We start from the raw sequence: 1,153,433 nt of genomic DNA on the forward strand, positions 1-1,153,433 counted from the left end.
TACTTGCATAGAGTGAGAGCATGCTCTGCATCCCTGGAGGAGAAGGATGGCAAGCTGAGGGGACTGTGTGTTCAGGTCTGAGCATACCTGTCTATGTCTGGAGTGGAATGAGAAAGCTCAAACCTGTAGAAGAGAGAGGAGTGCCTGGTGACCAGGTCAGTTCCCTGTAGGTGAAGGGTTGGAGTTTTTATTCTTAGTGCCATGGGCATCAATAGAGTTTTGAGCAGAGCTTTGCTGAAATCTTACAGCTGATAGGGTCTCTCTATGGAGAATAGACAGAGGTGGGAGTGGGGACCTGGGAGGTGTCGGTGAGCATGGAAGCAGGAAGTACATTCTCACCACGAAGCTCAGACAGTCTGGCAGTGGTTTGGATTAGGATAGTGATGATGAAGGTTAAGAACCACAGGGATTTAACGTTAAAGATGATCCAATTAAATGAGGACATGGATAGAAAGACTAAATGTCACAAAAATATCAATTCTCCCCAGGAGTTCTAATAAGGGAAAAAACCCACAACTTTACTTCTAAAGTGCTTCAAAACTATTACAGAAAAAAAAAATGGCTCATAATAGCCAAGTCTGTTTTGAAGAAGAATTATATTTGGGGACAGGCAAGACTTACTCTAACATATATGAAGAACGTATAAAGCTTTAGGAATTAAGAGTCATTATGGTCATTACAACAAACTAGGAGACAGAGCAATAAATACAATGGAATCAAGACCTCAGAAGCCATCCCATGAACTTAGGATACATGGTACCAGATGGAGAAAATGAGTTATGACAAACAAAAACTTACATGTTCATACTTATTCCATATACGTCAATGCCACATCGGTGAAAGACCTAAATGGGAAAAGTAAAATAAATCTATGAAAAAACATTCAGAAGAATTTTTGCCTTCAGAATATTTTAAAATCAACTCAAAAACTTAAAATCATAGTTATATTCTATGAAATAAAATAGGTGAAAAGTCCACAGGTGGGATAATGGCATATATGTAGTCACGAAAGTTGATAAGCAGAAAAAATATAAAAGATATCTGTATCTCCTGAAAAGAAGAAAAGGACAGGGCATCCAGCAGAAAATAAAATGGCCAGGAGACGTATACACACAGAGATCTCTTTCACAAGAAAGGAAACTCCAAGTGCTCCCATTAAGCAATTTTCTCAGTCTCACTGGTAATCAGACATGTGTATGTTGAAACCACAATGGCCACAATGACAAAATCAGGGGGAAATGATAGAATTAAAAAGTAGGGTAACACAAAATGTTGGCTGGAACTCCCACACATCTGTAGTGGTATTGCACATTACACACACCCCCAAACCACTCTGGAGGGCAGTTTGCCATGGTCTAGGGTTGCACTGTCCAATACGGTAACCACTGACCATTAGTAACTATTAAATTTAAATTTAATTAAAATTCAGTTCTTCAGTTGCATGAGCCACATTTCAAGGGCTCAATAGCCAGTCTGTGACGGGACAGCACAATGAGCAGCCCTATCGTTGTAAACAGAACTGACAGAGAAAAATTCCCATACCCGTGTGGAGGAAGGTGTGTAGAAGATGTTCCAAACAGCAACATGTGTGATGACAAAATACCACAGACCGCTCACACATCAGTCAATAAGGTCATTGATAAACAAATGTGGTGTGTTTATATTTCAGAATACTCTGCAGTCATGAAAATGAGTAAGAACCACACACGCCAGCAGGGATGAGCCTGAGAAAAGACGTTTAGGAAAAAATCGAGATGCAGATAAACACGCCTAGCAAGGCCTTTATGTGAAATTTTAAAATCTGAAACACGAACAATGTGTTGTCTAGGGATATATGTATGAAAGTGTAAGTATTTTAAAATGGTGATAATAAAGATCAAATTAGGATAGCAGTTATCTGCCCGAAGTGAAAGAGGGGTGCCACGTACATGGGTGCATATAACTATATTGCAAATATTCATCACATTATGCTCTGTATTCCAAGCTTTTCCAAATAATGCTATTTCTGACATTCAAAACAAATTTACAAATTGATTAAAGAATGTTTATTTGTATTTTTATATTTCCACTTTATACATATGTATGTTTTATACATGTACATTTGTTCTAAAAATACATTAATATTCTCCAAACTAAGCCCAATAACTCTTCTCATGCATGTATGAATGTCAAAGCAAGGCTTTTGAAAATATGCACAGGAAGCTTAAATGGTTTTCTTTCCTAATTATTTATTTAAATAAATACAATACAACTGCTTCAAAGGTGAATTTTAAGAGAAAAGATAATCACCATAATCTTATCACATTCACTATTCTTGGTTAACATTGTTTTTTGTCCCTATGCTCACACATTTTACATTGCTACAATCATGGTACCTATCATTGGACTTGTACCTTTTCATAGCATTTTGTTGGGAAAAGTTGTTACAATAAAATTATCAGAAGTCCATAAAATGTTAATGACTAGTAAATATTTTACTGATTTGTCTTATTTCCCTCTAGCTTTTTACTTATTTCCCTCTAGCTTTTTTACTACCATAGATGCTTCTGTAATCTGTATCAGGTAAGTTATTTCCTTAGACAATTATCATGGAGAATAGATTTAATGAACTAAGCTATAGACAGCTCCATGTGATATGGCTTGGCTTGTTTTATCACTTCCAAAGAATAGACAGCAATGTATGAAATTAGTTTTAAAATAACATTGCTATCAGCGTGTTCCTCTTGCAGGTGTAAAACGGTTTCTGTAGGTACCCTGAGGTTAAACATTTCCAGCTGTTATTTCTGCCATGTGTGAAGTGTCTCATGTCCTGTAGTCTATGTACCTTTTGTGCTTTGATGTTTTTATGCACCAGAATGAGCTATACGTACATGTGTCATTGTTGAGATTCTTTGGCACATTTTTGCCAATGTTTATCTTAATATTCAGTTATTTTCATGTTTATTATAAATAAGCTTAACATGTGTCACTGATAATTTCTTTTATAACCTCTTCTATTTTTTCAAAACTCAGATTACTGTGTCTCTAAAGAGCCGCTTGTGCACATTCTAGAATTGGGAAATTCACCAACTCCAGAAACCATCCATTCTGTTTTGGGAATCCTCTATTTGATTGAGCTCTTCTGAACATTCAGCTAAACTCTGATTTTCTTAAATTTAAGCATAATTTATGTAATGGTGGTCCTAGTTTTATTCATTGGGCTATATTGACCTCTTCAAACATTCTTCCAGAACCCTCTTTTTCCAATGTCACATTTCTCCAATTTGTTCAGTGTGTCCTCAGTAAAGAGCTCAGTTGTTCCCTTCCAGATGTTCTCCAGTCCTTCACGTGCCTGTGTACATGTCATACCCAGAACCAAACACCGTACCCTAGGAGAAATCTCTTTAGCCAATGACATCCTTGGTTTATAATCTGGGACTATAAATTGGGCCCCCTTTGCTAGCCTTCTCTGTCTTACAGAAAAGTACATTTTTTCTCCCAATTCACCAAGCGATCTCCTCTGATATATTTGAAATTCATAAAAACCGTAAAATGCTAAATAAGACTACATTTGTATTCAAATTATATTCTCCCAAGTGTGTTTACAAAATTATCTTTCTAAGAGCATATTCAATGCTGTGTAAAATCACGTCCTATTCACTGATATGTTACTATTCCGTAAGGAATCCAATAGCGTGTATTTTCTACTTCAAATTGAATTTTTTTAGTAATTTAGGTTTTTCATCTGTAGTAAATACATTTCTCAGCACAGGTCTTCATATATCATTTCATCATCTCCAAAAGATATTCCAAAGGAAGATGACTTTGCCTGGCTATGAATAAAACAGCTTGATTTTATTTTAGTAATGTGAATCATTTTAACTGCAAGGCAACACCAATAGAAATGGAATTGTATCACATTGCTTAAACTCTCACTCTACATAGAGCATGACACTAGTAAAATACTTTGCCAGGGGATGATAGCAATAAAGGGAGAATTATCATCTAGACACATTTGACCCATGTTTTCTGCATGTGACACCTATCAGCCATTGCAGTTTTGTTTTATCTGCTTTATTCTTTAACTGCTAAAGATTATGACTTTTATCAAAAGGAGCCATTTTGTTTTGTTACTTTATTCATTTTTAATCACTATTTTTATGGTCATTTTTAATCACTCTGTCATTATTCTGTAAGGGAAGACTACTTGAGCAATTCTGCTCCAAGCATTAGAGAAACTCCTTGAATACTACTTGTTCTGATACAAGGACAAAAATCTCAGAGATGGCTTTGAGTAAGGAAGCAATAAAGACTGTAGACGCATAGGGCACCAGCACCATATACCAGAGGTGACAGGTTCAAACCCGGCCCCAGACAAAAATTGCAAAAAAACAAAACAAAACAAACAAAAAAAATAACTATAGAAGCCTCTCAGCTGGCTTCTAACATGAGTTACATGTTCCTCCTTACCCTAAGGAGGAAAAGAGAAGTTCTAGGTCATATGAGGTCCAGGGAGTTGGCCAAAAACGGATTTGAGGAGAAAGCCTCAACTATGGTCCAGAGAGTAAATATTTTTGGTGCATATTCTCTATTGCAGCTACTCCAATCTGCCACCGCAGAGCTAAAACAGCCCTATGTAATGGTAATGTAAATACGTGAGTGTAACTGTGTTCCAGCAAAACTTTCGTTATAGAAACAGAGGGCAGGCACTTTTGCCACTCTAAGTTATAGATATAGAGGAACTTGCCAAAGAACATATATAGCCTATTTGGTATTCAGGAATTTTTTTGCCCCAAGATAAATTATTTTTCTATTTCTCCTATGTAACATAGAAGAAATTCATGATTGAAATCCCAAAAACATTTTAAGAAGTTCAAAGTAAAAAGAGACCACATTTTCAGAGCCTTGGATCCAAATATAATCATGCTGTCCACCCACAATAAATGTTGTCTCTCTCTCCCCTTAGCCTCCAAACTCTCTGCCTGTTCACTCTGGACCAACAGTGGAGAACCCATGACCACACAAAGCCCTCCACCTTCCAAGTGACCTCCAGGTGTCTGTCCCCGAGGACCTCAGGGCTAAAGAAATGGATTCTCAGGATTTATCAGGCATAAAGGTCAGAGCCAACCAAACCCAGAATGAAGGATTTTTTTTTTAATTAAATCATAGCTGTGTACATTAATGCAATCATGGGGTACAATGTGTTGGTTTTATATACAATTTGAAATATTTTCATCAAAATGGTTAACATAGCCCTCGCAGCATTTTCTTAGTTATTGGGTTGAGACATTCATATTCTCACTTAGTAATTTCACATGCACCCTTGTAAGATGCACTGTAGGTCTGGTCCCACCGATTACCCATTTGATCTGTAGAGGTAAGTGAGTAGAGAGTATACTTTTCATAAGGGGCGGCTTGAGGCTGCCTCTTTGGAATCCAGGAAGGCAAACTCAGATATCACCTCTAGGCCTCTAAATCAAGTATCAGTCCTCGTATCAGTGTCCTTAGTATGCTCCCCTATAAAATGGAATTAACGATATTGCCTACATCCTAGATCTTTGGAGGATTTAATGTTATTCATGAGTACCTAGCACAGTGCGTAACATAAGTACTTAATAAATGTTACCTATTATTAGTAATATTATTATTCTCAGGGCCAAAAAAGGCTGGTAGAAGAATCTCACCCCCAATGCTTTTACAAAAAGTCCAGAAAGCAGACTAAAAGCCACAAATTTGTTGTCAATTAGTTTCTTGAATTTTCTTTGTAAGAGATATTCACATATTCAGGTCCCCAAATGACAGTCAATCTTTCCCCTAATAGCAAGTATATATCACATTTTCTGCCTTTCTCCTCCTGAGCTCATTAGTGCATCATCATTCAAACATACTATTCTTTCCTTTTTGGCCTAGAGGCAGCCACAAAATCTATTTCACCAGTGAGCTGAGAAGTCCAATCTTATCCTGGCACTGCAGAATTGACTGTAGCTGTATAAGAGGGATATCTCATGAGAGTGTCTTAACATAAAACCCTGGAAAGAAATGGAAAGCATCAGTTCAGAAAACTGACAACCAAAACTGGGAGACAGGAACAGATTTATGTTTTGTTTTTATTTTATTTATTTCAAAATTACACTCGTACAAATGTTTTTGGTCACCTGCATCACTTTTGCTATGCTGAAGTCAATGGAGTCAAAGATTGTAAGTCTCCCCATCCCCCAGATAGTGTTCATTGTACCCATTGGATAGGTTTTTGCCCTTCCTCCCTCCCCATTCCCACATGCTTGATTTCCACCGAAACTTACTCCCCCCTGTGCACATGTGTGCTCACTGGTTAGCTCCAGTTTAATAGTGAGTACACGTGGTATTTGTTTTTCCATTCTTTAGATACTTCCCTTAGGATAATAGTCTTCTGTTCCATCCAAACTATGGCAAAAGGCCATAATTCATCCACCATCATGGCTGAGTAGTACTCCATGGTATACATACACCATATTTTGTTAATCTACTCATGAATTGATGGGCACTTGGGTTGATTCCATATCTTTGCAATTGAAAATTATGCTGAAATAAACATCCAAGTACAGGTGTGTTTTTGATAAAATGACTTCCTTTTCCTTTGGGTAAATACCCAGTAGCGGGATTAATGAATTAAACACTTGGTCTATTATTAGTTATTTGCAGAATCTCCATATTGTTTTCCAGAGAGGCTGTAAACATTAGCATTCCCACCAACAGTGTATAAGTGTTTCTTTCTTTTTGTATCCAGGCCAGCATCTGTTATTTTTGAACTTTTAAATAAAAGCCATTCTAGGGTAAGGTGATATCATATTGTGGTTTGAATTTGCATTTCTCTGATGGTTACTGATGTTGAGCACTTTTTCATATATTTATTGGCCATTTGTCTTTCTTTATTTGAAAAGTTTCTGTTCATGTCTTTTGCCCACTTTCTAATGAGTTTTTTTTTTCTTGCTAATATTCTCCAGTACTTTGTAGATTCTGGTTATTGCCCCTTTATCATATGTATGGCCTGCAGATATTTCCTCCATTCTGTAGGTTGTCTTTTTGTTCTGTTGATTGTTTCCTTAGCCTTACAGAAGATTTTTAGTTTCATGAAGTTACATTTATTTTTGCTGTTGCTGTGATTGCCACTGGGGTCTTAGGCATAAATTCTTTGCCTAGGCAAATATCTTGAAGAGTTTTTAAAATATTTTCTTCTAGCATGTTTATAGTTTCAGGCCTTACATTTCAGTCTTCTGTACATCTTGAATTAATTTTTGTGAGTGGGGAGAGAGTTGGATCCTGCTTTGTTCTTCTGTACTGGCTATCCAATTCTCCCAGCACCCATATTGAACAGGGATTCTTTTCCTCAGTGTATATGGTTGTGTGTTTAGTCAAAATCTGGGTTCTCTGTTCTGTTCCATTGGTCTATGTTTCTATTTTTGTGTCAATACCAGGCTGTTTTGGTTCCTATAGCACTGAAGTCTAGTAATGTGATCATCCAGATTTGTTCTTTTGCTTAAGATTTTTTTTTGGCTATTCTGGCTTCTTGGGGGTTCGAAATGAAGCATAGAATTATTTTTTCTAGATCTGTGAATTATAGTGTTGGTATTCTGATGGGGATTGCACTGAATCTGTAAATCACTTTGAATAGCACGGACACTTCAACAGTGTTGATTTTACCAATCCATAAGCAAGACAGGTTCTTCCATTTGTCTGTGTCATCTGTGATCTCCTTAGTGGTTCATAGTTCTCCTGGTAGAGATCTTTCATTTCCTTCATTTAAGTATATTCTTAGGTATTTTTATTTTCTTTGTGGCTGTTGTGAATGGTATTGAGTCTTTAATTTGACTCTCAGTTTGACTGTTTGGGGTATATAGGAATGCTACAGATTTGTATATGTTGATTTTGTAACCTGACACTTTGCTGAATTTATTTATCAATTCTAGGAATCTTTTGGTGGAATCTTTGAGGTTTTCTAGATATAAAATCATATCATCAACGAAAAGCAATGTTTGAGCTTTTCTTTCCTGATTTAGATAGAGTGTTTAGTTATTTTCTGCTGATTAACTAGCCAGTTCTGTCAGTGGAGTGCTGAATCCCCAGAAATTTTCATGTTGCTGTTTATTACTTTGATAGATGTAGTAGGATTTGCTTTGTGAATCCGGGCAGTCCTGGGTTAAGTGCATAAATATTTAGCAATGTTGCCTTCTTGTTGAATTCCTCCCTTTACATTATATAATGATCATCTTTGTCTTTCTTTACTATTGTTGATTTAAAGTAAATTTTATTATTCAGGTGTGGCAGTTCATGTCTATAATCCCAGCACTCTGGGGGGCCAGAGCAGGTGGATTGTTTGAGTTTAGGAGTTTGAGATTAGCCTGAGCAAGTATGAGACCTAAACTCTACTAAAAAAAAAAAAAAAACTTAGCTGGGCATAGTGGCACATGCCTGTCGTTCCAGCTACTCTGGAGGCTGAGATAGGAGGATCACTGGAGCACACGAGTGTGAGGTTGCTATGAGCTATGATGCTATTATGCCCTCTAGCCTGGGGCAACAGAGCAAGAATCTATCTAAAAAAATAAAAAGAAGTCAATTTTATCTGATACAAGAATAGCTACACCTGCTTTCTTTTTATTTTGATTGCATGGAATATTTTTTTTCCATCCTTTCACCTTGTGTCTGTATGAGTCCTTGTGGATTAAATGTATTTCCTGAAGACAGCAGACACTTGGCTTATATTTTTTCATCCAATCAGCCAGCCTATCGCTCTTGGACATTCAAACCATTAACACAGACTGATAGAATTGATATGTGGGATGCTAGTGTGGGTATATTTTATTGCCTTGTTTTACCTTTTGGATTATTGTTTTACATGAGCTCTAAGCTTTAGTTCTTAGGTGATTTTACACTGATGGGTGTCTATTGTGCTGAATCATATATAATGTGGTTCTAAGTATTTCCTTCTTGGAAGGTCTGGTCTTGACAAATTTCCTCAGTGTTCGGTTTTCTGGAAAAGTCGTGATTTCTCTTTCATATATGACACTTAGTTTTGCTGGATACAAAATTTGATGCTGGCAGTTGTTCTGTTTAAGATGTTTGAAAATGGCACTTATTACTTCTGGCTTGTAAGGCCTCCATGGAGAAGCCTGTACTTAACCCAGTGGGTTTTCTTTCTAAATTCCTTGATGTTTTTACCTCACAGCCAGCCAGAGTTCCTCCTTTGTGTGGACTTTGGCCAGTCTGATGACTATGTGCCTTGGTGATGGCCTCATGCAATGAATCTCCCGGGTGTTTGCTAAACTTCTTGTGTCTAAATCTCTAGCAAAGCCAGGGAAGTTTTCCTCAATTATTCCCTCAAATAGGTTTTCCAGCCTTTGTGCATTTTGTATTTTACCCTCAGGGATGCCTATGATTCTTATATTTGGCCATGTTACATAATCCTATATTTCTTGTAGTCTTTTATGAGATCCCTAAAAGTAGTATCAGAATTCTTTTTTTAGAAAAAATGAAGGCCCTATATCTTTATCAATAGATAGATATACATATAGATAGGTATTATCCATATTAGTATAGATATAGATATCTTTACAACATACACTAAGAAAATATTGCTTACTTAGGGTTGCTCAGAATCACTACCTTGTAAAATGGTTCATGTTCCATCTGTCAGGTCAATACTGGATCATGAACTTTTATCCCAACTCAAGGAAATGCCAGAATTTACAGGCACACATTTTTAGTCTAAATCATCAAAGATACCTGTCTTTTGATTATGGGAGAGACAACGACACAAGTTATTCAAAATTCCCCTAAATTTTTTTAAAAAGTCTGAAAAGTTTTGAAAACAAAGTACATGTTGGATCTTATTCATATCCCTACTCAGTCCCTTACTAGCTTAATCTTGGTGAGTCCCATTTTCTAAAAAAATATGTGCATGTCCTAACACAGTATGGTTTTATTAACAATAACACTTAATATATGAAATTGTCAAGGAAATTACACTCATTTATTTACTTAGTTATGTTTTATTTAATCACTGAGACTACTGGCTTTAACTGGGAAAATAAGTAAATACAGAAGGTTAATCATAGAACAGAATATATAATAAACTCTGACACACATAGTTTTGTGAGCTCAAAAAAAAAAACACACACACACATACACACACACTCAAAAACAGAAGAAACTGAAGAACTGAGTTTTATTCCTGTTTGCAAAGTCACAACCAAGTGATGATCAATACAAGCAAAGAGTGACAACTTCCACTATGGAAGTAGGAACCAGACTTAGGTCTTGGTCTTCTCACATACCAGGCCAAGGTGCCCTTATGAGGAAAAGTGTAAAATCTACCTGTTGTGCTCTCTCTCTTTTTCTCTCTGTTCTGCAACTGAGACCAACACATGCATGCCTGCTAATTGGGTTTCTAAATAATCCTACTCCTGGGAGAATCCCAGGAGATGTTTTAAGAGGTTTAGCCCTGTTCTCTGGGACTTGGTTTTTAGTGATTCTTGTTCCTCATCCTGATCTAGTATTAGGTTTACTTTTTCTTAAGCTGTTCTAATGCTTGCCTAATACCTAAATTCCTATTTTATTCCCTATAGTATGTTCTCAGAATCTTTAGGTTTTAGAACCTTAAATTGTCCTTTCAAATCCCCCATCAAAAGACTAAATCTGAGTCATTGCATAGAAAACTGTCCGATGAACATCAAATTGGATTATTCAATAAATGAGAAATGAAACTTAGTGGCATTAAGCTATTTCCATGTTAATGTTGTTTGCTCCAGCACTTAGCCTAACAATTACGTAAATTTTTCGACAGAAATTAGAGATTCTGGCTTATCAGTAGGAAGGCGGTCAGCATGCTGAAAATCGGAAAGTGTTGTGCTGTGATATTTGCAGGCATGTGCTGCCAACAATAATTTGATAGGCAGGGCATGTGCTTATTGAATCATAGCTTTAGGGGGAAAGTTGGAAAACAATGTTCGTTGTGTATATTACTACTGCTGTATGCATCTGGTAAGGTATTACAAGAAAGAGATGAACTCAGCAAAGAGTGGGCCACTTGGAGAGCAGGAATGAAAGAAAATGGAAAAAGTTTAAAATTTGAGGTTAGCAAAGGGTAGATTCCAATCAGTAAATGATGTGATGAAGGAAAACTTAGAGTGACCAAAAACTTCAGTGGATCAAAGTAACAAAGTCTATCCGCAAATATCCCATCAATAACCAGTTTCAGCCACTTTACATTAAGAAAAAGACATATGGGAGAAGTAGGCAATGAAATCAGGTAATTTGAGACAAATATCTGGAAAGCAACTTTGGGCACGATTACAGGAACATAATATCAATACTAAGCAAACAAATCTGAAGTTTTGTTTATGTGGAAATTGCATGACACATAAAACCACGAGGATGATCTAAAGAAACATAACTAAAGAGCATTAAATCAATCTTTAGGCAGGCAGTACGCTTGCAAAGCTCTGCAGCCCTGAGGAAGTGTGACCACTTGAAATGTGACAAGAAGGGGGAGTGATAAGGAAGAACCTCACAGAGGGTAGGGTCAGGGGGTCATAGACAATAATGTGTAAAGCAGTGTCCTACAGAGAACAGCTCCAGGAAAGAATCAAGGACCTACCTCTCCTCTCAGGGTTGGAAGACCTCACAGTGTTTGTCCGGCTTAATTTCCGTTGACCAGTTACTGCTGTGTCTCCCTTTTTACCCTTTGCAAATGGAACTATTTGTTACAGTGGATATTAAGGACAGATGAGAAGCTTATAGGTCATAAAAAAACTAGGAGGAATTAAGTCAGATAAGATGTGGAGGCCCTCCACTTTGTGGTGGATGTTGGAAGTGAACGTATATGTGGGGTGGAAGAAGAAGAGAAAATGAAAATTTGGTTAGTAGAAGGAGTAGAAGGTAGAATTGCTCATGTGCACAATATCCATGTTTCCTTTCCTTGAACACATAGAAAACTATATTTTTCAGCTGTCTTTGCAGTTGAGTATACTCAGGTGATTTATTTCTAGCTAAAGTAATGTGGGTGGAAATGAAATATTCTAATTCTAGGCAGAGCCCACACAACGTCCGGTAACGGAGGACCCTGATCCTAGAAGAGGGATCAGAAATCTCCAGTTTACATCTGGCTCACTGCCTATCTTTGTGTAGTTCACAAACTAAAATGGCTTTACATTTTAAAAAAATATTAGAAAAATAGGAATAACATTTCATGACATGAAAAATTATATCAACTCCAAATTTCAATGTCATAAATACAATTTTAATAGAACACATTTATGTTCGCATTTATTTATATTCTCTATGGTTACTTTTACAATACAATGGCACAGGTGAATAGATGCAATCCAGAGTATATGTAGCACTCTCTTTCCTATATCCTGCTAACAGAGTGTGCCACACACTGCAGGATGTCATTCTAACTTAACAGCACTTGAGCTACGAATGGCATTGCACCATGGCATTTTATTTTATTTTACCTTATGTTATTTTATCTATTAGTGCATTTCCATCAGGTTAAAAAAGCAAAGGAAGAGAAAAGTTGACTTCAAATAATGCCCTTTTAAGATACACTGGAGTGTACATTATTTTGCTATCAAATTAGTTGACAAAACATTGTGTTATTTATGCAATATTTTGCCTGTGGTAGGCAAAATAATGGCCTCTCAAAGATGCCCACATCATAATCTCCTAAACTTTCAATGGTACTTTACATTTCATCAGGGACTTTGCAGGTATGATTAAGTTAAGGATATTGACATAAAGAGATTATCTCAATGTAGTCACAATGGTCCTTAGAAAGAAACAGGAAAGTAGAATCAGATTCTGAATCATGAAAGCAGAGAGTAAAGTGATGCTATTGCTAACTTGGGACCAGTAAGCCAAATAATTCAGAAACCCTCTAGAATTTGAGAAAAGCAGGGAAAGAGATTATTTCTTAGATCCTCCACGAGGAAAACATCCTCAGGCTAACATTTTCATTTTTAACCCAGTAATACACACTTTAGATTTCTATCATCTAGAACTATAAGACAGTAAATTTTGGTTTCTTTAAATCACTAAGGTTGTGATAATTTATTGTGGCAATAGGAAACTAAGACAATACACATGGATAATATTGAACTAAGCACTCATCACATTATTCCCACCTAGTTCGCATAAAAGGGACATCCAAAAAATTTAGAAAATTTAAAACAAAATATCTTATTATTATAGATTTTCTTCACAAAAGTAAAAGAATAAAAAATGATGCTGCAACCTCAGTAAGTTTCCAAGTGGCTCATTTGTCAGTCCAGCAAAGAAAGCTGTCAACTTGTGGCTAGTTAATTAAGCTGTATTTGAGTGCAATAGCTAAAGAAATTAACCTATTAATCCAGAGAAGGTAAATTTAAAACTATTGCCTTTTGAAGAGAACAGGTTGCTCAAAGAGTTGAGAATACTGGGAGCATCATTCATAGCCAACAAAAAATAGGGTAGATGATTTTGTGTGGTTTGTCCTAGTTCTTGATGAGAAGATGTATTTGTGTGTGTCTTATTGTTATTTAGTCAAGAAGGAGTTTGAATCTATTGGATCATCTGAGTGGAACAACTACAGGCGAGTATATTTTCAAAGAAGTTGAGAAAACATTAACTCAGTATAAGTTGAAGTGGAATCTGCTAAAGTGTGGTAAAAATATGTGTGAAGCAAAAAGAAAAAAATATTTGAACAAATTCACAAAGGTAGTTAAAAATTAAGATATTTAAAGCCAGTGATCATAAGTGAATGTCTTTCCCGAGATTAAACTACCACTCCAGCAGTATTCTTGACACTTAAGGCAAGTGCAAACGAATTTTCCTTCTTTAAAAATCCATATTTCATGATTGTTCATTTGAGAACCTTCCTCAAATCTTCCATTGGAAGTGATTAGTCTGCAATGTAGCAACATATTACAAGGCAAAGAAGAATTTAATAGAATCCTGTAGATATTTTTTAAGAGATGATATGGTCAATTAAAATCGTGTACTCACAGATTACTAACAGTACCTGGTAGAACTTACCTATTTTCAAGAAAACGAAATACATAAAATTTCATTAGAGATCATCATTAGCCAGTGAACATTTGTAATCATTTTGATGAAAAAGAAGCCAAGCCAAAGTATATACCTCAGCAAAATGATTCTATTTTCTCATTAGAAGACATGCAATGTAAAGAATTGTTCTCAGTTATTATATTTTGTATTTCATCAAAATACTTGCTAAAATTTGTTTTCTCTCTTGTTCCATATATTCCTAGATAATATCTTTGATTTTGTCTTATAAGCCTGAATCGTTTATTATCTGATCTTTCATGTAAAATGTTTTCTGACCCTTAGTCTAGAACAGGGGAGCCATTAGATATAGGGAGACTACATTTCTAATCAATATGTGGAAAGATGATCACCATTCAGTTAAATCATGATGTGAGTGAGGACTTAACCTTCATTGTGGTGAACCACTAAAATTTGTGGGTTGTTTGTTTCAGTAGCCAGTGTCATTTACCATGACTAAAACAACTTCTTAATTATATGACTGAAATTCACATTTAAGGAAATCTCAGAAACCACAAGTATTTCGAGGAAACATTAAGTCTGTTTAGGAAATGGCACAGATGTGTTATATTAGCAAAGTGAAAAAGCATGGAGAATTCCTTTTTCCATTAATTCAGCCAACATGTTTTGAGGCACTGGGAGTTAAGGTAGTATGCAAGGTTGATTTGATGCTGTTCTCTGAAATTATAAATTCTTTCTTATTTTTGAAATGAACAACTGAAGGTAGTTAAATCAATAAATCATCAGACGTCCCATGCAATCGCTGTTCAATAGAAATCTTTGCTTAGACAATGAAAGAACATGAATTTTTGCTTTCCTGAAGGAGGAATTTCTCTTCCCTCTAGAATAATAGTAAACTGTTCCCTACTTGCAAGCTAGAAAAGAATAAATTTCAAGGTCTGAATGGGACATTACTTTGAAATATCCCCAGAGAAAGCACTAGGCAAACTCCTGTAATAAAATGCAGTCATCAAATTGCCAATATTTGTCGCAACTGCATGAGGAAGCAGAGAAAGCAGAACACCGAGGGGAGAGATTTCCCTTCTCTTGGTGTGGTGCAGTGGAAAATTACCTGAGGTGTAATCACTGTCCAGTTCAGATGAGAATTAGGTCCACAAAATTAAATGATATCAATGTTTTCATATTTTTAAATCACATTAAAATATTTTCTGGACACATGCAACATGATTATCCCAGGTACTACTCTGATCAGCCTAAGAAATGTTTTCCTAAGCATGGGAATTACTTAGGATGAAGAGGTATTTGTTAACATGCCAGCTCTTGTGTCCCAGAATCAGATTCATTAGCTGCAGTAAAGGGCTAAGGGTCTATGCTTTGATAAATTCATCTTGGAGGCTAGCATGTATGCTGGTATTTTAAAGTGGCTCACTCAGCCTCTTTTCTGCCTTCTTAGACTCCCTTGCACCTAAGGTTTTAGCTGTAAATTAATTCTATCAATTAGCTGAACTTGCAGAAAATTTGGAAGGCAAATCAAGGTGGAAACCATCTTTCTGCCCCCCTTTTGGCTATTTCTGCTCTCAAGAGTGGTTGTGGTATGTAGACTTTCTTAGGGGATATTTCAGCATCCATTATCCAATCTTCTATCTGTTGAACAGTGGCAGTTTTAGAGGTTGCAATGGGATTTTTTTTGGTCATAATTCCAGAGATAACCTACTGTTTTGGAACTGTTCATGGAAGTACAGTTAGGAAATTGCCTTTGAAAATAATTTCTAATTATTTTGTAAGCACCTAATTGCCTACCACATGTCAATTCCTACTTAAATACCTACAGTGGTTTCTGTTTCTTGAACTAGACTGTGATTAATAAAGAATATGACATCAGTGTTAACTTCATTCAGCAGCAGGCTCTAGAAAAGCATCATTGTTTGTCCCTCTTAGAAACCTATTTTCTCATCACGTAAGAATGTGTCTGTAGGAGGAATCTTTAATGGCATCAAGATGCCCTGGAATTCCCTTGATTGATGCTTGGGCAGCAAGTTCACCTGCCCATCTCCAGCCTACTCTGTCTCCTCCCTCAGGCCACACTCTCATCAAAGGAGCAAGGATCTCAGAGAGTGTTTAACCACTGCTTCTCTAAGGGAAGACTAGCCCTGGACTGGGGCCTCAGATCCCTCCTGGGAAAGCTGAAACCATGCGCAGATGAGAGAAGAGGAGACATATCAGACTGTAAACTTCATGAAGGTGGAGGCTTTTCTTGTTTTGTTTTTCTTCAATGCTGCAGTTACAACACCTAGAACAGTGCCTGATAATCAGTTATAATCATCACAATAGAATCTCCATAGTTGACCACCTCTCTACATTGACCACTTACCCCCTCAAGTTGACCTTATTTCCACAGACTGGACACGCATCACATATATGAATCAGTACAGTAGGCCTCGTTCCTTATGTTGACCACCTCCCTATGTTGACCAGTTTGTTATAGTACCTTGGGTGGTCAACTCACTGAGGTTCTACTATATATAAGGCATTCATTATACAGAAAAATGTGACAGTGCAAAGACGTTACTGCTGCTCACTGAGGTAAGGCCTCAGGAGGTGTGTCCTGTGTCAGAGGTAGAATGGGATTAGGGATTTTAAAAAAGAGTTTCCAAGTGTAGGAATAAGCACAGTATCTAGTAGTCTGAGACTTTGCTTAGCAAATACCTAAATTTCTGAATAACATGATTCTCACCTTTGCTTTGCCAATTGAGTCAGCTACTCGGGGACCCCACATTGTGCTCTCAGACGTTATTCTGAGCTCATGGTTGTCTACAGCCAGACTCTCACTTTATGTCATAGAAATGCCTCTGCACCTTCCATCAGAATGCCAAGCCTAGCTTTGCACTGCCTTAGTTTTCTAGGGTCCTTAAAACTAATTGGCTGCTGAGGTGGAAACTATGTCTTAGTATTAATAATAAGACCAAATCCGGGTTACCAAAATCAGCCTCCTGAGGATGCTGAGGCAAGAGATTCGCTTGAGCCCAAGAGTTTGAGGTTGCTGTCACAAACAGCATCTACCAAGGGCTACAGAGTGAGACTCTCAAAGAAAAAAAAAATCAGCATCCACATTTAAAGTCAAGTTACGATTATCAGGGTCAAGCTGGGGCCCTAAGCACTAGGATAACATTAAGAACATCCCTCCTGCCTACAGCCAACACTAATCCCAGGAGTTTTAGAAGAGTTCATGACTGGTGGTAAATACCAAGGTGTGCAAGCTACAAGAAATCAATTAAATAAGTTGAGATAATTTCTGCTGAGGGAAATTTTATTTTATCCATTTGCTTCACTTACTGATCCTTGTAAGCAAACATGGAATTCCCCAGGTTTGAACAGACAGGAGCTCTGGGACAACGATATCCAGGCAATATTCCGTCTAACTCATAACTCGTGTCTTCCTGTGGGGTTCCCTCACCTTCATTATCACTGCCACTATTCACTCTTTAAAACCGTGATCCAGTAAGGGATTCTGACAGTTTTGTATTAAATAATAATTTTATATATAACATGAACAATCCAACGTAGGAGTGATCTTAGATAGTTTACATTTGAGTTTTTAAAATCCCTTTGATTTCAAATCAGTAACCCGCACAACCCTTGACTATAAGTATTTAAAGTATTTGAAAGTATTTATTTATTTTTATTTATTTATTTTTTTTAGAGACAGAGTCTCACTTTATCGCCCTCGGTAGAATGCTGTGGTGTGACAGCTCACAGCAACCTCCAATTCCTGGGCTTAGGCAATTCTCTTGCCTCAGCCTCCTGAGGAGCTGGGACTACAGGCGCCCACCACAACGCCTGGCTTTTTTTTTGTTGCAGTTTGGCCGGGGCTGGGTTCGAACCTGCCACCCTCAGTATATGGGGCTGGTGCCCTACCCACTTAGCCATAAGCGTGGCCCAGAAGTTAAATTTAATAACTTACAGATTCTATTAACTTCATTCTTTCTAAATCTCAGGAAATCAGGAATTACAGAACAAAGCCAATTCTCTTAGTTTCCATTAAATATTCTCATATACTGTTTAGAATTTTTCCTATTTTCTACAGTAGACATAAGTGGCTTCGTTTAGAAAAACTTATTTTAAAATAATTCTCATAAAATTTCTTAACTTTGGGACTACATGTTGGTAGTGTAGATAGCACTAACCACAAAATCTTTTCACTTGATTTGACAAGACAGGCCTTATTATAAGTAATTGTGTGAATCCACAAAATTGTACAAATGTTATCAAAACTTTTGCGTTTGCACTTGCAAAGTTTCACTGACAGAAGGATCCTGGGAGTGATTGACTCCAGTTCCCTCGTGTTACTGACAAGACTCAGAAAACCCAGGTACCTGTGTACCTTTTCCTAGTTAATGGTGAAAATGAGACTAAAAACTAGTTCTAGTTTTCTAACTTAGGGTTCTTTTATTATAACACAGCTTCCTCCTTCATTAGCTATAAAATAATAAAAGGTCGCTTTTGAAATGAGTTATAAGTAAAAGATACCGCAGATATTTAATTATATCTGTGATAGATACTGGCATGAAATACCAGTTTTATGATTTAGGACAGGTAAGAAAATTTCCCTTTAAGTCCTGCTGACTTGGGTGGCAAGCAGGGGAGTCTGTAGCTCTAAGTCAACAGAACATGCTCATATATACACCATGTGTGCATAATGACATTTTGGGCAATGATGGACCACATGTACGATGGTGGTCCCATGAGAGTGTAACACTGTATTTCTCCTGAACCTTTTCTATGTTTAGCTATGTTTTAGATACACAAATACTTACCACGGTGTTACACTTGCCCATGGTGCTCAGTATGGTGACACGCTGTAAGGTTTGGAGCCCAAGAGCAACAGGCCGTGCCATGCAGCCCACGTGTCTCCTAGGCTACACCATCTAGGTGCGTACACGATGTTCACACACAGGCTAAATTGCCCAAGGACACATTTCTAAGCCTGCATCCCTTTCATTAAATGACACGTCCATCATTGTATTATCGCAAATCCTTCCCATCAGTTAGCACTTTTTGCACATTCATATTTGCAGAGCACGGTCCTAGTCTCCGGGGAAAGTGGATGGGGAGGCTACGGAGGATTAAAGAGAAGTAAAGGACATGGTTTTTACAATTCAATAAAACCTTCAATCTAGAAGTGGGAAAAAAATCCCAGAACAAATAAAACAACTGTCTTATTGATTTTTAAGGCTTTTAAAATTTTTTATTTGTTAAGATATATTGAGAGAGGGAATCATCTTTATTCTTTAACCTCTTTCTCTCACCCCGCCACCTCGCCCGCAATTCCCATTCCAGGTGTAAATATTATACCTCCCTCTTAAAAAGCATTTCATAGTCTGATCACCTCTTATTGTCTCTGCCATTATATGAGAAAGAGAGTCTGGCTCCATTTTTTGAGGTTTGTTTATGGCTTTCAAGCCTCCCCCTCCGTCTTTCCCTGGGCCCCACATCAAGGAGGCTGTTGAGAAAGCCCCAGGTGTTGCCCCTTTGGCACCAGTGGAGAGTTCAAACCTTAATCTCTTATCACCATCAAACCCAAGGTCAGCTGCATTCCTTGCACTTTCTCAAGGGCAGATTTGGCCTTTTTGGGACCAGGTCAGGAGGCCTGTCTTGTCCCACCTCCATCCCCAAGCTTCATTGTGTGGGTAATCAGACTTCATGTCCTCTTAGTATGGGGTAAGTCATCTTCAGTCTCGAGACTGGGCCCAGATGTTGGGTGGGACAACACCCCATTTCTCTGGAGTGGCCACAGCATGTTGTCAGACTGGCTTGAGCTGCCATGACCGTTTGCCTGGATCAATGCAATAACCTATGTGTTTGTCTTCCAGCTTTAGCTCTTGTCTCATTTTGTCTGTTTTCCTCAGGGGTGATAATTTAATCCATAGCCCTTTTTGACGTGTGTTCTCTCCTGTATGTGCCATCTGATGACGTCACCTCTTACCTTCTTACCCTCTCCCCTTATCATTCCCCTCCTGCTACCCCCAGTGGCCGCCTGGCTCCTGAAAGAGGCTAAGCATGTTCCACTGCATTTTTCCCCACTGTGCCCCTGCTGGACTTCTGGTCCTTTGCTGTTCCTCCAGATGTCCTAACAGGTGTTTCCTTCATTCGCTTCATGACTGCTCCTGTGGGACCTTCTCTGACCACCTGCATCAAAGCAGGAATTGCTTCGCTCTCCGACACTCCCAGTTTCAATTACTATGCTTTATTCTTTATAGCGTTGATCACCTCCAACATATATATTACCAACTTATCTGTTTGTTGTCTGTTTCCAACTAGAAATTAAACTCCCTGAGGTCAGGGACTTTGTTCTGTTCATTGCTACATTCTCAATACTTATCAATGTCTGGCACGGAGCATGCCCTCAATTAATATCTTTTAAAGTATATATACACATGCACACACCCTCCTCAGAATCCATAGTCTTAAGAACATCTTACTTGGGTAGCTAATTAATTAATCCTGGCCCCTCACTATCAACACATGGATATATAATGAACAACATGGAGAATCTTTTCTGATTCTTTCTCTAAATCTCTATTTTTTTCCCTGTACAAGACGAAAAGGAACAATGTGTAGACTTAAAGAGTAACATGACAGAGAACTTGGTTTTGCTTTCTGGTCTCATTCTGGGCACGGTGTTTGATGTCCTGCAGTTTCAGTTGCCTTGCCATTCCTGCGGGGAACCGGAGGCTATGTCATGAACAAGCGCTGGTGTGTTTGGTTTATGTGCAGGTGGATGGAGAAAGGGGGACGCCGAAGTCACTTGGTCCTGACCTGTGGCCACGTTAGCTCAGTTTTCATTACACATGGTGGTAATTAAATAGACTAATGATTTCACAGGCCATTTTCTGAAGTCCTCTTTCGTATATATACATATATATGTACATCTACACACATGCATATATTATATATACGTATTTCTGCCCCACATCTTTCAAGTGTGGGGGGTGGTGGTGCTTGCAGGATGCTATTTGGAAAGCTGAAGCTTACCTTACTGTGTTCTTTTGTCCCATCATGTTGACTCAGCAGGGCAGTCTTTTGAAGTCCCTTGCAAACAGTGAGAGCTCTGGGTTTGCATTCTCTCCAAAAGATGCACACTTCCTATAGGCTCAGGAGGGAACGGAGAAATCAGACTCTCAGCCAAACAAGCCAGTGCTTAGAGAAAGCTGCATGTTCACATTTTTACATTTTTATCATCTACATCTTTTTTTATTGTGACATCGTAATTTCAAAAAGTAGATCTAAACTATACTGAAATGCAAGAATTGAGGGTGTGTGATGCCCTAACAGAACCACTGAGATCTCATAATGCTGCATTTTAGCCTGTGGTAGTTCTGACTCCCCGTGTGCAATAAAAGCCTGAGAGTCTCTCAGCCCACATTGAAATGAGTGACTTGGAATTCATTTTGCTTTTGTACTTCGGTTTTGCCTTTATTTTAACTTTCTTTAGGATACTTAGCATCTTACGCCTTGAATACTTTTGTTTCTACCATTCTTATCACATTTATTATAATATACCTTGTATGTTAGTTACTTTTGAAAGTTGAATATTGGTGGCTCACACCTGTAATCCCAGCACTCTGGGAGGCTGATGCAGGTGGACCGCCCAAGCTCAGGAGTTTAAACCAGAGAGCAAGAGCGAGATCCTATCTTTAAAAAGTAGCTGGGCATTGTGGTGCAGCCTGTAGCCCCAGGTACTCTGGAGGCTGAGTCAAGAGGATTGCTTGAGCCCAAGAGTTTGAGGTTGCTGTGAGCTATGATACCATGGCATTCTACCCAGGGTGAAAGAGTATGACTCTTTTTCAAAAAGTAAAAAAAATAAAAGTTGATCTTCCCCAGAGTCAAAGTTGCTAAAAGGCAAGGAAAAAAAAATTTTTTTTTTTTTCAGTTTTTGGCCAGGGCTGGGTTTGAACCCACCACCTCTGGCATATGGGGTTGGTGCCCTACTCCTTTGAGCCACAGGCGCCACCCAGGAAAATATTTTTAGTATAAGTCAACACCCAGGGTTTGTTAGCCCATACACCAAGGTTCTGCCTACTGAGAAATCCTGTAAATCAATGAATAAAAACAACAGCAATCTTTAGCCACTACTCAGAAGTCAAAGGCAGCTCATATTAGGCAGCAGAGAGGGTCAGGGACCAACAGCGATAAGATTGCCATGCCCTATACTTGACCCTGGTTCCAGCAACAGTTCTCAGTGAGGGTTTCAGCCAAGTTCTCTATCAGGAGAGACAGTTGCCTGTTCTTACTGTATCGTTGGATTCATATGAATTTAGACTTGTTGGGTATTTTTAGTGGATTAAGATTTTGTTCTCATGGAGCATCTTTTATTTCAAATAACTCCTTTTTCCGTTAACTCTTATATTGTCTCATGGTGGTGCCATAATTTTTTTTAATGTTTTTGTATTACAGGTCTTTTTAACACTTTTTATTTTCAGTTTTATGTTTCTGGTAAGCAGCATATGCTTTTTACATTTTACATTGTTTTTTACATTTATATCATGTGTAATAACTTGACTTATTACAGTATAATAAAACAGGTCCTTTTCTCACCTCTCTAACAATGTTAGAACCTTAAAGACCTTTTAATCTCTTATGTTTATTTTCTTATGAATTATTAAATAATTTACCATCCAAACTTGTTTAATGAACTGGTTGTTTGAAAGTAGGGAAGACCCATATCTTCCCATTCATTTATGCAGTGGGTGTTGTGGCGGGCGCCTGTAGTCCCAGCTGCTCGGGAGGCTGAGGCAGGAGAATCGCTGAAGCCCAAGAGTTAGAGGTTGCTGTGAGCTGTGACGCCACGGCACTCTACCCGAGGGCGGTACAGTGAGACTCTGTCTCTACAAAAAAATAAATAAATAAAATAAAAAACTAAAAGAGAAACTTGAAACTTTTAAACTCCATTCCATCTCCCCTCCCATTATTTGGTTACTAGGTATTGTCCTTTGTGAAAGTTACCTTTCCATCATCCTCTGATTTTTGTAATTTCTCTGCTGTATTAAAATAGCCATACTTCTTCTCGCTGTTTTAATACTTTTCTTTTGTTGTTGTTTTTAAGAAATTTTACTGTGATGTTTATTCTGATTGGGATTCATAGCAATTCGTGAATAAGCAGTTTGATATCTTCCATCAATTTTGGACAATTCTTGTTTATTATCTGTTCATTACTCCATTTTCTGGTTCCTTTTCTACTGAAACTCGCACCATAATGTAGCACTCTTCTTTAGCCTAGTTAGTCCCTTTAACCTTCAATTCCATTTTGACTAATTTTAATATTGTTTCTCCTGCATTCTTTCTCTTTGTATTTGTCTACTGTTTCTTTATCCATTAGTCTCCCTTTCACTTTTCTTTTTTGAGACCGTTCTATGGTATCAGCTTAGCTCACAGAAACCTCAAACTCCTGGATTCAGATCATCTTCCTGCCTTGGTCTCCCAAGGAGCAAGGACTACAGATGCCCACCACAATGTCCAGCTAATTTTTGTATTTTCAGTAGAGAATGGGGTCTTACTCTTGATCAGGCTGTTCTCAAACTTCTGACCTCAAGAGATCCTCTTGCCTTGGACTCCCAGAGTGCTAAGATTACAGGCATGAGCTACCATACCTGGCCACATCTCCCTTTTTTATTTAAAAAAAAAAAAAAAACCCATAGGTCTAATAACTAGAATCTATAGAGAACTCAAATTAATCAATAAGAAAAAAACAACAACCCCATTTCTCTGTGGGCAAGAGACTTGAACAGAAACTTCTCTGAAGATGACAGATGAATGGCCAATAAACACACGAAAAAATACTCATCATATTTAATCATCAAAATGCAAATCAAAACCACTCAAAGACGTCACCCAACCCCAGCAAGATTAGCCCACATCACAAAGTCCCAAAACACCAGATGGTGGCATGGATGTGAAGAGAAGGAACACTTCTACACTGCTGGTGGAATTGCAAATACAGACTTTTTGGAAAGAAGTATGGAGAATTCTCAAGGAACTAAAAGTTGACCTACTGTTTGGTCCTACAACTCCATTAGTAGGTATCTACCCAGATTAACAAAAATCATTTTACAAAAAAGACATTTGCACCAGAATGTTTATTGCAGCCCAATTCATAATTGCCAAGTCATGGAAGCAACCCAAATGCCCATCAACCCATGAATGGATAAACCAACTGTGGTATAAATATATATATACCATGGAATACTATGCAGCCATAAAAAGAGGGAGACTTTACATCTTTTATGTTTACCTGGATGGAGCTGGAACATATTCTTCTTAGTAAAGTTATCTCAAGGATGGAAAAAAGTATTCAGTATACTCAATACTATTATGAAACCAATATATAATCACACATTCATACAAATGATAAAACACAAATATAGTCTAGAAAAAAGGAGGGGAGAGGGGGAAGAGGGAAGGGGAGAGAAAAGGGGAAGAGAGGGAAATTGGGGAGCTCTTGCCTAATGTGCACAACACAAGGGTACCTTTCAAAACAACTAAGAGTATATTACAAATGTCTTACCACAAAAAATAAGTGAGTTGATGGTTATGCCAATCAGTTTGATTTAAGCATCAAATCATCACATTTTACCCCATAAATGTATAAAGTTATGCAATAACTTTAAATTTAAACAATGTGTAATTTTATTTTGTATTCATAAAAAAATAAAGCCCTTTTTGTTCAGTTTTTAACAGTCTGACAGTTTCTTTCTCTCTCCTCCTTTCTTTCCTTTCCTTTCCTTCCTTTCCTTCCTTCCTTCCTTCTTTCTTTTCTTTCTTGTTTTTTGAGACAGACCCTCAAGCTGTTGCCCTGGATAGAGTACTGTGGCATCACAGCTCACAGAAACCTCAAACTCCTGGGCTCAAGCCATTCTCTTGCCTCAGCCTCCCAAGTAGCTGGGACTACCAGGCGCCTGCCACAACACCTGGCTATTTTTTGGTTGCAGCTGTCATTACTGTTGGGCGGGCCCGGGCTGGATTCAAACCCGCCAGCTCAGGTGCATGTGGCTGGCGCCTTAGCTGCTTGAGCCACAGGCGCCGAGACAACAGTTTCTATTTTTAAATCTTTTGTTTACATGTAGCAGAATAACCAGCATACCTAACTGTATTTCTTGCTTTTACTGCTAGTGGTTACTTCATCTCACAACACCTGCTTGCATCCAGAGAGCTAAGCACCTTGGCATTGCTCAGGAGAGAAAGGAGGCTGTGTTCAGGTAGCCATGTTTCCAGAATCCCCGGTCGAGTTTCTCTCATTTAATCTTCCTGCCAAACATTTCCAAGAATGTATTCATGCCCCGTAGGTCTGCATTTAGGAACGATAACCTGTGTAACACCACATGGTGGCACACACCTATCTTTGGAGCTGTTTTCTCTCTGGGTATAATCTGAAGTCTATTTATTTCTTCTGGAAATGTCTTTGCTCCATAAAATACTAAGATAGAATACTTGAAGATCTTTTCTGTGTAATCTCTCCATACGATCCAGCTCCACATCCACAAATCAGTTCCAGAAAGCTGCCCAAGGCACCCCAGGGCTCCTTGAGACAGATGTGACAATAATATAACAACTACAATGATGTTGGCTGCCAGTTACCCACTGCTTCCTTTGCACCAGCAGGCAGTGTAAAGAAAATATTGTCAATCTTCACAACTTTATGGGCCAGTGTAATTAGCCTTTTGCTACTGACAAGGAACCTCTGGCTCCAGAGAATTTAATTAACTCACTCAGATACATTGAGCTTTGCAGGAGAGGATCTGGTACAGATTGCTTTGGTTTCTCATCCTTCCCTTCCATTGAATTACAGGTGGTCCGGGTCTTGCTTGGAGCCTCCTTGGTGTAGGGAAGGATAGAAGTGGTATAGTTCCAGCCCCAGCGTGTTTCCACCTGAATCATGAAGCCCAGGGACCATCAGTGAAGATGGAAATAGGTGAGGATCATATTAGCTGAAGATGACCATCCCACATCCTCAATTTGGCTTAGTTCTGTTTTCCCAGCACTTTCTGTACCGTAGGCTGTGTCCTGTGGTGTGCTAAGGCTCTTTTTCTCCTTGCCAATATCCTCATTGTTTTTCTATTCCCAAACTCCCATTCTGAGTCCTATTCTTAATTTCAACTGATTCCTATAAACCAGGCGTCCTCAAACTTCTTAAACAGGGGGCAAATTCACTGTCCCTCAGACCGTTTGAGGGCCGGACTATAGTTTAAAATATATATATATATGAACAAATTCCTATGCACATTGCACATATCTTATTTTGAAGTAAAAAACAAAACGGTAATGAATACAATTCACACCGCTTCATGTGGCCCGCGGGCCGCGGTTTGAGGACGCCTGCTATAAACCATTGAATGATCACTAGCAATACTAAAGCTGTAGAGACCTTAGAGATAAAGTGAGACAAACCATCTTATCTGATGGGAGCTGACGGCAGCAACTAACGGCTACGACCCGAGATCCTGATTCATAAACTCTGTTCTCTGCATCCCCGGAAACTTGCTCCGTGCTACCCCAGTGAGACTAGATGGGGCTGCTCATATCATTTAAGGTATGATCTCTCTCAAGAGCACTTAAGGATAATTCTTGAAGCTGCAATTCCTCAAAAATGTCCAGCCGAGAAGGCTGCCTGAGGGTCCCTCACCTCTTTCACTCACCTTTTAAAAGGACTAGACTTGGCCTTGAGGAAATAAAATTCATATTCTGGCATTCTCCATTCCATATAGCAGAATAGACAGAGTAAAGATTCAGGCTACAGGCCGGGCGTGGTAACTCATGCCTGTAATCCTAGCACACTGGGGAGCTGAGTGGGATGACTGCTTGAGGTCAGGAGCTGGAGACCAGCCTGAGCAAGAGCAAGACCCCCGTCACCACTAAAAATAGAAAACAAAATTAGTTGGGCATTGTGGTGGACTATATGAGGCAGACTTCAAGAGGCTGAGGCAGGAGAATCGGTTGAACCCAGGAGTTTGAGGTTGCTGTGAGCCAAGGCTGATGCCACGACACTCTAGCTTGGGGCAACAGAGTAAGACTGTCTGCAAAAGAAAAGATTCAGGCTGCAAATATCAAACATGGTATCCGCATGGTTAGAAATGTCTGTGACTGGCTACCAATTTATGTAATTATGTTTTAATCTTTAACTATTCATTTATGATTTATAATTTAAAATTATAAATACAATATTTCCTAAAGGTGTTTCCTGGTGTGTGAGAGTGTGTGTGTGTGAGTGTGTATGAGTGTGTGTGTGTGTGTTTGTGTGTGTTTTAAGCAGAGTGATGTTTATGCCCCACAGTCACCAGAACTGACATGAAAATAAAATCATTGCTTTAGGCTTAAAAACATCAGGGTAGGTCCTAGTACACATTCTATGCCTAGTATATATTTTTCTTCTCTCTTTTCTTCCTGTATTCATCAGAAGTGTCTTTGGCAACAAGTCAAATGTTTTCGCAGCCAGCTGAGTTTCTCCTCCAGGCCTGCATTTTTCCTGAAGGAGGTAAAAAGGCAGCTTTCTTCTATTTCAGATGAGAAAAGAGGCAACAGGAACCATTTCAATTCTGCATGCCCAGTCAAAGGAAAGAGCAATAGTATTTCAGTTAGAATTTTGGGTTGCAAGTAACAGAAATTAACTTTAGTTAACTTAACCTAAAAAATGATTGAAGGATTGTAGATACTCACAGAATACTTGGAAGGGATGAAGAGCCGAGGTTGGAAAGCGGGCCGTTATCAGGGAGCCTGGGCAGCAAGAAACCCAGTCTGGTTCTGCTACATATGGGTCCAATTAGACCATTTACATGGACCCCACCACCAATGGACGTTCCATGTTTAGATTTACAACGTTGTGTCTGCAAATATGGTGTCTTAGTCTGTTTACGCTGCTCTAACAAAATACCACAGATGATGATTTATTAGTATTATTTTTAAATTTCAAATTAACATGGGAGTATATAAAATCATGTTACATAGTTTGCCTTTGTAAGGTTAAAATCTGAGATGCAGTTGTGTCCTTCACCCACGACATGTGTAATCTACCTGTGCAATGCGCCTGCTGCTTGGGAATTTACCAACCCCATCCTCCCAGCCTCCCTTACTTAGAGTTCACAGAGTTTTTCTCTCTTGTGAGCATGTAGTTGTTAATCTAGTAGTTTCAATTTAGTACTTAGTACATGTGATCCTTGTTTTTCCATTCTTGTCATACTTTGCTTAGGAGAATATCATCCAATTCCATCTAGGTTGTTACAAAAGAGATTTGTAGAATCTTGCTCAAAGTGGGGGGTGGGGTGGTCCCTTTTCTATGGGAAATAGTCTTAATAATTACAGTCCTCCATTCTCAAAATAATTCTATGCCCAAATGGTCTTCAAACTTAGAGGAAAAAATAGTGTTTATATCTCCATTGACGATCTTTATGCTTCCTACATAGCAATGCTCAATAAATGTTTGTTGAGTGAATGCTATTGAGAGTGAATTTTCATGCACCGTGAAAAGCCAGTTATATGCATTGTCTAACTTAAATGTCACTATAGCAATCCTGATTCTATGAACAAGGTAACAGATGTAATGAGGTTAAGAAACTTGTTTCGTGTCCTAGAGCTAATAGTGGTGAAGCCACTAGAATCCTGGCCCACCTAGAGTAAGTGGGGAAATGGGATCCTTCCTCAAACCCGCGCTCCACTCTGTACTCTCAAGGACTGTTGTTACTTTCATTGCAATCAATTATCTCTGAGCTAAGTTATATCATCAGTCTAAATATAGAATAGAAACGTAACAGTAACCAGAAGTTGTGTCTCTTCATCTTCATCTATTGACACACACAATTTATCCAGACCTTTTAAATTTTCTTCTCTTGGTAAAGTTAGGGAAGATTTTGAAGGGAGCAAATTCTATCATCTATGAGAGAGCTTTGTAGAAGGCTTTGGAACAAGGTCAAAATGTATGATTTTTACAAAGTAGGAGGAAATAGAATTTTACACTTCTATTTTATTTATAAAAATAGGATTTCTGCTTACAAAAGCCAATCCCTAGACAGAAATTTAATATAGAAAAGAGGATGAATCCTTGGGAGCTTAAAAAAAAAGTTGACATTGCTAATTGGTTAATTAGTGCTTAACTAAAATGACTCCACATTTGAGCACTCCCGGATGAACAGTAGGAAAAGCAAACAGGAAACAATTTCATGCCGTGAACAATTTCATGCCACGTGGTTGTCCGGCAGACAAGCAGCTGGTCTGTTTTCCTGCCTACCCTTCTTGATGTAGTAGTTTCCTGAAGTAATGAGTAAAATGCTGAGAACGAAGGACACAGATCTGCAGTCCCTGTCTGCAGAGAGGATCTGAGGCGCCCCATTTGTGATCAGGAGGAAGGCCTGCACTCATTTATTCAACAACATTTCCAGGGCGTCAGCTCGACATCAGGCACCAGGCTAGGCACTGAGAGGCAGCAGCAAACCACACGGGCCTGGTCCCTGAGCTTATTGAAAGCACCATCTCACACAGGAATGGACTTTAAATAAAAGACTGCTTAACAGCGTTCACAATATACACCACAACATAAAGGGGCAACCTCACAGACTCTAAGGAGTGGAAAGGCAAAGGGAGGAAGGGCAGCCAATTACTTGTCGAACTTGAGCTGTAATAATTACTAAGGCCTCAGTCAATAACCTGGCCAAGTTTGAATTAAAGAGAAAAGATACTTTGCAGGTTTACAGGCCTATCATTTGATTAATAATTATAAACCAAAATAAGTTCTCACAGCTCTCTGGGGAGGCATAAAATACCTTATTTTTCTTTGTTTGGAGGTGGAGAAATTTGCAAGTGTCATTTTAAAGATTTTTTTAATGATCACACACACACAAACAGGGATAAAGCAGAACACTGAACTTGAACCCACTTGAAAATTGAACTCATTCTCTCACCTAATTGGGCCAGATTTGAAGAATAGGGTGTGGTGGTGTTGCCGTTGGCATACACCAGGTTGTATTTTAACTTCGGCTCAGAGGCAGACCGAAGCCTCTAGAAAGCTTGTCAGGAGTTGGATCCAGTGTTTCTGCAGATCACACACGTGTTCAGCCTCTTTAAGATTATCTCATTCCCCGGGGAAGCTCCTGGCAACCTGCTCTCAGCCAGAATCTCAGGTATCCTTAAAATAGACCTGCAAAGGATGTCTGAGATGGCAGATGCTCTTGTTTTAATGTCAGGGGAGAATGATAGCATTACATGGTTACCTCACATTCCCTCTGTCCTTAAATCTCCGTGAAGTTTCATAGCTAAGCAGTTGTTCTTGTCGAGACACTGTGGTTTGGAAGGTCTTTATATTGAAAAAGTACAGACACATGAGCACTGTCTAATGTTTGCAGACAGCTGAAAACTATTTCATAATAATAATAGCTAACACTTATTCTCACATCTAAACACATTTCGTCCATTTCATCCATAATCTCTTCGTGACATTATTATCCTATTTCTTGGGGACCAGGAGGCTGCAGCAAACCAGGACTGGGAGTTTTGAAACTTCATTCATTCCCCCAAGAGTTCACATATTTCATTTTGAACAGAAAACTTCTAATTGGGATCTCAAACTCATATTTCATTTCAGGGCAACACTTCTTACTGTGGTTCCTAGGGCAAGTTATTTAGCCCCTTGGGCATTGGTTCTTAAAGTGAAAGGTTGTGAACTTAGATGAACTCTAAGTCCCATTCAGATTGTACCTCCTTCTGATTCAAACCAATGAATCTTGCCCTCTCTGTAGAAGAGAAGAATGGTCATAAAGAGTTTAAAATCATTTGCTTTCACTTTTCTAGGGAATACATTTTTAAAAAAGAAGAAGAAAGCAAGCAAGCAAATCTTATTTGAGTATCTCCTAGACTGAAGCAGTATTTTGTTTCTTTTTTTTCCCCAGTGTTTTCTAATTCTCCCTGGATATTCTTTTTGCCTAGGTGGATAGAAACTTCCAAAGTGAAACCCCGTCGTTCCCAGTGAATCTAAGATGAAATCCTAATGAGGGTATGTTCTATTTCTATAAGCCTGAGTGTTGCGGGGGATGATTTTCTCTACCACATTTTCAGCAAGCTTTTGAAAAATGGCAATTTAGATAAGATTTGTCAGTCTTCCCACGGTGGCTAGAATTCAGACCTCTGGGAAGTTGGAAATGAATATTGTCCCCTCAACCAGAGCGCGGGACCAAGTTAAATTTTCTACTTCATCTCTGATTTTGTGTGTGTGTGTGAAATCATTACAAAAAAAATCTTTAAAATGACCTTTGCAAATTTCTCTGCCTCTAAATAGAGAACAATGGAATATTTCATGCCTCACCAGAGAGCTGTGAGATCTCATTTTTGTTTGTAAATTTTTTTTTTTTTTTTTTTTTTTTTTGTAGAGACAGAGTCTCACTTTATGGCCCTGGGTAGAGTGCCGTGGCCTCACACAGCTCACAGCAACCTCCAACTCCTGGGCTCAAGCGATTCTCCTGCCCCAGCCTCCCAAGCAGCTGGGACTACAGGCGCCCGCCACAACACCCGGCTATTTTTTTGGTTGCAGTTTGGCCAGGGCCGGGCTTGAACCCGCCACCCTCGGTATATGGGGCCGGCGCCCCACCGACTGAGCCACAGGTGCCGCCCCATTGTTTGTAAATGTTAATCAAATGATGGGCATGGATACAGCAAACTATGGTTTCCCTCTAAACTTGGCCTGGTTATTGACTGAGGCCTAAGTAATTATTACAGCTCAAGTTTGGTAGGTAATTCCGTGCCATTCTTCTGTGTGCATTAATTTGGAGCTAGGTGGGAGCTTTAGGGCTTTTTAGTGTAGACAGGGCCTATAATGATTTATTTAAATTCTGACCATGCTTTCTAATTATGTAAATATTTCAATTGCTTCTGTTGCTGACTTGACTCTTAAGATGCTGAGAACTGTTCTATACATAATATTTGGTGTAGTTTCCTGGCTCTTATGCCTTAAAAGCTATGAGGAAATATGTGTTGCAGGGAAAGAAGAATAAAGCTGAATGTTTTTCAATAATTCATTATTCTTCCAAGGTAAGAAGAACGGCACTTACATTCAGCACTGTTCATGCACCCAACATTACTGCATAGCTTTTGTTCCCTGGAAGAGCAGGATGGCTCATCAGGTCCTCTGGTCTTTGGGTGGGCTAACGGCTGTGTGCTCACGGCTGAGTCCTAATGGCTGTGTGCTCACGGCTGCGTGCTCATGGCTGTGTACTAACTGCTGTGTGCTCACGGCTGTGTGCTCATGGCTGTGTGCTAACGGCTGCATGTCAGCATTCAAGGTAGTGTGACATCTCCTTGGTCATTCCTGGATGGGAAGTGTGCACCTGGGTCTTGACTGACTTTCCAGCAGTCAGCTTGGAGAGGCTGTCCCTTTCAGGGTGCTATCCCAAGAGAAAAGAACCCACCATTTGCAACTGTAATTATTTCTCATCATTATACCCTGCTATCTCTCACCTCCCCCCGCCACTTTCTGTCTTTCATCTCTGTAGGTCTCCCCTCTGCTCACAGCATGGCAGCTGCAACGGCTTTCCTCCTGTTCCCGCAAACACCACCCACGCCCACCCCCCACCCCGGAGCTGGAACTAGTAAGCCATCAATACCCATGGCTTGCTCCCTGCCTCCTGCTGGTCTCAGATGCCCCCTCCCCTGACAACCCTCCTCCAGTGACGACTCACCTCTCTGCCCCTTCCCTTCCATCAGGCTCTTCATCTTCCCACGCGGCCTGGCTTCCTTTACTCCCACTGACACCGTTACACGGCATACGTTGGTTCATTTGTTCATTTGTTTATCTATCTTCCCCCACTTGTTGCCCTGACTTTGTTTCTTCACAAGTATCTTGATATGGCATTTATTTTTTGCATTTTTTTCTCTCCCCCTACTTTAATCTCAATACCTAGAACACTCAGCAGTCATATGGTACTTGTTGGTTCAATGAATGATTGAAGCATAACTGACCTTATTGTCGAAAGCTTAGCAAGCTGTAAAATGTCCCTGTTCCTTAAAAAAATCTTAGGTTTTCAGCAAGGCATTTATGGTCAAGCTCTAAACTTCTCTATCTGAGATCTCCAGAAAGGATTCAGCCGTGTAATATGACAGATGACAATCGACACATTGCAGCCTGGATCCCTCCCGGACAGCCTTCATCCTCGCTGCTTCTGCCATCCACCTGCCCCTGGTCTCCTGAGACGTCTCGGCTGTTCCCGGGGCCCACCCACCATCCTTCCTGCTCCAGATCTTCCTTCCACCTGCACTGTGCTTCCTGGCATTCAGCTGAGGAAATCTTGTACTAGCTTGCTAGAGCCGCCAAAACAAAGTATGGCCAGCTGGGTGGCTTAAACAGAAATGTCTTGTCTCATGATTCTGCCGTCTCTATGTCTAGAATCAGACGCCGGCAGACTGGGTTCTTTCTGAGGGCTGTGAGCACGTCTGCCCCATGCCTCTCCCTCCCAGCTTCTGGTGTTTGGCCGACAGTCTTTGGCATTCCTTGGCCTCTGCCTGATCGCCTTGATCTCAACCTTTTTCCACACCTGGCTTTCTCCCTGTGTGTGTCTGTCCGAATTTCTCCTTTCTCTAAAGACACTGTCATATACATCAGGAACCCAGCCTACTCAGTATGACCTAATCTTAACTAATTACATCTGCAATGTCCACAATGTGCCGGACATTACAACTTCAGCATATGAATGTTAAGGAGGAGAACACAATTCACCTCATAGTACCTTCCTTCAAAGCCTAGACCCAATATCATCTTCTCCAAAATGTGTTCCTTAATACTTTTAGTCGAAGCTCCTTTTTCTTCTGTTTTCTCATGATGCAGGATTTATATCTGTCTTCTTTCTTTTACAATCCTCATTGTACTAACTCATCTATTAGCCATTTAATACTTATGAAGATGTAGGGGAGAATAATTTTTTTTCCAACAAGTTCTTAGTTGGAGTGGATCCATGTAACAAAGGACAGATTAACAAGAGAAAAACAAACAGAAGTATGTTCAAGTATATGTCACATATACATGACGGAATGAGTAGTTTGCCAGAAGGTAGCTTTGCATTCCAGCTTATACAGCATCTTCATCAAAGAACAGTACATTTTTAAAGAGACAAGACAAAAGAAAAGGACTATGAGTCTCTAGGGGTGACAACTTGTGGGAAGGCAAATAAAGCCAGATAAAGCTAGTAAGTCCATCTTGTTAAAGTCAGTTCCTCTGTTATCATCTCTAGATGCTAAGGGCCGAAAACTATCTTCAGTGGTGAAAATTTGTCCTCCCTGGTACCAGGTAGCAAGAGGACCAGGGTACCTTTGTCATGCTCCATCCATGTCCCACTTTTAGATGAATAGAGGCAGGGCAGAGAGCTTCCCTGTATCTGCTGCTTCTTAATTGCCTTTAGCTCAATAATCCTGCATATTTGGGGGTAACACTTTTGGTCTCCTACAGGTGTGCGCTTTGTGTCTGGGAGCATAAAGTAAATAATATATACCCTTCGGCCTCACAGACCTCCTAGACTAATGAGAATGATTTTCATCTCTTGGTAGATACTCAATAAATGTCATTGATTTCATTAATTCCCCATCAATTTAATATCTCTTGTGATAGACACATTTGAAGAAGCAATGAGATAAATGTTGGGGCTCAGCGACTGATACTCCAAACTATGGTGCTTTGACACACTATACTGAAGGGACCTCGAGGTCTCTGTGACCTCCCCTTCACCCATAGTCTTTCCTAAAGAAGTTTGTCTGCCTAAACCAAGATCCGCCAAAGAGAGTAATCGTTTTTTAATTCCCTTCCCTGTAAGACCAAATATGTAACCACATCTGAACAGACCCTTTCACTATTGAAGGAAACAATTTACAAATTAATCTCTGCTCCCAGATTCATGCATTCTCTCTAGTAATCTTTACTGCCCTTCCACAGAATTCCTCTCCCTCCCCCATAACCTGTTTTTCCAGGTGTATATAAGCTTCTGAATTCCACAAAGAGGTGGGTGATCAATCTGTGATTCTCCCCAGCCATACATGTTATATAAATGTGCATGCTTTTCCTCTAATTAATCAACATTTGTGAGTCAAATTTTAACCAAAACTTCAGAGGGCGATAGGGAAGTCTTCCTTGGCTCCTGTATGTAAAAAAGGAAGAATATTTTCACAGACGCGATTCTTGCTTTTGTCTGGAAAAATGGATGGGCCTTTGGCAGAGCAAGTAGGGAGTAATGACGATTTCAAGCATAGGTGGCAATAGTTTGGGAGAGACATGAAAAGCGTGTCGTGTTTGAGATGTTGCAGGTGGTCTCCAGCACCTGGGATGAGGAAGTCCCGGGAAAGGTGTGAGCAGGAATCAGGGCACCTGCCATGAAATCGCCATGGAGTTACCATTAAAGAATCAAATGTGACTGAGTATTGAACACAGCTCCTATTCTCTCCAAATTTGTGTAAAGTCCCAAAGTTGAGCACAGTGGCTTAGAGATACAACAGCTACATCATGAGATCTCATGAAGAACATTCCAGAGCAGCCTTTCTCTTCTCTCACCCTTCCCCTCATATGAGCAGAGAGGATCCAGAGAGGGGTCAACCTTTATGTTTAGGAGAGAAGTCCTGTGCATTTCTTCTCTTCTCCCTAAACCCGGGAAGGGAGGGGCTAAAAGAAGGGAGGGGCAGGTATTGAAAGAGAGGCTGAGGATGCCAGCTAAGGGGGGAGACCAGCATTTCATGCTTGAGTTAATGCTTGTTCAACTGTGGAAACTTGTGGGCTCCTCCCAGGGGATCTGTCAGAAGAGAAGGCAGTGAGGGAATTCCTGGGAACCGTGTGTGGACCTAGAGGCTGGATGTGTTTCCTGACCAGAGATCCTGAAGGTGGTAAGCCGAGCAGAGCTGCACTTGGCAGCAAGGCTGGGGGTGAGGGAGAGTGGGGAAGATTCCCAGAACCATTGTGAGCAAGTGTGCCTCGTGGATGGCCAGCAAGGAAGACATGCCTCCAGAGCGAGGGAGCCAGTCCACAAGACAAAGGGGGCGGTGTTTCTGGGGCAGGAGCTGTGGGTGGGGAAAGGTCCAAAGCAGGCTCATCAGAGAATACTCTCTGCACAGCAAAAATGGAAGGTTGTGCAGAGCCCTCTGAAGAGTCTACAAATGTGAAGGCTGCCACTGAGAGGGGACTGAGAGCCAGCATGAAGGCTGCCACGGGAGGGCACCGAGAGCCAAGTGAAGGCTGCCAAGGGAGGGCACCGAGAGCCAAGTGAAGGCTGCCATGGGAGGGCACCGAGAGCCAAGTGAAGGCTGCCACGGGAGGGCGCCGAGAGCCAGCGTGAAGGCTGCCACGGGAGGGCGCCGAGAGCCAGCGTGAAGGCTGCCACGGAAGGGCGCCGAGAGCCAGCGTGAAGGCTGCCACGGGAGGGCGCCGAGAGCCAAGTGAAGGCTACCACGGGAGGGCGCCGAGAGCCAGCGTGAAGGCTGCCTCTGGAGGGCGCCGAGAGCCAGCGTGAAGGCTGCCACGGGAGGGCACCGAGAGCCAGCGTGAAGGCTGCCACGGGAGGGCGCCGAGAGCCAAGTGAAGGCTGCCACGGAAGGGCGCCGAGAGCCAAGTGAAGGCTGCCTCTGGAGGGCGCCGAGAGCCAGCGTGAAGGCTGCCTCTGGAGGGTGCCACGGGAGGGCACCGAGAGCCAGCGTGAAGGCTGCCACGGGAGGGCACCGAGAGCCAGCGTGAAGGCTGCCACGGGAGGGCGACGAGAGCCAGCGTGAAGGCTGCCTCTGGAGGGCGCCGAGAGCCAGCGTGAAGGCTGCCTCTGGAGGGCGCCGAGAGCCAGCGTGAAGGCTGCCACGGGAGGGCGCCGAGAGCCAGCGTGAAGGCTGCCTCTGGAGGGCGCCGAGAGCCAGCGTGAAGGCTGCCACGGGAGGGCGCCGAGAGCCAGCGTGAAGGCTGCCTCTGGAGGGCACCGAGAGCCAGCGTGAAGGCTGCCACGGGAGGGCACCGAGAGCCAGCGTGAAGGCTGCCTCTGGAGGGCGCCGAGAGCCAGCGTGAAGGCTGCCTCTGGAGGGCGCCGAGAGCCAGCGTGAAGGCTGCCACGGGAGGGCGCCGAGAGCCAGCGTGAAGGCTGCCTCTGGAGGGCGCCGAGAGCCAGCGTGAAGGCTGCCACGGGAGGGCGCCGAGAGCCAGCGTGAAGGCTGCCTCTGGAGGGCACCGAGAGCCAGCGTGAAGGCTGCCACGGGAGGGCACCGAGAGCCAGCGTGAAGGCTGCCTCTGGAGGGCGCCGAGAGCCAGCGTGAAGGCTGCCTCTGGAGGGCGCCGAGAGCCAGCGTGAAGGCTGCCACGGGAGGGCGCCGAGAGCCAGCGTGAAGGCAGCAACGGGAGGGCGCCGAGAGCCAGCGTGAAGGCTGCCACGGGAGGGCGCCGAGAGCCAGCGTGAAGGCTGCCACGGGAGGGCACCGAGAGCCAGCGTGAAGGCTGCCACGGGAGGGCACCGAGAGCCAAGTGAAGGCTGCCTCTGGAGGGCGCCGAGAGCCAGCGTGAAGGCTGCCACGGGAGGGCGCCGAGAGCCAGCGTGAAGGCTGCCTCTGGAGGGCGCCGAGAGCCAGCGTGAAGGCTGCCTCTGGAGGGCGCCGAGAGCCAGCGTGAAGGCAGCCACGGGAGGGCACCGAGAGCCAGCGTGAAGGCAGCCACGGGAGGGCACCGAGAGCCAAGTGAAGGCTGCCTCTGGAGGGCACCGAGAGCCAGCGTGAAGACTGCCACGGGAGGGCGCCGAGAGCCAGCGTGAAGGCTGCCTCTGGAGGGCGCCGAGAGCCAGCGTGAAGGCTGCCACGGGAGGGCGCCGAGAGCCAGCGTGAAGGCTGCCTCTGGAGGGCGCCGAGAGCCAGCGTGAAGGCTGCCAGGGAGGGCGCCGAGAGCCAAGTGAAGGCTGCCTCTGGAGGGCGCCGAGAGCCAGCGTGAAGGCTGCCTCTGGAGGGCGCCGAGAGCCAGCGTGAAGGCTGCCACGGGAGGGCGCCGAGAGCCAGCGTGAAGGCTGCCTCTGGAGGGCACCGAGAGCCAGCATGAAGGCTGCCACGGGAGGGCACCGAGAGCCAGCGTGAAGGCTGCCTCTGGAGGGCGCCGAGAGCCAGCGTGAAGGCTGCCTCTGGAGGGCACCGAGAGCCAGCGTGAAGGCAGCCACGGGAGGGCACCGAGAGCCAGCGTGAAGGCAGCCACGGGAGGGCACCGAGAGCCAAGTGAAGGCTGCCTCTGGAGGGCACCGAGAGCCAGCGTGAAGACTGCCACGGGAGGGCGCCGAGAGCCAGCGTGAAGGCTGCCTCTGGAGGGCGCCGAGAGCCAGCGTGAAGGCTGCCACGGGAGGGCGCCGAGAGCCAGCGTGAAGGCTGCCTCTGGAGGGCGCCGAGAGCCAGCGTGAAGGCTGCCAGGGAGGGCGCCGAGAGCCAAGTGAAGGCTGCCTCTGGAGGGCGCCGAGAGCCAGCGTGAAGGCTGCCTCTGGAGGGCGCCGAGAGCCAGCGTGAAGGCAGCCACGGGAGGGCACCGAGAGCCAAGTGAAGGCTGCCTCTGGAGGGCACCGAGAGCCAGCGTGAAGGCAGCCACGGGAGGGCACTGAGAGCCAAGTGAAGGCTGCCTCTGGAGGGCACCGAGAGCCAGCGTGAAGGCTGCCACGGGAGGGCGCGGAGAGCCAGTGTGAAGGCTGCCTCTGGAGGGCGCCCAGAGCCAGCGTGAAGGCAGCCACGGGAGGGCACCGAGAGCCAAGTGAAGGCTGCCTCTGGAGGGCACCGAGAGCCAGCGTGAAGGCAGCCACGGGAGGGCACCGAGAGCCAAGTGAAGGCTGCCTCTGGAGGGCGCCGAGAGCCAGCGTGAAGGCAGCCACGGGAGGGCACCGAGAGCCAAGTGAAGGCTGCCTCTGGAGGGCGCCGAGAGCCAGCGTGAAGGCAGCCACGGGAGGGCACCGAGAGCCAAGTGAAGGCTGCCTCTGGAGGGCACCGAGAGCCAGCGTGAAGGTTGCCTCTGGAGGGCGCCGAGAGCCAGCGTGAAGGCTGCCTCTGAAGGGCGCCGAGAGCCAGCGTGAAGGCAGCCACGGGAGGGCACCGAGAGCCAAGTGAAGGCTGCCTCTGGAGGGCACCGAGAGCCAGCGTGAAGGCAGCCACGGGAGGGCACCGAGAGCCAAGTGAAGGCTGCCTCTGGAGGGCGCCGAGAGCCAGCGTGAAGGCTGCCTCTGGAGGGCGCCGAGAGCCAGCGTGAAGGCTGCCTCTGGAGGGCGCCGAGAGCCAGCGTGAAGGCTGCCTCTGGAGGGCGCCGAGAGCCAGCGTGAAGGCTGCCACGGGAGGGCGCCGAGAGCCAGCGTGAAGGCTGCCTCTGGAGGGCACCGAGAGCCAGCGTGAAGGCAGCCACGGGAGGGCACTGTTCCTTAAGACAGAATTAGGTGGAGCCCCATCTGATTAAATGACTCTTCCTCCTCTCTTTCTTTCTCTGTTTTGTTTTTTGAGACAGTCTCTCTCTGTCACCCTTGGTAGAGTACCGTTGCTGGCATCATCATAGCTCACAGCAACCTCAAACTCTTGGGCTCAAGCGAACCCCTTACCTCAGCCTCCTATAGCTAGGACTCTCAGGCACCCCCCAGAATGCCCAGCTAGCCCAGCTACGTTTTAGAGATGGGGTCTTACTCTTGCAGTGGCTGGTCTGAACTCCTGAGCTCAAGCAATCCCCCTGCTTTGGCCTCCCCTAGGATTACAGGTGGGAGACACCACGCCCAGCCTGAATTTCTTTTCTTGATAAGTCTGTTTTCACTAATCCAGATATGAGTGCTTGAAGCAGCAGAATAACAGGGAGAATCTGAGAAAGATAAAAATAACAAATTATGCTCCTGTGCCCCTTCTTTGCAGCAGGGCATTGCAGCTTTGAATTGGATGCTAAACTAAAGTTTTCATTCAGAGTAGGCTGGATGCATCTCCACATCTAGCTGCAAATTGGTTGTGCCTTCTGGTTCAGTCCTTTGAATAGGCCCGTCACACAGACATTACCTTACAATGGATGCAGAGTCACTAATGGTCTTAGGTCAAGGAATCTTGTACTCAAGATGTCATTTTAGAAGATAACACCAGTAAAATCCTGCGTTTCATTCACAGCCCAATCACTGCTTTCTCCGGAAAGCCTCTCCTTCCCTCACCTTGATCGACTGTATTTCTAGTATTTACCCTTATACTGGTATTTGCCTTTGTTGCTGAGAAATACAGCCTAATTTTTACACTTCTTGCTGATGTTCTTTAATAAATGCCTCTTTCCCATACTTTCATGGAAGCTTAATGGGAATAGAAATTGCTTTTTTTTTAATTTATTTTTATTTATTTATTTATTTTTATTTTATTGTTGGTGATTCATTGAGGGTACAATAAGCCAGTTACACTGATTACAATTGTTAGGTAAAGTCCCTCTTGCAATCATGTCTTGCCCCCATAAAGTGTGACACACACTAAGGCCCCACCCCCCTCCCTCCATCCCTCTTTCTGCTTCCCCCCCCCATAACCTTAATTGTCATTAATTGTCCTCATATCAAGATTCAGTACATAGGATTCATGCTTCTCCATTCTTGTGATGCTTTACTAAGAATAATGTCTTCCACTTCCATCCAGGTTAATACGAAGGATGCAAAGTCTCCATTTTTTTTTAATAGCTGAATAGTATTCCATGGTGTACATATACCACAGCTTGTTAATCCATTCCTGGGTTGGTGGGCATTTAGGCTGTTTCCACATTTTGGCGATTGTAAATTGAGCTGCAATAAACAGTCTAGTACAAGTGTCCTTATGATAAAAGGATTTTTTTCCTTCTGGGTAGGAAGTAATGGGATTGCAGGATCGAATGGGAGGTCTAGCTTGAGTGCTTTGAGGTTTCTCCATACTTCCTTCCAGAAGGGTTGTACTAGTTTGCAGTCCCACCAGCAGTGTAAAAGTGTTCCCTTCTCTCCACATCCACGCCAGCATCTGCAGTTTTGAGATTTTGTGATGTGGGCCATTCTCACTGGGGTTAGATGATATCTCAGGGATGTTTTGATTAGCATTTCTCTAATATATAGAGATGATGAACATTTTTTTTGTGTTTGTTAGCCATTCGTCTGTCATCTTTAGAGAAAGTTCTATTCATGTCTCTTGCCCATTGATATAAGGGATTGTTGGCTTTTTTCATGTGGATTAATTTGAGTTCTCTATAGATCCTGGTTATCAAGCTTTTGACTGATTGAAAATATGTAAATATCCTTTCCCATTGTGTGGGTTGTCTCTTTGCTTTGGTTATTGTCTCCTTAGCTGTACAGAAGCTTTTCAGTTTAATGAAGTCCCATTTGTTTATTTTTGTTGTTGTTGCAATTGCCATGGCAGTCTTCTTCATGAAGTCTTCCCCCAGGCCAATATCTTCCAGTGTTTTTCCTATGCTTTCTTGGAGGATTTTTATTGTTTCATGCCTTAAATTTAAGTCCTTTATCCATCTTGAGTCAATTTTTGTGAGTGGGGAAAGGTGTGGGTCCAGTTTCAGTCTTTTACATGTAGACATCCAGTTCTCCCAACACCATTTATTGAATAGGGAGTCTTTCCCCCAAGGTAAGTTCTTGTTTGGTTTATCGAAGATTAGGTGGTTGTAAGATGTTAGTTTCATTTCTTGGTGTGCAATTCGATTCCAAGTGTCTATGTCTCTGTTTTTGTGCCAGTACCATGCTGTCTTAAGCGCTATGGCTTTGTAGTACAGACTCAAATCTGGTATGCTGATGCCCCCAGCTTTATTTTTGTTACTAAGAACTGCCTTAGCTATACGGGGTTTTTTCCGGTTCCATACAAAACGCAAAATCATTTTTTCCAAATCTTGAAAGTACGATGTAGGTACTTTGATAGGAATGGCATTGAATAGGTAGATTGCTTTGGGAAGTATAGACATTTTAACAATGTTGATTCTTCCAATCCATGGGCATGGTATGTTCTTCCATTTGTTAATATCCTCTGCTATTTCCTTTCGGAGGAGTTCATAGTTTTCTTTATAGAGGTCCTTCACCTCCTTCGTTAGGTATATTCCTAGGTATTTCATTTTCTTTGAGACTATGGTGAAGGGAGTTGTGTCCTTAATTAGCTTCTCATCTTGACTGTTATTGGTGTATACAAAGGCTACTGACTTGTGGACATTGATTTTATATCCTGAAACATTACTGTATTTTTTGATGACTTCTAGGAGTCTTGTGGTTGAGTCTTTGGGGTTCTCTAAGTATAAGATCATGTCGTCAGCAAAGAGGGAGAGTTTGACCTCCTCTGCTCCCATTTGGATTCCCTTTATTTCCTTGTCTTGCCTAATTGTATTGGCTAGAACTTCCAGCACTATGTTGAATAGTAAAGGTGACAGAGGACAACCTTGTCTGGTTCCAGTTCTAAGAGGAAAAGCTTTCAGTTTTACTCCATTCAGTAAAATATTGGCTGTGGGTTTGTCATAGATAGCTTCAGTCAGTTTTAGAAATGTGCCACCTATGCCTATACTCTTCAGTGTTCTAATTAGAAAAGGATGCTGGATTTTATCAAAAGCTTTTTCTGCATCTATTGAGAGGATCATGTGATCTTTATTTTTGCCTCTGTTAATATGGTGGATAACGTTTATGGACTTGCGTGTGTTAAACCAGCCTTGCATCCCTGGGATGAAGCCTACTTGATCATGATGAATGACTTTTTTGATGATAAGCTGTAATCTATTGGCTAGGATTTTGTTGAGAATTTTTGCATCTATATTCATGAGTGAGATTGGTCTGAAATTCTCCTTTTTGTTTGGGTCTTTTCCTGGTTTTGGTATCAGGGTGATGTTTGCTTCATAGAATGTGTTGGGGAAGATTCCTTCTTCCTCAGTTTTTTGGAATAATTTCTGCAGTACAGGAATAAGCTCTTCCTTGAAGGTTTGATAGAATTCTGGAGTGAAGCCATCTGGACCAGGGCATTTTTGAGTTGGAAGCTTTTTTATTGTTTCTTTGATCTCGGTGCTTGAAATTGGTCTGTTCAGGAGCTCTATTTCTTCCTGGCTAAGTCTAGGGAGAGGGTGTGATTCCAAATATTGATCCATTTCCTTCACATTGTCAAATTTCTGGGCATAGAGTTTCTGGTAGTATTCAGAGATGATCTCTTGTATCTCTGTGCGATCAGATGTTATTTCCCCTTTATTGTTTCTGATTGAGGTTACTAGAGATTTTACTTTTCTATTTCTAGTTAGTCTGGCCAATGGTTTATCTATTTTATTTATTTTTTCAAAAAACCAACTCCTTGTTTCATTAATTTTCTGAATGATTCTTTTGTTTTCAATTTCATTGATCTCTGATTTGATTTTGGATATTTCTTTTCTTCTACTGAGTTTAGGCTTAGATTGTTCTTCTTTTTCCAATTCCATAAGATCTCTTGTGAGATTGTTGATGTGCTCTCTTTCTGTTTTTCGAATGTAGGCATCTAAAGTGATGAATTTTCCTCTTAAAACTGCTTTTGCAGTATCCCACAGGTTTTGGTAGCTTGTGTCTTCATTGTTGTTATGCTCAAGGAAGTTAATGATTTCCTGTTTTATTTCTTCCTGCACCCATCTGTTATTCAACAGAAGATTGTTTAATTTCCATGCCTTTAGGTGGGCTTGAGCATTTTTGTTAGAGTTGAGTTCCACCTTTAGTGCCTTATGGTCTGAAAAGATACAAGGTAAAATTTCAATTCTTTTGATTCTGTTGATATTTGTTTTGTGTCCCAGGATATGATCAATTTTGGAGAATGTTCCATGGGGTGATGAGAAGAATGTATATTCTTTGTCTTTGGGGTGGAGTGTTCTATATGCGTCTATCAAGCATAGTTGTTCTAGGGTCTCATTTAAATCTCTTATATCTTTGTTTAATTTCTGTTTAGAGGATCTGTCCAGCTCTGTAAGAGGTGTGTTAAGGTCCCCTGTTATGATGGTATTATCAGATATCATATTGCTCAGACTGAGTAAGGTCTGTTTCAAGAATCTGGGAGCATTTAAATTGGGTGCATAAATATTTAGAATTGAAATGTCTTCTTGTTGTAGTTTTCCCTTGACCAATATAAAGTGACCATCTTTGTCTTTTTTGACTTTAGTTGCTTTAAATCCACATGTATCTGAAAATAAGATTGCAACTCCTCTTTTCTTCTGAATACCATTTGCCTGAAAAATTGTCTTCCAACCCTTGACTCGGAGCTTTAATTTGTCTTTTGAAGCCAGGTGTGTTTCTTGCAGACAGTAAATGGATGGCTTGTGTTTTTTAATCCAGTCAGCCAATCTATGTCTCTTCAGTGGCGAATTCAAGCCATTAACATTTATGGAGATAATTGATAAGTGTGGTAGTATTCTATTCGTCTTATTTGGTGAGAGTCCATTGCTTAGTTTTATCTTTTGCATCAGTGTGGAGGTTAGGTTCTGTCCTTTGATTTCTGAGTTCTTACTTTGCTGCTGATCCATTGTGGTGGTCAGTGTGCAGAACAGGTTGAAATATTTCCTGTAGAGCCGGTGTTGTTGTGGCAAATTTCCTCAATGTTTGTATATCCATAAATGATTTGATTTCTCCGTCAATTTTGAAGCTTAGCTTAGCAGGGTACAGAATTCTGGGCTGGAAATTGTTCTGTTTAAGTAGATTAAAGGTAGATGACCATTGTCTTCTTGCTTGGAAAGTTTCATTAGAGAAGTCTGTGGTCACTCTGATGGATTTGCCCCTGTAGGTCAACTGGCGCTTACTCCTGGCAGCTTGCAGAATCTTTTCTTTGGTCTTGACTTTGGACAGTTCATCACAATGTGTCTTGGAGAAGCTCGGTTAGAGTTGAGGCGACCTGGGGTCCGATAGCCCTCTGAAAGCAGTGTGTCAGAATCTTTGGTGATGTTTGGGAAATTTTCTTTTATAATATTCTCTAGTATGGCTTCCATTCCTCTGGGGCATTCTTCTTCCCCTTCTGGAATTCCTATAACTCGTATGTTGGAACGCTTCATAAAGTCCCATAATTCTGACAGTGAACGTTCTGCTTTCTCTCTCTTCTTTTCTGCCTCTTTTACTATCTGAGTTATCTCAAGAACTTTGTCTTCTACCTCTGAAATTCTTTCTTCTGCATGGTCTAACCTGTTGCTGATACTTTCCATTGCATCTTTAAGTTCCTTGATTGACTGTTTCATTTCCTTCAGCTCTGCTATATCCTTTTTATATTCTTCATATCGTTCATCTCTGATTTGATTCTGTTTTTGGATTTCCTTTTGGTTATTGTCCACTTTATTAGCAATTTCCTTCATCGTTTCCATCATTTCTTTCATTGTTTTCAACATGTGTATTCTAAATTCTGAATTTAGAATTTCTGTCATTCCTAACATTTCTGTATAGGTGGAATCCTCTGCAGTAGCTACCTCATGGTCCCTTGGCGGGGTTGTTCTGGACTGGTTCTTCATGTTGCCTGGAGTTTTCTGCTGATTCTTCCTCATGAGTGATTTCTTTTATCTGTTTCCTTGCCCTAATTTTTCTTTCACTTCCTCTTGCTCTTTAAGTTCTTGTGCCTGTGGAAGTTGTGGGCGGGTTTAGACGGATTGAACACATGCGACCACTTGCCGGTTTTCCACTGTTTTAGTCCTCCTCTTGGGGTCCAGAAGTCTCTCGCTGACTCCCTGTATCCTCATAGGAGTGATGCTAGGCAGTTCCCACCAGCTGGAGATGCCTGGAGTCCTATCTCCCCAGACTCACGGTGCCCAGATGCAAGGAAGCTGTTACTCGGCTGCCATCTTGCTCCGCCCCCCCTGCTTTTTTTTTCTTTGCTGTTTTATCTAAGCAGTCCCTTCCTAAAAATACTTAGTAAATAAAGGAAGAAAGTACATATTTTCCAGCACTATACTGCAAATTCCTGAAAGCAGAGAATGTGAGCCATTCGTGTTCACATTCCTGAAGTTCTTAAGTGTTGTACTAATGGCCCTTTGTTGAAATAAAATTAATTATTTCCAGTGATTTGGAAATCTAATAATTTCCGCACAACGCCTGGAGGCTCTGGGCAGCCTCTGCTGCCTGCTCTTTCCCGCTGGTTTCCATCCAGGTCGTTTTACCTCCTCCTGGGCCTTGTTCTGTCACAACTGTGGGCAGGACTTTGGTTTGAAAGACCAGTCCGAGGAATAACTTGAGGCATGGAATATTACATTCCTCTGGGAGAAGTTTTGTTTCTGTTGGTGTCTGGGGTCATTAGTAAACGCAGATATTTTACTCCAATTTCAGAATGAGATCTTTCAGGGGGATCTAGACAGTTTAAAGCCAGGCTGCAGTAAGATAGAGGCTGGTTCACTTCCAGATCACCTTTACTATTGAAGTATAAATGTTTCGGGGTCCAGTCCAAGATAAAGTCGGTTTACGAAATTTGATGATCAGCCCCCTACCATTTCTAAGGTTATGGAAGTTCTGTTAAGTCTCCAGCTGTCTCATCAAGACTAGCAGAAGCAGCTGCGCTTTCTGGGCTGACCTCATTAGAGCAGCTGTGCTTTCTGGGCTGACCTCATTAGAGTTTCTGTCCAATTGTCTCTTCTTACTTCTCACTGTTCTGCTCTCTCTCTGATACCTTCAAAAAGATTGTTTTTCTCTCGTCTGTATTTTTCAGTGGTGCTCAGTCACAGGGTTACTCCAAATTACCTAGTCCATCATTACTAGATGTCTAAGTCTCAAAAACTGCAATGTTGAACTGACAACGCTTTCTTTCTAACTTTAAAAAAAAAATGACCATTGACTTTGGCAGTATTGTTGCCTGAACACTGGGTAACATTTTGAAAGCTACCAGGAAGCGTTACTGAAATATCAGTTTAAACTCCTCAATGTCTGCCTGACACAGAATACATTTAAACTTTCATGCGAGTCAGTCTTAATTCTCTAGGAATCTGTTTCCATCTTGGTTATGCTAAAATGCGAGTAAGAATTAACATCGTAGTAACTTGCTTCCCTGGAGAGTCCACTTATCAAAACAACAGGACTTGTGAAAAGGCAAAAATAGCAAAGCAGAACAAGGAAGCCTGGAAAATCAGACCCCAAGGATGAGCGTTCTCTCTGCGGTGACTTGACGATTATTTATCCATTACTATTTATCCAACGTTCATCAAAACCCTGAGATATACCAAGCATGGTCATGGATGCCAGAGGAGGGAAGAAACCTTTAAGAAGAAAGCCATGGTTCCTGTCCTTCCAGTGTAATGGCCACTGCTAGCACCCCCTTAGTAAGTTATTACCCTGACACTGCCCAGACACAACCAGAGTGAGCTTTAGGTGTACTGCCCAGACACATTTGCAATGGGTTCAAACATTGGAGCTCCGCGGCAGCAAGAGGCGCCCCTTCTCCGAGCATAGAGAAGGGGGAAGAGCCTTGTCAGGGTCAGGTACTCGCCTGTGCTCTTGGTTCCTGGTGTTCTATTGATGGAAAAATGACCAAACACATTGACAGCCAGGTGCATAGGAAATAAGGCTTATTGAGGAAGAGAAAGACTGGCTTACAGTACAAGGACAAGATACAGGTTTACCGAGCACGATGTGTCTGCTACAGATGATGGATGGGTCTCTGTTGTAACCAAAAGGCTCTGGGTGTGGTCTTGGGTCTTGTTTTATGGTCTCTGGATTGGGCCCTCCTTGTGGTTCTGACATCACCACAGAACCACTTTAATGGACAGTTAATGACATGGTAATTAGCCTTCGGTTACTCTAGGTCATTTTCCAAATCCTATTTGCCTGGGCTGCCTGGCCCATGGGGCATTCCCCTGCCCCAGGGGTGGCAGCTGCTCTGGGTAAGATGGGGGGGTGGGGGATGGGTGGAGGGTGGGCAGCACCAGGATGGAGTGTCCACCCTTGTCCTTATTCCCAAGTAGGGCAATTGTTGAGGCAGCACCAAGGGAGAGCACAGGCCTCTGTCCCTAGAAGAGCAGAGGTCCTAAGTATTCACCAACAGCAGGAGGGAATGGCGGTGGACCAGGAAACAGATGGGCATGGTCAGCCTCAGTCCCAGCTTCACCTTCAATGCCTTCCCTTCATGGTGTGTCCAGTCTCTGGGTGAGAAGCCCTTTCATCTGCCTCACTTTTTTTCTAAGACCAAGCAAAATATCAGTGAGAGTTCGGTTCAGATGAATTAGCAGCTCTGTAAAATGAGGCCCTGGATGAGACACAGGGCCGCTCTTGCTACTCTCCTAGATTAGATGTTTTCTTTAAAGGCCTAGAAAGAACTGAAACATTTCAAGCTCTGTAACCTTCCTTACTCCCTAGACTCTTTCCAGGGAATGGCTAACACTCCTAGAGCAAGCCAAGCTCGGCCAAGCTCGGCCAAGCACATTTTCTAGGTAGGAAGGAGAATTAGAAAATTAAACAGACTAACAGAATCTGTGGAAATTGCTCAAGCTTCCCCCAGTGGTCTTTCTTGTGTCTTAAAACAAGGGCTGAGACTAAGAAGTTATGGGTCTCATGTTCTTCTCTTTCTCTGTTGCTGGACCAAGGAGTCCGTCCCCAGGTCACCCAAACCAATCAAGGTACAAGCAGTTGAGAGATCAGCAGTTTCACTTTTATTTACAGAAAAGCCAGCGATTCTGGAGAGCAGCAGGGCTATCTCCCCAGAAAGCTGCTCTGCCCCTCTTTCCCCTTGTTACATTTTATCCTCTCAGTAAGAGTAAACATCCGCAATGTTATTACACATCAAACAGATTCCCTCTCATAGGTAACAAGTTACACAATATCTTCTTATCTTAGAGTCCTTATATCTGCAAAGTACCTTTATTCTAAACTAAATTTATAGTTAGTCCAGTCTTCGCTGGGTGCACAGGGTGCCCTGGGTCCTTGACCCGTACCGTGGAGTCCAGTCCCTGAGCTTATCTATGACAGTAGCCTTGAAAGTGAGTAAAAAATCTCCAGATGTCAGCACAGAGGATCCGCCGGCCTTGTTAAGGCCCAACCAGTGATCAATGGCTAACATCTCCCTCATAAATCATTCAACCCAACCTAGACACCTTGGTGAAATTCAGATACTTACGAAAAAGCTGGCTGCACAAACTCACCTTGGAGCTTGACATGGAAGCCAGAGGTAGTCATGCCAATATTTGATAGAGATAGGAAGTTGGAAGGCCAAGAATTACAAATGTGGAATATTCAAGAATTAAAATGCCAAAACATGGCTCGGCACCCATAGCACAGTGGTTACGGTGCCAGCCACATACACCAAAGTTGGTGGGTTCGAACAGGGCCCAGGCCAGCTAACCAAAGACAACTGCAACATAAAAAAATAGCTGGGCATTGTGGCAGGTGCCTGTAGTGCCAGCTACTTGGGAGGCTGAGGCGAAAGAGTTGCTTAAGCCCCAGAGTTTGAGGTTGCTGTGAGCTGTGACACCACAGTACTCTACTGAGGGTGACATAGTGAGACTCTGTTTCAAAAAAAAAGGAAAAAATAGGCCAAAACATGAAAGTGAGTGCAACCGCATGAAGACCACAGTAATTCAGATTTTCTGGGGTAAGCTTATCTTGCACTTTATTGTAACTTTATTATAAAATGTCATTGTTTTTTACTGATGGAATTATTACCCTGAAAGTTCCAGTGAAGATAAACCTATTGAATAAAATGCATTCAATATGAAAAACATTTTTTTCACTGTTTTTACTGACGGTCTTCCATTATGTTAGCTAGTTAATTAAGGAAGTTTGGTTATTCAATTACATTTTAATTAATAAAATAATGGAAAATAGTCAAACGAAGCATTGCTTACTAGCAGCCCTTTGGGACCTGCTTAGATGAACAGATCAAAATGACTTATAATTAGGTGTCAATTATTTATATCTAAATGATATTGCCGAAGGGCTGAGGACATTTTGAAAAGTTTGTTTTCAAGAGATTTAAACTTTTTTCTTACCTATAATCTTATTTATGTATATTAGTCTTTTTTCTTAGTGAGATAGAAATTCACAGAGGGTAATACAAGACTATAAAATAATGTTTGCCCTGTCTGCTTTTGTAAATCCTAAACTCAGGGCAAGTGGACTTAGTAGAGTTCGCTAATGTTGTATTTGGTTTAATCTTTCTAATAGGAGATTATCAGTGGAGAACACTCTAACTTTTCACCAGAACTTTGACTAAATTCAGCTTCAATCAGGTTGTTTTGGGTTTGTTTGTTTGTTTTTCCTTCTTTGTCAGAGAAAACATGCCCTAAATTAGGTTGTGAGATTTACTCTTTCCCTTTCCTTCTGTCTTCTTTCTCTCTCCCACCCAGCCCTCCTTTCCTAACCGCTACTTTGCAAATAGGTCCTGGACTTTATGTTTGTTTGTATGTGATGATACACCAATGGGGTGTTTGTTAACTGCAGTTTTCATCAAAAATACTTTATATTCCTATAGAGCATGCAAGGACATTTTCACTTTATTCCTCACAATTCTCTTAAGAGGCAACTTTTTTTTTTTTTTTCCATTTTACAGATAGAAAACTAAGTCTTAGAGAAGCAAGGTCAACAACTCCTGAGTAATGGCATTGCTGTGATGGTAACATGTGCACTGATATCAACTGATTTTGTGTGCATTAAATTGCAGAGTGAAACATGTGTGAAATGTTCTATGCTTGTGCCACACAGGCATATGACTGAGACTGATCAGCCTGCAAGTCCTCCCTTGGCCTGTCCTTTGTTGCCCCCTCCTCTGTTTTATGAGGTTAAGAGAACACCAGCCTTTCTCCCTGTTGACAAATGGAGACCACCCCCAATTTGCTCTCCAAACACAGAGTCCTCTGAAACTCATCCTGAAAAACTTAGAATATCTTCATGGTCTTCTCGCCCTCTGATTCTGCCTGCAAATGTTCCTTTTTGGCCCCAGGTCAAGACTACTTATTGTGTCACCTGTAAGTTAAGACCTGGGTCCTTATTTAATGCTTTTCCCATAAAATTAAAGAAAGGGCTCCCACAATCTGGATGTAACCTCAGCTTGTGATTTGGGTTAATGCACCTATGTTGAACTAGAGTCACCTTACTCATTATAATTTTACATTTGCAGTAGCGTAAATGCCCAGAAATGAGCATTGCCATTTTTAAAAAGTCTAAAGCAATTTTCTCTAACAAGTGCATGATCTCTATATCTCTTCCTATAACCTTTCTGAAAATGTTAAAATTTCCTAACTAGTTGATTTATGAATTTAAAAAAGGGATCAGTAGGACAACATGTCCCCTATTAACCTAGATCAAAGCCTCGTCCATTAAAAACTAAAACCAAAAACTAAGTAAATGAAAACTTGGCAACATAGAAATATTTCTGAAGGGTCAAGTACAGTCACTAGTGGGACCATTTGGGCGTGTAAACCAAAAATACTTATTAAAAATAAAATATGCATGCCAATATAACAAAAAATATATTTCAACACGTACACATAGCTAAAATATATAATTCTGTATATGTGCACATGTCATATGCACATATAACATATATGAGGTCAGATGATTAAGTTCATGAACTCATCTGAGACAGCGTGCTACCTATCTCATTGCTGAGTATCACTGCGGTCACCTTCAAAGTACCCCCTTGGGAAGCCATGCACTGATGCCGCCTAGTCCACCGTTCAAGGCAATTTTGGAACTCTGTTTCTGGAATGGCCATTAGAGCTGTTGTCATAGGACAATGAAGTTCACAAACCCATTCTAGAAAAAGTGCTACCTACCTCATTGCTGAATATCACTACTGTCACCTTCAAAGTCCTCTCTTGGACATCTGATGACTACAGGGATATTCAGCAATGAGGTAGGTAGAGCTTTTTCTAGAATGAGTTTGCAAACTTAGTTGTCCAATCTCATATACGTCTGCCAGAAATATTTGAAAATTATCTCTTCCCCCCTTAGGTAGGCAATTGAAAAATAATGTTTTACTGTTTTAAGTGATTTATTTGATCAGAGATTAGCACAAGATGGAATGTGTTCAGGGAGGGTCCTAGGTACTGCTTTACGGTTATATTGACATCTTGTTCTTGATTTTTCAATTGCCTAAAGCTTCAGTACAAGAAATAGGCACAGGAACTGGAAGATGCGACCCCTGGCATCACGCTGACGGTCAGTGGACGTCGGCAGCTGCATATCTTAAGATTGCACCAATTACAATTAAATAGCTTTACTATATTGGAGCATTGGAACATGCTGCCCACTTAGAATTCCTCATCCACTTTCTACCCTCTGTAGTCCTACACGCTCAATGGACAGCGCTAAGGCAGGGGAAAAATCTACTCAGAGTGTCTGACTTGTGAGCAGAAATGATGTTATTGTTTATTACTTATTTATGCCTATAATTGTGTAATTTATTATTTTACAACTAAATGTTATTAATAAGTAAATTTTATTGGATCTTGCACTTACTGGCATACTGCAGTCCTCCAGCTTCTGCAATGTTCCAAATATTTCTAAGAAATCCAAAGGGGTTTCTAACACATCCTCATGAACAATCAGGCCCTGGCGGGACTCTGCTCTGGCTCCATTAGCTTCCCAAGATCCCTTTGGGCACCATAACCTTCTGGTCGCCTCTGCAACTGCTCTCCCAGTCGTCCCTGCCAACCAGCATGGGTCTCACAGTGTATAAAGTACCGGGAGTAGAATGCCCCCTTCCCCTGTGGTACCATTTGTCAGAGGGGTCTCCACGCAACACCACCTTTACACCAATATTTCTAGAGCTTTTGCGAGAAACTGCTCGTTCAGTTTTTTGTTAGATTTTTCTCTCTTTCTAGACAAGCATCCAGGCTAGAGATACATTTGAGTGACAGCCTCTATGTTGTACTAAAATTTCTTAGTCTCTTTCAGGGACAAAGACTTCGTTATAAATATATCATGCTTGGTTCTCTCTTCCCGTTCATGAACTCTTTTCCAAGAGGCTTCTCAGATCCCATGAACATAGATTGAGTCAGGGCCTTATCAAAGAAAGTGTTCTAGACCTATCAGAATTTTAAACAAAGACATAGGCTGGACTAAGGGTCAGATCCTTGCTGCAGAAACAAGAACACAGTTCTGGACTAGTAGAACTGCAAGATCAGTTGATATTCTGCTGTTTTACTAAAAAAAAAAAAAAAAAGGGTGGCACCTGTGGCTCAGTCGGTAAGGCGCCAGCCCCATATACCAAGGGTGGCAGGTTCAAACCCGGCCCCGGCTGAACTGCAACAACAACAACAAAAAAATAGCCGGGCGTTGTGGCGGGCGCCTGTAGTCCCAGCTACTCGGGAGGCTGAGGCAAGAGAATCGCTTGAGCCCAGGAGTTGGAGGTTGCTGTGAGCTATGTGATGCCATGGCACTCTACCAAGGGCCATAAAGTGAAACTCTGTCTCTACAAAAAAAAAAAAATACAAAAACATTAACTATAGTTTCAGAAGAAAGTGACTGATGCTTGAGAGTCATTTTTGTTTGGCAACAGCAACTTGTATTCACTGGGGAATTGAGAGTCATCGTGGTGTTCTGAAACTGACTAAACAATTGAAGAAAATAATTCTTGAGATGGAGATCTAGTTTTACCACATATTTGTCACTAAATCTCTTAGATATTTAATTTTTTCACCTGTAAAATGTAAGGTCCTAAGAGAATATGGAGAAAATTATGGACTTAGGTGCTACCATAATCCCCTTCCTTGGATAAGAAGCTGTGCAGTAGTTGTTTACTTCTCCCTTTTATGTAGCAAAATTTGTGTGTGTGTGTGTTTTATTTTCTTTTTAATGTTAGAATTTCAAAATCTTTTATATAATACTCTTTGTAACACACAAACACCCAGGGCAGGTTGTTGTAATATTTTACAGTTATGAAACTTTTTCTTTTTTTTTTTGTAGTTTTTTGGCCAGGGCCAGGTTTGAACCCACCACCTCTGGTATATGGGGCTGGCACCCTACTTACTGAGCCACAGGCGCCACTCTATGAAACATTTTCAAATTAGGATAAAACAGCTTGGATAGAGGCTCTTTTGACCTGAGTCCCATTAGTGGCAATTTTATCTTTGCTTGTTCTTCAGAATGACCTGTTGAATGTTGCTCAGGGGTCTGAACAGAGTGGAAGAAGAAAGGTCCAATCAAGGATGCTGGCTGTGGGCGGCGCCTGTGGCTCAATGAGTAGGGCGCTGGCCCCATATACTGGTGGTGGCAGGTTCAAGCCCAGCCCTGGCCAAAAAAACTGCAAAAATAAAAAATAAAATAAAGGATGCTGGCTGTATCATAGGGAATCTTCTCTCCTTTCTCTCTGGGCTCTGATATGTGCATTCTTAGGACAGTGGGGTTGGGGGACCAAGAGTGAAATTATTTCTGCACGCTGACCAGGATGGAAAGCTTTACCTGCGAGCCCAGAATTTCTTAGTCTGTTTAAGAAAAAACAAATATTAAAGTAGGAATACCTGACTTACCGCAGAATTCATTCACTGAGTTCTTGCCCTAGGACTCAACCTTAGCTTTCACCATTGAGTTGCTGGAATGATTGGTTGTGCACACCACAAAGCACTGTGTGCATATGACTGGAGGGGCCGTCCCCTGACAAAGAGTATCACAGCTGAGTCACTAAGGGGCACTTACTGTGACATTGAGGACCCAAGACCCAACGATGACTGAAGTTTGGCCCATGTTTTCTTTGGTTTCTGCGGTTTGAATGTGATGTGTCCATGTGTTGATTCTTGGTAACCTCTAAGCTTCCTTTATCTGTGATTTGGTGTCTGCCACTGACTTTGGAGAACCTGACCCATCATTAGTTTTAACACAATTTTTTTTGTTCTGCTTTGTCTTTCTTCTTTTAGTATTTGAAATATGGGAACGCTCTGCCTTTTGAAATTGCTCCCCAGTTTCTGGCTGCTCTATTCTTTTATTTGAAGTTGTTTTTTTTTTTTTTTATCTTTTTGCATTTTTGTCTGGAAGTTTCTGTTACTGTATCTTCAAGCTCACCAATTCTTTCCTTGTCCCTGATAAGCCTGGAGCAAAAACTGAAAATTCCAACAACAGAATTAATGTTGTTGGTCACCTTAATGAAACCCATAGCATTGCAAGAGTCTTTGGTGGTGAGGGGTGGGTAGTCTCTTGTCCTGTCGTCCACTGACCAGAGGACTGCTACCATGCAGGCCACAGCCCAGCAAAGCACAAAGGCAGGATCTACTCCCCGTGCAGTCCTCATTCCAGACATCCTGTTCTGATCTGCTGCTGTGCTCCAACAGGTATTACAACTGGGAAATCTGCATTTGCTGACCCAGGTACGGAGGAGAGCTGCCTGGTGCCCCAACTTTCTCCAAAAAATAGCTCTAAGGTGCCTTCAGACTTTTGAAATCTACTCCTCTCCTTTCAGGGGGGTGCTTTCTGTTCCACCCAAAATTGCTGTCCCTGTTGTCACTGGCTTTTGCTTTCTCTAATCCCCCATTGCCCTTTGCCTCCCAAAACTCAGTTCTCTACTCCCTTAGGTTAACTCATCCCTGCGGGACTCTACTCTCAGTTTCCAAAGCAAACACCCTGAGGGCATACCCATTCTCTTGGTCTTCCAGAAGAGTTTAGTCAAGCCTGAATTCCAGAGAGAAATTTTAAAAAAAGGCACATTACCAAATTGAGTCTCCCTGCTGTGAATAATATTTTAGCCATAAAGCACTGGGAGTCACATGTAGAGTCTGTATTTCAGAACATTTTTAAAAGAAGAATGGGCAAGTCGGTATCTGAGAAGGTGTGTTTCCTTTTGTGTAGAAATCGGATGGAGTGGAATCTGTGCTTAATCAGTGGAGAATGATCTGAATTTTCACTAAATTCAGCATCCCACCCCTCAGGTAAGCTTCCTTAGAAGAAACGTATCTCACCTGGAAAAAGTGTTTTATCTGTGCGTCATCGCTCATTTATTTAAAAGTTGCTAGAGAGTGTCTATGCGTGTCAGCGTCCAGGTGCCAGGCTGCAGCAGCAAACAAAGGGACAAAGCCCCAGCCCTTCAGAAGTTAAACCAATAAAGAAACAAGATAAATCCAGATTGTAACACATTCTATATAGGAAACTGTGTTTGCCAGTATCAGCTGCCATAATAAAATACCACAGACTGGGCGGCTTAAACAACACGAATTTATTTCTTACAGTTCTGGGAAACTGGAAAATCTGAGAACAAGTTTCTGGCACAATTTAGTTCTCTCTTCCTGGCGGGAGATGATTGACTCCCTTCCCTCTGTGTCCTCTCACGGTCCTAAGAGGGAAGCAAGTTCTGTGGCCTCCTCGTGTTTATGTAATGCTCACTGTTCTCTTCTTAGGAGGACGCTGAGTCTGACTTGAAGGCGCCACTCTCGTGAACTCGCCTCAACCTAATTACTTCCCGTGGGCCCCATCTTCAAATGCCATTGCATTGGGAGTTAGGGCTTCAATAGAGGCATTTCTGGCTGACATGACTTAGCCAAGAGCAGGAATAAATGGAGTGATGTGATAGAGAGTATGGGGCAGAAGAGAAACTTTAGGATGGAAAGGAAGAACTCTCTGGGGAGATGACATTTAAGCTCAGAGCTGAGAACACAGCAACCTTGTAAGAAGCTCACATGGAAATCATTCCAGACACAGGAACAGCAAATTCCAAAGCTCCAAATAACAGCATAGAAAGGAGGTGCAGCTGGAGATGATGTTAGCTTGGACTGGAACAGTAGCTCTGGAAATACAGAGAAGCGGGTGAATCAGAAACCCAGATCTGTAAGAACTTATGGATTTGATGTGGAAGATGAGGAGGAGGAATTCTCTTAGACAATTGGAGAAGTTTACACAGGAGGGATTCTGAATTTATAAACCAGGACAGCAAAAGTGACTCTTTATAAACCAAAAAATTGGTAAACTATTGACACAAATGACCTCATACAAATAGTCATATAATTCCAGGTTGATCATTGTGGAAAATAATAAAATTGTCCTAAAAATAAGTTCTTAACCCAGAATAAGTTTCAGAGGCGTCAAGGAAGATAAAATGGAAACCAAAAAATGGAAGTGATCAAAATCAAATAATGGAGCATGATTTAACAGGTTACATTTGGATTTACCTCTGCACTATTTATTTCACTTCTATGATTATCTGTGCATGTGAAAAACAGATATTTTTTGTATTAATATAAACTATGCATAATTATAATAACATGTTTACAAATGCTCACACTGTTCTGCTTTCCAGATGCTTCACACATATCAACCAATTAACTGGTTAACTTAACTAATGTTTTCCTTACAAAGGTACTGTTTATTAGACCCACTTTACAGATGGTAAAACTGAGGTAAAATTAGCTGAAATGATCTTCATGAAAAATCACAGCCACTAAGTAGGTAAATACAGGATTCAAACCCAGTGATTTAAAGCCGGGGCTCATGCTTTTACCCACCTCATTACAACATCTGCCACGCATGGTTAAGAAACCTAAAGAGGCTGGGGCAATGCTAAATTAATAGGTTAAATACACTTGCATGTGAGACTAATGATTTTGGAAAAAAGCATTTGTAAAGATACTTTAATGTACCAGATACAGCTAAATAAAGTCCAACTTCCAATTATTTTTAAGTCTTCAAAACATATTAAGAACATTTTTAGATCAATCCAATGATCTGGCTATGAGAGAAACTAAGTCTGTGTTGTTATTTCTCTTTTGAAACTTGAACGTTGGTTGTGATTATCTTCTAGAAGTTGTTTGACTCATTTCACTATTTGCTGTCAAACTCATGTGAATTAATAAAAGTTCCCTGTTTGTTGGCTGTCAATAGATGTATTGATATGAATATTGGGACCTGACAAATGCAAAAGTGACAAAGATATTTATTTCTTTAATACAGAAATATTCACTGATTTTCCAGCATCTACCAACAGCCACTATCTTAGGCATTGGGACCTGTCGCCTTTTTAATTGATTCTTGTGAACACAAGGCTCAGTTTTCAACTTCGTATCCAGAGAAAGGTAATGACCACACTTTTTAATGTTGAAATTTTTAGACCCCAAAGTTATTTCCTATTTTTTTCTATCTCCTGATACTGTTTTCTTCTAATGAGTAATACAACAATGCCTCTGAAATGATCCAACTGTCCTCTGTGATTTTCTGACAGAATATGTTTTGTAAGTCATCATCTTTTTACTGAGAAGTAAGTAGTATTAATAGTTAGCATGCTAGTCCAGTATTGCATTCAATGACAGAGTAACCTGAGATGAGATTTGGGACACAGACCTTTAAATGTTTCACATCATGGTAACTTGCTTTGTGTTTTGGGTGGTGCTTTCTAATTAGTTCTACATGTTGTCAAAACTTTTCCAACACCTCATTTTTGTAGCTTAATAACCTTAGCCCACTTTGTACCAGGAGCCTACCTTAGCTAGTTTTCTTGAACAGATTGTATGGTGTGAGGGAAATCAATAGCTCATTTTTAACATCAGTGAAATGGACAAGCCCAGAAGCATTTCAGCCAAACCTTGTATCCTCCTGACAGGGAAATACATGCTTTTCCTGTTCCAAGCTGCACAGTTTACAAGCAGCAATTGACAGTTTTGCAGAATTTCCCAAGGTTAGAGCTATCACAGTGGCTCTTTAAAGTCTTACTGAGTGTTCTGTGAGCCTATCTATAACCACCGTTTCCTGCCAAGTTTCATTCCATATGAACTTTCTATCCTTGAACGTGCTCAGTAAATGTTAAAGCTGATTAAGTAACTGGAAGAAAGCTGTTAATCACCTGCAAAGCCAGATGGTGTGATTGAACAGTGAGACGTCTGAACACTAGTGTGGTTGTGTTTTTCATTTTAAATACCTGTCAAAGGTAGCATGGACTGTACCTCAGTCTGTTTGTGCTGCTAGATCACCTGAGACTGGGTAATTTATAAAGAAGTTATAAATTCATTTTATAACTTCATTAATTTATTCATGAAATAATAAAATTATCCTAAAAATAAGCTCTTAACCCCGAATAAGTTTCAGAGGTATTAAGGAAGATAAAATGGAAACCAAAAGATGGAAGTGATCAAAGTGCTTTATTCGTTTTACTGTTCTGGTGGCTGGAAAGTCCAAGAGCATGTCACTGCATCTGCTGGGCTCCTGGGGAGGGATTTTGCGCTGTACTGTAACATGGTGAGAGGTCAAAGGGGAAGCAGGCAGGCAACCAAGAGGAGTAGGAAGCAAAAATCTCACTTTACAGTAACTTGTTCTCAAGGGAACTAATGCGTTTCCATGAGAGAGAGAACTCACCCCTGAGTGACGGCATTCATCTATTTATGAAGGTTCTGCCCCCAAGACCCAAACACCTCCTACTGCGGAACACACCATATTGGGAATAAAATTTCAGTAGGATTTTTGCCAGGGAAAAACTCTTTGCAAATCAGCAAACTGTAACCTATATAATTTTGCTGATGTTAGGAAAAGGAATAGTAAGAAGCTAATTTCATCAGAGCTAGAAGCCATATTTTGTGCCCTTGAGCATAATTAATTCATACATATATTCTCTTGGGTATATAGCTATTACTATTCTTTAGAATAGAAATGGTAAAGTATCTTGGAACAAAGTTCTGTATTTTTCATACTGCTTATCATAGTAGGACACATCTTTTCTCAAAAATCATGACTCCTACAAAGAGACAGTAAGAATTATCATGATCTGGAATGTCATTCAAATGAACACTGCTGGGAATAAACAAATTTGAGAACCATATTTTAGTTCCTTGTTTCACTGCATCTTTTCTCCTTTCTGAGAAGAATGCCATCCATGTCTCCTAATCACTTTTTTCTAATCTGAAATTTCTAGTATTATTTCGTTTTAACCATGTTCCCACCCATTCCCACTGAACTCATTTTCTTTAGTAGAGGCATGGAATTCTAACAGTCATTGACACAGAATGATTTGCATCTTGCAAGGAACATCCTTTTCACTTTTTAATGCAATCCTTTGGAATAAGCTCCTTTTAATCTCATATGCATATGTAGTCAAACAGACTTGATACTGTTGAGGGCCACTGCTGGTCCACGGCCAAGTGCTAGACTAGTGAGTGGGGAAGGAAGCATAGCTGCCATGATTATACTGCTCTCAGTATCTCTGCACACGTGGGTCTGAACTATTTGCATCTCCACTGCCAAGGCACTTGTTATAAATATTCATTTGTATGTTCCATTCCAGAAGAACTGAATTAGAATCTACTGAAACACTGCCCAATAATCTCAATTTAAATAAAGGCTACAAATAATTCCACTGCATTTTCAGTTTGAGAATGCTTGTGTCATACTATGCTGTCTTTCATAAAATCATATAATAGTTTTCATTCCACTGTACATTGGAAATTTAAATTATTTTATATTTATCTATTTAATATATTTGTTCCTCAGAACAAACCTTGATAGTTGCACAGAACAGGTATTCCTCTTCCTGTCTCTCCCTTTCCCTCAACACCTCTGAACAAGGAGAAACTGAGATGAGGAGAGGGAAGGGGATTTGCTCAAAGTTAAACAAAACCATAAATCCAAGATGTGAAAGCATTTTGCAGTTTCAATATAAATTGCCACTACCAGAAATTATTCAAGTAAATCAGCTCTTTCTAGTGACTTTGCTGTCGGAAAATCTACCTATATTTCAGTAATTTCCATTTCTATGATGTATCCTGGCTGATGCAGACATTGCGAATGGAGTGTAGATCTTTTTCATTAGGAGTAATGGGCAAATTTGGACAAAAAATACAAAACCACCCTTAGAGAGCTAGTTTCTACTTCAATTCAATTCATTGTGTTATCGTTTCAGTCTCCAAAGTTCCAATTAGAGAAAACAGAGGTAGGAAATTCAAAGCCTCTGTGATGGGGTAAGAGGAATGTACATTTTTGGTTCCAACCGTTAGATTGAGTGGTGTTCCTACTAATGTGGAAGACATGTCACTGACTAATGGTCTCCTCTGATTTTGGTGTCAGCTTTGAGAACTTTTCCATTTGAGGCTCTGAGGTTTAAGGAAAGTTGGCATTCACCTAGAATGGTATTTCATTTTTCTGCAGTGAAAAATTGGGTGGAATGACATGGCAAACTGCCACTGAAAAAGGTGAGTCGAGGACAAGGATAAAAGTGAAAATAACATGGAAGTTATTTATTAGATTAGTAACTCATTCTTCTGTCACTTCCCTTTCCTGTAGTTCCCGAGGTTCCCTTCCTTTAGGGCTCCAGTCCTTGTTGTAGTCTGGGGCAACTCTGAAGGACTCTCCCTGCTCCAGAGCTCCCTAGAGAACAGGGGGAGTGCAGTCGTTGCAATTCTATCCAAGTTTAATTTTCTTCTCTGCCCAATCCTGCCTCACTCACCCCTCACAGGTGTAGATCTGGAGCACATTCTCCAACACGCCTACTGTATGCAGACCTCAATTGGTCCCCAGAGAACCAGTCCTACAACTGGGCCTTGGAGGACAATTGGTGATAATTTCCCAAGACTCTAATGAGAAGTTTGAGACATCCATGTCAATTACACCTAAAGTGAGCAGAACTAGTCTGTGATAGTGACTCCACATCGAATATTCCAGCCTATTTGAGGCAAGAATTGGACAATGAGTTATAGACCCAGGGGATGGGGGTGATTGGAGTTTCTCCTTTCTTTCCTGGGGAACACTTTTGCCCTCCATTCCAAACAAAGAAAAAAAGCCTAGAAGAGCTTTCAGTTGAGGCTGGGGCTGCCCACACTGAGAGACATTTTATTTCTCAACTGGGAATTACCAGAACTGCAGAACTCTGCACACTGAGGCTCTCCGGGGCCCAGTAGAACACCATGAGAGAGTTCTTGGTGGTGGAGCTTGTCAACCACCAGGTAAGGTTGAGGGCATATGATTATGTTTGGAGAAGCTTCAAGGTAGGCAGGAGGCTCCAACAACCTGTATTAGCAGGGATGAAAGAGCGCGCAAGAGAGGAGCAAGGAGGCACGTGCTCCCACAGTCCCCGTGAATGCTGTGGGAGCTGTCTCCATGTCCAGGAGCTGTCTCGATGTGACTTCTAGTAGAGGCCAAGAGATGCATGTCCAGGATCAAGAATGGAGGGAGAGTCATGGGAGTCAGCTGGGGAGGACACAGTGCGTGTCAGGTCCTGGGCCCTGCATCAGAACTGCTCGGGGAATTTTGCCCCTCCCTTGTTCTGTCTGAGCTCTGTATGCCCAGGGTTTGTATCTGCCTTTCTCTCTCTTTCAATCACTTCTCCTTTGTCTCTCCTCCAAAAAACGAATTCCTTTCAAATCTTTCAAATTGTCCCTAATGACTTAAGAAGAACAGCTTAGTTATCTGTTTTATTTCTCATCCATGCCCAGTAAGTTGTTTTTATATTCAGAACATCTCTCAATACCTGTCAAAACATGTAGAAAGTCATAATTCACTCTTTATTATTATCAATTTTTTTACTTTATATATTCAAAATTATTTGATAATGCTTTTAAGAAAAAAAGTGTTAATGAAGAGAGAAAAGATAATCCTTTCCATTTTGAAAGAATTATCACTTAGCCATGATAATTTTATTATCAGAATTAGGTCTTAAATTTGGCTGAATGAAATTTTCTGGCAGTAAAAGACAAAAAAGAAAAAGAAAAAGAAAGAAAAGAAAAGAAAAAAATTGTCAGTAGAGAAACTTTTTTCATAACTAAATTCAAGCATGAGTTTATTGCCTGAGTCATTAAATAAAATGCTATGATTTTGAAAAGATATGTACGCACTATTAGTATAGACAGGTTGTGAAAAGACTTTACAGAAAGCCAAAGGGCATAAAATAACATTGAGAGGGCATAAAATTCCTGTGGCGAAAAGCGCAGTGGAACTGGAGTGGAAAGATGTGGGTTTGAATCCCACTTCTACAACTTCGGGGAACTTTGTAAAAGTTTATTAAGTTCTCCAAGTAGCCTTTTTCTTATTTATAAAGGATAATACCTGCTCATAGTTCTTTTTATTATAGAAATTAAACCCATTAATATACTTAAAAAAGCACAAGTTTGCCTCACTGAAACTAGAATATTATTAAATGTTTTTTTCGAAGTTTTAATTTGTGCAAGAAAGATATGACCACAAGTATTTTTCTTATCATTTAGCTTTATTTTTGTATTTTACATAATTTTTCTAGTCTTAGAAATTTTATCCCTACTTTAGAGGGAGAGAAAATAAAACTCTTGCATCCAGGATTGAGCTTGATCCACAGAGATCCAGAGACTCTCTAAAAAACAAAATAATTCAGAACAAAATAAAAGTAGTACCATCCTGTTGAATTGTTCTTTCGAGGACCTGCTGGCATCTTTCTCTGTTGAGGGCATTTCTGGGGAGTTCCATAGGGGACCAAACACTGTCTGTCTCTGAGGAGGGGAGACCAGTAGGCTGCACAGCTTGAAAGGCAGCAAAGCAGAGAGTTTTTTCCAAGAACTCCAACAGGGAACTGACAAATCTCCAAATTAGCTCCCAGGAACAAAAACTGCTGTGTTCTTACCAGCCCACAAGGGAATGTTGCTGTGAGACGCTCCTTTGAGCCCCGTTGGTAAACACACGTGTGTGTGTGTGTGTGTGTGTGTGTGTGTGTGTGTGTGTGTGTGTGCAACAAAATAGAGTAACTCCTCTAAGGGGATCTTAGTGTCTTTAGGGACGTTCAATTATAGCCCCTCAAAAGAATGATTTTCAAATTAAAACATTTAATACATAAAGTTGTAGAAAGAATGCTCACTATTGAGAATCAAAATTGAAGCCTGAAAGATTAAATAGGAGAAATGTTTCAAGTATACGGACACAAATATAAACAGATGAAAGCAATCAGGAATGTATAAAAGACCTGGAAGGCAGATCTAACAGGCATAACTTACAAATAATGGGAGTTCTCAGATGATGAAAAAGAAATATGTTGGAGAAAGTCTGTAATTAAGAAGAAGAAAATTAAACTGAGTTGAATAATTTGAATCTGGATCTGCCGGTTAGAAGTGCTTGCCAAGATGCAGAAAGGAATTTTTTTTTAAAAAAGACACACACCTAGATATTATCTGGGTAAAATTCCTGAACTGAAAAAATAAGAATATATATAAATTTCAGGTAGGAAAAAAAATTTCTTACAAAGGAAAAACAGTTTTGTCTCAGAGTTCTCAGTAGCAGCAATGAAAGGTCATGGTTGGAAAGAAACTGGCAAGGAAAAAGGACTGGAGTTCAGGAATCCCCTAGGTTGGGATAATATTCTTTACCTGTTTGGATGAAAGATACTTGAGTTTGAGAACACACAAGAATTTCCTTAATATCTATGGTACTAACCCATCGGAGAAAAACACTCATTTGTCAGAAATTACTGACGAGAAATTATGTTTGAGAAAAGCCTTCATGTTACAAGTATAGAAATACCAAATGAATCAGAAAGAAACTTCAACTGTGGAGGAAAAAGAGAGGGATTGCAAGTAATTCTGCACCTTGTACAGTTAAATTTAAGAGGGTAATATACTGGTAGAGTGATTGGGAATATACAAAAGGAAGGCTAAATAATGGGAATTGAGCAGAAGAGACACTCTGCCATCAGGACAGTGCATCAGAACTGGGGGGCTCAGGGCACTTCTGCCAGAGTGTGGCGGGAAGAATAACGCCCCCGCACGGTGACTCAGGGTACTTCAGCCAGTGTGTGGCAGGAAGAATAATGTCCCCCTCAAGATGTCCATCCTCATCTGTGAGTAAGCTATGTTCATGGCAAAAGGACTTTGCAAATATGACTAAGATAGGAACCTTGAAATGGCAAGACTATCCTCCATTGTCTGAGCTGGCACAGTCTAATCATACAGGTCCTTACAAGCATAAAACTTCCTGAAGTGCGCTCAGGAGGAAGTTGTCCAGACGAACGGCCAGAAAAACGCAATGTTGCAGGCTTAGTAAAAGAAGCAAGAAGGATCAGCCAATGGACGCAGTGTGCCTTAGAGACCCGAAAAAGCAAGGAAGCAAACTCTTCCCTAGAACCTCCAGAAAGAAATGCAGACCCACCAACACCTTGATTTTTTAGCCCAGTGACATTGGTGTTGAACATCCAGCCAACAGAACTATAAAATAATATATGTGTGTTGTTGTAAGTCAAGTTTGTAGTAGTTTTTTCCCAGTCATAGTAGGAAATTAATACTCAGAATCATCTATTCCAGACAGTAACAGATGAGAGGAAACCACATTGTTACTGATAACCCTGCGTGTGACTGGCCTAATACAGTCTATTTCAGGACAGGAATGGTCAGCCAGGTTAAAAAATACATCTGCGTCTGTATTGCTTACAGGAAATAACTCTTAAAACAAAATGATAAAATATTTGTTAAAAAGACTACAAAGAAAATTATACTGGCAATATCAATATCGGGTAAGAGAGAACGCAAGGCTGAAAGCCCTAAACAGGAAAGATATTGCAAAATAATAAAGCATTAAGACAGTATATCATATACAACACTCGGGTTTGCAGCCAAATATAAAAAGTCCTTATTATAAATGCAAGGAAAATACAATTTTAAAATATAAGCCTAAAGGGAGATTTTAATACATTTGCAAGATGGGGCTGGGAATGTAAATGAATATGAAAATGAATATCGTACACCAAAACTAAGTAAGGATAGTGTTTGGGATAACTCAATCAACAAAAGAGATTCTGCCTTTGAAAGGAAGAGCATATTTGTATATTGTCATGTATATGAAATATTTACAAAACCAGTCATGTGCCAAACACCCACCCCATACACATGTCTTAAAATTTTCAAAAGGCTAATACATTTTTAGGTTATATGTTTTACTCAGAACAAAAAAAAGAACAGATAGCTGAGAAGAATCTTATCTCAGTTATTAAGAAACATCCTCCTGGGGGCAAAATAAAGGCTGTTTACATGCAGATGCTAGAAGTAAGAATTAGGAGAAAACATCACAAAAAAAATTATGGGTATTGATTTACATTTAGAGAATGTGTGGTCTGCATGCCATTGAAAAATCTAAATATAAAAGAATGTTATATTTATCTTAAGAAGTAGAAGGGAAGGATAAACAAAAAAAGGGAGTGAGGGGGAGCTTGTGGAAGATGGATGAGTTATTGAAGAAAATAGAAAGAAAAAGTAGAAAGAATAAAAAGGTCTGAATGTGGTTCTTTGGAAAAAGCAATGGAGATGAATCCTTGTGAACTTGAAGAAAGAAAAAAGGAGAAAGAAAAAAATGTGCAAGCTTAGGAATTAGGAAGAAGACAGCAAAATAATAAAAAATTGGGAAGAAGATCAAACCAAAAATAAGAGGTTAAGATAACTATAAGGGGATAGTAAAGAAAACTCAGAGATAGAAAACTTATAAAAAAACTTCCCTAGTAAAATAAAAAGTACCAAAGTTAACCCTCTTAAAGAAGTTAAAAGAAGTTTTTTAAATTAGTCAGTTACTCGGAGAATTCTAGAATATAATTAAGAAGATACTGTAATGTGGAAAATATCTTGAATTCCTGGAATGAATCATACTCATTTATATGGAATTGTTTGGGGGGCACCCTGATGGATTCTGTTTACTTACATTGTTTTTCCACATGGATGGATTCTGTTTCCTTATATTCTGTTTTGCATCTCTAGTCATAATGGTATCAGTTTAAACATCTTAGCTATCTTTTTAATCAGATTTTTTAGTAAAGTAAATTAGAGAGCTTTCCATTTCCCCCCTAATGATTGCAATAGTTTGGAAAATAGTATCTTTTCTTTAAAGTTAAGATAGAACTGAACTTTAAATAATCTCTTATCATTGATCAGTTTTTAATGGTTCCTCTTTAATTATTTTCCAAAGTCTTCCTTACTAATTTGTCATTTGAAATTTCTTTTTTTACTGGACAACAATGCACCCTGGGGATAAGAAGCCCTATTCAATAAATGGTGCTGGGAAAATTGGATGGCCACACGCAGAAGAATGAAACAGGACCCCTACCTCTCAGCCCTCACAAAAATTAATTCAAACTAGATAAAAGACTTAAATGTAAGGCATGAACCCATAAGAATTGTAGAAGAAAATGTAGGAAAAACTCTCCTAGATGTTGGCCTAGGCTGGTGGTTCTCAACTTTCCTAATGCCGCGGCCCAGCCCTTTAATACAGTTCCTGTGGGTCATGACCCACAGGTTGAGAACTGCTGGCCTAGGCAAATAATTTATGACTAAGATCCCAATGTCAAATAAAGCAACAATAACAAATAAAAATGATTTGATTAAACTATCTTTGGTAATTGGTATTTTACTAGAACCATTTTCTGTAATTATCTCTGAATTTTATGTAGTATTCCTTTACAGTTCTTTTAAATTCTTTTATGTTTGGCTGATCATGAGACTTCACTCACACTCCTGACCCATCTAGCCTCATTCTGCTTCATGCTCATGACCAAGCATCAGCAAACTGCCCACCCCTTCCATGTCCATCCTCTGTTTTGAACTTTCTCTTGGCCTTCAGACTCTGATTGAACTTAGGTTCCTTCTTAAACCACCTCTTCCCATAAATCCCTCTTGAACCAAGGAAAGGCTAAGTGTCTGTCCTCTTGCTCTTTATGCAGTTACCAGACCGGTTTCCCTTCCTCGTCTGTACCTCTGTAAAAGCCCTAGGTGACAATAGTCCTTTTTTGGAGTCCTTTATTTCACATTTTCCTTATTTCTTGAAAGTTTTAGTGTCTGGATCACTGTATTACTTCCAACTGTATCTTTGCTATGAATCCGAAGACTAACTGTTAATGATTTTCCCAATCCTGAGGCACAGTCCCAGGAGAAATCATCCCTATTTCTCTGGGGCTAGGAAGTTTTCTGGAACGCAAGCCTTTTGATGACAAAACCAGAAAATTTCCATATAAGCTAGGAAGAGTGTCTCAAATCTGGTAATTTCAGTGTTCACATAGATAGATGGTGATCCTTCCAAAGATGTCTTTGCCTCTTGGCTCCTTTTCTTCTTCTGTAATGTCTCGTCTTCGATGGTACTAAAAGCACCCCCTGTCACAGCAAACCTTAGGACATGCTGGTAACTGTGGTAATGTGGTAACTGCACAACTCCATGATCCAAATTTGAATTCTCTTTCTCTCAGATTATAATGTTCTTTAACCAGTTTGCTCTATTACCTACATTTCAAAACTTCTTTGAAAGAAGTCTTCCTTCCTTCCTCCCTTCCTCCTTTCTCCCTTCCTCCTTCCTCCCTCCCTCCTTCCCTCCCTTTCCTTGGTTTTCAGAGCCCATCTTTATTCTTTTCTATCCTCTCACCTTCTATGTCTTTCTCCCTCTGCATCATATTTGTTTGGCCAAACCCTGTGTAACTCCCACTCTCTGCCTGTTCTCAGCCTATACTCACACGGTTTATTTCATATGTGGAGAAAAGGATATTACTCCCTCTAAATCCAAAATGTATCTCTGTGTTGCCCGCCCATCGAATACCATTTTCCTGTGCAGCCTTTCTCCCACCCTCTGGGACACCTCTGTCACAACTTGCCTTCTCTCTTCAAGCCTCTAGCATCTTTTCTCTCTCTTAGCTGATGACCTGCTTTCCTCCTTCACTGGAAAAACTAAACCACAAGCTCACACCGTATCTACCTGCTTTGCTAGATAGACCTAAAGCTGTAGACCCTGCCCTTCCGCCTGTGGCTGAGGCATTTCTCCACCTGTGTGCCGGACGCTTTGCTCGCTCACCTCTTTGAGAACCTCGCCCAGAAGTTATCCCTAGTCTCTGTCTCCACTAGATCATGCCTGTCAGCACACAGCACCCAACAACCGCCTTCATAAAAACTCTTCTTCCCATTCTTCTCCACTTGGCTTTCATCTACATCTCATTTCTCTGTTCTCCCTTATGCCAAAGTTCCAATAAAGAGCTGTAGAAACTCACTATTTTCACTTTATCCTCTATCGTGTCTTTCTAAAACTTTTTAATCAGGCTTTTATTCCTATCTTTCTTTGTCAGGGTCACATTTTTTGCCAAATCCAATGACCATTTTTTTCCAAATCCAATGACCATTCTTTGTCTCCATCTTAATCAATAGATTGGTAGATTCAGCACAAGGGTCACTCTTTCCTTGAATAACTATCGTTATTTGGTTTCCAGAGCTCTGCTGTCTTGATTCTGCCACCTCACTGGCCACCTGCACCTTTGGTTTCCTTTGCTGGTTCCATTTAATCTCCTAACTTTCGGCGCTCACCCTGGCTCAGTGGTAGGAGGGCTCCTCTGGGCCTCCCTTGGTGATCTCATCTTGTTTCACAGCATGAAGTATCATCCGTCCCCTCCCTTCTCCCATATTTATATCCCAATCTTGGGCCTTTTCCCTGAACTCATAATATTTCACTTCTGAGGTTCAAATCCTCAGGGTCATTCTTGACTTCTCTCGTAGCTCTCACATTGCAAATTTAATTTGCAAGCCAAGTCCTTTCAGCTCCACTTTAAAAATATATCAAAGTTTTAACCATTTCCTGTCACCTTCTCAATAGTCATCTTAGTTCAAGTCACTATTATCTCCTGAATGTGTTTCAGGAGCCTCCTGGGTTCACTGACTCTGCATTTGGACACGGCTGGCAAATGGTGCCGCTCCTTAAAGTATTCACCAAGGCCTATGCTCTTTCTGCTTACAAAGTGGTTTGTGGACCAGCAAGCATCACATCATCTGTGAGCTTGTTAGAAATACAAAGTCTTGTAGGTGTGATCCCACCAATTGGGTTATAGCTTTCATATGAAAGCTATAAATTAGTTTCCTAGTAGGGCTGAGTACATTGGATACTTTTTCTTTCATTCTTGAGATACTTTGCTAAGAAGAATATGTTCCAGCTCCATCCATGTAAACATGAAAGAGGTAAAGTCTCCATCTTTCTTTAAGGCTGCATAGTATTCCATGGTGTACATATACCACAATTTATTAATTCATTTGTGGGTTGATGGGCACTTGTGCATCTTACAAGGGTACATGTGAAACTTACTAAATGTAGGATATAAATGTCTTAACACAGTAACTAAGAAAATGCCAGGAAAGCTGTGTCAACCAGTGTGATGAAAATATGTCAAATTGTATATAAAACTAGTGTATGGTGCCCCGTGATCGCATTAATGCACAGCTAAGATTTAATAAAAAAGAAAGAAAGAAATACAAAGTCTGAGGCCTTCCCCCAAGACCTACCGGATCAAATCTGAAGTTTAATAAGGTAAGATCCTGGCAGCTCGTTCTGCACACCACTGAGAAGCACTACCCGTTAGATCTGCCCCTCCTGTAAAACCCCATTATTTCCAGGCGTCTTTGCTTGCCTGCTCCTCAGTGTTCTTGCTCTGGGGCCACCACATCTTCCCTTGCTCAGTGCTGTCCCCAAACAAACCATCTTCTCTCGTTAAGGCCTTACATAAATGGTTCTTTCTGTCTGACATGCGTTTCCCCTCCTTATCTGCAGGGCTTGATCTCTCTCTATTCACGATTCTGCTCAAGCGTGGCCCTTTCAGGCAGACCCTTATTGGCTGTGTGATGGAGCAGTCCCACCCCCAGCCCTGTGTCTGCTCTCCTGTTTGCCCAGCTTTAAGTCGCACTGGCTGGTGTGTCATAAATCGATCTGTTTCTCCTATGTCTCTCCATGGAAGGTAAGAGCCACAAAAACAGGGACCTGGTTTTGTCTCCAGAGGAGTGCCTGTTTCTAGCAGGCCATCAACAAAATATTTGCCAAACCAGCGAATGAATGTGGCGTGCACCCCAGCCTGACTCTGCTGCCCCACATGCAGTCTCTGTGCCCCTTCCTCTGGCATCTCACACTGAATCAACACCCAGACCTGAAGCCTCTACCCGAACACCAGGTCTTCCCCGAGGCCTTTGCTAACATCCCCAGGTCAAAACAGTTTCTCTTTCCTCATTCCCATCTAACTTGCTGGCACTCTTTTAGTTGTATGTACCACCTTTTGCCTCATGCTTCATGGATTCAAATGATCAATCTTATATTTTTTAATGAACTTTATTAAGATGGTCATAATTTACCTATGATAAAATGCACACATTACAAGTTTATGGTTTGAGGTGCTTGGCAGATGTATAGCCCACATAACCACTAACTCAATCGAGACATACACTACTTCCCTCATGAGGATTCTTCCATGCCCTTGTGTTTAGTCTCCTCTTGCCCCACTGATCCCTACATCAGGCAACCACAAATTCAATTTCCATCACTAGAGATTAGGTTTGCCAACTCTAGGACTAAACTGAATTGTATAGTACAGGCCCTTTTTTTTTTTTTGAGACAGAGTTTCACTCTATCACCCTGGGTTGAGTGCGGTGGCATCATAGCTCACAGCAACTTCAAACTCCTGGGCCCAAGCAATCCTCTTGCCTCAGCCTCCTGAGTAGGTGGGACTATAGTTGCCCACCACAACAGCTGGCTAGTTTTTCTATTTTTCATAGTGCTGGGGTCTCGGTCTTGCTGAGGCTGGTCTCAAACTCTTGAGCTCAAGTAATACACCGTCTTGGCTTCCCAGAGTGCTAGAATTACAGGTGTGAGACACCACACCTGGCCCTGGTACAAACTCTTCTGAGTTTAGTTTATTTCATTCAGCATAATGTTTTAAAATTCCATGTTGCTTTCTGTCTCAGTAGTTACTTTTATACTGCTGAGTAGAACTGTCCATCATATAGGTTATATTATAATTTTTTTTATCCATTCACCTGTTAGGAAACCATTTTGTTGTTTCCAGTTGGGCTATTTTGGTTTTGGGTTTTTTTTGTTTGTTTGTTTGTTTGTTTTTGTTTTTAAGTCTGCAACTTATTTATTTTTCTCAATTATAAACTACTTTGTAAATTTATAATTTATATTCCACAAAGTTAAAAACCATATATTTATTATCATTATATGTGCATTTTTTAACTAAATCTTATCTGTGTACATTAATGCATTTATAGGGTACAATGTGCTGATTTGATATACAATGTGGAATGCGTCCATCAACTGGTCAACATAACCATCACCTCACTTACTTATTTGTGGTAAGACATTTATACTCTACTCTTAATAGTTTTGAAATGTACCATTGCATTGTGCACATTAGGTGAGGTCCCACCAAATACACTCCCTCCTCCCAGCCTACCCCCTCTTCTCGCCTCCCCTCCCCCTCCTACAGCAGCAATGAATTTTTTGTTTGCCTTTTGTAAAGATATGCTTTTATTTATTTGATATAAATAACTAAGAGTAGCAACAATGGGTTTTATGATACCATCTTTATACAAATTTATAACATGTTCATAAAAGTGGTTGTATAATTTATACTCCCACCAGTAATGTATGAAGAGTTTATTTTGCATTTCCTTGATGACTAATGATGTTGAACTTCTCTTCATATACCTTCTTTTGTAAAGTAACTATTTGAGTCTTCTGTCCATTTTTACAATTGGTTTGTTTGTCTTTCTATTGTTGAATTGTTACAATCCTTTATATATCCTTTATGTTGATATAGATTTATATATGTATCTATTCTGTATACAGTCTGTGTACATTTCCTTTGTTAGAAATCGTAAGAATTTTTCCCATCATTACTGCCGTTTCCTTTTCTTAAAATTATATTTTAAACCATAAATTTAAATTATTTTTTCTTTAGTTAATCTTTTTTATGGCCTAAAATATCTTTGCCTTTCCCAGTGTCACCATTTTAAAGGCAAGAATTATCTCTGGTTCAAGGAATTGCTCACAGGTGTTAGTAGTGATGTTTATGTGATTGTTGAACTTATTATTATAGCTGGAAAAACATGATTTTAATGCAGTCATCCCAGTTGTTCAGTAGGTGATTAGGTATGCAGGTAGTTAGCTGAAGCTGTATGTGACACCATCAGAATGAGGAGGCATCTGTCATAATATTCCCATTAGCTCTAATGTTAGCAGTTACTCTCTCCTATAGGTACCAAACAAGCATAAATTCAGCATCAGACACATAGTTGCAAACAACATAAACCAGACTTATTAAGCAATAAATGTATCTATCGGAAGGGTATAGGAGCCTGTCAAGAGCAGCTTTGGAAAACAGGCAGGAACCCCTGGGGGCTCCTGGGGGTGGGGGAGATAAAAGGCAGGAAGATTCTGGCGTGATATTTCCTCTCATAGTACACAATGGCTCTTTGTGTTGGGTAGAGTACCAAGCATCCCTTCCTTCCTTCCTTCCTTCCTTCCTTCCTTCCTTCCTTCCTTCCTTCCTTCCTTCCTTCCTTCCTTCCTTCCTTCCCTCCCTCCCTCCCTCCCTCCCTCCCTCCCTCCCTCCTTCCTTCCCTCCCTCCCTCTCTCTCTTTCCTTCCTCCCTCCCTCCCTCTCTTCCTTCCTTCCTTTCTTTCTTTTTTTTCCTTCTTTCCTTCTCTCTCTCTCTTTCTCTTTCCTTCCTCCCTCCCTCTCTTCCTTCTTTCTTTCCTTCCTTCCTTTCTTTTTTTTTTTTTTTTGAGACAAGAGTCTCACCCTGTTACCCAGGCTACAATGCTGTGGCATCAGCCTAGCTCACAGCCACCTCAAACTCCTGGGTTCTGGTGATCCTCCTGGCTCAGCCTCCTGAGTAGCAGGGATGCCTGGCTAGTTTTTCTATTTTTTAGTAGAGATGGGGGTCTCACTTTTGCTCTGGCTGGTCTCCTGAACTCCCGCCTCGGCCTCCCAGAGTGCTAGGGTTTCCTACGTGAGCCACCGTGACTGATCACGCATCTCACCTACTGTCCACGAGGTAGAATGAATGTGAACTATCCCCAAATTTTCACATTATTGTTCACAACTCTACATTTTGGAGGGAAGTAGCCTAAGTCTATGTTTACTGATCATGTTTTTCTGTGTCAGGCAATGTTCTAGATGCTGAGAATAAATTAATGAACAAAATAGATAAAACTACTTAAGCTTGTGGCATTAAGACAGGCTAGCAATAAATATGATTGGTGAAATGTATAATATGATAATACACATGGTCCTTGTTTCCCTGAAGTAGATAAAGGGTGTATCTTTCCATTTTGGCTTTTATAATAATCAACATGAGCACATTGTCACATATATAAAATAGGGAGTTGTAATGTGAGGAAGGCATTGGATGTTGGGGAAGCAAAAAGAAAAAAAATAGTCCAATATAGACAGTGTTTAGTTTTAAGCATTTGCAGATAAATACTGCCTGTTATTTCATATTTCCAAATAATATTTATTGAACACTTTTTTCCAGACATTGTACAAGTCAGTTCCACATGTACTGTCTCATTTTACCCTCGTTACAACCATGTAAGCCCCCAAATTACTACCCACTTCTATTTATAGAATGCAATTAGGGGTTCAGAGTGGTTACTTAGCTGATTTGAGGTTGGAGAATAGGATTCATATCCATGTCTCTTTCGCAAGGCCATTGTCCAGCTAATAGAGGGGTTTAGTTACAGGGGTCCCGAATGACGGATGTTTATTGTGTGTTCATCTACCATCTCCAATTCCCCACCCTCATATGTGATAAATTACACAATGTCCCTACTCCACAGAGTAAGTCTTAATGATTTTATCTCTACGGTCCTTGCCAATATTTCAAAATAATGACTGGCCGCTACTACAGTTCAGGGCTGCTTACTTCCACTTCTGGGGATAAGAAACCAGAGGAAGAGAAGCAGTTATTACATCTTGCTTTGACTGATGAGATAAATGCCTCTCATCCATATCACGTAGGTTAATAAAATACATAAAGCCGCATGCAATAAATTACCAGCAAGAAGAAAAAGTGTTTTCACTGAGCTTTTCAAAAGCTCTCAGAGTTGCTGATCTGGGGGTCACAAGAAGGACCATCATTGCTCCTTGTTTTGTTCCACTGAGTGTTTACACTTGGCATTCTATTTGGCAATCAGTTCAAGGTTATGCTGTCAGTGTGAGATCATTAGCTTTACAATTTTTCAAAAGCGTTTGCTTTAGTAAAAGTTCATTGCAACTTCAGTGACCATGTTTATATTCAGGTGTAAATCCCATTGCTGGAAGAACTACTTGCTAATTACACTGGCTGCTGTTCTTTATTTCTCTGTGCCTGAACTGGGCAGCAGAAATTCATCAGAAACCTTCTCCTCCTGAACGGCATTAGCTGCACCTTTTAGCATAAGCTTGGGTAGTTGTGCCTGGGTAAGCTATTTTCTCCTCTCATTTATCCAAAGAAAGGTCTAAAGAGTTGTGACCCCGTCACCCCAGCATCATCAAGGCAATCAGAAAAAGTAACAAATGTCTGGTTATTTTTGGTTAGAATGGTATCAGTTTAATGTCAGAAAATGTTCTGGCTAATGGATGGATGTCTTTATCTTTTCTCTGAATGTTTCTTGAAAAGGAAGGGCAGTGGAAGAGAAATAGGGTTATGCTTGTAAACATATCATGGTGACTGCAATGCACAGGTGTTAGAAAGCATAGTGAGATGAGGGAAAGGAACAGCTAATGAGCATTTATTAAGTTCCAGAAAGAAGACAGAGCACCTGAATTACAATTAACAAGCACATAGTCGAAGAGACTGTAAGTATGTGCCTGATGGGATGGGTCAGGTCAGGGAAAGCAAATAATCTACGCTAACCCCTTCATTTCTGATCGAGGCATCTAGGTGAAATGCACAGCCAACCATCATGTACCAAACTCACACAAATTGTTCTAAAGTCGATAGTAGCAGAGCAGAAGAGGCCAGATTATATGATGAATATGGGAGCCTCTGAGGGAGCAGAGGTATGTGTGGACTGTACCCCCTTTTCCCCACAATCTTGTGACAATATGGGGTATTATCCTAAAAGCAAGTATTAGACCTAATTCTACCAAATGCCCAAACATGATTAGAAAGAAAAGCACGCACCCGTGTGTACACACACACACACACACACGCACTCTGCAGCAGGCACTTGACCAGCCCCTTATAGAAAAAGCTCATGAGATCTGATTTCAGGGCTTTCTGAGTATGAAGGGGCAAGCATCTAGCTGGAGAGAGGTGGATGCTGAGCCATCGTGACGTGAGGCTCAGGTCTGTACCTGAGGCTGGTGGGGTCACTGTGCTCTTAGTCCATAATTGTACAAGGGGAGTGGAGCCTGGAGAACCTCCCTAGCCAATCACCGTTCTTGAGCACATTCATTTTTTTAAATAATTAAAAGAAAATTTGTAATATTCTTTAAGCTGATTACAAATTTTAGGGTCTTAGATTCTGATAATGATAATTCAAATATTTGGTAACCATCCTTGGAGCATTGGTTTCTGATGGGAAGCTTCAAATACTTCCTAACTCCTCCACCTCCCCCCGGCGTGTGTGATAATTAACTGGTACAACTGTTTGACATTCAAACATACTTCACACTATTTGCAAAGAAATATTTTGAAAGTAAATTACCAATATACTAGGAAAGTCTGTCAGAGAGTTGTAGACACATTAAATATAAAATGTCTATGGGGTCCCAGGATAGATGTTCAGTAGCTATTTGCATATTTAAATCTAAAGTTTTGAAGAGATGTCTTAGAAATGTGGAATCATGCATCATTCATTCAAAGAGCATGGATCCTGTGGCTCAGTGAGTAGGGCGCCGGCCCCATATACCGAGGGTGGTGGGTTCAGACCCAGCCCCAGCCGAACTGCAACAACAACGACAAAAAATAGCCGGGCATTGTGGTGGGCGCCTGTAGTCCGAGCTGCTCGGGAGGCCGAGGCAGGAGAATCATGGAAGCCCAAGAGCTGGAGGTTGCTGTGAGTCCTGTGACATCATGGCACTCTACCAAGAGTGGTAAAGTGAGACTCTGTCGCTACAAAAAAAAAAAAAAAAAAGAGAGCATAGATCCAAAAAGGAGGGAACCTGTGGGGGAAGTATTCCTACAGTTAGAAATGTGTTGGCATAATTACCTTGCTTTCTTTCCCTCGTGGATGATAATCATGCTGGCCACAGTAACTGCATATATTAACTTATTTAATCCTCACAATAGCCCTGTGAGTGGGGTACTATTATTTCCTTTATACAGGAGAGGAAACCAAGGCACACACATGTTAAGCAGCTTGTTCAAGATCACCAAGAGAGCAGTGTGCTACCTGTGACTTTAATCACAAAATGAAAAGAGACATCCTTGGGCGGTGCCTGTGGCTCAAAGGAGTAGGGCACCGGCCCCATATACTGGAGGTGGTGGGTTCAAACCCAGCCCCGCCCCCCCCACAAAAAAAGAGCCATCCTGTTAGTGTGTGGTTTTTAGTAGGTGAGTGAAGTGCAGGGATTTTCTTTTATTTGTTTCTTTTTAAAATGGAAAATCAGTTTACAGCCTCTAAACAAAAAGTATGAAAATGTTCTGTTTCTTCCTGTAAAGCCCCGCTCTATCTTAGAGTTTAATGAAGTTTCTTAATTAAACAAGGTGGCTGTTGGGAAGCAGCCTTTCTGTGCAGCAGGTGGAAGGGGAGGGCAACCTGTGTGAGTCATCTCTGGAAATGGGATGCTCTGTCCTTTCTCTTCCAGGAGGGAAATTGGTTTGGCTCCTCAGCCAGGTCAGGCAGGAGGAGGAACAACATTTGCATAACTCTCCCCCGTGGGCAGCAGGGCAAATGTCCTTGATTGCATTTCTTTGCAGGGGCTGTGTGTCCTTTCTCTCTGCCACACCAGGTCCTCAACTGAATTTAGGGATCTCTTGGGGCTGCCAGGTAGAGAAGAATAGTCTGTCCCAGCAGCAGCACTGGGTCAGGGTTGTGAATTATTCATGCTGCAGAGAGCTAATTCAAATGGTGCTTTCCCTGGAGACAGATGGAGGCTGCAAGTGCCTTTCCTCTTAAAGGTGGTTCCCCAGAAAGGGACAGTATGTGGCCTGTGGCGGTGGGCTGACCATCTTGCATATACAAAGAGACTCAATGTAGGCCTTTTCCTATTCTATCCAACATGGTAGAGGCAGAGACTGTTGAGCTGCAATGATATCACACGGACAGTCAGGGTTTGGATCCCAGGTCTGCCCTTGAAAGCTGTGACACCTTGGGCACGTCAGCTCACCATCCTTAACTTCCTCACCTGTCAAAGGACGATTATAATAGTATCATTCATAGTTTTTGAGAAGATTTTAATAGCCCATGGCAGAACATAGCGAGTATTTACTAAGTGTTTAGTTACTATTACTATTGTAACTAAATACTGTCAGAGAGCAACTCGGAGAAGAATGGGATGAGGTGTTCATCACATGACTTTGTTATGTTTTTTGAGACAGAGTCTTATTATGTCGCCCTTGGTAGAGTGCTGTGATGTCACAGCTCACAGCAACCTCAAACTCTTGGGCTTAAGCAATTCTCTTGCCTCACCCTCCCAAGTAGCTGGGACTACAGGTGCCCGCCACAATGCCCGGCTATTTTTTTGTTGTTGCAGTTGTCATTGTTGTTTAGCAGACCAGGCCTGAGTTTGAACCCACCACCCTGGGTGTATGTGGCTGGCACTCTACCCACTGTGCTACGGGTGCCGAGCCATGACTTTGTATTTGTGACCAACTCACCTGCCTGTAATACACTAAGAATTAATGTCCTTCATCAATCCCAGTATTATAAACAAGACAATGATATTACATTATGTGAGGCATTTGTTTATTTTTCGATATGAACCACTTGTTTAAGAAATACAAGAAAAAAGGTTTGAATCACACAATTTGTAGTACTGTTTTGGTTCATCCTTATTCTTAACATTCAGAAGGCTCAGGTGGGAAGAAACCAGACTGTCTTCCCAGGTGCTGCCCCATCATGCGTTCTCACTGGGAACGAGTGAGAGTTGCCTGTTGCTCCTCATCTTTCTCAGCTGTGGTATCATCAAGGTCGTTTTTATTTTAGAGGGCAGTGCATTCTAATAGATGTGTACTGTTCTCTCAATTCGCAATTCCCTAACGGTGGAGGGTGCTGAGCCTCTATGTGCTCCCTGCCTATCTTCTTTGGTGAGATGTCTGTTTGATGCTCGGTTTAGTTTTGCAATTGGTTTAGTTTTTCTTATTGTTGAGTTTTAAGAGTTCTTTATATTGAATATATTTTGATTTCAGTCCTTTAAAAGCCTTGCATTTTACAACTATTTTCTCCCAGTCTGTTGCTTATCTTTTTACTTTCTTAAGTGTCTTTAACAGAACATAAGTTTTTAATTTTAACGAAGTCTCACGTATCAATCATCTCTTTCATGAGTCATAGTTGTGAGGCTGTGCCTAAAAATTCATCACCAAACCCAGAGTCTAGATTTTCTCATGTGTTTTCTTTAATAAATGTTATAGTTTTTCATTTTACAAGTAGATCTATGATCAATTTTTGGTTTATTTTTATGAGAGGTGTATGATATGCATCTATCTTCTTCCGCTTCTTCTTCTTTTTTTTTTTTTTTTGGCATTATGATGTTCAGTTTCTCCAGAACTATTTGATTTTTTTGTTGTGGTGGTTTTGTTTTGCTTTTTGTTTTTAGACAGAGTCTCCCTCTGTTACCTTGAGTAGAGTGCAGTGGTGTCATAGCTCACAGCAACCTCAAACTCTTGGGCTCAAGGGATTCTCTTGCCTCAGCATCCGGAGTAGCTGGGGGGATAGGTGCCTGCCACAACTCATGGCTAGTTTTTTTCTATTTTTAGTAGAAACAGATCTTCCTTTTGTTCAGGCTGGTCTCCAACTCCTGAGCTCAAGCAATCCACCTGCCTCGGCCTCCCAGATCACTAAGATTACAGGTGTGAGCCACCTTTTTCCATCTATATTGATAAATATTAGATATTTCTTGCTTCCTGTTTTTAGATGCTCTGTTGTTAGGTGTATACACATAAAGGATTGCTATGTCTTTATGGATAACTGGTTCCTTTGTTATTATATAATGTTCCTCATTATCCTTAATAATTTTCCTTACTCTAAAGTCAGGTATGTCTGAATGTAGTATAGGTATTTAGGTTTCATTTGATTGGCATTACCATGGCATTATCTTTCCATTCCTTTGCTTTTACTATCTAAGTGCCTTTATATTCCAAGTGAGTTTTTTGTATATAACATATAACTGTAGTCTCCAGAGCTGAGAGAAAATGAATTTTGCTTTTTAAGCCATCTAGTATTTGCCATTTTGTTATGGTACAGACTATTACACCGATATCATTGGCTTAATATCTATCAATATACATATTTTTTGCAATTCTTTTAAAATCTTGCCCTCTTTTTCTGCCCTTTTTCACTGGTTTAAACTGAGCATTTTGTAGAATTTCATTTTCTCTTTCCTTTCTTGGTATATCAATTGTACTTCCTATTATGGTTTTGTAAATATATTTTATTTTATTTCCTTTATTCCTTCTCCAACATCCTTTTCTATGTAGATCAAAATTCTGACTTATATAATTTTTCTCTCTCTGAAGAATTTTTTCTAACATTTCTTGCTTGGCATGTTTACTGACAATAAATCTTTTTTTTTTTTCTTTTTTATTTATTTATTTATTTATTTGCAGTTTTTGGCCAGGGCTGGGTTTGAACCCACCACCTCTGGCATATGCACCCTACTCTTTTGAGCCACAGGCACCGCCCAATCTTTTCAGTTTTTATTTGTCTGAGAAAAGCTTTATTTTTTTTTCTTTAATCATGATTTTGCTGGTTGTAAAATTCTAGGTTGGTGAGGTTTTTTTTTTTTTCTTTCAACACTTTAAATATTTCACTCGACTCTCTTCTTATTTGCATAGTTTCTGAAACGAAGCCCAGCGTAATTTCTGCCCTTCTTCCTCTAGAGGTTAGTAAGTGTCTGGGTATTTTTAATCTTGGGCTTCTTTTAACATTTTCTCATTTTCTATGGTTTTCTGCACTTTTACTGTAATAATGTCCTATGCCTACGTGTTGATTATTTGGTATTCATCATGCTTTGTATTCTCTGGGCTTTCTTCATCTGTGATTTGGTGTCTGTCACTAACTTTTGAAAATTTGGCACACAATTTTTTTTAATATATCTTTTGTATTGTTCTCTCTTTCTTCTTTTAGGATTTGAAATGTGTGAATCTTCCACCTTTTGAAATGGTTCCCTAGTTTCTGGATACTCCATTCTTTAATTATGTTTTATTTTCAATCCTTTTTTTTTGGTCTCTTTGCATGTCTGTTTGGAAGTTTTTACTACTGTACCTTCAATTTCACTGCTTCTTTCCGTGTCCAGTCTACTGATAAACCACAAAAAGGCAGTCTACATTTCTGAGTTTTTTTTGGTTTGTTTGTTTGTTTGTTTTTAAAGACTGACTCACTCTGTCACAGCTCACAGCAACCTCAAACTCCTAGGCCCAAGCAATCCTCTTGCCTCAGCCTTCTAAGTGGCTGGGACTGTAGACACCTGCCACAATGCCTAACTAGTTTTTCTATTTTTAGTAGAGACAGGGTCTCACTCTTGCTAAGGCTGGTCTCAGGATTGCCTGAGCTCAAACGATCCACTCATCTCAACCTCCCGGAGTGCTGGGATTACAGGCGTGAGCCACGGTGCCCAGCCTGATCTATTGTTTATCACTTCCAACATTTCTTCTTTATTTCTTCTTTATTAGAGTTTCCATCTCCACGCTTGCAGAACCCATCTGTTCTTACATGCTGTCTACTTTTCCAACTAAAGATTCTAACAAATTAATTATGCTGATTAAATTCCCTATCTAATAATTCCAAACTCTGTGTCCTATCTGTGTCTGTTTAGTATGCTTACTTTGGTTCATTAAGCTATGTTTTCTTCTTGCATTTTAGCATGACTTGGAATACTTTGTTGAAATCTGACCATGTATTGAATAATAGGAACTGAGGTAAATAGTCCTTTAGCCTAATGTTTTATGCTAATCTGACTGGACCAAGGCCTGTGTTTAATGTTTATTGCAGCTGTAGTTGCCAGAGGCTTCAGTTTCCTCATTTATGTTTCCTCTCTTGTGTTTGGTTTCCCAAAGAATGGCTTCTTAAATAGAGTCCGAGACTTGCAACTCTTTCAGTTATAATCCACTGACATTGTGCTGAAGCCCTGTTGATGATAAGGTATAGGGGAGAAGAATTCTATAATTTTATGAAGAAGGTTCAGTCTTTTAGTGCATCTGTGTCTCTAGGCTGTGACTTTCAAAACTGACCTTTTCTCCCTTACGTGAGACAAGAAAGCTGGAGGGAACTGGAATCTGATCGTCATTCTCCTCTCCGGTGGAGTAAGAATCTGGTAAAGTTTCTCTTTGCGATTAGGCTTTTTTGTTATGGAGAATGTCGGGGTTTCTCTCAAAATGATTTTTGCCCCCTCCTCCTGCCAAAAATTAGAGGTTTTGTTTAGTTTTGTGTTTCCTTGGCCCTTTACCAGAAAACCGGAGTATCCCCAGAGATAAAACCCAGGAAAGTGTGGGAGGCCCCTAGGAGCTCCACCCTCAAGCTAGTTCACAGACTTCAACAATTCATCAAAATTATTATTTAAATATTTCTACCGGTCTGTGGCTCTTACAGCTTCTGATCCAGATTAACCAATCTCAACCGTGAATCTCTGTATTTGGCTGTGATTCTCCATACTCATCTAGTTTTCCAAATTTTAGGGTAGCAGTTTGCCCCCTGAACTCAATTCTATGATTGAATCCAAGAGAAGTTGTTGATTTTTGGTTCATCTTTTTTCTTGTTGTAAAGATGGGAATAATGACTTCCAAGCTCTTGACATTTTGTAGCTGAAATGAAAGTCATTTTACTTCTACATTTAGAAAATCAACTGTCCATTTGTTTATTGTAGTGCAATTGAATTTAATCACTTGAATTAGTGATCGCAGAAGGGCTATCACTGATTGGCTGCAAATTGTTTCAGCATGCAGACATGGCATTCAATTAGGCTTTCTTCCTACCCTACTACTTCCCAGCTGAAAAATTAAATTCTGTTACACAACTTATGGAGTGTTGTGTTCAAAATAAGGAAACAATCAACATCGATGAATTCCTGCAGGTGCTCTTTGAGCTTGGTGCAAAAGAATGAATATTGCTGTAGATCAGTTTGCATGTCACTGAAACCCTAGGATATTAATTTGGGTTGGCTAGCATGATTTGAGGTCCCAGAACTCAGACAGAAACAGAGAAAGAGCCATTCTGCTCTGCCTGTTAGCACTCCAGACTTCCTCTCCCAGTGCCAGTGGGTCTTTTACCTGGACTCACACTGGTATTTCCTTATTTATGCTCTGCCATCAACTTATATACTAGGATGTGGTCCTAGGACCAACTGCTTTAGGATTACCTGGGCTGTGTGTTTAAAAGTTCATGTCCTAACTTTGTAGGCGACTAATACACTGTAGACAACTAATACACTCCCACACAAAAGAAGAGAAAAACTCTATTTCATACAAGTTGGGGGTAGAGGGGAGAAAGGAGTAAGGAGAGGGGAGCAGAGGGGACTGGTGCTCTCCCACCCAGTGGGCATGAAGTAAGAGTGTATGGCACATCTCCTGGGTGTAGGACGCAACTACAGTAGGGACCTCACCTGAATAATGCGAACACTGTAACCTAACCATTTTTACCCTCATATTAACGTGAGATATAAAAGAAAAGAAAAAATAAATAAAAGCTTTTGTCCTAAATCCTGAGTCAAGATCTTAAGATTTGGGGTGTGAGAACCTGCGATTATAAATTCCTCTTTCTTCCGTGTCACTGCCACTGTGGTTCTTACATTTACTTACATTTGAATGCTACTGCACTTAGAGTAGGCACCCAAGAAACCACTAAATTAAACTGAGTGCGAATGTCTAGTAAGCAATTCAAGGTGTCCACTGGGTCCGTACTGTCATTGTGCTATAAGGCGTAAAACAAAGATGTGATGGAGGCCTTCAGAACACTCGTAATTTACTAGGGGAGATAAGACCAAACTCTTAATTATGATACTCATCAAATTTAGGGACATATAGAAATCGAAGCAGGAGGGATTCCTTCTGCTTCTGCTTAGGGGGATCAGGGAAAGATTAGTAGAGGTGACATTTACATTAAGCTTGATGTAGGAAGAGAGAAAGGTGTGCATTCTGGACAGAGGGGCCCCAGGAGCAGTAGCAAGGACGCTGGCGATGACCAGCATGTGTGCGGGAGAGCTGAGGAGAAGAGAGGAAGCGAGAAAGTAAACTAGTGCTGGACGGTAACAGTCCCTGAATTACAGTTTAAGGAATTCTACTTTATTCTGTCATTTTGAAGATTAAGGTTTTCTGAACCAGTGAGGGATATGATTATCCTTGTGACATGTTATGTGAAAAGAAGCATTAGGATGGAAGACAGTTGGGGAGTTATGTCAATAGTCCGACACCTTAGGTGCTTTTAGAGCTAAGTGTGGTCTCCAAAAGCTTAAGGTGATGAAGGTTAGCTGTTACACAATCAGGGGAGAATTTATAATGCAAGCAGTTCTCAGACCAAATTCTGCCACATATTTAGACGTCTGTTAAATATGTTCTAAGAGAGCATAAAATAGTGCATGCAAACTGGCTTGTAAACTTGTTGATATGCCATCTCTCTGTCTTTTTAGGTAACTGACTGAAGCTTGCATGAAAGGTTCACTCGAGGCTGACTGAACAAAATTTTGGAGGCAGGATTCAGTCCCCTTTATAACAACCATCAGGAGACTTGGATCCTCTGATTCAGTAGCTGGACCCAGAAGGCCCTCTAGGGATCAAGTCCTATGATCAAGTCTTCTCTAAGAGTGCCGGCCATATACCTTGCTAGAATTTTTATTCTAAATACTTATACAAGGATGAGCATGTCATGATGTGTCCTCAAATCTTTAATATCACAATTTCATGAAGGAGAGCTTATATCTGACATTTATTACGTAGACTATGTAGCAATATGGTGTTTGAGATCAACACAGCTGGAATATCATAGAAGGTATTTCAGAGTGTGGTCTTTCTAATACAACCTTAGCTTGCTGGCTGACCAACCAAGTAATGAGAGTTCCTAGTAAGACAACTGACAGCCCTAGGGTGTACTTCAAACAAACATGTACACATTTATATTGCTCGGTCTGTGGTGAAGTATCTCCAAGTAAATTTAATTTACTTGAATTCCAAGATCTGGAATTCAAGAAGAGTAATGATTTCAAGGAAAGAAAAAAATATCGCTTATGTAAATTCTGACATTCTACCAAAGTATATTATGTGACTGTACATTGGACCATTAAAAAAAGTCTCTTTTCAAATATGCTTGTTCTTTGCTTATCTTTGGCACCATGTAAAATTCTCTGCCAATAGGAGCATATAGCAAAACTGAGAAACAGCTTTTCACCAGCATTTTTTTTTACTGGGGTCAACATTTGAGAAAATTCATTTTCCAAAGAGTAAGGTGAGAATATAAGATTGGCCAAAGAAATAACATAGTGCAACATGTATGGACTTTAGTGTGTTAGTTCTCACAAAATGCTGCAGAAAGTGGAAACATGCAATATATTTTTAATCAAATTTGATTCATTGAGACTGAAACAACTTCACCTTAAATTATTGAAGCTAAGCTCAAGAAGCTGGAGAGGGGCGGTGCCTGGCTCAAGGAGTAGGGTGCTGGGCCCATATACTGGAGGTGGCAGGTTCAAACCTGGCCCTGGCCAAAAAACAAAAAAAAACAAAAACCAACTGCAAAAATAAAAGAAAATATTAAAAAAGAAAAAAAAGAAGAAGCTGGAGAGGCGGCATGAAAAATACATTCTGTTTGTAGAGCCAAAGCAAAGGACTGTTATGGTGAAAAGACAGAATGAGCTGACCTGCACCAGACACCTGCCTCAGACCCGCCTTCCATGCCTCCTGTGGCCTCCTCACTCTGCTGCTTGCATGAAGAATGGGTGCCTAGCACAGAGTGGGCTGTGACACTCACTAGATGCTCTTCATTTGAATCTGCTTTTATCCTTGACTGGTTCTGCAATGTTGTTCATGTTCTTGAACTTTGCTTGGCCTCAGTTTCCTAATTTGTAAAAAGGAGATAAGAATTGTGCTTGTCACAATCGGTAAGCACTCCACATGCAGGAGCTGATGCACGTGGAGTGTTTAACAAAGGGCCAGCATGCGGTAAAGTACTCAATGTATATTAACTGTCATCATCCCAGTGCGTATGGGGTGAGCCAGAACTTAAAATTGTTCTCGCGAGAGAACTAGCTTCTGTATTTTCTTTGTTGAGCACAACCATCAGTCTACCTTGCACCTGGTAGGTCTTCTGCATTGAGGGAAGAGACAGTTGAGTGGTACAGTTCTTGTTAGTTATGTAAAGGTAAAGCTGGTTTCTCTCTAGTAAGGAGGAGGGGGACATTTGGTAGCCTAATGAGGGAAATCTCTCAACAGTCCTTGGTATGTAAAGGAGAAAAAACTGACATATGGAGCCAAGAAAACTCCTGGAAGGAAAAGAGACCTCTTTCACATTTTTTGAGGTTCAATATTACCAGATAATCACCAACTCCCATGATTTGACGTTAGTCATTTGGTAGGAAGAGACAAGGGCCCCAGAGGGATCTGCACATATGTGCATATGAAAAGGGAGAGATGAGGCTCAAAATCAAGGTTCAAAAAGCTTTTGGGACAGGGATGGTTTCAGGCCACGGTGGGAACAAGGCCAGGAGGCTCTTGGGACTCAGCACACTGATGATCACATGTGCATTATGCTTCATATCAAGAGGGCCTCATGTAAGTAGAAACTAAAAGAACATCACTTTAGGAACTTGAAGGTGGGGGTGTTCCCCTGGGGTGATTTTTTTGAAGGATATAAGTAGGTCATTTGTCTTGACAGTTTTTGAGTTCTTACGGGTGTCACTTCTACAGTGTGAAGCAACCCATGTGACTAAAAGGGACCAATTTCCAACAGGAATCACGTATGGCAAGGAAGGAATCGGTAATGTTAATGGACTGAAAAGACTTCTAATTTCTCTTAAATGCAGGTGGAGCTGAGTGGTCCCCAGGGCTAACAGTTGAAATGAAAGCACCTCTGGGAGTGTTACTGGATTCTGAATAATTTGGGTGAGCGTATTTCAAGTGATTAGTTAGGAAAATGGAAGTGATAAAGCCATGTGTTATGCAGAGCTGCCAGACTACTTACATTGTATTCACGAATGCACGCATCCATCCATTCATTTATTCCTTCATTTATTCACCCATTCAACACATATTTTCCCAGGTGCTGTTTAAAAAAGAGCTTTATAAGGCATAATCTTTGCTGCCAAGGGGGCAACAATTTTACCAACCAGATGTGTTTCATGGGACAGTGCATGAAAAGATATCATTATGTTTCATTTGTTACTATATTGTCAGTAAAACATCGTACATTCAGAAAATCTCTAACTGTCCTCACCACATGTACTGAAATGTCTCACTGTGACTATGTGCACAAGCATTTGTGTTTACAGATTTGGGCAATGACAAAGTACTTGAGCAAATCTTCACTAAGTTTTAGTGTGGTAACCGCTACTTGGTGTGGATGTTTGTTTTATAAAGCAAAATAAGAGCCCCAAACTCAGTAGCACTTGGAAAGCTCAGAAACCAAGCCCTATGTGTGTGCGTGGGGCGGGGGAGGTTCTCCCTCATCTACAGGTGGAGACCGTTCAATATCAGATTTAGCTCCCGGAGAACCTGCATGCCTTTTCTCTGATGACACATAACTGGCCACACCAGAAAAGACTGATGAAGGCAGCTTTCCTTTCATGAAAACCCACTGCTGCCTCAGCTCTCACGATTCTAGAATAAATGAATTCCCCTCCATCATGGATTATTGGCTACTTTTGCATCTGTTCACCAAAGGCAGTATTATTAATGGTGCAGTAGAGCCAGGGCTGACTGCATCTGTGGGTCTGCTGTCTTCGTTCCTTTGCTAATCTTCTGTATTTTCCTTTCTGGTCCCAAGACGTTAGAATAAACATGTTCTTTGGATGCAAGAAGACATCTGATCCAATATTCTTAATTAATGTAATCTTTTCAAAAGCATCCCAGTATCCTTTGAAGGTCTTTGAATACTTTGGCAGAATGAGGAAAAAACTCCCCACACTTATTTAAAAATTCCTGTTCAGAGCAGCAACCCACTGAAGTTTCCTAACCAGCTGTCAGGCAGGCGGGTCTCCCCATAGCTTCTGGACAGCTCCAAGGCTCACAGAGAGATGGTGGAGAGGGTAAGCTTGACAGATTGTTTTTGCTGTCTTAATGAGCACCAATTAACAGATTTTGCCAAAAAAACCCTCTCCGGATCATGACAAATAAAATATCTTTCACAGTATATTTTTAGTGCTGTTCAGGTTCTTCACGTAGAGGCTGACAATCCTCTTGCCTATTCAAGTTTATTCCTAGTGTATGTTTTGCTATAATGACTCAGCCTGAGCATTTTCCTAAAAATGCAGACATAAGAGCTTAGACAACAAATGCAGAATATGTCGTATATATTTTTCACCTAGGGTGTCTGATGACAGAGGCTGACATTCGCTGCTGAGCCGTTTTGTCTGTGGGTTGTTTATTGCCTCTTTTGTAGTAAATGCTTCTGTGTGGGCCTTAACACGTGATTCAAAGATCATTACATTTTGTGGTCACTCCGTTCATATTGTTCCACGGTCCCCAACTAGCCAGTTAGGCCTCTTGCAATAATCCATAAGTTCACATGTATTTTAACCTTGGGTTACTTTTCTTTCCCTATCAAGTATATGAGCAGGTAAACCAACCAGAGCACTTGGAATAATATCTGTTTCCAATGCTGCTCGAGGCCATCCCTACAGGATTTGTAGTAGAGCTATTGTCCATTTACAGTTGACATTGACATACCAGGCCAAACCGTCCACCAAATAAGCTTGGATTGTTCCTTTCTATTTGTTGGTCACTTGGGATCCAGCATGTGTGTGTAGATGTGAGATGAGAAAGGTATGCTATCAAAGGAGAGGCAGGTGTGCTGGGGGTCTGAACTACCCAGCCATGCAGAATGCATGTTCTCTGGCTCTGCTGTGCTTACTGGACCGCACCACTTCCATCATACGATGAACTGTTGTTGCTGGTCCTGCCCAACACAATGACTGGGATTGATAGGACCCAGCCCATGGGAGCAATTGAATTTTATGGTCATGTGGTATGCCATTGTAACCAGGGACCAGTATGTGGGTCATTACAAAAGCTTTGAGACACACAAAAATCAAGAAACATAAAATCTGCATGAACAGAAATAAATGAAGCTCTCCTGGGAAAATTGATCAGTGGAAGAAGTTGAAATTTGCACAGGTGAATCAGAAAGGATGCTGTCAACTGTATTTCTTGGAAGTGAAATAATGGATCATAGCACAGTCTGTCTCAGAACTTTCATAGTGACCCATGTACCACATCAGGAGTTGTTTTCAAAGAGCATGTAATTATTTGCTCCAGATAATATGGACCTGCTGCAGAGTCCTCTTCTGCTCTAGGCTGACCCCACTTAAACCTGGAAGCTTTTCCTGTTGGGTGGTGTGTGGACTGGAGCAGTATCTCTCCAAGTGGAATGTAGCCTGTTGAGCATTGTGTTTCATTTTCCCTTTGTGGTATGAAGCATAAGATATACTAATTTGGAGGGAATGTCAGCGTTCTCCTGACCAGTGGATGCCAGAAAATAATTATCTGAGGGCCCATGTCACAGTCAACTCATGTGACAAGACCAGTGTATATATCTATTACCAAGACCTGAATGTTGGCCACATCTTTCTCATTTGCCTCCATTACCAAAATATCATTGGTGAAATGGTATAACGTTCCACAGAGCATCCACATGGTCCATTTCTTTGGACTAGGTTATGACTGAAGCACAGGAGTTATCCTTGAGTAAAACCATGTATGTTTTCCTGATCTGTGTGAATGTCCGTGGTTTCTGATACTCTTTTCTGATTAAGATAGAGAGGAATATGGTGGAGAAAAATAGCTGCGTACTACGAGGACATATGGGTGAGGACAATATTAACCTGCTGTACCAAAAATACTGAATTTGGTATAATTTCAATAATTAGAAATATTATATGGTTGAATTTGTGGTAGTTTCTTCCTACCAGCAGATCCCCCAGCTTCTTCAGAGGGCCCTAAACTAATCAGAGATACGATGGCTATGATGAAGGTGATCAGAGTGCATCTAAAGATCTTCAAGAGTGGCATTAATTTCCACTCCTACCCCTGTGGTGGATTTCTTTTTAATTTCTATCTTGGCTTGACATAGAGTGTCCATTTCAGAGATTTCTACTTGGATTTCTTCGCTGTGACAGCTCTTAGTGTATAGGCCCAGGACGCAATGTGGATGTTACTTCACCTGTTACGTATGTCCATCAACTAGGGGATGGGAGAAATGACTACAGGGCTGGTCCATGGATCCAGTGGACTTACTGCAAACCAGACTTTCACCAGGACTCCACGGATAACTTGGCCTCTGAGTGTTTCTCAGTCTAAAAATAGGCTCTTACAACATTGCTATGATTGGAATATGTCCCCAGATTTCATGTGTTGGAAACAATCCCCAAATTCATGTGTGGAATGGAGGTATGGCCTTTTGGAAATAATTAGGATTAGATGAGGCCATGAGGGGACTGATGGCTTCATAAGAAGAGGAAGAGAAACCGGGGTTGACATGCTGCGTACCTTTGCCCTCTCGCCAAGTGCTGCCCTCCGCTGTGTTCTGATGCAGCCAGAGGCCCTCACCGGATACCAGCACGTGCTCCCAGACTTCATAGTGTCCAGAACTGGAAGAGATAAACTTCTTCCTTTTCTATTTTTTAATAAATTGTCCACTCTTGGGTATTCTAACAGACTAAGACAGACACGCTGGGTCTCCAGATATCACTGTTGATTCAGATCCTGTGTCCAATTCTTCCTCCCCCTTTCTACATTTATCTGAGTAAATGCTACAGATCCATTTTGGGGAAAGACTTATAGAATCATGATCATGATACGTGCTATAGTGTTTTAGGATCCTTCTTCTTGAGGACCCAGTTCTTTGTCTAGCTAACGGCTGCCATGTCTTGAAGTGGCTTAGGTCTAGAACCTGCTTAAGGGTTGTGACTTATTAGGGTGATCATGTTAGGCCTCCCGATTCTCTGTACTTCTTTTGCTGGGACAGGCTGAGTAGTAGTCTAGTCAGCTACCCATTTATTTTGCCACTGAAGATACATCTCTTTCATTTTTTGTAGATCAGCCTGCTGGGAGCCACTCTGACCTTGCTGGGAATGATAATAATTCTGACTCTCTGGATTCAGTTGTTGAAACACTGCCACTTGGCCTCAATTGTTTTGGATCTCTTCAAACCTATTGCTATAAGTCAAGTCTACAATAAGTTTTCTTTTTTTTTTATCCTTCAAAATAACTTCTGTCATATATTCATTAAATAAAAATTATGCATTTAAAAGTATACCACAAGTTTATGTATTTAAAAGGAAAGAAAAGAGACATTTGTATTAGTCCTAATTTTCTAGTTTGTTCTAAGGCACTAGAAAATTATGGGACATTCCTTCCATAGCATCCTGTAGGATAGAACATAAGGTTAAAAGTGCCAGGCACCAGCGACAGAGTGACCTCGGAAAAAGCCAAGCATCACTGCTGGCCCTGCTCACCAGACACTGCCTGCTGTCCCAGCTCCAAGTCATGTATTAGCAGTGACAAGAAAAAGACAAGACAGAGCTCAGTAAACAGGATGTGTCAGGAGTTCAATCATGCAGTTAAAGGTAAACTCCTTGTTTTTCAACCCCTACCCTCTCTTTGAAGCTTGCTGCTGTCATATTATTTTCTCATGCCTGAGATTTCAATGAAGGCCTGGGAGGAACATTGGGAGTGGCTGTACCCTCATCTGTCACCATGGAGGGCTTGCTGGTGTTGGCCTTCCCGGGGCCTCAGTTCAGTGCAAATGGACTGAGTAGGTGTTACTTCTTTTGCGTTGGGTCACACCAACAGCATCCCACATATTTCGATTAGACTTACAAAATTATAGATCAACCAATGGTCAAAACATTTTTGTTAAAAAACAAAACACAGGTTTTTGACACAAAAACATTCCACACGTACAGATGCCAGCCTCCGTCTGGAAGGCACTATGGGCAGCTGATGGGATGCAGAGTCTTTGGGCTAATGACGTCTTTACCCTCAGATCTGTGTTAATAGTGATGTTATTCTCTAAAAATGCAAAAGCCATTTTTATATCAAACTTTCTGATCAGTTGTGGCCTTCAGAGGAGGCCACCTCTACTCTAGCAAAGACACTGGGTTTGACTGGGTTAAGTGCCTGGCTGTCTACTTTTAGGTGCTTCTGGAGCCCCTCATACAAGAGCATTCCTGGGACCTTGGTACATGTTGCATCTTTGAGGACTTCTTGTGGAGGTTAATTCTTAGTGGCCCTTCTGGCCTTGTGTCATAGCTCGGTGACAGAATGTGTGTTATTCCAAGTAAGGAATGCCCCTAAGGAAGCTGGCTCTCTGCCACTGAGGCAGGCCTGGAAGCAGGTGACAGCGTGAAGCTGTCCAGTGACAACACCCGCTCCCCTCCCTGCCACTGGGCAGCACATGCTTTGTTGGGGATCTAAGCCACATGCCCCCTTGTCTGCCACAAGCGTTAAGAGGCTTTTTATTGCTCTTCTTCCTGCTTTGTAAGATGTATTTGCAGAACCGAAGTTAAAAAGAGCAGAGAAAACCATAACTAATCTGAGACACTATGCTTACCTTTTCGCTTCCGTACGTTACCTGTGTGTACAAACCTGGACAGATCTGCCTCTTTATTTCCTTAATGCTAGGCTACAGTTAACTGTTTGAAAAACAATACATATTTTGGGGGGTGCCTGTGGCTCAGTGAGTAGGGTGTTGGCCCCATATACCAAGGGTGGTGGGTTTGAACCTGGCCCTGGCCAAACTGCAACAGCAACAAAAAAAAAAATAGCTGGGCATTGTGGCATGCACCCGTAGCCCCAGCTATTCAGGAGGCTGAGGCAAGAGAATCGCCTAAGCCCAAAAGCTGGAGGTTGCTATGAGCTGTGATGCCACAGCATTCTACCAAGGGTGACAAAGCAAGATTCTGTCTCTAAAAAAAAAAAAGAACAATACTTATTTCTCTTTAATTACATGACTTGAAATCTTTGCAGGTAAGTCTTTTATCCCTAAAAGATGTGCATTACAAGAACCTCTTCTGGGGTCCTTTACCTGGGTTGTCCAAACCACATCTGTCACCATTTCCCTGCTGCCTGCAGTGAACACACTAAATAAGAGTCCCGGAGCCAATCTGGTGTGCCATCCTCACAAAGCTGGTGAGGGGTAGTTCCGTCCACTTGGGGGCAGGAGACCTAAAGACCCCGCAGTCAAGCTGAATTTGATTGAATTATTTTATTATATTGATAGAGTTTTGATATCCTTCCTTTGTTAGAATGATTTTTAAAATATGCCATACCTAATGATACCATTTTGTGTTTAAAATCCTTTAGTGGTTTCCCATCATTCTCAGAAGAAAATACAAAGGTCTGGACCTGGGCAAGGAGGCCGAGTGTGGTCTGGTCCCTGCTCACGGCTCCCATCTCAACATAACCTTTTATTTCTTTTAACACTTTTATTATAAATTGAAAAATTTCAGTTGTATCTATTTATGAGGTACAAAGTGATGGGAATTATAAATACAATGTGAAATAATTAAATCAAGCTAATTAACATATCCATCACCTTAGATATTTATCATGTATTGTGAGAGGGGCCTTAGATGTATAGGAATGAGCCTAACAAAGGACTACAGGGAAAGATATACTTTAAAGACATGATTACAGAAATAACCATTTAGTTATAACAAGCATTAATACTACCTATTAATTATTCCGTCTTTTCTTTTTATGGAGGTAGCCTGTTATTAATGCTTTCCTGCCTCAGCAAAGCGTTCTTCCTGGACATTATTTCAGTGCCTTTTTTGCGTAGCGACATGTGTCCATCTGTGGATTTAACTGTGTTTGGTTACTAAGTGACTCCTAGCAGAACCCCGCAGGGTCCCACTGCTGTGGGGACTGCTCTCACGAGCCAGCCCCTCCTCTTTGGGGGTGGGGTGGGCATTGAGGTGTTACTTTTCCCCCTGTGGTGTGTCTGGTGGGTAGGACTCAGGTGTACCCTGGTCTCTTGTCTGCAGTCCAGTTCTGCTGGTCTCCTGCTCAGAAGCTATTTGAGTTGAAGCCAAGTGACTGGTCGGTCACAAGATGCAAAGCAGTCAGTTCCCCAGCTCAGCCTGTCCTTGCACCTGTCCTTTGGCTGCTCCCATGAATGCTTCCTGCTCCAAACTGGCCAGATTTCTCTGGACCCATGACAGCACCCTGGCAGCTTCGGCTGCCTGACCTCACATTGGATCCCTTGGAAAAAGAGCTCCCCCTGCCTCCGTGGGCAGGCATTCCTTGACCTTTTCAAATGAATGCTTGCTGCAGGGAAATCAGGCCCTTGGCCTTGGCTCCCATTTTCCTTAATGTCCAGATTTATTACTATGTTTTGGGGGCTTGGGTTTTGACACATATTTAAGTCCTTAGGTTTCAAAAAAGAAAAAATAAAAGTGTGTTCTCTCCTTTAGAAAGGACAACAGGGAGTGGGGCTGAGTTGGGGTGGAGTGGAGAAACAGCTGACAGTCACTGGCTCCAGGGGAGAGGTGACTGAGAATGCAATGACCAGGAGGCAGAAAGAGGGCAGGAGACACATCTCCCCTCCTGTTTTGCTCTCTCCCACAGTTGTCACTCTGTGTGGGACCCCGGCTGGCAAGGCTAGTCTGGATAGACACTCACTCTAAGAGCCACACTATTGATTTACTGAGGGCTCTGTGCCAGGTTTCTCTTCCAGCCCATACAAAACTAATCAAATTAATGGATGGGGCTGTTGGTTCTAATCCAATGCCATTGAAATATAACTCTTTCATGAATAATTCCAAACATTGACTCAAAGCAATTGATTACAAGAACCACACATTTCAAAGGGGAGGAATAATTGATGTTTTCTACATGTAAATAAGCATTTAAGGAATTCTGGGATACCAGTTGTAAGAGTACAGCTATAATCACAGTTCATTTGAGTTTTAGAGCTTCTGACATGTGTTTATTTTCCAGTCTTGGCTTTCAGACAATGACACGTAAAGGCCTGAAAACCTGTTCACCCTGTTCAGTCTTGCCTGTGGACTCACTATTTTTTTTTTGGCTTGTGATTCAGAGCTATGAACTATTGGCAAAGTTTGGTAGAATGGAGATAGTATATTTTCTTTCTTCTAGAAGACTGGTGTCTCAGGACACATAGTTGTTGTAACTGCCTACTCAATCAATCACAGTCAACTCACCTGTGCAAACCCATAAGAAGTAATTGAATAGTCAGGTGAGGATATAGGAACCTCTCTCAGAAATTAGACCAGCGGATTTCCAACTTGTCCCTGTGATGAGCTGATCTTTGTTTCCACTGTCTCTCATGCTTTGTCCTGGTTTGCCTTTTGGTACCCACCCTGAACTTTCCTTACTTGATAAGAAGTTTTGTGTACATTTTTCTTACTCATCTGTGATACTCACTTTTAATTGGATTTTTAAAATTCACTATATTTAGCCTTTATTCCTCATTTCAAGTATAAGAAATGATCCTGCCTCCCTTCTAACTGAAAGAATTTGACTGGCAGAGTTCATTCTCTTCTAACATCTATCATGGAGAGGATCAGAAAATTTGGGAGTATTACGTAAATGAGCCAATTCTAACTACATTATTTCACTTAATATATAGTTGTCCTGATTCAAGTTTTATTGAGACAGAAACGATGATAAAATATAATCAATATCTAATTTCTCCTCCCTACCCCAGGCCATCATAGGCAAGATCAAAGAGTTAATAACCTAATTGGAGGTACAAACTTGTGAACATATAGTAGAAGAAAGTTCTAGACACACGACAGTAGCTGAAAGATGGGTCATATAGGATTGCAATGAAGGGGCCGTTATTTTACTTTAGAAGGTAAAAAAGACTTAACAAAATATGACATGAGGTGATCATCTAGGTCATGTTGGGAAAGGCAAAACTCTACAAAAGCAGAGTTGGTGGTCAGGGGTCCAACAGGATACCTGTCAGGAGTTCAACATGGCTGGATAACTAACTCACTGGACAGGGGAGAGAAAACAGGAGAAGCAGGCACCATCTTGAGTGCCAGACAGAAATCTGACTTTTATGAGTGATTCTAGAATTGATGTTTGTAAGAGAGGCACCTATGAAACTTTAAAACTCAGCTCATCCCAGACTCACTAAATTGGAACTTCCAGGTGTGAGACACGGCTAGATGTATTTTTTTAAATGTTCCTCTGATGAGAAATTCCCCAAACTTATTCCCTAAGCATTGTGGGAACAGTGCTGAATAGTCCTTCCTGGCATCCCCTGAAGTTAGGGAGAATGTAACTGAGTTCCAGCCAATGAAATGCAAGGAGCGATGCACACCATTTCCAGAACTGTTCTGGAAACTTCCCACAGGCTCTTTGCTCTCTTTTCTCACAAGCCTGCTGGGTATACAGAACACTCCGAGACTTTAGAAGGTCAAGGAGTCGGTTGTTTGAATATGAACCCTTGAGTCACTGCATGGAAGGCTGCCTAGTAGGCACCCAGTTTTGTTGAATTGTGAGTGAAAAACAGATCTTCATTGTGAAGCCACTGGAGTTTTGTACAATTCTATTAAAAACCATTGCTGGGCAATAATTGGTCACTGAAAGAAGGAAGTGATATGATCCAATTTCCACTTTAGAAAGATTGTTTTGTTAGAAATGTGGAGAATGGATAACACTGGGAAAGATGAGAGTCGGGAAGAGCAATTAAGACCAACTGCAGTTATCCTAAGAGGAGATGATGAAATCTCTGTATGACAGTGGTGACAATGACAGAGAGGAGGACACTGGACCAATTGCAGAAGACACAAAGTAAATAAAATCTATTCATTTTGAGACCAGGTGGATACCTAGATGACAGAGCCTCTCAGTGTTCTAGCAGACTTGAAGCTCTAAATGTTGCACCTCAAATTCGAGTACATTACAATTTGTTTAAAGATAACTTTATAAAAAATATAAAGGTAATTTCATAGTAATTTCATGGTCATCAAATCTGAATAATAATTGTTAGAGTTTTCTTCCTGCTTTGAGTTGATGTGGTCTTCCTGTAATCTTACATATTTTATTTCAGTGAAGAGTAACTGTTTTTAAATACAGATCTTTTCTAGTCTCGTTAGGTTGAAGTCAAGTGGACTATCCAGATTAAATGGTGTATTCAAGGAAAATACGTTTATAAGATGAATAGAAAACTATGATACTGCTTTAAAATGTTATCCTACAAAGCACTGTGGCTTCCCTGAAGTGCTGCCTTAATTCCATGGCAGGAGCTCACTACTAAGGTGAGCTCTTTTTAAAAGGCAAGGCTGGAGCAACACCCTGGTTCAGAAGTGGCTATTGTGACTGCCTCCACACACGGCCAGGAAGATCCCCAGATGCAAGGGCGCAGGTGTCTGTCGACGCTCTTTAGATGCTGAAGACACAAACACTTTCTCTTCAGGATTTATGAAAGGCAATGGATTACTGACAAGATGAAACATCCTGATAAGAGAAGCCGGTAAAGCAATCATAAAAGGAAGGAAATAATTGTAGAACTCTGGAGCCTAGGAATCCTCGAGGTATGAGTTTGGCCCAGTGGCTCCAAAGGATTATAACCATCGATTTCAGACAATATAGCCACTTGCTTTAAACTAGGGAATCTGAACATCAGTTAAAAGTGAAAAGGGATTACGGTGTAGTTTGTCGAGTTCAAAACAACAACAGAGACAGAAAATTAGGAGCAAATGGCAGCGTCGACTTGGAATAGGACAGGGGAGCTCTGTTGAAAGCTGGGTGCTGTAGGGGACCGAAGCTTGCACCTGCGTTATTCAAATCTGGATGACAGGCCACAGTTTTCTGAATGCCTTCCCGTACAGTATATGGTCTTATTTGGTTTTCTTCAAATGTGAAGTATTCCCATTTGAGGGTTGAGAAAAAAAAAAAAAAAGGCTTGTCATGTTCAAGGTATCACATCTTGACACCTTGATGACTCTATCTAACAAAATCAAATATTGTGACCTGGTTCTTTGTAGCCTCACATTAAAAGAAAAAAGAATAGTTTCGGATTTATAGAATTGTTCTGAGGATGGTATGGAGAATTCTATCCACCCCATGCCCAAGTCCCTCTTTTGCCTTACATTAGACTGTACGTTTGTCACAAGTAATAAATCACTGATGTGAAAAAAAGGATTTTAAAAATAATAAAGTTTTATTTATTGCTTCAAAATATTGTTTTTAGAGCCCATATTCAAATTACTCTTCCTAGATCTGGCCTCCAGCTAATCACTTCTAGTCTTGTTTGAATATTCATAACTACCTACTCTTCTTCTGACATTTTCCTAGGGGTGTGTTCAAAACATGCAGCATTCCAGGCCAGGAAAGTGAAATCATAATAGAAACCATTTCCGATGCTAGATATTGTACTGGGACAAATCTGTGTTGTGGTTTTTGTAAATCAAAACAGTTGGCAATGTACCGACTGCATCTGCCATTTAATTCAGCCTTATCTGTTTCAATCTTATGCTTTAATTGCACCCAGGCAGCTGTTAGAAATGAATATTTAACTTAGGTTCTTGAGAGACAAGACTTGCTAGGAGGAAGTCCCTTATGGTTTTATTGCTGTTCCTCGGGTTATCCTTACCAAAGATCCTGTCTACAGAGATATTCTAGTTTTGTGGGATGTTAAGGAATGATTGTAATGGAAAATTAGAAGATTTGGGAACCACATAAACATGGATTCAAATCTTAACTCTTCATTTGGTGAGTGCTGTGGTTTAGATACTTGATCCCTCCAAACCTTATGTGGAAATATGATCCCTAAGGTTGGAGATGGAGCCTTATGGGAGGGGGTTGGGTCGTGTATAGTGAATGCAGAGTATAGTGAAATTAACTATGCTTACCTTCAACAGCTAATGTATTCAGTGGAATAATTTATTTCTGCATTGGAAACTGGTAGTAGTGTTAATATGAGGATGGTAGTATTATTAATATGAGGATTACACAACAATCTGGATAGAGCGGAAACATTTGTAAGGACAAGGAGCATCTTTTAATTGGTTTTGTTACTGTAATTCTCAATTATAAATCATAGCAGTCCTTCTCAATGAGGTTTAAGCCCTCAATATGGGCTTAAAAAGCCCAGCAGTTCAATTACGTGGTGTTAAGGAACTTAAGACCTTCGAAAAATCACGTTGGAGGATAGAGGTAAGGGACACACCTGTGAAATATATGTGTTTTGCATGCACTGAAGTAAGAGAATTGATGCCTTATCCTAAATCAAAATATTGCCAATGGTATTTCATAGATAGCAAGTTAGTAATAATAGTTTTCAATTTTCTCACTAAAATTTTCCAGAATCTCTATCGCAAAGCACGTGCGAGATGGTGCATCTGTTTACAAGATGTCAGCTTTTATAAGCTGATGATGGACTTGGAAGCCAGCTGACTCCTAGCCCTTCTCTGTCAAGTCTCTCTGAATTAAGTGTTGATTTTTGTTTCTCTCTTCTCATGTGGCCCACTTCTCCCTCCCTGGCCTCTGCAATTTCTCCTCACCCGTGTCTCACTCTGCTCCTTGGGGCAGACACAGAGTAACTTTAAGGCACCAACCAAGCAACCAACTTCGATGTATTATAATAAACTCCACTATGGTGAACATAGCCTTTTTTTTTAAGTCCCCCCAACTAACACACAAGAGTACCAGACTCAGGTTGACGTTCCTTTTATAGGACCCTTGATCCCTGACCTGTAATGTTAGAGCCTATTTATAGTAAAAGCGCTGTTTTTGTTTCTTAGATTTCATTGTGGCAACTCCACTTGTTCATCATTACCTGTTTCTCTCATTTCATTATAAATATCCATCTCTTTTTCTAGTTAACTTCAATAAGAATGACTTGTAAATTATAAGTACTACACCTAAACTTCTCTAGTTGTCGAATGATGATATAGCTCTAGTCCAGTCTAAGTGGTATCAGCCAAACATTGATGAGGTTGTTCTCCTACATATATGGGTTCCCATGAATTATAGCCCTAGGCACACAAATATGTCTAAAAGTTGAAATAGGGATAAATGAGGAAAGAGCCAGTTTATCTGCTGCAGAACGAAGTGAGTTGTTCTTGCTAATAGGTCAGAGTTGGGTTCTGAGCGACACAGCAAGGGCAAATCAGGCCAAGTAGAGTTGTAAGCCAGGTCACTGGCTCTGAGGAACAGCCAATAAAAGCACCATATCCCACTTGTGGTTGCACGACCAAGAGTTTAAATTTAAACTAGAGATTGGTATCTTCTTAGGTATTTTATTTTCTTTGTTGCTACTGTGAAAGGTATTGTGTCTTTGATTTGATTCCCAGCTTGACTGTTATTGGTGTATTTGAAAGCTACGGATTTGTGCACATTGATTTTGTAACCTGAGACTTTGCTGAATTTATTTATCAATTCAAAGAGTCTCTTAGTTGAATCTTTGGGATTTTCTGGTTATAAGATTATATCATCAGCTAAGAGAAATAGTTTGATCTCTTCTTTCCCCATTTGGACCCCCTGGATTTACTTCTCTTGCCTAATTACTCTGCTGAAAACTTGTAGCCTTACTCTGAAAAGCAAACAAACAACAACAAAAAACACTATCACCACCAAGAAAATGGAGATCAGTTCACAGTGTGGACAGATACACGATAAGCAATTCAGGGTAGTGAGATCCTGGCTGAATGTCAGATCCAGTTGGCAACAAGAGCTTTCGGTGATAGGGACAGCTAAAAGCAATTTATTAGCAGTCTCATGTTTCATGCTGAAATTTTGTTGATGACCAAATAATGTAACAGAATTGCTTCTGGAACCCAGTGGTGAGATAGAAGGTAGTGACCCCCACCTTCCAATCTGAGTGTGTGCTGACTTCCTCCCACTGCACCATCTGTCAATCAGTGTCAGCTTCTGGAGGCTACTTGTTTCCAAATCTGAGGCTATAAAAATAAAAGATTTTTCTGCCTGATTGACTCTTAATGGCAAATGGAGAAGAAATAATTCTTAACATTGTTAATGTTTATCTTAGATGTACTAAAAGATAATGGTAACATAAGACCCACCATGGGGAGAAATGGGGTAACTTACTACAATCATGTAATACAAATGGGCATGTGGTGATGAGATTTACCTCTAAGTGTATATTATCAGCCATAAACTCATAGTGTTTATTTAATTTTCTATTTAAACTGCTAATGAAGTACTCTGTAAATGTAGGATACTAAAATTGGCACAAATTCTGCACTGCATGGAATAAAATACTGTAATTACTGAACAGTAGAAATATAATTATTTATAGTCCTTAAACATCACTATAATTAAGACATCACATTTGTTAAGCCTTCTTTAGAATATGTGTTTAGTGATTTTTTAATCTTTTTTCTAACTCTTCGATTTCTGAGTTTGTTATAGTTTATGATTTTCTGTTAGTACTCCAACAGGTTTGGTATTCAGAAAGCTCTGTAGAGCTCCTTGGGCGAGGATCCAAGACTAAACATGAATGGTTTTGATTTTCACTTTGGTTTTATTTTATTTCACTATCTCTACTTGGTATAAATGCAATATCCTCAGGGGGTAGCAAAAGAAGAAACAGTATCCATGTATTGATTAAAAAAGTCGATATCAGTATTTAAAATTGAATAGTAGAAGCCTTAAAAGGCTGAAATCTTATTTGACCATTAAGATGTCATTCATCCCTGCAAGGTGGGGATTCAATTTGGTACTCAGTTTATAGAAACTAAATACCTAGTAGTTAACAGTCAGTTTCTCTAGCTAATCCCTAAAAACACATATGTGTGTTGCCCTGGGTTTGCTATTTTTTTTTCCTTACTTCTGTTAGTTCAATTCTCTCATTAAAATATTTTCCCCTTAATACCACATGAAAATTTTCAAATAATGTTTTTATAAGGAATTCAAACCGATAATAAATGTGTACTTTCTAGATCAGCGTTTTTTTGTTCTATAAGATAATGACTTTCAGAATCAATAAAAAATATGGTGCCAGGTGGCATTATTTACTTGTCCCAGAGCTAAAAGCCATCTGTCCTAGGGTTTGAAAATTTAGCAATGACCACTATTGCGAAGGGAGGACAGGGTGAGTTTCCCTGGATAGTATGGTCAATGGTCACGACAGTGAGCCTGATCTCTGTGTTTTTTGTATCAAAGATGTTTATGATTCTACTAGCAAAGCTATTAAAGGTAGAAGAAACAGCAGGGGCATGGTTCCAACTGCTTAGTAAACAATTGTAGAAGATGTTTATTAAAGCTGGCTCTCAAGTGACAGATAAATGCATAGTCCTATCATGCATGCTACGCTGCAAGCTTAAAAGCAGATAGATCAAAACAAGAGAGACTTAAAAAATCATAAAGACAAAATGCAGCTATGTCAGTATGTGACAGGAAAATCATTTTGCCTTAAAAGTGATCCCCCTCAACTCCCTCAAGAAACATAACCATAATTTATGGAACAAAATTAAAATCAAGTTGGTGGTGTTCTATTTTTCTTAACTTGCCTGGCATCAAGCTTTAAAAACTCCATTTAAATGGATTCTTATTAAGCTAAGATGCAATTGAATGCCCTAAACAAAAACTACAGTACATAATTACTAATGTAGAATTCTTATTTATTTATGTGCAATACTTAGTTCTTTTTTTAAAAAAAAAAGTACACACACACACACACAAACACTAAACTGATTTTTTTCATGCACAGCCTTTTCTTGTGTGATTTTTAGAGAAGTTTCCTTGCTCAGGATTGGTGTGTGTTTTTCACTTTTCACTGTCCAGAGCCATATTTGCAGAAAGATGTACAAATATTGTAGTTGGGGGGCTGTGCGATTCTCACATGATTAAACTTCAGTTCCTTGGTTGTCTAGGGTTTTGTGTAAATGCCAGTAAATTTGAGAGTTCACCCAAGTGTGCCTCTTAACCTTTGTTCCCAAAGGTGAAGGGCAGGATTTTCAATCAAGTAGCAATTTATCCTTAATTAGGAAAACATAATTAGGTATTATCACCTAATTGTAATTACTAGCTAGAGAAAGTCACATTTCCTGAGTAGTGACCTGTGTTGGGTGATAGTTCTCCTATCACTGAATTTTGCATCTTTATTTGTGCTTGGCAGACAGCCATAAATATTAAAAGGTAATCACCATGTTTTGCTGAAGTCCAGCTGTCAAAGTCACCAACTCTGCTGCTGAATGAAGAATGAGGAAATTCTGACTCACACCTTAGCTCTGGTTTCTGCTTAGACATCAAGTGTAAATGAAAATAATTGTATACCACAAACACAAAACAAAACAAAGCAAAACAAAAACACCTCAACCCAGGGTAAACAGGTGAGAGAACTGTTCCACACTTCATTTCTGATACAGTTAAAAAGTTTAATGTCTCAAGGCACCACTATGGTTGAACGTCAGATACATGGTAATCAGCTGGTCTACTATGCTGTAAAGTCAGTAAATAGCTTGTGCAACTGTGGAAAGCAATCTCTAGGGGACTGGTAAGTATACAGTAGGCACATGTATTATAATACAAATAGAAAACAATGAGTCCTAGAAAAAGCATGTTGAGCACCGTGTGGCATTGTTTGCATCTCTTTACCTAACGCTACGTAAACCTTACATTTACAAAAGGAAAGACTAACTGGAAAGTACCCTCAGAGTTGCTTTTTGTGCTCGCTCCAAGGAAGTGGATCTAGTTCGTAGAAGGACATTTAGAAATCGCCTGGTCTTGCTCAGCTTCTGTTGTGCCCGTAGATTCATTCAAGTGTGAACTCAGGTTTTCCGAGGTGAGGTGGGAAGACTTGTAGACGATCTCGTTGAAGTCCGACCTGATGCAGACCAGAGCAGGGTCACTCAGGGGGTCTTCCACCGAGGCCTGTGTGTTCTCTCGAGTGATTCCCATGTCTTTGCTGTGTTCTGATGGAGATTTTCTCTGCATGCGGGTGTAAGTTTTGTCTTGATTCTCCATGCCTTGCTCATTTTTCAGAAACCGTCCAAAGAACCAGATGAAGAATCCAAACCACACAAAGGCTATCAGACTTGGGACAAAAGCCAGACACTTGATGTCAAGGCTAGCGCCTATGAACCTGCTGTGTAAGAACAGGTCTCCCTCAACATACGTTTTATTCGTCCGAGGGTTAGTGTGATTGGATCTCCATTCCCAGGAAAGCTTGGTTCTGTTCAAGTCCTTTAAACTTTCTGAGTCTTTCACTGTATATATCTTCTGTCCTGGGCCAATATACTGCCCATATTCATGAGGTTTATAAAATATTTGGTTCTTCCACATATTAAGATCCAAAATCAAGACAAGAAAGATAATTCCATAGTTAAACCATTTGCCTGCATCAAAAAAGAAATACTGCATTAATCAAAGGGCCATAAAATTGCAATAGGGTTTTCTACAATAAAATGAAGATAATGGCATAATAGAATAAACTGTTAATGTTTTAGACCTGTTAACAATTAAGGTTTTGAGAGTGCTAGGCATCCATTAAGTGAATTGGAAAAGGAAATTTACTAAATGGATTCTAGGCATATGAAAACACAATTGCAAGTTCCCCAAGCCAGTAATTTACAGTATTTATACTAACAAGATTAAACCTCTTTGTTTCATATGCACCACAACTATACTCAAATTGGGTTCCATGTAGGTTATTCTCTAGAACATTTCAATTAACATTAAACAACTAAGTCTAATGAAATTGTAAGAAAAGTCCAATATATGATTGAACATCTTTTACAGTTTTATAATTATGTCTGGGCAAGAAATAAATCATTTTGCAATGCAAGCACAGCGGTATATCAATTGAATTCACATTGCTGTTGTAGGTGACCTGTTGATTAAACCATTAGTTGATGTGATTCAGATCAATAATCCTTGAGCATTCATTTCAAGACTTCAAAAATAAGTGCATCTCCTCATTGAACAGAAGGCATTTATCGGACATATAAATATAACCAAAGCCCTTGAACTGGACGAAAAGACATGATTTGGAGAGATTGTAACCACGGTGATTTCTTTGTAATAGTTAAAAAGTTACATAAATAACACATTGTTTGGTGATATATCATCAAGCAATATCTTTTCATATGCAAATGACATTATATGGAAAAACTTTCAAGGAATACTAGTTTCCATTATAATTTTTATTATAATTTATTGCCAGTTTTACAGTAGCATGTATATTATAAACATATAGTTACACCCAACTCATAGGTTTGTTGTAATAAGCGAGGTGACTTATGTAATGGGTTCTAAAAGCTTAGTTATAATGCTTTTATATAGAATTCAAAATGATTTTCTTTTGTATTTGAAGATAACTGTGTTCAACATTATCAGGTTATAGCTTCATATGATTATGCATTTTGCAACACACAGTCTAACAGAATATATAGCTACATTAAAATATAAATGTGAGGCGGTTAGGAAAATATTTTATCCATTACATATGTTTAACTCCTATTAAATGTAAAGTTAAAGTGTTTTAATCCTGGCTCGAAAATTTACTGGCTGTGTAATCTTGGGCCAGTTGTTTAAATTTGCTATAGCCCACTTTCTTTACATGCAGAAAACAATAGCATTTATTAGTTCTTAGCATTTCACAAGACTATTAGGTGCTACACACAGTGCCTGGTACATAGTAGGGTCTCAGTAGTTATTATCGTCCTCAAAGCCTTGCTTAACCAATAATTTCTTCATTTGCATGAGAAGGTGCAGCTTGCTCTCTATGAAAAGAATTTATGTAAACTATATGAAAGGAAATTATAACTCTGCCTGTCCTGAAATCATTCAACTATACAGACTTTATAATATTGTTAATCAAAGCTCTTGCCTGAGTGATTTTTGTTTTTGCATACATAAACTAGAAAGTAACTTGGCACATTTGGAGTGTTGTTTCCAGATATGATTTATTTAAAATATCTGGCACAGTTAAATTCAAATCACTCCTTAGGTCTTCCAGTTTCACCGCAGAAGCGAAGGAACGGCTGAGCTAGAGCCAGCCCCCCTTAGGCCTTCCAAACTAAAGCAGGTTCATACTAAGAATCAACCACACTGGACACTTTGTGGGATATATTGTTAGATGCTGAAGACATGTTTCTGGCTTCCAGAAAGGAACTCATCATCCTGTTAGGGAAACGGGACAGGAGACATGGACAGACAGGTCGTAATTAATGAGGCCACGATGTCAGAGGTGCCAAGTGGGGGACACAAACCATAAATGTTGAGACGATGGTATAAAAACAAAGGTAATTTCTACAGAAAAGATTTTTTAGAAAACATATATAGCATAAAATTCTCCATTTCAGCCATTCTTTTTCTTTTCTTTTCTTTTTTATTAAATCATAGCTGTGTACATTAATGCAACTGTGTGGTATAAGCAGCAATCTACGTGGTCCTTGAAGGAAAAGCAGTACAGAAAACAAGCTGGAAAATTCTGTGTGTGTTTTTTTGCTAGTCAATGCTTTTATCATACTGCTGATAGAACAAAACACAGAAAAAAATGAGATGATGTTGAAGAGAGGATGAAGAAAAAGAAAAAGAAAAGAGAATATTAGAGAGAAATAAAGGCCAGAAAGGGGTGAGAGAAAGGTAAACGGCAAAAGCTTAGCGATTCCCATGCCGACGGGAAGAGGCCGTCATTCCCAGTTCCCAGGGCAGAGAGCAAGCTGAAAGGGGGCGTTGGGTTCTTTGTCCTGGGAGCTGCACACTTGTTCTCGGGCTATAAACTACACGTCTCACAAAGCCAGCCTGGATGACGGAGGAGTGGTCCTGAAGCCTGCACGCCTGCCACACCTCGCTCACAACAATCCCTGTGGAAACGAGTACTTCTCTGTAGGTCTTTTGTTAATGTAAGTTCCTGAATAGAGCAGTCCCTCATAAAGTGCTGGCTGTTTGGAAGGTGACAGGGTATCAGAAACTGGAGACAGTCACATCACAGAGTCACATGGGAGGGGGTAGAACTTGGAGAAGGGAGCTTGGAGAAGAGTCGTTCTGGTTGGGAAAATGTGCGCAAAGAGTGTCAACAAAGGAAACCCAGTAAATCGCAGAGTAAGATGGGAGTGAAGGGACACAGACTAAGCCGAGAAAGGAGCCTGCGGAGGGGAGGGCTGTCTCCTGGGCTTGGAAGGTGTTTTCCTACCTGACTGCTGGCTCAGCTCCACCACTAAACTTCCACACCCAGGAACCATTTTGTGTTATTCCTCACATGACTTGAAGTCTCCTATTCAGGTAGGGTGGAGGAGGAGCAAATTAAAACTGTGTTGCCGCTCCTCGGCCAGTGGGTATCATCCCCTCCAACATGACCTTGCTAGTGTGAGGGGAGTACCAGGGGATGACGAAAGCTCCAGGCAGGAAATCAGCAGGTGGTGGCCGCTTCCTAATGCTAAACTTACATTACACGACCTTGGGTGACCTACTGAACCTCCCTAGACCACATGTATTTTATTTTCAAATTGAGGAAAGTGAACTAGATGGCTTCCCGATCTATGATCCTGCCCTCCTCCCCCAAATCCTTCTACATAGCTGTGTGGAGAATCCAATTTTTTATTCTGTGAAATGGAGAATAATACCAGTGCAACAACCTCAGAGGATTATTTGTGAAGATAAAATGAAAGGTTCTATTTGAAAGCTCCCTTAAATATATTAAGTTTGCCAAAAATGTAGTATGGCATTATTTCTCCAATTCCTTTTCTCTACTTCTTCAATCCAGATAACGGAGGATTTGGGTGAGAGACAAGGCCTCTAACAAAGGTATGTTCTGAAGGTGAGTAGTTTTTCCAATTTGGATAAAACAGCTGGAATAACTGAATACCAATCGCAATAGGTAGATAACACGGGAACTGTTATCCGGGGGACCCAATGTTTAGCTTCCTGCAAATGCGCTTCATAAATCAGCATATTTAACCTGGTAAAATCCTGAGCAATTGGTGGTTTGTCTATGGCTTGTAGTAGTATTGGCTTTGGGAACATATGTTTTTTATTAATATATATGAATTTTGAGGCTAAAGATCATGGGATAAACATCCCTCAGTTTATCCCATGTGAGGGTAATATTTAAGGAAGAATCCTTTTAATATGAGCTGTCCCAGGATTCTATAAACTCCCACAAAGGAAAAAGATAACATTTCCATTGTGGGGGCGCAGGGAAGAGCAGAGGGGGGCAGGTGGGGTAAGGCAGGCTGCTTGTTGATTTCATATTTTCTTTTTTTTTTTTTGTTCCTGTGGCTTAGTAGTGTCTTTCCCCAACTCACCCAAAACATTGAGCTGCCAAAAAATCCAGAAAAATGGCCCTTCTTTCTACTTTTATTTGTTTTGGCCACCTGACATGGCCTCTGGTCCATTTACCTGTTTGTCCAGGGGAAATATGTTCATCTTTCTCTATCATCCATCTTCCCCTTTTCCCACATAGTAGTTTTGTTACCTCGGTAATGTTTTCTCCACTTTAAAGACTTTTTTTTTTTTTTTGCCCTGTGAGATGTGGCAAAGCAGAAGACCAAGTCAGACAGGGAAATCCAACCTATGCGTTCTTGTCTATAAAGTGAGGGAGTTGAACTGTATAATCCTTAAAATTTCTTCGCAGCCCTAATAGTCTCTCTGATGAGTCAGTGAAATAAACATTTCTGAATCTTAAGGTTTTATGATTGGCCAGGAAATCTTATCAGTCAGCAAATAAAAGCGCTTCTTAAAAAAAACTGCACATTCTGAGAAACATTGTTTACCATGAAAAAACAAATCTGAGTTTGTTTTTTCGTCATTTTGCCAAGTGTGTTGGTGGGAATATACAGTCCATAGTAACCAGAGGTCTGGCATTCACCATTCATCATGTGAGGGCATTTGCTTTTCCCCTGTTGTTTCAATAGACACAGCATAATGTAAATGAGCCAGGAGGTCGGGGGAGAATCTATACCTTGTTGAAATAGCTCCCTGTCTCCCATAATGAGAAATCACTGCATGGTGTTGGGGGGATTACCCTTTCTTGTTTTTTGTGCCTTTAATGAATCTTACTGGTTGTCAAAAATGATATTATAATGGAAATATTATCTTTTTCCTTTGTGAGAGTTTATAGAATCCTGAAACAGCTAATTTTACAAGGATTCTTCATTAAATATTACCCTCACTTAATGTAGCAAGCAAATGACAACAATTTGGGGGAAAGTGTTATTTTCTCAACTTAGAAAAAGTACTATACCTACAAATATTTTCACCATATCCTGAAACTTTCATGATCCAAATATGTAATTAGTTTATTTTTAACCTTTTACTCAGCAGGGTTGCCAGCTAGCCTTGTGACTAAGCTGTGCTGCAGGTATCTCTGTACCACGTAGGTGCCTTTCCTTGGCCAGACTTTGACTTGCCTTGGCAGGTGTGTAACAGTCGTATGACACAAAGTCATTTACCTCCATCTCAGCTTGAAACCATGGCCCAGAAGAAGTTGGAAAAAAAATTTTTTTCAATTTCATTGGAATTGGCTGTATCTGTCGTTTCAGTCACATCTGATGTCCTCATACCTGACATGAGTAGTGACCGCCCAGCTCCCTGAGACAGCATCCCTTCATCTCCCTCCCTAGCTAATTCAGAGATTTTTAGAAACCACATTAAGTGTGTGGGTCACAAGGAGAGCATTTAGTAACTTGAAAATATTGACTTACTAATTTATGAATTAGTGATAATTATTGAAGTTAGCAAAGTACCTTCTTAAGACTTCAAAGCAAGTTAATGCAGCTTCCCAAGATGCCTCTCCTGCCTCTCCTGTTGCTTCCTACGTGGGAGACTATTCCTTCAGGAAACAACCTGCTATGACGCGTACAGGTGGAAACATTGTGATCATCAGAATAGAAAGAAGAGGACACGCAGCTGTCCTGAGTCAAGAGACCGTCAGACTACGACCTTCCCAAGATTGGGAACTGCATCGTGTTCATTTCTGTGTTCCCAAGATCCTAGCGTAGTTTTTAACACATGGTAACTCTGAAAATGTCTTTTAACCAACTTGTAAACTCTGAGACAAGGCGCCCTGAAAAACAGTAAGTGAAGTTGTAGCGTTTCAAGTCACAAGCACGTGTCACAATATTGGGATGAATTCCAGGATCCTGCTAAAACTGGGGATCACCTGAAAAATGGGGAAAAGCAAGATAAATATTATGATTAATTATATATTTCAAATATTTCCTCCAGCTGTGAAGACAATTCCTGAAGGGCATGTGAGTTCTATTACAAAAATGCTCTTACATGTGTAAATGAAGACAGGACACCTCAGTGTGGGTAGAGCAGCCTAGCTCAGGGCCACCAAAACCTGACATGCTACAGGCAGAGCAACTGCGGCCCTGGAAGATGAGTGTTAGACAAAGAAAATTACTGCTTCTATAGTAGTAAACATAGTTAACGCTTAGAAATATATGAATACACTGAAAATGGAAATTACTTCATGGGAGGCTTGGAAACATTCACATCTGAGGTAGTAGCAAGAGATCTTTGTATACTTTAGATGAATTCATGATCCTATGGACAGGACGCATCCTATTTCCCTATAACAAGTCCCTTGCAAATTTAGTCAGACAGTATATTCTGCTAGATGGACCATAGGCTCTGCCCCCACCCAGCACTCCTCGTGATCTGATTGACACAGGAGAGGTCTTTTAAAATAAACAAAAACCACAAAAATAATCTCAGGCATTCATTTGCCAGAAATCACGCACCTACGAAAATAAAATGAAGGGTTTTATTCATTCTTTCCCAAATCCTTGCTATTACAAAGCACCTGTGCCCTTGCAGCACTCAGGGAACTGAAATAGAACACAGACACTGCACGGGCTTGTTTACTCCACGTTCTCCATTTTTTGCCGAAAGGGTTCCCCTGGGCATCTCAGTGCCAACAGTGTGACTTCTCTTCTCCAGGCTGCACAGGCCTTCCTTCTGGCCTTTTGCCCAACCCCCTCCTAATTTACTCAGATGATGGCCACCAATGGGGCACTTCCTTTGTCTGGCTGGGATGACAGATGGCAGAGCCTCCTTCGAGATCGGCATTAATAGGGCTCAGAGGAGCTTCCTAGACTGAATTGAGAGGCCATTCCTCTCTCGCCTCCAGAGACTCCATGCATCAAATTTTGAATCCATCTCTTCACTCACCTCATAGGTAAAAGGAAAGAGGGCAGAGGAGATAATTACACAGTTGCTTTTAGCATTTACTTTTAGGAGAGGAACAATGGACTTGGACTAAAAGGACTGATGTGACTTAATCACTGACCATTTATCCCTTTTGTTACTGAAGTCAAAATTCTAAGAAAAAATATATATATTTTTTAAAACACCCTTGGACAGAGCTGATTTATTTTTATCAGCTGTAGCCCAGCTTATAAAATGAAAGCTCATACAGACTGCAGCTAACCATCTGTCAAGGGGGATCCAGATGAGCTAAACAGATGCAACAATTCAAGCTATTTCTGACACTCATAAATAAAACTGGCTTGGCATCAGGGTTAAAAAATATTCAAATTCTAAATGCTTTTAAAATGTCAATGGGAACTCGTCAGTGTCAGATAACCCTCTATGCACAGAGCATTTTACTGGGAGAGGGAGTTTTTCATTCTTTGTCTTCTCCTTCTGGAGGGCTCAGGACAGTGGCTAACAGCAGAGAACTGGGAAGGGTGGATAAATGGCAAGAGGACGCTCTCTCAGACTGCCCAGTGAGAAGAAGCACAAACTCTGGACCGATGAACAGAAAAACTTTCAGTGAAAAATAGCAAAAGCTTATCAAATGCTTGCTACGTGGCAGGCAGTGTTTTAAATGGCTTATTTGTATCAATTAATTTAATTCTCATAACAACCCTGTGGGGTTGGTACCATTTCCTAAATGAGAAACCGAGCCTTTAAGAGATTAAGGAACTCGATGAGGGCCACACCACCCATAAGCAGCAGAGCTAGAGTCTATGCACCAGGCCTTTATGTCCCATTGCTTCTGTCTGCACTGAGTTTTTTTTTAGATCAAAGTGATATGCTGGTTTGGTTTGGGGCCAGGGTGGAGCCCCTCTGCTCTAGAGACCCTTAGCTGTCCTTGTCCAGATTCTTCTAGTGAAGGACAAACAAGGCAAAGAAAGCAACAGAGGGGGCTGTCTGTCTTCATTAAAAAAGCAGCAGAACTTGCAGGAGCTGATCAACAAGTTAGTATCTGTGGTTCTTCTGGAAATTTGTAGGCTACCAACTACTGAGAACATTAAAGAGGGCAATGTGAAACGCAGTATTTTTGAAATTTTACTTAGGTTTCCCCAGAAACAATTGTCTGACAAAGTGTCAGACAGCAGCTCCCTCTTTTGCTGGGGTTCTGCAGAGTCCCTCCTGTTTGTGGCTCCAGCTTCCTCCGCGGTCACCTGGACCCGCACCTTTCCCCAGGGACAGCCTCCTTCATGGCACAGAAGGCCCGGTGCACTCCTGCGGCACTGCCTCTGTGGGTCTCAGCGCTGAGGCTTACAGTTTTTGAAGGACTCTGCCATCACCTTTCTCACTGGGGGACTCCTTCCTTCTGACCTTGCCTTCTGCCCCGTGGCTTTTGATTTTACCAGTTGCATAGGAGAGTAAATTAAAGTTGAGAGGAGAGGAATTCGGACTATAGAAACTATTTCTCAGCAGCAGTGTTTTTCAAAGAGTGATCCTCTGGCTGTCCACAGAGGTTATCACTTGCCCTGCCCCCTACCTCAGCCTCAGATTCTGAGTGTGTGGCTGATGGAGATGCCAGTTTAATAAGCTCTCCAGGTGATTCTAATACACACTAATGTTTACACCCATGGGCGGATCTAGAGGGTTTTATGCTTAATAACCCAAGTGATGACATTTGCATATTAAGGAAAACGTTGAAGTCATCGCAAAAAGAAAAAAAGAAGCAGAATTTCAAGGAACTGATTAGCAAGTCAGAGTTCTGAGTTCTCATGAAAGTTTGTAGGCTGCTAACTGCTGAGAAGATTAAAGTGCCATATGAAGCACAGTATTTTGGAATTTTTACTACGGTTTCCCCAGAAACACCTGGCTGACAAATAAAGTGTATAAAGCCCTTCACAGGAGATCAGCTGCTACTTTGCAGTGGCCTCAGCAACCTCTTCAGCCAATTAACAGAACAGAGAGAGTGAAAGAAGCCGAACACGAAGGAGGGGAAACATCCAGACGTCTTCAGCCTCCCAACCTGCAGGCATTTCCCAGCAACTCTTACCATGGATCTGTGGACGCACCTGGACAAAATGGGATTTAATGTGTTGATGGTGGAGCCCTGCACCCCCAAACCCTCACCTGCCCTATTTTACTTTGAATTTTAAACTCTAGCATCTTCAAAGGATTCAGTAGGTGCAGGTTCCCAACATTCTCATTGCAGGGACACATTCTGACCTGATTTGTGACTTCTCAATCGGAAAGGATCTGTATCCAATTACCAACAGCACCCAGGGGAGCTCTTCCAAAGTCCCTTTGCTTGGTCCTTGCCCAGGTCTCCTGGGTCAGAACCATTAGCGATGGGGCCCAACACTCTGTATCTTTATAAAGTTTCCTGATGAATTGGCAGTCAGCACAGTTCAGCAAATACCGCATCAAAGTCTTAATTACAATCTATCCCACCTTTTGGCAAACCTTATTATTAATGTGCAGTCGCCGTTACCAAAGCTTGACTAGTCTTTCTTCCTTTTACATATTTGGAAAATAGTATTTGTTGGGAGAATGATTTCCGTTCAGATGGAAGTCAGGTGCCTCCTTCTCTTGAAATGCACAGGAGGCTTTACCTCAATGTCAACAACACTGAAGCTTAAGGACCCTGTGCACAGGGCTCCCTTCCAAGGCACTGACAATCATTTTTTGATGTAATTTTACATTTTTCTTCTTAAATAGAGACTTCCAAGTTGCATAAGCTTTGGGCACCACAAACCCTGAATCTGTGCCGTCTGTAAATGATGGTGTCTCTGACAAGGCCATCCAGAGCAGCCCTAAATTACATTTTTTAACAGCTCATTTTTTTTTTTCCTAACCAACAGGTTCTCTAATCCTTTCTCTTTTTAAAAATCTGATGTTCTACATTTAAAAAGTGCATTTTTTACAGACACTCTGGTAGGCAAAGACAATATTAGTGCAATGATGGCCTGGGACAAGAGCTGGGAGCAGGAACAGATGGTCAGAGCGAAGGCCCACCCAGAGGGACAGGGCGGGGGCATGTGTGTGAGAGCTGCTTCAGAAGTCCAAGAGGGTAGCGCGCTGCTGAGATTAGGTGGGGACTCGGAAACCACACTATGTGACCTGAACTCAAATTGATTGATTTGCCGGGTGAATTTAACACATGGGCCTCATTCATTTTGAATAGGGGAAGAGCCCTGCCGCATCTTCCCTATTCATGAGCTCATTCTCCAATTTAGGAAGGTCGCCTCATGCCCAAAGCACAGAACAGCCTCCTTGCTGGGAAGGAAAGCTTTTTCACTGTCCTCAGATGTTAATGTTTTCTGTGTTCAGGCTATTTTTATTTGGCGGCACAGACGGTAGCGTAAGCACAGATTTCTTCAGCAGTTTTTATTATAGCAGGTGTGGGGATCCTAGGCCATTGTCCTTAAAACAGACGCACATTCATTACCTGAGCCTGCACAGCTTTGGAACTAATGCCATCCTTCATCTGTGATCACTCGGTTGTCTGCTTCTTGTTATAAAAAGAAAAAGGAATAAAACCTAACTCCCGGAAGCCTTTTTTTTAGATGAAAATGACTGAGATGTCATGAAAGACTTTTATAATAAATCATATTTTTGTCATTTCCAAAGGAACTATCTGAAAGCAAAATAATCTGGGGATCTACAAGAGAACCACTTGAGACAAACCTGAGCTCTGCCACAGAGGAAGGTGTGAGGACATCAAATGAGAAGAGGCCTGCCTCCCTAAAGGCGCATGTTCTGACTGCAGCTCTACCATACCACTGTTTTGATCTCAGCTACAAATGAAGAACAGATGCAGAAAGAGGATTAATGTTGAAAATATATACTGAGCTGTGTGTTGTGAAAAAGAAAGCCACCCAATGAACAAGATCAGAGTAGAGAGGTAGACAGAATGGAGGAGTAACTGTCCACACCAGAGAGCCACCTGATTATCTCCTTTGATAATCCTATTCCAGAATACTAATATCTCAAGTGGCTGCCTGACTGGGGACTACGTTTCCCTGCCTTCCTTGACGCTATCTAATTAGTTAGGCTACCTACTCGTTATCACCAGTAGAATATGAGGAAAGGTGACATATTTCTTTTCCAGGTCATGGAGGTTATGAAACAGGTAAACCTTCTTAATCATTGTCTCCATTCCTTTTATTCTCATTTGCCTGCTGGAAGTTACACTGAAATTGTCAAAGCTACCAGTAGCCTTGGCTTTGGTCCCAAAACGTTGGTACAGAGTTCCCAACCAACCTGGAACCACCCTGTGCTGTTAAGGTAATGAGAAATACAAGTGTACATATGCCTCTCAAATTTTCTTGTTTGCTTTTTTATTTTTTACAATGGCTAGCATTACCCTAATATATGAAGACAATCGAATTATGTTCAGAGTCGTAACATACCTGTTATATGGATATGATATTCTTCTTTGAAGATCTTCTGGAAGACAGGGATCTTGAACTGCATGTGAGGAGTGTGCAACCCGGGGAGATTTACATCCACATCGCCCATGAAATGTGGGAATTCCCAGTCCTGTCAGAGAAAGATCAAATAAAAACATACTTGTGATTTGTTTTGTTCCTAAGCAGCAAAACACCAAAAAATGACTTTTTATGAGCACTTATTTTAAAATCATTTAAATGCAGCCAGCTGTTGGATGTATCCATTTCATTCTGTGATGGTTATTTTATGTACATCAGGTAGCAATATGCATTCAAAATCAAAATTAAGTCATAACTTACTGCCTCAGATTTTCTTTTTAATGTGGTAATAAGAAACCAATACAGAATTGATTTGCATCTACCCATGTTTATCTCTTTCATTCTGGAGAACTGCACTTTTACATTTTTATAGGAAGGAAGGAATCCATATTTAATAAATATGGCGTAAATTGGTCATATCTTGTTTTCTTAATTAAAAAATATATGAACCTTATAGTGGCATGTTTTGTATAAGAAGACAAAGTAAGAAGAATAGGATTCACTTAACCAAGTTCTTGAATTCATATCAAGCAGCTTTTATTAATCATCTCTGGTGGCTGGCAACTACTCTGAATGTAAAAACGCCACACTCCTGGTCCTGCTCTCTTGCGTTTGGGTTAATTTGAGCCAAATGCAGGAAGGCTTGATATAGTAGCATGAGAGATCACAAGGGAATTAACGCTCAGATGGTTGTTAGGTATTTCCTTGTTGCCAAGGCAAAATTTGGAGGGAGGAGGGAAACAGATGCAAATGAGGTTTCCCACCTGCTCTCTGGTTTTAGGCAGAGGCATCAAGTTAAGGTTCCTAATTAGCATGTAAAGGAAGAATGCACTAAATTTGAAGAAACATGGGAAATAGATCCACAAGCATTAATATATACATTTTCACTTTTAATAACTAAATAATCACCAGTACTGTTTAGTTAACATTTTGAAAGAAATATCACTTTGAAAAGTCACGAATAAAATATTAATTTTTAATCCATTATCTCAATGTAAGAAAGTTACATTTATCCAAAACTTTTATACATGCAGCTAATGTACGTGAGCTAGTAATACAGTGCCTGGACATTTTAGGGGTTCCCCCTCCTCTCCCTGCAGAGAATTCTGGCTAAGAGAGAAAGGGTACTCAGGAAAGGAAAGTATGTAAGTGACAGTAACCAGGAAAGCTCTCGATATTTTATCAACTTCCTAATCTATGGATCACTTCAGGCTGCTAAGAAGAAATAAATATACAAGAAGAAAAATGGAATGATGCAAATCATCCCTTCCTGTGTGTGTTAATCTCTTGCTGATCTCATTCCCCTTGTCTTTCAGCTGTCAATAGTAAATCGACTTCTAATTTGGGAAGTTCATAAAACCCAAAGCACTCAAGCTGAAGGAATTTGGAACATTTTGATCCAAATTATTAGAAAATGGATTGGTAATAACACCTGTAAACTATTACTGAAGTTAACGGGGATTTTTTTTTTCTTGTTAATGCCATCTTCATTCTTTCTTTGTTATTTGGAAGACTTGCAAAGAGATGTAACACTGAATTTAGTCTTTTGCTAAATTATCACTGATGAAAAATTATCACTGGCAAAATAAAGAATGGATAAACTGAGTATCTTTCACCTGTCCTGAATAAATGACACAAAGCATTATCAATAGAGCAATTCTCTCAGTATTTCTTAGTTTAAGGAAGAAAATATTTCTTGGTAGTAACTGAGCCAGTATATTTAGAATTGGTTTCTTCTCAGATATTTTTTGAAAGATCCCAGTTAGCTTTTTCTTCCATGAAACTGAAGTTTTCTATTGGGTATGAAATTGGTTTTAGTTTGAAAGAAATCCCTGGAGATTTCTTATACACTGTGATCAAAATCTCATTCACCAGAAAATGGTTCCTCAATTATTTCCACCTGCACCTGGAGATTGAAAAATGAGTTAAGGAAATAAGGAGTAAAGGAGCGAGAGAAAAAGGAAAATCTTGGTCTTTACCTGGGATACGACTTTCTTTTACTTTACTTTTTTTGTTAAAGAAAGAAAATTGATGCTGGTGGGGTGGTGAAGTGTGAGAGCAGTGGCTGGGGCCATGTAGGACATTTTTAAAAAGAAGATCAGTGAAAGATGACGTCTTGTTTATAAAGTCTCTCAGATCCATCTCTTCCATTTTCTTTTTACTATCACGATGTTTGGTTTTTTAAAACTCTCTTGGGTCACTCTGTGTGATCATGCACGCCATGGCCTTGCTCCCATGTGTAAGTGGGAACAGGTGGTATTTGGCTTCCTGTTCTGTGTTACTTAGGAGAGTTATCTCCAGTTCCCTCAAAGTCGCTGTGAAAGCTGTTATTTCATTCTTTATTAATGGCTCAGCCATCCTCCACGATTTATAAAGAGACAATAGAAAGATACACAAATGAAAGGAGATGCCCAAGGTGTGGTTGGGAGAGGGGCAGGCAGAGGAGCAAGACAAGGTGCTGCTGTTTCTACGGTTTTGATGTTTCAGTTTTTGAATACAGAAGCCCACCCCTGGGATCTTGTGGGTTTGATTCCAGACCAGCATGATAAAGCAGGTCACACACGCACACGTACAACAAACACAGATTCCTTTTACCTAAGTTCCTAACTCCCTAACTCTCTGTCTCGACTACCCTGATTTTTGCACTTCAAATCCTACTCTACGTATCACTCGGATTCATTATTCTTGAGTCAGTGTGAATCTGGCCTAACTTGAATGTGAGTGGAAGAGTAATAATAGTAAATGCTACCATTTGGGGACATCCGGGGCTCATCTAATGCAAAATGAACATCTGAGGCTGGCAAGACCTCAAGTAGTTATTGAAAGGAAGTAGAAAGAGGAGGGGGAGGCATATGTCTTGGTGTTGGTCTCTTCATCTATGAATTAATATTAAATACATCCAGCTCACAGGCTTCTTGGGAGGATGAGCTAATACCTGGATAGCAAAGAGCACACTGCTTGAGGCAGAGGGAAGAGTGGACAAGATTGGGTTATTTCCCATCCTGACTCCAAGGGCGAGTTTTTCCTGAGATTAGGAAGTAGGCGAAAGATAAGTCTGTTTTCAAGTGGTTTGCACATCAGTTGCTTCAAGAGCCAGGTGGAAAATGAAGAAGACTATCTTCTCCTTCCTGACCTCACCGGTCCCACAGCACAGGCCCCTGAAGCCTCTGGATGGGGTTTTGGTCAGAGCAGAGTCCCCCCAGAGGGCTTCCTGGAGCAGGGCTGTAGGGATAGGCACCTTCCTCAGAGCCGTGGAGCAGTGTCCTCATGAGGAAGCCAGAACCGAAGCTTACTGGTTTCTCATGTCATGTGGGACACACCGTGGTGATCTCCTGAACTAACTGTGGGGGACTTTAATAGTGCCAGGGAGACACTGCTACTATGCAGGTAGGTGCATGAGCCAGCAGTGTACGCACGCAGAGGCCGAGGGAAGTGTGCACATCTGGATCCGAAATTACCCAGCTCTTGCAGCGTTCCGGGATCATCCTTGGCTTTTGAAAGCTTTTCCCCCAGCTTTATTAAGGTATAATTGACAAATAAAAGTGATATGTGAAGTTACAATGTGATGTCTTGATATACATTATAAAATGATTACTACAACCAAGCTAAGTAATACATCCATTTACAGATGGGAAAATTTGCTTCAGAGAAGCCACTTGTCTAAAAGTGGTGCAGGTGCTGCCCAGCAAGGCCCAGGTTTTGTTTGCTTCCAAAGAATACACGCTTTCTGCTGAGCTATATTGTCTCTACCCATGAAACGTGTTGTTACTTCTTGTGTTTGGTTCAGAACTGGACTTACTTTCACTGCTCTCTCTGTTCTAATTGATGGCAGTCATCACCAAAGCCAGTTCCAGGACAGGCTTTCAACTACTAAATTTTCCCCTTGGAGGGCTGTTTCATTTGATTCACCCAAACCTAATGTGAACAGGAAAACCAACTTTAACACTTTCTCCACAAAACAACTGCGTTGGACCTAGTTAGCTTCTAATCAACTCTGATGAATAAAGAGACTGAGAGCAAACCCTGAAATCCCCTGGCCTGCTAACTCTGGATGGACGGCCAGACCTAGACACAGACTGTATGCAAGCATTATGAGAGTCACAGCTGACTTTCCTCCGCATAAATGTAAAATGTATCTCTTGAACGCAGTTAAAAAAATGTTGAATTAAGGGAATGACGAGGCAAAGTATGTTCAGCTACAAAGCCTGGGGTAGAATGGGTGACCCTGGAATTGCATATTATGAAATGTTCACTTATTTTGTTATTACTAACACTGAAATGTTATCAGTGTTTAGTAATCAAAGCTTTCATACTGTTCTCTGCTATTGAATGTAACAATAACTGCAGAGCTCTATCAGATGTGTGGTTCAGTGATGGGAGTTATTCAGAAACACGGTATTACACTACTCCAGTTCACCTCCAGTCGTGGTGACATGCTCAGTAGCACCAACTTTACCTTTGCTTCTGATATGAGAAATAGTTAATTTTCATTCATATGGGTGCGTTTCCTATGTGGAAAAAAATGGGTAGTATCATGATATATATTTAGTGTTATTTCTCACATATATGGTTTATTTCTGCTCACAGCAAAAAATCTAAGTTGCTGATCCCTCCTATTCAAATGGGCCACATTAGGACAGAATTTCAGGGCAGTGTTAACTCCATAGGCAAGAAGGTCTGGGGACAGCCTGGATTCACCACTTCCCAAGGTTTCTCTCAATGAGACCCACGCCTTGGGGCCAAGGAAAAGAAACTTGGTGCTATTCAGAGGAACTCAAGCTTGAAACCAACACTGTTTTGAATTCCCTGACTGGCATTCAATTTCCTGAATCAAATGAAGAGACCTCGTTTCTATTGAGAGAAGCATTAGAGGATAAAACTGTAATGACACTGATCACCCTGCAAAACGAAAGCCCTAGTGTCAGAACAAAAGTATTTTCTGGGGTAAAGATTAGCTACCTGTTTTGAGGAAATTAGAAGATTAGATTTCACTGAAAAGTTGGTAGCTGTTTAGAATAGAATTAACAATAGATTCTTAATATTTTTATAAAATACCAATACCTTTTTCAATCTAACAATTTGAATACCTCCTCTCCATGGGCATTCGCTCATTATTAGTTTCAAATGATTTAAAAAGTCAGCTTTAGAAATATTTCTTTCTTATGGTAAATCTCTATTCTTCCATATTTCATAATTGAATTAGAGATCCATGAATGTCAGAACATCATTCTACCAGAAATTCCCCCAGCTCGTAAAGTATCCTGGGCTTTGCTATGCTCAGCAGTGTCCTAGCAACCGGATTTCCGATGACAGTGAGCGGTGGTGGCCTGAAGAATTGCCCTCATGTTTTGGGTGATATTTTTGTTTCTGATTAAGAAACTCAACTGCCTGCTTTCTATCTGCTACCCTGTGCTTCTTCTAATTGGCAAAGTTGCCATAGTATCACTTGGCTGAATAAATCCTTGGAAACCTTGACAGATAGTAGCTTTTGCTTATTTGTTTATCGCCTGTCTCCCTCACTGGAACGTAAGCTCCTGGGATCTTGGAGGAATTTTTCCCTGTTTTGTTCACAGCTGTATTCTCCATAGCTAAAATAATGCTCCGTATACAGTAAGAACTGAAATATTTGTTGAACTGATGAATGCAGCTCTCTGAAAGTTAAAGACGTAGAACAATCCCTTTTTAGTTTCATGTAAATGGACACCTCAGATGGATTTAGGTAAACAGATATAACACAATAAATACTTGCTTTGTAAATACATCCTACACATCAACCTAAGATTGCATTATGAGGAAAGGATTGTTTTTTCTTTTTTTTCTATAAATGAGGTAAATTGGAATCATACACAGAGCAACAAAAGATCGAGCCATCTGCCAAAGTTCACAGAGGAAAGGAGAGGATGATTAAAGAGTGGAGGTCAGACTCAAGGCTGTGGAGAGGGAAAAGTGAATGTTTGGGAAGGGTTGAAACTGCTGTTGGGGTGATCCAAGCCACACTTAGTCACCATGTAAATGCAAAGAAACGCATGAGAGTGTCCAGACAAGTCAGGGAACAAGGAAAGAGAATATAAATCAACACGTGGGGGCCCGTTTCCATGTGAATGGCAGCAGGTGGCATGCTGAGGCAGGGCTGCGTCTGGGAGCCGAGAGCCGCCTGCAGCAAACGTTGAGGGCGCGGGAAAGAGAACGCACCTGCTTCTTAGCTGTCCTTCGACAACCACGCTTTTCCCATATGTTGAATTCTCATTTTGTCTTAATAGTCACTGTTATTATTTCCCTTCAAGGGCAAATGGATTCTATAACCTTTTGGACTTTTCTCTCAAGAGGCACACATGCTATTTAAAAGATTTAAAACCTCTGGAAAAAAATCTTGGCTTTCTGGTTGAAGCAGGCTTTTGTCAACAAGTAGTAGAGATGGCAGAACTCATGTATCACTAAAACAAATTCAAGGCAAACCGTAAACCGTTGGTCGAAAATGTTTTAAAAACCTTGACTTTCATATGCTTTTGTGTGCTCTAAAACATCAATGAACTTTCATAATTGTTGTTGCCCAAGTAATCTAACTTATCTTAAGGATTGATTTTATAAAGTTGTGTCTTTTTTTCCATCAATATATGTATTTTTAATTTTCAGAGGCCAATATGAATCTTTCTGGATAATTTTGAAGCCAACATCTATCAACAAGCTATAAATAATAGTTTAGTTCCTATGAAGAAAGCAAATAAGTCAAGCCCAGAATGAATCTAAAAAGTAGAGTCTGTTACTGTTAAGAGGCTTTGCCTCAGTGTAACCTGGCTTATTGTACCCTCAATGAATCCCCAACAATAAAAAAAATATAAAAAAAAAGAGGCCTTGCCTTGGGGTTCTGGCAAGATAGCTTTTTACAAACAAGCTTCATTACATCTAGATACCTTGAAAGCATCATTCTCTTAAATGCCAAGATGGAAACGTGTCTGATGAAATGCACTGGACCTTATTTAAAGATGTCCTTCCCTGGCAGGCTGATGTGTTGAAGGACAAAATGGAAGTCAGTCTTATAAGTGTTTACAACTAACAGAAATGTATCACGTGGCACCTAGGAATAATGGAAAATCAATACCCTTTACTAGGGCAATACAGGTCACCAGTGTATAGCAAAGAGTGCTAAACATCTTACAGACACCTGTGAAGGGGAGTTGCAAACCATTGGCTATGAAGAGTTGCTGATAACTAAAGTTAGGGCAGCTCGGTGCCTATAGCTCAGTGGTTAGGGCGCCAGCCACGTACACTGGGCTGGTGGGTTTGAACCCAGCCCAGGCCAGGCAAACTACAATGACAACTGTAACCAAAAAATAGCCAGTTGTTGTGGCCGGTGCCTGTAATCCTGGCTACTTGGAAGGCTGAGGCAAGATAATCGCTTAAGCCCAAGAGTTGGAGGTTGCTGTGAGCTGTGACACCATGGCACTCTACTGAGGGTGACACAGTGAAACTCTGTCTTAAAAATAAGTAAGTAAATAAAAAATAAAATTAGTGCAAAGTCTAGAAAAAAACACTCACTGATGTGTCATTTTGGATGGGTTTCCACTAATCATCAAACAACTTGACCTACTTAGCACTTCTTGAGAAGAATGGATGTTAATTATATAAATTAACATTTTTTCTTTTACCCAAATGAGAACTTCTCTAATAAGAAAAGGATGACATCTAGTAGAAGAAAGTTATTAGCCAACACACTTTTCTGTTAGTTTTCAGACTCTGGCTGCAATTCAATCACATGTAGCCCCCGCTTATTCTGTGTTTTGTTATATTTGGACATTTGGTACAAAATGTCACTGATCCAGTATCTGTTCTATCTCTCCACATGCTGCCAGCAATGGTCACATTTAATCATCTAAACCACTAATTTCTTCTATGGACTATACAAGAAAATTAATTGCATACTGTCCAGAGCAGGTATTAATGTCCTTGGTAAATTTTTTATTTAATAATAAGGTTATTTTTTCCATAAAAAAAGATAGTGGAAATCAGTGGGAAAATGGGATTGAATATAAAAATACTCACTGCAAAAATAATGGGGGGAGTATAAAGTTGATAAAAGTATCAGATGGGTGGTAGAAGTGAACGACCTCTCGGTGGAAGCACTAGTTTCGTTCCTTTCTATGATTATAATTTTTCAGGAATTTCTCATGGATGAGACATTTTAATTGGGGAGGCAAGTCAATCAGCACACAGCAATACAGCACAACATTCGATAGTGCTCTGAGGGAAATAACACAGGGAAAGGGGCTGCACAGTAGCAAGTTGGATGTGGGTGCAATTTTAACTAGTCAAAAGAAAACTTCTCTGAGGCCAACCTTTGTGGGAACTTCTGACTGACATGAACAAGCAGGCCTTGCAAAGCTCTGGACTGGGGTTATATCAGCTGGAGGAAGCGGCAGGTGCAAAGGCCCCGGGGAGGAAATGAGAGGGCTGTGTTTAAGGAACAGCAAAGCTACAGTGGTTGTAGGAGTGGGAGTGATGTGGAGAGAGGCAAGCTGGCTGTAGGAGGAATAAAGGCCCGTTAGGAGACTGCTGCAGTAAGTTAGGTGTGAAATGATGGTGGTTTAACAAGGCTGGCCACGTGGGCAGGTCAAAGTGTATCCTGAAGGTACCATCAAATGAATTTCTGAATGGGTGGAGCAATTGTAAGTGGTAAGAACATTTACTAAGAAAGAGGAAGTAGGGGAACCAACACACTTGTAGAAGATAGAGAAAAGGGTAAAAATCAGAGAGTAGTTCACAGCATATTAATATGGAAAACTTATGGGACACCCGAGGAGAGGTGTTGTGCAGGCAGGGGATATAAAGTGGCATCATTGGGGTATCTATTGATCTAAGGCCACAGAATTGGATATAGTCCCTTATAGAGGGAGTATAGAAAGCCAAAAGAAGGGGGCCAAGGACTGAGCTTGGATGCACCCCCCCACATCTAGAAGTTGGAAGAGAAGAAGCCAGTAAAGAAAACTGAAAGGGAATGACGTCATTAAACAACGAGCAAGGGAAAACGTTTTTGTTTCAAGAAGAAACACTGCTGAGTGCCACTGAGGGTCGAGTGAGAAGAGGACTGAATACTAACCACAGGATTTGGCCATACCATACAGGGGTAGTTGATCGTGGTATGATCTTTGAGCTCCCAAGGCAGTTGACACTGGGGACAAATGCCTGAATAGAGTTGGCGCAGGAGAAAATAGGAGGTGAGAAATACAGGTAATAAAACACAGGACTCTCATGAGGAGCTTTGCTGTTAGGGCAAAGAGGCAGCAATTGGAGAGACTATAATTGTGTTAGTTTCAAATTATTTTGGTAGTGTAAAATAAATTGAATTTTGGTAGAAAGGGGGACTCCAAGACATGAGATTCGCTTTTTATTTTCCTGAAAAACAAAACAAAATAAAACCCAGCTACGATGATCATTATGTTTTGAATGCAGCAGGCTTTTAGAAACAACAAGCTGGAGCCTCACCACTCCGTCCCAGGGTGGTTTCCTCCTCTTTTTATCTTTCTTAGTAAAGACTGCAGGTTCTGGAGCAACCGCAGAGCTTCCATCCTGACCCCTACGGACACTCAGGGATAGTACATATCAGAAAGAAAAACCTTTAGAGCAACGCACCTGAACTGCCAGACTCCCCATGCCTTTCTTCAATGAATTTTAGGTCAAGAGTGTTCATCCTCTGAGTGCCAGAGAAAAATTATCCACCCTCAAGTAAGAGAGCAAAGACGGAGAAAACAAGATCTATTGGAGCAGGTTAGAGAGATGGAAAGAATAAAGTACATTTTGTTGTTTGAGAATTATACCCACAGTGAACTGAAAAAAATTTCAGGAATTATTGTTAGTCAGAGGTCAATGGCCAAGGAAAGTCTAAAATACATTGTTTTCCTGTTGGACCCCTATGGGAGAGATAGCCTATCACCCTCGGGGTCCTTTTGAAAACAAGTCTACAAGCTGGGGTAAACAACCTTACACACATGTTCACAGTTGCCTGTCTTTATACTGACACGATCGTTCAGAAAAGCCTGAGGGGGCTACGGCAAGCTAGATTTATAGACTCCACACAGCACAAATAGGGGGAATGTGAAGTTGTATTTCTTGCAGAAGTTTCCCAATGATGTACTCAAGTTCCCCCATAGGACAGCATCACACCATCACTGAACTAATACACCACGATTCCGTGACCATGAGATGGAAAGCATCTATTCTCAAAGACAATAAAATAGCATTAATGAGTAACAAGATAAATGTCTTCCTTTTAGAGTTATGGACAGTGACAGTCAATGAGGGTACAGGAGTCCTACATGTCACCAAATAGATTACTGATAGAGAAGAGTCCAGATGATGTTCAATCAGTAGCAGGGACTCCACTGTTACTCCTGTCACTGTTACTGAGGACTTGTCCAGAAAACACATTTAGGAGATTCGCTGTGTTCATTTTCTATTCAGACTAAGCAAACGAACCTTCAGTGCCAGGCATTTGATATACTTAATCTAGACAAACCATATTCATACATACACGGTAGGGGGGATTGTGCTCATTTTCTCTGGGTGTGAATCGAGGCTCAGAGAGCAGTCATGTAGTTTGCCCCGTGATGCATGACTGGTACCAGAAGGATTTGTCCCCAGTCTGACTGCAAGGTCTTTATCATTCACCATATCCCACGTTCCATAACTTTATTTGTTGTCAGGCTTTAGAACTGCAATCATCTACCCCCCTTAAAGCCAATTGTCATGTCACTATGTCTTTTGTTTGATGCTAAATTATATCTGTAATAAAAGGTTTCCTTTCAGTGGCATCTTCCGGCTCTCCTTCAAATGGTATCTTCTCCGAATTATTTTGCTACCTGGAGCACGTGGGGGGTGGGGTGGGGGGGAATCCTGTCCAACTTGCACTGCAAAGTGAAGGAACGGCAGTGGTTGTATGTTTACCCTGTGAGTCACTGACAAAATATACAAAGGATGCAGGCTCAGATACGTGTTTAACTCCAGATGGTTTATGGCCATCTTAGAGTTTTTACTGCCAATGCATAGATTTGGTTCTAAACTTAAAATATTTCTAGCAACGAGTACTGTCTCCCTAAATTCTCTGCACTTCAGTTTTCTCACCTGAGGATATTTTTCATCATGCTTAGCCAGTCTGATGGCAGAGTCCAGTTTCCTGGATTCAAAGGTTTCCATGGAACATGCCACGGAAAAGAAATCTTTTATTACAGATATAATTTAGCATCAAACAAAAGACATAGCAACATGACAATTGGCTTTCCCTGCACCAGAAAACAGGGTGGCTTTTGAGATGATTTAGTGCCCATTAGCGATGCCTGCTAAACTTTGCAACTTGCTTGATAGACACAACTTTTATCATATGCCGAACTTGTAGGATGGTAAGATTTGTGCTCCTACAGCTGTGCACACCATTAAATGGCAAACTTTTATATTATGTACATGACTTGAGAGAGAGAAAAAGAGTAAAGACACAAGAAAGATATCTAGGGTAACGATATATTTTCCTTTCTTGTTTTGTTTTTACATAGAAATCAAACAAATTGTCTTATTTTAAGTGTTCCCTGTTCTGTATTTCTTTTTTAATTTTTTTTATTAAGTCAAATACACACCGATCATGAATGTATTCATGTTCTGTATTTCAACGGAGTGTTTAAGGTATTGTGTTGTAAGGAGTCTCTCACTTCAAGGGTTAATTCTTATTGCTCATAATTATGATTAAGAGATGACACAATATCTGTACATAGAAAATTATTAACCTTTTCTCAATGGCCTCTTTTATATTTGATTTTAAACAAAATTATCAGTGTAACCAATATTAAAAAACCACATCTGTAATGTTTAATGAGGGGCATGTTTCATATTACATCTCTGTGTAATATATCATATTTCTAATGAAATGTATCATATTCAGAAATATTACAAATAATATCCTCAGGCATATTTGGAAGCAAAGTAATAGTGGGCTTTTGAAAGGTAGTGAAAATTATCAGAAAATAATTTTATGCTACCTCAGGATAAAATCTCATAAAATTTTTACTCATAAAAATCGGTAAGCCTATGGTTCTGAAAATTGACTTTTAATGCTCAGAAAAGCTATATGGAAGCAATCATAAAAACTAGACATAAAACATAAAATTTTGCCTTTAAGCATTAGATTGTACTGGTGAGCCATAGGTAAATGTGAAATTATTACATTTGCCAGTTGCCAAAGGCTTTGCTTTATGGATATCTGCAATGTTATATACATTAATCAATTAATATGTTATTTTTCTAATATAAACCTAGACACACTTGATTCATTACCTCTCACTGGAGGAGAAGCTGGAAAATCAACATCATTATGAAACTGTTCAGAGGACAGACTATTCGGAAATCAGTTGTCTGAAGGTGGTTCCAAATTATTGGATAAAAATATGATCTATTGACTGGTTCCCACCTCCAATTCCCAATGCCGAGATCCCTGGAATTTTATACTGTATTTGTTTTTAAATGACAAATCCACTCTAACAACTAGACACACAGATCAAACGCGCCCACAAGTCGGGTATCACGTGCCTTTCAATTAGCCTTAGCCAGAAACGGAGACGTCTCCACATCTCTTCTTTCCAAATAATACACAGGATGAACATTTGGGTGTTTTAATGTTAAATGAAAGGAAATGCATTTTTCCTTTGCTAATAGTATTAAATGTTCTGCTTCTCACACTTCTGGCTGGGCACTGTAACTGATGCACCATTCCACAACGGCCACCATTCAGGGAGTTCCTGCAGGAAATAGGTCCTGACCTGGCACAGATTGCACATGCGCGTCCTTGTTTTCTCTTTAAAACAATTCTACCGGCTGGCATTCCCCTTGTCTTTTGGGGGGAATGCTGCACCATTCTCTTGCTCGTTTTCTCCCCCTCCCATCTTCCCTCTCTCACTGCCCGCGCTCTGCTCTCTTTGTCTCTTTTCTATCTCTTCCCCCCACTCTCTTCCCCTTCTTTAACATAAAATAAAGTTACACTTTTAGGCTTGGCGCCTGTAGCTCAGTGAGTAGGGCGCCAGCCACATACACCAAAGGTGGCAGGTTCGAGCCCGGCCTGGGCCTGCTAAACAACAATGACAACTGCAACCAAAAAATAGCCGGGCGTTGTGGCGGGCCCCTGTATTCCCAGCTACTTGGGGGCTGAGGCAAGAGAATCGCTTAAGCCCAAGAGTTGGAGGTTGCTGTGAGCCGTGACGCCATAGCACTCTACTGAGGGCTACAGCTTGAGATTCTGTCTCCAAAAAAAAAAGTTAATTAATTAAAAAATAAATCAAACCATTTGTTTGTGCATAAACAAAAAATTGCTAACATTTTTACTTTTAAAACAGGTATTCTGCCAACTTGTAGACATAATTGGTCTTTGGATAATTTTCTGATTATTTCTTTTTCTCACTTATGTTAATTTGGGAGTAAGTCTATTCAGGGATGTACTTAGACATCCGTATTAACCAGGTACTTTTACTCCTAGAAATCTCCCCTGGTAAAGAAATAATTTAAAAAAATGAAAAATAGAGTTATATAGATGTATAAACATAGATTTTCAAGCTGTTGTTACTTCTTATAGTGAAAATGGGAAAGCAACTTTATGACAGAAAACAGTGAAACAAATTATGGCGTATCATTCCGTGGAAAATTACATAGCTACTCAGAATTATAATTATGCAAACTTTATGATATATAGTTAAGTGAAAAATACATAATACAGAATTGAATATACGCTATAACTTTAAGTGGAAACTTGCAGATGCACAGTCAAACAAAAAAAAGATTAGCAAAAGATATAAGGTAATATATCAAATTAGTTTTGCTATGGTAGTAAAACCATAGATGATTTCAAAATAATCTTACTTTTCAAATTTCTGAAGTGTTTATATATTATTTTAATTTTGTGCACCCCCATATTTATGTACACACTTTAGACACTTGATCATTTTTTAGAGGAATTCTTTTTTTTTTTTTCCTTTTGGCTTTAAATTTCCCTTTAATTCCAATATAGTCAGTATCTTCCTTTAAGCTTGAACTTTTTATCCCTTTATGAATCTTGCTTTTATTCTCTCTCCCCTTTATTTACTTCTGGTTGAAGGAATTCCTTTTAGGCTCTGGGTTCAAAAGGGACACAATATCTTTTTATATTTACAGTCTCTTATAAAGTCCCTTCCTTCAGTGTCCCCAGAGTGCTGAGAGATTTAATAGGGTAACGTCCACGTGGTACTTTATGCTCCTCAGAGAAAGGTGCTATATAAAAAGAATGCATTGTAATTACACGTTATTACAAAACCCACAGAGATATTAGAGTTACAATTTAGCATGAGTAGACAGGGCTGGACCAACTCCAAGTGCAGGCTGGTCAATGTCCTTTCCCTCCACATTCTCAGGAGTGGGAAAAGGTTGCTCCTTCTCCTGCCTTACACTTAAAATACCAAAATGTAAAGTCATTTCTTCTTGATGTTAAAAGCAGAATATTTGGGATTTCATGGAAAACCTTTTAATAATCATAGTATGTCCTTTATGTTTATTTTACATTCTAATTTTCTTTCTCACCTCCCACCCCCATCTTAATTCCAATGGAATAGATTCCCCTTCTATTTATAAGAGAGAAAGTTAGAGAGCCAGGTTCAGTGGCAGATCTTAGTGACTACTGGAAGTCATCAGATGACCAGGGAGTTGTGTACTAATGAACACTAACAGAATTTCTAAGATGGATCAGAGGTCACTGAGCATCTCCAAACTGCTACTTGATGCACACAAGTGGTCATCCACTCTGAGCATTTCCAATGACAGACACTTGCCTCTTCTTTGCAAAGCTCTGACACCTAGCACGCTCTACTCCACTTTTACCCAGCTCTCCCCACTTGAAGTTTTGCTTTCTGAAGCTGAGCCAAGTGTCCTCCCCCGACTGACTCACTCCCTTGGGCCTCTTCATCCTTTCATTCAATCAGCACTTATCCTGCAGCCACAGAGTAGTCCTGCCTGAGGCCCTGGGGATGCTAAAAGGATGATGGCACTTCTCTGTCCTGAGGCTCTCACAGTCTGCTGGGACACAGACACCAAGGCAAGAAATGATCGTGATCACAGTAAGTGTCTGGCTGTAGATAAGAAAGAAAGTGGCAAGGAACAGACAAGAGGAAAAATCTAATCCTTCCTGAGAGCATTCAAGAAGGTTTTGTTCTGTGTTGAAAAGATGACTACGATTTTTCCAACTGAAGAAAACTGTGAAAGAACATTAAACTCGATGTGACTGCACCAGGTTCAATGTTCAATGTGGCTGGATCTGAGTGAGAGGGAGGAGGCTGAAGGGGCCAGTGCGTGAAGGGTTTTATGTTCAATGCTTGCAAGATTGGACCTTATGGCCTATATGGAGCCCCTGGGGATTATAAAGCCAGAGGATGGCACAATCCGATTTGTCCTTAGGAAGGTGACTATGATAATATAGGTAGAGTAGTGACCAGAGTGAGGAGAAGACTGCCATGGCAATTGCAACAACAACAAAAATAAACAAATGGGACTTCATTAAACTGAAAAGCTTCTGTACAGCCAAGGAGACAACAACCAAAGCAAAGAGACAATGGGAAAGGATATTTGCATATTTTGAATCAGACAAAAGCTTGATAACTAGGATCTATAGAGAACTCAAATTAATCCACATGAAAAAAGCCAACAATCCCATTTATCAATGGGCAAGAGACATGAATAGAATCTTCTCTAAAGAAGACAGACGAATGGCTAACAAACATATGAAAAAATGTTTATCATCTCTATATATTAGAGAAATGCAAATCAAAACCACCCTGAGATACCATCTAACCCCAGTGAGAATGGCCCACATCACAAAATCTCAAAACTGCAGATGCTGGCGTGGATATGGAGAGAAGGGAACACTTTTACACTGCTGGTGGGACTGCAAACTAGTACAACCCTTTTGGAAGGAAGTATGGAGAAACCTCAAAGCACTCAAGCTAGACCTCCCATTTGATCCTGCAATCCCATTACTGGGCATCTACCCAGAAGGAAAAAAATCCTTTTATCATAAGGACACTTGTACTAGACTGTTTTTTGCAGCTCAATTTACAATCGCCAAAATGTGGAAACAGCCTAAATGCCCACCAACCCAGGAATGGATTAACAAGCTGTGGTATATATATACCATGGAATACTATTCAGCTATTAAAAAAAATGGAGACTTTACATCCTTCGTATTAACCTGGATGGAAGTTGAAGACATTATTCTTAATAAAGCATCACAAGAATGGAGAAGCATGAATCCTATGTACTCAATTTTGATATGAGGACAATTAATGACAATTAAGGTCATGGAGGAGGGGAAGAAAAAGCAGAGAGAGGGAAGGAGAGAGAGGGGTGGGGCCTTGGTGTGTGTCACACCCTCTGGGGGGCAACACATGATTGCAAGAGGGACTTTACCTAACAAATGCAATAAGTGTAAACTGGCTTATTGTACCCTCAATGAATCCCCAACAATAAAAAAATAAAAATGGGAAAAAAAAAGAAGATATTGCAAAAGTTTAGGCTAGACATGACGAGGGTTCATATATAATCCAGTGGTGGGAAGGCAGGAGTGATATTGAGAACATAATAAAGACACTTCCATCATCATGTTGGATATGGGAAACAAAGATGGGAGAAGCAAAAGGTGAATCTATTTTCTTTACTTGAGAGACTGAATGGCTGTTGACACCATTAACAACAAAAACAACAACAAAACACAGGAGGCAGAGCAACTGTGGAGAGAATGGTGAGATAATACAATGGATTTTAACTTATTAAGTATGAAGTTTCTATAGGATATTCAGGAGGGAATGTCCAGAAGACAGCTGGAAATGTGGATCCGTAGAAATGAGTAAAAAAAAAAAAAAAAAATCCAAAAAAATAAGCAGAACCCAGTTCTGTCTTTTACCAAGCAAAAGCTGCTTTCCATGTTCGTTTCTGACTCTAAACTGTTATCTACCACAGAAGACAACGCTCATGAACCTGCTGGGGAAAGGCTGGAAAGCCCCTGGGTTTGCTGTCAGCCTTTAAGAAACTGTCTGTCTCCCTCCAGGGCCGGCCCTGCTGGTCTTGCCTCCAGCTAACTGCTGCCGGCAACGTATCTTGTTTCCTCTCTGGGTCAGGCATGAGGTGCGCTGCAGTCACCACTTTGGTTCTATGCATCCTTTTCATCTGGTGCTGTGTGTGTATATATAGCCTACAAAGCAGAATTCCTTCATGTCTCTATCATTTCTGTTGAGGAGTTTATCATGAACACACTCTCCCTGAGCATGTATTTCTGAGGATGGCAGAATGAACCATGTGTCTTCCATGGTTTGGTTCCTTCTACTCTCAAAACTTTGAATTAATTGAAGCTTCTCCATGCCCACTTTCTATTCCTGTAGGATGGATTAGTTCCCAAAATACTTTCAGTCCAGCATGCAAATGGGACTCTTGGCAGGCCAGTTCATGAGGGCTATCCAGATAGATAGATCTGATCTTACCTATCGTCAGATATGACCAAATACTGACGTGGGTGATCATGTATAATGCTGCATATATCAAGTAGAATAACCAGGATAAAGTCTATGTAAGCTCCAAATAGCCAATGGGAATGAAGTGTCAAATCAAAAGGAATCGATCTTGTCTGAGACTGTTACTTTGAGAAACTCAAAACACTAACTAATCATTTAATGCAAACCAGGAATGTGATCAGTCTTAAGCAGTATGAACCAGGAGTTGTATAGATGTCTAAACAAACACCATATAGAGAGCTGAAAAGGCCAACGTGTACGAGAAAAAGTCATTTCTCAAATTACTGTGCATCATTTAATTTTTACAGCCTCATGCATGAAAAGTTTAGTTACCTTACCCTTTGGAAATAATAATAAAAACACAGCACTGTACATCCATTTACTTTGGGTCTGCTGACTTTATTATTTTTAATGCTAATAAAAAGTTTTATGTTATGAATATGCTGGTCAGATTAATTCTAACTTCATGCCTTTCCCACTGCTTAGGGTTCTCCATAGAATTTTCAGAAAACTTTAGCAGGAAAAATACTTTCTTCTTGTGACAAATTTTTATAACTTAATACTATTAAAAATTGTTTCCCAAACAATTTGTCCCAAACTTTTGGCTCAGTGAAATGTTCTTTTCATAACTTTTAGTCATTGTGCAGATACGTCTGTCTTACAGAAGAATAGAAGGGAAAAAGGCAAGAAAAGTGAACACAATGAATGGAAGATCAATTTGTTCAGCATCATTCCATCTGAGCCCAATGCAGACAGGGCTGGACTAAAAGTGACTGCTGGGAAAGGCAAGTTCAGCTTTTTACATCAAGGCCAGTGCTGTACAGAGAACAGGATCTTCATCCCAAAAGCATTCCAGTTTTCGGAAATGACTCAGGATGAGTTTTAAAAAAACATTCTGATCTGTATTCTAATTGGTACAATTCATTTGAATCTTAGCAAATGCAGTGCTTTCATTTGAGTTTTCAGTGTATTTTCTCTTAAAAAATCCACAAGAAAAATCCAATTTTCTCTGTGCAACTCAAATCAGATTTCTGCAGAAGAGTCAGAATTTATTCGTAAGTCTTGAATGAATAAAAGAGTCTGTAAGGCAGGTCTTTTCCTAGTGAAGACCGGCCACTCCCAGCAATGAACTATTTCTAGAAGAGATAAAATAATTTTGAGGATATTTAAGAAAATGTCAATGATATGGGCACAAGCTTTGGGTAAGAACTAGGCCAACTGAAAACACAATTCACTGACAGGCTGATTCTCTGACTCTCCACCCTGTATTTCATGTCCTCAGATTGACATTTTGCAGGTGAGTGTACCACGACTTTCTTGGGATCCCTTTCCTGGCTGAGTCCAGTGTACTTTGCCTTCTCCTCCGCTTGACTGTAAGTAACCTGAAGGCAAAGATTGGGTCTCATTCATCTTTTATGTTCTTAGTACCCGTTACAGTGTTGGGAATAGAGCAAAGTGCATAAAGGTGGCTGAAAGAATGAATATGTGAGTAGGTGAGTGAATCTCTATTCCATAAGGCAGACTCGCTTTCCTCAATCAGGAAAACTTGGAAACCCTGAGGGTGAGAAGGATGCTGCTTCCAACAGAATACTCAGCACTTCTCTGGGAACATAATGCAGGTTCCAGAATGTATTCTCACACGGTGTGATAGCAATCAGCAGTTTGAGGAAGATCTGACAGGAACGTCCAGGGCCACGTTGTGATTAATAATGGAGGGACAGTTTAAGCTCTCAGAAGGGAGCAGTTTGCACTGCTGAAACCAACACAATTCTCAGCAAGCCTAATTTCCTCCATTAAGAATTCTGCTAAAGCACCTACTCAACTTGCTTCAAGTTTTATAGCTGTTAAAATAACTACCTCATTCATATTTTACTAAATGGGTGGCTTTCTTTTAACATGTGCTTACAATAAAAAAAAATGGATGCATTGTTTATTTAAACAATAGAAAATAATTTGTGTAATAGGGGCCCTGGAGAATGAGTTATGTACAAATGGGTCTATTAGCTGTGAACTTTCACAGAAGAAAATCAAATATACATTTCCGAAAGTTTAAAGATATACACCCCATCATGCTTTATAATCTAAGCCTTTGAAAATGATAAGTATAATTGATATCGACTTGTAGTATTTGAAGAGAGGCAAAAAACGCAGTTTGTTGGAACTCATGTATCATTAGATCTTTGTTAAAAATTAATGCTCGGTTAATAATAATATAATTTCAGTACTCCTGTGGTTGGGAAAGGCTTTCAAGCAATGAATGTTGATTTAATTATCTCACTGATACAGAACTTTAAGCCTGGGGATCCAGGCTGAGGTATAAAGGAATCATGTCTCTGGCAAAAGCAATATTCTTTAAGAATGAGAAAAGAATGAGCCCTGTGGAGAAAAATAAACTCTAGTGGGAAAAAAAGGCTTTTACTGATGGCCTCAACTCTTTACTCTCAAGCTTCTGTATGTTTGGGGGTTTAATTAGTTTCATCCTTCCTACTATTACCATTGCTACCCCAAAGGTAGCAATACCCCTTTTCTTAGCCCCCCAAAAGAACTAAAATGAAACAAAATGCCAGTTGTCCTATTCCTTTTAGCATAACTAGGCTTAGCATTAACTTTCCAAAGAAAATATAAGAAAAATTTTAAGAAAACACAGAACATACCCCCCAAATTGTTAAATGATTGGTCTGAGACTACAGTAATTAAGACCATCGTCTTCTAGACCAGTGGTTCTCAGTCTTCCTAATGCCGTGATGTATTTTCATCGTTACAAAGGGGTCGCGACCCACAGGTTGAGAACCGCTGTTCTAGATTCTAATAACTTATTATTTGGTGTGTTTTGTTTTAAAGTCAAACTTGATTAATTTCTGAGATGTTCTGAATGTTAAATGGTATGGCTACTTGAAGATGATCTCTTCAAGTAGTTAGAAATTTTACACAATCTACCCTCAAGGTTCCTCAGCATGTTTATGATGATGTCCACATACGGCTCTAATTAGGAGCTGAGTAATTTCTATTACTACATTTTTTTTTAGTAATCCTCTTATGCATAAACAAAATGCTCTAAGGCCATGGTGTTCAGTCTTGACTCCCTGGGTTCTCCCCTCAGAGAGACATGGATTGCTTAACAGCAAGGCCTGGGTGTAGACATTTCCGGCAAAACTCCCAGATTATAATGTGCACCTGGATGATTTGAAACAGCTGATCTAAAAGCTGAGCAAGAATGACAGTGTTAAGAGTACGACACTACCAGATATAGGGGATTGAACACTGGGTGCAAGTGTTACAACAAACCACCCTCCTGCAGAAGCTAACGAGAGGGGGTGAGAACCAGCTTTGACTGGCTTATCACCTATCTCTGTCATCTTACACAAATGTTGACTAATTACAATATCATTTACATTGTGGTTTTAGAATTTTTGTCTTCCTTGGAAATCACCATGACAGATCTGAGACAACTATATAAAATATAAAAATAGGAAGGAACCTAATTCTAGGATTCATGACCCAATTTCTTAGCAAGAGACAACCCTTTAGTTGTGAATATTCCTCCACTCAATGATTAAGACTTCAAAGGATCAAAACCATTCCCTCCTGGTGCAGCTGCTCTTTCCCAGCCCGCCTGGCCTGCCTGCGGTCTCTCGACAGTGTACTTCTGCTTTCAATCTTTCAGCAAAAATCTGCTTGCTTGGCTTATGTGGTGCATCCTGAAATTCATTCCCAAAGATCACCAAGAAGTTGGAAAAACCTCCACTTGGAGGCCACTACCGACAGCATACACTTAGTCATTTTTGATTCTTTCTCTGAGTTTTAAAAGAATTCTGTCCTTACAATTCTGTTAATTGCTAACTCTTATAAGAAAATCACCTCTGTTTTTAAGCAAAATACAAAAATTTCCAAGAGAGAAGGAACATCTTACCTGAAGATTATTACAATCTTAAATTTGAGGGAGAACAGTGTCAGACATAAGAAAATGAATTAAGAATACTGATGATTATCTCACTGAGATACCCTATGCTCATATATGGAAGTTTTCAGGTTTACAACATGAGAGAGTTTCCTACACAATAAAACACACACATAGCATTGAAACTGTAAGGTTCTGTTGCAAAATGGAAATCATTCAGAGAAGCGAATACCTTTGTCCTCTGTGAATACTTAAAACTTAACCACCCTTCAGGCCTGGAGTATGCTTGGGAACACATTTGAGATTTTTATGATTCTATCACAGGCTGTGAATTTTCTGGAGCTCACTTTCATTTCTACATCTTTGTAGTCTAAGTGTAACTTTAAAATAGCTGGCATTTGAAGTCCTTCCAGAATCTGTTACCTGTAGGAAAAACTCTAAACGCTTAATTTAGAAAACTATTCCCCAGGGAATAAAAGGTTACAAGATAGTAGTATTGATTTAATTGGAAGATTAGACAATGGAAGAAATCTCTTTTAACTAATTTGCTATGTGTGTATATATATAAAAACAGATGGAATTGAAACTATGATGGGGAGATTTACAAATGAATTACATTCAATTGTCTAAACAAATGGCAAATCCATGTCCTTATCAGGGGGAAAAAGACATCAAACCTAATTCATTGGCCCAGAAAAACCATTTCTTCTTACATGGAATCCCTCAGAGGGGCATTATTTTCAATAATTTGCTTACTTAACACAACCATTTGCAAAGGGACAACCATTATGCCACTTCAGTGAGCTGAAGACTTCACTGATATTTTGGCCAGTGGCATCTTTTCCCCTGTGTTGGGAAACTCATCAGTTAAAATCCACATACAGAGTGAGCACTCAAGTCTGAAATCGCTCTGCTGATTCAAATTGTGTTCTGAAGGGAATTGGTCAGGCTGCATTTGACACAACGTGGAACAAGTTGGCAACATATGCTGAAGTGACACAGTCTGGGAAACAGGGAATAAAGCGTGTCCTTCTGCCTGGTGCCGTGGGATCGCACAGTGTAGGCAGGAGTCTAAAAGGCAAGCAGATTCACTGAGACGTCTCCTGCCGGAATGAAGAAGGACAGGGAGAATGAGAGCAAGAACAGGAGAGAGGGGATGGTTCTGTTGGGTCCTACGTGTGCCGCCTGCCGCCTGTGTGCTTCTCAGAAAGAGATTATGGACAACCACACTGTGTGTTTTGAAGTAAGAGGAAAGACAACCACATTTAACACAACTGACATAGAATAGGCAAATTCTATATTCAGGTATATAGAGTTGTACAGATTAATTAATTTAGATGCTTTTTTGTAGAATATTGCCAAGTGGTAGGAACCATTACCTAAGCAACATGGTATCCGTAAATTAAATATACTACCAAGTATTTTGTTCAAAATGATCGTTTCAAGAGCTTAATAGAAGAAGAACAGTGGATATAAATAATGAACGTCTTGTTTCCCATTTTAGACTTAGCTTAAATGATTAAGGTAGCTTTCCTGGAAGATAATCAAATTGAACAAATAAACTGATTCTATTTTCATCGAACTGACAGAACATCAGGAAGAAATAAGCTGATACTTTAAAAGACATATCAATTGATGAACAGATCTCCATTTCTCTATTTGTTTAAAGGGAAACTTTAGTAGATGGTCTGTAAGATCTCTTGAAGCTCTAGATCATCCTGTTTCTAAGAAGTAAAAGAAACAACCATTGTGGAGGATATATTACATTATCCCAAATTATAGTCACATTTGCAGACCCATTAAAGAGACCCATAAAACAAGCAGTACCAGGGCTTACTCTAAAGTTATATATTTTTAATTTAAAAATTTATTATTAATACATCTGTGCATACAAAATAATGTAACGATCAGAAAATAAATAAATGATAGTGATATGCTGGCCGTGTAAAGGAATAGCAATCAGCTTTCTAGTCACCTTCATCCCCACAGGTTTTTGCACTAGCCTATTTGGTGTAACTTTAGTACTTCGCTGTTTAGGTAATAATTACAATGCTGACTACAGTAATAATAGACACAAGCCACTGGGATCTATCTTGTGCTCTGCACCTGACATATTTTATCTTATATAATCCTCACGATAATATTATGAACGTGTTTATCTGTTTTATAAATGAGAAAAGGTACATTTATTTCAGAGAGGCAAAGTAACCTGCCCTCTACTCAGTGACAGTTCCAGGAACCAAGTTTGGGCCAGGCTCTAATCAAGGTGCTGCTTTTCCTCTATGCTACATGACAGAAAGAATGGAGGGGAATATGCGCCAGTGAAAAGGGAGCCAGTGAAAGGATCAGAAGTTCAGAGCTGACCACAATTCCCTCAAGATTCCCTCCAGACAACCTGGCTCCAGTGACTCTGCCTAAACAACATCCCTCTCTTCCACCAAAGAAGCCCAACCCTCTCCCTTCTGGGCCAATCTCTGGCCCATCACCCTCCCCCACCAAGTCTCAGATGGCAGCTTGGCAATTCCATTCTTCTTCCCAGCCCCCCGTGAGCTGAAATCTCTGATCTAATTTTTATTTACTTATTTTTTTTTTAGCAGTTTTTGGCCGGGACTGGGTTTGAACCCGTCACTTCCGGGCATATGGGGGAGGCGCCCTACCCCTTTGAGCCACAGCCGCTGCCCTCTGCTCTGATTCTTGATGACACGTTCAGTGCATCCTTCTTTAGGCAGGTCCACTGCTGGGAGGATAAAAGATGAGAGCGAGGGCAGGAAGAGCAACACCACCAATGAGGTGTCCGGGTGGGAGGCGTGCGAGACCCTACACTGCCAGGTCACTCACTGTGGCGACAGGAGACAGCACTTCCGTCCATCTCATCCAGGAGCTCTGCTGCCCAGCCGCAGTGGCATGAGGAGAGAAAGGGAGTGATGTGGATTTGTCATCTGCAGGGCTCTGTCCCCAGCACTTCTCTGACAGGCTCGTTCACAGTCACATATTTATACAGTGCCACCTATTTCTCCAGCCAGACTCCCTCTGGGGTGGTCTGCACCAACGCTAAGTCCTGCCTGTGAGGCTCTGTATCTGCCCCAGGGTAGGTTTGTGCACCCACCTCTTGGCATTCCCTTGATATTTTAACCTGGGCAGTAGTTTCAATGTTCTTGTTGGTTCCAGCAGCACTGGGTACATAATTTGAGGGGGGAAGCAGAAAGTAAAATGTTTAAAAGGTATTGAGAATTTCAAGAAGGCAACAGAAGAGCATTCAATCAAGTACAAGACCCTTCTGAGCCTGGGACCCTGTCTAACTGCACAGGTCGCACCCGTATGAAGCTGGCCCTGGGTGCCTATTCTGTCTCCACTTGATACTCCTAGCTGGCCCGACTGTAGGCGATGTGAGAAACATAGATATCCATATCATCCACTATTTGTAGAGCTGTAGACATTTGCTTTTCATCATACCTTACGGTTCTCGGGTGATGTTAATAAGTTACCTACATTTCCCTAACATTGTCTGATTTTCAACGCAGGGTGGCTTTTCCCTCCTTACTTCTCAACCGTATAAAATGAAGTTTGACATTTGTTCCCCATCACCTTTGTGCCCAGCTTGAACAAGCCAGGCAATTTACCAACATGAGCTGCCCTCACCTCCCTGACCCCACCAAGTCTTCCAACGTTCTGCCATGAACACGGCCACAGACCCTTCTCCATGGCCCATTCAGTGCCAACCAAACACACCCGAGGATGATCAGCTCACTGCCAAGCTTCCCCAGCTCAAAATATGATTCCACAGGAGGATGTCATGAAGGCTGTAAAAGTGGACTTTTAAAGTCTAGTCACTAACATTCCTTTGTCTAGGAATATAATTGATTTTAACTTGAAAACAATAGAAATTGTGGCAAAATACACAAGAAAATTACCACCTTCATCATTTTCAAGTGTCCAGTGTAATGGTTTTTAAATGCATTTACATTTTGGTTAACCTCATCACTATCTACCTCTAGAACTTTCATCTTCCCAAACTGAAACTTCCTATCCATTAAACAACTTCCAGTTCCCCATGACCCCAAACCCCTGACAACCACCATTCTATTTTCTGTCTCTGAATTTGACTATGCATATAATTTGACCTTATTGAAGTGAAACCATACTGTATTTTTTTTTTCCAACTGGCTTATTTGATTTTAACTTCTGATATAAACTTTTCAGGTAAATGTGGAGCACTAGAGAATCTAAGAGTATCAACACAGTAGGTTTTAGAGAATTTGCTTATTTCTGTAGGAAATAAAGCCTGAAAAGCAGGGTTGTAACTGATCCCTGAGTTGGAAATACTCTCTCCCTCACCATTTTTCCTATGCTAAGTTCTTTTCCTTTGCTTCTTCCTTATTTGTCAGGAAAAAATGTTCAAATCCATTGAAGTCAAATGTCTCCCTCTAACTTTGCAAGGTGGTCTTTTTTTCAGATTATCACAAAAGAAGAAATAATGCATTTTTGTCAAATGCTAATAAAATAATCATGCAGGTAACCCAACCTGGAAACTCTTCCACTGTCAGCAGTTTAATGAGTTTTGCTATTTGTTTTATTTTTGACTAATCAGCAACTCATTCTGTTTTGCTTATCCTTAGCTCACCCTTTGTACTACAAACATTTTGCCTAGATATGCAAATCGGTGTGGCCTGACCTTGATAAATGGTCTCTGTGTGTGTGTGATTTAAATTAGTTCAATAATTGTTTGGAATGGAGAGAGGTCACAATTCTTCCCAGGGGGATCCAACATTCTCTTTTGGGACTCTGTGGGCTGTGAGTAAGGAAAGTCAGATCCCCGTTGCTTTACCACCTTCGGCCAAGGTCACACCTACTCTGGCTGCCTGTAAGCAGCTGCCTGGAATCCATGGTACGGAAGCTGGCTGAAAAGAGGGAGGCCTGATTCCCTAGATCTTCCTGGAATCTGAGATGTGGTAAAACAGGTTCACCTTTAGAAAAAAGCAGAGAGCAAAGGCAAATTGAAAGGTAATAAAAGTGCTCCTCTGGCCTTTAGACATGACAGCTGACCTCCCATGGCTTTGCTTTAAATACTCAGTATATTGGAATTGTTCTTGAGGAACTAGGCACTGGACTTGTGGTTTCACAACATACTTCAGGTTTGTTTTCTTACACAGGACTGTCTTTTCTTTGGTCTGGGAACTCGTACTAACAGTGATGGCCTCTGGGAGTCTCAGAGTCTTTGATCTGTAGCCCTTTTATTCCCCATATTCAACCCGAAAACAGGCTTAGTTTTGAACAGTTCTCAGGACGAGAGAAGTCACTCTTGCCACGGCAGCCTCCTCTCCTGCTTAGCATTCTCTTTCTTCATTAGACCAAACTTGTTTCCGTTAACATAGCCCTTGAGCCCACAACCAATTGTTTACTGCCTCCTTAGACTCTCTCCTGTGAACACTGCTAATTTCTATCCCATTTACTCCTTTTCCAGCTGCACAGTCCGTTCAGACGCGTGGCTCCTTCCGTCCTCCAGCGTGACTGCAGATTCTCTCATGCCGGGGCTATGCTTCTTCCAACGTGGTCTAGCTGTTTTACAGACCCCTGAATACAATCCTAGACCAGATTGACCACTTCAGGGAAGAGAAAGACTAACACCCTGTTCCAGCAACTATATCTTTTTTAAAATACGGTAGAACCTTTGTAAGTTGACCACCCCAGCGACTGTAACAAATGAGGTGGTCAACTGAGAAACTAGGCCTACGTACATGTGGTGCGTGTCTGGTCTATGAAAGTGAGGTCAACTTAAGGAGGGTCCAGTGCAGGGAGGTGGTCAACTATGCAGATTCTACTGTACAAAAATGTTCACGTGGTCAGAAATTCAAATCTGCCAATAGGCGTATAGACACTTATAACACAAAATCATTTTCTTCTCTCCTCTGTAACTTCCAGCCCCACCCCCTTCTTCCAAAGTTAAGTACTAGTTATCCTGTCAGAAATCAAATTCTTGATGTGTGTTAGCTAAGTAGTTAGACGGTTTGGTATGGGAGACCGAGATGTTTCTTCCGCAAGACTCATATCTTTTTAAGAGGAAAGGAATCTGTAGCGGGGGACCAGCTGAACAGAGAGCAGGCAGGCCCCCCAGCTGTGACTGAGGACTGAGCCCGGGTGGTGTGGGCTCCCCTTCCCAGAACCACAGAATCAAATGGCAACCTTTAAAAGTACGGTCCTGCGACCTTTAGATTTGATAAGCACATCTTACTTTGATTGGTCTTCTTTAATTTAGAAAGGAGGTTGAACCTCCTTTGAGAAGTTTATTAATTATATTTATCAATTTTCCTTTCATATTCTTTACTCACTTTTTACCTTCCTTACATATGCTTTGTCTATGTCATTTTTATTCCTTGGCTGTAAGGAGTTAGGTAGGTCATGAGCCAACTTTATTTTTTTTCCAAATATTTAGCCAATGTCTCAATAGTTATTGGCATTCATCTTTCTCTGAATGATGTGAAATGCCACTTTCATTTTACCTTATTTCCAAATGTATTTTTTTTTTATTAAATCATAGCTGTGTACAATAATGCAATCATGAGGTACAATGTTCTGGTTTAAGCCCAAATGTATTTCTCAATGGGGTTCTAAATCTTTTATCTCTACCCTAATCCTGTGAGGTTCCATCTATTTCTTTTTTTTTTTTTTTTTGAGAAAGAGTCTCACTTTATGGCCTTCAGTAGAGTGCCGTGGTGTTATAGCTCACAGCAACCTCAAACTCCTGGGCTTAAGTGATCCTCTTGCTTCAGTTTTTTCTATTTTTTAGTAGAGATGTGGTCTAGCTCATGCTCAGGCTGGTCTGGAACTCCTGAGCTCAGTTAATCCACCTGCCTCGGCTTCTCAGAGTGCTAGGATACAGGCGTAAGCCACCATGCCTGGCCTGTCTATTTATTATTAAAGCAAAACCTATTTTAGTTGTGGCTTCACAGTATATTTTAATATCTGGCAGTGCATCTCAGACTTTTCATAGCTAATTTTGAATATGAAGTTTTTTCATTTTAAATGTGGAATTTTCAGGTTCAAAACAGTCTTCCTGATTGGGATATAGTAATACATGCATTTTTGGTAGATAATATATATAAAATTTATACATGTGAGTAATTTACAGAAAATTAAAATATTGATAATATTGAATCTTCCAATTCAAAGCACAGTATATTTTTACATTTTTTTCTTAGAGATTTCAGAAGAATTTTTAAAGGGTTTCTCCATACAAAACCTACATATTTTTGTTAATTTTATGCCAGCTACTGTATCTTTTCTTGTTGTTGCTTGTAAGTGGGATAACTTCTGTCACTGTATTTTCTAATTAGTCACTGGTTACAGAAAAGCCATTTGATTTGTGTACCGAATGTTAATGTTATTACCACTACCTTTCTGAAGCCTAATTGTTTTTAATAGCATTTTCCCTGATTTCTTGGTTTTCTGAGTATGGGGCCATGGCAACTGAATTTTGCTTCCTGCTTTATATTTCTTGTTTAATTACACTGGCTCCTGCTTTCCGAGCAGTGTCGGATTGAGAGGTTATGGTGTGGCAGATGTTGTACATCATTTCAATCACAGCCATTTCATTTTTCCTTCTAGAATGATTTATTATCTCCTAGAGACTGGAAAACTAAAGATTACATTTCTCAGAATTTCTTTGAGCTTGGATTCAACCTTCAATCTATTCAACCTTATACCAAGCACATGCCTATTCATGAGATTCGGAGACAAATTGAGCCAAGTTTGTGGTCTATTGATTATGCAACCAGGAGTTTTCTTAGCTGTTCTATGGCTAAGAGATCTAGATCCCCCTCTAGAGAGAGGGGATCTCCAATGTCTAGTTGTGGTGTGTTGAGAAGCAGTGGTAGGGAATTCATTTTGCTGCCACAGTTCTTACCTGAGATGGTCATGCAGCCAACAGCCAGGCTGTGATTGCCAGATTGCCTGAATTTGTGATCACAGCAGGGGCAGCAGCCCTCTTGGCAGGCCAGGCCGGTTCAAGACTAGCGTTCTGGGAGACAAAGCTGGAGCTTTAAAGAACTGTATCTTCTTACATGTGGCCTATAATTTTGTAATCAAATGGATTATTGCCTATACTTTCCAGATTTATTTTACCTGTAAATTTGACCAAAATACAACCTATATGATTTATTTAAAAATTAAAATTTAAACAGGACAGGACTAAATGTAACCAAATTATACTCTGAGTCCAGAGCTTGCTCCACTAACTTTTCCAATAATTTCATAATCGATTCTGCCACAAGACCCTTTCTATTTTAGTTATCTGCAACCAATTCTAACCCACAGAACTAAGTTTAAAGGAAATACATTGACAATTCTAATAGATAACCATTAAGTACGGGGCTGGTTTTTGAGTTTGTATGAGTATAAATATATTTGCATGATCTTTTAAAAATACTTTTGAAATTATTCCTTTACTTTTTCTACATCAACAGATATTCATTCTTCTCATTTCTAATTTCATGAAGTTTCCCCCCCCCATTTACCTTGATTTCCTATGGTGATAGCAAATTTATAATGAATATACACTATTTTTAAAATGTTTTACACATATAACTTTTCAGCCTTTTTCCACCATCCTGTGTGTGTGTGCGTTTAAAAGATAAAACTCACTTCTGTTGAACTGTATCATCTTACATGTGGCCTATAATTTTATAATCAAATGTATTATTGCCTATACTTTCCAGATTTAGTTTACCTGTAAATGTGACCAAAATACAACTTATATAATTTACTTAAAAATTAAAAGTTAAACAGGACAGACTAAAATAAGTCTGCTGTAAACCTTTAGAAATCACTTTATAGACTGACACGTATTTATTAGTTAGCATTTTAGAGGTATAATCTTTAATCAGTTCCAAATCAACCACATTATACTCAAATGTATCCTAGATTTCTTTACCTGTATATAAATCAGGGCGTTGTGTTAAACTTATGAAATAATTCACTGGACACTGAGAGGGTCAAGGTCTGTTTTTAAAAATAATTCTGTTTTAGTGAACTTTTAAAAATACTTCTTATAAAAATATTTTAAAACAAGATTCTTAAAGCTTTAGTTGTACTACAAACCCTGTATGTATGATCCCCTGAAATCAGAACTGAATTTTCCTTTTCCTTAACTATTCCATTTCCTTACTCCCCACCATGGTTGGTGTTCTTTAATCACTCATTCTTATTATTCGTTGCTGCTCCCTCTGCCCTATGGTTTGCAAAGGAAAGAAACACTGTGAGTCTACACTTTCCTCATGAGCACATGATTTGTACATTTTTGTCCAAAGTATTCTACAGTCCTAATTTGATTGATGCCAAGATACTTGGGAATACTGTCAATGGGGTGCATTTTTATGTGAAAATGTGTGTGTGTGAAAATGGTCTCGCTGCCGTCAACACTAACTCTCAATAATTGCTCAATAATTTCAAGGCTGGTCATCCTCCTCACAGTCAGAAGGCCATTGTGTATTTGTTTTTCTTTTCAGAAAGCTGTGTGATTTAGTCCTTCAGAAATACGGAGTCAGGCTGTCTGTCTGTAGCAGATGAGAGGCATGAGTTGCTGAATGTGGGTCACCCATCCATCTCTCTGGATGTCTTTCTCCCCTCAGAGCAGTTCTGCGACATCCTTACTCTACCCTACCGATGCCACCAGATAGCACTGTGGTCTGCATGAATCTTCCAGAATTCTTATTATGAAAGCTTAATCTCTGACGTGATAGTATTAATAGGTGGGCCCTTTAGGAAGGGATTAAGTCAGGAGGGGAAGGCCCTCAGGAGTGGATGAGGGCAGGTTCACCCTTCTGTTCCTTCTGCTGTAGGAGAACACAGCCTCCGCCGCTTCTGTAAGGAGGACTCAGCAAGCAGTGAGGGGCCCTTTCAGAAGTAGAGAGCAGCCCTCAGTAGCCACAAAACTGCTAATGCCTTGATCTTGAACTTCCCAGATTTCAGAACTATAAGAAATAAGTTTCTGTTCTTAAAAATTACCCAGTCTCAGGTGTTTTGTGATGGTGCCACAGATGGACTAAGAGAGGTACTTTCTATAAATTGTGCCAGCTACACTGCCGTGTTACGCACAGCGAGAAGGGATAGAAGGAACCGAAAACGCTGAATTTCAAACAATATTTCTGAAGATCAGTCTTACTTCTTACGTGTTTGACACCATAATATTACCCTTGTCAGCCACTTCAATTATTTTCAGTTTTATTTTTTTAGGAATTGCTCTAGTCCATAGTGGGTCTGTTTGGTGAACTTTACTCACATCATGTTGAATGAATAGTTTTGCAGCAGATAGAGTGTAGCATGAGTCGGGAGAGGGGCAAGGAAGAAAAACCTAAATGGAGTCATTTATAAAGTGCTTCCTCTAAGACTGATACAATGTTTTACATATATACCTTATTTCAGGAAAAAAAAAAACCCTACGGCTTTATAAAAGCCTTTAAAAGCCTTCAGGCATTCTTCCAATGCCTAATGGATTGCTCTAAAACATAAAACCAGGAATCCAGGAATTATTTGTTTCAGGTTTCCCATAAAGCTTCATTAATCACCACAGATCACTAAAAATCAGTAAAATGCCATAAAAGCTTACTTTCCATTTTCCTGCAAATTTCATGCTGACACTTCCATGGTGAAGGTTTAGAGAACTGAATGGATTAGAGGCATTCTAGAATACAAATTAGTAACTCACGGCAAATAGGAAATACATGTGCGTATGTTTCTATGCATGAAACAGATGCATAATGGTCGTGTCGCTGGCATGGTAACCATTTGTTCCTTATCATCAGTACATCTCTTTATTTTTTCTCAATTTTAAAAAAAGTCATAGATAACATTTACTGAATTATTATCTTCATTTTACAGATAAAAAATAAGACTTAAAAGTGGCTTGCAGTGTTAGTAAATGCAGCAACCAGAGTCTGTACCCTAGCAAATCTGACTCTAAAATTTGCCCTCTTAACACAGTGCTACTCAGCCTACCCTCAAAGCATTCAGCAGTAAATGATCTGATTTATTACTATATGGCCAAAGAGAATAAACGAACAAACAGCACTCAGGAAATTAAAAGTTAAACACATTGCTCACCATGTCCTGAATTGGCTCTATTCATAGACTATATATCATATCTCTTTGACATAAAAAAACTATCTTTGCAATAAATTCCAATTTCTTATTTTGTTTTTGTAGTTAAAACATTTTTCCTTTAGATTGTGATGTGTGTGGTTTTATGGCAAGAATTATATCTGATTGCTGATATGTAAAGTAATTCATACAAATGACTGAGTATTATGACAATTGAGTATTATAAATTTAGACTAATCCAGCAAAAATTTGGTTAATTCCCTTCAGTGCTGTGGTATAGATTTACAGACATGCACATAATTTTAACCTAAAAGCAAAAAGCCTCACCAGCAGAAGTCTCTACACTTTTTTGGAAAGATTATATAATAATTAAAATTTTTTTATATTTTTAAGACATATATTTATTAATATATTTATAATTTATAATTACCATGTATAATTAATACACACAGTAGTTTCCATTACTTACATTTTAACTTTAATGACAGAGATTTAAAAATGAGGATGTTTTTGTTGTAATCCTGACTTTGCCATTAATTAACTAGATGGCCCTAGTTACCATGTACTCTGAGTCTGTACTCCTTCCTCTGTAAAACAGATACAAACACTATCTCACCTGGCTGAACTGCTATGATGACCAATGAGATAAAAGAAATGGGAGCAAGTTAGAAATTTTGAAGCATTATTTTAATAAAAAATATGATTTTAAAATGATTCTATTCAGAGACTTACTCCATTTCGATTTGGTTCACCTGGCAAAATCTAAACTAAATAGCTAGAAACTTTATTCTGAGCATGTGCGTTTCATGCTCAAAGCCATCAATGCCTCCAATTTCCAACCCCACATTTTTACACCTCTATAGATTTTCAAGTACCTCAATAATCTGACTTCAGGCTACCTCTCCAGAGTTAGTTTCACCTTGGACCTGATGCTCTTTTCTGGCCTATCCCTATACTAGTCCATGTCTAGTCCATGATGCTCCCATTGAGTCCCATCTATTCCTTTTACACTTAGTGAATTCTCTCTTGGGGTTCAAAATCCAAAATCTACCATGACAATGCCTGGGAGCCCATGAAAAATGTACACAATGTACCTCATATTATGAGTCTTGCTTATGCTGTATGATATTTTGGTGTGCGTTTGTTTTTAAATTATTAAATTATAATCTCCTCATAGTGAAAGGCCATTCTATGTACTTTTTCATACTGATGAATTTTTTTTTTGGTCTTACATCACACATCAAAAACAGCACCTTATGAACAGCAAGCACTATTCTAAGAGCTGAGTAGCAAGGTGGGTACTGTTCCACCACTCCTGGATAGCACAGTGCAGGAAGGAATTCAGTCCTATGCAGAAATTCAGTAAAGAGTTGCAAGATTCTTCCTTAAGGAAGCTCAGAGGAGTGACACATAACCCAAACCTTAGGCAGTCAAGATAGGTTTCCCAGAGGAGATGATTCTCAAGCTAAGAACCTTAGAAAGAATAAGAATCCACCTGGTGAAATGGTCTCCAACCCCAATCTTCAGCTTCCCAAGATGATTGAGCTAAGAGGGTTGCAGGGTTCACCTGAGTGAGGCCCAGAGCTGTACCACGCCTTTTCACTAAGATCAATGACAATCATGTATTCCTAACACTTGGTTCAGTAGCTTTTTCATTAAGTCACATGGTTTTACTTAGCCAAGCTAATGACAAGTGATGTATGATATTTTACTAAAGTCAATGAATCCATTCCCTTAATTACATTACCAAGCAATTGACTTGAAATAAAATGCCCTAAATTGAATATCAGTATTTCTACAGCAGATACCATTTTATAATTGCTTGTCTCGAGAGTCTTTGACCTGCATTGGTATTGAAATACGACTTAAGAAGAATACAGTCATATCAGGCATTAGGCAAAAGGTTGTCATCAAAGCAATGGAAAGAAGGGACTTACTGTTTACCAAATTCACAGCAAGTGCTATCCTCAAACCCATCTGTTTTACAAACTCTTTAAGAATGCTATTGAGTAACAATAAGCTTTTTATAAATGAGAAAATAGAGGCCTCAAAGAGGTTGAGGAACTTAACCTCGTGATAACACAAATAGATTTGAAACTCAGCCTCCTATCCACTTAAAGCCCATGTTTCTTTCCTCCACCACCATCTTCACTGAGTTGATTAGTGACAGACATGATCTTAATCAGGTTCCAAAGACTGTGCCAGGTCTCCCCTCGCAACGCTTTCATATCCTTTTATACTTCTTTACAACAGAAATCACTTTGTACTTACAACTTGTACTTACACATTTATTTCTATGATTCCTTGATTAATACCCACTTCTGCCAGGAGATACCAGGTTCTGAAAGGAAAGTGCCATTTTTATCCACCATATTTTATGCCCAGAACCTGGCAGGTTGTTGGGTTTTCACAGGCACTTGTCAAATAAGTGACACACTATACAGTCTGAAGCAAGAAACTTGGGAGTAGCTCATCAAAGGCACTTGATGGAAGAACAATGCAGTCTCAGATTGGTAAGAGACATGCAAATCAGGCAGTTTTGACAATACAATCGTCATTTATCCATTTCAGAATATTAAGAAATACTCTTCAGTAATCATGTACTTCTTATCAAATTGTAGTAAAAATATATAATGTGCTAATGAACTGTCAATGTACAAACAGACTTCAAATCTCATGGTGTCAGTTACAACTGATTAGGTACAGCTTTTATATAAACTTATTTTAACAGTAAAAGATATTTTAAAGTTATAGTTTTTTTCAATCTTCTAGTGAAAACTATATACACATGCACAAATAGAAAATTGTGCTTGCTATAGAAACAGGGTATTCAATTTAGGGTATTTTATTTCTAGCCAAGCATTTCTCTGCGTGTGTGTAGTACAGTTGACCACTCATCAGACAAATTGGTCAATCTGTGGAGGTGGTCAACATAAGGACCTAGACCTACTGTACATGTCCAGTGTAGGAAAATTAGGTCAGCTTGAGGTGGTCAACGTGGGGAATGGCCAGCTAGGGAGATTCTACTGTACTTTGTTTAACTTTGTTTTTATAAGCCCCTAGCTGGAAGCTGGCTCTGTCTAAAATGTTTCATAAGATGGGTGGCGCCTATGCCTCAAAGGAGTAGAGCGCTGAGCCCCATATGCCGGAGGTGGCAGGTTCAAACCCAGCCCCGGCCAAAAACTGCAAAAAAAAAAAAAAAAGTTTCATAAGATTATGGTCATGGTGCTTTAGAACTTAGACATTATTTATGCCGAAGTTACAACTTTTAACTTAGATTACTACAGGGATCTAGAGCAATTTTATCAGTAGTCATATTATTATAAAATACTCAAAATTAACCTTAAATAAGCCCATTTGGTTTTCTTTTCTTTTGGCCCAATTCTCGGTCTGACACAGAGCAATCAGGCATAACCCAGGGAAACACCAAAACACCAGCTTGGTGATTCTAAGTGAGGTGAGATATATATATATATATATATATATATATATATATATATATATTTTGCCTTCTCGGAGGAAGTGAAATGCTTTGCAAAACTTATTCCATTTCTACAAAGTGAAGAAAAAAAGAAATGCTACTAAAATAAAACTATGTAAATATTTCTTACAGAAACACTTAGGTTTATTGTTCCCATTTTATAGATAAGGTAAACCGAAGCTCAGAGAGGTGACTAACATAGCCAGTGGGCCAGAGATGATAAATGGTGTAGTCAGGATATGTCTTCTCTGGGGCTCAGTTTATGTACTTATAAAAGTGGCTATCCAATGTACTCAATACTAATATGAAGCCAGTAGGTGACTAATGCATGCCCGCATAGGAGAAAAACTCATTTCAATTCAAGTTGGGGGAGGGGTAATGAGGGAGGGAGAAGGGTGGGTGCTCTCACTGAGTGGGCATGGGTGGGGATGTTTGGCTTAGCTTTTGAGTGTGAGACATAACCACGAGAGGGACTCTACCTAAACAAAATCAAATATTTTGACCTGGTTGTTTGTATCTTCACATTAACCTGAAATAAATTTACTTTTCAATTAAAAACAAAAGAAAAAAAGTGGCTATCCCATCGAAATGTGCCTGATGTATGTAGTAAATTGATTAAATGTGATGCCTCAAGCATAGAGCTGATGCTTGGTAGGCACTCGCATGTAACTATAAATCAGTCTTAATATCTTAAGGAACTAAATTGGCAGCATAGGTAAACCCTATGTGCCTAAGGTGACAAGAATCAAAGTTTCTTCATCAGTGAGTAGCTCAGCAAATGCCCCTGAGTACTGCTGTGGGATCGGGTGCTCTGGAGACCAAAGAGTGGGGTAGACACAGATCCAGTCTCCAGGAAGGTATTCCCTAGATGCAAAGGAAAAATCCAATGGACAACAAAAGGTATTTGACACTCCAGTAAACAGTAAAATAAAATTGTTAAATTCTATAGGAGGCTCAGAAAACTAGTCAATATTGTCCATTAAATTTCAATGAACTGCATTGCATCATTAATTCATGAACAATTATCCTGAGATCTAAAGTGTCAACATTTAATCTTGAACGGACAAGCAGTCAGTTCAAGTCCCTTCTGAACGGTTTAAAAGCTCTTTGGCTCTATGGCATGAAAGTTGTACACAGAGGAAACAAATACACAACTGTGAGAAGCACTGACATGGGCTTGGACTTAACGGTCATCCGTGACGGTGAGGCCCTACCCACAGCCTCGGCTTATTGAACATCACTGTTATTAAAGCTGACAAAGATCTCAGAGGATCTAATCTGCCATGTGACAATTTCTGATTTAGCACCCATGGTGCTGTATTTACTTTACAGTGTCTTAACTTAAAAGTGACTTGGAAGGTCAAAGAGTGTGAACGGTACCAATTACGTGGCTCACCTACTGCTGAAGAAAAGAATTTAAAAAGAGTGCCCTACTAGGAGAAATATGAAAGCTGAATTAAAAGCCTTTATTTGGGTTTTAACTCATATATTCAAGTGGTCATCTCCACAGAAATCGGACAAGTCATAAATGTTGTGATTCTAAACTTAGTCTCTATATGGGTTACTGAGGAATCAAAGCATCTATGGTTAGGTTCCCAGACTATCTGAATAATATTTTTCGACTTTTAGTTTTAGCTGAAATACTGTGAGTTTTTTTTTTAAATAGAAAATAGTATAAAACAATACCATTACCTTCTAGTAACACAAAACAGTGAGAGCCCATTGCTACTGCTGTCCAGAAGGAGGTTCCTTCCATGCGTGAGTACACACATGGTCATTGTGTGCATGGTGGTGAGGTAGAAACATGTTCTCATCTACACATGAGCTGCCAGTGTACACAGAATTTATCATAGCAGAAATGAGTATTTAGACCTACTTATTACGGCAGTCACTAGCCATTTGTGGCTAGTGAGCACCTGAAAAGTGGGTAAAAATGAGAAGTGCTGCACACATGTATAAGCATAAGATGTACACTGACAAATTTATATGAAAAAAGAGCGTAAATAATTTTTATATTGATGACAGGTTAAAATAATGCTATTTTGAATATGAGGTTAAATAAAATATATTCTTTTTTTTTGTAGAGACACAGTCTCACTTTATGGCCCTTGGTAGAGTGCCGTGGCATCACACAGCTCACAGCAACCTCCAGCTCCTGGGCTTAAGCGGTTCTCTTGCCTCAGCCTCCCGAGTAGCTGGGACTACAGGCGCCCGCCACAACGCCCGGCTATTTTTTGGTTGCAGCTTGGCCGGGGCTGGGTTTGAACCCGCCACCCTCGGCATATGGGGCCGGCGCCTTACTCACTGAGCCCCAGGCGCCGCCCAAATAAAATATATTCTTAAAATTAACGTTACATGTTTCTTTTTTTCAATGTGGCTACTAAAAACTTAAAATTACATATATGATTCACAATGTATTTCCACTGAACAGAGTTGTCTTAGAGCCCAGGTGTCCGGGAGGTTAAAAGGCTCCTGGGTTTATTTGAAGGCATAATTCCAAATAAATTAGAAACAAAGGTTTTCCATTAACTAATACAAAAAGTTCATTATTTTAAAGAAATGAAAAGTATGGTTTATCTTCAGGGAATGCAAATCAAAGTCATGAAGATACTACTTCGCACCCATTAAGATGGCTATTACCCAAAGAGAGCAGAAAATAACAGTGTTGGCAAGGATGTGGATTAACTGGAACCCTGTGCATTGAGAGTGGGGATGTAAAATGGAGCAGATGCTACAAAAGACAGTTCGGAAGCTCTTTAAGAAACTAAGATAGAATTACCATATGATCCAGCAATTCCACTGCTGCGTATATACCCCAAAGAATTGAAAGCGGGCACCGATATTTGTGCACCCATATTCATAGCAGCATAATTCACAGTAGCCAAAAGGTGGAAACACCCTATACTGTCTATGGATTAGATCAATGAATAAACAAAATATAGGCTAAATATATGGTACGGTATTAGCTTTTAAAAAAAGGAGATTCTGACACAAGCTACAACATGAATGAACCTTGAAACCGTCATGCTAAGTGAAATAAGCCAGTCACCAAAAGATGAATCCTGTATTATTCCACTTGTATGAAGTACCCGAGTAGTCAGATTCCTTAGGTACAAAAACCAGAATGCTGGTTTCTAGGTGCTGAGGGGAAGAGGGAATGGAGAGTTATTGTTTAATGGATGTAGAGTTTCAAGATGATAAAGTTCTAGAGATGGATGGTGAGGTGACAGCTGAGTTAAAGAATAACATTATTCTGCCACGTGTGAAAGTTGAAAAGACTTTATTTAGGGCTATTGCCATAGGTGTCAAGACCATCACTGCAGGGAAGAAAGAGTGGGTTCAAATCCAAATACAGTGAAATCAGATGGGGATTTATAGCCAAGGAGTACAGTGAGGGTGTGAGTAGGGTTTGGTGAATAGAAAATTGCTAAGAGGAAACATCAAGCATTGGGAAATTTTCACCAAACTAACTTAATGGGATTCTTACTCTGGTAGGCCAGAATGTTTGGATATCAGGGGTAGGAATTCTCTGTACACTGACTTAGCAGGAATTCTGCTACACATGGGCCAGGCAGGCTTGAGAGCAAGACCTATGGATAAGGCCTAGTGGAGAAGAGGGCTCAGAGGAGCTTGACTACAGCTTGGTCAAGCAAAGACTTTGTCAGCTGTACAACAACATGAGTGTACTTACTGGCCCACACTTGTGTCTTTGCAAATGATTAAAACAGTAAATTTATGTTATGTAAATTTTAACTACAATTATAAAAAAAAGTTATGGCTCCTATTTACCATGAGTTTTCTCTCCTCTCTCATGGTTTAAATTCTGAAAACTTGATTTCCATTTTTTGACAAGGACCTTGTCCTTAAGACAAAAGTAAGCCTCAGTACTGCATGTTTGCAGTTTGATTATTCAGAACTGGTACACTTCCTCCGATGTAATTACGTATTATATTTGTATCACCGTTCTAGAGAGCTGTGGTAGTCAAAGTATTTGTTACAATGAAACTCTGAGGGATATTTTATAGAAATGTCCAATAAAATTAGAGGTGTTCTAGTTGAGGAGGGTGGTCCTCCTCCCACCCACTGTCTCCTTTGTGGTCACTGCCTCCCCCTCCCCCCCCCGTGACCTCTACAGCCTTTCTGTGAAAGCCAGAGTACTAAAATATAACTCATGTCTTAAGCTATTCAGATATGTTTTCCTAATCCAATCCCTGGTTGATGGGCATTTAGGTTGTTTCCACATCTTGTCAATTGTAAATTGAGCTGTGATAAACAACCCAATGCAAGGGTCCTTATGGTAAAATGATTTAAATTTATTAAGCATCTCATTCTGATTTTAAGAGCCACTAATATAACAGGAGACTTCATTTATATAATCTATCCTTTAACAACTATTCCAAACATTCCCTTTTCCTCATTATATTGGTATTTTTAATGGTCTCTGACCTCTCAAGTAATGAGAAGATCTTTCTGCTATAGGAAGATTCTCGGAATCTCTGTAGAGCAAACAAATGTAAGAAAAAAAAATTAAAGTGTGAGAAATTTTAAATCCGAGGAAAATAAGTCTAAATTCCAACCAAAGTTATCTTTTAGTTGTACATCATGATACTATGTGATCATGAAAAATTACTGTGACAGTAGCTCAATGAAGGAACTGTAAGAGCTAATAGTTTTCTCATGGAGTTATTTACTTACTGGCAAAATAAAAAGGACTGACTCTGTAAAGCTTCATACCCTAAATAGAACTGAGAGCGTTAATAGTGGTGGAATTCTTCCTAGTTCTCGTCATCTTTGGCAAATGACGTTCAATCAGTCTAGGGCACATTTATGGAAAGGCTTAATGCAGCACGCTGGGCAAATGGTGGTGATTCTAAGATGAATATGATAGCTATGCCCTCAAGGAGTTCGTGGTCTAGTGGGTTATACCCTGTTTTAGAACTTCCAGAGGAAATCAGCCATAACTGATACAATTAGTACCAACTCTGAAGATGTACTAGAGTGAAAGAATAAAAGGGTCATTAATCAACTTGAGAAAAGGCTAGGGTTTCTGATCAACTAAGAGATAACATCAAACTGCATTTGGTTGACAAGTCTACTGTTTGGAAATTAACCGGCTCACTGCTCCACAGAGAAAGACACATTTGTAATCTGTCACAGAAGTTCAAGCCTGGGTCTGGACATTAAACTCACCATGTGTAATGTGGCAGGATGCATTTTCTTTAATGGGCATTCTACAACAGCTCACTAGCCAGCTCTGGAGATAGAGAATTAAAATATTGGGGGCTTCTGACCTTGGCAATTCTGACTCAGAATTTGAGCTGTACAGCACATTAATAACTGAAAGGACTGAGTCTAAGCGCAATATACTCGAGTAATTTACTGCTAGGAAAACTACAGCTCCTTCTTTAAATTGCTATGTAACAATAAGAAAAAAAAGTCTTATTCTACACAGTGGACAGGAAAATTACCCACTAATAACCACAGTGAAATATAAATATAACAGATGCTAAAAACTATAACATGCTCATTATCCCAAGACATTCAGTGGTGAACTAAGCACATTGCCTTTTGATATGCAACAGCACACAGGTGCTTTATTGAACACTGTAAGGATCCCTAAATGAGTGAAAATGAGTGTGTCTCTTAGTTAACAGACTATGTGACACTGATCAGATTTTCAACAGAAGCATAAACATTGTCCACTTAATCATTCTGGCAAAATTATGCATCTGGATTCCAAAAACAATCCTGCTATTCCTCTATCCATCTCAAACAAGTTTAATTTTCTTCTTTTATTTATCCTCCTACACACTATGTTACTAAGGATAGTTCTATGTCTGAAAGTACTATAAATTCACTCCAATTTCAATGATAGCTGACATGTGACATATAGTTGTGATCCACTCTTCAATTTTTAAATATTCACAAATCTTTCCCATTACATTTTCATTATTTTTTTGAGATATTGAGGACCTTAGAAGAGAGGATATGTATTTTATCTTTGTAACCCAGTACTTTGAGTATAGCTAATTGGTAAATATATCTATATCTATATCTATATTTATATCTATAGCTATATATGTAAGTACATACAAATACAAATATATCATTGGGTTTTTTTTGCAGTTTTTGGCCGGGGCCAGGTTTAAACCTGCCACCTCCGGTATATGGGCCCGGTGCCCTATTCCTTGGAGCCACAGGTGCTGCCCCATGATTTATTTTATGGTTTTTAAATGATTTATTTTATGGGTAAAGTCACAATGACTATATTCTAAAGAGAGGATCATGACAAAAGGTGACTCCCAGGGCCTCTACCTTGACTGGAGCTTGACAAATGGCTCCAGAGGGAAGAAGGCTTTGGTAGAACAGACAGCTTGTGAAACTCCAAAAGTTCAAAGTGGGGGAGACACCTGCACCTGTTGAGTCTTAAGAAATATCAAACCCAAACCATTCATTTGGGCAGCATGTTGGGTAAGTCATGTGGTGAGGTTGCCAAACGAGACATGAATTGAGAAGGACCTCACAGGACAATGAGAGTCTCCTCGTGACAACAGAAAGCCATGTAAGTATTCCAAACAGGAAAGTGACACAATCAGAGGTGTTTTATAAAGGAAAAGTCACAGTGAAAGATGAATTTGATGCAATGCACCGTTCTTAATATGACTTTTGATGCAATGCAGAATAGCTGCATTCTCTGTTGCACTAGATGGTCTCTGAAATACATAATCATAGCTGGTTTGTTCCTTCCCAAATCCCGCCCTCCACCATCTCTCTGGGTCTTTTAACATCTGGTTCCTGACTTTAGATGTTCTCTCTAGTTCTTCCATGTCTCTTTTGAAGAGACATAAAAAGCAGAAATCACAAAGAAAAAGGCTGTTAGATGTGAGCAAAGTTGAAAACAATTACATATTGAATACACTATGCTCAGGGTCTGCCATGCTCAGAATCTTTTCCTGCATCCAGAATTTTCCTAGCTTGCTTCAGAATACAGGAAGGAGCAATCATATACCCATGTTTTGCCACTCTTTTATCCTTTTTTTTACAGCTCTCTATGTGGTATGCCAATGAAACTCGTGGACAATACCATTTTCAATTAAGAGAATTTATCTGAACAGAAGTGAGCTCAGGGATGTATTGAAGAGTAAGAACAAAGAATCTTCTCTGGGTCTGTGATGGCTGTGTTTTGTAAAATACAAAGAAAATTGAATTAGATTATAAACACTTCTAGAGCCTACACTCAATTTAATGCAGAAATTGTCTAATGTTAATACGACGTACATAAGCCTTGTGAGAACAAGCTTTTCAGTTTCTGATCAATTCAAATATGATTTTCACATAGAAAATTTATAAAGGTAGCTCATGTAAGTACATGATCCCAAGCCTTAAAAAGAAAAAAAGAAATGAAAAAAATGAAATTGCTCCAAGTTGACAATATTCCAGAAATCTTTCATTGAAAAGGCAAGCACTGCATCTCAATGAATCGCCAGGTCGGTGGCTTGGTCTAAGTTTAACCAATGTCTGTTGAATATTCTCTGTGTTTCAGGTATTGCACACAATTCTCACACCATTTTATCAAGACAGTTATATATATGCAAACAAATTCAATGGAACAGTGAAACAACTATAATGGAAATATCTAGAAACTGCCACAGATATATCAGAAATGAAGCACTGAAGTTTATCTGAGAGAGGCAGGTGAGGCTTCACAGAGAGGACAGCAATGAAGGTCAGGGCTGAAGGATGACTGGGGGCAGCCAAGTGTGCACCGTGGGGAGAGTGCCTTTCATTGCATATGCAAAAAAGCCTGCATCAGCAAAAAGGCATGCCCAGGTAGCCAACAAGCATTTCAGAATGAGCAGAGCATAAAACGAGACATGAATTGAGAAAGACCTCACAGGACAATGAGAGTCTCCTTGTGACAACAAAGGGTGGGGAGGGGAGCGAATGTGATGGTGAGGGCCAGCAGCTAGGCAGAGTCTAGATGATAAAATGCCTTGTATGGATGCAAAGGAATTTTCATTTGAAGAATTTTGAGGATCATATTTTTGGTTAAAAAAATTACTTTGGAGAAATTGGGTAGGACCAAAAGAATGGAAAGGATATTATGCTAACATAAGTGAAAGTTGATGGTAACTTGAACTAAGGTGTAGGTTATGAAGGTCTAAATGAGGGACAGATTCAAGAGTTATTTATCAGAAATAATGTATAGGCTTGTTGACAGACTGGAAGATAAGTAAGAAGGAGACGTCTTGGATTTATGGTTGTTTAGTGTTGGGCCTGAGTGACCGGATGGATCCAAGTTAGAGGGACTGATGAGAGATGAGTTTCAGACATGATGGATGTAGACATGCACATGAAACATACAGGTGATTATAGCTGGTTGGCAGGTGGATATCAAGGTCTAAAATGCAGCAGAAGCAGTAGGTGGAACTGCCTGGAAAACACAAACAAAAAAGCCAACTGGGATGAGAAGATAAGGGAGGCCAGGGTAGAATCACAGAAGATGCTGAGGGGGCAGTCAGAGAAAGGGATTTGAAAAACTGGATCTAAAAACAGACATATCATTTGGTTTTGAGCCAAGAAACTTAACATAAAACAATCCCAAATATTGAATTAAGCAGCAGTCATAATATAAAGCGAGTGCGCCCACCAGACCTTACTTCTGCACTCACTCATCACGTATAAGGACCCCCTGCTTTCGTACTGTGTCATCAGAATGTGCCTTGGCCCACCTGACCTTGTCCTTCTGACTCTTACCCAGAAGTCCATCTTAAATATAAAGCAAGGATGGTGCACAGAGGAAAACAATGCCAAAAGAATTGGAAAAATTTTAATTGAAATTTTCTTGGGAAGCTTAATGCAGGATTTAAGATTGCGTGTGACAAGAGCCAAACTTCTATTGAAATCCTCTCTGCCCCAAATTCTATTAGCTGTGGCAGTTGTCACCTCTACGCCTTCTCTCTTTATTTCCCCACAACTCGTTTCAACCTTCTGGATACTGCCTAGGCAGGAGCACCCATCCAGGCCCCCAGGCTGCTTCATTTCACATCCACATCCTCCACCCTGTTCATTAAAACAAAGCCTCTTCCTTGGCATCCACCCTCTTCAGAAGGTTCAGGAAGGGATGAGAGGCACTATAAATAACAGCTTTTCTTCCTTTTGTTCTTAGACACACTATTTTTGTGTATGAAGTTATTTTATTATAAAACTGAAAAATATATACCTTTTAGGTTGCATGCTATTTCTATACTTTAGATTTTATTCAAGTTGTCAAATAAATGTACGTAGCTATTGAAATCAGATGAAGATTCAATACATTATTATCATAACAGGCATAAATACCATTTCAGCACAGGGAGATAAATATATATATATATAAACACATATATTATATGTTATATATATAAAATAGATATAATGTATTTTCATCAAAAATTGGAAAAACTGTGTCAGGTACATAGTTTTATATTCTCAGCTTTTCACAATACGTGCCACAGAAATGATACAATTTTATAGGAGAAATGCAAGATTCTGAACAGTGCCTCAAATTTCACCAAATGCAATAAATTCAGAGCACTATTTGGCAATTTAGAATTTTCTTTTGGTTCTATTCCATACAGCCATTGGAATCAAAGCAACAGCAAACGTTCACTTATGCCAGTGTTATCTGAGAGTAGTGAGTTTTAGAGAAATCATGATTGGGCTAATTGAAAACTCATATTTCTAGACTAAATCCCCTAGTGATGCTTATCCTGCTAGATTCAAGAGAAAAACCCAAGAACCTGCATTTTTAAGCAGCACCCAGGTGATTCTAACACAGGTAACTATGGTCACGAGAAACAGCTATAATGCTGTAAATGACACCACTACACACTTAAGTTCTGGAGATCTGCTATCCAGAGAACCCATGCCTGTGTAAAGGTTCTGGTGTTTCTTATGATGAAGTAACAGTGAGACACATTCCCTTAGTATATTCTTCCAATTGAAGATTATGGCTACATGTGCTGTTTTTCAGACTCTAAACTCTTTATATATCATCACTTTATTAGATTATAATTTCCCTCAGCTAAAACAACCAAAGGAAATCTGAAAGATCAATTGGAATGCAAAGAATAATTCCAAAACTTTTTTTCAACCAAGTTAATTTTTTCTACCCAGATTATGTAACTTTGATATGCAAAAATTTCATACTTCAAGTTTTTTTTTTTTGATCACCATGAAAGTCCCATGACATGGGTCAGGAAAAATATTGTCAAAGATTCCTAGTAATGAATTAATGTAACCAAGGTCACGCTGCCACTGAGAAGTACAGCCCAGTCATTAGTCTACTGCTGGAGTGTCTCCATCATTCACTCAGCTTCCTGTCACCTGTCAATCTGCACACAGTATGTTATTTCGTTTGATATGCACAACAATACAACAAGATATGAAAAATGTATAGGCTCTGGAGTCAGAAAGAACTGTTTTTTTTAATCCTCATTCTGTTGAATCAAAACCCTATCTATGTGCCTTGGAAAATTCACATTTTTGTTCATTTGTAAAATTATAGACAATAATATCATTATAACAAGGTTTTGTAAGATTAAATGAAGTGAGATAGACCTAAGCATCTAGGGAAGTGCCCGGCACACAGTGAGTGCCCAGGGCATGCCAGCTTTGGGTTCTTCCCACCTGCTTCTCCCCCTCTGTCCCCGTCTTATTTGAGTCCAGTGGTGTTTTCACTGCACCCTTCTGACATTCTTAGTAGCTTGTTCCTCACTTGCAATATAAGGGTTCTCACTCTGGTCTCCTGGTGTTGGACCCCACCTTTAAACTAATTACGCTAGGCATTGAACCGCTTGTTAGACAACCTTTCCCAAGGCTTCTTTCATGTCCAACTTAGGGTAGTGGGTTGGGGGCTCAGAAGACTCAGCTTTTCCTCCAAGCTCTGCCACTGACTGATTTTATGACCTAAGCTAGTGACAGAACTTTCCTGGACTTCAACTATAAAATTCAAAATGTGAAAAAATGATCCTTGATGTTCCCCTCTTTTTCATTTCTTATTTTAGGCATGAGTTTCAAATGAACACTCTGAATTACAGGGAACTGTTGTGCTGGTTTCCATGATTTCTTGTTGCTTACAATTTTTTTTTTTCTAACTTGTTTCTTAGCTTTACCATCATATTTGTTTCCTTTTTTTTTTTAAACAGAGTCTCACTATGTCACCCTCGGTAGAGTGCTGTAGCATCACAGTTGACCTCACAGCTCCACCTCTTGGGCTTAAGCAATTCTCTTGCCTCAGCCTCCCAAGTAGCTGGAACTACAGGTACCCGCCACAACGCCCAGCTATTTTTTGTTGTTGTTGTTGCAGTTGTTTTAGCTGGTCCGGGTTGGGTTTGAACCCACTACGTTCCTGGTGCCGTAACCACTGTACTACAGGCGCCAATCCAGCTTTATCATCATTTCTTAAAAGTTCATGGAAATTTCCAGAAGTTCATACAAATACTTCATGACATTATCTATTAAAAGTATTACAAAGGATTGGTTCATCTGATCTGGGGGAAGGATATTTGAGATGCATGTCTGTCAAAAGGGCATAAGATTCGGACCTGAAGTACAGGTATCCCCTGTGTCTGGGGGCATAATGACATGGCTGAAAATGTCGACCTTCAACATTCCCTTTTTTATCACCTGCAAGTGGGACAGTGAGAAGTAGTGACAGCTAAACAGGACTTCCAGGGCCAGCCGGGAAACACATACAAAGATGGGACTGAGGAATAAGGCTGGACCATTTTTTCAAAGAGATGATCAGGCACTAATCATAGAAGAAAAAAAAAAAAACACCCATCAGAGAAATACAAAATTGAGTAGTTATATCTGGCTACCTCAGTGTGCCTTTGAAAAAAATTATTGTCCAGGCACAATAGTGTAGAATATCTTTCCAGCTTCTTAATCATATTCTACCTCTCTTTTAAAACATCATCTCAGGGACTGAAATATTTTACTTTAAATTGGGATAAAACGTGAATGTCTCTATTTTCCACTTATTTAACCAAATCGTATAATTCCTTCAAGCTCTACATTCTTCACACACTATACATGAAGACTCAAATGATCTCTTCTGGACCCAATCATCCTTTACACAACTTACTGCCTGTTTCAGAATGGTGATCTGTATTACGTGCCAGCCAGACTATTAGTTCCATTTTTCAAGTGAATGCTCCAGTACCCATGATTGAATCCTAAAAGATTTTGCCTGATAACCCCAGTGCCTCCAGCTCACCTGTTACCTTCTGCCAAATGTCCTGAATACTATGGGTCACCTGTCAGGATATCTCCTCTGGCCTCTCGTGCAGATGACCCCTTTGGCTGGACTCCTTCTGTGGCTTGGATGAAACTCACCAGTGCTAAGTCTTTCAGTTTGGAGACCAGACACTGTGACTGCTAAGAAACAGAATGGGCTTCCCCTCTATGATTATCTTTGAACGGTCTGGCTCTCCACTGGAGTAGCAGCGATAAGAGCAAAATCTTGACAGCAAGTAAAGTTGAGATTTAACCCCATAGACATATACCCTGAAGGGAGGAGGAATTTATGATCAATACAGGTATCACATAAATATAAGGCATTTAATCCATGTCACTACTTGAGACCTGTCGCACAAATCACCATTACGGTTTTTTGAAATAGGAAGTGTGACCTTTGGGTAATAAAAATGAAGATGTGAAACAAGTATGGACAGGAGTTTAAAATAGTTTGAAGAAGTTGCATAAAATATTCCCAAAGATCAATAACATGTTAAGTGCAGTTGACAGACATTTAAATAAACTTTTATTTCTAGGTAGCCAGCAAGTAAAACCATTTGAAATAACTTGTCCTGAAAATACATTTCAACTTGTCAAAGCACATGATCTTTAATTTAAATAGGTTTATGCTTGTTGCTCTTCCCTATGTTCTAAAATGATGGAATCCACTTTCTACGACTGCAAATTCAAAGAAGTGCCCTACAAAAGTCAGGTTGACGGGGTTTAAAAATAAAGTCTACCAAGAGTCATAATATCTATTTTTTTAACTAGTCAACCTACTTCTGAGAAATATGTATGAAACAGAAAACAAACGCATTTTAAATCTGTTACACAGTGAAATGTTTGCAGAATGCAATTTTCATCGTTATTTTTCCTGTGCATTAAGAATTGCTTTTCAGAAAATATCACTTCTCTCCAAGTGCCTTTTGACTGTACCAAAGAGTCCTTTTTAAAATATAATGGTGCAATTTATTCAGATTTTTATTTAGATATTTAATTACTATAAGATCCTATTTCAGTGAAAATGACCTAACGTAATATTATCGATTGCTCACTCTACTGTTGAGAAACATCTCACCTCTTGAAAAATCTTATGTTCTTTGGCTTTTGTTAAATAATGTTACGTTATTTCTTTCATTTATTCTTGCATTCAGAAAAATATTTATGGTAAAAGTATAATGCAGTAAATAGGCTATGGGAATGAAAACAACTGATAAAACATTTCCTGTCCTTAAGGAGCATCCATGTTACGGGGAGGTATGTGTGTACACAGGTAATATGCAGGTGTGTCGGTAAGTTACAAGAAAGAGAAGTTTGTAAAGATGTGTCAATAATATGGGAAACACCAAAACTTGATCCCTGTACCTTTCTTCTTTTTTATTTTTTTCATGCATCTGTAATTTGCATTTTTTTCCCCAGTAATGTCTATTGTTTTAATAATCTTCCACTGATTTCTATCTTTGCCTCAGTAACTTCTTTTGGTGTGCCAGTGCTAGGAATAATAGCCGAGGCTAGGATAGCTCAGGCTTCTTTCTGTTCCATGCAGGGAGATGAGATTACCTTTGCCTGGGACAGCAGCATGGCTGAAGAGCCAGTATGCTGCTGTGAATTCAAGATCTGAGGGCTGGGACAAGCCAGAAGTCTCTGCACACTTCTGTGGTGTTTTTATGGGACATTCTAGGGGTGAAGGACCTGTGAGTTTGATTCCAGAGGGTGGAGCCTTGTCTGGGAGGGATATGACCACATCCCTGTCTAGTGTGCATGTCCATAAAATGGTCGGTGTCACATGGTGGCAGCACAATGGGGAGAAGGAATCTGACCTCAGAACTCCTCCTCTCAGAAAGCTTAGTCCCCTCTGACAGCAGGAGGTGATGTGGAATCACTACACAACTTGTGGTGTGACAGCCTGTGGGCAGGAGACCTCAGCCTAGGGGGCCGACAGGAGTGTATGCCCAGTTAGTTTTTCTAATTTTTTGTAGAGATGGGTTCTTGCTATGTTCATGTTGGTCTTAAACTCTCTCTCTCTCTCTCTTTTTTTTTTTGAGATAGAGTCTCACTTGGTCACCCTTGGTACAGTGACATGGCGTCTTAGCTCACAGCAACCTCAAACTCATGGGTTCAAGTGATCCTCTTGCCTCAGCCTCCCAAGTAGCTGGGCTTACAGGCGCCTGCCACAATAGCCGGCTGTTACGTTTCTTCTTTTTAAAAGACTTTCCCATAGATGACTTCTCTCAATCAACATACAGTTTTTCAAGACACAAAATGTTTATCAACAGGAGAATGAACCATTGCTTATATTACATGAGGTCATTTTCCCTGATGTATGATCTTATAGTCGTAAGACTACTTAGATTTATGTACAACATAAATACAGATCCACACACATGTATATATGCATACAGGCACACATAAATATCTTTGGAGAAATAGTTATATTTCTGCTGGTTCTATCAACTACTTTCCAATTCTCTTTTAATTATTTCTTAAATTTTGTCTTATTTTTAATGGAAAAATAATAATTATATGTATTTGTAGAGTATAATGTGATAGTATGATAGATGTACACATGGTGGGATGATTATAATCATGGTAATTACCATAAGCATTTCCTGAGATACTTATTCTTTTGTGGTTAGACACTTTAAACCTACTCTTTTAGTAATTTTGAAATACATACTACATTATTATTAACTATAGTTGCCATGCTGTGCAGTAGACTGAAATCTACTCTTCCCGTCTCACTGCAACTCTGTATCCTGTGACTAACTTCTCTCTCCCCACCCCCAGTTTCCACTCTTGGACGTCCTGCCACAACAGCAGCTCCATTTGCCGAAATCCGGACTCCTCACATTTCTTTCTCAATGTACACATCTCCTCACATTTCTTGGCTTTAGCCAATAGCTCCACCGTTATTTCAATGTATTGCTTGAAACCTTGTCGTAGACCCTTTAGTTACCAAGCATTTAAAGCTGGGTACTGGCAGTCCCCAGATTAGGAATGAGGTTGGTTCTGTGGGTTTGTTCTTTGAATTTGGATGTAAGCTGGAACAGGTATAGTCACCTATTACCTGAAAATAGCCTCCGTTTGTGTGAGCCATACATCAGATGGACGTTTGTAACTTGAGGACTGCCTGTATTGTAGTGCAGGGATCCTGTAAGGCGCTGTACGAGGTGATGACTGTATTAATATAAAAGTAACACATGACTCTCCCTTCAAGGAGCTTGCAAAATGGCAAGGCAAACAATCCCCACTACTGATGCTGTTACAGCCATCGTCAGTAACTCTCCCTTCACTGCAACATGCATAAACAAGGCCTGTATTTCTATTTTCAAATGCTGTATTTCTTGTGTTTATGTCTACTGCCACCACCCTAGTCAGGTCCTAAAATGTCCACATTTACCATGAAAATAAGACTCCCTCCTAGCATCCCTCTTACATAATTTTTCAACCTTTGAAGTAAAACTTCTAAAATAACCATTAGTTTCTAGCACTGTGGCTTAGAACTCTAATGGGCTCAACATTCTTCTTAGGATAAACTCTAAAGAGTTCTGAGAGCTCTTCAAGCTCGTCTATGTGTAATACAGCTTTTGTCTACTTCTGTCACCTTAGATGGTATTAAACTCACCTGCAACCACGTTAGCACCTCACTCACTGTTGAGTACAGTGAACATTTTGGTAGTATGTGTCAGCCACAGTTCCATGCAATTCCAAGCCATAACCAACCCTGTGAGGTAGATCCCGTTATTAGCCCAAGTTAATTATGTCATTAATATCAAAGTCACACAGCTGGTAAGTTGCAGAGTTAGGATCTGAACCTTGAGATCCTGATTCCAGAGTCTTCCATTAGTCTTAACCACTTTGCTTTACAATCCAGATGTCAGCTAGGTAACTCGCCATCATTGGCTTGGGGCTTTGCTAATGGCAAAGCTTGTGAAGTACACAGTCTTTTCACAGACATCTGCAAATTCATAGAAAGATAACTTCTCAGCTTCCTTTGCCTCCTGAGCACTTGTTCAGCAGATGCTATCTTGGTGCTAGATTACATCTATCCACCCCCAAAATTCATCAGTTTCTAATCATCCCCAACACCAATCGTCCAGAGTCCAGTGATCCAAATCATCCCTGAGAGATGAAGAATAGTTGCAAGTTCACAGTGGACACAACTCCCTCAGTCTCTGTGGTCATGGTCACTGCCTAATCCTGCCCATGACCCCAGCCTCAGCCCACACACACTGGTGAATTTGAGGCTTCTCAGCTCTTCTTCACCTATACCCATCTTTTTCTTTTGCCAGGGCCAGGTTTGAACCCACCACCTCCGGTATATGGGGCCAGTGCCCTCCTCCTTTGAGGCACCGGTGCTGCCCACATCTATACCTATCTTTCTGGCTCCTCATACCTCTTTTTCTTTTTACCCTCCTCTTCCTCCTCCTCCCCCTTCTTTTTCTTTCTTTCCCCTTTTACCTTCTCCCTTACTGTTTTTTTTTTTTTTTTTTAAGTACAGAATGTTCTTTTTCTTATGAAGAGAAACTTCTTTTATTCTAATACTTCCAGATCCTGGGAGGATGGGGGAGATGAATTTAGAAGGTGGCAAAGGTGAGGGTGTCCACTTTTCACCTGAAGAATTCTTCTAAATGAAGTCAGTCTTCCTGAAAATTTTCTACTTTTCCTACTCATATTTCCCTTATTAAATTTTAAATTCTTCTATGCAACTACAAACTGTGTCCACTGATCTTTGAAGGCCTTTTCTACTTTCCTCTGTCCCCAGCACTGGATGCGCACAGGGAATGAACTGACACATGTTTCCTGAACTTACTGGACCAAACCTACTCCTGGCTGGAAAGACGTGCTTGTTCACAGTTGCATGTTGTCAAAGTCTACTGCCCCTCTGGTCTCACCTGTTCCTTGAAGCCCTCCCCTCTGCTGCCCTTTACATTCATCTCTTTCTTTTGTGAACTCACATGACTCCCTTTTTTCTTCGCTTACTCGACAGCACATATTTTCATCTTTTATATGACTTGAGTAAGTCTTTTCCTTAACCTAACAAAGAAGGTAGGTTGTTGAGAGCAAATCAAATGTGCATTCAATGAAATAAAGGCAGAATTACAAATATGAAATAGAATCTGAGATAAGATTTTCCTCACAGGGAAGTTTTCTTTGCAGCTTACTTCTCACGCCCTGTAGTATGTACGATTTGTATGCGTCATGGCATCTGTGTGTGTCTTAGTCCTGGTGACTTTGCTAAAACTGCAGAAAAATGTGATACACAAGTAGTTTAAACAATAAATTCAGAGAAATCCTATCTCATGGATATTCATTAAAGTGAAGAATTATACTTTCTCTAAAATTATTCAGAATTGGCCTATTAATTTTCTTAAAAATAAAATATTTGCAGAGAGTACCAAATTCTGATGGTTTCACTTATTTTTTTTAGCCAAATAATTATAATATCTTTATATAGTATAAGTGGAATTTTCCTACATTAGAAAAGACCAGGGTCAATTGCTTTGAAATCACTTAAGTAATTCTACCAAGGACAAGATTTTTAGTCAAACTATTCCTTTCATTTCCATTAATTTTACTATTTCTTTAATTTTCTTTCATCTGAAATATGTGAATATGAGGTAGATTAGACTACAGTTTAACTGATTATGGACGTGTTAGAACATTTGTATTATATGACTTCAAATGTCTTGGCTACACCAGAGGCTCTGTCCTTAAATTCACTCTTTTTTTTTTTTTTTTGTAGAGACAGAGTCTCACTGTACCGCCCTTGAGTAGAGTGCCATGATGTCACAGCTCACAGCAACCTCTAACTCTTGGGCTTCCGCGATTCTCTTGCCTCAGCCTCCCCAGCAGCTGGGACTACAGGTGCCCGCCGCAACGCCCGGCTATTTTTTGGTTGCAGTTTGGCCGGGGCTGGGTTTGAACCCGCCACCCTCGGCATATGGAGACAGCGCCCTACTCACTGAGCCACAGGCGCCGTCCTTTAAGTTCTAGTTCAGAACATCTACATGATGCTGACAAACTGGGATGCAGTTGACCCGAGACTCAGTCTTGAACTGGCATGTCTTTATCCCCACCAAGCAATTATTACAATGGGCCTAGTCCTGCTCCTGGAAGGCTATTTGCTAAGGAAGCTCCCGGGCTATGAGGAGTTGTCAGGAAACACAACTTGCTAATATGCAGTTATGTAGAGGATGCTACGGGAGGCCCAGGGAGGAAACTGTCACATGGTTTTAATGAACGAGTGGTTGAAGTGGTCTTCAATGGTTGTATCTAGATGAGTAGAGCAGGAAAGACCAAATTTGAACAGGAATAGGAGGACATCCTGGGAATAAGTAAGCTGTGGGCAAAGGTCAAGCAGCAAGCCTTTTATTCTAGGAGAAAACAGAGCCAGGGCCAGACTGTGACAGGCACTCAGAGAGCTCCTGGAGGCTAGGCTTTCCTCTGGGATAAGGAGGAGCCACTGACAATGTGTGGGGCTGAGAAGTGAAGTGTATGCAATATGGCACTTCCAACTAGAGGGTATGAGGATAAACTTCATGGGGCATATGGTACATGGGGACGTCTAGAGGCAGAAGATCCATAGGAGATTACAATAGTACAGAGGGGAGTCAGGACTGGAATGGTAGTAAAGAATTGAACAGGAAGGCTTAGGATACAAGCGTCACTGAGAAAGATGGATCCACAGCTCTGGCTGGTGACTTAGTGTTAGGGTGTAGAGAACAGAAGGAGTTAAAAAACCTATCTTTCAGGGAACATTTTGTAGTCTTCTTTATGTGATATTAGACACCCATTCATTTGACTTTCGAAGCCCAATGTCTCCTCCCTGCTTTAGGAATCCTCTGCTCCAAAAGGCTGCCACACTAAGCCAGCCAGTTGAGTAACAGATGCATGTCAATCTCGACCTTGCTATCCCCTCCCCGGGGATGTGGAATCAGGCCTGACAGCCAGAGTGTGGTCACCCATTGAGGTGTTGGCAGTGGCCATTTTCTTCCATATGTACTAGAAAATTGAAAAGACTTCTTTGGAAGAAAAAAGAAAAAAGGTGATTGATGGAGAAGGCTAGGTCTGAGTTCCTTGTTACACTTTGGTCCCTCCCTGCTCTCACATGTCTCTAGGTACAAGTGATCCCTCCTCCTGCATGGGCAGGACACCCCTACAATGCCACAACACATGCCCCTTTGATTACATTGTGATCCATAGCCAAAATGCTGCAAACTGATATATTTCCCAGTATAAATTCTCCATCTTCAGTCAAGTGGTGCTTTAGCTACTCTCTGAGCATTTCAGCACTTTACTGAAATTTTACATTTATATATATTTTTTTCTCTAGAACGTCTTTCCCTTTCCAGTCCTGCTGACACTGCCCATGTAAATCCTGACTCTTCTTCCTTTTTTCCATCTTCATTAAGTACTTTTTGAGCTAATCCATAATGTCTATAAATTACAATGTTATATTTTCCTACTTGAAGTCTCAGATTCGTATGAAGTTATTCGAAGACTACTTATAATTTACATAAATAGAAGTCTGAGGATGGTAACAGGATATTGGGAAATTTATGCTCTCATGTATGTAATTTGAGAAAATTCAAAGAGAGAATAGCCTACTTGGCTACCAGCACTTTTGACTTTAAGATGGGTTCAGAGAGCTACCAATAAGCTATTTGGCGAAAGTGAACATTTTACATTAGGAACTACATTAAAATGTGGAAGAAGATAAAAATGGCCTTTATAAAAGTAATACGTGATTCATTATTTCATAAGTGCTAAAAATTCAATTTTGTAGATATTCATAGAAGGCCCTATATTTAATGAGAGACAGAATTGGACTTTATCTGGGTTCAAAATCCAAGGCTTTTTACATTGTGCTACACTTCCTCTCAGGAACCAAAAAGAAATTCATCAATATTTAGAAGAGAAACAAATACTCAATCTAAAGTTTTCAAACAATTTTTAAAAACTATAATGTATTTTCAAATATCATTCATTAAAACAGTAATATATTCTGAGAACCATCTTCAACCTAATGCCCAGTATATATTATTTAACAAATTAAAAAAATACCCAATGAATAAACTACTATTTTCTTTTGAAACAACATGGGACATCTCTCCCCAAAGCCTCTCTTTGCCTCTAGAAATGAGAAAAGCAATATACTATCCTATGAAATCTCACATAAATTCTGAATACAATGGAGTCTTCTTTCCCTTGAGCAATGGTAGCCCTTGTTCTGGTGACTTATAATGCCTCGGGAGGAGAAAAACCAAAATTGCCTTATGAAAGCAGTAAGAAAATGTCTTACAAATGGATGGACATTTAATGACCAAGATAAAGTGCCAAGTAATAGCTAATATCTCTTTCTTGTCCCTTACAAATCATATTCCTAAAGCCCCCAACATTCGCACTGGAAGATTACTTAAATAACACTGGTTAGCACAATGCTATTGTAGAAAAAAAAATCTGTTGCTAAGCAGGGCAGAAACATTGTTTACATGAAAATGGAATGATCTCTGGTGAATACTGAAAGAAAGTGATAATTTCCATAAGCAAAAAGAGCATTTTTACATCACTCCATTTCAACTGCTATAAAACCCCAGTTGCTTTGACAATTGCCTTCCCCTGCTTTGCTGGCTGTATATCATCCGCGTGTCTGCAGCTTTCCACTGACTAAATGACAGGGTTTTGTTTTTTTTTTTTGTGTCCCCCCCACCCCCAACTCTGCCCCACTCTGCCGAAGCCTTGGTGGAAATATCAACATGCTGTATTGATAGGGTCTGCCCTGCAATGTCCATAAAATAAATTTTTGATGCCTTTCCTATAAAAGTGCAATTGCCTTTTCCTCTCAGTATAATCACTGTAAATATAAACAGAGAAGGGCGAGTTAATAGCAATCGTAAACTATGTACTCTTCTGGCTTCACGGACACGTGGACACGTGCTGTACAGTGTCTGTTACACTGAGAACAGTGCACAGGGCGGCCTCAGGAAGAGGAGGGAGACACTCACCTGCATCACAATCAGGAGGTCAAAGACCAAGATGAAAGAGGCGAGGAATGCTCTGGAAACTTCATCACTGGGCAAAAATCCCCGATTCAGCTTGTCCCAGCTGATCCAGTCCGTTGTAATGACAAGTACGACCACTGACGACAGAGTAAAGAGGACCGTCCTTTTAGGAAACACATCAAATTTTAATGAGTAAAGGACTTGAAAGCACCTTGATGAGTCTCAACTCTGAGACAATCTATACAACCTGTATTTATGTTCAGCCATGTAAAGGGAGCTGTGTTCTAATTTTGTAAATTATCTTGTCCTTTCACTTTTACTAATTGATCTTATTTTTAAAAAACATTATCAACATTGACCAAGTACATCTTCCTTTTTGGTCTAATTATATCAGAATCCCATAAACTTGCTGTCACCTTTTCTTAGAAGATATTTCCTACCTTCATCTCTCCCTCATGATTCCAAACCTCTGTTCCTAGTTCTCTTTATTCTCAGCAAGAGACCGTACCTCTTTTTTCATAAGGAAAAAAAAAATTTAGACACGAGGAAAAATGTTTTACCCCTTCGGCACCAAATCTAGAAATCTAACTGTGTACATACCCATTGTTTTCTCCCTTGACTTCTCCCTTCCACTCTGATAAATAGAAACAGTGACCCTGCCCCTCTCCAAGGCCACTTCCTCTATTTGTTCCTGATTCACCCTTTGTCTCCTCAATAGTTTCTTCTTCTTTTTCAGAAGAAGAAATTTCCACTAGCCTAAAAACAAACTCAGAGGCAATTCTTTTTATTTATTTATTTATTTATTTATTTATTTATTTATTTTTAATTAAATCATAGCTGTGTACATTGATGTGATCATGGGGCACCATACACTAGTTTCATAGAGCATTTGACACATTTTCATCACACTGGTTAACAGCCTTCCTGGCATTTTCTTAGTTATTGTGCTAAGACATTTACATTCCACATTTACTAAGTTTCACATATACCCTTATAAGATGCACTGCACGTGTAATCCCACCAATCACCCTCCCTCTGCCCACCTCCCCCCTCCCTCCCCTCCCTGTCCCCTTTCCCCCTATTCTTAGGTTGTAACTGGGTTATAGCTTTCATGTGAAAACCCTAAATTAGTTTCATAGTAGGGCTGAGTACATTGGATACTTTTTCTTCCATTCTTGGGATACTTTACTAAGAAGAATATGCTCCAGGTCCATCCATGTAAACATGAAAGAGGCAAAGTCTCCATCTTTCTTTAAGGCTGCATAATATTCCATGGTGTACATATACCACAATTTATTAATCCATTCGTGGATCGATGGGCACTTGGGCTTATTCCATGACTTAGCAATTATGAATAGGGCTGCAATAAACATTCTGGTACAAATATCTTTGTTGTGATGTGATTTTTGGTCTTCTGGGTATATGCCTAGTAGAGGAATTATAGGATTGAATGGCAGATCTATTACCATTCTTATAGTGAATTCTGATATATAGAGAATACTTTTAAATTATAGTTTTTCATAATTTTGACTTTCATTTTGGCTAATACAACTTAATAAAATGCATATTTGTGTAAACATCTAATTCTATTAAGACATTGAAATTTTAAAGCATATATAATACCAACTGTAATCATTTGTGAATCAAATTTAGCATTTTTTTCCTCCCCGAAAAATGTCTCAGTTAAACACGATAGAGGAATGCTTACCTTGCAAAAACAAACAAACAAAAAAAACAGAGAGAGAGAGAAAGAAAGAAAGAGAGAGAGAGAGAGAAGGAAGGAAGGAAGGAAGGAAGGAAGGAAGGAAGGAAGGAAGGAAAGCCTGCCTAATGGCTTCCACGGTCATCCTTTAAAACTTTTAAATTAAAGAATGAATATGAATGGTCAAATGTTTTTTGTTTTTATTATGTAATTCTATTTTGTTATGGAACAAAATGATTCTATGTGGTTTTTCAAACTGAATTACAATAAAGTTTGCACATCAAAAAAAAAAGAGGACCGTCCTACAAGAAATAACGCTTATTAAAGAACATTAGACATAATAATACAGACACTGGAGAGTGCGTGCTATCTGTGCTATAGTAAATGTTGGTCCCTTGCTGCATACCTACCCTGAGGTGTACTCACTAAAAGGAAGATGAAAAAAAGAAGTTAAATTAAGTGCTTTCTTTTAAAAGCATTTAGGGAAAAAAAAGTTATGATAGCATGTAAGATTTTCCCTAAAGAGCATTAAAATAATGATTATGGAACAAAGAATTAACAACAAAAAAATAACATAAATGACCTTAGTGCAATAAATGTCCCAAAGAAAACATTGGTGTGTAGCTCTCATTACACGTACACTGTTTACTGTAGGGTGTAGGCATGCGGGTGTAACGGTGTAGGGTGGATGGGGAATAGGTGACAAAGTTTTGGATTCCAGAGTGGCACTGTTAGATCAGTCTCATCACCATCCTCATGGCCTGACAAGCTCCATAAAGGAAGCGTCTCTGAGTTCTAACAGTGTAGTCTGTTCTCACAGGACACATACTACAGGTGACTCATGTGGATGAGAGACCTCTCTCCATGCCAATTCATCCTTTCCCGTGATAAATAAGACACCTGGAGGCCGAGATTTCCTCTTATAAATCTTTGCAGCTCCCATAAAATCTTGCATATTTGCATGCAAATGGAGTTCAATGAGAATTTGTTAAAATTAAAGCCTTTTATAAAAATCAACAAAATACTCAAATTAGTCTTTAATATTGACATTTAAAGAAGGTTGGAAATGTGGCTGGTAGAAATTTAATCAGCCAGAGAATTGTCCTTAATCAAGTTCAGCCTTTGCTTTCAGAGCTATATTGGCATCTGGATACTGTTTTGAATTTTAAAAAGAAAAAATGAATTATTTTTTGAAATATTTTGAAATAACTTTAATCGGAAAAAAAAAGAAATTTATAAAAAGGAAAATAAAGGAAAACTGAAGAAAAAGCATATAGGTGAAATAACAACACAGAACAACTCTTACACATTTTGGAAATTAGCAAATTGTTTTTTCAAATTTTTTAAATTAAATCATACCTGTGTGCATTAATGCAGTCATGGGGTACAATGTGCTGATTTTATATGCAATTTGAAATATTTTCATCAAACTGGTTAACATAGCCTTCATGGCATTTTCTTAGTTATTGTGTTAAGACATTTATATTCCACATTTAGTAAGTTTCACATATACCCTTGTAAGATGCACCGCAGGTGTAATCCCACCAATTACCCTCCCTCTGCCCATCCTCTCCCCTTCCCTCCCCTCTCTCTCCCCTTCCCCCTTCTTCTTGGGCTATAATTGTGTTATAGCTTTCATATGAAAGCTATAAATTAGTTTCATAGTAGGGATGAGTACATTGGATACTTTTTCTTGCATTCTTGAGATACTTTGCTAAGAAGAATGTGTTCCAGCTCCATCCATGTAAACATGAAAGAGGTAAAGTCTTCATCTTTCTTTAAGGCTGCATAATATTCCATGGTGTACATATACCACAATTTATTGAACCATTCACAGGTCAATGGGTACTTGGGCTTCTTCCATGACTTAGCAATTATGAATTGGGCTGCAATAAACATTCTGGTACAAATATCTTTGTTATAGTGTGATTTTTGGTCTTCTGGATATATACCAAGTAGAGGAATTGTAGGATAGAATGGCAGGTCTATTTTTAGTTCTCTAAGTGTTCTCCAAACATCTTTCCAAAAGGAACATATTAGTTTTCATTCCCACCAGCAGTGTAGAAGTGTTGCCTTTTCTCCACATCCATGCCAACATCTCTGGTTTGGGGATTTTGTGATATGGGGTAATCTTACTGGAGTTAGATGATATCTCAAAGTAGTTTTGATTTGCATTTCTCTGATGATTAAGGAACACAGTAAGTAAAGCAAGCAGACAGCCCTCAGAATGGGAGAAGATATTTGCAGGTTATGTCTCCGACAAGGGTTTAATAATGGGAATCCCCAGAGAACTCAAATGTATCAGCAAGAAAAGAACAAGGGATCCCATCGCAGGGTGGGCAAGGAACTTGAAGAGAAACTTCTCTGAGGAAGACAGACGCATGACCTACAGACATATGAAAAAATGCTCATCATCCTTAATCATCAGAGAAAATCAAATTTTTTTTGATGATAAAGCCTTATAATTATTTGCATCCATAAAAGAATAATAAGAATCTTCCTAGAAGTCTTTTTTCAATTGTACAAAGTATAAATTTATAAACTGAAATTTTGTTTTCCTTGCTTAAACTTCTTATTTGGAGCAAGCTATACTTTGATATAATGAATAGAAGGTAATCCTCACACATTTTTCTCCCCATGATTAGAAAAGATACATATTTTTTAATTTTGGAAAATAAGCATTTCTATTAAAACTCATTTATTTTATTAAAATTACAAACTCTCAAAGGAATTTGACACATGAACTCCAAAATCCAAAGTACCAATTGTATTTAGAATATTTTTGATCATAGAAATGAAAATGAATTAAATAAGTGAGAGAAATCCTACCTAATTATTATAATTAAGCAGACAGAAATTGCAAAATTATATAACCAAACGCAAGCATAGTGGAAATTAAAAAAGTATTTCTCTAGATTAAGTCAATTCATTTTTGTTTTTTGAGTTTGAAAAACTTTAATCAAATCTGAATGAAATTACCACAATTTTCTTTTTCGACAAGAAATATAACAATCTCCAAGAAAAAACAGATAAATATTAACTATTACTCAAAGTTCCTTTTAGTAGTAAGAGTATTTTTACACCATGTTTTGCTTTCAAATGGGTTTCCCAGAAAGAGGCTTTGGACATATACGCTTCCACAGGTCACACTCCTATGGTTGTGCAGGTTGGGGTCCCAGTTGCCGCATGTTTCTGCTTATTTGCCTCCCAGTCTCCTTCACAGAACCTCCCTTTCACCCCACCTTAAGCCAGCACTGCACGGTTAACCCCTGGTGAAGCAAAGGCACTGTAGTACCTCACTGCACCCCACTCCAGTTCTATGGTCACTGTTCATCCTCCCTGTCAGAGCCTGTGGTCTACAGGTTCATATTTTTAATATCATTAATGCATTTTCACCTGGCAACTCCTTCTACGAGGACAGTTGATTACCCAGGAATTAACACTCTAATGTTACTTCGCTGGTCTAAATAAGTAAACGCATACCATAAAATTAAATACCCATTCAGAAGCACATTTTTAGGCATCAAAGTCTAAGACGTTAGAATAAGTGCCTGCTGATCAATTAGGATACTCTCCTATAACACTATTTATAAAGGAGCTATTCTAGGAATAATGTCAACAAGATAGCGAAATACTTAGTAGGAGGTCCCCTACTCATATCCTCCCATAGCAACAAGAATTTGGCAGCAATCCATGAACAAAAATGCCTTATGGGAGTTTTAGAATTCAGGTAGGAGGATGCCAGAAGGATCTGAAGACCAAGCAGGGCTGTTTTGTGCATCCAGTTGGCAGACTTGTAAAATGTGGTCTTGGCCCCCAAAACTGCTTCATCCGCTTATAAACTTGGCTGCAACCCTTCTGGATGTGGCCTTGCCACCAGAACTATCCCTCAAAGGATGTGTGAAGAGTTATGTGCACCCACACCTTGTGTGACAGGGTTGCAGTCCCAGCTGTGGACCTCAAAGGAACCCTGTGCTTTGGCTCTAGCCCTTCTCAGCTGTGGTCTGAGAACATTCCTGACCAAACAGGGATCTGCCAGGAGATATGCCTATTCATCCTCTGGGTGGCAGCTTTGCCAATCTTGGTCCCATTGCAGATCCTAAAAGAGCTCCTCTTAGCTATGGTGTGATGGCAGTTTTGGCCACCAAAAGACCTTACAGAAGACAAGCTCATTCATGCCCTCAGAGAAAGGCCAGCTGACCTCTGTCCAAATAAAAATCCTAAAGTAGACCTGTGACCAGCGCTGGCCTGTTCATCCACAGTCAGGGCCCACTCAGAAACCCAGCAGGAGTTGCTGGGAGTGGTGCAATTACGCCTGTAATCACAGCACATAGGAGGCCAAGGCAGGTGGATTGCCTGAGCTCATGAGTTCAAGAACAGCCTGAGCCAGAGCGAGACCTCATCTCTAAAAACTGCTGGACACTATGGTGGAGTGTGCCTGCAGTCCTAGCTACTGAGGAGGCTGAGGCAATTCAATCACTTAAGCCCAGAAGTTTGAGGTTGCTGTGAGCTATGATACCATGGCACTCTACCAAGGGTGACAAAGTGAGACTTTGTCTCAAAAAACAAACAAATAACAACGAAAAGAAACCCAGCAGGAGACATGTCTGCCTGTGACCCTGGAGTGAAGCTAAAGAACCTTGAACTAGCTATGAACCCTAGAGGTGACTCACTCCTAGCCCTTCTTAGCCAGGGTCCAGGACCAGTCCTACTGCCCAGAGACACACCTACTGACCCTCTGGGAGCCCTAAAGTGAGAGACACCCCCAGTGTACCTGGTAACAGGCCTACCATCTCTGGGCCTAACTGTGGACTCTGAATCAGACCCTGTCCCAGTGGCAGTTCTACTGCCCAAAGTCCTGGATGCAGTTCAACCTGTCCCAGGCCAAAAAAAAAAAAATCATTATGTACTGTGCTCCTGGTAAAAGAGGCCCTCTAACTGTAGACCTAACTGCAGATCCAGCAGTAGCCTCAAGACACAGTGAAAAGCCCAGTTGACTATGATACTGGAAGCAATACTGTCAGTCTGGGAACCCAATAGAAGTTCTAAATCTTTCAAAAACATGTAAGGACTGGAAAAAGGTGTTTATTCCTTCAAACACATAGACACAAACACAAAGCTATACACATAACAAATAATCAGGCAAATATGACACCAAAAACACAAAGTAATAAACTCTAGTAAGAACCTCAAAAAAATGGAGGTCTATGAATTTCCTGACAAAGAATTTTGAATAATAATCTTAAAGATCAATGAGACAACAGAGGAAATAGACAACTAAATGAAATTGGAAAAACAATGCAGGAGCAAAATTAGAAGTCTAATAAAGAAATAGAAACCATAAAAATAACCAAAGTAAAATCCTGGAATAAACACAACCACAGAACTGAAAAATTCAAACAAGAGCTTCAGTAGCATAATTGATTGATTGTGCTGGAGGAAGAATTAGCAAACTCAAACGCAAGTCACTCAAAATTAGCCAAATTAGAGGAACAAAAAAACTAAATAAATAACAAAAGAGTGACGAAAGCATAATAACCTACGGACATCATTAAGATAATAAATATGCAAATTATGGGAGACACGGGAGCAGAGAGAAAGAAAGGAACAGAAAGTTTATTTTAAAAAATAATGGCTGAAATTTTCTCAAATATTGGGACAGATATGGACATTCAGATTCTAGAAGCTCATGGAATCAAAAACAGGATCAACTCAAGGAAGATTTTTCTGAGATTTATTCCAGTCGTATCCCTTTATCTGTGATTCCACTTTCCATGGTTTCAGTTACCTGCAGTCAGGCATGGTTCAAAAATATTAAAAGGGAAAATTCCAGAAATAAACAATGTGTGTTTTAAATTGTGTTCTGTTCTGAGTAAAATAAAAATCTTGTGCTATCCTGCTCTGCCCTGTCGAGGATGAGATTTAATCCTTTGTCCAGTATTTTCAGATTGTATCTGCTACCCACTAATCACTCAATAGTTGTCTCAGTTACCAGATTGGTTGTCATAGTATTGCAGGTTGTATTAAAGTGACTTTTATTTTATTTAATAACATAGCCCCAAACACAAGAGTAGTGATACTGGCAATTTAGATATACAAAATAGAAGCTTGTCTTTTAAAAGTGCTATCTTGTAAAGTGAAAAGAGGAAAGTTCTTAACTTAATATGAAAAGAAATCCAGGCCAGGCATCGTGGCTCATGGCTGTAATCTTAGCACTTTGGGAGGATTACTTGAGGTCAAGCATTTGAGACCACCCTGAGCAAGAACAATACCCCAACTCTCTAAAATACTGGAAAAATTAGCACAGCATGGTGGTATATGCCAGTAGTCCCATCTACTCTGAAGGCTGAGGTGAGAGGAATGCTTGAGACTAATAGCTTCAGGTTGCAGTGAGCTATGATGATGCCACTGCACTCTAGCCCAGATGAAAGAGAGAAACCCGTTTTCAAAAAAAAAGTAAAATCATATGCTAAGGTTGCCAAGAATATGGTAACAATGAATCTTCTGTCAATGAAATTGTGTAGGAAAATGAAATTCATGCTAGTATTCTTATTGCACCACCAAATGCAATAGTTATGGTCACAATACATGATAAGTGCTTAGTAAATATGGAAAAGGGCATCAACACGAACAGAAACACAGACTGATTAATGACAATCCAATTCTGTGTTATCCATGGTTTTAGATTCACTGGGGCTCCTGGAATGCATCTCCCACAGATAAGAGAAAATAGTGTATAATCAAATTGCGAAATGTTTTAAAAAAAGAAGGAAACTTAAAATCAGCAAGAGAAAAAGATTCATCACATGTAAGGGAATGCTGATAAGGATATTTGTGGACTTCTCAACAGAAACCTTGCAAACATGGAGGAAATGAAATGATACATTCATTGTGCTGAAGAAAAAAAAATTGTCAATAAAGAATACTATATCTAGCAAATGTGCCTCTCTGAAATGAAGAGATAAAGACTTTCCCACAGAAACAAAGGCAGAGTGAATTCATTACCACTAGTTACTTATGAGAAATACTAACGGTAAAACTAATGCTACAGTTAGAGAAAGAAGGAAAAATGACTGATTAGAAACACAGGTTATTTCAGGAAAAAAAAAGAGAAAAGTCAATGAAAAAAAAAACAAAAAAACCTCAAGTGTAATTCTGAAGGAAAAGCATTAGAACCTACCAGAGAGTCCACAGGAAGAAATTACAGAGAACAAGAAGGAGCAAATTTTAGCAAAGATCAACCCCTGAGAAATTTGGAGACCCGTGGAAAAGGCAGATGGGGAGTTTGTTTCTCACTCCCTCACACTTCTGTTAGTCAGCAGGCTCCCAAGCTGCTGGAGAGCTTTTCTACCCTTATGAGTCCAAAAGCTGCTGCCACCAGTGAACTAGGAGCTTCTAGAAAACAAAGCACCAAGCTGCCAGTCCCACTGGGGTTACTCCCCATCACAGGTGCCATACTGCTCTCCACCAACTGCATACCTTCGTCCTCCCCAGAGAGCTTCAGCCCTGAGTTTTCATGGCACTGACCCACACACGAATATTTCCCAGCTCATGACTTATACGTAGAAAACTCTAAAGACTCCACCAAAAACCTGTTAAAGTAATAAACAAATTGAATATAGTTGCAGCATACAAAATCAACATGTAAAAATAAGTTGTGTTCCTATATACTAACAATAAATTATCTGGGAAAGAATCAAGAAAATCCCATTTACAAAGGAATCTAAAAATTAAAATTCCTAAATTTAACCAAGGAGGTAAAAGATCTGTACGTTGAAAATTGTAAGACATTGAGAAAGACACTGAAAAAGACACAAATAAATGGAAAAATTCCCATCCTCATGGATTGACATAATTAATATTGTTAAAATGTCCATACTACCCAAAGCTATCTATAGAGTCGATGTAATCCCTATAAAAAGGGTAATGGCATTTTTCACAGAAACAAGAGAAATGATGTTCATATTATTGTAATGTTTACTTGAAATTCACTGAGAGAGCATGTGTCCTCACCATACAGAGACACACATATTCAAAATGCTAAATATATTTGATGATGGATGAGTTAATTAATTTGATTGTGATAATTTGATTATATTGATATAGACATATCAAATCACTTTGTACATCTTAAATATACATAATCTTTGTCAATAATTCCTCAGTAAAGCTGGAGAAAAGGAATCATTCTTATTTATTCTAATAACCTCACTGTAAATAAGTAATTAAAGTTAATCATTAAAACGTTTTGTTATAATTTGTTAAGTAATTAGAATTTGTCATATGCTTTTTTGTGTGAGAACCTCCTAAGATCAAATCAGTGGCAGCAACTCACCTCTTAAAATTGCTTTTTCTGATACATTTCATTTACCCAATATATAATACTCTTTCTAAGAGCTCTTCATAAGTGTTTTTCTGGCTTTACTATGTACTTCTGTTTTGATGAAGGGTATTGCTACAGATCTCAGGAAAAAAGTTACTGGTAACATTTTATGACTCCAAAGGGAAATTAAAGGAGGTATTCTGCCTGATATATTAATATTTAATTCTACAAAAGGAATAAAAATGGCAATCATTAAATATGAATGCATACAGCTCAGAGAAAAAGCTCTAAAAATAAAATCTCAAAAGACTGGAGAAAAGAGGGACTGAAATACATTAATTGGTCATACCATCTCTAAAATTAGGCTCAATGTCTTATATAGAAAGAGCTGCAAAAGCAAATTGCATGCAGTTTGTTTTTCTGAGTCACTTCTTGTCAAATTGACAGATTTTACCACACTGTGATAATTCAGTCAAAACCACCAGTTTGAAATAGCAATGACTCAGTTAGGTTATATAAAAACAGTCACTTTAATGTGAAAATAAAAAAGAAACAGTGATAATAGCTTATTACCATTACAGCCACGTGGCACTTGTAATGACATGTATTCCGGGCACTGGTATAAGCCCTTCACAAAAATTAGTTCATGTAATGTTTTTCTTTTTTGCAGTTTTTTTTTTTTTTGGCAGTGGCCGGATTTGAACCTGCCACCTCCAGTATATGGGGCCAGCACCCTACTCCTTTGAGCCACAGGCACCACCCATGTTCATGTAATGTTACTACAATCTCTGTACCACCCTCTCCCATTCACAGGTGCAGAAACTGAGTCACAGAAAGTTTAAATTACCTATTCTAACTAATAACATAGATTTTACAAGTTACATAAAATATAAGGGAGTAGTGATATAAAGAGGTGCTAGCCCAGGGTGTCTCGTGACAGTCCTTGTCATGACCACTGCACTGCACTGCTTCTCATGGGAATAGGAATATGTTTGTAGCGAGCATTTATTTTCATTTTTCATTATAATATTGGAAATTATCAGCCAGAAAGTACATAACACTGAAAAGGAAAACTGACAAGCACTGACAAAGACTGGCAGGGAATAAAGGAACGTTTTGTGGCAGCGAAAATGGAACCTCGTGAGTGCTGGCCGTCAATGCATCCTTGGGCTTTTATTTAACCAATATGGTTGAAAAGATGTTTACGCTGGACTATGCTTCTTAGGGAGTTCCAGCTTCCCTTTCTAAGTGGTATCCAATTAAACAATTATCTGGATTATTTTCCTTTCAGGCTGCAGCCAGCGCCAGCATGACACGCTGCTTCATCAATTCCACTCTCTCTGGTTTCTGGCCACCAGTCAAATGGAAAGAACTCATACATAATTATCAGCTTGAGTGGTTAGGCTCCTCACCATCATGCTTGTAAATTCCCAGTTAGGTGCTTCCTTCACCTCCGTTGTTACTAATACTTCTTAGATTAATAGGAATTAGAATGTGAGACCAAGAAGGGTTAACAGAGCTTCTCTAATCCAAAGGTTCCTAACCTCTTGGGTGAGCTCCTGAGAATCATAGATCTGTGGCTAAAAAAGTATGCATGTATGTGCATTTATGAGGGCACCTGCTTGTGTCACCCAGGCTGCCAGTGATGAAACTGGTGAGGATTTAGATCCACTGACAGTACACAAGAGCTTGCCCTGTACTAGATAACTTTTTCTCTTGAGTTAAAAATCTGCAGAAATTTTCAAAAATAGAATATCATCTAATCTCATCTATTGGAAATATTCATTTTAGAGCTTACTCAAAAATCCATTATGTATGGTAATTAGAGACACAGTATCACACAAAAAATAAATTCAGATAATCCTCAAGACATGGTTTAATCCCCAGTCTTGTCCCTTCATCCTAACTTCTGGACTTTTTAAAGTAAGTACCTGTACTGAATATACTGAGTAGTCAGCCTGAACACAGGCATTAAATCAGAACAGAGAATTGGTAGTAGGCATGGATAATCCATAATGTGCTTACTCATTTAGGGTTAACTATCATGCAGTTTAATTTTAATTAAACTAGGTAAGAGTCATGTGTAGTATCTCCTAATTAATATAAGTTGATTGCTAACGTTTGGTAAAGAAAATTGCCAAAATTGGACCATTTTTTATCCTAGCAACTTCATGTGATTCACCATAATAAATATGCTTTTGTGTGTTTATATACTAGTTATTATTCATATCTAAAATGTTTATAATCTTTTATTCGAGTCATCAATCTCATATTCCTTTATGTTCACATTGCACAATTATAAAATATTAAAGGAAATAAAAATCACTGTTATTTCTTTCTATAATACTCATGTTAAAATGTTGGAACTTAACCAAAATAAGTCACATTATGCTTCATAGCTTTTCAGAGAAAAATAAAACCGGGACTCCTATTAAAATTGAAACATGAAGGTTACCACCGTAATAAAAGAACACATGAACTGAGATAGCAAATTTAATTTTACAATTAAATTATGATACAGTCTAAGATATATGAAGTAAAATGTGACATGCCAAAGGAATTGAAAATGATTTAATGTCATAATTTCTAACGATGTTTTTATGAGGAAAAAACTAAAATAAACAGGCAAAAGCAGAAGAATGATTGCCTTCACTTTTTGCTGTAAAACTGGGAGCCAGTTTGAACACTCAGCTCCCTTCCGAACACTAAGTCCCAGCACACTGAAGTCACAGATGGCCCTGAGAGAATGCCAACACTTTTCATTTTGCTTGTTTTAATTATCAATGTTGCCACCTTGACTCTGTAAGAAAAGCAATCACCATTTCTGTCCTCAAGCCAGTTCATCCTGAAATATGTGAATTTACTCAACCCAGCAGGCTAGCTGATAAAATCAAGCTTGCTCCTGAGGATGTGGGGAAGGAAAGGGTCTGGATTCCTTCTGGTCTGCTACTCAAAAATCAGGAAGCACCAAGAGCACAGAGGTCATTTTTGCCAAGTGACCCAGTCAAAGAGCACAGCTTCTCCATATGGCTTTCGGTAAGTAAATGCCACTGCTGGTTCTTGGCCACCCTGAACACATTTGTTGAGACAGGATCCCTGGGAAAGGAGATGCAGTTACTAACTTATCTTCTTTGTGCCTCTATTGGGATCTAGAGTCTATAAAAGAAATTATTAGACTTCATTATTGCCTATTAAACTATACTTTATGTGTTATTTATCTTTGTATAGCTCTGTTAATTTACCAAGTGTCCTGAGCATAGCAGCAGCTCCAAAAGGACTAAACAAATGGAAATGAAGAAACAAATTGGTAACTATTGTTCCTGAATTCCATAAAAGAGGTGGATGAAAAGATACCTCTGGGTTGCTGCAGTTGGTTGCTCACATTATAAAATATGTGAGCAGTGCCCTGGCATCCTAATCTCTGTAAACAATGCCCCCAGCACCCGGCCATCACAACTATGTGAGACCCAGGCATTGGTGATCTTGATATAAAGGTGACAACTGAAATGACCATATGATAACTCTTTAAGCAGCCTGAATTCCTCTATAAGTGATGTTAGTTTACTCATCAGCACTTAAAAGTAGTTTATTGGTGATAAGCTATGACTTTATCCCAGTTAGAATGGGTTTTATTAAAAAGTCTCAAACCAGTAGCTGCTGGCATGGATGCAGAGAAAATGCAACTCTTATACACTGCAGCACTGCAAATCAGAACAACCTCTATGGAAAACAGCAAGGAGAGTACGCAAAGAACTGAAAGTGGACCTACTGTTTGACCCAGTAATCCAACTACTGGGTATTTACCCAAAGGAAAAGACATCATTTTATCAAAAAGATACCTGCACTTGAATATTTATTGCAGCACAATTCACAATTGAAAAATCAACCCAAGGGCCCATCAATTTGAGTAGATTAATGAAAGAAGTATATGTATACATGGAATACTACTCAGTTATATAAAGGACGAATTAATCCCTTATGTTAACAATTTGGATGGAACCAGAAACCATTATCCTAAGTGATGTATCTAATGAATGGAAGATCAAGCACCACATGTGCTCGCTATTAAGTTAGAACTACTGATCAGCACACATGTGCATAGAGGGAAGAAAATCTCAGGGGAAGCCAAGGACCCACTTGGACTTCAGGTGGCTTCCAGCACTGGGAACCATTTCCCTGTGTCACTTCCTCCAGTGTTTACAGAGTGAAGAAGAGGACCACACAGTGCAGAACTAGGTTCTACAATCTTATCTATTATAGATAAGTACCCAGTTATGTATAGAAAAAGCCAAAAAGAACTATATCCATCATTGTTTATTTAATTAAAAAAATGATAGCTATGAGACTGCAAATATAATCTCGAGTTTAAAACATACAAAGTGGAATTTTGTAAACTAAATTAAACATATCAAGTTGCATCTTTTTCCTATTATTAAATTTGTTTTAAAAAAGAAAAAAATTATGGTATTATCAAGTAGGATAAGCAAGACAAAAATGTTTTTAAATTTTTTTTAAATAGGATGAATTAATATATTAGATTAAAAATAAAGGTTCTGGCTGGGTACAGTAGTCCATGCCTGTAATCCGAGCACTTTGGTGGGCCAAGGTGAGAGGATTTCTTGAGGGCAGGAGTTTGAGGCTGCAATGAGCTATGACCACACCAAGTGTTCTATCCTGGCCAAGAGGGCAAGATCTCATCTCTAAAAAGCAAAAACAAAAAACAATTGTGATGAAATTTTGTGACTGATGAAGCCTACATATTTATGTAAATCAAGGGCAAGGGCAAGAATATGTTTGAGCTTCTTCTCAAACATATCTTAAAGAGACTATGTCATCAGAAGACTTTCTACCAAGAAAAATATTTTCATAAATCCCTATATGTACCCCAGAAAGGGACAATCTATTCCATGATCATGAGCATATGATACATGTATAAGGGCTATGAAAGTAGACATTATAAATATGAAATACTTTTCTCTTTTGAAAAAACACTATAAAATAGGCAATAGAAACAGAAAAAAAAATTCCTAAAGTTATATATAAATATTTAAAGAAAGTAATGTTATATCACAATGAGAGATCAAAAAATTAGTATTAGGACACACGTAAGACACTCTTCATTCTTAAATTCTAAGGGAAATGATTTTTTAAAGCATCTAAAGTTTTATTACTATGAAAATATATTTAGTTTCTTTTGGGAACTTGTGAACACTCAGATTTATTTAAGACTAACTGAAGACAAAAGGGAAAATAAACTCTGCTACTCAACTTCAAAAATAAAGGAAGGACTGGTGAGCCCTTATGATTAGAGGACTACTCAGAAGTTTGATCTAATTAAGAATTGGTTTTTATACTTTAAAGGCAAATCATAATCCTTGTTTGGTAAATCCAATGGAGAATTTTAAGGCTATATAAAAAGTATAATTTCATCAAATTTTAAAAGCCTCTTCATAGAAAATGTTACTTCAGGTAATGTAAAAGTTTGGAAAATAGGAAGGGCACAAAAAATTCGAGAAACATTAATTGAGTATGTACCATGCTGAAGACACAGAGCTAAAGTATAGAGACACAGAAATGATTCCCTACTTTAAGGAACTTGCTACCAGTTAGTTGAAGGATACCAATGTATAAACAAATCATCATACTGAAAGTTAAAAAAAAAAAAAGGAAACTTCAAGGAATACATGATTAATTTTTATTCTAATATGAATATGGATGGAATGAAGGGTGACTGAGCGTTTTAATAAATTAGAACTAAAAGATGGATCAAGTTTTACAGTGGAAAGGATATTGTAGGCAGAATGACAAAGTAGAAAGGAAATATAGAAATTCTAGTTAGTGGGTAGTGAAATGTGGGAGAAGAGAGGCAGATGTTTTCAAAGTTTCTAGATTATGTGACTAAAAGAATTTGGAAGACATTAACTGGAATGAGAAATATGAAAGAAAGTAGAAATTAAATATTATGGACTTGGTTTTGGACCTCGCCTATTGAGCAAAGGGGCTGGGAGAACATCTAAACCACAATTAACAGCAGCCAACTGAAGATAGAAATCTCCAAGAAAAGGTCAGTCATTCTGAATCATTCAAATATGAGTAATTGCTAAAGTCACAGTGATTACTAGACTTAGTTTTATGCAAAAATAAGATGAAAAAGTATGTACAGTGAAAACCATGGACAGAACCTTGAAAATTTCTTCTTATAGTGTTATTATCTGGAAAAGGAAGGAGACTAATAAGGTGTGGCCAGAGTTATATGAAGAAATCCAGAAGAAAACAGTATAATAGAAACCAGAAAAGAAGAGAATTTCAACAATGAACTGGTAGCAAACAACTTCAAGAACTACACAGAGGTTTTATGGGAGAAAGATTGACCACTGTTAAAGACTCTTCCTTTATTCAGCATAATACTGCTTCAAAAACTGAGTGAAAATAGGTTCAGATATTTTCTCTTTAAATTCAGATACGTGCTTAATTTGTGTACTGCTTCCAGTATCTCTCTTGGTAAATGGGAAGAGAAAATTGAGGGGATTATTTGGATAATTAATTTTAAAACAATTTGTCTGCAACTGGCTAAGCAATTGACAATTTTGCTGGAGTTTACCCAAATATCTAAAGCGAATGTATCTAATACTTCAATTTTCCATTACGTTCGCGAATGGAGAGCAGCCACTTCAAGTCATTACATTCTGTAGAAGTGTATTTCTCCGTAACAGCCTTTTACTTTGACTTGATCATTTTCTTATTAAGAGAAAGAGAACATAGTTGACATGTATGTTTTGAGGGACAAATATACCAGCATGAAATTATAAACTACAGATGCATTAATGATGTTTGCTCATGTACAATCATCTCTCTTTGAGTCTGAATGGAACCCATGAATATGATGAGATGTTTCTCTTGTGATTATGTTACTTTTTATGAAAGAGAAATATTTGAAGATTTAATTAAGATTGCTTATAAAATTACCTTGGGTTAATCAAAAGGGTGGGCCCAATTTAATCACAGGTGACACCTAAAAGCTGTGAGTTTTGTTTAGCTGGTAGCAGTGGCGGCAGGTGAAGAGATTCAAAGAATGAGATGCAGGTTCTCTGTTGCTGAAACGGAGGGAATCTTGGAGCCAGAATATGACAGTGCCTCTAAGAGCTGAGACAGCAAGAAAATGAAGACTTCAGTCTTAAAACCACAAGGCATTGAATTCTGCTAAACTAGAAAAGAGTTTTCAAAAGGACCCCAATCTCCAGACGAGAATGCAAACAGCTGACAACTTTTCCTAAGTCAAAACAGAAAATCCAGCCATGTCTTGACAGACTTTTGACCTAGAGAACTGTAAGATAATAAAGGGATGGTACTTTTAAAAGGCACTAAATTTCTGATAATTTATTATGCAGTAATAGAAAGCTAATACAGCTTTAGAAACTTAGAATTCTGGGAATTTTTCAGTGATCGTTCATTGGAACTATTTCCTAGTCAAGTTATAGAAAAGAAATGGTTAGCTCTTGACAGCTAAAGTAATGAAAATCAACTAAACAGGATTAGCTATAAAAACTGGAAAATAAGCCTAAGCTTCACTGAAACATTTATTCACTGGAAAATGCTCATTGAATTATTAATAGAAACCAAAATTAGCCTTGAAAGAAAATCTGGTCCAACTACTTGTCTTTGAATGGCTAAAAAATTGTTCAGGGAAGGCTATATCTAACTCTTTAAATTTAACAAGAAAGAATAATGTCTTAAAAATTCATCCAGGCATATTAAAACCTAATGTTAACATCAAATTTCTCTTAGTTTAAATTTAACTACTATTGCCCAAGAAAATTAGTAGTCAACATCTACACCACCAAGAAAAGAAAACCTTTACAAAGCTATAATCAGAACTTTCTCAGTAGAAATTGTTCAGACCAGCAGAGAGAGTGAGATGATGTATGTAAAATGCTGAAAGAAAAAAAAACAACAACTGTCAACCAAAATACTTTACCCAACAAAACTATCCTTCAGAAATGGAGAAAGATTTTCTCAGACTAGTAAACGCTTTAATACTTTATAGGTGCTTGCTCGTAAATCACTTATCCTTCCAGTATAAAGATTAAAAGACAAAAATAATTGGAGAAGTCACAAATTAATAAAATGGTATCCCTGATCATGGATCAGAAAAATCCTTATTGTTAAAATGTTTGCATTACCTAAAGTGGTCTACAGATTCAATGCAATCTCCATCAAAATTTCAGTGGCATTTCCCATAAAAACTGAAATCTTAAAATCCTTATGGAACAACAAAAATGAGACAGCTAAAGTAATCTTAATCTTAAGCATCTTTTTGTTGTTGTTGTTGTTGTTCAATAACATAAAAACAAATTGCTTGGGCAAATAATCTGAACAATGTTTCTTCAAAGAAGACACACAAATGGCCAACAGCTATATGCAGAAAATAAACATCACTAGTCATCAGGGTAATGCAAACTAAAAGCAAAATGAGATATCAATGGCTACTAATATCCAAAAGCCGAAAGATAAGTGATGAAGAGGGTATGGAGAACAGTGAATTCTTACGTATTGTTGGTGTGAATATATATTGGTATAGAAGTACAGAAACTATTGAATTTCCTCAAAAAAATAAAAAATAGAACTTCTATACAATTTAGCAATTTCAATTCTGGGTGTATAATCCAAAGTAAATTAAATCAGTATCTTAAAGATATATCTGCACCCCCATGCTGATTATAACCTTATTCGTAACAGCCAAGATAGGGAATCAAAGTGTCCACCATTTGCTGAATGGATGAAGAAAATATGGTATATATAGATAATAGACTACCATTATTCAGCCTTATAAAAGGAAATGTTGCCATTTGTGATATGGATGAAACTAAAGGACTTTATGCAAAGTGAAATAAGCTGGACGTGGAAAGACAAATCCTAAATAATCCTGCTTACATGTGGAATCTAACAAGTCTGATTCATAGAAACAAAGAGTTTAAGGTAGTTATGAGGGGTCAGGGAGTGGGGGAAAGAGGGAGTGTTAGTCAAAGGGTGCAAACTTTTAATTATAAGATGAATAAGTTCTGATGATCTAAAGTACAGCATGGTAACTATAGTTAATAATAACCTATTGTGTATTTGAAATTTTCTGAGAGTAGATGTCAAGTATTCACCACATACACACACACACAAAAAAAACAGGTAACTATATAAAAGTGATAAATCTGTCAATTAGCTTGACTGTGGTAATCATTTCAAAGTGTGGTATCATTTCATTGATAATATACCTATGTATATTATCAATACATAGTATTGTATGCCTTAGATATATACAATTTTTGTCAATTGTAACTTAACTAAGTTCCAAAAACAATTTAATGATATGGGCAATACCAGTCTCTGTTAGCTTTTATTCAGAGGAAATCTGTAGGTGAAAATATATATGTGTATATATCATCTCTCAGTATACACAGGGGAATTGGTTCTAGGACAACCAGTATACCTAAGTCCATGTATGCTCAAGTTCCACAGTAGACCCCGTAAATCCCGCATGTATAAAAATTCATTCCTCAATATGAGCAGGTTTTGCAACCTGTAAATATATTTTCAATCTGTGTTTGGTTCAAAAATACCTATGTATATGTGCACCTGCACAGTTCAAACATGGGTTGTTCAAAGTTCAACTGTATGTGTGTGTTTACCTATATACATATACACACATATATTTACTAGTTCAGTTATATATAGGTATATGAAAACTTGGATGAATCATAGGTTTAAAGTTGTAAATTTCACTTAGTCTGCTTGCCTCATTCTTTAGAGCTACAATTTAAACCCTTAGTTTAATAATATTGTCTGCTTCCTTAATTAAAAATAGGTGGGGCCTGAGCCCCACCAAACCTCTCCTTTCTTAGCTCTCTGGGAGCTGCAGCCCTGAGAGAATCATGTCATCTTATTTTCCTGGTTCTCAAGGTTGGGACTGAATAGTCAATCCAACTTATTCTCTACCTGTGGGCAATAATATTAGAAAAGGAGGTTCCCAGCCAGGTCCTAGACACTTGGAAGGGCTGTGAGACCCAGATGTGGGCTGGGCAATTCCCAGGAGTCAGGCCAGCAGGAACTGCATGCAAAGCCTGGTTCTGCCCACTTTCCTGGAGTTTGGCCAGTGTCATTCCCAGCCAAGCCCCTCCAATCAACAGTCCTCCAACCTAACCCACGCAAAAGGTAGATGCTCAGTGGTCTGCAGGGAGGGGCTGCAGGGTTTCTCATGGTACAGCTCCCAGCACTGTGGGTGAGCACAGGAAAGCTTCAGATAATGACAGCTGTACAGGCGTACACACAGACCTAGGCCAGGGCAGGGGGACCCAGTCAGGAATTGTAGGTACAACACATCTCCTGGCTATCTAGAGCACAGAACTGCCCATCTCTACACACCTTATTCCATCTGATGAACCCAGGTAGCCAGTTACAGTCCTCCCTGGTGCTAGGAGAGGCCAGTGTGCAGAGGAACGTGGATAGACCCTATGCCACAGGCCTCATCTTAGTTACTGGGTCTCACACCTCATGTATAGCTACAGAGGTGGGAGCTCCAGTATGACTGTGAAGACACCCTTCCTGCCTTCAGAATCCCCAGGATGAGGGGAGACAGAGTCCCTAACTGCCTGGACTCTATAGTCTGAGGGGGAGACAAAGGTCCTACTTTCACAGTCCCCAGTTTGAGCAGGGAGCCAGAAGCCCACCTTGTAGGGGCTGACTTACAGGTGCCATCTTTGGGGTGGCCTTCCCCGGACAGGCTCTGAGCCTTCTGAAGAGCCTTAGAAGACAGTGGGTCTCCACGCCCACTCACTGCAGCATGGCAAGGAGGACCAGCTGGCATATCCGAGCTATATCTGGGACGGGAGCTGATGACCCAGCTGTTCTTCATACTGTATGATGTCCTGGCCCTGGCCTTCCTGACAGGCTACTACAAGATCCTGGCTGCCCAGATCTTGGCTATACCGCTGCCACTGTCAAGCTGCTCCTTGATGGTGATATTGCCTGTTGGCGTGACATGCGGCATATTGAGTGTTGGAACCAGATGAAGCTCCTTGGAGAGCGTGTGGCAATCTTCCTGGTGCCTGCCAGCAGAGGGGCTGAGGTTGGCAAAGGAGCCTCTGAGGGCCACCCTACCTTCCTCTGCTGGCCCAGCTGCTATTTGTTTTGCCTTTTAGGTTGGTTTTTTGATCTTTTGCTTTAAAAAGAAATTATTTTTGGTAACTGGGGAGCAAGATGGCAGCCGAGTAACAGCTTCTATGCATCTGGGCTCAGTGAAATTAGAAAGAGAATACTCCAGGCATTTCTGGTTTGTGGGCTTTGCCCAGAAACATCTCTTTGGTGGTGTAGGGAGACAGCGAGAGACTTATGGACCCCAGGAGGAAGAGAAAAGCAGTGGAGAACTGGCAAGTGGTTGTGTTTGTTTGGTCTGAGGCTGAGGCTGCCACTGCTATTACTACAACAGCAGTGAGATTGCAACCAGGGAAGGCCTTCCTTGTGGGATGTTTTGTTTTTTTGGACTTGGGCACTTGGTTGAACTACCTTGGGAGAATTGGGGCAAGAGTGCAGATGACTTTAAGTGTTGTCTAGGGCCCTGGTCTGAGCTGCTGACCCAGAAAGGAGATAATATAGTTTGGCTGTGAGCCGTGGGTACAGCCATTGTGGGAGAACTTCCCCTGCAGGCTCCACCCTTAGGGTTGCAGAGTGAGGCCTGGGCTGGGAAACCTTGGGAGAGTGATCTAGTGACTGGGCAGTGCCAATGTCTAGGACTGAGATGCTGGGGAAGAGTGGAGCTTTCAGTGTTTGGCAGTAGCAGGGCTGCCTTGCAGCCTTCACTCTCAGGGTCATAGAGTGAGACCAGTTATGGTACACTGGATAAGCCAGCAGCCACTTCAGGAATGATCCCAGTGACAAGTACTTTCCTGGGAAAGCTTCTGCTTAGCTAAGGTTAATGGTTTAAAGTGTCTTTTTTTTTTTTTTGTAGAGACAGAGTCTCACTTTATGGCCCTCAGTAGAGGGCCGTGGCCTCACACAGCTCACAGCAACCTCCAACTCCTGGGCTTAAGCAATTCTCTTGCCTCAGCCTCCCGAGCAGCTGGGACTACAGGCGCGCGCCACAACGCCCGGCTAGGTTTAAAGTGTCTTTTAAGCATGCTGAGGAGAGGTTTAGGTTCCTAACCCTTCAGGGTGTGAGAAATCAGCAGAGGCCTCCAGTCTCCATCTCATACAGCTGTATCAGCATTGTGATTAACATCCCATACCCCAGAAGATCATCTCTTGCCCAGACAATATTCAGCAAGACATATATATTGCTTTGCTTTGTTTTTTGGTTTTTGTTTTTACTTCAACATTTTCCCTCTAGATTTTTCTTCTTTCTTTTCTTTTTCTGTTCTTTCTTCATCTTTCTAGCTTAAATATAATTTTCCATTGTTGCCTTCTTTAATAAGAACTTCATTTTTGCTAGTGTTTCTACCCTTATTATTTGGTTTTTCCCCCAATTTGATCTCATAAGGTTTTCTGTTTTTTTGTTTTGGTTTCATCTATAGTATTTTTGTATTTCCTCTCTATTTGATGGAGGTAGGGTACTGTGTTTGAACAGGCTGAAAAAGAGCTTCTGACCTCAAAGGAACCACCCAACCCAGTACCTCCAGAGGTTGGGGGTTTTTAAGGTTGGGTCAAAGTACCCTACTGTAAATCTTCATTACTCCTGTCTCCCTCTTTCTGTGCCTCTCATGTTTTTGTCAATATTCCCTTTTATTCACCCCCCTCCTTTCTCTTTTTTCTTTTTTTAAGTATTTTTTTCCCTTCTTGACCTTCAATCTTCTCATCCTTTTGGTCCTGTACCAAAAGGACTCATTGAAACTTTAGGCCAGAGACACAGTAATTTAAAGAGCAAGAGGAAGTGAAACGAAAATTAGGGCAAGGAGACAGATAAAAGAAAACACTCCTGAGAAAGAATCAGCAGAAAAATCCTGGCAACATGAAAAACCAGTCCAGAGCAACACCCCTAAGGGACCATGAGGTAGCTAATGCAGAGGATTCCACCTATAAAGAAATGTTAGAAATGTCAGAAAGGGAATTTAGAATACAGATGATGAAAACAATGAAGGAAACAGCTGATAAAGTAGAAAATAACCAAAAGGAAATCTAAAAACAGAATCAAATGAGAGATGAACGATGTGAAGAATATAGAAAGGATATAGCAGAGCTGAAGGAACTGAAGCAATTAGGGAACTTAAAGATGCAATAGAAAGTATCAACAGCAGATTAGACCATGCAGAAGAAAGAATCTCAGAGGTAGAGGACAAAGCTCTTGAGATAACTCAGATAGTTAAAGAGGCAGAAAAGAAGAGAGAGAAAGCAGAACGTTCACTGATAGAATTATGGGACTTTATGATGTGTTCAAACGAGTTATAGGTATCCCAGAAGGGGAAGAAGAATGCCACAGAGGAATGGAAGCCATACTAGAGAATATTATACATGAAAATTTCCCAAATATCACCAAAGATTCTGACACATTCCTTTCAGAGGGATATCAGACCCCAGGTCATCTCAACTCTAATAGAGCTTCTCCAAGACACATTGTGATGAACATGTCCAAGGTCAAGACAAAAGAAAAGATTTCACAAGCTGCCAGGAATAACTGCCAATTGACCTATAGGGGAAAATCCATGAGGGTGACTGCAGACTTCTCTAATGAAACTTTTCAAGCCAGAAGACAATGGTCATCTACCTTTAATCTATTTAAATAGAGCAATTTCCATCCCAAAATTCTATATCCCACTAAGCTAAGCTTTAAAATTGATGGAGAAATCAAATCTTTTACTGATATCCAAACATTGAGGAAATTTGCCATAACAAGACCAGCTCTACAGGAAATACATCAACCTGTGCTATACACTTACCATCACAATGGACCACTAGCAAAGTAAGCACCCAGAAATTAAAGGACAGAACATAGCTTCCACAAAGACACAAAAGATAAAACTAAGAAATGGACTTTCACAAAATAAGATGAATGAAACACTTCCACTCTTATCAATTATCTCAATAAAAGTTAATGGCTTGAATTCCCCACTGAAGAGGCACAGATTGGCTGATTAGCTAAAAAACAAAAGCCATCCATTTGCTGTCTGCAGGAAACACACCTAGTCTCAAAAGACAAATTAAAACTTTCAATTAAGAGTTGGAAAACAATTTTTCAGGTAAATGAAATTCAAAAAAAAAGAGGGGTTGCCATCTTATTTTTAGATACATGTGGATTTAAAGCAACTAAAGTCAAAAATACAAAGATGGTCACTTCATATTGGTCAAGGGAAAAATACAGCAAAACAAATTTCAATTCTAAATATTTATGTACCCAACTTATCTTAATTAGTGTGATCAATATGATATCCTATACATCTTAATTATGGGGGACTTTAACACTCCTCTTACAGAGCTGGACAGATCCTCTATACAAAAATTAAAGAAAGATATAAGGGATTTAAATGAGACCCTAAAACAACTGTGCTTGATAGATGTCTATAGAACACTCCATCTCAAAGCTACAGAATATACATTCTTCTCATCAGCCCATGAAACATTCTCCAAAATTGATCATATCTTAGGACACAAAACAAACCTCAACAGAATCAACAGTATTGAAAGTTTACCTTATATGTTCTCAGACCACAAGGCATTAAAGGTGGAACTCAATTCCAACAAAAACATTCAACCCCACAGAAAGACATGGAAATTAAACAACCTCATGTTAAATGACAGTTGGGTGTAGGAAGAAATAAAAGGGGAAATCATTAACTTCCTTGAGCATGACAACACTGAAAACAAAAGCTACCAAAACCTGTGGGATACAGTAAAAGCAGTCCTGAGAGGAAAATTTATCCCTTTAGATGCCTATATCTGAAAAACAGAAAAAGAGTGCATCAACAAACTAACAAGCCATCTTATGGAATTGGAAAAAGAAGAACAATTTAAGGCTAAACCCAGCAGAAGAAAAGAAATATCCAAAATTAAATCCGAGATTAATGAAATTGAAAACAAAAGAATCATTCAGAAAATTAATGAAACAAGGAGTTAGTTTTTTTTGCAAAAATAAATAAAATAGATAAAGTTTTGGCCAGACTAACCAGAAATAGAAAAGTAAAATTTCTAGTAGCCTCAATCAGAAATGATATAGGGGAAATAACAACTGACGGCCCAGAGATACAACAGATCATCTCTGAATACTACCAGAAATTCTATGCCCAGAAATTTGACAATGTGAAGGAAATGCATCAATATTCAGAATTACACCCTCTCTCTAGACTTAGCCAGGAAGAAATAGATCTCATGAACAGATCAATTTCAAGCACTGAGATCAAAGAAACAATAAAAAAATCTCTCAACAAAAAAATGCTCTTGTCCAGATGGCTTCACACCAGAATTCTATCAAACCTTCAAAGAAGAGCTTATTCCCATCTGCAGAAATGGAGGAGGAAGAAATCTTTCCCAACACATTCTACAAAGCAAACATCACCCTGATACCAAAACCAGGAAAAGACCCAACTAAAACTAAAAAGGAGAACTTGAGACCAATTTCACTAATGAATATAGATGCAAAAATTGTCAACAAAATCCTAGCCAATACATTACAGCTTATTATCAAAAAAGTCATATATTATGATCAAATAGGTGTCATCCCAGAGATGCAAGGCTGGCTTAACATACGCAACTCCATAAATGTTATCAACAGAAGTAAAAAAACAAAGACCATATGATCCTCTCAATACATGCAGAAAAAGCATTTGATAAAATCCAGCATCCTCTTCTAATTAGGACACTGAAGAGTATAAGCATAGGTGGCACACTTCTTAAATTGATCGAAGCTATCTATGACAAACACACAGCTAGCATTTTACTGAATGGAGTAAAACTGAGAGCTTTTCCACTTAGAACTGGAACCAGACAAGGTTGTCCTCTGTCGCCATTACTATTCAACATAGTGCTGGAAGTTCTAGCCAATACAAATAGGCAAGAGAAGGAAATAAAGGGCATCCAAATGGGAGCAAAGGAAGTCAAACTCTCCCTCTTTGCTGGTGATATGATATTCTATTTAGAGAATCTCAAAGACTCAACCACAAGACTCCTGGAAGTCATCCAAAAATACAGTAATGTCTTGGGGTATAAAATAAATGTCCCCAAGTCAGTTTCCTTTGTATATGTCAATAACAGCCAAGATGAGAGACTAACTAAGGACACAACTCCCTTCACCATAGCCCTAAAGAAAATGAAATACCTAGGAATATACCTAATAAAAGAGGTAAAGGACCTCTATAAAGAAAATTATGAAACCCTAAGAAAGGAAATAGCAAGAGGATATTAACAAATGGAAAAACATACCATGCTCATGGCTGGGGAGAATCAACATTGTTAAATAGTCTATACTTCCCAAAGCAATCTACAGATTCAATGCCATCTCTATTAAAATACCAACATGATACTTTCAAGACTTAGAAAAAAAATGATTCTTTGTTTTGTATGGAACCAGAAAAAACCCTGTATAGCTAAAGCAGTTCTTAGTAATAAAAACAAAGCCAGGGACATGAGCATACTAGATTTCAGGCTATACTAGTGGTATAGCAAGGCTATACTAGTGCTATACCACTAGCAAGGCCATAGTGGTCCAGACAGCATGGTACTGGCACAAAAATAGAGATAGACATTTGGAATTGAATAGAAAACCAGGAAATGAAACTACCATCTTCTAACAACCTAATTTTCAATAAACCAAACAAAAACATGAAGACTCCCTACTCAATAAATGGTGCTGGAAGAACTGGATACCCACATGTAAAAGACTGAAACTGGACCCACACCTTTCTCCACTCACAAAAATTGATTCAAGATGAATAAAAGACTTAAATTTAAGGCATGAAACAATAAAAATCCTCAAAGAAAGCATAGGAAAAACACTGGAAGATATGGGCCTGGGGAAAGACTTTATGAAGAAGACTGCCATGGCAATTGCCACAACAACAAAAATAAACGGGACTTAATTAAACTGAAAAGCTTCTGTACAGCTGAGGAGACAACAACAAAGCAAATAGACAACCTACACAATGGGAAAGGATATCTGCATCTTTTGAATCAGACAAAAGCTTGATAACTAGGATCTATACAGAATTCAAATTAATCCACATGAAAAAAGCCAACAATCCCATACATCAATGGGCAAGAGATGAATAGAACCTTCTCTAAAGAAGACAGATGAATGGCTAGCAAATATATGAGAAAATGCTCATCATCCCTAATTATTAGAGAAATGCAAATCAAAACCACCCTGAGATATCATCTAACCTCAGTGAGAATGGTTCATATCACAAAATCTCAAAACTGCAGATGCTGATGTGGATGTAGAGAAAAAGGAACACTTTTACACTGCTGGTGGGACTGCAAACTAATACAACCTTTCTGGAAGGAAGTATGGAGAAACCTCAAAGCACTCAAGCTAGACCTCCCATTTGATCCTGCAATCCCATTACTGGGCATCTACCCAGAAGGCAAAAAATCCTTTTACCATAAGGACACTTGCATTAGACTGTTTATTGCAGCTCAATTTACAGTCATCAAAATGTGGAAACAACCTAAATGCCCACCAACCCAGGAACTGGTTAACAAGCTGTGGTATATGTACATCATGAACTACTATTCAGCCATTAAAGAGATGGAGACTTTACACCCTTTATATTAACCTGGAGGGAAGTGGAACACATTATTCTTAGTAAAGCTTCACATGAATTGAGAAGCATGAATCCTGCATACTCGATTTTGATATGATATGAGGACAATTCATGACCCAGTACAAGATGGGGGGTGGGGAGTGGGAAAGGGAGAACAGAGTGAAGGAGGGAGGGGGTGGAGTCTTGGTGTGTGACATACCTTTTTGGGGCAAGACACAATTATAAGAGGGACTTTATCTAACAAATGAAATCAGTGTTACCTGGTTTCTTATACCCTCAATGAATCCCCAAGAATAAAAAAAAAATTGTTTTGCATTGTTGAGAGGCAAGTCTCTTCCCCAAACTCCTGGGCTTGCCCAGTGGGAGGGTGAGGTCACCGGGGCATATGCCTCACAGGTTTTGTTTTTTTTTTTCCTGTTCTTTAGGAGAGGACTTGAGGCCAGATTCTCCCTGGGCCTCCTGTCCCTGACTGAGAAGGGTGGACGCTAAGACTGGGAGACAGAGGAAGGAAGATGGAGAATGGAAGTGACAAATACATGAATACCTTTTTGAACCTGGCAGATGCAGCTAGGCTCTGCTGTGCTTTCCTGAGAGTCAGAGTGTGTGTGTTGATACACATGGATTAGGCTCGGGAAGAGCAGAGGGCCCGGGCAGCACAGAAGCCACGTGGGTTCTCAGGGTATGTCCTGGGCTGTAAGATACCCACTCTCTGTCACCCGCACTGAAAACAGAGAGGCCCTGGTCTACACATGGTGATGCAGGGGTGGACTCAGCAGAGGTTAGTTTCTGGGGTGAAGTGCCCTTCCAAACACCAGACCACAAAGTCCTCCAAAAATAAATATTTTATATAGAAAAAAAAAATAGGGTCATTTGTTGACATCCTACTTTCCTTTCTACTTAGGAATCAAAGCTGATTTCTTTAACTTTTCCTCCATTTTCAATGTAAGATTTACATGACTTTAATCCTGTGCATGGACACTTAGACATTGAATTTAAGTGCATATTTGGTAAAAAGATGTTGGGACTAGACGAGTCCAATAGGCAGTGGATGTAAATCACCCCCCCACCCAAATATATAAACCTCTGTGCTTTTTATACTTGTGATAACATTTCTAACTGTTCATTATGGGATATGAGATGCTATAATGTGGTCCTAGATAGTGGATTTTCTTTCTTTCCAAATTATATTTGTACTAAAAGCCTAGGAGCATCATTACCAAAATGTAATATGTATTTGTATGTGGGGGTGCCAGGGAGTGGAGGATCCTGCAGTAAATGGAGTTGGAGCTTAACCATAGAACCTTCTAGTATAAGGAGAGAGAAACACTAATGTGAAAAAAAAAGAACATTAGTTTTTTATCACTTCTTTCTAGAACTTATAGTATAACTCTTAATCCTGAGAGAGGTTTCTGAATCTGTGTTGTCCAAAAGCCTTACTCTGTGCTTTGCTTCTCCAAATAAGCTATGACTTACAGCTTATTTGAATTCTTAAATATATATGCTTGTTATCAAAGCATATAACTTTTTATTACTGATAGCTTTGTTTCTACAGGTATGATATTTGACTTTTAGCTAATGTTAAATCCCAATTAGATGAAAAGAAAAGAAACCAAATAAAGCTTTTAGGCAATTCACTGGTATTCAAAACCAAAAATCTTTTACTTCAACATAATAAACTGAGCACTTTTGTTAACCACTCCAAGTCCCATTCATTTATAATGGAGATATATAAAAGTAAATAATTCCATAATAGCAATGAGAATAGAAGTGAGATAGAGATTTTGATGAATGTTCAGAAGAAGAGATGAGATTTGATCATATGAGACCCCTAATGAAGGAAGCAGGAACACAGGCACAAAGACTCAGCAGAGAGGTCTTTATTACAATGACCGTCTAGACAGGATCAAGGAAAGGAGATTGCATGTATGAAGAGCACAAAGGAAAGTGTGGTAGAAATAAGATTGGTAGACATCTGTTATTCTCTTCTCTTACTCACTATTCATGACTTTATAGACAATTGTCTGTGTATGAAAAGAATCTATCTGAAAGAACATTTGAACTGGTTACATTGTTTTTCAACTTGAAAATATTTAATGTCATCACCTTAATTATGGTGACAGTTATATTATTTGATTCCTCAGTGACTCAAATTAAAAATATAACAAAATTTTAAAATAATTAATGGATTTTCAAATGCTGGACTAAGTCAATCAGTAAAATGGAAGGCAATTATAGTTCCAATAACAGTGTGTGTAATTAACTTTAACAAAGCTAAAACAATGTAGCTGATAGAAGTTTGGAAGATGAGTAATTTAACCTTGGAGGTGGAGCAAGATGGCGGACTAGAGACAGCTTTTTTGCAACTGGACGCAGTGAGATTGGGGAGAGAAGACGCCAGGCACCTCTGGATTGTGGGTTCTACCCAGAAACATTCCTCTGGGGGCATAGGGAGGTAGTGGGAGACTTCAGGACCCCAAGAGAAGAACGAAAGTAGTGGAGGAAGAGCAAGTGTTTGCACTCAATTAGAGGCTGGCTGGCTGTGGCGGCAGCACCTACAGCAGCAGCGTAAGTTTGCATACAGGAAAGGCCTTCCTTGCAGATTTTTTTTTTCTTATATGGCTGTATCAACATTGTGATTAGCGAGTCGAGCGCTGTTGGAGTGTTGAACAGGATGAGCCAAATAGAAGAATAGCGAACCTAGAATGAGAAACTAAGAAGCGAGGAGGCGGAGCAAGATGGCAGCTGAGTAATAGCTTCCTTGCATCTGGGCACCGTGAGTCTGGGGAGATAGGACTCCAGGCATCTCTGGCTGGTGAGAACTGCCTAGCATCACTCCTATGAGGATACAGGGAGTCAGTGAGAGACTTCTGGACCCCAAGAGGAGGACTAAAACAGTGGAAAACCGGCAAGTGGTCGCGTGTGTTCAATCCGTCTAAACCCGCCCACAACTGTAAGTTCAGTAGCAGCAAGACTGCAAACCAGAAAGGCCTTACCTGTGAACTGTTTTGATGTCCTTGGACTTGGTACAGAGTTGAACTGCCCTGGGGAAGGCCTGAGAGGGAGTGCGGAGAACTTTGGCCGTTGTCTAGGGCCCCAGTCTGAGCCGCTGAGCCAGACGGAGCTAATAGTGTTTGGCGGTGGGTCACACGGAACCATTGTCAGTGATCTGCCCCGGCAAGCTCCGCCCTCAGGGTCGCAGAGCTAGAAACGGGTGGGAACTGGTAACCCAGCAACCAAGTAGCCTAAGGGTGGGGTCTGAGCCGCCTTGCAGCCCTAACCCTCAGGGGCAGAGTGAGACCGGTTTTGGCACACTGGGTAAGTGGATAGCCACTTCAGCAGTGATTCCAGCGAGAAAGCTGGGAAAGCTTCTGCTCAGCAAGTTTACAAGTTCAAAGTGCCTTTTAAGTGGGCTGAAGAGAGATTTAGGGTGTCTACCTGCTGGGGTTTGAGAAATCAGCAGCCTCCAGTCGTATGAGAACTGTGACTAACATCTCATACCCCAGAAGACCACGTGTTGCCCAGACAATATTCAATAACATATACAAACTGCTTTGTTTTTGGTTGTGTATTTTTTTCCTTTTTTTTTGTTTGGTTGTTTTTTTTTTTGTTTGTTTATTGTGACGTTGTTGATGTTCTTTTGTTTTTTAATTTCAATCTTTTCCATACAGATCCCTTTTTCTTTCTCAATTTTTCTAGTTTAATTATAATTTCCCATTGCTGCCTTTTTTAATAACTACAACTTCATTTTTGCTAGAGTTTCTACCCCTATCATTTGGTTTTTCACCCAATTGTATCCCCGTAAAGTTTTCTGTTTGCTTGTTTTGGTTTGATTTATAGCATTTTTGTCTTTCCTCTCTGCTTGGTGGAGGTGGGGTACTGTGTCTGATCAGGTTAGCAAAGAGCTGCTGACCTCAAGGGAACCACCCAACTGGGCACCCCCAGAAGGTGGGGTTTTTTAAGGTTGTGTCAAAGTACCCTACTGTACACCTATATTGCCCTGTCTCCCTCTTTCTGTACCTCTCTTCTTTTTGTCAATATTCCTTATCCCCACCCCCTCTCCTTTCTCTATCTTTCTTTTTTTTTCTTATCACTCAGTCCTCCTTTCTTTCATCCCTTTTTTGCTCCTCAACCTTCTCACCCTTCTGGTCCTGTAACCCTTAGTCCACAGGCACAAGAACTTAAAGAGCAAGAGGAAGTGAAAGGAAAATTAGGGCAAGGAAACAGATAAAAGAAATCACTCATGAGGAAGAATCAGCAGAAAACTCCAGGCAACATGAAGAACCAGTCCAGAAAAACCCCGCCAAGGGACCATGAGGTAGCTACTGCAGAGGATTCCACCTATACAGAAATGTTAGGAATGACAGAAAGGGAATTTAGAATACACATGTTGAAAACAATGAAAGAAATGATGGAAACAATGAAGGAAACTGCTAATAAAGTGGAAAATAACCAAAAGGAAATCCAAAAACAGAATCAAATCAGAGATGAACGATATGAAGAATATAAAAAGGATATAGCAGAGCTGAAGGAAATGAAACAGTCAATCAGGGAACTTAAAGATGCAATGGAAAGTATCAGCAACAGGTTAGACCATGCAGAAGAAAGAATTTCAGAGGTAGAAGACAAAGTTTTTGAGATAACTCAGATAGTAAAAGAGGCAGAAAAGAAGAGAGAGAAAGCAGAACGTTCCCTGTCAGAATTATGGGACTTTAGGAAGCATTCTAACATACGAGTTATAGGAATTCCAGAAGGGGAAGAAGAATGCCCCGGAGGAATGGAAGCCATACTAGAGAATATTATAAAAGAAAATTTCCCAAACATCACCAAAGATTCTGACGCACTGCTTTCAGAGGGATATCAGACCCCAGGTCGCCTCAACTCTAACCGAGCTTCTCCAAGACACATTGTGATGAACCTGTCCAAAGTCAAGACAAAAGAAAAGATTCTGCAAGCTGCCAGGAGTAAGCGCCAGTTGACCTACAGGGGCAAATCCATCAGAGTGACCACAGACTTCTCTAATGAAACTTTCCAAGCAAGAAGACAATGGTCATCTACCTTTAATCTACTTAAACAGAACAATTTTCAGCCCAGAATTCTGTACCCTGCTAAGCTAAGCTTCAAAATTGATGGAGAAATCAAATCATTTACGGATATACAAACATTGAGGAAATTCGCCACAACAAGACCGGCTCTACAAGTAATACTTCAACCTGTTCTGCACACTGACCACCACAATGGATCAGCAGCAAAGTAAGAACTCAGAAATCAAAGAACAGAACCTAACCTCCACACTGATGCAAAAGATAAAACTAAGCAATGGACTCTCACCAAATAAGACGAATAGAATACTACCACACTTATCAATTATCTCAATAAATGTTAATGGCTTGAATTCCCCACTGAAGAGACATAGATTGGCTGACTGGATTAAAAAACACAAGCCATCCATTTGCTGCCTGCAAGAAACACACCTGGCTTCAAAACACAAATTAAAGCTCCGAGTCAAGGGTTGGAAGACAATTTTTCAGGCAAATGGCATTCAGAAGAAAAGAGGAGTTGCAATCTTATTTTCAGATACATGTGGATTTAAAGCAACTAAAGCCAAAAAAGACAAAGATGGTCACTTTATATTGGTCAAGGGAAAACTACAACAAGAAGACATTTCAATTCTAAATATTTATGCACCCAATTTAAATGCTCTCAGATTCTTGAAGCAGACCTTACTCCGTCTGAGCAATATGATATCTGATAATACCATCATAACAGGGGACTTTAACACACCTCTTACAGAGCTGGACAGATCCTCTAAACAGAAATTAAACAAAGATATAAGAGATTTAAATGAGACCCTAGAACAACTATGCTTGATAGACGCATATAGAACACTCCACCCCAAAGACAAAGAATATACATTCTTCTCATCACCCCATGGAACATTCTCCAAAATTGATCATATCCTGGGACACAAAACAAATATCAACAGAATCAAAAGAATTGAAATTTTACCTTGTATCTTTTCAGACCATAAGGCACTAAAGGTGGAACTCAACTCTAACAAAAATGCTCAAGCCCACCCAAAGGCATGGAAATTAAACAATCTTCTGTTGAATAACAGATGGGTGCAGGAAGAAATAAAACAGGAAATCATTAACTTCCTTGAGCATAACAACAATGAAGACACAAGCTACCAAAACCTGTGGGATACTGCAAAAGCAGTTTTGAGAGGAAAATTCATCACTTTAGATGCCTACATTCGAAAAACAGAAAGAGAGCACATCAACAATCTCACAAGAGATCTCATGGAATTGGAAAAAGAAGAACAATCTAAGCCTAAACTCAGTAGAAGAAAAGAAATATCCAAAATCAAATCAGAGATCAATGAAATTGAAAACAAAAGAATCATTCAGAAAATTAATGAAATAAGGAGTTGGTTTTTTGAAAAAATAAATAAAATAGATAAACCATTGGCCAGACTAACTAGAAATAGAAAAGTAAAATCTCTAGTAACCTCAATCAGAAACGATAAAGGGGAAATAACATCTGATCCCACAGAGATACAAGAGATCATCTCTGAATACTACCGGAAACTCTATGCCCAGAAATTTGACAATGTGAAGGAAATGGATCAATATTTGGAATCACACCCTCTCCCTAGACTTAGCCAGGAAGAAATAGAGCTCCTGAACAGACCAATTTCAAGCACTGAGATCAAAGAAACAATAAAAAATCTTCCAACTCAAAAATGCCCTGGTCCAGATGGCTTCACTCCAGAATTCTATCAAACCTTCAAGGAAGAGCTTATTCCTGTACTGCAGAAATTATTCCAAAAAACTGAGGAAGAAGGAATCTTCCCCAACACATTCTATGAAGCAAACATCACCCTGATACCAAAGCCAGGAAAAGACCCAAACAAAAAGGAGAATTTCAGACCAATCTCACTCATGAATATAGATGCAAAAATTCTCAACAAAATCCTAGCCAATAGATTACAGCTTATCATCAAAAAAGTCATTCATCATGACCAAGTAGGCTTCATCCCAGGGATGCAAGGCTGGTTTAACATACGCAAGTCCATAAACGTTATCCACCATATTAACAGAGGCAAAAATAAAGATCACATGATCCTCTCAATAGATGCAGAAAAAGCTTTTGATAAAATCCAGCATCCTTTTCTAATTAGAACACTGAAGAGTATAGGCATAGGTGGCACATTTCTATGACAAACCCACAGCCAATATTTTACTGAATGGAGTAAAACTGAAAGGTTTTCCTCTTAGAACTGGAACCAGACAAGGTTGTCCTCTGTTACCTTTACTATTCAACATAGTGCTGGAAGTTCTAGCCAATACAATTAGGCAAGACAAGGAAATAAAGGGAATCCAAATGGGAGCAGAGGAGGTCAAACTCTCCCTTTTTGCTGACGACACGATCTTATACTTAGAGAACCCCAAAGACTCAACCACAAGACTCCTAGAAGTCATCAAAAAATACAGTAATGTTTCAGGATATAAAATCAATGTCCACAAGTCAGTAGCCTTTGTGTACACCAATAACAGTCAAGATGAGAAGCTAATTAAGGACACAACTCCCTTCACCATAGTTTCAAAGAAAATGAAATACCTAGGAATATACCTAACGAAGGAGGTGAAGGACCTCTATAAAGAAAACTATGAACTCCTCAGAAAGGAAATAGCAGAGGATATTAACAAATGGAAGAACATACCATGCTCATGGATGGGAAGAATCAACATTGTTAAAATGTCTATACTTCCCAAAGCAATCTACCTATTCAATGCCATTCCTATCAAAGTACCTACATCGTACTTTCAAGATTTGGAAAAAATGATTCTGCGTTTTGTATGGAACCGGAAAAAACCCCCATATAGCTAAGGCAGTTCTTAGTAACAAAAATAAAGCTGGGGGCATCAGCATACCAGATTTTAGTCTGTACTACAAAGCCATAGTGCTCAAGACAGCATGGTACTGGCACAAAAACAGAGACATAGACACTTGGAATCGAATTGAACACCAAGAAATGAAAGTAACATCTTATAACCACCTAATCTTCGATAAACCAAACAAGAACTTACCTTGGGGGAAAGACTCCCTATTCAATAAATGGTGTTGGGAGAATTGGATGTCTACATGTAAAAGACTGAAACTGGACCCACACCTTTCCCCACTCACAAAAATTGACTCAAGATGGATAAAGGACTTAAATTTAAGGCATGAAACAATAAAAATCCTCCAAGAAAGCATAGGAAAAACACTGGAAGATATTGGCCTGGGGGAAGACTTCATGAAGAAGACTGCCATGGCAATGGCAACAACAACAAAAATAAACAAATGGGACTTCATTAAACTGAAAAGCTTCTGTACAGCTAAGGAGACAATAACCAAAGCAAAGAGACAACCCACACAATGGGAAAGGATATTTGCATATTTTCAATCAGACAAAAGGTTGATAACCAGGATCTATAGAGAACTCAAATTAATCCACATGAAAAAAGCCAACAATCCCTTATATCAATGGGCAAGAGACATGAATAGAACTTTCTCTAAAGACGACAGACGAATGGTTAACAAACACATGAAAAAATGTTCATCATCTCTATATATTAGAGAAATGCAAATCAAAACATCCCTGAGATATCATCTAACCCCAGTGAGAATGGCCCACATCACAAAATCTCAAAACTGCAGATGCTGGCGTGGATGTGGAGAGAAGGGAACGCTTTTACACTGCTGGTGGGACTGCAAACTAGTACAACCTTTCTGGAAGGAAGTATGGAGAAACCTCAAAGCACTCAAGCTAGACCTCCCATTTGATCCTGCAATCCCATTACTGGGCATCTACCCAGAAGGAAAAAAATCCTTTTATCATAAGGACACTTGTACTAGACTGTTTATTGCAGCTCAATTTACAATCGCCAAAATGTGGAAAGAGCCTAAATGCCCACCAACCCAGGAATGGATTAACAAGCTGTGGTATATGTATACCATGGAATATTATTCAGCTATTAAAAAAAATGGAGACTTTACATCCTTCGTATTAACCTGGATGGACGTGGAAGACATTATTCTTAGTAAAGCATCACAAAAATGGAGAAGCATGAATCCTATGTACTCAATCTTGATATTAGGACAATTAATGACAATTAAGGTTATGGGGGGGGAAGCAGAAAGAGGGATGGAGGGAGGGGGGTGGGGCCTTAGTGTGTGTCACACTTTATGGGGGCAAGACACGATTGCAAGAGGGACTTTACCTAACAATTGTAATCAGTGTAACTGGCTTATTGTACCCTCAATGAATCCCCAACAATTAAAAAAAAAAAAAAAAACATTGTGATTAGCATCTCATACCCCAGAAGATCACCTATTGCCCAGGCAATATTCAGCAAGATATATACATATACATACATACGTGTGTGTATGTATGTGTGTGTGTGTATAGTTTATTTTTCTTTAAAAATGTTTTTTCAACTTTTCCCCCCAGATTTTTCTTTTTCTCTTCATTTTTCTCATGTACATATAATTTTTCATTTTTCCTTCTTTAATAATAAGGGCTTCATTTTTGCTAGTTTTTCAGCCCCTGTTACTTGTTTTTTTCCCCAATTTCATCCCTTAAGGTTTTTCATGTTTGTTTTGGTTTGATTTATGGTATTTTGTTTTTCTTCACTATTTGGTGGAGACGGGGTCCTGTGTCTGCTCAGGCTGGCAGACATCAAAGGACCCACCCAATCCAGCCCGCCCCCCCACCCGAGGTTGGAATATGTGGGTGTGGGCCAAGTATTCTACTGTACACCACTATTGCTCTTGTCTCTCTATTCCTCTATTCTTTTTGTCAGTCTTCCCTTTTAAAAAAGAGAAAGGAAAGGGAGTTTCCTCTTCTTTCCTTTTTCTATCCTTTATCCCTTCTTGCTCTTCACTCTTCTCATCCTTTTAGTCCTTTACCAAAAGGACACTTAAATATCTCAGGCCAGAGGCACAGTAACTTAAAGAGCAAGAGGAAATAAAAGGAAAAAGTAGGGCAAGGAAACAGACAAAAAGAAAACACTCATGAGGAAGAAACAGCAGAAAAATACTGGTTTTTTTATGAAAAACCATAACAGAGCAACCCCCCACCCCCCCGACAAGGGATCATAAAATAGCTACTGCAGAAGATTCCACCTATAAAGAAATGTTAGAAATGACAGAGGGGAATTGAAAATATTGATGATAAAAACAATGAAGGAAATTGCTGAGAAAGCAGAAAATAACCAAAAGGAAATCGAAAAATAGAATCAAATAAGAGATAAAGGATATTAAGACTATAGAAAGGCCATAGGAGAGCTTAAGGAACTGAAGCAATCAGGTAACTTACAGAAGCGGTAGAAAGTACCAACAACAGATTAGACCACGCAGAAGAAAGAGTCTCAGAGGTGGAGGAGAAAGCTCCTGAGTTAACTTGGGCAGTTAAAGAGACAGCAAGCAGAATGTTCTCTGACAGAATCATGGGACTTTATGAAGCATTCAAACATATGAGTTATAGGGATCCCAGAAGGGGAAGAAGAATGCCCCAGAGGAATGGAAGCCATACTAGAGGATATTATAAGCGGAAATTTCCCGCTAAATCACTAAAGATTCTGACGCATTCCTTTCAGAGGGATTTTGAACCCCAGGTCATCTCAACTCAAATAGAGCTTCTCCAAGACACATTGTGATGAACCTATCCAAAGTCAAGACTAATGAGAAGATTCTGCAAGCTGCCTGAAGTAAGTGCAAATTGACCTACAAGCACGAACCCATGAGGGTGATTGTGGACGTCTCAAATGAAACTTTTCAAGTCAGAGAGAATAGTCATCTACCTTTAATCTTTTAAAACAATTTTCAACTCAGAAGTCTATATCCTGCTAAGCTAAGCTTTAAAATTGATGGAGAAATCCATTTACTGATATTCAAACATTGATTTGCTATAACACAGAGAACTAGGATTATAGGCGTGAGCCCCTGCACCTGGCCTGGACAGACCTGAGAGAGGATTCTGGAAAGATGGTGGAATAGGAAGCACCAAAAATCTGTCTCCACTCCTAGACAACAATTGTACTGGGAAAACCTGTGTGATGTAATTATTTTGGAACTCTGGGTCTACTGAAGGCTCACAGCTTCCAAGGAAAGGTTTGGACAATAAAGCACAGTTAATTTTAGCACAGAAGCAGCTACCCTTCCCCTGATCCCCTCCCCTAGGCCTATGGCAGGCGTCTCTGTGTGTATGTTCCTGAATAATCTACGTGTACCTTGCAAAAGGCAAGATGCACAAAAAGGACCTTGTCATCCAAATGTTGGGGATCTGTCATCTGCTGATTGCAGCCTTGAACACACAGTCACAGACCAAGGGCATATGGCGTTTTTGCTGAGCTCTTCCTTCCCTCCTTGTTGCCGGCCTCCGTCCCTCAGACTGAAGTAACTTGCAGGACATTTACAGGGACAGCACCCTTTTTGTTCCCTTTCTTCAATTTTATCTTTTTCTCCAGTAGGGAGCCAGACATTAAAGACTAGGATGTTCAAACATCACTGTCTATATAGGGGACAATTATGAAGTGACTCCACATGACCAGGGAAAGCTGCAGGCTCAGAAAAGACCTAAGAATATCTTATGTTTACCCCTCAGGCTGACGCTGGGCACAGAGACAGCCCTATAACAATTAGAATAACAAAACAATAAATAAAAATAATGACAAAAAGCAGCACACTTTGGGATAAGGGAAATAATCTGATTTCTAAAGTTAGCATATTATTAGCTTAAAATGCCCAGTTTTTCAAAAACAAAATAAAACAAGGCATTCAAAGAAGCAATAAAGTATGGCTTACTCAAAGGAAAAAAAATAAGTCATTAGAAACTGTTTCTGAAAAATCCCTGATAAAAGATCTACCAGAATAACTTTTAAAAACTATCTTAAAGATGATCAAATAAATAAATATATGTATACAATAAAAAAATGTATGATCAAGAGGAAATATCAATAAATAGAAAACCTAAAAGAAACAAAAAGAAATTCTGGAGTTGAGAAGTACAGTAACTGAATTAAAAATTCCCTATAAGGATTCAAAGTCAGAGTTGATCAGGCAAAAGAAAATCAGGGAACTTGAAGATAGTACAATAGAAATTAATCAAGTCTTAGGTAAAAAGGTTGCAGGGATGAATGTACGTAGACCCTGTGATGTAGACAGGTAGGGCACCGCCACCTGCACCAGCAAACACATTGTGAAAATCCCCGAAGGAAAAGAGAGAAATGGAAACAAAAATGAGGAAGCAAAGGTTGAAAGCTTTCTATCTGTGATGAAATGTGAGGCATATAAATATCCAACAAGTTCGAAGAACTCCAAATAAGATGAATTCAACACACAAGGATACACTGTAATCAAGTTTTCAAAAACCAGTCAATCACGAAAGCAGAAATAGAGAAGCAAGTCATCACATCCAAGATTATCAGCAGATTTCCCATCAGAAACTTTGGAAACCAGAAGTCAGCAAGCCAATCAATGTATTCAAATTGCTGAAGGAATCAAAATCTGTTAATCAAGAATCCTGTAGCTGCTAAAACTGTCTTTTAAAAGTGAGGGACAAATCAAAACATTCCCAGACAAAGAAGAACTGAAGGAGTTTATTACCACTTGACCTGCTACCCAAGAAATGTTCAAGAGAGTCCTCCCAGCAAAATGAAAGGACACTAACTAGTAACTTGCTGTAATATAAAGAAATAAAGACAGCAATAAAAGCAAATGAGGAGTAGTTACAAAAGTTAGTATATTATAACAACTGTAACTCTAATTTTTATTGTCTACAGGATTTAATAGACTCGTGTATTTTATAAAAATTATTTTTATATTTCTGGGCACTTAATATATCAGGGTGTAATTTTGTGACATCAACAATCACATAGGGACAGGGGTGTGAAGAACCAGACCTTTTGTGCATTATGATCAAGCGATTCCACGGCTGGGTATGTACCCAAAGGAAATGAAATCCGTATGTTAAAGTGATATCTGCACTCTCATGCTCCCTGAAGCACTATTTGCAATATCCAAGATACAGAAGCAATTAGGTATTTAGTGATGAATAAATGGATAAAAAAAGTGGTATATGTATATCCTCAAGGTTCACCCATATTGGGGCAAATGCCATGATTTTGGCTTTATGCTAAGTAAAATAAGCCAGTCACAGGACAAATACTATATGATACCAGATATACGATGGCTGGTAGGATCATAAAATAGTGTGGACACTCTGGTAAGAAGTTTGATGTTAAATGTTACCATATTACCCAGTTTTTGGAATGATACAGATTTGCCACATTACCCAACAATTTCACTGCTGGCTGTACACTCATGAGAAATAAAAACATATATCAATAGAAAAACTTGAGCATGGATGTTCATGGCAGCATTATTCCTAATAGCCAGTGAGTGAAACAACCCAAATATCCATCAACCGATGAAGGGTAAATAAAATGTGTCTTATAATACAACAGAATATTATTTGTGGATAAAAAATGAGTTAGAAAGCATTACGCTAAGTGAAAAACCAGACAAAAAAGACTACAGAGAATATTATTCCATTTATATGGAATATCCAAAATAGGTAAATACAGAAAGGGCACAGATGGTGGTTGGCAGGGCCTGGGGGAGAGAATGGGAAACAACCACTTGGTGGGGAAGGGGTTTTCTTTTGGGAGGATGAAAATGTTTTGGAATTGGGGAGAGGAGGTGGTTGTACGTTATGAATGCCGTAAATGCTACTGAATTGTGTGCTTGAATGCACAAAAACTAATTGATTTTATGTCAATTTTACCTCAATAAAAATCAAAGCAGGAAAAAAATCCATATCCTGAGTCCATTCACTGTCTCCATCCCCACTTCTCATACCTGAGTCTAAGCCGCTGCCTCTCTTCATCAGGACCACTGACACGGTCTCGTAATTGGGAATTACGGCTTACGGTTCTGCCTCCCTGTAAAACACACTCCACAGGGCACCTGAGATGGCCTTTTAAACTTCACGCAGGCCACGTGGCTCACTTCCTCCAATGGCGTCCCTTCACACTTCGCAGACACCTTTCCCAACAGGGTCTGCACCCTGGTGCTTCTCCAGGGTCACCTGGAAACATTTTCAGGCTGGCCCTTCCTCTGTTTCTGGATCCCACCGAGCTCTGTCCTACGGCAGCCTTTGGATTAACTGTTCTCTTCTTTGTTTTGCTGACTTCCTATTCTACAGTGTTCAGCTTAAACCGCAGAGAAGAATTCTCTGAACTCTCAGGCGAAAGTAGCCACCTAAGCACCCTTTTCATATCATCCTGTTTTACTTTCGACAAGCAATCTTCGGAAGCCGTTATTTTGCTTTGGCTTGTTTATCATCTGCTATCCCCAGGGCACATATTTTGCAAACATACTGCTTCGTCTCTCATCTTAGCTCTGTCACTTTTGGGACAACTTGTGATGATCTGTACATAATTCATAGAGTTGTGTGAGGCAGGGAGAATGCCTGTAGTATGTTAAAAATTTTTGTATATGCTAAAAAGCTATAGATTAGAATATGCTAATCATTATTTATTTTGTATTCTTTTGGTGATTATCCATATAAATGATGACATTTGGTATAATTTTTATATAGTCAAACCACATCTTTATAATTCTATTTTTCTCCCTTTTTTTGTTGTTGTTTTCTGGTATCTAGAAAGGCATCTGTTTTGTCAGATTTCTACAGTTCTGTGAGCTGTTTCGTCCTTCTGATACATATACTATCTAAATAACAATTTGCCCATCCTATTATCTTCTGCCCCTGGAGCGTTAATTAGGTGGGACATCGCTGCTTTCCTTCTGTCTTTCCTGACATTTCCCCATCACACCAAACTGGGCCGAGGGATCTGTGAGTAGCCTTCTCCATCCCACGGGTCTCACACAGACATCCTCCTCTCAGAAATACTGGCTCCAGTGTCCTGGGAGTCACAGATTTAAGGTAACAGTTATTATGGAGAATGCTGATGGGTCATTCTGAAAACACCACATTCACATTTGTGCTTGGTGAGGGAAAAGATAAATGTCTTAGGGTAAAGCTTGATTAATAGTTATGCTTCTGGGAGATCCAGATAGACAATAGAGATGGAAAACAGTGATCAAAGAAACAGATAAAAAACAAACTCTTCAGGAAAAACATCCATTGACCTGAGAGTTCTATCATATGAACTGAATCTCTTGTACATATGGACAGTTGGTGCTATTTGCAGGCATACTGAGAACTCTGCAAATTCTTTAGCAAGCCAAGAACTGAATTAGCAACATTTTAGAGCCTAAAATAGGGATTCTAATTATTGAGTGAAATTGTTGTAATACGTGTAAAAATTCTCTATTTCTAGGAAATATTAATATAATCATATACGGGATAAAAAGTTACCTTCACTGCAGTTATGAACTGAAAGAACGTCGTTTGATTATTCTGTTTTGTCCTAGCATCGAAAAATATCTACATTTTATATTTATACTTTCCCAATATGGTACTTTTCATATACAGTAATATGTTTTCCCATCATTTTTCCTTATGAGAGGGATAACGACAAATAATTTCAAAGAAGGAAGATCATTATTAATGGCAGATCAAATGGTTAATTAAATCCAGGGACAGCCTCTTATTTAGACGGCATTATCTTGCCTAAAGAGTGATTAAAATAATAAATGCTGAAATTATTTTATGTTTCTTTAAATGACATAGGAATTAGATTAAATAATCTCAGAGAAACATTAGGGTTCTATAAAAGACTTTACGTGACAGGTAAAACCAACCGATTTATGTTACCATATCATTAACTTTCTAAAATGAAAGTGCTATTTCAAACACTGGCTTATTTAAATTAAAGTGTTAAGTTGGAAATGCCGATGACCCTCTGTGATACATCAAAGGAAAAGTCACAGCTTTGCAGAAAGCACATTTTCAAGACAGAATTATTACATACAAAATACAGCAGAGATTAAAACAAATTCTGGGCATGAGACTTTTTTTTAAAACCTAATTTCCATTTTTTAAGTAACTACTTCATTTAGTAAAATAGCGGTATTAAAAACGAACTGTATGCAATGAAAATAGTGGCAGATCATATTAATTTAACTGGTATAAAGTTATATAATATGAAAAACCATGTGATGGGAAAATCTCACTCTGGTGGCTAATTTAGTATAAAGGCACAGGTAGCTCACAATTGCTCTTATACCTTGGACAAGACACCTGCTTCACTTCCCCAATCATGTGGGTTGGGGCAGCAACACGAACATGCCCTCTTGTGTGTTTTTCTGGTGCTACCTCTAAGTGAGAAAAGGATCAGGGTCAGGCCAGACCTGTTTGGTTCAGTTTTCTATTTCCTTCCAAAGGAAAAGAATTGTTTTTGTTTTCCTTTTTATTTTTATATTACATAGTTTCTTTAAATAAATAAATAAATGTGTGTGAGTATGAACATGTTATAGTGTATGTGAATTTATAGACACTTGAATACACACATATATACATATACATCTATATGCATAAATTGAAAAATTTTGTGGCTTTTATTAAAATTTTAGTGTGTTGAATGCAGCCAGTATAACCCTTTATCCTTTTTTTCCCCTCTTTATTGTTAAAGCAGAGATTATCTTTTGTGTAAAAAAAAAAAAATACTCAGGAAAAACTCTGGAAAAGTTGGTTTACACCTATAATCATCTTTGCCGATTTTTCTTTTTATAAAAAGCCCGACATAGATTTCCTTTTAACAGAAAACATTGGCAGTTTACATTCCATTTCATTAAACAAGGTAATTCTCCAGCTTTGAACAAAGGTCATTAACTTGTAATTCATACCCCAATCAACAGAGAATTACAATAAAATGAATCTTACAGGGTATAAAGGAAAAGCTGGTTCAGAACTTCATTCGAAAGGCCTTCTTGACTTGCCTTTAATTGAGTTGCACGCCACTGCTTAGTTCAAATACAGTTCAAAATGCTGGCACGTGGAAAGGTTTTTATGGAAACTCCTACCTCACAATTTACCACTAACCTGGGAAAATTACAGTGATTTTCTTTACAAGTTAAATATCATAATATCAACAGTGGGATTATTGAATACCACAGTACCTTCCACCTGTGTTCCTATTATTTAAATTGGACTGCTTCCTTAAGCTTTATTTTTTTTTTAAACATGACTTCTCCCCATGGCAATAGTACTCATAACCATTCACAGAAGAGGAGGGTAGCAGGGAAGCACAAGATGAATTAATTCAGGGGACAGGTACACTCGAAGCCTAGACGTCTCCTCTGTACAAATCATCCATGTAACAAAAAACTATTTGTACTCCCAAATCTATTAAAATAAAACTTTAGGAAAAGGTATGTACCCTGCATGCCCTCATGCTATATTATGTATTGAGTGCTTCCTCATGACATGAAAGATTCTTTGAACACATGAAATAAAAAATTAAAATATAAACCATCAAATGTCATACCCAAACAGGCCAAATCCTGAATAATATAAAAAAACTTCATATTATGCCAAAATCTAGACTCTTGCTCTCATAAATACAAAACTTTCAGATTTTTTTTTTTGCATTTTATACATTATAGATTGATATTTTGGGTCAAATAGCATGGGAGGGTAGTTATCCAGGTAGGCAGACTGATGTTTGAATCTCAAACCTACTATTATGTGATAATAAGCAACTTATTTATCTTTTTCTAGCCTCAGCTTCTTCTTCTGAGATAGAGACAATACTTTCTTCCTCAGTTGTTTACTGAGTAAGTCATGCAAAGCACCCATAAGATTTTCTCCATAAATGATTTTTGTTTTATTGACATTGCTTTTTCATTGATTTTTAAAATTATATTTTAAGATGGACCAAACATATAGTAATATTTTGTAATCTGTTTATACTTGCTGATCAAAAATACATTTAAAAACCTAAGAGAAACTATAAAGGACATAATTAATTAATAGAGATGTTCATAGAAGAATATGATATATAAAGTTTATTTTGGCACTCATAATCGCAAGCTAGACTATTTTAAAAGAAGAATGTTTTAAAAAATTTTGTCTTTCTCTCTTGTTACTGGCAGCATCCAATTAAGATGCTTAAATCTCAAGACTTACGCCCATCTGCCTCTCCTTCGCTGCCAGGATCCATGATTTACACTCGATTTCTGGCTCTAAAATTAGTGGAGCTGGGAAGGGCTGGAGGACAGTTTAAAACAAAACAAACTTAATCTCCATCCATGAATAGATATTTGGTTTTTCTTCTAAACTCATGTAGCCTGAAGGACACGTTGCCATAGCAAGTAATGATCACCAAAGTAAATGAGTGATTTCATGAAATCATTAAAATGATTTCTCCTCTGAATAGCAATTTCCCCAACAATACCAAGTAATAAACGCTACACACATGTATTTTTGTTTTTGTATTTACTGTAAAAGTTAATAATAGACGTTATTACTGACAGATTAAAAGTAGAGGATGTTAGGAAATGTCTGGACGATGAAAAGTTCTTAACTGCTAAGCATTTCTTTTTGGTAAGAATGAATTAACGGAAGCCTTTCAGTACAATTGAAATCACACAGCTCCTTATCTGATATGAAAGGAGTGTTCACACTTGTGGACCCTGATGGCTGAGGCAGGATATAAGGAAAGGTTTAGACTCCACTGAATCGGAGGACAAGTCAGAAAATCACAAGTGAATCTGGAAGGCACAATCTCATAGGAATTAACAAAGTAAATAAAACAGTAACTAGAAATGACTTAAGAGAACACTTCCTTACCTTTCCCTCACCTGTAGTTACCTAGGAATAATTACTTTAGTGTCCAAGGCAGGTCTGCTGGACAGAAGAGCTACATGTCACAGGAGGACACTACTGCCACCAGCAGTCCCTACGTTGGGTAGGAGAAGCAAAGATGTCCACAGTCAATTCTGCCAGTGAAATGAATCAGCAGAGCCTCGTCAAGGCAGGGATGACACAAGGCACCAAGGTTCCCCCATGTCGTGGACCTCTTTAATAATTTTCATGTGGATTTTTAAGTTTGTTTTTTTTTTACTGGTTCCTAACTGAAATTTATTATACAATCTGACAGACTTCATTCGTCAACTCATCAAATATCAGTAATGCTTGCTAAATGTGGGCCAGGTTGCAAATAATTCAGTAATGAGTTTTTACTGCTTTCTTTTAAAGAATGACTTTCAAATGCTTTTTTCTCTAATTCAAAGAAATAATTCTAATCCCAAAAGGGTAGTGCTATTTTTAACATTACCCCTATTATTATTTAATCTTTATAATGTGTGCGCCGAAATGTCCTGATTTATCATTCCTTGTGGAATGTAGTTAATTGCATACTAGTAATATCGAGAAGTCTTGTGCAACTTTCACTCAGTCATCCTAATCACTAGTGTAACCTCCAAAGATCAGTACACTTTAACATCACTCCTTGAAAGAAGTCCCTATCTTATTAGATCAACAGGGATGTCCTAACAAAAGAGAAGGTAGTTGCATAGTGAGAAAGACTTATAAAGGCTCACAAACTTTGTGTAAGTCCTGACTCAGCTCCTTAGCTGTAAGGATATTAATACTGTATATGTTTTTGAACCATCTGAGATGCAGTTTCCTCATCTTAAAACTGGGGTTATAGTTACTACCCCATACAGTGTGGTGAAAAGTACGTGAGACAATTTATGGCCTTCACCCGCACTGTAGAAACTGTACCACATAAATAGAAAACTTAGAAGGCTTTTCACCTCCATAGCAAGACACAGCTTGGTCTATGAGGAGCTGACTCACCTCCCACAAAGTTTAGTAAAGAAACAATTACTTTGAAAATACTTATTGGGATAGTGAAACATTTCTATGAAAAGTAAAAAAAAAAATTTGTTCAAGTGTTTTGCACCTAAAGATAGAACTATAACATAAGCCACAAATCCACAAATATGAGCCACATAAGTAAAATTTAATTTATTTCCTTCCTTCCTTCCTTCCTTCCTTCCTTTCTTTTTTTTTTGAGACAGAGTCTCACTTTGTCACCCTTGGTAGAGTGTCATGGCGTTACAGCTCACAGCAATCCCAAACTCCTAGGCTTACACAATTCTCTTGCCTCAGCCTCCCAGGTAGCTGGGACTAAAGGTGCCACCATAACACCTATTTTTAGAGATGAGGTCTCATTCTGGCTCAGGCTGGTCTCAAACCTGTGAGCTCAGGCAATCCACCCACCTCAGCCTCCCAAGTGCTGGGATTACAGGCGTGAGCCACTGCACCTGACCCCCTAAAATTTAATTTTCTAGTAGCCACATGGAAAAAACAAAAAGGTGACCTTAATTTTAAGCTACTATATCCAAGCTATTAACATTATAACATAAAATCAATATAAAATTAACTTTATATTTGATAGTTTTTCTTACTGAATCCTTGACATCCATGGTGTACTTGACACTCACTGCTCATCTGAGCTCAGACATATTTCGAGTACTCAGTAGCCACATGTAGCTAGTGGCTCCCATATTGAGAAATGTAGATCATGGCACAGTGGAACACAGCTACAACAGGGACCTTACTAACAAAAACAAATATAGTAACCTAACCACTTGTACCCTAATTAATCTGAAATTTTAAAACAATAGAGAACAATAAAACATCTGGCTGAGTGGACTGAATTTATCAATATTAATCTCAATGTTCCAACAGTCTCTGGACACAGCCACAACTGCACATTTGCTAATTCTGCAAATTTTACACGATTCTCAAGGAAATCCATCCTCTTCATTGAAATGCCATAAAAGAAACACTGACTATTGGTTTGTAAAAAGCTTTCCTTGGTAAAATGTAATTACAAATGTTTCAAACCCATCTTTAGTGTTTCTTCAAAAGAATTTGAGTAAATATAGATTCTTTAATTTAATAGGGTTGACTTTTCACCTGTAAGTGTTTAAATAAAAGAAATGTCAAAATACTCTAATGTTTTTTTTTTCCTGGTGATACTTTAATGTTAAAAATATTTCCCTAGAATACACACCATATGTCATAAGGGAAAAGAAAAAATGTTCTTCATAAGTGAATGAAACTTCATAACCAGGCAGATGAGCTACGAGTCTTTTAAACTCTTAAAAGAAACAGAACAGCTATTATTCAATAAGGTCATGTCTGCTCATATGTTTTAGAAAATAATTGCCTAAGGTAACAAGAACTAATGTTAAAGCAAAAATACAAATACATATTTTAAAAAACATAAATAAATCAAAAATAAAATACATATTTTAAAACACATAAATAAATCAGTCCCCTTTCTACTTTGGAAGGGTTTGTACTGTCTAGCATCAAACATTATATCACAGATGCATTTTGGTCATAATGCTTACCCAATGCTTTAGTAGCTGCTGAGCTGAATTCAGAGCTAAGCCAAGACTAAGAAATTCCTTAGAGAAAAGTAATAGAATTTCTATCATAAAAAAGGTAATTTTCAAAATATATCCTATCTTTCTATAAAGGTTATAAATATCAATAATTTCTAAGTTTTCCAAATATATTTCTTTTAGAGATATTGTATCAAATTATAAGAAATGAAAATTAACAAATTTATGAATTAATAGCAATTATTTCAGAAAGATTACAGCAGAAATAATTCTGGCACAGACCAAAAACATATGTGCATAACATATACTTTATTTAAAAATAGAAACACCATATTGTCTCATAAAATTTCCTCCTTATTGCACATCTCTATGTTGTTTTGAGAAGAAAATGGAAGATAAGAAGTTTCCCCCACATAATGTGTTTTATTCCAGTTTGCATAGCTGGAGACCTGGGTGTCAAGTGAAACCTGGATGTAAGTAGTTGATTCGGATGGTCAAGAACATAGTTTACAGTGAAATCTAGAAGGTCATTTTCCCCAATACCAGTAGAAATTCTGCTTAGGAGAGAAGGTTTCATGCTGAGGAGAAACTCTGAATCAGAAGTTAATAGCAAATAGCATTTCAAGTTATTGGTCCTTTGGGGACAGGACCTCCCCAAGAAGTTGAGGATATGACAGGCAGAAGAGTCATCTATTGGAGATGAACAAAAGGAATAGACATTGTATCAAGATCTTGATTCAAGATGGAGTCAAGACAGAATTCTCAGAAAATGGAGAGGAGACTTACGCATGGAGTCCAGGTCAAAGTGGCAAGAGGGTGAGAGGAATGGACGGATGGATAGGTGCACAGATGCCCTGGCTCTGCACGAGCTCAGCATGGTGGGCCCGGGGCAGCAGGGCTGCTTGTAACCACCATAAAGGGAAAATTCTTCCTTTTGCCGTGCAACCTGCTTCTTTTCCCCATGTGCTCTTTGCCTGAATTATGTGGACTCTTCCTATGAGGACACATGTGCCATTGGAGGATTCAAAGAAGTAACAAATGTCTCAACATCTAGTATACAGTTGATATTTCATAAATCCTTTCTTCTTTTATGTGAGGAAGGATAATTAGAACAGATGAAGGTCATTTGTCAGGGGCTGCAGCGGCCCATTCACAGACTAGAAAAGGGAAGTCTCTAAGCATAGACCTCTGCTCTATGTGGAAATAACATGCAAGTTACAAACCTTCTTAAAAAAGACTTAGAACCAAACAAATTATCATCATGCATCGAAATTGGGAAAATCAATAACATGTAGGAGAAAATGTGCATTTTTAAAGATAATTATGATTCATTAAAGGCTTGAGCTTTTTAAAATAGAAGCATTTATTTGATTATCCCAAATAATGTTAGTCTCAGAAACAGAAATCAAATAAGATAAAAAGCCTTGCTATTTTATATCTTTTAATTGTATCTAAAAATACTTCTTTGGGTTTGTGACATTGCACTAAATTCTAATGTATCACATTACTATTGGTTATAACTTTTGGTATAAAATCCAAAATGCATAGTAACCTAAAGCAGTAGAACTCCACACTGTATAAATCTACATCAAAATTCGCATGAAATATCCATGTATTATTTATAAAGTAATTTCATCCTGTGATTCTGATCAAATCATAAATAATGAGATGAAACTCAAAATGGAATTTAGTTTTATTGAAAGTGTGATTGCATATCTCTTCCTTTCTTCATATTTAAAAGGTTAAAACATGACATTTTGGAACCACATTCAATGGTAAGTAGTTTAAATACAATAATGAGATTCCATATATTTGAACAATAGGGCTTTACATCCTGTAGGCTGGATGAGGCTGCAATAAAAGGAAAAAAAAAACCCAAATCCAATGAAAACATAGGAAGAAAGTCCTGTTCAAAATATGCATGTATGTTGTTTATATGGACATATATGTAAAAATAATATGTACAGGGTGGACATAAAATTCGTGTGCAATTTAAACCAGTTTAACATAGTAAATCGCACACAAACTTCATGTCCACCTTGTATATAAATTTAGGTATACATGTATTAGACACACATCTTCTGTGTGAATGTGTATCTATGTGTGTTCAAGTGATATCTGTAACTAGCGTCTTCAAAAATGTCATTAGCGTTATAATGACAAATTACTTAATATCAGTAATATAAGTTATGATGACAATATAAAATCCTTTTGGGGATCGGAGGCATGGTACGATTGGCTTTTTAAGTCAGATTATTAACAATTTGCTTCAATGAACTACAATCCCATCGCTGCTGTCATCAATGTGTAGTAATGTCAATCTCATTCTGAACTGTGACAGAAGTCTTTTTAAAGACATATTCCATTTACAAAATTATTTTTAAAATTATCACCAAAAACATAAAAACATTATACCACAGAAAATAAAATTACCTCCACACTAATTTCGTGGGTGATTTTCCTGCCAGTACTATTTACTCTTTGTATTTCATTCCAAAATTTTCTTCATGGCTATGAATATGTGTGGGTTGTATTAAAAACTGTGGTCCTGCCATGTCCAAGCTTATAATTAACCCGTTAAATTAACCTGTTTTTATAATTAACCCGTTAAATTGTGGATATTTATAAGAACATTTTAATATCATTCAAAACGCTATCTTGAATAGCTGTGTAATATTCCATAATACAAGTATATCTCACCTACTTGGGCTTGGTATTAGACAATTCGTTGTTTCTAATATCCCTGTATTATAAATCCCAGTCATCATCTAGGACTTTCTTAAGACATGCTCCTAGAAGCAGAATAATTACTAAATTTGGGGCATGACTATTTCATAGGTACTTTCCATATTATAAAATTTATTTTTTAATGTTGATTCAAACTAAACTAACGTAACACAAGTGTCTATTTGTATCTTGCCCTGTAAAAACTTTTCAAAAATCTGGGCTAATTTGATAGATGGAAATAGTATATTCAAATAGCTTTCATTTGAATTTCTGTGACCAATAATGGAAATTTTTTTTTTGAAATTTTTCATTATATATATTTAGGAGTCATTTCTATGCATTTTCTGTAAGCTATCTACTTCATGGAGTTTTCCTAACTGCTTCATCTTTAGCCTCTATTTTTCATACTAATTGGAAATTATTTTTCTAGTATGCCAATCCCATTTTAGTGTTGTTTATCACTATTTTCTATCAAGAGTATATGTATATATTATATAATCAATATATTTGTGGGTTTTTCTTTTATGCTTAGAGATCCATTACAATTCTGAGCTTACTTAACTATGTATACAAATACCATCCTAAATTATATTTCATTTTTTATTTTTTTGTTTCACAGTGGTTATTACTATTTTAATCAAGACAGTTAGCCAGCCTCTATTTTTTTTTCTTGGTCAAATGGAGTGAAGGAAAAGAAATGGAGATCAAACTTGATTTTTTCCCAAATTAAAAAAAATTTTTTCAACTGTAATCTTAGCACTCTGGGAGGCCAAGGCAGGTGGATCCTTTGAGCTTAGGATTTCGAGACCAGGTTGAACAAGAGTGAGACCCCCCGTATCTAAAAAATAGCCAAGCGTGTGGTGGGTGCCTGTAGTTGCAGCTATGTGGGAGGCTGAGGCAAGAGGGCCACTTGAGCACAAAGAGTTTGAGGTTGCTATGAGCTGTGACACCATGGCACTCCAGTCAGGGTGACAAAGTGAGACTCTGTCTCAAAAAAATTGTTTTTCAAGCTTTTTATTTTTGAAATGTTTCTGGTATGTGTGTATATGTGCTGGGGGGTATCCGTGCAGCACAGCAGCTTTTATGCAAGTTCTAAAGTCACATTGGATTAATAACTGGCTCTACCACTTACTGATGCACGACTTTGGACAAATCATTTAATCTCTATGTGCCTAAATTTTCGAAGTGTAAAGTCTGGGTAACAATAATGTCAGCTTCACAGAGATGTTGGGAGAACGTCAAGGACCCAGCACAAAAAGCAGCTAGAGAGCACCATTGCCCCTGCTGAGTCGGTCCCCCCAATCAGGCAGGCGTGGGCTCTGGGATTCTGCTACTTAGATGCGGCCTTGAGTACGGGAGCTCTTCATAACCCACGCCTGAAACTCAGCATCTCTGCCTCTGTGGCTTTCACTTTGGAGAGGTTCATGAGGGTCATTTCTGGCCCCCCCGTTAAGCTCCAGCTTCAATATTTTGTGTAAATGACAGAGCTCTTCTTAAAGTGTCCCCTTAGGACAGAGGAAACTGCGTAAATCACATGGTGACCACATTTTATGGTGACCATCCTGAACACCCTTTCCAAATACGCTGAAAAATTCAGCACTATTTATCCTGCCTCTTGATTCTCAGGACAATAGCACATATTTTATTTTTTGATTGCATAATTTAAATTTAAATTTATTTCCATCTATCAAATCAGCTAGCAAGATATTTTTGGTATTTTCAATTACTCCATAGCTTGGGTTATCAGTTAATTCAATATATAGGTTTTTAAAAATCCACCTTACATATAAAGTAATGAGCTGCAAAAATGTGTCCTTGGTGATCTAGAACAGTGGTCAACCTTAATACACCTGGCCACATGTTGCCATCACAAAGGATTAAATGCTGATTCTCAATGAAGCCAAATCTGCCTGCTTATAACCAGCCCTCAGGATTTCCTCCCCATAAGAAAAGCATCTAATCAACCCATGGCCTTACAGCCCTTATGCCAGTGTCCAAAAAGAGGCTTTGAAAGCTCCAAGCTCATAAATTGGCCACGACAGATCTGTCAGTAACCACCTTTCAAATGCCTCCCTGGGATTACAGGTTTCCATCTTAGAAGACCTATTTTCATTTTATATCAGTTCAATGGTGGTGATGGTTCAGCTTTTTCCTTGAATACTGTTGTAAATCTATTTCCAAGTTAAAGGGCAGGGATTTGCAGTGCACCCTCAGTGGTGTCACTCACTCTGGAGTCCCAGCCCTCATCCCCGCAGTGACACTGCTTCCTGGGACAAGACGCTATGTGATGCTGAAAGGGTCAGACCATGGAGCAGAGCAAGCAGGTCTCTGAGAATCCTCTCAAAACCTTGACCCTATTTGAATTTCTTTGTCCACTGTATGGATTCTAATTGTTTGCTAATTCCTCTTTCTACAGACTTCAGTACAATAATAAATGAGCAAATTGGTCAATGAGATATTATTAGTGCTGTACCACATACATTTGCATATAACCCCCCAGAAAAACAAACAAAAAAACAAAGCACCCCCCCAATCTATCCATACGTTAATTACCTTTATTTTTTGACATTAAAAAATCCTAGAGTATAAAAGGAAAAAAAATGTTGCCTTTTCATTCTGTTGCTTCTTTTCCCAAAAAATGTTTTTTAATAGTTGATTCAATTACTAATATTATAATACAGCGACTCCATCATTCACCAATGGTCCAAAGTGCAGCTAGTTGATACTATGCAGACTTCACTATGTGAGAGAAACAAGTAATGCTCTGATGACACAGATTCTAGCAACAGTATAAATGAGTGAGCCCTAACTTGAAGACCTAACGGCCACTGCTGTGAACAGAAATGGGAGTTCTGCTTGTGCCAGGACTTTCCATTAAATGGACTGAATATTGTCTGACTTACTCTCAAGAATGCCAAATTTATTAATGAGGCTGTGTTGGGCATCTGAATGCAAATTCCAAATCCCCATTCTCCCTCCTCTGCATGTACTTCTCCAGGTGATTAAAAATAACCACCGCTTCCGAGTGACTGTCAGTCAAACCTCTGTGCAGGATGCAGAGGATGGAGAGCCCAGAAATGTTTTTAGACCATCAAGCATCAGCTCACTAGAAGGTGCTGAATAAATTAAACCACAAATATAAACCCCAGGTGGATGTGTTTGAACTTCTCAGCAAACATTCTTCATACATATTTAATTGCTCCATTGAGACTGTTGCTGTTTGGAGAGGTTCCAGGCACTATTTCTATTCCATTAGTAAGCTTGCAGGGTGTCTACTCCTTAACCCAAAATGATTGATTCTATAAATGCCTTTCCACTGACTGACCTGAACGCTAATTGAGTTTGTGTATAGATTAAAAGAAAAAGTGTGCTTTCAGAAAATGTTCAACATACATTGCTGTCACTTAAATTCCTTGTAGCAGGAGAAAATGGCACGTCTAAATGATGATACCAAATGTCTTATCTGAATTGGCTTTTTAAAACATGATGTGTTGCAAATTAAGTTACAAAACTGGAAAAAAAAAACCAAGCTGAAATAGATTTTTCAATGCAAAAACAAACAATCTTCTTAAAAAGAAAATAAACATTCGCGGACATATTAATATCTCATTCTGGCAGCTTCCAGTTCAACTTCTTACAGTAAATGTATTTATTGTTAGAAAACATATAAATTTCTTATATGCTATTACAGAAAATGAAACCCAGGATATCTTATTATTTAGTTCTACTAGAGCAGGAAAGCTAAATGTTTCTTAAGACTTTTTATAACTAGATCTAAAAATAATAAAGTATATATCACCCTGCTTGCAAAGTACTACTTCCATGTTCATACATAGCTCATAAAGATATGTCAAACTAATGCTGATATAATATGAATGAGTTTGGGAAACCGAGTTTATAATCCCTACATTTATTCACCTCTTTGTTCTCTTAGAGATAGTGATCAAATTAAAATTCTTAAATCTCTAACTTAATTTAGAACAAGTAAATCTAGTTTCCAAAAAATGACGCATCTCACAACTGGTTTGACTGTGTCTGCACATACGGGGTTATTTGGATGGTGTGATATGTACATTGTACATGTAATGCACTTTTAAAAGGTCATTTTCCACTTAAAACTGTGAGCTAATTTTGGACTATAAAGAGCTCTGTTTCCCTGATCCTACTACATATTTTTTTCTCAATAACCATTCCAAGGTCCTCCAAAACCATTCTCTTTAGTACTCTTACTATCCCATCCAGAATTCTCAGCAGCACTTTCTTATTGCCCCTTAAAGTCTTTTCCTTAAATAAGTAAATTTAAAGAAATAAAAGGTACTTGATAAAATTTGATTTGAATCCATCCTTCAAGGCAGAGGCAAGGAAATGATTAGATTCAGTCCCAACATCTGAACATGCCCTTATATGTTCTTCTCTAGGGGCATTCTGGGCCTGTAAAGGACGTAAAACCTTTTGGCATTCTGAATTGGCATTATCAAAAGCTAAGGTTTGAAAAAGCATATCCCTAAGTTCAGGTTGTGCCACAGCCTTATAGACTGAAGTTTTCAGTCGTGCCAAGAAATCACTATGAGGCTCATTCCCTGATTGCATTACCTTAATAAAAGACTTGGCAATATCTCCGGGAGCCTGGCCTTTCTCCCGTGCTCTAAGGCAGCATGACCTGGTTTATACTATGGCTATATCAACATATTGTAATTGTCTTGGTATTCCCATCCATTGTCCAGACCCAGTGAGTTGTTCCCATGTTATAGGAACATTTCATTGCTAGTTCTGTCTACTCATTAAATCAGCCTCTTCTCTCCACCATGTTTTAAATTGTAAATATTGCCCTGATTCTAGAATTATTCTGGCTATCATATCCCAATCGTAGGGAATAAGATGCTGTTCTTGCACTAGTCCTTGTAATATGCCTCTAGAAAAATGGGATTGCATGCCATATTGTGTTACAGCCTGTTTTAAGCCCTTTAAAATTTTAAAAGTAATCATATGATGGTCATATTGTTGTCCCCCCTGTGGATACTGCAGACTGGGTGGAATATCAGTCATAATAACAGGAAAAATTCCCAAAGTGTCCTCAAAAGTAAAATCTCCTGTTTTCCTGCCTTCTAGTAAAGCCTTCATGATGGATGTTATAGAGGAATTATCTGGGTTTGAAGGCTTGTCTGGATATGGAAGTGCTGAAGGAGTTGTGTTTTTTGTTGTTAGGTTATTTAATTTACTTTCTAACTGTTTGATTTGAGTGGCCATAATGGCAATAGCTGTAACTTCCCTTGTCCTTATGTTTCTGCTACTTAAGTCTTCTGAGGAGGAATCAGAGGAGTTTTCATTAGATCTATGGTCCTCCTTTTCTGTTGCATTCTCCTCGTCCCCTAGTTTCTTATTAACAGGTAGAGGAGGCAATGGGTGAGAAGGCACAGGGTCAGTAGGCTCAGAGCCTCTCAGAGTTTTTTGTTGCTTTTCACTGTCTTCCTCTGAGTGAGTTTTATGCACTATAACATTCCCTTCTTCATCAGTTTCTGACTGAAGAGGTTGCAATGCTAAAGTAATTAAGTTACATAGAGACAATACCTGTAATGGTATCATGTCCCCTAATTGATGAGCTCTACGGAGAGCTCTCACAACCAGTTTCCAGACCTTCCTGTAGGCTGGAACCAATAACAATGTTCCTTAACATGTTTAAATAATTCTTCAAAAACTTTTGTTTCACTTTCACTCTGGTCGACTTCAATAATGTTTTTAAAAGCTGGAGATACTGTGATTCAATGGATAGGGAATTACCCATTGCTCCCCTGTAATCTCCCACTTATGTTTGCTGAAGAATTCACTTACCCCGGAGGGTTTATTCCCTTCGGTCTGTGACCCCGTTCAGATCCTGCCAACTATGCCAGATGCTGTGATTGCATAAATGATCACGTGAGACACGGATTGACAGTACACGCTGCAACCGGTGAGGCTAATCACAGGTGCAAGATAGCCCCAAGCACTTCTTGCAGAGTCCTTTTATTGAGAAGATACATAATGGACAGAAAGATTACTAAGCAAAGACATGCAGGGGCTGCGTGCTCAGGGAAATGATCTCATAGGTGCCAAAGAGTATGTACTCAAGGAAAGGATCTTCAAGGGTGGTAAGGGAAATGATCTCCAAAATAATACATGCAATTTTTCTCCACTAATCCTTCAAGGAACTGCCATAAAATGCTTAATGTTTAACATTAGCCTTACTACTACAGGCCTAAACTTTGCTCCTCCAGGATTACTGAGTTACTTGGTGGCTTGCCTTCCAAGTCATATGAGATTTCCAGGCTTGCCAGAAGAATGTCTTGTTCTCGGAGGCGGAGCAAGATGGCAGCCGAGTAACAGCTTCCTTGCATCTGGGCACCGTGAGTCTGGGGAGATAGGACTCCAGGCATCTCTGGCTGGTGGGAACTGCCTATCATCACTCCTATGAAAATACAGGGAGTCAGCGAGAGACTTCTGGACCCCAAGAGGAGGACTAAAACAGTGGAAAGCCGGCAAGTGGTCGCGTGTGTTCAATCCATCTAAACCCGCCCACAACTGTAAGTTCAGTAGCAGCGAGACTGCAAACCAGAAAGGCCTTACCTGTGAACTGTTTTGATGTCCTTGGACTTGGCACTGAGTTGAACTGCCTTGGGGAAGGCCTGAGCGGGAGTGCGGAGAACTTTGGCCGTTGTCTAGGGCCCCAGTCTGAGCCACTGAGCCAGACGGAGCTGATAGTGTTTGGCGGTGGGTCACACGGATCCATTGTCAGTGATCTGCCCCGGCAAGCTCTGCCCTCAGGGTCGCAGAGCTAGAAACGGGTGGGAGCTGGTAACCCAGCAACCAAGTAGCCTAAGGGTGGGGTCTGAGCCGTCTTGCAGCCCTAACCCTCAGGGGCAGAGTGAGATCGGTTTTGGCACACTGAGTAAGTGCATAGCCACTTCAGCAGCGATTCCAGCGAGAAAGCTGGGAAAGCTTCTGCTCAGCAAGTTTACAAGTTCAAAGTGCCTTTTAAGTAGGCTGAAGAGAGATTTAGGGTGTCTACCTGCTGGGGTTTGAGAAATCAGCAGCCTCCAGTCGTATCAGAACTGTGACTAACATCTCATACCCCAGAAGACCACGTGTTGCCCAGACAATATTCAATAACATATACAAACTGCTTTGTTTTTGGTTGTGTATTTTTTTCTTCTTCTTTTTTTTTGGTTTGGTTGTTTTTTTTGTTTGTTTATTTTGACGTTGCTGATGTTCTTTTGTTTTTTTAATTTCAATCTTTTCCACACAGATCCCTTTTTCTTTCTCAATTTTCCTAGTTTAATTATAATTTCCCATTGCTGCCTTTTTTAATAACTTCAACTTCATTTTTGCTAGTGTTTCTACCGATATAATTTGGTTTTTCACCCAATTTTATCCCCGTAAAGTTTTCTGTTTGCTTCTTTTGGTTTGATTTAAAGCATTTTTGTCTTTCCTCTCTACTTGGTGGAGGTGGGGTACTGTGTCTGATCAGGTTAGCAAAGAGCTGCTGACCTCAAGGGAACCACGCAACTGGGCACCCCCAGAAGGTGGGGTTTTTTAAGGTTGTGTCAAAGTACCCTACTGTACACCTATATTGCCCTGTCTCCCTCTTTCTGTGCCTCTCTTCTTTTTGTCAATATTCCTTATACCCACCCCCTCTCCTTTCTCTATCTTTCTTTTTTTCTTATCACTCGGTCCTCCTTTCTTTCATCCCCTTTTTTTGCTCTTCAACCTTCTCACCCTTCTGGTCCTATAACCCTTAGTCCACAGGCACAAGAACTTAAAGAGCAAGAGGAAGTGAAAGGAAAATTAGGGCAAGGAAACAGATAAAAGAAATCACTCATGAGGAAGAATCAGCAGAAAACTCCAGGCAACATGAAGAACCAGTCTAGAACAACCCCACCAAGGGACCATGAGGTAGCTACTGCAGATGATTCCACCAGTATAGAAATGTTAGGAATGACAGAAAGGGAATTTAGAATACACATGTTGAAAACAATGAAAGAAATGATGGAAACAATGAAGGAAATTGCTAATAAAGTGGAAAATAACCAAAAGGAAATCCAAAAACAGAATCAAATAAGAGATGAACGATATGAAGAATATAAAAAGGATATAGCAGACCTGAAGGAACTGAAACAGTCAATTAGGGAACTTAAAGATACAATGGAAAGTATCAGCAACAGGTTAGACCATGCAGAAGAAAGAATTTCAGAGGTAGAAGACAAAGTTCTTGAGATAACTCAGACAGTAAAAGAGGCAGAAAAGAAGAGAGAGAAAGCAGAACGTTCACTGTCAGAATTATGGGACTTTATGAAGCGTTCCAACATACGAGTTATAGGAATTCCAGAAGGGGAAGAAGAATGCCCCAGAGGAATGGAAGCCATACTAGAGAATATTATAAAAGAAAATTTCCCAAACATCACCAAAGAGTCTGACACACTGCTTTCAGAGGGATATCGGACCCCAGGTCGCCTCAACTCTAACCGAGCTTCTCCAAGACACATTGTGATGAACCTGTCCAAAGTCAAGACAAAAGAAAAGATTCTGCAAGCTGCCAGGAGTAAGCGCCAGTTGACCTACAGGGGCAAATCCATCAGAGTGACCGCAGACTTCTCTAATGAAACTTTCCAAGCAAGAAGACAATGGTCATCTACCTTTAATCTACTTAAACAGAACAATTTTCAGCCCAGAATTCTGTACCCTGCTAAGCTAAGCTTCAGAATTGACGGAGAAATCAAATCATTTACGGATATACAAACATTGAGGAAATTCGCCACAACAAGACCAGCTCTACAGGAAATACTTCAACCTGTTCTGCACACTGACCACCACAATGGATCAGCAGCAAAGTAAGAACTCAGAAATCAAAGGACAAAACCTAACCTCCACACTGATGCAAAAGATAAAATTAAGCAATGGACTCTCACCAAATAAGACGAATAGAATACTACCACACTTATCAATTATCTCAATAAATGTTAATGGCTTGAATTCCCCACTGAAGAGACATAGATTGGCTGACTGGATTAAAAAACACAAGCCATCCATTTGCTGTCTGCAAGAAACACACCTGGCCTCAAAAGACAAATTAAAGCTCCGAGTCAAGGGTTGGAAGACAATTTTTCAGGCAAACGGAATTCAGAAGAAAAGAGGAGTTGCAATCTTATTTTCAGATACATGTGGATTTAAAGCAACTAAAGTCAAAAAAGACAAAGATGGTCACTTTATATTGGTCAAGGGAAAACTACAACAAGAAGACATTTCAATTCTAAATATTTATGCACCCAATTTAAATGCTCCCAGATTCTTGAAGCAGACCTTACTCAGTCTGAGCAATATGATATCTGATAATACCATCATAACAGGGGACTTTAACACACCTCTTACAGAGCTGGACAGATCCTCTAAACAGAAATTAAACAAAGATGTAAGAGATTTAAATGAGACCCTAGAACAACTATGCTTGATAGATGCATATAGAACACTCCACCCCAAAGATAAAGAATATACATTCTTCTCATCACCCCATGGAACATTCTCCAAAATTGATCATATCCTGGGACACAAAACAAATATCAACAGAATCAGAAGAATTGAAATTTTACCTTGTATCTTTTCAGACCATAAGGCACTAAAGGTGGAACTCAACTCTAACAAAAATGCTCAAGCCCACCCAAAGGCATGGAAATTAAACAATCTTCTGTTGAATAACAGATGGGTGAAGGAAGAAATAAAACAGGAAATCATTAACTTCCTTGAGCATAACAACAATGAAGACACAAGCTACCAAAACCTGTGGGATACTGCAAAAGCAGTTTTGAGAGGAAAATTCATCGCTTTAGATGCCTACATTCGAAAAACAGAAAGAGAGCACATCAACAATCTCACAAGAGATCTTACGGAATTGGAAAAAGAAGAACAATCTAAGCCTAAACTCAGTAGAAGAAAAGAAATATCCAAAATCAAATCAGAGATCAATGAAATTGAAAACAAAAGAATCATTCAGAAAATTAATGAAACAAGGAGTTGGTTTTTTGAAAAAATAAATAAAATAGATAAACCATTAGCCAGACTAACTAGAAATAGAAAAGTAAAATCTCTAATAACCTCAATCAGAAACGATAAAGGGGAAATAACAACTGATCCCACAGAGATACAAGAGATCATCTCTGAATACTACCAGAAACTCTATGCCCAGAAATTTGACAATGTGAAGGAAATGGAGAAATATTTGGAATCACACCCTCTCCCTAGACTTAGCCAGGAAGAAATAGACCTCCTGAACAGACCAATTTCAAGCACTGAGATCAAAGAAACAATAAAAAAGCTTCCAACTAAAAAATGCCCTGGTCCAGATGGCTTCACTCCAGAATTCTATCAAACCTTCAAGGAAGAGCTTATTCCTGTACTGCAGAAATTATTCCAAAAAACTGAGGAAGAAGGAATCTTCCCCAACACATTCTATGAAGCAAACATCACCCTGATACCAAAACCAGGAAAAGACCCAAACAAAAAGGAGAATTTCAGACCAATCTCACTCATGAACATAGACGCAAAAATTCTCAACAAAATCCTCGCCAATAGACTACAGCTTATCATCAAAAAAGTCATTCATCATGATCAAGTAGGCTTCATCCCAGGGATGCAAGGCTGGTTTAACATACGCAAGTCTATAAACGTTATCCACCATATTAACAGAGGCAAAAATAAAGATCACATGATCCTCTCAATAGATGCAGAAAAAGCATTTGATAAAATCCAGCATCCTTTTCTAATTAGAACTCTGAAGAGTATAGGCATAGGTGGCACATTTCTAAAACTGATTGAAGCTATCTATGACAAACCCACAGCCAATATTTTACTGAATGGAGTAAAACTGAAAGCTTTTCCTCTTAGAACTGGAACCAGACAAGGTTGTCCTCTGTCACCTTTACTATTCAACGTAGTGCTGGAAGTTCTAGCCAATACAATTAGGCAAGACAAGGAAATAAAGGGAATCCAAATGGGAGCAGAGGAGGTCAAACTCTCCCTCTTTGCTGACGACATGATCTTATACTTAGAGAACCCCAAAGACTCAACCACAAGACTCCTAGAAGTCATCAAAAAATACAGTAATGTTTCAGGATATAAAATCAATGTCCACAAGTCAGTAGCTTTTGTATACACCAATAACAGTCAAGATGAGAAGCTAATTAAGGACACAACTCCCTTCACCATAGTTTCAAAGAAAATGAAATACCTAGGAATATACCTAACGAAGGAGGTGAAGGACCTCTATAAAGAAAACTATGAACTCCTCAGAAAGGAAATAGCAGAGGATATTAACAAATGGAAGAACATACCATGCTCATGGATGGGAAGAATCAACATTGTTAAAATGTCTATACTTCCCAAAGCTATCTACCTATTCAATGCCATTCCTATCAAAGTATCTACATCGTACTTTCAAGATTTGGAAAAAATGATTCTGCGTTTTGTATGGAACCGGAAAAAACCCCGTATAGCTAAGGCAGTTCTTAGTAACAAAAATAAAGCTGGGGGCGTCAGTATACCAGATTTTAGTCTGTACTACAAAGCCATAGTGGTCAAGACAGCATGGTACTGGCACAAAAACAGAGACATAGACACTTGGAATCGAATTGAACACCAAGAAATGAAACTAACATCTTACAACCACCTAATCTTTGATAAACCAAACAAGAACTTACCTTGGTGGAAAGACTCCCTATTCAATAAATGGTGTTGGGAGAACTGGATGTCTACATGTAAAAGACTGAAACTGGACCCACACCTTTCCCCACTCACAAAAATTGATTCAAGATGGATAAAGGACTTAAATTTAAGGCATGAAACAATAAAAATCCTCCAAGAAAGCATAGGAAAAACACTGGAAGATATTGGCCTGGGGGAAGACTTCATGAAGAAGACTGCCATGGCAATTGCAACAACATCAAAAATAAACAAATGGGACTTCATTAAACTGAAAAGCTTCTGTACAGCTAAGGACACAATAACCAAAGCAAAGAGACAACCTACACAATGGGAAAGGATATTTGCATATTTTCAATCAGACAAAAGCTTGATAACCAGGATCTATAGAGAACTCAAATTAATCCACATGAAAAAAGCCAACAATCCCTTATATCAATGGGCAAGAGACATGAATAGAACTTTCTCTAAAGATGACAGACGAATGGCTAACAAACATATGAAAAAATGTTCATCATCTCTATATATTAGAGAAATGCAAATCAAAACAACCCTGAGATATCATCTAACCCCAGTGAGAATGGCCCACATCACAAAATCTCAAAACTGCAGATGCTGGCGTGGATGTGGAGAGAAGGGAACACTTTTACACTGCTGGTGGGACTGCAAACTAGTACAACCTTTCTGGAAGGAAGTATGGAGAAACCTCAAAGCACTCAACCTAGACCTCCCATTCGATCCTGCAATCCCATTACTGGGCATCTACCCAGAAGGAAAAAAATCCTTTTATCATAAGGACACTTGTACTAGACTGTTTATGGCAGCTCAATTTACCATTGCCAAAATGTGGAAACAGCCTAAATGCCCACCAACCCAGGAATGGATTAACAAGCTGTGGTATATGTATACCATGGAATACTATTCAGCTATTAAAAAAAATGGAGACTTTACATCCTTCGTATTAACCTGGATGGAAGTGGAAGACATTATTCTTAGTAAAGCATCACAAGAATGGAGAAGCATGAATCCTATGTACTCAATCTTGATATGAGGACAATTAATGACAATTAAGTTTATGGGGGGGGAAGCAGAAAGAGGGATGGAGGGAGGAGGGTGGGGCCTTAGTGTGTGTCACACTTTATGGGGGCAAGACATGATTGCAAGAGGGACTTTACCTAACAATTGCAATCAGTGTAACTGGCTTATTGTACCCTCAATGAATCCCCAACAATAAAAAAAAAAAAAAAAAAAAAAAAAAGAATGTCTTGTTCTCAGTAATTCCTCAGATGAGTTATGATCTTGGTGGCTATTGTGGTAAGTATGAGGTTTAATCCTCTATAACCCAAATAGGAAAGGAAGAAGTATGATTGTCTCTGTTTGCTGATGGCATGATCTTATATACAGAAAATGCAAAAGACTCCAACAAAAAAACTGTTAAGAACTGATAAATAAATTTAGTAAAGTTATGGAATATAAAATTAGCATATAAAAATTGGTAGAATTTCTACACCCTAAAAACAAACTATCTGAAAAGAATTATTAAAACAATCCATTTACATAGCAGTACATTTAACAGAGGAAGAGAAAAATCTGTATAATGAAAACTATAAAATATTGATGAAAGAAATGAACAATAACACAAATAAGTGAAAAAAAATGTATCCTGTGTTCATGGATGAGAGTAATTAATATTGCTAAAATGTCCACACTACTCAATGTAATCCATAAATTCAATGTAATCCCCATCAAAATTCCAGAAAGAAAAAAAAATCCTAAAATTTGCATATAATCACAAAATACTCTGAATAACCAAGGAGATTTTGATCAAAAAGAACAAAGTTGACAACATTGTAATACTTTATTTCAAAATACACTACAAAGTTATAGTATTCAAAACAGCATGAAACTGGCATTAAAAGAGACATCAACCAATGGTTCAGAATAGAGAGCTCTGGAATAAACCACTGCATTTAAGAGAAACTGACTTTTGAAAAAGGTGCTAAGAAAACAAAATGGAAAAGGACAGAGTTTTCAGTAAGTGGTTCTGGAAAACTGCATATCCTCCTGTGGAAAAATGAAATTGCACCTTATATCATCCACTCACAAAAATTAACTCAAAATGAACTTAAGACATAAACCTAAGATCTTTAAACAGAAAAACTACTAGGAGAAATTCAGGGGGTGGGGGAAGATCCATGACATTGGTCTGGGCAATGATTTCTTCTGTACGACCTCAACTGTACAACAAAACAAAAAAAGACAAGTGAGATTATATCAAACTAAAATCTCCACAGCAAAGAAAACAATCAACAGAGTGAAGAGACAAGACAACCCAGAGACTGGGAGAATATATTTGCAGATCATGCATTTGATAAGCAGTTGATACACAAAATACACAAGGAACTCAAACTACTCAATAGTAAGCACAAAAATAACTGAGTAAAAAAGGGCAAAGGACTTGAATAGACATTTTCAAGTGAGAAAAAAAAATTCTGACTTGACATTTTCAAGAACAGAAAAAAATTCACACAAAACACCAAGGACATGAAAAAAATGCTCAGAATCACTAATCAAGGAAATGCAAATTAATGAGACACCAGCCCATACCAATGGCTATTATCAAAAAGACAAAAAAAAACAAGTGTTGGTAAAAATGTAAAGAAAAGGGACTGAATCCTTGTAAACTGTTGGTGGAAATATAAACTAATAAAACCATTTTGGAAAACGGTATGGAAGTTTCTCAAAAAACTAAAATATAGAATTACCATATGCTCCAGCAATCTCACTTCTGGGCATTTATCCAGAGGGATTGAAATCCGTATGTTGAAGAGATATCTGCACTCCCACATTGACTAGAACATTACTCACAATAGCAAAGATGCGGAATTAACCTGTAAGTCTCCATATGGATGAATGGTCAAAGATAATGAGGCATTTATACACAATGAAATACTATTCAGTTAGTCAAAGGGCACAACATTTCGCTTAGGAGGAATAAGTTTTGGTGATTATTGTACAGCATGGCAACTATAGTTAATAGCAATGTGTCTTTCAGAATTACTGAAAGAGTAGATTTAAAATATTTTACTACAAAGAAATAAAAATTATGTGAGGTGATGGATATGTAAATTAGCCTGATTTAATCATTCCACAAGATATCCACGTATCATAACATCACATTGTACCTCATAAATATATACAATTATTTTTCAATTAAAAATAATTCTTGAAAAAGAGTAAGTGGTTTGAAGTCACTCATACTTAGTGTTTAATTTTTAAAAACTCAGAATATGTGAACTCTTATTTTATAATAATGAACCAAGAAACTTCCCAAGTTTCTCAGGGATAGCATAGTGTGCCCTTGAATTATACAAAATAATAACCTACTAGCTGACTTCTGTATATTCTATGAGGATATAGCTCTACTCTGACCCAAATCTGATAATGCCATCATTGAAAAAGTAACATAGAAAGATACAAGAAAGATTTTAAATCAAGGATCAATATAAGAATTCCAAAGAATTTAGATGTTTAAAATTATCTGGGCATTGATTGAAACACACGGTAAGAGAAGACTTGAGGAGAATGTTAAAGATTTCAAAAGAGGTTTTTCTGTACTCCATGTAGAGCAAGAAAAGCGGGGAAGAAACAGGGTTACTGGTAAAAGAAGAATAGGTTCCTAACAAAAATGTCAAGAGTGTTTTATATGTAACTTTAGCTCACTCTAAAATGTACATGACTGGCTAGGCCCCTGTAGCTCAAGTGGCTAAGGCACCAGCCCCATACACCAGAGCTGGAGGGTTCAAATCCAGCCCAGGCCTGCCAAACGACAATGACAACTACAACCAAAAAATGGCCGAGCATTGTGGCACCTGTAGTCCCAGCTACTTGGGAGGGTGAGGCAAGAGGAGTTGGAGGTTGCTGTGAGCTGTAATGCCACAGCACTCCACCCAGGTGACAGCTTAAGGCTCTGTCTTAAAAATAAAATAAAATAAAAAATAAAGTAAAATAAAATAAAATAAAATAAAATGTACATAACATCAAGGGTAGCCATGTGACTAGATTTGAGCCAAGGGGATATAAAGGCAAGTCATACACATAAGTTTTGAGAAAGGCCCTTAAAAGAAGAAAGAGATATTTTTATTTGTTTGCTCATATCCTATTTCCTATTCAACTAGAGTTTAAGCATTTAGCCTGACCCACGAATTAGAATTCCAGAGACAGCAGTACGCCAAAATATACAAGGTTGGGAATCTGCAAACCATGCAGCCAGGATGCTGGCCCTCCACGGCCCACTTCTGGACTCTTTTGAACACTGTTGTTGCTAGGTTACTGTTAGTCTAGGCCACACATAAACTGTAACAGGATAGCAGGAGAGATACTTATGCACAGATATCTTTTAATTTCAGCTGCATTTGGTTTCATATGTGAGCATTTCCTATTCAAAAATAATTTCTGTAAATTATAATTTTAATAAAATATTATAAAAAATGTGTTATTAGATGGAAAGCAAAAATTATCAGTATTTATTTGGTTTATGTCTCTTGTGTATCAATAAGGTTCTTAAAATTGAACTTTTGACAAAGACATATGAAATAATAGCTCAGCCACTTGGAGAGATTAGAGTAAGATAGCAACTATATTTTTCATATCAGTTTTTATTGCACATGAGCGTGTATGTGTGTGTGTGTATGACTGTATCCCATGACACTAAGTGACACTAAGTTCCGGACATATAAATTATCATACTTGTACTGAATAGCATTGACAGACTCATGGAGAATAGAAAAGGGACTAAGCATCAAATTCCCTAATTTCCAAAGCCATATTTTATACCTTTGAAAACATATTCAGTAAATTTGCTACCTCCCATTGGAAAATTTCTACAGTTGCTTGTTGGACAGATGAGGATTATTCTGGATAAATATGGAAAGCCAACATGGGTTCAAGAAAGCCAAAATCATATAAAATTAACAGTCTGTCCTGATGAAGAGTTTAATATTGATCAATAAGACTAATATTGTGACAAGGGCATCTTACTTTCATTGTATTTGGTGAAATTTTTGGATAGAACCATTCTTCATGCCACAGGTACAATTGTAGCCTTTTGAATTACCATTTCCAAAAAGTGACATAAAGCAAGAGCTATACTGGGGCAGCACCTGGTTCATTAATTAATATTTCCTCCTCTTGCCGGTGCTCAACTTCATGCAACTTTGTCATAAATGCTTTCTTTCAAAACACACACACAAGTTTCTTCTTATCTGTAATTTCTTCGCATTTATTTTTAAGGGATGTGAGAATTTAAGCATGTGTCACTGGTAGAATCAATGCCATGACTGACATAGGAAGAATTACTGTTTTTTCTCATGACTCTATAAATAAAGTTAAGTGTCCTAAAACTCTCCACCAGTAGTGATCAATAAAAATCTGAACATATCACTGTCTTCTATGGTATGTTTTCAATGCACACGTAAATAGTATTTCTATACATGCCAATGAAAATGCATTGACTTATTTTCAGCTTGTACTATTTCATCTGTGCAAGAGACAAATGAAAACCCCTACAAGAGACAGGGGCATTTATTCATTTATTCAACTGATACATATTTAATGCCTATTATATACCATGAATTGTACTGGATAATAATGATTATATGATCAAAAATAGCTATAGTCCCGGTCTTGCAGGAACATGCAAACTAATGCGAGGTAAACAAGTATAAATTACAATGGAGAATATGTGCTATAATAGAAAAGGATGATATTCCATGAAAGCAAAAAAGCTCTGTGAACAACATCTGGGGGCTTGGGGAGCTTTTAATGAAGCAATGATGTTTAATTCATGAATGAAAGAAGAAAACATAAGTAGATGACGAGTGAGCATTCTAGGCTGATTAATTTGAGACTTCAGATAACAGGAAATTAGGAAATTCAAATCAAACCTCTTACTGAAAAACTAAAAAATGATGCATAACATATAAAAACAATATTCCTTAAAATCATCAAAGAGATAACAAGGTAGTGAGGTATTATAGGGCCGGCGGTCAAAGCTGGTTTCGCTTAGAAAAAGTATGCTAATCCTGACTTTGGCAATTTTGAGCAGCTTATGATTCAAAATGAAAATCTAGTTAACTGCAAGGATGGGGACTCTGATAAATCATTCCTAACTTTAAGTGGGGAGCATGAAAGGCTACACTGTTAAGATAGGATGAACTATAAATAAAATAGCCTTTGCACGAATTCTCATCCCACATTATTTCTTAATTCTGGGTGGTTCATAACACTTCAAGCATTGAACTTGTATTAAGGAATTTATAACTAAAAGAAGCAGAAGAAACAAAAACCTATTCTGAAAAGGAAACCATCATCTTATGCCTACAAAGTGTTTTTCAAATACAAACTCCCCATTAGAGAGCCTGTGAGGACTGTGTGTGCGCAAGAAAACAAGATTATCAATGGTGAAAATCAGTCGAAACAACAGAAACAGTCACTTAAAAACTCAAACATTAGAATGACCAGACAGAGACCATCACACAATCATGCTTACGATGTCCTAAGAAATAAAAGTCAAAAAATAAAATGTGGGTCTCAAATTTCAAGAAGAAAATAAAACTTTTACAATGATGTGGCAAGTTTGGAAAATAAAAAAACCCACAAACCGAAATTTTATAAGTAAAAAACAGTGACTGAAATTAAGAACAGGATAAAGAAGTAATAAAGAGAACTAATTAATCAGAAATCACCTTGAGGATCCTATGAACAATATATAGCACAAGAGACAAGAAGGTGAGGGGAAACACAGAGGAGATAGGAGGATACACACAGAAGGCTTAACATGTATTGAACAGGCATCCCAGATAGAAAAAAGTGGGAAAGAATGGCACGGTGGCAATATAGGGCCTAATAAAAAGACACTGAGACATTTCTAAAACTGAGGAAAGAAAAACAAACAAACAAACAAACAAACAATGCATTGTTTCAACGATCCCAAGAATCCTAAGCATGACAAATTTTTCAAAAACTCTACATCTATGCATGCCATTATAAAAGGCAAAGACCAAAACAAAGAAAAATCTCAAAAGCAGCCCTAAAGCAAGGACAGACTACCTTTAATAAACTAGATTGACAGGAAGCTTCTTCACTACAGAAACCAGAGGCACTGACATGAGATATCTGAAATTAAATATTCAATGCAGTAAATGGAAAAAAAATGAATTTCAACTTAGAATCCTATAGTCAGCAAAATATTCTTCAAGATTAAGGCAAAATTAAGAAGCAGAATTTTGTCTTTAATAGATCTACACTTAAAGGAAAAGTAAAGAATTTAGTTCAGACAGAAGAAGAAATGATAAAAAAAAATGATCCCAGGTGGAAGATAATGGATAAAGAAAAGAATTAAGAGGAAAAAAAGCAAAGTGGGAGAAAAAAATGATGTTAATATTAGATTTTGATAAGGATGCATTTTTAAAAATTCTTATATTAAAGCTGACTTTATAACTATAATACTGATAAGGAAAAGTAAATGTAATTACAGAATAACACTGATTTTCAGAAAAAAAGGATAAAATTAAGTCATAAACTTAGATGATAGGTTTAAATCCTAGTATATCATTGTTTTCTTTAAATACTAATGGGCCAGATGTTCCAATTGGAAGAAAAATATTTTGAAATTATTTCTAAAAATCTAACTATGTGCACTTACAAGAGACTTCTAAAACATAAAGATTCTGAGGGGTTGAAAGTGAAAGAGTAGACACAAGGGTACCCATGATTTCAAAAGAGAACAGATGGTTCTGTATTAATATCAAACAAAGTGGATTTTAAAAGCAAAATATATTTCCAAAGAGAGTATAAACAGAACAACTTCAAAATGACAAAAAATGGCAATTTAAAAATTATATGCACTATTTAAGATAGCTTCAAAACATTGAAATAAATTTTCATCACAATAAGAAGACATGGATTCCATAATCATTGGAGGGTTTTAATATACCTATATGTAGCTCTCATTAACTAAAAGAGATAGACCAAGAAAAGGAAAAAATAATAGATGAGTTGAACACAATTACAAACTTGATCTACTCGACCTATAGAGAACTATATAACTCTAAAGCACAGAAAAATTAAATATAATAGAATTTTCAAAAAATGATCCTATATAAAGGGTTATTTTGACAAATGTACTTGAACAAATTTAAAAATGTTGAAACTACAAAAAATATACAGACTACCATCTAATTATGCTAGAGACCAACAAGTAGATATATAATACTGACAGGTAACTAAAAAAATACTTATATCCTGATAGACACATATAAGGAAAGAAGTATGCCTATGAAATGACCCAAGCATACATTGCAAGTTGTTAGAAAAAGAATTAGCAAAAAATTTAGGAAATAAGAGAAATAAAATGAGAAGGATTAATGAAATTAAAAAAAGTATGTAATCAAAAGAATCAACAAAGGCTAAGATTCGCTTCTTTGAAATGATTAATCAATTTAAGAAATTGGACAGAAGGGGCAAGACTATAAACTCAACACACCCTGCCCACCCTGTGGTCATGCCGAGTGTCCACCTTCAGGTCCATCGTCTAAGAGATACTGGGAGCCAAAAGAAAAGTGATAGGAGGCATCAAGGTGAAGAAGAGGAAGAGAAGGCAACTTGCTCTGTAGGGTTGAAGGTGCACAGGGAAGGCACCCACATGTGGGAAAGAGGCAGTGAAAAGAATCCTGGGGCTCCACACTTTCCCTGTATCATTGCTGTCCAAGCTGTAGGAGGAGCCTTCACTGCAGAAGACCACAGGGCTGACAAAGGAGTGGAATGCAGACTGGGCAGTGGCATTGCTCCAGAGAGAAGGCACAGCAGGGACCTACTATTTTGTGAACCAGCTGGCACCATCTGGTACCATTTTGAGATCCCAGCCGTAAAGCATTGCCTCTACCATTACTACTCTCTCCCCATCACCCCCTCTGGACCAGGAAGGGAGCAGGACAGGAGCCATGTGTTCACACTGCCCCTGGGGAGCCTGGGCAAGGTGAACGTGCAGGTTGCAATGGGCCAACAATCACTGCCACCAATTGATACAGACAGGGCTGCCCTCAGCAGAGTACAACAAATGCTGCCACCTGTGGATCCCAGTCGGGCATCTTTCAAGCTGGTGCAGGCTGACAACAGCCACTGCCCTGGGTGTGGGCAGGCTTACACCAAAGCTGGCACAGATGGACAAATGCTGCTGCCTATGCATTTGAGTGGGGCAGTGTCAAGACAGTGCAGGCTGAAAATCACTGCTCTCAGGCAGCGCAGTGCTCAAACTCAAGCAGCTGACAAATGCTGCCACTCATAGATCTGAGTGGGGTAGCATGAAAGCCAGCACAGGTTGACAATCATTACTGCTGACAGAACTCAGTCAGGCAATCACTCACTCTGCAGCAGCACCAGAACCACCAGCGACAACCCAGGGGAATGTGAGGCAGGAGACACAGAAGAGCAGCAGTGTTAAATGCTCACAGTGCATCTCATCCGCCAATCTCCTGCTGGATTGATTATCTGAAGTAGGACAAAAGCTCACCATACAGGGACCTCTCCTTTTCGTTAAGTAGGAGAGTTTCCAGGAGAGGAGAACTCTCCTACTTAATGACAGCTTATCTATCTTGAGCTCAGGACAGAGACTTCGAAAGTGACGTAACAAGAATATGAACTCTGGCAACATGACCAAAAAAAGCTGACTCAATACTCGTAAAGAATTACTGCAGGCCTCCAGGTACAGACCCGATTTAAAGGAAATAGCTGAAATGTCAGAGATAGAATTCAGAATATGGATGTCAACTAATATGAATGGGATTGAAGAGGAAGTTGAATACCAACACAAAGAAGCCAAAAAATATTTCAGGATGTAAATGAAAAAAAGAGAAAAAGTTGCTATCAAGTGATAGCAGAAACTAAAGAGTCATTTAGGCAATTTCTTTTTTTTTTTTTTTTGGGCCGGGGTTGGGTTTGAACCCACCACCTCCGGTACATGGGACCAGCGCCCTACTCCTTAAGCCACAGGCACCGCCCCATTTAGGCAATTTCAAAACACAGCAAAAAACTTCAATAACAGGTTAAACAAGGCAGATGAAAGACTTTCAGAGCTTGAAGACAAGGCTTTCAAACTAACAAATTCAGTCAAAGATGAAGAAAAAGAAGAACACACAATCATCATTCAGAGAAACGTGAGACTGTGCAAGAGCTCTGCGAAGGAGAGAGTTCGTAGCCTTAGATACCCACATCAAAAAGTCATAAAGATGGCAAATTAAGAACCTGATGTCACATGTCAAGGAACTTAAAAACAAATAACAAACCGAACCCAGAAACAGTAGGAAAAAACAAGTAACAAAGCTCAAAGCAGAGCTAAACAAAATAGCAACCACAAAACAATATAAAGGATCAATGATCTAAAATGTTGGTTCTTTGAAAAAATAAACAAAATAGTAGACCTCTAGCAAGATTAACCATAAATAGAACAGAAAGAAATCCAATAAACTCAGTCAAAAATGAAAAGGCGATATTACAACTGATACGACAAAAATAAATATCAGTATCACAAAAATCTCTATGCACATAAACTAGAAAATGTAGTGGGAAAGGATAAGTTATTGGAAACAGACAACCTCACAAGCCTCACTCATGAATAAATGGAAATCCTGAACAGAACAATAATAAGCAATTAGATTGAAGAAGTAATAAAAAAAATTTCCCCCCCCGCCCCCGGCAAATATAGCCAGAAGAGATAGATTCATAGCCAAATTCTATAGCACCTACAAAGAAAAACTGGTACCTACACTACAAAAACTTAACAATGAGAAGGAAGGAATCTCTTCTAATTCATTCTATGAAGCCAGTATCAACTTGGTACTAAAACCAGGAAAGGGCACAACAAAAACAGAAAACTATTGACCAGTGTCCCCTGCAAATAGATGCAAACATCATCAACAAAATACTAGCAAACGAAATTCAACAGCACTTCAAAAAAATGTTCAAGTGGATTTTATCCCAGGGATGCAAGGATGGCTTAACATGAACACATTAATAAACATGATTCACCACATAAACAGAACCAAAATCACAGGTTATATGATTATTTCAACCAATGGAGAAAAAGTACTTGATAAAATCCAGTACTGTTTTTGATAAATACCCCCAACAACTTAGGCAGAAAAGTACCATATGTCAAAATCATCAAAGCCATAGTCAACATCATACTTAATGGGGAAAAGTTTAAATTATTCCCCCTAAGAACTGAAAAAAGATATGAGTGCCCCCTGTCTCTACTTCTATTCAACATAGTACTAGAAGTCCTATCCAGAGCAATCTAGAGAAATAAAGAGCATTCAAGTTGGGAAAGAGGAGGTCAAACTATTTGCAGATGAAATTATCTTGTATCTAGAGAACCATAATGAATGCAACAATTTGTAGAATTGAGGAATAAATTTAGCCAGGTAGAAGGCTACAAAATCAATGTTAACAAATCTGTAGCATTTCTGTATACTAATAACAATCAAGCTCAGAGTCAAATCAAAGACTCAATACTATTCACAATAACTACAAAGGAAATAAAATACTTAGAAGATACTTAACTAAGGAGGTGAAAGATCTCTACAAGGACAACTGCAAAACACTCCTGAAAGACATTGCAGTAGAAACAAATAAAGTGGAAAGGCATCTCATGATCATGGCTTGGTAGAATCAAAATGATTAAAATGCCAAAAATGATATACAGATTCAAAGCAGTCCCCACAAAAATACCAACATCATATTTCACAGAGCTAGAAAAAATAATTCTATACTCCCTTTGGAATAAGATCCTGAATACCCAAGGAAATACCTTAAGGAAAAAGAACAAATCTGGGGGCATAGCATTACTAGACTTTGAAGTATACCACAAGGCTATAATAACCAAAAGAGCATGGCACTGTTATATAAATAGAGACATACAGAAATGGAACAAAATAGAGAACCAAGATATAAAATCATCTTCCAACAATCAACTGATCTTCAACAAAGCAGATAATAACATACGTTGAAGAAAGGAAGCCCTATTCAATAAACAGTGCTGGGATAACTGGATAGCCACATGCAGAAGAATGAAACAGGACCTGTATTTTTCTCTATATACAATAATTAATTCAAGATGAATAAAAGTCTTAAATGAAAGGCCTGAATCCATAGAAATTCAAGAAGGAAATGTAGAAAAACTTCTGGACATCAGCTTAGACAAAGAATTTATGACTAAGACCCCCCCTAAAGGCAAGTACAGAACATCCAAAAGAAATGAATACTACTTGATTATATTAAAAAGCTTCTGCACAGCAGAGGAAATAATCAATAGAGTAACCAGACAACCTATAGAATGGGAGTAAATATTTGCAAACTATACATCCATTAAAGGGCTGATATCCAGAGTATAGGGGGAAAAATCAGGAAGAAAAAAACAAACCACCCCATTAAAAATTGGGCAAAAGACACGAACATAAGATTTTCACAAGAAGATAGACAAATGGCCAAAAAAGTATGAAAACCTGCTCAACATCACTAATCAGGGAAATGGAAATTAAAACCACAATAAGATATCACCAAGCTAGTAGATGATCTAATACATATCCATGTAAGAGAAAAGCTCAAATCAATTCAATGTGGGGGGTGGGGAACAAGGGAGTGTGGAAGGGGAGGAGAGAGGGGGATATGGGTGCTTCCACTTAAGGGGCACAACATTAGGATTTATAGCCTCTTGGGACAGGACACAATTATAAGAGGGACTTTACCTAACAAATGTAACTTAATTCTTCGTACCCTCAATTAACCTGAAACAATAAAAATAACAGAAAGCTTTAGTACATTCAAAAAGTAGGAATAATGAAGAGCTGTCTATCTACTATGGTAACCACTAGCTACATGAAGGTATTTAATTTAAATTTAAATTAAATAAAATTTAAAATTAAAAAAATACATATCACCTTACTCCTGCTAGAATGGCCATTATTAAAACAGCAACGAATATAGATATAGATGCTGGTATGGACGCAGACAGTAAGGAATGCTGTACACTGTTGGGGGGGGGTGTAAATTAGTACAACCTCTATGAATTATAGTATGGAGAGTCCTCAGACAAATTAATGTGGAGTTACCATGGGACCCAGTCCTCCCACTACTGGGTATCTACCCTAACGGAAAGAAGTCATTTTATCATGGAGACATTTGTACTGCGCTCAAATGTTAATGCTACACACTTCACAACTGCATAAATATGAAATCAACCTAAGTGTCCATCAATTCATGAATGGATCAAGAAAATGTGATACCAACATACTGTGGAGTATTACTCAGCTATAAATAGGAATGACATGAAGTGGTTTGCAGCAACTTGGATGGAACTGGAGACCATTCTCCTAAATGAAGCATCTTAGGAATGGAAAAACAGACACTATTTGTGCTTTCTAATAATTGGGAGCTAATTGGTGGACACCACTGGCACAAGAAAGGTAAAGACCACTGGCTATCAAGAAGGAGGGGATGGATAAAAACCTATCAGATACAAGAACACTATTTGGGGTATGGGCACACTAAAATCCCTGACTTAAACCATTGTACAAGGTAGTCATGTAACAGAAACTTCTGTACCTTAATATTTTGAAATGAAAAAAATGAAAGGATATCTTCATAATTTTGGCACTTTTTTCTTAACTAAACACTAATGGTACTAAATTTAAAACCTAAAGAGGACTATGTTACTATTAATAAATCACAATGAAGAAGTTAAAATTAATAGTAGGAATGTTTATTTATATACTATTTCCTGGATGCCAGGCACTCTTTTCATTGTTGTATATATGTTAATCCTCAACCATATTCCTGTGTTCATAAGGGAGGCAACAGAGAAGTGAAATAGCTTATTAAAGGTTGAACTGTTATCATGAGATACACCCGTAATTTGAATCAGACAATTTGGCATCAAATTCATGCTTCTACCATTAGAAGGGTGATAGGTTAGGCAATGCATACAACTGTCCAGGAGTTAGAGAAAATTCTGATTACGAGTGGCAGATAAACAAATAGAAAATGGGTAAGAGATTTGAAAAGGCATTTCACAAACAGAGATGTCTAATGGTCAATATAGTGATCGGGGGAATAAAAATTAAAGCTATAATGAATGTCACCAAACCACCACCAACTTTGCTAAAATTAAAAAATTTGTGAACATTAAGTGAAGTAAAGAGGGTGGAGCAAAGATAACTTTCATAAACTGCTACTGGGGACCTAAACTGGTGTCATTTCAGAAAGTGGTAGAGATTATCTAATGACATGGAAAAGACGCATACCATTTCTCTCCTTTATCCTTCAGTATACATATTCTAGTTATGTGCACACATATATCTAAGAGACACGCATACAGGAATTATTCAAGAAGCATAATTTCTAATATTAAAAGTAGGATACGCCCATTAAGAGCAGAATGGCTTTTTTAAAAAGCTAAACCCAGACAGTACAATACAACCCAATAATCAAACTGAAGTAACGAGAGATATGTATAAACTCTCAATTTGAGTATGAACACTCAAATATGTATAAACCTTACAAACACAATTGTAAGTAGAAGGAGGAAAATGTAGAGCATGGCTATAAAATTTCACTAGGAGGAAGCACTAAACTTTAGTGTTTGGGAATGAAAGAATGTGCAATTTGGTCAAGGATGTGAGCACCACAAAGTCTGGGAAGCAGTGAACTCCAGGAAGAGGAAAAAGGGAATAAGGAGGTTACTGTGAAACAGACATGGGAATGTTGGTGAGCTTTTGTTTCTTTCCTTAGAAGATACTCAGGGGTTCACGTTATAACTATTCATTATGGAGTACACTGTGTTCAAGTCTGCATCTGCATGTATGTTTTATCTCACAATTAAAAAAATACACACACATTTTAAGCCCCTTAGGCAGATGGAATAAAATATCCAAAGAATCAAAGACAAGTGACAGTGTCCAGACATCTAGAAACTAAAGATGTACATTATGGTCAGAGGAAAGAGTGCCAGAAGTAATTGCAGGTGGGGAATGACACGGATGAAGCTAAAGACCCAAGAAGTTTCACAGTATCTGCTTGGAAAATTCTATTAAGTTTCATAGTATCTGCTTGGAAAATTCTATTAAGGTGTTGGAAAGTGATGAGAGCAAGAAGGAGCTGTTGAATGACTGTGAAGAGGGTGGAGCCTGGAGAGATTTGGGTTTGAGACATTTTATTCTGGCTTTTAGAGAAGAGAGGATTACATAAGTGGAAGCGGAGATGCAGGCAGGATCTATATGTTTCCTCATATAGAAAACTGGGAAACAGTACGACTTCAAGACTTGATGTGCTAATTAAAAGAAGTAGTAAAAAAACCACCTTGCTCAGGTCATAATAGGGAATCAATGTAGATGTCTGCATTTGAAATGAAGATAATAGGGTGCTTCTAGATAATGTGTGGGAACGCACCCCGTTAGCGTGTACATCAAGAAAGTGACTGCAGGGGTAAGTATACCACAAAACTGAACAAAGGAGGATGTTCTTAACGTAACGTTAGTTTGGTTTATGTTTTTTTAATAAATAAATAGGTCTACTGATTTACGTTTTGCATGTGGCTCTATATTAAAAGTATCAGAATAAAGACAGCCATTTTTCCCCAAAGCCTACACAGGCAATCTACAGTATATTTTCTTCTTCTCTAGTTAAAACTAATTATGGCTCCCAGAGGAAATCTTAAACAGCGCAATTGGTAGAAATGCAAGCATATCTACTGTCTCCAAGTTCACAAAGGAAATATGAGGGAAAGACTCCCAAGAATTAGAGGAAGTCAAGAGATGGTTTCTAGAAAAGTAAGAAATGAGAGAAAGAGAATCTAGAAGTGAGTTGCTCCAAAATCCCATGAGCTGTGCCCTGTACCTTTCCTCCAGCCTGGTGCCTTCACTTGGACTTGAAGAGCACACAGCCCTCTTTGGTAGCTACATACTAGGAACTGTGATCACATCTCAACCAACACGAGGTCATCGTGGCGGGACACTAAGGTGACATGCTCTTAACTAAGCTAGGACGCTCCATTAGTATCTCTAAAATGATGTTGGCATTTTAACCTTTAATTTCATTTTAAATTTCATTTAATATTGCTCAAACCAGAAACCTAGAAACTCACACAGTTCCCCCTTTCTTTCTCTGGTAATCAGCCTGTCTAGCATCATAACTTGGGTGCCCCATAGACATCTGTCCACAGAGAAGTCTGGATTCTCCTCTGCTAACCTGCGCCCCACCAATCTTTGCATCTCTAAATGGCACCATCACCAGGTGCTCAAGGCCAGAAATCTCAAGTCTTCTTTGAATAGTCTCTTTCTGTGATTCTTCATGTCTATTCTCCCTCCAAGACATATTCGGCATCTATGCACATCTCTCCATCTCCACTGATACCACTTTGGTCCAAGCAACATCATATCCTGCTCAGATCACTGGTTTCTATACTGCCTTCCGATCATCCATTTTCAACATAGCAACTAGAGCTATCATCTCATAAACTTGCCTACAATTTCACACTGCCTTGCTGCCACACTCCTTAGAGTGGCACACATGCCCCACACATAGTTCCCCTTGTTACTGCTTGGACCAACTTTATCTCAAATTGACCCTTCACTTTTTTCACTTCCTATGAAACACACCGGCCTTTTCTCTGTTCCTGGAACACGCCAAGCTCTCCCCTACCCCAGGGCCTTTGCATTAACCATTTTCCTCTAAATAGGTCACTTTGTCCCAGACCATCATATGGCTGATTCTTCCCTGTCATTCAGTTCTCTGATGAGATATCCATGGGAATTTCCCTGGCCCACAGTTTGCAGTGGCTTCTTGGATTCACCACCCTGCTTTATCTTTTCTATGGCATAAGTCTTTATGGGACTCATGAATTGATATTGCCTTAATTCATTTAGGACTATGTAACCCCAGCAGAATGTAAACTCCAGGTTCCAACAACAGTTACCTTGTCTGGTTTTTTTCATTTATCTTCAGTGCTTAAAATAATGATTAACACATAACAGGTAAGAAATATTTGCCAAATTAGTAAATAAAGTTTCCTATACACAAAATCAGAAAATCCTATCACTTTCCTTCTCAAAATATTTTCAGAATCTATCTATTTCTTTTCATCTGAGCTGTTCCTTTGTAATCTAAGTGTATGATCTTTCTCAGTGGTGACCACAGTAATCTCTCTCTTTGCTTTTTTCACAGTTATCTCTTAATTGGGCTTCTTGCTTCCCTCAATAGCCAGAGCAATCTTTAAAAAGGTAAATGAAATCATTCATACTTCTATTATAAACCATCCATACCTTTCTGTCTTTCTGTGAACAAGATCTCTACGCCTAAGCTGATGTAGCCTCTGCTGCCGCTCTGCTGTGTCGCTCCCCACCCCCATACACACCACCTCCAATTTCTGCGTTTTGTCTCTTCCTGATCCTTTTTATCAATGGCACTTTCTGCAAAAAACATTCAGTATTTGTGGGAAGGCATAAGAAGTTCCACCAACACTTACTGTTCACCTGCAGTAATCTACGCCGAGTGTTGGGAACGGAAGTCTGAATAGGCTTAGGTGCTGCTTTTGGGGAGGTAATAGGAACAGGGCAGTGAAGCTATAAGAGAGGAAAGCTGAGTGACTCCACATCAAATGGTGCTGAATCCACATGGAGACAATGTTCAACAAGGTCCTTTCTGTACTGTAAAGCACTATGGAAATGCAAAGTATGTAAAATAGCCTCACTGTTCAAATATGGAAGTACCCGATTTGTTTTCAGTAAAATAGTCTCTGCCTTAACACATGATGAGGCAGAAAGAGCTGTTTGAGCAAACTTAATTTCTAATCCCCAAACCCATTTTATTCCAACTTGCAAATATTTCTAAAATCTAATAATCCATTTTCTTGCTTTTGTGTGTGTAATAGACTAAACAGGATTGAATCTTTTTGTTCGTGACTGTAAATAATAAAGTGCCGGAGGGTCATGTTTTTTGCCAACCAACTTGCTGCTGTGACCTTGTGCAATATTGACTATGTGGGAGACTGGGTATAACATGCGCAGCCCTGAGCCATGTCCTGACCCAAAGGTATCAGGCTGTACTGTATTATTTAATTCTTTATCAAAAAATTAATTGCTTGGGGATTGGGATTAGTTGGGCTGATTTTTAATATATTTATACTATATATGTTGTGTATCAGTTTCCTTAGGGCCGCCATAACAAAGTACCACAGACTTAGATGGCTTCAACAACAACGACAAAAATTTCAATTATGGAAGCTAAAAGTTCCAGTACTGAGGTCTCTCCCTGGGCTTGTTGATGGCTGTCTTCTCCTCGTGTCTTTACATGATCTACACTCTGTGCACGTCCTTACCCTCACTACCTCTTCTTCTAAGAACCCCAGGCAGAGTGGGTTAGCGTCTACCCTGATAACCTCATTTTAATTATATTACCTCTTTAAACCCCCTGTCTACAAATACAGTCACATTCTAAGGTCTTGATGTTAGGACTTTAACACGTGAATTTGGGGGACTTACAGGGAGTCACATTTGTCAATTGAAATAAAATCATCCCTTGCTAACTAAACAGACTCCTACTAGGCCAAAGTGACCCAAGAGAAACCTTAAAACTGAGTTTCCAGGCATGACAGGATTAAAGGTCGGAATGCCTTGTAATACCGGCTTGCTCCTTTGCCAGTGTCCACCAGGTTTTCTTCTTACTGCCTACAAAGAAAACGATCTCATGATGCAGACCAGCATTCTTTCCTGGTAAGACACCACTGACCAGTCGAAAGCGTGTGCAGAGAGGGTTTTCATGTCTGTGCTTCACCGTTTGAGATAAGAGGATCCTTGCTTTCTGAAATGGACCCCACAAAAGGCAGAAAGCTCGACTGTGCACAGGCATGTGGTTTCCTTTCATAAATAGTCATGCCTCTTCCTACAGCTCGTTAAATTTGTTTATTTGCCCATCCAGTTGGGTATAAATTCTTGTTCCCACTGCCCCTGCTTCTAAGCACGTGTTCTGGCTTCAGGGTGGGGTGCTCTGCTCCCCAGCCTGGTGGAATGGCCAACCCCCAGGTGGTGAGAAATAAAGCTCTCCTTTCCAAATGTATGAACCTCATCATTTTCTTCAGCTAACACATTCAGCTCATAACAACATGCATATTGCATATGTATTATGCAAAGTGTGCCCAAAAATGTATACTCATTTTACGAAAGGAAAAACTGTATTAAATTTGTAATACTCAAGTCACAATTGACATCTGCAATTACAAGAGGTGCTCAATGTGACTTATACTCATATTTTGTTATCAGTATATATTGAGTATTACAAATTTAATACAGTTTTTTCCTTTTCTTAAAATGTGTATGCATTTTTGCACTCTCTCTATGTACATATAGACACATATTATCTATTGCATATATACTCATACATACGTATGTTTATAGTTCATTGAGGTATAAGTGAAAATTCTCCAAACTACAGAATAGAGGAAAATCTATGATACTGAACTCAGAGGGTTTGCTGGTTGGTATCATACCTTATTTGGGAATCACCATGTTATTTTAAAGGCATTTCCAGGGATCTTTTATCTGTGCTCCAGGCATCCCATTCTTACCCAGAGAGACCACTTCTCAGCTTTATGCCCCCTTACATGGAGAAGATGGCCATGGGACTTGAGATGGGGTGAAAGAGGGGCAATAAGGAACACTTCTAAACAAACAGTGGTGGTAATTTTGCCTGATTCTAAAGACTCATAGTGGTTCCCACAAAGGTGAAAGATGCTTCCCTTAGGGGACTGTTCATTTTTTCCTGTTTCTTTCATTAAATGTTTAGAGCACCATGTGAATATAGAGTCTTTGCAGGATGACTGGGGACAAGGAGCCTGGAGAGCAGTGTTGTCTTCCTGATATTAGTTTCCTGTAACATCTACCTTACAGGGCTGTTACCAGTGAAGCATGATAATGTATTGATAATATATTTAAAACTTCAATCTTAATAGATGTTAGTATTCTTCCTCCTTCTTCCAATCTAGTCCAGTAACTTTAACCCACTATGGGTACAAATTTGTTAAAGAATATCTCTGTAGTGCAGAAAATCATGGGTAGGTGATTTGTAGTCTTCTACAGCTAGGACAGATTTACATGAAGCGACGGTGCTAGGTGTCCAAGTCATTAACCTCGGAGACCTGCAGTTGGCACTATCATATTTTGCATTAAAAAAATTATAATGTAGTAAAGTCACCCATGAATATATTTAATACTAAAATTGCTTTAATAAAAAATAATGAATTACCTTTATAAAATAGCATGCGGAATTGGAATTCAATTGAAGATTATATGATTACATACAGTATACATATTATATATAATCATCTTAAGCTAAAAGAAAAAAAATTCATTTATACACACACACACACACACACACACAAATACTAGATTGCCTGTGATAGTTTCAACCTTGGCAACATTCTATTCTTTTAATTCCAGAAACTCTACAATGGCACTATTTTTGCAATGCAACTGGGGTAAATTCAAACGTATGCCAAGTACATTTTAATGTAGTTCCGTGGCAGTTTTTTGGCTTGTCATTTCCTCTCGTGATACTCAAATTTAATTTCATTAAGTGCTCTGTTACTTCATGGCATATTACAAGAGAATCCCAGCCAGCTGTATTTTAGAAGTGTGAGGGGAAACCTAAAAGTGGTGTTGTGTTCTTTCTCAACTAGATAAAATACATGAAGCATTTTCCTTTGCCATATAGTCTTTGTTTCCTTCTCTACCCAAATTGCCACTCTGCATGAGGACACACGAAAACACTCCACTAAAGAAATGTGGCACTTAGGGATTGCACCTTACCAAGATTGAAGATATGAATAGTCAGCTGTACCGGGGCAGTGAGATCACATGCCCATCCCTTACGGAAGGGGAAAAGGGTGGGCGCTGCATAGAAGCCTGACGTTATTGGTGGCTGAAGTACCCTAAGCTTTCAGGGTGCAGCACTGGGGTGGCTGCAGGGAGGGCTGCAGAAGACTGAGACAAAGGGGGCCTGGGGAGAACAAAGTTATGATGATCTTTTTCTTTGAAATTCTCAATATACCCCACCCTGCCAGCTGCACTCATTGATGAATCAGAGCAAATCTCATTGCCTCTGGGGGAGTTTAATGACTAAAAATGAATTCAGAAGCAAGACTGTGCTTTATAGACAAAGGGTTCAGAGCCCCACACTAAGACACAATGGCGTTTCCAGTGACTTTCAAATCCTGCTTCCTAGGCTTTCTAACACTTGATATTTTGCCCACAATAATTTCCTTTTAGATCAACACTTTGTTAAAAAATACTTTTAAAAACTCTTATTTCTGGCTCCCCTATGTGTTGGACCTGGCCTAGAAGAAGTGGTGGAGAAAGGTTATCGACAAATGTATAGATTTGAGGTAGATCAGACAAGAGTCTAATTTTAAGTATCTGTACTCTGTGGGTTCTTAGGTAAACTGACCAGGCCTAAAATCTGTGAAGTTGAAAATAAAAGGCAAAATCTCTTAACTATACAGGTGTATAAATCAAAGATTAAATCTTTCATCTAACATGAGGCAATAACAAAAATGTCCTGAAGCAAGGATTCTGATCAATCCAATGTGTGTTTGTGCGTGCACTTTTGTGTGAGTGTCTGAACATGTGTGTGTGTAAGAGAATCAAGACAGAGAAAGATAAGCATGGAATGGGAACATTAAAAGAGTTTTCTTTACATAAGTGGGGAAGTTATATGGGTCACGGCATGGGTGATGAATGATAACCCCAAAAAGGAAAGGAAATTATAGTAAAAGCAAAGCACAGAGTTATAAAATGTGGAAGAGCAGAGGATTGACAGTCAGGATGATGGATCACATCCCAGAAAGTCCTCATCTTCTACAAGGGCCAACCCAATCAGCAGAGTGAGACAAACAATCTTATTTTTTAGAAATTTCACTTGGCAGCTTTAGTATTTTTGCCTAGTATGGACCTGGATTTCTGTTTTTGTGCTGGTTTGCTCTAGGGCCTCACAAAGCCTGCACAACTTTAGTTTGCAGAGTTAGTTAATTGAGGTAAAACTTCAATCTGGATAGTAGAAGACTGGACCTGTAGAAAACTCACAGTTTATAAAGAAGAAAATGCTTTGAATTAAAAAGTGAGCAGCCTATTCTTTGGAGCAATGGAAGTGACAATTTGGAGAAAAGAATATTCTTAATAACTTTTGGTTGAAACCATGTCTAGAAAATATGTAAATTTCAACTTTGGGGGTAAGAAAGAGACTCCATCAAATGGGAATATAAACTGAGGAGTAAGGTGCCGAACAATGGTCTAGGTAGAAGCCACCCTGACGGCTGGGTGGGGACTGAGGGGATGACTTTGACACAATATGTAAGGCCCACGTTATGTACAGAAACACTGGTATTATGTTGAATAAGGAAAACTTAGTGTAAAGATATTCATATGAGAACTCAAGACTAAAAAACAATCTAAAGAAAGTTTTTGAATTATTGGTTTATGCCATTTTATCAAGGTGCATCCTTCATATTTTCAACATCTTCCTAAATCTACAACCACTAAACACATGATTTATAGAATGCAGCATTCCAGAAATACTTAGATTCCTTCAAGGCCGATATAACCTAGTTTGTGGCATTGTAGCACTACCTATATACAAGACCAGGGCAGAGAGATGACAGGGATTAGTTTTTGGAAATACTTTGCTGACATCCTCAGGACTCCTCTCCCAAGAGGCCTGGCTGACCGGACCACGGGGGTGGAGAGAACACAGGATGGACATGAGACAAGAAAAACTCTTTCCCATGGAAAGGGAAGCAATCTTCACTTCTAGCCATAGAGTGTAAGAGGAGCCCGGACAGCAAGGCTCTTACTCCCCTATACCACCAAGTTCCACTTTAAGGAGAAGGGGTGCATATAGAAATGACCGGTAAATATGAAGACATTCAAGTGCAGTGGAGCTTCCCTGGCATTAGCCCAAGGGAGATGACAGGTCTTTCCTATCACAGAATGATGTGGGCAAGCACAAAAGACCAAGCAGGCTCAAGATGCCCTCCTTGCCCCTCTCCCAATGCTATAAAGTCCTGCAGTGACCCAGAAGTTCCTGTATTTGCCAAGTGGATGCAAAGGTGCTGAGAGGACAGCAGAGGCCTAGAATCAAGAAAGGGATTACTGAGACCTATGGGAGTGGAGTGGACGGTGCGAACAGAACTATAACCAGAGACACAGGCTAGGACTTCACTGATCAGATTCAAAATGGCACTTCCGCCCTAACTGCACACATGTAAGGCTAAACAAACAGTTGGGATCAGCAAAGGAACAGAAAATTTCCCCTAATCCATCATCATAAAGTAAAGTCAAGAAAATCAAGATGATGAGATAAGAAAACCCAAACATTTATTCAAAATAGACAGACTTAAACAAATAAGACTGAGTCCTCAGAAAGACACCATTTAGTCCAATAGCCTTGCAGGTATCATAAACTAGTATTTAAAAATTTCTTGATGATTCCCTATGGTTCATATCCCAGCAGCTGAAGAGTACACATCAGGAAGACATGATCAGTTCTAAAGTACAAATATATTCCAACATTTTTGTTTGTCTGATATTTGAGATATTACTATATTGAGATGGGAATGATATCAGTAAAAATAAAGCACATTGTTCAAAGCTTATTCTAAGGCTAAGGGGCGGCGCCTGTGGCTCAGTGAGCAGGGCGCCGGCCCCATATACCGAGGGTGGCGGGTTCAAGCCCAGCCCCAGCCAAACTGCAACAAAAAATAGCCGGGCGTTGTGGCGGGCGCCTGTAGTTCCAGCTACTCGGGAGGCTGAGGCAGGAGAATCGCCTAAGCCCAGGAGTTGGAGGTTGCTGTGAGCTGTGTGACGCCACGGCACTCTACCAAGGGCAATAAAGTGAAACTCTGTCTCTACAAAAAAAAAAAAAATAAAAATAAAAAATAAATAAAAAAATAAGGCTAACACCCTGACCATGTGAAATGTGTGGCTGCCACAGCCTTGATGCCTATAGAGATATAGGCAACAACTGCTATGAACAACTATGGATTAATTAATAATTTGGGAGAAGGCTCCCTCAGATTATTAGAGAAGGAAATAGTTGACCTTCTCTTTTATCTTTCTGCTCTAACCAGAATACAGTATTTTAAAAACTGCGACCAAAGATATGCAAAATATTTATAATAGCACATCACTTGGGCTGACTGAAGCCAGCTTTCTACAGAGACTCCCTTTCAGAAGGAGAGTTAAAAAACAGAAATTTAGCAAGTAACCTGGCAGATTAGAGCTGCGCCAAGAGAGAAGATTGAAGAACACACATCAACTCTGCTGAGGCATGCTACGACTCCAAGGATACAAACAAAAGGTAGAAAATCCATCACCAAATGGACGGGAGTCTCCTCCCCCATGAAAACGGCTCAGAGTACCTCATAAACAAACGAGCAGAATTCAAAAGTCCTCCCATTATACTCCACGGGAGAGATCCTCTAAAAACTGGACCTACTTCCCCTACTAGGGTGCCATGGCGCTCTCCTGCCAGGCATAAAACTGTGTAAAACTGTATATATTCTCTACCTGCAATTCTGAGCTCCCAGCACTCCCCTCCACTCTCACTCTGAGGTCTGGAGGCCTGTCCCCTAGGAGTCCAGATTCTTGGGTGATTTCTCGAGGTGTGTGGACAGGGCCTGGAATGCTGCTGGTCAGTGCTAATTCTGCGGCATGGGAGTGAGGAGAGGACGGTCAGCTGAGAAGGAACCACACAGGAGTGGAGGTGCCCTGAGGCATAGAGCAGCAGTCATTTTTGGCAATACTAGGGCTCACCCCTGGATATTCCAGAGTCACAAACCCTGTCTCTCTGGGCAACCAGAAGGGGCCAGGCATCTTCTCAGGTGGCAACCACTGGTGGAACAGATCTGAGATGGAAACGCAGGCCCCGTGAGTAAAGGGTTTGCCTGAGGTGGTACTGGTCTTGGTTGAATGTGGGGACTAGAAAACACACACGCAGAGCTGGCAGATTCCCAAGGCAGGGCTGACCCAGAGGACCTCTTTACTGAGCCTAAGACATACCCAACCCACAGGGGATCATTAGCCAAGACAAAGGAGGGCAGGAGGCTAGAACTGACAGCTAACCATGCTGTGAATACAAACTACCAGGCAGCAGCACAGACAGGGCCTGAGGCCCAGGTTCTGTGAACTCAAAACAGCTTCTCTTCTGCAGGGGAATTTAGCTGGGGCAGAAACAAATTCTGCAAAGTTCTCTTCTGTCAGTAACATCAATCAGGGGCGGGGCTGGAACTGAGTGAACAGCCCCAGCCTCCATCAAGCACCCGAGGTTGTCAGACCTCACCTCCCCCTGCTGGATAGTGGCAGAGAGCAGTGGCCTGGCTGAGGAGACATTGATCTCCCTGTGATTCAGGCAGGTGCAAATGCCTGGAGTATCTGCTCATTGAAGGCAACTGGGTCACAGCCCTACAGGGTTATCAGTGACTGGGTGTGATAGAGGTGCAAGGTGGGGAAGGAGGCATCAATCTTCCCAACTTAATCTATTTGCTGGGTGGGTCCTCCTGACCTCACGGAGCACCGGAACAAGTCATATGTGAGTTCAGTTGTCAGCAGACCCCTGCGATCTAGTTGCCAGAGACCTTTTAAACTCTCCCACCTGAGACATGTGCTGACTTGGACAATTGATTTGGACCCTTTGAACTGGAACAATTGCCCAAGGACAATCCAAGTGGTAATCTGGGTGTGTGGTTGTAAGATGGTTTGATTTTCCTTCTCCAGTTGTTGCCTCTGGGAGGGGTGGGGTGACTTAATTGATAGTATTTCTCCACAGCTGAGACTTCAACCCAGAGTAACTGATTCACTAGGGTCAAACAGAGACCAGCTAAAAACAAGACAGAGCCACTTAGCCCCACCACATTAAGCAAGTCCCCAGTTTCTCAGGGAATAGCACTGTATGGGTTCTGGGCAAAGCTCCAGGAGGAAAGGTACAGACACCAGTCCCAGCTTTTGGGCAAAGGGGGCTGGTTAATCACCTCTCCTGGAGCTCCAAAGCCAACTTTTCTTTATCCACTCATCTAGTCAAACGTTGTAAAATAATCATGGTGCGAAATCAGCGGAAAAACTCTGGCAACATGAATAACCAGAGTAGATCAACCCTCCCAAGGAAAAATATGACAGATGTAAATGAAGATCCCATTCATAAACAGATGGCCGAGATGTCAGAAATCGAGTTCAGAGTTTGAATTGCAAACAAGATTAATAGAATGTAGGAAAAGTGGGAATTGAAAATTCGACGAGAAATTCAAAAGTTGTCTCAAGAATTCAATGAATTTAAAGACAAGATCACGAAAGATTTTGACACATTAAAGCAAGAATTTGCAGCCCTCAAAGATCTGAAAAATACAGTAGAATCCCTCAGTTATAGAGTGGGGCAAGCAGCAAAGTTTTTGAATGCTTGCAAACTCTCAAAGAGGAAGAGAAATGGAGAGCAAAAATGGATAATTCTCTGAGACAGCTCTGGGATAATTCGAAGAAGGCTAATATCTGCCTCATTGGAATCACTAAAAGCGATGAAGTGGCTTCACAAGGCACAGAGGCTCTTCTCCATGAAATTATGAAAGAAAAATTTTCAAGACATGCCAAGAGACTCTGAAATTCAGATAGCAGACAGTTTCAGAACCCCAGCACAACTCAACCTGAATAAGACATCCCCCAGGCACATCATAATTAACTTCACTAAAGTTAATATAAAGGCAAAAATTCTGAAAGCAGTCAGACATAAGAAAACCATAACCTACAAAGAGAAGAATATTAGAATGACTGCAGATGTCTCTGCTGACACGTTTCAAGCCAGAAGAGGATGGTCTTCGACTTTGAATCTCCTAAAACAAAATAACTTTCAACTCAGGCTCCTGTATCCAACTAAACTGACTTTCATTTATGATGGAGAAATTAAATACTTTAATGACATTCACATGTTGAAGAAATTTGCCATAACTAAACAAATCAGCTCCTCAGAATATTCTCAGACCTATATTCCATAATGACCAGCCCAATCCTCTACCACAAAAGTAAACTCACTCAGAAACTTTTGATCAAACTCCAACTTCCACAGTGGTGAAAGGATTAAAAATGTTCACTGAACTTTCGAAAAACTCTATACCCAAATTTTTACCAGGCTTATCAATATTCTCCATTAATGTGAATGGCTTAAACTGTCCGCTATAGAGGCACAGGTTGGCTGACTGGATACAAAAACTCAGACCAGATATCTGCTACATACAAGAATCTCTTCTTACCTTAAAAGATAAATATAGACTCAGGGTGAAAAGATGGTCGTCCATATTTCAGGCAAATGGAAATCAGAAAAAAGCAGGTGTTGCAATTCTATTTGCAGATACAATAGGCTTTAAACCAACAAAACTAAGGAAGGATAAGAATGGTCACTTCATATTTGTAAAGGCTAATATTCAATATGATGAGATTTCCATTATTACTATTTATGCACCCAACCAAAATGCACCTCAATTTATAAGAGAAACTCTAACAGACATGAGCAACTTGATTTCCTCCAGCTAGATAATAGTCGGAGATTTTAACACTCCTTTGGCAGTGTTGAATCGATCCTCCAACAAGAAGCTGAGCAAAGAAATTTTAGATTTAAAACTAACCATCCAACATTTGGATTTAGCAGACATCTACAGAACATTTCACCCCAACAAAACTGAATACACATACTTTTCATCAGCCCATAAAACCTACTCCAAAATTGATCACATCTTAGGTCACAAGTCTAACCTCAGTAAATTTAAAGGAATAGAAATTATTCCTTGCATCTTGTCAGACCACCATGGAATAAAAGTTGAACTCAGTAACAACAGGAATCTGCATACTCATACAAAAACATGGAAGTTAAATAGTCTTGTGCTGAATGATAGCTCGGTCATAGATGAGATTAAGAAGGAAATTACTAAATTTTTGGAACAAAACAACAATGAAGACATGAATTATCAGAACCTCTGGGATACCACAAAGGCAGTCCTAAGTGGGAAATTTATAACACTGCAAGCCTTCCTCAGGAGAACGGAAAGAGAAGAAGTTAACAACCTAATGGGACATCTCAAGCAACTAGAAAAGGAAGAACACTCCAACCCCACACCCAGTAGAAGAAAAGAAATGACCAAAATTAAAGCAGAATTAAATGAATTTGAAAACAAAAGGATTATACAACAGATCAATAAATCAAAAAGTTGGTTTTTTGAAAAGGTCAATAAAATAGATAAACTTTTGGCTAACCTAACCAGGAAAAAAAAGAGTAAAATCTTTTTTTTTGGTTTTTTGGCCAGGGCTCGGTTTGAACTCGCCACCTCCAGCATATGGGACCGGCGCCCTACTCCTTGAGCCACAGGCGCTGTCCATAAGAGTAAAATCTTTAATTTCATCAATCAGAAATGTCAAAGATGAAATAACAACAGACTCCTCAGAAATTCAAAAAAATCCTTAATGAATATTATAAGAAACTATATTCTCAGAAATATGAAAATCTGAAGGAAATTGACCAATACTTGGAAGCACATCAACTTCTAAGACTTAGCCAGAATAAAGTGGAAATGTTGAACAGGCCTATATCAAGTTCTGAAATAGCATCAACCATAAAAAATCTCCCTAAAAAAGAAAAGCCTGGGACCAGATGGCTTCATGGCAGAATTCTACCAAACCTTTAGAGAAACTAGTTTCTATATTACTCAACCTGTTCCAAAATATAGAAAAAGAAGGAATACTACCCAACACATTCTATGAAGCAAACATCTCTCTGATCTCCAAACCAGGAAAAGACCCAACAAGAAAAGAAAATTATAGACCAATATCATTAATGAATATAGATGCAAAAATATTCAACAAGAACCAAACTAGCAGAATCCAGCAACACATCAAACAAAGTATACATCATGACCAAGTTGGTTTTATCCCAGAGTCTCAAGACTGGTTCAATATACATAAATCTATAAATATAATTCAGCACATAAACAAATTAAAAAACAAAGACCATATGATTCTCTCAATTGATGCAAAAAAGCTTTTGATAATATCCAGCATCCCTTCACGATCAGAACACTTAAGAAAATTGGTATAGAAGGGACATTTTTTAAACTGATAGAGGCCATCTACAGAAAACCCACAACCAATATCCTATTGAATGAAGTTAAATTGAAATCATTTCCACTCAGATCAGGAACCAGGCAAGGCTGCCCATTGTCTCCACTGCTTTTTGACATTGTAATGGAAGTTTTAGCCATAGCAATTAGGGAAGAAAAGGTGATCAAGGGTATCCATATAGGGTCAGAAGAGATCAAACTTTCACTCTTCTCAGATAATATGATTGCATATCTGGAAAACACCAGGGATTCTACTATAAAACTCTGAGAAGTGATCAAGGAATACAGCAGTGTTTCAGGTTACAAAATCACCATTCATAAATCAGTAGCCTTTATATATACCAACAATAGTCAAGCTAAAAAACAGTCAAGGATTCTATTCCGTTCACAGTAGTGCCAAAGAAGATGAAATATTTGGGAGTTTATCTAACAAAGGACATGAAAGATCTCTATAAAGAGAACTATGAAACTCTAAGAAAATAAATAATACTTCATTTTATATGGAATCAGAAAAAACCTTGAATAGCCAAGACATTACTCAGAAATAAAAGCAAAGCAGGAGGAATCACGCTACCAGACCTCAGACTATACTATAAATCAATAGTGATCAAAACAGCATGGTAATGGCAAAAAAAAAGAGAGATAGATTTATAGAACAGAATAGATAACCAAGAGATGAACCCACCTACTTACCATTATTTGATCTTTGACAAGCCAATTAAAAACATTCAATGGGGAAAAGATTCCCTATTTAACAAATGGTGCTGGGTGAACTGCTGGTGACCTGTAGAAGATTGAAACTGGACCCACACCTTTCAACATAAACTAAGATAGACTCTCACTGGATTAAACATTTAAACTTAAGACATGAAACTATAAAAATACTAGAAGAAAATGCATGGAAAACTCTTCAAAAAATCGATCTGGGTGAATATTTTATGAGAAGATAAATAAAGATAAAGATATTTGACCCTGCCCAGGAAATTGAAGCAGCTTCAAAAATACACTACTAAGACCTGATCAAACTAAAAAGCTTTTGCACAGCCAAGAACACAGTAAGTAAAGCAAGCAGACAGCCCTCAGAATGGGAGAAGATATTTGCAGGTTATGTCTCTGACAAAATTTAATAACTAGAATCCATAGAGAACTCAAATGTATTGGCAAGAGAAGAACAAGTGATCCCATCTCAGGCTGCGCAAAGGTCTTGAAGAGAAACTTCTCTGAAGAAGACAGGCACACAGCCTTCAGACATATGAAAAAAAATGCTCATCATCCTTAATCATGAGAGAAATGTAAATCCAAACACTTTGAGATATCATCTAACTCCAGTAAGATTAGCCTATATCATAAAATCCCAAGACCAGAGATGTTGGCGTGGATGTGGAGAAAAGGGAACACTTCTACACTGCTGGTGGGAATGCAAATTAATACATTCCTTTTGGAAAGATGTTTGGAGAATACTTAGAGATCTAAAAATAGACCTGCCGTTCAATCCTATAATTCCTTTACTCGGTATATACCCAAAAGACCGAAAATCACATTACAACAAAGATATTTGTACCAGAATGTTTATTGCAGCCCAATTCATAATTGCTAAGTAATGGAAAAAGCCATAGTGCCCATCGATCCACGAATGAATTAATAAATTGTGGTATATGTACACCATGGAATATTATGCAGCCTTAAAGAAAGATGGAGACGGGAGGCGCCTGTGGCTCAGTCGGTAAGGCGCTAGCCCCATATGCTGAGGGTGGCGGGTTCAAGCCCGGCCCCGGCTGAACTGCAACCAAAAAATAGCTGGGCGTTGTGGTGGGCACATGTAGTCCCAGCTACTCGGGAGGCTGAGGCAAGAGAATCACTTAGGACCAGGAGTTGGAGGTTGCTGTGAGCTGTGTGATGCCATGGCACTCTACCGAGGGCCATAAAGTGAGACTCTGTCTCTATAAAAAAAAAAAAAAAGAAAGATGGAGACTTTACCTCTTTCATGTTTACATGGATGGAGCTGGAACATATTCTTCTTAGTAAAGTATCTCAAGAATGGAAAAAAGTATCCAATGTACTCAACCCTCTACTATGAAACTAATTTATGGCTTTCATATGAAAGCTATAACCCAGTTATAAGCTAAGAATATGGGAAAGGGAGAGAGGGAGCGGAGGGAAGGGGGGAGGATGGGCAGAGGTAGGGTGATTGGTGGGATCACACCTATAGTGCATCTTACAAGGGTACATGTGAAACTCACTAAATGTAGAATATAAATGTCTTAATACAATAACTAAGATGATGCCAGGAAGGCTATGTTAACAACTGTAATAAAAATATGTCAAATAGTATACAAAACCAGTGTATGGTGCCCCATGATTTCATTAATGTACACAGCTATGATTTAATAATAAAAAAATGGCACATCACTTTAGAGATGCATGGGTTTTAACCACATGCTACCAACAGTGACTTATTACTGACAATGCTAGGCTTAATCATTAAGTCAGGGTAATATTTGCTAGCTTTCTCCATTATAAAACTACTCCTTCCCTGCTTTACATACTTTTTAACATACTCTATTTTTTGGAAGAAAGTCTCAAAGTTCAGACCATACTCGAGAGGTGGGGTGGTAAGCCTAACCATTTTGAGGGGGGAAATAACTACATAAATTATTTAGAATTCTTCTATATAGATTTGTCTCTTCTTCCCTTATTTATTTATTTAGTCAGTCATTTTCATTTTCAATAAACTCATAAATGTTTATTTGATAGTTTTGGTTCTAATCTAATAGTACATAATTTTGGGGGGGTTCAAATTTCTCTAATTTGGCTACTAGGAGTTCTTTTTGGTTGATTCTGCTTCCTTTTCCCTTCCCCAGCAATTTGTTTTTGAACACCTCCTTAGTTTCTGAATGACAAGATGCTCCATGATCAGCTTCCATATACTCTGCCCCAGACCTAGAATTGGTCATTTCTCCCAGGAGCCATGGTTCCTTTTATTGAAGAACAGTATTGAAAACCCTGGTCTGGGCACTTGGTGTGTTCGTTGCTTCTGGGGTAGTTTAAGCTCTCTCGGCATGCAGAGTGAGAAAACACATGTGTATATTCTAAACCACACCTACAGAAATACCTAAATTATTTCTGTAACTATCCATCTTTCTCCACTGTAAATTAAACCAAGGTTCCTACTGATGTATTTTACTCTAACTCAGCACCACAATGTTCACTGTAGCTTATAGCCTCAGACGCTGGGAAATTTGGCTTCCACCATCCAATGTTCACTTACTCATTGATCACTTCTAATATACCCATACAGCAAACTCCGAATGGATAACCCCATGAGAAATAATTCTATCATATAGAATACGGTTGAGTATGTCTCTTTCCATTTGTCATAATTCTACTGTTCACAGTCAAAACACCAGCTTTTTTATATTTTTTAAGTATCTGCATCAGCATGTTTCTTTCCCTCCACATCCCATGTCATTAAATATCCTTCCAAAGAATATATTCTACCAGCTAGGCAATGTTTTGTGGAAGAAGCAGCCTAAAACTAATTTAATATGTCCTTAGGATGTTACTTTGAGTTGCATTATTCATTACTCTGAGCACTTCCTGCCTATCCAAACACAAATATAACCTTAGAAAAGAAAATAGTCTACCCACAATCATAGAACTTTAGAATGCAAAGATCTCTGCATATATTCTTGCAATCAATGCTGGAATATCATCTCCCTGGCAGATGCTTTCACCAGGAATATTGAATTCATTTTTTCAAGATTAGCTATATTATTTAATATCCTCTCACTCTTAGTGTCTCCTAGTTAAATACTGGGATTTGTTGTGGTTGTTATTGCCAACATTTAGGACACCAACTATAGTCTTTATTTTCAACTTTGTAAATGTGTTTTAGAGAAATTAAGTCCTTGAAAATCCTGATGATATGCCAGAGAAAAAAAACAGTAATTGGCTTTTCATATGTGAACTTAAGTGAAGCTTCTGTTAACACATCGTGTTTTATTGGCATATTAAATTATATATTGTACATCTTTTTCTTGTCCAATTCCCACAACTGAAAGAAAATGATGTACAATTACATTATGTTACACTACGTGGGATGTTCTGATTACTATGACTGACTTACAATAGCAGTTACTTCAATTTATCTAATCACCGCAAATTTTTTTATTTGAATTTTCTTGATTCTTTTAAACAAATAAACAAACAAGCAAACAAAGAATATAGGTAGGTAATGTGAGACCATAAAGAATAAAGATCAGGAATCAGCAGCCCTCTAATGTCATTGCTATAGGGATATTAATTACATTTGTAACCTTGGACAAATCACTTATTCTGTTTGCCAATAATACAAGGATAACAGAAAATTAAATAAATATCAGAGTTCTTAAATTTTATGTCTTTCTTTATATAACCCAAAGACACTTGCAAGGAGAAAGAAAGAATTATAGCAAATATGTATATTCAAAGTTTGATTAATCAGTGTTAATATGTTAAATGTCTTAACATCTTAAAATAGGTGAAGCCATTCAGTGTGAAGCCTCAACCAGCCTGCATTTAAACCACAGCTCTGTTGTTTACTAGCTATGCAACCTAACCAGGAGGGTTTTTTTTTTTTTGGTTGTTGTTACTAAAATACACCTAATCATGACAATTACCCCACAGAGAAGCAGTGGGAATCAAATGAAACAATGACCAGGAATAACCATGAAAATATCAATAACAGGGACAAAGGAAAGAATAAATAATTGAAGGTCTATTACAGAATTATAAGGATCTTTCAATAAAGAAGTAATGACTGATAAATAATATGTTGGTTATGATTGACAGCTAAACAATTCTGACTTTCTTGTTTGTTTGTCTTTCACTTGCCTAATTGCTCTAGCAAGGATTTCAAGTGCTAACTTGGAGAGAAGAGGGGGAATGAGCACCCTCAACCTGTTTAGAGGAAAAGCTTTCTTTTTTTTTAAACCACTGAGTATGATGGTAGCTGTGGGCTCTTCAAATATGACCTTTATTACATTCACATACATTCTCCTAAAACCTAGTCTATAGAGAGTCTTTATCATAAGAAAGATGTTGAATTTTGTCAAATGCTTTTTCTATATCTATTGAGATGATCATGTAGTTTTAACTCTTCTTTCTGTTAGTATAATGTGGTATAATCACACTTATTGACTTACATAGGTTGAACCATCCTTGCATCCAGAGATAAATTCACTTTGTTGTGGAGTATGATTCTTTTAATGTGCTGTCGAATTTAGTTTGCTAGTATTTTTGAAAGAATTTTTACATCTTTGTTCATCAAGGTGTGTATGTTCATGGTTCACTGATGTGTTACTAGTAGAATAATTAACACAGTAAACAGAGACAGATAAGAATGAATGAATAAATGTAGCAAGCTTGCATTTTTCTCTGACTCAGTAGCAATTTGGTCTAGCTTACACATAGGGATGTTGGTTATCTGGAATGTGCATCACTCATATGCCAGGCAACTGCAATTAAGTTTTATTTAACCTTTGAGAGAACAAGCTCATAGATTCTATCTCTAGTTTGTCAGAAAACTTCCTAGGTGCAAAAAAAACAAACAAAAAGGGATTTCAACCATTAATACAGTTAATGAATCTGTCCCTTATTCTAAAGAAAGAAGGCATTCACAAAGAGAACCCTGGCCAGCAGGAGAATGTAGGAAAAAGATTTTCTGGAAGCAGGAAATGGTGTTATGTAACCAGCACTGCTGAAAGAAATTCATGCTGGATCCAGGTAAGAGTAGAAATCTGATCCTAGAAAGAGACTGTTCACTGATAGGGACTGTCACAGGCCTCAACTTGTGTTGAGTGAACCCTCCCCTACAACTCTCCACCTCCCTTAGTTTTTTGTTTTTTTTTTTTTTTGTAGAGACAGAGTCTCACTTTATGGCCCTCGGTAGAGTGCCGTGGCCTCACATAGCTCACAGCAACCTCCAACTCCTGGGCTTAAGCGATTCTCTTGCCTCAGCCTCCCAAGTAGCTGGGACTACAGGCGCCCGCCACAACGCCCAGCTATTTTTTGGTTGCAGTTTGGCCGGGGCCGGGCTTGAACCTGCCACCCTCGGTATATGGGGCCGGCGCCCCACTGACTGAGCCACAGGCGCCGCCCACCTCCCTTAGTTTTTATCAGTGCATCACGAAACAAATAATGATTCACTTTCACTTAATAATGGTAACTGGCTTGCCCTGTTAAAGACATCTGGATATTAGGATTACTAACAATCTTACTACAACTCTTCTGCCTCACATTCGCCCTGATTCTTAGTCTTTTCTTATTAGTTTATTATATTTTTATTATTATATTAGTCACCTATATTGTATTTCATGTAGATTAAGATAATAATAATCATATATTGATTAATTATTGTCCGGTCAAAGTTAAACAAGTTCCTTCTTTTAGAGTTTAATAACTAATATTTCAAGTAGGAAAAACATCAGCTAACATCAGTTTAGTAACTGATATTTAATGCCCAATTCAATATTAGAGTGCTGGGGAAAGTATTTTTTTAAAAATATGTGACACTGTTCATCCAAAAGTGAGAAAAATGTATAAAATATTCATAATGTCCTTCTCTCTGTGTGCCAGGATAAAACAGGAGTGCACAGCGGCATGTGATTCTCACAGCAACACACTACCAACATTTTGCTTTCCAGTTTCTTTGGAGATTCCCAGTAATCACAGACCACATATTTTTTCCAACAGTTTCACCCCTATGACATTCAGATTATCATCTTTCCAGTTTCCGGCATCAATTTCCTTGACATTTGCTGCCCAGACCTCAAGACACAAAGTTCAGCTTTTCTGCACACATCACAAGGGGCTAGTTTATGCTACAGTGGCAAACAGCCCCTAAGCTCAGTGTCTTACCACTGTAAAGGATCATTGCTCACTCACACTATATGTCAGCTGTGTTGTTAAAGATGCTTGGTTTATTGGGGAACCTGAATGACAAGGGATCTAGCTGGACACAAGCTTCCACAATTCCTATTGTGAAAAGACCTCTTTTCCCCACTTCTCACTGAATATTAAATGTACTTTTATTCAACTTTCATTGGCCAAAGCAGCTCATGTAATGAGAGGGGGGCAAAAAAGTGAAATCCCCTTATGTGTCTGGAAGGGGAAGAACTGGAGTATTTGTGAGCCCCTAATGAGGACCACCAGATCTCCCAATCCCTTCCCCTGGCTATTCCTCTTTTAAACAAAGAAGATTGTCTCCCCTTAATTACGATGTTTCCCATCAAAATATAGAAGTTATGTCTCTAGGCCATAAATAAAACAGGGATATAGAAGCTAACATTAATACCATATCATTTGTTTTTTCTCTTCTGTTCTTTTACTCTATATACAAGTCAGTGAAAATGGTTGTTGGTAGCCCCTCTGAAAAGCCTAAAGCACCCACATAGGATTTAGATTCTTATACCCTCATTCTTTCTATTAGTCAAAACAGCTTGGAAAAGGGATTCAGAAGAGATCTATGAATATTCTTCCCTTTCCCATTTGGTGTTTTCAAATACAGCCACAATTTAGTGTCCTCGCCAATATGAAAGCCCATGTGCAATAGCAACTTCATTTTTGTTCAATTACAGAAAAAAATAGGATCCATTTTCTTCAGTGCAGAGACACCTGTCACTAAGAGTCAAGGAAGAACTCAGACACACACTGGAAAACGATGTGGTTTCTGACAGGTGTCTGAGTTAAAGCAGCTCCAAGTGGATAAGAGGCACGTTTACTGGAACAAAATTGCATGTTGTGCTGTTCAAACTGCTGCACATAATCACTCTATAACTTTTGAAAGATTTATTTTTCAAAAGTTCTTTTGCACCATACATTTTCACTCTACTCTCCCTTTTCTGGAGCAAAATCAAAAGAAAACACCCCTTTTGAGTGGGTGACACATAATATGTAAATACAGTCTTTTATTTAATCTAAAGCCCTGCAATGATCTCTATATTTTATCTCCTAGGCCTAACAAAAAAATACCAAATCACAAAATGCCTTTTATACTTGTTAAATCCCTTTTATGTGAAAAGCATGAGCAAAAAAATAAATAAATAAATAAAGAGAGAGAATCTCTGCTTCCCACATAATTTCCATATTCAACTCTTCACATCAGATTTTCCTTTTTTAAAACCATGAATACTGTTGTCAAGATAACCGAGCCAAATAGAAATGGATAAAATAGAAAGAATATTTTTAAAGAGGTATTTAATGTTTTGTCAGTTACTTTATGCTTTCTGTGATGTGAAATACTACTTTTGATATGTAATTAGCTAATTATTAGTAATTTTACAGAAACAATGACTGCAAGAATAAGTGCCAACCTTAGTGTGCCCTCCATATCTGAATATTATGTATTTGACAATGACTAATTCAATTATTATTTTTGTAATATTTAAACTATGCCTTAGATTACCCACTAGAGCTGTTATCACATATGCTAAAAATAAGCCCATTTGTAGAAAAGAAATCGGTAATGTAAAGAACTGAGCAATAATGTTCAAGGAAAAATGTATTAAGACGGTTCAGGAAATATCTACCATGGATTCCTCTCCTCTGAAGCAGTAATTGTGATTAAGAATAACTAATGACAACAATCTTTGGAGCCTTTGGATTACTTTATGTAAGGCCCACCTTTGCAGATTACGTATATGTGACCTTGATAACAGGCAGAGAACAGACATCAGTGGGCTGCCTTGGAAGATACACTAACTAATACAAAATATGGGTAAGCAGAGTAAATAGATATTGTTTATCTATAAAGAGAGATGGTTCATAAGTAAGTACTGACATTAGAGTCTATCCCCTTTCAAATGATAATTCCTAAAACACCTGCAGAGAATTTTACAGGACAGGGGGTCTCCCCAGAATTTTATATTCTTATTTAGCATCACTACCTAAAAAAGAATTAAAGATAATCATTCAGAATTGTTCATACTGATGTAGCCTTCATTCTTCTAGAGGCAATCTCATGCAATAATTAAAAACTAGGCCTCCAGGATCAGAGACCTATGCTCATAATAATAGCACCTATTATTACCTTAGTGTGGGGTTGTCATGATTAAATAAAGAAATACATAAAAGGTAAAGTCCTTAGCCTAGTGCATATAAATATTAAATTGTATATTGTTTAAATGATCTATAAACAGGAAAACAGGTAGAGGTTAAATAGCATCATAAAAATAGGCCATGCTTAACTCCTAGAGTTATGGTGTGAATAAACATCTAAAAAATCAAATTCATTTTCACATTATTGAAAACTCCACTTTTGTTTACCTTCTAAAATTTGAGTTCATGATGTCATGTATCTCTAGCAAAATTTAATGACAGTGCCAAAGCACAAAAGATAACGTTGAGTTATAATTTTCCCAAATACTTAGTTACTGTAATTTTTATTGCTTTGGTACAAAAAGATAAAATCAAGTCCCAGGATGAAATCTAAGAACAAACACTTTTTTTTTGAACCATTTGAAAAGGCAGGTGTACAAGGTGAAATTTACCAGCACAGGATATCATCAATTACCATATTCTCCATTACTGTGGAAGGTACATGTTCTAAGACCCTCATGGACATCTGAAATCGTGGATAGTACTAAACCCTGGATAAATTCTGCAGGAATTTATTTTTCCTTCTTCATCATTTCACTGACAGAAGATTCATTCATACCATAGGTCTTAGAAACCTCAGAATATAATTTTCTTTTTTCTTTCCTTTTCAAGTTAAGACCTTAACCTTTTCACTTAAAGGAAGCACTACGGCTTCTCCTTGGCACGTCTGAATTGCCAATGTCACTACCAGGGCCATTGTAAGTAAAATAAAGGTTACGTGGACATAAGCACTAGGATACTGCGACAGTTGATCCAACAATTGAGACAGCTACTAAGTGACTAAGGGGCATATAGTGTAGACAGCATGGATACCCCAGGCCAAGGGAGGATTTGTACCCAGGAGGGCACAGGTTTCATCATGCTACTCAGAACAGCACCCAATTTAAGACTTATAAGCTGTTTATTTCTGGAACGTTTCAATTACTATTTTGGACTATGGTTGACCCAGGGTAACTGAAACCATGGATAACCAAACCATGGATAACCAAAACTGTGGATAAGGGGGGGATGACCATACAGCATTTTGGAGTGTTTCTGTGCATAACTTTTCACACATCAGGATGAATACCTGTGCTTGGGAGTGACCCCAGCCAGGTGAAAGCACCTTCTTACTGTCTCTCAACTCCTCTCTTTTCTCTTTACGCATGTTCAGTTATACATAAATAGATGGTGATTCCACAAAAACAAAGTTCTATTAGAAATGAATTGTTTGTTAATTGCAATTACTGAGTTGGAGAGCTAAAGGAAACTGAGTAGAGAAGAAATACCAGTGAACCAGATGTATTTCTTAACGTGGTCCCTTCTCTGTATTACTTCTTCAGAGCAAAATCAGATCCTGTCAAATATATTAAGCAATCTAGGATAGTTTTATAGATCATATTTTACTGATGAAAATTACACCTTATTTTTGCTGAGTAAAACAACTACTTACCTCTGGGGTCAAATCTTAAGTGTATTACTTCCTTGGAAAAATTTTTCTTTTGTAGATGTGAATATGCAATAATGTGTAAGCAGAAATTAATTCATAAAATAATTAGGATAATGGTTTTAATGGAACACAGTAGCCATTAAAAAATCCTGTGTAGATAAAATGCTATGTATGATACATAAGAAAAATTACATCCAACTCAATTCCTTTAGTGAATGAGCCAAGGTGGAAATAAATATACAAAACAATTCCTTACCAGAATAAAATGATTCTGACATTTCCTTTCTTCCAGAAAGCTCGAGCAGATTTTCCCCAATCAGGATACGGCTTGTCCTGAAGCATCATATCAGTGACCTGAAAAAAATAAATGAAATTTATTTAGTACTTTCAGAAATCTTAAATTCAGATTTAAATATAAATCTATAATTCACATTCGCTTGAGAAAAGAGTTTGTACATATTAATATTTTAACATTACAATATTAATATATGCAGAGACAAAAATTAGAAGAATGTATTTCACACAATGACAAACTTCAATGGCTTATTTGACTTTATATTGAAGGAAACATGTAAGGTCATTCAACATGCCAAATGGATAAAGGATACTGCCTTTTAAGGTATCAATTAAGACTATCTTACATAAGAAGGTACCTTTGAATATTAATACTTCTATGGAAACAAAACATAAATGTAAGTAAAATACCATTTTCTTTTTAAGTTTGTCTAAATTGGAAACTCCAAATTCCAGTGTCTCCTCAGTGTCTATATTTATTGTTATATCTTATCTATATCTACCTCATATGTAGCTTAAAATAGATAGTTGAAATCTATTTTTAACTAAATATTTCCTCTTTCCCTTTTCCTTTTTGCCTTCAACCATATATATTAGTGTAGTAATTTTTCTTCCTACAATTCTATGTCCTCTTCCACAGATGTTCTTCCTTTCTGTTCTTTATTTTATCCATGAGCACAGATTCTGCCCGTCTTCTGAGGCCCTACATAAAATCATGTTATTATTGCTTTTCTTTCCAACCTGTAGAGACCTGTAGTTCCTCATCCATCCTTCTTATGTCATGTATCCCTTTCCATCTTCTATTTTAATTACTCATGTAAGAACTCATTTTTTTAACTCTACTAAGCTTTAAAATTCTTGAAGGTGAAGATTTATCTTTATATACCTTTTAATGTTTGTGAATCTTTTATATAATAGAACAAAATATTTTCTCAAAGAAGAAATGACAAAATGAATTATGTTAAAAATGCTTGTATATAAGACCCTTTAACAAAGAAATTACTCATTAGTTAATCATATTCATAGTTTCGGTAAAGTATGATAAACAGGTAACTGGTAATAATAAAGGCATTTAAAAAATCAGGGGAGGGCGGCGCCTGTGGCTCAAGGAGTAGGGCGCCGGTCCCATATGCCGGAGGTGGCGGGTTCAAACCCAGCCCTGGCCAAAAAAAAAAAAAAATCAGGGGAATTAATTTCCTTCTTTTCAAAAAAAAAAAAAAGGAAAATGTGTTTGTATAGGTGTGTATGCACATACTTTTTTAATTTTTTCCAGAAAAGGTACCTTTCCTTTAAGGGAAGAGAATATTACTTCATTAATTATGACTTTAATTAATAAGGCTCAAGTCCAAATAAACTATATAGACTCAAATTAAGAAATCAATATGCAATTCTGTTTAAAAAATTAAGTAAGAAAGAATTTTCAGGGCAGTGCCTGCGGCTCAAAGGAGTAGGGTACCAGCCCCATATACCAGAGGTGGCGGGTTCAAACCTGGCCCTGGCCAAAAACTGCAAGAAAAAAAAAAAAAAGAATTTTCATTGTCCATTGAAATATATTTTTCTCTTGCCCTTATAGCAAGAGAGATTGCATTTAAGTATAACTTCCTACAAGCCTGTTGAAATGGGTGAGAATCATTCTTTTATGATGAAAGACTCAGTGGGGAGGCCTTCTGTCTCAGTACCCCCTTCAATAGTACCCACTTTCTGTGGAAGGCACATAAATTCGCAAGCAAGCCCATCTGGTGGTGCCACACATGATCCAAGAAATGGTCTCTAGAAATACTCACTGGTTTGCCAATGCTTCACTTATTGTGTGATGTAACTGGAATAGTGGATAAGAATCTCAGTTTCCTAAAAAGACATTATCTTAATTATTCTCAATATTCTTTTTCAGGTCATTTCTAGAAATAGAGTTTCTAAGATTCTCTTGGCTGATGACAACCAACTTTAGTTCACACCCCTTCATCGAGTAACCCTGGAGATTTATGCTTGCTCTGTCTAGTTTAGGGCCTCTGTCTAGTTTATGTGATGTGGTTTCACTGGTAAATCTAAAAATATTCAAAAATCATAAATAGTTTGAATATAAACCTTAACTTAATTTTTTGAAACCTTCAATCGTTTTATAAATGTAAATGCACCTGACATTAAGAATTTAAAGAGGAAAAGCACTTGTTTTACTTATTTTTAAAAGAAAACTAGTTCATTGATGATGTTCTTATCTGGATTTTCTTTTTAATCCTTTAAAATTACAAGATTTTATTTTCTCACTCAGGCTAATGCCCATGGATTGCATTTTCCATCAAAAATGATTCATGATACTTATCAAAATGAGCAAAGGGAACACAATAGAATAAAAATTAACATGAATTGAGAGAATTATACTTTACTAAAAATTGAATAAAGGTAAAAGTAAATAAACTTAAATCCCATATATTCTTGGGCTTAACAGGAGTTTTATAACTTCCCTTGAGGATGGAATTACACATTTTCTAAATACAAAAATTACAGCCACTGCTCCTTCATATCTTTCTTAAATAACAATTCTTATGTCAAATCTTTAAATAAAACCTCCAGGTTGTATAAATAAATATTTCATGTTTCACCAGATTTTTAAAAGATTTAATTAATTCTCTTCAGCAATATTTATCCTGTTGCAGAAAGAGTTTGCATTGTAATAAATATTTTCAAGGAACAGAATGATTACAGGGTGGGTTTTATTCAATTTTCAATGTTTTCTCCAGGGCACATTCTGGGAAATACTTATTATATTTTCTAGAAGGAGGCAATATGCTGCTGTATGACCAATTATTACAGCAGCATGTTTTCTTTTTTTAAATGACATTCAAGGATAAGGCATTTTCTCAGGGAAATGGTAAGGTAAGGCAAAAAACATTCTTTTTGATGCCAGGCAGCTGATCTTTGTCACCTCCCAGTTCCAACTCTTTATTTTAAGTCCTATCATCAGATCAATGTCAGGTCACTTGCAGTTAAATTGGCAAAAGCAGGGACTGTCATTAAAGGGATGCATTCAATAAAGAAAAATCCAATTACCTTCTGCATTAGAGAAATGAAATTCATTTCTGGTGTTGGTCAAGGACAGTCTTTGTGGGGAGAGTGCAGGAAAGAGAGACAGAGATGGTGCAAAAAGATTGCCATGCAGCATGAACGCGATGGAAAACCTGTTGATGCTTCTTCCACAGGAAGAAATCAGAATTTGAAGCTGTAGGGATTTCTTTCTAAGGTGTGAAAAATGTGTTTAACTCTTTGAGTTTCATAATTCTTCCCTTTCACTTTCCTGTCTACTGGGTCTCTGCACAACACCCAGACTCTCATTATGCACTTATCACATCAGGCCTTGTTGGACAGTCTTTCTCAGTAAAAGATAGGGCATGGCTGTTGTGCAATCTGAACAAGAACATACTCTTTGAGTTTAAAAGTCAGTAAATGATTGTGAAAGCCATTCATCTTTACAGGAATCCACAGGAAATCTTCGCTTTTCTGGGTTGAGCCTACATGATGCTGTGGCAACAACAACAGCATGAAAACAGCAGTGATGACAGTCATACTTTACACAAAGCTCTCAGATATACCTCCCTTATTAACTGTCACAGTAACTTTAAAAAATAAGTTATTATTTTCCACCTTTCACCAACAGAGAAAGAGAAGTCATTTAGGCTAAATAACAGCAAGGTCACATTCCTAATGTACTGCTCTGGAGCCAGCCTGCCTAAGCTCTGATCCTAGCTTTTTCTCTTAAGAGTTGCCGATTTAGAACTGTCCCTTAGTTTTTTATGAATCATTTGTGAGAACATAATACATATTAGTAGGTTCTATAGTAATTACTGATGTGTTATTGCTCATATCTTGGTCTTCCATCCAATCACTTTGCTTCAGTAATGCATTCCATAGCTGGCTTTACAGTCAAAGGGCTTGATAGTCTCATCACTTCTGCAAAGAAGGGACCATCGTCTAGTAAACTACTAGAAAATGATACAGAAGTAATGTACTGTTAAAGCAGAATGCACTCTAAAATTGCTGCTAAACACTGAAAGGAAGGGAGGTCACTGAAGGCTGCAATAACCCAACAAGACTTCATAGAATATTTTTGTAACATAACTGAACATTAAATTGCCTCTGGTATCATTCTCAAATTTTGCTGGTATTAACCTCTTAGCTTGACTATAAAGCTACTCACATGCAGATACTATATATGCTATAGTCATTTTTGATACAGACTTACGATAAGTATGTGACATTAATGTAAAATATTGATTGATTATGTATATAAGGCCAAAATATAATAGCAATAACTATGACAACATTTAGAGGAGGGGCCAAGATGACAGACAAGAAACTCTCTGCACAAGCCACTGAAACAGAGAGGATTGAAAATGGAGAGTGGACATTTACCTTCAGATCGATTGTCTAGGAGACAGCATTGGGAATGAACAGAGAGGCAATGGGAGGCATCCAAAGTGAGGGAAAGGGAAGTGAGGACCCACTTGGCAGGATCAGAGGTCCCTGGGGGAAGGTGCCCATACACTGAGAAGAGACAGAGCTGAGATCCCTGGGGCTCCAGGCTTCCCCAACGGACATTGCAAATGGAGCTACAGGAAGGCCTGTCCTCTGCAACCCTCCAGTCTGATATGGGAAGCTGACCAGAGACCACAGAGCAGCACTGATCTGGAGAGAAAGCAGGGTGGGGTCCTACTGGCGTCTGAGCCCTGTGTTTTGCAGCTTTTGTCATTTTGAAGTCCACAGAGTGAAGAGTCTACCTGGAGGCCAGATCAATTGTTGCCACCTTATCATCACCCATGCTAGGTTGAGGTAGGAGCAGAGAGGCTAGGTACTTTGCATCCCCACCTCCACCAGGGGACCTAGGCAGAGTAGGTGCCCATTGCATCCAGCACCACGGCTGCCAGCTGGTGGGCTCTGCCCTGCCACAGCTGCTGTGAGACCTGGGTGGAGCATGAGCCCATGGCCAATGGCACCCAACATGCTGTCTTGGTAGCATCACCTGAGTGGGCAAATGTTCACGATGCCATGCACTGAACATCTACTCTGGCCCTACTGACTGCCATGTGACTGCCACCTGCTAGCAATGACAACCAGAGGGGAAGAGGAAGACAAAAGAGAGCAGCAGTGTTAAAGACCCACAGGGCTACCTCTAGTGTAGGACTCAAGTTCAACATCCGGGAACCCATCCCTATTTTCACCAACCAATAGAGTTCCCAGAAGAGGAGAACAAGTGTTTCACATATCTACCTGTTTTGAGCTGAGAGAAGAGGTACCAGACAAGAAGGAACCAGTGTAAGAACTCTGATAACATGAGAAGACAGGCTGTTTCACACCCTCAAAAGTTCACATTAGAAACAAACTCCAAACAAAAGGAAATTGTTGAAATGTCAGATTCAGAATTCAGAGTATGAATCACAAGTAAAATCAACAGAATTGATGAGAAAGTTGAACATCAACATGAAACCAAAAACTTAACTCAGAAAAGAATGAAAAATTCACAGAGAGATAGGTAACCTAAGAAGAAATATAGCAGAATTTCTGGAAAAGAAAGAATTATTTAGAGAATTTCAGAACACAACTAGACCAAATAGAAAAAAGAATCTCAGAACTAGAAGACAAAGCTTTAAAATTACTTCAATCAGTCAAAAAAGAAAAAAAAAAGAATCTAGAAGAATAAACAATCTCTTAAGAAATATGGGTCTCAGTGTCCATAGCTCAGTGAATAGGGCACCAGCCACATACACCAAGGCTGATGGCTTGAAGCCCAGCCTGGGCCTGCCAAAGAACAATGACAACCAAAAAATAGCTGGGTATTGTGATGGGTGCCTGTAGTCCCAGATACTTGGGAGGCTGAGGCAAGAGAATTGCTTAAGTCCAAGAGTTTGAGGTTGCTGTGAGCTGTGACACTACAGCACTATACTGAGGGCAACATAGTAAGACTGTCTCAAAAAAAAAAAAAAAAAAGAAAGAAAAGAAAAGAAAAAGGAAATATGAGACTATGCAAAGCAAATCATAGAGAAAAACAAGAAAGCATAGAAAAACTATTTGAGGTAATAATGGAATAAAATTCCATGATATTGCTAAAGATTTAGGTATCCAGATACAAGAAGGGCACAGAACATGTGGAAGAATAAAGGCAAACAGGGTATCACCAAGGCACACAGTCTTCTGGTTGGCCAAAGTCAAGGTGAAGGAGGCGATCCAACCAGCTATGAAGTGAAAAAGTCAAGTAATTTACAAGGAATACTCATCCAACTAATGGCTGACCTCTCAGCAGAAACCTGACAAGCCAGAAGAATATGAGGTCCCATTTTCAGTCTTCTTAAACAGAACAACTGCCAGCCAAGAATCGTATACCCTGAAAAACTAAGTTTTGTAAATGAAGGAAAAATAAAGCCTTTCCCAGAGAAGCAAACACTAAGCCTTTTCCAGAGAAGCAATTTGTCACCACTAGACCACCCCTATGAAGAATACTTAAAGGTGCTCTATACATGAAATAAAATAATCTATACCCACCAGCGTAAAAGTAACTGAAGTTATAACTCACAGCTCTTTTCAAACAGTAACAAAGGGAGAAAATAAAGCAACTAGTTAACAATCAATATGATGACCAAAAGAGTATCTCACATATAAATACTAACATTGAATATAAACAGTATAATGCCTCGTGCAGAAAATAAACATTGACAGAATGGATGAAAAAAAATCTCAAAAAACCTAAATATATGCTGATTTCAAGAAACTCTTAACTCACAAAGAGTTGCACAAATTAAAAGTAAAGGATAGATTGGGCAGTGCCTGTGGCTCAAAGGAGTAGGGCACTGGCCCCATATACTGGAGGTGGCAGGTTCAAACCCAGCCCCAGCCAAAAACTGCAATAATAATAATAATAATAATAATTAATAAAGGTGTGGAAGAAAATATTGCACACACATGGAAACCAAAATCCAGCAGGAATAGCTGTTCTCATATCAGATAAAATAAATATTAAATCAATGATGGTAAAAAAAAAAAGACAAAGATTATTATGTAGGATTAAAGGGATAAGTTCAATAAGAATATATAGCAATCTTAAATATATAGGCACTTAATATACGAGCTCTTAGATTGATATACAAAGATCTAAAGAAAGAAATAAAAAGCAACAGTATAAAAGTTAAGGACTACAACACTCTACTGACAGAACTAGGCAGATCATTGAGGCAGAAAATCAACAAAGAAACATTGAACTTAAACTAGACTCTAAAATAACTCTAAAATAAATGGATGTAACAGACACAGAACATTCGATTCCAAAACTACAGAATGTACATTCTTTTCAAATCACATAGGATTATTTTCCAAGATACATTGTATGCTAGTACAAAAAACAAGTTGCATCTTCTCAGACTACAGTGTGATAAAACTGGAAGTTACTTCCAAAAGTACCATTAAAAACTATACAAATACACAGAAATTTAATAACCTCCTGCTGAATGAAACATGGGTCAACAACAAAATTAAAATGAAAATCAAAACTTTGTTTGAATTGAATGAGAAAGATGACACAAGCTTCCAAAATCTCTGGGATATGGAAAAAGCAATACTAAAAGGGAGTTTCATGGCCTTAAATGCCTACATCCAAAAGACAGAAAGATCACAAATGAACAAACTCATGACACCTCTCAAGAAAAGGAAAAACAAACTGACACCACAATGATATAAAATATCATCAGAGACTATAAAAACCTCTGCACACACCCAAACTAGAAAATCTAGAGCAAATGGGTGAATTTTTGGAAACACATAACCTTCTATGACAGATGAACAGTGTCTATAAGTTGAACTACAAAACAGTGATGAAAGAAATCATAAACAGCACAAACAAATGGAAACACATCCTATGCTTATGGATTGAAAGAATCAATATTGTTAAAATGCCCATACCAGGCAAAGTTATTTACAGATTTAACACAGTTCCCATAAAAATGCCAATGTCATTTTTCATAGATCTATATAAACAATCCTAAGCTTCAGATAGAACCAAAAAAGGGCCCAGATAGCCAACGCAGAACTAAGGAAAAAGAACAAATCTGGAGGCACATATTACCTGACTTCAAATTATACTCCGGAGCAGCAGTAATCAAAACAGCCATGGCACTATATAGAAGCAGACACAGAGATGAACATAGCAGAATACAGTACTCAAAAATAAAACTGTAGAGCTACGACCAATTGATTTCCAAAAAAACATACAAAAATATACACAGGGGAAAGGATGCCCTGTTCATAAATGCTGCTGGGAAAACTGGATAGCTTCACACAGAAGAATGAAACTGGATCCCTCTCTCTCACCATATACAAAAATTAACTCAAGATGGATTAAAAACTTAAATGTAATATCTGAAACCATACAAATACTAGAAGGAAACATTGGAAAACTCTTCTAGACATTGCTCTAGGGATAGGCTATAAATTTATGACTAAGACATCAAAAGCAAACACAGCAAAAACAAAAATAAATAAGTGGGACTTAATTAGACTAAAAAGTTTCTGCACAACAAAGGAAATAATTAAAAGAGTAAAGGGACAAACTGCAGAATGTGAGAAGATATTTGTAAACCATACATTATACAAAGTACTAATATCCAGAATCTACAAAAAACTTAAACAAATTAGCAAGAAAAAGTAACCCCATCAAAAAAATGGGCAAAAGACTTGAATGGTTTTTTTTTTTTTTTCAAAAGACAATTGAAAAACATCCCACAAATACATGAAAAAAATGCTCACCATCATTAATCATCAGGGGAATGCAAATTAAAACCACACTGGCCATTATTAAAAAGTAAAAATACACATGCTGGCAGGGAGGCAGTGAATCAGAACACTAATACACAGTTGGTGGGACTGCAAATTAGTACAACCTCCATGGACAGCTGTGTGGAGTCTTCCTCAAAGAATTAAAAGTAGATCTACCATTTGATTAAGGCAATCCTACTACTGGATATCTACCCAAAGGCAAAGACGTCACTTTATAAAAAAGACACCTGCATCCGAAGGTTTATCATGGCACAACTCACAACTGCAAAAAAAAAAAATAATAACAGAGCAACCTAATCACCCATTACTTGATGAGTGGATAAAGACGATGCGGTATCCATACATGTGTGTAAATGTGTGTGTATGCACACATACGTGGAGTACTATTCAGCCATACAAAGGAATGCAGTCATGTCATTTTCAGCAATTTGGATGGAACTGGAGACCACTGTCCTAAATGAAATACCTTGGAGATGGAAAAGCGAACACCACATGTTCTCACTAATAGGTGAGGAGTGATAGATACATGCAAGCACAAAGAGGTGCTAAGATCACTGGAAACCGAGAAGCGGGGAGGCTGGGAGGGAGGGAGAGAGGATGAAAAACTTCTGTCCGTTACAGCGAGGACTGTTCTGGTGACAGGTACACTGAAGGCCTGACTTCACACTATACAATTCGCCTATGTAACAAAGATCATTTTATCCTGTAAATTTATTGAACCATAAAAACACCCTGTAAATACATTCAAGCATAAAAGTTATTTTACTCTGTAAATATATTAAAATATGAAAACACCTCTGTATATTTTGAAATATAAAAACTTTGACTTTATAGAGCTTCTGTCGAGGTAGCCTCTACTTAGTGGGGTATTATTTAAGGGAAACAAGTGCTATTCTATTGATAACCAGCACATAAAGGATATTAATGAATAAACGTAGGTAAATTTCATTTAAGTGATGGCATGCTATTTTGCTTCTTTCTATTTAATAACATATCCTGACATCATTTATATTGCTACATATAAAGCAGTTTAGATAGATTTTTAGTCTTTCATCCTGCCTTTTTGTGTATTTTTCTGAAATACAAAGGCTTTGATTTTATTCTAATTATTACCTTGATAATTAAACTTCATTTGAGGCATGTAACTACTATGTCTTTAGTTTTTATTTACTCCCCACTATGAGCATTGACAAGACAGAACTGTTTTATTTCTGCTTCCTCTCCTGTCTTCTTCCCCTCATCACCCTATTTCTTACTCTTTTTTTCTGCTTTTTGACTCTTTGAATATCCTATATCCCTATTTTATTTACACCTTTAAATAATGTCTTCTTCCTACATCTATAAAAGATGAAGAAATAAAAATAGTACACTTTATTATATCATATATATTTTTATGTTCTTAGGATTTTGGAATATTTTCACAGATGACTGTATAATTTAGAAGCCACATAATTTTTTTAACCTTACAATTAAATTATCAATCCAATTTTTTAACCTACAATTAAATTGGATCAATCACCTTTCCCAGTACCTCTGTGAGAATTTGTCCACTACTTCCAATGCCTGAACTTCGTTCTATCATAAATTGTTTAGGAAGAAGCAAGAGAACAATGTAATCACCCATAAATGTTATTTATTTTCTTTATGCTTGGCCAATAGTTAGGCTGAGTGGGAAATTATTGGCTCACATATTTTTCCTAAGAAACTGAAGTCATCACTATACTGTCTTAACACTGTTGATGCCAAGAAAAATCTCAGAAAAGTGAAGCTGCAATTAATTTTTTCCATCTTCCCAGGTAAATTGCTTTTATTGCTTGGATGCCCAAAGTATTCTTGTGGTTTTTGAGTGTAATAATTTTGGTAAGTTTATTGATTACTGTCTGTCATTTTTCTAGGCATAGTTTCTCCTTTCAATCTAAAGATCCAAGTTTTCCTTTATTCTATTAAGGCTTTTTGGAACCTTATCCTTATTTTTCACTTTTCCATTACTTTAAGGAACAATTATGCACATTCTGGTTTTCTCTGTCTCCTTTTTAACTTTTAATTTTACTCACTCATTTAAGATTTTTAGATGTGCCGAGTAATGTTTGTGGAGATTCCAATTTCAAATTGGAATTATTTCTCTAATTCTCTCTCTCCCCCACATTTCTTTCCTGAGTCTATCATCTCTTGTTTCATCTTCTTTTGTCTCACACCACTCTCTCTGAATTCTTGTACAATTACTTTGAAACCTCATTTTATAAAAACAATAACTATTTTTTTAATTCCCTGGGATATTTTTGATCACGATTTTCCTCTCACCTATGGTAACATTTTTCTGATAGAGGATGCTTCAACTGCTATTGAACATTCCTGTTATTTTCTTCTTGTTCTTGTGCTGGTTCCTTTGGGATCCTTCTGAGTGATGTGAGATTTTTCTGGATGTGTTCTCGGCAAGAGGCTCACGTTGATGGGTGGCAGGACCCACACTCAGCCAGTACACGCCATCCCCTATCATTCCAGGCCTTTTAGGGTGTGCCACTACTTTGGAGAACCGTCCTTTGTCAACTTTGCCTCCATCAGTAACTGGCATGTCTTCCCTCCATGTTGTTTTAAAACGTGATTATTACTGCACTCGGCAGTCCTCCATTACAGAATGGGCCTCAGGGTCAGAGACATTAATTGGTTTAGCTTCAGATAAAGTTAGCATCTTTGATTTTTGTTCTTTCCCTTCTTTTGATTGATAGTCAAAACCTCCATATTATAAAACAGAAATTAATTATTGCTATATAAGGTGATCACTAAGAGGTTTATTTACAATGATATATATTTTTGGCAATTTGCGGTTACATCACCAAAAATAATTACTACACCTGTGATAGGCTTGTTTCTTTTTTTAACAGTATCCATCACAAGACCTAAATCACATTCAAAGCCAATTTCTATCTTTTAAATTTTTTTATTTCAAATTAATATGAGGGTACAAATTTTTAGATTATATTGTTCTCACTTCCAAGGTAAAGTTCCAGTTGTACAGGAACCCCTCACCCAAAGGGTGCGCTATACACCCTCTCATTGTGCCCCTAGAGTAAATCCCATCAATTCTTAATTAACAATGTTTTTGATTAATGTCTACCCCAAGTAGAATTTTATTCAAAATAAAGTAACTTAAAGCAATATAAGATTTTGTAAGGATTTAAACATGAGGCTCAGCACCTGTAGCTCAGATGAGTAGGGCGCCAGTCACATATACCAAGGCTGGGGGTTTGTGCCCAGCCCTGGCCTGCTAAACAATGACAACTGCAACCAAAAAATAGCTGGGCATTGTGGTGGGTGCCTGTAGTCCCAGGTACTCCGGAGGCTGAGGCAAGAGGATTGCTTAAGCCCAAGAATTTGAGATTGCTGTGAGCTGTGACACCACAGCACTCTATCGAGGGTGACATAGTGAGACTGTGTCTCAAAAAAAAAAAAGAATTTGAACATGAAACAGTTGCAGCTTGAGAGATGATTTTGAAGAAAATCGTAGGGTAATCTTAAACATTTATTTGGCTAGCTGACTACCTATACTTATAAATGAAACGAAGAGTTTTTAGCAAAGGAAATGGTGAGTGTTCTGTAATAGCATTTAGTAGGTAGAGTTTTTAACTCTCCTCTTAAAGTTAATAGTAATAATCCTGTCCCAATTAGGTAGAGTCTCCCGTCTCATGAAAATTGTAGTAACAGACACCACCAGTAACATGATTATCATTGATTTCTGTAATTATCTTTTAAATACTTGGGTAAAGGTCCTGGTATAATTGTTACCATAGCCAATATATTTTTTAGTTTCCTGTCTGCCTGAGAAACTTAGGTGAAACAATTAAGGAAGCATTGTCCCATCACTAAAATATTATTTTCCTGTCTTGGTTGATGTCACTTTTATTCAGATTTAATTGAGGCTGTGGTCATATATAGGCACATATCAACTGTAGAAAAATTCTTAATATAGCCTTATAAGCAAATATTTGGCACTTACAAAGCATGCACAGGTAGTCAGTGACAAGCTTTCAATATCAAGGGAATTTATATTTTGGCATGTGCTTTGAAATTTCCTTGAATTTTTGATTCATTCAGAGACAGGATGAGAAGTTACTGAATTTCATTTAATTTTTAAAAGAAAATAAGGTTTGAGGACTTTTGCTGCTCAAGGAATATGGTTCAGGATATATTGATTTACCAATAGCCAAAGCCAACATCAAAATGAGAGCCTCTTCACATACTCAGGCCAAGAGAAAACACTGCCTACCATTAGGAGTAACATGAACACTTACTATGAGTTATGAGTCATTGGTCACAAATCAGGATATGTCAGAATTTAATTGCAGAGGAGGAAAGGTACCAGAGCTCCAGTATTTCTTCAAATTATTCATTCTACTTCTTTGTTTCTAAGCATATTGATATGTGGTCCTCTACTCTGCAGTCAGATATTTCAAAATTCCTTGCAACACCATTGTAACTGTAGTATGAAGATTGAGCCCATTTTTTTACACTTGTCTGTTTACAACGTTAAGCCTCACCAACCGTTCTCCTCAGCCCCAAACTTACGAATGCTGACTAACAAACAAACAAATTAAAAAAAGAAAAAAAACTCCATTGCACTTTCCTTTGTGATCAGAAGGAAGGAAGGAAGTTTCAACCATGTATGGGAACTCTCATCCTGACCTCACCCCATAAACACCATAAACATGCCCAGATGATTTCCTTTCCTGACTCTCTCAAGCCATTTTCAGACCCACTTGGGAGAAACCATGCTCTTTTCTCTCCAGAAAGCCTCACTATGTGAGAAATAAATATTTTCATAGCCTCTTTTTGTGTAAATCTGCCATCAGTCTCACCATCTGAATGAATTTTGGGTGTGGGTCCATCCAATCTGTATGAAGTTGCAGAAATAATAACAAACTCCATGTCATTGTGACAAGTGGAAAGTTTCTTGTGACTTTTATCATTTATTTGAAATCCTAACTTTTCTTTAGGGAATCAGGCTATCCAGCATCCTTATAAGTTACCCCTTTGTGGGTAACTTTGCATCCAGTGGAGCTTTCTTATGCACCTTCTTAGATCGCTCTAGGATAGACACAAATTCTAAATTGCAATTTTTTGACCCCAGGGAAATATTGTACTATACAGGATAATGCATGTAGTTCCCCCCAAACCTTTTCTGCCCATCTGACCCCCACCCACACACATGACGCAACATACCCAGATGCAAATATATGATCAGTCTTACACAACAGTACTTTCAGCTGAGATAAAGACCCAAGGTCTAGCCAGAAAGGATTATGTATACACATTGAGGAACATTAACAGAGTATACAATTAAGTAAATGGAAACCATGGATGAAAGTCTTATAAATTGCCTGGCAATGCCTTGAATAAATTGCTACAAAAAGTATCTGAAAATCACTGGCAAAGATCTACTGGTGAACATTAAACCTAGAATGTATTCTAAAGCTTTTTAGAGGCACAACCAGGATTTCATAATGCATGAATATTAATGCCCCTGCTTATTATTGCCAATGATAGCCTGCACTACTTTTGTGATGTATTGTGCCTTATTGCTGTATCCCTGCTGATTTACAACGAGTCATGGACTGGTTTATTATTAAGTAAGGAAATTGGGCATGTCTCAGAATATAGAAGCATTTAGAGAAAGCTATCTGAAACACCTGCACACAGAAATATATCCAATCAAAAAGTACCTTCACAGCCAAGTTCTAAAGAGTCTTGAAAAGTATACTAGCAAATACAAAATAAACATGATGTGCCCCAGTACAAAGTGCTTTCCTCCAGGTTGAATTAATACTTCAGAATGAATAGAAACAGTGAGAATGCCTAAAGGTTTTGCTGAACAAGAAGCCAGAAGAAAAAATTATTTACATTGCTATTCCTTATGGGTGGCAGAATTATCTAATATTATTCACCCTATATTACACGGTCGTTTTGTTTTTGTTTATTGCTTGAAAGAATGAGCTTTTAGTACACATACCTTCTTTGTTTTGTTAACACAGATAACTGTACATTACTAGAGAAATTAAGTATACAAAATATACCACAGTATGATGGTTTTGTAACTGTATATATGAATGGAGAGCTACTAGGAAGAAAAATAAAAGATGCTTTCAGAAATGCAGAATGGGAGAAGATATTTGCAGGTTATGTCTCCAACAAAGGTTTAATAACCAGAATCCACAGAGAACTCAAACGCATTAGCAAGAATAGAACAAGGGATCCCATCACAGGCTGGGCAAGGGATTTGAAGAGAAAATTCTCTGAAGAAGACAGGCACACAGCCTTCAGACATATGAAAAAATGCTCATCATCTCTAATCATCAGAGAAATGCAAATCAAACTACTTTGAGATATCATCTAACTCCAGTGAGACTAGCCTATATCACAAAATCCCAAGACCAGAGATGTTGGCGCGGATGTGGAGAAAAGGGAACACTTTTGCACTGCTGGTGGGAATGCAAATTAATACATTCCTTTTGGAAAGAGATATGGAGAACACTTAGAGATCTAAAAATAGATATGCCATTCAATCCTGTAATCCCTCTACTGGGCATATACCCAGAAGACCAAAAAGCACATCATAACAAAGATATTTGTACCAGAATGTTTATTGCAGCCCAATTCATAATTGCCAAGTCATGGAAGAAGCCCAAGTGCCCATCGATCCACGAATGGATTAATAGATTGTGGTATGTGTACACCATGGAATATTATGCAGCCTTAAAGATAGATGGAGACATTACCTCTTTCATGTTTACATGGATGGAGCTGGAACATATTCTTCTTAGTAAAGTATCTCAAGAATGGAAGAAAAGTACCCAATGTACTCAGCCCTACTATGAAACTAATTTAGGGTTTTCACATGAAAGCTATAACCCAGTTACAACCTAAGCATAGGGGGAAGGGGGAAAGGGAGGGGAGGGAGGGGGGAGGTGGGTAGAGTGAAGGGGATTGGTGGGATTACACCAGCGGTGCATCTTACAAGGGTATATGTGAAACTTGGTAAACGGTCTGTGAAGCTAGTGAATGATGCCCCATGATTACATCAATGTACGTAGCTATGATTTAATAAAATAAAATAAATGTGATCATAACCATTATTCGCTAATGAGCCCTTGGAACACAAAAAGAGGAAATATCTTCTCAAAGGGATAATCAATCTTGTTTTAAGGATCCCTAGCATTACAGTTTTCTAAATGAAATGCCTTTTGTATCTTAGCCTTAATGACAGGGCCCAACAAGTTGGCTTGGTCTCCCAGACCCAGCTCCTCTAGGTAGCCTGCCACACGACTTGTATATCACGTACCACAATGGTTCGGCCAACTCTATAGGTCTGTAGGCTCTGTAGACAAATCTAAAAGTGTAGCCCAGTGTGGGGCAAAGAAGTTTAATTGACTGGACGCTCTCAACGTTAGTAAATAGCAAGTCCAAGAAAAGACTACTGAGTAAACCATAAACATAACCATTTTCTGAATTTGAGAGACTAAGTAATAAGGCCTATAAGTTTAAGCTATCATTGTTTCTGTGTTCTATTGTTGGCTGAAAACCGACATATTTATAGTGCTATAAATATGTCTGAGTGTTTCAGTGACATTCATAATAGCAAGCATAGAAATTCAAAAGAAATAACCTAAATGTGTTATCTTTGTGAAAAAAAATCCTACTTAGCATTCAGTGTCTAAAAATAGAGCCAAATATTTTCATTTCAAATACAATTGAAATACTGGCTTTAGGGCATATTTTTAAAATTACCCTTAGTAAAAGTGTTTTAATTAAATCCTTTCCTTTTCTGTGGTTTTGTTAGCATACCAGTTTTAGCTACATATCCATGATGTTTTCTCTCTTTTTTTTTTTTTTAGATTTAACCATATTGAAGGACATAGTTACATCTTTCATCTCTGCTGTTATCTTTATTGATAACGTATTTTTCATTTTTTGCATGTTTTATTTATACCTTTTTTCTTTCAACCCTGATTAATCTGGTAATTATTTGTCAAGTTTCAAAAACAGTTTTTAAACATTGTAACTCTCTCTATAGCAGCTTTTATTACATTAATTTCTGCTCATAACTTTATTTTCTCCCCACTATGTTTTTTAACTGGTTCTCTTATTTGTTTTTTGGTTGTTGTTGTTTATTTCTTTCTAAGTTCTTAATGTTAAATGCTTACTTTGCTGATTTTTAGTTTTTTCTCTTTTCTACCATAGCACCATGGTGGTAGATTTGTCAGTTATCCAATTCTGTCAATTTATTCTTTATAAATTTTGAAAGTGTATTATAAGGTACATACAAGTTTAAAATTGTTATACCTTTATTAGGTAGTACCCTTTTTAATCTTATTATTATTATTATTTTGAGACAGAGTCTCACTTTGCTGCCCTTGGTAAAGTGCCATAGTGTCTTATCTTCCAGCAACCTCAGACTCTTGGGCTCAAGCGATCCTCTTGCCTCAGCCTCCTAAGTAGCTGGGACAACAGACACCCATCACAATGCCCTGCTGTTTTTAGAGACAGGGTCTCACTCTTGCTCAAGTTGGTCTCAAACTCCTGAGCTCAGGCAATCCACCTGCTCATCCTCCCAGAGTGCTAATACTACAGGTTTGAGCCACAATGCCAAGCCCTTCTTTAATCTTAAAAATGCTGTTTCTCCCCAAAAATCTACTTTGCTAGCTATCAATATAACTACATTAACTTTATTTTACACAGCACTTTCCTAATATTTGTTTTCCTCCATTTTATTTTCAGATTTTCGGTTTCATGTGCTAAGCAAAATTCTGAGTATGACCTCCAATAATTACTAGGTGAGCCTCATTTAATCACATGAGCCCTTTAAGAGCAATGTCAGAGATGTTTGATGCTTGAGAAGGATAAAACAGAAGAAATGTTCTTTTTTGCCAACATAGAAGAAACCATTTCACAGGGGCTAGTAACAGCCAATAAGGAAACACAGACCCAGCTCCACAAACAAAAGGATCTGAATTCTGCCAACCAGCTGAATGAGCTAGGAAACAAGTTCCCCCCATATCCTCCAGGGAAGAGCCCAGACTGGCCAATCCTTGATTGAAAATTTATAAGACGCTAAGCAGAGAACCCTGTGGCATCTAAATAGACTCCTGACCTACCAAAGAGTGAGCTAACAAATGCATCTTGTTTTATGCCACAAAGTTTATGGTACTTGTTATGCAACAACAGAACATTGAAACACAAAACATAAAGGGAAATGTTTTAAGGTAATCTGTCCATCTTCGTTCTTTTTTTTTTGAAGTTTTTGGCTGGGGCCAGGTTTGAACCCGCCACCTCTGGTATATGGGGCCAGCGCCCTACTCCTTTGAGCCACAGGTGCCTCCCATGATCTTTGTTCTTTAAAAGTTACATTAATTTTGCTTACTAACAATTTTTTCTTACCACTTCATTTCATATTCTCTATTGCCAAAAGTTTCCTTTCTTTAAATTTTGTCTTCCTTCAGGTTGATTGAGATTTTATTTGCATTTCATTTCTTTTTTTTTCTTTGCGGCTGGTTTAGATGTTATATATTTTTTATTTCTATTCACTCAAAAGTTGCTTTAGGAATGCCACTCTGCATACTTAATTTAGCAAAATCTAGTTAATCAATTTCAGCATTCTACTCCCCCAAATTCAACAAACTTAACCCCTTCCCAACTTATATGTAAATTTTTCCAGAATTTCAATTTCCTCTGGTATTTAAAATTTGCTTGTTTTTTAAAAAATGAATCACCATGGTAGCTATTTAGTATAGTCCATTTGTTTATAATTAAAAAGAGATTAATAGGGCGGCGCCTGTGGCTCAGTGAGTAGGGCGCCGGCCCCATATGCCGAGGGTGGCGGGTTCAGGCCCAGCCCCGGCCAAACTGCAACAAAAAAAAAAAAAATAGCCGGGCGTTGTGGCGGGTGCCTGTAGTCCCAGCTGCTCGGGAGGCTGAGGCAAGAGAATCGCGTAAGCCCAAGAGTTGGAGGTTGCTGTGAGCCGTGTGACGCCACGGCACTCTACCCGAGGGCGGTACAGTGAGACTCTGTCTCTACAAAAAAAAAAAAAAAAAAAAAAAGAGAGATTAATAATATATTTAAAATACATTAAAATTGAACAATTGAAAATAATATATTTTATTGACAAATTCCTTCTTGCAGCTCAGATTGCCTTTTTAAGACTATTTTTCTTTTAATCTTAATGTTGCCTTGAAAATTTCTTCAGCGAGGGTCTAAAGAAACTTTGAAGATAAAGTTTGCTTCTATTTTTCTGGAAATGTCCACCTGGCTATTGCCCTTACCAAAAAAAAAAAAAAAATGTTTACAGGGTATATTATTGTAAGATGCATTTCCTGTAGCTCAGTGAAGATGTTATTCTCCTGGTCTCCATTGCTGCTGATTAGAAATCAACTATCTGACATCTACGGATAATTTGTTTCACTCTTGTTACACTTTTATGGCTACTTTTCCATTGATAACATGTTATTTTATTCTCACATGTCTGGGCATGGTCTGGGCATGAAATTTTTTTCCTGTTTTGAATTTATTGTGATTCCCATCTCTGAAGATTCATGCATTTCAACAATTAGGAAAAATTCTAAGCCTTTGCTTTTTCCCCCTTCAAATATTTTTTCTTCCCCATTTTCATCTTCTGGGACTTGGATTAGATGCACACTAGAACATGTTACTTCCTGTGTCTTAATTTCTTTTAGATATTTCCCATTTCTCCTCATATCATTCTGGAAAAACATATTTCATATGTATTCTATGCTTCGCTAATTCTCTTTGTCTAACTCAAACTTTCCATTTTGATCTTTTAAGACTTCTATTCCTAAAAGTACTGTGAGTCACTTTCACATGACCCAGTCTTCATGCCTTATTAATATTTTCAATTCCCTCTTCATTCATTGGCATGTATAAGTTTAACATACTATTTTGCATCCTGTATAGAGAACTCTAATAATTAAAATCTCGGTGGTCCTGAGTCTGCTGGTTATATTTACTGCTGTTTCTCATCACACATTTCCTTGTGTAGTTGGTAACTTTTGATTAAGTAGTCATACTTACCAGCACGTTGTTTGTGGAGATACTAGTTTATTTAAGGACTGATTTGTTAATGTATTCCCCTAGAGACAATTTATGATTAGTTCTATGAAAGGCCTAAGAAAACAACATGGGATCACTTTAAAATAAATTCTTACTCCCACCAATCACCACTTACAAGGATATATGTGAAACTTAGTAAATGTAGAATGTAAATGTCTTAACACAATAACTACGAAAATGCCAGGAAGGCTATGTTAACCAGTACGATGAAAATGTGTCAAACCGTCTATAAAACCAGTGTATGGTGTCCCATGATCGCATTAATGTACACAGCTATGATTTAATAATATAAATAAATAAATAAAATAAAATAAAATAAATTCTTAATCTGAAATTCTTTAGACCTCTAAGTAAGTAGTGAGATTTTGGTCTATCTGCCCATTTAAGGAACAGCTCATGCTTACAGATTTTCAAGGGAGATTTCTTTTTCTCCTTTTCTTTAGAACCTATGATAAGACAACTGTTTCCAAGGTTCCTTCCTATTTAGGGCAATTTTTTCAGTCAATATTTTCACTGAGAGTATAGCTTTTCAGAGCTCCTGGCCTTTTGTTGGGGAGTTCTGATTTGATAACATACTTTGGGCCCTCCAGTGTTGTGTTTTTCCCTCATGTGAGTGAAAAACAAGAGTCTGAGTTACTAATGATTGGCAGATGCCTGCAGGCCAGTCACTATTCTACTCCTTACCTATCTGGGTTTGAGTCACCCTTTATTTTAGATCTCCAAAGATATCCTTTACATTTCTTTAAAAAAAAAAAAACAACTATGGTTTTAAAGAAATATTGTTGGTTTTATTATCTATTTATTTGATTTAAAAAATTAGATAGCAAGGGTGTTTTGTGTTGGGAGGCTGCTGCTATTACTTTTCCCTCGTTATCTAGGCCACCATATTCCCAGAAACTATTCAATTTTTCCACCATTTTCCTCTCATCTTCATTTTACCATTGTATAGAATGAGGTGTTTTAACAAAGAATTTCAGTTTTAAGCATTAATCTTAGAAAGACACCACCAATGACTAGAGAGAATTAATTCCTAGAAGAATAAAGACATTTAATAATTTTCAAAGGGGAATAGTCAAATAAATCCCATAGATGCTCTGTTTTGTTTTTAAGTGTGGTGACACTTGAATAGCGCCTCCCCTCTCTACACATACCTCACTTCTATGTTTATTTATTTTTTGGAGGCAGGGAAAGGCTAAACAAGTTTTTGCTTTGTCCCTTTGGGCACCTAACACATATTTATTGAAAATCAGCTGCCATGTGCTTCCTCTGTGATCCGGGCCCTACTGTGCTTTACTTTTATAGAACAGGAGCGTGCAAGCATGCAGCTTGGAGAGGCTTAGAGATGGCTGGGCCAAGGTCACAGTGGGGCAGAGCCAGGAGGCAGATTAAACATGTCATGTCTGATGTCAACATCCAAGCTCTTAGACAATATACCAGATGTGTCTACTTTCCTAACATTAACCATTTTTAAGGAAGTAATAATTTATTTTCAAACTAGTCATTTATTTTCTATTTTCAGAAATTTCGTGTGAAAAACGTTATTTGATTCACTCAGTGCATTCAACCAACCTTTGGCCTACATTAAATACACAATAATAATTTTCAAAGCCATCTTGGAACATGGGTCACGTGTACGCATAACCATTCAGTGTCACATGAGTTTGACAATCTTAATTTCACAAATGGTGAAGAAGACCCAGGGAAATTTCATGATTTGCACAGAAGTGTGGCACTGCAGCCAAACTCAACCTTTGTGTTCTTAATCCTCTGCCCTCACTTATACTTGCATTTGAAAAGTGGCAATTCCCTGTGCCAAGACCAAAAACAGTAGCCATTCAGCAAATGCCAGTGCTGTCAGAGTGCTGCTAAGTCTCCAGTGCAGAGGACTTTACATTCTGTAACAGGCCCCCCAGTTCAGCTGCTGAAGACCTCGCTCATGGAAAGGGACTGAAGGGGACAAGTGACCATGCTGCGCTCTTTATTCCAAATCCATTTTCCATATTACTGGTATACTCCTCTAACGTTGAGTATATGTAACTAGAGGAAAGTTCATAAAAATGAGTGTAATGTCTGTAAAGAATATGAAAAATTATGAAGAAACATTTTGGCATCACAATTTTATATAAATTCTACCTTTATACAAAGGTCAACATAACGTCATTCGTGTGCAGTTTACTATGTTAAACTATTTCACATTGTACACCAACTTTATGTCTACCCTGTATATTAATCTCAATCCTTAGAGCTAGCTCTGATCATAAATACGTGAATAAAATTTGCAATCTTATTTGCTCACAGGGTTTGGAAAGTATTTATATAAATCTTCTAAAACTATTTATTAAATATTTTCTTTTTAAAAATATCTTTGACCGTTACACATTGGTGTATTCCTTTACACCAAGTCATTTGAGGGGGAAAAATAATTAGCTAGTTCAACTCAATGTAAGGCAATGTTCAAATTACTAAATATTCACAGATTACCCACCCTGTACCCATCCTAGGAGCACAATGGTAGTTCATTGACTCTCCACAGGCTGTTCATCCTCGTAATGGGGATGGTGAGCCTTCACATGATCAGCATGTAAGGTTGCTATTTTTCAAGGTGACCATACAGAGTCTTTGCCCTCAAGGAGTCAGAGTCAGGCAGTCGAAGTTGTTCAAATCATTTGAGCAGGACAGACAAAATGTCTGCTGAAGCCATTACAACTCTATCATGTCTTATCCAAAACTTACTGGGGCTAGATACTTTGTAAGATTTGGAATTCTTCAGATTCTAGAAGAGGAATACAGCACGTCCAGAGCTGTACGTACCCAGATATAGATACACATATGCATACTACATGCACAGTTTTGTGTATAACACATTCCTTCGGTAACAAATCCCTTGACTCTTCACACGTAGGATGAAGAAGGAACATGACCGCCTCCTGTCACTTCAGATCTGATGTTGCAAATGCCGGATGAAGGCCAGGCAGGTTTTATGAAGTCTTTTTTTTTTTCTTCTGCACTGAAAGCTTTCACAGTTTCAGAATTGTAAATCTCAGGAGTGTTTAACGGATACCGTGACTCGTCATCTGTTTCCTACTCCGTGTCTTCCCTTTATTTTGATATGAATTAAAGCGGGTTCTCTTTATGTAGTAATTAGAAGTCAGTAACAGCCATCAGAATCACCTGTGCGACTTCCATGTCACGCAGCAGCTCCACTCAGAGCTTTTGGATCTCATTCTTCTGAGTAGAAACCAGCACTCTGTCATTTTTCCAAAGTCCTACAAATGATTTGCTATACATCCTTCACTGAGAGTGTAGTTTGAAGAGACAATATACTAAAATATGTTTTTGCTTTATATCTATATGGCTTAATAGCATAAGAAATTCAACAAACAAGAACATTTCATGTAAAATTAACCACTCTCCAATTCCAAGGTTTTCTCTGAAAGCTTAGGATTTGGGACACCACTAAAAAGTATTAGGTTATTATGAAAGTGGATTGTTTACACTTTCACATTATTTTGAGTGTCCATTATTTTATTACTTTCCCCAGACAAACACTCCTACACTCTGAACCCACGCTGTGCACACAGCTCACGTGGACCAATCCTTAGTCTATTGCTGGTCTTGTGTGTCTTCTCTACTCATGTAATTGACCTATTTATTCAAATTTTGTCATAGGCCTGTGGGCCTTTTGTCAAAAAATTATGTTTTGCTACTAGTCATGTCAAACCAGGTAATTCTGAAACTTCATAACTTCTTCAGCCATCTCATCTAGGACATAATTTCCAAGAATTTACAAGGAATGATTTAAACTATAGATTTTTAGATTTAAAAAAAAATCTAATTTTTCTAAAATCATTGTTATATCTCCTTTTAATGATGCACACAAGGTAGTTTTGACAGGGACTCTATGTTCTCTCCTTGAGGAATACATTACTGCTTGACTGTCCAGTTAAACTTTCTCAACCTTTTTTTCCCCTTTTCATGTGGAAGATCTTTAAGGACTGCAGGCTAGGGAGATTTCTGTTTTGCTCAAGAGGAGGTGCAAGGCAATATTTTATTTTCTCTTTCAGGTGTAGTATGCTGTCATCTCTGTTCATCCACTAAGAGCAAGTTAATATAATTCATGCTCATGATAACATGAGCTTTGGGTAATGCCTTTATTTCCTAGAGTATACTATTGTACAAATGCAAATCTAACATTCTTTTAGCACCTCTAGCTTATCAAAGCCATTCTCACCTATCTTTATATATTTCTTCACTGTAATAGCTAATTCTTTCATACTGAACAGAGAAATACTGACTTGTGCAATAACACTTGATTAAAAGAAAGATGCCTAGCAAATATATATTTTGAATAACTATTAAGAGTGCAAAATATTACAGAAAAGTTTAAAAATTAAAAAGAAAAGAAATATTCTCTATGCACATTCAAAAAAAAAAGAGTGCAAAATAAATCTATTCCTAATTATGGCACTGATGTAGACATGGGAGCCATGTATTCATTTATTCAATGAACATACATTAAGAATTAAACACACAATTAGAAGAAAGAAAACCTAGGCCAGAAGGGTGACTATAGTTGACAATAATCTATTACACATTTCAGAACAGCCAAAAGAGAATAATTCAAATTTTCCTAGAATAAAGAAAAAATAAATATTTAAGGTGATCAATATTCCCATTACACTGATTTGTTCCTTACCCATTATATGAATGTATAATATTATCACATGTACCCCCCAAATAGCTACATCTATTAAGCATTGATTAAAAAAAGAAGAACTTACAATGTCCTAAAGCACTTTTCTATATTCTTGGGGATACATCCATGAAAACAAACAAATATTGCAGAGTTTACTTTTAAGTAGGAGGAAGAAAAAAAATGAACACAATAAAGATGTTATGAGAGGATCATATGGTCTTTGCTTCTGCTTCTGTTGATATAGTGAATTATGTTTATGGATTTGCATATGTTAAACCAGACTTGCATCCATGGATGAAACCTAATTGATAATGATGTATGACTTGTTTTTAATGAAAAGCTGTAGTCTATTGGCTAGAATTTTGTTGAGAATTTTTGCATCTTATTTATTAGTGAAAGGCATAGGTGGTGCATTTCTTAATCTGATCGAAGCTATCTATGACAAACCCACAGCTAATATTTTACTGAATGGAGAAAAACTGAAAGCTTTTCCCCTTAGAACTGGAACCAGACAAGGTTGTCCTCTGTCTCCTTTACTATTCAACATAGTGCTGGCAGTTCTAGCCAATACAATTAAATTAGGCAAGAGAAGGTAATAAAGGGCATCCAAATGGGAGCAGAGGAGGTCAAATTCTCCCTCTTTGCTGATGGTATGATCTTATATTTACAGAACCCCAAAGACTCAACCACAAGACTTCTGGCAGTGATCAAAAAAATACAGTAATGTCTCAGGATATAAAATCAATGTCCACAAGTCAGTGGCCTTTGTATACATCAATAAAAGCCAGGATGAGAAGCTAATTAAGAACACAATCAGTCATTTCACAGTCATTTAAAAGAAAATGAAATAGCTAGGAATATACCTAACAAAAGGGATGAAGGAACTCTACAAAGAAAATTATGAAACCCTAAGAAAAGAAACAGCTGAAGATATTAACAAATGGAAGAACATACCATGCTCATGGCTGGGAAGAATCAGTGTTGTTAAAACGTCTATACTTCCCAAAGCAATCTACAGATTCAATTCCATCCCCATTAAAATACCAACATCATACTTTCAACACCTAGAAAAATAATTCTTCATTTTGTATGGAACCAGAAAAAAAAACCATATAACTAAGACAATTCTTAGTAATAAAAACAAAGCTGGGGTCATCAGCCTACCAGACTTTTAGCTGTACTACAAGGGCATAGTGACTAAAATAGCATGGTACTGGCACAAAAATAGAGACATAGACATTTGAAATAGAATAGAAAACCATGAGATGAAACTAATATCTTATAGCCAACTGATCTTTGATAAACCAAACAAGAACATACACGGGGGAATAAATCCTTATTCAATAAATGGTGCTGAAAGAACTGGATATCCACATGTAAAAGACTGAAACTAGACCCACACCTTCCTCCACTCACAAAAATGATTCAAGATGGATAAAAGATCTAAATCTAAGGCATGAAAAAAATAAAAATCCTCAAAGAAAATATGGGGAAAACACTTGAAAATAACAGCCTGGGAAAAGACTTTATGAAGAAGACTTCTGCAATTGCAACAACAACTGGTCCTTAATTAAACTGAAAAGCTTCTGTATAGCTGAGGAGACAACAATTAAAGCAAATGACAACCTACACAATGGGAAAGGATATTTGCATATTATGAATTAGACAAAATCTTGATAACTAGATCTACAGAGAACTCAAATTAATCAACATGAAAAGAGCCAAGAATCCCTTATATCACTGGGCAAGAGAAATGAATAGAACCTTCTCTAAAGAAGTTAGACAAATGGCTAATAAGCATATGAAAAAATGCTCATGATCCCTAATTATCAGAGAAATGCAAAACAAAACCACCTAAGATATCATCTAATCCCTGTGAGAAAGGCCCACATCACAAAATCTCAAAACTGCAGATGCTGGTGTGGATATGGAGAGAAGGGAACACTTTTACACTGCTGGTGGGGCTGCAAACTAATACAATCTTTTTGGAAGGAAGTATAGAGATTCATCAAAGAACTGAAACTAGACCTCCCATTTGATTCTGAAATCCCATTCTGAAAACCCAGAAGACAAAAAAAAAATCATTTTATCACAAGGATGTTTGCACTAGACTACTTATCGCAGCTCAATTTACAATCACTAAAATGTGGAAACAGCCTAAATGCCCACCAACCCAGGAATGGACTAACAAGCTGTGGTGTATGTATACCATGGAATACTATTCAGCCATTAAAAAGATGGAGACTTTACATCTTTTATATTAAACTGGATGGAATGGAACACATCATCCTTAGTAAAGCATCACAAGAATTGAGAAGCAAGAATCCTATGTACTCAATTCTGATTCAAGGACAATTGACGACCTAGTACACTGTGGGGAGTGGGGAAGGGGGGTTCAGAGAGAGGTAAAGAGGGAGGAGTGTGGGGGGCACAGGGTATGACACACCTCTTGGGAGATGGGTCACAATTATAAGAGAGACTTTACCTAACAAATGCAATCAGTGTATCCTGGTTCATTTTACTCTTAATGAATCCCCAACAACAACAACAAAAAAAAAAAAAAAAAGAAGAAGAAGAAGAGACCAGTGCCCGTCAACAAGGGGCCCGGAATGCGATAGTTAGCACCAACTTGCTCTAGAAACTATGACAATGTGATGATGCAAGATTCCAACTCTCCAACAAGTCATGGGCCCTTGAGCAATAACATGTGTCAAGACTGAAATAAGTATCAGAAAAATACTAAGGAAAATAAGTAAATTCAGACATGACAATGTAAGGGGCTCCCATATGCCAGCTGTTTATATGTGAACTTAAGGCCTGTACTTATGCCTTCCTAGATCATTCAGGAGTCCCCAACTATTTTACAGTACCTTAGAGCCCCCTTTTAAATATGTCCAGAAGAGGCTCTAAGTACATCTATTCCTCAAAATGACCAGGTTGGATTCTCTTAATTCATTCTTCAGATCTATATGGAAAAGGGTTTAATTTCACCATCTGCCTCTAGAAATAGAAAGTTAGCTCTATCAGTTCTTCCTTAGACATGGTGGATAGATGTCAACTGGTAAGACCTCTATGACCAGTTAGGATCTTACTGAGGGTCTCCCTGATCCCTATTTGTGCGCTGTATTCCTTACAGGAAGCAGCCATCTAAAAAAAAAACAATACTAATGGCCAAATGGGGTTATTTCAACAGATGATTGATCCTCAAACATTGGGATATTGTGTTTTGATTGACAAGTGTTTGATTCTTTGTTTGTTTTAATTCTATTTATGAGTCAAGACTCAGCACAAAAGCCACATATCTGTTGTCTCCTTTACACTGGTGCCCCCAGGTTAGAGAACTTATCGTATTCAATCTGAATTATCCCACACTTTCCTTACAACCTAGTATTAATTCAAAAAGATTACTGAGTGCCAACTATCACAAATATATGGCTTTTACCTCTAGGGACTTTCAAATATTGGCTACATGATTAAATTGACAAATGAACATCCATCAGGCTGACAGCATTAGTTCTAAAGGGCATAATTGAAGAATTACATATATACAGAGTTATAAAATATATTTTCTAAAATGCAGAAAATGAGAATTTTGACAAATATGTAGATAAAAGGAACAGATGAAAATATTAACGATCATAATGACTTTGTTTTCCCATTTACATTTTGTCCATCTGGATTAGACTGAAGTGGGGGAAATAAATATGCAAATATAAGTTTGGGTACAATTAAAAAGAACATATACATTAAATAGTTTTAAGAAGCCTTCCTAGTGAGAGCCCATCTGTGCAAGAAACCAGCACAGACTAGGAAACTTGCCTGCCTTGAGAATTAAACAAGGATGCCTAAGTATAAAATTACTGCTGATTTAGTCGAAGATTATTTTATACATACTCCTAAGGTTTTCCCACAGTTCAAATCACTTCGGAGGAGTAAGTTAGGTCTACTTAAAGACAGAGTAACTGCTTTTGTCCACCACCGGGGAACCTCTGCCAAGTAGTACTCTCATGAATTGAAATGTTAATGTCCTTCTCAGACCACACATGCACAGATTCATGATGCTTTGGGAGAATGGAGATGAAAGTCATTTTGCTTTTTCCAGTGCTATAACTGTCTAACTCTTTTTTTTTTTTTCAATTTCATATGTGTTGTTCCTTTTTGTTTTCTTCTGAAGAATTGTTTTAAAGTGAAGACTGCTAAATTAGCCCTTCCATAAAGCACAGTAAAATTAGTCTTCTTGGAGATACAGCGTGGCAATTAAAAATTATGTGAAACTGAGCAGAGTTGACTATTACTAGATTTTCAAACATACACTCTTTATGAAAAGAGGCCTTGGTGAGAGAAAATAATTGTACACAATGTACGGAGATGTGTGGCAGTAATTCCCACCTGTGTGCCTCCCGCTCCGTGTCTTTCCAAAATGTGCATTTAACAGCTCAGAGAGAACTCACAAAGTTGGGTATCAGTTCGACAAGTAAGTTGTGGAATGGGGGGTACCACCCTCATAACACTAACCTTCATTGGTTTGCCAACCTTAGGTCTCTGGAGGAAGAATGTTCTGCTCATTTTCACCCAAGCACAGGGTTCTCTGGCCCTGCAATTTGGCAGGGTTCCATGACTCGGCTGTCAGTGTTTGTACTGGAAGGGCTTCCTGGGATACCTTTAAGAGTAGATACCAAAATCCTACCCACACCTCATGATCAGGACTCCCAAAGGCCATTTTCACAGAAGTGGAGGTTTTAGCAGAGGTTCTGGCACATCATCTGCTGATCATTCTGCGTTCTGCCTCCTGAAATAATTCTTTTAGGTGGGTCTGAGAATGAGCAGGAAAACTAGCCAAATAACTTCGTCTCAAACCTTCACCGAATTATTTTTTGTTGTGTTGTGCCTCATTTTAAACTAAGTGGACAAATCACTAAGCAAATGACCCCAAATTCCATGGTTTTATAGAGCAGAGACCATCTATCTGACTCAGATGAGAGTAAGTTAGCGCTATTCATAGCATGTGATCAAATACCGGGATATTTGTGTCATGTAAACTAGGACTAATGTCATCAACCAGTAAAACATGACTAAATTATATCATGCAATATAAATCCATAACCATAACTACTACATGTGAATTCATAGGGAAAAATACATTTTTTTTAGCACCAATGACTTTTCCTAAGTTTTTTTTTTTTTGCTTTTTGTGGTTGTTACTGTTAACAATGTGCTTATCTTTTCTCATATGGACTAGGTTTTCCTAGAAGACAAACAATAGCAGGTGGCAAAAGCCTGAAGTATAATTTATAGGATAAGGCTTAAAACTGGGAATTTTTCATCTCTGCATTTTTTCTATAAATAGGCAAAAAAAAAAAAATCAGTATCCAATTTTTGTGACTAAACATTTGGTCCAACTCACTGACCTTAACCTGAAAACCACTGTCCCTTTAATCAGAGTTTCAGCAATCATAATCTGTATGAGTATCAATGCCAGGTGCCATAGTAGTCGCTGAAGATTCAAAGTTGAACAATTAACTCTTATCAAAAGGCATTTAGTCTAAATAGGAATATAAACAGGTAAATCTGTGATTATCAGTATATAAGTTCAAAGACAGAGGTATGCATAGGTTCTAATTTCAGCGCAGAATACGAGCATCTAAATTACACTGAATTATATCAAGAGAAACTCCCTAAAAGAGGTGACACAGGCATTCGGAAGGATGAGGAGGGCTACCTCAAGCAGTTTAGGCAGAGAAAGGCATACAAGCAAAGGTCTGAGTATTTGGCATGGGAAGTTAAGTTTAAATATGATTAGGACTGTATTAGTTTTCTATTATTCCTAGAAAAGAATTACCCCAAATTGTGTGGTTTAAAACAACACTCACTTACTAGCTCACAGTTGCATAGTCAAAAAATGAGATTCAGTCTGGTTTTTCTCATTTTCTGCTCCAGATTTCAGAAGGCGTAAACAGGGTTGTGTTCCCTTTTGGAGGCTCTGGGAAAAGATCTGCTTCTAAGCCCATTCTGGCATTGGCAGCTATAGGATTAAGGGCCCATTTCCTTGGAGGTTGTAGGCTGAAGGTATCTCAGTCTATAGAAGTCACCTGCAGGGTCCCCTTCCTCCATCTTCAGGGCAAGTAATGTGGGCCCAAGGCCTCTGAGCGCTCTGAATCTCTTGGAGCTCACCTGCCTCATCTCTCCCGCTGCATCTACCTGACAAGCTCTTTTGGCTTTTTTGCTGCTTTAAAGGGCTCATATGATCACATTGGGCCCATCCAAGTAATCCAAGATTCCCTTCCCTATGTTAAAGTCAGCTGGTTAGTAACCTTAATTCCATCTGCGAAGTACCTTCCCAGCAGGTTGGTGTTTGATTAAATAGCCAGGGGACAGGAATCTGAGGGGCATCTTTAGAATTCTGTCTAGTGCAGGTATGTGTGTTGTAGGCCTTGGGGCTAGGAAGGTCTCGCTGAATGTAAAGAAGCAGCCAGTTGATGGAGAGGAGAGAAGAGGGCTTGTGTCCGATGGGGCTTTTAGCTATTAGCTCCCCCCCTTCCTATGTGCCAACCCCTACACCAAACATGTGAACCTGCCCCCTTTCCCACCTCTTCTTTCAGCATACTACTCCACTCAGTTGTATGTTCATTATTTGAGACCTTATTCCTTTACCAGTTCACCTCTGATTCTTTTTTTTTCTTTTATTTTTTTTTTCAGTTTTTGGCCAGGGCCAGGTTTGAACCAGCCACCTCCAATATATGGGGCCGGCGCCCTACTCCTTTGAGCCACAGGCACAGCCCCCTCTGAACCTATTTTTTAACCTTATTTTCACTTGCGTAAAACCTTTCTGTGTATTCTCTAAACCTGGAGAACTTTCTTTAGCTCTCTGAAATGAGTTCCCCCATACTTCTTAGGAAAGGCTATGGCACAGCATACTTTAAGATTGTCTGGTTAATGTTTACACTAAAACAGTGTAGTGATAATGTTGCAGGAATTAGGCAAAAACATATTTAGCACATACCTTTAATATAGCTAAAGTATTTTATAATTAATAATCATAATTAATGATGCCCAACTTCACGTGATCAAAAAAGTTAAGTACCAGGTGGCGCCTATGGCTCAAAGGAGTAGGGCGCCGGCCCCATATGCCGGAGGTGGTGGATTCAATCCCAGCCCCAGCCAAAAACTGCAAAAAAAAAAAAAAGTTAAGTACCCTCAATTAGCAACTATATAAAGTAAGTATCCAAATTAAGAGAGCAATGAAGGCGTTTGAGAATCACACCACCATGTACTCTGGCACACACAACAACAATTATATTGACATGCATCCAATAAAAGGGAATGCCTAAATAAACAATGACTTATTTACATATTTACCAAGCATAGCCATTCACAACAATTATCCCATTTAAATGGACAAAAATCAAAAATACACCAAAATTTTAAATGTAATCATCTCTAACTGGGGTTTACTGGCAATCTTCACTTTTTTCTTTATACATTTCTGAATTTTCTAAATACTTACCATTTTACATATATACCTATGTATGCATATATTTGTATGTAAAAAAGGTGATACAATTTATGGCTATAAATGGTCATAATGATGTTCATTGGAATATTTTATTAACTTAAAATATTTAAAAATCAAATAAATGCATTTACTAAGACAAAGAGGGCAACTACTAGATCTAGAAAGTTATTTTAAATTAACAATTTGCATCAAACATCTTTTTTGATTAGTTATACGTCACATGAAGTCCTTCCTATATGTAAACTGGAGGTGCCACTGACCAACTCATCATACCTTTGTCAATCAGTACAACCAGGCTGTGTACTACCTCTAGCCACTTGCTGAAATTCAAGACAACGCCAGGCACATCAGGGGATATGCATCTGACTTATTTATCAGGCTTTTTTCTAGACTTCTAATAATTATATGATGCTTCAAAACCTTTAAGTATAGAGAGAGGGCATGGTGAAATGCCAGATTGCTTTCTGCATAGTTTGTTGCAAAATTTAATTGGACAGGATAGAAAATGGGTGATGTGTCTTTAGTGGAGGAATATTGATGATGATGACAGTGAGTGCGGCAGAGATAGCCGACTGGTCACCATAAAAGTGTGCTCTCACTAAGTGTTAAGTCAACATGGGAAGTGGCTGCCCAGGAAGGGACCACATTTTTTGTACCCTACTTGAAGCTAGTAAGACGATGGGACTAGTGCTCCCCAATGAAATACAAATTTAAAAGCTTTTACTTTTAACTGATGGTAGTTATAAAGTGGCTATACCGTCTTCATCTCCTTTTTAATTTTCTTCTACCTAGATAAAGAAGATACTGAGAATCTAAGGGACGGCTGAGCCACCCAACACAAAGTGAAGAAACCCATCTGCCAACCAGGATGGCCCACAATGGATTGTCAAATATACAGCACTAAAATCTTTGGGTTATCTGTTATTATAGCTAATATTTCCCAAAATAATGCAATGAGGAAGATAGCCACTATTAACTGAATGGCTACTACACGCAAGGCATCATTCTAAGCAATTGATATACACTGTCCCATTTAAAGTATATCCCAGACTCTAGGAAGTATTCATGTTATCTCCTTAAAGGTAAGAAAACCATAATACAAAGGAATGTATCAGGGTAGTTAAAATATTTTATTTTTCATAAAGTAGATTGAGGAGTCATGTCTAGGGTCTCTTTTTAAGCCATGGTCTTAACTACAATGTGATATTTACAGGTTTGAAATCGGTTTAATGGCCCTACCCAAAGAGTTTGGTGAAATGATGCCCACCTAGAGAGAATGGTAAGATTTAATATATTAATCAATGCATTGAATGAAGATACACTCTTCTATATATCAAATCTGAAGGTGACAGCGAAGTGGCAGAGATAAGAGACCAAATGAGAGAAAAAGATCAACGTATCTATTAAAGAATGCAGAAATGTCTGAGACTTTACAAGTTTAAATAAAATAAGCTTAAATGTACGTTTCTATCATTATGAAACAAACAGACTAGAATGGGAGAGGTGTGGTTTAGCAGTAACAAAAGTAGCAAAGTTTAGTTGCCAGTACACTCAACAAGTACCCATACATTTTTATTTATTTCTGATATGATTACAAGAAACGTTGTAATCTTGGGCTAAACTAACAGCATACCTAAAACATGAGAAATAACTCTTTCCTGTGTTGGTCAGGCCATAACTAGAATAATACATTTTATTGTGGAATCCACATTTTAAGAGAAACATTGACAAGGGGTGATCAGGATATTGAATTATCTTAGAGCAACGGTTCTCAACCTTCCTAATGCCATGATGTATTTTCATTGCTACAAAGGGGTCACGACCTACAGGTTGAGAACCACTGTCTTAGAGTCAAGTCAATTAATAAATAACTTAAGATGCTATATATTCCTGCCAGGAGAGAAAATATTTAGGTGAATCATGGCGTGTTATCTTAAAGTATACAATAGCTTGTCATATGGAAGATGATGTATTTTATAGCCTCAATGGTTGTAACAAAAATCACTTAAAGGTAAGTGACTTTGGATCTCTATGAGGAGAAACTTTCAAATAGTCATACTTATCAAGAGCTGGAATGGGCTTTCCTGAGTGAGGAACGGAATCTCCATGGAATGAGATCCCCATTGCTGGAGGTGTCTAAGTCTAGTCCAGACTATTTCATTGGCAAGAGAAATCCAATGACTACCGAAATTAACAAGAAAAGCATTACATTCTCTTTCAAAACATGGAAAATGTAATTAAGTGGGTGATTTGCAACTATAAATTTTAATCAATTTATAACCCTAATGATTTCCCACTTTATAAATGAAGATTGAATAAGTGATAACTTTCCTGAAACATGGTGAGTAGACTGAGACAAAGCTCTAAAAAAAAGAAGTGGAGTATTTCAGCCTCAGCATGCCCAGCTTCCCACCATTAATTAAATGTGCAAGAATCCACTTCACTAAACCTACAGAGGCATAGCCACAGGTAAACACAGAGACCAATGAATCTATAAATAAATAAGTATTTCAATTACAGCCCAGGCTTGTGATTATGTGTGTGGAAAGAATAGATGGTTTAAAAGATTTAGATGATAGGAATTCAAAGACATTATTCATTTTTGAAGTCAATGGTGGTTATGGTTCCAAAACAATGTGAAAGATTATTGCCATCAATCTGAACCCTTAAAACAGTAACTTGTTTTTGACATATATTTTAACCACAACAAAAAATATAAGTATATATATTTTGGATCAAAAGTTATAATTTTGAGAATCTCTTTATCAAGAAAATAATATGAGCCAGGTGCAGTGGCTCACACCTGTAATCCTAGCACTCTAGGAGACCAAGGTGAGTGGACTGCTTGAGCTCATGACTTTGAGACCAGCCTGTGCAAGAGTGAGCCCCCATCTATAATAAAAATATAAAAACTAGCTGGGTGTTGTGGCAGGGTCATGTAGTGCCAGCTATGCAAGAGGCTCAGGCAGGAGGATTGCTTGAGACCAATAGACTGAGGTTGCTATGAGCTATGTATGATGCCATGGTACTCTACCCAGGGCAACAGAGTGACACTTTGTAGAAAAGGAAGGGGAAGAAGGGAAAGGAAAAAGGAAAGAAAAAGCAAGAAAGAATAAGATAAAAAAATTAAAAGCTTTATATACAACATGAACCATTGTCTGGAATAGAAAAAAACCTAAATGTGCAATGATAAAAGAATAGTTAATTGACCACACAAGGTTATGGCACAGTAACTGAAAATATTTTTATAACAATGAGTGAATGTTCCTGTTATTATGCCAAGTGATGAAATAATGTACAAATGCATAAAAATTTAAAAAGAAAATAAATCAAATGTTAACCCTGGTTTTCTCAGGGGAGTAGAAATATAAGTGAAGTTTTTTTATTTTCCATGTTTCCTACATTCAGGGTGGTGGGAATATGAGTAATTTTTTCTTCTTTTTAATTTCCATTGTTTTCATTGTTTCAACAAAACAGAATGTTTTGAAATGGACAAAAACCCCAGTTGTAGATTGTCCAATGTAGCCACTAATCTTATAGTCCTCAGATTTTTCTACCTGGCTACCTGAATATAACACTTCAGAAATAAAAGGACAATTTGGAATTTTCAAAACACTATAAATAACTTCTTATAGTTCTGACTGTGCTGAACACTGAATAACACACTAGGTCTGCACTGTATAATGCAAACCTCACAACTGTGCACCGATACAAATTATTTCTTCTGCTCTTCTGGGAAAGCAACTAAATCTCCACAAGGCTACATTACCGACTGACATACAAGTAGAAGTGGCAGGCTGAAACCAGAGCCCTGTCAACTGATTCCATAGCTTATGTTCTTTCTACATCATCAGTCCCCAGAGCTATTCTACTTGGGGCAAGAGGAGGGTGCCTGGGCATGAGGAGAGCAGCCTTGGTCTCGAGGAGTATTTAATACAAAGCAAACACTGTATGTTCAGCACAGCAATAATACATATGATATCACCTGTTTAAGGATTTGACAGCAGAACCATCTGCTGAGACATTCAATATGGTATATAATACATTAGTCTCAAGTAAAATGAAGTACATTTTACTGCGTGTAACTTCAGGGAAAAATACACAGTCTGGAAGCCATCCTAGGGCACAGATCTGACACTTCTGTGGAATTCAAGTAGAAAAAAATAGGTAATAATCTTTAAGATAATGTAATATCTAAATGTAATAATCTATAAGAAAATTGTGATAATCCTTAAAAGAGCACATTTTAACAAATTGGTTTGTTCATTCAATAAACATTTATGAAGCAATGACAGTGGGCTAGAGACAATACTACTATAGCACTGGGAATTATACCTTTTAAAATTTCACAGACTTTGGCATATTTTAAGTCCTTTTCATAATTGATAAGAAGTCTTAAAAATTCTGGTAATTTGAGAGACAGAAACACTTGTGGAATTTTAAATTCTGTGCTGAAATTGCTCTTATCTGTTCAATAAGGAAGATTTTATAAAATGCTTTAATTTGTGTGAACATGAGAACTAGAAGACTAATAAATATAATCTCTATACTGCCAGGCTTGTAAGAGCATGACCATTTCAGTAGTAAAACATGCTTATTTTAGAAAATTTTATTTGTCAGTGTAGAAACAGACCAATCTTGTGTAATTCGCTCTATAAAGATTGAACTTGTTTCCAAACTGCAATTATTTTTAATTTTTAGAACAGCTCTCCCTCTAGGATGTTTGTATTAAGGAAATTCAAGTTGTTTTCAGCATATCTGGTCTAAACACATTGTGAAACTTCATTTTTTCTACAAGAATGTTTGTTTAATAGCAGAAATTCCTTTTTATAGATTCACTTTTACTTCTTTTTTAAAAAAAAGAAAATTCAACCGAAGGCATTAGTGCTACTAACCATGAATGTGGTTAAATTATGCCATCCAGTTCCTTGAGGTTCATCACTAGTCTGTATATTTAAAATGTTCTTACTTTTTTATATAGGTGTTTATTGCTGTGAACTTCCCTCTTAGCATTGGTTTTTCTGTACCCCAGAAGGTTTGGTATGTTGTGTTTCCATTTTCATTTGCTTAAAATTTTTTTTAATTAAATCATAGCTGTGTACATTAATGCGATCATTGGGTACAATGTGCTGGTTTTATATACAATTTGAAGTATTTTCATCAAACTGGTTAACATAGCCTTCCTGGCATTTTCTTAGTTATTGTACATTTCTATTCTACATTTAGTAAATTTCACATGTACCCTTGTAAGATGCACCATAGATGTGGTCCCACAAATTACCCTCCGTCAATCCATCCTCCCCTCTCCCCATCCCACCCTATTCCCTTTCCCTATATTCTTTGATGTCCTCCTTACTTTCTTCCTTGACCTAATGGTTGTTCAGAAGCATGTTAACTGCACTTTTACAGTTTCCAAATTTCTCTTGTTATCTCTTTCTAGTTTTAGTCCATTGTAATCTGAGAAGATACTTGATATGACTTTGATTTTTTTTAAATGTGTTGAGATTTGTCTTGTGGCCTAACGTGTAATCTATCCTGGATAATGTTTCACGTGTGGATGAGAAGAATGTGTATCTTATAGCTTTGGATGAAATATACTGTAAATGTCTGTTAGGTCCATTTGGTCTGAGGTTTAAATTCCATTTTCATTCTTGATCTCACCAATGCTGCAAATGAGGTGTTAAAATCTCCAACTATTATTGTATTGGAGTCTACCTTTCCCTTTAGATCAATGATACTTGCTTTTCTTCAACTGGATGCTCTAGTATTGTGTGCATTTATATTTAGAATTATTATATCCTCTTGTTGAATTGACCCCATTATCATCATATAATGTCTTTCTTTGTCACTTTTTGTCTGATATAGTACTAGCTATTATTCCTATTTGTTTTTGGTTTCCATTTGTATGGAATATTTATTTTTTCCATGCCTTCATTTTCAGTGCACATTTCTTCACAGATGGAGTTTCTTGTAGACAGAATACAGTTAGGTTGTGTTTTTTTAATCCATTCAGGCAGTCCATGTCTATTAAGTGGCGAATTTAATCCATTACATTCAAGGTTATTATTGATAGGCAAGGATTTATTCCTGTCATTTATTTCTTTTCTGCTTGTTTTCTATACCCTTTGTTCCTTTTGTTTCTTTCTTGTTGTTTATCATGTGGTTTGGTGAGTAAATAAAATAAATAAGTTATAGTGTTCAACAGGTCAGTAAGTGAATATAGTTAACAACAATATATTGTATACTTCAAAACAGTAAGAAGAAAATACATGCAATATCTCAAACACAAAGAAGTGATGAATGTTTAAGGTGATGGATATCTCAAATACCCTAATTTGATTATTACACATTATATGCTGTATCAAAATATCACATGTACTACATAAATATGTATAAATACAACATATCAATTTAAAAATGATAACATCCAGATGATTTAAGTGATTATCAGAGTCACTGACCATCACTGTGTTCATGCCTTCCGCCTCAATTTCCTACCTGACCAAGACCAAGATTGTTAGTCCTTTAATTCAGAAATCCACTTATTATGCCCCAGATTTCTTATTAGCAAATCTTCCTAGGCTATTGTTTTCATTTTGAAACTCTTGTTCTTACATTTTTATACTGTTGTATTTTATCAGGTTCCCCTCACCCCCTGCCCAGCTCCTCCTAGAAGTATAGATCTCCGACTATAGTTTATTTTTCAGCCCCTGGGTGCTATGTCTCAGGTTTCTCTCATTCCATTGTATATTCTATTCATCTCAGGACCACTGGGGATGGGAAATACCTTATCTAACCCCACCCTAGCACCTGCCCAATGACCCCAGATCCACTAGGAGCTAGTTATTATCTTAGCATCTGTCACATCTGGAAAAGAAGAAGCAAGAGGTTGTGCCAAAATAGAAGTTGATACTGTGAAAACAGAAAACATTTCAGGAAAATTCAGTTGACTTGGCATATCATGATGAGTGGTTTCAATAATCTCTAAAAGCCATTAGAAAATTAGATATATTTGTCTTAAAATATAAAAAGTCACCACTATTTTACCTAGAATATTACATGATATAGACCATATTTCTATATACTGTCTAGTCAATGGCAACACAATGATGCTACTGAAATTAGTACATTTTGGTGATGCTTACTCATTTATTCTGAGAGGAGTCATACTAGTTGAAACAAAGCAAGGCTAGGTTCTATTTTTTCATTTTCAAATGCTATAAATTCCCATACATAAAACTAAAGATGATCAAAAACCTGTATTGCAGTGCCTTAAAAAGTGTCGCATGTTTACCTATTGCTTCTAAGGCAAAGCTTACATAGATAAGAATTTATTTATTGACTGACTCTATTATCATTCCAAACCTTCAGTGAAAGATCATTTCAGAAATTCATACTTAGCTGAAGATAGGAATTCTGTGCTATTATTGAATAAGTATTAGTAGAGCTATTAGTAGAGAATTAGTAGAGCTAATTCTCAAAAGAAAGGGTTTTATAGCATTTTTAAGCTCTCCATGTTGCTAAATGCTGTGTCTACATGAAATCGTCTTGTAAAGAGAAGGCATTAAAAAGGTATGAAAAGCCTTGGCTAGCAATTTAAAAATAAGGCACTCACTGCCAAGGAACTTTAATCTTGTTTCTTAAATGTGGCTGGTGCTTAGACTTTTGTTAAAATACAAACATGATGGACTCACGAAATCACGTGCAAGCTTCACAGCAAGCCATCTCTAAAGATTTCTAGCATCACCTCTTCAAATGGCAAATCCCTTCTTTCAGACTCGTAGGAGACATATAAGTGAGGCAGAACAGAGGGCTGAGACTGACCAGAACGTATTTCTGGTGTTGTAGGAATTACACATTTACATTTGTCCAAAGCTACTGACCAGTCAAAATATACTGACTGGATCAGTGAGGATTTTTTTTTTCTTTTTTTCTAAGGATCAACAATCACTTGGAAAAGTCTGTTTTTAAAATCTTTGATCCAGTAATTAATTTTGAGAAAGGCCATCATGCAATACCTATTCTGAAGGTTATACAACTAACTAGGTGTTAGTCTACCTCTCAGAAATGGAGACAAAGTAGTGACAAAGATGTTTTTGACTGAAGAATTGTGAGGGACACTGTGTGATCAGCATTCAGTCTCAGAGCTATTATAACTTTGTGTATTCATTCATTCACTCTTAATGCTATAGTAAAAGAGAGACAGAGAGAGAACAGGTAGAATAACTCCTTATAAGAACAGTATGGTGTTGGAAATATCAGCTTCTGGGCCAAGGAAACCCAAGCAGCTAGTTGAGGGAGATGCATTAGGTCAGCACATAAAGAGCTGAGACAGGCTGAGTGACAGATGAGAGAATTGTTCTAATAAAAAAGATGTGTCATTCAGAGGAATCTGGGAAAGTGGGACCAAGAAGCAGCACCCACTCTAAAGTATGTCTGAGTGTTAAAGCAGGGATACAATGTCAACTTCTGTAAAAGAAGTGAATGGGCATTTAAATAGTGGGTTACACCACAAATTCCCTGACCATGGAGAGTGCCCAAAGTTTCTGTGGTTCTCTTTTAATGTTTCCAACTATTCACTATTAGCTTTATCGTTCAAGAGTCTTCTAAAACTGTGGTCCCTAACTGCTGGGCCTGGACCCGTATGAGGCAGCACAGCAGGAGGGGAGCAGGACACAGCGGGTGAAGCTTCATCTGTATTTATAGCCACTCCTCGTTGCTCACTTCTGCGCTCTGCCTCCCGTCAGATCAGGGGCAGCATTAGATTCTCGTAGGAGCTCAAACCCTATTGTGAACTGCATATATAAGGGATCTAGGCTGCATGGTCCTTATGAGAATCTAATACCCCCACTTTGTCAGTTGTAAAATGGTCTTCCATGAAACTAGTCCTTGATGCCAAAAAGGTTAGCAACCCTCACTCAAAATGTCCCTGTTTTCTGGAGCTCCATACAGCGTCTTATTCTTTAAATTCACTCTAGCAGTTTCAAATATTGTGGTGATTGACATATTGTGATGATTCCCAAATCACTGCATAAAACCTCAGGCCCAATTTACTTCCTATATCTAATTGTTGATGGTATTCCCCTACCCTGATGTTCCAGAGATGCTTCAAATTAATACATGTATCTGATCTCACCACTTCCTTCACCACATAATTCTCAGCTTCCTGAATGATGGATTTTGGTGATCTGGTGATCAGGGTCAACAAGTCACCTGGCTTACCTAGTCATGCAATAAAAATAAATAATGAATTAATCTAATTACCATAAATCGACCAGAATAAGGCACAAGTACAACAGGACAATAAGCTGAAGAACTAAAATGACAATATGGTAAGAGTGACAGCTAATGTGTGCTTCTCACATGCCAGACATTTTTCTAAGTGCTCTGCCTGCTCTAACTCACTTAATCTATGTGCTTATTGAATGTTCATTACTAGGAACTGGGCTAGGGTGTGTCAACTACACACACATGCACATGCATTTACAAATGGTATACTACAATTCCACTGATTTAATTAGCAAATTCCTATAAGGTGGGCATCATACTCGCTTTATTTTTAAGGAAATGGGAGCAATAAAATTAATATCAATAGCCAGTGTTTATAAGAGCCTGCTGTAATACAAATTCCATGCTAAATTGCCTGCACAGATGTAGGTATTAGTTCACTTTACCAATAAGGAAACTTATCAAACTACTATTGATAGAAAGGTTATCTTTCTTATTTTCTATTTATTAAGATAGGGACATATGTAACAATCTTCACCAAAATTTTCACCAAAACACAATTATAGATACAAACTTCCAGGGATTAAATTGCATATATTTGAGTATTGGGTAAAAATAATATCTGTATTTGGTGCAAATAAATGAGTTGTTATTGAATATCCATAGTAACCCACAAGCTCGGCGCTCCTGAAACCTCCTGATACCTCTGGCACACAGTGCCTCCACTTTCTCAACTGTAAAACGGGAGAAATCACAGACATACATATAGACTGGGTCTAAATAAATAAATTTAAAATATTTGGAAGAGATTACAGCACATGGACTTATTGAATTTTATACCACATTTCTGTTACTATGGAAGCTACAAAAATTCGTTTCAAATTACTAATGTGAATCAAGGCACTGATGGGAAAATCATTCATAAACAGCATTAAAAAAGTCCAACACTATTAAAAAGCAGTTATATTTCAAAAAAATTAGGTACAAATCAAAATTTTAATAAATGGCATTCTTTCTTAAAATAAGTTCATTGATGGATTATTCTGGACTGTAAGTAGTACTGATAATTTCCTTTTATCGTGTATTTTTTAAAATAATTTTTTAAAAAGGAAAGGGAAAAGTGGAGAAGCCTGGATATTTATATGTTAAATTTTCTACATGTGAATTATATAAATATGTACAATATGTACGTGTGTGTGCATATATATATAAAAAATTACTTAGTATTTGAATAAAGTAATTTAGATGTTCAATTTAATACCATTGCATTGAGCTGGTACTCTGAAATAGTTTAATGCTGCTCATAAAAGCACGAAATTTACTCTAAGAGCATCTTGAACACCTACACACTCTCAGCATTTATCTTCATCCCTGGAATCCCTTCAGGAAATGGCATGCTGCTTTCCGGGTTAGTAGCAGTGTCCTGCTAATTTACAATCTGCCACTTCTCTCTCAGCCTTCCTTTGGCCGGGGTTCGTGTGCTTTCATCTGCTCTCTGATTGGAAACTAGGAGCCTGGGCAGAGATGAGCATTACCCTAAATTGCCCACATTTGTTCCTGTGCCTTCTCTGTCATTTCCGCATCAGCACTTTGTTTCTCACTAGGCATTTGGTAGCTCGGTTTCTTTTTTAAAATTTCCTTTTAGTATCCTCAAGAATCATCAAGTAAGTTCACTCTGTTGATGTTTTCATAAAAGTTACAAATTAATTGATAATCTCATCTGCATTTTCATCTTTAATGGCATGTTTAGGGAGAAGAGTAAATTTCCTTATGTTAGGGTCAAGTGCTAATTCATAGCATGCAGAAATTACATGCCCCGCAATCTGACACCAAACCATGTGATTATCTCTGGCTACACATTATTATCATGAATTTCAAGCATGAATGGGCAAAACCTTCATTAGAAGTTATGGACCCACTGCGTAGGGAAAAAAAATGCTAACATCAAAAGTGAGGTTGGCATTTGGTAAGCCTTCAAAAGCACAGCTCTGCAATCGTTTCAGCCTGATTAACCGTTCACACCTTGGCATTTGATTGAGAAAACTAAACCATCTGCAATTTTTTAAAAAGTCTTTAAAGAGTAAATAATGCTTGTGGTCTGTTTTTCCTGCAGGTAAATAAAATGAATTCTAGAGTCCAAAAGGCTGGCAAACAATGTTACTCAAATGAAAAGAAAATCTAAGAAGGCAATCACATCTGAAGAGAAGGACTTAACCATTTGAAACTCTGTAGGTACCAGCCTTCCACTTGCCATAACCTTTGGTGATTCAGGAATGTCATTCACTGTTCCCATTGCTGAAATGATATTTTGGGGACTATACATTCCCTCCAATTCCTTCCCCATTAAATATTTTCCATTTGTCACCACCCCCTCCCCAGTCATCCCTATTACCGCAGAATTTCCCTGCAGATTTCTCCCTCTCACCAGGACTAGCTGTCAAACATGCCTCACCTCATTCTCTCAGGCTCTTGACATCTTGTATTTTGCAACCCTTACTCCCCCCCCCCCACCTTACTCCTTGACCTGCACACTAGCTCCACTCTGCCAGCCCAGCTGTACCACAACAAGGACGCCAAAGAGCAGGCTAGACCCTAACAGCTACTGACAACCTGGCCAGTTATCACTTCGCTATTGTATAGAATCCCTATTGTACAGAATCTTTGTGATTAGCTGTTTTTAGGGCTTTCTAATTTTTTTAAGTTCCAAAATGCAATTTAATTTTTGTGATAATATTTCTAAAGTTGATTATTTTCCACCTGCACTAACACATCCCAGACACAACAGTTAAAACCCAACGATCTTTAGGTAATATTTTTTGAGATGCCATGGCAACCAAAGATTAAATTTGAATTTGAATAAAAGAACTCAGCCTCCTTTAAAAATCTTCTCTTAGTGGAGGAGAATACTAATATAATTTTCTGTGGAGTCTTGTGAAGCGCATTCAAGAAATGTCAGGTTACATTTTTAGCCATGAAGTTTGCTTAATCCCGTAAGACTCTATCCTGCCTTTATGTTGACAAATGAACAGAACTGAAATATCAGGGATCTGAGCATCTGTCAGGATCCACTTCGCATCAAAAGTTGTTGTTTTTGAGTGGCTGTTTTCTCAAAACTTCTGAATTAAAATCTACATTACCTTTATGGTTCCCCTGGGTTTGCTATTGAATTCCTGTGTTCTCATACCTTAACTGACTCCAATTCTTACTTTTCTAGACAAGTCAGCAAGTGTTGTGGAAACACAAGACAGATGAGAGGTTCCTGATAACTGTCATGGACTAGAAAAATACCACACTGAAACAACTGCTCCCCAAATTTCCTTCCTGGATGATATATCTGTCCAAACTCCTTTCCCTTCATGTTTCTCTATGAATAATCCATTTTAGAGAATATAAAATTAGTATCTTCATACATTTTGGAGCTCAGACGCTGCTAGAATAAGCAGAACTAATACTACTTAAATGAACATCTCACTTTTGCCTCAGGTACTTACAGCCTTTGGAACTCAGAGATCATGAGGAAGGAAAGTTATGAGACAGAGTTTTGTGGCACGTAAAAGTTCAAATTATCTAGTTTGTGTCAAGATTATATTTTAAAATTTTGCATTTTTAACACTACTTTTTAGTTATTTATTTTAATAAGTAGAGATTATGATTTACCTACTCATGACTGTCTTGTCATCTTTTGAAAAGAATACCTAAGATATTACGTAAGTATTCCTTAAGGAATATAAATTTTTTTGTCATTATGCTTTCATTGCTATACATAACTCACATAACTTATATCTTCATTCTTATAAGTAGAGAAAATTCTGGCAAATGACATAACACTAACATCAGGTATATTTATAATTTAGAATGACCTACTTAAGGCTGGCCTCATTTTTTTTTTTTAAAGACTGCTATGTAAAATAATGATTATATAATCTAGGTATCAGTTCCTGTTCGGCTGAGGTATGGAAATGACAAGTTTAGCAACAATAAAAAGATGTTAAAATTAATAAAAAGTCTTCATTCAGAAAATGCAAATTGTGAATTATACTTTAAGATGTTCTCATTTATGAAACACTGTAATTTGTTAAATTAAGTAACTCTAACAACATTAACAGTCGTGATTCCACATGCTTTCTCTTTTATCTCACAGCAGTTCACAGCCATATTCTATAAACTTAAGCTACCCCCTGGGTAAAAGGCAACAATACGTACTAGTGTTTAATAAGAGGTAAAGAATCCAATTAAAGCACATGGAGAATTGGGGAAGCAGGTCATTTGCTGGTCGGGGGTAAATTAAAGGAAGTTTATGTAGATGACACATAACATTACAATTGTCTATTACAACAGGCGACATGATAAAAATCAATGAACGGGAAAGTGGGGGACAGTGCTTGTCCTGATAACCAGAGAGAGGACAAGTTACTGAATAATTTGAACCAAAGCCCGGGCATTGTGGTTATTCGTCAGTTTTCCCATCAAGGCTGGTATACTTCTAGATTAGAGGAGTCTGCTGTGGGTATCAAAAGGAACTCACAGTCAAAGTTCATCTGTAAGAATCCCCAAATAAGTTCTAGACCAGGTAACATTTTCTGGACAGTTATATTACTTTGCGGTAACAGGGAGGTCCTTGTGGTAACATGTGGGCCCATGGGGTGCTATAACCCAAAGAGGAGGCAAGCCCTGCTCACATCCATTTTTCCCTTCTTGCTGCTTCTCTGCTATACAACTCTACCACACCAAAAGATTCCTCCCCCCAGTTTCCCTTCATCCTTAATATTTGATAGTTATGATCCATAATATCTGGTGATTTGACACAGCATATGTCAAAATAAGAAGTGGTCCCCATACTTATGTGCACCTTAGAATCTCTAGGAATCTTTTATTTATTTAAAAGTATTATTGGGGTATAAGTATTTTTAGTTACATGGATCACTTTAATAATGCTAGAGTAAAGGTTATGACTGTGTCCATCACCACATAGTACCCACCGCACCCATCAGGTAGTCTTTTGCACATCCCCTCCTTCCTCCTCCCCGTTGCCTGCTTTCTATTGCATTTTACTTCCAACCATGCACTTGTGTGCTCATAAGCTAGTTCCAATTTAATAGTGAATACACATGGTATTTGTTTTCCATTCTTTAGATAACTTCACTTAGGATAACAGTCTCCAGTTCCACTCAAGTTGTTGCAAAAGGCATTAAGTTATCCTTCTTCGTGGCTGAGTAGTACTCCATGGCGTGCGAGTATATGTGTATGTGTATCATGTTTTGTTAATCCACTCATGCATGGATGGGCATCTGGGGTGATTCCACATCTTTGCAATTGTGATTTGTGCTGCAATAAACATTTGAAGGCAGATGCCTGTTTGATATGATGAGTTATTTTCCTTTGGGTAAATACCCAGTAGGGGACTGCTAGATCAAATGGTAGGTTTACTTTTACTTCTTTAAGGTATCTCCATACCTGTTTTCCATAGAAATTATACTAATTTGTTGTAGTCTCAACAATGTATAAGTGTTCCTTCCTCTCTGCAACCATGCCAGCATCTATTGTTTTAGGATTTTTAATAAAAACCATTCTAATTAGGTTAAGGTGATATCTCACTGTGGTTTGAATTTGCATTTCCCTGATGATTCGTGATGTTGAGCATTTTTTCATATGTTTAATGGCCATTTGTCTTTCTTCTTTTGAAAAGCTTCTGTTCATGTCTTTTGCCCACTTTCTACTGGGGTTGTTTTTCTTGCTGATTTGCTCTAGTACTTGGTAGATTCTGGTTCTTGGCCCTTTATCATATGGATAGCCTACAAATATTTTCACCCATCCTGTAGGTTATCTGTTTTTTCTATTGATTGTTTCCTTAGCCTTGCAGAAGCTTTTTTCCATGAAGTTACACTTATTTATTTTTGCTGTTGCTGTGATTGCCTTTGGGGTCTTAGTCATAAATTCTTTGCCTAGGCCAATATCTTGAAGATTTTTTAAAAATATTTTCTTCTAGCATGCTTACAGTTTCAAGCCTTACATTTAAGTCTTTTGTCCATCTTGAATTAATTTTTGTGAATGGGGAGAGAGATAGATCATGTTCTGCCTCGTCTAGCCAATGCTCCCAGCACCCTTTATTGAACAGGGCTTTATTCCCAAACTGAATATGGTTGTGTGTTTTGTCAAAAATCAGTTGGCTGTATGTGGATGGTTTTATATCTGGGTTCTCTATTCTGTTCCATTGGTCTATGTCTCTATTTTTGTGCCAGTACTATGCTGTTTTGGTTACCATAGTGCTAAAGTCTGGTGATGTGATGCCTCTAGATTTGTTCTTTTTGCTTAAGATTGTTTTAGCTATTCCCACTCCTTTTGAGTTCCAACTGAAGCACAGAATTATTTTTTCTAGATCTGTGAATTATGGTGTTGTTATTCTGATGGGGATTGCACTGAACCTATAAATCACTCTGAGTAGCTTGGACACATTAACAATGTTGATTTTACCAATCCATGAGCAAGATAGGTTCTTCCATTTGTTTGTGTCATCTGTGATCTCCTTAATCTTCCATTTCCTTGGATAAGCATATTCTTAGGTATTCTATTTTCTTTGTGGTTGTCGTGAATGGTGTTGAGTCTCTAACTCTCAGCTTGACTGTTACTAGTGTATAGGAATGTGACTGGTTTGGTTACATTGATTTTGTAACCTGAGAGTTTGCTGAATTTACTGATCAATTCTAAAAGTCTGTTGGTGGAATCTTCAGGAGTTTTCTAGATATAAAGTCATATAGTCAGCAAAAAGTGATAGTTTAACCTCCTCTTTCCTAACTCTTAATTTAATTTCTTTCTCTTGCCTGGTTACTCTGGCTAGGACTTCCAGCACTAGGTTAAATAGAAGTGGTAACAATAGGCATCCTTGCCTTGTTCCAGTTCTTAGTAGGGAACGCTTTCCATTTTTCCCCATTCATTATGATGTTGGCTGTGGGTCTGTCACATACGACTTTTGTAATTTTGTGATAAATTCTTTTTAGGAATCTTTTAAAAATTCTGACACCCAAGCTACATGCATGTAGCTCATGTAAATTAAACCACTATCCCCGGGATTAAAACACAGGTATCGACAGTCTTGGAAACTCCCCAGGTGATTCCAGTGTACAAACTGATTTGGGAACAATTTCTTTATGGAATTCAGAAGAAAATTGATTGGGGAACCAAACTAAACAATAAGCTGAGTACATTAAAACTACACAGAAACTGCTTAAGAGCTTTCTAAATACTCATGTTACAATGATATTTGTTTTCATTCAAGATTTCCACAATGCGTATTCATTAAGTACCCATCTGCACACCATTTCCGGACAATAAACTAAAGCTAGTCAGTCAACAAATATAGCATGAGGCTGAAGATGTGCACTGTTTCAAAGGCATGAAACCAGAGTTTCTATCAGGTGACCAGTGAGCAGAATTTGTGAGGAAGTTATATACTACTTCACATAGTGATATTTTTGTATTAAACTGAATTTTAATACCTCTGTGGAGGGAATATACTCTCCGGCTCAACTCCCCTCCCTAGTACACACCTTTTTATCTCACACCAGATGTCTCACACTTTTACTACTCGATCATCTGGTCTTGAGGGAATTCAAATTTGCAACTCTGATATTTATTATTTATGTGAGTTTAACACAGAAAGCCACTGTCGCTCATTAAAACCTCACCACAAATTGATGACTTTAGATACTGAAAAGTGGTTGCCAAGGTTTGAATAGACCAAAAGGAGTTGCAAGACAACTTGTACACGGCCTGAGCATTTGCCAACCCAGCAATCTAGTGAAAAGTTGGCTGAGACAAGGCTCTTGAGTAGATTCCCTTAATAAGAGAAAGTTAATTTTAAGTGCAATGGTGTTATGATACCACTTTTACTATATTTAATCTAATATATACTCTCACCCATTTATTATTTTATCTGTGCTTACTAAAAATTTGCTAAGTGAATAAATAGATTAATGAAGAAGGGAGAAAGACTCAAATCAGCGTTCTGAAATACTAAAGGCCTGTAATTTGACAGAATCAAAAAATTCATAAATATTTAAAATTATGTATAGATAAGTTGTTTGATAAGTTTTTTCATGTAAAAATGTTTCTGTGTTGGGTGAACGTAGTTTGAGTGGAGGCAAAAGATGATTATGTTAAGAAATATTTGAGCAAAAATATTGCTAAAAATAAATTTGAGCCATTTTCCATTTAGTTGAATAAGCTCTGAGTTTCATAAGTCCCTTGACATGAGAAAAAGCATTTATTAGGAAAGCTAGAATTTAGCTTTTTTTATTTCCTAATAAGCCCTCTATTTCCTAACAGCCAGACACCCTCTCTATGGTCTACAGAGATAGTCAATTGAAGGCATCAACAATTTCAGAAATATATTAATAATAATGGCACTACAATAGATATAATATTTATCAAAAAGCTATTTAAGATATTATAAGGCTAAGAAGGTAAAGTATGCAAATATGTACCAGCAATAATTATTCTGCTTGTTTTGTTTAGATCTGTCAGAAAGAAAATTGGTTCAGTTTGCTCATTTCTTTTTTAAGTAACATAAATTATGCTATTTTTAAAAGAAACATACCTATATTTGCCAAAAAAAAAACCCCTCCATTGATTTATATCATCTCTAGTTGAAATAGAAAATACCAAATATAAAATAGGATAATTATAACATAGGGAAAAACATACTCAGATCACGAAAATTGTCAGGTATCATTTTTCTTTAATAGCTATAGGTTCACAGTATTTTTTATGATGTATTTTAAAACATTTATGAGAGCTACTATTCTGTCCAATGAAAGCAGATGGCTTCTCTCCAGGTTTTCTGTTTCCTTTCAAGCATTTAACTCACTTAGGCATTGTTTCTCATATATCCTCTGGTTAGTAGTCAAGACAAGAAAAATTTGGAATTTTTAAATTGACATATATGGTATCCTACTTTCTTCTTGTGAGCCCTGGTATATAGCATTAAAAATAAATTATTGACAGGGACTTTATCTCCATATTAATTGATACTTTTGGAAATAGCAAGGGTATTTATTTGATATTAGGGTTGACCAGTGAATTCAGTTACTACTGCATGCTTAACTGACTCCTTGTGCAATATCATGTTCCAAAAGCTTCTTAAGATGTTTCAATGAGCAAACTGTAGACAAGTGAAGGATTGTGGAGTCAGACTCCGGTCTGAGATAAACCTTAACATATTTTTTCAGTCAAGGCAAAGGGAAGCTTTTTTGATTTCCAAATAAGCCTTTGGATATATAAGAACAGAGAAGGATGTATGCCAAACATGGTTTTAAGAAAACACTTACTTAACTATTTCTTATCAAAGTACTACATTCTGTTTACTCAAATTACTTGTCTCTTGAAATATGGTGTAATAGCTTCTATAAACCAACAACAATAAAACATAAGTACAAGGTGCTTCATTGCTATAAATTTCTTTTTGATGTTTATAGAATATTTAACTACAAATGCAACATACTCTGTGAATATAAAAATCTTTGATCTTCTAAAAATCCTTACGGCAAGCAATTGCTAAAGGACAGAAATTTAATGTAAACAAAACACTTAGCACTTAAATAACCAGAAACTGCAATATCTATCTTAAACAATGATAATATAAATCGTATTCTTCTGTTTTTTTCCAATCCAAGAAATAAGATGATTTCCACCATCTTCATCAAAATGGAATTTAAGAATAAATAGCTGAATTTGAAAAGCAACAGTTTGGCTGGATATAATGGTAGGATCACTTGGTACCTGGAAAGATACACACTTTCCTCCCCCAGCTTATGACAAAATTCAACAAATAAAATTGACATGGCAGAAAAAAACAATCTGTGTGGTCTGATAATTAAGTATGCAAACTTGCCACTGGGTGGTTATGTTGGCAGCACTGTACAAACAACTCAGTCAGGTTTCATAACCTTGATGTATCAGTATCTCACAAATCTTGTGTTTGTGTGGCAGTGTTCTGCTGAGTGGAGTTCATTATTGTTGTTGAGCATTTTTGTATGCCCTTGCAAGAAAGTTGGAGCTTGAATTAGAGCAAAGAAAAAACATGAAATTTCTTGTTAAATTTGGCAAGAGTGGAAGTTAAATCAGAGACATGTCAATCCAAGTTTATGGAGATAATGCCACAAAGAAAATGGCAGTGTACAAATGTATTAAATCATTTTTACAGGGAAAAAAAGTGTCACTGATGAAGAGAGGTCAGGGCAGCCAGTAATAAACAGAACTGATGAAATCATTATTCTTTGAATTGTGCATTAAAATCATTAGCTAACTGTAAGGAGCATAGCAGACCAAGTAAACATTGATAGAGGAAGAGTTAGGAAAATCTTAACTGAAAATCCTGGCATGAAAAAGGCATGTTCTTGCATTGCGACAATGCCCCAGCTCACACTGCACTCTGTGAGGGAGTTTTTAGCCAGTAAACTAATAAATGTATTGGAATACCCTCTCTACTTACCTGATCTGGTCCCAATGACTGTTTTCTTTACCTTAAGATAAAGGAACTATTGAAAGGAAGACATTTTTATGACATTCAGGACATCAAGGATAATATGACAGCTCTAATGGCCATTCTAGAAAAAGAGTTCCAAAAGTGCTTTGAAGGACAGACTAGGCACTAGTGTCAGTGCACAGCTCCCCAGGGGGAGTACTTCGAAGGTAACTGTATTGATATTTAGCAATATGGTATGTAGTACTTTTAGTAGGACAAGTTCACAAACTTAATTTTCAGATCTTGTATGTCTATACACTATGTCATGGTAAGATCCACAGTTAAATATCCTCAATAAATATTTTTAGTTAGGCAGGACACTATGCCCTTTGAAAGCAATGAAAATTTTGGAACCAGAATACCTGGGTTTAAACCTAACTTTTGCCATAGACTAGCTGTGTGGCCTGGAACAAGGGAATCCCATTTAACCCATCTAAGCTTCAGTGTCTCCACCTGTTTTGAGTGGAAAGTGAATATATATCTGATATAAAGTTAATGATATAATGAAATGAGCATCAGTTCTGAATAGGCAAGATTACATTAGATTAGACTTTATTGATTGATTGATTGGGACAAGGCCCCTCTTTGTTGCCCAGGCTGCAGTGAAGCAGCAGCATCATCACAGCTCACTGTGATTCCCAATTTCTGGGCTTAGGCGATCCTCCTGCCTCCACTTTCCCAGTAGCTGCACCATCATACCCAGTTGTATTTTTTTTGTTTGTTTGTTTGTTTGTTTGGGGGGGGTTGCAGAAATGGGGTCTCATTATGTTGCCAGGCTGATCTCAAACTCCCAAATTCCTGGCCTCAAGTGATCCAGTGATCCTCCTGCCTTGTGCTCAGCTGAGCATCTTTTGTAGTACTTTCAGAAGTATTTGGATTCCTCCCTTGATCATTTCTTTTCCTTTTTATTTAGGAACTCCTGTGGCCCCATCACTGTCATAAATATGCATGTATGTATGTGTGCATTTGTGTGCTTGTGTAGATAGGCAATATTCTAAATATATTAATACATAATTATATTCATATAAATAGAGCGTATATTTATATGTAAATAAACACTATTCTGAATATATGTATTTAAAATACTCCTTGGCGCATAGAGGGTGCTAAGAAAAAGGTAAAAGAAATGATAAGGGGAGTAATCCAACTACTTCTAAAAATACTATAAAGGAAGCACATAGCTTCTTCTTCTTCTTTTCTTTTTGAGTACTAATCTGAGTCTATATTAACAACCAGCACTTCCTTCATTATATCATTGACTTTCAAAGAAAAAAAAATCAAATATCAGTGCTTCCAGGATTTACTTAAATTTTTTCAGGTAAGTAATGAATAACTGGTGCTCTAAAAGTGTGGGACATTATAGAAAAATGAATCGTAAAGAATGTATGACAAAGGAGATACCTTCTGTGAAGAAGTAAACCAAGTAATGGAAATAAAGTAAACCAAGTAACGGAAATAAAGTATAATGAAATTAAAAGAAGCTAGAACTGAGTTGGGGATGAAAAAGCGGAAGAGCGGCCATCCCTGCCTTTTGATAGGAGATGTCCTTAGTGTTTTTCAAATCTTAATGTAGTTCAATTCAATACCTTTTCCCAGGTGCCTTTCATGTTCTTAGTGAATATGAATTATGAAATTTATATTCCATAAATGTTTAATGAATGAATATAAAGTGCATATAATACACCTACCACATACAATAAAAGTATTTGATGTTTTTCATGGGTGTTGGCAGGAGCAGACTAATAAATAGTAAAAGCCAGAATCTTCACTTCTGTCCTTAAGTACATTTTATATGTTATATCATAATCATTTTACCCAGAAATCCCCTCTTATTCCATGTGATATTCTATTTGTACTTTATCAAATCTAAGAGTCCTGCAAATTAAAAGACTCTTGATCACCATTTGTGATGCCATCTGAACATAAGAAGTTGGTCTCTCCTACCTTATTAATTTTTTACCAAGAACTTATTATTTTGAAAGAACATGAAATATAAAGCTAAAATACTTATAGAGACATTAAAATAATTATTCATGCAAAAGAAAAATGACATTTAGTTCCTTCTAAGTTTCCTAATGAATAAAAAGGAATTTTTAAAAATATTTCATCTTTTGTACTCTTTGCTTCAATCAAACAATCAAAGAAACTGGAAATGGTTTGTTTTTTGGTAATGATGGGTGCCATGAAATCTACTGTCCTTGGGTTTCCTCTGTGTGGTCATCACTGCTGGAGCTCCACCCAGGTTCTCTGCGTCTACTGAGCACTCCATTACCCAAGAGGGTATCGGACACGCAGAGGATCAGACCCAGGCCAGGCTTTGACATATAACCTCATCTCTGCTGGGCTCTTTTCCCCTTCTCTCTCCTGTTTCTCTCATCTCCATACAGAATTCCCAAAAGCACGTCCTCCATAAATCATGTGCCCCAAATCTCTCATGCATGCTTTTTCCCAAGGGAATCTCATATAAGATGGAATTTTTACAGAAAGAGAGCATGCTACTTAATTAAATGTTTGCTCAAATTTTCATTTTCACTCTATAAAGCAATGAAATGTGACATACAAATTTACCAAACATGAGATTAACTAATCAGGAAGTAAACTGAAGTCATGAAGTAGCTCCAAAGAACATGCAAAAACCACACAAACAAACAAACAAAAAAACCCAGAGTAATGTTTGGCTCTTGGGTCCAGCTCCCTTGGTTAAATTTCTAGGATGCACCTTACATCTGTCATACAAACTCGTTCAATGAGTTTGCTCACTCTGTCCTTCTCTTTCAGGATTCACAGTTCAATTTTTTTTTTTTCCACTTATGAACTTGAGTAAAGCTATTATTGCTACTTTATTTTAGAAATCAAATCAAATTCAATTATGTTTTTCATTCTGTCATTTTGAAACATCAGTGAAAAAGAAATAATTAGAAAACTGGCATGAATCATAATGTGAATTGTCAAACCCAATCTCAGACAGAATAACAAGCTAGATGTGATGCTGGTGACATTCCAGGTTATTGTTCATTGACAAACTTAGCATGTGCAGAGCAGTCCCCCACATGGTGACATGTACCTACCAGAAAATTCTGAACTAAATAAACTCGTTTTTAATTTGCTAACATGAAAATAACACAGATAGTCAAACTCCTTCCTTAATAAGTGTGTAATAAGCATGGAATGACAACAAAAATCTATATTTGAGGTTTGTATGTATAATTATAAATTTTCTTTCATACTTTCTATATTTAAGCTCTGGAGGAATGCTTTACTCTCAAACACTGCAAAAGCATTTCTTCCCTCTGTTCTCGTCGGTCTCTTCCAGATTTGTAAATAAACATTTAGCACAGAAGGACGATAAATTACTCATAAGTATTCACTATTCTTTAATCCTCTCTGCCTTTCCACTGAAGTTAAACCAGTTTTCTGTCTTCAGTAGTAATCTCTCCTTGCCCAGTGACTGAAGGGACCTATCTCAACCCAGTTTCCTTCTGCCCCAGAGCTGGAGCAATACTCTGCCACGGGCAGCAAGACTCGTGAAGCTCAAGCCCTTACACTCAGGGGTTACATCAGAATTCTGGGAGAATCACATTGTCAATTCATCACTTATGCCTAAGGGCGTGTTGACAGGCCTGTGTCCTCCTGGTATGGAAACAGATTAAGCATGGTTGAGGCAAGATGGGAAGAGGAGGCAAGCAGGGGTGAAACCTACAAACCCTGAACAGAACAGCTCTCTTCTTGCTGCCTTTCCAATATTCTAAACTACCTATTTTACAACAACAAGCCACAAAATTGAACCAGGAAAAAAGGAATAAAACGTAGTGCTTATGTGCCCTTCTGATCTATTTATTCTTCCAACAGATATTTCTGAGCACATATTTTATGCCTGGTTCTGTGTTGGGTGCTAGGAATACATTTGTAAACATAACTGACATTGTAAATCTTTTAAGAAGCTTCTAGTCAAGTAAGGAAGAAAGAATTTTCAGTTTTGCCTCTTATGTAAACAGTCTTTTGAAATAAAGATAACAGCAACATAGATTTCAATTGTAAGTATTCTCTGAAGAAACAGAAAATGTGTAAACATTAAGAAGAAAAATTCATTATTCAAATATTTTTAGGTAGATAATGTAGTACTTACACATAAAACAGGCACAGTTAAAATGGAAGGGTGAAATACATTTCTAAAAAATACCTTTTTTTTAGGGCAGCGCCTGTGGCTCAGTGGGTAGGGCCCTAGCCCCAATACCGAGGGTGGCGGGTTCAAACCCAGCCCCACCCAAACTGCAACAACAACAAAATACCTGGGTGTTGTGGCGGGCACCTGTAGTCCCAGCTACTTGGGAGACTGAAGCAAGAGAATCACCTAACCCCAAGAGCTGAAGGTTGCTATGAGCTGTGATGCCACAGCACTCTACTGAGGGCGACAAAGTGAGACTTTGTCTCTTAAAAAAATACCTTTTTATAAATTCATATTCTTGATAGTGACTCAATGGAAAGAATTAAGCAAATTTTAAAATTTTATTTCTTGTTATACTCCAACTACAAAGGTTACATTTTATTAATCCAAGGGCATTTCTACATGAAAGTAGTGGCTGAGTTTGGCTCTAACAAAATTTCAATTTTTAAGAGAATAAAAGGCTATAAAAATCACACACAATTTTATAAATCAAGGTTTACTATATGAGTTAGGAAACATCAATTGGTAAACAACTAAATTGTTTTCTGTGTCTACCACGTGGCTTCTTTGTAGAATCTCTGCTAATAGGAGCAGATATGTATAAACACCCACAGATAATCCTGGGAATCATGTGTTAAAGCCAAGCAGTGTCCTGTGACTGCTGGGAGTTGATATAAACAGCATTTAGTTCTGAGGATTAGGAAGAAGGATTTATAATAGCTGCGATCTTACCACCAGAATTGTCTCCTTGGGTCATGTCTCCACTTCTCACTCCAACAAGAGCCCAAACCTGGAGTCTGATTGTCCCCACTGTATCATTAGTTACAGCATTTAATGCCATTAAGAGAGAAGCAACTAAAACAGGATACAGTAGAGGCCAGGGAAAGAAGTATAGATAAAAGTTTTTCCCTTCTGGTAATTAAACAAAGGGCAGAAGCAAGAGACATCATGATGTCCTGAGCGTCTCCTGCCACCTTAGACCTCTGCAGAACTGGGTGATGTGCTGTGGGAGTGGTTGACTCTCCTCCAGCCCCAGGTTTAGTGGCACACTTAGCGGGCACACAGGCGGCTACGTGGAAATGGTGTTGCATGAGACTCCTAGTGCTGTTGTTCACGGACACCTCATGACCGAGCTCTTCTCTGTTTGCCAACAGCAAAAGGCCAGTTCATCGCTTTATGTATCTGTTTTATAAATTTTCTAAAAATCTATTCGACAAAAAAAATAAAAATCAGTAACCTTCACTCTGCCTTATTTATCTTTTATCCTCAGGAGGAACACCAGAGCCAGGAAAAGTCGCGACTTCCAACAAAGTTGGATGACCTGGTAGACTTCGGTGATCCATAATAGGAGGGCTGAAAATCTTTCTCAGATTGGTTAACACTGGCCTTATCTTTGGATCAAGAAACAATGGGAAAGTTTTGAATTTTTCCAGAAAAGAAAATTCTCCATTTCAGTAATACAATAAAAGGGACACGTTGATTATTAACGTAAATAGGCACTTGCTTTTCTATGACAGTTACCGTCATCATTGATATTCACTTCATGATTCTACAGACAGATGAAGGTCAAAGCTCCCACACATTTCTCTCATGAGGAAAAATATTATTTTTAAAATGTTATCAATGTGCACATATGTAGACATATAAATATTTATAGGGAAACTCACTGCCCAGTCAGTGGAAATGGGAATAGAAATATGTGCTCGGGGAATCCTCACTGTGTGACCATGCCTTCAAATCAGGAAAGCTCAGTAATTCTTTTGCTGTTTCCATCCCTGTGTCTAATGGAAAAGGTCAATGTTTCATAAAATACAGGCATAAAGAGACTGTGGATTCTCCCCCACATTACAGGGAGGAAAGAATGAGAGGTCCCGGAAGGTCCGAAGACCCAAGGTCAGACTGCAGGTTAAGCCCACAGCCTGGCTTTCCACACGCTCATGCAGTCCTAGTGCTGAGGTGCAGCAGTAATCTATTGCATAGAAAAACAGTAAAGTCACCAGGTTAGCTAGTAGAAATGGAAGACATTAAAATAGTACATTTAGAGAAAAGCAAGGAGAGTCAGCCAGACCTTGGAGAGAGAGCCAAAGACCACATGCTAAACCGTGGAAGGATCTGTCTTCCCCGTGACCACATGAAGGGGCAGACGAGTGCACGGTGGAAATCCAGCCAGGGAGGGTTATAGGTCTCTGGTCAGAGCTGCACCATGCACTTTTTTTCCTCTTATTAATAGTAATTATTATTAAGTAATAATAATTATTATTAAGTAATAATAATAATTACTTAGTAATTGGAGTAAAAAATCCTAATTAAAAATAAGCCTTAGTAATAATAAGGCTAATAATAATTAGCCTTAGTAATTGGAGCCCATCTTATAGTCAAAAGGTGGAAAAAAATCCTAATTAAAAATAAATAATGAATGAGTAGATGGGGGCAGAGCTGTACCTGATACAGGTAAGCACCACCTTGAGGAAAAATCTGAGGGGGAAATGAATGGAACTGGGTCACAAACAACGTGATTGCATAATGGGAAGGACAATGATTTATGTACCAAAGGCTGACATGAGCCTGCGTACTCCAGAGTAAGCTCCTGGGTCATACTGGTTTGGTACAGCTTCTCTGAGTTTTGTCAGGCTCCGTGGCAGACAGAAGTCAGGGAGTTATGTACTGTCCCCATTTGGCCTACTGCAGCACAGCAACTGGAAGGAAACTCCAGACACTCTGGTCCCAGGCCCGGGATAAGATGGGATACACTCACTGCTGGTGCTCTGGAAGTCCAGGCAGCCTGGCTTGGATCAATGGCTGCACTTAGCATCACTTCAAGGAACTGGGCCCAACTAAGAGGATGAGGGTCCAAAAATGTGAAATATAATAAAGTACTTATGTCTGCCCTACATTTTAGCACTTCAAGTCCTATCACAGAGTCATACATTTAATCTTTACAGAAAATGTATAACACAGGTAGGAACTACTAATGCCATTTGAGAAATGTGCAAACTGAGCCTTGGAGGATTGTATATTATTTTTAGAAGGTCAAACTCCAGGTGGCAAGGTCAGAGAATCCAGATACCTGAACTCTTGGTCTTGTTCTCTTCTCCATTATATTAAGCAGATTCAACACAAAGTGGAGTTGAAATCACAATATACAACTAAAGTGGAAATTAAAAAAAAAAAAAAAAAGGCATTTCCTTTAGTTTCAAGGAAATGGCATTTTTTTTTTCTTTTTTTTTTTTTGGTAGAGACAGAGTGTCACTTTATGGCCCTCGGTAGAGTGCCATGGCATCACACTGCTCACAGCAACCTCCAACTCCTGGGCTTAAGCTGTTCTCTTGCCTCAGCCTCCCAAGTAGCTGGGACTACAGGCGCCTGACACAACGCCCGGCTATTTTTTTTTTTTTTTTTTGGTTGCAGTTCAGCCGGGGCCGGGTTTGAACCCGCCACCCTCGGTATATGGGGCCGGCGGCCTTACCGACTGAGCCACAGGCGCCGCCCGGAAATGGCATTTTTCAAAGTTCATGTATGTCTTTCTAAAAAGCTTTTCCCAATGGGAATGGAAATCTCTGCCAGGAAGCAGCCTGCTCTCAATGTTGGCCTATTCTAGAGATCACAAATAAATAATTTTTCAAGTTTACATTTTAAAGTTAATGGAATTGGACACATCTGGTCATCTGTTCTGCTAACATTCTAAAAAATCAAAAGAGGTGGGAAGAGGCTCAGAAACAGTCTGTGCAAATCCTTTGGCAATTGGCTGGCACTCTTCTGGGATGATCACAATAAGAACAGGATGCTACCACTGCTTCCTATAAACACCTGTTCTAGGTAAGAAGCAAAGCTGCCAATAGAAATAGCAAGAACTCTGTTGGGACGATTTACCTACCACCTCTGAGACACCTCTGTGAGACACCTCTGTGAGACAGGTGTGTGTCTGAGGCAGGCCTGATCTTTTCCTTGGTAGATCTCCTTATTTTCAAGTGAATGTACTGTTAGAGACAGGATTAGCTCCATTTGTGAAAGGTATCAATGAAGCCTTCCATTTTTATAAAAATTATGCTCTTTGTACTCAATGATTCTTTTATAAATTTATAGGACCGAGAGGCTTTTAAACATGCTAACCTTAAGTTTTTAACTCAGTGGTTAAAAGAAGAAGTTACTGGGCGGCGCCTGTGGCTCACTGAATAGGGCGCTGGCCCCATATACTGAGGGTGGTGGGTTCGAACCCAGCCCCAGGCAAACTGCAAAACAGAAGAATCGCCTAAGCCCAAGAGCTAGAGGTTGCTATGATGCCATGGCACTCTACTGAGGGCAACAGAGTGAGACTCTGTCACTAAAAAAAAAAAAGTAGAAGTTATTCTCTTGACAGATGAGCTCAGCATGAGATATGGTTTGTCTGTTTGTTGCATTCATAATAGATGAATGAGAATAAAACAGAAAATTCTCAGAACTCTTAGTTATCATTAAGTTAGTAGTTTCAATGAAAGAAACAAATGTAGAAAACTATTTTTGAAGTCTTCAAAAAGTGTTTCATATGTTCTACAACAGGCCAGACCATGTTCCTTAACTAAAAATTGTATGTGTCAAAAAAAAAAACTCATAAAACCTTATTTAGACAAACAAAATTATTTAAAACTTTACAAGGAAATTTTTTCTATTGATTGTAGGAGAGTTTATATGTTTGTATGCTCAAACACAATTGTGTGTGTATGGATGGATGGAGAGACAGGTAGGTAGACAGATTCTGGAGGAGAACCATCATGGATATCCCACTTGCATTGATTTTTTTATGAGGTCCATAGACACTGCATATAATCTCTGGCTTCATCTGTACTCATAAATTTGTTCCATTTGAAAGAGAGTTAAGGGTGGCACCTGTGGCTCAGGGAGTAGGGCACCGGCCCCATATGCCGAGGGTGGTGGGTTCAAACCCAGCCCTGGCCAAACTGCAACAAAAAAATAGCCGGGCATTGTGGCGGGCACCTGTAGTCCCAGCTACTCGGGAGGCTGAGGCAAGAGAATTGCGTAAGCCCAAGAGTATGAGGTTGCTGTGAGCCATGTGATGCTACGGCACTCTACTGAGGGTGGTACAGTGAGACTCTGTCTCTACAAAAAAAAAAAAAAGAAAAGAAAGAGAGTTAATTATTTTACTCCAAACCATCAAAAGGAGGGTTCATCCAACATCATTAACATGTCTTTCATTTTATATTTATTTTAAATGGGTGAAGTTAAAAGTTTCTTACCATCCAAGCTGTGACAAAGTCTCCCAACCAGGTCCCTACCGCAGCTAATTTCATGAAACTTTCATTTCGGATGCCCATGTAGTCTGTAATGATATATGCTCTGTGGAAACAAACACACAAGACATTGTTCAGACTCAGACAACCATATAGTCAAAGCTTTCTGGTTCAGCAACAACAAGCAGAGGTATTGTTCCCACTTTAAATAAGCTGTCCTTCTCTAGCCCCATCACATACGCTTACAAATCTGGAAGGCTGTTGACAACTCTGAGAGTGTCTAGCCACTTTAAAGAAGACTTTAAGACTGAACGTGGCTCGAGGAATTACCATGTGCATTTCAGATTTGAGCTGTAAGACGGAGGGCAGCTTTTGAAAAATCAAACAGAAATACTCAGCAAAGGTATCATCTCATGATCATTCAAGTAGAAGCAGAGCAGAAACAATTTCTGAATTAGAGTAACTTGACAGGGGAAGAGAAGAACTAACGTTCCTTCAGTCTGGCAAGTCAGACCACTGACAAAGTGCTGGGACCAGGCTTTGGATACAATATCATCTCTGAATAATGTCTGGAACAATGTCAAGAAGGAATAAAAGTTCCACGCAATGAAACAACGTGAAATATGATTCAAATGTGTGGGATAGCAATAACCAGAAGATTTAATTTTATTACTTGCTTTTTGGATAACTAATTTTTGTTTCCATTGACAATAGATACTAATAATGAGACCATGTTATTATTTATAAGACATTTCCATTTCTTCATTAAATAGTCAAGAAAACTCTAAGTATTATTTTTCCTATTTTTCAATTTCTCTGAGAAAACTGAGACTCAGATCATCTAACTTCCCCAATCAATATCATATAATTAATGCACAGTAGCTAAAAACCAAATTTATCTCTCTCCTATAATGTTTTTTTACTCTAATTTCCTTTCACTCAGGTTTTTTACTTTAAATTTTGCTCTATTTATTCTTCATAATGTACAATTCAGAGTAGTAGTAAAACTCATTTCTTCTTAATTTTAAAATAACACACAAGAGATAATGACATGTTTGTTATTATCTATTGAAATTATGAAAAAGCACATTTTTGAAATCACTGAAAGGTAAACTACTTCTAATTCAGCTTTTCCTTCTCTGGAGTTATTTTGATGGTTTGAGTAACATAAAATAAACAGATATTTAAGTAGTTTTATTTAACAACAAAATCAATTTATAAACTCTTAAAACAACTCATTTTCTACAAGCTTCATTCATCTACCTTGGAGGGTCTATATCTTAAGGTCTCATCCAAAATTCTGGATCTCCAATTCCATAATTTCCATAATGGCCAAAATTGTGTAAGTACCATAAAGAGCATGCTTATAATGTCCCAGGAACAGTTATTATCACTTTAAATACAGTGTCTCTAAACCTTCCTACCAGTACAAAAAAGGTGTTATTATTAATAATTTATAAGTATGGAATTCAGTTCTCTTAAAGCTCAAGAATTTATTTTGAAATGACTTCAAACTTCAACAAAAGTTAAAAGTACAGTACAAAGATCTCCTAATATACCCTTCACTGAGATTCTCAACTTTACACATGGACCACATTTGCTTTATCACAGCCCTTTCTAAATCTATCCTATGTATATTAACATATTATATACTACATATTTCATAACATAAGAGTGCATACATCACCCCTTTTTCTAAATTTATCTTATGCATTAATATATTTTATATTATATATCTCACAATACAAGTGAGTATATATATACACATACAGGGTGCCAAAAATGTATGCACATTTTAAGAAAGGTAAAAACTATGTTAAAATTGTACTACCCAAAATAATAATAACAAAAGGCGAATGCCAGTCACATTGAGCACCTCTTGTAATTGCAGAAGTCAAACATGACTTGCACATTAAAATTTTAATACAGTTGTTCGTTTTCTTATTTTTCACACTGTGTCTATGTGTGTGTGTATGTGGCTGTTAGTCTTTCTTTGAACTATTTGAAAGAAAGTTATAGATACGATGTCCATTAGCCCTAAATACTATGGACTGTTATTTCCTTAAACAAGAACACTCTTCTATCAACCCCTAGGAAACCTTCAAAACTAGAATATGGTTGATGTAATATTCCCTTCTAATCCACAAAACCTATTTGTGTCCCTCCAGCTGTTCTTTTTGGCCCAGTATCCCATCCAGAAATGCACGTTGCATTATGTTGTATCTCTCCAGTTGTCTCCAATTTGGAATACAGGTATTATGGAAATGAGATTTAGAGTATTAGCAGCTCATTCAAGATCAAGCACCTCATAAGTTGACTGGATTTGAATCTAAACTTGATTGACACCCAAATCAGGCACTTATCCCCTATCCTATTCCTTTTTCCTACAATTAATAGTAGAGACATGAAAACCACAAAGAACATCTACTCTGTCCTCTTGTACTTTAGTAGGCAACAAAAATCAGGACTTATTTCTTTGTAAATAAGCCATAGCAATCCAACAGTAGCATAGAGAAACTCTAGCTCCCCAGAGCTACCATCAAGTCTCACACTTAGTTCAACAAGCTTAGCAGCTTCTTCTTGAAAGGCTCCAAGGTTGGTCTTTCTCCATTCAGGACCACCATCACTGAACAGCTCGTGGCAGTTAACTCAATGTTACTTTAGAGCAGCAGTTCTCAACCTGTGGGTCGCAACCCCTTTGTAACAATGAAAATACATCCTGCATATCAGATATTTACATTATGATTCATAATAGTAGCAAAATTACAGTTATGAAATAGCAACGAAAATAATTTTATGGCTGGGGGTCACTACAACATGAGGAACTGCATTAAAGGGCTGCAGCATTAGGAGGCATTAGGAAGGTTGAGAATTGCTGCTTTAGAGGACTAGCACAGGTAATTGTCCAGCTCTTTCAAAGACACCTATTTAAAGAACTTGCTCAATGCCCTATCTGTCCACTTTGCCAATTAGTTCTAGAATATATTGGGGTAGAGTGAAAATGTCAGGGTACATTCCTTTAGATTCTATAGATGTGTATAAGAGAAGGCATCATTATTTTGGTGTCTGAAAATAGGGATGGGATAATTCACTTGCAACACATTATGGTGAAGTCAAGAACAACTTGAAAAATATAAATTAAATACAACAATTACCCAAGAAATCTTCTTAAATGCATCAGAGAATTGATGAAGCAATGAACATTAGAAAGAACACAAAAAATATCAGATTGGAGAGAACTATGGAAAAGTTAAAATTATGGAAGGTCTAGTTGATATTTTCTCTGGACATCTGCTGACTCTGCAAGCAAGACAAGAAGATAAGAATCTTGGGCTTCAAAAAGGCAGAGGGCAGCCTCAGTGGGCTGGAGAGGCAGCATTGGAAACGTGCCCTGGAGAGACCTTGAGACACAGCTGGATGCCTTTCGAAGCATTTGCCAGAATCTGAACTTGTTCCAGAGGAGATCAAAAGATTCAGTAATGTCTCTAAAAAGGATTATGGAGACATTAATTTCACCATACTGAAGAGACTATTGTAATTTAGAACTAGCCAGCAACTGTAGTCCAAAAGAATATAGGGCTATAAAGGGCAAAAAACAAGGATGGATCAATCAGCCCGTATTCAATCTGGCATATGGTGATCTACTCTTTCCACCTAATCTAGGAAAGAGTGAAATTTTTCTGGAAAAATAAAATATCACCTAGGTCCTCCATATATTTTTATACATAACATCTGCCATTCAAAAAGTCTAGGATGTCAAGAAACAGGATCATATTAATGAAAACCAAGAGTGGAAAACAATAACTAAGAGTAGATGTGGGACAGGGAGTTACTCTGGCTATTTTGTTCGCTCTTGATTCGCTAGGACTTAGAGCACTACCTATACATAGTGCCACCAAATATTTGTTTAACTATTAATTAGTGAAGTGACCCAAATTATTCATATTCATTTCCATATAGCATTAGTAGATCTCTGTACACAAGCTCTAGAAATGCCAATACAATAAAATTAAATCATGAAGAATCTGTCCACATAAGAAGATATTAAAAGTGTCTTTAAGATGTGATTTACTTTTTTTTCTTCAACTACATTTATAGCTACTTGACTGCAGGACAGTTGTCCTATATTCACATAGAATGATATATCAGCACAAAATCAAGAAATTATTCTCACCTGCAGCTGTGGGCACATAACAATTACTAGGTGTTATGACAAATCCGACAATTCGGCATAATTAATGAAATAACTAATATGTTTAAAAATGAAGAGTGATATGTAAATACTACTATTTAATATTTATTTTATATTTGTTTATTTGGACAAATATGAGGAAGAGCTAAAAATGTGCAAACTCGTCATAAAATACAGGGTGGCCACAAAGTTCGTGTGCAATTTAAGATTTAAATTGCTGTACCTTCAACTAATATTTCATTGATTTCCATATTAATTAACATTTAAAAATATTTCCTGATTGAGTTGTAAATGTGAGAGTATACATACACTTATGTCAGCAACGTCAGCTAGTTTGAATATCACAATAGACTCTAAATAGTAAAATTATAGAGTTTCCTATACCCAATGATTTTGAGAAGTTATTCTGAATTAAATTTTATTTGATAGGAGGCAATATTAAAGTTTTTGTTTGGTTTGGTGCTTTTATCTGGTGCTTTTTTGGTGAATTATTTTAATTATTCATATGTTGTTTGTTTTCTTTTATGCTTTAACTGGTTATTTCCACTATGCATAGATCTAGAAAATTTTGCAGTTCTATTGGCCTTCCAGGCGCTACCCTCAGTTTTTATTTTTTTCTTGAGATCTCAAGCTTAAATGTCAAATCCATAATAAACAAGTAGATACTTCAATATACAAGATCTGATAAAATTAATAATTATCAGAACAGCTTGACAATATGAGCTATCAAGCTTATTGCACATGTGTACCAATTACGTAAACTAAACAAACTCTAACATGAAATAACAGTCAATAAATTTATAACATAAAGAATCAATCACATACGTGAGATGCTCAATCGCTTAGCAACAAAAGTTCCAGTTCACTTCAATCTTACTTATAACATAAGTGGATGTAGTCAATGCCAGGTAATTTAGGGGTTGAGTCTCTGAAAATTTAACAGGAGGCAATAAACATAGATCGCCAAACCAATATGGATTCATGCTTCGCTGAAGATTCATCTGTGGCCAGCTGGATTCATAATGTCACAGCTGTCTCTCCTAGCCATGTTTGGGCAGCATAAACAAGACTGGGGGCTTCATACACAAATAAATCATGGATAAGTAGTTGACTTACATGGGTATGTAACTAATTATGTTAAACATCAGCTCTAAGCAAAAGCAAAAGCTCTAAGTATTCTTAGACACTGAGATGAAAATATGTGACCACAAAATGCCTGGAATTATAGGTAGATTTACTATATTAACCTTTTCTCAATCATTTTGTGTCTGTAATAAATAATTAACTAGGTTAATGACTTGAATCTAATCTCTTGGTCAACCATTACCCATTCTAGTTTTTAACTATGGAAAGACTTTGACTCAGTTCAATACACATGTAAGGACCTTCCTGGTCAGATACAGGGTTTGATGCTGCATGTCAAGATGCATTGAAGTGTCAAAAATGCTGCAGACAATTGTTACATGGAACCCAGACTGACTAAAATTGCATCATACCTAATAATGCTCACCGATAAAATACCAGCTTAAGGTGGTGCCTGTTGCTCAGTGGATAGGGCGCCGGTCCCAAACACCAAGGATGGCGAGTTCGAACCCAGGCCCTGCCAAACTGCAACAAAAAAATAGCCGGGTGTTGTGGTGGGTGCCTATAGTCCCAGCTACTCGGGAGGCTGAGGCAAGAAAATCGCCTAAACCCAGGAGTTGGAGGTGGCTGTGAGCTGTGATGCCACTGCACTCTACCAAGGGCAACAAAGTAAGACTCTGTCTCAAAAAAAAAAAAAAAAAAAAAAAACTCCAACTCAAATTTCCCAAGTTTAACCATTCATTCCCTCTAATTTCTATAAGGAAGACATATGCAGAAAGACTATAGACGGAGTTTTCATTGACCACACCCACCCTGACTGTGAACACACCCACCACACAGCAAGGCTTTCTCCTACTCCTTGCCTCACTTCAGGCCGTTTAGTGAAATTCATTTGTGGTGAAATTCATTTGAGAAACCTTAGCATTACCTTAATTCCTCCCTCTCCTTTACTCTCAACATTGAATCAGTCACTAAGATTACTCTGAAAACCCCTCAGCTCTATGCTTTTTTTTCTGTCATCACCATCACCAATGTCTAAATTCTGTCTGTAATCATTTTTTAATCTGAAACCGAAGTAATAAGCCTTCTAGCCTCCTGTGACTATTTTTCCCTGACTGTAGACTCTTTACTACCACTATGACTTCTGGGGGACGTGGTAAGATATATTGAAGGAGGAGGGGTCTTAGAATCAGAAAGTGCTAAGCTTACAGCCCACCCACAAATCTGGGACAAATGATCAACCTTGATAATCATTCACTTCTTTATCTACAGAGTGGCAAAAAATATCTTTCCTTCACAGAGGTTTACTGAGGATTACGTGAAATAAAGTATGTAAAGCTTCTAGCACAACTATTTCATAACAGGCATGCAAGGAAATGGTAAACCTTGGGCCCACCGGCTTCTGTTTTCTAAAATAACGTAGCAGTCCCCATGGTCACGAGGTAAAACTTCCACTCTCTGAAAGACTTTTATTTTTAAGACTTGTTTCATTTCACAATCCCCTTCTTTCAGGCCCTCCGTCTCACCAGGAAATCAGTCTCACCAATCTACCACCATTCCACGTGACACCTCATCATCGCTGCCCACAATGCTCTCTTTGTCTGGAATGTCATCCCTGGTCTTCTGTCCTGAGATTATAACTCAATCTGTCTACAGAAATCTCCTGCCATTACTTTTGAAAGTCACCCCTTCCCTGATGTTGTCATTTTACCTTTACTATGCCTCCATGTTAGGTACGTCTATAGGGGTATTTTAATGATTTTCTTGCATTGCTTCTCTCTCCCGTAAGATTTAGTCCATCATGGGTAAAGAGCACATTTCATTCTCCTGGGCAAACACAATTCCTTGTCTAGCATATACTGTGTTTTAGGAATGCAATCAAATATTCAAATGGATTAAGTAGTCAATTGGTTAATGTGAGAAAATGACTTAAATCATCTAATGTCAGGGCCAAACTAAGAAAAACATGAAAGAATAAAGGGAAAAACAAGGATTTGCAATATAAGATAAAAATAAAATGGACACTGAAGAAAAATTGTGGCCTCTGTAATTAAGATGTCTTCACAAAATTAGAGTATCACTGTATCATTTTTATTACCCTTTCTATGAAAAAGCCTAGAGGCTGGAATATAATGAAATCAAAATAAAGAACCCTTCCTTGACTTTCTGCAATCACATGTGGTAAATTTACTTCCTTCGAATGTGTTAGTTGACTAAAAATTAAAAAGTAAAATATTAAAAATCTACTGAGTCATATTATTTTAAAATAATCCTTTAAATGAAACTAGATATCAATACATAATTTAGTGAGCCAATTTTCTCGCACAAACAATACTGGAAGTATATAAGAAAATACATTTATTTTATCCATATAAAAAAGAAACAAAACTTTTTCACTGCCCTTCTAATAGATATTGTAAAAGTACATTTGTTGTTTGTCCTTTAATGTCAAAGGTATATAAGCTTGAAAAAACATAGTCTCAAAATTAATTTTGAAATTATAGCATTTTTGTGGTTATACCTCAAGTTATTTTCTTAAATCAATTTTTCGTCAACTTCACAAACAATCCAAAAATATGCAATCTAATGTAATGCTCAAAATAGTTCTGTCTTCTACTTCTAATAAATTAAACAAATACAGCAAAAACCCCTCATATATCTTTACTAACATTAGAAAAAAATAAATTACAAAATGAAGTTTTAAAATCTTGAGCTCATTATTAAAAGAACCCAAAAGTCCCCAAAGGAACCCAGAGAGTTGCATATTACTAACTTAATCACGTTTTAATGCCAAATGAGATTCAGTGTGTTTAGAACTATTCATATAAAATGTGTACAATTCATTACCATCAATTTTTACTGTTGTAAATGTGATTTAAGACAAATAGTATTAATTAATTTACCTGGCATAATATGTCCTTTCAAAATAATTGGTAGAGTGAAATATAACTTAATAGATTTTGCAAAGTTTTTGATGCTGCTTAAAGTAAAACAAAACATAAGTTCCAATGTAATGGGTGTGTGCCAGTGAAGCTACACTGTAAATGGTCAAAATGGACAAAAGATAATGAACTGAAAACAAGGGGAAATAAATACAATAATTAACATTTCCCAGTAACTATAATTTGTCCACTGGGTATAATAAAATGAATAAACCTGAAAAATGAGAATGATTTTCTATTTCTTACAAAATTTTCAAATCCAAAGCACTTGTAATAATTAACCTTTTCTTTTCTTTTTTTTTGAGACAGAGACTCATTTTGTCATCCTCAGTAGAGGGCTGTAGTGTCACAGCTCACAGCAACCTCAAACTCTTGGATTCAAGTGATTCTCTTGCCTCAACCTCCCAAGTAGCTGGGACTACAGGCGCCCACCACAGCTCCCATAGAGACAGAGTCTCTCTCTGGCTCAGGCTGGTTTCCAACCTATGAACTCAGGCGATCCACTCACCTCAGCCTCCCAGAGTGTTAATCCGGATTAACAGGTGTGAGCCGGTGCACCTGGCCTGTAATAATTATTCTTTCCTTTCTCTTCTCCTTCCCTTCCCTCCCCTTCTCCTGTTCTTTTTCCTCCTCCTCCTTGTCCATCTTCTTCTGAATACAAATTCATCAGCATCTTATTTTCTTGTCCATGGCTACTCAACACTTGTCCCCAGTTATTTTCTTCCAATGTTGGAGAAGAAATTTTAGGCTCCAGTGATGTGGGTAAGGGAGAAGGAGCCTGTCTTTTCACCTGAAACCCTTCTTGAAGAATGTGAGTTTACATTAGATAAGCATCTATCTTATTTCATATTCATTTATTTATTAAACAATTGCTAATGTCTCACAATATGCCATACCCTGAGCTTGATACTTGTACCCTTATAAATTTCCAGGGGAAAAGAAATAGCACCCCAGAGCTAGTGGTCACTTCCTAGATTATCCCTCAGCACTGCTTGTCTGGTGATTTCCTCCTGCCAAAGCTGATGGAGATGTGGGTACTGACACCTAATCCTGCTTCCATCTCATTATTTCCTTTCCTGGTAATTTAGAAGCAATACACAAAAGGGAGACAGAAGAAAATCTCTTTCCAGGAGGCTATCCAAAATACAACCCAGTGATTTTGGGTGACCATGTTCTGTCTGCTGTGAACTGAGGACAAAGTCTGTGGTAAGAGGGAAGAAAAGGAGAGAGAGGCGGGGGGTAAGAGGAGCAGAGAGAGGATGGAGGAAGGCCGCCGACACAGGAGAGAAGCGAGACAAGGAGAACGCGGGTGGAGTGGGAGTGGAATCCCATCGCCTTCCTGGGGCCTGCATTCTTGTCCTTCGGTTTCCATGGGACATTCCACTACTATCTAACATACATCGCCCAGCTCCATATTTGTTCTTAAGCTAATTTAACAAAGCATCTATTAATTGCAATGAAAAATACTGTAATCATTCACCAAAGAAAGATGTTCGACTCTAGAAATGAGGTTGTGAACATTTTGTTCAATTTTAATAATACAACAATTCTTGCACCTTTTAGAAAGGAGTGACACTAAATTGACTATAAGAAAAAGAGTCAGCAGTGTAGCTGATAGACTGAAGTTGGTTTCAAATCATTCCTGGTAAGAACAAGGATGAGTGTGCTGTGCTCACTCTTCATAATACTTCCCAAGGCCATGGGAGGAACTTGTGTTCAAATTTTAATGTCCTACTCACATATTCATAAGTGTGCCAAGGTTTAGAATAGCTCTCCCTGTCCGGGTTAAAAAGGAAAATGTGGTACCTGTTCCAGTTAAAGCAGCCTGTTAGACCGCATCTCCACGTTTAGGGGCATGGGGCAAACTGCTGGAATGTGTCAAGTGAGTGACAATGAGGAAGGGAATGTCTGTGCATGGAAGAGATAAAAATCCAGATATTAAATCTCTCAGCCAGCTAATCTAAAGGGAGCCTAATTTTGAAATAAAAAATGTTGGAAGAGATAAAATAACGGTAGGTAATGCATAGCTTGGGAAGAGTGGGGCTTCATTTCCGACAGATCAAAGAGTTGTACAGATCTCCTACAAGGTGTCAGGAGAAGGTTAGAAGAAAATCAGATTAAGCAGACATCACTCAGCAGCACAGAATACAGGGAGAGAGCAACAGGAGTGCCGGGGAGAGGGGCCCCAGGAGTTAAGTTTGCCCAGGACACAAGACTGACTCAGGATGGCAAATACAGGCACTTTCTCCTTCTGCACTTGGTCATCCCTGAACTTGGACCCTCTGTAGGACAACTCTAAAGTCCCTAGACATCTCCTTAGCCTGGTAATGCCTTTTTCCCATCAAAAGCCCTTCAAAACAGAACTGACATGGTCTTCATTGCTCCATAAATTTGCTCAGCAGATTGACTAATAGAGGCCTTCCTTTGGTTTGGTCATAAAAAATTTCATGTTCTGCTTTTGTACCGTGTGCTTCCTAAGGTGCACCTCACCACCCATCAACCCAGGGTTTAAAAACAAGAGATAAAGGAAATAAAACCATGTTTCCACCCACCTTGTGAACATGTCAAACCCATCAAGTTCCTTTGGATGAGTTTTCTGAGAATTCTCTTTGCACTGTTAGAACTGATACTTTAGCTACCACCATACTATTTTCTTCTTATTCTGCTCAGTCTAATGAAGGTCAGGTGATGCAGATGCCAAAAGTGGTTTCAAAGATACCCTTTCTTAGATTGTTAGTGACCAAAAATCCTGCCACTGCTACTCAGATTGTCAATGTGCATGCCAAGGCCAAAGTATTTATGTCTGTTCTAAGGACAACGCAAACATCTTTGTAAATTCTATTATCGTAACAGATACCTCCCTCACAAATCACACCCACGATACTACACCATGCCCGTTTCACCACGAGCCAATATCAACAGTACTGCTGATGCCTGTAGTCTTAAACTCCCACAGAGATTATGGAGAAATGCTTCTTTTAACTCTTTTTACTCTTATGCAATATCCTCTTACTGATTTAGGTGTGAGTCGATGGGACTAGGAATAAAATCTGTTGTGCTTTATTCATAATAATCACTTTCTGGAAAGGTACAGTGGCTCACACCTGCAATCCTAGCACTCTGGGAGGCCAAAGCAGGTGGGTGGCTTGAGCTCAGGAGTTTGAGATCAGCCTGAGCAAGGGCAACATGCCCTTCCATTCCCTCAACTCCATTTCTACTAAAAACGGAAAAAGTAGCTGGGCATAGTGATGGGAGCCTGTAGTCCCAGCTACTCAGGAGGCTGAGGCAAGAGTACCAGTTGAGCCCCAAAGTTTGAAGTTGCTAGGATCTGTGACACCACAGCGTTCTAACTAGGGCAACAGAGTGAGACTGTCTTAATAATAATAATAATAACCCCTTCTTTTCACCCTGCCCTTGTCATTGAACCAGGTGTCCTTGCTTCACCTGTCTCTGAGATGCTATTACCCGGGAGGCTCTTTGGTGCCGCATGTAAACAGCTCTCTACAAACAGGATTACGTGTAAACTTGGTGGAGTGAGAAATTACATTTCCTTCTTCCAAATCTACTAAATGACAGTGTACAAATAAAAAATAAATACAATGAGAAAATACAAATAACCAATGTCAGGAATAAAAATGGGGCATTGCTACAGATCTTACAAAGAGTAAACAGATCATGAAAGTGCACTGAGATATTTTATGCCAATAAAAATAAAAATTTAGGTGAAATCAATAAATTTCTAGAAAACTATTTACAAATTACCAAACTACATACAGGACTTAAAGGAAATAAAAAACAGATTTGTAGCTTTTTTTTTTTATTTGATTGAACAGATTAGATTGAATTCATGAAATTCAATCTATAATTACATATTTTCCCACAAGAAAAATCCAGGCCCAGATGTGCACATGGGCACCCAGAGAAATGTACGGGAATATTTACAGTATCACTATTTATAATAACCTGAAATGGGAAACAACCCAAATGTCTATCAATAAAAAATAGATGAATATATTAAAACACGGTCATATGATGGAGACGGTTACACAATGAAAAGGAACCAACTAGTACTAAACAAAGCTCGGATGGAGCTCAGAAACAGTTACGCGAAAGTAGTCAGATAAAAAGAACATATCATATCATGTCATTACAAATATATAACCCCAGAAACAGGCAAAACTTAACTATAACTATAGTGTTATGGAAGTGGTAAAGCTATATAACAAAGCACGAAAATGAGTAGCCTAAAAAAGGAGATAGTGGATACTTTGGAGGAAGGAAGAGGTTTACCAGTAGAAAAGAGAGAAGACTTCTGGGATGCTGGCAATATTCTTTTGTTTAATACGAATGGTGATAACATGGATGGGTAATATGAGTGTTCACTGTTGGGGATCAGGGTTCCTGGTTCCCAAAACCCAGTTGACCTGGTTGATTACTCAGCTGAGCTAGAAAGTTCAACCGAGGCACAGCATAATAATTGAAAACAAAAATGAATGGAAACTGAGAATAAAACTGGAGCAGCACAGGCAGCATGGATAGAAAGCAAAGTAACCTATGCAAGTTTCACTGTAACACAGAGAAATTTTATTTAGGAAGAACAAAGAGAAAGTTTAGAGCACTTCCAAGGAGAGTTGAAAGTGAGTCCCTCTCATGAAGGAGAGAAGGTGAGAGCCAGAGATGCAAAGGCCTGAGGGGAATAAACACCTTGGTTCTCTCCCTTGAAGTTGGCTGTAAGTCTTTGCGCCTCTCTGCACCTCCGGGCAGCATTGCCCTTTGCTATTGGTCACTGACTGTCTCTTTCTATTGGTCACTGGTTACCCAGGTTACTTCATAGCCACATTCTTATGGGCCCTCCCGGCTTCCTGGTTCAGTAGGCCAGGTTCTCCTCCCACCTGTCATCCTCTTAAAGCCCCTTTCTTAGTGTCCCTTCTCATTCATTTAATATTTTATAATGATTTACCTTGCAGTCATTCTTTTTTTCTTTTATTTTAGAGAAGGGGTCTTGCCTCACTCTGCCGCCAGACTGGGGTGCAGTGGGATGATCACAGCTCACTGCAGTCTCAAACTCCTGGGCTCAAGGGATCCTCCCACCCCTGAGGAGCTAGGACCAGCCGTGTGCACCACCACACCTGGCTTACTTTGCAATAAATAAGCTGTACTTGCGTGCTCTCTATACTTTTACATAGGCATGCTATTTCTACATTTTAAAAAGTACACATAGGAAGAACCTGTGTAGAAAAGACTCACAAAAATGGTAGCTAGTATTATCATTTTGTGGGAGAAACACTGGGATAATAAAAGAACATAGCTTTGAGAGAAAACTATTTTTCTCTTGAATCGGGAGAGTGCCACACAGGAAGACAGGGGACCAACAGGAGATTCCTGATGTGTGATGGAGGCCATGCACATTGGAGCTGTGCAATTAGTGAGAATGACCTTGTCCGAGCTCCTTGTCCTTGTCCTTGCAGCTAGGACAAGGTCAAGGTAAAGGAATAATGAAAGATGAAGCTGGAAATTAATGATGTAGTAAAGGACAGCGAGTGCCTACAATGTAGTGTAGCCCCTATTTTAAAGCCTGTGGACAATTCACATTTGGATATTAAATTGTTTGAGTTTCTTCCACATGGTGCTGATTTTAACCATCTTCCTGCATCTTAACTGACCGAGCCTCTTGGTGTCTCTTCATGAGAAAATGATGCTACAGCTGTGTGCCAGGGTTGCCGGTTTCACATGCATAACGCCTGATAAGGTAGAGATTAAATCAAGCGTCATTTGAAAGCCTCATAAAAATTTATATCTGCTTAATTTATTTCAAGGGGTGAAGCAGAAAGTCACCTCGAAGCCAGTGTTCCTTCATGTCCATGAAGAGTCACTTGGGTAATTTCCCAGTAACTCCCCTGGTTAAGAGAAGAGTTATTAGTCCCAGCTACTCAGGAGTCTGAGGCAAGATGATCACTTGAGCCCAGGAGTTTGAGGTTGCTGTGAGCTATGACACCATGACACTCTACCACAGGTGACAAAGTAAAAAAAAAAAAAAAGATAAGAAAGTTACTGAGGAAGAGCAATAGGAGAGCATGTCATCAACTTCTGTGGCTCTAGCAAAGCCCCAAATTCCTGACATGCAGAGCTGAGCACCAGGGAGGAAAAGGGCAGCTCTGCACCCCAAGATGTAAAGCACTCAGGGTTGCAGGGGAGGACCTGACTCAGAAAAAGACTGATGAGATGCTCCAAGCAAAAACTGTGGGGAAAGCGTGTGGGTGGCCTGGCTGCTGACTTGGGCTACTCACTAAAGGACATGCATGGGAAAGCTATTTTCAGCACCGGATAAGACCAGTAGAAGCTCTTCTGAACTCAATCTTTGGGGTTAAAGATACCTCTGTAGTGGGTGCAGGATCTGGGCCAGAGAGAGCAAGCATGCTGGGTGGACAGAAGTCCACACGACTATGCAGGAGTGAGTACACTTGACCAGCAAAACCACACAGCAGCTACAGTGGCCAGACACATGTGAAAGGGGAGAATAATCAGATGGTTCCATTCTTTCTATGGGTAGTGTTGGAAAAATGCCAACCCCAGGGACCCTACCTGGGACTAGGTAAGATATCAGGGAAAACGTCAAGTCACTCTTTTAAAGGTTAAAATACATCAGCCCAAATTTGTATTCTGATTTTGTGAAGCATCTATGCCATTAATATACGAAGCCAGAGATTTCTGCATTATCAGCTTAAATCTGCGAGGCATACCCGTGAACCCCACAACCACTGGAAGGGAGGCCTTTGGTGTTAATTAAAGGTCTGTTTGCCTGGGAATTTTTCTTCAGGCAACTCAGGTACAAACAGCTTAGGAGCTACCCAGTCCCAAAAGAATAACCTCTTAGGATGCCTCCCAGCTATCTGCAACTGAACTTAAAGGAGGCCGCGGCTTGTCCCTGAAGGAGAGAGTCAGCTATTTATTCACTCTTTCAACAGTATTGATTGAACACATCCTACCCGCAGGAACCGCTAGGTGCTTAGAATACCAAGATGAATGAGAGGTGGTCATTACCATTTTGCAAATGTAAAAAGACTCACAAACAAATCAACAGAGCCATCTATGGAGAATGCTCTGTGTGAGGTGGGAGAGAGGGAGGAACAGAGCCTAATTCTATTGTGAAGGGGAGGGGGCAGGGAGAAGAGAAAGCTTCACAGAGGAGGACAGAGGGCAAAAGTGTTTGAAGCAGAAGGAAACACACAAAGGCAAAGAGGGCTGAAAGCAGCAGGGCTTGAGAAAGGAAGCAGCTTGGGCAGCTGCTGGAAGGCCCAGTGCTACAGGTGCAGGGCTCGGGGGCAAAGGCCACATCCCAGCAGGCTCAGCATAGCCTTGTAAACAAGCCTGCTTTCTGAAACACTCACACAAAAGTGAGAACATGAGAAGCACAAACCTCTATCCTAACATCTACCTGGATATTATTTATTTCAAACCTTTAAAACGCTTTCCATTTAGGAAACTGTCAGAGAAACAGACCCAGCAGATGATGATAGACAGACAAAACAGCCAGACTGACAGACACAGACATGTTATATAGATAAGACATTTATTTCAAAGAATTGGCTTATGCAGTTTTGGGGCTTGACAGAGTCAAACTTCACCCAAATAGGGTGGAGCTGCCTAAAAGAATCAACCCCCTACCCTCTCCCACCAGATGTCCCACCTGGGAAAGGTAAATGGATCAACCCCACCCTTATAACAGATGTCTGACCCAGGAAAAGGAATGTCCTGACCCCCACCTTTCCGACCTTTAAAACCCCCATCTGCCATTGCTCACGTGTGTATTTCTTCCTGGTTGCAGATTCCACCCCACCTGCACCCAGGGGGAATAAAAGCCATTTTAATTGCACAAACCAGGCCTTCCTCCTCCTTTCATCTTGCACCTAGGAATAGTCTTTTATCTTTGGCTCCATAACCTTTCAGGGCTAAGTTCAGGATTTGTACAGCAGATCAACAGGCTGGAATTTCTTAAGCAGGAGCTGATATTGCGGTCTTTGGGATGAATTTCTTCTTTCTCTGGGAAACCTCTTTTTGCTTCTGCTGCCTTTCAACTCATTGGATAAGCCCTGCATCCACCCTTCACGGATATCATCAGGAATAACTTCCTTTACTCAAAACCATCAGGGCTTGGTGCCTGTAGTTCAGTGGCTAGGGCTCCAGCCACATGCACTAGAGCTGATGGGTTCGAATCCAGCCCAGGCCTGCCAAACAACAATGACAACTACAACCAAAAAATAGCAGGACATTGTGGCAGGTGCCTGTACTCCCAGCTACTTGGGAGGCTGAGCAAGAGAATCACTTAAGCCCAAGAGTTTGAGGTTGCTGTGAGCTGTGACGCCACAGTACTCTTTCGAGGGTGACAGCTTGAGACTCTGACTAAAAGAAAAAAAAAAAAAACTGATTGTAGATGTCAGCCACATTGACAAAATACCAGAACACCTTCACAGTAACACCCAGATTCACATTTGATCACATAGCTGGGTACTGTAGCCTAGCCAAACTGACACATAAAACTATCATATAATTCCATGGTTCCCAACCACTGGCCATTTGGGAAGGAGGAGAAAGAGGAAGGGTTGGTCTGGGAAATGGCAAAGATGGAAGAAAATTTGAGTATAAGTAGACCCATGTAGTTCAAATTCATGTTGTATAAGGGTCCATTGTATTTTTTATAGATTTTAGGTTTACTCACACTCAAATATATTTTAGACATCTTCATAGAGTCCTTGATAAAAGAGACTCATTACTTACGAACATATATCTTCCAGGACTGAAGGGGGCCTACAGCCCAAAACCAGGACAGGGTCCGGAGCAATCAGAGTCTGAACTGCAGTCCTGTGTCTAAGGGTAAGCATGTAACTTAGCCCAACAGAAAAAGTCCAATCATCAAAGCCAGGGAGGTGATTTAATAGACATGTGGATGTCAAAGTATAAAATCAGACAATATCCACAAGCAGGAACAAGGGAAGCTGGTAGCAACTCCTGAGCTGAAAAGCAGACCCTCTGGTTACATACACCATTAGCTTTTCATCCAGCTCCTGGAACTGTGAGCAAGAAGATGCTAGAGTACTGAAAATAGGCAGAATAACAGGCCTAAGCGAGGCCTCCAGTTACATATCTGTGCCTGCACCTGGTGAACCTTATCTGACTGCTACTGTCAAGGTATGAGTTCACAAGGCAGGGAAAAACAGACTGCATTGCCTTGGCAAGACTTAGTAGCCTTAGTTTGCGTATGTAAACTTGAACTTGACAACAGAAGACAGCAAATCAGAAAACTATAATCCCTACTAATTTTTAAGTATTTTTTGTCTATAACTAGATTGTCCTTTTTATTCTGTCCTTTACTCTTCAGAATTTGACTTACCTGCTGTGGGCATACACTTCCATGGATGGCCCAGGTCCCATCTCCATTCTCTGTTCTGAGTTTTCTCTCTTTCTTCAAGCTTTCTAGTCCCTATCCTGTTGACTTTAACTTCCTTCCTTAAAAAGCCTACCTGGAAATTCATTTGCCATGTCCCCAAAACACAACTTCCCAGACTCCTCAGCTCCCTTAACCACAGCCCAAGGTGAGCATGCTCAGCAGACCTCTGCCCTGATCCATATTTACTCATTCTCAGCCCTGGTTACACATTAGATTCACCTGGGGGACTTCTAAGACACTATTGCCTAGGCCCCTCTCCAAGAGGAGGTGCGGGTATCAATACTTTTTTCAACCTTGTGGTGCTATCACCCAGCCAGACTAAGGAATCACTGGTGTGGCTAAAGCTTCTGCCCACTGCCCCAGGTGGTCTGGAAGACAATTGGAGACAAGAGTCACTACATTAAGCACAAAGGGTTTTCCAAGTCCCTACAAAGGACCATTGAAAAGCAGAAAATGCTGAAAGAATTGCAAGCACTTTAAGAATTTTAAGCACGAAAATGACATGATTAAGTATATTTGCATAGATCAGAACTGATCAAAGTGGGGGCCCATGCAAAAAAACATTTACCATTTCCTGATTTCCAACAAAGGGCCTTCATTTATTCATTAGCCTGAGTGTTCACCAATTAATATTCCATATCCTTCAGAAAAGCAAGGAACATCTTGCCGTGGGAAGGCATCTAGAGTCTGCTAAGGACGCTTAGCTTCTAACTACCCAAATTCCGTCTGTGAGCTTATGAAAAAATGATGAAAATATCAAAGAACAGCCTGTTTCAGAATCATTGATTTAAAAAGCACACAGCATATGATGACATAATTATATCTTTGGTGATTAACACAACCAGAATTTATTTAAATTAGAGACATTCTGGTTGAAACAAGCTGCCATCAGAAGGTGATGTGCCTGGCACACGCTGCATTCAAAGTAGCACGTGATTAGGTAAAAATAATCCCACACAAACTGCTTGTGTTCATCTTAAACTCAGTTTTCCAGAAAAAAAAATAAAAATAAAAACAACCTACAAACCTATATGAATTCTGAGTAAAAATAAGCTAAAATACAGTTTAATATTATCTTAGGTTATTTAAAGATCTGGGGAAAGTCTCTTTGCTAAAGGCTGCATTATATTCCCAAGTTGACCCTTGAGAACTGACAAGTAAAACGCAAGGATTGTATGACTATTTTAAAACTACAGATGGAGCTAAGTCCACCTGTGACAAGATAAAAATGGAGCAAGATTTGTCCAAAGGGTGTTAATCAAATAAACTATGGTAAGTTTAAAGAAGTAAAAAAATACCTCTCCCTGGAAAGTAGAAGCTAAAGGGAAAATACAGTGTGTTTTAATTTGAATAAAATTAGATCATGTGTAACACTTAAAAGAGCATACCAAACGTGAAATTTACTAGGTGTAGAATATAAATGTCTTAATATGATAACTAAGAAAATGCCGTGAAGGCTATGTTAACCAGTGTGATGAAAACATTTCAAATTGTATATAAAACTAGCACGTTGTACCCCATTATTGCATTAATGTACATAGCTATGATTTAATAAAAACAAACAAACAAAAAAACTGTCCTTTCATTAATTCCTTGAAAGGTTTATGAATCAACAAAATAACACGCTTGGCATATTCTTTTTCCACTTCTCTTCATCTCATAGACACAGTAATCTCCAGCCGTTCTGAGCCTGTTGCTTTCCTTTGTCTCCAATGGTGTTCCCTGGGTTTGAGATTCCTTCCTCTATCTTTCAGCAGCCATCCCTTGCCTAGCTTTTGAATTAAAAGTCCAATATCACTCCCTCTTCCTTCCACCTTTCCCTGTGTTTCTAAAGCTCAGTGAGTTTGCCCCTCTTCTAAATCATAGTACTTCCCCCCCACCCCCAGTTAATGTACTCACTTAATAAATTTTTGTTGGTTAAATAAACTTCATCCTCTTAAAAACAAATCTGGGTCATTACTCGATGAGAAAGGGACTAGCTTTTATGTAAATTGTATTCTTTCCCATGAATATATTTCCCTTTTTTTCTTTGCCTTTCTACTTTTAAAAAGGTTTTAAATTATAAAAGTTAAAAAAATCACTATTAAAATACAAAAAGTATTATAAATTGGAAGGAAAATGTCACCTGAAATTCCATCATTCAGAACAACTACTACAACTGCCTTCCAATACAGAAAATACTACTCATGTTTTTTTAAATAAGTCAAGATGTGATAAGGATAAAATGTGGCAAAAGATTTGAGAGTTGATAAATAATTAGGAGGATAGACGATGATTTACACACCAGAAAAATGATCTACAAACAAAACAAAATGAGGATAATCTGTGCATCTCAGTAAATCTGTAGCCCAAAGATACAGTAAGGAGTTTTACTGATAAGATCTCCTAACTCAGAGAAGCAGAAGAGTAATTGAAAGAGAGTTAAATAGTATTATTCTGACACATATCATGGTGAAATTTATGTGATGGCTGACCAAAAGATAAAAACACACACGTTTTTCATTCTCTGCATAGATGACATAAATGAAGCTCTAAGATAAGTGGAAAGCTATTCCAGAATTCTCTTTCCTACTTCACTCAATAGTCAAAAACAAGATCTATCCTAGCTTTATTCTTAAATGTCTTTAGAATCATTCCCTGATTCTGTTGCATACCATTCACCTCTAGCCACTGCATCAACAAACACTAGCCAAGGAGCTGTGCCAAGTCCAAGTTCCGAGCTCCAGGACAGAATGGGTCTGTGACAAGACCAACTGAGATGCACCCAATTCAACCAGTATGTACTGTAATTAGGGAAAGACATTTGAGATAGACAGTTGAAGATAAAAGAGGAAAATTGCAATGCCAAGTAGAAATCATCGCAATTAAAAAACAGTATGCTATGGGTCAGGGAAATTTTCCATGTGGAAATGGCATGAGAATTTGAATTTAAAAGATGAGTCAGTTTATATAAGGCAGGAGGGCTGGGAAAGTTCAGGTAGAAGAAACAATATAGCAAAAATAATCAGGCAAGGTAGAGGATGATATAGTTGTGCATTCAAAACACACAGAAACTGAAGCCAGAGCTAAGGACTTAGTTGGTGAAGATGAAGGAGAATTATGAGGGATGAAGCTGGAAATGCAGGCTGCAACCAGAGGCTCACAGGCCAAGAGCAACAGAGGAATTTACATTCATTCCCAAACGCAAATAGCACTTTCAGTTACTAAAGTGAATATGGATGTCAGATGATACAGAACTTTCCCCGCCCCAACACTAAGTTCACCACAGCACAGAGATTCACAAGGTTATAATGAGATGAAACCAGCCCAGTTAGGAGGCTATTGCCATGAGGCAGGGAAAGACAAGAGCCAGACTAGGGAACTAGCAGGAGAAATGTGGAGGTGGGGACACAGTTTTAACTGTGATAAGAACAAATAGAATCTCATCATTTATAGAGTGAGGGTGGTAAACAAGAGGATGGATTTAAGAGAAAGTCTGTATTTCTGCTTCAGTTACTGCTGAAGCACCAATGGATATCCCATTCACCAAATTAGGACACAGAAAAAGAGAGGCAAATTTGAAGAGAGAAAATATACTCAGTTTTGGAAAAGCTCAGCTCTATATGTCTGTGAGACACTAGGCCATGCCCAATAAGTAGGAGAACATACCTGGGTGCACTGGGAGGAAGACTAAGTTATGAGAACACTCAGGCAAGAGGGAAGGTTTGCAATTTGTAGTCTATACAATGCAATTTGTAGTCTACACAAAATTACCCAGGAAGGGCAACGGGAATTGAGGTCAGAATCCCAAGCAAATCAACCTCAAAAAAATTGGAGGAGGAAAAAGAACCCACTCCGTTTAAAGACTGGGCAGCTTCAGGAACAGGGGGAAAAATTAGGAGAGTATTATAAAGAGGTATCCGAAAAAAATGTAAGAAAATGAAATATACTAAGAAATTCAAGAAAGGAAATGATTTGACAATGTGAAATGTTTAAATGCAGTGGAAAAAAAGAATTGAAAGATATCCCTTAATTTAACATTTAGATCATTGTTGATGTCAAGAAAGTTTCGGGGGGGGGGAGGAGACAAGATGGCTGACTGAAGCCAGCTTCCCACAGAGGCTCCTGTTCAGAAGGAGAGTTAAAGGACAAAAATTCAGCAAGTAACCTGGTGGATTTGAACTTGCACTAAGAGAGAAGGTTGTAGAACGCACGTCAATCCCGCTGAGGCAAGCTGCGACCACAAGGATACAAACAAAAGGTACAAAATCCATCACCAAGCGGACGGGAGTCCCCTCCCCCATGAGAACTGCTCAGAGTGCCCCACAAACAACCCGTCAGAGTTCAAAGGTCCTCCCACTACACTCCACAGGAGAGACCCTCTAAAAACTGGACCTACCTCCCCTACTAGGGTGCCACGGCGTCCTCCTGCCAGGCATAAAACTGTATAAACTGTATATAGTCTGTACCTGGAATTCTGAGCTCCCAGCGCTCCCCTTCGCTCACACTGGGGTCTGGAGGCCAGTCCCGGTTGGTCGGCAGAGAGGGGACTGCACCGGAGTGGCAGTTCCCTGAGGCACTGTGCGACAGCCGTCTTTTGATGACAATACGGCCAGGCATAAAACTGTGTAAATCTCTGTGTGTTCTATGCCCACAACAGCAGGCTCCCAGAGCTCCCCGCACTCCCCTCTGCTCTCGCTCCAAGGTCTGGAGGCCTGTCTCCCAGGGGTCCAGACTCTTGGGCGATTGCTCGAGGGGTGTAGACAGTGCTGGGCTGCAGCCTGTCAGTGCAGACTCTGGGATACGGGAGCGGAGAGAGGACGGTTGGCCGGAGGGGAGCTACACCGGAGCGGCCGTTGCCTGAGCCATAAAGCAGCAGCCCTCTTTTGCTAGCAATATGGCTCACTACCGAATATTTTGAAGCCACACTCCCTGTCTCCCTGGGCAACCAGAGACTCTGAGTTTGCCTGAGGCAACTCCAACTTGCAAACCAGGGAAACTGCCAGGGCGGGGACCCAGAGGTCCGCTTTACTAAACCTAAGACGCACCTGGCCCTCAGGGGATCGTCAGCCTATAGACAATACAAGAGCAAAGACAAGCTGATTTGGAGCTCTATTCAGCTTCTCTTCTGCAGGGGAACCACAGAGTTGTTCTGTTCTGTTCTGTCAGTAACATTAATCAGGGGCGAGACTGGACCTGAGTGAAAACCCCTCAACCTTCATCTAGCGCCCGAGGTTGTCAGGCCTCACCTCCTCCTGCTGGAGAGAGGCAGAGCGCAGCGGCCTGGCAGACTTCCTTGTGATTCAGGCAGGTGCAAACTCCTGGAGTACCGATTCACTACAGGCAACTGGGTCAGCCAACTGCAGGGCTATCAGTGACTGTATATGAAGTGGTGCAAGCTGGGGAAGGAGGCAGCAACCTTCCCAGACTGATTTATAGGCTGGGTGGCTTCTCCTGACTCCACGCAGCACTGGAGCAAGCCACACCAGAGTAGTCACCAGACCCCTGTGATCCAGTTCCCAGAGACCTCTTAAACTATCTCACCCAAGACAGGTGCAGACTGAGACAATTGATTTGGACCTTTCTGAACTGAACCAATCACCTGAGGACAAATCAGGTGGTGCCCTGGGTGCACGGTGGTAGGAAGGTTTGATTTTTCTTTTCCAATTGTTTGCCGGTGGGGGGGCGGGGTGACTTAACTGCTGATATTTCTCCATAGCTGAGACTTCAATCCAAAGTATCTGTTTCACTAGGGTGGAACAGAAACCAGCTGAAAACAAAACAGAACCACTTAGCCCCACCACACCAGACAGGGCCCCAGTTTCTCAGGCCACAACACTGTACAGGCCCTCAACAAAGCCCCAGGGGAAAAAAAATCGGAGTAAAACAACCATGGGGCGGAATCAGTGGAAAAACTCTGGTAACATGAATGACCAGAATAGATCAACCCCCCCAAGGAAAGATATGGCAGATGTAATTGAAGATCCCATTCATAAACAACTGGTTGAGATGTCAGAAATCGAATTCAGAATTTGGATTGCAGACAAGATTAACAAAGTGGAATTAGGAATTCGATTAGAAATTCAAAAGTTGTCTCAAGAATTTAACAAATTTAAAGACAAAACCAGCAAAGACTTAGACACACTGAAGCAAGAATTTGCAGCCCTCAAAGATATGAAAAATACGGTAGAATCCCTTAGCAACAGAATGGAGCAAGCAGAATAAAGGATTTCTGACATCGAAGATAAAGCCTTTGAACGCTCCCAAACTCTCACAGAGGAAGAGAAATGTAGAGCAAAAACGGATCACTCTCTCAGAGAGCTCTGGGATAATTCAAAGAAGGTGAATATCCGAATCATAGGAGTTCCAGAAACAGATGAAGTGGCCTCGCTGGGCACAGAGGCCCTTCTGCATGAAATTATGAAAAAGAATTTTCCAGACATGCCTAGAGATTCTGAAATTCAGATAGCGGACAGCTTCAGAACCCCAGCACGACTCAACCCCAATAAGACATCCCCAGGCATATCATAATTAACTTCACTAAAGTTAATAGGAAGGAGAAAATCCTCAAAGCTGCCAGGAGAAAGAAAACCATTACCTTCAAAGGCAAGAATATTAGAATGACTGCAGATCTCTCTGCTGAAACTTTTCAAGCCAGAAGAGGGTGGTCACCGACTTTTAATCTCCTAAAGCAAAATAACTTTCAACCCCGGATCTTGTATCCAGCTAAACTGAGTTTCATTTATCATGGAGAAATTAAATACTTTAATGACATTCATATGTTGAAGAAATTTGCCATAACCAAACCAGCTCTTCAAGATATTCTCAGACCTATCCTCCATAATGACCAATCCTATACCACAAAAGTAAACTCACTCAGAAACTTCGGATCGAACTCCAATTTCCACACTGGTGAAAGGATTAAAAATGCCCACTGGACTTTTGAAAAACTCGATACCCAAAACTTCACCAGACTTATCAATGTTCTCCATTAATGTGAACAGCTTAAACTGTCCTCTAAAGAGGCATAGGTTAGCTGATTGGATACAAAAACTCAGGCCAGATATTTGTTGCATACAAGAGTCACATCTTAACTTAAAAGACAAATACAGACTCAGGGTGAAAGGATGGTCGTCCATATTTCAGGCAAATGGTAATCAGAAAAAAGCAGGTGTTGCAATTTTATTTGCAGATACAAGAGGCTTTAAACCAACAAAATTAAGGAAGGACAAGAATGGTCACTTCGTATTTGTTAAGGGTAATACTCAATATGATGCGATCTCAAATATTAATATCTATGCACCCAACCAGAATGCACCTCAATTTATAAGAGAAACTCCAACAGACATGAGCAACTTGATTTCCTCCAGCTCCATAATCGTCGGAGATTTCAACACTCCTTTGGCAGTGTTGGATCGATCCTCCAACACGAAGCTGAGCAAAGAAATTTTAGATTTAAACCTAACCATCCAACATTTGGATTTAGCAGACATCTACAGAACATTTCATCCCAATAAAACTGAATACACATACTTCTCATCAGCCCATGGAACTTACTCCAAAATCGATCACATCTTAGGTCACAAGTCTAACCTCAGTAAATTTAAAGGAACAGAAATTCTTCCATGCATCTTCTCGGACCACCATGGAATAAAACTTGAGCTGAGTAACAACAGGAATCTGCATACTCATACAAAAACATGGAAGTTAAATAACCTTATGCTGAATGATAGCTGGGTCAGAGATGAGATTAAGAAAGAAATCGCCAAAGACATGATTGCAAGGGGGACTTTACCTAACAACTGCAATCAGTGTAACCTGGCTTATTGTACCCTCAAAGAATCCTCAACAATAAAAAAAAAAAAAAAAGAAATCACCAATTTTTTGGAACAAAACAACAATGAAGACACGAACTATCAGAACCTCTGGGACACTGCAAAGGAAGTTCTAAGAGGGAAATTTATAGCACTGCAAGCCTTCCTCAAGAGAACGGAAAGAGAGGAAGTTAACAACTTAATGGGACATCTCAAGCAACTGGAAAAGGAAGAACATTCCAACCCTAAACCCAGTAGAAGAAAAGAAATAACCAAAATTAGAGCAGAATTAAATGAAATTGAAAACAAAAGAATTATACAACAGATCAATAAATCAAAAAGCTGGTTTTTCGAAAAGGTCAATAAAATAGATAAACCTTTGGCCAACCTAATCAGGAAAAAAAGAGTAAAATCTCTAATCTCATCAATTAGAAACAACAAAGATGAAATAACAACAGACTCCTCAGAAATCCAAAAAATCCTTAATGAATATTACAAGAAACTTTATTCTCAGAAATATGAAATTCTGAAGGAAATTGACCAATACTTGGAAGCACGTCACCTTCCAAGACTTAGCCAGAATCAAGTGGAAATGTTGAACAGGCCCATATCAAGTTCGGAAATAGCATCAACCATACAAAACCTCCCTAAAAAGAAAAGCCCAGGACCAGATGGTTTCATGTCTGTATTCTACCAAACCTTTAAAGAGGAATTAGTACCTATATTACTCAACCTGTTCCAAAAGGTAGAAAAAGAAGGAAGACTACCCAACACGTTCTATGAAGCAAACATCACCCTGATTCCCAAACCAGGAAAAGACCCAACAAGAAAAGAAAATTATAGACCATTATCAATAATGAATATAGATGCAAAAATATTCAACAAGATCCTAACAAACAGAATCCAGCAACACATCAAACAAATTATACATCATGACCAAGTTGGTTTTATCCCAGGATCTCAAGGCTGGTTCAATATACGTAAATCTATAAATGTAATCCAGCACATAAACAAATTAAAAAACAAAGACCATATGATTCTCTCAATCGATGCAGAAAAAGCTTTTGATAATATCCAGCATCCCTTTATGATCAGAACACTTAAGAAAATCGGTATAGAAGGGACATTTCTTAAACTGAAAGAGGCCATCCACAGCAAACCCACAGCCAATATCATATTGAATGGAGTTAAATTGGAATCATTTCCACTCAGATCAGGAACCAGACAAAGCTGCCCATTGTCTCCACTTTTTAACATTGTAATGGAAGTTTTAGCCACTGCAATTAGGGAAGAAAAGGCGATCAAGAGTATCCATATAGGGTCAGAAGAGATCAAACTTTCGCTCTTCGCAGATGATATGATTGTATATGTGGAAAACACCAGGGATTCTACTACAAAACTCTTAGAAGTGATAAAGGAATACAGCAGCATCTCAGGTTACAAAATCAACATTCATAAATCGGTAGCCGTTATATACACCAACAACAGTCAAGTTGAAGAAACAGTTAAGGACTCTATCCCATTCACAGTAGTGCCAAAGAAGATGAAATATTTGGAAATTTATCTAACAAAGGACGTGAAAGATCTCTATAAAGAGAACTATGAAACTCTAAGAAAAGAAATAGCTGAAAATATTAACAAATGGAAAAACATACCATGCTCATGGCTGGGAAGAATCAATATTGTTAAAATGTCTATACTACCCAAAGCAATATATAATTTTAGTGCAATCCCTATTAAAGCTCCACTGTCATACTTTAAAGATCTTGAAAAAACAATACTGCATTTTATATGGAATCAGAAAAAACCTCGATTAGCCAAGACATTACTCAGAAATAAAAACAAAGCAGGAGGAATCACGCTACCAGACCTGAGACTATACTACAAATCAACAGTGATCAAAACAGCATGGTATTGGCACACAACAGAGAAGTAGATGTCTGGAACAGAATAGAGAACCAAGAGATGAATCCAGCTACTTACCATTATTTAATCTTTGACAAGCCAATTAAAAACATTCAGTGGGGAAAAGATTCCCTATTTAACAAATGGTGCTGGGTGAACTGGCTGGCAACCTGTAGAAGACTAAAAGTGGACCCACACCTCTCACCATTAACTAAGATAGACTCTCACTGGATCAAAGATTTAAACTTAAGACATGAAACTATAAAAATACTAGAGGAGAGTGCAGGGAAAACCCTTGAAAAAATCGGGCTGGGCGAGTATTTTATGAGGAGGACCTCCTGAGCAATTGAAGCAGCTTCAAAAATACACTACTGGGACTTGATCAAACTAAAAAGCTTCTGCACAGCCAAGAACACAGTAAGTATAGCAAGCAAACAGCCCTCAGAATGGGAGAAGATATTTGCAGGATATGTCTCTGACAAAGGTTTAATAACCAGAATCCACAGAGAACTCAAACGCATTAGCAAGAATAGAGCAAGGGATCCCATCGCAGGCTGGAAAAGGGATTTGAAGAGAAACTTCTCTGAAGAAGACAGGCACACGGCCTTCAGACATATGAAAAAATGCTCAACATCTTTAATCATCAGAGAAATGCAAATCAAAACTACTTTGAGATACCATCTAACTCCAGTGAGACTAGCCTGTATCACAAAATCCCAAGACCAGAGATGTTGGCATGGATGTGGAGAAAAGGGAACACTTTTGCACTGCTGGTGGGAATGCAAATTAATACATTCCTTTTGGAAAGAGATACGGAGAACACTTAGAGATCTAAAAATAGATCTGCCATTCAATCCTGTAATCCCTCTACTGGGCATATACCCAGAAGACCAGAAAGCACATCATAACAAAGATATTTGTACCAGAATGTTTATTGCAGCCCAATTCATAATTGCTAAGTCATGGAAGAAGCCCAAGTGCCCATCGATCCACGAATGGATTAATAAATTGTGGTATATGTACACCATGGAATATTATGCAACCTTAAAGAAAGATGGAGACTTTGCCTCTTTCATTTTTACATGGATGGAGCTGGAACATATTCTTCTTAGTAAAGTATCTCAAGAATGGAAGAAAAAGTACCCAATGTACTCAGCCCTACTATGAAACCAAATTAGGGTTTTCACATGAAAGCTACAACTCAGTTACAACCTAAGAATAGGGGGAAGGGGGAAAGGGAGGGGAGGGAGGGACGAGGTGGGTAGTGGGAAGGGGATTGGTGGGATTACACCAGCGGTGCATCTTACAAGGGTATATGTGAAACTTGGTAAACGGTCTGTAAAGCTAGTGAATGATGCCCCATGATCATATCAATGTACACAGCTATGATTTAATAAAAAAAAAAAAAACACTGGAAAAAAATAAAAGAAAGAAAGAAAAGAGAAAGGCCTAGCATGGTGGCTTATGCTTGTAATACCAGTGCTCTGGGAGGCTGAGGCAGGAGGATCACTTGAGTTCAGGAATTTGAGACCACCATGTGTAAGGGTGAGACCCTGTCCCTTTAAAAAAATAGAAAAATTGGCTGGACATGGTGAAGTGCACCTGTAGTTCCAGTTTACAAAGAAATAAAGAAGAGAGAGTGAGAAAGAGAGAGGAGATAGAAAAAGAGAAAGAAAGAATAAGAGAGCAAGAGTCAAAAGAAAGAAATGCTTCCTTCCTCACTCTTTGGATTGTTGGTTTGGCCGGAACTAAACACTGTAAGGTGGGGGGGGGAGCCAACTTTCAGATTCCTCAGACCCTGACTTTCTGGGAGCAGGATAAGAGGTGGGGAGTGAGGGGTAGGTTGGGAAGGGAAGAAGGAGGTGAGTGTGGTGCTTGTGGCTCCATAGATCGAGCTTTCCAGAACCAGGAAAGGTGGGGTTCAGCTTGCATTCCAACAAAAATTACATTCCAACTAAATCACCTAAACTTCTGGGAAAGAAATCTAATTTGAATTTCCATAGGGCATTGAATAGGTACATTTTCCCCTCCTAGAATTGCAAGAGTATTGACATTGTCTTTAGGAATTGTCAATCTTTTATTAATTTAGCTCAGCTTTCCCAGAGAACTAGATTTGGAGGCTGAAGGGTTCAGAGTACTGCTACTCCAAATAAATACGCCACTCTGGTATGAAGATTATTTTGAGCTGAAAGCAATTGGAAAAACAAACAAACAAGCAAACAGACATAGGATGAGCTCTCTGCCCTTCCCCATGTACCTAAAAACAGACCCTAAATTCTCCTTGCAAAGATGTCTCCCACCATTCCCTTCCAATACAAGGAAGTAGATAAAACCTTATTACCAGAGAGTCTACACAAACAAACCTTACTAACTGGCCTTTTCTAGTATCGGTTTCCTCATTTATTTGTTTTCCCACAATTTGCCACCCCTAGAAGCTCAAAGTTCTTTTCCTTTGTCTTGACACTTCTCTACAAAAATTTATTGTTCTTTTGTTAAGATGCTATGTAACCCCAAGTTTTAACCACCCCTTTGAGTTGCTTATCTCTGGGTACTTCAGGGAGTATTCATGATATACTTATTCATAAATTTGTTTTTCTCTTGTTAAAAAAAAAAAAAAAAGAAAGTTTCAGGGAAGAAGAGGTAAGTATTGAAGTACAGTGAGTTGGGTCATGTATAGGAAGAAAAAAAATGAAGACCATGCGGGTAGAAATTTAGTTTAATGCAATATTTGGCTGGAAAGGGACAGAAAGACACACCAATAATTAGGGAACACAGGCATAAGCAATGAGAAAGAAATAATTGTGTTTGGAATTCAGGGAATTAAACCATAAGGCACTTTATCATGTTTCAGGGCTGTGTTTGTACACAACTTGCTTTTTCTATTTCAGTTGCTTAAGTGCAGAGACACTAAGCCAGTGCACACAGTAGCTGCTCCATACATGTCAATCAGTGAGTGAATGAATGAGTGAATCAATCAGAAAGAATAGGAAGAAAATAAAAAATAAAGAAACACAGACTTGAAATGTATAGAAACAACCTCGTAAAAAAGAATAAAACTATTGTGGAAACACATGCACCTAGGTCTTAGTTCAGTTGACACCAAAACTAACCAGTTACGTGACATCAGTAAAAACTCTGGCAATATTTGAGCTTTAGATCCCTTATCTGTAAATAAAAGAACTCAGAGTTCATCATGAATGACAAAGAGGATTTTAACTCATCCCCAGCTCTGATGGATTGGTCGTATCTACCTGAAATACTATGCTGCAAAGAATTCTGAGATTCTGTCTTTGCTCAAGGGAGTGGAGGATCTTAATTGATCAGTAATGTGTGCCATATTTGCAGAAGGAGGAACAGGTGACACTTAGGCCACATAATTTTCAATCCTGAAACAGATCACGTACACAGCCTTCAAAGATTTCATATATATGTGTGTGTGTGTGTATGATTTATGGTCTTTTTTTGAAAATTCATTCAGAATAAGATTTTTTTTTAATTCTACAGTAAACTGGATTTCAGACTAGAGGGATGTTTTATTCATGGCTTATCTCAGCTTTTTTTTTTATACAAACTAAACTAGCAAGTCTAGTATATAAAGTCCACATATAGAAAATTTAGAAGCAGTTGCATTATTATAGGAAAGGATAGTGCTTTTTTATTAGCTACATAAACATAAGAATACTGCATCCTCCCACCCCCACACCTTGCACGTCTATCAGTACTTACGTAGTAACTGTTCGTGATGCTCAGGGAGCATTCTTTTATCAATCTCAGAAGACTGCCTTGAGGGAGGTGGTGGCAAGTATAATTAGCCTTGTTGGCCATATGGGGAAAACAAAGTTCGGAGAAAATAAATCATTTTTCAGAGGCTACTGGGCAAACCAGAAATGGATATGGAAATGATTTGTTTGGTCAAGCAGATGCAAGTGTTGAGCAAGGGTTGTTTTAGGCATTTGCATGGTGGTTCCTCATATGATCTGGGTTCAGTATGCTTGAATCCTACCCTTCATCCAATACTAACCTAAAAGATAGCCCTAAGTGTAAAAGTGAACCACTTAATTTTAACATAAATCAAGCCATGAAATAGGTATTTTTTCCAAGCCACTCACTCACAGGCACCAGCAACTATCTCATTCCTGACTGCCATTATGAACAGACCTAGGAAAGATACAGAGGAGGGAATAGTTTCTTTAATATTTTTCTTTAAAACAAAAAATTAAACTTATTTACTATTGACACAAATGATTAGTGGAATAAGACAGCAATAACATAGACTATACCTTTTAAATTCAATTTCATGACTGTTCTGACCACAGTTCAACAGACCTGTGAAAATATAGTCTACTTTAAACTTCTGAGAAAATTTTGCTCATTTTACTATCAAGTGTCAGAATGAAAAAATAACCAATCAATCCATGTTACAGACCCAAATGAACAAATATAGAAAGAGTCTATTTGCCCCATGGAAGCCAGGTCAGACGCAGACAGCTCTTCTGCCGTGTTATTCAGTTGGCTCAGTGAAGGACAGGAGCTACTTTTGGCAGCTCTATTCTATAAGACCACATGCTACTCTTCCAGAATATGAAAAAAAAAAAAAAAAAGCTTTGTGGATATAATTCTGGACATCTGTCAACAAAGGAATGAGATTGTTTTTTGAAAATTGATGTGGGACAATAAGTGTTAAAATAATCAGAAAAGAGGTAAAACTATAAATTCATCTCATAAAGGAAATACTATGCAAATTCATAATTTGAGGGTGATTAAATACCATTGAAATATTTTAAATGTTCTTTGCTAGCAATATTAGAAAAATCAAAAACTCAAGTAGTCTGTGTCCCTTTTTAACTTTCACTACTGTATGTTTATTTTTAATAATAAATTATCTTGCCAATGATATGATCTTGTATTTAGAGAGCCCCAAAGACTCAACAACAAAACTCCTGGAAGTGATCAGGAAATACAGCAACGTCTCAGGGTATAAAATCAATACCCACAAATCAGTACCATTTGTATACGCCAACAGCAGCCAAGCTGAGAAGCAAATCAAGGACACAGTTCCCTTCACAGTAGCTTTAAAGAAAATTAAATACCTGAGAATGTATCTAAAAAATGAGGTGAGAGACCTCTACAAAGAGAATTATGAAACCCTAAGAAAAGAAATAGCAGAAAATACTAACAAATATATGAACATACCATGCTCATGGCTGGGAAGAATCAACATTGTTAAAATGTCTACACTTCTCAAAGCAATCTACAGGTTCAATGCAATCCCCATTAAAATACCAACACTATACTGTGAAGATTTGGAAAAATTAGCTCTTTGTTTCATATGGAACCAGAAAAAAATCCGCATAGTCAAGGCAATTCTTAGTAATAAAAACAAAGCTGAAGGTATCACCATACCAGACTTTAAGCTGTTACAACTCCATGGTAATCAACACAGGCATGGTATTGATAAAAAAAATAGAGACATAGACATTTGGAATGGAATAGAAAACCAAGAGATGAAACTAACATCTTATAGCCACATGATGTTTGATAAACCAAACAAGAGCATACACTGAGGGAAAGAATCCCTATTCAATAAATAGTGCTGGGAGAACTGGATAACCACATGTAAAAAAGTGAAATTGGACCCACACCCTCACCACTTAGAAAAATTGATTCAAGATGGATAAAAGATTTAAATCTAAGGCACGAAACAATAAAAATCCTAGAAGAAAGTGTGGGAAAAACTCATGAGGATGTCAGCCTAGGGAAAGATTTTATAAAGAAGATTTCCATGGCAGTTGCAACAACAACAAAAATAAATGGGAGTTAAACTGAAAAGCTTCTGCACAGCCAAGGACACAACAATCAAAGCATATAGACAACCTTCAGAATGGGAAAAGATTATTTGCAGGGTATGAATTGACAAAGGGTTGATAATTAGAATCTACACAGAGCTAAAATTAATTAACATAAAAGAGCAAACAATCCCATCTATCACTGGGCAAGAGAAATGAACAGAACCTTCTCTGAGGAAGACAGATGAATGGCTAAGAAACATAAAAAAATGCTCATTGTCCCTAATCATGAAATCAAAACCACTCTGAGATACTACCTAACCTCAGTGAGAATAGCCCACATCACAAAGTCCCAAAGCTGCAGATGCTGGCGCGGATATGGAGAGAGGGGAACACTTTTATACTGCTAGTGGGACTGCAAACTAATGCAGCCTCTTTGGAGAGAAGTATGGAGAATCCTCAAAGAACTCAAATTAGACCTCCCATATGACTGAGAAGAAAAAAAATCATTTTACCATAAGGACATTTATACTGGACTGTTTACAGCAGCTCAATTTACAATCGCCAGAAGGTGGAAACAACCTAAATTCTCATCAACTCAGGAAAGGATTAACAAGCTGTGGTGCGTGTGTAGCATGGAATACTATTCAGCTATAAGAAACGATGGTGACTTTACATCTTTTGTATTAACCTGGATGGAGGTGGAACACATTCTTCTTAGTAAAGTATCACAAGAATGGAGAAGCAAAGATCCAATGTACTCAATACGAATATGAAGCCAGTAGATGATCTAATACACACCCACATGAGAGAAAAACTCAAATCAATTCAAGGGAGTGGGGAGATGAGAGGAGGGAGAGCGATGGCTGTCCCCCTACTTTATAGCACAACTTTAGGAAGGATGGCACACCTCTAGGAGATGGGACACAATCATAAAAGGGACCTAACAAATGCAGATATGTAACCTAATCCTTTGTACCGTCAATTAACCCAAAACAATATAAATAAATATATTTAAAAAAATGATCTCCATGTCAATTTATACTAAAACATAAAGACACAGTTGGGGTAAAAGTCTTTAATTAAATATGATGCTCTCAATCCCCTGTGCAATAGAATAAGAGGAGTCTACTTTCTGAGTGAATTTTTATTTCCTTTCTATAAGAGAAGATAATGTAAATCTGTGGCTACGGCTTCTTTACCTTTTGATGCTGGCCACATATCAATGTTTCTTAAAAGAGGATGCATAAATGGGGCAAATATACAGAAAGTTTTTTAACATCATCAGCTTTGCAGTCAAGAAGGCACTGGTTCAAATATTTGCTCCACACTATGCCAGCCCTGGGGTATAAGGGCAAGGCAACTTTTCTTAACTTCGATTTTCTTGTTTTTGCAATAGAAATTACTGACACAGATTATTTTAAGAACTAAATCAGATAAGCACTTAACACTGTGCTTGACCCCTAGAAATACTCAGTAAATGTTCTTGTTATTTTTTAAAATTATACCATCATCAACTTTTCTGACAGGTTGCCAAATAATCATTCATCTGAATTGCCAGCTGAAGAAAGATCCCTTCAATTCTCAGTGAAACGTTAGTACTAAAATAAAAAAAAGAGAAAAGATATTTAAAAATAATAAAGTCCTCTATAAACTCTGTTTCACGTAGGAAATTCCACATTTCCACGAAATGAACTAAGCTCAGAAATGAGGTAGCAAATATTCAATTTTATATTCACTATAATTGGAATTTACCTTCATTCCACACATGAAATACTCAATATCTGTAACTTTTTAGTATCCACTACTGATCTGGATTATATAATCTATGGAAGAAATTTTCCATTATTCAAATGTGTTTTCTATGATACATAATTTTGAATTCTTTATTTCTCATTATTTTTATTATAAATTGAAAAATTATAATTGTATAGGTTTGGGGGTACAAAGTAATGTTGTGATATATATATAATCGTTACCTCTAGTCACCATGCTATGTAATAGATCTCAACAATTTATTTCTTCTAACAAAAACTTTGTGCCCTTTGACCTAAAGGCACCCATATATAATTGTTATTCAGATTAATAAGATATAACTATTGTTCAAAGCAAAAGACCAATTGGAACAGCTAAAATATAATAGAAAGAAAATAAGAGTTCAATATTTTTTAACTCTTAAGCTCTGTCACTTCTAGTTGTGTTTGACTTCATCCAAGTTATCCAACCTCTTTGAAAATTGCACCTGTTTCATATATTTAAAATGGAGGTGACAGACTTAAGATTTTTGGTCTGGCATGTCAGGAGCTTGGAAATCATCACTCCTTCCTAATAGCAAGTAAAAAGCTGAACAAAATAAAAAATCAACAACTCTTCTTAGATTTTTCAGAGAAGTAAGGTCATAGGGCAAACCACTGCCGCCCAAATTGGAAAGACAGACTGGTGGATACAGAGAATCACACTTAATAGAGCAGCAACATCTGAGTTAACCAACGCCAGGATAGGAAAACCTCAACTGTAATTAAAAAATAGCTAGAGGCTCATTGTGGACAAATCTGAGAGTTAAAATCCCTGGTGGGGGACCAAGACATATGGAGGCCCCCTAGCTTTTGAATTCTTACTTCCTGAAACTCTATCAGGTTCTCAAAGTGACAATTACTTAAAAATCCCCTTGTGCTTTTATCAGAGGAGAAGGAAAAGTACCCTTGGGAATGTGCCAGCACACTGTTGTTCATAAGGCCAGACCTCAAGAGCCCAGACTTTATAGAGCCCAACCTTATTAGAGGTTGATCAGAGAGTAACTGACCTGGAAGGGAAATGCCCAGCTCTCTACCCTTCCTGCCACCCTGTCCCACCTGGGGACAGAGGGATGGGGGAGCTAAGAAGCCCACGTTCCAGGCACACAGGCTTACTACAAAACTAAGCTCTAATCATAGGACTGTAGACCGCCTCCCTTCTTCCCCCACAACATTAGTAAAGCCTATTTACTATAGTTTCTTTGATCCAGTGCGTGAACACTATACATAGGGCATACTAAATGGCAAAAATAAATAAATAAATAAATAATATAAAATGCAGTTTCAAGAGACTGAGCAAGCTTCAGAATGAGAGTCAGACATGCTGGCATTACCTTACCTGGAAATTTTTCTGGAACTAGGACTATTACGCTAAAAATTGTAATGGACAAAAGTAGATAACATGCATGAATAGATGAGTAATGTCAGCAAAAGGAAAGAAATTCTAAGAAAAAATGTTGGAGATCAAAAACAGAAATGAATAACATAATGAATGTCTTTCCTTAGAACTGGATGCCTTTGGTGAACTCCTCAGTGGAACAGACACACATAAGGAAAGAATCTCTGTGCTTGAGAATATGCTAATGGAACTTCCAATGTGAAAAAGCAAAGAGAAAAAAGACTAGGGAAAATGTAACACAGAATCCAGGAGCTGTGGAACAACTACAGAAACTGTGATATAAAAACTAGTGGGAAAACCTGAAGGAGAAAGAAAAAAAAAAAAAGGAAGAAATATTCAAAGTAGCATTAACTGAGGATTTCCCCAAAATTAACATCAGACACCAAACCACAGATCCAGGAAGTTCAGAAAACTCCAAGCAGAATAAATGCCTAAAAGTTAAACCTAGGAAAATCATATTCAAACTGCAGAAATTTTTTTCAGAAAGCAAAATCCTGAAGCCAGAAGGTAAAATACCTTACCTATAGAGAAACAAAGATAAGAACGCCAGAATTCTAATTCTCCTCAGAAAGCACACACGGAGAGAATGAATTGAAATATTAAAAATGGTGACCAAAAAAAATCCCACTTATCTACAATTCTGTACCCTGTGAAATTATCTTTGAAATGTGAAAGAAAAATAAAGACATGCTCAAACAAATAAAATTGAAGGGATCTGTTGCCAGTAGACCTTGAAAGAAATGTAAAAGAAGTTTTTCAGAGAGAAGAAAAATTATAAAGGTCAGAAACTTAGCTCTATGTAAAGGGAAACCACTGGAGAAGAAATAAATAAAGGTAAAATTAACAATAACAGTAGTCATGGGGCCTTTATGGAACTTAAAGGACTTAATTAATAAGGTAATTTAGTAACTCACCAAGCAACCAAATGGTAGGTGTTCAATGTATATTATGACAGAAAAGAAAAACTAAATAATAGTTAATTGAAAACATTTAAACCTGCTATCATTTTGGTTGAACAGACTGTTTGTGCTCAAGATAGCTGTTAAAAAAAAAAAAAATAGGAACTTCCAGATAGCTGACCACGTGATGGTGAGCCCAGGAAGGGCGTTGGAAGCTCTGCCACCGCTCCCTCCTACCTTAACCCGTATTCTACACATCTCCTCATAAGTATCCATTGCAATACCCTGTATATTAAACTGATAGGTCCTTAGTTCTGGGGTCTCATCCTTCCTCTGGTGGACAGCAGAGGGGGCAGGGGCAGAAGAAAAGAGTGATGTAGGGTGCTCACCTCATCAGTAACAGCTTTTATAAAGCACCAGCTCTGTGCCTGGCTGGCTTTCCTCCTCTTCCCCCAGTGCTGTCCACATATGGCCTCTGCCTAGACCAGTCTCATCCACTCTCATCTTTGAGTCTCTGCCCTTCTGCCTGCTCCTTACTGGACCCACTGCACAGAGGATGCAGAGCGCACGCAATGTCCTCTCAGAGACATGTCCCAGAGACGGAGCGGGTGTATCAATCCCTCATTGCTCCTGCATTCCCATTTGTATAATAAGAATTGCAGCAATAATAAGTACCCTGTACATTTTTGTAAAGACCTAAAATACTAATACGTATGAAATGCTCAGAACAGTGTCTGGCGCAGTGTAAAGCTCAAGAAATAGTCCCTACTCATCTTAGAGACTATAAATTCCTTCAAGGTAGGACCCTAGTCTCATTCCACTTTGCAATTCCCATGAGACTTGAACACCTTGCTTTTTCTTGAGTTAGATACTCATCAAATATTTGTTGAGTAAATGTAGGAGTGAATGACAGTTGCAATTGAAGGGATGTTTGTGTCCCTTCCCCCACGTCCAATTCATAGGTTGAAACCTAATCCTTAAAGAGATGGCATTTAGAAGTAGAGCCTCTGGGAGGTGATTAGCTGACCTCAAGAGTAAGATTAGTGCTCTCTAAGACAGGATCCAGAGAGCTTCCTAAAACTTTCAACTGCGTGAGGACACAGTGAGATGGCCATTTATGAACCAGGAAGCAGGCCCTTACCAGGCACTGAATCTATCAGAAACTTGATCTTGGAGTTCCCAGACTCTGGAACTGTGCAAAATAAATTTCTGTCATTTACAAAGCAAAAATAAATAGGAGGCGGAGCAAGATGGCAGCCGACTAACAGCTTCCTTGCATCTGGGCACCGTGAGTCGGGGGAGATAGGACTCCAGGCATCTCTGGCTGGTGGGAACTGCCTATCATCACTCCTATGAGGCTACAGGGAGTCAGCGAGAGACTTCTGGACCCCAAGAGGAGGACTAAAACAGTGGAAAACCGGCAAGTGGTCGCGTGTGTTCAATCCGTCTAAACCCGCCCACAACTGTAAGTTCAGTAGCAGCGAGACTGCAAACCAGAAAGGCCTTACCTGTGAACTGTTTTGATGTCCTTGGACTTGGCACTGAGTTGAACTGCCTTGGGGAAGGCCTGAGCGGGAGTGCGGAGAACTTTGGCCGTTGTCTAGGGCCCCAGTCTGAGCCGCTGAGCCAGACGGAGCTAATAGTGTTTGGCGGTGGGTCACACGGATCCATTGTCAGTGATCTGCCCCGGCAAGCTCCGCCCTCAGGGTCGCAGAGCTAGAAACGGGTGGGAGCTGGTAACCCAGCAACCAAGTAGCCTAAGGGTGGGGTCTGAGCCGCCTTGCAGCCCTAACCCTCAGAGGCAGAGTGAGACCGGTTTTGGCACCCTGGGTAAGTGGATAGCCACTTCAGCAGTGATTCCAGCAAGAAAGCTGGGAAAGCTTCTGCTCAGCAAGTTTACAAGTTCAAAGTGCCTTTTAAGTGGGCTGAAGAGAGATTTAGGGTGTCTACCTGCTGGGGTTTGAGAAATCAGCTGCCTCCAGTCGTATCAGAACTGTGACTAACATCTCATACCCCATAAGACCACGTGTTGCCCAGACAATATTCAATAACATATACAAACTGCTTTGTTTTTGGTTGTGTATTTTTTCTTTTTTTTTTTTGTTTGTTTGTTTATTTTGACGTTGTTGATGTTCTTTTGTTTTTTAATTTCAATCTTTTCCATACAGATCCCTTTTTCTTTCTCAATTTTTCTAGTTTAATTATAATTTCCCATTGCTGCCTTTTTTAATAACTACAACTTCATTTTTGCTAGTGTTTCTACCGCTATCATTTGGTTTTTCACCCCATTGTATCCCCGTAAAGTTTTCTGTTTGCTTGTTTTGGTTTGATTTATAGCATTTTTGTCTTTCCTCTCTACTTGGTGGAGGTGGGGTACTGTGTCTGATCAGGTTAGCAAAGAGCTGCTGACCTCAAGGGAACCACCCAACTGGGGCACCCCCAGAAGGTGGGGTTTTTTAAGGTTGTGTCAAAGTACCCTACTGTACACCTATATTGCCCTGTCTCCCTCTTTCTGTGCCTCTCTTCTTTTTGTCAATATTCCTTATCCCCACCCCCTCTCCTTTCTCTATCTTTCTTTTTTTTTTTTTCTTATCACTCGGTCCTCCTTTCTTTCATCCCTTTTTTGCTCTTCAATCTTCTCACCCTTCTGGTCCTGTAACCCTTAGTCCACAGGCACAAGATCTTAAAGAGCAAGAGGAAGTGAAAGGAAAATTAGGGCAAGGAAACAGATAAAAGAAATCACCCATGAGGAAGAATCAGCAGAAAACTCCAGGCAACATGAAGAACCAGTCCAGAACGACCCCGCCAAGGGTCCATGAGGTAGCTACTGCAGAGGATTCCACCTATACAGAAATGTTAGGAATGACAGAAAGGGAATTTAGAATACACATGTTGAAAACAATGAAAGAAATGATGGAAACAATGAAGGAAACTGCTAATAAAGTGGAAAATAACCAAAAGGAAATCCAAAAACAGAATCAAATCAGAGATGAACGATATGAAGAATATAAAAAGGATACAGCAGAGCTGAAGGAAATGAAACAGTCAATCAGGGAACTTAAAGATGCAATGGAAAGTATCAGAAACAGGTTAGACCATGCAGAAGAAAGAATTTCAGAGGTAGAAGACAAAGTTTTTGAGATAACTCAGATAGTAAAAGAGGCAGAAAAGAAGAGAGAGAAAGCAGAACGTTCACTGTCAGAATTATGGGACTTTATGAAGTGTTCCAACATACGAGTTATAGGAATTCCAGAAGGGGAAGAAGAATGCCCCAGAGGAATGGAAGCCATACTAGAGAATATTATAAAAGAAAATTTCCCAAACATCACCAAAGATTCTGACACACTGCTTTCAGAGGGATATCGGACCCCAGGTCGCCTCAACTCTAACCGAGCTTCTCCAAGACACATTGTGATGAACCTGTCCAAAGTCAAGACAAAAGAAAAGATTCTGCAAGCTGCCAGGAGTAAGCGCCAGTTGACCTACAGGGGCAAATCCATCAGAGTGACCGCAGACTTCTCTGATGAAACTTTCCAAGCAAGAAGACAATGGTCATCTACCTTTAATCTACTTAAACAGAACAATTTTCAGCCCAGAATTCTGTACCCTGCTAAGCTAAGCTTCAGAATTGATGGAGAAATCAAATCATTTACGGATATACAAACATTGAGGAAATTCGCCACAACAAGACCAGCTCTGCAGGAAATACTTCAACCTGTTCTGCACACTGACCACCACAATGGATCAGCAGCAAAGTAAGAACTCAGAAATCAAAGGACAGAGCCTAACCTCCACACTGATGCAAAAGATAAAACTAAGCAATGGACTCTCACCAAATAAGACGAACAGAATACTACCACACTTATCAATTATCTCAATAAATGTTAATGGCTTGAATTCCCCAATGAAGAGACATAGATTGGCTGACTGGATTAAAAAACACAAGCCATCCATTTGCTGTCTGCAAGAAACACACCTGGCTTCAAAAGACAAATTAAAGCTCTGAGTCAAGGGATGGAAGACAATTTTGCAGGCAAATGGAATTCAGAAGAAAAGAGGAGTTGCAATCTTATTTTCAGATACATGTGGATTTAAAGCAACTAAAGTCAAAAAAGACAAAGATGGTCACTTTATATTGGTCAAGGGAAAACTACAACAAGAAGACATTTCAATTCTAAATATTTATGCACCCAATTTAAATGCTCCCAGATTCTTGAAGCAGACCTTACTCAGTCTGAGCAATATGATATCTGATAATACCATCATAACAGGGGACTTTAACACACCTCTTACAGAGTTGGACAGATCCTCTAAACAGAAATTAAACAAAGATATAAGAGATTTAAATGAGACCCTAGAACAACTATGCTTGATAGACGCATATAGAACACTCCATCCCAAAGATAAAGAATATACATTCTTCTCATCACCCCATGGAACATTCTCCAAAATTGATCATATCCTGGGACACAAAACAAATATCAACAGAATCAAAAGAATTGAAATTTTACCTTGTATCTTTTCAGACCATAAGGCACTAAAGGTGGAACTCAACTCTAACAAAAATGCTCGACCCCACCCAAAGGCATGGAAATTAAACAATCTTCTGTTGAATAACAGATGGGTGCAGGAAGAAATAAAACAGGAAATCATTACCTTCCTTGAGCATAACAACAATGAAGACACAAGCTACCAAAACCTGTGGGATACTGCAAAAGCAGATTTGTAGGCATCTAAATTCATCGCTTTAGATGCCTACATTCGAAAAACAGAAAGAGAGCACATCAACAGTCTCACAAGAGATCTTATGGAATTGGAAAAAGAAGAACAATCTAAGCCTAAACTCAGTAGAAGAAAAGAAATATCCAAAATCAAATCAGAGATCAATGAAATTGAAAACAAAAGAATCATTCAGAAAATTAATGAAACAAGGAGTTGGTTTTTTGAAAAAATAAATAAAATAGATAAACCATTGGCCAGACTTACTAGAAATAGAAAAGTAAAATCTCTAGTAACCTCAATCAGAAACGATAAAGGGGAAATAACAACTGATCCCACAGAGATACAAGAGATCATCTCTGAATACTACCAGAAACTCTATGCCCAGAAATTTGACAATGTGAAGGAAATGGATCAATATTTGGAATCACACCCTCTCCCTAGACTTAGCCAGGATGAAATAGACCTCCTGAACAGACCAATTTCAAGCACTGAGATCAAAGAAACAATAAAAAAGCTTCCAACTAAAAAATGCCCTGGTCCAGATGGCTTCACTCCAGAATTCTATCAAACCTTCAAGGAAGAGCTTATTCCTGTACTGCAGAAATTATTCCAAAAAATTGAGGAAGAAGGAATCTTCCCCAACACATTCTATGAAGCAAACATCACCCTGATACCAAAGCCAGGAAAAGACCCAAACAAAAAGGAGAATTTCAGACCAATCTCACTCATGAACATAGACGCAAAAATTCTCAACAAAATCCTAGCCAATAGATTACAGCTTATCATCAAAAAAGTCATTCATCATGATCAAGTAGGCTTCATCCCAGGGATGCAAGGCTGGTTTAACATACGCAAGTCCATAAACGTTATCCACCATATTAACAGAGGCAAAAATAAAGATCACATGATCCTCTCAATAGATGCAGAAAAAGCATTTGATAAAATCCAGCATCCTTTTCTAATTAGAACACTGAAGAGTATAGGCATAGGTGGCACATTTCTAAAACTGATTGAAGCTATCTATGACAAACCCACAGCCAATATTTTACTGAATGGAGTAAAACTCAAAGCTTTTCCTCTCAGAACTGGAACCAGACAAGGTTGTCCTCTGTCACCTTTACTATTCAACGTAGTGCTGGAAGTTCTAGCCAATACAATTAGGCAAGACAAGGAAATAAAGGGAATCCAAATGGGAGCAGAGGAGGTCAAACTCTCCCTCTTTGCTGACGACATGATCTTATACTTAGAGAACCCCAAAGACTCAACCACAAGACTCCTGGAAGTCATCAAAAAATACAGTAATGTTTCTGGATATAAAATCAATGTCCACAAGTCAGTAGCCTTTGTATACACCAATAACAGTCAAGATGAGAAGCTAATTAAGGACACAACTCCCTTCACCATAGTCTCAAAGAAAATGAAATACCTAGGAATATACCTAACGAAGGAGGTGAAGGACCTCTATAAAGAAAACTATGAACTCCTCAGAAAGGAAATAGCAGAGGATATTAACAAATGGAAGAACATACCATGCTCATGGATGGGAAAAATCAACATTGTTAAAATGTCTATACTTCCCAAAGCAATCTACCTATTCAATGCCATTCCTATCAAAGTACCTACATCGTACTTTCAAGATTTGGAAAAAATGATTCTGCGTTTTGTATGGAACCAGAAAAAACCCCGTATAGCTAAGGCAGTTCTTAGTAACAAAAATAAAGCTGGGGGCATCAGCATACCAGATTTTAGTCTGTACTACAAAGCCATAGTGCTCAAGACAGCACGGTACTGGCACAAAAACAGAGACATAGACACTTGGAATCGAATTGAACACCAAGAAATGAAACTAACATCTTACAACCACCTAATCTTCGATAAACCAAACAAGAACTTACCTTGGGGGAAAAACTCCCTATTCAATAAATGGTGTTGGAAGAACTGGATGTCTACATGTAAAAGACTGAAACTGGACCCACACCTTTCCCCACTCACAAAAATTGATTCAAGATGGATAAAGGACTTAAATTTAAGGCATGAAACAATAAAAATCCTCAAAGAAAGCATAGGCAAAACACTGGAAGATATTGGCCTGGGGGAAGACTTCATGAAGAGGACTGCCATGGCAATTGCAACAACAACAAAAATAAACAAATGGGACTTCATTAAACTGAAAAGCTTCTGTACAGCTAAGGAGACAATAACCAAAGCAAAGAGACAACCCACACAACGGGAAAGGATATTTGCATATTTTCAATCAGACAAAAGCTTGATAACCAGGATCTATAGAGAACTCAAATTAATCCACATGAAAAAAGCCAACAATCCCTTATATCAATGGGCAAGAGACATGAATAGAACTTTCTCTAAAGACGACAGACGAATGGCTAACAAACACATGAAAAAATGTTCATCATCTCTATATATTAGAGAAATGCAAATTAAAACATCCCTGAGATATCATCTAACCCCAGTGAGAATGGCCCATATCACAAAATCTCAAAACTGCAGATGCTGGCGTGGATGTGGAGAGAAGGGAACACTTTTACACTGCTGGTGGGACTGCAAACTAGTACAACCTTTCTGGAAGGAAGTATGGAGAAACCTCAAAGCACTCAACCTAGACCTCCCATTCGATCCTGCAATCCCATTACTGGGCATCTACCCAGAAGGAAAGAAATCCTTTTATCATAAGGACACTTGTACTAGACTGTTTATTGCAGCTCAATTTACAATTGCCAAAATGTGGAAACAGCCTAAATGCCCACCAACCCAGGAATGGATTAACAAGCTGTGGTATATGTATACCATGGAATACTATTCAGCCATTAAAAAAAATGGAGACTTTACATCCTTTGTATTAACCTGGATGGACGTGGAAGACATTATTCTTAGTAAAGCATCACAAGAATGGAGAAGCATGAATCCTATGTACTCAATCTTGATATGAGGACAATTAATGACAATTAAGGTCATGGGGGGGAAGCAGAAAGAGGGATGGAGGGAGGGGGGTGGGGCCTTAGTGTGTGTCACACTTTATGGGGGCAAGACAGGATTGCAAGAGGGACTTTACCTAACAATTGTAATCAGTGTAACTGGCTTATTGTACCCTCAATGAATCCCCAACAAAAAAAAAAAAAATAAAAAATAAAAAATAAAAAAAAAAACAAAGCAAAAATAAATAAATAAATAAATAATTAAATGTGTGTGTGTGTGTGTAAGGTGGAATGAAGAGACAAAAAGAGGAAGGGACAGAGAGACAGAGGGAGGTAGGGAACCCAAAGCTATAATTCAAGTGGCTTTATACTGCTGTTACCAGTAATATACTAACTGATGACTCTACTTTACAGCAGCACTATTTATGTTCAGTTCCATGTAAGTTTCCCAGGATAGCTTCCGTGTAACAACCCTGTTGGAATGGTAGGAAAGAGTGGCCATACACAGGCCGTAAGCCCATCTCTTGCACATAGAACCCTGCTCCTCTCATTGTTCTGACTTCTAGCAGCGCCAGTTTCACTCTTCTTCCTAGACTTTATACTGTAACATTTACTTCATGGGATCACAGTGAAATTGGGATAGTTAATATTTGATAGTTCTCCTCAACTGTGACATGAGAGGTAGAGAAAAAAAAAAAAAGAACAAAATTCAATTACCTATATCTTCTAAAGGGCTTGAGGGGAAACAATCTAGTGAAGTCTAACAAGATAAAAAGTCAAAGAAGAGATATGGCAATTGCTCAGGAGGAAAGAAAAATGATTGTATTGATTCAGCCACATGACTTCCCACAGATGATACCAGTTTAACATTTGTCACCTCACTGCTGTGTGGATTCTGGTAGCAAGCGCTGGGATCCGTCACCACGCCAAGTTACAGGACGCTAGAGGAGGCTGCGTCCATGAGGAGCCCGTCTCAGAGTCCAAGAGGGTGAAAATTAAAAAGGAATGAGAAGAAGAGAAAAAAAATCATAGAGGAGAAATATGAGGTCAATGAAAGACAAAGATTGCCACCAACATCACAAAAAAAGATAGTGTAAGAAACAACTACAACCTCTTAAATGCAGTGGTTAAAAAAAAAAATTGAAAATGTAGCTCAACACTAAACAGGCATTGGTGGTGCTCCCTGCTCCTCAGAGCAGTGGGCTGATTAATGCTCTTTCCTGGGACTTCTAATATCATGTAATGAAGGAGCCTCACAGTTAACTAGTAAAATGTGCTGTCTACAAATTATAGGGAAAAAATCTTTTTTTTTTTTTTTTTTTTAAAGGCTAGAGTCCCCGCTTGCCATCACTCACTGTTATTTATTTATTTTTTGTGGTTTTTGGCCAGGGCTGGGCTTGAACCCGCCACCTCCGGCATATGGAACTGGCGCCCTACCCCTTTGAGCCATAGGTGCCACCCCGGAAAAAATCTTCTTAAAGGAAAAGATACAGAGTTGTGCTGAGGAAAGTGCATGGCAGGGGCAAGATCGCGTAAAATAATATAAAGCAGGTGATCATAAAAATGTCTCACTCCCTAACTTACTACAGAAACAGAAACTTTCCTATAATCCAAAATACTGTAATGCCAATCAATAAAGACAAGGAGCTCGAGACCAAATAAAAGTAGCCTCGCAGTATTTAGACCGTGTCTGAAAACCTTTCGCTGACACTGCTTACCGGGGCTGGCGAGATGCAAGGTCACATGAAGAAGAGCTGCCCAAGAATGGCGAGAGAAAGGGAAGAGAACAAAAAGAAAGAAAAACAGAGGGACAGATCACAGAGACAGAGGCCACAGAGAGACATTCGGAGAGACAGATGGAGGCGAGAGTGACAGAGGGACTTACTGCAGGGGTGGGGGAAGAGGGTCGCAAGAAACCACGTATTTCACTCATCTACATTTAGGCCTCTTCATACCAACAGAAGAAAATTTATCTTTGGGGATGTATAGATGAGCAAATTTGGGAGATTTCATGAATAAACTACTCTAGATAGCCAATTGTCCTCTGTGGGAATGTTCCTTGAAGCAAACATAAATCCTACATGCTTGTGGTGTTTTCTTCTCAATATTAATGGAGGATAGTCTGAGTCTATCCTCTAGGAAATAATTTTTCATTCTTATATCTCCCTTCAGGCCTTTTCTTCTCTTGGCTGAATAATTGCTCCTTTTCCTGTTCTTCATGATTCTAATTTTCCAAACTTTTAATTATCTTTATTGGTTTCCTGAGAATCCTCTACAAATCCCCCAAACCCTCCCCAAAGTGATCTAATAACAAGAACCACATGAACTTGTAGGAAATAAAGCAGTTACACAGGTCTGGTTTCCTTTGACCACCACCATCTTCCTTTAATACAGAAGCTGCAGTTATCCTTATTATGCCAAAAAGAAAAGGGTGCAGAGGGATTAAACACCACTCAGGGGTGTCAACCTGAAGCCTGTGGCCACATGGGGATTATTTGAGGACTGTTTTGCTCATCTGTGGTGCTGGATATTGCAAACTTATGCCCAGGCCCTATTTTTTCCCTTTATTTTTTTACTCATCAGCTTTTGTTAGTGTTGGTATATTTAATGTGTGCCCCAAGACAATTCTTCTTCTTCCAATGTGCACAGAAAGGAAATGAAGTTAGACACCCCTAGGAGGAGGGCAGCATAAAGGCAGGAACATGAGTCCAGAACTGGCCAGTCCAGCTGGTGTAGGGAGAAGAGGAGAAGGACTTTAAAGGCAGGAACAGAAAACGGGAGCCCAGCCTCTGAGGTGGCTCATGTGCCATGGCAAGGATTTTTCCCTTTTCTCCATCGGGCAATGAATGTTTTAAGCAATCCAGTGCAGGAGGAGGCTAGTTGCAATGCACGGCTACTCTGCCCATACAAGACGAAGCAGACCTAGCAGCCAAGGCTTATGCCCAGTAACCCATTAGCATGTTAGGAGTCTTTTTGCATAAGCCCGGTCAGAGGCATTGGGTTGCAAACTTAGGCAAAGGCTAATAGAAATGAAAGATTTGGACCTGCATTCGTAGCGCATGAATCCACAGAGAGAAAAAAGCCCATGAAAGAGACTGAAAGGAAATAGCCAAAGAAAGGAAAGGAAGAGCAGGTGGAGAGAGGGGCACCAAAGACAGACAGCACGCAAAGGTCTGAACATTTGCGCCTCCCAAGCATGCCTGTGTGAAGCATAATCCCAGAGGGATGGTAGCAGGAGGTGCGCCTTGGGAAGCTGATTCCTGGATGGAAAACTTGGCCTTTCACCACGTGAGGGCGCAGCAGGAAGACGGCGCCAATGAACCAGCAAGTGGTCCTCCCCGGACCCTGGATCTGCAAGCCCCTTGGTCTTGTACTTCTCAGCCTCCAGAACTGTGAGACGTAAATTCCTGTTGTTTATAATCTACACAGTCTGTGGTATTTCGTCATAGCAAAATACTGCCACGGACAAGCCAAGACCAGACACGCAGCCCCACAGAAACTAACAAGCAGCCCCAGAGCTGGCGCTCGGCAGGTCCCCGAGGGTGGCCCCGTGTGGTGCCTTAGCAAGCAGAGGGGGCAGAAAAAAACTGTGAGCTACGAAGTAAATTCTGAGAGATGAAAATATTATTCTTTCTGGAATTTTGATAGTGAGAAATGAGACAAGACGGTAACTTGAGAGGAATTTAAGAGGCAGAGAAAGATCTGCTTTGAGAATGTTATAGGCAGAAGACAGTAGCAGAAGATGAGCAAAGTATCATCAAGTGCTACATTTTTATGGGTGAAAGCACATCGTCACTTGCCAGTGAGTGAGCCTTACCACAAAACAGAACGAACCTGGCGTTAAATATCCCCATGATAATGGTGTAGTAAGCACTAATGTGTGTAGTAAATCTAAGAGACAATTAGGATATTTAAATGGAATTTATTGGTCTCTGCAAACATATTCCAAACTCTCTACTAACACCATTCACAAAAAAATGGCAAGTATTCCAAATGAAAAGAAAAAATTCCAATTTATAATACATATATATAATAGTGTGCAATTTCAAATTGCACGTGAACTTTATGCCTACCCTATACATATATGAAATCAGTCACTATGTATCATTGTCCCCCAGATTAGTAGGTAACACAGTGATGGCGATTTCCATCTGGCATATTTATGAGGCATAAAATATCTGTTTTTGGTTTTTAGCTTCAGTGTTATTTTCATCACAAGGCATTTTATAACACACAAGTACCTAGCACTGTATCTGGCCCATTAAAGAGGATAAATAAACTGAATTAAACCTTGTCACTATCTTAGAGTCCTGATATTCCTGATTCTTTTACTTGGAAAGAATCATTCGAATTTTAATAGAATTTTAACATCCCCTGAAAGCCTTGTAATCCTATTCTGTTATTCCTCTGCAATCTGTAACTAGCAGTCCCATTAATGCAGTATCAGGTCATCATTCTTAATGTCCCTGTCACCACATGGCTTGCTCAGCTACCAATTTGCTACAGCTTCTAGGCCTATTCTAGCCTTGTTTACTAATATCCCATTTGTCTTGGTGGATTTTTCAAAGTGCTCTTCCATCTACATATGGCAAAACAATGTGCCATTTCTGTTTCTTTTTTTTTTTTCTTTTTTTGAGACAGAGTCTCACTTTGTTGCCCTAGGTAGACTGCCTTGGCATCATAGCTCACAGCAACCTCAAATTCTTGGGCTCAAGTTTTTGCCTCAGGCTCCTGAGTAGCTGGGACTACAGGAACTTGCCACAACGCACGATTATCTTTAGACATGGGGGTTCACTCTTACTCACGCTGGTCTTGAATTCCTGAGCTCAAGCAATCCACCCGCCTTGGCCTCCCCAAGTGCTAGGATTACAGGCATGAACTACCCGCGCCTGGCCCTACATATGGCAAAACAATATACTATTTCTCCTTGTCTTCTTCATCAGTAATGTTTGACACTTGAATTATTCTAACCTCTAGAATTAGAAATCATGTTTTTATGGAGTTCTAAGCCAGGACTCCATCCAACTCACATGTGCATTCAGGCGATGTCTAGAGTATCTCTAATTTTATCAGTTTACTATATCAGATGCTCTGTATTTTATCTGAAAACAGGGTTATACTGCTAAACTGAATTTGAAAAAGAAAACATAAAGAGTTTTAAAGAGTAACCCTACAGTGTCACTATTTTTAAAAAAGACCTAAAGAAATGACCACATGTACCCAAGTACGTTTGCCAACTTATGGATAAGCATTCACCGCCCCATTTTGATTTTGGATGAAAAAAGAATAGTGTTAATACTAATCTCTTCAACCTAGCGCACTGTGGCATACCATTTGGGGCATGAAAAACAAAATATCACTGAGCTCTGCAAGGGACAATGGTAAAAATAGATCATTAGTCACCAGCCAGAAATCTTTTTAAGTATTTTGTGGTGAAGGATCAAAAAAAATAAGAAAAGAAAAATGCTGATGCCAAGAAATAACTTACTTTGCTAAAGATTAATTAGCTGCTGCTCAACTTAAGATCTCTTTAGAAAAGTGGAAGATACTTTAAAAAAAAAAAAAATAGCCTGAGGGTGGCTTTAGTAATCAAATAATAACAGCAGACTTCTAAGATAAGAACCAGATGTCAAAAGCAAACTAACGCTTCATGAGACTGCCCCACCCCCTGAGCAGTGGAAGACATCCCTTAAGATGATCGCTGGCTCTTTGTCAGGTGAACCTGAGGCAGGAGATGTCTCTGATGAGATCAAGAAACGACATCAAGAAACCACTATAAGAAAACAAGAAAAGAACTTGCCTGTTCTATCACTCCTTTGAAAGTGATTATCTTGCAGATCCATGTTCCGTATTATTTGGAGGAATCAAATAAGACCTAATCTTTCCATGAGTTTAAAGACAAAACAAGAACAGCTAATGTAGATACTGGGTGTCACCAATGAGCCCAGCTGGTTATTACTCAGGACTCAAAAAGGAGTGACAGTTTAGGATCTGGCCCAGCTTTGAAGGCTAAAAAATTTGACTTTAGAAGTCTGAGAAGCAATTCAAGATGGACTCTCAGTAGACTGATATGGAACACAGAATGCTAGTGTCATATTTAAATAGGGAAATATGAACATCACAAAGACAGCAGCCCTCATATTTGCCTGACTCAGGCATTCTTCCCTAATAGGAAGATACTTCTGAAAATCCAAATTATGATCAGAAACTTGTAAGGTTATCATGGACTCAGAAAAAAGGCGGGGGGATTAGTTATATGATTCAATTCTTTAATAATAAATACACAGAGTGTCTGCCCCCTGTATCATCAAAGGAAAAATGTTCTTGGCAATGGAGAATGGCATCACTAGCTGCCTCCCTCCTGGACGATGCATCATTGAACTCTGCGATTGCAAGAGATCTGAGGGTTCAGGGGCACTGTCTGTCCTCCTCATCAATCTATCCTGTATCTAGCACCTGGAAGGCCTTCAATACATATTTCTTGGCTGAATGCACTCAATTTACCATTTTTTAATAATTACAATGCTGACCAATGCATGTTCTATTTTCAAATATGCTAATATTCAACCCAGTCACTATAGAACCTGCTGACCCAGGGGCCATTTTGTACAAAAGCTGACTTTATCCATCTCTGCTCTAATTTATTAAATTGGACTCTTAGGAGTCAGCCCACATTCATTATTTTAAAATTTATTATAGATGCACATCTGAACTGTCCCCAAGCACCAGCAACACTCATTTTGAACTTTTCCAGATTATTTTACTTCTAATTGGTATAATTCTGACTTGGCCACAGGTGAAGTTCTTTCAGTCGTGAAATGAATAACTAACCTAGAAATAAGTACCACCTTTGAATGGAGCTTTTTCTTCTCTCCCTCCCCTACCTCTCCAGTGCTTTTGCTCTGAAACTTTTCTTTGACTTGAAAGGCCTCCTTCTATTTTTCCTTTTCACTTGTATACTGAGGTGCATGCACTGTTCAGCCTCCATTCCATTGAACTCTAATTAATGACTGCTATTTCCTTCTCCACTTTGCTATTTATTTCCTGTGGCCCTATCTATTTCTATCTGCAGACCATCTATCCTCGCTTTCGAATCCATTCCCAGCGTGGACTCCATTCAAGATGACTTCCAATCCTAGTCAATGTATGAGTTTATGTGTTTTTCTCAATGTTTTTGCCAAAGAATTTTGTGTTTTGAGGATTCTGCACACAAAAAGCCAAAAAAGAATTAAGATTATTAAACTGAAGAAAGGAAATAAAAATTTAACCAATGTTAACACTTCAGGACAGACTCTAAAATGCTGGTGTATGTGTGTGCAGTATTCATTGTACACAGGTTATTTGTATGTATAACACAGACAACTGCTCTTTCCCTCACATAACTTGTCACATTGCAAAAGCAGAAGAACAAGCTGCAGTGACACAGTGAACCCCTATTATGCTCAAATAATATACAGTAGAACCTCTGTAAGTTGACCACCCAAACTGTGTACTATAACAAACTGTCAACATAAGGAACCAGGCCAACTGTACTGATAACGCACATGTGGTGCATGTCCAGTCTTTGAAAATTAGATCAACTTAGGAGGTGGTCAGTATAGGGAGGTGGCCAACTATGGAGGTTCTACTGTATTTTTTTTTTCCCTGATCTCACTCTTCACAAATAAGTTGATCAGCATGGTAATATCTTTTTTTTTTTTTTTTTTTTTGAGACAGAGTCTTACTATGTTGCCCTCAGTAGAGTTCTGTGGCGTCACAACTCACAGCAACCTCAAACTCTTGGGCTTAAGTGATTCTCCTGCCTCATCCTCCCAAACAGTTGGGACTATATGCACCCATCACAATGCCCAGCATAATAGCTTAATTAATTAACTAGTCTTATAAGATCACACTACTAAAATAAAAATATTATCGTATATCAATATGAAACAATGTCAAATGCTTTACAAACACTATTTTCTAGTTACTTATAAATTAGGCAGAGTGACAAGAGAGTGCCTGGTACACTGTAGGAAGGGATTCCTTTTGCTCCTTTTCTTTCAAGTTGAGTATTCCTTCTGCAATCACATATGTGATAATTTGCTCCATAATTTGCTCTATTCATCAATTAATCAGTGAATTTTAAAAAATAGTGACACTGAGGCCCACACAATAGAATTCCTGATGTATTGTCAGACTGAAAATGGAAAGAAATAAATACTGAGTATGAAAGAAAAGATTAACAGGGATATTCCTATTGATTGATTTATACTCTTTTGTCAGCCATCTGAGTCTGCTCTTTGTGCTCGAGATGTCAGAAATAATTTTTTAATACCTTTCACTAATGCACTTCCTTCATCACTCTTTGCAAAGCTTTCTATATCATCAGGAAGCCAGCCAAAATCAAAATTTAGGAACCCCATTACTGCTCCTAAATGCAGGCTCCTGGGTAAAGTGTCAAAACATTTCCAAAGGGCCAGATTTTAACCTCCAATTCATCCACTCACTTCTATCCAATTACCAAATGCATGCCGCTCTAACCAAAGTGCATATTTTTTAAGTCTGACATTGACATGCACCACACAGAGATCAGAACTGGGCAGAGGCCCATGACTTACTATGATTTATATTCTGTCACAAGGGCTAATGCATAGTGAATGGTTGAAAATTCTCTTCCCTTTCTCCAGCCCTTTAGATGGAATTGAGCATAGGCACAGTATTAATTTTAAAGTTAATTTACTCTAATTGAATGGCAATGCTTGATTATAGTCATGTATCAAACAAGGGCCATAATACATCATAGGTGACACAGCTAAAGTAGATTCTTCCATGCTTTGTGTTTCATTTTGCATGATTTTTCATTCACAAATTCTTCCAATACCACTGTTAGTAGATTAATATATTCTGCTAGTAAATCAATAATACTAAATCATCCTCACAGCATTGCCAAACCATGTGCAGTGATATGCAAACCAGTTCATATTTCTTCAAACATAGGTATTCTTATACCATAAAAACCCAGAGCTAAAGGAATCTGAAGTGGTGGCGACCCACTTACATGCCTCCCTCCAAGAAAAAATGATTTTCTCACATGTTTCTCCATTTTGTTCCTTAGATGGCCTTGTATTTTAGCTGCATACAAGAAAAAGGGATGAGTTAATGAAATTTCTTAAAAGATTTATGTAATGCTGCTATTCAATGTAAAGGAGATAATTCTTATTGTTATGGTTGCTTTATAACTGCCTAGAAATATTACAAAAAGAAACCTTCTGTGGTTATACTGAGAAATCAAACATGATTTCTGTTAACATCTCTCTGATTTTCATTGTAAACATTGGGTTGGTCTAATACAAAACTGTAAAATTCATGCCAGTGCCTCCATCCTCCTTGAGAAGGATCTCAGATGCTAGGATTCTTGTTCATATTAATTGTAAGAATTAAATGATATCCTATATGTAAAATAGATAAAAACATTTCAGAAACCTCAAAAATCATCTAATCATCGTAATAATTATAAAACTGAGATTGACGAAAGCAGAGATAAGTAGAAATACCAAAGTTGGAGAGAGAAGAGCCTTTGGCTTATACTGAGAAGAGCTGGAATGTCCAATGTAATTTGAATAATGTAAGACATTCAGGTGTGTTATTCTTTCCTCAGGAAAAAAATAATATGATTTAGCCTAATCCAACTTCAAGCCAAACTAGTATTTTTGTAGATCCAGAACTTTAGCACACTCATCTGAAACTTCCACAATGTCCCCCGTCACTGAAACACCTGCCCCTTCCTCCCATCTGCAACTCAGTCTAACTCTAGTCATCCTGTTTGCAACTTAAATGTCACTACTGTAAGAAAATTTTCCTGCCCCAAACCCCACTCCAAACTAGGTCAGGTCAGTTCCCCCTACAATATACTTTCAAAACACTCTGTCATCCTCCGCTGCAGCAGCACGTTAGAAAATCGTGATCACAGAATCATTCAGCCACAATCTGTGCTGCAGGTGAACGGGGCGACGTCCCTCCTGCACGGTCTTTCCCCTGGTATAGAGCTGGAGCCCCACAGCCAGTAGTGGAAAAACAAAAGCCAGCTGCCAGCCTCTGCATCTCCACGTGGAGAGTGTTGAAGCTCTTCCACCAGCTCCTGTTCTCTGGGTCCATGTCTTGTTTTCTATAGTGTGTGGCGGCCTGTGACTGATTTCCGTACTTTTTGTTCCTGTGAGTTGGCTTCCACTGGTAGTGTCACTCCCACGCGTGGGGGTGAGAAGTAAAGCTATTTCAATGTCTCTGGAAGTTCCCTGGATGGTAACACAGGTAACGTCCTCCACACCAGCCAGCATTAAACCGCCTCGTCCTCCCACCTCCTCAGGGGATGATCTCGGGCATGTCTCTCAGGAAAGCCCTAACCCTCAGTCTCCAGCTCTGCCTGGTTCCCGGCCCTCAGCGTGGAGCTCGTCCTCTCACTGCTTTGCTTTTGGAAAGCAACACCTTGTCAGAGGGTGTGAGTGGGAAATATACTTTCAGAAATTCTAGGCCTTTGCTGACGTGTGAAGAATGCAGAAAGTAATAGATGCCTACGTGAAGTTGAGCATTTAACCCACACACTGGTAAAAGAACCATTTACTTCTATACTTAGCTCCGTGTTATTTTATTATAAAGGGAAGCAGTTGACACATATCAGATTCTGCTCTCTGATCAGCGTAACCATTCTTCGCTACCGGTGAACCAGGCTAATTCATATTCCAAGATTCTCATCTGGGCTGAGAATCTTCTCGTGTCACCTGGGCTGGCTTTCCCCCCCATCAGTTCTACAGACACCATGGCCTATTATTAATCTTCACCAATCCCATTTATGTCACCAGAAAAGGTGGGTGTGGTGTTTGCCACAAACAGCTGCTAACATATCTAAATAGATAGTTATAACACATCATGGATAAAAACTGATGACTGAACTACATTTGTCAGAATTTTTCTAGGCTAATATAAAAAAAAAACAGAAACATGTAGTTTTTAATCTTTTCTGCTTTTACACTCGCACTTTTCTCAGGTAAATATAACATTGAGACTACTGTCCTTTCCAAAGCCTTGAATTTTGAAAAGAATCCAAAGTTGACTGTATTCTGTTCTCTCTTGGGCCTGCTGACTGTACTTCATGCAATGCTGAGAATAGAAATATTAATATTTCCCCTTCAGACCTTAATATCAATCAGTGCCTACTGTCAAACTCGACGTTTTATTGTCCTTTCCTTAGTGGCGTGCCATAAATAGAAACATTATTGTTATAAATTATCCCTTGAAGTTTGACATTGCACAAATTATACTGTGTACTCTATTTTGTTAAATGGTAAAACGCAACAGGCTTTCTTCAGGAAGCCAACTGAGGGTACTTTTTTCTCCTGAGAAATGAGTGCTATGTTGGCAGGCTAAGCAAGAGGCCTTATCATAACCATTCTGTTGGCAAATAAGTCATAAAATCTTTTTGCTTAGGATACACTTTAAAGCAATTATCCTTTTTTTTTTTTTTTTTTTTTGTAGAGACAGAGTTTCACTTTATTGCCCTCAATAGAGTGCCATGGCATCACACAGCTCACAGCAACCTCCAACTCCTGGGCTTAGGCGATTCTCCTGCCTCAGCCTCCCAAGTAGCTGGGACTACAGGCGCCCGCCACAATGCCCGGCTATTTTTTTGTTGCAGTTTGGCGGGGGCTGGGTTTCAACCCGCCACCCTCGGCATATGGGGCCGGCGCCCTACTCACTGAGCCACAGGCGCCACTCCCTGATCAGTTTTAAAATGCATCTTTGTACATCTTAACATAAAGAGGTAATACACTATGTCAGCATGAGCTGATGCCTGGGCTAGAAAAAAAAATCAACACATAAACACAAGGTCATGAATTAGTGTTTCAACAAAAAGGCAACATAATGGAAATAAAGAGGGACCGAGTGTTTTCCTTGACTTAAAAGGTGTTTAAGTTAATCACAAAAATGTAAATATCTGAATATGTACCCACATTTATTATACCTGAATCTACGTGTGGAATAAGGATAAGTGTTGTAAGAAATAATACGTGCTCTAGAATAAAAGTTGGTAAACTACTTGTAAATAATTAGTACAAATTATTTGTGGATGAAGAATTGTCCGTGGCTGCTTCTGTTGTACAATAGCAGAATGGGGTAATTTTAATGGGGGTGTGTAGTTCCCAAGCTTAAAATACTTGCTATCTGGAAAGAAAGTTTGCCAACTCCTACCCTAGAAGGTTGGAGGAAGAAGAGATTGCTATGCATGGGACTGGGAAAGAATGGCTTGACAAATGGGTAGAAATCTGAGAAAAGGGAATGAGGGAAGCATATTCCAAGCTGAGGGAACAACTGAGCAAAAGTACAGAGGTGGGAATCGGGATAGTGGGAGGGATTGTTTGGGAAGGTGAGATCAAGTAGAAAAGGTGGTTTTGAGTTTGGCCCAAGACCGCCAAAGCCTGTAAATGCCAAGTGAAGGAATCAGGACTTCCTCTTCCCAGGCAACACAGAAGGGCTTTGTGGTATGGGGCAGGGGATTTATTCGTTTTGCTTTATTTTTATCAGGTAAGTAAAACATGAAAGACATAGGTTAGAAAATATTACCATTCTTATTTCAGTAAAGCATTCATTTCATTTCATCTAACTAGATCAATTTACCGCAGAGCAAAGAAGATCATCCAAGAGTTTTTTTATAACAACTCTACAAACTCATCCTTCCTTTTCATTCATTTCAATGAACATTTAACATTGTTATTTATAGTTTCTTACCCAGCACATATTTGTGTCCCTTATACCTGTGATCCACATTTCCTTCATGTTTAATACTTAAAGAATCAAAGCCCTGAGCAGCGGAAAAAGAAAAGAATGGCCTTTGACCCCGTGCCTTTTGATTTACAGGGTGTACAGGTTCTGTCATTTTGATTTGCACAAAGGTTAAAGCTTAAAGACAGTATAGAAAGTGCAGTCCTCCAAAGAAATAAATACACTAGGGCCAGCTCCAAGGCAAATGGTATTTGATATTTTTGCTCCTGGCTGTTGGCCATTTTAGCCTAGTGCTGGGGACAACAGCTCAGTCTGGGAAAGTCTCGGTAAGTCCGTTTAGGTACCAGGACCTTGAGTAGGATGGCTCAGTTGCAAACCATTTTGCCTAAGAGTCCACATAAATTCCGCAGCAGAACGATAGGTTCATAATAGATGTATTCCCCAAACTGCCTAGGATCCATCTAAGAAAGGCCCTCTAAATCCTCAGATTACCTTTGAACCACATCCAGCTTTCAGGAATCACCCAGTACTCGATCAGATATCACAAAATCACTCACGTGTAAATAGACTTCAGTTTGGATTCAAATCAGCCTCCTGCTCCAGATGCTGAGACTGAGACGGAACTTGCTTTAACTCAACTAACCTAGTTTTACAGAGAAATTTTCATTTGACAAATGTGAAGGGAAATGTTACGGAAAAAATCACATAAAAATTAGAAGGTCTGATTGTATTTTATTTTTTTTTCATGGTTTACCTCATTTATTAAACAATACCACCCACTAGAACATCGCTGAAGAATTGAATGTGACATCTAACACAGAAAGAAAGCCATCAAGTTCTATAGAAAAGATGGAAGCATCCATGCTCTGAGCTGGACAGAGAGCATCTTTTTCTTTTAGAGTATGCATAATGAATGATGAAGGTTCCAAGAAGGTCTGATTTTAATTTTACTAGTCAAGTCTCTTGAAGTCAATCATTTAATTTCCCTGAACATAATCATCTTTTGCCTATAAACCGATGTAGTCATAATCTCACAGTGTTATTACAGAAATCAAATAGAAATCAATTGTGAAACCACATTGTAACTTTAAGCTGCTCTACAAATATTACTTATTATCACCACTTCATGTTTATACAACAATTCCTAAAGTGTTGCCTGAGAGGCCTTGGAGACACCAAGACCCTTTTATTCATAGTTATGTCATGAGAAAATTTTTATAGCACCACCAAGCTGTTATTTGACTTTTTCACTCTTACTATCTCAGGTAACAGGGGAGTTTTCCAGAGTCTGAATGAGATATGATGACATCATCAGATGATTAACAGATGAAATGGTGTGCTTAAGTATATTTATGTTTTCCAGAATGTTCTAAATAAATCTTTGAGGTCCTTAGCAAATCCTAAAAGTGAAAAGGATTTCTGATATCAAAAATTTTGAGAATCACTGCTTTATATTACTGGTTTAAATTCCTTAAATGCAATCTACAAGTAAGTAATGCAAACATCATCTACTCTTTTTGTGAATATATGTGAATATTAGAGACGTGGAGAGAAATATATCTGAATGCTACACATTTGTGAATGTATCCATTTGAAAATCATGAGAATGCTAAGGGGAAAACACCACGGTTCCTTTGTATCAGCTACGATGCTCAGTGAGTACTTTTTAGATGTTTAGCATGTTGCTCTAAGGCACACACAAGAAAAGTCCAATGGGCTTCCAACTCAAAAGACTTCCAAATAATTTGTAAACAAAGGTCTTTTATATAGTAATATGAATATTGATTAAAATGCTACGTTATTATATTTTGTAAAATTAATAATATAATAGAACATAATATGGAACTAAATTGTTCTAATTATATGGTACAAACAAAAAATAAAAAGAATTAGGACATGAATACATCTATGACAGTGTGTATAAAAAAAAATACACCATAGTTTTCTGCTTGGTTCTGCAGTGAACATGATTTATCAAGTCATGATAATTGAAATAATGAATATTAATGTAATATAAATGAGACAAGTTTTTGCCCACAGAGAACAAGACAGGAGATGGTAGCCCTGGCTGCTGTAATAAAGCATTGGTTGGCCTTGTACACTATATTTATGCATTATATTGCTAAAAATCAAAACTATCTTTAAAAATAGGGCTTCTATGATAATATATTTTGTTTGATAATGACAGAATATACCAAAACCTCAAATACGCAGCACAGCTCCTTGCAAATGGCCCTCAACCATTTGAATCTCTGAACTATATCCAGGCAGATTTTTGTTCGGAGTTTCAGCCAGAAGCAGAGAAAGTCAAGCAGGTCTGGATCTGAAGAGAAACACAGTTTGAAGCCAGCATGAAGAGCAAACCTTGCTCTGGAACAGAAAACAGGCCCAGTGTAGGATATAGGAAGGAATCGAGAGCTGGGAGCAGCGTCCCAGACTTGCCAGCCAAGGTATTTTAAATATTCAATATCCTACTGAAATAAAAGCTATGGCAGAGATTAGCATCATTTTCCATTGTTATTAGCTTTGAGTCGTTTCTCTTTGTTAAAACTCATCATTGAGAGTAAATTTTCCTTAGATGACTTACAGCAGGAAACCTTGGTAAAGGAGAACCATGAAATCAATTTTAAATGCCAGACTATTCTCTCTCCCTCCTCTTCCTTTATTTTTTTTTTCTTTTTTGAGACAGAGTCTCCCTTGTCACCTTTGGTAGAGTTCTACGGTGTCAAAGCTCAACCTCAAATTCTTGGGCTCAAGAGATCCTCTTGCCTCCGTTTTTTATTTGTTTAGTAGAGATGGGGTCTCACTCTTACTTAGGCTGGTCTCAAACTCCTGAGCTCAGGCAATCCACCGGCCTCGGCGTCCCAGAGTGCTGGGATCACAGGCAGGAGCCACATAAAGATCATTTCTCTCTCCCAGGAAGAAAAGATCGTACATAAATCAAAGTAGTACAGATCTAGTGAGATAACATAGAAGGCTGACATTTATTAGCAACTACCTTTCACAGGTGAGAAAACACCATTTTGCTTTCCCCTAAACCTGTACTTCTCCATCTATTTTCTTCATTGAGCAATATAGCCTCTTGAACTTATGCAGAAGGGTAATTTGCTTTTGAGGGTGTGCTCAGATCAAGTTCCTCACTGATAATGTGGTGACAGCTCAGGAGGGAGAGTGATTATACTGGAGGTCCCAGAACCACCAGCTACCTGGAAAAGTAATGGCTTTATAGTTGTGATTCTGATTTAAAAATTCAAATAAATATATCATATCATGTTTCTACCATCAAACTATATGCCCCCATGATCATTTGTTAATTTAATCCAAATGACATTTATTGAGCTTCTCTGGGCAGGAGAGCAGATACAAGAAACAATTATCTATCAAATTAGCTTTAGCTAATTATGTGATTATAAAACAAGTAAAAAAGTAGGCAAAAAAATATTTAAAAAAGACAGGATTATCTTCAACATAAAAGCTTAATAAGGCATAACCTTGTGAATTAATAAAATATGGATTATGCCAAATTTATCAGGAATTCTAACAAAACAAAAATCAACATTTTTTCTTTCATTGGTAACATTTAATGAACTCCTATCAGGCACTGTTAGCATTTAAGCCCCACAGCAACCTCAGCTGAATGCTATTTTGGGGAATTCTGTTTCTATCAGATGATACAGAGAAGCAAGTATCCCAGGGAAGTCCTCCCATGGAAAGTGTCCTTATTCTTCAGAAACTGACTTTAAGAAGAACTTTCATCCCCCCTGTGGAGCGCTGGTTTAAATGTCTGATGAATACCAGCTGGATAGCTGTGCTTTTTTATATAGGAAGCAGCAGCATGAGAACATATTTAGCACAGAATCCAACATGGCCATTGTTATGCCGCTATAAACATAGGAAGTCAATGAGTAAATTAGGCTTAGCATGGGGGCCTGAGATCCAGGGTGAGGCACTGAAAAGAACAGGTCTTGGGAATTCAAGCCATCTCACCAGGTAGAAAAGGTGAAGTGAATAATTATCCCCAGATAGTGACCTTTTCTGATACCAATGAAAGAAAGCATGAAAGACATCTAACCAGAAAGGCTCACGCTTCACATAAAGCGCTTGCCTCTTACAGCGACATATCACGTAAGGACACAGCTGGATTTTAAACCTGGATTTGAAATAATTACAATAATGATGTTTAAGTATTTTTATATTGAAATTATGTTACATTGACAATGGCATAATTATATACTACTGGCAAGGGCTTAAAAACATACAGATACTGTAGCAATCACCTAAATAGTTATCATGCCAAACTTTTGAATTAAAAAGCTGAATTAAGTGTCTTCGATAGATATTAGAAGACATTTCAAAGTGCAAGTATAATATACATGATGATTAAACAATATAAAACTGGCAGAGCTAAGTTTAGTACTCCCCTTGTCCCATTAACATATATTTTAGAATGTGAAAGCTTTAAAATAAAGGATCACTCTTAATTCTGGGCTTAAAAAACATAAACGTGTTTCTAACTACCTAGACAGGTAGCTATTTACAAATATTTACAAAATCTTCTCTACATGTTGGCCACCTCTTTGTAAAATTTTGTAATGAATGTTCTGAAAATAAAGGGACCCTTAGTTACAACTTCCTATTCTCCCCACGTATAGAGAGTGACTTTGGGGACACCATATATGGTTTAGTCTGTCATCTAACTTTGATCACAATATTTAACCAGAGTTGAACATTTTCTCATTGAAGACCATTTTAAGTAAATAAAACGTATTGCTTTAGAGAAGTCACATAATGTTTTGAAACTGTTGGATTCAAAATGTTTCGCTAGTGTTTTTATTGTATTTAAAGACAATTTTATTTAAATGCATTTAATTCAAATCAATAGGAAAAAGACAAAGAACCAAATAAGAAGAAAAAAATGGGCACAATACATGAGACAAAATTTTGATTTCATTAAAAAAAATAAAAGCATAAAATATATCCACTCTCACGAGTAATCAGGAAAATGAAAACCAAGACCACAGTGAGATCGTTTTACACAAACTGAGAGATTGAGATTGGAGCAGATTGAGAAGTCCAACAATACCAGATGCTAGTGAAGATGTGGGTCAAGTGCTCTATTGCCAGGGATGGTGTAAATTGGTACAAGCATTTTAAAAATCTATTTGCCATTATATGGTAATTGACTATGATATTAAATATTGGAAAATTGGACTAACTCAACTGTCCAATGCAAATGTCCTTATGATAAAATGAATTTTTTTCTTCTGACTAATATGTTGTATTCTCACCAACATATTATGTTCAATATCCAAGTTTAACATTTCGATAAATTATGATCTTACAGCTTAACTCTTCTTGCCTATAAAAATGTTTAGACATGTATATCAGAAGATGTTTACACCAATAGTCACAGCAGCATAGGATAAAAGGAGGGGAAACTAGACTAACCCAACTGTCCAATAACAAAATAATGATAAATAAAGCAAAATTAAGTGACATACTTTTGGTCATATATATGCACATACACACACACACACACACACACACAAAACACAGAACTATTTTAAAATAAAGTCATAAAAAATGAAAACAATATTCAAACTAATTGCTACCTCTGAAGGGATCCAGAGTGATACTACTGTAATGCTCTGATTGTTGATTTGGGTAGTAGTGTCCATTTTATTGTTGTGCTGTATAAAATATGTGTGTGTTGCATGAATTATATTTACAAATGTGCATTTTCAATGTCTTTCAGGGTTTAACATAATGTAAAATTATGCTACATTATTTTATAGTTGTAATTATCCCTCATTTTTCTCTTTTACTTCCCAGAAAGTACATTTATTTAACACATTTTTTCCTTAACTCTACTTTTTTTATTTTTTCTTTTTTATTTCAAGTTACAAGTTTCAAGTACCAATAACTAGGTTACGATATCTGCATCTGTTAGGTAGTGTCCCTCTTGTAGCTGTGTCCCGCACCCAGGATGTGTGCCATACACCCTTACATTGTGCCCATTAGTGGGAGCACACTAATTTGCTCGGCTCCTCCCCTCTGCCCCTCCCTTTTTCCCCCTCCCCCTCAACTTGAATTGAATTGAGTTTTTCTCTCATGGGAATCATAAGTTAAATCATCTACTGGCTTCATATCAGTACTGAGTACACTGGATATTTGCTTTTCCATTCTTATGATACTTTACTAAGAAGAATGTGTTTCAACTCCATCCAGGTTAATCCAAAAGATGTAAAGTCACCATCTTTTATGGTTGAATAGTATTCCATGGTATACATACACCACAGATTGTTAACTCATTCCTGGGTTGATGGGCATTTAGGTTATTTCCACATCTCGGTGGTTGTAAATTGAGCTGTGATAAACAATCTTGTGCAAATGTCCTTATGATAAAATGAATTTTTTCTTCTGGGTATTTTAAAAATGATTTTTTTTTCTTCTGGGTAGATTCCTAGTAATGGGATTACAGGATCTAATGGGAGATCTAATTTGAGTTCTTTGAGGATTCTCCATACTTCTTTCCAAAGAGGCTATCTTAGTTTGTAGTCTCACCAACAGCATAAAAGCATTGCCCTCTCTCCACATCCACACCAGCTTCTGCAACGGGGGGACTCTGTGATGGGACTCTGTGATGTGGGCTAATCTTGCTGGGGTTAGCTGACATCTCAGGTTGGTTTTGATTTGCATTTCCCTGAAGATTAGGGACAAGGAGCATTTTTTCATATGTTTGTTAGCCATTCATCTGTCTTCCTCAGAGGTTCTGTTCATGTCTCTTGCCCAGTGACAGATGGGATTGTTTGTTCTTTTTTTGTTGATTAAGTTGAGTTCTCTAAAGATTGTATTTATCAAGACTTCATCAGATTCATAATAGACAAATATCTTTTCCCATTATGAAAGTTGTCTATTTACTTTAATTGTTGTGCCCTTAGCTGTGCAGAAGCTTTCCAGTTTAATTAAGTCCCATTTGTTCATTTTTGTTGTTGTTTTGATTGCACTGAAGTCTTCTTCATAAACTCTTTCCCCAGGCTGACATCTTCAAGAATTTTTCCCACACTTCTAATAGAATTTCTGTCATTTTAGGTCTTAGATTTAAATCTTTTACCCACCTTGAATCAATCTTTGTAAGTGGTGAGAGGTGCAGGTCCAGATTCAGTCTTTTACACGTGGTTATCCAGTTCTCCCAGTATCATTTATTGAATAGAGATTCTTTTCCCCTATGTGTATGCTTTTGTTTGGATTTTCAAAGATTGTGTGGCTGTAAGAAGTTAATTCATCTCTTGGTTTTCTAATCAGTTCCATATGTCTCTATCTCTATTTCTATGCAAATACCATGGTTTTTGATCACTGTGGACTTGTAATATAACCTGAGGTCTAGTAGAGTGATGCCTCTTGCTTTGTTTTTATTACTAAGAATTGCCTTGGCTATACAGGGGTTTCTTCAACTAAATTTCATTGACCATTTATATGTATTTTAGAAACCATAAGAAGAAAAGGTAACATGATATTTACTGTTTTGTTCATAAGAAAAATGTGTAAGAATATATCTACATCTGTATCTCTATAGATAGACTGGCTTGGAACAGAAAATCTATAGAAAACAGTGGTCACAGAACGTATAGATAATACTTTCTTCAAAGACAATTAGAAGTTGCTTAAAATGCTCAGTGGTGTCAGTTAAATTTTATACATTCCTAGAAAAAAATGTTAAATTTGAACTAAGTTAGAGACTCTTAAAAACATTAATTGTTAAATCCTTTTCTAATTCTTATTCAAATATTTTATACTGTTATAGACCCATGCTTACAAACATGGGTACAATTTTGCTTTTATGTTGAATCATGTAATAAAGGTTAACATGGTATAATTTTCATTCTAATGGAATTATTCTATTATTCTATTTAATTTTACAGATTAGTAATAGTTATAGTCACTTTTGTTGAAATAATTATAATACATCTCAATTATTCAGTCTATAATTTTGTAAAGAGAAATTAAATATATATATATATACTTTTTTTTTTTTTTTGCAGTTTTTGGCCGGGGCCTGGTTTGAACCCACCACCTCTGGTATATGGGGCCAGCGCCCTACTCCTTTGAGCCATAGGTGCTGCCCCAAGAAATTAAAAAATATTTTAATAGTATGTGTGAAAGTTTTTCTGGCATAGCTGTGTGTTCTAAATTGTCCAGAAAATTTTGCACATGAAGATTTATACAACTAACTCCCTCTCACAGTGATTCTGGAACTGGCCCTAAAATCCTAATATTGTATATGTGACATTAAATTATGCAGATGTGATTTTATTAATGGAACTGTGGGACAACATGTTTCTAATTTACAAGGCTTCCAGTAAAGGGCCTTCTTGATGAGATTAGAGATTTATTTACTTACCAACTTAGAATTTTTGCATGTTGGAATTACTCCAGTCTCAAAGGAAGCCCCATAGGAGCCGTTAATTTGAAAAATAATTATAATCAATAATCATGGAAGCATCAAACTCAAAACGTACAAGTCTAACAGAAGAAAAGTCATTCTATGGTGGGCATCTCAGATTTACATTCCAAGGCCTTCTAAGTACTGATTCTCTACAAATCAAATTTCTTATGTATAAATAGATAATCACAGATCACGGAAGCTTCTGTCTCTCAGTGTGACTAAGCATAGAGATTTGCATATATGTTTAATACTGCATAGCATAGAGGAGCCACAAAAAGTGAATTGGGAACACAAAAACTAGAACACTATGCATCTAACTAGGATTTCATTTAGCTGAAATCACAAACATAGTCTGTGATACCTCTAACCTACTGTTTTCAAATTTATGTCAAGGACAGGACAAATATTAATAAATTAATCAAGTCCTTAAAACTACAGTTTAAACTAAATCAGAAAAAAAAGTACATGGCTAAAATGGATTATTCTCTTAGCCACTATTTTTCAGCTTTACGTGTTAATTCATTTATTTATTCTTTTTTTTTTTTTGACAGTTTCTGGCCGGGGCTGGGTTTGAACCCGCCACCTCTGGCATTTGGGGCTGGCACCCTACTCCGTTGAGCCACAGGCGCCACCCTATCTATTCCATTTAAAATATTTATCGGGGGGCGGCGCCTATGGCTCAGTGAGTAGAGTGCCGGCCCCATATGCCGAGGGTGGCGGGTTCAAACCCAGCCCCGGCCAAACTGCAACAAAAAAATAGCCGGGCGTTGTGGCGGGCGCCTGTAGTCTCAGCTGCTCTGGAGGCTGAGGCAGGAGAATCGCGTGGGCCCAAGAGTTGGAGGTTGCTGTGAGCCATGTGATGCCACGGCAATCTACCAAGGGCGGTGCAGTGAGACTCTGTCTCTACAAAAAAATATATATATATATATATTTATCGGGGATCTACCTCATGCCACACAAATTCCCATGGAATATAATACCATAGACCAATCAAACCTTTTAAGATTATGTGTTTATAATGTTAGTTCATAAGTAATTATAGCATACATTTCTAGTTTAACTATAAAAAACACTTTCATTATGCAATCTTATACCGAAATCAAACATTAAATGATTTTCAGCAGAAGCTGGCAAAAGCGACAAATAGTAAACATTTTAGGTGGTTTCTACTGCATAATTTTACCACTATAGTCCAAAAGCAGCCATCTGTAAGACACCATGTATCAGATAACACATATATGAATAAGTGTAGCTATCTCCCGATTAAACTTCACTTGTGGATACTGAAATTTAAATTCTATATAATCTTCAGAGATCAGCAAAAAGTCATTCTTCTTTTAATTTTTTTTCAACTATTTAATAAGGTGAAAATCATTCTCAGCTGACAGGCTGGAAGGCAAAGATAGGCATGACTCGGAACCTAGAATTATTCTGCTTTCCTCAATAGACTCCCTTTATGCACTTAATTCAAATTCATTTTCAATAGTACCTCTCTGAAGATAATGCACTTTGTAGCTAGTTTCCCCTTGGTCTCATAAAATATTAAGTGGACTATATCAGATCTGCCTTTTCCAAAATATCTTGATTTAATGTTAAACACCGAAATTTAAACATGCAAAAGCAAAATATGAAAGATGAAAGTTGAGCCTCCAAGTGCTTTCCTGTGGTTCATGTCATCATGCACTGGCTCTGGGACTGTCTGCGCAGCACACTCTGCTGCAGCTGCCCTACTGTGGATGAACTTCCTAGGGATGCACAAGTGCCCAGAGAGACTGGTTCATCCGCGTGGAGAGCCGTTGTTTCCTAGAATGCTGAAGACTGTGCTATGCCTGTCGCCTGACATCTATTCTCAGCCAACTCATCCAGCTTAAATTATCTGAGATAGTTTTATTCTCCACCAACAAAACACCAAATAATTTTGTGGAATCTCAAATATTTTTAAATAGTTGGCATATATCTCTGCTCTGAAGGCACGATCTTGCAAAACATTAAAGAAACCAAAGTGCCAATAATATGAAAATGTCTTTTAAACAAATGGTGCTCTCTTTCTCAAAATTAAACATTTTTGATAATTACACCATTTTCTCTTTCTGAGGTTTTATCATCAACACAGAAGTTATGATTATGTAATTCCTGTAATTTTCCTTTCTGAATCTGTCTCTTGGTTTTTATACTTCTTTTGAGTTACCTGTTGTAAGGAATGTCAAAGGAAATGCTGGTTTCTTGCTCCCCCCCACCCCATCCTCTCTTTGAGTTTGTGTAATGTTAGTACAACAATGTATTTTAGCATCAGGGAATTTTTTTTTTTTTTTAGAAGTAGCTAAAATTTACTCTATCTGATATAAATACATATACACATAGTATAAAACCTAAATATGTATTCCTGTGACTATTTCTTTTTTTTTTCTTTCCTTTTTTTTTTTTTTATTGTTGGGGATTCATTGAGGGTACAATAAGCCAGGTTACACTGATTGCAATTGTTAGGTAAAGTCCCTCTTGCAATCATGTCTTGCCCCCATAAAGTGTGACACACACCAAGGTCCCACCCACCTCCATCCGTCCCTCTTTCTGCTTCCCCCCCATAACCTTAATTGTCATTAATTGTCCTCATATCAAAATTGAGTACATAGGATTCATGCTTCTCCATTCTTGTGATGCTTTACTAAGAATAATGTCTTCCACTTCCATCCAGGTTAATACGAAGGATGTAAAGTCTCCATTTTTTTAATGGCTGAATAGTATTGCATGGTATACATATACCACAGCTTGTTAATCCATTCCTGGGTTGGTGGGCATTTAGGCTGTTTCCACATTTTGGCGACTGTAAATTGAGCTGCAATAAACAGTCTAGTATAAGTGTCCTTATGATAAAAGGATTTTTTTCCTTCTGGGTAGATGCCCAGTAATGGGATTGCAGGATCAAATGGGAGGTCTAGCTTGAGTGCTTTGAGGTTTCTCCATACTTCCTTCCAGAAAGGTTGTATTAGTTTGCAGTCCCACCAGCAGTGTAAAAGTGTTCCCTTCTCTCCACATCCACGCCAGCATCTGCAGTTTTGAGATTTTGTGATGTGGGCCATTCTCACTGGGGTTAGATATCTTAGGGTTGTTTTGATTTGCATTTCTCTAATATATAGAGATGATGAACATTTTTTCATGTGTTTGTTAGCCATTCGTCTGTCATCTTTAGAGAAAGTTCTATACATGTCTCTTGCCCATTGATATATGGGATTGTTGGCTTTTTTCATGTGGATTAATTTGAGTTCTCTATAGATCCTAGTTATCAAGCTTTTGTCTGATTCAAAATATGCAAATATCCTTTCCCATTGTGTAGGTTGTCTCTTTGCTTTGGTTATTGTCTCCTTAGCTGTACAGAAGCTTTTCAGTTTAATGAAGTCCCATTTGTTTATTTTTGTTGTTGTTGCAATTGCGATGGCAGTCTTCTTCATGAAGTCTTTCCCCAGGCCAATATCTTCCAGTGTTTTTCCTATGCTTTCTTTGAGGATTTTTATTGTTTCATGCCTTAAATTTAAGTCCTTTATGTCTTTGAGAGGAAAATATTTTCTATGAATAGGAAAAGACAAAAGATGAACCGAGAACCTGGACAGGGAGCAAAAGGAATAATACAGTTATGCTGTTGGAATTATTTGTGTAGCCTGAAGGACTCTGTGGAAAGCAGAGAGCAGTAACATTCCGTAGCTTCTTCAAGGTCACAACTGCAAGTTAAATCATTTTAACACTTCTAAGTTGTTCTTTGAAAGTAACCCTTTCATTTAAAAAAAGTATCTTGGAAGCTAATTCAGAAATCTAGAAGAAGATGGTTATTTCAAAAGAAAGCAAAATCTTCTAGGACTCAATCCCTTCATATCAACATAAAGGCACAGTGAATTCACCAAGCTCAGGGCTGAAATATTACATTATACTGTTTATTCACTTAAAAAACTGGAGAATGTATTATTTTGACCCATTGTTTACCTTTCTAAGTAAACTGAGCTCAATATTTCCAAGTAAACAATTTAGCACAGACCATTCAACAGTAAGCAAAAAAAAAAAAATGGTTTTTTTGACAAATATTCTCACATAGGCTATAGACTAAAATGGTGAATCATTAAATGAAAACAAAGCTTCCAAATTCTGCAAAACTCCAGAGTAGAGTTCCTGACCTGTTGGCAGAAAGTTGTACCTGTGGAAATGCCAGCTTCGAAGTAGCATCTAGTAAAGAAACACAGATTCAGAAGGTGATAGAAACATAACTCATTGAGCAACTGTTCTAAGGAACACTTTTCACAGCTTTCAGCGGGTTAAGAATATTAAAGCTCCGTTCCTCCTGAGCCTGCCTGGATATTTCCTCTTTGTTAACTCCCCGGGAACTTGTTGTAATGTCTCCTGGTGAGTATGAGACTGTACCACATTCTGCAGTTGCCAGCTGGTAGCAGCAAAAACACCTGAGCAAGGGACTTGTTAAATGGCAAATTTCTTATGTGTGAAATCCGCTTCTTAGTTTGGCTTTTTTCTTAATTGCCCCAAGTGCCAAATCAATAGTTTAAGGACTGTCTGTACCTCCCCTGCTCCTAGACATCATTGGTGTTTTGTTTTTTTTTTTTTTTGCATATCTCAAATTGTATTAACCATTTTACAACCTGCTACAAGAAATGCACCAGTTCATTCCTCATCCATGTGCTCAAAAAGTGTACTTATTATACCAAAGTACAAAAACTAAGGGGACAAATATTTTTATCCACAAAATTTTTATTCATAAAAAGAAATTAATCAATTGTTGTGGACACTGATTACTCAAATATATAACAGCATTGGCCAATTGGAGGTATGGTCCCATTTACTATTCATATTTAAAACTACAGGATGAATGTAACTCATGACCAGAATACCTCACATACATACTACGTAGCTTTCAACTTTGTGGGCTGAGAGGTGTGAACAAGAAACCAAAACCTTTCTAACATCACGGTAGTAATCCATTACTATTTTTCATAAAGAAGAAATAAATTAGTAACATTTTTAATAAGGATTGTTTTTTCTTGCCTCTTTCATGTTTATGATTTGCTTGCTGATATGTTGCTTTGTATATAATTGAAATCCGATTCTTCTCATCATTAATTAATAGAAGAAAAAGAGGCTCATATATCAAGGTATCTTTTAGGTCACAGGCCACACAAACTTGGAATACAAGACAACTCTTAATTTTATCAAACCCCCACATTTCTCTAATGTCATTTCCTGATTAGCTTTGAAAGCCCCTTTTGCCACTTACAGAATCCATTCCGATTATTTCTCAGAGAATGCAGAAAGCTTCTCACACGTGCTTTGAATACAGGAAGCACCAGGCCCCTGCTATCGCCCCCTTCCTCCTCCGAAGTCCACTTGGTGGCAGTAATGGCAGTGGATGGACCTGCTGACTGGTTCTCAACTTCTCCCTGAATGTTGTTACTGCGGCTGGTACCCAGCTAATGCTAATCTACCAATCTATGGTGCTGATGCCACCCCAACACTGTGATACCAAAACTCAGCTTTGCTAAAGAAAAGAGAAACCCTCTTCCCAGTCTTCATACCTTACAACCCAGCCACGGCTCCATAATAAGGCTGCTGGTACCCCTAGATATGCTCATTTGTAAGAGCGCTTTAATTTGTCCTTTTCACACCAGAGAACACATCCACAAACTAGGCCACAAAGTATAAGAAAATGGCCTTATGATTAGAATCTGTGTCATCTGACTTGTTTCTGTCATCTTGAACACTAATCATGCACTTCTAAACTAGAACGAAACCAGCCCTTGCCATCACCACTTGATTCTCCTAGAGGTAGTGGTCAGTATAAAGTGTCAATTCTGTAGATATTTTCCTCTCTATATAATATGTGTTACATCCCTGCCAGTCTGTAATGTTACCTCAATAAAATGGTGACCCCTAAGAAGGGAGGGAAAACAGGAATGGCCAATGCCATGTGACAGCCCAGTTGGATCTTGCTTTTTAATAAACACAATTGTTTGGCTTAAGCTTATTGCCTGGTTCTATTTTCTCATGGCATATTCTTTCCCAGGAGTATCCTATGTACCATAAGATTAATAAAATTCACATGTACCCTTGTAAGATGCACCGCAGGTGTGATCCCACCAATCACCCTCCCTCCACCCATCCTCCCCCCTCCCTCCTTCCCTCTCCCCCTTACCCCTATTCTTAGGTATAACTGGGTTATAGCTTTCATGTGAAAGCCATAAATTAGTTTCATAGTAGGGCTGAATACATTGGATACTTTTTCTTCCATTCTTGAGATACGTTGCTAAGAAGAATCTTACAAGGGTATATGTGAAACTTAGTAAATGTAGAATGTAAATGTCTTAACACAATAACTAAGAAAATGCCAAGAAGGCTATGTTAACCAGTGTGATGAAAATGTGTCAAACGGTCTATAAAACCAGTGTATCGTGCCCCATGATTGCATTAATGTACACAGCTATGATTTAATAATAAAAAAGAAATAAAGTTTAATAAAATTGTACTATCCCTGTCTTACAAATTAAAAATAAAAAACACTGAGGCTTAGAAATAGGACCAGCTGCTTAATTTTGGAGACCAAGTGCAAAAGGAAAACATGGGGATCCTTGTTCAAAAAATATTCCACAATTCAAGACAGCAACAGCTGGACATTAACAAATTCAAGTGGCCCGAGCAACAGGGCACTGAACGACTAACTATGAAGCTGGCCCTGCATGCAGCAGTGAAGTGACTTGCTCAAGACCACCTCGCTTACCGCGTGCCTGCATGAGGATCTGCACAGACAGGGCCGGCTTTCACCCCTAGATCTGAGGACACGAGCTGCTCTGTTCCTTACACAACATCCCCACTGTCTTTCAGACATGCCCTGATTTGGCCACAACCTAAGAGGAGGGTATAGACCAAGTTCAAGTTGGGAATTGCAAAATAACCCCGGTCTAGTCTCTGCCGTGTAGGCAAAATTACTACTGAACCAGTCTAAGAAATCACCATTTATAACCATGGGAAAAAAACATGTTTTTTCCATCAATCGAACATGTGCAACTTGTTCACTTGAAAAGTGAATGAGCCTCTGGAACAAAGTACCAAACTACTAGGAAAAATCATGCCTCAGTGTACAAGGGAGCAGTTCAGGAGGCCCTTCTAAATTTTGTCTAAATTATATCATAGCAAGGGATGTTCCCATGTTCTGAAGGATTCTAGTAAGATATCAAATCCCAAGCCCTCACAGAAAGGCCTAATCTACCTCTTTGCTGAAATTTTCTTACTATCATATTTCTGAGAAACCATTAATTTTTTTCTAAGACTTGCAATTTTTTCTGCTTTGGAACAAAACTGTCGCTGTATTTTCTGATAAAGCCCCACGTCAGACATATCTGGAAGTAAAACTTCATTTATCTCTATTACTTACTAGCAATAGAACCATGAGGAATTCACATATCTCTTTGAGATTTATATCTATGATGGAGAGACATAATGTCTAGTAAATAAGCATTCAATAAATACTGATTTTTATTTATCCATCTTCTTTTAATCCCTTAACTTTTCTTATAGTATTTGTGTGACCGAGACTTCCTAAACTTATTTTTTAAGAAGGAGCTATTAACAAATGGAAAAACATACCAGGCTCATGGCTGGGAAGAATCAACATTGTTAAAATGTCTATACTACCCAAAGCAATATACAATTTTAATGCAATTCCTATTAAAGCTCCATTGTCGTATTTTAAAGATCTTGAAAAAATAATACTTCACTTTATATGGAATCAGAAAAAACCTCGAATAGCCAAAACATTACTCAGAAATAAAAACAAAGCAGGAGGAATCACACTACCAGACCTCAGACTGTACTATAAATCGATAATGATCAAAACAGCATGGTACTGGCACAAAAACAGAGAAGTAGATGTCTGGAACAGAATAGAGAACCAAGAGATGAATCCAGCTACTTACCGTTATTTAATCTTTGACAAGCCAATTAAAAACAGTAAGTGGGGAAAAGATTCCCTATTTAACAAATGGTGCTGGGTGAACTGGCTGGCAATCTGTTAAAGACTGAAACTGGACCCACACCTTTCACCATTAACTAAGATAGACTCTCACTGGATATAAAATTTAAACTTAAGACATGAAAGTATAAAAATACTTGAAAGTGCAGGGAAAACTCTTGAAGGAATCAGCCTGGGTGAATATTTTATGAGGAGGACTTCCCAAGCAATTGAAGCAGTATCAAAAATACACTACTGGGACCTGATCAAACTAAAAAGCTTCTGCACAGTCAAGAACATAGTAAGTAAAGCAAGCAGACAGCCCTCAGAATGGGAGAAAATATTTGCAGGTTATACCTCCGATAAAGGTCTAATAACCAGAATCCACAGAGAACTCAAACGTATTAGCAAGAAAAGAACACGTGATCCCATCTCAGGGTGGGCAAGGGACTTGAAGAGAAACTTCTCTAAAGAAGACAGACACACAATCTACAGACACATGAAAAAAAGCTCATCATCCTTAATCATCAGAGAAATGCAAATCAAAACTACTTTGAGATATCACCTATCCCCAGTAAGAGTAGCCCACATAACAAAATCCCCAAACCAGAGATGTTGGCGTGGATGTGGAGGAAAGGGCACACTTCTACCCTGCTGGTGGGAATGCACACTAATATGTTCCTTCTGGAAGGATGTTTGGAGAATACTTAGGGACCTAAAAATAGACCTGCCATTCGATCCTATAATTCCTTTACTAGGTTTATACCCAGAAGACCAAAAATCACAATATAACAAAGACATCTGTACTAGAATATTTATTGCAGTCCAATTCACAATTGCTAAGTCATGGAAGAAGCCCAAGTGCCCATCAACCCATGAATGGACTAGCAAATTGTGGTACATGTATACTATGGAATATTATGCAGCCTTAAAGAAAGATGGAGACTTTACCTCTTTCATGTTTACATGGATGAAGCTGGAACATATTCTTCTTAGAAAAGTATCTCAGGAATGGAATAAAAAGTATCCAATGTACTCAGCCCTACTATTAAGCTAATTTATAGCTTTCACATGAAGGCTATAACCCAACTATAGCACAAGACTATGAGGAAAGGGCCAAGGAAGGGGAAGGGAGGGGGGAGGTTACGGTGAAGGGAGGGTAAGGGGTGGGGCCACACCTATGGTGCATCTTAGAATTGGTACAGGTGAAACTTACTAAAGGCAGAATACAAATGTCTACATACAATAACTAAGAAAATGCCATGAAGGCTACGTTGAACAGTTTGATGAGAATATTTTAGATTGTATATGAAACTAAAACAAGGAAATTCCATTGATCCATTAATAAATGTTGATCAAACACTCTTATAAGCCCTCTGTTAGGAAGATGAAGTCAACAAAAATTAAAAATAAAAAGTTCCTACCACTAGTTTTGTTAGTTTGTTTGTTTTATTGAATCTTTTTTCATTTGTTTCCTTTCCAAAATGGTTCCCAGGCTAGAAACATTAAGAATCATGTTTCTAGATTAGAATAATCATACAACTTGTACGTTTTCCTTACAGAAATAATAGTGTGCCCTTTTTCTTCTGCCAACTATATTTTCGACATTTCTCAATTTATGTAGCTCGAAATGGAATTCCAGAACACTGAGGAGTCAATCTGCAAGTGTAGTAAGAGTCCATCTTCAAGCTTGCGGATACTCTGCCTTCAAGACCAGCCCTTTTAAGAAGCTCCTTCCAACAGCTTCCTTTCTCCAACCTCCAACAGCACTGCTTGTTGCTCTGACTGATCTGGAACTTGCCTCTCATTAGACTTTTAAATAAGGACACATCTGTGTTCCCAGCTGCACGAAAGGCTCCTTGAGAGCAGTTGAAAAACTTAGAGAATAAGATTAAGTGAAATGTGTAAAACATTAAATGTACGCCACACGATTTACATTCTTTATTTAATCTTTAGAAACATCCTGTAGGGTATATTTTACAGGTCTGAAAAGACAAAGAGAGATGCTCAGAGGGGAGAAGTGACTTATCTGAGTTCATTTAGCTAATAGTTCGGGAAAGCAGCAGCCAGGTGTGCCCGCTGTCGGTTTGACGATTCACGTCCATGCTTCAGCCCTCGGACGCCCTTCTCACCTTATCTGCAAGAACAGAGAGTCCTCCAGGCACCAGGCATAATCGATGTTCACAAATTATTTTATTTATTAATGTTTTAAGAGCTTATAATATAGAATAAGGAGGCAAATGTTACAGGTTTTAAACAGGAAATGAAAGACAACATGGTTTTCTAAATCAACTTCTTTCATCCTAAGTTATTTATCTGCTCAGCACCTGGCAGGTAGCTGACAAATAGCCACTCAATAAACATTTGTGGAATGAAGGAACTGTTGGGCCTCCCCCTGTGCTGCAGAACAAGGAACACACATTCAGGCTGTGATTTTGATATTCAAGCTATATTTGGTGGTGGTGGTTGTTATTTTTTCTCTCCATTGCTAGGTTGAGCTCCCTATTTAAAACCAAATCCCTGGGCAGCCTCAGCCCTTTGTAGGGTCAAATGACCTCAGGAGACCTAAACCCTTGACCTCACTTTGGACTTGGTGGATCTGGCTAAAGGGGCAAGGAATGAACACAACAGTAACTCAGAACCCGAGGAACATAATTCTTGTCAGAAAGAAGCATGTGACAAAAGACATCTTCTCCACTGAGGATTCGGGAAGAAGGAGAGCAACGGGAAGGCAGAGTCTGTGGTGACGGGAGCAATATTTTTAGCGTCCTCTGAGAATCTCTGTTAGTGTGTTTGGATGGGTGAGGGAAGTAAAAAATCATATATCCAAAGTAAATAAAGCATGCTGTACGTTCTCTTTTTCAATTGTTTTTCTTCTAATTTCGGTATTATTACCAAGAAAAGAAGCCACTCTGCTTGTTCAATGTCTTCTCTGAGCTCTCGGTTCCAGATTGGAGTAAATAAGGAAAATTTCTCTTCATTGGAGAAAATGTGTTTATCTTCATTTGTGAGGAGTACATCATCCACGTTCTACCCACTCCTGGATGTGAATCTGGAAGCCTCCTGGATGCCTGGTGTAGTTCTGGCAATTGAATTTAAATTTTGAGCAATTATTTCTCAATGTGTTAAATGTGTCATTTATGTTGAGACGGAGGGGCAGGTCCTGCTGGCACGCAGCGCAGCTGTTCCACTTCTGAGAGCTCCTTAGAAACCCAGCTTTACGCAAATAAAGAAACCACAGGTTTAGTCAAAAGACAAAGAGCAATTGTTATCTTGATCAAAGAAATATGCAGTTTACAAAATTAATAAAAATACACTTCCTTCGCAGAGAGAGCTCTTTGGGTACATTTTACATGTTTCTATACGTAACACATATTCTCAATGAGTCATTTGCAGGAAACCCACATCAAAGTAGCGTGGATGCTTACTAAAGTATGGACTTTCAGATTCTTCCCCACCTCTCCTTAAACAGAGCCTCATGTTTGGAGACTGGGAACCTGCATTTTAAAGCAAACTCCATAGATATTTTTCAGCACACAGAAATTTGAGAACCAACTCCGGCCTTGAACCAGGCTGTCACAAATGCCATTCAGAGGATACATCTGGTATTACCTACTTGTGAACTCAGCCCCAGAGATGCCTTGGAATTTCATCTCCATTCCTGATTTTTCCCTAGAGTTTTTCTAGAGTGTTCAGGACACTATCTAGAAAGCTGTTAGTATCTATACGAGTAGACCATACCTCAATTCCAATCCCAGTTTTTGGTTGAATACTGGTTATAACTGTTAAGTAGTTTAATTATCTCTATAAATTTCTGTTTCTTTATAAAATAGAAAAAGTAACAAAATAACATCTTATGCACGTTGTTGAAGGGATTACATGTAGTTTACTTTTTCAGCATCATAAACAAGCTAAAATGACCATTCTTCCCAATTGTTATACACTTTCATTCTTTATGCCTACACCTAGGGGCCTGCTGTATTTTTTTATAGCCAAGTTGAGGCCTTGGGTCATTCATTATTTTGGTCCTAAAGTCTCTGGGATAAAGCAACATCATTCATGTGCACAGAAAGGGTGAGCGCACAGCTGGACGGAAGAGCTGAAGGGCTGCCTGCCCCAGCTGCCTCCACTCAGACGGAGGGGCAGGCCCTGCTGGCACGCAGCGCAGCTGTTCCACTTCTGAGAGCTCCTTAGAAACCCAGCTTTACGCAAATAAAGAAACCACAGGTTTAGTCAAAAGACAAAGAGCAACTGTTATCTTGATCAAAGAAATATGCAGTTTACAAAATTAATAAAAATACACTTCCTTCGCAGAGAGAGCTCTTTGGGTACATTTTACATGTTTCTATACGTAACATATATTCTTAACAGGAATTCTCAGCAACTCTTCCACTGTGTCACAGGCCAGAAGGATGACTCTGCCTCTTTTCTCCAGGGAGTAATGCTTTTCTTTACTCCTCGGCTTTTTTGGGTTGCCTCTGGAAGCTCAGGTCTCAGCCAACCAGAGAAAAGCCACGAAGTAATGACCGTCTCTCTGGCCTCAGATAGGGCAGGTGTCTTCCAGCAGCCTCTCACTTGCGGCACAAGGCTGAATGCAAGCGGTAATGCCTCACATGAGGCATTCACAGGGATGTGAAGTTAGATCCCAGAATATAATGGATGAGAGTCATCAACATCTGTTTTAGTCCCTGCTCTGTCATTAAAAGGCTATCCCTCTGGGCCTAGACTTTCACAGCTCTAACATGGCACTCACCATTTCTCCCTTGCTCTTGTCAAGAGGATGATTACAGGTTCTAAATAAGAAAATGTACATGAAAGAGCCTGGTCAACTGATAAAGCAGAACAGATATAATGAATCATGACCATGAGACATTGCATAGTGACTGACCCAGCATCCATCCTCAACTTCCTTATCCCTTTCCTGCTTCTTCTGTAGATCTCAGAATACAAATAATTTAACTCTCCCACTTTTCCTTACAGCTACAGTAATCTGTAACAGAGGTAAGGCTTTCCCAGTAGATGTGCTAGTGCTGCCTTTCCCTCCTTTCTGCCTTAAATGAGGATGTGACAGCTGGAGCTGAAGCAACCATCCGTAACCATAAGGCAAAGAAAAATAAATAAAAAATACAAAGAGGAAAGCCAATGGGTGAAAGATAGTGGAGAAGAAATTTAAAAAGGGCCTGGATCCCTAATAGCATCATGGAAAGGTTGAATCAGTTGCAGAAACTTCCTACATCAAAGAGAAATGTAACCCTCTATTTGTTTAAACTACTATCAGTCAGATATTCTGTTGCTCACAGCCAAATGTATTCCTGAGACAGTGATAGAGGCCAGAACCATTATTGTTTAAAACAATACTTGAGGGGTTTTCTTTTTTGAAAAATAAAAAGATGAACATTTAAAAAACATTTTTATTATTTATTCCATGCCCACTTCCAAAAGGGATTTGAGACACCCTGTAAAACAAGTCACAGGCATTAAGTAAACCATTACCTAAATAAACACAGTTAAAAGCCATAAAGATTTTAATGGTAATTCCCTCCCCCCGCCCTCCTCACACCATCCTACTCTAAGCTCTCTGGGTGGCTCAAATGCCCTGGGAAGAGTCAGGAAAAGTAATCAGCTGTGACAAGTGTCTGCCATCATTGCCAGAGACCTAATTTACAGAAGTACCAAGTAAATACAGGTGCACGTCATTTTACTGCACGTTGCTTCTTTGTGCTTTGCAGAGAGGGTGCTTTTTACAAATGGAAGGTTTGTGGCAACCTGATGTCAAGCAAGTCTCTCAGCGCCATTTTTCCAATAGCACGGGGTCACTTCATAGCTCCATGCAACATTTTGATAATTCTCCCAATACTTCAAACTTTTTTATTATTCTTATATCTGTTATGGGAATCTGTGATTAGCGATCTTTGATGTTATTACTGTAATTGTTTTACATTGAAGAGGGAAAATCCTTTACTAAAAAGTAGATCTTAGATGTTAATCACCTGAGTCATTAAACTAATAACGGGCAGAACATTTTATGGATGTCTTCACCAGCAGACGGACAGAGTCTCATTTTGTCACCCTCAGTAGAGGGCCATAGTGTCATAGCTCACAGCAACCTCAAACTCTTGGGCTCAAGTGATCCTCCTGCCTCAGCCTCTAAGTAGTGGATAGTATAGGCGCCCACCACAACACCCAGCTATTTTTTTTAACGCGGCTAGTTTTCATCTTTTAGTAGGGACAGGGTCTTGCTCTTGCTCAGGTTGGTCTCTAACTCCTGAGCTCACGCAGTCCACCCGCCTCAGCCTCACAGAGTGATAGGATTACAGGTGTGAGCCACTGAGCACAGCATCCTTTCTCTTTTTAAGAACTCATTTCATTTCTGTGGTTGTCTTTTTTGATCCATCCAGGCATAAGTCTCGCTCCAGAATTAATTCTCAGTAATCCCTTCGAGGAGACCTTCAGAAAACCCATGAATTCACCTTGACATAAAAACATTTTTGGAATCTCCCTAATACCGTAAGAGTTTTTCCTCTAAAAAATGATTTTAAATTTCCCTCCTTCCTTCTCCTTAATGCCATATTTGAAAGAAGCAAGCCTATTAATTTTCAGCCTCTTTGCTGTTTGTCCCTAGCAACCACCTTTAACCACTCTTCTCCCTCAGAGCCATGCATGGTTTACAGCACCAGGGACCTGCATCGTTTTTAATTGGCTTTATTACATCATCTAACTCTGAAATGATGTAAGAACAATGTACAGAGGAAAGAAAGAAACCCACATTCACAAATTTGGATTTTATTTAACCACGCTAGAAATTTATTTTTTCAACTAGCAAGTATGTCAGAAGTTACTTTGGGGGGTAAGATCGCATTCGGAAAAGCAAATTGATGTTCCTAATAAAATATTCAAGGTTATGCAGAGAATATAAACTGTCAACAAGGGATTTCAAGGCTTCACGGCCCTCCTTTACATCCCTTAAAAATTTCTCCTGACTTTAAAACAGAAATAATTCTATATTGAAGAAACACTGATACACATCCGTCATGTTTTAATAAAAAAGATGATAAAAGATTCTTGGGAAATAGGATTTTCAGCTTCAGGGTCTCTTTACAAGTTCTCTGAGCAGTCACTCTCTGCAGGATGAGGGATGGTGCAATTTCAGTTTTAGCTGAGCGTTCTAACTCTTCAACCGAGGAGCCACCACGGGGCTCCCATGGCTGGTGCACTGTGCTATGCCATTTTACCCATGAGTCAGGGAGTTAATTCTAAGAACAAGCTTTTAACGTTATATTTTTTTGGTTTACATCTTTGGATTATTTTAGAAGCTGGACCTGAAGTCATGATTAACCCACCACTATGGCCACAGTTAGATTTCCGGACATCCTTTCCATTTCAGTAAATACTTTAAAGCTTCTTGTCTTATAATTCATCCAATTAGATTCCATAAAGGGTGAATTGTATTGGGCCTAGCTCACCTTTCCTTGCCAGACCATGGGTCATAAGTCACTAACAAACTAGTGCTTGGCTGTTCTATGTCAGGGGATGCCCACATTTCAATCAGCTATGATCCAGAGGGCAAACTAGGATCTTTTGGTTAAAACCATGGCTCCCAGTTGAATCGCCTCTGTGGGAACTTTAACCAGAGAAATCTTTCTTAGATGAAACAGAGGAGAGAGAAATGCCATGAAACATATCTGATTTAGTCCATCTTAAGCAAAACACTGAACTGATTAACAGGGAGATCAGTTATATTTGGATTATTCCACCAAAGTCAAAGTCTTGGAGGCAAAAGTTGGAGATATTTCATGGATGGTATGGACACATACAGAGATTCCATAATTAGATATCCCGAGAGATAAATTTATTAGCTGGACTCTCACTTGTAAGAAAAGTGATGCATACCTAAGCGCATCTATAGTACCAAAAAAAAGTTGGCAACAACCCTTCTGATATAATAACTTCAGGCATAGTATATAGTCCTTCCTACCTAAATATATCCTTAAACTTTATTTACTTCTACCACAATTGGCAGCAAAGCCAGGAAAGTTTATAAAAAGAATCTAATGGCATTCAAAATTCTTTCTCTGCTGCTTGGCAATCATCACATTCATTTGCTCAATCAGACGGTCCAAAACATCTGCCTTCCTTAAGTCCTACATTAACCCTGTTGCCAAAAAATGAAGCTGCCTCCTGATCAGCAGAGAAGATGCGACGAATGTCATCTTGGCCCAACCCCTCATCTTGAGTGCCTCTCCCAAAATGCTCACAGTCACGACCACCAATTCACCTGAAAACATCCCTCTCTGCTGCCCAAGCTTCTCTTTTTCTTCCCTTTGCCTCTGAGGAACAGACGCCTACCTCTTATTCACAACCTATATACCTATTTTCTGAGAACATCTAATCTCATGTTTGTACCTTCAGTCTCTCTACTGGTTTCTTCCTCTGTCCCATGAATTTACTAACTCAACTTAAAGCAATAAAAAACAACAGTGGCAAAATAAGTGCCCATTAATATGGGTCCTCCTCCTTATGGGGTGACTGTTTCAGTACCTCACTGACATTGATATAAATCTCATCTCCCTTATAGGCAGTCATAAAAAAAAAAAAGAGACTGTTCATACCAAATACATCCTGGATTTTATAGTTTCATTGAAATGTGTAAGGAAACAGGGGTGTCACGTGATGTGAAGATTTTCATTCAGAAAAATCTCCATTAAATACATCTCTTCACGACTCTTTCCTTGACCCTCAGGCCCTTTCTCACCTCACAGACTTACTCACTAGCAGGTACCGAGAGAAGACATTTCTGTTTGTTTCTCTTACACAGTAATTTTGGTTTTTCGGCTTCAGTATATAACACAGCTCGGCCAACCTTCCTCAGCTCCCTCTTATTGCCATCTCAGAAAGTTCTCCGCACCCACCAAAGAAAGTCTCAGGTGAGTTGCTAAGAAAATCAAATGCTCTCCATGCCATTACCCCCAAACCTCCTCTCACCCCCGACACCAAAGATCTACCATCATACTTTTTTATATACAGCACAATTTCTCCAGAAAACACGTCCACTCTGCCTGCTTCCTAACTACCAACGCCTTCTAAGTCCCATGCAATCAATTTTTTCAACTCTCAGTTGAAACACTTTCTTGAACTTCACCAAATACCTCTTAACTACGAAAGCTAGTGGGATAGTCTAACTTTTGTGTGTGTGTGTGTGTTTATTTTTAGCCATATTAAACCTTCCTCTTGCATTGGAGGTATGTGGTAATCACCAGAGCAGAACCTGAAAACAGATAACCCTTGATTTAATCCAAATTTGCCACTTAAAATTTGCACAGCTCTAATTAATGATCAAAGACTACATTGTTTTGTTTTGTTTTTTTTGTAATTTGGTGAAAATATTACCTACCTCATTGGGTTATAGTAAAAATAGAGTGAGTTGAAACATGTAAAGCCATCGTAAGATAACTTCATCTGACAGGAGATGAGACAGTCCCCTCTCCTTCACCAAACAGGACTATCTTTTCTGTTAGACCCTCCTGTTTTTCTCAGTGCCCATTCCTTTACCCTGTTCCTTCCTGGTTTTGCCTCCTCCTATCTACTTAATGTGATGGTACGCCACAGTGAGTGGATACCTCATCCTCCCTCCTCTGCCTCTTTGTTTCTGTCTCTCTCAGAGAACTCACTGACTTTGTGGCTTCGACATGTACAACTCTACCCTTCTTCTGTGCCCCCGTGTGCCCCTCATCTCTGAAAATCTCCATATGCCTAAAAATAAATCCTATCTCTAAAACCTGCTCCTCTCCAAACATACTTTTGTCTGTCCGTGTTGTCATCATTCTAACAAGTAAAATTACTCTACTTCCCGCCAATGCCGAGAAGACGAAGTCCTCAGGCTCCTGGGCATATCACATTGCAGCCCCTCCATCAGCCTCCAAACTTAACTCAGAAATGCCAATTGAAACTCTGCTGCAGAGCTTTTGCTCTTGAAGGTCCTCTTGCTGGCAGTGTTCTCTCTGTTTCCCCCAAATTTAACATAAATTCTAAGAGTCTTCAGAGACCAAAGTCCACCTCTTTCTGAATTATTCTTCGGTTTCCCCAACCTTGTCCTCTGAATATGTGCCATGCTCATTGTTGATACCCCACCCCTTCCCTTCATATTCATTTTCTTAGATGGTTTGGTAAAGGAAAAGGACAGTGCTAGAAGAGAAGGAAAAATCAAATATCTCCGAAGTCTCCCAGGAATGTCTGTCAGGCACTGGGCTAGGAGCTTTCACTAATCCTCTCCACGATCCTGAAATGTGCATACTGGGGTTGCATGTTCAACTGCTTCAGGGTTAGAGCCCTCATGTTTCTCATATTTGGAGATCATTTAATGATCCTCACTTTCTCATTTTTTTCCAAACTCCCAAGGTACTTGGGGTAGCTTGTAGCTAAACTTTGTCTTAACAGAATTATACAGCTATTCACAAGCTATTTTCACAATGTTCTTCTCATTTAGGCTGTCATCATTTAGCCAAGGGAGAGGCTGGGTCTTTAGTCCATAAAGCTGTCACTACAATCATCATGGACAATTTACAGTGACATGCCCATAGGCATGTCAGGAAGAAATACATATAAGCGTCATAGTTAAATAGTTAGTGGCAATTTATTCTGCTTTTTCTGCTGCTGTAATTTTAATGAGCACCCCACACATTCTCATGTGGGACCTGCAATCCATTAGAGAATATTGTATACACTAGGTAGGCCCTTGCCTGTCATAGAGCGATTTGCTGACAAAATGAAAATTATGCCTTATTTCTTCAATGTGACAAGAAGTGAAATGGTGCAAACTTTTGTAAATGACTTATAAAATGATGCCATAACCCATTTACACTTTTTTTCAAGTGAGGACCACCCAAAAATGAAAGAGTGAGATTCTCACGTGTTCTTAAACTACCAAAAACATTTGCTAGTATGAATGCTGTGAGCATACTCTAAAAACCTGAGTTTCCTCTCCTTATAAAACAGGGACTTTGGGGGTGGGGGGGAAGTAATGTGTAATTCTTTCATATTTATTTGTTTACACATTTTCACTTTATCTTAAAGAGATTTTGACAAAGTGGCAAGTATGTGCATACCTGTAAGTCATTTTTTATAAATCTATGTCATGCTGATTTATTTCTAAACTCTAGATCCTTTGCATCAACTAAAATAGATTCTTTTCTTCTTTCAGGTGATTTTTCTGACCTGCAAAGTGTCTAGAAAAGAATATACAAAGTACTTTGATAGCAAATTAAGCCAAAAAAAGCTAAAGAGAAAGTTTAACAGCAGAATCTATGATTAGATCAGGTTCAGATTTCATTTGATTCATCCACACCACAGAATTTACTGTAATAATTAAATGTTTGTTATAGAAACCACTTTCCTCCCAAAAAGGGAAGAAATTTTTCAGAATGAACGTGTCTGTGTGTGTATTTTTTCAAATCACCATGACAACTCTTACTTCTTTAGTATATGAATTTGTTAACAGCTTGAAACAATGTTAAGGATGAAGTATCACGGAACAAGAACCAATGTTGGGTTCATCTTTAAATTGATAGCACAGAAAAACACAAAAATCTGAGAAAATGATTACATTAGTATTCACAGCCTAAAAAACATGATCTAGGTAATATCACCTATCAATGCCTTCCCAGGTAACACTTACTGAAATAGTTTTCTATTGTGACTATAGAAAATCATATTCAGCAAGTAAATATAGGTTTCAGATTTTGTCATAGTGATTTGACTATCTCTTGTGCATAAGCGAGCTCTCATTTTTGACTACAGACTGCTGAGATTCTTAACAAATATATTATTTTGAGCATGTTAAATTGCCCAGTGTCTGGTGTCAATAACATGGAGGATGATTATTCTCCAAAAGGGCATCTCTGTTTGTTACATCTCTACATTGTTGATTTTCTCAAATATTGAATATAAAATAAGAAACAAAATAAACCTGCTTTCAAATAGATTTCTGTCAACATAACTGTAATAAAAAGGAGTTTCAGCAATTTACTCACGTAGAATAATCTCAGTTAAATAAAACTAGGAAAATTGGTAAATTCCTGTCTTTGTGAATTGAAACCTATCTAAACCTTACATAAACCAGATCTCATCACCAGTGCTTAACACAGAGGCACAGTTTGATGCAAAACAAATCAGCTTCACACAGGTTTGTTAATGTTTTACCCTGATATATGGTATTATTTATTTCTATTTCTAGATCAATAAATCAAGAAACAGAGAAGTATGTGGTTTCCTCCATGGTCACACAGTTTATCAGTGGCAGAATTACAGCTAGAGTTTACATCTTCTGACACTTTAAACAGTATTCTTAGGTTGTCCCTTAATTTAAATAACAATTGAAATTTCCTTTTTCTTTTTTTCGTTCTTAGTTTTTTTTAACGAATCAGTTTTCTAATCTATCAGCTGGCCATATACTTCCTATCTTTTTATTGCAAATACTTAATTACAAAATTTCAAATTTTGTCACAGGACCTCGGTGACATCATCTGCCACTGCATTCAAATTTAGAGGGGCAAATCTCCTAAATCTTTCAAAGACAGAGGTGACATGTGCCTGCGGTTTTGGAGTTCACAACGCAGTGCTCCATCTCACCTGCTGCAGGCTCTTCATAGCACTTACCGCTAGCCTGTCATTACTTTGTCATCGTACATTTGCTCCCCACCTGAAGTTCCATAATGGTAGGAATCCCGTCTCATGTGTTTATGTATCCCTGGAACCCAGAAGGACCGTGATGGGCACATATTGATGACAGGTGTACAAGACATTTTTCTTGAATAAATGATTCATTAAGAAGTTACTCTTACCAACTTGACAAATTAGATATGTAGCTTAGTTTTCTAATGAGGATAGAAGTTCACAAAATACACCCACCACCTTAGATTAAATACTTCAATGTAAAATGTAACTTTTTAAGCTACATAAAATGGAAAATAATCATCATTTTAAGTAATTTCTTGCAGATGGTCCGAGACAGAAATGGGGTTGAGCTCTCTGGCTCTCTCACAGAGAGTGGATGGGAACTCATAGGCATGAGCCTTGCTGTGATCAGAGTGCTGGTGTCCAGTTCTCCACCCTGTGCATCGACTCCTGTTCAGTCTGCTCTTCAGAAAGCTTGCAGCTGCCTGAAGGGGAACCAAAGCCCCACTTCGCATTTGGCTCATAAAGCCTTCGGGTGACCTAAATGAGGCGGCTACTTCTCAATCCTTGCAGTGAGGTTGCAGGTTACATTTACATCTCCGTTTTCTGAAGAAAATTCTTTCCAAACCTAAAATATGTGGCTTCCTTGTCTTCGGTGATCCTGGGATTAAGTAATTTGGAAAGGCAGGATGTGTTAAACCCAGATGCCAAACCAGACTGCCTGGTTTAAACCAAAGCTCCTCCCACTTACAGCTATGGAAACTTGAACAAGTTATAAAACCTCTGTGTCTCATGTTCTTCCTCTGTATAACTGGGATAACAATGTAGCCTGTCCCATAAGGTTATCGTGAAGATTTGAAACTATATAAAATATATATGGTATACACATATATTTACAGTATACACACCTATACACACACATACACACTCAGACATGTATCACAGTGCCTGGCACGCAGGGTCACTACACATAGCAGTTATTGTTGTCAGGTTGAATGGGCAGCCCATTGTTGATTTTCCTCCAGTGTCACCTAATTTCCCACAGATGTCCTTTAAGTATAATTGACACAAAAATACAAAAGAGAAGTCAAGAGTAGTCCTCAACGACAAAGTTGCCACACACTTTTTCCAAGCTGTACTCTAATATAACTGCTATTAACTCGACAAAATTCCCTCTCACATTCTGTTCAAGTAAGTACAACTAAGTCTTTAAAATAATTAATCTCTAGGGCAGCACCTATGGCTCAAAGGAGTGGGGCGCCAGCCCCATATGCCGGAGGTGATGGGTTCAAACCCAGCCCTGGCCAAAAATAAAAAAATAAAAAAATAAAAATTTAAAATAATCTCTAGAAAACAGACTGAAATAAAACCAGAATATTAACTCAACACATGAGAAAGTTTTTATTGAGAACAGCTTTGGCAATGTGATATAAACAAATAGTTTGAGGAAGGAGTTTTGAAAAAAGCTGGTAAGACACCCCATTCTCTCATGCTGGAAGGAGAACTAGGGGGCATTACAAAAAGCAATTTATTAACATACAAAAAAAATGCTTTCAAATGTGTATACGTGTATATACTTGCAATTCCACCTCTCCTAATTTATTCTAAAATTATGACCATGACAAATTTAAGGTATAAGACCTGTAGTTATGGCACTATTTAAAAGAATAAAAAGCTGGAAATAAGCTAAAAGTAAAAGAACATTTCATATAATGTTTGGTATGAATATATAATAAAATATTCTAAACTTACAATAATTAAACTGTATAAAATATTAAAGATGTAGGAAATTATTATAACATATAAAGTTAAAAAAACATAGGCAAGATATATAAAGAGGACATAATTTTCGCTTAATGTGTGTACATCTTACTTAAAGTATATTTATATAAGTTTGAGACCAGGCTGAGCAATAGCAAGATTCTGTCTCTACTAAAAATAGAAAAACCGAGGCAAGCTTGAGCCCAAGAGCTTGAGGTTGCAGTGAGCTATGATACCATGGCACTCAATTCAGAGTGCCAAAATAAATACATAAATAAATAAATAAAATTTGCATAGCACTCAATATGTTTAAGATACTATTCTAAGCACTTTACAGTTATTACCTATTTAATCTTCATATTCACCCTTAAGGAAGTGATATTATTGTTACCTCTTTAAAAATGCAGAACACCAAGGCACAGAAGGAAATCAAACCTAACGCACGTTACACAGCTGGTGAACACACACACCAGGACTGGAACTCAAGTCCTGTGGCTGCAGAGTCTATGTTTACTCATGGATGTTTTTCCTAAGGTTGATTTTTGCCTATATTTTTTAAATATTCTACTGTAGATCTATATTATTAGTATTATTATATTACTATCATCGATGTGATTTATAGTGTGTGGTAGGAGCTATAAAGAATAATAGTACTTTCTAGACTGCTTAACTGCTCCCATACCTGTTCATTCTTTGCCAAAATATGTATTTCTCTTCATGAAAAAAGTCCTAAACATAAATTGTCAGAAAAGATATACAAAAATTTTATTTAATAAAAATGTTACCTAAATCCTTCTGTCTCTCCTAAACTCCTGCCAACTGCATAGTTTTTGTGCATTTTTAAAAAATAAAATAAAGTCTGCATCACAGATTTTTACTTTTCTTACCAAGGCTGTTTTTTAGGTTAACAGCTTGAATTTTAATCATCCAATTGTCTGCCTATTGTTTTTTTTTTTTTTTGAGACATACTCTCACTTTGTCGCCCTCAGTAGAATGCTGTGATGTCACCACTCACAGCAACCTCAATTCTTGGGCTCAAGTGATCGTCTTGTGTCAGCCTCTTAAGTAGCTGGAACTACAGGCACTCACCACAATGCCTGGCTATTTTTAGAGACAGGATCTCACTCTTGCTCAGTCTAGTCTCTAACTGGTGAGCTCCAGCAATCCACCTGCCTTGGCCTCCCAAAGTGCTGGAATTACAGGCGTGAGCCACCACACGGGCCACTGTCTGCCTATTATTAACAAAGAAAGTAATAAACATGTAGCTGTCCAATAAAGATCCAAGTAGGGTTTAACCCTGAGATGAGTTTATGGCTGTGGCTTGTCAGCATACTATGCTCATGTTGGGGGGCATGGACATTTAGTGAGACTAGGACTGGTCTACATCAATTACCCTACTGGTAGCCATCAGAAAAATATCTCTCTCAAATAACCTAAATAATAAGTCAAAAAGCCAAAGGAAAATTATGCTCCAAACAATAACAGTGTACTTCTGATATTTAAAACCTATTTTGCAAAAAATTCCTAAGTTTTAAAATTTTATTTATAGACATTTGTCTTGAAATGTGCCATGTAGTTTTTAAGCTCTATGCAACTTTCATAATGATTATAACTGACATTTTGACACAGTTCAGCTAAATTTCAGAATAATTGTTCATATATTAAAGGAGATTTGCAAGAAAATTGATTTTCGGATTGTGAAAAGAACCAGCTTTTCAAGAAGTCTCTAAATGACCCCAAGGTGTCAAATTCAAAGCATTTTAGTTCCCTCAAACATCGCTGAAAATTTACAAATTACCAGATAAGTTATTCCTTTAGAATTCTTGATTAAGATTTATAGGCACATAGATCCTTTCTAAGAACCAATCTTTCAAAACAGGAAAATGTATTTCTCAATATATGTCATTGCTCTTAAGGTTCTGGTACCCAGGAGATCTCCATCTGAATCGGTTCACCAAGGGCAAGATCTCCAGGCTGTTTACAACAAACATTAAAACTATGTCACTAGTTATCCGGGATGCAATTTTTCAACAGGTTCTTTGATCTGAATCATTTTGTTTTACTTCTAATTACTTAATTTGGCTAAAAAAAAATGTGAGAGAACATTTAAAGCTATCATATTCAAATTTAAAGGCCATATCTGTCCCATAGTTCTGTTGATGTTAAAATTGGATTTTTCCTGTCACATTTTTTGCTGAGGTCCTTAGAAAATAGGTACCAACCACTCCCAACTTCCAAGGTTGTGGTGTGTATATTTATATATGCACACACACATATACATATATATGTGTATATATATATAATATATGTGTATATGTGTGTGCACATATATAAATGCATTTGGTCTTTATCCCTGATTCCAGACACAGAGCTTCAAAAACCCTTCAAAAATCTCCTGAGTGCCTACAATCCTCTTTGGACTACATCTGAATTTATGATAACAAGATGATTCACAGGTGTGGGGTGGGGAAAAGGGTAAATAGCTTTAGCATGGGGGGCTGGTTGCCAGAGAAAAACAGTCATATGATTCTGGGGTTAGAACTTTTACCCTCCCAATCTCTGGCGAGAGAAAGAGAACTAGAAAGTTCAATCGCATGGTCAGTGATTTAATCAACCATGCATGTAAAATGAAACCCAGATTAAAACTCTCAGCAATGAGGTTTGAGGAACCTCCTGGCTGGTGAATATACAGGGAAGATGGACCACTCACAGAGGGCCTGGGAACTCTACACCTAGGACCCTTCTGGACTTTGCTACCTTACACATCTCTTCATCTGACTGTTCATTGCATCCTTTGTAATAAACCAGTAGCTACAAGCACAGTGCTTTCCTGAGTTCTGTGTCATTGTAGCAAATTTCCAACATGAAGGAGGGGTTGTGTAAACACCTGAATTTATAGGCAAACCGAACAGGAGAGCAGAGAGCATGTGGACCCAGGACTTCTAGGTGGCCTCGCGGGAAACTGGGCTGTGGTGTCTGCACAAACTCAGGTAAGTGTCAGAACTGAACTGAATTGTAGGACATGTGGTTGGTGCCCAAAACCTCTTCACAGACCTTCCAAAAGACGTGATCAAGAACTTCGTTTGTAAACCTCAGCTGGACACCCACCTCTGAGGTTGGAGAGACCAAGAGGAGAGGCTGGAAATTACAAAGGCTCTTGGTATTCTCTGGAGGCAGGGAGTGATTTTCTTGTACCTCAAGAGCAGGAAAAGGCATATCAGAGAGATTGATATGTGTCACCTAGAAGTAAAGTGGCCTACACCAGAAATCCACAGAGCAAGAGTCCGTGGCTGCCAACCTGCTCCGACAACACCGCCAAGAGTGTCCCTGCACTGGGGAGAGAACACAGTCACAGAATGTGCTTCAGGAAAACGAGAGGCAACCAAATGAATGTGCTTACCTAAAAAGTACAGGAAAGTCATGAGATGTGGCATCTTTTTCATCAGGAATGAAAAGGGGTGGAAAAGACCCATAGAATTGCTGCCACAAACAGCTAGAATGCTTTGAAGAAATCTTATTATTCAAGGAGATAAATATGTTCCTCAAACTTACCGGCATTGAGAATACTCACTGAACTTTATTATGTGCTGCACACATCTAATTGACATGATAACCCTAGGAGTAGTATTATTACTGCCTTTGTATTTGATAAGGAAACTAAAACTTTAAAGAAAGGAAATGACTATCAATATTGCATATAACTAAGAGAGCTTGTATCTGAACCCCTGTCTCACTGACTGCAGAGATGTTGCCCTTAATTAATGCATCATGGGGATTTGCCCACTGGTATATAGGTTTTTAAAATCACACTGACAATTTACATAATGATGATTACACCCATTTGATTCCCTTTGAAGTTGTTACTATATACTCAAAGTTTATTAGCCTCTCCAGTAACTCTGAATAAATAATAAGTGGGTACGTGCTAGACATGGCCCTTCAGAGCATTAATGCGCCCATGGTTTCCTACCTCTGTCTCACTGCTGCCACCATTCATACAGGGTCTTTAGGTTACCATTACAAGCATCTTGATTTCTTTATCAAGATGGGATGATTTACACTGTCAGACAACCCAGTCATAACACAGTTAAACAGATGTATCTAAAGAAAGGTTACCTGATTTACCACTTGACTGGAGGGGAATATTTAGTAAAAGATTGCATAATGTACAATTTTCCTCTAATAACGCAAGTCCTGCCAGAGCCTAGTTTTAAGATAATGTTTAATTATATATCTTTTTTATATTTTTATATATTTATATTTTTATCATTAATTCATTCTTAAGAAATAAAAGGAAGTCTGACATTTCTTGCGTATACATGTAGCATGGTTTACGCTAGTGTTGTTAATTTGAAGAGATGTAGATGTTTATCTGTTGTTGTTATTATTGTTTTCATTATTATTATTATTATCCTCCCTCTCATATCTAACTGCCATGCTACTGAGAGGTGGGGGAAGATTTACAACATGTTAAACATTCTACGGGAATAATCGTATTTTGCAATCAGGAGGTCCCCCTAGGACTTCAAGGGCATCGTGTGTATTTCTATACATGCACTTCCTTCACCATTCCTGAGCTCCCACCCTGAACGTTATGTGCAGTCTGCAACACACTTGGGAATCCTTCAAAATGAATGACTCCATACTATATAACACAGAAAGGGATTATTATTGTTGTCTCCAATTATCTCAAATCCCTAGGGTTGTAATAAATAAAGTCTTAGGAATAATGAAATAATAAATTTTCATTTAGAAGGAGTTGCAATCTGAATATCCTTAATACATGCCATCAGTCTTACTACTAAAGTTCCCAGGACATGGGTGATATTGCCCTTGAATATCCTCAGTGCTGTCAGTAAGATTAAATCTTCAGTCATTACTGATGTAAATTCTTACCTCAAGGGAATATGAGACAAAAGGTGACAGACAAGAAATGGTTTAAGAAATTACTCTTTAGATGTGTCTGAGCAATAGCTCTCCTATGGGTTCTTCTGCCAGACTGAAAGTTCCTTCATAACGTGGACCTAACAACTACAAAGTCACGAAATATGCTTGCTTCATCAATCTTAGATTAAAAAAAAAAAAAGGAGAGGCAGAGACAGAGAGTGAGACAGAGTGGAGAGAGGTGATCAGGAAAGGGATTTATCGACATCTCAGCTTCTCAGGGCATAGGAGGGGCTCGACACCCTTAAAGTGCTGACCTGCTTTAGAAGCTCTGCTATTCTGAAAGTCTGACCCAGCAAGTGAAGACCACGGTCTGGATTTCCCACTACAAATGGCTTTGCTCACCTGTTCAGCTTCTAGCCTTCGGGGACCCCTCCACTCTTTCGCCCCACCCTACACTTTCCTTCATTTTGCAGTAGACTTGTCAATTATTGATTGCTTCTCTTTATCCATCCCTCCACTCCTTGGGATGATCAAATATTGACTGCAGTTAGCTATTCAGTAAAATACGTCACATAAAACTTTATTACTGGGTATCAATCATTGTTTGCTCTGAGAAAGTTGTTATTTACAAGGCGGTGGAATCTAAAGTTAATTTTTTCATCCTCTCTGGCTAGTTCAAAAGCCATTAGTAACCCAACCCTTTATTTTGAGGGCACAAATAATGATGTTTAACATGTTAGAGATCATTTTTTAAAATAGTTTGTATATAAGGTAATTTTTGTTTCTGTTTCCTCTATGTTCTTCCATTCCCTTAATAATATTTTATTATATGTATATTGTACTATGTATAACTCTGAACACAGTGTTTTAATGGATCCTTTAAATGTAAAAAATATATATATTAGGTATTTATATTCTTTTCCAATTCTGAATATCCCCCAAATTTGTAAAACTATAATCATGTATTTTTGCTTAACTCTTCAAATTTCTCTGTGAATGTATCTTCTAGATAAAAATAGATTTTACAGACATTTGTAACATTAGATGAAGGATTTTACAGTGTAATGAAAAATTATCATTATCTGACACATAAATATACATAAACTTGTCTACTGATGCTCTCACATATGGCACTATAGATAGGCTCTGACCCAGGCATTTCTCAACTACCATTAAAATTAGTTCCTAACATCAGACAAGTAAATAGCAAAAAATGTACTAAGAATTACAACATACAATGATAAAAATGATTATGGCATTAAATGCAACTACCACGTACTAATTTGTCATAAAACTATGTTTCTGAAAGCTTTCTTTTACCCAAAAGAAATACTCTGTACAGCAAGTGTTTATATTTCCCTTGTCCTTAACGTTCACCTTTATTGGCAGCCAATGACAGCTGGTGTGATACTGTCTTGGCCAATAATGTTCTCTATCATGCTAATTGGCAGCCAATGACAGCTGGTGTGACACTGTGTTGGCCAATAATGTTCTCTATCATGCTAAAAATATTCCACCAAGGAACAGAGGACCTTAATAGGACTTGAACATGTTCTAAAACATGCTATTTATTTAGCTGTAGTCTCATTTCTGATCTTTATTTTGTGTACTGAAAACAGATCTGTTCTATAATAGCTGAAAAAAGATTTGCATATGGTAGTACATATCAAACTTGGTCCGACTCTGCAAAAGGTGTTATTGAGATGTATAGGAAAATGTATAACCTTAAATATATATTATAGAAAAGAAAGAAAGCTGAAAGTTAAGGAGCTAACCATTCACGTCTAACATGTACAAAAGTAACAGTAAGATAAATGCAAAATGAAAAAATAGAGGTAGTGAAGATTAAGAGCAGAAATTAAACAAATAGAAAACAAATAAAAATTAGAGATAACTGACAAAGCTAAAAGCTGGATCTGTAGAATGACTATAAAGCTGATACTATCTTGGCAAGATGAGTGAGGACTAAAAGAGGGACATGAAAATAATAATGTTAAGAATGGAAGGTGGGGCATCACTACATAATCTATAAATACTAAAATTATAAGAAACATAAAATTTGTGGTAAGAAATTCAGAACGTTAAATAAAATGCTTAAACTTCTAAGATATCACCACAAAATTGATAAAAGAAACAAAAAATTTCAATAGCTCTATAACTAGCAAAGAAATTAAATCTGTAATTAAAAATGTTCCCCCCCAAAATTGAGGCCCATGTAGCTTTATTGGGAAATATTACCAAATGTTTAAAAGGAAAAATAAAGTCAACGTTATATACACTTACAGTGAATAAATAAAAAGGGAAATTTTCCCAGCTTATTTTAGGTCAGCATAACCTTGATACCACATTCTGACAAGAAATTGATGGGAAAGGAAAATCGTAGATCGGTTCCACCTACGGACGTATATGCAAGATTCCTAAACAAACTGTCAGTCATATTTAGTAATATAGAAAAAGATGTACCTTGACTGATTTGGCATTTTTTAATGAGAGTCTACTATTTTTGGTTTCATAGTAATCATATAAAAGGTTAAAAACAAAGTAAGTAGTAAAATTGTAGATTCCTGACAAATCAAGAATTTTGAAAATGTAATACCTTCTATGAAATAGTGAATTAAAAAATAAAATACACCCCGCAGGACAAAATGATAGAAAAACACACCTCTTTGTCTTAAATATGGACAGAGGTACATGATTTACAGGCTGAATTCGTGGTTATTTGTGTGGTCAAAAAATCCAAGCCAAATGATAATATTTTGGAAACCATAGTTGCTGCAGCCTACAGTTTTAGACAAAGCAAACTCAAATTCTCTCTGTAGTAAAGCACTTTAAATGCAAAGCTCAAAGAATTCCTGCAGATGAAGTTTCATGGATTATGAGCTCGACTGCAAATATCAACAAACACATGAGGAGAAAAGCAACCAGAACGCAGAAACAGCAGAAAATAACAAAATCAGACAAAGACTGATGATACTTATTTAGCAGATACCTAATACAACTATGTTTAAAATAAATAAATAAACCCTGAAAGATTTCCAAAGGGAGGGAAAAATAAAAGCCTAGGGGACTTCAGGAATTGAAAGCTATAATAGTTAAAAGAAAAACAAAATGAACAGGATAAAGGAAGATTATATGTAGCTGAAAAGAGAATTCAGGAAATGGAGCATAAATATGAAGATATCATAAAAAGTAGTACAAGAAGATGAATTGTGGTCAGAGAACACTGCACGTATGATACAGAGTGTGTGAAACTTGCTTTACAACTAATCTACTAACTAGCTAATTTTTGTAAATATTCCATGTATCTCAAGAATCTCAAGTATTCTTGCATTTTTGGAATATTCTGGTTTTTTGCAATAGATCAAGTAGCTACACCTGTTTTTCATGTCTTTATGTTTTTATGTGCTTATTTTTCTATTTCTCCATTTACTTCTGCCAATCATTGCTTTCTACATTTTCACACTATGTTATTAAGTATCCCCCAAAATATTCCTGGCATGTTGAATATTTTTGTTATATGGTATATGATCATCTCAATGGATATAGAATAATCATGTCATAAAATCTAATACCAACTCATGAATATTAGCATCAAATTATTACTAATAAATAAAAGAAAACTCCTATTGTCCAACAAAGAAGATATCAAAAAGAAACAACATTTTAAAGCACGCATTTAAAATCAGAAGGAAGATAAGAATGCTTTTCATTACCACGGAAACTCAACATTATACTCAACATGTTCACGTCATTTCAATACAAGGATTGGAGATGGAGAAACAAAACTGTCATTTTCAGATGATAGGATTGTTCACAAAAAACCTGGAAGAATATACATATACATTATTCAAATTCTGAAGAGATTTTACCTAGTTTGCCAGAAATAAGAACGTATATAGTTAATTGTTGGGAGATTGAGGCAGGATGCTTGAGCCCAGGGCTTGATGCTGCAGTGAGCTATGGTTGTGCCATCGCATCCTAACCTGGACGACAGTGAGACTCAGTCTCACACGCAACACTCACAGAGTTAACTGCATTCCTTGTTTTCTAACAAGCAAGAAAACATATTTTTTAAGAAAGACAAGAAAAGGTATTTGCAACAGTCACACAAAATATAAAGAACCTAAACAGTGACATTCTGGATCCTGTTCATACAGCTTAACCGAAGTCATTGTTACATTTTCAAGAATTTTGTGAGCCACTTGTTAAGTACAATCATTACTAAATATTCAATATAAAAACATACAATTTAATGTCTAATTATGTTGTCACATTTTGCTCTTACGTAGTTGAGGTTATTGGCATCTACCCTTTCTGTTTGGTGGGACTATTACGTAACAGGTGCTATGCCACATCCCTTCCCAGCTCCACATTCAGTGCTGTCATATTAATAACTTGATACATGCAGTGGCCATCAGAGGAGAATTTATAGCATGGAAATCAGAAAACTTTGCAAATTGTTCCCCTTCCTCTATTCCCTCTGAGAGCTTATTATTAAACATTTAATGGCATTTTACTGAATCGAGGAATAAATCTACCATAAGACGTAAAAGACATTTATGGAGAAAATTATTTTTAAAATAATTACTATGTACTAGGCACTATTCCAGCAACCAAAGAGACAGTAACCATTTTTTAAACACTATGTAATATGGGGTTAAGTACTATGCTATTAAATTAAAAGTGTTTATTCTAGAAGAAGATAGGATATTTTTGAGTAGGCTGGATGGGAAAGACTTCATTGAGAAGGAAAAATCTGATTAAACACCAGAATAAGAAGAGGGCAATGGGTACCTGGGCTTCCCTGCACTGTTCTTTTACTTCTGTATGGTTTGAAATGGCCACAAAGATGATGAAGATATTCACAATTCACATATTTTGAAAAAAATTAATATTCAAAACACTGAAAAAAACTAAAATTTTAATAGGAAAACAATAGGATTAAATGGAAAAGTAAATGGCCAACAGACATGAGTATGTTTTCTACACAAGAGAAGACGAAAGGTCAGTGACGCTGAAAAGGTGCTCTATTGCATTTGTAATCAGGGAAGTTAAAATCAAAACTATAAAGAGATATCATATTACATAGATTGGTAGAAACTTGCAAGATTTTTTAAAGCATGCAAAGAAATAAGAATTGATCTGCAGCTGATAGGAGTCTGAACGGGTACAAGCGATCGGGGAACAATTTGGCACCATCTAACAAAGTTGAAAGAGGTATGTAATGTATAAGCCTATAACTCCTCATTCTATTCATCATCTGTACATACGTGCACAAAGACACATGTTACAAGAAGGTTCTTAGCAACAATGTTTGAAATGGCAAAAAATTCCTAACAGCCAACATTTCCACCAAGAACAAAGAAGACAAATTTTTGGTAGCATTTTCCATCAATATAATACAGCAGTGAAAATAAATTCACCTTAAGCATAAACAGGAACACTGTTACATCTCAGAAAAATACAACCAAGTGGGGAAAAAAAGCAAATCTTGGAAGAATACATTATGTGATATGATTCTATTTATAGGAAGCACTAAACATGCAACAATAACATATTAATTAAAATGTATTTATATGTGATAAAAATGCAAAGAAAAGTAAAAGATAATAAGTACAAAATTCATTACAAGATTTATACCGGTGGGAGTCAAAGGAAAACATTACAGCAATGCCCACAGAGGGCTTCAAGATACTGGGCAGGTTTTACTGCTTGAGCTGATCAAGTATAGGATTATTCCTTTCATTATTATTCTTTAAATTTAAAAATATTTTATGTGCTCCTTTCTATATTTGATATATTAGAATATATATGTGTATATTGTTTTTAAAAAGGACGATGTATATAGCAACTTCAGGGAAAGAGTTTTTTTTTTTTTACTGAAATGTGAAAAGACAACCTCTGAGATCTGTTGTAATCCCTACAATCTAGAAACTTTAAGCTATATTATTAGTGTCCCTAAGTCTGTATAGACCAGCACAGAGCTAAAGGTGAGAGAGCAAAGAGCCAGCAAACAGGAGAGAACAGGACACGTCCTCCTAGCCTGGCATAAAATACCTGCTATTTCTTTCATTTGATAAAAGACATTAGGAAAACTCAGGGACCTTCAACAGTCCCCCAGGTGCCTTCTTTTCTCTTCAAGCGTGACTCCAGTTGTTTCCACTTAGAATCAAATGACAATGACACTGAGGGAATGCATGGTCCCCCTCTCTGCCTAGCTCAACCTTGCATCAATTTACCATCAAGCATAGCTTGTTTAGGCAATTGTAAAGCCCCCACGCTTCAGCACTATCAGCTGGTGAAAGTCATCTAAAATCCAAGCCAGAATGAGTATGGTAACAAAGATTTATAGACTTTCAGAAAAGAGTACACTCAATTTAACACACTGGATCAAGGTAAACAGCAATGAATGGGGAGAACCAATCTCCAGTCAACCCTGGACTAATGTCCCCCTGCTTCAAGTTCCTTTAGTCATTCTATGTATATATCTAACACATTGTGTCTTAACTATTTACTTATTATTGCTTCTCTCACTAGATCATAAGTTTTTTAAGCAAAGAAAACATTTTATTTTTCTTCAAATGCCCAGCATTGGCCACAGTACACACTCGATAAATATTAAATAAATAAATAAATGAAAAAAGACCTTATCACAGAATACATGAGCACTCATCAACTCAACTCCTCTGTTTGGGGGGTTTTGTTTTTCTTTGAGAGACAGGGTCTTACTCTGTTAGCCAGGCTGGAGTCCGGTGGCATAATCATAGAGCTCACTTCAGCCTCTGAACCCTGGGCTCAAGGAAACTTTCTGCCTCGGCCTCCTGAGTAGCTAAGACTATAGGCATGTGCTACCACACTCAGCTATTTTTTTTTAACTTTTTGTAGAGATAGGGTCTCACTATGTTGCCCAGATTAGTCTTGAACTCTTGCACTCATATGATCCTACTGCCTGACTTCCCAAAGTGCTGGGATTATAGGCCTTAGCCACTGCAACTGGCTATACAACTTTGTATTATAGGTGAGAAAAATGAGGCCATCCACACTTCTCAAAATGCCTAGAATTTTGTTTGCATCTTCACTGCACTAGTCAGGGCACTCAGCAGAAACAGAACCAGTAGGAGACACACACACACACACACTCAGAGAGAGAGAGAGAGAGAGAGAGATTATGAAGGAATTAGCCCATGCGATTATGGAGGCTGAGAAGTCCCACAGTCTGCCTTCTGCAAGCTGGAGATGTATAATTAACCCAGAGGTACAATTTAGTCCAAGCCCAAAGGCCTGAGATCCAGGGAAGCTGATGATATAAATCCTAGTTCAAGGACGAGAGTGGAGGAGGTGAGATGCGCCAGCTCAAGGCAGGATGTATAGAAGCCAGTTCCTCCTTTCTCTGCATGTTCTACTGAGGCCTCACCAGACTGGACAATGGCTGTTCACACCAGGGAAGGCAATCTACTTTACCCAGACACGATTCACATACTAACCTCATCTAGAAACACCCTCACAGACACACCAGAAACAACGCTGATTCTTTGTGCCATGTGGCCAGTTGAGCTGACAAGTAAAATAAATTATTACACTCACTAAAAGGTATACCACATAATATTACCTTCCTGCGGAGCACACGTTTTTCAAGACGTAAAATAATCATTCATTTTGAATTTTTATCCTTTCCTGAATTTTAATTTCATTAGTTTAAGTGAAATTTGATGCATTGAGTTTGATTTATTGCATGGATAGCTTGGGAGTCCACTCTTGTAATAATGCTAAGTCTGAGAGCATAGTCTAAAAATATCTACCCAAAATTATCAATTTCACATTTACAGAAATCTAATATAACTTTAGAAGTAATCACCATGAACTCAATTGCATTAAATATCAGACATATATTTTAATCTATTGAAACAAATTGAACGACTATTACTTATACTGTTTATATCAATTATTTGTATCTAATATCAATACGGTACCCTGCAAGACTCAAGGTTATTGATTTCCCTGAGAGGGCATTAAAACTAAGTATAGAGCTCCATTTTTATCTCTCTCTTTTCATAGACTCTGTGGACTTCCTTTACTTTCTCAGCTACTAATGTACTAGGATGTTTGTTGTAGCCAATTCAGCAGTGTAAGACATTTGTAGCAGGAGGGCTTTTTCAGATTAAAGTCTGTCATCATGTAATTACATGAAATTTAACCTGTTTGTTTAATAGGTTAATAATTTTCCATTTCCACATTTTTCTCAGCCTTCTTTTGTTGAGGGTCTACGAAATGCATATAATGCTCTAAGAAATTAACAGCATCAGAGGCTAAGAGGACACCACAAGAATGATATATATGAACCTCGCTGCTGACCAGGAAGAGACAAGAGTCACAAGAAACAACATCAGTACATCTCTACCTTTACCAAACTAAAGAAAACTTCAAACTCGATTAATGGCCTTTGATTCTGCTCTGAAAAAAATCACTAGCATCTTTACACTGAGGGCAAGATAAGGGAGGTCCAGTTAGCAGAGTCCTGTCTCGTCCACTACCCCTCACCAATCGAGAAGCATCACATTAAAAGCCTTTTTATTAGATTCTACTCAGTAATCCTTGAAGGATAAAGAAGACACTTAGAAGTTGATGTCAACAAAGGCTTCTACACTCAGAAAATATTTTTTCTGCTAAAGACATTAAGGCAAATTACCCAAAATTCTGGAGACCATCATTGAGGAAATGCTTAGATGCAACACACCATGTGTGACCTTTGGCAAATCACCCCACAGCCCTGGGCCTACCTCATTTCAGCTGTTAGCTGAGGGAGTCAGCTTTACAGCTATTATATATTATGTCTCTATCAAGGACGTATGATGGAGATGATCAGGGGATAAGTTTTCAGAACTAACATATTATTATTATTATGGAATAATTCGAACCTGAGCAAACGACAATTCATTCCTCATTCATTCATCCACCTCAGACCTTTGTTCCAGATACTGAAATAATAGAAGTTTAAGAATATTTTTAGAAGAACCTATACCCAAACTGCTGACACTAAATAACAAGTCTATACTTCTAATATAGAAAACCCAAGATTGTGTAACATCTAACACTAGACCTCACAGACGAGCTCTAGAAGCCTGGACTCACACTCACATCTACTCTCACTATCTGAACAGCTTCGTTAAGACATGAACCACTTGTAAGATGTATTGACCTAGGCCTGGGATATAATCCTCTACCATCATTTAGTCACTGTTAAGAAATATGATTAAATGTGACTTGGACATCATGAGCTTCCCCACATGATGCTGTAAAGAAGAAAACATCTGCATTTACTAAGTTTCACATGTACCCTTGTAAGATGCACCGCAGGTGTAATCCCACCAATCACCCTCCCTCCGCCCATCGTCCCCCCTCCCTTCTTCCCTCTCCCCCTTCCCCATATTCTTAGGTTATAACTGGGTTATAGCTTTCATATGAAAGCCATAAATTAGTTTCATAGTAGGGCTGAGTGCATTGGATACTTTTTCTTCCATTCCTGAGATACTTTACTAAGAAGAATATGTTCCAGCTCCATCCATGTAAACATGAAAGAGGTAAAGTCTCCATCTTTCTTAACACAATAACTAAGAAAATGCCAGGAAGGCTATGTCAACCAGTGTGATGAAAATGTGTCAAACAGTCTATAAAACCAGTGTATGGTGCCCCATGATCACATTAATGTACACAGCTATGATTTAATAAAAAAAATTATACATTAAAAAAATAAAAAATAAAAGAATGGATGTCTTATGTATGAAAAGAGATAAATTCTAATAATGAGCTAGCCTGTTAGAACCTGTTCCTCTGAAGCAGGACAAAAACAAGTACAACAATGTTTCAACCCAACCGCTGAATAGAAAGCATTGTGATGAAAACATGTTCTTGCATTAATGAATAAAATATGCCCTTCCCCCCCCCAAAAAAAAGAAGAAGAAGAAAACATCTGTCATGTAGTACTCATAACAAAAATGCATCATCAGAATCCATCGTGAGGAAACCCTGGATAACCCAAATTCAGGAACAGATTGCTGATCTAGCCTCTTTAAAAATGTCCAGGTTCAGTTAACATCATTAATTAAATTTAATTAAAGTAAAATTTTAATTTTTTCAAGAAAGTATATTTGAAATGACATCCAAGGTGACTTTTAATTTGCATATTTATGATTATTGGGTTAAGTATATTTTCATGTGTTTATTTGCTATAATAAAATAATCCCTCTTCTACTGAAAAAAAAAAAAAAATGTCCAGGTTAAGCTTGAGGGGAGGGGTCAAGATGTTGGGCTAGAAGCAGCCTGCACGACACTGCTCTCATGGAGAGGATCAAAACTGGAATAGACACCCACCTTTGGATCCATCACCTGCCCGAGAACACTGGCAATCCACAGAGAGGAGGCAGGAGTGAGATGAACAAGATAAAAGTGGGAGGAGCTGCTCAGCGGGACTGCACACAGTAAGGGAAGGCACGCACCTGTGGGAAGGGCTCCACACTTCTGAGGATATTGTAGCTGGAGCAGCAGGACTCATACACAGACCTAACAGAGGCTGTGTGGCAGCAGGGAGATGACACGGCTAGCTTTTGAGCCCTAAGCACTGCAGCTCATGCCACTGTAACATCCCAAACCCAGAACTGCGCTTTGGCCCAGGGGTCAGATCTGTGCCTGTTGCCTCCCTCTTGCCAATGCCAGGTGGGAAGGGGGCACATAATTCCAGCATCACATGCACCCCACCTCTTCCAGGGTCCCTGAACAAAACGGAAGACCACTGGCCACATGCCAGATGTTGTGGCCTGGGTGATCCTGCTCGACCGCACTCATCATGGGACCCGGGTAAAGCATGTTCTCCTAGCCCTCAGCAACGCTGACCACTGCCAGAGCAGCTGGACCCTGCCGCTGCTGCTGCATGAAAAGTCCTGAGCAAGAAAACAGCCAGTGCAGCTGTGGCCTTTGGATCTGTGCAGACTTCATTCCACAGCCTGAGCCATTCTGCACAGGTGCTTTCAGTGCTATGCCCTGTGCATGACCTGCTTTGACCATGAGCACCACTCAGTGGGTGCCCCAGTCCACACACATGAGTGCCATACCCCACAGCCCTGACCCTCCCCAAGGGTCCACCCTGTCTGGGGACTCACTCTGCCCTATGCACGAGCTGTTAGCCCACTCCACTGAGTCACAGAGACCCTACCATAGGAGAACAGCTGTACATTATCTTTTATCTCTTTTGAACTGAAAAAAGTGGCCTCAGTTGGCAAGCAACCAGCTCTTAAGCAATAAACTACAATCAAAAGGAAATTGTTGAAATGACAGACACAGAATTCAGGTTTGAATGGCAAGAAAGATGAGCGAAACTGAGTGATGGCAGAAAACCATCTCAAAGAAAACAAAAAAGTAACGCAGGATATAAATGAAAAATTCACTAAAGAGATAGAGAAACATTAGAAAACAACAACACTTACAGAAATGCAAGAGTCATTTAGAGAATTTCAAACTACATCACAAAGTTTTAACAACACATGAGACCACACAGAAGAAAGAAGATTTCAAAGTATCCCAGTCAATAAAAATGTAGAAAAAAGAAGAATGAATAATCTTTGTGAGAAATATGAGAATTATAGGTGTCTCTAAGGGAGAAGGAAAAAACAACAAGCATAGAAAACCTATTTGAAAGACTCATAGAGGAAAACTTCCCTGGTATCACTAGAGGTTTGGAAATCCAGATAAAAGATGGTCCTAAAACCCCTAAAAGATTCATTATAAGAGGGATATCATAACAACATAGATTTATCAGCCTGCAACCAAAGTTTAAGTGAAGAAGAAAATCCTACCAGCTGCAAGATGAAACCAATGAGTTACTTACAAAGAAAAATCCATCAGACTAACAGAAGCCCACTTAGCAGAGACCTTTCAAGCCAGACAGGATTGGGGTTCTATTTTTAGTCTTCTTAAACAGAATCCTGCAAGACAGGAATTTTATAACCTGCAAAACTAAGATTTTCAAAACTGAAGGAGAAATAAAATCTTTCCCAGAGAAGTAAACATTAAGGGAATTTGTCACCACTACACCTACCATAAAGAAAATGCTTAAACATGTACATAAAAAAGAATAATCAATGTGTGTGTACCCACCAATTTAAAAATACCCAAAAGTTAAAGCTCACAGTTCTTATAAAACTGTAACACAAGGGAGAAAACAAAGAAACTAGGTATTCAACATGATGAACAAAATAGTATTTCATATATTGAGACTAACATTGAATGTCAGTGCTACATTTAACACAGAGAGACTGACTGAAAAACACACCCCAACTATCTACTGTGTCCAGGAAACCCATCTAGCTTGCAAGGATACTTGTAGACTCAAGGTAAAGGAATGTAAGAAAATATTCCACATGGATGAAAACCAAAAGTGAGCAGGAACAGCTATTCTCTTACCAGATAAAATAGGCATTAAATCAACAATAGTACAAAAAGACAATCATTAACATTATCAAAATGTGACAATCATTAACGTTATAAAATGTGTATGCCGGGCAGTGCCTGTGGCTCAAGGAGTAGGGCACTGGCTCCATATACTGGAGGTGGTGGGTTCAAACCCAGCCCTGGCCAAAAAAAAAATGTGTATGCAGTCTAGAGATCAACCATTAATATTGTATCAATGTTAACTTTCTTGACCTTTATAAACATCTTATGATTTTGGCTTTTAGAAAATAAATATACATAATAATAATACGTATATACAAATGGAACGTAGTATAAATATGGTAAAATGTAAATAATCGCTACACTTTCCCATAAATTTTAAATTATTTCAAATAAAAAGTTAAGAAAATAATTAAATGTATATTTACCATCTGGGCACTTAAAAATGTTCCAAGCACATATGGTACCTACCTTCATAAGTATAGTAGAGAGACAGAGAAACAAGTAAAATATACAATAGACAATTATAAATTATGATAAATGCCATAAAAAACACAGTACTTAAGGAGGAAATAAAGGAAGCCAATGGAAATATTTCCATGGGAACCACTGATGTAAATGTCAGGGAACACCTCTCTGAGGAGGGTTGTGTAAGCAGGCAGATGGAAAGCCAGGGGACAGTATACAGGGCTTCTGGGACAGCAGGTGCTAAGGGCATGAGGTGGGTCCTCAGGTTTTTAAGCACAGTCTAAATTTACAAGCAAAGAGAGAAAAAATATATGGCTGCAGGGTACCAGGGCAGCAGGTGTGTAATACCAGAACAGCCTATGGAACTATTCTGAACACACGGACACGGTTCAAACAAGATAATACCACTCTAGACGGCTAGGGAGCAACCACAGCAAGAAGCAAGCCAAGATTGCACAATGAATTTTCTCATTTGAGTGAAGAAATGGGAATAATCACAAAACCAAGAGGTAATAATTCATATAATAACAGGGTCGCTTGTTATAGCCACAAACCAGCCAATATCAATATGCTTTTTCATACAGAGGGCGGAAAAGATTATTGGTCCGTGTTGATTTGTATTCATGACTAACGTCATCTTTGAAGGGGAAGGACAGTAACCTAGGCCACCCGAAATGTCCCCCAAAGGTGTATATAAATGCCTCTATGAGGGGATGAATAATCCTTTGATTAGACCAGAATTTCACAAACTGTCAAAAACTGTAGCTATGTAATTAATCTAAATTTGGAGTTCTATCACATATGTAATTGACAGAAGACTTGAACTACCATCTGTTATCATGTTTAAACTTCAGAAATATTTTCTAGAAATTGTTCCTTTTCTCAAAGAAAGATTATTATTTAATACAAGTTTAGTAGAATAAAAAACGAGATGTTCCAAAAGGCTGACAGCAATTTTTTTTCTAAAATACAACATCTAAATTCACAAATTGTCCCAGAATTCCTTTACTACATGTTCCTGAACTCATGAAAAGTCCTTTCAGCACCAACCAATGTAGCAATGAAAAAAAAAAGGGAGTATCTTTCTACATTCTTGTTTTCTACCTTTAATGCGATGGATTCAGTTCCAAAATTTACCTATTCTTCCAAATCTTTCATTTACCCACACATTATATTTTCCTAAAATTCCACATGAATTAAATTTTATACTGTTTTCACATTAGCAGAAAGAGAATCCAGATTACTACAAACATTTCCTAAAAGTGAAGCGAATCTAATTTATCAAATTCCTTCTTAAACATCAGTGTGAACCCTATCAGTTGTGTACTCTTTGCTATGAAGGCTAGGCACTCCTAGACTGCGTCTATTCAACTTGTCCTCTGGACCACTGTTTTATTATTATTACGCAAAATCGAGCTTTTAATTTATGTGAACGTTTTGCAGACATTGCTTCACCAACTCCTCACAATAACCATTTGTGCATTATAATCTTCTTTCTATACAAGAGGAAACTAAAGCCTAGCAAAGTCAAGTGCATTGCTGAATACCATTCACTCGGCTACTATGCAGTAAGTCTATCACGTATGTGGTGGGGCAACTAGTCACCCTTTGGTTATAATTGTAAATCTAGTGCCCAATCCAAGCAATCTAGCCTGAAGACATTTAGGAAGGGATGAACCCAAATATTCAAACACTATACTTAAAAAAAAAAATATATATATACACACACACACACACACACACACACATAGGTATATATATATATATATATATATATATTTTTTTTTTTTTTTTGTAGAGACAGAGTCTCACTTTATGCCCCTTGGTAGAGTGCTGTGGCATCACACAGCTCACAGCAACCTCCAGCTCCTTAAGCGATTCTTTTGCCTCAGCCTCCCGATTAGCTGGGACTACAGGTGCCCGCCACAGCACCCGGCTATTTTTTTGTTGCCGTTTGGCCGGGGCTGGGTTTGAACCCGCCACCCTCGGCATATGGGGCCGGCGCCCTACTCACTGAGCCACAGGCGCCACCCTATATATATATTTTTTGAAAATATATTTTTTTCCAAAGAGGGAGAGAGAGTATTTTACATCTATGCTAATAGTTTAAGAAATAATTTTTCCTATGTTAAGAAAATAAATCTAATACATAATGTTTGGGTAGATTTGCTTCTCAATCACAATTCCTTGACTTTCTTTTCATTTGTTATTTGTTTTCCTCCTTTACCTCTTCCCTTCCTGCCTTCTTACCTCCCTTCCTCTCTCCCTTCCTTCCAATCTCCCATTCTTCCTTCCTGTTTTTCAATTGACACAGCGATATCCTGCTTTCTTCTCCCAAAGTTCGTAACATCCTATCTATGTCATGTAAGGAGATAATTAAATAATCCTTTTGCTCCTGTTTCTCAATTTGTTCTCTTTGGTACATTTGATCACTCCATGCTTCTTAGACCACTCATCACAGAAAGGAACACTGACAGTTTGAGGACCACCCCCTCTACATCTGCCCCTACGGCAGGAGTATTTTTGTCCTGTACGTTGTCCAGGTCACCTTCTCATATGACTTCATTTTACATCACAGGCATTTCTTGCTGAGCACATCCTCCAAGGAGATGCATCCGTTGACTTCTCTTCATTTCGCTGCACTGTCTTTGCTGTCATATCCTGATGTAGCGCAGCAGACCAACCACATATAATTCCTCATAGCCGCCATTAGCAATATTCTGCACAGCTCACAAGGAGCAAATGCCCCCAGTTCATTGTCCACTCTGATCCCACTTTGCCATGCTAGTCTTGTGAAAAGAGGTTCCTGTTCTCACATGACCAGTTTTAGGAAAGTTAAGTCACCCGTTGTTTTCATTCAAGGACAGCCTTTTTTTTTTTATGTTAGGAAGACTGGGTTCGCCATCTAACATGAATAAAAGTATTCAGCATCATGCTGAAACCACGGAGCTGTAGTCTGGTAATTTGTAGCTGTAATCTGCTTCCTTTATTTGTAGCTTTTGATTAGATACCAGGCTTCATTGATATAATCCACTATTTGGAAATTAAATCAAAACCAAGATTCCTTTGGCTTTTTTTTTTTTTATTCCACCTCTGTACTTGAGTAGTATTTCTGTGGTTTGAGTATAATACACATGAGACTCCATCTATGTAAATCATGATAAAGGAACATACTAGAACTATTCTGACTATTTAGAGGCACTTTTATTCTTGAGCCTATCCCCTTCTAATATTTCACACTTTTCTTTTTTTTTTTTTTTTTTTTGTAGAGACAGAGTCTCACTTTATGGCCCTCGGTAGAGTGCCGTGGCCTCACACAGCTCACAGCAACCTCCAACTCCTGGGCTTAAGCGATTCTCTTGCCTCAGCCTCCCGAGTAGCTGGGACTACAGGCGCCCGCCACAACGCCCGGCTATTTTTATTTTTTGTTGCAGTTTGGCCGGGGCTGGGTTTGAACCCGCCACCCTCGGCATATGGGGCCGGCGCCTTACCGACTGAGCCACAGGCGCCACCCATATTTCACACTTTTCAAATGTCAAAGTGTAGACTCATGCATAAACACCTAACGGATTTTAAGAACTGAATATCACCCACTCTACGACATCATGCTTCTTTTCATATGCTCACATTACTCATGACATCTGTAAACGCTAGACTGTACTTGTACCGCATTCTACCATTGACACACATACATATATCCATGTCTGCGCATTAGAAACATTTAAAGGAGACTTTAATGTCAACCATGTGAACACGATAGTACTGTTATCTTCAGTTGACAATTAAAAAAAACAAAAACATAAAATTCAAAGGTTCCCCTCGGTCTGAGTTTTCAAGTTCACCCACTATTTTTATGCCCTTTCTGTCATCTCTGTGTTGTCATTAGGTCAATAAAAATAATTATAAGTAGTATCACCACGATCTTAGAGCTCTAAAACTACACTTCAAAGAGACTAAGCAACTTGTCCAAGATTGTGCAGATCATAAATAGTCAAGGCTGGAACTCGAGACTTGACTTTAACTCCTTTGCTGTCTCACTATACCATGCTGCCTTTAACATTCACATAAAAACAGCAAGAAAATTACAATTTCACACTATGAGGGAACAACTTTTAATACATCATTTGTATAGATTTTTTTTTTCATGCCTAGTCAGAAGCAAACCTACTTGGTTTATTATTTTTAAATAATATACTCATATAAGTCTGTGTATATGTGTGTATCTGTGCCTGTGCATATGTGTTAGATGTATATGGTAAGTTCGGGGATTTGGGAGTTGATGAAAGAAAGAAGGAAGTTCCTTCCAGCAGGAGCTGAGCACTGCCAAAGACAGAGGCAGGTGGTTGCCCCTCACAAGTGGGATATGGCAAAAAACCTCCAGGGGGACAAAGAGAAACTAGAGAGGGAGGGGGTTACCTGTCTAGGTGATGTCATTCAATAGCAAGGTACAGTCTCTGAGTTAGAGGGATCAAAGGCCAGCGGGGCTTGGTATCTTTATAGTTAGAGTTCGTCTTACCTATAAACAGATGTTGGGTCGGGTTTCACAGGCTATGTAAAGTAAGCAGGCTCTAAATGGTTTAAGATATGCTTATTCGGGCTATATTTAAAGCAACTGAATATGTAAGAATGTGAGTTTAATGCTAGATAAACCATCCTAGCCTGCTACAAAGAAGTAAACAATAGAGGACCCACGTTAGACGCCAGGGCGTCTTTAGCCCATTTCTCTAATTCATACACAGATCTCCCATCTGAAGACCGGATGTCAGTTAATCAGTGAAATGGAGAAGAATAACAGTTAACTCCATGAGTTTTCCTACTGTTTATATTTTTAACAAACAAGCTCATAAGTTCTGCCCTGATTTCAGACTATTTATTCAGGAGCAATAAGTACCTGGTTTTCATAAGCCCTGTAGTTTCTATCACCAAAATCAGCTAGCTCTAGAAATCACGACATACCTCATTTGCTTAACAAACTGATGTGTAAACTGAAGAATGATCTTGGATTTTGTCATTTCTATGTATTATGGCCACCATTCTGTCTTAGCATTTTCCCCAAATGAAGTGGAGAGTGTGAACTGAATTCTGGCTGCTAGCTGTTTTTGGCAAACTGTTGAATCCTTAAAATATTTATAAAATTCCCTGACTATGGAGAACTCAGAAACGTTTATAGAATCACTGAAGTTTATAAGAAAAATCTCTAACTCCACATTTAAATCAGCATTTATAGGTTTGGTTTATGCCCAAAGTGCTAAACATATTTGCTTAAAATATTCACAAAAAAACTTCAGGGTTGAAAGACATAAATGATAATGTTAGGCCAGTTCCCGTATAGATGGTGGTAAATTGTGTCCCAAGGTCACAAAGGTAGGTGACAGCCACAAAAGACTTAGGAGTCTTGAGTTTGAAATATGGTCTGGAGTTTCACTCGGCCATGCTACACGTCATAAACCCTTCATAGTTGGTATTTGACCAAGAGAAGAATAAACAGAAGGTAGATAATATGAGACATAACCTTCCCTCCCCACAGTATTTTTAGAATGCTGATTTTGTCAGATTGGGCTCCATAGGATGAAAAAGACATAAAATAACTCAAGAGAGTGATGCACTAACACAGAACTTGCTTCCCTCAAAAGAGTTAAGCTATCTCTCTTGTTAAAGTTATCATAGACCTGATCTTCGGTTTTAACAACAACAACAACAAGAAAACAAAACAACCTGGAAATATTCAATCTCAGTTTGCTCTGAATTTTAAATTTATTTTTCATATGCAGAGTTAACTATTAGAAATTTCTAAGGAAATGCCATTACTGTGTAAACCATTCCCTATCCTACAGAATGGGAGCGGGAGGAAGAATTCTATTTGCTGAGCATTTTCACCAACTACCTTCTATTACAAAGTGTCAACAATCAGACCTTTCATTCTGTTTGAAGGAGCTTTTTTTCTGAAGTTGGGGATTATCAAATGTGGAATAAGGAAAAATCAAAGAAGTTTGGGGAATTCATTAGTCATGTTCACTAAACCTTCATTAGAATGCTTCCAACACTTTCTGGGGATAGAATTTCATCTTTTGCTAACCAGGAATGTAAAGGAAAGACCCCCGCACATGTGTGTAGTACAGAAGGCATCACTTACAGAGTTTATCATCTCTACATATTTACATTGATCACCAAGCCTGCCAACTTAAAGAAATGAAAATCAATGAGAAATTACATTTACAAACTAAAAGATTAAAAAATTAGAAATAATGAGCACATTAAATTTCTTTGTCTAATTTCCTTTATGCAGGAGGAGGAAGAGGAAAATGAAGAGGAAGAAAAGAAGGAGAAGTATGCAGTGAAGAGAGCCCCAGACCAAGTAGCAAAAGACCTGCGTGCAGTCCTAATCCCAGGGCCTGTTAACAGTGCAGATTTGAAGGAGCCAAGGCCTTCCCCGAGCCTCTGCTTCTGTTTCTCCCTCTGCCACTGTCTCGGGCTGGGCTGCTCTAGGTGAGCATCTGGGAAACTATAATGGGCCTTCCAGGCAGCAGGAAGTGCCTGTGTCCAGGGAAGTGCGACCGATGTACAGCATTTGCCTGAGATGAGTTTGTCTCAGACTTTTTATAGCATCACATTCTGGGGGAATTAAGAGTGTGCTAATCCCAGATGAACTTGCTCCAAATGTGTTCAGAACACGGCTGCTGTTCATGATGAAGACCCATAGGACAGTCTTTCATACACAAAAACAGAGAGGCGAGCAAAACTCTCCACAGGCAATTGGAAGACATGAAATCTCCTCTTCCCTCGACCTCTGCCCAGAGCTGAGAATCACTGACTTAGATGAAAATCTACTTATGATAAATGCAGCTAAAAAAGTAATTATCAAGTACTTTCTGGATAAAATAATTTATAATTCTAGGAGCTGTTGTTCAAGACAAATTATGTGGTTTGAGGAATTTCATAATAGCAGACGTCTCCGTTTATGTAACAACTAATGGAATAAACAGTACAAAGGGTTAGTTTCATAATCTAAGAAATGTAACATTTCCATTAAAATAACTGTCTCTAAATTATTGAAGCCATTTCTAATTAAAATTCTTTCAAATATGTTTCACTTAATATACCCTGTTCACCAAAGCTTAGCAAAGTGTTGAGACCTTGTGAGTTTTCATCTCATGCTTAGAACTCTTGTAAACTCAATCGGTATAAAATACAATTTTGATCTTTCCTGATAGCATACCTATCACTGTCAAATAAACTGAGAGAAAATGTAAAGCTTAGAAAAGAAGAAAAGATAATGAGGTTTTTCAACAAAGGAGTCCTTTCTTTCTCTACTCAGCAAAAATTCAATTTTGCCTTTTGTAACCGTTTCAGAAATCTAGTTGACTAACTAGGGATAATACAATTTGCTAAATTTTGATGTTTCTTATCTAATTTCAAGACAAAGGCAGAAAAAAGGTTGCGTCTGGGCACAGTTGCAATACACAGCATGAAATGAACCCCAGCAGAGCGGCCCCGTCACCGAGAGCAGCCGGCACATACCAAATTGGGAGTGATTAATGCATGGTGCACCAACCAGACCGCCTAATTAAATAACAGTGGTTAATTACTAATTAGTATCTGACTTACGTGGGTAGAAGCACTTAGACTTGTCAGATGTTACAAAGAACATTGAAAAAATCAAAGTGCTGTCATTTCAATGATCTCTTTTAAAAATCATGCATCAGAGAGGTTTATTTATTTATTTATTTTTTGGCCATCATTTGTCCAGCCAAAGCACACATTGAAGAACTTGTTTTATCTTTCTAAAACTGATGTCCTCATTCTATTTAAGTAATAATAATACCTTTGATGTCATGAAAAGCTATAAAGCCTAACATGGTATACTATTTTGAAGTGTGTGAGGGAGCGGGGAAGGGAGATGACTTAGTTTCTATTATCCACTTAAACACCAACATATTTGAAACGTATCCTCTACCAATCAGCTAGACACATTTGCTTCTCACTTCTTACATGTTTATTAACTGCTTTCTTAGAAAGCTGGTTTCAACTAAAACCCGCTCTAGTTAGCCAATCTGGTGACAAACATTCAGAATATGTAAACCTATCCTCCATGTGATTCATTGTCCTTAGTCCTTGGGGTAGTGGGTTATGGAAGAAGGCCATTAAAATCTGAGCCTTGCTTTTGGAAATTGTGTAAGATTTACTTGCACAACTGTGAGACTTGTGCCGTTGAGTGGTGGTTTGGGGTTGTTGTTTTTTTGTTGTTTGGTTTGGGGGTTCTTTTTTTTATTTTTTGGCATCTGTAGAAAGAAATACCATCTGTCTCCTCATTACCCCTCAGGAAAAAAAAAAAAAAGAAAGAAAGAAAAAGACAGAAGGAAAGAAAGAAAGTAAGGGAGGGATTGACGGAGGGAGGAAGGGAAAGAAAGAGGGATTGATATGGCATAATGATGCCAACCTTTACTTTCAAGTATTTATATCTAAACACGCAGAGAGAGAAATAGAAGAAAGGAGAAAAAGAGAGGGAAGTCTTCATAAATAACTTGACTGTAGGTGGAAATACTACATGTATACTCCTAAATAAGCAGATGAGATAGATACCCATCTTTACTAAACATTTTTTATAAGCTCACCAAACTAATAATACTTCTCCCATCTCCTTGGTGATAATGACACTTTTATTGCTTTAAAACAAAAACCCATAAGCAACAGATAACACTCTAAAGCCATGACACATGCGCCTAAAAGGAGGCTTGAGGGTGGAAGACCTATTGCATAATTTATTAATACGTGGCCAGAATAACACCCTCGCCAGAGTCATTGAGGTTGTCCACTAAAGATGCACTTTCCTGAGTCCCACCCCACCTCTGGGAGTTTTTGAAAAGCACCCCCTCATGATATTGATGTGACCTAAATTACTGTGGTGGTTCCTGTAGTTTAGGGTGCTCAGGGATACTTTTCATCTTCCACACACCTTCAGGCACTTTGTTCACCATTCCACCTCCACCACCTTCATCATCCACCCCCCTCCAGGTTTTAGCAGATGAAAGAAAACTGTGTCTGCTTCCACTAAAGACAAAAGGGGAGGGTTGCAAGAAATCAGAGTGAGAAATTAACTGCCAAGTCATGTTTTGTTTCCTAACTAGTTTAAAACACTAATTGATTGAAATGTAGACTCATGTAGTGAAAGCCCTAGAGAAACTGAATAATCTAAAAACAGTAATTAAGTTGGGGGAAGAAAGTTAATGAGGAGAGGAGAAAAGGGGAATCATTCCTGCAGCCAGGGGACAAAAGGAGAAAGGAAGAGGCTGCTCAGCCCTGAGGATGGCCCCATTCCCACCTGGGAATTGAGCTAAGTGAACTCCCAAAACTGGATCTGGGGAGAACAGGGCTAAAGAAAATTGGCCTAGCTAGCTTGGGACTGGGAGGAATGGCCCCACCCAGAGGCTGGATATCTGGCTGCCTGTGAGGGAAAAGGAAAGCACCAAGTGGAGAAGCAGAGGCAGTGAGAGGTGGCAGGGATCAGAAGGCAAAGCGGCCAAGACGTGTAGGGGAGCTCTAAGTGGAGCGGGGAAGAAGCCGCCAAAGGGGTCTTAGGGGAGGCAGAACTTTATAAAGCCCACCCCGCCATAAACAAAAGTAGGCTAGGGAGAGTAGCATAGTGCTCTCAAGCTAGTCAGTGGGGGCGACCCATACACTAACACTTCACGCGTAGGTACTTTTTTTAATCTGGTTTTTGAGGGACAGAGTGTGCAACTTTGTGGTATTACCAACTAGCAGGCTTCTGTAATTCTCCCCCTACCAAAAAAAAAAAAAGAAAGAAAGAAAGAAAGAAAAACCTCTCTACATTCAGATTTTTTAAAACCCATTATAACTAGATGAGTTGTATACTTTTTCTTCGTTGTTTTTGTTATCATAGTTTACTTTTACGTAGCAAACAAACCTGAATCATATTATTTAACAGACTATTAGGGATTAAGTTAGGAAGATGCTACTATTTATTTTATTGTTTCTATAAGCAAAATGCATTCTGAATACTGAAGAAGTAATTTATAAACAAATTTTTGAATCTGTACACTGGTTAATTAAGGACTTGTACAACAAAATTCTGGCAAGTTCTAGCCCCCCTAAAGACATTTTTGATACAAATGTTTATCCACAGTGCCCTCTAGAGGTTTTAATTCACATTTTTTTTTTTTTTTTTTTTTTTTTTTTTTGTGTAGAGACAGAGTCTCACTTTATGGCCCTCGGTAGAGTGCCGTGGCCTCACACAGTTCACAGCAACCTCCAACTCCTGGGCTTAAGCGATTCTTTTGCCTCAGCCTCCCGAGTAGCTGGGACTACAGGCACCCGGCACAACGCCCGGCTAGGTTTTAATTCACATTTTAACACAGACACAAAAAGTCCTCTGAGCAAAAGCTTTTTCATATTATTTGATGAATGCATGTATTTAAGAGTCTCAGAATCATAATGATCCAATAATTTAAATACAATAAGTGCTAGGAATATTATTCTAATTTATTGCACAAGTCAAAAATCAGTCACTGTTTGCATGACCATGACACAAAAGAAATATGTGCTCTGAGGAATCAATAAATGGAATTCTTTGTGTTTTCTTTTTCTTTTTCTTTTTTAATTAAGGGCATCAGTATGGATACAATAATGACTGGTTTAAAATAGCCTTTTTTTCTGATTTGAATATTATTTTCCAATTAATTTTTTAAGTCCCAACTTCCCGTCTTCCAGATGATGCATTGTTCCTAGACAGATCTTGTAGACAGTAAGAATAATAAAAGCCAAAAAGAAAAGAAATTTTTTCATATAAACATCATCATCAGTGTCTGAAATCTCAAATCTCCAATTTATACATTATTACTGCAGTCACCAATTTTTTTTCTGAACTGAGTTGCTAAGGTTTTGTAGATGTTTCCCAACAAACGAACCCTCCAAAGTGAGGCTAATAACAGGAATTAGGGCAGGCTTGGAGCTGTTCTCAAGACTAGATGCAAGGTAATTTACCTTAAGCTTAATTAAATTATATTATTGACATACTTATCACAGTATTTCACAGAACATGAAAAAAAACACAACACAACAAATAGAAGCTGTAAGGAAAGATCAGAGTAAGGAGAACAAAGAAAGAAAAGTGCCAACATAAAAGCACATCATCAAGGGGGGAAAATAATAGTAAGGAAAAGATGAAAACGCAAATGTCCATTTTCCTTTTTACATGTAGCTGTTTAACCATAAAATACAGAAAAATACAGAACCTGCAGAACTGGATGGAGTAATGTATGTTTTGATCATGCATAGATCTACCTATACTTACCAGATATTATAAGGTTACGAAGTTTAATGTAATGTAGCACGCTTGTTTACAAAGTGTAATCCCAGAACCAGGAGCATTAGCATCATTTAGGAACTTCCTAGAAATCCTCAGCTCCACCCCACATATTTCTACCCCTGGCTCATACACTGCCTGGATGCTGGTCTGCTAGTGATGATAAACACAGTTCATTGGTGGTCCTGTGTCTACAGCCATCTGTCCATCACCCGGGTCATCTTTCTCACCTCATCTTTTTTTCCTGCTCATCTCAACCCAAGACCTCCTCAGATCTGCCAAGGACACACATCCACACCACTCTCAGTGGCTGGGGGAGAATGATTCTGTCATTCTCTGCAACACAAAGAGTACACTGGGACTCAGTGAGGTTGCCTTGGACATGTCCCCACAGTCACTTCTGCTCTATTGCTTCTGTGCTGTGGAAAGAGAACTTCTGAACACGGCTTGCCACCTCCCAGGCTGCACAGTCAGGGAGACCCAGGCCTTCTTTTCCCTAAAATCCACAACCACATCTGAGGCGTCTCCTTTTCTCTCAATGCCACTCCCCTGAAAGTGAATTGGGCATAAAATTCTCTTAACTTCCAGTTTCCCATCCAACATGTAGGCAGCATAGAAGCTTCACTCCACCCTAACAGCCAGTAAAAGGCTGAACAGTCTGAAAAATCAACAACTCTTCTTACATCTGTCAATGAAGTGAGGTCAAAGGGCAAACCGCTACCCCCAAAACTGGAGAGACAGATAGGGGAATGAATACAGAGAATTTCAACTTACCAGGAAATCTATGAGCAAAAAATCTCTGCAGGAACCCATGCGGGGCCACAGAAACCTGAACTGTAATTGATGAATTTGTACGGTCTTGGGGTGGGCATATCTGGGAGTTAAAATCTCTAGGCAGGGCCAAGCGAGGAGGCTCTCACCTGTAATCCTACCACTCCGGGAGATCGAGGTGGGGGGACTGCTTGAATTCAGGAATTCAGTATAAGCCCGAACAAGAATAAGACCCCTTCCTCCACAAAAATATACAAATTAGCTGGTGAAATGCATCTGTCATCCCAGCTACCTGGGAGGCTAAGGCAGGAGGATCATCGACTGAGCCCAGGAGTTTAAGGTTGCAGTGACCTACAAGGACACCACTGCACTATAGCTTGGTCAACAGACTGACCGTCGGTCTAAAAAGAAATAAAGAGAAAACAATCTCTAGGCAGACCCAGTCAGGAGAACTCCCATTCTCCCATTCTTCTGAGTTTTACCTCCCTGTCCTCACAGTGACTATCAGAGAAAAATCCCCTCCCACTTCCAGCGGGAGGAGGGAAAAAGAAACCATCTGAAATAGGAAATGAGGGTTCTGTTCTTCTTCACAAGGCCTGCCCTTCAGAGAAACTTTTACCAGAGCCTCACTTCCTGGAGTTTTACAACTTCACCTACCTGGAAGAAGGAAATACCACCTCCAGCCTGCTCTAGCCACCCTGTCCTACCTAAGGCTGGAAAACCCTGCCAAGCGCTGGTGAAATTCACAATCAGGGGCACAAGCTCACCGGAAGCCTAGGACCTTATAATCACAGGACGACAGATTGCTCAGCTTCCCCCTTCACCTTCCTGCTGTACCACGAAAAGCCTATTTAATGTAAGCTCCTTTCACCCAGAACATCATGGCCTCCTCTAGGAAAATAATAATTATATATATATATATATATGTATATATATATATATATATATATACATATATATATATATATATATCGTAATAACCAAAGTTTAAAGAGACTGAACAAGCATTGCAACCAGAGTCACATATGGCAGGAAAGTTGGAAATAATAACACCAGAAATTTTTAAAACTATAATCAATATACTAAGGGATTTAATGGAAAAAAAATAAACAACTTGCAAGAACAGATGGATAAGATAGGCATAAAGATAGAGATTCTAAGAAAGAGTATTTTAAATTCTACTGATCAAAAACACTATAACACAAATGAAGATGCTTTTGATGGGTTCATTTATAGATTGGTCACAAGTGAAGAAAAAATTTCTGAGCTTTGTTCTGCAAATATATTAACAGAAATTTCTAAAACTAAAAAGTTAAGTGAAAAAAAGATAAGAAAAAAACCCAGAATATCCAAGAACTGTGGGAAAATTAAAGAAAGGTGTAACTATGTATAATGGGGATATCAGAACGAGAAAAAAAGAGAAATAACATAGGGCGCCCCTAAAGTCACCATACACAGGGAAAACAGAAAACTGTAGCTAAAAGTACATTTACAAAATATTCATTACAGAGGAGGAGCAAGATGGCAGCCGAGTAACAGCTTCCTTGCATCTGGGCACCGTGAGTCTGCGGAGATAGGACTCCAGGCATCTCTGGCTGGTGGGATCTACCTATCATCACCCCTCTGAGGATACAGGGAATTAGCAAGAGACTTCTGGACCCCAAGAGGAGGACTAAAACAGTGGAAAAACGGCAAGTGGTCGCGTGTGTTCAATCCATCTAAACCCGCCCGCAACTGTAAGTTCAGTAGCAGCGAGACTGCAAACCAGAAAGGCCCTACCTGTGAAATGTTTTGGTGTCTTTGGACTTGGCACTCAGTTGAACTGCCTTGGAGAGAGCCTGAGTGGGAGTGCGGAGAACTTTGGCCGTAGTCTAGGGCCCCAGTCTGAGCCACTGAGCCAGACGGAGCTAATAGTGTTTGGCTGTGGGTCACAGGGAGCCATTGTGAGCGATCTGCCCCAGCAAGCTCCGCCCTCAGGGTCGCAGAGCTAGAATCGGGTGGGAGCTGGTAACCCAGCGACCAAGTAGCCTAAGGGCGGGGTCTGAGCCTCCTGCAGCCCTAACCATCAGGGGCAGAGTGAGACCGGTTTTGGCACACTGGGTAAGTGGATAGCCACTTCAGCAGTGATTCCAGCGACAAGCACTTTCCTGGGAAAGATTCTGCTCAGCAAGTTTACAAGTTCGAAGTGCCTTTTAAGTGGGCTGAAGAGAGATTTAGGGTGTCTACCTGCTGGGGTTTGAGAAATCAGCAGCCTCCAGTCGTATCAGAACTGTGATTAACATCTCATACCCCAGAAGACCACGTGTTGCCCAGACAATATTCAATAACATATACATACTGCTTTGTTTTTGGTTGTGTTTTTTTTTGTTTTTTTTTTTGTTTGGTTGGTTGTTTTTGTTTATTTTGATGTTGTTTTGTTTTTTAATTTCATACAGATCCTTTTTCTTTCTCAATTTTTCTAGTTTAATTATAATTTCCGATTGCTGCCTTTTTCAATAACTAGAACTTCATTTTTGCAAGTGTTTCTACTGCTATTATTTGTTTTTTCACCCAATTTTATCCCATAAAGTTTTCTGTTTGCTTGTTTTGGTTTGATTTATAGCATTTATGTCTTTCCTCTATACTTGGTGTGGTTGGGTACGGTGTCTGATCAGGTTAGCAAAGAGCTGCTGACCTCAAGGGAACCACCCAACTGGGCACCCCCAGAAGGTGGGGTTTTGTTAAGGTTGTGTCAAAGTACCCTACTGTACACCTATATTGCTCTGTCTCCCTATTTCTGTGCCTCTCTTCTTTTTCTCAAAATTCCTTTTACCCACCCCCTCTCCTTTCTCTATTTTTCTTTTTTTTTCTTATCTCTCGGTCCTCCTTTCTTTCATCCCTTTTTTGCTCTTCAACCTTCTCACCCTTCTGGTCCTGAAACCCTTAGTCCACAGGCACGAGAACTTAAAGAGCAAGAGGAAGTGAAAGGAAAATTAAGGCAAGGAAACAGATAAAAGAAATCACTCATGAGGAAGAATCAGCATAAAACTCCAGGCAACATGAAGAACCAGTCCAGAACAACCCCGCCAAGGGACCATGGGGTAGCTACTGCAGATGATTCCACCTATAAAGAAATGTTAGGAATGACAGAAAGGGAATTTAGAATACACATGTTGAAAACAATGAAAGAAATGATGGAAACAATGAAGGAAACTGCTAATAAAGTGGAAAATAACCAAAAGGAAATCCAAAAACAGAATCAAATCAGAGATGAACGATATGAAGAATATAAAAAGGATATAGCAGAACTGAAGGAACAGAAACAGTCAATTAGGGAACTTAAAGATGCAATGGAAAGTATCAGCAACAGGTTAGACCATGCAGAAGAAAGAATTTCAGAGGTAGAAGACAAAGTTCTTGAGATAACTCAGATAGTAAAAGAGGCAGAAAAGAAGAGAGAGAAAGCAGAATGTTCACTGTCAGAATTATGGGACTTTATGAAGCGTTCCAACATACGAGTTATAGGCATCCCAAAGGGGAAGAAGAATGCCCTGGAGGAATGGAAGCCATACTAGAGAATATTATAAAAGAAAATTTCCCAAATATCACCAAAGATTCTGACACACTGCTTTCAGAGAGCTATCAGACCCCAGGTCGCCTCAACTCTAACCGAGCTTCTCCAAGACACATTGTGATGAACCTGTCCAAAGTCAAGACAAAAGAAAAGATTCTGCAAGCTGCCAGGAGTAAGCGCCAGTTGACCTACAGGGGCAAATCCATCAGAGTGACCGCAGACTTCTCTAATGAAACTTTCCAAGCAAGAAGACAATGGTCATCTACCTTTAATCTACTTAAACAGAACAATTTCCAGCCCACAATTCTGTACCCTGCTAAGCTAAGCTTCAAAATTGACGGAGAAATCAAATCATTTACGGATATACAAACACTGAGGAAATTCAGCACAACAAGACCAGCTCTACAGGAAATACTTCAACCTGTTCTGCACACTGACCACCACAATGGATCAGCAGCAAAGTAAGAACTCAGAAATCAAAGGACAGAACCTAACCTCCACACTGATGCAAAAGATAAAACTAAGTAATGGACTCTCATAAAATAAGACGAATAGAATACTACCACACTTATCAATTATCTCCATAAATGTTAATGGCTTGAATTCCCCACTGAAGAGACATAGATTGGCTGACTGGATTAAAAAAGACAAGTCATCCATTTGCTGTCTGCAAGAAACACACCTGGCTTCAAAAGACAAAATAAAGCTCCGAGTCAAGGGTTGGAAGACAATTTTTCAGGCAAATGGAATTCAGAAGAAAAGAGGAGTTGCAATCTTATTTTCAGATACATGTGGATTTAAAGCAACTAAAGTCAAAAAAGACAAAGATGGTCACTTTATATTGGTCAAGGGAAAAATACAACAAGAAGACATTTCAATTCTAAATATTTATGCACCCAATTTAAATGCTCCCAGATTCTTGAAACAGACATTACTCAGTCTCAGCAACATGATATCTGATAATACCATAATAACCGGGGACTTTAACACTCCTCTTATAAAGCTGAACAGATCCTCTAAACAGAAATTAAACAAAGATATAAGAGATTTAAATGAGACCCTAGAACAACTGTGCTTGATAGACGCATATAGAACACTCCACCCCAAAGATAAAGAATATACATTCTTCTCATCACCCCATGGAACATTCTCCAAAATTGATCATATCCTGGGACACAAAACAAATATCAACAGAATCAAAAGAATTGAAATTTTACCTTGTATCTTCTCAGATCATAAGGCACTAAAGGTGGAACTCAACTCTAACAAAAACGCTCGACCCCACACAAAGGCATTGAAATTAAACAATCTTCTGTTGAATAACAGATGGGTGCAGGAAGAAATAAAACAGGAAATCATTAACTTCCTTGAGCATAACAACAATGAAGACACAAGCTATCAAAACCTGTGGGATATTGCAAAAGCAGTTTTGAGAGGAAAATTCATCACTTTAGATGCCTACATTCGAAAAACAGAAAGAGAGCGCATCAACAATCTCACAAGAGATCTTATGGAATTGGAAAAAGAAGAACAATCTAAGCCTAAACTCAGTAGAAGAAAAGAAATATCCAAAATCAAATCAGAGATCAATGAAATTGAAAACAAAAGAATCATTCTGAAAATTAATGAAACAAGGAATTGGTATTTTGAAAAAATTAATGAAATAGATAAACCATTGGCCAGACTAATAAGGAATAGAAAAGTAAAATCTCTAGTTACCTCAATCAGAAATGATAAAGGGGAAATAACAACTGATCCCACAGAAATACAAGAGATCATCTCTGAATACTACCAGAAACTCTATGCCCAGAAATTTGACAATGTGAAGGAAATGGATAAATATTTGGAATCACACCCTCTCCCTAGACTCAGCCAGGAAGAAACAGAGCTCCTGAACAGACCAATTTCAAGTACTGAGATCAAAGAAACAATAAAAAATCTTCCAACCAAAAAATGCCCTGGTCCAGATGGCTTCACTCCAGAGTTCTATCAAACCTTCAAGGAAGAGCTTATTCCTGTACTGCAGAAATTATTCCAAAAAATTGAGGAAGAAGGACTCTTCCCCAACACATTCTATGAAGCAAACATCACCCTGATACCAAAACCAGGAAAAGACCCAAACAAAGGAGAATTTCAGACCAATCTCACTCATGAATATAGATGCAAAAATTCTCAACAAAATCCTGGCCAATAGATTACAGCTTATCATCAAAAAAGTCATTCATCATGATCAAGTAGGCTTCATCCCAGGGATGCAAGGCTCGTTTAACATACACAAGTCCATAAACATTATCCACCATATTAACAGAGGCAAAAATAAAGATCACATGATCCTCTCAATAGATGCAGAAAAAGCATTTGATAAAATCCAGCATCCTTTTCTAATTAGAACACTGAAGAGTATAGGCATAGGTGGCACATTTCTGAAACTGACTGAAGCTATCTATGACAAACCCACAGCCAATATTTTACTGAATGGAGTAAAACTGAAAGCTTTTCCTCTTAGAACTGGAACCAGACAAGGTTGTCCTCTGTCACCTTTACTATTCAACGTAGTGCTGGAAGTTCTAGCCAATACAATTAGGCAAGACAAGGAAATAAATGGGAGCAGAGGAAGTCAAACTCTCCCTCTTTGCTGACGACATGATCTTATACTTAGAGAACCCCAAAGACTCAACCACAAGACTCCTAGAAGTCATCAAAAAATACAGTAATGTTTCAGGATATAAAATCAATGTCCACAAGTCAGTAGCCTTCGTATACGCCAGTAACAGTCAAGATGAGAAGCTAATTAAGGACACAACTCCCTTCAAAATAGTTTCAAAGAAAATGAAATACCTAGGAATATACCTAACGAAGGAGGTGAAGGACCTCTATAAAGAAAACTATGAAATCCTCAGAAAGGAAATAGCAGAGGATATTAACAAATGGAAGAATATACCTAGCTCATGGACGGGAAGAATCAACATTGTTAAAATGTCTATACTTCCCTAAGCAATCTACCTATTCAATGCCATTCCTATCAAAATACCAACATCGTACTTTCAAGATTTGGAAAAAATGATTCTGCGTTTTGTATGGAACCGGAAAAAACCCCGTATAGCTAAGGCAGTTCTTAGTATTAAAAATAAAGCTGGGGGCATCAGCATACCAGATTTTAGTCTATACTACAAAGCCATAGTGGTGAAGGTAGCATGGTACTGGCACAAAAACAGAGACATAGACACTTGGAATCAAATTGAAAACCAAGAAATGAAACTAACATCTTACAACCACCTAATCTTTGATAAACCAAACAAGGACATACCTTCGGGGAAAGACTCCCTATTCAATAAATGGTGTTGGGAGAACTGGATGTCTACATGTAAAAGACTGAAACTGGACCCACACCTTTCCCCACTCACAAAAATTGATTCAAGATGGATAAAGGACTTAAATTTAAGGCATGAAACAATAGATATTGGCCTGGGGAAAGACTTCATGAAAAAAACTGCCATTGCAATTGCAACAACAACAAAAATAAACAAATGGGACTTCATTAAACTGAAAAGCTTCTGTACAGCTGAGGACACAATAACCAAAGCAAAGAGACAACCTACACAATGGGAAAGGATATTTGCATATTTTCAATCAGACAAAAGCTTGATAACTAAGATCTATAGAGAACTCAAATTAATCCACATGAAAAAAGCCAACAATCCCATATATCAATGGGCAAGAGACATGAATAGAACTTTCTCTAAAGATGACAGACGAATGGCTAACAAACACATGAAAAAATGTTCATCATCTCTATATATTAGAGAAATGCAAATCAAAACAACCCTGAGATATCGTCTAACCCCAGTGAGAATGGCCCACATCACAAAATCTCAAAACTGCAGATGCTGGCGTGGATGTGGAGAGAAGGGAATACTTTTACACTGCTGGTGGGACTGCAAACTAGTACAACCTTTCTGGAAGGAAGTATGGAGAAACCTCAAAGCACTCAAGCTAGACCTCCCATTTGATCCTGCAATCCCATTACTGGGCATCTACCCAGAAGGAAAGAAATCCTTTTATCATAAGGACACTTGTACTAGACTGTTTATTGCAGCTCAATTTACAATCAACAAAATGTGGAAACAGCCTAAATGCCCACCAACCCAGGAATGGATTAACAAGCTGTGGTATATGTATACCATGGAATACTATTCAGCCATTAAAAAAAATGGAGACTTTACATCCTTCGTATTAACCTGGATGGAAGTGGAAGACATTATTCTTAGTAAAGCATCACAAGAATGGAGAAGCATGAATCCTATGTACTCAATTTTGATATGAGGACAATTAATGACAATTAAGGTTATGGGGGGGAAGCAGAAAGAGGGACGGTGGGAGGGGGGTGGGGCCTTGGTGTGTATTACCCTTTATGGGGGCAAGACATGATTGCAAGAGGGACTTTACCTAACAATTGCAATCAGTGTAACCTGGCTTATTGTACCCTCAATGAATCCCCAACAATAAAAAAAAAAAAAGAAAACATTTTTAAAAAGCATTTCAAATATTTTCAATATGTTTGATATTATGCAGATAACATTTGATTAATATTTTTACCAATCTCATACATTTCAGAATAAATGTAATTCTTTAAAAAAAATATTCATTACAAAATTTTACAAAGAGGTGGCTGACACATAGAGAATAATTTGTAAAATATTTTATAAAATTTTTGTAATGAATATTTTGTAAGTAAAGGTACATTTAGCTACAATTTCCCATTTTTCCTAGGTATGGTCACTTTAGAGGCAATTTTGAGGACACAGTGTATTTGAAGCAACAATAACTGAGAATTGTCCCCAAATCAATGTTGACAACAAATGACAGGTTCAGGAAGCTCATAGAACACCAAGGAAGATAAATGTTAAAAAAACTACACCTAGGCATATCGTATTCAAACAGCAGAAAAATCAAAGATAAAGAAAGAATCTTGAAAGCAACCAGAGGGGGAAAAACCCACCTCACATATGAAGGAACAAAGATAAGAAATATATTTGATTCTCAGAAGCCATAAAAATAAGAGAATGGAATGAAGTACAATGGTCCCTCCCAGCCATCCAGGATTTTGCTTTCTGTGGCTTCAGTTACCGCAGGTGAACTGTGGTCTGAAAATATTAAGTGGAAAATTCTAGAAATAAGCAATTCGTAAGTTTTAAATTGTGTGCTGTTTTGAATAGCATGATGAAATCTTGTGCTTTCCCCCTTCATCCCTCCCTGGAAGTGAATCCACCATCTTTCTGTCCAGCATATCCAAGCAAGATGTGCTACCCGCCAATTAGGCATGTAGTAGCTTTCTTGGTTATCAGATTGACGGTCACAAGTGGGGGAAGGGTGAGTACAGTTCATTGAGGAACGCTGAGAAAGAGGCCACATTCACACAACTTCTATTCTAGTACATTGTTATACTTACTTCACTATTTATTTTTGATGTTAATTTCTTACAATGCATAATTTAAAAATTAAACTTTACCTTAGATATGAATGCATAGGATAAAACACAGTATGTATAGGGTTTTGCGCTGTCCTCTGTGTCAGACATCCAATGGGCACCACAGAACACAATCCCCATGGGTAAGAGGAAACTGCTTTATTCAACACGTGGAGAGAAAAGGCCCCATGAAGCTGGGAATTCTGTATCCTGCCAAATTATCCTTCAGAAGGTTTTTCTTAGATAAAGCAAAGTTGAGAAAATTTGTTTCCAGTAGACCTGTCTTGGAAGAAATGTTAGAAGTTCTTCAGAAAGAAGTAAAATTACATAAGTCAGAAACTCTAATTCACATAAAGAGAGAGCATTGGTGAAGGAATGAATGAAAGCAAATTGAAACTTTTGTTTTTCTTATTCTTAATCTGACAGATCACAGTTTGTTCAAAATAACAATGACAGCACATACTTGTTTATGTATACATATGTACATACACACACATCCAAAAGCTTATGTATGCTTTAGTATAAGTGAAATGAATGACAGCAATTATACAAGAGATAGAAGGAGAAATAAGGAAATATTTTGCTATTATAAGAGACTTGCACTATGTGTTAAGTGAAATAATGTTTATTGAAAGTGAACTTGGATTACTTGTAATGTTTATTGCAAACTCTAGCACAACCACTGCAAAAAGTAAAAAAGACGTATAATTGATATTGTCCGAAAGGAGAGAATGTGAAATCATACAAAATGCTGAATTTAAACCACACAAGCCAAGAAAGGCATGAAAAGCAAAAACAGAAACAAAGAACAAGAGCAAGAAATAGACAACTCTAACGAATACAGTGGACACTAATCTAGGTCAATAGTGACTTCAACTATCAATGATCTAAAAATATTAATTAAAAGATGAAGGTACCAGGGGGATCCAAACATCAAGACTCAGCTATATGTTGTCTATTGACATATGCTTGGTTTCTGCTTATGTAATGTGGAGAAAACAGTAACAACAATGGCATGTAGGTAAGAGAAATAGTAGCAAAGGAGGAGGAGGAGATGGGAGAGAAGGAGAGAAAGAGGGAAAGAAAGAAAAGGAGGAAGAGGAGTTCCCAGAGGGCATCATAGTAAAAATCAGAGGATGTAACACTTACTGAGGGCCTAACTCACCCTCACCTCAGTAAATATTAATATCAGTGATGATGGTAGCAGTGATGAGGATGAGAAATTACAGATTCCCTATAGTTGTTATTATTTTTAAACCTTAAGGGGAATGCAAAGGAAGAAGCAGGAAGAAACAGGCCATTTTTACCAAAGAATTTGACTGATGACTAGCCCCACTGAGATGAGCAGTTGTCCGAACTTTGTGGACAGGGTACACATTCCACATAAGAAGAGGAGATAATCAAGTGGGAAAATCAGAAACTGAAAAGCAGAAGGAGGATATTCTCACTCTGTTTCTTATTCAGTCCCCTGGACTGAACAAAATAAACAGAACTAAAACAAATAAATGATGTCTCTCTTTTCACCTGTTCTATTTTGTTGGAGAGAACCACATGAAGCGCCAAGTCCCAGAAATGCTCTGCTTCCGCCGTATGAATGTTAATGGTCAGTATGTTGCCTTTCAAGTCAAATACACCTGGGTTCTCTCTTTCACCTCACCTAACCCTTCCGGGCTCCAGTCTGTTCATCTCTACTCTCCTAAAGTTAATGAATTAGAAGATTCTGCAGACAGCCATGGAAATCCAATTTAAACTAGCTTTGACAGAAAGACAATTTACTGACTCACGGAATCCAAAGAAAAGTTGAACAAATGAGTCATGGGATGGCCAGATATGAAGCTGAGCCTCAAGAATAAATGGAACCACAGACACTGGCTGGGGAATTTTCCTGATTCTTGTATCTGCTCTCTGCACTATCAACTTAATTTTCTCTTACTAAGACCAACAAACATGGCCAGTGAAAGTTCACAGAGTTTCAGCTACTAGCAAGGCCCCAAGTTAAAATTTCTTTTTGATGAAGCACTCTGATAGGCTAATTTTGAGCCTTTGATTCAACCAAAGATTACTAACAGAACATGCTTACGTGGAAACGTGGCTGACAGCTGTTCCTGCAGTAACCATGGTAGAAGGCAAGATAAAGGGTGATGCTGGATAGAAAATTTCATAGATGTCACTAAATTGATGTTGTTAAGCTGATGAAAATGGATATATTAACTTTAAGTGAAAAAGAATATAAAGCTATATCTAGACTATGATCTCAACTCTAAAAAGTGTAATATATACTAAAATCACTGTAAGAAAATACACTATAGGGTTTATTCTGCATAACAGAACCATGGATAATTTTCATTTTTTTCTAAATGTTTCACTGTTTTATATCTTCTTCTAAAATATTTTTGTACTACTCCTATAATCAGTAGGTGTGATACAACCACAGAGGAATTCTACCTAACAAAATCAAGTATTTTGACCTGGTTGCTTGTACCCTCACATTAACCTGAAATAAATTTACTTTCTAATTAAAAAAAATAAATAATAAATCAGGAGGAAACAATAAAACATTCCTGTTGTCATTGTTGCTATTTTAATATCACCTAGTGTGTGTTTGTTTCAGATATAATTCTGAAATACCTAAGACTCATATTCATAACTAACCCTAGTAACAAACCAGGGGACTGAGACAAAAGTTCTGTGACTTCTATAGAAATTGTGAATGTTGTCTGTAGAATATATGTGCTTATTAAGAGATAAAAGTATGGGAGAAAGAGTTTTCAGAGAGGACTCTAAAATCACACAGGTTGCTGACTGTACAATCTGGCTATTAATCATATTACTGTCACTGTTTCAGTGATGTGTAGATTATTGGTTTCTTTTCTTACAGCTTGTGACTTCTGATTACTCAGAGTTCCACAAACACATAAGATCTACACCACTAGCTGGTATTAAGGATTGAGAAGACAACTAACTAGTGGTAATGCCTTTGAAGGTTATTCCAGGGCTTCAAAGAGTACGGGTAAATAGTTCCAGTTTATCAGGTGACAGTGTGTTAATCCCGGTGTAAACACTAAGGCATCTAATGTAGCTTCAGATGGTACCAGGTTTTGCAAAATGTATGTAGAGGGAAAAATCCATAGGCGTCAGGGTTTAAAGGCCAGTTTTGCAAAGTCTGTGATGTTCTCTGAAGCCTCAATGTTCTCCCTTATAATAAAGATAATCCTTCTAACATGCAGCAGGATTATTTTATGGATAAAATGAGTTAACATCCATGACATACTCAAGATGGGGTTCTTCTTCCCTTTTTGTCCTATCCCCAAAAAGGCCATTTCCTGTCAAACATAATATGTTGAATAAGTAAATGCAAAACATGATTTTCCTTGAACATATATATTCACTAAGAGAAAAATATAATTATAAGGGTTTCAACTCAGTAAAAAAAGGAAATGTAGCTGTATAATGTACTACTAGATTTAAAAAATCTAAATAAAATGTTTGGTCTAAAAAAACAACAAAAATAAAATAAAATGTTTAGACTATATAACTACTGTTAATGTCCAAAATCCTGGACTTCATTACTATTTTGTTGTTGTTGTTTATTTGTATGTTTATTTTGCTTTCCAATCTGGTCCTCCAAAATAGCAAAGCTTAAGATCATACAAAAGTTATTCTAGAGAAAAAAAATTCTGCATATCATTAAATGCTAAGTTTAAATTGACCTAGTTAACTCTCTGCCATTAGAATGAGGAATAGAAATAGAAAGAGATAAAGCCTTAGCAAGACATGGTGCACCACCATCCACACTAACTGAGCATTTTGAGGGGGCTTTGGATAAACACGCCTCCATTCCGGAGAGAGGCAGCTCATTACCTTAGTTCTGACTGGAGAAAGCACAAAAATGCCAGTGTTGTTTCTTGACCTCTGTTAGACCATGGAACCCTCTGAGAATACAAGGTTCTCCCTCCTCATAAAAAATAAGTGCATGTATGAAATTCTGCATTTTTTAGTTCAAGGAGTTGCATCCAGAAGGTATTTACAAGTCATCTGATTCAGGTTGGCCCCGGGTTTAGCAGGATTAGGAGTGTCTAAGTACTCTACACTAACATCTTCATCCTCATGATAAACTAGAGTTTGGGAAGAAAAAATCTGAATTATATGTATTTTTAAAATTTTAATTTAAAAAAGTCTCCATCTGCTGCCTGAGACAGCTACATAATGACGATTTTTTTCATTTCTCTCCTATTTTCCCCTCCCATCTCTCATTCCCTCCATCTTCTCAAAGGCTCTCCTCTCAATCCCAAGCCTGACCTAAGAGTCTAGTGTGCACACCAGGGTTATCTGTGTTCCCAGGCATCAGGCTCAGGAAGACAGCGCCCATCTACTTCATCTGTCCTTGAGTTACCAGTCTGTGAACTGAGCTGAGGGATGTACCACACATGATAGTAAGTATAACATGCACCATTTGTAGAGCATCCTTTATGCCATGGCAGCTGCTTTACATTCATAATATACAATCCTCTGAACACACTTGCAAAATAGGTGTTATAAAATCCATTTTACAGATCCACCATATCTTAGAACCATGAAGTAACTGAGTTAGGATTACATTCTAGCACACAAGCCACAGTTTGACTAACTGATGTCCTAGAGCAGTGATTTTCAACTGGTGTGCTCATGAGAGGATCTGAGGTATTCCATGACATTTTTTAAAGATCATTAATTAAATTATTTTCTAAAGAAGTTCAAAGCACAGTAAGTATATTCCTTTTTTCACATTTTTTTTGAGACAGAGTCTCACTGTGTTGCCCTCACTAGAGTGCTGTAGCATCACAGCTCACAGCAACCTCAAACTCTTGAGCTTAAGTGATTCTCTTGCCTCAGCCTCCCAAGTAGCTGGGACTACAGGTGCCCACCACAACGCCCGGCTATTTTTTGTTGCAGTTGTCATTGTTGTTTAGCTGACCCAAGCTGGGTTTGAACCTGCCAGCCTTGGTGTATGTGGCTGGCACTGCAACCACTGTGCTACGGGCGCCAAGCCTCTTTTTTAAATTTTTTTTTTTTATCAACCTCATTTAAGTGTGCCATGGAAATTTAACTATAGGTTCCAGTGTGCCATCAAAAAACATTGTCCTAGAGGTTTACTTGAATGCCTTTATTCCAGAAAGACCAAGAAAAAGACTGTAGGTCAAATAGCATTATTCATGTGGCCCTGTCTCTACCTTCACAGCCAGGGATTGTCTCTGCCTTCTAACCTGTCTTGCACTTTTTGTCTAAACCAATTATCTAACATTTGTCCCACACTGCCGTGTACTGTTACTCATTCAACATGCATTAATTGAGTATCTTCCATTTGCCAAGAATTACACCCTGGAGAAACCAGTGAACAAGACACAGTCCTTCACCTCAAGACTCTTCAGTTTAACGGTGAAGAAGAATGAGAAGGCTATTGTAATTGAATATGGTAGGTCTGAAGGAAGGGAGGAATAAAAGTCTTTGAGAACACCTGAAAGATGAGGGAAGACTTCGTGGAGGAGGCATCTAAACTGAACCTCATCAGATGAATAGAGCATAGCCCACGGGCAGGAAGTGAACAGGGGTTAGAGAATGCAAACCAGGCCCCAGCTCAGGCAAGAAGCAGAAAAATGAGGGCTTGGGCCAGGCCCGGAGAACTGAGGACCTCAGAGAGCACAGAGAGCCGAGCGGCACATTGTCCACCTGTCAGAGGACCTGTGTGGTATAAACACACCTGAAGAAGCAGCCGGGGGCTGGGTAGTGAAGGGTGCTGTCAATCATACGAACCAAGTGACGCTAAAGGACAGGAAGAGCGTTTAAATTTAAAATGGTGAGAGAGTGCTCAGACTTGCATTTTATTAAGCTCTCTTTGGCTTTAGTTATGGAATAACGGACTGCCAAGACTGCGACTAGGAACGGGGAGACCAGTTTGGAGGCTGCTGCAATAGTTCAAATGCGAAATGAGGATTCTGATGGGCGGCAATAGGACAGAAAACAAAATAAGGAGATACAATAAGTCAACTTTATCTCTCTCTTGCTCTCGCTCTTCTTTGCACTCTCTTTCTCATCTTGACCATAGTTAATAATAACATTACTGGACATATATTATGCACCAGTCTCTTTCCTATGTGCTTTATATTTGACTTATTTTATCCTCAAAACAAGCCAATTTCTTGTTACATAGATGAAAAAATGGAGTTTTAGAAATAAAACTACTTGGCCAAGGTTTTTGAAGTCAGAGACATTATTTTATCTTTCAGTTTAGATACAGATGGTTCACTAAATATTTGTGGGTTGGTTATTACAATTATTCATCAGTGCCACAAAATTTAATGGAAACAGACAAGCTCCCATCTCACAAGGAGCTCAAGCAGAGGCTGTGTGATGACTCGTCGAGGATGCTTTGGAACAAAATTCTACATTCTATGGAAGTGAAACTCAGAAAATCCTAAGGCCTCTGTTAACACTACTATTTCCATGACTTTATGATTTAGTGAATTTAAAGGCTACGCAATTTGATAATTAATAGAGAAACCTCTCAGCTTACAAGATCAATAAGAAAATTCATCCATCAGTAAGAAAATCATCACTACTCTCAGGTGAACTCAGTCGCCACATCAGCTGGCTACTGTCTCTGAAGCTCTCTTTCAGTGTCCCCCTATGACTGGACAAAAGGAAATGCCACGTTATGTGTGGTAAGAACATTGACCACACATATTTCCCCAGAAACCTAATCAAAGTGTAATAGAGAGAAAGGGGTGTTTTATTAAATTCCTCTCAAGTCCAATTTAATTTCCTAAAGCACTGCCATGTAATAATATGCTAATTTTCATGGACAATGCAGCTTTTTAGAATGGAAACAGGGATATATTCTGAAGAAAAATTGAAAATCTCTCAAATCAGGAGAATATGCCTTTAATGCTTTCCTGCTATTAATGTGCTCCGGGACTGTCACTAAGTCTCTTAAGCCTCTCTCGGCTTCATTTTTACCTCATTTGTAAAATAAGGAATAATACTCAGCAACTACCTCACAGGGACATACTGAAAAAATAATGAGCTAATATAGACAGGCAAGACACTTTGAGAAGTTTGGATGAAAGATCCAGCACATTAAAGTATAATTAATTCTCATGAATTAAATAGGCATGCAAATCCTATTAAATATATACATTTCAGAGGAATGGATTGTGATATCATAAGCTATATGAAAATTTTTACAGTGTGGCGATACGAAAACATTTAAATACAGGATCATTTTCTTTTTTTTTTTTTTTCATTTTTTTTTTTTCATTTTTTTATTAAATCATAAGTGTATACAATGATATGATTATGGGGCATCATACACTCACTTCATAAACCATTTGACACATTTTTATCCCAGTGGTTAACATAGCCTTTCCGGCGTTATCTCAGTTACTGTGCCAAAACATTTATATTCTACATTTACCAAGTTTCGCAAATACCCCTGTAATATGCACCACAGGTGTGATCCCACCGATTCCCCTCCCTCTACCCACCCCCCCCTTTCCCACTTCCCCCTATTGTTAAGTTGTAGCTGGGTTATAGCTTTCATGTGAGAGTCCCAAATTAGTTTCATAGTAGGGCTGTGTACATTGGGTATTTTTTCTTCCATTCTTGGGATACTTAGGATCATTTTCTAAACGTTCTTTCCTTTTAAATTAAAAGCCAGTAGTGCTCAATTTTCATTTTTTTTTTTTTGAACTTCACTCAGGATAGTGAAATAGTCCATGATGATTTTTTTAAAAGGAAATCTAGAGTTACCTTAAAATCATTTCTGGATATCAAAATGGTATGAAGTCTAATTTCTGAAATTGCAAGAGAAAAAGACTTTGGGTTCATTTGACCCTTAATTATTATAATGCTTGTCCACATTTCCCACGGGGGTTTAAAGTGAGCAAATGGTTAAAAGACACCAGGAGAGACAGAGTCTTCGACTGAGGGATGAGGATAGTTGGCTCTAATATCTTCCACTCCAAGAACTGCCTTTAAGAGTTTCTTTTATTTTTAAATCAATTTTTATTTTAATTAACATTTCCTATACATCAGCTTCCACATTTGGAAATGTTGTCCTTAATTTATGCATTAGTTTATACCCCAGAAAAGGACAGGTTTCCCATTTTGGAAAGAAAGCCTATAATACTACCTGAGAGCTAAGGGAGTTCAATATAGTTAACTGTCTTATTCAAACACACTCCATTTAAGGTATGCAGAAATAACTTAGTAATAAATATTTCCTTCAGTATCAGAAAATGCCACTGATCCAGAAGGTAAGAAAGATTTTAAAATCTAAGCTCCTGAATAAAGGTTAATAAAGCTCCAGATTATTGTTTGAGAATGAAATTTAAGGTGGAAATGAAAAAAAAAAAAACACAGCGGATAACGAGAATAGAAGAATAGATTCTATGGAGCTAGGATTCCTAACAAGAACTTTGATAGGAAGTCTTAAACAGATAAGTACAGAATCCTCTAACAGAGAGGGGAATTGTCCAGAAAAATAAATACATTCAAATTAAAAGGAATCATCAATCTGACCGGAGTCTTAACCGTAAGAGCTGAAATCGCCAATACCCACATCTAAGCTGCTTTCACAAATATCAACCAGTCTTTGAAAAAAAAATAGAGAAACCAACCATGGGTAAGAATATTCTGTAGAACATAGATAGAATAATAACATGGCAGTTTTTTAAAAATGCAGCAGTAGAGAGATTCTAGGTCTTCTACTTGGGAAACCAAAACTAAATTTCAAATACAAATGAATCATCAGGAAAACTTAACTGCAAAACGCCTGTCAGCCTCATTCCCATTCCAGGACATTCTGAATCAAGCAGTGACTAGAAAGCTATGAATAATACAAACATGTGCCCAGGAGTAACAGACTCGGAAAACCTGTCCCAGAAACATGAATATGAAGTTGGAAGGTAGAAAGTTGTGTCTGGTTGTAAACCTACTTTTTAAATATTTTATTAGGAACAAATAATAAAAAGCTGGATGTGACATGTGCTATCTTATTAGCACTTGGAGAAAAGTCAGTGGATGCCTCACACCGGTACCACCCCTCCCTTCTCCCTTGCTCACAGTAAACATCACTTATTGAAAAATTATACTCTTTCCCACTGAGCATGGAGAGAGCTTATGAATCCTTTTAAAAACAGGGCCCTACTTACCCACTACCTATCAATTGGGGCTGGGTTCTGAGGTGACAGCTATTTCCTATCCCTGACTTAGAAACTCATAAGGAAAAGTCTCTTATAATTAAATAGCAGTGGGTTTTTGCTTACACATTATTACACTTAGAAAACACTTAAATACATACTTGTTAAAATTTTGAAAAATAACAACTATCATTTGGAGCAACTTTTATCGCTCCCCCAACCTCTCCCCATGCAACTCCCATTATTAACCATTGTTAAATATTTGACAAAATTTCTTTCTAGAATTTTCCAGTGCACTACAGTGCCTATTTTCTCAAAACTAAATGCTTTTGTTCTAATTTGCAGCAATTTAACAACTTTCCTGAAGTAAAAAAAAAGAAGAAGAAGAAGAAGAAGAACATACCATGTGAATGCAATCATTAATTGTGACATTGTCAAGTTTCAGGGTCATTAAAATTTGAAAAATGCATGTCATATATTGTAGAGGAATGGACACCATGCTTGCAAAGGATAGTTACTGATTCTTATCACATTAAAAGGAAATGCTGAGAACAGGACAGTCTCCTGGCAAGCCTAGAAACGTTTTGTGACTTGGGGGCAATCCCCCAAGTAACTCAGTGTTCCAGAATGAGATCAGATGGGTCACTCACTAGTAAGCAGGTGTTAAACATTGACACCTTAGTACTTCTTCATGAGGGTTGTGGGGAAAGAGCACGTGAGGAAAGAGCATGTGGCAGTCCTTACGCATGCAGCCCTCATCTGTAAGTCATCACCTTAACTCTCCAACCTGTTGTGTATAACTTTAATAAATAGCCGTTGCAGAGGGGGCTCAGGGCTACCCTGCACTTAAGGTTAGCCCACCTCCCGCAAGCTTGTACTTCTGTGTCACACCTGGTTCCTTCCTGGGGGACTAAGACCAAGACCTTAGGGGTCACGACAATATATATTTACGTAAGTTAAACCTTGGAACACATAGTCTTCAATCGCAGTGAAAGGTACTTTTAGACTAATAAGGGCTTCTCTAAGTGACAGTACGCATACCTGGCCCCATTTTTCTAGATGCCGTCAGGCATCTACAACACATACATGTCTTTTTTAAATATGTCAGTGAATTCCATGCATCCCTTTTGTGGAGACCTAATGCCACACAGTTCCTTATCTTATTCTAAGAAGGCCTTTGACTAAAACCTTTACTATATATAGTTTTCGTGTTTTCCATAAGCACTAATTTCTTTCCAAAGGCTGGCTTTAAGATTCTAAAGGTGTTCCAACCAAAAAGGAATATATTAGTTGATACAAAATTACAAAATTATAATTCAAATTCAAGTGACAAATTCAAATTGGTGGTTTAGTATGATTTAGTGTGGGTATTAATTGGAGTTAAAAACAAGATTCCACCCCTTCTCCAAACACTCACATGTTTTTCTGACAAATGTGGAAATATTAATTTTCAACATCCCGGAAGAGGCCAAGAAAGACTTTTAACTTGCAAATGTCATAGAACTCAGAAATGAGTAGCACTGAATTATCAGAACAAAATGTAGGTTGACTTATGTATTTGCTTTGATTTATTTTATTTATTTTATTTTTATTTTATTTTGAGACAGAGTAGACTGCCATAGCATCATAGCTCACAGATACCCTAGACTCTTCAAGTGATTCTCTTGCCTCAGCTTCCCCAGTAGCTGGGAATACAGGCACCCACCACAATGCCTGGCTATTTTTAGAGATGGGGTCTTGCTCTAGCTCAGGCTAGTCTCGAACTCATAAACTCAGGCGATCCACCTGCCTGGGCCTCCCAGAGTGCTAGGATTACAGACCTGAGCCACCACACCTGGCCTATTTGCTTTGTTTTAAAGAGATGAATGCGAACAATGGCCCTAACTTTACAAAACAGGAAATGCATATAGCTAATAAGCACATGAAAAAGTCCTAACTTATTAGTACGTAAAATAATACAAATTAAAATAATGTTCATTTTTTGTGCATTAGATTAATTACTGTTCTTTAAACTGGCCCAGGTGCACAAGATCCCCAAGAAACTAACTAAAAGTTGCTTCATTGAGGCATTAATTTCCAATAAAATGTACAGGCTATACAAGGCAATGTACATATCATAGGGACAAGGTAACAGAAACAAAAAATAAATAAGGCAAAATATATTTACATTTTATTTAAAGATATTAAAAAAAAAGGAATAAAAAAACACACCAAAGAAATATTCTAGTATATATGTGTGTTAGGTCGACCATAGCAACTATCACAGACTTGGGTCACTTAACCAACAAATTTATTTTCTCACAGCTCTGGAGGGTCAAAGTCTGAGATGAAGGTGCTGGCAGGTTTGGTTTCTTCTGAGCTGGCTCATGGCCACCTTCTCGCGGTGTTTTCTCATGACTGTCTCTCCCCACGTGTTTGTGCCTGGTGTCTGAACGTTTTCTTACAAGGACACAAGTCATACTGTATTAAGGCCCACTCATATCACCTCACCTTACCTTAATCATCTCTTTCAAAGTCCTGTCTCCAAATCCAGTCACATTCTGAGATACTGGTAGTTGGGACCAGAAAGGAGGAAAATGATGACTTTAAAAAGTGTGAAATAAGGCCGGACACGGTAGTTTATGCCTATAATTCTGGGAGGCTGAGGTGGGTAGATTGCTTATGCTCCCAAGTTCGAGACCAGCCTGAGCAAGAGCAAGACCCCCATCTCTAAAAAATAGCTGGACACTGTGGTGGATGCCTGTAGTCCCAGCTACTTGGGAGGCTGAGGCAAGAGGATCTCTTAAGCCCAAGAGTTTGAGGTTGCCGTGAGCTGTGATGCCACAAAATGAGACTCTGTCTCAAAAAAAAAAAAAAACGCAAAAAAACATGAAATAAAATTTATAGAAATGAAAAACATAGTCTGAAATGTAAAATCTAATTGGTACATTATACAGCAGAAGTTGGCTGGGCACGGTCACTCATGCCATAACCCCAGCACTTTAAGAGGCCAAGGCAGGAGGCCTGCTCGAGCCCAGGATTTCAAGATCAGCTATAGGCAACACACGAGACCTCACCTCTACAAAAATTTATTTTAAAAAACTAACCAGGGCCAGGGATAGTGGCTCATACCTATAATCTTAGCACTCTGGGAGGTGCCAACAGGGTGGATTGCTTGAGCTCAGGAGCTCGAGACCAAACTGAGCAAGAGTGAAACCTGGTCTCTACTAAAAATAGACAGACTACTGTGCATGGTGGTGCATGCCTGGGGTTCCAGCTACTCAGGACGCTGAGGCTGAGGACGGCTTGAATCCAGGAATTTGAGGTTGCTGTGAGCTATGACACCATAACACTCTACAGGACAATCAATAATATTAGTATCTTCAAAGTGCTGAAGAAAAATAATAGTCAATTTTGAATTATATATCCAGTTATACCATTATTCAATTAATAAGGCAAGAGAAAAATAAAATTTAAATGTATTTATACCAAAAGGTCAATGATGATTATTTTTAAGTGCATTCATTATAGATGACTTTTAATTCTTCTTTACATATTTTTATGGATTTTTTATGGATAATGAATCAGTGTTGCTTTTGACCGCTATCATCATTAACAATGAACATCTTAACAGAAAAAATTATTTTAAAATGTGCATATTTGTTAACACAGCTGAATAAAGGATAACTTTATAGTCATCTTCTCCACTTTAACCAATAATTTTCCTTGGTGTACGTCTTTAGAGCCCATTAATATAAATACCATCCATACAAACACTCTCCTTTCCCATAAAATGTGTGACCAAACAATGACAATTTAAGACAAGTGGGACAGCAACTTAAAAATCAGGTATAAACTCTGATTCGCAGTGGCTTCTGTGGCTCTCTCACTGGAGATGTGTTCCTCCAGCCTGGCCTGTCTGGTCGGCTGTGTGGCCAATGGCCCAAAGCAGGAACCCTGTTGGGATTTCATACTCGGTTTAATCTTAGCTTGATTTAGAAATTACCTTCTTTTAATCACCTTAATGTTCAGTCTCCAACATTTGCTTACCAACATCTTGATTACTTTTGATTAACATATCTGGCACTAATTATAAGCTCATTGTTGTCCCTAAATCTTTCCTTCCAGAACAATACTCCGTACACAAATCCACAAATGAAAAGAAAATCGTAAGAAATAATCAAGCCGCAATTTTATATTTCACAAGCACTTTTATAACGAATAACTATCATAGTTAAATCTAAAAAGTTACGCTCTTCATGATAATTTCTTAAATTTTGGATAATTATCAGAATATGTCATGATAAATAACCCAGCCATTTTGTCTTTCAATATTTCTTTGGAATAGACAATTTAAAAAAAAAAAGTATGTCACCTTTTTGTCCAAATATTACTTTCATATAAATATAAAGCTTTGATCTTGTAATTGTCAATGTTTCACTGCAATTTTACTAGCATTTGGGCTTTGGCAGAATCCTGCTGTTTTCCTTGCAATAAAATGACTTTAAAATAACTTTCCAGCCTATGCGTTACTTGGTGAGCACAGACAATGATGACTTTAAAAATTCTCTAATCAATCTATAAAGCACTCTTGAGAATTTCAAGTAATCACTAGAATTCTTTGCATGCGGAGATTTGTAAGGATTTATGGACATTTTCCTGTCATTGTTTTCTATCAAGTTATTCCCGGTTTATTAATTTGCAATCTTTATTCATGTTAGATAAGTATGGAAAAAACAATCTCAAAGGGAGAAGCTTCAAATAAAGCCATCACACATGGGGATCTATTTCAGCTCAAAGAAATTTCCATTGGAATGCTCGTATTTTGTTGATAAGGCTTTAAAAGTCTTTTTTTTTTTTTCCTCCAACATTTAATGAAATGGTTTCATTTTGCAAATAAGAGATCTCAGTATATGGGCTGATTTTAAAATGAACATTCCATTTTGCATGGTTGAAAAAAATGTGATTAACATAGAAATATGAATAGATGGTGACGGAATACTTTTCCCAACCTCTTCCAATATAATATGAGTAACACATGGTCTGGTTCTAACTCATAGCATTGCATCCAAACTCTGTCAGTGCCTCTTGTGTTTGTTATTGGTTCCCAAGAGGGTCTATCAATAAGGGAAATTTATGTTTCAATTTCTTCCACCCCAGAATTTCAATCTTTCCCCTAAGGTCACTATTGTCTTCAAGTCACAGAAAAATGTTAGTAGATGCTGATTAACTGCAATGGAAAGAGCCAGGTGTTCATTACCTGATTAAAACACTATGTGAGTGTAGGACAGCAGTCACCGTTCACCTGTCAGGTAAAGCCGGTGGGAAGGCAGTGGTGAACGTTTAACAGCCCTGGTTCTGGTCATTCTGGTTTCACATGCTTATGAGGCTATACGGGCTAAGAGAGTGGCTTTCAAGTTTACAAAGAAAAACAATTCATGGCAAGAATTCTATTATGCATTGTGAACCAACACCCTATAACAACAAATTCTATGAATGAAATAGTACCTGTCCCTGATATGTATCATGACTGATATTTTGTATTCCTTTTGTTTTTGTAATGTTTGTTGAGTCCCATAAATAGGCATGTGAGTGGTTAACGTCTTTAGACATGTTATTTACCCTCCTTACATCTCAGTTTTTTTCACTCCAAGTTTACAAAATTATGTGAGATAACACATGTAAAGTCCTTGGCACATCATGAGCTTTCAATGTGTGTTGATTCCCTCCTATCCACTCTTCTTTTTACTTTACCTAGTGTCTGTCCTCCTATCATGATGACCAAAAGTTAAACGAATCAAAAAAGTAAAATAAATTTCCACGCAAACTGTGACTGATGGCTGTCATGTATGTATATTATACCTCCCCGTACCCAGGACGCTCAAGGGTCCTCTTCCCTACCAAGTGTGGGCTTGACCCTTGGGCCATTAGCAAACAAGACACAGCAGAGGCTGCACAATTGCTTATGCACTAGGGCTTGCTCTCTTGGTGTTGGGAACTCTCTTTTGCTGCTTAAGGAAAACTGCCACCCTGTGAACAGTCTGCACACGGCTGCTAGAGGCTTGTAGTCCAGTCAATAGCAGGAACCAGCAAGCGTGTGAGTCAACCCATCTTATGTACGTCAGACAACAGCTGGTTGGATGGACAAAAGAATCCCCAGCCAAAGGACGGCTGACCCACACAGACCCTGAGCAGATAAGATGGCTGCTGCTTCAAGTTACGAAATTCTGAAGTAGATTATTTTGAGGTTCCTTCCACTGCACAGTATGTATTCAAATTTGTTGTAAGAACTTAAAAATTAGATTTTTCCTTGGCTAGAGAAAAAAGAGTAGCATAAGGAAGGAGTCAAAGGACTCTTTCCAGGAAACATATGTAGCTCAAGTCTTTGATGGCGGAGCTTCTCAACACAATACATAACGCGTAAACACTCCCTCTTCTCTGTTTGGCAATATCACAGAACAGACAAAAGAAAAATCATCCTATTTACTGTTTATCTCCCAGAGAGACTGTGACTGAGCAATTGGGGGTGTGATTCTTTTCCTGAAGGAGAGATGCCGATGAGATGATTTTAAAAAGGTAAAGGAGGTCTTTTTCCAGAATGCTAAGACAACAATATTAAGATGTTATCTCAAAAACGTGTCAAGTATATACAGGGAAGTAGATAAAATAAATCATTATATAACGTAGAAAAATTAAATAAAAATAAGTTCACTACCAATTTCTTTAAAAAAGGCTTGATCACTGGTCTTCCGAAATAATTCATAGAAACCAAATTCAATTTAGACTATTTTAAATTTTTTAATTTTTAATTATCGTGGCTACATAATAGATGTATATATTTATAGGGTCCGTGTGATGTTTGAATATAGGCATACAATGGATAATAGTCACTCAGGGCAACTGGGCTATCCATCATGTCTTTGTGTTAGGCATATTCCAATTCCACACTTTAAGTTATTGTAAGGTACGTCATAACTTACTGTTGACTATAGTCATTTTGTTATGCTAGCAGATATTATTTATCCTATCTAACTAACTACATTTTTCCATCCACTAACCATCCCCACTTTATCCCTTCCTCCCTAGGATCCTTCTCAACCTCTGGTCAGCACCATTCTACTCTGTCTTCATAAGAACACTTGTATTAATATTTATCTCCCAATATAAGTGAGAAGATGCAAGATTTTTCTTTTTGTGACTGGTTTATTTCACTGAACATCTCCTCCAGTTCTGATTGTGTTGTTGCAAATGACAGGCTTTCATTCTTTTTATGGATGAATAATATTCTACTCTGTACATGTACATGTAGCACATTTTCTTCATCTTTTCATCCATTGATGATGAACAGTGAGGTTAATTCCAAATCTTGGCTCTGGTGACTAGTGCTGCAATAAACATGGGGGTACAGGTATTTTTTCAATATACTGATTTCTCTTCTTTTATGTGTATGTGATAGGTCACATGGAGGGCGCCTGCCGGGTGGTGCTCTGGTTTTGACAGGCTACATGGAGGGTGTGAGCCAGGTGGCATTCTGATTTTGATAGGTTACATAGAGGGCATGTGTTGGGTGGCGTTCTGGTTTTGATAGGTCACACGGAGGGCACCTGCCAGGTGGCGTTCTGATTTTGATAGGCATAGAGAGCACGTGTTGGGTGGTGTTTTGATTTTGAAAGGTTACACACTTTGTCCTGTCCCTTCTGGGCTCTTAGTGCCCCTTCCATTTTCATAAGGAAAGACCGACAGCCCAGAAACTATTCATAAACATTACACATTATGAACAGATACGTCAATGATATTAAGTATATAAACATAGGTATTTCCTAACTGTCTACTTTAACATTTTTTCATAAAAAAATTATTTCTATGCTGAAGCAAAGTTGAGGAAATTGTGTGAAATGCATGATAAATGGAATATAACACAACAAAATGTACATCTGGAACAAGGTATGGTAAGATGGAGGTTCATATCATAAATTGAGGAAAGAAGAAAAATAAAAAACAAACTTCAAGGAGTAGTCTCACTATTATGTATCAATCTAAAGTGAATTTAATCATTAAACAGTTTTAAAAAATGGGTGAAAGAAACAAGAACTCAGAAATACAGTAAGCTCTTCACTTTACAAAGCATTTCCAACAGCAGTCCTCAATTTTACATAAACGATAATACTATTCTCCTATAAAATGTTAACTTTTATGAATAAAAGTCAGATTTTGAAATACTAATGTTTACTTAACAGCCTCTATTATTAGTGTTCAACTAAAGAAGTACAGTCAGAGTTTCTCTGGACACTGAAGACCCCAGGTAAAGACCCCGAAGTGGCACAGCTCTACGTCAGGTGAAATAAACAGAATGGCACAAACAGATCTGTCCAGAGCCTGACAAGGCAAGAAACTGTTCTCTCTCAACTGTGGCTTACAGGCAAATCTTCGAAAGATATAGAAAAAGTGACTTCTTTTAACTTTTAATTTAATCAAGTCTTTCTTTGTTCTGATGAGGAGAATGATTTTATGAAAAAGACTAAGCCATGCACCATTACAGTCTATTAGAATTCTTATTTAATATACTTACATTACCGAAAAATATGCAAAATAATTTGTTTGCTTCTGAAGTGTCCCACTACTCAAATGAGCATTGCTACATTAAAAATTAAGTCACTGAAAGTTAGCACATGAAAATGGGCTACAATCTCAATTTAGGAATAGTCAAAGGAGTTCACCTGCAGCTTCCTTTAAACAGTAAGCAAATAAAGAATCATCCCAGTAAGAATTATACCATCTTGAAAACAAATCCAAAACCAGGAACCCAAAATTACTATAGCAGCTTTGATACCACTCCCTGAGACAGTAACTACATGTTTCGTCAAAGTCAATTGCAAAAGGCTGTTGGTCTTAAGAGTTTTCAGCCAAATATACTCCAAATTAGTGACCACTTTTTAATATTAAGCACCATTCCTCTGGTGAAACAAATGAATAATATTATAATAACAGCAACAATAATACTCTAGGTGACAGAGCTACATCACTGAACACTGCATGGAGCTACTTTCTTATCTATCATCTCATGTGCTCTTCAAAACAAGCCTAAAAGGTATATTTTTTAATTTACAAATAGAAATTGAGAGTCAAAGAGCAAAATAATTTCCCTAATACATGATAACCAATAAACAATTAAACCTGGGCCATCTTATTGAAAAATTTACATCAATCCAATTACCGTCACTGTCTATGCAAAAGCCTCTAAACGGGGATATCCAACCTTTGTTCTTTTCTGCCACACGTTGGAAGAATAGAAGTTGTCTTGGGCCACACATTAAATATACAAACACTAAGAAAAGCTGATGAGGAAAAGAAAAGGTTCACACATACTTTCTGTACTATCTGCCACCCCAGATAAGCCAACCAGTCTTCAAATAATCTGCATGCCACCCCTGGGCCACGGGTTGGACACACCTGCAAACTTTCAAGGGCTATCCATTGTTCAAACTCCAAAGTCTCACTTTCTTAGTTCCTCTATGTGGGCTTGACCTTTTTTAAGAAGAGCAAGAAACATGTGGGGGAAAAAATGTAGCACCTCACTGAATTTTTTTATTTATAATAAAAATATTTCCCCATGAGGATAAAATATAAGAAAACACAGGAAAATAATAACAAATCTAGAACTATAAGGAAACATCTCAGGGCACATGTCCCACTCATGCTCACTGTGGTCAAAATGGTCATAGATGACCATTTCCTTACACAGTTGGAGGAGGGAATGAGTTTCACCTAGTTGATGTATACAGGGTTTGAATTATTTGCTATGCCCATGTTCACACCATCCCTGATCAAGTGAGCTAAAGCAACACTGAAACCAAAATAGAAAACTTATCCCACCTAGCCAGGCTTGAACTTGACACCTTCAGACTAGATATCAAGGTATTTATTTGAAATAAAAAATATCTTTATGTTATATCAAAAAAGTACGCATCCATCTCTTAATTCAGGGAAACTACTTGTGGTTGTAAAACAGCTTTATATATTTTTCCTATTCATGGAGAAATGCTAGTAAAATCTAATGTGTGAGTAGAAAAGTTTTGAAAGGCTGACTGAAGCTTGAGAACGCAAAGCAAAATAGTGAACAGTTCTATAGACATATCACTCCCAGAAAAATCATTCAAAATACACATCTAATTAATGTGTGGTCAGTACTGTTACCTTTTGATGGATACTGTAGACCACTGAAGTATTTATAAGATTTTCATATATGTATGTGCTGGTCATTCATTATTGGGAAACAATTTAGAATTATGTTCTTTTAATTCACTTCTGTGCCATTTAAAATGACATCTTTCTGTGGTGCTAAGTAATACATCTGTTGGAAATAAAACTCAGTAAGTCGATTCAATCAACAAATATTTATTGAACATCTGTGTGCCAAGTAGGCACTGCACTAGGGGACATCAACATTGAAGCAAAAAAAAAAAAAAAAAGGGTGGCTCAAAGGGATAAGGCGCGGGCCCCATATGCCGGAGGTGGCGGGTTCAAACCCAGCCCCGGCCAGAAACTGGAAAAAAAAAAAAAAAAGAAGAAGAAGAAGCAACAACAGACACAAACCCTGCATGCATTGGTCATAAGAAGCTACATAATGCTGTGATAACCACCAATCAAAAATCTCGATGATTTATCATAGAAAACCTTTGTTTTTGCTCCTGTTATATACCCCATATAGGAGCTCCCTTCAGGAGCTCTGCTCTCTTAAGGACCTGAGCTGACAGAGGCTCAGCACCCTGAAACTACGGCATCCCCATGTGGTCTTGTCAGTGACGACAGCAGGATAAAGGAACATAAAAAACCATACCACCAAAAAGGACTTAATGGCACCCATTGCCTCTGGTTATGGTCATAAGCGCTACCTAACTATAAGGGATTTCAAAATGATAGAAATAAAATGTTCTCTGTATTCAGGAAGGACAGAAGAATCAATTATTGGTGAACATTAGTGAAAATGCCCTCACAAAACTCATAATTTGATGGAAAATATACACAATTAAAAAGGCAACTAAAATACAATAGGAGTGATATGAATAAGATGGTTAGAAAAGGAAATCCTGAACTCTACTTCTCTCCGTGAACACGTCAATTCATCAAGAACACACAGACCAAGTCCCTTTGTAAAAAACCCAGAAACCAGCTGAGAGGCTCCTATACCCAGGAGAGCACGAAACCAGCCAAATCAAAGCGAGTAGGATTATTAGAGACACTCCTTTGCTATAGTCCTTACCCCCAACACAGGGCTTTACAATCAAGAGAAAACCCTCAGATCTCAACTTCTCCCTAGGAAAGAAAAGACTGGACCATGCATCTAACATTCTGATTTTTCTGAAGGCTGCCTGAGGCACTGGCTTTTGTCTTGCCTGTTTTGGAGCACTGGCAGGACCTGGGATCCTCTAAAAGCCTGAAGGCCTCTGAGAACAAAGACAGTGGTTTGAACTAGCCTGTTAACACTCACTACAATCCTTCCCCTAGACCAGTACAGAGAAAACAGGTACAAAACTTCAGATTCCAGCTTCTCCCAGGAAAGGAAATGAGTTGGATTATGTACCAAACACTCCAACTTGTCCGGGAGCTGCCCAGAGAGCTAGCTTGTGTGTAGTCTGAGAAACTAATGGGAACTAGCATACTCTAGACGCCCAGATGCTGCTAAGAACAAAGACAGTTGTTCAGACTAGCATGAACTTTTGAGACGACCTTAAACTCTGTGGCTAGGGTGACTACCCGAGGCTGAGAGTCTTCTAAGCCAGTCTGTAAAGGCTAGGAGAGAGAGCTGTTTTGTCCAATATGCAGATAACCAACAAAAAGAGTCAAGGGAAATGAAGAAAGAAATATGTTCCAAAGAAAAGTATAAGATAAATCTCCAGAAACTGACCTTAATGAAACAGAAAGTTAGCTGACAGAGAATTAAGAATAACTCTCAGGTTGGGTGTGGTGGTTCATGACTGTAATCTTAGCACTCTTGGGAGGGAAACTGCTTAAGCTCAAAAGTTTGAGAACAGTCTAAGCAAGAACAAGACCCCATCTCTACAAAGTAGAAAAATTAGCCTGGCATAGTGGCATGCATCTATAGCCCCAGCTACTCGTGAGGCTGAGGCAGGAAAATCACTGGAACCCAGGAGTTTCAGGTTGCTGTGAGCTGTGATGATGCCAGGGCAACAGGGTGACGCTATCACAAAAAAATAATAAAATAAAACAACTCTTAGAAAGATTCTAAAAGAGGTCCATAGAACAACGCATAAACAAAGAGAGAATTTTAACATGGGATGGAAAATATTAAAAAGTACCAAATAGAAATCAGTGAGCTAAAGAATATAATAACTGAACAGAAAAATTCATTTACAGGAATTCAACAACAGGTCAAGCAGAAGAACAGACCAGCAAACTCATCACTGAAAACTGTGAAGTCATGCAGGAGATAAGGGAGGGCAAGAAAAGAATGAATGATACTTAAATGCTTGGCCTTAGCCACTGAGCAGACAGTTCTATTTGCTGATATGGAACGCAGAAGGCTGGTAAGGGTGGGATGTGGATAGTGAGAGGAATTCACTTTTGAGTTATCAAGGTTGAAGATTGTTGAGATATTTCCAGTAGCTAGTATGATGTTCAGCAGAAGACAGAAAACAGGGATAGACATTTATATTTTAGAATCATCCACAATCAAGCCAATAAGGTGGGTTCACACAAGGAGCCTGAATACAGTAAGTTAAGAAGCTTGAAACACTGAAAAACAGTATAGTGGTTTCTTTTTATCTGCCATAGACACCTGAAACCATGGATAGTTCCAAATCCCACATATACTATGTTTTTTCCTATACATACATACCTACAACAAAGCTTTATTTATAAATTAGGCACATTAAGAAATGAACAACAATAACTCATAACAAAACAGAACCATGATAACATCATGCCAGCATCGCAACACTCCCACTTGGGAGCCATTCTGAAGTAAAATAAGGGTTCCTTGAACACAAGTACGGCAATAGTTCAACGGTTGATCTGATACCCAAGACTGAGTGACCGACAGGAGTGGACATGGCATGGACACACGCCAAAGGCATCGATTACAACTCAGGCAGCACAACAGGAGATTTCATCAAGCTACCTGTAACAACTCTCCATTTAACATTTATGAATTATTTATTTCTAGAATTTTCCATTTAATATTTTCAGATGACAGTTGACTTCAGGTAACTGAAAAAACATGGAAAGAGAAACAGGGTGTAAGGGGGAAAGACTGTAGCATGAAAAGAAAGATGGAGGAGAGGAAGAATGAATAGAATTAGAAACCAAGGAAACAGAGCATTTCCAGAAGGCAGGAATGGTGCCAAGTGCCGGAGAGACAGGTTGAAGCAAGTATCCATTGCATGTTTTGACAAAGAGGCCACAGCTGACCATATAGATTTTGGACAACATCTAAGATGAAAGCAAGATGTGGGGTGAGACTGAGACCAGCACTAAAGCCTCTTTGAGTGAGAGGGAATCTCCAGCAAGTTGTTGCTACATAACAAAATGGAAAAAGTACATGGGCTTTACATAGAATGGGAATGTTCTTTTAAATTAATTTTTGAAGACATGTTAAATCTCTATGCACAATAACAATTATCTATCACAAAGGATATTTTTCTTCTAACTTTTCTTGAAAGCAATTAAATGGCTCTTTTTTTTTCATTTTATTCTATAAAGTAAAAGATATTCCTGTGGCTCTGTTGTGCTCTCTTTGATTAGTAGTGCTGTGGCATTGCCATCTAAAACAGTTTTATTGCATTTGTTTTATATTTCCACTTGCAATATAATTCTTACTTCACAAAATAAAATTGAAACTCATTTCCTACTAAAAGGATATACCTATAAATCTATGTGTCACACAAAGCTCCCGAGGAAGTGTTAAGTGATTTTAATAAGAATTATTTGCTGATGTGCAGGCTGAAGTAAAAACTGCCACGTCTGGAAATAGTTTTAAATACAGGTACCTTCTCATGCCTAACTGAAACAGTGTTATGTCATTATTCCTAAATTAATTAATGTGGTATATGGCACCTATAATCTGATGACTCTAAGAATTTGTCTTGTGCTAAAGAAAGAAATCTTTTAAATTCTACAAAGAGTTGTAGCTACCCCTATAGGCAGAATAGTATGAGAAGTAGCCTGGATTTGACCTTCCTTCAGCAATTTTGTTCAAGCTGAACATTTTCCTTATTTAGAGCAACTAAAAAAAGTTTTAGGCAACAAATCACAAAATTCTATGTTGTTAAAACGATGTTACCTGCCAGTTACTTTTTCCATCCCCAAAAGACAGCCATCCACCTGCAGAAGAAATCTGACAAACTTCTTTTGTCATCATGCTTGCTTGACGTTGTCAAGAAAGTTGAATGTGCCAGATGTTCTCTGTGGAGACTAACCGAGTTCCACCTGGGTGCCACACCTACAGTTAGGCTGTCCTTTAAACTGGAAAGCAACACCATAGTGACAGACTTGAAACAGCTGTCTGAAATTCATTGTTCTGCTTAGTGTGTGGATGTTGTTAGGAATACCCCTGAGGATGCTCTCTGCATTTTAAAGGGTTTTCTTCATGAAAATTCACAGGAAAAATTCTCTGATTTCAATAAGAAAGATTAGTAGTGCTTTCCCAAATATGTTCCTTCTCTGTTTATTTTTTGCTAATATCCTGTGGGGCTGCGTTAAAGTCTCCCAACCATCAGCATGGAAGGAGATACCCTGAAGAACATAGAGAAGAAAGTAAAATGAAAATGGAAAATGAAAGACAATAGAGGAAAAACTCCCACTTGTCATACACGGGGATTCTGAGGCCATTCTGGGTATGCATATGTGTGTGTGTGCGCGTGTGTGTGTGTGCGCGTGTGTGTGTGTGCATGTGTGTGTGGTGCACGTACGTTTTCTCTCTGTACATTCTCATCACTAGAGCACACTATTTTAAATACGATGTATTAGTTATCTATTGCTGGGGAATAAATTATCACCATGTATTGGTTTAAAACAGAAAGTATTTATTATCCCACAGAAAGATCCTGTAGGTATGGAATCTGAACACAATTTATCAGGGTCTCTCATGAGGGTACAATGATGTCATGGCCTGATCTGGGGAGCATGTGCTTCAGGCCCTGTCACACCATTATGGACAGGCCTCAGCCTCCTTGCTGGCTATCGTCTGGAGACAGCTGCTTGCCACATGAGCTGCTCCATTAGGACCACATGCTCTCAAGGTGGCAGCATGCTTCCTCCCGTGAGGGCGTCTAAAGAGACACGGCAAGAGAACGCAAGCAAGACGGGAGCCAGCTTCACCTCAGAAGCAGCACGCCATCACTTTCTCCAGAGTCTATTCAGTAAATGGGAGCCACTGGGTTCAATCTATGGTCAAGGAGAAAGGAATACATGAGGGGTGGTGGGATCACTGGGACCACCTCAGAGCTGCCCGTGACAGTCATTTTCTCACATTACAGAGATTCTTCTTTACTCCTATTGAAATCTCAGGGGGAAAAATAGGGCATGACAGGTGTCTCAACCAAAATGGAACTGATTTTACTTTTTTAAAAACCATCTTTGTGAGCAAAGAAAACACCATCAAATTGGTGAATTAGTCCTTAACTTTGACAATTCTTTTGTCAGACTATGAGGCCTTTTCCAAGGCTTCACTACGAGTATGGATTCCTATAAATTTATTTTTGCCTGGTAATTCATTCTTACTACATATTTAGCCTGACACAAGTTATTCCTGGAAAAGAGTTTTTATCTTAAAATAATCTTCAGATAATTAGCACTGAACTTGGCTGCAAATTATTTACAACTGGCTATGAATGCTCAGAGTCCACCAGGGCCAAGCCTTCCTTAATCTAGTACGTGCCAAGGTAATCTCTTTTCCTCCTCACTGCTCTGTTCCCTCCTAATGATTTTAGGTTTGGTGACTATCTATGTAAATTAGCCCTGGACATCACAGTTTATGACTTTTCTTGTGCATTACTATTAACTGCACTTTCTTTCACTTTCAAAAGTGGGCTCATTTTGGTAATAAATTACAAAGCCATCCTATTTGGGGGTAATGTTATGTGTTGCTTTTCTTTATTTATGAACGTTTTCTTTAAATTTCAGAACATTAAGGGGTACACATGTCTTGTTTACAGACTTTGTTTTTGTACAGGCTGAGTCAGAGTCAGCCATTACGACAGTGGTTCTCAACCTTCCTAATGCTGCGACCCTTTAAGACAGTTCCTGTGGGTCGCTACCCACAGGTTGAGAACTGCTGCAGTAGGATTTGCCTTGAGAACTGTGAAGAGTGGCATAAAGGGACTACCTTTGATCTTCTTCTTTTTCTGGTGGGAAAGGTTCAGAGAAAGAGAAAATAGATATGGAAAGAGTAAAGTACTCATTGCTGACTCTTCCCAATCTTTTAGTTCAAGCAGTGGTGTACATTTGACATATATTTAATAAAAGCAGAAAAGGCATGGACCATGAGGCAGAATTTGAACAGACACATTTGGCAAGAACAAAGTACGCCTAAGGACACTACACAAAACAAAGAAAATAAAACCCACAGAAAAATAGGGGCAAGACTGTTTTGACTCTCCCTCCATCCGGCTAGGCAGATGAGAACTTTCAGGGTCACCATTAAGAGTAGGCAGAGTAATCCTCACAGAGAGTGGCTCTGATCCAAGCCAATTTACAAAGGTCACAACTGTCCAGCCCAGTGCTTTTTCTGGGCTGTGATGGACGATGTCGCATAGGTCTAAAACTACTGACTCGCCATCCATCCGAACTTTGTCCAAAATTAGGGAAATACATGACGCACACAGTACTATGCCCAAAGCTTTCTAGATCAGGCTTGATCTTATGTGGGGTTTTTTTGTTTGTTTTTTGTTTTTTTGCTTATTGTTATTTATTTTTTTTAATTTCAGGTTAATGTGAGGGAACAAACAACCAGGTCAAAATATTTGAATTTGTTTAGTAGAGTCCATCTTGGAGTTGTGTCCCATACCAAAAAGTGTGCCATATATCCCTACATTGTGCCCATTAAGTGGGAGCACACCGATCCCCCCATTTCCCCTCCCCCAACTTGAATTGAATTGAATCTTACTCATATGTAGGCCTGTATTAGATCACCTACTGGCTTCATATTAGTATTGAGTACCTTGGATATTTGCTTCTCCATTCTTGTGATACTTTACTAAGAAGAATGGGTTTCTACTCTGTCCGGGTTAATACAAAAGATAAAAAGTCTCCATCTTTTTTATGGCAGAACAGTATTCCACAGTATATAGATACCACAGTTTGTTAAGCCATTCCTAGGTTGATGGACATTTAAGTTGTTTCTACATCTTGGCAATAGTAAATTCAGCTGTGATAAACAATCTAGTGACAATGTCTTTATGATAAAATGATTCTTTCGATTTTTTCTTCTTCTGGGTAGATTCCTAGTAGTGGGATTGTGGGGTCAAATGGAAGGTCTAATTTGAATTCTTTGAGGATTCTCCATACTTCTTTCCAAAGACGCTGTATTAGTTTGCAGTCCCACATAAATTGGCTTGGATCAGAGCCACTCTCTGTGAGGATTACTCTGCCCACTCTTAATGGTGACCCTGAAAGTTCTCATCTGCCTAGCCGGATCAAGGAAGAGTCTTGCCCCTATTTTTCTGTGAGTTTTATTTTCTTTGTTTTGTGTAGTGTCCTTAGGCGTACTTTGTTCTTGCCAAATGTGTCTGTTCAAATTCTGCCTCATGGTCCATGCCTTTTCTGCTTTTATTAAATATATGTCAAATGTACACCACTGCTTGAACTAAAAGATTGGGAAGAGTCAGCAATGAGTACTTTACTCTTTCCATATCTATTTTCTCTTTCTCTGAACCTTTCCCACCAGAAAAAGAAGAAGATCAAAGGTAGTCCCTCTATTCCTCTCTCCATATCCACACCAGCATCTGCAACTTTGGGACTCTGTGATGTAGGCTAATCTTACTGGGGTTAGGTGATATCTCCAGGTGGTTTTGATTTGCAGTTTTCTGATGATTAGGGATAATGAGCACTTACCATCCCATCTATTACTGGGTAAGAGACATGAACAAACCTCCTCCAAGGAAGATAAATGAATCATTTAATTTTTTAACTCAAATTTTTCCCTTCATGACCTCATCCTTTGCCTTCAGCAAACCCCTCTCCTCCCCAGAAGGCGTCATCTTGAACACTTATCTCTCTACCTCACTTGCTCTGCTATATTACTAGCATGGGGAAGGAGCCCTGTTGCCAGGACAACAAGGGGACTACAAAAGTTCAGCCACAGCTGGGTCCTCTATTGTAATTAATCAAATTAATTGATTCATTTCAATTTCGTACACTTAAGAAGGTAAAATATTACGTAATTCCTCCAACTTATTAGACATGTTTTGTCTATGTCTCCAAAATGTCTCACTGACCTTTACCATTTCTCCTGAATTCACTAACTTAACTCACTTATTTCTATTAACTGGAGATGATATTCAAAGTATTTAGAGCCAAATTACCTTGAGAAATATCCATCAGAATGGATGTATTCATCCATCAGAATGTATATAGTACTAGCTTTAGAAATGGTACCAAACCATGCCAGTCTCCAATTATTCCAGTGTTTCACTAATCTTGATACCTTACCCTCCTCTCATGAAATGGACTTATCCTCTGTTCAATTATTACAAGCCTAACATCTGGATTGGCCATCTGATCTAGTATCTCCATATATAATTGGATAAGAATTAGATTTTAATGGGAAATGCATCCTTGCTTTTATTTGTGATAAGTGTGATGATTTTTCAAAGACCATTATAAATATTTCCTTCATGGGAAGAAAGACACTGTGTGTTAGAAAGTAGAGCAGGATGTTAAAGGCATGGTACATAGGAAGAAGTAACTGCTTACTAGTTGAGGTAGGAGTAGTCCCTTCCAAATGCATAGTATGACTGCACTTATCACCCCCATGTGCGTGGGTAGGGATGAATAAATAGTTATCATCAGAGTTCTGAGCAGAAGTGGTGTACATCACCCCTAGAAACAATGTTCAATTATTGTTCTGCGTCCTCCTGAGAACCACCATCAACATCCAAATTATAGCCTATTTTACCCTTAATCCCAGAGGGAGGATGACTAGAAACAACAGAGTCCTCTAGCTAACTCATAATGAAAAGGTAGTGAGAGCAAGAAATAAATTCTGTTATTTTGGATTTGTCACTGCATCTAATCTATGCTGACTGATAGATCTTAGTCTTAAGATCTTATCACTGGGATCTCCTGTTTAGAATCCTGATTTCAAGATAACCTAATTCAGTGGTTCTTAATATGCATTCCATAAATTCTCTCATATTGTACACAAAATTTGGGAGGCTTGGGAGAAGAGGCTCCACAGTGTTCATTAAATTTTTCAAAACTCTTGACATTAGGTCCACATTGTTGCTAATTCCTAAGTAATCTGCGAGTTTAGTCTATAATCCTGACTATCCTGGCTCAGACCTCCTCTTCCTAAATTGTTACCTTGTCTTTATAACCCATCATCACTCATTTTCTGGCTATGATGAAATGTGACCCTGACCTAATTACTGAGCAAGTCCTGGATACTTGTTTAATCTCCAAAAGATCTGTCTTTAAATTATAACTGGTGATTGGTACCCAATGTAGGTGCTTGGAAAATGTGTTTTTAATCAGTGAGACTGAGATCAGGGAGAGAAACAAAGCCAATGGGTCTGGCTCTGTGTGAAACTTTGCTCCTAAGAAACATAAGGAGAAATAACTATTATAAATTTTAATTAACAATCCTACCAAAGCTTGAAGCATCTAGGCATTAAGTGAATTCTATAGAACCAATTTACCAAATGGTTACACAAATCTAGCTTCTCTGCTAATTTAGGTCATTAGATTTTCATTAACTTATCCTAAACCACTCTTCTTTAGAGGATGAAGAAAAGTGCTCATCAAGGCCACTGTCTCCTCTTAAAATCATTTGAAGAGCTTGAATTTCCTAGGAATTTATCTCCTTTCTGCTGAGCCTTATATTTACTTGACATGATCCCCACAGAAATATCACATCTATTGCTCCTTTAAGACCTGTCCTAAGAAATCCTGTTCATGTCTCAATGTTATGAACAGTGCATTCATATATTCCATTAATATGCCTCTGGAATACCTGAAATCACACCATCTCTCTAGACATAACCAGGAAGAAATAGATCTCTTGAACAGACCAATATCAAGCACTGAGATTGAAGAAACAATAAAAAAGCTTCCAAAAACAACAACAACAACAACAACAAAAACGCAGGACCAGATGGCTTTGAGCTTATACCTATATGACAGAAACTATTTCAAAATGTTGAGAAGGAGGGAACTTTCCCCAACATGTTCTATGAAGCAAACATCACTTTGATTCCAAAAAAATCACCTTGACGCAAAAATTCTAAACAAAATCTTAGCTAATTGATTGCAGCTATGCATTAAAAAATTACACATCACAATCAAGTAGGCTTCATCCAAGGGATGCAAGGCTGGTTTAGTGTACATCATCTCTTACTAATTTATTAAATAGACTATATACTGTTTGGTAAACCTTGGGTCTCACATGCATCAATTTCCCATGTCTGGGAAGTAGTTACTTCCTTGTGCTCACCACTGGAAAGAAGGAATTGAGATGGAATGCAGAGCTACTCTTGTGTCATGCGGACCCTAGATAATGAATGCGCACACACACACACAGGACAAACATCACAAACACAGACTGCTACATCATTAATTCCCATATCATTCATAATTCCATCAAAAGTTACCACTTTTTAAAAAGCTCAAAATTAGCAAATAATTATTTATTAACTTTAGGAACATATCTGCTTTATTTCCTCTTCCAAAATGTAATGAAATATTATATTTTTGCATTGACTTTTTACTGGTGAAAATAAATTAAGTAGAGCTTATGCACATTCACAAATATGAGTTCCAAAATCATTCGAGCCAGTTGCCATACATTTCACATACTAATTTCACTCCATAAGTATATGTAAGATTATATATTTATATAGTATAGCACAGGAAATTCATATTTATTGAAAACCTACTGGTATTTGTAAGTTTTGATCTATATTAACAACTATGATAATTACATGATGATATAATAATATAGTATTATTGCCATAAAGTAGATCATTACATTATATTGGTCAAAGTTATTATTGTAGCAACCCTAAAGTGAGTACTAATAGTCCCATCTTACATTTGAGGAAATGGAAGCTCAGAAAGTGAAGTTTACTCAGGACCATGTGGCTAAACAAGGGAAGTCAGGACACAGGTCCATGCTTTTTTTACTGTCCTTTTACTCTCCCATGCAAAACAAAGCTAACGGCACCCGAGGTTTATAGCAACCTTAAGTTTAGTTTCTTTCTTCACTTTAGAAGCATACGTTTCCCCCAGATGAACGATGCTGATGACATCAAGGATAACGATACTCATAACAACCCTCCAACAACAACTCATCTCTAGAAAATAAAGAAACTATCTAACTTTTCTGCATTACTCTTTACCAGTATGTAGCTAAGATGGGGCCAATATCCAGGTGTTCTGATTCATAAATGAGAATTTCCCCCCTTCTTAACAAGTATAAAATATTGAATGAGATCTCTACTAGAGTGAGCAACTATGAAGAATGACCTCAGTGCACCTCTTAAGTGTGCAAGTCGATGTTGACTGTGGATAGGTAATAATGCACTCCCAGAATAACCAGGATGCCGCCTGGCTCATGTCTTCATTAATATTGTAAAACTTCAGCAGCTCAGACAACACTAACTGAACTTGTAATAATTTGGTATGCTATGTTATTTTATCTTTGTACTATCAAAACCAAGTAATGTGAAACCAACAATAATAAAAGCTGCTTTGTGCCCTATTGCTGTTCCCTCTGGCTAAGTTTCAGTCTCATTGTCCCTCTCTCTCTCCCTCCTTTCTCTTTCCCCCTTCCTCTCTCTTATTTTCTTCCCTCTTCCTCCCTCCCTTTTTCTCCCTCCTGCCTCTCTCTCTCCATATCTATCTATCTCTTTCTCTCTCTCTCTCTCTCTCTCTCTCTCTCTCTCGCTTTCTCCCCCTCCCTACCCCTTCCCTCTTTCTCTCTCCCATTCTCTCTCAGGTGCCCTACTTGGTCACTCCCCTGACCACACTCAGCCATTCATCTCCAGCTTTTCTTCTCACAAGCCAAATTCTGGGCAACCAGATCTGCCCCTTATTCCCAGCTGTAGCAATTAATTGTGCTATTATTGTGAATTAATCATACAAGCAAGTCAATGTTTAGCCTAATTAAGAGTGAAGCCAACAAATTATCTAAAGCACCACTTCAGCAGAATTTGCATTCAGCCTTGTCTGAGCAGCCAATCAAGCTTTGCAGCTATTGACTTAAGTACTTCTGGGCTTCGTTAAAAGGTACAGCTCAGCTTTCTTCGCACTCCAGTCCCTGAGCCCTGCCTCAGTCCTCCATCTCTTACTCTTCCCTAACTGCAGTACTTAATCAGACACGCTGGAAATAATACTCGATCTCTTCTGTTAAGTTACTGCATGCAAATCGACAGCATTGTACTTGAGTCCTTTTGCGAGTTTAAATTGTGAATAGTTTAACAGTATTAAAGACGATTTAAATTTTTTCTTACCATTTCCCCAAATCAGTTTAGCACCTTTAAAAACAAAGATGCTAATACACAAACATTCCTTCCTTAGAAGGAAGTTACCCATGTAAACAATGATCGAGACAACTAACTTTCTAGTTGAAGAGCAAAACAAGTGAAAAATCACAGTTCTTGACAGTAAAAACATGTAATTGGGCTTCTACTTCTAGATGAGTAGTAACTAGAAAGAGAAAAAAAGTCTGCAGAAGGAACCCGAAAGCATTACTGAGATGATGAAAGTAGTGCACTTAGCAAAATTTTTTGAGAAAAAAAAAAACTACTGCCTAGAGTGAAAGTTGGCCTTGAATTTTTCCCATTAAAAGGTAATTCAGGCTTGGGAAAAATAATGTGCTGAAACCTACAGCTCTGGCAATAGAACCGGAAGCTATAAATCACCGTGTTTTCTGATACCATATGTGGACACACTTCAGGACAAGAGCACTGGTCATTCTTCAAAAAATGAGAATTAATGGCAGAGTTCCAAAGGCTAAAGGCCTAAATCAGCTATGTGAATGGACTTTAATTAGATTTCCAACTATTTCACCCAAAGCTCCAAGTCCATACTGGTGTCCCACATATTTATTTTTCCTAATAATCTTTGCTTGGTTTTGCTGCTCCCTCAATACTTAGAAACCATGCATTTTAGCTTTTAGCGAAGTGTCCACTTCAAATCTTCTCTCCTGCCACCTCCCTCGGTCCGATCCTCACACTTCCTGAGGGTTCTCAGCACACTCAGAAAGATGAGCTCTCCAGATGATTTCTCACTAAAACTTATCAGAAAGGAGAAAGAACAGCGTCTATTCTGTTTTCTTCATACCCATCACCTAATTCATACCTTCATTCTGTTCAGGTCTTAAATATGAACACCAATACTTATCTTTAAAATTGCCTATATCTCTTTGTCTTCTTAATTTCTCTCTCCGATACTTAACACATAGATATATTAATTAGTATTTATAATAATTCTCTACAAAGGCTTTGTATCAGGAAAAATAATCGATTAACACTAGAAAATACCAGCTTTTTCATACACTCCCCTACATAGGAGGCCACTTTTTGGAAACTTACCCAGTTCGCACAGGAACTTTTTTCAGGGGGTCAAATGTCAACATTCTAAGATGCTAAGCACAATACTTACCACGGTGATACTGGAATAAGTCTAAACATGTAAATGTATATGAATGCATATAAGTGTTTATATATACTGTTATTCAAAGCTATTTTGGGACATAAAGTAAAAGGGGGCCCAGCACATCACAAAATAACCTGTGCTTAGTATAGAGTTCACAATGTGGATTTCTTTAAAAGCCCATTGGCCACAAGACAGGCAGATATTTCAACACTAAGTTTCAGACATTCGGAAGGGAAAAGGTTTCCTTCTTTTCCAAGGAGAAAACCTGTGATTCACGAATGAGATGAGGCTGAAAACATGCCTTTTGCTGCCATCAAGTGGCTCTTTTCAGAATATTCTTGTGAACCTCAACCACGAAGTTGGAGCTTTGCTCCCCCACCATTTATTTCATCCCTGGTACATTGTACAAGCGTTACGCTTTGTGGAATGGGAATATGTGAAAAGACCAAGCAAGCCTTTCCCATTTCCCAGGTTAGAGTTTTCTACTATGGATACTATAAAAATTACATCACTAAGATATTCCTTGGTAAGGTAACTTCAAAAAGTATTTGAAGTATCCAAACACTAAAAATCCTTCCCAGCCCCTGTGACCTGTTTACCTTCTAGTGGGTCACTAGAGGCCTCAACCTGGACTTTGGAGCACACCTCTCTTCATTAATACCATAGAAAGCATTTCTAAATAGACTGGCTTTAAGACAACTAGCTGAGCACAGAGAAAATCAGAAAGTTTATTCAGAATAATTTTCAATCCAATCCCACTACTGTGGAATAAAATGGTTTTGCATTTCCCTTCAACTAGTGTCTCACTTTCTCGAGACGACTTCAGTCCCGTGTGTAAACAGCCCAGTATATTTTGTAGTCACTGCAAAAGTGTGACTATTATTACAGGCAGTGCCTGGGTTAAGAAGGAGATAGATTCTATAGGTTTGTTCTTCAGTTGAATTTGTATGTAAGTTGGAACAGGTATATTTATCTTTTGCCTGTAATAGCCTCCATTTGTAAGTGCGAGCTGTGTTTAAGTCAGATGTCTCTAACTCGGGGACCTCCTGTGCTACATAACCCTCTTTCTATTTAGTAAATTCCTTTTCTCTTTTTCTTTGAGTATGTTGCCTTTTTCATCCCCCAAAATAGTTAATTAAACTGATAGTAAAATGGAAGGAAAAATGACAATAGCTACTTTCAAAAACAAAACAAAGCCAAACACTGTGGCATTAGCCTCTTCATATTCTGAGAAGGCAGTGACTTAACATATTGGTTCTTTTGATTAGCAAATGCATTAATGTGATTTTTGTTATGAAAAAAAGCCTCAGTTACATCAAAGTGGACATAATTTTAGGCAAAAGAGAACTAAATTGCTCTACATAATAAAACAGAGGAATTCTGCTAGTTTTTGGTGGACCTCCAGAGAGAACTTGAAACTGGGAGAAAAAGAGAGCCAGGGATGTTTGGGGGTTTCTCAAATCCAAAGGAAAACGTATCTTTAAACTACTGAACTACGCCTGTTATTATGATATGAATTCCCCGGGAGAATTTTCCCCCACAGTACAGTTTAAATCAGATGGGTTCCCTCAGCACCCGCAGGTGTCTGCAGCTCTCTGCAGAACCATATAATATGAGGACTTTTATTGCAATCTCTCACTTAATAGGAGAGCAACTCCCATTTCTGGTCCCCCCCCCCCCCCATTTAGAGTTAGAACTCAAGTCCCTAAGTTCTTGCCTCTGAGCACCAGTCCCTGCCTTACGGCGCTGGTTTTTAGATCCCTCCTCATTTTTGTCCTCCAGGGTTTTGCCTTGCCTTTGGGTAAGCTCAGCGAGGCATTTCAAAGGAGTTTATCTGGCTATGTTATTTTTTCTAGAAATTCTAAGGGTTTTCTAGTAGGGGGAGCTTCAAGTTTCCCAGTGTGTCACCTAGTAGGAAAAGGAGTTGCTCATAACATGGTTCAGTGCAAAACTCTGCCAAGGATCAGCACCTTCTCTAAAACAGCGTTGTTACCTACCACCTCAACTATTTATATAAAGATTAATTTATTTTCATCTTGGTGAATTAGAAAACAAAGGACGTTATTATAAATGGTATTTTGGTGTTTGAGGCATAGAGAGGCAGAGAGTCGAACATGGGAGAAGATACGAGTTGTCTGAGCCTTAAATTTACTACTTGTTAGTGTAAACTGTCGTATAAAGCTTGTGAAATATCTTTTTCCCTCTACTATGTACCTCCTTTAATGGCAGGGGGAAAAACAATAACGTTTGAAATGAGCTTCCATCACAGCACTGAACAATGGTGGCCAAAGTCTATACACAACATCAAAGCAACAGCACGGAAAGGCAATCTTGCTTAGCCTGCATTTAGAAGAAAAGGGTAGTACCTAGCTCTCTGATCTATTTGGAAGAATAGATCAAAATTTACCGCAGTAAATTTCAGTGTACAACAAATATTTAATGTGGTTTATTATCACTAGTTGAATTGTAGTCTAAGCCAGTCTCCTCGTATTCTGCACTTAAAACTTACAGAGAGCAAACCAAGAGGAAACGGGACTGAAAGACCTTATATAATGAAAGAACTGAAAAAAGTTAGAAAAAATCTGCAATCCACTTGATAGTACATCTTTGTGCCATGGTCATCTGATCGCAACCTTGGATATAATACAGGGTGGCCCACTTTTAAAATGACCTATTTATAACAAAGGTCTCTCTGTTGGGACTATCAAGAGAACAAAATAAATACACGAGTATCAAACACCTTTATTTCACCAGGCATTGTAGAGCAGTGGAATTGCAAACCCAGAGACCTTCATCTTCTCCCCACTCGATTAAGCATGCGAATACAAGCAAATCAATAAGAGTTCCTCATTCTCTGTCCCTATAATGAAATTAATACCTACCCTCCAACTACTCCATAGAAAAGAACGAAAGAATAAAGAAGAAATCGAAGCATTTTGAGATGTCACATGCTTCTTGGAAAAAAACATTCTAATGTCTTAAGTAATAATGTACAAATTATCCCTATTTAGGTCAGAATATTTATAAAGGAGATTTAGACTATTACAAACTAAAAAACTCACTGTAAATTCTCATGAGTTTCAAACATAACACTCACCACAGTAGAAAGGGGAAAGATAACCTACCCCATGTTCCCATCCATTAGGAGAATCGTGTTGTATATGTGAGAAAATATGAAGAGAAACAGGATTGTGCTGAAGAACATTGTCATCCACGACCCGTGATCCTCTCGAAACATTTTTAATCGGAGCACCTGACCTGAAATACAAATGTTATTAAAAATCAGTACACATTGTAACCTAATATTCATACATCTTTTCTTTATTTCAGCGAATCTCTATTATCTCTACCGCTGAAGTATCTGCCATAGGACTGCCTTGTGGGTAAAACCGACTACAGAATGTCCCTTTTTTGCTCTTTTGCAAGTAAATGATCGTGAATGACATCCTGGACATAGCCCATTTCATCCTGGCATAAACAGTACTAATGTGCGGATCTAGTGTGCAGAGATAGTTCGTTGTGGTGGCACGCAAATGGATGCACTCGAGCACTACGACCTTGCGGGCTTTTACTCTACAAATATGTTTTTGGTTCATATCGAAATTACATAAGGTAAACAGTAAAGATTTGCGTAAGTCCTATATCATTTTCCTTGCTTTCATAGATCCATTCCTATTACTGGCCAGATGACAAAACCAAGGCCAACCTCACAGATGAGAAGATGCAATTATTTAAAGTACAGGAAAACCTGAGAGGGAAAAATAAATCCACAGTCATAAGACAGAAGGTTTAGCTAAAATAGTGCCCATACCCCATACAGGCACATGCACAGGGACACAGGGGAGGGAGTCCAGTGTATATGGGTGGTGGTATGCTGGCTGTGGCTTCTGGCCCAGTTCAATTTCCACTCTGATGACTAAAATTCCATTTATGAATACAAATGCTAAAATTAGAGAGAATGTTAAAATCCAAATACTTCAAGGAGAAAAATATACTAAGATGAACTCTGAAGCTCATCTTACTTAAGACTTAAAAACTTGGGCAGTGCCTGCGGCTCAGTGGGTAGGGCGCCGGCCCCATATACCGAGGGTGGTGGGTTCAAACCTGGCCCTGGCCAGCTAAAACAGCAGTGACAACTGCAACAAAAAATAGCTAGGCATTGTGGCAGGCGCCTGTAGTCCCAGCTACAGGGAGGCTGAGGCAAGAGAATCACTTAAGCCCAAGAGTTGGAGGTTGCTGTGAGCTGTGACACCATTGCACTCTACAGAGGGCAACAAAGTGAAACTCTGTCTCTAAAAAAAAAAAAAAAAAAAAAAGTAATTTCTAAAAGGAAATTACACCACCAAAGGGAAAAAAAAACCTTAAGACTTAAAAATTATTAATACCAGAATTAGTCCAGAAAAATGTGTTTTATGTACAGAAGAGAAATGAGGGTCCCTGTACCCTGAAAGGTGAGGAAGATGAAAAACCATGGAAGTAAGGAAAAAGTGAACACACATCACCTTGGCTACTGTCATGGAAAATGGTGTCTATTACACCTGCTGCGATAATATATCTAAATAATGGCAAGAGAGATGATACATGTGTAAGAACTAAAATTAAAATAAAGTAGGCCAGGCTCCCTGGCTCAGCACCCGTAGCTCAGTGGTTAGACTGCTGGCCACGTATACCTGAGGTTGGCGGGTTCAAACTCGGCCCGGGGCCTACTAAAAACAACAACAACAACAAAGTAGCTGGCATTGTGGCGGACACGTATAGTCCCAGCCACTTGGTAGGCTGAGGCAAGAGAATTGCTTAAAGCCCAAGAGTTGGAGGTTATTGGGAGCTGTGAGGCCACAGCACTCTACCAAGGTCGACATAGTGAGACTTTGTCTCAAAAATAATAATAATAATAATAATAATAATGATGATGTAAACCTGAAAACTTATGACAGAATTTCCCATGAGAAAACAGCCCCCTTGTTTAACAATATGCCAAAGTTACGAAATATATATATATAATATATATATTTCTATATGGAAGTTTTCTCTCTAAAGGCAGACAGTATCTCAGTTATAGTTTTGTGAGCAGAGGAAGGAACAAGCTTTAAAGATGTAAGTACTAAACTTTCCCTTACCGCTCACATTTATTAAAATAGCACATTTTTTTAAACAGACTTTAGGTGTTATTATGCAAAATGGTTATTCATGGCCTTCCTTTTGACCCTGACCACACAGATTACCCTAACCCCTGCATCTCTGACCTATCTCTTCAAGCCTATATATATATATATATATATTTTTTTTTTTTTTTTTTAAATAAAATGGTCACATAATGGCATAATGGTTGTATATCCTTTTTTTTTTTTTTTTTTGTCTAGGGCTGGGTTTGAACCCGCCACCTCCGGCACATGGAACTGGCACCTTACTCCTTTGAGCCACAGGCACCGCCATGGTTGTATATCTTTATAGCACTTTAGATTTTATCTGGAAAGCAGACTAAAGAAAAAACTGCCCTAGGTAAAACTTCACATGGAACAAAAAAAGAGAGATTTACTTCCATCATCTACTTTCTTCTACAAGAAAAGTAAAGGGCAAAACAAATTTGAAAGTGAGAAAGAAATGTGACTACAAAACTAAAAGAAGAATATGGAAAACTCTCTACTGAAACAAATGATACCAGCACTATAAATTAAAAGATACAGAACTTATTGATAAACTGTTAAATAATTATAGAAATACAGGGATTTTCAAGCCTCTACACAACACACTGATAAGAATACTATAGATAGATAGTAAGCACAGAATGCTGGAGAGTAAAAAGACAAGCTACAAATATGTTAAGTAAACTGTAAAGAATGTGTATTCATTTACTGAACAAATATTTAATGTGTGCCTATGACATGCCAGACACGGTTTTGAGTGCTGGACATTCAGCTGTGAGCAAGGCAGAACAGGACTCAAAGCCAATCATCCTTTGCGCACTGAATGAAAACGTAACCTTATTTTAGACCCCAGGGCTCTCTTCCTTCAAGGTTCCCTTCAGGACAGGTTCTTTGTGCTTCAAATCAAAACCTATTTATTTAATTCAATAGTTGATCTTGAAGAACTTCAAAGACTGGCCATTAGAGTTTCTTTAAGATTTAAATGTGAATTTCTTTTTTAACATATACATAGGTCAAAAAATTCACTAGGAGATGAATTTTAAAAGTCAAATAATAAGGCTGGTGATTTAATAGTGCTTTGCAGGGGAAAAAAGAAACAACATTGTGGATTAACTGTAGAGGGGCTGAAATAAGACAAAATTAGTAAAAAGACATGTCACAGTACCATTTATGTTGTCACTGCCAGGCCCATTGTCTGGCACTGATTTCAGCCGTTATAGTTATTAACAACAAAATGGCAGGTTAACACAGCTTGAAATTCACTGAAAGAGCACAATAAAAAATGCCGCAATATATTACGTCCAAAACTGGAGTCACCCAAGTGTTGAGTCAAATAGCATTATCAAAATTTTACATACGCTATGTCAAGGTTAACTTAATGAGTGACCCTCAAATGCCAGGAACACGCACACACAGATTGACATCAGTTTACTACTCTCACGAATGACTTCTTCCACACAGTCTAATAAACCAAGAATGTGCTTTGACCACACATGTGCTTTGCCTGGGACATCAGTGATTTATAATTGTTGTCCTAGAATAAGTAAATAATTAATAGTAGTGACCCCTTCCTTTCTTTTTTCTTTTTTTTTGAGACAGAGCCTCAAGCTGTCACCCTGGGTAGCCGTGGCATCACAGCTCATAGCAACCTCCAACTCCTGGGCTCAAGCGATGCTCCTGCCTCTGCCTCCCAAGTAGCTGGGACTACAGGCGCCTGCCACAACGCCCGGCTATTTTTGTTTTTGGTTGCAGCTGTCATTGTTGTTTAGCAGGCCTGGGCTGGATTCAAACCTGCCAGCTCAGGTGTATGTGGCTGGCGCCTTAGCCACTTGAGCCCCCTTCCTAAGGCGCCTTAGCCCCCTTCCTTTCTTAAGTGTATTAGTTTGGAAAATAAATTATATGCTATCTCTCCTAGTGGGTCACAGAATTCCCAGAATTTTGTGGGAAATTTTTCTTTAGAGTTGTTTCTGGAGATAACTAAGTGAAAAACAATCCTTCTAGGTAACAAAAGTTAAAAAAAAAAAATCCTTGAGTCTCACATAGTCAAAATAATTTTTATTTTAATTGGAGACATATTTGTAAATCTGAGCATATGTTTATGTCATTAGTAAAATCCATCTGAGCTTTATAGACCATCACATTCAGTTTGGTCAAGGTGACTGGAAAGCACAGCTTAGAGCCACTGGAAGCCTTAAGGTGGTCCCAGGACACATGATGGAGGTGAGGGATAGAGGCAACAGGGATTCAAGATTATGAATGTTGGCTAAAATCACTGAAATGGCCTAGAACTTCAGAATTTTTCCTGAAAATACAGTAGGTTTACCATCACTAAAATGTCATAAATTCAAATAAGATTCATGATCTAAAAGCATATTTTAAAAAAAAAGGCTGACATGGTGGCTCATACCTGCAATCCCAACACTTTGGGAGGGTTAGGAAGGAGGATCGCTTGAGGCCAAGAGTTAAAAACCAGCCTGAGAAACATAGTGAGAACTCATCTCTACAAAAAGTGTAGTGACTTGTGTCTATAGACCTGCCTTCTGGGAAGCCAGGAGGCTCACTTGAGCCCAGGAGTTAAAGGTTGCAGTGAGCTATGATAACACTACTGCACTCTAGCCCAGGCAACAGACCATGACACACACACACTATATATATACACACACATTTACACAACATATATACACACATATATGTATATACAGTATGTCAAAAAAACTATATATATGCATTTCCACAACATATATATACATATGTATATATACAGTATGTGTTGTGAAAAATCGAGGTAAATAGGTGTAAGAGAGAGGATTATGGACAAACTGCTCGGTTTCTTGGCTTTTTTTTTTCTTTGCTGCTGTGCTCTGATAAGTAAAAGAATAAAAAGAAACATTGCCTTTCTACCTACCTGCCAGATTTTTCTTTTAACTTTAGTATTCTATTTTATGTTAACCATGGAATATTGCAGCCTTAAAAAAAAGATGGAGACTTTACCTCTTTCATGTTTACATGGATGGAGCTGGAACATGTTCTTCTTAGCAAAGTATCTCAAGAATGGAAGAAAAAAAATGCAATGTACTCAGCCCTACTATGAAACCAATTTATAGCTTTCATATGAAAGCCACAACCCCAACTATAGCCCAAGAAGAAGGGGAAAGAGGAGAGGGAGGGGAGGGGAGGGGAGAAGATGGATAGAGGGAAGGTAATTTTTTTTTTTAAGCACAAGTTCTAGGTCCCTTTTCTTCAGGAGTGCTTTCACAAGGAGTGCACGGAGATGAACTAAAGAATTTCAGAGGAGAAGCAGCAGCTGTGCCTGTGCTTGCAGGTAACAGACAGGGTGGCTCTTTTCCTAGAAGGCTGTTAAACAGATCAGACAGAGCAAAGGCATCCAGACTCATAAAATATATAAGACCTTTAGGCCTGGACAGTGACAGAGCCTCATTTGGGAGTGATTACATGGATACCGGTGAAGGCCAGGGTATCCAGGGTCACGGCTTTGAAAGTCTTGGTTACCAGACTAAGCACCCACAGCGACTGGGTCCACTAGGAGCACAATGGCCAAAGGGGGTCCCAGCCTCCTTAGACAGAGTCACAGTGCCAAAGAGGTACTACAAGACTCCCCAAGCAGCACTAAGAAGGGGTGCAGAGGTAAATAAAAGCTCAGGGATTTAGTTTCTCAATCCAGATAAGCCCTGAGACTTTTGTAAAACTTTAGTGATACAAAAGGTGATCTGAACTATTATTAATATTGTACTCTCCTCTTCCCTTGGTGAGCAGAAACTCAGAGCAAGACTAATTTAGAGGAAGAAGTATAGCATGACATGTAAAACCCTGGCCAGGAACCATAAAAGGACACATGAAAGGGCGCTTTCCTCAACAGCACTCCATAACCAGACTGACTCTATCACCCACTAAGTCTTCTCCAAAATCTCCTTCATATGACTTGACCACCCGTATATGTAAGAAACAACTGGAATCTACAGTTATTTAAAGTAGTAAATTTAGTTTGTTGGAGTTAAGATACAGTTAAAGTCAGCGTAGCAGGTCTTCCACATACCAGTAAGAATATTCTCCATTACAAATAACAAAAACAAAAATGGAAAAAAAAAATCTAAAACCAGCTTAGCTTTCTTAATTGGCTTCTTTTTTCATATTTGTTCCCTAAATCAAACATAATTAATTTTATGCATATAATAAATGTTCAGAAAGTCATGTAGATGTCGTTTAACTAAAGGAATAGAATGACTTCAAACAAGGCTTGATGCAGCAACTCAGACAGTCTGATCGAGGTTTGCTTCATCTCCATTTCCAGGCTTCCACTTCCTCAGAGTGGGGTCCCACCTTAGCTGGCTCCCTCTACTTTCTTCTTCACACACATACCCGCCCTTCATTACCCCAGAGTGACTGTAGCAATCTCGAGCAATGCTTCTTCATTTCTGTTCATGGAGGAAAAGAGAATGCGTTTGCCCTCACATTTCTAGAAAAAGTCATGAGATTCATTCTATTTGGGTTTGTTTGGATCATGAACCAATTACCAGAGCCACAGTCAGAAAAAGCAATAATGAGCTAAGCCTATGTCACGTGCTACGCTCTCAGGGCCAGTTGAAGCTACTTCCCTGGCACCACCTCCCTCCCCAAATGCAAGTTAAGTTTGGCATGGTGCTGAAGATGGCATAGCCAGAGATGAAGGGCCCTTGGGTTCTTAAATCACTACTCAGAAGAGAGGCACCGGCCATGTTTTGGGCTTTATGTGAATGAGAAATTCAATTGGTTTGCAGTCATTATATATTTTGGGAATTCATATTACTGCAACTAGCAATATCTCATCAGATAAAAGATGATTGATAGAAGAGAGGCCCAGAGAAGGCAAGAAAGAATAGGGTTTAAATAGCCCACATGAAATCTTTATTTCCTGTATCTTTTTTTTTATATCCCTGGTTTGCCGCAGAATATGTAATAAAATATTTTTATTGAATGAAATACTAATGGGCAGATTCTGGAAGGAAAATTAAGACCTGTCCTCAAGTCCTCCATAAGAAAAATTATTTTATAAGTAAAATATGGAGAAAGCACACCTTTCTGGCAATGATGCACTGTCATTATTCAGGCTGCTCAACCTTGGAAGGCCGAAGGCCCAGCACATTGTGTAATTTACTGTCCACTGTGTGTGACTACACCCGTCTATACTCCACAGCACTGCAGGGACCATATCTGTCTTCTTTACCACTGCGTCCCCAGGGCATGGTATCTAGCACACAGCATGTCTTAAATATCTGTCCAATGGATAAAAAATGAAGGGATACACAAACAAAAGGACAGAAATTTTTCCACTGTACGAAATTCTATCTTTCTGGAACTGGCTGTTAGGATACCTGCCCTCTGAGCCTTAGCCCTTCAGTTCTTGAAACTGTACCCCTCCTCCAATTTTCCTCATCTCCCAGCCTCCTCCTGAACTCTATTCCCTCCTGTTTAGCATGAAATTCCTGCTTCATCAGACTTTTCTTTTCACCAACACCCTAGTTTCCTATGCACCCTATATTCATCTTACACTTTTCCTGCAAAACCCCCAATTCTGGGGTAAAGCTACAATTTGTTTTCTCTAATTTTGATAAACTGTTACAGAAAAAATGTTGTTATACCCCTCAATTGATAAACTGCTACACAATCATGATCCCCAACTTTAGCTGCTACCTTGTCATTCCCATTTCCCATTCTGCTTAACATTGATTTCAAATTTCAGCCCAAAGCTACTATTAAATCCCTTTCGCTTGCAGAATATAGCCTTGGTCCCAACCTTAACCTCATTATGTTTCCACCCAGCATAATTTCCCTCAACTTCCTGCCCACTCATCTTTATCCACTTACCTGCTTTCCTGGCCATCCCTGCTCTTTCCTGTGTTCCTTAGAGTATACAGCGCTCCTCCCCCAAAAAGACCCCATGTGTGCCTTTTTAAAACCACAGCCTCCCCTCTGTTGGGGCCTTGTTCTAGCCATCCTTTCTCTCCTTTCTGTATCCAGTCTCTTCCTCTCTCATTATTCTTCCTCAGCCTCTTAAGGATTAACTCTTAAACTGATCCTAAAAGCAATGTTTATTGGACCCCATGTCCTTGAACTCGCATCCAATCTTCTTATCTTCCCATCCATACTTCAAGGAAGAGTAATCTTTACCACCCCCATTAACTAAGATCTTATTTGCCATGAAAACACTCCACTGAAATTGTTCTAGCAAGTGTTAATGACCTCCACTTACCCCTAGATCCAGAAGGAATATTTTGGCCTTTATCAGATGCCTTGTCTGCGTCCAACACACTTCCTCTCTTTGACACTCCCCTTCCCTGGCTTTCCTAACACCAAATGTGCCTTGATCTTTTTCTATTTTCCTGATTATTTTCAGTCACCATGTTAGGCATCTCTTCTTCCACTTGTCACATAAATGATGATGTGCCCATGTCTGTCCTCAGTTCCTGACTTTCACATATCCCCATATCCAGCTGTCCATCAGAGACTTTCTCTTCTGAGCTTCAGACTGGAACTGTCAGTTGCCCACTGTCCCCCTGGATGTGCTCCCGGCAAATCAAACTCAGTATGCCAAAACAAATCCACAATCTCCAACACACAATACCCCCCTCCTCCAACCTGGACCTGCCATCCCTGAGTCCACTCCTACTTATGACTTCACTACCTTATCATTTGCAAAATAACCCCAGATACAATTCACTGTTGGTTGTTTTGTTTTGTTTTGTTTTCTTCCTGTATACCTTCCATTTCAATCAACAGTCCTATCATTTAATGCTCTTACATCCAAACTCTATTCTTATAATTTAGCTTCTCATTGTTTCTTGATGAGACCACTGCAACAACCTTCTAACTGGCCTGCCTTACACCAGCCTTTACACTCTCAACTCCACCCTCTATATATACAATACAAATTTGGTCACATCACCTCTTTGCTTAAAAAAAATCTTTCAAAGACCACCCATAATTTGGCCCATAATTCAAACATAAGCTCCTGGCCCAGTGCAGTAGCTCATACCTATAACCTTAGCACTCTGGGAGGCCAAGGCCAGTACATTGATTGCTTGAGCTCAGGAGTGAGACCCCATCTCTTGAGAAAAAAAAAAAAAAAATTGCCAGGCATTGTGACGGGTGCTTGTAGTCCCAGCTATTCAGGATGCTGAAGCAAGAGGATCACATGACCCTAACAATTTGAGGTTGCTGTGAGCTATGATGCCATAGTAGCACCACTGAGTGAGACTCTGTCTCAAAAAATAAATAAATAAATAAACAAATAAATCTAAGCTCCTTAATGTGGTATACAAGGCATCACCTGATTTGACCCATACTTACTTCTCCCCTCTCAGCACTCCCCACCTTTCACTGTGTTTCCATCAACACTAAACAGGTTGTGCTTCTCATGCTGAAGCCCTGCCTGGGAAAATCTACCCTCCTTCTCAACACTCAATTAACTCCCACATTTCCTGTAAGCCTTAAAATGTAGGTCAGAGATGATCTCTGCTAAGAACTCTTCTTTCTTAGTAACTACTTCATGTATTGGATAATAGAAAGAGCTGATAGGATGGACTCTCTCGGGAGGTAGTTAAGTCCCCTTCAGTGCCAACAGGGAGGAATGGCCACTTGCCAGAAAAGAGTTTAAAAGGTTGGATTACATGACCTTTAAGATCCAGTCCCATTCTGGGATTGTATGATTAGTTTTGGCAGTGAGATCAAAATCTGTTAATTCAAAATATTGTTAGTTCAAAAAAAAAGTATTATTCTTACCCATTAACAGAAAAAGTATTTCTACTTATGTTTTATCTGTCATTGTATGCATCTCTAATATATAAAAATGAACTTAAAGTAATACATTGATAACATTCTTTAAAGGCCAAGTAATGCTTAACATTTTAAATATTAGAATACTTGACAATAAATATGAGCCCTATTTCTGGTGGCTGAAATGAGAGAATGAAAGATAAAATGAAATGAGATCGTAGCACTTGAAAATTAAGTAAAATTCATTTCTATCAGAATAAAAAAGGATATGAAATATTCATCACATTTTTTTATAAATTTATAGCTTATAAAAACATGATAGATTTTTTGGTTTAATTCAATTTAATTTTGTAATTAATTCAAGGTTTACTAATTTAAAATGGCAATAGAATAAAAGTAACTGAAATAAGAGAACTATTCTATGAATGAGATAGCAACCAAAAGACTATTTCTGACAAACCACATCAGAATATCATTCTGAGGGTTAGGATATTCTAGTTAGATAAACATGGTTTCATATCATAAGTTTGAGATCATAAAACTTTTGCACTCTAAGGGCACCATCCATTAATATTCAGATCAAATCTGGTATGTCAGTGTACAAAGACAAATAAGAAACAGTGAGCAGATGGGTATCATTTCTTTTTTTTTTTTTTTTTTTTGTAGAGACAGAGTCTCACTTTATGGCCCTCGGTAGAGTGCCATGGCCTCACACAGCTCACAGCAACCTCCAACTCCTGGGCTTAGGCGATTCTCTTGCCTCAGCCTCCCGAGTAGCTGGGACTACAGGCGCCCGCCACAACGCCCGGCTATTTTTTGGTTGCAGTTTGGCCGGGGCCGGGTTTGAACCCGCCACCCTCGGTATATGGGGCCGGCGCCTTACCGACTGAGCCACAGGCGCCGCCCCGGGTATCATTTCTTATTAGGAATAAGAGCTTACTCAGAAAATGTTTGTTATTCATGGAATTTGACAGAAAATCAAGAATTATGAACTGAAACATAATCACATATGTGGTATAATACGAAAAATATTATTACAATGTGAAATTCAGAAGTGTGAGAAAGGAAAATAAGAGCCAGGAAAAGGCTAGTGTATTCATATTTAAAGTTTAATGTCAATTTCAAAAGGGTGATATTAAAATAACTTTTTTTGTAAAATACAAATCTACTAAATGTTGACATAAATTATCCTCAGTAATGCAGCAATAAACCTTCCATTTCATTGGGAGAGTCCCAATGAAATATTCTATATTATTATTACAACGTGGCTCTTTTCATTAAACCATACTCAGCTTTAAATTGCTTATTGCTCAACAGGAAAAAAACACAGCTCCAAAGAGAAATGAAAGGTATTCATTTATTATTATCTATTCCTTTTCCTTTTCAGAAAAAAATAAGCCATCAAGTAAAAAGAATGCTAAATTAACATTACATCTTAGCTTATAGCGCAAGGTAAGATTTATCAGCGATCTAATTTTTGCATTCATATAATATGCTCTATAATTTTGCAGAATCAATTTGCTGTGTATTTTATAAATATGTATTAAGTGAAAGTATATTAAATACCATCTTTAAGGTCAAGCCCATCAAATACCAGAAAATTTATATAGTTCAACCTAATAAGTCATAATAAGTTATCATAGGTTTAAAATAATCATTTTAAAAATGTAATTAATTCAAAATGTAACAATCAAAATTTTTTGAATCTATTTTCTAATTCAAGTAAAAGTAAATAAAATATTTTCTGAAAGTTTGGAGGTTATTATCCAAATGTTATATTTAGAAATGTTATATTTAGAAAGTATAGTTCCCTATTGTTAGAAATATCACTACTATTATTAAATTCTTGTATCTTCATCATTACACTGATACCAATTTTGAAAAGCAATAATGCTTATACTTTTAAAATAGGTTTTCATTTCATTTCAGGCATTATATTAATCCAATTAAAATGGAAATATTAAATTGTCAAGACTAATCCCCTGCAGGCCTGATTTCCATGGCTCTGAGCAATCCTGATCAATCTCTAGATTGGATGCCAGCTCCCCAGCAGGGGGGAGAGCAAACATAATAACGGGAAGGAAAACCCACAAACATAAATAACGGGAAGGAAAACAGGGCCAGAGGCCAAGATTCTGCCCTGTCACCACATTTCCAGGATTCTTATTATCTGTAGATCTCTTTGACACTTCCTTTTGTCAGGAATTGGGTTTTCATTCACAGCTTTCCACAAATCCTCTAACTCTTTCAGGCTGGTGTCTTCTACATGCAAACTAATCTCATTCCAAGTACAGATTTCCTAAAGATATTAAAAATTCAGAACACACGAGTTTGACTGACAGATTAGTAATACCAAGCACACAGCGGTGTTCATCGTGGTTGCTGTGCTTTCTACCCCCCGTAAGAACCCAGGATAACGTGTTCAGCTCCTTTTTCTTTATTAAGAATTGTAATGAAGGCTGGCACAGTGTCTCATGCCTGTAATCCTAACACCCTGGGAGGCCAAGGCAGGTGGATTGCGATCTCAGGAGTTCAAGACCAGCCTGAGCAAGAGCAAGACCCCATCTCTACATAAAGCAGAAAAAGTAGCCAGGCATTGTGGTGGGTGCCTGTAGTCCCTGTTACTTGTGAGGCAGAAGCAAGAGGATTGCTTGATTCCCTCAAATTCCTTAAGAATTTAAGCTTGCTATGAGCTATGATGCTTTGACACTCTATCCAAGGCAACAAAGTGAGACTCTGTCTCCAAAAAAGGCTCCTGTTTGAAGGCTACAAAAAGCAAGCAAGATAGGTGAGGCTTGGAGGGCCAAGATTACTGCAAAAAGAAAATTCACTTAAATGAGCCAACTTTTATTACTTCCTTTTCCCCTGGAGAGATTGGCTGATTTTAGTGTCACACAGGGACCACATAGAAAAACCGGCCTTAAGTTTGAGGCAGTGTTAATGGGCCAGAGACAAAAGCTGAAATTCAGGGCTACAGATGCAATCAGGACATGAAGGAGGACAACAGAAAGAGGAAACAGAAAGAGGACAACAGAAAGAGGAAACTGAAGAAAGTGACCCAAAATTCCAGCACCATTTCCCATAAAGCATTTTCTGATACCCACTGAACTACATGGATGAGAAATCAGATCAAAAAGAGACTGGCTGGTAAGAGAAAAAAAGTAACAGAAATTTTTGCAGTCTCGTGATGCCAAGGAAACAGAAATTAGAGTTCAGAGTACATCAAAATAGTAGAACTCTGGGCAAAAGCCCAGGTTTTCAGTTATGATACATGAAGGGCCTGTGTCACAGCAGAGAGGACAAAGCAGAAACAGGACAAACCTGAGAAAGCTGAAACCCTGTCTCTAGATGCCTGAAGAAAGTTAAATCTGTATCACCAAGAACCACTACAATTCTTCACATTTATCTCTAATGTCCAATTTTAAATGTAGACATATAGGAAAACAAGACAAAAAGAAATACTGAAAACCAAGGGAAAAAAACAGATAACATAAGCAGACTCACTGATGAAGCACATTTTGGAGTTGTAAGACACAGAAGCCAAATAACTACAATTAGGATGTTCAGGAAAATACATAAAAAGCTTGGGAATTATACCAAAGGACTGGAATATGTTTTTTTTATAATCAACTGGAAAATCCAGAACTGAACAATAATAAGCAAGTAAATAATGGGTAGACTTAATAGCAGTTACATTCGCACATGCTGTGTAATTCTTCATACATTATTAATACATACATAATTTCCAGAAAATGCCAACTAAACAGAACAGTGAATACCTAAAGGTGTGGAAGGCTAGGAGAAAGAATTATAGAAGCTAATGATGAAATAATAATGCTGTTTAAAACTAAAACAACAGTAATAATAAGTTTTAAAACATATGTAATTTGAGTTTATGACAAACTAGGTCACAAGACAGAGGAAGATAAATGGAAGTAATGCTGTCAAGCTCATGGAAAATGTTAGCAATATTAATTAAGGGTAGATTCTAATACCAATTGTGTGTGTTTTACTCCTTAATCGGTAAAAGAATAAAAGTGTGTATACCTAACAAAGTAATAGAGTGGGAAAAACAAAATGTGAGACGTATTTCATTTAACCAAAGCAAGGAAATAAGAACTAAGGAACTAAGAAAAGATAAGGTAAATCAAAAACTAGTATAGTAAATGATGCATATAACCAAAAATATACCAGTAATTACATAAGTGAACATGGGCTAAATATTAATATTCCAATTAGAAGACAATTGTCATAGGACTTAAAAATGAAAAAAATAAATAAAAACAAGAACTGAGAGAGTATACCCCTTATCTGCCTTCACTGAAAACTTCATAAAAGTTGTACTACAAGGAGAATGACCCTAATTCCAGATCTGCTGTCAGAAGAAATACCTGAGGTAAGAAGGAAGGGTGAGATAGGAAACTGATAAGCATGTATCGTATCTACAAAATGTTGTTTGTATAAAAATAATAAAAATATTAATGTCTCCTCTGTGGGGTAATTACAAAAAAGAAGTAGAATACCAAACAACAATCGCATGGAAGTAAGAAGTAGTTGATCATTGCTAAAATGTTCTAAAGAACTTTTATTATTTGGGAGGTGATTAAGATATCGATTAGCTGTTGACTTGCTAGGTTATTAAATATGCATAGTAAAATGTCCAGTGTAGCCACTCAAATTGTAGGTTTGAATGCATAATTTCTAAGCCTGGTGGAGGGGTAGAGAAGGGATTAAAAGAGGAAAATAACAAACAAGGGAAAAATATTCAAAATTCAGTCAAAAAAAAAAGGAAATAAAGGAAAAAGAAAAAGAAGGACAAGCTGTGCTAATAGAAAACAAATTTGGTAGAATCAAATCCTAATATAAATGTAATGTATTCATCTTTACAGTTAAAAGACATGAATGTTTAGATAGAAAGCAGAAAATTGATAGAAAATCAAAACCCAAAGATGGGTGTTTGTGAAAGACACGTGTAAGAATACCAAAGTATTCAAAGTAATAGGCTGTAAAATTATATCCCAGACAAAACTACCCCAAAGAAAGCTAGGATAAGTGTAATTTCAGACAACTTAGATTTTAAGATAACAAGCAATGTTAGTAATAAAGAGACTCATTACTGAATGACTAGGTAAATACAATGATTTTAAAATTGATAGATAATATAGATTAAATATTTAAAGGAGATAGATTTGAAATACTGTACATAAAAAAAAATCTGATAAAACTACAGGGAGGAATTAAGAAATCCATAATCATACTGTGAGATTTTAACATTTTTCTTTTACTTATTGATGTCATGCAAACAAAACTGGAGAAATAGTATATTTAAATAATATAATTAAAACTTGATTTAATGATACTCTGCATGCAACAATTAGAGAACATATATTCTCTTCTAACATGCATTGGCAACTTTAAAAAGTGGCCAGGTACTATGCTACAAAACAAAGCTCAGTTAAGTTCAAAGATTACATATTAAACAAACCACATTCCCAAACACAATGTCATCAATTAGAAATGAATAACAAAGTCAGATAATTTTATACTTCACAATTCAGAAATCTAAAAATACATTCAAAACAATTCATCAATCAAACAAAAATCCTAATGGAAATTAAGATATAGTTAAAAATTTAATGATTGCCAAAATACTACAATATCAAATATTTGGAATACACAAAAAAGTACAAAGTAGGGCAGAGCCTGTGTCTCAAAGGGGTAGGGCGCTGGTCCCGTATGCTGGAGGTGGTGGGTTCAAGCCCAGCCCCAGTCAAAAACTGCAAAAAAAAAAAAAAAAAGAAAGTACAAAGTGAGAAATTTGATCTCCAAATATTAATATGATAAAACAAGGCTGTAGCTATATACCTTTAAGCTAAATACCCACCTTAAGAAAAAAAAATAAGAGAATAAAACTTGCAAAAAGAAAAAGAAAGTGGTTATTACAGATACAAGCAAAAGTTAATTGAAGTCCAAAATAAAATACAAATGTTCAACAAAATCAAAAAAATGTAAATTTATAAAACCAACAAATCTCTTACTATATACTGATGATGAAAAAAAGACACTAAAAATATTAGAAACAAAAACTACAACAGTAGAGATTTTTAAAAATAGACTAAATCTTAAAAAAGACTTAACTTGCCAAAATGATTAAAATGGAAAGCTAAATTTTCTATTAATAAAAAAAAATAGGATCGGGGCAAGAAGGCCAAATGGAAGCAGCCTGTCCAGAGAAAGGAGAACGTCCAGAAAGTATCCAATTGAGCTGAACACAAGGAGCCCAGCCAAGAGAGAAGAGAGATAACTGCAGGTCACCCCTGCTGAGGCAAGTTGTGATTCCAAGACAACAATCTTCAGCTAAGACTTCAACAGAGTCACTGATCCATCAGGATTGGACAAGAACCAGTTGAATACAAGACTGAGCCACCTAACCCCACCACACCAAGCAGTTTTCCCCATCCTCAGACTGTAATACTGTACAGGTCCTATGCAAAGCTAAAAGGTGGCAGTCATCAGTCCCAGATCCTTAACAAAGGGCTGGTTAACCACAACTCCAGGAAACCCCAATCCAATCTCACCTTACCAGACCACCTAGCCAACAGTGAAAAACAATCATGAGGCGGAATCAGTGGAAAAACTCTGGCAACATGAACAATCAGAGTAGATCAACTTCCCCAACAAACGATAAAGCAGACACAGCACAAAATCCTATTCACAAACAAATGGCTGAGATGTCAGAAATCAAGTTCAGAGTTTGGATAGCAAATAAGATCAACAAAATGGAGGAAATGATGAAATTAGAATTCAAAGCAGAAATTCAAAAGATGTCTCAAGAATTCAACGAATTTAAAGACAAAATGACCAAAGATTTTTACACATTAAAGCAAGAATTTGCAGCCCTCGAAGATCTAAAAAATGTAGTAGAATCCCTCAGTAACAGAATTGAGCAGGCAGAAGAAAGGATCTCTAATATTGAAGACAAAGCTTTTGAACACTCCCAAACACTCAAAGAGGAAAAAAAGTGGAGAACAAAAATGGATCATTCTCTCAGAGAGCTCTGGGATAATTCAAAGAGTTCTAATATTCGCCTTATAGGAATACCTGAAAGTGATAAGGTTGCTGCGAAGGATACAGATGCTTGCTTCATGAAATAATTAAACAGAAATTTCCAGACATGCCCAAAGATACTGAAATTCAGATAGCAGACAGTTTTAGAACCCCGGCACAACTCAACCTAAATAAAAATTCTCATAGACACATTATAATTAACTTTGCTAAAGTTAATAGGAAGGAGAAAATTCTGAAAGCTGTAAGACATAAGAAAACCATAACGTACGAGGGAAGAACATTAAAATAACTGCAGATCTCTCCGCTGAAAACTTTCAAGCTAGAAGAGGGTGGTCATCAACCTTGAATCTCCTTAAACAAAATAACTTTCAACCAGGATCCTGTATCCAGCTAAATGTTTCATCTATGATGGAGAAATTAAATACTTTAATGACATTCACATGTTGAAGAAATTTGCCATAACTAAACCAGCTCTCCAGGATATTCTCAGATGTATCCTCCATAATGAACAACACACTCCTCCACCACCAAAGTAAACTCACTCAGAAACTTTTGATCAAGTATTAACTTCCATAGTGGTGAAAGGATTAAAAATGTCCACTGGACTTTCAAAAAACCTGATATCCAAAACTCTATCTGGCTTATCATTACTCTCAATTAATGTGAATGGCTTAAATTGCCCTCTAAAGAGACACAGGTTGGCTGACTGGATACAAAAACTCAGGCCAGACATCTGCTGCATTCAAGAATCTCACTTTACCTTAAAAGATAAACATAGACTCACGGTGAAGAGATGGTCATCTATAATTCAGGCAAATGAAAATTAGAAAAAAGCAGGTGCTGCAATTTTATTCTCAGATACAATAGGCTTTAAACCAATTAAAGTAAGAAAAGACAATGATGGTCACTTCTTATTTGTTAAGGGCAACACTCAACATGATGAGATTTCAATTATCAACATTTATGCACCCAACCAGAATGCGCCTCAATTTATAAGAGAAACTCTAACTGACATGAGCAACTTGATTTCCCCCAGCACCATAATTGTTGGAGACTTTAACACTCCTCTAGCAGTGTTGGATAGATCCTCAAAAAAGAAGCTAAGCAAAGAAATTTTAGAATTAAACTTAACCATTCAACATTTGCATCTAATAGACATCTATAGAACATTATATCCTAACAAAACTGAATGCACATTCTTCTTATCAGCCCATGGATCATCCTCCAAAATTGATCACATCTTAGGTCACAAGTCTAACCTCAGCAAATTTAAAAGAATAAAAAATCATTCCTTGTATTTTCTCAGACCATAAAAGTTGAACTCAGTAATAATAGGAATCTTCACATGCATACAAAAACATGAAAACTAAACCTCACGCTGAACGATAGCTGGGTCATAGACAAGATTAAGAAGGAAATTACCAAATTTTTGAAACAAAACAATAATAAAGAAATGACTGTCAGAACCTCTGGGATACAGCAAAGGCAGTCCTAAGAGGGAAATTTATAGCATTGCAAGCCTTTCTCAAGAGAACTGAAAGAGAGGAAGTCAATAAGTTAATGGGACATCTCAAGCAATTGGAAAAGGCACAACTTTCCAAACCCAAACCAGCAGAAGAAAAAATATAACTAAAATTAGAGCAGAACTAAATGAAATTGAGAGCAAAAGAATCATAGAACAGATTCAACAATCAAAGAGTTGGTTTTTTGAAAAGGGCAATAAAATAGATAAACCGTTGGCTAACCTAACCAGAAGTGGAAGAATAAAATCCCTAATTTCATCAATCAGAAATGATAAAGGCCAAATAACAATAGTCTCCTCAGAAATTCAACAAATCCTTAATGAATACTACATAAAACACTACTCTCCGAAGTATGAAAATCCGAAGGAAATAGATCAATGCTTGGAAACATGCCACCCTCCTAAACTTACCCAGAAAGAAGTAGAAATGTTGAACAAGCCTATTAACAAGATCTGAAATAGCATCAACTATAAGAAATCTCCCCAAAAAGAAAAGCCCAGGACCAGATGGCTTCACATCAGAATTCTACCAAACCTTTAAAGAGGAACTAGTACCTATATTACTTAAACTTTTCCAAAACATAGAAAAATAAGTATTTCCCAACTCATTCTATGAAGCAAATATCACCCTGATACCCAAACCAGGAAAAGACCCAACAAGAAAAGAAAATTACAGACCAATATCTCTAATGAATATTAATGCAAAAATATTCAATAAGATCTTAGCAAACAGAATCCAAAAACACATCAAACAAATTATACACCACGACCCAGTGGGTTTCATCCCAGGGTCCCAAGGATGGTTCAATATACGTAAATCCATAAATATAATACATCATATAAACCAATTAAAAAACAAAGACCATATGATTCTCTCAATTGATGCAGAAAAAGCTTTTGACAGCATCCAGTATCCTGTCTTGATCAGAACACTTAAGAAAATAGGTATAGAAGGAATATTTCTTAAACTGATAGAGGCCATCTACAGTAAACCCACAGCCAATATCATAATGAATGGAGTAAAACTGAAATTATTTCCACTCAGAACAGGAACCAGGCAAGGATGCCCACTGTCTCCACTGCTTTTTAACATTGTAATGGAAGTCTTAGCCACTGCAATCAGGCAAGAGAAGGCAATCAAGGGGATCCAAATAGGACCAGAGGAGATCAAACTGTCACTCTTCGCAGACAATATGATTATATACCTGGAAAACCCCTGGGAATCAACTACAAAACTCCTAGAAGTGATCAAGGAATATAGTAACGTCTCAGGATACAAAATTAACACTCATAAATCTGTAGCCTATATATATAGCAACAATAGTCAAGGGGAAAAAACAATCAAGGATTCTATTCCCTTTACAATAGTGCCAAAGAAGATGAAATATCTGGGAGTGTATCTAACTAAGGACGTGAAAGATCTCTATAAAGAGAACTATGAAACTCGGAGAAAAGAAATAGCTGAAGATGTTAACAAATGGAAAAATATACCATGCTCATGGCTGGGAAGAATCAATGTTGTTAAAATGTCTGTACTACCTAAAGCATTTACAGATTTAACGTAATCCCTATTAAAGCACCTCCCTCATATTTTAGTGACCTGGAAAAATTAGTACTTCATTTTATTTGGAAACAGAAAAAACCTCGAATAGCCAAGACATTACTCAGAAATATAAACAAATTGGGAGGAATCACGCTTCCAGACTTCAGACTATATTATAAATTGATAGTGATCAAAACAGCATGGTACTGGCACAAAAATAGAGAGGCAGATGTATAGAATTGAAGACCAAGAGGTGAACTGCGACACTTATCGTCATTTGATTTTTGATAAGCCTATTAAAAATACAAATTGGGGGAAAGATTCCCTATTCAATAAATGGTGCTGGATGAATTGGCTGGCAACTTGTATAAGGTGGACGCACACCTTTCTCCTCTAACAAAAACTGACTCCCACTGGTTAAAGGACTTAAACTTAAGACATTAAATTATAAATATTCTTAGAGAGAGTGCGGGGGAAACGCTTGAGAAAATTGGTCTGCGAGAACACTTCATGAGGAAGACACCCCAAGCAATTGAAGCAACATCAAAAATACATTACTGGGATTTGATCAAATTAAAAAGCTTCTGCACTGCCAAGAACACACTAAATAAAGCAAATAGACCTCAGAATGGGAAAGGATTTTTGCAAGTTATACTACCACAAAAGTCTAATAACCAGAATCCACAGAGAACTCAAACTTATTACTAAGCAAAAAACAAGTGATCCCATTTCATTGTGGGCAAGAGACATGAACAGAAGTTTCTCTGAAGAAGACAGGAGCATAGTCTACAGACACATGAAAAAATGCTCATCATCTTTAATCATCAGAGAAATGTAAACCAAAGCTACTCTGAGATACCATCTAACTCCAGTAAGAGTAGCCCACATCACAAAATCACAAAACAACAGATGTTGACATAGATGTGGAGAAATGGAAACACTTCTGCACTGCTGGTGGGAATGCAAGCTAGTACGTTCCTTTTGGAAGGAAGTTTGGAGAACACTCAAAGATCTAAATGTAGACATGCCGTTTGATCCTGCAATTTTTCTTCTAGGTGTATATCCAAAGGACCAAAAATCATTTGGCAATAAAGATATTTGCACCAGATTTTTCATCGCAGCTCAATTTATAATTGCCAAGTCATGGAAGAAGGCCAAGTGTCCATTGACCCACGAATGGATTAATAAATTGTGGTATATGTATACCATGGAATACTATGCAGCATTAAAAAAAATGGAGACTTTACCTCCTTTATGTTTACATGGATGGAGCTAGAAAATATTCTTCTTAATTTCAAGCACTGAGATCAAAGAAACAATAAAAAATCTTCCAACCAAAAAATGCCCTGGTCCAGATGGCTTCACTCCAGAATTCTATCAAACCTTCAAGGAAGAGCTTATTCCTGTACTGCAGAAATTATTCCAAAAAATTGAGGAAGAAGGACTCTTCCCCAACACATTCTATGAAGCAAACATCACCCTGATACCAAAACCAGGAAAAGACCTAAACAAAAAGGAGAATTTCAGACCAATCTCACTCATGAATATAGATGCAAAAATTCTCAACAAAATCCTAGCCAATAGATTACAGCTTATCATCAAAAAAGTCATTCATCATGATCAAGTAGGCTTCATCCCAGGGATGCAAGGCTGGTTTAACATACGCAAGTCCATAAACGTTATCCACCATATTAACAGAGGCAAAAATAAAGGTCACATGATCCTCTCAGTAGACGCAGAAAAAGCATTTGATAAAATCCAGCATCCTTTTCTAATTAGAACACTGAAGAGTATAGGCATAGGTGGCACATTTCTGAAACTGACTGAAGCTATCTATGACAAACCCACAGCCAATATTTTACTGAATGGAGTAAAACTGAAAGCTTTTCCTCTTAGAACTGGAACCAGATAAGGTTGTCCTCTGTCACCTTTACTAGTCAACATAGTGCTGGAAGTTCTAGCCAATACAATTAGGCAAGACAAGGAAATAAAGGGAATCCAAATGGGAGCAGAGGAGGTCAAACTCTCCCTCTTTGCTGACGACATGATCTTATACTTAGAGAACCCCAAAGACTCAACCACAAGACTCCTAGAAGTCATCAAAAAATACAGTAATGTTTCAGGATATAAAATCAATGTCCACAAGTCAGTAGCCTTTGTGTACACCAATAACAGTCAAGATGAGAAGCTAATTAAGGACACAACTCCCTTCACCATAGTTTCAAAGAAAATTAAATACCTAGGAGTATACCTAACGAAGGAGGTGAAGGACCTCTATAAAGAAAACTATGAAATCCTCAGAAAGGAAATAGCAGAGGATATTAACAAATGGAAGAACATACCATGCTCATGGATGGGAAGAATCAACATTGTTAAAATGTCTATACTTCCCAAAGCAATCTACCTATTCAATGCCATTCCTATCAAAATACCAACATCGTACTCTCAAGATTTGTAAAAAAATGATTCTGCATTTTGTATGGAACCGGAAAAAAACCCCGTATAGCTAAGGCAATTCTCTGTAACAAAAATAAAGCTGGGGGCATCAGCATACCAGATTTTAGTCTGTACTACAAAGCCATAGTGCTCAAGACAGCATGGTACTGGCATAAAAACAGAGACATAGACACTTGGAATCGAATTGAAAACCAAGAAATGAAACTAACATCTTACAACCACCTAATCTTTGATAAACCAAACAAGAACATACCCTGGGGGAAAGACTCCCTATTCAATAAATGGTGTTGGGAGAACTGGATGTCTACATGTAAAAGACTGAAACTGGACCCACACCTTTCCCCACTCACAAAAATTGATTCAAGATGGATAAAGGACTTAAATTTAAGGCATGAAACAATAAAAATCCTCCAAGAAAGCATAGGAAAAACACTGGAGGATATTGGCCTGGGGAAAGACTTCATGAAGAAGACTGCCATGGCAATTGCAACAACAACAAAAATAAACAAATGGGACTTCATTAAACTGAAAAGCTTCTGTACAGCTAAAGACACAATAACCAAAGCAAAGAGACAACCTACACAATGGGAAAGGATATTTGCATATTGCTTCTGTACAGCTAAAGACACAATAACCAAAGCAAAGAGACAACCTACACAATGGGAAAGGATATTTGCATATTTTCAATCAGACAAAAGCTTGATAACTAGGATCTATAGAGAACTCAAATTAATCCACATGAAAAAAGCCAACAATCCCTTATATCAATGGGCAAGAGACATGAATAGAACTTTCTCTAAAGACGACAGACGAATGGCTAACAAACACATGAAAAAATGTTCATCATCTCTATATATTAGAGAAATGCAAATCAAAACAACCCTGAGATATCATCTAACCCCAGTGAGAATGGCCCACATCACAAAATCTCAAAACTGCAGATGCTGGCATGGATGTGGAGAGAAGGGAACACTTTTACACTGCTGGTGGGACTGCAAACTAGTACAACCTTTCTGGAAGGAAGGATGGAGAAACCTCAAAGCACTCAAGCTAGACCTCCCATTTGATCCTGCAATCCCATTACTGGGCATCTACCCAGAAGGAAAGAAATCCTTTTATCATAAGGACACTTGTACTAGACTGTTTATTGCAGCTCAATTTACAATCGCCAAAATGTGGAAACAGCCTAAATGCCCACCAACCCAGGAATGGATTAACAAACTGTGGTATATGTATACCATGGAATACTATTCAGCCATTAAAAAAAAATGGAGACTTTACATCCTTCGTATTAACCTGGATGGACATGGAAGACATTATTCTTAGTAAAGCATCATAAGAATGGAGAATCATGAATCCTATGTACTCAATTTTGATATGAGGACACTAAATGACAATTATGGCTATGGGGGGGGAAACAGAAAGAGGGAAGGAGGGAGGTGGGTGGGGCCTTGGTGTGTGTTACACTTTATGGAGGCAAGACATGATTGCAAGAGGGACTTTACCTAACAATTGCAATCAGTGTAACCTGGCTTATTGTACTCTCAATGAATCCCCAACAATAAAAAAAAAAAAAAACCTGGTGGCACCAATATGTGAAAAAAAAAAAAAAAGAAAATATTCTTCTTAGTAAAGTATCTCAGGAATGGGGAAAAAAGTATCCAATATACTCAGTACTACTGTGAAACCAATTTATAGTAACTCCCACTTGCATATGAAAAATGAAACACAACTTTAGGCTATGATGAAGGAGGGAAGGGGAAGGTGAGGGATTGGAAGGGAGTGGGAGGGTTAGTAGGGGATAGCAGGGGGACCACAACTATGGAGCACATTGCAAGTACAAGTTGGTTCTATAATGTATAGAACATAAATGTCCTAATGCTATAATTGGGTAAATGAGGTGAAAGCTATGCTGATTAGTATGATGTAAGCACTCCAATTTGTACAAATAATCAAAACACTGAAATTGGCATCAATGTATTTATGATCTATGTACAAAAGACTTAATAAAAAAAATAAATAAATAAAAAAGATAGTTGCTGCTCACCAAAAGCTCCCAGGGCATTGGAGACCCAGAAGAGAAAGTAGGTCTATACTATTCATTACTATATGATGTAAGCAGTAATTAATGCATTGCCATACTGAATGTGCCAATATGTGAAGCATCAGTGACAAGATGGGACCCTTGGGCGGCCAAATGAAGGTGTTGTCTGCTACAGTCTCCCATTCCTTTTCCTCCTAGAATTGAAACTCTGAGCATCCCACCCCTTTCCACTCCTTATTCTGAGATCTGATTCTGGCTCCTCTCCAGGTTCCCAAACACAAAAGGATATGTGACTCTGTCAGAGGAAGGAAGGACTCACTATCTCTATTCTCCCCTGTCCTGAGTGTCCAGTAGGGCCCACATGTCAGTGACACCACTACAGCCCAACTGCCCTAACACCTAGCCCTAGCGGGTCAACACCAGATGCCAGTCCTGAACTGTTCCTCGACTACTCCATCATTCAGCCTCACTGCTCTACCTGGAGACATACATCAGTGCCCCAGGAAGTTCCTTTGTTACCTAATTATAGGGCAGGAGTTAGGAACACTATCCCTGTCTCCGCTATTGTTTAACCTTGAGCCAGTTATTTAAACTTTTTGTATTTCAGTTTTATCGTGTGTGAGATGTAGGTGTGATCGTCCTGTAAGCTTGCTGACAGGCTGCAGAGAGGAACAGCTGAGGCAGTACAGACAGAGCTGTTAGCACCAGTGGTGCCTTTGCTGGAAACAGCCCTGGGATTACAATTGCTTCTTCCCTTCCCCCACCTTTTTTATTGTTTCTCTTTCTGCAGATTTGTTTTGTTTTTTGAGAAACTTAATTCTGGTGGTTCTGATGCCCAGTAGTTCGATCTTAATTCTTCTTTGTTCCTGTGGGCTCTGTTGAAATCCCACACTTCCTGATGGCAGTAGGCAAATTTGTACCAGCAAGACATCCTGACAAATAAAACAGGAATTACCTATCTAAAGCCAAACTGGTAACATTTCTTGCTTTTAACTTTTAACCTGGCTCTCCTTCATAGGAAGTATGTAAATGGCAAACTTCCTCCTCCTCGTCCTCTTCCTCCTCTTCTTCCTCCTCTTCTTCCTCATCCACTTCTCTGTCTCTCTTTTTAAAGGGAGCAAAGTTCTGTAGGCCTGGATTGTTTTAACATTTGCATTTCACTAAACTGTATGATGTAGCTACTGTATATCAGGAATTAATGACAAAAAATGATGCAGATGAGTTTCCCACACTTCAGTAGTCAAGTGGGAGAAACAGATATTTCCTGTGGGGTGTGATTTCAATGAAAATATTTACTATTATACTTTATCATGTTTACAATAAGATGCCTCAGTTTTTTGTAGGAAAAAATAAAATTAATGAATTAATAGATGAGAGACAGTAGAAAAGTATTTTAAATTCTTGGTTTTGTGGTCATCTGGGTCTGAGTTTAAATTCCTGTCCTGAAATAGCACAATAGTTCCTTGGTCAAATAGTCGTTTAATCCTCAGTTTCCTTATCTGTAACATAGGTTAATAGTACTATGCATGGGATTGTTCCTAGGATTAAATAATAAAGTATGTGTAAAGAATTCACAATGACTCACTAGGAGCTAATTATACAGGATATCAGACAATTATGTTTGCAAGCTCATCCTATAAAAAGTGCTACACGCCTCATAGCTGTGCATCACTACGGTCATTTCCAAGTACTCCACTTCAAAAACTATGCACCAACATGGTCTACCCTTCAAAGTACCTCTTCTAGGATGAGCTCATGAACTTAATTTTCAAGTCTTGTACAATGACAGCTCTGATGGCTACTCCAGAAAAATAACTCCAAAATTGCTATAGAAGAGCAGAATTTCTTCATAAAGTTCAATTTATCAATTTTTTCTTTAAAAAAAATTATTCGGCAGTTCAATCACCATTTTTATAAAGAGAATATCATGTCCAGAGGGTTTAAGAGGAGAGTTCTTTCAAACATTCAAGGGACAATTATTTCCAATTTTTTACAAACTCTTTTCTTCTAAGAATTTGTTCTTCATTTAAAAAGCTAATTATTGTATACAGTTATGATTTAATAAAAAAATTAAAAAAAAAATAAAAAGCTAATTAAATCAAGAGTAGATTATTTATAAGGGCATCTGATGTTAATTAAAATATGAAATTCAGATGTTGCCAATTGTTGTTTTTATTTTTTTCTAAGTCTATATCTTATGAAAGCGTCTCCCAGAACTTAAGCACAACTCCTGAATGTCTCTATGAGAAGAACTGAAAGAGCAGCAGTCTGACTGCAAGTGGGAGAAGAATGTTGAATGTACAATCACACAGCACTTTACAAAAAATGAAAACAAATAAATTATCCATGAAATGGGAAGAAATGCCAGCCAATGTTTGAGGACTTCTACTAATTTCAGGTAAAAATTAATGCAACTTCTATGGAAAACTGCATGGATATTTGTCAATGAACTAAAAATAGAACTATCCTTTGATCCAGCAGTCTCAATACTGAGTTTACCCAAAGGAATAAAAGTCTTTCTGTCTAAACGATAACCTGTACTCATAGGTTTATTACAGCACTACTCACAATAGCAAAGATATGAAATCAACCCAAATGCCCATCAGTGGATGACTGGGTAAAGAAAATGTGACCCTGAAATACTACTATGCCACAAAAAAAAAAAAAAAATATATATATATATATATATATACAATCATGTCTTTTGCAGGAACCTTGATGGAATTGGAGACCATTATCCTAAATGAAATAACTCAAAAACAGAAAGTCAAATACCATATCTTCTCCTTTATAAGTGGGAGCCACATAATATGTTGACATGGATGCAGAGAATGGAATAGTAGACATTGGAGACTTGGAAGGGTAGAAGAGTAGGTAGCGGGTGAAGGATGAGAAATTATTAAAGGGGTACAATGATTACACTAAGGGCCCAGAATTCACCACCACGCAATATATATCCATGTAACAAACTGCACTTGTACCCCTTAAAAGTATACAAATAATTTCAACAAGAATTTCACACTGCCAATTTTGAAATGAATTATTCCATTAAAATGACAAAAGTTCCTTGATAGATATATACAATAAATAACTTCGAGATCTGAAACTTAGAAAGAACTGAATTTTTCTAAACATTTAAGTATTTAAGTAGAATATAGGTTAACATAACAGCTACTACTGGTGCTGAGTATATATGCTGAACATGTTCTGTGTTTTGCATATGTGGCAAGTGGCTGGTTTGAACCTAACACTGGGTTTCAGACTGGTTTGATGAATTGAAAGGAAATAATTCCAATCATATCAATAACTTACTTTCTAGAAGGATTTGAGCAGAGTGTAAAACGAAATGGCCAAGACAGCACTGCTTCTGAAGCACATGGTGGTACACAGCATGGTCAAGCTCAGCTCTGGGATCTATGTCCGGGCCCCGGGGGACACGGGAGCAAGCTCTCTTAGTATTCAAAAACAAATACATAATTCAGGGGTAGTAGCAAAGGGAACATTTTTCCACTTCTCAATGGAAATCAGTACAGATTTGGAAACAGGAAGGACTTCAGGGACTTCATCTTTATTTTACAGCTTGAGGGCTTGTAAATTGGGAGCCCTAGATTATCATCCCATTACCCTGGATCACTGACAGGTGAATGCCTGAACCATAGCAGTGGTGAGGTACAGCCTCCCTCAGTACCACAGGGAAATGAACACCAAGAGAAGGCACCAGAAGAGAACAGGACAGTCTACTTTACCAGCCTATACCATACGCTACAGAGACAAGAAATAGGTGTTTGAGATTTCCAATAAGAACAGCACTTAGAGGTCACAGTCAGTGAAATAGGGTTGCACAAAAAATTTTTTCCATCTAACTCAATTTGATACTTTTAATCAAAAAAGAAAAATTTGTAAAGTGTAGGAGCCAGCCTCCAACATGGCCCTCAGGGAGTCTGACCTTTCGCTAGTCACTCCATGTATAATATTAGGGTTAGGGTTCTTACTGGCCTATGTGAGCAAGAGACTATAGTTGAAGTGATAATGAGCAACTTCCAAGGCTAGATTGTAAAAGTTATGGCAGGTTCCACCTGGGTCTCTCTTATGAGTGGTCGGGATAACTGGGGAAAGTCAGCTCTCCTGTCAAAAGGACAATCAAGTTGCCCTATGAAAAAGTCCAAGAACTCAGGGATCCAGCCAACAGTGAGCTAACTTGCCATCCATCTGAGAGAGTGTCTCCATCCATCACGGAAGAGAACTGTCAGTCAAGCTTCCAGGTGACAGCAGCCACATTCACAGCAACCTTTCTCCCCTTGTGGGATGAAAGATCCAAAGCTAGACTCGGCCAAGCTACTCCCAAAGTCCTCACACAGACAAACTGCGAGATCACAAATGTTTATGCTTGTGTTAAGCCATGACAGTTTGGATTAAATTGTTACACAGCAATAGATAAGTTTATGCTCCGTTACTATTGTGAAAACCAATAGGAGCCACGGGAGAAAATGGAGCGTGGAAATAGCAGGAGGAAAGTCTAACATATGTTATCATTTTCATGAGGAAAGATCTGAGACTACAAGTAAGAAATAAGAGAATAATATTCATAGCACAAATGCTTACTTTACCTTACATGTTTGACATTTTATTAAGACAGAAAAAAATAACTTTTGTGAAAATAACCTTCACAACATGAAATACTTAAAATAATCAAATAATTTCAAAGGGCAACTTTCTTGTAGCAAATGTCACTAATGACATTTTTATATCTACTGTAATTCACATAAAATGTCATATTTTCTCACCATGTTTTCTATCCTTTTAGTCAGAATGGTGATGCCTACATTACCAATAAACAAACAAACAAATAAATAGATAAAGGAGAAACTGGGTAAGCCTTGAGAGAAACCAAAGTCTGTGAGATATATTTGACTCACTGGGCAAATTCAACAAAACGTAAAATGGAGGAAATGCAGTGGGTTGCCAATGGAGAAAGATTGGCTTAGGTTCTGGTAACAGAATCAATAGGGCATGATTCCTTCTTATGCTTTTTCCCAGTTCTGCTGACAAGCAGGTACTCTGGTGTTGGTAATTACACCGAGGTTTATTTTAGGGAAAGATTTAGGACAATGTGCAGTAGGGTTCAGTAAGAAAGGTCCCCTGGAGACCATGAGAGACCTGATATTAACAACAGAGGCAGAAAGGTAGAAGTGACCAAAATGGAAAGTCACTTAGCTGAGCAAATAGGAGGAACTCATTTATTTGGTGAACATTTATTGAGTGACTCTCCACAAAAGCCCAAACTTAACTGCTGCTGTGAATGTAAAAACTGTCCCTTCCCTCAAGAAACTTAACATTTACTTGGGAAAATGAGATATTCAGAAACAAAAAAGGTAAATAACATAAAAATGAAATATCACTAAATAAAAATCAAATTGGAAAGACATTTAATACATAGGAATAGGCAGAAAAGGAAGAAAAGATGGATGAGAGGGTGGAAATAATCAAACATTTACTGAGCTCTTCCCCTTTGCCAAGGTCTTTCACATACAATATCTCATTCAGACCTCACATAAGCATTAGGTGTAACTGCCCCCATTTCGTAGATGAGAGAGCAGAGACTCAGGGAAATTGTTGGATTTCTCTAAGGCCACCCTGTTAGTAAGTGGGATATCAGGATTTAAATCTAGATCAGAGTCCAAATCTTCTCTTTCTACCAGGCAATAATAAGGAAACTATATGAAAAAGAAAGAAAGCACTGGAAAATAAGCAGGGTACAGTCATCCATTCACCCACGAAATCTTCATTGGATACTCTCCCTGTTTGAGAATATGCATGTGCTGGGGAAATAACCAGAGAGAAAAACATTCTTCTACATTCTGAATCTTCTAGGCTAGAGATGGGTTGACAGATAGAAAGACATAAACCAACAAATGCAAATAACATGGAATTTGGTAAGACAGGTGCCACAGAAAATCAGGAATTGTGATGGAGTCCACACAAGGGAAGATCGCCTATTTCAAGAGAGTCACTGGCGGCATGATTTAAAAAAGCAGAAAGGTAGGCAGGGTTATAAGAACTGGAACTGGGGACGCTGGTTACAGAGACCACATGAGTGACAGCATGGAAATGGAAAGCACATCACCAATCAAGGACTAACGAAAACCAAGAGTGGGACTGAAGTGTGACTTCAAGGAGGGACTACAGGAGAAAAGAGCTGAAAGGCGACTGCAGGCAGCTGCTTTAAGCATTGGACTAAGATACTACACTAAGTTAGTACACAACCAATAACTAGATTGTCAAGCAGAGAAGAGGTGCTCTCTGAATTATGCCTTAGAAAATAAATTTATACAAAGTAATCTATAGTATTTTAAATGAGCAAATGCTGACAAGGATGTGGAGAGAAGGGAACACTGCTGGTGGGACTGCAAACTAATATAACCTTTTTTGGAAGGAAGTATAGAGAATCCTCAAAGAACTCAAACCAGACCTCCCATCTGATTCTAAAATCCCATTATTGGGCATTTACCCAAAAGAAAAAAAAATCATTTTATCATAAGCACGTCTGCACTAGGCTGTTTATTGCAGCTCAATATACAATCACCAAATGGTGGAAACAACCTAAATGCCCACCAACCCAGGAATGAATTAACAAGCTGTGGCATATGTATACCATGGATTACTATACAGCCACAAAAAAGATGGTGATTTTACATCTTTTGTATTAACCTGAAAGGAGTTGAAACACATTCTTCTTAGTAAAGCATCACAAGAATGGAGGAGCAAGAATCCACTGTAGTCAATTCTGATATGAGGACGATTGATACTGGTACATGGTGGGGGGTGAGGGAATGGGGGAGTAGAGAGAGGGAAGGAGGGAGGGAGGTGGGGGTAATAATATGTGACATACCTCTTGGGGGTGGGACACAATTATAAGAGGGACTTTACCTAACAAAAGCAAGCAATGTAACCTGGTTCTTTGTACCCTCAATGATTCCTCAACAATAAAAAATAAATAAACAAATAAATAAATAAGCTTTAAAATGCTACCAAAATAGCACAGTAAAAAGCACCCTAGGTTTGATCTGGTATGACGGCAAGAAGCAAAACAAAAAGAGGGAGAAAGTGCAAAAACTTCTTAGGGTTACAATCTATAAAATGTGGTAGCTGTTAGTCTGTTGAATGCTAGGGAGAGAGGACAGGGCCTCCCTTCAGTGTTTCAAACTCAGGAGACTTTGGATATGGTAACAGCAGTTAACAAAAGAGGGGAAGTTGCAGAGGATAACTGCTGGCAGGGGTGTGCTAAGGGAAGAATAATAGATGAGGTCTGCAGTTCTAACAAAATAGCAGAGTGAAGATGTTTTACAGACAGATAAAAAATACCCTAAGTGATGTTGGACCTAGAGATATAAAGTTGAACTTCCCCAATTTAGATCTGATCAATGAGTTCTTGAGAATGAGTAAAGTCACCAAAGACAGAGCATGCAAACCAAAACTGTGATGAGGTATCATTCCACACCTGTCAGGAGAGCTATTATCAAAAAACAAGAAACAAGGGTTGGCAGGGACATGGAGAAATTCAAACCCTTGCAGGCTGTGGGCAGGAATACATAATGATGGAATGATGGAATGTAGCCACTGTGGAAATGGTGTGGATGTTCCTTGAAAAATCAAAAATAGATACCATGTGATCTAGCAATCCCACTTCTGGATATTTGTACAAAAAGAACTGAAATTAGGACCTCAAAAAGATTATCTGCACTCCCATGATGATTGCAGCACTACTCACAATAGCCAAGATACTGACACACCTAAAATTCCATTGACAGAGGATAGATAAAGACAATATGGGAAATACACACACACGGGAATATCATTCAGCCTTAGGGAAAAAAGAAAACCCTGCCATACCGGACAGCAGAGATGAACTTGAGGACGTATGCTCAACAAAATAAGCCAGTCACAAAAGGACAAATAAAGCCCGATTCTCCTTCTAGGAGGCGTCTAAAGTAGTCTCATCCATGGGGGCTGAGAATACTATGGTGATTTCCAGAGGCCGACAGGTGGGGCAAGGGGAAGTCACTTATCAGTGACAAAGGTTCAGTGCAGCAAGCTAAATAAGCCCTCGAGATCTGCCACCCAACATTGTACCCACAGCCAGCAATAATGTATTGCATACTTAAAATTTTGTTAAGGGTCCAGACTTCATATTAAGTGTTATTACCACAATGAAATAGAATTTTAAAAAGAGAGTGTTTGTACTCAAATAAGAAAACTGAAGAAGAGAATAGTTTGTAGTATCCAGTTGTACAGAGATTAAAGAGAATGAAAACAGAAAAAAAGTATTTGGTGTGTAGATGTCAGCTGAGACTGAAGAAGCACTTCCAGCAGCACCATGAGAATGCTAACGTCACTTCTGAGTGTTGGTGTGGCAGACAACTGCGGAAGCCAGGATCGTGTGGAATAGCAGCATCAGGAGGCCGGCAGAGAGCGAAGGACTAACAAAACACACTTCACAGCCTCTGTACAAACAAGCATCTAATTAAATTTTCAAAGAAAAAGGAAAAATTTAAAGGTTTAGAGCCAATAAAGCATTTATCTTAAAAGATAAAATCAGAAGTAGCTTCTAATTAGCTAATTAATCACCCAGCTAGACAAAGCTGTCCAGAAGAATTAGCACGGTGAAATAATCTTTTATTTAGGCAGTGATTTGATTCTGAGGTGAGGTTCGCACTGAAAAACTTTGCTGTTAACTTTGGCAAGAACTTGGTGACAAGTTCAAAAAGAGAAGTTACAAAAGTTTTTGTTTCATTTTAAAAATGAAACAAAAACGTATGATTGCTGATGACATAAAAATAGCCATCAACTATAATCAGACTTGACCAGATGGAGCTCGTATACACAGAAAGGGTACAGTCATTTATTACATACACATAAAAAGGGATGCTCTGAGCGAGGACGGAATGACATCCCTTCTAACAGCCAGAATCTTAGCACTCAGCAGGCAGTATTTTTGTCACTGAATGTTGAGGGTGTCTAACAGTTGTTTTCTATCACAGTCTTTCCTTTATGATAAGAGTTTCCTAGTGGGGCAGAAATGGAAACCGAAGGATTTCCCCATCTACTCAAGGATCAAACATGGGTATCAATTTAACAATCTGGTGAGGATGATGACTCTGCCACAGACCACGTGGCTGGATGAGAGATCAAGTCTTTCTAGAGAAATCTGAATCAACCTCAACTAGCTCATGCATAAAAGTACAACCGAAATCTGTGCAACTAGGTGAAGAGATGAGGGGATCGCTGAGATCATTCACTCCATTTCCAACTTTCTAAGAGTTTATAAATCCTCATAAAAATTCTTGGGTTTTGTCTGATAAAAATCTTAAAGATAGCTAAAATTAGACATAAATAAAATAATTGGTTTGAAAATTTAGGTAAGTACTATGAACCTTCCCATTTTTATTTAAGCCTCAAACTTTCAGTAATAAGACCCTAAAAGCTAACAGTGATATGTGTATGTTCATGAACGCTTGACAGGTGAGGGTTAGAGCTCAGAGACAGAAGACAGAGGCTTGAATCTTACTCTTGCCACTGCCCAGTAGTGACCGAAACCAGTTAAATAACTTCTTCCAACCTCTGCTTCCTCATTGCTGAAGGACGGTAATAATGCTAACCACTTCATTGGACTGTTGTTAGGATCACATTGTGATTTATTTAAATCACTTACTGAAGTTTGTGACACACAGCAGGCACTCAAGGTGATTAGTGTTAATGTTTTATCACTGTTATCGGTAAATCAGATATGATCTCTGAATGCAACACATCACATCTAAAACTGGGGGTAAGGAGGGTCTTATCTAAATGTTTGAGGTAACTAATGGCTTCAGGTAAACTGAATATGCTATGGGAGCTGCAGCCTTTATACAGATCTCATTGTACAGGGAAGAAAGATGAAGTATAGGCTGAAAAAGTGCGATGGTAAGATCTACTTCAGGCCAATAAAAAATCAGGAGCCAGAGGCTCCATCAAACACAGCTACCTGGCTGATGTTCAGCCCCCTCATCTCCAAGGATGAAGTAGGAGAGTTGCAGAGGATACTGTGATTTTTTATTTGTAGGAGCTAACAGGAAAACACTATCAGCACCCAGCTGTTGTGTATTTCAGCAGCAGTAATATGACGCTTCGTTAAGTCTGTCCTAATGTAGTACGGGATTATGGACTAAGACATTCACATCAAAGTGATATAAATAGTAAAGTAAAGGCAGCATCCTAGGAACATCCTAAATGTTCAACCAAAAGCATGGTATAATAGAGTGATAAAACCATGCAGCCGTTAAGATATACTTACAAATGATATTTCATGACCTAGATGAGGTGAATCATGGTAAATATTGGCCATACATTGAGAGTTTGTGTTTTATAAATACATACCCAAAAGAAAATGAATCAAAAAACAGTCATGGTCTTCAAATGATTGGATTATAAGAAAATTATTCTTTGAACTTCACTACATCTTCTAAATTTTACACAATGTTCTTATTTGAGCATAATAACCTAAGCAACATTTAAAGAGAGAGAGAGAGAGAGAGAGAGATTCATATGAAGTCACAAACATTTAGTAGCAAAAGGCAAAGACCTGGAGCAGGGAATCCCTCGCTCTCTCCATTCCATTCCCCCTCCTAACTTTCTCCCTCTGTGCTTCCCCATTCTTGTTGGGACTGAAGGTGGCTCAAAATACAGCTGGTGAGAGAGGAATGCGTCAGTAGTGACTGTGACTGTCACTCTCCCTGCCACTGTTTACTGTGATGGCCACAAAAGTCCTTTTTCTAAATCAGGCAAGGGAGCTGTCAGAGTGATGTTGATGGGAGGGAACAGAACATCTTCAGCAGCGGACAGTGAAATGCGGGCACCTCCTCACATCTTAAAAAAGTTCCCCTTGCCTCCTCCTTTAGTTTGAGGACAGTACACACTCAATAAAGACTACTAGATTTCCTCCTGCCCTTCCTTCCTTCCTTCGTCCCTCCCCCCACTTCCTTCCTTATTTATCTTTAATTATTTCTTTATTTATCTCTTATTTTTACCTTTCTTCATTCCTTCTTTCCTCCTCACTTAAGCAGGCTTTAAATTAGGCAATTCTAGTGCTAGCAGACAGCTGTGACCCTGAGACTAAGATGCAATAAGCCTTTTTACAACCAAGACATACAGTGTTTAGCTAGGCAAAGTTGGTCATCGAAGGGGGATATAGATCAATCTATATAAGAAGCATTGACATTTGAAATTGGAGAAAGTTATGGGGTGGACTAGATGAGCTAAATTTAATTGAAATTTGCTGAAGGAAGGTATCAGAACTTATGCCACTGAAGATTATAAAGTAATTAAAAAAAACTATTACACTATGAACAAAGTCAAATATGATAAAGTCCCTACCCTCCGAAACTTTCAGCTTCTTCTCCCTTGGGTCCCAAAATTACCATACGCCAGATGATCTTTGGCCAACACCTCCCTCCAAAATTGAATTGATTTTATGAATCAGAGAAGGAGAATAAAGAGGGGCCACTGTTACTGCACAATCTAATCAACCGGACCACTCCTCCAAAAGCAGATGTGTAAGTCGGGGGCAGGAAAAGTAGCCCATGGCTCCCCATCACCTGTCTCCAGCACCCACCCTATCACGCATGCAACAAAGCTGAGAGCTCCAGTGGCAGCTTGTAGCAGCCCGTCTAGCCCATGGCTAGGAGGAGTGAGAGTTGTAAGTAACACCTGTATAGCTCAATAATGGAACATCTTGGTGAAAAGGGCATGGGGAGGGATTTAGCTTTCTTAACAAGCGTGAGAGCTTGTGAGATGAGAGTATTAGTGAACTGGCAGTCTCTACACCTGTGGTGTTAAGCCTCACGAGATCAGCTCTGTATTAGGCTGCAGGAGCAGGCAGTCGGGAGCGTATGTCTATTCTATCACAGACGGCTCGCTCTGACTCTGCGGCTTCTCCTGCTTGCAGAACGCCAGCAGGCATCTCTCTGCTAAAGGCTGCTAAGAACTATCCTTCTAAGAAAACTGCTTCTTTCTCCAAGACTATTTGTCTCTCTCTCTCCCTTCTGCTAAAGTAAATAGCCCTCAGGCACCTAACAGCAATTGTTCCTGAGCCAGATAATAGCATAGTGGTCCTTGTCCAGAACCTAGCTATGTAAGTCAAGGGCCGGGGACCTGGAGGGTCCCAGGCCCCAACCAGTGGCAACTAGAGCAGCTCAGCTCTGCTCTCCACTGAGCTCCTGGCACAGTGTGTGGCACTGAGAAGGAGCCCCCCAAATATTTATGAAATGGATGGATTAGTTTATTCAGTCACCAGATCATATTTGGAGCAGAGATAAGGAAGCATAAAAGTTATCACAATCTAGAGGACAACAGAAGTCTGTGTTCATTAGCACGAAGATTCTTAGGAGACCTGCAGGGCGGAGAAGGAAACTAAGTGGTGATAGAGAGAAGAGAAGCAGAAACAGAGCAGAACCAGAAGGTTAGTCACTCAAATGTTTTCTCCATATATGTTCCTAGCCACCCCGTCCAAGCCTATCCCCCAGTCTCAGTGTATCTCTCTCACCCATTGGCAGACATCAGAATGTAGGATCGTGGTTTGTACTTAATAAACTGAATTCAGTCAAAGCCGTCTCCTCAATTCTTTATCTATCCTTGGATGCACAAGAGGAAATAAGGAAACGTAAAGCATTTCTCCCTTTCACATCTAAACATTTATATCTGATAGCCCAAACCCACATAGGAGAATTAAGTCTATTGAAATGCATCAATAGAAATGGAAGAGCACATGAGATCTACTGTCCCATGTGACAAGATACAGTCAATATTAGGTCACTTGTAATATTGCTGCTTTCAACTGCATTTCTGTAAACATAAATAAAAACAAGTAATAATAAAACATTTTATTTTTATCTTTTGCTGTGACTGAAGTGAACAAAGTACATAATTAAAAGATGTCAAAATTTTCCTTTGTTCTTTTATCAAAGGGTATCATGTAATTTGCTGCCCTACATAAACCCAATCTGTATTGATTTTCTAGAGATAAAATAATGCAGGCTATAAAGGCAACTTGTCACACAGTGGCAAAAATGGGAATGACTCATAAACCTAGAGCACAGTTGAATGTAAGGTTTAAATAGAGTGCTAGTCGGACACGGTCAGATTTACAACTAACTGCTGCTGCTCCTCTGGGAAGGCCGCTCAGATAGCCTCTGCCCCATAGGCAAAAAATGTGCCTCTCTGTCAGTTGCCTTTCCTTCAGGTAAATAAGGTTTTATACCACACTCTGACCAGATACCCAGCAAAAATTTTATTAACCTATATGAATACATATGTAGACAGAAGTTTTAAAAAGATCATAAAATAATATGAAATTTTTAACTAAACACTGTTTCATTCAATCAATATTTATCAAATACCAAATCTTATGGTAGGGGATGAATCAGATCCAGTAGCTATACTAAAGGATTTATGGTTGGCTGGCTATGAGGTTAAAGTCAGGCTTCCTAACTGGAGTTCAAGAACCCACAGACAGTCCACAAATGGTCTTCTAGAGGTCCGCGCCTCTTTCAAAGTAAATCCAATGTGTTTACATGTTGATGTGCATTTGGAATATCAGCTGCTTGATAGGTATCAAATTCCCAAAAGGATTGGCGGCCCCATTGAGGTTAAGAAGCTCTCCCTTGAAGTTTATAAAGCAATTTCATTTCTCACAACAGTTCCAGTTTGCTCAAAATACTTTTTGAACTTTTCCTTTGCAATGTTTCAAAGCCTAGAGTACTGTTGTGAATCATCTCAGGGAGGACAAGTCTTCCTTAGAGGAAGGCTCTGATTTTTAAAGTCATACAAAAACATGGCAGGAAAATAGGATAGGTAAATGCTTAAACTGTACAGTTTATGTTTTGATAAAATGGATATAAATACAAAGTTGTAAGACTAATTTTCCCAGGGATGTAAAGTGGATTAAATCTACACATTAATTGAACATCACATGGAAAAGCACCAATAAAAACTCCAGTATTTTAATTATAATACTAACCAAGGTGGAAAAAAATCACATTTCATTTTTTTCATTATTGAAAAAATATTTGCACAGCTACTATCTATTAGGCACTCTTGTAAGTGTGAAGATACAGCAGTTAACAAAACAGATGAAAACCCTTGCCATCATGAAGCCATCGTTTTAAATAATTTAATTCTTTTGGCATGTTTTGCTCAACTATGAATAAGTGTTAATGGAAACAAAACAGAAAAAAATAAAATAGAAGTTAAAGAAGGTATGTTATAGAGAAAATGATGTTTGGGAAGAAATCTATTAATAACAAAATACAATGTAATGTTTAGCATGGTAGTAAATATTTGATAAAAATGGACAGCATTATTATAATCAAAACGTAAGGACAAAGAAGAGTAATGATATATAGAATTATACGCTTGACAATTCTCAGAAAATATGTACATTTTTTAACTATACTCACCTAATCTAAGCAAAAGCTATGGAAAGATTTGGGGGATTTGTGAGCACGTGGTAACTTGAAGACAATGAAAATAAGGTTTTTATCAGGCTGAAAGGCTGAAGACAGAGTTTGTTCCCTTCTCTATAAAGCATAAGGACATGCCAGATCCAAAGATTTATGAAAGAGGAAGTTCTTACTCCAGGCCGAAGTCACTTTCCTAAATTAAATAAGCAAATCAGTTTTAATTACTGAGGGTCAAAGTGCTAAGAAATACAATTTTCTGACATTACCCTTTACACACATGCCCTAATAAAAAATGTCTACTTAAAATAAAAAATAAATAAATTATTTAAAACAAAACAGCAGTCTATGTGAAGTGATTAACAGTTAATGTAATGTAGCGGGATAATGTCTTGAGCCATGGGGTTTACAGGGATGAAAATCAGGAGATTATCCTCCATTCTCCTCTCCTCATCAGAACTGCCCAGTACATCACCCATTATGTGCGTAGAAAACTCAGATGGGTGCAAACTGGGAATAAGAGAATGAATAAGGAATCTTCAAGTATTCTAGCCTGAGTACTAAGAAACTCATCTGATGCCTTTCAATTGTAATTGTCATTACAAAACTCTCAGCAAAACTTAAGGGAAACCAGAAATCTTGGTGAGAGGGGAGACAAGTACATGCATGTGGGTCCACCCACACACACTCCAAAACAGATCTTGATATGCAAATGTTAAAGCAAATGCAATGGTGGAAAAAAGAAACTGAACTACTTGATACAGTGAAGTAAAGGAGTTTTCTTGGATACAGGGAATATTTGTCCTTGGTTGATTTTTCTTCTTCAGATGGGTTTGGGGTTATAGATTACAAAAGAGCTGGCTGGAACTAGGGAGAAAGATTGCTTTGTGAAAGAGCCTAGTGAGGAGTCTAGAATTGGGGATATTAAAATCAATTTTAACAGCCATCTAACATCCTCATATTATCTTCAGGCCTGAAATCGAAGGTAGTTTAATAGGTGTAAATTGAACTGAAATGTAAGCATTTTCCTGGAACAGGTAAAGATTTTTCTTCAGGTCACTGAGAGTCGGTGTCAACTCAAAGATCATATCTAGATCAACAGACTTCTTCAAGGTAAGTAAAGTCTACTCCTGTACCATTTGGATAAAGAAACAGAATAACAGCATTCTCCAGTAATGAATTTTTCCACTATTTTCCATTCTTGTTTCAGTTGTATCTCAAAGGAACGGTTTTCTCAATTTTGCAAATAATGTGGAGAACACTAAGAAATTCCCATTCAAAAGATAAAAATATAATTTAAAACACTAATATCATAAGGAATTATAAAACTAAAAGGTTTCTAAGGAAACATAATTTCTTTCAGTGAACTATTAAATGAATCTGTTTTATTGTGAGGAAATAAGAAAATCGTTGTTTTTAATCTGTAAAGATGCCAAGTGGCTCATGCAAACTGATCTTAGAAAAATCAAAATACTTCTTTTCTTAAATGATACTATCGGGCTAAATGACCAGGCATTCACTTACAACACAATGCACTGTGAATGCACGATCATTAAATATGATAGTGACTAAAGTTAAAGAATTGGACTTTGTTTTGTTTTGTGGAAGAAAAACTGAAGCCATGGGATTGATGGTATTTGAGTACATAAAAGAGGCATTGAGGCAGCGTTAAACACTTGCTCAACCACTCCTGGTGGGAGGAAGATTAGAAAGGACGGGGTTCCCATTCCAAGAGGTCAGATAACCAGATAACCATGGCTAGGCCTATCAAGGGCCCAGGCTGAGCTGCAAAATAGTGTTCCTTGGATTGAATAATTTCCAGGAAAAGAAGCCCACTAGCAGAAACTTTTGTACGAAGCACAGATGTATCAAACACTGTAACATTTTCTCTAATGCCAGGGCTCCCCCGAAGCCCACATCTCAGGCTATCACCTGCTTCTTCACCTTGTCTTTCTCTGAAAAGAAAGAAGCCAACATCAGATTATATTTTTCAAATGTTATAACCAATTCTAAATGCAACATATGCAAATCATTCTAACAAATTTTCTGCTGCATTGATATCCCATTTAAGGAAAGTGAGATGACTCATTCTGGTGTCTTTTCGCCTGATCTGTACTTTTCTTTCCTCTGAATTCAATGACCTCCTCTTCCACTCAATTGACTTGAACACTCAATTGACCTGAACACTCAATTTCTTAGAAAAGTTCTTATTAAAAAACCAGCAGATGCAGTAATCAGACTGCTTACTGACCTTCTCCTATCCAGCACTAAAAAAATCCAGATTTTCCTTTTCATAATTTCATGGTATCTACTTTCCTTGACGTGCAGCCTACACACACACACACACACACACACACACACACACACACACACACAGAGTGTACTTATGCTGAAAAGTGCCTGCCAACTAGCACCAAGAGAAGTCTGATAAATATTTTATTCTTTTCCTAAATGTAACTGGACTCTACACAATCAAGTAAATTTCAGAAGACTTCAAAACTGGCAAGAATAAATTTACTAATGTCCCACTTTAAAAATTCCATTAGTACCTCATCAGTTTTCCAGAAAAGGTCAACTAGAAAATACATATCTCCAATATTCTGTATTGTAGAAGAAATAATTTACTCATAACATTTCTTTTTCTGTTTAAATGTACTGTTGTGCTTTTGTCCTTGCCAAGTTATTCTTGCATTTTAATCACTTCTCCAGTATTTTGAGATTATGTTGAAACCTTAGCTTATTTACCAATATGCAAGCAACTATTTTTACTTCATGTCATTTGAGTAATTAATGGCTTTTTCTCTAATCTATCCACTTAATGGAAGTGTTAAATAGCACTGAATCTAGGACTGGCTCCTCTGGGTCACCGAGTATCCCTCTTACTTCTAAAACATTAATAGTCGCCTTGGATGATACCCCCAAGGTCTGTCTGGTTCCAACATCCTCCTACCTTTATGCATTCTTGCCCCAGAGTGGGAGCCACGCAAGCTTTCCTGGATATTCAGTCTTATCTCAGGCTTTAGACCAACAGCGTCCTCATGAGAAGGGAACTTTAGCTCAATATAGAGCACTGGATATCAAGTCAACCTTGCCATTAGTCCAACTCTGATAACTGACTCTTTGGCAATGCTTGAACAGCAGGCTTCTGCCTTGTTCCTGAAACCAAGCCCCAACTGATCCTCTAGATGTTGAAACTGGGTCCCTACTCATTTCCCTCTGCCTGGGTCATTGTCCTGATAAAACCACCATGCATGTCTGCTCTCTGGATACCATACAGTACCTTGCTGGATGGAATTTGACCTGCTCCCAAACCTCACCATCCTCAGCCTATTTCACTCAAGGGCATGTCTAGTTCCAGCTTCCAGAGCCCCTAAGTCTCTTCTGTTCCAGTGGAGTTAACACAGCTGACTGTCTTAAAACAGGGGATAATCAGTCGTTAACTGACCAATGCATAAACAGTCAAATAGGCTTTTGAAAGATTTATAAACTAATGTAGGTTGACTAATCAAAAAATCTTAACAGAGCCTTAAAATGTTACCATTATCATTTTCTCTATGTAACATCCCATAATGAACACCATATAGTATGCCAAAAAAAGTACAAATGTTACAGCATGTCGTAAGAAATGGTATGATATTTGTTGAATACTGAACCCTATTCTCTCCTAAGCTATGGAAAAAATGATTAGGCATAAAGATTTACAATTTCATGAAATATGTACATTTTATTTCTTTTATTTTTTCAAACACAGATCTTAAAAATAGCCTCATCTAGTCCTCCTAAGTCATTCCTAAAAAGTCAAGTGGTAGCTCTGTGATGCCCTACTTTGTTATTTTGTACACTATTTTATAATTTTCTTAGCAAGGAAATGGCAAATGTAAATAAGCTAAATCATTGAAGAAAAGAGCATTTGAGGAAAAGAACTCCCACATGCTACTGGTAGAAATGTAGGTTGTTTCATTCTTTCCAGAAGGCTATTGCTCAATATGTTCCCAAAGCTTTTTGAAAAAGTAATTCATTTGGGTGGTGCCTGTGGCTCAAAGGGGTAGGGCACAGGCCCCATATGCCGGAGGTGGTGAGTTCAAGCCCAGCCCTGGCCAAAAACTGCAAAAAAAAAAGTAAATTCATTCATTTTGACCCAATAATTCTCCGTCTAGGAGTCTTCCCTAAAAAAAAAAAAAAAAAAAATAGAATAAAAAAAAAACAATAGACATTTAGTCAAAGATTTAAATACAAAGAGATTTCATTTATACTACATATCAAAAGCAGAAATGAAACAACCTAAGTAAGCAATGAAGTTTGATTCAATAAATTCCAGTACATCTATAAAATGGGAAACATACAGTTTTTAAAACTTGGAATGCTTAAAATGATGGGGGTAATCCAGAAATAAAATTGTCTTCTGGTTAGTTACAAGTGGTGGAATGATACTGGTAGGTGATTTTAATCTTCTTGTTTTCTCATTATTCTTCTCTCTCTCCTCTCTCTCTCCTCTCTCTCTCTCTCTCTCTCCCTCCCCTCTCTCTCCTCTCTCTCTCTCTCTCTCTCTCCTCTCTCTCTCTCTCCTGTAGTTTCCAAATGTTCTACACACTAAGAACACATTGTTTTTTTTTTAATTGGAAGAAACAAAGGCAAAAATAAATAATTATAGAAAATGTAAAACAATTTAAGGGCATGGAGAGTATCATCAAATACAGTAAAGGAAGTATCTAATTGTTTCTCTCCTTTTTATGTGTATGTTCTTCCCATCTCTTATTTTTTTCAAGTTTATTGAGATAAAATTTACATACAGCAAAAGTCACCCATCTGTGACTTTTGACAAAATCATAAACACCTTCTATTCTTAACAGCTCTACTATATACATATTGCCAGAGCACATATTTTTTCATAATAATTTCTTTCTCTTTTTGATTCCTTAATAAATTAACAGAGTTGATTTTTCAAAACAACTGTGGTTGCTGCTATAGCTTCCTAATCTACCTCTCTGTGGTGACTGTCCCTTTCCTCCAAACACTGCTCCAACAGATCTCTAAGGTGGACCTTAAAGAAAAAGCAAGCAAGCCAACAAACTGAAAACATGGTGCCTCAGAAACCTGTCCAAACATGATCACGCCGCAGCAGACGGCAGCTGTTTGAAGAATCAGACACTTTGAGAACAGACTGCAAAGACAGTTGTGGGTAGATTTCAAATTTAAAAAGAAAATCTCAACCTTTAATTCTAAACTAACTAGTTCCTCAGGAAACCATTATGGACAGTATTAAATATTCAGTGAGTGCTTACCAACTTTGATCAGCTTTATAGTAATATGCACATGAGGATAAAATGAGTATATGTGAATCCTCATCATAAACCTCTTCAGAGACTTTCTTTTTTAAGAAAAGCACTTTGCACAAGGTCACCCATCTAGATAGTGGTAAGTCCAGCTCTGTCTGCCTCCAAAGCAGACAAAGCTTATTTCTTTCTAATGCACTATTAGCACTGATGATTTTGCCAATTCAAAAGAGAATATTTAAAAGGAATGTTCGTATAAAGAACCTTGAACTGTGCTGGGCACTGAGCAGGTGCTCAAGAAACGATGGTCACCGTTATAACTAAAAATTAGTGACTTCTGTACATTCTCACTTCAACAGGAATTAAAATGTGAGAAGAACACACCTAAAATGAAAGCTCTTCTGTTAGTTGACTTGGCTTATTTAAAAAATAAAGCACAATTTCCCACATGATTCCAATATGCAGGGTCCACAATACAATTAAATTTCTGTTTATTCAGAACGATCATGGTATGAGGCTGGTTATCAAATTGTATATATGGACTACCAGCGTTTTACACTGTATATACAATAAGATCCCCTAAGGACACTGAAAGTAAGTTTATCTTTTAATGATGTAGAAGACAGTTCAGAATCTTCTACACTTTGTGAATATAAATTGACACTGTCTAGAAAAATATCCAGCAGTAAAGATTTTCAGTAAAATGACCTCTAGATAATCCAATTTCTACTACTTTTTAAAGCTCATTATTAGTAGAGTGCCTTCAAGTGGAGCTAAAGGAAATATTTTGGTTTTCCTAATTAATCCATTCAGGACCAGACTTCAAGCAATGTAAGTCTGAATAAAACAGCAGCAGCAGGAGCAGCCCTTCTCATGTGCTTATAGATTATTCTCAACAATATGAAAGGTTCCTGTGTGAGGGCAGGGACTGCATTTTCAAGATCTTTTTGATCTTGCCATAATGCTGGAGGGGGGATCTGCATATAATACGTGCTTGATGGACAGCCAGTCCATCCCAAGTGTGAACTGATTGCTTTCTTGGCTGGAGTAAGACTCTGGAAATTCTCAACTCAGGTTACTTTTCCAAGTACTTGAAAGGCTGCTTTTGTTTTAGAGCCAATCCTGCTTTGTGTAAGCCTCCTTGGTTTCTCCAGTTCTATTACAAATGTTAACAAATCAGTTCAGGAGTTAAATTTCAAGGAAAGTGTTATGTAAGAGAAACAGCCTCTTGGAGTACAACCAACCACTATCCTGGCCATTGTGAAGTGAGTTATTTAACACCAACATCACAGGGTGGCTCTCACCCACGGAAAACTGTGCAGGGGACACTGCAATAGGTTAGTGAGATCAGTTCGCTCCTGAGACTCTGGAGGCACTTTTGTTTTCTGCATCCTAGATATCGAAAATGGATCACAGATGAGATGAAAACATTCTTCCATCCCACAGGCAGATCTAGGGCAAGTCTAGAAATGTAAAGTTCAAGTAGCACTTGTTATTATTAATTATTTAGGTAGGGTCTATTATTAATCATTATTAATCATAACAAACACGGAAAGTATAGCTCTACCCTGAAAATACACAGAAGGACATGAAAAGTTATTGCTAGATTACCAAAAGAAAAATTACACTATTAACAGAAAATGAAAGGTCATAACAACTCAGATTAACAGAATTAAGAATGAAGACATACTTCAAAAATCATCCAAAATCTATACAAACTCATCTAGAGGGAAAATAAGGAAATGCGTTTTGACCTATTATGTTTCAGATGCCAATATAAACAGTGGAAATTAGGAGAGAAGTCAAATGTGTGTGTCTCTGTGTGTTTGGTTGTGTGTGTGTGTCTCTCTCTCTGTGTCCGTGTATTCGGTTGTGTGTGTGTGTGTCTCTCTGTGTGTGTCCATGTGTTCTCAGTTGTGTGTGTGTGTCTGTGTTCAGTTGTGTGTGTGTGTCTGTGTGTTCAGTTGTGTGGGTGCCCGTGTGTTCAGTTGTGTCTGTGTGTCCACGTGTTCGTTTGTGTGTGTGTCTTTGTGTATGTGTGTCCGTGTGTTTGGGTTGTGTGTCTCTGTGTGTGTGTCTGTGTGTTCAGTTGTGTGAGTGTCCGTGTTTTCGGTTGTGTGTGTCTCTGTGTGTGTGTGTGTCGGTGTTCAGTTGTGTGTGTGTGTCCGTGTGTTCGGTTATGTGTGTGTGTCCTTGTGTTGGGTTGTGTGGGTGTGTCCGTGTGTTCAGTTATGTGTGTGTCCGTGAGTTCAGTTATGTGTGTGTGTCCGTGTGTTTGGTTATGTGTGTGCGTCCGTGTATTAGTTATGTGTGTGTGTGTCCGTGTGTTGGGTTGTGTGTGTGTGTGTGTGGCATATTTAATAGTCACCTTCATAGAGTTGAAAGCTTATGCCATGGGAATACAGACAGACCAGGAAAAATACAAAGACAGACAAAACAAAAGCCAAGAGTAAGTCCTCCAAGGAATGCCCATGTTAAATAGCATAAAAGAATAGCTTACAGAAGGAAAGTACAGACAGGGCTGTCAGGTGAGAAAGGAATTGGAATTGCTCAGTAATACAAAAGCCAAAGAAAACAAACGTTTTGAGAAAGCAGCTCTGGGGAGGAGTCTAAGAATGCGGTGAGGGATTGAGGAAGACATGAACTGAGAAAATTGAATCCAGCAATGTTTTGGTCAAAGCATTTCGTTTGTAATTGAACACTCAGTATAGTTCAAGTGAAGGAGGATTTATTTAATAACCTGAGAGGCAATCTCATAGGGAAAGAAACTAAAGTTCAGTCTAATATGCATTTAAACTAGGGACAACTAGAACCAGACTCACTGACTCAGAGTTCATATGAGGAACCTCATCGTCTCTATTTTTTCTCTGGAGTAACTGTCTCTCCTTGTTCACAGACCAATAGGCTTTCCTGATTCAAAAATATATTACAGGCCAAACACCCATCACCAACTGAAATTTCCATGTCAGAATGTAGTCACTAGAAAATATCACAAGCTGCTAATCCGTAGCTCAGCCAATAGGTTCTCAGCCATGGGTCATATGCACATTCCTGGACATTATTTGCTGACCTTTGAGATGTGAATGAAATTGCAACAGGAGATGAAAAAAAAGGAGTGGGAGAAGGGGAAGCTCCAACCTAGAAGACATGTGTCCACTGTGAGACTGAGAGTTTCTCGAGGGTAGGGAATATTTCCCACTTACCTTTTATCTTTAGTGCCTACTAAAGCACAGCCTCAAGTAATATAAATATTTTAATATTAAGCATTAATAAGTGTAAATAAAAGGAAAGCATCAGAAAAATTATGAGAAACTTTTGGACCTAATCAGAAAACAGTAAGATTATTCAGTACTTAAAGCCTAGTGAGAGATAACGGAATGGTAAGTGTAAGGCCATATTATCAAAGAGCTTGAAGTGTAAACTAATGTGAGACCTTCCGTGTGGTGTAGGAAATACCACTGTCCTGGAAACAAAGGAACTCAATTATAGGACCAGATCTGGCAAGAGTTCCCTGGACTGTTCCTCACGTGTAACATGAGCTTGGCAAATTTACAATACCACTTCAGACAGTTGTTGTGAGACTGAAATCAAATAATGAACGTTGAAGATGGTGTCCTTCACCTCTGTTATCTCCACAGCATCCATCACAGAACCTTACCCAGAAAATGTTTAACGACTTTATTTGTGAACTGTGAAACAATTCAAATGTAACAAATGTTCAGTCCCTACAATGAATGAACTCATCCCACTTAGTACTTATTTGGTAATTATTTTTTGAACTGAGTGGGTTTTTCCTTTGAATATATATTTTTTAAGAATACTACCATATAAATCCTATTCAAGAAATGGGCATTAAAAAAATCTATGATGAGAGACAAGGGATGCAAAGATGAGCAAGCTACTTTTCCCTCCCTCAAAGAATTTACAACTAAAAACATCATCAGCAAGAGACTCTTCTTTGCATGTTGATTCTGCCCTCCATTTCCTGCCTTAACCCCTCTTCTAATTCTGTATTCTTTCACACATGATGAGCTGTAAGATCTGATCCTCCGATGATGAGTGGAAGTCTTCCTGCCCCAGGAAAATGGACCTTCTTGAATTTCTTGAAATTCTTTAGTTGACGATCATCTTTATTTATACCAGATAGATGGCTGCAAGGATAGTCTTTAACCACCAGTGATCTAAATTCAGTTACTAACACATTTCTTGGAAGCATCTCACTACTGTCCTGCAGTATATCATTGTTAAATATTTCTTTTTCATTGACCCTGGTGATTCTTTCTTGAGCTCACATTTTAGATATAATCCTAATATAAGAAGGAAAAGATAACTGAGGATTTTAAAAAGAAGCCATGGAAAAACCTTTCCAAACAAGGATACCTGGGATATATGAATGTATATCATATAAAGGAGATTTGAGTTACAAATATTTTTTTGCCTAAATTTGTTAAATAAAATGCACAAAACTCTAAAAAAAAGGAATTTACAATTTCATAAGAGAGATGAGGTATCTGTACAAATACATATAATACCAAGCACCTCTGTGAAAACACAACTTTGAGTAAAGTAGTATGATGTGATAGTAGTCTCTAAGATGGCTGCCATTAGTTCTTTTCCTCCCTGTATGCCCATTCCATGTTCTTGGCAAGTAGCAAAGTCTTTCCCCCTACTCTCCTGAGTCTGAGTTGGCCTCTGATGTCAGTGACCAAAAAGAAACCAAAGCCCCAATGGATAATGTGCCACATGAAGATGGAGAAAAGGCCAAGAGGCACTGAGATGACAAACTTGTGAGGGAAGACGCCATCTTGAAAATGGATCCTCTAGTCCACTGATTTTCAACCAGTGGGCCATGGCACATGGTTGTCCCTGAGAGGATCTGAAGTGTGCTGTGAAATTCTTTAAAGATCATTAATTAAACTATGTTTAAAATAAGTTTAAAGCACAGTAAATGTATTCGTTACACTTTTTTTTTTTTTTTTGATCGACATACTTTAAGTGTGTCATGGAAGTTTAACTATAGGTTAAAATGTGCTGTGAGATAAAAAAGAAAGGTTGAGAGACACGGCTGGAGTCCCATCTACTTCTGCTGATGACACTTCAGATGAACTATGCTGCTGAGCCCTTCACGTATTTCTGATTCATGAAGTCATGAACAAAGTAAAATTGCTATTTTAAGCCACTAAATTTGGGTTAGTTCTTAGGCAGCAATAAATAAATGAAATACATGGGATCACAGAAGAGAAACTAATTTCAAAATAGGGAAAGATTCATGAAAAGGTGGTTTTGAAGAATGAGTAACATTTGGATAAACCAAAAAAAAAATGACTAAAGGGGATTATAATTTTTCACAAAGAGATTCTAGCATAAAATGAATCATGGAAATAAGAAAGTCTAGAATATTTAAGTAATAGCCAGAGAATTCAGGTAATTTAAATATGGACTAAGAATTTTGAGAAATTTTTAATGGAAAGAGTTCAAGTTTGAAACTTAGTTCAAGATCTAAAAATGCCTTGAAGGTCAGGGTAAGGTATAAAGACAGATAGCTGACCAGGTGATTAAAGTTTTAAGCAGCAAACTGTCATAGTCTTCTCATCTCTCCCACCCTAGGCCACAATGTCTTAAGACTTCTAGAAAAACATGTGATTTGTCTCTGTACTTCTATTCTTGCCTTCTTATAGTTAGGCACAGCAACTAATAAGATTACTGAAAAATATAAATTAGACCATGTCACTCCCTGTTCAAAACACTTTGAGAGATGTCTATCATACTAAGAATAAAATCCAAACACCGCACCAGGGCCTCCTGAAAAAGCCAACATAATCTGATTTCTCCCTGTTTCTCCACACTCTTCTCCTTCCCCTCTCTCCTTTCCACATTACTTCCCAGCTACGCTCCTTGCTGTTTCTGGAATACACCCAGCTCCTTTCACCTCTCAGCTTTTCACTTGCTATTTATTCAACCTAGGTGCTCTGTTAAGTCTCTAAAAAATCTGGCCTCTTCAGACAAGCCTCCTCTGATGACCCCATGTAAAACAGTGCCTAGCCTATCCTATTGCTCTTTTTCCCACTAAAGAAAAATTCAGAGTCTTGAATTCCACCTAACAGTTATTACACATTTTTATTTATCTCTTTGTAGTCTGTCTTCTCTTTTAGATCAAAACAAAACAAAATCTTATCGATTTTGTTCATTACCACGTCTCCAGAACTTAAAACAGTGCCTGATCCATTGTGAATTTTCAGTAGATACTTCTGGAAGGAAATAGAGAGGTGGGGGTGGGGGGAGGAGAGGGAATTAGGGAGGGAAGGAGAGAGGAGAGAGGGAAGAAGAGAGGAAGGAAGGGAGGGAGGGAGGAAGGAAAAGAAGGGGCTTACAGATGAAGAACTAAGGAAGCTGAGACAATAGACTCTTTTAAACAACAGAAGAAAAATTACGCAAGTACGGTGTTTTTATGGTAAGCATAGCTACAGAAAACTTTAAGTGGACATTAGCATATTTTAAAAAGCAGTTAGAAATTTGAAGATAACGAGGTACCTCTCAAAGGAAACATTAGGAAATGGGCTGAAGAACAAAATTGGGATCAAAAAAATAAATTAGACTGTAAATTCAATCAGAGCAGGGAGTTCTGTGAGTTTTCTTCACTAGTCTATTCCTAGCATCTAGGGGACTACCCAGCTCAGGGCACGCACTCAACAAATAGTCTTCACATGGGAAGGGGAAAAAAAGCATTACATTAAAAAAATAGACAAATTTTGAAGTGTGGAAGAATGAAAAGGAGATATGTCAAATATGATTATCTCATAGCTACCTGTAAAGTAAGGAAGTCGTGGGTGCAGAGATGGTCCCTGAACAGAATGGAAAACATTCCTGGGGAAATCGTGAGCAACCAGTCTTTCCACCCAGATTTCTTCCTCAGAGGAAAAAAAAAGTCAGATGAATTTTTAAAATAATTTTAGAACAGATACAACAGACACCCAAGCTATCGGAGATGAATCAATGTCTTCTTTAATAGTATTCATAAGCAAATATCACTTGGATGAATTCTTTGTCTCTAGTCCTAAAATCTGATTTAAAAAAAAAAAGAAAATAAAGACAAAGAAGTTTTATCTTCAGCCTTTCTAGAATGACAGGACATATACGTGACCTTCATCTGAACTAGGAGAAAAAATGTACTTTTACACCATGTAGAGTAAGATTTATTGACAGATGATTAATGGCCTGCAAGCCCAGACCACAGTAGGGAACCATCAGCCTAGTGTAGAAGATACAAAAGGAACTGTTAGCATTTGAAAGGAAAACACTGAAAATTCAACTTCAAACACCTTATTTTATAACTGCTTTGAACACAGAACATCAAAAACAAATCTATAGTCCTACATTAAATCTTACTTCCCTTCTTTTTATGAACTACGAGTTATAGAACATATCATGGAAGCTGGGATGCATTTCCCAGAGGCTGCCTTCAAGACCAAATGACGAATTTCCCAGGCTGCTAGGAAGGCTGTCAGCCGACCATCCTCAACTCTCAGCCTTCCACCCTCCACAAGAAAGACCCTGGTCTCAAGAGAGCTGCCTGGTCCAGATCATGCTCCCTTACCAGAGCAGCCCTTGTCCAGTGGTTTGTCTGTGTGGTTCTATGAACACCCAAGCCCTCATCCCAACTCAGGCCTACTCTGAAGGACCATTCCAGTCTCAGAGCTCCCTGTCTGGGTTGGCTGGGACCTTGCTGTGACTGTGTGACAACCCAACTTCTCCCTCTGTTTGACCTTGCTCTGCTTTCTTCCCTTCCCAACAACACTCCCCATTGAACTTCCTGTACCTCTTTCTCGGAGTTTGCTGCCCATGGAAACCAACTTGCCAAGAGATGAAAAAGATCACCTATTTTTCTAAGAATTAATCAGAAGTGGAACCTATATATTAATTGATGATATAAATTCAGCGAAGCGATTATTATAGTCTATTCTTCAAAATTTTCTCTTATTTAAAAAATATACATTGTTAGAAAATGGAAGTGCATAAAACTTACTTTCAAACAAACCTATTCCAGTACCACAATTAATGATCTAATAACTTTGGGCAACTTAATTTCTTTGATACTCAGATTTTCATTATTTAAGAAAAGATATAGTACCTGTCTCATGAAGTAGTAATGATTAACTAAGGTGACGTACACAGAAAGATACCAGACGGTCCCCCAACACTTCCCTCTGCCCATTCATTGATAATAGGGTCTGAGCTTACAGCTGCTTTCCCCATAACACTCATGCCTTTGTGCTGGTGATGCAGACCCCAAATAACTAATAGCATGCAATTATGCAACAAGTATCTGATCAATAAAGTATGTGGAAGTATTATTCATACAACATAGTCTCAAATACAGAACAAAAACTTACTGTTTACTGAGTATTTATAATATGTGGTCTTAAAGGATTGTGCAATGTAGAACATTTTACTTTTTATATAATCCTCAAAACAACACTGTAGGTAGTATGCCTCTTCATATGCAGATATGAAACTGGGGATGCTGAGAGAAAGCAAATTGTTTAAGGCTACATATTCAGCAAGTGGCAGAACCAATATTTAACCTTAGCTTTTCTGCATCTAGATTTTTGTATGATACTACACGATCTCTTTTGCTCTACCCATTTTCTATAGATTTGTCCCAAATAGAGGCTACCTCTGGCATACCAGCTATACAAAAACACACAGAGCTGTCTTAGAGACCACAGCCTTCAAAGCAGAGCAGAAAGAAGCAATCTGAAATCCCTAGTTTGCTCTTCACGGTAAAAACAAAAAAAGCACACGTTCTCATGGTCAGCAGTAGAAAGTCATCTTTTAAGACCACATTCTCTTTGCTTTAACACCCAGTTCATGGAATCTGTCTTCTTGTCGTTGTTGTCCTTGAGTACATTGGTCTTTTTCCAGTTATTGAAGCTATCCCAAGCTATCCTAGCCCCAACCAGCTCCTATGTGAGGGCGACTTCTGCTGCCCTTTCTGCCTCCCAGGCCCTGGCATGGGGAGCAGCCCGTCACAGCTGTTGGAGTCAGCACCTGCCCCTCCTACAGGAGGGCCCTCTTTGCGATCCCATGTTTGCACTGGCTGAAGGACATGATCACAAAGCAGACTGAACCCAAAGGTGATGCTACTTGAACCTTTTTAGAGCATCTGTAGTTTAGTTTCTTGTAAGAGCCCCTATATTTTGCCTTCCCACTATTTAATTTTTCATGATGATATGGCATCTATAGGTGGAGAACCTGCAGCCTTTTGATTTTAAGACTTTTTTTTTAAGCACCAAAACAGGTAAGAAAAGCTTCATCTTTCTCTGCTGCAATCCTTTGAATAAAAGGATTTGTTCTATAAAATTTGGGTTCAGTCGAAAGGCCTCACTTAAGACCCAGAAGCCCACACGTGGCCTTAAGGCCGCAAGTTCCCCACCTCAGATTGGGTAAGAATGAATGACAGCAGGTGCAGCCATCCAACCCCTCGCTGAGAATAGGTGAGGCCCTTAAACCTCATCAAGAGCAGGAGGACAAGAAGGAGGGAGCTGCACCCTGCTCTCTCTGAAGCGCTCACATGGGAGGGAGCTGCACCCTGCTCTGACGTGCTCGCATGGGAGGGAGCTGCACCCTGCTCTGATGTGCTCGCATGGGAGGGAGCTGCACCCTGCTCTCTCTGAAGCGCTCACATGGGAGGGAGCTGCACCCTACTCTCTCTGATGTGCTTGCATGGGAGGGAGCTGCACCCTGCTCTGACGTGCTCGCATGGGAGGGAGCTGCACCCCTCTCTCTCTGAAGTGCTCACATGGGAGGGAGCTGCACCCTACTCTCTCTGAAGTGCTCGCATGGGAGGAAGCTGTGCCCTGCTCTCTCTGAAGCACTCACCTGTGAGCAACAAGCCCACATGGGCATGGGGCACCTGGATCTCAAACAGTGTTCTTATAGAACCCATCTCGCATAGGACCAGCCCACACAAAGCTGACTTGTTCAACCAAAAGAGGCCAGGTGGCCACCCTGCTCTCCAGGGACTGACTGCTGCTGGTGCATGAGGTGTTCCTTGGCTCCCTGCTCACTTTCACAAATGAGATGGGCAAAGGAGAACATAAGAATGGAGCAAGAAGGTGGGGAAGAGAAACAGGTGCCTGGAAGATTCCATTTGAATAGATACTTCTCTGCCACAACAAAACAAAACAAATCAACAAAAAACCCAGTTGCCTCATTTAGACAGGATATTGAAGGATGAAGACTCCCTCATCAACAGAAGCCTTTACCGGATGCTATGGGACAAGTATAGATTTCTAGAAATGGTAGAAAGAACTGAACCACAGTCACCACTAAAACAAAAAACTATAAATCTAAAAATTTACTTTTTGGGAAAGTCAGTTTGAATGCATTATATTATTCCATCAAGAACTTATGTATCTAGGCCAGGCCTGGTGGCTCACACCTTTATCCTGGCAGTCTGGGAGGCCGAGGCGGGTGGATTGTCTGAGCTCACAGGTTCGACACCAGCCTGAGCAAGGGGGAGACCTCCTCTCTAAAAATAACCAGGTGTTATGCCAGGTGCCTGTAGTCCCAGCTACTTGGGAGGCTGAAATAAGAGAATCACTTGACCCCAAGAGTTAGAGGTTGCTATGAGTTATGATGCCATGGCACTCTAGCATGGGTGACAGAGTGAGACTCTGTCTCAAGAAAATAAATAAATAAAAGAACTTAAGTATCTAATTAATAAGAAAAAGCCATAAAATGTAATATTAAATACAGTAGTCTTAAAGTCTATTACCTACAAATGGAACTTTACCCTGAAAGTGAGAACAATGTAACCTAAGAATTAATTGTACCTTCATATTAATTCAAAAAAATAAAAAATAAATAAATTTTTTCAAATAGGGAAAAAATTAAAGCCTATTACCACATGGTAACTCATGAAAACATTTAATCAATAAGCAGTAGATAGTATTTTCATAAAAATAAAACAGCTATTTGAGGAATAGATTTTGGATTGTTTCACTAATGAAGTAGGCCACTTACCACGTTTTCTTTCTTAAGACAGATTTAATTGGCTAGCCCCTCGGTTTTGTTTGCCTTTCATAGAAACAAAGAGTGGTATTTGGGTTATGTTTTCATAATCAGAATGCTTTTTCACATTATTCTTGGGGTCTAAAAAAGGCGATATGCATAAATCAAGCACAATTTTAGGAATGGACTGCCAGGGTCTCCACATTAAAGGGAAATCCAACTGATCCATTGTCTCATAAATGCTCATAACTAGTCTTCTATCAGCCTGAAAAGGCAATAACTGGTTTGGAGAATTTTGTTTAGCTGATCAGCTGGATATTGGCTCATATCTTAACTATTTTGCTAGATTTAGATTTAATGTAATTCCAAATCATGAGAAATCTATTTTGTTCTCAGCACTTAAGATCTCAGTGCTGCAGTAGTTATTTTTGGCAGGCTTTGAATATTGAAATGTACTGGTAAAGAGATATGAATTGAATAATGAAACCACATATGTACATACAATGTATCAAGAAGAAACTTAAGAAATTAGAAATACACAATCCAGACCTTTTGACAATATTTCTCGTTTTAAAATGCATGTCTCCAAAATTACTAACATCGGTTCTTATGAAAAATGTAATATGACTTGTTTATGTAACTCTTCTTCCTCTATTTAAACATCCTTAAGTTGTACCTAGAAAGAGGACAAAAATATATGTCTTTACTTTTTTCCATAATGAATACAAAAACCTCAGATGGAAACTCTTGGAAGAAAAACTGAAACTCAAACGAGAGCTTTGTATTTTTACAAAGTACTGCAAATCAGAATGCCCTTGTTACACGTCTCAGCCTCAGCACTGCTTCCACTGAGGAAAACTGAGCCCCACACCTGAAACCAGCTCCGCAGGGAAGCAGGCATCTTTATTGTCAGTCTTAGTTCTTTTTTTCCTACAAACATTTGAAATAAATTATTTGCCAATTCCGAGATCTGAAAATCCACAGCTGATCATTGAAGAAGCTGCTATTTTCAGTACATTCCACAAGAAGGTGCCCTCTCCCTAGGAAGAGAGCCTCCTTACCTACACAGCTAAACTACATGGATGTTCAGGCTCACAGACCTAAAGAAATTTAAAATTGGCTTTTTGTAAGTGAAACCTCTTTGAGATAAGCAAACTCTTGAAGTAATTCTAATAAAATTTTCGATCTGGGACAATAAAAATGAATGCTTCTAGAAAGTGAGGACCATTTTAAATTGCCCTAAAAATCAGGAGTGAAGTATAGTAACTTGACAAGGAGGAGGATGAAAGATCTAAAAATTATATGCAATTCCAAGGCTGTTTAGATTAGTACTGTGCTACAGAAATAACAAGCTTCATATGTAAATTAAAATTTTCCAGTAACCACATGAGAAAGTTTTTTAAAAAGTGAAATCGATTTTACTAATACATTTTACTTAAACCAATTTATCTAAAATATTGACATTGTCAAATATTGCCATAAAAATTATTAAAAAAACATTTCACATTTTCTTGGTACTCTTTCCAGTGTACATATTACAATTAAAACACATTTTAAGTGCTTAGTAGCCACACGTAGCTAACGGCGATTATACTGACCAGCACGTCTAGAGAATCTGACCTATTTAACAGTCCACCAAATTTAATTCCTGATTTAAAAAAAATCAAGATTCAGCCTAGATTCATTAGATCACATCATATGTATACACAAAAATACAAACAGATTCTTTCTATTCTATGCACAAATATTTTTTCATTATATAGCATATGAAAATAATTGGTTTCTCTCTGTCTCTATAATCTTTGAACTCAATAATAATCTATAAATATAAGATAAAATTAAGTCCTGGATCAGTTTAATAATATCTGTTTTTCTGATGTAGGTAGGTATAAAATATATAGTAATGTACAGTAGACCAAACATGCAAGCTCTCACATACGTATAATAAAATAAACAAGCATTAAAAAGTGGATTTAAAAAGCATCTCCTCATTAAGGGGTTTAGAATACCCAATTTGACTAAATCTATGAGATAGAATTATCTGAATCATAGATAACAAATAAATGGCCTATTTATCTATCCTAATACTCTTCTTTCATAAAAAATTATACTTCTATGTGAAGATTGTCAAGTTGATACAAAATCTCCTTTAAAAAGGCCATTAGGTCTGGAAAGTAGACTGGGTTTTATTTGTCTGGTCAAATGGGAACACAGGTTTAAAAGACAACCTTGTTTCTTTTACAAGATGTGTTTATGAGAACAGTGAAATGCGATCACTTGGAGAAACCGCAGCAGCTCTGCATGGTCACATGCTCTGGCTCTGTGGAAAAATGGCTACAGGGAAACACTGGTTCTTGGTCAGCCAGAGAAGATTTAGGGAGACCTGTACCCAGTTCCAAGGCACCACTAACTGATGTTGAGCAAAATATAACTTTTTCTTTATGAAGTGCATACCCCAAAGTAGCTGGCATTCATCTGCAATTCCTTACACTCTCCAATTTCTGCAAAGCCTCAACTACTTAATTCTGCAAGATGATTTTGATAAATAAAAATTTATGTTATTTTTGTTAGTTAGAAAATTCAAAAAAAAAAGTTCCCAACGATGGTTGTTTTTATGTTGTTGTATTCAAGTAATACTATATAGTTCAAGTACTTATGAAAAGTAATAAAAAGGCAAAACCACATGATAAAGAAACAATTCCTTAGAGTAGTGTGTGAATTTATAATCTACAGGAGCCTTTACCTCCCCCTATTTGCTCTTCACAAATTTGTATCATTGAGGACAGGTATTATTACTTCATTTCACAAATGAGAAACTAAAGCTCTTAACATTTCCTGCTAAAAGCTAATGGAATAGGGAAGTGTGAAAAATGTTATTTGACAAAGATGGAGAACACTCCAATGACTTGAAGGAAGCTTTAACATATACCCCTTTCAAATTAATCATTCTCGTGTCTCGGTGGACACAGGCTCCCTTCCTAAGGGTCTATTACAGCCTCCATGTAATTTTTTCTACCTGGCTGGAATCACTTTCGATCTCACGCAAGTGAAGGAAGCCTGGTGGAGGCTCTGCGGTAGCGTCTGCAGCAATGTGGCTCTGCACACCAGCACGTTCTCAATTATTCAAGATGACACAGCAAGTCCTGGAGATAGATTACTCCAAATACAACAGAAACAAATGAACAGTTATTTGAGACAGATAAACTCGAATAAATGAATGTTTTAAAGGGTGCATGCTGACACAGTGCACAGAGATGAAATCTGCAAAAAGATGCCCTCCTTGAGATTGAGTAAGCAGGTACAGCATGATGATTTAGAATCCAACTCTCCACAGGGAGGCCGTAGTCCACAACAGACCCCGAATCAGGGTAAACTGCGCCTCCCATGTTAGCTATGTACTCATCTCACCCAGTAGCAAAACTGTATTTGCCCATTACTTTGGGGCCTACACCAGGAAAACTTTTAAGTTTGTTTCAGAGCTATCAGGCACTTACACTGACCCCACCCACAGGGAGCAACAGATTTATACACAGAATTATCCATTGAAATACATGGTGGTCACCAAGGACCATCATGGAAATTTTGGTTTCTATTTCAGCATTTAATTTCATTGATGTCAAATAAAATGCTTTAAACTTCTTTGATGATAAAGCTGCCTTATTCATTACTATCAGTCTTATTTATGACCTATATCAAAATGACAATTGAGTTTAAATTCTGAAACTCTTCAAGGAATAGCATATGCTTTGGGTAAAACTGCTCATATGTGCATCCAATATATACCCAGATGAAAATAATAGTAACATACAGAGTGTTCAAATTCCTGATCTAAATAATGTTTGACGTGCTTGTTTGCTTGTCAGTACTTATGATTAACATTTATGGTTAGCACTCATAATTTAACTCAAACATTATTGGCTAATCTAGTCTGAATTCCCAAAAACTCTCTTTTCACTAGCCATATCCAGTATATCATTAGTACACATTTATAAACTGATCACCTGTCACATTTAAGTCACAGTCGCACCATCTCTATTCAGGGTCTTTGAATGATCAAGATTTTTTTCCATGTGCAATCACCAATTTTACTTTTCCAAATAAAGTGTTTATTTTACCTTTGCTCTCTAAATTCCAAAACTTTCTTCCTTAATATGATTCTTATATAGTTTTATAGGCTTTAACATTTCTAAGACAAACAGAAGTCTTTTTGATTTTAATATTTACTGCTCTTTCAGAAAGACAAAATTTTAGCCAAAATCACTATACATCTAGCTAGTTAACAGAAGCATACACTTAGCTACCCCCTAGTGTTTCTCCCTTATTTGATTAAGTATTTTTAGCCTCTACAAAAATTTTCCCTTCCTCTTACCAATAGAAAAGTATAGGTTATTTCTGAAAACAATTTCCTAAATTGATCCACTTTTGCTATTTCAACTTCTATTTCCTCTTCTGAAAAATTGGTTGTTTGACAAGAACCAGGTCAGAACATGAGCTGGCCATACTTTTGGCAGCCTTCTGAGGATGATTACCCCTTAGAACATCAATTACTGGAGAAATCTCAATATTTTAGCTGTTACCTTGTATAAAATAATACACCAATTAAGTCAGCCATGAAAGTCATCCTGAGTTCAGGGCACACTCTTCAAAGCACTTAAATTCCTCTGAGGACTATAGAAAGCTGTCTACCCTGTTTCCCCGAAAATAAGACAGTGTCTTATTTTAAGGTGTGCTCCCAAAGATGTGCTAGGTCTTATTTTCAGGGGACATCTTAGCTTTCCTGTAAGTAGGTCTTATTTTCAGAGGATGTCTTATTTTCGAGGAAACAGGGTAGTTTAGAAAGCACAGTTTGCAGAAAAGTTAGAATGGTTTATTAGGGCTGTAATTTTTTTTTTTGTCTTTTTTGTTAACTTTTTATTACAAAAGCAAAACCTATGAAACAATAGTAAGATATACACTGTCTCCAATGCAGTTTTAAGAACCTGATTGTGTCCTTTCACAACTTCCCCTATGTTCAAACAGACAAAACACATACATACAGGGTGTCCATAGCAAATGCGTTTAAATTGCACATGAACTTTATGGACACCTGTATATAAAGTGTGATTATATATATGTGGGGGGGTGCTTTTTGTTTTTACAAAAATAAAAATGAAGGCTGGGCACGGTGGCTCATGCCTGTAATCCACTCTGGGAAGCTGAGGCGAGTGGATTGCCTGAGCTCAGTAGTTCCAGACTAGCCTGAGCAAGAGCAAGACCTCATCTCTACTAAAAATAGAAAAACTAGCTGGGAGTTGGCAGGCGCCTATAGTCCCAGCTACTTGGGAGGCTAAGGCAAGAGAATTGCTTTAGTCCAAGAGTTCGAGGTTGCTAAGAAATTTGTTGCCATGGCATTCTCCAAAGAGCAACTGAGTCAGGCTCTGTATCAAAAAGAAAAAAGAAAGAAAGAAACGTACCACACACATTACTCTGAAAGTCTTTCTCCCTCAGCCTCATAGACATTACTACGCATTATCAGACACAGACCTGTGGCTACCTAATATTACTAAACATGAATAATCCTCATTTTTTTCAAACATTTTCTTATTCATAATCACTCACCTTGATTTCAGCTATTTGCATCCATAAGTCCCCAAATATTTATATATCTGTTTACATAAAACAACTTTTGTGGCTCAGCAGCTGTAGCTCAGTGGCTAGGGCGCCAGCCACATACACCGAAGCAGGGGGATTCAAATCCAGCCCAGGCCTGCCAAATGACAACTACAACCAAAAAATAGCTGGGCGTAGTGGCAGGCGCATGTAGTCCCAGTGACTTGGAAGGCTGAGGCAAGAGAATCGGTTAAGCCCAAGAGTTTGAGGTTGCTGTGAGCTGCAATGCCACGGCACTCTATGAAGGGTGACAAAGTGAGACTCTGTCTCAAAAAAAAAAAAAAGCAACTTTTATTTCTGGTAGGATAGATTCTCCCAATTAATGAGTCAAAAATTATAGCTTCCTTTCACTAAGTAGGTATTTCTTCTTAGATCAAAACTCATAGGACAGGGTGGTACCTATGGCTCAGTGGGCAGGGCGCTGGCCCTATAAACCGAGGGTGGTGGATTCAAACCCAGCCCCAGCCAAATTGCAACCAAAAAAATAGCCAGGTCTTGTGGCAGGCGCCTGTAGTCCCAGCTACCCGGGAGGCTGAGGCAAGGGAATCATCTAAGCCCAGGAGTTGAAGGTCGCTATGAGCTGTGTGAGGCCACGGCACTCTACCGTGGACGATAAAGTGAAACTCTGTCTCCACAAAGAAAAAAAAAAAAAACTCATAGGACAACCTGAAAATATATAGTAAGTAAAAGAATTGCATATCCTTTCATTGGAGTAGAACAGGAATAAGACTGGATGTAGAGGCTTGAAGATCTGATATAGGTATTGAGGTAAACAACCCTTAAAGAAAAAGGCTGATAACCACAGGGAAGAACCAGCTTTCACCAGCTTTTCAGCTCTGCCACCTTACTTGAACTCTTGCTAACTACAATATCATTTACATTGCGGTTTCAAAAATTTTCCCCCTTGAAATTACCATGACAGTTTCAAGACAACCATGTAAAGTTAAAATGGGAGGGAACCCAATTATACGGATTACTGTCCAAATTCTTAGAAAAAGCCAACCTTTCGACCTTGAATATTCCTCCTCTCAAGTACGAATATTACACAAGATCTGAAGCTGCCTCTTCTCAGGGTAGCTGCTAGTTCTCCTCCCTGAGGAAGGAGTTTTGCTTTCTGTTAAGCTCCGTTTGCTTGGTTTATGGCATGTTCTTGAAATTCTTTTCCCAAGAAATACCAAGCACTTGGAAAAACCTCATATCAGTGGCCAGTAACACTTGGATTCAGAAATTCCAATACTAGGTATTTTTTCCTAAATAAATAATCGAGTGAATGAGTATAGATTTTTTTTAATGTGAATACATGGATATTATGTGAAGCCCTGCTTATAAAACAGCAAGACCGAACACCTCAAAATTCAAGAAAACTATTAAATAATATTAGACACACCCAATTTTAGCACATGCTAAAACTGGATTTGTACTTTAATAAAAATTATAAAAATATATATTTACTGACAAGGTAAGATGTTTAAAAATATTCCCAAATAAGAATGAAAATATCTAATTGAAACTCACTGCTATAAAATAATTTCAAAGAGAGGGATATTGAGGGAAAGGATATTCCAGAGTGCTAATAACAATTATTTACGTAAGACTAAATATGATTTTTTATTTTCTATTTTTGTTTATCTGACATTAATTCAACAAATAACTGAGTATCTATATACCAGTCACTATGCTAAGAACAGTGTTGAATAAAGCTCTTAATGAAAATTATTCTGAGTCAGCTGGGGGTTATGGAACCAAGCCACATACACTGAATTTGTTGGTTTCAAACCTGGCCCAGGCCAGCTAAACACTAGCCCAAGAGTTTGAGGTTGCTGTGAGCTGTGAGGCCATGGCACTCTACTGAGGGCAACATCATGAAACTCTGTCTAAAAAGAAAGAAAAGAAAAGAAAATTATTCTGTGTCTCTATGAGACAGGAACAAAGTGGGAACCCAGAAAAGGTAGTGGGGAACTTTAGGAGATTAAAAGGAAAGGTCAAAAGCTCAAAAACATTTTGAAACTGTATAATGTAAACATTCTATCAAGGCGTTCAGTGTACTATCTATCTATTCTATACCTTGCCTAAGGATACTGAACTAAGTGACAGAAAATTGAGATTCAGATCTTAAGATTCCCATGTTTTCACCAATAAAATATAAGTGGAAACAAGTTATGCCATTATAAGCAAAGGCGGTGAAAAGAATGCATGTCTTCTCCATCCCCTCACCCTCCCTGTGGCAGCTGGGTGTGAGCTGAATGCCCTTGAAAACCCCATCTGGAAGATCCACCTAAGCTTTAAGATGGCAGAACAGCCCAGAAAACTGAGTTGAGAGCCCATATCCTGGCTGGGGCCTGAACAGCAAAGAAAAGATGGGCACCTCGGTTAGGAGGCAACAGATGACTCCGTTAGAGATCAGAGAGGAAAATCAGGCAGAAAATACCACCGCACTGAACAATCCTAGAGAAACCAAACCACGAGTTACAGCAGCTGCTGATGGGAACCACAAATGCCGGCAAGATGAACAGCAGCAGCAGCAAAGACAAAGTCGTGGGGACGGAGGAGCCGCTGGATGCCACGCTGATCATTTACCACATGGAATTGGGTTTTCTGGCTACACCACAGATGGAGCTGTGGGCCCGTATCATTCGTGGGGGTTGGGGTGGGGAGAAACATAATGTATAGGGGAAAAGAGAGAAGAGTAGGACATGAAGCCAAGGTAAAAGGGACTTGGAATTTTTTCCCCTTGTTCGTTGCTAGCCAGTAATGATGTGATAATTTGTTATTCTTCCTTTCAACAATGAATAAAGCGGCCAATGTGCCTTTGTTCCAGGCCCTGTCTCAAACTGAATTGTTTAAATTTTAAGCAGCCAGATGATCAATGCAATCAAAGTCACAGTCAGTGGAAAGGGCAAAGAAAATAATCAAGAGATTGAGAAATAAATTTATGAAAGAAACTCTGCTGGACGTGATCCCACATAACTTTTAGAATGCAAATGAGAAACATAAGCCAAGTTGAATTGCTTGAGCTACTGAAAGCATAAACCAATAATATATCCCAAAAGCTCAGATGTAGATTTCCAGGTATTGCAAAAAAACTCATGTACATCTGTTCCAGGCTCTGCACACCCACCAGGACGGTCAATAGTGAGAGAAACTGAGGGAGCTACTGAGTCTCCTATACAACCCAGATGGTTCCCAGTATGTCTTAAGCTCAACCTTTCTACTTACCCTCTTGCCCTACCATATTTTGACTTCTCTCTCTCTGTCTCTCTCTCTCTCACACACACGTGCACACACACACACATCCTCATCATTCTTTTCAACCCCTTGGGTTTAAGCAAATCTTAATGCTGAAAAAAAACTGTACGCATTTCACTTTTTAAAAACACATAATTTACAAAATAATTTGGGACAACTTGTATCTATTACTTGCTGCTCAAAATGATTGAGGCTAACTTGTTTTTTATGGAAGAGAATCAATACTGTTTGTATTAATGGGTTCAGCACCCCTGGGGATCTCCTATTACTTGAGAAAACTCAGCAAATGTCAAATGTTATTTATGAGTGAGAAAAGTAATTCCAACCTGTATCCTCGGAGAAATTTCAGTGACCTGGCTTTATTCCATCCCATTGGGTCCAATCTGACATTGCCATTACCCTTCCAGAAATCAGGGGTCTGAGTGTATATTTAGATGGTAAATAAGTCACTACATTAGTAGCTCAAATTAACTCAAAAGATACATACAAAGTGCTTATTGTATGCTGTACTAACAAAGGACTTTAAATTGAAGAACAAGTCAAACGAAAAAGAAAACTTAAAGTCCAAGATCAATATCCAAGAATAAAACAAAAATAAGTAAACACTGGGGAAGACAGACTATATATCCAGTATTTAACATAGTTTAAAAGCCCTTCTGACCTCTTACTGAAAAGAGGAGACAAATGAAATTTCCATAACTCCTGCCTACTTATTTTGATGCAAAAATAAAATGTTCTCTTGTCTTCACCATTTCCATCCCCTCCCACAATGTCACTGAAGTTAAAAAAAGTTTAGTTTTACTAATCAAAAGAGGAAACTATCAACAATCTTCAAAGTGGGAAAAACTAGGATGGAAACAATAACACAAATAGAGAAATGAAAAGAAAAGAAGTCAAGATAGGAGAAGACTAGAATAAAACAAGTGAAAAGATACATAGATTTTTTTTTTTCAGCTCAGGTTAAAAGAAAGCTACAACAAAAACAACCACAGCTCACTGGCTCTAGTGATGAAGGATCAAAGATGGCGGAAGGGATGAAAGAGGAAAAGAAGTATGCAGATAGATTTAAAGTAGAGAAAAATGAATGCAAAAAAAAATAAAAGCTTAAATACTGATGTTGCCAAAGGGTCAGAAATAAGCTCTTAGAATGAAATACACAAAACAAAAATAAAAGGAAAGAAAGAAAACCAGCTGGAGTAAAGATACAGTAAAAATCAATAGAAAGTACAAAAAAAAAATTTTAAAGATTAAAATGGACACAATAACTAAGAAAATGCCAGGAAGGCTGTTAACCAGTGTGATGAAATTGTGTCAAATGGTCTATAAAACCAGTGTATGGTGCCCCTTGATCACATTAATGTACACAGCTATGATTTAATTAAAAAAAAAAGATTAAAATGGAAGTGAGGCTTTTTTTTTCTTTTTTAGTGACATAAAATTAACAAAAATGTTTTCATGCTTCAACATAAATCTCAGATTTTGGTTAATATCCATGACAAGCACAAACGCTAAATGTGTTTTATTATATTTCGGATAAAAATTGTTAAATGAAAACTTCATTAGAGCACTGAACCTCTGAATGTTGGATGAGACCGATCCCTTTGTATCATGCATTAGAGTTAATAGAATTTTATAGATATCTGTAAAATGTAAATATACTCTCATATACCAGAAGGCTTTGATTAAAGTGCATTATCAAATAATTAGCTTTTAAAATAATCTCTATGTTGCAAAGCTCTTGTTATTTGTGCCCACTTACATTGTACTAAGCCTATTAAAAAGAAGAAAGATGGGATTTTCTTTCATATTTGAACTATGGGATAGTAGTCTGAGAATTCAAGTCCATTAAGTATTATCATTCCATCAAAATGATAGAATGGAAGCCAGTTTTAATTAGAAACCGTTGTCTTTATTATCAGTATCACATTTAACCATTCTGTGTTCAAAATCCTCTGTCTTTCATAAAGCATTCATCACTACTAAACATCTACTTTCTAAAATTTTATTTCCCGTGGTATCTTTGATGAAATTCTCTACAGATGCTCCCACATCTTCTTATCACCCCTACATGTTAGAGTCTGACTTATAATGTTTTATTTCAAGATATTTTACAGTCCCATAAAGGCCTCACTTGAATCATTTTTATCTTTCTTTTCCAAAAGAGAAGAATCAAAGAGAAAAAGATACAGCTATAGTCTGTGGATATTATGGAAATTTCATAATTCATATTAGGGATAGTAAGAATTCAAAGACTGGCTAAATTTTACTTCACGACACAATTTCATTGTACAATGAGACAAGATATACTACTTGTGGATGGGGTAGGAAAGCTCATTATTACCATAACTGCCATAACTGGAAAATGAACAGATTTGAAATTATCTTTGCAACTGGAGAATTATCAACAAATTATGCTCCATCTTTTCCTGTAAAGTATGTTGTGTAAAGATTTATGATTTCCTCACTCTTGAGTAAGCTAATTCTCTAGCAATGTTAAAAGACACATAAAAGCTCTGAAAACAGAAGTACTTGGAATTCTTAACTGAAAAGTCAGCAAATTAGATGCCTAAAAGGATTCTGCATTAAAATTGCCCAATTTCACCTGTTTTGTCATTGAGATCCATTTTGGCCCAATAGTCACAATGCCTTAGTAGTAGGTTTTTTATGGCTAGATGCACAAACACCTGTTTCGTTTATTTTCACAATGGTATTAGTGCCCATAATGATGGTCTGTGTCAGTATTGTCTTCAAGCCAATCCTTGATTACTATGTGATATGAGCCCAAAATAGAAAACGATGAACCTGTGGTTAAGATGGGTGGCAGGTGGTTCTGAAGATTGAGAGCTTTAAAATGCCTAGTCACAATTCGCTCCATAAAAAAAAAGCAAGGATTACCACACTCACGTCAATAACCTTTGAGCAATGATAATTTAAGGTAAAGCACAATTATATGTTTAATAATTAACAAATCCGCTGACCAAGAAGAAATTAAGGTAAGACCCAGAAAACTCATCAACTGATACGTGCATATGTGTGTGTGTGTGTGTGTGTGTGTGTGTGTGCCTCTGCGTATGTGAAAATGGAGTTCTTTTCCTAAGAACAGCACCTAAGAAAAAAATTGCTGAAGATCCCACAGGACCAAGAACTGTGCTGTAAACAAGGGAAGAAAATACCTCAATAAATGTTTTTAAAATATTTCCAATTAATCTTTTATGAAATATTACCTTCTCTGTGGCATATATCAATTATCAAAAATTATCAAATCAGATCAATAACAAGTCAATCTGCTTATGAAATGTTGCAAAATTGCTCTATACTGGCTTACATCATGGCATTAAACACTGGTCATTGTGCAGACAGCTAAAGATAGATGTTTTCCAGTCACAAAATCATGATACCAGGGAGGATGAAGCTACAAAAAAGAGGTTGCTTCTTTGCATCATCTAACAGTTGAAACCTGGCTTCATTCTTTTATCTATTCACGGAATCCACTCAAGAAATGTTTATTAAACCCCTGAAATATGCAAGATGATGAGGGTTTATACAAAGACAAATCAGGAAGTAACATCAGAAATAAATATTGAAAGACAGGATTTGAAGCATGAGATACGAGGGAGCAGAAAGCAGAAGTCTGAACAGCAGGAAACGAAGCGACAAGAACAGTGCACAAGAAGCATTACAGTTTGGTCCCCTGTTCCAGAAAACACTCTAACTTCTATTCTGCATACAGACAGAAAATAACAGTAAGGCACTGACGGACTGATCATGCCTGGAGCATACACACTTGAAGCATTCGAAAGATCTGTCCCCTGGGGGGAGCAATTTGTTCTGTGAAGTATATACCATTTTGCATCTATTGTAGGAAATAATTATTCCTGACATTGTCCTTTGTCTCTTCACATCCTTACTACAAATCACATCCCCAACACGTAAGTTATTTGTAAAGTGCTTAGAACAATACCTGGAACGTGTAAGCAGTACGCTAGAATTCAACACACAGGGAGGCCTGAATTCTCACTTTCGCTTGGTGAAAGAGAGAGCAACCTGTCCTCAGACCATAAAAAATAGTGGACCCATTTATGCCAGGAAATTCCTTCGCGGAGAAATTTTTGATAATGAATTCACTTTCTGATATAAATATACAACTATTCAATTATTTCTTTGTGTGTCAGTTTTGTTAAATTGTGCCTATCAAGAAATCTGTCTACTTCTATAGTAGAGTTTTTGGGGAGTGGAGGGAGAGGAATTACTTGGCATAAAATTGGCATCCCCTATACTGTTTACCTCTTTAGATCTCTAGTGATAGTCCTTCCCTAAGTCTTAAAAGATAATCACTTTTTATTTTTTTCAGTACTTTAAAGATCTCTTCTGGCTTCCATTGTTTGTGAGATGAAATTAGCCATCGTTCATATCATGGTTCCTCTATATGAAATGGGACTTCATTCTCTCGCTACTTTCAAGATTTTACCTTTACCTTTGGTTTCAGCAGTTTGACAATGAAACTACGGGTGTTTTCTGTTTATTTTCCTACTTGCCCATGAACAAAGTATAAATACTTATTTTAAGTCATCTGAGTGTTTGTTAACCACTTTTTTTCAGGACTATGGGTCACATTGTCCCGGTTTTTCTATGTATAGTAAACTTCCATTTTAAACTGAATATTTTATATCATATATTGTTGTCTTGCTGTCTTCCTCTAAAGAATGTTAATTCTTTGTTCTACCAGGCACTGAAATTATTGGCTAAACACCTTGACCTGTGAAGACTTGATTTGACATTTGATTAGTGTGAGTCTACATTAGTTTTGTCCGCAGTCCTGAAGCAACTCCCAAAGCCCGAGAGTACATTCTTTATTTCTAAGGGGCACCCTCCTGGGGTTTCAATGGAAAAGCTAGGACATGTACTAATCCTTCTAACTTTGTACAACTCCACCTCCAAACTGTCTTCTCAGCAGTAGACAGTCCCTGGAACTTCTGTTCAACTCTTTCCACCTCCCAGCCAGTGCTTTCGCGGGGCCTCCTGAAGACTCCCCCATGAGTACGTAGTCCAGGGCCAGTTAAGAATTCAAGGAGAATTTATAAGTATAGTTTAGGGATTCCCACTCTCTATGGATTTTTCCTGTTACTGTTTTGTCATCCCTGAAGTCAAGAGAATTGCGGCTTTTTACTAGAGCTGGAGCTGCCCCCGTGAGTAACAGGCTAGGAAGGACCTTCAAAGACTAAACCTACACGTGCTGGGATCTCACAAGCATAGCTCCCTTGTATCGAGGCCCAACTCCCTTCTGTTTCTGCCATTCTCCAATGCCTCAAACTAGGTGTTGTTGCTGTTCTTTTAACATGTGGGTCAGAGATTATAATTTTATCTTCAGGAAGGTTAGTCTGATACAGGCTACTTCGTGTTACCAGAACTGGAATCCCCACACATACCCAACTCACATGCATAACTGTGAGCATCCACATAGCATTTCATATTCAATGTGCAAAAAACAGAAACATTGATTGTGTTTCACCCCAAAATCTGCCCCCTCAATCTCCCTCCCTTATTGAGTAGCAACATAGCATACTATACTATACCTTCCTTAAATCTTTCATTTATTACCCACGAACAACCCATTATCAAATCCTGGGGTCCAGCCTCAATAATGCATCCTAAATCCATCTACTTCTCTCCATCACCACTGGTGCTCTGCTGAATCAGATCACCACGGCCTTTCCCAGAGACTAACGTAGTAATCTCTTAACTACTAACTAGAGCACCTCCTTTGATCTTTCTCCCCACACAGCCATTCCTTTCAAAGCAACCTGAATCAATCACCATAAAAATCTAAACCAGATCATGTCATTCTTCTGCTCAAAACCTTATGATGGCTTATTCTTAAAATGAAATAAAATTTCTTGACCACAATCATCCCTACGTCATTAACTCCAACCTGCCTCCTTCTTCCTTACTTTTAGGCTCCACTAACTCCCTCCATATTTCTTAAATATACCAAATGCTTTTGCCACTCGTGGGTTTTTTGTTTGCTAATCCTTCACCCTCAGTCCGCATCCTCCAGATTTTCACTTGTCTAGTTCTTTCTCATCAGTCAGGTTTTCGCTCCAACCTTACCACCTCCAAAGAAGCCACCCAGCCCCCAGCATTTAGAGCAGCCTCTGTACTCCACCCCCAGGCATTTACCATCACAGCGCCTTGTTTTGTTTATAGAATAAACCACTACCTAGAAGCATCCTTTTTTAAAAATATTACTTTTTTCATTATTTTTGCTTTCAATTTCATCTGGCGGGCGGCGCCTGTGGCTCAAGGAGTAGGGCGCCGGTCCCATATGCCGGAGGTGGTGGGTTCAAACCCAGCCCCGGCCAAAAAAAAAAAAAAAAAAAAACCACAAATCAATTTCATCTGGCTTTCACTCTTCTTAGTTTGAAGTTGTTTTTTTTTGTTTTTGTTTTTATTTTCTTTTTTTTCTGTTCTTCCTTTAGGGATTCTCTTGCCCTTTGCCTCCCAAGTAGCTGGGATTACAGGTGCCCGCCACAACACCCAGCTTTTTTTTTTTTTTTTTTTTGGTAGGGACGGGGTTTCACGCTGGCTCACTCCTACTCATACTGGTCTCGAACTTCCAAGCTCAGGAAATCCACTCACCTCAGCCTCCCACAGCGCTGGGACTACAGGCATGAGCCACCACACCCAGCCTAAAAATATTACTTTTTAATGTCTATATCAGTCAGGACAAGCTAGGTAATGCCACACTTGGGGTTATACCAACTCCAAAATCTTAGTGGCTTAAAACAATGAAAGTTGATTTCTTTCTTATACATGTCCACTGAGAATCAGTCAAGGGCTCTGCTCCACAGTGCCTTCACTCTCGAACTCAGGCAGACAGAGCAGTGATTATCCAGTAGCCAAGGAAGAAAGAAAGAAGCTGGAGGATGATCCATGGACAGGCAAATGCTCTAGCTCAGAAATGCCCCACATCACCGCTGCTCTGACCTAATCAGCCAAAACTTATCACAAGATCAGAGAGTTTAATTCCACTTTAAGTCAGATGGTGAGACAAAAATATCAGATAAACTGCATGAATGACCACAATTATATATACTTTTCCCACCAAAATGTGCAACCTCTGAGGACAAGAACCTTAGTGTGTTGTTGTTTTTGTTATTATTCACTGCTCTTTCCCCAGTGCCTATAATTGAACCTCCTGCACAAAAAGTACTGTAGTACCTCTGGAATGAATGTGTAACAAACATCTCTTCCTTGCACACCTCAAGCTAAAAGATGTCTAGACTTGCTCAAAGCATTGTATCTAAAGATCTTCCTCTACCCCCGCTGACAGTTTTCTGAAGAGTAAAAATATTCTTCCTTCATATTCAGTTTGAACTGTCATCTAGCATTCAGCTGTTAAGCAAATTCTCTGTCCTCTTTTAAAAGAGGATTGTTAAGCACTCGTGTTTACAAAATTCAGCAGTGGGGATAGAGTCCAGTCATCTGTGTAGGCTCTAAAAAGAAGCAGGAGAACCTAGAAATAAAAGGATATGGTCATTTTAACGTTCCTAACATAGCAGACTCGGGGCTGGGGTCACATTGGGAGAAGAACCTGGGAGGGCTGTGACTTCCATCTCTATAACCCCCTCCCCACATGGACAAAACACCTTTTCATCCTTAAAGAAAGAAAGATGCTTTTCTGACGGTATGGGGGGATCTGAGCATCAGAACTTCAAAGACAATCCATCGTGACTCCACACAATGGCTGCCTGCAGGACCACGCCCCACCCCTCACCTCCACGCTGAAACCACCACTGCACAGTCTGTGTCACCTCCCCTTTTGGCAGGGATGGAGAACGGGCCCAGAGAAGAGTCTCTCTGTAAAATTACCAAATAATGCACTCTCCCTAAAACGCAGTGTTCTTCATTTGTACATTGCCCTGGAGGGAGGGGGGCTGGGAAGATGCCCTATAAAGGAGCCATCACGAGCAGTTCAGAGGAGTTAAGGGACTATTAGAATGAAAACCAGTGAGCATGCATCACCTCAGAGTAAACCAAGAAGCAGGGCTCCAGGGTTTCACTAAAACACCAATGTTAAATAGACCACATTTAAATTAGAAACTAAACAAAGTTAAACGTGTATTTGTTTATTCATGTTTCCCTTTTACTTGAACGGAAAGGACTCATTTTAAAGTAGCCTTAAGATCTTGCTGCCCACTTTGCCTACACTTGTCTTCTGACATTTTCCCGCTCCCTCTGCTCTGAACCTGACCCCTTTGCCCTTCACCAAACACTCTAAAGATACCCGGGCCTTGGAGCTTCTATACTTCCCCTTCTTCCTGGGTTGTCTTCCCTCAGAAAGCTACACAGGTTGTTTCTTCCCCTTCCTCAGGTCTCTATTCAAGTGTCATCTTCTTAGGAAGTTCTAGCAGCTTACTGGACCCTGCCCTCAGTGGCCCCACTGTGTCATTAATGGCATTAACTGACCCTCACATAATATACAATGACTTACTTATCTTTTCCCACTAGAATATAAGCTCCAGCAGGGTAAGGAATTTGTTTAGTTTAATGCTGGGTCTGTGGAGCCTAGAAAATGTTCAACAAATGAACAAAATCAAGTCCTATATCATTAAGCCTCCTTACTTTGTAAGTAAGTTGACACAAATTAATGAGCAGGATCCAATGAGTGAACGAGTTCATGGAAACACTAAGCTTCACAAACTCAGTGCCATTAATACCTTCACAGCTTAAAACATACATTTGCAAACATAAATAAAACTTCAAAACTTCTTTTTCTTAAATCCTCTTCTGGTGCAACAAATAACCAGAACCACACATCTGTTTCTTTCAGTAAACTTGAAGAATAAAGATGATCTAATGATAATTTCAGTTTACAATTTTAGAAATAGATTGTTATGCCTTATGTTCAGTATATGATGAGAACGGACTCAGGGAACAGGAGTCCTTCAGAGAAGATGTTATTTTTAAGAAGCAGCAGCAGCATATACTTCACTATCAGGTTCCCTCACACGCTGCCTGGCTTCCCTTTCCACGCTGCCCTCCCTGCCCCCAATGGGTCACACGTTCATCTTTCTACAATACTATTTTGATCCTTTCATTGTGGTCAAAACTTCCAGTGTTCAGGGACAAAACTACAACAGAGACCTTACTAACAAATGCAAAATGGTAACCTGATCATTTGTACCCTCATATTAATCTGCAATTTAAAAAAATTGTAAAAACCTTTCAGTTTTCTTCTTTGACTTCATATGTGTTGGGTTTTTTCCCTCACAATAAGCTGATATAGCCTAATAAATTTAAAAATATAGGGATATTCTCCAAGACTTTCTATTGTTTTCAGAATAAATTTTGAATTCCTGAACCTGGAATTAAAGGCCCTCCACAATTTACCTTGAAGTTTCTCTTTTCCTGCTGTCAGTTTACCCAAATGTGCTGACCCAGGTAAACTGCCCCGTTCAAATCTACACTAAAACCATTCTGCCCCTTCTTCCCCACAACTTTGTGTTTGATGTTTCTGCTGGTTCATGACCAATCCCGTCTTTCTCTTATATCATATCCTTCCCAATATATTCCTCTGAACTGTACCAGTGATCAGATGCACAGACTTCTTGGGAGACAGTAAGTTCACCATTGTTAGAGACACTCAGATACTGCCTGAAAATGTAACAAGGAAGCACTTCCCAAATCCATTCACCCTGAGATTCCCTGATTCCCACCCACTCCTTTTTCACGAGGAAGCTTTAGTTGATCATTTCTGTTGGGAATTACCTCAGAATAGACTGTCAGTCCACATGGGTGGCAATTTCCACAGCCTGACACTGCAGTGATATCACAGCTGTATTTTCATACCTCGGTGTCTAATCTCCTTTGCTAGTTGGCAACCTTCTGAAAGGCAGAGGCTCATGGTGCCAGCACTGTCCCTTGCAATTGGTAGGCACTAAGTGTGTGAGTCAGTGATATTACTGAAAAATGGTACAGTTCAGAGGAATATATTGGGCAGGATATAATATAAGAGAAAGACGGGATTGGTCATGAACCAGCAGAAAACATCAACTCCCCTGGACTGCTGGAGAGTCAGCGCAGAGTCACTCTCACGGGTTTTTGTGTTTGCTGGTCTACTCTCAGCTGGTCTGTCCATTTCAGTGCTCATGTCCTCAAGGACACACAAAGTCTCATAGACTAGTCTAGGAAAATCTTAATGTGTCATCACGTTCCTCTTACCTTCAAGGGAAGAAGCCTGCCCCAGCCAAGAACATGAGGGTACTGTCAGCCACAAGGGCAGAGGTTTTGTGCTGAGTTTCTCTGGGCTCAGCAGCAATAACAGACTTTGTCCTGAAATTGTACAACTTCTTGCTGGGTCAACTAAATGACATTCTTTAACCAAAGAGATGGCTGGTCAGGCAGGAGGCAGTGCCCGGAAAGATCCCAGAACACAATGTGGGGCAGAGCTGTGGAGAGTGGCCTCACACAGCCCGGCCCTAAGGCAGAGGAGGCTCCGGCTGCCAGCTCACCATCTGAGACGCCTGAAAAGGCATCTGTCTGGAAACCAGAAGGCTTCAGTTATGTTCCAGTTTTACTGCTGACTACTGCTGTGACCTTGGAACCAGGAAAACCAACCCTGTAAATTTCAATTTACCCATCAACAATAGCTCTGGTTCACAGCCAGGATAAGAACACAAATCAGAAACAACAGAAGTGCCTTGACCCTCACTGATATTTGAGATCAGATATAGTGTGAGGGCCACTGCTGTAAGGCAGCTAAACTTTGACTTTGGAGAAGTCCTTTATACCAACAAGTCTGACCCCCAGAGTACTCATAAATCTTATAATGGCCTTTCTTAGCTCCTGCACAACAACACAGCTACCGTAAAAGAACATTCTCCTACCCCCTCCACCTACAAACTCTTATCTATGACTTTGGACATAGATCTCCCAAGGAAGTGGGTTGTTATCATCTTTGTCAGTCCATTGCACTTTCCAAGTAGCCGAAGTATTATAACCCGTAAAAATATCTTCAAGAAACAATGTTAGTTGAGGGAATCAATAAAAGAGAAAGGCAGAAAAACACTGGTAGTCCCAGCTACCTGAAAGGCTGAGGTAAGAGGATCTCTTCACATGAGAGTTTGAGGCCAGCCTGGAAAACACAGCAAGATTCCACCTCTTAAAGAAAAAGACAGAGATGGAGAAAGGGAGGGAGAGGGAGGGAAGGAGGGAGAAAGAGAGAGAGAGACGCCAAAACCAGGGAAAAATTTTGTCTGTATCCTCTCAAATCACACTCCTCTCCCAGCCAGGACACTAATCATCCTATTATTTAAACAAGCAACCAAACAACTCTATCGATGTGCCTTTAAATGAACCAAGCAGTCAAGTGCTCTTCATTTCCAATATTACTGTATACCATTTAACCAGCTGTCAAGTCCCACCCCAGCTGGTTATATCTCACTAACAATGAAGAGGTTTCCCTCTGTGCTGTGTGTGGGTCTAACCACAATTTCATCATAGTCACCATCACAGGAAACTTCTACCCCTGCCTCCCACAGGTGGGAGATGAAGCAAGAAAGGACTGGACCTGCTAAGGAAAGCATCCGTTGGCCCCTGAATGACTCATCGGTACCAAGTACAATAAAAAGCACCTGGAAAGGTATATCCCAGTTAATAACTGCTTAATTATAATGCTCCAACCTGAGTTCATTTATTATGTCCTTGAGGTATCCTTTTACAGCGCGTGTGTCCCTGTCCTAGGGGAACTAGAGCAGCCAGAAGATTCTGTCACACTGAAAGCTGCGGCCGATTGCCCTTTAGCACTAATGGATGTGCAGGAGACTGCACACTAATGAAGGGACCTAAGAAGCAGGTGGGAGGACATGGCCTTAAACTTGGAATTTCTAGTCTCACCTTTCTTTCTTATTCGATGAAGGAAAGAACATTAAAATAATAGGATACGTTTTTGTAAAGTACTGCAAAGTTAAATAATTCGTACACACCGAATTTCTCTCTAAAGAATGGTGTTCCCTGAGAATTTTTAAAATATTGACTACAAATAATTTTCCAGGTTACCTTTACTAACATAGCTTAAATTTAAAACACTCTGGAATAATATTTTCCCTAAGGAATTCTGTGGTCACTGCTGGCTCTAAAATTATTTGCTGTATGAAAAGGGATTGGGAGTTGATAAATTGAATGCCTAGAAAAATGAAGATGCTAGAACTCAGTATAGCTTGGTGGAGAATGAAGATGGTGGCACAATATTTAAATATCTGCCAGGAGAATCAAATACAATAAAGAGAACAGAGCTTGACACGATAGATAGTCTTAAGTAACATTTAGCTACATTTATATCATTTGATATAGCAAATAATTCCCCCAAACTAAGACCTTATCACCCTGATAAGACAATATTTCAAATAATCAGTTGTTGACATTCACCCTGAGTAGCCGCATGTAGACTTTTTAAAAATATACCATCGACTACCATGATAAACATGAGGGTCATTTTCACTATTCAGCTATTCAGACCTCAAATTAATACAAAGAAATCAACCCTACCCACATTATTGTATTAAAATAATATTTTTCCATTCCTAAATATTTGATTCTTTGTGTTTTGATATTCTGTATCACCATGACTATCTGACTATCTTCCCATGCTTCCTGGAATGTCTGGATTTTTTTTCTATTTTGAAATCATAAAATCATATGTGCAGCTCAAAATACAAAAAGATAAATTCATCCGAGCCTTACACCAAGACAGTGGAAAACAACTGGGCATTTCGCTTTATTAAATTCATCAAATGACAAACTATTGTGGAGTGACTTGGTATTTTATGGGAAGATGTCCTTTTGTTACAATAAAATGAAAGAAACAAACCACAATTTGTCTTTTCAAATCTCTGGCTATGTTGAGAATATTTTTTACTCCAAAACTTCTGATTTAAAATTAAAATAGACAAAGATACACAGACAATAGCAAGCCTCTTAAAAGTTGACATAATATAAACATTAGAAAAATATACCTTCAGCATCTATTCATCTATTACAGCCATCTAGTTGTCACACTGTTCTTTTTTTAATCAAGGTCTTTTAAAAAAGAAACATGATTTTTATGCAGCTGGGTATCTCGGGGTGAGGAAGGATGTACAGTAGGAAACGCTTATTATAGTCAAGTGCAGGCCCACAACTCACTTTCTACAATTCTGAAATCCAAAAGGATGATCTTTTAACTAACTTATTGGGAAGACCTGACCAAACCTGAATCCATTTAGCAGGAACACCTAACCAGATTTTTTTGTGTGTGTGGTTTTTTTTTTTGGCCAGGGCTGGGTTTGAACCCACCACCTCTGGCATATGGGACCAGTGCCCTACCCCTTTGAGCCAGAGACACCACCCTACCTAACCACATTTTACTTGAGCTTGTTTGCAGTCATTATTTATCCAATTTCATGTGAAAATACACACACACATATGTATATATAAAAGAAATATTAACATGTCTTGTGATGAGGTACTTAGCAGGATGACTTATTAAACACAGACACACGCATTAAATTCTGAAACACACCTATAACCTCAGTGTTTTAGATAAGAAATGGTTGGTTTTCTATGTGCTTAGAAAACACATACTTTTTGCTATTTTGACCATAATTCAAGGTAAATGTGCCATCACCTATATGCTCATTACCTGGAGTCATCACCTAGGTAACTCAGTATCTCACTCTCCAACCAGATTCTCCCAGTGACTTTCTCTCCCTTCCTCCCCCTCCAGTCATCCAGCCTAATCTCCCTGGTTACATTTAACCTCATCGGCACTGGCACCTCCTCTGTCCCATCAGCTGGAAGCTTCCCCAGGTCTCACACACACCCGTCCTGTTGGACTTCTAGTTGCTCTTTCCCTGTTCCAGATGGGCCTGAACAAACTCAAGCCTGAATTATTGCAGGTGACTCCTAAAATACCTTCCTATTTCCTTTTTCTCCCCTCCTCTCTCCCTTTCCAATCTGCCTTACATTCAGCTTCATGATTAACCTGGTTATCTTGCACACGTTGTTCAAATACTTTCCTTGACTCAAAGACCTTAAAGAAAGAAATGAAGTCCAGCCCTAGAAGACGACTGGCATTTACAGAGCAAGGGCCTGAGACCCAACCTACCTTTCCACCCCATCTCCTTCTCTTTCCTTATGTAAACCTTCCCACAGGCAAGCTGAGCATGATTTCTCAGCACTCTTTCCCACTCCAGAAAAAGCTGAATTTTCCTCCTCTTGTTCACACTACTCCAGGACCTGAAACTTGTAATGAATTCTTTGTATCATTTCTATTTTTACCCCACTCTCATTTCAGATCCCAGTTTTGATCACTCGTTGGCAGTCCAGATTCCTTACCCCTTCCTGGCCTGCCGTGGTCTCCACTCCTGAATTCCCACAGCACTCACCCCTCTGTGCTATTCATCTGATACTTGTGCACTTTCTTGCAATCATCAGAGTATTCAATTTTCATACATATGTATCCTGTTTCTTTAAACAGATTTTAAATTCTTCGAGATCAAAGGCCACATCTTACATTTTACAAATGGACAAATGAATACCCTTCTATTGTGTACAATAAAAAGGCAACACTTGCAAAGATAACATGTAAAGAAAAGCTAATTTAATCAATCAAATGTACTGAATATTACTTTCCAAACATTATTTTAGGCCCTGAAGATTAAATGATAAGCAATATCAACTAATTGTTTCCCTTATAGGGCTTATGATAGAGCTGAGCAGTCATATACTAGTGAAACAATTATTCAAGGAACTAATACACAAATATATATTATATATTGTATGTATACTTTATATATATATATATATATATATGGAAAAGGAACTGTGCAATATTAAGAGGCCTAGAATCATTTTTAGATGCTACACCTGTTCATTCTGAGTCTGCCTGCCTTCCAACCACTGCAGTTTCAGGAAAAGTCTTAAGTTCAATGAATACACAGAACATCTTTCTTATTGAGAGACTGACAGGTGGAGGTGATTTGACAATGTGTTAAAAGGGCAGTGTTAAAAAAATTCTAAGATCTATACTTGGAAAAAAGTTATTCAATCAGAAGGCATTACTTGGAACCTGATCACTTTTCCTTCCATAGAATTGCTTTCATAAAATTAAACTTCATAGACTTGATTTTATGCTGAACTATTGTACTTTACACTTTTATGAAAGTTCGCCTTAAGACACAAAACTACGAAATCCATTTCTACATTTGCCACTTCACCAGTTAGCACCTGTTGTTCAAATCAGACGAAAAAAAAATTACTTACTAAAATTTAGGACAAGGAAATTCTACAATTTAGGTGTAAAGAAAAAATTCCTCTGAGGAACTTGCATATAAGTCCTTATCAGCATAATAATTTTTAATTTTTCTATTCATGGGTACATCTAAACTATAATCCCCCTAAAGCTAGGGTGCATCATTAAAAAAAAAAAAACAACTAGAATCATCCAAGTAAATGGAAAAGAGAGGCACTGGAAGGTATAAACTGACATTCCAAAGGAATATCATTTTCAAAAATACTAATATAATACTCACCTCAACATGATTCAGTTTTAAAACTAAAGGGATTATTCTGAATGTATCAATTCTGATTTCAGAATTTCTCCCAAATTATGTTAACCAAATAGCTACAAAATTATGATATTTATGTTTCCTAGAAAAATAAAATTAAAAAAAATTAGAGACAAAAAATTTTTAAAGAAAAATAAAATTGATTACTAATGAAACTTTATTCAATCATGTGCTCACAGAATCATTCCCTCTTCCTTACACATGTTTTAATTTGGCAATACTGTGTTATTCTTTTGGAATCTACTAAAAGAGACTTCCCGTAATAAAATAGAAAAGGAAAGACGTACACGTTGATAAAATGGAAGAGGTAGTGGCATTTTATTTAATATTTATGTTTGGCATTTTACTAGAGAATTACAAAAAAAGAAATGTTTTAATTGATCTCACAAAATTATTCTGACCATTTGGTAAACCATTGCAATATGATCATAGAAAAGGCTTCTACGCCTGTAATGACCAATCCCACTCCTCCCTACACATGTACCATCATCCTCACTACCGCCTTTCATAAGCATTCCTATACAGATTGTTAAAAGTTTAAATATGGCCTTTTAAAAATGAATTACGTACAAATCCTAGTTATTTGGGAAAAGGAAAAGAATCATTTATCACATCTCAAGCCAGTAAGAATGTTTATGTTCACCAAAAATTTTAATTCCTTTCCACAATGTTGTGTAGATGTCAGTTCCAGAGCGCCTGCTTCAAGCTCACGTGGGAGCTGGAGAAAAGACAATTTCAGTAGGACAGAACAGAGTCGGAGAAAGTGTCACAGAGGAGATAATTTTCAAAATAGGAATTAAAAATTAATTGAAGAGAAATTAGCCAAGTTGACCAGGAAGGGACAAGCATGATGGGCATTAGCGAGCACACGTGCAAAGGCACAGGGGCATGAGAGAACACGGCAGGTTTGAGAAAATAATTCGGCAGGGTCTGAAATGTCAGGAGACCAGGCTTGAAGTGAGGTCAAAAATAGATCATAAGATTCTGGATATCAATTAAAGGAGTTTAAATTTTTTTTTCTATATGTAGTAGAAAGCATCTAGCAATATAGAAAAATTATTCCAGTGGCAAAGTCCATAATGAATTGGGGAGGAGAGAACTACTAGGATGAATGATTAATAGTTCATGAAGCTGGGTGGCGCCTGTGGCTCAAAAGAGTAGGGCGCCGGCCTCATATGCCAGAGGTGGCAGGTTCAAACCCAGCCCTGGCCAAAAACTGCAAAAAAATTCATGAAGCAAGGAAGAAGGGAGAAGAAAACAATTTCAAAGTTCATTAGGAAACTGAATCAGAGAATGAGAGGGGACAACCTGGGAGTTCATTTGAAAGTTGCATCAGGAGTCCCCCACCAAGATTTGCAGATGGTTATGATTCCTTCTCTAATATCCCATATAATTTCATACATCGTTCATAAGGAAAAAAATAAGGGAATTGCCCATAAAAGTGATAAATCTGACTACACTACAGAATCTTTTCTATTATAAGCAAAAAATAAAATAGGACACATTTTAAAATTATTTTAAAATAATTTATAATCAACAAACGACTTGAAATCTAGAGTGCTTTTTCGGGGTTGAATTACACATGCCAAAAAGAGAATTAAAATGTGCAGAATACAAATGCCTACATACAGTAACTAAGAAAATGCCATGAAGGCTACGTTGAACAGTTTGATGAGAATATTTCAGATTATATATGAAACCAGCACATTGTACTCTTGATTGCACTAACCTACACAGCTATGACTTAACAATAAAAATAAATAAATTAAAAAATAAATAAATAAAATAAAATAAAATGTAAGCGATGGTTGAAATACGATTTTAGTACAAAGAGATTCAGAGTTTGCAATAAAGTAATTGCAAAATGTGGCAATTACACAACCTATTTACCTTTACAGTATGTTCCCCAATCAATCTTTATTATGAGAAAAAACTTTTCCTTAAACTGGATATTTTGGTCTCAATTCGCTTTCAGTTCCTACACTTAGAATTTCTTGACTGTATTCTGAACACACCCAGCCATTGCTTATAACAGACAGGTACAATTTTCTCTCTCAGCCCTCTCTTCCCATTTGTGGAAGCTCCTCCTTCCCCTCACCACCCAGCCTCCCCCTCTTCTATCCATAAGATTATTATGCAGGACACTGTGTTTGTGCAGGTTCCAAGTACCTACACATCCTCTGTGTCAATGAGCTGTCTCTCTCCACTCCACTCAAGCACCCGCTCTCTAAAGACCACACCCTATTTGGAAATCACCACTAAAGAAGGGCTGTACAACATGTCATCTGACCACACCACCAATCTTTTCCCTTTTCTTAGTTCCATTTCACCTGTTGAGTTTCAATGAAATCTTCAGGTGCTTCCCCGCTCCTCCCAGATCATCCTCTCCCTCACTTCTTTTCCAAGTCCAGCCAGAACACACACTGTTAATCAAATCAATAACCCTTTTACTAGAACTCTCCACTTATTTTCCATCCTTTGTTTCTCATACAGCCAAGCCCCAGGCCCCACCCAGATGAATCACTCTCACATTCCGTTCAGGGTGACTGAGTCTCAAAGAGAAAGCTGCTCAACAACTCAGATAGGGATCTTTCAAATTATAGTGGCTAACATGCACTGCCCTGGGGGATAATTATCACCCTTTTCTATTGTCCCTAGCCAGTTCACTTCCACACTCCCTAGGGTCATAGTTCAAAACCTTGACCACTCTCTTCAAACTCTTGCATCATCAAAACCCTGTCTTTATCTTCAGCTGTTCTTCTGCATCATACAACAGAGGTTATCAGGTGGGAGGACATTCAGCCTTCTGCTCCTCCACCTCCCATGTGCCAAGTAGAGCACCAACCTGTGTCTCACTCAGGGCTCTATCCGAGGAACTAGGATGGCTCCTCTCGTGCTAGATAAGGCTACCATTTCTACCAGGGTCCTAAGGCCCAGACCAAGGAAAGCTTAACACGCTGTCCTTCATCTACATATTTATCTGTGCATTTACAGGGAAGTCAATCCCATCATCCAAGTAAAACCACCACACCACCATCAACAACAACGACGACAAAATTCTCTCGGTTCTTCTTCCACCAATTCTAGAGACTATGTACATATATACATAGGTGTACATACTACCCACACATACACACAGATAATAAATATAAACATTATATATTCATATAACAGAAACAGAAATATTATATATTTATAGTTTGAGGAGTTGAGATTGAGAAAAATATATGTAATATTATGTATATATTATCTTCCTAATTGATTCAACGGAAGCATTTAAGACTACTTTCTTTAGCCCACAGCACATGTGGCCTGTTCATGTGTCATACATTTATTTGTATGATCTTTTACCCTCCCGTAAGTGGTAAGTTTTTATGAGGGCAGAGACCTTACCTGTTTGATTCATTGCTAGAATAACGCCTGGCTTGTGAGAAGTAGCCAATGAATATTTGTCGAATAAACATCACTAACCCTGTGAGCCAAAACTGTTAAGTCCAGAGATGGGAACCTCGAGGCCAACTTTAGTCTCTTCTCTGAGAGTTTAAACTTGAGAACAAGAGAGTGAGGCCAGCCTCTTTGGGTAGATATAAATTGATCTTAAGGGTGAAAGGAGAATAAAACAAAATAAAATAAAGAATACTAAAGAATGATAGGGAAGTTTAGACTAAGACTATCCTGACACAATTCAAGTGCTGGGTTCTATTTATCCAAGTGTCAAAAATGAATCCTGTCCATGGTCTCCAGGAAATATCCCAGTATCTCTGTAGTTTGTTACCATGTTAACTTAAACTACTTAGTCTCTTTTACTGCTGCTTATCAGCAATAAATTCCTTACTCATACACTATTCCCTGGGTGAAGGGGCTCAAAATAAACATCCTAAACCCAATGTTCAAGAAAAAAAAAATGAGGGTGAAAAGTTAAGAGTTCCAATTCTAACTCCCTGAATGAGCAATACGCAGGTGTAACTATATGGGCAATGGTTAATGTACTTTGGTGAAAATGTGGTGTGATATGGAGGAATTTTTTTTATGATTTACAAACTCTCTAGTACAGCATGCGTAGGTATCATTTATGAGTAAAGAACTGTTTTCATGTCTTCTCTAAATAAGATTACACACACATTTATCTCTTGAGCCACGTTTTTTGAAATGAAGTTCGGTACTAATTTTACCTCATGCTAATTGTCTTTAGGCAATAGAATAAGCACACCATTAAACAGAGAATAGCTGGAGAACCATGGGACAACAGTGCATAACAAATCAATGCTGGAGGACAAATGAAAATGCATCCTAAGTTGCCATTTAGAAGTAACAGAACTCCATCCTGTAGAGTAGAAAGTAAATAATTAGCAAAATTACATTTCACAGGTTATGGTACTTACCAAACAAATGCTGATGGAACAGAAATTTGCCAGCTATTAGTCCTATGAGAATGGCGAGTAGCCATAGAAGCACCTTCAGAATCCTCCAGCCAACTCCTCTAGGGTATTTATTTGTTACAAACGAAAAACAGTTTCCAACCACAATAACATTGGCTTCTGTTTGACTATGAGAAACTGGGTCCTCCGCAAATATTAAGAAGTTAAAGAAGACCACCAGATAAGCCACAATCATGCGAGACCAGGGATGCTGGAAATAATAACGAAAGTCTTTACCCATCCTTCAAAACTTCAATTCCGTAGTTTACCTGCATGAGAAAAGACAGACAGGGTTAGAGCAAGAAAACAAGTAGCCTCTCTCTTCCTGCTACCTGTTCAGGTTCATAACAGTTCAATATAAGGTATTTGGAAAAGATGATACCTGATCCTACTGATGGCACCAAGACAAATCTGAGATTGCAGAAAGTTAATACGGTCCCTTCACCATCATCTAATCATACCCCAATCACTTAGAGATTTAGGGAAAAAGGAGAATAAAAGAGGGAGCAGAAGGGACATGAGAGGGCCAAACACTGCCCAAAACTGCATGGTGACTAAAACAACATGCAGAGGTCCTCCCACGAGGAAATACAGCATAAAACCAATGCAATTCCTTTCCTCTTTTTGATTATTACCTTTATCGGACCATCATAACATAAAGTCATTTACAATTTGAAATGATATAGAAGTGAATTGGCCACATATTACCAAAACATGAATACCATTCTCCTCTGCCTAATGCCCTTTCCTTAGAGTAATAATTGCTTAATAATTTTGTGGATGTATGTTCAGATCTTCTTCTACATTGCCAAATGCAAGGATGTGTATAAACTTTTATAAAAATGTTTATTTATAGTCTAGTTATCAAATAATTTCAGTACAGAATGTTTTATGAAAGAGCTAAGTCTATGATAGAGTAGTTGCCCACAGGAAGGATGAGGCAACTCTGCTTTTGGAGAGTGAGTAGAAAGAGGAAAATTTCACAAAGGATATGCCCAAGTTCAAGGCTGGAGAATTAGTGGGATTTTTTTTTTTTTTTTTATCTAGGTAAAGAAGGGTGTCCTATCCTGAATATGCATTGGAAGTATAGCTGTTTCAAATTGTACCTGTCCAGGCCCCAGCTCCAAAGTCTTGCTCAGACCCTAATTTTTTAGACTTTGGGAGCCAGCCTGCCCATAAAGAAAGCCTGACTAGGTCCACGATGGCTTGGGAGTGAGGGATTCAGTCTATCCAATTTTGGTGTTTGGCTTTGGTGATCCCATTTAGCTCTCCATTTCTCCAGCAATAAAGCTAATCAAATCTTGGATAACAAAAGTAATAAAGGCAGTAATGGGACTGCCATCTGCCAATTCATTTTTCTTCTTTCTCATTTTATTTAGAGTTCAGAAAAAGAAGAGAGGGGAGAAGGACCCTTCCAAAGTCCTCAGTACTTTACATGGAAGGCATGGATGTCTGCATGTATCATTATGTCATTTTTGTCTTAATAACTCCCTAAGTACCATTACCATCATTACCTTTCCTTCATTTTATAAGGAGAAAATTGAGGCTCACACAGATTATGTAGTTTGCCCAAAGTCACCTAGCAGGAGGCTCTCATCTAAGCCTCTGAAGTTGGACCTGAGGGCCTGATCACCCCCAGTCAGCACCAGATCAGCTCCAGGCATTTTCCCTGCCTAGAAAGTAGACCCAGGACCCAGGCCCAAGGATGCCCTCCCTTGAATACCTTCCAAAGACATATTCTTCTACTAGACACAGCTATGACATATACTATTTACTCTGTAATACATACTTCTACAGCCCAGGAAATATACCATATACAAATGTGTAATATTAAAAGCTATATAATATTAAATATAATATAAAATAATCCTTTACAAATCTTGAACACTTTAGGGAGGAAAAAAAGTAACTATTGATAAATAGTCTCATTTTACATGTCACTGCAAATACAAAGATCATGCCACAAACCTGAAGTAACTCTAAATCAATGGACGATCTAAGCATAGTCTCCGAGGCTCCCAAATCTCAATCCAATATTCTGGGCTGATGAGAGTCAATTAAACCCACCACCTAAATTAATGCAAACTTGTTGTCACTGTTTTACAAAAGCAATATAAACACACAAAAGGACTGGCAACAGAATTCAGCCAAGTAAACAGTCCCCGTGCCTTGGATTCATAAGCCTTCTAAGCAATTTCAAGTCCCTTGTGATTTTCGTGAACACTCTGAAATATCTGTTCCCAGGAGCTATGGCTTAGATTACTGGGCAACAGTGAGTATCACAAGATTCTTCTTCTTATTATTATTATTGGTATTTTTAACATGGAGGCTCATAACCTACGATAGCAGCAGCAACCTACATGTGTGGTTCTCACACCAAAGAGAGCAGCAGAGCAGGCAGTGAAGAACTAAAAAGATGATAAAGCATTTTCATGATATTCAATGTGTAAGAATGCCAGAATGGGCCAGTTGTCCACTCAATTTCATGCAACATCTTTGGAAGGGTCCAAAGACCACCACAAGAAAACGTCTCAAAAATCATCTCAAGGACCAGTGAGTCTCAAAAAAGGGATAGTTCCAACATGCCCATCAGCACTCCATAGAGACAGCATTTAAGAAGTTGTTCTAACAGGTTCTACGTTGCTTCTCTCATCAGTGAGGAATTCCAGCATGGTTGCCGACCCCCATGCCCTCCTCCCATGTCCACACAATCAAGGCAGCAGAATTTAGAACTCTGAGGACATATGACCCTGATTCTTTTTGTAAGAAATGCTTTGTGGGGCGGTGCCTGTGGCTCAGTGAGTAGGGCGCCGGCCCCATATGCTGAGGGTGGCAGGTTCAAACCCAGCCCCGGCCAAACTGCAACAAAAAAATAGCCGGGCGTTGTGGTGGGCGCCTGTAGTCCCAGCTGCTTGGGAGGCTGAGGCAAGAGAATCGCTTAAGCCCAGGAGTTAGAGGTTGCTGTGAGCCGTGAGACGCCACGGCACTCTACCCGAGGGCGGTACAGTGAGACTCTGTCTCTACAAAAAAAATAAATAAATAAAAAAAAGAAATGCTTTGTGGAGGGCTGGCATATACTGATTTTATTGTTTTTGATTTCAGAATCTTGCTTTGTGGACTACGTAATGTTCACATGCCCAAGTTAAATTAGAACATTCAAAAATTATTTGAAACATCTGTCCCTCTCCAGCATGTGTATTATTAAGGAGAACTACAGCCTTGAGCAATAATCCTTCACCAGTACACGATCTCATTTAATTCCCACAGTAATGCCAAATGCTGCTGTGATTTCTTATTGTAGGTAAGAAAATAAAGGCTCAGAGTAGTTGCTACTGGTTTAATTAACATCCCCAGGAAGTGGGAAAGTCAGGATTTGAATCCAGACCTGTACCTAGCCCTTAGTCTTCCTAATATACCACAAAACTGGAAGTATGTATTCAGAAGATATTCCCATCATGCCTGCAGCTAATTCTTACTTCCATTCACAGTGCCAGTGACTTGGATACTGGCAGAATAAAACAGGACCCCTAACTGATCATTTTGGTTTTTTTATTGTATGATGAAACTGGCTGGTATGTCTTCTCTCCCCATATCCCGAAGTTGAAATGATATCTTCGAGGGCAGTGGTTCTTGACCTTCCTAATGCCGCGATGTATTTTCGTTGTTAAAAAGGGGTCGTGACCCACAGGTTGAGAACCGCTGTTCTAGGGAGTCCCAAATTTCCAACATTTACATAGTAATCTGAGTAATACCTCTGCTTATCCCCACTTCATGACTTCAAACATTAGGTAGCCAAAGGTTTGCCTAGTCATCTCAGCCTTATTTTCTGCTTCCTTGGGTACCCTGGATATTTTCCAGAGCACTAAAATCATTTTCACCTCTGTAGTTCATCGAAAGCATATTTATGGTCAATATGAACATTTGGTGACTCTACTGTTAATAATCCAGGAGTGAGGTTGTTCAAATTGACTGTTACAGTCTGTAAAACCCCTTCATGTTTTGAAATTCATAGACAAGAAGAATCTTTCATCTTAGTTCTTAGTTCATCATTGAGAAATCACCTGTTTATGTGTTTGTCTCCCTCACATATCATAAACTGCTCAGAGAAAGGGCTCTGCTTTCATGCACACTCACGCAGGGCCATCAGTAAACATCTTCTGAACTAGCTGAGTGGTATACCCTGACATCATTACCCCTCATTGTCTAGGTGAGATGATAAGGTGGCAGAGAAACCATTCAACTTCCACTAAGGGAGGAGAAAAGGGAGCAGGGAAGCCCAAGACTGCAATGATGACTCAGCCGGTAACAACACTAATGCATCCCTACCCAATCCATCTCCTTTCAGCACCAGGGGCTGCGTTATTATTACTATGGCTACCACTTGTTGAGTACTTAACACATATCAGACACTATGCAAATAAACATTACGACCATCTCCTTTAATTTTCATAGCAGCCCAATAAATAATACTCTTCCCCATTTTACAAATGTTGAAACTGATATTTAGAAGCTAGCAACTTGCACAGAATAATAAACACAACTAGTCTATGTCTGACATGGGATTCAAATCCAAGCCACTAGGCTTCAACACTCTGTGCCTTCACCACACAAGGACATAAATTTTCAAATCTTGCCCTTTACATGTGCGTTAGAAAGTTTCTGATAATAAAACCATCTAATGTTAAAAATTCACAGTACTTCTAGGATGAATAAATTTGTACTACTTTTCAACTTCACCTTGGTAATGTGATCAGAAAGAACCAAGGATTATGTGACAACAGAATGGCTTGAATTTTTTTCTTCTTCTTTGAGGATCAGTAAATAGTTGCTTTTATTGTTTTTGTGTGTGTGCGTGCTTTTTTTGTAATCTATCACGGATGTCTACACTGTGATTTTTCAAAGTGCATCATCTCAGAATTAGACTCATCTGCCCAGTTTAATTCCCTCTCATGAGTAATGACCTTATTAGGTGAATGCCACTATCAATATTTTGGAACCTTCAGCTTTTTCATATAATAACAGTGATGAAGATGTTGGTGAGTACGGGCTGAAACTGACAAGCCATAGACCTGCAGTCATGGTTTCCCTGACTCGCATTTTAGATATTAGGCATGTCACATATTTTGCTAACAGCCAGTAGTAAAGGCTAAGAATATAGACAAATACAAAGCAAAATGGGAGAGATGTAAAGCCACTCAAGTTGGGAGGGTATTTTGTGCAAAAGCACAGAAGCAATTGTCTGGAGTGATGTAAAGACCTATCAGTAGTTCTATGTGGCTACACTACAGAGTGCTTGGAGCCGTCTTGTGAGGTTAAGGATAATTTAAGAAGGAGTCCAAGAAAGAGTATACAAGAGTGTCTATATTTTACAAAATGGGGAATAGAGAAGAATGTAAGATTCTGAAGCAGAAGAGAGATGCCACTATATACAGAAAGTGGTGAAGTCCAGGTTTGTTAATTCCATAATAATATTCATTCATTCATTCATTCATTCCTTATTTACTAAGTGCCTACTTTGTGCCAACACTGGTCTATGTCCTAGGGTTACTAATAGACAAAACTGTTGTCATGCATCTGATAGTTTCATTGAGGGAAACGGATATTTGAAAGATAAAAAGTTAAATACAGAGTATTTTAGAAAGTTGATATAGAAAATTAAGACAAGGAAAAGTTAATAGGGAGTGTTGAGTATGAGAGAAGTTGAAGAAAGAGTCCCTAGAAGGTGATATTAGAAGACAGACTTGAAAGAAGGGAGGGAAGCAAGCAGATACCTGGGGAAAGAGTGATGTAGACAGAGGGAACAAAATTGCACTGGTCATTATTGGTGCAAGCCTAATGCATTTAAGGAATGGCAAGGAGGCTAGTGCAACTGGACAGAGCACGGGTGAAAGAGACTAGGAAAGAGATGAGGTGCAGGAGGTAGCCTTGGCTGGAGATCAGAGGCCATCCTGTGTACATGGGTATGTGCCCTGTGTGAGAGAGGAAGCAGAGGAGTGACACAATCTGACTCACATGTCAGAAGGGCCATGTGGTCTGCTGGTTAAAAATACTTTGTAGGGAAGCGCCTGTGGCTCAAAGGAGTAGGGCGCCGGCTCCACATACCAGAGGTGGTGGGGTCAAACCCAGCCTCTGCCAAAAACTGCAAAAAAAAAAAAAAGAAAAAAATTAAAATACTTTGTAGAAGGGCAAGGAACAGAAGCAGGGAAGCTTATTGCGGAAGCTGTTGCCATGTAAGAGATGGCAGGGAGAGGTCTAGGCAGTTTAAACAGCTCTACTTCTGGATACATTGAAAAGGAAGAGCTGATGAGATTTACTGATGAATTCCCTGGAGATGGAGCCTGGGCAATATCCAGAATGAAAATGCCATTTCCTGAGATGAATAGGTAGACAACTGACTAATAAATAACATTTTACTAGAGATGCTTATGTGCTAAGCTTTTGGGAAGAACTTTTATGTATTATTTCAACGAGTCCAATACCAACCATTTGGATTTACAGTTAAGTAATTAGAGATTCAGAGAGATATGATCTGACCAAGGTCATACAGCTACCAACTGGTAGAAATAGGCATAGCTACCACTATATAACCCCAAAGTTAATACTCTTAATTGCCATTATGTGAAGTATAAAACACAGTCTAAAGTTTCAATAGGAAGGCGGTAAGAGTAAGTAGTAGGTGATGACTTGCACCTACTAGCCACTCAATAAATACTTGATGATGGTTGAACAAATACATTACAGATGATAAGTGGATAACAAACCAGCGCCGGGTGAGAAAACCCAGTGAAGATTCTATTCCAAAAAGGGTAGACTCTGGATAATGGGAACATCCAGTCTGCAAAAGGAGAAATGGGAGAAAGGTGGAAAAAATGCACATTTGGCTGGACCAGTCCTAAGGTCAGAATAGGTCTTAGCATATTATCTTAAATTGTTCAATAAAAAGACAGGCAAGAGTGGATGACACATAACATTTTACATAGTGCAAGTGCTTAATATGGGTTTTTGAAAAATAAATAGCAATAAAAACAGGAGTAAAGTTGGAACTTCTTACTTTTAGTCCAATACATAAGACCACACTGCCTTTTAAATAAAAAGCAACCTTTTAAGTCAATCAATGAAACCACGGTAAGTGACTCTGCATAGATTCCAGGATGGTAATTGTGGTACCCTGGCTAATTTAGAGGATCACATCCATAAATCACTTCCTAGACTTTCTCTTCACATTGTTTCAACTTAAATTAAGTGATTTTCCTCCTTTCTTCTTATCCTGTAATTCTCGGAACAAGAAAGTGCTTAATCAATGCATGTTTTCAAAACAGACAATTTAAAACAAAGTAGGTCTTCTAAGCAAAAACAACTTTCCCTTGAAATAGTAAAATATTTATGAACCCCAGCACATTATAAAGTTACACAATCACCAGTATATTCTTTTAAAATATTGTGACCTTCTTTGATGTGACATTTGCTTATGATAAAGAATAAATTAAAGAATGAAAATAACATTTAATGAATTAAATAAAATTCATTCATGCCTGAAGTTATTTTTAAAATGACTAACAGCCTAAAGAAGCATATTAAATGGAACTGACAAGTACTGGTTTTTCACCATGAGGATCAGATACGCGGTGGGAAGGGAGGATTACACACCCAATCAATGTCAAAATCTGTAAGTATGTTTCAACTATGGAGGAATGAAAATTAGAAGGTATATCCATGATAAAGAGTCAATACCTGGAAAGAAAAATAGGTTTTGCAGGTATTCTACTACTTTTTATACCCAACAAATTGGAAAAACTTTTTTCTGAAGACAAAACAGTGAAGCCTTCCTAGAAGTCCTTCCTTGCATTTTAGACAGTGTGTCATTTATAATTAAGGGGGAAATACCTGTCATTATATCCAACATACTTTTACTCAATTCTTTTCTTTTTGGTTCCCGAGACAATCATACATAAATACTAAAATGAGCATGTGATGTTTACTCCCACTTCTCTCTCACACACACACTCACACCCAGTTTCACTGTTCCACACAGGGCAGAATGAATAATGGCAGCCAAAATGTTACCGCACGGGTCAAACACACTTACGGGCCTGTGGCATCTTCAACAACAGAAATCGAAAAATAGTTTTATTTAGTCACGATAAAGTTCCCAAACACCCAAGTCTTTTGTTTGTTTGTTTTTTAAAGAAGAACATCTACGAACTGCAACCTGTTAATTTAATTTAAAAAGAACGGGGGCTTTTCTTCAGTTGCTCCCCTAGGAATCACTGAAGCGAGGAAAGTTCAAGCTCTGCTCTCCCGCCGTCCCTCCCCGCGCTGGAGCCCGGGACTTCAGGCTTCCCACCCACAGCCCTTCACCTGGGAGTCCCCTCTGCGCCCCTCGCTGACACGTGCCCGCCTCTCCGGCCGCCGCGCTCGGGAAGGGCGGCCGAGGACGCCGAGGACTCGGGGCCGGCCCGGGGGCCACGGCCGCCGCCGGGGGGTCCGCGGGCGGGGACGGGGGCGGCGGCGGCGGCGGCGCACGGCGGGCCGGGAGGGCGCCCCGCGCCGGGCGGCGGACTCACCTGAAGGGTCGCGCGGGCCGGGCGGCCGCACTCGGCAGAGGCGGGCGGCGCAGCCCTCCGTCGCGACGGCCTGGCGGGGAAGCGCGGCGAGACCGGCCGGCGGCGTCGCTGCCGCGGCTGCTGTCACCGCGCTATAAATACCGGCTCGGCCCACACGGCCGCCGCCTACGCGGGCGCCCTCCGCGCCGCGCCGCGCTCCCACCGCAGGGGCCGCCCTCGCGGGCCGGGCACCGGGAGCGAAGGGCAACGGCGCCGCGCAGGTGACGGCGACCGCTCCAGCTGCGAGCCGCCTCCGTAGCTGGAGGCCTGGCCGCCCCCGCCCCCTCCTCCCTCCTCCCGCCTCCCGCCGCCGACTCCGGCCCGGGCCGCGCCGCCGCCGCCGAGCCTCCCGGGCCTGGCCGCCTCTGCGGCAGCCGCGGGTGGGCAGCGGGGCGGGGGGTCCCGGCGCCAGCCTCGCGAGGCGCGACAGTCCTCGTTCCCGGGAAATCGGCAGGCTAGACATAAAATCCACCAGCCCGCAAGGAACCCACGAGGTTCCCGGTGGAATATGCTCAAAGAGCCGCAAACTTTCTAGCGCAGTCGTGGGCCACGGTGCATCCTTTCTGCCTTTGTCTCCGGGGGGGTGGGAGTGTGGGGGTGGGGAGAGGCGAGCCCACGGGCAGCAGAAGTCGCGTACTTACTTTCCAGCCTGTCTGCCCTGACACGCACGCGTGCACACACACACACACACTTTTCATATACACATAGAGATGCACAAATACACACACGTAGGCATACGTATGCATACACACATCTAAGCACATACACAGACGCGTGCATACACCCATTTCTACAAACCTATATAAGCACACACATACTCATCCACAATTCTTAACCTGTGTGCAGGCTGAGCTTCTCAGGATCCCATCATTCTGGAGTGCTTCGATGATCTCTCTGTGGCATGAGGCGGGAAGACCCTGCGACTACATTTCGCCAATTCCTTTCTTCCTAATGTAACCTCCTTTTCACCATACGTATGTCTGTACATGGCCTCTGTTTCCTTCCACATGTAATAGCACATGCTACCTCAGTTTACCAGTTGCTTATAATGTGTGTCCAATATGCCAATAAAGGAAGTGATCACTAGTTTGTAGAGTCAAATGGAAAAGAAGTTAATTCATACAATTCCTGTAGCAGCAAACTTAGGAAGGGAGAGCTAGCCCCTCTCTTGGACTGGTGGCTTGATTTGAGAATGGGTTGGGTAGGAAAAGGGAGAACTGAGGGGTCAGCAGATTGGGAAGTGGGCTGGAGAGAGCCACTCCCAAGTCCCAAACGGTACCTATTCTGCACAGGGACATTTAGGAGTGCATAGCTATTTCTCCCACCAGTTTGATCTTTCTGGTTTCCAAGAATGAGTAGGTATAACTATATTGTAGTCATAGCTTGTGATCATTTTATAGAACTCTTTGATAAGATTTCACTGGTAATGCTTTTAAAAAGAGAGAGTTGTTGCTGAATTTTGTACATTTTATTGTAACATTTTTGTTGTACTTTTTTGCAAGGTCTTTTTCTCCCCCAGTAAACTATAAACTCCTTGCGAGCAGAGACTAAATCTTACTCATCATCACATTTTTAGTGCCAAATGTAGTAAGTTATCAGAATGGCTCAATAAATAGTGGGTTTGGTGGGCAGTGGCCCATGCCTATATCCAGCAGTTTGGAAGACCAAAGCAAGAAGCTCTCTTAAAGCCAGGAGTTCCAGACCAGCCTGAGCCACATCAGGAAACTATATAAAAATGAATTAGAAAGCCACAGTGGATGAATTGCCTGAGCTCACAGATTTGAGACCAGTCTGAGCCAGAGCGAGACCTCATCTCTAAAAAAAAGGTGGGCTTGTGGCAGGTGCCTGTAGTCCCAGCCACTTGCGAGGCTGAGGCAAGAGAATCGCTTAAGCTCAGGAGTTTGAGATTGATGTGAACTATGACACCAGGGCACTCTACCAAGGGTGACAAAGTGAGACTCTGTCTCAAAATAAATAAATAAATAAATAAAAAGAATTAGCTGGGCATGATAGCACACACCAATAGTCCCAGCTACTCCAGAGTCAGAAGCAGAAGGATCACTTGATCTCAGGAGATTGGGGTTTCAGTGAGTTATGATGATGCCATAGCTTTCTAGCCTAGACAATAACCCCGTCAGAAAGAGAGAAAGGGAGGAAGAGAGAAAGGGAGGGAAAGAGAGAGAGAAAGGGAGGGAGGGTGGAAGGGAGGATTAATTTCACAGATTAATTGCTCAGTTCTACTGTGCTTGTATAATTAGCATATTTTCCAAAGAATTGTTAAACTATGTAATTGTTTAACCTGGGTTTGCTGTGCTATATTTTCCTTGAATTTTTATTTAAAGTGAGGACTCTTTAGTCATTTGAAACTGGAAAATATTAAGGCTTCACAAATTACACAGCAGATTGTTGAGATCTGTTACTTCTATCCCCCTTCACCACAAAACAAAACAAAGAAAAACAGAAGGCCTCCCCCTTTCATTAAGACATAGACTGAAAAGCACTCTGTATTTCTATGGACAGCAGGGTAAAAATCACTTAGCAGCTTGTCTTCTGTCTACTTGGGAGAGAGAACTCACCATACTGCTCCAGGATCAGTTGAAATACATGGGTGTTTACTGAAAGGAACTTCAGTTAGTCAGAACTGAAATGTTTGGCATGAGTTACCATGGAGCTCATCACACAACCTTTAGATCTCTCTTCATGAAAGATTTTAAGAATAAGCCCTAGCACTGGTTGGTAGTTGCTCTTGGTAGTCCAGGTTTTAGAGAATACAGCTCTTCTGGACCACTGTAACAGAAAATACTAAAATGAGCAAGATTTGTCTTTAATATCACTGTTCCCTTTTTCATTCCTGACCAAGAAACATGTGACCTTTGCTTTGGCAGTGACCTCTGCTCTCCAGTTCAGCCCTATTTCAGGACCAGCCAGGCAGTGGTTCTCAACCTTCCTAATGCCGCGAACCTTTAATACAGTCCAAAGGGGTTGTGACCCACAGGTTGAGAACCTCTGAGCCAGAGGAAGAGCCTCTCCACTTTGATCTTTGTCACAGTAACACGTAGTAAGAAAAGCTCAACTTATTGAAGACTCACTTGTGTATTAGCCTCATTACATGTATTAAAACATCTCATCTCTGCAACAGACCCATGAGATAGCTGCTGCCATGGAGTATCACCACAAGAAGACTAAGTTCAAGATCTCACAAGGAGCCACGGTAGTGGAGTAAGGATCAGAGCCAGGCAATGTAGTTTTGCCATTCCACCCTTTTGTCTTATACTTCCTCCCTGTGTAGCAGGAGTGTGTGTTTTATACTCAGGACACCTGGAATAATGAATATTGGTGTACATTCTGGTTTTACCACTTTAGGTAAATTGTTACTATAAAATTACAGCAAATGCCTACATCTGCCTTTCTTCTAGGTGGAAAGAGAGATGTTAGATCTGGATCTGGATTTAGAGGTGCAAAGGATGTCGTTCTGTTCCTGGACAGACACTAGGAGGATTTAGGCTGCTCCTCTTGCTATTCTCCAGTCTTGTTTCATTCCAGTCACCAGCACACAGACCTCGTAAGGGTGTGAAATGACCTGGTATGTATAATACACCTATAATGTCAGATACATAATAGGTACTCAATAAACTACCTAATCTTTCTTCCCACCAAGTTACTGTTCTATGAAAAGTTTATTCAGGATCAAAATCTATTGGTCCAATCCACAAGTGGCATTGCTTACTTACAGAGAATAACCACTTTTTCAGGGCTGGCCATCAAGGCATAGATAGATATTCTAGATAGATATCTATGATGCCTTGATAGATAGGCCATCAAGGCATTCAAAAGGCATAGATAGATATTCTAAAAAAGAAACCAAAATATGGAGGCTTCAGATCTCCCACTCCCTCATCCATATTTTAGCTCAAACACTCAATTTCTTTCAAATATAGGAGTTCAGCCAATTGGCCACAGTTTCAGAGCATCAGAGTAATGATAGAAATAATTTAAGTAGGAAACTCTAAATCACACTAGACAATCATCTGTCTACTCCACCTTTGTATACAAAGTCAGCCCCCACAGACTGGCTTAAAATATGTCTTGTTGACATATAATTCTTTTCTAAAATCTGACCCAAGCATTCAAAAATCAGAAGTAATCAAATGAGACATGATGTTTTTCTGTTCACCTCACAGATCCCAGCACATCAATAATACACTTTATTCTGTATTAAAAAATAAAAATAAGGGCGGCGCCTGTGGCTCAGTGAGTAGGGCGCCAGCCCCATATGCCGAGGGTGGCGGGTTCAAACCCGGCCCTGGCCAAACTGCAACAACAACAACAAAAAAAAAATAGCCGGGCGTTGTGGCGGGCGCCTGTAGTCCCAGGGAGGCTGAGGCAAGAGAATCGCATAAGCCCAAGAGTTAGAGGTTGCTGTGAGCCGTGTGACGCCACGGCACTCTACCAAGGGCGGTACAGTGAGACTCTGTCTCTAAAAAAAAAAAAAATAAATAAAAATAAAATAAAAGGCAAGCTCAATGCCCATTTCAAAAATGGGTGAAAACTTTCATGATGACCAAACTATTTCCTCTCTAAACGGGCCTCATAAAGCAAGAGGAATCTATAGCTGTGAGCATCAGTAATTCCTACCAAGTCATTGAGGGCACATCTTCATCCAGTGATTTGTTGGGCCCTAAGCAAAACTATTTTTGACCTCCAATAGGTCAATTGGGATGATGCTAATCATACACTCTGAATATAAACAGTATAATTTCCTTAGTCCCAAAGAGGCAAGAACAAAAATTTGAACATGATCCTTCATTTCCTTCTGGTATTTAAAGGATAGCGACTCTACTGCCAGCATTTCCTCAAAGATCCTAATATCACATGTCCATTTCCATTGACTCCAGTGTACATTTTAGGCCACATGTCCTAAGTTGTGCTTGAGAAAAACGGTCATCATGTGTCTACCACTGGAGTACTAGAACCTGTGCTCTGAAACACTGCTGTTGCCAAAAAGTAACAATATGATACCAGGCAAATTAATGAGCCTGAGGATTAGTAGTAGCTGATTCACTACAACTTGTCAGAGGGATTAAAAAATGTACTTTACACTTTTACCATTTGGACTGGTTCATATAAAGTTCTCCAAAAATGTTGGCTCTTTACATTATGATTATTATTCATCTCACCCCCACCATGCACGTCCCCCAGAGTTTCTTTCACTAAAGAAAGGATTCACTTAGCCTTCACTTACTCCTACAAATGTCTGCACGACGTCACTTTTCTGAACAATTTTTTAAAGCAAAAATGTCATGCAAACAGAGGTAGACTAGCAGTCATTCCAAAAGTCGGGTTGTCACCTGCTTGGTGGTCAGCATCAGCCCTGGCTCACACACTGAGCCATCCTGCAGCATCTGCAGAAATGCAGCACTTTCTTCAAAGCGCCATTTCTCTTACAGTGACAGAAAAGGACGATTATTGTGCTGCCCACTCCATCAGCTCCTTTCTCTGCTGCTTCTTGCCTTCTCCTCTGCCCCACGCTCAGTCCCACAGATACCAGGCCCTCAGAATAACCAGGGCCCCACTGCCCGGGTGCAAGGCTTGCCTGGGATCAGTGATGACTCATTTACAGGAATGTGATTGCTGGTTTTATATGGGAAATACTTGCCTGCAGGCAGTTTTGAGCTGGCATGCCCTTTCTTTCCAGGGACTAAAACAATTTTTTTCTTTCCCTTCTTAAAACTGTTTCAACTTTCAACAGGCCACACTTAAACAAGTTTGCTTCACCTAGCCCACAAGAGGGAGGCTTGATTTGGGGAAATACAAAAATATGCTGGCTTTCCAGAGCTCTTGAGGTTGTATCAAGTACCAAATACACCACCCAATCAACAAAGACATCCAAAGCAACTGGTCTATCCAGGCACTGCAAGATGTTGAGGCTTAAAAGATCCATAGAGGGTATCTGTTTCCTCCGGGAATTCATGATCTAAATGAGCAGACAACAGATGGCTCAGAATCACCATCAATAGTAATATAAGGTGACAGGTGATCAGGGCCAAAAGCACTTTACTAACCATAGAGGATAAAGGAATTGGAAATGGCAAAATAAACCTGTCCCTACAAATTGCTGCAGAAGGCCAGATGGAAGAAGCTAGAGGCAAAGATTGAAAGATAAGAAGAATTTAAATACACAGAAAAGGGAGAAGGAATAAGCTCCAGCCAGGCAAAGAGGAACAGAGCAGAAACAGTGTTGTCACCAAAAGGCTCCCAACAAATATCCATGCTTTAGTCAAGCACAGTGGCTCCTGCCTGTCATCCCAGCTACTTGGGAGGCTGAGGCAGGAGAATTGCTGGGTAGGAAAGAGAGGAGATGGGGCTGAAGAAACCAGAAGGAGCTGGAATGTTGTGGCCCATTCACAGAAGCAAGGACTCATGGGAGCTAATGAGATATATCCCCTACTATAGGGAAGTAGGGAAAGCCAGATTGCTGAGAAGGCCTTCTCAGTTCCAGCCATCCCAGCAGTGAGGGGATGGGGGCAGAGAGCCAGGTCAGGGGAAGGTGAAATGGAAGTCAAAAGAATACCACTGGCACCAGGAATTTTAAGAATAAGAAATGAAAATTATTTATCTCTATATTTAAAGGCAATGGTCATGTTGGCCTATAGCCGTGAAATGACAAACAGTAGGCCTCACTCTCTACTCAAAGTCTGCAAGAACTGGTCTTCCTGCCTGGCCATACGGTTAAGGGGAACAACTCTACAATCATTTCATATGAAGGACTAAAGGAGGGGTTTGGAGTACCTTGTCCAGTGAAAGAAGGCTGTATTGATGTGCCTCCTCCATCACAGCGGCTGACCTCTGAGGTGTGGCTGGCTGCTGCTGCTGGGTTTGGGGATGTCATTAAAAAGAGAAGTCTTAGGTGGCGCCTGTGGCTCAGTGAGCAGGGTGCCGGCCCCATATACCCATGGTGGTGGGCTCAAACCCAGCCCCAGCCAAACTGTAACAAAAAACAATAGCCGGGTGTTGTGGCAGGCGCCTGTAGTCCCAGCTACTGGGGGAGGCTGAGGCAAGAGAATCGCCTAAACCCAGGAGTTGGAGGTTGCTGTGAGCTGTGTTGTCATGGCACTCTACCAAGGGTGATAAAGTGAGACTCTGTCTCTAAAAAAAAAAAAAAAAAAAAAGACAAGTCTTGCAGAGAGCATTATCTGCTCATACTGAGCACTCATATGCATTAGGCATTATAATAATACTTAATTTCAAAATGTTGTAGACTAATCTATTTACCCACATATCCTCCTATTCACAAGCTACCAGATAAAATCTCCTGTATTCACAGTATTGGTTTTCCTGCATACTAAAACAAATTACCATAAGTTTGGTAGGTTAAAACAACCGGTATTTATTTCTACCCTCTTCTGGGGCTGGAAATCCAAAATCAAGGTAGCAACAGGCCCGCACTCCCTCTGAAGGATTTAGGAAAGAACCCTTCCTTATCTCCCCAGTGTCTGGTGGTTCCTGGGGTTCCTTGGCTGTAGACACTGCAATCTCTCCTTTCATCTTCACAGCTTTTTCTCTTGTGTGTCTCTGTGTCCCCAAATCACCATATTCTTCCTTAGAAAGGCACATAATTGGGTTTATGACTCACTCCAAATTAAGGATGATTTCATCTCAAGATCGTAGCTAATTACTTCTGCAAAGACCCTATTTCCAAATAAGATCACATTCTGAGATTCCAGGTGGACATGAATTTGGGGGAAATACTATTCAACCACTATATTCACATTTACAAATACGAAAGTATGACAAATGTCATAATTTTACTCCCAGTGTCAGGTTATTTCTCCAATATAGGAAAATGCACATGGAAGAAGTCATTTTCTTACGGATAATTTGGTTTTTTAAAAATATCATGCCAAACAATGTTACACAAATCTCTCACATTTACTCTAGCATTGCACAACTTCGTGGTTTATTTTGCTTCTATTTGCAGGGATATATTAGGCCTTTGTATGCCAAAGCATTGCATATTATTTATGCTTCTATTCCAAGAGGCAAAACCATCATTTTCAGGAAGCTCTTCTGTGTCAGACACTTCTCTGTTCTAGCAATTTGGTGGTGAAAAAGATAAAGCCCAAGGTCTTTCACAGCTTCTTGTATTGCAGGGTTTTTTAACCTTTTTTTATCTAACAGCACACTCGAACCTACAGTTAAACTTTGGTGGCACACTTAAATTATGTTGATCAAAAAACAAAAGAGTAAAAAATAAAGAATATACTTACTGTGCTTTGAATTTCTTTTGAAAATAATTTAATTAATGCTCTTTAAAATTTTCTTGGCACACTGGTTGAAAATCACTGTTCTAATGCGTGGACAGACAATAGTCACGAAACACAGAATGATCTAATGTTTGACTATAAGACAAGGTATCAAGACAAGTAGGTTGAATCAGAACATTAGTAAGGATGTGGGTCACCATTTTAGAAAGGGTGGTGAGGACGGATTTCTCCAAGGTGACATCAGTGTACAGTAATTAAGCCAGCTCAATTTCATGTCTATTTCCTTCATTGCAGTCTGGAGGTGGTAAGTAGTCCACAAATTATGTTAAACATTTTTTCCTATATTGGAATATGACTCGAATAGTATTTAATAATAAATCACAGTTCTTTATGTCAACAGGGTATTCTGGTTCACTGCATGGCCAGCCAACCATAGACTGCAGCATCTGTGATGTATCCATTCACGACACTGGATTCCTAGCTACAGGCAGATACGTAGCTTCGTGTAACTCCAGCACAATGGGGCTTGCATTACAGAATTAGATATGAAGGCAGAAAACCAAGGATTGATCCTCAGCTCTCACTCTTGTTCTCTCGTACCCTGAGTAAATTACTTTATGATTATCAGCCTTAACTTCCAAGTCTATAAAGTAAGAAAATTGGACTATACAATCTTAGAAGTCCCTTCTGACTCTCACATTCTATTATTTTAGGGTGAGTAGGTAGCAACCGGATTTACAACAGCTAAGGTGACACGCTAACTATGACTCCAAACCAGGCAGCCACCAATATCCTGGTATTCATGAGCAGACAACAGTAGCAGGGATCCCCAACCCCGGGATCTGCAGTTAACTGGGAAGTCTCATTGTGGGAAGAAGATGACATGATCTATTCTAAAGCAGAGGTCCCAGGTGGCAATTAGAAATATGGGGAGCAGATTTACCCTCAGGGGGTACTGCGTTGCCAAAAACTAGACAGGGAATTGAGTGGCTTCAAGGAAAGATTGAATTAATACACGTGGAACACTTAGAAGAGTGCCTGGCACACAGTAAACCTCAATAAATAAAGCTGTTGTTATTACTGGCGTGTCCCAAAAGAACTGGATTACTCTTACAAAGCCAAGGTGGAATAACTGAGCAGACACAGCAAGGCTTGGACAGAAGAGCAGCCACCCAGTGGGCCTGCTGGTGCTGCCTGCCACGTTCTCCAAGCATCCTGAACACTGGTAACCACCCTTAAAGGCGCAAATACTGACTTCTGGCTCAGGCAACTAAACCAATGATGGTACATTTCAAGAACATAAAATGTAGAAGTCTGTGTGCAGGCTTTAAGGGAAAATAATAAACTTGGAGTCAGATGATGGGAAATTAAGTTATCCAGGCGAAGATAGTGGAGATTTCTATTAGGCTGTTTTCTATACAGATTTATAACTCTGGTTGGAAAGGAAGGCTGCAATAACACGTGCCAGCCATGGGCATGCATTATGAGTCAGTGTTTCACCAAGTGTGGTCTCCAGACCATCTGTGTTACAGTAAACTAAGGTAGGTGTCAACAAATAAATTCCAGAATCCTACAGAATCTCTTGAGGTAGAATTTAGTAGTCCCCATTTTAATAAGCACCTAAGTGATTCTTATGCATATTTAATTGACCCAGAGAGAGGGAATGATTGATGTTACTGCTGTGTGGATGAAGCCACCGAGGAGCATGTGGAGAATGAGGAGGGAAAGAAGCAGGGAAGCTGGTTGCTATGACACGGGTACCTGGAACGTAGTCACTTCATACCATCTATCCAGTGAGCAGGGTTCAGTGTGGCCTGCACACAGGAATAACCCAGCCCTTAGGACCCACTTTAAACTAATGAAGTTGGTATACCCCAGAAGGGGTGAGTGAGGCCCCTCGTCTCCAGAGTCCCTAATAGTTGCTTTCATACCTACTTTTGTAACTGGTGGCATTTGGCCTATGTATTACTTTCTTTGACACTCACACTACTTTAATACATTAGCTGAGTGGAAAAAAAAATATATATATATAAAATTTTATTTTTTTAAATAGCAGATTTCACATTTAAAAAACAGAATGGGGGCTTCAGCTGGAAACCAAAAAAATTGGCCTTGCTGGGTCTACATTCTTGAATGTCAAATAGCTACCCAATAAGGTCTTCTTCAGTCATCCAAGTTCCCCACCTGGTGGTGCGGCCCCCAAAGGCCCTTGGGAGATTTAAGGCACATCAGGGAGGGGCATCTTCACCTCAGCTTCTTCCATCCTGCATCCCAGGCCCCACGCCATCCCCTCTCATCAGAGATGCCAAAGTCTTCCTGAGCGCCACACATGATTTGACAAAATCCCATGAAACAAGCCCCCTCTGCTGGCTTTATTCTGTTTCTAGAGCCTATTTTCTTGGAGCTGTAGTTGCCAGTGTCTCAGGTCCCCTGGAGAGAACTAGAGCCACTTCCCCGGCAGCAGCACGCACCTTAGCCCAAGGTGAAGTCTGACGTTGATACTAATACTGCCACATTCTACCAACAGGGAGGATTCCCTGCTAACCACAAATCAGCTGGACACCTGGATCCCCCAGAATGAACCCCAGAGAGCCCCTTCTGAAATCACTCCCCCACTAATGCAAGTAACTTGTCAAACTATTATTAAAACCATTACGCTGACACGAAGTGATTCTTACATACAATAACAGGAAAATGATGGAAAAGTACTTCAATTCACTTTCAGCAGGCAAAAAAACTTTTAAACCACACTCACACAATTTTGTTCTCTACATTGCAAGATAGCTTTCAGCCTTACCCAAAAGAATTTGGTTGTCCTTTCTTGGACCATGTTGTCTTTTACATTGAGTACATGTATAGTGTGATGAAAGGGAGGTAGATGTGGGGGGATAGACAGGTTTGGGTTTCCATCCTGCTTTGCTACCTACACTATCTGTGAACTTGGCCATGTTGTTTAACCTCTCTGAGATGCATATCTTTGTCTAAAACTGTTAGCAAATGATATATAATTTATAGACTGAAGATTAACAGAGAGAGCATTAGTCTACCCGTGGTGTACCCGAGTACATCTTCTATTACCTTCTTAATAAACAAGTTTCATTCTCATGGATGATGGGTCTAGTAAGTCTTCCAATTTTTATAATAAAATTTCTATATGAATACTTTCCCAAAACTTTAATAGAAAAATGTCATCATATTCTCTGGGTCCACGACTTCTACTCAGTGTTTTAAAAACATGCATTATGAGTTCAATTTGTACAGTAGGTCTAATAATGTTAGAATTACCATTATTTGAAAAAAATATCTCTAGAGAAAATGATTTTCAAATTTCAATGGCTTGCCACTTATTTCAGTCAATATTTAAGTCATCCTTTTTGCAAATATTTACTGTACTTAGGAACAACTAAAAGAACATTATCCCTGATCATCTGATGGAAAAAATATAGAGAAAGGTAAACATATCTTTATTATACTGAAATACAGCAACTGAGGAACACGTGTTCTATGAACATACACAGTACTGAACCACTGGCTTCACCTGGAGATAGGGAAATATTCACAGAAGCAACAGATGACATAAAATTACTATGAAAATGGTTTGTATGATCACAAACGGAGCTTGATTTAATGGTATTTGAGTTGTACACTACTTGCTCTGCTCCGTACATCCACAAATTGCTCTGTGTTGAATACCTTGTCCCAAAATAGATTCACTGCATTTAAGAGAGATCCAAGGAACTTAAAAAGATCTCTTCAAGGCCAGGTATAGGGGCTTACACCTGTGGTCCTAGGAGGTTGGAGAGGGAAGATTAGTTGAGTGCAGGAGTTTGAGGTTACCGTGAGTTATGATGACCACACTGCACTCAAGCCTAGGTAGCAGAATGAGATGTTGTCTCAAAAAAAAAAAAAGAAAGAAAGAAAGAAACTCTTCAATTCTAAAATATTGTAGCATATAATTTTTGATAAAACATTTATTTTATATAATGGGAAAAGTTAAAGTGCTCCTTAATATTCCTTAACATCTTTAAGAATTTTATAAATACTAAACTATGACCATCTATAAAATCATAAAAATCGATTTTGTCACTGAACAATATATCATTACTAAAAAAGCATTAATTATGAATTTGCTCAAACCTGCAAAACCAAACTTTTTCATATTTCCTGAAAGTTTTTCTTCAGGACTTAACAACAAGAAGACAAAAATGTTGTTTTAAGGTGGATGTGGTTACCAGGGTTCACACAATAGCTAAGCAACTATCTTCCCAAAGCCAGTTGCTATTAGAAGCCAACTCCATTGGTACTGTAGTAAATACACACAAAAGTAAATGGGATGAATCTCAAGTATCCATGAGAAGTCTGGAAATTTTTACCATCCAATCCAATGCCCACAAATGTCCAGATTTCTTAAAACTCATTAAAATGCTTTGAGGCCCATCATCTTTCGCTTCTTTGTAGTCAACCCCATGAAAGAGACAGGCAAAATCACACATCACACCCACACTGTCACACCCACAGCTAGCTCACTCCATCTGGCATTCTGTGCCCTCCTGGCTGACACCTTGGAAATGCACAAAATGATACAAAATATTTTAAAAATGTATCTTTCTTGAGAGAATACAAATCCAGGTTCTTCACCATTAAAAGACAAAAGAAACCCAGTGGTTTTACATTTGGTAGCCTTGCAAATAATCACATATGAAGTGTTCTACAAAGTGAATTGAAAGGGGGGATCATGAAATGTGGATTTAGTCTACTCTGCCACTGGAGATCTATATTACCCTATTTGAGCTACCATATCTTGCCATGTATAATGTGCACTTTTTGCCCAAATTTTTAAGGGAAAAAATAAGGATGCACATTATACATGGGTAGTATGGTTCAGGAATGGGGGAGTCCAGTGGACTTCCAAAACCATCACACCCTCCCATCCAGGCCTGCCAGGCCACAGGGTTCCCAACCAAGAGGACCCAGGATCTGCTAAGAGTAGGCCAGAGTCACTCTGTCAAGCATGTGATCAGGAGAGGGAGTGACGGCTGGGTTGGTCAGTCACACTGTGGTGTGCAGGGCAAAGGCTGAGACCTTAGGCCCAGACAAACAGAATGGACAGGGAGCCCTGCACAAGGCTCTGGGACCCACCTGGCTACCTGCAGGCTGAGCAGACTCAGAAGTTCCCGCCCCTAACCCATCCATGTGGCTGTCTTGGCCATCGACCCTGATGTGCTGGGGGAGGGAACAGCTCCCTGGCAAAAGAGAAGGGACAGTTTTCACAGAGCTGGCAGCTGCAGGGGGGCAGTGTGATCTGCACATTTACTAGAGGAGCTTTAGCCCTCCCCAGAGGGCTCTCCCCACCAAGAGCCAAGCTGGTCACTTTCTTAAGGAGTGTTTTCCTGAAAGTTTGGGCTGAAAACATGGGTGTGCATTCCATGAAAGAGCACAGTATACACAGCAAAATAGGGCACTTAACCCCTGTGCCTTCAGGGCCTCTAGGCGTCATTACAAACGTTAGTACAGCAGGTGTCTGTGGACATAGGATTAGTACTGAGGCTCTTAAGACCTCTCTATAGATTCACACTATGTGCTTTTGTGTACTTTTACTAAGGCACAAGATTTCTGCATGTGAAAGATAAAGGTATTGGACCAAAAAAATTTTACTTAATTCCGAAAACTGTGTAATTCTAAATAGTCAAAATCAAATGGCAATTCAAATCTGGTTTGTCTCAACACTTCTTGTAGAAAGACAGACTGGCTTGGCAAAGATTTAACCTATCATTTTTGTGTGTTTGAGACTTAATTCCTCTTATATTTGTGAGTGAGCAGAGCCCCTCCTCCCACTGTCTTTTCATTAAGAAGACAACAAAGTGGGAAAAATGCATAAAATTGCACAGCTGCAAAATAAAGAATTCTTGCTGCCTATTTTTTCCCCAGCAATGCATTGATTCTGTTGGGGAAAATATACCTATAATTACATGCCAACAAGAACTATAGAGCAGGAATATCTTAAAAATGCATGCAATGGATAACAATATATACTTTTTCTTATTTAATCTTACCCTATTTATTCAACTGCATTTATCTTGGTAATAGAAGCTTAGATCATGTCATATAGAAAAGGACCACAAAATGATTAGGATGCTGAATACTCTTTTCTAGAATTCAGAATCAGCCTACAAAATACTGTGCTGCAATGATGCATATTTCAATCTAACCCCCCAGTCATGGGTATGATAATAGGGAAAATCAATGCTGTTGGGCGAGATGTCCCTTCTGAAATATCATAAGGGGAAACGCAATACAATTCTGAGAAACAAGATAGGGAAGTTCATTTTACAGTGGAGCCTGCCGCCAATCAAGCTTTAGAATCAAAACTTAGAAAAACCTATAGTAAGTAGACTCAGGAACAGGTGGAGGCCTTGACTCTTTTTTTCCTTTAGCAAAATTAAGAAGCAAGAATTCAAGTAAAAGCTTGGCCTACACTGTGTCTGTAATACTTCATGGACAGTGAATTATTGCTCCATAATCAAACAACTGGTTCAATAAATCCTCCTCTCCCCATGTACTTAGTGGCTTAACCAGTAGCTGTGGCACAATGTTGCCTCTCCCCTACAATTCTGTCTTTAGTTTCTTGTTAACCCTCTACTTCAATTTATGCAGTACATCAGAGAATTATGGAAACCCTATCGGTTTTGCCAGGGTGATGTGGTTGTAAGATGTATTTTCAATTGAAAGAAGGAAGAACAAGGGGGGGGGGGAAGAAAAAAATATAGGGAAGAAATAAAAAGTGGAGAGATGTATCATAAAGGTATGTGCTTCCTTTAAAATACTAGGACTATGTATGCTCCTTTAACCTCTATTTCTGACTCCATTAAAAATATATATCAAAATCTGAACTGAGACCATAAGGGTAATATTAAAATGTTAAGAGTAAAAGAACAGATACAAAACTTAAAAGGAAGAAAAATAGGCTAAGGTGGATGGAGTATGGGGGTGGGAATGCAGATTACTTATAAATTGGAAAAAAAATGTCTAGCGTTCACTTTATTTTTTTAGTAAATGGAATGAAGAAAACTTCAGCACTTACCTTTATGTACTTTGTATTCTCACAGGAAATTTGATTCACTCAAACACTTAGAACTAATCATACATAAATGGCGAGATTCTATTTGTATAACTTTGCAAGTTTTAAAGGCATGGAGGGAAAAAAATGAAAGTCCTGTTTTTCAATCATGTTATGGAGGTGCACTTAAGATTTTACAAGCTCATCAGAGAGGCTTCCCTGAAAAGGGAAACCATCTCCCTTGTATTTCAGAGCTGCTAAGTAAGTCCGGGCATCTACCCTGTTTCCCCGAAAATAAGACTTACTCACAGGAAAAATAAGACGTCCCCTGAAAATAAGACGTAGCGCATCTTTGAGAGCATATCTTATTATTTTCGGGGAAACAGGGCACCTGTGCCCTAAGTACACATTTGCAAGGAAGAGAAGGCAAAACATGCTTCTGTGTGTTTTTTGCAACAGCGTCATTACTCATGAGTTAAACTGAGAAGTGGCTCTAAATTTAGTACAGAAAACTAAACTTTCTATAAACTAAAACTCTTATGCTTGCATTAAAATAGCTGATATAATTAAATTTTATGCAAGCAGAAAATAATGAAATAATTCACAATCTTCATCCTGAACTTAGAAAAGAAGTGCATTTTTATTTTTTCTGCATTGATGCTAAAAATTAATCAGTGTAATAAAATGTCCTTTCAAAATACTGGAATGGTGGTTCACACCTATACTTTGGGAGGCTACTATGGGAGGGTCCCTTGAGGCCAGGAGTTCAAGACTAGCCTGAGCAATATAGGGAGACCCTCCACCCATCTCTATGAAAAATAAAAAAATTAGCCTGGCATGGTGCTAAGAGCCTATAGACTCAGATACTTCGGAGGCTGAGAGCCCAGGCTGCTATGAACTATGACACCATGGCTGGCACTCTTAATGAGGGTGACAAAGTGAGACACTTTTAAAAAAGGAGGAGGAGGAGAGGAGAAAGAAGAGAAAAGAAAAAAGAGAAAAGTAAAGAAAGTACAGAAAAACTCGAGGACAACTGTATGGTACATTAACATAATTTATGACCTGAAAAATAATTTATGACCTGGTTTTATTTTTTAACTGAAAGGAATGATGTAATTCCTTGTCAGTTGATTCTAAAATATTTAAATAGTTTCCACTGCCTTCAGTAATGGAAGAGTTTCTTAGTTCCTGTCTAAATATATAAAAATCCTTATCTCATGTCAGTCATTTAAGGCCGTAATTCAAGTTTGCTTTTGTCAGTTCAGCAGTCTGAGTGGAAATAAACAAACGCATGCGTTCTTTTCAGTCATACAAGAAAAGGGTCTCCTAACTCATCCTCATTCTTCTCCCAAGAGGAACTTATATTCAATCATTATATTTTAAAAACGTAACTCTATGAGCAGAAATGTATTTCCCTAACCAGCTCATTATCCCTTCAGCTAAGGACAATACACCTGACAGAGATGGTAGAGATTATTTTTCTGAGTGTAGATTAACAGGTATACTTTGTACCCAAATTGTTTTTCCTAACAATTAAAAGCCCTATGAATTATTAATTCCATCATTTATTATTGTTTTAAGAACAGCGTATTAGAACTATTATTTATTTTCATTTAAATGCAGTTTTTTCAAGGCTTTTTAATCTGCTTAGAATTGTGGGAAAATCCACTGTGCTCTCTGATGGCTGAAAGGGGCTGGGCACCTAGGATATTTCTGCATTCTTCCAGACAGATCCCAGTTTCCAGATAACTTCAATATATTCTAAACACTTATTGGATTCAAGTTGCATAAAATTTAATTATACCACCTTAAATAAAGGTAATGTGTATTAGATGTTAGAGAAATTAATGCTGGTATCACACTATGATTTGGGTCTAGGTAGTTTATTTTCAATAATTTCAACAATATTGTCATTTCACTTTACAGAACCTTGAGGTCAGGAACAATGAGTCTTTTTTTTTAAGATAACAATCATAGTTTATTTGAAAAATCTAAGAAATTTGGAGCATTCTGCTTGAATCAAATCATGAAAGAGAAACATTGGCACATGATGGCTTAATCTTTTCTTTCTTTGTAACTAGTTTCCTAATGCAAGGTTTAGCAAAACCCTTGTTCCCAACAGATCCTTTTTTTTTCTTGGCCCTCTCTCCAGAGTTTTTGCACCATCATGGATATTGGACAGCAGGTGAGTAAAGTCGGGAGACACAACCAGGCTGTGGACAGAATGAAGTGGCATTGAGGGCAGTGGAGCAGAACAGAACGCCCTGCCCACCACCAGCCCCCACCTGCCAAATGGCATTTTGTCTAGCTTCTGCCTTCCCCCAAAGCTGACAAACTAGATGTCTGCTCAACTGCCATTTGAAGTGATAGCCAAAGGCTTTCAGGTTAGAATCTTTATAATGTGCACACAAAGTATTTAAAAAATCCTCATAACACAAAGACCACCTACAACAGTAGAAGCCCTACTCAATGTACAAGACTATGTAAATGAGCAGATTTTTTATTTAGTTGTTCCAAAATGTAACACTAAAATCTGAAGCCATGAACACTTGAAAAGTGCAACACAAACTTAGGTGGGCAATGAAAGAAAGGGAGCTCTTTATTCCTGACTTCCCTTGTGCTTTCCTGCCCTTGTGGTAGCCAGCTATCTGGTCTCTCCCTTTATCATTGTCCTCTACTTCCCAATGACGCTGCTGGTGGCTGACAGTGTTGTTTTGCATGTGTGCAAGTGTGGCAAAAAGACAGCTGTACCACCAGCAGTTTTCTGCGTTTGGCACATAAGGAAAGGCAGCCCTCTCCGGTTTATGTTGTGGTAGCAATTTGTATAGCATGTTACTGTTTATGGCTCTTCACCTTGTAGGCTACCTGACACCTTGACTCCAAACAAACGACCTACTTTTCACTTCATGATCTGTTGTTGCTGTTCCCTGGCATTTTATAACTAGGCTGCCTCCTTTGAAAACGTACCTCTGTGTATCCTCATAACACCTCTCCTGTGTCTTCAGCATCAGTCCCTCAGACAGCTGATACCGGGGTATTCTATTGTCAGAACTGAGGCAACTGGTGTTGGTGAGAGGCAAGGGAAGACTTCCCTGACTCCCTAAATGTCTCTGGCCAACTTGTCCCAAGACTTAACACTTTGAATTGTGAAAGTACCGACAACTTACATCCAAAATTAAAGCATTAAAGATCTCCAGAAATTACATGTGGGAAGGAGAATCAATAATGTAACAGGCACAGTGTTTTTAATATTGACTATGAGCTAGCCATTGTATATAATTGTCCTTAAAACCCCAAATCTCCTACAAGAAGTGATTATTGCCTCCATTTTACAGATGAGGAAATTGAGAATTCTCGAAGAGTCAAGCAATTTTTCCTGGATGACATGTCTAGCAAGTGACAGGGTGTCTAAACCAGGACTGTCTGACCCCAAAGTACAAGACTGCATTGCCACTGCAGCAAGCAACCCTGGTCAGTCATTCACATCTAGCACAGGAGCCAGGGTGCCCAATAAATGTTTGATGGATTAGTGGATGAGCACCTTGCTCTGAATTAGTTTACCAGATTGGCTTCCAGTTACCTGGCAAGTACTTTAAACAAGTAAGACCCTGGGCAAGTTAGCTGTGGTAGGAGGGAGGAAAGATATAGTTCAGAGCAGAGGGCACAGCACCAGCAGATTTGGGCAAACAAGATCCACAGAAGCCAGATAGGGGAATCACAAAAATTCTATAGTATTAGAAGGATGGTAGAGAAGAAAATGGAAATAAACAACCCAGAAAAAATGAAGAAGTACAGCAACAATTCTGGGATGATAACTGCTGCTCGGAGATGATTCTGCTACCGTGGTCCCTTTTTTCTTTATTTTACCTTCTCGCATTCAACATCAGACAGCTGGGCAGTGACGGAAGTAAGATTAGAGCCCAGAGCTTTTCCTCTGGGGAAACACTGCTTCCCTTATGCACACTCCAACTTTAAATTCCTAAATGTGCAATTCAACTCTGCTTAGAGCTGCATGTCCTTACGAAAATGACCCACAAGTTTAAATGTTTTCTATTCTGGCCCCGAGAGGCAGAACAGAAAGAGCAGTGCCCGCCTGAACACTTCATTCCATCTTTATTACGAACATCCAAGATGTGCCGCAACTATAAGAATATTCCTGAAAATCCACAAAGAGAACTTTGCCTTCTATGCCACTTAGCTGTTAATGAGCTAGAATAGTTAAATGGAAACTATTAGGCACTGAGAATGGTTTTGAAAGGAAGGAAAGGAAGGAAGGAGAAAGGGAAAAAGGAAAACTAGTCTTTAAAAACAAACAAAACCAAGGTTCAAGTGGATTGGAGGTTATCTGGCTAGAGCCAGGGAAAGTGATCTGTGATTTAATTGGACCTGCCTTGTTGTTCTGTGAAAGAAACAGTTCAGGAAGAAACAACAGTAAGTGAGCGAAAGCCTGGAAATGAGCTGCTTTGAGAGGGAGTGTGGTGGACACGGACAGGAGAAATGGACTGCTGAGACTCACGTGGGCTGGCCACACCAAAGGGTCAGAGTGTAAAGAAATAAACTATAAAGTAACCTAGAGAAAGGAGTGGGGGGAAAAGTTCAGGATCTGAAGTATCAGAAAGAAAACCAGTTCAGAAAACCTGAATGAAACCAACATCCAGGATCCTGGAGAAGGCTGGTTCTGTGAAGGCAAGTGGGACAGCCCCAAAGGCATCAGTGGGTCAGGACTCCTTGGAGAACAATTCCAGAGTGAGGACAACTGGAAAGCTGCACCTGAGAACCAGAGTGGCAGATTCTACTGCCTCTAAATGAAAACCCAGCCTAGGCCTAGGATCAACGTCAACTGCTTTAATAAGAGTGATTAGAATTGTCAAGTGCCAGGGCTAGTGATGGACCAAGAGACAGAAACAAAAGCACCCAGGAGAATCAGATTAATTTATGAAGCCTTTGCCAATCTAATAATACCACAAAAGTAAGAAGTTGGCATTTCTCTAATTAGTATATAGATACAACCTTCACTTTCCTTTCACTGTGGTAAACCTAAGGTGCACAAAGAGACAAGGTCGGACAAACTCCATGCTTCTGTGGATCCCTTGTCCCAGCCCACCCAGGCCTCTAACAACTTGATTCTCCATTGACTTCACGTCCAACAAAACTGAAAGACCAGAGGAAATTGTTCGAAGGGTTTGTTCTTTTAGAAGCTGTCTCTGAGAACTTGTTTAAGAGAGAAGAGTTAAAACAATTGTCAAGTCTAAGGTACTAGGTAACAAAGAGTGAAGTATATACCAGGATTATAACATTATATCATAGGCACCGTCCCCATATACCGAGGGTGGAGGGTTTGAACCCAGCCCCGACAAAACTGCAACAAAAAATTAGCTGGGCGTTGTGGCAGTCGCCTGTAGTCCCAGCCACTTTGGAGGCTGAAGCAAGAGAATTGTCTAAGCCCAGGAGTTGGGAGGTTGCTGTGAGCTATGACACCACAGCACTCTACCAAGGTCAATAAAGTGAGAGTCTGTCTTTACAAAAACAAACAAAAAATTATATCAGAAATTCTGAGAAAAAATATTGATGTCTGTTCAGGATACTATTCAGCTATTTAGCAAAGTTAGTCAGCAACTCAAATCGTAAACATTTTTTTAACAATGGTAATTACTTTTTGAAGTCTCATATAACCTTGGGATGAGTAAGTATTTTTAAAAATCTTGAGATTCAGTTTTCAAATACTGTATTGGTGAATCTCATTAAAGTTTAATTTTTTAAGAATAGAAACATTCTTATATATCAAAAGATCTATAATTTCTAAATCTGATAACCAACAAATATTTAGCTACTTTTGTATAAATGAATATTTTCAGGTCTTGGCTGATTTGGTTCTCTGTTTAACAGAGTTATAGGAAATTTTGGCCATATGTATCCTGTTCCATGCAGGAAATGTAGATCAACTGGCTATAATTTCACTTTTAAACTCTATGTGTCCTTTGCTATCCATATCATCACTAACTACAGTCTAAAATTCAGGAACCAAATGGATTTGTGTAACACAGCATCCCTCGCTTTACAAACCTGCTATCTGCATTTTCACTCTATGAACTAAAGAACTGTATAATGAGGGATATTTTTACATAACTGTTTTGGTAAAGCAAAACGCCTCACTTACAAAATACATTTGGCTGCTAGTAACAGAAACTGGAGATAATAGTGGCTTAAATAGAATGGAAGTTATGTTTCTTGCATATAAAATATGTCTGGAGGCGAGCAAGCCAGATCTGGGAAAGGAGGGATCTGGGAGGTTCCTTGTCTCACTTTTCTACTCTCCTAATACGTGGTTTTACCATCAAGGTCACTCCAAGACAGCAGCTGGAACTCCAGCCACCATATCTTCACTTTGATAGGACACAGGGGGAAGTAGGGAAGGGAGAAGATTCCCCTAACCACTTCACCGTAGCATTGGGTGAAGCTTAATCACATGGCCACATCTAGCTGTGAAGGGAGTAGAAATGCAAACTTTTAAGTGGGGACCTTGCCACATCAAATAAAATCTGAGTTTTGTTGTTAAGAAACAAGGATTATTGGCTTGGCGCCCATAGCTCCGTGGTTAGGGTGCTGGCCTCATACACGGGGGCTGGTGGGTTCAAACCCAGCCCAGGCCTGCTAAACAACAATGACAACTACAACTAAAAAATATCTGGGCATTGTGGTGGGCCCCTGTAGTCCCAGCTATTTAGGAGGCTGAGGCAAGAGACTCGCTTAAGCCCAAGAGGTTGAGATTGCTGTGAGCTGTGATGCCACAACACTCTACCAAGGGCGGCATAGTGAGACTTTTTTAGTGAGACTAAAAAAAAACTAAAGGAAATAAGAATTATTGTATAACTACCCATCTCACCAAAAGCTGTTATTGAAATATTAAAAATACCCGTGTCTTGGGCGGCACCTGTGGCTCAGTGGGTAAGGCGCCGGCCCCATATACCGAGGGTGGCGGGTTCAAACCCGGCCCAGGCCGAACTGCAACAAAAAAATAGCCGGGTGTTGTGGCGGCGCCTGTAGTCCCAGCTACTTGGGAGGCTGAGGCAAGAGAATCGCTTAAGCCCAGGAGTTGGAGGTTGCTGTGAGCTGTGTGATGCCACGGCACTCTACCCAGGGCCATAAAGTGAGACTCTGTCTCTACAAAAAAAAAAAAAAAAAAAATACTCGTGTCTTTTATGTAATTATTTTAACGACTTTTGAACAATCCTTTTTTTCTGGGATTCATAGAACTACCTTTCCATTAACATAAAATTGAAATAGCTCCTTCATTGTCACATCCATCCCTTGAGAAAGGTCACCACACGGATTTAGCCTATTCCTAAAAAACAAAATACATAAATTGAAGCTTTATTATGAAGTCTTTGTTATGGAGCAGCACTTAGTAAAAGGTTAATAATCTGCTTTGAATCCCACCCATTAAGCTGCACTTTTCAGGCAGCTCCAAAGAGTAGTTTAGGATGGAGGTAAAGGGGCTTCAAATCTCACATAATCTCACTGAGCATCCCCTCCTGCCTCCCACCTGCCAATTATTTCCTATGAATGGTTTTCTCAAATATATTTTAAGAAAGATAACAAAAGGCCAGGCATCGCGGCATGAGCCTATAGTTTCAGCTACTCAGAAAGCTGAGGTAGTAAGATCAAATGAGCCCAGGGGTTGGAAGTTACAATGAGCTATAATGATGCCATTGCACGCCAGCCTCGGTAAACCAAGCAAGACCCTCTCTAAAACAAACCCACCCCTGTTATACAAACTCCACTTCACAGTCTCCCTTGGACTGTTTTCCAACCAGACTGCAGATCCCAACGCTAAATTTTTTAATAGGAAAAGGCTGGAGTTGCCTCTGTGGTGATTACAGAAATAAATACTTAAAGGACACAGAAGCTTGTCCCCCTTTGTAGACTCAGTCGAGTCTATGCATGCTCAATGTTAAGAGGAGGTTTTTAGGTGTTAATTAGCATCACTAGCAAAGACAGAGAAACAGGGAAAGAGAAAGAGAGTACTAGGTGTTCAAAGTAATTTGCAAATATTTCCATTAGCCTTTTAAACCATCCTACCCCACACGAGATGTTAGTGATAATGAGGAAGAGATTCAAGATGCTGTTGCTAAGGCACTTCTCCAACCCAGGGTGACAAGCTCATTATAAATAATACATTAAAAAGCTGGTTGCTGTGTCTGTGTCTTCCTGCACTTTGATTCCAATATGCATCCTTACCATTATCACCAACGCTTTTGAAGCATTCTCCATTTCTTTCATTAGAAAGTACATGTCACTTATTAAGATTACTTCAGCCCAGATTTCACTTAGGAAAGTAATAAAGAAATATCAAGTGCTTGAACTAATCTTTGACCCAGACTCTGTTCTGTTTTCTCGGTGACTCATTCATCTACCACAGAGCCTGACTGGAACGAAAGAATCTTCTGTTATATATTCCATTTTGTCAAAAGTTTTAGCCATCTTGCCAGGTGTTTATTACAGATTGTTTGGGGTTATAACCACATGCTATAATAAAAGTTAATTTTAGACAAAGTATCTGGCTTAATATTTGATTCTCATTTTTATGATTCAAGTAATTATTTTCCTTATTTGATGCCTTATAAATCTAAGGATATATTATATAAAACAGATCAGTTCACAGAGCAGTGGTTTTATGAACCTATGTAAGAAATCAACTTTAGATTATTGCTTTTGATTTGAAATTTAGTCTCACTTGATTTGCTCTGTTTTAATGGCTTATTATTTTAAATATACTGTATGATAATGTAATACAGTAAAACTTAATTCTAATGGATATAAAGCCTAACATAAGTATGAACATCTAATATGTCAGGGCTTCATAAAACCAAATCTCACAATTGAGGCACAGAGAGGTTAAATAAATTTGTTCTTCATCACACAACTATTATGTGGCTTTTTATCCAATAGCAAGGTTTCTTCTCTAGGAAAATCTTAACCAAAAAAATGTAGCTCTTTAAAATTATCTCACCAAATAAAGAAGAAATGATTCTCTTCTATCAAAAGGTCCAATTCAGTGGAGACATGAGAAGAATGAATGATACTTTATAGTTTTATGTGTATAGTTTACACTGTACACAAATATGCACATCGCATGCCTTTTTATATATAAAGATTTCATGGAAGATGTGATTTTTACATCTCATTATTTGACAACTGACTAGACAGAAGATCTAGGTCAAAAGTCCTAAACCATCAGTCAATAGGCCAAATCTGACCAACATATACAGTCCTTTTTTGTGTTTTTGTTCTTGTTTTCGTACACAGTTAAAAAAGGTGTTTCACATGCAGTCCGAATTTCTGAAAATCAGAAGATTTGTTACCTTGGGTTTAAATTCTCACAAAAGCATGAATCAGCTGGAGTTGAGAAGTAGCAGCTACTTTTAGATGGAGTCTGTGCTTCATCTGGGTACCACAACCTTTGTTAGCTTCACCCATTTATTAGTTACTTAATTGCCCCCCTCATGCATTTATGTTTGGGACTGCTAACTTGGGTTCTAAATATCACCTCTACTAAATTGCAGAAAGTAGGAATTGTAAGGCTATTTTCCAAGCCCTTGCTCCATCTCCCCTCCTGTGGTAACTGTCTTTCATTCATGGGCAGCGTACTCTGGGTAAACCAGCCAGTGTGGTCAAGGACTATCTGATACATGAGCCAAATGAATTTGGAACTTAGACTTAGAAAAGCTATTTAATACCTGCATACAGCTCAAATTGTGACTGTCAATTTGGGAAGTATAGGGTAGCCATACTCTGCCATCTTGACTGCATAAAGAGAAAGATCCCATAGGGGTGGGGAGGGAGAAAGAGAGAGAAAGACAGGTCATCAGGACCCTTGAGAGTCTCCAGTATCCTTACAATGGCCCCCTTATTTGTACATATTGTCTTAAAATGGTTTCTCTTACAAACACCTGCCTTAGCCTTTGCCATGAAGTCTGCCAACTTCCCCTCTCTACACCTCAATTTCCAAACCTCTTAAAGTTAAAAATTAAACCTAATGTTTCATTTAACTTGTCAGACAAGATTATGCTGGTACGTAGGTCAGTATACATTCTTTAGAAACTATAAACCATTATATAAATCTAAGGTGTTACACCGTGACAGTTCTGGCAAATGTTCAGTAACTGGAGAACAATAAATGAGGAAAAAGTGGGAAACATCTGTGGCTAGGACAGAGCAATGCACCCAAGACCCTTGCAGCTCTTAAGTCAAACTACCGTATTAAGGGAAAAAATAAGCACTTTTGGGTGGATGCCAAGGTAGACCCAACCTAAAGTGTTCCTTTCTGAGCTTGAATATGGGAGAGTTTACTTTTTTACTAGTACTTTTGAGCAATGCTGACTGCCTTCAGAATTTCCCTGAGTCATCAAGATATGAACCCATAAAAAAATTGCATGTGAACTCTGCAATTCTCTCTGCTCAATCATGCAGTCAAAAAACTGGTAAGTTGAGGTTAACCATTGTGTCAGAAAGAACTTAGTTAAAATGGAACTCCTCCCTACATTTCTTAAATCCAAACAAGTCATACAACCCAGGCTAAATTTTATTTATTCCTGAATCTGAGGATTTGAGAAATACAGCTTAGATAGCAGGGAACAGAACAGAGCAACTTTGCTGTGATCCCTATAATTAAAAACAATTGCAGGCCTGCTACTTCACAACTAAAAATACATCGCGCAGTATTTGAAGTGTGATATAGTAACTTAAGAGTATTGGCTTGAACAAAGCATTTGTTCATTAGCAGCTGGTAACTTTGTATAACTGTCACTTCAAGGCCTTAAAAACAAGAACTAGCTTTATCAGCAGTAGAAAAGCAATACAAAAACAACTTCTAACTCAGCCTTTCACTTGGGAAATGCATGTTCACACAAGCAGAAATGGAAAAATATTTTTAATAATGCCTGCTATTATTAGCTGACAAATTTATCAGGGAGACTTCTGCGTAATTACTGGTTTAAAAAAATAAACGGCCTACCTAAAACAGTTAGTTTGTAAGGGTAGGAATACACAAGTCAGCTAATCTTACCACTCTCAGCAGCTCTCTGGGTCTCTAAAAGTGCCCAACAGAGAAGAAAAAAGCTGACGGTCAGAAATTAACTCAATTTAAAACACAGGGAGAGGGGGGACTGACGGAGACCGTCTACAGTAGATTAATTCTATTTTTAAAAATGGGCGATAGGCCTTTTCTTTACATCAAATTGTGTGAATTCCGGGAAGAGTAAACGAAGATGCTGTGCGCAGCTTTTTAACTCTGAAAAACGCCCGTTCAGTGAAAGAGTCACTTCCGTTTCGGAGCATCCCCTCGCTGAGCCAGCGAATGGCGGCGTCGGCGGGGTCGCTGGAGGGCAGACATCCGAGCGCAGAGCTCCCCGCCGGCTCGGCGGCAGGTTTCCCCGGAGGAGCGGGCGAGACGGCGGCGAGCGGGAGCCGTGCCCCGGGCGGAGAGCTGGGCGGGGGCCGAGGGCCGGACCTGCCGCGTGCGGGCTCGCGGGGCGGAGCGGCGGCGGGGACGGCCGGGGACGCCGCGGGCTCGCGGGGCGGGGCGGGGCGGCGGCGGGTCGCGGGCGGATGACGCGCGGGCAGGCGGAGGAGCTGCCACTTCCTGGAGCCGCCGGCCGGGGCCGCTCGCAGCACTCAGCGCCGGAGCCGGGAGCCCGCGGCCGCCGCCATGTCCCACCAGACCGGCATCCAAGGTAACGGCGCCCGGAGGGGCCCCGGGCGGGGCGGGCGCGGCCGCAGTCGGGCCGGGAGCGCAGGGAGTCGGTCCCGAGGGCTTTGCGGGCCCCGGCGTCCCGCGCTCGCCCGGCGCTCCGGGTCCGCGCCTCCCTCGCTGGGCCCGGCCGCCGCCACGTTGCAGAACGACTCGAAGTTCCGAGGAGCGAAGGGGACTGGCGTCCGAGGCGGCGGGTGAAGGGGGCGTGCCCTCCACTGCCCCCACGTTAGGCCAACTTCTCCCTTTTTCTATCTAGTGGGAAAGAGCTGGAACGGTGGCGGCGACTGGGCTTCCCTTTGCTGTAGAGAGCCGGGCTACTTTTCCTTTTCTCTGTCCAAAGGAGCCTTGAGGATCCTGATTATTATAAAAGGACACATGCCAGAATCTTCCCACACCAGTAGGGGTGCTTCCCAAACTTACACGTTATCTCCCCACACAGGAATAAGAATTATGTTCTGAGAAATCCAGAGTGCGGGGTGTCTTTGGGTCTTTTTCCTAGGTACTCCCCAGGGGATCTGAAAAGTCTGATCTGTGTGGTTGAATTTAGTCATCCCGTGCAGACAGTGGAATGGGCAGTTATATCTGCCCTCCATTATTTCCTGGTTTGGAAATGGACACTCTGGAAGCGCTCACCTCGTCAGAAGCAAATAATATATCCCGGGGTTACTCGTAATCACTTAACGAATTTCTACATAAACTCAACCTCTTCCTATCAATAGACAACGAATTTTTTCCCCAAATGAACACTTAATTGTGTGTTCTGTTCTTAAGGGACAGTTAAGCTTAACCTCTCACGTCCCCCTGCACCTGCACACAAACAAAATAATCTCAAATCTAAAAGTACTGTTTTATTTGCCCGCATTAATTTTGACATTTAAGTATGTAATTATTGGCTTTCATGCTTGAGCCTTATGGCAAGCACTACTTATTAGTGTTACCTTCTGTTAATAGACAACACAATGAAATTGAAGCTTCAATAGGGAAGACAAGGGTTATTAAATCTGTATTTCCTCAATGAGTTTACTTTAGCTTTTTGAGAAATGCAAGTTAGAAAAATATAACCAGAAGTATAAGATTGAATGCGTTTTACTGTCTTTTTCCTTAATCAGGATGGGATTACCTGATATTTGATGTTGTTTTTAAACAAAAAATACAGAAAATGACTTGATAAAGGAGACGTCTTTATCGTAAGCTTGAAACAGAGACCTAGAAGAGAATGAAAACAAGTTTTCAACATTTTTCTAACAAACAATAAAGATATTTTTCCAAATTTTATTTGCCCACTAATGGGTTTAATTAACTTTGTTGTGTTCACTCTAGTGTTATTTTGCAACAAAATTATCTAGCTGGAACAGATTAGAATGAATGCCAACATACTTTTAAAATACATTAATGTTTATATTTCTTAATTGTATATAGTATCCATTATCTTATGCCTTTAAACTTTCTAATATTGATAAGAAGAGGGTAAATACTTAAGTGTTTTTCTTTGTATTGTAATTATTTTTTTTCCATATAGGTAGCAAAAGAAAGTATTAAGTATAAAAAAAGGGTTTGCTTTTCTTTATCTTTTCCACAGCAAGTGAAGATGTTAAAGATATCTTTGCCAGAGCCAGAAATGGAAAGTACAGACTTCTGAAAATATCTATTGAAAATGGTTAGTTAAACATTTTAAAATTTTGTTTGTCTCTAGTGTATTGAGTGTTATATTTTCAAACTAAGTAATGTTAGTGATTTGTACTTTTTATTGATGTGCAGCGAGTTCACAGCTTGCCTTAAGCAAGGTAACTTGGATTCCTCACATTTTGTGCCGGTCTCTAAGGGTCTCTGTTTCCCTTCTGAATTCTCTAGCTCTCTGGGAAACAAGGATGTTTTTTGAAGTGATGGTTTCCTTTTTTACTTCTTGTGTCTCAATTTCTGCACCACAGTCTCTTTAATGTCAGTGCTTCCATTTCTAGAATGGAAATCAGTTAACAGGTGATTATCAAAAAAAAAAAAAAAAGTTTCTTGTGAATTATTCAGTAAAGTTTGTTGTAAAGTAGAAACAAAGGATTTCACCTCCACCTGATTGCAGCCTGATTGCAACCTGTGCTATAGAAATGATTATTACCCTTCCTTGTTGTTTGAGGGAAATTCTGAGACTATAACAAATTATAAATTGATCTTTGGAACTAATTTTATAAATAGGAAACCTGGGTGAGAGAATCCTTTAAATTGGGCAGATTTAAATTTGAATACTATAAGAACTACTTGATCACAAATGAATGCATTAAAATAATTCAGTTGGCTTAATTCCTTAAAAACCTTGAAATATTTTTGTATTTGGGAAACAGCCTGTTCTTTCATAAACTGGAAGTAAATCTGTTTTCCATTTTCTGCTTATATATTAAAAATGCCAGAATAGTTTGTAAAATGTACATTTTCTCTCTGTATATTACAGATTACCAGGAATAAATATATACTGTAAATCAGCATAGTTTTAAAATGATGATTTAAATTTAAGTGCCATCACTTCTTAAGTGAGTAGTTAAGTAACTGAAATGGAATGGTTAATCTAACTAGCATCTCTACAGAAAGAAAATGCCACTTTTTCTTAAATTATTTTCTAGTGTGATGTTGTATTTTGAGAAAATTTTTTAACAGAAAATTCCAAAGAATAAAATAATAAATTAAATACCTATATTGCCCCTTAAATTAGTAACTGCTTTTTATCACACTTGGCTTCAAGCCCTTTCTAAAATGTAATATTGTTTTGACATAAGAGCATCTCTTCTAAACAATTTTTATTTGTGACCTTTTCCCCTCAAAAAAGGAGGAGTTTTTGTCCCTTTTTTATATGTATCTTTAAATTGAATACAATGCTGTTTTGGTTTTTAAGTTCCCATAAAGTATATGATACTGCCTTATTCTGCATTTTTCATTTTTCTAATGGAAGTGTAAATGTTATTTTTATAATTAGTTTTGATAGAGTGCTCATTAATTCTTTTTAAATGTGAATAGAATGTTATCATACAACTATGCCACTTATTTTTGTCCATTCTTTAATTGATGAACATTGATTTTATTTCCAGTTTTCACTGTTACTGTATAGCTGCAGTGAACGCCTTTGTACATATGTGCCAGAGATTCTTTATGCAGAGAACATTCAGAATTGTACTACATTCTACCAAATAGTGCTTCAAAGTGACAGAACGAATTTGTGCTTCCAGGCAGATTTGTAAATCTCTAGCATTATGGCTGAACAGGAGTTAAACCTACTTTAATTCAGTATTTCTTATGCTATAATCCAGTGTTAATTTCAGAAATTATTCTTTTGAGTGGTAGTATAGTTATTTAAATATATTTTATTAATAATTTACAGCGTAGACATTTTAGAAAATAGAGATATATTCACCCACAGTTGACTATTCAACTCAACTATTCTAATCATTTTGTATATTTTTTGTGCTGTGTATACATAAAAAATTTGAGCCATGCTATTCAGAAAATCTTCCTGTTTTACTTTATATCTTCCTGTAATATTTTATATCATAATTAATTTCTGTGCCACTTTTTTCCTTTTAACTTTTTGATGTGAATAATAGTAATTGGGAAATGACTATAGATTATTTTTCTTGTCTTCATCAAACTACAACCTGGTCTTTCAAATTGTTTACCTATCTTTTAAAAAATTGTTCTTTATAGAGCAACTTGTGATTGGATCGTGTAGTCAGCCTTCAGGTTCCTGGGATAAGGATTATGATTCCTTTGTTTTACCGCTGTTGGAGGACAAACAGCCATGCTATATATTATTCAGGTTAGATTCTCAGAATGCCCAGGGTTATGAATGGATATTCATTGCGTGGTCTCCAGATCATTCTCATGTAAGTAATTTTTTGGTAGTTTAATAAATGCTAGAAAGAATTATTTATTTTTTTAATTAATTTTTGAGGCAGGTCTCACTCAGTTGCCATAGAGTTGAGTGCTATGGTATGATAGCTCACAGCAACTTCAAACACTTGGGATCAGGCAGTCCTCTTGCTTCAGCCTCTCAAGTAGCTGGAACTACAGGTGCCTACCACAATGTCCAGCTAGTTTTTTTGTTTGTTTGTTTTTTCCTATTTTTTTGTAGAGATGGGGTCTGGTTCTAGCTCAGGCTGGTCTTGAACTCCTGAGCTCAAGCAATCTACTTGCTTCAGCCTCCCAGAGTGCTAGGATTATAGGCGTGAGCCACCGTGAAATATATAGGGTGAATTAAGTTTAAGAAGCAACTGTCATTTCCCATAGAAGGGAATGATCATAGGGAAATAATCTTCAACTTAATAATATGGAATCATAAAGCACTTATATTCATGAGTTTTGCCCTTGAAATCAAAATAATTATTGAAGTAAAATTTTAAAATCGCCAGGTGCTGTGGCTCACACCTGTAATCCTAGCACTTTGCGAGACTGAGACAGGTGGATTGCTTGCACTTTAGGAGTTCAAGATCAGCCTGAGCAAGAGCGAGACCCTGTCTCTACTGAAAATAGAAAAACTAGCTAGATGTTAGGGGTGCATGTATCCCAGCTACTGCACAGGCTGAGGCAAGAGGATCACTCAAGCCCAAGACTTGAGGTTGCTATGAGCTATGATGATGCCAAAGCATTCTACCCAGTGTGACAGAATGAGATGCTGTCTCAAATAAATAAATGAATAAAATTTTAAAATCTGTAGCAATTACAAATGACTCCCTGGGTCTCTGAAGAATGAAGCTAACTGCTTGGCCCTAAGAGTAATAATTTTAATAATTCTGAGAACTAATTGAACATTATATTAAATTTTGTTTATTTTCTCCATATATTATTTAATCACTACCAATCAAAGGGTAGGCATGCAAACAAGTTAAGTATTTCTCTTTGGAAAATTGGTAGTGGACAGACTAAATAGATAAAAGACAGAACTGATACATGAATATGATCAATATATTAAAGATCCTCATAGTTCTTATTAAAAATTCATAATTTTTAAAGTTATCTACATATCATTCTGAAAAGATCCATCCTCTTTAATTCCACACATCCTGTGTGACTACAGGATTTGACCATGCAGAATTATGAAATTATTTCTGTTAGTTGGCAGTTATCTTTAGTTGCATCCGATAGATACTAGTAAACTTTTTAATAGTAGTACGTATTCTACTTCATGTCATTCTTGTGTCCTTCATAGAACGGTAAGCCGTGAATATTTGATTCTTACAGTAATAACTAACCTAGCTTTGAGTAAAATGTCACTATCAAGGTTACTTCATTTAAATTTTTCTTTCCTATTTTAATAATTCTTGAGCTTATTTTATGCTTTGAATAATTTTTAAAAATGCATGTTTTTGACTTTTTTAATGTCATGTATATTTTAAATTGAAATCTATATTAATTAGATATTTGTGTTAATGATTGTTATTTGTACACAAAAGCAGTCATTAGGCTTTAGCTTTTATCAATTATATTGCAGTTTTAATGTGCTTGAAGATTTTAATACATTCAGAATTCTTTGTTTTGTAATAATATGTTTTCATCTGTAAACTTCTATGTAAACTTTCATGACTGAATAGGTTCGTCAAAAAATGTTGTATGCAGCCACAAGAGCAACTCTGAAAAAGGAGTTTGGAGGGGGCCACATTAAAGATGAAGTATTTGGAACAGTAAAGGTATAAAACTTATATTTTTATGTGAATTTTATATGCTTCAATTAAAATGATTAAAGAAGAACTCCTAGGTAATGGGTAATTGATATGAATTCAGGTGTATAAATATGTAAACATAAGAATAAGAGAGAAAATATTGTTATATTTCATACAAATACAAGTTAATGCTAATAGATATGTAACTGAATTTATTCATTTGTGTCTATTTATTTGACATTGAAAATAAGAGGCATTAAGACATATCTATTCCTTAAAAATATTTATATGGTAGATACATGGATTTTTATTTATATGTATATATATATATATATACACACACACACACGCATAAATTAAGAAAATTTAAATACATTTTTCAGCAAGGTTTTTTTTGAGACATAGTCTCACTGTGTTGCTGTGGGTAGAGTGCTGTGGCGTCACAGCTCACAGCAACCTCAAACTCCTGGGCTTAAGCGATTCTCTTGCCTCAGCCTCCTAAGTAGCTGGGACTACAGGTGCCCGCCACAACGTCTGGCTATTTTTTGGTTGGAGTTGTTTTTTTTTTTGGCCGGGGCTGGGTTCGAACCCGCCACCTCTGGCATATGGGACTGGCGCCCTCCTCCTTGAGCCACAGGTGCTACCCGGAGTTATCATTGTTTTAGCAGGTCCGGGCCAGGCTCGAACCCACCTGCTTCGGTGTGTGTGGCTGGTGCCCTGCTCACTGAGCTATGAGTGTGGAGCCAAGGTTGTTTTTTTTAAATTTCTTTGTTTAGAGCTCGTCTGATTCACAGAGTAATATAATCTAGTGTATAGAGCAAAAGATGAGAATAGGTTGCTTGTTCACCATTAATTATGAGATGGGCTAGTCTCTCAATTCTATGAGTCTTAGTCTTACACACCACAAAACTCGGATAAGTAGACCTTTATGGAATATTTTTTCTTTTAATATAAAAACTATAATAATTTTCTTTGAGTTTCTATAGGCAAATTATATAAATAATTATAAAATAGAACCAGAAGCTGAATACGCTGATTATTGAATAATTATAAGGCAGTTTTCCCTAGCAGGTTTGTTATAATTGTCCCATAGGCTTGACTCTTGACCAGCGTCATTATTTTGGAGCATTACCAACACCAAACTCAGACTAATTATAAAACTTCAGGAAATTAAGGATATTCAAGGATATTTCTCTTAAAAAGTTTCAAAACCTTTACAATAGAGTATTAAAGAAAAGTGAAAAGAAATAGTAAAATTCTTTATGCTATTAAGATTTGAAATCTTTTCTGTTAATGACTTTGTTTTTTGTAAAGTAACTTCTCTCTAGTTTTATTTCTAGCAAATAATTGAATAGTCTATTTCTGTACTTACAGGAAGATGTATCATTACATGGATATAAAAAATATTTGCTGTTACAGTCTTCCCCTGCCCCGTTGACTGCAGCCGAAGAAGAATTACGACAGATTAAAATTAATGAGGTAAATTACAACTTTGAAACCCTCACAATATTTTCAGCATTTGAAAATATATTTTTAATTAATAGATGTGGAGGTAACTAGAAGACATGGAAGTTAGGTAGCTTAGGTTTATTCTTTGCAGAGATAAGACTGTGTGCTAAATGTGTTTTTAGAAAAAAAGTTAAAAATGAACTTTAAACTTACCAGTTTGATAAATAGTTTTCTACTGTAATATGTGTATACATGTCAGAATAGTAAATCTAACTATTGGAAAAACAATTGTTAACTTTGTGCTTTGAATACTCTAAAATGGAAAAAGTGTATTACCCTTTTAGTGCACAGAGTATTATAATTAAGGTTGCCAGAAGCATGTTATTTTTCTGTTTTGCTATGTTACTCAAGAGAATATTGCTGACTAAATAGAATAAAATATAAACGCCATAGGATGTTTAAGATTTCGAGGTCTACAAATTACCTTCTGTGAATACTGCTTACATGGATCTATATATGAAAGAATGAAAGATAGTTATCTGAGTACTTGCTGAGTATATTAGAGTCAATAAATTTTAGCCATATTATACTTTATCATTTTAATGTGTTTACTGCAGCCATTCTGATTATATACTGGAATCACTATTGTATTTCTACTGGGATTTTATAGAAAAGATAACCAGCTGAAACCACTTCATTAGCATGAGTAACAGGCTAATAGGAATCAGTCTGGAAAATGGTTGAATATCATTTAATATTAAATAGGTAGCAAGGATCTATCATTATGTTATTTTAACGTGAAGTTATTTGAGTAGGGCTTTTTATATGATTTTTTTACAAGTTTGATAGTTTGTTTTATTCCTTGCAATCAGAACCCAGAGGATCGTATTGGGGTATGCATTTGCATATGTTCTATGATGTTTTCATTATCCAATATCATTTATGCTGTAGAATCTCCATTCATTTTTTTTAAAAGTAAAATTTCTATTGGACTTTCTGTTGCAACACTGCAAATGAGACCCTATGCTAGCTGTCATTTCTCAAGTATAAAAATCTTAAAACATGTGCATTGAAAGCTTTCTTGAAATATCCTTCTCCCCTTCCAATACTTGCATACCCGTGTTCTTAGTAAAGAAAGCTCTAAGTCTGGAACTTCTGCTGTAGTATAACTTGTGGAGCTGTGTTGTGTCTTTGTATACTGTTTGTACTACTCCCAATTCAATGCATGGTGTTTGTGTTGCATTTTATGTTCAACAGAACAAAGTAAAGTTCTATACATATTGTATGTATATTACTGTTTATTAATTCTATCAAGTAAAATTTTGTCATTAAAGGTATAATCTGATGACACTTTGAAGAGCGTATGTAGCTCACTGAAATTGTGCTGAACCAAACATAAAAGCAAACAAAACCCCCAAAGTCCCACTAACACTGCACACTCATTCAGATATTCACTGCCAACATTTTCATAAAGATGTGTCATGCACTCTGCATGTCGACCAAATGCTAGCAGGACCATAACAAGTGTGTTAAAAGAATTCACTTTTAAAGTTTATGATGTTTTATGTATTAATTTTAATTATAGATTGGGCAAGGGTTGGATAATGCTCACTATTTTATAGAGATTAGGTTTTCTTATTTTTGCCTTCTAACCTACTAAATGTTAAAACGTTACCAATAAATTAAATGTGTCATACTTAGGTACAAACTGATGTGAGTGTGGACACTAAGCATCAGACACTCCAAGGGGTAGCATTTCCTATTTCTCGAGATGCTTTTCAGGCTTTGGAAAAATTGAATAACAGACAGCTCAACTATGTGCAATTGGTAAGAGATATATAATGACGCTTATGAAATGGTTGTTCTTTGGGGTAGCTTACAGCTTGTATAAGGTTTATTTTTAATGGATTTTAAATGTTTTAATTTGCTTCCTGATTTTTTTTTTTAATTACAAAAGCAATGCATGTTCATTGTTAAAAAGTCAATCCATAAATGTGTTAAGGTTCCTTTCTTAGTTTTTTTATTATAAGTTTTTAACTTAATTTCTGTGTTTTTAGTGAATATATTTTGTTTCTTATTAATAGGAAATAGATATAAAAAATGAAGTTATAATTTTGGCCAACACAGCAAACACAGAACTAAAAGATTTGCCAAAGAGGATTCCCAAGGATTCAGCACGTTACCATTTTTTTCTGTATAAACATTCCCATGAAGGAGACTATTTAGAGTCCATAGGTATTGTATATGTTGTTCTTAACATCTTGTATTTAGTTAACATATTGATATTTCAGCCTTCTAGTCTTACTCCTTTGCCCAGAGGGCTTAGCTATAGTTTTGTGAAGTTTATATACTTGTTTTAACTGGTATGCTGCTAATTGTATTCGTTTATTATTTTAACTTACAGTTTTTATTTATTCAATGCCGGGATACACATGCAGTATCAGAGAACGGATGTTGTATTCTAGCTGCAAGAGCCCTCTTCTAGAAATCGTAGAAAGGCAACTACAAATGGATGTTATCAGAAAGGTAGACCTATTTGTTTTAACATCCTCTTTTTCTTTCATTTTCATGTAGCTCATGATGTATTGTGATGTATAAATGAAAATAATTATGTTTCTTTTCTCATCCTAAACCTTAGGGTCTCCCCTAAATGCCCAGGGATGACCTATCATGATCCCCATTTCTCTATAGGTCTGTGTTCTCTCATAAGCCACATCTGGCTATTTAAGTATAAATTTAAATAAAATTTAAACTTCAGTTCCTTAATTGCCCTAGCCACATTTCAAGTGCACATTAGCCATTTGTGGCTAGTGGCTATTGCCCTGGTGGTACAGAGTGTATAGAATGTTTCCATCAGTGTAGAAAGTCCTCTTGGAACTGCTGCAAAAGCTATATACTTGGGATTGCTTCCAGACTCCTTACTGTTAGGGAACTACAGTCTCCATTCATGACTTTGAATCCTGGGATAGTTGGGAATCTTTGGGATATTTGGGAATCTTTCCAATTCTTGGGGAAGGAGGGAACAGACATAAACATTTGAATTTTCAGAACTAATTACCAATTTTCTTAATGTTGCATTCTTAAAATACAGCTTCTTACAGATCTTTCACACTTTATAAGATCTTAAGAATTACGTTAGCATGGCTAGCACCTTCTACAGCAAGGATCAGCTGACTTTTTCTACAGACCCAATAGTAAATACTTTAGGCTTTGCCAGGCATATGGTCTTTGTCACATGTCCTTTTTGTTTGTTTTTAACAACCTTTAAGACTAAAATAATCGTAGGTTGGGTAAAATTTGGCATGCAGGCCATAGTTTGCTAATGTCTGTTCTAGAGTGATTTCAAGTGGCCCTAATGGAGGGGCCGTGAGTAGTGCTTCTAGAATCTGTAGTCTGTCAAAGCAGAACAACTGCAGAATGTAGTGGTGGCATCTCATTTTAAACATTATTTAAATTGGAACAGTAAGAGGGAACCAAATGGGAAGTGATTATAGCTGATTATATAGTCAAGCAACTCATTTCTCCCAAAAGGAGAAAGTGAAACTATTTACATCTGGTCTTTGTCTCTTGCTAGAACAGGTATTATGTGCTTTTTGTGAGCTTCATTCCTGAAGATTGGCTCGTTGCTTGTATTAGATTTTAAATGTTGTACTTTTTATATCAACTACCTATGTTATCTTTTACAGATTGAGATAGACAATGGGGATGAATTGACTGCAGACTTCCTTTATGAAGAAGTGCATCCTAAGCAACACGCACATAAGCAAAGTTTTGCAAAACCAAAAGGTCCTGCCGGAAAAAGAGGAATTCGGAGACTAATTAGGGGTCCAGCTGAAACTGAAGCCACTACTGATTAAAATCTACACATTAAACATTGCAATACTAGTTTTTTTAAAGTTCAGCTTTTAGTACAGAACTGAAATCATTCCATGTTGATATATAGTAGGGAAAAAATTGTACTTTTTGAAAAATAGCACTTTTCACTTCTGTGTGTTTTTAAAATTAATGTTATATAAGACTCATGATTTCTATTTTTGAGTTAAAGCTAGAAAAAGATTCAACATATTGTTTAATTTTGTCACACTGTTTTCATAGAACGCTGATTCCACACTTTCACATAATTCTTAAAATTTTATACAGTTTGACTAGTTCCAGGAAGTCTAATGGTCTCCAAGTAGGATATACTTCTTATTACATTTTAGTGAAATATCTGAATTCTTTTTTAAGAGAGACAGAAGGACCTTAAAATATTCACACTACTTAATATGTTAAGAACCAGGTTAGATTATTTTCTAAGTGAAAATTCAGTGTGCCTAGGAAAAGGTGGGAAGTTGTTTACTTCCAGGAGCTTTGCTAACTGTCAGATTGTAGGATCACATCTGCAGCTTTTAGAAACAGTGCTTTATTGCAGCAGTCTTTTCTATTTGACCTTTTTGATTTTTTTAGTGGCACTGAAATTTCAGGAGATCAGTTTTCTCTGAAACTTTAAGGATACCAGATATTTTCCTGTACTGCAGGATTTCTGATGACATTGAAAGAGTGAACAGCCTTAGTAAATTCTCTCTAATGCTTTAAAAATTTTGCATTTCTAAAGTAAGTCATTTCATTATAAATACAGTGGGGCCAAATGTTTATGTTCAGATTGAAATTTAAATTAATATAATTCAAAAGGAAACAAAACTAAGATAAAAAATATTGAAATAGTTCTAAACATCAAGATTGACATTTTTCTCCCCAAACATATATTTATAGGCAAATTGTGTTCTTTATCACCTCTGAGCAAATATTTACATTTAAGATGTTTTTAAGGTCCTACTATTCATCAGCCTAAAACTAGTAAACACCTTAAGAATCTTTTTTCAATTAATATCTTCTAAATACATTTACTGTTTTTTAAAGCTTTGCATTTTCAGTTACAACCTAGAGAGATTTTGAGCCTCATATTTCTTTAATACTTGAAATGGAGCTAGAACACTTCGTATTTAATCTGTTAAACCTGCTGCAAGAGCCATAACTTTGAGGCATTTTCTAAATGAACTGTGGGGATCCAGGACTTGTTATTTCTTGATCTAAACCCTGTGCTGCATAAAACAAATATCAGAAGTGCACATTTCATGATATAAAGCACTCATTTCTAAACCTTATTGTCTAAGGTAATATATGCACCTTTCAGAAATTCAGTGTGTGTTCAAATAAGTAAATCTGTTAGAATAACTATGGGTTGACAGATTTTTAAAAATAGAATTTAGAATATTTGTGTGGAGTTTTGTTTACAGATAATCAGACTATAATATTTAATCATGCAAAGTAATCGACAATAATGTTGCACTGTTTACTAAAGATACACTTTAAGTTCTTCCATGGGTGCACACATAGACACACACACACACAAATTACTGCATTATGAATCCTGGAGCTATGTGGCAGACCATAGCTGAAGCTGTTGTTTCAGTCAGGAAGAATGTTAACTGTCACGAAGATACAAAATAATTCAGTAGTGAATGTTTTTCTCTACCATCCATGTGCAATTATACCCCAAATTCCACAACACTACATGGACATTCCAGAATATAGATGTGATTATATAGTCTAATTATTAATAAACCAATGATTGCTGAAAATCAGTGATGCATTTGTTATAGAGTATAACTCATCGTTTACAGTATGTTTTAGGTGGCATTATAACTAGATGGTGAATAACCTATTCCCAATAAATTTATATAGTATTGAAGAAAATTACATGCCTTCTGTGGACATTTTATAAGTGCGTTTTATATCACAAATAAAATTTTTTCTCTTTGATTTGTCTACTAAGTTGATTTTCTATAATTTTTTTAATGTTTAATTTTGCATAATTCAGTACTCATGATAGGTTATTGTTTATTCATTTGTTAATTTGCCTAAGTCCAAAGAGGATTTTAAGTAACTTGAAACTTAGGCAAGAATAGTTGTGACTGCAGACCATTCGTTTTACATTAGAACCTTTCCACTGTTCCAGCAATAAGGAAAATGCTTGAGTTACTCGGTTCCTGTTGTGATGGAAGCATCCCAGTACAATGACGACCAATTTACTTGACACTAAACTGATAAAATATTGAATGTATTCCTGTGTGCAATTCAGTATTATAGATCCTTTTTTAAAATTAGGGAATGCATGTCTTAGGTAGCAGTTTTAGAGAAATAGCTTTAAAAGGGCTGATTTTTAAAAAATTTAAGCTCTGTAAAGCATTTCTACTCAGATCTAAATGTGCCTGAGGTTTGCATTTTTAAAAGGCTGGTGTATATCCTTTCACATTTTCTTTGCATAAACAACTATATGCATACTCAACCATATATTGTATGAAGATGTTCTTTGTTAAGTAAAATACTGAATCTAGGGCTCATATCCAAAGTTTTTGATACAGTAGGTGGACCCAGGAATCAAGAATTTCTATGGATTATTCATGAATAGCTAAGACTGGGAACAATTTGTCTTAAGTGATACAAAGAATGGCTCCTCCCAATCCCCCCACCCCCCGCCATTCTGCCAACAAACTGATTTCTATGTACTGGTATATAGTGGTGGTGATGGTGGCAATCTCACGTGGAGTAAAATCTAGTCCTTAGTGTGTCCCCTCATTTCTACATGACTGGGCCCGAGATCAGTCTGCTCCAGGATGTTGTCTCCTCCCTGTTCCTCTAAGGGACCAAACGCGGCCAGAGGAACATTTAATGTGCCGTTTCCACTTCGCATCTTCCTTACCTGGTGTCTGCATGTCTTCCTTACATGTAGGTTTCTGCAAATGTCCTCTCCTTAGGTCTCCCTGACTTCTCAATCCAATTGCACGCCATATTCCTCTCTCACCTTAATCTTGCTTTGTTTTTCTTCATAGCATTTAGGCATTATGTATCTGCACATATATTGTCTGTCTCTTCCTCCACCCCAAATGGAGGCAAAGAACTTGGTTGTATTCACCATTGCATCCTCAGCACCTATGTCTTGAACATAGTGTGGATTCCTCTTCCTGTGGATACCTCGCCCGTTCAGATGATTCTATGCTCCAAAAAGAGCAAGATCAGCCTTTATTCAACCACCTGTGCTGCTCCACTATCACTGGCCAGGATTCAGCCAGGCTGAGGTTCCCTTGTGGACATAGTACTTAATGGGGAAGAGGCCATCCACAAATGGGGGTCAAATTGTATTTCTTAAGTTTCCTGTCACCAAGCTGCATTGCTAACAATCTGGGCCATACCTTTGTGTTAGAATCTGCCACTTAACCTAGTTAGATGACTAAATCAGTTACACATTACTACCATGCTACCGCATAACAAACTACCTCCAAAATGTAGTCATTTAAAATAATAGCTATCCTTTCTCATAAGTCGGCTGTTGGCTGACCTCTCATACATACGAGGTCACCTGGCAGATCGACCAGTTGAGACGCCTCAGCTGTCTCCGCTTTGCGGTCTCTCAGCAGAAGCATGTTCACCTGGGCTTGTCTTCATGGCGTGGCAGGGTTTCTAAGAAACAGAAGCAATGCACAAGACGTGTGGAGGCCTAGGCTTGGAACAGAAACATTACTTTTCCTGTAGTCTATTGATCAACCCTCATTACAAGACCAGCCCAGATTTAATTCTATCTGGTTTTAGTTTATCATCCTTTTTTCTATGTTACTTAAGTTTACTAGAATATTTTTAAAAGTTTTTGTTTCTACTTTGAGCACTGATTTTGATGTATCCTAGAGGTTTTGTTGTGTTTTTTATTCACCTCAAAGTATTTTTTAATTTTCCTTGTGACATCTTCTTGGCTCATTTGCTATTTGGAAGTTAGTTGTTTAATTTCCCCATATCTGTGTATTCCCCAAATTTCCTTATTAATTTCTAATATTATTCTACTCTGATTGGAGCATATACTTGTGTGATTTCAATCCTTTGAACTATATTGAGACTTATCCTATACCCTGGAATCTATAAAAAAGTTAACTTATTGGGTAAATAGGTCTTTGCAAATGGGATTATGTTAAGGATTTTGAGATGGCATTATCCTGGATTACTTGAGTTGGCCCTAAATATAATCAGATGTATTTTTATATAAGACAGTCAGGGGGAAATATGAGATAGAAATAGGAGTAATGTGGCCTACAGCCAAAAACACTGGTAGCTGCAGATGCTGAGAACGGCAAGGAATGGATTCTTCCCTAGAGCCTCCAGCAGGTGTCCAGTCCTGCTGACACCTTGATTTTGGCCCGGTAATACTGATTGTGAATGTCTAACCTCAGAAACCATGAGGGAATAAATGTCTGTTGTTTTAAGTCAGAAAAATTGTAGCAATTTGTTACAGCAACTATTGGAAACAAATACACCTGTTTTGTGTACTAATATTTGGTGTATGTTTGAAAATTATCATGCGACCTGATAAAAATGTACTCCACTACTGGGGTAAAGGGTGTTTTATAGGGGTTTGTTAATTTTATTTGATTTATACTTAAAGTTTTCTATTTTCCTACAATCTTCTCTCTAGTTCTATCCATTAATTTGATTTTGGCATCTCCAACTATTATTGTGAATTGTCTCTCTTCTCTCTCTGTTCTGTCAGTTATTGTTTCATGTATTTTGAGGCTGTTCTAAGGGACAAATATGTTTATAATTTTTATGTCTTCTTGCTGTATTAACCATATTATCACTACAAAAAGCACTTCTTTGTCTCTAGCAACTTTTTCAAAGTCTATTTTGCCTGCTATCAGTATAGCTCATCCACCTCTCCTTTGGTTACTGTTTGTGTGGTATACCTTTTTCCATCTACTCACTTCCAAACTATTAATGTCTTTGAGTCTAAAGAGTGTCTTGTAGAGAGCATATGATTGAATGATATATTTTTACCCATTTTATAATCTTTGTCTTTCAACTGGAGAGTTTACTGTAAAGGGCCTAGATATTCGTCTCTTCAGAACTTTTGTACAAGTCACACTCAGTGCAAGCTGAGGGCAACCACTCTGTTGTTCATTCCCATGGTTAAGTGAGTCACATAAGCTCCAGGGTCCATTACAGATCCGAGATATAACCAGGTAAAGAAAACAAACAGTGTGGTTTCTTATCTGATACATTATCTTGAATTTACTGTATTATTGCCTTCCAAAGAAATTAAGGTGTAGTCTTACCTAAGAAGATAGCTAGGCCTAATTTTGATCAATTTGGTATCAATTCCATTTGATGAGATGGAAACATCTATCAGATTACATGTAAAATTTTCAAAATCAATGAAATGGTTTATATATTTTACAAATTTTAATATGGTTTGCTCACAGTCCATAATAAGAGCTACACATGTACTATTGTACATATATGTATTTATTTAATAATCATTGCATTTTAAAATAATTATCATAAGTATTGTAAACCCTACTGTATCTCAAATTATGTGGGTTCCTGTGAGAACTATGAGATTAATTTGAGCTAAGTCATTTTATTTGTTTTCCTTTTTCCTCTTCAACTAGCAAGTATTTCTTTGTGCATAAATATTTAATTTATAAAGATGATTTTAAAGATCTACTATCGTAGTTTCCTAGGAAAGCATTTAGGACAGTCTACCAGGGGTGTTCAATCTTTTGGCTTCTCTATCTGTGCCATATTGGAAGAAAAATTGTCATCTTAGGCCACACATTAAATACATAAACACTATGAAAACTGATGAGAGAAAAAAAGGTTTGTGCATAATTTTTGTGATTATTTGCCACCACAGATAAGAAAACACATAATTTACATGCAGCCCACAGGCCACAGGTTGGACACACCACCTGATAGAAGGTGACTCTCTTCGGCTATCGCTCACTCTACCTATTCTGGTTCTGGGTTCATTAAAGAATTAATGATACAAAGATTATTGAATGAATGAATAACTGTAAACATAAGTATTCCTTCTATGCACAGTAGTTGTTCTATCAATTAAATTTTATCCTTAAATTAATTCCTTTCTTCTTACTCAAAGCTGTAAAATGTATTTTTGACTAATATAAACTTATATTAGTCGAAGAATATTGGTTTAAAAGAAATAATTAAAAATTAATTTGCCACTATCCAGAGGTCTCTCACTATAGTAAAACAAACAATAAACAAACTACAAAGACTAGGGACCGATGGAAAGAGAAATCTATTGAAACTCAGTATGTACACTAGAATTTCCTGAAGTTCATACTCTATACAATTTCTATACACCCCTTGGGTGTGGGCAGAACTTGTAAATAACATGTGAAATCATCATGGGAGTAATCTGTATTCATTTTCCATTGCTGCATAATAACTTACCATAAACTTAGTGGCTCAGTGCAACCCCATTTGTTCTCATCTCACAGTTTTATAAGTCAGAAGTCCAGGCACAACTCAGATAGATTCTCACATGGAGGGTCTTGCAAAGCTGAGATCTAAGCATCAGCTCAGAGTGTGGTTGTTACTGAAGCTTGGAGTATTCATCTAAGTTCATTCAGGTTGTTGGTAGAATTCAATTCCTTGTGGTTGTACAACTGAGGTCCCATTTTTTTTTTTTCTTGCTTATTGACAGCTAGAGGGTGATTTTTATCTCCCACCTGTAGGATTTAGCCAATGTGGCCTTCTCACAACATGGTACTTCTTCAAGGCCCACAGGAGAAGCTCTCTGGACTCTTGCAAGTGTTCACCTCATTAAGTCAGGTCTACTCAACAGTGTCCCTTTTGATACTCAAAATCAGTTGATTAGGAACCTTAATTACATCTGCAAAATTCCTTCATACATAGCATTATCATTAGCAGTATCATTAAGGGATATTTGGTTTGTAATGAATGATTGCTTAAAATAACATACTGTAAACATGATTCTATAAACATACTGCTATAACAGGACTTTATAATAGTATGTATAAACTTTAAATTTTATGTACTTTACAATTTGCAAAGGGCTTGTATATATTCCGCATCATTTGATTTTTATGACTACCGATCAGAGAGGCTCAGCAGACATTAGTCCAATGTTATAAGTGAAAAAACCAAAGCTCACAGCTGCTAAGAGTTTGCCCAAAGCTTTACAGCTAATTAATAGTAGAGTCAGTTGGCTTCAGACCAGGGTCTTTTCATCCTATAGCCTGTTTTCTTTTCACTAATCATATAGTTTTCAAACAGTGTTTGATAATGTTCATAGGAGATGTTTCAGGAATTACTTCATGAACTGAGGGTAGTATTAAGTGGGTAGAGTCAAGTTTTGACATGGTGGCTCTGCTTTTATTTGTTTTATGTGTTGGGGTTCAACCCATGCTTTAATAACCACTGCATTGCACCAGGCTCCCTTGGTAAGTAAAGGTAAAGAATGTTCAGAAAAAAATAGTTTAAAAAGCAGTTCATATAGCTATACATAAAAAGTAAAAAATATGTTCCAATAAAGTACTAAGAAGTTGTCATCTCTTGCAGCAGCTGTTGAACCTTTTAAAAAGAAAAGTAGGGAAAAAAAAAAAGAACCATGTTACATGGTTGGTTTGACATATATACTTAGGAAAAAATGATGAACCCCACCCCATTCACTTTTTAAATAAGCATAAAAAATTAATACCTTCTTAATATCTGGTCTCTTATTTTTCTTTTCATGCAGACATTGACTAGAAATAGAGTACATAGCTTCAACTGAAGTAGAGTCAGCATCATTCATCTTTGTATCAACATAATCTTCAATTGTCTTTTCTTCGTCTTCAATTTCTTCTTTAATATCTAGCTTTAAAATAAAGGTTAAAACTTTGTTATAAACTACAAATAAAAGTGAAAGAAATTGGAATATAAATTTTAATTATTTAAACTAAGCTACTTTGTAATGACATGTATTCTTATTTTAGTATCTTATTTATAACCCTATTAAGAACTGAAGGTACAGGAAAAATCCTAAAAATATATATGTAATGATGCCTGGCCAAGTGATGCTTTGGTCAATGAAAGACTGTACATATGACACTGGGCCTGTAAGACTGTAATACCATCTTTTTACTGTACTTTTGCTATGTTTAGATACATAGTATGTTTACATACGGAAATACTTACCATACTGCAATTTCCTATTCTATACAGTAACATCCTAGAAGTCTGTAGCCTAGGAGCTATACGTTATAGCACATAGTCTAGGTATACAATAGGCTACACCATCTCCATTTGTGTAAATACACTCTAGGATGTTAGCACAATGGCCAAATTGCCTAACAATGAATTTCTCAGAATGCATCCCTGTCATTAAGCAATCTGACTATATATTATATATATATTTATACACACACACGTATGTATGTATGTATATGTGTATGTATTTATATATTTGTAATGTATATTTCCTAAATATTTCTACCATTTGCCTTCTAATTTTTATGTTTATGTTATGAGCTAACTGCTCTTATGTTCTTGTTAGCAGCTTTCTCTAGGCTGGCATCACAGGCTGGTCTGCTTCTTGATGGGTTCTTAATAGTGCAATTTTAATTCTGAACCCAGATGCCCCCTCCCTGCACCTGAAAAACTTCTTTATAGGTAATGATATTGTTGAATCAAAGAGAAAAAAGGGAGAGGAGAAAAGGGAGAGGATCATGATAAAAACAATAATGAATGAAGAGAAAAGTGTCAGACTAAAGTGGATTAAATGGTGGCTCCCTAACTCTAAAACATACATCTATGGTCTAATTCCTTGAACTTGTGAAAGTGATCTTATCTGGAAAAAAGTGGCCTTTGTAAATATAACTAAGTATCCTGGATTACCCAGGTGGGCCCAAAGTCCCATGGCAACTGTCTGTATAAGAGAAAAAAAGAGGAAGAAATCTGTCCCATAGGGGAAGAGAATGTTACCATGAAGTCAGAGATTGGAGTGATGAGGCCGAAAGTCAAGGAGGCCACCAGAAACCACCAGGAGATGAAAGAGGCAAGGGAGGACACACTTTGGAGCCGCCAGAGGGAGCATGGTCCTGCCAACACCTTGGTTTCAGACTTTTGGCCTCCAGAGTTAGGAAAGAATGAATTTCTGTTGTTTTAAGCTGTTTAATTTGTGGTAGATTTTTATGGCAGGCCTAGGAACCTAATACAAATGGAAAAGACTGTGAGAGGTAGAACGTAACCTCTCCAAAAGCCCTTTTAAGAGATGAATTTTGAAAATATTTGGTGATGGAAGAATCTAGTGATATAAAGGATCTTTTAAGGACTATTCTCTTTTAACTGTACTTATATTAAAATCTTACTTTATAGTCATAGTACAGTTAAACCTTAAGATTGAGTGAAAAAGTATAACCTTCCCTGAGGTTTTATGACTGTCACTATTATAATGTGAAGTCCAACCTTGTGACTGACACAGATGCTGTGTTTTTCTGCATTTCATCCTTTCTAGAGCCAAAATTTTGAGGTTTTTAAAATATATTCTAAAGAGAAAAAAGTCTTAGTCAAAGAATGCAAAATTTTAGCCTTTAGACAGGTAGACCTTGTCTAAAAAATATAAGCTATAAGTTAGTGGAGCACTGGATTCCACCTTTAGCCCTCAGCACCTTTTCTTCCTCTGCTCCTATCATCTGCATATTTTCTCTGGCCTGGGCACAGCAGCTCAGGCCTGTAATCCTAGCACTTGGGGAGGTCAAGATGGGAGGATCGCTTGACATCAGGAGATTGAGACCAGCCTGAGCAAGAGTGGGACCCCATCTTAGCCAGGCTTGGTGTAGCTAGACTACACCTATAGTCCCAGCTACTTGGGAGGCTGGGGCAGGAGGAGTGTTCAAGCTCATGAGTTTGAAACTGCAATGAGATACAGTGACCCTACTGCATTCCAGCTGGGGCAATAGAACGAGACTCATCTATACACCTTCTCTGAATAATTCTACCCACACCCCAAGCTTTATCTATGCCTGTATACCTCCTAACCTCCGACAACCAATGGGACTGACTAAGGATTTTATTTCTCTGATTAAGAATTTTACTTTTTATGAGCCACTGAAGAAAATCTAAATATTGTTAAATAACTTTTCATAAAATTATCTTTTATTAATATACTCCAAGGTAAAATATATTACACATAATATTATATTATTGCATTTCCCATGTACAATGGAAGCTTTAAAATGTACAGTTTTATGATCAATACCTATAACATTATAATATATAGATATAATATTTACGAATTTTCTCAATAAAATATGGCACCAGACTCCTGAACAAACAAATTATACCTTTTGACTTTTTAATCCCCACTCTAGGGACATAATCTGGTACATGTATATTGTCGGAATATGTCACCCTGATCTGTCCCATTAGAACACACAAATTAGTGTTTAGTATTTAACTAATTTTAAGAAAATCTAAATACAATAGTAGGAATTTTCATAATCTTTAATTTTAAAAAAAGATCCTCCAAGTTTTTAAACTTTTCTATGTAAGAAAATAAAGGTCGTGGCATAATTTTCTCAGAGCTTTATTTAGCATTCATTTAGTCTATATAATTGTCAATGAGTGTGTAATAAAACAAATTAGGTATGTTTTCTATTATCACATTATAATTAAAATGTTCCACGATAGAAATTGATAGAGCACTTTTACTAACAATTCTATTCTGATACAAATTTGAATGGGAGCCATGCTTTTCTGTTCTAAAAATACTGAAAATGCTGTCAGTAGCCACTCTGAAAGTAAGAAAATAAAAAGAAACTGAAGAGACCCTGGAAATCATTCAGTTCAGTTCTCACTTCATCTACAAAAAACAAACAAACAAACTAAAAAGCAGAACAAAGAATACATAAGTGACTTTCCTAAGGCTCACAACTCCTTCATGGCAGAGCTGAGATCTGAAATATTTCATGCTTTTCCCATATGCTACCATGTAATTGCCAATGGAAAGATCGCCTGTAGAAAATGTCATTTCTAGATGCCAAATTTAGCTATATAAATTTAGAATACAAATGCAAAGAGAAACGGATTGGAAAAAATTAGTCTTTCAATCACCAGTAACTGAGGGTCGCGGTGTTCATCCACAGCTGGAAGTCCAGTTATTATTTCCAGTAAAACCTATGAACACAAAAGAGAATTTATTGCTGTAACACCAAAGATGATATGCAGAAACTAGAAGGAATATGGATCTTGCTGTAAAATGATTAGTCCTTTCCATTCAAAGCACGTGTCTTCTAGGTACGACAGTGGAAAGAGCATGCCTCTGTGTGCACCTCTGAGCTCGCCATGCTCATAAGCAATTCTTTTCTACTGGCAACTTAGTAAACAATCAGCTCCACATAACATGTGTTCTGAGAACTTAAATGAAGCAACAAGAAGATAAATAACCCCATCAAAAGTGGGGAAAAGACATGAATAGAATTTTTTCAAAGAAAGATAGACAAATGACCAACAGGCATATGAAATGTTCAATATCACTAAGCATCATGGAAATCCAAATTAAAAACACAATGAGACACTACCTTCCCCCTGTCAGAATGACCATAACAAAGTCAAAAAACTACAGATATTGACATGGATGCAGAGAAAAAGGTATACTTATACACTTATTCTATCTTAAAAGTAATTAGAAATAGGCTAGGTGTGGAGGCTAACACCTGCAATCCTAGCACTTTGGGAGGCTGAGGCAGATGGATTGCCTGAGCTCAGGAGTTTGAGACCGCCTGAGCAAGAGCAAGATCCCATCTCTAAAAATAGCCAGGCGTTGTGGCAGGCACCTGTAATCCCAGCTACTTGGGAGGCTGAGGCAAGAGAATCACTTCAACCCAAGTTTGAGGTTGCTGTGAGCTATGATGCCAGAGCACTCAACCAAGGGTGACAAAGTGAAACTCTGTCTCAAAAATAATAATAATAATAATAATAATTAGGAACAGACTGGTAGATTAGAAAATGCCAAAAAATGTGATATTAAAGTATATACTATATGATGTGACTTGTTTAAGGCATTGATTTAAGTGACATGCTAATTGAGACAGAATAGGAGGCAAGGAAATAACTTCTTGCAGTAATTTAAAAAATCAACTCAAAAGTTTTACATATTGAAAAAAATTTCTCTAAACTTCCTGGTGTAATTAGAGGTTAAGGTGAGCAACTTATAATGTTACATTAGAGAGCCAATATGATTAGCACATTGAATAATATTCTACTTCAATCTCACAATTACAGCAGAAGGATTATTTTTACCCATTATGTGCATGGAACTTACCACACCGAAGCTGTAAATGTCAGATTTGGGTGTTATTTCTCCTCGCAAAGCTTCGGGTGCCATATATGCTGTTGTTCCCATGATTCTGCTAGTCATGACTGTCTGGGAAAACTTCTCAGAAGCTCGTGCAAGTCCAAAGTCAGATATTTTGGCAGTAAAAGCTTCGTCTAATAAGATATTTGCACTGAAAAATTTAAAATTTGGAGGAAAAAGGTTTTTTTCCCCCAAGAAAATCAAATGGTTCCTTAGACAGATGTATGCATGTACACACACATATATGTACACAGAGATTTACAGAGTATGCCACTTAATCGTATGTGTTATAAAAGCCTGAAATTTGTGTAAATATATCTGGAATTCAGAATACTACTACAGAGAAATATTGTCTTCTTTTAATTTTTGTTTCTTGAGGCAAAATTTTAGGAGAATAGAAATAAACTAAAACTGTCCATATTAGTTAAGAGATAGTTCCATTGGGCGGCGCCTGTGGCTCAGTGAGTAGGGCGCCGGCCCCATATGCCGAGGGTGGCGGGTTCAAACCCAGCCCCGGCCAAACTGCAACAAAAAAATAGCCGGGCGTTGTGGCGGGTGCCTGTAGTCCCAGCTGCTCGGGAGGCTGAGGCAAGAGAATAGCGTAAGCCCAAGAGTTAGAGGTTGCTGTGAGCCGTGTGACGCCACGGCACTCTACTGGAGGGCGGTACAGTGAGACTCTGTCTCTACAAAAAAAAAAAAACAACAACAAACAAACAAACAAACAAAAGAGATAGTTCCATTATTCCACAAATAATCTGTTACAGGATAACTTTCTACAAAGTCTTCCAAAGCACCTTTCCTAACTTTTCCCTAGAATTTCTCATTTATCTCAAAATTTTAACCAAAGTATTTGAATAATTCATTTCTTTAAATTATTCTTTTCTTTTTTCCTGTACCATCATTCTTCTCCTGAATCCTTTGGAGAAGCTATGGCTAAAAGATCTTAACTCATTCATCGGATCCATTCATTTATACATTCGTTTAGCACAACTTTATTATAAACTCCCTGTTTTACAGTATTTAAGCTTAGTGCTGGGCATGGGGAGAATCTTATCTGTGGCAAAGGCATATGAATTTTTTTTATAAAACAATAAATATTACATGATGGTAATATTAAGAATAAAATGCTGAGAACAACCATATACCTGGAAGAACTGCAGCCAAATTTTAAAGAGAAGGTGAAGAGTGTGGTTAGTCTTAAAGCATTATTAGAAGTTGATAGTTATATAAGCGAAAGAAAAGCAAATGTAGTAACATGAAAAAAAAGTGATGAAAACATTAAATCCCATGGTATATATGATCGATTTCAAAGAACAAGTGTCTACGGAACCTGGGAAGAATTTGAACTTTGTTCTATGAGCTAAGACAGCTAAACACTTCATAACAGGAAACTGATGTCAGAAGACAGCTTTAGGCAGAATCACCTGGTGGTGTTTTTAGTCAGTACCAGTTCTCATCTCATCTCTGAGATGAGAACTGGTACTGACTGGTTTTAGGTTAAGTAGAAAGGTTTATAATATAATGAGAAATAAGGAGGGTCTAAAGAGAGTAGATAAATGCAAGTGCAAATTTTGAGGCACACTCAACAGAATGTAATTACTATGATATAGAAAATGAGGAAGGCTTTAGCTTGGGAGAGAGAATGAATAGTGGCTTATTTATCAGAAAGAAAGTACAGGAAGAAGACTTGGAAATGGAAAAGATGATGAGTTTGACTTCGGATCTGTTGACTTAGAGGCTCCTGTGGGACATCTAGGTGAGGTGCTTTATGAGAATAGTGAAAATATAGGATTACATGGGAGATTCACCTGAGTATCAACAGCAGATAAAGTCAACATAAAACTACTCAGCAAGAACAGGTAGGAAGAACAGAAAAGGCAAGGAAGCAAGGACGGAGAGGGTGTCGGCACTGTGAGGGAAACACAACGTGTTCTCCTTATCTAAGGTCAGTCCCACTGCTGGGCTGTTTCCTACATTCTAAGGAACCTTACCCTATAATTATCTCAATCTCTATTTGTAGCTTTTCCCTCTTATGTGGATCTTTCCCATAGGCATATAAACATGCTTTAGCCTCTGCTATATTAAAAAAAAACTTTCCCTGAATGACACATTTATTTCCAGACATCACTATTCCTTAGTAAAATGTCATGAAAGACTTATTTGTACTCACATCAAAGTTTTCTATCTCCCTCACTCTCTTCAACTACCACTGATTTCTGACCCAATGGGTCTCCATAAAGTCACTAATGACCTTCATGATGCTTATCCCGTGGTGAAAGCACTCACCTCTTTTGACTACTCCTTCTTGGGAAACACTTCCCTGTATTCAAGGTCTTCACACTTTCCTGGTTTTCATCTTCTCTTTCTGTGTGTATATTTTTTTAAGATTCCTCTTTGGGATCATTCTCTTTTACTTGGCCATTAAGTCTAGGGGTTCCTCAGGACCCCTGAGGATACCTCACTTCCTTGAGTATAACCCTCTACCTATCACCCGAGGCAAGTAATACACATATTTATATCTTCAGCTCAGACTTAGTTCAGCTTCCAATCTGTACATGGATATCACACAGTCTGTTTAGCATCTCCACTTCTGTATCTTAAAGAAGCTCAAATTCAATGTGTACAAAAGAGAACTCACACTTTCCCAACACTCGTCTAACCCCAGCCCAATCTGGTCTTCTTTCAGTCCTTTCTATATAAGTGAATTATGCCACAATCTTTCTAGAATGCAGTTCTGGATGCCATAATTCCAGGAGTCATTCCCAATGCTTGCCTTTCTGTGACCCCCTCCAAAGCTAAGATATCAGTAAGTTCTGCTCCCTCAATCTCCCAAATCTGCTCACCTCTCTTCAAATGAACTGCCACCACCAAGACTTCCATGATGCCCTAACTACCTTTTCTTCCAAACTATTCTCCACACTGGAGTCAAAGTGATCTTTGTAAAACTTAACATGATGCCACATCCCTACTTAAAATATTCAATGTCATTTCATTATACTTTTTGGATCTGAGCTTAAATATCACATTCTTGGGAACACTTCTTTATATTAATCCTATACACTGTATTAACACTGTGTATACTAACATTCTATCAGTATTTTGTGATTTGATTGATGTCAAACTATGTATGTTACTTTTTCTAACTTTACCATCTATATTACCTAGCATACAGGAGGAAAATGTTTGACTAGATAAATACATAGGAAGGAGGAGAACTGAAAAATACTCAGGGAGGTTAAAAGTGATTGAGAAAAGAGTGGTGATCTAGAAACTAGCAAAAGTGGTCAAGAAGAACAGAATGACATGGCATTACACACGAAAAAGCTCAAGGAGGCAAGTAGGTCACTGAGTTTGGAATAAAGAAGATTCTAGAAGTTTTTACTGCGATATTTTAGTGGAGTGATGGAGGGGAAATGTCCAGATGCTGTACATTAAGACATACATGTGGATAATGAATAGAAAGAAAAAGAGCAAATTATTCTTCAAAGATGGTTTTCCAAAAGCTCTTTAACAGTAGCATTTACCTTTTAATATCTCTGTGTATATGATGGTTTTCGTGTAGAAAACTGATGCCATTAGCTGCACCCTCAGCAATCTTGCATCTCATGTGCCAAGTAAGTGGTGGGGTACCATCCTTATGAAGAAACAAACCAATTTTAAAAAATGGATGATAAAAAATTCATAGAAAATACTGGATGTCCATAAAGTTCATGTGCAATTTAAAGTAGACAACTGTCAAAATAGTCTATGGATACCCCGTAGGTAACAAAGAATATTTTTCTAGGCAACGACTAAAAATTGTTGGACTAGAATTTCGGACTATAACTTTTTTTAGCTTTTAAAAATAATCTTCAAGTCTGATCTTCATAGTCTAACCTTTACTGATAATTTTACATTTTAGATTGTCACCTAATAGAACAGCAATCCCATTTGTTTACCTAGCAACTGTCCAATTTTCATAAAGCAGAGAAAAATATTGTTTAATATGGTATAAATGATTTTGTCACAAAGTGAATATTAGTACTCCAACATATAAACAGAAAGCCAAACAATCTGTTAAACAAATGTCTTACCAGGCAAGACAGTCTGTCTAGCAGTGAACCATTGGACATATAAACATAGACCAAGCAGAAATCATCTCCTTCGCTTGAGAAACCAAGTAGTTCTACTAAGTTTTCATGTTGACACCTGTCACAAATAATTATCCATGTAAAATTATTTTGATGAATACTTATATGTTCAGCTTTAGGTTAGATGTTATTCAATTTAGAGTTTTAACAGGAAAATAATGTTTTGTATCATTTATTATATATGCAACCATTTATAATTTTCTATAAACAGTTGTCTTTTCAGCCAATATCGATCAACAATAGAAGTAAAACTTCTATCTTATAGTAAAAGACAAATAATTCAGACCATTGGAACTTGTGATAGTTTGGTTAAGGACTAGGCTCCTGCTTACTTTTGTTTAGCACAATTTTAAATGATAGCCTAGACAAGATTTCAAGGAGTCTTTATGATAACACTTTTGAGAATGCTCTAACATACCCCGAGTACTGATTTATAGATGTGACCCTTAATTACATCTAGACATTTCTGATCTTTAATCACATCTGATTATTTATAACCTAATTTGAGTTTCTTTATATACTTAAAAGTAATAAAAGTTAAAGAGACCTTTAGTACACATATAATACAATGCAGGCATCTGTGGTTCAGCAGAAAGGAAACACGGCTCAGAGTTCAAAGTCCTAGTTTAAAGCCCAGCTCTGCTACCTCCTGGATGTGTGCTGTATACTCAACAGCAAGCTTACAACCTCACCAGGCCTCAGCTCCTTTATCTGCTAAATGCAGACAAGAGTACCTGTTATGTAATATGGATGCTGTGAAGGTTAAACAAGTAAACATGTATCTGAGAGTGTAGAAACATCCCTGGTACATTGGTACAGTGTGTATGCTTTTTTACATTTAATATGATCCACAAATCTGACAGGATGGACATAAAGTTCATGTGCAATTTAAAATCGTTTAACATAGTAAATTGCACATGAGATTTACGGATCAGACTTCCTCTGTCCTCATAAACATTTTAAGAAGTGCAAATTAAAGCAGTAAATGCTCCATTTTCGACAAAATTGGCACATTTTAAACATGAATAGTTCTCATTTACTGGGTTATACTATATACAAGGCACTGTGCAAAGTAATTTACCCATAATTTAATCCTTACAATAACTTAATAAAGTTAAGTACTATTATCCCATTTTATAGATGAGAAAACTTATAAATAGAATGGTCAAGATGATCCTACTAGTAAGGTCCTGAGATTTGCACTTATTAAAAAATAGTAATAATATTCAGTGGTGGTCAGGAAGCAGTGAAGTTTGAGGCTACAATACATGGCTGGTAGGAATATAAATTACTATAACTTATCTATAAAGTCATTTGGATGTATATTAAGAAAGTGTTTTAAAAATTCATGCATTGGCTCGGCGCCTGCAGCTCTGCAGCTAGGGCGCCAGACAGATACAGCAGAGCAGGCGGGTTTGAACCCAGCCCAGGCTTGCCAAACAATAACGACACCTACAACCAAAAAATAGCTGGACATTGTGGCGGGTGCCTGTAGTCCCAGCAGTCCCAGCTACTGCTACTTGGGAGGCTGAGGCAAGAGAATCGCTTAAACCCAAGAGTTTGAGGTTGCTGTGAGCTGTGACATCACAGTACTCTACTGAGGGCGACATAATGAGACTCTTGTCTCAAAATAAAAAAAAGTTCATGCACTGCCATCTATTAATTCTCTTAGGACTTCATCCTGATGAAATAAGTAGAATTGCACTTAAAAACTCATGTATAAAGGGCATTAACGAAGCTTTAATTTGTAATATTGAACATTAGAAATAAACCTAGTGGGGTTATAGTTAAGTAAAATGTGATCCTCCGATATGCTAGAATGATGTACAGTAATTTAAAATGCTTTCAAATTATTTTTAATGACATGGCAAAAATGCTATACACATATCATGAAGCGAGTACATTAAAATATTAGCAATGAAGGGTGGCGCCTGTGGCTCAAGGAGTAGGGCGCCGGTCCCATATGCCGGAGGTGGCGGGTTCAAACCCAGCCCCGGCCAAAAACCAAAAAAAAAAAAATATTAGCAATGGTTATTGCTGGCACATTTGAGCCAAAGTTTTTATTATTTTAAAAACATTTTTCTGTATCTCCCACAATACCTACTTTGAACAAGTTACTTTTAGGATTGGAGAGTAGGAGTAAGGGTGGGGAAAACAAATCCTGAAAAGAGATTTGATCTTTCTTCAGTGTGTATTAGTTTCCCTGGGCAGGAATTAATTTCAGTCTATTCTTTCTTTCTTGTGGTTAAGTTATTGGAACTGGTGATTTAGAGGAGTGGGTCTAATACTGTAATTTGGTGAATCTCACTAGGATTCCAACCAAAAGCTCAGGCTCTGGAATTAGGCACATCTGGATTTCAATCTAATACTTACTGGCTCTGTGACTTTGGACAAGTTATTTATTTCTAAATCTCAGTTAAGAAAAAGAAAGGGAGGTTGTAAGCTGTTGAGAGGGTTGAATGAGACAATGCACAGAAAGTACACAGCACAGTGTACTGTGCATATTGTACGTACTCAAATTATCAATCACTATGATCACTGAAATAAATTGTGTGTAACTGCCTTGTTCCTCCTACTCTTTCTGTGACAGCAAACATTGTCCAGCACACTGGATCAATCCCTGCCAAGCATCTTCGCGTGGAACACTTCCTTCCTTGCTTTACAGGTGTCAACTTACATTGAAGGGCCTATTATTCTATAAATAGTTTCTTTTTAAATATCTCCACAATCGATTTCTCATGAATTCTGGGAGCAGAAAGCACGATAATGGGCAATAGTTGGATTTCCATGTAGCTTTTTGTGATTTAAAATACTAACTTAAATTAAATTGCTGTTTAATCTACAGGTATAGATAGCATAGAATTGTAGAGCCAAAGAACGTTCAATTCTTCTCATTTAAACCTTTTATTTTAATTTTATATATTTGCGGATATCACTAGTTTGTGGCACACTCTGGATTGAACCAAGCTCCTTGCTCCTTGTCTTTTTCTTTTCCATTTTAGGGCACTGCCAAACGAATACTTACTTTGCCATTACTTTTATTTCTTGATCAAACTGTTGTTTTAGTTCTTCCGTACTAATGTCAACCATCTGCAAAATAAAATAATAAGTAATGTATGATACAATAACTCCAAGGATCGTAAAACTGAAATGGGGCTCAAAAGTTCAGTTGGCTGATCTCTCTTTAAAATAATAGTATATTATTCTCCCCATTTCATAGGGCAACTGAGATCCAGAAATAATAATAATTTGATCAAGGGCCATGGTTGATTAATGAAATGAAAAAAATGTAGAAATCTCACTGAGTTGTTATAAGAACAAAATGAAACACATGAGACTTTACTGTATACAAAATTTGAAAAACAATGTGGATAACAGAAACACAAGCAAATTAGAAGGCAAAAGGAAAACAAAACCTGCAGAAGTATTCGCAACACATATGACAAAGAATGACTCTCTGTATCACATACACATGTATTCGATTAATTTCTCTTTCTTTTTCTTTGGATATTTTTAGGATACAAGAGCAGAGGTAGAATACAGCAGATCAATAAATAAAAGGTGAACACCTCAATAGAAATGGGAACGAAGGACATAGACTAGAAAATTTTCAATCTCCTTTTTCTTAAGGCATACTTTCTAAACTTTATTTTTAAATGGGAAAATAATGCAAAGAAAGTCACATTTATAAAACGTTGTGAGTATCTTACCATTTAATACTGATTATGCCTGAAACACTGTAGACAGCAGGGCTTTAGAACTTTATTTTGTGAATTTCCCACACTTACATGTGTGACCATGTGTATGTGTATATAGAAAGCTACATTTTTCTAGGGATAGAACCCACAGCTTTCAATAGATTTTTAAATGTCAAGCATTAACCAGTACAGAAAGGTGTTTATTGAAAGAAAATACATTACTGAAATAATATACATCCCAAAGATTAACTTAAAATCTATTACATAGCACAGGAAGCGACTCTTCCTTTATTTCTCTTTATTCCTAAAAATATAACTTACTGCTGCCAGTTTCTTCACAGCCACAGTTGTGTTGTTCACGTAGCCTTTATACACAACTCCAAATCCTCCCTCTCCCATTTTATTACCACCGACAGATATGGGTCGTTCATCAAAGTTATTTGTGACATTCTTCAGTTCATAAAATGAAAAACTGTGAAAACCTATAATGTTAATAAAATAAGAAAAAATGCTTCAACTAAAAAATAAATTTCTCATCATAATTTCAATATTTTCTCATTTAAAAATTTCATACACATGTAAATATTTGTAATTTTGGATTAGGTAAGATGGGAGAGGGCAAAACCATTTTGAAAATACAAATTATAAGCTTTATCTGTTTGCCGCTCTTCCCCTCCAAACCGGTAGTCAATCACCCAAAATGCTAGCAGCATATTTGGGTGGGTCTGGTCTATTCACCTACAACTCTAGTCACATATTTTATTTTTTAAAGTGACTCTTACAACTTATATACATGTTTATTCAATTTTTTCATAGCATCTGTATTTCTTTGCATATTTGCATATCCCATTGCCTCTAATCACTGATAATACACTAATTAATATAATAAAGATGATAGTAATAAAGCAGAAGAGGTAAACCCACTGAAGAGCCACTGCCAGAGTGCCCCTGACGGCTGCACATGAAAAAAGGAGAGCTGTATTTTAAAGCAGGTGACAGCCTTAATGACAAATCCACCATGGAAAACACCAAAAACGTCACTTACGTGTATCACTAACTTCTACGCTTGCATTGTCTGGACTTGAGGAGTCAGGTAGCATAAAGTTTTGGTCAGGATTCTGCACAGGCCTCACAGAGGTCCTGTCTTTGTCATAGAAAGGCAAATGCATCTGCTCAACAGTTGCGGCTTCTTTAGAAGGCAGCATGTTAACCGTTTTGGGAATAGCATCTGTCCAATGAAGTAAGACACAAGTTGTTCTTTCATAAGAAAAAGTGCTGTGAAAAAAGTCAAACTAGAAACCTGGTTCATTTAACGTCATTGCAGTTACTCTGGGCAGGGGGGGCGCTGTATTCTTACAGCACACACAAGAAGCTGCCTATGCAGAATTCCTAAGTTGTGATAAAGGTGAATACGGAGGGTATGGCAGTGTTTGCAAAACGTGCTCCCTGCGCTATCTGTACCAGAGACACTGAAGCACTTAGTTAAGAACACAGACCGTGAACCCAGTTTCAGAATTCAGATTAAGCAAGTGTGGAAGAAAGCCCAGGAATCTATGTGCATAACAAGAACCCAAATGATTCTTATGCACAAAACAGTGAGGACCAAGGTGTAAGTGGCATCAATGGGAAGAAAGTACTAGATACTAACACACAAGAATACAATTTATTGGAATCGTGATCAGAGTCCCATGAAGGTACAAGTTCAAGGTAAAAAAAAAAAAAGCAAGAACTCAAAAGAAGAATTACTGTCTTACACACTAATGTAGATGTCTAGAGTGCATATCCTTCTAAACTTCCTACTGGCACAGAACTTCTCGACTTTAATGGTAGGATCATGGTCAGTCAGGAAGCCTCTATCACCTTCACAGCAGAGTCCACAGTGTCCTGTCTGGGTGCTTGTCAAAGACTTAGGGAGAGCTGAGAGAATGAAGGGACTCTCAAGTATAACGTTTTTCTACTATGAGAAAAAAGGAAGCATAAGAAGAAATGTTTCAATTTCTGCCATTTGTCTTTCCACTCTAATTTTTGACACCCTGGTCACAGTTTACCTGGGAGCAAAAGACTTGCAGGAGCAAAAAACTCATTTTGGACCAAAAGATCCACAAGATCACCAACTGTGCAATTTGTGGTGCCCCAGTCAAAGAGTAATTCACAGGTGGGACTTTTTCCAGTTTGGAGTAATGCTTCAAATCTCCTTAAAAGCAAGTAACAAAGAAATAACATTAGTCTATTGTCTTAGTTCATTTTGTGCTGCTAAAACTGAACATCACAGACTGGGTAATTTATAAACAACAGAAGTTTATTTGGCTCACAGTTCTAGAGGCCGGGAAGTCCAAGATCAAAGGGCTGCATCTTATGAGAGCCTTCAAGCTCTGTTCATTCCATGGTGGAAAGATGGAAAGGCAAAAGAACATGACAGGGAGAGAAAGAGAGAGAGAGAGAGAGAGACACCCACCCCTGAGATAACTAACCTACTCCTGCCATGACATTAATCAATTCATGAGAGCAGACCCCTGATTGGCAATTAAATTTTCAATGCATGAACGTTGGGGATACTTTCAAGCCATCGCATGTATAAATTTAGTTCATATGAAAATAGGAATTGATCCCCTGGTGCTATCTCACCCACAGCACCTCCTGTAATATAAAGGGAAAGGGAAGAGCAAGTGAACAAGCCAGAGTTATAAAGAAACAGGAAAGAAGGCAGAAGGAAAGAAAAGATGTCAAAGATGACAGTAATAAAAGTTACCACTTACTGAGTACTTGCTGAGTATTTACTCAGTGTGCTACAGGATGCACACATGTGGACTTGTACAAAGATACTGTCATCATCATACTACTCCACTAACGAGAAAACCAGGCTCGCAGAGGTAATCAGCCCCCAGCCACACCACCAACGAGATGAATCCAAGTAGAGTTTCAAATTCAGATCTCACTTGTCAAAAGGGTGTGCTCTTGACCTACTTAGCTATGTTACCTCCACTATGACTTACTAACTCTGCTATCTATATAATTTTTAATAAATCAGCTCACTTGTTTAAAGAAATACATATAGAATATACATAACATTAGAGAATTACTCCTTAATCTTAATATATTTCATTAAGTTGAAGGAAAAACACAGATTCATTTTGTCATTCTGTGGCTTTAAGACTAATAATTAGTTTTGAAAAGTAATTAGTTTTTAAAAGTAAACATTTAAAAAACTTAAGCAATATAGTTCTTTCTGCTTTTCTCTAAAGTCCTTATTTTAAAAAACTGCAACCTCATAGCAAAGTTGAAAGAATTAGACAAAGAACAACCATTTACCCTTCCATAGACCCACTTATCGGACAACTGAAAAAATCTTGGCACATTTGTGCTCTTGTTCATGTTTTCTATAGGTCTATGTCTGTGGGGAGTGGGTTTCAGAGTACAGGCCAGATGTCTTAGAGAATGTCTCACAGTCTAGATTTACCAAACTACATTCTCATGATTAAATTTAGATTAACATTTTTGGTGAGAACACTGCATAGGTGATAATGTGCTCTTCCCACCATATGACATCCAGAGGTACATACTGACATTTTGCATCATTACTGGTGATGTTAAAGTCTGATCACTTGGTTAAGGAGGCATACTTCATATTTCTCCATTATAAAAGTACCTCTTCCCTTTATAACTTCTAAGTAATTTGTGGATACTATTTTGGAATCTTGTGCACATTCTGTTCACCAACAAAACCTGATGCTTTTAGGCTCACCAGTGAGTCTTGTGTGAATCAATTATTCATTGGTGATTGCAAATTGGTAACTTTCTAATTCTACCATTCTTTTAATAATTATTTGCCTGCATTATTCTACAAAGAAGAGCTTTTTTGGCCAGGCCTGCTGGCTCACACCTGTAATCCTAGCACTCTGGGAGGCTGATGCAGGTGGATTGCTTGAGCTTATGAGTTCAAGACCAGCCTGAGCAAAAGCAAGACCCCGTCTCCACTAAAAATAGAAAAACTGAGGCAAGAGGATCACTTGAGCCTAAGGTGGAGGTTGCTGTGAGCTATGATGCCATAGCACTCTACCCAAGGCAACAGCTTGAGACTTTGTCTCAAAAAAAAAAAAAAAAAAAACCCAAAAAACAAAAAAGAAGACCTTTTTCTTCCTACTACCACTGCCCAACTGTCCTCCATAAGTTTTTTAAAACAGTAATAACAACAAACTATCTTTAAAAAATGGCTCACAAGGATTTAACTGAAGCTTCTTTCAAGTAACTTAAAATGTTCACCCTTCACATGAGGAAGCGGTTCCTGGAAGGAATAATTTGGGAGCCAAGGATTTAAGTTCGTTACCAGGGCAAAACTGAAAACCAAAAATAAATTTCTTTTCCTCTTGCCACTGAAGACAAATTTTAATATAGGTTTTAACTGCAATGACTGATAAAAATAAAGTCTGCTTTTATATTTTAGACTAAATAAAGCAGAGATAGCTAAAGAGGAGAAATGAAAATTATTTGCAGATAGCAGTGAAGAATCTTGGCTAAGATAAAGAATTCTATTCACAGATATGTATATTTACAAGCAATAATTTTAAAATGTCAATTTGAAAAACTCCCCAAATACCTTGTTACAGTACATTAGAGAGTCATATACTTTGAAGTTTAGGTTCCAGAATTCTACTAGAGTCTTACAATATTTTTATGTTTGCTGAATCTGGAAATGAGAAATGTGAGGCAGAGTGAACTTCACTTGGGATCACATTAGCCCTTGTGACATATTGGAGAAAGAAGCAAAAATTGTGAAAAGGAAAAAAAAGAAAAGGTTACTTATTACAATGATCTCTTCCATAGTAGAGAGGTTCACTTTGTAAGTTGCAGCATTAGACAGTATTTGTACATATTAATCACTCCAGATTGTGATATAAGAATTTAAAAAGAAAAAGAATTTTTCGTTACCTTATATGAAACTGATTGTATCTATCATCACCCGATGGTTTTTTAATAGCTACGGCTAACTTCTTCCACCCTTCTTGAGGATCAATAAAATCTGACAGCTTCCTAATTAGCCCAAGGTTGAGGCTGCGCACGTACGTTGATGATGTTACGGGTTTACTCATCTTCTGTTCCTAAAATATGGAAAATTCTCATTAAAGTGTTACAGGAGCTGAAGATGACTTCTGTATGCACATATATCACATTTTGCTACAGCATATGAAATGTTGGCCACTGATTATACCATAATAAAGGAACATTCCAAAGTCAAGTCACCGACATCCTGAGAAGAAATTAAAATTATAATTTATATGTCTAACTGTCCTCTGGGTTTGCTTTTTTTCCCCACCTATAAATATCTATAAAAATTGGAGGGCATTTTTCTGACACTGATATTTTCCAAGTGAAATTTATACAAAGGAGCAAAATTGTTTATCAGAAAAATTCCTGTGAGCATATTCAGGAATCATATCTATTAATAAAAGAAATTTATCATTTATTTAAAATATTTTTCTCAATAAAGTAGTTATATAAAGAGTTTGAGGTTGCTATGAGCTACGATGCCATGGCACTCCACCCAGGGCAACCAAGTGACTCTGTCTCAAAATAAATAAATAAATAAAAATATACACAATACACTTTGGTAGAAGTAAAAAAGAAAAATGTAATGAAATAACATTAAAAGCCACCCACTTTCAAATTAGTGTGTTCTTCCTTGACTCCTGCACATTTTTGAGTCCATGAGATTTGCCCAACAATTCATTCATTCCCTACTAAGACAAAAATCCATGCTCCACCACTTCACTCTCTAGATAGAATCTTAATTTCCTCAATCCCCCTTTTCTTCTGCTAATCCACCTTCAGCATAGTATGAGCAAGGATGAATCTCATAATTTCATTGCACACCAGAGGTTCAGAATACAGCTATGGGGAACAAAATAACCCAGTAGACTGGTGTGAATATAAATTTACCGTTACTCTTTTTTCCTCCAGTCCGTCCACTACTGTTAATCTTTCACCTGTCTTCTCCCATTGTCCTTGTTAACTAGTTTGGACCTTTGCCTCTTTCTGCACTGTTTTTATTTGTTCTCTATGTTCCTTATTCTTAGTAGATAGTGATCTCTTCTTCCAATTAATCAAGAAAAATAGATTTAGATATTCCTCTGTTGAATACTTCTGCTTCCCTATATATTTTTATTTTTAAAAATACAATTAGTTTTTGGAGTAAATAAGGCATTCATAGAGAACAAAATTCTAAAGCTATAGAAGAGTAAAATGCAAAAGTGCTCTGTGTACCCTAGGCTTCTGTGTCAGTGTCCAGTTCTTCTTTTTGGCCTTTCTTGATGACCACGTCTAAGTAGGTCTACCTTCCCTCTACCTAATTGTCTTTTGTCATTGCACAATATATTTGTAACCATATATTTATTTATTTACTTGTATTTATCTTCCTCATTAGTCTTTAAGCTCTACGATGCCAGGGGCTGTGCTCATTTTATTCACTAATACAAAGCTAGGGGCTTGCAAGTCATAGATAGTATTAGGCGTTTATTTTAGGAAGAAATAAACTGTTGTCCAGTACTATACTAGGTGATTTATGCATTTCATTTAATCATCTCAGTGACTAAAGCATGTTATCCTCTCTTTCACAAAGTTAGTCAGTGAAAGATCTAGGCCTTAACCTCAAGCCTGACTCCAAAATTCATAATTTGATCCATTGTTCATGTTACTGTCTTTTCTATAAAGACTACTCTTTCACTTTCATTTGAATGAAATGAATGAAAGCATATGTGTGAGGCTCTGTCCTAAGTGATGAGAACAAGAGAAGAGTCATCCTTGTTCTCAAGCTGTTCAGTCTGGCAAGGGATACAAACAATCAGGATGAGTGGTAAATGTGATAGGTGTGTTCAGAGTGTTACGGGGCCCAGAGAAAGAGTGTCGAGCAGGAGCAATCTGAAGGAGAAATATCGAGACAGATTTGGTTGGAGTGATGGAAGTTAAAAGGATGAAAGGAAGGGAATGAGGATAAACCCAAAAGAAAATTCCATGTAGAAAAATTCCATGGGAGAAGGTGGGAGCACATGGGTTAGGCTCAGGCAGGGAATTTGCAATGGCTAGACCATAGGATGTGTACGATTAAGTGACAGGAGATGAGGGTGGAGGGAAGCAGGGCCAAATCGACACATGCCTCACATCCTAAGACGAGGAGGTTCAGCTTAAACTGAAAGTTATAGAGGTGTCATTTCAAGATCTTAAGGACGAGTGTTACATGACCTTATTTGGTTAATAAATATTCCTCCAGATAAAAAATTTATAGGAGTGGGTATTGAGACAGGGAGACCAACTTGAAAACTTCTGAAAACAATTTCATATAAGATCAGAAATTAGAGGAAATGAAGACAGAGGGAACAAAGAAAATGATCACTGGGTGGTGTTCTGATTTTTTTTTTTTTTTTTTTTTGGTCAAGTTAAATGGGAATTGTCTACTTCTGGCATCATTTAGGGGAGTTGGTACCAAGGATCTATGTATTTTATATTTGTCTAGAGTTTAGGAGAGAGGTTTCAGAAAAGAATGTTCACTACAAGTATTCTCACATATAAATTGAGAGCATACAAACATATGTGGTTGAAGCAACAGTAAAAATGAGATTGCCTATTCGGAATGTTTACAGTAGAAAGCAGTAAAGTGAAAGAAAGAATTTGTAAAAGTATTGATATCAAGAAGGCTAGGCTTGGTGCCTGTGGCTCAAGTGGCTAAGGCGCCAGCCACACACACCTGAGCTGGAGGGTTCGAATCCAGCCAGGACCTGCCAAACAACAATGATGGCTGCAACCAAAAAATAGCCAGGTGTTGTGGCGGGTGCCTGTAGTCCCAGCTACTTGGGAGGTTGAGGCAGGAGAATCGCTTGAGCCCAGGAGTTGGAGGTTGCTGTGAGCTGTGATGCTACGGCACTCTACCCAGGGCGACAAACTTGAGGCTCTGTCTAAAAACAAACAAACAAACAAAAAAAACCCCAGGACCCTAGCATAACAGAGACTTCTGGAATGGGGAAGGTGTTGGTATACAAGTGTAAAGACTCAAAGAGGTTAAATAACACTGATAGATGTGTTAGATTTGAAAACCACAGGCCACTGTTGACTCAAGAAGAGCTGTAGTGGAATTGGAAGTAAAAGGCAAAAATAGATTTTCCAAGAAGGTTGGCTATGATGGAAAGTGGAGAGAAAGAGAGAGACAGCGACAGACAGAAAGAGAGGTGTTCTCAGTTAATGGTGGCCGTTTTCTATACCAATATTTACCACATAGACATTGACACTTAACTTACTTATTCCTAGTTCATTTCAAATAACAATAAATTATTACACGCTAGCATGCATAATATATTTTAAAAATAACTGCACTTCCACCCAAATCAGAAGAGTGATTATTCTACAGTTTCGCAAATCTCTTTAAAGCTGAATTTAATAGAAGACAGCCAAATTCTCCTATCTGTTTCTTCATTCAGTCTGCTGCAGTATGTTGTTTGGTTGATGTAAATGAAAAAAAATCTAGCTTCACACAGACTTAAGGAGCAATCTGAAGCTGTACCAATGAACTTGCACATTAAAATCTACCACACTCTGAATGATTCTTTAACCATATGTGATTTTGATCTTGTAAACCTCCTAAAATAATTTTGGGGACCCTAACTACACTTTGAGACTTGCAAATGAAAAGGTTTAAGAACTGATTGTCAATACAAATGGGATAGTGAATAGAGATGAATAAATCAGCCTTAAATAGAAAGAAACTTCTTCCAAATCTAGAAAAGAGGGAAGCAAAGGTTTGAATAAATTTGAAGGGAGAGGGAGAGCTCCCACACAATGTTACTTCCTCTGTGAAACAGGAAGTGAGGTCATCTTGAGCCAGGTCAAAGGACTGACCAAGCACCTAACGGGCCACCTAGTAAACGCCTGCTATTCTTCTAAGCCCAACTCAAAAGGCACTATTGGCTTTCCCTGAGAATCATCTTTTTTGGTCCAATATGTCACCCAGTCTTTCTTGCATTAGAACAATTATTATGTTTTACTGTTTACATGTCTGCCTTCTCTGTTAGATAATGTACTCTCCTAGGCAGGGGCCCAACCAAATTTACTTTAGCAGATACTTAAAATATTTGTGCTGAATGAAAAACTGATTTTTTTAAATTAAGTGATATTATCTACTTAGAAACAGTTACTCCCTTCAAGTTATTTTTTTTTGAGACAGAGTCTTACTAGGTTGCCCTCAGTAGAGTGCTGTGGCATTACAGCTCACAGCAACCTCAAACTCTTTTTTTTTAATTAAATCATAGCTGTGTACATTAATGCAATCGTGGGGCACAATGTGCTGGTTTTATATACAATTTGAAATATTTTCATCAGACTGGTTAACATAGCCTTCCTGGCATTTTCTTATTGTGTTAAGACATTTATATTCTACATTTAGTAAATTTCACATGTACCCTTGTAAGATGCACCGTAGATATGGTCCCACCAATTACCCTCCCTCTACTTATCCTCTCTGCTCCCTAAACTCTTGGGCTTAAGCGATTCTCTTGTCTCAGCCTCCCAGGTAGCTGGGACTACAGGCGCCTGCCACAATGCCCAGCTATTTTTTGTTGCAATTGTCATTGTTGTTTAGCTGGCCTGGGCTTGGTTCGAACCCACCAGCCTCAGTGTAGGTGGCCAGCGCCCTATCCAATGAGCTACAGGCACCACCTATTTTTCCTTATTTATTAAGATTTCTTTCTACTATAAGAAGTATAATGTGATTGTCAAAGCTAGAAAAGACAGAATTGCTTGGTAATCCTAAAAACTACAACTAAAATATAGGGAATTAAGAATCAAAACAGACTATCTTAAGGCCAGGGATAAATTTGATAGCTATCCTGCACTCATATTTCTTGTAATGGGGTAGGGATACCAGGAAAAGGAAGGTCTTTTGGATAACGCTTTCATACATACGTGTCCAAAAGTTTGAAATCGCAGAAATTAAAATTTTACTTTTTACATAAACTCATAATTCACTCCCAACCACATACCTGGAAGAACATAAGCCAAAATACTAACAGTGGTTATCCCTTGGTGATAATTTTTATGGTTTTGTTTTCATTTTTTTCAATAATGAAAACAGACCAGGTAGAAAAACTTGAATAGTGTCATCATTTTCAGACTGTTCAATATTTACTTTAGCATGCTTAGGATTAATGGAAGTGGGACAAGATAAGTTGCTTACAAATAAGTAAAACATGACTATTTTCTCACACCATTAAATCTCATAGCAAAGAAAAATCATTCGTATTTTCATATAACACAATTCAGACAAGCAGATGGTGAGGTGGCGATTGAGACATATACTAAAATCAATGTCTGCTTTCACACGCACACCTCCTCACGCATGCGCACGTTCTCCAAGTACTATGCCTAAAATAAGAGTGCAAAACATTCTTGTCAAATTGATTACTAAAGATGTATGATTGTGCTTCACTAGCATTCTGATCAATGGATTGTACAGAAGTGGAGAGAAGATGGACTTTGAGGTTGCATGTGTTTGGGTTGTAGTCACAGCCAACCGAGACCAGGGCTAGTAAACCAATTTCTCTGTGCCTTGGCTTCCTCGTCTGAAAAACAGAGATAGTAATATCTAAGAATTGTGGTAAGAATTAAAATCAACAAAGGCAAAGGGCCTGATGTTGTCACATAATAGGTGGTAAAAAAAAAGTAGCAATCATTATTTTCTAGCAGAAGTTGTTCTTACATCTTTTTTTTTTTTTTTTTACAGAACTATGCAGAGTTGAATTTAAGCTCAATGTTCCGAACTGTAGTAAGGGGCCACTGAGAAGATATAAATATGAGATCTGAGACTATAGCTAAGCTTTTCAAGCGGTGGCAGTATTATTTCATCAACCACGGTATTTTCCATATATTTATAACCTTTCTAGAACATACTGTCTTATTCACTTCCATGTGTTCCGAGAAAAATACGCTAGATAGCCATTAATCTTTATTTTTGGATACTTCAATATTATTCTGAACAAAAGCTGGTGATACCTTCCATACCCATTAAAGTATTCAGGGCTAGCTCTCTTAAATTGGGATATGTGCTGATGTGACATGAATTACACAACTCATCTTTCTCAAACATTGATTTAACTCACTGGTAAGGAAGCTTAAATGCTTTGAATATACTTTTTAAAAGTGACACCTTCACCAAGTGTCAACTGAGTGTCTACTTTGTGCTAGGTATTGATCCAGGCCTCTGGAGAAAAAAATTAGGAAAATTAGAAAAGTAAAACAGATATGAACTCATGGAGCTTATATTCTCACGGAAAAAGACAGACAATAAGCAAACAAATTCTATAGTCTGTTAGATGCTGCCAAATGGAATAGAAGAAAACCCTCACAAAACAGAGAAGGGGCTATAAGGTTAAATAACGTAGTTACAGCAGGATTTTCAACCAATGTGCCTAGAGAGGACTGTAAGTGTGCTGTGAAAAATTTTAAAGATCATTAATTAAATTATTTCTGAAAGAAGTTCAAAGTACAGTAAACATGATCTCTTTTTCCTTTTTTTAATCAACGTATTTTTTTCTTTTTTTGAGACAGAGTCTCACTTTGTTGTTCTAGGTAGAGTGCTATGTCATCATAGCTCACAGCAACATCAGACTCTTGGGCTAAAGTGATCCTCTTGCCTCAGCCTCCTAAGTAGCTGGGACTACAGGCGCCTGCCACAACACCTGGTTAGTTTTTCTATGTTTAGTAGAGATGGTGGGGGTCTCACTCTTGTTTAGGCTGGTCTTGAACTCCTGAGCTCAAGCAATCTACCTACCTCAGCCTCCCAGAGTGCATGATTACAGGTCTGAGCCACCTTACCTGGCTCTTTATCAACATAATTTAAGTGTGCCATGTAAATTTAACTAAAGGTTTGATGTGCCCCGAGATAAAAAATGTTGAAAAACAGTGAGCAAGCCTCAATAAGAAGGTGGTATTTGATTAAGTGTCAGAAAGAATAAGAAAGCCAGGTTTCTTGGCAAAGGTAAGAGTCAATACAACGTTTGGAAGTAGGCCCATGGAGAAACAGCAACAGCAAGGAGATGGTGGGACTGCAGACTGGGCAGCAGGCAAGTAGCAGGTGAGGTCCCAGAGGTAAACGGGCCATGTCTCCCTGGGCTTACAGCCTTTGTATTGACTTTGTTCCTGAATAACGGTCGTGTCTTAAGGATACTGGCAGCTGAGAATAGAGGACATTGGAGTAAGGACAGACAAGTCGGAAGAACGCAGCTAGGTGAATATCCCAATAATCCAGGTGGGAGGGGTTGGAAGCTTGGACCACTGTGGTAGCAGGGCATACGCAGAAGCCCTGCTGGGTAGATTCTCAGGTCAAGAGGGAGAACATGCAGAGAGGGAGAACATGGTTTGAAGGTTTCTGGTTTGAACAAGTTTCCGGACACATACTGAGATGGAGCAGACTGTGAAGGTGCACGTTTGGCCAGGAGCTCAGTTTGGACGTGTAGAAGGCAAATTTCAAATGAAAGCTTCACACGGAAACAGAAGAATAGAAGAAATCTAAACCTTCTATAGACTTCTTCAAGGAACGCTCCCAGAAAGGGAAAAGGCAGACTTTAATATCCTCTGCTCATAGGCGCCTTGGGCAGATAGGATTTTGAGGTACTAACAGTTCCCGGTGGAAACCCTGGAAGTGATTTCTCAGGGTATGCTTTTATCCCTTTGTTTCCTCTCTTGCTTCCAAGCTGTCAGGTAGACTTCTCCCGCGCCCAGCCCCTCCATCTGTTAACACACTTACCTGACCCTCCAACCCCTCTCCACTTTGAATTGCCTGGAGACTTGGAAGCCAGAGAAACAAGCTAATTAGAATGGACAGAAGGCTCGGAAAGCTGTCCCTGCCAGGCGCTGGCCTGACTTCCTGGTTCTCAGGAAAGGAGACTTCATTTCGTAAACGGGCTCACGGAACACGCTGTTAAGAAACCTGAGGTGAGATCCAACAGAGCCGCAGAATACTGGGTGACGCTCCTCCCCGCCTCAGGTTCATCCGACGAACGTCTGGATCTCTAGGGGCCCGCCCAAGTCCTTCTCCTGCAGCAAGCTCTGTCCACACAACCTACTTCCTCTCTAACTTTTCCTCATTGATGTAAGGCGATATCCGTTCAGCAACGGTCCCCTAAAACTCTGGTGTGGACCGACCGAGGCCTGGCTGCGGAGCTCGGACAACCTTGGGTGAAGGAGGCGCGCACCCTGGTAATCCCTTACCTGCCCCGGCGCGGGGCACCGGCGCGGCACCGCCGAGTGTAGGGAGCCGGCGAAGAACGAGCGCGCTTGGATAGCCGAGAAGGGGCGGGACCGACCCTACAAGTCCCGCCCCTTCGCCTCTTTGCGTTCCCTATTTACTTTGGCTCCACCCTGCGGCTCCAAAAAAAGAGCCACTGCTCATCTTGCGTCGAGGCTTTCTTCGGGAGGGAGCCTGCCCCTTTAAATACGCCTGGTCGGAGGCTGAAAATGTTTGAGGCTTCCGGGCATGCGCATAGCGTTGCGCAGAGGGATGCCTTCATCTGGACGGAGGTAGATGGGGTTGAGCTTCCTAGTGTGGCGTTGTGAAGATTGTGTATGGGGTAGTGACAGGGTCGGCACTGAGGATCGTTTACCCCAAAGAAGGGCGAAGTGTGCTGGTGTCGCACCTCGGGACGGGCGAGGTTGGGGGAGGGAAGAGAAGCGAGTGCAGCTGCTGTCGGTGTCAGGGATTCCCTTGGACTTCTGGAAGGCGACACCATCTCCGTTGTGTGCAGCGTCAGCTTCTGCAAGAGTGGGCTCCCCAGAGTTAAGGCGACTGGTGAAGGAAACGCATCCTGGAAAAGGAGCTGCTTTTCTTTTCTCCATTTCTGATACCTTCCCAGCATTCTTAATTTCTCTGCCACGAGCTAGAGCTAGACAAACTACCTTCCACCGGACACACCCATCAGCAAACTCTTGCAGGGGAACACTGCACCTTCATGCTCAAGGCCATGTGGGCCCTTTGGCTGCCTCCAGTTCTATTCCACTCTTGCTAAGATGTTTGGTTGGAATTTCCTCATCCGAACCTTCTTCCCAAGTTTCCCTGCCTGTTTCACTAGCTTAGAATGTCTTTGTGTCTTCTTCCTTTTTCTGAGGAAACAAAAAATGATTCTTTTAAGGCAAGTCCCTAGAGCTGTGCTCTCAATCATACAATTTTTCAACTCCTCCAACTTTGACTCCACTAGATGCATCCCGCTCATTTTCATCAGTGTCATTTTACTGAAGCACCTGTTTGGAGTATGTCACACTTTTACACAAACACCTCCAGTGGCCATCTATTGATCACCCAATAGATTCTAAGTTCTTGACAGAGCAGTCAAGGTCTTCCATAGTCTGGTATCAATCCAGCTGTGTATTCCAGAACTGCACTAGCTCCTCCCCACCCTATCCCCCACTTCTATATCTAGGCCTCTTATTATTCTCTCACACATTGTATTTTGGGCTTGTACATTAATCGTGATACCCCTGACTCCTTTCTATCTTGTCATGAACCATTTTGAGGACTTAGATGGCTGCTTCTTGCTTTATGCCCCTCCTGATTGTTGTGGGTAAAAGTGATGCCTTCTTTCTTCCACTCCATCCCTGCGGCTCTTATTTTGCACTAGTTTCATCTGCAGTATTGACTGCAGACCAACTATGTGCCTGACACTGTTGTAAATGTGGGATAATCATTAGTGAGTAAGGAGAACAAAGTTGTTGCACACATAAAGCCAATATTCTAGTTGGAGGCAATAGATAATGATGAAGGAAAAGCATTCACTAGAAATGCAATGCAAAAAATTAAAGAGGGTTTTGTGAATGATAATCAGCTGCAGTTTCCTTCTATTGGTCAGGAAAAACCTCTCTGAAGATTCAAATCCAAAAAGATGAAGGTATATGATTGGGGAAGGAACAATTTACGCAGCAGGAACAGATAGTATAAAAGTGCTGAAGAAGGCCAGTGTAGCCAGAGGATGGTGAGTAATAAGGCAAATGTACAAGAGAAAGGCAGGATCCAGAATCTTAGATGTCTTTGGAAACCAAGGTAAGCAATTTGGATTTCATTATAAATGTGATTAGAGAGTTCTAAACAGGGTTATGATTTAATGTACATTTTCAAACATTGTTTTGGCTGCCATGTGGAAAACAGACTATAGTGGGCCAGTAGTAGAAGCAGGAATTAGAGGCCTTGACAGTGTCTAAAAGATTTTGGAGTGGAAGTTTTAAAGTAGAGTTGAAGGACAGCAGGAGTGACCAGAGAATCAGATGATTAATGTTGATGCAGTTTTTGGAGATGAGAAAGTCAAAGTTATGACCATGAGAGTGGGTGACAAAGATGAAGTGGAGGTGGGAGGTAGAGGTTGAAAGTGAGGGAGTGAGAGCACCAGGTGTGACATGGGTTATCCACATGCAGGATCACGAAAGTCATGCTGGAAAGGAAGTAGCGATCCAGAGGTCATCAGTGAATGAGGAGTCATCAGGGGATCCAAGACAGGATGGCAGCAGGTAGTAAAGCGTGATGGCATGATTTTAAAGGAATTGGGATTTGGGGAGGTAGTAGAGGAAGAAATGGCTTGGAAGGAACAGTGACAAATGATGAAAATATTTACAGCCTCCAGGTGCTAAGGCAGATGGGTATAAAATTAAAAATGCCCTTCACTTAAGAGAACTAAAGAAGCAGTAGCTTAGGGAAATAGGCAGTTAAGGCAAGAAATTGAGGGAAGTGTGATGGAAATTAAAGCATTAATGAAAATAGGTATATGCTTGTATATTTGAATATAGAGAATTTCCTATGATCTCTACATGGCACAATAGAAAGGATTGAGAATTGAGAAGGGAGATGGTTTTGACAAATTGGTTCAGATTAGTAGGATGCATTGTAGAAATGGGTTAAAGGTCCAGATGATGATAAATTACCTGGAGAATGTGGATAACACAAAGAATTGAGTAGCATGGAGCTGCTTCCCAGGGCAATTTATCTTTCCATGTGCTATTGTAGCTATGGTTTATGGGAAAAGTGTGTGAAGGCTTTCTCTGAGTGTTATTCTCTTGTGTATTGCTCCAAGAAAGCTCTCTAAGAGTTTCTTCTCTCTTGTGCCAATGATACAGTTGGAATTTTCCTCTGGGTCAACTCAAAAGTTTCTGTCTGTCCTAATGGGAGCTTTAAAGGAGCCTTAATAACTTAAGCATCCCTTGAAATCAAATTGCAAGTTGGTATTTATAACTTCATTGACCTTATCAGTTTAGACCACTTTGTCCTATCTTCTTCAACTCTTTTCTGTACCTAACCTCTAATATTTCAAAAGCTAGTCCCACATTCTCTAGAATTAGCTAGAGGTTTTAGGCTTCAGGAATAGGTTCTGGACAAGTCATGGTAAATAGTCCCATGTTCTTGTCTCTTCTTCCTGGGCCTCTGAATGGTGTTTTTAAGGCAAACTTAAAATTGACCCATTGTAATCCTGAATGATTAGATGGAAGCCTGGAATGATTGAACATCGGAATTACAAATGACTAGTTGTACCAGAGATAGTTTGCCTATTAATAGGAAAGTAGAAGTTTGTCATAAGTTATTAATGTTATTCAAAAGGACTCAGAATTAAAAGCAGACAGAAATAAATAAATCCTGCAAACTTATTTCAGCTTTGTCATCCACAGCTTCTCTTTCTGGTAACTGACTGCCTCTTTGTTTCCTTTGTAGGCATTAATATTTAACAATGGAAGAGGATACAGATTATAGAATGAGGTTTAGTTCTTTGTGTTTTATTAATGATCATGTTGGATTTCGTGGCACAATAAAAAGCTCGCCAAGTGACTTTATTGTTATTGAAATTGATGAGCAGGGACAATTAGTTGATAAGACTGTTGATGAACCTATTTCTGAGATTAGTCAATTAAAACCTGAGCCAAATAATTTTCCCAAACAACCAAAACTAGATCTTCAAAATCTGTCCTCTGAAGGTAGAAGTAGCCAAGAAGTTAGTACTTTGTCCAGATGCTCTGATAGTAACCAAAATTGTCAGTCTGATTCAGAAAAAGAAGATACTATCAATGACGGAGCTTCCAAATGGGAAGAAAAACCTGATGTAGTAAGCCCCTATTTAGATAAAAAAACTAATGAGTTACTGAATCATTTTGCCTGTGACATAAAAGACAAATGGCTTTCTAAAGCTGAGCTGACTGGACCAACTCCTGAATTCTCAACAGGCAGGATCCTTGACAAAACCCAGAGGGCTAGTTTACATAGTGCGATTAGGCAGAAATTTCCTTTTTTAATGACTGTAGGAAAAAACAGTGAAATTGTTGTAAAACCAAATCTCAATTATAAAGAACTCTGTCACTTAGTATCTGAAGAAGAAGCAGCTGGCTTTTTTAAATATTTAGATGCAAAGGAAGAAAATTCTAAGTTTCTCTTTAAACCTGATGCAAACAAAGACCACAGAAAAGCTGTTCACCATTTTGTCAACAAAAAGTTTGGAAACCTTGTGGAATCCAAATCTTTTCCTGAACTGAATTACAGTGCTAATAATCCAAATGTGATAACAGTAAGATTTCGGGAAAAAGCACACAAACGTGGGAAAAGATCTCTTCTTGAATGCCGGGAAAGAAAGGATATGTATACAGGTAAATTTAATAAATCATCATTTTCTTAGATAAGCTTAGTTAAATGTAAAATTGTGTGAAAGTTGAATAATTTCAAATGAATAGACTCTCTCAAATATATAAAGTTATATACACATATGTAAGCAGTTATATTGTGTTTAGTAAAGTTTTATGGAAGGTAAATATTGATTTCATTTTTTGAAATTCATCTTAATTAAAATTAAGTATGTGGAGATAAAAATATTTTTGCTGTGTTAACATTTGGCAAGGTGAAGAGAATGCTTTGTGTACCCAGGGAGGGAACCGGAAAACTGGGTTCCATCCATCATTTAGAGAAGATACGCTCAAACTTTAGCATGCATTATAATCAGGAAAAGGTCTTATTAAAATAGGTTACTGAGCCCCCAGTTTCTGGTTCAGAAGGTTTGGGGTGGAGATTTCACAGATTCCGAGGTGATGCTTTCCCTACCTTTTCACAGTCACTGTTTGAGGGGATAGATTTAATTCCCACAATGAACTCTCACTGTGTAAGTGCAACTGACCAGGTTTACTTGGCTATGCCCTTCATGAAAGATGGAAAGTGTTTCAGAGGGTCATGTTTTATAAATTTATTTAGCAAAGCATTTTAAGATAAAACCAGCAACCCCAATTTGCACCGGTGTAGTGGCACAGAAACAGGATTGTACTCTGAAGGGACCACAGATATAAATGAGAAGAGTTTACCTTGGAGCTGCGTGGATTTGATTTTACATTATGGCTTTAGTTCACAAAAAGACTTATGAAATTTTTGTATCATTAAGATTTGGTTCTACACATGTAACAATGGGAAGAATAATACCATGAGCAAATTAACAGTTCATAACTTTGGGTTGTACTTGAAAAATGGGGTAATAGTAAAGCCTAATTCACAACTGTATTCTAAGCAGGGAATACATATTTTAGACAGAGCGTGCGAAAGTGCAAAACTGTGCAATGTTGTAGTCCTTCTGTGAATTATGAGAAGTTCTCTGTGTTTGAGTTATAGCATATCTGAATGGAAGTGGCACATGTGGAAACTGCAAGGGTAGATTTGGGCCAGCTATGAATACCAAATTAAGAAATTTGGATTTTTTTAATGAGCCAAGCAGCATTTTAAAAATAACAGCTGACGTCTATGATGCTGCTTAATATTTTGACTAAAAAACCCTATTTATTTACGTTAATTATTTCATTTGATTTTCTTTTGGAGACAGAGCATCACCCTGCTGGAGTCACAACTCACAGCAACCTCAAACTCTTGGGCTTGAGCAATTCTCTTGCCTCAGCCTCCTGAGTAGCTGGGACTACAGGTGCCTGCTACAACGCCTGGCTATTTGTTGTGTAATTGTCTTTTGTTGTTTTAGCTGGCCCAGGCTGGTTCCAATGCTCCAGCTTCTGCATATGTGGCCAGCGCCCTATCCACTGAGCTATGGGCACCGTCCTGATTTGATTTTTTAAACTATCAATCTGTTTATCTGCTAGGAATGTAATTGATATATGGTAGCCTTTTTTTATAATCTAAGATTATTTTTGTTGCAGCTTTTACCCTACAAAAGGAAAACCTGGAAATGTTTGAAGCGATTGGTTTTTTAGCTGTCAAACTTGGTGTGATTCCTTCAGATTTTAGTTATGCAGGACTTAAAGACAAGAAAGCCATCACCTACCAAGCAATGGTTGTCAGAAAAGTGACTCCAGAAAGGTAATAAGATACTGCTTTGTAACATAGAACTTTATATTTATCAAATAGACAGTAGCAAATCAAACATTCAGAATAATACTGGGAACATATTAACCTCACTATCTGTAATATTCATTGATTGATTACTGACTTGGCAAATATTGGCATTCATAATATAATTTTCTGCTAACTAGAGCTATGTCTTAAATTTATGCTGAAAATAGAGTAAGTTTTAGGATAGAGACTTTGAGAAGTGGCAGATTTAAATTGTCTAAATTATTTCTAAATATCCTGTGCTATATTTAAATATGCATGTGCCTTCAGGAAAGTGTCTTATAATTTTTTTCTAATTATTATAATATGTACATGGATTATCTTGAATCGTTACACTTAAAATACTCATAAATTCTTGTTAAATAGAATGTATTTAAATTTAGCCTCCCTCAGCTTAATCAGATTTTAAAAATATTTTTGTAATTGTAAAAGAAATATATATTGTAGAAAAAAGAAACTAAAGTTTCCAATAATTCCACTACTCAGTAACAACTATAATAACATTTTGATCTGTTTCTTTCAGACTTTTTTTAGACTAACTCCATCACACACATATACCACACAGGCATTTATTGTAGATATAACTATACTGCGTGTACAGTTTATATTTTACTTATTTTTTGTTTTTTATTTTTTATTTTTTTGAGACTGAGTCTCAATCTGTTGCCCCATATAGAGTGCTATGACATAATAGGTCACAGCAACCTCCAACTTTTGAGCTCAAGTGATCCACTTGCCTCAGTTTTTCTACTTTTATTAAAGATGGGGGTGTCTCATTTTTAGCTCAGGCTGGTCTCGAACTTGTGAGCTCATGCTATCCACCCCCCTCAGCCTCCCAGAGTGCTAGGATTGCAGGCATGAGCCACCATGCCCGGCCTATATTTTACTTTTTAAAATAAAACAAAATTGTTATGTGGAAATTTATATCATGAAATATTGCAAAATCCTGTTCATTTAGAATGATTTGTTTAATATTCCCCTATTTTTTGAAAAGTAGAATTTGTTCCATTTTTTTTATTATAAATGCCACGATTAATGTTCTTGTAATTAAATCTGTCCTTCATGGATAATTTTTTCTTAAGATAAACTTATAAAAATTGAATTATTAAGTCAGAATTTGGCCTAATTTGATGGAACATTAATCCCTAGTTACCAGATATTTAAGCATCCACTAAATATCTGATATCTAAGTGCTTCTAAGCTCTTACTTACATAGGGGACCAAAATGTGTATGATTTTGTCTTTGTGGTCAAGAAGGACAGTAAGGGAAAGAACTTTAGATGTTAGAAAACTTTCAACATAAAACCTACATTTTAATTGTCAAAGACAGTAAATGTATTGGTTTCTTGTAACAGAGATTTCTTTGATTTGGCTTATGGGTATGGGATTTTCATTACCCTTCAAGTAATAGTGGGATTTTAAGAGATGTAAAAAATCTGGAGATATATTTGGGGGGTCAGGAAACTAAACAGTCTACCTAATACATAGGGTGGTCATAGAGGTGGCTATTTTAAATTGTGCACCAACTTCATGGCCACTCTGTATAGTTCCTATAGGGGCTACAGAAAATAGGGATATAAAGGAAAGTTTCCATCTGTTCTTATTGGATCTTGAAAGTTCTCAGAAAATTTGAATTTATTCCTTAGAGGTTAGGGAAGAATTGAAAGTTTGAGTAAGGAAGTGTTCAGAGCAGAATTTCAAGAAAATCCTCTGGTGCTAGTGGATTTTCTTGGCAAGATTGGGGAAGGAGAAACTGTGAAGGAGCAGAGTGTGGGGACAGGATGACGAGGAGAACTTCCAGGAGGTTCTGTCACGTGAACTAAGAAGTCAGGTCTACGGAGATAGAGTGATAGCATTTGTAACATGTGTTCAAGTTCTTAAAATTATTCTGTTCTTATAATCCTATACTAATGGGTATTTAGTGCACATTTGTTGAAATAACATTAACTTTTGAATAGTCAAAGACATTTGCGCTACTGTTCTGATACAAGGGGTTGCTTGGCAGTTGTCATTTAAAACTTTATATTAAAGTAATTTTTAAATGCAAGATTTAACTGAATGTATGATTTATCACTTGCAGGTTGAATAATATTGCAAAAGACCTTGAAAAGAAAAGAATGAGCGTGTTTAATATTCGGTCTGTAGATAATTCCCTTAGACTTGGTCAGCTCAAAGGAAATCACTTCAATATTGTCATCAGAAATTTAAAAAACCAAATAAATGATTCTGCAAACTTGAGAGAAAGAATTTTGGAGGCAATAGAAAATGTTAAGGTAAGAAAACACAATTTTAAAATAGGATATTACAGGAACATCTTCACTGTTTATCCTTTTATATCTTAGGGCAAGAAGGGAAACTTTTTTTGGTACCTTTTTAAAAGTAATAATTATTTTTAAAGTGATAACTAGGATCACTTGGCTTGTTTATTTATTTATTCTTAGTATATCTTTGTATTAAAACAAAATACATAAATGTAATTTAAAAAATACCATGGATGGAGTTCCCCAGAGAATGGGGAGCAATTGTAAGAAGGAAGATTTCTTTTTTTAAGCATGTACCTTATAAAGTAGCATTTTAGACAGGGACATTTATTTTTTGGAAATTTCGTTGCATTGCTATTCAGAATTATACTCAATCATTTTAATTCATCGTTTAATTCGGAATTTATTTCAGTATATAAAAATTATAAATCATATATACTTTATTATATTTTATGGTAAAAAATTATTTAATATATATTTTTAAATGACATCTGCCAGGCATTTAAATATGCACATGCAACCATATCTTTCAGTCTGATCATCTAGACTGGAGTCAGCAAACTTTTTTTGCAGAGTCAGATAATATTTTTGGCTTTGCAGGCCATACAATCCCTGTTATAACTAATCTGCTGCCATTATGTGGAAGCAGCATAGACAATATGCAGATGAATGAGATTATCTGTGTTACAGTAAAATATGTTTACAAAAAGAGGTGTTGGACCAAGCTTGGGCCTATAGTGGTTTGCTAGCCCTTGAACTAGACCAGTAACTCCCTTAACCTAGGGAGCTTTTAAAATTTTTCAGCAGTCAATCTTTACTCCCAAACCAATTTAAAAGAACGTTTGGAAGTACAGCTTAGGCGTTAGTACCTTTTTAAAAATTTCTTGGGCGGCGCCTGTGGCTCAGTGAGTAGGGCGCCGGCCCCATATGCCGAGGGTGGCGGGTTCAAACCCAGCCCCGGCCAAACTGCAACAAAAAAATAGCCGGGCGTTGTGGCGCGGGCGCCTGTAATCCCAGCTGCTTGGGAGGCTGAGGCAAGAGAATCGCGTAAGCCCAAGAGTTAGAGGTTGCTGTGAGCCGTGTGACGCCACGGCACTCCACCCGAGGGCGGTACGGTGAGACTCTGTCTCTACAAAAAAAAAAAAAAAAGTAAAAAAAAAAAAAAAAAAAAAAAAAAAAAAAAAAAATTTCTTAAGTGATTCTACTTTATAGCCAACATTGAGAAATGCTGATTTAAGTTTCTGATCACAAAGACTTTTTAACAAAATTTTATACCTCTCCAGAGGGAAAAGGGAAACATTGGTCTTTAATTTGCCTTACAGTCATGAGAATGACTCTAACTGAAGATGTTTTTAAATCCAGCATTTTCACCTGTATAGAAGTTCTCTGAAGGTATATTCTTTATATGATTATCTTGTTTTCTTGACTTACCTGAAATCCTATCTTTCTCCCCTAAAAAATAGTTTCTAAAATGATCTCTTAAAAAGAAGAGGGTGTTTCTCTGAACTCTGATAGCACTTATTACTTGGCTATTTATGAATATATAGTTGCATATTATAAAATTCCCATTAGAAATAATCTTAGCCTTAGCCAACTTCTTTTAGATTTGAACTAAGGGAAAGGAATTGAGAAACTTTGAAATAAGGAGTTTTTGAAGTTTTATTATATGAAGTTATAGCTCTGGTTGTTATAAACTCTTTGTTATACGTGAGTAATTTGAAGGTATAGTTAAAATTCTTCTGGGTATTCTGAGATATTATCTTCAATAGAAACTTCTAGACGCTGAGAAATAAAAACTCAGTTAAGACATTGGTGGCTATAAAACAAGTAAACTATAATCTTAATTGATCTAATCCTAACCTTAAAGATATACCTCTATTTTTTTTTAAACTTCTGAAGCTTCTTTTTTAATGTTTCATTTTCTTTATTTTTGATATAGGAGTGAGACATTCTGCATCTTCAGAACTATTTCTTTTTCTGTCTCCTGTTTTGACTTTAGATAAACTTCAGATGTTATTTTTCCAAATTTGAAATAATAACTAAATTTAGTTGTCCTCACTGGTTTTGTATTCTAACTTTTAATTACGTGTTCTTCTTCTTTCTCATCTTTATGTAGCATTTCTCAGATCCTTTGGTGTATATATTGCTGATCATAAGATTCTTGTATTGAAACAAATATGAAGTGAAAGAGTTGATAACGTATTTTGACACTTAATAGTACTTATATACTTTTAATTTGTCGACTATTTTGTATACATAGAATAAAGGCTTTGTGAATTACTATGGACCACAGAGATTTGGGAAGGGAAAGAAAGTTCACACAGATCAAATTGGACTGGCTTTGCTGAAGAGTGAAATGGTATGGATTTTAAAATATATAATCTTATCTATTTTGTCAGTTATACTTTTATATAAGCCAACCTTTTTCTTTGTTAACTCTTACCTATAAATGTCTATATACACAAACATACATATATCATATATAGTAAGTCATGAACATTTATTAAGCAGGTTCTTGGTATTACATTACAGAAAAGCCAACTGGGTGGAGTGTCCTTGTGTTTAGTACTTATGGAAGACTTGGTAGAGAACTGGCCATCACTCTCCAAATTCTTAATGAACTGAATAGGAGATTTAGAGGAAACTTATTCCCTACAATTCCAGAAATCAAGTATCAGATCTTATAGAAGACAGGAATTTACACATGTCCAAAAAATAAAAGGGGAGCAGAAAATTTGAAAACAAAATCTGACCAGTCTCAAATGAAACTAAAAATGCATGTCACAAATAAGAAGCTGGGCTGCATTTTCTGAAATATCGAAAGTATGTGCAAATCTGGTGCAAATATTTTTTGTGCAAAGTGATTTTTGGTCTTTTGGATATACTTTTAGTAGAAGAATTGCAGGATCCAACAACAGGTCAATTTTTAGATCCCTGAGTGTTCTCCAAACTTCTTTCCAAAGGGAACATATTAGTTCACATTCCTATCAGCAGCACAGAAGTGTTCCCTTTTCTCCACATCCACGCCAACATCTGTAGTTTTGGGATTTTGTTATGTGGGCTACACTTACTGGAGTTAGATGGTATCTCAGAGTGGTTTTGATTTGCATTTTTCTGATGATTAAAGATGATGAGCATGTTTTCATGTGTCTGTAGGCTGTGCGCCTATCTTCTTCAGAGAAGCTTCTGTTCAGGTCTCTTGCCCATAGTGAAATGGTATCACTTGTTCTTTTCTTATTAATAAGTTTGAGTTCTCTGTGGATTCTGGTTATCAGACCTTTGTTGGAAGTGTAACCTGCAAATATCCTCTTCCATTCTGAGGATAGTCTACTTGCTTTACTTACTTTTAGTATATATTTTTACATATATATGTGTATTTAGGTTTATATTATACATCTATATATATTTTTACGTTGGTTGAAATTAAACATGCACATCACAGTTAAGCTGGGCTGCATTTGCTAAAATATTAAAAGCATGTGTGTGTATATATGTTTTTAATATATATTAAATTAATATATGTTATGTAATTATATGTTATACATTCATATACAAGGTGTGCATCACCATGCTTGGCTAAGTTACCTATTTTCTGTAGATAAGAGGTCTCACTGTGTTGCTCAGTCTGGTCTCAAACTCCTAAGCTCAAGTGATCCTCCTGTCTTGGCTTCCTGAAGAGCAAGGATTAACAAGTGTGAACCACTGTACCTGGCTTGATAGTACTCTGAAGGATATAACCTTTCCTTCCATTTTGTGTCTATCTTTATGTTTTTTCTTATGATTCTTTTTGTTTTTAAGAGATAATCATCTGGTCTTTTTTTAAACCTCCAGTATCTTTTTCGTCTTCAGTAGAAACTTAGAGGCTGAGAAATAAAAATTCAGTAAAGACATTGGTGGCTATGAAATGGGGAAACCATAATCTTAATTGATCTAATCCTAATCTTAAAGATATACCTCTGTTTTTTTGGAAACTTCTGAAGCTTCTTGTTTAATGTTTCATTTTCTTTATTTTTGATACAGGAGTGAGACATTCTGCATCTTCAGAACTATTTCTTTTACTGTTTCCTGTTTTGACTTCAGATAAACTGCACTGTTTAACTCTTTCCCCTATTTTATTTTATTTTTTTGAAGGTTGCTTTTAGGGTTCAGTAGTTTTCTACTTTGGAGTCCTCAGATGTTTTTGTTCTTTGCCTTTTACAGACGTCCATATTGCTTGTGTCCACATTTAACTCGGTAGCTTGGACAGAGCCTGCCTGCCTGCCTTTCTTTCTTCCCTCCACACTCCCTCTCTTTTTCTCTTTCCTTTCTCTTTCTTCCTCCCCCTTGCCTTCCCCCACTCTTACTCCTATCCCCATTTTTAAAAAATTTCATTTTATCTCAACTACATCTATGTAAAAATGAAATAACATTAAATATATCTATTTTATTTTATTTGTTTATTTTTTATTAAATCATAGCTGTGTACATTAATGTGATCATGGGGCACCATACACTGGTTTCATAGACCGTTTGACACATTTTCATCACACTGGTTAACATAGCCTTCCTGGCATTTTCTTAGTTATTGTGTTAAGATACTTACATTCCACATTTACTAAGTTTCACATATATCCTTGTAAGATGCACGGCAGGTATAATCCCACCAATCACCCTCCCTCTGCCCACCTCTCCCCTCTCTCCCCTCCCTTTCCCCCTTCCCCCATTCTTAGGTTATAACTGGGTTATAGCTTTCATGTGAAAACCCTAAATTAGTTTCATAGTAGGGCTGAGTACATTGGATACTTTTTCTTCCATTCTTGAGATACTTTACTAAGAAGAGTATGTTCCAGCTCCATCCATGTAAACATGAAAGAGGTAAAGTCTCCATCTTTCTTTAAGGCTGCATAATATTCCATGGTGTACATATACCACAATTTATTAATCCATTTGTGGATCGATGGGCACTTGGGCTTTTTCCATGTCTTAGCAAACATGAATTGGGCTGCAATAAACATTCTGGTACAAATATCTTTGTTATGATGTGATTTTTGGTCTTCTGGGTATATGCCTAGTAGAGGAATTATAGGATTGAATGGCAGATCTACTTTTAGATCTCTAAGTGTTCTCCAAACATCTTTCCAAAAGGAATATATTAATTTGCATTCCCACCATCAGTATAGAAGTGTTCCCTTTTCTCCACATCCACGCCAATATCTCTGGTCTTGGGATTTTGTGATTTTTTTTGGCTAATCTTACTGGAGTTAGATGATATCTCAAAGTAGTTTTGATTTGGATTTCTCTGATGATTAAAGATGATGAGCATTTTTTCATATGTCTGTAGGCCACGCGCCTGTCTTCTTCAGAGAAGTTTCTCTTCAAGTCCCTTGCCCAGCCTGCGATGGGATCACTTGTTCTTTTCTTGCTTATACGTTTGAGTTCTCTATGGATTCTGGTTATTAAACCTTTGTCTGAGACATAACCTGCAAATATCTTCTCCCATTCTGAGGGCTATCTGCTTGCTTTACTTACTGTGTTCTTGGCTGTGCAGAAGCTTTTTAGTTTCATCAGGTCCCAGTAGTGTATTTTTGAAACTGCTTCAATTGCCCAGGGGGTCCTCCTCATAAAATACTCGCCCAGACCGATTTCTTCAAGGGTTTTCCCTGCACTCTGTTCTAGTATTTTTATAGTTTCATGTCTTAAGTTTAAATCTTTAATCCAGTGAGAGTCTATCTTAGTTAATGGTGAAAGGTGTGGGTCCAGTTTCAGTCGTCTATAGGTTGCCAGCCAGTTCACCCAGCACCATTTGTTAAATAGGGAATCTTTTCCCCACTGAATGTTTTTAACTGGCTTGTCAAAGATCAAATAACGGTAAGTAGCTGGATTCATCTCTTGGTTCTCCATTCTAAATACATCTATTTAAATACTAAATGAATATGCACCAGCTATTCTTTAGGCCAGAATAGGCTTATATTTTCCTGTCTTAGGAAATATGTCAAGATTTTCTTGTTGCTTCTTCTGGTGGATTGTTAAAAACCTGAAATGATTACAAAAAACCTACTTTTCCTAATACTTGCTAAATTTTTCGCTGCTTTTCTTTTTAGGATTTAGGCCTACCTTAATAGCTTTTACTATTTATTCTTTCATTTTTTATTCTATTAAGACAAATCCTTTTGGATGTCCAGAGGACTTACAACATGGAATACTTACATAAATAACATGGCTGTATTTACTAAATACTCTTTCAATCCAACTATGTTTAACATTTTTGAGAAGCAACTCCTCTAATAGATTGGAAACAGTATTAAAGATAAGGATTTAATAATTATAGTCTAAGCTACAACTTATTCAGGATGCCAATAAATTTTAGATTTAATATTTTAAAAAATGACAAAAATAGAATTTTGGAATTGTTGGGGGCCACTTTTTCCAGTATATAATATTTTAAAACTACATATAAAATTACTGTGTGCCAAAGGTTTATTTCTACCTTTAACGTTGGCTGTTTAGTTTTTGAAAGCCTAAAGATAAAATTGCAGCATCAATTTTTATATCATTTATTAAATGCCTATTCTTTTAAGATGCAAGATAATTTGCATCTTTTTAAAAAAAGTAATTTGACATTTTCATTAACCTGTTTGCTTATTTTTCAAGGTGAAGGCCATAAAATTATTTCTTACACCAGAAGACTTGGATGATCCTGTAAATAGAGCAAAGAAGCATTTTCTTCAAACTGGTATTTAAATTCTTTTTATCCTCTACATAGCCTTGTAGATATATGATACACATTTTATATCAGCAGGGGAATATTCACTGCAACATAAATGTGAAGAGTGACAGATGTAATATATTATTTATTGAAGCATTTTATTACATCACCTAGGCACTTTATTTTGGGCTGTATTTGGGGTCTTCGCTATTCTAACTCTTGTTTGGGGCTAGAGATGAGGAAAGAAATAGTCTCTTAGTTGCTCTTTTTTATTTCAGATTAATATAAGGTCACATTTTAGCATTTGTAAATAGGTCAATAGTTAGCATAGGTCACGTTGTTAGCATTTGTAAGGTAAAGTCCAAGTCGTAGCTGAGTCCCTCCTCACCCAGGAGGTGTGCCATGTACCCCTACCTTGGACCCGTTAGATGAGAGCTTCCTGCACCTCCTCCCCCACCAATTGCCCTTCTTGAATTTGATTGTATTTTTCTTTCATGTTGGCCTATAGTTGTTCATCTGCTTGTTTCAAATTAATATTGCGTACATGAGATGCTTGCTTGCTTTTCTATTCTTGATACTTTACTAAGGGGAATGTTCTTTAGTTTTTCTTGACCAAAATCTTGTGAGGAGAGAGGAGTTCCACATTTTAAACTTGTGCCTGGGGTGGTTTAATCCATTACAACTGGAGGAGGTTTAAATATAAGCTAAATACAAGTTTATTTGTGGTATTCCAAACTTCATGTGATATTTTTGATCTAGTTGCCAGTTAACCCTGCCTGTCAATTTTTAAAACTTTAGATCTGGTGGGATGTATATATGTAGAATTCTTGATGGGAACCATTAACAAAAAGGGGTTATGAGTGTGGCTAGAGTCAGACTGTGTGGGGTTAAGTCTCAATTTTAATACTTCCCAACTGTACGGTCTGTGCAGGTGATTTAAAAGCATTGTTCCATTTCCTTACCTGTAAATTGAAGCTAATCGTGCTACCTCAGAGACTGTTATGGTCTTTAGATGAGCTAGTCGAAGTAATACTTTTAAAATAGTACTTGGCATATACCACATACTGTATAAATATTACTTATATTTAAGTAATAATAACAGCACCCATACCACTTCTGGTTCATTTAAATATTTGATAGACATGCGTGGGTATGCTGAATTTCAGTTACACTGCAATAAAAGATGTCATTTTTCAAATATCCATTATTTTTAATTTGGTGTATATTACACATACATAATTATTTATAGGAGAATAATATTTTTGTACCGCACCACAATGTATACACAGTGAGGACATTTCTGTTATGCATAATTTAATAATAAAGAAAATTCAAAGCAACTTATTATTTGCATCTATTATAGACTACTGATGATTCTTAAACTTTAACATGCATTAAGAAACACCTGGTACTTTTGTTAAAATGCCAATTCCAAGGCCCCACGTGTGTAAGTATCTTGCAGTGGAGTCCAATAATCAACATTTTCAAATGTATCTCATTTACAAGGCCTAATAGTATCCTTGAAGGTTACAAATCTCACAGAAAAGTTTCTGTATATGTCCACAATAGCTCTTTAAAAATCTCTATACTCTACGAGGTCAGTGGTTTGTTTCCTTGGGATTTTGCTGGTTTGTTTTGACTGTCCTCTGAATATCTTCCAATTCAGATATCTTCCAAAATTTTTATGTCTGTTCTGAAGTAAGACACTCTGGCAAGCCATTACTAATGTTGAACTCTTTAACTAACTTTCTTTTTTTCTTTCTTTCGTTCTCTCTCTCTCTCTCGCTCTCTTTCTTTCTTTTGTTCTAAACCAGGAAAAGTAGAAGGAGGGAATGAATGACTTTTTAATTTTTTTTTGAGTGTTGCTGGTTTAACTGGTAGTTCTGAACACCATCTTCATATCCTTGTACATTGCCTCTCATTTAGACAGCATAGCAAAGGCCTTTAAATAAGAGAGGCTGACTCTCTGGTTTATTCTTAATTTCAGAGGATGCCAAAAGCACACTTTTGTTGATGCCTGAGTTCAAAGTTCGAGAGAGAGCGTTGCTGGAGTCGTTGCATCGCTTTGGCCTGACGGAGGAGGGTTGTGTCCGGGCGTGGTTCTCTTTCCCCCATTCCATGCGCATATTCTACATTCACGCATATAGCAGCAGAATTTGGAACGAGGCCGTGTCTTACAGACTCGCAACCTATGGATCAAGAGTAGTGGAGGGTGATCTGGTTTGTTTGGATGAACTGACTGATGATGAACAGCTCCCAAATAGTAAAGTAAGTATCATTTCATCAGTTTTCCAATAGTAACCTCATTAAGGAACATCAGTTTTCCTAAGCTCTGATTTTAGAAGCACTTTAAACATACATTTAATTATTTTTAACTTATGTTTACTCATCTCCTGCCTCTACTCTGCCATCAGTTGAGGCTTAATACATGTCAGTAAATAGAAAAATAAAAATGGGCAGTGATATGAAAGTGAAAGGTACAAAAGGAATAAGCCCTCGGGTAGAGTGCCATGAGGTCACATGGCTCACAGCAACCTCTAACTCTTAACTCTTGGGCTTATGCGATTCTCCTGCCTCAGCCTCCAAGAGGCTGGGACTACAGGCGCCCGCCACAATGCCCGGCTATTTTTTTGTTGTTGTTGCAGTTTGGCGGGGGCTGGGTTTGAACCCACCACCCTCGGCCTATGGGGCCGGTGCCCTACTCACTGAGCCACAGGTGCCGCCCCCATAAAGATTCTTTTTTAAGAACACTTTTTGTGGGGGGAGATTGAAGTTAAAGGATCACTTGAGTCCAGGAATTTAAGATCGGCCCATGCAACATAGTTAGACCTAATCTCTACAAAAATTAAAAATAAATTAGCCAGGTATGGTGGTCAGCATGTCTGTAGTCCTATCTACTTGGAAGGCTGAGGCTACAGAGTCATTTCAGCCCAGGAGTTGGAAACTGTATATGCCACTGTGCTCCAGCGTGGGTGACAGAGCAAGCCCATCTCTTAAAAACAACAACAAAACTACATTAAAAACATATACAAATGTGTGCAAAATAGACCCTGTTTTAAAAATAATATGTGAAACCTTCCACATGAGGTGCCATTCCTGCCACAACACTACTGTGATTCCTGCCTCCTCCTCCAGAGAATTAACCTCTGTTGTTTGTTATCCATGTCTAAACCTTTTCTCTGTGCTTTCACATAAATGTCCACAGAAACAGATTGTTGTTGTATTAGAATAGGAAAAAAGAAAAGAAAGGAAAAGACAAGATTTAGAGGCTCAAAACTTAAAATATGAAAAGGAAACGTAAAAAGATTTTTACATGTATAAGAATGCTGTACAGGACATGGAATGTTACGCGTGCTTCCTTTACGCAAGTGTGATTTTATGTGAATGTGATTTTATAACTTGTTTTTTTTCCTCTTAACAATGTCTTGGAGACTTTTAGAATAATGGAATTTTAATGTAATTTATATTATAGACGTTGGTCCTTTCATTTCCTCCCTGGCTGAAGATTTTTACTTCTGTGGGTTTTAACTAATGAAACAGGATTCCATAAATCATGCAATGAAATTCATCTTATAATTCTGTAATACAAAAAATAAATGATTCTCTAATATTAAGTTAGTCTCACAAATGAGGTTTAAAAATGAGTGAGATAATTTGAGTAGTACTTTTATATGTAACATCATAAAACCAATGAATTTTACGGCACAAAGGATTTTAGAGACCCTCTTTTTTAGCCCCCATCTTATAGAAATGAAAACTGAGATGCATATTAGAGAGAAGATAGATTCATTGTCACACAGGTAGCAGAACTAGAAAGACCCAGTTGCCTAACTCCCAGCTACAACTGGTCCCCACGGAGAAACCATGGAGTACAGAAAAGTTGTCAGCATCAAGAGCTAGACTGTGGCCCGGCTTTTCAAGAGTGAAAAATAGACATAACTCTACCTAAAGGAAGTTTTATCTATATTAATGGCATATAGTTCTATGTGTATGAATTAAGATTTTTTGGTTTCAAGTAATAGAACCCACCTTACACTACAGTAATTTAAGGGAGAATTGACAGGAGTTTATTAGAAAGTCCGTGATCGCTTCAGGCACAGCAGCATCTAGGGGCTGAAGTGGTCTCATTTTTCTCATTTTTCTTTTTCTTTTCTTTTTTTTTTTTTTATCTTACTTGTTTTTATTAATCCTTTTTTTTTTTTTTTTTTTTTATTGTTGGGGATTCATTGAGGGTACAATAAGCCAGTTACACTGATTGCAATTGTTAGGTAAAGTCCCTCTTGCAATCATGTCTTGCCCCCATAAAGTGTGACACACACTAAGGCCCCACCCTCCTCCCTCCATCCCTCTTTCTGCTTCCCCCCCCATAAACTTAATTGTCATTAATTGTCCTCATATCAAGATTGAGTACATAGGATTCATGCTTCTCCATTTTTGTGATGCTTTACTAAGAATACTGTCTTCCACTTCCATCCAGGTTAATACGAAGGATGTAAAGTCTCCATTTTTTTTAATAGCCGAATAGTATTCCATGGTATACATATACCACAGCTTGTTAATCCATTCCTGGGTTGGTGGGCATTTAGGCTGTTTCCACATTTTGGCAATGGTAAATTGAGCTGCAATAAACAGTCTAGTACAAGTGTCCTTATGATAAAAGGATTTTTTTCCTTCTGGGTAGATGCCCAGTAATGGGATTGCAGGATCGAATGGGAGGTCTAGGTTGAGTGCTTTGAGGTTTCTCCATACTTCCTTCCAGAAAGGTTGTACTAGTTTGCAGTCCCACCAGCAGTGTAAAAGTGTTCCCTTCTCTCCACATCCACGCCAGCATCTGCAGTTTTGAGATTTTGTGATGTGGGCCATTCTCACTGGGGTTAGATGATATCTCAGGGTTGTTTTGATTTGCATTTCTCTAATATATAGAGATGATGAACATTTTTTCATGTGTTTGTTAGCCATTCGTCTGTCGTCTTTAGAGAAAGTTCTATTCATGTCTCTTGCCCATTGATATAAGGGATTGTTGGCTTTTTTCATGTGGATTAATTTGAGTTCTCTATAGATCCTGGTTATCAAGCTTTTGTCTGATTGAAAATATGCAAATATCCTTTCCCATTGTGTAGGTTGTCTCTTTGCTTTGGTTATTGTGTCCTTAGCTGTACAGAAGCTTTTCAGTTTAATGAAGTCCTATTTGTTTATTTTTGTTGTTGTTGCAATTGCCATGGCAGTCTTCTTCATGAAGTCTTTCCCGAGGCCAATATCTTCCAGTGTTTTTCCTATGCTTTCTTGGAGGATTTTTATTGTTTCATGCCTTAAGTTTAAGTCCTTTACCCATCTTGAATCAATTTTTGTGAGTGGGGAAAGGTGTGGGTCCAGTTTCAGTCTTTTACATGTAGACATCCAGTTCTCCCAACACCATTTATTGAATAGGGAGTCTTTCCCCCAAGGTAAGTTCTTGTTTGGTTTATCAAAGATTAGGTGGTTGTAAGATGTTAGTTTCATTTCTTGGTGTTCAATTCGATTCCAAGTGTCTATGTCTCTGTTTTTGTGCCAGTACCATGCTGTCTTGACCACTATGGCTTTGTAGTACAGACTAAAATCTGGTATGCTGATGCCCCCAGCTTTATTTTTGTTACTAAGAACTGCCTTAGCTATACGGGGTTTTTTCCGGTTCCATACAAAACACAGAATCATTTTTTCCAAATCTTGAAAGTACGATGTAGGTACTTTGATAGGAATGGCATTGAATAGGTAGATAGCTTTGGGAAGTATAGACATTTTAACAATGTTGATTCTTCCCATCCATGAGCATGGTATGTTCTTCCATTTGTTAATATCCTCTGCTATTTCCTTTCTGAGGATTTCATAGTTTTCTTTATAGAGGTCCTTCACCTCCTTCGTTAGGTATATTCCTAGGTATTTCATTTTCTTTGAAACTATGGTGAAGGGAGTTGTGTCCTTAATTAGCTTCTCATCTTGACTGTTATTGGTGTATACAAAGGCTACTGACTTGTGGACATTGATTTTATATCCTGAAACATTACTGTATTTTTTGATGACTTCTAGGAGTCTTGTGGTTGAGTCTTTGGGGTTCTCTAAGTATAAGATCATGTCGTCAGCAAAGAGGGAGAGTTTGACCTCCTCTGCTCCCATTTGGATTCCCTTTATTTCCTTGTCTTGCCTAATTGTATTGGCTAGAACTTCCAGCACTACGTTGAATAGTAAAGGTGACAGAGGACAACCTTGTCTGGTTCCAGTTCTAAGAGGAAAAGCTTTGAGTTTTACTCCATTCAGTAAAATATTGGCTGTGGGTTTGTCATAGATAGCTTCAATCAGTTTCAGAAATGTGCCACCTATGCCTATACTCTTCAGAGTTCTAATTAGAAAAGGATGCTGGATTTTATCAAATGCTTTTTCTGCATCTATTGAGAGGATCATGTGATCTTTATTTTTGCCTCTGTTAATATGGTGGATAACGTTTATAGACTTGCGTATGTTAAACCAGCCTTGCATCCCTGGGATGAAGCCTACTTGATCATGATGAATGACTTTTTTGATGATAAGCTGTAATCTATTGGCTAGGATTTTGTTGAGAATTTTTGCGTCTATGTTCATGAGTGAGATTGGTCTGAAATTCTCCTTTTTGTTTGGGTCTTTTCCTGGTTTTGGTATCAGGGTAATGTTTGCTTCATAGAATGTGTTGGGGAAGATTCCTTCTTCCTCAGTTTTTTGGAATAATTTCTGCAGTACAGGAATAAGCTCTTCCTTGAAGGTTTGATAGAATTCTGGAGTGAAGCCATCTGGACCAGGGCATATTTTGGTTGGAAGCTTTTTTATTGTTTCTTTGATCTCAGTGCTTGAAATTGGTCTGTTCAGGAGGTCTATTTCATCCTGGCTAAGTCTAGGGAGAGGGTATGATTCCAAATATTGATCCATTTCCTTCACATTGTCAAATTTCTGGGCATAGAGTTTCTGGTAGTATTCAGAGATGATCTCTTGTATCTCTGTGGGATCAGTTGTTATTTCCCCTTTATCGTTTCTGATTGAGGTTATTAGAGATTTTACTTTTCTATTTCTAGTTAGTCTGGCCAATGGTTTATCTATTTTATTTATTTTTTCAAAAAACCAACTCCTTGTTTCATTAATTTTCTGAATGATTCTTTTGTTTTCAATTTCATTGATCTCTGATTTGATTTTGGATATTTCTTTTCTTCTACTGAGTTTAGGCTTAGATTGTTCTTCTTTTTCCAATTCCATAAGATCTCTTGTGAGATTGTTGATGTGCTCTCTTTCTGTTTTTCGAATGTAGGCATCTAAAGCGATGAATTTTCCTCTCAAAACTGCTTTTGCAGTATCCCACAGGTTTTGGTAGCTTGTGTCTTCATTGTTGTTATGCTCAAGGAAGTTAATGATTTCCTGTTTTATTTCTTCCTTCACCCATCTGTTATTCAACAGAAGATTGTTTAATTTCCATGCCTTTGGGTGGGCTTGAGCATTTTTGTTAGAGTTGAGTTCCACCTTTAGTGCCTTATGGTCTGAAAAGATACAAGGTAAAATTTCAATTCTTTTGATTCTGTTGATATTTGTTTTGTGTCCCAGGATATGATCAATTTTGGAGAATGTTCCATGGGGTGATGAGAAGAATGTATATTCTTTATCTTTGGGGTGGAGTGTTCTATATGCGTCTATCAAGCATAGTTGTTCTAGGGTCTCATTTAAATCTCTTACATCTTTGTTTAATTTCTGTTTAGAGGATCTGTCCAGCTCTGTAAGAGGTGTGTTAAAGTCCCCTGTTATGATGGTATTATCAGATATCATATTGCTCAGACTGAGTAAGGTCTGCTTCAAGAATCTGGGAGCATTTAAATTGGGTGCATAAATATTTAGAATGGAAATGTCTTCTTGTTGTAGTTTTCCCTTGACCAATATAAAGTGACCATCTTTGTCTTTTTTGACTTTAGTTGCTTTAAATCCACATGTATCTGAAAATAAGATTGCAACTCCTCTTTTCTTCTGAATTCCATTTGCCTGAAAAATTGTCTTCCAACCCTTGACTCGGAGCTTTAATTTGTCTTTTGAAGCCAGGTGTGTTTCTTGCAGACAGCAAATGGATGGCTTGTGTTTTTTAATCCAGTCAGCCAATCTATGTCTCTTCAGTGGGGAATTCAAGCCATTAACGTTTATTGAGATAATTGATAAGTGTGATAGTATTCTATTCGTCTTATTTGGTGAGAGTCCATTGCTTAGTTTTATCTTTTGCATCAATGTGGAGGTTAGGTTCTGTCCTTTGATTTCTGAGTCCTTACTTTGCTGCTGATCCATTGTGGTGGTCAGTGTGCAGAACAGGTTGAAGTATTTCCTGTAGAGCTGGTCTTGTTGTGGCGAATTTCCTCAATGTTTGTATATCCGTAAATGATTTGATTTCTCCGTCAATTTTGAAGCTTAGCTTAGCAGGGTACAGAATTCTGGGCTGAAAATTGTTCTGTTTAAGTAGATTAAAGGTAGATGACCATTGTCTTCTTGCTTGGAAAGTTTCATTAGAGAAGTCTGTGGTCACTCTGATGGATTTGCCCCTGTAGGTCAACTGGCGCTTACTCCTGGCAGCTTGCAGAATCTTTTCTTTCGTCTTGACTTTGGACAGGTTCATCACAATGTGTCTTGGAGAAGCTCGGTTAGAGTTGAGGCGACCCGGGGTCCGATATCCCTCTGAAAGCAGTGTGTCAGACTCTTTGGTGATGTTTGGGAAATTTTCTTTTATAATATTCTCTAATATGGCTTCCATTCCTCTGGGGCATTCTTCTTCCCCTTCTGGGATTCCTATAACTCGTATGTTGGAACGCTTCATAAAGTCCCATAATTCTGACAGTGAACGTTCTGCTTTCTCTCTCTTCTTTTCTGCCTCTTTTACTGTCTGAGTTATCTCAAGAACTTTGTCTTCTACCTCTGAAATTCTTTCTTCTGCATGGTCTAACCTGTTGCTGATACTTTCCATTGTATCTTTAAGTTCCCTAATTGACTGTTTCAGTTCCTTCAGGTCTGCTATATCCTTTTTATATTCTTCATATTGTTCATCTCTTATTTGATTCTGTTTTTGGATTTCCTTTTGGTTATTTTCCACTTTATTAGCAATTTCCTTCATTGTTTCCATCATTTCTTTCATTGTTTTCAACATGTGTATTCTAAATTCCCTTTCTGTCATTCCTAACATTTCTATACTGGTGGAATCATCTGCAGTAGCTACCTCATGGTCCCTTGGTGGGGTTGTTCTAGACTGGTTCTTCATGTTGCCTGGAGTTTTCTGCTGATTCTTCCTCATGAGTGATTTCTTTTATCTGTTTCCTTGCCCTAATTTTCCTTTCACTTCCTCTTGCTCTTTAAGTTCTTGTGCCTGTGGATGTTGTGGGCGGGTTTAGACGGATTGAACACACGTGACCACTTGCCGGTTTTCCACTGTTTTAGTCCTCCTCTTGGGGTCCAGAAGTCTCTCGCTGACTCCCTGTATCTTCATAGGAGTGATGATAGGCAGTTCCCACTAGCCAGAGATGCCTGGAGTCCTATCTCCCCAGACTCACGGTGCCCAGATGCAAGGAAGCTGTTACTCGGCTGCCATCTTGCTCCGCCTCCCTCATTTTTCTTTTTCCATCTTTCTGCTTTCTCCATGTTAGATTCACTCCCAGTGTGTTTTATACCTTTTGTAGTAAGATGGTTATTAGCAACTCTGGGCTTATTTCTTACAATTCTAGACTTATTTCTCTACAGGAAAGAGAGCATCTTTTCTTTCCTAAAAATGTTGACAAAATCTGAAATCGAGCATGGGTGGCTAGAAATGGCCTGGCCTGGGTCACATGTCCAGAACCACATCGGGAAGTATGGCTGGAGGGTCAGACTGGCCAAGCCTATATTCCAGGGTTCTTCCCTGGGACAATCCCACCTAAGCCGCATCTGAGAACTGGGGATGACCCCCTGAAAAACTACGGTGCTGCTAACAGAAGAGAGGGAATAAAGTTCGTGCCAGTCAGAACAACAGATGTCTGCTTTACTGTTTCCTTAAGTGGCTGATTTATAACTATTTACATGAGGAAGTGATCCGTAGGAGGCAGGGTATATTACCTCAATGGTCATTTAATTGTATACAGGGTCTGGCACTCTGTGTAAAAAGAAAACTGGTAACATTGTAGGTTGTATTTTACCTCATTGGAGGAGGAAAGATATGTCAGTGATCTCCTTTTGATAAATAATGAAAATCATAGGGTTTTCTAAACATCTTCCAGAAAATAGGTCCATTTAATTATTCCTTGGACCTCACATTATTTAGTAAGTCAGACATTTCTAATTCAGAATTTTAGATTACTTTTACAATACACAGCAGCAATCTCTGAAATGCATGTGTTTTATAAGATTTTATTTGTTCCAAAGAATGAATGCAAGGACAGTTCTGTGATGAGAATTGTACCTGCTTTTCTTTTCAAAGCTGTAGAAGAAGAAAGAACATGTATTAGTTCGCACTGAGAAAGGAGAAGGCAGGACTCAGAAGCTCAAAATGTGTAAAATGAAAAAAAAATAAAGATTCCTAATGAATGGTATATGGGGTATATAATGTGTATCTATAATAAAAAATGTAGGAAACTACTCTGATTCCCTCTTTTGATAGGATTACTACACTAACAGGTGTATCTTTATTTCAAGTAACTTATCATTTTCTTATAATTAGGATAGAAAAGTGTGAGTTAGACAGTTAAGAAGTTGGGGGAGCAGCCCTACAGCAAAAGCATGTTCCTTAGTTAATATCCACGCGATACCAGTTTGGAGGGAGGTCCCTAAGACAGCACGGTGTCCTATACTTAAATCACAGTATTAGAGGTATGCTATGAATCTGTGAAAGATAAAAATCTGGAAATAACGAGGCCAAGGATGTCCTACTCACACGTAGCTTGTCTTCTCTTGAGTTTTGGCCCCATCACATCTGGACCTTTTAGCCACGTCTGAGCGCAATAGTCAAAAGAGGTTAATAAACAAGCAAACTCAAATGGAAGACCAAAATAAAGGAGGGATATTATTGATGAGATTGGGGAGAACCGAGGCAGAAGAGGCAGCTGTAGAGGGGCTCTTGGTTCTGGATTGTGATGAATGCTTTAGGAATATTACAGTACCGTTATCCTTATGAAGAGTTAATAGCTGCCGTTCTACTTGAGCTTTCGTGTACAAGAGAAATCAGAATTACTAATTCTGTGATATCTCAAACTTAAATCTATCACGTACCTCTTTTTTCTTCTCCTACATTTGATATTTATTACTCTATGAAACCAATGTTGAAAAGCACCACTTCGCAAAGAAGGTTGTGGTATTTGTTTGGGGCAGAAGTTAGTGGGGTGGGGCTGGGCTGGTATTATGGAGGCTAATTTTTAATTCAGTGTAACAAAAACTTCTGTGATTTAGAAAAAGATTGTTGGTGACTAAGATGAAAGTATTGCCTCACATTTTTCCAACTTTGGTTTTCAGTAGTTAAAGCAGGAAGAATTCTCCTAATTTTTTGTGTAGTCTACTCCTTCAAGAACAAATCGTGAAAAAAAACTTGCGTAGGTATATGTATACTCAGCATAGGAATGAAATTATACGTAACAGAACTATGGAACATTTGGGAATCATACATATTTTCATTATGTTTCTTAAAAATAGGTTCATCTAGTAACTGAAGAAGAGGAGTCAGCTAACACATATGCAATATGTCAGGTAAATTTGCTTTAAAATGACTGTCACTTAGATCTAAGTCCAGACATTGTTTGCAGAAATCAAAAGGTTGCACCGGCCTCCTCCTCCTTTTTTATATCTTTTGAATTAAGGTATAATTTATATTAAATCAAATTCACTCTTTTTAGTTTATAGATGTACATATTGATAAACATATTGCTGTATGACCCCACACAAATCAAGATAAAAACAATTTCATCTCTTTCATAAATTTCCTGTGTCCCTTTGTAGTTCACCCCATTTCTATTCCCAGCCCTTAGCAACCCATGGTCTGTTTTCTGTCACTCTGGCTTTGCCTTTCAAGGAATATCATTTTAATGGAATCACACAGCATATGGCCTTTTGTACCTGGCATCTTTCACACAGCAGGAAGAATTTGAGATTTATCTTATGTGAGTTTTTTAACCTTGTTTTTTTTGTTCTGAAAACTAAATAGAAGTCACCAGCCAAGGACGAAAATCCCCCAAATGCAGTTTACTCACATGCAGCTAAGAAAATAAGCATTATATTTGCAGCTGCTTGCTTGCTTTCTTGTCTTTAGATTAGTAAAAAGAAGTGAAAATTGCCATCCAAAAATACCAGATATGGGATTGAGCAGTAGGGGTTACTTTTTTCATTGCAGAAAGTCGATGCATGACTGTTTAGAGGTTAAGTCTTTATCGGCCAATTAATGTACCTAAATTTTGTGAATAGTGGTTTGTCTAATATTTGGCTTGAAGTGGTTGCCTTCATTATTGTGAGTTCTTGATTTTAGTTAGCTTGTCTTTAATATTTATATCCTGAGACTGTTTTTACAAATCCAGGTCCTGGTTATAAAAATAAATTTAAAATGTGATCACATGTCTTCTGAAGGCTGTTTCCCATATTTTCCCACTTCTTTTTGACAGGTGGTTCTTCCAGTACTTGGATATAATATTCAGTACCCAAAGAACAAAGTAGGGCAGTGGTATCTTGAAGCACTTAGCAGAGATGGACTAGCGACATGCAAGTTTAAAGTGCCTGCTCTGAAACTGAACGTGCCAGGATGCTACAGACAGATTTTGAAACATCCTTATAATCTCTCGTATCAACTAAAGGAAGGTCATGACATTGATGTCGAAACAGAAGGTTGCCACATCGGTGAAGCAACTTTATCTCTTTTGATCTCTTTTGACCTTGACAGTTCATGTTATGCTACAGTTTGTCTAAGGGAAATGATGAAGCATGATGTTTAAAACGGATGTCCTTGATATATTTGTATATATGTCATTCTCTGAAGGAATGGGAGCTAAAACTTATTGTGGGTCTACCATGGGCTAAGAGCTTCCTAATTGCCACCTTCTCTAATTTTCACAGCATCCTGACAAGTTGGAGTCTGGTCCTGTAAAGTTCCAGAAAACATGTGTCTGGAAAGTGTCGGGGTCTGAATGTAAGATTCATCTGACTCCAAAACCTGTGTTCTTTCTTTTATATAATGTTTCAGTGACCGTTACTCTGTGTCCCAAAAGTTACAGTCTTTTTTAAACCACTAGCAACATATAATACTGTCAGATAACATTTAGGGAAAAAAAAATTTGTATCGTTACTTTCATATTCCCTAGCACCTTACTTAGAACAGAGGTAAAATTAGGTTGCAGTGAAAGGTATGGTTGGAGAAAAAAATGAAGCATTTTGCTAATGATTATTGTTATCCTTGCCTGTTTTTCAAATTATTGATCAGAACAATATACAAGGAAAATACCACCCCTCTATTTATAATAGCTATTCCAGGGTAGTTATTACCCTTTTATGAGATAATCTTTGATGAAGTTTGAAATATATTTTTTATACAATTTCTATATTTTGACATACATTGGCTATCATGACTTTTTTTTATATATATTATCTAACATACAGATTTCAGAGTCAGACAGATCTGTGCTCAGACTCTAGGCCTCATGTTTACTAGTGACTTTGGGTATATTATTGATTGTGGTTCACTTACGGAGTCAAGGCACTCTCTGTGTTGCTAGAGGAAGAAAACATTTTCCCATTTGAAAATTTTAATGATTGTCGGTTTAACTATCCCAGATCATAAATTATCCTTGAGCATTTTATATTAGTTATATTTGGGGGATGTAGGGTGTGACTATTACATATTGGCAATACCTAAGCATTTTTTCATTGTTGGTCATGTTATATAATGATGAAATTTAAAAAGCAGCGTAGAACATTATATATCCGTGATGTGGCACTTTTTATACTCTAGTATGTCTGACTTGTTTGGGGAGCTATTAGCGTAAGTAAATAATATTCAAAAGAAGAAAAGGAGCTACATGCAATGCACAATTTGACTGTTTCAGCCTTTTTATATGTAACGAAATAAAAAGTTTCAAAGTCCATCATTAAATAGCTAAAGTAAATAAAATGAGATGCACCAACTTAATGGCAAAATATGTAGTTATTAAAAATAGCACTGAATATTTTAGTTAAATGAGAAATGTCCCGCTAAAGTAGAACACATGTATCACCCATGCAGTAATACACCAAAACCGCTTTCGCAAACGGCAGTCGAGTTAGTGTCGTGATTCAAAGCATAGAAACTGGAGAACTCACCGATTTTAACCCTGGCTCTGCCATGTAGCCCAGTGTGTCCATGGGCAAAGTATTCAAGCTCATGTGCTTTAGTTTCAGTATCTGAAATAGTGGTGTTACTATTACCTACCTCATAGGATCATTGTGAGAATTTTCTGAGTTAATATATGTATTGCAGCTTTAAAAGGTGCCTGGTATGTAGTTATTGTTAAATAAGTGTCTGCAGATGCAAATTTGAAAGAGAAAAGAAAAAAAATGAAAATGCTCTTCTATCAAGATTATGGGGTATTTGTTTGTTTTAAATACTAAAATTTTTCTGTTTGGTAATTATATATTTTAGCAATAAATAATTCTTAACATACAAAAATTGGATATCGTAGTATCATTTTTTTAATTTAATTACCTTTGTAGTTTTAATGTTCATTGGGAATGATATGAAGCTATACTGGGTAGTAAAGAAAAAATTTGAAAAAACTGCTTTATCTTCATTGTATAGGATAAATTATATCCTATTAATGTAATTATAAAATGAATTATATAAATTACTAAATCCTAATTTTCTTTGAAATGTTCAGTAGTAATTAGAAAAAAGGAAACTATTTAAATGTGTTGTCATTGATATTTTCTTTGCCTGTAGGTGGCGCTATAATTTTAGACATCTTTATTTGTCTGTGAAAAGGTCCCTAATTTATTTCAAGTCACCATAAAATATATTCAGTTCTCATTTACATGGAATAATGTTTTGTTTATCAATAATATTTTCTAAGTTAATTTTTTTTCAGTTTAAGAACTTCATTAATATACTTTAGAGCATCTGATGACCAGTCACCTGGGTTTTGTAGTTTTTCTAAAACGTCTCAGACCTTACTAAGCATGGCCCTTAGATTAGTTTAATTATGAAGGCTGCATGCGAAACTGAGCAATAGTACCTAAGGATCAGTAAGATGAAACAAATTGAGGTATTTTTATTAAGATAAAAACACCTGGATGTTTTTTGAGTTACAAAGAACCAAAAGCCATATTTAACTTTTGATTTCACTAACATCTATTGATGACCTGTTATGCCCATGTGTCTTACCTTAATTCTTAAACCCCCTCTGTGTAGAGGTAGCACTTTTCTTCATTTCACAGATTAGAAATATATCTGAGTGTTTTATTGACCTATTCAAGGTCAAGCTAGATAGTATGTGGTTGAACTTGGTTATGCTTTTCAATTCAGTACTTCTGCCTCATATTTTTGCTTTCTAAAAAAGAATTTTTAAATACTGACTTTTATTTCCACCAACTTAATTTTACTTGTCATTGATTTAATAGGCATATTGGGGCATGTCTTGAGAGAAACAAGATTCCTTTTGAGATTTTTGAGACTAAAATAGAAATAAAGGAAATTTGCTAAATTTCCTTATCATGTGTGGGTATTTAGCAAATACCCAAATCATTTGGGGTATTTCCCCAAATCTTTGGGGATTTGCATTACAATAATACGCAAAATCACAGTAGGTCATAGTACGTGGTGCTATGGCACAATATCCTTGAAAAAGCATAGTAAGAAAGTTGCTTTTTCTCCTTTCTCTTTCAGTTCTCTTTAGTCATCTGTTTAAGAAAAGGGAAAACTCATTGATGCCAGTTCACATATGTCACTAACACTTGCTGATTTATCTTTTTTCATAGACACTGCAGGCCTCAGAAATATCAGCAGGCAACAATATACAGGGTGTCCGTAAAGTTCATGTGCAATTTTAAGTAGTTTAACCCAGTAAATTGTGCATGAACTTTATGGACATCCTGTTTTTGATAACTAGAATTTAATAAGATATTTTGTTGATTGAATTTATTTTACCTTTTATTTATGACAAAAATTCTTCTGCCCTGTTCATGTGATGTTATTATGTTTCCTTTAAAACTAGACTTTAAAAAGTATCAGTTTAAGGGCGGCGCCTGTGGCTCAAAGGAGTAGTGCGCCAGCCACATATGCCGGAGGTGGTGGGTGCAAACCCAGCCCCGGCCAAAAACTGCAAAAAAAAAGAATCAGTTTAAAGTAATGAAATAAGTAATAGTGTAAATATGGTAGTAATTATGATAGCAATACATGGATGATTAGAGTTTGAGAAATACTGGTATATTTGGAAATCCGTGGACACAGAGATGGGCTCAGTGGTAACTGCCTTAGTATGTGACTTTAGTAACCCAGTGCTTCCCGTGTGGTGGTATTCTCAGATTTGAAGAATTTGAAATTAGTCATCATTTTTCAGTCCAAGATAGTGCAATATCAAACAAAATCATGAAATGTGTACACATGAGTAGAGGAACTGGCCATCACATGGCATAGCTTCAAATTTTAGTGATAGGAACTTGGTTTTTGAAAATCTTATGCAACATTAAGAATTCTGTCTGGTGTCTAGTAAATTCTTAATAAATTACAGCTAGTGTTATTGTAGTTCATATTCCTTCCCTATACACTCTGATGAAATTTTTACAACAGAATGATTAATGACTTTCCACTGAGATCTGGTCTGACTCTATCTTAGCATAAAGTAATTATAATTCACAATTTTTTTTGTTTGTTTTTGTATAAATGGCAATAACTGTTTCTAAGGCTGAGCATCCAGCAGTTTGTTAAAATTAGGATCTTTAAGAACTATCTAGGTCAGTGTTTCTCAACATTTTCCACATGGGAACAACCTTTAGGAGACCAAAAAGCAAATGAAACTGCATAACCCAGTGAAAAGTTTTCTCACACTGAAGTAAGGCTAAGAAAAGAGGTTGGAGGTCTGTGGGGAGTTAGGAAAATAGGACCTTTTTAAACTTCTGAAATGTTTGAACTTCTAAACAAGAGTATATTTGTGTGTTAATTTTGCAATTAAAAATATTGAAGGTGACCTGTGGTTCAGAGAGGGAAAGGTAAGGGAATTAATGGGTTCTGACTGCATCCCTTCATAGTGGTATTTGCCCACATACTGCTGGAGAGAGAACCTTGTACCTTTTAATAGCATTGATCATTGGCAGCTGATAAAACTAGTGTAAAATTCAGTGCCTGAGTTATGAATTTTGCTTTCAAATTTCACAAAAAATCTGTCTTAAAGATAGCTTCATGTCTTCTGGTATTGTTACAATTTATTTTTCTGGGCCCTGTGCTTTGTATATTTTTGATAGGCCACAAAGGAATATGAAATATGTGATATACTAAGCTACAAATGCTATGGGAAAGACAAAAATAAAGCAACATCCCTTCCATTGAGGGAATAAACAGTGCATGTCCTTTAAGTTTTCATTTGATTTGAAATGCCACCAGTAAAAAGAGTATGCAGACTACATGGGAAAAGAAAAACAAGCAGTATCTTCCCATTTTACTTACGGCTCACTCTGTGACCAAGAATATGTTACTTGACCTCCCAGCACCCCATTCCAAATCCTTAAATGATACTTACATTAGCATTTCTAAGCACTCTGAGATCTCTTAAAATATGCTTTGAACTATTCAGTCTAAATACTGCTTTCTAAAAAGCTACTAGTTTAAAGAATGGGAAATGGTGTTAATGGAGTTAATCTGGTGTAATTTCAGTGTGGGTTGTCAAGAATACCTCTAAGTAAAGAAAATGACTCTAATCTTCTTAAGCAATTCATTTTCTCAGCAACTTAGAGGCTGGAGTTAATTTACTCTGCCTGTGTACATAGGCCCTCTCTTATTAAAGAAATATTTTACTTATGGGAAAAAAGTTGGGATAGCCATGAAATTATTTAAATTTAGATACTGGAAATATTACAAGATAGAGGACATATTAAATTGTCTTTTTATTTTTCTGGTTATAAAAACCCTTTGGGGGTTTCCTTTATAAAAACCCAACTCAACTACCAATGTAGAAATAAAAGCCCTATTACAAGGAGGAAATTTAGCCATGGGGTCAAAATAAGAGCTATTTGGTTGTTTCAAAAGGATAGAGCTCAAAGAGCTGATCACTCCTTCACTGAGGTTCAGGCAGCAGATGGGGTGCAGTGGCCGGGGAGGAACTCAGTTCTTTATGCTGTTATGCCAAACCACAATTTCCAATAAGCCTTACTGGCATTTTCGTGGACTGGTTAGGTCATGATTCTGAATTTTTTATTACAATAGTATTTTACTCTTCATTGATCGTTGTTTCTACATTTCCCTTTAGTCATAAAGGACCAGTGTTCTTTTCTAAAAGAAGGAAAATATAGATTCTTCCTATGAATAAACTTTATCGTTCCCTTAGGTTGTAATAAAGTGGATTTTTTTTTTTTGCAGGTGATAGTCAAAAGGAAACTAATTTCAATTGCATTTTTTCTATGAAATATCTTAAAGGAATCTAATACATTTGTATGATATGAAAATGCTAATGCAATGTGTACGTTTAAGAGCCGGTAGCAAGTCTGGGAAGCAGTTATTCTAAGTTCAAAGGGCATTATCCCAAAGCATTGAAAGCATTTGATGACTATGTTTTTCAGTTTATATCTTCTCTCATTTTGATTATTGTGATACCTTTCTGAGTGGCCCCTGTTTTTTCACTCTAGCCAGTTAATCTTGTATCATTATTCTCCCAAAAGTAGAAATCTGATCCTGTCATTGTTTTTAGGCGATAGAGCGTTTAAATAGCTTCTCAGTATCCATGGAATAAAAGTCCAAACCCGTCCACACAGCACATGGAGATCTGCACAGTGTGGCCCCCAATTATCCTTCGTGTCGCGTCTGCCACTATGAACACAACCTTCATTCTGGCTCTGTTGGCTCTTTTCCTAACACAGGTTGGATATTCCTTATCCAAAGTGCTTGGATCCAAAAATCTTTTGGATTTCAGATATTTTGGGGTTTTGGAATATTTGCACATACATAATGAGATACTTTGGGATGGGATCCAAGTCGAAAAGTAAAATTCATTTATGTTTCACATAGACTTTCTACACACAGCCTGAAGGTAACTTTATTTTTCTCTTGAGAACGCTGAATAGAATGTGCGCTCTGCTCCTCTGTCTTGATGGAGACCCGTCACATGAGGTCAGGTGTGGAATTTTCCACTTGTGGTGTCTTGTCAGCACTCAAAAAGGTTCCAATTTGGGAGGATTTTGGCCTTCAGATTTTTAGATTTGGGATGCTTAACATCATATGCAGATTTTCACATTATGCACCTCAACCTCCCGTTCTCATTAGCTAGACCATCTCCTCTGCTTATGTTTAATACCCTTTTGTGAAATCTGTATCCTCCTTGCCCATCGTGTACACTCCATTCTCTCATTGCTCACATTTTATTATGCTTCTTTGGTTAAATGTGTGGATCATCTACTGTTAGCCCTGTAAGGGCGTTCGTCTGTGCACCTCAGGCACCGTCAGTTCCCAACACATAACAGGTTAAACACGCAGAGTGGGTGCCACGAACACACCAGTCCCCTCCCACCTCCTTTCCTCTCCTTCATTCCCTGTGTTCCCATCCTGAATTGAATAGACTTTTTCTCTTATGTGGGCATGTATTAGATCGTCTTCTGGCCTCATGTTAGTATTGAGTACGTTGGATACTTGCTTCTCTGTTCTTGTGATAGTTTACTAAGAAAAATGCGTTTCAACTCCAATGGGTTCATACAAAAGATGCAAAGTCTCCCCGGAACATTTATAGAAATTGAATATACACTGGATTGTAAGCATATGAAATGTGTTTTCTAATGACCAAATCATATGGAATACATTCATTTGCCACAATGCAATTATGCTAGGAATTAACAACAGAAAGATAACTAGAAAATCTCTTTCCTTGGGCATTAAGAGATGTACTTCTAAATAACCCCTGGGTCAAATGTGATAATAAAATATAAAATTAGAAAATATTTTTATTCAAAAATTTTAAATAAAAATATTAAACTATTTTTAAAATATTCTGAATGATATTACACAATGAAACTGGTGGGTGTACTTGAAGCAGCCTGTAGAGGGAGATTATATTCAAATGTTTATGGTAGGAAAGAAGGAAAGCTGTACATTGAGTAGCCATGCATCCATCTAAAGAAGTTAGGAAAATAACATCAAAATAGCCTCAAACAGGACATCAAAAGAATGAAGGGAAGAATAATATAAAACAGAATTCAATGAAATAAAACCAAAATATAATGGAGAGTATCTACAAGTCCAAATGTTGTTTTGCTGAAAATACTAAAAGAGCAACAACACTTTTGTTGAGACTGATGAAAATAATGCAGTCACAAATAAATAACAACAAAATTGGACAGGGAATTCACCGGCAGTGCCACTGACATTAAAAGATGACAATATTTTGAGCAATTTTATACCAATATTATTGAAACCTTAGATAAAATAGAAAATTCATTTAAAATACAATTTAACAGTATTATGTCACCTGAGTACTATACCTGAATAATCCTATAGCCATTAGATTATTTGAACCACAAGCCTAAATTTTTTTCGTATAGGAAAGTTTAGGCCTGGATCGCTTTGATGACTGGTTCTACTAGACATTTGAAAAATAATAATTCAACCTCTTCCCAGGGTTAGAAAAATGAAGAAAACTTGTTTTATGAGGCCACAGACTTAAAAGATAGAACATGGCCTGTATCTAAAAAAAACCCTCCATCATCCCCCTCCCCAATCTCTGATCCCTGATCCTGAGATTACCTTTATTTCAAGTTTTATAATAAATGTCTTCTTTCCCTTTATAGCTTTACCACATGTTATTCAGTCCCGAGAAATATGGTATAATAATGTCTGGTTTTGAATTTTACATAAATGAAATTGTACATGTCTATTTGTGTCTTGCTTCTTTTCACTCAATACAGTTTCCAAAATCACCCATATGATTTGTGAACATTTTGTTTGGGACATTTGCATCTCTATTTCAGAGTGAGTTTGGAGTGTAATTTCAATTCTCAGACTATCTTGTGGCCTAGATTTTGTTACTTGAGTATAATTTTTTACAAAATATTCTTTAAACATTACATACATTTTACAGATGTTTGTATTGTTATACATGTATATATTTTTTAAGAAAGCAAGAATAAATACATACAACTTCCTTTGGTTTGGGGAAACTGCTAGACTTGTTAATAATTCTCCTCACCTCTGTTGAAACAAATAATTTATTTTAAAAAGCTACTTTGTTCTCTCTCTCTCTCTGCTATATTTTGGAGTTTTGGAGAGCACATGCACACACACACACAAACACATATTGGACTTGCATTTTAAACACAGGAGGGAGGTAGTCTATGTGCAAACCCATGAACACAGCAAAGAAACAGTCAACAGAATGAAGAGACAACCTATGGGAAAGATTTGCAAACCATACCCTGGATAAGGAGTTAAAGTCCAAAATATGCAAGGAACGTAAACAACTCAACAACAACAAGAAAACCTCAATTTAAAAATGGACAAAAGACCTGACTAGATGTCTTTCAAAGGAAGACATGAAAAGGCCAATAGGTATAATAAAAAAATGCTCAACATCACCAATCCTTAGGGAAATGTAAATCAAAACCACAGTGAGTTATTGCCTTACACCTATTAGAATGCCTACCATTAACAAAGACAAAAGACAACCAGTGTTGGCAAAGATTTGGAGAAGAGGAAGCACTTGTCCACTGTTGCTGGGATTGTAAATTAGCATAGCCTTCCCAGGACTGGCTAATTGAAACCCAATATGGAGGAAGGAATTTTACTTTAGCCAGTGGCATCACAGCAGATTAGAATCAGAAATGGCCCAGCTCCCCATCAGCTCTGTTCCTGTCCTTTTATTGGACTCACAAGTAGACAAAGGAATTGCCATATTATTTCTCATTGGAGGTGTCATATCATTTGCAGGGTTTGCAGAAGCGGAAGCAAACAGCAAGCATTAGTTTCAAGGACCTAGGAAGTTATGTTTTGCAAATACTTAAGGGCTGGGTTACCATGGGGAGGACCTTGCAGTTGTGTCCTTGGGCTTCTCTGAGAAACCTTTGTTTTCTTAAATCTTACTTTTTCCGGGTATCCTCCCTCACAGTCATTATGGAAAACAGCATGGAGGTGCCTCAAAAAATTAAAAATAGAACTACCATATGATCTAGCAATCCAACTACTGGGCATATACTCAAAGGAAACAAAAGCAGTATGTTAAAGGATATTTGCACTCCTGTGTTCATTGCAACATTATTCACAATAACCAAGAGGTAGGGACAACCCAAACGTCCATCAGTAAATAAATGGATAAAGGAAATGCTCTATTTACATGCTAGAACACCATTCAGCCTAATAAAAGAAGCAAATTCTGTCATTTACTGCAACATGGAGGAATCTGGAAGACATTATGTTAGTGAAATAATCCAGACACAGAAAGACAAATGCCACATAGTCCCGCTCATATATGGAATCTTAAAAAGTTGAACTCAAAGAAGTAGCAAGTAGAATGATGGTTATGGGGGGGGGGTGGTTTTGAGAATGTTTCAAAGGACACAACATTTCAGTGAAACAGAGGAATAAGTTCAACAGCTCTATAGCATACAGTGATTACAGTTAACAACAATGTATTATATACTTGAAAATTGCTAAGAGAGTATCAACTTAGCAATTACGTTATCTAATTAGTTTCTAAAATGTTCTCACTACAAAACAAGTATGTGAGGAAATGCATGTTAATCAGCTTGATTGATTAACTATGTGGCTATTTCAAAACCTCATGTACACCATAAATACATACAATATTTACTTGTCAATTTAGAAAACGAGAAAAAACCCTCTGAAACATGTTTTGTAATGGAATTGTATTTCTTTTTTTTTTTTTTTTTATTGTTGGGGATTCATTGAAGGTACAATAAGCCAGGTTACACTGATTGCAATTGTTAGGTAAAGTCCCTCTTGCAATCATGTTTTGCCCCCATAAAGTGTGACACACCCCAAGGCCCCACCCACCTCCCTCCTTCCCTCTTTCTGTTCCCCCCCCATAACCATACTTGTCATTAATTGTCCTCATATCAAAATTGAGTACATAGGATTCATGCTTCTCCATTCTTGTGATGCTTTACTAAGAATAATGTCTTCCACGTCCATCCAGGTTAATACGAAGGATGTAAAGTCTCCATTTTTTTTAATGGCTGAATAGTATTCCATGGTATACATAAACCACAGCTTGTTAATCCATTCCTGGGTTGGTGGGCATTTAGGCTGTTTCCACATTTCGGCGATTGTAAATTGAGCTGCAATAAACAATCTAGTACAAGTGTCCTTATGATAAAAGGATTTTTTTCCTTCTGGGTAGATGCCCAGTAATGGGATTGCAGGATCAAATGGGAGGTCTAGCTTGAGTGCTTTGAGGTTTCTCCATACTTCCTTCCAGAAAGGTTGTACTAGTTTGCAGTCCCACCAGCAGTGTAAAAGTGTTCCCTTCTCTCCACATCCACACCAGCATCTGCAGTTTTGAGATTTTGTGATGTGGGCCATTCTCACTGGGGTTAGATGATATCTCAGGGTTGTTTTGATTTGCATTTCTCTAATATATAGAGATGATGAACATTTTTTCATGTGTTTGTTAGCCATTCGTCTATTGTCTTTAGAGAAAGTTCTATTCATGTCTCTTGCCCATTGATATAAGGGATTGTTGGCTTTTTTCATGTGGATTAATTTGAGTTCTCTATAGATCCTAGTTATCAAGCTTTTGTCTGATTGAAAATATGCAAATATCCTTTCCCATTGTGTAGGTTGTCTCTTTGCTTTGGTTATTGTGTCCTTAGCTGTACAGAAGCTTTTCAGTTTAATGGAGTCCCATTTGTTTATTTTTGTTGTTGTTGCAATTGCCATGGCAGTCTTCTTCATGAAGTCTTTCCCCAGGCCAATATCTTCCAGTGTTTTTCCTATGCTTTCTTGGAGGATTTTTATTGTTTCATGCCTTAAATTTAAGTCCTTTATCCATCTTGAATCAATTTTTGTGAGTGGGGAAAGGTGTGGGTCCAGTTTCAGTCTTTTACATGTAGAGACATCCAGTTCTCCCAACACCATTTATTGAATAGGGAGTCTTTCCCCCAAGGTGTGTTCTTGTTTGGTTTATCAAAGATTAGGTGGTTGTAAGATGTTAGTTTCATTTCTTGGTTTTCAATTCTATTCCAAGTATCTATGTCTCTGTTTTTGTGCCAGTACCGTGCTGTCTTGAGCACTATGGCTTTGTAGTACAGACTAAAATCTGGTATGCTGATGCCCCCAGCTTTATTTTTGTTACAGAGAACTACCTTAGCTATACGGGGTTTTTTCCAGTTCCATACAAAATGCAGAATCATTTTTTCCAAATCTTGAAAGTACCATGTTGGTATTTTGATAGGAATGGCATTGAATAGGTAGATTGCTTTGGGAAGTATAGACATTTTAACAATGTTGATTCTTCCCATCCATGAGCATGGTATGTTCTTCAATTTGTTAATATCCTCTGCTATTTCCTTTCTGAGGATTTCATAGTTTTCTTTATAGAGGTCCTTCACCTCCTTCGTTAGGTATATTCCTAGGTATTTCATTTTCTTTGAAACTATGGTGAAGGGAGTTGTGTCCTTAATTAGCTTCTCATCTTGACTGTTATTGGTGTACACAAAGGCTACTGACTTGTGGACATTGATTTTATATCCTGAAACATTACTGTATTTTTTGATGACTTCTAGGAGTCTTGTGGTTGAGTCTTTGGGGTTCTCTAAGTATAAGATCATGTTGTCAGCAAAGAGGGAGAGTTTGACCTCCTCTGCTCCCATTTGGATTCCCTTTATTTCCTTGTCTTGCCTAATTGTATTGGCTAGAACTTCCAGCACTACGTTGAATAGTAAAGGTGACAGAGGACAGCCTTGTCTGGTTCCAGTTCTAAGAGGAAAAGCTTTCAGTTTTACTCCATTCAGTAAAATATTGGCTGTGGGTTTGTCATAGATAGCTTCAATCAGTTTTAGAAATGTGCCACCTATGCCTATACTCTTCAGTGTTCTAATTAGAAAAGGAGCTGGATTTTATCAAATGCTTTTTCTGCATCTATTGAGAGGATCATGTGATCTTTATTTTTGCCTCTGTTAATATGGTGGATAACGTTTATGGACTTGTGTATGTTAAACCAGCCTTGCATCCCTGGGATGAAGCCTTCTTGATCATGATGAATGACTTTTTTGATGATAAGCTGTAATCTATTGGCTAGGATTTTGTTGAGAATTTTTGCATCTATGTTCATGAGTGAGATTGGTCTGAAATTCTCCTTTTTGTTTGGGTCTTTTCCTGGTTTTGGTATCAGGGTGATGTTTGCTTCATAGAATGTGTTGGGGAAGATTCCTTCTTCCTCAATTTTTTGAAATAATTTCTGCAGTACAGGAATAAGCTCTTCCTTGAAGGTTTGATAGAATTCTGGAATGAAGCCATCTGGACCAGGGCATTTTTTGGTTGGAAGATTTTTTATTGTTTCTCTGATCTCAGTGCTTGAAATTGGTCTGTTCAGGAGCTCTATTTCTTCCTGGCTGAGTCTAGGGAGAGGGTATGATTCCAAATATTGATCCATTTCCTTCACATTGTCAAATTTCTGGGCATAGTGATTCTGGTAGTATTCAGAGATGATCTCTTGTATCTCTGTGGGATCAGTTGTCATTTCCCCTTTATCATTTCTGATTGAGGTTACTAGAGATTTTACTTTTCTATTCCTCGTTAGTCTGGCCAATGGTTTATCTATTTTATTTATTTTTCAAAAAACCAACTCCTTGTTTCATTAATTTTCTGAATGATTCTTTTGTTTTCAATTTCATTGATCTCTGATTTGATTTTGGATATTTCTTTTCTTCTACTGAGTTTAGGCTTAGATTGTTCTTCTTTTTCCAATTCCATAAGATCTCTTGTGAGATTGTTGATGTGCTCTCTTTCTGTTTTTCGAATGTAGGCATCTAAAGCAATGAATTTTCCTCTCAAAACTGCTTTTGCAGTATCCCACAGGTTTTGGTAGCTTGTGTCTTCATTGTTGTTATGCTCAAGGAAGGTAATGATTTCCTGTTTTATTTCTTCCTGCACCCATCTGTTATTCAACAGAAGATTGTTTAATTTCCATGCCTTTGGGTGGGGTTGAGCATTTTTGTTAGAGTTGAGTTCCACCTTTAGTGCCTTATGGTCTGAGAAGATACAAGGTAAAATTTCAATTCTTTTGATTCTGTTGATATTTTTTTTGTGTCCCAGGATATGATCAATTTTGGAGAATGTTCCATGGGGTGATGAGAAGAATGTATACTCTTTATCTTTGGGACGGAGTGTTCTATATGCGTCTATCAAGCATAGTTGTTCTAGGGTCTCATTTAAATCTCTTATATCTTTGTTTAATTTCTGTTTAGAGGATCTGTCCAGCTCTGTAAGAGGAGTGTTAAGGTTCCCTGTTATTATGGAATTATCAGATATCATATTGCTCAGACTGAGTAAGGTCTGTTTCAAGAATCTGGAAGCATTTTAATTGGGTGCATAAATATTTAGAATTGAAACATCTTCTTGTTGTATTTTTCCCTTGACCAATATAAAGTGACCATCTTTGTCTTTTTTGACTTTAGTTGCTTTAAATCCACATGTATCTGAAAATAAGATTGCAACTCCTCTTTTCTTCTGAATTCCATTTGCCTGAAAAATTGTCTTCCAACCCTTGACTCGGAGCTTTAATTTGTCTTTTGAAGCCAGGTGTGTTTCTTGCAGACAGCAAATGGATGGCTTGTGTTTTTAAATCCAGTCAACCAATCTATGTCTCTTCAGTGGGGAATTCAAGCCATTAACATTTATTGAGATAATTGATAAGTGTGGTCGTATTCTATTCGTCTTATTTTGTGAGAGTCCATTGCTTAGTTTTATCTTTTGCATCAATGTGGAGGTTAGGTTCTGTCCTTTAATTTCTGAGTTCTTACTTTGCTGCTGATCCATTGTGGTGGTCAGTGTGTAGAACAGGTTGAAGTATTTCCTGTAGGGCTGGTCTTGTTATGGCGAATTTCCTCAATGTTTGTATATCCGTAAATGATTTGATTTCTCCATCAATTTTGAAGCTTAGCTTAGCAGGGTACAGAATTCTGGGCTGGAAATTGTTCTGTTTAAGTAGATTAAAGGTAGATGACCATTGTCTTCTTGCTTGGAAAGTTTCATTAGAGAAGTCTGCGGTCACTCTGATGGATTTGCCCCTGTAGGTCAACTGGCGCTTACTCTGGGCAGCTTGCAGAATCTTTTCTTTTGTCTTGACTTTGGACAGGTTCATCACAATGTGTTTTGGACAAGCTCAGTTAGAGTTGAGGTGACCTGGTGTCCGATATCCCTCTGAAAGCAGTGTGTCAGAATCTTTGGTGGTATTTGGGAAATTTTCTTTTATAATATTCTCTAGTATGGCTTCCATTCCTCTGGGGCATTCTTCTTCCCCTTCTGGAATTCCTATAACTCGTATGTTGGAATGCTTCATAAAGTCCCATAATTCTGACAGGGAACGTTCTGCTTTCTCTCTCTTCTTTTCTGCCTCTTTTACTATCTGAGTTATCTCAAAAACTTTGTCTTCTACCTCTGAAATTCTTTCTTCTACATGGTCTAACCTGTTGCTGATACTTTCCATTGCATCTTTAAGTTCCCTAATTGACTGTTTCAGTTCCTTCAGCTCTGCTATATCCTTTTTATATTCTTCATATCGTTCATCTGTTATTTGATTCTGTTTTTGAATTTCCTTCTGGTTATTTTCCACTTTATTAGCAGTTTCCTTCATTGTTTCCATCATTTCTTTCATTGTTTGCAACATGTGTATTCTAAATTCCCTTTCTGTCATTCCTAACATTTCTTTATAGGTGGAATCCTCTGCAGTAGCTACCTCATGGTCCCTTGGCGGGGTTGTTCTGGACTGGTTCTTCATGTTGCCTGGAGTTTTCTGCTGATTCTTCCTCATGAGTGATTTCTTTTATCTGTTTCTTTGCCCTAATTTTCCTTTCACTTCCTCTTGCTCTTTAAGTTCTCGTGCCTATGGACTAAGGGTTACAGGACCAGAAGGGTGAGAAGGTTGAAGAGCAAAAAAGGGATGAAAGAAAGGAGGACCGAGTGTTAAAAAAGAAAAATAGAGAAAGGAGAGGGGGTGGGTAAAAGGAATATTGACAAAAAGAAGAGAGGCACAGAAAGAGGGAGACGGAGCAATATTGGTGTACAGTAGCATACTTTGATACAACCTTAAAAAAACAAACAAACACCTTTTGGGGGTGCCCAGTTGGGTGGTTCCCTTGAGGTCAGCAGCTGTTTGCTAACCTGGTTAGACACAGTACCCCACCTCCACCAAGTAGAGAGGAAAGACAAAAATGCTATAAATCAAACCAAAACAAGCAAACAGAAAACTTTACGGGATAAAATTGAGTGGAAAACCAAATAATAGCAGTAGAAACCCTAACAAAAATGAAGTTCTAATTATTGAAATATGCAGCAATGGGAAATTATAATTAAACTAGAAAAATTGAGAAAGAAAAAGGATCTGTATGGAAAAGGTTGAACTTAAAAAACAAAACAACAATCTACAACATCAAAATAAACAAAAAAAAAAACCAAACCAAAAAAAAAAAAAAAACACAACCAAAAACAAAGCAGTATGTATATGTTATTGAATATTGTCTGGGCAACACGTGGTCTTCTGGGGTATGAGATGTTAATCACAGTTCTGATACGACTGGAGGCTGCTAGTTTCTCAAACCCCGGCAGGTAGACACCCTAAATCTCTCTTCAGCCCACTTAAAAGGCTCTTTGAACTTGTTCACTTGCTGAGCAGAAGCTTTCCCAGGGAAGTGCTTGTCGCTGGAATCACTGCTGAAGTGGCTATCCACTTACCCTGTGTGCCAAAACTGGTCTCCCTCTGCCCCCGAGGGTTAGGGCTGCAAGGCGGCTCAGACCCCACCCTTAGGCTACTTGGTCGCTGGGTTACCAGCTCCCACCCAATTCTAGCTCTGCGACCCTGAGGGCGGAGCTTGCTGGGGTAGATTGCTCACAATGGCTGCCTGTGACCCAGAGCCAAACACTATTCATTCCATCTGGCTCAGCGGCTCAGACTGGGGCCCTAGACAACGGCCAAAGTTCTCCGCACTCCCGCTCAGGCTCTCCCCAAGGCAGTTCAGCTGAGTGCCAAGTCCAAAGACACCAAAACAGTTCACAGGTAAGGCCTTTCTGGTTTGCAGTCACGCTGCTACTGAACTTACAGTTGCGGGCGGGTTTAGACGGATTGAACACACGCGACCACTTGCCGGTTTCCCACTGTTTTAGTCCTCCTCTTGGGGTCCAGAAGTCTCTCGCTGACTCCCTGTATCCTCTCAGGGGTGATGATAGGCAGATCCCAGCAGCCAGAGATGCCTGGAGTCCTATCTCCCCAGAGTCACAGTGCCCAGATGCAAGGAAGCTGTTACTCGGCTGCCATCTTGCTCCGCCCCCGGAATTGTATTTCTAAATACTTTATTTATTAACTTTGTATTTTGCCATAGTGTATTGTCTTTGGGGGAGTATTATATTAAGAATGAGTTTTAATCTGATTTCACTGAATAAAATTATTCTATTAACTTTGATGAATTCAGCTAATGCAACAAATAATGTTTCTGGGAAGTTATTAATTTTGTTTAGATCCATTATTTTGCATATTTGTTCTAAAGAGTTTCTTCCTGGAAACCCAAAGTATGCACCAGAGAGAGTAAACAGCTTTAGCTGGAACACTTCGATATTCTTCTGAAGAGCACTGAAGACCTTCCAGAAACCACGTTTTATTCCTCACTTGTCAGATACACGTCAGGAGTGTATAAGGAATTTGTTATCACTCCTGCCTGAGCACCCATGTAATAATACATCAGGACAGTGTACTGATTCTCAATTTGTGGTTGGGGGATGTCTGGCCTTTCCCAAGATGCTTTCAGGGAGTCTTGAGATTAAATCATTTTCCTACTAAGTTGTTAACTGCCTTTTTGTCTCCCTCGTTTTATCATTTTTAAATTAAAAGTTGTATGTAAGATTACTTTATTTCTTAATTTTTTCTTCTTTGTATTTGCTCCATTCCTTTTCTACTTGGCAAGATTTGACTTTACCTTCCAGGATCTTCTTGCAGTTTCTGTCTGCTTTAAGCTGGTGATAATCGCCTGGCTGGGGGCGGGCATGGCTGGAACAATTGGACTCACTACGTAGAGGTTGTGCTCGTAGCCTTCTCCACTGCACCATTCAATGTCCATGACATAGTTCTTCCTGGAAACCTGGACTGTGTTGCCATTGTGCTTATCTTTCTAGTGTCCCTGAACAAGCTAAACTTCATCATCCTTTCTGATGGACCTGGCTCCCACTTTGTGCTTCTGTCTTAACTATTCAGAAAAAGGAGAGGATGATCTTCCTGTGAATGTGGGAAGGTGAACTGAAATGACTTTTGAGGGTTTTGCTTTGGTCAGAAGTCACAAAGGGATTAAACTTCATTTCACTTGCTGCCACTTTGGCAAAGGCAGCAAAAAGGCTAATTGCCTTATAAATTCTCTTTCTTTCATGAGTTTTCCAAAGACTCCATGATGTACGTTACCATGACACAGTATAGAAGCGGACAGAATTTCAGCCGCCTTTGATTAGCACTAATACACACACACACATACACACACGGACACACCAACACTCACACACACACAGGGTGCCAGAAAAATGTGTACACATTTCAAGGAAGGAAAAAGCTGTATTATAAGCCTAATCCTCAAGCCATCTTTGACTTCTGCAATTACAAGAGGTGCTCGAATGTGACTTGCATTCATCTTTTGTTATTGGTATATATTTAGTATGACAATTTTACTAGTGTACTCCCCTTTCTTAAAACGCATATCCATTTTTTTGCACCCTCTGTATATATATAATATATAATTTTAAATCAGATAGTAAAAAGATTTATAACATTGTAAAATAAAGCCACTCTTTTCACTAAATTTTTTGATTGGAAATTATTTTTGCTAAATACGTAATGTATTTTACCATGTAATAGGACGTCTGTCACTGGTTGACTTTTCCTCAACAGGCTGAGCACCACCGAAGCCTTCTGTGCCACCTGGATGTCTACTTCCAGAATGTGCCCCTGGACCAGGGGCCTGAGGACCTACAGGAAAAGCTCATGTTGCGGGCGTCCGTAAGTGTGGCTGGTAAAGGGCTGTAGAGGTGGAGTGCAGCACCAGATGGAATCTCCACATCTCTGTCTTCAGCCATCCTTCAGCTTCAATGCCTGCTCTGGTTTCACAGGGAAATACACCCTATTCAAGAAGAACAGGATGACATGTCAGCTTCTTCAAACATAATTCCAAGTGCTGGAACTTTGACCATTAAAAAAAAAAGTTTTCAAATTTGCCCACAAAAGTCTACATGCAGTTAAATAGCATTTACCATTTGCTAGACGCTGTCACAAACACTGTACCTATTATTCTTTTAATCACAAGCTTATCCAGGAAGTGTGTGTAGCCATTACACACACAAAACCCACTATTAAAGGATTATGGACAGAAAAACAAGCTCATTTTTCTCATTAAAATTTTAAGAATACTTTATTTTGAAACATTATGGAAATGTAGTATTTAATAACCTCCTAGTAGATGTATTTTGTTTTTCTTTTCATAATTATTTGAAGAAAGGTATTCTTTTTTTCACTAATGAATGCTTTTAATCCTTCCCAGTCTATTTCAGTGTGACACCACTATAGTTTTCTACATGTGAAGAAAAGATGTTGAGGAGAAAGACATTATGTGGGGGCAGATAAAATAAAGGGAATATTTAAAAAACAAATAATTTTCTGAAATACTATGTCTATATAAAATGTACTGTACATATTTATTTCCTTGTGAGATTCTCTTTTGTTTTTCTCTTTCTTTTTGGTTCACACCTCCATGCTCTCAGTCTATACCGGAAAACTGATTTCATCAGTTCCATAACCACAAATAGTCAAAGGTGGTTGGCTTCATCAGAGACTTCTGTGACCTTTGTACCAATAGTTACTTACTGTTCCCAAAAGAAAACTCAACCTTCAGCTTCAGTGCCTGCTCTGGTTTCGTGGGGAAATACACCCTTGCACCCCGACAGCTCCTGTGATGACCGAAATTCTTTGTGCCTTAGTGCTCTGGGGAAAGCTGAAGGCTACCCTACGGTTTTCTCTGACGCTCTCTTGAGTCTTAGAATGCTTCTTTTATCACACAACCACTTTCCAGATGGCAAATCAAGTATCTTGGTAGCTGAATTGCTCTGGTAATTGCAGTTGAATAGAAGTCTCTCAGTAGGAGCTATTGGGGAAGATTCCACATGTGCTCTTATGATAAGATGAATTAGCAAACACCATTTTAAATCTTTTATCAGCACATTGTACCCCACATATGCATGAATGTATTCATGATCTATGTGTATTTGACTTAATTAAAAAAAATAAATCTTTGACTACTGAGTTTATAATTGTGATTCATTGTTACTCAGGAGAGCAGATAAACACCGTGTCTTTATAAAACGTGTGTTAGGACTTAGATCTCTGCTGAAACACCTTTAGGTGATGTCTGACATGAACGTGGTTGAGAAAGTGGGCATTTTCTTTCTTCCCTTGGAAACTAAAATGTGAAGAAGGCTCGATGGGGTGAGTACTAGGGTGAAATGATTTTTTTTTTTTGTAGATAGGATCTCACTCTGTCACCCAGGCTGGAGTGCAGTGGAATGAGCATAGCTCATTAGAGCTTAAAACTCCTGGCTTCAAGTGATCCTCCCACTTCAGCCTCCTGAGCAGCTGGGATTACAGGTACGTGCCACTGGGCTGAGCTGAAATGGATTCTGCATAGCTAAGAAGAGAGCCAAATTAACTCCCATTCTGAATATAGATAAACTTGACCTAACAAAGGCTTGGCCCAGCCTCAGCTCAACTCAAACCTTAGTCAGAGTAAGCAACCTTTTCTCTGATAGCTAAATAAGAAAAGGACTTGCATTGTTTTAGAAATAAATAAAATAAAAAATACTGGTATGTTATTTTTAATGTTGGGAATGAAATTTAAGAAAGCAAGGCATTCAGTGAAGGAAGGCAGTGTGATCCATAGTGAGAAGGAAACTTAATGGTGAAATATTGAACCGCTTCTGCTAAAGATCAGAAATAAGGTGATAGTGTCTGCTCCCACCACTTCTGTTGCAATAGAGGTTCTCCTCAGTGAGATAATACAAGGAAAAGAAAGTTCAGATAAATGCAAAATGTAGGAAAGAAAAGAATTACATTTTCATCTTTGGAAGACAGCATGATGGAGAGCACAGAAAGCACAAAGGATTCTGCAAACAAAACAAATGGCTAGGACTAATACGTGATTTAGGCAGTTCACAGACTACAAGGTCAAAGTAAAAAGTTTACTTTATTTCTACGTAGATAGCAATGAATAACTAAGTAATGAAAATTTTAAAACAATACTATTTATAAGACCATAAAACAAGGAAATATTTAACTATGTATTTAACAGGTGATTACATATTCTCTGCACTGTTAAGAATCATTTCAGATAGAAAATTAACTCTCATTGGCTGGAGGACTCACTGTATTAAGGTGTCAGTTAATTTCAAATTGGTATATAGATTCAATTAAATACCAACCTCAACACAGCCAGCTGTTTGAATGAAAAGTGGCACAAATGTTTTGGGAAACGATTTGTCAGTTTCTCATAAATTTAACATAGACCTACCTAACGTATGACTCAGCAATTCCATTCCTTGGTATTTACCAAAGGTTAATGAAAACACGTGTTCCCTAAGTAAAAAACCTGTGCAAAATATATACACAATAACTTTACAATAATCAACAAATGGAAACAACCCAAAAGCCCATAAAAGGAAAATAGATGAAGAAGTGGTGGTATATTCATTTATACAATGGAATAAAGGAATTTATAACGACTGATACATGTAATAACATGTATGAATATAGAAGACATTGGACTGCACGGAAGAAGCCAGAAACCAAACAGAGTACGTGCTGTGATTCCATCTACATGAAGTTCAAAGCAGGCAAAATGAACTCTGGGAATAAAAACCAGAAGAGTGATTGCCTCAGTGGGGCTGTGTGCATGGTGTGGGGTTTGGGGAAAGGGAGGTGGGTAGAGAGAAGGAGGGGTTGATAGGCTCCAAGAGCCGGAAGGAACATGACGTGTGAAGGAAATATTCTAAACCCCTGAATTTATGTATTGTCAACCTTCTTAAACTATGTGTCTGCAAGATCTGTGCATTTCTGTTTGTAAGTTATACTTGAAACAATATTACAAAATGAGTGTGGCAGCCTTAGAAGTCTTGCACTCAGATACTGATTCAAGAGCAAACCCTCGGGGAGGTGTGCAGTTAGCCACAGCCTCGAGCTGGGGTCCATTCAGCATGCAGCCTTGGTGGCAAGAACACGTTGTCCCCTGCCATTCCAGCCAGTGACTGAGTGTGGCAGGGGTAGGAAAGCCTGGTGCTTCCTGCCCAATGGGAGACTTCTCTACTGCGTCCTCTGTGACGCAGTAGAGAACATGACATGTTGTATACTTGGAAAATGATCAGAATCAACTGAAAAACTGATGCACATTTAATAGGATAGTAGGGGGTATAATAAATGCAGAAGACTCAAGAATTTATGTAAAAGCAAACAAAACATAAACAAACATATGTTAGAAAACATAATGGAAGAAAGGGTTCTATACAATATCCACAAAAAGAACACAAAACCAGAAATAAACATCGAAAAAAATGTGCTACGCTTTATTGAGGACATATTTAAAACCACTGAAGGATTCAAAAGAAGATTCAAAATATGAAAAGGTGTCCTATGTCCATTTTTTTCTTAAATTAATGCATGGCTTCAATGCAATCCCAGCAAAAGCATTTTAGTAGAATTTATTTTATTTTTTAAACTTCCTTTAAGGAAGGACCAATGGAAGGAAAGATTTTGAAGATTACATATGTAAATAAGAATTGTCATAGAACTCTGCAAAAGAAAAATAATAGGAACTTATTTGCACAGACACAAGGCATATTATAAAGTCTGTGATGATTAATTTTATGTGTCTACCTGTCTGGCTCACAGGATACCAAGATGTCTGGTTAAGTCTTTGTTCTGGGTGTGTCTGTGAAGGTGATTGTGGAAGAGATTAGCTTGTGAGTTAGTGGACTGGGGGAATATTGGATTGCCATCTGTAATGTGGGTGTGCACCACCTAATCCATCAAGAACCTGAACAGAGCAAAACCGTGGCGGTAAGAAGGATTTGCCCTCTCTGCTTGACTGCTTGAGCTAGAACACTGATATTCTCCTGGCCTTGATAATCTCCGTTCTCAGCCCTTCAGATTCTATCTGGAATCTATGCCATTGTCTCTCTGGCTCTCGGGCCTTTGAGTACATCACTGACTTTCCTACGTCTCCAGCTTGGGAAAAGCAGATGATGAGATTTCTCAGCCTCCGTAATTGTGTGAACCAATATGTTATGATAATCTCTTTCTATAGATAGGAAACACATATTCTATGGGTTCCGTTTCTCTGGAGAACCATTAATACAAAGCTTCAATAATTTCAGTAATTAATGGAGCATATTAGGGAAACCAGTGGAGTATAAGGATCAGAAATAAATCCAAATATGTATAGAAGTTCAGTAAATTGTAAAGGTATCATCTCCAATCACAGGGGAGAGTAGATTGTTAAACAAATAATGCTGGGACAAATGAATAATCACTTGAAAGAAATAAAATCGAATCTATCCATATAATTCATAGGATAAATAACAAATAGAACAAAAATTTGAATGTAAAAATTTGAATTTATTAAAGTGCTATAAGGAAATAGAGTGAATTCTTACATAATATGAGACTGCCAAAGACTATTTGTCACGATTCAAAATGTAGTTCTGAATCCACAAAAGAAAAGATTTATAAATTAAAATATATCAAAAATAATAATTTCTGGATGGATAAGTCACACGTAAGAAACAAATGAGGAGAGAATATTTGGAAATCATTTTATAAGAAAATGTCTTATTTTCCTACTATATAAACTGATCCTTGAAATCAATGAGACGGAGATTAACATCTAATAGAAAAGTGGGCACCAAGGATGAATAGTGTGTTTAAGGATGTTAATGGGCAGTTTTATAGAAAAGGACACACAAGTGGCTCATAAGTTTAAGAAAAAACTTTTGAATACTAAGGAAAAAAGCTAAAAAAAAAAAAGCTCCACTGAGGTACCATTTTCATCTGTTAGACTGGCTAAACCAAATGCTTCATTATACGCTGATGGTGAGTCTGCAGGGGTCGGGCGCCCTCCTCATGCCTGTGAGATGATAAATCATTACAACTGCAGAAAGCAGAGTCTATTAAATTAAAAATGTATTTATTCTCTGAACTAGATTTCTACTTCTGGAAATTTATCTTACATAAATATTTGCATGATAAGAAATGGTGTACAATTGTTATGATTGCAAAAATATTAGAAATAGAAAACAATTAGGGAAAAGTCCTATGGAGCTTTATCCGTGTATAAATTGATGGATGTGAGAAAAAGTCTTAAGGAAGGACCAATGGATGGACGGAAAGAAAGGCTGGAGAATCGAAGGAAGGAAATCAGGAAGCTAGGAAGGAAAGAATGAGGGAGAAAGGGAAGGAGGGAGGGAACAGAGGGAGAGAGAAAGAAGAAAAGAAGGAGGGGGGAGGGAGGAAGGGAGAGAAGAAACAGAATTGAAAGCAGACCAAAGGAGAAAGAGAGAGAGAGATTGAGAACATATGAACAAGGACTCTTGTTACAGTGTCCACAGACTTGAAAAATGTATCAATAATTGATCTGAAAGCATTATGCTATCCATTAAAACTGTAGTCGCTAGTTTATGCCCACATGAACACACAGTATGAGCTTATAAACGGAGGACTGTATTTATACTCCTTGCCTAAGAATATAAGATACGCTGGTGGTAGTAGCAAGCTATAAGCTATATAAAATTGTCTAATAATTCACTTGTAAAAAGTGAAGTTTTCTTTGGTTTTAATTTATCTTCAAATATTCAAGGAATGTATAACGTTTGAATAGTTTAAATTTTGAATTTCTACTTATATTAAATTTTATAGGGTGGACATAAAGTTTGTGTACAATTTAAATAATAAGCAATTTCCAGGTGGAACCCCCCTACCCACAAAATAAACTAAAGCTCTCTGTAAGCCAGAAAGGACACAACCGAAAAGCTTATCATGTATGGATATCCACAACAAGTTTTCTTTCCAAGCCCAATCTTATTTTAAAAATTCTTAGGAATGCTGTAGAATTGGCTGAAATTATTAAATGTACATTCAAGACAAAAGAACAAAAATCGACACAGGAAAACCATCAGTATATCCAAAATTACATCAGAATCACCTGAGATACTTTTGAGATAATTTCTAAAGTATCCTGTAAGGAAAATATTACTAACTATAAAAACCATAGTGCCCTTTTATCTCTTATAGGCTGATGGTTTAAATAAATAATTAATAAATAAATAAATCTGTTGTCCAATCCTTCTCACGTCAAAGGAACTTGGTGAGACAGACATAAAGCAGAAGAAGAAACATTCATTTTGGAAGCATGAAGAGATATTCCAAACATAGGTGACTTTAAAGGCAACTGACAAAATTAAGTATAAAGAGAGTTAGAGGAAATTTCCCCTGAAAACAAATATTTGAACATAGGAGTTGTTGTGTTGTTAATTTTATAAACCTATGTGAATGAGCCAAAAATACTTATTAGTTGATTTCTAGACCCAGCTATCTCTTTAGAAAATTATTTGCTTTCATGACCAAAATCTATGTTCTGACTGAGTGACTTCGTGATATCTGGTTTAAATAGTTGTGCATTATCATTGCCAAAGTAATTCAAGTCTATTCTCTTGTGCTCCTGTCAGTTGTAACTGTAAGTGATTATGTGATTAGTACCTTTCTAGTCATACTATGCGGTCCCAGGAGAGCAAGGACATGGTTGGTTTTTATTATTGCATTTTCAGCCTTTAACACAGTACACGGCACACAGCAAGTACTCAATAATTCATATGAATAACCAAATGAATACATGGAAGATGTAATATTGATGTGCTTCCTTATGAAAGACGATGGTTGATTTATTCCTTCTAGATGGAAGTCTCTCTGGGAGCAGAGAGATGCTGTACTCCTTGACTGATGGATTGACTTATTCATTTGACAAATATTTATTCAATGGCAGACACTATGCTAAGTGTGGGATAAACAGTGATAAGGGAAACAGGCAGGGTTTCTGCTCTCAAGGAGTTCACAGTCCGGCAAGTAACTGCTTAAGAGTTTATCAATTCTCGATTTCTAATGTTTTATGTACAACTTAATTACTTATTTGTAACAGTGCTGTATCGTGGGCTTTGAAAGACTATTTTCTTATTGATTCTCACAGCACAGATTTTGTGCCCAATGTACAGACAACAAAACATAAACATGGCTGGGTGTGGTGGCTCATGCCACCACAGTGCTAGTAATCCTAGCACTCTGGGAAGCTGAGGTGAGAGGATTGCTTGAGCTAGGAGTTAGTGACCAACCTGAGCAAGAGTGAGACCCAATCTCAACTAAAAATAGAAAAATTAGGCTGGGCACGGTGGCTCACGCCTGTAATTCTAGCACTCTAGAAGGTTGAGGCAGATGGACTGCTTGAGCTCAGGAGTTTGAGACCAGCCTGACCAAGAGTGAGACCCCATCTCTAATAAAAATAGAAAAACTAATCAGGGGTCATGGGGGCATCTTTAGTCCCAGCTACTGAGGAGGCTAAAACAAGAGGATTGCCTGAGCCCAAGAAATTGAGATTCCTGTGAGCTATTCTACCAGGGTGACAGAGTGATACTCTGTCTCAAAATTTAAAAATAAAAATAAGAAAAAAATAGAAATACTGGCTAGGTGTAGTGGAAAGTGCCTGTAGTCTCACCTAATGGTAGCTAAGTCAGGAGGCTAACTTGAGCCCAGGAGAATACATAAATAGGAAATATACAAATGTTTTTATACTTTGTATTTCATTTCATTTATGAAATATTTATTGTGTAAACTCTATGTGCCAGAAATTATTCTAGGAGTTGGAGAAACAGAAATGAATAAGACAGAGCTCACTCATCAGAAGATGAACCCTACTGAAGTTGCCCCACGCTTGGTTCCCAAGATCTCATACATCTACTTTCTTTCCTTATCATATTAGAGTTGGCAAATACAAACAAGTAAATGCACAACAGATAAATCTTAATAGTGGTAAGTATTACAGAAAAGATAAATAGGATGATGCAATTAAAGAGTGACCGTGCAGAGGAAATCCAGGGAGAAGTAGTGGTGTCACCACTCTGAAACAGAGAAGTGAATAGTGGGGCAGAACCAGGCATATGAAGGTCATGGGAAAGTCTTCAGAGGAAGCATCAAGTCCAAGGATAAGCAGGATGGAGAAGACTGATGCGCCTGGGCAATGGATTACAAGGTCTGGGATAAGACTGAGAATGCCAGGTCAAGTGGGCTTGAGAAGCCACACGTGGTGCTGTCATGCAACCAGACCTGAAAGGAGAATCCCCACAACCTACTCAGCATGGGTACCATGATGAGGGTTCATTGTGGTATCATTCCTCAGAAACATTTTGAGAGGGTTCCTAGAAATGGGGAAAGTATGTAGTCAGAACTTTGGTGTTTGAGGACTTTCAAAGTAAAACACTCTCAGAACTTTACATAGGGGAAAAAAGAGAGTGATGCTAGCCTTTAATATGCTAAAGAATGAAAAGAGACGTATGAGAACTTGGGAACCAAGTGAGGGGCAACTTCAGTAGGGTTCATCCTCTATGTGTGAGCTCCGACTTCCCTCACGACCTGCATGGCCTAAGCAGGGGTGTGTGCCCTTGGTGGAGATGTCCTGTCCAACAGACTGTAGGACCAACTTTGTCAGTAACACCACACAGCAGAAAGAAGTCATGGTGGGACCAGTTCTCTTTCTCTGCTTGAGTGCATAAGGCAGAAGGGACCTCTTTGCTACTGGAAGAATTCAAGGAAAAGTACAGCTCAAAGGAGATATTGATCTTCTAAAATGGCAGGTATGAACTTAGATAATTAACTGAGAAAATTAAAAAAAAGTGACCTTACGTATACCCTAAGTTTGTGGAACAGTTTGTAAGTGCTGTCTGTGTCGCTGGTCTTAAGAATATTGCCTTATCTGTGGGATGAAAACAATATTTGTGACGCACAAATTTATATGACTTGAGATTCAGCAAATAACTCAGGGTTGCAAAATCCAGCTGGCACCAGAATCCTACATACTTTTATTCAGTAGTATTTTGTTTTGTCTGTCCATTAATTTTATTTATTTATTTATTTATTTTTTGTAGAGACAGAGTTTCACTTTATGGCCCTCGGTAGAGTGCCATGGCATCACACAGCTCACAGCAACCTGGGCTTCAGCAATTCTCTTGCCTCAGCCTCCCGAGTAGCTGGGACTACAGGCGCCCGCCACAACACCTGGCTATTTTTTTGTTGCAGTTCAGCTGGGGCCGGGTTTGAACCCGCCACCCTCGGTATATGGGGCTGGCGCCTTACCGACTGAGCCACAGGTGCCGCCCAGTCCATTAATTTTTTTAAAACTGTTTATTTGGCATATTGAATTTCAGTTTCTGGTTAGTATATCTTATTTGAGTCATTTTCTCCTGTCCATTGATGAATTGTTTTAATACCTTATGTTCTTTGTACTGAATAAATAAGCATTTGCATCTGTTATTTCTTTCTGGGCCACTTGGGTATCCAGGGCTGCTTCACTTGATACCTTCCATAAAGACTCTCTCTTTCAGTCTATTCTCCTTTCCTAATGGCATCTTGTTTTTCCCTTTTCATATTGACTGCCCTGTGTTGTGTGTAGTCTTGAGCTGATGAAAATCATATTGTGGTTCATACCCAAGCAGTGAGCATGAACTTCCCTGTCTCTCATACTCATTCATCATGGGCTCCTTTGTAATGTTTTTTATTGTCTTATTATTCAAGATTCCACATCTTTTCTCCTCAACTAAATTGTACTTTCCCTGAAATCAGGGACTGAGAAGTAGAACCAAGCATTTTAGAATCATGACTTCTATAGCTGAATTGCCTTGGGGGAATGTCTGCTCTGTTCCTATTTCCCCCTGGGCCACAGAACTCTACCTAGTTAGTTTCCCCCTGGGCCAATTTCTCTACGTAGTTAGTTTCCTCTGCTGCTTAAAAATACTCTAAAATAAATATCTGCCTTTATTTTTCCATAATAATAAGCATCATTTTACATAGCACATTAGCACAGTTTACTGGATGTAGACTTTTTTATTGGATTTAATCTGGATGATATTTTATTAAATATATGTTGTATCTATACTTAATAGATGAAGATCCTTCTTTGATCAAGAGGATCTGTATCCATAAAATCTGAGGTTACATGAGTTAATCTTGTAAGAGGTGGACCCAGGCGTGAACCCAGGCCCATACCACAGTACTTTGCACAACACAGATAATAAATTAGGTGATTGATGTGCTGTCCTTTGCTTGAAATCTTTTCCTGCTTTCTTATGTGTAGACAGGTGTTAATTTCTTTTGCGTTTCTCTTTAGTTTATTTCCCTGCCATCTTCTCTCTTCCTACCTCAAGAATTGTAAGAATGGGAGAGGAGAATTATGTATCAGCTACCACATCACTATGTCTAATCAAACTCAGAAACTCATTTGGAATTTTCTGCTTGACTTGCGAAGTGGGTCTCTGTTCAATTATTTGGTCTTTCCAACCTCATCTCCTCTTGATCATCTCGGTGACAGCGTAGCTGAGTCACTCTTTCCTCCTCACTGCTCCACTGCTTACTTTCTTTCTTCCTCTCAAGCCATTACATCTGTCCTTCCTCCCAAAATATGTTTCTTGTTGGTTGAATCTGTTTTTAATTCAAGTCTTCTATTATCTTTCATTGCCTGGAGGACTTACAGCTTGTCCAAAAGCCCCGTTGTAATTTTACCCCTTTACTTTAGATTTCTTCTTCTCTTTCCTTTTAGGAATCTTTTCTGATGACTTTCTTGTAGTATTACCTCTTTATCTCTACTGCTTATTCAAACTTGACTATTAACATTTTTCTATTTAAGTATTACAGGAAGAGTTAAAGTTTGTTAATAACTAGGTTAATATATATTCATTAATTAGACTTGACTCTATAATTTAACTACGTGCTGATGAATAAAAAATATTGTTCTGCCTTTGTTATCTAAATTTAGAAACCAGGAATTTTAATGTTTTGATGATGTTGGAAATGCATGAGTAGGCAAAATTGAGTAAGAAAGAAATTTCTATGGAAACTTGGTAGATGTCACTCCTATAGCAACAGGAATAAGCAGATTTGGTGTAAATGAGTAGTTCAGTGTTGGTAAAAGATTGAGCATCTCTGTGTGTGGCTGTAAGGAGCTCAACGTGTTGCATATGTAATGCTGCTTATTCTTGTACACTGATTGCTTTTTCTCATATCAGCATTCACATTGGCTATTACAACCCAAACTGTCTCAACCTCTTGGATTGAGACAGGGTTTTCCTTTCAGAAAGAGCCCACAATTAATAACAGAAACCTAAACTAAATAATACAGATTTAAATGAAGAAGTAGTTCCTTTACATCTTGAGTAAAATTCCCAAATGGGCAATGGAATGCCAGCAGGAGAGAGCTGTTCCTCAAAGTCTTAGGAACCAGATTCATCCCCCCTTAGTATGCAGTGCATAGCTTGCCATTTCCAGAGTCTACTCCTCATCCAAGTTTGCGGCTCCATCCACATTCTACTAGCCAGGAAGGGAACATGGATCAAGAAAGGAGCAAAAAGTGTGAGCCAGCTATTTTAAAAATGGGGACTTTACCTCTTTCATGGATGGAGCTGGAACATATTCTTCTTAGCAAAGTTTCTCAAGAATGGAAGAAAAAATATCCAATGTACTCAGGCCTACTAGGAAACTAATTTATAGCCCGAGAATATGGGTAAAGGGGTAAAGGAGGGGAGGGGAGGGGGGAGGATGGGCAGAGGGAGGGTAATCGGTGGGATCACACCTACGGTGCATCTTACAAGGGTACATGTGAAACTTACTAAATGTAGAAGATAAATGTCTTAACACAATAACTAAGAAAATGCCATGAAGTCTATGTTATCCAGTTTGATGAAAATATTTCAAATTGTATATAAAACCAGCACATTGTACCCCATGATTGCATTAATGTCACAGCTATGATTTAATAAAAAGAGAGAGAGAGAGAGAGAGAGAGTGAAAAAAAAAAGAAAGAAAGGTTTTGCTTACAAATTCTTTCTAGAATTCAGTCATATGCCACATGAAGATATGATAGAAGTTAGAAAAGGTAGTTCATACCGTGTGCATCCATGGGTCTCACTAAAAACTCTAGAGTTTTTTTTTTTGTTATTGACGAAGAGAAGGACTATTTGGGGCAACAGAGGGTCTGTACCCTCATATGTGAGTTACTTTAGATTAAAGATGCTCTGAACGTAAAATCTGAAATACTTTAATTAGTCATTGCAGAATGCCTCAGGTAGTCATTACAATTTTTTAACATAAAACTTACAATGTTTTTACGTCTTACAACATACCACATATCTTGTCAATTTAACGAAAGGACTTGAAATAAGTTACAGAAAAATAATTAATTGGTGAAAATAAAACTGTAGCCATATGTTCTAATTACTTATTTACCAAACCATGTGTGGTATTAGGAATATAAATTATTCAAAATTATCTAAAATCAAAATAAAACTTCTTAGTAACGTAGCATTTCAGTAATATTATATTCCTGTACCATTGTTTTGAGTGTGAAGAAAAGAGAACAGGGCCTTTGGCTGAGACAAATGAGATGAACTAGAAATACTGACAAGCATCCTTTAGCAGAAGGATGGTGAGGCTAAGGTCAAAGCGAATTCAGGAGACAAAAACTTAGTGATAAATACTGCATGTAACAACGGCAGCGTTAGAATGTCTTGGGCATTTCCCTATTGTGAATGAACAAATTTTAAAAACGAGGAGGAATTATCTAGAAACTTATATTTCATGTAAGTTTAAAGAAATACTAAAGCAAGAAGTTTCTAACTTTTGTGATCTCTTAATTCATTATTGGTTATCACTGTTTTTCCACAATTTTCTCCTGTTTCATACCTGCATTTGGAAGAACTGAAAAATATATTACTCTTCCCCCCAAAAAACAATTTATTCAATTTATACTTTGTGAGAGGAGCTTAGTGTTTTTACACTTCAAAAAATTAAAATTTTTCAGGTTACTTTTGAACACATGTCATTTAGTGAAGAGCTATATTTCTTCATTGATCTTAGCATTTTTCACATCTGTCCTGCTACGAAATTATAACCAAAATAAAACATTAGGGACAGCGTGAGGCACTACTGTCCACTCCCTTCGTTTCTTTGCTTCTGAAAGCTGTGTTTCAGAGTCAGAAAGCATGATCGTACAAAGAAGTCTTTCTTAGCCTCTTCCTCAGTTATAGCCAGGAAATTTAAAATAATGTCGATACACGTCTTGTATCACGCAAGTGTTATCTGTTGGTCATTCACATTCTGTGCAATAAAATTGGGCTTCCTCCCCAAATATCTTTTTCTCTTTTTAGTTAGGAGTTTCAGTGCATTGGCAGTTACCCATCTGTCTGCTTTGCTTTGGCTTACCATGGTGATGGGATGCAGAGATGGAGGAGTCATGAGATGCTGACACTGCCAAGAAATGCATTCCCTTTACATTTTAGGGGGAAGAGTCTAAAAAATAATTTGAGGGGATGTTTAGAAGAGCGAAAAGTAAGGGTGGATTCAGGTTTGGTGAAGTCTGAAATTTATTTAACACAGGGGAAAGGAGGTTTTTCTTTAAGGGTAGGAATACAAAATATCTTTACAGGCTTAAAAAATGACCATGTGACCTTCTGGGGTCTTGTAGGTGGCCTGTGCAAGTGGCCTGGAAGCTTTTAGCGTCCAGAAGTTCCCTTTTATCCATAGTGTGCAGAGGGCTGCCATTGATTCATGTTTTATACTTCACGCGGTCGGTCCTGCATTCTGATATACTAGTCTCATGGGCTAAGCGTGGATTTGGTATGTGACAGTGGGCAGCGGAGTCCAGCTGGATATCCCTACAGAACCTGTATCAGCCCATGTGCAGGAACCTCGAGGCTGCCTATAACCTTGAGGCTTTGTTTTTTGAAATTGAGATACAATTCACATGCCCTAATATTTACTTGTGCAATTCAGAGGTTTTAAGTTCATTTGCAAAGTTGTGCAACTATCATCACTAATTCTGTGACATTGTCACTATCATCCCCCAAATCCCTGTATCAATTAGTTTTTCCTCGCCAGTTCTCACCTGTTCCAGTCCCTGGTAACTTCATTCCTTTCTCTATGGATTTTGCCTTTTCTTTGCATTTCACGTGAATAGAATTATGTGATACGTGGCCTTTGGTGTTTGCCTTCTTTCATTTATTATAATGTTTGCAAGATTCATCCATGTCATGACATGTTTCATTCAGCACTTCATTCCTTTTAAAAGGCATATACTATTCCATTATGGGACTATGCCACATTTTCTTTATCCATTTATCAGTTGATGGACATTTGGATTGTTTCTATTATTTGATTATTATGAATAACGTTGCTAAAGACATCAGTCTACCAGTTTTTGTGTGGACATACACCTTCAGTTCTCTTGTTGATTGGTCATATGATAATTATATGTAACTTTTTGAGGAACTACTAACTGCTTTCCCCAGTATATTCCCACCACCAGTGTATGAGGTTCGGTTTCTGCACATGCTCCTTGACGCTTCTTGTTGTTTATCTCTTTTTGGTGACAGCCATAGGGTGAACATGCGGTGGCATCTCATGGTTCTGATTTGCATTTCACTTGTGATTAATGACATTGGCCTTGTTTGGGGGGCACTTACTGGCCATTTCTATATCTTCTTTGGTGAAAAGTTTTTCAAGTCATATTGGAGGATGGTTTGTTTTTTGATTGTTAACTTGTAAGAGTTCCTCATATTCTAGGTACAAATCTATTATCAGATATATGATTTACAAATATTTTCTCACATTCTGTGGGTTGTCTTTTCACCTATTGGTAGTGTTCTTTGAGGCACAAGAACATAAAAGTTTGGTAAAGTTCCATTTATCTATTTTTTCTTTAGTTTTTTATGCTTTGGGGGTCACAACTAAGAATCTACAGACTGGTAGACCAAGGTGACAAAGATTTACACTTAGGTTTTCTTTTAAGAATTTTTGTAGTTTTTACATTCAGTTCTTTGAAGCATTTTGAATTAATTTTTAAATATATAGTATGGGGTAGGGGCCCAACTTTATTCTTTTACATGTGGATATCCAGTTGTTCTGGCATTGATTTTTGAAAATATTATTCTTTCTCCATTGATTTTTTATTGGCACACACTTACCAAAAATCATCTGATGGTTTATTTCTGGACTACATTTTTATTCTGTTGATATATGTATCTATCCTTGCCAGTACTGCGCACCACATCATCTTATTACACGAGCTTTGAAGTAAGAGTTCTCTAACTTGGTTCTTTTCTCAGATTATTTGGATATCCCGAGTCCTTTATTTCTATGTAAATTTTAGTATTGGCTTGTTCATTTCTTCAAAAGAACAGGTTGAAATTTTACTAAGGATTTTGTTGAATCTGTAGATCAATGTGGGGAATATTACATCTAAACAAAATGAAGTTTTCCAATCCATAAACCAATTGTTTTGTCTGCCATTTATTTAGGTCTTCAATTTATCTCAATAGTTTTTTCGGTATACAAGTCTTGCTCTTTTAAAAAAAGTTTATATCTGAATATTTAATTATTTTTATACTGTAATACTACTCTAATTGAAATTGGGTTTAGTTTTTACTATATGCATTTTGAACTATTTTATGAGAAATTTTAATAGGTTTTGTTGATTTATACATCCTCTTACCTAATATTAGTTATCTATCTATTTATTTATTTATTTATTTATTTATATTTTTTGAGACAGTCTCACTCTGTTGGGTAGAGTGCCGTGGCATTATAGCTCATAGCAACCTCAAACTCTTGGGCTCAAGAGATTCTCCTGTCTCAGCCTCCCGAATGACTGGGACTACAGGCGCCCACCACAATGCCTGGCTAGTTTTCTAGAGATGGGGTCTCACTCTTGCTCAGACTGGTATCAAATTCCTGAGCTCCAGCAACCCACCTGCCTTGGCCTCCCACAGTGCTAGGATTATAAACTATTGTTATTCTGTGCAAAAAAAAAAAATGTCATTTGTAGAGGATTGAAAATAATACTTACTACAACAGTCACCAATCTCATAACTCATCTGAGGAATTGCTGAGAATAAGACATTTTCCTGGCAAGCCAGGAAACCTCTTACCACTTGGAGGCAAGCCGCCAAATAACTCAGTAATCTCGGAGGAGTAAAAATGGGTTCTGCAGTAGTAAGGCTGATGTTAAACATTAAGCATTTTATGGCAGTTCCTCGAAGGATTAGTGGAGGATATTGCACGTGGTCTTTTTGGAGATCATTTCCTTAAGTACATACTCTCTTGGCACCTTTGAAGATAATTTTCTTGAGCACGTACCCTCTTGCTCACCCTTTGTTTTACCCCTCTATAAAAGACCACAGCAAGAGTTGCTCAGGGCTCTCCTGCACCTTTGGGGAGTCTCACCTCTTGCGGCTTGTACTGTTAGTCTGTGTCTCGTGTGATCATTTATGCAGTTGGTCACGACACTCATTGTCACTTCAAACAAAACAGTTTTATGTGAAAACCCAACTAGTCTATTTTGGAATTACTCTTTTGCTACTTACACGTCAAGTTCAACTCCAGCTTAATGTTTTCCAAACTTTCTAATCTTCTTTATGATTCTTCTCACATCTACATGCTCTTTAATTTATTTTTAAAACATAATCACTATTAAACTTATATAAGTTTATCTGAAAAGAAATATCATAGATTTAAGAAGCTAACAGGGTAACAACTTTTACTATGCATTACAATGAAAACAATTATTACAGTTAAAAATGTCATAAACCATCTAAAGTTATTTTTATGTAATCATAAGTTTACTACCCTTGGGGAAGCTCTGCTATAATCAGCTTAATTAACTGGACAAATGGAAATTTCCCAAAGTTTATTTCATGGTGACCAAATTATTCCTTAGTGATATGAAGCACAGAATTACACTCACTGTCAGGACACCTACGTAAAAGATAAGAATAATTCCTCCTGTTCTGGATTGCATTTTCTAAAAAATATCCAAGGGTTATGTATGAGTTAGTGATACTCCTATGAGTAAAATCTGCTCCCAGTCAATGCTACATGGGTTACATCATGCTGCTATTTGATAAATTCGAACAATTTCCTCCTGGAGGGTAGGGACTGTGGCTATTTAACTTGCCTCATACAGCATTCAGCATAACACTATGTTCATTTGGGCACTTAATAAATGCGAGTGGATGATATAATGCATTTGTTAATCACCAATCATCCTGAAAAATAATGATGTACCCAGAGCTGATGGGTTCACCCCAGACGTTTTTTTTTTATTGAGAGTTGAACATTATTGAGAGGCCTCCACTTAAAAGGAAACACAGAAGAAAACTGTTCAGCTTTTCAACAAAAAGTGGGAGCTTTTGTCCTTGATAATTAAATTTCTTTCAAAGCTAAGAATTACCTGAATGTTTGTTTGACTTGGAGAATAAAAATATTTATTTAAATAATGATTTAAAGAATTTCATCTAGAAAATGAAGCACTTCTTGTCTATATTTCTAAGCTATTTTTCAATAAAAATCAGGCCACTGGATCCTTAGCAAGAAGAATTAGTTGAGGAGAAAGCAATAGAGAAACAGAGACCCTGGACACTACAATTTTGACACGTTTAGAGAAAATCCCAAACCATTTTCATTCCGTCTCCCTCTCCATCTCCAGGACACTAAATTCTGGTTCCAGCTTCTGGGGAGTGAGGGACAATCTTCAAGAGTGGAAAAGGCCTTTCCTAAACTTAATGCCGTGTTCTAATAAGTCAAGTGCTAAAAGATTATTCCAACCAGGAAGTGCTAGAGAGATGCAACTTACATAATTTGATTTTGAAGATAAAATTTCCCAGACGTAACACTTCAGGAAAAAAAGAATCAGTGCAGCCAAAGGTGTGTGGGGGGTATTGTTAAATAAACACACATGAGCATTTGAATCTAGTATTATCTAAAATAGGCCGGGAATCAAATTTTAGACTGGCATCATATTGCTATAGGCCTGAGAGATATACCCGAAATAAATTTTAGTATGGCTATTTAATGTACTGTTGAATTTTGTTAAAGAGCTTCTAACCTGGGAGCAGTTAGTCACACTCTGTTACAAACTACATCTTTCCTGCCTATAAAATGTGTATTCCTATATTTCTTTTGTTTGCACTGTAACCTTGGCTATAACAACCAAGTTGTTAGTTGATTTAAAAAAAATGATAGGGCATCTATCTGTCTAGTAATCTAAATAGAAATTCCTGTCCAAAGGTGACAGGAAACTCTTTGATCAACTGTTCATACTAAAGGTAATGTAATTATTTGTCTTCCTGTTGAAAATTCCCTCCATAAGTCAAGATGTTTAGATACTTAAATGGAGTGTGTAAGATTAAGGAAATAGATACTATTCCAAAATCTTTGAATTAAACATCTTCATATGGCCATAAGCTTGGTTTTTTTCCTCTTTTAAAGGCAGTGAAGTTTGATGGTAGTATCAAAATGTAAAATCCGGAGGAAGATGAATGGTTTGCGTAACACTAACACTGGTCTGTACTTCCTTTCCCGCATGTTTTTTTTTTTTTTTTTTTTAAAGAATAGCAAGCCCAACAAATGAGACAGATAAAGCACAGAGTTTTGTCTTTTAAGTCACAGACACTTGAAGTGAAGGGCTAAAAATCTGCATCTCTAAGACCTCTCACTAATGAGAGAACTCAGCCCCATTGGCAGGACACGTGTGCTTTTGCTTTGGATTGTCCAGGTTGTTGAATCTTGCCTTTCTGTATCTTAGCTCACCCTCTCCCCTCCATCTTCTTCTTTCTTCCTTCCTCCTAATGCCCCGGGATTACATCCCTCATTATAGTAATAGATTTAGACGATCACCTTAGACTAGACTAATGTAAGCATCCTTTCATGTATACTTATTTACCATGAGAAAAATAGATGTGGAAAAGTTAAGATTTATCTTTTTGTGTTCTCGGACCATAAAGCTCTAAGTATAAGAGACTAAATTAAGTTATTTAATTATTATGAATATAACAAATGATAAAAACATGAACATATTACACATTGAGATAAATGAGTAGTAAATATGGACTTTTATTGGTAATGTGGCACTTTATGAGATGCTATAGAACTATTTCCTCCAATTACTTTGTATCTGTAGATGAGGGTTAGTTAACTTGAGGGTATGTCCTGAGGCAAGATGCTATAGAAAGACTCAGGATGGGTGAGTGTTCAGGAAAAACTCTGTTCTCACGCCAACACAACAATAAGCAGTGTGGAAGACTTCTGTGAGCAAGTGTGTGTGTGTGTGGGGGGGGGGTGGTTAACTCACCAACAAGCAGTGGACACCAGCTGAGTATCCTCCGATTTAATTGATTTAATTCTAAGGCAATCAATGCTCACGTGGAGGAAGCATCAGAATTTACAGTCAAAATCTGAGTCACCAAGACTACTCAGCCCCTTCAGACACCAGTCACAGGTCCACGTTTCCAGGACATCTGTCTGACTGGCTTCAAGTTGGGGTTCCCATAGCTTCCTCTTTGGGTTTGATTAATTTGCTGAAGCAGCTCATGAAACTCAGGAAAACATGTTAACTGGGTTATTCCCTGCAGGGGTATCCAACCTTTTATCTTTTCTGCCCCACGTTGGAAGAATAATGGTTGTTTGGGGCCACACATCAAATGCACAAACACTAACAAAAGCCGATGAGCAAAAAATAAAAAATGGTCTGTGCACAGTTTTCGTGATGTCTGACATGGCAGATAAGCAAAATAGTCTTCAAATAATCTGCACATGGCCTCTGGGCCACAGGTGGGACACCCCTGTAAGGATAGCGGAAAGAACACAAGGGAATAGATGCACGAGGTGGCATACAGAGTGGTGCTTGGAGCTCCCATTCCCTCCCCATGGCGTGCCGCCCTCCAGGAACCTCCACTTGTTCAGCTGTCTGGAAGCTCCCCAAGCCTTGTCCTCTTGGGTGCTTATAGAGGCTTCAGTATATAGGCATGATGATTAAACCACTGGCCATTGGTGATCATCTTGACCTTCAGCCTTCCCCTCCCTTCTGATCATGCCTTGGTCCTCCTGGTGACCAACTCCATCCTTAAGCTATTCAATAACATTAGTACAAAACGACAGCACTTTGGAGATTCTAAGGATTTTATGAGCTGCATGCCAGGAAACAGAGGTAAGACTAGTTTTATAGTAATATACTGTATATATCACATATATTTCACAATGTGACAGTGAGAAGGACGTCTTTCTTTGTAAGAGCAAAATGACTATCATGAAAGAGGTATGGGAAAGCAAAACCCACTTTTTAGAAAAGCCACTTTCTCAGAGTCTTGGGATATTTTAGAGTCCTTACAAAAACCGATTACTTGAAAAAATGTCCTTGTTTTTGTGTCACTTGGGGAAATACCCAGGGATAAGCATAAGCCGGTTTGAAGACTGCTTTTTTTTTTCTTTTCTTTTTTTAAGACTGCTTTTACGAACAGTCTTAGGCTCTTCTTTGAGACCAAGGACCTTCTTTGATATAAAGGATCCTGGGCTGAACTGAGCTCACTGTCTATGAAATGCTAATTCCATGGGAGCTAGAAACAACCAACAGACCCCATGAGTGTTCCAGAGAACACAGATTTTCCTGAGGTTTATTCAGAGGTTTGGAAATTGTGAATTAACCAAATTAATCTAAAGAAAATGGCCATTTGCTTTAGGCATGTGAATCCTTTTTACAGAAGTATATAATATTTAAATCAATTTTCTAATACTCTATTTCGCAAATTTTGCTCCAAAGCAAAAGTATCTGTATAAATTGTCTGATAATTTTTTTTTTTTTTTGAGACAGAGTGTCACTATGTCACCCTTGGTAGAGTGCTGTGGCGTCACAGCTTATAGCAACCTCAAACTCTTGGGCTTAAGTGATTCTCTTGCCTCAGCCTCCCAAGTAGCTAGGACTGCAGGTACCCGCCACAACACCCAGCAATTTTTTATTGTGATTGTCATTCTTATTTGGCAGGCCCAGGCTGGATTCAAATCCTCCAGCTTCAGTGTATGTGGCAGGCACCCCAGCCTGAGCCACAGGCGCTGAGCCAATTGTCTGATTTTTTGACAGTTTCTTGGAGTAGATTTTCTTTTCATCCTTCTTGTTTGTCATTTTCCTCTTATTTTTCATTTGAAAAATTCAGAAAAGGAAATTAATATATACACACATATGTAAATACACATTGCATACATACACACACACATATATACATGTGTGTATATATATCACACATTTACATATGTGTGTATATATTTACAGGTGTATGTGTATATATGCGATGTGTATTTACATATGTGTGTATGTATGTCTCCAAAGAGTATTTGCATATGTGTATATATCTCCAAAGAACAGTTTTGTTTATTGTCCAGTGCAATAGGTGTCTCTCTATGGTGCAAGGTCGGGTAGGCTGACTGTTATGAAAAGATCTGAGTTCCCTAAACGTAGAATTCCATTCCTGTCATACAACCTACTATGCACACAGACATCACTGGATCTCAGTATACTACCCCGTTTCCCCAAAAATAAGACATGCTCCAAAAATAAGACCTACTTACAGGAAAGATAAGATGTCCCCTGAAAATAAGATCTAGCGCATCTTTGGGAGCACACCTTAAAATAAGACACTGTCTTATTTTCGGGGAAACAGGGTAGAATTGGGGTTCTGAGATACAGAGCAAATTCTGATCCTCAGTCTGTAGCTGTTATTGCTGCAACAAATGATCTGTCCTTTGTTTCTGATTCAGGAGGCTCGTGTCTTCTACAAGCCCCCTACAGTGGGCTAACTGGTTGGGTTGTGAGCAGGGTAAAATTTCTGATGTTTTACAGTTCTTGATCATTCATCTACCAGATTTTATCTCCAAATTTGAAACTAGTATATGTAATGACTATAGATAAAATGTTATGTGAGAATGCTGAGTTAGATTTCAAAACAAATTTAGAGAGGAAGCTGATTTGTGAATGAGCAATTATAGTGGTTCCTTGTGATGGAATCTATTCATAGTCAACATGCTATGAATATTACTAACATGAGGTTTTAAATATTACATAAAATTTAAAAAGTAGCTAAGGAGTTAAAAAATAAAAAATCAAATCATATACTAACATTTCTCCCAGGCGACTCTATATTCTTTAAAAAAGTTTTTTTTATTAACTAATAAACACATAGATCATGTATACATTAATGCATTTATGGGGTAAAATGTGCTGATTTCATATAGAATTAGGAACACTTACAGCACACTATATATACCTCATCTTGTTTACTTAATTATTGTGTTAAGACATTTATACTCTATACAAATAGATCCGACATGTACCCTTGCATTACGCGCCATAGGTGTGATCCCACCATTCACCCTCCCTCTATCTGACCTTCCCCTCCCCTCCCTTCCCCCTCTTCCCTCCTTCATCTTGTGCCATAGTTATGATCTATTCTTCATATGAAAGTGTGGGTGATTGTAAATTGGTTTCATAATAGTACTGAGTACATTGGATATTTTTTCTTCCATTCTTCTTTACTAAGTAGGATATGTTCCAGCTCCATCCATGTAAACTTTACCTCCTTAGAGGTAAAGTCTCCATATTTTTTAAGGCTGCATAAAGGAAGATATTTAAGTTTCACCTAATCTCTAGATATCTTCTTTGTATTATATTGCTGGAAATATTATCTTTCACTATTCTAAATTATTACTAAAATGTACATATTTATTGGGGGGATGGAAGATGGTTGCAGGCTTTTCTATCCATCTCCATTAGAATAGAATAATTTATTGGGGTTTTTAGTTCGATTTAGCCATTTTTTAGCCATTTTGGAAGAACTAAAGGTTGCGAACTGAGAAAGTCAATTTTAATGGGAAACAGACATTTGCCTTGAAGGGGATTGTGGTGCTGTGGCCGGGAAGATGGGGTGGGAGGAGAATTGAGAATTAAGAGGGTATGAAAAAGGAACCCTAGTCAAATTTAGACCATTCTCTTCTGTGATAAGTACCAGACAAGAGAACTGGGATGGAAGTAAGTCAAGACTGGGGTTAGCAAAACAATACTCTGATTCAATCTTAATTCCTGCCTCATTCATCTTCTGCTGGCTCTGCTAGATTTTCAGAAAGTCATCATCAAAAGCTAGGGTTACATATATGGCAGAGCACGTCTGTTCATGTTAGTTAAGAGAAAAATCTACTGTGGTTAAGATTGACAGGGGTGAACCGAGGTGTGTGGAGAGGCCTAGGCAGTAGCACCCCAGTGCTTTGTTCTATCATTAATGGGAAACAGACATCCAAGCACCTCTTGTAAATGCTTGAATTTACCTCAGTCAGATATGTTAGGCATTATTATGTATCCTTCCTTCTGTTTTTGTGCAGTAAGTATGCCAACCTTTCCATGCAGGCATCAGCATTTTTACAACATGGTTTACTCTATGAAGACAACCTCACCCTGTGAAGACTCATCTGCATTATGAAGACTTACCTGAAATTAGTGAGCTAATCTGAAATTTCACTTATCTGAAATTAGCAGCTCCTTCTTGGGATCAGATTACATCCCAATGCACATATTTGCTTTTCAGACACCCCTTTTTCTAGGTGACCCAGAGGGCAGCTGAGCATTTTATGTAAGAAAAGAGAATTCTTTGTGAGAATGGCCTCATGTTTAGTGAAGAAATTTTACCTAAAACTGAAATACAATGGAATTACAGATTCTGTTTCAATTTAATAACTTCATGTCCTTTGAAATATAAAAAGTTTATTTAAAATCCGGAGCTGTACTTTTTCCAAGTAGAATAATGTTTCCACATAAGTTCCTCCTCATTCACTGAGGATTTTTCCTACTTAGAAAATGCCCGTTCCTTAATGATTTTTTATTCAATGAAAGGTTATATGAGTATTGGAGATAAAGTCAAGCAATAGAATAAAGAACATAATTTTTTGGCTAGATAATGTTTAGAACTATTTTTAGAAAGATTTATAAATTTAAAGTAAACATTCTAAATTTTGGTATATGTTTTTCTCTGATTTTGTAGTGGACTCGGTTTTTAATAAGTGGGCTGTAATTTATAAAATGAGTCAACAACTACTAGTATGAGATTGTAACGTGCAGGCAAATAGCTGGAATGATTTGTGTGGGGGAATTCAACATATATTTTACCATTTTGCAAATTTGCCCAGCTTGATTATAAATACCACTTTCAAAGAATTTACCAGAATCATATATATTAAGTTTATAGATGATTATTTGCATCTGACATTTGCTCCTTAATTTGAGGACACATTTAGTTTTTAAATGGTACTAGCAGTTTACATTGAGGTGAATAGCATTTGCTTTTCTAATCGAAGACAAGTGTTTGACAAATGCAAAAACTACTTCTCAACTTGTATTTTTGTTTCTTTGTTCTGTTCATTTGTTTTTTGTTTTTAACCCCAAGGCCAAGTTAACTGAAATACTTTGTGGTACTTAGAAGAGTCCTAATTTTCTAGTTTCTCAGTCAAGACTCTCTTGGCCATATTCTGTAGTCTCCCTTTAATTGTTGGCTTGTATATTCATGTGTAATTTAATCCGGTTCAAAGTGACTACCAGGGAAAAGCTTCAGGCTATTAGGTAGAGATGACAATTACGTTCTTATTTCCCTTGTAAAAAGGGCCAATTGTGAAGGGCTTCTAGGAAGAAGCTATCTCCCTCTCTGTGTAGTGTGTGAGGTTGGATTGCTGGTGATTAGTTCACCCTTAAAAGATTCCATAGAAAGTAATATATATCTTATTAACCTTGTCACTTAATTTCTGAACTCTGAAAATTCTGATTTGTCTTGAAAGTAAAAATATATGGTCTTTAAATATTTCAAAGATGAGCAAGACAGAAGGTTAAAATTATAGCTGTTTTCTCTTCTGAATATTGTTATTTATTTTTAAGGATTGTAATACAACTGATCACGATGCATTTAAAATCATGTTAAATGTTTCAATCAACATAAGGCAGAGTTGGCAGCAAGTCTAATTTAACTTAGATTCAGACAAATTCATTAAATTAGAATTTCTGATAACATACTAGCATGTGTTCAATTTTATTTCTAGACTATTAAAATTTCCGGTAATAAATTAACAGTTACATAGGAGGCACTATTTAACCAACTTAAATAATAAAATATTTATTTAAAGCTATAGCCTAGCAATTATGAATATGCAAATTATTTTGCTAAGTAAAAGTATGGCATATGTTAAGAAGTGGAACAGAGCATCTATTTAGAAATATATTCAAACTGTTCCGCTTCTTGTAGAGAAGGAGTAAATCTTCATTCTTTTAAATTTTTCTGGAAGACTGTTCACTGGAAGCTGTACTCACATAGTCTGCACACCCCTTGGGCCCAAGAAGAAAAGCTATAAAGTAATCAGGAGGAGGGCTCTGAAGAGGCAGACACAGAATGCTTAGAAAGCCAGAAGGGGTTATTGTCAAAGTTGTCAAAGGAGTAAAGTTACAAGGAGCAGTGCACATTAACAGTGTTGAATGCAGCAGAAAGGTCCAGTAAAACAAAGACTAAAACCCTCACATTGCATCTGGTAATTTGGGGTTCCTTGGTGATCTTTCTGAAAGCAGTTTGAGTAGAATGGTACAGTTGGAAATCAGATTGCTGGGGCTGAAAGACCAAATGAGAAGTAAAAACTTGGAGACAAAAGATCCGGTTCATTTTTCCAGTGCTGATGGTTTAGGGATTCAGTAGGGTGGTAGAGGAAATTACATGGCTAAGAGAGAGTTCTGAGGAAGGAGGGCAATTTGAGCATGTTTATACATAGAGGGAGGCCATGGCCAGGGAGAAGTTAAAAAGAAGGGAAAAGAGAGGTAATCAACAGATACATTCTTTATCCTATTAGTAAAAATTTAGTTGCATCAAGAAGCAACTGGTTCTTTGAATTCTGATTAAAGTTCAAAATCAGAACAAGGTAAGAAGAATTTCTAAAATCCTAAAAATGTGTTTATTTCTAAAGTTTATGTCCCCCTAGAAACTACTGTAAAAATCTACTCACATCCTTCTTTCTCATTAAATTTCATCCAATTGGGAAGAGTTTCCTAGTTTGTTTTCTTTGGGAGAGTTACTACTTCTTAAATATTTGATAGAATTTTCCACCACCTGTGATTAGATTTTTCTTTGTGAGAAGATTTTTATTATTATTTGATTTATTTAGGATACAGGAAATATATTTAATAAACATAGGACAATTCAAAGTTTTTATCTTCTCAATGTTGGTAAATTGTGCTTATCTAGAAATTTCAAACTAATTGACATAAAATATTTCAGTACAGTTTATTATCCTTAAATACTGTTAGAAACTATAAAATAAAGAGTGAAGCACCAGAAATATGAAGTTAAATAGCTACTATATTATTACCAAAGGAAATAATTATGGAATAATATGCATATAACAACCTCAGCATGTACAGGGTCACTCGCTTCTTCACAGTGGATACATAATTGTTGTGTATCTTGATTCTTATTTTCTCTGTCAAGTTTGTAAAAGGACAATGCAACAAATATCAGCGTCTTTATTTTGTTCCCATGCTTTTCCCCTATTGGACTGTAGGCACATTTCTAAAAATAATCTGTGCCTAACAAAGCTTCACTGCACATGACAATTTTGATTTATTCTGTCTGTTTGCTTGGACTGCAAAAGACGATTATGAGGTCAATTGAAACTCTGAATTTATTTTGTTTGGGAGTCCCTGAAATTTCTACATTTCGTTGATGTCCTCCAATTCATTCCGGGCAAATTTGGATTGTAATTCAAGCCTTTTCCACGTGCACTTTCAACTTGGCTTTAATTTCTTCACCTGTTGGTTAAGAGTTCATAAAATGTTTGGATTGGTTGTTTCTGTGAAGTAATTCCAGTGTGTTTTATAGTTTCCCTGGAACCAGAAACTGTTAAGGAGATTTTCACAACTACTGATAGTGAGGAGAGTAATCATACCAATATAGATCCTTTCCTCTGTTTTCCTTTCATCCTGTTCACAAATAAGACCAAACAATGTAAACTGACTGAAGTATTCTAATTGTGTGAGACCTATTCAGAATGATGATCCAGGGAGAGTCAAAAAATGGATCCTCGAAGTTATCTCTCAGTACCACAACCCTTACTTCATAGAGGTACTTCTCTCACAGGTATGATGTCCCAGACCTTGTGCTAACCATCTCCAAATCCTAACTTATCTTGAGCCTCCTGACACCCCTATGAGGTAGATACTGTTATTATTACCCACATTTTGCATACAATCAATTTAGGCATTGAGAGGTTGAATAACGTAGCTAAATTAAAAAAAACAAAAACAAACTGACCATGAAGCTGGGATTTGAAAGCTCTAATCTGTGTTCTTCACTCCCCAGGTGTTTTGCCTCTCAGTAAAGAATGATGAGTTGGGTGGTGGCTGTGGCTCAAGGCGTAGGGCGCCAGTCTCATATGCCGGAGGTGGTGGGTTCAAACCCAGCCCCGGCCAAAAAAATCACAAAAAAAAAAAAAAAAAAAGAATGATGAGTTTATTTCCTTGTAAGTAAAAAGCGATGACCTGGGGGTGGGGTGGGGTTCAGATTTTATAGTGGGTTCTTTGAATTAGTGTACAGCACACTAGCCTGTTTCCCTTATTAGATAGTAAGCACTGTGAGAGCAGAAACATTATCTGATCCATCTTTGTATCCTCTGCATTTCTTAGCAAATTAATCCTTTATACTTCAAATGGACTCTTATTTGCAGATGGATAAATAGTCCCATTTGCAAATCTTGCATTACCCCTGAATTAGGGCTTTAATGTCTCAGATTGAGTAATTGTCCAGCAGTTAGTTTCAGGGTAAAGCTGCTGCACTGAACACCTTAAGGAGGCGCCACTTACATGCACACATGGCAAAGAGCACAGCCTGCATGGCCAAGTGCATTGGCCCTGCTGGGTAGGCCAATATCCTTTGGTAAGTTGTTAATGATGATCGACTGCCTTGTTGTAAACAATGTACGCTAGTGGTCCTAAGAAAGTGAACAGATTTGACAGGGTTCACTCAAGTGAGTAATTCACAGTGAATTCACTAATTCACTGTGAGTGTTCACAGTGAGTTATTCACTCTGACACCAAAACATGGTGGCTAGGAGCTGGCATCTAGTGTCAGAATACCTGGACCCAAACCCTTACTAGCTTATGACTTCTGACAAGTTTTTTCTTCAAGCCTTCAAAGTCCTTATTATTCCGTTTTACATCTGTGTTTAACCAAACTCTAACTGATGAATATTTATTTTACTTCAGAAAAATAGCCATTTTTCTGCTCTTTTTTAAAATTTAGGTAGGCATATTTTCATACACAGCTTTGTACTCTTATACATTATGCTTTAGGGTACTTTCTTTTGAGTGGAATTACTGGGTCAAAGTGTATGTTCATTCCAACATTGATTTATGAAGTCTGAAAATTAAGTTTGCAAACTTTCCACCATGAGCTTCCTTTGGCAGCACTGTACAAACAGCTCAGTAAGTTTCACAACCTTGGTATATCAGTGTCTCACAGCTGTGTTCATGTAGAAATGCGGCAGTGTCTTGCTGAGTGGTGTTCATTTTCGCTGTTGAGTGTTTTGTATACTATTGCAAGGATGTTGAAGCTTGAATTAGAACAATAAACAAATAGCAAATTTCCTATATTCTATTCTTAATAGTTTTGAAATGTACCATTGCATTGTGCACATTAGGTGAAGTCCCACCAAATACTCTCCCTCCTCATAGCCCCCCTCCCTTCTCTACCCTGTTCCCTCCTTCTTTCTGGACTATAGTTATGTTTTACCATTTGTATAAATGTGTAGGTGATTATATATTGATTTCATAGTATATATTGATTCATAGATTGGATATCTTTTTTCCCCATTCTTGAGATACTTTACTAAGAAGAATATGTTCCAGCTTCATCCAGGTAAACTTCAAAAATGTAAAGTCTCCATCTTTTTTATGGCTGCATAGTATTCCATAGTATACATATACCACAATTTGCTAAAGTGTCCATACTACCCAAAGCTAATTTTTACTACCTAATTTTACAGATTTAATGCAATCCCTATTAAAGCACCACTGTTGTACTTTAAAGAGCTTGACAAAATAGTACTTTGATTTATATGGAATCAGAAAAAAACTCAAATAGCCAATACATTACTCAGAAATAAAAACAAATCAGGAGGTATTACATTACCAGACTTCAGGCTATCCTACAGATCTATAGTGATCAAAACAGCTTGTTACTGGCACAAAAATAGAGACATAGATTTTTTGGAACAGAATAGAGAACCAAGAGATGAACCCAGCCTCCTCTCATCATTTGATCTTTGATAAGCCTATCAAAAACATTCATTGGGGGAAAGATTCCCTATTTAACAAATGGTGCTGGGTGAATTGACTGGCAACCTGTAGAAGAATGAAACCGGACCCTCATCTCTCACCATTAGCTAGTGGGCATTTTAGCTCCCACTTCTTAGAATTTTCATGACAACAAAACGAGTTGCAGGGGTCGTCAAACTTTTTAAACAGGGGGCCAGTTCACTGTCCCTCAGACCGTTGGAGGACTGGACTACAGTTTAAAAAAAAAACTATGAACAAATTCCTATGCACACTGCACATATCTTATTTTGAAGTAAAAAAACAAAACAGGAACAAATACAATTCACACCTCCACATGTGGCCCGCGGGCCATAGTTTGAGGATCCCCGAAGAGTATGAAAATTCTTTAGAATAGTGTTTAAATTTTTGTATGGATACAACAAAGTGTTAACCACTTATGAAATAATTATGATTTGTATAAATATAACACTTATATTACATGTCTTAAATATTATGTTGAAAATTACTTAGCCTCCCTGGGCCTGTGTTCCCCAATTTATAAATATAGCAAGGAAGTAGGAGATAGGAAGTGGGAGAGATCAGGTAAAGTTGGTGGGGGGTGGGCATGAGGTGGGCCTTGGGGAGAGTGAACTAAGGTTTGTGGTCATCAGGTTTTGAATTTCATATTCAGTGAATCACATATACACATTTGCTGTATTGAGGGTTCCCAAGGCCATCCTTAGATTTGATGATTCACTATAAGGATTTACTCAACTCAAGAAAGCTGTTATACTCATACTTGCAAATTACTATAGCAAAAAGATACAAATAAAAATCAGCAAAAGAAAAAGACATATGAGATTGAATCCAGGAAAGACCAGATGCAAGCTTTCAAGTATCCTCTTCTAGTAGAGTTGCACAGATAGCAAATATCACTTAATTCTCCCACCAACAATGTGTTACCAACCAGGTAAGCTCACGTGAGCCTTGGGATTCAGGTTTAGTATTGGAGGTCATTCATTTTGGTGTGCGTGCTCCCATGGCTGTCGAGTAGTCTCAGCTACTCCCTTTCCAGTCTCTATTAGAGGCAAAGGGTACAGTTGCCCTGGGTCCCAGGTGAACAAAACAGGCATTCACCACAAATCACAGTGTTAACACTTTCTGGCATGGCCCAAGGCCAGGGTATACAAAGACATTTTTATCAGGCAACATAATCTAAGGACTAAAGGGTTATCTCTCAGGAGCCAGTCATCAGCCAGTGTTGGAGTCCTCTGGAATTCTGGAATGTATAAATTTTGGACGGCTCAGGCCTTAGTTAACTCTTTAGTGCACATATGTCTGTACACATATATGTGCATGCACGTGTTGTAATGGTCTGAATGTGTTTCTCCAAAATTCATGTTGAAACCTGATTTTTACTGTGATGGTATTGAAAGGTGGGGCACTTTGGGAAGTGATTAAGTAATGAGGATCCTACATTCATGAATGGAATTAGGGCCCTTATAAAAGTGATTGAGGGACCCCCATGCTCCTTCTGTCATGAGACATCACAGCGTTCTCCCCTTCAGCCATGTGAGAAGTAGCAAGAGATGTCTCTTTGAAGCAGAGAGAAAGCCCTCACCAAACACTGAATCTGCTGGAGTCTTGATCTTGGACTTCCCAGCCTTTAGAACTGTAAGCAATAAATTATTGTTGGTCACTCAGTCTGTGATAATTGTGTTCTAGCAGCCTGGATGGCCTAGCAATGAACTAAGACACACACACATATTTCTAAGATTTTGGTGTGGGTGAGTGTAAGAGAAAAGTCAATGAATTATCAACTTTTTAGTTGATACTGCTAGTATTTCATAAAATAAAGGTCAATTTACCAGCAAAAAAGGTGGCAAAACGCAATTCCAGAAGAAGGACATTTCTTACCAAGAAAAGACACTCATACACATATACTCACAAATACACACAGAGCAAAAAATTACTAAAATACCTACATGTATAATATAAAGGTTTATTTGAAATAATTATTTCCTTGAGCAATTGTCAAATTGTAAATCTGTATTTGGTTACACTCTTATCTTGCAAAGTAGAGCTTATTCCTCCAACTTTTTCTATACTATATTGTTATTTTTAGTTAAACATGCTATTTTAATTATAAGTATTAAAAAATAATTTTTTAAAGCCTATTTTATTTCACCTGGAGTATTCTGGGAAAACTGAGAAGTTCAAGGATGATTGCCCAATGCCTTTGGCTACAGTTTGAGTGACTGGACAGTGTGGGTTGTGGGAAGAGGCCTCAAGCGTTCCTCTCCCACTGACTTTGGAGGTGGCAGAGGTGGGGCAGTACCAAATGCCTCAGAAAGAGCAGCCCAGAATTTATCTGAGAGGCATGTTTTGGACCAGACCATAGAAATGTTTGGAAACCATTGGGATGGATGAACTTCTTTAGACTTAATGTACATTACTTGATTCGTAGAAATACAAATGAGAAAAAAAGGAGATGTTGATTTTAAGGAGTTTGTGATACAGCTATAGAAATAAGACTAACAGAAATGAAACAATACAAAGTAATTAAATGCTAAATACATCCCCTAACTACATAGAGATCAGACTGATCAGATCTCAGGATGATAGGAAGCTCCAGGGGCAATGTGCAATTTTATGCACCCCATAAGGAGTTACCCTGTTTCCCCGAAAATAAGACATCCTCCAAAAATAAGACCTACTTACAGGAAAGATAAGATGTCCCCTGAAAATAAGACCTAGCGCGTCTTTGGGAGCACACCTTAAAATCTTATTTTCGGGGAAACAGGGTAGTAGGATTTAGACAAGCAGGAGAGAAAAGCTTTGCAGGTGGGAGGAAGAGCAGGAGCAAAGGCACAGAGGAGAAGATTCATCGCAGGTGAGGAACGTGCCAGTGGCTGCCCTACCAGCCACAGGGGAACTGGATTGTGTGGAAGATACATTGACTTACAGGGAAGGATCTAATTAGGAAGGTCTGGGAAGACGGGCAACACTGTTGGACTATGAATTGTGGTGAAGGGGATGTATAGATTTTTGAGGAGGAAAGTGACTTAAATATATTGAGCAAATATATATTGCATAGTCTGTGGGTCAGGCACAGGACGTAGTACCTAAAAGCAGTGACTATGTCAGATGCCATCAGTGCTGCAAAATGTTTAACAACTGGCTCCCTGGGGAATATAAGCTCTGATTCATAGTATTGGCAGATTCCTGTGGTATAGATACACTCACAGTGGATATTTCAAGCTATCCACATGACACCACTGGGGACAGTGTTCGAGAAGAGATGCACACAGTCTACACAGTCCCTGTTCTCCAGTGCACCTCTGGACAATCCCAGCCCTTGGAAATCTTGGAAGTCACATCTTTGGAAGAGTCATCTAGTAATATTGAGAGTAACTAGGCAGAGGAAGGAGATAGTCTGAGGTTGTTTGCTGTAACAGTCATAAAGCAATAAAGGCTATGCTGGAGTGTTAGCAATGGAAATGGGGAGAAAAGTGTGGATAATGATAACATTTCAAAGGAAGAAATGGGGGGATTTGGAAGAACAATCATGAATGATAAAGGAAAAGTCAAAGATCGAATTTGATTCAGGACACTGAATTCAGTAGACGGGGAGGCCTATTATTAGGAAGAGTAGGGGGTATTATCACTTGTCCCAACTTGCCACTCCCATGACCTTTCACCCCAGCAGCTGAGGCTCTTTCTCTTCTTTTAAAAACTTAATCCTTATCCTAGGCTCTGAGACTAATCCTGGCCCGTGCAAAGGAAGTTATTGAAAACTTTATGAGAGACAGCTATGTGATAAAATGAACCGCCTCATGGTTCAGGAACTGGAGGCTTGGTTTGAAATCCTGGCTCTGCTACTTTGCTAGCAATGGGACCTGGCCCACTCACTTTCCACCGTTAGCCTTTAGTTTCCTCATCTGAAAAGTTAGGGCTTAATGATTAATCTTTCACTTTCCCACATGCTATCTCCTTTAACCTTAAAACGACTCTGTGAAGAAGACCATCTGAATGTTATTAATACAGCCCTATATGGTAAAGGGCAAAACAGAACTGGTCTTAGAAGGTCAGTGAAGGTTCCTCAGAGAAAGTGCTACCAAATTTCTATTGGCAAGAATGAACACACGTGAACAGTGTCACAGATGGTGGATCAAGAGTGATCGAGGTGTTGGTTCTGTCCATGGAACAGAGGCTGAAATATTTGGTTGTCAAAGCATATTGACAACCATTGAAACCATAGGAGTGAAGAATCTTACTTAGGAAGAGTGCACAAAAAAAAAAAAAAAAGACCAAAAACAGACCTCTGAGATGGTAAGAGACATCATCATTCCTCAAGTTACTGGATTTCAATTTTTTATTTTAGTATATCTTATTCTAAAAGGAAACTCTCAGTGCAGCCAGGCTTTTTAATGAACAGTGGTCTGTACAAACATCTTTACTATCTTACTAATCAGAAAATGAATTTGAGAATTTGATCAATAGTCTTGTCTAGTAAAAGGTGGAGTTTATTTCTAGGGAGCCTAAAACGAAAGAATGTTCTGAATGGTTTCATAATGCTTTAATAAAATCTTAAACTCACTGACTTCATTTAAAAAGTTTTTACATAAAAATTTGGATTTCTGGTTCTATTAAAAAATCAGAAAGTCTGAACATTCGGATAAAAGATGTCTTCATGGCAAAAATCAGTATCGTTAGCGGGAATTATGAAGCAATTATCCCTTTTCGATGAGGAGGGCAGGACAACATCCCTGTCTAGCAGCTGTCGGCTTATAAATTTGTAACTAACTCCCATTCTGTCCTTCATGTGCTATAAATACCATTCCTAGGCTGCAGTGTTTAAGCCCCTTCACAGAGAAGTCCAAAGATAGAGCTTATCTCTCTCCAAGCCTCCAATTCTTCCTTAATATCATCCAGGAATCTTCTAGTTGTAAAAGTATGGGGTTGGGGGGGAATCCTTACAGGCCAGATCTTCCCAGGTGATCAACTTGTTCTACCCTTCAGGAAGGCAGCTTTCCAAAAAATTCTTTAAGACAATAAAAGTTTCTGACCAGACAATGGCATTGCTAGCTAAACACTTATATCCCTAAGCAATTCTTCCCAGAATGAGGAAGATATCTCTCTTTAAGATTACTTATCCTTTATATTTATAAATGTCTTAACACAATAACTAAGAAAATGCCATGAAGGCTGTGTTAACCAGTTTGATGAAAATATTTCAAATTATTTATAAAACCAGTGCATTGTACCCCATAATTGCATTAATGTACGCAGTTATGATTTAATAATAAAAAAGATTACTTATCCTTTAATTTCATCACTATTGGAGACCACTCAAATGAATCTTCACAAAATAAACTTACAAATCTATTCTCTGCTAGGTAACCCTACTAGTTTTCTGCTACACATGTGAAGAGAGCATTAGAACACAATTAGAAAAATATTACAACCATGTAAGCCTTGTATTTGAAATTTTAGTTAATAAACTTTAATAAGCTCATAGATCCAACGAAGATTAAACCAATGAACATTATCTTCAGTAAATTATCACCTTTAAACATTAAAACTTACAGAATCTTGTCTGAAATGATACAGCATTGGAAATCTTCAGTATGCCCCAGCCATTTTTTGTATCTCAGTTTTGCATTGCTAGGTGAAGGACTCTTTTTTTTGTTTTTAAAACCCCACATTAGAAATTACCAATTTGAAGGTAAACAGGTCTTTTCATTCATATTTCATAGTATAATATTATGCAACAACAGAGCTGAAAGTCTTTAAAGATCATCTAGTCCAGCCAAAGTATTTCATTTTTGCACATTAAACCCTTGACAGATGTTTTTAGAACAGTTGTATTCAGCTAGTTCCCATTATGTTGCTAGGCTTTGATCTAGAGGATTCCTTATCTGTGGTCTACATAAAATGAATTAAAAATCATTCCCTTTCATCTTCTATGAGCTTAGCCCTGTGAATCATTTGCTGAGCCCTGCTCCTTTTTAGAAGATGTGTTGTTCTTCCCATTGGTTCCTGGTAAGGATTCTTTTTTTATCCTGATGAACCACTTCCTTTATCCTTTTCTACAAAAGGGCCCAGAGATGTCACTTCACATTTGTCAAACCTAAACCACATAATCTTTTTAGCATGGGATATTTTACAATATCTTCCAGGGGCTTTCTCTTTACTATCTTTAATTAATATCCCAAATTGCTAAGTAATTGAACTTCCTGATCAAGAAACATTGGGGAAACCTTGGGAAAAGGGCACAAACTCCATCTATATTTCATTTTCATATAGGGAACATTGCATGATTTGGGGACATTCACTCGATTGTCTAAATAGCCTCTGTAATTTCAGAACTTAGAGCATCCACATTTAAAATTTAAACACAAAATTTATAAAATTTAGTTTAACAATAATATTATAGAACAATGAAAATATCACTGTAAGATAGTTAATATTTCTATAGCACAATACTTACTAATACTATAAGACATTTTTTATTATAGTGGCATTCGAGAGAAGTTGAAAAAATAATTTTCCTTGCCTTTGGGCATAGTTCCATTCTTGTTTTATTTGATATTTAATCTAAATCCTTATTAAAGTCAGTTTAAAACATGTGGTTAATACTTCACTCTAATTGCTCCCTTGGAGAATATGCAATTTATTCATATATTCACAGCAATTAAAAATATATATTTCATAGAAAGCCACAAGTTTAAAAGTATTCTGTAATTTAAAGTTTAAAATTTGTCTGTTTTAAAATTTATAGCAATTCGTTCCAACTATCATGTTGACTTTTTTAAAATGATAGTGTTATGTTTTAAAACAAAAGCTTCAAAGCCAATTTCTTCTTCAAATTAAATTCATGATTGTGACCTTGAAATAACAAATTGATATTTTTCTCTGTAATCATTGTATATATAACACATTATTTCTTTGTAACTTATAAGTTCTGTATAAAAACTATTAGAAGAAACATAACATTTTATTTCTGAAGTTATTTTAAACTTGCATTTATAGTAATGACCCATGAGTATAACCTATATTAAGTACTAACAACCTAAAATTGGCTCATACAATTCTAAAATAGATACCATTGAAACAGATACAAAAGCTAAATTTATACAAAATTCTTTTTGGCTCTCTGTGTTTTAGTTCAGGTTGTTATCGCTACTTTCATAATTAAGTTACAGCCATTCCATATCAAACTTTAGCTGAAAGTAAAAATTTCCTAATCAAGTTATTAATCACTAAATGTAAAGAGTTAAAAGGAAATGTTAGCAACCCATAGTTTAAACATATAGAATTAATAGTTCTGGTATAATTAAAGTTAGTTTCACTCCAATAATTCTATAAAATTTACTTAGTTCAATTTTGAGAGTATGTTTACATTGTGGTTTGTTTGATTAGAAAGGCTCTCTTTTTGCTCCAGTGCAATTTAAACATTTCTCCAAGAATATATATTATTACCAAGGTACAAGATGTTAGGACATAAGGCAAAATTTATTAAACCCCCCTAAAAGTCAGAACATTTAAGATATCTATGAGTATTTTGACTATTGAGATTTACTGAGTGAAGATTTTCATGTGATTTCTTCTTTTCTGAAGTGTGACAGATGTTAGAATAAGCTTTTTCTGAAGTTTATGAAATGTTCTATAAACAGATTGTCCTGTGTCTTTTTCTAAGGACTCCTTATATAATAGACAACTGCTATTAATTTAAACGAAGTTACTTATTTATAATACCTATTATATTATCCAAATAGTTGTAATAAATTAATGACATTCAACATGTTTGCAAGAAGATAAATACCTTTATGGTTATGACACACAACGTTGAGATTCAGTTTGTCCGAAGTTTTCAGCTGATTATTCCCTGTTTTGCCAGTCTTCTAGGACTTTTTATGGTCTGATCCGTGGGTTAGATCAGCCTTCCTACATACTTCTAGGTATACTGCTACATAGGTCAATACTCACCTATCTTTCAAACAAGCTGCATAAGAAACAATACGTAGGGCGGGGCCTGTGGCTCAAAGGAGTAGGGCTCCGGCCCCATATGCCAGAGGTGGTGGTTTCAAACCCAGCCCTGGCCAAAAAAAAAAAAAAAAATGCAAAAAAAAAAGAAACAATACGTAACAGACTTCTGGTGAGTGTACGGCATCCAACCTACTAGGAGAGTGAGTATTAGGTCTGCAGCTGTTCTGAGTGGAAGCAGTTTTTAGGGTATGTTAGGAGCCTGGGTTAATACTATTCCTAAAAGTCCCCAACCCCCTAAAGCCAGTCCTAAGAGTCCCACAGGGTCTCCAAGGACTCTGGTTCTAGTTCACCATAGATGAACTCGTTCAAGGGAGGTAAGAATTATCTCGTTTTCCTGTGAGGACTGAGGAAGTGTTCTGGGGTGATCAGTGTCCATTAGAATGAAATCCCTATGGGTAGTATAAAAGCAGGTGAAGTTTGGCCAGTTTTGGCTTGAGAGTCATGGACTCAAAATGAAAGTCCTGCAGAGGTTTCCTGACTCCCACATACTATGTACCCCAACCCAACATAACCACACACTCTTGCCTAGGCAGAGAGGATATGTTATTTGCCGATTCTCAAAAACAACCCTGTGAACTTAATGGCTTTGATTTTTACTTGAAAGTCGGTAAGCAGTGGATTTAGGATTCAAATTCTAGTCACTTTACCAGCTTGTTCTACCTTTCACCTTTGTTAATATCTCCAAGGTCCAAAAAAAAAAGAAAGTCCCTAAACTTGACCTTACTTCTGTTTTGACCTTGAACTCTAGCGGCAAGGAAAGTTTTGATCAGCCTTAGGAATGCACCTGAAATAAATAACCTATCAGATCTAATTTCTCTAGGTAGTTTATAATATTCTTTCTAGGTAGAATAGTGATGCTCGCTCACAATTGGCATTAACCATTTTATTACAAATTCTCAACAACAACATCACACATGTTCAATGGTACACATACATATACACATGACATATTGTTTATATTCATTAGTAGATTGTATATGTAAATAATGTTATGAGAATACTCACTTAGGGACAAAATGCCCTGGCTTTGTATAAAATAAATATGTTAGACCAGCATAAATAGTAAGGAATTTTTTGTTGTTTAAAAATGTATAAGTCATTTTTATTATGTATGTATCTGTGCAGGTAAGAGAGTGACAGAGAGAAAGAGTGAGAGAGTTTGACACCAGGCTGAACAAGAGTGAGACCCCCACCCCTCTGTACTAAAAACAAAACAGAAAAATTAGTCAGCCTTGTAGCAGGTGACTGTAATCCCAGCCACTTGGGAAGCTGAGGCATAAGTATCCCTTGAGCCCAAAGAGTTTGAGATTGCTGTGAGCTATGTTGACGCCATGGTACTCAATCCCAGGACAAGAGAGTGAAACTTGGTAAACGGTCTGTGAAGCTAGTGAATGATGCCCCATGATCATATCAATGTACACAGCTATGATTTAATAAAAAAAAATAAATAAAAATAAACAAACAAACAAAAAAGAGAGTGAAACTCTGTCTCCAAAAAAATAAAATAAAATAAATTTCTTTCTTTCTTTCTTTTTTTTTTTTGAGACAGAGTCTCACTTTATTGCCCTCCGTAGAGTGCCATGGCATCACAGCTTACAGCAACCTCCAACTCCTGGGCTTAGGCGATTCTCTTGCTTCAGCCTCCCGAGTAGCTGGAACTACAGGCGCCTTCCACAATGCTCAGCTATTTTTTTGTTGTAGTTTGGCTGGGGCCAGGTTCAAACCCGCCACCCTCGGTATATGGGGCTGGCTCAGAATAAAAGAGTTTTCCATTGCATTCCATTCAATACTGAATAGTATTCCATGGTATACATATACTGCAGTTCATTAATCCATTCATGTGTTGGTATACTAATATGAAGTTGATACATCTATTCAGTGGCATAATTTACAAAATCTGTATTGAATTTTAGATTAACACACAGCAAATACGCTTTGTGTTACTGCCTGAACATTAGTATTCCTCGAATGTTAAAGTAGGAGAGTGATGGAATCTCAAATGTCAGTGGAGTTAGCAAGGAACAAGAAAATGATCCAGGGCCCTGGAATTGATTTATGAAGAGGGGGGTGAGATTTTATGGAGTGGAAACTAACAGATGGTCCACACTTTTTTCATTCCTACAATTATCCCTCCTTGAGCTGAGTCTTGGAATATATACTCTGTACCAACACAAAAACAAAAAGGTCTTTGAAGGTCCTGCTGGAGTAATATGTAAATAGCACGTGGTCTTCAAACACAATGAACACCTTCAGCATCCTCAGTCCCTAGTTCATATTTGTGGGTGCTGTGGGTGATGAGTGTTTTATTCTTCATACAAGACTGTCTGACCAGACATGATTTACTGGAGGCTCGGGAAGTCACAGGTGTGCTTTTTAAGCTTCTAGTCTAGACAGAGGTATGAAATATTAGTCAACCTTCACCAAAATTTTTCAATGAATCATTTCCTTCAAATCCATTTAATAAACCTCAGTCACTAACACATTTTTTTATTTTTTTAGAAACCAGGAATGGTTAAAAAAAAAAAAAAGCAGATTATTTTAAACAGCAGATGTCTTGTTAAAAATGTATTTGTATTTCATCTTGCTTAACTATATCACTAAAATAAAATTAAGCTTATGAAATATGTACTTAACTTAAAGTTCTTGACTTAATTTGTTAATTTTGTCTAAAATGTGAATTTTTTTTTTGTCTAAAATGTGAAAAGTATTTACAGGAACAATGCTACCACAGATCAATTCTTGTTAGAATTGATGGGAACCTGTAGAAGTCTAATCTCTCTCCCAGAAAGTCCTTTAAATATGTGAAGATATTAGTACATGTAGGTGTACTTTGGAGATATTTTGGATTTGAATCCAAACTACAAAAATGAAGTGAATATCACAATAAAACCAGTCCCATGAATGTTTTGGTTTCCCAATGCATATGAAAGTTATGTCTGTAGTCTATCAAATGTGCAATAGTATTATTTATAAGCAATGTACATACTTTAATTAAAAAATACTTTATTGCCAAAAAGTGCTAATGATTAAGCCTTCAGAGAATTTGTAGAGGATTTTATCTCACTGTTGATGGCTGTTGACTGATGAAGGTTGTGGTTGCTGAAGGTTCAGGTGGCTATGGCAATTTCTTTTTCTTTTTTTTTTTCTCTGTGGGCCTTTAAAAAAAATTCAGATTAATATGAGTGCACACGGATTAGGTTGCAGTGTTTGTGCTTGTTAGGTAAGGTCCCTGGTGTGGGTGTGCCCCTCACTCAGGAGGTGTGCCATGTAACCCTACATCATGCCCATTAGGTGAGAGCACACCAATCCCCCATCATATCCCCTTCCCCCTCCTTGAATTAAATTGAGTTTTTCTCTTGTGTGGCATGTATTAGTTCATTTACTGACTTCGTTATTAGTATTGAGTACATTGGATACTTGCTTTTACTTTCTTGTGATACTTTACTAAACATAAAGTTCTCCAACAGCATCCAGGTTAATACAAAAGATACAAAGTCTCCATCTTTTTTATAGCTGAATAGTATTCCATGGTGTACATATACTGCAATTTATTAACCCATTCATGTGTTGGTGGACACCTGGGTTGATTTCACATACTGATGATTGTAAATTGAGCTGCAATAAATAATCTAGTGCAAATGTCCTTATGATAAAGTGACTCTTTCATTTCTGGGTAGATGCCTAGTATTGATATTGTCGGATCAAATGGAAGGTCTATTTTGAATTCTTTGAGGATTCTCCTTGCTTCTTTCCAAAGAAGCTGTATTAGTTTGCAGTCCCACCAATCGTGTAATATTTTTTCATTCTCTTGTGGCAATTTTTAAAACTAAGACAACAATGAATTTTCTCACATCTATGGACTCTTTCTTTCACGAAAGATTTCTCTGTAGTGTGCAATGATGATACCATTCGATCCATAGAAAAACTTTCAAAATTTGAATCCATCTCAAACCTGGCTGCTGTTTTGTCAGCTAAGACTATGTAATATTCTAAATCTTTTGTTGTTTTAACATTGTTCAAGCATCCTCATCAGGTAGTTTCCATCTCCAGAAGCCACTTTCTTTGCTCATCTGTAAGAAGCAACTCCTCATCTGTTGAACTTTTATCCTGAGATTGCAGCAAGTCAGTCACATTTTCAAGTTTCCACTTCTAATTCTAGTGCTCTTGAAGTTTTCACCACATCTGCAGTTACTTTCGTCACTGAAGTCTTGAATCCTTCTAAATCACTCATGAAGGTTAGAATAACTTTTAAATTCCTATTAATGTTGCTATTTTGACCTCCTCCCTTACATCATGAACATTTTTAATATTCACCTAGCATGGTGAATCCTTTCCAGAAGATTATCAACTTACTTTGCCTAGGTCAATCAGAAGAATCACTATGTTTGACAGCTATAGACTTATTACATGTAATTCTTTTTTTTTAATTTCAGAATATTATGGGGATACACATGTTTTGGTTACATAAATTGCTTTTGTATACTTTGAGTCAAAGTTCAAAGCGTGCCCTTCATCCAGAAAATGCGTATTGCACTAGTTAGGCGTGGATTTACCCAACCCTTCCTCCTCACCCCACCACCTTGACTTCCATTGAGTTTTACTTCCATAGATGCATGTAAGTGTTGGTTAACTCGTTCTAATTTGGGAGTGACTACATATGGTGTTTGTTTTCCCTTCTTGCCATACTTCATTTAGAAGAATGGTCCCCCGTTAATCCATGTTGTTACAAAACAGTATAGATTATCATTTTTATGGCTAAATAGTACTCCATGGTATATGAATAGACCACATTTCATTAAACCACTCAGGTATTATTGATGGGCATTTGGGTTGTTTCCACGTTTGCAGTTGTGAATTGTGCAAAACATTGGTGTGCAAGTCTTTTTTTCATATTTTTTTCCCCCTTTGAGTAAATATCTAATAATGGGATTGCTGGATCAAACTAATTCTAGTTCTCTGAGGTATTTCCATACTACTTTCCTTAGAGGTTGTACTAGTTAGCAGTCCCACCAACAGTTTATAACTGTTCCTTTGTCTTCACATCCATGTCAGAACTTGTTTTGGAAATTTTTTTTTTTTTTTTTTGTTTTTGGCTGGGGCTGGGTTTGAACCCAGCACCTCCAGCATATGGGACCGGCGCCCTACCCCTTGAGCCACAGGCGCCGCCCATGTTTTGGAAAATTTTAATAAGGGTCATCCTCACTAGAGTTAGGCGATATCTCATTGTGGTTTTGATTTGCAGTTCCATGATAGAGATATTGAGCACTTTTCATGTATTTGCCAAAATCATCTTAATCATCTTCATTTGAAAAGTTTTTGTTCATGTCTTTTGTCCACATTTTTTTTTTTTTTTTGAGACAGAGTCTCACTATGTCGCCCTCAGTAGAGGGCTATGGCATTGCAACTCACAGCAACCTCCAACTCTTGGGCTCACGTGATTTTCTTGCCTAAGCCTCCCAGGTAGCTGGGACTAAGGGTGCCCGCCACAATGCCCGGCTATTCTTTGGTTGCAGTTGTCATTGTTGGTTAGTTGGCAGGGCGGGATTTGAACCTGCCAACTTCGGTGTATGTGGCTGGTGCTGGTGCTGTAACCACTGTGCTACGGGCGAAGGGCCCTTTTGGCTACTTTTTAATGGGTTGTTTGATTTCTTTTCATGCTGATTTGCTCATGTTCTTTGTAGATTCTGCTTATTAGCCCTTTATAGGATTTATAGCATGCAAATATTTTCTCCCATTCTGTAAGTTGTTTGTTTACTCTGTTGAGTTGTACAGAAACTTAAATTTGTTCAGGCCCCCTTTGTTTGCTTTTGTTGTTGCTGTGACTACTAGTGGGGTCTTCTTCATAAATTCTTTCCCTAGGCCAATATTTGTAAGGGTTTTTCCAACTTCCCCCCACCCCCTAGAATTCTTACATTTTCATGCTTTAAGTTTTTATCCAGCATGAATTAATTTTTGTGAATGGTGAGAAGTACAGATCCTGTTTCAGTCTTTTACATGTGGATATCCAGTTTCCCCAGCACCATTTATTGAATACAGGGTAAACTCTCACCTTGATTTTTCCTATTTCCAGAGTTTTTTCTCTGGTACCTTCTCATCTGGCCTCTCATGGGAGAGTCGAGTGTGTTAAAGCTGGCTTATGGATCTGTCTCTGAGACCTGGAATATCAGTCCCTGACCTCGTCAGGGTGAAGAGTCCCGGTCCTGAGTTGCTTCAAGACGTTCTAGCAGGTTTAATTAACTTCAACGACTACCTTTGACATGCGGTTTTTACGTCTTCCTGACAGTGGGTGGTGAGTTAGGTCCCCCAGCTTAAAATTGAAGAAGGCAGGTGGAATTTATGAGTTTAAATCCTCCTCTCCCTATTTGCTCGGGTTGTAAGGTGCTATATTTAGCAGTGGGGTTGTTGCCCGCGTCTTTGAACGCAGCTTCCGTGAAGACCCAGCTGCCAGGCCTTCTTTTGTGCCTGTGGTAAGGTCTGGTTCCCCCAGATGCGGCACACGGACGCCCCAAGTTTCAGGAGAGACCCCGCAGCTCTCAGGCGCTTGATTTCTACTCGGCTTGAGGTGGGAGTCGCAGAGCCAGAGAAGATTTCGTGGCGCCTCGGCAGGGTTCAGAGGTTACGTAAGTGGCCGCTAGGGGCAGCCACTAGGGTGAAGTTCAGGGCGATCGCGCAGCCTGGAGCGCGGCTGGATCACGTGATCGCTGAGGAAAGCCGGGCTTTCCGGTCTCTGTCGCTTTCTCTGCAGGTTAGGATGTCCGCCGGCCCTGTTTGCTCCCTGGAACGTCACACCCCCTTTGATCAGTGCACAAGCCTTTCCTCCTCACCCAAGAGCGACTCGCGAGCCGCCCTCAGGTTCAAGTGTGCTGCCGCTGTGGGGCGTCTCCGCGTGAGGCAGGCAGGCAGGGGACCTGCGATTGTGCAACCGTGTGCCACTGCTGGACCCCAGGGTGAGGGGGGCAGGCCTCTCTACCCGCAGAGGTCTCTGCCAGTGACACCCTCCCATGGGGGACGAGTGGCAGCTCACCAGTCACTCGGGTCAATTCTCGCTCTCAGTTGAGCTTGTGTCCGGAGCAGCAGCGCTCTGCCTCAGCCTACACTACCCAAGCATTTGATTGCCATGGGAACCAGGGGCTTTGCCCCAGCTGTCCCTCATATGGAGGTTCCCCAGCCGGTAGGGGTAGGGACGCGCTCACAGAACCCGCTCTTTTGTGCCTGTCCACACCCTCCCATGGCTAAAGCCACAAGGGCTCGCTCAAACCCGGAGCCGCCACCTCTCGCCTGTGGATCCCCAGCCCGGCCTTGTGAGCGTTGGACCCCAGGTGTGGTCCGCCTGTCTGACCCTCCAGCGGTGACCCTGTCTGGCACCTGTGGGCAGGAAGATCGCAGACTGAGGCTGTCACATCTGCCCAGCCGGGAACGCGCCCACGTCTGAGAAGCAGGCCTCTGGGACTGGGAGCTCTAGCAGCCGCTAAATTGGGGAACCCGGCGAGGTCTCCCGGCACGGCTCTTGTGCCTGGGGGTAGGAGGTTTCTGTCTGCTCAGCTCCCCAAGACTGGCTTGACTGGGGAAGTTACTGGGGGCATGGCTCCAAGCTGACTTAAACCTAAATTACTTTCTGTGAAGTCAGGAATGGAGGAAGAGCAGAGAAGTGGGTGTCTAGATGCAGGAACGGTGTCTCCCAGTACTCCTGTACCCCAGGGATGACGGGCCTGTTTCTTGCTGCCAGCCAGAGGTGCCCCTTACCAAAGGGTAAGAGGGAAGACCCCTTCCCCTTTCACTGGCCTCCAGGCCTCCTGGATATGGTTCATGCCGCTGTTCTCTCATCTCTATCCTCCTCTCAGCTTCAGAGGAGCTCCTCTTTATGGGGTCCCCAGATTTCTCTGCTGTCCCTCCCCATGGCGCATGTTTGGGCCATAATTGCTCTCTGCTGTCTTTTTCAGCTGGGATGGTCGGACAAGCTGTGTCTCTAGTTGGCATCCTGACAGGATCCCAGCATATATTTTTAAATTTAATTTTGTTTATTTAATTCAACTTAATTTAATTTATTTAATTTATTATTTCAAAGTACCAATAGTTCTGGTTTCATGGATTGCTTTTAAAATGCTTGAGTCAGGGTTATAAGTGTGCCATCACCCAGACAGCGTTCACTATACCTGTTTGGTAGCTCTTCACCCATCCCTTCCTCTCCCCTTCCCTCTGCTTGATTTCCAGTGAGTTTTACTCATGCGCATGCTCATAAGTTAGTTCCAACTTCGTGAATACACGTGGTGTTTGTTTTTCTATTCCTTAAATATTTCATTTAGGATAATGGTCTCCTGTTCCATCAAATTTGTTTTTTAAAAAGCATTATATTTCTTAAATAAGACATGAAAGTAAAAATTACTCTTTGATCCATGGGCTGAAAAATGGAGGTCATGATAGCAAGCGTGAAAACAGTGTGACTCAGGATGGTGATGATTACAAGGGAGGGTGATGAGAAAGAATAAGAGAAAGATAAAATTTAGCAATATTGTAAGGGTTTGTGTGCTCAGGAGTTTAGAATGTGTTTTTTAAGGCAGAATTTCCCAGGCTGAGTTCTATGAGCTGCAGTGGCCCATCAGCCATCTTCTGTGGAAAGAGGTCTTTGCCATCATGTAAGTTGGGCAACTACTACAACTCTATAACTCTACTTAAGGATTTATGATTCACATTAGCATATTAAATGTTCTGAAATTGTTGTGTAAATAAGCTATTTCATTTTCTTTTTTTAAAACTTTTGAGTCTTTGTTTTATTTTTTATTGTTTGGGATTCATTGAGGGTATAAAGAATTAGGTTACACTGATTGCATTTGTTAGGTCAAGTCCCTGTTATAATTGTGTACTGTCCCCAACAGGTGTGCCTTACACCACAACCTCCCATGCCCCTCCCTCCTCCTCTCTGCCGCTCCCTTCTTCCCCTACCCCTCACCTTGCATTAGATCATCTACTGCCTTCCTATTAGAACTGAGTACATTGGATTCTTGCTTATTATTGTGATGCTCTACTAAGAAGAATGTGTTCCAACTCAATACAAGTTAATGAAGTAACTGATAGAATTATATTCTTCTATTTGGGATTTATAAACATCTTTGGACATGCGTGTCATGATTTCAAGATCTCCTATATTCATTTTGTTCCTTATGTCAGATAACATAATTGTCATGTAATCGGGAACTGTATTTGATGGCCCTGTATTCTTTACCACCCTCAGTACTTGGCACAATTTGATGACTCCTATAGGTTCTCAAGCAATGTCTGAGAAATGAATGAATGACACCAGGTTTAAAAGTTCAGCTAGGGGTGGTGCCTGTGGCTCAATGCTGGAGGTAGTGAGTTCAAACCCAGTCCCAGCCAGAAACTGCAAAAAAAAAAAAAAAAAAGTTCAACCAGAAAAAGCTTATAGGGTACTTGATAGGTAATCTTAACTAGAAAGGAAATATCTAAGAGGAAATTAATATAATATGGTAAAAAATTAATAGAGCCAGAGAAAATATAAAATGAAATTTAAGGAGAATAATTGTGAATTTAAATTCAATGAATTATTTTCAAGATCCACTGAGATATTACCAGAGAAATGTAAAATTGTATTTTGACTCACTAAATTGGAAAGGTATTAGGAGAAAGAAATTTATGATGAAAGATTGAGAATATCTGTTGTAAATTTTTCCAGAGTCCAGATTAGAGATTTAAGTAAAGACGTAACAGAAATGGGCAAATTTTTAAAAATTTAAAAAATAGTTGTTAAACTGAAATGTGTTTTAGTTTGCTAGGGCTGCCATAACAAAGTAACACAGAGTAGGTGGCTTAAAACACAAATTTATTATCTCATACTTCTGGAAGTCCTAGGAGTTCTAGGAGTCCAAAATCAAGATCTTGGCAGGGTTGGTTTCTTCTGAGGGCTATGAGAGAGAGATTTGTTTCAAGCCTCTTCTTGGCTTGTAGAAGACTATCTTATTTCAGTTTCTTCACATCATCTTTTCTCTATGCATGTCTCTGTGTCCAAATTTTCCCTCTTAAATTGAGGATACCAGTCATGTTGGGTTAGGGCCTACCCCAATAACCTCATTTTAAGTTGATTACATATGTAAATATCCGGTCTCCAAATAAGGTCATATTTCGGGGTTCTGGGGAATAGAATTTTAATATATGACATTGGGGGGGGGCACAATTTAACCTATGACATACTGTCTGTGGTAATACTGGATAAGATTAGTGATAATTGAAAAATTAATTCATTTAATAGTTGTTTATTGATTTCCACTCACACACCAGATGTGATACTAGACACTAGACATTGAAGCTACCAAACTAAGTAAGGACACATAGGCAAGGATCTTATGGTTTTTTGGTGAAGCAGATAACCAAGTAATCAGTTACAAAACAATGTGTTTATGATTGTAATTTAAATAATTACAAATTACCATCTAAGAAAAGAAAGGGGAGGAAAGTAAAAAGAATAAGAAAAGGCGTGTCAGTGTGGGGATCACCTTGATTACCATTATTTTAAGTCTTAGATCATGTGAAGAAGCTTGAGAGAGAAAACTAGACAGCAAATTCCGACAGAGGGAGCATGGAAGGTTTATATTAAGCAACATCAAAGTTTGTAGTATGAAATGCATGTTGAAAGGGCAATCTGAAAAGCTCAGATGTTATGTAGGGAGTCTGTCAAGAAATTCATGCAAATGAGAACCAGCAAGTTATTTCAAGTATAAAAATGATATATAACCTATTTTAAGTACAGCTTGGGGAGGACTAAAGCTTGAGCCAAGAAGATCCAGGTAAGGAGACATTGTACTGGTCAGAAGAGAGACAAGGAGGGCCTTAACAGATACAGCAGCAGATGGAGAACAGGTATGAAAAAGGGAGAAATTAATATTATGGAGTTCACAAAATTTAGTGTGAAACATGTGGAATTAGGTGGCTGTTTAGTATGACTCTTAGATTTCTAAATTGTTTGATTGGGTAGATGGCATAGGTCTTAAATAATATCGAGGATACAAAGACAGAGATCTTGGGATAAAGATAATTTATCCAGGTTTGAACATGTTGAGTTTGAGATGCTAGTGATGGACCAAGTGGAGCTGTAAGCAGAGAAGGATATACAAATACATAGATCAGGAGAGAGACAGGGGATGGAGAGCAAGATTTAGTGCTTCAGCATACATATTCACTCGTTTGTACAGCAAACGTTTAGTGAGTATCTTCTTGATACTAAACATTGCGTTCGTGGTTAACATTAAAGCCGGGGGACTTGATTGAGATTCACTTGTGAAATCAAGGAGAAAAAATATGACCCAGGCTCTAGGAAACATAAATATAAAAAAAAGAGAAAAAGAAAGTGATAAAATAGACTGAGAATAGTCAGCCAGAAAATTAATAATCCAAGAAATTAAAGCATATGTTTAACAGTAGTGAGTTCTATTATAAGACAATTATGATAAAGACTAGAATAGTTCAGGGTTCTGTCAGAACATAGTTGGCTCCTATAAATGGGGTAATTAAGGAGAGAATGAGAGAGAGAGAGAGCAAGAGCACTGTAGAAAAGAATTGAGAACTTCCTGACACAGGTTGAACTTATAAATAGAAAAATGTAGTTGCAGCCAAACCATGACATGGTGGGAAGGAAACTGGTCTCATATGGTGCTTCCCATTGATAAAACCCAACTGGAATCCAGAGGAAAAAGAGCCATTAATGTAGTTAATATAGATCAGGTTCTCTGAGCAAGGAGCAGAGAGGAAAGGATGGAGAGTAGACCTGGTCAGGTAAATAAAGAACATTCTATTCAGGTTTTAACAGACCTTGTTCTACTTGGCAATTTAGTGATAAAGAATATAGTGAAAAGAGAAGGATGGAATTAGGGTAGGAGCCAGAGTGCAGTAGGCTGAGGGGCAAACAAGTGTGAAAATATGGATCTGTAGGTCTTCAAAATCCTTACTTGGAAAGAAAACAAAATAATGTCTTGGCTACGCGAAGATGTAGTGCTGAGGAAATTAAGATGGGTGAGATTTAATGATATATATAGGCTGAATTAAAACACTAAGTGGGAAGATGCATGCATACCTGATGAGGCCATGTCTAAGGGGGCCTGTGGGGATTGGGGCCCAGAACTGAAGAGTAAATTTTGGCATATGTCCATCTTCCAGGCCAAGTTCTGTATTTGAAACTGAAAATTATAAAAACATGAGAGAAGAAAATATGATGGAAAGGCTGGCCAGGATGAAGGTTTCATGGGAGGTCGTGGCTACCCAGTCTGGTGTGACCACTGTAGTTTCCATTGACAGCATATGACTTGAACCTGGCCCACTGGCCAACAGAGGTCTGCTTTTGCCCAGGTATAATTCTGAGAAGCCTATTATTGAGAGATGTCCTCAGGAAAAATCAATTACCTCAAACTCCTTGATGAGCAGAGAGATGCAGCTGTTCTTTTTCAGATACTGCTCAATTGCCTGTGCTGTTCTCTATGCTTCTGTTCTCCCTCCTTCCCTATCTCAAAGTTTTCCTTTGGGTACTTAACTTAGTCATGGCTCAAAATGAGCCCATCTCAGGCTTCTAGAAAATGGACAGTCAGAAGCAAAGGGTCCATTGTTAATTTGGCAAAAGCTGTGAGAAGCTCCTCACCAAGAGGGAGTGTGAATATGGAATGTCTAAGAACACATCACCATTTCTTTTTAAGGCAGAATTTCTGTTTCTGCTTTAATCAATCCTTATCACTCCATGAACAATGCTATTTTTATTTAAGAAATTTCACTAACACCCATAGTAAACTTTGAATTTTGATATTGCATTTGCAGACTTGGGTGCTTGTGGTGTATAAATTTTAATTCACCTTAATTTTATACAGTGGACAGAGTAGTCATACTCAGAAAAATAGTATAATCAAATCCATGAATGTGTAAGATTTTGTTACTGAAAAATAGCAATGTTGCACTGTAGGCAGTGACAGCAATTTGAACAGTCTCTCACATATTTATCATTGGGATCCCATATAGGGTCTGTTTCTGTCTCACTGAACTCTTGGATTAAGAGTAGATTTGCTAAATTGCTTCCAGAGCTGATTTTAAACAACAAATAAGCAGACTAGAAAGAAATATTGGGGGGTGTGGGGTGCGTGTGGCAGAGCAAGATGGTGGACCAGAGGATCCTTCAGCTGAGCTCTCCTGGAATGACTGGGGAAAAAGAGAGAACCCAGCCATACCTGCTATGGAGATCTTACCCAGAGTCATAGCTCAGGGAGCACAGCGAGGAGGTGGTGAGCTAGATACAACATATGATCCAGAGCAGTGGAACTCTGATGAATTAGGCAAGTGATTATGACCAGTTGGGATCAGCTGGCCATCCACAGAGGTCCAAGATGTGAAGAAGCCTCTCTGGCTTTCAGTTGTTGGGGGAAGCTGCATATTGAGTGGAAAGCTTGAAAGAATAGTATACAGCAACCAGATTTGAATACTAGTTGGAGTGGATTTGCCATAGGTTTGGTAGCTGATGAGGCAGCCATACTGAGAAGGTCTCAATGGCCAGCGGCTGCCTTTGTGGTAAGGTCATGAGAAGGTCTTAACAGGGGCCTAAAGCACAGCTGTCTTAATTCTGTATGCCAGGATCAGAACTCCACTCTTGGGAGAGGCTAAGGGACTCTCACACCCAACAGGAACTGGAGTCAGGGGCTACTGAAAGACCTGCCCATGAAGGATTCTTGTGAGCTTTAACTTCCCAACCTGGCAGAATCTGAATGCTGAGGAAACAATCAGGTGATCACTGAAGGCAACTAAGTTTGGAATATGAACCATAGAAGTTGCCGGCTGGGTTCTCTGTCTCCTAAAAAAAGAAAAGAAAAGAAAAAATCCCAGTGCCACCTGGTGTCCTGGTGTCATATTGCAACGTATTGTCATCAAGAGAAAGGACTTCTGTTTGAAACCAAGAAGGTGGTAAGAAGGAAATAGGAGGACAAAGAGATGAACAAGAAGGAAGAACACGTGAATAGACCAACAGAAAAATTCAGGCAACATGAAAAACCAAATCAGAATCTCCCCCAAGGGACTATGAGGCAGCTACTGCAGAAGACACCACCTATAAAGAAATTAATGGACTTGACAGAAAGGGTATTTAAAATATGGATGATAAAGACAATAAAAGGTATGGACAGGAAAATGGAAAGACAGAACCAAAAGTTGGATGAGAAATATGTAGAATATAGAAGGATATGGCAGAGCTCAAAGAAATGAAGGAGACAATCAGGGAATGTAAAGATGTAGTAGAAAGTATCAAAAATAGGTTTGGACCATGGAGAAGAAAGGACCTCAGAACTAGAGGATAAATTTTTTTATTTAACCCAGGTAGTGTAAGAGGCAGCAAAGAAGAGAGAGAAAGAAGAGCAGGCAATTAGAGAACTATGAGACTCCATGAAGCATTCAAACATATGAATAATAGAGATTCCTGAAGGGGAAGAAAATTGTCCCAAAGGAATGGAGCCCTACGGGAGATTAGCATAAATGAAAACTTCCCAAGTTTTACTAAAGACCCTGACACACTCATTTCAGATGGATATTGAATGCTGGGTCATCTAAACTCAAATAGAGACTCTCCAAGACACATTGTAACGAACCTGTCCAAAGTCCAGATGAAAGAAAAAATTCTTCAAGAAGTCAGGAGTAAGGGCCAACTGACCTACAGAGGCAGAGCCATTAGGATGATAGCAGACTTTTCAACTGAAACCTTCCAAGCCAAAAGAGCATGGTCATCCACCTTCAATATTATTAAACAAAACAATTTTCAGCCCAGAATTCTGTATCCTACTAAACTAAGCTTCAAAATTGATGGAGAAATAAAATCTTTTGCAGGTATATAAGCACTGAGGAAATTCACCACAAGAAGACCAGCTCTACAGGAAATACTTAGACCTATTCTCAACAGGTTAGATTAAGACCACCAGCAAAGTAAACACCCAAAATCTAAAGGGCAAAACTTAGCTTCCATAATGGTGCAAAGGATAAAACTACACAATGGACATTCACAAAATAAGATGAATAGAATTCCACTACACTTATCAATTCTCCAAATAAATGTCAATGGACTGAATTCACCACTGAAGAGGTGCAGGCTGGCTGATTATATAAAAAAGCACCAGCCATCCATATACTGTCTCCAGGGGACACACCTAACCTTGAAGGACAAATCAAGACTTAGGATTAAGGGATAGAAAGAAGTATGTCAAGCAAATGGAAATCAGAAGAAAGGAGGGATCACAATCTTATTTTCAGATACAAGTGGCTTTAAAGCAACTAAAGTTGAGAAAGACAAAGATGGACAATTTACTTGTCAAAGGAACAATACAACAAGAAGATATTTCAATTTTAAATATTTATGCATCTAACTTAAATGCTCTCAGATTTATGAAACAGACCCTTTATGGGTCTGAGCAATATGATATCCCATAACACCATAACAGACTTTAACACCCCTCTGGCAGAACTTGACAGATCCTCTAAACAGAGATTAAAGAAAGATCCAAAGACTTAAATGTGACCCTAGAACAAATAAGATTAATAGACATATACAGAACACTTCATACCCAGGCTAAGGAATATACAATTTTCTCATCAGCCCATGGTATGTACTCCAAAATTGACCACATCTTAGGATACAAATCAATCCTGAGCAAAATTAGAAGAACAGAAATTATACCTTATATATTCTTAGATCACAAGGCAATAAAGTTGGAACTCAACACCAACAAAAACATTCATCCCCACACAAAGACTTATAAATTAAATACCTTATGTTGAATGATAGTTGGGTTCAAAAAGAAATAAAAGAGGGAAATCATTAAATTCCTCAAGTGTAACAACAATGAAGACACAAGTTATCAAAGCCTGTAGGATACAGCAAAAGCAATCTTAAGAGGGAAATTTATCACATTAGATGCCTACATTTGAAAAACAGAAAAAGAGCTTATCAACAAACTCATGAATCATCTTATGGAACTGGAAAAAGACGAATAATCTAATCACAAACTCAGCAGAAGAAAAGAAATAACCAAAATTAAATGAGAGATAAATGAAATTGAAAACAAAAGAATAATTCAGAAAATTAACAAAACAAAAAGTTGTTTTTTGAAAATATAAATAAAATGAATAAACCTTTGGTGAAATTAACTAAAAACGGAAAAGTAAAATCTCCAATAAACTCAATTAGAAACAATAAAGGTGAAATAACAATAGATGCCACAGAGATACAGCAATCATTTCTGAGTACTATAAGAAACACTATGTCCAGGAATTTGACAATGTGGAGGAAATGGATAAATATCTGGAATCATATCCCTCCCTAGACTTAATCAGAAGAAATACATCTCTTGAAGAGACCTATTTTAGGAACTAAGATAGAAGAAACAATAAAAAAAATCTCCCAACACACACAAAAAAGCCCTGGTCCAGAAGCCTTCACACCAGAATTATATCCAACCTTTAACGAAGAGCTTATAACCATACTGCAGAAATTATTCCAAAAAAATGAGAAGGAAAGAATTTTCCCCAACATATTCTACAAATCTAATATCACTCTGACACTAAAACCATGAAAAGACCCAATAAAAAGAATTTCAGACCAATTTCAATAATGAAAATAGATGTAAAAATTCTCAATAAAATCCTAGCCAATAGATTACAGCTACACATTAGAAAGATTATTCATCACGATCAAGTATGCAAGATCCTGGTTTAACATATGCAAGTCCATAAAACATAATTCACCATCAACAGAAAGAAAACAAAGACCATATTATCATCTCAATAGATGCAGAAAAAGCATTTGATAAAATTCAGCATTCTTTTTTAATTAGAACATTTAAGAATTTAGGCATAGGAGGCACGTTTCTCAATCTGATCGAAGCCATCTACAATAAACCCAGAGCTAACATTATAGTGAATGAAAGAAAATTGAAATCTTTTCCACTTAGAACTAGAACCTCTATTGCCACTACTATTCAATATAGTGCTCGAAGTTCTAGCTGATGCAATCAGGCAAAAGAAGGAAATAAACGGCATCCAAATGGATGCAGAGGAGGTCAAACTCTCATTCTTTACTGACAATATGATTTTATACTTAGAGAACCCCAAAGACTCAACCACAAGACTCCTGGAAGTGATCCAAAAATACAGCAATGTCTCAGGATATAAAATCAGTGTCCACAAATCCTTGGCCTTTGTATATGCCAATAATAGCCAAATTGGGAAGCTAATCAAGGACACAATTCCTTTCACAGTAGCTTCAAAAGAAAAAGAAAAAAGAAAAAAAGAAAAGAAAAGGAGAGAAAAATAGAAATACCTAGGAATATACATAACAAAAGAGGTGAAGGACAACTACAAAGAAAATTATAAAATGCTAAGAAAAGAAATAGCAGGATCCACGCTCCGTGTGTCTCATTACTTAGGGTGCTGGCCACATACACCAAGGCTGGCGGATTTGAGCCTGGCCTGGGCCTGCTAAACAACAATGACAACTGCAACCAAAAACTAGCTGGGTATTGTAGTAGGCACCCGTAGTCACAGCTACTTGGGAGGCAGAGGCAAGAGAATCACTTAAGCCCAAGAGTTTGAGGTTGCTGTGAACTGTGACACCACAGCACTCTATGGAGGCTGACATAGTAAAACTGTGTCTCAAAAATAAATAAATAAATAAATAATAAAAAGAAAAGGCAATAGCAGAAGGTATTAACAAATGGAAGAACATATCATACTCATGGCTGGGAAGAATAAACATTGTCAAAATGTCTATACTTCCCAAAACAATCTAAAGATTCAAAGCAATTCCCATTAAAATACCATCATCATACTTTCAAGATTTGGAAAAAACAATCATTCATTTTATATGGAACCAGAAGAAACCCCACATAGCCAAGGCAATTCTTAGTGATTAAAAACAAAGCCGGGATCAACACCTACCGGACTTCAGGCTGTACTACAAGACCATAGTGATCAAAACAGCATGGTATTGGCACAAAAATAGAGACATTGACATTTGGAACTGAATAGAAAATCATGAGATGATATGCTGAACAGCCACCTAATCTTTGATAAGTCAAACAAGAACATACACTGGAGAAAAGAATTTCTACTCAATAAATGGTGCTGGGAGAACTGGATAACTATATGTAAAAGACTGAAACTGGACCTGCACCTCTCATCACTTACAAAAATTGACTCAAGATGGATAAAAGTTTTGAATCTAAGGCAAGAAACAATAAAAACTCTCAAAGAAAGTATGGGGAAAACACTTGAAGATATCCACCTGGGGAAAGATTTTATGAAAAAGGCTTCTGTGGCAATTGCAACAACAACAATAAACAAATAGGACCTAAGCTAAGGGGACAATAACCAAAGCAAACAAACAACCTTCAGAATGGGAAAAGATATTTGCATATTATGAATCAGACGAAAACTTGACAACTAGGATCAATAGAGAACTCAAATTAATAATAATTAAAAAAAAGTCCCAACAATCCCTTCTATCACTGGGCAAGGGAGATGAATAGAACCGTCTCTAAAGAAGACAGGTGAATGGCTGACAAATATATGAAAAAATGCTCATCATCCCTAATCATCAGAAAAATGCAAGTCAAAATTACCCTGAGATATTACCTAACCCCAGTGAGAATGGCCCACATCTCCAGGCTGCAGATGCTGACGTGGATATGGAGAGAAAGAAACATTTTTACACTGCAAGCTAATACAATCTTTTGGGAAGGAAGTATACAGAATCCTCAAAGAAGACCTCCCATTTGACCCTGCAATCCCATTACTAGATTTTACCCAGAAGAAAAAAAAAATCCTTTTATCATAAGGACATTTGCAGTAGACTGTTTATGGCAGCTTAATTTACAATCGCCCAAATGTGGAAAATGCCCACCAACCCAGGATGGATTAACAAGCTGTGGTATGGGGCACACCTGTGGCTCAAAGGAGTAGAGTGCCAGCCCCATATGCTGGAGGTGGTGGGTTCAAACCCAGCCCTGGCCCAAAACTGCAACAAACAAACAAACAAAGAAAAACAAGCTGTGGGATGTGTATACCATGAAATTAGTGACTATTCAGCCATAAAAAAAGATGGAGACTTTACATCCTTTGTATTAACCTGGATGGGGGTGGAACACATTCTTTTTGGTAACGCATCACAAGAATGGAGAAGCAAGAATCCAATGTACTCAATTCTAATACGAAGCCAGTAGATGATCTAATACATACCACATAAGAGAAAAACTCACATCAATTCAAGGTGGGGGGTGGGGGAGTGAGGAAGCTGGGAGAGGGGAGGAGGAAGGGGGTTGGACGTGCTCCCACTTAATGGGCACAATGTTAGCGTGTATGGCACACCTCTTGGGGTGGGACATAATTATAAGAGTGACTTTACCTAACAAATGCAAACATAGTAAACTGATTCTTTGTATCCTCAATCAGCCTCAACAATTAACAAAAAATTGAGTAGATGGAAGAAAGATAGGCAATGCAAGTAGTAAGCATAGAAAAGCTGAAGTGGCAATTTTAAGGTCAGTTGAAACAGACTTTAAGACAAATTGTGTTGCCAGAGACTAAGATAAATATTTCATAATGGTTAAAATCCACCCTTCTCCTTCCCACTTGCTTCTCCATTAATTCTCTCTCTGTATATCAGAACTTTGCCTCTTTTCCTTTCGAATTCTTTTACTTTATTCTGCAAATAGATACTTTTCCATTTAAGTATCCCCATCTTTTTAAAGAAAAACCCTGTCTGGATGCTGTAGTAGGTCAAGATGGCTGACTAGATGCAGCTAGTATTAAGCCTCCTCCATGGACAGGAACCCAAATAGCAAGTCGATATTCCAGCTTTCAATAGGTCATATAAGAGAGAGCGCTGGGATTCAACATAGAAGCCCTGGGGAGCACAAAAGCAAGTGAGGAGAGGGAAGCAAGGCGGTGTGCTTGGCCAGGAGCAACTTGGAGCCAGGAAAAGCTCCCGGACATGAGGAAAGGATAAGAGAAACTCCCAGGGCTCCGCATTTCTGCCACAGTTTTTTTACCATCTTAGCTACAGGAGAAGCCCTTGACCCTCACAGAGCTGGCTAGAGATTACACAGGGGCATTGCCCCAGAGGGGGAACTCACACAGAACCCCACAGGCATCTGAGCCTGAGCATCTGCAGTTTGGGGCCATTCGAGAACCAAGCCTCTGGAGGACAGTGTCCTGTCCTGGCGCTAATGCCACCACTGCTGCACTGGCCCAAGGAAGTAGAGGGAGGCTGGGCGCTGCTGTGCACCCCTAGGACAAATCCCACTGCTGTTGCTGTGGGCTGCTGTGGGACTGAGACGTGAGCAAATCACATGCCCCACAACTACTTGCCTATGCTGCTCTAGCTAAGAGACCCCACCCCCCACTGGGCTGGCAGGCCTGCAGTGTGCTGTTCGCACCTAAACCCTGTTCCAGCCTGCGGCCCACCTTGCCCCTGCCTATCACAGCCTGTGCCTGAATGCGCTTTTGGGGGCCTGAAGATGAGTCTGTTAGACCAGTATGTTTTTTTTTTTTAATTAAATCATAGCTGTGTACATTAATGCGATCATGGGGTACCATACATTGGTTTTATAAACAGTTTGACACATTTTCATCACACTGGTTAACATAGCCTTCCTGGCATTTTCTTAGTTACTGCGTTAAGACATTTATATTCTACATTTACTAAGTTTCACATGTACCTTTGTAAGATGCACCACAGGTGTAATCCCACCAATCGCCCTCCCTCCGCCCATCCTCCTCCCTCCCTCCCCTCCCCCCGCCCATCCTCCTCCCTCCCTCCCCTCCCCCTTCTCCATATTCTTAGGTTATAACTGGGTTATAGCTTTCATATGAAAGCCATAAATTGGTTTCATAGTAGGGCTGAGTACATTGGATACTTTTTCTTCCATTCCTGAGATACTTTTCTAAGAAGAATATGTTCCAGCTCCATCCATGTAAACATGAAAGAGGTAAAGTCTCCATCTTTCTTTAAGATGGAAGACCAAAAGACCATAAATCACATTATAACAAAGATTTTTTTTTTTTTTTTTTGTGGTTTTGAACCACAAAACCTGGGGCTGGGGCTGGTTTTGAACCCACCACCTCCAGCATATGGGTCTGGCACCCTACTCCTTGAGCCACAGGCGCCACCCATAACAAAGATATTTGTACCAGAATGTTTATTGCAGCCCAATTCATAATTGCTAAGTCATGGAAAAAGCCCAAGTGCCCGTCAATCCACTAATGGATTAATAAATTTTGGTATATGTACACCATGGAATATTATGCAGCCTTATAGACCAGTATGTTGAAGAGGTATCTGCACTCCCATGTTCACAGCAGCATAGTCACAATAGCCAAGGTAAGGAACCAACCTACGTGTGGGTCAACAGATGGGTGGATAAAGAGAACGTGGTGTGTATCAAGCGCTTGCACGTGTGTGCACACACGCTAGAAGATTCAGCCTTAAAAGAAAAGGATGTCCTGTCCTTTGTGACAGCGTAAGTGAAATAAGACAGGTAAAGGAAGACGAATACCACATGATCTCACATACATGTGGAATCTATAAAAGTTGAACTCAGCAGTAGAGGTTAGAATGGTGGTTACCCAGGGTCATGTTTTTCTTAAGATACAAAATTCCAGTTAGATTGGAGTAAACAGATCTATTGTACAACAAAGTGACTATATTTAATAACAGTGTATTGTATTCTTGAAAATCAGTAAGAGTAGATTTTAAATGTTCTCACCACAAAAAATGATAAGGATGTGAGGTAATACATATGTTAATTAGCTTGATATAGTCACTCTGTAATGTAAACATACTGTATTTCAAAACAATATATTGTATGTGATAACTATACTCAATTTTATTGCCAATTTTAAAAATACAATTTTAAAAGGAATTAAAGAATAAAATATTAATTTGACTCCCCCATTTTAAATATGTATATGGAAGTTAAATATATATGTATGTGTGTAGAATGTTTATCTTATACATTTAATTGATTAAATTGTAAGCCTCCTGGAAGGTAAGGACCATAGCTTTTGCATCTCTATTTCCCCCTGGCATTATATAGTGACAATGAATTTTTAATGCCTGTTTTATGAAAATATCTTTTATTAGACTGTAACACATATAGAAACAGGTTATCCCATCTTTTCTGATCAAGCTCTGCTGAAGATTGCTTAAACGAGTAAAATGCATCTTACCCATGTTAAAATGAAGAAAATGAATAATTACCCAGGAACATATTGGTAGAACAAAAGTACATCTTTGCTAAGAAGACCATCAGCACACTCTCAGGACATAAACTTGTAAAAGACTTTCAACTGAAACACACACACGCACACACACACGACTTTTATCTTTGCAATAAAGAAAAGGAGAATCATAAATTGGAGACCCCTCACACTGTATTTAAAGCAACCTACAATTAACTTTAAAATGAGTTACTTTATCCAGAGTAACTGAAGGGCAAAAGCTTTGAAAAACTCCAGCTGTTCCAGTCAGTACTTTCATGCATTTCAGTAATGAGACAGGCTTAGAGATGTTGTTTCCTGCCCTATCCCAAGAAAGCATGTGTAGCTGCTACCTTACACCCCCTCTCTAGCACATTTGCGAAGCACAGATTCCAATGGAGGATTTCTTAGTCACTTAGAATCTTTTTCTAATTTTTTTGTTGTTATTCATTGGCTGGTGGCCTCCAATTACAAACTCCTGAACAAATCCTATAGCAGAATTATTTCTTCCCAATGCTGATTTTCAGTAGCTAACTGTGCAGAAGTTTCTTCCCCTTTGTATGTTGATTTTTAACTCCTCTGGGTGGCAGGGGAAAAGCTGATACTACTGGATTTGTCTCGACACAGAGGGTATTTGTATACTTTCATGGTATACAGCACATCAGACACTTGACATTCCAAAGTGTTGTTATAATTTAAAAATAATACATCACTGAAATTTAGTCTTAGTGTAGTACATTCCAGTCCTCCACAAACATTTATGAGCTCCATTTTTTCCTGCTTATTAAACAGCAATTTTCCTGGCACATATATAGCACTGTGCTTCTCAGCCAAATAAACCACTGTCAGATGAAATTAGTTAAATTTAATGCATATTTCATGCCATGTCACAAATAAATTTAATCTACAGCTTCTATAAGTAAGATTATTTGATGTCAGCATGTGAAACTTTGATTATCTTGAATTTTTGAGCCTTATTAATTCAATTGGATGTAGATTTGTTGAGTATTGTGTACTTTGAGTGCCATTAGACCTAGGGATATGATACACAGAGGCTATTTTGCAGCTGTGGAAAGGATTACCAATAGTTTTGCCTTGCCAACAGTTACCACTCTCAGAGAGCATGAAATACTCCAGTTCACTGCTCTGTGTGAACACAATCATGTTCTACTGAGTTGCCTTGTAAAGAACTGTGATCTTTGAACTTCGGGAGTTGCTTACGCACTGCAGAAATCAAAGAGCAGTTAAGTGGGAAAGTTTTAAAATCAGTATTTCAAAATCATTTTACTAAAAGAATCACATTGAAAGAAAAAAGGAAGGGGGCTACCCTTCCTGTTAATTTTCACTCTTCTGACACTCCAAGATGAGAATATGAAATTAGAAACTTAATTTTATGTTTTAGAGTTATTGACAGAGTGCTTGCTAAAACTTTCTTTTTTCCCAACTCTCCTCATTAACATAGGAAGTATGAAAAAAAAAAACCCAAGTAATATGCTCAGTGCTGTGCGTTTGCTGTCTAGCAGCTTATATGAAATAGAACAGAGAATCCTTGCCCTTTAATGACTCCTAGGAATCCACCTCTTTTAAAATCAGATCCTTTTTCATCTGTGAGATTTCAAGCTCAGAGTTACTAGACAGGGTTCTGACCTGGCAACGAGAAAGGACTGCCTCACTCAGAACACCCATAGACCACAAGTATGGCAGGAATTTGTCAGTTAAATTGATCTCGTTTGTGCATAAAGAAATAGCTGTACATTTCTTCAGTCGAGGAGTATGGGCCTATTTCACTCCACACTCTCATATTCCTCCTTTTTCTATTCATTTATTTCACCTAAGCCCCTGTATTGTTTTTGTTTTTGAAATTGCTTTCATGATGTACCATTGAAAAAAGAATGTTGAAGGGACTGGAAAGATCCAATTTCTCATTTTGCATTAGAAGACATGAGGGTCTGAGACATGAAATAACTCACCCGTTGTTGCTAGTGAGCGGCAGAGCCCAGGCTTAGCTCTCCAAGTTCTCAGCTTGCAATTTAATGTTCTTTTGGTCATACTCCATTTACTCTCATGACACGTAACCTTCCCTTTTTAAAAATTTGAATTAGTTCTTTACATAGGCATCCACTGCATGGAGTCATTTAAAGGCATCCATGCTTGAAACAATACTTCAGTAACCCTGCTTGAAACAATATTTCTTCACTGCTGGCCAGGATGCAGGGAATTTCCACTGTTAGATTATCAAAAGAGAAGGTCTACTGTTTCTGATGAATAGACACTGAGTTTGACACAAAGATTTGCCCTATTGAAAATTCCTACAATGACTTTGGAAAATGGATATTCTATCCGTTGATCCTAACCCTTTGGCATTCCCCAACCCCTCATCTCATCAGATACAAGGAAAATTGCAGTCATGGTTTCTGAGGATACTGGTTGCCAATTCAGAAGGATGTATGAGGGAAATTCTTATACTTCCTGAGTGTGTGGATTGCACAATGGTTTAAACAAAGAGATATTTATAAGATACTATATTAATGGTTTAGAAGTTAAAGATCAGGAAGGAGGGATGAAAATACCAAAAGGAAAGAAGGAAATCTATGCAAAGACAAAGAGATAGTGAAAAGCCAAGCCTCAGAGAACCTAATTGTATAAATTGTTATAGACTTGAATTTTTCCTAACCTAGATGTAACCACGATGACAAGTTTTATGGGCAGGCAGAGTCACATAAAATTTGCTCAAAGAAATAATGAGCTTATATTTAGAACAGAATTTCACTAGATCATCAAATAAGTCTCTCTGCTAAATCCACACGAAGAATAAATGAACTGGAATTACGGATTTTTCTAACCTAAGAATAACTATATGGAGTAACCACGGAGCTCATCAGATTTAACCATTGCTAGAAGGTGCCCATATCTGATCCTGGAATATGTTTTGGTCATAAGTGAGTGTAAAGTTACTTATTACTCCACCTCTTTAGGATAGGGTAATAATAGGCATATATTGTTTTTAGAAATATGCTTATGTAGGATGAGCTCTGCAGAAATGGATTTGTCAATGGAAATACTTTGACTTTCCCCCCTAAACTTGTAGTGGGATAGACTGTACTTTTTTTTTTCTGGGATCAATTATTTTTAAAAATACTTTTTATTATTAGTAAACTTTCCTTCAGTATGATACATTTTTGCTTGAGATAATTTAACTCTTCTTAAACTTCAGTATGCATTACAGTCCCCTAGGATCTTGTTGGGAAAAAAAGAAAGACTATAATATGGTATGTCTGGGATGGAGCTGAAATACTTCATTCTAACAACATAACCATTATGTCAGTACAGCTGGTCCACAAACCACACTTTGTCAGTAAGTTAATACATTTATTTAACCAGTGTATCCCCACCTGGCAGCCAGTCTGTCCCTTTACAGTACGTATAGATCTTACTTTCTTTTGGGCCTAAATATACAGACTGTGAGGCTGATATTCTTTTCCTCAAATCATTCTCCTCTGACACTTTTCACCATCAAGGGTGAGGCCAAAGATAATTGAAAGAAAGGGGTCATCAGCTATGGCTGGGGGTAGGCTCCACATCTGGAGTAGATTACACCAGTACGTGTCTATTGTTGATAACAAAAGTTTGGTAAAAATGTGGAATTAATGATTCTTCCTTGGATTACATCAATGCTCACACGAGGAACACACCTTCTACATTTAAAGTGTTGAAATAGAAGATGCATGAAGCGATCATTCTGACAAGGTCAAGTTCAAAAGACATAGAACCAAATTGTCTCTGTTTCTGTTCTGTCAAGATTGTATGCCAATTTGTAGGTCTAAAACAAATATGCCTTTAGAAGTCCAGAAAAACAAGGTTTTCTGTCCATGGTCTTTTATTGCCTTACATTCCCTGGTAATTTTTGCTCAGCCTGAGCACTTAAATGAAGCTGAAATCCATGGGGCCACAGCAACGCTCTGGTGAAATACCTCTCTGGCTTATTGTAAATAGAGCAGAAGTGTTTCCTAGCAATTCATTCTGTTATTTTATGATGCAGCAAACATCAAAATCTGAACTCATCAGATATGAGAGAAATTTTGCTAAATAAGTGAGACATACGATGGTTAAAATCTGTATTAGATCTATTAAGTATATTGTATTTGAAGATTGGGTGATCAAGTAGTCAATAAATATTTATTAAAAGAATAACAGTGAGTTTATACCTAGTACTATTCTAGGATCCAGGGCTAAAATCATGCATATATTCAAGGAGTTGTCTGGTGAGACAGGTTTTGAAATCTAGATATGAAGAAAATTAAGAATTTCAGAATGTTGGGTATTGGGGTGATAAAGGAGGAAGAAGAGGGAGCCAGGTTCTTCAGTGGTGCTCTTGATAACTCGGTGAATGGTGATGACATTCACTGGGCAGAAGCACCAAAGGAAAGGCACACTGTGGGTGGTAGGGATGGAACTCATTCAAACTCAGAGATGTGAACTAGGACAGATGCAGATTTAGCAGACTGTTGCATATATGGGTCTGGTGCTCAAATGAGAACGAGATTTGGGGGTCATGAATCTATTGGTACAACTGGAGTTATTAGAGCAGAATTTATCCCCCATGGAGTGTGTGAGGTTGAGGATTAATGGGGATCAAAGATTGAAATCTGGGGAGTACTTACGTCAGTGAGCTACTGAAAGAAAACCCCACATTTGATTTCTATGATAATTTTTCTTTACTTGTTGCGTTTCAAGATGGGAACTATATTATACATCATACTGCCCGCTCCCCCATGCTCTGATTTTTTAAAAAAGATGTTAAGTTAGCACTGGATGACTCCATTCCTATAAATGTACACTTTGGGATCATCAGGAACAATAAAATCAAAGTTTTAAGGGGTGGGCGTGACTTGTCTACCACCTCAGGTTGGTGTCTTGTGGGGGCTGCTGTCTTGGTTGCCCTTTGTGACATCTCTGCCTCGGTGTCACAGTGACAGTCAGACAAGCTGGACGTTCTTCACCAAAGCATAAGGATTTAGTTTCTCTTCTTGAATTCTCATCAATGCCTCTCTGTCAAAAAATATTTTAAGGACATACGAGATTTTTAAGAAGTTACCAGCCCATACTGACCTGTGATAGCAGCCAAAGTTAAAAGTAATGAGAATACTTCTGAGTTAAAAGCAATTGTGCTGTTTTTAGGAAGTGTTAATGACTGATATTAACTAAACTGGTCCATGTGAGTAGTTTGAATACTTCAAAATAAGATAATGGAGAAGAGAAGAGAAAACAAAAGATACAGAAGCAAGTAAAGATGGATGATGTCAGCCATCAGCTATTATTTAGTAGTACCCTAAGGATTAAAAATTATTTTTCATGTATTTTAGAACAATTTTAACCATAATGTTTGCTCCCCAGGGTTAGTTCGGTGTTAGAGGGCAGATCTCTGCCATTGTCATGGAAGCATGCCAGCAGAACAGGATATTGTTTTAAGATGAGAAAGACACATTAACTTGTTTTACTTTTAATTTAAGGGGAAAGAGCCCACTGTGAGCTCATCTCTCACATATTGGGAATCATTACCATGCACAGAATTATAGCCACATCAATTTGCAGAAGATCTTAGGGCAATGAGAGCAAGATACACCCCCTTGAACTGGAGGCGGAAGTGAATATTGTCCACTGAATATGAAGCTCTGTACTTAACAACAGAAAAATAAGGTTCAAACTAATTCTGCATCAAAAGGGAGAAATCGTCATAGTCAATCCGTAATAATTCTGTGACTGGAAAGCTATAATCTTTAGTAGCAGGAGAGCCGGTATGTGGGCCATTTCACCTGTCTTTAATTTTATTCATGATATGATAGTTTGCTATTCTTGAGCAATGTGCAAAGAATTGAAAGAAAAGAGAAACACTTGCTCCAAAATCTCCTATTTTAAAATTGTGGGGTGACCACAGATATGATTAGCCTTAAACCTGTCAAGGGGCCCATGGGGGCAAAGGCATGCAGAACAATGCTGTGTTCTTTATGATACAGCCAGTGTGACACTTCTCACTCTCATGGTGTTTTTTTTTGAGAAGTTAGAATGAATTCTCATTTTATATCTCAGGGCGCCTAAGTGTTTGTCTTAAAATTAATCATCTTTTAATCTCATAGTATTTATAGTTATCACATCATTATTTTAAAAATTGCTTAAAAGTTTACTGCAAAGTGGGTCATTAATTACTGTTTTCAGATTGAAAAATAAAGTGTCTGGAAATCATAATTTTCTGCAGAAATAAATCAAACTTCAAAACACACATTAAACATGCATGCTTTCTATCCATACAGTGAAAGAGAAATTTTTAGAGCTAAATACCCACGTAACAAGTGGTGACATCTTTAGTTCTGACTTTGGGGCACTTTCTCAGAGTAGTTTTGTTACTTTTGGAAAGGAGGCAGATTATTTTCTGTTGTTACCTTGTTACTGGCTCTTTGGCTGAGATCAACTTACTATTCTGTCTTGCTGCAGTGACCAGAGTTCCCTGATTAAGCAGCAGCTGTTCTGCTATAAACTGATGTGATCAGCATTTAGGGAGCCAAGCCATCCGTGTTTCAAGAGAGGTATAATTTGTCCGATTTTTAAAAGATTTTTACATTTGATCTGTTATCCTTCTAAATAAAAGAGTCTCTTTCTTCTAGAGTTCTACAAGAATGGGTCACATTTAATACTACTTTCCAAAACTTCTATGTGAATGGATGTATCAATGGAGTGGAGCTCTGTTACCCAGATTTTGAACTACTTTTCCATTATTCTATAATTCTGCTCTATTTTTCATAGTATTATTTGAGTATCATATACACATATACATATTTTTTGCCTTTTTTTGAGGGGGGGCGTGATTTTTTTTTTTTTTTAAGTAGTCTTACTCTGTTGCCCCAGTGCCATTCTGTCAGCCTAGCTCACAGCAATCTCAAATTCCTGGGCTCGTGCAGTCCTCCTGCCTCAGTGTCCAGGCATGCGCAACACCTGGCTACATTTTTCCTCTATTTTTAGTAGCAATGGGGTTTCTCCTCCCACTTGGCCTCCCAGAATACTAGGATTACAGTTGTGAGCCTCCATGACTGGCAGAAGTATCTTATACACGTTTGAAAGACTTAGAACTTGCTTACCTTATCAGCTCTAAAAAAAAAAAAGAAAGAAAAAAAGAATTACTTTAAGGATTTTTGACCTTATGATCTAAAACATAATTGTTTGTTATTTTTAAAAATTATAATCCCTCCATGGTGGGGGGTGGAGGAAAGAGAGAACAGAAAGAGGGAAGGGGGGGAGGGTGGAGGGGTCATGGTGTATGATACAGCTTTTGGGGATGGGACACGATTATAAGAGGGACTTTACCTAACACATGCAATTAATGTAACCTGGTTCTTTGCACCTTCAATGAATCCCCAACAATAAAAAGAAAATATTATAACCACTCTTTAGTGACATTATGCAGTGACATTTTTCCTGCATTAGTTTTAAATGCACATCTGTAAACTTAAGGTGTATATTGCTGAAAATAGCATCTCATATTTAGAGAAATTGCAAATTTGTCTTTATATCCCCTGTATGAAAGAGAAAGGAACAAATAGTTTTGTCATTTAATAAAAGAAAAACATTGAAACCTAGTCTAGAGGAAATTATGAAAGAAAACTTGGGATTCATAATCTCCTTAATTTTAACTTGCCTTTCTGGACACAGGAAATATTACTCACCTTTTGATTCATCCTGGTAACCCCAAAAGGAAAAAGTGAGTGGCCTTTTTCTCATCTTCTTCTTACTTAAGTATCTTTTGCTTCCATGTTAATATTTTGTCTATATGCTACAGATCATAATTGTATTTTTAAAGAGATTTTACCGATGTTGGGCAGCTAATCTATAAAGAACAATGTATCACATGTTTATAAGTGACTTCTTTTTACTAGTTGTACAAGTAGATAATCTAATTGCAAGAAATAGTATGTGAATATGAAGCACTATAAGGCAAAGCATGTTCTTCCTTGTATATCAGTTTGTACACATGACCACAATCAAACCCTTGCTCCTTCTTATATATTCTTAATCACATTACCAGCATTTGTAACGTTCTGAAATTATTTCATGTACTTGTTGCTTCGTTACTTGTTTCCCATGGTGAATATGTGAACTCCAGAGAGCAAGGACTTCTGATGGTCTTGCCCTCTGCTGAGTCCCAGGGACTGCATCCTCGCCCCTGATACAGACGTGATATCTAGTAAATGTCAGTTGAATGGATAAATAAATATGCGAGTGAATAAATGCTACTCTAAGAGTCTCCCCTGGAAGACCTCAGTCTCCCTTTCAATCATGTCATTGTACCATTGGGAAAATAAAGTGTGAAGAAGGCAATCCAAGCCTGTAGTAAAACTACTTGGAATATTAATGGTAGGTAGAGCGAGAGCCAAAATATGGTCTCTAAATTCCTGGCCTACTTTGTTTTCAAATGCAATTTAATTATGAACAGTAGTGATTTTTGATTTGGAGATCATAGAAATTCCTTCTCATCTACACTGTTAAGCCAACTAGAAATTCTAATTAGAATACATTGTAGTAATTAGAAATTACTATGCGTGAATATTTGTATATGAATAAATCATGAATAATAATAAAAGTTTAAATGTGCAGCCTAATAACAACTATGTAAAATATATCAATATTTTATCAAATACCAAAAATATCAGTATTTTGTCAAACACCAATATCAAAAAATAACAATTGATAGGAGTCAGTGGGTGTACATGATTCTAATTTGATGTATATTTGTTTTTTTTCCTGTAAAATTAAAGCTAGCAACATGATTCTTATTTTAACTCTTAGGAAATTCTGACAATGGAGTTATGCAAATTCATTATCTCTTCTGCCTCCCTTCTTCCCTGGTTTGGAACATTCTGAAAATAGGCCTATATGAGTTTCGCGTTCTTCCCATCAATGTTTTAGTTTCTTTTTAGAGAGAGAATGTTAACTTCTGGGATTGTCTTCAACGCTGCTTGGAATTGTTTGTTATTTTTCTACAGATTTTGCATCATAATATAAACCTCTATGTACAAATTGGCTCCTACCATCTTCTGATAAATCAGTCCCAGGCTTCTTTGAAATTCCTACCCTGTTATTTCCACCCTTCTTAAGCAGATGCCCCCACATCCCCCCAAATATTGTCCTAATACATTAATGTATTGTTAAAAACATTGTGTTTTTGTGCTTATAAATAGTTTATGGTCACTACTCACTGGTAAGCTATGATAGAAGGTCCCTCAATCTTTCAGGTCCTTCACTAAATCTTTCTATAATATAATGAAAAACAACTTTAAAATGAACAGTGAAAGCTGTATTCAATTCCGAGTTTTCCTTCAGAGTTTCATGAGCCAAAATTGCTTGATTTTAATCTTTATTCCATTAGCAGAGCTTTTATCTATATTGCAAATTGGTTGGAAACCTAGTAGATTATGATGGTGCCCAGGTTAAAATTGAAAAAGAAATACAGAGAAAAAATATCACTTTTACACCATTTTATTTCATTTTTGGTTTTTGAATATTTGAGCTAACACAGTATTAGCTCAAATATTTCAAGTCAGAAAATAAATCCATGAAGTGTCCAATGTTGATAGAAAATTCTTCCACACGCATCCAAAGCTGCTTTTCCAAATTTTCTTGCCATGTTTATACCCCTCTGATCCTACATGCTCTCCCCTGGGCGCCACATGCCTTAATCCAGGATGCTTCATGGTCAGCTCTTCCTGCCACTGCTCAGGCTGCATTCTCTGCTTAAAAAGTCCTCTTCTATTATTTCTTTCTAAGACACTCCACTCCTACTAACCTTTCCATGTATCCAATTAAAATATCACCTCTATGATGCCATACTTTATAAATTTCTCTTTGTCACCCACATATTTATTCCTTTCTTACCATATAGTATTTTGTCTTTAGCTCTAATTACATTATGTATTGGCTCCTATCAATTGATATAGGTATATTTTATAGAGTTGTTATTAGCTGTACATTAAAATTTTTATTTTTATTTATGATTTCTTCATATACATATATTAATGCACAGTAATTTCTGATTGCTACAATATACTTGAATTAGAATTTTTAGTTGGCTCAAGAGTGTAGATGAGAATTAATTTCTAAGATTGAATGTGAGTGAGATTTCACTACAGTTAATTTACAAAGAGTGTTTTATTTCCCTAAAGTTTCCTCACTCCATTCCCCTCTGTCTCTTTCACTCCCTGTCCCACTCTTTCACATATGTGCACAATATGGAAACAGCAATTATTTTTTCTGGTCTATTGAACAGCTAATATGTCAGGATATGTATTCATGCACACATACATGCAAATGTTTGTACATATGCACATCTGTGAAGTGGATGTTAAGGTCATATATAATAACAATAGCTTCTATCTATTGAGTACTGCTATGGTCCAAATGTTTGTGTACCTCCAAATTTATATGTAGAAGTCATAACCTTAAGGTTATGGCATTAGGAAGTGAGACATTTGGGAGGATGATTATCTCATGGGAGTGGAGCCCTCATGGAGGGGATTAGTGCCCTTATAAAAGAGGCCTAGAGAGCTGCTTCCTCCTGTTCACCATGTGAGCACACAGCTAGAAGGAGCCACCTGTGAACCAGAAAGCGTGTTTTCACCAGACACCAAACTACCAGAGCCTTAAACGGGCTTCTTAGCCTCCAGAACTGTGTGAAATAAATTTCTGTTGTGTATAAGATACCCAGTCTATGGCATTTTGTGATAGCAGCCCAAATGAAGTAAGACAAGTACTCAATGTGTGTTCAGCTTTTCTAAGAAAATATTACACTAAATCAAATTTATTTCTTGTAATACCCCTTCAAGGAAGGTTTTGTCCCCATTTCACAAACTGAGGCTCAGAGATGCTGGATAGTCTCTCTAGAGAGGCTCCTTAGATAGACAATAGAATGTTTAGTTGAATCTTTAAAATTTTTTTTTAACAAGAAAAGAATCCTTTAAAAGTTACTGACAATTTTCTGTTTCCAGAGGTGGAGATTTAAATTTATCAATTTATCTTGGAATAGACTTTGATTTGGTGGGGAAGATTACGGAAATCACCAGAAGTGGTGTGTTAGCCATACAAGTGTAAGACATGTTGACCTATTGTGCTTGGTAGAAAACCATGAAGCGATCATGAACTTGAAAGCCAATGCTTCATTTGAGATATTAATGTTTCAATTTAATCATATCTGTTAGATACATTTTTAGGAGGACCTTTCCATGTTGGAGACAGACAATTCCCTCTTCAATTAAGCCTGGTTTTAAGCTACAAAATGCCTAAAAGCATTGATTATCCTTTAAAATGTGTTTGTGTGTGAAAGAAAATAATTTCTTTGCTCAAACATTGCTAATAGGTGATCATGAGACTAGATCACAGACATGGAAGCTGGGGTATGAAGCTAGGAATTTAGAATCTGTCTTCTCTAGTGTAGTGGGTGCTTGATATGAGAACTGGTGTCTAGAGCTTTCTCCTGGCGGTGGCGGTAGAGGAGGTCCGTTAGTTTTGGCCAGTTGTGGAGCAGTGTTGTGCTTTCACTGCTTCAAGGCCTCAAACATTTAAGCAGCCACTTAGCTGTGCCTACTGTGAGTAGAAATGGGATGATAATGTGTTTTAGTAACCTTGAAAAACACTTGGGAATCAAAGTGAGGTAGTCTGCCACACCCTTGGAGCAGCACTGGTCCTGAGTGAGGGAAACAGATGTGCAGAGCATGGAGGCACCACTTAGCGCGACGGCTTCATGTTGTGTTAACCTGGCTGATCCGAAATAACATTTCCTAGAATCCCTTTTCCATGTGGTTCCAGATTAGAACTGAGCACAAGAGAAATTCCTATGGGATTTGGAAGGCAGAAGCGAAGCAGCAGCGGCTCTGCTCTCAGGCTCGGACACGCCGCCAGGCACTGCTAGGGCTTATGCACCTGGTCACTGTGCTACTGGCCCAATTTTTGGTGTGGGGCTGCAGCTTCTCCAGCTCCCCCCAACTCCTCTGTCTTCCTTGGGCTTCTTGGAAGCCTGGGTCAGGCAGGTAGATAGAGAAGGAAGCAAACCCCTTCTCAAGTTTGGAAACAGTGAGAAGCAAGTGAGGGGTCTAGTTCATGTGTGTGGTTTCCAGCTCATGTGCTTGGTTTCCAGTTTGTTCTCACACAGTGCCACTTCACATCCAGACTACCAGCCCTACGCTTTTACAGTGACTTCAGGCCACCACCAGAGGCAGAGACAGTGGCTCTCCATAAACTTGTTCAGCTGCTCCCACAATTTCATGAGGCCCAGTTCTTGTGATAAATACCATATTCCACAGAGGTTATGGCATTTGTACTTCCCCATTCAAATCCTAACCGATCTCCTTGGGGAAACCTGAAGACCAGATAGACACATCTGAGTTGCCTATGTATTTGGTGTAAATGTTTTGGAATACTTTGTCCGCAGTTAGCAGGATCAATAAATTTATAAATCATGGTACCATTTATCATTCCCTTTGGATGGAAATCATTTATCATAGTAAGGAGGATTATATATTATATGTGTTAATAACATCCAATGATAAGATACAAGATATGTATGATGCAAATTCAGTGAAACGTTGTAGTTTGAATTTGCTTTATCAAGTTCAAATTCAGATCTGCTGTAATTTAAGATGTCACTAATCACGCCACAAATACGTTTTAGTTCAAGCCTACAGATGATTAGTGTTCTATTCTATTCAATATCTTTAACACATGTCTGTGCCAGGTACTGTGTCAGATGCTAGAAATATAATTAGTTAAAAAGGCATAGTGCCTGCTTCTGGGATGTTCACTACCTGGTGGTATTTGACCCCTGACAACCCTCTACACTAGCCAGTTGGGCCATTTATCATCATGATCGACAGCTGAAAGTAAGATCCAGAAGATGACATCTGTTGAGATCATTTTTCCAGGCCTCTGCTGGCTCTCGACTCTCAGGATTTCAATCCTTGGCTCCACACTCTTGGATTACAAACCTGAATCTTCTTTTTCCATTTCTTTGAGGACCTTTGATTTTCTGTTTATTGGATTTCATTTTATCATTGAGCTTCGCTTCCTCCTTGCCTCTGGCATTTCCTGAAGTCTTTTTCATTTCTCACCTAAGGAATCTAACCAGTCTCCTCGCCAAAGGAGTGGGATTCAGATAAGTGGGAAGACAGAGGTAAAACACAGAATTGTAATATATTGTGATAAAACAAGTGCTACACTGTTCTTGTATCATGCGATGCACATTCACCAATGGTGATGTAATCGGCACTGTAAAGCGTGACCCCCATCAACTTCCTGCCCTATAGCTACATATCTATATCTGTACTCTGTTATTCTCCCATTCATCCTACAAATATTCATTATGCAACCACCCATGTGCCACCCACACTCACTGCTTCCCCTCCATCCCACAGATGTCTCTTCTGCTGTTTCACGCTGCCACCCAGGCTTTGGAGAAACAGAATAAAGCAGTGATTGAGAATGTGGAGTCAAGCCACCGGGTTCAAGTTCACTCACACTTCTTTGTGTGTTAGTTCCTTCATCCATAAAGTGGGAACGATCACAAAGCCTGCTTTCTAGGAGTGCCCATGTTAACAAAAAGAATGTGTGCCAGCCCAGTACCTGGAGCAGTTAGTGAATCCTTGGTGGGTATAACTATTATTATCATTAATGATTTCATGTTTTCATCTACTCTGAGACAAGTGTTTCATTTTTTCATATTTCTTCATATGTTCATGTCTCATTAAAAGTTGGCCATTTGTGCATTTCTCTACCTACTTTTGGATCATTCTCTTTGCTTTTAGATTCTAAATACTTAGAAGTATTGATGCTCACTGTTTTTACTTTCTTACATCCAATTCACCTTCTCGCCCTTTCCAATCACGCTCCTGACTAATAATCCAATTATTATAATTTCCAAGTCCAAGGGTCATTTGGCCATCATTTATTTCAATTTCTACCGCATTTCTGAGACATTTTCTCCTCTTGGCTTTGACAGGCTGCTCTTACTGCTGCTTCTTTCATGTCTTCGACCATCTCTTCTCAGTCACTTTCAGACCTTTTCCACTCGTATGTGATTAGTTGTAGTGTTTTGCCCTTTCTAAATTCTGAACGTGCCTTTTATCTTTCCTTTCTATTCTTTCCACATCACAGTTGTCTTAGCCTGGATCCTTCTCATTATAACTTACTTGAATCATTATGATAATTTTCAAGTTGGTCACAGTTTGGTTTTCTGTCTCCGTTCCATATTTCCTCCACAATAGTGATCTTTCTAAAACACAAATGCAAAATACCATATTTGCCAGGCCACAGCAGAGTGGAGGTAATAACAGGGTAGAACATCAGTATCAAAATTGTATTTCTCCTTCTCACAACCCATTCTCATTGTGAAGAAGACATCAGACAGATTCAAAGACAGGGGAATACTACAATACCCCCTGCCTGTGCTCCTCAAAACCATCAAAGTCATCAAAACCAAAGAAAGTCTGAGAAAATGTCAAAGCCCAGGGAACCTAAGGAGATATGGCAACTAATTGTCATGTGGTAGCCTGGATAGTATTCTGGTGTAGAAAAAGGACATTAGCTAAATACTCAGGAAACATAAATGAGCTATGAACATTCGTTAATAATCATTTAACAATATTGGTTCACTAATTATAATATACATCCCATACTAATATAGATTTTAATAATAAGAAAAACATGCAGGGGACAGGCATGTGGAAACTGTGCCCTATCTGCTCAATTTTTCTATAAATGTAAAACTTTCCTAAAAAATAAAGTCCATTAATTAAAAGTATAGCATTTCTCTCTCTCTCTCTCTCAACCCACTCTCTTCCCCTCTATGGAGGAAGCTGTAGATCTCTCAAATCCTTCCATATGAGAGCCAGGGTAGCTGGTGACATGTGTATTTCATGTGTGCTCTGAAACAGTCGTCTCATCCACTGTCTTTCGTCTTGTTCTGGCTTTCAAAGGAAAAAGAGAGTAATGCTTTCTGCCGAAAGACGTGGAGTCCTCAATAGGGCACTAATGCCAATGTTGGTGTCCAGCGTTTCAGGCACCAATGTCCTTGCAAAGCAGCCAGTGCCTTGCTTCCTGCCTAGTCTATTCATTCCAGGGCTGCCGATTCGATGATAGCGTCTGGGGATCTGAGATCCTCCTGGGATCTCATCATAGAGTCCTTTCAGGTTCTGTGCTTGTGGCTGAAGTTTTTCTTCTCCAAGCCAAGCATCAGCCCGTGGGGAGTGGAAGGAGGACAGTCAGGGGAGACATGGCAATGCTCATTAGAACCACTGCTCTTCTGTCCTTGACTCAGATAGACTATTTCCCGAGAAGTTTCTTGGTGACTCATGCAAACAGATTACTGAGGGTCTAGGCCAGTAGTCCTCAGAGCTGGTCTAGACGTTTCTGAATCTAAGCACTACAACAGTGCAGGCTCACAGTTCACAAATATGATAATGCCATCACATGGTTTAGAATTCTCCAGTGACTCCTTACTTAGCTTGGCCTTCCAGGGCACGCTCATGTCCACTGTCAGGACATGGGTCTTCTCCCTCCACTAACTCTCCTCAGACTCCCTAATCCAGCCATTGAATTACCGTAAACTCCTACATTTCATTGATTCACCAGGCTTCTCAGGTCTCTATGTTTTCCCCATGATGTTTAGATGGGGTTAGCAACCCTTTCTTCACCCTCACCACAAGTATCACAATATCTTTGTGTGTTTTCGCCATGGCACAACTTTATTGTATTAGTTATCTATTGATGTTTAACAGATCACCCCAAAACTTAGTAGCTTAAAAATAAATACTTATCATATCCCAGTTTCTGTGGGTCACAAATTGGGCCATAACTTAACTGAATCCTCCTTCCTATGGTCTCTTACAAGGCGTGGTTCGGAGCAGTGTTCTCATATGAAGACTCACCTGGGGGAGGATCCACTTTAAATCTCACTGACGTTGTTGCTGGCAGGATTCAGGTGGACACGGGTTGATGGACCTCGGGCCTTGGTTCCTCACTGGCTGTTGACCTCAGGTCTCCCTCAGGTCCTTATTATGTGGGCCTCTTTACAGCATACCTCCCAATGTGGTAACTGGTTTCCACCAGAGCAAACCACAGAGCAGTAGAGAGTGAGCGAGAGAAAAACCAAGACTCTTTTTGGCATCTAATTTTGGAGAAGTAATCCCACCACTTTTGCTGTATTTTATTGGAGGTAAGTTACTAGGTGGAACCCACATTCAAGTGAAGGAGATGACACACCCAAGGGCATGAACACCAGGAAGGAGGGATCACTGGGCTGTGTCATGGTTACCACAAGCAGGCCAACAAGCACAGGTCCATCCCTGGTTTGGATGCTGAGATTGATGACACCACACATGTGTATCCCAAATTGGATAAAAAGATTTATTACTCATGTAATGGAGAGAAAAGCAGGGCAAATACAAAATCTAATCTGGAATGTCTTGAATGAAAAGAGAAGCCAGTGCCTTCTATTGTGGAGGGAAGGTGGGGCCATGGTGAAGGTTCCCACAGGAACAGTTTGGATGGCTTGAACTTATCCACAAGCACCAGGGGTTGGGACCCCAAAGCTCCGTTATCTCCTTGGCCTGATGTGGGATTAAAGGGCTGGGGATGAGAGACGTCAAGGACCAAACATCAAAAATGAAATTGGAATCAGACTCCTTATTACAGGGGGCTATTTTAGAGGTTTCTAACATATTCTTTGTAATATAATTATTTGCTTACTCATTTGCTTTTTATTGGATGAAATATGTAATTTATCCTTATGGTCTTAGCGCCTAGTGCAGTGCCTGGCATATCACAGTCACCCAATACATGTGGTTGAATGAATAACTGAACAAGTGAATAGACTGTCCCTCCTCTCTTCATGATCATTTATCTACTTTTGTGTATCTATTGCTGTTTCGAGATTTGGCTCCGTCATTATTTCCTGTACGATGGGTTTTTTGGTCCATTACCCCTCCTCTCTGGTAGAACTGACCATCCCTGTCTCTGCTCAACTACACTGGGTACAGACTTCTGTTGCAGAGCACACATAACCCAGTGGCATTTATCTCTATACGGGATTGTCTCCTGTACTAGGCTGGAAGTTCTTGAAGGGCAAGAACCAGTCTTGTATTTGTACCCTTAGCATCTAATAGGATATCACACGGAGTAGATGTTTCGTTTTGTTACATCAATGAGTCCAGTAATTCTGCTATGGGGAAGGGAGTAAGATAAAGTTATGTATTGAAGGAATATTTAATTTGGATCTATAAGAATAAGTAAAATTTGACTAGAAGGGGTGAGGAGTTAGGGAAGCTTTGGAGAGAGAATAATATAGACACAATTAGTAGCAGAAGCAAAGACAAAAATTGCTAAAAATTACCACATATTTCAAGTAATAGTAAGACTCAGTGGGTTGGAGAGGATGCCAAAAGAGTAGGTTCACAAGCAGGTTGTGAAATCTTGTTGAATCTTCTAAGTCAGGTGGACATTCACTTTAAGATTATGAGGAGCAGTTGAAGATTTAAAACAAACAGCAACAATATAGGTGCAGTTCTTTTTTCTTTTTTCTGGAGACAGACTCTCACTCTGTTGTTCCAGGTTAGAGTGCCATGACATCAGCCTAGCTCACAGCAACCTCAAACTCCCGCCTTAAAGTGATCTTCCTGCCTTAGCCTCCTGAGTAGCTGGGACTACAGGTGCTTGCTACAACGTCTGGCTAAGTATTTTTATATATATATACATACATACATATCTTTTTTTTTTTTTTAGTTGAGATAGGGCTTCACTCTTGCTCAGTCTGGTTTTGAGCTCAAGGGATCTGCTTGTTAGGCACAGTCCTTTTTTTTTAAATCATAGCTGTGTACATTAATGCGATCATGGGGCACCATACACTGGTTTTATAGACCGTTTGACATATTTTCATCACACTGGTTAACATAGCCTTCCTGGCATTTTCTTGGGTATTGTGTTAAGACATTTATATTCTACATTTACTAAATTTCACATGTGCCCTTCTAAGATGCACTGCAGGTGTAATCCCACCAATCACCCTCCCTCCACTCATCCTCCCCCCTCTCTCCCCTCCCTCTCCACCATCCCCATATTCTTAGGTTATAACTGGGTTATAGCTTTCATATGAAAGCCATAAATTAGTTTCATAGTAGGGCTGAGTACATTGGATACTTTTTCTTCCATTCTGGATATACTTACTGAGAAGAATATGTTCCAGCTTCATCCATGTAAACATGAAAGAGGTAAAGTCTCCACCTTTCTTTAAGGCTGCATAATATTCCATGGTGTACATATACCACAATTTATTAATCCATTTGCAGATCAATAGGTACTTGGGCTTTTTCCATACTTAGCAATTATGAATTGGGCTGCAATAAACATTCTGGTACAAATATCTTTGTTATAATATGATTTTTGGTCTTCTGGGTATAAACCTAGTAGAGGAATTATAGGATTGAATGGCAGATCTATTTTTAGATCTCTAAGTGTTCTCCAAACATCTTTCCAAAAGGAATGTATTAATTTGCATTCCCACCAGCAGTGTAGAAGTGTTCCCTTTTCTCCACATCCTCACCAACATCTCTGGTCTTGGGATTTTGTGATATGGGCTAGTCTTACTGGAGTTAGATGAAATCTCAAAGTAGTTTTGATTTGCATTTCTCTGATGATTAAGGATGATGAGCATTTTTTCATATGCCTGTAGGCTGCGCGCCTGTCTTCTTCAGAGAAGTTTCTCTTCAAATTAGGCACAGTTCTTAATTGAAGTAAAACTGTTCTAGAAAAACAACTCTGGGGGCAAGGCAGGAAGGTTTTGAGTAGGGAGTGACTTGGAATCAATCAGGGGCAAGGAACAAGAAGTTCCACCAGGACGCTGTGAACTCTAATGGGAAGAAAGCAGAGAGCAGATGGATGGTGAGCATCCATATTCTGCAAGCTGATGAGAGGGCTGCCAGGGTGTTGGGGGTGTGAGATGCTGATTGACGCCATTGAAGGTATGAGAGGATGTGTAGACAATGTGGGTAAACACAACGGATTAGCTCTAGTTATCTTGATAATTGATCAATTGGTGTGCCCAGTAAGGACTTAATTCCACGTTTGGTTTTAGGCACATACATTTGAACATAAGATTATTGAAAGTAAAAAGAAAAAAAATGAGAGAGAGAAGAAAACTTATTGTGCATAAAGCATCAAAATGAATACAGAAAATAGTTTTTCCTGTTTTCCTGGGACTGACTCTATAGAAGTATATTATCTCCCCAATACTAGATTTTTATTCTAAAAGAAACACAATTTTTAAATTAAATCATAGCTGTGTACATTAATGCAATTGTAGGGTACAATGTGCTGGTTTTATATACAATTTTTAAAAATTATTTTTTATTAAATCATAATTTTGTTCATTGATGCATTTATGGGGTTCTGGGTACTGCTTCGATATACAATGTGAAATGCTTACATTGAACTAAGTAACACATCCATCACAATGATACTTTTTATATCCAATTTGAAATCACAATTTTTAAATATTAAGTTTTGAAACTGTTTTCTAACGTGGACTAGCATAGCTTAAACTTTCTGTTCAAAGAAAAATGTTGCAATCATCACAGTTTTGACTATTTTCATGGTAACTTTGAGAAGAAGGTACAGATGTGTTTCAAGATCTTTGGTGTTCCTGTTTTGCGCTGGCGTCTGAGGTGTGCTGTGTTTAGAATCCGTACTCCTATACATGGTCACAGTCATCACTGCTAGTGGAGTAGAACACAGGCCAGGGGACTAAAATATTCGCCCTATTTCATGAGCTCTATTTCAAAGTTTCCATAGTCCTTTTGTAGAGCAGCTTAAGAACTTTTCATGGAATTAGCTTTCTAAGGATTTCTAGAATATTACACCTAATGGTAATATCAGAGTCTAATAAATATTTTATTGGGGTTTTCTTTTTATTTCCAAAAGTTTTACTTGTATCTCTCACATCACACTGCTAATTTTAATATTGGATGGTTAATGGAAATTCAAAGCAATCAAATGGTATTCTGAATTCAGTTCTCTTTTTACATGAATTTATGTTTTGCAGCAATCGCATCTGCACACATTTGAAGACGTTAGTATTATAGGTACGCATGTGATAGACATATTTACTCAGTGGTATGTTTGGTTTACCTGGCTCTGCGAGAACTCCAAGTCCTCGAGTGGGTTTTTTACCCAAGGGTGAAAAACTGATTTGGTTCAACTTCTTTACAGAAAAGGAAATAAGTTATCAAGAACAAGTGATTTGTGTTAGGTATTCCAGTTTAAAGGAAGAGTAGAACCTAGAACTCCTGGCCTTCAGATCAACTAATACCACCCCTAAATAGCCAAAAGTGTCACTACCTATTAACACAAAGGCAAAAATACATTAGAATGCTCTGTGAAGTGATATGGTGCATGAGTTCTATTCTTCAGAAGGCAGTCACCAACTGTAAACTTTCTAGCATATTTGACTTATCATATTGAGTCCTATGTGAAGGTCAAACATCTTTTTTTCTGATTTTCATTATCTGAAACAAGCAATACTTAGGATTCAGAATCTCTGTAGAATAAATGGATTCTGTTCACCTACATGGCCAAGTACTTGGTGCATTGCTTCAGTCTCGGTTGCATCAGTTTTTCTTCTTTCAGAATAAGACAGATGGACAAAGGAAAATAAAAGCCAGCAGGGCTCAGGAAGAGGATTGGAGCAAGGTCAGAGGATGGATGTTTGAGATGCTGAAATGCGTGTGGATGGCTGTGTTCCACCGGTAAGCTGAAGGAGTGTATTTGAAGAGGCACAATAATTAGGCTCAAAAATTTACCCTCAGTATGCCCTGCAAAGAAAAAGCTTGGGTTGAACCTTGGGGCAATTCATTTCAATGGTTTTTCGACCTTTGTAGAATACAGCTGCACATGAAAAATCTCTAGGGAATTGAATTTCTCCCCTTTGAGAATGAATACTGCACATTTTCTGAATAATCAGATCGTTGGCGAAAGCAACTTCTCTTTAAATTTCAAATCAGTGATTTATTTGTGATTAAAGCAATACTCTGAAAAGTATAGAATAAGATTATAAGTAGTCCTCATTTTTCCGAACTAACATTGTAAGAATAATAGTGTAAGGTAGCGTCTGTAGACGGAAATTTTAAGTTATATATAAATTCTAAATTGTGTATTGTTGGTTTCAAATAACAAAAACCTGGAAAATAAGGACACTGCAGCATTGAGATTCATATAGCTATCATTTCTGTCATTAAACAAATCAAATATTTTTCTTTCCTTGATTTGTGGATGAGTAAAATATTAGATTCAGTTGAAATAAAGATTTGGATGTTATTGCCTTTAGAACAAAGTTAACATGTGTAATCTTATATATACCAGACACTCCATATTGTCAATTAAAAAGATCTTAAATATTTTTAAGGGAGATGGAGTTAAACAAACAGTCACTTGCTAACACTAAAGATAAGCACTTTAGAAGTGTAGGAGAGAATGTAATGTTATGTTCTGGCAAGGAGCCAGAATGTTTTGTTTTCTTACCAATGTTTTCATTTCCCTGGGCTCAAAAAGAAGTGACAGGTTATTTTGTCTGTAATGGTGGTTATTTTCAACTTCAAAAACTTTTCTGTGATCTTAAAACCTTATAATTTGTTCACAGTTGCAAGTTAACACAAGCACTGAGCAGCATCTGTATGTAATTTTAGCTAAGAGAGATAGTGGGAACTTTTAGTCCTTCCAAACGTATTTTCCTGGGCATGCATTGTCTAGAACACGTCTGCTGCAAGCTTAGTACTGCGCGAGCTTATGCCCAAATTAGCGCTGGAAATGTGGACATCTCTGTGCCTTTTGGGGGTCTCAGTGGCATTCCACATCAGTCTTGCTCTCTGTTCCATGGATAATCAGGAAAGAGGGAAGAAAGGGCAGAAAAGCTTGTAATAAAGCTCGTTAGGCCAGACTCTGCCCTGGTGTGCTGCCTTGGACCACATCCCTTAGGTCTGAAGGAAAGCGCCCCTCGTTTTTGACTCTCCATATTTTCAGTGCTTTCTTTCCTTGGTGTGGCTGTGACTCTTTGGCCCTGCCTTTTCTGGGCAGTGACTAGCCCTCTCCAACATCTCCCCTACCTCCTCTCCTTCCTTTCAGGTATTTACCTGAAGTATGATGGGGCATTTCTAGAAATGGAGGACTTCAGATCAAGTAGTCTGGGAAGAGAGAACAATAAATTAAGACTGAGGGCAGGGCTGCTCCTCAGGGCCTCTCCTCAACTCACACAGAGACTGGCCTTCACATTAAAAAATAAAATCCCATGGATCATTCTGTTGAAATGAGGGGTAGAAAATTTCAACAAGAAAAAAGTACAGTTGGTTTGAAAAGAAGGGAAGGAAAAAAAGAAGCGTTAATTCACTGTTTTGCTGAAGCCTCAATTATTAAAAAACAGGGAGTTAGGAGGCATTGGACTTTGTAATAAAATTAATAGAATTGGGGAGAGTCTACGGTTTGTGTGATCTTAGGGTAAAATGTCAATTTGAAGATTACAAATTGGAGAGATATTATGGGAAGAACTGCATGCATTTTTCAAAAACTATCTGACATTATAACCCATCTTTTTATTTGCCATTGTGTGGGTAACTGGAAAAAACAATGATGAAAGGAAATCTTACCTGGTATAGTATTACACAAAATAAATTGGAAAAGTTTCGGATGGAGAAGCTTCTTAGTACAAGTTTAAAGGTGCATCCTTATCACTTAATAACAAAAGAAGGGACCCTGGTGGTGATTTTCCATGCGAGGTTCTCGCCGACTGGCAGTAGGGACAGAGACTGGGTGCTTTGTGGTGGCAGCAGAAGGCTGGCAGTGTAAAATATATAACAATGCCTCTGTTATCTGTTTCCAATTCTTGCAGCATGGAGCTGGAATCCAGAAAATTTGCCGCCTTGAATAATTCAACTTTCAAATTCTGCTGGTGGTTCAAGATTTACTTTTGTTCAACATTTTATTCTTTTTCTACTTTTCATCCCTATGTTTTTGGGGGTTTCTTTTTCTCTAAGTTCTTTGAGTTTTAAGAATGAGTGTCGTGATCTGCTTTAGAAATATTACGAAAGACTAAGCAATCAGAAACAAAGATATACAAAGAAAGATATAGAAAAACATAAAACACAACTTCTAAAATAAGGGAAAGTCAGCCAGAATTTTACAAAGTTTTATGATTTTATAATGACTCTCTCACCCCATTCTTGCCCAGAAACTCTTTTGTAGATAACAAGCTTGACATGCTTTAAATATTTATAGTGAGACTCCAGAGTGTTACGGAAAACAACGCAGCTTCTCGCATACGGACTATGAAGCCAGGCTCTTCGTTAGTGTCACACACAGTGATAGAGTGGGAATAAACAGTTTAAAATAGGCAAGCCTGGGGAGGCCAGACCCAGGAAATGATAACAACATTCACGGATGTCTTCCCAGTCTGGACTGTATTATATATGTTTGTGTTTTCTTTTGATTTGAGAAAGTAATTTGTGTTTAAATAGCATAAAAAGATAAATAATTAAAGTGTAAGCAGAAAGATATTCAAATGACTACTTTCCTAATAAAACTTCTATTTATTTTTCTTTGTCTTTCTCCTATCTCTCCTTTTCTCTCTCTCTCTCTCTCTCTCACACACACACACACACACACACACACACACACACACACACACACAATGCCAAGCTTGTCTTTACTGGCCTTTTTTTCTCTCTTCCTTCAGACAGTCTTTCTCCATGTGATAGAGAAATGGCTGATAGCAGCAGCTCCAAGGTTGTAAAAGTGGGAGCAAGAAAAAGACATGGTTTCTCTCTCCTTGTCCCGTATACTCTATACCATTCCTATGAATACTTATGATAATTTATTTTTGCATCTTGTACCAATCCTGACACCGATCCTTGTTTCTAAAACAACACGACACTGGATGGTGAGGCTGGTTCATGTGCCCATGACTGGCAGCCTCACTCGTGTCAAATAGCTGGAGCAGGGAAGCATATGTTTCCCCCAAAGAAGGGAATCGCATTTACTAGAGAAAGAGAAAGGGCATTCTCAGCAGACAAAAATTAATAGATGTTTAATACACGGAAAATGAAGGATTTAGCAAGAACATAAGAGCTGCCAAATGTGCTGTTTGCCAAGAACTGGCAATGAAGTCTCCAACAGAAAATGGCAATGTGTTTGTTATTTATTCAATAGACACTTATTAAGTGTCTATAGCTGTAACCCTCTTACTGCAGTGTCCCCTGTGCTGGGATGTAGGAGTGGGAAGTAACTAAGACTCCAATCCAACCTCTTTTCCTGGTGGTGTGGCTTATGCATGCTTCTTGTGACCTTGGAAGTGTCCCTAGTACAGCCACATGTTGTTTCTGTAATTCTGGTTTTGTAATTTATCAGAGGGCCCAGTGGCTGACACTTCGCGGTATCACAGCCATGGCTGCCCTGCTGGCCTGTTTCCTCTATGACTGCGCACACGCTGACCCCACTCGCTCAGTTGCTTGGGCCCCTGCCACTGCCGTCCGGGTTGACTGCCATTCTTGGGTTTTGTCATCTTCCCTTCAGTATCATGCCCATAATCTCATGCTTGTCGATGCTGTCACTTTTTCTATCACTTTCATCTTCAGCTGAGGCAAGACACAGCCTTCTTCTCCCCAATGAAATAATTCTTAACCAACTCCCAAATAAAATCCCTTTGGTGTCCTTGAGATAAAAACACTGTATTAGGCTTAGTTTTTAAAAACTTTTCACTCGAGGCTTCTAAACCCATTGTTGTGAGCTGGTAACTCACCACTGATTGACCCCTCAGGTTCTGTCCCTGAAACATTTCTGCTAGGGCCTCGGGATGTAGACCTAGTACCTCCAAACTGCTCATCCAGGTCCATCTCCAGACCTCCCTCCTCACAGGTCAGGAGGATTGTTTGACCCTTTACTTGGTCAAGCGTCTCAGTCACTTCTTCCAAGCAGGTTCTTTGAGTTTGCATGCAACTAGAATCTTCCCAGTTCTTTTCTATTGTTCTTTAATGTGTTGGAAATTTACTATGATTGTACTCTTTAGGCTTTGTCTTGCTCCCTGGCTATATGACGATAATATAAAACAGAATGAAATAAAGTCTAAACTGAAAGAATACAGAAAGAGGTCAAGGGAATACAGACAAAGGGCTAACTGATGCCAACTGGAGGAATCAAGTAGCAATTTTAAGACGTGAAATTTGAGCTGAGCTTAGGAAGGTAAGTTGGATTTTGCTTGGAGATAGAGAGACAGGCCTAAGACACAGAGTTGTGGCAGCCATGGCAAGTTTGGATAGTCACGTAGGAGTACATGGTCAATTTGGGGGACCAAAAGGTGTTCTTAAAGATTGTTTAAAAGTTTCCCATTCATAGTGGCTCCAAATTTTATTCGAAACACTTATATGTTGGGAACCGAATGCAGAGAAAAGATTATTATCCCGTCCATGAGTAATGAAGAGCTCAGTCTTAACTGGGAGGGAGAAGATATCATGAAATGGCCTGAGGAAGAAGTAATATTTTCTTGGAAAAATATTATTGACAGCATTAAAAATATTAGATAAAGAACTGCTAGACTGGGGATAAGGAGACTAGCTAAGAAATTACTGCAGATTTAAAGCAGCTTATTAAATAGGTTGACTTCAAAGGGAGTGGGTTAGGGAATAATTTTGAAGGTCAGGAGAAGGACTGTTGTTTAACTGACGCTACTGTTGCTATCTGGGTGCTGGTGCCTGGTGTAGGGCAGATGCCCAAATGCTGCTCTTCCTTTGATAGAAGCTTTTATCTGTAGCGAACTCTGAGACCCACAGCCAAAGACTGGAGGACCTCTACATTACCATTCTCTGTTATCCATTAGTGATGCTCTCTCTAGCAGCTTGTGTCTCAGAGAAACCTTCAGTTTTTCAGGTATCCTTGCTGGGGGGAGATCCCATGTGGTCTTTTTCTCCTGGATTCCCCTCTTTCATCAGACATCTGTCTCAGCCGAGGGTCTGGTTTACTTCAGTGGCATTCATTTGGTCCACCAGAACTCGTGCGTACTAGCCTGCTAAACTCTGCAAATGCAAACTGGCCACTCCCACAATTACCCTTTCCACTCTCTTCACTCAGTAACTAAGGCCAAGGGCAGCCACACACCACCCACAGACTACTCCAGGTGAGTCACGTATCTAGACTCTGTGCCCTCCACATTCCAGGATTTGTTAGGTTCTATCAAAGAGTACCATACTTCATTCTTGAATTATCTCTGGGTGAATCTAATAGTTCGTGCACCCAGGAAGTTTCTATCTGGGGAGTGAGAGGCCATTTGACTTTCTCTGTGGGAGGTGACCCCAAACAACTTATCCAAAGATTACTCTTTGCTTTCTAATATCAGGGATGAATGTCACAGATTCCCCTGGAAAGAATTCTCTCTAAAGAATTTCTAGCCTTATCTTACATGCACTGTTAGAGGTGATGGCTTCTGGAGTGGTTGGGCAACCTCTTAGTAATACGTCCTGGGGTGATGTGTCCTTTAATCCATGGACATGGTGCTTTTTATTCACTAACCTCTGAATTGAGACCTCAGCTGAAAATTCAAGAACAGTGGAGATGTCTTATTTAACATCCTTTTATATTCATAAATATGAATTCAAAGTTTCTCAGTAGGAATATGGGCTGTGAACCACAGAGCTGATCTCCAAGTTCATACCCAGCGCCTTCCTAGCCCTATGATGGGAATTCTCTGTAGTTCACTTTCCTGAACTGGATTCTGCCGTGTACTGTGTGGTACAATACTATGAGTATTAAATGAGTTAATACATTTCAAAAGCTTAGGTGATTACTTGCCACATAACAATATTTTGCTACTAATGCTTTTCTGTTTATATTCTCCTAAGTTCTTCTTATGGTGATCTTTTCTCCTTATTCCTCTCATATTATAATACTGGGGACTAGTGACAAGCATTAAGAAAGAATTTTCCCCAAATATCTGAGTTAATGTATCCTCTACTTAAGCGATGAGTTAAAGTAGACCCAGTTCAGTTTGGCCAAAGGTGTTAGAATGGAAAATGGATCCGGACACTTAACTCGGAGTGAATTTCATTACTGAGGCAACAAAGGGGAGTTGGGTAAAGTTGAAAATGCTAGGAATTAATGTATCAGGCTTAAGGCTTTCAGAATGGATAAGAGATTGCCAGGCTGGGGATGAAGAGACCTGATTTTAGTTTACGGTTCCACAATTACAAAGGTGTACGAAAACATGCAAGTGACCTTCTTCTCTGGGCCTCAGTTTCCGCATATTGTAAATGAAGAAGTTTTACTGGATGACAAGACAGTGCCGCGCAGAGTGCGGACTCTAGAGATAGAAACCTGGCTCTGTGTTAGCTATTACTAGGCCTCTAATTGTAAGTCATTTAACCTCCGTGAGTGACAATTCCTCTTCTGCAAAAAGAGGGTGCTAATGGTACTCATCATACAGGATTTGGGGGCAGATTAAATTACAGAATTCATCTGCTGCTCCAGAACACGGCACATAACAAGCACCACTGACTGTTCTTTATATTACTGGTTTTATGAATAAGTTCATGCACCATCAAATGAGGCTGTGAAATTTGTATCTGCGTTGACCTCAGTTCCACAGGTCACCCTCCATCATTTGGCTACTACCTTCTTTGGTTGCTCAGCTGATACATCCATTAAATGCAATCATCTCTTTTCAGTAAGTATATCTGCTTCTCTTTTAAGTGTATATTTTTATAAACAAGAGAATAAATTGAAAGCACATTTATGCATCTCCACTTGCAATTTTCTGGTACATAATCTACTTTCCTTTTTTCTTTATAGTAATTGCTTTGGGTCCTGGAGACAAGCAGCCTTCACCCTCCTTCTTTCTCAGAGAGTAACTTAGTTGCCTACATCACAGAGAAAATATATAGAAGTCCTTTCAATTTCCCACCACCACACCAATGCATCTATCTGAATTATAAATCACCTCTATACCGGCTAGATGCCTCTCTCTCTCTGCTCAAGACCAAGGCACCCACCATTTCCCAGGATGCCATCTGGCTCCCCTTCTTCCCCTGAAGCTTCAACTGCTCCCTCTACTAGCTCCATCCTATTAGCTTTTAATATTCACGAGACACTTTTGTCTTTAAAATGTTTAGAAAACATAAATACTTCTTCAATCCTATGTGTCTGAGACATCACTCTCTCTCCATAACTGAGTCACCCTAAAGAGTTGGCTGTGTTCCCTGTCTCCGCTGCCTCACCTCCTGGTCTTTTTACTCCAGTGTCACACTGATGGCTCCACCAAGGCCAGATGATTTCCTTTTTGCAAAACCCTATAGATATTTCTCTCCATTTTATTTTACCTCTGCCCTATTCTTTGACCACTCTTGTCCTTCTGGAAATAATTTGATTCTTAAAGTAATCTAATGTTGACTCCTATTTTAACATTCTTTCCACTTTATTGACAACATCTTAGAAAAAAAAATAAACCATCTAACATTTTTAACACAAAAACAACTGCACAAATTGCAATTTGACGAACAAATCCCACAAAAGTGGATATATCCCTTTATTCTTGTTGTCATATTAAAGCAACAAAAAAGGGAAAGAAAGAGAGAAAGAGAGAAAGAGGTGGTGGGAGACAGGGAGAGAGAGAGGAACAGAGACAGGGAGATCCTCTATGTGCTTTACTTAGGTCAATCTGGAAAAGCCAAATTCTGAGCACTAAATCAAAATAAGGACAATGAGAACAAGGGAATGTAAATAAACTTACATGTGGGACTTTGCAACAATAATTGCAGAATTATGCCTCAACTTTTTCACTGACAGATGAGCTTCCTGTGGTGACTTCATGCACAGCTCTGGTTCCACACCCTGCTCTCCCTACCTTCGTTGTAGCTTATATTATGTGAGACAAAACACAAATATGAATAATTAATGAATATTTCAATGCAGTGAGGGCTGATCTAGAGTCACGGAAAACCACTGTCAAAAATACATGACATAGGCTGGGTGTGGTGGTGCACACCTGTAGTTCTAGCTACTCAGGAGAGGATCCCTTGAGCCCAGGAGCTGGAGGTTACAGTGAGTTATAACGACACTGCTGCCCTCCAGCCTGGGTGATATAGCAAGATCCACTTCAAAACAAAACAAAACAAAACAAAACAAAACAAAAATAGATGATATAGCTCGCTAATCCTTACATTGCTTTTGTTTAAGGAAACTGGGATCTAGGTATTTTCCTAGTTTATAGGTTCATACAAGCTCAAAGTGTGTGTTAGAATTTTTGCTTTCTTCTGGGAGAATGAAGAAAAGACATTGCAGCATTGGTAATACCTTGGTAAATTGAAACAAAAATTTTATTTTTAATATAAGCAATCTTTGTGTATTCTCAGCATCACCTTAGAGGGGAGGGAAAGTTAGAATAGCACTTGTTTATAATGAATAAAACCATGTAAGCAAAGAAATACTATGTAAGCCATCCCTTAGTCTGACGTGTAATATTTTCAAAGCAATTCCTTTCCATTAACTTAATTTTGCTATATCTGACTGAAGATAATTTTATTTTTTAATTATATACATTGGATAATTTTGCTTAAGTAGATTATATCGTATATAGAGCATGTATATAAGAGAGAGATAGATAAATTATGTTCATAGTTCTAAAATGTAAGAGTATCTTCATATATAATATTAATTCAATACAGCACTTTTTTTTTTAACTATACCATGTGACAGGGGAGATTCTCTGGCTCCTGCCCTATAAATACATAATTATAATCTAAAGTGTTAAATTTTATTTTATTTTCTTTTTTTCTTTTTCTTTTTTTTTTTTTATTGTTGGGGATTCATTGAGGGTACAATAAGCCAGTTACACTGATTGCAATTGTTAGGTAAAGTCCCCCTTGCAATCATGTCTTGCCCCCATAAAGCGTGACACACACTAAGGCCCCACCCTCCTCCCTCCATCCCTCTTTCTGCTTCCCCCCCCATAACATTAATTGTCATTAATTGTCCTCATATCAAGATTGAGTACATAGGATTCATGCTTCTCCATTCTTGTGATGCTTTACTGAGAATAATGTCTTCCACTTCCATCCAGGTTAATACGAAGGATGTAAAGTCTCCATTTTTTTAATGGCTGAATAGTATTCCATGGTATACATATACCACAGCTTGTTAATCCATTCCTGGGTTGGTGGGCATTTAGGCTGTTTCCACATTTTGGCAATGGTAAATTGAGCTGCAATAAACAGTCTAGTACAAGTGTCCTTATGATAAAAGGATTTTTTTCCTTCTGGGTAGATGCCCAGTAATGGGATTGCAGGATCGAATGGGAGGTCTAGCTTGAGTGCTTTGAGGTTTCTCCATACTTCCTTCCAGAAAGGTTGTACTAGTTTGCAGTACCACCAGCAGTGTAAAAGTGTTCCCTTCTCTCCACATCCACACCAGCATCTGCAGTTTTGAGATTTTGTGATGTGGGCCATTCTCACTGGGGTTAGATGATATCTCAGGGTTGTTTTGATTTGCATTTCTCTAATATATAGAGATGATGAACATTTTTTCATGTGTTTGTTAGCCATTCGTCTGTCATCTTTAGAGAAAGTTCTATTCATGTCTCTTGCCCATTGATATAAGGGATTGTTGGCTTTTTTCATGTGGATTAATTTGAGTTCTCTATAGATCCTAGTTATCAAGCTTTTGTCTGATTGAAAATATGCAAATATCCTTTCCCATTGTGTAGGTTGTCTCTTTGCTTTGGTTATTGTGTCCTTAGCTGTACAGAAGCTTTTCAGTTTAATGAAGTCCCATTTGTTTATTTTTGTTGTTGTTGCAATTGCCATGGCAGTCTTCTTCATGAAGTCTTCCCCCAGGCCAATATCTTCCAGTGTTTTTCCTATGCTTTCTTTGAGGATTTTTATTGTTTCATGCCTTAAATTTAAGTCCTTTATCCATCTTGAATCAATTTTTGTGAGTGGGGAAAGGCGTGGGTCCAGTTTCAGTCTTTTACATGTAGACATCCAGTTCACCCAACACCATTTATTGAATAGGGAGTCTTTCCCCCAAGGTAAGTTCTTGTTTGGTTTATCAAAGATTAGGTGGTTGTAAAATGTTAGTTTCATTTCTTGGTTTTCAATTCGATTCCAAGTGTCTATGTCTCTGTTTTTGTGCCAGTACCATGCTGTCTTGACCACTATGGCTTTGTAGTACAGACTAAAATCTGGTATGCTGATGCCCCCAGCTTTATTTTTGTTACTAAGAACTGCCTTAGCTATACGGGGTTTTTTCCGGTTCCATACAAAACGCAGAATCATTTTTTCCAAATCTTGAAAGTACGATGTAGGTACTTTGATAGGAATGGCATTGAATAGGTAGATTGCTTTGGGAAGTATAGACATTTTAACAATGTTGATTCTTCCCGTCCATGAGCATGGTATGTTCTTCCATTTGTTAATATCCTCTGCTATTTCCTTTCTGAGGAGTTCATAGCTTTCTTTATAGAGGTCCTTCACCTCCTTCGTTAGGTATATTCCTAGGTATTTCATTTTCTTTGAAACTATGGTGAAGGGAGTTGTGTCCTTAATTAGCTTCTCATCTTGACTGTTATTGGTGTATACAAAGGCTACTGACTTGTGGACATTGATTTTATATCCTGAAACATTACTGTATTTTTTGATGACTTCTAGGAGTCTTGTGGTTGAGTCTTTGGGGTTCTCTAAGTATAAGATCATGTCATCAGCAAAGAGGGAGAGTTTGACCTCCTCTGCTCCCATTTGGATTCCCTTTATTTCCTTGTCTTGCCTAATTGTATTGGCTAGAACTTCCAGCACTATGTTGAATAGTAAAGGTGACAGAGGACAACCTTGTCTGGTTCCGGTTCTAAGAGGAAAAGCTTTGAGTTTTACTCCATTCAGTAAAATATTGGCTGTGGGTTTGTCATAGATAGCTTCAATCAGTTTTAGAAATGTGCCACCTATGCCTATACTCTTCAGTGTTCTAATTAGAAAAGGATGCTGGATTTTATCAAATGCTTTTTCTGCATCTATTGAGAGGATCATGTGACCTTTATTTTAGCCTCTGTTAATATGGTGGATAATGTTTATGGACTTGCGTATGTTAAACCAGCCTTGCATCCCTGGGATGAAGCCTACTTGATCATGATGAATGACTTTTTTGATGATAAGCTGTAATCTATTGGCTAGGATTTTGTTGAGAATTTTTCCATCTATATTCATGAGTGAGATTGGTCTGAAATTCTCCTTTTTGTTTGGGTCTTTTCCTGGTTTTGGTATCAGGGTGATTTTGCTTCATAGAATGTGTTGGGGAAGATTTTCCTTCCTCATTTTTTTGGAATAATTTCTGCAGTACAGGAATAAGCTCTTCCTTGAAGGTTTGGTAGAAATCTGGAGTGAAGCCATCTGGACCAGGGCATTTTTTAGTTGGAAGCTTTTTTATTGTTTCTTTGATCTCAGTGCTTGAAATTGGTCTGTTCAGGAGGTCTGTTTCTTCCTGGCTAAGTCTAGGGAGAGGGTGTGATTCCAAATATTGATCCATTTCCTTCACATTGTCAAATTTCTGGGCATAGAGTTTCTGGTAGTATTCAGAGATGATCTCTTGTATCTCTGTGGGATCAGTTGTTATTTCCCCTTTATCGTTTCTGATTGAGGTTATTAGAGATTTTACTTTTCTATTTCTAGTTAGTCTGGCCAATGGTTTATCTATTTTATTTATTTTTTCAAAAAACCAACTCCTTGTTTCATTAATTTTCTGAATGATTCTTTTGTTTTCAATTTCATTGATCTCTGATTTGATTTTGGATATTTCTTTTCTTCTACTGGGTTTAGGCTTAGATTGTTCTTCTTTTTCCAATTCCATAAGATCTCTTGTGAGATGGTTGATGCACTCTCTTTCTGTTTTTCGAATGTAGGCATCTAAAGCGATGAATTTTCCTCTCAAAACTGCTTTTGCAGTATCCCACAGGTTTTGGTAGCTTGTGTCTTCATTGTTGTTATGCTCAAGGAAGTTAATGATTTCCTGTTTTATTTCTTCCTTCACCCATCTGTTATTCAACAGAAGATTGTTTAATTTCCATGCCTTTGGGTGGGATTGAGCATTTTTGTTAGAGTTGAGTTCCTCCTTTAGTGCCTTATGGTCTGAAAAGATACAAGGTAAAATTTCAATTCTTTTGATTCTGTTGATATTTGTTTTGTGTCCCAGGATATGATCAATTTTGGAGAATGTTCCATGGGGTGATGAGAAGAATGTATATTCTTTATCTTTGGGGTGGAGTGTTCTATATGCGTCTATCAAGCATAGTTGTTCTAGGGTCTCATTTAAATCTCTTACATCTTTGTTTAATTTCTGTTTAGAGGATCTGTCCAGCTCTGTAAGAGGTGTGTTAAAGTCCCCTGTTATGATGGTATTATCAGATATCATATTGCTCAGACTGAGTAAGGTCTGCTTCAAGAATCTGGGAGCATTTAAATTGGGTGCATAAATATTTAGAATGGAAATGTCTTCTTGTTGTAGTTTTCCCTTGACCAATATAAAGTGACCATCTTTGTCTTTTTTGACTTTAGTTGCTTTAAATCCACATGTATCTGAAAATAAGATTGCAACTCCTCTTTTCTTCTGAATTCCATTTGCCTGAAAAATTGTCTTCCAACCCTTGACTCGGAGCTTTAATTTGTCTTTTGAAGCCAGGTGTGTTTCTTGCAGACAGCAAATGGATGGCTTGTGTTTTTTAATCCAGTCAGCCAATCTATGTCTCTTCAGTGGGGAATTCAAGCCATTAACATTTATTGAGATAATTGATAAGTGTGGTAGTATTCTATTCATCTTATTTGGTGAGAGTCCATTGCTTAGTTTTATCTTTTGCATCAGTGTGGAGGTTAGGTTCTGACCTTTGATTTCTGAGTTCTTACTTTGCTGCTGATCCATTGTGGTGGTCAGTGTGCAGAACAGGTTGAAGTATTTCCTGTAGAGCTGGTCTTGTTGTGGCGAATTTCCTCAATGTTTGTATATCCGTAAATGATTTGATTTCTCTGTCAATTTTGAAGCTTAGCTTAGCAGGGTACAGAATTCTGGGCTGAAAATTGTTCTGTTTAAGTAGATTAAAGGTAGATGACCATTGTCTTCTTGCTTGGAAAGTTTCATTAGAGAAGTCTGCGGTCACTCTGATAGATTTGCCCCTGTAGGTCAACTGGCGCTTACTCCTGGCAGCTTGCAGAATCTTTTCTTTGTCTTGACTTTGGACAGGTTCATCACAATGTGTCTTGGAGAAGCTCGGTTAGAGTTGAGGCGACCCGGGGTCCGATATCCCTCTGAAAGCAGTGTGTCAGAATCTTTGGTGATGTTTGGGAAATTTTCTTTTATAATATTCTCTAGTATGGCTTCCATTCCTCTGGAGCATTCTTCTTCCCCTTCTGGAATTCCTATAACTAGTATGTTGGAACGCTTCATAAAGTCCCATAATTCTGACAGTGAACGTTCTGCTTTCTCTCTCTTCTTTACTGCCTCTTTTACTGTCTGAGTTATCTCAAGAACTTTGTCTTCTACCTCTGAAATTCTTTCTTCTGCATGGTCTAACCTGTTGCTGATACTTTCCATTGCATCTTTAAGTTCCCTAATTGACTGTTTCAGTTCCTTCAGTTCTGCTATATCCTTTTTATCTTCTTCATATCGTTCATCTCTTATTTGATTCTGTTTTTGGATTTCCTTTTGGTTATTTTCCACTTTATTAACAATTTCCTTCATTGTTTCCATCATTTCTTTCATTGTTTTCAACATGTGTATTCTAAATTCCCTTTCTGTCATTCCTAACATTTCTATACTGGTGGAATCATCTGCAGTAGCTACCTCATGGTCCCTTGGTGGGGTTGTTCTAGACTGGTTCTTCATGTTGCCTGGAGTTTTCTGCTGATTCTTCCTCATGAGTGATTTCTTTTATCTGTTTCCTTGCCCTAATTTTCCTTTCACTTCCTCTTGCTCTTTAAGTTCTTGTGCCTGTGGATGAACGTCTCTTCTGTGCCAGATACTGTTCCGGACTTTGTGGGTCCTCTCTAGGGGCACAACAGAGAACACAAACCGGAAGTGAGCCTCCTCTTGGTGCTGGGAAGCTCAAGATAAGCTGTAATACTCTCAAAGATCTTCATGTCTTTCAGTCTGGTCAAGCTCTGAGAAGGGCGAGGTCTAGGAGAACAGTTCTTCTCAAGGAGACCACAAGGATACACCTGCCTAAAGTGTTAAATTTTAAATAGATTATAAATAGTACAAGTAAATTTACCTAGGGGGCATCTGAAGAGACTCACGATGGAGAAATTTTACAAGACTTGAATTAGTAATTTCTCTAACATGCCAAGTAAATCCTAATGAATATCCTTGCCTTAAAGTAGTCACACCAAAGACATCACTTTAAGAAAAATAAACTAAATTTTCTTCTCAAATTGCTTTCAGAGTTACTAGCAAAACAATTTTAATGTCCTCAGTGGAGAGTGTATTTGCATTTTGAATACATTCACTACTCAACCAAGAGCAAGTATGCTAAATGCTCTTGCCAGTTGGGCAATGGGTTAACAAAAAGTGACTTACTTCTGTGCCTCAGAACTGGGTTCTGAAACATAAACTTTCCAACCAGTTATTTCCTGCACTCATAAATAAAATTAGGTTACCGAAAACAATATGGCATTATACTTATTTCATAATTTTTTTTTGTAAAAAGCACATACCTTTCCAGGAAATGTATTTTTCGTCTTAATTTGTGTAGGTAAGGATGTGCAGTAATGGAGAATCTGCATTTCTAAGAGTCTATTTCAGATATAGAAACTAATATTTAAGTTTGTACATTTGTGTGTAGAGTAGGAGGATGGAACCAAAGAAAGCTGGAGCATTAATCTTATTTCTACGGAATTTCTCAAAATTAATCATGCAATACACATTTTTTCCTCTAACTTGTTTGTAAAACTTGATGCACTACATGTAAGTCATTGGAGTTTCATAGACCTACTTTGGAAGCCCCCAAATCAATGACAGCTTTTGGCTTCCAACTTATTTTGTTGCATCCAAGAGCAAATTATTTCTTCAAGCTCCTGTATTATATTTCCAAGGGCAGCACCCATTATTTTGCTACCCTCTTCTAATAATGAAGATTCAGTATTCACATTGTACTTCTTCAGCCTACAACGTCTTTCATTCCCTGGTGATCTTGTGTGTTTTATACTTTATTCCAAATCATAAAATTACACAAAAATAAGATATTAGGCATATAAATGATCACGGATGTTATCCAGTCCAATCTTCTCATTTCATAGACAGGAAAACAACTAAAATGTAGAAAGAGGAGGTTTGGTATACTTGATATTTAGTGTGACAATGCCTTGAGCATCATTCTAGTCCATATTTTAATAAAATAAATGGTTATAATTTTTGAAAAATGTGGTGATGTATATTGGAATGAAGAAGCCTCCATGAATTTTTGCTCAGTGTCATATTCTCATGAGTGCAGGCATTTTCTTGGCTCTTTACAAACACATCACTAGAGTCTTATATTTAAACCCATTCAATCATCATCACATTAGTCTGACAGTTTTCCAGGCACCTTCCCAGCTAGAACAGAATTATAATTTTAGCTCCTCCCATTGCTTCCAGAGTTTTGTAACTCAAGCTGGAGAAGGAAAGAGAAGCTACTTATTTATTCTTCTGCCCTTGGAAGGGTGCCGTCTTTCCCTTTAGAGACTTACTAAAGGCTTCTTGCCTTATTTTCACCCCATGCTGGTAGTATTCCACCTTATCTGAAATTCAATCATGTCATGGGATAAGCCCTAAGACTGGTTTCTGTGTGTTCTGATCTTCTGCCATTTTTTTCTGCACTCCTGCCCCCGCAAAACAACAAGACAACAACAACAAATCTACTGACTAAAGGCCACATGGTGTCTACTTTTAAAACCTACTTAAAGTTATTTTTGCTTTTTTCTAAATACAGTGTACTTTTGTGTTTGTAGAACAAAAAAAAAAAAAGGATCTTAGTGGCAATAATTCCTTTAACTTTTTTTATTTCTAATAGATCTCTAGAATTTTGGTATTACTTATATAAATACTTAAGTAAGAAGTAAAGTAATACATTTACATTATAAGTAATAAGAAGAAAATACTTCATTCATGTGGATCTTAGACCATCAACTATCAAAGACTTATTTCCAAGAACATTTGGTCAAAAGACCAATTTCCAGAAGCAAAAGACATCAGTTTAGTAGGCCTTGTATAATTCCAGTATAAAGATCATTTAAATAAAAATGATTTTATAATTTTTTTAAAAAATATATTTCCTTTTAAAGAGTTGACTCTTCCAATGATATTTCATTTTTCATGGACTCATGACACTATTCTGTATAGAAAACCAACTGATATCTTCAGTGTGACTCCCGTGTCAGAAAAAAATACTTCTACTAAATAATCCTGCAATACTGTGTAAAAGGCAGGTTATAGACCCTAATATGAAAAAGAGTGAAAATGGTCAAGACGATGACCTTTGAAATTAGATGGAAAATGATGAGTAGATTCATCAGGGTTTTTTTTTTTTTTTTTTCATTTGGCTAGTCAAGGAATGATTCATGAATGCCTCAGAATCAAAGGCACTGTTTTAATTTCCTTCATTTCTTTCTTTTTCTTTCTTTTTTAACTCACAAGTTAAGTATCACATAGTTAACAATATATTTTAGTTTAATACAAATATGTTCTTTGGAGAAAATACATAACTTTCTTTCTGTTTCTATTTCCTTTAAATCAATGTGTGGTTAAGTAACTGACAAATAGCCATAGATAATATTTTTTGTCAAAAATTTTCCTGGCATTTTTGGCTTGCGAGATTCTAGTTATGGGCTCTGATTTTTGGTTTAAGTTATACCTGAAAATAAATATTTAACCCCCAAATAACTTCAATATTTAATTACCTGAGTTATAACTTTTTCCATACAGTAAAAAAGTGGTTTATATATTAACAATTTTAATTTAAAATTATTACGGTATTACACACATACACACATAGAACTTGAACATGAGTGCTGTTAACTTCATAAACAACTCACTTATACAATGAGAATCCAGGTTGAAGAAGAAGATTGTTACCAGCCTCGTAGAAACACCATCAACTTTATTTCCATCTCTATTCCCTCTATCTCAAGGATTATCCACTACCCTGACTTTTAGTGACAGAGTAGTTTGGTCTATTCTTGCATACTGCACAGATATGGAATCATGCAATATGCACCCTTGTCTGGGGAGTTTGGATCTTTTTCTAAACAATTTCTCTCTTGTGAGATTCATGCACGTTGTTGCTTGTAATTGTAGTTTGTAACTCTTATTCTGTCTAGATTCTCATTGGAATCATTTTGAGCAAATGTAGTATACCACAATTTGTTGATCTGTTCTATTACTGATTGGCTTTTGGTTTGGGCTATTGCAAACATTTCTGTGAACATTCTTGTACATGTGTCTTCTTGAAATTATGGGTGCATTTCCTGTGAGGATTTACTTAGGAGCCATACACTATGCATTGTTCAACTTTCAGAGATGTTGCCAGAACAATTTCCAATGCGCCATAGCAACTGCACCCCCATCCGTTGCATTGGAGGGCTCCAGTGGCACCAGGTCCCTGCCACCATTTGGTATTGTTCATATTTTTGAATGTATTCAGTCTATGGGTGTATGATGGTATCTTACTGTGTTTTTTATTTGCATTTCCTTGATGATGTTTATTGGCCTGTTTTTATATCCTGTTTTGTGAAATGTCTTTTGACTATATTTTTGATTTCATTGTCTTTTTTTTTTAACCTAGAGGAGCTTTTTTTCTAATACATGCTGAATATAAATAATAGAAAAAATTTCTCCCATTCTTTTCACTCTCTTGACTGTATTTTGAGCAGAAATTCTTAATCTTACTACCCTGTTTCCCCAAAAATAAGACAGTGTCTTATTTTAAGGTGTGATCCCAAAGATGTGCTAGGTCTTATTTTCAGGGGACGTCTTATCTTTCCTGTAAGTAGGTCTTATTTTCGGAGGATGTCTTATTTTCGGGGAACCGGTATCATTTCATATTATTTTTATTCTTACGTTTACTTAAAAACAAAGAACTTGTTGATATGTCTTTGTTTATATGTCTTCAAATGTTGTATTTTGAGGAGCAGAAGTTCATAATTTTACTGTATTCAAGTTTATCATTTTTGGGGTGACACTTTTGATTCCTGTTACAAGTCTTACCTACTCCAAGGTCCATATGTTTTCTTTAAAAGTACTATTACTCTATCTTCCACTTTTTTCGTTCTTCAATCCATCTGGAACGGATTTTTGAATATGCTGTGGGGTAGGGGAAATCACATTTTAATTTTCATTACTTAAAGAATACACACTCTTCATAGGGAGAAGGAGAGAATAGAAGTGACTTATGATCCGATCCGTCTACCTCCGAAGACCACAGTTCTGACATTGTGACGTGTGTCTTCCTACATCACGCTTTTGTTGTTGCTTTTTAGTTCTATTACATCAGTGGTACTCTGATTCATTCTTCAGTTTTTCTTCCTCTCAGTTACATAAACCAAGAATAAATTCTTTTCCTTGAAACCTCATCCTTATCACCTAGGACAAAAAACAAAACAGAACAAAAATATTGTCTCTAGCGCAGTGTGACTGCCTTCTTATTTCAACTTTCAGAAACTCAGGCTAATGTCTCAAGTAGACTTTTAAGTTTTCTTTCATTTGTTGCAAACTTTCCTGTCAAAGTCAGTTAAACACATTTTCATTAGTATAATGAATGCCAACAGTTTCTTTTCTAACTTTTCATTTCTGATTGTATCTTTTTTTTTTTTTTTGTAGAGACAGGGTCTCACTGTATGGCTCTCGGTAGAGTGCCGTGGCCTCACACAGCTCACAGCAACCTCCAGCTCCTGGGCTTAAGCGATTCTCTTGCCTCAGCCTCCTGAGCAGCTGGGACTACAGGCGCCCGCCACAACGCCCGGCTATTTTTTGGTTGCAGTTAGGCCGGGGCCGGGTTTGAACCCGCCACCCTCGGTATATGGGGCCGGCACCTTACCGACTGAGCCACAGGTGCTGCCCTTCTGATTGTATCTTTATTAATTCTTGAATTCTGCTTTGTATTAATTTTTAACTGATACTTTAGTTATTGGCTGAATTCATTTCTTTGATTCTTTTTAAAATGTTCTGAAAGTGTAAGGTTGTAAGTTTCCTTCTTAGTCCTGCGTCAATTGTTATCACTTTGGTAGCTTTTCATTATTGCTAATTTTCTAAAACAATTTTTAATATATGCTTGCATTTTCTATTTGACCCCAAAGAATTGTTTTAAGACTCCTACTGGAACAACCTTTAATTTTGCCACTTGGTTACCACTAAAAGTTTATTATATTGTGATCAGAGAATATTGCTTGAACTAGTACTACTTCTGGGAATTTATGAAAGTTACTAAAATACGTAGAAAAGGTGTACTTTCAAAGTAGAATTACTTTCTTAATTATGCTATTCAGGCCATCATATCCTTGCTTATGTTCTTGTTCTCACGTTTATCTTGTCATGAACTGATAGATGTGAATTATAAACTCCTACTACTAATCTGTTTTTTCTTCTGTCTCCTTATGACCTTGTAGTTTCTGCTCCATGGCAAAGCCTGCTATGCTATGCAGCTATGTACATATTCATAGCTGCCATGTATCTAATCTTCATTTATCATTTCACTCTATAAGATTCACATTAGTTCTATTGCACAACATTGATTCCAGTCTCAGCTCTAAGTTAAATTTGCTCAACATAGCCATCATTTACATTTACCATATTTACATTTGCCATAATTTACACTTTGCATCCTTGGCTGTCTTTTGGCTTCCAGGACAACATTCTCTGTGTTCTTGCATATTCAAAATTGCTTGTCCATAGCCTGTACTTGAAAGACAGCTTGGCCGGAGAGAATCCTTGGCTCGTGTTTCTTTTCTTGAGTATATACCTTAAGGATATTGTTGATATGTTGAGTGTCTTCTGATGGCTTCTGTTGTCAAATGTTGCTGTGGAGAGATACCAATATGACCTGCTTTTTTTCCTTCATAAATAACATTTATTTTGCTTGCATGGGCAAAAGAATTCTTTTTTTATTTTAAAGCTTAGTAGCTTTACTAGGAAATGTCTTCATGTTGGCCATTCCTGGTTAATACCTTTCTATCCACTGTGTTTGTCCAATATGAAGATTTAAGTCTTTTATTTCAACAAAAGCACCTTGAATTATAGCTTTAAAATTTGTTCTGTTCTTTGCATCAAGTTTTAACTTCAAGAACTAATCCAAACATTGCCTTTGTACGTGGGTCTCCAATGCACATCTTTTCTTTCTATATTTTCCCCTAATCTTTCCTCCTTCCTTGCCTCCCTCCCTTTCCCCTTCCCCTTCCTTCCTCTCTTTGTCATCATTACAATGTAGTCTATTTTCCCACTGTATCCATATTCCTTATTATGTATTTTCTGTGCTCACTTGTGCTGTTTTCAATTTTATTTTAATGTACTTCCCCTCTCTTCTGCTTCTTTTCTGATCTCTGCTAGGTCATATTTTATCTCTTTCTATTGTTTTTATATATCTCCCAAGAGTTTCTATATTTCTGCTTTGAGGCATTATTTCTAAAGTAGCCGTTTCATTAATTTTTTAAAAATCCATGATAAAATGTTTGGTTAAAACATCGATCAGCTCCATGGCCATACATTTCCAGTGGGTTTTCTTCCTCTGTAGCTAAATTTTGATCCTTTTTCTCACATTTTTTCTTATAGTACATTTTGATTTATTATTATGTGCAATCTTGAAAAATGAAATTCATGCTTGAATTAAGTGGATTATTTTTCTTGGACCAGCTATTTATGAGGGCTAAGAGGTACAGAATAGGTTTTGCCTCTTTCCTTCTCTGCTGTCAGAGAAGCAGACTGCTTCCTAGAATTCTGGCTTCTCTGTTTTATTATTTATGTAGCCCACTTCCCCTGCTTCTGTGGACAAAGTTTGACCCAGGAGGATGTCTACTGACAGTCTGCTCACAGCAAGAAGGAATAGAGCTTTCACAAAACAAGGTCACTCACCTTCAGAAATCTTAGTTTTCTTTTTCTCTGGTGTTACTTAATATCTGCCCCTGAACCTTCTTGCTCCTCCCTGAGTATTTTCTTCACTTCTTCTACATTCTCATTTGTTTATGATAACTATTATATGATCTGGGACCTACCATTTTTCTTAAAATAAAATCACAATTTACAGGAGGTGAACTATCCTGATGTAGATAGCCATATTCATTTTTTAAATTAACTTCTTCATATTTCGACAATATGAATTATTTCAGTCCTGAAAAATAGTGCACACATGTGAAGAAACTGTGGAAGAACAGGAAAAGACCTGCCCAAAAAAGGGGTATTTGTTCTAGTGCCGTTGGCTCTTGCAGTGCCAGGAATAGCCTGTTCTTGCTAACAAGATTAGAAAGCCCTTAGGTTCATGGGCACTGGGTAGAGTACACAGGAGGTTTTGCCTCAGTAGAGGAGGATAATTAATGCTACTCTGAGCGGTGCTATATGCTTACTTAATAAATCTTAAAAGTTAAGGCCAGAAACAGCCTGTTTCTAAGAAACCTAACTATATCTAAATAAACTCAAGAAGAATTATGGGAACACAAAAGTATCCATCATTCTAAAATGTAAAATTAATAATACATGACATTTAATCAAAATTGTCATGCATCGAAAGAAGTAGGAAAGTATGACCATAATGAAAAAACCCAATTAACCAAAATTGACTCATCACTGACTTGTATGATAAGATGAATATCAAAAAATTATTATAATTATATCCCATATGTTCAAAAAGTTAGCTGGAGGCATGTTAAGATACAAAATAAGATCCCAGTTAATGTGCTAGAAATAAAAACCACAATATATGAGAGGAAAGGTACATTAAATATGATTAATTGTAGGAGAAAAGATTAGCAAATTTGAAGACATAGCAATAAAATTATCCAAAATGAAGCACAGAAAGAGAAGAAAGAGAATTTAAAAGCAATTAATTGAGTTGTGGGACTTCATGCAGCCTGATACATGTTTAGCTAGAGTCCCTGAAGCAGGAGAGAGGGGGAACAAAAAATGTTTTAAAAAGATAATAGCCCCAAATTTTGCAAGTTTAATAAAAATAGAAACTTCAAGCACAAGAAGTATAGAAAAATCACATAAAGTCAGCCCATAATTAAATTGCATAAAACTAGCAACAGAGAGAAAATCTTAAAAGCAGGCACAACTAAAAGACACCATTATGTACAGAACATGAATGTAAAAGATTTTTCATTAATGGTAGATTATATTTTTTAGAAAAAAAATCTAGCAAGAAAACAGTAAAGCAACATCTTTAAAGTACTAAAAAAAAAAAAAAAGAAATCCCAACCATTTTCAACATAGAAAAAAAAAAAACGAGAAAAAATAGGCTAAAAAATTAAGGTAAAATAAGAACTTTTAAAGACATACAAAAGCTGAAATAATTCACTTTTGAAATGGAAGAAAATTGACACCAGATAAAAGGAACTCTTTAAATCTAAATAGCAACTATGCAGTATGGGCTTTATAACAGGTAAAAGTTGAATTATGACAACACTAGAAAGATTGGTGGAAAGAAATTGAATTGGTGTACTATCACTTGAAGGTAGACAGAGATAAGTTAAATATATGTATGTGCACACACCCACACACCCACACACATAGGATACCAGAAAAATTTATACAAATTTTAAGAAAGGAAAACACTGTATTAAAATTGTAATACTCAAGTCATATTGACTTCTGCAATTACAAGAGATTAAGATATAGGCTGGGCAAGGTGGCTCATGCTTGTAATTCTAGCAGTCTGGGAGGCTGAGGCAGTAGTGTCACTTGAGCTCAGGAGTTTGAGATCAGTGTGAGCAAGAGCAAAACCCCGTCTCTACTAAAAATAGAAAAATTAGCCAGACATTATGGTGGGTGCCTGAAGTCTCAGCTACTCAGGAGCCTGAGGCAAGAGGATTGCTTGAATTCAGAAGTCTGAGGTTGCTGTGAGCTAGGCTGATGCCATGGCACTCAAGCTTGGGCAACAGAGTGAGACTTTGTCTTGATGGGGGGAGGGAGAGGGAGAAAGAGAAAAGGAAAGAAAGAAGCAAGATATAATATACAAAATAATGAAATTTATCTGTATATATTGAGTATTATAATTTAATAGTTTTTTTCTTCACACCATATATCCTAATCACTTATATAAGAAAGTAAAAAATTGTACCTGGTAAAGGAGACTAAATAGAATTGTAAAACATATTCATTTAACCAAAAGAGGATAGATAAAAGAAGAAAAAAAATGAATGATAGGACAATTAGAAAAGAAATAGCAAGATGATAGACTTGAATGTAATCATATCACTTATTACATTAAATGTAAATGCTATAAATAAAATTAAATGACAGAGATAGGAAGATTCACTGGTAATATGCTTAATTATCTCTATGTTATATACATTCCAATGTTTCTAATTATTCATTCAATGAATATTTAATTTATTTCTATTCTACAATGGGCACAGCATTTAGTACTGGGCATATGTACTCAATTATCTGTTTATAGTCCTTCCTTTCATGACTCTTAAAATCTAGTGTTAAATTTAGGTAAGTAAATAGACACAGTAGAGTATAGTAACTGCCTGGGCAGAGAAATGTGATTCTGTCTTCAAACCCAGAAACAATGACAATGCTTTTATATTATTAACAAAATGACTACAAATTGCACTGCTTTAATTACCCTGATGGGTAATTTTCACATCTGTTAGAATATATGAAGAGTTTCTGCTAAGCAACTGGCTATTTGTAATTAAAAATTGAGCAGTATCTGTGGGGGTCTCCTGACAAGTCTACTTCCATGCATTTATTATTTCTCAATTCTCTTCCACTACTAAAATAGCGGTTCTAACGGGGGCCAATTTTACCCTTAGGGGACATTTGGAAAAGAGTGGAAATATTTTTTGTTGTCACCACAAGGGTAGGGTATTATTGGTATCTAGTGGGTAGAGGCCAGAAATGCTGGTAAAGATTCATAAATGCACAGGGCTAGGACACCCCCCCCCCATAATAAAGAATTGTGTAGCCCAAGATGTCAGTAGTGCCTTGGTTGAAAGGCACAGAATTTAAGTGACTATCAATCCAAGTTTGCTCATGATTTCCTGAGTTTTAACACTAAAAAGTCTTGTATCTCAGGGAACTCTTAAGACCCAGGTAAATCATGAAGGTTGACCACTCTAAATCCTAATATTAGAAAAGCAGTTTGTGTTCAAGAAGTTATTTCTTTTGGTATGACCATTTGGCTTCCTATTGTCATGTAATAAAAATCATAGTTGGCATGAGCATGCCTTGAGAACATATTTTGTTCAGGATTATGCGAATCATGTTACCTGTGTTATATTTTTTATCATCTTAAATATTGTACAAGATTATTATTATTATATCCATCTTACAACTGAGAAAAAGTAGATTTCCATTAGGAAAATTGTTTAACATTACATAGCTTATTAGAGTAGAATTGGGATTATAAAACAAGGTCTATCAACTGGAGTTTAGTGAGCACGTTCCTGCTTTGAAAGATAGAAAATATTTTCTCCACTGTGCCATGCTGGTTACATGGCCTGTATTTATAATAATGATTGCTTGAATTACAAGTCAATGGAGTTTTATTTTATGTAAGTATGGGTTTCATTTTCTGAGTTGTTGATGGCTACAGTTGTGCATCAGATTTGAGCTGGTATGAAAAGCTAAATATTCTTTTTAAAAAGTACGGAATTTAAAACCAAAGAGATTTGAGCTAGTGTGATATTTGATCCAGAGTGAATAACTTAATTTCTCTGAGCCCCATGGGGGTAATGGGTAAATTAAATAAGAGTCACTTGCCTAAAGTCTAAAGCTTGTGTATGTGGTATATCAGAGGAATTTCATAAATGGGAATTCTAATTACCTGTATGAGGAAATGGCTTGATTTAAATGGCATAGATTAGCTTATTCATGACGTTTTTATTAGCAGAGTAGGACAAAACAATGCGAATATCATAACGTTTATAGCCTAGTATAATGAAAAAGCATTTGGAATCAGAAAGGATTGGTAGCATTCCAGTTTAGTTACTTAGATATTGTATAAATATGTAACATTTATCTTCTGGAAGAGAAATGATACTCTTTATCAATCATTGTACATCTTCCCTAGGAACGGTGACCGGTTCTTTTTTTTTTGAGACAGAGCCTCAAGCTGTCGCCCTGGGTAGAGTGCTGTGACGTCATAGCTCACAGCAGAGGGAGGCTCTGGGAAGGGACAATCTTCTGGCCCCCATGGGGATGTTTTGCAGACTGGAGACAAGCCTCAAGCAACTTAGTGCTCTAACAAGATAAGATCCGTCATTCGTTAGCGAGCAGGTGTTAGACCTTGAACATTGTGGTGCATCAGGGTGGGAGTCGAGCCTGTGGAGAAAGAGCACGCAGCGATCCTTAAGCACGTACGTAGTTCTCCGGACCCGCTACACCTGTTGTGTATCGTTTCAATGAAAGGCCACGGGGGAGGTTACTGGGGGCTCTCCTGCTCCTAGGGGGAGCCTCACTTCTTGCAAGCTTGTAGTTTCAATCCGTGTACCAGCTGTTTCCTGTGAGCGGGGTTGGCATGACATAGCGGCATGAACACTTCCCATTTATTTTTAAAAAGGGAAAAGAAAACCAGTCCCATTTGTAACACAATATTTTCAAAAAGAGCAGGCTGAAAATCAAATGTCCATTGTAAATACTGTTCTGAGTGACAAAGGTTCAACTATGGAAGTGAAATATCTGTTTTTCCTGCAGGCAGGAGTCACCCATCTGAACAGGTGCAGTTTTATTTTCTGTTTGCTGGAAGGAAAGTTCAGCTCCAAATGTAAAGATGCAGTGAGAGTTGCAATGTGATTAAAATGACTAAATTATCAGTGTACTGAAGGTGACCACTAAATAGGGGTGGGTAATGCCCATTTTAGTTTTGTTTAGAGAAACAGTATGCTTAGAGATAAAAAATCCACCAGAAATCTGTAATTCTCTGATGAATGAAGTGACATTTGTGAGAAAGGGGGTACAAAAAGAGGGATTGTGATCGTGATTGTGGAAGAATTACCACCCCAAGTTGGAAGATTTTCTTAGGAGATGTAAGATTAAACTCCCTTTCCTTGAATAAGATTGTTCAAGATTGTGGTGAACAACAGATGGCCCAAGCACAGGATATAAAAGTGAAGAGGCAGGCCACCAGAGGTCAATTCCAAGCGAGCAGAATTTCCATTGTTGAGAGGTCTGAGGAGGTAGGCAGCCAGGAACTGAACTGGAAGTGTTTTCCATTGTGCTTGCAAAGATTTACCCATATATTCCTTTGCTTTTTATTTCATATTCTTCCTCTTCTAGAGTGGATTTCAAGACAGTCTGATCACTCTCCCCTTTCGCTTTCCTACTGCTCGTAGAGGAGTAATTATGGAACCTTTGAATCAAACAGGTGGATTTGGGAAATGAGAAAGAAGTACTGAAATGATGGCTTTCCACGGACACTGAGGTTGACCCAACTTAACAGACTAAGATGAATCCGAGACAACTAGAGTCATCTTAGTTGATGCCATAATTAGATTATTTCCATCTAAACACACTCCTGGATGTAATAAAGTAAGCCCCACCACACACAGGAGCCTTTGCAACTGACATGCGGCCACTAAATTTCTTTGGTAGTGTCCTCTGCCTAAGAAAACTTCCCATTATAGCTGATTTTAGTTTGTTTGGGAAGCCTAAAATTCTCGTGCAACATAAATAACAAAAGTTTTCAGAGCCATAATAATTGTTGATGAGGATAATTTTGGATACATGGATCATTTGGATATTATAAGCCAAGGATGTATGAATACTGTAGAACTTCCAGCGGAAACTCATTCAGGGGCAGATCCAAGTTTTATGGATCTTGATGTCTATATCATTTTGGATGGCCATATACAAAAAATAAGTAAAAAGTAAATAAATATTTAATAGGAAAAACAAGAACTTTGGAGATTCAGATCCTTTCCTTGAATTTCTTTAGGCAATTGCCCGAAATGCTCATCCAGAAACGCTGGTTGACTGGGCTGGAAGCTACTCCTACCGCACACAGGGGCCTTTGTAAATGACGCGTGGCCACTAAGTGTCATTGGTAATATCCTCTGCCTAAGAAAACTTCCCATTAGAGCTGATTTCATTATGTTTGGGAAGCCTAAAATTTCCGTGCAACATAAATAACAAGTTTTCCATCTAATCCTCGTCATTTCGTCGTGAGAACTAAAAACCTCACGCATCTCCACGCGGAGTTGTACAGGTACAGGGGTGGCGCCCCCAGTCGTGCGCGGGCCGCGCAGACCGCGGGGAGCGCACTCCGCATGTGGCTGGGGGAGCGGCGCGCGGGAGGGCGGGCGAGCCGGGGCCGCGCCTTCCGCTGATTGGCCGGGCCCGGCCCCGAGGGGCGGGCTCTGCCCGGCGCTCGCCCGGCTCGGGTGGCTCTGTTGGCACCGTTCCTGCTGGGTCGAGTCTCTTCCCGGCGCTGAGCCGGACCCGGGGAGAGGTTTCTGAGGGCGGTGCGAGCGCAGGGAGAGGAGTGAGGCTGCCGAGGGCGAGCGGCGGGCTGCGGGGCTGCAGTGCGATGAAGCAGCGGCTCAGCGAGCGGAGGCTGGCGGTGTGGCGAGGCGGGCCGGCCCGGGGCCCGGGCTGCTGCTCCGGAGGCTGCTGAGGCGCCGCGGCGGCCGGCGCGGAGAGCGGCGGGCGAGCGGGAGGCGAGGCGGCGGAGCGCGGGGGAAGCCGGCGGGGCGGCCGGCGACTCCGGTTGGCCTCCGGGGTCGGGATCCCTCGGGTGGAACCATGCGGGTGGCCAAGTGGCTGACGGGGCTGCTGTACCAGCTCTCGCTCTTCATCACCAGGTCTTGGGAAGTTCACTTCCACCCCAGGCAAGGTAAGGTCACCCGCGGGACGCCTTCAGCGGCGAGGTCGGGGCGCGGGGCCCGAGGGGGACGTGTGGAGAGGGGGCGAGTGGCTCAGCCGGTTGAGGGACGCGGGCTCCGAGGGGCTCCCGGGACTCCCGGATGAGCACACAGCCCTGAGCATCCGGAGATGTCGCGGTCGCTCGGGGTTTCGAGGAATCGAGGGCGCCGGGGACACCTCTCACTCGGGACCACGCGGCGGGGTCTCGTGGGGCAGGCTGGCGCGTGCACCCGGGGGGCACGAGCTGGCGGCGGCCGGGAGCCAGGAAGGACTGGGGACAGAGGTGGGCTGCTCAGGGCTGTTAGTGGTGGGATCGTGCTTGGGGAGGGTGGAGCAAGTCCGAGGTGTGGGAAAGCAGGGCAGGGACAGTCACAGTGCGCACGTATGTGTGCGCGCGCGTGCACCAGCGTGTGTGCATGTGTGTCCTCGGGTGTATAGGGACCCGGGACCTTTAGCGGGCTCTTGTAGTTGAAGACGTTGTGAATGAAGGGTGAGGAACGCATGGGGGCTCACCCTGAACTCGCCATATCGCTGTGGTTGCAGAAGCCCTGGTGAGGACACTAGCCTCCTACGAAGTGGTGACCCCAGCGCGGGTCAATGAGTTCGGAGAAGTGTTCCCTCAGAGCCGTCACTTCAGCCGCAAGAAACGCAGCTCCGGGGCGCTGGAACCCACGCCATTCAGGACCCACTACCGCATCCGCGCCTATGGGCAGCTCTTCCAGCTGAACCTGAGCGCCGACGCAGCCTTTCTGGCCGACAGCTACACCGAGGTGCACTTGGGGACCCCAGCGCTCGAGGCCCAGGAGCGCGACGCGGCGCCAGCAGACCTGCGCCACTGCTTCTACCGCGGCCAGGTCAACGCGCGGGAGGACCACACCGCGGTCTTCAGCCTGTGTGGAGGCCTGGTAAGTGTTCTCTGGTCCCTTGGCATTTTCTTGGGATACGGTCGAGGGCAGCGTTTAGGGAGCAGGGTCTGGGGTTTTCGAGTTGGTGGTAGATGATTGGAGAGTTCAGGGTGAGCCACCGGAAGGTCTAAGGTGTACCCAAGCCAGTGGTCACTCGCAGCTATTTAGGGAGAGGAGTCTGGAAGACTCTAAAGCCTGAACAGAGGAGTCTGGAAGACTCTTCGCCTGCTGGGCATAGTCGACCCTCTGTGCATAGCTGACAGCATCTTTCTTGAAAGTGCCAGATGCTGGAGTAGTGACCAGAGAGTGGCCTGTGGGGCCTGTGACACAACTGGAGGATGGTTTCTAACCGGTGGGCAGGCTGTTTAACTCAGATGTACCCATTTATGCTGACGTTTTGAGGCTGAATCTCCTACATGTACTTAAGTTTGGTCCTGGAATTTAGAATGCTAGAAAGAAGAGAATGAGTATACGTAAAATGGAAAGACTCCACTGGTAAGGTTTGAACAGGAGAAGTTCGTTTTGTTGATAATGGGGATGGCACCAAATAGGGAAGAGTTCCAATCTAAAATTCATTGCATGTGAAACAGTCTGTCTGGTACCAGCATGTGAGCAAGGATCATCAGAGTGAGGAGAGTAAAAACAAACAAACAAACAAACAAAGAAAGATTCTGTCAAAACTTCACTGGGAAGAAAGGAAATGAAATAAAGTATCTGGCCCTCTGTGTTTCATTTGTTTCTCTCTGTCACTAAAACAAAGCTTCTTAACTTTTATTTATTTATTTATTTATTTTTTGCTGTGACCTTCTTCAGCAGTCTGGTGAAACCCAGGAACCCCATTCAGCATAATAACTTAAATGCATAAAATGATATACATAATGTTAAAAAGAAAGGCAATTAAATAAAAACAGGAATAAAATATTACAAAGCCAAATTGTGACATAGAAATATATACTTCCTTATTAATGCATTTAATACGATAATAAGAACTATTGGTGGTATCTATTTGCTACTATGCTATTATGGTGATGAAGTGTGTAAACAATTCAGTTAGCTACATCAACTCTAACGTGTATGGAAGTATTATTTTGACTTGGAATAGAAAAAAAAAGAAAGTAATATTTTACTGGTAACAGAGCTACAATATCTGTAGTTTCACTCACAATCATAATTGAAGCAAATCTTCAATATTGGAGGTTAGTTAAGATAAAGGTGTGACTTTTACCCATCTAAGTTCATGGAACTCCAGATCAAGGATACTTGTTTAAAACAGATATTATCTCATTTTGTCAGTAATTCATCTGAGAAATACATTAAAGAAGAAACAAGAACTGGGAATTTGTTTACAGGATCCTACAGGTATTCTAGCTCTTGTTTAGCACAGGCATGCACACACTTTAGAGATAATTTTCAGAATGTCATCACTGTTTCTTCTTTGAGTAAACAAATATTGATCACAGTTCTCTCCAGGACAAATGTAATACTTCTTTCAGATTAAGAGATTTAAGATGCCTTTCTGGGTATGAGCGTTGGCCATTACTAAGAAAATTCAGAAAGTCTCTTTGCTCTTTTTCAAGTGATTATTTTGAAAGTTGTTTTTACATAAAACGCCTCCAATTTCCTTCCTTTTCTTCTAGGGACAAATGTAAAATATTTGCAATATCAGAATGTCAGAAACACACTCTAATATTTACACAGCCATCTATACTTCAAAGGAAAGAAAAAGATTCTCTTTTCTAATCCTTTTAAAAATAATGTTTAGGTTGTCAGGAAAATCCTAGATTTGCTACCACAAATTTGTCATGGTCAGTATATTTTCTTGATTTAGTATTTTATGGCATAGAAAACATTCCAGATGGGAAGGATTATTAGGAGTGATGTTTCTGCTTATTTTGATTCATGTTGGTGCAGTTCAAATTATTATTCAGTATTCCTTTTGGAATTCAGAAAGCAGGTGAAAATGTCTTTGAGTCAGGAGGTGATCCTTTCTTGTCATTGTGTCAATTTGGATATAGTTGCCGAAGTCATTATTCATCATGCATTATTAATCTGATTTATTTATGTACTTTGCTTTTGAAAAACTTACTGATATCATCAGCATATGTCTATTTAACTTTCAAAATTTATTTTCATGCCTACATAACTTAGTTTTACCTTACTGGACCTTTTTTTTTCTTTTTCTTTTTTATCTTTTTTTTTTTTTTTTTTTGAGACAAAGTCTTACTTTGTCACCCTTGGTAGAGTGCCGTGGCATCATAGTTCCCAGGAACCTCAAGCTCTTGGGCACAAGTGATCCCTTTGCCTCTGCCTCCTGAGTAGCTGGGACTACAGGTGCTCGCCACAACACCCAACTATTTTTAGAGAGGTGGTCTCACACTTGCTCAGGCTGGTCTTGAACTCATGAGCTCAGGTGATCTATCTGCTTTGGCATCCCAGAGTGCTGAGATTACAGGCATAAGCCACCACCCTTGGCCTACCTTACTGAATTTCTTTGCATTTGTATAAGGTTAAGTTGAGCACATCAATCATTGTAGAGATAGAAATTTCTCAGTAATATAGTACCAGGAACTACATTTTTTTTTTCAGTAGTATAACCAATGTTAAGTCTAACTTAGTATTGACATAAATGACATTTCTTTAATTTTTCTCATTTTTGGTGTTATCACTAAAACAGATATTAGCTACCTATTTATGACTGCATTTTTTTTCTACTCTGATTCTGACATTAAATTTCTTTAGATGAATGGTTTCATCAAGTTGCAGAACCTCTGGTAGGTTTTAGAATTCATCTGCCATATATTAGATTCTGATTTTTAGTCTCTGATTAGTCTTTAGTCTTTATATCTGGATAAATTGTAGTCTCCAAAGCCAGGACCAGCTCAGTTGTTCACAGATTAATGTTGATACAAAGCCTGGGAACTCAATAATGCTAATCTATGGCCCTGTTCTTACTTACTTTCTAATTTATCTTTGTTACCTTATATACTTGAATTGATGATCTAGCTTTGACCTCTATCAATTCATTAAATGCTAACTGAGGTTTACTGAATGATTTTGGAGTCAGTCTTATTAATTTAGAGATACTTTCTTATTTAACTAGTTAATTTTTGCTTTGAATTAGGTCACATTTTATTAAAGTTTTTTTCAGAATATATGAAAATAAGCATGAAATCTCATTTTTTCCTGCTTTGTGTATTGTCTTATACATTATAATTCAAGCGTACATTGACCAATTATGTTCTGGGGTCTATGCATTGTTAGGGAGAAGGATGAAGGAATTGTAATGTCCTCCCATTCTTCAAGTGTCTGGTGATATTCCTTGTGCCAGAGTCTCTTTGTACCTTTGTGTCACTGGCAGCTGAATTCTAGGCCTGAGAATTTTTGGCCTTTCTTTTCCTTGCTCAGTTAGAGCTCATTGGTCTTGCTTGCTGACTCATCCCCTCTTGGGCTATCACTGGTGCTGTAATAACCCTTTGAGTCTGGCCATAACATCTATTTGATTTCTTGTCTGGCTGATGCATGGCTCAGCCTTCAGATACAAGGTCCTGCAGCAGTACCCACCAGGTCATCTGATTTGGTGATGCTCTTGGTAATCTTGCACACTCCTCTACGGTACTCAAACCCTCTTTAGCATTTGAGAGTACAAAAGGACTCAGTTTCTCCCTCTGTCAAACCCTTTTAGACCTCTAAATTTCGTGTGTGTGTAGAACCCTTGAAAGGGTCCATTCTTCGAGTCTCACATAGCATGCTGAAGCACTTCTCTTAGCAGTGCTTTGTAACGATCTGATATGCCTTCGATTTCTGGGATTTTAAACCGTAGTGAAGGAGTTAATGCACATCCATTTCACCATGTGTCTTGCCTCTGTTGCCCCCTCATCCCGTCATCTACTGAGTTACCTTTTACATCTCATTCAACCCATTACCTTTTTATCTTCCCATTTGAGGTAGCACCTACCCCTCTCTTCTCTACTGGCTGCTGGAGAATGTGGCTTATGGAGGAACGACATGAAAAACAAGTCAAATTGATGTTTTCAAAGTGTTATCCCTGTACCGCCATTTGTTAAAATCAATTAATCATATTTATTGATTCGTTTAGTTGCTAGCATTCAATTAACCCAACACATGTGAGCTTATCTTTGCATTTCTATGTGGTTAATATTTTCCCACTTTTAGAAATCTTGATATTTACATGTCTTCTTTTTTACCAAGTCTCTGAACCATAACTAGTGTTGTTTGATTTTCTTCCTAAGTGTTTTGAGCTTGAGAACCAGAAGAGGCTAAGAGTCTGCCAGAAATTTTCTGTTTAACATGTGTATAACTCTTGCTTTTCTAATCTTTCCTTCTCTATAATTTTTCCTTCCCATAAGCATTTATTTATCCCATGAGTCAAACATCACTGAACAGAGATTTATTTGTATATTTCAAAGAAAAAAATGTATAATACGTATAATTATGGAACTGAATCATAAAAGTTTCTATAAGTAATGTAATGGCTAATGAAACTCAATGTTTTTAATCCATTGATAGACTACTACATAATGTGTAGTTATCAGGCCTTAATATTCCTGTGTTCACCTCTAATCTTCTTTATGTCATATTATCTATCGTCTTCATATACTGATAAATATTCTTACCAAATTAGACATCATATGGACTTCTTTTTTTATGGCCATATAATTTATCTTCTCATAATGTTGATACTCTTGCCAAAGTTGAGATCAATATTTAGTAAGTAAGTTAGCATATACTTGTTGGGATGGGATGTGTGAATTTTATACAGACCATTCCTGACAATCCCCACCACCACCCCGTACCTCTGGTAGTCTTCTTCTAATATTACCTAGTGGGTTCATTTCTTCCAAAGGCCCTCAGGGACTAACTTGACCACCTTGACAGTTAAGTTCATTCTTTCTTGTTGGGATTTGAGGCAGTGCAGTCTTTTGGTTGAAGGAAACAGTTTCCAGATGTGATAAAACCAGACATAGCATCCATCTAGCTTATACAGTACTATCATGGAGTGGCCTGCAGTGGCCCTGTGTACTTCTTTGAAGTTTCTTACATGAGCCATTCTACAATATGCCAGGCACTACTGCTCTCTGATGACTAATTGTTGAGTTGATCTAGTGACTTCCTGTTTACACAGGAAATACAACTACAGAAACTGTCAATAGTGTCTTTATTGCCTTTGTCGATTCTGGCAAAATTTCAGTTCTATTGTTTTCTCTTACTTTCCCAGACCAGATTATTATCGTATATATATATATATATATATATATATATATATATATATGACTGTAATATAGCTCCAGATTATCACTCATTCCATTCTGTATTTATATTTTTGTTGTTTGAAAAACTCATAAGAACCTCTTTTAGTTACAGACATACTTGCTTAATACTAGTCACACAACAGTAGAGAAATTTTCTATGCCTTTACTTTTAACATTCTAGTGCATGTGAGTCCAGGTCCTATCAGAAGCAGATGCCAAGATGTGATTTTATTTGGGGGAAGTGTCTGTGTTAGAGAAACTAAGGAGAGGTGGGAGAGTGATGCAAGTCTGGAATAGATGAAGAGAAGGACGAGAATGTGGGGTAGAAGCATCCTAGCCTGCTGAGTAGTCCGAGCAAGGTGTACCAAAGCCCTCCTGGAGCCACACATGGCCAGAAGAGTCCCGTTCCTCCCAGGATGAGTCTACCTTGGTGTCACTGCCATGCTTGGTTACTAACAGGGAGTAGCTCTTGGGAGATATGGCCAGGGTGTAAACACTGTTGGATTTAAAAGTTTCCTTGACTAAAGGGCATAGAGTAAAAAGTTTTGTGTGAACTTTAAATAAGGAATGATAAAGAAGGTGTGATTAAAGATTGATGAAAGAACTGTGCTGGGGAAAGCTTCTCAACTAGACTTTGAAGGAAGGATAAACATATGTAGATTTGAAAATTCAAGGGCTTCTTGTGGGTCTATGCAGCTGAGAAATAGGGTAGGTTGGGTGCTGAGGTAAAGGTAAAGTCGGAATCACTGTTAAGGGCCCAGAATACATTGCTAAGGAGTGAAAGCTTAATTGTATGTGGTAGGTTTGTACGATCTGTTGATAGGAGCAAGACCAGGCCTTTCCATGCCTGCAACATCGTGCAGGGTATAGGGAGGCAGTGAATCGCTGAGAGGGACACTGTTGTAGTCCATGGGGAAGGGAGAGAGGCTACTCAGAGTGATGTTGCAGTGGGGAAAGAGAGAAGCAGGTGACTATGAAAGAGGCACTACTGCAGACCAGTGGTTTTCAACTTGGAGCAGTGTTGTTTCCAGGGACATTTGTAATATCTGGAGACATTTTTGATGGTCATAATAGGGAATATGGCAACTCTAGTGGGTAGAAGCCATGCTGCTGAACATCCCATGATGCGCAGAACAGCCTTGTGCAACAAACAGTTGTTAAATAGTGCTGAAGTGAAGCGCCCTTCCAGGAGAGCCCCGAGAATTCTGCACCATAAGAGAAGATCAAATGGTTGTAATGACTCTGGTTTAAATGGCTGGATGATCGTGTGGCCTTTAGATATGAAAGGCAAAACAGGCGGCAAGAAAGAAGTGTTTATTCTGGACACGTTGGTTTGATTCTTTCACAGATTTACTTTAATCTTGTCAATTGTTTGATTTAATTTGCTCTTCATTCCTGAGCTATGGGCACTGAGCCCTTCCTGATCCATTTTGAGGCTTCCTTCCCATTCCCTGATCTTTGGGAATTGGCCAGATTTTCCTTTATTCCACCACTTGACTTTTTATCCATATGTATTCTCATGAAACGTTGAATTGAAATTATTTGTCTACATTTCTATTTCACTTACAGAATTCAAAAGCAGAGATGACAGTCATATTCATTTTAGCACATAACTCAGTGTGTGGAAATGCTCAATACATATGTGAATGAATAAACTAACAGGGGCAACCTTTATTAACATATGCCAATATTTAGCCAGGTCTTCTTCAGTCATTCATTGCAGAAAGGAACTATTTTTGCAATTCTAGTTGTAGTACTTTGGCATATTTTAGAAAGTTTTTGTATTGATTAATTTTTTTGCATGCGACCTAAGTTAGTTGTGTTCCATTTATAACGTCTTTTATTTGGGCTTACATCACACCTTTGTTACTTGTGGCTTTATTTCTGTTTTGCTTATTATAACTGTTTTCTCACAATATATTTAAGCTGTCCAATTCATGTTAATAGTCAGAGGATGAAACAAATTGTTTATTTTTTTCAATAAATACTTATTTATTATCTAGCAGCCACTCTCAGGCATTGATGGTACAGCAATGTCTTTCCTATTGGAACAGTATTGTTCTTATTAATTAAAATATATTCATGAGCTAGATAAATGGCTTATTGCTATAGTCAAAGCATAGAGAAGGCATACTGGCTCTTAAGTATCTCAATCCAAGATGACACAAACCATTTCTATGTACATTGAGGAGAACTACATTTCTGCATCTACTTAGAGCAGAAGGGCTAGATCTAGCAAAGTTGCATCTACCTGGATGCAAAAGGGCTAGAATACGAGGGGCAGTGATTTCCCAGGAGGAAGAGAGGAACATAGACAATGGTGATCAGTAGTCTCTACCACAGGCTGTCCTTGTGTTCACCAAATATCCCTTTGTTCATCTCTTCCTTCAAACATATGCTTCAAACATACTCACCTATCTACAAGGAGACAACCCTAAGTTCCCACAGGGGCACTATGTCTGGCTCAGAGTCTAGGATCTCTGGGTAACATATAATGTATCTCCATAAAATTCAGATGTGGCATTTTGTGGTTCAGAAAAATATGAATTAAAAAGACAAATTTACCCCCACCCATCCCAAAAGAAAGAAATTTTTTAAAAAGTCATTACTTGTACCTCCACCAACTCAGTCATCAGTATGACTGAGACCCTAACCTCAATTTCCTACAGAAAACAATTATAGGAGGCAAGACCAGGCCTTTCCCTGCATGCAACATTGTGCAGGGTATAGGGAGGCAGCGAGTTGCTGAGAGGGACACTGTTGTGGTCCATGGGGAAGGGAGATTATAGTCACTGATTTTTAGCCATTTTTTATTCTTTCTGGGTAGGAATTGTGGAGACCCACTACATTTGCAGGCAGGGAGTTCCTTGATAACTTTTCTTGATTCATATTTCTAGGATGTCCATTGACTGCCAAGGTATTTACTTTGGTTCTGCCTTTTGGAAGGGTCTTATCCATCATCCTCCACTGTGGCTACATCTAAAATGGGTTCTCGGCTCAGCGCTTGTAGCTCAGTGGCTAGGGCACCAACCACATACACAGGGCTGGTGGGTACAAACCTGGCCTGGGCCTGCCAAACAATAATGACAACTACAACAAAAAAGTAGCTGGGTGTTGTGGTGGGCACCTGTAGTCCCAGCTACTTGGGAGACTGGGGCAAGAGAATCGCTTAAGCCCAAGAGTTTGAGGTTGCTGTGAGCTGTGATGCGACGGCACTCTACTGAGGGTGACATAGTGAGACTCTCTCTCAAAAAAAAGGAAAAGAAAAAAAAGGGCTCTGGGGAGGGTGGCTTCTTGGGGGAGCTTCAGGAATGCTCAGGTAATTTTGAGAACCTGTGGATAACTTTACAGTGAAAGCAGTCAGAGGCTTTTTCAGTCTAGGCTTGAGGATTTTTTGACAATATAATCTCTCAAAAAACTTGGTTGGTTTCTACAGCAGATTAAGTTTTGATAATTACTTTAAGTTAGTTTCCTGTGACAGTTGCCAAAGCTTAAAAGGCATTTATGTTAAATCTATGAGTGCCAAGAATCTATTATAGGGGAAAAAAATGTTGGATTCTTACTTCACTGGTAAATCAAATAAAACTCCAACTGTTAAAGTAGAAGAAAATTGCAACATTTTGTAATCTTTGGATCAGAAAAAAAAGGAAGAGATAACAAAGGAAAAGATAACGGAAGAGATAACACATAAAAAAATCGATGTATTTGCCTAAATAATAATTGATGAGTACCATATGTCAAAATAATATAAATAAAAGATAAAATAAAAGGAAAATCTATGCCACCAATATGACAGAGGGTCTGGTGTATAGATGGTACGTCTCCCTCTAGATATTGTGTATATTTTTGTCTTTATTTTTAAGTAATATTGCTTTATAAAATTTTGGCAGTATGTCACAAACAGTGTATATTCATTATATACCTATGAAATACTTTTTGTGATTTCTTACTATAAACTTCTGATTGTTATGTGTTTTGCTTTGATGTCTTCATGGATATTTTAGTGAGAGTTTGGGAGACACTGTCCTGAGGACCACTCGCCAGACCCCACAAGAATGTAGCCATTTCTTTGCTAGCTCTCTCTGCTGCTAGTGAGTTCATTGACTTGCCTACAAATAAGAGAAATATTACAGAATTAACTGCTTGTTATTGCTATTGCTGGGACACAATATTTGAACTTGAGTGTCTGGGGTATATTAACCTTGGGTAGATGAATTTAGAGTCATGGTTTTATTTTCTTGATTTGGATGGGTTAGATCAGTTTCTCTTTAAGTGAGGTATCAGCAATATATTTCCTTGTTATTGACTCACATTTATTTATTTATTTATTTATTTATTGTTTTGAGACCGGGCATTACTCTGTGTCCCAGGCCAGAGCATTGTATCATCATAGCTCACTGTAACCTCAAACACCAGGGCTAAAGCAAGTCTCTCGCCTCAGCCTCCCAGGTAGCTGGGACTAAGCCTGCACTACCATGTCATGCTAATTTTTCTCTTATTTGTAGAGACAGGGTCTTGCTCTTGCTCAGGCTGGTGTTGAACTCCTAACCTCAAGTGATCCTCCTGCCTCGGCCTCCCAAAATGCTAGGATTACAGATGTGTGCCCCCGTGTCTATCTTGTCTCACTGTTATACTGGAGATCTGGAAGTGTCTCAAAGCGGGGAAAGTAAAAGGAGTGCTTCCAGAGGAAGAAGAAAAACTCATCTTTAAAAAAAAAACCTTACAGTGAATTTTCTGCTTTATGCATCTGGAACCAATTCTATGTTTTCTTTATATTATTGATTCATTCAGTTATTCATTGTGTGTTTGTGTATAATACATTGCTTCCTAGGCATGATCATTTCATCTTATAATAAGAAACTGTCTAGAAGAGAAACCTTTTTGCATTGAACAGAGTATCTCAAAATATAGATGAATCCCAGAGTTCATCTTTGTGATGTTTTATTATATAATATTCATATTCTGCCTATGGTAGAAAGAGTGGCTGTAACATCTTGTGTTTTTAGTGGAGAATTTTTCATCCTGTTTCAAAATATGTTTAGTTTTAAAAGTTACTGAGCTCCAGGCTGTGCCCATAGCTCAGTGGGTAGGGCGCCGGCCACATAACACCCAGGCTGACAGCTTTGAACCAAGCCTGGGCCAGCTTAAGAACAATGGAACAATGACAACTGCAACAACAACAAAAAATAGCCAGGTGTTGTGGTGGGCGCCTGTAGTCCCAGCTACTTGGGAGCTGAGGTAAGAGAATCACTTAAGCCCAAGAGTTTGAGGTTGCTGTGAGCTGTGATGTTACAGCACTCTACTGAGGGTAACATAGTGAGACTCTGTCTCAAAAAGAAAAAAAAAGTTACTAAGCTCCAATAATGAACATCATTTTAGTACTTATTACTTTCCTTAGGAAAGTGGGTAGACAAAATTATTTCCATTTCGTTTTACATATGTGTATTATGGAACTTATGGTCTGAGATATGAAGTATTTTCCCCATGATTTCATAAACACAGAACTTATATCCATGCACTTTGCTTATAAATATCATCATACTGATTTTCCTATGATATATGATTAAATATTGAAAAATACTTCAGTTATGGGCGGCGCCTGTGGCTCGGTCGGTAAGGCGCCGGCCCCATATACCGAGGGTGGCAGTTTCAAACCCGGCCCCGGCTGAACTGCAACCAAAAAATAGCTGGGCGTTGTGGTGGGTGCCTGTAGTCCCAGCTACTCGGGAGGCTGAGGCAAAAGAATTGCTTAAGCCCAGGAGTTGGAGGTTGCTGTGAGCTGTGTGATGCCATGGCACTCTATCGAGGGCCATAAAGTGAGACTCTGTCTTTACAAAAAAAAAAAAAAGAAAAATACTTCAGTTAAAAATTCAATAGTGCTTTATTTTCAAATGTTGTTCTTCAGTTGCCAATCCTTACTGTGATAAATACACATCACTTTTAAAAAGGGTCCAGTTTGTATTTTATACTTGTTTTTATCCTTTAATAAAATCTGAGAATATATTATTAGTTATAGGAATATAGTACATGTGTTTGCTATGTATTTTGAAAATATATGTGGATGAATGCCACAATAGAGAAATAAGAATATTTTGGAAAAACAGTTGTATAAAATCTTCTAAATATATAAGATTTCGGCCTGTGGGAATAAATTGGAACCAGTTGTATAATCACTTACTACCTTTCAAAGCAGCCTGGCAAATAGAAGATTGTTACTCTAAAAAATTGGGAAACCCTTGCCCAAGTGAAAATTACTTTTGCTTCTTTTAATAGTCATTGAAACAAAGTGTTTGGAATTTGATTGGCATTTATCATAAATCAAATTGCAGTGCCCATCTGCAGATACACACGTTGCTAAAAATAAGGCATGATCTAAATATAATTATATGAACCACCTGTTTTGTAAAGTCCTCTAATTCCTTACTAGGTTCTTTCCAAGTTAAAAAAGAACTATGTGCTTCCTTAGGAGCCTTTAGGCAAAGCCCTAATATTTTTATTATTTGCAATGGGGTGGATTATAGAAAAACTGATGGAAGTAAAATGCTTTTAAGTCTTTCATTGATAAATACAAAGAGAAATCACTTTGAGGACAAGCATTTGCCATTTTGCTTGAACTTAGTGTTTTCAAACATACAAGGTTTTATTTAAGAAAAGGCCTTTGAGTCACAAAGGCAATATTCTTACCAGGCTAGAGTGTTCTCACACGACTTAAAAGGAGGTGCTGATGGCCTCTGGATAGAACTATATTCACTTCCTCTCATATGGGAACACAGGTTGGACCCACATGCAGTTTTATTGGACATTAAAATAGAAGTACCTCATAGTCAAATTTTGATCCAAAAAGAGTGTAAGAAAATTCTATGTTATAAATATTTTCAAAATTGCTTGGAGAGTAATGTTATGTTATTCAAGCTGGTTTTGTGGGTGCATTCAGTTAAGTAAACAGGCTGTGTCATGTCTATTTGTATCTTTTATCAAGATACTATCACATTTCTCCTCTTCAGCATGCTTTTTAGAAAGGGATTTTCCATGAATTCGTGTTCTCAGGTTTCAAGAACGGTGTCTTTGTTACTTTTTAACAAGTATAGTTGAAATTAGTTTTCTGGGAGGACAGACAAAGTGTTTTTGTATGTGTTGAAAATAAGTGATTTATACTTATCCTTGGGAAACAGACACTGGTAGAATTAGTGATGCATGTTAGGGTGTAGGCCACTAGAAAGGTATCCAAGAAATGGATAAGAATTATTAATATTTATAGCATTAAAAAAATTTTATAGACTATAATTCCTGTGCTTCAGAGTCAGTAAGAAATTTCATTAACTTTTAAACTATTTAATGTGTAATCTTTACGTATTACTACACTACCTGAGTGCCTAAACATTTTTTAACATTGAAAGAAAACCATCATGTAAATGTATCTTAGATGAGTCTCAAGAGTATCATAATTTAAGAATATTTAGGAAAACACAAGAGGATTACTAAGGGTCATAGAAGGAAAAAATCAGGTATTTCACCATGTTTGTTATAATAGTGTTCACTTCTACTTCAGTGTATTGAGTGCCTGCTATGTTTCAAGCTCCTGGTCTGGGGGAATCCTGGATGCAGTGAGCTCACCACAGGGTTCCTGTCTAGGGGCACCCGGTATGCAGCGGGCTCACCACAGGGTTCCGGTCAGGGAGCTTCCGGGATGCAGTGGGCTCACCACAGGGTTCCGGTCAGGGAGCTTCCGGGATGCAGTGGGCTCACCACAGGGTTCTGGTCAGGGAGCTTCCGGGATGCAGTGGGCTCACCACAGGGTTCTGGTCAGGGAGCTTCCGGGATGCAGTGGGCTCACCACAGGGTTCCTGTTTAGGGGCACCGGGTATGCAGTGGGCTCACCACGGGGTTCCTGTTTAGGGGCACCCGGTATGCAGTGGGCTCACCACGGGGTTCCTGTTTAGGGGCACCCGGTATGCAGTGAGCTCACCACGGGGTTCCTGTTTAGGGGCACCCGGTATGCAGTGGGCTCACCACAGGGTTCCTGTCTAGGGGCACCTGGTATGCAGTGGGCTCACCACAGGGTTCCTGTTTAGGGGCACCCGATATGCAGTGGGCTCACCACAGGGTTCCGGTCAGGGAACATCCGGGATGCAGTGGGCTCACCACAGGGTTCCTGTCTAGGGGCACCTGGTATGCAGTGGGCTCACCACAGGGTTCCTGTTTAGGGGCACCCGATATGCAGTGGGCTCACCACAGGGTTCCGGTCAGGGAGCTTCCCGGATGCAGTGGGCTCACCACGGGGTTCCTGTTTAGGGGCACCGGGTATGCAGTGGGCTCACCACAAGGTTCCTGATTAGGGGCACCCGGTATGCAGTGGGCTCACCACAGGGTTCCTGTTTAGGGGCACCCGGTATGCAGTGGGCTCACCACAGGGTTCCTGTTTAGGGGCACCCGGTATGCAGTGGGCTCACCACAAGGTTCCTGTTTAGGGGCACCCGGTATGCAGTGGGCTCACCACAGGGTTCCTGTTTAGGGGCACCCGGTATGCAGTGGGCTCACCACAGGGTTCCTGTTTAGGGGCACCTGGTATGCAATGGGCTCACCACAGGGTTCCTGTCTAGGGGCACCCGGTATGCAGTGGGCTTACCACAGGGTTCCGCTCAGGGAACATCCGGGATGCAGTGGGCTCACCATGGGCGCAGGGTTCCGATATGGGAGCATCTGAAACAAGTCAGTTAACCTCTGTTTTCCTTATTTGTCTCACTTGTTAGGTAAGGATAATAATATAACTTCAAAGAATTATTGTTAGATTGAAATCAATGTATACACACACACAAGAAGTGTGTGTGCTATGAGTGAGCATGCATATGAAGGAATGATGTCTCGTCTATATCTTGGAGTAAGCTATGAATATTGCTATAAATACCTACCCTGGATGATTTAACCTCACCTCACCAGAGAAAGGGACCTACCTATATAAATTGTCCATTCCACTCTTGACTAACCAGTAGAATGCAAGCCTTCATTACTTCATCCTTTGTTATATAAAACATCCCTCCTATGAAGTCTCCTGTCTCCTGCAGAAGAATAATTATAAAGAGCAAACAGATTTATAAATATAATATATGATTAATGTGCTGAAGAAATCCAGCAGATGAAATGCATTTGTCAGGAGTGGGGATGGGTATATGGTTACCTAGATATCCGGTCAAGGAAAATTTTTTCTGTGTCCTTGCTATTTAAGCTGCTGAAACTTGAAAGATGAGATGAGGTAGAAGTATGAGGGGTGGGAAGTAAGGAAAGAACTTAGGCAGAGGGAGCATCATATTTTATCTTGAGGAAGAAGATGCCATGCCTAGTCCATCCTGTATCCATCCAGTTTCTCCCACTTCTACCTGCACTGTTTCTAATAATTGTTCTGGAGTTTCTTTAATAGAATCAGGAAAATAGACATACTTAGTTCTTGTTTTCCTTCATTACACAAAGCGTAGTGAAGTATACATCTTGTTTTCCAGTTGTTGGTTTTGGTTTAATGATATGTGTTGAAGTTCCTTCCATATCACTACATAGAATGTTAATTCTTCTTTCGTTTGTCTGCAACTACAAGGGATCCCATCTATTGCTGAACCAAAGTTGTTATAAACAGACTGTGGACTTTTGAATTGGTTTCAATATTTTTCTATTAAAAACAATACTATAGTTAGTATTTGTAAATATGTTATTTCACCCCATGTGCAAATGTAGAGTACACGTAGGATAAATTCTCAGAAGGTGAAATTGCTCTGTCCAAGGGTAAAGATGTTGGTAATTATGTTCGATATTGCCATATTGCATTGCATGGCATGTAATTGTACTACTTTACCTGTTTAACAGTAATGTAGAAAAGTACCTATTTTTTCCATGGACACACATTTGGAACATGTTGCCAGTCTGGTGGCAAGTGATTTATAAGTTTAGTATAAAACTCATTTGTCCTGAGTAATGTTTAACATCTTCCTCCTTTTTGGGAAATTTCTATTAGTATTTCTTACCCATTTTTCCTTTGAATACTGGTCTTTTCTATTCACTTTGAAGATTTAAATATATTTTTATTATTTTACAATTTAAAACGCATTTTAGAGAAGTAATTAATTTAGAGAGCTAATCCCTTTGTTAGTCATCTGTGTTGCAAGAAAAACATGTCCTGATTATTATTATCAATATCATCTTTTCAAAAGATGTAAAATGTTCATCTTTTCTAGATGTCTACTCATTTTTTTTTGCAGTACTATTAGTTAGATATTCTGCCTTTCTCTTTCCCGTTGAGTTTAGATGCTGTCCATGTACAATCTAAGTCTTGCGTGACTTGTAGGCCTCACCCCACCACATTGCTCTTTCATCATTATCTTGGCTATTTTTGTTTCTTTTAACATATGCAGTTTGAATGTTAAAAAATATCTTTGTATTCTGGAAACTCAAGATCTTGTTATTTTTATAAATTCATTTGGGAAATCTTACTATTGAAAAATATGTGTTTGAATCCTCTTGTAGTTCTCTAGTGGCTTTTTAAGGAGAGCTTACAAATTTTTTACTAGTTTTATTCCTGGGTACTCAATATTTTTATTTGAAAATGTAAATTTTTCTTTCATAACATCTTCTAATAACTATTTTTGTGTATGTGAAAACTATTAAAGCATGTATATTTGTCTTACTGAATTCAATTTGTGTTTATGATTCTTTTTCAGTTAACTTTATTATTTTTTAGGCATATACTGGTATAAATGAGGAAGATGACAGTTTTATCCCCTTTTGGCAAATTTTTATATTTATAATCTCTTTTATCTAATTCTGCTGTCTAGTACAGGTGATAATGGGCATCCTTGTATTCTGGAAGAAAGTGGGAATGTTCTCTCTTCCAAGGTAAAGTTGTAGTAGAGTCCTTCACCTGGAGGTATGCTGAATACTCTCACAGTGTGCACATTAGGTGAGGTCCCACCAATCGCCCTTCCCCCTTGCCTCTCCTTTCTGCTCCCTCCACCTTGCTAGACTATATAGGTTTTATCTTTCATGTGAGTATGTAATTGTTTATATGTTGGTTTCATATTGGTATTGAGTACATTGGGTATTGTTTTTTCATTCTTGAGATACTTTACTAAGAAGAATGTGTTTCAGCTCCATCCAGGTAAACATGAAAGATGTAAAATGTTCATCTTTTCTTATGACTGAGTAGTATTCCGCGTATACATATGCTGCAGTTTGTTAATCCATTCATGGGTCGATGGGCATTTGGGTTGCTTCCACAACTTGGCAATTATGAATTGAACTGCAACAAACATTCCAGTGCAAATGTCTTGTGGTAGAATGATTTTTGTTCTTCTCAAAGATCAAATGGAAGGGATCAAGTGGAAGGTCAACACACACCAGGAGTTTTCTAAATTCACCTTCTCTCACTTCCACCTTAGCTCATTCTAGAGCTCCCCTCCTGGAGACGTTGTTATCAAACATGACAAACTCTTTAAGGACATTAATCATATATTATATTTATAAATCTATTTGCTCTTTATAATTATTCTTCCCCAGAAGACAGGAGACTTCATAAGGGAGTGAAATGGTCTAGACTTTTCTTATAAAGAATCACTGTGACATCTCTGTAGAGACTAAACTAACCAAAGGCTGTTGATTTAGTTCAGAAAAGAGAGAACGTTCAGTTAGATCATGGATGGAATGGTAAAATTAGGGAGAGGTGGCTGGTTCAGTTTTGATTATACTTTGAAGATTGTGTTATCAGGATTTGCAGATGGACTGAATACAGGATCTGAGTGAAAGAGCCATCCTTGATTTTTCTCTAAGGTTTTTTGGCCTGAACAATACAGAAAATATGGCTACCATTTACTTAAATAAGGAACATTGCAGAAACAGCAGGTTGAGACTTGAAATCAAATTTGGCTTTGGATGTGTTAAGGTTGAGAATGTTATTTATCTACATCTGTTTATCAACATCTAGAGGATGTTGCATAGCAAGTTTGATATTGGATTCTGGAAGCTGGAAGATGGGTGTTTTTGTTTTATTTTTTATTTTATTTTATTTTATTTTTGGGAAGATGGATATTTCTTTATGAAAACTCTTTAATAGCTTCCCATTGTTAAAAGATAAATTCTAAATTTCTAGTACCACTTTCAATACCTCTTATCTGACACTAGCCTACCTTTTAAGGTTTTTCTCTCACACTATTATCTTATATAGAGAAAACCAAACATTATTATTTTTAGTCTGTTCTAGACACTTTTTTCCCATTTGATACCTTTTCTATGCTATTCTTCATCCCTGGAATGCCTGCTGTCTTAACTCTGCTCTTTGGGATAATATCAAGTTTTCATGACTTTATATGTAAGAATGAAGAGAGAAAGTGAACCATGGAAAAGAAGCTTTTTCAGGTTCAGTTGAAGGCTGTTAGTGAATAGACTTCTCACTGTTTTGCTTCTGTGTGCTCATTTTAACTCGTCCAACACTGTGCTTTCTCTGCTTAGTGACTATTGGGTACAAAGTTCATTTTTATTTTCTTTATTTTCAGATGGGAACATTTAAAGCACATGATGGTGAATATTTCTTAGAACCTGTAGTGCAGGCAGATGGGAGTGAACATGAAGACGATCACAATAAGCCACATCTTATTTACAGACAAGAATTAAAGAGGAACTCTCTTCTGCAATCTCGTAAGCCCTGTGAAGTTTCAGGTAAACTATGAAGTAAAGCTTTTCCCAGTGATACTATGATATTGTTTAAATCTTTTTATAATTTATAATCTACATATTTTTCTTAAATATTTTTGTGTATTTATCTTTGATTGATTTTTAAAAAAAATTGATGAAAATTGTGTATATTTATTATGTACAAGATGTTCTTTTGAAACATCTACACATTGTAGAATGGCTAAATCATGCTAACATATGAGTTGTCTGACATACTTGTCTTTTTTTAATGAAGAGAACATTTAAAATCAACTCTTAGCACTTTTTATGAATACAGCATATCTTTATTAACTATATTCACCATGTTGCACAGTAGAGCTCTTGAACTTCATCTTCCAGTCTAACTGAAAGTTTGTGTACTTTGACCATTATCTTCCCAGCTCCTCCCCAAATCAAGTTCCTAATGATCACCATTCTAGTCTTTACTTCTATGAGTTCAAATTCTTTAAATTTCATAATATAGGAGATCATGTGGTATTTTTCCCAATGTTTAAGTACATTATATTAAAAAAAAACTTTTACCTCTAAGGATCCCTTAGAGATTATCAGTCTACACATAACCCTATTGTAGTAAACTATATTTAAATAAAAAAAATTATTCAGTGCATGAGATTTATAGTAAGTAATTGTGAAAATTTTTTCCTTTTATCTGTTAATCACATTAGTGTTATTTAATTTTTTCAGCAGGATTTTAGATGAAAGTTCTGAACCTAAGTACCAACACATTGCCTAATTTTGTATGGTTTTAGCTTTATGTAAATGAAAACGTAAGTTTTCTGTGACTTATGCTTTCTTATGCTCATCTTGTTTCTGGGGTACATGTATTTTTTGGTATACGTGGCAGAAGTTAATTCATTTTCATTGTTCTGTATTTATTTGTTTATTTGTTTAGGTTGATATTATAACATTTATTAAAATAATGGCATGGGTTAATTGAACCAGCAAAGAACCAAAGAATTAAAATGCAAGCTAAGTAAAATCCCAACTAAAACCTCAAAGTGTCTAATGTATGCATTCATTAACTACCTAAAGCCCTAAGAAAGACATGACACCCAATATAATAAAGTACTGCAAAACAATTGGCAATTTTCAGTTATCAAAATTGTGGATTTTGTATTTTGTATCCTTGTCTCAATCGAGAAAAACATTCTTTTTGAATGCTATATAATATATATATAAAATAAGATGGAAAAGTGCATTAATGTTAGCCCCCCAAGAATTCTGAGATTAAAATTATGTGTGACCTGAACATCAGTTTACAGACAAAATTAGAACTTCATGAAAACATTGCTCCATATTTATTTCATTTTGTGAGTACATCACAGATAATATAGGCTACCCAAAAAGTTGCCCATAAAGTTGCTGTACATTAGGGGAAATAAGAAATCAGAGCTAAATGTACCTATATTTTACAATATATTTTATAAAATATTTACAACATATTCTCTACACGTTGGACACCTCTTTGTAAAATTTTGTAATGAATATTTTGTAAATAAAGGTACACTTAGCTACCGTTTCCCATTTTTCCTACGTACGGTGACTTTAGGGGACAAATTTGGAGACGTCCTATATATCCCTTTTTTGTTCATCTTTGTGGTTTACAGTTTTTCCCTTTTACAAACAGGGCTGCTATGAATATTCTTGTCCCCATGTCCTGTATTTGAGAGTTTCTTCAGGAAGTACACACAGATACTCAATAATTCTATATTGGTTTACAAAATGATTTTTATCAGTTTTGTAGTTCTAGCAACATAGGAGAGAGGTATGTTGTCATCATTTTTTCCTATAAAGTTCTGACTACTGAAGATGTGTACAGGTTAGAATCTAGGAGGTGCAAATTTCTAAAGCGTAAATCTGTTGCTAGTAAATTTCTTGTATATTCCATAAATGTTGTATTTGTTAAGAGTTATATCCATATATGCACATGTATCTTCACTATTCATAGAATGACATACAATGATATGGTTGAAGACAAGGCACCTGCAGTTATCATCAAAGTGCAAAATCTAGACAAAAGAGTGGGATTAGAAAGGATTTGCTTGAGATCGTAGGTGTCCATAAACTATAGTTCCAAACACTCTGATGCCATCTGTTTTGGGATATAATGATATGTAGGCCTTTGAAGGTTTTCCCTGGGAATGCACTTCTTAACCTTCGGAGTGGTTCTCACTGTGTCTAAGGCCGTGTTTTAAATCTATTGACATAATAGATGCCTTTCTTATGCTTTTAATATGAGCATAAGGGTTTCATTTTTATGGCTTCAAAGAAAACACAAATGGGTACAGCTTCACAATAGAATTCTACAGAAGACAGCTTATGCTTGTTCTGATCTACCATTCAGAAGCAGCTTGTTTAATGAATTGTTTAGCTTCTTAAGAAAACCATCAAGTAGACATTCTGAATGCATAAATGTTTCACATAATGATATGCAGGGTTTTGCATTCACAATTAGCGTTCATTATCAGCAAGGAAATGGTCCGAGGAAAGCCTGGCTTTTTTGTTTAATGCTAAAGATTTTTATAAAACTAAAGATTTTTATACATGTCATACTAAAAATGTGTTTTAAAAACTACAAATAGCAAATCTAAAGTTTACGGGATTTAGTTTTCTTTTAATCACTATGTATTTTTTTCTACAACTCTAACTACTAAAATGTAAAAGGCGGTATCCATTCTTTTCGATTCTTAAATTACTTCCAATTTTAGGTACAATTAACAGACATGTTTTTAATCACTAATAAGGGCAATCAATTAATGGCCAAAAAAATTAGCCACTAATCATCATTTTGTTAGTTAAAGTGGAAAGTTGCGAATATAATTAATGAAATGTTATCTAAGGCTTTTTTTCCTCCCCAGTTCACACATTGTTATTCAGCATTACTTGAAGGTCTTACATATTCTAAAGTGTGAGCTTTCAGCAAACTCCTTCAAATTGGTGGGTCTACAGATTTACAGATGAACCAAAATTATTAAATGGAAAAGGAAAAGTGATATCTTTTCTTCATACAGGACATCATTTCTTCTATTGATGGTCTTAACTCCTTACAGCCCTAACATGTTACGATTCATAGTGACGTAAGCCTTGATGAACTAGATTAATTGTTTCCAAGGTCAGAGTTCACCGTGTATCTTGAAATCATACCAATTACATTTGGCAGCTAAACCTAGCCATTGTGGATGCTAGGCGTTCAGATAGATGTCAGATATGTTCCAAGTAAAATTCAGAGGAAATGGGGAAGCAAGGAAACACAAAACTCCTGCAAAATGAGCACCAAACAATAACCCACAAATACCACCACCAAGACAAAACTAAACCAAATACATAAAACTCAACATGGTGGGGCTTGGGTTGAAAAGATTGAAAGGAATGAAAAAATTTTCTAAATTCTGTGAAGGGTAATTGTGCGACTGTGTATCTAACAAGGACTGATAATAGTGGTCTTTGTTCCTCAGGAGACCTCAGAAGCCTTTCTCTGTTTCTTCCATGGCCCCCTGGGTCTCTCTCATCTCAGTGGCATTGGGTAGAAGATAGAGCATTTGCAGGGCAATGAAACAGGTGGCTGGATGTAAATGAAAATGAAATGTCTTTAAATGGGTTTTAAAGTGATGCAGCCAGTTTTTAATGTCTATACTTTTTCCTTAAGTTTTTAAAAAATTATTCTTACAGTCTTTGAGTTCCTAATTTACCAAATCTATAAAAATTTGTTAAGACAAGGTTATAGACAAGAGGGAATGTAGCATTTGTACCCTCAGAGTCCCTGACGTGTGTAGAAGAGTAACCCATTGGCTGTTTCAGGCACAATAGGAGGAGGCTGGCAAGGTACACAGAGGCCGGTTATGAAAGGCCTTTAAGGAATTTTTTTGCTATACCCTATTGGGGAAACGATGACATTTTAAAGTGGAGACATCATATGATCTGCTTTTTAAAAAATGTTGTATTCCTCAGTTGGCACAGCAAGTTTAAAAAATATATATAATTTTGGATTTGGATGAAAACAGCCTGGAGGTAAGGAGACCAAGTTAAAGAAAAAAGCTATCAACAAAAGATTTAAGTGTTAAATAAGTAAAATGTGCATGTTTTCCTTACAATATTTTTCTCAACGTTGGTGAGGTATTAAAAGTTTTTTGTGAGTAATCCATTTGGATAATATTTCTGTGAGTTCATCAAACTTGCATTTTCAATAAAGTTATATACAGATTACCTTTCCTATAGAGATAATAATTTACTCAGTGTCTATCTTGGGGAAATCCAGACTTTAAATTTCAGTAGAGGTCACAGTTCACATAGTGAACTGGGTGTCAGGGAACAGAGTTCTAGTTCTGGCTCCTTTACTAACTGGCTTTGACAACCTCCACTGCTTTGGGTCTTACCTGTGTGAGGTAATGAATAGTTAATTAATTTGATTTCTTTTATTTCAACTGAATGCCAAGTTTGAGAGTCTTTAACTTAAATACCTTACAGCTACAGCAGTCAGACGCTTGCCAGAAATGAGTAAAGTCACGTGTCATCGGGTCATTGAATTTTCTATAGGGCACTGGAATATATATGCTTTTTGTTAAAGGAAATTTGGGAATGTGAGAAGTTGAAAAATATGTATGTATATACTTTTAAAGTGAACAAAAACATGGGAGCTGAATTTGGTTTGTTAGCCACCAGTTTGTAATCTCTAACTTGATTGATTTCTGAAGTCCCTGCTATATGACATTTTCTAAATGTATGAGAAGAGAAGAAGGTGCCACTAATTCATCTAGGGACAGAGGATCATAAATACGGCTATGACCACGGCTAATACTTTGAACTAATAACTTGTTAATGGTGTCTTCCATAATCGCTAAAGCTTCTTAGTGTGGCTAGAGATGACTAAAGAGATCCCATCCACATGCCCAGCCTTTTACTGAAGCACTCCTCAACCCGTGGGTCGCGACCCGTTTTTAAGAATGAAAGTATGCTGGGGCATTAGGAAGGTTGAGAATCACTGCAGAAGGTTCCCTGAGCTTCTACTTGCCTGAGGCAATCAATCATCTGTCTTAGTATTGGGGGATTCCTTCACACTATTGATTAACTTATCTTGATTGAAGTTTCCTTTCTTTGGCTTCTCTGACACCCTTTGCTTTCAACTTTGTTTCTTTTCTTTTTTACCATTCCTCCCAGTTTTCTTCCTGGCCATTGCTATTTTCTCATCGTCTAAGTTAAAGATTTTTAAAATTGCACTTCTTGGCTACCATTGTAAACCACTTTTTATATAGTCCGCATAATTCATTTTTTCCACTTTCCTAATTTTTACTATTTTAAATGATGCATAATTTCGAAAAAAAAAGTTTTAACATTAGCTACCGTCTTAAGATTAAATCTCAAGTCTACAAACTGACACGTTTTCTAGGATGTCCCAGTTGCATCTTAGATTCAGCACAGCTCAGTCTACAACTGTTCTGTCTTCTAGCTCCTTTTTCACGTGCACCCCCCAAAAAAAAGCCTTTTTGGGTGCAATTTTCTGTTTAAATCAAGCACATGCTATAATGGAAAAAAATAATAAATGCTGCTTTTTAAAAAGTCCTACTCTACTGATTAGAAAAGGTTCATTTGTATTGGAGTAACAAACTATTTCCTTGATCATTCAGTTCTCTCCTTTTGCTTTGTTTGTTAACCAGTTTTCTGTACTGAATGGAAGTCATTTATTTTCCTAAGTGGCTATTCAGTCTTATTGTAATAGTCATGTTATTAGGTTAGTTATTGTCTCAGATAAACAATGAGTCCTGAATTATGCAATTTGACCTGCTAAATTTTTAAGATTACGACTCCTATGGAATAAAACTGCTTCACACCACACACACACACACACACACAGCCAGCATTCTTTCTCTTCATACTCATATCTCGTTGAATCTTGGGGTACCTCTGTAAAGTATACTCATCCACAAGTTGGGATGTTTTCTGTCCTAGTGGTGTGGTGGTGTGATTATCAGTTCTATACATACAGATAGAGTTACCTTATTAACGAACCTGTTTTGCCAGTGTGTGCTCTGCTTGGCATAGCAATGAAATGTTTATATATTTACTAATTCCAAAGAAAACAATCAGTATGGCATATTATCATTCTTATTTTGTGTTGTCATCATTTTATCTGTGGCAGTGTCCCAGATCTTTAAAGTGCTAACTTTTTTATTATAGTCCATGAAGTCCTAAATTATCTAGTTTTATGTCTAATGAGGTTGATAATTCCCATAGAGGGAAAATTATATGAAATAGTTGAATGAGAAAGAGAACAGATGAACTAAAAAACCAGAGGGTATGCCTATGCAGTTATCAGGTGCATTTTGAAAATATGTAACCTGGCAGGTAATCATAAACTTCTTAACATTTTAGCTGTGGTAACAATAGTGCTTTCCAGGAAGGACTACCTGGCTACTCTGAAGAATTAGTTTAATAGGCTTTTTATCTTTCTTTCTTTATAGTAGGATTATGTATTTCATATTATATCATTAAACTGGAGAAAGTAATGCCAGTGGAAATAATGATTCATTCTTTTCTGGTATTTAAGGCAAAGTTTTTTTCCTTATTTATTTATTTTTTTCTCTGCTAGCCTGGGAATGAATAGGAGAGGATTATGAACTTGGAGGTATAAGAAGCAATTATAGTTATAACTCCTAATTGAAGAGTAAGCTAAGTAATTTAGGCCAATTTCTTGAATATAATGATGTGAAACCACTCTACATATTTCTGATTTGATTTAATTACCTCTCACTGTTTGTAAATTTAAGACTTCTTGTTTGCTGCTAGGAATTCAGATGATTTTTTCTGGCCTACCTCAACTTGTTATGGTTCACAGGTTCATCAGATCTACTGTTGAGAAAGGATAGAGACTATCGATCCTTTAAAATAACTCAAGGTATTTCTGGAATGATTCCACATACCTGGGACAGATTATTAGATAATGTGGGAGATCTTCTAGCTCAGGAACAAACCATGTTAAATCACAGTATGTGTACATGAAGTGGATTTTCATAAGGTTCATCTGAAAATAAGAAGATAAGATTCATGAGGTAGAATCATATGCTGTTGTCAACTTTTGATAGTGTTATGTTATATTGTAATTTCAGCAGTCATACACATTTGCAATTTTTGCTTGCTAGATATCAATGAATTTGTTTTTTATGCCAAATAAATGATATATTTTTTAAATGATTTTTTTTGAAGATTGAACCATTAACATTTAATTTATATGTTTAAATGCTAGGATATATATTTAATTCACTGATAAAAGATTTTCAAACACGTATCTTTTCAAGAAATGATAATGTAGGAGTTTAGATTATGCCATTGCTATGCATCTGAATTCTTCTGACATTCGTGTCAGTTGCTTTGTCTTAGTCGCTCTTCCTTGCTTAGAATTTCTGATAAGGGAGGACATTTAAAGATGTGGGAAAGCACTATGTAAAATGCAAAGGAGAGGGCCAAGTGTTCTTCTTTTGTGCTCTTCAGGTATAGAGGTTGGGATACCAAAGGCTGGAGAGAGACCGCAGGTGCATGTTACTTTCCGTTAAAAGACTCTTTTTTTTTTTTTTTTTTTGGCCAGGGCTGGGTTTGAACCCGCCACCTCCGGCATATGGGACCGGCGCCCTACTCCTTGAGCCACAGGCGCCGCCCAAAAGACTCTTGAATTTATGAATGAATTCAGGCCCTGATCTCTGCAGGAATCGTTGGTCTGGCTTGTTAGGGAAATCCGTCTTACACTTCTTTAGAGCAAGCTGTGTGGGCTGGCTTCTTGAGAATGTGGAAGAAGATAGACTATTTATGCTGTTGACTCCTAACCAGTGTTCTCCTTTGTCCTGACAGTACAGCATATGGTGTAAGAAACTAGAATTTCTTGTTGTCTACCAGATTAATGGGGGTAATATGAGAGTTTCTAGTACCTTCATTTTTCCTTCAGGGCTACTAAATGAAAGGACAGCCCCAGACCTTTCTCAAGTCTTTGTCCCGAGTAGAGCTAAGAGCCTTTCTACACAAATCTTGGCTCAGTTGTACGCTCCTCTACTGTAAGGCACCTCAGCCCCCATCTTTTTATGAATATAATTAGCTCTGTCTTTTACTTTTCTAGGAAGCAATGTTTATCATTCTGACTCTGGTTACTAAATTCTCAATATTCTGCATGTGTCACCACATACGACCTCTAGAAGAGTGACATGATGTGGATTTCAGCAGTAATAACTGATACGGAGGAAACCTGAATTCATTTCTTTGTTATGCCACTTATTCAGTTGGTGGCTGTTGACATTTTGTCTGACTGGTGTCACATGTCTCTGTTTTAAAATGTCCACAGCAGTAGTAACTGATTCAGGGCCCCAAGCAAGACTAATGATGTAATGATTTTTTTATGTTTCAAGTTTCAGCTGGCCACACACAAGTCCATAATCTTCAGCAAATTTGTTGCTAGTAGTAGAGGTTGTAATTGTTAACTTGTGAAAGTCTTTGAAATAGAGCACTATAAAGTATTTTATAGTCTATGCACCATAGTTCCAAAGTAGTGGTTGCGATTTCTAAAAAAATTGAGAAATAATACAGGAGTGTAGATTTTCATGTTTTTTATGTTATTGAATACTGCTGATTTTAAAAAAAAGTATGTTCTGGATTTTTATTTTGTTAGTTATGTTACCATGGCCAGTTTACTTAACCTTCCTGTTCCTCACTTTCCTCATGCATTAAATGACAACAATAATAGTACCTCCCTCATAAAGCTTTTATTAATAACAAAGGAGATAACATACCTGAAGTGTGCTAGTGCCAGATACAGAATATGCATTAAGTATTATTATGTTTATTATTGTTAATAGTAATCTTAAGTATTATGTTATCATGTTAAGTATTATGTTTATTATTGTTAATAGTATATTGATACAAAAATTCATAATAAGATGGCAACATAGGGCATGTATTATGTCACTAAATCTGAAATGTCTGATTTTAAATTTAAATTTCAGTTTATTATATCTCAAACAAGAAACAGTACAATTAACCCAAGTGTGCACCTAAGCTATCGAAACCATTTTGCCATCTTTTTTTTTTTTTTTTATTTTTTTGTAGAGACAGAGTCTCACTGTACCGCCCTTGGTAGAGTGCCGTGGCGTCACACGGCTCACAGCAACCTCTAAGTCTTGGGCTTACGCGATTCTCTTGCCTCAGCTTCCCGAGCAGCTGGGACTACAGGTGCCCGCCACAACGCCCGGCTATTTTTTGGTTGCAGTTTGGCCGGGGCTGGGTTTGAACCCGCCACCCTCGGTATATGGGGCCGGTGCCCTACTCACTGAGCCACAGGCGCCGCCCCCATTTTGCCATCTTAATGGTAGCTGTGTATGCCTGTGATGGAGAAGCCTGGAGAGTGAGTCACAATGAAATCACGAAAGGCGTTTTCCACAGCTTGTTGAGAACTGAATATTTTCCCTTCCAAGAAGTGGTCCAAGTCCTGGAAGAAATAGTAGTCAGTTGGGCAATGTCTGTGAATATGGTGGATTGGAGCAAGTCCAAGTCCAGCCTCTGTAGTTTGAACAGTGTTGTTTGTGCAACACGTGGTTGATCATTGTGTTGCGAGAGGATTAGCCTGTCTCTGTTGACCAATCTTGGCTGCTTACTTGCAAGCATCTTCATTATTTCATCCAGTTGGTTGTGGCAGACATCCACTGTAATCGACTGATCAGGTTTCATGAAGCTGTAGTGGAGAATGACAGTGCTGGACCACCAAACAGACACCATTAGTTTTTTTTTTTTTTTTTTTTTTGATGAGTATTTGGTTTTGGGCTGTTTCTGCACTTCATCTTTATCCAGCCACTGTGCTGAATGCCTGCAATGGTCCAAAGAATCCATTTTTCATCACAGATAACAATACGGTATAGAAGTAGTTCACCATTTTGTTGTGACAGCAAAGAAAGGCAATTTTTAAGACAGTTTCTCTTCTGACACTTGATTAATTCACATGGAACTCATCCAGCTTCTTTACTTTGCTGGTTTGTTTCGAGTAGTCCAATACTAAAATCAAACCTTGCTAATTCACAGGTCAGTTGAGATGGATTTGCTTCCACTATGGAGTTCCCTCTTCATTATCTACCTTGGTCTCAGGACACTCTTATGGCTCATTTTAAAGATTAAAATCACTAGAAGGGAACTTGTCAAATCATTGATGTCCTGTGCATTCACTAGCCACATCCTTCTCAAACAATGCTTTGATATTTCAAGCTGAGCTGCATTGGTTTCATGATGGAATTCATATTTGAAAATAACACAAATTTTCCACTTATCCATGGTTTTACAAAAATTGCTCTAAAAACATTTGAAAGATAATCACAGGCCAAAATGTGTATTTGAAAGAATGAGGATGTATACTCACAGTAAAAGCAAAACAAGAAGTATCAAAGTGAAGCATCAGAGGTATCAACTGTCAAACTTAGTACTTAAGGAAATTGGACATTTCATACTAAATAACCTAATAATTGATTACAGTTTAAGTCATGAGACAATACAAGTTAGATTGCACAATACATCTGACATGGTCACACTTCATCTCAAGGGCCACTAAGTTCTTCGATCTGTGGGCATTCAACAAATGTTTTGAAATGTTGTGGTTAGAATAAGCACCATTTGATTTTGTGCCCTTGTTTGAAAAATGGATGTGGACGGCGCCTGTGGCTCAGTGAGTAGGGCGCTGGCCCCATAGGCCGAGGGTGGCGGGTTCAAACCCAGCCCCGGCCAAACTGCAACAACAACAAAAAAAATAGCTGGGCATTGTGGCAGGTGCCTGTAGTCCCAGCTGCTCGGGAGGCTGAGGCAAGAGAATCGCGTAAGCCCAAGAGTTAGAGGTTGCTGTGAGCCGTGTGACACCACGGTACTCTACCGAGGGCGGTACAGTGAGACTCTGTCTCTACAAAAAAAAAAAAAAAAAAAGAAAGAAAAATGGATGTTTATTTGCTGGTGGGGAGGTGTATAAGTATTTCCTCATCTGGTCACATACAGAGCATTAGTTTCAATTCTAGCCAGTGTACCAGAATGAATGTTGTACTTGGAATTAGGAAAGTCAAAGGCAAGTTATCTTTGAATGGTTCCTCCATTCATTCCAATTAGTGTTCTCCTTCCCCTGGAGTTCTGGCCTAATACAATCTTTTGTTTTTCTGGTCCTCAATGTATTTATTTCTTTCATCTATTTCCTTTTTTTTTTTCTTCTCTTCCCCTGCTTCATTACCCTTCCTTTCTTCATCCCCATCCTGTTTTCTTTCTTTTCACAAACGTATATTGAGCGCTTATAAATGGCAGGATGTATTGCCCAACAGTGTTCTCCGTCTTTAGGGAATTCATAGCCAAGTGTGGGCTGGTGGAGAGAGGCTCTGACTTTATTTTGTGGGCAATGAACCCCCATTTTATCTTATTCTGAATAAGGATGAAATATAAAGAAGATTTCTTTATAAATTGTATTTGGACATAAATGTAAGATGCCTGGGAGGGACAAGAGATTGAAGATGGCAGGGCCATTTGGGAAACTCTTTGTGTCTGATTTTGCATTTGTGATTATAATAATGTTCTTAGATGAGTAGGAACCAAATGCGTTTAGAGGCAAGGATGTTGTTTGCCAATGGGACAATGTAAAGAATGTTTTGAAGGAGAAATGGGAAAACTTGGTGGCTAGATTTCAGAGGGTGAAGGAAAGATAGGAAGAACCCAAGGGTGGTATACAGTTTGAGTGAGAGGTATTTGGAGGCTATTCTTGACAGTAACGGAATTAGGGAAACAAGATTGGAAAATAAAATGATAAATTCACTTCTGTGTATTTCAAGCATGAGGTGCCAGTGGGACATACAGATAGAATTATGGGTTTCTAATTATATTGTTGTTTGATAGTAGTATTTAGTAGTTTATATTGTTATGAATAATTAATTTTTAACTTTCTCCTTGAATTCTAGAATATGCCGTGCTAGTAAGAGTTTATCCACTTAATGTAATTTTTAAGTACATTGTGTTCTAGCAGGCAGATCATCATTGTCGTGTGATGTGAGTGATTTTGTATTTTGGTTTGTTCTAAATTGGTTTGCGGTCATAATATACTTGTTATTATTAAAGAACAAGACATCATTTTAACATCTGACTCTGTGGGACATAAATAGAAAGAAAAGCAAGCATTGCATAGAAATGATGTAACTGAGTTAAAAAATGTGCTTTGAATTATGGCCATTTATATAGAGTATTTGAAATGGTCATTTTATCATCATTTGTTATAATACTTAGGTGTAAATACCAAAGAAAGGTAACAAGATTAAATGCTTAACTTAGAAAATAGTAATAGATAATGTTTATAAAAATGATGTTTTCAATTACAAAATAAGATAGGCTCATGGTAATAATTTAAAGGGCATTGAGATGTTGTGGCGTTTAGTAGTTTTACTATCCTCTTCTGTCATAGCTATTCAATATGGCCAATGTTAAAGTTTGGGGTGTGTACTTTCATACTTTTTCGGCTAATTATATAAATTTTATGAACATTTATTTGTATATTTTGAAAAAGTTAGGTGTTACAAAAACAGGATTGAACTGTATAGGCCATTTATTTAAAAATGTATCATGGATATTATTTCATATTAAAACATGTATACCTAATTTATTCTTTTAATAGTTACATAACATTTCATTATTCAACTATTCTTCTATTAAGGATTATTAAGTTAAATAGTTTTCAATTTAGTCTCTTGGGATTTTTTTAGTTATACAAGCCTTTCAACTGCAAAATCAAACCAAAATAACAATGAAAACTCTTTCTCCCTAATATTCATACCATATATTCCATTTTATTATCTTATTGCTTTAGCTAGAATTACCAAAACAATTTTATATGATAGCGAGAACTAGCATATCGCTTTCATAGCACATTAGTTTAGTTTTTTACTGTTACTTAGTAAACTGACTTTTTTTACTATTTACTAAGAGCTTGTTTATACTTATTAATGCATTAACCAGTACACAACAACTCAAAACTCCTACATTAACCAGGACTGGGGCAACAACTCACAACGAGACCACATAATTCCACTCTTCTCCCCATTTGGTCCACTTGCCATCATTCTAAATCCCTTATTTCTCATCTTATTTTCATGTTTTTGGGTAGTGTTATTACACTGCATATATTTGTAAAAGTGTTTATTTTTATTTTTGCTTTTAACTATGTAAAACTGTTGCATTTAATTTTCTCACTTTTAAACTTACTGTGTCAAGATCTATTTATACCATTATGTGTTGATGAAGTATGACATTTTAAATTTCTTCTAAATTGTTAAATTATTTTGCCAAAGAGTTGTATTGCATATTCTCTTATAATTATTTCTATTAGTATTGAAATTAAACTCTTGAAATCTGTGCTAAATAACATTGTATTTATTGTTAAATTATGGTTTGGTTTATTTTTTTTCTGAAATCTTTATTATCAAGAAATGTCTTTTTTTAGCAGTTACAGTCATTCTGGAGCCAGATATTCAGGATTTGGATCCCAGCTGTGCTTATTAGTTGAATATGGCTGGACTTTGTTTATTTATTTACTTATATAAAGCTTTTGTGTTTCAATAGGCAAATTGAACCCATTCACCTTAATTGTGATAAATGATCTATAAAAGCTTTGTTCCTTTTGTTGTTTTTATTTCTAGATCCATCACTTATCAATTATTTGTGTTCCTTAACTACTTTCTATATGTTCTAGATTCCTTCTCTGTAATATGGGGTTAACAGTGGTACCTATCTTATTACTATTAAACGAGTTCATATAAGTAAAGTTACCTAAACTGTATTTGGCTTCTAGTAAGCAATGAAATATGTCAGGTGTTATTTGTATTTCATATTAATATACTCAGTTACTGTTTCTTCTTTTATCTCCATTTTCTTAGTGTCACTGACATGTTTTTAATAATCTCCTCTTCTCCTCCATTAAGTTGAAAGTTTTATTGGGTATCTCTGTTTTTCTTCGTTAATGTGCTTGTTTTTAAGTTATGTATATGCATTTACATTTGTGATTGATATTTAAAAGTAAACAGTAACTGTACCCTGCCATTAAGATATGTGACACATCTCAGTTCACTCCTCTCCCACTATAATTTTCCAGAGTGGATATGCCAATTTTCACTGCTATGGAGCAGCATGCAAGAGATTGAAGTGCCTCACATTGTATCCCCTTAGCTTCTTATTGTCAGTCTTTTTTATTTTAGCCATTTGGATAGGTAGATAATCATGTTTCATTGTTTTTAAATATGTATTTCTCAGATTTATCACACTTTTTTTGCACCTTTTCATACATGTATTGCTTTTGGAGTTTGTCTTTAGTGATTTATTCGAATTTTCCTTGACTTTCTCTTCTCTTACTGATTGGCAATGATTAGTTATTTAATCTGTATATAAGCCTTTTGTTGTTTATATGAATTGCAAATGCATTTTCCTACTCTCCAAATGGTGCCTTTTGGTGAACGTAAGTTCCAAGTTTTAATGTAGTCAAATTATATAGTCTTTATGGTTAATATTTTTTGGTTCCTAAGGAAGCCTTTTTTAAAAATCCAAGATCATAAAGATATTTTGCTAGGTATGTTCTAAAAACCTCGTAAAACAAGTTTTAGATTGTTTTCTTTTTTACAAATCAGTTCTTAGTTGCATATTTGAAAGTGTGACGTTAATTTTTCTTTAAATAGTGGCATTCATTGGTGAAACCCTTTGACATTGTTTTTAGGGAAGGATGAATTAGAATTCAATATATAATAAGTTATGGAGTATTTATACTTTCTAATTCTTTATGGGTCTAACTTAGAAATTCTCAGATAGTTTTTCAAAGTGATTTTAAGAACACTTGGTATTATTGTTCTTATTGATTTTAGTAATTCTGGTCAGTAGAATTGCTTTTTTTATTGGTCATTTGGTTGAATTATCACAGCACTTAAAGTTATCTGAAATTTTACTCATTCATTTGTTTTTTTATGTGTCTTCCTACTACAGGGCAAGGTTTATGAGGTGCTATTTGCTCCTCAATTTATAAATTCTTCCTGACATAAATAAGGAGCTCGATACATGTTTATTTTGAATAAATGAAATGGACAAAGTGTGAATTTTTACCTTTTTCATGATAACTCTGAGATTTGTATGTATCAGATATATTTGGGCTCACCTCTGGGGTCTAATAATTTGTCATGGATATTTTATTTGTTGAGTCACTTCAGGAGGAAGGTGTTAGAGAGAAAGTCTTAAGACTTCACACACAGTTTGTCAACTTAAGTAAATTTTAAAACATAAGAACATAGTAATTTTAAAAGCTAGATGGTTTTAGGCATTAGAGAAAGAAGTTTATCAAACTTAATATCTTTGGATGACAGTTTCTTTTTTACAACCATAGAATTCCATCTATATTGATTTATTTTTATTTTTTTAAGACAGAGTCCACTCTTTGGCCCTGGCTTCAGAGCTCACAGCAAACTCAAACTCTCGGGCTCAAACAATCCTCTTGCCTCAGCCTCCCGAGTAGCTGGGACTATCCGCACCCATCACAATACTCAGCTAGTTTTTCTATTTTTAGTAGAGATGGGGTTTCAGTCTTGCTCAGGTTGGTCCTGAGCTCAGGTGATAGACCGGCCTCAGCCTCCCAGAGTGCTAGGGTTACAGATGTTAGCCACCACATCCAGCTAGAATTGCATCTATATTTAAAATTAAATGAATTATCCTAATAATAATCAAATATGTTTTATATTTATGTCTATTTATTACAGAACTGCTAAGTCTTAATTATTGTTTTTGTATTGATTATTTAGTTTTTCAAATTTTTTTATTTGAGAATATTAAGAAGGTGTAGATGTTTTTGATACATGGCTTAAGTTAGAGCTATAAATGTGCCCATCACCGAATTGTGTTCATTGTACCCGTTAGGCAGATCTTAGCCTTTTCCTTCTTCCACCTACCAGAATTCCAACTACTCTCCTCCTCCCACTTGATTTCCAATGACTTTTACTTTCCTCTGTGTATTTGTGTGCCCACTGGTAAATTCCAGTTTATTAAAGAGTATATGTGATATTTGTATTTCCATTCTTGAGATATTTTGCATAGGAAAATGGTCACCACTTCCTTCCAAATTGCTGCCAAAGGCATTTATTCATCCTTTTTTGTGACTAAGCAGTACTCCATGTCTACATACACCACAGATTTTTAATCGACCCATGAAGTGATGGGCACTTGGGTTTATTTGATTACTTGGTTTCTGAGCTATCCAGGACCTTTTATTTCTTTTCATTTGATTCCTTTGGTCTGTGTTTCTGTTGAAAATCCTACTGCCAAATACTTGGCAGAAAAATTAGCAGAGAAAAAGAGGAAAGAAGTAAAGAAGAGGGGGAGAGGAATAAAATTAAGGAGAGAGACCTAGGACAAGAAGATGTAATGCCTATGATTTTTTTCCATTAGTATAAATACTCAAGAATTAAATGCATAGGCATAAATGCATAGTGACTTAAAAGTAGTAACTATAATATTCTCTAACAGTCAGTAATTCCATGCAGTATATATAAGCATGCATAATATGTCACATATTTTATTTAATCCAAGTTTATATCAACATTTGACTTTCTAGGGTCCAACAGTCATCTATTGTTACATGGCTAAATTTTCATTTTCTTTTTTTTTTTTTTTTTTTTTTGTGGTTTTTGGCCGGGGCTGGGTTTGAACCAGCCACCTCTGGCATATGGGACCGGCGCCCTACTCCTTGAGCCACAGGGGCCGCCCACATGGCTAAATTTTCTTTTATTCTTGGTCCTTTTCACAAGTTTTATAAAAAATATGATTTGTTCTCTATGTTATAAAGTTTCACCCTACAAAATGTTATTACTCTATAATGAGATTAAATGCCATTAGTGATCTAAGAACCCAATTGGCCTACCGAAAAGAATGTAGGGATTCCTTGATACTATGTTTTCTATCCAGTGGTGAATAATGCTTTTGAATATTAATACCTTCAAAATTTTTTTAAAAAAATAGTCAGACCTTTTAAAACAAGCCTTAAACACAGTTTTGTTAGTGAAATCTATGAAAATGAGAACATTTTGCAAATTTTTTATTACTGTGAGTGGTAATGCTCATGATAATGCCATAATACTTTTTAAAATAATAATTTCTCTTTGTCCTTTTATTGTTTCACATTGGAAGCACATGTGTAAGTAATAAATCTTTTCAGCTATTCTGAGTTTTTTTTGCAATATTTTAGTCACATCCAATTTAATGGTTCTGTATTACATTCTTTTTTCCTTCTAGAAAGTCAAATAAAGTCAACCACTTTATCCTTTCATAACTATAGCAACGTGAATGAAGATCTTAACACAAAGAAAGAAATGATTTTAGGATACCCATCAAAAAATACATCATTGGAAGATGAAAGAAGTCAATTACATTCCAGGAAAAAACGTTTTTTATCATACCCAAGATATGTGGAAGTTATGGTTACAGCTGATGCTAAAATGGTTGATCATCATGGACAGAATTTGCAGCACTATGTACTAACGCTAATGTCAATTGTAAGTAAGTTTAACGTGACTTTTACATTTCCTAAAACATTTGGCTTAATATTCCTTTCACATTTAAATTCTGAAACTGTTTTTCTAAACTCTAGATATAAGTAAATGGTATCTCAGGTTAAGCCCAAATAGATATTTTATCAAAATGTAGTTTGGATAGAGGTATAACAAGTATACAATTTTCTTACTTGTCAACTTTCTAAAACACGTATAATCTCTGAAACCACTTATAGATAATGTTTGAATTATTCTTTACTCCATCACATGGATGGCTTTGTCCTCTAATGATAGGGAAAATCCTAGTCACACTGACCTTTTGTTCTTTGAATCTGAATTGTAAAAACTTGCCCATCTCAGCTGCTCGGGAGGCTGAGGCAAGAGAATCGCTTAAGCCCAGGAGTTGGAAGTTGCTGTGAGCTGTGTGAGGCCACGGCACTCTACCGAGGGCCATAAAGTGAGACTCTGTCTCTACAAAAAAAAAACAAAAAAACAAAACTTGCCCATGTTCTTCTGTATAGAAAGGAGGGGTACTATTTTTATCACGGCTACATTTTCCAAATCAGATACTTGGACCCATGATATTTTAAGTTATAAATATATTTATGGTGATAAAGGGATAGGATATTACTGATATAACTGCTTTAGCAAATTTGGAATATAAGCTCACAGTAGCTGTAAAAGTTCTTGATCTGATGTTAATGTTTCTCTCAAGCAGTAGTGTTGCCAGTATCCATAGAAGAGAGTCCAAAAGCTAGTGAAGGGCACCAATTCTGTGTTAGTGGTGGCACCTTCTGTCATATATATCTGTATATAAACATATGTGTGCATGTGTACATATGATGTGCATCTATGTATATCTCATAATTCCTGGACATTTCTAAATTTAGCCCTATTGTTTTGGAACAATTACTAAAAACATCCCTTTTTGTGCTCAGAAGCATCTTGGTTTAGTTGATGAATTATATGATCGCCTATTTATACAGATTCAGGGTATTTGGAACATACCTCATAGCTGGAAGTCACACATAGGGTATTCAGGAAAAGATTTGGTCATAATGCATTGATAGGGCATTTTAAATTTTCTCAGCTAGACATCCTCGGTTAAGTTCATTTTGACCTGAAGGTCCTAAGACATAGTCATTTCCCTTATGATATTTTACCTTAAATTCTTATGATTGTTTAATGTCTATGTTGCCTAAACATGGTATCTGGTACAAAGTAGGTACTCAGTAAATATTTATTTAAATAATGAATGAATAAGTGGTTAAAGTAAAAGTAATACTTTTTTCACTCAACCACAAGGTTCCTGGAAGTGAACAAGGACTACAGTAACATCTTGGGATACAAAATCATTGTCCACAAAACAGTAGCCTTCATATATTCCAATAACAGTCAAGCTGAGAATCAAATCAAAGACACAATATCCTACACAGTACCTTCAAAGAAAATGAAATACCTAGGAATATACCTAACAAAGGACATGACGAAACCTTACAGAAATAACTACAAAATCCTGAGAAAAGAAATAGCAGAAGGTGTTAAAAAAAAAAATGGAAGAATATACCATGATCATGGCTAGGAAGAATCAACATTATTAAAATACCCATACTATCCAAGTGATCTATATATTTAATGCAATCCTCATCAAAGTACTAACAACATACTTAGAAGAACTTGAAAAAACAGTCCTTTGTTTAAATGAAACCAGAAAGACTCCAAATAGCCAATGCAATTTTAAGAAATATAAAAAAAAAAAATCTGTAGGCATCCCATTTCCAGACTTAAGGTTACACTACATATCTACAGTGATCAAAATAGCATGGTACTAGGATAAAAATAGAGAAATAGATCTCTGGAATTGAATAGAGAAACTGGAAATTGACCCAGCCACTCTTCACCATCGAATCTTCAATAAACTCAAAACAAAAATGACAACAAAAAAAGCATACATTGGGGGAAAAGAATACCTTTTTAATAAATCGTGCTGAGAGAACTTGTTAGCCACATGTAGAAGACTGAAACTGGACCCACACTTCTCATCACTTACAAAAATTGATTCTCACTGGATAAAAGGTTTAAAATTAAGACATGAAATGATAAAAATTCTAGAAAAAAATATGGGAAAAACTCTAACATTATTGGCCTGGGAAAAATTTTTATGAAGAAGTCCCCATTGGCAATTGCAGCATCTGTACAGCTAAGGGTCCAACAACTAAAGCATATAGACAACCCTCAGAAGAGGAGAAGATATTTGTATGCTATGAATCTGACAAAGGGTTGATAACTAGAATCTACAGAGAACTCAAACTAATCAACAAGAAAAGAGCAAACAATCCTATTTATAGGTGTACAAGAGACATGAACAAAACCTTCTCTGAAGACAGATGGCCAACAAACATTAAAAAAATGCTTATTTTCCCTAATCTTCAGAGAAATGCAAATCAAAAACACCCTGAGATATCACCTATGCTGGTGTGGATGTGTGGAGAAGGGAACACTTTTACACTACTGATGGGATTGCAAACTAATATAGCCTCTATGGAAAGAAGTATGGAGAATCTTCAAAGAGCTGAAAGTAGAACTTTGAATCCTATTACTAGATGTTTACTCTCAGGGAATGAAAAACATTTTACTATAAAGACATTTGCACTAGAATGTTCATCGCAACTCAATCACAATCGCCAAGAGGTGGAATCAACTTGGGTGTCCATCATCTCATGAATGGATTAATAAAATTTGGTAGATGTATACCACTGAATACTATTCAGCCATTAAAAAGCTGGAGACTTTACATCTTTCATAATCTGGGTGGAGCTGAAGAATATTCTTCTTAGTTTTTTTTTATTATTTCAAATTACAGGGATACAATTGTTTTTGGTTACAGGGATCACATTTATTATGTTTCAGTCAGGGTCCTAAATTGTGACGATCACCCAGGATAGTGTTCACTGTACCTGTTAGGTAGGTTTTTGCCCACCCTGTCTTCCCATTTCCCCCCTGCTTGATTTTCACTGTGTGTTTTACTTCCTTCTGTGTAGTTGTGTGCTCTGGTTAGTTCCAATTTAATAGCAAGTACATGCTGTTTTTGTTTTTCCATTCTTCAGATACTTCACTTAAGATAACGATCTTCGAGGATAATGGTCTTGGGTTCCATCTAAATTGTTGCAAAAGGCATTAATTCATCCTAGTATACATATACCACATTTTGTTAGTCCTCCCATGAATGGTTGGGCACTTGGGTTGTTTCCACATCTTTGCATTTGTGAATTGTGCTGCAATAAACATTGTAGTGTAAGTGTTTTTCTTTTTTTTTTTTTTCTTTTTTGATAAAATGACTTCCTTTCCTTTGGGTAGATACCCAATAGTAGGATTGCTGGATCAAATGATAGGTCTACTTCTGGTTCTTTGAGGAATCTCCATCCTGGTTTACATAGAGATTATGCTGATTTGCAGTCTCATTAACAGTGTATAAGCATTCCTTTCTGTCTGCATCCATGCCAGCATCTGTTGTTTTGGACTTTTAAATAAAAGCCATTCTACCACAGGTAAGGTAGTATCTCACTGTGGCTTTCATTTACATTTCCCTGATGATTAGTGAGCATTTTTTCACATTTATTGGCCATTGGTCTTTCTTTTCTTGAGAAGTTTCTCTTCATGTCTTTTGTCCACTTTCTGATGGAGTTTTTTTTTTTTTTTAATTGATTTGCTTGAGTTCCTTATAGATTCTGGTTATTAGCTCTATATTGAATGTATAGCTTGTGAATGTTTTCTCTATTCTATATGTTGTCTGTTTGCTTTAATAAGTGTTTTACCTCATAATTTGATTTAGAAAAGCATCTACTTTTAAACTCATAGGATCAAAGGGTAACTCTGAAATCACAAACATAGGTGTACTTTGTTTTGTGGTTAATATATTTTTAAAAGCTACATGTGAAACGAATTATTTATAAATTCAAGTGTAAATTTTCACAGCTTCCGTTGTAAAGTGAGCAATACTACAGTGCTAACAGACCTGCTTGAAAATGCCAACCATCTGACTCTCCCAGTCTTAACTTACTGTCAATCCTACTGGGGCTACATCCATTCTTGCCAAAACATGTTACCACCAGAGCCAAAGGCACCACTGCAGGTAAAGAAGGTAATACTATAAGTATTTGTGGTTGCACAGGTAAGACAGTAGTGAAGATACTGGAATGTGTACTTTTGCTCGTAGTGACCCTGCAGTGTTAGCTGCTCCAGAGATGCCTTTGGCTCTGGTTCTGGCAGTAGCCTGTTTGGTGCAAGAGGTACTGGCAGCAGATATGCTGTACATTGTGCAGAAGCAGCTTTGGATGATATGGGGAGGGCTCCAGTGCTAATAATTCTGGAAAACTGTAATCTTTACAAGGTTAGGAACTGTATCCTCTCCCCTATATCTGTGTCTCTATCCAACAAGGCAAAGACTAGAGGCTAAAAGTTTATTTATTATATACAATTAGGAATGCTTACATTAAACTGGTTAAAATAGACTTCACTTCACTTACTTAATTATTGTGTTAAATCAGCACATTGTATCCCATAATTGCTTTAATGTACACAGTTATGATTTAATAAAAAAAATAGTTACATTGCACACACACGCACACACAAAATAATTTTATTTATTAAACGAATGAAGGAAGTATCACCAACAAAGCAATTGCTGTCTTGGCTTGGACCGTGGCCCACCAGATGGTTATCTAGATTTCAGGAGCAGTTTTCACTGCACAGGTGGCATAGGTCCAGATAGGGTTATGTAGGGCAAGGCAGAGGCATTTGCTGTAGACCGCACTCCTACTATAGCAGCAAACTCTGTGATGGCTACAAGAAGAGGTTGTGAATTAGTGAATGGAATAGCAAACACCTTAATCATGAATCATGAACTGAGTACTGGCAGAACCACCTGGAGTTCCTCATGGACTTGCAATCTCCAGTCTTGGAAGGTAGAGGTTGTGACTCATGACCTCTTCTATGCCTATTTCTATGATTCTAGATGAATCTGTCTCCATGGATTCCAATAATGCTAAACATTCAACACAATAACCATGTTCAGAATTAGAAATAGGCAACTATGGCAGAAGAGATGTAGTGAAACTACTAGAATAGAATAAATAAAACTTACATATTTTTATGTATTATTGTGGTTACATAAATTGTGGATCATGAAGTGAATTTCTTGCTGAATCATCCAGAACAATCTTTTCTGAATTCTAATATATGTTCAGATCACTTGGAGATCTATTCAAAATGCAGGTTCTGACTCGCTAATATAGGGAAGTGGATTCTGTATTCCTCATCAGCTATAGATTATGTGGCTACTGGACCAATCTTAGGTTTACGATAGCTGTACTGGTTCTCAAAGTTCACTTCACATTGAAATCATTAAAGTACTAGGGAGTTTTAAAAGGTACTGATGCCTGGGTCTTTGCTCTGGAAACTCTGGTTTAATTGGCAAGGGATGTTGCCTGAATGTGAGGATTTGCAAAAGCTAAGAAATTCTAATGTGCAGCTAACTTGGAGAATTGATGTGCTGGGAGTGGTTTGATTTACTTTTGAGAAGAAATATTCATTTTAGGTATCTAATTGTATATTTTTTACTTGCAGGTTGCAGCAATCTACAAGGACTCAAGTATTGGGAATCTTATAAACATAGTAATCGTAAAGTTAATTGTAATTCACAATGAACAGGTAAGAAACAGGTCTAAAGTTGGTTTTACCAGTGGTAGTAGTCTTTTAGTGAAAATATATGTGTATATATATCATGAAACTCTTATTAATAAGAAATGAGATATGTGAACATCTACTTTAAAAAGTTTGACTTGAGAAGGAGTAAAGATTGCTCTTTTCTCTTGTGATGGAAATAAAATATAATTTTAACAGGGTTTAACTGAGCCAAGGAAGTGACACAAATAAATAAACAATTAAAAAATGTAAGGTTACAAAACATCCAAGTTTGTTAATTTTAAATATTGCATGGATACATTGAGAAGATCTAATTAGATTCAGTTTTGATCACAATGCTTTAGATTTTGCTACAATATGTTAGAGTAAAACATGAAAAGAGGTGATCCCATTCTTTCATTTGCCTATTTAAATGCTGTTGGATAAAAGGTATAGATCCTGATAAGCTCAGAGAGTAAAGATGACATAAATGTGTTGACGAGGTATTGAACTGCTTACTATTCTGTGTAGGAAGGACCAGTCATCAATTTTAATGCAGCTACCACATTACACAACTTCTGTTTATGGCAACAAACTCAGAATGTTCCTGAAGATAGTCACCCTTCCCACCACGACACTGCTGTTCTGATCACTAGGTATGACTTTAGAAATAACTCTTCCAACCGGGTTTTTTTTTTTTATTGTTTCTGTCCTGTGTTACAACTGATTCTTCTTGCTACCTAAATTCTTTATCAAGAATATGTATGTACAAGTTGGATCTATCAGGTGTAGAACACAAATGTCTTAATGCTGTAATTGGGTAAAGGAGGTGAAGGCTATGTTGATTAGTAGGATGTAAGCACTCCAATTTGTACATAATCAACACATTGAATCCCATAATGGCATAAATGTATTTATGATCTATGTACAAATGGCTTAATAATAAAAAAATAATACATATGGAAATGTGATGTGAGATCTTGTATCATGAGAGAAGCTATTGAATGGCAGCATTGTTCTGTCCTTTGAAATCAGACTACGAGTTAGTTCCTTAGGAAATTTGCCTAGTAGGTTGCTGAGTCACGGATTGATCTAAACAAAACAATTTCTTTATCTTATTGGTGACAGAATGAGATAATTAGGAATCGCATCTGGAAATGAACTTTGTTAAGGAAACGGGAGCAGGTTTTGTTTATTTTCCCCTTGGTATTTCAGTTGCTCAGAAAGCAGAGCCTCTGAATGTATTTGGTTGTCTACTTTCTAGAATTCCTGTGCTTTTTTCTTTTCTTCCTATTTATCTGTTTCTTGTTTTGATATTCAATGCATGTTTTAATTACCAGACTGCCTGTGCTAGAGTTGTTCTCAAACCTACTTATTTATTATTTTGTAATACCCGAGGCATTTATGAAATTAGTATTCATTTTACAAGCACCACTATATCTTGTTAGTTCACATCAGCATATTGCTACTTGGTTTGTAATTTGCTTGGTTGAGGTGGTTGGGTGACCAAAGAAACGCTTCACTTGGGGTTCAAACTCAAAGGAATCTTAGCTTTACAGAACCCTGAAATGAACCATTAGCCCATGTAAAATAGTTTACATGTAGTTAATGTCATTATGTTTTGCTTAACAATGGGGACATGTTACTGTGTGAACATGAAATGTACTTACACCAACTAGATGATTTAGCCAATTATGGTCCTAGGCTACAAACCTATGAAGCATTTACTGTACTGAATACAGTAAGAAATTGTTACACAGTGGTAACTGTGTGTCTAAACAAGGAAAAGGTACAGTTAAAATATGGTTTATAATCTTATGGGACTAGCATCATCTATATAGTCCATCATTGACTTAAACATTGTTATAGGCACATGATTATATGTTATCTCTTAACAAAACTAAAACAGAAATGACCTAGTATACAGACAGACAGTACCATATCATAGCCCATGGCTCTTCCCTGGATTGTAGATAGAAGTCATATAGTAAAGATTGGAGACAGCAGGTGAAAGATGGGAGGAAGAATGGACTATGATAAGAAACCATAGAGAAAGAGACAAGAGAACTGTCCGATTGGATGGATAGGGACTAAGTAATGAAGAAGCTAAATAAATAAATAAATAAATAAAATGAGCAACTTGAAACCATCTGAAACCATCATTATTTTGCATCAAAATGATAACTGAAACATACGGTGATACTGAATCATCAAGAAGAGGGCGTGCTAAATTACATGTACTATGAAAGTAAAGGCTATGAGATGAAAAATGCACATAAAAAGTTTTTCATTGAACTTGGTTAATGAGTCAACTGTTTATAACACTCACTTTTATATCATACCCATTGCTTATTGATGTACAGAAATGTTGCATCACTACATTTTAACTTCTTGAGAGCTTAATGAGAACTTTAGAAGTTTGCTTATGGTCACATCATAGTTAAAGCTTCTTTATTTTTGTTCATATTTGCCGCGAAAATATTTTCTAAAAATCCTTCAAAATCTTTTATTTTAAGGGAAGACATTTGTGGAGCTAGAGAGAAATGTGATACATTAGGTAAGTTATTTCGTCAATTAAATTTAGTTTATGTAATTGTTTATTGAATTATTAAAAACAGTATTTAAGTAATTTTCCTTTTGTTTGAAGTTTTCATCATTTTAGTTGTCTTAATAAATTATTGCATTTGTCACTCTTTGATTTTATAAAGTAAGATGAATAAGATTTATTTGCTAATTTCTAAATAGTAAGTGCTTAGCAAAGCATAATATATTTAATTTTAAAATGTATTATTATGTTATATTTGATCTATGAGAAATAATATATGGAAACCTATGTGCCAGTTTAAAATAAAATAATAAAATGGATAGCCATGAATTCACCTCCAGATTTAAGAGTGAGGACTCTGTCCCCACTATTATGTGGTCTGTGCAAAGTTATTATTCCTACCTCTATGCTTTTCCCCACAAGGTAGCTGATAACAAGAATTTTATATTTTGCCAGTTCCTTCCATATTTTGCAATAGTTTTATGAAATATGTGTTCCCGAACAATAAATTGTTTGCTTTTTCTTCTTTTTGAACTTTTTAGCTCTTGTGGTTCACATGCTTTCACTGATGTATAATATTTCATTGACAGTTTATATCAGTAGTTTTTTTCTATCATGAACTTTGCTGTAAGAGTTAAGACATATTTCTAGGATTGCTAGAACATTAAGTCTGCTAATATTAAATGTTATAAGGAATACCAAATTATTTTCTAAAGTGATCATACCAATTTATACATTCCTTTCAATTGTGTCAATACTGGGTATCTTCAGATTTCTTCTTTTGCCATTCTAAATGTAATGTATTTCATTCCACTAGTAATATTTATTTCCCTAATAATGGGATTTCATATATTTGTATTTCCATTTCTGTAGGGACTGAAATAAATAAAAGAAACATTGCCCATTTTTCTGCTGTGGTACTTGTTATTTTCTTACTGCTTTTCAAGTGTTCTTTATTATATTTTGATACTAAATCCTTTGTGGTTTATATGCATTCAAAATGTCTTTTAACAGTTTGTTCCTGTTTTTTATTATTTTTTTTTGTGAATATATAATGTAACTGAATTTATGAATCTATTATTTTAGAATTAGCATTTGGGTATCTTATTTAAGAATGCTTGTGTAACTCAAGGCCTAAACATATCCTGTTCCTTGTAAATGTTTTGAAATTTGTCCTTTTATATTTAAATCTCTAATCCATTGGAATAATTTCTTTTGGGTGTGGTATCACACAGGCATCTAGTTTTAGTATTTCCTTTTTTGTTTGACCAATTTCCTCAAATCATGCATTGAATAATGCCCCTTATTTTCTCAGATTCTACAAAGCATATATAAAATTTCTGTGTGCACTTGAGTCTGTAAATCATCTCTTAATTTTCTGAGCCCACACATGTGATTTAATCCATGCACTAATTGTACACTACAGTGCATGGATTATTATAGTTCCATAATAAATCTCAATAATAAAAGGGATATGTATCTCCACCTTATTTGTTCAAGAGAATTTTGGTTATTCTTGGACTTGGCTCATCCATAAAAATTTCAGAACCAGTATGTCAAGTTCTCATACAATTTTGTCCATTTAAGTTGAAAATTTTCAATAATATATATTATTTTCTTTCAAATTGGTCATGCACATCTTTTGCTGACTTCTGTTTTCTACTGTTAGTGTAAATGGTGTATGATGCTGGTCCTTAGAAGTGTGATAGATTATTGGCTTGCTGATTTTAATCACTGATTCATCACTCTGTTTCTCATAATTAACCTATAAAATATTTTGGATTTCATGTGGATAATTATATTGTGTGTGAATTATGGTAATTATACACGTATTTCTTTTTCTTTACTATATGTGTATTTTTTTTATTTACTACAAAATAAAAACTTCCTATGGAATGTTAAATAGAAGTGGTGGTAGTAACTATTCTTGCCTTTTCCCCCCCGGAATTTTAAAAGGAATGCTTTGAATTTTCACCATTAACAAGAGTATTTGCTGTAGGTTATTGGCAGATAAACTTAAATCCTAGTGTTCTGACTTTTTAAAAAAAGTTACAAGTATATGTCTTATTTTCTTAAATATTTTTTCCTGCAGATATTGAAATGATCATGTGATTATTTCATCTTAATCTAGTGAATTCCATAGATTTTTAATACTATTTTATTGAAAAATTATGGTTATATACATTTATGTGGTATAATGTAATGTTTGGATAAATGTATATATGTATGTGCATATGTATACATGTATATCTATGTATACACATCTATGTGAAGACAAGTGGAATGAGGTAAATGTATATATGTATGTGTTTATGTATACATGTATATATATATGTATACACATCTATGTGAAAACAATGTGGAATGAGGTAAATGTATATATGTATGTGTTTATGTGTACATGTATATCTATGTATACGCATATATGAAGACAAGTGGAATGATTAAATCAAGATGATTAACATATCTATCACTTATATTTTATGGTGAGACATTTGAAGTTTATTTTCTTAGCTATTTTGAAATATACATTATTATTAAATATACTACTAAATATAATTATCTATTGCTGTCCAATTGATCTCAAAAACTTATTTCTCCTATCTAACTGCCTAACTGAAACTTTGTACCTTTTGACCAATATTTCCCCATTGTCTATCTCCACCTCCCATCCCCTCAACCCTTACTCTCTACTCTGAATTTCACTGTTTTAGATTTTACTTATAAGTAAGATCATATGACATTTGTCTTTGTGCTTGGTTTATTTTACATAGGATAATGTCCTCCAGATTCATGCAGATTCTTGCAAATGACAGGATTTCCTTCTTTTCCAAGGCTGAATACAGTATTCCATTGTGTGTGTGTGTGTATGCATACCGTATTTTCTTTATCCATTTATGCATCGATGGATACTTAGGTTGTATATTTTTGCTGAGAATGTAAATTAGCACATGGAAAATGGTATGGTGGTTTCTCAAAGAACTGGGAATAGATAATCATAAGATCCAGAACTCCCACTCCTGTTTATATATCCAAAGGAATTGAAATCAATGTGTTGAAGAGATATTTTAATTTCCATGTTTATTGTACTGTTGAATTTCCATTTTTAGTATTTTCTAATACTAAACCAACTTTGATCAAGGTTTTTCTTCCCTCATCTCCCACACATTACTGGATTGCAGTCACTGGTTTCATGTATACATTTTTAGGAGTGAAAATGATGTTTAATTTGCCTTTCTTTGATTGTATTTTTCTAATTTTGATACTTGGTTTTATTCACTTTAAAGAATGAGTTGGGATGTGTTACTCTTTTACCATTTTCTGGAAGATTTTATGTAATACTGGAATGATCCCAACTGGAGAGTCATCTGGGTTTCATGTTTTCTTTGTGGAAAGTTAATTGAATTTATCTTTGGCGATAAGATTATTTTCTATTATTGTCTTCTTGAATGTATTTAAAAAGTTATTTTTTCAAGATATTTACTATTTCTTTTTAAGTAAAATTTAGTAGTAACATTTATTAGCTTAAGTTATTTTCATACTATTTTCTCAACTTTTTACGCTCTCTATATAATCATGTCTCACTTTATTTCTGATTATTATTTCTTTTTGCCCCACTTCTTTTTAATAGGTCAGTTTCACTGTAATGTTTATTGTATTTGTCTTTTTAAAGAACTATTAGCTTTTTGTCTCTTGTTTTTATTTCATTAATTTCTGCTCTTACTTTTTTTTTTGTCCTTGCAGTTTTTTAATTTTTTTTTTTCTATTTACTCATGCTGTTCTATTGGTTCTTAACCAATTAAAATCCAAGGTTTCTTCTTTTCTTTCACATTTTATCCTTTAATTCTGCCTATTCTGACCATTGGTCCTTATTCTATTTAATATCAGATCTTATTCTGTTCTCCATGCTTTCATTGTATGTTCTCTTCATGTTTCATTCACATGGCTCTAATTTCCATTCTACTCCTTCTCTCTTTAACTATGTCTAATTTGTTATCCTTCATATTTTACATTTACATTTTACAACTTTTATATTTTACAATTTAACATATGCTTTTTTTCAGTGTGAAAGGTACTATTGAGTTCTTATTGAAAATCTAACTATTTATTTTGTTTATATTCTTTTTAGAATTACTCATATTTTTAATTGAATTTCATGTCTCCTATTTCATATGGACTAATTTTATATTCTGTCTGAGAATTTCCACATCTGAAATACTTAACAGCCAAATATGTTGTTTCTGCTTTCTCTTATGCTTTCTTGTTTTGTTTATGTGTTTGATGGTCACTGATTATAAATTCATATTTACTTGAGATTAACTTATGGGACTGGGGGCTGGCCATCTCAAAAAGTATATGTTGTCCTCCAGAGAAGATTTTTGTTGTTGTTGCTGCAATAATTCTAAGGGGGTTCATAACTAGGTCACTGGCTTGCCATAGCTATAGCAAGATATGAATATACATCTGGATCCAGATCCACCTTGAAGCTTCTTCTAGTAAGCTCTTAAGCTCTGGATCACATTGCTTCATCAGCATTTGTCCTCAGAATAACTTTCATCCTTATTTTTCATTACTTACCACCTAGTGTTTAACTCATATGAATGTATATGTATGTAGACATGTGTCTGTATGCATGTGCATTTGATGAGGGAGAGAGAGAAAGAATATGTTTGTTAGTTTTGTGAGGTTTGGACTTAATAGTTCCTGTAAATCATGTGAGCACAGCATTCATTCAAAAGTAGTTTTTATTAAATGTCCACTTTCTTTATGTTAAGTGGACCCTATAGAAACTCTTAATCTTTTGTGATTATTGTAGTAGATGCCTTTGCCTTAATTTTTATAGCAGACTGAATTTCTTCCTCCCTACCAACTGTTTTTGGGTTTCGTTAGCTATACTTTATGACTAAATCATTTAATAGAAACCTATTGAATATATTAAATGTCTTATATGTATGTATCCCCTGTTTTCACATTTTCATAGTTAAAATTAGTAGTATAAACTTTTACTGAATATGTTATTTCTTCCTATTTTTAAAATGAATCAGTGCTAGAGATTTTTGACCATTTTTGTAGAAGAAAGTGGTTTCCTAGTCCTCATTTATGGTTTTATAGTTTTTTGCTACTGTAAATATAAATTATAGTGACATTTAGAAACATGGACTATGATAATGAAATCATTGTTTTTATTCATTAAGCAAAGGGTAATAATCATGATAGCTAAGATATCTGAGTATTTCCTAGGTGTATTATACATTATATTAGAACAACTATTACTCCAGTTTTATAGATGAGGGAATAATTTTCCCAAGGCTACACAGCTTCTATTGTTACACATATTAATACTGTTTTTTTTTTCTCATCTGAAATATGAAGAGAAGTGAACTAAGGAGAGTTATTAATGACACACAAAAGGTTGGTAATAATTACTGGGTTTCCTGCTATATCTCCTTGTGCATATTTTGTTGCCTCAGTCCCCAAGCATGTTTTACAAAATACATTGAAAATGTTTTTCATTCTTCAAGATGACTAAATTAGGTGATTCTGTGTAGCTTCTTGTATTTCTAAACACATGGAGCCTGCAATAAATTCGGGCCTATGCTGCTTTATTCTGTCTTGGACAACTTTTAGGGAATTTAGAATCAGCCTAAATAAATCTTGACACAAACCACCAACCAGCTACTTGGTACCATAATACTAAACATTTACTTCAGTTTTTGCCTGCTGTTGCCTGCTTATGGGAATATTTGAGCTTGGTCTCTAATCATATGCAATACATATTTTTATAAATCTGTTATGTGTCTTAAATGTTCAATTCAGAATATATATACCTTTAAGCATGAAACATAAAGTTTGGGTGGTGGTATGGTCAATATTGTGTTCCAAATATGTACATAGCCCTAAAAATGAAAATATGAGAATTGGCCCATTTTCATTGAAAATGAAAATAAAAGCATGGGAGTAAAGCAGGATATTCATAAAAGAAATGTGCTCATCTTTAATTTGCTCTGACAAAGGAGAAATATACAATAAGATGAAAATTGACTAAAAAATATTTCACATGCAAGCATGAATGTTAGAATCTTAATTGGAAAAAATATTTGCAGGGTATCAACCTGACAAAGGGTTGATAACTAGAATCTATAAAGAACTCAAATTAATCAACAGAAAAAGAGTAAATAATCCCATCTACCTCTGGGCAAGAGATATGAACAGAACCTTCTCTGACGAAGGCAGATGAGTGGCTAACAAATATATAACAAAATGCTCATTGTCCCTGATCATCAGAGAAATGCAAATCAAAACTACCCTGAGATACCACCTAACTCCAATGAGAATAGTCCACATCACAAAGTCACAAAGCTGCAGATGCTGGCGTGGATGTGGAGAAAAGGGAACACTTTTACACTGCTGGCGAGACTGCAAACTAACACAACCTTTTTGGAAGGAAGTATGGAGAATCCTGAAAGAACTCAAATTGGACCTCCTATTTGATCCTGCAATCTCATTCCTGGCATCGACTCAAAGAAATGTCTTTATCATAAAGACATTTGCACTAGACTGTTTATGGCAGCTAAATCTACAATCACCAAAACATGGAAATAGCCTAAATGCCCACCAACCCAGGAATGGATTAACAAGCTGTGGTATATGTATACCATGGAATACTCTTCAGCCATTAAAAAAGATGGAGAATTTACATCCTTTGTATTAATCTGGATGGAGGTGGAATACATTCTTCTTAGTAAAGCGTCACAAGGATGGAGAAGCAAGAATCCAATGTACTCAATTCTAATATGAGGGCAGTAGATAATCTAGTACAAGGAGGGGTAGGGAAGAGGGGAGGAGGGAAGGGAATGGGAATTACAGTGCATGGCACACCTCTTGGGATCGACACACAACTATAAGAGGAACTTTAACAACTGCAATCAGTGTAACCTGATTTTTTGTACCCTCTATGATTCCCAAACAAAAATAAATTTTAAAAAAATCCAGTTTTCTTAAAATTAATAAAATAATGGGAATAGTTTAATTGTGGTTATGTTTTTACCCAAGAATTACCATTTGAAACTTCCTTTCACTATATTTAATATCCAGTCTTCTGATCAAGCAGTTTCTATAAATCTACTCTTACGTTACTTCAAAACACTTCTAAATGCTAATAATGCATAGGATTTATTTAATATTTTATTTTATACAGTCCTTTGACACATATTATAAATGTCAGGATTAATAAACTACTGTTCATAGCCTGTATTTGTAAATAAAGTTTTTTGGAACACAACCTTACCCATGAAAATAAACAAACAAACAAAAAACAAAGGACTGTTAACAAAGAATTTCTTTCTTTTTTAAATTTTTCATTGCCTTTGGTCTTGATTCTAACTAAGAACAAACTCTTTTTGGGGGGTGGAGGGAGGTTGTCCAAGCAAGACCTTTTGGCAGTGGTGTCAGAAAGAGAGCAAATCTTTTTGTTTGACTAATAAACTTCTTCATCTTTGACTTTTTTACAACCTTTTAAAGATTCCATTTCTCTTGAAGCACTACATAAACATTGTTGTTAGGAAATCTACCTTAAATACTGGGGAAATATTCATGTCTTTTAACTTTTATGAATAAAAGAACACACAGGAGAAAAAACACTAAAATAGTAGCTAATGCAAATTTGTTTCTTCCATATTAAGAAATTATGTAAAAACTTTACAGTAAGAAACTGCTTATCTTGTTGACAAAATAGTATTCTTTTGGTGAAAGGAATGTTCTAAGGGAGCAGATAAATTCCTGATTGAATTGAAGGACAGCAACAGTAAAACCATGGTTTATGTTCCCTGCCTATGGGAATATTTGAGCCTGGTCTCTAGTCACATGCAATACATACACATGCAATACATAATTTTATAAATGTGGGTGGCACCTGTGGCTCAAAGGGATAGGGCGCCGGCCCCATATGCCAGAGGTGGTGGGTTCAAACCCAGCCCTGGCCAAAAACTGCAAAAAAAAAAAAAAAAATAATAATAATAATAATTTTATAAATGTGTTATATTTATAAATCTGTAAAAAGCTAACATATGGATTGTGGTAATTAATATTTACTTTGGATTTCTTATTCCATATTATTTTTAGAGGACTCTATAAACTGTAATTATTGCTGTCTTTGGGGTTTACACATTTCATACCTCATCTTTCAACAGCATGTTTGCCTGACACATTATTCTTTAGATAGAAGTGAATAGACCTGATTTTTAAAATATTTGTTGTTGCTGAAGTGTTACAAAATCATCCAGTGCTAGCAATAGTTCTTATAATCATTTTTTAATTTAGCCTATATTAAATACCAGGGGCTAGTCTAAACACTTAACATATTTTTTACTCATTTAATTAAGTATTCAATTATAATTGAATATTTGTATGCTGCTTCAAACTTTAACAAATTAGTGAAACTTCATAGATTGGTGTAGTTCTATGCTATTTTCTTCTCTTACTAGTTTTTCTTTAACAATTAACACATTCCTGGTCTTTCCTCAGAGCCACAATAAAGTGTTAGAACACTTCACCTTTCCTGCAACAGTTCTTTCTTTTTCCTATATTTTTAAAACATTGTTCACTCATTCCCCCTTTTTAGGTTATTTTCTTGACTTAAATACTAAGAAGATTTTAACTGCTGACAAATCATTCCATCCTTTTTTCCCCTTCTAAAGCATTTATTCCATATTAACAGCTAATTCTGCATTTATTTCTAAGTTGCAATGCCAAAGGTTACATGCTTTTTTTTTTTTTTTTTTAGAGACAGAGTCTCACTTTATCTCCCTGGTTAGAGTGCTATGCCGTCACACAGCTCACAGCAACCTCAGCTCCTGGGCTTAGGCGATTCTCCTGCCTCAGCCTCCTGTGTAGCTGGGACAACTGATGCCCACCACAATGCCCGGCTATTTTTTTGTTGCAATTTGGACAGGGCTGGGTTTGAATGCGCCACCCCCAGTATATGGGGCCGGCGCCTTAGTGACGGAGCCATAGGAGTCACCCTAGGTTACAATGCTTTTAAATTTATTTCTCACTGTATGATTTTGGTATGATTACATTTTGATGTAATACAAATGTGAAATTTTTCAGGATTGGCAGAATTAGGTACACTGTGTGATCCTTTACGGAGCTGCTCCATTAGTGAAGAAAACGGACTCAGCGCTGCCTTTACTATTGCCCATGAGCTTGGGCATGTGTAAGTACCTCCGTTACTTCAGCAGTGTGCCTCTGTTTGTTACAGCACAGAATGCCTAACATTCTATCTTTATTTCTTTGTTAAATATTATTAATGCAATTTTCACCCCTTTAATCCTCATTCTGGGTCTTTTATGATCTACGTTAAATCAGACATGCTGCACAGATCAACAGGCTAAGCAAAGAACTAGAACTTGGGAAATGTTTTATTTCATTTACTATCTTGGATTATATGGCAAGCACTTCTGGCCTCTATCCCTTGTTATCTTCTATATGATCAGGTACTGGGCTCCTGGTTCTGGGAACTCCCCAAAATGTTCTTAATGCCAACTCATTTCTTGCTCTTAATGCTCAGAGCCCCAGAAGAGGATGTGACCCATGGGAAGTTCTCATTTAAGATTTTTAAAAAATTTTCAGCTGTTCCCTAGTTTTTCATAAGAATTTGGGATCCTCTTTTCTGTTCTAGTATTACTAAAAATTTTGCTGAGATTTGTGCTCTAAAAATGGAAGCCGTGATTTCTCATGATGTCTTCAGAGCTGTCAGGAAATCAGAACTTTATAAACTTGTCCTCTGAAAAATTATTTCAAATGTACCCCCAGAACTCCAGTGTTTCTTTGTTATCTGCTAGGAAGGAATCGAGGCTAGAATAGCCTGTTTTTGACCACAAAACCAGCTTTTTCTGGTTGTGCTTTGAGATTTCGTTAGTGAGTTTAGGTGGAATAATTTCAAGTGAAGATCCTTTTTAGTAAACCAGCACCTCTTCAATTTCCTCTTAGCCTGATGATAAGCTACATTTCATAAGTTGTTTAGGAAGAGGGGATAGGATGAGGAGCATTCCCGGGACTGCAGAAATTCTGCGGCAATGTCTGTAAAGCACTACCTGCTGGTTGCCAGGGCTGCTAACTAGAGGGCCACTATTCTTGCATGGTACCATATTATGAATTTATTTTCTTCCTGAGAAACTCCTTAGGTGTTTCTAGAATATGGGTAAGTAGTTTAAAGACCTGATTTAAATACAAATGTTTATAGGCAAAGAGCTGAATTCTAAACTTGACTTTATACTTGAGTCCCCCAATGATTGCATAGGATCTGTTGCTGACCTGCTAATTATTTGATATGTTTGCTCTCATTGTGAAGATTTGGCTGCCCTTTGGGAATGTTTATTTAGTATTCTAGTTCTACCAGTCTCACTTATGAAGTACAGCTCAGAAATAGTACTTAGGCTTTTATATATAAAATAGACAGATACTATGGAAAGAAAGAGAATTTGAGATGAAAGAAGTTCTTTTTATACTGTAGCAATAGGCAATGGTCTGGAATTTAGTGTGGAATCACTTTGACCTAATATGTCCACATATATCTCCGAGGCTATCCATGTTGAAATCCACTGAAGGCATTTAATGTGAATGCTATGCCCATATTGTGATGAGGTCAACTGGAATCCAAGTATTTAAATTGTTTAGACTCAGATGCCAGATGAACAGACTGTGCTTCTGATCGAAGGCATAATCTAGTGTTTCTCAGCAATCATGTGCTTCTAAACATGAGCATTTTAGGACCTATGAAAAGACAAAATACAAATTCTGATATAATTATATTTATCTGTATTTTCTATTATATATAAGGGATATGTTATAATGTTGTATATATCTTTTGACATTCTTTTTAAATGTTTATTTTTATTTTTAGATTTAATGTTCCACATGATGATAGTTTTAAATGTAAAGAGGCTGGAATTAAACATCAGTATCATGTAATGGCTCCAACTTTAAATTACCACACAAGTCCTTGGACCTGGTCAAAATGTAGTCAGAAATATATCACTGAATTTCTAGAGTAAGTCTGATAATTGGGCATTTATTAGATTATGAAATTTGAAATGTGTACTTTTAAAATGGGTTCAATATCTGTTTAGTTTTTCCTTAATCTTAAGTTAACTTTCACTGTAAAAATGGATATGTAAGAGTTATGTGTACATGTTATTTTCCTCCACAAATAATTTTTATTGTAGTTCAGAACTAGCTATTCTTTATCTGGACTGTTTTCTTGTGATGAATACTCTGGGGAGAGACTTATTGGGAATTCCAGCTTTTGTATAGGTGTTTGAATTTTTTCAGAAGTTACTAATATTTTGAGAATTGTTTGAGTGACTCTAGTTTGAGGTGCTCCGGAAAGATAGAAAATTGCTAAAGTCAAATTGTGAGTTAGCCAAATAGCTCTCTATAACCACAGGGGTGCAGTCTCTAACTTTCCATACTCCATATGAAACCAGCACATTGTACCCCTTGATACATAGCTGCACTAATGTATGCAGCTATGATTTAACAATAAAAAATAAATAAATAAATAAATAAAAAGGCTCTTTCTAGCTCTGAAGAGAAGTGGTGGATCTAGGTTTTTCTTGCTTTGTCTCTCCACCCTTCACTTGATTTCTCTGCTTTCTGATTTCTTTTATCCAAATGGTGTTTCCATCTTGGCACTGAACTTGTCCAAAAGGCAAGCCAAAGCTCTTTCTAGCTACTTTTTGTATAGATGTAATAATACCTTTCTTCTACTCTACATTCCAATCATCAATTAATCAGCATCACTATTTTATAATTACCTCTCTCTTTATGAGAACTATGGGAATAAATAAACCACAGTATGGAATATATGTTCAAAATTATATCCCCAATTTGTGACCAATAGTGATAATTTATCCTTACATGGGAACTTGGTTTAAGCACACAGCATGTTATCACAAACATGCTGATCTGTACATGATTATGTATAACTTTTTCAATGGTTAACTGATGTTTTGGTTAAAAATACCAGTGGTGTGGTTTTCTTGGGGGAGAGGGTGGTTTAGAACGAGGTAATACTCCAATTCTTTATAATGGCAATTTTTAAAAGTTACATGCTCATTTCGTTGGAAAATTAATATGTCCTTTTAGCCAGTAAAAATTTCCAAAAAAATTATCGTAATTATGGCATTGGAACAGATGGTTGCTTTTAACCAACTGGAATATTGGGTTAAAATTGAATATTGTCACAGTTTTCTGTAGACTGAACATCACATGGCAAAGTAGGAGTAATAGATATTACATTTGCTGTGCTCTTTTCCAAGTTATTAAAGTATATCATATATTCAGATAGCAAGTTATAGATATTACCACTGTCAATTTTCAGATAAAGAAACTTAAGCTCAGGGAGATTCAATGGGTTTTCCACAGCCATGCATCCTGGGATATGCTAGAGCCAAAGTGTAAGACCCTAAGACCAGTGCTCTGGACTTTGCCATACTCTCTCCTCAAAGAAACCTTTGGAGGTAGAAACAGCACAGAACTTTTTGAAATTCCTTTTTTGTTACTGCTGTTATTGTTTGGAACTTGAAACACACTTTCTCAAATGATTTGAAAATGTATTTTATTTTTACAACATCTTGGCAGGTTGGACATTACATTTGAGGCATCGCTATTGGAAAGCAAACTAGACCAATAATGTGATATGAACATACGTTTTGTAAATTACATTCTGATGAATTTGTGTTTGTCATTTTTTAATTGGTGCCTTCTGGGTGATTGTGGTAATCAAGTGCAAACAAACACATTAAAGATCCTTTGTAAAGTGTTATTATGTACAAGACCATTGCTATACTGACATTGATGTGAGTTGGTTTTAATTTAAGAAAAATATGGATATTCTCGTTGAAAGTGAAGTATTCTAGGCCGGGCATGGTGGCTTACTTGTAATCTCAGCATTCTGGGAGGCTGAGGCCAGTGGATCACTTGAGTTCACGAGTTCGAGATCAACCTGAGCAAGAGCTAGACCCCATCTCTAAAAATAGCTGTGTGTTCTGATGGGTGTCTCTAGTCCGGTCTACTTGGGAGGCTGAGGCAAGAAAATCACTGGAGCCCAAGAGTTTGAGGTTGCTGTGAGCTATGATGCCACGACACTCTACCAAGGGCAACAAAAGGGAGATTCTTTCTCAAAACAACAACAAAAAGAAAGTGAAGGATTCTAGTAGATGTGATAAATCTATTTATCAGAATCTTATACTGAAACACATCCATGTGAATTTACAATATTCTATTTTATGTGTTGGTATAGTACTGGTCATGGGGAATGTCTTCTTGACAAACCAAATGGAAGGATATACGACCTATCTTCACAGCTTCCTGGACTGATGTATGACGTAAACAAGCAATGTGAACTTATGTTTGGTCCTGGATCACAAGTGTGTCCCTATTTGGTAAGCAAAATGTTCTCCTTTTGTTTGAAAACTGCCATAAATTTATACTAAGCATGTATTTCAAAATGTACATTTATTTTCTGGAAACAGATGATGAACTAAATATGCTTTCTAAGTCTTTGAAAATTTGGTGTCTGGCAGAGAGTAGTCAAAAAAAGGAAGACTAAAACTTATTTAGTACTTACTCTATGTCAGGTACTATCTTGAGTACTTAATGTTACCTTTGTTAATGCTCACAAATTCCTATGCAGTATACTCATTTAGAAAATAGAGCCACAGAGAAGTTATATAATGAGAAAAGTAAAAGCATTTGATATTTATTTTCAAATAATATTGGGGTGAGAGGAGAAAATAAAGGTATTTTCATACTGACTTGTTGATTCCTGAATTAAAGGCCTCAGGAATCTAATAGCATGCATTTTCCTTTACATAGATTAAAAGTCAGAGGAAATTTGCTGGCATATTGTTTTCATTAAGCTATTACTTTACAATTTATTTTGAGAATTTTTCAGAGATTAGATACTTTGAATTTCTACAGAGATGGTTGATCCTAATACTTGTAGTGAATCTATTATCATGATTTTCTTTTGGGTAAATCTAGGATTCAGTTTAGAATTGATGTGATTGCTGTGGTGAATCCATACTTTGCTTTTCCAACACAGAGTAGAGTAGTCATTCTGTTTTCTTCATTTCTTTGCATACCTTTGCCAGCTTTCTTACTGCCTGACTAGATTGTGAGGATCGTTGGGCCAGAAATGCAGCCTTTTCATTCATTTAAATAAATATATATGCCCAGTGTCCAATTCAGAATCCTACCACCCAATAGGTTCCACCAAATGAATGTTTACTGAATGTTGAATGAATGAAAGACACTTAACAGTGAGCACAGGGACATTCAAAGTATATTTCACATAGTGGTTATTCTTTCTAAAACCTTAAATTTATACTCATAAATTTTAAATAAGGCTTTCAGCATCCATTGTGAAGGGGGATGATTTACCTTAATATATCATTATATCACATTTCTTTCCAACCTGATTTACACACTAAATAAACTTTGAATTTAAATTTGGAAAAAGAAAAGCATTAACTTGAGCATAGCTCCTGTGACCCTCTGTGGACTTTCTTTCTTTTGAAAACTTCAGAACACTTTGTTCAAAAGTTGAAAGTATGCATTACATTTGCAAAATAGGAAACTTCAGTATACATTAAACAGTATTTTTATGGACATTATTCATACATTCCACCATTGCTTCAAAGGGGCTTTTGGGAACTCCCTGTGAATAATATTTAACAACAAAAAGTCCTTTAGAAAAATATCTTGTAAAGAGAAAAAACTGTCTCATGTAATTTTAAATATTTCCGCCAATTCATATCTTCCATTGTTCAATGAATAAATAAAAAATCAAAACAATATTTTTTAAAAAGAGAATGGCATCACTTTATGTGTTCAGAGGAAAAATCAGTGACTGGAACCTATTTGGTAAAGATTTTTATGGATTTTGCAGCCCTGGCCATATCAGATCAACCTATAGGCCAGTGCATTACACTGAACTGACTCTCACCCGCCTGTTCTTTCTGCAGAAACAGTGCAGGCGTCTCTGGTGCACAAGCACAGAAGGAGTTCACAAAGGCTGCCGCACTCAACACATGCCACTGGCAGATGGGACAAACTGTGGTCCTGGGATGGTAGGTTTTCTTGAAGGGTGAGTCTTGTGTCAAAAGATTATCCAAGAGTTCTGCATTTGAGCACTCTGTTCATCGTTTCCTCTTGAGTTTTGTTGAGCTAGTGGATTTAATGTTACTGCCATGTTTGTGTCATTATATAGTACATTGCCCACTGAATTAAAATTTTAATTTTATCCTTTTATTTCCAGTGGATATAGCAGATGAATGTTTAAGTTGCATACATGACATATGGATGGGTGGTTATCTAAGCACATTCATAGCCTTGTTAGTAAAATTGAGAACAGATATAAAGGTCCTAAGATTTTGGCAAATTCCCCAAATTTGTGAACATTCTTACATACATTTTCTCCCATACAGTTCAGTTAAGTATAATTGTAAGATTTAAGTGGCTTCTTTGGATCTTTGTTGTTTCTGAATATAACACATTATACTCCTAAAATAAACTCCTTGCCTACTACCTCTTCACCATTCTAACATTGATCATTAATGAAATCTTGCCATTCACCATCGTTAAGCATCATGTTGACTAACTCCGTCAAGGTGATGTGGAGACGAAATAATGAAACGTGTTAGTTGTGAGGACAAAGTGCGATTGTGCTACATGTTGCAGGACAGCCTTCGTGGTCTTGCCTACATTTTTAGTCTGTCAGACTTCTTCACACTTCTTTGGACCACAAGGAACACTTCTTGAAAACAGGTTGCCTGGGCTGGCGCAGTGGCTTGTGCCTGTAATCCTAGCACACTGGGAGGCAGAGGTGGGTGGATCGTTTGAGCTCACGAGTTCGAGATCAGCCTGAATGAGAGTGAGACCCTGTCTCTACTAAAAATAGAAAAATGAGGCAAGAGGATCACTTGAGCCCCAGAATTTGAGGTTGCTGTGAGCTATGAGGCCACGAGACTCTACTAAGGGTGACAAAAAAAGAAAAAAGGAAAAGAAATGAAATGAAAAGAAAATGGGTTGCCTAATGCTGCCTCTCTGTTCCCTTCACATTAACCAAATGTAAAAGCTTCCTAAAAATTAAAGGTCAATTCAGTAGCTGAACTTGTGTCTGTGCTACTTACCCAGTTGAAATATTTCTGAAAGGCTTTTGCCTTTCTCTTGAATTATTTTCCCAACAAAAGGCATGTCTTTCTTATGATTATTGATCACATTACAAATAAATTGCTTACTAAAGTTTATTTGGTACTTCCCACAATTTTTGTAGTAGCTGAAGTACTCATTGAAATCATCTAATACTCTAATTACCTTTTTGTACTTTTAGGACCAAAGTTTTAGTGAACTTTTTCTGTTTAGCTAGTAATGAAATATAAAATTTAATCTTTAACTTACATAAAATTTTTTATTTGGGGATAAGAATTATTGAAAGGACTTTACTTCCCCCCCTTACTTCTTGTGACTTCTAGTCAATGATTGATATATTTATAAATATCAAGAGATATACTATTTATGGCTAATTTATTGAGTAGTCTAAATATGGTTTGGCCATAAATATGATTATTTTTTACTAATAAAAAATTGTATTTACTTTGAAGCATTCGGAATGTCAGCAAACTTTTTCTTTTTTTGCAGCATGGTATTCAATTAACAGAACAATAATTATTTTGTATAAGCTGGATCCGAGACAACTGAACATGAAAATACTACCATCTGTATATATGACTGTGTGCTGTATACCATCAAGAGACTGCTTTACATTTCCATGCCAATATATAACCCCATACTATACCAGGCAACGTTAGTGGCTATTAAAAATACAACCAGGAGGGGCTGTCAAAAGACACATTTGGTAGTGTTTTAACTATACAAAAAAAGATACTGTGTAGTTTAATAACAAATCTTGCACAGCCTTCCATTTTAATTTTTGTCTTTAAAAGGAGTGAGTTGTATTCAAGGGAGTTAAATGCTTTGTAGATAAGGAGAAAAAAATCTGTGCTAGAACCAACTTATCATCATCTTCTTCATCTTCTTCATCCTCTTCTCCCCCAGCTTCTTCCTCTTCCTTCTTTTTCTTGCCTTTTTCAGCCTTGACACCTCCCTTTTTTGCTGCATCAGGCTTTCCTTTAGCTCACGCAGCAATATACTTTTCGTATTTTTCCTTCAGCTTTGCAGCCTTCACAAGGCTGCTTGTCACCCGCAGCAGTGTTACTCCACGTCTCTTTCAGGTTCTCTGCAGCATCTCCAGTGGATGGACCAGATGTTCTCCTTTGATCTTTGGATGGTACTCAGAACAGAAGGAGAACAAGGCCAAAGGAGGGATCCTTGAACTTCTTTTATGTTTTCCCTGTGGGAAGGAGATAGGTTTTCATTTCTCTTTCATAATGGGTCTCTTTTGCCTTTGCCATACCTTTTTCCTTTCTCTTTAGAAGACATGGTCTTCCACCTCTCTGAGCACTTCTTAGAAAACTCTGAGCAGTTGATAGAAGCACCTGGGTGCTGCTTCTGTACTCCTCCAGATAAGTTTGCATGAAGAATGCTCATGATGACTTTCTGCTTCTGGGCTTCTTAGGACCTCCTTTGCCATATTCAGTTATTTTTCCTCGCTGAGGCACAGTGTCCACCCAATTCTCCCCTGCCCAGGCGCTATTTGTATGCAGCTAAATGTACTGCAGTGGCTGTGTATGAACATAACTTTCTGAAATTAAGGCGTATGAGTACAATGCGCAGATCTTAGGTGTATAGCTTGATAGATTTTAACAAATGTAGGTACACATTAGCCAACATCTCAATTAAAAGTAAAACATTTCTATCAGGCTAAAATGTTTATGCTGCGATCTGTCAAATTATATTAAAAAAATCAAGGATCATTTGAATTGTTTATGAAAGATTCCTACAAAATACAAGGCACACAACATTCTACTCTGAGATTTTGTTTTTATTCACTTTTAATATGGCTTTCTCATATTTAATGACTTGTTCTATTGGGGAGAGCAAAGCATTTTTACTGCTAATAAGCTTGGCTCATGGTATCCGTTCATTCAGCAAGGATTTATTAAAGGCCTACTCTGTCAGACACTATTTTAGGTTTCTACATACATGAGTGAACAACACAGAAAAGGTCCCTGTCCTCGTAGAGCTTACACTGTAAGGGGAGACTAGAATAGTACAAATAATTATTATAATAGTACCATCAAGCTGATCAGTGATGTGGACAGGAAAAAGATTGCAAGTTTTATGATAGGAAAGGCCAGATTGTATTGTAAAATGTGGTCAGGTTAGAGTTTATATGAAGTTACTAAATTAGATGAGAGAGTTAGCTATGAGGACATGTGGGGTAAGCGAGTTCCAGACAAAGGGAGCAGCTAAGGTCCTAAGTCTAGGCAGAGGTCCTCAAACTGCGGCCCGTGGGCCACATGAGGTGGTGTGATTGTATTTGTTCCCGTTTTGTTTTTTTACTTCAAAATAAGATATGTGCAATGTGCATAGGAATTTGTTTCTTTTTTAAACTGTAGTCCAGTCCTCCATAGGTCTGAGGGACAGTGAATTGGCCCCCTGTTTAAAAAGTTTGAGGACGCCTAGTCTAGAGAATGCCTGGGAGTGTACAAGGAAGAGCAGGACCAACACTGTGGCTGGAGTGGAGTGAAGAGAGAAACTTCAGGAAGTAACTAGAGGAATATCATGGAGGGCTTTGCAGACCATTGCAGGAACTTTGCATTTACTCAAAATAAAATAATGAAGGATGTGAGTGGAATTATCACCTGATTTGACTTAGTTTAACAACTAAGTTTACAAAAAGATCATCTGGCAACTGTATTGAGGCTACATTGTCCAGGCAAGAGTGGAAACAGGCTGTTTACTTAAGGAGGTATTGCAGTGATAGAGATGAAGATGCTGGCTGCTCAGACCAGAGCGGTAGCAGTGGGATGGCGAAAAGTTAATTTTTTTTGAGATGTTAGGAGAAACTAGAACATTTAGAATGTATTAGATGTGGAGTGTTTGAGGAGGGAAAAGAGACAGGATAGGATGACTAGGTTTTTGTCTGAACAAGTTAGATCAACACAAGAGAAGTAGGTTTTGAGGAAGAAGAAGACTGTGGTTTGGGGTTTTCTATATTTGAAATATTTATTAAACATTCAAGTAAACATGAATAAGCAGCTGTACTGTACATACAAGTCCAGAGTCCAGGAGCAAGAGGACAGGGTCTGTTTGTTCATTGAAAAGAATAAAGTACAAAGATGATGAGCCTGGAGACATTCTGACATTAAGAATAAGAAGAAAGAGCAGAAGAAACTCAGAAGGATTAATCATAGAGGAAGGAAGAAAGCCAAGAGTGTGTGGAGCCCTAGAAACTAAAAAGAAAAAAATATATATATCAAAGAGGAAAAGTGATGAACTGTGTCACATACTGCTGTTAAGTCAAGGAAGACAGAAAGGGACAAGTGGCCACTGGGGATCTGCTAGGAGCGGATTCTTGGAGGAATGGGGTGGGGTTGTGAGAGAACAGAGAGAGTCTAATAGATTGTCTAATGAGCTTACACACCTCTTTCAAGGAAAAGTGGGGCAGTAACTCCTGAGGGAAGTAGTGAGATCTAAGACAGATTTCCTTATTGCCCTTGTTTTTAAAGTGGGAGAAATCAGAGTTTGTTTGTATGATAATTGGAATGATGTAGAGAAGTAGTCTTCAAATTATCTGTAGTAAAGAATCAGGTTTTTTTCTTTTTTTAAAATTTCTGACCATTTATAAACTAATACTTTTGTAAAAAATAATAAATATTATTGTTGCTAGGAAAAATGAAATAGAAGAAGGGTAAAATATAAGCCAAATTTTTCTATAGGAAATAGTATGGCTATTCCTCAAAAAAAATTAAAACCAGAATTATCACATGATTCAAGAATTCTACTTTTGGGTGTATATCCAAAGAATTGAAAGCAGGGTCTTAGAAAGATTTCTGTTTACCTTTGTTCATAGAATTGTTCACAACAGCTAAAAGATAGAAGTAACCCAGGGTCTATCCATGCATGAATGGATAAACAAAACATGGAGTATCTGTATGCTGTGGTTGGAATATTTGTCTCTTTCAAAACTCTTGTTGAAATTTAATTACCAATCTAACAGTATTGGGAAGTTGGAAGTGAGGCTTTTAAGAGGTGATTAGACCATGAGGGAAGAGCCCTCATGAGTGGGTTTATTGATTTTATTAAAGGGCTCTTTCTGGGCCTTCCACCTCTGCCCTGCTCTCCAAAGAATGCTATATGCAAGGCACCATCTTGGATGAAGTGAATGGCCTCATAAGACACTGGGCTTGCTGGTGCCTTGACCTTAGACTTCCCAGAACCCAGGCCTCTGAGAAATAGATGTCTGTTCTTTATAAATTACCCAATATTGGATATTCTGTTGTAGCAGCACAAATAGAACTAAGACAACACACAATGGAATATCATTCATCCTGAAAAAGGAAGTTCTGACATATGGTACAACATGGATGGGTTGACCTTGGGGACATTATGCTAAGTGAAATAAGCTAGTCACAAAAAGACAGATCTTATATAATTCGAATTATCTGAAGTATCTGCAGTAGTCAAATTCATAAACAGAAAGTAGAGTGGTAGTTACCAGGAGGTAGGAGAAGGTGTAAATGGTAGTTGTTTAATGGGTTTCCGTTTTACAAGATGAGAAATTCCGGAGATTGATTGTACAAAATGAGAAACTTCTGGAGATTGTGCAAGATGAGAAATTTCTGGAGATTGTACAAGATGAAAAAGTTCTGGAGATTGTACAAGATGAGAAAGTTCTGGAGATTGATTGAATATACTTAACACTACTGAATTGTCCACTTAAAAATGGCTAAGATGAATCGCTTCTCAGCCTTTTGGCTAAGATCAAGTGTAAAAATGGCTAAGATGGCACATTTTCTATTGTGTTTTTTATCACAATTAAAAAATAAAGTAAAATTTAAATTATTTTCTTTAATAAACATAAAATTACTCTGTGAAACTCCTATAGAAGTTTCTAAATGCACGCTCTTAATTTCTGTGTATAATCTCCCCACAGACTGGTAACTAGTTCATAGACCAGCATCAGTGCAAGGCCACACCTTGATTAGCTATCACTGACATGAGGGTGACATAGAAGAGATTAGAGAATTTCTGGAGAGATGTTTTGAGTAGTGAGAAGGATCAGATTAAGGGCACATGTGGAAGGATTGACTTTGTGATCGTGGGTTACTCGTAATAGGCAGCAAGGCTGAGTGTCTGTCTGGATACAGATTCTGTTAGGTGGGCAGAATGGGTGATGGGAGATTGTGGGGAGATTCTTCTGTAAGGTTCCATTTTTTTGATGAAAATAAGAAACAAGATCATCATTTAAGACTTTGGATAGGATAAAGTAGAAAGTTATCTAATGGAGTGGGAGAGTGAGTTAGACATGGTGGCTCATGTCTGTAATCCCAGCACTTTGGGAAGCAGAGGCGAGATGCCAGGAGTTCAAGATCAGCCTGGACAACAGAGCAAGGCCCTGCTCAATAATAATAAATAAACAAATAAATAAGCCTCGTGTGGTGGTTTCCACCTGTGATCCTAGCCACTCAGGAGGCAGAGGCCAGAGGATTACGTGAGACCTAAAAGTTTCATGTTGATAGTGATCTACGATTGTGGCACTGTAGTCTAGCCTGGGTGACACAGTGAGACCCTGTCTCCTTAAAAAGTTAAAAACAAAGAAAGCATAAATAGATATCTTTGAGTTAAAAAAAAAAAAAGGAAGCATGGGCATATTTGCAATTAACCTAATGTTTATTTGCTTCTTTAAAAATATCATATTTCATTTTACTGTTTAATTTTTCTTCTTGTCCAGGGAGACTTTAAATCTCAAGGGCAAGAGAAATATTATATTCTTTTTGCATTCTACAGATCTTACTCAGTGGATAGGAAATACTTGTAAAGTGGTGTCAAATGTAATCACATTTCTGAATTAATAACAATTTTCTTTAAATTGTTTACGTTTTGTTCTTCTATTGATCTTTACACTACTGTTATAATTATTGTGATGTTCTACATAGATATACATGAATTATTTCTTTGTGTTTGTTATTTTTGTAGCATTGCCACCATGGGCTATGTGTAAATAAAGAAATGGAAACACGTCCTGTAGATGGTGAATGGGGACCATGGGGACCTTACAGTTCTTGTTCAAGAACATGTGGAGGTGGAATCAAAAGCACAACCAGGCTCTGTAATCGTCCCGAGTATGTCTTTTTTATGTCACTGTAAATTAAGATTATCTCAAGGCACCAGAAAGTAAACATCAGTTTCATTCACTTCTAAAACTGGAGGTCAGTCTGTAAGTTTCTGAGATTCAGAAAACTTCTGGAATAGGTTAAGCCATATTACCTTAGATTTTGCTAGATTCAGATCTTAAAAAACAAGAACAAAAATAATAGATTAAATTTTATATTTTAAACTGAGACAGAGCCATTTTCTTTTCTTTTTTGTGTTTGTTTCTGATTTAGTACATGTATAAACTTGAGACATACTTCTAAATATGAGTGACAGTAAAATGATGGCATTTTCACATTTACTATATTCCTAATGAAAGATTCTGGCTCCTTCCACTTGTATTTTGTCTCCTCCCGACAAAATATGTAGTTTGGTTACCAGTTTTTTTTACTGTTTTGTATAATTTGACATGTCGTATTATCTTTCTTTGCTTCTCATATTATAGATGCATCATTACCCTTAGCTGAATAGTTCTGAAGCATATCTCCCCCTCATCAAACTATTTATAAGAGCTTAAAGATTCTGGGGTGGCACCTGTGGCTCAAGGAGTAGGGCGCCGGTCCCATATGCCGGAGGTGGCGGGTTCAAACCTAGCCCCAGCCAAAAACCACAAAAAAAAAAAAAAAGAGCTTAGAGATTCTATAAAGATTTTTAATAATGTTTCTGTTGTATGTGTTATGTATAAGTTGGTAAGCAAAATGACACTCTTTACATAAAGACTTATTAACAAGCATTTTTAATATAGAAATGTGACATCTTCTGAATAAAATCTAACTTAGTACATTTACATTTTAGAATGACAAATTATAGTGGAAGTCTTTGTATTCTAAAAATTCTGTAAAAAAAAAACCTTGTATTTTCTGGTTTAAGTTTAAATAGGCATGTATGTAGATTTATACCATGAAACTTCTTGAAATGTGCTGTTCACTTACTCAACGCAGAGCTGAGTGATAGATACATGTAACAAAGACGCATGTGTATTTCCTTTTTATTTAACATGATGTCTTCCTTTATTATCATCTTTATTATGTCAGAAAACTGAACAAGTACTTTTTGAAGTTTTAAAAGAAATTCACGTCATTAATTTATGAGTTAATCTAGTCAAAGATAAGATATTTTTGCCCTCCAGGCCTCAGTATCCACCCTAAAGTGTAGATTTTTATGGTACATTAGTCATGGAATTGCTTAAAACCTCTGTTACATCTGTTAAAAGCAAAAAGTGTTAGTGGAACATCAGTGATTTTCCAAATCCTGGAAAGAATGGAAAAGTTTTAGAAATAAATGGCCAAATTAATTTTGTACTGATGCGCTTTAAAATGTAATGAATTTGACTAGGCCAAGAAACGGAGGAAAGTACTGTGTGGGCCGCCGGATGAAATTTCGCTCATGTAATACTGATTCATGTCCAAAAGGCAAGCAAGACTTTCGAGAGAAGCAGTGCTCTGATTTTGACGGTAAACATTTCAACATCAACGGTCTTTCCCCTAATGTGAGGTGGCTTCCAAAGTACAGTGGGAGTAAGTAATTATACTATTTCTTTGATGTAAATTTTTGGGGGGGACATAGGAACACATAACTTGAATATAGTATACTACAAATCAGACTTTTTTCTTTTTACAGTTGCCATAAAAGATCGTTGTAAACTCTATTGTCGGGTTGCTGGAACCACTAACTTTTACCAGTTGAAGGACAGGGTTGCTGATGGTACTCCTTGTGGAACTGAAACTAATGACATCTGTGTTCAAGGCCTGTGTCGGGTAATTAAACTGGATGTCTCTATTATATTTAAAGTGACTTTAAGAAAATTGTTTTTCTATTTCTCTAACAAAATATTACTTTTATTACTTCAGGATATGGTCTTATGAATTCTAGTTAAGCGTATTTTGATATCAAGCTGTCTGTATGAGTTTGGCTAGTCTCCTTACTAGGCAATTCTCTGTCATTGAGAATGACTCTTAAAGCATTTAGGATTAATTTGCTGATTTTTCTTTGTCTATTGTACTCATAATCAAGTTGGTAGTAAGGTCAGCTTCCTTAAAAGAAAAACAATTATATGATACAAGGGTTATAAAGTGCTTTTGCTACTTCAAATGTAAACTTTCTTTGGGGATATTTTTCCCTCTGCATTAAAGCCATGGACATCCTTCCTCTCTCTCCCCCTGGCTCTCTGTCTCTTATTTTTTATGTTCACTCAACAAACATTGATTGATTGAGTAGCTACGCGATGTCAGGTACTGTTGAAAATCACCAGGTCAAAGGATGGAGCAGAGGCCCCACTTACAAGATGGTCACAGAATCATATGGGGAGATAGTTGTGTAAACAATTATGACGCTGTGCCATGGGTCCTCTGCAGGGTAGCATGGAGAAGTTGAGGAGGTAGTGCCTTATTTCACGTGGAGGTGGATAAAGGATTCAGAGAGCCCTTCATGGAGAGTGAGAGGCTCATGCTAGGTATTGAAGATGAGTAGGTTTTAGAAAGGTGAGGAAGTAAGGGATAAGGGTTGGAATTTGGGACTAGCAAAGGGTTGGCACGTGCAGTTTTTTTCTTAACTTCTTGGGAATGTATCGACGGATTTGAAGTCTGGGGAGAAAGGTGATTTGATTTGCTTAGTCAAATCTTAGACCCTTTAGAATGTTCTGGTTAGGAGAAGATTAGGGGTAGGTGGGAAATTTAGCAGGATTCTAGGTATGAGCAGGTGAGACCTTAAAGCTCAGACACTGCAGATGTTAATCTTGAGGCTGGATGGTGAGTTTGGGAGCTAGGATAGTGAAGACGTGAATGTGGACTGAAGAATACAGTGAGTATGCTTCTATGAGGTCATCTTTTGTAGGTTTCACAGTGAGTGAGATCTTGCAGCATTTGTCCTTCTGTGCCTGGCTCCTTCCATTTAATATAATGTCTGTCCTACAGGCCCATTCATGTTGCCACAAACGGCAAGACTTCATTTGTTTGTATGTCTGAATAGTATTCCACAGTGTCTAGGAGCCACATTTTCTTTATCCCGGGCATCCACAGTTGGACCTGAGGTTGATTCTGTATCTTGGCTATTGTGGATGGTGCTGTCATAAACACTGGAGGGCAGCTCTCTCTTTGACATACTGATTTCATTTCCTTTGGGCACATTCCCACAAGTGGGATTGCTGGACCATATGGTAGTTCTGTTTTTGAGTGGATGTTTTAATGGATATTTAGTGCTGATGGACGTCCTCTCAAAACAGAAATGATGACTACTGGAGTTAATGCATTTGAACCCCAGAAGTAACCATTCCACAATGTACATATATTTAAAGACATCATGTTGTGCATAATGACATACGTTATCTGCCAATTTAAAAATAGAGAATATGTAAATCTAAGCTGATGAACTCATACATTTCTTAAGATGGAGCTTAATTCAATTTCATTTCCCTATAAAAGTACTATTATCAATTTTATTTCCCTATAAAAAATACTAAGTAATTAAATGCCTTACACCCATGAGCTAATGAGATGTTTCAAGACACTTAAAATAACTTACCCACTGGAAATTGCTTAAGTCCTAGAAAAAGATTACTCAGTGACTCAAAAAATGTATGTTTTATGTAAATTAACAGCAGAAAGTCTTAAGAAAATGCAACAATTACGATGAAAATTATCAGAACATATAGATGCTTATTACTTTTAGAAAATATGTGGGTAAAATTTTCAATTTGGAAATATTTTCTTTGTGTGTAAAAGAATCCATAAGGCTTTTGAAATTTTCTCTTCTGATCACTAAATTTAAAGGACTATTCCAAAGAACTGAAAGAGTGAAAGCAGTATATGGAAAGGATACCATTTGCATGGGGAGGAGCTGCATGTGTCTTTTGAAACTTCTGAAGTAAACTATTTACTTTCCTATTTATACATTTATTCATTCTCATCATAAACACTATTGTGTTCATTTGGGGAAATTATTTCTTTTAGTGTTTATTTGAAATGGATATTATTATTGGAGTTCCAAGGTCATAAGTTGAAATTAATCTTAAAGACTTTTTTTAGAATATTCTAACGTATCACATAATCATACTTTATTTCTTTGAATTATATATATATATATATAATTTTTTTGGGTTTTGGCCGGGGCTAGGTTTGAACCCACCACCTCCGGCATATGGGATCTGCGCCCTACTCCTTGAGCCACAGGCACCACCCTGAATTATATTTTTTAAAGAGTGGTTTTCAAATGATAATGGGCATAGGAATCAATGTCAGTGTTACAATATGGACGTCTAGGTTTTTAACTCCAAGTAATTCAGAAAATCTGGGAATCTTGCCTTTTTAAATACCACTCCGTGTGATTCTGATGCAGGAGATACGCGTATGTGGATGAGCCCTTTAAAAACACTGCCTTTTAGGGAGGCGCCTGTGGCTCAGTGAGTAGGGCGCCGGCCCCATATGCCGAGGGTGGCGGGTTCAAACCCAGCCCCCGCCAAACTGCAACATAAAAATAGCCGGGCGTTGTGGCGGGCGCCTGTAGTCCCAGCTGCTTGGGAGGCTGAGGCAAGAGAATCGCGGAAGCCCAAGAGTTAGAGGTTGCTGTGAGCTGTGTGATGCCACGGCGCTCTACCCGAGGGCGGTACAGTGAGACTCTGTCTCTACAAAAAAAAACAAAAAACACGGCCTTTTAGACCATGTGAATGGATGTGTGAAAATAGTGACATACCACAAGACTAGTAGCGGTATCTACTAGTCTGAAACAATCCCGAAACAATCCTGTTGTACCAAATACCCTGTTAACTGAAAGAATTTTGTGAAAAGAACTTTGTAAATTTTAAAGCACCATATTTCTAAGTAGTCATTTTTACACTATCAGTTGTAATAATTCTGTTTTGAAGCAAGCTGGCTGTGATCACGTGCTGAACTCCAAGGCGAAGAGAGACAAATGTGGAGTGTGTGGTGGGGACAACTCTTCCTGTAGGACAATGGCAGGTATCTTCAACAGTGCTCATTATGGTAAGCTGTGTATTTGTTTCTAGTTTTCTCTTTTGTTTAATATAATAGTGGAGTAAGTAATGATGGTACAATGGGAATGCCTTTTCATTGTTTTATCTACTCTGTACCCTTAGCCCAAAATGGTAGTTAAAGAAAAATTGTCTGAATATAAAAATTTAATTTTATTCTGTATTAGATGTATCCTTGAATTAATAAATTTACCTGGCCAATGAAAATATATATATTTAGATACATAAATGTATTTAGTTGTATTTAATAAGTATAATTAGATTCATTTATTAGAGTAAATCCAGTGTTATTTGTCTGTGATATGTGAGTAGTTCCTCAATTAGTGAAGTGCTTTTGCAGATGCTCCAGCAACCTAAAATGTTTCCATCATGATTCTTTGCAGGAAACTTGTATTTAAATATTTTCATTATTTAAACCACATATTTTTCTTTGGTTTGACATGGGCTATCTGTTGTGTTTCTTATTAATATTGAAAATATTGATTGAAGGAAAAGGATAAAACCATTAATTTAAATATTGATTCATAATTTTAATCACATGTGATTTTCTAGGCAGTATTTGGATTATAGATGTAATTAGTATTTGGTGGCCATGAATTTATGTTTCTTCAAAATCTTATGGAAATATATCAGATATTTTCCATTCTAAAATTTTTTAGACAAACATTTTTTAATAAAAGAAAGTAAAATCTACCCTTTAAACTTTCCTTGGGGATTAAAATTTATTTTTTAATGTCTTATTGTTCAGCTTTAAATTGTGTTCATATTTTTGATCAGTTAAGTTAATGATTCCAATTAAAGCAGTATAATTCGAAACTAAAAATTTATTTCTTATCTATATGAAAAGTGTTATACATTTTGAACTCAGTGATACTTAGGAATCTTAGTTACTAGATAACTTGACATACTATTTTTCTAATTGTTATTCATTGGAGCCACACATATTTGACCCCCTCTGTAGCCATCAATACCATATTCAATGAAAAAAAAAATCCACAATAAAACCACATATCCCAAATTCTTTGAAAATTGTGTGAATTAATTAATTTGCAAATGAGAAAACACCTTTTCTCATTTGTAGGATTTCACTAGCATTTTTCACATTTCTGCCCCCTGGTGGTAGCTTTCATCTTGTCACCTTTGCAATGCTTTAGTCTTTCTTGAAAAAATGTTCTATTACTAGTAAAGATGAGTATGTAATATGAGTATTTTAATGTTGAGAAGGTATTTTTTCCTGTTTACCATAGTGTTTCCTCTTTTCAGCAGTGCCAGTGTTGCTGAATTTGGTCTCATAAAATGGAACTATTTACTTTCCTCACTTGAGTAAAACTTTTACTTTTCTCATAGTAAGTTTTTAGTATACTTTAAAAAAATAATGTCAAATTTTGGGAGTAGATTAAAGATATTCCTGGCTATAAAAACCCTAAAATATTGAGAAAATAATTTTGTTGTTTTTTATTATTTTTCAATAATGAAATTTTAAAAATTCATTATTTTGTTGTTCACTGAATCTCTGAACATATAGCAATGACCAGTTATTTTGCTACCGCCTGGATTTGCAAATAGTACTATGTGTTTGAAATTCTGTGTTTCTTTTCCCAGTAGAAAGTATAAGAGTGTTAGTCCAGTTTTAAAATGAATATATGTATTAAGCAACTCAGGAGCTAAAATATTAGCTTGATACCATTCTAATATTAAGAATTTTAGAAGTAAGAAAAAATTAGGAAAAGTTAAGTAATTTGTGTAAGGCATTGATTCAAAGAAATAACCACTTTATCATTTTCAAAAGATAAAATGAAATTAAGGCTGACTATGCTATTCATATTTTCCAATCATTCAGCAGTAATAACCTCTAGGCCATCTGCTTTTTGTGAAATTTAACATGTGTAAAATTATGTTGCAGGTTATAATGTTGTTGTAAAGATTCCCGCAGGAGCAACAAACATTGACATTCTTCAGCACAGCTATTCTGGAAAACCAGAAGATGACAATTATCTTGGTAAACATTTCCAGTAAACAGCAGCCAATATGTGGTTCATATGCAATTTCATAGAGATCTGTGGTTGATGTAAATCCCTAGAACGCAACCAGAAAGACTCCCTTGAGCAATGTCAGTTCATACTGACTCCCTTTACATATGTTCTTCCTAAGCAAAATGTATTCTTTACAAAACACGTCCTTTTAAAAATGAATGAAATTCTGAAAAATAAATTTGTTTTTAGTCTTTTCCCGTAAGAGAATTTGAGAAAACCAAAGGTTAATATTCAATTAGTTGCATATGTATTTGGAATAGAAATATCTTCAATCTTCTTTATCTAATATTAATTATAGAACTCCTTGAGGTTAAATGTGTGAGTGTTTGTTTGTTTTGTTTTTGTTTCATTTTTTAAGACGGACACAGAACCTCACTCTGTTGTCCAGGCTAGAATCCTGTGGTATCAGCCTAGTTCACAGTTACTCCAAACTCCTGGGTTCAAGAAATGCTCCTGATGCCTTCTCCCAAGTAGCTTGGGACTACAGGCGCCCTCCACCATACTCAGTTAATTTTTTTATTTTTAGTGGAGATGTGGTCTCACTCTTACTCAGGCTGATGTCAAACTCCTGAGCTCAACCAATCCACCTGCCTTGGCCTAGTGCTAAGATTACAGGTGTGAGCACTGTTTTAAATCGTTTTCTTAAATGTTTTTTTTACCATGTAGAAAAAGTATTTAAATGAAATTTTAAAAATATCTCTTGTATACAAAAAAGATAGAAAAAGAACTGTGGTTTTTACATTGTTAGATATTAGTAAATGTAGTCACAGTATATAGTCTCTCAGTTATTTCTAGAGTATAGACTTAATTTATATTATTTATTTTTAAATATTAGATTTCAGAATCAAAGAATTTCATTAAGGCACAAACATGAAAAGAATGTTTTACAAACCTTTTTCTTCTAAGAAGTATCTTAATGTTGACTTAAGCTGAAGTAGGTGATATTGAGAAAGTATTTACTTTATGTTAATAAGATATGTAGATATCGACCCACATACTTAATGTGTATTAACTGGTGATCTGAATCTATAATGAAGGGCTTTCCTCAGGAATCCCATTTGGCACTATAGAATCAAATGTAAAGGGACAGGTGCTTAAGGTGTACAGGGTTTCCTTGTGGGGGAATGAAAATGTTTTGGAACTAAGTAGAAGTGGTGTTTGTACAACATTGTGACTATACTGAAAGCCACTGAATTGTCCATTTAAAATGGTTAATTTTATGTGACATCAATTTTACCCAAATACAAAGTATGAAATATTTCCCAAAGAAAATCAAATGTAGGGGGGGCACCTGTGGCTCAAGGAGTACCGTGCCAGCCCCATACACCGGAAGTGGTGGGTTCAAACGTGGCCCTGACCAAAAACTGGAAAAAAAAAAAATCAAATGTAAATATTTTGATTTTTTTATATTAGTTAACATTCCTTTTGCTAAAAATGTTATCTAGTTACATATACGTAGATATCTGCTACCATATTGTACATAAATAATTTAATAGATTTCTGTTACTTTCTAAATGTAGACATATCTTTCTGGGACTGGGCCAGAAGTTTTGCTGGAATATCAAAACAAATGTTTTTAGAAAAACATTTATTGTTTCACTGAGAAGCGAGCAAAAAAGTACTTAATGAATGTGGGGGTTTTCTTAGTGTAATATGTTGATTATTATATTCCTCCTGAAAACTGAAAGTAAATACCACGGCACTTGATACTTAATACACTTTTAAGCCTGTAACCCAGTATTCTAGGAGGCTGAGACCAGAGGATAGCCTGAACCCAGAAGTTTGAGACAAGCCTGGGTCACCTCAACATGGTGAGATGACATCTCTACAAAAAATGAATAAGCTGGGCCTGTTGGCACATTCCTGTAGTTTCAGCTACATAGAGGGCTGAGGTGGGAGGATTGCTTGAGGCTGGGAATTTAAGGCTGTAATGAGCTGTGGTCATGCCACTGCACCCCAGCAGCCTAGGCAATAGGGTGAGATCCTGTCTCTTAAATAAAAAACAAAACGATAAGTATTTTTTATACTCTTGGCTAATTTTACTATTTCATAAGTAATATTTTATTCTTTCACAGCATTGTCTGACACTCAAGGGAATTTTCTTTTGAATGGTCATTTTGTTGTGAGTATGTCAAAAAAAGAAATCAATGTACAAGGAGCTATTTTTGAATACAGTGGTTCAAACAACTCAATTGAAAGAATTAATAGTACTGATCGACTAGAGGAAGAGCTTATTTTGCAGGTGAGTTCTCAGTCGTTACTAGTAAAACTTAACCTCAATCATTGACAAGTAAACTACTAGCTAAGTATTTAACACTCATTATTGACACTAAAGGTGATGTCTTAATAATTTACCTTTTATGAATTAATTGTATGTTCTTTTGTATTTTCATGTAGGTGTTGTGTGTGGGTAATTTGTACAACCCCGATGTACATTATTCCTTCAGTGTCCCTGTAGATGAGAGGGATGACCATTTCACCTGGGATCCATATGGACCGTGGCAAGACTGTACCAAAATGTGTCAAGGTACAGTGGTATTTATTAAATAAGAGGCAGAAGTTTGACTGGATGGGTGGTGTCATTTTGGGTACTTTTGGGTCTGGATGTCAACGTCCACCCCACTGTCCAGGCATTTCCACACAGTCAAGGTTTCTCATCTCATTTCCCTTTCTGCTTTTCTCCTTACTGGATCTTTCTGCTTCTAATACGTAACAGCCCCATTTAATGCTACCCTTGTCCATATTCTCCATTATTGCTGCTTTCCTCTCCTTTCACATTCTCATTCTTTCTTTGATAGCCACAGTAAGTTTCTCTAACTCACGTCCTGCTTCTCGGTGAGATTTCTGCCCTTTTGTTCACTCATCTCCATCCTCTCTTTTTCAACAGCCTATCTCCCTCTCTCAGTGTTGAAATAGCTAATGTTCCTTCATACTTTTATTTCTCTTCCCTGAGCATGAGAAAATATATTTGTACTATACTGATGGCAAAAAACCAGAGGGAGTAGAGTGGGGGCTGGAAAAGCAGGGAGCTTGACAGTGGAGAAGGAAAGTGTAAAGACCAGAGCCTATGCAATCTGCAACTGTGGGGACTTGATCATGTGACACTATGTTCAATGCAGTGCCCATTTATGAAGGAACACTTTGTTTCAGATTCTTACTAAGAGCCCAATTCTGCATTCAAGTTTTAAAGTACAGTAGCAGATGAATGAGTTGGTGTCTTAATTTAGAATGGCAGATGCCATGCTCCAGAGCAGACCATAATAAAAGTTGGAGGGAGCAGTTTGGGAGGAGATTGAAGCTGAAGGTGATGGAGTGTGTATAGAATGGAAGGAGTTGTCATTGGAAATAGAGAAAAGGTGTGGGAATGAGGGGAGCCGTGGGTTGGAGGAGAGGAAGCTCAGGACAGTTTGGAGAAGGGTTTGTGAGAGAAAGCGACTGGCCGGAGGCAGTGAGTCTGAAAGAGTGCCGGAGAAGCGGTGGTGTCCCATTCAGGAAAAGGCCCAGCACTATCCAGAGTTACCACTTGGGGAATACATTCAGATGCAAGGCCAACTGGGATAAACGCTGCAGGGAAAACACAAAGAGCTTTGGTCACATAGAAGAAGGAAGAATTCGTTTTGACAGAAAGGTCCTGGCTATACTTTACAGAAGATAATTGGAGTTTGAGGAGCTGGGGCCAGCATTTTAGCATTGAGTGGATAAGCTCACCTGTGGGCATGGATATGGGGGGCCAGGAGGACAAATTCAAGCAACAGCAGGATGAAGGAACAGTCTAAAATGCAGTGAGCACACCAATTAAAGAATAACAGGCTTCAGAATGGAAGTTTGGACAAACACGGTGAGAGATGGCGTGGGAATCCAGATCAGGCGAGGTTTCTTGTGCAGGGGTGTGCCGGGGAACATGTGTTCTCTCAGGTTCGTTTGTTTCTGTGTGCTAAAAGGACAAAAACTCCTTGTCAGGACTATACATTTTGTCTCTAATATTTTCAAGTGTGTTATTTTATATTTCAATTTCAGTTTTTTTCACCTTACTTTTTGCTGCCATGGCCCTCTTTTCTCTTGCTGTGATTTGTATGTAGTCCTTTTTAAGTTTGCTGTACAACTGTCCTCTTATCCGGGGAAATCTCTGTGGTTCTGCGTTGATTTCCCTGTTTCCTAAAACCTATAAATTCTACTTTTTAATTTTCTTCCCTGGTTGGGTAGAACATATCCCTCAGTACTTTCCTGAGAAAAGAAGTAGTTTTCTGAAACCTTTCATACCTACAAATAGCATTATTCTATTCTCATGCTTGATTGAGAGACTGATATAAATTCTAAAATAGATTATTTTTCTTTACCATTTTGAAAGGTTTGCTTTCTAATTTCCTGTGCTTTTCCATTCTGGAAGTTTTTATGGATCTTCTCTTTAATTCTAGTTGTGTGAATATCAGGACAATTGTCTCTTAATTTGATTTTTAAAATCTATTTTTCTAATCCCTTGTGAGTTGGACAAGTCATTATGGAGTAATTGGGTCATTAAGCCGCCTTTTCGTATGTCATTGGGGAAAAGCATCAAATGTCACTGTCATTGGACCTTTTTCTCTTATCTTCTGAGGATCTTGAGGGGGCTGCAGTACAACAGAAGTTAGCTTGAAGCTGGAGGGAGATGGCCAGCCCAGTGAGCTGGGACATCATCCTTCAGTATGGAGAACTTGACTTAATCACCTTCTTTTGATGCAGTGTATCTTCACGTGCCCTCAGCTATGTCTTGTGCCCTCGAGTTCACCTGTAGTAGAGTTATGCTGTCCAGTATGGCAGCCACTAGCCACATGTGGTTAGTCCATTGCAATGTGTAGTATGTGTGAAATATATACTGTATTTTAAAGACAGTATGAAAAAGGAATATGAAATATATTAATAATTTTATAATGATATGTTGAAATGACCATATTTTTGGATATTTGGGGTTAACTATAAATGTTATTAAAATCAATTTTACCTTTTTCTCTTTACTTTTAATGTGACTACTAGAGAATGTGAAATTACATATGTTGCTTACATTGTTTTCATTGGACTGTGCCGCTCCCAGATAGAATGGTAGTGGTCTAACTGCTCTTTATAGATACTTTTCAATCAGTTCTTCATTTTTTAAAGCCTACCCCTCACACGTTCACCACTTATGAAGAACCTACTGTTTTCCATTTCTGGGCTTTTCTTAGATTCTGTGGCATGAATAGTTTTTTCCTTCTTTTCTTCTCCACTTTTCTGGCTTATATTTCATCTTCCTTGGCTCTGTTAAATAGTTATCTCTGTCTATTTTTCACATTCACAATTTCCTTTTCTTATCTTTTTAGTTTTTTTTTTTTTTGTTCTTTTAGGTTTATGCCTTTTCAAAATTTCTTATCTTTATTTCAAAGGATACTTAGGAAGGAGTAGAGATAACATATTGTAGTAGAACTTCTGAAAGTTGGCCACCCAAGGGACTGTAACAAACTTGCCAACATACAGAGGTGGTCAACACGAGGAAGGGGCCTACTGCACTGATGTATATATATATGTGGTACATGTCCGGTCTATGAAAATTAGGTCAACTTGAGGAGATGGTCAACATGGAGGTTCTACTGTATGCTCATGTTTAGTTACCTGGAAGTACAGAGTTGAACTTTGATAATATGGAAATTTGATCATGTCACTACTAACTGCTTAAACTTTTCACTATCTCCTCATTGCAGAAAGTATTTAAAGTTCAAACTATTCTGGCCCATTGTGAACTCCTCTCTTAGTGTGCTTTAGCTGTGGTTATGCTGCGTGCAAACCATAGCCAAATCTCAGTGGCTTAGGGCAACAAAGGTTTATTTCTTATTCATACATTTTGGTTGCTGATTGACTATGGCTTTATTCCAACTTGGGATTTACCTCCAAGTCGGGTTTTTTTTTTCTTTTTTTAAGTTATAGACTGTATTTTATAGAGAAATTTTAGGTTTATTGAAAAATTGAAGTGAAAGTATGAAGAGATTCCTCCTTCCATCCCCATATCCCCCCCTTCCCTTATCACTAACATCTTGCATTAGTGTGGCCCATTTGTGCAAAGGATAAGCCAATTTTGGTGCATTATTAACTAAATCCATAGTTTACATTAGTATTTACTCTTTATGCTGTAAATTCTATAAGTTTTGATAAATATATAATGAGATGTATCCACCAGTGTGTCCCAATTCATGGGACTTTCACTGCTCTTCACCCATTAATCCTGCCCTCCTTCTTTTATAACCCATGACAATCACTGATCTTTCTTTTTTCTTTTTTTTGAGACAGAGTCTCACTATGTTGCCCTCAGTAGAGTACTGTGGCATCACAGCTCACAGCAACCTCAAACTCTTGGGCTCAAGTCATTCTCTTGTCTTAGCCTCCCTTATAGCTGGAACTATAGGTGCCCGCCACACACCAGGCTATCTTTTGTTGTTGTTTTTTAGTTTAGCAGGCTCAGGCTGGGGTTTGAACCCACCAGCCCTAATGCATGTGGCCCATGCCCTAACCGCCAAGCTAAGGGTGCCTTGCTCACTGATCTTTCTCTTGTTTGTCTATGTTTTTTTCATTCATGATTCCAGGCTGAAAGATAGCCCTGTCTGGAAGATGCTGTTCTGGAGGCACAGGGAAAAGGGAAACCATTGGTTTGGTTTGGAATAGGTCATGTCCCATTATAGTCAGTTGGTGTAAGCTTGAGACCAATGAACAGAGAAGATTTCTTCTACCACAGGAATTTATGTAACATGAGAGCAAGTACATATGTGCAATTTACTTATGGGAGTGAACACAGAAATAATGGGTAACAGTATAGTGTTCTATATAGATAGCATCAGTGCTGTCCCTAGCTACTCAGTTCTTACCAACAGTCCCTCTTTGAGATATAATGAATTAATTTCTGCTCCATACCTGTCCCATCTTGCTTATATCTCTTCACAAAGTGCACTCCTCAATCATTCAAGGTGCAGCTTACTTATTAGCAGAATTAAATAATTATGGAATATCTAGTTATGTGAATTTTCCTTTCATTTTTAATTTTCATTTGACTTTGGCCAAGGTCTTCATAGAAGAAAAATTACCTGCATACAGAAGAGTGATCGAATGGTTGTGTCTGATCAAAGGTGTGACCACTTGCCACTTCCATTGTTTCTTACTGAAAGGTGCAATACAGACTGTGAACTAAGGTAAAAGAGAAATGATGTATAATGTAACCAGATTAAAACTGATAAGTGAGCCCTGATTAAAATATCTAGCACAGTATCAGACACAGAGCAGATGTGTAACTAACATTCCTTGTCTGCCCTTGCCATTATAAAATTTTAGACTCATTAATTAAGGGTGAAACTCACTACACACTTGTTATTAATTGTTCTTTGTAGTGTGTGCACAGTACCCAGATTTAACATTTGGTATAGAAAATGGAAGCCATTTTTTCTATAAAATAAATACAGGTAAATTCTAATCTGAAAATCGATAGAGTAAAGAGTTAAAACAATAAATTTTGTAGCATGATTCTGTAATGCTCATGGAATTCATGAACTAATAAACTTCTGAAGCTTGAAGGGTGGAGAATAAATAGATTTATTTCTCTAATATCTTGTCAGGATTTTTTCCATTAAACTTGAAGGAAATTTATCTAGATCATAACAAGGATGTTTGCACTTCTAACCTAAATTTCTTATCCTTGGAGGGTGTTTTGGTTGTGATTGGTCTTGGAGTGACACAAAGCATGATAACCCCGTATTCCAAATATTTCTTTGTATTATAGCAGGTGGCACTTAACATTTAGGGATTGTCAGAACCTCTTTCACTAGCAAGGATGAGAATTTCTGTGTACTTATGATATTGTTTGAGAACATAGCACAGAAGCACCCCCCGTGGTAGAACTGCCTGTGTAAGTTCTGCACAGCAAAATCCTTGAGATGCTAAATAAATCCTGTGAATTCTATGCTTTGTTAGCCTGTTGTACTCATATTGTCTGATAGACTCCCCTTGGGACAATTTGGCTAAAAATAGCATTTTATCCTAACAGAAAATATGTTTTCCCTGGAATCTTATCTAAATATAGATTACATAAATGGATGAGAAAGCATTATATGTTTTACAAAAACTAGTTTACCAACTTATAAAGGCTTTGTCTTTATTGATGTAGTCAGTTCTCACATATTTCCTCTTCATAAATCAGACTACTACGGAGGGGTTACACAGGGGGAGGCTGCCTGATGGTAGTCAAGTATATTCAGTTATAGTTTTATGTTTTTTTCCTTGCTTATTTTTTATTTTCTTATTTTTATTTCTTTGCTTTTTTGTTGTTGTTGTTGTTGAGACAGAGTCCCATCCTATACCCTAAGCAGAGTGCAATGTCGTCATAGCTCACTGCAACCTCAGACTTGAGCTGTGGGCATCCTACTGCCTCAGCCTCCGGAAGCTGTTGGGATTATAGGCACTCACTGCAGCACCTGGCTGTTTGTTTTTTTTTTTTTTTAATAATGAATCGGGGTCTCACTCTCACTCAGGCAAGTCTTGAACTCCTGAGCTCAAGCTATTCTCCCTCCTCAGCCTCCCACAGTGCTGGAATTATAGGCACGAGACACCAAATCTTCCACTATGTAATTGGGTAATCTTGGTCTAAACTAGCTGTTTTCAAGGGTTTAGGGGAAAAATTTGAAGTTCTTTAGACATACCTTCAAGGCCACCTCCACATGCCATGGTCAGTACATGAGTACTGCCCCCTGTCCCCAACTTTAACAGACTGGCTTCATTTTTATGGTAGCTTGTCCATCAATTCTTAGAATTTTTAAATTTGAATCATATGGATGAGTTTCTCTACTTTTTAATTGTATTGCTGTATCTTCTAAGTGTAATAACAATTTTTTCTTCTAGGTGGCACATCATTGGCAAAAGCGAATGCTCATCCCATTGTGGTCCAGGGTATCGGTCCTTGGATGTCCAGTGCATGAAGTATTCCACTCACAAAGGACACACCATCCCAGTAGACGGCCACTATTGTGCAGACCAACTTAAACCTCCTACCCGAGAACCATGCCATGGTGACTGTGTGTTAACAAGATGGCATTATTCAGAATGGTCCCAGGTACGATAAAACTATTGTTTAAGGAATGTTGCCCCTTTTTTCTAATTAGATATTTGTTACTCTAAGGTATATTTTTGTTAAAAATCTGACTTTTCCCCATTAGTTACCCCTTTTTTATTTTCAATCAGTGCTCCAGGAGTTGCGGAGGAGGAGAAAGGTCTCGAGAATCTTACTGTATAAATAATTTTGGCCACCATCTTGCTGACAGAGAATGCCAAGAACTTTCCCAATTGACAGTAGAAAATTGCAACGAGTTTTCCTGTCCAAGTTGGGCTACTAGTGAGTGGAGTGAGGTAACATTAAACACAGGAGGCTTAGAACTATAAAAATATCATATGAGAAAAGCCTTGCAGTCGAACTTCATAAGATTCGAAAATATGGGTGGCGCCTGTGGCTCAGTCGGTAAGGCGCCGGCCCCATATACCCGAGGGTGGTGGGTTCAAGCCCGGCCCCGGCTGAACTGCAGCCAAAAAATAGCCGGGCGCTGTGGCGGGCACCTGTAGTCCCAGCTACTTGGGAGGCTGAGGCAAGAGAATCGCTTAAGCCCAGGAGTTGGAGGTTGCTATGAGCTGTGTGAGGCCACGGCACTCTACTGAGGGCCATGAAGTGAGACTCTGTCTCTACAAAAAAAAAAAAAAAAGATTCGAAAATATTTGAATTTATTTTATCATTTTGTAAATAACTTTATTATCAAGGCAATCAAAAATTTACAAAATAGTTCATCCTTAAACTATTTACAGTATCTGGCTAACAATAACAGTAACTGTTGTTTAATCCTATAACCATTTTCATAAGGAAGTGTCCCTGCCTACAGGAGCCTTATATATATATTTTTTATTCTAAGGTTAGTTTTATACCTTTGTTTCCAGGAATAGGTGGATGTTTCAGAGGGACTTGGACAGCAGAAGTTAGGAGATAGTGTGATTTTATTTAGTAATTATCTCTGGAGCAATGAAAGAAAATGCACTTGGGATTGCTCTTCCAACTGTATTTTAATATGCAAATTGATCATTGTCATTTGTTTTGACAATCACTGCAAATAAATAGTGATCGGGTCATCTTCTTACAGTGTCTCGTTACATGTGGAAAAGGAACAGAGCAGCGGCAAGTATGGTGTCAGCTGAATGAGGATCACTTGAGTGACGGCTTCTGTAATCCAAGCACTGAACCTGAATCTCTGCGGCCATGTGAGCTCCATCCATGTGCTTCCTGGCAAGTAGGACCATGGGGTTCTGTGAGTATATGATATAGGGATTTTTCTAACTGGATCCATGTTTACAGAATGGCACAGAAGTTGTGATGTATTCATGCCTCCTTTTGTGGATGCAATGAAATTTGGGTTGGTTTATTAGAAAGATACTGCTGGACATAAGAGCCATGTCTGGGCCTCTCTGCCATCTCATTCCCCTGACCTGCACTGGCAAAGCTGGGGCGGGCCTGGGCTGTGTCTGCCAATGTGTGGTATGTGTTTCACGAGTGTTAATCCCTGAAGGAGTCATTGTATATTTTCTGGCACTACTAAATTTTCACCCTGTGACCCTTTTTTTCTCATTTGCTCAAGGATTCCTCATGCTTCCCTACAGAGTGTGACAACTTGGGGGAGCAACAGAGTATTTGACAACTGTTTGAGCTGTGGAAACATGCCCCTTTTTGTTAATAAGGCATAACTGTAACCAAGGAAATTTAATCTATTCTTTAGCCAACACTGACATTTCTGTTTAAGAATGAGTGCAAGAAAAAAGGAAATGTGAAAATTACCATGTATAGTGAATCCTTTAAAAGTTCTCTCTGTAACAGCTCAAAACTGATCTGGGGCCAAAATTGAAACCATGTAAGCATACCATAAAACAAAGAAAGAAAGATACCCCTGAAGTGTGAACCTTTATCTGCAAAATGTTGACAGTATTGCTAATTTTGTTGTAGTAAATACAGGGTGGCTATAAGTTTGTGTGCAATTTTAAATTGCACAGCATTTAAGTTTCACACAAACTTTATGGCCAACCTGTATTTCAGCTTTTCTTTTGAACTTATTTTTATTAACCAACATGCTACAGATTGCTGCTCTTATCAGCTTTGTTTAAAATATACATGTTTTCATGTTCTGTGTTTAGATTGACATCTTCACTGTATTTAGAGTAGGCATTGTTTAGAAGTTTTGCCAAACAGGCAGCTAGGAATCTGCAGAGTGAGCCTGGTCAGGCTGGAGGAAGGCAGGTACCCCACCATTCTGGGGGGCTTGCCACAGTGGATAGGAAACGTTCTTTCATCTTTTCTTTATTATACACTCTTCCTTCTTTTATCTCTTTGAAATTTACTTGGAATATTTAATGACATGTATACACCACGTAGAGATCGAAAAGTGTGAGTGTTTAGTTTTCCTAAATCATATTGATTCTGCCTCTACAATATCAGGCTTCTATTGATGTTTTTACATGATAACTTTTTAGGCCACAATGATAATTACACAATTGTGTTAATGTCAATATTTTATTGACATCTACCTAATACATTTGAAACAATGTGCATATTGATTGAATTTATTTATTTAAAATCGTGAATCTTATAAAAAGGACTAGCAATAAGATCTACTGGAATTATGTTAGTACTCGTTAAAAATATGAAATTTTATGTAATTTTTGAAAAAATGTTTTTCTAATATCTATTTGTGTTTTTTCAGTGCACAGCCACCTGTGGACATGGACATCAGATACGTGCTGTTCAATGTGTCAGTGAGCTTCTCAGCGTAGTGTTAGATGACACCACGTGCCATGGAGCCAGTCGCCCGAGGGACAGGCAGGCAAGGGAAACTTCTTGGGTTAGACACAAAAAGCTTTCTGAGATAGAAAGATTTTTGATATGTTACAGGAATGTCTTTCTGTATTTTTTCCCACTTAAACTTACATGCCTTTAAAAACATGTCATGTGTAGGGGGATTTATTGTTGTTGGTTTTGCCAGCATCGTAAATGAACTATTTTACTCTTTAGCTGTATTTCCATTTTTTGAAATGAAGATGACTTATATCAGTTATTATGCATAACATGAACTTCTAAAGTATATAGTGCTTTTTGAGATAGAGGTCTGCATACATTCAGAATGTTTCAGCTGAGCAATATTTTTAAAGAACTACAGACAGCCTGTAGTTTCCTTTTTAACCATCAGACAGCCTGACCCAAATGTTAGGATTCCGAGTCATTACCTGTTCTTGGCACTGGACCCTACTGTAGTTTGTGCTTTTGAAAAATAAAAACCTCCAAGCACTGTGGCTTACATCTGTAATCCTAACACTCTGGGAGGCTGAGGTGGGTGAATTGCTTGAGCTCAGGAGATTAAGACCAGCCTGAGCAAGAGCAACACCCCCTACCTACTAAAAATAGAAAAACTAGTCAGATGTAGTGGCACAGGCGTGTAGTCCCAGCTACTTTCAAGGCTGAGGCAAAAGGATTGCTTGAACTCCAGGAGTTTGAGGTTGCTGTGAGCTATGATGACACCTCAGCACTCTTCCCAGGGCAATAGAGTGAGAGACTCAGTCTGAATAAAAAAGAAAAAAGCAAAGAAAGAAAAAGAAAAACCTTTAGATCACCTTTTTGTAATTTAGTTCAATTTGTAAATTGTTCTTGAATTAGACATAGGGCAGAAGAAAGGAAGTATTGGATTAAATATAAATCAGAGTGACGGAGTAATGTTTAGAGATTCATTTTTCTTTGGAACAGGACTGTGTCGTTACACCTTGTCCAGTTGTTTCTGAAATTGGGGCCACTTCATTACCAGCTGTTCCCACAGGAAAGATAGCACAATGGCGACATGGTTCTTGGACTCCGGTGAGTAAATTTCTTTAAGAGATATGGTGCTTCCATTATAGAGGCTTTTGACAAAACAGAATGGCTGCTGAAGATTTGAAAATTAGTGTCTGCATTTATTCTCAGGTGTCTTAATGATACTGGAGGAGCATAGGATTTAGAAGCAGGAATTGATGGCTGAATCCTTCTCCGACTTTCAAGAGCTCTGTGTCTCTGGACAAGAAATTTAAATTTTCTGAGTCTATTTTTCTATGAAATTTAAATAATAATAATACACTGTCACAGGTTATTATGAGAGGATGTGATATTAGGCTTTTATCAGCTTTTATTTAAACTACAGACATTGTCACGGTGTTATTCTAAACTGAAAGCTTTAATGTATGTGGGGTATAGTCTTGTTGGGAATATATACCTGTAATTTTCTAAATATTTTAATTTTGGAATCATATCTCCCCTAATACTTAGGTCTTTCAAAGTTATTTTTTTATGGTATCTTCTTTGCCGAATCAAAATTGTATTTAATTACTTCTTAAGATTCTCTTACCTAAAATGTTTTCAGTATCTTTAATTTTAGCAAATTACTAAGCATTTGAATCATTATATTCATATATAATTCAAACTATTATATGTTGTATGTGAAATTTGTAACCTAAACGGATTGGGGTCTTCACTACCTGACCTTTATTTGGCTCAGAAGTGATGCCAGGTGATATTATTTGTAGTTTAAATATTCTCAAGAAATATAATGCTTCAGAAATGTAGCAACTATATTAAGGAACATGCGCCAGGTACGATGTGGCACCTCAGTATAATCTGATTTTTTTTTAAGTGCTCTGTGTCTTGTGGAAGTGGTAGTCAAGCCCGCTACGTAAGCTGTCGTGATGCTCAGGATGGAATAGCGGATGAATCATATTGTACCCACTCACCCCGACCTGCTGAAATATCTCCCTGTTTCAGCCCCTGTGGAGAGTGGCAAACAGGAAATTGGTCACCTGTAAGTATCCTTATGAGAATAAAGGGAAATAAAAAATTTAAATGTAATATTTGATATGTAATATACTGTTAATGCAGTAGATTACATTGTATATGTTGGCTCAATTTTTGATCAGTGTTCAGCTTCCTGTGGACGTGGAAAAACAACTCGGCAAGTTTTTTGCATCAACTACCATCAGCCTATTGATGAGAATTACTGCGACCCTGGAGTGCGCCCTCTGCTAGAAGAGGAATGTAACTTGGCAGAATGCCTGCCCACATACAGCCACTTCCCCAGTTCCTCTGAGGAGCCAAGCCATTTCCCAGGCAGGAATTTTCCATTAACTCACAAACCTAAAGATAATCAAAATCAGGGGGTCCATTCGTCAGCCAGAGGAAACCAATGGAGAACAGGACCTTGGGGATCAGTAAGCCATCTTTATCGAGTTATATTAATTCTATAATTTTGTTTTATAGCATCCTTTCTTTTTATTGTAGAGAGAGAGTCTCACTTTATGGCCCTTGGTAGAGTGCCGTGGCCTCACAAAGCTCACAGCAACCTCCAACTCCTGGGCTTAAGCGATTTTCTTGCCTCAGCCTCCCAAGTAGCTGGGACTACAGGCGCCCGCCACAAGGCCCGGCTATTTTTTGGTTGCAGTTTGGCCGGGGTCAGGTTTGAACCCGCCACCCTCGGTATATGGGGCCGGCGCCTTACCGACTGAGCCACAGGCGCCGCCCTATAACATCCTTTCAACAGATATGTATATGGTGATGTCAAATACTTTAAATGCTAAAGATAAATAGTTTAAATCTTAAAACAATTAAGCATTTTTGATGCAGATTACAAATCTGCAGAGTTCTTATTAAATTATACACTAATGTGATGTTATGATTCCAGAAGAATGCACTTTAAAACACTCCTAGTTAGAGTTCGTTATAATGAAAACAATAGAAAATCCTGCAAGAGGTAAGACTATACATTTTTATAAAAAATTGCCCCAAGACACAAAATTATTACGATGGCAATTTAATAAGCTGGTGTAAAACCATAATAAATTATGAAAGGTATAATTGTACTTTGTATTTTATGTAGATTAATGTTACAAAAGAAAGAGAAACACCAATGTCAAAATTAAGTAATTTAACGCTGAATTATCCTTTTTGTTCTTTCCTAGTAAGACCTTAAAACATTAATTTCTTTTTACTTAAAGAGAAAATTATTTTCTAATGAAAGCTTAAAAGCCTCATCTTTTCATCAATGAATTCTAATGAAGCCCCTGGTAAAACACAAGTGGATTTTTTTGACAGATTTTCTTGATTCAAATTATGATTGCAGTGAGGAGAATTTGATGTGGGGTGTGATTTTTCCCCACGCGAATTCATGACGTTGAATGTGCAAGTTGTGTTTTTTGTTTTGTTTTGTTTCTCCTTGTCAGTGCTCTAGCAGCTGTGCTGGAGGTCTTCAGCGCAGGGTGGTGGTCTGCCAGGATGAACACGGGCGCAGTGCCAGTCACTGTGACGCAGCCTCCAGGCCCCCAGAGTCCAGGCACTGTGATTCAGGACCTTGTCCACGGTGGAACTTCGGAAGCTGGGGAGAAGTAAGTCAAAATGTGGCCTAAGCTTGTGAGATGATTCCATCTCTGAGGATAAAAAGGAAAGCAGTTTATAGTGTGGGATACGACACAAAGATTTTTTTAACTGAGTGATTAAAACCATGTTCTTTTAATAGATGTTAGGGTTTAAATCACTCCTTCATGATAAAAAATGGGCGTATTGTTCCATAATTTTTAATAGGACCTAATAAGCTAGTCAAATGTTTGTTACTACTAAGATCTTTCTAAAATGAGTTTATTATTCTTTTAACTATTTAAAAAATTAGGTTGATATAAAAATAGAAAGCTAGGTTGAAATATAAAGCCTGTTCTCTCATATATATATATATATATATTTTGGGTGGGGCACATAATAAACACGTTGCAGCAGGGAAAAAAACGTGTTTTTTGTTTTGTTTTGTTTCTCCTTCTCACTGACTGTGAGAATAGTAAAACCTCCTCTGTTTTACTATTTACATTTGTATATCATTCATTGGGTGACCAGGGAGTTGTCAATTACGCTTTTTTCATGCATTGGCCCTCTAGGCAATGGAAATAAAAAAGCTAATTTTTAAAACAGTCGTTTTCAATACTAATCCTCCTCATAATTTGGAATGGGAAAAAATAGAAACAAAAATTTATATTATCTTTGGATGAATGAAAGGAATCACCTAATTTAATCAATCATATTTATTTTTAGCATATTATTTCTCCTCAGAGAGAGATTGGAAATCATTATTTAAAGGTACATTCTGACTGAGCACTAGTAAATATCAAGTACATTTTTAAAATACACTTTTACTGTTTTCCAAAATTAAAGTAACTTTTCTATTTTCGAGTTTATGTGTGTTCATTTTGAAAATTGAAATCACATGAAAAGTTAGAGAGAGATAACTTTTAGAGTTTCTGCCTGACTTTTGTTCTGTGTGAGTTTTAGAAATGAGTTTGCATTATACATGAACGTGTTGCTTTGATACCTGCAATTTTTATATAGTATATATTGAGCATCTTTTTGTGTTTATAAAGTTAAACCCAGTTATTAACTTTTACTGCTACATAGTCCTCTATTGATGTATACCACACTTCATGCAATTAATGCTTGTTACTTAGGCGAATCAGTTTTGCTTCTGGCTTACCCTGCCACCAGTATCTTATAGACACTTGATAGTTGTTCAAATATTTCATGATACTAATTCCAGAAGTCTTGTCAGTTTTTTTTTTAATTGTAGAATTAAAACTTTGATTTATTATTTTACCCAGGGAGAAATGCTGAGAATTATGAAGGAATGATAAACTTTAATAGTCTTGGATTTTCCTATTTTTTTTTGTTTTTAGTGTACACAAACATGTGGAGGAGGAATAAAATCAAGATTTGTAATTTGTCAGTTTCCCAATGGCCAGATGTCACAAGAGCACAACTGTGAGGTGTTAAACAAGCCACCTAGTGTAGTGCAGTGCCAAGTGCACGCGTGTCCTGATGGTGCAGCATGGCATCGGGGACCGTGGAAATCGGTACGATAGTATTCTTATCTTTTTTGTTTTGTTTTGTGCCTTTTATTTTAATTTTCTTTCTTTACCAATTGTGGAATGCAGATACTTTATCCTTTCTGATTTTTTCAAAAAATAAGATCATTAACCATCTTGGCTTGTGTTATTAAATTTGATAGTGTTAAAGAGGAATCCATTTGATTGCAACTCCTGTAATATATATAATTTTATATGTATTTATTTTTTACATGTGAATTTTGAACCATAGCACTATTCTGATGGAAATATTTTTCTCTGTTACATCGTTGGCTTGCTTTCAATTCATCAGATATATTTTACTATTTACATTTGTACATACTGTTAACACTGTGCTTGTAACAATGGCAAATTCAGGCTGTGTCTTGTTTGAGCATTTATGTGGCTTCTGTCTGTCGATGTCCAATAACTGATCCAAAAACCAAATAACATTTTTTAAAACTTTTTTTTGTCATTGTTAAACTTAATTTGCTTGGAAATGTGAAAATACTATATTAAAGTAAACATAGAGACTTTTACTTACATAAAGTAAGTTGAATGTAGTCTGTTACATACATCATGGAAAGTATGATTTATGTAATAATTTATATGAGTATGTATTTCTTCCACTGTGTGGAGTTACTGTAGGTTGGGAATGTTTTAATTTTCTGGGTTTTTTTTAGACCTATAGACAAAACTTAAAGTTTTGCTTATGAATGGTTCTCTAGTATTCTTCAAACATCCAGTATTTGAGGAATAATAAACATATAACAATAATAAAATACACTGTTTGATCACCACTGATCTTCTGAATCCTGAACAACCAAGTTTATTTCTGTTAGGTGAAAAACTGATTTGAGTTTATAATCTATCTATTACATTTTTAAAGTTAAACAGTTTTTATTTGAAAAATAATTACAACTTCAGTTTTATAACCAATCCTTGAAGCCTGCACTTGTTTCATTTTGCCCCAGTCAAACCATCATGAAAGATGTAAACTCAAGTTTCAAGTTCTGCTGTTTGAAGAGTAAAGTTCTGGTTGAGGCTGGAATGTATCTTTCCAGTCAAAGTGTGACATGATGTAGAGCAACAGAACATTTTAACTTTGCAGGAGGATCTTAAAGTAAAATTAATGTTTCAGAGGACCATCACTTTGTCGAAACTAACAAAAACACATTATGCCACCTTATTTTTATTTAATCGAAATTTACTGACCATATTCTAAATTCTAGGCATGATGCTATAGAGATAATTAAATCATATTTCTTTTTTTCATATATATATTTTTTTCTTATCCCTATGGAGTTTGCAGTCTACTTGGGGGGATTTGAAATATTGGAAGAACTCACCATTAAAAGATACCATTTTTAATTAGCCAGCTTAGATTGGAAATTTACTTTTGCCTTACTATATCTCTTTTGCAATTTTTTTCCCCACTTTATTGGTTTTTAGTTTATAAGCCTGGTTCTTTTTTGTTTTGTTGTTGCAGTTTGGCCAGGGCTGGGTTTGAACCCGCCACCCTCGGCATATGGGGCCGGCGCCCTACTCACTGAGCCACAGGCGCTGCCCATAAGCCTGGTTCTTAATAAGGCTATGGATTACCTTTTTGGAATTTTGCCCCAATTAGGAAAGGAGAATCTTAATCATTAATTTGTGATTGATCAATAATGGCTTTTGTTTCTGAGCACAAAAGTTTTATTTTCCTTACCCATTTATGACTTTAATTCAGAAAGCATCAAACATTTACTTATGTTTTTGGCTTTGTACTAAGTATTGAAGCAATTAAAGTTAAGCATTTTTGAGTCAGATATTTTGTTCAGGAGTCAGCAAATGTTTTCCATGGACCAAATCTGGACCATGGCCTATTTTAGTAAATACCCTTCATTGAAACAGTCGTGCTCATTTGTTTATGTCTTATCTATGGCTGGCTTTGCATACAGCAGAAGAGTTGATTAGTTGCAATAGAGACTGTATGCCCCAAAATGTCTAAAGGATTTATTCTGTTTAGCTCTTTCTGAGAAAAGTTTACTGACCTTTGATCTATCTGATAAACATTATAATGCTTCTTAAGTTTGACATAAAAATATACTTCAAGTTACAGAATATTAAAATTAGAAATAATTTCTTTGGGGTCAACTTCAGATGTTTTTGGTCCTTTGACATTTTATAACATATTAAAGTTTATCAACCTTCTGTACATATCCACTATGGTATTCAGACAGTATTTATATACTGCCTCGGAATGTGTCCAATACAATATCACAATATATTTGTGTTATGCTCTTTTTGTATATACATGATGTCACAAGTGAAAAATCTGAATGTCCATTAATGTCCTATGCATAGATGTCTTTTCAACCTCACAGAAATAAATAAGAAAACAACAATAACCACAAATTACAAGATAGACGGAAGTACAGAAGTCTTCATTGTTTACTACATGTATATTCCAAAAGGAGTTTATTGAATAATTCAGTCTTTGCACAAGTGAAGAACTGTAATTTTTTGTTTTTTGATAGATTGAAATGAAGTTTTAAAAATAATAAATGTTTATGTTAGAGTTTTTGTAAAGTTATTTATTTACTTTTTATATGTATAAAGTACATATATGTCATTAGAGTACCTGGATTTCTTTTTTTCATATGAAGAATATTTATAATTAAGTTAGCCTTTTATATTAAAAGGGTCTAGGGGATCTGAAGTTTTGTTATCAAAAACAAGATATAACCTTTTACCTCTTTCAGTGTTGGTACATGTTAGCCAAACTTCATAATACCCCTTAATAAGGTTAATATTCTCTGCTATATAACTTTAATTTCAACAGATCCTATCCACTAGGTTATAAAATTAAGAGAGTATGTGCGTGTACGTGTCTGAATTAATAGCATGAAATCTCTGAAACACTTTTCATTTCAAAGCAAAATAAAAATACAAAGTGCAAAATCACTTAAAATATTACAGAAGCTGTAAGAATACATTGAAATTTTCATGTTGTAGAAAATCTTGTGCTGTAATAACAAAAAGAATAAATAAATCATAACCTATGTGTGTTAATTTAATGACTGCATTTTTGTGACCGGTCAATGCAAAATGATTGTATTTTAACCCTTGTTTATTAATGACGTGTGTGTGGCTTTGTGCTTTGCATAATTCACGTGTATGTTGTATCTTGCCTCCTCAGATCAGTGCCTAAAATGTTTTAGGTCACCACAAAGATCTTGAATTGTGAAAAATGCCTCCTTTCTCTGGTGGCATTTCTCTTACATAACAAACTGTTCATTTTTCTTATTAAACATTTAATTGTTGAATAGTGTATGTTTTCATAATTTTACTCAGTATATGTATAAACTACTGCTATTTTTTATATAATATTCCTAGTACAAACTAACATTGGGATATAAATGTATAAGATATATTGTTTAATTATACATTTTTAAATATTAGAAATTTTTATATTTTTCTTTTCACGTATTATAAACAATGAATAAAATGACATAAACCAATTTGTTTAGCAAGTTAAAAATAGCTTATGACTAAGGTAATCTTTTGAAGGTGGGTGTGACTAAAAGTCTTACTTTTCTCCTCTTTTTCATACACAGGGATATTACATGTAACATAATTGAACTAGCAAATGCTCTTTAAGTCAATTTATATTGATTTATATTTTTTACTAAGTCTTATTAAGAAATGATTTATTTTCCTATAACATTTTTATTCCCTACATAGAATGAAATCATGTTTGGTAAACAAATAACGTGTATTCCAGTGTGTTCAGGGGTGGATAACTATCCAACAGAATCAAAGCCAATATGTTTTCTTCCTTTTTCCCTTAAAGATTGTTTTTTCCTCACAACAAATGAACAAGTTGGCTTGTCTTTAAATGAAAGCTTACTCTTAATTCTGGTGCTTTCACCCAATGTTTCTTTTAAAAAAAAATTCCCTTCTATAGCATTGTGTAGAAAAATATATGTTCTAAATCTAAATCTCTAAAATGATACAGTAGAATGTAGCAAATAATAATGGAAGCACTTTCAGAAATGAGCGTATAGTTAGTAGCACATAGCCGGGAAATCTGAAGTTTGTCCGTTTGCCAAAAGAATACCAAGGGTCTGAGCGGAGGGGTTGGCCAGCCCCTTCCACCGTAGCTTCCCCCTGGGGAAAGTGCACTCTGGAGGACACTCGTTACTGCATCCATTACCCCTGTGACCCACAGCAGCCGCTGTAGCAAGGTAATGTGCAGGGACGTGGTTTCAAGAACTGTGAGTTCTTTATTTCGACTTTGTAATGTGGAGTGTTCAGGGGAACATTTATAGTAATTAGTTATTTCTTAAATTTAGAAAAGACACACATATGCATAGTAGATAGGTTGGAAATCTACTTTTAAATAAATTTTAAAATAAATTTATCATAGAAATAGAAATATTTATTAAGGATTGAAAGTTTTTCCATTATGTTTATTACTGTATATTTCTAAAACACATGTACTGATTCTCCGTCAAATCATGAGTATCTGCTAAATAGCAGGCATTGTGCTCGTCCCTGGAAATAAACCAGGCACACTCCCTGTGTACAAGGAGTTTGCAGCTTAGTAATGAACATAGTAAATTAACAGATGATCAGAAGGCAGGCTGGAATTCTTATCCCATGTCAGGAATAACCCCGTGATTTTATAATGTTGAAGACCTATCATATGTGGGCGTAAAAGGTTACAATAATCCGAGAATTAGTAATGAGGATTGCAGTTGACAACAAAATAATTCTATCACTAATTCCTTCTAGATAGCTTAAACTAGTAGAGTATTCCATCATAACCTGGCAAGTGATGAGTGGTGTCCTAGTTCCTACCCTAGAAGAGCAGTTTAGTTTCTGCATAATTGCAGCATCTATACCTTCTCTGCCCTTGTGAGTTTCATACCTCACCAAAAGGGAGAACCGGGAGGGATGTGTAATTTAGATGTGATGCTCTGAAAATAATTTTGAAGACTCAGTTGGGCTCTGCAAATTTGAAGCGTAGGGCCTGGCAACAGTCTGAATAGATACTCTAATGGATGACGAGATTATAAAAGGAGCGACTCTGTGTGTGTGTACATGCATTATAATGTTGAGTGAAGTTAGAATTTATTACATACTGGTAAGATAACTTGTAAAAGTATCTCAACGTGAAATGTTGGTAGGCCGTAGTTTTTTCCTATGTATTTCCATGCTAACGAAAGTGAAAATGCTCATGTTTCTGGGGCAATTATATTTCCTGAGGCATAATGCTAAAGAATGTTTAAGGATCTCCAGAAATAGATGTTTTTAGAAGAAATTGCTCTCGGTATTCTACAATGTCTTCGTGCTGTCTACTCAGGCTTTATATATTGTACATAGAAGCATTGTTGCTATTCATACATTCAGATATCTTAAAGTTTTCTTAGGTTTTATGTGTCAATTTTTTTAGTTTAGAAAAACCACAATTTTTAAGAAATCATATTCCTCAGGTGGTAATATTTTATGTCAATTGCTTGATATTTTCAAGACAATTGATTTATTTTTTTATTATATACATGTATATCTTTCTCATAAAAATTTTTAAGCATGGGCCCTGATTTGTTTGTCTTATATATTTATACTTTGCATAAGCTAATACATAATTTTGTGATTTACAGAACATATGAAAATATGAATTTAAAAGGATAAGTTGAATATTATTAAATACAACTATTTTGTGAATTGGTAACAAGCTTTTCTCTCATTGAACTATTGTTATAACCATCTCATTTGTAAAATATGGTAGAATACATTTTATTAGTTTTCAAAGTCTTTGCAACGTAATAACAATTCAAAAATAGAGCTTATTATGAGATATGTTTACAACAACTTTCATAGCTGAAAAAATGACCTTGCAGAAATGCCCCCAAATAGCAGAAATTTTCTTTATTTTTTTATTAAATCATAGCTGTGTACATTGATATGATCATGGGGCATCATTCACTAGCTTCACAGACTGTTTACCAAGTTTCACATATCCCCTTGTAAGATGCACCGCTGGTGTAATCCCACCAATCCCCTTCCCTCTACCCACCTCCCCCCTCCCTCCCCTCCCTTCCCCGTATTCTTAGGTTGTAACTGGGTTATAGCTTAGCAGAAATTTTCAATGGATGTTCTTATTGTATACTAGTAATTGATTTTAAATCTAACATATCAATTATTCAAAAAAAGTGAAATTTACCTCACAAATTTCCATTTTCCATGATGTCATTCATTTCTTTAAAAGTACCAAAAGGAGCTATATTTTTGCAGTTTTTGGCCGTGGCCGGGTTTGAACCAGCCATCTCTGGTATATGGGGCCAGCGCCCTACTCCTTTGAGCCACAGGCACCACTCCAAGGAGCTATATTTTTATATTTAACAAATAGCTTGGGGTGGCGCCTGTGGCTCAAGGAGTAGGGCGCCAGCCCCATATACCGGAGGTGCCAGGTTCAAACCCAGCCCCAGCCAAAAAAAACCAAAAAACTGCAAATAGCTTTAAAACTCAATGCAACTGAAATTATTTGGAAGCCATTTAAACAGATTCAGAAAATTTTGCTTCTGATTTTTAAAAATATACATTTGGCCTGTTGTATTTAAAATTTTTTCTTCAGAGTTTTAAAAATATTTGCTTGGCATAGTCTCATAGTTCAAGTAACATTTCTAAACATTCTTGAAATGTGTTTCCCTTAGAAGAAGTAGTTTACAAAAGTAGTTGCCTTGTCATCCACTGTTAGATGTCTACTTTACCTTAAAGGATAGATATTAGGTATCACATTTTTAGGAATCAGCAACTTTGGGACAAATCTCTCTTTTGTAATAGAAAAATTAATAATTTATCTTTAAGAGCCCACTCACCTTTATGGGAGCTTGAGTATAACCAGTGAAACTCTTGAGTACTTGAAACTAAAGCCAAACCCATCCTGCACCACCACCAGCACAGTTCCTATGGCGCTCCTCGTCTCTCTACATTGAGTTATGAGTTTATCTGTACAACCCACATGTATTCCTCAGTGGGCGTGTGTGAACTGCAGTGGGGACCCGGAAAGTGGGTGACAGAGGGATGATCTCCTCCTTCTGCTGAGAAACTTAATGTGCCTTATGTGTTGGTACATCAGACTGACATGTAGCTCCACAGAGTAAATTATGGTTACTTTCCTGTAGTATTAGATAAAACAAATATTAATATGAATAGATGGTTTAAAAAAATTTTTTGGCACTCCAGTGAATCACCTTGCCACCTCTAAGATAGATTTTATATATATAATCCTTATATATATAATCTATTTCATATATACATATTTTACTATAGCAATAAATTATTTTGAGTTTTATTTTTTCTCTTAAAATTTCAGGTTATTTCGAGGGTACAAAGAATTAGGTTACAGTGTTCGTATTTGTTAGGTATAGACCCTGTTGTTGTGTCTGCCACGGGAGGTGTGCCATATACCCCCACATTGTGCCCACTTAGGTGGGAGCACACCGCTCCCCCTCTCTCCTCCCCTTACCACCACCTTCTTTCCCTCTCCCCCCTTACTGAATTGAATTGAGTTTTTCTCTTGTGAGGACATACATTAGATCATCTACTGGCTTCGTATTAGTATTGAGTAATTGGATACTTGCTTTTCCATTCTTGTGGTACTTTACTAGGAAGAATGTGTTTCAACTACATATACTTTTGCAAGTCTTTGACTTAGGTATTCAGATAACTCTGGGGAAAACAGTAGCTACCAACTGTCAAACCTCCATAAATTACACAGTCAAGATTGGAATTATGTAATTCGTTTTTGTTAACGCCATCGACTCCTTCCTTTGTTGTACGTCCCCCACTCACCAAGATTGTACTTAAACTCACACACTAATTTGCCTAACTCCTAAATCTAGTATTAGAGATCTAGGATTCACATTACATTTTGCTATGTCCTTTGCTGTATGAAGTTTCTTATATATCATATGACATACATAGATGTGTAGGAATTAAATGAAATACTGAAAAGTTTTTGATAACTTCATTTAGTAGATTTCATTCTTCACTATGAGTTGTCAAATGAGTTTAAAAATGAATACTTTAAGACAGCTCTGAAATATATTTGATCTTTCTGAGTTTTTGGTATTTTACTTTTGTGATCCTGGGAAACTCAGAAGCTTTGGAAATAATCGTAAAGGGAATGGTGACCACTGAGCTTGAAAAAATATCTTTATTCTTAAACCCGCTGAAACATTAAATATCCAGTCTATCCTAAATCTTGTAAGATTGAGAGCTGAAGTATTGGAATACCTGCATTTTGGCTGAGTCAACACTCCTGTTTTATTGAGTGGCCTTTGGCAAGTTACTTAGAATTTTTAAGATTTCATTTCTTAGGATGAAAACAGTAGCTACCAAACAAAGGTAATTTTCAGGAATAAATGGGAAAAGAAAAAGTGGTTGACATACAGAAGGTTCAATAGATTTGCTGCTTATCCAGTAAGTGCACACAAGTAGTCCCTTCCCTTAAGAAGCTAAAAATGCAAATATAATGGAAAAAACTAATAAAACATTTATAAGCTGAAAGAAAATCTACTTAAATAAGTTGTACGTAGTGCAAGAAAGAAATCAGTTGGAATGAAATGTGTTTTTTCCTTAAGTAAATGTTTGTGGGAATAAGATATCCAGAAAAATTTCAGAACATAATGGTACATTTCAATGATTTTTCCAAAATGAACATGTCTAGGTAGAGAGTGCCCAAACCACGAACATCAGCACCACAGAAATTGTCCAACATGCCCCCTTGTAGTTGCTATCCCCCCCCAAAAAGGTAACCCTTTTATATGACATCAAATATCATAGATTAGTTTTTCTGCTTTTGAAATTTGTGTGAATAGAACTTGGATAATTTGTGAGAGTCACGATACTGTTTTTTCACCCATGTTACATGTAATTCTAGTTTCTCATTGCAATTTAGTGATATATTACTTTCATGAATACATAATTCTATGACTTCTTTGAATGGGTGAATGTGATTGGTATTGGTATTTATCCTTCATTGACAGACATTTGGGACTTTTTGTAATTTGGGACCTACAAAGAAGCACTCATGTGTGATGTGCTTTCTCATACCCACCTTTTGGTGAACATACATATACCGATACATTGGATATGCAGCAGGTTGAATTGCAGGATCTCAGTGTCTGCATGTGTTCAGTTTTAATAAACACTATCAGGCAATTTTCTAAAGTGGTTGCATGGGAATTTCAGTTGCCCCACATCCTTGTCAACACTTGATACTTTCAGACTTTAAAATTTTTGTAATTCTAGTGAGTGTGTGGTGATATTTCTTTGTGATTTTACTTTGCATTTCTCTGATAGCTGAGTGCCTGTACATATGTTTATTCTCTGTGATATCCTGTTTTGTGAAGTACCTATGAAGTCCTTTGCCCATCTTTCCATTAGATTTTCTGCTTTATTTTTTTGTTCTGGACATACATACCTGGTCATATATAAGTATTGAAAGATATTACCTCTTCATTTTAGTCTTTTGCTGTCATTGAGTCTTGGCCAGAGATACTGAGAAGTAGCAACAGTAGTTTCTACTATTTCTCATCAAGTAGATAGACGGGGGATTCTAAAGGAATTAAAATAGACCAATATGGAGAGAGCAGCAAACTATTCTGTTCAGAGAATTAGTGGCTTTTATGTATGGCAAAGGTTTATTTTAAAATACTTTAAAAGAGAAACTTTTGAGGAGGGGAAATTTATTACTTTGGTGGTTTAATTAAGAGAAGAAAGAGGAGCCAATCCCTACCCCAGTTTTTTTGGAACAAGATGATAAATCCCTAATTTATAATCTTTATGAATTTCTTTTAAATTCATTGATTCAGTAGGTATTTACATAGCAATTATTGCATGTTATATGCCACTATATGTGGAGGATAAAAGTGTGGATGGATCAGGATATATGAGAGTTTATATTGTAGCAGGAAAAAAAATTAAAACAAGAATACACATATGATTATTTCTGCACACACAATGCTGAGTGTCCAGAGGACTGATTTGAGGAATGTGATGGGAAATGGGATGGGAAAGTTTCCTCAAGGATTGAAAAGAGAAGAAATGAATTTTCTTCTGCCTGAGTTAAGTTTCATCATTGTTATCTTTTTCAGATGTTTTATTAAATATCAATTGGATATTTGGTAAAGTATTCTACTTCTGGATGTTAGAATTCATTCAAAATCAGTAGAAACTAGTAATGAAATTAAATTTTCAAGAAAAATGTTTTATAAAATCAGTTTGAGATGTTAATATAAAATATGAATTATTAAAACATTTACATATATTACTGTAATATTATTTTTGAGACAAAAATCTTTTATAGGCTGGGTGCGGTGCCTCACACCTGTAATCCAAGGCAGATGGATTGCCTGAGCTCATGAGTTCGAGACCAGCCTGAGCCAGAGCGAGACTCCGTCTCTAAAAATAGCCAGGCATTGTGGTAGGCACCTGTAGTCCCAGATACTTGGGAGGCTAACACAAAAGAATCACTTGAGCACAAGAGTTTAAGGTTGTTGTGAGCTGTGATGTCGCCGCACTCTACCGATGGTGACAAAGTGAGACTCTGTCTCAAAAAAGAAAAATAAGAAAGAAAATTCTTTTAATGGGATCTGTATAAATAGTGAGAATTACTCTAAATGATAGTAGTTGTAAAAGATAAATAACAGCAAATTTAAAATACTGTAGCAAGCAAATAGATTTCCACTTTGGCACAATCAGTAAAATTATTAGAAAAAGGCTTACCTGCATTTTTATTCCTAGCCTAAATATTTTCTTCAGAATATAGACATTTATTTAGGACAGTTCACATCTTCTATTATAGCAAATTTTGCCCATCATGAATCCAAATATGAAAATATTTAATAGGTAGATTCAGAAGGTATTTTGTGTCATTAATGATCATTCTTTTGGGGATGTCACTAAATAGAGTGTGATAATGAAAATGTGTAAATTTTGTTGTGTAAATGAAAATGTATAGTGTGACTGTGGTCTTTTTATAAGATTGTAAGAAAAAGAGAAAATTCATATTGCTGCACTAATAAAAAACTCACTCCCTACTCTGCCAACCAGAGAGAACTCTTCAGTGATCCATCTGAGGGAAACCTCTTTATTGTTTCTTTGTGGGTCTTAGGAGAGCTTTCACATCTGGAAACAGGGATGATAACCAGGCACGACATCTCCATCCCTCCCGGATATTTCTTTGGTGTCCGGGAGCTTCCTCACAGATAGTTGCTCAGACAGAATCCTGTCTTCTTGTCAGGATTTCTCTGCTAAATTTGGCCAGGTCTCAGGCTCGGATGAAACCAGGAAAGAGGCTCTTCTTTATCTTTGCTGATCCACAGGCCACCCTGTAGAGTCAGAACAAAACAACAGAAGTCTTGAAAAAAGAGATCTATCTTATGCAGCTTTCCTTTCTGTATTATTGTTATGAAACTAAAGATCACTCAACTCTGCTCCATTCACATTAAGTAGATTGCATATTAAAAAGGTCTCTGTTGTGTGTATAGATCATAACTTGATAAAAACACACCTTTTAAGTAAAAATGCTAAAGCAACTGAATTTTCTCTTTGCTAAACAGGGAGTCTAGAATAGTATATTAGCTTTTTTTATTTATTTCTGGAGTGAAATTATCAAATAATTTCAAGGTTCATCATGTAAAAATGTATAAAAATAATTTAAGTAGAAATACAGAAAGTATCTCTAAGCCTGACAATAGTTATATCTGTTGAGTCTGCTCTTATGCTTTCTTTTTTTTATTTCTATGTAGCATTTATTTATTCATTTGTTCATTCAGGAAACATTTGTAGAAGTGGTTTTTGCCCTTACTAAGTTTAGAATCCTTATTTATAATTTCTTCATTTTGATGACTTTAATGTGTGGCCATATTTTAATAGAAAGTATAGCTATCTTTGCTGATACATTAACATAGGCATGAAAAATCCTGATATTTAGATGTCTGCTGTGATAATCAGGTATCCCATGTCTTTAGATGGTGACCTAGGCCATTGAAAATTATCATCTACATTGAGGAGGGCACTTGAGAGATGTTTTTGTATTTTATTAAATATTCTCTCCAAATTTTTCTGTGTCCCTCTCAAACTATGAGAAATTTATATAGTTATTTTTTAAGTCAAAATATGAGGAAAACTGTGATGAATAAAACTCAGTTTAGATTGGGATAGTGTTTTCTTATATATTTTATAAACTTTAATGCTTAAGAAAATTCTAGAAAAGTTTTAAAAACAGACAGTTTGAAGTACTTGTAGCTCACAGTAATGAGCCAAATAATAATAGATTTTTTTGAAACCTATTTATCAGAAACTAAGGGCCTGGGAATGACATAAATTTTATCCAGACACATGATATTATAGCAGGAAAGCAATATAAAACTATGACACGTATTTGATAATTTTTAAGACTAAGGGATGGCAAATTCTCCTTTTGCTAAAAGATGCCCCAAAATTCAGATATGCAAAAATTTCCTCTTCTCATTTGAGTAAATAATAATGCAATGTTTTCATAAACCACTCCTTTTATATATCTAAAGTTAAATTATTGTGATTCTTAAAATATTTTTAAGTATTGTGCTATGCTTTCTATCCATCTATCTATCTTATCTGTCATCTAACTATCTATCTTTAAAGTTGCGGATAACTTCCAATATCCTCTTTCTTATACTTCTATATGAAGCATGAATTGTTTAAAGAAATTTTTCATTTGAAGTGCACATAGTTTCAGTTATATCCTAGTGAAACTTTCTAAAGTTTGAGACCAATCTAGCCTACTTCCTTTGGGAAAAACTGCATGATTGTTATTCCTCAATTTTAGGTAAATACATATATGAAACATTCACTTCCAGTACTCCATCTGCACTCTGAGGTGAGAATCAATCAGATTCTTCTTCCACAGGGAAAATATTTATAGACAGTTATTTTTCTCTGTCTTCTGTTTCCCTCCTTAATGATGCCCTTTTCCTCCCAATTTTTTAATCATCCAATCTCCTTTATGATCCTCTAAAATGTGGCTTCTAGAGTGTCATCCATTAGCAAAATGGGCTGACTGTAAAAAATGTTGATGTACAGAATGTTGCCACCCTTGTTATTAGCTACTCAGCCAGCATAATCAATATAGCAATAAATACCAGTGTTTCATAGCCACCCATATTTCTTATACTGATTTTTTGTATCTATATAAACGTATATGATTTGTATAGTATATGATTCTAATAGCAAATCAGGTTTTATTTATTCCTAACGACAGATAATACTTTCGTTTTGGTTTTTATTTCAGAATATTACAGGAGCACAAATGTTTTGGTTACATGAATTGCTTTAACACAATTTTAGTCAAAGTTATAAGTGTGCCCCCAAAGAGTGTGCATTGGACCTGTTAGGCGTGAATTTAACCCCTCCCGTCTTGCCCCTCCCACCTGCTTGCTTTCCATTGAGTTTTACCACCAAATCTGCACATGGCATTGATCGATTAGTTCCCAATTAATAGTGAGTACATGCAGTGTTTATTTTTCCATTCTTGCAATACTTCAGTTAGAAAAAGTTCCAGTTCCATCTGGGTTGTACAAAAGGTATTAGTTTGTCATTATTTTTATGGCTGAGTAGTCCTCCATGGTATCCATATACATTTTGTTAATCTACTCATGTGTTGATGGGCACTGGGGTTGATTCCACATTTTTACAAATGTGAATTGTGCTGCAATAAACATTTGAGTGCATCTGTCTTTTTGATAAAATAGCTTTCTTCCCTTTAGGTAAACAATAATGGGACTCCTGGACTAAACAGTAGGCCTACTTTTAGTTCTTTGAGATACCTTCATACTACTTTCCATAGACTAGTTTGCAGTCCCACTAACAGTCTATATATGTTAGTCTATATATAGACTATATATATAGACTCTGGATTCATGCCAACACCTGTGTCATGGGATTTTTTGACAAAAGCCATTATGACTGGAGTTAGGGGACACCTCACTGTGGTTTTGATTTGCATTTACCTCATTATTAGAGAGGTAGAACATTTTGTCATATTTTTATTTGTCGTTAGTCTATCTTCTTTGAAAAAAACCCTCTTGGACTTTACCTAACAATTGCAATGAGTGTAACCTGGCTTATTGTACCCTCAATGAATCCCCAACAATAAAAAAAAAAAAAGAAAAAAACCCTCTTCACATCTTCTACCCACTTTTTTATGAAGTTGTTTGATATTTTTCTTGCTGATTTGATTGAGTTCTTTATAGTTTCTGGTTAGTAGCCCTTTACTGGATATATTAAATGCAAATATTTTCTCCCATTCTGCAGGTTATTCAGTCTATTGATTGTTTCCTTGGCTGTGCAGAAGAAGCTTTTTAATTTATCAGGTCCCATTTGTTAATTTTTATTGTTGCTCTGATTGTCTTTAGGGTCTTCTTCAAAATTCTTTGCCTAGGCCAGTATCTATTAGAGTTTTTCCAAACATTTTCTTTGGGGATTCTTATAGTTTCATGCCTCAGGTTTAGATCTGTTATACATTGTGAATTAATTTTTGTGAGTGATGAGAGGTGTGGATTGTTTCAATCTTCTACATCTGGCTTTCCAATTTTCACAGCACTTATTGAACAGGGATTCTTTTGCCTAGTGTATATTATTGTCTGTCAATATTGTCAAATAGTGGATGGCAATGTGAAGGCAGTTTTACATTTGTTTTCTTTTGTTTTTTTCTGTTCTGATTCATTGGTCTATGTCTCTGTTATTATGCCAGTACCATGCTGTTTTGGTTACCATAGCCTAGTAGTATAGCTTGAGTCTAGTAAAGTGATGCCTTCCAATTTGTCTTTTTGATCATGGTTACAATTACCCTGTTTCCCCCAAAATAAGACAATGTCTTATTTTAAGGTGTGCTCCCAAAGATGAGCTAGGTCTTATTTTCAGGGGACGTCTTATCTTTCCTGTAAGTAGGTCTTATTTTCAGAGGATGTCTTATTTTCGGGGAAACAGGGTACTATTCAGGATCTTTTCTGGAGTATAAAATTAGTTTTGCTTGATCTGTGAAAAATGATGTTGGTATTATAATGACTCTGTAGAGCACTTTGGGTAGCACAGACATTTTAACAATGTTGATCCTGCCAATCCATGAACATGATGTATTTTCCATTTGTTTACATCCTCAGTGATTTCCTTCCTCAATAACTTGTAGTGCTCCCAATAGATGTCTTTTGCCTCCTTGGGTTAAATATATTATGAAGTATTTTATTTTCTTTCTGAGGTGAAAAGTGTTGAGTCTTTGATTTGATTCTCAACTTGACTGTTGGTATATAAGAATGTTATTCATCTGGGTACGTTGATTTTGGAACCTGAGACTACGAAATCTATTTATCAATTCTAGGAGTTCCTTGGCAGTATCTTTGGGGTTTTCTGAATATAAGATTATCTCATCAGCAAAGAGTGGTAGTTTGACCTCCTTTGTTCCCATTTGGATACCTTTGATTTCCTTCTCCTGTTTGGTCGATCTGTCTAGTACATATAAACTTTTATTTTTCCCTGCTATCCTGTATTCATGCAGTTTTCATCTTAATTTTCATATCCAACTTTTTAATAAATCCTCCCAACTTTATGACACAAGTATATATAGGGAAGCATGCTTTTTATGTCTTCATAACGTAATTAATGTCTGTCAATGGAGTGGATCCAGAGCTCTAGAACATACCTCTAAAGACAGCCCTTCAATTTGGTGATGATGGCCCCTAGTAAACCATTTATCATTGATTATGATTTTTTTTTATTAAATCATAGCTGTGTACATTAATACAATCATGGGGCACCATACCCTGGTTTTTATATACAATTTGACATATTTTCATCATACTGCTTAACATAGCCTTTCTGGCATTTTCTTAGTTATTGTGTTAAGACATTTATATTCTACATTTAGTAAGTTTCACATGTACCCTTGTAAGATGCACTGTAGGTGTGGCCCTACCATGATTATGGTTTTGAATATAATCTTAATATATGTACTTTTTGGAAAAAAAGAAATGGTGCTAAAAGGCTAAAAGAAAAATAATCTTTCCTGTTTCAGTGTTTACCAAATGCAGACATAATCTCTAATCCTTTTACTAAGACTCTTCACATTTATTTTTATATTTCAAAAAAATAGACTTATCCTGCTATTTATTGATACATCAAAAAAATTACCTGTTGACTTCCTTTTATAGAGGTTGAGATTTTAGCTCTTTTACATAAACCATTAATTTTATAATCCATCTTCTAAATGAAATTGGATTAAGTCAGTGATCAGTGCTGCTTATATCAGTGTGGACCCTAGGAATGTACCTAACTTTGAAATTTTGCTCCTTTGTTACACAACTCTTCATTTTTTCTGGAGTTAATTATTGCCTTGTTTTAAAATCTGCTTAGTTTGCTGATATTCCAATCATTTTTTTCTCTCCAGTACATGAAAAGATATGTAAAATCTCTATGAATGGTTTTTATAAATGTGCAGATATTTCCTCTTTCATAGGCTCCTCTCAAAGACCCCTCCACCCCGAGTCTTCCTCTTCTTATCTTGCATGGATGATCTTTACCCTGCTGTATAAAATTGTTGTGGTCTGTATAAAAACTCATCTTCTGAAATATGCTCACTCATCTAGGGATTTGATAACTTTTCATTACATCACATGTATTTCTTTTTCTTTTTTTCTTACTCTCTAATACTAAAACACTTCTTCCTGTACCTTTGAAAACAAAATGCAAGGTACATTTTTCCATCTATGGAAGATCTATTTAAGTATGTAAATGTCTTTAGTCAATCCTTCTATTGGATGGCCAAAAATCTATAACTTGAGAATTATTTCCCTCAAGATTTTTAAGCATTACCTATTTTCCTTTAGCATTTTGAACTATTGAAAATTTTGATGTGATTCTAATTCCTGATCTGTGTTATGTTCCTAGGTTTCAGGCCCGTTCCACTGAAGGTTTTAGTATCTTCTCTTTAGCTCTGCCATTCCGATATGTCATAATGAAGTGACCGTGTGTGTGTGTGTGTGTGTGTTTATAAGTTAGTTTCCTAAGCATTTCATAAGCCCTTTTGTTAAGGACTTGTGCTGAGAAAAATTTTTGTATTATGTCTTTGATAATTTCTGTGTAACCATTTTTGAATTCTTTCTTGTACTCTTTCTAGATGAATATTGGAATTCTTGAGTTGATCTTCTAGTTTTCTTGATTTTATGCTATTTTCTTCATTTTTCTTTTGGTTTTACTTGATAGGAAACTTTCTCAATATCCAGACTACCTATTGAATTATTTATTTTAATTTTCATATTTTTTTACTTAGCAAAATCTTTTTCTTGAACTCTGTTTGTTTTTGTGTCATAGTATTCATTTCTTGTTTTGCCCAAATCACATCTACTAGCTCTCTCCTATTAATTACAGAAGGTATTTTTGGTTTGTTTGTTTGAGGGAAGATTTCCTCCTTATCATCTCTTTCATAAAGACAATTTCAGGATTTGTGAAAGTAAGAGGAAAAAAGGAATTGAGGTTTAATATGCATTTAGACTTTTGTGTCAAGCACTACTTTAGGTTCATTCATATCTCACTTAATCTCACAACCATCCAGAGGTGTAGGTGTTATAATTGTCACAGCTATTTGGCAGCTGAGATTCAAATATAGGTCTCTGCTTCCAAATCCCATGCCCCTTTAATTATCCCATCTACTACTCCTGGTAGAGGCAATTATGACACCTTACCTTAAATTTAACATAAATAATTCATTTTATCTGATTAGGGTAAGAATTAAAAAAAAAACAACTTAAATTCTCTGAAATGTGAAATTAATTCTGAATACATTCTTTCCCTGACTTTTATTACATATGATTAAGTAGACATTAGTATGTGCAGTGGGTGATGGTTGTTTAATCTCAACTCTGACTTTTCCCTTTCAAAGCATTCATAGAGCTCATTTATTTCTCATCTGAGAGTTCTTTGTGCATATTCCTTTTTAGACCTTTATAACCCTACTTAAAAGCAAATGTCTTGGCTTTATTTCTGTTGACTCCCACAGCTAGCACATAAAACATTTGTAGAAACTTGAAATGGTAAATCCTGCTATTTTGCTGGCACTTGATTTTAAGAATTTTGTAAATGTTACCATAGTAAGTAGTGCCTTAAAAGTCAACATTTTTAAAAAGGTACACTTTAGTTATTTTGCTGATCTCTTTACCTTTTTATGGTCTACCCACACTGAATAGTTTTCTACTTTGTTCTATCCAGAAGTCAGACGCTCATGACTCTGGATGTAAGCTCCCAGGGGTAGTATGGGAGTAGGTTTTTTATAATGGAATGAGCCATACATTTTTTCAAAAGCAATGTTTCAGATTGTTGTGGTCTGTATAAAAACTTCAAGAAAAAGTAAACAATAATGTCCCCCCAAAATTAGACAAGATTTACATTATTCTCTTATTAATAATAACATTTTTTCCATGTCACCATATAATTGCAAAGATTCATGTTACTAAATAACTCAATAAAATCTCCAAATGGGGACTCTTTGGATGAGTTCCACTTGCTAAACATACTTTATAGAAGAGTCTGAAATGTGGATTTACCCTTTGCGGTACACAGAAACTACACTATTAGACATGAAGTTAAGAGATATTGCAAGCTTTAAACTAATGGCCGTTTGTCCTGAGTATTGTTTGCTACAAGTAATGCTCACAGTTTGAATTAAACTTACATTTTACTATTGCTACTGGGAAAATAAACCCAACTATAATAATTAATGTTTTCAGGTTTGAAGTAATTTTTTTATTAAATCATAGCCGTGTACATTAATGTGATCATGGGGCACCATACACTAGTTTCATAGACCGTTTGACACATTTTCATCACACTGGTTAATATAGCCTTCCTGGCATTTTCTTAGTTATTGTGCTAAGACATTTACATTCCACATTTACTAAGTTTCACATATACCCTTGTAAGATGCACCGCAGGTGTATCCCACCAATCACCCTCCCTCTGCCCACCTCCCCCCTCTCTCTCCTCCCTTTCCCCTTTCCCCCATTCTTAGGTTATAACTGGGTTAGAGCTCTCATGTGAAAGCCATAAATTAGTTTCATAGTAGGGCTGAGTACACTGGATACTTTTTCTTCCATTCTTGAGATACTTTACTAAGAAGAATATGTTCCAGCTCCATCCATGTAAACATGAAAGAGGCAAAGTCTCCATCTTTCTTTAAGGCTGCATAATATTCCATGGTGTACATATACCACAATTTATTAATCTATTCATGGATCGATGGGCACTTGGGCTTTTTCCATGATTTAGCAATTATGAATAGGGCTTCAATCCTATAATTCCTCTACTAGGCATATACCCAGAAGACCAAAAATCACATTGTAACAAAGATATTTGTACCAGAATGTTTATTGAAGTAATTTTTATTAAACTTATTATTGAAGAAAATTATTCCTCTCATTGAGTCTTTATGTTATCACTTACTCAGATAATTTTCTCATTCTGATTTTCTAACATTTACATGTATATGTAGAACATAATGTAAGTGAATACTTTTGTTTAAGATGCGTAAGTTACTGAAGCTTTGCTTCAGGCTTAGTATTTGAAAGTGAAAATAGTCACAAAACTTTTGCAAAAGTTAAAAATGTAGAAAATATTAACAATTACTTCATAGCAATTTATCTTTAAATATTATTTTCAATTGAGTAAGCCAGATAAATTACATTTGAGATCACTTATAGTGCATTGATTAGCCAAGAACTGTAAATTCTCTGTGAATATACAGACGTATGTATACTCAGAAATAATATATAATTATTACAATAATATTAATATCAGGAGAGTTTTCTGGCTTTTTTTTATTAATCATTTGGTTTTTGGCCTTTAAGTTGAAGAGTCAAACATTATTGAAAATTAATCTGACTTTAAAAATTTTAATGTCTGGAGTTACAGATTTTAAATATGATTAGATACAATGCCATAGTATGAAATATTTCAGTGATGAAGATTTTTGAAACTAAATGCTGTCTTGACTTATTAGAGTTATATAGTGAAAGGATGTCTGTAACAGGTTAAAAAGGAAAATTTCAAACTCCATTTAACTTTAAAACTGTAAGTATAATCTTTCAGGAAGCGCTATGAATGGGGTCCCTGTTGATGGATTTAGTATCTTACTCCCTGGTGCACATGTGCATTGAATTAAAGGAACAGTAGCGGTACTATTTTATAGAGTTGACATTCTACTCTTAATATGCATGTTTTATCATTGGGTTTTTGTTGTAAACAAAGAGATATCCTACTCTACTATAACTTCTTTAACTAGTTTAATGTTTTACTTCTTTAATATCTGAGAAGCTCGATTTCGATTTAAAATAGTTTTCCTCCCCTCTAGGGAAGGTACTTAAATTATAAAGTAGTTGTGTGAAACTCGTATCTAAAATTTTACTGTAGTGAAACCTTATATGTCTTTTTTCTTAGATACACAAATGATATTGGCTTCCTGAATATTTAAAAAACATGTTATTCCTGGAGTTTAAATGCAGCCTCTTTATTTTATTTAAAGAGTGTTATGATAGACTTCTTTAAAAAAGAAAACACACATGCATGGATTCATACACACAATAGTGTTTTATTTCTCTGAATATCCAATTTCTGTTTTATTTTATTCCGAAATTCTATCATTTCCTTACTTGATACGTTGTTTTATACACGAATCTTTAATTTCATGATAGCATTTTAAAGACACTTTTTCACTAAAACATTGTTAGAAAAAAAATTCCTAGCAAAATAAGAATGATAAAGAATTTTATATTAAAAATGTTAGCTTTGCTACGGAACCATAAGATGGTTTAGTTTTTGAAAAGTATCAAAACAATACACATAGCACATGTTCTAATATTGAAAAGTATGTTGATACTTTTGGAATTGCCACTTAAGTCTGAGGAAAACACAACTAATCCTATATAATTATCCCAAGTGAGACACTTCAATACCTGGTTATGTTTTTAGCTATTGCAGTATGTTGTGTTTAAATCAAAGCTGCTCTATTTTATTCATTGTATACGAATGCTTCTGAGGCAGTTGCTCTTGGCTTGATGTAAATGATTTCTGGTTTAGAAAGAGAAGTTGGGTTTAGATTTGTAATGTATAGTAAGTGTATTTCCTTTTTTTTTTTCAATTGTCTTTCAATTGTCTTAGTTTGAAGTTTTTTTAATTTGCTTTTTTCTTTTATTTATTTATTTATTTATTATTATTATTATTATTGAGACAGAGTCTCACTTTCTGGCCCTCAGTAGAATGCCGTGGCATCATAGTTCACAGCAATCTCTAACTCTTGGGCTTAAGCGATTCTCTTGCCTCAGCCTCCCAAATAGCTGGAACTACAGGCCCCGCCACGAGCCTGGCTTTTTTTTGTAGAGATGGGGTCTCACTCGGGCTCAGGCTGGTTTTGAACCTCTGAGCTCAGGGCAATCCACCAGCCTCGACCTCCCAGAGTGCTAGGATTACAGGCATGAGCCACCAGTGAGTTTAGCTCTTTGTGTGTGTGTGTGTGTGTGTGTGTGTGTGTGTGTGATAAAGTTTTACTATGTTACCCTCGGCAGAGTGCCTTGGTGTCACAGCTCACCTTAGCCACTGAGCTACAGGCGCCGAATGGTGAGTTTAGTACTTAAATGAAAAGGTTGTGTAATCCCCTCTTGTCACTAGGTTGGTAGGTTTTCTTTGATGGCAGAAATTAGCTAATACCTGACATACAGTAAAAATAGGATAGACATGACACCTAGCTCTATGGTAATGAGTGTTTACATTCTCAGCAGGCGAATTATGAACCCTGCTGTCAGAAAACAAAGAGAAGTAAATTGATGTCTAGTATTACAGTAAATTTTTATTTCTTTATCTGATCATTTGATAATTATGATTTGAAAACTCATCAGAAAATTTCAAAAATTTTGAAAGGCAAAATGAAATTGACTTCTGTTATTTTTGTTTAGTTTTTGTGTTTTATTATTGTCATTTTTAGTTTAATAGCAACACTGGAAAACTAAAAGTAAAATGGCTGAAGGTGAAAAATTATGTCTATTAAGTTTATGTCTAATTAGATTATTTATTTATGGTTGCTGAAGAACTGAATGCCGTCATTTTTAACCATCACCAAAATGTTTTTAAAGCATAATATTAAATATTTTCCACTCATATTATCATATTTTGAAATAGCCTATTTAATTTTAAATACTTTTCTTTATCAGAAAATGAGTAGAAGTGTGAAGGAAATGGTAGTTTAAATTGTTATAAGATATTTCTTGCTGTTACTATTTGACCTGGAATAGCTAAATGACCGCTGTTTATTTTACACCCTGGGATCGTTGCTAAATTAACTCACCAAAAGTCTATTTAGAGAACTGGCAATGATTTAGGCTATATTCATAATTAATTTAGAAAATTATAAATTAGGAAATAAGAATTTATATGAAGAAAGCATGTATGAAGGGAAACTAAGTTTTTCTTTAAAATCTGTCTTAATAGAATATCTTGATAGTAACCAAAAATATTAAATGCAAAGCATATAGTTGATGTGAGAGACGTTTTCTGAATTGTGTTTCTAATACTAATCTTTAAATCTGTAGAATTGAATATTAGTCTTAATACTCTTAGAGACATTTAACTAAAGTTTATATGATTAACATAGAAACAAAAATATATACCTTTATCTGTAGATAACACTGCAGTAGCAAGCAAAATGGATTTTTGCTGCAGAATTTTCTAGCTGAACTTAATTAAAATAGACCACATGGATAATTAATTCTTACTCTTAATTTTTATTTCACTTGATATCGTATAGACCAGATTTAAGTTTTTTTCCAAATAACCAACTAAGGAATCTTTATAGACAAAATTGAGGATGATTATTGCTATTTTAACTAACGATTAAATTAGAAATGTACCATCTAAAATTAGTTCATGTGCCATCAGTGGAATATATACCATTTTAGAGGAACGTTGGTTAGTAAATTAATGCAAGATCCTATGGTTCATGGTACATTAGAATTATTTCCTTTTTTTAAAAAAGAAGGAATGTGGAATGGCTCATGATACAGTAAATTAGAAACAAATGATTCTGGGTTATTTCTGTTGTTTTTTTTTTTTGTGATTCCCTACAATATGTCTTTTCTCAGTAGATTTTATAGTCTGGAAGGAAAAACAGACATAGAATAGATAATTACAGGTATACCAAGTATAACAGAGAAACTCAAGGTGCTAAAAAATGTAAAAGATGCACTTAATCTGGTTTGAGCTGGGTATCAGAAATTCCCCCGTCAGAGAAAGGGGCTTTGTAGAAGAATTGAGATTTAAAGTTAATGTTGAAAACTATGTGGGGATGAAATGATGACAGTGTTGGGGTGGGGGGATGTGACAAGGTCTTAAGCTGGGAATAAGTTGAGTCTTTTCAGGCAATAACATTCACACACTGACGCTCCATTCCACCTGTCTTATAGGAGACATGGTCACCCTCATGCTGCATAGAATTAATGTGATGTTCTGCAGTACTCTTTGGGTTCTTTACTGATTTTTATTTTTGCATTTTGCTACAGCATATATAGGGTTTTCTCAATTTGGCCATTTATGTGTGTGTGTGTGTGTGTGTGTGTGTTTATTCTCTTGTTTCTAAACTTGACCTAGAGATTGAGACGAATATTTAACCAGGATTACATATGAAACAATGAAGGTCCATTGAGGTTTAAAGAACCTGCCTATGGTTGCCCAACTCGTAAAGTCTATAAAAGGCACAGTTTACACGTGACTAACTTACAGTGTTACGGTTGCTTCGTTACTATTTTCATTACTAGTCAGGGTACAAACTAATTGTCCCGCTAATCAGTATGTTTCTCAGTATAGTCAGAGAGCGTACAGTGCCAGATCAATATAAAAATATATAGAAACCTGTCCTTTTTTTTAGAACTGAGCTAAATAAGCTTCATTTCCTTAGTTTATTTTATTTGTAATTTAAGTTTCCTGAATTAAATTTAGCAACAAGACTCCCACCAATTAATTCCATTTATTAATTCTTCCATGGTATCTTTATATATAAACAAATAAAATAATCCACATCTCAAATACCAGACATAATCTTATTCTATAATTACGTGCAACTTTTCCCTAAAAGTGAGAATATACTTGTTCCAAAATTTATCATGTCAGAGGGAGCTAGTTAACTCCAACTCTCTATCTTGAAGTGGAGACTACTAGTGAAGCTAAAGGAATAACTCTGGAAATGTTATTACATTTTTAGGGCTCACAAATTGTACATTTGTTTCCAATGGCCTGTTTTATCATAGACATTTATGTTCACCTAATTCGTAAGAGTCATCACTCGGGGGTCCTTGCATGATTATTTATATCACTATTTCTGAAGTGAGTTGTGTTCTGTGTTTACTGTACCATGTAGTCATGGCAAACACTCAGCTAGTGTTTAGGACTGGGTCAATTAAGGGATGTAGAGGTGATTTTTTTTTTTTTTTGTAGAGGTGATTTTTAAGAAAAATTATTTAGATAGGAATGCTATAAATGAATTACACAGCCTTAATAAAACTTCAGGGATTAGGATAATGTCAGGGATATAAGATGGAGGACGGGGGAGAAAGAAAAGATTGCTAGGGCACCAGAAGGAAGAATTGCCAGTTTGGGTGTTCCTACCAGATGGGCTATTTTGTGGAATCTTTACAGCTCAGAAAGTGCTGTGGTTTGAGGGAAGGGTGGCATTTCACTACTTCTTTACTCTGCAGCTGCCTCCTTCCAGCTAAAACATAATTCTTTGAAAAACATATTCTTTTTTACTTTCAAGAAATTCCCACATGGAATTCATCAGACTTGATAAAATACCATGCTTATTCGGCTTTAGATCTTGAAAAAAGACATCTCTGATGAAAAATGTCCCCAAAGCATCATATATTGTACGATTCTGTGATTTTGTATTTTTTTCTGTTGTGACTAAAGGACTTGGAGTCTGTTAACCAATGAATATATTTTATGGTATTAAAATTGTTCAAATACATTATTTTAGAGTTTAATAAAAAAATAGAGTTTAATAAGTAACAATAACAAATTGCTTATACAAGAAATCAACATCAGTTGATGGCTGATATTTATTTATTGCACATGCCACTTTGTAGGTGATATGGGTGATCTGAAAGGACTTGACATCCAGGAGGCTGGATGGGTAAAGGATGTGACAAATGCAGAAAATGACAAAGAGCTAAAAACAGGGCGGGACTCACAGAGAAGGGTTCAGAAAAATGAAATATTTGTATGTATTTACCCTAGGCATGGGATTGGCTTGGGGCTGTAAGTATAAGTAATATGTAGAAAAAGTACCAGGGGAAGTGATTGGTTTAGTTAAAAGAAATACTGGTATTGCAGCCCAATTCATAATTGCTAAATCATGGAAAAAGCCCAAGTACCCATTGATCCACAAAGGGATTAATAAATTGTGGTATATGTGCACCATGGAATATTATGCAGCCTTAAAGAAAGATGGAGACTTTACCTCTTTCATGTTTACATGGATGGAGCTGGAACATATTCTTCTTAGTAAAGTATCTCAAGAATGGAAGAAAAAGTACCCAATGTACTCAGCCCTACTATGAAACTAATGTATGGCTTTCATATGAAAGCTATAACCTAATAGGGGGAAGGGGGAGAGGGAGGGCAGGGAGGGGGGAGGTGGTTAGAAGGAAGGGGATTGGTGGGATTACACCTGCGGTGGCAAATTTCAACTTCTCTCTAATTAGAAATACTAGAGTATATCTTAAATAAAAATATCAAAGCAAGGACATTGACTGTTTCATGTAATACTTCGTGAAGATAAACCTAATTAAGAAAAAATGAATCAAGGGCATTCATATTTCTTTTCTAGTGCTCAGCTTCTTGTGGTAAAGGCATAAAGTACCGGGAGGTGCTTTGCATTGACCAATTCCAAGGGAAATTAGAAGAACAATACTGCAGTCATCTACAGAAACCTCCAACTCACAAGGCCTGTAGGTCTGTCAGATGCCCTTCATGGAAAGCCAACAGATGGAAGGAGGTATGTGATGTGCTTTATAATTATGTGTGTATACATATATATGTGTGTGTGTGTGTGTATTTTATTTAAGTAAACTGTAATTCATTCTTTACATCAATAACCTTGAAAGTTTTACTCTTCTGAAATGTACTTTATTCTGTTATATACTTTTTGCCACTATGTCCTAAATCAATACTGTACAGTGTTAATATACTTGCTGAGTCTGTGGTTAAATTAGTCATTTGATTTTTGTACTCATAGACTTCATAAGAAGTTTAGTTAAAGAATACTAGGGAGTTACTGGTAGTTATAGCACTATCCCTGGGAATCTAACAGTGAAATATACATAGGGTGCCAAAAAATGTATACATGTTTTAAAAAAGGAAAAAACTGTATTAAAATTATAATACTCAATATATACCAATAACATTTGTGTTCTTATATATTGTATCTTGTATCTCTTGTCATTGCAGAAGTCAAATATGACTTGAGTATTACAATTTTAATACATTTTTTTCCTTTCCTAAAATGTGTATACTTATTTTTGCATTTTTTGTATATGACGAGGCCTTATTTCCACCCACAAATCTTGGACTTAAAGTAAGGGTGCACCCTGGAGAAAGAACTAGTAAATTCCAGAGTAGAATCAGAACTGGAGGGTTTGGGAGATGTCAGAGCTAGGTCACCTAGGGAGGGCTAGAATGAAAAGATTCAGCAAAAATTCAGGCTGAGAATTCAGTTTGTAAAAGAAACTGCCTGGCATGCTCAGGGAAGAGAGCTCAAAATCTAAATTAGGGTAGGCGTGCTTTCGAGAGTGGTTGTCCACCAACATCAGCTTGAGAAATATTGTCAAGGCAAAGGCAGTGAATGAAGTTGGAAGCATTAATTGGAATAATTTCCCGGGGACTGATCTCAGTGGGACCAGGCTTTTAACACAGCCATCTGGCTGCTCTCAGTGGTACCTCACAGTGCTTAACCATTTCTTCAAGGATCTCATCCTGCAAAGGGAAATAGAAGCCTGTCATCTGCTCAGGAAACGTTCTCATCTCTGTCCCATGTCTGAGTTAGGGAGCTGGAAGAAAGTCATGATGTCTTTGAGCTGCCCCTGGAGTCAGGGCACCTGGCTTTGAGTGGCATTAGGTCAGCGCATCGTTGCTGTTTAAAACAAAGTTCCTAAATCGAGGGAAAAACCTCAGCTTTCTTTGTAGGAGAGGCAGCCTCTGTCAAGTGTTAATGTGTTGGGAATTGTGGTTAATGTTTGACTGAAAATTGGTGGTGAATGGGTGTCTGTTTTTCATCACACACACGCAGCATGTTCTTAAGCATTTGCTTCTACACTAAATTTTAGTCAAGTAAATAAATCATTTTTCAGGCTTTAGCAGATGCCATGACTTAAAAGATTTCTCCGTTAACTTGTTTTATTTAATAAATGCCATTGGTACCTAAGTAGTTCAAGAAAGGAACACCAGACCGTCTACTCCTTCACTTCCTTCCACAGTTAGTTAGTTATTCAGCAGGTTCTCTTCATTCTTCTATCAAAGGATGTCTTAAATCTCTTTGCAACCACTCAGGTCTAGTAAAATACATCACTATCATGTGTTCCCAGGCCCACAGTGGCCTCCCAGCACACGCTTTGGCTGTCATTTACTTTAGTGGCAGCCCTAGAAGGACGCAGATATTTTGTGTCAGTATCTTTCATGACTCACCTTTGTTTTTAGGGGGTGAGACTAAAACCTAACCCATGCTTACTTCTTCATCTTTATCTCAAGCCACTGTCCTTTTATTTTTGTCTTAGAGACACAGGACAGGATACCTGGGTCACTGGGCACCTCGTTTTGTATCTAGCTAAGTATCCTATCTCTCATGTAGAATACTGGATTTAATTACAAATGTGCTCGCCATCTCTTAATTTAATAAATTTGTCATGCTGTGGTTTGTTTAAAGTGGAGGTTTGTCTTCCTTTCTCTGGACACAGGGGTTGCAGAATAACAGCAAAAGCTTTCCCCAAGAGGGTGAGACACCGGAAAGGCACCAAGCAGCAAAGGTTCAGCTCTGCCCAGGGGGCAGCAGGTGACTCCAAATTCTGACAGCAGAGCCACAGGGGTAGAGGGTAGACGTGAGAGAGACTTTTGCTTCTTGGCCTCCAACATTCCTGTTGATCCCACAGATTCCTTTGCCGCAGTGCCCCTGCTGCAGCTGCTGGGCTTGGTATTCACGAGGACACTTTTTGACCCTTAACTTCCACCCCCACAGCCTGAATCTATCAGCAGTGCTAACAAATTGGCCTTGGTGTACCACCAAAGATGAACTTAAATAAGACGCACTAAAGAGATGTGCTGCAGGGGTTTCAAAGATACAGATATGAACATTCAAGGACTGTACAAAACAGACACTTCTGAACAGAGTCGCTTTCTTCCCTCTAAGTTGGTTTTCCTTGTCATAGAAATTAGCTGCATCCACCCACACAGTTCCCAAATTTCTGGCAGAAACAAATGACCCCTTGTAAAGTCGCTGGCTTTTGATTTATTCTATAAAAAGCACCCACATGAAGTTAACAATTGCAGGCTGTCACTGCACCACATATAATAATATACTCAAGGGAAGTGTAATTTCAGAGGTAGTTAAGTGGTAATCACTGGTTGCTGCTCTATTCAGATCATAAAAATTGTAACATTGCTTTACTACAATCACTTGCTCTCAAAAATGATTTCATTTTATTACTATTTTACATGATGCCTCTAATGTAAAGACACATTGGGTAAATTGTGACCACAGAGGTGCTCAAATGAGTTTTGAAGGAGCACTCTTTGTTTGGTAGGTTATATCATTTTTTTTTAATGAAAGGGTTTAGTAATGTGTTTTAATGATGGCGGCTAAACGGGAACCAACATTGCTGTACAGGGCCATGTGTCCCCTGGGCCAGATGTGTGTCTTTAGACACAAATTAAATACTCGAATCATTTAAAAAGAAAAAAAAATCACCTCCATCCCCCACCCCCACTTCCTGGAAGCAAGGGTATTTTCTTTTTCATTTAATTGTATTTATTTGAGAATGCCATCCTCTCTTATAAGTTCAAGTTTTTCAGGCTAGCATGGTGCTAGATTCCTCATGGTCTCAGACCCCATCTACTTCTTTAAGTGCCAGCCAAAAGCACAGACTCTACGTTTAGGAAAAAATGAAATTGTGAATTCTAACCTCCTCTTGATCATGGCAAACTTGCTGAATAACTTAGATATCCAAAGACTCTCAGCTCAATCTTCAATTCAGAGCCAGGTGAAATCAACCCCTGGCCCCCTTCCCCTTCTTCAAAACCCATAATTTCTATCTCAAATATTAAAATCAGAGCTGTGCCCAAAGGTAATACAAATTCCAAAATCCCACAAACCTACTGCTCAGAGCTTCCCACTCAAAGCTCCTAATCTGAAAAGAAAGAAAAAAATAAAACCCAAAAAGTATTTTCTAAATGCTAGATGTTTAAGAGATTTTGTACTTCTATAATTCCATATTGTCGATATTTCATAAATATGTAAGTACATAAATATATTTTCAAATATTTCTGACATATACATATATATTTACATATACATATAATTAAGCAATAGTAAGTCCTAATTTTTTTAAAGCCCTCAGGCCCCCAACCAAGAATCTGCAATCTCTTTGTCTGTCTCCCTGGGGTAGGCAGGGATGTTTCCAGTAGTGAAGGTAGACTGGGGCTCAGTGACAGGGACAACAGCCTCCCGTGCTAGGGCAGGGCCCATAAACCGGGACTCTCCCTCTTTTCTAGCTAGAGAAAATGTGTTTTTGCATTTCCATGCTCCCTGTTAATCATTTCCCTTTATCATTCTTGATATTTAAGATGGCCTTTCTTTGGATAAGCTAAGCAGGTTAACACTCTGATTTGAGGCATGTGTCAAAGTTTTCAAGGCAGAACTAATTGTATCTCTATAAGAAAAGTAAAAATATGGGAAGGAGAAGAAACCAGCAAGGGACAGTCACTTCCTGACACCATATGAGAGACTTCTTTATTCTTCATCGCTGCTGGTATTTACTAGATTCCTTATGCAAATGAAGAAACAGCAGCTCAGAGAGGTTAAGTAGCCTGTGCAGTCACAGGGCAGGAAGCTTTGGGGAGGCAGGAGTTTAAATGTGGCTCTACTTGAGCTTTTTCTACTGCACTAGTTATGATTATTTCATCATTAAAGGTTAGCTCATGGTTCTGTTCCCTTAGTAACATGTTGCTGCCTCTGGTGAAGAGGCACATAAAGGTCCATTTGGGCTGTGACTGCAATACATATAATAATGTCATCAATGGAAATGTAATTTCCATATCATGCTGAATATACTGCAAACTTATTTATGTAAAAAAGAAGTCTGTTGCATAAATATAAAATATATGTATATATATGGATTATATGAGTCATGGGTAAATAACTGAAGATTTGGTTGATCAGATATCAAATATGATGATGTCACTTGAATTGTTCTCCACAGTTGTTGGGAGTCGTGGGCAGGCTCTTCAGCCTTTCCGTCTCAAGAATGAGGAGGTGGCGTCTGCGGCCACAGGCAATTGCGGGCTGCAGAGCCGATTTATTTCAGCAAGAGAGAGAGGGAGTGTCAGCATAGTCACAGGAAGGGGACCCAGGAGAGGGTTGCCCACGAAAGGGGAGAGTGCAGGGGATATATCCTGACATTCGCCCGCCCAGTCTCCACCAGCCAGGGAGGTCTGTTCTTTTCCAATCCTCCTGATTATTGGTTGTTTCTTCAATTCTCTGTCTAATTGGTTCTTGCGCCTGGGGAAAGTCCCAGGGGAAGTCCTAAGACAGACCAGAAAGTCCTATATCAGCCACCCACAGAAACACTAGCAACGAATTAGGCTCCAATAACAGAAGGATAGTTTCCCTTTTGGAACATACTACATCCTGGTCAGATATTTGGAGCAACGCCTATTCTGGAATACACACAATGAGAAAAGTCTTGATATTTTCCCAAATCCCCAGAGAAGAGCAGTCAAATGGCAGCGGCAATGAGGCTTTAGTCCCGTAGTCTTCTGGTGTGAGTAGCAAGTACTCTGATGTTATTAGTGGTCTATGCTACAAAACCTTTATTGTTTAAATAATAAAATCAGAGTGTTGCTGGGTTTGGTTTTGATTCAGGAGCTTCACAATGTTCAGGTGCTAGAGAATCATTTTTGAGATTCTATTGGCCAATTCTGAATAGTGGTAAAATAGCTGCCACAGTTCCAGTCCTCACATCTTCACATTTTCTCACATTAAAATAGATATATGTTTGTTCTACATTTATAAGGAAGTCAGATTCTAGACAGGAGATAAAAGTTTAAAGAATAGTTCACTTCAATATAAGAATTTGCTAATATTGGAGATACTCCAAAAATGGAATAATGGCTTTCAAGATGTAATGGACATATCCAGAATAAATCTATGTGAGTACAGATAAGTTTGATAGTCACTCATTCACTGTTGCTGTAGAAGGGATTTCAGGGCTGAAGAGAAATTAGGGTTGGTTGTTCCTAGTGTCTCTTTGAATTCAAAATATTATACTTCTGCTATACTACTACAACATTCATTCCATAGTTGCAAATAACTGACTATAATGAAACCAAAACTTTATCTATGAGAAATTATGCACAATGCATCAAGAGAGAAGACTTCACCATTTACATTTTAAATAATTATTTATTGCAATGCACAACTCTTAATATTTAAAAAAAAATCTCTGCTTTACAATAGCTATTAATACAATGGCTACAGTGCCTATGGATTTGGTAAAATCAAACTATCGCTTTCTGTTCACTTCAAGTCTTTAAAGCACTAGTATCTGCGGTGTTGTGTTTATGTGTAAAGCATATGTGGCTGATGTTTTTGTGTTAATTGAGTTCACGTTAGTGAGTCTCAGTCAACTATTTGTGTTATGCTAGTATTCATAGCTTCACAGGGCCTTCATATTCATTACTGGTTTTCTAAAAAAAGCAAAGTTTAACAAGTTTAAAGATGTATAGTTCTATAAAGCTGTTAAAATAAGGGGTATGTTTTTCAGAGTTATAATGCACCTTGGGAAGCTATTCCAGGAAGCTTCTTAAGAGTGGATAATAGTATCTTCACTGCATCCAACAATCACAGCAAGGATTGGCTTTGGGCAAAGGTAACAAGTTCTACTATGGAAATGTTAAACTTGAGGTGCCCTTGACATATTTATGCAGAAAACACATGATAATTCTTGTAAATACATGAAACAATTCTTCTAAACACATCAAAATATAAATGCAGCATTCAGAATTATAATCAAAGGAAGAAAACAGATTAGAAATTATTATTACGTGTAGAAGAAATTGCTGAGAGAGAGCTTAGTATAAAGAAAAGCCAGTTATTAAAGTATAAACAGAATCCTGGAATATGCTAACATTTAAAGGAAAGGCCAAGAAGGAGCAATTTAAGGAATCAGAGGAGAGTATCTAGAACAGCAGTTGTTCTCAACCTGGGGGTCGAATGACCCTTTCACAGGGGTCGCCTAAATACATCCTGCATATCAGATATTTACATTATAATTCATAACAGTAGCAAAACTACAGTTATAAAGTAGCAATGAAAATAATTTTGTGGTTGGGGGTCACCACAACATTAGGAACTGTATTAAAGGGCCATGGCCTTAGGAAGGTTGAGAACCACTGATGTAGAAGCAAAAGGATTTCAATTGCAGAAGCCAGGATGGCGCAGCAGAAGTGGTCCATGGTGCTAAATGTGTTAGTGAGATTGATTAACTAAAAAGAGATTTGAAAGGTTTTATTGAATTTGGCAATTTGAACTATTGATGACATCAGGCTAGGGAATATTCAACTTCAGCAATAAATTCTTTTCTGTTCAAATCTAAAATCATACCAATTTATTCTTTTGTACTTTTTTGTCTAAAAGACTATAAAAAGAAAGTTACTTTTTTCCCCAAACAGTAATCCATATTTCTTTTCCTTTTAGAGAAGAGATTCATATTAAAACCATAGTAGCTACCCGTGATCTCTGTGAGTTTTTTCTCTCAATTCATGCTCTGATTAATACTGGTTTTTTGAATTATAGGAAATTATATATCTCTGATAAAGTTTCTTTTTGAACTGATGTTTTCTAGGAATATTTTTTCAGGTTAGAGGCAGGATGTTTTGCAAATATAATTTATATATTTCTGAAATTATCTCTTAAAAATGTTTACAGGCACTTTATTTTATATGCTAAATATTTTCAGAAGAGCTTGAAATAAGTTCAACTACATCCAGACATTTCCAGGGGTCCTCAAACTGCGGCCCGTGGGCCACATGAGACGGTGTGATGGTATTTGTTTCCATTTGGTTTTTTTACTTCAAAATAAGATATGTGCAGTGTGCATAGGAATTTGTTCATAGTTTTTTTTTTTTTAAAAACTATAGTTCGGCCCTCCAACAGTCTGAGGTACAGTAAACTGGCCTCCTGTTTAAAAAGTTTGAGGACCCCTGTAAGTCTATCTAATATTGTGCCATACATAAAGCATATATCAAATTATTATTGTCTTCATATAAAAAGTAGCTCTGCGTGAAAACAATGAGTTGGCAGAATTCAACTGCTTAATAATAACTTGAAGATCACTATAAGTTATATAGATATGCTTAAGATTTTGTGCATTTAGATATGCATCATGTTTTACTTCATAAATAAAATAAAAAACAAAAACTCTCTTTGAAGTCAGTGGTTGCTGCTTACACTCACAAGTTGGAAAACTAAATTTGAAAGTCCCTTTATATAAAAATGCTGCTATAGTTTGTAACAGGAATTTGAGTCCATTGGGTAAACTAAGTTTTTAGCTTTTGTGGGATTTAAATGTTTTTTCTTTTTCCTTGGTAAAACTACATTTTGCAGGTATACATTTAATGTTGTGAAAAAGGAAATTTGTTGCCCTACAGAAATAAAGAGCTAAATGAATAGCCTGATTCTTTTTCCCTTATAATATTACAGTGGGAAATACTAGTGGGTCCCCAAACGATATTACTTAAAGTGACCCCAAATCCCTTCTGGAAGAATATGAAGTATAAGTAATCAAACTCACAAACTAAATAAACATCCTTAGACATACTGCACACTCTGTTACTGTTGCCATTGCCGCTGTCGGTTTTAGTCAGGCTCTGTTGTTATATGGTTTTACTATTTAGTTTTGGAACACCTGACATCCTAGGGTTGAACGAGGGCCAAGTCTTCATCTTCCCCAGGAGGCAGCACAGAGAGAGCTCAGCCTGAGCCAAACCTTCCATCTGATGTTGCAATCCCATGTCCACCCAGAAGGAAAAACAAAGTCATTTAACACAAGGACATTTGCATTGGAATGTTTACAGCAGCTTAATTCATAATCACAAAGATGTAGAAACAATCCAAATGCCTATCAACTTGTGATGGGTTAATAACACTCATATACCATGGAATACTATTCAGCCATAAAAAGATGGCAACCTTGCATCTTTTGTACTTATCTGGATGGACTAGGAAAACATTCTCTACTTAAAGTATCTCAAGAATAGAAAAGCAAGCTTGTCATGTACTCAATAGTATATTGAACCTAGTAGAGCAATAATTATAGGCCCACAGGAGAGAAAAACACAATTAAATTCAAAAAGTGGGGAGGAGGGAGAGGGGAGGGGATTCAGTAAGTTTCAACCTAATGGGTACAATGTAGAGGTATATGGCATACTTCCTGGGTGAAGGGCTCAACTGCAACTCAGACGTTACCTTACAACTGCAAACGATGTAACCTAATTATAGGTACCCTGATATTAATCCAAAATTAAAAAAAAAAAAAAAGAACCGAGCTTCAACTCTGATCCACCATTGCTATGGTCTGAATGTCCCCCACTCTTCAAATACATGAGTTGAAATCTTAATCCCCAAGCTGATGGGACATTGGGAAATAATTAGGTTATGAGGGTGGAGCCCTCATGATTGGGATTAGTTCATTACAAAAGTTACCCCAGAGAGCTAGCTGGTCCCTGCAACCATGCCAGGACATGGTGAGAGGGTGCCCTCCACAAACCAGAAAGTAGGCCTTTTCTGGAGTCTGAACCTGTGGGCACCATGTTCTTGGAATTTCAAGCCTCCAGAATTATGAGAAATTTCAGTTATTTACCAGTTTGTGGTATTTGGTTATAGCAGCCCAAATGAATTAAGATAAAAAAAATGGGTACCAATAGTGAAGGGCTGCTAGAACAAGCACCTAAAATATGGGAATGATTTTGGAACTGGGTAGTTGGTAGAAGCTAGAAGAGTTTTGAGGTGCTAAAAGTGTCATAAATGAATTGTTATGGGATATTCTGGTGAAGACACAGAAAGAAAAGAGAAGAACTTAGAACTCAGTCTTCAAGAATATCTAAGTGGCAAAGAACAGAGTATTATTAGAAGCATGGACAGCAAAGACCATGAGGTGTCAGATGTAAGTCAGACACACATCATTGAACAGCGGAGGAAATAAAAAACCTAGCTGACTTGCATTCATGTTCCAAAACTTTGGGGAAGGTAGAACTTGTGAGTGATGAAATTGGGTATTTCACTGAGGAAATTTCCAAGCAAAGCATTGGAGGTTTGGCTTGGCTTCTCTTGACTGCATGTAGAAAAATATGAGAAGAAAGTTGTGGCTTAAAGATGGAATTGTTTGTTTGTTTGTTTTTTTTTTTTAGTAGAGACAGAGTCTCACTGTACCGCCCTCGGGTAGAGTGCCGTGGCGTCACACGGCTCACAGCAACCTCTAACTCTTGGGCTTACGCGATTCTCTTGCCTCCGCCTCCCGAGCAGCTGGGACTACAGGCGCCTGCCACAACGCCCGGCTATTTTTTTGTTGCGGTTTGGCCGGGGCTGGGTTTGAACCCTCCACCCTCGGCATATGGGGCCGGTGCCCTACTCACTGAGCCACAGGTGCTGCCCCAAAGATGGAATTGTTAATCAAAAGGAAACAATACTTAAAACTTGGGAAAATTCTTAGCCTGTTTATATTTGGAAAAAATAGAAGAGCTTATTCAGGAGAAAACACAAAAGGTGTGGCCAAATTGGATGTGGAGCTTAGTGGAGATTAGTTTGAATCAGTCATTTCAATCCAAGCTATGAGCTATTTATAAAGACAGTGGGGAGATGAGGCAGCTGTATACACTGAAGCTGTGACTTGCTGCCTGTGACCAGGGAAAACTGACCTACACAGCCAATTTTGAGGTCATGGAGCTTCCTGGTCTCCTCACAGTCCCAGAGTGCAAGGAACTGCGGTGCACAGGGCCCCAGCAGGCTAGTCCCACTTCCCAGTAGGAGATCTGGTCCCTACAGGGCTGCAGCAGGCAGGTGCCACATCCCAGTAGGAGGTCCAACACAGGACTCCTCCACAATCCCAGCTGTGGCCCCAGTGGACCTAGGTGCAGCATGGGCTGTGGCAGCTACCCCCCAGAGTGCACAAGTAGTAAACTCTGCAGCATCCAAATGATATCATCTCCCCTGGCACACAGACTCATGAGCCAGGGTTTTGTGGCTTCTTCCTTGTATATTTCAAAGGGCTGAGTGCCTGGAGTCTTGGACACATGACCTAAGGAGAGGGACTTTGCAAGTGTTGGGCCACTGCCGAAAGTCTCCACTAAGATGATGCCTTAGCAGAGCCATGGTGTTAGAGCTACCCCTAGGACCCCAGCCCACTAGAGCCGCCAGCAAGCTATTTCAGTTTGGTATTACTGTAGACAACCTACCTACAATCCATGGCATGGGCTGCACCCAGGAAAGCTATGGGGGCATTGCCACCTGGTGCCTGGGTGAGACATCAAGTCAAAGATCATTCTGAGTTGTTTGCCCTGTTGGGTTTAGTACTTATTCAAGACCTATTACCTTTTTCTTCTTTCTATGTCTCTTTTTTGAATTGGGAATTAATATCTATGCCTGTCCCACCACTGTAGTTTGGAAGCATGTATCTTATTTTACTTCACACATTTACAGGTGAAGGTGAATTTGCCCCAGGATGGATCATACTTTGAGTCTCACCCACATCCGATTTAGACCATATTTAGACAGACTCTGGAGTTTTGAGTTGTTGCTAGAATGAATTAAGACTTGATGCCACCGTGCTCGGTGGCTCACACCTATAATCCTAGCATTCTGGGAGGCTGAGGCAGGTGGATTGCCTGAGCTCACAGAAGAGAGACCAGCTTGAGCCAGAACAAGACCTCATCTCTAAAAATAGCCAGGTGTTATGGCAGGCACTACTCAGGAGGCTGAGGAAAGAGAATTGCTGGAGCCCAAGAGTTGGAGGTTGCTATGAGCTGTGATACCATGGCACTCTTCCAAGGGTGACAAAGTAAGGCTCTGTCTCAAAAAAAAAAAAAAAAAAAAAGACTTTCAATGCTATTCGGAATGGAATGAATCTATTTTGTACATAAGAAGGACATGAATTTGGTGGGAGCAAGGGCAGAATATGATGGTCTCAATGTTTGTGTTGTCTCCAAATTCATCAGATAAAAGTCTAACTCCTGAGGTGATGGCATTAGGAGGTGGGGCCATTTTAATTCTCTCATAAAAGGAATTATATCCCTGAGAGCTAGCTTGTCCCTGCCACCACAGGACACATGGTGAGAAGGTGTCCTCTGTGAACTACTGGACACTTAGACTTTCTAGAATGATGAGAAATAAATTTCTGTTATTTAAGCCACTCCGTTTATGGTATTTTTTATACAGCCTGATCAGACAAAGACCGTCATTAACTAAAGTCAGCTCCTCAGGCAAGAGACAACCTCTGTGCCCCTCAGTGCCCTCAGCCTTAGCTTGTAAACTTCCTTTATAAAGGTGCCTATTGTCAGGAATAAGTGTATGGAAACTGTTCTCTGAAATTTTAGAAATAACACAAAACTTTCATTGTGCACATAAGAAAAATGAGGCTTCCAGTCTATTTTATAGGCATTACTCTCATGTAAATCAGAGAGTCATCACTTGGGTTACTGGGATGCCATTGGCAATACCATGATTTACTTGTCGTAGTTTTTGTAAGGTTTAAAGTACATTTAGCAAAGGACATAAAATGTATTTATATATTAATTAGGAGCTCCAGACAAGATAATGGTAAAAATATTTATTACATGTATTTTTTGATCTAATATATGATATAACATCCTGCTACAGTTAAATGATAACATATGCTTCTACTTGGCTATTGTGAGATCATTTGGTACGTATTGGCTAATTGTTTGAATCACATGGGTTTCTTTGCAGTGTTCTGTGACCTGTGGCCCCGGAGTTCAGCAAAGGGACGTGTACTGCAGACTGAGAGGTGTTGGGCCAGTCGCTGACAAAATGTGCGATCCGTCCACCCAGCCTTATTTTCAGAGGCAATGTTGGCATCAGGACTGCGTGCGGTACGGGTGGATAGCAGGAGAGTGGCTGGATGTGAGTATTGACCAGCAAACTTTCAAAGACACTGAGTATAAAAATGTTCCCTTCATTTTGTGGTTGTATTTCTAGTGTTCAACATCATGTAAGAAAAAAGAGACACATCGGCCAGTGAAGTGCGTCGATGCACAAAACACCCAAGTGAATGAAAGTTTCTGTGATCCTTCAACCAGACCTATCTCAATCAAAAAATGCAAGAACCCTCCCTGCAAGTATATTGTGGTAACGGGAGACTCATCACAGGTGAGTCAAAGAAAGGAATTTGAGAATTTTTGTTCTGGGAAAAAATAAAAAAACACTTGATCTAAAAATTGATGCAGCTGACAATGTATCTAAATTTTGACTATAAGGACAGATGAGAATTACACAGATCAGTCTAAGGAATGAAACAGCTAACAGTTGAATGGTGCAAATAGAGCAACAATAAAATATATGTCACACCCCAGTCTGAAGTGTCAATTGGTTCCAATCATGGAGCCAACAATGAGTAATAGATCGGCAGAGTAAGCCTGCGTAGTTCCCCACTTTTTATAAGCAGCTTTTTGAGGTATAATTGGCAAACCATAAACTTAACATATTCAAAGTGTGCAGCTTAGTAACACCCATGAAACCAGTACCATATTCAAAAGAAAGGCATCTCCACCACTTTCACAAATGTTCTTGTGCTACTTTACAACTCCTTCCACTTCCCACTCCCTCCCCACCCCACTGGTTACGTCCTCTGTTTTCTATGTTAGTGATCTCTCACTGTACTGGTGTGCATTTTCTAGAGTCTTATATAAATGGAAGCATACAGTATGTACTATTTTTTTGTTTGTTTGATGAAACTTAAGTATTTTGAGATTGAGGCAGGTTTTAGTCTGCATCAATAGTTTTTTCCCTTTGAGTAACATTCTACATGTCTTCAAGTTCACTATTCTTTTTTTCTCTGATGTCTGATCCCCATCTAGCCTATTTTTAAAAATCTCAGACATCATTCATTGTTTAGATGTTTCATTTCAGCATTTTTCTATCTTCCATATCTCCACTTACATTTTAAACATATGAAATATATTCGTTAATAACCTTATTGGCAACCATCATCATGATATAATTATAGAACATTTTATAACCCCCAGGAGAAACTCTGTGCTTGTTAGGAGTCATTACTTATCACATTTCCTCCCAGCCCCAGGCAACCATTAATCTGTTTTCTGTCTATATGAATTTACTGGTCTGGACATTTTATATAAATTGAATCATATGACATGTGGTCTTTGTGTCTGACTTAGCATGGTATTTTTAAAGTGTATACCTGTTGTATTATACATCTGTACTTTATTTCTTTATATGGCTAATATCCCATTGTCCAGATACTACATTTTGTTTACTCATTTCTGTTTGTGAACCTTTGAGTTGATTCCATTTTTTGACTACTAGGAATAATGTTGCTAGGAACATGCATGTACAAGTTTCTGTGTGGACACATGTTTTCAATTTTCTTGGAATGGAATTTCTTGGCATTATGATAACTCTGCTTAATTTTTTGAATAACTGCCAGGCTATTTTCCATAGTTGCTGTACTATTATTCATTCTCATTAGGAATGTGTAAGATTCCTATTTCTTCATATTGTCATCAGCACTGGTTATCTTTCATCTTTTTTAAAAAATATAATTATTCTGCCCAGTGAGAGCAAGATGGTGGCCAAGTAACAGCTTCCCTGCAACTGGGCACTGTGAGTCTGGGGAGATAAGACTCCAGGCATCTCTGGTTGGTGGGATCTGCCTATAATCATCCTTTTGAGGACACAGGGAGTCAGCGAGAGACTTCTGGACCCCAAGAGGAGGATAAAAACAGTGGAAAACTGGCCCAGGAACTTAAAGAGTAAGAGGAAGTGAAAGGAAAATTAGGGCAAGGAAACAGATAAAAGAAATCACTCATGAGGAAGAATCAGCAGAAAATCTTGGCAACATGAAGAACCAGTCCAGAGCAACCCCTCCAAGGGACCATGAGGTAGCTACTGCAGAGGATTCCACCTAAAAAGAAATGTTAGTAATGACAGAAAGTGAATTTAGAATACACATCATGAAAACAATGAAGGAAATGATGGAAACAATGAAGGAAACTGCTAATAAAGTGGAAAATAACCAAAATGAAATCCAAAACAGAATCAAATAAGAGGTGAACAATATGAAGAATATAAAAAGGATATAGCAGAGCTGAAGGAACTAAAGCAGTCAACTAGGGAACTTAAAGATACAATAGAAAGTATCAGCAACAGGTTAGACCATACAGGAGAAAGAATTTCGGAGGTAGAGGACAAAGTTCTTGAGATAACTCAGATAGTTAAAGAGGCAGAAGAGAAGAGAGAGAAAGCAGAATGTTCACTGACAGAACTATGGAACTTTATGAAGCGTTCCAACATACGAGTTATAGGAATCCCAGAAGGGGAAGAAAAATGCCCCAGGGGAACAGAAGCCATACTAGAGAATATTATAAATGAAAATTTCCCAAATATCACCAATAATTCTGACACACTGCTTTCAGAGGGATATCGGACCCCAGGTCATCTCAACTCTAACCGAGCTTCTCCAAGACACATTGTGATGAACCTGTCCAAAATCAAGACAAAAGAAAAAATTCTTCAAGCTGCCAGCAGTAAGTACCAGTTGACTCACAGGGGCAAATTCATCAAAGTGACTGCAGACTTCTCTAATGAAACTTTCCATGCAAGAAAACAATGGTCATCTACTTTTAATCTACTTAAACAGAACAATTTCCAGCACAGAATTCTATATCCTGCTAAGCTAAGGTTTAACATTGGTGGAGAAATCAAATCATTTACAGATATACAAACATTGAGGAAATTCAGCACAACCAGCTCTACAGGAAATACTTCAACCTGTTCTACACACTGACCATCACAATGGATCAGCAAGCAAAGTAAGAACTCAGAAATTGAAGGACAGAACCTAACTTCCACACTGATGCAAAAGATAAAACTAAGCAATGGACTCTCACAAAAGAAGATGAATAGAATACTACCACACTTATCAATTATCTCAATAAATGTTAATGGCTTGAATTCCCCACTGAAGAGACATAGATTGGCTGACTGGATTAAAAAACACAAGCCATCCATTTGCTGTCTGCAGGAAACACACCTGGCTTCAAAAGACAAATTAAAACTCTGAGTCAAGGGTTGGAAGACAATTTTTCACGCAAATGGTATTCAGAAGAAAAGAGGAGTTGCAATCTTATTTTCAGATTCATGTGGATTTAAAGCAACGAAAGTCAAAAAAGACAATGATGGTCACATTATATTGGTCAAGGGAAAAATACAACAAGAAGACATTTCAATTCTAAATATTTATGCACCCAATTTAAATGCTCCCAGATTGTTGAAACAGACCTTACTCAGTCTGAGCAATATGATATCTGATAATACCATAATAGCAGGGGACTTTAACACCCCTCTCTCAGAGCTGGACAGATCCTCTAAACAGAAATTAAATACAGATATATGAGATTTAAATGAGACCCTAGAACAACTGTGCTTGATAGATGCATAAAGAACATTCCATCCCACAGATAAAGAATAAATATTCTTCTTATCCCCCCATGGAACATTCTCCAAACTTGATCATATCCTGGGACACAAAACAAATATCAACAGAATCAAAAGAATTGAAATTTTACCTTGTATCTTCTGAGACCATAAGGCACTAAAGGTGGAACTCAACTCTAACAAAAATATTCAACCCCACACAAAGGCATGGAAATTAAACAACCTTCTCTTGAATGACAGTTGGGTATAGGAAGAAATAAAACAGGAAATCATTAACTTCCTTGAGCATAACAACAATGAAGACACAAGCTACCAAAACCTGTGGGATACTGCAAAAGCAGTTTTGAGAGGAAAATTTATCACTTTAGATGCCTACATTTGAAAAATAGAAAGAGAGCACATCAACAATCTCACAAGCCATCTTATGGAACTGGAAAAAGAAGAACAATCTAAGCCTAAATCCAGTAGAAGAAAAGAAACATCCAAAATCAAATCAGAGATCAATGAATTTGAAAACAAAAGAATCATTCAGAAAATTAATGAAACAAGGAGTTGGTTTTTTGAAAAAATAAATAAAATAGATAAACCTTTGGCCAGACTAACTAGAAATAAAAAAGTAACATCTCTAGTAACCTCAATCAGAAATGACAAATGGGAAATAACAACTGATGCCACAGAGATACAAGAGATCATCTCTGAATATTACCAGAAACTCTATGCCCAGAAATTTGACAATGTGAAGGAAATGGATCAATATTTGGAATCACACCCTCTCCCTAGACTTAGCCAGGAAGAAACAGAGCTCCTGAACAGACCAATTTCAAGCACTGAGATTAAAGAAACAATAAAAAAGCTTCCAACCAAAATATGCCTTGGTCCAGATGGCTTCACACCAGAATTCTATCAAACCTTCAAGGAAGAGCTTATTCCTGTACTGCATAAATTATTCCAAAAAATTGAGGAGGAAGGAATCTTCCCCAACACATTCTATGAAACAAACATCACCCTGATACCAAAACCAGGAAAAGACCCATCTAAAAAGGAGAATTTCAGACCAATTTCACTCATGAATATAGATGCAAAAATTCTCAACAAAATCCTAGCCAATAGATTACAGCTTATCATCGAAAGTCATACATCATGACCAAGTAGGTTTCATCCCAGTAATGCAATACTGGTTTAACATACACAAGTCCATAAACGTTATCCACCGTATTAACAGAGGCAAAAATAAAGATCATATGATCCTCTCAATAGATGCAGAAAAAGCATTCGATAAAATCTAGCATCCTTTTCTAATTAGAACACTGAGGAGTATAGGCATAGGTGGCACATTTCTGAAACTAATTGAAGCTATCTATGACAAACCCACAGCTAATATTTTACTGAATGGAGTAAAACTGAAAGCTTTTCCTTTTATAACTGGGTTATAAGGCAAGGTTGTCCTCTGTCACCTTTACTATTCAACATGGTGCTTCAAGTTCTAGCCAATACAATTAGGCAAGACAAGGAAATCAAGGGAATCCAAATGGGAGCAGAGCAGGTCAAACTCTCCCTCTTTGCTGATGACATAATCTTATACTTAGAGAATCCCAAAGACTCAACCACAAGACTCCTAGAAGTCATCAAAAAATACAGTAATGTTTCAGGATATAAAATCAATGTCCACAAGTCAGTAGCCTTTGTGTACACCAATAACAGTCAAAATGAGAAGCTAATTAAGGACACAACTCCCTTCACCATAGTTTCAAATAAAATGAAATACCTTCATTATGTACCTAACGAAGGAGGTGAAGGGCCTCTATAAAGAAAATTATGAAATCTTCAGAAAGGAAATAGCAGAGGATATTAACCAATGGAAGAACATACCATGCTCATGGATGGGAAGAATCAACATTGTTAAAATGTCTATACTTCCCAAAGCAATCTACCTATTCAATCCCATTCCTATTAAAATACCAACATCATACTTTCAAGATTTGGAAAAAATGATTCTGCATTTTGTATGGAACCAGAAAAAATTTGTTTAGCTAAGACAGTTCTTAGTAATAAAAATAAAGCTGGGGATATCACCACACCAGATTTTAGTCTGTACTACAAAGCCATAGTGGTCAAGACAGGATGGTACTGGGCACAAAAATAGAGACATAGACACTTAGAATCAAATAGAAAACCAGGAAATGAAACTAACATCTTACAACCACTTCATATTTGGTAAACCAAATAAGAACATACCTTGGGGGAAAGACTCCCTATTCAATAAATGGTGTTAGGAGAACTGGATATCCACATGTAAAAGTCTGAAACTGGACCCACACCTTTCCCCACCCACAAAAAATGATTCAAGGTGGATAAAGGACTTAAATTTAAGGCATGAAACAATAAAAATCCTCCAAGAAAGCATAGGAAAAACACTGGAAGATATTGGCCTGGGGAAAGACTTCATGAAGAAGTCTGCCATGGCAATTGCAAAAACAACAAAAATATACAAATGGGACTTCATTAAACTGAAAAGCTTCTGTACAGCTAGGGAGACAACAACCAAAGCAAAGAGACCACCTACACAATGGGAAAGGATATTTGCATATTTTCAATCAGACAAAAGCTTGATAACTAGGATCTATAGAGAACTCAAATTAATCCACATGAAAAAAGCCAACAATCCCATATATCAATGGGCAAGAGACATGAATAGAACCTTCTCTAAAGAAGACAGACGAATGGCTAGCAAACATATGAAAAAATGTTCATCATCTCTATATATTAGAGAAATGCAAATCAAAACCAACCTGAGATACCATCTAACCCCAGTGAGAATGGCCCACATCACAAAATCTCAAAACTGCAGATGCTGGCGTGGATGTGGAGAGAAGGGAACACTTTTACACTGCTGGTGGGACTGCAAACTAGTACAACCTTTTTGGAAGGAAGTATGGAGAAACCTCAAAGCACTCAAGCTAGACCTTCCATTTGATCCTGCAATCCCATTACTGGGCATCTACCCAGAAGGAAAAAAATCCTTTTATCATAAGGACACTTGTACTAGACTGTTTATTGCAGCTCAATTTACAATCGCCAAAATGTGGAAACAGCCTAAATGCCCACCAACCCAGGAATGGATTAACAAGCTGTGGTATATGTACACCATGGAATACTATTCAGCTATTAAAAAAAAAAATGGAGACTTTACATCCTTCGTATTAACCTGGATGGAAGTGGAAGACATTATTCTTAGTAAAGCATCACAAGAATGGAGAAGCATGAATCCTGTGTACTCAATTTTGATATGAGGACAATTAATGACAATTAAGGTCAGTGGGGAGGGGGAAGGCGAGAGCAGAGAGAGAAGGAAGGAGGGAGGGGTGAGGAAAGGAAGAGCAGAGAGAGGGAAGGAGGGGGGTGGGGCCTTGGTGTGTGTCACGCCTTCTGGGGGCAAGACATGATTGCAAGAGGGACTTTGCCAAACAAATGCAATCAGTGTAACCTGGCTTATTGTACCCTCAGTGAATCCCCAACAATAAAAAAAAAAGAAAAGAAAAAAGAAAAAGCTTAGTTCCCAAGTCCTCCACTGTGCTTGCTTGTCAGGAACACTTACTTAGGCTTTACATACATGAAAAATAAATTCCACTTCCATTAAGCCACTGGGAAAAAAATATATAATCATTCTATGTATATGAAATGATATCTTGTATATTGGAATTGCATTTCTCCGATGACTCATGATGTAAAGTATCTTTGTAAGTGCTTTTTAGCTATTTGTATATCTCCTTTACAGAAATGTCTTCAAATTCTTTGCCCATTTTTATAAAGTGATTTGTCTTTTTTATTGTTGAATTGTAAAGTGCCAACTTCTATCAGTTACACAACATGCGAATTTTTTTTTCCATTCTGTAGGCCATCTTTTCCCTTTCTTGATAGTATCTTTTGTTGCACAGAGGTTTATAATTTTCATGAAGTCAAATTTATTTATTTTTGTTTTGCTTCTTTGTGCCTTAGGTATCATATCTAAGAAATTATTGTCTATTCAATGGTCATAAACACTTATACCTATGTTTTCTTCTGAGACTTTTACAATTTTAACTCCTACATTTATGTTTTTGATACATTCTGAGTTAATATTTGTAAATGATGTAAGGTAAGGGTGTAACTTCATCCTTTTACTGCTGGCTATCTGCTTGTCACAGCACAATTTGTGGGAAAGACTATTCTTTTCTCATAGAATTATCTTGGTGTCCTTGTTGAAAGACAGTTGACCCTAAATCTATTGACTTATTTCTCAACTATCAATTTTATTTCCTTGCTCTACATGCCTTTCCTTATGCCATTATCACATAACTGTGAGCTTATGTCATTATCACATGGTCTTGGTTGTAATTTATAGTAAGATGTGAAGTCAGGAAGTATCAGTGAACCAACTTTGTTCCTATGTCTCAAGATTGTTGGCCTATTCTGAGTTACTGAAATTTCCATATGAATTTTAGGATCTGCTTGTCAAGTTCTGTGTCTAGCTCTTGTTAAAACCAGCTGCAGTTTTGTTAGAACAATTAATCTTCATCAATTTTGGAAATACTTACATCTTAATATTACCTTCTAATCCATGAAAATGAGTTATCTTTCCAGTTAGTAGGTCTTATTTAATTTCTTTCAAGTATGTTTTGGTTAGTTTCCAGTGCACAAATCTTTCATTTCTTCAGTTAAGTTAATTTCTAAGTGTTTTATTATTTTTAAGCTTCTATAAATGGAGTTGTTATCTTAATTTCCCTTTCTGATCACCCATAGCTAGTGTATAGAAAAAGAACTGATTTTTGTATATTGAACATGTCTATTGGATCTATTTTTTTTTTCTGTGTGGATAACTCAAGGTTTTCTTCATACAGCATCATGTCATCTGCAAATAGAAGTACATTAACATCTTTCCTTAAATCTACATGCCTTTTACTCCTTCTCCTTGCCCAGTTTCCCTTGCTAGAAGTTCCAGAACAATGTTGAATAGAAGTGGCAAAAACAGATATTAGGGTCTTGTTCATTTGTTTGTAGGAAAATGTTCAGTTTTTTACAACTTAGTATGTTAAGTATAGATTTTTTATAAATTCTCTTTATCAGATTTAGGAAGAACTCTTCTAGTCCTGTACCATGAAAATGTGTTGGATTTTTTTCAAATACTTTTTCTGCATCTTCTGGGATGATCATGTATCTTTTTTGTCTATTATTCTATTAGTGTGGTGTATTACATGGATTGCTTTTCATAAGTTAAAACAACCTTGCATTCCTGGGATGAATCTTACTAGGTTATGGTAATAAACCATGCTGGAATTACTTTGCTAGTGTTTTGTTTAAGATCTTTACACACACATTCATAAAAAACACTGGTCTGTAGTTTTCTTTTTTGTGTGATGCCTTTGCCCAGATTTCAGAATCACTGGCTTAATAATAAGATGAACTAAAGAGTGTTCCTTTCCCTTCTGTCTTTTGGAAGAGTTTTGGTAGGGCTGGTGCTAATTCTTTAATTGTTTGATTCTGAGCTTTTCTAGTGTGAAGTTTTTGATTACGAATTCAGTCTCTTTGCTTGTGATAAGTCTATTCAGATTCTCTCTCCTTTACAGAGTTTGTTGTTGTTGCTGTTTGTTTGGTGACTTTTCTGAAACTAATTGTATAGCCTGTATTCTTTGTCATATGTGATCATTGAAGTCTCTGCTCATTTTGTTTAATTGTCAGCTAATGGCAGGACAGAAATTCCTTAAATACCTGGCACCAATAATCTCCCAGCTTTTGCCAAGAGGCTTTATGCCGTGTGTTGGGAGGGGAAGCACTTTCAACACTCAGCCAGGCAGTTGACAGCTCTTCCTTAATTTTAACTGCTGCTTATATAGACCCTTGAGGTTAGCTGGAGGTGAGATTGCAGGTCCTCTTCAGGTGCTTCCTGGCCACACAGACAATCCTGAACATGGGTTCAATCTGAAGCCTGCCCCTGGCTTTCTAGAGTCCCATGAATATATATATATATTGGAGTTTTTCAAGGCCCTGATGGACAACTTATTCCCCAGCTTTTCTTTTTAAGGTTTTTGACTAGCTAATCATTTCTCCAATCATTATTCACCACCCTGGAAGTTGCAAAGTAAAACAATGACTTCTAATTGTATGCAAGAAATACTCTCAGACTTTTAGTACTCTTGGTAAATCAGGTCAAATAAAGACAACCTTGCAAGCGGGGTCTTCTAGAAAGCCAGTAAATAATTCAAATAATAATTCTCTGGAAATGAGGCTTTGAATGATGCCCAAGCCTGTTTGCTTCTTCCAGTGACTGCCAGACTACTGGTTTTCACCGTGACTGCAGGGCTGATGATTCTTAAGGCTCCCTTCCATAGAGGTAGAAAGGAAAGAATGGCCTAGGGCATTTTAAAGTGTCACAAAGATTGCTCTTACCAAGATTTAGCTATGTTTCTTGAATAAAAAACTCCTAGATTGCTGCAAATCTTTGGCTAATTTTCAAAGTTCTGAAAAAGTTGAGCTGATAACTTTGTCCATTTTCTCATGGCTTTTATGGGAGAGAGAATTTTTAGATGTTACTCCTCTGCCATCTTCTCCTCATTTTGGGTCTCATTTCTTCAGCTTCTTCAGACTCCTGTAAAAACTTTATTGCATGTTAGACATCATGAATTTTACCTTTCTGGTTACTGGATGATTTTTATTCATATATATATATATATTTTTTTTTTAAACTTTGTTCTGGGTTGAATTTATTTGGTTTGGAAGCAGTTTGATCCTTGCTTGCCTTGCTCTTAAGATTTGTTAAGGGGGACCAGCATAGTGTTTATTCTAGGGTTAGTTATTCCTCTCTGCCGTGGTGAAACCCTTGTGAGTGTGCTACCTAGTACCCCCCATATGAAAGATTTTTGAATCGGCTGGAGAAGATGGGTACTATGCTCAGGTCTAGTGTGAGCACCGCACACGGTAACTGCTAAATGTTTCAGCGGTTCATCGCCTGGCCTCTCTTGGTACCCTCCCATGGATCTCCACACTGGTTAGAACTCTGCTGTCTCCCTCTGGTTGTGACATGGCCCAGAAAGTCTTTCACAGCAGTAGGCTAGAATAATTATAGGGGCACTTTTTTTGTTTCCCATGCCTTATCATTATTGTTTATTTTCTGATGTTGAGTGTCTTAAAAGCCATTGTTTTATATATTTTGTCCAGTAGCTTTGGTTGTTTCAGGTTAGAAGGTAAATCTATTCAGATCTGTTCCTTGTTATTGCACATTTGCCAGAAGCAGAAGTTAGTTTGCCCATTTGGGGCCTGAGGCTTTAATTTATATCTAAATCACTTACCTGTTTTAATCAAATGGTATTAGACTTCATATTATGTTCATTAGGATAAATGTGTGCTAATTTATACATAGTTACTAGTAACCTAAGGCTAAATAGTGTCCTTTCTTTCAGGTAAGAACCCCTAATGTGTTTCATTTCTCCACAGTTGTGCCTATTAGAAAGTGTAGTTTCATTCCATTAAGATATCCTTAGTAGTGTAATGGAAAAAACATATACATGCACTACAGACAGACGCTCTACCCGGAATCTGGGTCCTTTACATTTATTGGTACAACTCTGGGAAAGATGCCTGACGTCTTTGAACCTTTGTTTATTCATCTGTAAATGAGGCTACTTAAATTTGTTGTGTAGATGACAAATTAAGTATCTGACAAATATTAAACCCTGGCTAAATGTAAGGACATCCTCTTTTCTCCTTGTAATTATGTAATCTTCAGTGTGCAGGTAACTGTGGATTTAGTTATCAACAAAGGGTTACATACTGCGTTGAGATCCGTCCTACTAAGAAACAGAAGCTCCATCAGCTTTGGCCGATAGACTACCGAGAATGCCCTGTGATGCCTTCCTCGCAGGTTCACAAATGCAGCTTTAGGAGCTGTTTGCATGTGGCCACTTGGAAAGTTGGCAAATGGAGCAAGGTTTGTATATAATTATGAATTTAAAACCTTAAGAATAAGACTTTCTAGATGTAGGATGCCTGGTAATCTATCTAACTAGATCCTTAAAGGTATCTCATATTCCTATGGTCTAGAAACCCACTTTAACAGTTATTTGTGTACATCTCTTACATCTGTTCCCACACTTACTATAACTTGGTTAAAGCAGAGACCATAACTAAGACTTATTTCTATTCCTCAGAGAACCCTGAGTAATGGCTTGCACGTTGAGTTGGTGCTTAAGAAATATTTATTGGTTAAGTAAAGAAGTAAAGAAATCTAACATCTGAGTAATAAAAGTTACTTACATTATATCCTATTCCTAATTTTATGGATAAAAAAACAATATTACTTTGAAAACTTAGCATATAACTTAATGAGAAAAAAACTCACAATAGTCTTAATCACTATCATTGATTAATGTTTAGTATGTATTTACAATGTATTGTTCCTGCTACTGCACAAAATAAATGAAAAAGGAAGCCAGGAACTGAGTTAGAATGGATTCAGGCTCAGGTTGAAGGCTATTTCCGCCTGTGACTCTCTAGCCTCCATCATATTTATTTTATTTTATTTTTTATTTTTTACAGTTTTTGGCCGGGGCTGGGTTTGAACTCGCCACCTCCGGTATATGAGGCCGGTGCCCTACTCCTTTGAGCCACAGGCACCGCTCAGCCTCCATCATATTTTTTCATCTTCAGTGGTTCTAGCCACTATTGATCCTTAATTTGTTTCAAGAGGGCTTAGTCTGAGAGGAGGAGGCTTGGGTTTCCTGGGTTGTTATTTCTCATCTAGTTCAGCCTCCCATTCTCCTCTGTTCACAGTGCTCAGTGACTTGTGGAATCGGGATAACGGAGAGACAAGTGGAATGCTTGGCTGAAAACGGCCGGTCCAGTGATTTATGTTTAAAGCGATTAAAACCAGATGCTCAAAAGAAATGTTATGTCAATGACTGTAAGTAACAGGCTTCAAAAATCTACTTAGTACCTAAGTTTTCAAAGAAGACTTAGTTAAAATGTGACAATAAATATGTGTAGTAGACACCCACTCCACAAAGGGAGTGTCAGATTTTCAGTGTATCCATCCTGTGATTCAGTTCATGCTTTGCCTGCGATTTCTTTTGTGTTGATAAATTCTGTTAACTTGTCTTTGAAGGTAAATCATTTACCACCTGCAAAGAAATTCAAGTGAAAAACAATATTACTAAGAATGGTGATTATTACCTTAACATTAAAGGAAGAATAATAAAGGTATTATGAAGACATTCCTGTTTGATTTTAACACTGACCATTGACTTTGGAAAAAGCTTTTCTAGATGTTTGCATCTTTCCTTTAGATCCATTGTGCAGACATGCACTTGGAGAACCCCAAGGAATATTTACCACTGGTCAAAGGTGAAGACAACTTTTCTGAAGTGTATGGCCTTAGGTACGAGTTGTGTTTTGGCTTATCTGTGCATTTTCATGGTCTTCCAATTTCACGGAGGACCATGAATTAGAGAATTAGAAGAATTAGAAGTTTTCTACTAATTAGGGAATTAGAAGTTCTAGTCTTCAGGGTGTTATTGGAATAACTGGCATGTGGGAATAAATAATTTAGAAGCAGGTACATGCATTATGCCCTAAACTAGATGTTATCCACATCTGTTCATTAACAAAGACTGGAGGCTGGATGTAGCGCCTCATGCCTGTATTTCCAGCACTTTGGGAGCCAAGGTGAAAGGATTTTTAAGGCCAGGAGTTTGAAGATCAGTGTGGGTAAAATGGTGAGACAGCATTTCTAAAAGAAAAAAAAAAAAAAAGCTGAGTGTGGTGGTATCGTGTGTATGCCCAGCTACTTAGGAGGCTGAAGCAGGAGGGCGGCTAGCACCCAGGAGTTCAAGTTTACAGTGAGCTGTGATGGCACCATTGTACTCCAGCCTAGATGACAAAATGACCCTCTGTCTCTAAATAAATAGATAAATAAATAAACAGATACAATAAAGTCTTGAAGGTTTGTACTCACCTACAGACTGACTAAGAATTTTGTGGATGAACAGTGGGATACAGAGAAAGTAAGAATTTAAGATCTACATGGAATTTCATAGAAGTCGAACTAATTCCAGTGCCAAAAGCTAGGAAATGACAGCTCAAGTATTTCCTACAAACTGTTCTTAAATTTCCCACTGACAATTTTTTTATGTTAACCTTCAGTGATTTTTACTTCTTTTCCATTTAACTTATTGGCACTATAATATTGAAGACCAGAAATGTGTCTTTTATCTTCCCACTTCCAAAGTTTACCATTTGTCTGCGCTATGTGGATATCTACATCTAAAGCTAGAAATACTGCAATGTTGTTACAGGCTACGAAATCCCTATGAATGTCCTTTTAATGGAAGTAGGAGGCAAGACTGTGAATGTAAAAATGATTACGTGGCTGCTGGATACACAGTTTTCAGCAAAATAAGAGTTGATCTCAATTCCATGCAGATTAAAAGTAAGTGCTAAATCTCTGCTTTCACCACAAAAACTCTACATTTGCTAATGTAAGTCTCACAACATACCAATATATGTGATAGCCAAAGTATAGACAAAAGCCTTGTGCAAAAATTAGTAAAAAAAAAATTAAAGTTATAACCTACACACTTTCTCTGCAATGGCCTGTGCCAGGAAGATCCTTAATGACAACGTAGTAGTGAAACAATGATAAGGTACTGCCCTTCCAAGATAAAAGTCTGTGCCTTAAAACGCCAGCTACATTAAAGGTAAGGAAGCTAATATCCTCAGTGTACAGGATAATAACTTCTAGAAGCTTTTTACAGGGTTTAAAGCAATAACTTACCAAATATTTTCCCATGCATTATGTCAGGTGATCATTAAGGCAGGTATGTCACAAAGTTATAAATAATGGAATTAAGTGGGAGTCAAATGACTGTCCCAATTCATCCAATTGGTAACCAACATTGGGGGGAAACCCCAATGTCCTATTCACAAATGTCAGATTGTAGATCATACTGCGTATCTGGGAAGTAATTTATAATGAAGCCAAGTTCGAACATAGTAATGGAACTTAATGTACTCTGGGCATAATGCAGCCTGCCACCCTGGAAGTTACTATCTCCATACAGAGGTAAAGAAGTTCATTTCTGAAGAAGAAACTTCATCCCAACTTCCCCTAAGGCCTCAGTGCCTTGCATGGTGCATAAATCCTAGAAAAACAATTTGTTGAGACAACACAAACATGTATACATAATATCTAAATTATAATCATATAACAAGGAATTGTTATTGTTAGCAATGATGCCTACAATTTACTGAAAATCCACCATTCACCGTGGTGGTTTTAATGAAAGTAGAGTTACTACTTAAATTTTGCCATAGTTAAGATCATAAACTCTGGAAAACTCTGGAGTCAGTCTGTCTGGGCATAAATTCCTTGTCTCTCTTTACTAGCTATGTGACCTGGGCACACCTCATTAAGCGTAGGTTTTCCCTCATCTGTAAAATAACAAGTTGCCTCTAAGGTTTTTTTTTTTTTCTCATCTTCCTTTCCTTGCTTTTGCGCTCTCTCTCTCTCTCTCTCTCTCTCATACTTTTAACATACCCAGTTATTGTCTTACACACAGTAAATGCTCTGTAAATACTAGTTATTATTTACCAATGTATATGTGTCAGGTAATTAGTATTGTAAAGTATGGAGGGGACACTTGGTCTTTTAAAACGATCATTGGTCTTTTTAAAAATTAATTTCTCAAACAAACCAGCCATTTTGCCAGGCATTAGCCTAGTTCTTGAGAGTACAACATCAAATATATACATTTTCACTTCCTCCCTTTTCCTTTCCCAAACTTGCATGATAAGAGCACAGTGTTGATCAGGTGAAACCTCCACCCACTCTGCACCTGCCCCCTCTGCACAGCCCTTGACTGCTGTCCCTTTCCGTGAGTGAGAACTAAGCTTACACATACCCTCAGTGCTGCTGGGTAATCCTGCTGTATCTGCCTTGTCTAGTTTCTCTCCCACTTACTTACACATCTAACTCGTATCTTCTCTGGCTCCAAATTTCAGAATTTTTAACACCTCCATGCCACTCATTGCTGATGACTGAGGCAATGGAACAACTAGAGGAAATTCCTCCAGTTCCCACGGCTACATCTCCCAACTGCCTAAATCTTTACCTACATGCCTTCTCTCCAATGTACTGGGGATGAACTCTTTATGCTCCCACCCAAGGCAAATCCCTCTACTCGTGCTCCAAGTTCATTGTTTTAGCCAATTTCCCTTTCTCTCTCCCATCCTGGACTTCTTCCTCTCTGCTGGGTCACTTACATTTTGCATACAGAAACATGTTCTATTTTCTCTCGTCACATCCTCTTGACTTTCTTCCCCTCCAGCCACTGTTTTAATCTTTTGTGTTCCTTTTTAGTAAAATATCCTAAATGAGTCATTATTCTCCCTCTCTAATTTCTCTCCCCCTGTGCTTTCCTGAGCTAAATCTAGTAGATCTCTATTCATACCTCTCCCAGGAAACAGTCCTTCTCAAAATCACCAGTGGTTTCTGTTCCCTTAAATCCAGTGATACAGTCTTGGTTTTCGTCACGCACCCTTTACCAGCAGCACTTGGCTTTCGGGACTTCACCTTCTTGTGGTTGGCACCTTCCTTGGCTGTTCTTTCTCCTGTGCTTCCCACCGTTCCTTACTCTTCATCTTCCACAACACTGCATGCCAAGGAGCTTAAGTTCTCAGTCATTCCCTTGGGAATCTCATTCAATTTGTAGATTTCAAATACCACCTCTTAAATGACAGACCCAAGTGCATATTTCCAACATGGATTTCTACCCTAAACTTCAAAAATCCAACTGTCTGCTCAACATATGCATGGTAATGTCCGAAAGGATAATTCAGGTATCCAAAAGTGAATTTTCAGTATTTCCTGCCACACTGTCTCCACTCCAAATTTTTACCATTACAGTAAATGGCAACTGTAATCCTGTAGTTAATTTAGCAAAACCCTGCCTTCCTTCTGTACCCACAAGCAATCCACCATCAAAGTCTGTCAGGTGAGTCTTCAGCAGGCATACTGCTATGGACAGAATCCTGCCTCCCCGCCACCACCAAAATGCACATGTTGAAGCCCGAATCCTCAGTGTGATGGCATTTGGAAGTGAGGCTGTGGTATGTAATCGAGTTTATAAAAGCAAGGCCCTCATAATGGGATGAGTGCTCTTATAGGAAGGGAAGGAGCTGGGAAAGCTCTCTCTCTCAGGAGAAGGCATGGCAGGAAGGAGCCATTGCCCTTGAGGAAGGAGCCCTCACCAGAAGCTGACCATGCTGGCTTCCTGGTTTCCAGCTTCCAGAACCATGAGAGATCAATTTTATTGAGTCAGATACCCAGTCTATGGTATTTTATTATGGCAGCCCAGACTGTGTAAGACATACACCAGATTTCACTTTTCACTACATCATTTGACTTCATTTGCTACCACCTGGTCCAAGTCTGCATCATTTTTTATAGGGATTATGCTGCCTGCGGACTGGTGTTCCTACTTCACTGCTGCACCACTCGCCCCCCTCTGGACCAAGGTTCTCTTCTCAACAGATAAGCCAGAGTGATTCCCTAGAGCATAGCCATGGCCTGTCTTTTTTGTATACATTATCCATCTGGTCTTTTTAACAACCTCAAAGGCTGCTCAAAACTCTCCAAACATTTCCCATTTAGCTCAGAGTAAAATCTTTGCCAGTCCACAAAACTCAACACGACAGCCCCGTCTCCATTACCTTCCTACCTTCAGTCCCCTTGCCCCTCCCTCCCCACCCTGCCTACTATACCCCAGACACACCCCGTCCTTGCTGTTCCTTGAACACACCAGGCGTGTTCCTGCCTTGAGCCCTGTGTACTTACTTTTCTATCTGCCTGGCACACCTGCCAGGCAGTTAGAAAAGTTACCCCTTCATTTCTTTTGGGGTTTTGATGAAATTCATCTTCTCAATAAGGCCAGCCAGTACCATTCTCCATTCCTAAATTCTCTATCTCCCCAACCTCTTCCTTGATCTATTTTCTTTGCACAGCAAATATTATTTCTAACATACAGTACAAGATTTGCTTTATTACTTTTCTTTCTCTGGTAGGACTCAGGTTTCAGCAGCCTGTGTTTCATCCCCTGTTATGTTCACAGTATCTGTAACACTTCCCTGTGCACAATAAATATCAGCTGCATTAAAAGTCTGCACTTTCCTTAAGACGCTCATAGGAACACCTGTCTTGAACAATCTTGAAGAGACATGTAAGATAACTAAGGTAGGGATAAGAGATTCAGGAGGAGGAGAAGCATGAACAAAAGTATGGAAAGGAGGGTGGCGCCTGTGGCTCAGCGAGCAGGGCGCCAGCCCCATATACCAAGGGTGGCGGGTTCAAACCCGGCCCCGGCCAAACTGCAACCAAAAAATAGCCGGGCGTTGTGGCGGGCGCCTGTAGTCCCAGCTGCTCGGGAGGCTGAGGCAGGAGAATCGCCTAAGCCCAGGAGTTGGAGGTTACTGTGAGCCGTGTGACGCCACGGCACTCTACCAAGGGCGATAAAGTGAAACTCTGTCTCTACAAAAAAAAAAAAAAAAAAGTATGGAAAGGTGATGCTAGAGAATGAGAACTATTCCAGCTTTGTCTAAACATGAATCAGCTGGAGGTTATGGGATGGATGGGGGCCAGTTACAGACATTCCCAAAGGCCTGATGGTGATGAGAGGGGATACGAAGACAAACAGCTGAATTGTATCTTGCAAGTCATAGGAGATAGTGGAGTAAAAGCAGAACTGGTAAAGGAACAGACTCGGTTGGAGGGAGAACACATTATATCCATGAAAACGATCAGGAAGTTAATGTAATAATTCAGATAGAAAGTGTTGAGGGACTGAATTAGGGACATGGGTCAGGATCGGGTTCTATCTGAGAAATATTAAAGTGGTCGACTCTACGGTATTTTATGACAGAAAGGCTGTGGAATTAGTGACATAGAATATTTAGAATGATTTCCAAAATAACCAGGTGGATGGTGGTAGCTCATTGAGATAGGAAATACAGTAGGGTAATAAATTTGGAGAAAAAGATAATTTTAATGCAGTTAGCTCTGGACATAGTAAGTCAGAGCTAACATCATATTATCTATGGATCATAATAGGAGGTTGAAATATGTTCTGTAACCCATCAGAGTCAGGTAGACTAGATGTGTACTTACAGGTCGTCATTTATAAAACCAAGGCCATTGGTTGGTCATCACTCTTTTTGGAGGAGGTAGTAGCAAAAGAAGCTTTGAAAGTTGCAACTCTGTTCTGACCCAGTCTAACCCCTAAGTGTCACACATGATCAGTGGTGTGCATGTGAATGTTTAACAGTCAGATAATCCTGGAGGAGGAAAAGTCAGATTTGTAGTATTGGGCAATTTCTACGGTGTGTACACACATGGAATCCCCACTGTAGCCAATTGTAAGCTGTCAACATGCCCTCCTCACACAAGGCACTGGGAAGACGTGCACGTGGTTGGCCCTCACTAGTTCTTACAGGCTGGTCTGGAACACCACGATAAGCCTACTGGTTTCAGAAGGTGTCCGTGGAAACATGATGGATATTTCTAGAAATGCTACCTTTTGGGCTTGCCTCCAGGGGACTGGTGTCATCATAGGGAATGCAGTGATCTTGCAGCTTGAAAAGTGAAGTGATTTGAAATAACACCAAGGGTGAAGACAGCCACTGGGTGTATGGTTTGGTTGGGATATTATTTAAGTGATTCAAATATGATTAAGTGATTGAAGCAGCTAACTTTTAGGCTCCTGCCAACCGATGATAGATAGAGCCAATGTTTCTATTTTTGGTACTTTATCAAAATCTCCAGCACTATTGCCAATCAGGATATACACACATTTTATTAGCGATGTTAGCAAAAGGAAGATTGAAAAGAAAATAATACAATGACATAAGAAATGAAAGGAAATACCACCTTTTTTAGCACAGAGCTTTTGAATTGCCTAATGCATCAACATACACCTGCCTATAGGTCGTCTACAAGCATATATAGACTTGATATTGCTTTGTCACATCGATTTACCTTTAAATAATCTTATTTTTCCTTCAGCAACTTTGCTCCTAAACCTGTTTCATCTATTTTAGGTATTCATTCTGATATAAAATATAATAAAACATTTATTTAGTTTTAAAATCTATTTCAATTATAGATGTACCTGCCATTTTAGGGCAATTTATGAGATGAACATTTTTGTATCAAAAAAATTATTTATTTAGAGCCTGTTCTAGGTTATGTACTATAATCAGGAAAATTTTTACTTAAATTTTTAAAAATAATGATCAACATATATATTGAAGAAAGTAATATGAGAACTGTGTTTGACAAGAAGACTGCATTGCTGTCTCAATCATACAGCATTTCATTTATTATTTTCTAGCTACAGACCTTCTTTTTTCCCGGACAGTATTTGGAAAGGCAGTTCCGTTTGCCACAGCTGGAGATTGCTACAGTGCTGCCAGATGCCCACAGGTATTTCGCATTTGATTATTTTTTCCCATTGCTATCAAAAAAAAAAAAAAAAACACTTGATAGTGCTTCCCTTCATTCATTTTTTGATCAAAATATTGCAAGAAACACAGTAAATAGAAATGCAAAACTTCTCATATGCACTTTATTTCAAAAGTTCTGAATAAACTTTGCCAATTGAGCTTGTTTGAAAGGTAGAATAAAAATTTTAAGTTGTTTAGATTCTATTTCTCCTTCCATGATAATATATCATTTTTCAGTTTTGACCAGGTCTACGGCAATGTATGGACTTGGTTATTTAAGAGTCGGGTGTTTAATTTCCACATATTTGTGAATTTTCCAAATTTCTTTTCTGTTGGTTTTTTTTTATCTCTATTTTTATTCCACTGTGGTTTGAAAGCATACTCTATAGTATTACTTCAGTCTTTTTAAATTTTCTGAGCTTGTTTTATGATATAGCATGTAATTTATCCTGGGAAATATTGAATACATGCTCAGGAGGCATGGGCATCCGTCTCCTCGTTGCTGGGGGAAGTGTTCCACAGACCGCTTGTTGGTTTACAGTCGTCCAGCTCTTCCTTTTCCTATTGATCTTCTACTTAGCTGTTCAATCCTCCTGAATGTCTGCCCGTGTTATTTTTGAATTGTCTATTTCTCCCTTCAATCTTGCTTCATGCACTTTATTTAGTTTTATTTACTCTGAGGCTTTTTTGTACAGGAGTATGTGTTTTTACGTGTCATAATTACCCAGTAGGTTGATATCTTTATCATTGATTGCTCTTTATCCACAGAATATTTTTTGTTTTAAAGTCTAATTTATCTGATGTTCCCATAGCCACTCCGACTCTCTGAGAGTTGCTGTATAAATTTTCATCTTTACTTTCAACTTATTTATATCTTTGGATCTAGTGTTTTTGGTCTGCTATGTTCCCGTAGAGCATTTGAGCATTTTGTTAGATTGTTGCCTTTTGATTCATATCCACCATCTTTATTTTCTATATGTTTTGTACTGTCTGTCTTCCGCTGTTCTTTACTGCTTCCTTTTTTGCCCAGTGAATGGTACCTAGTGTAACATTTAAATTTCCTAATGTTTTCATTATGTTTTTTGAATTGCTTCCTTAGCAATTATTCACAGACTTACTGTACGTGTGTGTTATACTATAGAGAGTATATATGTATAATATTTCCTATTTCCTATTTTTACTATTAAACATTTTTGTATTTCCAGTAAAATATAGACATTATACTCTTCTATATGGCCTATTTCATTCTCTTTTGTTGGTGCTATGTCCATTAAACTTAAATGCAACAAACCATGTATCGTTATAAAATTACCTTATACAATTTTATGCCTTTTAGAGAATATAAGAAAAGAAATTAGAGCACTTATACATTCATTGAGTTTTTAAAAATATAAAAGACCTTTTTATTTAATACTCTTGGTTGTCTTTTATTTCTTCCTGTGGATTGGACTTATTATCAGGAATCATTTTCTTACACCAAAACAGCTTTTCTTCCATCTGCATTATTTGTGCGATTGTTGTCAAATATATTACATTTCTGTTTATTATAGGCCAATAATACAATTATCTACATCTTGGTTTATACAACTGTTTTTAAATCAGTTAAGAATAAAGGTGAGGAAATATGCAATTATAGTGTCTTTTATACTTACCAACATAATTGCCTTTACCAGTACTTTCTGATTGTTTTGTGTCAATTTGTATTATAGTAAATACTTATATTTTTATTGATATTCTCTATTTGATAAGACTTTTTACCACACATTATTATTATTATTATTTTTTTTTTTTTTTTCAGTTTTTGGCCGGGGCTGGGTTTGAACCCACCACTCCGGCATATGGGCCGGCGCCCTACTCCTTTGAGCCACAGGCGCCGCCCTACCACACATTCTTTTACATTTTTAGACATGATTTTCCTTAGTTTGAACATATTCATATCAGCTTCAGTAACCTCTTTGTCTGCTTAGTCTAACATCTGTTAGGCAAGGCAGTTTTTGTTGCCTTTTTCCCCACGTATGAGGGATCCTTCCAAGTTTCTTTTTATGTCTCTTAATTTGTTGTTGAAAACTGGTCACTTTTGGTAATATATTTTAGCAACTTTGGATACTAATTATCTCCTCTCCTTTGGTACTTCTTGCTGTTATTGTTTTTGTTTGCTTGTGTATTTTTTTTTTTTAGTTTCTTGGCTGACCTGTTTCAGTGAATTCTATATTTTCCCCTCTCAGAGGAAATAGCCGTGGGCACACACGGTCACCCCAATGTGCCTCTTCCCCAGGAATGACAGTGGTCTCTGCTGGAAGAGTGATTCAGCTCCTTCTCCAGGACCCCCTCTTACATTTCTCACTGGTTCGACTCTCCTGATACCATCATCTGCTCTTTGTCTCCACTCCTTGCTAGATGATTGTTCTGGTCTTTCAATGACATCCTGAGAGCATAAATTACTCCACGGTTGATTCAATTAAATTGAGCCCTCTCTCTGCAGCCTCAACTAGTTGTATAGGTCAGTCTTTGAGGTTAGAAAAGAACCCCAGGGGAACCCTTCTTCACTCCTTCCCTGGTTCTGTCTGTTAACCTTCAATATCATCTATTATATTTCTTGTTGCTGTCCTTGAGCTATGACCCTCCTCTTTACTGCACACCACTAAAATCTTGTTTTTAATAGCATCCGTAAGTTGGAACTTACCTACATTCTATTCCAAATAAGCTCAGTCCCATTAAGAAAAGCTACGGAATTTTCAGGTTATACAACTTGTTTCTCTCCCTGGGAAGAACTTCTGCACCTATCCAGTGGATCTGGGGGCAGGGATGGTGGCCACTCAGAACAACACCCCTACTCTACAAACGGGGTCCTGCATCGTGGCACTGGGCTTTGATCTTCTTGGATTTTGCTTCTCAGCATGGAAGCTCTGCCCTACCAATGCTTTGGGGTACGGATGATTCATGTTTAGTGTTTTTGGTCTACTGTGCTTAGGATAGATCATCTGCTCTATGAGTAAGAACTGGGTGGAAAAAGGGAGCTTCAGCCTCACAGCTACTCTTGCTTCTAATAAACCTTTTGAAATACAGAGCTGGGTGAGACATGAAATGCTGGTGGCCTGCCCCTCCAAGGAGATGGTGGGAGAATGGAGTCCTAGGTTCTTAACTGCACCCACCATGAGCTGAGCTGTGAGAGAGAGAGGGTGGGCCATGGCTCTCACTCTTCATACCTAGAGTTAGTAGATTTTCTCCAATAAATGTTTCTCTACTTGCTGTATAACCTTATGACAATTACCAGAGATGTGTAGTCGTCAGTTTGATAATTTTCACTAGTTGTGCTTGTTTCACTGGAGAAAGTGTCCAAGGGCTACTCACATTGCCATTCAAAGAGTGCTTCATCTCTTGGCTATCTTTTGTCAAAGCAATTAACTCTATAAGGGAATCCTCTGTTCCCATTCAATCTTTGAGGCTGGTTAGCTTTATTCTTGCCTATACTTTCTCTTCCCAGTTACCTAGTTCATTGTAGGTGGTGATTACATCCTACATTGGATTAGACTCCCCTGCTGAGACTCCTTCTCTTCTGAAGGCTTGCGTTGTTTCTTCAACACCTGTTCTAACATCAAGGATGTGTGACCTAGAATTTTAATGGGATGTTCAACCGGCAGCCTGTGTGTCACATGCTGATTTTTCTAAGGACATTTTTGCTTATCTTTGGTGTCTGACACAGTGAAAAGTATGCATGGAATTTTTTTTTCTTTGTTAAACAGCTTCCATTTGTGTTTAGGTATTTAATGCATGGCCCAGGGCAATTCTTATTCTTCCAATGTGCAGCAGAGAAATAAAAGGTTAGATACCAATCTGTTCCCTGGTATATGGAGATCTTTTGTGGTGACACTTCACTTTGACCCCTTTAAATGGAAATTATTCATTCTCCAATGGCAAACCCATCTCAGGACTGGTCAGCTTTGTCCAAAACCCATCCTCTTTTTAAGCTATGCCTTCTGGTCATATACATGATGTGATTAGAGAGAAATAAATTGTCAATGCAACTTAGCAGTGTGAACAGTCTTGCTAATACAAGTCCTCACAGAAGTCATTACATTGAGAAGTTCACCAAATTCTGGAAATCTGCTCCTTGTCATTATGTAAATTAAGTAAATTCTGGCCAATGAGACAACATACTTCATAGGAGACTGATATACAAGTAAATCATATAACTGTCAAATGGAATCAAAATACCTTGTATTTTATTTATGAATTCTCCTCATAGGAAATATCATAACAGAAATCATAATGAAAATTTTTGATGGGTATGGAATCCGAATAAGAGGTATTTACACAATCAGATTTTTAAAAAAGATAGTTTTTATCCATTTCTTTCTAACTCCCTTTCTCCAATTTCTGTGTAATCCGATTTTTCCACATAATATTTTGAGAGAGTTAGGTAGCCATAGATTGGCCAATCACCATTTATAGTTGAATAAATGGACATTTCATATTAACAATATGTCCAAGATCCTTGAGAAAGTTATAGGCAGAACCAGTAATAACATTCCCCTATCAAGGCAAGATGCCTCACTCACACAGTTTTAAAGACATTTCTAGAATACAAAGCTTTATTTCAAAAGTTAAGGATATTATTTGGGCATATAGACACCCTTGTCTAAGGGAGCTGTGCCTTTTCTATTTTCTGCATTCTTCTGCTCAAGGCTACTGTTACCAAAAATACAAACTGCCCGGTATTTTTGGAAACGTTCTGGTGAATATATAAACCAGATTTTGTGTTAAGTTACACAGCATTTGCATGAATACTCTCCAGATGTTTGATGTCACAGAAAGAACTTATTCTGTTGTTTGGGATTCATCAAAACCACATCCTCTGTGTTTGCATATGACAGGGTACCCTGGACATGAATGCTCAAAGGAGAACGGACACATATGGCTCTCTTTAGGGAACATAAACTCTGCCACATTGCAATATGAGATGAAGTTAAGGAGTGTGAGGTGATTGTAGAATACATATGTCAAAAATGAGGTAAAGTAAACGTCCTTTACTTTTTGCAGACACACACACACATACAGTATGGATCCTTTTAGCTGGTTTGTAATTAATATTTGATTACATAAGAAAAAGAGCAATATTCACATTCCGCCAATTCCAGTAGAGCAAGGCCAGCCTCATTTAGATTGTGTAGAGTCAGTAATTACATATTTAGAATGTGTATTTTTTATTATCAGATGTCAGGTTGAATATGTATGCAGAAAATGTACCTTCTGATTATATTGATGGTTCATCTCTTGCCTTTTTTTTGTCCACTTGATTGGTTTTGTCACTGAAAGCAGCGCATTCAATTTTCCTTTTGTGGAGGTGTCTGTCTATGTTTCCTTGCATCCCTTATAGCTTTTGTCCCCTAAAAGCTGTTGCTGTGTTATTTAATACCCAATACTGATGTGTTACACCTTCACTGCAGACCGTGAATTTAGCATTTCCTTATCATAGTTTCATGATTTGGGACTTGAATTCTCCTTTGTCCCTTCTCGAGATCATTACTCCTCTCTTTTTATACCCAGTTGCCTGGTATATTTTTTACCCATCCTTTTATTTTTTTTTCTTATTTTGTTTTAATTCAGGTAAAAATGAGGGTACATACGATTAGGTTACATAGTTTGCTTTTGTAAGGTAACATCAGAGTTGGGTCCTTCACCCAGGAAGTGTGCCATAGACCCATACAGTGTACCTGTTGGGTGTGAACTTACCCCCACCTTCCCCCACCCACTTCTTAAATTTTAATGAGTTTTTCTTTTATGTGAGCATGTAGTTGTTAGTTTACTATTTTCAAAGTAGCACTGAGTACACGTGATGCTTCTTTCTTCATTACTGTGATCCTTCTCTTAGGAGAATGCTCTTCAAATCCAGCCAGGTTTTCCCAAAAGATATAAAATTTCTGTCTTTTTAATGGCTGCATAGTATTCTATGGTATATGTGTACTGCAATTTGTTAATCCATTCATGTGTTGAAGGGTACTTTGGGCTGTTTCTGTAGCTTTGTGATTGTGAATTGTGCTGCTATAAACACAAGGGCAAATGCTCTTATGGTAATTTTTTTTTCCTTTGCAGTAAATACCTAATAATGGTATTGCAGGATCAAGTGGAAGCTCTACTGTTAGTTCTTTGAGGAATCTCCTTACTTTTTCCCACAGAGGCTGTACTAGCTTGCAGTCCCACCAACAGCGGGTGAATGTTCCCTTCTCTCTGTACCCACTCCAACACCCATTGTTTTGTGACCTTGTAACGTGGGCCATCTTGCTGGGGGTAGGTGGTATCTTGAAGTGGTTTTGATTTGCATTTCTTGCATTTTTCAAGATTATTGAAAATTCATCCATCCACCTGAGAAAAGTTTCTGTTCATGTCTCTTTCCTAGTTTTTAGTGGGGTCGTTTGCTCTTTACTTGTTGCTTCTCTTGAGTTCTTTGTAGATTCTGGTTTTTAGCCTTTTGTTAGATTCATAGTGCGCAAATATTTCCATCCTTTTATTTTTAATGTTATTTTAGGAGTGTCTCATATAGACAGCATGCATATATAGATTTTATTCTGTAAGCCACGTGGAATTAAAAAAATTGATGTTTTATTCGTTCACATTTAAAATTTTATTTTTAAATATGGCATACAATAAAATTGTCTTTTTTGGTGTATAGCTCTATGAGTTTTAACATATGTACAAATTCTTGTTATCATCACCACAGTCAGAATACAGAACAGTTCTCCTACCCAAAACAACTTCCTCACACTGCCTTGTTTGAGTTGGCCTCTTCTGCCCACCTAACTGCTGGCAAACACCGATGTTTTCTCTGTTGCTATAGTTTTGCCTTTTCTGGAATCTCACATAAATGTAATCTGAACGTAATCACAAAGTATGCAACCCTTTGAGTCTGGCTCCTTGTATTCAACGTAGTGCCTTTGAGAACCTCCATGTTGTCGCATGGATCCATAATTGTTCCTGTCTGCTGCTGGGGACTCCACCCTTTGGCTGTCTGTAGCTGCCCTGCAGTTTGTCCATTTACCTATTAGAAGATAATGGGTTGTTACCAGATTTTGGAGTTTTGATACAGGTTTTTGTACAAGTTTCGTGTGAACATAAGTTTTCATTTCTCTAGGATAAATTCCTAGGCGTAGGGTTGCAGGGTCCCCTGGTACATCTAAGAAACTTCCACACTGTTCCAAGAGTGGCTGTACTATTTTATATTTACACAGCAAAGGTCACTTTGCTTTCTCGTTAGCACTGGGATTGTCGAGTTTCACTTGTTTTCCCGTCTTTGGTGGTATCAGGTTGTGGTTTTTATTTGCATTTCTTGAGTGTTTAATGATGCTGAGCGTCTTTTAATTGCCCTCTGTATATTCTCTTTGGTGAAGTATATGTTCAGATCTTTTGTCCACTTTTAAAATTGATTAGTTTTTTTCTTTGCTGTTGAATTTTTAGAATTCTGGATATAATATTCTGGATATAAATCTTTTTTGGGAACTTGACTTTTAGAAATATTTTTTCCTGGTCTAAGCCTTGTCTTTTCTGTCTCTCAAGTATTTCTCATAGGGCAGAAGTTTTCAAGTTTGATGAAGTCAAATTTATACTTTTTTCTTTTGTAGGCTTTAATGTCATATCTAAGAAATTTTTGAAAAACCCCAAATTACAAAGATTTTCTCCTTTTTTTGAAGTTTTCATCAAAAACTTTTATAGTTTTATTCATGTCTAGGCCTATAATTTATTTTGAGCTAATTTTTATAAAAAGTCTAAGGGTTTCTGCACATTGATATCCAATTGTTCTAACACCCTGTATTGAAAAATGTAATGTTTTCTCCACTTAATTGCCTTTTCACCTTTGTCAAAAGTCAGTTTGTTGTATTTATGTCAGTGTATTTCTGGATTCTGGATTCTGGATTCTGTTCTAATGCTCTACATGTCTTTATCTTCACCCACACCACACTGATTGATTGGGATAACTTTATGATGAATGGTAAAATAAGGTAGGGTGGGTCCCACAACTTTTTTCTTCCTTTTAAAGCGTGTTTTAAAAGGAAGCAGGTTTTGACTATTTTTATTTCTCAGCTTTTCTATATAAATTTTCACCTTCTAGATCTACAAAAATTCCTGGTGGAATTTCTGTTGGCATTTATTGGATCTATATATTATATACATAACAAAATATGTACAACATATTCTGAAATTATAAAATACAATGATTTGATCAGTCTTCACAAACCAACTAGTGGAACATTAAACTTGCGTCTATCTATGTAACCCTCCTCTGTCTTATATCCATCCTTATTTTTTTTCTTTTCTTTCTTCTTCCAATTTCTTGAATTCCTAGGTCTTTTGAATCATTCTGCTTTGTTTAGTTGCTCCTTCTAAAAAATGTCAGGAAAGTGGAAGAGGAAATAAACTCCATAACGCTATTAAAATACAGATTTTTAGTTGCTCCTGTGTTGAACTAACTTTTTAGGTTAAAAATTAAGTTTGAGGTTTAAATTTTAAGCTACATGAATATAGGATTTGAAATAATTAATAGATTCATTAACTCATTTACTACATCTGAAGTCCCCTAGGAATGTCCCAGCCCTGTTCTTATGGTACTTACTGTTCCCTTATTACATCGCATTTACTTAGGTACATATGCTATTGTGCTTATTAGATTTAGGGTGAGATCTGTCTTTGAACTCTGAACTCCCATAGTTGTTGACACCATGTCTGTCACTCAATTAATTTTGAAAAAGTGAATGAAATGCATTTTTAGCCCTGTTTACATCATCACAAATTTCAGATGACTTTCTTTTTTTACCATTTTTTTTGAAATTTTTTGATGTTGAATTGCTTTTTAAATGAGGACTAAGTATAAGAGTAAAGTTTGTGAAAATTAGTCTGGAGTGGTAGATATTTCTAGACTCACTTGATTGTGTTAATGACGACCTAAACAGTCAGTAAGATTCCTTCCACTTACCTCCAGTGTGTATGTATTCACATGTTTCCAAGTCACATTAATCAAGAAGGTGTAAATGAATGGAAGAGTGGAGTGAAGTATTAGGGTGTGAAAACACGATCGGGCTCCCCATAACCACTCAGCAAGTGTCTAGGTCCAGGAAACTTGCGTTGTAGAACATATTTCTACTTTTAAGGAATTTTATTTAGTGAAAAGCCTAGAAAATGTGAGCTGAAGGCATCCACTGCAAAACTCGTATCAGCTGGATTAAGTGTCAAATAGTGTAATACATCCTAAGAATTAGTTCTTCTCATTCAAAAGCTTTACCAACATAAAATGCTGCCATCATTAATAGTAATATCATTCATTATCATGGAGTCTGAAGAGTTTAACATATTGATGTATTTACTTGTCTAATGGTGTTATTTAATATTTATACTTCTGTACTTAATTCATCCATTCCAAAATACTTATTGAGTGGCTCAGCACCTGTACAGCACAGTGGTTACAGCTCCACCCCCATAACACTGAGGCTGGCAGGTTCAAATCCAGTCCGGGCCAGCTAAACAACGATGACAGCTGCAACAAAAAATAGCCAGGCATTGTGGCAGGTGCCTGTAGTTCCAGCTACTTGGGAGGCTGAGGCAAGAGAATTGCTTAAGCCCAAGAGTTTGAGGTTGCTGTGAACTGTGACACCATGGCACTCTGCCGGGGTGACAAAGCGAGACTCTCTCTCTCTCAAAAACAAACAAAGAAACAAAAAAAACCTTATTGAGTATGTGGACTCTTTTCCAGGCTCCAGGAATATAAGCAATAAAGCAAATATAAAGGTTATAGTTTAAATTTCACAATTAAGTGATGCCATATACAATAAATCTCCTTTGAAATTTATCTAAAATTAATTATTTCTGCTATGGAAATTCTCCATTTATTGTCATTGTTTTATGAATGTATTTGGTCCTTATTTGATTTTCAATAAGAAATATATAGGATTGCTAAGAAATCAAAGTTAATTAACTGGTATCTAATTCTTTTTAGCAATAATTCTGTATAGTAATAATTCATATTATAAATATATTTAAAAGTTTAGCTTTTGCTGTCATTCATATAATATAAAACTCAATGCTTCATCACAGTCTTGCTTGGGATTCATGAGTCTTGGGCCATTGGGATATTTTGACGCAATCTAAGAATGCTTTAGTAGCTCTCTGCGCATACTGAACATTGTCAGGAGGCTGACTTAGCTTGCTTGTCTGCTGTGTAGTGTGTCAACCCGGACTATAAGATCATATAACTGTGACAGATCTTACTCACCCATTTGTCAATCTCTTTGTTATTTGAAGTTTCATTGTTAACAAAGATAGTCTGCAATATCCTGATGTAAAAATGCTCATTGTACTTGAGAAAAAATAGGTCACAAAGACACTAAAGGGACCCATACACCGTGATGTGTATAAGTCCTGTGGTATCCCATATCCACGCACCCTTCTGGGCACTTAAAATGGTTATGCTATCACATTCAATAATTTTGTATGGTAGATTAAGAAGTGATATTCTTACCACAGAAAGGTAGGGCACCATAACAAAAGCGTCTAGAAAATACATTAAACAGGTATAACATTGTAGAAGTTACAATGAGGGATCACAAATTGAAACTCCACAAGTGTCTGTCCCTACACACACTCCTTCTTTTAGGACTTGCCAGTTACTACAGGACCGTTAGCTCTAGTTGTCAAGTTGTAGAGTGCTGGGGTTGCACAGAATTACTTTTCCATAAGTAAAATTATGTGATTTAATTCAATTATTATTTATAATTGAGAGGACTTATTTTTGACCAATTTTAAAAATCCTTACCTCATTCATTTTCTTTACAATGAGGTGCAATTATTCTTTTATTTTATAAAAGCAAAAAGTAACTTGAGCTCTTTCATATATAATTCTCATTCAAATGTTTCCAGGTGAGAGCAATATTAAATATTTTACGCATTGTATCTATTATTGTTTTGTTTCACATTCCAGGGACAGTTCAGCATTAACTTGGCAGGAACTGGGGTGAAGATATCCAGCACAGCCAGGTGGCTTGCTCAGGGGAGCTACGCCTCTGTCATCATACACAGATCACTTGTAAGTCCTACTGGCCAAAAGCACGTTTCAAATACTTCAGTGCTGTGAAGTAGCATTAAGGATCTTCTACCTTCAATTTAAAGTTACATGAAGTTGATGACTGAAGAGTTATTGCATATAAAGTGTGTTGTCTATAATGCAGTATAACATCAATGTTTGAAATCGGGTTCGTTTTTATTAATGTGTGTATGTAGATTTTGCATACATACGAATCCATATATGTACGTACAGGCTAAGATACCAGAGAATGAACTGTCAAATACCATGACATGTAGGTTTTGTCAATCTCAAGTTTGGGGCTCATGACTTGAAATGCAGGTATTTTAGAAAGAGGCAGTGCTGGCGGCACCCATAGCTCAGTGGGTAGGGCGCTGGCCACATACCCCGAGGCTGGTGGGTTTGAACAGCTATGATAACTGCAACAAAAGTAGCCAGGCGTTATGACGGCTACTACTAAGCTGTAGTCCCACTACTCGGGATGCCAAGGCAAGAGAATCTCTTGAGTCTAAGAATTTGAGGTTGCTGTGAACTGTGATGCTACTGCACTCTACCTAGGGCAACATAGAAAGACTCTGTATCACAAAAATAAAATGGAAAAAGACAGTGCTTTTTTATCATACTTTATTAAAAACTTATAGGTTTGGGGCAGCGCCTGTGGCTCAGTGAGCAGGGCGCCGGCCCCATATACCGAGGGTGGTGGGTTCAAACCCAGCCCCGGCCAAACTGCAACAACAACAAAAAATAGCCGGGCGTTGTGGTGGGCATCTGTAGTCCCAGCTACTCGGGAGGCTGAGGCAGGAGAATCACCTAAGCCCAGGAGTTGGAGGTTGCTGTGAGCTGTGTGATGCCACGGCACTCTACGAGGGCAATAAAGTGAAACTCTGTCTCTGCAAAAAACAAACAAACAAAAAAAAATTTATAGGTTTGAATGTTTTAAAGTAAGGGCTAAATATTTCGTTTACTTACCTCACTGCTTTGCTTCAGTGATGGGTGATTTGTCATTTAACAAATACCCTTTACAGTTTTTTTTTTTAAAGAATTAGAATTATGATTTATGTTCTATTTCTATTTTTATCTATATTTATCTAGATAACATTATTATTTTATCTAGATAAACATAGGTGATTATATAATAATAATAAGTTATGTAGTTATTTTAACTCTAACATATATATTTATCCAAAGTAGAATCCATTTAATTTTGTTTCTGGTACAGGGTCCTAATATGTACAGTTTATGAAATGCCTTCTATTACTTGTAGTTATTATGTCCTAGGACACCTCCATCCATAGTAAATCTGCATCTAAGTTATGTGTTCTCAACTACGTTGCTCATAAATCAACACCATAACCGTCCCTGCCCACTCTAATGTTTTGTGATTTTTCTTCCTATTGATAAAAAGTGACTTCTGTTATACTCCCATTAATATGAACATTTTTTTGTGAATAAAATTCAGTATAATGATATTCACAGCCATTAAAAAATTCTGTTTCTGAAGATGATGAATTTGTGCTTTAAACAGCAATTAATGAATTTTAGTTTTTATTATTTCCCTTATATGGTTGAAGGCTTTCAAAAAGAATGACTGTTTTTAAACATCTATTTTGCATATTTAGATCTAATTCCTTTTCTCAAAAGAATGGGAATAAATTAATTACTTATTTAAAATATAATCTGAACAGGCGGCGCCTGTGGCTCAGTGAGTAGGGCGCCGGCCCCATATGCCGAGGGTGGCGGGTTCGGACCCAGCCCCGGCCAAACTGCAACCAAAAAATAGCCGGGCGTTGTGGCGGGCGCCTGTAGTCCCAGCTGCGCTGCTCGGGAGGCTGAGGCAAGAGAATCACGTAAGCCCAAGAGTTAGAGGTTGCTGTGAGCCGTGTGACGCCACGGCACTCTACCCAAGGGCGGTACAGTGAGACTCTGTCTCTACAAAAAAATATATATATATATAATCTGAACAGATATAAATATAGAGAGATCAATGAAACATTCTGACCTTATGCACTCAACTTGTAGACATCTTTTGGTTAAATGTAAAGACTGAATTCTGGCTGAAGTAACCAATACGGATATTTAGCAAAATTGTTCATTTTACTTCTATTTAACTTCTCTTCTAAAGATTAATGATTTATATAATTCACGGGAACTTTTGGCCTCAACCAAAATGTTGTGCATGACGGTAGTTCTTGGAATCTGATGCTTGCTATGAAACTGAGACTTATGAAACCCAAACATAAAAATGCAAAAATAATTTCATTTGCCAGTAAATTTAATCAAGATTATTTTTACCTCAACACTTTGTTTGAGAATAGGGAAGTATACAAAATTGAATTGTTACTGTTATTCCCTTCTCTGTGGGCTCAGCTTCTCCCAAGTTATAATGGCCAATAGGGAAAAAAATGTAACTTCTATAGCCCTTGGTCTCAGAACATTCCTCCATCTTAAAATGTTCCAAGAGCCCAAAGATTTCTTCTCTACCTTTCTTCCTTAGATCGAAAGAAAAATCTTACCTTCTCCAGAAATGGTAAGAATTGAATCCATTTTTGTCTCATCCCATCAAAATGCCTTTGGTCTTTTAACTTTTGGATCAAAAGATAGAAGTCTAGAAAGTACATCTATCATATCCTCACCACAACCCCCTTGACCTCACGTCTGCCCACGCGGTCAACTGATTTGCTTGAGGAAGAATCTCCTCTTTTAGTTTTTCTCTAATGATAGTGATGGATTTCAGCCCAATGTTTATTCATTTTTTTTTTCTTTATCTTACCACCTTCATTTGATACTTTTCTCCAGAGTGTGTTTCTAATTCTTTCATGAGATACTTGAGATACTGTAGCTTCCTTTACGGTCAAGTTTGTATAACATTTTTTTTATTTAGTCTAAGAGAATGTTATATAAAATTATGTAAATATTGGACAGCTTGGGAGAGGTTTTAATAAACTCACTGGAAAAAAATAGATTCCTTGATGAAAAATATGTGGATTGAGATAAACTGTCTAAGGTATAGTATGATTTGTAATTATCCAGTGGCTAATAAGAATCTCAAGGTATCTAGTTTCCTTTTAACTTGCCCATGACCACTGATGTGAAGTAATATTGAAATGGTGTGTGACCTTCAACCTGGAAGGGAATTGTGGATTCAAAGCTTTTGCTTTTTCTGCTTTGTGTATGCAGATATCAGCTTGTGTAAGATTCTCCTGTCTTCTGCCTCTACTTATTTTCAGGATGGAACCAAAGTCTACGGAAGTTGTGGAGGGTTCTGTGGAAAGTGTGTTCCTTACATGACTGCTGGTCTCCCAATTCAAGTAATATGAACATTCAGAAGAGGGAAGTGTGCCCCAAAGAGAAGATATTCTCTGGAACATACACATACCTGGTGCTCATTTTTTTACTCTGCCTTCCTGAGATTTCCATATCTAAAATGTCTCAGCCATTATTTCAGGGTGCTTGTAAGAATTCAAATTACTATTTGCTTTTTTCAAGGTCTTCAGAATAAGCAATGAATGTGTGATTTTAATCAGGATCATTTTAAAGAACACAATAATTTATGGTAGAGAATAGAAGGATATTTCAATGAATTATACCAAGACAATGTTGCTGTTAACAGCTCAGACTGGACCACAGTTATATTGTACCTATGAACACACATGTAAATCTCTGCTCACTATTCTACTATACGATGAAATGTTTATTCTACTTATTCAAAAGGAGCAAGTAAATATTAGGAAACAAACTTATTCAAAATTACTTGTAAACATTATTGAGTCTATCAGGTGAACAGCAAATTAATAGTTATATCAAAAAAGGACATAGGTGGCTTGGTGCCTGCGGTTCAAGCGGCTAAGGCACCAGCCACATACACCTGAGCTGGCGGGTTCAAATCCAGCCCGGGCCCGCCAAACAACAATGACGGCTACAACCAAAAAAAAAAAAAAAAAAAAACAAAAAAAAACAAATAGCCGGGTATTGTGGAAGGCGCCTGTAGTCCCAGCTACTTGGGAGGTGGAGGCAGGAGAATTGCTTGAGCCCAGGAGTTGGAGTTTGCTATGAGCTTGATGCCATAGCACTCTACCCAAGGCGACAGCTTGAGGCTCTGTCTCAAAAAAAAGAAAAAGGACATAGGCATTATACTTTCTGCTGATACAGTTTAGATGCCTTGTTTTATTTTCCCTTTAATTTGAAGTTACAGATTATGGTGTTTCAATGTAAAAAACAAAAAAGACCTAAAACTATGGTACAAATTTGTATTAAAAATGAATGCTTGGGTTAAATACTACATATGAAATTTTGTGGGTAGAATACAGAAAATATATATTAGAATTTCATTCTTAAAAATCTACCTCTAATTTGACTGTACTTATAAAAACAAAGCATTGTTTTTATAAAGTTTATATTCTATTTTGCCTTCATAACTCTTTTATGTTGGTGTGTATGTATATATATTCTTGAAAAATGTGTTTTCTCAAATATGTACTGTATTTTATTAATCAAGTTGAAAGTGAGAATTCCTGAAATTTTGAAATCCTATTTTGGTAAACACAAAATTATATTTACATAGGCAAAAAAATTTAATACATTGTATTAGAGATGTTTAAGTTATATCAGAGGTTTCTCAAAACCAGAACATAAAAGAGATTATAAAACTTAGCTATTCAAGGAAAATTCTCAGGTATTAAAAAATGTTTTCATGTGGATTATTTAATCATGTATTGTATAATAATATAATTTAAAAAGACAGACAAATAATATTTTTCTATAGCAACCTACTCTATAAACCAAAAATCAAACAAAAAGCAAACCAAATCTACTAATAGATTTTTGCTGGTAAAAATAGTGCACTAGTTTTACCCACAAAGTGTTTTCCTCCCCAAACATTTATTAAGGATATATTGTATCATATAAGGTACTAAACCAATTTTGTGCCAATGTTGTTTAAAGAAACATTTGGGGATCTCTGTATCAGAAAAGAAGTACTTTGCACTGTGTGCCTTAAACCAGTCACAAACATTAACACCAAATGTGTAACATTTTCCAGGAATGTTTTCATTCATAATTAAAACCTTATAATTTATAAACATTTAAATAATAAACATATTTATATAATGCATTAGCACTTTGTCTTTATTTTCTTACATGTTAAAAAAAAAGATCTTTTGCCATAAAGGTATAAAATCACTTCAGAAATTCTAAGACAACTTTCATTCAAACTGCTGTAGTTGGGATGGAAACGATTCCGGTGGTATATACTTTTCTTTCTTTTTTTATTTTTATTTTTACACATACATGTGTTTGTAAGGTTTCCATTTTTTTGCCATCACAAAGTTAAAGAGGCTCAAAATTTAATAACAATAACAATGTTTAAGATAAGGACTTGAAACAAAAACCTCGTAAAGAACGAACTAACATCCATACATTCAGAAAAGGAATCAGACAATTGCTACATCGAAATATTAAGCAATAATAATAATAGTGCAAAGAAAGTAACACTCACATTGTCAGATAAGAGTACGTCTGTTACAGAATGCTTTGAATCTGAGATTCAATATGGAGTCATCAGTTAACTTCTTCTTATTATTTTTTTAAGTATCAAAAAATAGACAACTAATATTTATAAATAAAAGTAAAAGATAATTTCAAAAAACAGATCATGTCTATTCTATAGACAATAGAAAAAGAAGAAATACTTAAAAATCATTCTACTTGATCTGGATACACATGAGATCAAAACTGGAAAAAATATATTACTATAAAGGGGAAATTACAAACATATGTTGCTTATAAATGAGGATGCAATATCCTAAACAACATATTAACAAGTTGAATTAAAAATTAATGTTTAAATAACGTTTGGTCCAATTTATGTGAGAATTAGTCACTATTTTCTTTTCTTTTCTTGTTCTTTTTTTTCCCTCTTTTCCTTTCCCTCACCCCTTCCCTCCTTCTCTATCTGCTCTCCCCTCCCCCCACCATTAATTGTCATTAATTTTCTTCATATCAAAATTGAATACATAGGATTCATACTTCTCCATTCCTGTGATGTTTCACCAAGAATAATGTGTTCCACCTCCATTCAGGTTAATACAAATGCTGCAAAATCTTCATTTTTTATTAGCTGAATAATATTCCATGGTATTCATATACCACAGCTTACTGATCCATTCCTGGGTTGAAGGACATTTAGGTTGTTTCCACATTTTGGCAATTGTAAATTGGGCTGCAATAAACAGCCTAGTACAAGCGTCTTTATAATAAAAAGTTTTTTTTCCTTCTGGATAGATGTCCAGTAATGGGATTGCAGGATCAAACGGGAGGTCTAGGTTGAGTTCTTTGAGGTTTCCCCGTACTTCCTTCCAAAAAGGCTATATTAGTTTGCAGTCCCACCAGCAGTGTAAAAGTGTTCCTTTCTCTCCACATCCGTGCCAGCATCTGCAGTTTTGAGAATATAGGCCATTCTCGCTGGGATTAGGTGATACCTCAGGGTAGTTTTAATTTGCATTTCTCTAATAATAGGGATGATGAGCAGTTTTTCATGTGTTAGCTAGCCATTCGTCTGTCGTCTTTGGAGAAGATTCTATTCATCTCTCTTTCCCCATTGATGTATGGGAATGTTGGCTTTTTTCTTGTGAATTAATTGAAGTTCTGTATAGATCCTGGTTATTTAGCATTTGTCTGATTCAAAATATGCAAATATCCTTTCCCATTGGGTAGGTTTTCTATTTGCTTTCATTGTTGTCTCCTTGGCTGTACAGAAGCTTTTCAGTTTAATTAAACCCCATTTGTTTATTATTGCTGTTGTTGCTATTGCCATGGCAGTCTTCCTCATAAAGTCTTTCCCCAGGCCAATATCTTCCAGTGTTTTCCTATTATTTCTTTGAGGATTTTTGTTGTTTCATGCCTTCAATTTAAGTCCTTTATCCATCTTGAATCAATTTTTGTGAGTGGAGAAAGGTACGGGTCCAGTTTCAGTCTTTTACCTGTGGATATCCAATTCTCCCAGCACCATTTATTGAATAGGGAGTCTTTTCCCCTGTGGACGCTCTTGTTTGGTTTCTCAAAGAGTAGGTGGCTGTAAGTTGTTGGTTTCATTTACTGGCTTTCTATTCGATTCCAAATGTCTATGTCTCTATTTTTGTGCCAGTACTACACTGTCTTGACCACTATGGCCATGTAATACAGCCTAAAATCTGGTATGGCTTTGTTTTTATTACTAAGAACTGCCTTAGCTATATGGGGTTTTTTATAGTTCCATACAAAATGCAGAATAATTTTTTCCAAGACTTGAAAGTAGGATGTTGATATTTTAATAGGGATGCTGTTGAATCGGTAAATTGCTGTGGGAAATATAGACATTTTAACAATGTTGCTTCTTCCCAGCCATGAGCATGGTATGTTCTTCCATTTGTTAATGTCCTCTGCTATTTCCTTTCTTAGGTTTTCATAATTTTCTTTCTTTAATTTTTTTCACCTCTTTTGTTAAGTATATTCCTAAGTATTTCATTTTCTTTGGGGTTGTGGTGAAGGGAGTTGAGTCTTTAATTAACCTCGTCTTGGCTGTTGGCATATACAAAAGCAAGTGACTTGTGGACATTGATTTTATATCCTGAGAAATTACTGTATTTTTTGATGACTTCCAAGAGTCTTGTGGTTGAGTCTTCAGGGTTTTCTAAGTATAAAATCATATCAGTAGAAAAAAGGGAGAGTTTGACCTACTCTGCTCCCATTTGGATTCCCTTTATTTTCTTGTCTTGTCTAATTATATTGGCTAGAACTTCCAGGACTATGTTGAATAGTAATGGTGACAGAGGATAACCTTGTCTTGTTCCAGTTCTGAGAGGAAAAGCTTTCAGTTTTAGTCCATTCAGTAAAATATTAGCTGTGGGTTTGTCATAGATAGCTTTGATCAGATTAAGAAATATGCCACCTATGCCTATACTCCTTGGTGTTCTAATTAGAAAAAGATGCTGGGTTTTATCGAGTGCTTTTTCTACATCTATTGAGAGGATCATATAGTCTTTGGTTTTGCTTCTGTTGATATGGTGAATAATGTTTGTAGATTTGTATATATTAAATCAGCCTTGCATCCCTGGGATGAAACCTACTTGATCATGATGTATGACTTTTTTGATGATAAGCTGTAATCTATTGGCTAGGATTTTGTTGAGAATTTTTGCATCTATATTCATGAGTGAAATTGGTCTGAAGTTCTCCTTTTTAGTTGGGTCTTTTCCTGGTTTTGGTATCAGGGTGATGTTTGCTTCATAGAATGTGTTGGGGAAAATTCCTTCCTCCTCAATTTTTTGGAATAATTTCTGCAGTGTAGGAATAAGCTCTTTTTGAAGGTTTAATAACATTCTGGTGTAAAGTCATCCAGATCAGGGCATTTTTTTGTTTCTTTGATCTCAGTGCTTGAAATTGGTCTGTTCAGGAGCTCTATTTCATCTGGGGTAAGTCTAGGGAGAGGACATGATTCCAAATATTGATCCATTTCCTTCACATTGTCAAATTTCTGGGCATAGAGTTTCTGGTAGTATTCAGATATCATCTCTTGTATCTCTGTGGCATCAGTTGTTATTTCCCCTTTGTTATTTCTGATTGAGGATACTAGAGATTTTACATTTTTATTTCTAGTTAGTCTGGCCAAAGGTTTATCTAGTTTATTTATTTTTTCAAAAAACCAACTCCTTGTTTCATTAATTTTCTGAATGATTCTTTTGTTTTCAATTTCATTAATCTCTGATTTAATTTTGGATGTTTCTTTTCTTCTGCTGGGTTTAGGCTTAGATTGTGCTTCTTTTTCCAATTCCATCAGATGGCTTGTGAGTTTGTTGATGTGCTGTCTTTCTGTTTTTCGAATGTAGGCTTCTAAAGCGATAAATGTTCCTCTCAGGACAGCTTTTGCTGTATCCCATAGGTTTTGGTAACTTGTGTCTTCATTTGTTATACTCAAGGAAATTAATGATCTCCTTTTTTATTTCTTCCCACACCCAACTGTCATTCAGCATAAGGTTGTTTAACTTCCATGCCTTTGTGTGAGGTTGAGCATTTTTTTTGGAGTTGAGTTCCACTTTTAGTGCCTTGTGGTCTGAGAAGCTGCAAGGTAGAATTTCAATTCTTTTGATTCTGTTGAGGTTTGTTTTGTGTCCTAGGATATGATCAATTTTGGAGAATGTTCCATGGGACGATGAGAAGAATGTACATTCTTTATCTTTGAGATGGAGTGTTCTATATGCGTCTATCAAGCACAGTTGTTCTAGGGTCTCATTTAAATCACTAACATCTTTGTTCAATTTCTGTTTAGAGGATCTGTCCAGCTCTGAGAGGGGGGTGTTGAAGTCCCCTGTTATTATGGTGTTACAGGGTATCATATTGCTCAAACTAAGTAAGGTCTGTTTCAAGAATCTGGAAGCATTTAAATTGGGTGTATAAATTTTAGAATTGAAATGTCTTCTTGTTGTATTTTTCCTTTGACCAATATGAAGTGATCATCATTGTCTTTTTTTACTTTAGTTGCTTTAAATTCACATGTATCTGAAAATAAGATTGCAATCCCTCTTTTCTTCTGAATTTCATTTGCCTGAAAAATTTACTTCTAACCTTTAACTCTGAGTTTTGTCTTTTGACGAAGGTGTGTTTCCTGCAGTAAGCAAATAGATGGCCTGTGTTTTTTAATCCAATCAGCCAATCTATGCCTCTCCAGTGGGGAATTCAAGCCATTTGACATTTATTGAGATAATTGATAAGTGTAGTAGTATCCTATTCATCTTATTTTGTGAAAGTCCATTGCTTAGTTTTGTCTTTCACATCATTGTGGAAACTAGGTTCTGTCCTTTAATTTCTGGGTGTTTACCTTCCTGAAGATGCATTGTGATGGTTAGTGTGTAGAAATATTGAAGGTCCATTGTGATGGTCAGTGTATTGAAATATTTCCTGTAGAGCTGGTCTTGTTGTGACAAATTTCCTCAATGTTTGCATATCAATAAAATATTTTATTTCTCTGTCAATTTTAAAGCTTAGCTTAGCAGGATATAGAATTCTGGGCTGGAAGTTGTTCTGTTTAAGTAGATTAAAGACAGATGGCCATTGTCTTCTGGCCTGAAAAGTTTCACTAGAGAAGTCCTCGGTCACCCTGATGGATTTGCCCCTGTAGGACAGTTGGTGCTTACTCCTGGCAGCTTGCAAAATCTTTACTTTTGTCTTGACTTTAGATAGGTTCATCACAATGTGCCTTGGAGAAGCTCTATTTGAATTGAGGCGACCAGGGGACTGATATCCTTCTGAAAGGAGTATGTCAGGATCTTTAGTGATATTTGGGAAATTTTCATTTATAATATTCTCTAGAATGGCTTCCATACTCTGGGGCATTCTTCTTCTCCTTCTGGGATACCTATAACTTGTATATTTGAATGCTTCATAGAGTACCATAATTCTGCTTTCTCTATCTTCTTTTCTGCCTCTTTAACTATCTGAGTTATCTCAAGAGCTTTATCCTCTACCTCTGAGATTCTTTCTTCTGCATGATCTAATCTGTTGTTGATACTTTCTATCGCATCCTTAAGTTCCCTAATTGACTGCTTCAGTTCCTTCAGCTCTGCTATATCCTTTCTATATTCTTTGTATCATTCATCTCTTATTTGATTCTTTTTTTGGATTTCCTTTTGGTTATTTTCCATTTTCTCAGCAATTTCCTTCATTTTTTTTTTATTGTTTTCCACTTTCTCAGCAATTTCCTTCATTGTTTTCATCATCTGTTTTTTAAATTCCCCTTCTGTCATTTCTAACATTTCTTTATAGGAGAAGTCCTCTGCTGTAGGTACATTGAGATCCCTAGAAGGGGTTACTCTGGACTGGTATTTCATGTTACCAGGATTTTTCTGCTAATTCTTCTTCATGAGTGCTTTCTTGTATCTGTTTCCTTACCCTAATTATCCGTTCACTTCTTCTTTCTCTTTAAAGTTTTAACAAGTTCTTTTGGTACAGGATCAGAAGGATAAGAAAATTGGAGAGCAAGAAGAGAAAAAATATTTTAAAAAGAAAGAAAAAAGAGAAAGAAGAGGGAGTAAAAGTAAATATTGACAAAAAGAAGAAAGGCACCAAAAGAAAGAAACAGGAATAATACAAGTATATAGTAGGGTACTATGACCCAACCATGAAGACCCCTAACCTCTGGGGGTGCTGGGTTGAGTGATTCCCTTGAGGTCAACAGCTCTATGCCAGCTGGATCAAACACAGATAGAGAGGAAAGCCAAAAATACTATAAATCAAACCAAAACAAACAAACAAGAACCCTTATGGGATAACATGGGGGGACGGGGGAGTGGACAAATAATAGGGGCAGAAACACTAACAAAAATGAAATTCTAATTGTTAAAAAAGGCAAAAATGGAAGATTATATTTAAACTAGGATAGTGAAAAATAAACAAACAAAAAACACAAGAAAAATGCCAAGGAAAAATGTTGAAATTAAGAAAAAACAAAACAAAACCCAAAAAACCAAAAACCCCAAAACCAAAGAACCAAACAGTATATATATCTCTCGCTGAATAGTGTCCGGGCAACAGGTGATCTTCTGAGGTATAAGATGTTAATCACAATGTTGATACAGCTGTACGAGATGGAGACTGGAGGCCTCTGCTGATCTCTCAGACCCTGCAGGCTTGGGAGCCCGAAAGTCTCCTCAGCCCACTTAAAAGACACTCCAAACGATGAACCTGGGCCAAGCACTTATGCCAAGGAAAGCACTTATGCCTGGGCTCTCTCCTGGTGTGGCTGCCTGCTTATCCAGTGCACCAAGTCCAGACTCCCACTATGCCCCTGAGGGCCAAGGCTGTTAATCTGCCACACTTGGATCTCTGCACTTCCCCCAGAGTCTCAGTCCCCGCCTTAGGGCAGCTCAATCACTAGATGGCTCTGCCAAGGTCTCCCAGCTGATCTCCATGCTGCAACACACAGGGGCAGCTCTCCCACAGCAGCTGTGTGGGCAGCCCACAGCTGAAAGATATTAGCTCCTTTCCGGCTCAGCCGCTCAGACCAGAGCCCCAGACAACGCTCAAAGTCAAGTCGTCTGCACACACCGACCCAACCTCTCCCAAGGCAGTTCAATCGAGTGCTCAAGTCCAAGAAAACCAAAACAGCCCACAGGTAAGGCTTTTCCTGCTTGCAGTCTCGATGTTGCTATGGGTACAGCTGCCGGCAGCCTCCAACTGAACAAACATACCTACCACTTGCCAGTTTTCCACCGCTTCTGTCCTCCTTGTGGGGTCCAGAAGTCTCTCATCCACTTCCTGTGTCACCAAAAGGAAGCCTCTGGGCAAAACCCACCTGCCAGAGATGCCTGGGTTCTTCTCTCACCACTCTCACTGTGCTCAGCTGTACAGAAGCTGTTGCTCAGCCACCCAGTATATACTTTTCTCATGGCAGAAAATATATGGTCAGGCTGCCCCAAACTTGCAATAGCTCTAAAGCTCATGTCTACACAAGGAGTACTCATGTCTACTCAGATTGAATAGGCCAAGCCAAATCCTGTCACCAAGTCCTAGAGCAAAGAAACTGTCTCTACTGGGCAGGGTGGCCAAAGCCATGGAGATAAGTGGGGGCTTAACAGTCCTCTCCCAAGGCAGCAAACAGGTCCTTGAGATATATCTATCCATCTTTTACCTCCCTAGAAATTGCCAGAGAAGTCTTCCAGGTGGTTAATTCAATTTAAATGACCACTTAGAGGGAGTGAATATTTTTGTGCATCCATGTCTTCAGTGACACCTGAATTTTTTTTTTTTTCCTGATAGAGTATAGCATGGTATTACATTGTTTGATTTGTTCTTTTTACATGATATTGCTTTGGCTATTTGAGCTCTTCTTTGATTTCCTATGAAAGTTAGGATTTTTATTTATTTTTTATTTTTTTTGTAGAGACAGAGTCTCACTTTATGGCCCTCGGTAGAGTGCTGTGGCCTCACACAGCTCACAGCAACCTCCAACTCCCAGGCCCAAGCGATTTTCTTGCCTCAGCCTCCCGAGCAGCTGGGACTACAGGTGCCCACCACAACGCCCGGCTATTTTTTGGTTGCAGTTTGGCCGGGGCCGGGTTTGAACCCGCCACCCTCGGTATATGGGGCTGGCGCCCTACTCACTGAGCCACAGGCGCCGCCCAGAAAGTTAGGATTATTTTTTGATAATTCTGTGAAAAATGACATTGGCATTTTGATGGGGAATTGTGTTGAATCTGTAAATCACTTTGGGCATTATGGACATTGTAACAATACTGATTCTTCCATGAACATATTATGTTTATCAGTTGTGTCATCTGTGATTACTTTCCTTGGAGTTTTGTGTGTCTCCCTCACCTCCTTGGTGAAGTGTACTCCTAGGGACTATATTTTCCTTGCAACTGTTGTAAATAGTATTGAGTTCTTCATTGAGTCTCAGTTTAGCTGTCGTAGTGCACAGAACTGCTACTTGTATGCGTTAGTTCTGTACCCTGAGAGCTTACTGAATCAATTTATTAGTTCTTGGAGTCTTTTGGTGAAGTGTTTAGGGTTTTCTAGGTCATAGCATAAGCAAACAGGGAGGACTTGGGCCCCCTATTTTCTGATTTGGATGTCGTTGTCTGATTGCTCTGCCTTGGACTTCCAGTACTATGTTGAAAAATTAAGGAATTTTACTGCTTAATTTCTAAATAGTCTTTGAAACATAACTATTGTGGGGATCTGTTAGTAGTAGGGATGATGATGATGGTGGGGGCCATGCCTTATTTGTTCTTCTCTCAGACCCAACTATTGCTCCATCTTGAATAAAATTATCCCCCAATACTGCCCTTTAAATGCTTACACTTCTTTCAAAGATTTGCTAAGTGTAACCTCCTCCATAAACCTCCCCAGGCCTTCTGTCTGCAGGGTATTATTTTTTATTTCATATGTATTTTGTTCCTTTTTTTTAGCATCACTTGTTATTTTCTATTTTCTTTTTTTATTATTTTTTTTATTAAATCATAACTGTATACATTGATATGATCATGGGGCATCATACACTCGCTTCATAGACCATTTGACACATTTTTATCACAGTGGTTAACATAGCCTTTCCGGCATTATCTCAGTTACTGTGCCAAAACCTTTACATTCTACATCTACCAAGTTTCGCAAATACCCTTGTAAGATGCACCACAGGTGTGATCCCACCGATCCCCCTCCCTCTACCCATCCCCCCTTTCCCACTTCCCCCTATTGTTAAGTTGTAACTGGGTTATAGCTTTCATGTGAGAGCCCCAAATTAGTTTCATAGTAGGGCTGAGTACGTTGGGTACTTTTTCTTCCATTCTTGAGATACTTTACTAAGAAGAATATGTTCCAGCTCCATCCATGTAAACATGAAAGAGGTAAAGTCTCCATCTTTCTTTAAGGCTGCATAGTATTCCATGGTATACATATACCACAATTTATTAATCCATTCGTGGATTGATGGGCACTTGGGCTTTTTCCATGACTTAGCTATTATGAATTGGGCTGCAATAAACATTCTGGTACAAATATCTTTGTTATGTTGTGATTTTTGGTCTTCTGGGTATATGCCCAGCAGAGGAATTACAGGATTGAATGGCAGATCTATTTTTAGATCTCTGAGTGTTCTCCATATATCTTTCCAAAAGGAATGTATTAATTTGCATTCCCACCAGCAGTGCAGAAGTGTTCCCTTTTCTCCGCATCCACGCCAACATCTCTGGTCTTGAGATTTTGTGATATAGGCTAGTCTCATTGGAGTTAGACGATATCTTAAAGTAGTTTTGATTTGCATTTCTCTGATGATTAAAGATGATGAGCATTTTTTCATATGTCTGAAGGCCGTGCGCCTGTCTTCTTCAGAGAAGTTTCTCTTCAAATCCCTTGCCCAGCCTGTGATGGGATCCCTTGTTTTTTTCTTGCTGATGCGTTTGAGTTCTCTGTGGATTCTGGTTATTAAACCTTTGTCAGAGATATACCCTGCAAATATCTTCTCCCATTCTGAGGGCTGTCTGCTTGCTTTGCTTACTGTGTTCTTAGCTGTGCAGAAGCTTTTTAGTTTGATCAAGTCCCAGTAGTGTATTTTTGAAGCTGCTTCAATTGCCTGGGGGGTTCTCCTCATGAAATACTCACCCAGACCAATTTCTTCAAGGGTTTTCCCTGCATTCTCCTCTAGTATTTTTATAGTTTCATGTTTTAAGTTTAAATCTTTAATCCAATGAGAGTCTATCTTAGTTAATGGTGAAAGGTGTGGGTCCAATTTCAGTCTTCTGCAGGTTGCCAGCCAGTTCACCCAGCACCATTTGTTAAATAGGGAATCTTTTCCCCACTGGATGTTTTTAATTGGCTTGTCAAAAATCAAATAGCGGTAAGTAGCTGGATTCATCTTTTGGTTCTCTATTCTGTTCCAGATATCTACTTCTCTGTTTTTGTGCCAATACCATGCTGTTTTGATCACTATCCATTTGTAGTAAAGTCTGAGGTCTGGTAGTGTGATTCCTCCTGTTTTGTTTTTATTTCTGAGTAATGTGTTGGCTATTCGAGGTTTTTTCTGATTCCATATAAAACAAAGTAATGTTTTTTCAAGATCTTTAAAATATGACAGTGGAGCTTTAATAGGGAGTGCATTGAAATTATATATTGCTTTGGGTAGTATGGACATTTTGATAATGTTGATTCTTCCTAGCCATGAGCATGGTATGTTTTTCCATTTGTTGACATTTTCAGCTATTTCTTTTCTTAGAGTTTCATAGTTCTCTTTATAGAGATCTTTCATGTCTTTTGTTAGGTAAATTCCCAAATATTTCATCTTCTTTGGCACTACTGTGAATGGGATAGAGTCCTTAACTGCTTTTTCAACTTGACTGTTGTTGGTGTATATAAAGGGTACCGATTTATGGATGTTGATTTTGTAACCTGAGATGCTGCTGTATTCCTTGATCACTTCTAGGAGTTTTGTAGTAGAGTCCCTAGTGTTTTCCAGATACACAATCATATCATCTGCGAAGAGTGAAAGTTTGATCTCTTCTGACCCTATATGGATACCCTTGATCGCCTTTCTTCCCTAATTGCGGTGGCTAAAACTTCCATTACAATGTTGAAAGGCAATGGAGACAATGGGCAGCCTTGTCTGGTTCCTGATCTGAGTGGAAATGATTCCAATTTAACTCCATTCACTATGATATTGGCTGTGGGTTTGCTGTAGATGGCCTCTATCAGTTTAAGGAAAGTCCCTTCTAGACCAATTTTCTTGAGTGTTCTGATCATGAAGGGATGCTGGATATTATCAAAAGCTTTTTCTGCATCAATTGAGAGAATCATATGGTCTTTGTTTTTTAATTTGTTTATGTGCTGAATTACATTTATAGATTTACGTATATTGAACCAGCCTTGACACCCTGGGATAAAACCAACTTGGTCATGATGTATAATTTGTTTGATGTGTTGCTGGATTCTGTTTGTTAGGATCTTGTTGAATATTTTTGCATCTATATTCATTAGTGATATTGGTCTATAATTTTCTTGTTGGGTCTTTTCCTGGTTTGGGGATCAGGGTGATGTTTGCTTCATAGAACGTGTTGGGTAGTCTTCCTTCTTTTTCTACATTTTGGAACAGGTTGAGTAATATAGGTACTAATTCCTCTTTAAAGGTTTGGTAGAATTCTGACATGAAACCATCTGGTCCCGGGCTTTTCTTTTTAGGGAGGTTTTGTATAGTTTCTGAACCTATTTCTGAACTTGATATGGGTCTGTTCAACATTTCCACTTGATTCTGGTTAAGTCTTGGAAGGTGGCGTGCTTCCAAGTATCGGTAATTTCCTTCAGATTTTCATATTTCTGAGAATAAAGTTTCTTGTAATATTCATTAAGGATTTTTTGGATTTCTGATGAGTCTGTTGTTATTTCGTCTTTGTTGTTTCTGAATGATGAGATTAGAGATTTTACTCTTTTTTTCCTGATTAGGTTGGCCAGAGGTTTATCTATTTTATTGACCTTTTCAAAAAACCAACTTTTTGATTTATTGATCTGTTGTTGTATTCTTTTGTTTTTAATTTCATTTAATTCTGCTCTAATTTTGGTTATTTCTTTTCTTCTACTGGGTTTGGGTTGGAATGTTCTTCCTTTTCCAGTTGCTTGAGATGTCCCATTAAGTTGTTAACTTCCTCTCTTTCCGTTCTCTTGAGGAAGGCTTGTAGTGCTATAAATTTCCCTCTTAGAACTGCCTTTGCAGTGTCCCAGAGGTTCTGATAGTTTGTGTCTTCATTGTCGTTTTGTTCCAAAAAATTGGCGATTTCTTTCTTAATCTCATCTCTGACCCAGCTATCATTCAGCATAAGGTTATTTAACTTCCATGTTTTTGTATGAGTATGCAGATTCCTGTTGTTACTCAATTCAAGTTTTATTCCATGATGGTCCGAGAAGATGCATGGAATAATTTCTATTCCTTTAAATTTACTGAGGTTAAACTTGTGACCTAAAATGTGGTCAATTTTGGAGTAAGTTCCGTGGGCTGGTGAGAAGTATGTGTATTCAGTTTTTTTGGGATGAAATGTTCTGTAGATGTCTGCTAAATCTAAATATTGGATGGTTAGGTTTAAATCTAAGATTTCTTTGCTCAGCTTTTTGCTGGAGGATCGATCCAACACTGCCAAAGGAGTGTTGAAATCTCCGACGATTATGGAGCTGGAGGAAATCAAGTTACTCATGTTTGCTAGAGTTTCTCTTATAAATTGAGGTGCATTCTGGTTGGGTGCATAGATATTAATAATTGAGATCTCATCATATTGAGTATTACCCTTAACAAATATGAAGTGAGCATTCCTGTCCTTCCTTACTTTTGATGGTTTAAAGCCTACTGTATCTGCAAATAAAATTGCAACACCTGCTTTTTTCTGATTACTATTTGCCTGAAATATGGATGACCATCCTTTCACCCTGAGTCTGTATTTTCTATTTTCTATGTGATAGAGTTTTGACCACTCACCTACCCTGCTCTCTAAGACTGTGTTATTTAGTAAAAAATTTTACTGAATATATATATATATATATATATATAATAACTGCGTTATTTCAGTAAAAACTTGCTCAGCTGCTGTTCTGTGCCAGACATCCTTATCTTACTTGATTGTTGCAACAACCTTATGAGGCATGATTGTTTTACAGATCGGTTTACATATTGGTAGACATTTTTTAGCAAAATGCAGATCTGTCAAGATACAGAGCTTTTCTTGTCATGCTACCTTAAGCTTCACTTAAGACAGAAACTGTATTTATTCTAATTCCTTCACCATGGCAAACCACCAGAATACATACCACATGATGTAGATTTAAAAATTTATTTTATTTATTTATTATTTTTTTATTAAATCATAGCTGTGTACATTGATATGATCATGGGGCATCATTCACTAGCTTTACAGACCATTTACCAAGTTTCACATATACCCTTGTAAGATGCACCGCTGGTGTAATCCCACCAATCCCTTTCCCTTTACCCACTTCCCCCCTCCCTCCCCTCCCTTTCCCCCTTCCCCCATTCTTAGGTTGTAACTACCTCTTTCATGTTTACATGGATGGAGCTGGAACATATTCTTCTTAGTAAAGTATCTCAAGAATGGAAGAAAAAGTACCCAATGTACTCAGCCCTACCATGAAACTAATTTAGGGTTTTCACATAGATTTAAAATTTTATTTTAAATAAGTTAAAATAGTCAAGAATTTAATTTAATATGCAAATATTAAAAAATCTACATGAATTCTAATTTATAGATGGGTGGTGGAATTGATTTAAAAAAAAAAAAAAGGATGCAGAAGGGTCCCAGGAATAGTTTCAGAAAGATACATGTGTTCCTTGAAGAGGTCAATTATGTTTATTCAGTCCTCCTTGGAATTAGGAGAAAATAGCTACCATACATATTGTTCTCAAGGAATAAATTTCTTAGGTCTGCTCTAATTAATATGTCTTAAATTATTTTAAGACTTAGAAACGTCTACAAAGAATGATGGTAACAGAAGATAGTAACAAATTTTATAATAGCATCCTATTCACAATTGAATAGAGGTTTGATAAATATAAAATTGCTTTAGGATACCATGATAACAACAAAAAGGCACAGAATTTCTTTGTTTTGTTTTAGTCTTTCTTGATGTCACCCATCAGGATAGAATATATCTTGGCTATTAAATATGGCTACCAACATTGGTCACTGCACAAACTTCCAATATTTAAAAAAGATTATTTTCTTTTAGTTGCCAAGTGTTTAATAAATATTTAATTTGTTAAAAGGCAAATAATAAGATTCAATTATATAGTATTTCTGTAACTCAATTTTTTTTTTGCAGTTTTTGGCCAGGGCTGGGTTTGAACCCGCCACCTCCGGCATATGGGGCTGGCACCCTACTCCTTTGAGCCATAGGCGCTGCCCTGTAACTTAATTTTTTAAAGATAACATTATTTTTGCCTTATTTACCCCATTTTTTTTTAAGTAGTGACTCATTTTCTGTATTTGAAACTAGAAAAAACATTTAGAACTGCCAACAGTGGCATCTGCTGGCCACTCATAACTATGCCTCAGTAGAGTGAAGAAAAAGCGCCAAACTAATTTTCTTCTGCACTTTTCTGGAGACCTTGAAGCACAACTGTTTCCAGCATCAGGCAAAATATCTTTGTGTCATTCTTAACACAATTTAACATTGATATTTATATTCCAACCATATTTATATCATAAATACGTATGTGTATTCTTTCTACAACTTCAATCTGAGAACATTTCTAAAAATAAAGAAATCTTCCTTGAACTCCAGAAGAAAATAAATTGTTTTTTATGTAATAATATTTTTTCAAGAACATTTATTCTATAAACAGTGAAAAATTGGAATGGGGACAGCATATTTCTAGACCAAACTCTGATAGTAACAAACAGAGTGGTAGAAAATAAGTCAAGCTCTTGTGTGTTCGCCTCATCTGCAAAATCAGAAGTTTGAAACAAATAATTTCAATGGTACTTTTTAGCTGTGAAAGATTTTATGTATAATTTGTGTCTGGTGTGTTAGTTGGCAGTTACAATTTGTTAAATGACTAAAGCCAATTAGTATTTTTGTAAGTTTCAGATTAATATAAGAGCACATCCCATTAGGTTATGTTGTTTACACTTGTTAGGTGGAGTCCGCATTGCAGTTGAGCCCCTCACCCAGGAGGTGTGCCGCATACGCCTTCCCTGTACCCGGTGTGGGAGCTTAGAACACTCCCCCCTTCTCAGCTCCCCTTTTCTTGAATTTAAATGTGTTTTTCTCTCATGTGAGTACATAGTTTTTTATCTACTAGTTTCCTATTTATATTGAGTACATTTGATGCTTGCTTTTCTGTTCTTACGGCACTTTACTTAGGAAGATGGTCTCTAAATCTTCCAGGTAAATACAAAAGATGTGATGCCCCCATCTTCCTTTATGGCTAGACACATTCCAGAAACCATATACCATAGTTTATTTATCCATTCATGGGTTGATGAGAACCGGGGTTGTTTCCACATCTTTGTGATTGTGAATTGAGCTGCTATAAACATTCCAGGGCAAATATCCTTATGATAAAATGTTTTTTTTTTTCCTTCTGGGTAGATACCAAGTATTGAGATTATAGGATAAAATGGAAAGTCTATTTTTAGCTCCTTGAAGATTCTCTAGACTTCTTTCCCAAAAGACTATATTAGTTTTCAATCCCACCAACAGTGTATAATTAGTATTTAATATGAGTAAAACAGGTTTCTGGGAATAGGTAGATCACCAATTTACTCTTTCAACTTTTGCTGTACAGAAAACTATTCAATTTTCATATGTCAAATCAAAGACATACTCCTTTCACAGTTTTATACACAGGGTTTCATAGTAAGAAAATCTGAGTTTGATGTGTTCTGCCACTTTCCAGCTGTTTGGCCTCACAGCAAAGCACTCAGACAATCTGAGTCTCTATATTCTCAATTGTAGAATAAATAGAAGAAAAATTGCCTTGCTTACCTTCCTATCATAAAAATTATGAAATTAAATGACCTATTGGATATGTTTTGAATAGTAGAAAGGCGTAAATTATTAATAGCTGCATCCCTGAGTTTTAAATACAAAAAAAACCCACTTTGAAACCATTATAGTGAATAGAAAGTGACTTCTGGGGCCAAAAATCCACCCCAACTGCCTACATGTGTGCTGAGATCTTGGGGAAATCGCTTAACCTTTTTGTTGAGATGTTAACAGTGCCTGTCTTATCTTGTTGCAAATACTGATATTCCTTAGGCCCTATGTCAGATACCTAATTAGTTTTCATAAACATTACTATTGTCATGGTGACCTGTAGGGGTCGTGGATAATAATTCTGCTGATTAATTGCCGGGTCCTCCGACAGTCGCAGTTGAGCGAAGATCGGGGCCAGCCCAATCTCGTCCCAGGGGCTGAGCGGGAAGGCGAGTGTGGGCAGCTCGAACAGGAACGCACGGAGCTGGGAGTCTGTCGAAGCAGGAACTAAATTTTATTGCGCCAAGCAGCTGCTTAAATAGGGCGTGGGGAAGGGGTGGGGAAAGGAGGCGGGGGATGAGGTACGTCACATGGTGTGATTGGGTGGTAAAACAGGGTTGGGCCAATGGCATGGTACCAGTTGGTTGGCTGTATCTAGGTAGAGGCAGTTTCAGGCCGGGCCTTGCTGAGTCATTGCTACAGGGAAGTAGCTAGATGGATCTACTTCTAGTCAAGATCGGGAAGTTGCACTAGGCCTCAGGCACATGGCAGGGCCCAACAATTAATCTTAAAGCATGCAAGCATTTTGTGCAGGTGTGATGGAGAGTAGAGTAAGTGAAGCCTCTTTGGAGCTCTGGTCCCAGAGATGCTGAAGAGGCTTTCTGCTCTTCCGTGTACTGGGCGCAATATAGATCACCTGAGCCATCTGTCCTAAATCTGAAGCTTTCATTGTAACACCCCTGCTGTGCTCCTGACCTGGTCTGAATTATCAATCACCCCCACATTGGAAATAATTAACCACAACCCCTCGGTGGATTAGAGCTCTCAACACTGGTCTCATGGAGAGTTTGCCATTTCTGCCCCTTCTTACTCTGACCTTCCTTTTACATCTCCACTCTTTTCCCTGGCCTGATTTTTCTTGTTTCAACATGCCACACAGGAGTGCTGCAGGATGATCACTATCTTGGAAGGTTGAGAGCTTTCTAAGCAGCTTCATCAAATGCATAACCCAGATGGCTGAAAAAGATGATCTCAGTATGAGATGTCTGTTACGGTGTCAGCCAAGCCAGAGTGTAGCCAACTTCAGTTACATTGGCACAAAGACTATCTTGAAAGGAGGGTATTTATTATTTTTGATTCTGTCTTTTCATTATTTAACAAAAGTCTTTTGAAAAAATTCTGTTTCGCCTTAACCAAAAATTTTTTTTTTTTTTTTTGTAGAGACAGAGTCTCACCCTACCACCCTCGGGTAGAGTGCCGTGGCGTCACACAGCTCACAGCAACCTCTAACTCTTGGGCTTACGCGATTCTCTTGCCGCAGCCTCCCGAGCAGCTGGGACTACAGGTGCCCGCCACAACACCCGGCTATTTTTCTGTTGCAGTTTGGCCGGGGCTGGGTTTGAACCCGCCACCCTCGGCATGTGGGGCCGGCGCCCTACTCACTGAGCCACAGGCGCCACCCCGCCTTAACCAAATTTTTAACATATAGTAATAATTTCTCTATACACCAGAAACAGTAGAGACCAAGTAATGTGCCAATGTTCTTCCATTTGCCACCCGGAGTGGACATTCATCATTCCAGACATTCTCTGCTAATCAGTCTGGATATAACCTCAAACTCCCAGTAGAGTTTCCTGGGTAACCACTGCCAATATAGAAATTCAGCACATGATGAAATCTTTCTGTTTTCTCTGAACATGGTGTAGGTGGCTAAGAAGAATCTATCTTCCCATGGTATAGCCTAATAACCTAATTATACAGGGAAAGAAATGAATTTCCTAAAGCAATTCAGTGTATATTTATTGAAAATAACTCTAGCCTAGACATTAGGGTAAGAATTGAGCAAGTGGACATGGTTCTTACCATCACAAACTGTGTAATGTTTTAGTAACTTTTCAAGTAGCATGTGGTGCTTTGTTGTTGTTCTTTTAATTAGGACTGACCAGAAAAAAATAGAGGCAACATGTCATTGACATACAGACAGGGCAAATTCCATACCTAGGGGCTGGGAAAAAGAAACTGAAAAAAGAAAGTTTCATGGACTCTAGGGCAAAGACAACTTAAAATCTTGCTGGACACATTCCCTAGAAGATCATCATTTACTTTGGTGCTCAGAATCTAAAACACCCTTCTCAAATTTCATGAATACCCCACTTTAGCAGGTGGTCTATGTTGCCCCGTGTAGAGGCTGAAAATATCAGACACCATTACTGACTTCCCCGACCTCCCTTGCAGCTGGGACTTGGGTATATGATCTCAACCCCACCAATCTGAAGCACCAACTCTCATTTTTATGAGAAGATGATGACTCCAAGAAGCAGAGGCAGAATAGTCCACGCTAGTGACAAATGGCACATTGATGATGGCTACGTTGGGGCTCAGAGGCAGCCGCAGGAGCTGGGTGGCAGTTTCGTGCATCAGTAAAACAAGCCAGGGGTCTGACGCCCAGCTGCCATGCCAGCAAAAGCACCAGCTACGGGAGTGATTTGTGCCTTTAATCCTGGCTGCAACTGGATATGTTTTAATGATTTATTTTGTCTTAAATTAACCAGAGTCAGTTTCTAATGCAAAGACCTGGGGGAAAGGAAGTTTACTATGTAGGCCTTACTTAGCAATCAGTTTGTTTGATGTTGTCAGAGGCAGTTCTTTCAATGGAGAGATAGAGGTTGCTTTCCAATTCCAGTCATATGCCAAATCTTAACCCAAATAAAAACATTTTTATTCTTTTTTTTATTTCAAAATAATAACAGGTGCAAATGTTTTTGTTACATGGATACCTGTGTAATGCTGAGGTCAGGGCTTTTCGTGTGCCTACTTCGTAAATTCACTGTGCCTGACCCTCCACAACTCCGCCTGTCCTCCCTCCCCTTCATGGTTTCCCATGTCCATTACTTCTCTTTGTTCTCGTGTGTGACCATCATTTAGCTCCCAGTATTAGAGAGGACATGAGTTTGTTTCTCCATTCCTGAAATATTTCTCTGAGGATAATGGTCTTGAGTTCCATCCAAATTGCTGCAAAAGGCATTGATTTTTCTTTTCTAGGGCTGAGTAGTATTCCAGTGTTTGTGTGTGTATACACATTTTCTTAACCAATTCATGAATTAATGGCCATGTAAGTCAATTCCATGTCTTTGCCATTGAGAATTGTGCTGTGATAAACATTCATGTTCAGGTGTCTTTTTGAAAAAATGACATCTTTTCCTTTGGATAGATACCCAGTAGTGGGGTTGCTAAATTGAATGGCTAGTCTACATTTATTTTTTTGAGGAATATTCCTACTGTTTTCCATAGAGGTTGTACTAATTTGCAGATCCACCAACAGGATGTAAGCATTCTTTTCTCTCATTGTCCACACCAGCATCTCTTTGCTTTTTGATTTTTTAATAGCACTCAGATGAGGGTGGGTGATATCTCATTGTAGTTTTAACTTGGATTTCCCTGATTATTAGTGATGCTGAGCATTTTTTCATGTTTGTTGGCCATTTTTCTATTATTTTTAGAAAAGACCCTGTCCATCTCTTTTGCTCACTTTTTGATGAGGTTGTTCATTTTCTTCTTTTTGATTTGTGTAAGTTCTTTGTAGACTCTGCATATTAGCCCTTTATCAGATGTGTAACTTGTAAATATTATCTCCATCCTGTAGATTGTCTTTTGACTTTGGTGATTACTTAAATTGCATTTATTTATTTTTGTTATTGCTATATTTGCCTTTGGGTTCTTAGTCATAAATTTTTTGCTAGGCCAATGTGCATAAGAGTTTTTCCTACATTTTCTTATTGAATTGTCATGGCTTCATGCCTGACATACAAGACTTTTACCCATCTGGAATGAATGTTTGTATATGTTGAGAGAGAGTAGTCCTGCTTCATTCTCGTGCATGTGGCTATCCAGGATTCCCAGCAACATTTACTAACTAGGGCTTCATTTCTCTTGTACACGTTTTTGTCTGCTTCATCAAAGATCAGTTGGTTATAGGCACATGGTTTCATTTCTGGGTTCTCTATTCCATTTCTTTGGTCTATCTTTACTTCTATGCCAGTACCGTACTGTTCGGGTTACTATAGCCTTAGAGAAAAAATTGAAGTCACGTGCGGTGATGTCTCCAGATTTGTTCTTTTTGTTTTAGATTGCTTTGGCTATTTAGGCTCCTTTTTGGAAATGTAAAATTATTTTTTCAAGATCTGTGAAATAGGATGTTGGTATTTTGATGGATATTGCATTGAATCTATAAATCACTTTGGGCAGTATGGACATTTTAAGGATATTGATTCTATACATCCATGAGATGTTTACGTCATCTATTTGTTTGATTTGTTTATGCCATCTATCATTACTTTCATTAGTGTTTTATAGTTTTAGTTCTAGAGATCTTTCACTGCCCAGGTTAGGTATATTCCTTGGTATTTTATTTGTTTTTCACAACTGTTGCAAATGGTATTGCATTCTTGACTCTCAGCCTGACTGTTATATAGAAATACTACTAATTTATGTACATTGATTTTATAACTTAAAACTCGGCTATATTTATTTATCAATTCTAGGATTCTTTTCCTGGAGTCTTAAGAGTTTTCTAGATACACGATTATATTGTTTAAAAACAGGAAGAGTGGACCTCCTCTTTTTCTGTCCAGATGCCCTTTATTTTGTTCTTTTGCCTGATTGTTCTGGCTAGATTGCTGAATAGAAGTGGTGCTATGTTGAATAGAAGTAGACTTCCAATGCTGTGTTGAATGAAGTGGTGAAAGTAGGCACCATTTTTCCAGTCTTTTTCCAGTTATTAGGGGGAATGTTTTCACTTTCCCCATTTAGTATGACACTGGTTTTGAGTTTGTCATATATACCTTTTATTATTTTGAGGCAGGGATGTCCAACATTTTGGCTTCTTTGAGACACTCTGAAAGAAGAAGTGCTGTTTTGGGCTACACATTAAATACACAAACACTAACAAAAACTCATGAACAACAACAAAAAATTTCCATCCATAATTTTCATGATATCTGCCAGCACAGATAAGCAAAAGAGTCCACATTTAATAATCCTAATTATGCAGCAGCCAATTGAAAGAATCTTTTAAAATCATCAAGAAGGTCCCAAGTTTCTGATCACTAATAAAGAAAATGTACATATCTAAGTAATAAAATATCTTTTTGATATTTTTATTATAAAAGTAAAAGAAAAGTGGGCAACATAAAACTAATAGAATCTTTAACATGGTATTTGAAACACTAATGCATTAATAGCTGGTTCAATGGAAGTAGTTGCAATTCTTGAAATCAGTGATGATTCAATTCCTTGGCCCTTAAGAAATTCACAGTCTTGATGACAATTTGCATGACACTATCCATTTTTAAAACTTTTATGCATAAATTTCCTTGCAATGATACTTCCTCAAATGTGAGTTTGGGACAGCAATTGAATTGTCTTCTATTAATTATGTAAGTCCCTCTCTTTAATCTACCATTTCAGGGGCACCATCAGTAACTATACCACATATGTTGACAGTGGACAAAGAAAATCTTCACATATTTTTTGCTGCTTCATATAAAACTCTTAAAAGACACAAATATTTTTGTAAACGAAATTGGGGGATAAAGACATGAGTTTTATAATCAGGCAAAATAAAAGTCCTGTGTCTCTAAGGTCTAATAGATTTTAGAAAAGTTAAAAACATACGAAGTCTTATTTAAAAATAAAAATGTCATATCTAATCATACATTTCTGGTATGACAAATCTGCCTCTAGTCTTGTCAGTTCCAAAGATAGAAGTTCTACAAGTACATTTAAGAATGCATGTCAAACTTCTACCTTTAGTGTTGGGGATTCATTGAGGGTACAAAGATCCAGCTTACACTAATTGCATTTGTCAGACAAAGTCCCTCTTATAAATGTGTTCCTCCCCCAAGAGGTATGCCAAACACCGTGACCCTATACCTCCACTACCCCTCATTCCCCTACCCTCCCTTATATTAGATCATCTATTGACTTCCTATTAGAATTGAGTACATTGGATTCTTGCTTCTCCATTCTTGTGATGCTTTACTAAGAAGAATGTGTTCCACCTCATCCAGGTTAATACAAAAGATGTAAAGTCTCCATCTTTTAATGGCAGAATAGTATTCCATGGTATACATATACCACGGCTTGTTAATCCATTCCTGGGTTGGTGGGCATTTAGGCTGTTTCCATGTTTTGGTGATTGTCAATTGAGCTGTGATAAACACTCTAGTGCAAATCCTTATGTTAAAAGGATTTTTTTCCCTTCTGTACCCAGATGCCCAGTAATGGGATTGCAGGATCAAATGGGAGGTCTAGTTTGAGTTCTTCGAGGATTCTCCATATTTCCTTCCAAAAAGGTTGCATTAGTTTACCATTCCACCAGCAGTGTAAAAGTGTTCCCTTCTCTCCACATCCACGCCAGCATCTGCAGCTTTGAGACTTTGTGATGTGGGTCATTGTCAAATTTTAAACACGAGTGCTCCTCATAAAGTGGTATAATATTACTATTACCACCACTACTTCTATTTTTATCACTATTATAAGCTTTTGACTAGTTTCTCTTTATTGAATTAAATACATGAGGGCTGTCCAGAAAGTATCCAGCCACATACTATTAAAAAATAGACTTGACAAAGGCTGGATACTTTCTGGACAGACCGTATTTGTTAATGGCAAAGCTTCATTTTATTGAGAATCTATTTTATCCACCTTAGTAAGGAAGTTGTAGAAACATCTCGGAAGCTAAATTCAAAGGTAGGCCTAAGATTTCCCACCCTAAAAGCATCATTTATTCATCCACTGCCTCATTCAAGAAACATTCGTATGTGCTGATGCTGCTGGAGGTGCTATGTGAAGTTGTAGAGATACAATCCTGATCACGCCCCTCAGCCATTGTGATGCTGACATTCTAGTGTAGGAGCTAGCCACAGGCATGGGAAGTAATTTGGGTATGGCAGTGCTGTAATACAAGTCAGTCCAGGGTACAACGGGACCAGGAGGAAGACCTAATCTGTTTCATTTAGGCACAGGCTGTGCTGTGGGAAAATATTAATACTTCATAAAGTCTGTTATCCTCAACACATGAGTAGGTAAAGCCAACTTTGTAAGTTAGGATTTCTTTTTTGTTGTTTTGGGAAAAGAAAACTCAACTTGAAGTGGCTCAACTTGAAAGCCTTTCTTAGAAAAGTCTTCTGGTCACAGCCCCTCTGCAGGCTTGGGCAGGGTAGGCCTCCTGATAACAGAGATGCTGGATGAGATACAGCAACAGGAATCACCAAATCCATAGCCAAGCTGAAAGTGCGGGGGATGGGGAGGAGAAGAAAGGCCATTCCAATATCAGTACAGACAAATACTAACAAAAGTGAAATAGAGTCTATACCAGACAAAGACGCCATGCATTTCCCACTCATGAGCCCTTGCTCAACAATCATTAAAAATTTTACCTTAGTGGGCGGCGCCTGTGGCTCAGTCGGTAAGGCGCTGGCCCCATATACCGAGGGTGGCGGGTTCAAACCCGGCCCCGGCTGAACTGCAACCAAAAAATAGCCGGGCGTTGTGGCGGGCGCCTGTAGTCCCAGCTACTCGGGAGGCTGAGGCAGGAGAATCGCTTGGGCCCAGGAGTTGGAGGTTGCTGTGAGCTGTGTGATGCCACGGCACTCTACCAAGGGCCATAAAGTGAAACTCTGTCTCTAAAAAAAAAAAAAAAAAACAAACAAAAATTTTACCTTAGTAAGGGAATTAGCTTGTAACATAAATACAAAGGATTTAGTAAACATCAGTATAAATGTGAACAAGTTCTGACTACGGAAACTAACAACAAAAATAACATCTTGTTTTTGAAATTAGAATGTTGACCTACGATGAGATTTAAAGTGGTGGGACTATGATTTGCAATTAAAGCTCTAAGAAATTCTTATTTTGTTTGGGAAGAAATTAGAGAGTTAAAATTTAGACTTTAGTAAATTAAGCATTTTAACAATTGTAAGGGCAACTATTAAAAGTTCTAATTTCTGAACAAGAATAGGAATAGTAGAGTGTAAACCAAGTGTCATAAAGAGGGAAAGTAATGGTTATGAGGAAAATAAGCAACAAAAAAGGATGGTAAAGAAAAAAACACAAAATAGATGGTAAAACAGAATCAAAATATAGCAGTAATTGAGATTTTTAAAAAATACCAGCTAATGTACTTAAAAGAAATTCACATAAATAATGTACATAAAATGCAGTGCGTAAAATGCACTCCATAAAAATGCAGTGACTGCAAAAGATTGAAAGATTGGGGAAAAGATATTTTAGGTAGGTGTTAACCAAAAGGAAGCTGGACACACAATTAAAATTGGTGAAATATTTTTTAAGCCTAAATAGTTGGAGATGTTAAGTTGATTTTGCAAACAACCAAAAGAAATATTTAACAGGAAGATATTGCAATCCTGAACCTAGGCATCCAACCTCATACCCTCAAAATATAGAGCAAAAATTGACAAAAGTACAAGAAAAAATGTAAAAACTATAACTTGAACTTTACCTTAGAAGTGAAAACAATGTAACCTAAAAATCTGTACCCTCATATTGATTTGAAATTAGGAAAAACAAAAATGTAAAAATGTAATGGTGGCAAGAAAACTATAGCATAATTTCTTCAGAAACTGAACAGTCATAAAAATTATATTAGTAAATTTGAACCACATATTACTAGATATAACCTAATGGACTCTGTAGCCAACACTTAGAGAGTATACATTTCTTTGTAATGTACCTGAAACATAGAGTATTTACTAATATTGATCACAGGTTAGAGCATAAAAAAACTCAACAAATACTGGGGAGTTAGTGTTTCATAATCATGTTTCTGACTACTATCTGTTATTTAAAACTAAGAAAAAGCTCCAGGAGTTTGGATATTAAACATAAAATTTCCAAATGACTTATAGGTTAGAGAAACAGTCAAAATTACAAAATATTTAGAACTGAATAAAAACAAAACACTATCAGAGCATGTAAGGCTGATGTTAGAAATATTAGGAAGTGAAAGGAGAAAAACTGAGGGTAGGACCTTTGGGAAACTCCAGGATGAGGATGGATGTATAGAATCATCTGGCCTGATACTCCTGAAGATTTGACTCAAAAGACTTTCTTAAACTTTCTGACCCTGCAGAAATGGCCAACCCCTTCCAGGGTAGGAAGCAGCACCTCCACCATTCTGTAGGATGACACAGAGACTCCTCTTCCATGAGGCTTCCGGTACCCTTCTTGGATCTGCCCTTCCTTTCCCACCTGGACAGTAGATCACTGAACCTGTGAGGAGGATTAAGTCACAGGATAACCCAGGTGGGACTTTCTGGTAACAGAAGAAAGGCACTTTATAGTGAAGGAACTGCAGTACCAGCCAGCATGTATTGCAGAAGGTGGAGAAGCGTCATCCAAGAGATGATCGTCCTGAGTGGCACAATTGGTGGAAAGTCAGCAGGGGTACTACCCAGCCTGTACCAGCCTAAGACAGCTGAAGAGACCAAGCAGTCTTCCCTTGCCAAGTTTTTGGACTGGAGCTAGTTTTCAGACCTAGTACCCATTGACTGAGGGAGTGTCTGGGTCCCTCGGAGGAAAGACTTTGCAAAAGCCTTTTCCCCAAAAGACTTATGGATATTTACTCGGATATTGTGACCTGAGGGATAAGGAATGTTTATGCATTTCAATGACTATTGGATGCAGGCTCTGAGTTGATACTAATACCTGGAGACTTGAAGTGTCATTATAACTGGTAGGATGGGCACGGATAATGAACGGAGTCCTGCCTGATTTCTGATTTGTAGTAGGTCCACTCTGTTCACAGGTGCACAAGTCCACCTCACGATCATTCCCCCAGTGTCTGAATGTTTATCTGGAAGTGAAACACTCAGCAGTCAGTATGACTTCCACCCTGGGCCCTTGGTCTGTGGGACATATCTGCCTTGGAGGGGAAGATGGAAGCCTCCCCACCCCACCCCCACCCAGCCTAGAAGCATTAACACTTTCTGACGCTGGTAATCTTGTGGGAGGATGGCAGAGATTAATGCCACTCTCGAGGAGCTAATGAATCCAAGCATGGTGCTGCCCATCCTATCTTTATTTAATTCACCACTCTGTTCACTGGGGAGGACGAATGGGCCCCAGAAGATGACTATAGACTGGCCCAAGCTCTGCCAAGTAGTAGTTCTCAAAACAGTCTTGGTGCCAGACAAGGTATTTTCGCTAGAGCAGAATAATATGATCTCAGAGACATGATCTGTATTGTTCTCTTCTGTTCTAGGAAGGAAAGATGATCACAAACAGTTCACAATCACGTGGACTGGACACAAAAACTTTTACATTTTTTCTCCAGGTGTGTATTAACTTTCTCAACTTCTTCTGTGACCTAATCCAAAGAAATGGATCGTGTACATGTCTCACACATCATATGGGTCCATCACGTAGACAGTCGTGTGTAGATCTGGTTAGGTGAACAGTAAGGGACTAGAACACCAGAGGTCGTCTTAAGACATGTGTACTACAGATAAGGAGTGATAAGCCCTGTGAAATTTCAGGAGCTTGCCAAACATGTATGATTTTTTTTTTTTTTGGTGCAGTTTTTGGCCAGGGCTGGGTTTGAACCCACCACCTTTGGCATACGGGGCCGGCGCCCTAATCCTTTGAGCCACAGGCACCTCCCAAATGTATAATTTTTTTTTAGTATCACACCCTGATAAAAATGAAAGTATTGGATCTTTACACTTCCTACCACAAAAGACAGCAAAATACCTGGAAGGTTTCTTTGGGCTCTGGAGGCAGCGTACTCCACATCTGAGAATACTGCTTTGGCCCTTTTGTCGGACAGCTCTCTGAGTTGGGTCCAGAACAGGAAAAGGCTTGTCGGGTCACTCAGGCTGCGGGGGGGGCAGCAGCCTTGCCACGTGGACCGTGTGATCTGACAGCTCCTATGGGGCTGGAAATATCAGTGGTGGGAAAGATGCCGTGTGGAGTTTGCAACAAGACTTAGTGAAAGAACCACAGTGCAATCCACCGAGATTCGGAGCATGGCCGTGCCCTGTGCATAGAATTACAGGGGACCCGCGGACAACGTGGGCTGGAACTGCGTGGGTCCACTTACACCCTGATTTTCTTCTGCCACCCCCTTACAGCAAGACCAATCCCTCTCCCTCCTCATCCTCCTCGGACGACTCAAAATGAAGACAAGAAGCCTTTTACGATGATTCACTTTGACTTAATGAGTAGTAAATACATTTTTTCTTCCTTATGAATTTCTTAACTCCGTTTTTTTTCTAGCTTGCTTTGTTGTAAGAATAAAGTACATAATACATATGGACTACCAAATATGAGTGAATTGGCTATACTGGTTATTGGTAAGGCTTCTGGTCAACGGTAGACTGTTAGTAGATATGTTTTGGGGGAGTCAAAGGGAATTTTTGATTGCATGGGGGTTGGGGGGGATTGGGGACCCTGACCCCTGTGTTGTTCAAGGGTCAACTGTATAGGCTTTTCGAAACAACATCTGCTGTACTGTTCTGCTGAATGCCATCTTATTTTACTGTTCGCAATGAGTTTAAACAGCAATGTTTCATTTCAATTCCAAAATAAGCATAAATAAGGATAGAAAAAAAGCGCTGATAAATGCGCTAGAGCAGGAGTGAGGCCGATCATGCTCAGAGGCTAAAGTGAGTCAGGCCCTTCGACGTTATGAGTCATGGTCAGTAGAGGATGCTGTTGCATCTTTTAAGAAGGCCTCTTCCACAGATGCTTTCCAGGGGTGTGACCTGCCCTGAGGGTGAGGAGGAAAAATGAAAGTGAGTAGCAGGGTTGGGGACGTCCTGCTGGGCAAACAGCAAAGACAGAAAAAGCCCTAAAAAAGCAAAGGAGATGATAAACAGATGGAGACCCTGGGACCAAAAGTGTCCACACAGCAACACTCCATGGTGATTTGAAAGACAAGGAAACTCACTGGGGTCCTTGCATGCTGCTGAGAATACTGCTTTGGCCCCTTTGTCGGACAGCTCTCTGAGTTGGTTTCCAGCGTGCCATGTAGTCGTCGTAGAAGCTAACCCTTCCTGGCTTTCTGGGAGCTTAATCTTTGTTAAATAAAGTTGCTCTAACATAAGAAATTAATTAGGATAACTTTGGATTTACTCCACTGCTTTTTGGCTTTTTGGTAAGGTCAAGTGTGTGTACTAAGGTCTGCAGCATTTTTCTTACTGGCCCAGACTGCGGATGTCTTTCATTTTGTGAATGGAGATATGTCTCAGAATAGGTTCACAAAAAAAAAAAAATTGAACTCATCAACGTAGACATTTGAATAAGGCTGGGAGTCCTTGGAGGTGGCGCTATGGTGTGGTCATAGAGTACAGGACCAGGCTGCTGCTGCCCAAGGAGGAGTCCCAGTGCCACACTTTGCTAGCTAGCGATGTGAATCTGGGCAAGTTGTTTCACCACTCTGAATCTTAGTTTCTTTGTAAGTCGTTCACAGCAGCGGCTTACATGTAGTAAGCCATCAAGACTCCTAGCTGTCATTCACTAATTGTTTCTATTGTCACATTTGACTTTCACAACACGTTTATGCTGTGGGTGGACAAAGGATGTCTGTCCTCACATTGGAGATGAAAAAGCTGAGGTTTGGGGAGCTTGGATCCTCGTGTTGCAGTTTCTTGCCTAGTAAATGAGAGTGGAATTCTAATCCAGCTGTGTCTGAAATCAAAAGCACACTTCTTTTTGTAGTCTACACCAGGGTTTGTGATGTCATCTGTAATAGGCAGGAGGATCACCTGTGTCATCTGTGAGATACGTGAGGATCACCTGTGAATGCCGGTCAAGGCCAGCTGCCGACTCAGTGGGCCTGCCCTGGGGCCTGAGGCTCTGTATTGCAAACCTGCTCTCCGGTGGCCAGCCAGCCAGCAACATCTCCTGGGAGCTAATTAGAAAGAAGACTCTTGGACCCAAATCCACTAAGTCAGAATCTACATTTTAACAAGATCCCCAGAAGATTGATTTGTTCATTAAAGTTTAAAAAGCACTGATTTAGAACAAGAAGTCGGCAAACTTTCTGCAGATGGCCAGATAGTAAATATTTTAGACTTTGCAATTGCTAGTGATTCCTTTGCACATGAAAGTTTTAGAAGTATGGGTTTAACTCAGACTTTCCTCCTGTTCTCTGATGAATTAAGGTCTCCTTGGGGATCTACAGGGACTTCCCGTCCTTATACCAGCCCTGTAAATTTCAGGGTTCTTAATTTCTTCCTGATAACAAGCTACCCTCTAGTAAAAAAGCACCTAAGTCTGTGGCAACTGAAATTAAACAGGAGTAAAAATGTGACTCTGCCTGAATCTCGACCACTCTTTAGCCATGATTCTTTGTAAACTCTTCAGTGCAGCACAAATATACCCAAGGAAGAATCTTCACGTAGGTATTTATAAGTGCTCTGAGAGACTCTTGATAGAATGCAGATGGTGCTAGCACAAAAGGCTCTGATTGAAAGTTCTGAGTAAGACCCAGGAATCTCCTTTGTAAGCCTACATCACAGGTGGCTATGAAGCAGGGGGTCTAGGAATACCATGGAAAACCCTGGCCTTAGCCAATGTAGCTGGAACTAGATTTGACACCTATGATAGGAGATGCTGAATGAAGTGTCAAGAAGTAATAACAGTGGAATTTCAAGTGATTTATTTATTGATTTATTTTAGTGATTGCATCAGATGTCAACAATTTACAAAATGACTGGATGTATCCACTAGAGGTCACACTTGAGTCTGTATCAAGATCAAAGTAATTGTTCTTAAACTTAAAAATTGAAGACGTGAAGCTTACTAAATGTAGAATATAAATGTCTTAACAGAATAAGAAAATGCTGGGAAGGCTATGTGAACCAGTGTGATGAAAATATGTCAAATTGTATATAAAACCAGTGTATGGAGCCCCATGATTGCATTAATGTACACAGCTATGATTTAATAAAAAAAAATTGTGAAGACTGTGAAGTGCTTTTGTGTACGTGGTTTATATCTTTTTAAAAATTTATCTTAGAAATCACACCTATGGTGCATAATGCAAGGGTTCATGTCGGATCTATTGGTATATCAACAATAATTAAGTAAACAAGATGAGGTATATATTAACCAGCATGATGTAAGCATTCCTAATTCTATATGAAATCAGCACATTGTACCCCATAAATGCATGAATGTATACATGATCTATGTGTTCATGATTTAATAACAAAAGAAATAGAAATGGAAAACTTCCAAAAATATATTTATTAATTTATATCCAAATACTTACAATGAACCATCATATGTCAATGGAAATAGCATATTTTTATGAAAAAGAGTTATAGTTTTCAAAACAAAAACATGGCTGTGGAGAAGAATAGCAGGTGTTTCTGTCTTTCTAAATCTCTGTGATGTCTGGCTTAAGAGAAAACACCTGGATTCTTACATCTGCTTCTGCATTTGGTCTGCTGTGGTGTCACCCATCATGGAACACTTCACTAGAAACTCAGGGGATATAAGAGTGACAATTGCTACTGCTGCTTTAGTATTATTAGAAAATAGTTTTGACTTCGTGGACTTCCTAAAGAGTCTCATGGAGGCTTGCAGGGTTCCTTGGAACACAGTTTGAACACCACCGTTCAGAATAAAGCTAAAGCCAGGATTTCATTGGTTGGGGATTGAAAGCCCAAAGTCTTCATCCTGCAACTTTCAAACTTTCTGGCTCCAACCATCCTAATACTTATATCCCTCTTCTCTACTACTTGAAATTTGTAGTTATACTAGTTGCTACTAATTTTCTTGTTTTTGTGTTATCTGTTCATTTTGGTCCCTCTCATTGGATCGGCTGCAGTCAAATCTGCCATGGTCTCATGGTAACAAATATAAGATTGTAAGTTTTAAACCTTCAGATCTAAACTTTGCTGCCTTTCAGAAATGTCTTTTTTACTTTGATTCTGCGGCTCTTGGAATAAGCGACATCCTTACAATACTGATTTTTATGAGTGATTTCAATGTGAATGCTGTTTCCCTTCACTAAAGTGAAAGTTCTTTGAGGAAGGCATTGTATAGCAATCACACTTACAGCTGGTGTTTTTCTGTCTGAGTGACAGCTAGTACTATTTTGATAAATGAGTAGAAGAAACATATTGATTTTTTTTTATATGAAGATGCTGCTACTAATCTATATTAAATGAAGTTTCCAAAAGAATAGTCAAACCCTTTACACAGTTTATTTAAAATATCAGAATATTAAAACATCGGAGAGAATGCATCTTAAGATATGCACGAGTTTATAATAGTGATAAAGAATCAAAGCCGCTGATTTATTACTTAACATGTTACTTAATTCTCAAGATCACATTCACTACATGGCAAAAGGTTGATGAACTAAAAAATCAAGCAGAAATGTAAGAACACGTACATGAAAGTGATAATTGCAGGTGAATATTTCATAACCTACAAAGTGTGTCATTTGGAAGTAGCTTTACATAGATGAGCCATCTAGTTCATAGTGATTTTCCTTTTACTCAAATCGCATAACTAACATGTCTGTAGCCAGTCTCATATTTATGTATATTTTCCCTAAGTCCCAAAAAGACATATGCAAAGTTTTTTAAATCTATTTTGTAGTACCATCCATTAGGCTGTCAGTCTGAAAAGTACCAGTTCTAACCAGATATGAAATAGCAAAACATTCCCTTCGCGTCTAACAGGAAGAATGAAGTTTCTGCCTTCCATGGTATTTTCATCCCTCCCTGATGTATCTATTAGAATTTCAGTTGCAAACTTTCAAATTTGAATTTTCTGTGTTCAGAATGTTTTCACTAGCACATTTGAATCATTTGAGCTCTTTTCCCAGGGTTAAACTATAAGAAAAAAACAGGGTCTATATCAAACTGTTCATTCGCTCCAGCCAAAGTCCCTTAAAAGCGTCCACACTGTAATTTTCAATTAGAGTGAAGAATTTTGACATTCACCAGGCTAGGATTTAAAGCTCAGCTTCCAATCTATGGCGAGTTAGTCCAGTCACCCCAAGTATACTTCACATATTCAACCACCCACAGATTGAAATATCTAGAAACATACCACATCTGTACAGAAGAAAGTCTTTTATCTTGTCTTCTTTCCCTATTTACATAGTATTTACATTGCATTAAGTCTTAGAAGTAATCTAGAGATGATTTAAAGTATTTGACAGGACGTGCATGGGTTATATGCAAATGCATGTATTACTCAATTTTATATCAAAGACTTGACCTGCTGCTGGTTTGGATATCTGAGAGAGGTTCTGGAACCAATCTGCCATAGATACTGAAGAACTACAGTACACATTTCTAAGATGTTTCTTCCTCATTACTTTAAAGCAAGAAAATAGAATAATATTTATCTTACAAAATTTTTGTCACTAATTCAAATAATAATAGTTACGCTTTGTGGCTCATTTCATAAGCACTATCTTATTTAATCCACATGTCAAACATATGCAGTAACTGCTGTGATTCTTCTCGACATACAGGAATGCTGATTTTTAAACAATTTTGTTTTTTTGTCTTTTTTATTGAGATATAATTTATACAAAATAAATGTACAGATCTTAAATGTTCAGTTAAGTGGGTATTGACAAAGGTATAGACCCAATAACCAATACTTCAATCAAGGCAAACAACATACCAGAAACCTTGATTTGTTTTTTTTTTTAGTATTTTGAGACAGAATCTTACTCTGTTGCCCTGGGTAGAGTACCATGGCATCATAGCTCACAGCAACCTCAAACTTTGGGCTCAAGTGATCCTCTTGCCTGGGCCACCACAGTGCTAGGATTACAGGCTTGAGCCCCCCCACCCGGCTGAAACCTCAATTTTAATTATCTTGCCAATGCTGTCTAGCTAAGTGTTGGGCGGGGACGGACCCCAGGCAGTCTGGCTTCAGAGCCCACACTCTCATGTCTGCTCTCCTGCCCAAGTTGCTCTCCATCTACTCCTGGAGTTGAGAGACAGAAAGTGCTTGCTTTAAAATTATGCACATCTTGATACCATGTACATACATTGGTTTATTTACATGTCTTTATTAGTTTGAATGTTTTAAAATCAGGTTTGCTGAATTAAGTAATTTTATGTAGATACAATGAAAGTAACTTACAACAGGTTATCCAGTGGTAGGAAAGAACCCTCATTTTATAATCTCTTTCAACTCCGTTATTAATCATTTCAGACTTGAGACCCTTGTTTTCTGCAAGCTCTGAGTTCACACAGGCTGATGACAGGCCATGATAAGTGCTTGTTGGAACCTTATGACTCACAGAGTTTTATAGAATGTGACAGTCTATACTTTGCAGGCTACAGACTTTAGCTGATGCACAAATACATGTTTTTCTGCTTCATTTATAAAGTTTCTCATTAATTTTTTGGGTTCTAAATGGGGTTTAACAGATCATTTTACACAGTTTCATCATTTAATTTTTACTTTAAAACTATGGATCTTCACTTTGAATGGTTTTATTTAGGGTGAGACAGTTTCTGGGAAGGATTTGTAGAAATATACCCACCTGCATGAGTAATAAATATGACCTCATAAATAGAGAAGGTGAGGCTAGCAACGTAATAGCATTTTGTGTTTGAATTGTTATTCTTCTGTGGTGCTAAAAACACTTCAAAGACAAATACTGAATTTTTAAACTTGAAGATGAATTATAAATTAAGACAAATACATCATGCTGCTTAGAGCACTTATTTTGCACTTCCTCCAAATCATCTCTCTCTCTACAAGGGCTTCAAAGGTGATAAAACTAAAACAGTAAGATATGTTGGAGGTTTACTTTGCTCTGAGCATTCATTAAGCAATCCGAATACCTCCTGTCTCCAGTATTGCAGAAATATGGTGAGAAACAAAGATAAAAAGGGACAGAGTAGGTTCCCACATAAAAAAAAAATCTCTGCATACAATTAGACATCACATTTTGATCACTTCTGTGGCTCATTTTCTCTTTGTTTATAAATATTCTTTGTTGTGCAAAAGGGTTTAATAAATGTATATTTTATAAGCTAGTGCAAAGAGGCCCCTGACATTAGTATTTTACATTTTAGTAATGGAGATACACAAGTCAATATAAGGTAGGATTGAATTTCACAAGTGCCAGAAAGCAAGTAAAAATTACATACCAGGAAGATTTAGAAACAGGCAAAATCATGAGATCCTGTCTGAGTGTAAATGAAGATTTCATGGAAGAGGCAGCATTCAAATAGGGACTTGAATCACAGCTAGAATTTTCTAAGCAGGCATATAAGGGGAAATGATGAGTTACTTGTCATTTTAACTTCTGAAGTAGAGAGAATTAGCATAAACAAAGGACAAATATTGGCAACGTATGGGTTAAAGGAACCCTAAAAGAGTGTGGTTTGGGTGAGGCATAAGCACTATGAATCACAAAGCGAGAGATATCTTGGGAAAAAAATTGGCATTAAATCATGACAGAAAGCCCTGGAAATATTTTAGTTGGAGAACAGCACCATTAGAGACACATTTACCAATGATTAGTTTATAGAAGTGCCTAGAGCACTGGTTCTGCAGGAGAGAGATTGGAGATGGGGAAATTCAGTGCCATTACAATCATCCTGGAAAGGTAAGTAAATAACTAAAATATTGGCCATGCAAAAGAAAAGAGGAGACAGGAGTCAAGGAACTTTGCAGATATAGAATTGATGGGGAATGGCACGGACTGGATGAAGAGGGAGATACGTGAGTGGAGGATGGACAGACAGCTGGGATTTCCACCTCATGTAGGAGGAAGGAGGTCAGAGCAAACCAGTGCTCCCACTTCAACCACTAGAAAGTTGAATTTAAAACAAAACAAAGCAAAACAAACAAAAACCCTATGTTTAAATGCATCAGAGAACTATGTAAACAAAGATTATTAGAACAACTAAAATCCCAAGGAGGAAGAACCTTCCTGAGGTGAGGTGATGACCTCCAGCTGTTTTCCTTTATTCTGCTTGGAGATTTTGTTGATATTAAGCTTGAGCGTGGGCCAACGTTGGGCTTACCCAAGCAGAGAGAGCCTCTGCCAGGGGACAGAGAAGTCACCAAATGCCTGCACTGGTTTAGGGTTTAGGGACCTGGTGTTACCCCTTAGAAAACTGAGATGATTCCAATTCTGTAAGTCCTCCCTGCCCAATAGCATGTTTGCTGATTTCTGCTCCGTACTGAATTTGCCTGATATTATTATTGCCAATCCACCATTTTCATCTATTCATCATTATTTACTTTTTTAGTATGTTTACTCAAACAATGTGTGCTTTTTAAAACGTAATCTCTCATTCTTTCTCTTTTAATAGGGGAATTTATCATGGTTACTTTTAGTTTTCAACTATACATTTGATTTTATTACTGCATTTTTCATATTGCGATAACTTTGACTATACCATATATATTTTTTAATTTCCTCCTTCCTATTTAGAAGTTAATTCTGCTATCCCATTCTACTGGTAGTTAAACCTTATCCTGTTGGTTACAATTAGGATAACGGTGTCATTGATGAAAAGATCTGAACAGAACAGGGCACAAAATGACTTTAAATGACAATGGATATAGAATTTGAGTGGCATCACCAACAAGAAGTGAGGATTGCATCAGATGGGAGAAGCTCTTTTTACTATTCTCACAGAAGGTTTTATTTCTAGATCTTCCTTATTCCTGGGTGTTCTCAAGACTGACCCACTCACCAGAAACTACTAATATAAACAATTCTAGCTCTAAGGCCTGCCTGCTATGGTTCAGTCAAGATATCACCACCACGAGGGTGGAGACAAGATGGCTGACTGAAGCCAGCTTTCCACAGAGGCTCCCATCCAGAAGGAGAGTTAAAGGACAGAAATTTAGCAAGTAACTTGGTGGATTAGAGTTGCACCAAGAGAGAAGGTTGAAGAACGCACATCAACCCCGCTGAGGCGAGCTACGACCACAAGGATACAAACAAAAGGTACAAAATCCATCACCAAGTGGACGGGAGTTCCCTCCCCTATGAGAATGTCTCAGAGTGTCCCACAAACAAACAAGCAGAGTTCAAAGGTCCTCCCACTACACTCCATGGGAGAGACCCTCTAAAAACTGGACCTACCTCCCCTACTAGGGTGCCATGGCATTCTCCTGCCAGGCATAAAACTGTATAAAACTGTATATATTCTCTACCTGCAACTCTGAGCACCCAGCACTCCCCTCCACTCTCACTCAAAGGTCTGGAGGCCTATCCCCCAGGAGTCCAGATTCTTGGGTGATTTCTCAAGGGGTGTGGAGAGGGCCTAAACTGCAGCTGGTCAGTGCTGACTTTGGGGGACGGGACTGAGGAGAGGACGGTCATCTGAGAGGGAACCACACCAGAGCGGTGGTGCCCCGAGGCACAGAGCAGCAACCGTCTTTTGGCAACAATAGCACTCCTGGATATTCTGAAGCCACACCCCGTCTCACTGGGCAACCAGAGGAGGTCGGGCATCTACTCAGGTGGCAACCACCATGGAACAGATCTGGGATGGAAACGCAGGCCCCGTGAGTAAAGGGTTTGCCTGAGGCGGTACTGGCCTGGGTGGAGCACAGGGACTAGAAACGCACGTGCAGAGCCGGGAAGTTCCCAAAGCAGGGCTGAACCAGAAGACCGCTTTACTGAGCCTAAGATGTGCCCGACCCTCAGGATCATCAGCCTATAGACAAAGGAAGACAGGAGGCTAGGACTGACAGGTAACCGAATACAAACCTGCAGGAGCAAAGACAGGGCCTGAGGCTCAGGCTCTGGGAACTCAAAACAGCTTCTCTTCTGCAGGGGAATTTAGCAAGGACAGAAATAAATTCCCACAAAGTTGTTCTTTTCTGTCAGTAACATCAATCAGGGGCGGGGCTGGAACTGAGTGAACACCCCCAAGCCTCCACCAAGCACCCAAGGTTGTTAGGCCTCACCTCCTCCTGCTAGATAGAGGCAGAGTGCAGAAGCATGACTGAGCAGAAATAGATTTCATTGTGATTCAGGCAGGTGCAAACCCCTGGAGTATCTGTTCACTATAGGTAACTGGGTCAAAGCCCTGTGCGGCTATCAGTGACTGGGTGTGACAGAGGTGCAAGGTGAGGAAGGAGGCATCAACCTTCACAGACTGAACTACTTGCTGCGTGGGTCCTCCTGACTCCACAGAGCACTGGAGCAAGCCATATCTGAGTAATCACCAGACCCCTGCAATCCAGTTGCCATAGACCTTTTAAACTCTCCCACCTGAAACAGGTGCTGACTGAGACAATTGATTTGGACCTTTTTAACTGAGCCAATGGCCCAAGGACTATTCAGATGGTGCTCTGGGTGTGTGGTTGTAGGAAGCTTTGATTTTCCTTTTCCAATTGTTGCCTGTGGGTAGTGGGGTGACTTAATTGCTGGTATTTCTCCACAGCTGAGACTTCAACCCAGAGTAACTGTTTCACTAGGGTCAAACAGAGAACAGCTGAAAACAAGACAGAACCACTTAGCCCCACCACACCAAACAGGTCCCCAGTTTCTCAGGCCATAGCACTGTACAGGTCCTTGACAAAGATCCAGGGGAAAAATCAAATGGTGTAAAACAATCATGGGGCGGAATCAGCGGAAAAACTCTGGTAACATGAATAACCAGAATAGATCAACCACCCCAAGGAAAGATATGACAGATGTAACTGAAGATCACATTCATAAACAGCTGGCCAAGATGTCAGAAATCGAATTCAGAATTTGGATTGCAAACAAGATTAGTAGAATGGAGGAAAATTTGGAATTAGAAATTCGAAGAGCAATTCAAAAGTCAGAATTAGAAATTCGAGGAGAAATTCAAAAGTTGTCTCAAGAATTTAATGAATTTAAAGACAAAACCACCAAAGATTTTGATGCACTGAAGCAAGAATTTGCAGCCCTCATATATCTGAAATACAGTAGAATCCCTCAGTAACAGAGTGGAGCAAGCAGAAGAAAGGATTTCTGACACTGAAGACAAAGCCTTTAAATGCTCCCAAACTCTCAAAGAGGAAGAGAAATGGAGAGCAAAAATGGATCATTCTCTCAGAGAGCTCTGGGATAATTTGAAGAAGGCTAATATCCGCCTCATTGGAATGCCTGAAAGTGATGAAGTGGCCTCACAAGGCACAGAGGCCCTTCTCTGTGAAATTATGAAAGAGAATTTTCCAGACATGCCAAGAGATTCTGAAATTCAGATACCAGACAGTTTCAGAACCCCAGCATGACTCAATATAAATAAGACATCCCCCAGGCAGATCATAATTAACTTCACTAAAGTTAATATGAAGGAGAAAATTCTGAAAGCAGCCAGACGTAAGAAATCCATTACCTACAAAGGGAAAAATATTAGAATGACTGCAGATCTCTCTGCTGAAATTTTTCAAGCCAGAAGAGGGTGGTCATCGACTTTTAATCTCCTAAAGCAAACTAACTTTCAACCCCGGATCCTATATCCACCTAAACTGAGTTTCATTTATGATGGAGAAATTAAATACTTTAATGACATTCATATGTTAAAGAAATTTGCCATAACCAAACCAACTCTTCAGGATATTCTCAGACCTATCCTCCATAATGACTAGCCCAATCCTCTACCACAAAAGTAAACTTACTCAGAAACTTTGGATGAAACTCCAACTTCCACAGTGGTGAAAGGATTAAATATGTCCACTGGACTTTCAAAAAACTTGATACCCAAATTTTACCAGACTTATCAATATTCTCCATTAATGTGAACAGCTTAAACTGTCCTCTAAAGAAGCACAGGTTAGCTGACTGAATACAAAAACTCAGGCCAGATATTTGCTGTATACAAGAGTCACATCTTACCTTAAAAGACAAATATGGACTCAGGGTGAAAGGATGGTCATCCATATTTCAGGCAAATGGTAATCAGAAAAAAGCAGGTGTTGCAATTCTATTTGCAGATACAATAGACTTTAAACCAACAAAAGTAAGGAAGGATAAGAATGGTCACTTCATATTTGTTAAGGGTAATACTCAATATGATGAGATCTCAATTATTAATATCTATGCACCCAACCAGAATGCACTTCAATTTATAAGAGAAAATGTAACAGACATGAGCAATTTTATTTCCTCCAGCAACATAGTAGTTGGAGATTTCAAAACTCCTTTGGCAGTGTTGAATCGATCCTCCAATAAGAAGCTGACCAAAGAAATTTTAGATTTAAACCTACCCATCCAACATTTGGATTTAGCAGACATCTACAGAACATTTCATCCCAACAAAACTGAATACACATACTTCTCATCAGCCCATGGAACATACTCCAAAATCGATCACATCTTAGGTCACAAGTCTAACCTCAGTAAATTTAAAGGAATAGAAATGATTCCTTGCATCTTCTCGGACCACCATGGAATAAAAATTGAACTGAGTAACAACAGGAATCTGCATACTCATACAAAAACATGGAAGTTAAATAACCTTATGCTGAATGACAGCTGGGTCAGAGATGAGATAAGAAGGAAATTGCCAAATTTTTGGAACAAAACGACAATTAAGACACGAATTATCAGAACCTCTGGGATACCACAAAAGGCAATCCTCAGAGGGAAATTTATAGCATGGCAAGCCTTCCTCAAGAGAATGGAAAGAGAGGAAGTTAACAACTTAATGGGACATCTCAAGCAATTGGAAAAGGAAGAACATTCCACCACAAAACCCAGTATAAGAAAAGAAATAACCAAAATTAGAGCAGAATTAAATGAAATTGAAAACAAAAGAATTATACAACAGATCAATAAATCAAAAAGTTGGTTTTTTGAAAAGGTCAATAAAATAGATAAACCTTTGGCTAACCTAACCAGGAAAAAAAGAGTAAAATCTCTAATCTCATCAATCAGAAATGACAAAGATGAAATAACAATAGACTCCCCAGAAATAAAAAAATCCTTAATGAATATTACAAGAAACTGTATTCTCAGAAATATGAAAATCTGAAGGAAATTGACCAATACTTGGAAGCACATCACCTTCCAAGACTTAGCCAGAATCAAGTGGAAATGTTGAACAGGCCCATATCAAGTTCTGAAATAGCATCAACCATACAAAGCCTCCCTAAAAAGAAAAGCCTGGGACCAGATGGCTTCATGTCAGAATGCTACCAAACCTTTAAAGAGGAATTAGTACCTATATTACTCAACCTGTTCCAAAATGTAGAAAAAGAAAGAAGACTACCCAACTCGTTCTATGAAGCGAACATCACCCTGAGCCCCAAACCAGGAAAAGACCCAACAAGAAAAGAAAATTATAGACCAATATCATTAATGAATATCAATGCAAAAATATTCAACAAGATCCTAACAAACAGAATCCAGCAACACATCAAACAAATTATACATAATGACCAAGTTGGTTTTATCCCAGGGTCTCAAGGCTGGTTCAATATACCTGGTTCAATAAATCTATAAGTATATTTCAGCACATAAATTAAAAAACAAAGACCATATGATTTTCTCAATTGATGCAGAAAAAGCTTTTGTTAATATCCAGCATCCCTTCATGATCAGAACACTTAAGAAAATTGGTATACAAGGGATATTTCTTAAACTGATAGAGGCCTTCTATAGCAAATCCACAACCAATATCATATTGAATGGAGTTAAATTGAAATCAGCTCCACTCAGATCAGGAACCAGACAAGGATGCCCATTGTCTCCATTGCTCTTTAACATTGTAATGGAAGTTTTAGCCATCCCAATTAGGGAAGCAAAGGTGATCAAGGTTACCCATATAGGGTCAGAAGAGATCAAACTTTCGCTCTTCACAGATGATAAGATTGTACATCTGGAAAACACCAAGGATTCTACTACAAAACTCTTAGAAGTTATCAAGGAATACACAGTGTCTCAGATTACAAAATCAACATGGTAGCCTTTATACATACCAGAATAGTCAAGCTGAAAAAACAGTTAAGGACTCTATTCCATTCACAGTAGTGCCAAAGAAAATGACATATTTGGGAGTTCATCTAACAAAGGACGTGAAAAGATCTCTATAAAGAAAATTATGAAACTCTAAGAAAAGAAATAGCTGAACATGCTCATGGCTGGGAAGAATCAACATTGTTAAAATGTCCATACTACCCAAAGCAATATACAATTTTAATGTAATCCCTATTAAAGCTCCACTGTCATACTTTAAAGATCTTGAAAAAATACTTCGTTTTATATGGAATCAGAAAAAACCTCAAATAGCCAAGACATTACTCCAATAATGGAAATAAAAACAAAGCAGACCTCAGACTATGCTATAAATCGATAGTGATCAAAACAGTATGGTACTGGCACAAAAACAGAGAAGTAGATATCTGGAACAGAATAGAGAACCAAGAGATGAATCCAGCTACTTACCATTATTTGATCTTTGACAAGCCAATTAAAAACATCCAGTGGGGAAAAGATTCCCTATTTAACAAATGGTGCTGGGTGAATTGGCTGGCGACCTGGAGAAGCCTGAAACTGACCCACATCTTTCATCATTGACAAAGATAGACTCTCACTGGATTAAAGATTTAAAGTTAAGACATGAAACTATAAAAATATGAGAAGAGTGTGCAGGGAAAACCCTTGAAGAAGTCTGTCTGGGCAAGTATTTTCTGAGGAGGACCCCCCGGGAAATTGAAGCAGCTTCAAAAATACACTACTGGGACCTGGTCAAACTAAAAACCTTCTGCACAGCCAAGAACACAGTAAGTAAAGCAAGCAAACAGCCCTCAGAATGGGAGAAGATATTTGCAGGTTATGTCTCCGACGAAGGTTTAATAACCAGAATCCACAGAGAACTCAAACGTATAAGCAAGAAAAGAACAAGTGATCCCATCACAGGCTGGGCAAGGGACTTGAAGAGAAACTTCTCTGAAGAAGACAGGCGCGCAGCCTACAGACATATGGAAAAATGCTCATCATCCTTAATCATCAGAGAACTGCAAATCCAAACTACTTTGAGATATCATCTAACTCCAGTAAGATTAGCCCATATCACAAAATCCCAAGACCAGAGATGTTGGTGTGGATATGGAGAAAAGGAAATACTTCTACACTGCTGGTGGGAATGCAAATTAATACATTCCTTTTGGAAAGATGTTTGGAGATACTTAGAGATCTAAAAATAGATCTGCCATTCAATCCTATAATTCCTCTACTAGGCATACACCCAGAAGACCAAAAATCATATCATAACAAAGATATTTGTACCAGAATGTTTATTGCAGCCCAATTCATAATTGCTAAGTCATGGAAAAAGCCCAAGTGCCCATCAATCCACGAATGGATTAATAAATTGTGGTATATGTACACCATGGAATATTATGCAGCCTTAAAGAAAGATGGAGACTTTACCTCTTTCATGTTTACATGGATGGAGCTGGAACATATTCTTCTTAGCAAAGTATCTCAAGAATGGAAGAAAAAGTATCCAATATACTCAGCCCTACTATGAAACTAATGTATGGCTTTCACATGAGAGCTCTAACCCAGTTATAACCAAAGAATAGGGGAAAGGAGGAAAGGGAGGGGAGGGAAGGGGGAAGGGTGTGGAAGGAGGATGATTGGTGGGACTACACCTGCGGTGCATCTTACAAGGGTATATGTGAAACTTAGTAAATGTAGAATGTAAATGTCTTAACACAATAACTAAGAAAATGCTAGGAAGGCTATGTTAACCAGTGTGATGAAAATGTGTCAAACGGTCTATAAAACCAGTGTATGGTGCCCCATGATTGCATTAATGTATACAACTATGATTTAATAATAATAATAATAAAAACAATTCCAGCACACTCCAGAGTGTTTACTGAGATATTGAATGAAACAAAGATCAATTTCTCCCAAACCCAGAGCACTCCTCAGCAGACAGACTCCAGCTTCAGATTTGTCTGAAGTCTGCTCTCGTTATCTATTCCAGAACTCCAAATTGAATCTGTAACATCTCCAACAGACCTTATCTTTTCTTTTCTTCCCCATCCCCTTTCTTTTTTTATTTGTTTTTTCTTTCCTTCTTCAGTTGGTTGTTTCCTTAATATTTGTAACTTCGCAACCTAGTTATAGGGAGGGAAAGTGATCTATCGATTAAACATATCAAAGTACTTGCCCATAGTTATTAAGGGAATGATTTGTCCTCTCTAACCTCCTCCATTTTTGTAGATAATGGCCAGTGAGCACTGGACTCCCATTAGTAGGTAGAATTTTTCTCTAGCATACAATAGCATTCCCACAGATGTGTAGCCTGTCGCAGATTTGACAGATTTCATTTAGCCCTCTCTCCCAGAAGATCAAAAGTCAAGCTATTTCCAATTTCAGTAACCTTCTTTGTAGTTTGCTCTAATAGAAGAACTTACTAATACATTTACTCCTTTCCACTAAATTTGGGACACTATACTAAAAAATGACATATTAAACAATGTTTTTAAATTACAGTGTTTTCCACCATTCTGAATTTTACATTTCCTTTCGAATAACCCTGGAGTTAGATCTAAGTGTGCTGTGTCCCAGGACATATGCTAATTCCATATGAACAGTAGAAAGGGAATCCCACCCTTCTCCAAGAGTAATCTAAATACTCCACGTGCAGGGAATATTACCACAGGGACAGCAGCCTGTCCAGTAGACAAGGGAAATAAAATGCGAAGAAGAGACAAACATGGCCCTTAAGGTTTGACCTAGAACTTGCTTTTAACCATTCTTTAGAGCACTAAAGTCATTTTTAAACATTCTGTTATCAAGCGCTCTTACTGCTGTGCTCTCGTTTTTTACAGTCTTTTGGACAATCATAGATGTGATTATTAAGATTCCTGTCATTATGAGTATGTATTGTCCAGTCAAAGCCAATTAAGAAAGAATGCTAGGAAGTACAATTAAATTGACATCAAGAAATGTCAGTAATGTTACAACTTTGCCCAAAGAGTTCAAAGCAGGGCAATTTCTTTAGGTCACAATATTTTTACATTGTTGTGTCCCACCAGAGGTGGCTCATAAAAGACCCCCGCATATTTAGATTCTGTACATCTGTGGATACCACCCACAGAGAATGAGGCTTGGACCAGGTGGGTGAAGTTTCTTTTCCAATTCCCTAAGGTATTTTATCTACTCCTGAACATCCACCACCCTTCCTGACCTGCTTGTTCTGGGGACTTTGGCTACAGGCTGCAGGGAAGATCAGTTTCCTAGGAGCACCCTTGCTTTTTCTGATTTTTGTAGTCAAACACATGTTTCTCCAGCATTCTACAAAAATAAGATCTGACCTCCAGCCCCCTACACCAAGGCATTCTTGTTCTAAGCTGTGCCTCTCCTCACTAAGATAAGACCTGTAGCACACTTCTACTTTCCCACATTCACGTGTGAACAGAGGAGACCTATAAAAACATGTAACCTCGGCCATCTTGTCCAGCCACAGCTAAGGTTTTAATTCCAAGTGACTTATACAAAGTACACAGTGTGGTGTATCAAGTGAGGTACAGACTCTAGAACCAAATACCAGAGCACACACCCTAGAGAAGCCAAGATCTTAAGTGTCTGACCTTACACAAGATCCTGACCTTTATAAGAAAGAGGGTAACCAAAGCCACCACAGTTGGGCTAATGTGCATGAACAGTGCCTGAGAGTGAGTACTGTAGGACTATTTTAGATCCATATAAATCAAATTATCTTTCATTCAATCTCCATATAAAGAACATTTGAAAAATCATCTCTGATGGCTTATTTGTGCCTTGTCTGATCACTCTGATGAGATGTCCAGGCCTGAGGTATTTTAGAAACCCCTGCATGATGGCCCTGGTCGGTGCCTGCTTCCCTCTGAAATTGCTGGGAAATTTAGAGTGAGTTTAAGAGGTAAAATCCATTTGCTTCTCATATTCAAGGGAAAACGACCTTTCTGCTCAGGTCTAGCCAAGAATTTAAGATAACATTAATGTAAAAGAACTGAAAAATGCAACTAGGGGCCCAGAGAAATCCAGTGTTGTTAAAATGTGGAAATAAAATGGATATAAAATTTAATTGAATAAAGATCCCCTTTAGTCATTAAGTTGTAGGATGTAGAAAATCCTCTATAACATTTCCCTGTTGTTTTGTTAGCAATGATGTCTCACTGAGTGGGGTATTGGGACAAAATCCTAAGCAAATATTTACACTATTTCAAGAAGAATGCAAAGTCAGCTGTTGGGAGAAAATAGATGAAGTCAAGTAAGGAAAGAAATGTAGCCTTTTGTAATCTGTCTCTGCCACGAACCTGTAGGGATGTGAGAACAAAAGGAGGGTACACAAACACTCAAGGAAGAAATTATATTAAGAATAGTAGGTAAGCTAGGGGAGAGGTGGATGGTCCATTAACTGAGACGAAAACATGGGAAATAGAGGTAAGTACTAAAAAATACAAGTAGGAAGGACTGGTAAAAATTTAGAAAATATGTACTCAGTAAATTGGTGAATCTGCTAAATAAACTAAAAGAGATTAAATTCTGTTTCAAGAGGAATTTGGTAAGAGCAGGCTGTCCTGGAAATCACACCTACAGCAGGGACAGATGTAAGTCTTGTGGAAGTCCCTAAATCTCCTCCCAGTCAAAACTGTCTTGTTTCTCTCCTGCTTATTTTTTTTCTTTTTCTTTTAAAGTCTTTTAAAAACAAAGAGCAGGGGGTCTGTCACTTTCAACTGTACCATTTGATGTTGACATAATGACGTTCGCCCATACTGATGGAAAAGAAGTATAGTGTAGACAAAATGTAGATAAAGATTTCCTAAAATCTAAATGCTCAAGGATGACCAAAACTGAATACTTGAAATTATCTAGCCATGCTGGCCTCACCAGTAATTAGGAGAGTTTTCTCTAGTGAAGCAAAGATTCAAGTGTATCACATAGTTTCCGTGCTATCTTTGCAGTTTGGAAGATCAGTTTTGCAGGTAGAAAGTTATTATTTCCATGTGTGGTAGACTAATATCTATGGGACATACTACTCTACGGAAAATAATTAGAAAGCTTGGACATAGCACATGAGAAGAAATGAAGCAGATGCCGGAAGGACCTGGATACAAACAGAACACAGATCTGGGGCAGGATGCATGTTTGTTCAGAGGAGGGAACTTGAGGAGCCTTTCATCAGGTCCACTCTGTAGGGCTTTTATCCTAGGTCAGGTGTAGACCAGGGACACGCACACAAAAGCCAATCTTTTGGCCAGGGAAATAAAAAAATAATGTAGCCATAAAACCTTAACCACTAGAGAAAGCAGGTAAATCTCACAATCTCACAAGGGTAAGCACCAGAAAAAGAATCCTCGAATTGCCCGCTCATCCTTTTGACTGCCCCTTAAATCCTTTAGGCATAAAACAGACTCAAAGCAGCCCAGCCAAATAACAACAACCATCAAAGGAAATAACAGAATCAAGAATCTCAACCGTTTAACATTCATAATGTCTAGGATGGAATCCAAGATGGCCCCAAATATGGCAAAAACCAACAAGAAGAACACAAGACAAAAGAAAATCCATTGAGACTGAGATGAACTGAAGGTTAGAACTATTAGGCACTATCAGACAAAAATTTTAAGTATATTATCCCTATTCTCAGTAAAGAAAAAATAAGCAAAAAACTATACTTTCAATGAATGAAAATTTCAGTGAATAAATGATAAATTTAGCAGAGGAAGGGAAACCATAATAAATAACCAAATGAAAACACCAGAAGTGAAAAACAAACTTTACAAAATTGGACGCACACAAATAGAGAGATATGTACATGAATGGAAAGACAACTACCAAAGATTAGAAGACTCAATTTTGTTGCTAATCCTCCCTAAAATGATCTGAGGATTCCATGCAATCCTACTCAAAATACTAACAGATACTTTTTTAGATAAAAGTTGTTAATTTTAAACTTGATGTGGAAAGGCAAAGGACCCAGAATTCTCTAGGTACGCCAAAAGATACCTGTCTATCTACTGGTGGGAATATCTGATTCTCAGCAAGGACAGTGTGGAACCATCCCATTAACTCAGCTATCTGGGATGACCTGTAAGAAAATGTCTTCATGGATGAAGAAAATGGCTACACAATGACCCTGCTGCAAATTACATGAGAGGGAATGAGAGGCCACTCTCGCACTGTTAGTCAGAACATGTTAATGTAAATAACATAGTTCTAATTGCGTCTGCGTGTGTATGTGTGTTTGATGGAACTCAGACTGATGGCAGACTCCTCAAAAAAAAAAAAAAAACAAAAAATGAGCTTCAGGGTTTAACGTGGTGGCTGGGAAGTAACTCTTACCTGATAATCCCTCCAGAGACTCACTACTATGCCTATTAGATTGAGACATGGCTGTGAGGCTTACTACGGATTCAAATCTATTTAACATTTTCTTTCAGCATACAAGCCAAAACTTTGGAAAATCATGTGTGTAATATATAAAATTAAGATGATTTATTTAAAAGTCTCAGTCAGCTATTATCTACTGATGGCCTTCAGTCCTTCCTGGGAGGCACAACAGCCAATTAAGGGCAGAGGGACTGTTGCAGAAAGGAAATATATGTATATATATTTTAAGTAGCTATCTTCTTACTCAAATAACAGTATTTTTCCAATACTGGGAGCATGTAAGGAAGTATAGTGTCACAGTTAAAAACGTGGATATTAAAATGGCTACAGGTAACATCGTAAAGAATGTGGAGAGATGAAGTCACAGAGTAATTGAATTGTGTCCTTACAAGTTTCTTTGGGATTTGAATGCTTTTATAGCATTAAGAAGAAAAACATTTAGTTACACTAATTAACTTAAACTAAATCTCATTTTAGTTTCTTGTTTGCAAAAAGGTTCTAAAGATAAGCACGATAATACAATTTGGAAGAAGGGCAGAATGATTAAATTGTCTGTACCCTGCATAACAAGCTGAGGGGTTAAGAGTAGGCTTTGCATTGGAAGTGAATGACTTAGCAGGGGAAAAAGGGAATATTAAAATGTAATGTTTATAGCATGTTCAAGGACATCTGCCTTTAATTTCCTTGGCCATAGTCCAGAAGAACAGTGGTAGACTGCAAAATATGCATCAGATTTAATTAATTATCTCACGTATTAAAGCATCACCATCTGGGTCATGCCAAGGTACAGTTCAAGTGGACCCTTCCTCAGTGAACATTCTTCCACACCACGTCTCTTCATGTCAGTCAGGTCTGCTTGGCGCTCTACATAGTCCCTAAAGCGATGTTTAGTTTTTCTAGCACTTTTTCCAATAGCATTACATTATTTTTTTTGTTTGTTTTCATTCAAGTACATCAGAATGTATACATTTTTCTTGAATAGGTCAGCTATTTCATGATTAGGGAACAGGCTAAAAACCTCTACATCAGAAACATCTGGGTGATTGTTAAAAATGTACACTTTTAGGCCTGGCCTCAAAGGTAGGGAGTCTGTATTTTCAATAAGCACCCCAAGTGATATTTACACTCTCTAAAGTTTGAGGACCTAGATGATTCTGAAGGGGTAGCCCGATGGTTATACCAACCCTCCCTTGTCAAGAAAAGCAAAGTATGTAGTGGCTATCCCAGGTGGCCGTCCTAGTTTTCAAGAGCTAGAGTAGCAGAGATTTAAGACCCCTGCTTCGGTATTAGAGTAGGATTGCCAGTTAAAACACAGGATACCCAGATAAAAATAAATTTTAAATAAATAGTTATTAAGTGTGCATGTGTGTCCCAGATATCACACAAGAAATACGGATGCCAAACAATTACTTTCATTTATCTGAAATTCAAAATGGCTACATGTCATGTGTCTTTATTGACTAAATTTACAACTCTACATTAGGATCAAAAAGATCTGAGTTTGGATCTGACATATTAGTTGGGTAACCTTGGAAAATATTCAGTGTCCCAAAAGATCAACAACAACAGTAAAAACAAACAAACACCCCCACCAAAACATGCCGTACTGGATTATCAGGAAAGTCATATTATTATCGTTACACACAACGTCTGACATACATCAAAAGTTTTAAAATATGTGGCTTTTATTGTTATTGACATTGCCAATATTACATTACAAGTCAAAGAGAGCTTTTAACTTTGGGTAATGCTTATTGGTGTTGGTTGAAAATCGACAGTGTATGAAATTGTCAACTCAGCACATTAATGAAACCTACACATCCCTAATTCAATACTCCACCTTCAGTTCACTTACGTCTTTTTTATGTTTGGTTCTTTCCTACCACTGATATCACAAACTTAGAAACAAAACATCTATGGATATTTTTCATCAAAGCTCTCTCTTGTGTTTGGAAGTTTTACAACTGATTTAAGAAATATAAACACTTTAATCTTTATTTTTTAAAAATAGTAATACTATACAAAATATTTAACAAAACTGGAGAAAATTCATTATTTGTGAGTGTCAGACTCAGCGTTTCAATTATCAAATGATTTTGTTAAAGTTTTTTCATTCCAAGTGTTCACAGTATCAGTGAATATGAATATTTTAAGCCTCTCCTTTTCCCATTTGCTTAAAGTAATCATTTTGTTGAAGAAAACTCTTTCTAAATTATGTTTACAAATATTATTCAGAGTCTAGATTTCTTTTCAAGAATGCATATGCCCAAGCAGTCTCATAATTCAACTTATTCATTCAACTTATTCATTCTTAAAGACATTTCCTTCAAAATAATCACTTGCCCACTGGGAAAAAAGGGCAAATGTATAGTTTAATTTCACAATTCTGCAATATGGCATACTTTTGAATGGCTTTTGTAATTTTTTGCAGTAGTTAGAAAAAAATTCGGTTATTTACAATGTATATATTATTTTTGAAATGGATAAGTATTGTAAATAGTATGTTTTAGGTTCTAAGTTGTTTATTTCTGAGTACAAACATAGAGATGATTCAAAATCAACATTTACAAATTTTAACGCCATAAGGTTGAGAGAAAAAGAATTGCAGGACTAAATGTAAAATATGATACCATTTATATATATAAAGTAAGTACATCAATAATGGTATTAATGGATGTATCAGGCATATTATATCTAAAGACATGCCAATAGATGTAATATGCCCTGTTTGTTCTTATTTTCCACGTAGGAAGAATCAGCACTTCTTTCTGCAAAATTAACATGCCTTTGGGTGTGGCATGAAAGTTTGATGTAAGGTGTGGTCTCATCTTCCCTTATGGAAATCTTGTTCTGTTGCAGGTGTTATCCTGGTAGTTAGGACACGAAGCAGGTGTCAGAAAAAAAACTTCCACATCACCTTATATTGCATGATTTTTCCTGCATCTTGGGCTAGTATTTTAATTTGTAAATTTGCTCACAAAATTTGCTCACCTGCAACCTTTATTCTTGACATAATACTCAGAGTAAAGGGACTGAGGAAAAAATAAGCAGATCAGAAAATGAACAGACACTCTAAAGAAGTGTATCCAAAATTTACTATGAGAAGGTTTCTCTTCAATATACTGTATACAGCTCTTCAGGCTACATTCCCTCCTCCTACAGGAACTATGAAGTTACTGTATATCTGTGGCTATAAAACACATTGTCTTTTATAACATAAGTTTCTTTACAACACCGCTTCATGTATTCATTTGAAGTTTATGGGAAAAATAAAAAGTACTTTTCATTGTTCCCATAATATTTCCTCTTCCCATTATTTTCCCATTAGATTTCTCTGCTTGCATAATCATGCAAAATATGTAATTTTAAAAATTGTACTAAAGACAGTCTATACATATGAATCAAAGAGGTTTAAAATTTTTGAAAACCTCAACAACCTTAGCTGGTCCAGGTACCTTGAGACATGTGGACTACTTTATTTCTAGGGTAATTCTAGAAATCTTCTGCTTTATCATATGATTTTAATAATGGCTAAGTAACCAGAGTAGAGGTTAAAAGGACAGACTATTCTTACTTGTCTTCTTTGGGTCTTGATCGTTGTAAATCACCCATGATTCTCAATATGATTTATTGGGTTGACAACAAAACAAAACAAAACAAAACACTTCTTCAAAGTCCACACTTATGTAAATAAAGTGTAGCATTTCAGTCTTAGGGACAACTCCATGTCTTCAATTCTTTTAAACAAACCCTTTAAAGGAGTTGTTTTAGAATTTTCATCAAAACTGGGTATCCTCTAAACAAAGGATGCGGTTACTTTGAAGGCTAGCTCTACATTCGTAAAGGAATTTTGTTGAAGAAAAGACCTGGAGAGAAGGAAAGGAGGGATTGAGATGTGAAAATCTTGGCAGATAAAGTGTGAAAATGAGTATTAACTATACCTTCCATTAAAAAATTATTCGAGTGAATTCGGAATTACAAATATATTTTTTATACAGGTAATGCATAATATGAATGATTTTTCTTAATTGTACAGGGCTTAATAGTTAGGGTGACAAATAAATAAAGGAAGTAGCAACATTCTCTATGAGTCTTTTCCCAGAGTCACTTCTCAAAGTTCTGGATCATCATCACCATAAAACAAATTTCTACGACTCTCCATAGAAATCTCCAGAACACTGGGTCTCAGATTTGTAATCTTTTATTTGGCACACTTAGTGACACTCAGATAAAAGCACCTTTGGGGGGAATCATCATGCCACTACAACATACTGAAGAAGTGGCAGTGTTTATAAATAAAACTTTTTTTGTTGTTAGAAATGAGAAAAAAAATTGCTACTGTGTCTTAGCTAGGGAAGGAAATTTAATAGGAAAGACAGCAATGGTATTCACACTGCATCCTTTTTTAGAGTTATTAGCTTTAAATTTCTTGACACTTCTGATAATGATAGATAAACAAGAAATATCTTCCTCTACCCTTTAATTTCATGAGATATAGTACTATGTGACTTTGGGAAAATATCTGACAATCTTTATGAATGTATAAGGTCGTTTTCTTTTCTACAATGAAGTTTATTTTACAAGACCATAGTTGGATCAGCCCATATTGGTTTTGTTTATCCTGGCTGTGGGGAAGGCCTCTGTACTCTGTTTCTGATAAATTTCTCCTTGTTTTGAGTTATGATAGATATTCCTTTGAATATGGTATATGAAAATATTCTAGCACCAAACCAAGAATATCTAACCTTATTTATGTCTATATTCTGTCCTTAAGCACAAACAGCTGTGCACACATACATCTGTCTCATGTCTGACCAAGTACTGGTGTCCTGGACTTCATATACACAAATAAATGTTCCCCTTTTATGGGAAATCGTGGCTGGCACAGCAGGAATTTTGAAACCCACATGCTTTTTTCAAATCTTACTTGCACAAACAAAAAGAGGAAAGATACAGATAATCCAGGTTTGGAATTGTTGACTTTAGAGCCAGCACAGAATGCCTGAAGAATCCTTATTTTGATGAAAAAAAAAAAGATGAAACAAACAGAAAAAACATTAAAGAGAGTATGTATGAAAAAAATTACAATTTGACAGATTTGAGCCAAAGTTATGCCTTGTAAAAAGAAAAAGTAAATCTAAAATTTTCATTAGGGAAGCTTTCTGTCTGATCTTGGGAAAGCAACTTACAGATGAGTAGTGAGTCAGATGAAGGAAATGTTTGACATATTTTATGGTTACATCACTAAATACATTGAGAAGTCACAGGCCAAGCAGTTATTAAAGGCATTCCCCATTCCAATGATAGGAGACATGATTATCTTTATTTCACTCATCATGTTTAAATGTGTTCCCCAATTTTCTCCAATAAATATGAACTACTTTTATCATCAGTAAAAAAAGTTATTAAAAATAATTTCCCAAACTTTGCCAATTGTTTTGTTCTTTGCTCCTCATCTGAAAAAAATAAATAAATAAATAAATAAGCACTCTGCCTGGAGAATCGATTTCCAAATGAAACAAGCAGATAGAATAGAAGCAAGTGGCAGAAAGTCAGGACTTCCAACCCTGGATCATCTGATCATTCCTCTTCTTACTGGCAAGAAGCCAAGAAAAGCTCTTGCAAATGATACTATCTAGTTCATAATCTTTGGTGTAATTCTAGTTATGTTATAGGAAATGGTTCTGTTTTGTTTGGGGTACTCATTTGTATTAATTTTTTCAATACCTGTAAAAGCCAGCTAATATACGGATATTTGAAATATTTCTCAAGAATTCATAATTGTATCTATTTTGATTGCCAGTTCCAGATGGCAGACAGGGCACATGGGTTCAATTTAACCTTCCTCCTCAACACCATTAAATGATAGTAAAATTGCACTAAAAAAATAAGTTCATAACAGTACAGCCTCAGAGACTCCAAGGAATCCAAACAGAAAAGCAGATATGAAATTCACATTTTTCTTCAGCGTAAGCTAGTGGAAATCTGCTCTTTCTGCTGGATCCTCCAGTACCTCTGCTTCTGACAGTTACAAGAAGGAAAAAGGGCTATCATTTGATCAAGGGTTATATGCTTGAAAACAGACAACGATGGAATACGAACCTCTAACCAAAACTCTCATAGATACACAGGCTAAACAAAGATCTTAAAAGCAATTAAAAGCCATGCTGGGGAAGGGCAAGGTAGTTTGTGTGGTTAGGGGTTATTGTTGATGCTTTTCCTGATTTCACCTGCCACCTCCTAACCCATACAATGTGGAGGGAGCCAGCCAGGTGAACACTGGGCATCTACCTCTGGACAGGATTTAGAGAGGAAAAGGTCATACATGTGTATGCACGTTTATGCATGATACTTTTTAATACATAGATCCTGAATGGGGCAAGGTCTTTCCTTTTTTTAGGATTTCCAGCTATAATTCTGCCTACTTTGAGAAGTCTTCTTGATAGTTTCCGCCAATGAAGCAAGAGCCATCCTGAATGTCCTCCTTATGCAATTAATGAATTACTTGTATGTAAATAATATTATTAGAAATGCATTTCAAAATGAAGAATCAGCCATATCCATATAAAATAAGCTATAAATACAGACAATTAAATTCTGTCTTTCCTCAAAGCTTGAACCCTGAATAAGACTGCCTGGTTCAGATCCTGTTTTAACTAGGCACTTCCTGAGTGACCTTGAGTAAGCTGCTTAAACCCTCCCTATCTTAGTTTCCACAGCTTTCAGCAGCAGTAATAAAAGCACACACCCACAGGATATTTTTGAGGATTAGAGGAGCTAATATACTTTAAATACTTACAGATCAGGGCCAGGCCCATAGTACTCACTATAAAAGTATTTACTATTATGATTACTATTATGAAAGAAAGGAAGAAGTTAATGAAAATATTAGCAGACCTTTTAAAGAGTATGAAATAAAAAATAATAGGAAAATGGTAACTTGCAGGAACATTTCAGTGCAGTAGAACCTCTGTAAGTTGACAACCCAAGGTCTGTAACAAACTGGTCAACATACAGTGGTGGCCGACATAAGGAACTTTCACTGAGTCCATGTGGTGCATGTTCTATGTATGAACATTGGGTCACATTAAGGAGGTGGTCAGAGTAGGGAGTGGTCAACTCTGGAGGATCTACTGTATTTCTACTTGGATCTACTGTTTGATCCAAGTGGGATGAAATCAAAGTAAAACAATCCAAACAAACTTGCAACTCTTCCTTCTCAGAAGTAGCAAAACCAAATAGGAAACTATTTAGCAAAACTAAATAGGAAAGACCTTTATGGAATCCTACTAATATGCCCAAATTTGAAGAATTGAGCCCTGGATGTTCAGGGAGGCCACAGGCAGTTAAAATTCAGATCATTTGACATAGTTCTGTGGCTACAGTCTAATATTAATTTATTCCCCCACTTGTTTAACCAGTCATTCAACAAATATGTATCAAGTCTTGACTGTGTGTGAGGCACCATGCAAAACACCAAGTCTACCACATAAAACATATTGTCTAATGAGAAAATCAGATGATACAGCAAACCACATTTAATTACAAAGGAGAAGGGTTTTGAAGGAAAAGAACAGGACACAATCACATTAAAACACTGCACATTAGTGTAGGGACAGATAAAACAATGGGATAGAATGCAATAAAAAACAGTATCTATATGCTTTTGGAAACTTGATGTATGCCAGGCAGAGCTGCATAAATGGGAGGGGAAAGGAAAGATTGCCTAATACAGAATAATTTGTTATCCAAATTGGAAAAATAATTCATTTCTATTACTACCTCTTACCGTATACAATATAAATTCTAAGAGATCAGTGGCCAAAGTATTAAGAAAACCAAACTTCAAACTTAGAAAGAGAATAGAAATTAAAAACATCAAAACATCTTATACCCCATAAATGTGCAATATATACATAATTATTTTTGTCAATTAAAGGATAACAATAGGAAAAAAACTATAAAAGGATATCTATGACCTTTATATAAGGAAGAATTTTTTAAGTCACAAAGATCACAAATCATACAACAATAAGTATGATTATACAAAAATATATTTTTTCAGTATACTCTATGGATTTGAAAAATATTTGCAGCACGTGCAAAGGTTTTATTCCAGAAATTATAAAAAACTCCTGTGGGTGTATAGCAAAATAAAAAAAATGTAATGGAAAAACAAACAGCATAAATAGGCAATTCGGGTAAAAAAAAAAAATAGAAAAAGAAAACCGTAGAAAGTTTAGATACCCTCTGATTATCTCGGACATAAAATCAGCTTGCACCTCTCATGTTTATTCTCATTAAGATACGTGTGAAAAGATGTTCAGCCTTACCGTGTCAATGCTCTGCAACCAAGGACCTCCGGAGACATAGCTGCACTACACAATTTAGGTTGACCACCTGCTGTGCCGAGAGAGACCGGTCACTGTGGTACTATGAGGCATCTCAGTAAGAGCATATTGGAAAGACTGGGGCAGTTAGGGTTGTGTTGGGGGGGGTGGCTGAGGGTTTAAGTGGGGCCAGCTTTGCTCTGAACTGGATGCTGTCTGGAAGGGGAGTAATTGTCTGATTGAGTTTTTATTTAATTCTTATCTTGAAGGAGGGAATTCTAGAATGAATCAAAAGCTGTAATTGGTAAAGAAGCAGCAGCGCTCGTATTCCCAGGAGAGGGACGGGCTGGCTCATTGCTGCTATTTAAACAGCAATGTTCATGTGTTGGTCTATGTTCAAACACGACTACCCAGTACTCTGCTTTTTGTCCTCTCCTATCACGGTCACAGATGGCTTTGTTTGATGCTGATGTGTGAAATCGTTTATGTTCAATTTGAGAGCACCAAGGCCTAAGTATAATAGGAAAAAGTTGGAAACAAATGGCTATCTGCAGGAGAAAATGGATATAAAACAATATAGAACGTAAAGAAATCAACCAAAATGATATCCCTATGGATAGTATACAGTTTTTTAAACGTGCCAAAATTATATATACAGAAAAGGATTTTTAAAACATACAAAACATATAAGCTATTCCTAATGGATAATGAAAATACATTTTATATATATATATACTTATACATATATGTGATATATTGTTAATCATGACGAAAATCTAAAAATATTTGTGGGTATAGTAAGTACAAATTTAAGGTAGTTGAAAAGAAAGAAAGTGAACTGAGGCTTCAAAACTTTGAAATACTTCATTAAATTTTTTTCTTTTTGCAGAGACAGAGTCTCACTGTACCGCCCTCGGGTAGAGTGCCGTGGCGTCACACAGCTCACAGCAACCTCTAACTCTTGGGCTTACGCGATTCTCTTGCCTCAGCCTCCTGAGCAGCTGGGACCACAGGCACCCGCCACAACGCCCGGCTATTTTTTTGTTGTTGTTGCAGTTTGGCCAGGGCTGGGTTTGAACCCGCCACCCTCGGCATATGGGGCCGGCGCCCTACTCACTGAGCCACAGGTGCCACCCCATTGAAAATTTTTTTAAAAATTAGGACAAAGATGCCAACATTTGATAAAATTGGGTTGTGGGTATATAAATGTTCATTTTATTATTCTTCATATTTGATGCTTGATATTTTTCACTAATTATACAGAATTAAATCACAGTTTCAGGAACCTGCACACCAAAATCTTCTGTCATTTTCTGCCTTACTCTCTGCTCCATGCAGAAAATCTACACATGGCTTCCCGCAGTGAAAAATATCTTTCAAGAGGAGTCTGTCCAACTTCTGTGAGCATCAAAGATAAAATTTCAGATTGAGTTTAACTAGCATGAGCTTGTTTCTATCTTTGAAGTTAACAGAGAAAGAGGAGGAAAGTGGATGGGAAGTGAGGGGGTGAAGAAGAGACTAAAGTCTAAACTATCAGAAATCCTAGCTGAGTTATGTAAGCTTCTTAGAATCACAAGTAATGCATCCTGTTTATCTCATTAACAATTAGAAATGCTGCCCTACCAGATAATAATTTAAATGTGGTTAAAGACACTTGTACGAGTGATCTGTACTATCAGATTAAGGCACCAAAATGGAATGCTAGCAATCTAATTGGTCTGATCCAGCCTCTGCATTGAGTTCATCTGGTTATAATCTACTAACATGTATTTTCAGAAAGTTAGGGGGAAAAAAACATTGAAATCCACTCTAGCGACAGGAAATGGTATTCTTTTGTATAATTATAATACATTTCATGTTTCAGGGGAGAAATACAGTTTCTAAAAACAACATCTTCAATATATGAAACTTTTTTTTTTAATTGAGAATATTTTTAAAGTACTTTCTTTCAACAGAGTGTTGTGTTTAAGAAATATGGAGTAAATTTATAAGATGGGAGCCCTATCAGATAGTACTCATTTCTTTCTGGTCTCTTTTTACAATTGAAGCTGCTTAACTCTTCTACTTTGCTTTGAGTTCACATAGAGACAGATTTTTTCCTACACTGCTGAGTATTACTTCACTGTCAACGAAAATGGGAAATCATTATGAGTTCACTTGCAAGCCGCACTCTGACACTTGCTAGCTTTAAGTCCATATATTTCTGAAGTGTTCTAAGCTGCTTTACGAGGTATAATTCTATGCAGTAGTTTTTAAAAATTGATGTATTTTAGTTTCATGAACACTTGAGAAAGTAATGATATAAAGTTTAAATTTCTGCAGAAATATAGGGCATCTCTCCTGTGATTCATCAAAAATTTCCAAAAGCAGCTGATTCCAAAAGATGTTTTTAATGAAACAGAAGAATGGCATTAAAAATATTAAAGAAAAACTTTCATAATGCTCATTAAAGGCTGTAGGAAGATTTTATTCAAGAGGAGCGACTGCAATGGGAGTTTTGCAGTAGGTAAGAGCAAGAAATCAGGCCCAACTCCAAAGATGACAAGGACAAGTGGAGATTTACAGCCAAGGATCAGGTGGATGAAAAATTATTACAGAGAAACATCAAGGCCAGGGGGTTCTGGCTAAGCTGACTTGATAAGATTCTTGTTAAAGGCAGGCTGGGTGATAAGATATCAAATGTGGGGATGACAAATTTGATCAAATACCAACACTGGGAGATTTTCCCTAAACTAATATAGAAGGATTTTTGGTAAAACTACTAGGCTAAGTAGTCTAAGATCAGAGCCCAAGGTAGATTTAGTCAAAAAAAAAAAAAAAAAAAAAAATAGACTCAGAGGAGCCTGTCTAAAGTTTGGTCCAGGACAGAATCTTTGTCAAAATTTAGCACAAGTGTGATAACTTGATTTTGGGAAGAAACCACGTTACAACTTAGAGTATTTGGGATGGAATAATATAAAATACAAAAATCTAAATTTTTAACATGACTTACAAGGCTATTCATTAATTGGTCACGATCCAGGCTTTAAATCTCTAACCAACCACTGCAAGAACTGGAAAGGAATAAACACATCACCATCGAAGGATGGTATTCCCTGGCGGTCAGTAGTCACCTTGTCTCTTAGGAAAAACTTTCTAAATCATCAAGATAGTCTATGGTGAAACACTGACAGGTGAGGAGATAGCAGGAAAGACAGGGCTAATCCTGGGTTTCTACCTAAAGCTACTCTGAGAGATAAATCGTGTTAGAGGAACAAAGCAAATCATTTTGCCTGACACGATAGAAGGCTCCAAAAACCAAAAAGAATTGACGTTCTAGTGAAAAGTATGAGAAAGAGGCCAGGATGAGAGTTATCTAAAGGTAACAAGGCAATAGAAAATGGACGTTTGGGAAGGAAACACAGATGGTGCCACAGATTTCCAGCTGGCGAAAACTTACGGGGATTCAGGTTCTAAGAGGGTGGAAGATATATCTTGAGTGTTTAATCAGCATTCTCTGCTTCTGGCTCCAAAATCACTGTCTGTAGGCGTGAACTCTGTGATTAAGATGTGCTTTTACTCACTGATGGCTGATGTTGTGGTCTCAGGATCCAGGCGGGATGAATATAAATCTTGGAGCTGCAGGTGTTTAGCTGTGTGATGGTCACAGCCACTTACATTCTCTGAACCTCCATTTTCTCAACTGTATACATTCAAATAATGGCAATGTCTACATTACAGAGCTGTCATGAGGATGAAGTGAGTTATCTGCAACAATATTGACTGTCTTGTTTGGTGTATAGTAAGCACTCCATATTAGTTGAATTATATTTGTATCCATGAGAATCAGAAAATCGCACAATACTTGATATATGGTAGCACTAAAATTAAAAAAAAATTCAACATTTAGCTAGAAGTCCTGAAAACTAGTATTGGAGTTTGATCTGCTATGTACTTGAGATTCTCATTGTGATTCCGTACGTATGTGGCCTTTGTCCCAATTAATAGGACCTTTATAAATGTAGTTTTTCCTCTAAATATTAAGTCAAATATCAAAATGAGCAGGGTATAGTCAAACAACTCATATAGATAGTTAAGCTCATATACAAAGAGAGTGCACATTACTTTGAACTCTCTTTTTTGGAAGTTTTAAAATTATAACAGCTTCAGGTTCATAATTTCTAGAATGTTACAATTATTCTGAAAGAGTGTCTAGGATAGAAAATCCTTTTCAGAATTTTAGCCTTTCACAAAGTTTCGATATGACTATCAGGATGAGGATAAAGGATGACATTTATGGGGAACTGATGTTGTTTGAACAGAAGGTTTCCATTCTTGCTTTATTTTTCTCTCTCTTCTCCTAGCTCCTTACTGCTGAATTTGCTAATGGGTTCTTTAGCAGGCTTTGGCGTGTTGCTGTTGTTGAGCCAAGTCTGACTGGGACAGGAAGTAACGTTAGCCAAGTCTTCTGAGGGGGCTTCACATTGACTCATGCTGGCAGGCCAGACTGGTGTGCCGGGGCCAGAGTGGAGCCCTGGGAGCTACATCACCTCTGGGTCTATCTCTCTTCCCTCCCTCCCTCCCTCCCTCCCTCTCATTCCATTCCCTGGAAAACTCTGCAAGCATAGCAAAGACCGAGAAGTCTTATAATTCGTGCCAGTATGTTCATATAAATGTGATGAGTATATTGCTTTAATATGCCGCACTCAATGGCATGTGTTGGGTGGTATACGTATGTGTGTGTGTGTGTGTGCACACAGTGTGTCAGGGCAAAAAGCATTGAAAGAATAACAGAAAACTAATGACTAAACAAAGTTTGAGGATCAGGGCATACATCTAACTCTTCATGAATGAGATGACAGAATAGTTCTGCTCCTCCCCCCACCCCCCACCAATGACATAACATGATTTCAGGTGAACTGATTTTTTGCTCTGGGATAACCGACAATCTAATACAATGTAAGATTTCCTGAACTGTTTCTGAGCACTGACTATTAAGGCCATACTCAAGACATTTACTGTTCACTCAACTTCATCGACTGACTTAGTGAGCATGTCCACTGCCAGGCACTAGGGATATAAATAAGAGTGAAGTTATCAGCACCTCCGTCATGGAGCCCAGAGTGATGGAGAAAGAGTTACTGAAATACAGGTAGGTATGCCTCACCCTGGGGGACACAGAGTTCCAGAGAGAGTGTCTGGAGGGTGTATAAGGGAAGCAGAGCATCATTCTTTCAATGGATACTTACTGAGCACCGATAATGCTCAACACTATGGTGGTACCAAGGATATGGTCACAAAGAAAAGAGATCTAAAACCTCTTGCTTCATAGCATATATTCTAGTAATGAGAACAAAAAATGAAACAGCATTGATTAGCAGAGGTATTTTAGATGATGATAAATGCTCTGGAGAAAAAATCAAGCAGGAAAGAGGGAACAGGAGCTCCTGGGGGGAATAAAGCCTGCAAACGCACTGTTTGAATGCCTAGTGCATGCCAGGGACTGCGATGGTAACCCTGCTTTCAGGACCTAACCATCTAGATATGGGGGACAAAAACTGGGAACTGATTTTGTAAAAAAATGATACAAAATGACAGACATTCATTATTGTCCACCCTGAGGCCTTGTTCCTCTTTCTGGCAATAGCCCCTGATCTGGGTGGAGGGATGCAATTCTTTTGTACTTTCTAACCAGGTAGTTTGATGAGTTTCATTGTCCAGTTAAGAAAGGGAGTTTTAACCTAAGTTTCAACTTTTAATCTAAGTTTAATAAAATCCATCTCTCCAGCACAAGTTCAAGAATGGGCACAAGACTCAGACCAATCAATAAAGCCTTAATCCATGTGGATCAAAGAACTTTTTGCATTGAAAACAATGTTGTGGGATGGATACAAAGGGTCTAGATCTGTGTGGCCATCTTCTGATGACACAGAGACTGGCAATGGAACCAACAACTGCTTTCTTTGTGCAAATATAGTGATCTCTCTACATGTATCTATAGGGGGATGGGCCACCCATACCCCCGTAGATACCAAAACTTCATGTGAAATGGTGTAGTATTTGCATATAACCTACATACATCCTTACATAGGCTTTAAATCATTTCTAGATTACTTATAATGCCCAACGCAATATGTTTGTGTTTTGTTTACCATATGATTTTTTATTTGTTATTGTTTATTATTGTATTTTTTCACCAATATTTTCCATTCTCAGTCGAATCTGCAGGTGCAGAACCCACAGATAGAGAGGGCTGATTAAATTTGGGGGAACATACCAGGCTTTTATTGCTAAGACAATTTTAAAATATTTTTCCTTTAGGCTTCAACAGAATAGCAAACTTTAAAAAGTAGTTTCTTGAGCTCAGATGATGCTCATTGCTAGGAGCCGTTGCATGAGTAGAAGCAAAACCAACAAAAGACTTCGAGGAAATCCTCTTTTGCTGGGACAAGAACATGAATCATTGTCACGTTGACCAAAGCTCAGAGGGGCAGAAAGCCAGAGGAGAAATTCAAAAGGGTAAAGGGAGCATCCATCATACCCAAACATACAAATTGCTTCTTCAGATAAAACATAAAGCGTTTTGCTTGATTAGCTCAAACCCCCAAAGAGGAGGGTATGGCTTTTCTGAAATGCAAAACTTGAAAATACTTTAGAGGAACCATTTGAATGACAGACCTGACAAAGCAGCAGCTTCTCCAAAACTCTAGTTTGACTGGGTCTGAACAAATTTAAAGTAAAATAAGGGGTGACAACTATTTTCTTTATTCAACTATATATCAGCGTCTCAGAGGTACAAGTTCATTTATACCTGCTGTGTCCTGGCCTTGCGAACAGATGCTTTAAAAGTTGTAGAATAAAATTTAAATATAACACACTCAGAATGAGAAGTTCAGAGAACTCCACTCTGCAATTTGGGCAGGCTGCATGTATGGACGGTAATGGAAGTGAGGTACAGAAACAGCTTAATGGTTTCTAGCTGGGCATGAGCCTTATTTGGGTCTGGTCTGATCAGTTATCAGCCTGTGATTGGCTGAAGTGTGGCTGCTATCCTTGGCTGAGTCTGAGATAATTGTCACTGTCAACGCTGCACTACTCAATTAGGCTTTCGGCTTGTTTATATGCCATCCCTTATAAAGGGACTCAAGGTAGAGAGGCAGCCTCAAGATAAATTTAATTTGATTTAACAATATGTTGGAAAATTGAGACTTACTCACCATTAATCACAATTACCATTTATTAAGTACCTTTTAAATGTCAAAAATTTTCTGTGTGTTTTCTAATTCTCAGGACAACTCTTTATAACTTGAATTATATCTCCTGTTTTTACATAAGATTTAAATTGAGGCATAGAGAAGTAGGTGAATTGCCCAATGTCAAACTGCTGGGAAATGCAATGTTCGGGAGGAAATTATAATTTTTTTTTGGCCTGATACTGCACTGAACACTTTACATATGTTACTTCATTCAATCTTTACAGTAGCCCTTTAATGATAAAGTAATTTAAGAAGGAATTCAATAGAGAAAGGACTCATCCTAGTGTGATTCCAGAGTTCATAGTCTTACCAATATATATATAGTTTATTGTTTTCTAGATGATTTCCGAATATCCCACTTGAGAATGTTTCCAACGCTCAAAATAGGTTATACCCTGGTTTCTCATTTGTTAACTCTTGAACAGGTACAAAGTGGTTAACTCTTTACCCACATTTGTGGAGGGCATCAAAGCTGGGGAGAGTCTTGGCCCTGTCTTGGAAGAGTAAATGTGTCCTTGGCAGACAAGAGCTTTAGGGCTGGGAAGGGCACTCTGGGTCAACACAGGCACAAACCATGGAATCGTTTGAGGGATGATCTGCCGCATGACTATTCAATGTAGCATTCTCCAGGTATATGCACCTTAATGAACGTGTTTGGAAGCCTGGGGATCTGATCCATCCTGATGCCCTGTGGAGTTTTCTCAAAGTGCCTTGGCACTCCTGGCTGCCAAGCCAGGCCAGGCGTGCAGCACCCTGGTGCAAGGTGACCAGCTTCGGATGAAGGAGGGAAGTTACTTTGTCCTTTTACTTGTTCATAAAAAGTCAAATGTTGCTCCATTTGTGGGACTAACCTCTTCAATGTCTCTTGGATTAGATATCCAAGATACCTTTGGCAATAGCCATCACAGGCACAGATGAAAGGGGAAGGGGCCACCTGTGCTGAGAGCCGCTCACAGACCCCGCAGCCTTCATTTCCTCTCACAATGGGAGGCCTGGGCCTCCACTGACGAGGATGTAACCACAACAAAACAATGTCTCTCTGTGTGGGTTGTAAAAATAAACCGATGTGATTTGTATGTACAAGTGGCATCTTAGAAAAAGGAGTGTGGAAAAGCCAAGTTAAAAAAAGAAAGCAAACAGTGAAATCCTTCCCTCTTTTCTTTTCCAACTGTTTTTGCCCCTTAGAACTGTTGTCTGGAAAAGTCATCTATTATTGTTTTGGATACTGAGCAGTTCAACACCCCTCTCTTCCCAGGTTTTGGTTTGGGATTCCAATGATATAGATAGTGCAGACATAATATACATGTAGTAGAGATCTGCTGTAATCTGGGGTCCCTGCAAGAATAACCAAAAGCTTCCAAGCTTTTTATTATAAAACCTTATGCAGAGAATCTGCATTTGCTGTCTTCGCTATGTCATTGATCCCCTGGAGGCTTGAAAGGCCTGGGTCAGCCCTGTCAGCTTACACTTTAGGAGCATTTAATCAACTGATTAATGATACAAAAGAACATAGCCACTCACTTGGTGTTTCATTTGCATAGTTTATCAGTAGGAGATCTTTCAAGTCATTTGCATACTTTATCGCTTTTGCAATTAGGATAATGAGGAGAAATCACCAACTCTATAAACAATGGCTACCAGCTAAATCTAGTACAGAAGATAAATTAAAATCCAGCTAAAACACCTTCATTAACAATTTTTAAGAAGAAATTAGAAGTATCAGTCAGCAGAAACTGACCATGTTATACAGGACTCAATTTTAAAGTATTTAGGTTTTATACTTATCTTTAAATGAAATCAGTATTCTTAGAAACGTATGGAAAATAAATCATTAAGACAAAGAATTACTTAGGATATACTTTATATTCAAAATTTTTTACTTTAAGATTCTCCAAAAACATGAAAATTTACAATTTCAAGGCATTTATGTTAGAAGAATATATCTATAGGGGATAGGATTGCAATCCTAAAATATCTAAGTAAGGAATAAAACCTCTGGCCAATCGTCCAGTTATTCTGTCTTGACAAATATAGAACTGCGATAAATATCAAATATTTATACAATTAACTCCATAAATTTCAAATAATTTCTTTGAAATAGTTGTAACACAGTAAATAATGACTTTAAAAGTAAATCAGCATTTAAAGCTCCCTATTGTTTTTGACATTTTTAAGTGATGCTAAAACTGGCAGGATAATGGCACTTTTAATAAAATTCGGCAAAACATCGAGATGGATCAGATCCAAGGCTTGCAAATATTTTTTTCTTTTCTTTAAGGTTCAAATACCTGGAGAAAATGAAATTTTGCAGTCAGTTGGCAGATTGTTTACAAATAAGTTCACCCTTCCCACAGCCTCAATACTTGCCTGCTAAGGAAATGTTTTTTTCTTCCAAGACTGGGCTAAGAGATTTAACTCCCATCCCTACAAAGGGTGAGGATTGCCTGTCTTCTTGCCACCTTTGGTTTGTTTGTTTGTTTTGCGACAGAATCTTACTCTGTCACCCTGGGTAGAGTGCCATGGTGTCATAGTTCACAGCAATCTCAAATTCTTGGGCTTGAACAATTCTCTTGCCTCAGCCTCCCAAGTACCTGGGACTACAGGTACCCACCACAACACTCAGCTATTTTTAGAAATGGGGTCTTGCTCTGGCTCAAGATGGTCTCAAACTCCTGAACAGAGGCAAGTCATCTGCCTTGGCCTCCCGGAGCGCTGGGATTATAGGCGTGAACCACCATATCCCACCTTTTCTTGCCATCTTTGTAGCAATTATTGCATTGTAATAATGTTAACTATGATATCATTTCCTCCAGAACTGACTTTATAAAAATCAATGTGTTTTAAAATGAAAAATTTTACAAAAGCACAATCTTCATCAAGTCTAAGGAATACAGGAACATTAAAAAAATGAGAATTTAGTTGTAAGTTTTTATGTGCTTTTTGGAATAGATTATCAGAAACCTAAATTTTGACAACTGCATACAATGCTTCTTTTAAAAATGTAAGCTGGGGAAGGTGACTTCCACCTGTAATTCCAACTACCCAGTTGGCTGAGCAGGGAGGCTCACTGGAGCTCAGGAGTTTGAGACCAGCCTGGACAACACAGCAAGATGTCTCTAAAACAAAAATAGAAATAAAATATGTTTAGAAGTATAATTTAATAGTTAAAAAATACTCCAGAGAGTCTAAAAAAGTATAAATGATATTTCTAAAGATTCCCATTTTTATTAATGAAAAAACAGAATAAATTTTAAAAGAATAATTATAAACATTTCCTGTATCTTTGTGTTTGAAATGGAAATACCTGAGGGTTCACTAAATGCATAAAAGCTTCATATAAAATAAGAGAAAGAAGACGTATTACTTTGCGTCTACCTAGTAAAAGTAAGCATTACAGAAATGCCTTTTGGCAATTAAATAGAACTGCCCCTCACTGTTGGCATCCTCCAAGTCTTCCAGTCTCAGGAATGGTCCATGTCCTACCCAGTTGCTGAAACCAAACTCCAGAAAGCATCTTTGATTCTCCTTCTCCCTCCCAAGATGTTCCCTTTCCTTGGCACACTCTCCTCCTGGATCTTGATGGGTCCCTGTTGATGTTCAGCTTCCAGCTGCCCACTCAGCCCAAATCAGTGCTTCCTCCCCACGGTCAGCCCAGAACCTCCAGTTACCCCTCTCTCTTCTAGTTTTTCCATATACCCCCGCACCATTTGATTTATTTTGTTCAGTGCTGTCCTCCCCCCCAACCTTTTTTGTCTTCCTCAACTGAATATAAGTCGAGGGAGGGCTCTTTCCTGTCTTTGTGTCCCAATATTCAGGGCTAAATGCAGTGTTTGCACGTAATACTTGCTCAAAAGTACATTGACAATGAGTATTTTGAAAACAGATTTTTAAAAGCTTATTTCATTCAGCAAATGCCTCATTGGTGCCCAGTCTGGTGGTAGGCAGAGTTAAGGGACCTATATTGAGTCACAGGCATTTTATTACTTTCTCATAACCTGATGAAGTCAGACAATTTGGCATTTCCCCCCCCCGACCCTTCTTCATTCCCAGGGACCTTACTCACAAAAAGATGACACAGCAAAATGGAAATAGCACTGGCTATAGGAGTTAGAAGAGTTTGTGACTTCCAAACTGTGTGACTTTTTTTTTTTTTTTTAAGACAGTCTCACTCAGTCATCCTGGGTAGAGTGCCCGGGCATCATACTCACAGCAACCTCAAACTCTTGGGCTCAAGAGATCCTCCTGCCTCAGTTTCCTGAGTAGCTGGGACTCTAGGCGTGCTCGACAACACCTGACTAGTTTTTCTATTTTTAGTAGTGACAGGTCCTCACTGTTGCTCAGACTGGTCTCCAACTCCTGAGCTCAAGCGATCCATCTGCCTGAGCCTCCCAAATTGCTAGGATTCCAGGCATGAGCCGCCGCTCTCAGCCTCCAAACTATGATTTCTGACGAGTTATTTAGGCTCACGGATGTTGTTTTCTTTCACCTAGAAAATAGAAACAAGTGTTTATATTTTACTGGTTGTTTGAGAACTGAATGTAACAATGAATGCTTGTAATAAATATGCTTAGCCTGTTACTGGCTTCCAATCAGTGAAAGGTTTTTGAAAGGATCCGATCTAAGCCTTGCCCCAAGCCAGTTTCCTTTTGAATAGTGCTTGCAGAAGACCAATTTTCGAGAGGGTAATTGGCAAGTAGCAAACATACTGAGCTCTATGTATCGTGTTTTGAATGGTCTGGTTCCTTTCCTCTCCTTAAGAATATAGCAAGAGATAAAACTGCTATTATTCCTGGTGCTTCCTGAGGTGGCTGCCATTTCCCAGGGCGGGCCTAATGGCAGGAGTCTGTCAGTCATGCCTGGTGAGTAATGCCCCACAGTTCTGGCAGAAACCTGCCTCAGTTCACAGTTGGCAGGTATGAGGTCAAGTAGCTGGCTAAGGAACTGCTAAGTAGCTGCTAGCAACCAGCAGACACAGAGCGCAAAGAAAGAAAAGTAGAGTCATCATCTAAGAGGAAATTTGAAATATTATCTATGTTATTAAAAAACAACAACAACAACAACAAAAGAATGTCTCTTAGGCCAACAGACCCACCAACATAAGAGCTTAAGCCAGCAACGGTGTAGTAACTTATTGAATAATTGAATGGTCCATAGGGCTATTTGGCAAAAAAAAAAAAAAAAAAAAAAGGACCTACAACAATTCCGGTTTCACTCCTTCTCAGGTTTAAATCATCTCTCTTTTACATCCTTCCCCGATTAGGACTCTTAACAGAACAACTGTGTCAAACACAGTGGTCACCAGGTCTGGCAGAGACACCGACACAGCAGGGCTGGTGCACACGAGTGTCTGTGTGTTGCTTCCCAGGGCCGCGGCTCTGACTCTGGGGGGACTTGAAGTCTTCCCCTGATGGGTAACTCACTGAAATATCCAGAGATTAATCTGCCCTTTTGTTTTTTGCTCTAATTAGGCTTGGGAGCTGCAATATTTGAGGGGTTTCAGAAGAATTTGGGATTCTGTTCTCGTCTAAAATGGTACAGTGCTGGATTATCTCCTGATTGACACCTGTGGGATAGTTTGGTTTGCGGAACTAAACCAGATAAATCTATGGTTGAATCTACTTGAAGTCTAGACTGGGCTTGGTTCCTTATAGCTACCTTATACCTTCCTTGTAGCCGTACCCCACGTACAAGGCTCCAGTAGGTTATATAGGACTCTCAATGGGACTCAAGCAGAAAACAAATTCTTTTGGGCTTCTTGGACAGACTTAGACCCAAATCTCTCCAAAGTTAGTGATCACAGTCCCAGCATCTAGTACCAAGCCTAAAATAGTTATTATGCAATACATGTTTGTTGAATGAATGAGTGAATCTTTTTTTTTTTTATGGTGAAAAGTTATATATTTAGAATTGGCCAGCTGGACTTGATTTAGATGATCCCAATTTTGTTGGCAACATCCAAAGCATCGTAATCAGGAGCCAGTAGAACATATGCCTTCCTCTCTCCATCAGGCCTGATCAGGGTGTTGACCTTGAATGAGTGAATCTTAACTTTCTATGTATCACCCATAGATTAGCACAAGGATTACATAAAACGGTATAAATCACATATTTGACTTGTGCCTGACATGTAAAAGGTGTCCCAATGCTACTTCCTCTCCCACCCTCTGATTACTAGAAGCCTGGGTCACTTGGATCCACAGGCCCCAGAGACTTATCATCAAGCTGACAGTTTTCCTGGTCTTAGCTGTTGTGTTTGCTTCCCTTTGATCAAAAACTTGGCTTAAGTTATTAACTACAAGGGGAAAAATATCAGAGTTCAGTCCTGTTATTTGGCACTAAGGCAGCAGTTCTCCCAGGGAACAAAGCACTAACTCAGAGGAGTCAGTTTCATAATTCATTCTAGAAATCTCTTCAAGACGAAAATTCTGGCCTTTTACCAACCATCCACTGCATTCAGCCTTCTCTTTTCCTATCAGAATTCTGAAGGCAAAACTGAGCCAGCAATTAAGTGTCAAAATGATTCTTGGAGATTCCTAGACGTGATTTGCTCCACAGGGCCCATTTGAGGCAGAAATTTGGAATGAGTGAAACTTTAGGTTGAGCCTTGCAAGTCTTTTTCTTTGCCCTGGCTCTGTGCTTTCCGCTTTCCCCTGAAATGCTACCTTTGTATATTTTAGAGGTAGGAGGGATGACAAATTTTTTTTAGCCAGCAGTAATTAGAAAAGCCAGTTCTGAGTGTACAAAATAAAGGGGGAAAGAGAGAGGAAAAGAGCCTGAGTGTTTTGTAGCCTGGTTCCCAGTACTATTATTGTGCAGCATGTTGTGGAAAACTTTTTTAGCCATCTGCTAATGGATATTAGCAAAAGTGGAGACAGTGTTAAAAAATAAAGTGTCGGGTTGTCCTTTGCAGAAAGTTAATAAAAAGAAGGAAGTGAAAGACTGCTCATTATTTTTAATGGTCCTGCTTTCCTGCCGAGTGCCTGTATCTCCCAGCCTTTCTGTTCTGCCGTCTTCCAGTTCATTACAGCACACTAAACTACTATTCCTTAGAATGATGGCTTTGTTCCAAAGCACAGTTCATCACATGGCTCCAAGTCCCAGTCTGAGTGGTGGCTACTCACAGTCCGAGTGCCAGGTAATGATGTGAAGATGAGCCCAGACATTGTCCACAGAGCAGTCACCAAATCTGGCTGCCCTGGACTTCACAGCGTGTCCACTTTGATACAGGGATTCTGCTCTCAAAAGCCCAGTTGTACTTGGTGACTGATGCAGGAAGCTTCAGCCCTTCGAGATAGTTCTCCCATTGATAAACCAGAGATACTATGGTGTGTTAGAAGTAGCCTTTTCCCTTGACCATTTCATGCAAATGTATAGAGGGTGCCAGAAGAAAGGTATACACGTTTAAAGAAAAGAAAAAGTAAACTATATAAAACTGTAATACTCAATATATCCTGGTAACAGAAGAGGAGTACAAGCCTCATCGAGTGCCTCTGATAATTGCAGAAGTCAAATATGACCTGAGTATTACAAATATAATAGTGAGTCTCTTTCCTTTCTTAAAATGTGTCAGCGTTTCTGGCACCCTCTGTATGTTCACATCTGGCTTGCCTTTCTAGTTTGATTATTTCTCTGTGCTCTGTTTTCATGCATAAACGATGCTGTCTATTTACAGTAAAGAGCTTTCTGTGCCAATATCATTGCCCATTGATGGCCTGAGATCCCACAGACAATTCGTGGAAAGGGTATATTAAATTCATTAACAGTGAGGTGAAAAAGTAATAAGTGATCCTTCATGTCACTGTTACGCTAAAATAAGGTGGCCTCTTTAACCCAGCATGTATGTTTCATAAGGTGGTAAAACAATGTAAATCCACAAATACCAATTCAGGGTGAACACACACCCAGGGAAGAAAATTCTGGTTCCAAAGATTGGGCATACGTGCTGTCTTTTTTTGACACGTGCACACACACACACTCACACACATCTATATATTTTTAAAACCATGCTTCTCTTTCCAAATAAGGGCTAAGCAGGCTGTGATTCAGGAAGCCCTTTGAACTTTGTTTTCACAAGTCCATGTGTTTTGGAAAAGAGATAAGCATTCTGGAGAGTGCCCCAGACGGGCAGATGACACCCGCTGAAAGCGGGGCTGGAGTAGGGAATGTGGCAGCAGCACGTTCCTCTGAACTGAATGAGGCTGTGTCCCTTTGACTTTCTTCAAGCAAAGTCGTCTGAGATTTATTTCTTTATAAACTCAAGAATGGGAGTGACACTTTGCTTGGTTTACTTGTGTTTCCCTGTGAGCATATGTGTGTTTTTTCCCCCCAATAAAATAAATGGGTCTTTTTGCCAAAAGTATTCGGGTACAATACCCTTTTAAAAAGCCATGCTAGAAATAAAGAACATGTTTATTCATAAGTTGTCAGGCACTTCTGGACCCAGTACCCACACATACAGGCTGTTTAATAACATTTATGTAGAACTGTGCTGGCATCTATCTTGGGAGAGAGATATCCTTACTGACAAAACATATTGTTTTACTTGTCTTCATCCAGGAGGGGAAGATAGGATTGCTTCTACTTTATCTAAGCCCTGCTCTGGCCATGATGTTGATAAAAAAAAATAATGCACTTTACTGCCATGTTGGAGAGCAGAGAATAAAGCCAGCTAGCCAGTTCGAATGAAAAATGAACATATTTTAGTTTTCCCCAAAGCCCAGTAGAGATTGAATTAGAGCTATTTTTACCCCCTCTGCAAATGATTTAACTTTGTCTCTTGACAATGATCTAGAATTGTTTGATCTGTTTAGTTTGGAAGAGACAAACTTGATAAGCTGCTGAGAAGAAAACTAATTAGGAAAGAAAGGGTTCATTGGATTGCAGGAAAAATAACAGAATGAACAAAGGAAAGAAAGTCAATGTTCTATTCTGTCACCAATTGGACTCATACTGTGCAGAAGGGAGTTATCAAAGTCATTTCCCCAGCTTCCAGCCCTCTCTAATTGACTTATTATTGGAATCCATAGGAAAATAATCAAATGTGGCCAAGACAAAACTCTTTTAAGGCCTCCATGGGCTGGGAGGGGTGAGGGATGGTGGGAAACAATGGGGCAACATCCAGCCTTAGGGGGTGAAGAAACACCATTCAGGGGCTGCTGTTAATTGGTTAATCCCACAGATGTCAACACCAAGCTATGAAGGGTCACTAATTGAGATGCTTAATTGCATTTTCATTTCTGGATAGAAAGCTTTCCTGAGCCTTGAGATATAGGTATACAGTATTCTAAGCCTATACATGCGGACCAGTAATTGGAGCTAACATTAATAGTTTTTATTACATAAATCACTGCTTGGAATTGTGCTACGTGAAGAGGTAAAAACTATCACCTGTGAGTTCAAATACCTTGTCCCCTGGAAGACTCAGTTTGTACAATTATAAGAACATGAACCATGTCATGTGCAGTTAATTAGCACTGAATAGGAAGATAAATATGTAAAAAAATGTTTTAATAGCTATACAGGAACAAATAAGCATTAAGTTTTTGATCACCCTGAGCCCAACCATGGATAGCCATCCTCTTCTGCAACCTATTCAAGATAAAACAAACCAGAAAAAAAAAAAAAAACCTCCCAGTAAACTGCCACAGAAGAATGATACTGACTTCCCATGCCTGGATATAGAAAGGAGGCTGGAATAGGGCTCAATGATGGAGAAACACATACTTAGCAGATTCTTATTTTTCAATTTACTCACCTGCCTATTCTACTCTGATTATTTTAGATCCTCCCGGTGAAATGATAGGGACATATTACTAGTAATAAACCCAGATTTAGACTAAAAATAACTTAATGGCTTTACCGTGCTCATCCTTTTGCTTGTCAAGCCTAATAAGCTAATAAGTTTAGAGCACCAGCATAAAGAGAGAATTCCTAAGAATAGATAATGTCATTAAGAACCTTGGGGACATACTCTACTATAATTTGCTTCCCAGATAAATTTTTTAAATAGGTACACTGGAATTATTGCTCAATTATCATAAAATTCCTATGGAATTACGGAGCGTATGTTAATCAATGCGAGCTCATTTTGGCCCACATGTTATTACAGTGAATGCCACAGAGTTGTTGGGAAGGCTCAGAAAAGACAGAGAAACGAATGATGTAGGTGATCAGGAAGCCAAAACTGAGAGCAGAGCCACTAAACAACTGTGAGCTTCAACTCAGAGAGAGAGAGAGAAAAAAAGGAAAGCTGCCAGTTTGTGCAATAAAACTACTTTGTACATTATTTAAAGATTCATTTCATGAAAATGTTGCAATCACATTTCTATCTCCAAAGGAAGAAAGTCCTAGGTTTAGTAAGAAAGGGGGAGTAAATGGAAATTGCAGAAGGATTTTTTTCTTCCTGGAACAATATAGCAATCTTGGCTGCCTTTTCTGGCAGAGAAATGTTGAACTCTATTTCTTTTTCATATAATATATGGCCTCTCTATGAGATAAGTCTTTAGGGAAATGAACCAACATCCTTTCCCACCCTTACAAGCTGCCAGATTATTTTATTGTTTTGCAAATTAGAAATTGCTAGAAAGTATCCATAAAAATGGGCTAAATAGAAGAAACCAACGTGGTGTACCACAGGCTATCGCAGTCAACTCAGAGTGAAAGCAGTTCCTCACGGAATGATGCCAGACGGTCATTTCCCCAACCTCATCCGTCAGTAGTCAAAATCAACTGAAGGTATTTGGCTTAATTTTATGTGATAAACAGGGTCATGTCTGGACAGCACCTTAGAGAGAATCCTTCAGGAAAAAAAGCAATTTAACCCAGAATGTAATGATATAAGATGACTCACTCCTTTCCCAGGCCAGTTGCACCTGTGGAAGAGATTATTCCATCAACTAGGTCAGCGGTTCTCAACCTGTGGGTTGTGACCCACAGGAACTGTATAAAGGGCCGCAGCATTAGGAAGGTTGAGAACCACTCAACTAGGAGAAGGAGACGGGACTCTATCTGGTTCATTTTTACTTATTACGAACTCCATGCCTTCACACGCTTTCTGCCGAAGATTTTGCAATATCATCTGAAACACATCCCAAGTCATTATTCATATTAAAACAGCGAAAAGTTCTGTATTCTTTCCGCTAGTGGCCCATTGCCATTGTGAAAATGATTTGCTCTCTTTTATCCTCTATAATGCTTCTCAGTTTTAGACTACGATGCTCCGCAGAAAGCTCCTTACATACTGAGTACATTCTGAGTTACTCCGTCCCTAATGACATAACTACATCAGCAAGCTGTTTTTCTACTTGTAACCAGCTATTAATAAGTTTGTGCATTAATAAAAGACTTGTGACTAGAAATCTCGTCACATTTAACTCATTAGTCATATCATAAAACTACATCTGCATTTTGATATACTTACCTTCTGCTGTAACCCCAGCACCTAAAAACAGGCCTGCCATATGATGGAAGCTTAATAAATATTAGTAGAATGATTGAATCTATTGACAAAAGCTTATGTCTAATAAATGATTTTATTTAAAATGCCACTATATGCCTTACCATCAAATTTGTATGTACCCTTTTGTACAAAAATAAATTACACATGGATATTGCCTGATGACCCTGTAGTTTAGTTGAAGGAAAAAAGATGTAACTAGATAAATACTAAAACCATTTCTAGAAAGGTGGCATTCGAGAAAGGTTGACAGTAGTGTTATGAAAGTTCAAAAGATAAAGAGATCTGTCTGAAAGAATCAAAGAAGACTCTGAGCAGAGCTACTTAGTGAACAGCAGGTTGAAGCCCAGGTACGTGTTTGTGTAATAAGGGCTGGAGGAAGGTTCAGCATAGATAGACTCTGGAGCTGGACAGCCTGAGCTCTAATTCTAACTCCATCTAGTAAAGTTAGCCAGGTAGTATCACTGGTGAAGTTACTAGTAAAAGGGAGATGATAATATATATTCTACTTGGGTGGCGCCTGTGGCTCAGAGAGTAGGGCGCCGGCCCCATATACCAAGGGTGGCGGGTTCAAACCCAGCCCCAGCCAAACTGCAACAAAAAAAATAGCTGGGCATTGTGGCAGGCGCCTGTAGTCCCAGCTACTCGGGAGGCTGAGGCAGGAGAATCGCCTAAGCCCAGGAGTTGGAGGTTGCTGTGAGCTGTGTGATGCCACAGCACTCTACTGAGGGCGATAAAGTGAAACTCTGTCTCTACAAAAAAAAAAAATAAATAAATATATATATATATATATATATATATATATAGTACTTGACAGGGTAGCTGTGAAGGTCACTCTGGTTGGTTCACGAGTTTTCATGATAAAGGCAAAATATCAGGTGAGAGTCATCTCGAGGAACTGGTGATCTGGTTCTTATTTCACCTAACAGCCCTTCTTCGGTGAAATACAATTTTGGAAGTATTCAGATAGTAATGTGTTACCAATAGCATATCTCATAAGGAGAAGAACAGCAGACCATCTTTGGACACCTAGCAGAGGTCCTCAAACTTTTAAAACAGGGGGCCAGTTTACCGTTCCTCAGAAGGTTGGAGGGCCAGACTATAGTTTAAAAAAAACAAACAAACAAACTATGAACAAATTTCTATGCACACTGCACATATCTTATTTTGAAGTAAAAAAACAAAGCGGGAACAAATACAATCTCACCGCTGCATGTGGCCCGCGGGCCGTAGTTTGAGGACCCCTGCCAGCGTAGACCCTGCGAACAGTTAAAGCCATCTCCTGAGGGACTGTCTCTGTCCTCTGTGGACAGATCTGGTCCTTAGCAGTGAGAAGTGTCTGCTCACATTGGTAGTAGGCTGCTGTGATGACTCCTCCCAGCTGATACACACACTAGGATTCCTCATTTGCCAACCAGAACACTTGACAAGCATGTAAAGCACCAGTGGGGTGAGACAGGGAGCCGAGAGGAGCATGTGTATTCTTAGATTTAGAAATCTACACTGCTCTTTCAAAAAAACCCCTTCAAGATGTATAACTTCCCTCATTAAGGAAACATTTTTTTCATAGGATGTGAAAGATATATGGTAAAAACAGCCTCATTTGAGATTCCAGGAGGCATCTACATCTACACAGGGCCTGATGCTTTTTTACTCACTCAAAACTTTCAAAGAAATTCAATCAAAGGGGCATAAGATTCCTAGACCCACACCAGAGCATCCACTCCTCATTATACGCATCCAGTAAAGTATAAGGTTAGTCCTGTTCATCAACTTTCTTCTGATCTAAGATCTTTTTATCTTGAAATTTCCACCCCTAGTTGCCTTTCATTCGAAACATAAAAATCTATGTATACTTTGTGTGATTCAATAACCTTTAAGGGAAGACAGCGAGGGCTATAGAAATGGAAAATAAATTTTCTTCAAAATTAAGGGCACAGCTCTATGCCCTTTTGTGCAGCGCCATTACTGAGCAGCAATAGAAGAAATTACTGGCTCCAAACTACAGGCATTTTTGTGTTGTTTTTCCTTCGGTCATTCATAAAATGAAAACTGTTAGTTACAGATTTAACTCCGGGAACTTAAAACTTTCTGAAAATGCAGTCATTTCAGTCACATTTTCAAAATGAAAATGAAACATTTTAAGAGCTAGACTTCCTTGAATTCAATATACACTGTGAGATCTATCTTCCCCATCCTCCACACTAAAACTGGTATTAATGTTGTGTTATAAAGACTATTATTTTCACTTATGAAATAAATTGTGTTCACTTTAAAATTCTTTTCTTCCAATGAATTCCTCTTTTAATTAAGTATATATCAAATTTCCCAAAAAGGAAAACAAATGATTTGGCCAATGTTACTAGATGTGGCTGATTGTGTTTCCTACCACTAAAGAGAAAATTCTTTGATTGATGAAGGTGTTTTACTCTGAAGTGGACAACAGAGGGCGCTCGTGTATCGTGCAGTCATTTTTACATGGATGTGCATTCATTTTTTTTTTTTTTAGCTGTTAAAAGATTGACTAGAAAAAAAAGATTTTTAAAAAGAATTGGAAAAAATGTAAAATTAATGTAAACCATGGACACAAACATTCAGTTTTTTATAAGTAAAATCAAGAGAATTTTTGGAAGATTACCCTATATATTACTTTAAAGGGGTTTGGACAAGCAAATTCAAATAAGAACAGACATAAAAATCCTTTTCTACTAAGCCTGATTTAATTCAATATAAAATAAGCAACCGTTTTAAAATTATGCTATTTGAAAAGAATGAGAAAGACTTTTTAAATCAAAATTTGGTGGAAGCTGGATTTTTGACTTGAAGAGAATGACGTTCTAGGACCTACATCAAGCAATCAAAATTGACAAAATGTATAACTGAAAAGATGGGGGTGGTCTCCACTGAGTGTCAAGGAGAGGCCTGTTCCTATTCTGAAGTGCAACCGAATGACCCCCAGTGAACCAGCCACTTTGATGGTGATGCCACAGGCTGGGGGGAGCTGAGAGGCAGGGTCTGCCTGGGGGAGGGGAGCTGAGAGGCAGGGTGTGCCTGGGGGAGGGGAGCTGAGAGGCAGGGTCTGCCTGGGGGAGGGGAGCTGAGAGGCAGGGTCTGCCTGGGGGAGGGGAGCTGAGAGGCAGGGTCTGCCTGGGGGGAGGGGAGCTGAGAGGCAGGGTCTGCCTGGGGGGAGGGGAGCTGAGAGGCAGGGTCTGCCTGGGGGAGGGGAGCTGAAAGGCAGGGTCTGCCTAGGGGGAGGAGAGCTGAGAGGCAGGGTCTGCCTGGGGGGAGCTGAGAGGCAGGACCTGCCCTGAGGCCATGCTACTGCATCACTTTTGCCAGTGCCATTTCATTACAGACCAGACCACCTTCCTGCAGAGGAGCTTAGAGCTTGCAATTGGTTGGAAGCTTACTTTTCTCTGCAATCGTTCAGCAGCCAGGTGTTAAATATAAAAATCACAGTAAAAGCCTTCAGAAAGATTTTCCCAGTGGACCCCAGAAGGAAAGGTACCCTAGGGATAGCATCTTTATCCAAAGATCAGAAAGGGGGGCAAACAGCCAGAAATAGTCAGAGGCTTGAAAGTAAAGAAGGAAAGCATATTGGACTTTTTCTTTTTCTTTTCTTTCTTTCTTTTCTTTCTTTTTTTTTTTTTTTTGTTGTTGTTGCAGTCTTTGACCGGGGCCAGGTTTGAACCCACCACCTCTGGTATATGTGGTATATGGGGCCGGTGCTTTACTCCTTGAGCCACAGGCACTGCCCAGAAATTGGACTTTTTCTTTTCGTTTTTTCCCTAAAGGTAAGAGATAGTTCATTCTAATCTTTTTCACCATCCTTTTGTTCAGAGTTGGAGAAAGTTGAAAACAGCAACTTTGCTGCTTTCAAATGTTTTCATGTTCTCAAAGCTCTGCATCTGATCATGTCAAATGTCAACACTGGGTAGCCTTTGGGAACAGCATGGTCTCCCTAGTCAATTTCAGTTTTTGTTTTTTTTTTCTTTTATCAAAACAGAATGCTCTGCAGAGAGGTAGGTCCGTTTGTAGATTTTATCTTGTTTATTGATCTTTACACTGTTCGGTTGCAATTGTTGCAATAATAGCTATTACTTCTGACACTTTATCAATGGGAAATGAGGATTCAGAACAAAAAGGAGCTCAGCCTATTATTTGCCAGTGAGGTGAAAGAAAGATCCATTAATTTATTCAGGCTTATTAACTCGGGCAATTGGAGAAAGGCAGTGAATGGAAGCCGGGCAATGACTCAACGTTTATTGGGAGGGCTTACTAAGTGTCACTAATCATACAGGGCAAGAAAAGAAGTGGTCTCCAAGAGATTTCAAACTGAATCCTCAGAACACTCTGGGGCAGACGTTCTCACGCTTCTAGAATCAGAACCTCTTTCCATTCTCAAAAATTAAAGACCCCCAAGAGTTTACGTGGGTTATGTCCATCTATGTTTGCCATGTTATCCATTATAAATTAAAACTGAAAAAAGAATATTAATTCATTTTAAAATAACACTAATAAATTTTTGATGAACAATAACTATACTTTTCCAAAAACAAGTTATAAGAGAGAAATCATTTTAAACTTCTGAAAATTATTTTCTATATGGCTTAATAAAGGTTGGCTAGATTGGTATGGCTTTTTTTTTTTTTTTTGTAGAGACAGAGTCTCACCTCGGTAGAGTGCCATAGCATCCTGGGCTTAGGCGATTCTCTTGCCTCAGCCTCCCAAGTAGCTGGGACTACAGGCCCGCCACAAGGCCTGGCTATTTTTTTGTTGCAGTTTGTCCAGGGCCAGGTTTGAACCTGCCACCCTCAGTATATAGTGCCAGCGTCCTACTCACTGAGCTACAGGTGCCACCTGATTGGTATGGCTTTTTTTTTTTTTTTTTTGAGATAGTCTCTGTCACCCTGGCTGGGGTGACATCATCATAGCTCATGCTGCCTCAAATTCCTAGGCTCAAGCCTTGACCTCCTGAGTAGCCAGGATTACAAGTATGTACCACCATACCTGGCTAATTTTTTTGTTCTGTTATGAGATGGGGTCTTGCTTTTGCTCAGGGTGGTTTCAAACTCCTGACCACAAGCAGTCTTCCCACTTCAGTCTTCCAAAGTGCTAGGATTACGGACCTGAGCCATCGTGCCCTGCCTTGGCATCCATCCTTCTGCATTCGATCTGTTGTGATTAGTTTGGGTTGAAGTATATGAAGAAAATCTAGTCTTACACACATACAAAGCTGTAAAAGGGAGGGGTGGTTTAATAGCCATCTTAGATAATTATGAATATTTGTCTCTTATATTACATCTAACTTAGAAAAGTGGTAGTTTCTTGAAGATAAGTTGCAGTATGGAATCTGAAACGCTGTTCGTAAGTGCTTAATTGTCTATGGGATTGGCCTGTCTTGTACCTTGAAGGGACTTTTATCAATAAATTATTTCTGCAACAACATGATTTGTTATTTGAAACATACTGGTTCACTCTTTTATGTAGACCTTTCAAATGCACGATGGAAATCTCCACTGCAAACTCATAAGAGAATGAGCTTTTATAGGCAAATGATGTACTTGCCTTATTACAAAAAATATCTGACATCATAGAATCTCTGAAAAGTGTTCAGGTCCCTGCAGGGGCCATGATATTGGAAAACAGCCTGTGATATCACCATGCCTTTTCTTTTTTACCCTCTCCCAGGTTTAAACTCACCTGTTGCCCCCTCTAGCCTCATGAGAACCTTGCTTTCTGTCACCACTTTGACCTTTGATTTGCCATTTACAGGCACACTAAGATTTTTCTTGTCTTAGAACGGTTGCTAACTCTTATTCATCTTTTAGTAAACTCTAAGTTTAGAAGCTACTTTTCCCAAAAATCCTACTCTGACTTTTTAATTTGGGTTAGGTGCCTTGTCCTACAGGTGTTACACAAAACAATGATTTTATGTATGTGAAATTTCTAAATCAATTAAACCCCCCACAGGTCAAGAACCATGACCACCTACCTCAAACAGTATGTGATATAGACTACATTTCTAATACATCTGATTTTTAAATTTTGAAACAATAAAAATTTTAAAATAATGGTATGGAGCTGGAGACAAAGAGATTGTTTTCTACTGCCTTAAATTCTACTTTCATTGTGTTTTTGGACTTTTGAAATAGCTTGAGTATGTTATGTGGAATTTTATCTGTGTAGACAAAGATAATCTCTCTTGCAAATCTTTCCATTCTTCAAGGGACAGGTCAGGTTACACTTCCTCTAAAACAAACAAAAAATTGCTCTGGACCACCTCCATCCAACAGCTATTGCTCATTCCTTTAAACACACGTAGTCCTGAAATACTTTCATACTGCTCATTTGGCAGGCTATCATGCATCCATTACCTTATAGCACTTATTATTTGGGTCTATATTTTCCCCACAAGCACTCTCAAGAAGTTGAAGGTGGTGACCACATCCCTTTTTACCTCTGGGCCCTCCCCACCCATTTCACATTCCTTGGCACACAGCAGATGATTAGTGATTGATTTTGATTGGTTGGTTCATTTATCATTGGGATCTCAGTATTCTCTAAAGGACTGTGAGAAAATCTTTCACTGATTTTGAACTTGCAAAATTCTTGAAAACTTTGATCTAGAATCTGCCTACACAAAACAGCAAGAGTTGTACCTATAAGAAAAATGCATACCCTAGTTCAAACCCCACTTAAGTATATCTTGGTTAAATTGAACAGGCCTGTGCCCCTTCCCCCAAATAATATGTCCTTTTTGAAGACATCTAGGTTTATAAGAAATTGCTAGAAGTGACAGGAACCCAATTTAAAACAGTTTAAGTAGAAAGGAAATTTATTGGCTCATATAATTGTAAAGTCCCTAAGTGGAGAAGTTTGCATTTAAGCCTGACTAAATACAGGAGCTTAAACAATGGTGTCAGCTTACCCACCTCTTGCCTCTATTTACCCTTACTTTTCCCTTCCGACAGGGAAAAGCAACCTTTCTCAATCTCTCATGACTTTAGGAGGATCTCAAAGAAACTCAGGTGTAAGAGCTTACAGCCTGCACTTCACACAGCAGAGATACATGGTCTCTCCAGCATCTACCCTTGAAATCTCAGTGGACACACTGATGGGCCCAGCTTCATTCATGTGATCATCTTGTAGCTCAATCACTAAAGATAAAGTATTGGAAAACCAGTGAGGGATAACCCCCACTCTGGGCCCACTCCCGTCATTCCCAGGCTAGTCAGAACTACTTAGGATGGCAGGGAAGAAGGGGGTTGGAAAAAGCCTAACAGAAATTAAGGTGCTACTGGACAGAAATAAAGATTATAAACATCAATTATGCCTAAGTTCACAGATTTCTTTACAATAACATTAAATTGGTCAATGCAAATATTTAAAGATGAATACAAAAGAAAAATTATATTTTGGGATTATCAGACTGGAAAAATACTAGTTTTCCTGTCTGATATTTCCCCCTAAGAAGGGGGGAATAGTATTTCTTTTTATAGACAAACAAACAAACAAAAAGACCCAACTGGATTCTCATTCGGAAGAAAAGAGAGATGTATTAGCTATAGACTGTAGGTAAATCATTTACCTTTTCTGAGTTTCAGTTTCCTTTCAGTAAAATGAAGACCATATTATATTTTCTTTTCTGGCTCCAGGGAGAAAGTGAGATAATGTATTTGAAGTACCTAAAATAAGCCTGTCACGCAGAAAGAGCTCAGCACATGTTAGATGCACTCTTCCCTTCTTCTCTGCTTTATCGTTACTTCCTCTGCGCTCTCCCCTCCTCTCTGCTGCGAAGGAGGAGACAGGAACGACCAGCTCTAGTAGGAATATTCCTGTCCCCACCTGTGCCATTCACACTTGCTCGACAGCAGTGGCTTTAAACCTGGGTTACAAACTAAAATCACCTGGGGGAGCTCTTAAAAATCCCCATGCTCAGGTCTCAGCCTAGATGAAATAAGTCAGGATCTTGGATGGGAATTCAAAATTAGCACTTTCATAAATTTCCAGGTGATTCCAATGTGTCCCCCAAGTTGAAAATCATTTCTCTAAAGTCTTTGATTCTTTTGGAATCTGATGCATACATTGGTGGTAAACCTTGCCATTCATACTTAGCAGTTTGGGGTTGCTTCTGTATTAAGCCTGTCTTTGATGTTCTAGATCTGATGCTTTGACCTCTGGGCCCTGGCTGACCGCTGAGGGACTGCCCCCACCAGGGTCAGCCAGTTGCTAGAGATAGTCAGCGACTCACTCTAGAGTGCACTTTCAAATACAAACCAACCAATCCAGAGCCTGCTCTTCAGCCACCACATCCTTGATAGGACTCTCATGCCCAGGGTCGCTATGTACCCGCCCTAATCACCCCAGAGCCAGGCACCAGGTGATGAGGTAACCACCAATAGCCACTATTCCCTAAATGCACTGAACTTATTCAAACTACCTTGCCTATGGAACCCCTTCTCCCTCTGCCTCCTGAGTGCCGGCTGTTTCCCTGTGGGACCCCCTGTGGTGCTGTGCAAGTAACTCTTTCAGATGTTTCCTCATCTGCTGCCTTCCTATACCCACATTTTCCATGAATATGTCATCTTTTAAACTAAAATTTCCAAGTAAACTCTGAACACTTTGAGGGAAGGGACCACACTTCCAATTTTCTTAGTATTCCCGTAGTACTTAAGTTTGGTGGGTACTAGTTAACCGACAAAAACTGGCTACTTGATTCAATGTAGGACCTATAGGTTTAGTATATTATTGTGTTTAATTGAAAATAATTCACTGAGAAAGCCCCAGCATTCTACTTAAACAATATGAATGGCAATCTACTGCAGCTCTTCAGGAAAAATGGTTTAGAATGATACATAAAATTATTATTAGGGGTGTCTAACTCTGCCCAGTTCTTCCCTCTGTATTTCTCATTTATGTTCCTGTAAAAACAAAACAAAACAAAAAAGCAACAGAAAATCCAACGAGGCTTATGATTTGGTATTTTAATAGCCTTTTTAAAAACAGGTTCTCACCTGCTTTGTAAACTAACAGACGCGTGAGGCCAGGAGCAGGTTAAAGCCTGGTCACCTCATTCATATCTTCAGCGGGAGCCAAAATCAGGTTAGGACTTGGTCACCTCATTAGTGCCTTTTTAGGCATCTGCAGTTTAGTATTTAATACCAGGCAAGGTATTAACGAGGTGGCTGAGTTCTAATCCACTTTTGGCTCTAGTAAAGGACATGTTGTGAAAAATCCCCTTTACACGTGAGTTATGCAACCCAACTATAGAAATAGTATGGTTTTAAGACTTGTTAAGAATAGTATTAATGCCCTCTCTCCATGTTCCAGATTTTAGACCCTGTATTTTGCAGGTATGATGTCATTTATTACACACAAGGGCCCTGCGTGGAGGACTTTCTTATTATCATCATTTAACAAGTGAAGAAACTGAGGCTCAGATCGGATAAGTCACTTATCCAAGGTCATACAGGTGGAAAATACCTGCCTGCCTTCAGGGGTGGTCTCGTTGAATCCTTTTACCCTAGCCCTAGTGTCCTGTTTGGAGAAGATGCCCAGGTGTTTTTGACACATGGCCAGACCCCACAAGTACAGAACCTTGGCAGTATTTTACAAACTGTGTGTCATGAAGTCAATTTTGTGTTTGCAACAATTACATACAAATTAAACAGAATGGAATACAATGGAGTATGTTGCATGTAGTAAGAGTGAATATTTTTCCATGAAGCTTTAGAGTAATAATAATATATATGTATATAGATGTGTACAACTAAGCAGACTGGATCTGCATGAAAATGGATTCCTTGCTGTGATGATTATGGGCTCACAAAGCACTAAAGAAACACTCGTTTCTGGGGTTATGAGTTGGCAGTTGAGCCCTGGGAAGAGAAGACTGTTCTTGGCGGAGAGTCCTATATTGCTGGGAGTAATTCTCTAACCAATTTCTTAAAGGTTGCAGGAATGGTACAGACTTCTGTGATTGAAACTGCCCTATAGGAAGAGAAGGCCTCACTCATTCATCCTTTAAATGTAGAAAGCCTCATGGTTTTCATGGCTACATTTCTCTGCTCAGCAGGTTGGAAGTTTTTCAGCAAACACAGCTCATGTGGAAACATGTGACTTTGATTTTGACATGATAAACCTGAGGTAGTTTGCATAAAACTGGCTTGCTATGAGTTACACTCTAATCCTCTCATGGTCAGACAAGATATTTCCTTATTTTTGCAGCTGCCACTGACTCTGGTTTGAACCAAACCACTATCAGCTGCGGAACTGACACAGCTATAATTTTTAATATTAATAAAAGTAATATGGTTCAAGATGATGGGCAAAATAAATTGTACTGAATGAGCAGTTTTATTTTTTCTGAGTAATATTTCTTGAAATTTTGGGAAGTCAGTTTCACTTTGAGCTTGACTTTGGGAGTTTTTTTTTTTTTTTATGAATTATTCCCATTTAACAAGGCAAAGCTGACCTAATATAATCTGACATATTGAGCCCACACTGTCAAACTTGAAGTTTAATGAGGTAACTATTACTTTAAAACAAAACAAAACAAATGCCAAATGCCTTTTACTGACCTCTTCTTAGAAGGAAGGAGAAAAATTAAAAGGATTAAAAGTAATGTTGGGAAAATTCTGCTGTTGGTATTCTCCTGCAGGCTCTATTGCACATGCTATAAACACATTGCCCAATCCTTGCCAAAAAGAATCTTCTCTGTAGGAGTGTACACATGACCCCGAGGTTGGCTACACATGCCCATTCTGACCTAGCTGTTTTATCAATGCTTATGACTACAGCTCTTACTGTTTCCACAGAATGCTTCTTGTAAAATCAGTACCCATTATGTCAAAGTTTTTAAATGGAGCTACGAGAAGCAAAATACAGTATCTTATTCCCCTATTTTAAAAACTATTAAACTCAAAACACTAGGTTAAGGATTGTGAAACCAAAATAAGCCTGATCTTTCTCCAAACTCCTCCTTAACCTCACCTAGATGATGTCATACAGTCACCTAAGGTCATGTATTTATTTATTTTATTCAAAATTGTCTTCAAGTTCTGCTAAATTAGTAGGTAGTCATTTAAGTTTCATGTGTAAAAGACCTGTCTGGGTGGGGGCTGACGGTCACTCACAAACAATTGCACATAAGTGGAGTGGGGAATAAAGAGCTTCCATGGTATTTCCAGATATGCTCAGCATCTGATGAAGTGAAATTCCCTATAACTAACTAATAGCTGAGGGCACTCATTTCTGCTTACAAAAAAATAGATTAAAATCCATGTTCTAATAGATTATAAAGTGCTATTTCTACCACTATTCTTCCCTTTTAATTAAAATATTTGTAATATACATTCAAAGGAATAAAATACTTAAAAGCAATAATACTAAAAAATTAAAGCATACCACCAAAGTTTCCATTTTTTTTTTTCCAGAATTTGGTGTATCAAAATAACATGATAAGGATAGACAAAATTTGTTAGGAGATTCTCATGTCTGTGCACGGACAATGTTGACACCACTGACTCTTGCTGTAGTTGCTGGAATTTAGTGTGTTATAAGGGATTGTGGATGCTAATATGAAAGAAAAAAGAGTAAGATAAGCTTACTTCTTTCCCCATGTTTCTTACTCCAAAGCCACATAGCATTTGATAATTTTAAGTGTAAATCAGCCCCTTCATTGACAAATGATTTTTTGAAAGTAGCAAATTGATTGTGTTGGAAGTTTTAATTAAATTGAATACACTTGGATCAAAGAACTCTACATACAATATATAGGGTCCATAAACCATCACCGCTAATAGCTTAATTTTTTCATTTCATACAAACATTATAATAATGTATTTATTAAGATTATACTATATGCTTTTCTCCATACTAGAAATAAAGACCAATGCTTGACGCTAAACTAGAATATGATTTGTGCCATTAAGAATGAAACTGACGCAAAAACAACAAGCCCTAAACAAATTTCTGGATGTCAGGCATCCAAGGAAAAAAGAAGCAAATGGGATGATGTATTCATGGCCTAATTGTGGAGTAAATTCTACGTCAATTCATTCCATTGAATTGCTCCTCCCTTGAGCAAAATTAATTCTTGAGTATCATTTTTAATATCCATATTCTACACATGTAGAATACTCTGAAACAGTACTTACCATACACCATTTTTTTCCATATACAGTAGTACTATCTTGAATCTAAAATTCTCAAATGTTAAAGAAGGAAAAAATAGAAAAAAAATTCTCAAATGTTCATGTCCTGCATATAAAATGATGTCATATTTGCATATAGAGTGTGTAAATCCTGCCATATACTTTAAATCATCTCTAGATTACTTATAATACCTAATACAATGAAAGTGCTATGTAAATAATTGTTATGTAATTTTTTAAATTTTATGTTAAATTTGTTGTATTACTTTTATTGACTTTTATAGCATATTTTCAATTTATGATTGCTTGAACCCAAGGGTATGGATGGCTGACTGTAGGCATGTACATATACGTGCTTATATACTGTAACGTTTGCAAATAATGACATACTCCATCAAAGGCATCTAACCAGAGATTAAATTTGTGTTTGTGTGTGTGTGTGTGTGTGTGTGTGTGTATCTCTTTCTTAATGAGAAAAAATTGCCAGCAATCTCAAGGTGCAGACTAGGACAGAATATCATGTTGGGACCGCTGAAGGGAATGTCCCTTTGTTTGATAGGAGTTCTAACAGTTCTGAAGATGAGGAGTGGCCTCCATGGAATGTATATGGCTGCCAGGAAGAAAAGGAACCTGTGGATTCCAGGTTTATGAAAAGGTAGCTGGTAGAAGTTGAACTGAAAGTGACAAATGCTTAAAGCCGCACCCCTGGGAGGGTACATGTGGGCATCCTCGACCAATTAGGCTAAAAGGAAATGGAATCATCCTTCCCAGCAGTGGACAAACATTATCTGTCAGGATGTTTGGGGGAATAAAACAGCACATGGTAGTGAGAAACAATAAAGTGGGGGCTTGATCAAATTGGAATTCTCTTCCCCTGCTGTGAGTAAAATGGAACTAGAACCTGTTACCACATTCCCTAGAGCTTTTAGACAATTAAGACATGGTAGGATCCTCAACTTCCTGCTAATAGGACATAAAAGAACCAAACAAGTGAATTTTAAAATATAAGGACTGTGATGGTAACTAAAAGTAGGAGTCTGTTCTTACATGACGTGTGTGTATTTAATTTTATTTACTAATAGTCCAAAATACATAAATAAACATTTCTTACATGACTCATTCAGATTTTACTCAAAGAAAGGGGAGAAAGCTGATTTCAAAAGTGTCTCTCTATATCATCTTTGTGAGGGAGGTGAAAAAATTTCATGGCTAAAATACGAATTTTAAAAATATTGGATTCTTATTTTATATGAGGATTACTGAATGATCACTCAATTACTTGAAAAAGTTTGGTTTCTGCCAAGGCAGAGAGGAGCACTTTGGGAGGGAGTCTGGGGGCTGCTGAGAATCTCAATTCCCTGGGTCCGTAAGGAGTTAAAGACCTTGTGCTCCTCCATTAGCCATTCCAAGAAATTTCATTATAAAAAAGGAAGCAATTAATCAATGAAAAATATTCCATAAAATAAAGAAGACTCATGCTTTTTTCAGGGAAAAAAAAAAAGTTGTCAAACTCCACATTAAGAGTGTCATGGATGAAATACACTTCAGCAGAGAGGGGGAGAATTAGGAGCAGTGGGCAAAGGGCCCAGGGGCCCGAAGGAAGAGATGGAAAAGAGCACAGCTGTGGCCAATCCACCTAAGGAGGGATTCCTTGGAGGAGGGGAGCTGAGTGATGAAGGCAGCCACTTAGAATGCTATCCCCAAGCTGACGCCTGGCTGTGAAAAGACACAGCAGACTGGGGTATGGGTATTCACATTCAAGAGCAAAACCATTATCTTAGGTCTTATTTCTGTTTTCACTTCCTGTTAATTCTATCCTACTAAACAAGAGAAAAGGGTGACTTTTTTTTTTTTTTTTTTATTGTTGGGGATTCATTGAGGGTACAATAAGCCAGTTACACTGATTGCAATTGTTAGGTAAAGTCCCTCTTGCAATCATGTCTTGCCCCCATAAAGTGTGATGCACACCAAGGCCCCACCCCCCTCCCTCCATCCCTTTCTGCTTCCCCCCCCATAACCATAATTGTCATTAATTGTCCTCATATCAAAATTGAGTACATAGGATTCATGCTTCTCCATTCTTGTGATGCTTTACTAAGAATAATGTCTTCCACTTCCATCCAGGTTAATACGAAGGATGTAAAGTCTCCATTTTTTTTAATGGCTGAATAGTATTCCATGGTATACATATACCACAGCTTGTTAATCCATTCCTGGGTTGGTGGGCATTTAGGCTGTTTCCACATTTTGGCGATTGTAAATTGAGCTGCAATAAACAGTCTAGTACAAGGGTCCTTATGATAAAAGGATTTTTTTCCTTCTGGGTAGATGCCCAGTAATGGGATTGCAGGATCGAATGGGAGGTCTAGCTTGAGTGCTTTGAGGTTTCTCCATACTTCCTTCCAGAAAGGTTGTACTAGTTTGCAGTCCCACCAGCAGTGTAAAAGTGTTCCCTTCTCTCCACATCCACGCCAGCATCTGCAGTTTTGAGATTTTGTGATGTGGGCCATTCTCACTGGGGTTAGATGATATCTCAGGGTTGTTTTGATTTGCATTTCACTAATATATAGAGATGATGAACATTTTTTCATGTGTTTGTTAGCCATTCGTCTGTCATCTTTAGAGAAAGTTCTATTCATGTCTCTTGCCCATTGATATATGGGATTGTTGGCTTTTTTCATGTGGATTAATTTGAGTTCTCTATAGATCCTAGTTATCAAGCTTTTGTCTGATTCAAAATATGCAAATATCCTTTCCCATTGTGTAGGTTGTCTCTTTGCTTCGGTTATTGTCTCCTTAGCTGTACAGAAGCTTTTCAGTTTAACGAAGTCCCATTTGGTTTTTTTTGTTGTTGTTGCAATTGCCATGGCAGTCTTCTTCATGAAGTCTTCTCCCAGGCCAATATCTTCCAGTGTTTTTCCTATGCTTTCTTTGAGGATTTGATTGTTTCATGCCTTAAATTTAAGTCCTTTATCCATCTTGAATCAATTTTTGTGAGTAGGGAAAGGTGTGGGTCCAGTTTCAGTCTTTTACATGTAGACATCCAGTTCTGGACTACTGTAAATGCTTCATGCTTACCTTGCATTTTAGATATAATGTCAAACTCTACTGGCTTCCTGGGAGTCTGGCATTGCATAGAATCTATAGAAAGAGAGATAACTGACGTCATAGCGGTATTGAATCTTTCAATCCATATACATGATCTAACTCTCCATTTATTTAATTCTTTGTAAATTTGTCTCGTGATGTTTTGTCATTTACCACATGCAGGTTTTGCACATATTTTGTTAAATTATTCTTAAAAATTCCATATTATTGATGCTATTGTAAACAGTATTTAATTTTTTTCTAATTTTTGCTAATACATAGAAACAAAAAAGTTGATCTTACAGTTCATACACTTGCTTCTCTTTTTATTTCTAGTAACTTTTTAATGCAACTAGAACTCCCATTACATTGTTGAATAGAAGAAATGAGAGCCAATTTCTTTGACTTGTTCTCAATGATAGAAGAAAACCACCAAGTATGATGTCAGTTTATGGTAGATGACCTTTATCAAGAAGGTTTATTTATATTACTAGTTCTTTGAGAATTTTTATCATAAAGGGGTGTTGTATTTTGTGAAATAGTTATTTTTGTATCTGTTGAGAAGTTTGTGTATTTTTTCTTATAGTCAATTGTGTTGATAAATTATCAAATGATAAGTCTATGTGATGACACTAGGATGCAGCCCACTTAATAAATAATTATCATCTTTGAAGATTAATTTCTAAATTCTACTTGCTAAAATTTTCTTAAGCATTTTGTGTTTACAGTCACAAAAGACATTAGTCCACCTATAGCTTTCTTTTTTCGTAATGTTGTTGAGTAGTTTTGGAATTTGTATACTTCTGGCCCCACAGAATAAGTAGGAAGATATTGGCTCCTCTGATAGTTTCTCATAGCATCATTTGAGAAGGTAAATAAGTACTGTAGATTTAGTAATGGGCATTATAAAGTTAGAGTTCCATGTGTTATGATATACACATTACAAAAGACACATTATAATACACATTATAATGTTTCATTACGAAAGATATGCATGTCACAACTTAAAATTATAGATAAACATTGAAATCAATAAAACATGTTTGTTGGACATTTACAGAAATTCTGAATCAAAACAACCTGAGAGAGAATCTCTTTTGTGTAAATAATTTATTAAAAATATTTTGAAACTAAACCTATATTACCTTGGTAAATAGTGATAAAAGGGCAGAATATGGACAAGATAGTAAATATATATTGAATATATATCTTGGAATTCAGCTAAATCTTTGTGTTACTGGCTTCCAAATTTATAGAAATAAGGTTAAAGAATGTTTTACAGGGATTAAAAGCAGTTTATATGACTATCAAATTCCCATAGTGTATAAAAAGAAGTTAAAAATGATCTCACTAGTATGTATGTGAGCAAAAGTACATACATATTAGTGAGCAAAAGAAAAATAAAACTTTAATTTTAAACATAGAAGTTATTGGCTTGGCACCCGTAGCTCAGTGAGTAGGGCACCAGCCATATACACCGAGGCTGGAGGGTTTGAGCCTGGCCCAGGCCTGCTAAACAACAATGACAACTCCAACCAAAAAATAGCTGGGTGTTGTGGCAGGCACCTGTAGTCCCAGCTACTTGGGAGACTGAGGCAGGAGAATCACTTAAGCCCAAAGAGTTTGAGGTTGCTTTGAGCTGTGATGCAATAGCACTCTACTGAGGGCAACATAGTGAGACTTTGTCTCAAAAATAAATAAATAAATAAATAAAGTTATGGGAAAATTAATAAGTGTTATTCCTCAATTAAAAAATACCCTACATGTTTTTTAAGTCCAATCATGATATATCAGTGAATGTGAAACAAAAATAACCACAAGAACAAAGGAATGCTCAAGAATTATCAATCAAAGACAAAGTTAGAACTTAGAGGTACCAGAAAGACAGGTCTATAAAATATATACACATAAGTGAAGAAAGTGCACTTAATAAAGTGCTATAGATAGATAGATAGATAGATAGATAGATAGATAGATAGATAGATAGATAGATAGAATTAAACTTAGTTTCAAGAGAAAAATGAACAAAATAATCCCTAGAAAAAAATTAACCAAACACAATTGTTTCAAGTGACAGTACACACCTATCAGCTTTTAAAAAGCCAAAAACTAACACAAAAATAAATAAGGGTAAGGAAAATTTGCTATGTAATTCATGGATGATATGATCTTATACCTGGAAAACCCTAGGGACTCAATGACAAAACTCTTAGAAGTTATCAAGGAATACAGCAGTATCTCAGGATACAAAATCAATACTTACAAATCAGCAGCTTTTATATATGCCAACAATAGTCAAGCTGAAAATCTAGTCAAGGATTCTATTCCTTTTACAATAATGCCAAAGAAAATGAAATATCTGGGAATTTACCTAACAATGGACATGAAAGCTCTCTATAAAGAGAATTATGAAACTCAAAGGAAGGAAATAGCTAAAGATATTAACAAATGGAAAATCATACCATGTTCATGGCTGGGAAGAATCAACATAGCTGAAATGTCCATACTACCCAAAGCAATATACAGATTTAATGTAATCCCTATTAAACACTATTGTCATACTTTAAAGAAAAATATATAGTGCTTCATTTTATATGGAATCAGAAAAAAACTCGGATAGTCAAGACATTACTCAGAAATAAAAACAAATCAGGAGGTATCACATTACCAGACTTCAGGCTACACTATAAATCTATAGTGATCAAAACAGCATGGTACTGGCACAAAAACAGAGAGGTAGATGTATGGAACAGAATAGAGAACCAAGAGATGAACCCAGCTACCTACCATTATTTGATCTTTGATAAGCCTATCTAAAACATTCAGTGGGGGAAAGATACCCTGTTTTAACAAATGGTGCTGGGTGAACTGGCGGACAACCTGTAGAAGACTGAAACTGGACCCCCACCTTTCACCATTAACAAAAGTTGATTCTCACTGGATAAAAGACTTAAACTTAAGATACAAAACTATAAAAATACTAGAAGGGAGTGCAGGGGAAACACTTGAAGAAATAGGCCTTGGGAGAATATTTTACGAGAAGGATTCCCCTGGCAATTGAAGCAATATTAAAAATATATTACTGGGATCTGATCAAACTAAAAAGCTTCTATACAGCCAAGAACACAGTAAGTAAAGCAAGCAGATGGCCCTCAAAATGGGAGATGATATTTGCAAGTTATGTTTCTGACAGAGGTCTGATAACTAGAATCCACAGAGAACTCAAACTAATTAATAAGAAAAGAACAAATAACCCCATTTCATTGTGGGCAAGATATTTGAACAGAAGCTTCTGAAGAAGACAGGCACATCATGGCACAAACAGGCACAAACACATGAAAAAATGCTCATACTCTTTAATCATCAGAGAAACGCAAATCAAAACCACTTTGAGATACCATCTAACTCCAGTAAGATTAGTTCACATAGCAAAATTCCAAAACTACAGATGTTGGCGTGGATATGGAGAGAAGGGAACACTTTTCACTGCTGGTGAGAATGCAAGCTAATACAGCCTTTTGGAAAGAAGTTTGGAGAACACTTAGGGAACTAAAAGTAGACTTGTCATTCAATCTTGCAATTCCTCTACGAGATACATACCCCCATGATCAAAAATCATTTTACAACAGGGATAGTTGCACTAGAATATTCATTGCAGCCCAATTCATAATTGCCACATCATGGAAGCAGCCCAAGTGCCCATCGAGCAATGAATGGATTAACAAATTGTGGTATATGAAGTCAGGCAAAGATCTTTATAAATAAATGTGGGTGTGTAAAATACTACAAATTATAGCCTATTAACAATTAAAATATTTTTAACATTTTAATTAAAGAATAGTGTAAAAGCCCTCCATATACCCATCACTCATTTTTAATAGCTATGAACTCAGAGCCTATATCATTTTATTCTGCTTTGAATTATTTTAAAGCAAATCAAATGTATTATATAATTCTAACTACTAACATTCACTGTTTATCCCTAAAACATAATTTCAATAACGCTATTACATTTAAAAAGTAACTATAATTACTAAACATGATCAAATATCTTGTCCGCATTACATCTTTCCAATTAACTCATAACATTAAAAAAAACTTAAATCATTGCAGAATGATTGCAAATTAAAAAGAAAGGAATAGGTGCAAACAGAAAACCAACTCCACACTCAAACTTGCAGGAAAAATTCTAGAAGGAAATATGTCAAAATGCTAACAATATTTATTTCTGTATAGTAAAATTAGAGCTTTTAAAATACCTTTTTATGCCATCTAAACATTTTTTAAGTTTCCTAGTAACATCCAGGAGACCATTACAGTCATTCATTAAATCAATGATGCATTTGTTAAAAAAGATGTGAACGGAGCAATGCTGTTCATTTCTCCTACTACATTAATTTTTGAAGGATTCATCTATGTATGAAATGCAAACAAAAATTAGCAATAAAAAAGCACATTTTTAAGGAACATTATTTCATTCTGAAATGGAATTTTCAAGGAAGATTTCATTTGCCATAATACTTGCTCAGGCTCGAAAAGGAACTCCTTGACCAAGTGCTCTGTATTTCCCGTTATTACAAAGCAGAGTCCAGAAATAGTTAAGGCGACATTAGTAAAAAGTATGTATATTTGTATTACTGTGGTATTTATATCCAAGTAACTCATTGCAGGAAACGGTCGAGGTACTCGGTGTGTTCGACCCACAGGTCTGTTTCATGTCTTGTCCTGGCTGAGCTGATATTCTTGGATGAAACCAGCTACGTTTAAACTCCTGTATTTATTTTTCTGTTCCTGGGTCCTGTCTGAGGTTTCTTAAGATATAAGGATCCTCTATGTGGACTGTCTGAAGTTGTCTCTTATTTCTGTGGCATTAAGAGGTAAGTGATTTGTTGGATTGCAGTTTGGTGTGTAAGCTCTGCCATCCCTCCTGATTCTCCCCGTGTGCGTGCGTGTACACAACACAGACACACACAGCCCTTCTTCGTTCTCTAGGCAGCTCTGATGATTCTAAGCATCTAAGGAGATTTTACCTTACATCAGGCTCAAGGGTTTGGAGGAGGAAAACTACTTCAGAGGTGTGACTGGACATACGCCTCATTCTGCCTTATTTTTCTTCTCTCTTAGTACCTTATCAGAATATTCCAAAACCTTTTCCAGGCCCGTATTTTTTCCCCACAGTACTACTCTGTTGTTAGTAATCTGTTGTCTTGTCCACGAGTTTGAAAATTTAAAATCTAGATTTGAATTTTTATTGTAGAGAAGGGATATTTCATGCAACTTCCATTCTAGAATTTGAGATTCGGTCACCATCAAGTTGGGGGAGGAGAACAGAGAGGGATTGGTGTATTTGTGGCCAGTAGAGGGGAAATTTTCATAGTTTTCCTTAAATCATGCACTATTAGTAGTAATCAATTCTTCTGGACCCCAGGCAGGGAAATATTTTAGCTTAGATGATTTTTCTAGAACACTACTCTCTACCATTAGTAAATTCACTTGTCATACCTAGGGCAGAGACTTTGAACAAATAGGTCTGGGTGCCTGTGTAAGTAACTGCATATTTATGTATAATTTAAAGAGCACTGATGAGGGCTAAAGATCCATGTACCCTCCAGGCTTTGATGGTGCCTATAGTAAGCATCATTAGAGTAATGTCTTTGAGCACGGCCGCTTAATCCTAACAGGAGAAATGACATCAACCTATTAGAACCAGTTGAAATATTTTGTTTAATCTAAAAAATTAGCTGACAGTCACCTAAAATAAATGGGGCATAAAACAAATACGTTTAAGAAGAGAAGGAAGGAGTTCAGGAAATTGTGTGTTACTAGACAAGGTGCTATAAGACTCTCCACCCAGCCCGGAAAGTGGGAGAATGAGAGGGTGGGGCCTAATGAATTAATTCCATGTCTTGTGAGTCTCTTCTTGGTGAATGCAACTCAGGGACGTATTTCTCTGAAAACAAGCTTAAAGTTCAGTGAGATTGTTCTTCTACCCCCCTGGTCCCCCTGCTGTGTTTCACTTAGTCTATGTTTCTCTAACGTAGTAGTTTATCTTTATGTTCTGCTGATTTTAAACTCCAGAAAATAGTTTGAACACAGAGTAAAGTAAACATCTTAGGTTGTACAGATTATAAATATTTTCACATAAAAATTGAGATGCTTTCATATTTCAAGTTCAAGTTAGATGTAAGCTATGTGATAAAATATAATAACCTGAATGTATAACATCCTTGTTTATACAACCAAGCTCTAAAGTTTGATATATACAGACACAGTTGGGTCTTAGCTGAGCAAAGCCTTTCCATTAGTTTGTTTCTGGAATATGATCTCTTACAGTCTGTGTATCCTGAGGGCCTGAATCTGCCTCTCAAATAAACCCCTCAAAGAGAAATATGGGAAGAGAAGAAAGTTAACTCCCTGGGGACCATCACCTTAATGACTTGCTCTGAGTGCTTTCTAATACATGCTCAGCAAAGACTTCGATCTACTACAGGCTTTTCAAACAGCAATGAGGGTTTCTGGTCTTTTATGGTGAATCAGAAATGCTGATTCATCACTTCAACTCCCCATCTTCACTCTCTCTCTTCACTGCCAGTTAGAATGTCCAGAAATATACAGGTAAGACACCAGATCTGCCATCAACCTTATGAAGTTAAACAAAAACAATCAATGTGTCAAAACTTCTGGTGCAATGAACAGGAAATGAATAGTTTTTTACAGTCCAATAAAGTACCCAGCCATTATAATCCTAAAATGGAAAGACAGGACCCCCCTGGCCATGTCTGTCTCTGAAAAGAGTGGCAGAGCCCAAGTCATATAGACTTGAATTTGGGCCATGTTAGGGATTGGGGTCTTCATCTATAGGGCACGGAGAATCTATTGGAGGATTTTAAGCAAGAGAGTGATTTATGGTTTAAAACATGACATCTAGGGAAGTAGTTTGTAAACTGTAAGAACATGTTCAAGACCAGCAGTAGATTGGGGAGGATGATAGCAGTGCAGATGAGGAGAAACAGAGAACTTCAGGCAGTTTCTAGAAGGAGGTTAATCAGAGAAGCCGGGAAGATCAATTAGCTACAATGGTGACTGAGGAAAAGAAAAAGAAGAAAATAATGAACACATTGCTATATAAATGCTATAAGGGAATTATTTAATACAATCCAATATTTCTTCCTATTTAAAGCAACAAAAGAAAACCTCTATTAAGCAAGGAATAAAAGGAAGCTATGGAAAATAACAATCTTAAAATAATAGATGCCCGCCTATCATATAACGAAATTTTAATTCTAAAATGTCTACTATCTCAAGATTGAATGTTTCTGAAATTAGGTGTGTCCTACAGTCACTGGAAAACTTACTGCCCATCAATCAGAGGACTATGTCATGTCCTGACTACATAGAGCAAGTATATCTTGCAGGAAGATGGCTCCATCTCTCAATTTCTCTCTTATTTCCTTTTCTAGCTTAAAAAGATAAAGTCCCCGGTCTAAAGTCTAATGTTCCTATATTAGTCTCAGTTTATTTTCTTCCACCAATAATTCTTTAGTTTAGTAAAGTCAGACAGAAGTAGATTCAAATTCCACATTTTCTCCTTTTTATGATTTACTCTTACAGTGTCCACCCTGTGGCCTGCAGGCTGCGTGCTGATTTTGGAAGGCCTATTTTTGCTGATTTGTGCTGTCGGTTATCATGGAAATTATGCACAGACCTTTATTCTTTTCCTGCTAATCAGTTTTTGTTAGTGTTTGTTTATTTAATGCGTGGCCCAAGACCACTCTTTTTCCAATGTGTCACAGAGAAGAAAAAGAAGGTTGGGCACCCCTGACAGAACTTCAGTTTCACTATTTTAAAACAGAGATAAGTAAGCAGGGTTGTTTTGGTGTTTAGGAGGGATGCACATGGAAAATGTCTTATAACTGCACTTTTTAGGTGCTCAGTAAATGTTAGTCCAGTCCTTCCTAATGCCGCAACCCTTTAATACAGTTCCTGTGGGTCACAACCCACAGGTTGAGAACTACTGTATTAGTCATTATTATTTCACCAAGATGATCCTCTACCAAAATATGCTGAAAGAAGAGAATATGAATTCCTATTAAAATAAAGGTACTATGTATCAAATGCTACTCATATCACCTCAACATTCTTCCACAATAATTTCATTTTCTGATTGTTTTATCCTAATCACTGCTGTAGACTTTCCATCATTTTTTGATTTCTCCCACCTCACTACAATTCCAATATTTGCCCTTTGCTAAGTCTTAGCACTTCCATCTTCAAAATGTTGCTTATGCATTTCCATTTTCATTTATTTTATGTCATCACCAACTCTTTAATAATAATCACACCTGCAGAGTTCCCCACTTCTGTTCTCTCATTATCCCTTGCCATGTGCCTATGTTTTCTGTATAACATCTCAAAATGTTCAGAGAGGTTTCATCATTTAAGCCCTTCCATGTTCTGTTTACATAAAATCCTTACACTCAGATTTCCCATCAACCTCCTGCACTTGGATTTCCCATCATCCTCCTGCACTCGGATTTCCCGTCATCCTCCTGCACTCGGATTTCCCGTCATCCTCCTGCAGGGACTTCATATCTCAGGGATGTCAGACCATAGCTGCTCCACCAACACCTTGAACCTTCTGCTTGAGTCTTAGCTGCTATTTTCCTTCTGTACAGGCATCTCATCTCATGAAACGTCAATGAGCAAAAATCCCATTTCTTACATAAAGTCAGCTGAAATGCCAGTTCTTCTCTGACAATTTTTCCTAGACACAGACATTTTGAATACCTGAATAAAATCCTGCCTTCCTCTGAATCTCCACAGCACTTTAGGCTTCCCATGTTCCCTTACTTCAGAGAGACTGTTGCTGTAACTTTATAATTTGCAAAGTGCCTCTCCAAATCAAGGTTATTAAGAAATATATCAGTGACCTAGGAATTTATCCTTCTTGTGTCTTTTCAAAAAAGATACTCCTTAGATAAGTTTTTACCATTTTGAAAAGAGTGTGAATGTTACATGGGGAATAGATAAAGCTAAACAACTACTATTCAAACTGATAGTTCTCTTTAGAAATTCAGCCCAAGCCCAGAAATCTCACTTTGTAAACAAAAGCCAATGATCATATATTACTTTAAAATAAGAATCTATCATGATCTAAGCATTCCCCTTGGGAGTATTTCTCATTCTTACAGAGGAGAAAAAATTTCCTTCTCTCACTTGTTAGGCTGAGGTACTCATAACATAAAAATTAATTTAGTAAGTTTTAGGTAACATGGAGCCTTCAACAGGAAATGAATACCCAAAGAAATAGGGGAACTGTGCATTTTTATGCCAAATTTGATGAAGAAGCGTATAGTTGTGGAGAAGCAGGATTGGATGGAAGGAGGTCTGATCTAATGGTAATAAACTGGGAAGAAATTAGCAAGGTCTATTTATTCAGATTCTTCCCTGTGTCCCTGTGTGTTCAGAGTTAAAAATGCATCTTTCCTCAGGGTTTAGGGTGGGCACCTCTCACATGAGTCGCATGTTCTACTTCAGAGGAAGGCAAAAAAATTGTTTTATGACCTACCTCAGGGGAGAAAGGTGAAGGGACGGTGAAAGAGACCTTCCTACTGCTGCTGTTTCTCAAGTGCCAACATGTTATATCTGGGGTCCCAAACCCTAACTATCCCATCAAAATATTACCTTCTACCACTTATATTTCTCTGAAAAGAAATTTTGCTAAATACATTCTCTTTGTTTTATTACATTTATTGGGATGCTGCTGTACACCAGTGATATTTTAGTACCCTGAATACATGCGTGTCTGGGTAGATGGCTATCTTATTTCTACTATGTTTTGACCTCTGGGGAAATTTTGGATGCTGAAAATAATCATTGAAAAAGGTATCCCAAATCTTTAAAGCAAAATAAACTATGTCATAAGTGGTTGCATGCTTTTAGTTTATGTCCACTCAATGAATACCTATTCTGGGAAAAACACTTGAGTTCAATGAACACCCGAATAAACTATCTGAGGATGAAGAGTGATGGAAGGGAAAACCAACTGAACTCTGGTGAGTGCCAATTTATTATCTCCCTTAATAAGTACAGACCAAGCTTGATACATCTTCCTCTTCTCTGATCAGTTTTATTATACATACTGTGATAGAGAAGTTTCTGAACATGAGCTACTAATAATGGCGATGTCGCATTTAAATAATCAACTATTCTGAAAAAGTTATCACATGCACGCATACTGGATATGTTTGTTTTAATTGGTGTACTGCAGTATTTGTAGTACGATACGAGGACGAAAACAGTTCAGATTAATGACTCTCTCTTCCTCCATTCTGACAGCCCCCTTTTCAAAGCACCATTATTACCCACTTAGAAAGTGGATGGATGCCAATGCTCAGAGCACTACTTCTTCCTTTAGCACACCAGATGGTACTAAAAATTCAAAATATTTCCTACAACAGCTGTATCTTTGACAACAAAATTAATACCAGCCAAAATACCACTGCTATGTGAAGGGCATAATAATCAGACTTTTGAGTCTAGCATAACTGGCCACGTCCTAGGCTATGGGGAGAAACAATAAGTATAATAAAACAAATAACAAAATAAGAATCATGATCTGACCAACTCTAGTTAGATGTCAATCAGATTCTGTCTAGCTTCAAAACCTAGAAGTGTAAGCTCCGGTAGGTACATTAATCATGGAACAGCTGCTCCTCTCAGAACGTGAATTACACCTTCCCCTGGAGCAACCATTAATCCAGTAACACATTTTCACCACTACGCTTCACCCAAAAAGCATCATATTTTTACTTTAAACTCTGTTTTTGTTTGTTTGAGGAAATAAATCTTTTTAAGGAGGATTTGAGTAGAAGTTGATCTTGAAAATTCTTTAGGTTGAAATGACATCTTTCTTCTTACAAGATTTAAAAAATCTTGTGAAAAAGATGAGGACTTGAAGCCTGGTTTAAAACAACGTTTGAAATATGTAACTTGAGTCCTACAGTTGGCTGGAACCTATGCGTTCATATTCATAAAAATATTAAAGAGGTTATGAGTTTGAAACATGGAGAATCAAGAGTTAGAGATGATGATGAATGTTAACCTAATGTAATTAAATTAAAGTGTTGATCGACACATTATAAGAATATGGAATAATAGTAACAAGGATGTAATTCTTTTCCTTTGGTAAGTAAAATAACACACTAGGTAGATGTCTTATACAGTTGTAAGAAAATAAAGAATGCAAAATGCCAGCCTTTAAAAGTAACAATTTAGGTGGATACTGTTAGCTTTACACTTGATCTTAGCCAAAAGGCTGAGAAGCAATGTTTGGATCCTGTTAGCTTTTCAAGAAATGTTTTACTTCAATCAAAGACTAATTGCTCTGTTATTTTAAATAACTGCACTTATGAGTTTTAAACATGTATACCTCATAACAAGAAAGGATATTGTTATGTGGAATAAATTATAAAGAGAGAAGTTTGCTGAGGATATATAGAGTATTAGAAAAATGCCTTTATTTGCATTTTTGTCATTAAGAATTAAAGAAATCAAGCATTCTCAGGTATTCTTTTACTCAACTTTTTTTTCTTTGCAATCAGCTACACCTAGTGTAGAAAAAGAAAAAAAAAATTCTTGGTAAAATGTACAAAAGAAAATCCAAAGACAGAAAGATAAGAAACAACCCACCTTCCCCAAACTTCGTCCCCTGAAGATCTAGGAGCCACTCTCTTTTCAAAGTTTTGGGAAATCCACTGGTGAAGGAAACTCCATCATTTTTAAAAAGAACTTTGGTGTATTTTTCAGATATGCTATTGGTAGATGCTGCGTTTGAAAGGGGTTCCCTGATTTTAATGAAGGTGGAAGGATCCCTGGATGGCAGAGGCCTAGAGGCACCTAAAGATACTAAGAGCAGATGATGTAATTATCAATACTAGAAAAACAGCAGAGCCATCATGGTAAACCAGAAGGATTTGACCTAGTAGGGATAACAGGCATTGTGCATAGATTATAGGTTGCACGGAACTGAAATAGATAGATAGGCCACTGTATTATTATAATTTTCTATGGTTACTACAAGAAATTACCACACACTTAGTGGCTTAAACAACATTCATCATCTCACAGCTCTACAGCTCAGAAGTAGAAAATGAGTCTCACTGGGTTAAAACTAGGTATTGGTAGAGATTCCTTCCTTGCTACAGACTCTGGGGAACACCCATTTCTTTGCCCTTCCCACCTTCGAGAAGGCAACTACATCTTTTGGTTCATGGCCTCTTCCTCTGTGTTCAAAACTGTGGACAGTAGGTGTGTTCCTTGTTAGCATATCACATCCGCTCATTCCCAACTCTTCTTTTGCCTACCTCTTCTGCGGGTAAGAGCCCTACTGGCTCTATCCAGGACCTCCCTGAATACAGTCCAGGGTAATCTTTCTATTTTAAGTACAGATGATTAGTAACTTTAATTTCATTTGTAACCTGCTCTCCTTTTTGTCATGTAGCGTAACATATTCAGAATCTCAGGGCTTAAGATTACAGGATTTATTATTCTGCCTACCACAACCCCTGAATTCTGACCTGATTTGTAAAACCAAAGTATTTCTAGTACAGGTGAAGAGAGTTCTGTCCTGGGCTAGCAGAATTAGGATTGTTGGACATAGCCAATCTTCATATCTGAGTTATTTCAAATATATAAAATACCTTAAATAAAGGAGCAAGAGAGTCACTACCAGTGGGATTTGAGAGGGTGAGGAAGTTAAATAGTTTTGAACTGGGCCCATCGTGCTCACGGTGACTCTGAAACAATACAACAGTTAGAGTGCTGTGGTGTCATCAGAACTCACAGCAATCTTTAACTCTTGCTTTCAAATGATCCTCTTGCCTCAGCCTCCCAAGTGGCTGGGCCTACAGGTGTGCACAACCACGCCCAGCTAGTTTTTCTATTTTTAGTAGAGGCAGTGTCTCATTCTTGCTCAGGCTGGTCTCGAACCCATGAGCTCAAGCAATCCACCTGTCTTGGCCTCCCAGAGTGCTGAGCCAGGGTTGAGCCACTGTGCCCTGCCTATTCACTCAATTCTTAAAGGTATATTTGGGGATCAATATTTCCAGCATCTGTAACCCCATTTGGATGTGTATGTAATAAGAGCTTTTATGAAAGGAAGAGGCAAGTGGAAGTCCTTGGAGCTTCCCTGCCTAACCAAAAGAGAAAATTAGAACCAATATTGTACCCCTGATGCAATTATGAGGCTTAAAGTCACCATGGAAGACTGAAAAGATACAACGGTGTCAATCTCTATAATAACCTCTTTTAACTCCAGTTTGCATGGTACAAAAGACATTTAACTAGGAGAATGACAATGGGTTATCAAAGGATTAATTGGGTCATGATTTTGAAGCAAATGGTTCCAAAAATAGCTCTGGCAAATGGCATAGAGCTGAGAAAGTCAATGCTTTTTTTTTTTTTTTTCCTGTAAATAGCACAGCATGCTTTAACCTGGAATGGACAGAGTGTACCTTTTTTTATCCTGCTCAGGATTACATCAGCCCTGTGGCATGATTTACTCTTCAGGATCTTTCTCTCCTATCGTACAGGGTATCATCATGAGCTACCTATGCTGATAGAATTTTGAGAAAAGAATTTTAAAATCCTAATAGGACTCACCCACCCCTGGTGTGTGGGGCTGGCACTCTAACCACTGTGCTACAGACACCTGGATAGTATATATTTTATAGTATATATATACTATATACTAAATATATAGCATATATATTTTAGGCTATAAGAATGAAAAGGCAAAATCAAAACTGTCACATAGGTACCCGTGGCTTACATTGAGCCCTTCAAGCTATGCTCCCAGGCTGTTAAAAAATAGGTGACAGGCTAGATCTGACCGGTAGGCTGCAGCTTTCTACCCCCCTAATCTATATAACTGGAGCATGGAAGGACATTCCCTTCCAAGCAGGGAAGTCACCGCTGTGCTTTATGCTGCTAAGTTAGTCATCTTTGCATTTTGGACTCAAGGTATATTGTACTGAGGTGTAAATAGAACACTTTCATCTTTGGCCTGAAAGGTTGCTGGTTTGACTGGCTGCACAGAAAGAGAGAGTGCTCCAGCTGGCTCAGGCTGCAGGGAACGCTGCTTTACCACTCACCTGACTCTGGGGTTTCAAAGGTTCTCAGAACCATTGTTTTTAGCAGATTCAAAAGAAAACACATGAAACATATGCTATGAACAAGTAGAAGAATGACAGCAGAGGGCCACAGGATCTCAGAACACAGCCTTACATTTTTTGCCAACTAACTTTGGAAACACTTTGATCTGACAAACATTGAAAACTTTGCAACCCAAGCGCCAGAGACGACTAGATCCTCTCTGATCTACACAGATGGAAATTCAGGCGGCCTCAGCGGTCATCAAGGAGTGAAAGGAAGTGGGACTAGATCTAACTGATTCTCTAGAAACAAATTGGGTGCATGAACCAATTGCTTATATTTCTTGCTTTCTTATATGTGGGTCATTACAAAAATTTTGAGATACATAAAAATCAAGAAAGGTAAAATCCATGCAGACAGAAACAGAGGAAGACCTCCTAGCAACACTGAAAAGCTGAGCAAGTTGAAACTTGCATGCATAGATTAGAAAGGATGCTGGGGACTCTGCTTCTTGGAAGTGAAATAATGGACCGTGACACAGTCTGTTTCAATACTTTTGTAGGGACCCAGGTATCTCCTATTTTGCCCACCCTCATTCAGACAGTTGGTTTCATAGAACCTTTTCCATGACAAGATAGCAGATAAAATTAATTATGGAAAATGAATTTTACAAATATATACTTTATGATATTCTGGCACCAGCTGGAATGGTCTGTGAATGTATTAGAGCCCCATTAAAGTGTGACCATAGTAGATACTAAAGAAAGTCTATTTAGGCGGCATTTTTTAAAAAAAGTCAAGTGAAAGATTTCTTTTCTCTTGGAGTGGAAGGAGAGATGATGGTCCAAATCAAGGACACACAAAAATATTAATGGCTAATGGATTTGGGGGAAGAGATATGGAGGTAAACCTCCTAGAATGGTGTTAGAATGTTTCACAGGTGGTCTGGACCAAATGGAACTCCTTCTCTTGCTCTTAACACGGTCCAAAAACAAGTAAGCTTTTACATCAAAGGTGAAGTGCTGTATTATACATCCTTATACTATCCATTGAATGTGAAATTTAAAAAAAAATAGCTCATTTATGCTACCTCTTGGTAGCAAAGGGTCCTGGTGAAACAGGACATGTTCTCAGGGATAAATGGTTTGCATGATCCCAACAAAATAGATTTGCTTTCACTCAGCTACTGGCATCACTGAGTTCTCAGATTGCGAGTAGCAGCAAGCTACCCTGAGTTCCCATCATCTCAGGACAACTAGTTAGGACCTGATGGTTGGTCAATTATAATGAACTGTTTTCTTCATGGATGGAAGCACTATTCCAATTTGTTCTCACTGGAAGATACTTACTCTGAATATGAGTTTGCTCTGGCTATTGCCCAAACGTCTAGCGTCATCATTAGTGAATTACTAATGCTTTACATGACATCATCGTGCCCCATGCCACCTGTCTTCTCCTCACTATACAGTTTAAGATTCAAGGCCTAGAGCTCATGTCCATAAATTCACTGTTCTTGGGATGACTCCATGTCCCATAAGCAGCTGGCGTTACCAAACAGCTGAGTGCTTTTTAAAAGACTCATTTATCCCACCATCTGGAAACTACGCCTTGTGAGGTTGGGATGCTGTCCTTCAGAAAATGGTAAATGTTCTGAACCAGTGACTAAGGTAATAGTACTATTTCTTCTGCAGACATTGGGTAGGACTCTGAGAATAAAAAGGTAGACATGAAGGGTTTCTCACCATCATACCCAACAACCCACTCACAAGATGGTTTTGTTTTCTGTTCCCAAGACACTAGGCTCTGTTGTTTTATATTTCACCAAGTGACACAATAATGGTTCTAGTGAACTGGAAGAGAAAACTGCCAACTTTTAATTTGGGGGGTTGTCACACAATAACATTGAATGAATAGACAACAACAGATTTAAGATGTCACTTAGGGTCACTGATCCTCACTATCCAGGGGAGATGAGATTGCCGCTATTCATTGAGGTCTGGGAGGACCGTGGGTAGAAGGCAGGTCATCTCTGGGATACTTCCTTTTACTGGTACATTTGGTACTAAAAGTTAAAGAATGCTATAGGGCACCTGTAGTCCCAGCTACTCGGGAGGCTGAGGCAGGAGAATCGCCCAAGCCCAGGAGTTGGAAGTTGCTGTGAACTGTGTGATGCCATGGCACTCTACCGAGGGTGATAAAGTGAAACTCTGTCTCTACAAAAAAAAAAAAAAAAAAGAATGCTACAGGAGAGTAAAGTAGAAAAGAGAAGTCAAATACGCAACTAAGAACCATCACACATTGTGAAAATGATGATTGTAGTCCCCCATGTGTGTATACAGATGTGTGTGTATGTGTATACATGCATACTATATAGGCAATCATGTTCACAAACTCATCCTAGAAAAAGTACTACGTGCCTCATTGCTGACTCTCACTGTGATCACCTTCCGAGTACTCCCTGTGAGCAGCTATGGGCAGCAATGACGCCAGAACCTAGTCAGTGCTTCAGCGCAATTTGGGAACTCTTTTTCTGGAATGGCCATCAGAGCTGTTGTCACATGAGTTCTGACAATTAAGTACTCAAACTCATCCTAGAAAAAGTGCTTTGAAGGCGAGGCATTGGCATCAATGCACAGCTTCCCAAGGGGAGGATTTCCAAGGTGACTGTAGTGATATTTAGTAATGAGGTAGGCAGCACTTTTTGTCCAGAAGTAACCATTGCTTGCACAAACTCAAACATTCTGACCATTTGTTAAAAAGGGGAGAATGTTTGGGTTTGTAAGAGCAGTGGTTGCTTTCTTACCTACAGGAGTAATTTTAAATTTTTGAAATAAAGAATAAAAGGATGACTGTAATTAATATGGTGCTAGGAGGGACTGAAGTGGATATTTGTTGGCTTTTTATGAGGAGAGAGAAGTGAATTGTCTTCTATAGACTCTAACAGAGCTTCATACACACTTTCTTTGGCCCTCCTACAGACACAATGAATGCCTTTGTAGCAGTGGCTGTAAAAACAGCATTCAGTTTCTGGGGGTGAGGTTACAGGAATGTCCAGAGCTGCCAGGGTGATGTCCAAGGACCAGCCTCAGCTACACCAGGAGGAGGAGGGGCTTCCGGGGCTTCGAAGCCGCAACCCTGTTACCTTCTAGCCTGGTCATGTTGCCTGATTTGTCTGGGCTCTATCCAGCCTCCCCCTGACTCAGAGCCTCGTTTTCCAGCCTTCCACATGATTCTGGGTATCTTTAAATCTTGTTAACAAATTGTTTGTTTCTGCTTATATAGGCTTGAATCAATTTCTGATAGGTGTCTTAGGACCCTGTTAGGACTCTGTTGGGCATAATGACTTTTTATTCAAAAGGTTTTGTCCCTTCAAATGTCATATCATAAGAACGAAATCATGAGAGAGTATATTTGGGTTGTTTTCCAGTTTCATAGTATAGATTTTTATTTTCTGCCCCACTGTACTGGTATACTCAATGTGACATTTTTATTCAAGCTCCGTTTTGCTTCACACTAAAAAATTCTTCAAAGATGGAAGAATTTACATAGCTTAAATTAGCTTCTCTGTGTCATAAACAAGAACTATAAATTTTGTAGTCAAATTATCTGTGTATCTGACAAAATATAAATGCATTCAAAAGAATAGTAGTTATGAAGTTATATTTGGCAAATATTTTATATCTAATCATTTTTTCTGGTTTCTAGAAGTCTTGGATTCTTCATTAAAAGAGAAATGAAAATAAGTAAGAATAAATTAATTTTACAACTTAGCAATTTTAAAAAGTGCATTGTTTCAGTAGGTGGTCTGAGATTAAGCAAAACAAGCTACTCATTTTCGAAATTTCCTGGAATTTTTTTTTTTTTTTTTGACTAGTGCTTAGAAATAAACAGTAGCTCTTCCTGTCATCTGCTCTAATGCTCGTGTTTCTAGGGTCATTTTGTTGTTTAACTGAGTCCAAAACTAATTTGTTGTCATTGCAAGACAGGAAGTTGTCAAGATAAACCCATCTTTGATATTAATGATGATCAACTTTGTGAGGACCTCAAAGCTGATAGCACACAATTTTGAGATCCAGGCCACTGTCATCATTCCAAACCTAACTGCTTGGTTTAAATCATTTTCCATGAACATGTCTGACTCCCCCTCTCAAATTTTATGAGTTTGTACCAGTGACATGAGAACAGATTCAGCACTTTTCAGCTGAAGGATAAAATACCCATGAGAATAACACTTGCACACCTGCTCTCCATCCCAACAACGGGCATCTTTATAGGCTCTTTGGAGATTCAAGACAGAGTCCCAAAGGCTGAGTGAGGATGAAGACATTTATTGTTTCTTGCTCTGAATGATTTTTGATGGTGGAGGTTCAGGAGAAAGATGAAACTGACACGTGGGTGTGCGCACACACACACTCTTAAAACAGCTTGACAATGAATGTACAGTCTCTATGTATGATCATTTTTAGCCTTACCCATTTAATAACTTATGCCTCTTATAACCAAAGCAAAAAGCAAGGTTCTGTTGGTCCCCAAGCATGTGATGTCTAAGTGAGAAGATGAAGTCCATATGTGGTACCACTGGAAAATTTTTTGCTTTACTTCAATATATAGAATAAGGGGGATTATTTTCATGCAATCAATTTGCCTTTCATGAATTTTTACTCTCTTTTTTGCCTGTGCTTAGGTTGCTAATCAGTTGTCTTCATCCCCTTGGTATATCAAGCAGATAGATAAGGTATTTTGACCAGTATGTCAGAGAACAAAGTCCTGAAATAAGTTTTGATTCTTCTATAATTGCATATGAATGTCTTTACTGTTAAATAAAACTTTTGTAGGATTTTGGTTGTCTGAGATGTATAGATAATCAAATAAAGACTAGAAGTAGATGTTTTATAGACTTGATATATTACAGACCCGATAAATCTGATATTTCTAAGTTTTAATTGACAACCACTTTAAACACAACAGAAGGAAAAACTATATCATCCATTCAATTAGATAGGTGGTGTTGCTAATACTGGGGATAAGTAGGCAGCTATCTATATAATTCTCTGGGCTATTTTTAAATTAAATTTTGACAACATTAGGAAGGAGATATTACAGGCTACCAGTAGGAGACTCATTATTCAAATTTACAGATATTTGACTTCAAATATGCAATTTCTACCCACTGTATCTTAGTGTCTCCCTAAAAATATTTTTATTCCACATTTAATGGACTTACTCATTGTTAAATCAAAAAAATAGTTAATGGTAAACATAAAATAGTAAGGGAAGAGAGGAAATTGATATGCATTGAATAGTAAGGACATTCACATCTGTTTTGAGAGATTTCTGCCTGTCCAACTTAAATGTCATAAAAAAGTACACAAGATAAGGAAACTGAGGATAAAACTGACAATTTTTAAGAACTTTGCACAGAACTGATACGGAATCAGTGAGTAGGGGACTGAAGTAACATGGTTAAAAAGATGTCTTCAAGATGTTAAAGAAAAGGAATAGATTTTACGAAAGCCCATCAGAGTATGTGATAGATTTTATCCATGTGTCCAGAACTGTTTTGTGATAATTGGTATCAGAATGCTAACGTCAAGCATCTTAAGACCAAAGTAGAGACAAATACACTAGTGTAGACACACAGTTTGCAAAATAGACATTGAAAATGCATAATTTTTAATTTAGTATTTAGATAACATATTGAGGACCTTCTACTTTTGCATATTATTGCAGTTAATCCTTATAACCATCTAAGGTGCTGGCTATCATCAACCATGTTTACAGATACATTGGAAAGAGAGAAGCTTGGATTTGAATATTAGTCTAGGTCATTGGCTTTCTGGCCCTGGGGAAATTGTGACCACTTCTTTGAAGCTTACCTGAAAAGGATTATAAAAGTGGGTTTGTTCTGCTACAGTAATACTCTGGAATTCTCTTCCTACCCTGACTTACTTTTGTCCCATGGGTGGTAAGCCAGATAAAATATTGGATGCCCCATTAAATTTGACTTTCAGATAAACAACAGACAATGTTTGTAGTATAAAAATACCCAAAACACTACATGAGACATACTTATACTAAAATTGTTTGTTGTTTATATGAAATTCAAATTTAACTGTGCATTTTGTATTTTTATAGTTTAGATCTGGCAATTCTACCCATGGAAAAAAAAAGTGGGTTATCTGAATGGATTCATTGGCCTGTGTTTTGCAATTGGGTAGAAGCAAGAGATCATCCTGGGTAAGTTTGTCTGCTCTGTGGACCCTCACTACTTCAGGTGAGCCAAGTCAAAGGCTAGAGGTAGAGAGCAGAGAACTAATAAAGCCTTGTGGCTATGTACAGAAGTTACACCCTTGAGTTCAGCATTATTGGTAATAAACCATTTTCATCTTCAAAAAAAAAAGTGGGTTTGAATTTTCAGAATGGTAGTTCATTAATATATATCAAAGCATAAAAGATGAATATCCAGTTATATAGCACTCCAACTCTTAAAAAATTTCCCTAAGAAATGAAGCATAAAAAAGCCAAAAGAAATGCATATCACTGTGAAAATTTATTAATCCAAAGGGCATAAGCATTCCAACCTTGAAAGTGATCTCCTATTCTTCAAGGATGGAAACTGTCAAAGAATATCATAATAACCTGTTCAAGTTGGTGGGGAAGTGGGGGAGTGGCAAGGTCACGATGACAGAGCCATCTGTCACCCACTGGGAGTCAAACAGGAATGTGGAGATGAAGGATAGAGCACCGAATTGAAGGAGGAGCATTACGGGAAGCTGAAAGCCGAATTTCAGCTGATGTTCAAGACATTTTTAGCAACATGAATTCATAGTATTGAAAATGGATTGTTTTCAAGGATGCAATTCCTGTCATAAACTTAAGTCTTCAGTGTTTTGTACAAATCTCTTCCATACCTAGGAGCTTTTTGGAGGCTATTTGGGAGGATTTGAGTTCTGATTCTGTACAGAAGAGGGAAACATCAGCAGAGTGACAAAATCAAGATCCTTACAAACCAAGTCTCTGGAAATAGCAATTCAACTCACCAGTAATGATGAAAATAAATATTCCATATCAATATATAAACACAAATCTTGGAGAGCAACTGAATATCTCATGGTTTGCGGAATGGATCTTCAATCAATTATGTCTAGATCTTAAGTTGAAAATGGACTCCTATTGACCTTGGTATTAGAGACCACGTACACAGGCAATTAACATATAGATTGTTTTGAAAATCACATAAATTTCGTATTTCTATTCAGCTGGGTCTGGCAAAGTCATATATGGTACATATATTGAATTCAATAATATATGTTTCATGATATAGTAGACTTTTTTTTTTTTTTGAAACAGTCTAACTTTGTCACCCTCGGTAGAGTGCTGTGGCATCACAACTCACAGCAACCTCAAACTCCTGGGCTCAAGTGATCCTCTTGCCTCAGCCTCCTGAGTGGCTGGGACTACAGATGCCCTCCTGCAACACCTGGATATTTTTTTAGAGACAGGGTCTTACTCTGGCTCAGGCTGGTCTTGACCCTGTGAACTCAGGGAATCTATCCCCCTCATCTTCCCGCAGTGCTAGGATTACAGGTATGAGCCACATCTATTAAGCTTTCGGTAAAATTCAACATTTAAACTTCAGAGGTAGCATTTAGCAGAGTTTAGTATTCTTAACTAAATAATAAACCTTGAGAAAATCATAGTATTATAATCAAGTAAAAATTTTTAATTAATATTTTCATTGACAAAATACAAATAAAACTGTGCACATGTGTAACTTTTGATGTTTTATCAATGTTCTGTGTTCTAATGTTAAAAGTTAGATATGGGCTATGAGGACTGTGGAAACTAGAGGTGATTTTTAAGGTAATCTAGGTGTCATTAAAGCAATTTTAAAAAATATTTAGATATTTGAAATAAGGAAGAACTTTCCTTGACTATTTTATTTTTGTTGTCGTTAGTATTGTTATCTAAACAGATTTGTATTGCCAGGAACATAGTGGGTGTTCAAGCAGTGATTACTAAATTGAGCTCTGATAGATACTTCTTGCCATTGACGTTGCTCTAAACAAGGCAGGTACTTTTTCATACAAAATCTACAACAAGCAAGTGCCTGATGCAAAGGTACAATGAGTGTTTGAAAAAAATGCCCAGATTATTAGCTAATTCTACAAAGAAAACATGCGCTCATGTAAGAAACACCACATTCTTCAGCTTGGGCAAATAGTCTGCTTTAATCAATAAGTAAAGAAATAGTCCTAGCAAGATTATCTCTATGAACAACTGAAAATTCTGTGTAGTGATGACTCACTCATCTCAGTATTCAAATGGCACTCCCAGCCTTGTTTAGATATGGTATGCACATCATCAGAGGACCTTCCCTGATCTCCCCCCATCTGGCCTGGATTAAATGCCTGTGTGGTAGGATTCTTCATGCTAGCAAAAATCCAAGTATTAATTTATAGCGAGGTCTCTCTCTCTCTATGTATACACATAAGGAAGGAAAGGAGGAAGAAAAGAGAGGAGGAAAAAGGGAGGAAGGCATGCCACTTACTTCTTGAGTCCATGCTTAGCCTGAATGTTAACCCCTGCATTTCTGATATTATCTCAGAAGAATGTAAGTTAATCAAGGATCAATGTTATCTAAATAGGATTGAATGGTTTGCTGTTAGGCTTCTCCTAACGTATTCTTCTGCTATCATATTCCAGCAGCCTCTCAGGCTCTTGCAGTGCTTGATCAGAGAGGTATATGCTACAGCCTATAGTCTTCCCTGGGTTCTTTATAGTCTGAAGCACAACACAGATTTATATAAACATAGATTATATATGTAAATAGGGATGATATGCAGTTTATTCTCAAATATATAATTGTGAGAAGTCTTAAAAAGAAAAAAGAGGACATTTGAAGTGATTTCTGAAGTGTTTTAGGGAGTAGAACTGAGGAAACGAATTTAGATTAGAGAAAAGGCCAGGAAAGGCTTCATTAAGAAATCATGTTTAAAATGATATGTGAAGAAAGAGTAGGGTGGAGAAAAAAATTTTAGACCAGGAGACAGCATCAGTGAAGGCTCTAACACATGCAAGTAAGATGTGTTTAAGGAATAGAGAAAAGTTCAATGCACTTGATAAAATACTTAAAACCAGTTGGAGAGGTGAATGGGGGCCAATTGTGCAGAGACTTCAGGGCATGGTACAGGTTTTACATTTTATCTGCAGAACGAGAAGGTATTACATAGTTTTGTGCAAAGGAATTAGATGATCCTATTTATGTTTTGTTTTTGTTTGCATTTTTTAAAACTCTGAAATATTTCAAACATACTGACAAGAATGTAATAAAACTATATAATGAACACCGATGCACGCTCCAACACATTTTTTCATAACTTGATATATCAGAATTTAAAAATAAACAATCACTATTGAAAGCATTAAAGCCCCCTTGGTACCCTTATTTCTTTCTCCCAAGAAGTAACAACTATCATGAAGTTAGTGTTTATCATTTCCACATAGGTTTTGTAATTTTACTCTGTGCCTGATTATGCACTAAAAAATGCATGGTGTTATTTTTCATGCTTTAATGCACTGTACATGTAATATCAAAACATTTTGCGACATTTTTTGTTGAAACTATGTTTTTGAAGTTATCTTAGTGTATATATCAAGTTCAGTGGCTTTATGCTGCAGTCTAGGAATCTATCATACCCATCTTTTAAAGGAGGTCCAACAAAAGCCTCTTTCAGCCCCACTCTAATCATCTAACAAATAAGAAATGAATCAAATTAATGAGGCAGATGGAAGATCAAAATATTATCTTTATTACTGAAAAAGGCTGGGGTACGTGACAGAGCCTAATCTGAGGGACAAATGGTCCTAACAACTCTGTCCCACCTAAAAGCAAATTTGACTCCAGTCTCTGACTTGCACTGTTTGGGGAGAATGTTAGACTAGGGGAAAAAGAACCCCAAATCCTCTCTTCCTAGGATTTTAGATAAACTAGCTCTATCTAGTTTATCTAAAAGTGGGAAATGCCGACCCATGGATGTCCTCAGCAATCCAAATAAGTCAGTTTATCTGTAGTGGACCAGTAACGATAAGGTAAGAGGTTATGAATATTTAGTTATATTTTTAAAAGCAGTTTTTAATTTTGATTAAATCCGATTTTTTTTTTTCAATTTTATGGCTTGTGTTTTGTGTCCTAAGAAATCTTTATTTACCTCAAAGTAGAAAGATAATATTCTACATTGTTTTCTTGGAGCTTTATATTATTAAATTTTTATATCTAGGCCTATAATCTATCTTCAATTAATTTTTGTGTAGAGTGAAAGATAAAGGTGGATGTTCATTGTTTTTCCATATGGATATCCAGATGTTTGGCACCTTCGTGGAAAGCATTCCAGTTAGAAGACATTTAGACGAGATATAGCAACATAGATTGACCTTAAAAATTTATGACTAATTCAAACAAGAAAAGAAGTAGAATAATACTTCTAAGTCTCAGCACATGACAGAATAAGTTCTCCGAATAAATTTCCCAGTGGGGAAAAATGCTGGATAAAATATCTTTAAAATGGTTTCCTTTAAATGCATTGCTGAATTAGCAGTGAGAGAAAACTTCAGAAGCCAAAAATAAAGCAAAAGCAGACACTGTGTAAGATGATTAAATACCAAAGACTGCTTTTGCCCTAAGGGTTTCAGCTGAGCTCAAGAATGTTAAGCTTCTACACTGATACCTTGAAAGGAAAAAAGACTAAAGCAATAAGGATGATGACCCTTTTAGGGTTAGGATCGATTCTAACTGGAGAGCTGCTCATACAGCCAGAGCCCAAAAGAACAACGTATTCAGTACCAGAAATAAAACAACTATCCAGAAGATACAGTGGGGAAAATTACAATTTTAGAGTTAATGACTGTCAAGGGGATAATAAAAATTCTCCTTTATAATTCATAGCCAGAAGGCAGCCTTCAATGAGTTTATGAACTGAATTAATACTACCTGTGTGGTCTGTTAAAGCTCAGAATTAAAATTCACTTTAGAGTCATTTTGGTTTGGTTGAAAGCCAATTTGCTAAAGCAAAAGTAAACTCTATTCAGAGGAGCACAATTTTTAAAGTTTAAGGAGTCCGAAGAAAATGAACAATTTTACATCCCGAAATTACAAAACACACAAGGAAATATGTCACCGAGAGAGAAAGACAGTAGAAAAGAGTAAAGAGTCTCTGACTCTCAAACATTAAATACTGAAATTATGAGTCACAAAGTCTCTAATATGCTGGAAGAAATTAAGGAAAAGTTTGCAACTATGAGCAAGAACAAATCTTCTAAAGGCAAGAAAGTTTGAAAAAAACTCCCTAAATTCTAGAGATCTAAGAAAATGTAACAGTCAAATAAAATAAGTTAGGAATGGCTGTTCAGCTAATTAAATCCAGAGATAGAGGACTAGAAGATCTGTCTGAAGGAACTGTACATAAGACAAAGTAGAATGAAGATATAAAATTACAGACCATTAAGAATTGAAGATTTAGGGGCAGCAGCTGTGGCTCAAAGGAGTAGGGCACTGGCTCCATATGCCGGAGGTGGTGGGTTCAAACCCAGCCTGAGCCAAAAAAAGAAAGCTGCAAAAATAAAAATAAAAACATAAATAATAAATAGATAAAATAATTGACGATTTAAAGCAACAAGTCTAGCATACATAAAATTAAAGATCCAGGAGAAGTTTAAATATGGCTTCTTCTTTATTCTGTCTTTTCTTTCCTCATTATCTCTAGTATCTCTTTTCTGTAAGGATTGAAGCTTTTTCAAAATTGTTGAAAGTCATCTACCCTTAGATGTAGGAAACCCAAAGAAACTTAATCAAAAATAAAAAAATAAAATCCACACTTAGAAAATTATAGTAAAACTGAAACAAAAAAAAAAAAAAAAGAGAGAAGAACTTAAAACAATGGCGATTGTATTGATGACTGACTTCCTCACAGCATTGATGAAAGCCATAAGCTTCCCACAAAGTAATTCTAATGGAGGCCCCTGAGCACAACACAGGTGAATATCGGATAGTGGAATGTTGGAATGGAAGGAACAGAGATTCTAAAAGTTCACATTGGTAAACAAATTTGTAGGTAAATCATAACATAATAGTAATAATGTTTAATTTATGGATAATAAACAGAAAAAAGTACTGTAGAAAATAATGATAGGAGCTGAAAATCACAGATTGCACTTTAAGTACACAGAGAACTTTACAAAAATTAATTTTGTGTTCAGCTGTTAAGATAGTATCACCAAATATTGAAGCATTAATATAACACAGACCTCATTATTTTCTAACCTTATTTAGAAATGAATGACCACACAAATAAACAAAAACCAAATAAAGTTAGAAAAATTCTGTATGTGGAAAATTTTAAAACATTGTTACAAATAACTCAAGGGCAATTAAAGTACACTTAAAAATAAGTAAAATAATTAAGTTTATGTAGCAAAAGTTAATAAAAGATCGATAAGAAAAGATTAGTCATTAAAAACTAAACCACTCAGTAAAGAAGAAACCAATGCAAAAGTATATATGGTTTATATCCATTTATATAAATTTCAAAAACAGGCAAGATTAAACAATGAATTGTTTATATTCACAGATTTGCTCAGGTCAGTAAAGAAAATTAAAGGAGTTATTAATCTCAGAATAGTGGTTCTCTCTGTTGAAGAGGGAAAGGGATAATTTGAGAAGGGGCGTTCGTGATTTCCCGGTCAGTGTCTATTTCTCAAACTGAGTGGTGGGTTCATGGATATTCGCTATAGCATTATTATTCTTTAAACTATCCCCACATGTTTATATATTGTTTGCTACATTTCACAATACATTTTATAAACAGAAAGAAATTCATAGCAGAAAATCATGGGTGAAACTCTAAAAAAGTACACAGTAGCTGGGCAGTGGCTCACACCTGTAATCCTAGCACTGGAAGGCTGATGTGGGTGGATTGCTGGAGCTCCGGAGTTTGAGATCAGCCTGAACAAGAGCGAGATCTGTCTCTAAAAAGAATAGCTGGGTGTTGTGGCTGGCACCTATAGTCCCAGTCCCAGCTACTTGGGAGGCTGAGGCATGAGGATCACTTGAGCCCATGAGATTGAGGGTGCTGTGAGCCTTGGGACTGTGGCACTCTACCGACAGTGACAAGGTGAAACTCTATCTCCCCCCCTCCCCCAAATAAAACCAAGTATATAAGCAACTATTATATGTAACTCACATTATCCCTCCTCCCCTTTCTCTTACATGCATACACACATCCAAGGACATATCCCAAATACACCAGAGTGATTTTATTTCCAGGGGAGGGAGCAAAAATCAAAGACAAAAGAACAAAAAACAAAAACAAAAAAAACTAACGTGAAATAAAACAAGAACAGTAGTAAACCAAAGAACATTAATAATACTGTCATAAAGTGTGGAATATGTATAATTTAACCCTTGGTCCTTGTGACTCAAGAAAACCTGAGAAATAAAAAATTTAAAAGAAAATAGAAAGGAATGAGAGCTAAAGATCCTTCTTTCTCAGTTCTTGCCTGCCACTTAAATTATAGGTTAAATTCTCTATTATCAGTCTCTGTTCTTTTTCATCTACCCTGTTTCCCCCAAAATAAGACATCCTCCAAAAATAAGACTGACTTACAGGAAAGATAAGACGTCCCCTGAAAATAAGACCTAGCACATCTTTGGGAGCACACCTTAAAAGTCTTATTTTTGGGGAAACAGGGTAGTTCTTTTATATTTATTTATTTACTTATTTATTTAGCTTTTTCTCTCTATAATAGAGATTTTTTTTTTCACATCATTTATTGGCTTTTTGGCTAAGATCCAGTAAACATTTTTTTTTCACTGAGTGCCTTAAATAGTGGTACTTGGTACATAGAAGAGACTCAGAAAGTGTTTTTTTCAGCGAATGAAAAAATGCCTTTAAAAATTTTGATTGTGAAATGGAGTAGGCTTAGTAAAAGGATGATGAAGGCTGAGGACTGATTCTATTTTATTTTATTTTTGAAGGACTGACTTTTTTATAAAAAATAAAAATGAACAGCACTAATTGTTTTTTAAAAGTTCATGGGAAGGAACTTCTCGAGCAGTGATTTTCCAACCCACGTGCTGTGGCACACTGGTGTGCCAGAGAGGATATGAGGTGTGCTGCAAAAATTTTAAAGTTCATTAATTAAATTATTTTCGAAAGACGTTCTTTTTTTGTTTTTTCTTCTTTTATTTGATCAACATAATTTAAGTGTTCTGTGGAAGTTTAACCATAAGTTCAAGTGTGTTGTAAGATAAAAGAGATTGAAAAACACCACCCTAGAAAGGGAAAAGTTGAAGCAGCACGGTTAGAGATGAGCAGTGGAGACAGGTCCCTGAGAACACCATGAGGGCAGGATTTCACTCACATGAGAAAGAACTAGCCTTTGGAAGAGGGGCATTTCCTGTGATTTAAGAAGAAGGAGGAAAGTATACAGACGTATGTATGTTTATAATACGACAGGTGTGAGGATGGAGGACAGGAAGACAAAGGAGAAAAGTTGGCTGATGAAGAGCAGTGTCCTGAAAATATTTTTAAAATATTTGCATAATGGAGCTCAGATTTGATCCCTAATCATGGCCCTTTAGTAAATCTTATAGACTGCTACAGAAACACCACCACTACCAATTTTTCTTAAGAATCAAGTCTTTCTCAAGGAAGAAGATAGAGAATCATTGTCTAAAGGCAAGGAAAGACGAGTTCATTCATTAATTCATCTCCCTGGCACTTAGAATTTGTTTCTTGGGGAACTCAAATGTAATTATGAGCTGGTCTGGAATTTATGCTTCCCTTGGTAGTGGTGACATACCCTACCTAGAAGCAGGAAGAACATGTTGTAAATTGTGCATCTCCTGTACACGCACTTGAGTTCAGGCTCAAGAAACTATTTCTCCAATTACCACCCAACAAGACAAAACTCATCAGGAATGTTAGAACATCTATTTTTATCTTCAATGATATGCTTGAATGAGTTTTAAAACAGAAAGATTGTATCTTTGTAATGATCTTTCCATGCTAATTATTTCAACTTTTTAGATGGAATTTAGAGTTTAGCTGGCTACAGTCCAAGTAATGTCCTGGTTAGTAACCTAATTATTCAATTCTTAACAACTAAAAATGGCAAAGGATTCAGTTTCTAGAAACTTTTAAATTTTTCTTAGACAAGAGCTTACTGAAAGAATTCTTATATGAGCTAGGTAGTTCCTCATAGATGTGGCTCCAAGCTGAGAGATCAGGTAGCCCATCTCCCAACCTAGAAAACGTGGAAAAACTCTTAGGAGAAAGAGCAGGGAGAAGGCTAAAAAATAGATGTCTAAAAAAGTTTAGCACCAGGAAAAAAGATACTTCAAAGAACAAATCTGTCCACAAGGAATGTCTAAAATTACCCTGTATTTATTTATTTTTTTATTCTAGAAATATTAAGACAGAACTCAGCAACAAGTTGAAAATCAGGGTGTGGTGAGTTTGGAGGATGAGTGTGGAACAAAGTTGTACGTTTTAAAATATTCATGAAGTATTGTAGAAAACATCACTGACTAGAAAAATATCCCATGTAAAAAAACTTAATTATTGAATCAAAAGTCAGTCAAGATGCAGCAATTACAATCAGTGTAACCTGGCTTATTGTGCCCTCAATGAATCCCTAACAATAAAAAATTAAAAAAAAAAATAAGTTGTCCTTAGATACTTATTTACTCTGTTACTCAGAAAAATAGTTTTCCTTCTAGTTTTCATTAATGAACTAATTTCTAAAAAATAGAGTAGGTAGAAGGGAAAAAGTATTTTTATTCTAAGCATTTTTACTTTCCATGAGAACAAAGAACCATATGTTTTCAAGTTGTTCCACTTTCTCAACAAAGAACTAGCTGGACATAAATGATTTCCTTGCTTCCTGATGTTTTGAGTCTTTGAGTTGTTTATCAATAAAGTTGTGTATTCAAATGAAAGTTAAGTTGCATTCATGTATTCTACTGATTCATAGATTTCTTTTGATTTGATATCCATTTTTATTTAGTTCACAGTTTTGAAAAGGCATAGGTGTGAGAGACTTAATATATAAATGAAAAATTCCCAGTAAAACTCTAAACTGCAACCTAACAGGAAACTAAACCATTATCTACGATACCCAGCCCAACTATAAGTCAGACTTGTAAGAAGTCTGGTGGCTATTTGTAGTTACCAGTCCAGAAAGCCAAATAATAATCCTTGTAACAATGGGCCCCAAATGGTCAGGACTTGATTAATAACTAAAAGCTTTCCTAATGTTTTCCCACACTTACAGCTAACCAGAGAAGGCCTTTCCCCAGGCCACTATCATCCAACCAGGGTATATCTGAAGGTTTCTGCTTTTTTCCAACATATGTATCTTTCCTGACTTTGTGTATCTGCGAAGATGCAAGTAATGGTAGCTGACTCCCTCCCTTTATAGCAAGCTCAAAATGAATAATAGCCTTTAATTGTTCTTATTTGGTTGATCTTCATTTATTTTCGCACATTTTCTTATAATTTACCCTGTAGCCATTTCTTATATCAACAACTTTTTCTTCAACAGAACTGTTGGGGTCTCTCTGTGTGGAAGGCTTTTCCTTCCCCTCCCTGTTTAGTTAAGTAGTATTCATCATTTTCAGTCTCTGTTTCATAGTTTCCTCTGCAGGATTAGGAAGGTCAAATCAACCCAATGGGGTCAAATGCTTCTAGCATGGAGTACTTATCTTTGAAGATATAAAAATGGTTTGAATCAAATTAATAGTGATCTTTCCTATTATAGTTTGGGGTCCAAGGGCAGTACGTTGTGCATTTTTCTCTCCACCATATTCTGAGATCTGAGCCTGGCACCCGCTCCATAAATATCTCCAGACTTGACAGTCACTGGTGGGAGACTGTGGCACGGAGGGTGTGGAAAAGAGTGAGCCCCACTGAGGGTTTCCAGGCTGTAGGTCTATGACAGACTTGCCTCTATGAACAGATTTTCTGGCTAAGTAGGAACACTTCAGCCAGAAACTGGAAGCAGAGCTTTTATCCCACCACAACAACTAACTAGTCAGTTCCTGTTGGGCCTGAGGGCAAACTCACCCAACCCAACCCCTCCAAGATGCACTCCCCAACCCACCTGAGCTACAGCAGAGATTAAGGACTCATCTGGAAGCTCCAGGGCCCAGCCATGCCCTGAGGCATTCAAGTGCTTTTCCTGAGGGACTGGAGCCCATCCAGGTCCCAGAAAAAGCACTGAAGCTTGTTCCTTCCCACAGGCACCATCTACAAGCAGGAAGGCTCACACAACCTAGCTCTGAACTGCCTCGGCCCTCCCCCCACCTTTGTGGTGTGACTCTGTTGGGGTGGGCAAGTTCTCCACCTGGGGCACCAGAGTCTACCACCATCATAAAGATCATCTTAGAAGCTGGCTCGCTCACCCTACTCTAGACAGCCTGCCTAAGCGGCCACACATGTGAACACTATTCTCTGATTGCCATAACTTCTGATTGCCCATTTCCCCTTGAATGTTTGTCTAGCAGCTCTTTGAATGATATTGAAGGTAATACACAGTGTTCTGACATTGTTATTGTTGCATATTTTTAAGGGTATGATTCAGAGGTCATCTTCCAAGACTATCCATGGTCTACTCCAGACACAACTAAATATTTGAGGAATAACAAAAGACTCAATTCTCAGAAATAAATTTATTAAGTATGCCATGAGTCACATACAACTCACATGGTGTGTAGTATAAAATTGATTCTAGCACTGCATGAGTTGCATATAATTCACCCACAAAAAAAGTAAACCCCCCCACATCTTTTATTAAATTATAAAGGATTATTTTGTTTGCAAAGTTTTTATTCTATTTTCATAATAAGATACTATGGCCTCAGGAAAACCATTTTTTTTCCTAATGTGGCAGTCAATGTGTTAAAATACAATTACTATAAAAGTTTCACTCTTTCTTAAGACATAAAATGTCATTCCATAGAATTCTGATTTGTAAAGAAATTTACTTAAAATTCATATACGAAACAGTGCATTTTAATCCTTACTTTTCACATTCTTCTGCATTTTTAATTTATAAAGTAGAAGTTTCTAGCCAATAAATCATTCTCAGATTTTTTGCCCTACTTCTACATGTAAATGGGTTTCTAGATGGTTCTCTGATAAATTAAAGCCTTCCAGGTGATTTACCATCATAAAACATCAAAGCTCATTGTTAACATTAATGTGATGAAATAAAAGAGGTGATGATTGAACTGTTCTTGGTGTGCAATTTGCAAAATGTAAAATACCCATTCAATGTAACCCAGAGTTTATAAATTGATTTATGTCAACACGCAAAGCAAACACTACCATTTACAGCAATGTGCCTTTTATTGAACACATCTTGAGATCAAAATGTCAGTTACAACAGTTTATTCTTTCACATCAAGTGGAAATATGAAGATGTTGCCTCTATTTAAGGAGGGAACAACAGGCATTTTGCATTTCTTTTCTAAGCACACTGTGTCACCTAGAACTCAACTACTATTCCGTACCAAAAATAGACCCCAATGTGAAAAGGAAAGAGGCAAGGAAGAAGCAACAGTTCTTTTCCCTTAAAGAAAATTGCATTTCTTGGGCTACTTTGTTCTAAATATAATGAAAAGCATGTAGATTTTGCCTTCTCCTTAAAACTTGGAATACCTAAAATGTACTTTAATTCTCTCCCAATTACTCATTTTCTTAACATACAGGAATTTATTTATATATAGCTACATTTATATAATTTCTTAACATCTGGTAAAGGCTATAAAGAGACAGTTTATATAATCCTCAAAGGAAAATAGACTGAGAATAAACTAGAACCGTATTCACCAGCTGAAGATGTGAATATCAGACAAAGGCACCTTGGTGGTATTTCCACTTCCTTCTTGTTTGCTTTTAATTTCTTTTTCTCTTTCTTATGGTCAGAACTAAAGACAAAGACCAAACAACATATAGCAGTGGGTACACACTGTATGCTGTCCAAAAGTCAAGAATGATGAGATGTTGATTTGTTTTTTACTTAATATTACCCTCAAGTAAGCTATTATGGTAATGACTGGGCTCCTCTGCCCGGTGTTCATGTTTTAGCATTTCATTTGGGTGGAATTAAAAAAAGAAAAAAGTGGAAGATGGAGGTTATGTCAGCAAGATGTGGGGAAACTTTCAGGCCGAATTACAACAGAGTGTTTTCCTTGCTCCCTCCAAACTGGATTTTGCGATATTTTATTTTATTTTATTTATTTTTTTTATTAAATCATAGCTGTGTACATTAGTATGATCATGGGGCGCCATACACTTGGTTCATAGACCGTTTGACACATTTTCATCACACTAGTTAACATAGCTTTCGTGGCATTTTCTTAGTTATTTTGCTAAGACCTTTACATTCCACATTTACTAGGATATTTTAAAACAGAAAATTTTACATCCATAATTTTATTAAAGCTAAGATGTCCCTATTTATAAGAAACACCAGAATTGTTAAAAAAGAAAAAATATATACTTTAGGAACAATAAAATTTGGTCAGTGTCTGAATATCTGGTTTCTTTCAGCAAGTTGAAAGATTTGGCCACGCTAGGGCTGTGAAGCCACATGGCAAAAATAGCCTCTGCCAAGTAGTGGCTGCTCAACTTGGTTTCCTCTCAGCCCTCCTTCTCTCCCTCCCCCTCCTTCCTTCCTTTCCTATGAAGAAAATAAAGCCTAGGAATGGGGTAGAGAATGATTTGGGAGGTGTGTGCATTATTCTTGATGACGAGATGAGATCAGACCTCATTGAAGAGGGGACATTTGACCTCAGCCTTCAGCCATGAGAAGGAGCCAGGTATTCTCCATCTTTCCAGCCAGTCATTTTTGTACCTCCCTTGGAAGTCCTCTGTTTGCACTGACTTGTTAATATCCCCAGGGCTTTTCTCCTCCTCTACTCCTGTTCAGTTTTTGATTTTATCAAAGATGTAACGATGACTTAAGCTCTGAGGATTTCCGGCTTTTTATTTTAGACCCAGTCCTCTATCCCAAACTCTGGCCTCCAGAACCATTTTTCTTAGTGCCTGGAAAGACCCCTCTCCACCTGGAACATTCAGAAGCACCACACACTCCCAAAAGGCACAAACTGACATAATTATCTCTCTCATCCTGAAGTTTCCTTCTTCTGAATTACAGTAATGTTTACATTGCACGTCCTACTTTAAAAAATACTTTTCTTCTTATTATTATCTTCCTTATACTATTCCAAATACTTTGAAAATACCGTACGAGAATGCATTTTCCATAAACAAGGAGATATGTTTGTTTGCCTTTGAATCCCCTCCTGTTATCATATAAAGGACATTCTACAAATCCTCAGTGAGGAAAATAAGAGATCATCAATAAATGGAAGCAATAAAGTAACTGTAGCCAAGTAGTAAAAGTGCAAGATTACTCATTTATTCATACAGAAATAATTTAATTCACCCACATAGACAAGCATGATACTACACAACACGGAAAAACAAAACAAAACAAAATGAAATTCGAAATGATCTTTCCATCAACAAATCCAGAGATTCTTTGGAGAGACTTTTGTGGGACAGACAGATATAAGCACGTATTACAGTAAAAAGGGAGTATTCTGCTTCCGCAGCATCTAGGGAGAATACACTTGTATTTGCTTTGATTAGTTCTTAGGCCTTTATCACACAGATGAGAATAATAAGAAATGAGAAACATTGGCAAAGCTAGTGAATGTGGAATAGTATATTGGGGAAAGGGATCTTTCTAAGAAAAAAGAGACTAGGATAGCAGGAAAGCAATCCACATAAATGCGTAATGTATACGTAGTACATAATATATGTACATTTATAAAGAGGGAGAAGTTCTGATAACTTTTTGGAAAATTTCCTGCATCTAATGAAAATAATCTCCATTCTTTTGTCTTATGAAAATAATGTAGCAAAGATTTTAAATAGTTCTATGATGTTTTAAGCTTACGGATCCTGAATCCACCTCTGATCCCTGACTCAGTCTACCAAATCTCTTACCTGTGAGTAAATAATTTGCTTGCAAAGTAATTAAACATGTCTGCCTTATTGTTTGACATCAACATATAGATGATAATGTAAACCAATGGTTCTAAATGCAGTTGCTTAAAAGATTTATCTGGGAATCTTTTAAAAAATATAGCAATTCTAATTTAATTGTTTTTGTGCTGGGGCCCAGGCATTAAAATTTTTTAAATTCTCCCATGTAATTTAATTGTATACTAAGAACTCTGAATCACTGGCTTAGTCTTTGAACCATTTTTGTGGTCATGAGACCGCAAAATAAGAGTACAAAGAAAAAGAAAATATACAAGCTAAAGAGAAATATCTGGGGAGCTTCAATATTTATGGCAGTAGCAGACACAAAATAACAGGCTGAAAACCAAACAGCTGAAAGTGATAGAAACAGCCAAATAAATGCATTGTCATTGCAGTGAGTGATCAACTCTGTCAGTTATTTGAGACAGGAACAAACATAGATCTGAAATGTGGCTACTAATTTATTGACTGGGAAATCATTGCTAATTTTAGTGAGAATAGTTTTTATGGGTGGCTGCAGAAATCACATTTTAATGAACTGAGGAGTCAATTAAAAATGATAATTAGTAGAAAACAAGCAATGACCCTTTTTTGTGAGATGAAGAAGAGGAATAACAGGCAATAGCTAGAAAGTTGTTAGTGTAGATGTCTATTTATTGCTGTATGGAGGACAAGAAACTTGGTTATTACTAAAGACTTGTAGGAAAGACCTTATAGGAGGCACTGAAGGTACAGGTGTGATAATTGATGAGTCAGCTGTGGAGAATATTGAAGGCAGATAGGCTCATAGGTTCAGGCGGAAATAATGACCTTGAACAGAAGGGAAATTCTCCATTCTGAGACCGGATTTAGGGAGAAAGATGTGGGTAAGGACACAGACAATCTCATGAATGAAGTCGGGAACTGAGAGAATTTGTACCTTATGAACTCAATTCATTCTGCTTGGGGAGAGAGGGGGGGATTTCTTTTGAGACCAAAGAGAGTCAGTTGTCATTGAAAAGAATGAAAAGTGTTGCTAATCAAACATCAGTTACACGATTGCCAGGCAGCAATGAGGGTCTCATTTGTGTTGGTATGCAGAATTCGTAGCAGCTTCAATTTGCACATTTAGATGATATTATACACACAAAAATGCACACATTCTTGATTTGACAGTCTGTGTAGGCCACAGCATAAATCACAGGAGTTCAAGGTTTCTCTAGAGAAAGCACTACCCCAAGCTGTATAACAAGATCCAGAAGATAACAATGGAGGTGAAACTCTAGAACAGCAGCACACCTTACAAATATGATGTGAACCAAATGTCTAGTTTCAAATTTTCTAGTAGCCACATTAAAAAAGTAAAGAGCAGGTAAAATTTCATAATGTATTTTGTTTAACTGAAGATATCCAAAATATTATCATCATAATCAATAGATAATAATATATAACAACAATAAGACATTTCGCAAATTCACTTTTCCTACTAAGTCTTTGCAATTAGGTGTGTTTTTCACACTTATCACATCTTAGAACCAGCTACATTTCTAGATTCAGTGCCCTATATGACTAATGGCTACCATATGGGATAAGAAGGTCTGGGATGGTGAAGTTGGGGAGGAGGTGGGCTCACTACACAGTAGCTAAAATCTTGAATTTTTTTTTTTTTTTTTTTTTAAGACAGAGTCTCACTGAATCGCCCTAGGATTGAGGCCATGGTATCATAGCTCACAGCAACCTCAAACTCTGGAGCTCATTTTTTTTTTTTTTTTTTTTGAGACATAGTCTCACTCTCTCACCCTAGGAAGAGAGTCATGGCATCATCATAGCTCATAGCAATGTCAGTCTTTTGGGCTCAAGCAATCCTCCTGCCTCAGCATCCCAAGTAGCTGGGACAACTAGAACCTGTCACGACACCTGGATAGTTTTTCTATTTTTAGCAGAGACAGGGTCTCACTCTTGCTCAATCTGGTCTCCAACTTACAAGCTCAAGCAATCCACCTGTCTCCACCTCCCAGAATGCTAGGATTACAGGATTGAGCCACCGCGCCCAGCCAAATTGCCTTGAGTCTTGATAGAAATTAAATATTATAAAAGAAAACTGTGAACCACATACTGAAGAACTAGATGACCTGCAATCAGGTAATGTCCCATGGTCATTTAGGATATTGAAAAAGGATGCTGTCTATATCTATATGCTATCTTTTAGATATTTATCAAAGAGATATCTGCACTCCCTTGCTCACTGAAGCATTATTCACAATGGCCAGGATATGGAATCAAATTTAAGTGTCCATCAGCAGATGAATGGACAAAGAAAATGAAGTGTGGTCTACATGCACAATGTAATGCTATCCAGCCATAGAGTGACTATAATTAATAATAATTTATTATACATTTAAAAATAGCTGGAAGAGAAGATTTGGATTGTTGCCAACACAAATAAATCATAAATGTTTATGATGATGGATGTCCTAATGACTGCGATTTGATCATTACATATTGTGTGCACATATCAAAATATCACATGTACCCAGTAAATACAAACAATTATTATTTATCAATAAAACCCTGAGAAAATATATTTATAAGAGTATGAAAATACACAAGGAGTTTTTAAACTAGATCTTTCCAAATTATTATTCTTTTGGGAACTAAAAGATTACAACTCATTTCATCTAGTTCCAACCACTTCAAAATTACTAGTTTACCTTTTTCTATAAGGAAAACATGAAAAATCTTAAGCTTTTAATTTAAAAAACGTGGTCTAAGCATTTCCACACACCTGGAGGGTTGTGCCACTGCTGTCAACACACAAGGCTCACAGTAAGGTATGGCTGTGAGCACCCAAACAGCTTCATGTCCACCACTGTCCACCATCAATCAATGTATTAACATTATTTGAGGAGAAAAATAAGTGTCAAATAGCCAATGTATCTAAAACTGATTTTCAGTATATAATTCTGTATATTCATTATCTTCCTCAAGAAAGCAATAGATAATCTAAATTCTTTACAAAATTTCAATTAACTCTGGAAAATGAAAATAAGTTTCTGCTTTCTCAAGATTATAGTTATGATCTTATATGTTTAAACTCCCTTGCTTCAGCTTTCAAATGACAGTCACCTCCCATAAGCCTTCAGGATATTTGACTAAATGCCATACCTGAGGGTTTTCATGTCCATGCTACTCATCATAGTGTATCTGATGCCAATAATAGGCCCTTGGCTATATGATCAAGAACTAAACTAAAAGTTTCTAAACACATTTTTAAGATGACTGCATCTATATATTAACCCTATGCAAAAAGGTATGCCAATTCCCAGAACAAAGTCCCCTTAAAATTCTACCAGCCTTTTCCATCAAAATCCAGTCATTTTTTGAGCTACTTCATTGCCTTCCAATACCAAAAAGGGGGTGGAGGTTGGGGTGAAAAGCAAAACAAAACAAAAGCACAGCAAAAACCATATTAAGACACATTTTTTAGAATACTAAGCAGTTACTGGCTTCTGGTTTTGAGCTAGTACATTATGATAAATATAAACTATTATTTCTTAACACTGGTATTTCACCTTATGGTGTTGCATCTGTGTTTAGCCCAAAAATGCCAGATGGTAATGAGAAGCCAATTGCTCACTGTGCAAGAACAATGACATGTATGTTACACATAAACTGACAAAGCTCCAGTGGGTGTCAAGGGAGCCAGGAACTCCCTGAACCACCTCCATCAAGCTTTTACAATTAATGAATTACAGACCCCTTTGAGTATTCCTTGGGGATTCCTCTCTAAGGATAACCATACATCCTTGATTAATCTGTAGATGAAGCTTTGAATTCTTCCTCCCACTACCTCCAAGCTTAGAAGACTATAATTTCAAAAGATCCTTCTTTAGGCCATCAGCTCTTGGCTCCAGATCATGTGGTCCTTTTACCATCAGATGGTAGAAAACCACTTTTTTTTTTTTTTTTTTTGCAGTTTTTGGCCAGGGCTGGGTGTGAACCCACCACCTCCGGTATATGGGGCCAGCGCCCTACTCCTTTGAGCCACAGGCACTGGCCAAAAATCACCTTTTCACATTACTTTGTGTTGATTAAACGACTAGGAGAACAACTACACAAGGAATTCAAGCACAGTACCATTTTCAACCTGATTTTTACACTCAGAATTGATTCTATTTCTTGGGAATTTGCACTATGATCACAGAAGATGATTTTAATGTTGGCTGGGAAATCTTAGAAGACATACTTAGAAATTCTTTGCATCAAAATATTAAGAATTGAGTCTGATGACATAGAACGGAGCCAAATAAATATTAAAAGTAACGTAAATGTGTGCAGCATATGCCACATGAAGACCCTGAAAAAAGGCAGACTGACATAGCACTTTGCTTTCTTCCTAAATTGTTCAAAAGGAAATAGTTTCATTATCATAGATACCCTTATATCATCCATTGTAAACCTGACAGCAGCAATGATAGGTTCATGCCCATTACACGTATATCACATGGATTATCAAATAATATTATTCTTGGCAAATAGGTTTTTATTTACTTAGGTTGAGTTTAATGAATTTTTCAAGGATTGTTATAAATCTTTGTTAAAAAAAAGTCACCATCCTAATCCAAACATATGAAAATCATCAATAAAATATTAAATCCAAAACTCAAAAATATAGGTATATATCTCTAAATTAATAAAATTAGTAAAACAGTTGTATCCACTGGAAAATATGCAAATAATACAGCATTTTAAAATGACTTGGAAGTCTGTTATAAGTCCTTAAACAGTAAGGAAAAGAAAATATCCATGACAATAATTTATAAATTATAGGCAGAGAATTATAAATTAAGGTCAGCTGGATATGAAAAAGACCAGTTAGCAATCCTTAAAATGAAAAATACAGCCACTGCATTGAAGAACTTAATAGACAGGGCAATTCTGGACTTAATCACGGAAAAATTAGCAAACATCTAAAACTTCAGCCAAAATGAAGCACAGACATAATAAGAGGGAAAAAGAAGAGAATTAGAGAAATAAGGAGTAGGTGGAAATGCCCTAATATCATTCCAGGGAAAATTCCAGAGGTAAAGAATAAAGGAATTTGTGAAGAAGAAACTGTCAAGGAGATAATAACTGATAATTTCCAGAACTGGGAAACACAGACATATACATGTACATACACACTTCTGAGACTGAAATTGTACATTGAGAGCAAGTAAGAATGATTAAGATCTACACCTAGATACATTATCATGAAATTTCAAAACATCAAACGTGAAGAGAACATTTTGAATGTTACCTGAGAGAAAAGACAGATGGCCTATAACAGATGGACACCTAGACCAACAATAGATTTCTCATCAACGAAAATATACCTCAAAGACTAATCTGAAGTCAAGTTCTTAACTCCAACAGCACTGAGCAAAAGTAGTGGGGTCCAGGCACACGCAGCCTAAGGAGCCAGGCACAAGGGTAGTGGCTGAAAGGAGGGAAGTTGGGAGGTGGTCAGTGTATCTGGAATTCTGTCTGAACTGAACAGCAGGGAGTCAAGGCAGATTTATGTTGGTTCCTGCCATGGTGAACACTGGTACTCCACAAGTGATTAAAGGGAATTCTAGAAACTCACTTCTGGAGCCATATTTCTTAAACCAGTTCCATGGAACATTGATGAGTGAACAAAAATCTCTGTTAAATAAATAAAATGGTTCCAATTGTCAAATGTTTGGAAACTGCTGTAGGAAACAAAATTTACACACAGCAAGACAAAATGTTCACAACAGTTTTCATCAAATGCTTTTCTAAATCCATACGCCCTATAAATCTCCAAGAGGAATGTTTAGACTGCAGGATTTTCAAACTTTGTTGACTGTAGACTGGTGAGTTTTAGAAGGGCTAATAATGTAGTCCTCAGAACAGGCTTTGGACGAAGAGCTGTCTTAATATTTCACCTCTGTTTTTTGACAGGTTTCTGGAAACACAAATGGAGGAAGGAAAATATGATTCTCTAGTCACTGTAAAATCCACTGCAGAATACCCATGCCAGGGACCCACGTTCACACTAATCAAAGTAGAGCCTTCTAGACGCCGATTGCCCCGCTGTGTGGTCACCCTCTTTCCTGTTGCACCCTCTAGTCAGGCGTCTTTGCTTTCTCTGATTCAGGGAGTTGTTTTTGCTGCTGTAAAGGACACTTGTTAAAGCCCAAGTCATTTTATTGCTTCACGAACCTTCTAAGAGTCTGAGTTAATCAATCCTGGAATTATGTGTTAGGTTACACACAACCAGGTTCTATAATAACACTTTGTAACGTTAACATACAGAATCCCACAATGGCAAATAATAGATCTGATCCTCTAGTTTGGAGTCTAAGATGCACTTCCCTCAAGCAAACAACTAAATGGTTTTTGAAAAGTGTATTAATGAAATGAAGAGGTTTTTATTTGTTATCATTTTGGAAAATAACATGTTATATATTGAGAACATGTTGTATATGCAGGATATATATTCTGTGTGACATGGACAGCTTGTAGGTTCTTCCCTGTGGGGCCCTAGATGACCACCGCAAATTTCATGTGGACACACCAATCCAAATATTCTCATGTACTTAATCCTGCAAAGGTTTTAATATAGGATTTCATGTAGAAAATAAAAGGATTACAAAACAACTATAAAAACCATAATGAAGAGTGAAAACTATCTGTATCTTTCATGTAAACAATAATAGTAACATTAGCACTTACACAGTCCGTGGAATGGTGAAGCTGTCTCAGTCAGGGGTGGGGAATCTTTTCATGTCAGAAGGGCACATTAATTTAGCTGCAATCAAATATGTCCTCACTCAAGAAACTTCAATTGGATATATTTAAAATTTACCTTATTTTGTAAAAATTTAATTATCATATACTTAATAATTTCAAAAATGAAAACTATTTGTTAAAGTTCACTAACCTTTTAATGACTTTGTTGTATCTGCTTTTTGTTGGAAAGCACCTATTGTTTGGTTGCAGCGTGGAGGTCCACAGTTCCAGTTGATTATCTGGATGGATGTTAGTCATTTGTGACCTTAAGGAGGTCTTGATTCAGGTTAGGTAGGAGAATGAGAATGTAGATTCAAGCGATAAGGGCTTGAAACACAAGGAAGCATTTTTCTGGCATGTTGCCATAGATATAGGTATTCTTCTGCATTTTCCCATATTTCAATCTGATCTTTCTTAGCATCAGACAATGACTTTCAAATGTCATCCACTGAGCGCTCAATCAATTCTATCAAGTAGATGAGGCTGAGATGCTAATTTGAGTGCAATGTCATGATACTCAAAGTGAGTAAAACTTGCACCATATTCTCCAATTAATAGATCTATATCAGCTGCATGTTCTTCAAATGATTGGTATATATCATCCTGCTCACTAACAAGGGAGAATCCTTCATTAACTGGGAGAATGATCATCTGTAGTTTCCTTTTGAAGAAGAAGTATTTTGGAAAAAGATAACTTTTTCAAAATGCTTGGAATTTTGCCACATACCATGTATAGAGTTAGATTTACCTTGCAAAGAGATATTCAAGTCCTTTTGATTTGACACGACATCTCACAGAAATGCTGCCTGTCTATAGAAATCTTATTTCAATAATGCACATTGCTGATTCTGTTTGTTCTTCCTTAAATTTAACTATCCATTCTCACAGCAATAACATTCTGGTTAATACCTGTCTCTGCCATAGCCCCTATAGAATTCACACACTGAACACCTCATCTTTCAATTTTAGCATGTTATAAAACGGATGGTGCTGTTGCACTTGCATGAATAAGGTTAAAAATACTTATAACTTGATACCAGTGTCACTACAAATAATAGCTTTAGCACAGAGATTTTGCTGATGCAAGACACAATGAAAAGAAATGAGAACATCTCTATCTGTTAATACTTTCTTATGTGTGCAATCGACCCTTCATGTTTTCCTGGCATGGAAGGTACATCACCTGTATATACATTCACCACATTTACCAAATTCAGTTTAACTTCATGACATGTATCTTGAGATTTGTTGAGGATCTCTATTCCCCATGTTCTGTTTGCAAGAGAGCCCAAAGTGAGTAACTCTTCATAGCAAAGAAAATCTGTTATGATCCAAGTGAAGTATAAAACCTGCACCAGGTCAGTAGTATCTGCAGATTCATCCAAAGATATTGATAAATATATATTTTCTTTTGGCGTATTGCATGAAGTTGTTCTGTGAAGGTGAAGTCTAATTCATACTGCTGATCAGTATGGTTCTCCCTGAAAGAGGCAGTTGTTTACACTTTGAAACATTGTTGGGGTCTAAGCATTCTACACTTTTGAGAGTGCATTCTTTCACATTTTCTATAGCCCTAAATGGCTTCCCCTTTTTCCTGAGTATATAACCTGCTGGGTAAGTTGCTTCAGTGGCATTATTTCTGGTCTTATTGCTGCTTGAAAGAATTGCCTCTGATTTTGCTTTCCATCTTTCAATTTCTTCAATACGAACTTTTACAGCTCTCCCTGTAATTTAAAATATTTGTGGTCCTTAGGAGTGTTATGCTGATGAGCACTGAATTTCTCTAATGTTGATATTGCAGTATCCCAAAGTAAGCAATTCATCTTATCCTTAGCAGAAACAGGATGATATTATAATGCCCAATCCTCATTAAAAAATCCCTTTTCTTCTTTTGGCATTTTCTTGGTCTTCTTTGACATCATAGGCCTTTGAACAGAAAGAATTTAAAAATACTGTTGAGATGTGCAACTATTCACAAATTCCACTTCAAATTAAACACAGTGCACTGTTGGTAAAAGCTGGTAACAGACTGGTGGACTTGCCCCCGGGACATGCTAGGCATTAATTCAGCCTTCCCCTCAATTCTTGCACATGCTTCTGGGATGTGTTGCCTCACGATTTGTATTTCTGCTTTTTCACTAAAATAGCCATGCACTTTTATCTGATAACATAAGAGCTAGAGGTGGTAAAGAGATTATTTAAATCAAGGACAATTAATTGTCCGTGGTCTTATTGCAAGCACAAATAAATAAAACACCCTATAAATAATATACAATTAGGTGCTGAGATGCACTTGTAGTCTCTTTGCTGGTCCAGTGCTAATTTTGTGTCTTCAATTTTCTAATTCCTTAGCTATTTGTGTCCCACTCTGTTCTACAATAGGGGAGTCACTGCTTTGTATTAAGGCTCTAATTTTTTAGAATTGTTAAATTTTCAGAGCTTTTCCATGTCAGTCCTAACTAAGGATGCTCACGTTACAGACTGCTGCATGTTTGTCATGCAGAAGGACTGGCCTCTCTTGCTCACTTCTGGACCCTGCACCTTCCATCGTCTCTGTGTCTCATCCAGCCATTGCCGTGAGCTTTGCAAGCTGCTACAACCATATTCAATTCATTTTTGTGTAGAAAGAATAACTTCCAATTGTGTCCACATGGACCAAGGATGAGTGAATGTGTGAGTGGCCTATTATATTTCCAGTTAGATACTGTTACCGACCACCAAAGTTCCAATTTCTTAGCTTTGCTGTTAATTTCATGACTAATGCCACTTAGGCCACACAGTTCTGCTAAGTGGAAAGAATTACAAAGCGAACAGTTTCCTGGATTCCTTTCACATATTAACATGACTTTCTAATTCTGTTTTTTTCTTAAAGAGGAAAATCCCCGAATGGTCTGCCTCTTAAAAATGATGGTGCAGACCAAAAATAAATTTTGGTGGCCATTGCTTTCAGGGTGAAAGTTTTCTAGGAATCTGATCTTCAGTATAAAGTCTACATAAATAAGGAAATTATGACATTCAGCTATTAAATTATTAGTGGCTGGCATTTTTCTCACAGAAAGACATCATAAAGTATTTAAGGTCTAAAGGGAATACAAGTTGATACAGTGGAGGATAGAAGGAAGCAAAGAAGGTAGGAAGGTGGAAAAAAAAAAGGAAGGGGAGGGAGGGATGGTGAGGTGGAGAAAGAGGAAAGAGAAAGATTGAAGATTTAGAGATGAGTTGATGGGTGTCCTTCCATAAATTGGAGGCTTGTGGGGCAGAGGGAGTGCCTGACTTCAACAGAGTACACACAATTAGAAAACCAGAAATTGGTACTATTGTTTTGAATACATAGATATTTTTATTGGCTTGTGAAATTTAACAGCTTTGTTCAGGGAAAATCAGTCACTTTGAATAAGAAGACTACAATGAGATTGGATCATCTCTGCCAGTGACATGACAGACACATTCTTAATTATCAGGAATGAGTTCCAAAAATAGCTAGATTTGGAACAGAAGGAGAGGGGGTGGGTATTCTCCAAGGAAGGTGACTATGCGTACTCAGGTAACCTGTTCCAAAGGCCTATTCTTTAGGAATGAAGGATCTTAATGGGATTAAACCTATTAATAGTGCCATTGTAGCTTGTGAGTTTAATGGTGCTATTTGAACATGGGAGTTTAATAACTAAAAATTTATATGCTAATTAATTTCTCAATTTCTAGAAGAAATAAATGCTGTTACAGAGAGAATACCCACCCAAAACTATGTCATATGTTGTGAAATAAGAAAATCCTGAGTCTAACACATCAGTCAAATGTCTTAAAAATATTTTACCTGGAAAGTTTTACTCTGCAGTTTTAAAATAATGAACTATATCTCAGCCATTAAAGTAGAAGCCTAAACCCACTTGCTTTTTGTTCACCAAGGTAATAGCTATAAGATGATCCTGTGAAAATGTGGAATATTACAACTGTAAAGAGTTGCAGAGTCCTTGAAGAAATGAACATCGTGCCTCTTGGTACTCGCTGAGCTATGCAAAATGGCTAATATGAAGATGGAACATTATTTAAATAAGAAACAATAGTAGTCGTATCATAACTGCCCCTCTAGCTTTTGTCGTTCTTGTTATTGTTGTTACTTTTATTTGAATCTGTGCTCCATACAGTATATAATGTTACATATTACTTATCATTTTTAATGTACAGACATCCAGATACAGGCTCAGCCTTACTTGATCAGACTTGCTATTGTAGTACTTGAAAGGATAATGTCACTTACAAGAAATGCTTTGGTTTTACGTGTGTGATGTTAAAAGAAGTCAATGAAGATGTTCTTTCTTATTGATTGATTTGTCTTGCTCAATCTACCCGGAAAATCAGAACAGATCCCTCAGACTTCTTAGCCTGAGACAACGCAATGTACATGAAATGTGCAAATAAATACACTCTGTGTTAGACAATGTATGGATAGTTTTAAATTTTTACAACAGTTATATGGCCTGCATATCTTTTTAGAATTATTTATTACAACTCGTCTGGAGAGCTATTCTGAGTTATAGGATTTTGTCAGCAAAATTGAACAGAACCAGAAAAGTAAAAGGTGAAGTAAAAACTTTTTATTTCATCTGCACAGCAAAACTCTGTGACTTTTGTCTAGCATGAAGGACCAATGTTTATTTCAGGTACTAAAAGTGGTCATATACTTTTGGTAACAGAAAAATAGAGAAGCCCCCTGACGATTTGCTATACAAACAAGTTTTTCAAAATGAAATATTTATAAAGCAAACTTGAGTGACACTCCAGACTTGGCAAACATGGAGACTGAAAATAAAATAAGCTTTTGAATCCATCACCCTTGCAAAGCTAGCTCCATCTCTGATGTTCAGATTTGTCATCCGTAAAATGGAAAAAAAATCACTTACTTCTAAAGGTTAAAAGATGGTTAAGTGAAATCAGTTATATTCATTACCCATTAATGGTGAAATGCCAAGAGGTCCTCAGTAAGGATGCCATAATCATTTTATTATGTCTGTTTTCTTTCCTTCTAGAAAGAGGAGCCAGCAAGAAGAAAGCATGGGGAAAATAAAATGTGGGAAGTGAAATGCCAGGCCAAGCCGTTTGCACTTTTACTTAAAAGTAGGTAAGAGGCAATTAAAAATCTTTCAGGAAGAAAAATCAACCTCATTTGGACTTTTCCTTACAGTCATTATCCTCCTGACAATCAGAGAGGTGATGTTAAACATTCAGATGTGAAGACCTGTTCCTGAGAAGGAGCGATTAATCAGGTCTGATACGGGATCCAGCTGATTCTATTACAGAACATCCTAGAGCCACATTTGTGAAATGCCACATTAGAGAAAGTCACTCAAATGCAACATGAAAGGGGATTCTGGAAGGGGAGAAACCTGCTCTAAGATCATTGAAGTGCCTACTACTCCAAATGTTCTTGGCCGACATCGATGCTCAGAAAAAAAAGTATCTTGGGCCAAACACAAAACCAACCCAATCAAAATCTGCCTTTTATTAAGATTCGTGAGTTATTCCTAGTCATATTAAAAAGCATGAGATCAGTGACCTATTAAAACTGAAGGTACAGATGGAAGCTAATAGAAACCTAGAATTGGGCAGTGACTGATGGAACAGAAGGAAGAATGAAAAGAGAGAGGATGAAGACAGAAGGTGTACTAGTTGATGACTAGGATGACTAGGTGTCACCCTAGAAATTTAGGTCTGGGAGGCCCTGTTCTACCCCAGCTCCAGAGGGCCAGACTCTATTCATCGTCATAGGTTGCTCTTTCACACACCTCTGGGACTCACCCTGCACTTCCTTGGCAGAATTGGTGCATTTGTAAGAAGGAATAAATGCCTGCCTGGATCCTCCCTCCCCCAACCCTGCATGGAGCTGACATGTAGAATGGATTCTCTCCCTAGCAGCCTCAGGAGCAAATTTCAGAACAGCTGCAAAGCAGGCTAAGGCACTTTCAAATAACCATCTGGCCTCACTTCCCATCCCTCCATAAACACGGAGATGACAGAGGAAGGGCGGTCATCAGATTCAACTTGGGAAAGCAGGACCAGGGAGCTGGAGGTAAATGAGAATTCAGCAACATTTGATATGTGGTGCTGGGTCCTCTCAAAAATGCCTTTTGGAGACAATAGCTTGCAGAAGGTGACAAAGGCATGCCCATCTCTCCCTTTGAATCCTTTAGCAATTATCATTTTCCAAATCCAAGGAATTGCCAAAGAGCTGGAGGTATAGGATCTGGTTTCTATGACGATGAAATACATTACTGCCCACTGCTTTGAGCTTGGAAGTTTGTAGCGACACAGCTGTCTCACTAATTACGCTCATAATGTGACAGAGGGAAAAGTACACTGCAATTTTGATGTACAGTAGTTTCAGGAACATAGCATTAGTGTAGAACTTCAGGGGTGCCGGTATTAGCCAGAGACTGAGGCTGAATTAAATCCTGAGTAACTATGGCACTAGCAGAGGTGCTCTATTAGCTGAATGGCAGAGCATGCAATTTAGAAGCTGGAAGCTCTGAGCTTTCTCTCAGCAGCAATGTCTAAACATAATTAATCAGTTGCTTCTCACAGTAAGTGACACTAATTAGTTGCACTCTAATTGCTACGTATGGAGTAATGTTCCTCCATTCTAAGTGCTCAGTAAAGGAGCAACATGAGATCTTTAATACATTATCACAGATTTCCACGTAATTACAATCCTTTCCAATGGACTAAAAAGAAAATATTGTAGGCTATTTCACCAGGAATCAATAAAGAACTTACATGGGCACTATTAAGAAACAGAGTGATTGAGCCTTATTATTACCACATATGTGATTAGAACTGTGTACACTGTAAGTGCCAAACCTTGGGACTGAAAACAGGCCCTTTGCTAGCTATATTCCTGCGAGATGATTTTCTCTCCCACAGGAAATCATTCTAATTTCTCCTGAATTTTATTAACTTCCTGGAGTCAGACACAGAAAACGTTTGGTATGACAAAAGGAGAAAAAGGAAATATGAACTTCTGATCTGACTTCATCTTGCATTTTTTGTCTTTATTTGATTACATATCCTTTATCTTTTATGCTGTGCTTTTCTTTCCTTATAGATTAGCTTATTATTATATATTTGACATTGTTCTTTATGCTTAAGTATTCGAATTGGCTGAGCAATGCTTAAGCGTCTTTCTAGAAGCTTCTTCCAAACATTTGTAATTCTTAGAAGATTGTTCTTTAAATATGATTTTAAACTAAAGCTGAAAAGAGAAAATGTTCTCGGGATCTCCTTCAGCTTAAATCTCAGAAGGTAAAGAAAATCACATGAGTTCTGAAAAGAGAAATGTGAGGCAGCAGATACAATAACAAAGGAAAATAGGCCTCTGTATAAATGTATTAAATGTTAGAAATGAGATCAGAAACTCAAAATTGTATAACAGAACTCGCTATTTCTTTACTTCTGATTTTAACTGTAATGACTTTATGTGACTTCTATTTTCCCTCTCTTTGAATTATTCTGTTTTCATGATGTATGTTGCAGAAACCCGTCTTTCTCCTGGGAGCACACTTGTCCTTTAGTGGCTGTTTTGATTCTGATGTTTAGCTGTTTTTTTCATTAAGGAAACTCTCTTGTCTCTTTCTGTATTAGATAAGTGATTTTTTTTCTTTTACGGTTGGAGAACTTTTCTTCAACTCTGAGGTTTACATCACACAAACTTTAGATTTCTTCTAAAAAATTACAATTAGTTAAGAACTTACCGTATTACCTAATATAAATATATTTCCCTGTAAAGATTTCTTGAGGTTTGGTAAAGTTTGTTACTGGGCATTTGCGTTTTACCTATTTTCGTCAGAAACATAGGTGACTGGAAAAACTTGCAAATGAAATCTTATCTTTTTAAGTTTTTTTTGGAAGAGAAAAACAAATCATTGAAAATGTAGGGTGAAAAGACAATTGAATTTTCCAGCAGTTCACATGGTCCTATTAATGGATGCATTTCAGCTAAAATTAAAGTATTTCCTTTCCTAATATCTAATGCTGTTTTCAAGTAGGCCTCACGCTTTTTTGTCTTCAGGCCTCTGTTTTCAGCTGTTCATATGTCTATTATTGACTGGATATATTTACACCAAAGTTAGATTTGTGCCCTTTTGTAAACACTGTCAGAATTGTGTGTGCTCACACTAAATGCTTCACCTGGGAAGAAGGCCCTCTTGTCCCACCAAATTCCTACCAGCCTCAGTCTCATCACCCTTCCCATGTCCCATTATGATGGAAACAGTGGGGTATGTTTTGAAACAACATCAACAATGTAACTGATGCCCAGGAGAAGGAGCAATTTGGCCTCTGTTTTCGCTGTATCAGTTATCTATCTTGACGTGTCACTTAACTAAGTTTTTTTTCATCTAAAACATGGAAGTAAAAGCCGGGTGCAGTGAATAATTTTCTAAGACAGTAATTTATCAAAACTGACTTCAGGGAAAAGAAAATCTCAACAGATGCATTGTAATAGGAGAAAAAAAGGAAACGTTTTCATGAAGCAACTTACCTAAAGCCCCTGGTTTTTTAGGGTGATTCATCTACACTTTTCAAAAGCAGATATACAATGCTATTTTAACCGTTTCAGAACTTAGAAAAAGAAGGAAATTGCTGCCAAATGTGATAAGGACTGATTAAAACAGAAAATTATGAGTCAATTTTATTTTCGAATTATAGATAAAAATATCCAAACTAAATGTTTGCATAAAGAATCCATAAGGATTGTTGGGACCATAAGGAGTTTATTCTAAGAAAGGAATGATGATTTAATATTAAGAAACCTATTCTATGAGTTGATCATATTCATATTAATTGATCATATTAATTGATCTAAGAAGAAATAACTTGTGAAAAATTCAACATCTTTCTTGATTAGAAAATTTTAAAACACTTAACAAAATAAGACTAAACTAAATATAGTTAACATAATAAAATATATGTAGACTTAATGAATGTTTTACTAACATCAGGCACAAGAGAAGGATGGCCACTGTCACCGCTATTATTTGACATTTTAATAGCAAGGCAAAGACAAGGAAAAAAAATAAACAAATTATAATGGAAGAGATAAAAGTTCCACTACTTGCAGATAGCGTATAGCAGAAAAGCAAAATGGGTGGCACCTGTGGCTCAAAGGAGTAGGGCGCCAGCCCCATATGCCGGAGGTGGTGGGTTCAAACCCAGCCCTGGCCAAAAACTGTAAAAAAAAAAAAAAAAGAAAGAAAAGAAAAGATAATACATTTTAAAACCATTAAACATAAGAGAAGAATTTATAAAGCTAGGGAAACAGAAAAATAAAATTAAATAAAGATAGAAATTAATTATTCATGTATGCAAATAATAAAACATTTTAAATACAATGGAAGATAGCACTGGCATAGCACTCCAGTTTTGCAAGATGAAAATGTTGTAGAGATCTGTTGCACAATGTTGTTAATATATTTAACAATAAAAGTGCAGATCGGCAGATAGATGGCAGATAGTGCAGATAGGTATAGAGTAGAAGACACATTAATATTCTATTCATAAAATCACCAAAAATGGCAAAAAAAATTAGAAAAAATATTTGATCTATATACAAAAAAGAAAATCCTTTAAAATACTAAGGATACAGAAGATAATTTGGGGAAATGGAAAAATTATACTTGGTTATAATACAGTTATTGTTAATGTTTCTCTATATATTACTTTAAAAATTTAAACAATCACTGTAATGGTTGATTTCTTTATTATTTTATTTGCTTGTTTGTTTGGAATGATAAAGTCTGAATCAATAGAACATTTGGAAAAATAAACAAACAGTAAATTCCTTTAAGTAAAGAGCAATGAATGAGGCTAGTCCTGCCAAATATTAAAATGTTATAAAACGTGACCAGACAAAACAATGGGACAAAATAGAAAGCCCAAAAGTAAATTGACATTTAGAAGAGAATTTGGCAGTTCAAAATGATGGTTCAACAAATGAAACAAAATGAAGTTGAATCCATGTGTCACATGACAAACTAAGAAAAAGTCCAAATAAAATTATAATAAGAGTATGAGAAGGAAACACCTGAGGATTGCATTGTAATCAGGAATGGAAGTGGTCTTTCTACCTGTCAGTCAAAATCTAGATGTCATAAAAGAAAAGATAGACAAGTGTAAATACATAAGAATAAAATAAAAATAAAAATCCATGGAGGAAAATCACCAGAAGCAAATGACAAGCTGGAAAATAATACTTGCAACCTATGTCATGAAAAAAAGCTAAGACTCATAACTTTAAAGGAATCTCTAAAAATTCTTAAGGAAAAATGTCAACTTTTCCCCCCAAAGGGCAAAAAATATTAACATGCACTCAAGCAAATGATTCTTAAACTTTTTAAAGAGACTTGACTCAGTTAAAGTGAGACATAAAAATTAAAACTGTAATGTAATTAAAATTATTTTTCACATCACAAAAATCCAAAAGTTTATTATTCTGATTGTGAAATTGTAGGGAAACAGGCATTCTCCTACACTCTGATTATAGTGTAGATCAGATAAACCCCTTTAAAGGGCCATTTGGCTATATTATTAGAAATTACAAGTGCATGTATTATTTACCACCAAAATTCTATTTTGAAAATTAACACTATTGGTGTACTTAACTTTAAAATAATGTTTATTCAGGATTATTCCTTAAAATAATGTTTATAGAGACAGGGCATGGTGGCTCACGCCTGTAACTGTAGCACTCTGAGAGCCTGAGGCAGTTGGATTGCTTGAGCTCAGGAGTTTGAGACCAACTTGAGCAGGAGCGAGACCCCATCTCTAAAAAATAACCAGGTGTTGTGGAGGGTCCCTCCATTCCCAGCAACTTGGGAGGCTGAGGCAAGAGAATCACTTGAACCCAAGAGTTTGAGGTTGCTGGGAGCTATGACACCACACCACTCTATGGAGGGTGACAAAATGAGAGCCTGTCTCAAAATAAATAAATAAAATAAAATAATAATAATAGTATTCTTTACAACAGCTAAGAGTGGACTCCGTCTACATGTCCCTATCTATGGGACAAGTAAGATGGGATATTCCCTGCAGTAGGCTATATTGCAGCTGTAAAAAGAATGAAAGAATTCTCTATGATTTTATATGAAAACTATGTTATACCTTTACATTTACTAAAGCAAAGTGTAACAGTGCATAAAGTATGCTATCTTTGGGTAAAGTAATAAATATTTACATTTACTGTGTAATGAATGTCTGTATGAACAGAGGATGATCATTCCCTTGGTGGAGGTTTGGTGAGGACATGTAGTGGGGTAGGAACTTGGCACAACTGTGAGTCTTAGGTGGGGGTGAGAAGTTTTATGATAGACTTTTCAGCATGTTTTTATGTTTGAACAATGTGTATGTATTAACCATTCAAAAAGTGAGATGAAAAAATTATTAGCATTATAAAATATGCAACAGAAAGGAGAGAACGTTTTAAGGAAAAAAAAACATTTTAACTCGGTTGTGCAAAATAATAATACCAAGACCCTTTGAATGAGTCAAAGTGGCTTTATAAAGACACTTGTTGATAACATCATTGGTGCCATGGTTTCCTGGACCATGGTTTCCCCATCTTGGTAATGTGGATGTTAGAACACAGACTGAAGGTCAGTGGCATCAGTCAGGCCTGCCTGCGTGGAAAAAGAAGTGTCCCAGCATCAAGGTATTGGTGAGAACAAACTGAGAGTCTCCACTCTGAGAAAGAGCTAGGAGAGCTGTTTAACATGCGTGTTTTGTTTTGTTAAGCTCTGTAATACCTCCTACTAACTTCTAAACCAGTTAGTTTAGGATGGAGATAGATGAAACCATTTCATTTATAACTATGGTGGCCCCTGTTTCTTTTCTTATACTCAAGGTCTAGTTAAATCTGGATTACCAACTACTAATCATATGGATCCCACTGACCTATACCAATTCAACCCCAACCCCAAATTCCCCAGCAATTTTCAGATTATTTTTCTTACTCATCCTTATTTACTGTGAATCTAAGAATATCGCTTTTCTTTGTCTTTCTTTATTTTTATTATTAAATCAAAGCTGTGTACATTAATGCGATCATGGGGCACCATACACTGGTTTTATAGACCATTTGATATATTTTCCTCACACTGGTTAACATGGCCTTCCTGGCATTTTCTTAGTTATTGTGTTAAGACATTTATATTCTACATTTACTAAGTTTCACATGTACCATTGTAAGATGCACCATAGGTGTAATCCCATCAATCACCCTCCCACTGCCCATCCTCCCCTCTCTCTCTCCTCCCTCTCCCCCTTCCCCCTATTCTTAGGTTATAACTGGGTTATAGCTTTCATGTGAAAGCCATAAATTAGTTTCATAGTAGGGCTGAGTATATTGGATACTTTTTCTTCCATTCTTGAGATACTTTACTAAGAAGAATATGTTCTAGCTCCATCCATATAAATATGAAAGAGGTAAAGTCTCCATCTTTCTTTAAGGCTGCATAATATTCCATGGTGTACATATACCACAATTTATTAATCCATTTGTGGATTGATAGGCACTTGGGCTTTTTCCATGACTTAGCAATTATGAATTGGGCTGCAATAAACATTCTGATACAAATATCTTTGTTATAATGTGATTTTTGGTCTTCTGGGTATATACCTAGTAGAGGAATTATAGGATTGAATGGCAGATCTATTTTTAGATCTCTAAGTGTTCTCCAAACATCTTTCCAAAAGGAACGTATTAATTTGTATTCCCACCAGCACTGTAGAAGTGCTCCCTTTTCTCCACATCCACACCAACATCTCTGGTCTTGGGATTTTGTGATATGGGCTAATCTTACTGGAGTTAGATGATATCTCAAAGTAATTTTGATTTGCATTTCTCTGATGATTAAGGATGATGAGCATTTTTTCATATGTTGGTAGGCCATGCGCCTGTCTTCTTCAGAGAAGTTTCTCTTCAAGTCCCTTGCCCAGCCTGCGATGGGATCACTTGTTCTTTTCTTGCTGATGCATTTGAGTTCTCTGTGGATTCTGGTTATTAAATCTTTGTTGGAGACATAACCTGCAAATATCTTCTCCCATTCTGAGGGCTGTCTGCTTGCTTTACTTACTGTGTTCTTGGCTGTGCAGAAGCTTTTTAGTTTGATCAGGTCCCAGTAGTGTATTTTTGAAACTGCTTCAATTGCCCGGGGGGTCCTCCTCATAAAATACTCGCCCAGACCAATTTCTTCAAGAGTTTTCCCTGCACTCTTTTCTAGTATTTTTATAGTTTCATGTCTTAAGTTTAAATCTTTAATCCAGTGAGTGTCTATCTTAGTTAATGGTGAAAGGTGTGGGTCCAGTTCCAGTCTTCTACAGGTTTCCAGCCAGTTCACCCAGCACCATTTGTTAAATAGGGAATATTTCCCCCACTGGGTGTTTTTAATTGGCTTGTCAAAGATGAAATAATGGTAAGTAGCTGGGTTCATTTCTGGGTTCTCTATTCTGTTCCATACATCTACCTCTCTGTTTTTGTGCCACTACTGTACTGTTTTGATCACTATTGATTTATAGTATAGTCTGAGGTCTGGTAGCGTGATTCCTCCTGCTTTGTTTTTATTTCTGAGTAATGTCTTGGCTATTCGAGGTTTTTTTCTAATTCCATATAAAAAGAAGTATTATTTTTTCAAGCTCTTTAAAGTATGACAATGGAGCTTTAATATGGATTGCATTAAAATTGTATATTGCTTTGGGTAGTATGTACATTTTAACAATGTTGTTTCTTCCCAGCCATCAGCATGGTTCCTTTTCTTAGAGTTTCATAGTTCTCTCTAGACTATTGTAGGTATATATAAAGGTCACCAATTTATGAATGTTGATTTTGTAACCTGAGACGCTGCTGTATTCCTTGATCACTTCTAAGAGTTTTGTAGTAGAATCCCTGGTGTTTTCCAGATATACAATCGTATCATCTGCGAAGAGCAAAAGTTTGATCTCTTCTGAACCTATATGGATACCCTTAATGGCCTTTTCTTCCCTAATTGTGATGGCTAAAACTTCCATTACAATGTTAAAGAGCAGTGGAGACAGTAGGCAGCCTTGTCTGGTTCCTGATCTGAGTGGAAATGATTTCAATTTAACTCCATTCAATATGATATTGGCTGTGGGTTTTCTGTAGAAGGCCTCTATCAGTTTAAGACATGTCCCTTCTATACCAATTTTCTTAAATGTTCTGATCATGAAGGGATGCTGAATATTATCGAAAGCTTTTTCTGCATCAATTGAGAGAATCATATGGTCTTTGTTTTTTAATTTGTTTATGTGCTGAATTATACTTATAGATTTACGTATATTGAACCAGCCTTGAGACCCTGGGATAAAACCGACTTGGTCATGATGTATAATTTGTTTGATGTGTTGCTGGATTCTGTTTGTTAGGATCTTGTTGAATATTTTTGCATCTATATTCATTAGTGATATTGGTCTATAATTTTCTTTTCTTGTTGGGTCTTTTCCTGGTTTGGGGATCAGGGTGATGTTTGCTTCGTAGAACATGTTGGGTAGTCTTCTTTCTTTTTCTACCTTTTGGAACAGGTTGAGTAATATGGGTACTAATTCCTCTTTAAAGGTTTGGTAGAATTCTGATGTGAAGCCATCTGGTCCTGGGCTTTTCTTTTTAGGGAGGTTTTGTATGGTTGATGCTATTTCAGAACAATATATAGCCTTGTTCAACATTTCCACTTGATTCTGGCTAAGTCTTGGAAGGTGACATGCTTCCAAGTATTGGTCAATTTCCTTCAGATTTTCATATTTCTGACAATAAAGTTTCTTGTAATATTCATTAAGGATTTTTTGAATTTCTGAGGAGTCTATTGTAATTTTGTCTTTGTCATTTCTGATTGTTGAAATTAGAGATTTTACTCTTTTTTTCCTGATTAGGTTAGCCAAAGATTTATCTATTTTATTGACCTTTTCAAAAAACCATCTTTTTAATTTATTGATCTGTTGTATAATTCTTTTGTTTTAAATTTCATTTAATTCTGCTCTAATTTTGGTTATTTCTTTTCTTCTACTGGGTTTGGGGTTGGAATTTTCTTCCTTTTCCAGTTGTTTGAGATGTCCCATTAAGTTGTTTACTTCCCCTCTTTCCATTCTCTTGAAGAAGGCTTGCGTGCTACAAATTTCCCTCTTAGGACTGCTTTGTGATATCACAGAGGTTCTGATAAGTCGTGTCTTCATTGTCATTTTGTTCCAAAAATTTGGCAATTTTCTTCTTAATCTCATCTATGACCCAGCTATCATTCAGCATAAGGTTATTTAACTTCCATGTTTTTGTATGAGTATGCAGATTCCTGTTGTTACTGAGTTAAATTTTTATTCCATGGTGGTCCAAGAAGATGCAAGGAATAATTTCTATTCCTTTAAATTTACTGAGGTTAGACTTCTGACCTAAGGTGTGATTGATTTTGGAGTATGTTTTGTGAGATGATGAGAAGTATGTGTATTCAGTTTTGTTGGGATGAAATGTTCTGTAGAATTCTGCTAAATCCAACTGTTGGATGGGTAGGTTTAAATCTAAAATTTCTTTGCTCAACTTCTATTTGGAGGATCTATCCAAACTGCCACACTAGTGTTGAAATCTCCAACTATTATGGAGCTGGAGGAAATGAAGTTGCTCATGTCTGTTAGAGTTTCTCTTATAAATTGAGGTGCATTCTGGTTGTGTACATAAATGTTAATAATTGAAATCTCATCATATTGAGTATTACCCTAAACAAATATGAAGTGACCATTCTTATCCTTCCTTACCTTTGTTGTTTGAAAGTCTATTGTATCTACAAATAGAATTGCAACACCTGCTTTTTTCTGATTACCATTTGCCTAAAATATGGACGAGCATCCTTTCACTCTGAGACTATATTTATCTTTTAATGTAAGATGTGATTCTTTTATGCAGCAAATATCTGGCTTGAGTTTTTGTATCCAGACAGCTAACCTGTGCCTCTTTAGAGCACAGTTTAAGCCTTTCACATTAATGGAGAATATTGATAAGTCTGGTAAAATTTGGGTATCGAGTTTTTCGAAATTCCAGTGGACATTTTAATCCTTTCCCCACTGTGGAAGTTGGAGTTTGATCAAAAGTTTCTGAGTGAGTTTACTTTTGTGGTAGAGGATGGGGCTGGTAATTATGGAGGATAGGTCTGAGAATATCCTCAAGAGCTGGTTTGGTTATGTCAAATTTCTTTAACATGTGAATGTCATCAAAGTATGTAATTTCTCCATCATAAATGAAACTCAGTTTAGCTAGATACAGGATCTGGGGTGAAAGTTATTTTGTTTTAGGAGATTAAAAGTCGGTGACCACCCTCTTCTGGCTTGAAAAGTTTCAGCAGAGAGATCTGCAGTCATTCTAATATTCTTCCCTTTGTAGGTAATGGATTTCTTACGTCTGGCTGCTTTCAGAATTTTCTCCTTCATATTAACTTTAGTGAAGTTAATTATGATGTGCCGGGGGGATGTCTTATTTGGGTTGAGTCGTGCTGGGGTTCTTAAACTGTCTGCTATCTGAATTTCAGCATCTTTTGGCATGTCTGGAAAATTCTCTTTCATAATTTCATGGAGTAGGGCCTCTGTGCCTTGTGAGGCCATTTCATCGCTTTCAATGATTCCAATGAGTGGATATTAGCTTCTTCGAATTATCCCAGAGCTCTCTGAGAGAATGATCCATTTTTGCTCTCCATTTCTCTTCCTCTTTGAGAGTTTGGGAGCATTCAAAAGCTTTGTCTACATTGTCAGAAATCCTTTCTTCTTCTGCTTGCTCCACTCTGTTACTGAGGGATTCTACTGTATTTTTCCGATTTTTGAGGACTACAAATTCTTGCTTCAGTGTGTCAAAATCTTTGGTGCTTTTGTTTTTAAATTCGTTGAATTCTTGAGACAACTTTTGAATTTCTCCTTGAATTTCTAATTCCAACTTTTTAATTGCTCCTTGAATTTCTAATTCTAAATTTTCCTTCATTCTATTAATCTTGTTTGCAATCCAAATTCTGAATTCAATTTCTGACATCTCGGCCATCTGTTTATGAATGGGGTCTTCAGTTACATCTGCCATATCTTTCCTTGGGAGGGTTGATTCACTCTGGTTATTCATCTTACCAGAGTTTTTCTGCTGATTCAACCCCATGATTATTTAAACCATTTGACTTTTCCCCTGGAACTTTACCAAGGACCCGTACAGTGCTATGGCCTGAGTAACTGGGGACCTGTTTGGTGTGCTGGAGCTAAGTGGCTCTGTCTTTTTTACACCTGGTCTTGTCCAACCCTAGTGAAACAGTTACTCTGGGTTGAAGTCTCAGCTATGGAGAAATACCAGCAATTAAGTCACCCTGTCCCCCACAGGTAACAATCAGAAAAGGAAAATCAAACCTTCCTACACCACACACCCAGGGCACCACTTGGGTAGTCCTTGGGTGACTGGCTCAGTTAAAATCGTCCAAATCAATTTTCTCAGTCATCACCTGTTTCAAGTGGGAGAGTTTAAAAGATCTCTGGCAACTAGATCACAGGGGTCTGCTGACAACTCAAATATGACTTGCTCTGGTGCTCTGTGAGGTCAGGAGGACCCACCCAGCAAATAGCTCAGTCTGGGAAGGTTGATGCCTCCTTCCCCACCTTGCACCGCTGTCACACCTAGTCACTGATAACCCCGCAGGACTATGACCCAGTTGTCTCTGATGAGCAGATACTCCAGGTGTTTGCACCTGCCTGAATTACAGGGAGATCTATGTCTGCTCAGCCAGTCCACTGCTCTCTGCCACTATCCGGCAAGGGGAGGTGAGGCCTGACAACCTCGGGAGGCTGGGGCTGTTCACTCAGTTCCAGCTCCGCTCCTGATTGATGTTACTGACAGAACAGAACAACTTTGCGGGAATTTGTTTCTGTCCCTGCTAAATTCCCCTGCAGAAGAGAAGCTGTTTTGACTTCCCAGAACCTATGCCTCAGGCCCTGTCTGTGCCGCTGTACAGTCTCAGCTGTAGTTTGTATTCGCAGCACAGTTACCTGTCAGTTCCAGCCTCTGCCTGCCCTTCTTTGTTTAGGCTGATGATCCCCGGGGGGCTGGGTGCATCTTAGGCTCAGTAAAGCAGTCCTCTGGGTCAGCCCCGCCCTGGGAATCTCATGGCTCCATGTGTGCGTTTTCTAGTCCCTGAGCTCCACCCAGGCCAGTACCACCTCAGGCAAACCCTTTACTCACAGGGCTTGTGTTTCTATCCCAGGTCTGTTCTGCCAGTGGTTGCCACCTGAGAAGATGCCCATCCTCCTCTGGTTGCCCAGATAGACAAGGGGTATGACTCCGGAATATCCAGGGGTGAGCCCTATTGTTGCGCCTTGGGGCACTGCCACTCTGGCATGGTTCCCTCTCAGCCAACCATCCTTGCCTCACTCCCGTGCCACAAAATCAGCACTGACAAACTGCAGTCCAGGCCCTGTCCACACCCCTCGAGAAATCACCCAAGAATCTGGACTCCTGGGGGACAGGCCTCTAGACTTCAGAGTGAGAGTGGAGGGCAGTGCTGGGAGCTCAGAATTGCAGGTAGAGAATATATACAGTTTTACACAGTTTTATGCCTGGCAGAAGAGTGCCATGGCACCCTCGTAGGGGAAGTAGGTCCAGTTTTTAGAGGGTCTCTCCTGTGGAGTATAATGGGAGGACTTTTGAACTCTGCTCATTTGTTTATGGGGTACTCTGAGCTGTTCTCATGGAGGAGGGGACTCCCATCTGCTTGGTGATGGATTTTGTACCTTTTGTATCCTTGGGTTCAAAGCTTGCCTCAGCAGGGTTGATGTGCGTTCTTCAACCTTCTTGCTTGGCGCATCTCTAATCCACCAGGTTACTTGCTAAATTTCTGTCCTTTAACTCTCCTTCTGGACGGGAGCCTCTTGGCTTCACGTTCTCATTCCTCAGCAGTTGGGATGCTCTTCATGCTGCCACTAAAGCCGCCTTTGCCACTTCAAGCCGAGAATATCTCTTTTCAACAATACTATTAGCAACTTTTATGTAAGTGAAACAGTTTACTGGTTTACCAGGCTCTTGACATTAAGCCACCATTAATGAATACAGAAAATATAGGTTGCAGTTCAGCCGTGGCCAGGTTTGAACCTGCCACCCTCGGTATATGGGGCCGGCGCCTTACCGACTGAGCCACAGGTGCCACCCTAATACAGAAAATATAGAAATGGAGCCAAAGATGGCCAAACTGGTTTTCTGGTTTCTGGGGACGTAGAAGAGTCAGACCAGCTTTCCAGGCGCAAAGGGCTAACATGGCCTGAGGCAGATGAAGGAGAGAAGTAATTGACCTCAGAGTTTGATAAATCCAGGGAGCCAGAAAAAGTCCCAGGGATCAGAGTTAGAAGCTGCTCAAAAACATTTTAATTTTCATTGTATGACGATCGCTTTACCAGGAAGGTACAGCGATTCAACTAGGACAATTTAATTATTTCTACTTAACCAAAGAAGACAGCTGGGGGTCTTGTTTCACCTACAAATGCTTCTCATTTTCTCCCTTCCATGATCTTGCATCCAAATCCTAGTGTTACATCTTTCTTTGAAAGTCTTCTTATCTTAGAAATCATTTTTGCAATCACTTGATTTGGACCTGGTCTTCTTACTGCGTGAGAGTCCCTCATAAACTTTTCCAGATGTATTCTCCCCTCCAAAATAGCAATGTTATCACCAGCAGTCCCAAAAGTGAACGAATAATAATTTATCTGTACATGCATGTCTTCAGTACATAATATTAGCTCTCAATAAAAGGCAAATAGTAATGATAAACTATTAAAATACACCTTTCAAAGATAGCAGACAGCAAACTGTGGAGCCATTTTGAAAACAGATTCAAAAGAAGAAGTCCTGAACCTTCATTTCCCGTCTGCTGGGTTTCTTTGAAGTGTGAGTTAACCTTGACATGAAACAGCTCCAGAAACAGAGCCATGCCTGGTTGTTTGGGGCCTGATAATTGGACCCCCCCAGTAATGACTCCCACACGCAACTGGGTGTCTTTGATGACTCACTCTTCTCCTCTTAGAGACAGGCCTCTAGGTATTTGTGGATTTCCTCGTCTCTACTTTACAGCCTCTGTGGAAGAAGAAAAGAATAGCCTAACTTAACAAATAAAATCCAATGAATTGTCTTTCTGTAAATCAAGACTTTTTTTTTTCTTTTAAATACAAGCTTTCCTGCCTTCTTTGTTCTTATTTGTCATGGGGCTCTTCTCATTAAAAGTCTGCTATTAAACTAAAATAGACAACTCATCTCCTGGTGGCAAAGAGCTGAAGGAAGATCTTTCATGAATAAGCTAGGAAGAGTAATTCAAAGCTGTTTTTCATTTTTATTGAGGGTGGAATGAGAAAAAAAAGATTTTGTTTGCAAAAACCATGGAATTTGGTATAATGTCTTTAACACAAAGACAGAAACCTATTTTTATGCAGCCGTATTAAGGACTGAGGTGCCCAAGTAGGAGTGGAGTACTGATCTGAAGAGAACCCCAAAGGGGCCTTTTTGGCCACAAACAACACTCTCTAAACATTCTAATTACCTCCTACTTGAAAAGGACTGCTCTTCAAAAAGCAAAACATGATCCTTATAGCAGACCCATGTTCTGCAAATTATTTTAAATCAGTGTCAAGGTGATTTCCTCCTGGAGAACTAAATTACTCCCTTTTGAAAGCAATTTTTATTTTCCTATGCTATCATTAAAGAGTGAATTTTTAATAGTCAATAAATATGAAGCTTGTGTATTAAAGTTACATTTCTACCATGTTCACCCAGAGCTCCATCTTCCTATTTCAGTCTATAATAAATAAAATAGATACATTATTTTTAAAATATTCACATATATTTTTTCCCTTTTTACGACCATGCTGACTTTGTGGAGCTTTTCCTTTTTTTATGTGTGTGCTTTATTCTATTTGGCACCAAACAAGAAAACATTACTTACATTTTTATAGGTGAAAAAATTCAGTTTCTAAAGATATAAGTTCTACACAGTCAAATAAATCAAGTCTAGGGGACCTGTAAAATCTCTATAAATGTTCCGATTCTATATTGTTCTGTCTTTGACCACTGAGCCTGAATAAATATTTAAAGAATTCTCCTCCCAAATGGAGTAAGGGATTTAATACAACCGTTGTTACATTAACATATTGCTATATACCTACTCATATCCTCTTTTGATGCACACTCTTACTCTCTAATCAGTGAATGTATTTTATGTTTATTTACTCAATAAAATGGTAGACCCCCAACATCAAAAAGCCAGGCCTTATGCTTCTTTCTCATCAAGGACTTGGTGCAGTGTTGCACAGTAGAAAACGAACAAATGCAAAATCTAAAGACCTCATGCTCATCCCCTGATCCTGATGCTTCCTCCTCTCAGACTCCAACTGTTCAATAGGGATGCACCATCTATGGCACAGTGTTGATGAGATGATGTATGTGAAAGCCTTGTGCACTTTATACAAATATTTGGTTGACCCTCAAAGGGTGAACACTGGTCAGCTAGATGAAAGCTTTGCAGAAGGAGAAGAGAGGAATCCACACAGCACATGATGGGCAGGGAAGGGACCAACCTCTGCTCTCATCATTAAGATGTTTTCTGGTTGGTTTCTTTCAGAACAAAGTCACTCTCTGATGTTCATTCTGCTCCTCTGGCTGCTGCCTGAAACAACATCTCTTTGTCTCATGAGCCAAAGCTAATTGGCAGGTTACTGCTGGTCAGCATCTTGAGAAAGATTTCTTCTGGGAAGGTTGTCGGGGATGCAACACTTTGCAACCACCTGTGTCTCTACTTGCCTCTTTTTGTCCTCATGCGTAGGCAGAGCCATTGCTCGTGTGTTTATCACCCATGGCCATTTCAGCCTGTCTGTCCTCATTGTAGCTGTCTCTCTTTTGTTCCCTCACACAGACAATGGGAGAGACTCCAGATGACCAGAGATAGGTCCATCTATTTCCAAAGAAGAAAATAGAAAGGTTCAGAAACAATAGTTTGGTAACTTTAATTTTAACCCCACCTATGGTTCTAGAATTTATTATTAAAAACTTCATTAGTGGGTGGCGCCTGTGGCTCAGTGAGTAGGGCGCCGGCCCCATATGCCGAGGGTGGCGGGTTCAAACCCAGCCCCAGCCAAACAGCAACAAAAAAATAGCTGGGCATTGTGGCAGGTGCCTGTAGTCCCAGCTGCTAGGGAGGCTGAGGCAAGAGAATCGCGTAAGCCCAAGAGTTAGAGGTTGCTGTGAGCCGTGTGATGCCACGGCACTCTACCTGAGGGCGGTACAGTGAGACTCTGTCTCTACAATAAAAAAACAACAAAAAAAACTTCATTAGTTACCTAAAAGGAGATGTGACCTCATTTACTTACTAACAGCACTAGAGTGGCAGTGTGTGAAATGCTACAGGTCCTGTGTGTGTGAATTCATCATTTGGCAGGACTCATTCCCCCAAATCACATGAATTCAACACCTACCATGTGTTTGGGGGATATAGAGGCGAATACTGAGCATTTTTTCATGTTTAATAGGCTCATAGTGTAATTGAAGAGCCAGCTATATAATGTGTAATGTGGCACAGGTGAATATAATATGATAAGAACAATTAGAAATTGACATGCAACATTATAGGTACCTGGCAAAGGAACAGTTACACTGCTGAGATCAAGGGATCAGGGAAGGTTTTGTGGTAGAGAGCACGCCTAGAGAGAAGTAAAAGTTTGTCAGCAAAAGGATGTTGATGGGCAAAGGATATTCTAGCTAGAGGGGCAAAAGCTAGGAAACATTATGGTGTGTGTATGTGAACTACAAGCAATTCAGTGGTATTCTGGAATCAAAATACAAAGACATTGGCTATAAGTGAAGAGTGGAGAATGGATAAGCGACTGGTAAAAAATCTCTGTCCAAGATACTCATTAATGGCAAGGAGAGGGAAATATATGAGGATATGCTACAGGATAGTTTTTATTTCTTTTAATTTGCACATTGAATCAGCCATTATTTACTAAGCACCTAACATGAACTAGACCCTGAGATTAAAATGACATTGAAGAAACAATCTTTGTCCTCGAAGATTTTACAGTCTACAGAAAAGCCTTTTCAATATAGTTTTGTTGGTGGTTTAAATTGAATCAATAAATGCACTAGAATAAAAGTGTAAGAAATAATTTATGTTATACAGCAGAACCAGCATCGGGCTGCCCTGATGGCCTGACTCTAATAAAGCAATTAGTCATGCACATATTGGTTATTTCTGACCAGGGGGGTACTGATTTCAATCTGGAAAGTACTCTTTCCACCTTTGTAGAGCCTAGAGAACTACTCTATGATAGTAAGAGACAAACACAGGAATGATAATCATATAGCACTTACAGAAGAGCTGACAGCTACTAGATGATAGAATGGGCAAAAGAAACCATTCCAGGGTAGCGTTCTTCTCATCAGTTTACATCCCACGATGCGGCATAAGAATGGTGACTATCCGCCTGAACTAGAAAACACAGCACAACTGATTGAATTCGTTGTTTCAGTCCCTATAGAAACTCTGCTAAATAATAGTTAAATGCTAAGCTAGGGAGAGGGAAAGAGCAGAGACTACTCTTTCTCTTTTTTAAGCCCTCAAGAACCATTTGATATTTACATTATATAGATGGCATTAAAATGAAAACCAAGTTATAAAAGAACAGGTAAGAATAGGACCAGTGACACTGTTTCTGTCTTTCCACATTTCTTCTCTTCCTGTACCCAATATAGTAGGCTGATAGGATTCCCTTCATAAGCTGTTGCTAAGTGGTAGATCAGATGAACAGGCCAAATAAGGTTGTTTGCTCTCATTCTAATCATAAAATGCAATGATTAATGTTTAATATAAGTTAAATCTAATCATTATTAGAATTTAACTATTGACTATTAATTTTTTTTAATTCCTCTAATATTTACATCTCTGTGGATATGTATGTATATTTATACATTTGTACATATTTATCATTAGTGCATTTTACTCTGATGTGCTGTGGCTAATGCACTATTATCTAATATTTAATATAGTCCTTCAGTTATTTCTGTGCAAGTGATCTGTATTACTCATTGGAAGAAATATTGCTTAGAAATTGTAATCTAAAGATGAACTTGTCCCCAGGTAAGTCAATAGCATGAATTTTTATTCATATATATTTATTCATTAATTTATTATTGAAGCATTATTAATATACAATGAAATGCATAAATTTTAAATTTATAAGTCAGTCAGTTTTGGTAATTATGTAGCCTCATAAAACTATCACTAAATAAAAGTATATACTACTTTCCAGCACCCAAGAAAACTCCACTGTGTTCCTGTCCCATTAGTTCACCCCATCGCCACCACCAATCTCTGATTTTTGTGCCAATCTCAGCACAAATTCATTTTGCCTGTTCTTGGGCATAACATAAATTGGTAATAGTTTGTATTCTTCTTTGGTCTCGCTGCTTAGTGTTTTTGAGGTTCACCCATATTGTGGCAAATAACTGTAGTTTTTATGTTTATTTTTAATTATTGAGTAGTATGCCACAATTTGCTTATCCATTTTCTTGTTGATAAACATTTGGATTGTTTCTACTTTGGGGTTATTGTGAACCAGGCTTCTATAACATTCTTGGTTCCCACTGAGTAGATACGTAGATATAGAATATCTGGGTCACAGGATAGATAAGTATTTAACCTGATAAGTGGTGAACAGTATTCCAAAGTGTTTGTACCATTATAGACCACCAATATATGAGTGTTCCAGGTACTCCCAAATCCTCACCAATATTTTTTTATTGTCAGTTGTCTCAGTCATCTTAAGTTGCTATAGTGACACAAAATAAACTAGGCGGTTTAATGACAAATGTGTAATTCCAGCCTGGTAGGGTGAGGTCAGGGCCTCTTTCTGGTTTGCAGATGACTGCCTTCTCACAGGACTGAGGGAGAGCTCTGGTCCCTCTTCCCCTTCTTATAAAGTCACTTGGCTACAGTGACTTTTAGCGGGTCTTAAAATTAACAGTATATGTCTTCTAATAGGTTCTTTCTGAAGATTTCTTTGGATAATTTAGATCCATTGTACTTCCATGTCAATTTTTAAATTTTTTTTCAATTGCTACAAAAAATCCTACTGGAATTTTTAATGGGAATTTGATTTAATCTTTATTTTGTGAGGAAACAAATCCCATAATCTGAGGCCTCATCCTCAAAATGTCATCTAATTCCATTAACCTCTTAAAGGGCCCACCTCCGAACACTCCCAACATTGGGAGTCAGGGTTCCAACCTATGAATTTACAGGGAGCCATAAACACTCAGTGTGTAACATCAGTCTTTTTTATTTTAGCTGTTGTAGCAAGCATGACATTGTGGCACTGCAGTTTCATTTGTATTTACCTGATAGCTAATGATATTAGGCACCTTTGAATATAATTACTGGCTCTTCTTTTCTTTTCTTTTATCTTTTCATGGTTTTGCCCATTTTTAAAATTGGCTGTTTTGTATTTTTATAATTGATTTATAGGACATTTTAAAAACATATTTTGTATAAAAGTTTTTGCTAAATATTTTACAAATATTTCTCCCACACTTTAGCTTATAAATTTATTCTTTAATCATGTCTTTTGATGAGCAGAACTATCAACTTCTGATGAAATCCAATTTGTCAATTATTTTTTAGTTACTATTTTTCACTGCGTATGTGTATGTATCTAGTAAATTTTTGCCAACCCCAAGCCTGCAAAGTTATTCTCGTTTTTATTTCCTGTTAGACGCTTTGAGGATTTAGTTTTCAGATTAAGTCTATGATCCTTCTCAACTTTCTCTGTATGATTGAGGTATGGATGGATGCTCACCCCTCTCTTCCGTACAATAAGGACAGAAAGTTGTTGCACCAGCATTTATTGAAAAAACTTTTCATTCTCTATGAACTAACATGGCACTTTGGATGATAATCAAGACAGCACATATAAGTGTTCTAAAAGGGTTTGTGTAAGATTGACATCACATTTTCCTTAAATGTGATAGAATTCACTAGAAGCTTCTGAACTTAGAGTTTTCCTGTAGGAAGGCTTTATTGTGAATTAAATTTGTTTAATAAATGTAGATCTATTCAGATTTTCTATTCCTTTTCACATCTGCTTTGTTATCTTATACTTTTCAAGAAATATTTTTATATCTTTAAGTTTATTACCATAATGTTTTAATAATATCTTCTGATTACGTCTTTAATATGTATAGAATCAACTGTGGTATCACCTCTTTCATTGCTGATTTTGGGCATTGTTTTTCCTTGAGCAGTCTTTACAGGGGTTCTCAATTTTATTTACATTTTTAAAAACAGCAAATTTGAGCTTTGTCGGTTTTGTCTGTCTGCTTTCTGCTTCACTGACTTCCATGCTGATGTTTATTTCCTTTCCCCACATACTTCAGATCAATTTGCTTTTCCCAGTTAGTTTCTTAAAGCTCTCACACTGCTAACAGTTTGTTAAAATTAAAGCTTAAAGAAAAAATTTTCTATATGCACTGATTAGGTGCACTTCACAAAGTCTAATGTATCATTAAGTTCAAAATACAGTCTAAATTCCTTGCAATTTGTTTGGTAATCCATGGTTCTTTAGAAGCGTATTACTTAATTTTCATAATTTGAATATTTTCTAGATATCTTTTTTTTTTTTTAGTTTCTAGTTAGGTTCCATTGAGAAACACATTCTGTATGATTTCAATCTTTTGAAATGTATTGTGACATGTTTAATGGGCTAGCATATGGTCTATCTTGGTGAATGTTTCATGGATACTAGAAAAAGAATGTAGTACCCTCTAAAAGCCAATTAAGCCACCGTTGGTTAATGATGTTCAAATATGCTACAGATATACTAGTTGCCTACTTGTTCTATCAATTATTGAGACTGAGTATGAAAACCCCAACTATGTGAATTTGCCTATACCTTCCTTTACTTAGGCCATTTATTAAAAATCAAATAATTTGATCTGTTTTTATATGCACACATACTAAAATTTTTAGAAAACAATTCTAGATGATATTCTTGGAGAAATCTACATTCTATAATCATGAGGTGTTCTCATTTAAGCAATAACAAAAAGATAAAATCTGATAATACAGCTTATTTTGAATTTTATCTTGTCAGATATTAATAGAGCTACACTAGCTTTGCTATATTTGCTGTTTGCATGGTATGTTATTTCCCACCATTTAGTTTCATCATGTCTGAGTCTACATAATTCAGGTGCATTTCTTGTAGACAGTGTACAATTGGGTCTGACCTTTTATATGCAGTCTACCCATCTCTGTCTTTTCAATGAATGGTTGAGGTGGTTTATTTAATGTAATTATTGTTATGATTGTGTTTAAGTCAACAAATTTGCTTGTTTTCTATTTGTCCTTTCTTGTATTTCTCTGTTCCTTTTTTTCTGCTTAATCTTTGATAAATTAAATACTATTTTTTTAATTAAATCATAGCTGTGTACATTAATGCGATCATGGGGCACCATACACTGGTTTTATAGACCGTTTGACACATTTTTATCACATTGGTTAACATGGCCTTCCTGGAATTTTCTTAGTTATTGTGTTAAGACATTTACATTCTACATTTACTAAGTTTCACATATACCCTTGTAAAATGCACCGGAGGTATAATCCCACCAATCGCCCTCCCTCCACCCATCCTCCCCACTCCCTCCCCTCCCTTTTTTCCCACATTATCTTCACTATTGACTTCCTAGTTTTACCTCTTTATACTTTTCCCAGTATTTTAGAGATTAAATATCTGTTTATCACAGTAAATCACAGTTTACCTCTAATAATCATCCTCCTTTTTGAACAATGTTAGAATTTTATAATGGTATAATTCTATTTACCTCCACCTCTGGCCTTTTACTTTGTTTTGTTTTATATTTCAGAGCTACATATATATTACACCTAACATTAACTTTTCTTTAGAGAACTGATATTTTTTAAAAATTAATTGTATCCACACATATAATAAAGATAATAAAACTGGTCTTCTGAATTTTTCACATATTTATACTTTGCAATGCCCTTAATCCCTTCCTGCAGATCCGCTCTTCCATCTGCTATGATTTGCCTTTTGGTGAAAGCCTTCTAATGCAGGGCTGCTAGTGACAGACTCAGCTTTTGAATGCCAGAATATGTCTTGTGTTGAAGGATTTTTCACTGGGTATAGAATTCTAAGTTAATAAATTTTTGTTGAGCACTTTAAAGATTTCATTTCATTGTTGCCTGACATCATTATTTTTAATGAAAGCTAGCCACAATTCCTGTTGTTATCCCCCTAAATGTGTCTTTCTTCTCTAGATCTTTGAGAACTGTCTAGATATGATTTATTTTTTTTTTGTATTTATACTGCTTGGAGTTGTGTTTAACTTTTATGAATCTCTAGGCTGTGTTTCATCAATTTTAGAAAATCTTAAGACTTTTTCCTCTTCAAATATTTATTCTGGGCTAGTCATTTGCCTTTTTTCTTGGTCTCCAATTGTACGATGTTAGACTGTTTGATATGGCCCCAGAAGACTTAGATAAAATTTTCTACTTTTTCCCTACTTATTTTTCTCTTTTAGATTCAATTTATGTAAGTTCCTTTGAGCTATTTTTAAATTTACTAATTTATTTCTCTGCTCCGTCCAATGTCTGCTAAGCACATCCAATGAATTCCTCAATTCTGGGATTGCACTTTTTCAGTGCAAGAATTTCCATTTGGTTTTCTTTTTATAGATTTCATTTCTGTGAACTTGCATCCTAGTCTCTTGCCTCATGTTGCTTATCTTTTGCACTAGACCTTTTCACGTATTCATTGCAGTTTTACTAAGCTCCTGTTAATCCCAGTATCTATCTGGGTCATCTGTAGTTTACTTCTGTTGAATATTATTTTTCTTTTGAGTCACATTTTCCTGCTTCTTGTCTTATAGTTTTTCATCATATCTCAGAGTTAGTGTGAATGTGAACACTGGAGACTGAATCACATTATATGAGTCTCTAGAAAATGGCATCCCCCTCCTTTGTTACAGTGTCATGACAGGGGTTTAGACAATCTAAATGTTTTGAGGATAAGATCCGTAGGTCTTGAGATCTATGCATCAGCCAGATTTTGGAAATCCCTCTACACTTTACAGCCCACTGTCAATATTCTGAGCTGTGAGAGATCTCTGAGGGGACATCATTATATCAAAGAGAGATTTGCACTGCTATGTTTATTGCAGCACTGTTCAAAATAGCCAGATTTGTAATCAACCTCAGCATCCATCAACTTTCTGCTTTATAATTCAGCAGATTGATTTGATATTTCTAGAAAGCTTTCCTTGCACCTCAGCCTTCTCCTCCCCAACTTTCTTTGTGGACTTCAGGAGATCTCTCTACACCCATCTGCAGTTTGCCATGTTCCATTTTGTGCCAGGATGAAGGTGGGATCTATCTCGGTTCTCCTGCCTTGCCGTAGTCTTCAATGGTCCCCTGCCTTGTACCCAGTGAAGACCTTATGTAGATCCTGGGGAGGTCTGCCTTCACATTCCTGCTCTGCCCTCATTGTTTGATGAGCTTCTGCCAAGCAATCAGAAAAAGCTCTGTATATTTGGACAATTTCTCAAACTCTGGTCCTCTGAGCTCAGCCTTTTTCAGACCATTGTGGAGGCCTTTTTTCAACCCTCTTCCCCTGCCACTACCCTTTTACATGCTGCCATTATAGACCATATGAAGGCACCATAGGAAAAACCTGATAGATGGATGTAGATTCACTCTGTGACTATTGAGCTTCTTGGGATTCTAATTCATCATCAATTCATATGTGACCGTGAATAGTTTGTTTAAAAGTTTCCTGGTTTCTCGGTCCTTACTCTCTGCCACGTTTGCACCCCCCGTTGCTATGTCATTGGAGATAATATTCTGTCCTACAAAGAGTCCAAAACTTTCTTGGCTCTGTAATGAATTTCATAAAATTATGGTACTGTAACTTATCTGACTTGTTTTTGTTAGGATGGGAATAAGCCCTTTGTGACTGTCTACAATCCTAACTGAAAGTGAAAATATGGAGCTTGAAGTTAACCTGGACTGAAATAAAGTTGGAAACCTGACACAATTCCCTGGAGAAGTTTCCAAGTTGTTTATGTGAGGCCATACTGTATATTATTTCAGCTACTATAATACATAAACTAACCCCCCTAAATGGCACCATTTCAAATTATCTCCCATAATCATGCCATATGGATTGCATAAAAGTTCGTTACCACATGAGACAACTGGGAGATTCTATGAGTAAAGACTTCACTGAGAACTCAGCCTGAAAGACAGACAGGTGACATGTCCATGAAGATTGGGCCAATTCACAGGGATCAGAATTCTCCTTCCACCATCATCTATTTTCTAGGTATAAGAACCAAAATACCACTATCTACAAGTCCATGCTGCTGTAGCAAGATATGTTCATGGAGTCAAGCCCAGGGTTTATGGGATGAAGTATAGACCGTCACTTTACTCCTGGGCACATCCAAAGGAGGGGACAGCAGTATATCAAAAAGGAATCTGTTCTCCCATATTTATTGCAGCATTATTCACAATAGCCAAGATTTGAAATCAACCTAAGTGTCCATCAATGGATGAACAGATAAAGAAATTGTGGTCCATGATGGAATATTATATGGCCACAAAAAAAATCCTGACATTTGAACAACACAGATATAAATGGAGAATATTATGTTAAGTGAAATAAACCAACCATCGAAAGACAAATCTCACATATTCTCATTCGTATGTGGAAGCTAAATAATACAAACAATTGATCTCATGAAAACAGAGAATAGAATAATGGTAACAGGATGACTAGTGTGTGTGTGGGGAGGGATAAAGTGGAGATAGTATATGAGTAAAAGTATATAGTTAGATAGTTAGAATTAACAGTATTTGATAACACAACAAAGTGATTATATTCAATAGTAAGTTAGGCTATACTTTAAAATAACTAAAAGAGAGGAATTAGAATGTCCCTAACCCAAATAAGTGGTAAATGCCAAAAGTGAGGGATACCCCGATTACCCCAATTTGATTATTCCACCTTATATGCCTGTATCAAAATATCACATGTACCCTATAAAGATATATAATTATTATGTACCCAGAATAGTTGAAAATATAAAATAAATAAATAAATAAATAAATAAAACATCTTGCAGAACACGATAGATCTCTGGGCAGAAGGAAGAAGGTCTATTGGCTTTATTTTAATCTGTAAAATGGGAAAATAGTCATAGGATTGTATAAGCCTTACATAAAGACAATTCCAGTATGCACTTGAAATGGACCCTAACTCAAGATTACATTGTTGATTTTACCCAAGCTAGATGGTATTGGAGCCAGGATTATAATTCAGCTCAATCTTATTCTTTATTCCTAAAGTTCCATACCAATGTTAGAGATGAAGAAAAGGAACCTCAAAGGTAAACCGAATTACCCAATATTATGAAACAGGTAAGTACTAAAGCCAGAATTCAAATCCAGTGTTTTTAGTCTCCTGATCCAAGTTCCACTGGGGAAAAATGATAAGTGAGAGGTATACACAAAAATTAGAAACAAAGCAGAACTTAATCAGAATAAGTGCATCAGATAAGTATGAGGAGGTAAGTTCCTGGGGACTTGCTAAGATGCTGCCTAGAAACCTGTTATTGTTTGCTACTTATTTTATTATTGACCAAGATTTATGATAAAGTAGTGTTTGCCATGCTTTATTATAGAGATAGCAATGTAATATTAGACAAACTATAATCACATCCTCAAAGACTTTACTCTCTGGCAAGGGACAAAAACCGATGAACTGGATCCAGCATGTGGCTCACACCTGACATCTTAGCTCTCTGGGAGGCTGTGGTGGGAGGGTAACTTTAGCTCAGGAGTTCAGGACCAGCTTGAGCAAAAGCTAGATCCCATCTCTAATAAAATAGCAAAATCAGCTGAGTCTCAACTACTCAAGGAAGCTGAGGTAAGAGGATTGTTTGAACCCAAGAGTTTGAGGTTGCTGTGAGCTAGGCTGATGCCATGGCACTCTACTCTCAGCAACACAATGAAAATCTGCCTCAAAAAAACCCAAAAAATCCAATTATTCAACTGACTATTAAAGTAAAATATAAGTTAGCTAACACCAAAAGAGCTCAATATATTTATTGAATTAGAGTTTTCAAACTGTCACTTGGCTTAAAATGAATGAGATTTGAACTTAGAAACTTCTTATATTTAGTTCTATAAGAATTTGGCCACAGCACAGCCTATTCTCAATGTGATACATAATATATATAAATATAAATTTCACAAATACTTTACATCAGTTATTAAGTTCTTCTTTCTCCTCTCAACTGTAGCCCTGCAAAAGAGCAACTTTTGAGTTTTATTTCATCTGCTCTCTTTCATTCCACCTTAGTAGAACATGTTAATAAGCTCTGAAAAGCTCAGAGAAGTGCAACAGCAGAAATAGTGCTAAGAATATTGCTTCTCTGGATTTACTCTGAATTACTACTCTGCTAGTAGTAGCAGAAATCACTTATTTAGCACATATTATGTGCAGGACAGGTCAAATGTATTCACTAATTAATTATTTCATTTTTATTTCAAAATATTAAGGGGGTACAAATGTTTTTGTTGCATGGCTTGATCAGGGCCATCACCTGCATTACTTTGATTTAATTAGCTTCACAAGCCTATGACAAGGGTAGACTACCATCTCCATTTAGAGATAAGGACAAAAGGTACAGACATCCTAAGTAATTTGCGCAAAGACAGTAAGGGGCAGGGCTGGGTTCAAAATAAGCTTAAAAATAACTTGCTCTTAACCATTGACCATTCTATTTTTAAACAGCCAACTATTTCCTGGGTACGTGATTCTCAGTTATGTCAAATATAATTACAATGTGAAACACTCTTCTTATAAACCATTCTAGTCTAGTTTTGTTTTTATGTCACTTTTGCATTAATATTGTTCAGTTTTGTTCTCTCTCTCCTGCTTTCTCTCTTAATTCACTTGCCACAGGCAAGGACATTTTATTAGTCTTTTCAGATAATGAATTTTCATATTTGTTAATCTTTTGCAGTGTGTTTTGTTTAACCAATTTTTCTCTCATCTATATTTTCTTTGTATTATGTCCCTACTCCCTCTAGGTTTTCTCTGTTTTTCCCCCTAATCTTTGATGTTAAATGTTTATTTCCTTAACATTTTTCCTTTTAGAAAAAAAAGAACATGCTATTTTACTTATTTCTTGGATACGATACCAATAGCATAAGCAACAAAAGCAAATAGGACCACAACAAACTTAAAAACCTTTGTTTATCAAAAAACAAAAAAACCCAGCATACCACATGAGGAAATATTTGCAAATCCTTTATCTGAGGAGAGGATAGTATCCAGAATATATTTTCAAAACTCTTACAACTCAACCATAACATAATCAAATCACCTGATTAAAAAATAGGCAAAGGACACAAGCAGATATTTCTTCAAAAATAATATGCAAATCCCAATAACCATATGAAAAAATGGTCAACATCACTAATCATCAGACTAATATAATTGTCACTGCACTGACAAATTACCTTACCCTTTAGGGAGGCTACTATTAAAAAAATAGATAATAGTAAGTGTTGGCAAGGATATGGAAAGATTGGAAGCCTGTGTGCTGTTGATGAAGTTGTACAATGGTGCAAATTCTATATAAACCAACATAGAAGTTTCTTAAAAAATTAAAAGTAGAACTATCATATGATCAGCAATATCACTGTTATATATATATTTAAAAGAATTTAAAGCAGGACCTCCAAAAAGGTTACAATAACCAAGAGGTATAAAGAACCCAAATGTCCATCCACAGGTGAATGGATCAACAAAATGTGTGCATACATACATCATCCAGTCTTTAAAAAGTAAGAAAATCCTTTTATAATGTTGATAAAACTTGAAAGTACCATGCTTAGTGAAATAAGCCAGAGAAGTATGCTTAGTCAAATAGGCCAGTGACAAAAAGACAAGTCGTGTATGATTTCACTTATATGAAGTATGTAAAGTAGTCAAATTCACAGGAACAGAACGTAGAATGATGACTAAGAAGGGGCAAGGAGGGGGGGAGCAGACAAGATGGCTGACTGAAGCCAGCTTTCCACAGAGGCTCCCATCCAGAAGGAGAGTTAAAGGATAAAAATTCAGCAAGTAACCTGGTGGATTTGAGCTGCACTAAGAGAGAAGGTTGTAGAACGCACGTCAACCCCGCTGAGGTGAGCTGCGACCACAAGGATACAAACAAAAGGTACAAAATCCATCACCAAGTGGACGGGAGTCCCCTCCCCCATGAGAACGGCTCAGAGTGCCCCACAAACAACCGGGCAGAGTTCAAAGGTCCTCCCACTACACTCCACGGGAGAAACCCTCTAAAAACTGGACCTACCTCCCCTACAAGGGTGCCACGGTGTCCTCCTGCCAGGCATAAAACTGTATAAACTGTATATAGTCTCTACCTGGAATTCTGAGCTCCCAGCACTCCCCTTCGCTCACACTGGCGTCTGGAGGCCAGTCCTGGTTGGTCGGCGGAGAGGGGACTGCACCGGAGTGGTGGTTCCCTGAGGCGCAGTGCGACAGCCGTCTTTTGGTGACAATACGGCCAGGCATAAAACTGTGTAGAGATCTGTGTGTTCTCTGCCCGCAGCCCCAGGCTCCCAGCACTCCCTGCACTCCCCTCTGCTGTAGCTCCAAGGTCTGCAGGCCTGTCCCCCAGGGGTCCAGACTCTTGGGCGATTGCTTGAGGGGTATAGACAGTGCTGGGCTGCAGCCTGTTGGTGCAGACTCTGGGGTACAGAGCAGAGAGAGGATGGTTGGCCGGAAGTGAGCTACACCGGAGCAGCCATTGCCTGAGCCATAAAGCAGCAGTCCTCTTTTGCTAGCAATACGGCTCACTACCGAATAGTCTAAAGCCACACCCCCTGTCTCCCTGGGCAACCAGGGACTCAGAGTTTGCCTGAGGCAACTCCAACTTGCAAACCAGGAAAACTCCCAGGGTGGGGCTGACGCAGA

The 1,153,433-nt window shown here is 37.9% G+C and overlaps 5 protein-coding genes across 15 annotated transcripts; 3 read left to right on the forward strand and 2 right to left on the reverse strand.

Moving 5' to 3' along the window:
* Nucleotides 1-102,553: 102,553 nt before the first annotated feature.
* Nucleotides 102,554-594,635, reverse strand: TMEM117 (transmembrane protein 117). Of its 5 annotated transcripts, none has more exons than XM_053557171.1 (8): nucleotides 594,619-594,635; nucleotides 585,339-585,643; nucleotides 501,259-501,391; nucleotides 337,729-337,828; nucleotides 276,409-276,506; nucleotides 172,767-172,926; nucleotides 115,374-115,503; nucleotides 102,554-104,159 (listed from the first exon to the last, which is right to left on the reverse strand). In XM_053557171.1, the coding sequence occupies exons 2-8, from the start codon at nucleotides 585,613-585,615 to the stop codon at nucleotides 103,513-103,515; spliced, it is 1,545 nt and encodes a 514-aa protein (XP_053413146.1). In that variant the 5' UTR covers nucleotides 585,616-585,643; nucleotides 594,619-594,635; the 3' UTR covers nucleotides 102,554-103,512. The 5 variants fall into 5 exon arrangements, with proteins under 5 accessions (XP_053413146.1, XP_053413143.1, XP_053413147.1 ...); XM_053557168.1 differs by lacking the exon at nucleotides 594,619-594,635 and adding an exon at nucleotides 593,939-594,225; XM_053557172.1 differs by lacking the exon at nucleotides 594,619-594,635 and adding an exon at nucleotides 593,939-594,224 and having other exon boundaries at nucleotides 585,612-585,643.
* Nucleotides 594,636-620,900: 26,265 nt separating this feature from the next.
* Nucleotides 620,901-633,935, forward strand: TWF1 (twinfilin actin binding protein 1). Its single transcript, XM_053555557.1, has 9 exons — nucleotides 620,901-621,030; nucleotides 622,630-622,707; nucleotides 624,735-624,913; nucleotides 626,618-626,713; nucleotides 628,061-628,165; nucleotides 629,837-629,962; nucleotides 630,220-630,370; nucleotides 630,540-630,661; nucleotides 631,822-633,935. Exons 1-9 carry the CDS (start codon nucleotides 621,006-621,008, stop codon nucleotides 631,990-631,992), a joined length of 1,053 nt encoding a protein of 350 aa, XP_053411532.1. The 5' UTR covers nucleotides 620,901-621,005; the 3' UTR covers nucleotides 631,993-633,935.
* Nucleotides 633,936-637,444: 3,509 nt separating this feature from the next.
* Nucleotides 637,445-665,501, reverse strand: IRAK4 (interleukin 1 receptor associated kinase 4). 4 transcript variants are annotated; one of them, XM_053555553.1, is made up of 12 exons: nucleotides 665,398-665,501; nucleotides 657,079-657,248; nucleotides 654,201-654,346; nucleotides 653,198-653,380; nucleotides 652,474-652,634; nucleotides 651,480-651,544; nucleotides 648,398-648,512; nucleotides 647,849-647,958; nucleotides 644,292-644,475; nucleotides 643,082-643,144; nucleotides 639,687-639,845; nucleotides 637,445-639,559 (listed from the first exon to the last, which is right to left on the reverse strand). In XM_053555553.1, exons 2-12 carry the CDS (start codon nucleotides 657,237-657,239, stop codon nucleotides 639,524-639,526), a joined length of 1,383 nt encoding a protein of 460 aa, XP_053411528.1. In that variant the 5' UTR covers nucleotides 657,240-657,248; nucleotides 665,398-665,501; the 3' UTR covers nucleotides 637,445-639,523. The 4 variants fall into 4 exon arrangements, with proteins under 4 accessions (XP_053411528.1, XP_053411529.1, XP_053411530.1 ...); XM_053555554.1 differs by lacking the exon at nucleotides 665,398-665,501 and adding an exon at nucleotides 664,934-665,379; XM_053555555.1 differs by lacking the exon at nucleotides 665,398-665,501 and adding an exon at nucleotides 659,888-659,968.
* Nucleotides 665,502-665,592: 91 nt separating this feature from the next.
* On the forward strand, nucleotides 665,593-694,044 carry PUS7L (pseudouridine synthase 7 like). 4 transcript variants are annotated; one of them, XM_053557549.1, is made up of 11 exons: nucleotides 665,593-665,706; nucleotides 667,029-667,219; nucleotides 667,589-667,680; nucleotides 668,873-669,795; nucleotides 671,332-671,491; nucleotides 673,605-673,797; nucleotides 676,046-676,144; nucleotides 680,416-680,497; nucleotides 682,458-682,738; nucleotides 692,144-692,197; nucleotides 693,103-694,044. In XM_053557549.1, exons 4-11 carry the CDS (start codon nucleotides 668,889-668,891, stop codon nucleotides 693,427-693,429), a joined length of 2,103 nt encoding a protein of 700 aa, XP_053413524.1. In that variant the 5' UTR covers nucleotides 665,593-665,706; nucleotides 667,029-667,219; nucleotides 667,589-667,680; nucleotides 668,873-668,888; the 3' UTR covers nucleotides 693,430-694,044. The 4 variants fall into 4 exon arrangements, with proteins under 4 accessions (XP_053413524.1, XP_053413525.1, XP_053413523.1 ...); XM_053557550.1 differs by having other exon boundaries at nucleotides 667,029-667,151; XM_053557548.1 differs by lacking the exon at nucleotides 665,593-665,706 and having other exon boundaries at nucleotides 666,522-667,219.
* Nucleotides 694,045-820,690: 126,646 nt separating this feature from the next.
* Nucleotides 820,691-986,531, forward strand: ADAMTS20 (ADAM metallopeptidase with thrombospondin type 1 motif 20). The gene is made up of 39 exons (XM_053556101.1): nucleotides 820,691-820,781; nucleotides 821,354-821,715; nucleotides 839,516-839,678; nucleotides 856,986-857,245; nucleotides 862,868-862,951; nucleotides 863,456-863,580; nucleotides 865,441-865,481; nucleotides 874,578-874,683; nucleotides 876,373-876,519; nucleotides 878,773-878,914; nucleotides 880,499-880,603; nucleotides 887,637-887,782; nucleotides 889,149-889,330; nucleotides 889,434-889,570; nucleotides 892,672-892,789; nucleotides 894,701-894,796; nucleotides 896,906-897,072; nucleotides 897,228-897,357; nucleotides 901,891-902,017; nucleotides 903,717-903,927; nucleotides 904,056-904,220; nucleotides 904,997-905,161; nucleotides 906,605-906,724; nucleotides 907,639-907,746; nucleotides 908,555-908,719; nucleotides 908,835-909,125; nucleotides 910,134-910,295; nucleotides 911,625-911,801; nucleotides 937,741-937,908; nucleotides 950,140-950,313; nucleotides 950,389-950,559; nucleotides 961,625-961,825; nucleotides 962,668-962,797; nucleotides 962,999-963,093; nucleotides 963,180-963,271; nucleotides 964,188-964,321; nucleotides 970,275-970,366; nucleotides 981,350-981,454; nucleotides 984,679-986,531. The coding sequence occupies exons 1-39, from the start codon at nucleotides 820,691-820,693 to the stop codon at nucleotides 984,766-984,768; spliced, it is 5,745 nt and encodes a 1,914-aa protein (XP_053412076.1). The 3' UTR covers nucleotides 984,769-986,531.
* Nucleotides 986,532-1,153,433: the final 166,902 nt, after the last annotated feature.

Source organism: Nycticebus coucang, chromosome 12, assembly GCF_027406575.1.
Source record: "Nycticebus coucang isolate mNycCou1 chromosome 12, mNycCou1.pri, whole genome shotgun sequence".
NCBI classification, from domain to species: Eukaryota; Metazoa; Chordata; class Mammalia; order Primates; family Lorisidae; genus Nycticebus; species Nycticebus coucang.

Bases quoted from the DNA above. Each gene is read 5' to 3' on its own strand.
- TMEM117 (XM_053557171.1), bottom strand. From the start codon at position 585,615: ATGGGTAAAGACTTTCGTTATTATTTCCAGCATCCCTGGTCTCGCATG. The intron at 276,507-337,728 runs GTAAGAAACTTT...TATTTTTTTCAG, and splicing joins ACTTTGTCACAGCTTGGATG to GTCACTGATATGATGCTTCA. The intron at 115,504-172,766 runs GTGAGTGTCTCC...TTTCTCTGACAG, and splicing joins ACCTCCTGATTGTGATGCAG to GACTGGGAATTCCCACATTT.
- TWF1 (XM_053555557.1), top strand. From the start codon at position 621,006: ATGTCCCACCAGACCGGCATCCAAG. The intron at 624,914-626,617 runs GTAAGTAATTTT...ATGACTGAATAG, and splicing joins GGTCTCCAGATCATTCTCAT to GTTCGTCAAAAAATGTTGTA. The intron at 626,714-628,060 runs GTATAAAACTTA...CTGTACTTACAG, and splicing joins AAGTATTTGGAACAGTAAAG to GAAGATGTATCATTACATGG.
- IRAK4 (XM_053555553.1), bottom strand. From the start codon at position 657,239: ATGAGTAAACCCGTAACATCATCAACGTACGTGCGCAGCCTCAACCTT. The intron at 653,381-654,200 runs GTAAACTGTGAC...TTCATTGGACAG, and splicing joins TGCAAGTCTTTTGCTCCCAG to ATGCTATTCCCAAAACGGTT. The intron at 644,476-647,848 runs GTAAATGCTACT...TAAATTTTTCAG, and splicing joins ATACACAGAGATATTAAAAG to TGCAAATATCTTATTAGACG.
- PUS7L (XM_053557549.1), top strand. From the start codon at position 668,889: ATGGAAGAGGATACAGATTATAGAATGAGGTTTAGTTCTTTGTGTTTT. The intron at 673,798-676,045 runs GTAAGAAAACAC...TTGTATACATAG, and splicing joins AGGCAATAGAAAATGTTAAG to AATAAAGGCTTTGTGAATTA. The intron at 676,145-680,415 runs GTATGGATTTTA...TTATTTTTCAAG, and splicing joins CTTTGCTGAAGAGTGAAATG to GTGAAGGCCATAAAATTATT.
- ADAMTS20 (XM_053556101.1), top strand. From the start codon at position 820,691: ATGCGGGTGGCCAAGTGGCTGACGGGGCTGCTGTACCAGCTCTCGCTC. The intron at 821,716-839,515 runs GTAAGTGTTCTC...CTTTATTTTCAG, and splicing joins TCAGCCTGTGTGGAGGCCTG to ATGGGAACATTTAAAGCACA. The intron at 950,560-961,624 runs GTGAGTCAAAGA...TGTAATCTTCAG, and splicing joins TAACGGGAGACTCATCACAG to TGTGCAGGTAACTGTGGATT.